The sequence below is a fragment of the Pristiophorus japonicus genome, chromosome 1 (genome assembly GCF_044704955.1).
Source record: "Pristiophorus japonicus isolate sPriJap1 chromosome 1, sPriJap1.hap1, whole genome shotgun sequence".
In the NCBI taxonomy this organism is placed as follows: Eukaryota; Metazoa; Chordata; class Chondrichthyes; family Pristiophoridae; genus Pristiophorus; species Pristiophorus japonicus.
In genome coordinates this window covers 429,038,594-430,154,650 of record NC_091977.1, presented here as the reverse complement: position 1 = coordinate 430,154,650, position 1,116,057 = coordinate 429,038,594, and the positions used below count along the sequence as shown (strand labels likewise).

Here is a 1,116,057-nt window from a genome sequence, read left to right as displayed (position 1 = left end):
ACTAGAGAGGGTGCAGAGGAGATTTACTAGGATGCTGCCTGGAATGGAAAATCTTAGTTATGAGGACAGATTGGATAAGCTGGGTTTGTTCTCATTGGAACAGAGGAGGTTGAGAGAGACCTCATCGAGGTGTACAAAATGGAGGGGCCTTGACATAGTGGATAGTAAGGGTCTATTTCCATTGGTGGTGGGGTCTATTGCAAGGGGGCATAGCTTTAAGGTGGTTGATGGAAGGTTTAGAGGGGATTTGAGGGGGGGTGGCTTCTTTACGCAGAGGGCTGTGGGGATCTGGAACTCGCTGCCTGGAAGAGTGGTGGATGCAGAAACCCTCACCACTTTTAAGAGATGGTTGGATGGGCACTTAACCTGCAGGGTTACGGACCTAGAGCTGGTAATTGGGATTAGACTGGATGACATTTTGTTGGACGGCGCAGATATAATGGTAAGTACTGCAGCGAATAGAATATGGCCAGGGTGATCTCCTGGACTTGTGTCGATCGCCTGGATGGGTCGGAGAGGAATTTTCCAAGACTTTTTCTCCCTAAAATTGGCTTGGGTTTTTAAATCTGGTTTTTGCCTCCGCCAGATCATCACATGGCTCCGGTTGGGGTGGCGTGTAAAATGTTTTAGTATAAGGGGTGTCACAGTTGTGAGGCGGACTCGTTGGGCTGGGTACTCTTTGTCTCGGTCATTGTTCATAGGTTTATATGCAACCTTTAGGGCTGCTGACCAAGGGCCGTACAGCTCTTTGTCGGCTGGCACGGACACGATGAGCCGAAATGACCTCCGACTGCGCTGTAAATTTCTGTTTCTATCGTCCCTTCTCACAGCTGTAATTGTTACTTTAATCAATACTGTGGCCCCACCTCCTTTTTTACCCCCCTCTCTATCCCGTCTGAATACCCTGTAACCAGGAATGTTAAGCTGCCATACCTGCCCTTCTTTCAGCCATGTTTCAGTAATTGTTTTATCGTACTCCCAAGTGTCAATCTGTACTCTCAGCTCATCTGCCTTACTTCCGATACTCCTTGCATTGAAGTATATACAATTTAGTATTGCCAAACTCCCCTGTTGTCTATTTTCCAGCCCTTGTTTCCTCTATCTGGAATGGGCCTAATGACTGGACTGGGTGTGCCTCAGAATCTGTTGCCTAGGTCATTTGGTTTCATACTACTTTTTTCGTAGCCATTTGTTACAACTGGGTGGCTGGCTAGACCATTTCAGAGGGCAGTTAGGTCAACCACATGGCCACGTTTCCTTCCCTAAATGACCAGATGGGTTTCTACAACAATCCCGTAGTTTCATGGTCATCTGATACTCAGGAAGTAGGAGGACATTTGGAAAAGCATAATAAAACCATGCTGACTCGCTTGACTGTATGAAAGGGAAATTATGTTTGACAAATTTGCTGGAGTTCTTTAAGCATGTAAAGAGCAGGGTGGATAAGCGGGAACCAGTGGATGTGGTGTATTTGGATTTCCAGATGGCATTTGATAAAGGTGCCACATGAAAGGTTACTGCACAAGATAAAAGTTCATAGGATTGGGGGTAATATATTAGCATCGATAGAGGATTGGCTAACTAACAGAAAACAGAGAGTCACTATAAATGGGCCATTTTCTGGTTGGCAAACAGTAACCAGTGGGGTGCCACAGGAATCAGTGCTGGGGCCATAACTATTTACAATCTATATTAATTACTTGGATGAAGGGACAGAGTGTAATGTAGCCAAGTTTGCTGATGATACATCGAAAAATAGAAAATAGGTGCAGGAGTAGGCCATTCGGCCCTTCGAGCCTGCACCGCCATTCAATGAGTTCATGGCTGAACATGAAACTTCAGTACCCCATTCCTGCTTTCTCGCCATACCCCTTGATCCCCCAAGTAGTAAGGACTACATCTAACTCCTTTTTGAATATATTTAGTGAATTGGCCTCAACAACTTTGTAGTAGAGAATTCCACAGGTTCACCACTCTCTGGGTGAAGAAGTTTCACCTCATCTCGGTCCGAAATGGCTTACCCCTTATCCTTAGACTGTGACCCCGGTTCTGGACTTCCCCAACATTGGGAACATTCTTCCTGCATCTAACCTGTCTAAACCCATCAGAATTTTAAACATTTCTATGAGATCCCCTCTCATTCTTCTGAACTCCAGTGAATACAAGCCCAGTTGATCCAGTCTTTCTTGATATGTCAGTCCCGCCATCCCAGGAATCAGTCTGGCGAACCTTCACTGCATTCCCTCAATAGCAAGAATGTCCTTCCTCAAGTTAGGAGACCAAAATTGTACACAATACTCCAGGTGTGGCCTCACCAAGGCCCTGTACAACTGTAGTAACACCTCCCTGCCCCTGTACTCAAATCCCCTCGCTATGAAGGCCAACGTGCCATTTGCTTTCTTAACTGCCTGCTATACCTGCATGCCAACCTTCAATGACTGATGTACCATGACACCCAGGTCTCGTTGCACCTCCCCTTTTCCTAATCTGTCACCATTCAGATAATAGTCTGTCTCTCTTTTTATCACCAAAGTAGATAACCTCACATTTATCCACATTATACTTCATCTGCCATGCATTTGCCCACTCACCTAACCTATCCAAGTCACTCTGCAGCCTCATAGCATCCTCCTCACAGCTCACACTGCCACCCAACTTAGTGTCGTCCGCAAATTTGGAGATACTACATTTAATCCCCTTGTCTAAATCATTAATGTACAATGTAAACAGCTGGGGCCCCAGCACAGAACCTTGCGTTACCCCACTAGTCACTGCCTGCCATTCTGAAAAGTACCCATTTACTCCTACTCTTTGCTTCCTATCTACCAACCAGTTCTCAATCCATGTCAGCACACTACTCCCAATCCCATGTGCTTTAACTTTGCACATTAATCTCTTGTGTGGGACCTTGTCGAAAGCCTTCTGAAAGTCCAAATATACCACATCAACTGGTTCTCCCTTGTCCACTCTACTGGAAACATCCTCAAAAAATTCCAGAAGATTTGTCAAGCATGATTTCCCTTTCATAAATCCATGCTGACTTGGACCTATCATGTCACCTCTTTCCAAATGCACTGCTATGACATCCTTAATAATTGATTCCATCATTTTACCCACTACCGACATCAGGCTGACTCGTCTATAATTCCATTTTCTCTCTCCTTCCTTTTTTAAAAAGTGGGGTTACATTGGCTACCCTCCACTCCATAGGAACTGATCCAGAGTCTATGGAATGTTGGAAAATGACTGTCAATGCATCCGCTATTTCAAAGGCCACCTCCTTAAGTACTCTGGGATGCAGACCATCAGGTCCTGGGGATTTATCGGCCTTCAATCCCATCAATTTCCCCAACACAATTTCCCGACTAATAAGGATTTCCCTCAGTTCCTCCTTCTTACTAGACCCTCTGACCCCTTTTATATCTGGAAGGTTGTTTGTGTCCTCCTTAGTGAATACTGAACCAAAGTACTTGTTCAATTGGTCTGCCATTTCTCTGTTCCCTGTTATGACTTCCCCTGATTCTGACTGCAGGGGCCTACGTTTGTCTTTACTAACCTTTTTCTCTTTACATATCTATAGAAGCTTTTGCAGTCCGTCTTAATGTTCCCTGCAAGCTTCCTCTTGTACTCTATTTTCCCTGCCCTAATCAAACCCTTTGTCCTCCTCTGCTGAGTTCTAAATTTCTCCCAGTCCCTGGGTTCGCTGCTATTTCTGGCCAATTTGTATGTCACTTCCTTGGCTTTAATACTATCCCTGATTTCCCTTGATAGCCACGGTTGAGCCACCTTCCCTTTTTTATTTTTCTGCCAGACAGGGATGTACAATTGTTGTAGTTCATCCATGCGGTCTCTAAATGTCTGCCATTGCCCCATCCACTGTCAACCCCTTAAGTATCATTCGCCAATCTATCCTAGCCAATTCATGCCTCATACTTTCAAAGTTACCCTTCTTTAAGTTCAGGACCATGATCTCTGAATTAACGGTTTCATTCTCCATCCTCATGTAGAATTCCACCATATTATGGTCACTCTTCCCCAAGGGGCCTCGCATAACAAGATTGCTAATTAATCCTCTCTCATTACACAACACCCAGTCTAAGATGGCCTCCCCCTAGTTGGTTCCTCGACATATTGGTCTCGAAAACCATCCCTTATGCACTCCAGGAAATCCTTCCCCACCGTATTGCTTCCAGTTTGGTTAGCCCAATCTATATGCATATTAAAGTCACTCATGATAACTGCTGCATCTTTATTGCATGCACCCCTAATTTCCTGTTTGATGCCCTCCCCACCATCGCTATTACTGCTTGGAGGTCTGTACACAACTCCCACTAACGTTTTTTGCCCTTTGGTGTTCTGCAGCTCTACCCATATAGATTCCACATCATCCAAGCTAATGTCCTTCCTAACTATTGCATTAATCTCCTCTTTAACCAGCAATGCTACCCCACCTCCTTTTCCTTTTATTCTATCCTTCCTGAATACAAAGATGGGTGGGAAAGCACTTTGTGAAGACACAATAGATTTGCAAAGGGATATATACAGGCTAAGTGAGTGGGCAATAATTTGGCAGATGGTGTATAATGTGGGAAAGTGTGAGGTTATCCACTTTGGCAAGAAAAATAAAAAAGCAAATTATTTAAATGGAGAAATTACAAAATGTAGCATTACGGAGGGACCTTGTGCATGAAACACAAAAAATGAGTATACAGGTAGAGCAAGTAATCAGGAAGGCAAATGGAATATTGGCCTTTATTGCAAAGGGGATGGAGTATAAAAGCAGAGAAGACCTGTTACAAATGTTTAGGGTATTGGTGAGGCCATACCTAGAATACTGCGTACAGTTTTGGTCTCCTTATTTAAGGACAGATATACTTGCATTGGAGGCAGTTCAGAGAAGGTTCACTAGGTTGATTCCTGAGATGAAGGGGTTGACTGAGGAAGGTTGGGCCTATACTCATTGAAACATGTAAGATGCTAAGGGGGCTCGACAAGGTAGATACAGAGAATATGTTTCCATTCATTGCAGAATACAGAACTAGGAGGCATAGTTTCAGAATAAGGGGTCGCCCATTTAAAACTGAGACGAGGAGGAATTTCTTTTGAGGGTTGTAAATCTGTGGCATTCTGTGCCCCAGAGACCTGTGGAGGCTGGGTCATTGAATATATTTAAGGTGGAGATAGGGAGTGAAGGATTATGGGGAGCAGGCAGGGAAGTGCAGCTGAGCCGAAGGTCAGATCAGCCATGATCTTATTGAATGGTGGAGGAGGCTCGAGGGGCCAATCGCCTACTCCTGCTCCTATTTCTTATGTTATGTTTCATTTACCTTAATGTAGGGCAATCAAATTTTCTAAGCCGAATCCGGGGACAAGTTGTGTTGGGAGTTCAGCAAAGTAGCCAGGACCGAAAATGTAGGTTGTGCAGCGTAGCGAGGCAAAATCTTGTGTTGTTTTGATGCAAATTGATTCTGCAAAAATCAGCAGCAGATCTTTCCACCTGAATAATGCGATCGCTGTTCACAGCACCGGCTGGCCGCAATCACCCGTTCCTTCCCTCCTCCCAGCCTAACACTCACCCACACCATCCGAGGCCTCAGTGCGTGCTCTGATCCGGCTCTCAATTCATCTACAAGGCCCGGCTCCAGCTGCCGCTCATTAGTCCGGTTACCAGCGGCACCTGTTACTCACACATTTTGGCTCTCGGGCCAATTTCTCTTCAAACGAATTTCACAGGACTATCCGAGGATTTGGTGGGATTGTGAGGGAGTGGGTGAGCTCAGAGGATGTGTACTGCGGCCTAGAGCGTGATCTCCGCATAAATTAAAGTCCCTCAGTGAGTCCACCCTTTGTATTGGTTGAAAACAGATTGACAGCCCTGCCACCAATCAGAACCTGCCCTGCTACATAGCTCCTCCCACTTTATTGACCTACTGCAGGACAGCTCAGGGTGACATGGCTCCCGATTTTAATCCCCACATATTTGGGAATGAGTTTCTTGAACCGGGGACTCTGTCGGGGACATTTAAAAAAATTCATTGCAAACCCAACATTTATTGCCCATCCCTTGTTACTCTCGAGAAGGTGGTGAGCTGCCATTTTAGAGGGCAGTTAAGAGTCAACCACATTGCTGTGGGTCTGGAGGCACAAAAAGACCAGACTGGATAAGGTTGACAGATTACCTTCTCCATTAGTGAATCAGTTGGGTTTTTACGACAATCCACTAGTTTCATGGTCACCATTACGGATACGAGCTTTTTATTTCAAATTTATTCAATTAACGGAATATAAATTCCCTAACTGCCATGGTGGGATTTAGAATTCAGGTCTCCAGATCATTAGTCCAGGCCTATGGATTACTAGTGCAGCAATATAACCACTATACTACCATTTCTAGTACATTTGAAATGGGTGTCCAGGATTGTCAGTCAGTCATGACTATCCTGGTGGTCATGGTAAGCATATAGTAATCATCCCCAGCATTGAAGCACTGATGATGATAGTAATTATACATGCAAATGCATTTTAGCCATTTCTTAATCATTTTTAAACTTTTTTTCTTTTTTGCCATTTAAGTGCTCGTGAGCCTTTTTACCAATTGTTATAAGCTGATAGAAACATAGAAACATAGAAAATAGGTGCAGGAGTTGGCCATTCGGCCCTTCGAGCCTGCACCGCCATTCAATGAGTTCATGGCTGAACATGCAACTTCAGTACCCCATATCCCTACATCCCCCTAGTAGTAAGGACTACATCCAACTCATTTTTGAATATATTTAGTGAATTGGCCTCAACAACTTTCTGTGGTAGAGAATTCCACAGGTTCACCACTCTCTGGGTGAAGAAGTTTCTCCTCATCTCGGTCTTAAATGGCTTACCCCTTATCCTTAGACTGTGACCCCTGGTTCTGGACTTCCCCAACATCGGGAACATTCTTTCTGCATCTAACCTGTCTAAACCCATGATGTTTATCTTCCCCCAGCCACATGACTGGCATCAATGGATTTCCCAGTGGGAATTTATTTATCCAACGAGTTTGAAAAGAGAGGCTGCAGAAAGGTCTTCTGTGCCCACTCACAGGTACCCCACACCAGAATATACAGTTCTCCGAGAAGCTGCACTTCAGCAAGCAATTCATTAATAAATTATCCCACATAATGTCACAACATCTTCAGCCCACCACCACCACAGAGGTACCAACTGCCAGTTGATATAAAGGTCATAACTGGCTAAAACTTTCTAGGCTGCCACGAGGGCCATTACTAACATCAGCCAATCAACTGTGTATATATGCATAAACTAAGTCATAGATGCATTGTTTGCTTCAGCAAGCCATTCAATCCACTTTCCTATGGACAACTGGCAATAGCATGGCAGTGCCACGTAATTTCACAAAATGACTGCATTTCCAAAGGTCCAAGGGCTAGAACCTCCACTCTTTTTGCATGCTTAACGCCCATTTTACCGCTGAAATGACATATAATGCCCATATATCCCCCATTTTGGCACAAAATGAAAACTGACGGCGGGCTTTTTTTTGTAAGGAGACTGATCGGCGAGCGTTATTTTCCCAACGGGCTTAACGCTGGGAAAAAATATTACCGCCCGCCCACTTTTTTGGGGCGGAATCAGCAGAATAGGCAAAATCAACGCCCATATCGCCCAGTGTTACTTTCCGCATGGAATTAACATCGAGATTCAATCTGAACGCCCGCCCACTGTTTTTTGTCGCAAATAGTATATTTATTCAAACTAGCGGACATGGAGATCGGCCATCGTCAATTTCACCACATCACACACATATCGGCCACAATATCGCTCGCTCAAAAAACCACCCACACAAAGTGGAACGAACACCACCGGTGTGGCTGGCATTTGTTAAATCCCATTCTTACGTGAGGAGCTGATATCGGAAAGATTTGCCTGAAAGAGCGCCGACGTGGTGACAACACTGACACACTGCGGTGTGTGCGCAGCTCAGATATCAATGGTGCTCATCACCTTGGTGCCAGTAAAAGTTTACGTTGATTGATGTTAAGTTGTATTCAACCCTTTCATGGTAAGGAATCACCAGCGTGTAGCAGTCCAGCCATCTGAGACAATGCGCAATAAGGTTATGTTCAATAACAAAAGTTTAATACCAACATTGGTCTGAAATCATAAGTATCACAGCCAATAACACCCGTCCCTGCCCACACCCCACTTTTTCCACCATTGACATAAATCACATGTTCAGCATGTCCACCTACACAGAATACAAAGGCAAAGCAGGAGCATGGTCCCCAGCCCCCATACATTGCAACAAATTACATACACCCAGATGGAGATATAACACAGCCATCACCTGTGCACATGCACCTCACTTTCCTTCACCCCTCCCCTTCTTCTCCCCACCTCACTCCACGGCGCCTGGCCAAGGAGCTCCTCAGGCGGTGCCTCATTGGGGGAGCTGAAGGCAGATGCAGTAGTTGCACGGGTATGGGAGCTGGGGGGGTGCCGAGGGGGCAACATTCTCTGATGCAGAAGCAGGATCTTGGTCCTTGCTCTCATCTGTTGTTCGCAGTGGTGGTTAGGAAGCTAGGGGTAGAGTGACGCCCTCTGGGACCACTGGGAGGCCCGTGGCAGCAGTGTTCCTGGCAATCGCATCCAGGGACTCCACCATGTGCAGAATGTACTCGGTCATGGTGGCCAGCTGTCAAGATATACCCCCCCCCCAATGCTTCGATGAGCTGGTCACCAATGTCTATAGTCCTCCTGGACAACTGTACCATCTTCTCCGCTGTCATGTCCTGCTCGTGGAACAGACCTGCCGTCCTGGGGACAAATGGGGTGCCCTGTGAAGAGATGCTTCGGGCCGGTACCTCCAGAGTGGAGGACTTCTAGATGGCCTTGGGGTGGAATGGCTTCTGGAGCTTGGCGATGCAGGTGCTTCGAAGTCCGCGCTCTAATCCATGGAGATCAGACCCAGCAGATTGATGGGCGACAATCAGAGCTCCTCAGCACCAGATGTAGTAGGATCGTCCGCCAACTCCTGCCCCGCACCACCACCTTCTGGCCTCTGTGGCCTTGCCTGGGGCCGCGCTGCTGGCTGAGCTGCAAGACACAAATGAGGTTATTAGAGGAGAAGGGGGTGTTAAGGTGGCAAGGTGAGTCCAACGCTACACACAGCATATGCACGGCATTAGTCATTAGTCAGGAAATTGTGTTGGGGAGATTGATGGGATTGAAGGCCGATAAATCCCCAGGGCCTGATAGTCTGCATCCCAGAGTACTTAAGGAAGTGTCCTAGAAATAGTGGATGCATTGGTGATCATTTTTCAACAGTCTATCAACTCTGAATCAGTTCCTTTGGACTGGAGGGTAGCTAATGTAACACCATTTTTTTAAAAAAGGAGGGAGAGAAAACGGGGAACTATAGACCGGTTAAGCCTGACATCGGTAGTGGGGAAAATGCTGGAATCAATTCTTAAAGATGAAATAGCAGCGCATTTGGAAAGCAGCGACAGGATCGGTCCAAGTCAGCATGGATTTATGAAAGGGAAATCATGCTTGACAAATCTTCTGGAATTTTTTGAGGATGTAACTAGTAGAGTGGACAAGAGGGAGCCAGTGGATTTGGTGTATTTAGACTTTCAAAAAGCTTTTGACAAAGTCCCACACAAGAGATTGTTGTGCAAAATTAAAGCACATGGTATTGGGGTAATGTATTGACGTGGATAGAGAACTGGTTGGCAAACAGGAAGCAGAGAGCAGGGATAAACGGGTCCTTTTCAGAATGGCAGACAGTGACTAATGGGGTGCCGCAGGGCTCAGTGCTGGGACCCCAGCTATTTACAATATACATCAATGATTTAGATGAAGGAATTGAATGTAATATCCCCAAGTTTGCAGATGACACTAAGCTGGCTGGCAGTGTGAGCTGTGAGGAGGATGCTAAGAGGCTGCAGGGTGACTTGGACAGGTTAGGTGAGTGGGCAAATGCATGGCAGATGCAGTATAATGTGGATAAATGTTATCCACTTTGGTGGCAAAAACGTGAAGGCAGATTATCATCTGAATGGTGGCAGATTAGGAAAAGGGGAGGTGCAACGAGACCTGGGTGTCATGGTACATCAGTCATTGAAAGTTGGCATGCAGGTACAGCAGGCGGTGAAGGCAGCAAATGGCATGTTGGCCTTCATAGCTAGGGAATTTGAGTACAGGAGCAGGGAGGTCTTAATGCAGTTTGTACAGGGCCTTGGTGAGGCCTCATCTGGAATATTGTGTTCAGTTTTGGGCTCCTAATCTGAGGAAGGATGTTCTCGCTATTGAGGGAGTGCAGTGAAGGTTCACCAGACTGATTCCCGGGATGGCAGGACTGACATATGAGGAAAGACTGGATCGACTGGGCCTGTATTCACTGGAGTTTAGAAGAATTGGAGGGGATCTCATAGATACATATAAAATTCTGATGGGACTGGGCAGGTTAGATGCAGGAAGAATGTTCCCGATGTTGGGGAAGTCCAGAACCAGGGGTCACAGTCTAAGGATAAGGGGTAAGCCATTTAGGACCGAGATGAGGAGAAACTTCTTCACTCAGAGAATTGTGAACCTGTGGAATTCTCTACTGGAGATTTGTTGATGCCAGTTCGTTAGATATATCGAAGGGGGAGTTAGATATGGATCTTAAGGCTAAAGGGATCAAGGGGTATGGAAAGAAAGCAGGAAAGGAGTATTGAGGTGAATGATCAGCCATGATTTTATTGAATGGTGGTGCAGGCTCCAAGGGCCAAATGGCCTACTCCTGCACCTATTTTCTATGTTTCTAAAAGCACCACCGCTCTCAAAATCATCTCAGACATCACATTTCATGACCATCAACACATTGTGCATTGCAATGCAATGATTTTCATTAGGCCAGCATTATTTCTATGACACTTTTAGAAACCGTCTATCATATATGATTGTTCGGATAAGAGTTGGTGTGGCATCTATTGACTTTACATCACGCAATGGTATAAGCTTTACTCACGTTGCATCACTTCAGGGTCTGCAGATGCATCCGTGGCTGTCTGGGGGTGCTTCCCCATGAGTGCGAGCACTCGCTCCTCCATCTGTGATGTCGCTGGGGATTGGTGGCCCCCCACCCGTTCGCCTCTGCACGGACCTCATCGTCGATCGCTTCTTCTGTAAAAGGTGACAGGATGACATGGCGTGATATCATTGCTTGGTACTGTCACAGATACTGATACAACACATAACCAACAGATGTAATCATGAGTATCATCATTTTTTTCCGAAAGAAGTACACCGTCACCGCAGGCTTTGAGTAAAATATTCCCGGTAAAAGTGAAAGACCTCACATCTGCCGATAGTCACTCATGACTGTTACAAATCAAATTATATGAATACATAAGTACATGTAAATCAATGCAATATTTATTCTTGCAGATCCCACGAGGTCGTTCCATGGTTTGCAGCATTGGTTGCCCTCACGCACCGCATTGGTTGCTGACGAGACCACCTCTGCTATCTCGGTCCATATCCTCTGGTAGGCCTTTGGGGTAGGCTTCCCACGCCCTCCCGGTGTCAAATCACCCCAGCGCAACTCGACCTCCTGCAGGAGGGAGGCATTTGCCTCATCAGAGAACCTCCTGGCTCTTTTGCAGCCTCCAATGTGCTCCTCTCCCACCTCACTGCTTTCTCCAGCGTCAGTCTCCACAGCATTCTGTGATGCCTCCTCCTCTCCCTCCATTATAGGGCAAATTCGTACCAGCCAATTTTTGTTTGCCTACTCGCTGTGAAGCTCTAAAATCTCCCTCCTTCCTCCCAATGCAGCCTCACCTTCAGTTCTTCTGAGCTCCCTCTCTCTCTCCTCTTCTGCACGTCATGGTGACCCTTGACCTCCAGAATCGTGGGAATCGAACGCTGTCATGGCATTGCTAAGGACAGCCACACTTTACGGCAGACGGTCAAAAAGTTTTAACGCTACCACGCATTGATATCGCTCGTGGTAACGCTTATTTCAAAAATGTAAACTAGGTGTTTTGAGAATAGGCGAGAAGCCGGCGATCTGAAACCTTTTTTTTTTAAAACCGCCCACGCCGGAAATAATGCCCATTTTTGGGCTACAAGCACAAAAGTGGAGGTTCTAGCCCCAAGAAATTATAGATTGCAAGCACATGACCATCACATACATGAATCGGAAAGGATTGCACTTTCATAATGTGTGTTTGCAACCAGCAGTATTATAAAATGCAGGTTAATGCTCCCATTCCTGGAGGCTGTCACTATGCCTTCACTTTAAGGCATTCCATCATCTCAGCACTAACTCAAAGGCAAGTTTCTGGTATTGCTACTGTGAGATCACAACTACTCTTTACAGCCATATCTGATGCTTCTTCTGAAGGAACATCGAGAGGAGCAAAAGAGGAAAGGATCAATTGCGAAGGAACTGATCAGGAGTAAAGACAGGAAGTATTCATGATCTAGTTTGCTGAAGGATAATGCAAGGTACCATAGGGCGAGATGGAAGAGAAGTAGAATGTCCTGACAAACTTGCAGTTGGCACCTGCCCTCCTACTTCCTCAACGCCGACCTCCTCTAATACCTTCCTCCTGGGAGCTCCAATGCCATCTGCTTATAAAGGGTGAGAAGGCATTTCACCACATGTAGCTAATCTCGCTGTTTTTATGGGTTGTCTCCTCTTTCAAAAAAAATGGAAAAAAGTGAGAATGCTGTCTAGTTGGCATGAGATACAAACAAACCCAGATGTCAGCAATGAGGTGCTAACAGGTCCAGGAACCAAGCAATTGCATATAATGTGACACTTTTAGTGGGGTGAATGTATGTCAAAATGTGTGTGTAGAAACACTTGCAAGAACAAGCTGGGGATTTCAGGCACTCCACATTACCTCATGGACACGGATAGTGAATTACTCAAACATGTTAACACAGTGGAGGGGAGGCAATTATATTTGCAAACATGCTTAGTTCAATGCAGTCGTGGAAGATATGGCTGGCTCTTCTTACAAGGCATGTCTGGCTCGTCTTACACTGCCAGACCCGATAGGTCATTATCGTTTTTATGGCACTACACTACTATGTATGGCATCACCGAGTTGGCATTGACTTCCATCTCCTGCTAATGTTACTGTAATGCTCACCTTGAGAGATAATGTAATAGGATTCAAAATAATGTCTCCCTCCTTTGCCTATCTTCATTCAGAAGCATTCCCACAATCTCATCAGTAAACATGGCAGCTCGCCCATCTCCGACCAACCTAAAATATACCTTTCTATGGAACATCTTTCAGAGCTGCTGCAGTTCAATCTTTTTGGTATGCAGCAGGCCTTTAAATCTTGCAATAGCACACAACTTTCCACCTGGTAAGTTCTCAATCACTGATGCTCCTGACACCAGGAAATTATGCAAATTTAACTGATCCTGGAATACTCTAAGAGAATCAGCCTATTTCTTGGCAAACAGGAATGAATCATACTCCATTATTTTTCTACTCATGTTTTTGCCCAAGTGAAAAATCTAGGCTCATGAGTCAGTACTGGGGGTAAAATTGGCCTGATGAGTAGCACAAAACAGCCAATAGTGAATCGGTAGTAATACAAACACAGAATGCTGAAAATCTCAGCGGTCAGGCTGCATCTGTGAAGAGAAAAACAAAGTTAACGTTTCGGGTCGACAACCCATTCGTCAGAACTGCCGAATGTTTGAAAAGAGCACATTCTTAAACACTGAAAAAGGATGGAGAAGAACGAACAAAAGGGAAGGTCTGTGATAGGGTGGAAAGGCAGGAGAGATTATTAGCGAATTGGTAGTCCAATTTATACCCCACGCAATATTTTTTCTCTTGAAGTCAATGGAAAATAGGATGGGATGTAAAATTGGCTGCAGATTTGGTATAACCCGTTTTCCACCACTGTTAGTAATATTTGGGGGCCGAAAATCCATGATTATGTCCACTGTAAATCAGGCCAGATAAGGATGGCAGGCTTCCTTCCCGAGTGAACCAATTTTTATTTTCAGATTTTTAAAATTTTAAACTGAACTTACATTCTTAAATTGCCATGGTTAGTCCAAACCTCTAGATTACTAATCCACTAACATAACCACAACACAATCATACTCTTAAACAGGAAAAGCTTGCGCACAGAGCTTAGCCTGAAACGCGCATAATGAAGGATCACACAATCTGACAAAGAGGCAACTCTTAAACGGTTGTGTCTTCAAGAAGGAAGACACAAATAACCTTCCGGAAATACTAGGGGACCGAGGGTCTAGCGAGAAGGAGGAACTGAAGGAAATCCTTATTTGTCAGGAAATTGTGTTAGGGAAAGTGATGGGATTGAAGGCCGGTAGATCCCCAGGGCCTGATAGTCTGCATCGCAGAGTACTGAAGGAAGTGGCGCTAGAAATAGTGGATGCATTGGTGATCATTTTCCAACAGTCTATTGATTCTGGATCAGTTCCTATGGACTGGAGGGTAGCTAATGTAACACCACTTTTTAAAAAAAGGAGGGGAGAGAAAACAGGGAATTATAGATCGGTTAGCCTGACATCAGTAGTGGGGAAAATGTTGGAATCAATTATTAAATATGAAAGAGCAGTGCATTTGGAAAGCAGTGACAGGATCGGTCCAAGTCAGCATGGATTTATGAAAAGGAAATCATGCTTGACGAATCTTCTGGAATTTGTTGAAAATTAAAGCATATGGTATTGGGGGTAATGTATTGACGTGGATAGAGAACTGGTTGGCAGACAGGAAGCAGAGTGTAGGGATAAAGGTCCTTCTCAGAATGGCAGGCAGTGACTAGTGGGTGCCGCAGGGCTCATGCTGGGACCCCAGCTATTTTCAATATACATCAATAATTTTGATGAAGGAATTGAGTGTAATATCCCCAAGTTTGCAGATGACACTAAGCTGGGTGGCGGTTTGAGCTGTGAGGAGGATGCTAAGAGGCTGCAGGGTGACTTGGACAGGTTAGGTGAGTGGGCAAATGCATGGCAGATGCAGTATAAATGTGGATAAATGTGAGGTTATCTACTTTGGTGGCAAAAACATGAAGGCAGGATATTATCTGAATGGCAGATTAGGAAAAGGGGAGGTGCAACGAGACCTGGGTGTCATGGTACATCTGTCATTGAAAGTTGGCATGCAGGTACAGCAGGCGGTGAAGGCAGCAAATGGCATGTTGGCCTTCATAGCTAGGGGATGGGAGTATAGGAGCAGGGAGGTCTTAATGCAGTTGTACAGGGCCTTGGTGAGGCCTCACCTGGAATGTTGTGTTCAGTTTTGGGCTCCTAATCTGAGGAAGGACGTTCTTGCTATTGAGGGAGTGCAGCGAAGGTTCACCAGATTGATTCCCAGAATGGCAGGACTGACATGAGGAGAGACTGGATCGACTGGGCCTGTATTCACTGGAGTTTAGAAGAATGAGAGGGGATCTCATAGAAACATATAAAAAATCTGACGGGACTGGACAGGTTAGATGCAGGAAAAATGTTCCCGATGTTGGGGAAGTTCAGAACCAGGGGTCACAGTCTAAGGATAAGGGGTAAGCCATTTAGGACCGAGATGAGGCGAAACGTCTTCATTCAGAGGAGTTGTTAACCTGTGGAATTCTTTACCGCAGAGAGTTGTTGATGCCAGTTCATTAGATATATTCAAGAGGGAGTTGGATCTGGCCCTGACGGCTAAAGGGATCAAGGGGTATGGAAAGAAAGCAGGAAAGGGGTACTGAAGGAATGATCAGCCATGATCTTATTGAATGGTGGTGTAGGCTCGAAGGGCCAAATGACCTACTCCTGCACCTAATTTATTTGTTTCTATGTTTCTATGAAGTTCACAAAAAAGGGGAATTTATGGTGGTGACAGAAAAGTTGACTAATTGTTCACAATGCCAAAATGTAGACAACTCTGCTTCCTTGATGCTGAGGAGTTGGTGGTCCTACTGCAGCAGGTGCCTCAAAAAAATGTGACCTACTTTGGGGCTGACGTCAACCCCCACCAGTAAAAGGGTAGGTGCCAGCTCCCAGTAATACCCTCTGGCCGCCAACTGAAGTGTTAAGACAACCAAAAATCCAGCCCTCTGTGTTTCCCGTAAGCAAGAGGAGATGGGGAGGGAGGCAAGGAGGGTGGGGAGGAGCAGACGATGGTAGCAGACTGGCGAGCGAGCACCTGTTTCAGCCATGGCTCAGTCGACAGCACTGTCAGCTGAGTCACAAGGTTGTGGGTTCAAGTCTCACTCCAGGGACTTGAACACAAAAATCTAGGCCGACACTTCCGGTGAAGTACTGAGCGAGCGCGCACTGTCGGGGGGGCAGCACTGAGGGAACGCTGCACTGTCAGAGGGGCAGTACTGAGGGACCGCTGCACTGTCGCGGCTGCTGACGATCGTTGCGATCCAGACATCAGTCCTGGTGCAATGCCCGCATTTGCTCCCCAGTCAGTAAATTAGGTGCGGCCGCCTCATTGAGCGCCCGCCAAGAACGATGTCTGGAAAAACATCGGTACAGGCTTGCAGAGTCGTTAACTGGTGGCTACTTAAAGTGCAATGTTTGCACAGAGCATGGTGCGTGAGCCTCCAAGTTTGCAGCGGTAGACAGGCCTAACAGTACAGCTTGAAAACAAGTGATTTTGGAAATTTTAATGGGTGCATTACTATGCCCCGCCTTTAAGACTTGGCTTTTCCCGGGATGTGATTTGGAGTTCCGCACATGCACAATGGGCCCGTGAAATGTACCAACCAAACTTTCGTTAGCCCACCCACCCCACTCATCATCATCATAGGCAGTCCCTCGAATCGAGGATGACTTGCTTCCACATCAAAAAGTTCACAGGTGTTTCAATGAAAGGACCTAATATTCCAGGTCCTGAACTATATCTTGAAGGGTAGAAGATGCCTGTGCGTCGCTTTTTTAAAAAAAACGTGAGATGGCTGTTGCACACCAGCCACCACACAGGCTTGACAGAGCTAGGACTTGGTCCAGTGGCAAGGATTACCCAAGACGACTGGAGACCAGCTCTGCTGCACAGGCCTAGTGCGCACACATATTGTAATGTGGGCCCGCCCGTGCTGCCCCTGGGCCCCTAACTAACTCACACCTCTCCTGGGCCCCGATCACATCCCTCTGCAATCTCGTGCCGCTCCTTCGCCCCGACCTCGCCGCTCATGCTGTACCTGCCCACACTCCAATCACCGACCTGGATCTTGGTGATGTCCCTCTTCACTGCCATTGTTCTCCTGCTCCAGCACATGCTGCTCCCTGGAGTTCAGGTGTAAGCAATTGCTGAATGTACATTTACTGCAATACACGGTCAGAATTGGCCTCTTAAATCGGCTGGGAAACATTTCAAGGCCACCCTCAAAGCCTCCTTGATCAAGTGCAACATCCCCACTGGCACCTAGGAATCCCTGCTCAAGAGCACCCAAAATGGAGGAACAGCATCCGGGAGGGTGCTGAGCACCTCGAGTCTCTTTGCTGAGAACATGCAGAAATCAAGCGCAGACAGCGGAAGGAGCGTGCGGCAAACCAGGCACGCCACCCACCCTTATCTTCAACCACTGTCTGCCCCACCTGTGACAGAGACTGTAATTCCCACATTGGACTGTACAGCCACCCGAGAACTCACTTTTAGAGTGGAAGCAAGTCTTCCTCGATTTCGAGGGACTGGCGACGATGATGATGATTAGGGCCCTTTTCGGTGGGATCAGCAGCCAAGTCATCCACCTGCAGTTTTTCCTCCTAGCACGGGGGCCATGGAATGCTACATAATGAAGGCTTCATGTCTGCTTCCTGGATAATAACCAGTGATGTGCATGATTATATTTCTGTCGTCAGATGCCACCTCAGCATTGGTGCAAACTCTATTTTTTGATGAAGGCCAAGAGGTTGATGTGAAGAGCCTTAATGCCCATGTGAATACCGAGAGAGATTCCTTTGTGCTTGAAGGAACCTTGCACCCTGTCCATCTAATGCCTTCTCTCCATAGGAAAGTAATGAAGGTGTTGTTTTTTGCAAACATAGCAATCGTCATTTCCTTGATACATATGTGACATGCAGACTGCCTGATACGGTCAATGTCAACTGGAGTAGTTTGGAGTTATGTGGTGGAATTATGTTTTTAATGTTGTCTTAACTTTCATTTCTATGCAAAGAGCCATTCCTGATCCCAAAGTTATGTACAAGTCATTGTGCAGCAGATAGCACAACTCTGCGGCAACCTGTCTTGTAAAGCTGTGGTGACAGACAGCTCTCATCGAACATGTCCACGCGCTGGTCCCAGGATATGACAGATGTACCAAAATGCCTCAGGGATATTTGCATTTGTTGGACCCTCATGAACTCCTCTTTGTTATTTCAATTATACAACGCATTCGAAATCCACCCACCCCCCCCCCCCCCCCCAAAAAAAGCATCCTCGCCTTTTTTCAGTTGTGATGTCAAATCCAGTAGAAACAAAAAATAACGAAGTATTGGCAGGGAAAAAAAAAAGGGAGGCATCCCAGCAAAACCAAGTCATGCAAAATACAGCTAAAGGAATATAAAATGCAAAAGACACTCCCAAAATCATACAAACCCAACCTTTCTTGCTTTACAAGGCAAGCTTCAGCAGGCAATCTTCTCTATAATCACTTTTTAATCTGTAATAGGCAGAACCCCACTTAAACATGGAAAATTCGACATCGGACCTCTTTTGAGAATTCAGAATATTTTCATGAGCCCACACATGCTAGCAGTGCAGCTTTATTGCTTAGCCTCAAATTGCTCTTGCAAAATCAGATCCCCTACAAAGAAGGTGCCTGATTTTGCAACCTATTCCCACTGCCTGCAAGGCCCGGCCCAGTATATACAATATATTGTGTATACACACATCTACATACATATATATATATAAAAAAACATTTTATATATAGTTATATAAATTTTGTTCACTGTATAAAGTCGGTGTGTCACGAAGCAATTATAACAATGCTTATGTGGAAAGACATTTCTTTCAAAGGTGGGGTAGGTTGGGAAGTTTGAGTTGGATGGTGGTGAACTATGAAACATTAAGAGAAGAAACAACAATTGGGCTGCAGAGAGGTTGGTAGTGGGGTGAAATGGAAAAAGGTTGATGGTGAGCATTGCTGGGAAACGTTGAGTGGCAGGGAATGGTAAGAGGTTTGGGTAGGAAAGGAGGAATGTTTGCGCTTCAGAGTTTGGTGGCACACAAGTAATGTACACAATAGATTGATGGGATGAGGTGTGAGCGGAAAAGAGGAAGTTAGGGTAATTAGAATGAAGTGAATGGTGGGGTCAAATGAATGGAGTAAAGTTAAAATATATAGATGTGGTGAGGGGACACTTGGAGTTTTTTGAAAACATACAAAACCTTGAGCAACACTAAAGATACACAAACACTGAGAACGCCACTAAAAGAAACACAAATATTGGAGCTAAAAGAACGAGAACACCCAGACAATAAATTTAATATAAACAAACAGAGTGGGACTATAAATAAAAACACCAAAACGCTAGCATAATTAAAAAGAAAGTACAAACACTACGAGTGCAAATAAAAAGAAATCGCAAACATTAGGAGCGAGTGTTTAAAAAAAAATCTAAAAGCTATAGAGGGAGCAGAGGAATGGGGAGACAGACAAGTGTCCGACCACTGGCAAGATAGTACTCAGTGTTCAGATCTCAGAATACTTGGGATGGGGCCCAGGGATTGTCGGGGGTCTCAAGAGTACTGGAAAGTGTTTCAGGATGTGAAGAAGATCAGTCACACATGAAGAGGAAACTAGCAAATAACTGAAATGATGAAGTTATTATTATTCTCCGGCATGCTTATTTGTGGAAATTTGTTGAAGGAAGGAGCCTCAGGGGCAATGTAACAAATACAGTAAATTGAGCAGGAAGATGATGTAAATAATAAAAGTACCCCAAAGTGCCATCAGCTTTATGACTCAGATTGACTTGCAATTGCAACAGGCAACCAGTATCACAGGCAAGTTCTGCATTGGAGATAAGTGTGCTAAGGTTTTGTTGTTTAGTAGGCTTGTTTAACACCAATGCAGCTGATGGCATTTTGTGTTTTGTACACTGTCAACAGGTGCAGTGCTCCAGTGAGTCAAGACTAGATCCAGCCAAATAGTGCCAGGTGGGACTGAAGAGCAATTGTTTACACAGGAGTCAGTGAGCCCCACCAGCTGCTTCATAAACATATTTGCCTCTGATTCAGTTCACACAGTAATTTTTGTTAAATTTACCTGTGCCTGCAATTTAAAACTATTATTAAATTAAATTAGGCGCTCTTTTATTATTTGTTTTGCAGCACGTGCTCCAAATTGCCCTTGTAATCAGTACAAAAATCAATGTATGAAGTAATTGCGTTTATTTATTTGTTTGCCAATTCGCTTCTGTTTTAATATCAGTGAAGTTCATAGGACTGGATTTCAGACTGCTGGAAGGAATTTTTTTTTTTGGGGGGGGGGGGGGGGGGGGAGACTATTGCTGTGGTATTTACTGTAACTGGAAAGGGATTACACCAGTAAGTACAGCAACTCTGTTTCCTAACACACAAAACAAATCAGCTGATTTCTGTACTACTGGTGACAAACAAGCCATTTTTAGTTTACAGTACATATAATTTTTAAAAAGCAGAATCAAAAAGAAAATGTTAATAGTACAGAGCTTTGTTAATGGCTGAAAAAATGTAAGACAATCTTTCATAGCAAATGGAGGTTCCAGCCACAAAGCTTTTAAAGGGATAGTGTATGTTGTGCTTTTGTTCGGTTGTATTTTTCTACTAATGGCTTTGGAACATTTATTTTGTTCTTGCATGTTTGATTTTGTTAGGGCAATCACATATCCCACGACCTGGTTTTAAATTCTGTAACAAGTGCACAACACTACCAACAGATCATGCCTGGTTTCATCCTAACTCTAGCTACTGCAAGTCTGTCTCTTATTCGAAGGATAAAATAATGAAGATCGACGTGATTCCACAATGCAACACTGCAAACAGGCAGAGGTGCTTGAAAGGAGGGCATCTTGGGAAACCATGGGTATGCAGCCTGTAATTTTGGGCGAGTGCTATTCCCCGCTGGCAGTGTCACATTACAGAATCATCAACTCCAGTTCGATCAGCCAAGCTGAGATGATGGAAAACAAACCACTTTGTGCGACATAAGTCCAAGACCACAGGCTATCCTTTCCTTCCCATGACCATACTTCCTCAGCAAAGAAATATCAGAAAGACATGGTGTTAGTTTGCTGTAATCTTTATTTGGGGAAGGGGGCATCTGCAAAATGTTTTTCACATCTATAATGAAGTTTTCTGCTGTCAAGAGTAGAGTGAGTAAATGCCTGAATTTGTTCTGGTCATCAGATAAGGATATCCATCTCAACTACACTTCATAAATATTGATACCATAGGCCCATTTCCAACCACCATTCAAATCTTGGACCAAAAAAGATAAGCAAGGTCTCTTCAAGGGGGAAGAATCAGGAAGGCACCATGAACAATGAATCATAGAACTGCAAGACATATTACGGGTGGAACCCAGCTTCCCAACCCATGGCACTATACTTGAGGTAGCAGCAAGAATAACTCAAATGTTTTATATGGAGGGAGGGCCTAGTAGAGGCATCTTGTCCCTTCAACTCACCCCAAAGGCTTATCTGCTGAAAGCCTCAGTTTGAGTCAACATCTTCAATGGATGAATCCTTCCTGTTTTTGAGGGCTTGTTATCCCTTTAAAACTTTCTTGCAGCCTTATCTGGTGCTGCAGCGATGGTCCTGCTACACCACCACCTGGATCTTTCTTCCATTTGTTGGCAGCAATTCTGCCAGGAGCCCACAATAAAGACATTATGTCCCCACTTTTCTGGGTAGGGATCTAGATGATGGGTGGAATTCCCACTCAACCCTGTTAGTGGTTAGGAGAAACTTTTTGATACTGAAGATTATGAGACTCTGGAATGTATTCGCAGAGTTTGTAATTGAAGCAGAGACCATGTCAACATTTAAGAACAGATGGTTGAAGAAGAATGGAATAAAGGGTTATGGGAACAGAGCAGGCATATAGGATTGGGAAAAATGCTCCTGTGTAGGATAAACAAGGACATGAACTGGTTGGGCTGAATGGCCTGTTCCCTATTGCAATTTCTACGTAAGCAGAGCTGACAAATTTGCAGGTTCGTCCTCATTCTTTCTATCCTCTGTGGCCCATTCATGACCCTCCCGACCCCTGTTGCATCATGAGCATTCATAGGGTGCTTGTGCGTATTTCAGGTAAAGTATCTGGAATAGTAGGGCACAAAAGTTAAATTCAAGCAATTAAACAAGGAAAAAATTGAGGAGAAATTCGGAAGCACCCCATTTGTGGCGCTAACTTTTGATAGCTGGAAAAATTAGCACCAGGTGCTAATGATTTTCAGCTTTCTGTAAATTCGCTATTAGGGCTCCCCCATCATCATCATCATAGGCAGTCCCTCGGAATCGAGGAAGAGCTGCTTCCACTCTAAAAATTAGTCTTCTATTGGACTGTTCAGCCACCTGGAGAACCACAGTCCCTGTCACAGGTGGGACAGATAGTCGTTGAGGGAAAGGGTGGGTGGGACAGGTTTGTTGCACGCTCTTTCCGCTGCCAGTGTTTGATTTCTGCATGCTCTCGGCGCAGAGACTCGAGTTGCTCAGCGCCCTCCCGGAAGCACTTCCTCCACTTAGAGAAGTCTTTGGCCAGGGACTCCGAGGTGTCAGTGGGGGTGTTACACTTTTTCAGGGAGGCTTCGAGGGTGTCCTTGAAATGTTTCCTCTGCCCACCTTTGGCTCGTTTGCCATGAAGGAGTTCAGAGTAGAGTGCTTGCTTTGGGAGTCTCGTGTCTGGCATGCGGCCGATGTGGCCTGCCCAGCGGAGCTGATAAAGTGTGGTCAGTGCTTCAATGCTGGGGATGTTGGCCTGGTCAAGGACATGAACATTGGTGCGTCTGTCCTCCCAAGGGATTTGTAGGATCTGGCGGAGACATCATTGGTGGTATTTCTCCAGCGACTTAAGGTGTCTACTGTACATGGTCCATGTCTCTGAGCCATACAAGGGGACGGGTATCACTATAGCCCTGTAGACCATGAGCTTGGTGGCAGATTGGAGGGCCTGGTCTTCACTCTTTTCCTCAGGCAGCCTAAGGCTGCACTGGAGGCGGTGTTGAATCTTATCGTCAATGTCTGCTTTTGTTGATAAGAGGCTCCCGAGGTATGGGAAATGGTCCACGTTGTTCAGGGCCGCGCCGTGGATCTTGATGACTGGGGGCAGTGCTGAGCGCATGGACAGGCTGGTGGAGGAACTTTGTCTTACGGATGTTTAGCGTCAGGCCTATGCTTTTGTACGCCTCAGTAAATACGTTGACTAGGACTTGGAGTTCAGCCTCTGTGCGCAGACGCGGGTGTCGTCCGCATACTGTAGCTCAACGACAGAGCTTGGGGTGGTCTTGGACCTGGCCTGGAGACGACGAAGGTTGAACAGCTTCTCACTGGTTCTGTAGTTTAGTTCAACTCCAGCGGGGAGCTTGTTGACACTGAGGTGGAGCATGGCAGTGAGGAAGATTGATAAGAGGGTTGGGGCGACGACGCAGCCCTGTTTGACACCGGCCCGAACATGGATTGGGTCTGTAATGGATCCATTGGTAAGAATCACGGCCTGCATGTCGTTGTGGAGCAGGCGGAGCATGGTGCCGAAATTTTGGGGGCATCCGAAACGGAGGACGACTCTCCATAGACCCTCGCAGTTGACAGTGTCAATGGCCTTTGTAAAGTCGATGTAGGCCATGTATAAGGGCTGGTGCTGTTCCCTGCATTTTTCCTGCAGCTGTCGTGCTGCAAAAATCATGTCAGTTGTGCCCTATAGGGGACGAAATCTGCACTGTGACTCCGGGAGGAGCTCCTCAGCCACAGGGAGAAGACGGTTGAGGACTCCAGCGACGACTTTCCCAGTAGTTGCCGCAGTTGGACTTGTCCCCCTTTTTAAAAGATGGTCACGATCACTGCATCTCTGAGATCTCCCGGCACGCTCTCCTCCCTCCAGATGAGAGAGATGAGGTCATGTATTCGCGCCAATAGTGCCTCTTCGCCATACTTTAAGTGCCTCAACAGGGATTCCATCCGCTCCCATAGACTTGTTGTTCTTGAGCTGTCTTACGGCTTTTTCTACCTTGTGCAGTGCTGGGGTTTTATGGAGGTGGTGCCGGGTAGCATGCTGCGGGATGGAGTCGAGAACACTCAAGTCAAAGACAGAGTCTTGATTGAGATCGTCAAAGTGCTCCTTCCAGTGGGTTCTGACTGCCTTGGTGTCCTTGATGAGTATTTCCCCGTTCTTGGCCAGCAGTGGAGTAGGGCCTTGGGCGTTTGGACCGTAGGTGGCCTTGGCTGTGAAGAAGAATCCTCGCACATCATGGCAGCCGTCCAGCTGCTGTATCTCCTGCGCTTTCTCCATCCACCACCTGTTCTTTAAGTCCCGGGTTTTTTGTTGGACCTCAGCCTTAGGCAGTCTGTAATGCTGCCTTGCTGCTCCAGAGTTGGGTTGTTGTTCAAGGCTCAAATATCCTGCGCTTGTGATCTATGAGCTCTTGGATCTCCTGGTCATTCTCATCAAACCAATCCTGGTGTTTCCTGGTTGAGTGACCAAGCATCTCTTCGCAGGCACTGGTTATGGAGGCCTGGAGAGCAGACCAAGCGTTGTGGGCATTCTGCGTCTCAGGGTCATCAAGGCACGCCAAGTTAGCTATGAGGCACTGACTATAATAAGGCTCTCTTAGCTGGGTCTTTAAGTGTCCCGGTATTGACTTTTTTTGTGGCACTGCTTCTGCTGCCCCCTCCACTTTGGAACTGTGTTGAAGTCAATGCTGGATCTGATTCGGCGGTGGTCTGTCCAGCAGTCGTCAGCTCCAGTCATGGCGTGGGTGATGCGCACATCCTTGCGATCCCTGGCTCGGACGATGACATAAGTCGAGCAGGTGCCAGTGTTTGGAGCAAGGGTGTTGCCACGATGCCCTGTGTTTGTCCCTCTAGCGGAACAAGGTATTGGTGATGACAAGTTCATGTTCTAGACATTTTGTCAGGATTAGGGTACTGCTGGAGTTGGCTTTCCCTACCCCTCTCTGCCAATCACATCGCCCCAGAGGGCTGTGTCCTTGCCGACCATGGCGTTGATTATACAACTGTTGTAAGATGGCCGCTGGGGTGATAGCTCCCTAGGGAGCTCCCCTGCCAAACAACTCCCTTCTTCTGCCATCTGGCAACTTTCCACCCTTAACCTCCCCCCTTCCACTGTCTAAACTTCCCCTAGCCCAAATTGACCCTAAGGGGTGCATTCACTTAAATCCCACAAGTTTGGGCCTACCTCAGGCTTCCCACCACACCACCCATCGGCGACGATGACTGGACTGCCAGCGACGACCGTACCTCCTCTGGAGGCAACCTGGACCCCTTCCACCACCCCCCCCAGCCCCCACCCCTTCGGCAGCCTACTCCTCCTCAGCGTCGACTCACCTACCTCACCCAATCCTCAACGCCACCCGGCGAGCCACCGACCAGGCGATCGGGCTTCCACCCCCCCTCCAGCAGCGATCGGGCCCCCTCCAACGGTGATCGTAACACCTCCAGCGGCAGCAGATGGGACTCTCTTCCACGACGGCATCTGGGCCTCCTCGACTACGGCTGGACCTCTCCTCCTCCACAGGTGACTTCTTCTACGACGGTGGTTGGCCTCCCCTCCTCCTTCAGCGACAACTAGACCTCTCCTTCCCCATTGGTGACCTGGCCTCTTCTCCTCCTCCTCCAGCACGTGGCGAGTACCATGGCAGTGAGCACCCTGACCTTCCACTCTAAACTCCAGTGGGCCACTGTCCCTCCCAATGCCTGCCCCCAACCAAGACTCAGCGCCGAGCTCACAGCCAACATCTCGCCGTAAGCAACTAGGCCCATACAGCAGTGCCTGGTCTCCAGTCGTCTTGGACCCCCCTACCACTGGACCAAGACCTTGCTCAGCTAAGCCCGTGTGATAGCCGGTGTGCAACGACCACCCCACGTTAAAAGAACTCCCGCACAGGCATTTTCCACTCCTTTAACATGAAGTTCGGGACCTGGAACATCAGGACCCGCATGGACAATTTCAACAGCGACAGGTCGGAACGCCGCACCGCCATAGTTGCCCGGGAGCTTGAGACACTTTGATATCGACATCGCCGCCCTAAGCAAGACCCGGCGGGCAGGGGAAGGCCAGCTCAAGGAATAAGGTGGAGGTTTCATCTTCTTCTGGAAAGGGAAACCAGACAAAGAACGGCGCCACCACGGAGTCGGTTTCGCCATCAAAAATGAGCTGGTCGACCGCCTCAAAGACTCTCCCTGCGGGGTTAACGAACAACTCATGACTCTCCGACGCACCCTATTCCGTAATCAATGCGCCACAGTCATCAGTGCGTACACCCCAACACTCAATGCGACAGATGAGACCAAAGAGGGTTTTTACTCCAACCTCGAAAAATCCCTGTCCCACGTCCCTGAAGGTGACAAACTGATCCTCCTCGGTGATTTCAACACCAAATCAAGTGCTCCACTTCCTTCCTGGAACGCTAAAGGATGCAGGCGGGGCGCTAGTGGTGCAGCGCTGCACCATGTCCTGTGCAGCACTACCAAGATCCGAGACTCCTTCCCTCCCTTAAAGGGAAGGGCCATTGTTGCACGCTCTGCATTGGAACCAGTCAACACGGATTTATGAAAGGGAAATCATGTTTGACAAATCTTAAAAAATGTTGAGGTTGTAACTAGCAGAATAGATAAAGGGGGACCAATGAATTTTGGATTTTCAGAAGGCACTCGATAAGGTGCCACACAAGAGGTTATTGTACAAAATTAGGACTCATGGAATTGGGGGCAATATACTAGCATGGCTTGAGGATTGGTTAACGGACAAAAAAAAAAGAGTAGGAATAAACGGGTAATTTTCGGTTGGCAGGCTGTAACTAGTGGGGTACTGCAAGGATCGGTGCTTGGGCCCCAGCTATTCACAATCTAGATCAATGATTTGGATGAGGGGACCAAATGTAATACAGGTTGTACCTCTCCAGTCCAGCACCCTTGGGACCTGACCAGTGCTGGACCAGAGAATTTACCGAACGAAGGGAGGTCACGCTGCAGGTGTTTAAAATGCCAATTGATTTTTTTTTCTTTTGTTCTCTTCCTAGTCACCCATTTCTCAGTTTTGGTTTGCCCTGGGGCTCAAAGGGGTTGTGGAGTCAGTCTATGTAAACGAGGCTGAGAAGCAGTCCGGGGCCTGATGTTAAGATCTGCTCCAGGTTGGGTCTATGCGCTGCAGCAAGACAAGGAGGAGGGAGCGGGGAGGGAAATCTATTACATGCCGTACCGTACCGACACCTTGATGGAGTACACATCGCTGGAAGAAGTCACCTCCGGCCGCCACATCACCACCTACAAGCTGCCCACCGCGTCGACAGCACTGGCTTCGTGGTATACAACGGAGCAGTCTTCTTCAACAAGTAGCACACGAGGAACATCGTCAAGTACGACTTGAGGACTCGCATCAAAAGCGGTGAGGCCATCGTCGCCAACGGCAACTCCCACAACAGCTCCCCCTACAGGTGGGGGGGGCAAGTTGGACATCGATCCGACGGTTGACTAAAATGGGCTGTGGGTCATCTACCCGACCGAGCAAAGCAGCAGCTTGGTGGTGATCAGCCAGCTCATACCGAACCACGGATGTTTCCGGAACAGAGTCCCGGACTAGAGAGATACAACCTGTATATCCAAAATTTGCTGATGATACAAAGCTAGATGGCAATCTAAGTTGTGAGGAGGATGCAAAGAGACTTCAAGGGGATATAGACAGGTTAAGTGAGTGGGCAAGAGCATGGCAAATGGAATATGTGGAGAAATGAGAGGTTATCCACTTTGGAAGGAAAAATAGAAAAGCAGAGTATTTTTTTTTTTTTAAATGGTGAGAGATTGGGAAATGTTGGTGTTCAGAGGGACCTGGGTGTCCTTGTACACATCACTGAAAGTGAACATGCAGGTACAGCAAGCAATTAAGAAAGCAAATGGTATGTTGGCCTTTATTACATGATGATTTGAATACAAGAGTAAAGACGTCTTACTGCAATTATAGAGGGCTCTGGTGAGACCGCACCTGGAGTATTGTGTACAGTTTTGGTCTCCTTACCTAAGGAAGGATATACTTGCCATTGCGGGAGTGCAACAAAGGTTCACCAGGCTGATTCCTGGGATAGGGGGATTGTCCTACGAGAAGACTAGGCCTATATTCTCTAGAGTTTAGAAGAATGAGGGGTGATCTCACTGAAACACAAAATTCTTACAGGGCTCAACAGGGAGATTTCCTCTGGCTGAGGAGTCAGCCATTTAGGACAGAGGAGAAACTTCTTCACTCAGTAGTGAATTTTTGAATTCTCTACCCCAGGGTGCTATGGAGGCTCAGTCTTTGAGTACATTCAAGACAGAGATCGATAGTGAGGTTGGAGACAGCATCAAACAAGAATTAAGGAATGTGTGCAATAAAGGTACAGCAGTTATCATGGGCGACTTTAATTTACATATAGATTGGGCTAACCAAACTGGGAGCAATGCGGTGGAGGAGGATTTCCTGGAGTGTATTAGGGATGGTTTTCCAGACCAATATGTCGAGGAACGGGTGATGTGGAATGAGAAGGGACTAATTAGCAATCTTGTTGTACAAGGCCCCTTGGGGAAGAGTGACCATAATATGGTAGAAGTCTTTATTAACATGGAGAGTGACACAGTTAAGTCTTTATTAACATGGATGAAGTTCAACAATTGTACATCCCTGTCTGGAGTGAAAATAAAACAGGGAAGATGGCTCAATCATGGCTAACAAGGGAAATTAAGGATAGTGTTAGATCCAAGGAAGAGGCATATAAATTGGCCAGAAAAAGCAGCAAACCAGAGGATTGGGAGAAATTTAGAATTCAGCAGACGAGGACAAAGCATTTAATTAGGAGGGGGAAAATAGAGTACGAGAGGAAGCTAACCGAGAACATAAAAACTGACAGCAAAAGCTTCTATAGATATGTGAAGACAAACAAAGGTCCCTTGCAGTCGGACTCGGGTTAATTTATAATGGGGAACAAAGAAATGGCTGACCAATTGAACAAATACTTTGGTTCGGTCTTCACGAAGGAAGACACAAATAACCTTCCGGATGTACTAGGGGACCGAGGGTCTAGTGAGAAGGAGGAATTGAAGGATATCCTAATTAGGCAGGAAATTGTGTTGGGGAAATTGATGGGATTGAAGGCCGATAAATCCCCGGGGCCTGATTATCTGCATCCAGAGTACTTAAGGAAGTGGCCCTAGAAATAGTGGATGCATTGGTGATCATTTTCCAACAGTCTATCGACTCTGGATCAGTTCCTATGGACTGGAGGGTAGCTAATGTAACATCACTTTTTAAAAAAATGAGGGAGGGAGAAAACGGGTAATTCTAGACCAGTTAGCCCGACATCAGTAGTGGGGAAAATGTTGGAATCAATTATTAAGGATGAAATAGCAGCGCATTTAGGAAGCAGTGACAGGATCGGTCCAAGTCAGCATGGATTTATGAAAGGGAAATCATGCTTGACAAATCTTCTGGAATTGTTTGAGGATGTAACAAGTAGAGTGGACAAGGGAGAACCAGTGGATGTAGTGTATTTGGACTTTCAAAAGGCCTTTGACAAGGTCCCACATAAGAGATTGGTGTGCAAAATCAAAGCACATGGTAATGGGGGTAATATACTGGCGTGGACAGAGAATTGGTTGGCAGACAGGAAGCAGAGAGTCAGGATAAACAGGTCCTTTTCGGAATGAGAGGCAGTGACTGGTGGAGTGCCACAGGGCTCAGTGCTGGGACCCCAGCTATTTACAATATACTTTAATGATTTAGATGAAAGAATATCTCCAAGTTTGCAGATGACACTAAACTGGGTGGCGGGGTGAGCTGTGAGGAGGTTGCTAAGAGGCTGCAGGGTGACTTGGACAGGTTAGGTGAGTGGGCAAATGCATGGCAGATGCAGTATAATGTGAATAAAAGTGAGGTTATCCACTTTGGTGGCAAAAACACGAAGGCATAATATTATCTCAATAGCGGCAGATTAGGAAAAGGGGAGGTGCAACAAGACCTGGGTGTCGTGGTTCATCAGTCATTGAAAGTTGGCATGCAGGTACAGCAGGCGGTGAAGGCGGCAAATGGCATGTTGGCCTTCATAGCTAGGGGATTTGAGTACAGGAGCAGGGAGATCTTACTGCAATTGTACAGGGCCTTGGTGAGGCCTCACCTCGAGTATTGTGTTCAATTTTGGTCTCCTAATCTGAGGAAGGACATTCTTGCTGTTGAGGAAGTGCTGCGAAGGTTCACCAAACTGATTCCAGGGATGGCTGGACTGACATATGAGGAGAGACTGGATCAACAGGGCCTTTATACAGTGGAGTTTAGAAGGATGAGAGGGGATTTCATAGAAACGTATAAGATTCTGACGGGACGGGACAGGTTAGATGAGGGAAGAAGGTTCCCGATGTTGGGGAACTCCAGAACCAGTGGACACAGTCTTAGGATAAGGGGTAGGCCATTTAGGACTGAGATGAGGAGAAACTTCTTCACTCAGAGTTGTTAACCTGTGGAATTCCCTGCCGCAGAGAGTTGTTGATGCAAGTTCATTGGATGTATTGAAGAGGGAGTTAGATATGGCCCTTACGGCTAATGGGATCAAGGGGTATGGAGAGAAAGTGGGAAAGGGGTACTGAGGTGAAGGATCAGCCATGATCTTATTGAATGGTGGTGCAGACTCGAAGGGCCGAATGGCCTACTCCTGCTGCGAATTCTCATGTTCTTATGTTATGTTCTTATCTGCTCCCCGACAGCAGTCGCGATCCAGCTCGATCAGGCCCATGCACGCCAGCAGAGTGCCAGGCTGATTGATCACGGCCTAAAAGAAATGGGAAAAATTGAAACAACACATTGCAAAAATTTTTGTACTTACCACTCCTGAAGTGCCCGGCCTCCCAAACAACGCCTCCTGAAGCGGTCGGTGTTTTTGCCCAGTGATGCTGCAGGGGGCAGAACCGAAGTTAGAGTCCAGGGCGCTACGCATGCCAATGATGTCACGCTCTCCGGGCGCAGGAGAATGTGGCGCAAGGTCTTACCGCCGCCACAAAACTCTCATGCAAGTACTAAGAACATAAGAAATAGGAACAGGAGTTGGCCACAGCCCCTCGAGCCTGCTCCATCATTCAATAAGATCATGGCTGATCTGATCATGGACTCAGCTCCACTTCCCCACCCGCTCTCCATAACCCCTTATCCCCTTATCGTTTAAGAAACTGTCTACTTCTGTCTTAAATTTATTCAATGTCCCAGCTTCCACAGTTCTGAGGCAGCGAATTCCAGATTTACAACCCTCAGAAGAAATTTCTCCTCATCTCCGTTTTAAATGGTCAGCCCCTTATTCTAAGATTATGCCCTCTAGTTCTAGTCTCCCCCTTCAGTGGAAACATCTTCTCTGCATCCATCTTGTCAAGCCCCCTCATAATCTTACACGTCTCGATAAGATCACCTCTCATTCTTCTGAATTCCAATGAGTAGAGGCCCAACCTACTCAACCTTTCCTCAGAAGTCAACCCCCTCATCCCCGGAATCAACCGAGTGAACCTTCTCTGAACTGCTTCCAAAGTATATCCTTTCGTAAATATGGAAACCAAAACTGCATGCAGTATTCGAGGTGTGGCCTCACCAATACCTTATATAGCTGTAGCAAGACTTCCCTGCTTTTATACTCCATCCCCTTTGCAATAAAGGCAAAGGTACCATTGACCTTCCTGATCACTTGCTGTACCTGCATACTATCTGTTGTGTATGGAGAAAGAGTCAGACTGAACACTGTGAGCTCAAAGTAAAGTGTGACCATAGTCTTTTATTGCAGGTCTCCAGAGTACCTCCAACCTGTGAAGCCTCCTTAAATACCTGTGCTCCCAAGGGATTATGGGATCCCTTGGGATCCCAGGGGATGAGACCTCTGGTGGCTGTACAGAGTAAATACAAGTTTACATATATAACACTATCCTTGTGTTTCATGCAAAAGTACCCCCAGGTCCTGCTGTACTTTGCAATCTTTCTCCATTTAAATAACAACTTGCTCTTTGATTTTTTTCTGCCAAAGTGCATGACCTCACACTTTACCACATTATACTCAATCTGCCAAATTTTTGCTCACTCACTTAGCCTACCTATGCCCCCTATGTCAGTGAGAGTCGTTCATCTCGCCCAGTCGGTATGTCGTGAGCGCCCCGTTACCGCCCCTCCAGAGGCGGAGGCGATAATGGGGGATGCTAAGGAGGCCAATTTCTCGGCCAAAAGGACCAATTCAAATAAACTATAACAACAGTGTAATGCAAAACAAAACCAAAAGGGCACCAGCATTTGATCCTCATAACAACAACACGGTCAGATAGGGCAACAACAACAACTTGCATTTATATAGCAGCTTTAACGGCAAAAATATCTCAAAGCCTTTCAGAGTTAAGCATGAGGATTGGGAATTTTAAAGACACTTTCAGTGACCGAGACCCAGGTTTTTCAGGTGCACAGTGAGGAAGTCACACTAATGATACAACAGATCGGAATTTCTGGAACAGCAAAGATATGCCGCAACATGCTAACCGAATGAATAGAATTAGTGTCACTAATAGGGCTTGGGCCAAGAGGCAGAGGAAGCCTCCCGATCACAGTTCCAGTGGAAAACCTGGGCAAGTATAAATTGGGCATAAGGCCTCTGCCCTTGGTTTTCCCCTCTGTGTCAATACACAGAAGCAGAATTTCATCCCTTTGTTCCCACCCACGCTCCTGTCACAGCAATACCTCTAGTCCTCAAGTCAAGCATATGCCTTGTTATTATTTTTGAAAATGATTACAATTTCTCTCAAATACTTGGCTATTTTCTCTTCAGCATCCTTCACTTAACAACAAAAACAAATCTAAAATGAAGCCAATCAAACGCAATGGTAAGATCTTCTACCCAACCTGTGCCAATTTCTGGGTGTAGCAGGGATTAGTGGTGACAGAAAATGCAACAAATAGGCATTGTGCCACATTGCTGCCAATTTTCAAGCCCTTTGCATTTCACCTGTGTTTTTATGGCTAGAGAAAGTCTCAGTGACTTCATAAAATGTATTTTAGATTGCAGATTCTGAACTATTTTAAAATAAATTGGTTTCCTCAAGCTATTCCCCGTATGGTTCTGGATGAGCAGAAATTTTTTCCAATTGAATACTGGGAAGACCAAAGTCATTGTTTTCGGTCCCCGCCACAAACTTCATTCCCTAGCCACTGACTCCATTTCTCCCCAACTCCTTTCGGAGGCTGGACCAGACTGTTCGCAATCTTGATGTCATATTGGACCACATATCCGCAGCATAACCAAGACCGCCTATTTCCACCTCCGTAACATCGTCTGTCTCCGCCCTTGCCTCAGCTCATCCGTTGCTGAAGCCCTCATCCATGCCTTTGTTACCTCGAGACTTGACTATTCCAACGGACTCCTGGCTGGCCTCCCACATTCTACGTAAACTAGGTGACCCAAAACTCGACTGCCTGTGTACTAACTTGCACCAAGTCCCGCTCACTCATCACCCCTGTACTTGCTGACCTACATTGGCTTCCAGTTAAGCAACACCTCAATTTCAAAATTCTCATTTTCAAATCCCTCCTTAGCCTTGCCCCTCCCTATCCCTAATCACCTCCTGCCCCACAACCCCGCGATGTCTGCGCTCCTCTAATTCTGCCCTCCTGAGCGTCCCTGATTATAATCTCTCAACCATTGGTGGCCGTGCCTTCTGTTGCCTTGGCCCCAAGTTCTGGAACTCCCTGCCTCTCTTTCCTCCTTCAAGATGCTACTTAAAACATACCTCTTTGACCAACCTTTTGGCCACCTGTGCTTATTTCTACTTATGTGGCTCGGTGTCAAATTTTTAATCGCATAATATTCCTGTAAAGTGCTTTGGGACGTTTCACTACGTTAAAGGCGCTATATAAAATACAATTTGTTTTTGTTGTATGATGAGTTCCTCATTTAAACTGCACCGTTATGTTATAAACCTGAATGAAAGAAAAAATCAGAAGTCTCGTGGTCTATGGCTCAGTCATAGCTGGTGCCATCTTGAGCTTTAGTGAGATAGAGCTGTCATTTTCTCTACCTTTGAATATCCCAGTGTACTATATTACTACTTATAGAATGGCAGCAGCACAGAACTTGAACAATGTCTCCAGCCATCCTTTCAGTTGGGGCAGGTGTGTAACAAAAAGCTGTATGAAGAGAAATAGGGGATGACATTAATCTTGTTCATCTTCCATTGAAAAGAAAGTCAGGAGGCCAATTCATTATTGCCTGTTTTGTATTACCCGCCCAAGACAGATTTCACCCCACAACAATTTTCAAAAATTAAATCTTTCTAAATTTAAACTTGTGCCACTGCATAGAAAATTGTTATGCTGCAACAAGCATGATAGCAAAACTGAAGATAAGGCAGCCTAATTTAAAGTTACAGAAATAGTCCAGTTTTTTTTAAAGAAAAGCCTTTTTCTGTATGTTAATGTGACAAGAAAAACTTGGCACTTGAAATTTTCCCATTGTTTATTTTGTAATGTGATTGGGTGCAGTATAATCTATTTTATGTACATCCGAAAGAGAACACAAAAATAACAGACTGATTTCCCATTTATGCTGCTGTTCTGCACTGAGCGGCACTTTAAGTAGCTGTTTAATCATCTGCTCAACGTCTTCTTTTAGCCTCTTGTCTTAAAAACAATGGGATTAAAATTACAAAGCAACCTCTCTGCCAGTGGAAGAACGGTGGGGGAAACCCCCATCCACCCTTGCAGTGGCCACAGACCACAACCCAAATTGCAGGGACGGGGGTCATTTGCAAGATTAGGGTAGCCCGATCTTCAATACGTAAACTGTCAGGTAAATGACTTAAAACTATTTAAAATTATTTAAAAACCAGAGAGAAATATAGCCACTCTGTCTGAGGTGCCCCAGGCCCTTCTATTCCAAATATTAAAACATTTTTTTTGGTGTCTCAGCTTTGAAAGAATGCATTTTGCCTGAAGACATGACCTAATCTAAGTAAGGTTTGGGGCCTTTCAAAAGGCCTCAAAAGAAACTTATACCAGTTCTCAGCTAATGCAAGTTCCGCTGAAGCCTTTTAAAAGGATATAAAGGATAGTTTAGGTACTCCCCAAGCATGCTCCCTTGACTTGGAAAGGGGACAGGCAGAAGATGGTCCCTCCAGCAGAAAATGGCTGCACCAAAAAGATGAGTTTCATCCCAAATTCTAGCCGCAGGGCAGAGATCCACCTGCTCTGCACATTTGATCGATGCCAGAATTTCAGGACCAATATTTTATAAATCAACCTTTATTTTCCTTGATCCAGTCCCAAACTGGCTTTCTGCTTAGCTGTTTAAAATGCCAGTGAGCATTATTATGGAGTTGCTGAGCAGCACTGGCTGGCAGTTTAAGCTGGTAAAATGTCCCGTTCCTGGTTAACAATCCTTGTTGATTCTCCATGGTAACTGTTCTGGATTTATATCTGCAAAATGGCTACCCAAGAAAAAAGATTTGGAAGGCTTAGATTCACTGAACAGATGGCAAAACCTATTGTGGATGAGGTGCTCAGGGAAAGGACACCGATTTGTGGAATATGTGTTGCCTCGCTCCTCCGTCCACTTCCTTCCCAAATCCCTGGATACACCAGAAAGAATGGAAAGGGTTTACAAAGCAGCTGAACACAAACTTCTGACATAAATGAACCCAAACTGGTATCAGGAAATATGATATTAAGGGCATTCAATAGCCAGGCTCAACAAGTAGCATAGCAAAGACCACAGAAAGTTTAACAAAAACACTTACAAGGAGCAGAGGCTGGATTTTCCTCATCAGCAGATTTACTCTCAGACATGCACTAAAAAAAAGCCCCTTTCATGACCTCAGGACATCCCAAAGCCAATGAATACTTTTGAAGTATTGCAAGTATATGCAGCAGCCATTTTGCACACAGTAAGGTCCCACAAACGACGAGATAAATGACAAGATAATTTATTCTCGCTGGTGTTACTTGAACACCAGGAGAACTTCCCTGGTTTTCTTTAAACAGTACCATAGGATCATTTACATCCAACTGAGAGTACAGATGGGAGCTTGATTTAACATTTCACCAGCCTAAATTATGTACTCAAATCTCTGGAGTAAGGCTTGAACCAATGCGTTTTTGACTCAGAGCCAAGAATGCTACCACTGAGCCAAGTCCGATATTAGAATTATTTTGTTCTACTGCCAAGAACCCACCCATCTTCCTCAGTGCGCTTTCATTACATTTTCATGACGGGCTCCAGATGCTATTAGTGCCCTCTATCGACAGTCCATTTCTGAAGAGGAGGAAATGTAAATAAATGGCAGATACTTTAAACAAATATTTTCTGTCTGTCTTCACAGTAGAAGACACAAAAAGCATACCAAAAATAGTGAGGGACCTAGGGTCTAATGAGAGTGAGTAACTTAAAGTAATTAAGATCGTAGAGGAAAAGTACTTGAGAAACTAATGGGATTAAAAGCCGATAAATCCCCTGGACCTGATGGCCTACATCCGAGATGTAGCTGCAAAGATAGTAGATGCATTGGTTGTGATCTTCCAAAATTCCTTAGATTCAGGAACGGTCTCAGCAAGGTAGCAAATGTAACCCCACTATTCAAGAAAGGAGAGCGAGAGAAAACAGGAAATTACAGGCCAGTTAGCCTGACATTAGTTGTTGGAAAAAAGCTGGAATCCATTATTTAGTGGCAACAGGACACTTAGAAAATCATAATACAAGTTGAACCTCTCTTATCCGGCACCCTCGGGACCTGGCCTGTGCCAGATAAGGATTTTGCCAGACGAGAGGAGGTCACGTTAAAGTGGATGGTACAGGTACTGAGCAAGGGGATATCGGGGCTGGCTGGCTAGGGGCTGAGATTGCGGCACAGGGATCGGGGTGGGGGGGGGGGGGGAAATCGCAGGGTCAGGCCAGCGATTGTGGAAGTCGGCAGCAAAGAAGGACTTCAATTTGTTCAAGTCGGAGCAGCCGGGAATGGTGCCAGACAAGGAGTACCGGATAAGGGAGTCCCAGATAAGGGAGGTTCAACCTGTATGATTAGGCAGTCAACATGGTTTTATGAAAGGGAAATCGTGTTTAACAAATTTATTAAAGTTTTTTGAGGATGTACCTAGCAGGGTAGATAAAAGGGAACCAGTAGATGTAGTATATTTGGATTTCCAAAAGGCATTTGATAATGTATCACATAAAAGGTGGTTACGGAAGGGCACATGGAGTTCGTAGAATCAAAAGTTTACAGCACGGAAGGAGGCCATTTCGGCCCATCGTGTCGGCGCCAGCTAACAAGAGGCTATCCAGCCTAATTCCACTTTCCAACTCTAGGTCCGTAACCCTGCAGGTCACGGCACTTCAAATGCATATCCAAGTTGGGAGTAATATATTAGCATAGATAGAGGATTGGTTAACAGACAGAAAACAGAGAATAGGGATAACCACGTCATTTTCAGGTTGGCAGGCTGTAACTAGTGGGATGCCGCAAGGATCAATACTTGGTCCTCAGCTATTTACAATTTATATTAATAACTTAGATGAAGGGACCAAGTGTAATGTATCAAAGTTTGCTGACAATACAAATATAGGGGGAAAGTAAGCTGTGGAGGAGGACACAAAGAGCCTGCAAAGAGATATAGACAGGTTCAGTGAGTGGCCAATAATGTAGCAGATTGATTATAATGTGTGGAAATGTGAGGCTATTCACTTTGGTAGGAAGAATAGGAAAACAGATTTTTTTTTTTTTTAAATGGTGAGAAGCTATTAAATGTTGGTGTTGAGAGAGATTTAGGTGTCCTCGTACAGGAAAAGCAGAGAATTAGGAAGGCAAATGGTATGTTGGCCTTTATTGCAAGGGGCTTGGAATACAAGAGTAAGAAGTCTTTCTACAATTGTACAGGGCTTTGGTGAGGCCACACCTGGAGTACTGTGCACGGTTTGTCTCCTTATCTGAGGAAGGATATACTTGTGTTAGAGGCTGTGCAACGAAGGTTGACCAGATTGAATCCCGAGATGAGAAGGTTGTCCCATGACGAGAAAAATTAGGTGATCTCATTGAAACATAAAAGATTCTGAGGACTTGCTTCCCCTGGCTGGAGAGTCTAGAATTATGGGGCATAGTCTCAGGATAAGGGGTTGGCCATTTAAGACTGAGATGAGGAGGAATTTCTTCACTCAGACGGTTGTGAATCTTTGGAGTTCTCTATCCCAAAGGGCTGTGGATGCTGAATCGTTAAGTATATTCAAGACTGAGATAGATCGATTTTTGGACTCCAGGGCAGACAAGGGACATAGGAGATCAGGTGGGATAGTGGAGTTGAGGTCAAAGATAAGCCATGATCTTACTGAATGGCGGAGCAAGCTCGAGGGGCTATATGGCCTACTCCTGTTCCTAATTCTTATGTTCTTATGTGCTGCTGCAGCATCTGAAAGGGTCAGAGCAGCTATTCTGCGTCTGCAACCATGTCACTCAATGCAATGTCTGAAGCTAGTGTTTCTTCAGAATCTGGGGCGACAATTTTAAAGATTCTTCAGCTGATCCATTACTGCCCATATTCAAGCAAAAGAAAGCTTTTAGGTCTCAAGGGATCTGAGCCCATGCAAATAGTTGGCCCTGGCAGTGAGTGCCACCTCACTTTTATGAAGGAATTTCTTCTGAATCTGAGGTTGCATTCCATATGATATGCACAGTGCCTTCACTCTCTCCAATTTATTTTTAAAGGGAAAACAGTCACATTCAGACATGCAAGTAGCACATCAAACCCCCAAGGCCCCTGCAGCAAGTTATCTGTAGCCTTCAGATTTGAGGGTGTGAAAACACATGATACTGAACTTAATGCCCTACATACAGTCTAGTTCTGAACAGGATAGTGAGCCTACTGTTTTTTGAAGAATGGAGTCAGGCTACAAGTCGTTGAGAATGTATAATTGTGCGTTACTCAGTCTGCCCACATTTAAAATGCGACCAGGCATGGTACCAGCATTCTATTGACTCTGGATCAGTTCCTATGGAATGGAGGGTAGCTAATGTAACACCACTTTTTAAAAAAGGAGGGAGCGAAAACAGGAAATTATAGGCCGGTTAGCCTGACATCGGTGATGGGGAAAATGTTGGAATCAATTATTAAAGATGAAATAGCAGCGCATTTAGGAAGCAGTGACAGGATCAGTCCTAGTCAGCATGGATTTATGAAAGGGAAATCATGCTTGACAAATCTTTTAGAATTTTTTTGAGGATGTAACTAGTAGAGTGGGCAAGAGAGAACCAGTGGATGTGGTGTATTTGCACTTTCAAAAAGGCCTTTGACAAGGTCCCACACAAGAGATTAGTGTGCAAAATTAAAGCACATGGTATTGGGGGTAATGTAATGTCGTGAATAGAGAACTAATTGGCAGGCAGGAAGCAGAGAGTTAGAATAAACGGGTCCTTTTCAGAATGGCAGGCAGTGACCACTGGGGTGCCGCAGGGTTCAGTGCTGGGACCCCAGCTATTTATAATATTCATCAATGATTTAGATGAAGGAATTGAATGTAATATCTCCAAGTTTGCAGATGACACTAAGCTGGGTGGCAGTGTGAGCTGTGAGGAGGATGCTAAGAGGCTGCAGGGTGACTTGGACAGGTTAGGTGAGTGGGCAAATGCATGGCAGATGCAGTATAATGTGGATAAATGTGAGGTTATCCACTTTGGTGGCAAAAACAGGAAGACAGAATATTATCTGAATGGTGACAGATTAGGAAAAGGGGAGGGCAACGAGACCTGGGTGTCATGGTACATCAGTCATTGAAGTTTGGCATGCAGGTACAGCAGGCGGTGAAGGTGGCAAATGACATGTTGGCCTTCATAGCTAGAGGATTTGATTATAGGAGCAGGGAGGTCTTACTGCAGTTGTAGAGAGCCTTGGAATATTGTGCTCAGTTTTGGGCTCCTAATCTGAGGAAGGACATTCTTGCTATTGAGGGAGTGCAGTGAAGGTTCACCAGACTGATTCCCAGGATGGCGGGACTGACCCATCAAGAAAGACTGGATCAACTTGGCTTGTATTCACTGGCGTTCAGAAGAATGAGAGGGGACCTCATAGAAACATTTAAAATTCTGATGGGTTTAGACAGGTTAGATGCAGGAAGAATGTTCCCAATGTTGGGGAAGTCCAGAACCAGGGGTCACAGTCTAAGGATAAGGGGTAAGCCATTTAGGACAGAGATGAGGAGAAACTTCTTCACCCAGAGAGTGGTGAACCTGTGGAATTCTCTACCACAGAAAGTTGTTGAGGCCAATTCACTAAATATAATCAAAAAGGAGTTAGATGAAGTCCTTACTACTATGGAGATCAAGGGGTATGGCGAGAAAGCAGGAATGGGGTACTGAAATTGCATGTTCAGCCATGAACTCATTGAATGGCGGTGCAGGCTAGACGGGCCGAATGGCCAACTCCTGCACCTATTTTCTATGAATGGCGGTGCAGGCTCGAAGGGCCGAATGGCCTGCTCCTGCACCTAATTTCTATGTTTCTAATATATTTTTAAGGCCATCCTAAATTTTAGTTTGCAGATTAGCAAAGGCTCAAATTCTTGCTGACAGAAAGTTATGAAGCTACCACAAGTGTAGCATTTGCTGCTCCAGTTTGCATAATGTTAGATGGTGGCTGTTACCTCTTAAATATTTATTATATTTAACCTTTTTAAGCTAAGTTTTTCACTTCAATATTTTTTTGCTTATGGCTGAATTTACAAAAACATATTCCTGCACAGAGTTTCACCTCCGGTAGCTTCATTTGAAAATCTGATGTTTTTGATTCCTCGTGAATCTCTTGGAAATAATGATTTATGGCTGGGGAATATGTGCCCACAGAGGGCACACACAAGTTTTGCCTGTAGCCCTCTAAGGATGTTTCTCAGTTATCACAATGCACGACAACCATATACATCCTTTGGCCTTTGAATAGATGTGGCCTCAAGTTCAACCAACTCATATACTGCACTTAGTGAAGCTGCGAAGGTAGATTGGGAGGAGCTGAGGAAATTCCCAGCTGTGGTGTTAAGAAGGAGCTGTAGATAAGGGATTGGAATTTTTGGCACTTTCTGGTGAAAATGTTGTTCTATAAAGTAAACACGACTTCTGTAGATGGAGTTCTGAGTTCATTTAAGTTTTTTGAGTGTTTGGATGATGGCAGGGGAAATGCAAACTTATGTCTTATGAAGGAACTTGGCAAAACATTTTGACAGTGAAAAAGAGAGAACAGACGGATTTAAAGTGACTGAATTTGGTATTGCATCATTATTTATTGAAAGCATTGGTCTATCATTTGCATCCTTTCTCTGGCTATTGGCTGCCCTGTCCCACGTCTTCTTGCTGTGCATTCTTCTTGTGCTGCAAGAAGGTAGGTCCTTCCACCCCCTTTTCATTATCATCGCCTTCAGTTTCCGGAAGCAGCAAGCCTTTCCTCATCACGATGTTATGTACTATGTAGCATGATAATATTGCCGATGTTAAATTCCTACTAAATTGGTGACCACTCAACTTCACTTCCTGGCTCTCACATTAACAGATATTGTTAACGATTCTCTCCCTTAGGTATTGTCCTCCTTTCCCACAAATCTGCCATCATCACACCTCTCCTGAAAAATCCAAACCTTGACTCCTCCATCCTTGCAAACTATTGCCCCATCTCCAACCTCCCTTTCCTCTCTAAAGTTCTTGAACGTGTAATCGCCTCCCTGGAAGGACCTCCCTTCTTGCAGCATAAAAAGGATGCACAGGAAGAAGACGTGTGACAGGGCAGCCAATAGCCAGAGAAAGGACGCAAATGACAGATCAATGCTTTCAATAAATAATAATGCAATACCAAATACAGTGCCCATCTTTCCCAAAACTCCTTCTTTGAATCCCTCCAAATAGGCTTCTGCCCCATCACAGTATTGAAACTACTCTTACCAAAGGTCTGCGACAAAGGCAATATATCCCTTCTCGTCCTTCTGGACCTGCCTGCAGCCTTTGACACAGCTGGCCAAAAGATTCTGCTCCAACACCTCTCCACCACCACCATCCAGCTGGATGGGACTGCACTCGCCTGGTTTCATTACTATCTTTCCAGCTGTAACCATAAAATCACCTGCTCCACCATTGGCAGTCATCCCTTCAGCTGCTTACATCCTAAGCTCTGGAATTCCCTCCCTAAATCTCTCTACTTCTCTTACCTCCTTTAAGACACTCCTTGAAACCTGTCTCTTCGACCAAGCTTTTGACCATCCTAACATCTCCTTATGTAGATCAGTGTTAATTTCTTTTTAATAACTCCTGTGAAACACCTTGTGACGTTTTATTACATTAAAAGGCACTAGATAAATATAAGTTGTTATATTTATCCAGGCACCTAAAACAAAATTTGAGAATGCTTGTAGTCTGCTCTATCACACTTCTTGTACGAACATGGTCTTCATTATATCTGTTGTCCTTTGTCTGCACAAGTCTTACTGGAAATCATAGTCATGACTGCAGAAGATAACATGATTACCAATGCACCATCCTGATACATGGTTCCAAGTCATGAGGTATGTTGACTTATTACATGGTAGAAGCAATGTGGCAATTTTCTGGGCATCTGATATTGACATGCAGATAAAGATAATTGGCATCACACACTAGCTGGACATCAATAGTAAGAAAGTCTTTCCTATTCATAAGATTGAGGGGGTTGTCATATGGGGCTTTGAGTTGGCTAAAGTGGACTGGGAAAATAGATTAACATGTAGGACAGTTGATGAACAATGGTATACATTTAAGGAGATATTTCACAACTCTCAAGAAAAATATATTCCAGTGAGGAGAAAAGGGTGCAAGAAACTAAAGAATGGTATACAATTAAAAACAAGGGCATACAGAGTGGCCAAAACTAGTGGGAGGACAGAAGATTGGGAAGCTTTTAAAAGCCAGCAAAGAATGACTAAAAAAATGATTAAGAAAGGGAAGATAGACTATGAAAGTAAACTAGCACAAAATATAAAAACAGATAGCAAGAATTTCTATAAGTATATAAAAAGGAAACTAATATGTCCTTACTATACAGTATAAATGCACACGAGGCCCATACTTGAGAGAAGGTCACTGTGACCAGTAACCTTTATTCGCCAGCACTGAAGTGGAGAAGATGGATGGAGCTTCCCCTTTTATACCTGAAAGTCCAAGTTAGGAGTGTCTCCCACAAGTTCACCACCTAGTGGTCAGTGTTCTCACGGTGTACAACTTGGGTTAGTTTATACATGGATTACAATGACAGTGGGATACATGACAGAAACAAATGGCTAAAGTAAACATAGAAAATCGGTGCACAAGTAGGCCATTCGGCCCTTCGAGCCTGCACCACTATTCAATAAGATCATGGCTGATCAATCCCTCAGTACCCCTTTCCTGCTTTCTCTCCATACCCCTTGATCACTTTAGCCGTAAGGGCCATATCTAACTCCCTCTTGAATATATCCAATGAATATATCAAATGTTGGTCCCTTAGAGGACAAGACCAGGGAATTAGTAATGGGGAAAATGGAGATAGCAGAAACTCTAAACAAATATTTTGTATCAATCTTTACAGTAGAGGACACTAACAATATTCCAACAGTGGATAGTCAAGGGGCTATCGTAGGGGAGGAAAGGAACTTAACACAATCATTAAGGAGGCGATACTCAGTAAGATAATGGGACTAAAGGCAGATAAATCCCCTGGACCCGATGGCTTGCATCCTAGGGCGGCAGGGTTTGTGGATGCATTGGTTGTAATTTCCCAAAATTCCCTGGATTCTGGAGAGGTCCCAGCAGATTGGAAAACTACAAATGTAACGCCCCTATTTAAAAAAGGAGGCAGACAAAAAACAGGAAACTATAGACCAGTTAGCCAAAATCTGTGGTTGGGAAAATGTTGGAGTCCATTATTAAAGAAGCAGTAGCAGGACATTTGGAAAAGCAAAGTTCAGTCAGGCAGAGTCAGCATGGATTTATGAAGGGGAAGTCATGTTTGACAAATTTTCTGGAATTCTTTGAGGGTGTAACAGGGTGAATAAAAGGGAACCAGTGAATGTGGTGTATTTGGACTGCCAGAGGCATTTGACAAGGTGCCACATAAAAGGTTACTGCACAAGATAAAAGTTCACAGGGTTGGGGGTAATATATTAGCATGGATAGAAGATTGGCTAACTAACAGAAAACAGAGCGTCGGGATAAATGGTTCATTCTCTGGTTGGCAATCAGTAACCAGTGGAGTGCCACAGGGTTTAGTGCTGGGACCCCAACTATTTACAATCTATATTAACAACTTGGAAGAAGGGACTGAGTGTAACGTAGCCAAGTTTGCTGACAATACAAAGATGGGAGGAAAAGCAATGTGTGAGGAGGACACCAAAAATCTGCAAAAGGACAGACAGGCTAAGTGAGTGGGCAAAAATTTGTCAGATGGAGTATAATGTTGGAAAGTGTGAGGTCATGCACTTTGGCAGAAAAAAAAATCAAAGAGCAAGTTATTATTTAAATGGAGAAAGATTGCAAAGTGCTGCAGTACAACAGGACCTGGGGGTACTTGTGCATGAAACACAAAAGGATAATATGCAGGTACAGCATGTGATCAGGAAGGCCAATGGAATCTTGACCTTTATTGCAAAGGGAATAGAGTATAAATGCAGGGAAGTCTTGCTACAGCTATACAGGGTATTAGTGCACTTTTAGTTTCCATATTTACAAAAGGATATACTTGTTTTGTAGGCAGTTCAGAGAGGTTCACTAGGTTCATTCCAGAGATGAGGGGGTTGACTTATGAGGAAAGGTTGAGTAGGTTGGGCCTCTACGCATTGGAATTCAGAAGAATGAGATGTGATCTTATCGAAACATATAAGGTTATGAGGGGGCTTCACAAGGTGGATGCAGAAAGGATGTTTCCACTGATGGGGGAGACTAGAACTAGAGGGCATGATTTTAGAATAAGGGGCTGCCCATTTAAAACTGAGATGAGGAGAAATTTCTTCTCTGAGGGTTGTAAATCTGTGGAATTCGCTGCCTTAGACAGCCGTGGAAGCTAGGACATTGAATAAATTGAAGACAAAGGGACAGTTTCTTAAACGATAAGGGGATAAGTGGTTATGGGGAGCGGGCAAGGAAGTGGAGCTGAGTCCATGATCAGATCAGCCATGATCTTACTGAATGGCGGAGCAGGCTCGAGGGACCGTATGGCCTACTCCTGCTCCTATTGCTTATGTTCTTATGCGTTGTAAATTGCTCTTTCTGCCTGTGGGAACCCTGTATTATGTAAAAATGCATAGCTGAGTGTTGGTCTGGTTCTCCAATAGAACATCAATAACCCTCTTAATGTAATGGTGAGCATCTTCTTGATTAATGTTTGGAATGCGGGAATCACAAGGAAATTCATGGCAGTTGTGACTCTGATTGGTAAAGACAGTGCTGTTTTCCTCGATGAAGTGGCCACAGACCTTCAGCGAGAAGTTGACATATTTCCCCACTAACATGCAAGTAACATAACACCCACCTTCAGGACCAGCATAGAAAAAAGACTCTTTAATTTAGTATCCACCTTAGGGATACTTTTCATTGCTCATTCTTCCATTTATATTATAGCAGTAATTATTTGGGGCAGGCATTGTAAAAAAACTTTTGGAAGAGCTAGCCATGGCCGTTTAACCTGATTTACATGCAGGTAGTATCATCTCCTGGCAGGCTTTAAAGAGGACTGGGTCCTTTTTGGAGATAATTTACCTTTTAATAACCGATTTTACACTCCAAAATTGGCAGCAAGTCAGGGGAGAATCCATCCCAGAGAGTCACGAGAACTAAGGAAATACAAAAAACGGATGCCGAGATGAAATAATGTATACAAACTGGATTAAAAAGGAACATCAATAAAAACAAGACATGGGTGGGAAGGTAGTAAAAAGCAGAGAAGCAGCATGAAATTAAATGGGAAATAGAAAATAGACGAGATTAAGCGAGTAGTTTGAACATAGTTGTGCCGTCAGTTCTGGAAGCAGGCATCCTGTGATCCACAACAGCAGCTGTCACAACTAGAGAGAGAAGGACGACTTTATTGTACCAAAGGGTGATGGTTTAAAAAAAACTAAATTATGGCTATTAGAATAGAGTGGGTTCTTGCTAATACAGCTTAGTTTAAGGGTAGTCAGAAACCCTATAACACGGGACAGAAAGTCAAGAAGGACCCAACACCGCAATCCGAAGGGACCGAGCGCTCCAGGCGGTTTTAAGGCAGTGGGTGGCTGGTTTAAAGTCGACTCTCACTGATAGTGTAAATTTCTAACGGCGCTTTTACCTTCTGTTCCGGGGACCTGGGCTTCAGGTTGCGACGTAGCTGCACCACTAACTCGTGCGGCGCGGAACTTTTCACAAGGGCGCGTGCGAGAAACGTCAAATCAATGACGTCAGGACAGTCACGTGCGTCATAAAACTGCTTTTCATCGTTCCAAGAGCGCGCGAGCCGTTTCAAAGTAGCGGTCCCCTGCTCTCAGGTCAGTCAGCTTACCAGTGCTCTCAGGAGTGTCACAAGTCGACAGCACTGCTGTAATATGGGATGTGAAGGGGTGGCAGTTGACGAGTTTAGCAGTAATTCTTAATGAATTAGAATTTGCAGCAGGAACGCTACCAATAAATGGCTACTAATTTGTCAATCTCACCGTAATGGCTGTTGCGCAAAATTGTAATGCTGAATGGCCTCTTGAGATGTATGATTATAACCAATAATATATTCGGATTAAAAAAGGAAAATCAATCAATTCCCCAGCATCCACACTCTCGGACACAGATTCACCTCAATGTTTTTATTTTGGACAGGTAGAAAATGACAATCACATAAATAAACTTAGCAGTGCCATCAAGGCACAGAGCAGAGCTTAGATTAAAATGCACAAAAAAATCCTCAGTGATATATATATGGTTCTTATATATTGTTAACTGAACTGTAGTCATTTAATGGCAGTAACTACATTCGCTTATATTTTGTTATTTTCTTCTAAAATTTTTTGAGGATGTAACGAGTAGAGTGAACAGGGGAGAACCAGTGGATGGGGTGTATTTGGTGGGACAGATAGTCGTTGAAGGTAAGGGAGGGTGGGACAGATTTGCCGCGCGCTCTTTCCGCTGCCTGCGCTTCATTTCTATATGCTCTCGGCGATGAGATTCGAGGTGCTCAGCGCCCTCCCGGATGCACTTTCTCCACTTTAGCCAGGGACTCCCAGGTGTCGATGGGGATGTTGCACTTTATCAGGGAGGCTTTGAGGGTGACCTTGTAACGTTTCCTCTGCCCACCTTTGGCTCATTTGCCGTGAAGGAGTTCCAAGTAGAGCGCTTGCTTTGGGAGTCTCGTGACTGGCATACGGACAATGTGGCCTGCCCAGCGGAGCTGATCAAGTATGGTCAGTGCTTCAATGCTGGGGATGTTGGCCTATATAAATACACGTTGTTGTTGTTAACTTTTGTGCTTCATGTACATGGACACCCAGGTCCCTCTGAACACCAACATTTCCCAATCTCTCAACTTTAAAAAAAAAATACTCTGCTTTGATATTTTCCTCCCAAAGTGGATAACCTCAAATTTCTCCACATATTCCATTTTCCATGCTCTTGCCCACTCACTTAGCCTGTCTATATCGCCTTGAAGCCTCTTTACATCCTCCTCACAACTTACATTCCCACCTAGCTTTGTCTCATCAGCAAACTTGGATATATTACATTTGGTTCCCTCATACAAATCATTGATACAGATTGTGAATAGCTGAGGTCCAAGCACTGATCCTTGCGGTACCCCACTAGTTACAGTCTGCCAACCCGAAAATGACCTGTTTATTCCTACTCTCTGTTTTCTGTCCATTAACCAATCCCCAATCCATGCTAGTATATTACCCCCAATTCCATAAGCCCCAATTTTGTTTAATAACCTCTTGTGTGGCACCTTATCGCATGCCTTCTGAAAATCCAAATACACATATCCATTGGTTCCTCCTTATCTATTCTGCTAGTTACAACCTAAAAAATACTCTAACAGATTCATCAAACATGATTTCCCTTTCATGAATCCATGTTGACTCCTCCCAATCCTATTGTTAATTTCTAAGTGCCCTGTTACCATGTCCTTTTTAATAGATTCTAGCATTTTTCCCTACTGTTGATGTCAGGCTAACTGGTCTGTAATTCCTTGTTTTCTCTCTCCCGCCTTTCTTAAATAGTGGGGTTACATTTGCTACCTTCCATTTTAAGACCTCAGTCTCACTGACTACTTCCTCCAACATAGTTTTAACCATTCTATTTGTTCTTAGTGCACATTTTTTCATGAACTAGTCCACAAATCATGCCTTATCACTAACAATCACCTTGATCTCCTCACCTCCAAAGAACTTGTTCCACAAGTACTTTCACAGTAGTAAGCATGCTGGTACTGCTTCAAGCTGATACTTCAAAAAACTAATACAGCATGTCTGTACACTCAGCAATGTAATGTGTCAAATAGAAATAAGGGGTTAAATACTTTTTCACTGAGAAAATACCCATTAGTGTTGAGGGAGGGATCAGCCAGCACAATAGCAGTTTCAGACATGCTATTTAGTCAATAAAAGAAAAAGTGCTTTGAAAATGTTCAAATTGTAACTTTGTAATTCTCCAAAGCTGCTTTTACCTTTTCCACAAAAAGCATTTGAACAGGGGTATGGACGTCAAAATAATTCGACACCAAAATCCTTAACCCAAAAAGTATGAAACCAAACACTTTTTTGAAAACATAAAGGCCTTCCTTAAATCTCCCATTCCTTTAAAGATCACATAGATGAACTACAACAATTGTACATCCCTGTCTGACGTAAAAATAAAACGGGGAAGGTGGCTCAACCGTGGCTAACAAGAGAAATTAGGGATAGTGTTAAATCAAAGGAAGAAGCATATAAATTGGCCAGAAAAAACAGCAAACTTGAGGACTGGGAGAAATTTAGAATTCAGCAGAGGAGGACTAAGGGTTTAATTAGGAGGGGGAAAATAGAGTATGACAGTAAGCTTGCAGGGAACAGAAAACCTGACTGCAAAAGCTTCTATAGATATGTGAAGAGAAAAAGATTAGTGAAGACTAATGTAGGTCTCTTGCAGTCAGAATCAGGTGAATTTGTAATGGGGAACAACGAAATGGCAGACCAATTGAACAAATACTCTGGTTCTGTCTTCACTAAGGAAGACATGGCAGACAGTGACTAGTGGAGTACCGCAAGGTTCTGCGCTGGGGCCCCAGCTGTTTACATTGTACATTAATGATTTAGACGAGGGGATTAAATGTAGTATCTCCAAATTTGCGGATGACACTAAGTTGGGTGGCAGTGTGAGCTGAGAGGAGGATGCTATGAGGCTGCAGAGTGACTTGGATAGGTTAGGAGAGTGGGCAAATGCATGGCAGATGAAGTATAATGTGGATAAATGTGAGGTTATCCACTTTGGTGGTAAAAACAGAGAGACAGACTATTATCTGAATGGTGACAGATTAGGAAAAGGGGAGGTGCAACGAGACCTGGATGTCATGGTACATCAATCATTGAAGGTTGGCATGCAGGTACAGCAGGCATGTTGACCTTCATAGCAAGGGGATTTGAGTACAGGGGCAGGGAGGTGTTACTACAGTTGTACAAGGCCTTGGTGAGGCCACACCTGGAGTATTGTGTACAGTTTTGGTCTCCTAACTTGAGGAAGGACATTCTTGCTATTGAGGGAGTGCAGCGAAGGTTCACCAGACTGATTCCCGGGATGGCGGGACTGACATATCAAGAAAGACTGGATCAACTGGGCTTGTATTCAATGGAGTTCAGAAGAATGAGAGGGAATCTCATGGAAACGTTTAAAATTCTGATGGGTTTAGACAGGTTAGATGCAGGAAGAATGTTCCCAATGTTGGGGAAGTCCAGAACCAGGGGTCATAAGAACATAAGAATTAGGAACAGGAGTAGGCCATCTAGCCCCTCGAGCTTGCTCCGCCATTCAACAAGATCATGGCTGATCTGGCCGTGTACTCAGCTCCACTTACCCGCCCGCTCCACGTAACCCTTAATTCCCTTATTGGTTAAAAATCTATCTATCTGTGATTTGAATACATTCAATGAGCTAGCCTCAACTGCTTCCTTGGGCAGAGAATTCCACAGATTCACAACCCTCTGGGAGAAGAAATTCCTTCTCAACTCTGTTTTAAATTGGCTCCCCCGTATTTTGAGGCTGTGCCCCCTAGTTCTCGTCTCCCCGACCAGTGGAAACAACCGCTCTGCCTCTATCTTGTCTCTCCCTTTCATTATTTTAAATGTTTCTATAAGATCACCCCTCATCCTTCTGAACTCCAACGAGTAAAGACCCAATCTACTCAATCTATCGTCATAAGGTAACCCTCTCATCTCCGGAATCAGCCTAGTGAATCGTCTCTGTACCCCCTCCAAAGCTAGTATATCCTTCCTTAAGTAATGTGACCAAAACTGCACGCAGTACTCCAGGTGCGGACTTACCAATACCCTATACAGTTGAAGCAGGTCCTCCTGCTTTTGTACTCCATCTCTCTCGCAATGAAGGCCAACATTCCCTTCACCTTCCTGATTACCTGCTGCACCTGCAAACTAACTTTTTGGGATTTCTAAAAGAGTTTCATGCACAAGGACCCCCAGGTCTCTCTGCACCGCAGCATGTTGTAATTTCTCCCCATTCAAATAATATTCCCTTTTCCTGTTTTTTTGTCCAAGGTGGATGACCTCACACTTTCCGACATTGTATTCCATCTGCCAAACCTTAGCCCATTCGCTTAACCTATCTAAATCTCTTTGCAGCCTCTCTGTGTCCTCTACACAACCCGCTTTCTCACGAATCTTTGTGTCATAGTTGAAGGATAAGGAGTAAGCCATTTAGGACCGAAATGAGGAGAAACTTCTTCACCCAGAGAGTGGTGAACCTGTGGAATTCTCTACCACAGAAAGTTGTTGAGGCCAATTCACTAAATATATTCAAAAAGGAGTTGGATGTAGTCCTTACTACTAGGGGGATCAAGGAGTATGGCGAGAAATCAGGAATGGGGTACTGAAGTTGCATGTTCAGCCATGAACTCATTGAATGGCGGTGCAGGCTAGAAGGGCCGAATGGCCTACTCCTGCACCTATTTTCTATGTTTCTATGATTATGTTTCTATGACTAACCTCCCGAAAATACTAGGGGACCAAGGGTCTAGCTAGAAGGAGGAACTGAGGGAAATCCTTATTAGTCAGGAAATGGTGTTACGGAAATTGATGGGATTGAAGGCCGATAAATCCCCAGGGCCTGATAGTCTGCATCCATGAGTACTTAAGGAAGTGGCCCTAGAAATAGTAGATGCATTGGTGGTCATTTTCCAACATTCCATGGACTCTGGGTCAGTTCCTGTGGATTGGAGGGTAGCTAATGTAACCCCACTTTTTTAAAAAGGAGGGAGAGAGAAAACAAGGAATTATAGAACTGTTAGCCTGAAGTCGGTGGTGGGGAAAATGCTGGGGTCAATTATTAAAGATGTAATAGCAGCGCATTTGGAAAGCAGTGACAGGATCGGTCCAAATGAGCATGGATTTATGAAAGGGAAATCATGCTTGACAAATCTTCTCGAATTTTTTGAGGATGTAACCAGTAGAGTGGAAATGGGAGAACCAATGGATGTGGTGTATTTGGACTTTCAAAAGGCTTTTGACAAGGTCCCTCACAAGAGATTAGTGTGCAAAATTAAGGCACATGGGATTGGGGGTAATGTATTGACGTGGATCGAGAACTGGTTGGCAGACAGGAAGCAAAGAGCGGGAATAAATGGGTCCTTTTCAGAATGGCAGGCAGTGACTAGTGGGGTACCGCAGGGTTCAGTGCTAGGACCCCAGCTATTTACAACATATATTTATGATTTAGATGAAGGAATTGAATGCAATATCTCCAAGTTTGCAGATGACACTAAGCTGGGTGACAGTGTGAGCTGTGAGGAGGATGCTCAGAGGCTGCAGGTGACTTGGACAGCTCAGATGAATGGGCAAATGCATGGCAGATGCAGTATCATGTGGATAAACGCGAGGTTATTCACTTTGGTGGCAAAAACAGGAAAGCAGATTATTATCGAAATGGTGACAGATTAGTAAAAGGGGAGATGCAACGAGACCTGGGTGTCATGGTACATCAGTCATTGAAAGTAGGCATGCAGGTACAGCAGCCAATAAAGAAAGCAAATGGCATGTTGGCCTTCATAGCAAGACGTTTTGAGTTTAGGAGCAGGGAAGTCTTGCTGCAGTTGTACAGGGCCTTAGTGAGACCACACCTTGAGTATTGTATTCCGTTTTGGTCTCCTAATCTGAGAAAAGACATTCTAGCTATTGAGGGAGTGCAGCGAAGGTTCACCAGACTGAATCCCAGGATGGGAGGACTGACATATGAAGAAAGACTGGATCGACGAGGCTTATATTCACTGGAGTTTAGAAGAATGAGAGGGGATCTCATAGAAGCATATAAAATTCTGACGGGATTGGACAGGTTAGATGCAGGAAGAATGTTCCCGATGTTGGGGAAGTCCAGAACCGGGGTTCACAGTCGAAGGATAAGGGGTAAGCCCTATAGGACCGAGATGAGGAGAAACTTTTTCACCCAGAGAATTGTGAACCTATGGAATTCTCTACCGCAGAAAGTTGTTGAGTCCAGTTCATTGGATATATTCAAAAGGGAGTTAGATGTGGCCCTTACGGCTAAAGGGATCAGAGGGTATGGAGAGAAGGCAGGAGTGGAGTATTGAAGTTGCATGATCAGCCATGATCATATTGAATGGTGGTGCAGGCTCGAAAGGCCGAATGGCCTACTCCTGCACCTATTTTCTATGTTTCTATGTTTAGGGACACAATCTTAAATTAAAATGAACATACATTAAACAACTACATTCTCGCTCTCATAATAACTCCTGGTACCTTAATTACACTCAAACATTCAAGCTTTATTTGCAATGATCAATAAAATATTCCTTTTTATGGGTTGATTAACTCAAAAGTGCAATCCCGAGTCACGAGCTCGAGATTGTTCACACAATTTACATAACCAGTTTTCTCGAATTGGCCACGAATAGAAAAGCAGTAAACATAGAAACATAGAAACATAGAAAATAGGTGCAGGAGTAGGCCATTCGGCCCTTCGAGCCTGCACTTCCATTCAATAAGATCATGGCTGATCATTCCCTCAGTACCCCTTTCCCGCTTTCTCTCCATACCCCTTGATCCCTTTAGCCGTAAGAGCCATATGTAACTCTCGCTTCAATATATCCAATGAACTGGCATAACAACTCTCTGCGGCAGGGAATTCTGCAGGTTAACAACTCTCTGAGTGAAGAAGTTTCTCCTCATCTCAGTCCTAAATGGCTTACCCCTTATCCTAAGACTGTGTCCTCTGGTTCTGGACTTCCCCCAACATCAGGAACATTCTTCCCGCATCCAACCTGTCTAGTCCCGTCAGAATCTTATACGTTTCTATGGGATCCCCTCCAGTCTATAATTACCCGTTTTCTCTCTCCCTCCTTTTTAAAAAAGTGGGGTTACATTAGCTACCCTCCAGTCCATAGGAACTGATCCAGAGTCGATAGACTGTTGGAAAATGATCACCAATGCATCCACTATTTCTAGGGCTACTTCCTTAAGTACTCTGGGATGCAGACTATCAGGCCCCGGCGATTTATCGGCCTTCAATCCCATCAATTTCCCTAACACAATTTCCCACCCAATAAGGATTTTCTTCAGGTCCTCCTTCTCACTAGACCCTCAGTCCCCTAGTATTTCCGGAAGGTTATTTGTGTCTTCCTTCATGAAGACAGAACCAAAGTATTTGTTTAACTGGTCCGCCATTTCTTTGTTCCCTATTATAAATTCACCTGAATCTGACTGCAAGGGACCTATGTTTGTTTTCACTCATCTTTTTCTCTTCACATATCTATAGAAGATTTTGCAGTCAGTTTTTATATTCCCAGCAAGCTTCCTCGCATACTCTATTTTCCCCCTCCTAATTAAACGCTTTGTCCTCCTCTGCTGCATTACAAAATTCTCCAAGTCCTCAGGTTTGCTGCTTTTTCTGGCCAATTTATATGCCTCTTCCTTGGATTTAACACTATCCCTAATTTCCCTTGTTAGCCACAGTTGAGCCACCTTCCCTGTTTTAGTTTTACTCCAGACAGGGATGTACAATTGTTGAAGTTCATCTATGTGATCTTTAGGCCATCGTCTATCCACCATCAACCCTTTAAGTATCACTCACCAGTCTATTCTAGCCAATTCACATCTCATACCATCAAAGTTACCTTTCCTTAAGTTCAGGACCCTCGTCTCTGAATTAACTGTGTCACTCTCCTTCTTAATAAAGAATTCTACCATATTATGGCCACTTCCCCAAGGGGCCTCGCACAACAAGATTGTTAATTAGTCCTTTCTCATTACATAACACCCAGTCTAGGATGGCCGGCTCTCTAGTTGGTTCCTCAACATATTGGTCCAGAAAACCATCCCTAATACACTCCAGGAAATCTTCCTCCACCGCATTGCTACCAGTTTGGTTAGCCCAGTCAATATGTTAACGAAAGTCACCTTTATTGCACGTATCCCGTATTTCTTGGTTGATGCTGTCCCCAACCTCACTACTGTTTGGTGGTCTGTACACAACTCCCACTACCGTTTTCTGCCCTTTGGTATTCTGTAGCTCCACGCTACAGATTCGACATCATCCAAGCTAATGTCCTTCCTTACTATTGCATTAATTTCCTCTTTAACCAACAACGCCACCCCACCTCCTTTTCCTTTCCGTCTATCCTCCTAAATGTTGAATACCCCTGGATGTTGAGTTCTCAGCCTTGGTCACCCTGGAACCACGTGGCACTGGTAGCAATCCTGAGATTACTACTTTTGAGGTCCTACTTTTTAATTTAGCTCCTGGCTCCCTAAATTCATCTTGTCGGACCTCATCCCGTTTTTTACCTATATTGTTGGTACCTATATGCACCATGACAACTGGCTGTTCACCCTCCCTCTTCAAAATGTCCCGCACCTGCTCCGAGACATCCTTGACCCTTGCACCAGGGAGGCAACATACCATCCTGGAGTCTCGGTTGTGGCCGCAGAAACGTCTATCTATTCCCCTTACAATAGAATCCCCTACCACTATAGCTCTCCCACTCTTTTTCCTGTGTTGCAGAGCCACCCACTGTGTCATGAACTTGGCTGCTGCTGCTCTCCCCAAATGAGTCATCCCCCTCAACAATATCCAAAGTGATGTATCTGTTTTGCAGGGTGATGACCGCAGGGGACCACCTGCACTACCTTCCTTCCACTGCTCTTCCTATAGATCACCCATCCCCTATCTGACTGTGTACCCTTTACCTGCGGTGTGACCAACTCACTAAACATGCTATTCACGACATCCTCAACATCGTGGATGCTCCAGAATAAATACACCCGCAGCTCCAGTGCCGCAATGCGATATGTCAGGTGCTGCAGGCGGATGCACTTCCCACAAATGTTTTCGTCAGGGACACTGGAAGCGTCCTTGACTTCCCACATAGCACAGGAGGAGCATAAAACATGTCCGAGCTCTCCTGCCATGACTTAACCCTTAGATTAACTTAATTTGGCAACAACAATGCTAAAAGGTTACTTACTGATAAAGAAAAGACAAAGAAAAACTACTCACCATTCACCAGGCAATCACTTACCCCCTTGACTCTGACGTCACCTTTCGATTTCTTTCTACTTTTTTTTTGCCTTCTCTCCCTGCTGCAGTTGCACCACTCCGCCTCCTCCTCTTCTGACGAACTCCCGCCGACTGATGGGCCTCTTGTAGCCCTCCCTGAACACCCACTCCGCCTCTTCCTCTTCTGACGAACTCCCGCCGACTGATGGGCCTCTTGTAGGCCTCCCTGGACACCCGCTCCGCCTCCTCCTCCGACGATGAACTCCCGCCGACTGATGGGCCTCTTGTAGGCCTCCCTGGACACCTGTTCCACCTCCTCCTCCTCCAATGAACTCCCGTCGACAAGGTGAAAGGGATTTACCTGCTGAGTACTTGTGTCTCAAGTACCCTTGTCTATGCAGCTAGCCCCACTGCCTCACTTCTGTCTAGTGGGGTCCCCGACAGCTTGGTGGGTTTCACAGGCACAGAGCAGACTGGCTCATTCTCCGTTCCGCTCTCCATTCGTTTAGGTACACTCCACACTAAGTGGACTTGTGTGAAGTGGGATGAAGTGGGAACAGGAAGGGAGAGGGATCCTGGGGGCTGACTTCATCCCAGGCCATGGGATCCTAGTGGATTTAAGAAACCATTGTCTTTGGGGGTCAGTCTGCACGGGACAGGAGAGTGAGGTGATGGTTATCCCAGGAAAATAGGGTAAAGGGACGGTGTGCACCATGAAACCAAAGGAGGGTTACGACCTTGAATCACTGGTGAGTAACACTCCGACAGAGTACCAAGAGTATGTGAAGGCAAACCTTGCAGCTTTTGCCACTCACAAACACGACTGTGGAAGAATAAACAGGGTCAAGGTTAGCATAGATGGGGACCCCATGACCCAACCACAGAAACAGTACAACTTCCCCAGGGAGGCGGAGGCAGACATGGAAACAGCCTTGGGTTCTTTGGTTAAACAGGGGGTATTGAGACCAATAGCTACTCATGTGAACTCTCCATTGTGGCCGGTTAAGAAACCAGACAACTCCTGGAGAGCCACGGTGGACTATAGAGTACTCAACCGTAATATCCCCACCTGTGCACCCACCGTTGCTGCTGTCACTGACCTCATTGGAAGTATCCCAGCCTCTGCGACCACCTTCACGGTGCTGGATATTTCCAACGGGTTCTGGTCCATACCTTTAAGAAGGGAAGATCAGTACAAGTTTGCTTTTACCTTTAAAGGACAGCAATACACTTGGAACTGTCTCCCTCAGGGCTTCCACAACAGCCCCAGTATTTTCCACCAGTGTATGGCCAACTGTTTAAAGAGCTTCAGCAGACCCCAGCAGCTAGTACAGTATGTGGATGACCTGCTCCTGTTCACCGATGAGGGGGAGGAGCATGGCCCAATGCTGGCTGAACTGCTGGAGCTGCTGAAAGAAGAAGGATTGAAAGTAAACTCTAAGAAGGCACAGATCAGCCTGAAGGAAGTAAAATTCCTTGGACTGGCTGTGCGCTGGGGAGAGAGCCATTGACAAAACTGGAAGGGGAGGCAGTGCAGAAGTTACCCGCCCCCAACACAGTGACAGGAATAAGATCTTTTCTAGGGCTAACCAGCTACTGCAGAGGCTTCATTGAGGATTATGCAGCCACCGCAGCCCCTCTGCTCCGACTCCGACACAAGGGAGTGGAGTGGGAATGGGACAAAGGTTGTGAGGCAGCATTTATCCAACTCAAGAAAGACCTGCAGACCGCGCCAGCTCTAGGGACCATCAATGGGGGTAAAGAGTTTTTCCTGGAAGTAGCAGCCAGTGGGGACAGCCTGAGTGCAGTACTGCTCCAAGAGCGGCACGGCCGACTGAGACCAGTGGTCTACTCCCCCAGGATACTCACGGACGTGGAGAAGGGATACTCCAACTGTGAGTGGCACCACCTAGCCATTCACTGGGCTGTGAAAAGATCACTGATCTTCACAAGGGAGTCCCCTATCACACTCCTTACCCACCATATGCCATTTGTAAATGTACAAAAGGCCCCACTGGATTTGGGTGGGAGGCAGATTCTACCTTTTCCGTCTTACCCGGATTCATTGTCTGACGGGCTGTGCGTCGCTGAGTCGGGAGCAGCGTCGAGGAGGTTCGTTGGTGAGGCCTATAAAAGGCTGCGAGGTCAGACGGTGCCTCGCTGAGTCAGGAGCAGCGTCGAAGAGGTCCGTTGGTGAGGGCTATAAAAGGCTGCGAGGTCGGGCGGTGCCTCGCTGAGTTGGGAGCAGTGTCGAGGAGGTTCGTCGGCGAGAGGCTTGTGCAGCTACAGGGAGAAGGCAAAAAAGAAGCAGAAAGAAATAGAAAGGTGACGTCACAGAGAAGGGGGTAAGTGATTGGCTGGTGATTGGTGAGTAGTTTTTCTTTTTTCTCTTCGAGAACAGTGAGTATACTTTAACATTGTTGTTGCCAATTTAAGTTTATCTAAGGGTTAAGTCATGGCAGGAGAGCTCGGTCACGTGATATGCTCCCCCTGTTCCATGTGGGAACTCAGGGACACTTCCGGTGTCCCTGACGACTACGTGTGCGGGAAGTGTATCCGCCTCCAGCTCCTGACGGACCGCGTTGCGGAATTGGAGCTGAGGGTGGATTCACTCTGGAGCATCCACGATGCTGAGAATGACGTGAGTAGCACGTGTAGCGAGTTGGTCTTACCGCAGGAGAAGGGTCCGCAGCCAACTAGGGAATGGAAGACCAGCAGGAAGAGCAGTGCAAGGAAGGTAGTGCAGGGGTCCCCTGCGGTCATCCCCCTGCAAAACAGATACACCGCTTTGAGTACTGTTGAGGGGGATAACTCATCAGGGGAGGGCAGCAGCCGCCAAGTTCATGGCACCGTGGCTGGCTCTGCTGCACAGGAGGGCAGGAAAAAGAGTGGGAGAGCAATAGTGATAGGGGATTCGATTGTAAGGGGAATAGATAGGCGTTTCTGCGGCCGCAACCGAAACTCCAGGATGGTATGTTGCCTCCCTAGTGCAAGGCTCAAGGATGTCTCTGAGCGGGTGCAGGACATTCTGAAAAGGGAGGGTGAACAGCCAGTTGTCGAGGTGCACATTGGTACCAACGATATAGGTAAAAAAAGGGATGAGGTCCTACGAGACGAATTTAAGGAGCTAGCAGCTAAATTAAAACGTAGGACCTCAAAAGTAGTAATCTCGGGATTGCTTCCAGTGCCACGTGCTAGTCAGAGTAGGAATCGCAGGATAGCTCAGATGAATGGTGCAGCAGGGAGGGATTCAAATTCCTGGGGCATTGGAACCGGTTCTGGGGGAGATGGGACCATTACAAACCGTACGGTCTGCACCTCGGCAGGATCGGAACCAATGTCCTAGGGGGGGTGTTTGCGAGTGCTGTTGGGGAGGAGTAAAACTAATATGGCAGGGGGATGGGAACCAATGCAGGGAGACAGAGGGAAACAAAAAGGAGACAAAAGCAAATGACAGAAAGGAGATGAGTAAAAGTGGAGGGCAGAGAAACCCAAGGCAAAAAACAAAAAGGGCCACTGAATGTAAAGGGGCTGCAGGAGGGATCAAAACTAAAAATCATGGTTTAAAAACTAGGATTAAAACACTCTACCTAAATGCACGCAGCATTCGAAATAAAGTAAATGAGTTGACGGCACAAATCATTACAAATGGGTATGATTTGGTGGCCATTACACAAACATGGTTGCAGGGTGGCCAAGACTGGGAATTAAACATACAGGGGTATCTGACGATTCGGAAAGATAGACAAGAAGGGAAAGGAGGTGGGGTAGCTCTGTTAATAAAGGATGATATCAGGGCAGTTGTGAGGGATGATATTGGCTCCAATGAATAAAATGTTGAATCATTGTGGGTGGAGATTAGAGACAGTAAGGGGAAAAAGTCACTGGTGGGCGTAGTTTATAGGTCCCCAAATAATAACTTCACGGTGGAGCGGGCAATAATCAAGGGAATACTGGAGGCATGTAAAAAAGGAACGGCAGGAGTCATGGGGGATTTTAACCTACATATCAATTGGTCAAATCAAATCGCATGGGGTAGCCTGGAGGAGGAATGCATAGAATGCATACGGGATTATTTCTTGGAACAGTATGTTACAGAACCTACAAGGGAGCAAGCTATCTTAGATCTGGTCCTGTGTAATGAGACAGGAAGAATAAACAATCTCCTAGTAAAAGATCCTCTCAGAATGAATGATCACAGTATGGTTGAATTTGTAATACAGATTGAGGGTGAGGAAGTTGTGTCAGAAACGAGAGTACTATGCTTAAACAAAGGGGACTACAGTGGAATGAGGGCTGAGTTGACTAAAGTAGACTGGAAACACAGACTAAACGGTGGCACAATTGAGGAACAGTGGAGGACTTTTAAGGAGCTCTTTCATAGTGCGCAACAAAAATATATTCCAGTGAAAAAGAAGGGCGGTAAGAGAAGGGATAACCAGCCGTGGATAACCAAGGAAATAAAGGAGAGTATCAAATTAAAGACCAATGTATATAAGGTGGCCAAGGTTAGTGGGAAACTAGAAGATTGGGAAAATTTTAAACAACAGCAAAGAAAGACTAAAAAAGCAATAAAGAAAGGAAAGATAGATTACGAAGGTAAACTTGCGCAAAACATAAAAACAGATAGTAAAAGCTTTTACAGATATATAAAACAGAAAAGAGTGACTAATGTAAATGTTGGTCCCTTCGAAGATGAGAAGGGGGATTTAATAATGGGAAATGTGGAAATGGCTGAGACCTTAAACAATTATTTTGCTTCCATCTTCACAGTAGAAGACACAAAAACCATGCCAAAAATTGCTGGTCACAGGAATGTGAGAAGGGAGGACCTTGAGACAATCATAGAAACATAGAAACATAGAAAATAGGTGCAGGAGCAGGCCATTCAGCCCTTCTAGCCTGCACCGCCATTCAATGAGTTCATGGCTGAACAGGAAACTTCAGTACCCACTTCCTGCTTTCACGCCATACCCCTTGATCCCCCGAGTAGTAAGGACTTCATCTAACTCCCTTTTGAATATATTTAGTGAATTGGCCTCAACTACTTCCTGTGGTAGAGAATTCCACAGGTTCACCACTCTCTGGGTGAAGAAGTTTCTCCTTATCTCGGTCCTAAATGGCTTACCCCTTATCCTTAGACTGTGACCCCTGGTTCTGGACTTCCCCAACATTGGGAACATTCTTCCTGCATCCAACCTGTCCAAACCGGTCAGAATTTTAAACGTTTCTATGAGGTCCCCTCCCACTCTTCTGAACTCCAGTGAATTTCCCCAACACAATTTCCCGACTAATAAAGATTTCCCTCAGTTCCTCCTCCTTAATAGACCCTCTGACCACTTTTATATCCGGAAGGTTGTTTGTGTCCTCCTTAGTGAATACTGAACCAAAGTACTTGTTCAATTGGTCTGCCATTTCTTTGTTCCCCGTTATGACTTCCCCTGATTCTGACTGCAGGGGACCTACGTTTGTCTTTACTAACCTTTTTCTCTTTACATACCTATAGAAACTTTTGCAATCCGCCTTAATGTTCCCTGCAAGCTTCTTCTCGTACTCCATTTTCCCTGCCCTAATCAAACCCTTTGTCCTCCTCTGCTGAGTTCTAAATTTCTCCCAGTCCCCAGGTTCGCTGCTATTTCTGGCCAATTTGTATGCCATTTCCTTGGCTTTAATACTATCCCTGATTTCCCTAGATAGCCACGGTTGAGCCACCTTCCCTTTTTTATTTTTACGCCAGACAGGAATGTACAATTGTTGTAATTCATCCATGCGGTCTCTAAATGTCTGCCATTGCCCATCCACAGTCAACCCCTTAAGTATCATTAGCCAATCTATCTTAGCCAATTCATGCCTCATACCTTCAAAGTTACCCTTCTTTAAGTTCTGGACCATGGCCTCTGAATTAACTGTTTCATTCTCCATCCTAATGCAGAATTCCACCATATTATGGTCACTCTTCCCCAAGGGGCCTCGCACAATGAGATTGCTAATTAATCCTCTCTCATTACACAACACCCAGTCTAAGATGGCCTCCCCCCTAGTTGGTTCCTCGACATATTGGTCTAGAAAACCATCCCTTATGCATTCCAGGAAATCCTCCTCCACCGTATCACTATCACTAAGGGGATAATGCTGGACAGGCTAATGGGACTCAAGGTAGACAAGTCCCCTGGTCCTGATGAAATGCATCCCAGGGTATTAAAAGAGATGGCGGAAGTTATAGCAGATGCATTCGTTATAATCTACCAAAATTCTCTGAACTCTGGGGAGGTACCAGCGGATTGGAAAGCAGCTAATGTAACGCCTCTGTTTAAAAAAGGGGGCAGACAAAAGGCAGGTAACTATAGGCCGGTTAGTTTAACATCTGTAGTGGGGAAAATTCTTGAAACTATCATTAAGGAAGAAATAGCAGGACATCGAGATAGGAATAGTGCAATCAAGCAGATGCAGCATGGATTCATGAAGGGGAAATCATGTTTAACTAATTTACTGGAATTCTTTGAGGATATAACGAGCATGGTGGATAGAGGTGTACCGATGGATGTGGTGTATTTAGATTTCCAAAAGGCATATGATAAGGTGCCACACAAAAGGTTACTGCAGAAGATAGAGGTACACGGAGTCAGAGGAAATGTTTTAGCATGGATAGAGAATTGGCTGGCGAACAGAAAGCAGAGAGTCGGGATAAATGGGTCCTTTTCGGGTTGGAAATCGGTGGTTAGTGGTGTGCCACAGGGATCGGTGCTGGGATCACAACTGTTTACAATATACATAGATGACCTGGAAGAGGGGACAGAGTGTAGTGTAACAAAATTTGCAGATGACACAAAGATTAGTGGGAAAGCGGGTTGTGTAGAGGACACAGAGAGGCTGCAAAGAGATTTGGATAGGTTAAGCGAATGGGCTAAGGTTTGGCAGATGGAATACAATGTCGGAAAGTGTGAGGTCATCCACCGTGGGAAAAAAAAAACAGTAAAAGGGAATATTATTTGAATGGGGAGAAATTACAACATGCTGAGGTGCAGAGGGACCTGGGGGTCCTTGCACATGAATCCCAAAAAGTTAGTTTGCAGGTGCAGCAGGTAATCAGGAAGGCGAATGGAATGTTGGCCTTCATTGCGAGAGGGATGGAGTACAAAAGCAGGGAGGTCCTGCTGCAACTGTATAGGGTATTGGTGAGGACGCACCTGGAGTACTGTGTGCAGTTTTGGTCACCTTACTTAAGGAAGGATATACTAGCTTTGGAGAGGGTACAGAGACGATTCACTAGGCTGATTCCAGAGATGAGGGGGTTACCTTATGATGATAGATTGAGTAGACTGGGTCTTTACTCATTGGAGTTCAGTAGGATGAGGGGTGATCTTATAGAAACATTTAAAATAATGAAAGGGATAGACAAGATAGAGGTAGAGAGGTTGTTTCCACTGGTAGGGGAGACTAGAACTCGGGGGCACAGCCTCAAAATACGGGGGAGCCAATTTAAAACCGAGTTGAGAGGGAATTTCTTCTCCCAGAGGGTTGTGAATCTGTGGAATTCTCTGCCCATGGAAATAGTTGAGACCAGCTCATTGAATGTATTCAAGTCACAGATAGATAGATTTTTAACCAATAAGGGAATTAAGGGTTACGTGGAGCGGGCGGGTAAGTGGAGCTGAGTCCACGGCCAGATCAGCCATGATCTTGTTGAATGGCGGAGCAGGCTCGAGGGGCTAGATGGCCTTCTCCTGTTCCTAATTCTTATGTTCTTATTAATTGCCGAAATACCTGGTGCATACCAAGTTGCCAAAATATAATCTGCCACCCCCGCTTTGCCCGCATGTATGAATGTATGAACACACCGGGCAATCGATGGAAGTAAGGGTCTGGGCGCCACCACGCGGCCGTCGTGGTGAACCCATATTCCTTCTGGATTTTTATAACATTGATCCTTCGTCCAGGTCACCACCTCTTCCATACTGGCCTGTGTCTGAAGGCTAGCACGTCATTAATAGTGGGTGGCGTGTCTGAACAATTATTTTTCCTTCGTGGGAACAATGACACCTGCATCCCCCCTTTTGACCTAGCTGCATTATCAGCTCTGGCGTTCCCAAGTGCCACCTCATTCGACTGGCCTGTATATGCTTGGCATTTGATAATGGCAAGTTTCAAGGGGCATTGAATGGCTCGCAGGAGATTTTCCACTTGTTCTGCATTTTTGATAGTGGTTCCTGAAGAAGTCAGGTACCTGCGAATCTTCCAAATTTGTCCATAGTCATGTGATGCCACAAAAGCATACCTGGAGTTGGTGTCGATATTAACTGTTTGTCCTTCAGCCAGAATACAGGCTCGAGTTAACGCAAACAATTCGGCTAGTTGGGCCGAAAAGGAGTCTGGAAGAGAGGCTGTTTTGACAACATTAAACTGGGATACAATTGCATCAGCCGCTCTAGGTTGGCCCCTATCATTTCGTAAGGCTGATCCGTCAACATAGTACACTAAATCAGGGTTACACATTGGTACATTTGTTAAATTGATACGTGGTTTAGTCACTAATTTGGTTACCATTTCACATGAATGGGGTTTGCCGTCTTCTTCCGTGGGGAGTAGAGTGGCTGGATTTAAGGTAGTACATCTTTTAATGATAAGGTTCAGATTTGATAACAGTTCGACTTCATACTTAGTGGTTCTTGCAGAAGTTAGGTGTGGGGTGGCACATTTAGAAGTAAAATCTCGACGGAATGTGGGATATATAAAACAGTTTGATGATTTAGAGTTATTGTCTGAGCCTGTTGTACAGCGTAATAAGCTGCTGCCAACAAAGGAAGACATCCTGGTAGTCCGCATGCCACTGGGTCTAGTTGGCACTGAAATACTTTATCGGTCGCTGCCTGTCCTCATGTAACTGAATCAAAACTGATTGTGCAAAACCTGACTTGTGATGAACAAATAAGTTGAATGTCTTAGTGTAATCTGGTAATCCCAAAGCTGGTGCTGAAGTGAGGGACTGAAGACTCTGGAAAGCATTCCGGGATACTTCATTCCAAATCCTTCTTTAAGCATTGTGGGAATATAGTAGATTCATTCACAGCTCGTTGGTCTTGGACAAACCTCCATTTGTCTCTATTGGGCTTCTGAACCGGAAGAATCGGTGCGTTACACGGACTTCTCATTTATGCTTATAGTGATTCACAGATCACAGAATGTATGGTATTTGTTTTATAATTTTATTGAAAGGCTTCCAAACCCAAGATTTTTCCAATACACCCAAAATGTTGATCAAGGAGATCACCTGAAATATCTCAAAATCCCAATTCAAATATTGTACTGCCACTCTTTATCTAAAAAAACAAATCCTCTTACTGAGCTTGAAGCTTTCATGTCAAGATTTTACAACGAGGACAATGGGAGCGTACTCCCCCAGCCTGCAGCCTCGAGAGACCCACAATGGCTTTTTTTTAAAAAAGGCATTACAACTTCCCTTCCCCGTTCTTTATCTTACTCCTCGACTAAATTTATGTCTTTCAACCCAATGTAATCAATGATTGCGTGTCTTCTTTCGACAAGTAAGTGAGCGTGTCAAATAAATTCTCTTTTTTTTTAACCAGGACCATGTCTCAACAAACCTATCCTTTGTGCATTTCCAACTCCATAACTTCTCATCCGAATAAATCCACACCTGTGTTTCTAACTTAAAATTACTTAAACTTCCCACATACAGGACAACACTACGAAGGGTTAAAAAAACCTTCACTCTGTTTGAAAAAGTGGGTGGAGCTAAAACAAACAGGTAGCTCCACAACCTTTCCAAACAGGCTTTCAGATACATGAAAAATTCAAAGACAGACCTTCACAAAAGTCTCTCTTCATTCAATACAGCTTATTGTTTGGCCAGCTCTATTTTTGGATCCATAAGTCACTATCGGGTTCCTTTTTGATTTAATTCCTGTTAATTTTATGTGGGCTCGAAGAATCGGAACCCAGGCCTTTTCTAGTACTTTCCTTATTTTTTCCTTTACCTCTTCTACCTGGGTCTCTGTTTATAAGACACTCCTCTATACATGTTGTTTTCTCTAAATTAAATGAACCATCGGGTGGAAATGGCCTGTTTTTACCCTTAGTCCACCTTACCCATTTTTTTTGGTGGTTAATTAAAGACTGACCACAATTCTGGAGCATGACATAGGCTGGCGTGCCTTTTGTGGTGTTTTAACTTGCTCCGGCACCCATTCTGGATGATTAAGATATTCCACAGTTTCTGATCTCACAATCCTTTCAGCCAACGAGTTCTCTACGCCCACTTCTCCTGGCCGTTACGTGGCCTGAAACGGCTCTTAATTCGGGCTCAGTCTGGGTGTGTGAGAGATGTTGGCACAAACCAACCGACATTGATCAATCAGTTACTGTTTCTTTTCTTAATCAATCCTTGTTTTTCCAAATCACAATTTTCCCTCTTCCCGTTTCTCTAATGGCAATGTCGCACAAAGGTATTGCACACAACAGTATAACAAGGTCAACTAGGACAAACAATATTCACACGAGTATACAAATCATAACCTTAAACTCTATCTAAACAAATAATCAATTCTCAGTCTGCGTTGTACGCCACTACAGACCGAGTCTTTAGCTTATCCTAATAAAACTTATGGTCCCATTACCTTACCTCTTATCACATAAGAACCTACGATCGATTAGAGCTTTTTTTTTCTGTTATCTTATCACATAAGAACCGTTTTCCTAATTAACTCTTATCGCATAAGAACCTTCGATCGACTAGCGCTCTTTTTATCTTTTCCTACTGAAACCTTCCCCGGGCTGTTTCAAGATATTTCCAGAACCAGATCTCTTCTGCCTGCGAGCTGAGAAAGAAATGATCACAAAAAATAACTTTAGCTTTTAAATGTCGAGTCTCATAGATTGCAGTACCTCCCCTGTGCACAACAGATTACATATGCGATTCAACAGTGAAGAAACCTCTTGTGAGCAAAAGGCTCACCTTGTTTTGGCCACTGAAGCCTTTCACTGGAGAGGCACTATGCCTGTATCCGTTTTACTCACAGGGCAAAGAGTATGCATCTCGGTGGAACCTCCAAGAAGTAACTGTCGAAATCTCGACCTCCGATAAATGACTCAGACACCTTCAGCTCCGGCAGAAGTTTCTTTAATTTACTTGCGAGCAAGGGAAAGGTCACACTGTCAATGGCTAAGTGAACACCTTCATAATGGTACAATTTCACGAGATATTTATACAGTAAAACCCAAGTTATGGCCTCTCCCTGTGTATTGGCTCTGTCTCGCAGTCAGTGAATACAGATAAAGAGTTAATTACTACATCCTTGTCCTGACATGGTTTCCAGATATTTCCTTTTTTCAGGGTTATTAGTTAGCCAGCCGGCCATTACTCGATGAGAGTGTGGTAATGAGCTATTACCTACCTTGCATTGTGTCAGGATGGTCCAGTTTCCTGGTCAGTTATCTTTTTGCATCAAATGGATGAGGTCTCTACAAGAGATAATGGCTGGTGGTTTGAGTACTTCGAAAAGGGTGGGGTGGAGTGGAACTGGTGTCGTATAGACAATAGGAGAGCACCATGGGGGGTACTTGTCTCAGCAGGACTTGCCTCCCAGCTGTCTGGTGGCTATCAGCCATTTCAAGCCAGATTTAGCTGTTTATGCAAACTGACTGCTTGTTGCAGAAATTTCTGGAAGGACCAGGACTCCATTTTGTTTTATATTAAAAAGGGCACAAAAATACAGTGTGGTACAGCTTAGATAAAAATACATTTCCACAGAGGGCAGGGGTAGCTTTGCCCCCGGACCTAAAAATGATTCAGACCCCAGATCCCGTCCTCAAAACTGTCCTGAACACGCTAGCTAAAGGGGAAAGGGTAGACGGCCCGTATGGCACCGCGGCAATTGCCATTAAAGAAGGCATGTTGTTCAGGGGGGAGCAATGGGTAGTGCCGCAACAACACTGGAGAGAATTCCTCCAGCTGGCCCATGAGGGTCCAGGAGCAGGGCACCCCGGACCTGAAACCACTTGGCAATGGGTGGAACAGGCAGGGTGGTGGCTGGGACTCAGGGAAGATGTCTGTGAGTTATGCGTCAGCTGTCTAGTGTGCGCTGCCAACAACCAGAGAAGAAAGGTGTCTATGGGACATATCAGGAGAGTAGAGGGACCCTGGCAGTCAATCCAGATCAATTACATCAGGCCCCTACCCACTGCCCAGGGAGGCTACAAGTACTGCCTAGTATTGGTGGACGTATTCACCAATTGGGTGGAAGCCTTCCCATGCTGAACAGCCACTGCCCTGGGAACAGCTAGGATCCTGGTCAGAGAAGTGTTCTCTCGATGGGAGCTACCACAATACATGGAGTCCGACCAAGGGAGTCACTTCACCGGGCAGGTGATGTAGGAGACCCTTAAGGTACTTGGCATCAAAGGGAAATGGCATGTCGCCCACAACCCGCAGTCATCCGGGCCTGTGGAGCATTTAAACCGCACTATCAAAGAAAGGCTGCACAAAGAGATAGGGGACTCACCCAAGGGGTGGGTAGAGGTCCTACCACTGGTCCTCATGGGGATCCGTGCCAGCCAGTCAAAGAACACGGGGTACTCCGCGTACGAGCTCTTGACCGGCAGAGCCATGCGAACCCCCACCCATGTGTTAGCCCCAGTGCTCATGGAAGGTCAGCTGAGGGAAGTGAAGCAGCACAGCTTTGTCAGGAATCTGTTTGAACACCTTAAACAGATTCACTGGCAGGCTGCTAACAACATGGGAAAACAGCATCGGAGCAACCGACTGCTGCTAGAACCCCGCAAGCATCACAAATGGTAGATAGAGGATCAAAGAATTTTGGTCTGATTTGGGCCGAAGATTAGGACAGCTCCTAGAGTACAACTGGCCCATGTTTTAATAAAGGATATGCTATGCTATGCTATGCTGCTTATAATTACCTCAAGAGACACTGCTTGTGCTATGCCTATGCCATCAAGAAGGGAGAGAAATCAATGCGACAGTTGTAAACTAACTTCTCCAGCTGCGACGTCCTGAAACCGAAAATGAAGGAAAAACATCACCATCGCAGCAGCAACCAACCACAGCCAATGTGGTAACACTAAAAACCACCGCGACCGACCAACCTCGAAACAAAACTTCACAAGGAAGAAACCGAAGAATCGAAAGTTTCCACTCTACAATCTAGGCCTGACTACCAACAGGTGAAAACATTACCAAAAAGGACTTTTAAACCTATTTCTAATGAAAGAAAACGGGTACTTATCCCACAAATCCAAAACGTGCCCTACCGCATCAGCGGACTCAACCCAACTGAAGATTGCGCGGTAAGAAGTCCTCTCCGACGATCGGGGTACGGCAAGCAGAACCTACATAGAAACATAGAACATAGTTGCAGGAGTAGGCCTTTCAGCCCTTCGAACCTGCACCACCATTAAATAAGATCATGGCTGATCATTCCCTCAGTACCCCTTTCCCGCTTTCTCTCATATCCCTTGATCCATTAAGCCGTAGGGGCCATATCTAACTCCCTCTTGAATATATCCAATGAACTAGCATCAACAACTCTCTGTGGCAGGGAATTCCACAGGTTAACAACTCTCTGAGTGAAGAAGTTTCTCCTCATCTCAGTCCTAAATGGCCTGCCCCTTATCCTAAGACTGTGTCCACTGGTTCTGGACTTCCACAACATCGGGAACATTCATCCCGGATCTAACCTGTCCAGTCCCGTCAGAATCATTTACGTTTCTATGAGATCCCCTCTCATCCTTCTAAACTCCAGTGTATAAAGGCCCAGTTGATCCAATCTCTCCTCATATGACAGTCCAGCCATCCCTGGAATCAGTCTGGTGAACCTTCGCTGCACTCCCTCAATAGCAAGAATGTCCTTCCTCAGATTAGGAGACCAAAACTGAACACAATATTCCAGGTGAGGACCCACCAAGGCCCTGTACAACTGCAGTAATACCTCCCTGCTCCTACACTCGAATCCCCTAGCTATGAAGGCCAACATACCATTTGCTTTCTTCACCGCCTGCTGTACCTGCATGTCAACTTTCAATGACTGATGAACCATGACACCCAGGTCTCGTTGCACCTCCCCTTTTCCTAATCTGCCGCTATTTAGATAATATTCTACCTTCGTGTTTTTGCCACCAAAGTGGATAACCTCACATTTATCCACATTATACTGCATCTGCCATGCATTTGCCCACTCACCTAACCTGTCCAAGTCACCTAGTAGCCTCTTAGCGTCCCCCTCACAGTTCACACCACCACCCAGTTTAGTGACATCTGCAAACTTGGAGATATTACACTCAATTCCTTCATCTAAATCATTAATGTATATTGTAAAGAGCTGGGGTGCCAGCACTGAGCCCTGTGGCACCCCACTAGTCACTGCCTGCCATTCTGAAAAGGACCCATTTATCCTGACTCTCTGCTTCCTGTCTGCCAACCAGTTCTCTATCCACATCAGTACATTACCCCCAATACCACGTGCTTTGATTTTGCACACCAATCTCTTGTGCGGGACCTGGTCAAAAGCCTTTTGAAAGTCGAAATACACCACATCCACTCATTCTCCCTTGTCCAATCCACTAGTCACATCCTCAAAAAATTCCAGAAGATTTGTCAAGCATGATTTCCCTTTCCTAAATCCATGCTGACTTGGACCGACCCTGTCACTGCTTTCCAAATGCTTTCTCATTACACATCACCCAGTCCAGAATGGCCAGCCCTCTGGTTGGTTCCTCGACATATTGGTCTGGAAAACCATTCCTAATACACTCCAGGAAATCCTCCTCCACCATGTTGCTACCAGTTTGGTTAGCCTAATCTATATGTAGATTAAAGTCGCCCATGGTAACTGCTGTACCTTTATTGCACGCATCCCTAATTTCTTGTTTGTTGCTGTCCCCAACCTCTCCACTACTGTTTTGTGGTCTGTACACAACTCCCACTACCGTTTTCTGCCCTTTGGTATTCCGCAGCTCCACCCATAAAGATTCCACATCATCCAAGCTAATGTACTTCCTTACTATTGCGTTAATTTCCTCTTTAACCAGCAACGCTACCCCACCTCCTTTTCCTTTCTGTCTATCCTTCCTGAATGTTGAATACCCCTGGATGTTGAGTTCCCAGCCTTGGTCACCCTGGAGCCAGGTCTCCGTGATGCCAATTATATCATATTCATTCATTGCTGCCTGTGCAATTAATTCATCCACCTTATTGTGAATACTCCTCGCATTGAGCCTTGTCTTTTTAACACACTTTGCTCTTTTGGAATTGTGCTGTAATGTGGCCCTTTTGGATTTTTGCCTTGGGTTTCTCTGCCCTCCATTTTTACTTTTCTTCTCTCTATCTTTTGCTTCTGCCCCCATTCTACTTCCCTCTGTCTCCCTGCAAAGATTCCCATCCCCCTGCCATATTAGTTTAACTCCTCCCCAACAGCACTAGCAAACACTTCCCCTCGGACATTGGTTCCGGTCCTGCCCAGGTGCAGACCGTCCGGTTTGTACTGGTCCCACCTCCCCCAGAACCGGTTCCAATGTCCCAGGAATTTGAATTCCTCCCTTCTGCACCACTCCTCAAGCCACGTATTCATCTGAGCTATCCTGAGATTACTACCTTTGAGGTCCTACTTTTTAATTTAACTCCTAGCTCCCTACATTCATCTTGTAGGACCTCATCCCATTTTTTACCTATATCGTTGGTACCTATATGCACCACGACAACTGGCTGTTCATGCTCCCGCTCCAAAATATCCTGCAACCGCTTCAAGACATCATTGACCCTTGCACAAGGGAGGCAACATACAACCCTGGAGTTTCGATTGCGGCCGCAGAATCTTACAATAGAATCCCCTACCACTATAGCTCTCCCACTCTTTTTCCTGCCCTCCTGTGCAGCAGAGCATCCCATGGTACCATAGACTTGGCTGCTGCTGTCTTCCCCTGATGAGTCATTCCCCCCCCAACAATACCCAAATCGATGTATCTGTTTTGGAGGGGGATGACCGCAGGGGACCTCTGCACTACCTTCCTTCCACTGCTCTTCCTGTTGTTCACCCATTCCCTATCTGGCTGTGCAACCATTACCTGCGGTCTGACCAACTCACTAAATGTGCTATTCACGATACCCTCAGCATCACGGTGCTCCAGAATGAATCCACCCGCAACTCCAGTGCCACAATGCAGTCTGTCAGGTGCTGCAGGAGGACACACTACCTGCACATGTAGTCATCAGGAAGTGCCCCTGAGTTCCCACATAGCACAGGAGGAGCATAACATGTGTCGAAGCTCTCCTGCCATGACTTAACCCTTAGATTAACTTAATTTGGCAACAACAATGATAAAGGTTACCTACGGATAAGGAAAAGAAAATAAAAACTACTCACCAATCACCAGCCAATCACTTACCCGCTTGGCTGTGACGTCACCTTTTGATTTCTTTCTACTTCTTTGTTTGCCTTCTGCCCCTGCTGCAGCTGCACCAGTTTGCTGCTCGACTGTCTCAACTTCTCCTCGATGAGCCTTTTATCGGCCTCACCGACCCTGGACTCCCGCAGCTCGACTACCCGAACTCCTCCTCGACGAGCCTTTTATAGGCCTCCCTGCGCTGGACTCCCGCTGCTTCACTGCCTGAACTTCTGCTCAGCGAGCCTTTTATAGGCCTCTCTGACCCTGGACTCCCGCTGCTTCACTGCCCGAACTCCTCCTCGACGAGCCTTTCATAGGCCTCACCGACCCTGGACTCCTGCTGCTTCACTGCCCGAACTCCTCCTCAGCGAGCCTTTTATAGGCGTCTCCGACCCTGGACTCCTGCTGCTCGACTGCCCGAACTCCTCCTCGATGAACCTTTTATAGGCCTCTCCGACCCTGGACTCCTGCTGCTCGACAGAATCCAACGAACCCCGAAACCGCGAACTACCGCTAACTGACCAGAAAGGATTGGTGAGCATAGTCCCTGTCTGCCCTAGAGTCTAACCTCGCCAGTGTTAGGTATTTGGGAGGTGGGAGGTGTAATTGTCACCGCAACCCCTTTGAATGTGTGATGTACTGTTCTTTATTAGTGTAATTATAAGTGTGACATTGTACTTTCTTATCCTTAATAAAATCGAAGTTCTTTTGCACCAAACCAATGGTCTTTTGCACTTTATCTCATCCCCCAAATAAATCCAGAGTCTAGAACCCAAGGGAGTGGGAGTGATTCGAACCGCTCAAGTAGGTCAGAGGTGAACCTGACCCCCGAGATCACCCCTTACAGTATACATATACAAAGAAATCAATCAACAAATGTAAATAAGCATATGTTTATAGAAAAGACACTGATCAAAATGTTTACATTACTGTTAATAACTACAACTAGGACTACAAAGGGTTAAACTGCGTTTAGGTCTGTGTTCCACTACAACATGAAACAACAGAAAATATGACACACATTTAAAGAGCAGTACATATAACACAAAAGAAAGTATATTAGTTTGCTACCTCAATTCTGTTCATCCACAACAATTTCAATCTCTGATTTTTGCTGTGGGCTTTCAATTATTTCTCTTCCTAAATCTGTTCTTACTCTTTCTTTATATATCGAACAAAGGAATTTCTACCAAACTGCGTTAAGAACATAAGAACATAAGAAATAAGAGCAGGAGTAGGCCAAACGGCCCCTCGAGCCTGCACCACCATTCAATAAGATCATGGCTGATCATTCCTTCAGTACCCCTTTCCCGCTTTCTCTCATATCCCTTGATCCATTAAGCCGTAGGGGCCATATCTAACTCCCTCTTGAATATATCCAATGAACTGGCATCAACAACTCTTTGCGGTAGGGAATTCCATAGGTTAACAATTCTCTGAGTGAAGAAGTTCATCCTCATCTCAGTCCTAAATGGCTTACCCCTTATCCTAAGACTATGTCCCCTGGTTCTGGACTTCCCCAACATAGGGAACATTCTTCCTGCATCTAACCTATCCAGTCCCGTCAGAATTTTATATGTTTCATCTCCGGAATCAACGTAGTGAACCTTCTCTGAACTGCCTCCAAAGCAAGTGTATCCTTTCGTAAATATGGAAACCAAAACTGCACGCAGTATTTCAGGTGTGGCCTCACCAATACCCTGTACAACTGTAAGACTTGCCTGCTTTGAAACTCCATCCCCTTTGCAATAAAGGCCAAGATTCCATCGGCTTTCCTGATCACTTGCTGTACCTGCATACTCACCTTTTGTGTTTCATGCACAAGTACCCCCAGGTCCTTCTGTACTGCAGCACTTTGCAATCTTTCTCCATTTAATTAACTTGCTCTTTGATTTTTTTCTGCCGAAGTGCATGACCTCACACTTTCCAACAATATACTCCAGCTGCCAAATTTTTGCCCACACACTTAGCCTGTCTATGTCCTTTTGCAGATTTTGTGTGTCCTCCTCACACATTGCTTTTCCTCCCATCTTTATATCGTCAGCAAACTTGGCTACGTTACACTCAGTCCCTTCTTCCAAGTCGTTAATATAGATTGTAAATAGTTAGGGTCCCAGCACGGATCCTTGCACTGGTTACTGATTGCCAATCTGAGAATGAACCATTTATCCCGACTCTCTGTTTTCTGTTAGTTAGCCAATCCTCTATCCATGCTAATATATTACCCCCAATCCTGTGAACTTTTATCTTGTGGAGTAACCTTTTACGTGGCACCTTGTCAAATGCCTTCTGGAAGTCCAAATACACCACATCCACTGGTTCCCCTTTATCCACCCTGTTCGTTACATCCTCAAAGAATTCCAGCAAATTTGTCAAACATGACTTCTCCTTCATAAATCCATGCTGACTCTGCCTGACCGAATTTTGCTTTTCCAAATGTCCTGCTACTGCTTCTTTAATAATGGACTCCAACATCTTCCCAACCACAGATGTTAGGCTAACTGGTTTATAGTTTCCTGCTTTTTGTCTGCCTCCTTTTTTAATTAGGGACGTTACATTTGCAGTTTTCCAATCTGCTGGGACCTCCCCAGAATCCAGGGAATTTTGGTAAATTACAACCAATGCATCCACAATCCCTGCCGCTACTTCTCTTAAGACCCGAAGATGCAAGCCATCAGGTCCAGGGGATTTATCTGCCTTTAGTTCCATTGGGCCCAAGTTTCCACATGATTCGCACCTGATTTTTAGGAGCAACTGGTGGAGAACGGAATATTTTAGAAATCACAATTCTCCACATTTTTTTTTCTGCAGTTCTAGTCAGGTAGAACAGTTCTACTTTGGAACAGAATTTTTTCTTCAAAAGGGGGCGTGTCCGGCCACTGACGCCTGATTTCAAAGTTTCCACAGTGAAAATGTACTCCAAACTAAAGTAGAATGGAGCCAGTGAAGATTTTTGTAGAACTGAAAAAACCTGTTCTACACATTAAAAAAATCAGGCGCAGGTTACAAATTAGTCCAAAACGAGGTGGGGGGGAGGGAACTCATTAAATTCGACAATAAATCCTTATTTATACTTCTACAAATATTATACAAATAAATCCAACCTGAATAAACATTTATAAGCCACGAAAAGATTAAATAAACCATCTTCCTACCTGTGTGAAAGTGCTTCAGCCAGGGAGAATTCTGCAGCCGTTTGTGCCGCTGAGCGGGAGGGAGGGAGAGAGAGAGGGGGGGGAGGGGGTGGAGAGAGAGAGGGGGTGTGGGTGGGGGAGGAGAGAGAGAGAGGGGGAGAGAGAGAGAGAGAGAGAGAGGGGGAGAGAGAGAGAGAGAGGGGGAGGGAGGGAGAGAGAGAGAGAGGGAGGGAGAGAGGGGGGGAGGGAGAGAGAGAGAGGGGGGGAGGGGGGGAGAGAGAGAGGGGGGAGGGGGGGAGAGAGAGAGGGGGAGGGGGGAGAGAGAGTGGGGGAGGGGGTGGAGAGAGAGAGGGGGTGTGGGTGGGGGAGGGAGGGAGAGAGAGAGGGGAGGGAGAGAGGGAGAGGGAGAGAGAGAGAGAGAGAGGGAGAGAGAGAGAGGGAGAGAGAGAGAGGGAGGGAGAGAGAGGGGAGGGAGAGAGAGAGAGAAGGAGGAGGGAGGGAGGGAGGGAGGGAGAGAGAGAGAGAGAGAGGGAGAGAGAGGGGGGGGCGTCGGGTCGGGGAACAGGAGCGCGGGTCGGGTCAGTCGGGGGGGGGGAAGCGGGTGTCGGGGCGGGGCGGGGGGGGGTGCGGGTGTCGGGTCTCGGGTCATCGGGGGTGGGGGGGGAGCGGGCGTCGAGTCGGAGCGGGTGTCGGGTTGGGCGGGGGTGCGAGTGTCGGGTCTGGTCAGGCGGGGAGCAGGAGCTGGCCGTGGGAAGAGCCCCAGTGAGGCCATTGGGCCAGGGCTAGGTGCTGCGTGTTTTGGGCCTCTCCCACACAGTTCGGCGCCTGGAGCTACTGCACTTGCGTGCCGACTGTAGCGCGCATGTGCAGAGGTCCCGGCACTGTTTTCAGCGCCGGGACCTGGCTCCGCCCTCCCACAGCTCGTGCTGACTGCGCCAAGGGCCAGAGGACCTGTAAGTAGGTGCAGACTACCGAGGATTTTTTTAGGCGCGAAAAACGGGTGCCCAGCTCGGAGGGGCGCCCGTTTTTTTTCTTGTGGAAACTTGGGCCCATTATCTTACTGAGTACCACCTCCTTAGTGATTGTGATTGTGTTAAGTTCCTCCCCTGCTGTAGTCTCTTGACTATCCACTGTTGGGAATATTGTTAGGGTCCTCTACTGGAAAGACTGATACAAAATATTTGTTCAGAGTTTCTGCCATCTCCATGTTCCCCATTATTAATTCCCCGGTCTCATCCTCTGAGGGAGCAACATTTACTCAGGCCACTCTTTTTCTTTTTATATACCTATAAAAACTCTTGCTATCTGTTTTTATATTTTGTGCTAGTTTACTTTCATAGTCTATCTTCCCTTTCTTAATCATTTTTTTTTGTCATTCTTTGTTGGCTTTTAAATGCTTCCCAATCTTCTGTCCTCCTACTAGTTTTGGCCACATTGTATGCCCTTGTTTTTACTTGGATACCGTCCTTTATTTCTTTAGTTAACCACAGATCGCTATCTTTTCTCTTACGCCCTTTTCTCCTCACTGGAATATATTTTTCTTGAGAGTTGCGAAATATCTCCTTAAATGTACACCACTGTTCATCAACCGTCCGACACTTTAATCTATTTTCCTAGTCCACTTTAGCCAACTCAGCCCTCATACCTTCATAGTCTCCTTTATTTAAGCTTAGTACGCTGGTTAGAGGTCCAACTTTCTCACTCTCCATCTGAATTTGAATTTCAACCATGCGATGATCACTCATTCCAAGGGGATCCTTTACTAGGAGATTGTTTATTAATCCCTTCTCATTAGACAGGACCAGATCTAAGATAGCCTGCCCCCTGATGGGCTCCGTTACGTACTGTTCAAGGAACCCGTCCCTTCTGCACTCTGTGAACTCTTCCTCAAGGCTATCCTGACCAATTTGATTTGTCCAATCAATGTGGAGGTTAAAATCACCCATGATTATTGCTGTTCCCTTCTAAAAAGCCGCCACTATTTTCTGGTTTATGCTTTATAGCCTTTGTTTGCTGAAAAAGAATACAAACTCCTCAATCTCCTGCACAATTTCTTCACTCCCTCTCTGTTGAACAAAGGAAGCAGCACAGTGGCAGAAAGTATACTAACAAGGGCATACTGAGAAACTCATCACGAGTCCCAGTAAACCTTTCCAATGCTGAATCATTACGACTGTCTCTCTTACTCCTGCAATGTTTTATCTCTCACATTGTTCCTTTTCACTATGAATGTCGAGATAGTCCCATTTTACAGAAAGTTTAAATGCTCCTGAACAAATTGCCTGTTGGTCAACAATTTTATCTTTAAATTTCTGAATTTCTGTCTCCTGTGCTTCTATTTCTAACTGTTCCTGCTTATTCTCTTTAAAAAAATCTTCATCAGCAGTAGCAGCCATTGACCATTGACGATAAGGTGCCACACAAGAGGTTATTGAACAAAATTAGGGCTCATGCGATCGGGGATAATATACTAGCATGGATTGAGGATTGGTTAACGGACAGAAAACAGAGAGTAGTAAAAAAACGGGTCATTTTCGAGTTAGCAGGCTGTAAATTGTAGGGTGCCGCAAGGATCGGTGCTTGGGCTCCAGCCATTCACAATCTATATCAATGATTTGGATGAGGGGACCAAATGGAATATATCCAAGTTTGCTGATGATGCAAAGCTAGGTGGGAATGAAAGTTGTGAGGAGGATGCAAAGAGACTTCAAGGGGATATAGACAGGCTATATGAGTGGCCAAGAACATGGCAAGTGGAATATAATGTGGAGAAATGTGAAGTTATCCACTTTGTTAGGGAAAATAGAAAAGCAGAGCATTTTTTAAATGGTGAGAGATTGGGAAATGTTGGCATTCAGAGAGACGATTGCACTTGTACATGAATCACTGAAAGTTAATGTAATGTATTTAACCCTGTGTAACCTGCATGACACCTGACCACCAGAGGGCCCACCTGTTGGAGACCCAAGGGATCCCAGCATTCCTTGGGAGTACAGTATATAAGCAGGCCACCCACGAGGTACCTGCACTCTGGAGTCTTATTAAAGGAGCTAATGTCACACTTGCTCATTGTACACAGTACTCAGTTCCATCCTTTAATATGAGTGTACCAATTGGCGACGAGGTAACGAACAACCGCGCGAAAATGCAAAGAACAGTCGGTATCCTGGAGAAGTTCTCAGAAGGGGACGATTGGGAGGCCTTCGTGGAGAGACTCAACTAATATTTCGTGGCCAATGAGCTGGAAGGGGATGAGAACGCTACCAAACGAAGGGCGATCATCCTAACTGTCTGTGGGGCAACAACCTATGGCGTCATGAAGAATGTTCTGGCCCCGGCAAAACCGACAGCGAAATCCTACGCAGAATTGTGTACACTGGTCCGGGAGCACCTAAATCCTAAGGAAAGCATTTTGATGGCGAGGTATCGGTTCTGTACGTGTCAGCGATCAGAGGGCCATGAAGTGGCGAGCTATGTCGTCGAACTAAGGCGCCTCGCAGGACATTGTGTGTTTGCGGGATTCCTAAAACAAATGCTCAGAGACTTTTTTGTACTGGGCATTGGACATGAGACAATCCCTCGCACACTGTAGAAACTCCGAATCTAAGTAAAGTCATAACGATAGCCCAGGCATTTAGCGACAACATCAAACAGATTTCGCAGAGTAAAGAAGTTTCGGCCAGTACTGTGCATAAAGTAATGTCGGTCTCGAGCAGAAATGTACACGGCAAAATGTATACGCCGGCTGCTGTGGCCCGACCTCAATTGACCCAGAGTCCGCCATCAATCGTTAATGCGAGGCAGTTAACACCTTGTTGGCGCTGCGGAGGTGATTATCGGCCCCATCAATGCCACTTTAAGCACTATGCATGCAATGGTTGCAGAACAATGGAACACCTCCAACGAATGTGCAGGCGAGCTGCAAACCCTGCAAACCACCACATTGCAGAGGAATGTGCAATCCACTGTGGATCAGGCTGAATGGGAGACTTGTACGGAGGAGGCAGAAGTGTACGGGGTACACACATTCGCCACAAAATGTCCATCAATAATGTTGAAAGTTGAACTGAACGGCATTCCAGTATCTATGGAAGTGGACATGGGGGCAAGCCAGTCCATAATGAGTAAAAAGACCTTCGACAGGCTGTGGGACAAAAAGGCACTGAGGCCCAAGCTCAGCCCCATTCACACCAAACTAAGGACTTACACCAAGGAACTAATCCCTGTAATTGGCAGTGCTGAAGTAAAAGTCTCCTATGAAGGAGCAGTACACAAACTCCTGCTGTGGATTGTGCCAGGGGATGGCCCCACGTTGTTTGGCAGAAGCTGGCTGTGAAAAATCCGCTAGAACTGGTATTGACATGCGCGCGCTTTCGTCCGTCGATGACACCTCATGTCCCTAGGTTCTGAACAAGTTCCCATCGTTGTTCAAGCCAGGTTCCAGGTGGCGAAAGTACAGATCCATTTGGTTCCCGGTACGCGACCCATCCACCACAAGGCACGGGCGGTACCGTACATGATGCGTGAAAAAGTGGAAATTGAGCTGGACAGGCTGCAACATGAAGGCATCATCGCGCCGGTGGAATTCAACGACTGGGCCAGTCCGATTGTCCCGGTAATTAAGGAGGACGGCACGGTTAGAAATTGCGGTGACTATAAAGTAACGATTAACCGTTTTTCGCTGCAGGACCAATACCTGCTACCCAAAGCAGACGACCCATTTGCGACCCTGGCTGGAGGGAAGACGTTCATCAAGCTGGACCTGACCTCGGCCTACATGACGCAGGGTTAGGGTTAGGTTCAACACGCACAAAGGTTTGTTTATCTGCAACCGATGCCCATTCGGGATTCGGTCCGCCGCGACAATCTTCCAGCAGAACATGGAGAGCCTGCTTAGGTTGGTTCCTTGCACAGTGGCTTTCCAGGACGACATTTTGATTACACGCCAGGACACCATGGAGCACTTGAAGAATCCGGAAGAGATTCTTAGTCGGTTGGATCGCGTGGGACTCAGGTTGAAACGCTCGAAGTGTGTTTTCCTGGCACAGGACGTCGAGTTCTTGGGAAGAAGAATCGCAGCGGACGGCATCAGACCCACTGATGCCAAGACGGAGGCCATCAAGAACGCGCCGCGACCACAGAACATGACGGAACTGCGGTCATTCCTGGGACTCTAACTATTTCGATAATTTCCTACCTGTGTTAAGCACCCTGCTTGAACCCCTACATGCACTACTGCGCAAGGGAGACGACTGGGTATGGGGAAATTCACAAGAGGCTGCCTTTAAGAAAGCCAGAAATCTGTTGTGTTCTAATAAACTGCTTGTCCTGTATAACCCTTGCAAACGATAAGTGCTAGCTTGCGATGCGTCGTCATACGGGGTCGGGTGTGTGTTACAACAGGCTAATGAATTGAGGATTTTGCAACCGGTCGCTTATGCGTCCAGGAGTTTGTCCAAGGCCGAAAGGGCCTACAGCATGATTGAAAAAGAGGCTCTGGCGTGCATCTATGGGGTGAAAAAAATGCACCAGTGCTTATTTGGCCTCAAGTTTGAGCTTAACTGACCGCAAGCCACTCATATCGCTGTTCTCTGAGAGCAAAGGGATTAATACTGTTAAGTCTTGAACAAAGAGTCAGCCTAGATACTGCAAGCTCAAAGTAAGGTGTGACCGTAGTCCTTTATTACAGATCTCAGAGTGCCTCTCCAGCCTGTGAGGCCTCCTTATATACAGGTGCTCCCAAGGGATTGTGGGATCCCTTGGGATGCCAGGGGATAAGCCCTCTGGTGGTTAGACATGGTATTTACAGGTTTACATACATAACAACACTCCCCCGCAAAGTCAATAGTGTAACTATTTACAATTGAGTCGATCTGGGGCCTTTCTTTCCTTGGTTGATTGTCTCGGTGAGTCGTTTGTTGGGCCCTCGCTGGGCTGCTGTGCAGCTGGCCTTTCTGGGCTACTGGGGGTGTTGAGTCCTGCTGGGCTGCTGCAGGTGATGGGCTCTGCTTCGTGGTCAACCGCTGGGTTGGTTGCCACTTGTGTGTGTGTTGGAGGGTTGAAAAAGATGGAGTCTATTATGGGTTGTTATGGATAGTCCGTAAATCTGAGTTTGGTTTGGTCCAAGTGTTTCTTGCAGGTGAGTCCATTTGAGAGTTTGACCACAAACATGCTACTCCCCTCTTTGGCCAAACCAGTGCCAGGAAGCCACCTGGGACCTTGTCCATAGTTCAACATAAATACAGGATCATTTATCTCAATTTTGCGTGAGACATTTGCGCGATCATGACATGTATTCTGTTGAAGCCACCTGGTCTCTACCTGTTCGTATAGATCATGGTGGACTAACGAGAGCCTTCAGTGCCCTTTTCAGAAGCAGTTCAGTGGGAGGGAGCCCAGTGAGCAAGTGGGGTCTTGTGCGGTAACTGAGCAGGACTTGGGATAGGCGAGTCTGCAGTGAACCTTCAGTTACTGTTTTCAAGCTCTGCTTGATTGTTTGAACTGTTCGTTCTGCCTGACCGTTGGACGCTGGTTTAAACGGGGCAGATGTGACATGTTTGATCCCATTGCCGGTCATGAACTCCTTGAACTCGGCACTGGTAAAGCACGGCCCATTGTCACTTATAAGGGCATCAGGCAGGCCGTGCGTGGAAAACATGGCACGTAGACTTTCAATGATGGCAGCAGACGTGCTTGCCGACATTATCACACATTCAATCCATTGGGAGTACGCATCTACGCACCTAAGAATGTTTTTCCCAAGAATGGGCCTGCATAGTCGACATGGACCCTGGACCATGGTTTGGAGGGCCAGGACCATAAACTTAGTGGCGCCTCCCTGAATGCATTGCTTAACTTGAACATGTATTACATTTGTGCATGCAGGACTCTAAGTCTGCATCGATACCAGGCCGCCACACATGGGATCTGGCTATCGCTTTCATCATTACGATGCCTGGGTGAGTGCTGTGGGGATCACTGATGAAAGTTTCCCTGCCTTTTTTGGCACCACTAAGCAATAGGAGGCAATCTGCCTGTATAGACATTTCATCTTTGCGCCGCTGGTACGGCTTTATTTCTTCCTGCATCTCTAATGGGACACTAGACCAACTCCTGTGGAGCACACAGTTTTTTTACTAAGGACAGTAAGGGGTCCTGGCTCGTCCAGGTTCTAATCTGTCGGGCAGTAACAGGTGATTGCTCACTCTCGACTGCTTCCATTACCATAACTAAATCTGCAGGCTGTGCCATCTCCACCCCGTTGGTGGGCAAAGGCAGCCTACTGAGAGCATCGGCACAGTTTTCTGTGCCTGGCCTGTGGCGGATGGCGTAGTTGTATGCGGACAACGTGAGCGCACATCTCTGGATGCGGGCCAATGCATTCGTATTTATCCCCTTGCTTTCAGAACATTTGGATATAAGCAGCTTATGGTCGGTTTTCAATTCAAATTTGAGCACGAACAGATATTGATGCATTTTCTTTACCCCATAAACACACGCTAACGCTTCTTTTTTGATCATACTGTAGGCCCTCTTGGCCTTAGACAGACTTCTGGATGCATAAGCAACCAGTTGCAATTTCCCAAATTCATTAGCTTGTTGCAATACACACCCGACCCCGTACGATGATGCATCACATGCTAGTACCAAATGCTTACATCGATCATACAACACAAGCAATTTGTTTGAACATAACAGCTTCCTAGGTTTCTCAAAGGCATTTTCTTGGCTTTTACTCCATATCCATTCATCTCCTTTATGCAGTCAAGAGTGCAGGGGTTCTAACAATGTGCGAAGACCTGGTAAGAAGTTACCAAAATAGTTCAGGAATCCAAGAAACGACCACAGCTCCCTCACGTTCTGTGGTCTCGGTACATTCTTGATTGCCTCCATCTTCGACTCGGTGGGCCTGATGCCTTCCGCCGCAATTCTTCTCCCCAGGAACTCCACTTCAGGCGCCAGGAAAACGCACTTCGAGCATTTTAGCCCGAGCCCCACCCGATTAAGCCGACTAAGATCCTCCTCCAAATTCTGCAGTGCCATACGGTGTCCCGACCTGTAACCAAGATGTCGTCCTAGAAGACCACAGTGCACGGGACCGACTTCAGCAAGCTTTCCATATTCCTCTGGAATATCACCGCAGCCGATCGAATCCCAAACAGGCATCTGTTGTAAATGAAGAGACCTTTGTGCGTGTTGATGCAGGTGAGGCCTTTCGATGATTCCTCCAGCTCCTGCGTCATGTAGGCTGAGGTCAAGTCCAGCTTCGTGATCGTTTTCCCTCCCGCCAGCGTTGCAAATAGATCATCTGCCTGTGGTAGCAGGTATTGATCCTGCAGTGAGAAATGATTGATAGTTACTTTGTAATCACCACAGATCCTGACGGTGCCATCTCCCTTGAGGACTGGAACAATCGGACTGGCCCACTCATTGAATTCGATCGGCGAAATGATGCCCTTTCGTTACAGCCTGTCCAGTTCGATCTCCACCCTCTCTCTCATCATGTAAGGTACCGCTCTCGCCTTGTGATGGATGGGTCGCGCCCCCGGAATCAAATGGATCTGCACTTTTGCTCCTTGGAACTTCCCGATGCCTGGTTCGAACAGCGAGGGGAACCTGGAAGAGGTTCTTAGTCGGTTGAATCGCATGGGACTCAGGTTGAAATGCTTGAAGTGTGTTTTCCTGGCACAGGATGTCGCGTTCTGAGGAAGAAGAATTGCAGCGGACGGCATCAGACCCACCGACGCCAAGACGGAGCCCATCAAGAACGCGCCACGACAACAGAACGTGACAGAACTGCGGTCATTCCTGGGATTCCTTAACTATTTCGGTAATTTCCTACCTGTGTTAAGCACCCTGATTGAACCCCTACATGTGCTACTGTGCAAGAGAGACGACTGGGAATGGGGGAATTCACAAGAGGCTGCCTTTAAGAAAGCCAAAAACCTGTTGTGTTCAACAGCATGATTGAAAAGAGGCTCTGGTGTGCGCCTACGGGGTGAAAAAAATGTACCAGTATTTATTTGGCCTCAAGTTTGAGCTTGAAACTGACCACAAGCCGCTCATATCGCTGTTCTCTGAGAGTAAAGGGATTAATACGGTTAAGTCTTGAATAAGGAGCCAGATTAGATACTGCAAGCTCAAAGTAAGGTGTGACCTTTATTACAGATCTCAGAGTGCCTCTCCAGCCTGTGAGACCTCCTTGTATACAGATGCTCCAAAGGGATTGTGGGATCCCTTGGGACTCTCGGGGATAAGCCCTCCGGTGGTTAGACATGGTATTTACAGGTTTACGTACATAACAAATACCAATGCCTCTGCCCACATCCAGAGATGGCCGCTCACGATGTCAGCATACAACTATGTAATCCGTCATAGACTGGGCACAGAGAACTGCGCAGATGCTCTCAGTCGGCTGCCATTGCCCACCACTGGGGTGGAAATGGCACAGTCAGCGGAGTTGCTTATGGTCATGGAGGCATTCGAGAACGAGAAGTCCCCCGTTGCGGCCCGCCAGATCAGGACCTGGACCAGCCAGGATCCTTTACTGTCTTAGGTAAAAAAACTGTGTCCTCCATGGGAGCTGGTCCGGTGTCCCAGTGAAGATGCAGGAGCCGATTAAGCCGTTCCACAGACGCAAAGACAAGTTGTCCCTGCAGACGGACTGTCTATTGTGGGGCAATCGCGTGGTCTTGCCCAAGAAAGGTAGAGATACATTCATATGTGAACTGCACAGCACCCACCCAGGCATCATAATGATGAAAGCCATAGCCAGATCCCATGTGTGGTGGCCCGGCATCGATTCAGATTTAGAGTAATGCGTGCACCAGTGCAACAGTTGCTCTCAGCTGAGCAATGCACCCAGAGATGCACCGCTAAGTTTGTGGTCGTGGCCCTCCAAACCGTGGTCGAGGATCCACGTAGACTATGCGGGCCCATTTCTAGGCAAAATGTTTTTGGTTGTTGTGGACGCTTAGTCAAAATGGTTTGAATGTGCAATAATGTCAGTAAGCACGTCCACTATTGAAAACCTACGAACCATGTTTGCCACGCACAGCTTGCCTGATGTCCTAGTCAGCGACAATGGGCCGTGCTTCACCAGTGCTGAATTCAAGGAATTAATGACCCGCAACGGGATCAAACACGTCACATCTGCTCCGTTCAAGCCCGCATCCAATGGCCAGGCAGAACTGGCAGTTCAGACCATTAAGCAAAGCTTGAAACGTGTGTCGGAAGGCTCCCTGCAGACCAGGCTGTCCCGAGTGCTGCTCAGCTACTGCACCAGACTCCACTCACTCACCGGAGTTCCCCCAGCTGAGCTGCTCATGAAAAGGGCGCTCAAAACAAGGCTCTCTCTTGTCCACCCTGATCTCCATGATCACGTGGAGGGCAAGCGGCATCAACAAAGTGTACCATGACCGCGCAAATTTGTCACGCGATATTGAGATCAATGATCCCGTGTTTGTGCTCAATTATGGACATGGTCCCAAATGGCTTGCTGGCATGGTCACAGCCAAAGAGGGGAGTAGGTGTTTCAGGTCAAATTGGCCAATGGCCAAATGCACAAAAAACATTTGGACAAGATCAAATTGCGGTTCACCAACAGCTACAAACAACCCGAAGAGGACACCACCAACTTTGACCCTCCAACACACACACAAGTGGCAACTAACATCATGGTTGACCACGATGCCGAACTCATCATCCCCAGCAGCCTGGCAAGGCCGGCTGCCCAACAGCCCAGTGAAGAACTGACCAACCCACCCACACCTGTACCGAGACGATCGACAAGAGAGAGTAAAGCCCCAGATCGTCTCACCTTGTAAATAAGTGTACTGTTGACTTTACAGGGGAGTGAAGTAATGTATTTAACTCTGTGTAACCTGCATGACACCTGACCACCTGAGGGCCCACCTGTTGGAGTCCCAAGGGAATCCCAGCATCCCTTGGGAGCACAGTATATAAGCAGGCCACCCACGAGATACCTGCACTCTGAAGTCTTATTAAAGGAGCTAAGGTCACACTTGCTCATTGTACACAGTACTCAGTTTCATCCTTTATTATGAGTGTACCAGTTAACATGCAAGTACAGCAAGCAATTAAGAAAGCAAATGGTATGTTGGCCTTTATTACAAGAGGATCTGAGTATAAGAGTAAAGACGTCCTACTGCAATTATATAGGGCTCTGGTGAGACCGCACCTGGAGTATTGTGTACAGTTTTGGTCTCCTTACCTCAGGAAGGATATACTTGCCATTGAGGGAGTGCAACAAAGGTTCACCAGACTGATTCCTGGGATGGGGGGGGATTGTCCTACGAGGAGAGATTGAGTAGACTAGGCCTATGTTCTCTCGAGTTTAGAAGAATGAGAGGTGATCTCATGGAAAAGTACAAAATTCTTACAGGGCTTGACAGGGTAGATGCAGGGAGGATGTTTCCCTTGGCTTGGGAGTCTAGAACCAGAGGTCAGTCTCTGAATAAGGGGTCGGCCATTTAGGACTGAGGTGAGGAGAAATTTCTTCACAGAGCATGATGAATCTTTGGAATTCTCCACCCCAAAAGGCCGTGGAGGCTGAGTCATTGAGTATATTCAAGACAGAAATCGTTAGATTTTTGGATATTAAGGGAATCAAGGGATATGAGGATAGTGCAGGAAAGTGGAGTTGAGGTAGAAGATCAGGTTTGAGGGGCCGAATGGCCTACTCCTGCTCCTAATTCTTATGGCTGCATTTGATCCACCTCGTTCCAACAAGATTTTACCCGATTCCGAACTTATTTTCCAATGAGAATATTCCCTTATGTAATATATACCTTGGCCACGTCATTTGCCGATCTCTCCACACAGAAATGAACAGCAGAGCACAACTGCGTTTGCCCTTTCTCAACATGGTTTCTCACTTTTTTTAAACAGCTCCTCTTTCTCACACAATAATTCTGCCACCTGCTTTTCGCTTCTTTCCACGAAAAATGTGAGTCGCATACATCAACAAAAGCCTTGCTGCTTTTAATTTCAACCTTTTCTCTTTCACTACCTTCTCTATATGGGTTACCACCATTGCATATGTCGAGTCTGTTTTGGTCATTATGATAACCAACACCTTACTACCAGCTACGCCAGTTAACTTCTTTTGAAAAGCTTCCTTGGCATTTGCCATAGTTATTCGTACTACCGGAGGGATAATTCCATGCAACCATCAAAACAGTTTCCTTCCTAAACAAATTCGGTTTTGCACAAATCTGATCATCCCAGGTCCCAGAAGTGTTGCGGGTCATGTCCCTTTATGGTTGCCAATTTTAAAAGAATTGAAATCCGACACCAAATATGGTTGCAAATTTTGTTGTGTGCGACCAAGCCTTGACACATTCAATGACTCTAAGCAGTCGTCAATGTACTGGCTGTTGTAAGAATGTAGCTTGAGGCCAAGCGATAACTCAAATTTCACCAGCTAGTGTCAACCGCAACACCAAGAAATATAGCCAAAGACCAGAGCTTCGGAATCCAAATCCTTCAATATGTGCGCGGTGAAATGATAATATAGAAATACAAACAAGGAACACACTCTACATTACTTGCAGTACATCAAAGGGAACAATACAATAATCCAAGAACAAACCGATAAAGCAGCAATAAGGAGAAATGACTTACTTAACTGTGGTTCTGAAGGGTCACATTAACAGAGGTCTAATTCCTAACGAACAATAAATTAAAGAATTAAAGTTTCTGAGCAAAATGTATGACTGCCATGCTGACTCACTTCTTCACTCTGTTATCCCGGATCGGAAGGGCGCCACCCAGTGGCGGGAAACGGTAAGACACAATACGGTGTCTCTGAGATGTCAGAAAGTGTCTCAGACCATCACACACACAGAAAAATAAATACAATTGTCCTGTTTTTCTTCTGGATAGCAACGTAGGCGTAGAAATTGCCCCCGCTCGAAACGGGGCGCTCCCACCCTGTTTCAATGGTTTTTACCGCAGCTGCGGTTTAGGTCACCTCTTGAGCGACATTCAGCTCTTTGTTGTTTTTTTTCCTTGGCTCCGGAAGTCGTTCTTAATGGGGGCAGTAACAAGACTTGAGGGTCAGATACGGGGCGGTGGCAACACCTGCGGGGCAGAAGTTGGGGGTGATGTAGAGTGACCGCCACGAAGACATCATCACGGTGCCGCGCCACCACCACTCTCCCCTTCACTTAAAAGGGAGAGCCTCAGCGATTTTAAAACTTTGGCCCAGTGGGCCACCAGGGAGGGTTTTGGCTGGCCAGCAGCCTGGCACCGAAGAGGGGGTGCCAGGCTGCCTGTTGGCGGCTCGGCCGAATCTGGGGGTATAATTGTCGGGCCGACATGGCAGGCAGCCGACAAAAAAAAAAGATGATGGCAGCGATAGTGCATTCTCCCCTTTGAGGAAAGCCGCACCGCCATTGCAGAAGGCCACTGCCTCAATGGACCGCCGGGAAGAAACAGGTTTTGGCACCGCCGGGCAGGCCGAAGATCGTTGGGGGAGTGGGGGGGGAGTAGATCGGCGGTGCATACGGTGATGACGCGCTTACCATGGATCAACAGCAGCGAAGCAGTGGGGTGGGTTCGGGACACCGCCGGGAAAACTCGGGAGGACAATCGGGCTAGCAGCGGCCATTCCACGAAAAGTCGGTGGCCATTCTACTCCGCAGCGCTGCCGCCAATTTGCTGTGGTAATAGGCCTTAAGAAGAGGGGCATTTTGGCCCCATAACCTTCAATTAGCCTTTTGTTCTTGTCTCTCTCTACAAATTGTGAAGGAAAGCGCAAGAGCTTTATAGTCCTCTAATCACACATACTGTCCGAGATGATTCATTACAGCATGACAGTTGTTATTGTGAACAAGTCCCCCAGAAATGAGGTAGTTCCTGACAAAATACCAGATAACTTGTTTACCATTAAGCATCTTATTGCGTTCCTAACACAGATGAGACTGCACACAGGGAGGTTAAAGAAACACTGACCTCAGTCTTTATTAAGACACTCCAGAGTGAGGAACAGGCCTTCGGGGCTGGCTTATGTGCAGTGCTCCCAAGGGATGCTGGGATCCCTTGGGACTTCAGGGGATGAGCTCCCTGGTGGCGGAACATGGGAGTGCATGCATTATAGATACACAACATCACTCCCCTCCCCCAAAGTCAAAGTGAAAACTATTTACAAGTTGAGGCGGTGGGGAGCCTTTCTTTCCCTGGTGGACCGCCTCGGTACAAACGTCTGTTCTGATGTGTTGGCTGTGCCCTCGCTGGGCTGGCGTGTTGTTGGCCCTGCAGGGCTGCTGGGTGAGCCTGGCCTTGCTGGGCTGTTGGGTGTGATGGGTTCGATTTCCTGGTCCGGGGTGGTGTCGTTGATCCTTTGGGTGTGTGTTGTGAGCTCGAAAAAGGTGGTGTCTGCTGTGGGTTGTTCAGGGCAGTCTGTGACCCGCAGCCTCGTTTGGTCCAGGTGCTTTCTGCAAATTTGTCCATTGTCTAGTTTGACTACAAACACTCTACTCCCTTCTTTAGCTATCACCGTGCCCGTGATCTACTTGGGACCATGTCCATAGATTAGCACATACACAGGGTCATTCAGATCAATTTCCCGTGACACAGTGGCGCGACCATCGTTTACATTTTGTTGCTGCCGCCTGCTCTCTACCTGATCATGCAGGTTGAGGTAAACCAGCGAGAGTCTGGTTTTAAGTGTCCTTTTCATGAGTAGCTCAGCCGGGGGCACCCCTGTGAGCGAATGGGGTCTTGTGCGGTAGCTGAGCAGTACTCGTTTGGAGTGAGCCTTCTGTGACTCGTTTAAGGCTCTGTTTGATTGTTTGTACTGTCCGCTCTGCCTGCCCATTGGAGGCTGGTTTAAATGGGGCCGAGGTGACATGTTTGATCCCATTACAGGTCATGAATTCTTTAAATTCGGCACTGGTGAAACATGGCCCGTTGTCACTGTCCAGTATGTCATGCAGGCCGTGGGTGGCAAAGATGGCCCTCAGGCTTTCAATGGTGGTGGTGGCAGTGCTTCCCGACATTATTTCACCTTCAATCCATTTTGAAAAAGCATCCACCATCACCAGGAACATTTTACCGAGAAGCGGGCCCGCATAGTCGACATGGATCCTCGACCATAAACTTAGTGGTGCCTCTCTGGGCGCGTTGCTCAACTGAGCACACACACTGCTTTGCCGTACACAGGACTCTAAGTCAGAGTCGATACTGGGCCACCACACGTGGGATCTGGCTATCGCTTTCATCATTACTATACCCGGGTGTGTGCTATGGAGATCCGAGGTGAACGTCTCCCTGCCCTTTTTGGATAACACTACGCAGTTACTCCACAACAGGCATTCTGCCTGAATGGACAGCTCGTCCTTTCGCCACTGGAATGGCTTGATTAGCTCTTGCATTTCAACGGAGATGCTGGCCCAGCTCCCATGCAGTACACAGTGTTTTACGAGGGACAGCAGAGGATCTTGGCTGGTCCAAGTCCTAATCTGGCAGGCCGTGACAGGTGATTTATCATTTTCAAACGCTTCCATGACCATCAGCAAGTCTGCGGGCTGCGCCACCATCAACAAGTTTGCAGGCTGCGCCATTTCCACACCCGTGGTGGGCAATGGTAGCTGACTGAGAGCATCCGCACAGTTCTCGGTTCCTGGCCTGTGGCGGATGGTATAGTTATACGCTGATAGCGCGAGTGCCTACCTTTGTATGCAGGCTGAGGCATTAGTATTTATTCTCTTGTTTTCAGCGAACAGGGATATGAGGGGCTTGTGATCGGTTTCCAGCTCAAATTTGATGCCAACAGGTACTGATGCATTTTCTTTACCCCGAACACACACGCTAATGCCTCTTTCTCAATCATGCTGTAGGCCCTCTCAGCCTCAGACAAGCTCCTGGAGGCACAGGCGACAGGTTGCAACTTCCCCGTAACTTCCCCATTAGCTTGTTGTATTACACACCCTACTCCATACGACGACGCATCACATGCTAGCACAAGTCTTTTACACGGGTTATACAATACACGCAGCTTGTTGGAGCATAAAATGTTTCTGGCTTTCTCAAAAGCAATTACTTGTTTTTTTCCCCATACTCAGTTCTCACCTTTACGCAATAACACATGTAGGGGCTCTAAGAAGGTGCTTAACCCCGGAAGGAAGTTACCAAAATAGTTGAGGAGTCCCAGGAACGACCGCAGCTCCGTGACATTCTGTGGCCTGGGCGTGTTCCTGAAAGCCTCTGTCTTGGCGTCTGTGGGCTGAATGCCATCCGCCGCGATCTTTCTCCCCAAAAACTCCACTTCTGTTGCCATGAAGACGCATTTCGATCTCTTCAGCCGCAGCCCTACACGATCCAGTCACTAGAGGACCTCCTCCAGGCTTTGTAGGTGCTCGACGGTGTCCCGACTCGTGACCAATATGTCGTCTTGAAAAACCACCGTGCGTGGTACCGACTTGAGTGGGCTCTCCATGTTTCTCTGGAAGATCGCTGCAGCCGACCGAATTCCCAACGGGCATCTGTTGTCGATGAACAGTCCCTTGTGCGTGTTGATGCAGGTGAGGCCCTTCGAAGACTCATCCAGCTCCTGCGTCATGTAGCCCGAAGTCAGGCCGAGCTTGGTGAACGTCTTGCCTCCTGCCAACGTCGCAAATAGGTCGTCTGCCTTAGGTAGCGGGTATTGGTCCTGTAGCGAGAAACGATTAAAAGTTACTTTATAATCGCCGCAAATCCTGACCGTGCCATCACTTTTGCATACTAGAACAATCAGGCTGGCTCACTCGCTGAATTCCACTGGGGGAGATGATGCCCACATGTTGCAACCTGTCCAGCTCGATTTCCACTCTCTCCCTCATCATGTGAGGTACCACTCGCGCCTTGTGGTGAATGGGTCGTGCCTCTGGGACCAAGTGGATCCGCATCTTCGTCCTGGAAAAGTTTCCAATGCCTGGCTCAAAAAGGGAAGGAAATTTGTTCAGAACCTGGGTACATGAGGCCTCATGAGACATGTGATAGCGCTCAGATGTCATCCCAGTTCCAGCGGATTTTGCCCAGTCAGCTCCTTCCGAGCAGTGTGACGCCATCGCCCGGGACAATCCAGAGTGGCAGTTCATGCACCATGCCCTCGTATGTAACCTTGACCATGGCACTGCCCAGGACAGTGATAAGCTCTTTGGTGTACTTCTCAGTTTCGTGGATGGGGCTCAGGGCTGGTCTGAATGCCTTGTTGCTCTCAAACATCTTTTTACTCATGATGGATTGGCTAGCACCAGTGTCAAGTTCCATGGCTATGGGTAAGCCATTCAATTTTACATTTAGCATTATAGGTGGACATTTCATCGAAAATGTGTGCACCCCATGTACTTCAGCATCTGCCTCCTCTCTCTGAGGCTCAAAATTGCTTTGATCCACCATGGACCGATCTTCCTCTGCCACATGGTGGTTATCAGGTTTTGCAGAGCTTGCAGCTCATCTGCAAGCTCGTTGGAGGTGCGCCATTGTTCCACAGCTCTTACAAATATTCCCTTTGAAGTGGCATGAATAGGCTGAATGGAAGCCTCCACAACACCAACAAGGTGTGAATTACCTTGCATTCATTCTTTGTTGCGGACTCTGAGTCACCTGGGTCACCTGAGGCCTGCTGGCAGTTGCAGACTCGTGGTATCTGCCCTGTACATTTCTGCTCGCAAACACAGTTCCAGTTAATTTATGAACATTGCTAGCACTTGTGTGCTGAGAGATTTGTTTGGTGTTATTACTGGTGGAAATAAACGTCTGTGCTAACGCAATGGCCTTACTGAGAGTCGGTGTCTCTACAGTCAAAAGTTTTCATAGGATGGTCTCGTGGCCAAAAAAGTCTCTGAGTATTTGCTCCAGGTAGTCATCAAACTCACATTGTCCTGCAAGTCGCCTTAGCTCGGCGATGTAGCTCGCCACTTCCTGACCTTCAGATTGCTGTCACGTGTAGAACCGATACCGCGCCATCAGCACGCTCTCCCTCGGGTTAAGGTGATCCCGAACCAGTGTACACAGCTCCTCATACGACTCATCTGTGGGTTTCACCGGAGCCAGAAGATTCTTCATGAGGCTGTGGGTCGGTGCCCCGCAGACTGTGAGGAGGACCGCTCTCCTTTTTGCAGCACTTCCTTCTCCGTCCAGCTCGTTGGCTACAAAGTACTGGTCTAGCCATTCGACATAGGCTTCCCAGTCCTCACCCTCCGAGAACTTCCCCAGGATGCCCACAGTTTGCTGCATCTTTGCGTTGGATTCGTATATTCGTCGCTAGTTATTGTGTTCCTAACACAGATGAGACTACACACAGGGAGGTTAAAGTAACAGTGACCTCAGTCTTTATTAAGACACTCCAGAGTGAGGAACAGGCCTTAGGGGCCGGCTTATATACAGTGCTCCCAAGGGACGCTGGGATCCCTTGGGACTTCAGGGGATGCACTCCCTGGTAGCGGAACATGGGAGTGCATGCTTTACAGATACACAACACATTTAACTAAACATTTTGAGCCCATTGACCTGTTAACAATCTCAAGAATACCTTGTCTCTTTTGTTTCACAATGTTTTTACGAAGTTTATTCAAATAGGCACAAATCACACATCCTGTACTTCAGCAGGAAACAAACAGCACAGTCAGCTAAATTATGAACTGATACATTAAACCGTGAAACATCCTGGGAACAAACAGCTTAACCATTTCATTATTTCTAGCTACAGTATTAATCCACTCGCCATTCACAAGTTGAAAGAAAGCAAAAACCTTAATCATGTAAGTTTAAACTAAATCCTAATCCTACTTATATATTTATACACAAATAGGATATCTTACAATGTTGAAGTGTACCCTTGTGATTGTATGTTGAAGGATGTGATGGTGGGCATGGGAATTGTTGAAAGTGGTGGAGGAGAGGGTGAATGGAGTGTTGTCAGATGTTGTGGAGAGAGATGAAGAGCTGAATTCAACCTTGCTGCTCTTATGAAGTGATTGAACCTCTTCCCACACTGAAGTCAGGTACCGGGGGCTGATGCTGCCGCCACTGAATCTGTCAGCCACCTCTGTCCAGAACTGCACAAGTGTGGCCCTAGAGATGCTACTGTAGATGCTGGGGAACAGTATTCGCTCCTTGCTCTGACCTCCTATATAAGGTAGGGCCTTTAGGGAGACAGCAGATAACCAAGGATAACCTTACAAATCATTACTGATACCAGAATTGTGTGCACAGTGTGGGAATGAAATCTGGCATCAGGGAATGCAACCTTACTTTAAGAGGTGCATTCCCGCTTTAAATAGGCCATGGGAGGCCCGCCAGAAATTGCCAGCAAAAAATGGGCAGAATGTCCGTTTCCTAATGCATTTGGGAGGGCAGCCCATCAATCATATTGAAATGAGGCCTGGGAATGAAAATCATCTGAACCTTACACTGGCATCATCATGGGGACTTCCCGTTCACTTGCCACTGTGTTCCTAGTTCGTGCTCCAAGTTACAAGTAGGGCTTTCGTGTTCACAGCTCCCTCAACTTCTCAGACTCATCTGCAGAAGTCATGAGGGAGGTATCTGATTCTTCTGTGGCTGTTGTGCCATCTAATCTGAAGTGTCATCCTGTGGAAGCTCTACTGAGAAAAGGGGCATCCCAAAGCTTCACAGCCAGTACAGGGCACATCAGTAAACAAAACATACACATACATTTTTAATATAATCGTAAATTCATTTTACAACATTGATATAAAATACCATTATTTACTTTCCATCACTGTTAATTTTGTCTGGTTACAAATCAATATCAAAAATTATAATCCTGAGAAGACTTTGATTAGAACATACAGGAGGCTGTTCATCTTTCAGTCTCATTCTTCTTTATAATGATGGAGCATGGAGAAGAGTAGTCGTGTCAGAAGTAACTTCAGTTAGAGAAAATCACGACTTAACTTGACAAGTTTTATTATGTTGAAACATTGGAAACAATGGGGGTAATTGTATCCTCGCAAAATGGTGGGTTGGAGTTGGGTGAGATGTAAAAAAAGTTAAAATCAAACCCAGCCCCAACTCACCTCCAACTCCCAGGTGGGGAACCTGTTGAAAAAAGAGGTAGAGATGTGCTATGAAGTTAAAACTCTACTGTGTGCAGCCCTACCAAATTTCTTGCTCCCCGCCGCATCATCACCCCCGCAACTCCTGCTTATGTAATCTGCCCCTGTCAAAATCGGGGCCAATAAATTTCAAAATGGTCCAAATCAAAAACATGAAGCTTAATCTCATTCAGGGGTATTGGTGAACCAATGTCTATGAATTGTTTTTCTGAATAACTTTTAAGAGTGTAAATATTATTGTAAATTAAGTTACCAGTAACCTAAGTACAAGTTGGTATTTCAAGACTAAACTAAGTTACTAAGTTATCAGAAAGGAAAAAATAGTTAATTCCTCCCTTTTGCAACTGTGTTTCACAAGCTGGCTCAGTTGCTCTTGTGATCTTGCAATCATTAGGGATGTGCTTGCATGTTTTATAGTTACAGAACAAATTTTAACATAAAACACATTACATTTTTAAATTTACACATAAATAGTTACATTTCATAAGTTCAGGTAAACTTAACCAACTGCTGCCAAGACTCATGGGTCCCAGGGCATTCATCAAACCTCTCTTTTCTAACTTCCCCGCTACTTCTCACCACCTTAGCAACAGTCTTACAACAATTTTCCAAGAGAGATCCACACAGCATTCTTAAGCTTTCATTATGGATTGTACAGATTACAGTTGGAAAAAAGTTCTCCCTTTTGTTCTGTGGTACACTATAATCCAATAAAAGTAATGCTTTCAATATTACACTAATATCAGATGCTTTCCTACTCAATCAACACAAAAACAAAATACTGCGAATGCTGGAATCTGAAATAAAAACAGAAAATGCTGATGCCGAATCCCTGTGTCCGGGCGAGGGAGCGATTCTGCCGGCCGACCCTCGAGCCTGATGAGAAGACATTCAATCGATGGTGGGGTGGTACTTTGAAAAAAATCAAAAATTAAAGTATTGCTTTAGACTTTGTTGTCCCAAATGTCTTCATTGAATGCCTAGCTTCGCATTCTAAGCAAGCTTATCGCATATGCGCAGACCATGTTATGGTCCATATTAGGACATCGACCTTGGGGAGAAAGAGGGGAAAGAAGGTTGAGTGCTTTGTCCTACTGTTTTGAGCTTCTTCCAAAGCTACAATTTAATTATGGAGGCAATACTGACAATTCCATGCCTCGTGCAAGCCTTCTGCATGATGATGCTGCGGAGGCAAAGACTGATTAGACATCATCGCATGAGGAAACTCAGAACATGTAGGATGATGGGCAGGAGGCCTTACCTACATTGGATATATGGTTGCAGGCATTCATACCTGCACCTTTGTGATGCAGACTGTGTGTGAAGGCTGCGTTTCCGCAAAGAAGTTGTAACCAAGATCTGTGAGTTAGTAAAAGCAGACCTGCACCCGAAAAGCTTCAGAAGAACTGCTTTGTCAGTTGAAGTAAAGGTTACAACTGCACTTTCATTTTATTCATCTGGATCATTCCAAGCCATAACTGGCGCCATTTCTCAACATGCAACATATATCTGCATTCGGCAGGTGACTGCTGCATTATATGCCCGGAGGAATGACTACATAAAATTCCCCATGACCGCCCACGCAATGCGTGACAGGGCTGTGGACTTCTCCAGGATTGTTGGCTTCCCAAAGGTACAGGACTGCATTGATTGTACCCACATCGCATTGCGAGCGCTTTTGGAGGATTCCAAGATGTACAGGAACAGAAAAGGCTTCCACTCCGTGAATATGCAACTCATCTGTGATGACATGCATCGCATCATGGCATTTGATGCGAGATACCCTGGGAGCACCCATGATGCGTTCATCCTAGGCGAGAGCGCTATATCTGCCATGTTTCAGCAGCAGCCAGAAGGGCAGAGCTGGTTGCTGGGACTCAAAGGATATGGCCTCGCCACCTGGCTCATGACGCCCCTACGCATAACCCAGACGGAAGCTGACTTGGAATACAACATGTCGCACATTGCGACGTGTAGCATAATGGAGAGGACTATTGGCATCTTGAGGCAGCGTTTCCGATGCCTGGACCATTCCAGAGGCTACTTGCAATACTCCCCTGAGGTTGTCAGTCTGTTTACTGTTGTGTACTGCATGCTGCATAACATAGCCATAAAGAGGCAGCAGCAGCTGATAGTAGAAGACCACCTGAGGTGAGAGTGGCTGATGATGAGGAGGAACATGCATAGAAACATAGAAAATAGGTGCAGGAGTAGGCCATTCAGCCCTTCGAGCCTGCACCACCATTCAATAAGACCATGGCTAATCATTCACCTCAGTACCCCTTTCCTGCTTTCTCTCCATACCCCTTGATCCCATTAGCCGTTAGGACCATATCTAACTCTCACTTGAATATATCCAATGAACTGGCATCAACAACTCTCTGAGGTCGAGACTTCCACAGATTAACAACTTTCTGAGTGAAGAAGTTTCTCCTCATCTCAGTCCTAAATGGCTTACCCCTTATCCTTAGACTGTGTCCCCTGGTTCTGGACTTCCCCAACATCGGGAACATTCTTGCAGCATCTAACCTGTCCAATCCCGTCAGAATTTTATATGTTTCTATGAGATCACTTCTCATCTTTCTAAACTTCAGTGAATACAGGCCCAGTCGATCCAGTCTCTCCTCATATGTCAGTCCTGCCATCCTGGGAATCAGTCTAGTGAACCTTCGCTGCACTTCCACAATAGCAAGAACATCCTTCCTCAGATTAGGAGACCAAAACTGAACACAATATTCCAGGTGAGGCCTCACCAAAGCCCTGTACAACTGCAGTAAGACCTCCCTGTTCCTATACTCAAATCCCCTAGCTATGAAGGCCAACATACAATTTGCCTTCTTCACCGCCTGCTGTATCTGCATGCCAACTTTCAATAACTGATGTACCATGACACACAGGTCGCGTTGCACCTCCCTTTTTCCTAATCTGCCGCCATTCAGATAATATTCTGCCTTCGTGTTTTTGCCACCAAAGTGGATAACCTCACATTTAACCACATTATACTGCATCTGCCATGCATTTTCCCACTCAGTAACCTGTCCAAGTCACCCTGCAAACAATTAGCGTCCACCTCACAGCTCACACCGCCACCCAGCTTAGTGCCGTCCGCAAACTTGGAGATATTACACTCAATTCCTTCACCTCAATCAGTAATGTATATTCTAAATAGCTGGGGTCCCAGCACTGAGCCCTGCAGCACCCCACTAGTCACTGCCTGCCATTCTGAAAAGGACCCATTTATCCCGACTCTCTGCTTCCTGTCTGCCAACCAGTTCCCTATCCAAATCAGTACATTACCCTCAATACCATGTGCTTTAATTTTGCACACCAATCTCTTGTGTGGCACCTTGTCAAAAGCCTTTTGAAAGTGCAAATACACCACATCCACTGGTTCTCCCTTGTCCACTCTATTAGTTACATCCTCAAAAAATTCTAGAAGATTTGTCAAGCATGATTTCCCTTTCATAAATCCATGCTGACTTGGACCAATCCTGTCACTGCTTTCCAAATGCGCTGCTATTTCATCTTTAATAATTGATTCCAACATTTTCCCCACTACTGATGTCAGGCTAACCGATCTATAATTACACGTTTTCTGTCTCCTTCCTATTTTAAAAAGTGTGGTTACATTAGCCACCCTCCAGTCCATAGGAACTGATCCAGAGTCGATTGACTGTTGGAAAATGATCACCAATGCATCCACTATTTCTAGGGCCACTTCCTTAAGTACTCTGGGATGCAGACTATCAGGCCCCGGGGATTTATCGTCCTTCAATCCCATCAATTTCCCTAACACAATTTCCTGACTAATAAGGATTTCCTTCAGTTCCTCCTCACTAGACCCTCGGCCCCCTAGTATTTCCGGAAGGTTATTTGTGTCTTCCTTCGTGAAGGCAGAACCAAAGTATTTGTTCAACTGGTCTTCCATTTTTGTGCCCCATTATAAATTCACCTGAATTTGACTGCAAGGCACCTACGTTTGTCTTCACTAATCTTTTTCTCTTCACTTATCTATAGAAGCTTTTGCAGTCAGTTTTTATGTTCCCAGCAAGCTTCCTCTCATACTCTATTTCCCCCCCTCCTAATTAAACCCTTTGTCTTCCTCTGCTGAATTCTAAAATTCTCCGAGTCCTCAGGTTTGCTGCGTTTTCTGGCCAATTTATGTGCCTCTTCCTTGGATCTAAGACTATTCTTAATTTCCCTTGTTCACCACGGTTGAGCCACCTTCCCCGTTTTATTTTTACTCCAGACAGGGATGTACAATTGTTGAAGTTCATCCATGTGATCTTTAAATGTTTGCCATTGCCTATGCGCCATCAACCCTTTAAGTATCATTCGCCAGTCTATTCTAGCCAATTCACGTCTCATACCATCGAAGTTACCTTTCCTTCAGTTCAGGACCCTAGTCTCTGAATTAACTGTGTCACTCTCCATCTTAATAAAGAATTCTACCAGATGACGAGGAGGAGGAGGAGCAAGCCATGCAACTACCTGAACCCAGAGCATGACGGCGGAGGAGGGCAGGCCGTCATGCCCCTTTAATGATAACTCAAGCCTTGCGCCAGCAGTTCATCCGTGAATGTTTTGCTGCCTGAAGACTCAGCGGTAACTATTCCAAATCAACCATATTTACTGTTTGGACCTGTTCTGTAATGTTGTGTTGTGTTAATGGAACAATTAATGATTCTTCTTTAGTTCCAAAAGTTGTGTCAATAATCGAAGAAATAAGATCATGGCTGATCTGATCATAGACTCAGTGCCACTTCCCCGCCAACTTTCCATAGCCCCTTATCGTTTAAGAAACTGTCCATTTCTGTCTTAAATTTATTCAATGTCCCAGCTTCCACAGCTCTCTGAGGCAGTGAATTTCACAGATTTCTCTGTTTTCTGTTAGTCAGCCAACCCTTTATCCATGCTAATATATTACCCCCAACCCCGTGAACTTTTATCTTGTGCAGTAACCTTTTATGTGGCACCTTGTCAAATGCCTTCTGGAAGTCCAAATACACCACATCCACTGGTTCCTCTTTATCCACCCTGTTCGTTAGATCCTCAAAGAATTCCAGCAAATTTGTCAAACATGACTTCCCCTTTATAAATCCATGCTGACTCTGCCTGACCGAATTTTGCTTTTCCAAATGTCCTGCTACTGCTTATTGATGGGGGGGCATGGGCAGGTGGTAATGTGGAAGGCCTGGCTTGGGCTTCTTCAGAGGCTGGTCTGAGGATTGGAGTGGGAGTGGCAGTTGGTTCCGTCAATGGCCATGAGATCTGGGCATGTTCCCTTATTGCTGCAGCTAATTCGACATTCCCTCCCTCATGTGCCCCGACAGTGTCTCAACTCCCTGCAAAATTCCCTCCCACATATTCACTGACAGTGACTCAACTCCCTGCAACATTCCCTCCCTCATGTTCACCGACTATGTATCAGCTGCCTGCAACATTCCCTCCCTCATGTGCTCGGACAGTGTTTCCATTTCTCATGAGAATGTTGTTACTTCTCCCGACAGTCCCGATGCCTCATCACACTCCCCACCGATGGTGTCCAGGAGTGATCACATAAGGTCAATACTCTCCACACTCATTGCCATCATCTGCACCACATCTGTTACATCCTGCGCCTCAGGAGTGCGCTGTCGAGCTCTCCTTCCCCTCCTCACCCTGGGTGTGGCCCGCTGCATCTTGCAACCTCGGACTGTGTGAAACCATGGAATGTCCCAACACTCGTACCACTCAGGAAAGGGGCTGGTACTCAATGGGCGGTACCTGCATCTCCTCTAGAATGAGTACAACAATGGGGGCTTCTTCTTCCCCCTGCCTCTCCAACTTCCTTCCCCCTAACCCTCATGCTCTTGGTCTGGAAGGTGGGAATGGAAGGTGTTCTCCTCTTCAGGCGCGTCCGTGTCTGAATCTTCTTCTGCATCGGCTTCAGCTGCGTCAGGGTTGGCCTCAAGTTCTGCAAAATATAACAGAACAGACATGAATAGACTCACACAGTGCAGGCAGCAGTCAGCATGCTCATTTGAAGGACCACAATGAATGATAGCACATTGCATCAACCAAAGCGTAGCTGATGGAGACATCCCCATGAACCGAAGCATGCATGGCTAGCCCATGCAGTACTTGACTTTTAGCAAAGCCAGAAAGTGGAATTTACAGGACTTACCCTCTCCCTTTTGCAGTGTTGATTGCTTTTCTCTCAGCAGGACCCATCAAAGCAGCAGCCCTGTCTTCCAAGTGCTTCAGTGGGTTCAGATTTGCCCGGCCTCCTCCTGTTCGAGTTCTCTCTCTTTTGTTGTGTGCCACCTTCCTCTGCAAAGAAAAAATCTGACTTTTTAGAGAGGATGTCTTTCTGCTGGGTGGGATACAGATGGTCACATTTATAATTGCAATTCCAGTGAATAAATGAAAATATTACGTCCTGCCACTTCTTTTTGCACTGGCCTCCAGACCTCGGGGTGGTCACCATCGCATAGTAATCTTCTGCAAGTTGATTCCAATGTTTCTTCATTTCTTTTGGTGAAACATTATGTGACCTCTGTTGGTGTCCAGATCGTGCCATCTGGCCTCAATTACAGTAACCAGTGCCTCCACTTCATCCTGTAAGAAATCTTGGTCCTTGAGCCACGTTACATATTGTAGCTATGATTTTTCCACTGAGAATTAAAGTTCTCACACAGCACTCAAAGTTCTCACACACAACTATTTTAAGTTGCACCTGTAAATCAAGCACCCTCTGATTAAAGGGAGGCACGAAAACCGACACATTAAACAAATTAAACTTTTGACGGTAATCTTAAACCAAATTAAAATTTGGTTGCCGAGGGTGATGATGCACTTCAGTCCCTCCGGTGCCCACCTCTCGTGGAAGGTCGTGAGCGTACCGGTGGACACCACGTGCTCTATCTCCAGGGACACCCTGGCTCAGATGTAACCGCGGAAGAGAGGCAGGCAGTCGGGCTGAACGACCCACTGAACCGCCCGCTGCCTGGACCAGTTGATGACCACCTTGGCCATGCCCAGGAGCAGTCCGACAAGGAGGCCTTCCGACCTGCCCGCTCCCCTCTGCACAGGGTGCCCAAAGATCAGGAGTGTGGGACTGAAGTGCAAACAGAATTTGACGAACGACCCCTTCAAATAATGAAATAGGGGCTGTAGCTTCACACATACAACATATACATGGAGCGTGGATTCCTCCAGACCGCAGAAATTGCAGGCAGCCTGGGAGTCCGTGAACGGACTTAAAAACTTATTGTATGGGACTGCTCCGTGTAACATCCTCCAGGCCAAGTCCCCAATAAATAGTGGGAGGACTCCCGCATAGAGAGCACTCCATTGGGGACCCCCGCCTCCTCCGGGCGGCAAGATGGTGCGCCATGGCGTGTCTGGACGGCAGACGAGGATGTAGTTCTCACACACAACTGGTTCTTTAAAAAAAAATGGCTGAATGCAGACCGGGAAGGTGTACTGGGCATGCGTGCCCATAGCATTCAAGTAAAAAATATCATTTTTTTTCTGCGTATGCGCAGTATGGGGGGGCATCCTTTTTTGGGCGCAGATATTAGGCTCCACCCCCAAAACTAAAGGACAGGCTGGGTGGCGCCAATTTCAAAAATTAGAATGGGGAAACTTGCAAGTTATTTTTTTTGAGTAGTCGGGGCCAACAAAAACAGGCGTAACTCTTGAAATATGCCAAAAAACAGCATTGTGGAAAATTGAGCCCTTTGAATGTTACATAAGAACATAAGAACATAATAAGTAAGAATAGGAGCAGGCCATACAGCCCCTCGAGCCTGCTCCGCCATTCATTAAAATCATGGCTGATCTTTTCATGGACTCAGCTCCACTTCCCCGCCCACTCCCCATAACTCTTTACTCCTTTTCGTTGAAGAAACTGTCTATTTCTGTCTTAAATTTATTCAATGTCCCAGCCTCCACAGCTCTCTGAAGCAGTGAGTTCCATAGATTTACAACCCTCTGAGAGAAGAAATTTCTCCTTATCTCTGTTTTAAATGGGCGGCCCCTTATTCTAAGATCATGCCCTCTAGTTCTAGTCTCCCCCATCAGTGAAAACATCCTCTCTGCATCCACCTTGTCGAGCCCCCTCATAATATTATACATTTCGATAAGATCACCTCTCATTCTTCTGAATTCCAATGAGTAGAGGCGCAACCTACTCAACCTTTCCTCATAAGTCAACCCCCTCATCTCCGGAATCAACCTAGTGAACCTTCTGTGAACTGCTTCCAAAGCAAGTATATTCTTTTGTAAATATGGAAACCAAAACTGCACGCAGTATTCCAGGTGTGGCTTCACCAATACCTCATATAGCTTAGTAAGACTTCTCTCCTTTTATACTCCATCCCCTTTGCAATAAAGGCCAAGATACCATTGGCCTTCCTGATCACTTGCTGTACAAGCATACTATCCTTTTGTGTTTCATGCACAAGTACCCCCAGGTCCCACTGTACTGCAGCACTTTGCAATCTTTCTCTATTTTAATAATAACTTGCTCTTTGATTTTTTTCTGCCAAAGTGCATGACCTCACACTTTCCAACATTATACTCCATCTGCCAAATTTTTACCCACTCACTTAGCCTGTCTATGTCCTTTTGCAGATTTTTTGTGTCCTCCTCACACATTGCTTTTCCTCCCATCTTTGTATCATCAGCAAACTTGGCTACGTTACACTCAGTCCCTTCTTCCAAGTCGTTAATATTGTTTGTAAATAGTTGGGGTCCCAGCACCAATCCCTGTGGCACCCCACTAGTTACTGTTGCCAACCAGATTATGAACCATTTATCCCGATTCTCTGTTTTCTGTTAGTTAGCCAACCCTTTATCCATGCTAATATATTACCCCCAACCCCGTGAACTTTTATCTTGTGCAATAACCTTTTATGTGGCACCTTGTCAAATGCCACATCCACTGGTTCCCCTTTATCCACTCTGTTCGTTACATCCTCAAAGAATTCCAGCAAATTTGTCAAACATGACTTCCCCTTCATAAATCCATGCTGACTCTGCCTAACTGAATTTTGCTTTTCCAAATGTCCTGCTACTGCTTCTTTAATAATGGACTCCAACATTTTCCCAACCACAGATGTTAGGCAACTTGGTCTATAGTTTCCTGCTTTTTGTCTGCCTCCTTTTTTAAATAGGGGCATTACATTTGCAATTTTCCAATCTGCTGGGACCTCCCCAGAATCCAGGGAATTTTGGTAAATTACAATCAATGCATCCACAATCCCCGCCACTACTTCTCTTAAGACTCTAAGATGAAAGCCATTAGGTCCAGGGGATTTATCTGCCTTTAGTCCCATTATCTTACTGAGTACCACCTCCTTCATGATTGTGATTGTGTTAAGTTCCTCCCCCGCTATAGCCCCTAGAATATACACTGTCGGAATGTTAGTGTCCTCTACCGTAAAGACTGATACAAAATATTTGTTTAGAGTTTCTGCCATCTCCATGTTCCCCATTACTAATTCTCCGGTCACGTCCTCTAAGGGAGCAACATTTACTTTAGCCACCCGTTTCCTTTTTATGTACCTATAGAAACTCTTGTTATCTGTTTTTATATTTTGTGCTAGTTTACTTTCATAGTCTATCTTCCCTTTCTTAATCATTTTCTTAGTCGTTCTTTGCTGGCTTTTAAAAGCTTCCCGGTCTTCTGTCCTCCCACTAGTTTTGGCCACTTTGTATGACCTTGTTTTTAATTGGATGCCGTCTTTTATTTATTTACTTAGCCATGGATGGCTATCTTTTCTCTTACACCCTTTCCTCCTCACTGGATTATATTTTTCTTGAGAGTTGTGAAATATCTCCTTAAATTGAGATAAAGATCTGAGCATGCTGCTGCTATTTCGCATAGATAAATTCTCCTTGTAGGAGAAATTGGCACATAAAGCTCGAGTCAATTCACCCAACTGATGGAAGAGGCTATGGGTATTCTGGGGAGTAACTCCACTCAACCTATGGCAGACAAAGAAGTTGGAGGTTCTGAGTCCACAGTTGTTTTGTGATTATATTGAAAGATCTTATGGAAATAAAGGAGATCATGAACAGAACTTGTCACTGAAACTGGAACCAAGTTATAAGGATAGCACTAAGTGACAGCAGAAATCAAGTAACAAGAGCTTTTGTTTGTCTCCTTAGAACCTCCAAGCAAAGAGGCAGCAAGTAAAGCAGTGGAGGATGGAATTCCATTCCCTTCCAGATTGGCAGATGTTGTAGAAACTTGCTCACTCCATCAGTTTCAATCTCACTTCCACTCACAGCTCCTGATAGAGTCACTGAGGATCAGCACAATAGTATAGAGGAAATATCACGGTATGAGTCAGAGTGCAAGGAATCCAGAGGCTAAAAGTGTGGATGTGGTGTATTTTGTTGTTGAACAGAGGCCAAGGAAATATCAGTTGCCAGCTGCCAAGCAAGTGGACAATGATCTCTGGTGTCTTGCCATGAAACAAAAGATGCTCCCAGAGTATCAGATACAAGAGGAGGCCCTGTAAAGCCTCTCATCAGATTTCCAATAGTTGGCTAGCATGACGATTGAGTCTAATGCCATCCTGTATGGCACTATCAGAGAAGGATTGACTTCAATGTAGTTCATGCGGAGAGAGGGAAAGCTGCAGCAACATCTGCATTTTGACCCTAACTATCACGGCATCAGTCCGTGTCTTCTACCTGCAAGGATTGACTACTGACCTTCAGACCTTGAGGGATCAATTGGAGAGTGCAATGTCTGCTCAACTGAATTCCTGACTACCCAAAGTAACATTTTGGAGGGATTAGAGAATATCCATCTATCTTCTCTCTCAGGGACTTTGGGATACTTGTTCTTCTATTAGGTTTTTTCTACCACATATCATAGGGCCCTAGCTTCCTGTCCCTATTCACGCGAGGGTCTGGAAATCACAATGATGAAGCTGATATCCCTCAAATCAGCAACACTACAGAAATCTCCAGACAATCACCTCAGATGCCTTCACAGGTAGAAATGTCGGAGTAGAACTAGGCTGGTGAATAACACCGGTGAAGTGGGAGCAGATCTAAGGAATTTCCTGGCCACTATTTTCAGCATACTCCTCATGCCCCCTTGTTTTCTTCATTACACCCCCCAGGAGCACGTGTCGCCAGTTTGGGAATCTCTGGTCCAGCCATAAGCTAGAAATCTACTCAAAAACATGTAAATAAAGTTATGTTCTGGAGATCTCTGGTGTCTCAGTCCATTCTAGAATAACTCATAATGCATCAGCATGGTCAAGACCAACTCCATTTCAGTAAAATACGAAGGGAGTGCTGCATTGTTGGATGTACAAACTTTTAGATGAGACATTAAATTGAGGTCCCATCTGCCTTTCCAGGTGACAAAAAAAAGGCCCATAGCATTCTTTGAAGAAGAGCAGGAAGTTTCCCTGTGTCCTGACCAATATTCTTCCCTTATCATCATCATAGGCAGTCCCTCGGAATCGAGGAAGACTTGCTACCACTCTTAGAATGAGTCCTTAGGTAGCTGAACAGTCCAATACGAGAGCCACAGTCCCTGTCACAGGTGGGACAGACAGTCGTTGAGGGTAAGGGAGGGTGGGACAGGTTTGCAGCGCGTTCCTTCCGCTGCCAGCGCTTGTTTTCTGCATGCACTCGGCGATGAGACTCGAGGTGCTCAGCACCCTCCCGGATGTACTTCCTCCACTCAGGGCGATCTTTGGCCAGGGACTCCCAGGTGTTGGTGGGGATGCCACACTTTATCAGTGAGGCTTTGAGGGTGTCCTTGTAACGTTTCCTCTGCCCACCTTTGGCTCGTTTGTCATGAAGGAGTTCCGAGCAGGGTGCTTGCTTTTGGAATCTTGTGTCTGGCATGCGGACAATGTGGCCTGCCCAGCGGAGCTGATCAAGTGCGGTCAGTGCTTCAACGCTGGGGATGTTGGCCTGGTCGAGGACCTGAACGTTGGTGCATCTGTACTCACAGGGGATTTGTAGGATTTTGCAGAGGCATCATTGATGGTATTTCTCCAGCGACTTGAGGTGTCTACTGCACATGGTCCATGCCTCTGAGCCATACAGGAGGGCGGGTATTACTGCAGCCCTGTAGACCATGAGCTTGGTGGTAGATTTGAGGGCCTGGTCTTCGAACACTCTTTTACTCAGGCAGCCAAAGGCTGCACTAGCGCACTGGAGGCAGTGTTGAATCTCCTCATCAATGTCTGCCTTTGTTGATAAGAGGCTCCCGAGGAACGGAAAATGGTCCATGTTATGTCTTGAATAAAGAATCTGACCAGATACTGAAGCTTAAAGTAAGGTATGACCATAGTCCTTTATTACAGGTCTCCAGAGTGCCTCTCCAGCCTGTGAGGCATCCTTATGTACAGGTACTCCCAAGGAATTGTGAGATCCCTTGGGACTCCAGGGGATGAGCCCTCTGGTGGTTAAACAAGGTATTTATAGGTTTACATACATAACAACACTCCTCCCTCCCCCCGTCAAAGTCAACAGTGTAACTATTCATAATGTGAGTCGATCTGGGGCCTTCCTTTCCCTGGTTGATCGTCTCGGCGCAAATACTGGTTTTGGTGAGGCCCTCGCTGGGCTGCTGTACAGCTGGCCTTGCAGGGCTGCTGGGGGTGATGAGTCCTGCTGGGCTGCTGCAGGTGATGGGTTCTGCTTCATGGTCAACCGCTGGGTCAGTTCCCACTTGTGTGAGTGTTGGGGGGGTCGAAAAAGGTAGAGTCTATTTTGGGTTGTTCTGGACAGTCTGTGAATCTGAGTTTGGTTTGGTCCAAGTGTTTTCTGCAGATGAGCCCATTTGAAAGTTTGACCAGAAACACCCTACTCTCCTCTTTGGCCACAACAGTGCCGGGAAGCCACTTGGGACCTTGTCCATAGTTCAATACAAATACAGGATCATTAAACTCGATTTCACGTGACACATTTGCGCGATCATGATATGTATTCTGTTGAAGCCGCCTGCTCTTTACCTATTCGTGTAGATCAGGGTGGACTAACGAGACCCTTGTCTTAAGTGCCCTTTTCATGAGCAGTTCAGCGGGGGGAGCCCCAGTGAGCGAGTGGGGTCTTGTGCGGTAACTAAGCAGGACTCGGGATAGGCGAGTCTGCAGTGAGCCTTCAGTTACCCTCTTCAAACTCTGCTTGATTGTTTGCATTGCTCGCTCTGCCTGATCATTGGGCGCTGGTTTAAATGGGGCAGAAGTGAATTGTTTGATCCTATTGCGGGTCATGAACTCTTTGAACTCAGCACTGATGAAGCACGGCCCATTGTCACGCACAAGGACATCAGGCAGGTCGTGCGTGGCAAACATGGCCCGTAGGCTTTTAATGGTGGCAGCAGACGTACTTGCCGACATTATCTCACATTCAATCCGGAGTATGCAGCTACAACCACAAGGAATATTTTTCCCAAGAATAGGCCTGCATAGTCAACATGAACCCTAGACCACGGTTTGGAGGGCCAGGACCATATACTTAGTGACTCCTCCCTGGGTGTATTGCTTAACTGTGAACATGTGTTACATTTGTGCATGCAGGACTCTAAGTCTGCATCGATACTGGGCCACCACACGTGGGATCTGTCTATCGCTTTCATCATTACAATGCCTGGGTGGGTACTGTGGAGGTCAATAATGAAAGTGCCCTTTTTTGGCATCACTATCCGATTACTCCATAGGAAGCAGTCTGCCTGTATGGACATTTCATTTCTGCGCCGCTGGTATGGCTTTATTTCTTCCCGCATCTCTAACGGGACACTAGACCAACTCCCGTGGAGCACACAGTTTTTTACTCGGGACAGTAAGGGGTCCTAGCTCATTCAGGTTCTAATCTGTCGGGCTGTGAATGCTCACTCTCGAATGCTTCCATTACCATAACTAAATCTGTGGGCTGTGCCATCTCCACCCCTGTGGTGGGCAATGGCAGCCTACTGAGAGCATCGGCACAGTTTTCTGTGCCTGGCCTGTGGCGGATGGCGTAGTTGTATGCAGACAACGTGAGCGCCCATCTCTGGATGCGGGCCGATGTATTCGTATTTATCCCCTTACTTTCAGAAAAGACTGATATAAGTGGCTTTTGGTCGGTTTCCAATTCAAATTTGAGCTCAAACAGATATTGATGCATTTTCTTTACCCCGTAAACACACGCTAATGCTTCTTTTTCGATCATGCTGTAGGCCCTCTCAGCCTTAGACAGACTTCTGGATGCATAAGCAACCGGTTGCAATTTCCCAGATTTATTACCTTGTTGCAATACACACCTGACACCGTATGACGATGCATCACGTGCTAGTACCAAACGCTTACATGGATCATACAACATAAGCAATTTGTTTGAGCATAACAGCTTTCTAGCTTTCTCAAAGACATTTTCTTGGCTTTTACCCCATCCCCATTCATCTCCTTTATGCACTAAAGAGTGCAATGGTTCTAACATGTTACCAAAGTAGTTCAGGAGTCCTAGAAACAACCGCAGCTCCGTTATGTTCTGTGGTCTCGGTGCGTTCTTGAATGCCTCCGTCTTCGAATCGGTGGGCCTGATGCCGTCCGCCGCGATTCTTCTCCCCAGGAACTCCACTTCAGGCAAATGCAGGAAAACGCACTTCGAGCATTTTAACCTGAGCCCCACACAATTAAGCCGACTAAGAACCTCCTCCAGGTTCTGCAGTTGCTCGACGGTGTCCCGACCTGTAACCAAGATATTGTCCTGGAAGACCACGGTGCGCGGGACCAACTTCAGCAAGCTTTCCATGTTCCTCTGGAATATCGCCACGGCTGATCGAATCCCAAAAGGGCATCTGTTGTAAATGATTGTAACCTTTGTGCGTGTTGATGCAGGTGAGGCCCTTCGATGATTCCTCCAGTTCCTGCGTCATGTAGGCCGAGGTCAAGTCCAGCTTTGTGAATGTTTTTCCTCCCGCCAGCGTCGCAAATCGGTCGTCTGCCTTTGGTAGCGGGTATTGATGCTGAGGGGAGAAATGATTGATAGTTACTTTGTAATCACCACAGATTCTGACGGTGCCATCTTCCTTGAGGACTGGAACAATTGGACTGGCCTACTCGTTGAATTCGATCGACGAAACTATGCCCTCTCGTTGCAGCCGGTCCAGCTCGATCTCCACCCTCTCTCTCATCATGCACGGTACCGCTCTCACCTTGTGATGGATGGGTCGCGCCCCCGGAATCAAGTGGATCTGCACCTTTGCTCCTTGGAACTTCCCGATGCCCGGTTTGAATAGCGAGGGGAACTTGTTTAGGACCTGGGCACATGAAGTGTCGTCGACAGACGAGAGCGCTTGGATGTCATCCCAGCTCCAGCGTATCTTTCCCAGCCAGCTCCTGCTGAACAGTGTGGGGCCATTGCCCGGTACCACCCAGAGTGGTAAATTGTGCACTGCTCCATCGGAGGAGACCTTTACGGTAGCACTGCCAATTACGGGAATCAGTTCCTTTGTGTACGTTCTCAGTTTAGTATGAACGGGGGTCAGGACTGGCCTTGAGGCCTTGCTACACCACAATTTAACAAAAGTATTTTTGCTTATGGACTGGCTTGCGCCCGTGTCCAGCTCCATTGACACCGGGAGTCCATTTAATTCAACCTTCAGCATTATCGGGGGACACTTTGTGGTAAATGTGTGCACCCCATATACCTCTGCCTCCTCAGTCTGAGGCTCTGGTTCGTCGTGATCCACCATGGATCTGTCCTCCTCTGCAACATGGTGGTTTGCAGGATTAGCAGGGTTTGCAGCTCGCCTGCACATACGTTGGAGGTGTCCCATTGTTCCACCACCCTTGCAAACGTATCCTTTGAAGTGGCATGAATGGAAACGATGATCACCTCCGCAGCGCCAACAAGGTGTTAATGGCATTGCATTCACCACCCTTGATGGTGGACTCTGAGTCCTACCCTGTTCGTTACGATTTAAAAATAACATTACTTTGTTCACAGTACTTGCAGCAGCACTCGTGTGCTGAGAGATTTGTTTGGTATTGTCACTGGTGGCGATGAACGCCTGGGCTATCGCTATGGCTTTACTCAAGATTGGGGTCTCTACAGTCAAAAGTTTACGAAGTATTACTTCATGGCCAATGTCAAGTACAAAGAAGTCCCTGAGCATGTGCTCCAAGTGTCCTTCAAATTCGCAATGTCCTGCAAGACACATTAGCTCGGTGACGTAGCTTGCCATTTCCTGGCCTTCAGACCTCTTGTACGTGTAGAACCGGTACCTCGTCATCAGAACGCTTTCCTTCAGGTTTAGATGCTCCCAGACCAGTGTCCACAACTCATCATATGACTTGTCTGTGGGTTTCGCTGGAGCGAGCAGATTTTTCATGAGGCCAAACGTTGGTACCCCGCAAACGGTGAGGAAGATCGTCCTTTGTTTGGCAGCGTTCGCTTCTCCTTCCAGCTCATTGGCCACGAAGTATTGGTCGAGTCGCTCCACAAAGATTTCCCAATCACTTCCCTCCGAAAATTTCTTCAGGATGCCCACGGTTCTCTGCATTGTTGCGGTGGGGTTCGTCATCTGTATCTCGTTGCCAGTTGTTAAGTCTTGAATAAAGAATCTGACTAGATCATGTAAGCTTAAAGTAATGTGTGACCGTTGTCCTTTATTATCGGTCTTCAGAGTGCTTCACCCGCCTGTGAGGCCTCCTTGTGTACAGGTGCTCCCAAGGGATTGTGGGATCCCTTGGGACTCCAGGGGATGAGCCCTCTGGTGGTTAAACAAGGTATTTACAGGTTTACATATGTAACAGTCCACATTGTCCAGGGCCGCGCCGTGGATCTTGATGACTGGGGCGCAGTGCTGTGCGGCGAGGACAGACTGGTGGAGGATGTTTAGCGTAAGGCCCATGCTTTCGTATGCCTCAGTAAATACATTGACTATATCCTGGAGTTCAGCCTCTGAATGTGCGCAGACACAGGCATCGTCCGCGTACTGTAGCTCGACGACAGAGGTTAGGGTGTTCTTGGACCTGGCCTGGAGGCAGCGAAGGTTAAACAGCTTCCCACTGGTTCTGTAGTTTAGTTCCACTCAAGCGGGGAGCTTGTTGCCTGTGAGGTGGAGCATGGCAGCGAGGAAGATTGAGAAGAGGCTTGGAGTGATGACACAGCCCTGTTTGACCCCGGTCCAGACATGGATTGGGTCTGTAATGGATCACAGCCTGCATGTCGTCGTGGAGCAGGCGAAGGATATTGACGAATTTTTGGGGGCATCCGAAACGGAGGAGGACGCTCCATAGACCCTCGCAGTTGACAGTGTCAAAGGCCTTTGTAAGATCGAAGAAGACCATGTATAAGGGCTGGCGCTACTGCCTGCATTTTTCCTGCAACTGTCGCGCTGCAAAGATCATGTCTGTTGTGCCCCGTAGGGGATGAAATCCTCACTGTGACTCTGGGAGGAGCTCCTCGGCCACAGGGAGAAGATGGTTGAGGAGAACTCTAGTGGCAACTTTCCCAGTGGCTGATAGCAGGGAGATTCCCCTGTACTTGCCGCAGTCGGACTTGTCCCCTTTTTTAAAGATGGTCATGATTACTGCATCTCTGAGATCTCCCGGCATGCTCTCCTCCCTCCAGATGAGAGAGATGAGATGTACCAACTTTCAGATGAGACATTAAACTGAGGTCCCATCTGCCTTTTCAGGTGACAAAAAAAGGACCCATGGTACTCTTTGAAGAAGAGCAGGAAGTTTTCCTGTGTCCTAGCCAATATTCTTCCCTTAACCGATACCACGAAAAACAGGTTAACTGGTTATTCATCTCAATTCTGTTTGTGGGATCTCACTCTGCACAAATTAATTGCCACTTTTGTATAGATGAGAAAAATAAATGCAGTTCAAAAGTAATTAATTCTTTGGCTGTTAAACACGTTGGAATTTGTTGAAGACATGGTAAAGCTAGCCTGCCATTTTAGAAAGCATTGTCAAGACAAAGGGAAACTGCCTTCTACATTGAAAAAATCATTAAAAAAAAGGCAGTCTTAAGCCCTTAGAGCTCAACTGCCTTCTGAAAAAAATTAAACATTAAAAATAATTCCCAAATGGCAGTCTTCAGCTATTAAAGCTGAATTGCCTTCCGCACTTAAAAAAATGATAAAAGTGCTTCAGCACTATCACAAATGGCTCAGCAAGCCAGGGAAGGGGCACCCAGGCTCTTGCACACAGCACTCCAACTTTGTGCAGGGGGTCAATACTGCAAGAGAGGTCCTCTATCCACAGGGGCTCGATGGCTCTCTAGAAAAAAGGATGTGGGACCACATCACCGAGGCCGTCACTGCCAGCAGTGTCGCTCCCATGACCCAGCTCCAGTGCCCAAAGAAGCTTCATGACCTCAGGTCAGTGAATGTGTTATGGTCAGAATAACTCCACAGGATTGTATTGTAAGATCAAACTGTTGTGACCTTGGTCTCTTTATTCAGGCTCCAGAGTGAGGAAGCAGCATGGTGGATTACCTTTTATATCTGCTTGCCCAGGGTGCACCGATGACCCTTAGGTCTCCCACAGGTGTGCCCCCTGGTGGCAGTCTTACATATTGGTGAGGTTTACATACATACATAACATCACTCGGCCCCCGAGTTATTTGCAAGTTGAGGCGATCTGGCGCCCTGCATTCCCGGGTCGATCACCTGAGTTGAAGTCGTGGCATGGGTGAGTTGGTCGGATCATTGCAGCCGTGCAGCTGGTCTGATCGGACTGTCAGGCATGGTGTGTTCATTCTCATGGTATACAGCGAGGTCAATTGTGTTAGTGGGTTGCTGGGGGCCAGGTCCTTTCACAGTGGTTCCTGGTTATCTGTAGTTCGCAGTTTGGTCTGGTCCAAATGCTTTCTGTATTTGCCCATTACATGGTTTCACAACAAACGCTCCATTTTCATCACAAACACTCCATTCCCCTCTTTGGCTAATACAGTGCTAGCAGCCCATCTGGGGCCCTGAACATGGTCTACATTATTTATTCTGATGTCGCCTGGAGGAGCCATGCGATCACGGTACATGGTACATAGCATACGGAAGGCTCGGTTCTGAATGATTCTGTCTGGTGACTGCATAGCACCCGGGATAGCCGGGTCTGTAGGGAGTCAACCGTGACATGTGTGGTGCTTTGCTTTATGATTTGGGCTGCCCGCTCTGGACTATTGTCACTGACCCTAAGGTCTGGCAAGCCAAGGATGGCCGATATGGCCTTGAGACTTTCAGTAGTGGCGGGGGGCCGCTTGGTCCCCGTGGATCCTGGGCCATGCTATTGAGGCCCCGGACTACCGACTGTGTGTAGCCTCCCTGCCTTTCTTTGCAACGTTGCAGGGTTGCCCCATAGGGTGCAATCTGATGGGATGAGCATTTCGTTTTTGCGATGGATAAGCTGCAACATCCCGTCTAGTGGTTCGCCGTTAGCAGGCGGTAACATGGAATCCTGGCTGGTCCAGATCCTAAACTGGGGAGTCATTACGGTTGACCCCTCGCTTTCTAGTACTTCCATAACAACGAGCAGGTCTGCAGGCTGCGCCGTTTCCACCCTGGTGGTGGGCAACGGTAGCCAACTGAGGGCATCAGCACCGTTCTCAGTGCTTGGTCCGTGGCGGATCATGTTACAGTGCACAGACAGTGTTAGACATATTTGAAACAAAGCATTGATAATGGTGCCTCTGCTCTCCAAAAACTGTGGGATGGGCAGCTTGTCTGACTCGAGTAAATATTGAGATATTCTTTGGTATGTCTCTTTTGTCCCGTGAATGCAGGCTACTGCCTTGATTACTTTATTGGATACATGTACAACCGGTTGGGGCTCGCCCTCTGCTTTGGTTTGCTGCACAACACGCCCGACCCCGTGTGATAACACATCACTTGCTACAAATACTTTGTTAAATACATATACAACTGGTTGGGGTTCGCCCGCTACTTTGGCTTGCTGTACAACACGCCCGACCCTGTGTGATAACACATCACTTGCTACAAGTACTTTGTCAGATACATATATGACCGGTTGTTGTTCGCGCGCTACTTTGGCTTGTTGTAAGGTACCCCCGACCCCATATAATAATACATCATTGGCCGCGAAAGAGCGCTCACATGGGTTACACAGTGCAAACAACTTATTGGAACGTAGTGGGTTCCTGGCCTTTTCAGCAACCGCCCCTTTACCTTTGCCCTTAGCTCAAGTCATCTTCCTTGCTGGGCAACACATGCCTCTGTTTCGTTGCGGTGACATCCCGTGTTCTGGACGCGCTCTCATCCCATGGTCTGGATGCTCTTGTGTTCTGTTGTCTGGACGCACTCTCATCCGTGTCCGTGATGCAGACTGCTGCGATCTTCCTCCTCAGGGATTTTGCCTCTGGCATTGGGAAGGCACATTTGGATCATTTCGGCCGGAGTCCCACTCCGCTTGGTCGACCTGGAGTCTCTTCCATCATCGCGAAGAGGTCGTCGTCTTTGGGTGGTGGGTACCGCGCCTATACCGCTGCTCAGTTGATCTTTACCTCCTCGTGGTCATGATGAGCGACCTGTGCTTCGGGGATCTGCAAATGGATCTGCACTTCGATGCCTGGTTCAGCTGAAGGTGGGGGCTTACTCAGCCTTTGAGTAAGGGAGACGTCGTTCGCCGGAGAAAGTACGCAGAGGTCTTCCCAGTTCCATCGAATCTTCCCCATCCAAGTAGCGGTGGCCCATCACCTGAAACAATCCACAGTGGTAAATCGTGCACCGCTCCCTCATGGGATACTCTTATGTCTGCACTACCAATAACTGGTATCAGTTCCTTGGTGTAGGTGCGCAGCTTTGCCTGAATCGGGATCAGCTTGGGTCGTTGTGCTCTGTCGCCCCACAGCCTCTCGAATGCCTTCTGGCTCATTATTGATTGACTCGCCCCCATGTCCAATTCCATGGAGACTGGAGTGCTGTTGAGTTTAACTTTTAACATTATCGGAGGGCTTTTGGTGGTGAAGGTGTGTATCCCATATACTTCCTCTTCATCCTCAGGTTGAGTTGCCTCTCCTGCTCATTCAGCGTGTTCCTCGCTGGATCAGTCGTCCTCTCCTGACTCTGCCACGTAGTGAGTCAGAGGTCATTTGCACATTGTGCCCCATTGTTCCACTGCCCTTACATTGATGAACTTTATGACTGCCCCCGCAGCGCCAACATGGTGTTAATGGATATGCATTCACGCCCCACGGCAGACTCTGAGTCACTCTAGGCCTAGGTCTGGCTTCTGCGGTTGTGTAGGCCCTGCCCTGCACAGTTCTGCCTGCTGAAAGCATTATTTTATGCACAGTACTTGCCGGTGAGCTTCGATTCTGTGAAGGTATCTGTTTCGTGTTGTCGCTCGTGGATATGAAAGCCTGGGTTATCGTGATGGCCTTGCTTAGATCTAGGGATTCGGCAGACACCAGTTTGCGAAGAATGACCTCGTGGCCGATTCCAAGCACGAAATAGTCCCGCAACATTTCCCCCAAAGATTCAGCAAATGCGCACTGTCCCGCAAGGCGCCTTAGGTCGGCGACAAAGCTCGCCACGTTCTGGCCCTCGGAGCGATGGCGCATGTAAAAGCGATACCTGGCCATTAAGAAGCTCTCCTTCGGCTTGAGGTGTTCCCGAACCAGCGTGCACAGATCTGTGTCAGTCTTGTCCGTTGGTGTGTCTGGTGCCAGCAGATTTTTAAGAAGGCCATATATCGAAAACCCACATATGCTGAGGAGAATTGCCCTGACCTTGACCGCCGTCTCAGCCTTGTCCAGTTCGTTGGCCACGAAGTACTGGTCGAGATGCTCAACGAAAGCTTCCCAATCATCACCCTCAACAAATCTCTCAAGAATACCAACAGCAGCCATTACCGCATGAAAGTTCGTGATCCGTTACTCGACGCCAATTTGTTATGTTCTGAATAAATCCACAAGACTGTATTGTAAGCTCAAACTGTTATGACCTTGGTCTCTTTATTCAGACTCCAGAGTGAGGAAGCAGCCTGGTGGATTACTTTTTATACCTGCTTGCCCAGGGTGCACAGGTGACCCGTAGGTCTCCCACATATGTGCCCCCTAGTAGTAATTCTTACATATTGGTGAGGTTTACATACATACATAACAGAATGCATCTTCAAAAAGCTTCTTCTACCAACTGCAACACTATCATCATACATTTCTTATTGTACGATCAATCCCTCCCCCAACCCACCCCCCGACCCACCCCCATCACTCACCTACCAACAATCTATACCAATCACAAGGCACACCTCACATTCCTAGCCTCACCTCACCCCCTTGGAGGAGACCATTCCTGCCCGATGGCGGCCCGGACCACGCGAGGGCTGCCATTGTCGAACCAACCCGAGAGTTGGCCGACAAAAAAAGGATGGTGGCCTGGGGCGCTGGCATCCTGGGACGCTGGCGCCCTCTCCTTTAAGCAGCGTCCCGAGAAGCTGGCGTTGACATCTGCTTGCGTCAGCCCCACACAGGACGTTACGGGATCGGCACAGCGTGGCGACAGGTCGCCACGCATGGCGTTGATGTCATTGCCGGTTGCATGGTGACCCAGGGCGCAGCACTGCCATGGCAGCGCCTCCGCAAACTCCTGGGCAATTTCCCGGGAGGCAGGAGTACCCGCCCTCCCCCAGGTGAAGACTGTTTTGCTCCCTGTTAACGCCCCCTGGAGGCACTAACGGGGCTATAAAGCGGGGCAATGTCTTCCCCTCAATCTCTTCGGTCACAATTAACAATTGAGTCAGATAGTTTTTCATATATTTTAATGATACAGATGTGGGGAATACAATATAGTGATTAGTTTATTCTAGGAGTGAGTCAGGGAGAAGTCAGAAATTTGGTGTAAAGATAATTTTTGTTCCCTATTTTACAGCATGTGATACAAAAATGATACAGTAAAATTATATCGGCCCAGATTTTCCGGGGCCTATGATCGCGTTCGCACTGCGATGCACATGTGCAAAAACCTGCAACTTGCGATCTGTCAAGTTTCAATTTGACAGATTGTACCCATCCGCAGGAAATGGACATTCGCCGGTGGAGGGTTGGGCTATTTGTCCAACTACTGCACAGTGAATGCCCACAAAACCCTTACGCATGGTAAAAACAAGCGTAAGACCTTATTTTACCAGCGTAAGGGCTGAAATAAATATTAAAATAATTTTTTTAATGATTTAACCACACAAAAAACCTTTAAAATTAGTTTAGATTATTTTGACCCCTTGAAAAATGTTCACATTTATTTATTTTTTATTAAATTTAAATGTTTAATTAAATTGTATTTTCATTAATTTTGACCATGTGATGATTTATTTTTATTTCCATGTTGTGAAAGTGTTTTTTAGGGAATTCTTATTATGCTTATGGGGATTCCACATGTAAATAGAATCCTCATAAGCATAATGGGAATCCCCTTTGTGATTGATTGGGCTGGCCCACATGATCCCAGGGATGCTTGTGTACCGCATGCGCTCCTGGGATACATGGGCCTTTACACAGGCGTATACCTGCAGACCCAGGAGCATGAGTCTTCGAAGGTCTGGAGGCACCAGGTAGATGCGGCATTTACTTGCAGTTTCCAGTCCATTATTTTTCTTAGATTAAGCACCGAATTTGGTGGGTGAATTATGGTATGCCATATCATATCATCTCGGGTTATTAATTACAACCTCAATGAAAAATTTGCATTTATATAGCATCTTTATGACTTCAGGATGTCCCAAAGCACTTCACAGACGATAAACTTATTGTTTGAAATGTGGTCATTGCTATAGTTCAGGGAAACATGGCAGTCAATTTGTGGACAATAGGGTTCCACAAACAGCAATGAGATAAATGATCAGTTAATATGATGTTGGTTGTGTCATGTATTTCACCATCTTGCAATGACTATAAGTATGTTACATCATGCACACCGTACCTGTACCCTTGTAATGCACACCCTGACCACAGGGAGTGAGCTCCTCACCTGGGCTTCCAGGTATAAAAGGGGAGGTCCCACCCAGAATCAGGACTCTTCAGTCCTGGAAATAAAGTGAAGGTCACAGAGTGACCATGTCTGATATATCCATGCCTCGTGTGAGTTTGTAACAAGGTGCAGAGACACTATATCTGGCGACGAGAATCGGGAATCACCGAATCACGAGGATGGCCACCGGTGGCACAGAGGAACGCTACTGTGTGGGTGAGGACTGGGATGACTTTGTGGAAAGACTCCAGCAGAGCTTTGTCACAAACGACTGGCTGGAAGAGGCAGCCGCTGACAAGCGGAGGGCGCATCTACTGACCAGCTGTGGTCCACAGACATATGCGCTGATGAAAGACCTGCTCGCACCCCAAAAGCCAGCGGACAAGTCCTTCGAAGAGCTCAGCCAGCTGATCAGTGAGCATCTCAAGCCGGCAAGTAGCGTACACATGGCCCGGCACTGGTTCTACTCATACCGGCTTCGGGAGGGTCAAAACATCTCGGACTTCGTGGCGGAACTGCGGCCTGCAGGGGGGAGATGTGAAGGGACTTTTTCATCGAGGGCATTAATCATGCCGGCATTTTTAGGAAGCTCATAAAGACTAAGGATTTGAATTTAGAAGGGGCAAGGTTGATAGTTCAGACCTTCATGGCAGTGGAAGAGGAGACCAAGCTAATTTACGCACACAGCCCTGGTTTCAATGTTGCGATGAACCAGGGAGTTAATGTTGTAAAAAGGACACAGAACCCCACAGGCAGGCAAGGGCAATTCGACACCGTCCAGGCAGGCAGGCAAGGGCAATTCAACACCATTCAGGTAGCAACGAATAGCTCCAGGGTGGGCCTGCAATAGGGACAATGGAAAGGAGATCGGCAATTCACGCCATCACGAGGAACAATGCATCCTGTGATGGGACAATTAACACCCTCCATCAGAGTGCTTAGAAACAGCCAAACTGGCTATCAGAGAGGAATGCCTGGGAATAGCCCTTTTGTTAACAGCAATCTCAGCTCATATAAGAGAAGTGGGGGCAGACACACAGCAAGAATCTGCAGGTTCCAACTTTACACCTGTAGGATTTGTAATGTCAAGGGACACCTGGCCAGGATGTGCAAAAAGGCAGTAGCGAGGCTAGTCTGCGAGACAGACGAACCAGACGAGGGATCTGAAATGCAGGATGAGGCCTGGGGAACCGAGAGTTCCTGTGGCTGACATCCACAGCTCATACACCAAAACGCCACCCATGATGGTGAAAGTCTTACTGAATGGCATCCCGGTGCACATGGAGCTGGATACCAGAGCTAGCCAGTCCCTCATGAGCACCCAACAATTTGAGAGACTATGGCCACACAGAGCTAGCAGGCCCAAATTGGAATGCATTGAGACGCAGCTACGTACGTACACCAAAGAGATCATCCCAGTGCTGGGCAGTGCGAACTTGGTGGTAACGCATAATGGATCACAGAACCGGCTGCCACTCTGGATTGTTCTGGGAAATGGCCCCGTGCTCTTGGGAAGGAGTTGGCGAGCTGAGATGAATTGGAAATGGAGGGATGTGCACGCCATTTCATCCATGGAGCAAAGTTCATGCTCGCAGATATTGCAAAAATTCGAGTCACTCTTTCAACTCGGTGTCAGAACGTTCAAGGGCACCAAAGTAGTGATACACATCACTCCGGACGTCAGACCAGTGCACCACAAAGCCAGAGTGGTGCTGGACGTGATGCGTGAAAAAATTGAAAGTGAATTGGACAGGCTGCTCAGAGAGGGCATAATTTCGCCCGTTGAATTCAGTGACTGGGCAAGTCCCATTGTTCCCGTCCTCAAAGCAGATGGCTCGGTTAGGATTTGTGGCAACTACAAAGCCACCATCAACTGAGTGTCGCTGCAAGACCAATACCCGCTCCCGAGAGCGGAGGACCATTTTGCCACGCTGGCAGGTGGTAAGCTGTTCACGAAGCTGGACCTCACCTCGGCCTACATGACTCAGGAACTGGCTGAAGAATCCAAGTTTCTGACCACCATCACGACACACAAAGGATTATTTGTTTACAATAGGTGCCCGTTTGGCATTCGTTCGGTAGCGGCTATTTTTCAGCGAAACATGGAAAGCTTGCTCAAGTCCATCCCTGGCACGATTGTGCTCCAAGACAACATCCTTATAACGGGTCGAGACACTGAGGAACACCTCCGCAACCTGGAGGAGGTGCTACGCTGATTGCAACGGGTAGGCCTGCGGCTGAAAAAGGCCAAGTGCGTGTTTTTGGCCCCAGAGGTCGAGTTCCTGGGCAGGAGGGTTGCCGCAGACGGGATCCGGCCCACTGAATCAAAAACTGAGGCGATTCGCCGGGCGCCCAGTCCTGGTAACACGTCGGAGTTGCAATCATTCCTGGGACTCTTGAACTATTTTGGGAACTTCCTGCCGAAGTTAAGCACATTGTTGGAGCCGTTACACATGCTCCTCCATAAAGGTTGTGAATGATCTTGGGGGGATTGTCAAGAACGGGCTTTCAATAAGGCGAGGAACCTGCTGTGTTCCAACAAACTGTTGACTTTGTATGACCCCTGTAAAAAACTGGTTTTAACATGCGATGCGTCATCCTACGGGGTTGGGTGTGTTTTGCAGCAGGGTAACGATGACGGCTGACTCCAACCGGTGGCTTATGCCTCCAGGTCACTCTCCCAGGCAGAGCGTGGATACGGCATGGTTGAGAAGGAGGCACTCGTGTGTGTGTATGGTGTGAAAAAGATGCACCAGTATCTTTTCAGTCGACGGTTCGAGCTAGAGACGGACCACAAGCCGTTAACATCCCTGTTGTCCGACAGCAAGGCTGTCAACGCTAATGCGTCAGCTCGCATACAGCGATGGGCCCTCATGCTGGCTGCATATGACTGCACCATACGGCACCGGCCAGGCACTGAAAATTGCACTGACGCGCTCAGCAGGCTTCCACTGGCCACCACCGAGGGGGCGTCGGAGTAGAGCGCCGAGATGGTCATGGCCATTGAGGCTTTTGACACTGCAGGCTCCCCCATCACAGCCCGCCAGATCAAACTCTGGACCAACCGGGACCCCCTCCTATCCATGATAAAGAAATGTGTCCTGACTGGGGGCTGGGCACCCGCACACAGGGCGTGTCCCGAGGAAGTCAGGCCGTTTCAGAGACGGATGGATGAACTCTCCGTCCAAGACGACTGCCTGTTATGGGGCAGTCGGATAGTCATGCCCCAGAAAGGAAGGGAAGCGTTCATCAGGGAACTCCACAGCGAGCACCCTGGCATCGTGTTAATGAAAGCCATTGCCCGGTCACATGTGTGGTGGCCGGAGATTGACTCAGACCTGGAACACTGGGTTCGCAGGTGCACGACGTGTGCCCAGCTGGGCAATGCCTTCAGGGAGGCCCCACTCAGCCCGTGGCCCTGGCCCACCAGGCCATGGTCACGTATTCACGTGGATTATGCGGGACCATTCATGGGAAAAATGTTCCTGATCGTTGTCAATGCATACTCGAAGTGGATCGAGTGCATCATATGGAACTTGTGCACGACATCCATCACTGTGGAGAGTCTGCGTACGGTTTTCGCGTACGGCTTGCCGGACATCCTGGTCAGCGATAATGGCCCGTGTTTTATTAGCCATGAATTCCAGGAGTTTATGTCGGGCAATGGGATCAAGCACGTCCAGACAGCGCCATTCAAGCCGACCTCCAATGGCCAGGTGGAATGGGCAGTCCAAGTCATAAAGCAGGGCATGCTACGCATCCAAGGACCCTCCCTTCAGTACCGCCTATCGCGCCTCCTACTGCCTTACAGGTCCCGCCCGCACTCGCTCACGGGAGTCCCGCCAGCGGAACTCTTCATGAAACGCACGCTCAAGACGCGGCTGTCCCTCATTCACCCAGCCCTGACAGACATTGTTGAGGGCAAGCGCCAGTCCCAAACCGAGCTCCATGATCGAGGCTCAAGGGGGAGGTGTGTAGAAATAGATGACCCGGTATTTGTTCTTAACCATGCTTTGGGACCCACATGGCTTGAGGGCACTGTAATTGGCAAAGAAGGAAACAGGATCATGGTGGTCAGACTAAACAATGGGCAGATATGCCGCAAACACTTGGACCAAGTAAAGACAAGGTTCAGTGCAGACACGAAGAAACCGGAAGAAGAGCATGATGAGGTAGCACCCACACCACTGTCAGCGCACGAGTAACAAAGGCAGCCCTCAGCATGCACAGTCCCGGCGGCCAGCCCGGACAGACCGGAATCACCTCAAGTGATAGAGATGCGTGCTGAGGCTCAGCCACCAGAGCCACAACTGCGGCGCTCCACGAGAGAGCGTCGACCACCTGATAGACTTAACCTCTGAAACTAAAAGACCTAAGGGGGGAGGTGATGTCATGTATTTCACCATCTTGCAATGACTATAAGTATGTAACTGTAACTCATGCATAACCGTACTTGTACCCTTGTAATACACACGCTGACCACAGGGAGTGAGCTCCTCACCTGGGCTTCCAGGTATAAAAGGGGAGGTCCCACCCAGGATCAAGACTCTTCAGTCCTGGAAATAAAGGGAAGGTCAGAGTGACCGTGTCTGATATGTCCATGCCTCGTGTAAGTTTGCAACAAGGTGCAGAGGCACTACAGGTTGAAGGATAAATATTGGCCAGGACACCAACTAAACTCGCCAGCCAACATTCCAAAACATCAAATTCTTTAAAGTATCTTATTATCTTCTGTATTATGCTTCTGCAGCATAATAACAATATACAACAATATTACATTTCTGAATTTGTATAAAATTCAGCAATTCCACTAGCGAAATCATCCATCATCATAGGTGGTTCCTCGAACGTGGATGACTTGCTTCTACAAGAGTTCACAGATGTTTCAATGAAGGACTCGGTGTTCCAGCCCTGAACTCCAGTTAAGGGGATGGCAGATGCCTGTGCGTGGATTTTTTTAACCGTTGCACATCAGCCACCACACAGGCTCGACAGAGCTAGCCCTTTATCCAGTGGCAAGGATTGAACCAAGACAACTGGAGACCTGCTCTGCTGCACAGACCTAGTGCGCACACATATCGCAGTGTGGGCAGGCCCGTGCTGCCCCTGGGCCCTCGGCTCTTCTGAGCCCCGTACCCTCATTCACCGCACCTTCGCCCACGATGTTCCAGGGCCCGGCACTCTGAGGTGGTGTTCTCACCATGGTGAGAAATCATCCACCAACATGTGAACAGCACCTTTAACACCTAATTTCTGATTTTTTATATGAAGTGAGAATGAGAAAGACTGGTCATTTGTTAATGCATTTAACAAATTCTTCTTTTGAAACTCAGTGGTTCTGGCAATTTGTATTTGGAAAAATTATTTGGATAGAGTCGAAGACAAGGTTTGGGGCGGTGGGGGCTAAATTGGATAGCCCCAGAAAATGGCCACCGGGGTTGAAATGCAGGCAGCACGCCAACCTCTTGCTGCCTAGTCATGAACATGATTTCAGCATCCAGCCAACACAAACCACGCAGTTCATTGTCTGTACACACCAGCAGGGGGCCAATATCATAACTTGCTAGCACTAGTTAAAGCTAGCCTGCACTGCTTTAAAGTGGCCTGGAACTCTTAAAGGGCAGGTGCATTGTGGCTGGAGCAGGTGCTGGGAGTCGTGCAGGAAGTGAATTTGACCTGGGAAACAGTGAGGAATGGCACAAAATAGGAGAGAGCAAGCTCCAAGGTTTTCAGATGCTGCACTGGAGGCCTTGGTGGAGGATGTGGAAAGGAGATAGGGAAGATTTCTTGTATCCACAGGGGCCAGGAGGCCCTCAAGACACATGCTCAAAAGGCAGATAGCCATCAAGGTCAATGCCAGGAGTCAAGCCCCAAGGACCTGGATGCAGTGCCGCGAGAAGTTCAATGACCTCACATGAGTAATCAAGGTCAGTGAAATGCAACTTCAAATACTAACTGCATCACTAGCCTCAGCCACTGCTCAATTCATGACACCCCCATCGCTGACCGACCAAAAATATTTATCAATCAGGACTCATACCTAATATTCATACCTTCACCTCACCCTCAGACACTTCGCATTGCTGCAAGCCTCACATCCACATCTCACAGCTTCCACACACTGCCAGCTAATCAACCGTAATAGCCACATCATCCAAACAGATTGCACACTTCCCTCTCTCTTGCAGGACAAGGTGGCGCACAACCGGAGGCAGGATCTAACCGGCAGGGGACAGGTGTGGCTCCATGTCCTAACCCCCATGGAGGAGACGGTGCTGGCCATTATTGGAATGGTCATTGCTGAGGCCGTGGCCAGCAGTGGGGCTGAAACCATCGAAGATGACAGTATCCACATATCTAATTCTCCTCATCCCACTTCCCTCTCATCCCACAATCTCTTCTGATTTACAAGCTGCAGATGGTGTAAGCATGCAGCTCTTACTTTCCCCCATCCCTCACCACAACCTTACCCTTATGTCTTTCTCCTTTCAGATACCGAAGAACTGCAAGCTTCCCAGGCAGTGGTGGAAGAGCAAGAAGACAGAGATGATGAAGACACACCGTCACTCAGTGCACACTGATTGACATCATGATTTGCCTGCTCTGCATACTTCCAGCGGGTGTTCATTGCGCGCAAGCTAATGCTTTTACCAATTTGGCATCTGGCGTGATATGCCCCACAAATGTGCGCACATGCGCTGCGGATGCCATTTTGTAACTCTAAGGACACTCATAGCGCCAAAATAACAGACGCTAATGATTCCAATTTTACAACCAGAGTCTTTCTTTAAGTCAATTTGGACATATTCGGAAAACATTAGGCTTCAGAGCAATGCAGTAATTTAGAAGACAGAGTGTAAAGAAGTGTACTACAGGAAATCGTGGGAGAATCAAGTGGGCAGTTGGGCTCGAGATTAGGATGTGTCAGCTGCTTTAAAAAAGCTAGCCACCACAGCAGCAGAGTCAACTGAGGTCTCGTAGAGGCGACAAACTCAATGGGCCACCAAATTAGACGTCATCAGAATCCAAGTTGCTAATTGGTTGCATATCTTGGAGAGTGGTGGAGCCCAGTGGAGGGGTCAGGACCTAAAAGCAGGAGCGGGAGAAGTGGAGGTCGGAAGCGGCGAGGAGCGGAGATCAGAAGGAGCAAGAAGCGGAGGTCGGAAGCGGCGTGGAGCGGAGGTCGGAAGCGGGGAGGAGCAGAGGTCGGGATGGACGAGGAGCGGAGGTTGGGACGGACGAGGAGTGGAGCTTAGAAGCGACGAGGAGCGGAAGTCGGAAGTGGTGAGGAGCAGAGGTCAGAAGCGGCAAGGAGCGGAGGTCAGAAGCGGTGAGGAGCGGAGGTCGGAAGCGGGGAGGAGCAGAGGTCGGGATGGGCGAGGAACGGAGGTCGGGACTGGCAAGAAGCAGAGATCGGAAGCGGCAAGGTTCAGAGGTCGGAAGCAGCGACGAGCAGAGATCGGAAGGGGAGAGGAGCAAGGTCAGAAACAACAAGGAGCGGAGGTCGGGATCGGCGAGGAGTGGAGTCGGAAGCGGTGAGGAGCCGTGGCCAGAAACGGTGTGGTGTGGAGAAAGGGACCAACAAGCAATGACCTATTCATTCTAAGGAGAGACATCCTGTGGGAAGGAGGATGGTGGACAGTAGGAGTATGTTTGTATTTGTATATATGGTCTAGGCTAATGCAGCGGAGCCTGGTCTCCAGTCGTCTTGGATTCCCTTGCCACTGGACCAAGATCTTGCTCTGTCAAGCCCGTGTGGTAGCTGGTGTGCAACGGCCACCCCACGTCAAAAAAATTCACGCACAGGCATCTTCCACCACTTAAAATGAAGTTTGGGTTCTGGAATGTCAGGACACTCATGGACATCCCAATAGCAACAGACTGGAATGTCGTACTGCCATCATTGCCTGGGAACTCAGACGCTTTGACTTAGACATCGCCACCCTAAGCGAGACCCGGCGCGAAGGGAAAGGCCAGCTCAGGGAACAAGGTGGTGATTACACGTTCTTCTGGAGAGGTAAACTAGAAGAAGAACACTGCCTCCATGGGGTGGGCTTCGCCATAAAAAATTAGCTAGTTGGCCGTCTCAGAGGCTCCCATTGCGGGATAAATGATCCTTCAGCTCAACCTAGCCCGGAAGCAATGGCCATCAATGCATATGCCCCAACACTGGAAGCTACAGACAAGATCAAAGAGGAATTCTACTCCAACCTTGAAGAATCCCTGTCCCAAGTAGAAACGGGCGACAAGCTGATCCTCCTTGGCGACTTTAACGCCAGAGTTGGAAAGGATACAGTCCTCTGGGGAGATGTGATAAGCAGAGGGTGTAGGGAAAACCAACTCTAACGGTACCTTCCTGCTGACGAAATACTTAGAAAATGGCCTTGTCATAACCAACACCTCGTTCCATCAGTAAAACATATTCAAGACTTCATGGCAACACCATCAATCGAAGCACTGGCATCTGCTAGACTACATCATCGTCCGGGTGAGGGACCGCAAGGACGTGCACATCACCCGCGCCATGACAGGAGTGGACAACTGCTGGACAGACCACCATCTAATCCACTCGGTGATGTCCATCAATGTTGCCCAAAAACAGCAGCAGCAACAGAAACAATGCCGCAGGAAAATCAACGCTGGAGCACTCAGAGACCATGTTAAGAAAGCGCTATTCAGCCAACGCCTCACTACAAACCTGGTGACTCACAGTGATCCCGAGATGCAGGGTGCTCATGGCACCTGGTCTTCCCTCAAGGCCTCCATAATTAAGACCTGTGAGAAGACGCTTGGTCACTCGACCAGGAAACACCAATACTGTTTCGACGAGAACGACCAGGAGATCCAGGAGTTAATAAGCTGCAAGCGCAAGGCATTCTCAAATTGGAAACAGCAAGACAACTCGAGTGCAAGAAAACAGATCTACAGACGTTTGAAGGCCGAGGTCCAACAAAAAGCTCGCGAAATAAAGAACAGATGATGGGTTGAGAAAGCGCAGGAGATCCATCACCTAGCCAATAACCACGACGTGCGTGGATTCTTCAGTGCAGTAAAGACCACCTCTGGACCAAGCACCCAAGGTACTAGTCCACTGTTGGCCAAGAACAGAGAAGTTTTAATCAAGGACAAAGAGACAGTCACTGCTCGCTGGAAGGAGCACTTTCAAGATCTCCTTAACCGAGACTCTGTTTTCGACGTGTGTGTACTCGACTCCATCCCACAGCATGCTACGCGCCACCATCTCAGTACAATCCCAACTCTATATGAGGTTGAAAAGGCCATTTGACAACTGAGGAACAACAAGGCCTCAGGAGCAGATGGAATACCTAAGCACTAAAACATGGTGGAGAAGCACTATTGGTGCGAATACATGAGGTTGTTTCTCTTATTTGGAAGGAGGAGAGCATGTCAGGAAATCTCAGAGATGCCGTGATCACAGGGAAAGTTATCGCAAGAATCCTCCTCAACCATCTTCTCCCTGTGGCAGAAGAGCTCCTACCAGAGTCGCAATGTGGATTCCGCCTACTAAGGGGCACGATGGACATGATCTTCACCGCGCGATAAATACAAGAGAAATGCAGGGAACAACACCAACCTCTATACATGGCCTTCTTTGACCTGACAAAGGACTTTGACACTGTCAACCATGAGGGATTATGGAGAGTACTCTTCAAATTCGGGGGAGCAGGCTCGAGGGGCCGTATGACCTACTCCTGTTACTATTTCTTATGTTCTTATGCTCTTATAAACGCGGGCATGGAATGGTTGGGTCAAAATGGCCTGTTTCTGTGCCATATAACCTATGTAATCCTCTGTAATCCTCACTTCAACCTTGTTTAAATCAGAATATGTTGATTTCCAATTCGGGAATTTTAATGAAAATTAAAATAGTCAGAGGCGAAAAACAAAAACACATGTTCTTATTTAAGTTGAGCCACATGGAAAGACAAATCATGAACCTTTTCATGAAAAAAAAATCACAGAGGATTTAAAGATGAAAACATTTAAAACCAATTCCAATTTGGGTCAGTGATCAAGAAAAGAATATATAACATTAATTGGAAAAAAATCATTATCGAACCAAAAGCAACAGCAAAGTCAGAACTATAAACTATGTGCAATCTATTTCTATGGTATTTTTACATTAGAAAATTATCGATCTATTAGAATATATTAGAAGTTTTGTGTATGGTGCAAAATTCTTAATCACATTAACCTTATTTTCTATGTCATGCTTTTCTGTCAAAGTTTATAATGGCAAAACCCGAGGGTAGGTGGAAATCCCAGATGGAAAACTGGCGGTAGTAGTTATAAGAATATAAGAACATAACAAATAGGAGTAGGAGTTGGTCAAACAGCCCCTTGAGCCTCCTCCGCCATTCAATAAGATCATGGCTGATCTGATCATGGACTCAGCTCCACTTCCCTGCCTGCTCCCCATAACCTCTTATCCCCTTATCGTTTAAGAAACTATTTCTGTCTTAAATTTATTTAATGTCCCAGCTTCCACAGCTCTCAGAGGGTTGCGAATTCCACAGATTCACAACCCTCTCAGAGAAGAAATTTCTCCTCATCTCAGTTTTAAATGGGCGGCCCCTTAATCTAAGATTATACCCTCTAGTTCTAGTCACCCCCACTAGTGGAAACATCTTCTCTGCATCCACCTTGTCAAGCCCCCTCATAATCTTATATATTTTGCTAAGATCACCTCTCATTCTTGTAAATTCCAATGAGTAGAGGCCCAACCTACTCAGCCTTTCCTCATCCCCAGAATCAACCTAGTGAATCTTCTCTGAACTGCCTCCAAAGCAAGTATATCATTTCAAAAATATGGAAACCAAAACTGCACGCAGTATTCCAGGTGTGGCCTCACCAATACCCTGTAAAGCTGTAACAAGACTTCTCTGCTTTTATACCAAAGGGCAGAAAACGCTAGTGGGAGTTGTCTACAGACCACCAAACAGTAGTAGTGAGGTTGGGGACAGCATTAAACAAGAAATTAGGGATACGTGCAATAAAGGTACAGCAGTTATCATGGGCGACTTTAATCTACATATAGATTGGGCTAACCAAACTGCTGGCAATACGGTGGAGGAGGATTTCCTGGTGTGTATTGGGGATGATTTTCTAGACCAATATGTCGAGGAACCAACTAGAGGGCTAGCCATCCTAGACTGGGTGATGTGTAATGAGAAAGGACTAATTAGCAATCTTGTTGTGCGAGGCCCCTTGGGGAAGAGTGACCATAATATGGTAGAATTCTTTTTTAAGATGGAGAGTGACACAGTTAATTCAGAGACTAGGGTCCTGAACTTAAGGAAAGGTAACTTCGATGGTATAAGATGTGAATTGGCTAGAATAGACTGGCGAATGCTACTTAAAGGGTTGACGGTGAATAGGCAATGGCAAACATTTAAAGATCACATGGATGAACTCCAACAATTGTACATCCCTGTCTGGAGTTAAAATAAAATGGGGAAGGCGGCTCAACCGTCGCTAACAAGGGAAATTAAGGATAGTGTTAAATCCAAGGAAGAGGCATATAAATTGGCCAGAAAAAGCAGCAAACCTGAGGACTGGGAGAAATTTAGAATTCAGCAGAGGAGGACAAAGGGTTTAATCAGGAGGGAGAAAATAGGATATGTGAATAAGCTTGCAGGGAACATAAAAATTGACTGCAAAAGCTTCTATAGATATGTGGAGGAAAAGATTAGTGAAGACAAATGTAGGTCCCTTGCAGTCAGAATCGGTGAATTTTTAATGGGGAATAAATAAATGGCAGACCAGTTGAACAAATACTTTGGTTCTGTCTTCACTAAGGAAGACACAAATAACCTTCCGGAAATACTAGGGGACCGAGGGTCTAGTGAGAAGGAGGAACTGAAGGAAATCCTTATTAGGCGGGAAATTGTGTTAGGGAAATTGATGGGATTGAAGGACGATAAATCCCCAGGGCCTAATAGTCTGCATCCCAGAGTACTTAAGGAAGTGGCCCTAGAAATAGTGGATGCATTGGTGATAATTTTCCAACAGTCTATCGACTCTGGATCAGTTCCTATGGACTGGAGGGTAGCTAATGTAGCACCACTTTTAAAAAAAGGAGGGAGAGAGAAAACGGGTAATTATAGACCGGTTAGCCTGACATCAGTAGTGGGGAAAATGTTGGAATCAATTATTAAGGATGAAATAGCAGCGATTTGGAAAGCAGTGACAGGATCGGTCCAAGTCAGCATGGATTTATGAAAGGGAAATCATGCTTGACAAATCTTCTAGAATTTTTTGAAGATGTAACAAGTAGAGTGGACAAGGGAGAACCAGTGGATGTAGTGTATTTGCACTTTCAAAAGGCTTTTGACAAGGTCCCACACAAGAGATTGGTGAGCAAAATTAAAGCACATAGTATTAGGGGTAATGTACTGACATGGATAGGGAACTGGTTGGCAGACAGGAAGCAAAGAGTCCGGATAAACAGGTCCTTTTCAGAATGGCAGGCAGTGACTAGTGGGGTGCCGCAGGGCTCAGTGCTGGGACCCCAGCTATTTACAATATACATCAATGATTTAGATGAAGGAATTGAGAGTAATATCTCCAAGTTTGCAGATGACACTAAGCTGGGTGGCAGTGTGAGCTGTGAGGAGGATGCTAAGAGGCTGCAGGGTGACTTGGACAGGTTAGGTGAGTGGGCAAATGCATGGCAGATGCAGTATAATGTGGATAAATGTGAGGTTATCCACTTTGGTGGCAAAAACGTGAAGGCAGAATATTATCTGAATTGCGGAAGATTAGGAAAAGGGGAGGTGCAACAAGACCTGGATGTCATGGTACATCAGTCATTGAAAGTTGGCATGCAGGTACAGCAGGCGGTGAAGAAGGCAAATGGTATGTTGGCCTTCATAGCTAGGGAATTTGAGTATAGGAGCAGGGAGGTCTTATTGCAGTTGTACAGGGCCTTGGTGAGGCCTCACCTGGAATATTGTGTTCAGTTTGGTCTCCTAACCTGAGGAAGGACATTCTTGCTATTGAGGGAGTGCAGCAAAGGTTCACCAGACTGATTCCCGGGATGGTAGGACTGACATATGAGGTGAGACTGGATCGTCTGGGCCTGTATCCACTGAAAGTTAGAAGGATGAGAGGGGATCTCATAGAAACATATAAAATTCAGACAGGACTGAACAGGTTAGATGCAGGAAGAATGTTCCCAATGTTGGGGAAGTCCAGAACCAGGGTCCACAGTCTAAGGATAAGGGGTAAGCCATTTAGGACTGAGATGCAGAGAAACTTCTTCACTCAGAGAGTTGTTAACCTGTGGAATTCTCTACCACAGAGTTGTTGATGCCAGTTCATTGATATATTCAAGAGGGAGTTAGATATGGCCCTTACGGCTAAAGGGATCAAGGGGTATGGAGAAAAAGCAGGAAATGGGGACTGAGGTGAATGATCAGCCATGATCTTATTGAATGGTGGTGCAGGCTCGAAGGGCCGAATGGCCTACTCCTGCACCTATTTTTCTATGTTTCTATACTCCATCTCCTTTGCAATAAAGGCCAAGATTCCATTGGCCTTCTTGAGCACTTGGTGTACCTGCATTCTATCGTTCTGTGTTTCATGCACATGTACTGCAGCACTTTGCAATCTTTCTCCATTTAAATAAAAACTTGCTCTTTGATTTTTTTTCTGTCAAAGTGCATGACCTCACATTTTCGAACATTATACTCCATCTGCCAAATTTTTGCCCACTCACTTAGCCTGCCTATGTCCTTTTGCAGCTTTTTTATATCCTCCTCACACATTGCTTTTCCTCCCATCTTTATATCGTCAACAAACTTGGCTACGTTACACTCAGTCCCTTCTTCCAAGTCGTTAATATAGATTGTAAATAGTTGGGGCGCAGCACTGATCCCCCCACTCGTTACTGGTTGTCAACCAGAGAATGAACCATTTATCCTGACTATCTATTTTCTGTTTATTAGCCAATCTTCTATCCGTGATCCCGCATTATACATCCCGCTTGATTTTCCTTTCCATTGGAGCTAATCCGCTATCGTCACTTTTCCATCCTGCAGTCAAAGTTAAAATTCATCCCCCCATGTTAATAGTTGGCTATCACAATGTAATTGCAAAGCCCTCCCCAACATTAGATGTCTCTTGTGTCTCTCGCTCAGTTGCCTTTCTCTTCTACTTCTGTTGCAACACAAGCGGTAAGTAGATTATTTATTTTTAAAATATATTAAATAAAAACTTTAATAAAGATTAAAGAATGATGATCTCATTGAAACATATAAGATTCTGAGGGAGAGTGACAAGGTAGATGCTGAGAGTTTGTTTCCTCTGGCTGGATATTCTAGAACTGGGGGCATCGTCTCAGGACAAACTGAGATGAGGAGGAATTTCTTCACTCAGAGGGTTATGAATCTTTGGAATTCTCTGCAGCAAAGGGTTGTGGATGCTCTGTCGTTGAGTATACTCAAGGCTGAGATAGATTGATTTTTGGGCTCTAGGAGAATTAAGGGATAAGTAAATTTGGCGGGAAAGTGGAGTTGACGTTGACGATCTTATTGAATGGAGGAGCAGGCTCGAGGGGCCATATGGACTATTCCGCTCCTTATTCTTATGTATCATATTATTTAATTTTTAAAAATTCTTCCTTCCCTGCTGCACAGCTCTAACTTCCCACCTTTGGGAACTCCCTGCTCCCACATCTGTTATCCCACTCCCAGCATTTTCTCAGTACTCCTTCCCATCTCAAACAGCATAACCTCTGACTAACAATAAGCAACACCATCTTAGATCTGTTAGTGTTACTCTGAACATTTGCAAGATATTAAATCTTGAATAAGTTACAGATTTCACAAGTGAAGATACTTTTCCTATAATACTTTCATACCCATACGGTATTTTGTGTTCCTTTTTAAATTTGCTAAATTCGAAGGCTTGCCATATTAAAGAGGGATTTTGAAGTCTTTCTGCTGTAATATTATAAACATTTTAATTGTACAGTAAGATTTTCTATATTTTCAATAATGCCAAATCTTAGCTATTTGGTGATTATAACATCTATTAATAGGCAAACATAGGAAAATATCATAATTCTGAAAGGTAATATACCAATGAAAATGTTAATAAAAGCATCAGTTTGCGCATTCTCATTTCTAGTCACAAGGTTTAGGGTTCAAGTCCCACTCCATGACTTGAGGACATAATTTTGGCTGACACTCCAGTACATTTCCAAGGGACTACTGTATTGTCCGATGTGCTTTGCTTTGGAAGAGATTTCTAACGTCCCAAACACCTGTCCCAATGGTTCAGAAGGATGTTAAACATCTCAATGCACTCTATGAAGCAGTGCAGGGAATTATCCCAGTGTTCTGAACAATGTGCTGCTCTTCACCAACGCTGCCAAAAGTAGATTAACAGGTCATTAATTTCATTTATAAACAGAAAATGCTGGAAATACTCAGCACTGCAAGTCAGGCAGTATCTGTGGAGACAGAAACAGAGTTAACCTTTCAGGTCGATTGACTTTCATCAGAACAGTGATGTTATACAACTTGTACTTTTGTTTTACTTTCCATGGCAGTTTGGTTCATAAAGGAAATACATATGTTTTACAATAAAACAAAATAACATTATCAACGGTAGCTTTCTGGTAACATGCAAACATGTCTGAATTTTGGCATAGTAAACATGAGACCTCTTTTGTTACTTAGTTTAGACACTTTTTTTTCTATGTTTGCCTAATTCAAGGTTACTGGATACTTCACTCTGATTCACTTGTATATTTTGCATTATACTGATGAATGTTACAATGAAACTTTTCTTCCTGATTGTTGAACTTATAAACCAATAAAATTTTGTTTCCAGCTGGCAGGTATTAGTATTTTGTTGCTGAATCCAGCAACAGCGGAACTGAGGCCGTGCCGGTTTTCGGGTTTTTCCGGATTTTGGAGAAGAAAATCCGATGTCCCGAATCCGACAATCTCGGGGCCGAGTTTCAGGTTTTTCCGGATTTTGCAGAAGAAATCCGACGTCCCGAATCTGACAACCTTGGGGCCGATTTTCGTGTCTTTCTGGATTTTGGAGAAGAAAATCCGACGTCCCGAATCCGGAAACCTCGGGGCCAATTTTCGGGTTTTTCCGGAATTTGGAGAAGAAAACTGACATGGCGAATCCGGAAACCTTGGTGTTGAGGCTGTGCCAGTTTTCATATTTTTCCGGATTTCAGAGAAGAAAGTCCGACGTCCCGAATCCGGCAACCGCGGGGTTGAGGCTATGCCGGTTTTAGTATTTTTCCAGATTTCGGGTCGGACATTAAAATGGCTGAACACAACCCAAGCTTAAAATATGAAAAGGGATGTATTCATAAAGCACGAAATAGAATAAATAGTTTTATTTGGTAAACAGAGTACAGGTATGAAACAGACTAAATAAAGGTTTTTATTTAGTAAACAGAGTACAGGTATGAAACAGAATACAGGTAATGTATAAAGAATAATACTCTTCCTGTGATCCACTTGCTAAATAAGCTGCACAGAAATAGGTACAGGTTACAATTGGCTGGAGGTTGTGCTTGAGGGAGAGCTTGGGATAGAGGGCTCAGCAATGATGTCTGGGGTTGAAGATGGGCCAGCAATAGGATATTTAAGTGTGGAAATTGCTGGTGTTTGTAGGCTGTAGCACTCTGCTGCGATACTCTCTTAAACATATCAACTAATTTGAATTGTATAAGTAATTTGGGCTTTTCTTTGATTAATTTTTCCCTAATTTTATACAACTGCATTATTTCCTCTTCACTTATGATGTTTCATTGCTCTAGGGCGTTAATTAATTCATGACAAAGATTGCTAGCTTTGTCAATGGACACTTTTTCCACTTGATCATCAACATCAGCATCGTCATCCTCACTACTTTCATCCTTTTCCTCTGGATGCAAAACCATGCCCACAGTTTCATCATCTGTCACTGTATGCACAACGGGAGCATCATTGTCTATGTCCATGACTTCTGTAACATCGTCTTCATTCAATGTCAGCGCAGCTTCACAAGTCAGCCCTTTAGCATATTCTAAAAGTTCAGAAATCATTTCCTTCTCTTTGGACACATGAAAACCTTCAAAGTCATCATCAGCATCATCATCATTATCTTCATTAAACATAGTTGCTGGCCAGAGGTTATGCCAAACATTAGTCAAGGTGTTTTTAGTTACCTCATTCCACGCATCCGCAGCTGCCCATATGGCGTCCTTCACAGAGAAATGTTTTGAGAACGCTGTTATTCCCATGTCTCTGTTCACAGCACTAAGCAAATGACTCATGAATTCACTTTTGTAGAGACACTTCATTGATCTCAAAATTCCTTGGTCCATGGCTGTACCAGTTACATTGGGAGGTAAATAGATTCCACAGACATTATCCTTGACTAGAGGTTCAGCATTAGAATGTGCTGAGCAATTGCCTAACAGCAAGAATATTTTGCAGTTTTCATCAAGGCCAGCTGCCTGACAATGAGCACGAACCTCGGGAACAAAATGCTTCTCAAACCAGTTCATAAAAATTACCCTGGTTACTCATGCTCTCTTATTAGCATAATAATGCACTGGGAATATTCTCACGCCCTTGAAACATCTTGGACACTGGCTTTTCCCGATGACCATAAGCTTACACTTGTGTCCCAGCCGCATTTGCAGCAGCAAGCACAGTCAATCTCTCTTTGGTGTCTTTTACACCTGTTGGTTGTGATTCTTCTGCTGTTGCTAATGTATTTCTCGGTATGTAGCACCAAAACAGTGATGTCTCGTCGGCATTATAGATTTGCTCAGCCGAAAGATTTTCATCAGCAATTGGTTTAACTCATCTATATAACTTTCAGCTGCCTCATGATCTGTTGAGGCTTTTTCACCACACACTTTCCATTGCCTGATGCCATGACACCTTTTAAATTTGGTTAGCTAACTTGAAGAGTAGTCACAGGGAGTTTGAATCTCTAGGTCTGTATGGAATATCTTGGCTTGTTGCATCACCATTGGGCTAAACAAAGGAACCTTTTCACTTCTCTGTCATCACCACTCCATCATTATTTGATCCAACTCATCACTTTTCGGCTTATGCATAGTTTTTCTCTGATTCATTTCTTTCTCAATATCACTTTCTGCATAAAACTTCATGATCTGTTCTTTCTGTTTTTTTATATTATAAATGGTGGAGATTCCAACACCATACTCCTCACTCAGTCTTCTCACTGAAGCACCTCTATCTAATCTCTGCAGTAACTCCACTTTCTTGGCAATTGACAATGAATTATGTTTCCTCTTTACACTGCCTGTATTACTCATTGGGGTATCTGTTGGCCTTTTTTACATGGTTGCAATGGCAAACAACACAAATTCACAATACCTGTAAATCGCAAAAAACACCACAGCGCTTGATTCAGGTCGGGTCAGGCCTGGTCGAGGGGAGCACGTGGGTCAGGTTGGGTCGGCTCGGATCGCATGTGGGTCAGGTTGGGTCAGCTCGGGTTGCACGTGGGTCAGGTTGGGTCGGGTTACATGTGGGTCGGGGTCGAGGGTCATTTGGCAAGGCGATTGCACGTCGGACGAATCCATCTGCAATGCGCTTTTTTAAAAAAATCCAGTTTTCGGACAATAATTCCGGATTCCGGACAACTCCATCTGTAATGCACTTTTCTAAACAAAATATCCAGTTTTCGGACAATTACAGTTTTCAGAATTCCGGATTTGGGACGTTGTGCCTGTAATTAGTTTTATTATAAGTTAATGGAACAGAATGATATGATTAAGTACTGTGGCTAATTTCTCTCATAGAATCATAGAATCATAGAATGGTTAAAGCACTGAAGGAGGCCATTTGGCCCATCGAGCCTGTGCCGGCTCTCTGCAAGAGCACTTCAGCTAGTCCCACTGCCCCATCCTTTCCCCGTAACCCAGCAAATGTTTTTTCTTCAGGTGCTTATCCAATTCTCTTTTGAAAGCCACGATTGAATCTACCTCCACCACCCTCTTAGGCAGTGCATTCCAGATCCTAACCACTCACTGCGTGAAAAGCTATTTCCTCATGTCACCTTTGGTTCTTCTACCAATCACCTTCAATCTGTGTCCTCTGGTTCTTGACCTTCAGCTAATGGAATCAATTTCTCTACATCTACTCTGTCTAGAATCCTCATAATTTTGAACACCTTTATCAAATCTCCTCTCAAATTTCTCTGCTCGAAGCAGAACAACCCCAGCTTTTCCAGTCTATCCATGTAACTGAAGTCACTCACCCCTGGAATCATTCTTGTAAATCTTTTCTGCACCCTCTCTAAAGCCTTTACATCCTTCCTAAAGTGCGGCGCCCAGAATTGGACACAATACTCCACTTGAGGCCGAACCAGTGTTTTTCAAAGGTTCTTCATAACTTCCTTGCTTTTGCACACTATGCCTCTATTTATGAAGTCCAGGATCCCGTAAGTTTTTTTAACCGCTTTTTAAACTTGCCCTGCCACCTTCAACGATTTTGCGCATATACCCCCAGGGCTCTCTGTTCATGCACCCCCTTTAGAATTGTACCCTTTAGTTTATATTGCCTCTCCGCATTCTTCCTACTAAAATGTATCATTTCACACTTTTCTGTCTATCACTATCCTCCTCACTGTTCACTATTCTTCCAAGTTTAGTGTCATCTATAAATTTTGTAGTTGCGCTCTGTCCACCCATTAATATGTATCATGTGACATTTTTTGGTAATATCTATGCACAAGTACATCCTATTTAAGAGAAAAACATTCCCTGTATCAAAATTAATCTGAGACAAGCAAGGGGAAGTATTTGATAGCTTGAAATTAGGCAAATTAAAAAAAAAACAAGACTGAGAATTCGAGCAAAGAGACACTTCACTGTTGGTGCATTAAAGGGGAGCTTTAAGTACAAGGAATGATGCATATTTAATCATACATTGGTCCTGTGACGTTATTTAACCTGTTGGTTTTTAGTTATTGATTCCACATCGATTCATTTTACTGGAATTTGTGAAACATGCCATTTGATAACTAGGTCATCAATTACTTAGAAACACAGGCATTCTCACATTTCTTGCTAATGGAGAAATGTCACTCCTCAGTGTTCTGTGATGTACCATTGCAGAATACATCAAATTATTAGTATTCTAGTGCTTAATATAAAGCTGTACTCCATGACATTGTAATGAAAAGAGCGCAGGGGTTAAATTGGTTAGCCTCTGAAAACTGGTGCTGGGATCGCAAAGCGCGATTAAGGTGTGCCCGGTGAAAGGAATGCAGGCAGCATGCCAATTTCTTGCTGCCTACTCATTATAATGATTTCTGCATGCAGCCAACACTTCCTATCCTGTTCATTGGCTGCACACATCAGCAGGGGGGCCAATATCCTGAGTGGCTAAAGCAAGCCTGCACTATTTAAAGCTAGCTTGTATCTCTTAAAGGGGAGGTGAATTGTGGCTGCAACAGGTGCTGGGAGTTGTTCTATGAGTGAGTCTGATCTGGGAAAGAGTGAAGAATGGCTGATCATGAGAGAAAGCGGGCACTAAAGGTTTTCAGATACTGCACTGGAGATCTTGGTGAGGTGGAAAGAAGGAGAGATGTCCGGTACCTTTGGAGGGAGGGGCAGAGGCCCTCCAGACACATGCTCAGAAGGCAGTGGCAAGAGATAGCATCGGAGGTCAATGCCAGGAGTATAGCTCCAAGAACACTGATGCAATGCAGGAAGAAATTTAATGATCTCACACGAGAGGTCACGGTCAGTGAATGCATCTTCAAATGCCATTTCCTACCAACTGCAGCATTAGCCTCAGCCTCTGCTCAATTCAGCACACCCCATCATTCACCAACCAACAATCTCAATCAATTAAGGCTCAACCCTAATATTCACATGCTTCATCCACCATCACACATTTAGCACTGTTGCAAGACTCAAATCCATATATCACAGCTTGCACACACTGGCAACTATTCAACCATGATAGTTACTGTTATGTATGCAATAAAGGTGCAAACTGAGTACTGTTTAACTGAACAAGGTACAACCTTGGCTCTGCTTTATTTCGACCCAAAGTGCCTGACTCACAAAATGGCTGGTCTTTTATACCAGAGCAGCACCATGTGCGTGCTGCTCAGTGGCCTCCAACAATGACACCATCTACTGACTACAAACAGCATCGACACACATGACAATACCCTGAGATCTTATCACAGTTTTTCACAGGTTGAGACGGTCCGGTACTTTAAGCTCCCAGGTTGACCGTCTCAGTTCGATTCCAGCCTTGGGTGAATGTGTGGAGTCTGTTGTGACTGGTGGCTGGATGGCTGACTTGTTGGGGGGTGACAGTGGCCATGTCAGGAATTGCAAGTCCATTTTTATTGAACAAATCCGTGATGGAAATTCCAGGTTCACTGATGACCCTTGAGTCCACTGAAGGCTGCTGGTAGGTTGGTTGGTCGTCGACGGTTTCTTCGTCCGACTGCTCTGGCTCATCTGTGTGCCTCAGCTTTGTTTGATCCATGCGTTTCCTGCAAGTTTGCCCATTCTTGAGCTTAATAACAAATACTCTGTTGCCCTCCTTGGCCATGACCGTACCAGCGATCCATTTGTGACCCTGACCATAATTCAACACATATACAGGATCATCAACAGAAATCTCGCATGACACAGTTGCGCGATCGTGGTACCCTTGTTGACTCTGTCTTCTGTATTCAACATGATTATTTAAATCCGGATGTACAAGCGATAATTTGGTCTTAAGACCTCTTTTCATCATAAGTTCAGCAGGCGAGACCCCTGTGAGTGTGTGAGGTCTTGTCCTGTAACTCAGCAGTATGCAAGACAAGCGGATCTGCAGTGACCCTTGGGTTACTCTCTGCATGCTTTGCTTGATAATTTGTACTGCACGTTCTGCTTGCCCGTTGGATGCAGGCTTGAATGATGCTGTCCTTACATGTTTTATGCCGTTAAGTTTTACAAACTCCTGAAACTCCTGACTGGTGAAGTACGACCCATTGTCGCTCACCACTATGTCAGGCAGACCATATGTCGCGAACATGGCATTGAGATTCTCTATGGTTGCCGTGGATGTACTGGATGACATGATTATGCATTCTATCCACTTCAAATAAACATCCACCACCACGAAAAATATCTTGCCCAGGAAGGGACCTGCAAAATCTACATGGATCCTGGACCAAGGTTTGGATGGCCATGACCACAGACTCAGCGGCAATTCCGCTGGTGCTTTGCTGAGCTGCATGCAGGTGTTGCACTGATGCATGCATGCTCCCAGCTCAGAATCAATTCCTGGCCACCATACGTGGGACCTGGCGATGGCCTTCATCATCACTATACCAGGATGTGTGCTGTGTAACTCACGCACAAACTTCTCTCTCCCTTTCTTAGGCATTACAACTCGATTGCCCCACAACATGCAATCTGCTTGAATAGACAGTTCGTCCTTGCGACGAATGTACTGTTTGGCTTCCTCGCAAATTTGCTTAGGTATGGCAGACCAATCCCCTTTGAGGATGCAACCCTTTACCACCGATAATATCGGGTCCTGGCTGGTCCATGTCTTAACTTCTTGAGCCGTGGCAGGGGTACCTTCACTCTCAAAAGCATCCATGATTAACATTAAATCTGCCGGTTGCGTTTCCACCTCCGGTGTGGGCAACAGCAATTCGCTCAAAGCATCAGCACAATTCTCTGTGCCAGGTCTGTGGCGAATGACATAATCATAGGCAGATAATGTCAGTGCCCACCTTTGGATGCAGGATGAAGTGTTGGTATTGATACCTTTGCTCTCGGAAAACAATGAAATGAATGGCTTGTGATCGGTCTCTAATTCAAACCTCAGACCGAACAGGTATTGATGCATCTTTTTAACACTGTACACATGCACTAAAGCTTCTTTTTCTACCATATTATCGGCTCTTTCTGCTTTAGACAAACTTTTCGATGCATATGCGACAGGTTGAAGTTTCCCCAACTCATTGACTTGTTGTAACACGCAACCAATTCCATATGACGATGCGTCACAGGCCAAAACTAAACATTTACATGGGTCATAATGTACCAGCAGCTTGTTCGAGCAAAGCAGATTGGTGGTTTTCTCGAAAGCTCTGTCTTGCAATGCGCCCCACACCCAGTTGTTGCCTTTTCTCAATAGCATGTGCAGTGGTTCAAGTAAGGTGCTCAATTTAGGTAGGAAGTCACCAAAGTAGTTGAGTAGACCCAGGAACGAACGCAGTTCCGTCACGTTCTGCGGCTTGGGTGCATTCTTGATGGCTTTGGTTTTCACGTCAGTAGGTCTGATGCCATCAGCGGTGATTTTGCTCCCGAGGAATTCGACCTCCAGTACCATGAAGATGCACTTCGAGTGTTTAAGTCTGAGTCCCACTCTGTCCAAACGCAGCAGAACCTCTTCCAGGTTGTTCAGATGTTTTTTGGAGTCACGACTGGTGATCAGGATGTCATCTTGGAACACAACGGTTCTGGGAACGGACTTCAGTAGACTTTCCATATTCCTCTGGAATATTGCTGCAGCCAAGCGAATTCCAAACGGGCACCTGTGGTAAATAAACAGTCCTTTGTGCGTGTTAATGCTCGTAAGTCTCTTCGATGTCTCAACCAACTCCTGCGTCATATAGGCTGACGTCAAGTCCAGTTTTGTGAACCGACTTCTCTCCAGCTAGCATCGCAAACAAGTCATCAGCCTTTGGTAATGGGTACTGATCTTGTTTCGAAACCCTGTTGATCGTAGCCTTGTAGTCTCCACAGATTCTGACTGTGCCATCACATTTCAGCACAGAAACAATGGGGCTGGCCCATTCATCAAATTCGACCAATGATATGATCCCTTCATGCTGAAGTCTGCCCAGTTCAATTTCAACCTTCTCCCTCATCATATACGGCACTGCCCGAGCTTTATGATGGACGGGTCTTGCAACTGAGTCCACGTGGATCTACACCTTGGCTCCTGTGAAGTTGCCGATATCTGGTTTGAACAGCGAGGGGAACTTGCTCAATACTTGGGCACATGTATTTTCCTCCTCCGACAACACCTTTATGTCATTTCAGTCGCATTTTATTTTCTCCAACCAGCTCCTGCCAAGCAGCGTTGGGCCATTGCCTGGAACAATCCACAGCGGTAACTCGTGAATCGCAGCATTATACGACACATTAATTTGTGCACTGCAAATCACCTTTATCAGTTCTTTGGTGTACGTGCGCAGCTTGGCATTAACAGGGCTCAGCCTGGGCCTTACAATCTTAGTATCCCACAGCTTATTAAATGCCCTCTCATTCATGATCGATTGACTCGTCCCTGTGTCCAGTTCCATCGATATCGGTATCCCGTTAAACTTAACATTAATCAAATTGGTTTACTGTTGGTTATGAAAGAGTACAGTCCATACACTTCTTCCTCTGGCATCTCGGATTGCGTATCCGAATCCGAACTAGTCTGACTCTCATTCTCCACATGGTGTGTCGCAGCTCACTTGCTCATCTGCGGACACTTGCGCTGGAGATGCCCCACTCTCAGACAGCCTTTGCAACTATATTGCTTAAATTGGCACTGCTGGTGCTGATGATTTCCCCCACAATGCCAACACAGAGAAGTCAGATACATTCCCACTGGCGGACTTTGGGCAGCCACAGATTTCTCAAACACAGCCGGATAGGCCCTGCTATATGCCGCTCTGCCAAACGCCGAATCAATCGTATTTACAGTAATTGCCGAGGTTCGGTTCTTCACCGATATTTGCTTTAAGCTCCTGTCCGTCGTCATACATGATTGAGTGTTATATTCAACTCCTCTACCACCAGAAGTTTGCGCAGGATCACCTCATGGTTGATACCAATAACGAAGAAGTCCCGAAGCGTGTCTGCCAACACCGTCCCGAACTTGCACGGTCCCGCTAGATGTCTCAGGTCGGCAACAAATTCCGCCGCGCTCTGGCCCTCCGATCGAATGTGTGTATTAAACCCGTATCTTGAGATGATGCTGCCGTCGTCTGGCTTGAGGTGCTCCTGTACCAATGCACACAACTCCTCATACGTTTTCTCTGTTGGATCACGAGGCACGAGTAGATTCTTTATCAGACTATAGATCTTTGAACCGCACATAGTGAGGAACACGGCCCGGCGCTGCTCTGCATCGTCGACCCCCTTCATTTTGTTGGCCACGACATACTGGTTCAAACAGCTCACAAAGTCTTCCCAATCTTCTCTCTCCACGAATCGCTCTAAAAATCCAATCGCGCTCATTTTGCAAACAAAGGTTCTTGTATTCTCGTCGCCAAATGTGATGTATGCAATAAAGGTGAAAACTGAGTACTGTTTAACTGAACAAGGTACAACCTTGGCTCTGCTTTATTATGGCCCAAAATGCCTGACTCACAAAATGGCTGGCCTTTTATACCAGAGCAGCACCATGTGAGTCCTGCTCAGTGGCCTCCAACAATGGCACCATCTGGTGGCTACAAATAGCATGTACATACATGACAGTTACATCACCCAAAAAGATTGCACAACGCTTACTGACACACTTCCCTATCTCATGCAGGAGAAGGTGGCACACAACTGCAGTCAGCAGGAAATAACCGGAGTGGGAGAGGCGTCCCTACATGTTCTAATCCCCATGGAGGAGATGGTGCTGGCCATTATAATAAGGGTCATTGCTGAGGCTGTTGCCACGAGCGTGGCTGAAGGCATTGAAGATGAAGGTATCCGTATAACATTGCACGCTGATTGCCACCATAATCTGACTGCTCTGCATGCTGTCTATGGGCGTTAGGTATGCATGTGCTAACCCCTTTACCAATATGGCATCTGGTGCACTTCACTTTAGAATTGTGCATGCATGCCACTGATGACATTTTGGAACATTAAAGGGTCTCCTGGCGCTCAAAAAACGGGCATTACCAAGCCTAATTTCGCCCCCACGTGTGTCTGTATTTTCCAGTGATTTAGAGAGACTTATGAGCATCAGCATTATCAGGATTAATCTTTGGCTTCAGATAATGCACTAATACTTGAATTTTAAGGCCTCCAGACCTAAACTCCATAAAATACAAATACATTCCTAATACTCAAGTTATCTCCTTAAGATTTTCTTGCATCATATAGCACTGTAGGGTATTAATCCATTTCATGTTTTGTATTTGTCACCATCACAGTTTGATCAAAGGCTCAAATGACGAGGTTAGAGATTGCAGGAAAGAGAATATCTGTTTGAAAAATAAATCAGAGGTCTGAAGTGCAGGAGGTTCGTAGGAACCATTTAGTACAAGCTGTGTTGGTGGAGATTGTTTTGAGTTGTTTTCAGCAATACATTTGAACTGTTTTGAGCTGCATGTCTTGAGCTTTTTTTCACTACATTAGCAGTGAAGAGATCGCAAAGTTTCTGTTTAAAGAATGGACTCAGTAGAATATTTTGTAGATTTTATGGGATCACCCTGTGCAGATATGTGAAAAAGCTGGTTTTGTTAAAACTCCAGAGACCACATGGCAGTTAGCTGTGACAAAAGAACTGTCGGTCATCCAGAACGGGTTCACCCACCAGTCACAGCTAAAGGAAGGGGGCCATGAATATTGACAAAAGGCCAGGAAGGGGGACCATTGACAAAGCCACTCTCAAATGCAAAAGCACTTCTCACCTCCATCTCAGAAGGAAATACAGAAACAATGAACGTACTAGTCTGGCCAGCCAAGGAGGAGCCGGGTGTTTCCCAACACAAAGACTCAGAGAGATGCCCAGATTAAGGGCCATCAGCCCAATCCATATGGGTTGGATGGCCCATCACTGACTAAGTACCTGTGCTTAGAAACAAAGGGATTTTAAAGATTGTCGGGAAAGATAGGGGGAGCAAAACTCCCATAAAGACTTCCATAAAGGGTCTTTTCAACTTTACTTTTAGCTTGTAGCTTGGAGCCTGGAGTGAAGCTTGGAGCTTACAGCTTGCAGCTTGTATCTAGAGAGTGCCCTCTCTCCCTCTCGCTCTCGCTACACCAAGATCGATGTACCAGAGGAAGGGGCCGCAGTATCGCAGAAGAAACCACCGAGACTGAAGACCAGGCAGTGACTTCCCATATCTGAGCTGAGAAAGGAATCCGGCTGCGTGTGGTGGTGAGCATGGTCAAGAGTGTCCCAAGCCAGTAACCAGATATCCCAGGCAAGCTCAGTAAGGGTTCAGGGTTTTCTCAGAAGTGAAGCTTTTCAGGGCTATTCTGGGGAGGATAATTTGTTGGGAGGGGTAGAGTTAGAATCCACCAGGGAATGACTGCATGTCCTTTTCGGAAATCAGTGGTTAGTGGTGTGCCACAGGGATAGGTGCTGGGACCACAACTGTTTACAATATACATAGATGACCTGGAAGAGGGGACAGAGTGTAGTATAACAAAACTTGCAGATGACACAAAGATTAGTGGGAAAGCGGGTTGTGCAGAGGACACAGAGAGGCTGCAAATAGATTTAGATAGGTTAAGCGAATGGGCTAAGGTTTGGCAGATGGAATACAATGTCGGAAAAAACAGTAAAAGGAAATATTATTTGAATGGGGAGAAATTACAACATGCTGCGGTGCAGAGGGACCTGGGGGTCCTTGTGCATGAAACTCTTTTTGGAGTTCACCTGCAAAACATAAAACATTAAACGGTGCCACCCGACCTGGGTGACACTCCAGACATTTACAAGGCCCTTTTTTTTTCCCCCCCTTTTTTTTGTTTTTTTTTGTGTTTTTCTTTTTTTGGTTTTTTTTTTTGGGCACTAAAATCACAATTTTCCCCAGTGCCCCCTATAAAAGGGAAGGGGGACACTAAAAGCACCGGCAATTAAAACAAATTATCTTGGCGACAAACGCAGGGGGAGGGGTCAAAGTGACCAGCCGATACCACAGCATTGCGGCCACCAGCTGGTTTATGACTAGCGCTCGACCCCTGTAGGACAGCACTCGGAGCAGTCCTGTCCAGCGCCCTAGGCGAGCGGCGACCTTGGCCTCCAGCTCCTGCCAGTTCGCCGGCCAGGCTCCCTCGTCGGGGCTAAGGTAGACTCCCAGATAGAGGAGATGGGTCGTGCTCCAGGCAAAAGGCCTGAGCTCCTCCGGCAGGGAGTCCACCCGCCACTGACCCACCAGGAGTCCGGAACATTTCTCCCAGTTGATCCTGGCGGAGGACGCGGCCGAGTAAATCTCCTGGCACTCACGCATCCTCCGCAGGTCAGCGGGATCCTCTACCGCGAGGAGCACGTCATCGGCGTAAGCCGAGAGGACGACCTCCACGCCCGGCCCTTGCAGAGCCAGTCCCGTCAACCTCGTCCGCAAGAGGCGCAGGAAAGGCTCCACGCAAACGGTGTATAACTGGCCGGATATGGGGCATCCCTGGCGCACCCCTCTCCTAAAGCGAAGGGGCGCCGTCAAGGACCCGTTAACCTTAATCAGACACTCCGCGGCGGCGTACAAAAGTCGGATCCGGGCGACGAAATGCGTCCCGAACCCGAAAGCGCGCAGAGTTCCGAGCAGATAGTCGTGATCCACCCTGTCGAACGCCTTCTCTTGGTCGAGGGATAGGAAGGCGACCGACAGACCAGCCTCCTGGGAACAATGGATGAGGTCCCGGACCAGATGGATGTTATCGTGGATTGTCCGGCCCGGGACCGTGTAGGACTGGTCGGGGTGGATCATGTGGTCCAGCACGGCACCAAGGCGAGCAGACATCGCCCTGGCGAAGATTTTGTAGTCCGTGCTGAGGAGGGAGACCGGGCGCCAGTTCTTAAGGAGGCGGAGATCGCCCTTCTTAGGCAGCAGGACGATGACTGCCCTGCGCCAAGAGAGGGGCATCTCCCCGGTCGCCAGACTTTCCCCCAGGACCCGCGCGTAGTCGCTCCCCAGGACGTCCCAGAACGCCCTGTGGAACTCCACGGTCAGCCCGTCCAGCCCCGGGGATTTTCCCCTCGAGAGCCGGGCGAGGGCACCGGTCAGCTCCGCCAGGCTTAGCGGAGCTTCCAGATTTTCGGCGCCCTCCGGGCTGACCTTCGGCAGGTCCTCCCACAAAACTCTACGCGCTTCCTCGCTGGACGGATCCGGAGAGAACAGAGCCCCGTAATATTCACGGGCCCTGTTGTTGACGCCTTCCGGATCCGAGACGAGAGAGCCGTCGTCGGCCAGCAGCGTCAAGAGCTGCTTACGGACACTCTGCCTTTTTTCCAGCGAGTAGAAGAAGGGGGAGCCGCGGTCCAGATCCCGCAGGAACCGGATCCGCGACCTCACGAACGCGCCTCGGGACCCGACGAGCTGCAGGTCCTTCAGCGCGGCCTTCTTCGCTTCGTACACCGTCCGCAGGGCCGGGTCCTGGACGACTTGACCGAGACGGGCTTCCAGGTCGAGCCCCTCTTTTTCTAGGCGCCCGACTCTGGCCGCCCGCCTCTTGGTCGACCCCCTCGCGTACTCTTGACAGAAGACGCGGACGTGAGCCTTGCCCACGTCCCACCATAGCCTCAAGGAGGGGAAGCCCCCCTGCTTCCTTCTCCAGTCGGACCAGAATCGACGGAACGAGTCCTGGAACCGCACGTCCTCCAGCAGCCGGTTGTTAAAGTGCCAGTACGCGGACCCCGTCCCCGCGCGCAGCGAAGCGAGCTCCGCCCACACCAGGTGGTGGTCCGAACACGGCACCGGCCGCATGGAGGCCGCCGGGACGCAGGAAACGTACGCCCGAGACACGTAAAGGCGGTCGACTCTAGACCATCCAACTCCAGGCCTCACCCAAGTAAAGGCGCTGGAGTCGGGGTGGAGATTTCGCCAGACGTCCACCAAGTCGAAGGACCCGACCAGGTCCCTCAACTTCTCCATCGCCGCCATGCACTGCGGGGCACCGGAGCGGTACCTCGCCCCGAGGGTGCAGTTAAAATCCCCCCCGAGGACAATGCAGTCGCCGACGTCGACGGAGCCAAGAAGAGCGGACACCTCTTCAAAGAAGCGCGTTTGCTGCGGGCCGGGCTGAGGGGCGTACACGTTCACGAGATGGAGCGGCACGTCCCCCAGGCGAACCGTTACGTGCAGCAAGCGGCCTGGCACGGGCTCCTCGACCCCCAAGATCTCCGGCTGAAAATGCGGGCCCAGCAAGATGGCCACCCCACTAGAAATGGCGGTGAGGTGGCTCATGCGGACCTCTCCTTGCCATTCCAGGAGCCACGTGGCTTCGTCTCCCGGAACGGTGTGGGTTTCTTGCAGGAAGCACACCGCATATTTCCCCTCCCGCAGGAGCGAAAAATTGTCAAATCTACGGCGTGCCCCTCTGCCGCCGTTGATGTTGAGGCTGGCTATGGTTATCTTCATGGCAAAAGCATAGTGCAACCTCTACCTTAACCTATTGTGGGGGAGGGAGCGGAGTCTTTTGTTGAACTCCGCTCCCTCCGCAGCCCAGCGAGGAGTCCCTCGAGCTTGCACAGCTCAAGGTGTTGCGCCTTTGTCAAGGGCCCGCCCGCGGCCAAGGTTTTGACGGCGGCGCGGACGGACCCCTTGATCAGCTCTGGCTCGGACCATTTTTCCAGGGCCAGTCGGGCTTGGTCGCAGCGACCCCGGCTCTGGGCCAAAAAGTCCCGGAGTTCCTTTGCAGGAATGAGGATGGTCTCGGCGGCGGCCGCGAGCAGATCCACCGCCTCGCTGGCGGTGGTCTCTAGGTCTTCACCCGCGTCCCCCACCGAGTCCCCGTCCTCTTCCGGGAGGTGGCCGCCAGCAGCCGGCCCATCGACCGCACAAGGTACGGCAAATGAACCGGCCGCTCCAACCGGCCCTGGCTCTGCCCCGATCCCACCCCCAGGATCGTCGGCAGAGGAGTCCCCACTGGGCTCTTTTAAAAATGGTGCTGGGTCGGGAAATGACAGCGGAAGGGGTTCCCCCTCCGCCCCAGGAACCGGGGAACAAGGAGAGACCCGGCCATAGGAAATCCCCAGGCTCTCCAAGTGCTCCAGCTCCACAGCAAGAGGCGAGGGTGGGTGTTCCTCCCCCTCCCCGCTGCCACCCCCCGGCCCAGCATCTACAGTTTCATTAAAATCAATAAATTGTGTTTCTGCCGGGTCGAGCGACTCCCGGGGGAAGTTGGGTATTGGCTGGGCGGGCTCAAGTTCGGCCTTTTCGGCCCCGCCCGCCTCAGTCCCCGGGACGCCCGGCCCGGCGGCAATGCATTCTTCCGCTGGCCCCACGCCCCCCACGACAGGCAGATCTTCCACTCCATCCCCAGGAGGCAGCGGCTGGGCAGCCTCGACTGCCTCACCCTCCCCGGGGACAGACTCTTCGCGCCTGCAGCGCAATTTGGGAGCGCTGGTGGGGGACGCGGGACACGCGGCGGGCACCGCCTCCTCCGCGGAGGGATGTTGTTCCCCCTCCGCCTCATTGGGGCGGTGCCTCTTTTTGTTCCTGGGGGCGCGCGGAGGCAGGGAGACCCCCATGTCTGCCGAGGCCTCCCGCTCCGCCCCCCCCTTTTCCTTTTCTTGCCCGCGCCTGGGCCCCTCTGTGGTGTTATTCAAGGGCCCGGGCACGGGCTCGGGGCACCCCGCGCTCGCCGGTGACTGGGTTGGGCCGAGCGCGGTAAACAAATTGTCTGGCGCACCGAGGGGACCCGCCTCTAGCTGTCTCGTCTTCTTCCGCGCCTTCCTTCCGTTCGGACGCTCTCCCTCCCCCCCGCCGGAGGCCCTGAAAACAAAGGCCTCCGACGATGCCCGCGCACCTGTGGCTCCTGGCACGCGGACGCAACTAGGGGGAGGGGTGGCGGCGGCGCCAGCCTTGGCCGCCTTTGGTGGTTTGGCGGCCTTGGAGGCGGGGCAGTTCTTGCGAATGTGCCCCACCTCTCTGCAGGCATGGCACCGCACGCCGTCCGACGTCCAGAAGACGCGGTAGGCAGTCCCCTCGTGCACCACATTAAAAGACCCCTCCGTCGTGTCCTCCCGCGCCAGCCGGACAAAGAGCTGGCGGCGGAAGGAGAACACGTGGCGCAGGCTGTTCTCCCTGAGGCCGAGCGGTATGGGGTTGATCCCTGACCTTACCTCCCCCAGTTGTTGTAGGTGAGGGAGGAGGAGCTCAGCGGGAACAAAGGGCGGGACGTTCGACACGATGACCCTCTGCGCGGTGGCCTCGAGAGGATCCACCGGCAGGAACGTCCCGCCCACCGTGAGCCCCCTTTCGAGGGCCAGGGACACCGCTCGCTCCGACTCCAGGAAGAACACAGCCTTCCCAGACATCTTGGAGGCTGCGACAATGGCCGAGGGGCCGACTACCCCAGCCATCGCCCGCACGCACTCCTCGATGCTCATTGTGGGGTGAGTGTAGCTCTTGACCCCGTGTTTCCTGGTTATAAGTCTGAAAGGTGGCAGGGCAGCGGGTGGCGCAGGAGGTGCCGTGGAAGCGGTTGCCACCTGCGCATACGTCTTCGCTGGCCCTGCCACCGGCGTGGATGGGGTCGCCATCACGGGGTCCCTTTAAGGGCTACATCCACCCCAAAGTCACAGGCCTTAATGGTCTTTATTGGCCTTGTATATTTAACTGAGCAGAGGAGCCCTTAACGAGGCACCACTCCCCTAGTTGGCAATTGGGGAGGGGCCTTGCTCCCTCTGCTCAGTTGTCTCAATTGTTTTTTTTTAAAAAATTAGGAGAAAGGGGCCTCAGAGAGAGAGGGGAGAAACAGAGTAACAGAGAAAGAGAGAGGGGGGTGGGAAGGGGGGGGGACTGCGAGGGCAGGTCTCCCCTCGCAGCTGTGGGTGGGTGCAATCCCAGATGGCAAAACACAAAGTCTTTGGGGTGGTCTTCAGGTGAGGGGAGAAGATGTCTTCACCTGGGGCAGCTAGAGCCACCAGGCACACACTCCCAATGATGTTTAATTAGGTGATTAAGAAAAAATCTTCAGCCTGGTAGCTCCAGCTATCCCAGGCTAGGCAATTGGGGGGGGGTTCCAATTGTGGGGGGGGCCTAGTTGTAAGCAAGGCCCCCACACACACTTCCACACACACACACCCCCCGCGATGTTCCGGCCCTCAGTGGTCTTCTTTCCTCCCCCCACCGATACAACAAAGTCTTTTTGGGAAATGCACCCACACCCACCTGTAGAAGATGTAGAGTCTCCCTCCTTCCACACTGGATGTTGTTGGTTTTTCCCCCTCTCTCCAACTCTTTGCAGAAATGGTAAAGTTGTTAAAAAGTTTTCTGCTTCCTCCTCTCCCTCTGGGTGAAAGTTGGTGGTGAAGCCCCTTCCTTCCTTCTCTTCCTGGGCTGGTCTCAGGGCTCTCCAGGCAGGAGCTAAGGTTGGTAGCTGCTCCTCTCTCTGCAGCTCAGCTCCAACTGTGCAGGACACGCCTCCACTGCTCCACAATTGGTCCTTGTGCATGAAACTCTTTTGAGTTTACCTGCGAAAACATAAAACATTCAACGGTGCCACCCGACCTGGGTGACACTCCAGACATTTACAAGGCCCTTTTTTTTTTCCCCCTTTTTTTTGTTTTTTTTTGTGTTTTTCTTTTTTTGGTTTTTTTTTTTGGGCACTAGAATCACAATTTTCCCCAGTGCCCCCTATAAAAGGGAAGGGGGACACTAAAAGCACCGGCAATTAAAACAAATTAAACTTAAAAACGTAAAATCAAATTAAAATTTGGTTGCCGGGCGTGATGATGCACTCCAGTCCCTCCGGTGCCCACCTCTCGCGGAAGGCCGCGAGCGTACCGGTGGACACCGCGTGCTCCATCTCCAAGGACACCCTGGACCGGATGTAAGAGCGGAAGAGAGGCAGGCAGTCAGGTTGAACGACCCCTTCGACCGCCCGCTGCCTGGACCGGCTGATGGCACCCTTGGCCGTGCCCAGGAGCAGTCCTACGAGGAGGCCTTCGGACCTACCCTCTCCCCTCCGCACAGGGTGCCCAAAGATCAGGAGAGTGGGACTGAAGTGCAGCCAGAATTTCAGGAGCAGCCCCTTCAAATAATGGAACAGGGGCTGCAACCTCGTGCACTCAATAAAAACATGGAACACGGACTCCTCCAGACCGCAGAAATTGCAGGCGGCCTGGGAGTCCGTGAACCGGCTTAAAAATTTGTTGCACGGCACTGCTCCGTGCACCACCCTCCAGGCCAAGTCCCCGATGAATAGTGGGAGGACCCCTGCGTAGAGTGCCCTCCATCGGGGACCCCCGCCTCCTCCGGACGGCAAGATGGTACGCCATGGCGTGTCCGGACGGCCGGCGAGGATGGCAAAGTTGAGGGTGTGCAGGAGCAGCCCGTACAGGAAACCCCTCCGCGCGGAACTGAAAGGCGCGGAGGGGATTTCCCCGAGGCGGCTCAAGTTGTGAGGCGCCGGCCCCCGAGGGAGGTTCCGGGGTTTGGCGCCGATGAGGAATTCCGTCCGGACGGGGGTCAGTTCGGACGGGATCTCCCCACGTGCTTGAGCCTCCTCGATGCACCTAACGGAGTCAGGGCCCAGAGCTGTTTTTAGCGACTCGATGGCATCGGCCGCGTGGCGGACGTTGGCAGAATTTAGGCGCCACGCCAGCGTGTCTGGCGCCATCCAGCCCGCTCCTCCGCCATCGAGCAGGTCCCTGACCCTGGTCACCTCACCAGCCACAGCCCTCTCTTCCGACCGCCACATAAAACCTCGGCCGTGGAGGTACGGATTCCCGAGCAGCGGTTCCTGCAGGACGGCCGCCACTCCAGCCGGCGGAGAGCTGCGCTTGGTGGAGACTTTGTTCCAGACCCTGATGAGTTCCCTGTAAAAGACAGTGAGTGTAGCTCTTGACCCCGTGTTTTTTAGTGATTAATCTGAAAGGTGGCAGGGCAGCGGGTGGCGCAGGAGGTGCCGTGGAAGCGGTTGCCACCTGCGCATATGTCCTCGCTGGCCCTGCCACCGGCGTGGATGGGGTCGCCATCACGGGGTCCCTTTAAGGGCTACACCCACCCCAAAGTCACAGGCCTTAATGGTCTTATTTGGCCTCGTTTGATTAGACTGAGCAGAGGAGCCCTTAATGAGATACCTCTCCCCTAGTTGGCAATTGGGGAGGGGCCTTGCTCCCTCTGCTCAGTTGTCTCAATTGTTTGGTTTTTTTTGTTTTTTTTTATCGATTTGGGAGGAAAAGGGCTCTCAGAGAGAGAGGGGAGAAACAGAGAGTAACGGAGAAAGAGAGAGGGGGGTGGGAAGGGGGGGGGGAACTGCGAGGGCAGGTCTCCCCTCGCAGCTGTGGGTGGGTGCACTCCCCAGATGGCAAAACACACAAGCACAGTCTTTGGGTTGGTCTTCAGGTGGGGGGAGAAGATGTCTTCACCTGGGGTAGCTAGAGCCACCAGGCACACACTCCTAACGATGTTAATTGGTGATTTAAAGAAACTTCAGCCTGGTAGCTCCAGCTATCCCAGGCTAGGCAAATGTGGGGGGTGGGGGGGGTTCCAATTGTGGGGGGGGGGCCTAGTTGTAAGCAAGGCCCCCACGCACACTACCACACACACACACACCCCCCGCGATGTTCCGGCCCTCAGTGGTCTTCTTTCCTCCCCCCACCGATACAACAAAGTCTTTTTGGGAAATGCACCCACACCCACCTGTAGAAGATGTAGAGTCTCCCTCCTTCCACACTGGATGTTGTTGGTTTTTCCCCCTCTCTCCAACTCTTTGCAGAAATTGTAAAGTTGTTAAAAAGTTTTCTGCTTCCTCCTCTCCCTCTGGGTGAAAGTTGGTGGTGAAGCCCCTTCCTTCCTTCTCTTCCTGGGCTGGTCTCAGGGCTCTCCAGGCAGGAGCTAAGGTTGGTAGCTGCTCCTCTCTCTGCAGCTCAGCTCCAACTGTGCAGGACACGCCTCCACTGCTCCACAATTGGTCCTTGTGCATGAATCCCAAAAAGTTAGTTTGCAGGTGCAGCAGGTAATCAGGAAGGCGAATGGAATGTTGGTCTTCATTGCGAGAGGGATGGAGTACAAAAGCAGAGGTCCTGCTGCAACTGAACTGTACAGGGTATTGGTGAGGCCGCACCTGGAGTACTGTGTGCAGTTTTGGTCACCTTACTTAAGGAAGGATATACTAGCTTTGGAGGGGGTACAGAGACGATTCACTAGGCTGATTCCGGAGATGAGGGGGTTACCTTATGATGATAGATTGAGTAGACTGGGTCTTTACTCGTTGGAGTTCAGAAGGATGAGGGGTGATTTAAAATAATGAAAGGGATAGACAAGATAGAGGCAGAGAGTTTGTTTCCACTGGTCGGGAAGACTAGAACTAGGGGGCACAGCCTCAAAATACGGGGGAGCCAATTTAAAACCGAGTTGAGAAGGAATTTCTTCTCCCAGAGGGTTGTGAATCTGTGGAATTCTTTGCCCAAGGAAGCAGTTGAGGCTAGCTCATTGAATGTATTCAAATCACAGATAGATAGATTTTTAACCAATAAGGGAATTAAGGGTTATGGGGAGCGGGCGGGTAAGTGGAGCTGAGTCCACGGCCAGATCAGCCATGATCTTGTTGAATGGCGGAGCAGGCTCGAGGGACTAGATGGCCTACTCCTGTTCCTAATTCTTATGTTATGTTCTTATGTACTTGGTCTCATTTCTATACTGTATCTATGTTGTTTGTAACCTGGATTTTATTCTCCACAGAGACAGTGATTTCATTTAGTAGTGCATGTTTTAGCCAGTGTATGTTAGACCAAATAAATATAAGTACGATTTTTCACCAAAGCATTCCTGTCCGTGACTCATTTCATTTACACTCTGAATAATAATTCCCGTGTCCAGAACTTTCGTAAGGCGGGTGCGATTTGAACCGTCGGTCTAGCAATTAGGCTAGGATCAAAGCCGCTTACAGCAGTAAGGATCACATAGCACCAGTGAGCATCTTTTTACTATTCTTTTGTGTTAAACTTTACTGAATAAAAAATTGTGTATCTTATCCCTTAAATTTAATATTGAGAAAAAACCCAACTTCAGTTGGCACTAGATGGCAAAAGTCGATCCACAGGGAGACACTGATTTGCAAATGTTATAACTGCTTTTAATATAACAGATAATGCCAGGAAAAGAACCGTGATTTTACATTACACAGGAGGACACGTTTATAGAAGTTTTGAAACATTCCCAGAATCATGAGCAGCAAATGACTGTAGTAGCTGTGCAAAACGTCAATGAGTATTTTAGAATCATAGAATAGTTCCAGTACAGAAGGAGGCCATTCGACCCGTCGAGCTGGTGCCAGCGCTCTGTAAGTCTCACTTCAGCTAGTCCCATCCCCCTCCCCTTTCCCCGTAGCCCTGCATTTTTTTTCCCCTTCAGGTAATTATCCAATTCCTTTTCGAAAGCCATCATTGAATCTGCCTCCACCACCCACTCAGGCAATGCATTCCAGATCATAACCACTCACTGCATAAAAAGGTTTTTCCTCCTGTCACCTCTGGTTCTTCTGCCAATCATTTTAAATCTATGTCCTCTGGTTCTTGACCCTTCCACCAATGGGAACAGTTTCTCTCTATCCACTCTGTCTAGATCTCTCAAGATTTTGAACACCTCTATCAAATCTCCTCTCAATCTTCTCTGCTCGAAGGAGAACAACCTCAGCTTCTCCAGTCTATCCACATAACTGAAGTCACTTACCCTGAAACCATTCTTGTAAATCTTTTCTGCACCTTTTCTAAGGCCTCCACATCCTCTCTAAAGAACGGTGCCCAGAATTGGACACAATACTCCAGTTGGGGTCGGATCAGGTTTTATAAAGGTTCATCATAACTTCCTTGTTTTTGTACTCTATGAGCTAGACATTCCTTCAGTTCCGCCTTGCTACCGCCCATTTAACTGCTGTGATAAGGTATAATGCCCATTTATCGCCCATTTTCCTTAAAAATGGAAACTCACGTCCATTTATCACCCATTTATCGCCAGTTTCGGCATCAAGTTAACACCAAGATTTAGTTAAACTGCCCAGCCATATTTTTTTTCAAAATTATGATGTCAACAATAGTGCACCGCCCAGAATACAATTTTTAAAGGAAACGAACACCCAGAAACCGCCCAGAATATTGCCGAGCGTTACATTCGGCATCTCGTCCATATATCGCCGAAAAGATCGCTTGCCAAAAAAAGGCTGAAAATAGCTGCACTCACCTGACCTTAACCCAGCGGTATGGAATCCATTTTGTAAATCGAAGGACTTTTCATATAAAAGGCTGCTTCAAGTTCTGGGGAGTTTTGATTTAATCTGTGATTTCTTTTAAGGTGATTTTAAAATCTGAAGAACTATATCATCATATTGTGGTTGATTTGAATATGAGTTTTAGGAGGACAATTTATTATTATTGAAGAATGCGTTTAACAGTAATTATAAGGGGGCCTGTAATTTCTCAGCCAATATTGTTGACTACTCACATGCTGCAGACTAGAGATGGGAGAAGACATATTGAAAAGCATTATGTGCCCAATCTGAGAGATGGCAAAGTGATGAGGAGGAGAAGATACACCTGATGCACTTACAGGGAGAAGCGGGCATATCTGAAATTGTCCGAGAACATGTACCTCAGGAGACTGCACTTCCGAAAGGAGGTCATCAGTGAGATATGCCAGCTCGTTAATGGAGATCTGTAGCCCAACAGCACCATCAGGACTGCACTGTCCATTGAGGTCAAGGTTACTTTCCTTCTATGCATTGGGCTCCTTTCAGTCCTCAGCTGGCGACATTTGCGCTATCTCTCAACATGCCACACATTGCTGCATTCGACAGGTGACTGAAGCCCTTTACACTCGAAGGATGGACTTTATAAGAAGATAAGAAATAGGAGCAGGAGAAGGCCACATGGCCCATCAAGCCTGCTCCACCATTTAATACGATCATGGCTGATCTGATCATGGACTCAGATCCACTTCCCTGCCCGCTCTCCATAACCTCTTATCCCCTTATCATTTAAGAAACTGTCTGTTTCTGTCTTAAATTTATTCAATGTCCCAGCTTCCACAGCTCTCTGAGGCAGCGAATTCCACAGATCCACAACCCTCAGAGAAGAAATTTCTCCTCATCTCAGTTTTAAATGGGCAGCCCCTTATTCTAAGATTATGCCCTCTAGTTCTAGTCTCCCCCATCAGTGGAAACATCCTCTCTGCAGCCACCTTGTCAAGCCCCCTCATAATTTTATACGTTTCGATAAGATCACCTCTCATTCTTCTGAAATCCAATGAGTAGAGGCCCAACCTACTCAACCTTTCCTCATAAGTCAACCCCCTCATCTCTGGAATCAATCTTGTGAACCTTCCCTGAACTGCCTCCAAAGCAAGTATATCCTTTCGTAAATATGGAAACCAAAACTGCACAAAGTATTCCAGATGTGGCCTCACCAATACCCTGTATAACTGTAGCAAGACTTCCCTACTTTTATACTCCATCCTCTTTGCAATAAAGGCCAAGATTCCATTTGCCTTCTTGATCACTTGCTGTACCTGCATACTAAACTTTTGTGTTTCATGCACAAGTACCCCCAGATCCCGCTGTACTGCAGCACTTTGCAATCTTTCTCCATTTAAATAATAACTTGCTCTTTGATTTTTTCTGCCAAAGTGCACAACCTCACATTTTCCAACATTATACTCCATCTGCCAAATTTTTGCCCACTCACTTAGCCTGTCTATGTCCTTTTGCAGATTTTGTGTGTACTCCTCACACATTGCTTTTCCTCCCAGCTTTGTAGTGTCGGCAAGCTTGCCTACGTTACATTCAGTCCCTTCCTCCAAGTCGTTAATATAGATTGTAAATAGTTGGGATCCCAGTACTGATCCCTGCGGCACCCCACTGATTACTGATTACCAACCCGAGAATGAACCATTTATCCCTACTCTGTTTTCTGTTCATTAGCCAATCCTCTATCCATGCTAATATATTACCCCCAACGCGTGAACTTTTATCTTCCCTATGACCAGGGAGGCACAGGCTGAGAGGGCTCGAGGTTTCTCGAGAATAGCAAACTTACCCAAGGTTCATGGAGCAATAGACTGTACGCACATTGCCATGTGAGCACCTTTTCAGGATGCAGAGGTTTTTCGGAACCAAAAGGGATTCCACTCCCTGAATGTGCAACTCGTTGTCGACCACAAGCAAATAATCATGGCAGTAAATGCAAAATTTCCAGGCAGCATCCATGATGCGCACATCTTGCGTGAGAGCACTGTCTCTGACCTGTTTAAGAGTCAGCCACAAAGTCACGGTTGGATGCTGGGTGAAAAAGGATATGGCCTTAGAAACATCGAAAATAGGTGCAGCAGTAGGCCATTCGGCCCTTCGATCCTGCACCACCATTCAATTTGATTATGGCTGATCATGCAACTTCAGTATCCCATTCCTGCTTTCTCTCCATACCCCTTGATCCCTTTACCAGCTGGCTGATGACCCCCCTGTGTAAGCCCCAGACAGAAGTCGAGAAGCGATACAACGAAAGCCACATAGCCACACACAATAGCGTCAAGAAGATAATTAAAGTGCTAAAGCAGTGCTTCAGATGCCTGGACCACTCAGGAGGTGAATTACAATATCACCCTGAGCAGGTCATCCTTACTCTACAGTATGAAACCACACGAGGCACATTCTGGGGACAAGATAACTCTTTATTCACAGGACTCCAAAGACGATGACACTGTGTGGGACCTCCCTTTTTATACCTGTATGATCAGGTAAGGAGTGTCTCCCACAAGTTCACCCCTTGTGGTCAAGGTGTGCATCTAGGTTGGGTGTGTACTGTAATACAGTGGTGTTACATTGTGGTTACATACATGACTTCACCTCCCCCTCAAAGTCTTATTGGGATCATAGGTTTAGTCTTTCAGGTGGTCTATGCTCCCTCGTGGAGCGCCGCAGTTGGGGCTCTGGTTGTTGGACACTGACTTGAGTGTCTGTCATCTGTGATGATTCCGTGAGCCTGTCCGAGCTGACCGCAAGGACTGTGCATTCTTCTGATTGCTCTTGTTGCTCGTTCTCTGGCGGTGTTGTGAGCTCCATCTCATGGTCTTCTTCAGGTTCCTCCGTGTCGATGCTGAACCTTTGTTTTACTTGGTCCAGATGCTTACGGCATATCTGATCATTGTTGAGTTTTACCACGATGACCCTATTCCCCTCTTTGTCAATTACAGTGCCCTCAAGCCATTTGGGCCCCATGGCGTGATTTAGGATGAATACAGGATCACTTATTTCTATACATCTCCCCCTTGAATTACAGTCATGGTACTCGTTTTGTGACTTGCACTTGCCCTCAACTATGCCGGTTAAGACTGGGTGAATGAGGGACAACCGAGTTTTGAGTGTCCGTTTCATTAGTAGCTTTGCGGGCGGGGCGCCCGTGAGCGAGTGCGATCGGGATCTATAGGCCAGCAGGAGACACGATAGGCGGCATTGTAGGGAAGGTCCTTAAATCTTGAGCATACCTTGCTTAATGATTTGGACTGCACGTTCCACCTGGCCATTGGAGGCCAGCTTGAACGGCGCAGTCCTGACATGGTTGATGCCATTGCCCGACATAAACTCTCGGAATTCGTAGCTTGTGAAACATGGGCCATTATCACTAACCAGGATGTCCAGCAAGCCAGGGGTTGCAAAGATCGCACGTAGGCTTTCCACGGTGGTGGATGACGTGCATGCACTCGATCCATTTCGAGTACGCATCTACCACAATAAGGACCATCTTTCCCATGAACGGGCCTGCGTAGTCAACATGAATGCGTGACCATGGCCTGGTGGGCCAAGGCCACGGGCTGAGCGGGGCCTCCCTGGGAGCATTACCCAGCTGGGCACATGTCGTGCACCTGCGAACACAGTGTTCCAGGTCTGAATCAATTCCAGGCCACAAAACGTGTGACTGGGCAATGGCCTTCATCAGCACAATGCCTGGGTGCTCGCTGTGGAGTTCCCTGATGAATGCCTCCTTGCCCTTCTGGGGCATAACTACCCGGCTGCCCCATAGTAGGCAATCGGCTTGGATGGAGAGCTCATCCATCCATCTGTGGAATGGTCTTCTCCTCAGGGCATGCTCTGTGTGCGGGCGCCCAATCCCCAGTCAGGACACATTTCTTAATCAGGGATAGGAGGGGATCTCTGTTTGTCCAGATTTTGATCTGGCGGGCTGTGATGGGGGAGCCTGCGCTGTCAAAGGTATCGACAGCCATGATCATCTCGGTGCTTTGCTCCGCTGCCCCCTCAGTGGTGGCCAGTGGAAGCCTGCTGAGCGCGTCAGCGCAATTTTCAGTGCCGGGCCGGTGCTGGATGGAGTAGTCATAAGCAGCCAGCATGAGAGCCCATCGTTGTATGCGAGCTGATGCGTTGGCATTGATAGCCTTGCTGTCTGACAACAGGGATGTTAATAGCTTGTGGTCCGGCTCGAATTCAAACTTCTTACCAAAGAGGTACTGATGCATTTTTTTTTACACCATAGACACATGCAAATGCTTCCTTCTCGACCATCCCATATCACCGTTCTGCTTGAGAGCGCAACCTGGAGGCATAAGCCACAGATTGTAGTTGACCCTCAGCATTGCCCTGCTGCAACACGCACCCAACCCTACAGGACAATGCATCACATGTCAGAACCAATTTTTTACAGGGGTCGTACATAGTCAACAACTTGTTTGAACAAAGAAGGTTTCGCACCCGATCAAAAGCCCGTTCCTGACAGTCCCCCCAAAACCAATCGCAACCCTTATGCAGGAGCACGTGTAGCGGCTCCAACAACATGCTCAAGTTCGGCAGAAAGTTTCCAAAATAGTTCAACAGTCCCAAGAATGAACGCAACTCCGATGTGTTGCAGGGCCTGGGTGCTCGTCGAATCGCCTCTGTTTTGGATTCGGTGGGCCGAATCCCATCTGCAGCAACCCTCCTGCCCAGAAACTCAACCTCAAGAGCTAAGAACACATATTTAGACTTCTTGAGTCGCAGGCCTACCCAGTCCAGTCGGCGTAGCACCTCCTCCAGGTTGTGGAGGTGTTCCTCGGTGTCTCGACCCGTGATGAGGATGTCGTCCTGGAATACGATCGTTCCAGGAATGGATTTAAGCAGGCTTTCCATGTTTTGTTGAAGAATCATGGCCGCTGATCGAATGCCAAACGGGCACCTGTTGTAAACGAACAGTCCCTTGTGCGTGGTGATAGTGGTCAGTAGTTTAGATTCGTCGGCCAGTTCCTGGGTCATATAGGCTGAAGTGAAGTCCAACTTGGTGAACAACTTGCCGCCTGCCAGCGTGGCAAAGAGGTCCTCCACTCTCAGGAGCGGGTATTGATCTTGTAGGGATACCGATTGATGGTGGCCTTGTAGTCGCCACAGATCCTGACAGAGCCATCCGCTTTTAGGACGGGAACGATGAGGCTCGCCCAGTCGCTGAATTCAACAGGCGAGATGATGTCCTCTCTCAACAGCCGGTCCAATTCGCTCTCAATCTTTTCCCGCATCACATATGGCACCACTCTGGCTTTGTGGTGCACTGGCCTGGCATCCGGGGTGATGTGTATCACTACTTTAGTGCCTTTGAAAGTCCCGACACCAGGTTGGAATCGTGAATCAAATTGTTGTAGGACTTGTGAGCACGAACTTCGCTCCACAGATGGCATTGTGTGAACATTCCCCCATTTCCAGTTCATCTCAGCTAACCAGCTCCTCCCCAACAGTGCGGGACCATTGCCCGGGACAATCCAGAACAGCAGCCGATTCACTAACCCATTGTGTGTGACAGCCAACATTGCAGTGCCTAGCACCGGAATGATTTCTTTAGTGTAACTCCGTAATTGTGTCTCAATACGTGCTAATTTGGGTCTACTGGCTTTAAGTGGCCACAGCTTCTCAAATTGCTGAATGCCCATGAGTGACTGGCTGGCCCCAGTGTCCAGCTCCATGCGTACAGGGATACCGTTTAATAAAACCCTCATCATCATTGGTGGAGTTTTGGTGTATGAACTGTGAATATTCGCCACATGGACCCGCTGAACCTCGGCGTCCATCGATTTACCCCAAAAGTCATCCTGCCTCAAAGAACCCTCTTCTGCTCCATCCGCCTCATATATTAGTCTGGTTGCAGGCTTCCTGCACATTCGAGCTAAGTGGCCACTGAGATTGCAGTTCCTGCAGACAAACTGTTGAAATCTGCAAGATCTAACTGAGTGTTTTCCCCCATACCTCCAGCATGAGTTAAAGTTTCCATTGTTGGGAACAAAGGGACTATGGCCAGGCATTCCGTGGTGACTGTCCCTTTGACTGCTCTTAAGTACCCTATTAGTGGGTGTCAATGGCCCCATCCCGGGCCGCATTGTCCACTGTGATAGCGTGAATGTCCGTTCAGCCTGCCATTGAAGTCCTGCTCTGGGGTCTATTGCTGCCTGGGGAGTGTCGGACTGCCCCTGCCTGCGGGGCTCTGAGTCTCATCAATGATGTTGACTCCCTAATCCATCGCCGCGTTAGAGGCAGAATTGCGCCCTTATATTACTTTTGTTTCTTCCTCCCCCGCCATGAAAGTTTGAGCTATCAATGCCACTGCTTCCAAGGTCAAATCCTTGTTCTCAATTAATTTGCGGAAAATTCCCGCATGACCGATGCCCTCGATAAAGAAGTCCCTTAGCATCTCCCCCCTGCAGGCGTCTCTGAACTTAGAGGCTGGCCAAACACCGGAGGTCCGCTATGCTCTGTCCTTCACGACGTTGGTGGGGTAGAATCTGTGTCGGGCCATATGTATGCTACTCGTCGATTTGAGGTGCTCCCCGATCAATTTGCTCAGTTCTTCAAAGGTTTTGTCCGCCGGCTTTTCGGGTGCCAGTAAGTCCTTCATGAGCGCATATGTCTTTGGCCCGCAGCTGGTCAAAAGATGAGCCCTTCGCTTGTCGGCCGCTGCATCCCCCAGCCATTCTTCCGTAACGAAGCTTTGCTGAAGCCTCTCGACAAAATCGTCCCAGTCTTCCCCAACACAGTACCATTCCTCTGTGCTACCGGTGGCCATTCTCGTGGGTCGTGAATTTCTGTTTCTCGTCGTCAATGTAAAGTCCTTACTCTACAGTATGAAACCACACGAGGCACATTCTGGGGACAAGGTCACTCTTAACTCTTAACTCTTTATTCACAGGACTCCAAAGGCGATGACCCTGCGTGGGACCTCCCTTTTTATATCTGTGTGATCAGGTAAGGAGTGTCTCCCACAAGTTCACCCCTTGTGGTCAAGGTGTGCATCTTGGTTGGGTGTATACAGTAATACAGTGGTGTTACATTGTGGTTACATACATGACACGAATTACAATATCACCCTGAGCAGGTCGCTCAATCCATTGTGGTGTGCTGCATGCTGCATAACTTGGCATTATTGAGGGGACAAGAATTGCCAGATGGGACTGCCGGTCCACCTCAGGAGAGAGAAGAGGCGGAAGAGGAAGAAGAGGAGGTGGATGATGACCTCAGGGAAGATAATCAGGCTGACGTTGAAACCATGCCCCTACCCCCTTCTAGACCACAGGAAAGGGCTCGTGGTGGTTCCGCAGCTGCAGGAGCAGCTCATAAATGAACGCTTTGCTTGAAATAACGTTGGTGGTAGTTACGCAATTGCAAGATTGTTGTGTCTGCAGCTCATAAATGAATGGTTTGCGTTACATTGGTGACAGTTACAGTTACAGTTGATTTACGTTATGTTTAATATTCGCCGTTCATGGCCTGGCCTCGTCAGTGTTTGTATATCCTTAACATTACTGCTATCTGAAGACAATGCACAACAATGTTAAGTTAAATAAAAACATTTTAATGTTAATATAGAATTTTTTTTAATTAACAAACCGAACACAATGCAACATTACCCCCTCCCCCACCACCACCCCACATTTGAAACATTTATACATAACAGTAAATTTTATAAACAACAACTACAACAACGATTTTAATAAACACGCATGTACCCCCCCCGCCGCCCCAACCCAACCCAACAGTGAAAAATTGAAAAACAACAGCAACAGCAACAAACAATTTAAACAAGTCAAACAACCACCCTAATAACCCACCCACCCAACAGGCAACAATTTTTTTTAAATTAACAATAGTACAAGAACACTCCCTCCCTCCATCCCTACCTGTGGCCACACCGCTCCTTTCCTTCCCCCCCGGGTCTGTACCCCACTTCTTCCCCTCCTAACTCCAAGTCTCGCTTTACTGCAGTGCACCTCAAGCGTTGCTTCAGTGGGTGAGGGGGGGGGGAGGGGGCGGTGCAGCAGATCCATTGATTTGGCCGTTGATGGAGAGGACGTTTCCGAGGAATCATCCTTCAAGCCAGAAGCAAGAGCTTCCTCCTGACTCGCATGTGTCGCTAGCAAGGGGATGCGGCACCTTGGGGTGCAGTGCCGGATTCCGGGAGCATTGATAGCCCTCTGGCATCCGTATCCCTGGCTATTTCTTCCAGGGCCACCGCTATCAGCGTCATCTTTTCATTGACAATCGCGGACAGAGTGGCAACCTGGCCAGATAAACCGGCCATTGCTTGGAGGAACTCCTGACCGATGTCGACACTCGTCCTGGACAAGTTGACCGTGTCCACACTTAGATCCGCCGGTCTCGGAGCAGTCCGACTGCGCTGAACCAACCTCCGTGGGGTTAGCGCGGCATGGAACCACTCGGGCTTCCCTGCGTCAAAGCGCTTGGCCCCGCTACTGCCTCAATCGAAGAGGACGTGGCCGCAGGAACATTGGTGGATAGTGCTGCAGGCTCCTCCTCCACCTCTTCACTGTCCTCAATGGAGAGGAGGACCTGCAGCAGGACGGTCGAGACACGTGCCTCCTTGCCCGCAGACACGATAACAATCGCAAGATCCTGGGGTGCCTGCGGTTTCTGCAAGGCTTGCTGCACTCTCGGCTGAGCTAGAAAACATAAATGAGGTAATTAGAGGAGAAGGGGGTGCTAGGGTCACATGGGAATGCAAGCACTACACAGGCATATGCACAAGAGCAACATTACTGCTATACAAATACTGACAGCCATCACATTAAATTAACATCATGATAGTACAAAATCTATATTGCATTACAATGATTTTCATGATCCCATCATTAATTACATAACATTACATAACATTGCATCAATCATTTACATCATATCATCCATCATCAATCATATATTATACAGAAATGAACGACATTAATTTACTTTACATCACCCAATGGTTTATACTTTACTCACATGGCATGAGAACAGGTTCCATTGCTGCACGGGTGGTCGACCGGTTGTGGAGACCCACCAGTGCCAGCGCCCACTCCTCAAGATCTGTGAGGGTGCAAAGGTCCACTTGGCTGCCACCCGTGCACCGCTGCTCGGCCCTATTCTTCGAAAGTTTCTTCTGCAAAGGTGACAACAGCATGGCATGGCATAAAATCATTGCTAGGTACTTTTAGAGATAAAACAGATAGCAAATTATTGACAGATATCATGTTATTATTATTAATTATTACACAACACAACACACATGCGCGTACACTTAAACATTATAACATCGCATGCATGGCTATATCTACCATCTGCAAATAACTTATTTAAGATCGAGGTTTGCATTAAATGATTACTGGTCTAACTAAAATATATCAGATCTGCATTTAAATTCATCATTGCATCATTACAATTACAATTATATAAATAAATATAAATAAATTTAATAATTACTCTACCTGACCCAACAAGATAATTCCAGCGCTTCCGGCACTGGTTGGGCTCCTTTACCTCGTGGGTATTTGCAGAGATGACCTCTGCTATTTTGGTCCATCTGCGTTCATAGGCCCGGGGGTGGCGGGGGGGGCAGGGGGGGCGGTTCCTACACCCACCCTGGGTCAATTGTGCCCACCAATTTTCTAGTTCTGCCACTAAGGCAGCATTGGCCTCCTCGCTAAAGTGCTCAGCGCGCCTACGTCCTCCCATCTCTCCCGCTTCCGCCACTTCCTCCTCTTCCTCACTCATCCTTCTTTCACTCACTTCAATTGTATCCATCATTTTTTTTAGCAAAAAATCTCAAAAATCTCTCAAATAATCAGTCCAAAATACCAGCACTGCAATCCTCACCAGCTTTCTCCACTATCTCTCTCTCTCTCTCCTCTTTCACTTTTACTCTCTTCTGCGCATGTGCAGATGACCCCTAACCTCCTGCAACGCAGGAAAAGACCGTTGCTATGGATGCCGGCCTTGCACGACTGAAAAAAAAACGCTAATGCCCATTTCACATCGCTACAGCTAATGCCCAAATTATAAAGTGGAAACTAGCGGGTTTGAAAATAGGCGATATTCCGGTCCGGCTCACAAAAACCAACGCTGGAAATATTGCCCACTTTTGGGCAATCTGAAGACTAATGCAAAGTCTAACCCTATGCCTCTATTTATGAAGCACAGGATCCTGTTTGCTTTTTCAACTGCGTTCTCAATCTGTCCTGTCACCTTTAACGATTTGTGCACATATACCCCCAGGTCTCTCTATTCATGCACCCCCTTTAGAATATACCGTTTAGTTTATATTACCACTCACGTTCTTCCTACTGAAGTGGGACAAGTGGGGCTAGGCTAACATTATAATAGCAATGCTTGAATTTTTAGTTAAGTGCAACTTTGAAATAAACACTGTAGATGGTAATGGTTCTTCACCGAGGCATGATGGGATGATTGGCCACAGGTATCTTTCGAGACAGCTAGCTTATTTAGAAGCTTGTAAAAAATAAAGTGTTATTTAGAAGCTTGGGAAAATTACTCATTGTTATGTTCAGAACAAGAGGCTAGGGAGAATGAAGGCCAAATAAGGGTTGCCATGGGAATGAGAGGCCCAAGGCTAGAAGGAGTTAAGATAACGGGAGACACCTGCTGGACTTGAATAACTCCATTGATTAACTGGGGTGTGTAGCTTGCCACATGATATAAGTTGTAGGGGAGGATGAAAACCCCCTCATTTTACCCAGAAGGAAAAGGGCTGTGGGATCAGTCTGGGCTGTGAATTGAAACCGATGGAAGGAAAACTTTGGGACACAAATTAATTTTAAAAGGGGGTGCATTCATGGAGACCCCCCCCCCTCCCCAGTGTTTGGACTCATAGGAAAGGGAATTTAATTTGGAACTATCTACCAGAAAGTTTGAAATCCTAAAGTGCACATGGAAGAAACTATGAACTTTAATCGAATTTGGGATTTTTTAAAAAGGTGTATGTTGGGTCTGCAAGAAAAGGGGTGGAGTCAATATCACAAGGGCCAGTTTGGACATTGGAACTAATCAAATTGTCTGGGAACTGTATACCCTCGAAACTCGCCCCTTGAAAACATTAGCATTTAAACAATGCCGCATACATATTCCAACACCTTTTTCATCAGGCATAGAAATATCTGGCTCAGGCCAGACTAGCACAATGGCTACAGGAGGCCAATGCAATCAACACCCACTCAAACCTTGAGTAGGTTAAGATCAGTGGAAAAATAAAACTCAAAATCTAAAACTGCTGCATTTTTCAAAATCAAAAAGTCCACCAATGAGAAGAATCGACTTCAGCAGGAGAGTCAGACTGAATAATCTGGCTATAAAAAAGGGGTTTCTGACGTAGTGAAAAAGAAGTGATGATTTTCCCTGCCCTAGTCATCCAACAACCACAACCACAACCACAAGCCTCTCGACATTGAAGGAAAACCAGTGTCCGAAGACACCGAAGATAGAAGAAACAAACCACCAGACTGCAGAAGGCACAGTAGTGAGTATAACCTCTGGTCCCCAGAACTCCCAACTCAGTTAGGCCAGGAAAGGTGGGAGGTTGGGCATTGTACTGCTATACTTGTGTAAAGATTTTCGTTGGGTCCGTTTTAGTAGGATTTAGGGGGATTATTTTGTTGGTGTATTGCTGTTTGTTGAGTTACACCTTGTCAAATAAATTGGAAGCCTAAAGTTCCTCTTAGAATCACCTTGTCTCAGTTCTATTGTATTACATCTCCTGAACATGAGTCTTATGTCAGAACCGTGTAAGGGAAGCTAGGAGCGCCTCGAAAACGCTCAACTGTGTGTCACAGGCTAGGGAAGAAGGGGTTAGGAGTGTTTGACACTCACAGGTGCCTCACAGGCTAGGCATAAGCTGTGGGGACGCACGAGTCTCAAAACCCCCTTCATAAGCTGTGGACACAGTCTCTCCAGGGGTGCTCTTGCAGCACTCAGGGTACCTCACAGGCCAGGCATAAGCTGTGAGGGCAGAAGCCCAGAGAGAGACACCCAAAGCACAACAACCCTGTGAAAACCCCTTACAAAGTGTTGGAACAGTGTGTATTGATTTATGACTGTCGCAAAAAATCCAAGTTACAGTAACTTGTGTACTATAAAAGTATGCTTCAAATTCTGTATTGCTGAGTGTTGTATCTCAGGCAACTGAGGATCACTCCCTTGCATTTGCTTGAATAAACTCTTTACTTGCTGCACTTAGTAGACTAGAGAGTGGTTACTTTACCACAGCAATTGGCATAGTTGGCAGGATCCCCGAGGCCTGACAACCAGTACTGACTCGAACGCTGACATCAAAGAATGGGTAAATACGTTTACATTGCCACCCACCAGATAGGGAGGTCGGCAGTCAGGTCGGGAAGTCGAGGATCAGAACCAGGAGATGGTTCTGCGGGTAAAGCAACTAAAGAACGGCCTTTAGGTAGAGATACGTTGTGGCTCCTTGGGTATAGATTGCTCTCAAGGGTGAAAGTCCTTTGGGTATAGATTGCTCTCAAGGGTGAAATTCCCTTGGGCACAGATTGCTCTCAAGGATAAGTGGTGCCTTTGGTATAGATTGCTCTCAAGGATGGAGTAGGTGAAGTAATTAAGTTGCTGAAAGAAGAATGTTGTTTAAAAGTTTTCAGTTTGTATGAAAGTGTGTATGTTTGTGTGGAAGTTTTCCTGACTGTGAATGTTTGGGGAGTTAAATAATTTTTCATTTTTCTGAAAGCCTGTCTTTTAAAAGAAAAATGGTTGACTGTATGTTTGTTTTAGCTCCACCCACTTTTCCGGACAGAGAACTGAAACCTTTTTTAACCCTTTGTAATGTTGTACTGGATCTGGGAAGGTTACAAAAGTATGAATAAATTGAATGTTAAAATGTTCATTGTGTACCTAGAATTGAATTAGATTTTAAGTTAGAAATGCAGGTGCGGATTTATTTTGATTATGATTTATGGAGCTATGAAATGCACAAAGGATGGTTTGTTTAACAAAAGATAAAACTTCAGCCTTGAAGTTACAGTTACTAAAAAAATAAATTGGACATTTTAATTTGATTGCAGGAAAATAAAATTGCGATTGTCTTATGTAGTTTAAATTAAAAATGTGTGGTCTGGTTTTAAACCAATTCGAATCATAACAAAACGCTGTCTTTTCAATTTGGTTATTGCAAGTCTGAGATGCCCACTTGTAAAACAAAACTTAATCATTGATTACATTGGGTTCAAATGTACTAAATGTAATCTATGAATGAGATAAAAGGAGGAGGGAAAGCTCCTGTCTCAGTGCCTTTAAAACAAAAAAGCCTTGTGTGTAGAATGTGTTTGTGATGTTTGTTAAATACAAAAAAACTAATGTTTCTCCAGTTATATTCAGTATTTTTACAGTCAATTGGAAAGGCATCCAAAGAAAGAAGAACATTGAAACTGACATAACTTACTGTGTTATTTTGTTTTATTTTATCTGCTCTGTATTGTGTTTAGTTAATAAGATATTGGTCTGAATTTGATTGGAATTATTGAGGTTAATTAACTTACGAAAACCCGACTTTCATTGTGGCCATGGTGAAATTCTGGTTATCTCAAAGTGTGAATGTCCCTAGTTCTGGACATGAGATTTTCAAAAAAAAAATGAAATATTGATAATTTTTGCGAGGAAAAAAATAAAAGTTGTCATTTGTTTGTTTGAAAAAAACTATTTTAAATTATATGAAAGCTAGTTCAGTAAAAGAGATTTAAATAAAAAGATTGGCAGTATTTGAATTGGAATTTTGAGACATGCTATTTTCGCGAGACAGAAATGCCATTTAGAGGAGACAAGATAAGATATGGAAGTAACCTTGTAAATGAATTGTGAGCACTTGTATGTTAAGACATGTGTAAACTATCACTTGTTTTTTAAATTAAAATTGAATTTAATGTGTAAAATTGAGAGAGGAAGTTTTGAAGGTAAAAGACTTGGAATAAAATGCCGGGAAAGGTTTTTTTGAAATTATGTGATGTGACCTAATGATGTCAGACAATGTTTTTCTCCACTTTCTTATAAACCTAGAAAGAAGTTAACCCTTTCCGTGAACGTGTTTTTTTTTAATTCAGCAAGGAATCACTTTTGAATTGCTGAATGAAATTTTAAAGATATTAGCCATTATTATGATTTGACAAATTAACTCCTTAGGTTCTTAAGCAGAGCTACAATTCAAATTCTCGAGAAAGGAAAATCCAACTGAAGTTTAAGGGGATAATTGCTGTTTTTAAAGAGAAAAGTTTGCGGGGAAATAAAATTGAACATTGACACAACCTGTCAGTGCAACAATACTGCTGTTTGGATTTGTGATAAGTTTGAAATTATGAAATGGATTCGGACACAATATAACTGGTTAAAAAGAATTTTTAAAAGTGTTAATAACTTGGACCAAATTAGAACGTTTGATCTATGTTTTCTATCTTTAATATTGTATTGGGCAGCAAGGCTACTTCAGAGCTCACGCGATATGAATAGTAATTAATGGGAAGTCCCATTTAAGATGCAAGATAGAAACAGGGAAAGTACACCACCAAGTGGGAATTTTTCTAACATTCTGGTGAAAGTCAGGAAAGTGTAGTAAGAGTAGTAAACTGATAGCTTTCGCTTGGAGACATTTGTGTCCTTGCATATGTACCTTTTTAAGAAAACAGAATTGGACACCCTGGCCACTACCCAAGACATCGGGAACATAAGATCACCTGAAAGTCCAAGATGACTTTTATCGGATGGCATTGAGATACCGGTGTAAGAGTGCAGACATGATTTGTACTATATGAAGCAATAAGCATGTGGAAATGCATGGTGAATTTGCACTGAAGAACGGGTCTCAGACATGCTCACTTATTTGACAACAGCAAGACATGAAATGGTTAATGTGCTAAGGAAGTGAGACAATTGTTAAGCATTGACACACAATCCTTCGAGAAACTATCCAATTAATGAAACATACAGACAAGAGTTAAACACACTGTTACCTGCTAGAGAGATTGAAGTTGAAGTTGAAGTGGAGAGTTACAAGGGATTTGGATTGGTAAAATTGAAGGCTAGGGAGAAATAAATTTAGCAAGAATTATCCACAAGAGGGATACGAGAAAAAGTGAGATCTGGAGAATCTTTGGGCTAGACTTTTATCACCCATTTAGCGCCCATATAAGCGCTGAGATTCAGGCTATCGCCCATATTTGAAGAAAAATGGAAACTAGTGCCCAATTATCACCCATTTATCGCCGGCGCAACTTTCAGCATAGAGGAATGAACTGCATCGCCCGGCCTATTTTAAAAATATATATATGACATTATCCTCGTGCAAGGCCCAGAATACTGTTTATAATGGAAATAGCACCCGATTATCGCCCAGATTATCGCCGAGCGCTACTTTCAGCATTTCGCCCATAATTCGCCCAAATGATCGTTTGCCCACAAAGACACTCAAGAAAAGCTGCACTCACCTGTCCTTAACTCGGCTGTATGGACGCCATTTTGTAACTCGGTGGATCTTTAATAAAAGGCTGCTTGAAGTGGTTGGGCGGGGAAGTAATTTGTGAGTGACTTTAAGGGCGTTTTTGAATCTTGGCAATCATCTAATCACATTGTGTTTGTTGAGGACAATTTAAGAAGACAGATTAGGGCATTTATAGAGACTTGTAGTGATGTGGCCTGTAACTAATCAACCAGTATTGATGACTACTCACATGCTGCAGAATAGAGATGGGAGAAGGTTCGTTGAAGAGCATTATGTGCCCAATCAAAGAGGTGGCAGACTGCTGAGGAGGAGGAGATGTTACACGCAAAACATTTACAGGGATAAGCAATTATACTTGGACTTGTCCTATAACACGTGCGTTAGAAGGCTGTGGTTCCGAAAGGAGGTCATCAGTGAGATATGCCAACTAATTAAGGGAGATCTGCAGCCTACCAGTACCATCAGGACTGCACTGCCCGTTGAGGTTAAGGTTAATGCAGCACTTTCCTTCTACACATCGGGCTACTTTCAGGCCTCAGCTGGCGACTTTTGCGCATTGGACAGGTGACTGAAGCCCTTTATGCACGCAGGATGGACTTTATAAACTTCTCTATGATCAGGGAGGCACAGACTGAGAGGGCTTTGGGATTTTCGAGAATACCAAACTTCCCCAAGGTGCAGGGAGCAATAGACTGTATGCGCGTTGCCCTGCGAGCACCTTTACAGGATGCAGAGGTGGTTCGGAACCGAAAGGGATTCCACTCCCTGAATGTGCAGTTCGTTGTCAACCACAAGCAAATAATCATGGCAGTAAATGCAAATTTTCCAGTGAGCATCCATGATGCGCACATCTTGCGTGAGAGCACTGTCTCTGGCCTGTTTAAGAGTCAACCACAAGGTCACGGTTGAATGCTGGGGGATAAAGGATATGGCCTTGCCAGCTGACTCATGAACCTTAACCCCCCACCCCGCGTAAGCCCCAGAGAGAAGCAGAGAAGCGCTACAATGAAAGCCATATAGCCACGTGCTATATCGTCGAAAAGACAATTGGACTTCTGAAGTAGTGCTTCAGATGCCTGGACCACTCAGGCGGCAACCTACAAAACCACCCTGAGCAGGTCGCTGAGTTCACTGTGGTGTGCTGCATGTTGCATAACCTAGTTATCAGGAGAGGACAACAATTGCCAGATGGGACTGCCAGTCCACCTTAGGAGAGAGAGGAGGCAGAAGTAGAGGACGAGGAGGAGGACAAGGACCTCAGGGAGGACAATCAGCCTGGCGATGAACCCATGTCCCCATGCCCCCCCACACCACTGGAAAAGCCCCGTGGTAGTTAGGCAGCTGCAAAGCTGTTGCGATAGCAGCTCATAAATGAACACTTTGTGTGAAGTTACGTTGGTGACAGTTACAGTTGTATTACGTTTCATCCTTGCCTGGCCATTGTTTGCAACCCTTGTATTGATGTTTTACCTTACGTTATTAGATGATACTTCACAACAATTGTAACGTTAAATAAAAAATTTAATAATTTAAAAACTGATTTAAAATATTTTTTAACAAACTATAACCCTGCCAACGTCATCTCCCCCACAACAAATTTTTTTTCAACAACAATATAACGTTAACATCTTTCCACCATCCCCAACGGTCAACAATTTAAAAATATTAATATAGCAATATATGCCCCCCCCCCCACCTGCGGCCACACTTCCATCCTCTAACTTGAACCCCCTCATCGTAACCCCCACTTTCCCACTTAATCCCCTGATAACGGGACCAAGACGTCTTGCAGCAGAGCACCTCAAGGGTTGCTGCTGTCGGGGTGGGCAGGGGCTGACGTTGGCACAATTACCTCCAGTGGATCGGAGAGAAGACATTTGCAAAGAAACATCTTCCTCCTGCCTTGCATCTGTCGTGCTGGATGGTGGTACGGCACTTTGGGGTGCAGTGCCACATCAGAAAACTATCGCATATCGCAAGGCATCGACAGATTCGGTCATTCGCCCCATTGTCGCAACCATCTGCCCCAATGTCCTCCAATATTCTGGCAGATAGTGTGGCAATGTTGCCAGTCAACCCACTAATCGCCTAGAGGAGTTCTCGACCTCTGTCGATGCTTGCCCTCGAAGTGACACTATGTCCTCGTTGACATCTGCGCGTCGCGCGCGTGCCTACCTCGCCGACCCAACCTCCGCAGGGTTGGCGTGGGCACTGAACGACTCAGAGTGCCCTGCTGCAAGCTGCTTGGCTCCGCTATTTCATCCATTGAGAATGACGTGGCCGCAGGTACCACAGCTGAACCTTCCAGCTCATCATCCGCCTCCTCGGTCGTATCTTGTTCTTCTTCTTCTCCCTTGGTCAGCATGACCTGCAGTGGTAGGAGTGATGCTCCAGGGGCCTCCCGTTGCACCTGGGGAGCTGGAAAACATAATTGAGGTTCATAGAAGAGAAGGGGAGACATGAGAATGCTTGCGCTGCGCAGACATATGTACGAAGAGCAACACTATTGCAATAAATGTGAACGAGAGACGTAACATGAGAGTACAGGAGAGTACAGAAGCTGCATGCATAACATTACATCATTCATATATTATAATCAAATGGCATTAAATTACTTTAAATTACCACTGATTTACCACTGGTTTACACATTACTCACGTGGCGCAACAACGAGATCTGCACTACCACGGGTTGCAGAACAAATATGCCTGCCCACTAAGGCTGCGGCATGCTTCTCCAAGTCAGTTAGAGGGTGCAGGTCAGCAAGCCCTCCTCCGGTCCGCCTCCGCTCCGCCTGATTCTAAGATATCTTCCTCTGCAAACGTGACAAGAGCATGGCATAAGCTAATTGCCTAGGTACTATTATGGAAACACAACAGATATTGTAATCCACAATTAATCACCCCACATGCAATTCATCGTTAACGTTAATATTATATGCAAATATGATTTGTATCCAATGGATGCATGGTTATAACATCTATGTTCAGAGAAAATATTTAATAAGATTGTGTTGAGGAACTAATGCTTGACACCAACGCTCTCGCGTACAATCTCCAGAAAAGGCCCCATTCACGGGCCGTGCCATTCTACACCTGAGGGGAGGGAGGCGGTTTATTGGAATCGATGGAGGTACCCGATGGGGGTGAAATCATGACCGCTGTTGAGCTGGTGAGCTCGGCAATGATAGGCCTGTAGTGGGAGGGGCCACCGTGTTCCTGGGCTGTGCTCGGACACCTCCGTGTGGCCAGAGCTAATGTCCCAAAGTGTCCCAGGGCATAGAATGAGCCAGGGCAGCTCTACCCTGGTCCAGGCTGTATCACTGTGTGACTTACAGCAGCCGGAGAGACTCACACAATCTGGGTAAAGCTGACCAGGCCCCTCAGTGCTCAGTCGTGCCCCCATCCACCAACCTAGCCGAAAAGGAGACATGCCCAAGTTAAAAAAGAGTTGCTCACAGCACACAAGCAGCAATATAATTTAATAATTCTCCTTCTAAACTAAAATGGTACAAATGCCGAGTGTGTGTGGTCTGTCTGTTTCCAGTCATTCCTTTGGCCCCGACCCCAGTCCAAATCTTAACAGGGAAGCTGCCGCGTGGAACAAGGCCTCATTTGCCTCTTCAGAAAAGGCTTTCGCCCTCCTTCTCCCTGATACCTCCTCCACACTCTCTCCCAACTCATCATGATCCATATCCATCGTAATTCCTCTCAAGCACTTCCAAAAATTACTTCAAAAAAAACCTTGCTTCTCTCTCTCTCCCTCCCTTTGTCTACTGAACATGCGCAGATGACCCTTGACCTCCCGAATCACGGGAAAAGTTCTTTGCCTGAAAAAAAACGTGCATGCGGAGAACGTCCATTGCTATGAATGCCAGCCTTGCACGACTGAATACATCACTTAAGGTCCATTTCACATCGCTAAAGCTATCGCCCAAATTAAAAAGACGAACCTAGCGGTTTTTAAAATGGCCAATATTCCAGCGAACCTGAAAAATATAAAAAGCACTAAGGCCGGAAATATTGTCCAAGATCAGAGTGGAAAGTCTAGCCCCATATCCTCACCAACTCAGATGCAGCCGACTGAAGGTGGTTCTGCGGGTATGGAACAATCTCGCAGAGACTCTGTATCTTCTGGGGGGGGGTGGGGGAGGTGGAGTTGGGGTCCGGTTGAGAAGATCAACGAAGAAACGCAAACCAACTAGACAGGATATTGATAGCTGGGAATATCAAGATCTTAGAAAGAAAGCTAACATTTGGACAGATATAAGGGTTGCAAGGAAACTCAAGAGGACAAGGGAAGACAGAGGTCAGGAATCCTGGCTTACAGGTCCTGAAAACAGAAATTCCCCAAGATGGTCTGCAGAGTCAAATAAGAATATAGAACATGGGCACAGCCAGCCAACTGCAAAGAAATGAAGGTCGGAGCCGGAGGATGCTGAAAGCTTACAACAAGATACTCAGGCTCAGCAGTCGAATTTGTAAAATTGTAATCATGATAAGTAATCTTTTGAAATATTGTATAATTATCTTGCTTCAAAAAAAGGGCAAGCAGTGTAATCTATGCACCTGTGAGTAAGCTCACAGGTTTGTAGAGCTGTTGAGGCCAGGGTGTCCTTGGAAATGGAGCAAGTGGTGTCCACCGGTACGCTCGCGGCCTTCTGCGAGAGGTGGCCGCCGGAGGGACTGGAGTGCATCGTCACCCCCGGCAACCAAATTTTAATTTGATTTTATATGTTTTAAAGTTTAATTTGTTTTATTGCCGGTTTTACTGTCCCCCTCCCCTTTTATAGGGGACACTTGTAAAATTTATGATTTTAAAGCCAAAAAAAACCCCCCACAAAAAACAAAAAAAAAACCCAAAAAAACAAAAACATTTTTTTAAAAAGGGGCAGTTGAAAAGTGTCTGGAGTGTCCCCCAGATCGGGGGGCACTTGATTTAATTTTTATTTTTGTCTTCCAAAAAGAGTTGTAGAGCTGTTGAGACTAAATTCCTCATCGGTGCCAAGCCCCAAAACCTCCCTCAGGAACCGGTGCCTCACTACTTAAGCCTCCTCCAGGAAATCCCCTCCATGCCTTTCAGTTCTGCGCGGAGGGGTTTCCTGTACGGGCTGCTCCTGCACACTCTCAACCTTGCCATCCTCATCTGCCGTCCGGACTCGCCATGGCGTACCATCTTGCCGTCCGGAGGATGCGGGGGTCCCCGATGGAGTGCACTTTATGTGGGAGTCCTCCCACTATTTATTAGGGACTTGTCATGGAGGGTGGTGCATGGAGCAGTCCCGTGCAACAAATTTTTAAGTCAGTTCACAGGCTCCCAGGCCGCCTGCAATTTCTGCGGTCTAGAAGAGTCCGTGTTACATGTTTTTATGTAATGTGTGAAGTTGCAGCCCCTGTTTCATTATTTAAAGGGGCTGCTCCTCAATTTCTGGCTGCATTTCAGTCCCACACTCCTGATCTTTGGGCACGCTGTGCGGAGGGGAGTGGGTAGGTCCAAAGGCCTCCTCGTAGGACTGCTCCTGGGCACGGCCAAGGGTGACATCAGCCGGTCCAGGCAGCGGGCGGTCGAGGGGGTCGTTCAGCCCGACTGTCTGCCTCTCTTCCGTGCTTACATCCGAGCCAGGGTGTCCTTGGAGATGGAGCACGCGGTGTCCACCGGTATGCACGCGGCCTTCCGCGAGAGGTGGGCACCGGAGGTACTGGAGTGCATCATCACCCCCGGCAACCAAATTTTACTTTGATTTTACATGTTTTAAAGTTTCATTTTTTTTATTGCCGTGTTTTAGTGTCCCCCTCCTCTTTTATAGGGGGCACTTGTAAAATTTATGGTTTTAGTGCTCAAAAACCCCCCCCAAAAAAACACAAAAAATCACCAAAAAAACACAAAAAAAGGGCACTTGAAAAGTGTTTGGAGTGTCCCCCAGATCAGGGGACACTTGATTTAATTGATTTATTGTTTTACATTCAAAAAGAGTTGTAGAGCTGTTGAGACTAAATTCCTCATCGGCGCCAAGCCCCGAAACCTCCCTCGGGAACTGGTGCCTCACAACTTGAGCCTCCTCCAGGAAATCCCCTCTGTGCCTTTCAGTTCTGTGCAGAGGGGTTTCCTGTATGGGCTGCTCCTGCACACTCCCCACCTTGCCATCTTTGTCTGCCATCCGGACACGCCATGGCGCACTATCTTGCCGTCAGGAGGAGGCAGGGGTCCCCAATGGAGTGCACTCTATGCGGGAGTCCTCCCGCTATTTATTGGGGACTTGGCCTGGAGCGTGGTGCACGAAGCAGTCCTGTGCAATAAATTTTTAAGTCGGTTCACAGGCTCCCAGGCCGCCTGCAATTTCTGCGGTCTGGAAGAGTCCGTGTTCCATGTTTTTATGGAATGTGCGAGGTTGTAGCCCCTATTCCATTATTTGAAGAGGTTATTTCTCAAATTCTGGTTACACTTCAGTCCCACACTCCTGATCTTTGGGCACCCTGTGCGGAGGGGAGCGGGAAGGTTCGAGGGCCTCCTCGTAGGACTGCTCCTGGGCACGGCCAAGGGTGCCATCAGCCGGTCCAGGCAGCGGGCGGTCGAGGGGGTCGTTCAGCCCGACTGCCTGCCTCTCTTCCGCGCTTATATCCGAGCCAGGGTGTCCCTGGAGATGGAGCACGCGGTGTCCACCGGTACGCTCGCGGCATTCCACGAGAGGTGGGCGCCATTGGGACTGGAGTGCATCATCACCCCCGGCAACCAAATTTTAATTTGATTTTATATGTTTTAAAGTTTAATTTGTTTTATTGCCGAGTTTTAGTGTCCCCCCAGTCAGGGGGCACTTGTATAATTTGCCTCTTGTTGCCCTAAAAAAAGCACAAAAAACCCACAAACCACCCCCCCCAAAAAAAACCCAAAAAGGGCGCTTGAAAAATGTTTGGAGTGTTCCCCCCCTTTAATCTGGGGGCACTTGATGTCGTTGGTTAATTTGTTTGCAACCAAAAGAGTTGTAGAGCTGTCGAGACTAAATTCCTCATCGGCACCAAGCCCTGAAACCTTGCTCGGGAACTGATGCCTCACAACTTGAGCCTCCTCCAGGAAATTCCCTCCATGCCTTTCAGTTCTGTGTGGAGGGGTTTCATGTACGGGCTGCTCCTGCACACTCTTCATTTTGCCATCCTCATCTGCCGTCCGATCACGTCATGGCGCACCATCTTGCCATCCGGAAGCCGCCTGCAATTTCTGCGGTCTGGAGAAGTCCGTGTTCCATGTTTATGTTGAGTGTGCGAGGTTACAGCCTCTCTTCCAATATTTGAAGGGGCTGCTCCTCAAATTCTGGTTGCACTTCAGTCCCACCCTCCTGATCTTTGGGCACCCTGTGCGGAGGGGAGCGGGCAGGTCAGAAGACCTCCTCGTAGGACTACTCCTGGGCATGGCCAAGGTGGCCATCACCCGGTCCAGGCAGTGGGCGATCGAAGGGGTTGTTCAGCCCGACTGCCTGCCTCTCTTCCGCAGTTACATCCGAGTCAGGGTGTCCCTGGAGATGGAGCACGTGGTGTCCACCGGTACACTCGTGACTTTCTGCGAGAGGTGGGCACGGAGGGACTGGAGTGCATCATCACCCCCGGCAACCAAATTTTAATTTGATCCTTAATGTCTAAAGGTTAATTTGTTTAAGTTTGTTGGTTTTAGTGCCCCTTTAATAAGGGGGCATTTGAATTACAGTTTACATCAAAAAATAGTTGTAGAGCTGTACGGAGCCAACGCCTCACAACTTGATCCTCCTCCGGAAAATCGCCTCCATGCCTTTCAGTTCTGTGCGGAGGAGGATTCCTGTATGGGCTGATCTTGCACACTCTCCACTTTGCCATCCTCGTCTGCTATGCAGACACGCCATGGCGTATCATCTTGCCATCCGGAGGAGGCGGGGGTAGCCAATGGAGTGCTCTCTACGCGGGAATCTTTCCTTTATTTATTGGGGACTTGACCTGGAGGGTGTTGCATGGAGCAGTTCCATGCAATAGGTTTATAAGTCGGTTCATGGACTCCTAGGCCGCTTGTAATTTCTTCAGTCTGGAAGAGTCCCGTGTTTCACGTTTATATGGAGTCTGTCAGGTTACAACCCCTGTTCCAATTTTTGAAGGGGCTGCTCCTCAAATTCTGGTTGCACTTCAATCCCATGCTCTTGATCTTTGGGCATCCTGTGCAGAGGGGAGCGAGCAGGTCAGAAGGCCTCCTCACAGGACTGCTCCTGGGCATGGCCATGGTGGCCATTAACCGGTCCAGGCAACGGGCAATCGAGGGGGTCATTCAGCCCTACTGCCTGCCTCTCTTCAGCGGTTACGTTCGAGCCAGGGTGTCGCTGGAGATGGAACAGGTGGTGTCCACCAGTATGCTCGTGGCCTTCCACGAGAGGTGGGCGCCAGAGGGACTGGAGTGCATCTTCACCCCTGGCAACCAAATTTTAATTTGATTTTAGTTGAAGTTCAAAGTTTAAATTGTTAACTTGTGGGTTCTAATGCCCTTGCCAAAAGGGGGCATTTGATTTTACGTTCTACCAAAATAGTTGTAGAGCTGTTGAGTTGGGAGTGGCTTAGCCAGTCACATGATGTTCACAAGACTCAATAAAACCCCAGCCAGTTCGGTTCAGGGGACCCACGATGAGGCAGGTGGTTGATAAACTGGTAACGTGTAGTGCAATTGTTAAACTTTTGCTAATAAACCAACTAGTTCTTAATGGCAATGTATTGCTATGAATTCTGAGCAAAGAACCATTGAAGCAAATACATTAGAGATCCAAACCTATTTTGCTGGGCCCAGGGTCATTAATTATGCAGGATGTGACCTGGGTGATATCCCCATAGCTCAGAGGGAGGCCACTGAAGTTGGGCAGCAAAATTCTGTGCAGCTGCAGTGGGACACTGACCGTTAACTGTGGTGAGGTTGACAAGGGACAGACGGGCAAGTTCTCTGCTGTGAGAGAGAAGAAAATTCCTTGCAGTGCTATGAATTCAGTGGTTGGTCTTCCCTGGATCCAGTGGTTGGCCTTCCCTGCCCATTTTCCATAGCTATAATCCTTTCATCTATAGCCTCCGCCAACAGGAAAAGAAGGGTGTGCAAAAAGCGCACTCACCCTCTGCATGCAAGTATTGACACAGCTGACCTGTCAGATTCCGAACATGTAAACATGGAAAATACTAACAAAATTAGGAGTGGTGTCCGCAGAAGCGCCAATTCTGCTTGCCACAGCTGCGCTCCGTGCTCCACCTTTGACCTAGAATGAGAGATGAGATGCATTCAGAGATGAGGGCTGGCTCTGAAATTAGCTTACTTTGGAGAGTCCAAATGACATCACTGTGGAGTTCCTTGGAAATAAGAAGATAAGAACATAAGAAACAGGAACATAAGGAAGCCATACGGCCCATCGAGCCTGCTCCGCCATTCAATATCATGGCGAATATGATCATGGACTCAGCTCCACTTCCCCGCCTGCTCCCCATAACCCCTTAACACTTAAGAAGCTGTCTATTCCTGCCTTAAATTTATTCAATGTCCCAGCTTCCACATCTCTCCGAGGTAGCAAATTCCACAGATTTACAGAATATGAGAAAATAAATTCCCCCTCATCTCTGTTTTAAATGGGCGGCCCCTTATTCTAAGATCATGCCCTTTAGTTCTAGTCTCCCCCATCAGTGGAAACATCCTCTCTGCATCCACCTTGTTAAGCCCCATCATAATCTTACATGTTTCGATAAGATCACCTCTCATTCTTCTGAACTTCAATGAGTAGAGGCCCAACCTACTTAATCTTTCCTCATAAGTCAACCCCCTCATCCCCGAAATCAGCCTAGTGAACCTTCTCTGAACTGCCTCCAATACAAATATATCCTTTCGTAAATATGTAAGCCAAAACTGCACACAGTATTCCAGGTGTGGCCTCACAAATACCTTGTATAGCTGTAGCAAGTCTTCCCTGCTTTTATACTCCATCCCCTTTGCAGTAAAGGCTAAGATACTATTGTGTATGGAGAGTCAGACTGAACACTGTGAGCTCAAAGTAAAGTGTGACCGTAGTCTTTTATTGCAGGTCTCCAGAGTGCCTCTCCAACCTGTGAAGCCTCCTTAAATACCTGTGCTCGCAAGGGATTATGGGATCCCTTGGTGCTCCAGGTGATGAGCCCTCTGGTGGCTGTATAGAGTAAATACAATCCACATATATAACACTCCCCACCCCCCCAAAGTTAATAGTGTAACTATTTACAACGTGAGTCAATCTGGAGCCCTTCTTGCCCTAGTTGATCGTCTCGATGTGAAAGCTGGTGTTGTTAAATCATTTGTTGGGCCCTCACTGGGCTGCTGTGCAGCTGGCCTTGCTAGGCTGCCTGATATGTTGGCCCTGCAGGGCTGCTGTGGATAATGGGTTCTGCTTCGTGGTCAACCGTGGTGCCAGTTGCCACTGGTGTGTATGTTGGGGGATCAAAAAAGGTAGGGTCCAAGGTGGGTTGCTCAGGATAGTCTCTGAATCTGAGTTTGATCCGGTGAATGAATCCATTTGAAAGTTTGACCCGAAACACCCTGCTCCCCTCTTTGGCCACGTCAGTGCCGGGAAGCCACTTGGGACCTTGTTCATAATTTAATACAAATACAGGATCAGTGATTTCAATCTCGCGGAACACAGTTGCACTATCATGGTATGCACTTTGTTGAATCCGCCTGCTCTCTACCTGTTCATGTAGATCAGGGTGAACAATGAGAGCCTTGTCTTCAGTGCTCTTTTCATGAGCAGTTCAGCAGGTGGGATCCCAGTGAGTGAGTGGGGTTTCGTGCGGTAGCTAAGCAGGACTCGGGATAGGTGAGTCTGTAGTGAGCCTTCAGTTACCTTCTTCAAGCCTTGCTTGATGGTTTGCACTGCTCTCTCTGCCTGACCATTGGACGCTGGTTTCAATGGGGCAGATATGACATGTTTGATCCCGTTACAGGTCATGAATTCTTTGAACTCAGCACTGGTAAAACACCAGGACATCAAGTAAGCCGTGAGTGGAAAACATGGCCCTCAGGCTTTCAGTAGTGGCAGCGGACGTGCTAGATGACATTATGTCACATTCAATCCACTTGGAGTACTCATCGACAACCCCAAAGAACATTTTACCCAAGAACGGGCCTGCATAGTCGACGTGTATCCTCGACCACGGTTTTGAGGGCCAAGACCATAAACTTAGCGGCGCCTCCCTGGGTACATTGCTTAACTGTGACTATGTATTACATCTGTGAACACAGGATTCTTAAGTGCGCATCGATACCGGGCCACCACACGTGGGATCTGGCTATCGCTTTCATCATTACGATGCCTGGGTGGGTAGTGGGGAGGTCATTGATGAAGGTGCCTCTGCCCTTCTTGGGGACCACTACTCAATTGCCCCACAGAAGACAATCTGCCTGGATAGACATTTCATCTTTGCGCCATTGGAACGGCTTTATCTCTTCCTGCATTTCCACTGGGACACTGGACCAGCTCCCACGAAGCAAACAGCTTTTGACTAGAGATAATAAGGGATCCTGGCTTGTCCAGGTTTTGATCTGCTGGGCAGTGATGGGTGATTGCTCACCCTCAAATGCTTCCATAACCATGGCTAGATCTATGGGGCTGCGCCATTTTCACCCCCGTGGTGGGCAATGGCAGCCTGCTGAGAGCATTGGAGCAGTTTTCTGTGCCTGGCTTGTGGCGGATGGCGTAGTTATATGCGGACAACGTGAGCACCCATCTGTGGATGTGGGCAATGCACTGGTATTTATTCCTCTACTCTCGGAAAACAGGGATATAAGTGGCTTATGCTCAGTTTCCAATTCGAATTTTAGCCCAAACAGGTATTGATGTATTTTCTTTACCTCATAGACACACGCTAACGCTTCTTTTTCAATCATGCTGTAGGCTCTCTCAGCCTTAGACAGACTCCTGGATGCATAAGCAACTGGTTGCAGTTTCCCGAAATCATTAGCTTGTTGACCCGACGCCATATGACGACGCATCACATGCGAGTACCAACCGCTTACATGGATCATACAACACAAGCAATTTGTTTGAGCATAACAATTTTCTCGCTTTTACAAAGGCATTTTCTTGGCTTTTGCCCCAAACCCAGTCGTCCCCTTTTTGTAGTAAGACATGTAGTGGTTTTAACAGTGTGCTGAGACCCGGTAAGAAGTTACCAAAGTAGTTCAAGAGTCCTAGAAACGACCGCGGCTCCGTCATGTTCTGTGACCTCGGTGCATTCTCGATTGCCTCCCTCTTCGCGTTGGGCCTGATGCCGTCCGCCGCAATCCTCCTTCCCAGGAACTCCACTTCAGGCACCAGGAAAACGCACTTCGAGCATTTTAACCTAAGCCCCACGCGGTTGAGTCGACTAAGAACCTCCTCCAGGTTCTGTAGGTGCTCGACTGTGTTCCGACCTGTGACCAAAATGTCGTCCTGGAAGACCACGGTGTGCGGGCCCGACTTCAGTAAACTTTCCATGTTTCTCTGGAATATCGCTGCTGCTGATTGGATTCCAAACGGGCATCTGTTATAAACAAAAAGACCTTTGTGCGTGTTGATGCAGGTGAGGACCTTCGATGATTCCTCCAGTTCCTGCATCATGTAGGCTGAAGTCAGATCCAGCTTCGTGAACGTCTTTACTCCCGCCAGCATTGCAAAGAGGTCGTGGGCCTTTGGAAGTGTGTATTGGTCCTGCAGGGAGAAACGATTGATAGTTACTTTGTAAAGACCACAGATTCTGACGGTACCGTCTCCCTTGAGGACTGGGACAATAGGACTGGCCCACTCGCTGAACTCGATCGGTGAAATGATGCCCTCTCTTTGCAGCCGGTCTAGCTCGATCTCTACCCTTTCTCTCATCATGTATGGTACTGCTCTCGCCTTGTGATGCATGGGTCGCGCCCCCTGAATTAGGTGGATCTGCACTTTTGCTCCTTGGAACTTCCCGATGCCTGGTTCGAACAGCGAAGGGAACTTGTTTTAAGACTTGGGCACACGAAATGTCGTCAGCGGACGAGAGGGCTCGGACATCGTCCCAGTTCCAGCGTATCTTTCCCAGCCAGCTCCTGCCAAGCAGCGTGGAACCATCACCCAGAGTGGTAGCTTGTGCACCGCTCCATCGTAGGAGACCTTTACGGTAGCATTGCTGATTACAGGAATCAGTTCTTTCGTGTAAGTTCTTAGTTTCGTGCGAACTGGAGTTCGGACTGGCCTTGAGGCCTTGTTGCACCACAACCTTTCAAAAGTCTTTTTGCCCATGATGGATTGGCTCACACCTGTGTCCAGCTCCATTGACACCAGGAGTCCATTTAGTTCAACATTCAGCATTATCGGGGACAATTTGTGGTGAATGTGTGCATCCCATATACCTCTGCCTCCCCTATCTGAGGCTCTGGTTCGTCGTTATCCTCCATGGATCTGTCATCCTCTGCAACATGGTGGTTTGCAGGTTTAACATGCTTTGCAGCTCGCCTGCACACTCGTTGGAGGTGTCCCATTGTTCCACATCCCTTGCAAACGTACTCTTTGAATCGGCATGAATGGAAAGGATGATCATCCCCACAGCACCAACAAGGTGTTAATGGCCTTGCATTCATCACCCTTGATGGTGGACTCAGACATCTATGGACGTGCAGCTGCAGGTATGTGTGACCTGCCCTGTACGTTACGATTCGAAAACAACATCACTTTGTTCACAATACTTGTAGCAGCATTTGTGTGCTGAGAGATTTGCTTTGTATTGTTACTAGTGGCAATGAATGCCTTGGCTATTGCTATGGCCTTACTCAAGGTTGGGGTCTCTACAGTCAAAAGTTTGCGAAGTATGGTTTTGTGGCCGATGCCAAGTACGAAAAAGTCTCTGAGCAGGTGTTCCAAATGTCCTTCAAATTCGCAATGTCCTGTAAGGCGTCTTAGCTCGGCGACATAACTCACCACTTCCTGGCCTTCAGACCTTTTGTAGGTGTAGAACTGGTAACCTCGCCATCAGAACACTTTTCTTCGGGTTCAAATGCTCTTGGACCAGTGTGCATAAATTGTCGTAAGATTTCTCCGTGGGTTTCGCTGGAGTGAGCAGATTCTTTATGAGGCCATACGTTGGTGCCGCACAGATGGTGAGGAGGATCGCCCTTCATTTGGCAGCGCTCTCTTCCCCATCTAGCTCATTGGCCACAAGTCGCTCCACAAAAGTTTCCCAATCATCTCCCTCCAAAAATTTCTCCAGGATGCCCACTGTTCTCTGCATCTTTGGGTTCGCTATCTGTATCTCGTCGCCAGTTGTTGTGTATGGAGAAAGAGTCAGACTGAACTTAAAGAAGGGTAACTTTGAAGGTATGAGGCATGAATTGGCTAAGATAGATTGGCTAATGATACTTAAGGGGTTGACTGTGGATGGGCAATGGCAGACATTTAGAGACCGCATGGATGAATTACAACAATTGTACATTCCTGTCTGGCGTAAAAATAAAAAAGGGAAGGTGGCTCAACCGTGGCTATCTAGGGAAATCAGGGATAGTATTAAAGCCAAGGAAATGGCATACAAATTGGCCAGAAATAGCAGCGAACCTGGGGACTGGGAGAAATTTAGAACTCAGCAGAGGAGGACAAAGGGTTTGATTAGGGCAGGGAAAATGGAGTACGAGAAGAAGCTTGCAGGGAACATTAAGGCGGATTGCAAAAGTTTCTATAGGTATGTAAAGAGAAAAAGGTTAGTAAAGACAAACGTAGGTCCCCTGCAGTCAGAATCAGGGGAAGTCATAACGGGGAACAAAGAAATGGCAGACCAATTGAACAAGTACTTTGGTTCAGTATTCACTAAGGAGGACACAAACAACCTTCCGGATATAAAAGTGGTCAGAGGGTCTATTAAGGAGGAGGAACGGAGGGAAATCTTTATTAGTCGGGAAATTGTGTTGGGGAAATTGATGGGATTGAAGGCCGATAAATCCCCAGGGCCTGATGGACTGCATCCCAGAGTACTTAAGGAGGTGGCCTTGGAAATAGCGGATGCATTGACAGTCATTTTCCAACATTCCATTGACTCTGGATCAGTTCCTATCGAGTGGAGGGTAGCCAATGTAACCCCACTTTTTAAAAAAGAAGGGAGAGAGAAAGCAGGGAATTATAGACCGGTCAGCCTGACCTCAGTAGTGGGTAAAATGATGGAATCAATTATTAAGGATGTCATAGCAGCGCATTTGGAAAATGGTGACATGATAGGTCCAAGTCAGCATGGATTTGTGAAAGGGAGATCATGCTTGACAAATCTTCTGGAATTTTTTGAGGATGTTTCCAATAAAGTGGACAAAGGAGTACCAGTTGATGTGGTATATTTGGACTTTCAGAATTCTTTCGACAAGGTCCCACACAGGAGATTAATGTGCAAAGTTAAAGCACATGGGATTGGGGGTAGTGTGCTGACGTGGATTGAGAACTGGTTGTCAGACAGGAAGCAAAGAGTAGGAGTAAATGGGTACTTTTCGGAATGGCAGGCAGTGACTAGTGGGGTACCGCAGGGTTCTGTGCTGGGGCCCCAGCTGTTTACATTGTTCATTAATGATTTAGACGAGGGGATTAAATGTAGTATCTCCAAATTTGCGGATGACACTAAGTTGGGTGGCAGCGTGAGCTGCGAGGAGGATGCTATGAGGCTACAGAGTGACTTGGATAGGTTAGGTGAGTGGGCAAATGCGTGGCAGATGAAGTATAATGTGGATAAATGTGAGGTTATCCACTTTGGTGGTAAAAACAGAGAGACAGACTATTATCTGAATGGTGACAGATTAGGAAAAGGGAAGGTGCAACGAGACCTGGGTGTCATGGTACATCAGTCATTGAAGGTTGGCATGCAGGTACAGCAGGCGGTTAAGAAAGCAAATGGCATGTTGGCCTTCATAGCGAGGGGATTTGAGTACAGGGGCAGGGAGGTGTTGCTACAGTTGTACAGGGCCTTGGTGAGACCACACCTGGAGTATTGTGTACAGTTTTGGTCTCCTAACTTGAGGAAGGACATTCTTGCTATTGAGGGAGTGCAGCGAAGATTCACCAGACTGATTCCCGGGATGGTGGGACTGACCTATCAAGAAAGACTGGATCAACTGGGCTTGTATTCACTGGAGTTCAGAAGAGTGAGAGGGGACCTCATAGAAACGTTTAAAATTCTGACGGGTTTGGACAGGTTGGATGCAGGAAGAATGTTCCCAATGTTGGGGAAGTCCAGAACCAGGGGTCACAGTCTAAGGATAAGGGGTAAGCCATTTAGGACCGAGATAAGGAGAAACTTCTTCACCCAGAGAGTGGTGAACCTGTGGAATTTTCTACCACAGGAAGTAGTTGAGGCCAATTCACTAAATATATTCAAAAGGGAGTTAGATGAAGTCCTTACTACTCGGGGGATCAAGGGGTATGGCGTGAAAGCAGGAAGTGGGTACTGAAGTTTCATGTTCAGCCATGAACTCATTGAATGGCGGTGCAGGCTAGAAGGGCTGAATGGCCTGCTCCTGCACCTATTTTCTATGTTTCTATGAACACTGTGAGCTCAAAGTAAAGTGTGACCTCAGTCTTTTACTGCAGGTCTCTGGACTGCCTCTCCAACCTGTGAAGCCTCCTTAAATACCTGTGCTCCCAAGGGATTATGGGATCCTGTGGGACTTCAGGGGATGAGCCCTCTGGTGGCTGTACAGAGTAAATACAAGTCCACATATATAACAGATACCATTGGCCTTCCTGATTACTTGCTGTACCTGCATACTATCCTTTTGTGTTTCATGCACAAGTACCCCCAGCTCCTGCTGTACTGCAGCACTTTGCAATCTTTCTCCATTTAAATAGTAACTTGCTCTTGGATTTTTTTTCTGCCAAAGTGCATGACCTCAAACTTTCCAACATTATACTCCATCTGCCAAATTTTTGCCCACTCATTTAGCCTATGTCCTTTTGCAGATTTTTTGTGTACTCCTCACACATTGCTTTTCCTCCCATCTTTCTATCATCAGCAAACTTGGTTATGTTACACTCAGTCCCTTCTTCCAAGTCGGTAATATAGATTGTAAATAGTTGGTGTTATGTTTAGAATAACTCCACAAGACTGTATATCTTAAGCTCAAACTGTTGTGACCTTGGTCTCTTTATTGTAACTCCAGAGTGGGGAGGCAGCATGGTAGACTGCCTATTATACCTGCTTGCCCAGGGTGTGCAGGTGACCCTTGGGTCTCCCACAGGTGCGCCCCCTGGTGGCAAGTCTTACACATTGGTAATGTTTAAATGCATAACATCATTCCCCCCAAAAGTCTTATGTACAAGTTATTTACAAGTTGAGGCGATCTGGGGCTCTGCGTTCCCGGGTTGATCACCTGAGTTGATGTAGTGGCATGGGTGAGTCAGTCGTATCATTGCTGCACTGCGGTGTGGCTGGTCTGATCGGACTGTCAGGCATGGTGGGTTCATCCTTGTGGTTGACCACGCAGTCAATTGCTGGTTGAGTGTGTGTGGGTGGATCAATGATGGTAATGTCCTCTTCAAATTGTTCTTGGTTGTCATTGAACCGCAGTTTGGTCTGATCCAAGGGTTTTCTACACGTTTGTCCGTTCAAAAGTTTGACAACAAACACTCTATTCCCCTCCTTAGCTAATGTAGTACCAGCAACCCATTTGTGACCATGAGCATAATTAAGAACAAACACAGGGTCATTAACTTCAATGTCACGTGATACAGCTGCGCGATTGTGGTACACGTTATGCTGGTGACGCCGGCTTTCTATATGATCAGTGAGATCCGGGTGGACTAACGAGAGCCTGGTTTTGAGTGCTCTCTTCATTAGCAATTCTGGCGGGGGAACCCTGGTAAGCAAGTGGGGTCATGTGCAGTAGCTGAGCAGAATCCGAGATAACCAGGTCTGCAGGGAACTGTCCGTCACGCGTTTCAAGCTCTGCTTGATGGTTTGGACTGCCTGTTCCGCTTGACCATTGGATGCAGGCTTAAACGGCGCAGACCTGACATGCTTGATGCTATTGCGGGTCATGAACTCATTGAATTCCGAGCTGCTGAAGCATAGTCCATTGTCACCAACAAAGACGTCGGGCAAACCATGGATGGCGAACATGGCCCCGAGGCTTTCAATGGTGGCAGTGGACGTACATGATGACATTATCATGCATTCAATCCATTTAGAGTAAGTGTCCACTGCTATTAGGAACATCTTTCCTCGAAAGGGGCCAGTGAAATCTACGTGGAACCTTGACCAGTTTGGAGGGCCATGACCACAGGCTCAGTGGGGCCTCCCTTGGTGCAATGCCCAACTGTAAGCAAGTGTTACATTGGTGTACGCATGACTCCAACTCTGAGTCAATGCCGGGCCACCAAACGTGCAAACTGGCAATAGCCTTCATCATGACTATGCCTGGGTGGGTACTGTGAAGGTCACATATAAATGTTTCCCTGCCTTTTTTTGGCAAAATTACACGATTGCCCCATAGAAGGCAGTCTGAATGAACGGACACTTTGGGCCCAAGTTTCCACATGATTTGCGCCTGATTTTTAGGAGCAACTGGTGGAGAACGGTCTATCTTAGAAATCGCAATTCTCCACATTTTTTTTTCTGCAGTTCTAGTCGGGTAGAACAGTTCTACTTTGGAGCAGAATTTTTTCTTCAAAAGGGGGCGTGTCCGGCCACTGACGCCTGATTTCAAAGTTTCCACAGTGAAAACGTACTCCAAACTAACTTAGAATGGAGCAAGTGAAGATTTTTGTAGAACTGAAAAAACTTGTTCTACACATTAAAAAATCAGGCGCAGGTTACAAATTAGGCATAGGGAACGAGGGGGGAGTGGGGGGGGGGAAAGGGAAGTCATTAAATTCTACAATAAATCCTTCGTTATACTTATTAAAATATTATACAAACAAATCCAACCTAAATAAACATTTATAAGCAAAGAAAAGATTAAATAAACCATGTTCCTACCTGTGTGAAAGTTCTTCAGGCAGGCCTTTAGGAAGCGGTTTGCCGTCGGGACCGGAGGCTGAACGGGCCGGGCCCGAGATTTCGGGCAGGGCCTGTCCCCAGCACCAGAGGTAGGTGGCGTTGGGTCGGGTCGGGGAGAGAGGTTCGGTTCGGGTTCGGGGAGAGGGAGGGGGAGGGAGGGAGAGAGGGAGAGAGGGAGGGAGGGAGGTCAGGTCGGGGAGGGAGGTCAGGTCGGGGAGAGGGAGGTCAGGTCGGGGAGGGGGAGGTCAGGTCGGATCCAGTCCGGAGGCGAGAGTAGAGTCGGGTCGAGTCGGGTGGGAGCGGGAGCGGTAGCGGCAGCGGCAGACACAGACGGGTCGAGTCGGGTCCGGTCTGGTCGGGGGGGGGCGCGGAAGCAGGAGCGGCGGGGAAGCAGGAGCGACAGCGACAGGCGGATCGAGTCGGGTCCGGTCGGGGGAGGGGGGGGGAGGGGGGGAAGCAGGAGCGGCAGCTCGTCTTCTCTGAGGAGCAGTTCCTTCAGCTGCTCAGGGTGGGGACGCACTGGAGGACGGGCAGGGTGCTTGATCTCAGAGCTGGAGACGTAGAGGTTACTAAAACCATCAGCCCCCATTTTGACGAGGTCTATGTGACTGAAGTGTCTCCCACCATGAAGTGGCAACTTAAAAAGAAACAGTACAGAGTTCTAGGTCGGGTTGGGTCGGGTCGGGTCCGGTCCGGGACCGGGGGGAAAGCAGGATCGGGAGTCGGCAGGAAGCAGGAGCTGGCCGTGGGAGGAGCCTTATTCATGCAGCCCCAGTGAGGCCATTCGGCCAGGGCTAGGGGCTGCGTGCTTCGGGCCCCTCCCACACAGTTTCGGGCGCCTGGAGCTACTGCACTTGCGTGCCCACTATAGCGCGCATGTGCTGAGCTCCCGGCACTGTTTTCGGCGCAGGGTCCTAGCTCCGCCCCCTACAGCTCCTGCTGCGCCGCGCCGAGGGCCAGAGTACCTGCAGGGAGGTGGAGAATACGGAGGGTTTTTTTGGGCGCACTTTGTGGCGCGAAAAACGGGTGCCCAGCTTGGAGGGGCGCCCGTTTTTTATCGTGTGGAAACTTGGGCCCTAAGTCCTTATGTCGGTGGAACAGCTTAATTTCGTCTTGCATTTCCCCTGGGACCGCTGACCAGCTCATATTGAAGACGCAGCTTTTTACTAGTGCTAGCACAGGGTCCTGGCTAGTCCAGGTCCTGATCTGACGAGCCATGACAGGTGACCCCTCGCTCTCAAAAGCATCCATTACAACGAGCAAGCCTGCGGGTTGCGCCATTTCCACCCCGGTGGTGGGCAATGGTAGCCGACTGAGGGCATCAGCACAGTTCTCAGTGCCTGGTCTGTGGCGGATTACATAATCATACGCAGACAACGTTAGTGCCCATCTTTGGATGCGGGACGAAGCATTGGTGTTAATACCTTTGCTTTCTGAGAACAACGAAATGAGCGGCTTGTGGTCGGTTTCGAGCTCGAACCGGAGCCCAAATACGTATTGGTGCATGTTCTTAACCCCGTATACGCATGCCAATGCTTCTTTTTCAACCATACAGTCGGCTCTTTCAACCTTAGATAAGCTTCTGGATGCATATGCAACCAGTTGCAGTTTGCCTGTCCCGCTGGCTTGCTGTAGCACACAACCGACCCCATACGAAGATGCATCACAAGCTAATACTAAACGTTTACACAGGTCATACAGTGCAAGTAACTTGTTAGAACATAACAGGTTTCTGGCCTTGTTAAAGGCTGTCTCTTGAGTTTTACCCCAAACCCAGTAGTCACCCTTGCGTAGCAATAAATGCAATGGTTCCAGCAAAGTGCTCAACCCCAGTAGAAAGTTACCAAAATAGTTGAGGAGCCCCAGGAACGAACACAGCTCCGTCACATTCTGTGGTCTGGGTGCATTCTTGATTGCCTCCGTCTTGGAGTCCGTGGTTCTGATGCCATCCGCCACAATTTTTCTCCCCAGAAATTCGACCTCTGGTGCCAGGAAAACACACTTGTAGCAGTTCAACCTGAGTCCCACTCTGTCCAGTCGCTTGAGAACCTCTTCCAGGTTGTGCAAGTGTTCAGTGGTGTTGCGGCCAGTGATCATGATGTCATCTTGGAACACCATGGTGTACGGAACTGATTTCAGCAGACTCTCCATGTTCCTCTGGAAGATGGCCGCCGCCGAACGAATACCAAAGGGGCATCTGTGGTGTATGAACAGTCCTCTGTGTGTGTTGACGCACGTCAATTTTTTCGAAGGTTCAGCCAGCTCCTGTGTCATGTAAGCAGAGGTTAGATCCAGCTTGGTGAATGACTTCTCCCCCTGCTAGCATTGCAAACAGGTCATCCGCTTTGGGTAGTGGGTACTGGTCCTGTAACGAGACTCGGTTAATCATTACCTTGTAGTTCCCGCAGATTCTGACTGTCCCATTGCTCTTCAACACTGGAACAATTGGACTGGCCCACTCGTTGAACTCGACTGGCGATATGATCCCCTCTCGTTGAAGTCTGTCCAGCTCGATCTTGACTTTCTCTCATCATGTATGGAACCGCTTGGGCCTTGTGATGAATGGGTCGTGCATCAGAGACTAGATGGATCTGCACATTGGCACCTGTGAAGTTGCCGATGGCTGGCTCGAATAACGACGGGAATTTGTTTAGCATTTGGGCAGATGAGGCGTCATCCTCCGAAGACAGTGCTTTGATGTCGTCCCAGTTCTATTGGATCTTTCCAAGCCAGCTTCTGCCGAACAGCGTTGGGCCATCACCTGGTACAATCCATAGTGGTAAATCATGCACTGCTCCATCGTACGATACCTTCACTGCTGTACTGCCAATGACTGGTATGAGCTCTTTGGTGTAAGTGCGCAGCTTGGTGTGGATCGGACATAGTTTTGGCCTTTGTACTTGTTGCCCCACAATTTCTCAAAAGCCTTCTGGCTCATAATTGTCTGGCTCGTCCCCGTGTTCCATTCCATGGAAACTGGAATGCTGTTTAATTTCACTTTTAACATTATCGGAGGGTTTTTGGTGGTGAAGATGTACCCCATACACTTCCTCTTCAGCCTCGGGTTGAATTGCCTCTCTTGCTCGTTCAGCGTTATCCGCGCGTGATCTTCTGCCGACTCTGCCACATGGTGAGTCGCAGCACGTCTGCACATTTGCTAGAGGTGCCCCATTGTTCCACAGCCCTTGCACACGTCGTGCTTGAATCGACATTGATGGGCTCGATGATTACCGCCGCAGCGCCAACATGGTGCTAATGGATTCGCATTCACTCCCCACAGCGGACTCGGAGTCATTCTAGGTCTGGCCTCTGTGCGCGTGTAGGCCCTGCCATGTACAGTTCTGCCTGCTGAAGGCGTTATTTTATGCACAGTACTTGCCAGTGAATTCCGATGCTGCAATGTCTGTTTAGTGTTATCATTCGTGGACATAAAAGCCTGGGCTATCCTGATGGCCTTGCTCAGATCTAGAGATTCAGCAGACAGCAGAATGACCTCGTGGCCGATTCCAAGCACGAAAAAGTCCCGCAACACGTCCCCCCAAAATCCAGTAAATACGACGGTCCCACAAGGCATCTTAGGTCGGCAACATAGCTCCCATGTCCTGGCCCTCGGAGCGGTGGTGTATATAAAAGCGATACCTGGCCATCAAGATGCTCTCCTTCGGCTTGAGGTGTTCCCGAACCAGCGTGCACAACTCTTCATATGTCTTGTCTATTGGTTTCGTTGGTGCTAGCAGATTTTTGATGAGGCCATATATCATGGACCCGCAAACGGTGAGGAGAATCGCCCTGCGCTTGACCGTGGTTTCTTCCTTTTCCAGCTCATTGGCCATGAAGTACTGGTCAAGACGCTCAACGAAGGCTTCCCAATCATCACCCTCAATAAATCTCTCAAGAATACCAACGGAAGCCATAACTGCATGAAAGTTCGTGATCAGTCACTCGTCGCCGATTGTTACATTTAGAATAACTTCACAAGATTTTATATCTTAAGCTCAAACTGTTGTGACTTTGGTCTCTTTTATTGTAACTCCAGATTGGGGAGGCAGCATGGTAGACTGCCCAGGGTGTGCAGGTGACCCTTGGGTCTCCCACAGGTGCACCCCCTGGTGGCAAGTCTTACACATTGGCAGTGTTTACATACATAACAGTTGGGGTCCCAGCACTGATCCCTGTGGCACCCCATTAGTTACTGGTTGCCAACCAGAGAATGAACCGTTTACCCCGACTCTCTGTTTTCTGTTCGTTAGCCAATCCTCTATCTATTCTAATATATTACCCCCAACCCTATGAACAGTTATCTTGTGCAGTAACCTTTTATATGGTACCTTGTCAAATGCCTTCTGGAAGTCCAAATACACCACATCCACCCTGTTCGTTACATCCTCAAAGAACTCCAACAAATTTGTCAAACATGACTTCCCCTTCATAAATCCATGCTGACACTGCCTGACCAAATTTTGCTTTTCCAAATGTCCTGCTACTGCTTCTTTAATAATGGACTCCAACATTTTCCCAACCACAGGTGCAGCATCTGAACTGCTCCTCTCCTGGAGCACCAGGTATCTTGTAGCATAAGCAGGTGAAAAGATGCCTCCTGCACACAGAGAGGGCAGGAGCACAGTTGCTGGTCTCAGCAAATGCTACTAATTCCCCCATACTCTGCACTAAGGAACTGAACTACAGCAGAGCACAGCCCCCCGCCATAGAAAACGGCCCCAGACCAAGAGCAGACGACACAGAAGACCATCTAGATCGGAGGTTGGAAGTCAGTGAAAACTTTCTCACAAATCATCCACGCCACATCTATGGAATTCCTCAAGCTCCACAACACAGACCTTCTTGAAAAACAGTGAATAAAGTTTGAAAGATGCTATTCACTCGTTGTCTGTAACCATCGTAGATAACTGCAGGGGGACAGGAACTGGTACAGGGAAATGTTCTTGCCGGAGCTTATTCAGGATAAGTGAAACAATGCTGTACTGTACTCTCCGTTCTCCCACAGTCCTGTAACTTGTTCTAGGTCAGCCTTTCTGCACTTCGTAGACAGTTTGCGACGCTCCGCCATGTCCATCGCTGAAGACCTCATAATAACCTTTAAGAAGGTGATCTGAAGACTTTTCCTCCATCGCCCGTGAAGGAAACGACCACGGTATCCTTGAGGAAGGTTCAGTTATAAACACCGGTGAACTTGTATGTGATGAAAATGGACAGTAAATGTCTCCCTCCGCCCCCGCGCTCCCTCGGCATCCATTCACTTGAGAGAAAGCTTGCAGTGCAGTTGCGTTGCCTGCATTAACTCGCCCTGATCTGAAGGTACAATGTATCTGGCTGCTGGCAGCGGAGCCGCGCGCTGCCATTCACACAGTCTCATGTATCCGCTCGCTCTGTGCCTGGGAAGCGCGTGCCGGTTGCAGGAGTCGGCGGCTCACAGCTGGAGGATGCGCTGATTAACTGGCACTCAGCTGCACGACGCAGAGAATCGGCTTTTCTTTTTCTTCCCTCCGCACTCTGCATTGACGTGAAGAGGAAAATAATAAACATTTAAAAGAAAAATATATATATATAAATCTTTAATTGGATTGTGAAAGGAAAACTGAAGTGAAGCATGTGTGAAATCCCCGACTGCCGCAGAGCTTTGCTGATTATACATTTGGTGAGTGTGTACGGCTATTTTTTTTAAAGAATGTGCTTAAAGCTGTAAATGACCTTCATAAACTGTAGCTCCCAGGTAATGATATGTTCAAATTATTTGATAATGTAATGTCTCATTAAGTTTCAGTCTGTGCGACTGGCTGTCCGTTTTTATACGAGTGTGTGTACTATAACCTCACTCAAGCACTTCAGTTTTTTTTCCTGTTTGAGCCAAGCATTCTGATGTTTTATTGCAGCAAAAGCCCCGGGCTAGCTTTGCAGTCCACTGCAGCGGGAATTTAATGTCAATCCGGGTTCCTCTTCAGCCTGTTGCGGTGCAGATTTTAATCAAACGCGGTCAGTGATGTAACGTTCGTGGGGAGTGCGCCTAGGCCAGCTCTGCTTGTACAGAGTGCCACACAGAAAACACGCCAAGGTCTGCTGGCAGCTGCTGAGATCTAGCCCCAAAGCAATCTAGATTTTGAACCAGAATGTTGCCAGTATTAACCCAGTAGTTAGATCTGCCTGTTTAGAAGGTCATACTGTACATGTTAAACTCAAATTCTGACGGTATGCTTGGAAATGTCGACAGTTTTATGTGTCTCTTTGTGTTTTAGTATTTGTGTTGTGAGAATATAAAGGAAAATTGCAATGCAAACTGCTTTCTGATACAAATACGAAGTTAGCTGTAGGATTTGTTGAAGGCTAAACTGCTGCACATTGAAAATAACCAGTAATGTGTTCTTTCATACATGTTCCTGATTTGTGTGTGCAGGCAGATCTTCAAGTGGTGATCAATGAAATGTGTGAGACTTCAATTTCACTGTTTTGTCTGAATAAGTATACACTAGAAGTTTTCAAACTTTTATGTTGGGAACCTTTGCAAGTATTGACATGTTCCTGGGGTTCCCTGTCCTAACTTCTAAAAGATGGTGTTATCAGCTAAACACCAACTCCTTCCTACTGCCCACCCCCCCCCCCCCCACCCTCAAAAAACAGCACTGTCATTGCAGAAAAGCTTTATTTATAGAATACAATAGAAATAAAATATGGTAACAAGACAAGTTAAGAAAAATAATAACAAGGTCCCGATGGGGTTCCCCTGCAGAACCCTAGTTTGAGAACCTGTGGCATGTGTTTGGAAGTGTGAAATTCACGCGACGGTATGTCTATGCATTTTCCACATTCGTGCAATCTTGTGTTAAAAGTTCATGTTAACACTTCTTTCTCATTTTTCTGGTGGCACAGTGTCATTCTGTGACCCGCTGGTGTCCAATCAGAAGTTTCAATGATGTTTATAGCACGTACAACAGTTTTAATTTAACAGCAACTGAGCATAAAAAGGCACTTTTTCACTTTTCACAGACCACTGATTCCATTGATAGTGGGTTTTTGTAAATATTTTTGCTGTACAAGGTAGATAAAAGGATTTTTAACAGTAAATGTAAAGTATCCTGTGTGTCTCACTAAATGTCAATTACTGTATGAAAATTATTTTATTTCTACAATTGTAGAATCAAGTTAATGACTTTTTATAAATAATTCTCACTATTGCAAAATGTGTTTCACAAAAGCTGTAGTCATCCTTCAGAGCATATTAAATTTTTCTGATTCCTGTCCTTGGGTAAAATCTGTTCTAAAAGTAAAAGGCCTTGAAATATACATACTGCAGTACTTCAGTTTAATAGTTGTTTCTGATTTACTAAAGTCTGCTGTGATCATAAACTACAGAATGGAAGACATATTGAACAAAATAACTCTTCTGTAGACTTGAATAAAGAACTTTGTATTGCTTCTGCCTGATTTTTATAATTCTAGTGATGCTGGATGTTCTTTACCAGTCAAATTGAGCTTGCAGTGTCATAAGAACATAAGGAGTAGGAGTAGAAATAGGCCATTTGGCCCCTCGAGCCTGCTCCACCATTTAATAAGATCATGGCTGATCTGATCATGGACTCAGCTCCACTTCCCTCCCCGCTCCCCATAACCCTGTATTCCCTTATCGCTCAAAAATCTGTCCATCTCCGCCTTAAATATATTCAATGACTTAGGCTCCACAGCTTTCTGGGGCAAAGAATTCCACAGATTTACAACACTCTGAGAGAAGAACTTCCTCCTCATCTCAATTTTAAATGAGTGGCCCCTTATTCTGAGACTATGCCCCCTAGTTTTAGTTTCCCCTATGAGTGGAAATATCCTTCCTGCATCCAACTTGTCGAGCCCTCTCATGGTCTTATATGTTTCGATAAGATCACCTCTCATTCTTTGGAACACCAATGAGTATAGTCCCAACCTACTCAACCTATCTAAGTCAACACCCTCATCTCCAAAATCAACCTGGGGAACCTTATCTGAACAGCCTCCAATGCAAGTATATCCTTCCTTAAATACAGAGACCAAAACTGCATGCAGTATTTAATATTTCCAAATTTACAGATGACACTAAGATGGGTGGCGGTGTGAGCTGTGAGGAGGATGCTAAGAGGTTGCAGGGTGACTTGGACAGGTTAGGTGAGTGGGAAAATGCATGACAGATGCAGTATAATGTGGATAAATATGAGATTATCCACTTTGGTGGCAAAAACAGGAAGGCAGATTATTATCTGAATGTTGACTGATTAGTAAAAGGGGAGGTGCAACGAGCCCTGGGAGTCATGGTACATCAGTCATTGAAAGTAGTCATGCAGGTACAGCAGACAGTAAAGAAAGCAAATGGCATGTTGGCCTTCATAGGGAGAGGATTTGAGTATAGGAGCAGGGAGATCTTGCTGCAGTTGTACAGGGCCTTGGTGAGACCACACCTTGAGTATTGTGTGCAGTTTTGATCTCAAAATCTGAGGAAGGACATTCTTGCTATTGAGGGAGTGCAGCGAAGGTTCACCAGACTGATTCCCAGGATGGCAGGACTGTCGTATGAAGAAAGACTGGATCGACTAGGCTTATATTCACTGGAATTTAGAAGAATGAGAGGGGATCTCAGAGAAGCATATCAAATTCTGATGGGATTGGACAGGTTAGATGCAGGAAGACTTTACCCGATGTTGGGGAAGTCCAGAACCAGGGGTCACAGTCTAAGGATAAGGGGTAAGCCATTTAGGACCGAGATGAGGATAAACTTTTTCACCCAGAGAATTGTGAACCTATGGAATTCTCTACCACAAAAAGTTGTTGAGTCCAGTTTGTTGGATATATTTAAAAGAGAGTTAGATGTGGTCCTTATGGTTAAAGGGATCAGGGGGTATGGAGAGAAGGCAGGAGTGGGGTACTGAAGTTGCATGTTCAGCCATGATCATTTTGAATGGTGGTGCAGACTTGAAGGGCCGAATGGCCTGCTCCTGCACCTATTTTCTATGTTTCTGTTTACTCCAGGTGTGGCCTCACCAATACCCTGTACAGTTATAGCAGAACTTCGCTGCTTTTATATTCCCCCTTGCAATAAAGGCCAACATTCCATTTGCCTTCCTGATTACTTGCTGTATCTGCATACTCACCTTTTGTGTTTCATTCACAAGGACCCCCAGGTCTCTCTACACTGAAGCAAGTTGTAATTTTTCTCCATTTAAATTATAATTTGCTATTCTATTTTTTCTACCAAAGTGGATAACCTCACATTTTCCTATATAATACTCCATCTGCCAAGTTTTTGCCCACTCACTTAGCCTGTCTATATCCCTTTGCAGATTTTTTGTGTCCTCCTCACAATTTGCTTTCCCACCCATCTTTGTATCATCAACAAACTTGGCTACATTACACTCGGTCCCTTCATCCAAGTCATTAATATAGATTGTAAATAGTGTCAACATGTATTTTGAATCCTGAGGTGAAGTGATTTGTAGTTTCAGATACTTTTCAATGGAGAATCCAAAAGCTTTTTCTTTAAAATTCTGTAGAATTTTAGCTTTGTTCATTTAAAACTTGAATTTCAAAATAAATCATATTGAATTTGTGAGCTCTTTTAATACTTTAAAAGGTTTAAATATAGCATTTTCAATAAGGGGAAATGCAAGTTTTTAAAAACATTTTTTCCTCTTCAATCTTTCAAAGCTAAAATTACAGATGCAGTTTAATTATTAATTAAAGGACGTAAACCTGATGTTTTTTTGTTCTTTTAGAATTTGAATAAAGTGCATTTTTATTTTTGTTACATCATAAAACAGATTTCAGGTCAGCCCACTACTTATGGTAGATCTGAAATTACTTCGTAGAAGGACCCTGTGCTTCATCCATTAATACTGTTCTCGTCATTGTCACCTTGTTGTCCATATTTCAAAAAAAGCACATTTAACACTTCATTGCAGACAGCTGTCTATGTAACTGATGTATATGCATCTCCTGTAGCTGCAGCCATCTGCAGTAGAATATTGAATACAGTATGTTCTGTAGAAATGTGGTAGCGATTACATCACTGAAGAATTATGGGATGACTCACTGGTGATTCCTGGCAATTTAATTTTATGCCTACGTATGCCACTTGCAGTGCATCATTCCTACACACTGTCACTTAGCAGTGCAAGTATGCCCATCCCCCAGAAGCTGCTGCTTCAATTACATAGCATGGTTTGACTTTCAAGCTAATGTATAGCTGTAGTGGAAATCATATTCAGTGAATCACAAAAATATTTCAGTCGTGTCACAGGCAGAAAGATCTTTATGAAAATTACAATTTAATTAAAATTAAATCTTTCTTCATGCAAAATGTAATATGTGAGACTCTAGGAGTGTTGTTTATGCTGCAGATCTTTTTAAAAATTCTGTACAATACACAGTATACATGATGGAATAACATTTTTAACAATATTTGGATAATGTGATTAGGCGATAATAATTCTACTATCCCGTGAGGTGCAAGCTTAACATTTCAGGTGTAATTAATTAACTTGGACTTGGAAAATTATTGGCAGTGGTCTAAAGAATAGTTAACCAAGCCAATGCTGCTTTAGCATTACTTATTTCAGTATCAAGAAACCCTCTTGGTTTTATGCTAATGTATCATGGCAACACTTTCAGGATAAGTTCTAATTGATTTCATTAGGTCACTAGTGGTATAAGAGTCATCAGGTTGGATATTACTTTGAATGGCAGATTAATGGTGGGATGTGATTTTGCCCACCCATGTGACCCTGCCACAAACCTGTTGAAGTGGCCCTCATTTTGTATGCAAGTGCATTTATAGCTACCACATAGTACAGGAAGAGGCCTAATGACTTCACAAGGTTGGCCAAGGTCGATGAAGACACTGTTTCCAATGTACACCCTGTAGGAATGATACTAACAACGTTGGTGGTTTCTGGACTAGCAGCTACCAGTGCATTAATAGATGCCTGACAGTCAGCTGTAACGTCCCATTTTGCAGAGGGCTTCCAAAAATTATGGGCCAAAATTTAACTCTGCCTACCTGAAGGGCACGGGGTAGGCAGGTGATTCCAATGGCAGTCATGCACTTCTCTTTCCAATATTGATATGCTCTCGCCCGCTGCCATTTTAACTCCTGGGTTTTTAAGTAGTGAAGGCAGGTGGGGGCCTCATTAATTTGTAAAAAAAAAAGTCCTATGCATAATTAGGACTCCATCGTGATTTGTACTGCCAATTACGCAAGTCATGCACCATGCAGGACCTGCAAGTGAAACCCGGGGGCAAGTACGAGTTGGGCCAGGAGAGTGCCAGAAATTTAACTAAATTTAATGTTTTTTTGGTTTCCTTGTGAGGCTGGGTGGAGCAGCGCTCCTCTGAGCCACACAAGAAATCTTAGGCCTGCCCTGCTCTGGGCTTCCTTCCCGCAAATCCTGATCATGATTGCCGTCACTTAGCTTAGTGCCAGAGACCGTTTCTTTGGGTCCCCGGCAGCAGTTTCCCACTGTCTGAAATCCTGTTCCCGCTCGCTGGCCAGGTCATGATTTTGACTAAGTTTGGGCAGGAATGACAGCCTACATGGAAATAAATGAGATTTGGGAGTTAAAATCTCCCAGACCTCGTGCTGTGGGAGGATCGGGATGTTTTGCTGTCCGCCTCGCCTCCTGCCTGGAGTTAAAATCTAGACTTTAATTGGGAATATTTAATGTGTTCCTACACCAACCCCAGAAGCACCTCTGAACCTCTCTTTGCTCCCCCACCGCACCCCCCCATCCCCCACCCCGCCGCCTGTCGATCCCCGGCAATTGGGGGGATTGTAGCAGCAAGGTATATTACTCTATTTTACTCTTTTTATGCTGCAAAACTGTCCTAAAACAAGTGGATTAAAGTCGAAAAATAAAGCCCATAGTGCCTCCAAGCTCGAAGTCCATCTCGTTGACTTCAAAAGACTTCCTTCACCATTATTCAATTGCCAAGAAGAAAAAAACACGTGTCAATACCTAGGGTTGTCAAACCATTGCTGGAAAATTGTGCAGCAGTAAGCAATACCCAGTCATCTTGGCCAAATTTGCATCAAATCATCTGTGTTATTCGATGCTTTGCAAGATTTAACATGTGATTGGTAGCATCGGCAACAGAAATGAAATTTTTTTGAGTTAATGGCAAAGCATTATAGTCATAATGGTAACAATTAGGGAAAAACAGTTTAAGGTCAGTTTCATTTTATTCGTTCATAGGATGTGGGCCATCCTGGCAAGGCCTCATTTATAGTTCATCCATAGTTCCCCTCAGATGATGGTGAGGGGCCTTCTCTCTGAACTGCTGTAGTCCTTGTGCTGATGGTGTGCCCACGATAGTGTTGGGTAAGGAATTCCAGATTTTTGACCCAGTGATGATGAAGATTTATGTCTAAGTCAGATGGGGAATCGGTCCCATGATGTTGCTGCTCTTGTCCTTCTCAGTGGTAGTACTTCTCTTGTCCTTCTCAGTGGTCCTTCTCTCTTACAACTGCATTTATCAACTCCAAATTGTCCAGTCTTTGGCCCTCCATTCATCATGACATTTCTGTAGTCACCAATCTGCTCAACCATATCCTCACCACCACCTTTGATGCCCAAATCCCTTACTCTCTTTCACCCTGGCTGTTCCCCCTGATACGGCCCTCATCTTCGCTTTCTCAAGTCCAAGGGGCACAGATTGAACAGATGTGGTGGACAACTGGTTTAGCCATTCACCGCCAGGTCTGGTCAGAGAAGGTTCGCTAGGAGATGAGGGGGTTGACTTATGCAGATAGATTGAGTAGGTTGGGCCTATACTCATCGGTGTTCAGAAGAATGAGAGGTGATCTTATCGAAACATATAAGATAATGAGGGGGCTTGACAAGGTGGATGCAAGAGAGGATATTTCCACTCATAGGGGAAACTTAAAACTCGGGGACATAGTCTCAGAATAAGGGCCGCCCATTTAAAACTGAGATGAGGAGGAATTTCTTCTCTCAGAGGGTTGTAAATCTGTGGAATTCTCTGCCCCAGAGAGCTTGGTCATTGAATATATTTAAGGCGGAGATAGACAGATTTTTGAGCGATAAGGGGAAAAAAGGGTTATGGGGAGCGGGGAGGGAAGTGGAGTGGAGTCCATGATCAGATCAGCCATGATCTTATTACATGGTGGAGCAGGCTCGAGGGGCCAAATGGCCTACTCCTGCTCCAATTTCTTATGTTCTTACAATTCTTACTCACCTGCAATTCTCTTCCCATCTATCCTTGGCTCCCTCCTATTTCTCATCAATATGCTGCCCCTTGGCGACATCATCTGAAAACATGGCGTCAGTTTCCACGTGTATGCTGACGACACCCAATTCTACCTCACCAGCACTTCTCTCGACCCCTCCACGGTCTCTAAATTGTCAGACTACTTGTCCGACATCCAGTACTGGATGAGCAGAAATTTTCTCCAATAAATATTGGGAAGACTGAAGCCATTGTCTTTAGCCATTGCCACAAACTGCGTTCCAAAGCCACCGACTTCATCCCTCTCTCTAGCATCTGTCTGAGGCTCGACCAGACTGTTCACAACCAAGGTGTCATATTTGACTCTGAAATGATCTTTCGACCACACATCCGCGGCATAACTAAAATCAGCTATTTCCACCTCCATAGAAACATAGAAAATAGGTGCAGGAGTAGGCCATTCGGCCCTTCAAGCCTGCACCACAATTCAATATGATTATGGCTGATCATGCACTTCAGTACCCCATTCCTGCTTTCTCTCCCTAACCCCTTGATCCCTTTAGCCGTAAGGGCCACATCTAACTCCCTTTTGAATATATCGAACGAACTAGCCTCAACAACTTTCTGTGGTAGAGAATTCCACATGCTCACAACTTTCTGAGTGAAGAAGTTTCTCCTCATCTCGGTCCTAAATGGCTTACCCTTTATTCGTAGACTGTGACCCTGGTTCTGGACTTCCCCAACATCGGGAACATTCTTCCTGCATCTAACTTGTCCAATCCCGTCAGAATTTTACATGTTTCTATGAGATCCCCTCTCATTCTTCGAAATTCCATTGACTATAAGCCTAGTTGATCCAGTCTTTCTTCATATGTCAGTCCTGTCATCCTGGGAATCAGTCTGGTGAACCTTCGCTGCACTCCCTCAATAGCAAGAATGTATTTCCTCAGATTAGGAGACCAAAATTGCACACAATATTCAAGATGTGGCCTCACTAAGGCCCTGTACAATTGTAGTAAGACCTTCCTGCTCTTATACTCAAATCCTCTCTCTATGAAGACCAACATGCCATTTGCCTTCTTCACCGCCTGCTGTACCTGTATACCAACTTTCAATGACTGATGTACCATGACACCCACGTCTCGTTGCACCTCCTCTTTTACTAACCTGTCACCATTCAGATAATCTGCCTTCCTGTTTTTACCACCAAATTGGATAACCTCACATTTATGTTCATTATACCGCATCTGCCATGTATTTGCCCACTCACCTAACCTGTCCAAGTCACCCTGCAGCCTCTTAGCATCCTCCTTACAGCTCACACTGCCATCCAGCTTCGTGTCATCTGCAAACTTGGAGATATGACATTCAATTCCTTCGTCTAAATCATTAATGTACAGTGTAAATAGCTGGGGTCCCAGCACTGAACCTTGCGGTACCCGACTAGTCACTGCCTGCCATTCTGAAAAGGACCCGTTTATTCCTACTCTTTGCTTCCTGTCTGCCAACCAGTTCTCTATCCACGTCAGTGTCATGTATTCAACTATCATTGTAACCCATGTATAAGCTGAACTAAGTTGTACACCTTGAGAACATTGACCACAAGGGGGTGAACTTGTGGGAGACACTCCTAACCTGGACTTTCAGGTATAAAAGGGGAAGCTCCACCCACCTTCATCTCTTGAGGTCGTGGTAATAAAGGTAACTGGTCACAGAGTGACCTTCTCTCAAGTATGGGCCTCGTGTGTATTTATACTGTACAGTAAGGACATATCATTGGCGACGAGAAACTGGGATTTAAACCACGTGAGCATGGCCACTAGCAGCACAGAAGAGAGGTACTGTTTTGGTGATGATTGGGACGACTTTATTGAGAGACTACAGCAAAGTTTTGTCACTAAGGAATGGTTGGGACATGATTCGGCCGACAAACGCAGGGCTCCTCTCCTGATGGTTTGTGGATGCAGAATGTACTCCCTGATGAAGGACCTTCTAGCACCAGAGAAGCCGGTGGACAAGACATTCGAAGAGCTCAGTCAGTTGATCGGGGAACACCTTAAATCAGCGAGCAGCATGCACATGGCGAGACATCGGTTTTACACGCACCGCCGGCGAGAAGGGCAAAGCGTTCCAGACTTTGTTGCAGATCTCCGGTGACTGGCGAGCCTATCTAAGTTCACAGATGCATGCAGAGCGGAGATGCTGCGAGACTTTTTTATTGAGGGCATCGGGCACGCTGGGGTTTTCAGGAAACTGATTGAGACCAAAGACTTGACCTTGGAAGCGGCGGCACTGATAGCCCAGACATTTATCTCAGGGGAGGAAGAGACCAGAATGATGTATGACAAAAATCTTGGCTCAAATGCGGCAAACGACCAGGGAGTCAACATTGTTAACGCGGCACACAGTTCTCAAGGGAGACAAGGGCAATTGGACATGCCACAGCATGTAGTCGAACCCAAAGGTGGAATTCAACAGAGACAATAGCTAGCTGTATAATTCATGCCATCGCAATGGACAATGCGGCCAGTAATGGGGCCATCAACACCTGTTAATGGTGCGCTTAAGGACAGTTACAGAGACAGTCAGAGACGATCGACTGGTAATGGACCTTTTGTTTCCAACAACGAGGCCTCCAGCTCATGCTGGAGGTGTGGAGGCAAAGCTTGCAGGTATCAGTAATATACCTGCAGAAACTGCAACGTCAGCGGTCACTTGGCGCATATGTGCAGGAAGCCTGCAGCAAGATTGATGTACGAGGAGGACGGGCCCGATGTCAGCCCTACGAGGCCAAATGAATACTGGGGGAAATCGCTGGAAGCTGAAGTTCAGCGAGTTCATGTGGCGCACAGATACAGTTCATACACCAGGATGCCACCGATAATGATGAAAGTGCTCCTCAATGGCATCCCAGTATTAATGGAGCTAGACACGGGGGCCAGCCAGTCCCTGATGAGTATCAAACAGTTCGAAAGGTTGTGGGTGTCCAAGGCCAGGAGGCCAAAATTATTTCCGATTGACGCACAGCTACGGACATATACAAAGGAGATCATTCCGGTGCTCGGCAGCGTCATGGTAGTCGTGACCCACAAAGATTCGGAGAACAGGTTGCCACTCTGGATTATCCCGGGGGATGGTCCCGCACAATTGGGGAGGAGTTGGCTTGCTGTCATGAACTGGAAATGGGGCGATGTCAATGCAATTTCTTCTGTGGAGCGAGTATCATGCTCACAGGTCCTGGACAAATTTGACTCATTATTTCAACCCAGCATCGGCACTTTCATTGGGGGCCAAGGTAGACAAGGCCAACAAAAACCCGGACGCCAGGCAGGTACACCACAATGCCAGAGCGTTGCCGTACATGATGCGGGAAAAGATAGAATGTGAATTGGACCGCCTGCTGAAGGAAAGTATCATCTCACCAGTCGAATTCAGTGACTGGGCGAGCCCGATCGTGCCGTTGCTCAAGGCGGATGGGTCGGTCAGGATATGTGGCGATTACAAGGCCACCATCAATCGAGTGTCAATCCAAGACCAGTACCCGCTACCAAGAGCGGAGGACCTCTTTGCGACGCTATCCGGTGGCAAACTCTTTTCAAAATTGGACCTGACCTCAGCTTACATGACCCAGGAGCCGGTGAGTGAGTCAAAGAAGCTGACCACCATCACGACACACAAGAGGTTGTTTGAGTATAACAGATGTCCGTTCAGGATTCGTTCGACCGCCGCGAACTTTCAGCGAAATATGGAAAGCCTCCTCAAGTCGATTCCAAGGACGGAGGTTTTTCAAAACGACATTCTCATCACGGGTTGTGATACTGAAGAACACCTCCACAACCTGGAGGAGGTGCTACGCAGACTGGACTGGGTAGGGCTGCGACTGAAAAAGGCGAAGTGCGTCTTCTTAGCTCCAGAGGTAGAATTCCTGGGGAGGAGGGTAGCAGCAGACGGGATCAGACCCACTGCGTCCAAAACGGAAGCGATCCAGAGAGCACCCAGAACCTGTAACATGATGGAGCTGCGTTCGTTCCTGGGGCTCCTGAACTATTTTGGTAACTTTCTTCCCAAATTGAGCAAGCTGTTAGAGCTGCTACATGTGCTCCTATGCAAAGGTCGCGATTGGATCTGGGGGGACAGCCAGGAAAGGGCTTTTGATAGAGCACGCAACTTGTTATGCTCCAACAAACTGTTAACGTTATATGACCCGTGTAAGAAACTTGTTCTAACGTGCGATGCGTCGTCCTATGGGGTCGGGTGTGTGTTGCAGCATGTGAATGCCAATGGTCAGTTACAACCGGTAGCTTATGCTTCCAGAAGTCTGTCCCAGGCAGAAAGGGGCTACGGTATGGTAGAAAAGAAAGCGTTAGCATGTGTATATGCAGTAAAAAAAATGCACCAGTACCTGTTTGGTAGGAAATTTGAACTGGAGACAGATCACAAACCCCTAACGTCCCTTTTGGCCGACATCAAGGCCATAAATGCGAATGCATCGGCCCGCATACAGAGGTGGGCACTTACGTTAACCACCTATGACTACACAATTCGGCACAGACCGTGCACTGAAAACTGTGCCGATGCACTCAGCAGGCTCCCACTAGCCACCACTGAGAGGGCAACTGAGCATGATGCTGAGGTGGTCATGGCTGTTGAAGCTTTCGAAAGTGAAGGCTCACCTGTGACAGCCCGTCAGATTAAAGACATTGATCACAAGGGGGTGAACTTGTGGGAGACACTCCTAATCTGGACTTTCAGGTCTAAAAGGGGAAGCTCCACCCACCTTCATCTCTTGAGGTCTTGGTAATAAAGGTAACTGGTCACAGAGTGACCTTCTCTCAAGTATGGGCCTCGTGTGCATTTATACTGTATAGTAAGGACATATCAGTCAGTACATTACCCCCAATACCATGTGCTTTAATTTTGCACACTAATCTCTTGTGTGGGACCTTGTCAAAAGCCTTTTGAAAGTCCAAATACACCACATCCACTGGCTCCCCCTTGTCCACTCTACTAGTTACATCCTCAAAAAATAACATTGTCCGTCTCCGCCCCTGCATCAGCTCATCTGCTGCTGAAACCCTCATCCATGCCTTTGTTATCTCTAGACTTGACTATTCCAATGCACTCCTGGCTTGCCTCCCATATTCTACCCTACGTAAACTTGAGGTCATCCAAAACGCGGCAACCCGTGTCCTAACTCGCACCAAGTCCTGTTCACCCATCACCCCTGTGCTCATTGACTTACATTGGCTCCCGGTTAAGCAATATCTTGATTTCAAAATTAATCACCTTGTTTACAGATCCCTCCATGGCCTCGCCCCTCTCTATCTCTGTAATCTCCTTCAGCCTCTCAACCCGCCGAGATATCTGCACTCCTCAAATTCTGCTCCCGATTATAACTGCTCAACTATTGGTGGCTGGGCCTTCAGCTGCCTGGGGCTTCAGCTCTGGAACTCCCTCCCTAAACCTCTTTACCTCTCTTTCATCCTTTTAAGACGCCTACCTCTTTGACCAAGCTTTTGCTGATCTGCTGTATTTTCTTGTTATGTGGCTTGGTGTCAAATTTATTTATTTATTTTTGTCTTGTAACACTCCTGTGAAGCGCCTTTGGATGTTTTACTACGTAAAAGACGCTATATAAATACAAGTTGTAGAGGTTGCGATTCTGGGAGGTGCTGCGAAAGCAAGTTTGGCAAAGTGCGACAGTGCATCATGTAGGTACTACATACTGCAGCATACTGTGCTGTGGGGATGAATATTGAGTTCCGAGGTGGGGCAATGATTAAGCTGACTGCTTTGTCCTGGATAGTGTTGATCTTCTTTCGTGCCATTGCAGCTGCACCCATCCAGGTGTGTGGTCAGTATTCTATCACACTCCTGACTTAAGCCTTGTAGATTGTGGAGGGATAGTGAAGGGTCAGGAGGTGAATCATCCATTGCAGAGTACCCAGTTTCTGTGCTGTTCTTATAGCCATGGTGTTGATATGGCTGGTTTAATTAAGCTTCTGGTCACTGGTGACCCGAGGATGTTGATAGTGGGAATTCAGGGATGAAGGAGCCATTGAAAATCAGGGGAGATGGTTGGGCCTTCTTTTATTGGAGATGGCCATTGCCTGAACTTATTTGGCACAAATGTTTCATGTTATTTGTTAGTCCAAGCCTGAATGTTGTCCTGGTCCTGCTGTAGCTTGGCATAAGCTGTTTCATTATCTGAGGAATTGGAAATGGAGCTGAATACTACAGAATTGTCAGCAAAGGGTTCCACTCCTGACCTTGTGATGGAGTGAAGATCATTGATGAAGCAACTGAAGACAGTTGCACCTAAGATGCTGCCCTGAGGAAGTCTGGCGGAAGTCTGGCAGCGATCTACTGAGGCTGTGATGATTACCCTGCAATAACCATGACTAGCTCCCTGTGTTTCAGGTATAATCCAGCCGCTGAAGGGTTTTTCATTTGATTTCTGAAACTAGGGTCCTAAATGTAAACAAAGGAAACTGCGAAGGTATGAGGAATTAATTGGCTATGAAAGATTGGGAAGATTAATTAAAAGGCATGACGGTGGATAGGCAATGGCTAACATTTAAGGAACGAATGCATGAATTGCAACAGTTATACATTCCTTTCTGGCACAAACACACAAAAGGAAAAGTGGCCCCAACCATGGCTAACAAAAGAAATTAAGGATAGTATTAGATCCAAAGAGGAGTCATAAAAGTTGCCAGAAAAAGTAGCAAGCCTGAGGATTGGAAGCAGTTTAGAATTCAGCAAAAAAGGACCAAGAGATTGATGAAGAGGGGAAAAATAGATTATGAGAGTAAACATGCAAGGAACATAAAAACCGACTGCAAAAGTTTCTACAGGTATGTAAAAAGAAAAAGATTAGTGAAGACAAATGTAGGTCCTTTGCAGTCAGAAACGGGAGAATTTATAATGGAGAACAAGGAAATGGCAGAACAATAAATACTTTGGTTCTGTCTCCACGGAAGAGGACACAAATAACATCCAAGAAATGCTAGGGAACCAAGGGTCTAGTGAGTAAAACAGAGAAACATCGAAAAATAGAAAATAGGTGCAGGAGTAGGCCATTCGGCCCTTCAAGCCTGCACCACCACTCAATAAGATCATGGCTGATCATTCACCTCAGTACCCCTTTCCTGCTTTCTCTCCATACCCCTTGATCCCTTTAGCCGTAAGGGCCATATCTAACTCCCTCTTGAATATATCCAACGAACTGGCATCAACAACTCTCTGCGATAGGGAATTCCACAGGTTAACAACTCTCAGAGTGAAGAAGTTTCTCCTCATCTCAGTCCTAAATGGCTTACCCCTTATCCTTAGACTGTGTCCCATGGTTCTGGACTTCCCCAACATCGGGAACATTCTTCCTGCACCTAACCTGTCCAATCCCGTCAGAATTTTATATGTTTCTATGAGATCCCCTCTCATCCTTCTAAACTCCTGTGAATGAAGACCCAGTCAATCCAGTCTCTCCTCATATGTCAATCCTGCCATCCCAGGAATCAGTCTGGTGACTCCCTCAATAGCAAGAACATCCTTCCTCAGATTAGGAGACCAAAACTGAACACAATATTCCAGGCGAGGCCTCACCAAGGCCCTGTACAACTGCAGTAAGACCCCCGTGCTCCTATACTCAAATCCCCTAGCTATGAAGGCCAACATACCATTTGCCTTCTTCACCACCTGCTGTACCTGCATGCCAACTTTCAATCACTGATGTACCATGACATCCAGGTCATGTTGCACCTTCCCTTTTCCTAATCTGCCGCCATTCAGATAATATTCTGCCTTCGTGTTTCTGCCCCCAAAGCAGATAACCTCACATTTATCCACATTATACTGCATCTGCAATGCATTTGCCCACTCACCTAACCTGTCCAAGTCACCCTGCAGCCTCTTAGTGTCCTCCTCACAGCTCACACTGGCACCCAGTTTAGTGTCATCTGCAAACTTGGAGATATTACACTCAATTTCTTCATCAAAATCATTAATGTATATTGTAAATATTGTAAACGGAATGAAAGAAAATGATTATTAGTAAGAAAATAGTGCTGGAGAAGCTAATGGGACTGAAAGCTGATAAATTCCCAGGGACTGATGATCTGCATCCCAGAATATTGAAAGAGGTAGCCATGGAAATAATGGATGCATTGATTGTCATCTTCAAAATTCTATAGATTATGGAACAGTTCCTGCAGATTGGAGGGTGGCAAATGTAACCCCATTATTTAAAAAAGGAGAGAGAAAGAAAACAGGGAACTGTGATAAAGGCACACTTGTATAATGGGATTAGACAAAGTCAACATGGATTTATGAAAGGAAAATTGTGTTTGACAAACCTACTGGAGTTTTTTGAGGATGTAACTGATAGAATAGATAAGGGAGAACCAGTGGATGTAGTGTATTTGGATTTTCAGAAGGCATTTGATAAAGTCCCACATAAGAGGCTAGTGTGCAAAATTAAAGCACATTGGATTGGGGGTAATATACTGGCAGGGATTGAAAATTGGTTAACTGACAGGAAACAGAAAGTAGGAAATATAGAAACAAAAATTTACAGTGCAGAAGGAGGCCATTCCGGCCAATTGTGTCCGCGCCGGCCGACAAAGAGCTGCACGGCCCTCGGTGAGCAGCCCTGAAGGTTATATATAAACCTATGAACAATGGCGGAAAGGTAAAGAACACCCAGCTCAACCAGTCTGCCCCACACAACTGCGACACCCCTGACACTAAAACATTTTACACTCCACCCCAACTGGAGCCATGTGATCTTCTGGGAGAGGCAAAAACCAGACAAAAACCCAGGCCAATTTTGGGAAATAAAATCTGGGAAAATTCCTCTCCGACCCTTCCAGGCAATTGAAGCTAGTCCAGGAGATCACCCTGGCTATATTCGATTTCCTGCAGTACTTACCATTATATCTGCGCCGGCCAACAAGAGGTAATCCATCTAATCCCAATTACCAGCTCTAGGTCCGTAACCCTGCAGGTTACTGCACTTTAAGTGCCCATCCAACCATCTCTTAAAAGTGGTGAGGGCCTCTGCATCCACCACTCTTCCAGGCAGTAAGTTCCAGACCCCCATAGCCCTCTGCGTAAAGAAGCCCCCCCACCCCTCAAATCCCCTCTAATCCTTCCACCAACCACGTTAAAACTATGCCCTCCTGTATTAGACTCCTCCACCAATGGCAATAGGCCCTTACTATCCACTATGTCCAGGCCTGTAAATATTTTGTGCACCTCGATGAGGTCTCCTCTCAACCTCCTCTGTTCCAATGAAAACAAACCCAGCCTATCCAATCTGTCTTCATAACTAAGATTCTCCATTCCAGGCAGCACCCCAGTAAATCTCCTCTGCACCCTCTCTAGTGCAATCACGTCCTTCCTATAATACGGCGACAGAACTGCACGCAGTACTCCAGCTGTGGCGGAACCAAAGTATTATACAATTTAACCATAAGCTCCCTGCTCTTATATTCTATGCCTCGGCCAATAAAGACAAGTATTCCGTATGGCTTCTTAACCACCTTATCCACCTGGCCTGCAACTTTCAGTGATCTGTAGACAAGCACTCCAAGGTCCCTTTGTTCATCTACATTATTAAGTGACCTACCGCTTAATGTGTATACCCTTTCCTTATTAGCCCTTCATGTGCATTACCTCACACTTCTCTGAATTAAATTCCATTTGCCACTGATCTGTCCACCTAACCAGTAGATTGATATCCTCCTGCAGCCCATGACTTTCCTCTTCGTTATCAACCACACAGCCAATTTTAGTGTCGTCTGCAAACTTCTTAATCATACTCCCTATATTCAAATCTAAATTGTTGATATATACCACAAAAAGCAAGGGACCCAGTCTTGAGCCCTGTCTTTTTCGGGGTGGCAAGCTGTGACTAGTGGGATACCACAGGGATCAGTGTTTGGGCCCCAGCTATTCACAATATGAATAAATGATTTAGATGAGGGAACCAAATGTAATATTTCCAAGTTTGCTGACGACACAAAACTAGGTGGGATTGAGAGTTGTGAGGAGGATGCCAATTTGCTGGAAGGCAATTTAGATAGATTGAGTGAGTGGGCAAACACATGGCAGATGCAGTATAACGTGGATAAATGTGAAGTTATCCACTTTGGTTGGAAAAACATAAAGCATTATTTAAATGGTGATAGCTTGGGAAATGTCAATGTGCAAAGGGACCTGGGTGTCCTTGTTCACCAGTCATTGAAAGCAAATATGCAGGTGCAGCAAGCAGTTAGGAAGGCAAATGAATCACAATCACTAAGGAGGTGGTACTCCGTAAGATAATGGGACTAAAGGCAGATAAATCCCCTGGACCTGATGGCTTGCATCCTAGGGTCTTAAGAGAAGTAGCGGTAGGGATTGTGGATGCATTGATTGTAATTTCCCAAAATTCCTTGGATTCTGGGGAGGTCCCAGCAGATTGGAAAACTGCAAATGTAACGCCCCTATTTAAAAAAGGAGGCAGACAAAAAGCCGGAAACTATAGACCAGTTGGCCTAACATCTATGGTTGGGAAAATATTGGAGTCCATTATTAAAGAAGCAGTAGCAGGACATTTGGAAAAGCAAAATTCGGTCAGGCAGAGTCAGCATGAGAGTAGGGATAAATGGTTCATTCTCTGGTTGGCAACTAGTAGGGTGCCGCAGGGATCAGTGCTGGGACCCCCAACTATTTACAATCTATATTAACGACTTGAAAGAAGGGACTTGGAAGAAGTAGCCAAGTTTGTGACGATACAAAGATGGGAGGAAAAGCAGTGTGTGAGGAGGACACACAAAATCTGCAAAAGGACAGAGACAGTCCAAGTGAGTGGGCAAAAATTTGGCAGATGGAGTATAATGTTGGAAAGTGTGAGGTCATGCACTTCAGCAGAAAAAAATCAAAGAGCAAGTTATTATTTAAATGGAGAAAGATTGCAAAGTGCCGCAGTACAGCGGGACCTGGAGGTACTTGTGCATGAAACACAAAAGGATAGTATGCAGGTACAGCAAGTGATCAGGAAGGCCAATGGTAGCTTGGTCTTTGCTGCAAAGGGAATGGAGTATAAAAGCAAGGAAGACTTGCGACAGCTATATAAAGTATTGGTGAGGCCACACCTGGAATACTGCATGCAGTTTTGGTTTCCATATTTATGAAAGGATATACTTGCTTTGGAGGCAGTTCACTAGGTTGATTCTGGCGATGAGGGGGTTGACTTATGAGGAAAGGTTGAGTAGGTTGGGCCTCTACTCATTGGAATTCAGAAGAATGAGAGGTGATCTTATTGAAACATACAAGATTATGAGGGGGCTTGACAAGGTGAATGCAGAGAGGATATTTCCATTGATGGGGGAGAGTAGAACGAGAGGGCATCATCTTAGAATAAGAGGCTGCCCATTTAAAACAGAGATGAGGAGAAATTTCTTCTCTCAAAGGGTTGTAAATTGTGGCATTCGCTGCCTCAGAGCTGTGGAAGCTGGGACATTGAATAAATTTGACAGAAATAGACAGTTTCTTAAATGATAAGGGGATAAGGGGTTATGGGGAGTGGATGGGGGAAGTGGAGCTGAGTCCATGATTAGATCAGCCATGATCTTATTGAATGGCAGAGCAAGCTCGAGGGCCCGTATGGCCTACTCCTGTTCCTATTTCTTATGTTCTTATGTATATTGGCCTTTATTGCAAGAGGATTTGAGTACAGGAGCAAGGGTGTCTTACTACAGTTATACAGGACCTTGGTGAGACCATATCTGGACTTTTTTGTGTGCAGTTTGGGTCTCCTTACCTAAGAAAGGATATACTTGCCATAGAGGGAGTGCAGCGAAGGTTCACCAGACTGATTCCTGGGACTGTCGTATGAGGAGAGATTGGCTCAACTAGGCCTGTATTCACTAGAGTTTAGAAGAATGAGAGAGGATCTCATTGAAATGTATAATATTCTGACGGGGTTGGACATACTGGGTGCGGGGAGGATGTTTCCCCTGGCTGGGAAGTCTAGAGCAAAGGGTTACAGTCTTAGGATACGGGGTAGGAAATCTAGGACTGAGATGAGGAGAAATTTCTTCACTCAGAGGGTGATGAACCTATGGAATTCTCTAGCACAGAAGGCTGTGGAGGCCAAGTCACTGAATATATTTAAGAAGGAGATAGATATATTTCTAGAAACAAAAGGCATCAAGAGTATGGGGAGAAAGCGGGAATCTGGTGTTGAGACAGAGGATCAGCCATGATCATATTGAATGGTGGTGCAGGTTCAAAGGTTACTACTCCTATTTTCTATATTTCTATGTTTCCATTGACCTCAGTTCTGCTCGGGCTCTTTGGAAGTTATACTCGGTCAAATAGAAACATAGAAAATAGGTGCAGGAGTAGGCCATTCGGTCCTTCAAGCCTGCACCACCATTCAATAAGATCATGGCTGATCATTCACCTCAGTGCCCCTTTCCTGCTTTCTCTCCATACCCCTTGATCCCTTTAGCCGTAAGGGCCATATCTAACTCCCTCTTGAATATATCCAATAAATTGGCATCAACAACTCTCTGCGGTAGGGAATTCCACAGGTTAACAACTCTCAGTGAAGAAGTTTCTCCTAATCTCAGTCCTAAATGGCTTACCCCTTATCCTTAGACTATGTCCCCTGGTTCTGGACTTCCCCAACATCGGGAACATTCTTCCTGCATCTAACCTGTCCAGTCCCGTCAGAATTTTATATGTTTCTATCCTCTCATCCTTCTAAACTCCAGTGAATACAGGCCCAGTCGATCCAGTCTCTCCTCATGTGTCAGTCCTGCCATCCCGGGAATCAGTCTGGTGAACCTTCACTGCACTCCCTCAATAGCAAGAACGTCCTTCTTCAGATTAGGAGACCAAAACTGCACACAATATTCCAGGTGCGGCCTCACTAAGGCCCGTACAACTGCAGTAAGACCTCCCTGCTCCGATACTCAAATCCCCTAGCTATGAAGGCCAACATACCATTTGCCTTCTTCACCACCTGCTGTACCTGCATGCCAACTTTCAATGACTGATGTACCATGACACCCAGGTCTCATTGCACCTCCCCTTTTCCTAATCTGCCGCCATTCAGATAATAATCTACCTTCGTGTTTTTGCCACCAAAGTGGATAACCTCACCTTTATCTACATTATACTGCATCGGCCATGCGTTTGCCCACTCACCTAACCTGTCCAAGTCACCCTGTAGCCTCCTAGCGTCCTCCTCACAGCTCACACCGCCACCCAGCTTGGTGTCATCTGCAAACTTGAAGATATTACACTTAATTCCTTCATCCAAATCATTAATATATATTGTGGTCCCAGCACTGAGCCCTGCGGCACCCCACTAGTCACTGCCTGCCATTCTGAACAGGGCCCGTTTATCCTGATTCTCTGCTTCCTGTCTGCCAACCAGTTCTCTATCCACGTCAGTACATTACCCCCAATACCATGTGCTTTAATTTTGCACACCAATCTCTTGTGTAGGACCTTGTCAAAAGCCTTTTGAAAGTCCAAATACACCACATCCACTGGTTCTCCCTTGTCCACTCTACCAGTTATATCCTCAAAAAATTCTAGAAGATTTGTCAAGCAGGATTTCCCTTTCATAAATGCTGCCTTAACATCAAGGACAGCTACTGACACTTCTCTTCAGCCATTTAGCTCTTGTGTCCACGTCTGATAAAGACTGCGATAGAGTCGGGAACTGAGTGCTTTTGGTGGAACCCAAACTGAGCCAGTTATTGATGAGTATAGTATTAAGCAGTCCCTCGTTTCGAGGATGACCTGTTTCCACACCAAAAAGGTATGAGTTCACAGGTGTGTCAATGAGGGACCTGACATTTTAGGTCTCGAACTACATACTGAAGGTTAAAGATGCCTGTGCATGGATTCTTTTAACGTGGGATGGCCATTGCACACCAGCCATCACACAGGCTTGACAGAGCTAGGTCTTGATCCAGTGGCAAGGGTTAACCAAAACGACTGGCGACCAAGCTCTGCTGCACAGACCTAGTGCGCACGCATGCTCCTACTATCCATAGATCGCAGAGTGGGCTGGCCCGTGCTGCCTCTGGGCCCTCACCTCTCCTGGGCTCCGATCTCTCACTGCTCCTCGGCGTCGATCAAAAATGGAGCAGTCAGAAACAAGACATCAGTTCGTCTCCTCTTATCTTGGAGACATCAAATATCAACAATGTTATTTGAAATATCAAAACATTAAACTCCAGCCTAGTTGAAGGGTTATTAACATCAGCAGAAACAAACGCCAACTAACAGAATGAACACAGTTCATTAGGATGTGAATAACTCTGTGTGTTCACCTGCTCTCAGTGTGGGAAGGGATTCACGACCTCACCTGACCTGTTGGTGCACCAGTGAGTTTATACTGGGGAGAGACCATTCTCTGATGAGTCGATGTTACTGGATGGCAGTATTGATGTCTTCTTCCATCACTTTACTGCTGATTGGGAGGAGCCTGATAGAGCAGTTGGCCTTGTTAGATTTGAACTGCCCTTTGTTGATGGGACAAACCTAGGCAGTTTTCCACAATGTTAAGTAGATGCCATTGGGAACACAAAGAATACGTATTTTTTATGCAATTTTGATATTGGCACTGCAAATATATTTTTTTTTAAGTTGGTAATTTGCGAAAGAATTGAAGTAGGAAGTGTTTTTCATTGAGTATCAGTTGTGTTGCATGCTGCTAGTGTTTATTTATATTCTTGCAATAGTTATTGTTGATAGTGGGGAGCTCCTGTAAAATTAAACTGGAATGGAGAGCATTAGGGAGAAAAGACAATTTTGAAATTGAGACAGAATGAGCAATACAGGCCAGATAAAAAGTATGGATGCTGGAGAGCCGCAAAATGGGGCAATGATCAGTGATGGAAGGAGGGGGCAGGGAAAGGGTCTTTAATGCTTTTGGAAATAAGACAAGAGATCTGTTAATCACTGCTGTAAAACCAACTGATTTTTTATATAAGTCAAAAATAACGGTTGCATGAGCCTTGAAATTGCTCCCATGTGTCCTTTATTTTTTCTTGAACATATCCACAGTACTGTTATTTCTCAGTAATCCATGACAAATTAAAGTCTTCAGTTACGTGGATAGACTGCACAAGTTGGGGTTGTTCTCCTTCAAGCAGAGAAGGTTGAGAGGAGATTTGATAGAGGTGTTCAAAATCCTGAGGGGTCTGGACAGAGTAGATCAATAGAAACTGTTCCCATTGGCGGAAGGGTCAAGAAGACACAGATTTAAGGTGATTGGCAAAAAAAACAAAGGCGACATAAGAAAAAAAACATTTTTTAACACACGAGTGGTTAAGATCTGGAATACACTGCCTGAAGGATGGTGGAGGCAGACTCGCTCACTGCTTTCAAAAGGGAGTTGGATAAGTACCTGAAAGAAAAAAATTGTGCAGGACTACGGGGAAAGGGCGGGGGAGTGGGACTAGCTGAGGTGTTCATGCAGAGAGCTGACTTGGGCTTGACAGGCCGAATGGCCTTCTTCCATGATGTAATATTCTATGATTCTAATCTATGAATGAGGACAAGATTGGGTACCAACTGACTAAATCTTGACTGATCCTTGTTGCTGAAAAAGGTATGTCTTTATAAGACAGCAGCACATGTCAAAACAGGTTGAAATTATTTTTTATTGTTTCAAGTATTTAAGTAAGATTAGAAGATCTCAAGGTTCCGGTATCAGGGAATAGGGCACAGGAAGGAAGGTTGGTGGGAAGAAGGCTGTTAAATGATAGTGGGGAGACTGGCCGCGACAGTGCACAACATTCAGTGCTTGCTGGCTAGGAGGACACCAGGGCAGGTTGGTGTCAGGCAGACAGTAGAAGTTGGGGTCAGATTGTCAAGGCAGAATAGCTGGATCAGACAAGAGGCTGGGCGGGCTGAAACCTTTGTGTACAGTCGGGCTCAGGGTTGGACTGAAGGGGGAGAAGGGGAGGAAATTTAGGTTGGCGACAGCAAAAGCATTTGGCCTAGGCACAAGTAAGAGAGAGAAAAAAATTAAAACATTGAAGAACATAAAATAAATATTAAAAAGTGGTTGTTTTATTGTATCTTATGGGGATCCAATTGGTCTGTGGTGTTGAGGGGAAGGAAACATTTTCAATTAATGCTTAATCCCAATTTTGTGCTTCAGTCCTGAAATCACAGTTTGTTAGCAACTTTACTTTTATATTGCAAATATCTCTTAGCACTTTGTAAACCTGGATAATGGCCGCTTTTGGTTGTTTGTCCAATGAAAATATTTTGTGGGCCAATGTATTTTCCCATGAGAAAGACACCTCTGGACCAATAGGCGAGTGTGGGGCTGTTCTATTTTTTTGGACCGGGGAGGGGGGCACTGGGGGCGGTGGAATTGTTAATTTTGGAATGGGAGGGAAGGTAGTTAATTAAATCTTGACCCAGACAGTATAGCCAGAGCTCGGCCCAGGACAAAGCCCCACCATAGTTAACACCATACGAAAGAAGAAGTGATAGTTAAAAAAACATTAATTGTACGGAGCAGTGTTTAGTGGCTTTGAATTGCCCTCAACAAGGCTTCAATTTCAATATTGAGAACATGTGTGAGTCTCTTTTGTAACTAGGGGGTTTATGTCTGCTTTGGCAGAATAGTTGCTGCCCCATGTTCAAACAATTGTATTGTACTGAATGCCATTTTCCAATATCCACTGACAGGATGTTTCATGCTCGTTTGGGGTAGTAAGTGCCACATGTTCTCTATCTTGAAATTGAAGCCTTGTTGAGGGCAATTCAAAGCCACTAAAGTACCTATGTTCCCAAGGGATTGTGGGATGCCTTGGGACTCCAGGGGATGCACCATTTGGTGACTGTACAAGGTATATACAAGTTTACATACATAACAGTCCATGTCTCTGAGCGGTACAGGAGGGCGGGTATCACTACAGCCCTGTAGGCCATGTAAGTGAATGGCTGACTATTCTATTGTACTTTTCTCTATATCATTATTCTGGTGAGCCTTGAATACTTGAATCAGACTACAGGCGGGTATGTTTTATTACATTTTTCATAGTCTACCCATATTAAAAATATTGAACATGAAGCATAGGGTTAATTGTAGCTCTATTAACGTTTTAAAACAGTTAGTAGAATCATAGTATTAGTAATTCTATTATCAGTTGTGTATTTAGTTATCCTCCTTTAATACGGGTAAGCATGGTAACCCCATCACCTGCAAGTTCCCCTCGAAGTTACACACCATCTTGACTTGGAAATATATCACCATTCCTTCATCGTCGCTGGGTCAAAATCCTGGAACTCCCTCCCTAACAGCATTGTGGAAGTATCTTCACCACATTGACTGTAGTGGTTCAAGAAGGCAGCTCACCACCTCGAGGGCAATTAGGGATGGGCAATAAATGCTGGCCTTGCCAGCGACTCCTACATCCCAGGAACGAATAAAAAAAAAGCCTACCTGATATATTACAGTATAGTGAAATTGAATTTAAATTTGTATTTGAAGTCCTTTTTTTTCTCTTTCTTCATTTTCAGCCATTTCTCTCCTTTTTGTTTGTGTATGGCTCTCCCATGTCTTTTCACTCATAGAAACATAGAAAATAAGTGCAGGAGTAGGCCATTCAGCCCTTCGAGCCTGCACCACCATTTAATAAGATCATGGCTGATCATTCCCTCTGTACCCCTTTCTTCCTTTCTCTCCATACCCCTTGATCCCTTTAGCCGTAAGGACCATATCTAACTCCCTCTTGAATATATCCAATGAACTGGCATCAACAACTCTCTGCGGCAGGGAATTCCACAGGTTAGCAACTCTCTGAGTGAAGAGGTTTCTCCTCATCTCAGTCCTAAATGGCCTACCCCTTATCCTAAGACTGTTCTGGACTTCCCCAACATCGAGAACAATCTACCCGCATCTAACCTGTCCCGTCCCATCAGAATCTTGCATGATTCTATGAGATCCCCTTTCATCCTTCTAAACTCCAATGTATAAAGACCCAGTTGATCCAGTCCCTCCTCATATGTCAGTCCAGCCATCCCGGGAATCAATCTGATGAACCTTCGCTGCACTCCCTCAATAGCAAGAACGTCCTTCCTCAGATTAGGAGACCAAAACTGAACACAATATTCTAGGTGGGGCCTCACCAAGGCCCTGTACAACTGCAGTAAGACCTCTCTGCTCCTATACTCAAATCCCCTAGCTATGAAGGCCAACATACCATTTGCCTTCTTTACCGCCTGCTGTACCTGTTTGCCAACTTTCAATGACTGATGAACCATGACACCCAGGTCTCGTTGCACCTCCCCTTTTCCTAATCTGCCACCATTCAGATAATATTCTGTCTTCGCGTTTTTGCCCCAAAATGGATAACCTCACATTTATCCACATTATACTGCATCTGCCATGCATTTGCCCACTCACCTAACCTGTTCAAGTCACCCTGCAGCCTCTTAACGTCCCCCTCACAGCTCACACCGCCACCCAGTTTAGTGTCATCTGCAAACTTGGAGATATTACACTCAATTCCTTCATCCAAATCATTGGTGTATATTGTAAAGAGCTGGGTCCCAGCACTGAGCCCTGCGGCACCCCACTAGTCACTGCCATTCTGAAAAGGATCCGTTTATCCCGACTTTCTGCTTCCTGTCTGCCAACCAGTCAGTATATTACCCCCAATACCATGTGCTTCGATTTTGGACACCAATCTTTTGTGTGGGACCTTGTTAGAAGCCTTTTAAAAGTCCCTAACTATTTATTTCATAGAATAATAGAAATTGACTGCACAGAAGGAGGTCATTCGCCCATCATGTCTGTGCCGGAAATGTCAGAAGTGGGATGTTCATTTTGTGACTCTCCATTACTTCACTGATGATTTTTTTATCTCACAATTTCCCATTAAGCAGGGAAATGGCCATTCAGGTTATTAACTCCCTCTCTGTGATTGGAGTATCTGTTGATTCTTTCCCCTTCTTTCTCATTTTTTCAACCTTACCACAATGCCTGTTTATCTTTTAGTCTTAAGTTCTGATGAATGGTTATATCCAAACATCAGAATCTGTATTTTCTCTTAGAGATACTAACTGATATGCTGTGAATTTTCCAGCATTTGCAACATTTTGACTTAACATTCTGTATTTCACATACCACTCAGTGGGCCCAAGTTTCCACAGGATAAAAAACGGGTGCCCCTCCGAGCTGGGCGCCCGTTTTTCGCGCCTAAAATGGCTCCAGAAAAAAAACGCGCTATTCTTGAGCGCTTTGCAGCTCATTGTCTGTTTGGCGCGGCGCCCAGGGGGGCGGAGCCTACACTCACGCCGATTTTGTAAGTGGGAGGGGGCGGGTACTATTTAAATTAGTATTTTTCCTGCCGGCAACGCTGTGCGTGCGCGTTGGAGCGTTCGCGCATGCTCAGTGTGAAAAAAAACATTGGCACTCGGCCATTTTTGTAGTTCTTTGTAGCTGTTTAATTTTTGAACATTTTTTAATAAAATCACATTGCCATCAGCACATCAGCACTGAGGCTTCCCTTCTCACTGACTCCTACCCCTCCCTCCCCTCCGCGGCAACAAACGGCTGTCTCCTTCCCCTCCCTCCCCTCCACTGCAACAAGCCGCTGTCTCCTTCCCCTCCCTCCCCTCCTCTGCGCGGCAACAAGCCGCTGTCTCCTTCCCCTCCCTCCCCTCCCTCCACGGCAACAAGCCGCTGTCTCCTTCCCCTCCCTCCCCTCCACAACAACAAACCGCTTTCTCCTCCCCCCACCCCCCTCCCGCTCAGCGGCACGAACGGCTTTCTCCTCCCCCCTCTCCCCCTCCCGCTCAGCGGCACGAACGGCTGCAGAATTCTCCCTGGCTGAAGCACTTTCACACAGGTAGGAAGATGGTTTATTTAATCTTTTCTTTGCTTATAAATGTTTATTCAGGTTGGATTTATTTGTATAATATTTGTATAAGTATAAATAAGGATTCATTATAGAATTTAATGACTTCCCTTCCCCCCCCACCTCGTTCTGGACGCCTAATTTGTAACCTGCGCCTGATTTTTTAATGTGTAGAACAGGTTTTTTCAGTTCCACAAAAATCTTCACTTGCTCCATTCTACTTTAGTTTGGAGTACGTTTTCACTGTGGAAACTTTCAAATCAGGCGTCAGTGGCTGGACACGCCCCCTTTTGAAGAAAAAATTCTGTTCCAAAGTAGAACTGTTCTACCTGACTAGAACTGCAGAAAAAAAAATGTGGAGAATTGCGATTTCTAAGATAGTCCGTTCTCCACCAGTTGCTCCTAAAAATCAGGTGCAAATCATGTGGAAACTTGGGCCAAGTGTTTCTGCTAATTGGCCCCTCAGGAACAAACCTGATCCTCCTCATAGTAATAAGCCAAGACATGATGAGCACCTACCTCAATTATTAGATGACAGTACTGTTATCCTACAATTTTCTTCAGGGGTAACATCACCTTGAAGGTGGAGTTGTTTTTCAGCATGTTAAATTTGACATGACACACAAATTCTATTCAATGTTGTGCAGGCACTGGTATTTATTGCAAGAGTTCCTTTCCGCCTCTCTATGTAGAAATTAGTGTCTCAGCTTTACATCTCTTGACTTTTTATGCACCCAGTCAGCAATAGCTCACTCAAGAAAGTATGAGGGAATGTACCTTGAATTGAATATGTGTCATGGACAATGGGAGGCTATGGGGGAGAAATTGTGCTACTTTGGGTGCGAGGTGCTAACGGGACGCAAATGAGTTTGCGACTGGGCGCGACGAGAACAGAGCCGCTAAATTTGACTGGGGTTTTGCGGCGGCAGTAAGAAATTGCGTTCCGTTCTGCTGCACACCAGTAATAACCCGGGAGAAAAATTGGCTGTCTCCCCCTAGTTGTGCGCCTGGTGCTAACAACGACAGCTTCAGCAGTTGGGTTACAGTCAGATGTCAGCTGGAGGAGTGCTATTTAAAGGCGCCAGCATCGGTTTATTTTTAGTCGGCCAATAATGGTTCCATCTTAGTTTCACATAGGCAGACAGGCCTTTTGACTGATTTAAGCGATTTGCAGTTGAAGGAGTGTTCTAGCTCATAAAGACTCGTGACTTTAATTGAGGGCAGATTTGAAAGTCCAACATTTATATCGTTTCATGGGCGATGTGCTGGCACTGGACTTCGCCCTCCAGCATCACTGTCGAAGGCAACTGAGGCACAGAGAAAGACTGCAAAATGTTGCCAGAGGTAGGGGGGCCAGCAGAACTCTCAACAGCAGGCCTTGCCCTTCCAGCATATTCCAGCAGCAGTTCTCCTACATCAAGTTCATTGAGAAATTGTGTGTTTGAAGGCTGCGCTTCAGCAAGGACATGGTCACAGAGCTCTGCCACGTCCTGCAACCAGACCTCGAGCCTCAGACCAGCCTCTCTCAGTGGCAGTCAAGGTCACCATTGCGCTCAATTTCTACGCAAGTGGATCTTTCCAGTGTGCAAAAGGATACCTCGCCAACATCTTCCAGTTTGCCGTCCATTGCTACATCCGCGAGGTCACAGATGCTCTCTACAGAAGGAGGGGAGGCTACATTTCCTTTCCCATCACCAGACAGAAGCAGCACGAGCGTGCATGTGGCTTTGCCAGAATAGCAGGCTAGCTCATGGTGCAGAGCGCCATTGACTGTACACATGTCGCTTTGCGGAATGGCTACCACTCACTTAATGTGCAGTTGGTGTGCAACCACACACGCCGAATCCTCACCTTCAATGCCCGCTGTCCTGGCAGCAGCTACCATGCATTCAACCTGCGCCAGACCGGTGCACCAGCTCTCTTTCAGCCACCACGTCAAGTTCGTGGCTGGCTGCTGGGAGACAAGGGCTATCTGCTCTCCACCTGGCTCATGACTCTCCTCCGCAACCCCAACACTCCTGCCCAGCACTCATATAATGAGAGCCATGTTGCCACCAGGAACATCAGTGAGCAAACCATCGGAATGCTGAAGCAACGGTTCCGCTGCCTTGACCACTCGGGAAGAGTCCTCCAGTACTCGGCTGAGCGGGTGTCTCTTTTTGTCGTTGGCTGTGCAGCATGCAGCAGACTGGCCATCATGAAGGCACAGCCATTTCCACCAGGCATAGCTCCACCACCTCGCGAGGATGAGAGGAGGAGGAGGAGGAGGAGGAGGAGGACGAGCATGAGGTGGACAGGAACAGGAGCAGCAACATTTAATTCCAGTGAATTCCAGGCCATTTCCCGGTTGCTCTGCACGTCCCCATCATTACATCAATTTATCATTCCATACTACAGCCCCAAAACTGAAATGAGAGAGAGCACCAAATATGCAACATTCCAATTAAAATTTTATCCGTAAACATCAACAATATATACATATACAATTACATTTACTATTCACCCTAGTGCAAAACCTTATATCCCCTCTTAACACTACTTTTACCTATTCTACTGCTCCTACGTAGTGTCTCCCCAGTGGCTGCAGCAGGGCTGTTGGAATGCTGCTGAGTGTCAGGGCCAGAGACGAAAGATGGCCTTGCAGGATGCCCACGACCAGCTCTGGGCCTGGAAGGCCCGGCTGCAGACTGCACCAGCTCAGGCTGGGCAGCAGCAGGCTGCTCTGACTGGATGACAGGCAGCAACAAGTGCAATGGCGCAGTGGCAGTGGTGGGCTCAGGAATGCTATCATCCTGAGAGAGGACAGCTGGTTCCTGTTTCACTGACCCACTGTCACTACCCCAAGGCTGCAACTCAGCATCCCAGCAATCTGCTGGAGCACAGATTGGTGGCCTGCTGTGACACCGTGAGATCCCCGGTCGACTATGGTGGACCCAGTGACGATGGCAGCAGTCAGAGTTTGAGTGGCATCCAGCTGAGATTGCATGAGTGCAGTCTGAGCTTCGATGCCAGCAACCATTGTCTGCATTACAGCACTAAGACGTTGCGTTGCTGCCGCCTGTGCTGCAAAGGCAGCTGCCACGTCACCCATGACATGTGTCATGAGGTCTGGGTCCCCACGGTCTTGCTGGGAGTCCACCATCTTATGCAGATTGGAAATGATAGACTCCATGGAGTGAACAGGGCTCTGTGCAATGTTGGAGACAGACTGCTCCACTTTCCTTACCATTGCTGAGAAGCTCTCGGGCACCCTTGCCATTGCACCTATCATCTCAGAGTGCATGGCCATCATCCTTGTTGTGAACGCCTCCTCATTAAGGTCCTCATCTGATTCCCATGCAACAGAACTCGTGTGCAAACTCCCACTCTGGAGAGTTGGCTCCCAAGCTACCCTTTCCCCTTTGCCTTGCTGCAGCCCGCTCGTCCCTGGTGCATCACCCAGTGCAGACCCCTCTACTAAGCTTGCCTCTAATGATCGCGTAGTGCCAGTCTCTGAGGTTAAGCCTGCAAGTGAGAGATGCAGTGACACGGTGCTTGAGTCCTCCTCCTCTTCTCTTTCGTCACTCTCATTGGGGGGCTCAGGGACAGGCTGGTCTTCTGGTTGCTGATTATCTGAAAGCATAAAGGCACAAGACTCGCGTCAAGGAAGTATAGCAGGACATTTAGAAATCATAATGCAGTCAAGCAGAGTCAGCATGGTTTTATGAAAGGGAAATCATGTTTGACAAATTTGCTCGAGTTCTTTAAAGATGTAACGAGCAGGGTAGATAGAGGGGAACCAGTAGATGTTGTGTATTTGGATTTCCAGAAAGCATTTGATAAGGTGCCACATACAAGGGGCCCAAGTTTCCACAAGAAAAAAAAAAGGGCGCCCCTCCGAGCTGGGCGCCCGTTTCTCGCGCCTAAAACGGCGCCTAAAAAAATCCTCGGTAGTCTGCACCTACTTACAGGTCCTCTGGCCCTTGGCGCAGTCAGCACGAGCTGTGGGGGGGGCGGAGCCAGGTCCCGGCGCTGAAAACAGTGCCGGGACCTCTGCACATGCGCGCTACAGTCGGCACACAAGTGCAGTAGCTCCAGGCGCCGAACTGTGTGGGAGGGGCCCGAAGCACGCAGCCCCTAGCCCTGGCCCAATGGCCTCACTGGGGCTCCTCCCACGGCCAGCTCTTGCTCCCCGCCTGACCAGACCCGACCCGACACTCGCTCCCCCCGCCGACCAGACCCGACCCGACCCGACACCCGCTCCCCCCCCCCCTCCCCCGACCAGACCCGACCCGACACCCGCTCCCCCCCCCGACGACCCGAGACCTGCTCCCCCCCCGCCCCGAGACCCGACACCCGCTCCCCCCCCCCCCCCGCACTGACCCGAGACCGGAGACCCGCCCCCCCGCCCCGAGACCCGACACCCGCTCCCCCCCCGCCCCGACACCCGACACCCGCTCCCCCCCCGCCCCGACACCCGACACCCGCTCCCCCCCTGCCCCGAGACCCGGCACCCGCTCCCCACCCCCCGCACCCTCCCCCGACCCGAGACCCGACACCCGCTCCCGCCCCCCACTGACCCGACCCGCGCTCCTGTTCCCCGACCCGACGCCACCCCTCTCTCTCTCCCTCCCTCTCTCTCTCTCCCTCCCCTCCCTCCCTCCCCCTCCCTCCCTCCCTCTCTCTCTCTCTCTCTCTCTCTCTCTCTCCCTCCCCTCTCTCTCTCCCCCTCTCTCCCTCCCTCTCTCCCTCCCCCTCTCCGCCTCTCTCTCTCTCTCTCTCTCTCTCCCCCTCCCGCTCAGCGGCACGAACGGCTGCAGAATTCTCCCTGGCTGAAGCACTTTCACACAGGTAGGAAGATGGTTTATTTAATCTTTGCGTAGCTTATAAATGTTTATTCAGGTTGGATTTATTTGTATAATATTTGTAGAAGTATAAATAAGGATTTATTGTTGAATTTAATGAGTTCCCTTCCCCTTCCCTCCCCCCCACCTCGTTCTGGACGCCTAATTTGTAACCTGCGCCTGATTTTTTAATGTGTAGAACAGGTTTTTTCAGTTCTACAAAAATCTTCACTGGCTCCATTCTACTTTAGTTTGGAGTACGTTTTCACTGTGGAAACTTTCAAATCAGGCGGTCAGTGGCCGGACACGCCCCCTTTTGAAGAAAAAATTCTGTTCTAAACTAGAACTGTTCTACCTGACTAGAACTGCAGAAAAAAAATTGTGGAGAATTGCGATTTCTAAAATAGTCCGTTCTCCACCAGTTGCTCCTAAAAATCAGGCGCGAATCATGTGGAAACTTGGGCCCAAGGTTACTGCACAAGATAAGAGCTCAGGGGGTTGGGGAATTATATTAGCGTGGATGGAGGATTGGCTAACCAACAGAAAGCAGAGAGTTGGGATAAAAGGGTCATTTTCAGTTTGGCAACCTGTAACAAGTGGGGTGCCACAAGGATCAGTGCTGGGGCCTCAACTATTTACAATATATATTAATGACTTGGATGAAGGGACTGAGTGAAATGTAACCAAATTTGCTGCTGTTACCAAGTTAGGTGGGAAAGCAAGTTGTGAGTAGGACACACAGAATCTACAAAGGGATACGAGGCCCAAGTTTCCACAGGATAAAAAACGGGCGCCCCTCCGAGCTGGGCGCCCGTTTTTCGTGCCTAAAACGGCGCCAGAAAAAAAACGTGCTATTCTCGAGTGCTTTGCAGCTCCTTGTCTATTTGACGCGGCGCCCAGGGGGGCGGAGCCTACACTCACGCCGATTTTGTAAGTGGGAGGGGGCGGGTACTATTTAAATTAGTTTTTTTCCTGCCGGCAACGCTGCGCGTGCGCGTTGGAGCGTTCGCGCACGCGCAGTGTGAAAAAAACATTGGCACTCGGCCATGTAGCTGTTTAATTTTTGAACATTTTTTAATAAAAGCACATTACCATCAGCACATCAGCACTGAGGCTTCCCTTCTCACTGTCTCCTTTCCCTCCCTCCCCTCCACGGCAACAAACCACTGTCTCCTTCCCCTCCCTCCCCTCCACGGCAACAAACCGCTGTCTCCTTCCCCTCCCTCCCCTCCACGGCAACAAACCGCTGTCTCCTTCCCCTCCCTCCCCTCCACGGCAACAAACCGCTGTCTCCTTCCCCTCTCTCCCCTCCACGGCAACAAACCGCTGTCTCCTTCCCCTCCCTCCCCTCCACGGCAACAAACCGTTGTCTCCTTCCCCTCCCTCCCCTCCACGGCGGCAACAAACGGCAGTTTCCTCCCCCTCCCTCCCCTCCACGGCGGCAACAAACGGCAGTTTCCTCCCCCTCACTCCCCTCCACGGCAACAAACAGCGATTTCCTTCCCCACCCCCCACGGGAACGAACGATGGCTGAAGCACTTTCACACAGGTAGGAAGATGGTTTATTTAATCTTTTCTTTGCTTTTTAATGTTTATTCAGGTTGGATTTATTTGTATAATATTTGTAGAAGTATAAATAAGGATTGATTGTAGAATTTAATGACTTCCCTTTCCCCCCCCCCCTTCCCCCCTCGTTTTGGACGCCTAATTTGTAACCTGCGCCTGATTTTTTAATGTGTAGAACAGGTTTTTTCAGTTCTACAAAAATCTTCACTTGCTCCATTCTACTTTAGTTTGGAGTACGTTTTCACTGTGGAAACTTTGAAATCAGGCGTCAGTGGCCGGATACGCCCCCTTTTGAAGAAAAAATTCTGCTCCAAAGTAGAACTGTTCTACCTGACTAGAACTGCAGAAAAAAAAATGTGGAGAATTGCGATTTCTAAGATAGTCCGTTCTCCACCAGTTGCTCCTAAAAATCAGGCGCAAATCATGTGGAAACTTGGGCCCATAGATAGGCCAAGTGAGTTTCAAAAATTTGGCAGATGGCATATAATGAGGGAGAATGTGAGGTTATCCACTTTGGTGGGAAAAATGAAAAAGCAAATTATTATTTAAATGGAGAGAGATTACAAAATGCGGTGATACAGAAGGATCTGGGGGTCCTTGTACGTGAAACACAAAAAGTTAGCATTCAGGTACAGCAATTAAGTAGGAAGGCAAATGGAATGTTGGCCTTTATTGCAAGGGGGATGGAATATAAAAGTAGGGAAGTTCTGCTACAACTGCACAGAGCGTTGGTAAGACCACACCTGGAGTACTGCGGACAGTTTTGGCTTTATTTAAAAAAGGATATACTTGCACTGGAGGCAGTTCAGGAAAGGTTCACAAGGTTGAAGGGGATTTATGAAGGGGACAGGGTGGATAAAGGGGAACCAGTGGATGTGGTGTATTTGGACTTCCAGAAGGCATTTGACAAGGTGCCACATAAAAGGTTACTGCACAAGAAAGAAGTTCATGGGTTTGGGGGTAATATATTGGCATGGATAGAGGATTGGTTAACAGAAAACAGAGAGTCAGGATAAATGGTTCATTCTCTGTTGGCAACCAGTAACTAGTGGGGTGCCGCAAGGATCAGTGCTGGAACCCAACTATTTACAATCTATATCAACGACTTGGAAGAAGGGGCTGAGTATAACGTAGCCAAGTTTGCTGACAATACAAAGATGGGAGGAAAAGCAATGTGTGAGGAGGACACAAAAAATCTGCAAAAGGACATAGACAGGCTAAATGAGTGGGCAAAAATTTAGCAAATGGATTATAATGTTGCAAAGTGTGAAGTCATGCACTTTGGCAGAAAAAAAATCAAAGAACAAGTTATTATTTAAATGGAGAAAGATTGCAAAGTGCTGCAGTACAGCGGGACCTGGGGGTACTTGTGCATGAAACACAAAAGGATAGTATACAGGTGTACAGTAAGTGATCAGGAAGGCCAATGGAATCTTGGCCTTTAGTACAAAGGAGATGGAGTATAAAAGCAGGGAAGTCTTGTACAGGGTATTGGTAAGGCCACACCTGGAATACTGCATGCAGTTTTGGTTTCCAGATTTACGAAAGAATATACTTGCTATGGAGGCAGTTCAGAGAAGGTTCACTAGGTCGATTCCAGAGTTGAGGGGGTTGACTTATGAGGAAAGGTTGAATAGGTTGGGCCTCTACTCATTGCAATTCAGAAGAATGAGAGGTGATCTTATCGAAACGTATAAGATTATGAGGTGGCTTGTCAAGGTGGATGCGGAGAGGATGTTTCCACTGATGGGGGAGACTAGAACTAGAGGACCTTAGAATAAGGGGCCGCCCATTTAAAACAGAGATGAGGAGGAATTTCTTCTCTCAGAGGGTTGTAAATCTCTGGAATTCGCTGCCTCAGAAAGTTGTGGAAGTTGGGACATTGAATAAATTTAAGACAGAAATAGATAGTTTAATAAATGATAAGGGGTTATGGGGAGCGGGCGGGAAAATGGAGCTGAGTCCATGATCATATTCACCATGATCTTATTGAATGGCGGAGCAGGCTCAAGGGGCCGTATGGCCTACTCTTGTTCCTATTTCTTATGTTCGTATGTTGATTCCTGAGATGAAGGGATTGTCATATGAAGAAAGGTTGAGCCGACACACATTGGAGTTTTGAAGACTTAGAGGTGATCTTATTGAACTGTATAAGATTCTGAGGGGGCTTGACAGGGTAGATGCAGAGAGGATGGCCTCAATTTTAGCCCAGCCCGTTTTTCGGCGCACTTACCGGAGTTGCGCCGCTTTTCTCCATTCCGAAGTGCGCTGAAGAATTTCCTTCCCACTTTGGCCGATGTCCGGCCTCCTCCCTGTGGTCGCGCAGTGTGGCCAATCAAGTCGGGGGTGGAGCCAGCGTCCTGTGCCGAAAACTGTGCCGGGACGTCTGCATATGCGCAGTGGAGTCCGGTGCCGAGGTCCGCGCATGCGCAGTAGTGCTGAAAGTTGGCAATTGGCCATTTTTAAAGAGCTAGGTAGCTGCTTGTGTTTTGGTGCCAGAAGGTGCGTTGTGGAACAAAATGAACTGCTGAATTCAAGAAGCAGCGCTCTGCTGGTTAATATCAGTGCTGCATGCCAGCAGAAGTGCCAGAAGGAGTGCTGTATTTCAAAATCACTGTGTGTCTAAGAGCATTGGAAAAGTGCTGTGAGTGTCTCAGAGCAGCTGCAGCTGTAGCAATGCCACAACGAGCACCAAGAGCAAAGAATTTCTTGCATGACGAAGTGGAGGTACGAGTTAATGTCATTGAGAACAGATGGCAGGAGCTGGATACCAGCAGAGGTTGCACAAAAGTGCTGCCCAAAGAAATGAAGACATGCTGGAACCAAGTTAAAGTAGATTTCTGCGCATTGGTGAACACCAGGAGATCTGGAAGCCAGTGTAAAAAGAAATGGCAGGACCTTGGTCAAGTCGTTAGTGTAAGTAATATTTTCATTTATTCAATGCAATTGTAAATGTGACCAGCTGTATATGTCCCACCCAGCAGAAAAACACTCTCTCTAAAAAGTTGCATTTTCATCTTTGCAGAGGAAAGTGGCACACAACAAAAGGGAAAGAACTCAAACAGGAGGAGGCCCGCCAAATCTGCACTTACTGACGCCCTTGGAAGAGAGGGTCACTGCTTTGGTGAGTGTTTTTCTCCAGGTAGGAATCAGTACTGCACAAGCTGGGCCCACACATGAGGGAGAGGGTAAGCCCTGAAAATTCATCGTGGCCCTTCAAAACAGCCTGCTGCCTGGCCTGCTATGTGTGAGCCTACCCATGCCACCCATCCTGCCCCCTCCTCTGCTGCTAACCATTTGACTGTTCTGTTATATTTTGCAGAACCTGATGCCAATTCTGAAGATCCAGAAGAAGATTCAGACGCGGACGCGGACGAGCCTGAGCACGAGAACATCTTCCAAGCCAACCCTCCAGATCAACATGGGGGTGAGGGGGAGGCGATGGAGATGGATGAAGGCCACACTGTTCTACTGAATCTTGAGGAGGTCGCGTTAACGGAGTTGGCATTGGCAGCCCCTTCCGTGCCGAGTGGTTTGAGTTCTGGTGCGACATTCCTTGGTTTCAACCAATCCATGATTAGTAGTATGAGTTCAGATGCGACATTCCATGGTTTCCCAACGTCCAAGGTTGCGGGTCCCAGCGGTGGTGGGATGCAGCATGGAACATCCAGGGCCCCAATATCCGAGGTTGCGGGTCCCAGTGGTGATGGGATGCAACATGGAACACCCAGGGCCCCAATATCCGAGGTTGCGGGTCCCAGCGGTGGTGGGATGCAACATGGAACACCCATGGCCCCACCATCTGAGCCTGCGCCTCCCACTGGGATGCCGTGAGGCAGACCCAGGGTGAGGAGTAGGAGAACTCGACCATGCTCTCCTGAGATGCAGGATGCAACAGATGTGGTTCAGATCATGGCATTGAGTGGGGTGAGCATTGACCTTACCCGATCACTCCTGGACATCAAAAGTGGGGTGAGTGATGAGGTAACTGGACTGTCGGGAGAAGTAACAGTAATGGTACGGAAAATGGGAACGATATCCGGGAACATCAGTGCGGGAATAGTGTCCATGAGGGAGGGAATGTCAGACGTAGTGGAAAGAACGACAGTGGCCATGAGGGAGGGAATGTCGGAAGTAGTGGAAAAGATGACACTGGTAATGACACAGGCCATCAGGGAGGGAATGTTTCAGTCCACTGAGACACTCTCTGGGTGCATGAGGGAGGACATGTGTGAGTTAGCTACTGCAATAAGGGAACATACCCAGACCATGCGCCCATTGACAGAATCAACTGCCACTCCCACTGCAATCCCCACACCAGCCTCTGAAGAGCCCCAAGCCGGGCCCTCCACATTAACACCTGATCCCGCCCCCCCCCCACCCCACTCCCACCACCACCACTAAGAAGTGCACATTCACCGAGATGTTAGAAGGAATAAGCTCGATATCCAGCCCAAAAACAGTGCACCACCACCTACAGTCCAAGACCAAGGGGGGTGTTAGACTTAGGGGGATGAGAGATGGGTACAGCCTTTCTTAGCTGCTGCTGTTGTTGTTGTTGATGCTGTTGATGCTACTGTTGTAACTGTTTTCAAATTGAAAGTTTTTGTAAGTTATGTAAATTTACAACTTTATAAGTGATCTTAAAGTTTTTAAGTGATCTTAAAGAGTCATATTAAAGTAAAGTTTGATACAAGAATAATTTTATTACACTAAAGTTAAGTACATTGTAAACTTTTGAATAAAATATATTTTACATTAAAACTGAATCATGTTCCATTAACACAACACAACATTTAGGAACAGCTCCAAAAAAGAAACATGTCCATGCAGAATAGTTGTCGCTGAGCCCTCAGGCATCAGTAAAGCGTTCACGGATGAGCTGCTGGCGCAAGGTTCGAGCAATCGTTAAAGGAGCACGATGGCCCGCCCTCCTCCGAACTCATGCTCCGGCCTCAGGCACTTCCATGGTTTCCTCATCCTCGTCGTTGTCCTCCTCCACCTCCTTCTCCTGCTCATCACCTGCATCTTCCAAATCATTATCATCAGCCACTCTCACCGCAGGTGGGTCTTCTTCCACTACCAGCTGCTGCTGCCTCATGATGGCTAAGTTATGCAGCATGTAGCACACAACAGTGAAGTGACCGACCATCTCAGGGGAATGGTCCAGGCATTGGAAACGCTGTTTCAAGATGCCAATGGTTCTCTCTATGATGCTGCGCATCGTAATGTGCGAAATGTTTATTGATGGTCAGCTTCCGTCCAGGTTACGCGTAGGGGTGTCATGAGCCAGGTGGCAAGGCCGTACCCTTTGTCTCCCAGTAGGCAGCTCTGCCCTTCTGGCTGCTGCTCAAACATGTCAGATATAACGCTGTCGCGTAGGATGAATGCATCATGGGTGCTGCCAGGGTATCTTGCATCGACTGACATTTTGCGATGCATGTTATCACACACGAGCTGCACATTCACGAAGTGGAAGCCTTTTCTATTCCTGAACAGCTCGGCATCCTCCAAAGGTGCTCACAAGGCGATGTGGGTAGAATCAATGCAGCCCTGTACCTTTGGGAAGCCAGCAATCCTTGAAAAACCCACAGCCCTGACATGGATTGCTTGGGTGACCATTGGGAACTTGAAGAAGTCATACCTCCGCGCATACAGTGCAGCCGTGACCTGGCGAATGGAGACATGTGTTGCACATTGAGAGATGGCGCACAGATCTCCAGTTGTAGCTTGAAACGATCCGGAGGCATTGAAGGAAAGTGCAGCTGTAACCTTCACTTCAACTGACAAAGCAGTCCACCTGCCGTTTCTCGGCTGTAGGTCTGGTCTCAGATCTCACGGATAACGTCTCCTGCAGAATTGCAGCCTTCTGACACAATCTGCATCACTCAGGTCCAGGTACGAACACCTGACTCGAAATTGTCGAGGTGTGAAGGCCTCCTGCCTAGCAGCCTACAGGCTCTGATGTTCCTGATGTGATGAGCTCTAATCAATTGTCTCCTATGTAGCACAATGATGCAGAACACTCGCAAAAGGTATGGCATTGACAGTACTGCCCCCATACTTAAAGTTAAACTTTCAAAGAAGGTCAAAATGGCAGGAAAGCAGGCAGCGGTACTGATTCAAGAAACTATTACAGCCGTGAGGAGGGATGATATGTTAGAGGGATCATCAAATGAGGCCATATGGGTCGAATTGAAAAATAAAAAAAGGGGCGATCACACTGCTGGGCATGTATTATAGACCCCCAAACAGTGGGAGGGAGACAGAGGAGCTGAGAATTCACTAACACCTCAAACAGCCCGAGACCAATTTCACCAACTGTGTCTCCAACCCACATTAGAGTTCCTGTCACTGATTCCTTGTTAAATTTTAAGGCCCTTGATGCACTCTGCAGGCACTGAGAATAGCGGGAGACTTGGTCTGCAGAGTTCCTCAATCTTATTGAATGGTGGTGCAGGCTCGAAGGACTGAATGGCCTACTACTGCACCTATTTTCTATGTTTCTGTGTTTCTATGTTTCTATAATGTAGGCGAGGCGTGAGTTTGAGTAGGTGCAGATGTTTGGTGGCTGAGTGGTGAGGGAGTGGTGCTTTGCGCAGTGTGCACAGACAGAGATTCAGATGCTGCTATGCGGGACCTGTTGAAGCATATACTCATCTTGACCACTCGACTGAGGTCGTTGAAATTTTTACGACAGTGTCAAGCTGCATTGCACGACACTACTGGCTGAGACCTCCTCCGCCACTTTCCTCCACATTGCCCTGAAGACCTGGGGCAATGGCCTCCTTCCACTGGTTGGGTACAGAGCTTCCCTCCTTTGCTCCACTGCAGCTACCAATGTCTCTAATGCAACATCAGTGAAGCGACAAGCTCTCTCCCTGGGAGTTGGATTGGGGGCAGCCATAGCATGGGATGTTTCACTTGCTCGCAGATTGACTTCAGTTCCAGGAATACTGAAAATGAGCAACTACACATTGATACAATCTCCCCTTTTAAGAGCTGGAATGAGCCAGTGTGAAGGATTGAAGGGTGATTGCTGAATGCAATTCACCTGAAATTCGGTAGCACTTTAGTGGTAGCGCCCCACTCAGGTCATTAGATCTTGATTTGCTGTTCCCCTTCTTTCCTGGAGCGCTAAAGCCCAATTTAGAAGAACTTCAGAATCCTTAGCGCTTGGCACTAAATTTTCAAAATTTCCTAGCGGCCCAAACAAATTTCTCCCCCTATGTGTTTCATTCTTTAATCTGTGGATACAAGTAATTGCCTTTGAAAAGGACAGTTTAACACTTTATGCAAAACATATTGCATCTCAGAATGCCTTTAATCATTGGTACCCTACAGTCCGTAATATGTGTTAGAGCAGTGGTGGGCAAAATACGGCCCGTGGACCATATCCAGCCCGCCAAGTCATTCTATCCGGCCCACTAGATGGGACAGAAATAGAACGCGAGCCGGAGCATGAGCTGCACATTCGTTTATCTACTTTCACTCTCATGGGTCAGAGACAGACCTGAACTGCAGCCAAAGAAAAAACATAGTAATACTTCATTCAAATTAATAATTTGCAAAAGCGATTCTCCCTGGCCTGATCTTAAAAGGATCTGGTCTGTGAGTCTGGGCCCTAATAGCGGACGTCTGTACCCAGAATGCGCTGTGTACTCGAATATGCCCTATCTATTTTAGAGCGGAGTCCTGGCTGCTAATCTCCACAAATCTTTTACCGAAGAAAGTGCCTGGCACTGTATCTTTCCTCTCCTGGTATCCGGAGTACGACGGCAGCGAAGTTCTCATCTGGCACCAATTGGGACGGCATTAGTAACCTTTGCAGAGGGGCATAAGGATGACTGAGGTGGGATATTCATACTGACACAGGCTCTAAAGAGGGTAGAGTTCTATTTCACAGCACTGAATCACAGAGACCAGAAAATACCTTTTTCAATTTTTATCTTTGATTAATTTCTAAGCAATATCGAATCGATGTGTATGTAAGATAGCAACGGACTATGATCTGAATTTATGTTTATGCAATGTTTATGCGCATGTTTCCTCTCTTTTTCGCACGCGGTCCCTTTAAATTTGCTGAGTGGCCGGCCAATATGCAGTCGAGCATGCGCAGTATCTCTTCCAGCGGTGGGTGTGGCCTGCGCAGGACCACACAATTGGTGGAAAATTGGTGGGCGGCCCTCAGCACTCACCAAAACTTGGTAAGTGGCCCTCCTGCCCAAATAATTGCCCACACCAGTGTTTGAGGCTTTGTGAAGAAGTCAGTGACCCCTGACAATCTGTCCATGGATCTTTAGAGCTGATCATGGTGGGATCCTGAGGACCAAGATGAGAGAGTATAAAGGGCATCCATGCTGATGGAATAGATGGGAGGTGAAGTAGAGATGACAGAAGCAACCTGTCAAAGGTGAGAGAGGTAATGAGGTCAGACTGGATGGAGACTTGTGTAAAGACTTGCAACATTCCGAATCTGTTGTGGAAATGCAGTGAGGAACAAATTGTGGCTGGTGGTAGCTTTTACTTGACATTTGAACTTGTCAACTCATCAGCTGATTCAGTGGCCACTGACCTCCCACCTCAGCTTCACAGACGTGGTCTAACAACAGCATGATGCCCGTGGGCGAGCTGTCAAATTCAAAAGGTAAGGTTAAAACCATTGTTAAGCCACTAATCATTTAAATTGGCTCCCCGCCACTGCCTGTCGGGTCTGCTCAGCGCAAGCGGACCCGACATCGGGAAATACAGGTGTGCACAATTTTACAGCAGGTTCCCAACCCGCTGTCAATCAATGTTCTTATGTTCTTATGTTCTAATTCACATTTAACTGCCAACCCACCACCGATCCTGTCTGCTGAACACCGGCAAAATTCCAATCAAGGTTAAAGTGGTTTATTGGTGATAACTGACCATACAAGTAATAGATCTTTGTTCTTTTATAACGTTTATGTCTAAAATCAAAATATTTATGACTCCACTCTGTAACCATTAAGCTACCAAATTTCATCAGCCAGTTCGGTTGTCAATATAAAAAAATTCTAACTGTGCCACAAACGGAAATAGTATTGTTCCATTTAAATATTTTCTTTGAGTGCTAGTTACCAGGCAATAACCTGAAGATGTATATTTCGCAATTTTAGACACTGCAGGGCCGAAATACAGCCCCGCCGGATAACTGGCGCACCTACAGTTTTCAAAGTGTTTTTACCGCCGTCTTGGATGAGGTCGCCTCTTTCTCGAAATTCAGCTCTTTGTTTTTTTTGAAGTGGCCAGGAAGTCGGTTATAATGGGGGCCGAAGTGCGGCGGTAAGTGCTGTTGAGGGGCAGAAGTGGAAGCGGGACAGATTCTCCACTGCTGTCACCACGCTCTCACCTTAACTTAAATCGGTGATTGTTTTGGATCGGCCACTGGGCCACCAGGGAGGGAGGGTTTCGGCCGGGCCAGCGGCCTGGCATCCATCAGGCTGCCTATTGGCAGTCCGGCCGAACCATGGGGCACAATAGTCCGGCCGACATAAAACGGCGGCCACCGACAGAAAAGCTGTCGGGGCACCGTTCGGCGGGTATAAGATTTTTCAGGCTGAATTTCGAGGGAGGTGGGGGATCCCGACGGTGCGCGCACTGATGACGCACTCACGGCTGCTCGGCAGAGGTGGGGTGGAAGTGGGAACCGCCATAAAATACCCCCTGTTGAATTTAGCTTGCAGCAGCCATTCGACCAGAAATCGGCGGCCGCTCGACTCCGCCACATGGCCGCCGCAATCCGGCGGTAACGAGCATTATTCGCAGCTGAATTTATGGTTTAAAGTTTTATCAAAAAGAGAAGAGAGTAAGTTGGTGAGAAATACTAATATCTTTGTCAATTTTGCAGTTAATTGTTTTGCTTACCTAATGAATGTATTTTCATCCTGTGGGTAGAGCGTCATGACACAAATGCCGAAAGAAAATAAAGCTCATCTAGAGCTTGTTAACAGCTATAGGTGCACTGGAATAGTTTGGATTGGGAGCCGGCTAGTTCCAGTGCAACTATAGCTGTTAACAAGTGGGGTTAGGCTGGATAGCTCTTTGTCGGCAGGCACGGACCTGATGGGCCGAATGGCCTCCTTCTGTGCTGCAAATTTCTATGGTTCTTTAATTCTCAGAGAGTTGTATCTAACAGCCAACATCTCAAACTCCACCATCACCATGTGTAGGTAAGTCCTATCTCACCAGAAGGTTTGACCTATCAGAGATAGTGACGTTGTGGTACCCATTCAGGTTTGAGTGACCATGGGAGTCCTGAATATTAACCTGAAGTCATGAGATTCAGAGTCAAAGGTGGCCCAGAATACTTGCCGATTACCACCAACTGCCCCCTCAGTGAATGAATTAATACATCTCCAAGCTGAACACTACTTGAAGGAAGCCCTGAGGGAAGCAAGGATACAAAATGTAGTCTGGGCCTGGGTCTTCAGTGATCACCACTGAACAAGCTGCCTGAGTCCTTAAAGGTATCGATGCCAGACTGGGTCTCTGTCAGACAGGGGGAATCAACACAAAGAATAAATAACCTGCTTGATTTGATTATCACCAACCTATTTGTTGTGGACATGTCTGTGCACAATAGCATTGGTACTGTGGCACTACCACTGTCATGTATCTCACACTACTGTACATAACTGTATCTTACCATGCTATACATGATTGTAACCAGAGATGACCTGTAACCACAAGCTTACCTTACCACCAGGGATGCACTTGCAGGAGACACTGGATACCTGTCCCAGACAGGTATACAAGGACAGGTCTCAGGCAAGTGTGGCATTCGAGAGCTGTGTAATAAAGGTGCAGGTCCTGAGTGACCTTGACTTCACTATGCACCTCGTGTGAATCTGTACTGAGGGGACAGGACTTTACAACCACCATACTGAGTGGAACAGGCTAAGGACAGACATAATAACCAATCTCACTTTCCAGCTCTTGATCTGTAGCCTTGTAGGTTATGGCACTTGAAGTGCATATCCAAGTACTTTTTAAATGCTATGAGGGTTTCTGTCTCTACCACCCTTTCAGGCAATGAGTTCCAGACCCCCACCACCCTCTGGGTGAAAACATTTCCCCTCAAATCCCCTCTAAACCTACTACCATTTACTGTAAATCTATGACCCCTGGTTACTGATCCCTCTGCTAAGGGGAATAGGTCCTTCCTATCCATTCTATCCAGGCCCCTCATAATTTTATACACCTCAATTAGGTCTCCCCTCCGCCTCCTCTGTTCCAAAGAAAACAACCTCAGCCTATCCAATCTTTCCTCATAGTTAAAATCCTCGTAAATTTATCTCCTCTGTACCCTCTCTAGTGCAATCATATCTTTCCTGTAATGTGTTGACCAGAACTGCATGCAGTATACTAGCTGTGGCCTAACTAATGTTTTATACAGTTCAAGCATAACATCCCTGCTGTTATAGTCTATGCCTCGGCGAATAAAAGCAAGTATCCCGTATGTCTTCTTAACCATCTTAACTACCTGACATACTACTTCAGGGATCTGTGGACATGCACTCCAAGGTCCCTCTGCGCTACACTTCTCAGTGTCCCAACATTTATTATGTATTCCCTTGCCCTGCCCAAATGCATTACCTCACACTTCTCCGGATTGAATTCCATTTCCATTGTTCTGCCCACCTGACCAGTCCATTAATATCTTCCTGCAGTCAACAGCTTTCTTCTTCATTATCAACCATACGGCCAATTTTTGTATCATCTGCAAACTTCTTAATTACACCCCCTACATTCAAGTATAAATCATTGATATATAACACAAAAGCAAGGGACCTAGTACTGAGCCCTGAGGAACCTCAATGGGAAAGGCCTTCCTATTACAAAAACACCCATCAACCATTGAGTACATCTTCATCATGCTGTTGCTTGACTAGTCTGTGGGCCAACTCTCCCAACTTGGGCATCAGTACTGAGGCTCGGTGAGACTTGTCTGATTACTCTTTTTTTTTCTAGTGGTTATTTTTCATCTGAGTGGCTTGCTAACCCAGTTTGAGAGGTCATTAAAAGTGAGCCATATATTGTGGGACTAGAGTGACATGTAGGCCAGACCAAGTAAGTTCCCTCCCTGAAAGACATTCGTGAAAAAGTTGGGTTTTTACGACAGCTGTCATGGACATTTTTGTGGTGATTCATTGATGTTTTACAAGAAATGGTGATTAAGTCCATGTTAATGGCCGCTGCAATTAATGGTACTGGCAGGACCAGCAAATTGGCTCTGGTGGCTCATTAACATTAGCCCAATGCTAAACTTGCCATGCAACGCCATTCCGGTGGCGGTAGTCCCGGCAGGACACCCCAATGTAATATGGCCATCACATCATTGCAGCAAGAACAGCCTGCTCTGAAAGCAAGGCTGCCATTTCTGAAAGCAGTTCAGTCCCTTTTTCAATGGAAAAAAATAAAAATATCATATAAAAATAGATAATTTTTAGCCCTCACAGCTCAACTGCCTTCTGAAAAAAAATTAACATTAAAAAGTATTCCCAAGTGGGAGTCTTCAGCTCTTGAAGCTGAATTACCTTCTGCACCGAGGAAAAAGCTAAAAGTGCTTCAGTACTAACACAAATGGCTCAACAAGCAAGGGAAGGGACACCCATGGTTTTGCACACAGCACTCCAGCTTTGTGCAGGGGTCAACACTGCAGAAGAGGTCCTTTACCCACTGAGACCAGGAGGCCCTCTAGAAAGAAGGATGTGGGACCAGATCACCGAGGCCTTCACTGCCAGCAGTGTCACCCCCATGACCTGATTCCAGTGCCCAAAGAAGCTTCATGGCCTCAGACCAGTGGTCAATGTCAGTGAATGCATCTTCAAAAATCGTCTCTTACCAACTGCACCACTAGCCTCACACACTGCTCAACGTCAGGCCAGTGGCCAGACTGAGTGCCAGGAAGACCCCCCATCAATTGACCTACCAACAATCTGTACCAAACATGAAGCACACTTCCCATTCCTGCTGGCCATTCTTGGCAGGGGCATGACTGAGCCCTTGGCCAGCAGTGGAACTGAAAGGATACAAGATGGTGGTAACCTCACGTGTTATCCTCCTTCTCGCATACACCTCTTACTTTCCCACCCTCCTCTCACCACAATTCCACCTTGAGCCTTCCCGATTTCACACACTCAAGAAATGCAGCCTGCCCAGCCAGTGGTTGACCAAGAAGAGGAAGAGAAGAATGAAGAATAAGAAACGCATCACTCAATTTCACATTCCCAGCCACAAGTTCTTCAAGGTTGTCCAGCAAGGCTATCCGCAGTGTCCCCCACTGAAAGTCAGCAGCCTTCCACCAGCCATGCTGAAGCCACTGGGGTAGCACTGTGTGACATCAGTAGGATAGGCAAAGGCACACACAAGACAGTCACTAAGGGAATGCATGAGGGTGATTCATTAATTTCTTGATGTCATTTTGGATGGATTGATGTGTAAACTTGGATTGGAAAGTTTGATTTGTGGTGGCTTTTATTTCAACATTGTGGCCAAGAGGATGCTGTGATGGTCAGTAACAGAGGGAAGGTAAGGTGTGGGACGAATGTTGAAAGGGGAATTGGGGTTGTGGTTACTGGCACCAGAGGTGGATGATTCCATTTTGGATATCCTGGCCAGAAAGAAGTTTTCTGTGTTGCATCCCGCCTTCTGCTTCCTCCTCTTCTGCATCCTCCCCTTCTGTGTAATCCTGTTCCCATTGCGAGCGAACGCTGTAAATCAGAAATAAGAGCATACAGTGCTGGAAATACTTAGCAGATCAGGCAGCATCTTGACCTGAGACATGAACTCTGTTTCTCTCTCCATGGATGCTGCCTGATCTGCTGAGTGTTTCCAGCATTTTCTGTCTTCTCAGAGGCCTTCCTTTAGCATCCAGGGCCTTGCACGCATACAGTAGCACTCCCTGCAAACTTTACAAAACTGTTAACATATATTGCACCAAACCACTACAGGTTGAACCTCCCTTATCCAGAATTCCCTTATCCGGAACCACCCCTCGTCCAGAATCATTTCCGGCCACCAGGTGGCGCATGCGCAGAACTTCGACATGAACAAATTGAAGTCCTTTCTCCGCAATTGCGGGCCTGACCCCACGATCCACCGCCCTCCCCCCGCTACATGATATCTCTGCCGCACTCCCAGCCCCAAGCCAGCCAGCCCCAATATCCCCTTGCTCAGTACCTGTACCATCCAGTTTAACGTGACCACCCCTCGTCTGGAAAAATCCCTTATCCAGAACAGGCCAGGTTCCGAGGGTTCTGGATAAGGGAGGTTAAACCTGTACTTCAATAAAAAAGTTTAAATGCAAACTTACCTGAAAGATGTGTGTGTCTCTTTAAGAAGTGCTGAGAGCACCTGTTGTATGCTCGCTTTACAGAGCGAGCTTAGGACCCAGCGTTAAACCTGTGGTGTTAAGGTAGGACATTTCTGGGCCTTAATATTTATGTCTAGTTTATATAAATATGTATTATTTAACAGTTTTAATAATACTGTAGATAAAATCCTATTCCCACAGTTATCATTTCCCATGTACCAGCACTTTTTTCCCCTTTAGACTAGTTGTACAGTGTTATATAAGTTTTATAAATTGTTAATCAGTCCTTCAGATGGATGTTAAACTGAGGCCCCATCTGCTCTCTCAGGTGGACGTAAAAGATTTCATGGCATTATTTCGAAGAAGAGCAGGGGAATTATCCCTGGTGTCCTGGCCAATATTTATCCCTCAATCAACATCACTAAAACAGATTATCTAGTCATTATCATATTGCTGTTTGCAGAAGCTTGCTATGCTCAAATTGGCTGCCGCGTTTCCTATATTATAACAGTTACTGCACTTTTAAAAAGCACTTAATTGACTGTAAAGTGCTTTGGGACGTCCGGTAGTCATGAAAGGCTCTATATAAATGCAAGTCGTTCTTTTCTTTTTAATTGTTGAGTGCTTCACTCTCAGTGGGTGCCCGACTGTCATGTTTCCTCACTCAGGCTGACCATCGTATTTTCTGCTTTCTCAAGTTAATGCTGATTTAACTCTGATTTTTCGGTTTATCTCAAATCTAATATTTTGAACATTATTGTAAACTAGCAGGACAATCAAGTGGCCCGACATAATGACATCTTGGGCTGGATTTTCTCCCGGTATCCTGTCTCAAATTGGCCAGGATAGCAGTGGAAACAGTGAAAAATGGGCTAGTGAGGCCTATCTGTCTCCCTGCCCCAATCTTTTTCCTTCCACTGGGACAGCTTTCCCTTTCCCACCAGTTGCATCGAATTGATGGTTGGGAAAGTGGGTCCAGAAGACTGCACTATCGACCTGTCTTTCATCCGTACCACCACTGTCTCTGGGGCAGTGGCAGAAGGTTCACTGATGCTCCTTTTGGAAAAGGATAATGAGGATGTAGAGGGAGCCCAATTATTGCCAGACATGGCAAAACACCATTAGCGTAGGCAGGCATGAATCTGCAGATACCCACGGTATCGCATTTCAAAACCAAGGTGTTCATATCTAGAGTTTAGTGTTAAAATCACAGTTTCCATGCCACCAAATCTTTCTTTAGAAGAAACGTGCCATAACAGTAAATCTACAGTTCACTGCTGTATTAAACAGGTGACAGATGCCCACCTGTTTCCCCATAAATGCAGCAAAACAACAGGAATATACAAGCTAGTTTTATCATTTGGCAGGATATCCCCAGATCGAAGGGGTCTTTGACAGGACCTGTATCACCATTAAATCTCCTTGTAGAGTCCCATGGACTTCGTGAATAGAAAAGGGGTGGACTTAAAAATGTGCAGCTTGTTTGCAGTGTCTAGTGTATCATTATGGACATCAATGTGTACTACTTGTCAAGTTGCCATGACATATGTATTTTAAGGCAGATTCCACAAAGTATTTAACTCATGTCGAGGCTATAAGTGAGGGGTCCAGGACCGTGCATGAGATGAAGGAGTCCACTAGCCACAATCTATGGTGTCATGATGAATATTCAGACAAGGCAGTGTTTGAGCCTGGAGCAAGTCGCATCTTCAGTACAGACTGCAGTAGAGGGCCCTGGCAGAGAGTCTATAGGCAATTGTGACTGCAGGCTGTCACCAATGAGGCCTTGGGCATTTATCTTTTCTGGTCTCCAATCTATTGGGGTTAGAACCCAGACAACTCTTTCTAATGGCATTCAAAAATCTGCTTGCAATCATTGTGATCTTTACCGCTGGGTGCAGTTCAGGAGCAATCTTTTCCCCCAAAAAGCGCTATAATTTCCAGAGCTGCCATTTAGGTGCTACCTGTCTTAAAGAGATAAGCTGCTCTCATTAACAAATGTCTTTATTGCTGGCCTATAGATTTCCAGATTCAGAAAATGTTGCAGAATGCTGCAACTCGTTTTGCTCACTGATAAATAGGCCTTCTCAAGATGACTTACTTGAAGGCAGAAGAGAAACAACAACCACAAGCCTCCTGGTTTGCGGCTGAAGAGATCTGCCTTGCCCTCACCAGAGCCACCAACTACTTCAATCGAAAGGGCAGGAATCCTCCTTCTATCTTTTCATACAATAGCTCCATCCCACAATCAATACAAAGAGAATTCGAATTCTAATTCAAATCTGGACTCTTCTCCTATTCTCAAATCTACATTGTACACACCCACACTTGTTGTTCCTGTTAATCTGTCATAAAAACACCAACAGAACAGTGATTGAGCACCAACAGTGAATTATTACATGTTTGTGACTGCTTCATTTTTATTGCTAAAATGCTTCCGTCTTACCCATTTTTTCCATAGTAGTGTTCTGAATGCATGGCTACCCACCCCAGAGCTCATTTACTGTCCATTTTGGGAGAGATTTGGGATACAAAACTGCGTAATATGAGACCTTAATAGCTACCACATGAATTCCGCCACCAAAGAATTGCACCCTTATTACCTCTGAAAACCTATCATTCCCCTTTTAACCCTAATTGATCGGCCGCCCCACTGCATTTAAATGGGCCAAAGAAGACTTGCATTCATATTACACCTTTTGTGACCTCTGGAAGTCCCAAGTGCCTTACAGCCAGTGAAATACTTTTGAAGTGCAGTTACTATTGTAATGTAGGTAGTTGTAACATTGTCAAGAGAGCTTGCCATTCTCCCACACTCCATTTTCCCCAATTCTTGCCCCAAACCTGTCACTATTTATTACTGCCATATATAAGTGGTGGTATGAGCTGAGGAAAAGTATCCCTGAGGCAGATGCCACTTTGAAGAGAGCATTTTGTTTGCTACAGTTGAAGATTGTCTGTTCATCAATATCAGGTGTTTGGTGCTCTGGAGAACCTGTCTGGACTTGTCTTGCCCTGTTTAATCAGCTGCATAGAATGTTCACTTTTGCAATGGGGACAGGATTTCCCACTGTGAATCCCTCCATTCCTATGATTGGAAGAGACTCGATTGGACACTTTAAGAATGAGACACCACAGAAGGTGTCTGCAAACACATACCCACTCACCAGGATTTACAGACCAAGGAGGTAAATGCAAGCTTTTATTTCTCTGAACTTCACTGCCTTAGATGGCTGTTGAGAAAAGAGGATATAATGAGTTAAAAGAAGGTAGAAAAAGGGTAGCTGGAATTGGCGATGTCCATGAGTTACTGCAGTCTCCTAAACTTGCTTAATTGCCTTCAGGTGTCGGAGAGAAATTTCCCACAATTTTTGCTAAATTGGCCTTAGTATTTTTCTCTTGCCTGGGGATGTGTTGATCGTGCATGCAGGCTGCACCATGTCTGGATGGGGCAGCTTTGATGGACCAATTGTCTTTTCCTGTCCCTTTTCATATGCTTTGTTACAATTTTAGGCATAGCTACAAAATAAGTGGGAAAATATAATAGAATTTCTGATAAATTGATACAGGATCCTACATCCATCAATCTCCATCTTCAGAATTTGTCGGGCAGCCTCTTTAAATTCTGTATGCTGCTCTGTCCTATAAGGAGAAAAGTCGTGTTGAGATGCTGAAAGTTTGAAGAACATGGACCTTAGATCTAAGTGCCTGTCTTGAATCTAAACGTATGTGTGAGTAATCATGCACCAAGGTTTTTTTGGAAGCATGTTTTGTGGGCACAACTTTATGACAGTCATTCTAGACTTTAGTGGTAGTTATGAAGTTTGATCTACAGCTACATGGGCATACATGTACATCTATGAAGGTTGTCTGAATGCTTTGCATTTGGCCTCAGGTGGCATGTAAACTTTGTCCATCTATTTTTTTCTAAAAAAGAAAGAAGGATCTTGCATTCATGTAGCCCCTTTCATGTCTTCAGAGCATCCCAAAGCATTTCACAGCCAATTAATTATTTTGAAGCGCCGTTTCTGCTGTTTTCTAGGCCGAAATAGCATCCAGTTTGCACACAGATAAATGATCAGTAAATCTGTTTTTGGTGGTATTGGTTGAGGAATAAATATTGGCCAGGACTCCAGGGGATTCCCGTTATGGGATTATTTGTGTGATGTATGGAGAAAGAGTCAGACTGAACACTGTGAGCTCAAAGTAACGTCTTTTATTGCAGGTCTCCAGAGTGCCTCTCCAATCTGTGAGACCTCCTTAAATACCTGTGCTCCCAAGTATTATGGGATCCCTTGGGACTCCAGGGGATGAGCCCACTGGTGGCTGTACAGAGTAAATACAAGTTTTCATATATAACAACTTGCATCCAACTGGACAGGCCAATAGGCCTCCGTTTAAACTTTTATCTGAAAGAATGCACCTAAGACAATTGCAAAGTGTCAGCCTAGATTTTGTGCTCGAGTCCTAGAGTGGGGCTTGAACTCTCAACCTTTTGACTTTCAGGCAAAAGTGCTTTCACAGAGCCAAGGTGGCATTCCATGAAATTAATCTTACCTTGGCAGTATTTCTGATGCTGGCAAACTTCTTCCTCGTTCCCTTCCATTTCCTCTATATGCAAAGCACCAAGTTTTCATTTCCAGCCACCTCTTCTCATGCAATGCAAATAATTCTCCGATGTGGTGGGTGCCCTTCTGCCCCAAACAAGGCAATTCCTTTTTTGCCCACTTCCTGAAGAGCAGCGTGAGAGCTGCATCACTCAACAATGGTGTTCTTTGCACCATTCTTTCACCAAGAATTCTTCTGAGGATTTGAATTTAATGTGCAGCTGCAGACTTTTATCAAGCACTCGAACAAGAAATCTCACTCCCCTCAATCCCCAATGAACAAGCCCGTGGCACCAGGCCCAGGCCAGGCCAGGCTGGGAACTCACCATGAATAAATAATGAGGCCAACCCTCAAAGACTGTGTGAGCTCAGGTGTTGTGAACCTCGGCACCAGGGCTAGGAAATCTACCCTGGTAAGTCTATAAAAAGTACCCGCAATGTTTTATCCAATTGATTTAGACATTTAGGCCAGAATTTTACCAGCCCTGTGAGTGCGGGTTTGGAGGCTGTCAAAATGGCTGCGATTGACAGCGGGACGGGTTCCCGCTCTGAACCCGCCTCCTTGTAAGTTTCCAAAGTGCCGGGTCTGACTGCGGTTCACAGACTCAACACCAAGCGACAGGCCAGCCAATTAACATCATTAAGAGGTACTTCAAAGTATTTAAAAATTATTTTACCAGGTACTTACCATTTTTCCACGTTTTTTACGAGGTTCACGTCCCTCGGGGAACAAGTCAGGAAAGTGTATCGGGTTCTCAGTAACTCTCCTTTGCTTTGATCAGCTTAAAGCTGCAGAAGTGGTATAAAAGCTGCCATTTAACAGCTGTTCACTTTACAATCTCAAACGCTGAAGCCTTCAGGATTTGGAAGACACTTTTGAGCTGTATGCAGGTTGGAAGTGTTTGCAGTGATTTCTCCATCCACTGTCAACTCCTTGGAGCAACTTCTCTCACCATTGACAGATTGCTTCTGTCATCTCAACTTCAGCTGCAATCTATTATATCAGCATCGGTGCCGTTGAAAAAATCTCACCCTGATCCTCAGAATCCCACCACGATCAGCCCGAACACCAACACTACTAAACATCCAGCATCACCAACAACAACACCAAACTTCTCCGTAATTACCTAATGCTGCAGAGGACACAGGGCATCAGCACCTGACCATATTGTTGCCCGGGACACCAGGGATGGCCTCACCAGGGCCACATTTACACTTCACTTCACAAGGTACACCCTGACTGCCACATGATGCACCAATTTGACACCACCCGACACCAACACCATAAAGCATCCCTGCAATGCCCAAACCATTCCTTTCACACTCATCACCATTGTGGGGCGGGGGGGTAGCCTTATGTCTCACCAGTCATTACAAATCACTAAGCCACTTCCAAAGGTGCACAGAAATCTGTCCAAAAATGTAAAGTGTTCAAAATAAAGATTACAATGTTTGACAACACATTAGCAGAAACTCTGCATGAACATTGGCTAATAGACCCAAGTCCCTACCCTTGTGTGTTGTTAGTTGGTATGATTGGACAAGGATGAGGGTGAGTGTGAGTTGTGGCTCGTGAGATGGGGATGTGATAATGTAGATAGAGAGGGATGGGTAGAGGTGTAAGGTAAGTTGGTGTAAGTAAGGATGTGTAGGAGTAGAGTAGGGAAGGCAGAGTGATGGAGATGTGATGAGTGGCACAGCAGGATGAGGTTCAGTGTGGCTTTGCAGTAATGTTTCGTGATCTACTAAGATCATTGAAAGATTTGTGCCACTGCAGCCAGGTCCTCCTGACGACATCCCTGCTTGTGCCCTCCTGTGCAATGTGCAACCAGGCTGCGTAAGTGTCCTGGGGAAGTCCCTTCCCCCCTTGGAAGGAAAGAGAAACTCCCTGCGTACTGTGTCTCCCTTCATAAGTATATGGAGGGTGTCATAGGAGAGCAGTGCACCTTTGTGCCGTGCTTATCAGTGTTTGCAGCACCTCGATGCTGCAAAATACTGACAGAACTGCTGTCAAAATCAACATGGTCATGGTCCTTTTAAGGAAACATGCTGATGACAAGCAAAATTTGGTCAGGCAGAGTCAGCATGGATTTATGAAAGGGAAGTCATGTTTGACAAATTTGCTGGAGTTCTTTGAGGATGTAACGAACAGGGTGGATAAAGGAGAACTAGTGGATGTGGTGTATTTGGACTTCCAGAAGGCATTTGTCAAGGTGCCACATAAAAGGTTACTGCACAAGATAAAAGTTCATGGGTGTTATGTCTCAAATAAAGCAATGTGACTGAGTACTGTAGATTTGAGTAAGTGTAACCTTAGTCTCGTTATTCTGACTCCAGAGTGCTGGCACAGCATGGGAGGCCTGCTTATATGCAATGCTCCCAAGGAATGCTGGGATCCCTTGGGACTCCAACAGATGCGCCCTCTGGTGGCGGTAGAATGCTGGTTACAAGGTGTTGCATACATAACAATGGGGTTGGGGGTAATATATTAGCATGGATAGAGGATTGGCTAACTAACAGAGAACAGAGAGTCGGGATAAATGTTTAATTCTCTGGTTGACAACCAGTAACTAGTGGGGTGCTGCAGGGATCAGTGCTAGGACCCCAACTAATTACAATCTATATTAATGACTTGGAAGAAGGGACTGAGTGTAACATAGCCAAGTTTGCTGGCGATACAAAGATGGGAGGAAAAGCAATGTGTGAGGAGGACACAAAAAATCTGCAAAAGGACATAAACAGGCTAAGTGAGTGGGCAAAAATTTGGCAGATGGAGTATAATGTTGGAAAGTGTGAGGTCATGCAATTTGGCAGAAAACATCAAAGAGCAAGTTATTATTTAAATGGAGAAAGATCGCAAAGTGCCACAGTATAACGGGACCTGGGGGTACTTGTGCATGAAACGTAAAAGGATAGTATGCAGGTACAGCAAGTGATCACGAAGGCCAATGGTATCTTGGCCTTTATTGCAAAGGGGATGGAGTATAAAAGCAGGGAAGTCTTACTACAGCTATATAAAATATTGGTGAGGCCACACCTGGAATAGTGCGGCAGTTTTGGTTTCCATATTTACAAAAGTATACACTTGCTTTGGAGGCAGTCCAGAGAAGGTTCACTAGGTTGATGCCAGGGATGAGGGGGTTGAATTATGAGGAAAGGTTGAGAAGGTTGGGCCTCTACTCATCTACTCATTAGAATTCAGAATAATGAGAGGTGATCTTATCGAAATGTATAAGATTATGAGGGGGCTAGACAAGGTGGATGCAGAGGGAATGTTTCCACTGATGGGGAGACTACAACTAGAGGGCATGATCTTAGAACAAGGGACCGCCCATTTAAACAGAGATGAGGAGAAATTTCTTCTCTCAACGTTGTAAATCCGTGGAATTCGCTGCCTCAGAGAGCTGTGGAAGCTGGGACATTGAATAAATTTAAGACAGAAATAGACAGTTTCTTCAACGATGAGGGGATAAGGGGTTATGGGGAGCGGGCGGGGAAGTGGAGTTGAGTCCATGATCAGATCAGCCATGATCTTATTGAATGAATCGAGGGGCCGTATAGTCTACTCCTGTTCCTATTTCTTATGTTCTTATGTTCTTATCAAATGATGTCATCAGACCCACTTCCTTTTTATTGGCCGGGAACCTCACTGGGCGGGCTTAACAAGCCCAATCTGGGGAAAATTCTTTTCACAGTGCGGCTGGAGCCAGGATTGGGGTCGCAACCCGCCGGTCACCCCAGACCCGCCACAGTTGGTGAAATCGTGGCCTTAGTGTGTATCATTTTGTCAGGGTTAAAACTAGCAGTAGATTCACGATGTGGTATTAGCTTTTTTCCATTATGGTATCACATTTTCCCTTTTTTTGCTCTTCCTCACCTTAGAGGGCGTCCAGCAAACCTGCTCAATATCTCTGATACTGCTACTTTAATATCAACCATTAGGAGGTGTAAAAGAGTGTGGGAGTGATGTGGGATTGTGAATGCAAACGCTTCACAAGCATAGACTCATAGAATAGTACAGCACAGAAGGTGGCCATTCGGCCCATCACATCTGCGCCAGCTCTGAGCAATCCAGTTAGTCCCACTTCCCTGCTCTTTCCCCATAAGTCTTTCATCCCTGTTACCATTCTATTAAATCTCTTTTGCACCCGCTCTAAGGCCTTGACATTGTTCCTAACATGTGGTGCCCAGAATTGGCCATAATACTCCAGCTGAAGCCGAAGCAGTGTTTTATAAAGGATCAGCATAACTTCCTTTCTTTTGTTCTCTATGCCTCTATTTAAAAAGGTAAAGGATCCCACATGCCTTGTGAATATATACCCACTGGTCTTTCTCTTCCTGCACCCACTTTCAAATTGTACCATTTAATTTATTGCTTCCCCTCATTCTTCCTACCAAAATGAGTCACTTGACATTTCTCTACGTTAAATTTCATCTGCCATGTGTCTGCCCATTTCAACAATCTATCTATGTCCTCCTGAAGCATGTTACTCTCCTCCTCACTGTCCAGTACATTTCTGAGTTTTGAGTCATCTGTCAAATTTTACATTTTAAATTTTAAATGGATATCAATAAGAACAGTGGTGCCAACACCGACCCCTGGGGGACACCACTGCACACTTCCCTGCAGTCTGAAAAATATCCGTTCACCACTACTCTCTGCTTTCTGCCCCGAAGCCTATTTTGTATTCACGCAGCCACTGTCCCTTAATCCCATGGGCTTCAATTTTGCTGACAAGTCTATTATGTGGTACTTTATCGAGCACCATTTGCAAGGCCATATACAAAACATCAATCTTATTATCCTTATTAACCCTCTGTTACTTCATCAAAGAACTCAAACAGGATTTGCCGTTAACAAATCCGTGCCGGCTTTCATTTATTAGTCCACATTGTTCCAAGTGTCAATTAATTCTGTACCTGATTAATGTCTCTAAAAGTTTCTCCACCGTAGATGTTAGGCTGATTGGCCTGTAACTGCTGAGTTTCTCCTACTTCCCTTTTTTGAACAGGGGTGCAACATTTGCAGTCCTCCAGCCCTCTGACACCACTCCCATATCCATGGAGGATTGAAAGATTGTAGCCAGAGCTTCCGCAATTTACACCCTTACTTCCCTCAGCAACCTAGGATGGATCCCATCTGGACTTGGTGACATTCTACTTTGAGCACTGCCAACCTTTTAAGTGCCTCCACTTTATCTATTTTTATCCTATCCAATTTCTCAACTAACTCCTCATTTACTGTGAGATTGGCAGCATCCTCTTTAGTGAAGACAGATGCAAAGTACTCATTCAGTACCTCAGCCATGCCCTCCACCTCCATGGGAAGAACTCCCTTTTGGCCCTTAATTGGCCTTACTCTCTTGACTACCCTTTTAATATTTATATGTTTATTAAACTTTTGGGTTCCATTTTATGTTACCCACTAATTTATTCTCATACACTCTCTTTGTCCATCTTATTTCCATTTTTATTCTCCCCTGTACTTTTTGTATTCAGCTTGGTTCTGTACTGAATTCTGAATTGTACATTTATCATAAGTCTCCTTTATCTGTTTAATTTTAATCTCTGTGGGCTAAAAGTTTGATCGCCCCAAAAATGATTAACCCACACCAATTCAATGTACTGCAGGCAGCACACAAACTTCATGCTGCCTGCTAATTATAATGATGATGGCGTGCAGACCAGCGCTAAAAGTATTGCTGAGTGGCTGTATGCTCAGCAGGGGCCCAAGTTCGTGCGAGACTAGCACCAATTAAAGCTAGCCTGCAGTCATTAAAGCCAGCCTGCACCTCTTAAAGTGGAGGTGCATTCTGGCTGGCTGCAGCAGATACTGGAAGTCGTTGTAGAGAAGTATGTGACCTACAGGAAGAGAGAAGATGGCGCAATATGGCAGAGAGAGGGCTCCCAGATTTTCATATACAGCACTCGAAGCCCTGGTGCAGGATGTGGACAGAAGGAGAGATCCACAGGGGGCCAGTAGCCCCTTCAAACGGATGCTGAGAAGGGAATGGGAGCAGACAGCTGTCGCTGTGAATGCAAGCTTTGTAGCCCCTAGGACCTGGATGTAGTGCATGAAGAAGCTTAAAGACTTCACCTGAATGGGAAAGGTCAGTGAATTCATTTTCAAATGCCACAAACTAACACTAGCCTCATACTTCTTCTTAGGCAGTCCAATGGAGTCGAGGATGACTTGCTTCCACACTAATATGAGTTCTCAGGTGACTGATGAGATCAATGCGGGATCTACAGTCTTTGTCACAGGTGAGGCAGGTGGTGGTAGAAGGGACGGATGGTTGGGGTGCTTGGGTTGTCGTGCGCTCCTTCAGCTGTTTGCGCTTGGCTTCCGCATGCTCCCGGCGAAGAGACTCAAGATGCTCGGTGCCTTCCCGGATGCTTCTCCTCCATTTTGAGTGGTCCTGGGCCAGGGATTCCCAGGTGTCAGTCGGGATGGTGCACTTTTTCAAGGAGGCTTTGAGGGTGTCCTTGAAGCGTTTCCTCTGCCCACCCGGGACTCGCTTGCCGTGTCGGAGCTCTGAGTAGAGCACTTGTTTTGGGAGTCTAGTATCAGGCATGCAGACGATGTGGCCCGTCCATCGGAGCTGATCGAGCGTTGTCAATGCTTCGATGCTGGGGAAGTTGGCCTAAACGAGAACACTGACGTTGGTTCGTCTATCTGCCAATGGATTAGCAGGATCTTGCGGAGACAGAGTTAGTGGTACTTCTCCAGTGCTTTGAGGTGCCTGCTGTGCATAGTCCATGTCTCTGAAGCATAAAGGAGGGCGGGTATCACTACTGTTCGATAGACCATGAGCTTGGTGCCGGGTTTGAGGTCCTGGTCTTCAAACACTCTCTTCCTCGGGCAACCGAAGGCTGCACTGGCACACTGAAGGCGGTGTTGGAATTAGTCATCGACATCTGCCCTTGTTGACAGTAGGTTCCCAAGGTATGGAAAGTGGTCCACATTGTCCAAGGCCTCATCATGGAACTTGATAATCGGCGGGGCAGTACTGTGTGGCGGGGGCAGGTTGGTGGAGAACCTTTGTCTTACGGATGTTTAATGTAGGGCCCGTACTCGCGTATGCTTTGGTGAAGGTGTTGACGATGGTTTGGACTTCGACCTCTGTGTGTGCAAACACAAGCATCGTCTGTATACTGTAATTCAATGACCGAGGTTGGAGCAACCTTGGTTCAGGACTGGAGGTGACGGAGGTTGAACAATTTCCTGTTTGTTCTGTAGATTAGCTCCACTCCAGCGGGGAGCTTATTGAAGGTGAGTTGGAGCATTGTAGCAAGGAAGATCGAGAAGAGCTTTGGTGCGATGACACAGTCTTGCTTTACCCCGGTCCGCACGTGTATTGGGTCTGTGGTGGATCCATTGGCCAGGATCACGGCTTGCATGTCATCGTGAAGCAGACGGAGGATGGTGACAAACTTTTGAGGGCGGCCGAATTTGAGGAGGTTGACAATGTCGAAGGCCTTTGTGAGGTCAAAGAAGGCCATGTACAGAGGTTGATGGTGCTCCCTGCATTCTTCTTGAATTTGACGCGCGGTGAAGATCATGTCCATTGTGCCGCTTAGTGGGCGGAATCTGCATTGCGACTCTAGGAGGAGCTCTTCAGCCATTGGGAGAAGGTGATTGGGGAGGATTCTTGCGAATACTTTCCCTGTTACAGACAGCAGGGAACCTCCTCTCTAATTACTGAAATCAGACGTCACCTTTCTTGAAGATGGTCACGATTACAGTGTCTCTGAGATCTCCTGGCATGCTTTCCTCCTTCCAAATAAGAGAAATTAGTTCATGGATTCACACCAATAGTGCTTCTCCGCCATGCTTTAGTACTTCGGCAAGGATTACATCTGCTCCCGAGACCTTGTTGTTCTTCAGTTGTCGGATAACCTTTTCACCCTCATGCCGGGTTGGGGTTGTGCTGAGGTGGTGGCAGGTAGCATGTTGCATGGAGTCGAGGACACTCACGTCGAAGACAGAGTCTCGGTTAAGGAGATCTTCAAAGTGTTCCTTCCAGCGGGCACTGACTGCCTCTCTGTCCTTGAGGAGTACCACTCCGTTCTTGGCCCTCAGTGGGATAGGGACTGGGTGCTTGGGCCATAGGTGGTCTTGACTGCGCTAAAGAATCCACGCACGTCATGGTTGTCGGCTAGTTGCTGGATCTCCTGCGTTTTTCCCATCCACCATCTGTTCTTTAGGTCGCAAGTTTTACGTTGGACCTCGGCTTTCAGACATCTATAGAGCTGCTTTCTTGCTCTCGAGTTGTGATGCTGTTTCCAGTTCAAGGATGCCTTGTGTTTGCGGCTTATTAACTCCTGGATCGCCTAGTCATTCTCATCGAATCAGTCTTGATTGTTCCTGGTGGAGTGACCAAGCGTTTCTTCATAGGTGTTAGTTTACGGAGGCCTTGAGGGTAGACCAGGCACTGTGGACACTCTGCGTCTCCGGTTCACTGGAAGTCGTCGGGTTGGTTGTGAGGCGCTCGCAGAATTGGGCTTTCTTAGCATGGTCTTTGAGTGCTTCAGTGTTGATTTTCCTGCAGCAGCGTTTCTGTTGCTGCCACTGTTTTGGGGCTACATTGATGGAAATAACAGAGCGGATTAGGCGGTGGTCAGTCCAGCTTCTGTCATGGCGTGGGTGATTCGGACGTCATTGCGGTCCCTCGCTCGGATGTTGACATAGTCTAGCAGATGCCAGTGCTTGGAATGAGGGTGTTGCCATGAGGTCTTGTACTTGTCTCTGTGATGAAACAAGGTGTTGGTTATGACAAGACCATGTTCTAAGCATTTCGTCAGAGTTGGAGTTGGTTTTCCCTACCCTCTTTCTGCCAATCACACCTCCCCAGATGTAGCCTCATACACTGCTCAATTCGTCACACCCCCATTACTCTCCTACCAACAATCATGACTTCTGCCTCACATTCATATGCTCCATCTCTCACACTTACACTGCTGCAAGCCTTACACCCACATGTCAAAACTTGCACACGCTGCCAGCTATTCAACCACGACAGCCACATCAGCCAAACGCGGTGAACCACACTCACTGACACACTTCACTCTCTCTTGCAGGGCAAGGTGGCACACAATCATAGGCAGCGGCAGCTAATTGGAGGGGGACAGGCGCGTCTCCATATCCTGACCCCGCTCGACAAGACAGTGCTCGGCTTAATTGGAGTGGCTGTGACTGTGGTCAGCGGCGGTGCTGAAAGCATTGAAGATGACGGTATGTTTATATCTAACCCTCCTCACATCCCATCAGACACAAATGGGCTGCAGCCAGGACAGGGGGAAAGGGTAGCGCAGATTCCAGCTCCCCAGAGAGCAAGGTCGCACATGAGTTCTGCAAAACAGGACTCGGATGAGGACTTCGATGGGGCAGCCTATAGAAGAAGGCTAATGGGTATGCACAACAAAATGCTTGGTGCATTGGCAGGCCTTCCAGAAAGCCTGAGTGCAATGTATAGGAGCATGGAGGAGTCCGGCACTAACCTTGCACCGGGCTTTGTGCAGAGCTTGGAACCCATCCTTTCCAGCATAGAAGGGGTGGGCACATCCATTGGCGCACTTGTAGACCCAACCATCATGCAGCTTCTGATGGCTTTTGTCTCAGCTTCCATTGCAGCAGTAACCCAATGTCTGAGTGCTGCAATGGAAGACTGTTGTCATGCAAGCTCATCAAACACAGACTGCTGCCATTTTGGCTGGATTTACCAGTGTTGAAAGGGGCTTACAGGGTGTCACAGCAGTCCAGCTATCTGTCTTCCAGCAGATTACTAGGATTGCTGAGGCACCGACCTGGGGGTGTGGCAGTGGTTCCATGGAGGACAAACCTGTCATCCTCTCTCAGTATGACAGCATTCATACTCCCACCACTGCCACTCCGCCAGTGTCCTTGCTGTTGCCTGACAGCCAGCTCAAACTGCTGCTGCCCATGCCGAGGTAGTGCAGTTTGAAGTCGGGCCCACTAGGCCCAGAGTTGCTCGAAGTTGCCCTGCAAGACCATCTGCAGTCTCCCCCACTGAAAGTCAGCAACCTTCCACCAGCATGCTGCAGCAACTGGGGTAAGCAGTGCGTCAGAGCACAAGGACAGGCAAAGACACACTGAAGATAGGCACTGCGGTGATTAGTTGACTTTTGAATGAACTATTGTAATGTTTTGATTCACAAAATTGCTTTGAAATGTTTGTTTTGTGGTGGCTTTTATTGTAGTATTGTGGCCAAGGTGACTTTGTAATGGTCCGTAACAGTGGGAAGGTAAGGTATGGGATGATTGTTGAATGGGGAATTGGGGTTGCATTCACTGGTAGCGCAGTCGGGTGATTTCATTACGGACATCCTGAGCAGAAAGGGGCTGTCTGGGTTGCTTCCTCAACTTCCATTTCTTCCTCCTCTTCTGCTTCCACCTCCTCCTCTGCTTTCTCCTCCTCCTCAACTGGTTGCCATTTGCCTGGCGGCAAGGGCTGTTCCCTCATAATGGCGAGGTTGTGCAGCATGCAGCAGACCATGACCAATCTTGAAACATGCTCTGGTGAGTACTGCAGGACTCCTCCAGAGCGGTCCAGGAAGCGGAAGGGTTGTTTACGGACCCCAATGGTCTGCTCTATCAGATTCCATGCGGCACTATGGCTTTTGTTCTATGCATGCCGCTCATGTGTGGTTGGGTTGCGCAGCGGAGTCATGATCAAGGTGATCAGCAGATAGCCCTTATTGCCCAGTAGCCATTCTCTGGTTTGTCGTGGTGGCTCAAATGCTGATGGCACAGCGGACTGACGCACAATGAAGGCATCATGGCTGCTGCAATGACTTGCATGATGCGTTGAGTATGGTCGCACACCATCTGGAAATTGAGGGAGTGAAACCCCTTCCGGTTGTTGTACATCTCAGAATTGAGATGTGGCGCCTGCAAAGTGACGTGTGTGCAGTCAATGGCATGCTGCACCATGGGGAAACTTGCTATTCTGGTGAAGCCGCTTGCTCGCTCTCCCTGCTTCTCTCTGGAAAGACAGAATTAAATGTATTCACCTCTCCTTGCATACAGAGCCTCATTCATCTCTCTTATGCAGAAGTGGATGACAAACTGCGAGATTTTACAGATGTCACCTACTTCAGCCTGGACGGAGCCCAGTGCGAAGAAGTTCAAGGCTGTGGACTCCTTTGCTGCCATTGGCAATGCCATCCTCACCGTGAACTGAGGCTGCAGATTTGCCTGCAGCAGGTAGCTGATTTCAATGATCACATCCGTATTAAAACAGAGATGTCGCACGCACTGTTCCTCACTGAGGTTGAGGTAGGAGAATTGTTCTCTGAAGATCCTGGGTGGATATGTCCCCTTGCTCAGAGCTCTTCTCCCCTCTTCCTCCTGCCTCATCTAGCAGCTTGTCCTGCTCCGTATCGCCTCTGCTTATTTTCCCTGTGATGCTGCAGGCCAAGGGGGGATACAAATTATTGCACCCATGTCTGAGAGCAACTGGTCTGAGCAGATCCTTTTGCAAGTCAATAATCCTTGAGCACGTGCGACATCACTCCTTGTAGAATTTAGCAACTTTAAAGAAGTCTCGAAAGCATTAAACATTTCTACAAACTAAGCACAGCTAGTAGAAATCATCAACAACTAACCTGTAAGTCGGTGATGATTCCTTTAAATATCGCTGGTGAGGGGGGTTCTTCCTGCTGTTGGATGCATGTTCAGCTGTGCGAGGTTGAGAGAGGGTGTTAGCTCCAGCATTGAGGTCAAAAATAGCAGCGCTGGCGACAAATCAGCATTACATGCTGACTGAAGTCACGATTTGTCTACTCTGCATACATATGGTGCACGCTCCCCTCATGGGAATATGTCCAGTCTGTACCCAAACTATCTCTTTGAAGAGCTCCCATTGCTCATTTAAATAAATATTTCAAAATATTTATATTGCAGTGACTCTGGCTTCTTTTGCAGGAACATTCCAAAATATTTATTGCCATGATTAAGATATCCTGGGCAAGTTTATAGTTATGCAAGTTTCCTCTGTACTCACGTCTTTATCAGAATTATGTAACATTTTTCAACTTTAAATATTTGGTTGCACATATTTTCTGCAGAACTGAATTAAAAATGAAAGAAAATTTAGGCAGCTGTCAAAGTGTGTCATAACTCCCTAGTGCATGGTTTTGATATTTGAACTGGAAAATGATAGCCATTGATTTGCTGGTTTGGTTATGACTAATCTGCAATTTATTTAATTTTCTTTTTATTAAGTTATCTCCCACTGGCCATAATTTTGATTATAATTGATCCCATTTTTGAAGAAGTTAGTCAAGTAATCTTTGCGCAAGCCGTGTCTTGAGAGATGCAAATAAGATTCCTTCGAATTAGTTACATAACACACGAATGAAAAGTCCTATAATAATAGCTGCAAGATTAGAGTTTTAGGCCTGGATTTTTCTGTGTAGAGGCGGTTCGGCAAATAAAATGGAGAGGAGAGCCATTTCAATGAAAGTTTGCTACCTATTTGCCCTTGCAAAATCACCACCACTATAAAGGTGATTGTTACGTCCATAATAAAGTAAAGTGATTGAATACTGTAGATGTGAGTAAGTGTGACCTTAGTCTCTTTATTCTAACTCCAGAGTGTTGATACAGCATGGGAGGCCTACTTATGAGCAGTGCTCCCAAGGGATGCTGGGATCCCTTTGGACTCCAACAGATACGCCCTCTGGTGGCGGTAGAATGCTGGTTACATAGGGTTGCATACATAACATCACTCCCTCCCAAAGTCAATAGTGCACTTATTTACAGGGTGAGACGATCTGGGGCTTTTCGCTCCCTAGTCGATCGTCTCGGTACAAATGCAGGTGAGTTGGTTGGTTCTTCGCTGGGCTGCTGCGCAGCTGGCCTTGCTGGGCGGATGGGGATGATGAGTTCAGCTTCGTGGTCAACCGTGATGTTGGTTGCCACTTGTGTGTGTGTCGGACGGTCAAAGTTGGTGGTGTCCTCTTCAGGTTGCTCGTGGCTGTCAGTGAATCGCAGTTTGGTTTGGTCCAAATGCTTTCTGCAAGTTAGTACATTTGCAAGTTTGACCTGAAACACCCTACTCCCTTCTTTGGCCATGACAGTGCCAGCAAGCCATTTGGGACCATGTCCATAGTTGAGTACAAATACAGGGTCATTGACTTTAATATCATGTGACATTTTGCACGATCATGGCACATGCTTTGCTGATGCCGCCTGTCCTCGACAGGATCATGGAGATCAGATTGAATGAGAGAAAGCCTTGTTTTGAGTGCCCTTTTCATGAGCAGCTCGGCAAGGGGAACCCTAGTGAACGAGTGGGGTCTGGTGTGGTAGCTGAGCAGGACTCGGAACAGGCAGATCTGCAGGGAGCCTTCTGACTCGTGTTGCAAGCTTTTCTTGATGGTCTGGACTGCCCGTTCTGCCTGGCCATTGGATGCAGGCTTGAACGGGGCAGATGTGACGTGTTTGATTCCATTGCGGGTCATGAATTCCTTGAATTCAGCGCTGGTGAAGCACGGCCCGTTGTCGCTGACAAGGACATCAGGCAGGCCGTGCGTGGCAAACATGGCTCGATGTTGGCAATGGACTTGCTTACAGACATATTACACACTCAATCCACTTAGAATAAGCATCCACAACAACCAAGAACATTTTGCCTAGGAACGGGCCAGCGGAGTCAACGTGGATCCTAGACCATGGTTTGGAGGGCCAAGACCACAAACTTAGTAGTGCCTCCCTGGGCGCATTGCTCAGTTCAGAGCAAGTGTTGCATTGGCGCATGCAAGACTCCAAATCTGAGTCAATGCCGGGCCACCACACATGGGATCTGGCTATAGCTTTCATCATTTCTATGCCTGGATGGGTACTGTGTAGGTCGCGTATGAACATTTCCCTGCCTTTCTTGGGCAAAACCACGCAATAGCCCCACAAAAGACAGTCCGTCTGTATGGACATTTTGTCTTTACGCCGCTGGAACGGTTTGATCTCTTGATGCATCTCCGCTGGGACGCTGGACCAGTTCCCATGGAGGACACAGTTTTTTTACAAAGGACAATAAAGGATTCCGGCTGGTCCAGGTCCTGATCTGGCGGGCCGTAACGGGTGACCTTTCATTTTCAAATGCATTCATCACCAAGAGCAAGTCTGCAGGCTGTGCCATTTCCACCCCGGTGGTGGGCAATGGTAGCCAACTGAGGACGTCAGCGTGTGCCTGGCCTGTGGCGAATTACATAGTTATATGCAGACAGCGTGAGCGCCCATCTTTGGATGCGAGCAGAGGCATTGGTATTGATATTTTTGCTCTTTGAGAATAGCAATATGAGCAGCTTATGGTCAGTTTCTAACTCGAACTTAAGCCCAAACAGATACTGATGCATTTTTTTTACCCCGTAAACGCATGCCAGAGCTTCTTTTTCAATCATGCTGTAGGTCCTTTTGGCCTTGGACAAGCGACCAATTGCAATATTCCCGATTCATTTGCTTGTTGTAACACGCACCCGACCCCGTACGAAGACGCATAGCAAGCTAGCACTAAATGTTTACAAGGATCATACAGGACAAGCAGTTTGTTGGAACATAACAGATTTCGGGCTTTCTCAAAAGCTGTCTCTTGTGATTCCCCCCATACCCATTCATCTCCCTTATGGAGCAACACATGTAGAGGTTCGAACAAGGTGCTTAACCTGGGTAGGAAATGACCAAAATAATTGAGGAGTCCCAGGAACGACCGCAGCTCCGTCACATTCTGTGGTCTCGGCACGTTCTTGATGGCCTCTGTCTTGGCGTCGGTGGGTCTGATGCCGTATGCCGCGATTCTTCTCTCTAAGAACTCGACCTCTGGCGCCAGGAAAACACACTTCGAGCATTTCAACCTGAGTCCCACACGATCTAATCGACTTAGAACCTCTTCCAGGTTCTGCAAATGTTCGATGGTGTCCCGACCCGTGACCAGTATGTCGTCCTGGAAAACCATGGTGCGCGGAACCGACTTTAGCAGACTCTCCATGTTCCTTTGAAAAATAGCCGCGGCCAATCGAATCCCAAACGGGCATCTATTGTAGATGAATAGACCTTTGTGCGTGTTGATGCAGGTGAGGCCTTTTGAAGATTCCGCCAGCTCCTGCATCATGTAGGCCGAGGTCAGGTCCAACTTGGTGAACGTCTTTCCTCCTGCCAGCGTCGCAAATAGGTCGTCTGCCTTGGTAGCGGGTACTGGTCCTGCAGAGAAAAATGGTTAATCATTGCTTTATAGTTCCTGCAAATTCTCTGCATTTTCATGTGATGGTTCGTTATCTCATCGCCAGTTGTTACGTCCATAATAAAGTAATGTGATTGAGTACTGTAGACGTGAGTAAGTGTGACCTTCATCTCTTTATTCTAACTCCAGAATGTTGGTACAGCATAGGAGGCCTGCTTATATACAGTGCTCCCAAGGGATCCCTTGGGACTCCCAACAGATGCGCCCTCTGGTGGCGGTAGAATGCTGGTTACATAGGGTTGCATACATAACAGTGATGGTGCTGCACAGGTGGGAAGCAATTGGGAAGATGAAAGGTCACGTAGGTTGGTTTGTAATTCTGCAACATTCTCTTGTCTGAGAGTCACTTTCAATAAAAAAAAATACCTTTCATGATCTCAGGATGTCCCAAAGCGCTTTACAACCAATGAAGTACTTCTATTTTAGAAGCAGCAGTATTTGACCATTTCCAAGTACTTTGTAAAACTTGCTGAGAGATTAAAGGAAACTGTGCATAGTGGAATAATAGATTTCCCTCTAGTGATTCTACTGGAGCGAATCAGCGGCTGCATTGGAGGAGCAAGACTTAAACAATCAGAGAAGAGGCAGCATGGGCCTGAGCCTCCGATGATTTAGAAAGCAACAAAAACCAAGAAGTAACATCATAGGACAGCGGGTAAGTGATTGGTTGCTGAGTATTAACATTTTTTCTCTCCAAGCTAGGACGGTGGTTTAAATTAGGAGTGGGAAACTATCACATACTGTATTAAATTTATAACTTAACGAGTTAAACGAGAGGATATTTCCACTCATAGGGGAAACTAAAACTAGGAGACATAGGGCTAGACTTTCCATCAGTTTTGCATCGCTACCGCCCACTTAACATCCATTTTAACGCTGAGATGAGGTATACCACCCAGATATCAGCCATTTCACAAAAAAATGGAAACTAATGCCCATTTATCGCTCACTTATCGCTCAGCGTTACTTTTGGAATTTAGTCAATGCCAAGAATTAATAATACCGCCCGCTCATTTATTTTGCCGTAATGGTCAGAATAGCCGAAACTAACGCCCATAATATCGGCGAGCGTTACTTTTGGCACCTCGCCCACATATCACTGAAAATATCGCTCACCGAAAAAAACACAGAGAAAAAGTTGCTTTGACCTGAACTAAACCCAACGGTATGGACGCCATTTTGTAAATCAATGGATGTTTCATATAAAAGGCTGCTTCAACTTCTGGGGAGTTTTGATGTACTCTGGAGTTATTTTAAGGTGATTTGAAAATCTGAACAAACATCTCATCATACTGTGGACAATTTGAAGTTATTTTAGGTGTTTTAGTCAGTAAATTTATTTTTTGTGAACAATAGGTATTATACTGATTGTTATTGTAATGAGGCCTGTAATTTTTCAGCCTGTCTTGATGACTACACACATGCTGCAGAAGATATATTGAAGAGCATTATGTGCCCAATCAAAGAGGTGGCAGACTGCTGAGGAGGACAAGAACTTACACCCCATGCACCTACAGGGAGAAGTGGTCTTACCTGAACTTGCCCGATAACACATGCCTTCCGAGACTGCGCTTCCGGAAAAAGATTATCAGTGAGATATGCCAGCTCATCAGGGGAGATCTGCAGCCTACCAGCACCATCAGGACTGCACTATCCGTTGAGGTCAAGATAACTGCGGCACTTTCCTTCTATGCATTGGGTTCTTTCCGGGACTCAGCTGGCGACATTTGCGCTCTATCTCAGCATGCCACACATTGTTGCATCCGACAGGTGACTGAAGCCCTTTAAGTACGCAGGATGGACTTTATCAGCTTCCCGATCACCAGGGAGGCACAGACTGAGAGAGCTCTAGGATTCTCCAGAATAGCAAACTTTCCCAAAGTGCAGGGAGCAATAGACTGCATGCACATCGCCATGTGGACACCTTTTCAGGATGCAGAGGTTTTTTGGAATCAAAAGGGATTCCACTCCCTGAATGTGCAACTTGTTGTCGACTACCAGCAAATTATAATGGCAGTAATTGCAAAATTTCCAGGCAGCATCCATGATGCTCACATCCTGTGTGAGAGCACTGTATCTGATATGTTTACCAGTCAGCCACAAGGTCAATACTTGGTGACAAAGGATATGGCCTCGCCACCTGGCTGATGACCCCCCCCCTGCGTAACACCCAGACAGAAGCCGAGAAGCGATATGAGAGCCACATAGCCACACGCAATATCGTGGGGAAGACCATTGGAGTGCTTGCCTGGACCACTCAGGAGGCGAGTTACAATACCACCCTGAGCAGGTAGCTCAATTTGTGGTGGTGTGCTGCATGCTGCGCAACTTGGCTATCAGGAGGGGACAAGAATTGCCAGAAGGAACTGCTGGTCCACCTGAGGAGAGAGAGGAAGAGGAGGTCGAGGGGCTGGGTGCTGACCTATGGCGAGATAATCAGGCTGACGATAAAACCATGCCCCTGCCCCCGCTGTAGACCGCAGGAAAGGGCACGTGGTGGCTACATAGCTGCAAGACTCTTAGGTCAGCAGCTCATAAATGAACGCTTTGCTTGAAATAACATTGGTGGTATTTACAAAGCTGCAAGACTCTTGTGTCTGCAGCTCATACATGAATGGTGTGCATTATCTTGGTAACAGTTAAAGTTAAAGTTAAAGTTGATTCAAGTTATGTTGAATTATCCCCTTTCATGTTAAAGAATCACCAGTGTCTAACGGTACTGCTATCTGAAAAAATACGCAACAATGTTATGTTAAATAAAAACATTTAATAACGTTGTATAAATTCATAATTATAACTCTCAAAAAACACCTCACCCTACCCCCACTCCAACTCACAACAAATTTATAATATTTGTATACTTTATTAAATTTTTAACATTTCCAGTAAGACCAATAACACAAATAACACAAAGGAAAAAAAAAGGTACCCCCCCTCCCCCTCCCCTCTTCCCCCAAACCTCCCAGCATTTATTCACTAGCAACAAAAGCAACATCAATATTGTCATAACTCCAGCTCCTGCAGCCGTGCACCTCGCTTTCCTTTTCCCCTCCGCATCTTCTCCCCACCTCTACCCCTTCCCCTTCCCCTCCCGACTCTAAGCTGCCTTGCCGCAGTGCTCCTCAGGCGCTGTTTCATTGGGGGGATGACGGCAGATCCGCTGATTGGCCGGATGCTGGAGAGGATGCTCCCGAGGATGGAACGTCCTCCGAGCTAGAAGCAAGAGCTTCCTCCTGGCTCGCATGTCTCGTTGGCAATTGGGGTGCGGCACCTTGGGGTTCAGTGCCGCATTCTGGGAACATTGGTAGCCCTCTGGACAAATGTTCCTGGCTTTAACCTACAGGGCCACCGCCATCCACAGCACATACTCTGTCATGGTCACGAATATTGTGGCCAGCTCTTATTATATGCCCCCATTATCTGGAGAATCTGCTGACCTATGTCAACACTCCTTCTGGACAAATGAACCATGTCCCCGCTGAGATCTGCCGCTCGTGGAGTAATCCTGCTGCGTCGAACCAACCTCCGCGGGGTCGGCGCCGGCATGGAGACACTTTGGGTGCCCTCCGGCAAAGTGCTTCGGCCCGCTACCTCCACGGTGGAGGAGGATATGGCCGCAGGAGCTCTAAATGTCATCGGTGTACTTGACATGGAGCTTATTGCTGCAGGTTCCTCCAACTCCCCACTGTCGTCAGTGGAGAGGGCACCCTGCAGCTCAACGGACGAGATTCGGGTCTCCTCACCACCAGAAGCACGATCCGCTGCCGCCACCGGATCCTCAACTTGCCTCGGTGCTGTTTCCAATGATTGCGTTCCTGGCTGAGCTACAAAACATAAATGAGGTTATTAGAGGAGAAGGGGATGCGAGGGTGACAAGGTGATTCAAATGCTACACACAGTATATGCATGAGAATAGCACTATCACTATCAAAATAATCACAGACATCACATTTAATGAACATAACCAAATTCTGCATTACAATGACTTATATGAGCCCATCATTAATTACATAACACTTTCATTAATCATCTATCATATATTGTACGGATGTGAGTGGGTGTGGCATCCATTGACCTTACATCACGCAATGGTGTATACTTTACTCACGTGGCATAACATCTTGTTCTGCTGCTGCACGTGTGGCCAACCAGGGGTCGATCCCCACTAGTGCCAGCGCCTGCTCCTCAAGGTCGGTCAGCTCACACATCACTGGTGGGCTGCCACCCGTGCGCCGCTGCTCGGCCCTATTCTTCGAAAGCTTCTTCTGCAAAAGGTAACAACAGCACAACATGGCATAGGATCATTGCTAGGTACTGTCACAGATACTGATACAACACATAACCGACAGGTGTTATAATTATTATTCTTATCATTATTAACCTAAAGACATACACCGTAAAACATTACAGATCTAACTGCAGTACATCAGATCTGAATTTATTTCCTCATTACACTTACAATTGCAATTATATAAATATATAAGTAAATGTAAATAAATGTAATACTTACTCTGCCGGAGCCGACAAGGTCGTTCCAGCGCTTGCGGCACTGGTTGCTCTCGCGCATCTCGTGCGTCGCCGACGAGACCACCTCAGCAATCTTGGCCCAAATCATCTGATACACCTTCGGGGTGGGCTTACCACACCCACCCCGGATCAATTGACCCCAATGTGACTCCACCTCCTGCAGGAGGGCAGCATTAGCCTCGTTGGAGAATCTCCTCGCTTGTTTTCGCCCTTCCAAGTCCAATTCCTCTCCAGCCTCACGAGCACTCACCAGTCTCCCGCCCTTCCACATCATGCTCTCTCGCCTCCTCCATGCCCTCTATGTTGTTATTTTTATTTTTTCTGATATTTCTGTGTCAACAAACTAAATACTGCTATTTTTTATGGTTTCTCCTCACAAAAACCATTCGACACTCCAACAAAAGCCAAACAAACTACAAAGAACCAGACAAGAAACCCACATCCTTTCTCTTCCTCTCTGCTCTCTCACTCTCTCTCTCCTCTTCTGCGTATGTATTGATGACCCCTGACCTCTTGAAACGTGGGAAAAGACCGTTGCTATGGCATTGCTATGGACGCCGATATTTCACGACAGAAGAATAAAATACTGCTCACGCCCATTTCACATCGCTACCGCTAACGGCCATTTTATGAAGTGGAAACTCGAGGTTTTGAAAATGGGCGATAATCCTGTGATCTCAAATCCCATAATAAACATCAACGCTGGAAATAACACCCATTTTTGAGCGATCTGCACAATAATAAAAATTCTAGCTCATAGTCTTAGAATAAGAGGCCGCCCATTTAAAACTGAGATGAGGAGAAATTTCTTCTCTGAGGGTCGTGAATCTTTGGAATTGTCTGCCTCAGAGAGCTGTGAAGGCTGGGTCATTGACTATATTTAAGGAGGAGATGGACAGATGTTTGAGCGATAAGGGAATCAAGGGTTATGGGGAGCGGGCAGGGAAGTGGAACTGAGTCCATGATCAGATCAGCCTGCGCCTGCGCACATACAGAGGCTGAACTCCAGGACATAGTCGAGGTATTTACTGAGGCATACGAAAGCACGGGCCTTATGCTAAACATCCGTAAGACAAAGGTCTGTCCTCGCCGCCCAGCATTGCCCCCGCCCCCCCCCCCCCGAGTCGTCAAGATCCATGGCGCAGTCCTGGACAACGTGGACCATTTCACATACCTCGGGAACCTCTTATCAACCAGAGCAGACATTGACGATGAGATTCAACACTGCCACTAGTGCGCCAATGCAGCCTTCAGCTGCCTGAGGAAAAGAGTGTTTGAAGACCAGGCCCTCAAATCTGCCACCCAGCTCATGGTCTACAGGGCTGCAGTAATACCTGCCCTCCTATATGGCTCAGAGACATGGACCATGTACAGTAGACACCTCAAGTCGCTGGAGAAATACCACCAACGATGTCTCCGCAAGATCCTACAAATCCCCTGGGAGGACAGAAGCACCAGCATTAGTGCCCTCGACCAGGCCAACATAAGAACATAAGAACATAAGAATTAGGAACAGGAGTAGGCCATCTAGCCCGTCGAGCCTGCTCCGCCATTCAATAAGATCATGGCTGATCTGGCCGTGGACTCAGCTCCACTTACCCGCCCTCTCCCCGTAACCCTTAATTCCCTTATTGCTTAAAAATCTATCTATCTTTGACTTGAAAACATTCAATGAGCCAGCCTCAACTGCTTCCTTGGGCAGAGAATTCCACAGATTCACAACCCTCTGGGAGAAGAAATTCTTTCTCAACTCGGTTTTAAATTGGCTCCTCCGTATTTTGAGGCTGTGCCCCATAGTTCTAGTCTCCCCCACCAATGGAAACAACCTCTCTGCCTCTATCTTGTCTCTCCCTTTCATGATTTTAAATGTTTCTATAAGATCACCCCTCATCCTTCTGAACTCCAAGGAGTAAAGACCCAGTCTACTCAATCTATCATCATAAGTTAACCCCCTCATTTCTCGAATCAGCCTAGTGAATCGTCTCTGTACCCCTTCCAAAGCTAGTATATCCTTCCTTAAGTAAGGTGACCAAAACTGCACGCAGTACTCTAGGTGCGGCCTTACCAATACCTTATACAGTTGCAGCAACACCTCCCTGCTTTTGTACTCCATCCCTTTCGCAATGAAGGCCAACATTCCATTTGCCTTCCTGATTACCTGCTGCACCTGCAAACTAACCTTTTGGGATTCATGGGGGCACGGTTTAATGTTTTTTCCGTTAACTCCCTAAAAGAGTTTCATGGCACAAGGACTCCCAGGTCCCTCTGCACCACAGCATGTTGTAATTTCTCCCCATTCAAATAATATTCCCTTTTACTGTTTTTTTTCCCAAGGTGGATGACCTCACACTTTCCGACATTGTATTCCATCTGCCAAACCTTAGCCCATTCGCTTAACCTATCCAAATCTCCTTGTAGCCTCTCTGAGTCCTCTACACAACCCGCTTTCCCACTAATCTTAGTGTCATCTGCAAATTTTGTTGCACTACACTCTGTCCCCTCTTCCAGGTCATCTATGTATATTGTAAACAGTTGTGGTCCCAGCACCGAACCCTGTGGCACACCACTAACCACTGATTTCCAACCGGAAAAGGACCCATTTATCCCGACTCTCTGCTTTCTGTTCGCCAGCCAATTCTCTATCCATGCTAATACATTTCCTCTGACTCCGCGTACCTTTATCTTCTGCAGTAACCTTTTGTGTGGCACCTTATCGAATGCCTTTTGGAAATCTAAATACACCACATCCATCGGTACACCTCTATCCACCATGCTCGTTATATCCTCAAAGAATTCCAGTAAGTTAGTTAAACATGATTTCCCTTTCATGAATCCATGCTGCGTCTGCTTGATTGCACTATTCCTATCCAGATGTCCCGCTATTTCTTCCTTAATGATAGTTTCAAGCATTTTCCCCACTACAGATGTTAAACTAACCAGCCTATAGTTACCTGCCTTTTGCCTGCCCCCTTTTTTAAACAGAGGCGTTACATTAGCTGCTCTCCAATCCACTGGTACCTCCTCAGAGTCCAGAGAATTTTGGTAGATTAGAACAAATGCATCTGCTATAACTTGCGCCATCTCTTTTAATACCCTGGGATGCATTTCATCAGGACCAGGGGACTTGTCTACCTTCAGTCCCATTAGTCTGTCCAGTACTACCTCCCTAGTGATAGTGATCCTCTCAAGGTCCTCCCTTCCCACGTTCCTATGACCAGCAATTTTTGGCATGGTTTTTGTGTATTGAAGTCATCCAGTATTGAAGCACTGACCACACTTGATCAGCTCCGCTGGACAGGCCACATAGTTCGCATGCCAGACACGAGACTCCCAAAGCAAGCGCTCTACTCGGAACTTCTTCACGGCAAACATGCCAAAGGTGGGCAGAGGAAACATTACAGGGCACCCTCAAAGCCTCCCTGAAAAAGTGCAACATCCCTACTGACATCTGGGAGTCCCTGGCCAAAGACTGCCCTACGTAGAGGAAGTGCATCTGGGAGGGCGCTGAGCACCTAGAGTCTCATCGCTGAGCGCATGCAGAAATCAAGCGCAGGCAGCGGAAAGAGCGTGCAGCAATCCTGTCCCACCCACCCTTTCCCTCAACGACTATCTGTCCCACCTGTAACAGGGACTGTGGTTCTCATATTGGACTGTTCAACCACCTAAGGACTCAGTTTTAGAGTGGAAGCAAATTTTCCTCGATTCCGAGGTACTGCCTATGATGATGATGATGAGTGGCGGAGCAGGCTCGGGGGGCCAAATGGCTGCCTACTGCCCCTATTTCTTATGTTCTTACGTTTAAACTAATTAAAATAAATATAACTAGTCATTGAATAAAGACATTAACTCATTTAATAAAATAGGACATGTTTATTTGTAACAACTAAAGCTCTGATTGGATCCGCTTGATCACAAGACCTGATTGCTGATTGGTCCCCTTGGAGGATAAGACACACCTAGCAGTTTCTCTGCAATGTGTAATTAGAACCACCCCGTCTACGTAATGAGTAATGTTTACATACATAACATAATTTCCCCCCCAAAGTCCTATGTACAAGTTATTTACAAGTTGAGGCGATCCGGGGCTCTGCGTTCCCGGGTTGATCGCCTGAGTTGAAGTCCTGGCATGGGTGAGTCGGTCGGATCATTGCTGCACTGCGGTGTGGCTGGTCTGATCGGACTGTCGGGCATGATGGGTTCATCCTCGTGGTTGACCGCGAGGTCGATTGCTGGTTGGGTGTGTGTGGGTGGAGCAATGATGGTAACATCCTCTTCAAACTGTTCTTGGTTGTCAGTGAACCGCAGTTTGGTCTGATCCAAGTGCTTTCTGCACGTTTATCGGTTCAAAAGTTTGACAAAAAACATTCTATTCCCCTCCTTGGCTAACACAGTGTCAGTAACCCATTTGGGACCATGACCATAATTAAGAACAAACACAGGGTCATTAACTTCAATGTCGCGTGATACAGCCACGCGATCATGGTACATGTTATGCTGGTGACGCCGGGTTTCTACATGATTATTGGACTAAGGAGAGCCTGGTTTTGAGTGCTCTCTTCATTAGCAATTCTGCAAGGGGAACCCTGATAAGCGAGTGGGGTCGCGGCGGTAGCTGAGCAGAATCCGAGATAGCCGGGTCTGCAGGGAACCGTCTGTCATGCGTTTCAAGCTCTGCTTGATGGTTTAGACTGCCCGTTCCGCTTGACCATTGGATGCGGGCTTAAAAGGCGCAGACCTGACATGCTTGATGCCATTGTGGGTCATGAACTCGTTGAATTCCGAGCTGGTGAAGCATGGTCCATTGTCACTAACAAGGACGTCGGACAAACCATGGGTGGCGAACATGGCCCAGAGGCTTTCAATGGTGGCAGTGGACGTACATGACGACATTATTGTACATTCAATCCATTTAGAGTAAGCATCCACTGCTGCCCGGAACATCTTTCCTAAAAAGAGGCCAGTGAAATCTACGTGAACCCTTGACCACGGTTTGGAGGGCCATGACCACAGACTCAGTGGGGCATCCCTTGGTGCATTGCTCAACTGTGAGCAAGCGTTGCATTGGTGTACGCATGACTCCAATTCCGAGTCAATGCCGGGCCACCAAACGTGCGACCTGGCGATAGCCTTCATCATGGCCAAGCCAGGGTGGGTACTGTGAAGGTCACGTATAAACATTTCCCTGCCTATCTTTGGCAAAATTACACGATTCCCCCATAGGAGGCAGTCCGAATGGATGGACATTTCATCCTTGCGTCGGTGGAACGGCTTAATTTCGTCTTGCATTTCCCCTGGGACCGCCGACCAGCTCCCATTGAGGACACAGCTTTTTACTTCTGATAGCACAGTGTCCTGGCTAGTCCAGGTCCTGATCTGGCAAGCCGCGACGCCACTATTTAAGAAAGGAAGGAGACAGAAAGCAGGAAACTATAGGCCAGTTAACCTCACATATGTCATTGGGAAAATGCTGGAGTCCATTATTAAGGAAGTAGTAGCAGTACATTTAGAAAATCATAATGCAGTTAAGCAGAGTCAGCATGGTATGAAAGGGGAATCATGTTTGACAAATTTGCTGGAGTTCTTTGAGGATGTAATGAGCAGGGTGGATAAAGGGGAACCAGTAGATGTGTTTTTGGATTTCCAGAAAGCATTTGATAAGGTGCTACATAAAATGGTTACTGCACAAGATAAGAGCTCACGGGGTTGGGGATAATATATTAGTGTGGATAGAGGATTGGCTAAGTAACAGAAACCAGAGAGTTGGGATAAATGGGTCATTTTCTGGTTGGCAAACAGCAACTAGTGGGGTGCCACAGGGATCAGTGCTAAGTGAGTGGGCGAACATTTGGCAGATGGAGTATAATGTGGGAAAGTGTGAGGTTATCCACTTTGACAGGAAAAAAAAAGCTAATTATTATTTAAATGGAGAGAGATCACAAAATACTGCAGTACAGAGGGACCTGGGGGTCCTTGTGCATGAAACACTAAACGTTAGTATGCAGGTACAGCAAGTAATCAGGAAGGCAAATGGAATGTTGGCCTTTATTGCAAGGGGATGTAGTATAAAAGCAGAGAAGTCCTGCTACAACTGTACAGGGTATTGGTGAGGCCACACCAAGAGTACTGCGTACAGTTTTGGTCTCTCTAAGGAAGGATATATTTACATTGGAATAGTTCAGAGAAAGTTCACTAGGTTAATTCTAGAGATGAGGGGGTTGACCCTTGACTTATGAAGATAGGTTGAGTAGGTTGGGCCTGTACTCATTGGAGTTCAGAAGGATGAGAGGTGATCTTATCGAAACATGTAAGATAATGCGGGGATCGACAAGACAAAGAGGATACTTCCACTCATCAGGGAAACTAAAACTAGGGGGCATAGTTTCAGAATAAGGGGCCGCCAATTTAAAACTGAGATGAGAAAGAATTTCTTCTCTGAGGGTTGTAAATCTGTGGAATTTTCTGCCTCAGAGAGCTGTGGAGGCTGGGTCATTGAATATATTTAAGGCGGAGATAGACAAGACTTTTGAGCGACAGGAGAATAAAAGGTTATGGGGATCGGGCAGGGAAGTGGAGCTGAGTCCATGGTCAGATCAGCCATGATCTTGTTAAATGGTGGAGCAGGCTCGACGGGCCAAATGGCCTACTCCTGCTCCGAGTTCTTATATTCTTATTGAAACATATAAAATACTGAGGGGGCTTGACAAATGTTGGTAACTACCTTTTCAGGCTATCTCTGGTTACTTTAATAATCGGGTTTGAGTGCAAACCAATATGGTGGATATATTGTGTTTATTCAGAGTTTAGGATGGAATATAACACACAAGTTATACAGCAAAAGCATATGACCGTGACAAGCAGTTCTCCGGCTTAAATCATCTCTTTCTTTCGTCTAGAACCCCAAGAGTGGTTGACTTCAATGAGCAGGGTCCACTCTCGAAAGAGCGTTCAACCAGCTCACCCCTGTGTCGTTCTCCCTTCCCAATCTGTCTGAATGAGCCCGAATGGTGTTTCTTTTATCCTATTTTTAGGGGTGGGCCTGGGATTGAATTATTGACTGGGCTATTCGACCTTTGAAGGCTCCCTTAAAAACTTATTACCCAATAGTCCTGTTAGTTCTTTGCCTTCACTTGTCGACGAAGACCCACTCCAAAGGAGGGATCTTTACAATCATTGTACACCTTTCCAGTTTATAGTTTTGAAGGCCAATCCATCCATCTTATCTCATCAAGCCCTGTTCCTTCCTAGCTATAGTCTCTCGTCTCATCCTGCCTTGTCCTCCCTGCTCCCACCGGTGCATATCTCAGGGCAACCTTAGGCCATTAAATCAGGGGCCCCAGGCTAGAACTATCTTATTTCAGCCTGTCGTCATGGATACCCTAACTCCCATTCCTTCCATGTCTACCAATTAACTTTTAATATCTTTAAACAAACTCCAAATTCTACTTAGTATTGTAATTGGTTATTAGTAATAATGGAAGAAACATTAGGTTGGGCCTTCATTGGCCAAATTAAAGACCAAGTCAAAATATTATGCATTCTCCAATCTAACTGATTAAAAACACTGTCTCGGGAAAGCGAAACTTAAGCATTCTCAGGTAAAACATAGCTTATACATTCACCCTTTGCTTTCCTCGAGCAGAAACATACAATTAATAAACACTATCATTTTCAGGTAACCCTAATTTCTAACACAAGGACAACACAGAGAGGATGTTTACACTCGTGGGGGAATCTAGAACTAGGGGTCATAGTTTCAGAATAAGGGGTCGCCCATTTAAAATGGAAATTAGTAGGAAGTTCTTCTCGCAGAGGGTCGTTAATCATTGAAATTCTTTACCCCAGAGGGCTGTGGAAGCTGGGTTATTGAATATATTTAAGGTGGAGATAGACAGATTTTTGAACGATAAGGGAGCAAGGGTTACGGGGAGCGGGCGGGCAAGTGGAGTTGAGGCCAGAATCAGAACAGCCATGATCTTATTGAATGGTGGAGCAGGCTCGAGGGGCCAATGGCCTACTCCTGCTCCTATTTCTTATGTTCTTATGTTCTTTAGTTGGGGAGCAGTAAGGGGGGAATGGTAATGGCCTTGGAAAAAGTATCAGAAACTATATAGGCTATTCTAGCTCTCCTTTTGTGGCTGGTGAAGAGGATTTTTTTTAGTGCACACCTATGGATGAATTTCTGTGATTTACAGGCTGTGGCTTTGGTGTGCAAACTCAATACATTGGGACAGTAATTGCTGCTGACTCCACTCCTCCAATAAAAAATGCCACCAGAATACTCCTCCAGAAATACTGCCATTCCTCCTTAATGCCTACTAGCAGCCCATCCTGCTACATTTAAATGAGGTCAAGAATGCATGGCTAACCTCCCCCTTCATTTTCCTCCAACTTCCTCCCTGAACCCAATCTGAGTTATTACTGCCACTATCTAATTAGTGGTATGAGCAGAACAGCAGTATCCCTAATGTGGATGTTGCAGTGAAGACGCCATTTTGTTTATTGGAGCTGAAATGTTGTCTTGATATGTTCATATATTGATTTAAAGTGTTTAGTGATCTGGAGGTTCTGTCAAAACTTTTCCTGATTTCCACAGGATTCCTATGTCATCTGTTGGCTGAAGATCTGTAGCCTGCATCCACATGAGAACTGTATTGTCTGCACCAAAGTCATCACTGCCTTTAATTTCTCTGCAGCTGGAACCTTCCAGCAGTCTCTGGTGACCTTTGCCACATTAACACTGTATAAAGAAAGTTATTGATGCTATTTTCAAGCAGGCTGCACATTTCATATTCTTCCCAATGAATGCAGAAAAGCAGAGAGCAAGCCATCAAATTCTACAAATGGCAGGGCCCCCCCACAAGTGAAAGGGGTAACTGCGAGAACTCAAGTGACACCCGATACGACAACACCCTCATTTTCATGAACAGGAATGTTTTTCATCAATATGCAGCTATCCTGCATGCAACTGTCCCATATGCAGGAAGCCATAATGAGCCTTTCATCGTGCAACAGAGGAGGCAGATATAATGAAGCCTGTGCCTGTCCATGCCATTGATTATGCTCCTAATAATGGGCCATAACCAATTTTTACTCTGCTAAGTGCTTTCTCCTGAGTAGGTGACTTGCGACTGATGGTGGAGTCGGTGTGATACCATGATGAAGTTGGTAAGCACATGACAGCAGCTGTGGATCTGGAACAGCCCAGGTGATCATCGGAGCTCCAACCTCTTACTCCAAGGAACCCAATACAAAAATAAAGAGCTCTGTTTAGTTGTGCACACAGTGATATTTTCCTTGGAAAAAATAGCAGCTGAGTGTAAGGGCAATGCAATACTTCAAGAAAGCAATAAAGCTGACGTTACCTATGATACGCTTTGCTTGGCCTTTACAAATCTTCCTTTGCCACCTCCCCTCCATCCTCATTATCTCCCACAGCCTTTCTTGTCTGCTTCCTCTTTGGAAACATTCAGGGTTTTCATTACTGGCATCCCTCCTCCAGTTACAGTTTTTTAGCTTTTCCTCCATATGAGCATATGCATTCCATGATGACCTACAGAAGCATCATTCCTTTGACTCAACTGTCCATCAAGACTAACAAAATCCTTTGTAGCAGATAATTTGAGTTGATAGACTAGATCTGAGTTAAGATGGTGCTTCAGTGTTTCAAGAAGGTCTTCTTTGCAGATGTCAGTTTTCCTGACACTCGGGTAATGATGAAGAAATAACATCATCATCATAGGCAGTCCCTCGGAATCGAGGAAGACTTGCTTCCACACTCAAAATGAGTCCTTAGGTGGCTGAACAGTCCAATACGAGAACCACAGTCCCTGTCACAGGTGGGACAGATAGTCGTTGAGGGAAAGGATGGGTGGGGCAGGTTTGCCGTACGCTCTTTCCGCTGCCTGTGCTTGATTTCTGCATGCTCTTGGCGATGAGACTCTAGGTGCTCAGCTCCCTCCAGGATGCACTTCTTCCACTTAGGGCAGTCTTTGGCCAGGGACTCCCAGGTGTCAGTGGAGATGTTGCACTTTATCAAGGAGGCTTTGACTCGTTTGCCGTGAAGGAGTTCCAAGTAGAGCACTTGCTTTGGGAGTCTCGTGTCTGGCATGCGAACAATGTGGCCTGCCCAGCAGAGCTGATCAAGTGTGGTCAGTGATTCAATGCTGGGGATGTTGGCCTGATGGAGGACATTAACGTTGGTGCGTCTATCCTCCCAGGGGATTTGTAGGAACTTGCGGAGACATCGTTGGTGATATTTCTCCAGCGACTTGAGATGTCTACTTTACATGGTCCACATCTCTGAGCCATACAGGAGGGCGGATATTACTACAGCCCTGCAGACCATGAGCTTGGTGGCAGACTTGAGGGCCTGGTCTTCAAACAGTCTTTTCCTCAGGCGGCTGAAGGCTGCACTGGCGCACTGGAGGCAGTGTTGAATCTCGTCATCAATGTCTACTCTTGTTGATAAGAGGCTCCCGAGGTATGGGAAATGGTCCACGTTGTCCAGGGCCGCGCCGTGGATCTTGATGACTGGGGGGCAGTGCTGTGTGGCGAGGACAGGCTGGTGGAGGACCTTTGTCTTACGGCTGTTTAGCATAAGGCCCATGCTTTCGTACGGCTAGGTAAATACGTCGTCTGTGTCCTGGAGTTCAGCCTCTGCATGTGCGCAGACGCAGGTGTCGTCTACGTACTGTAGCTCGACGACAGAGGTTGGAGTGATCTTGGACCTGGCTTGGAGATGACCAAGGCTGAATAGGTTGCCACTGGTTCTGTAGTTTTAATTCCAATCCAGCGGGGAGCTTGTTGACTGTGAGGTGGAGCATGGCAGCAAGGAAGATTGGGAAGAGGGTTGGAGCGATGACGCAGCCCTGTTTGACCCCGGTCTGGATGTGGATTGGGTCTGTAATGGATCCGTTGGTAAGGATCACGGCCTGCATGTCTTCGTGGAGCAGGCGGAGGCTGGTGACGAACTTTTGGGGGCATCCGAAACGGAGGAGGACGCCCCATAGACGCACAATGTCAAAGGCCTTTGTAGGGTCGAAGAAGGCCTTGTATAAGGACTGGTGCTGTTTGTTGCATTTTTCTTGCAGCTGTCGCACTGCATGTCCATTGTGCCCCGGGGCAGAAATAACATGAGCGGTAAGGCAATAAGTAAAGCCTCTCATTTGTACAAGTGCGCAGTGGGTGCATGCATTTGTGGCAGTTTTACAAGTGGTTGAGGTAGCACTTTCTGCTTCAGCAACTGATCACCACAGGATCTAAAACACCTACTTATGAAGCTTCTTGCCCTCAGTCCCCAACAATTTGGGGTCAATTTTAACAGGCGGGATTTGGAGGGTGCCAAAGTGTTCGGTGATCTGTCTGGCCACCCAGAAGATTTTAACTCTCAGACCTCTCTCAAATATCCTGAAACTGACTACCACTTGAAGCCGTCGGGAATGACGTCGACACCAGTGAGCAAGAGTGGAAAGTCATGGAGCGTCAAGCCACTGCTGAGGAAACATGGAAACAGTCCCCCACAAGGTAAGTCAGCAAGAAGGGGAATTGGGAACGATCACAGTTGCGGGTGAGGAGGCACATGGGGAGAAGAAGCCTGGGACAGGAGAAGTCCAAGGTATCCTAATCTCGACTCGCAATATACGACTCAAGACACCTTCAGCTCCGGCAGATGTTCCTTTAATTTTACTTGTGGCAAGGGAAAAGTCTCACTCAGTCAAAGGCTAAGTGAAGACCTCCAAAATGGTACAGTTTCATGAGATATTTATAAAGTAAAAACACAAGTTATGGCCTCTTCCGTGTATTGGCTCTGTCTTGCAGTCAGTGAATACAGATAAAGAGTTAATTACCACATCCTTGTTCTGACATGGTTTCCAAATGTCTCCTTTTGTCAGGGTTAATTGTTGGCCAGTCAGCCATTACTCGATGAGAGTGTGATAATGTACTATTACCGGCATTGCATTGTGTCAGGATTGTCCAGTTTCCTGGTCAGTTATCTTTTTGCAACAAATGGATGAGTTTTGTATAAGAGATTAACGGCTGGTAGTTTGAGTATCTCAAAGGTGGGGGGGGGGGGGGGAGTGGAACTGGTGCTGTATGGACAATACAGGAGAGCACCACGGGTGGTACTTGTCTCAGCAGGACAGACTCCATGCTGTCTGGTGGCTATTGATCAGCTATCAGCCGTTTCAAACCAGGTTTAGCTGTTTATGCAAACCGACTGTCTGTTGCAGAAATTTCTAGAAGGACTAGGACTTCATTTTGTTTTATATCAAAAAGGGTACAAAATACAGTGTGATACAGCTTAGATAAAAATATATTTCCACATTCCTCCCTTTTGTCCTTCACAAGGACAACTTAATCCATTCTGATCTTGCACAGTCTCTCTCTTTCCATTTCCACACAAGAATCTTCAGTAGTTGTTGCTACCATAACACCAGCAGTGGTCTCGGTCAGTAACACTGTTTTTCCCAACCTGGCACACCAACACTTAACCAAGACAAACACAAGATATAGGGCGAAGACTATCAGCAGGAATATGATCAAACCCTGTACCACAGATCTCCCTAGGGATCCCAACCATCCCGATGCCCAATCCCACAAGGTGGTACCATCCTGGCTAACAGTCTGTTTGTACTCCATTACCTTTTTCCTAATGTATTCAGCTAGACTGTCGATTTCTTCTGACTTATCCGGGATATATGTACAGCATTCTCCACCTATTAATGCGCATGTCCCTCCTTTGGCTAGGAGATAATTTAAGGCCATACGATTTTGGAGAGCCACTGTTCGAATGGCTACCATTTCATCATTCACCCCTTCAAAGACTTGGGAAGTTGTGTTGGCTACTGATTCGACTAAATTAGCCAGTTCCCGTAACTGCCATTCGTTTGATGCTATTCCATAGGGTGGTGTTCTTACCTTGAATATTCCATTTAGCCATGTCAAATCCCGTTTAAATCTATGACTTCCATAGGCATCCCTTGGAGTCCTTGTTGATCTAATAAAGGGTACCACATATCCTCAGTAACAGGACCCTGTCCAGTTGGCTAGGCTTTATGGCCACAAATAAAGTAGGTGCAATTATAGGACGTCAGCTCCTGATCCTTTCGTGTCATCCATACTCGAGTGGTCTCACCGTCCCACCTTTCACCTGAAACTTTGTTATGGACCATCTTCCAGCTAACGGTTGCTATCTTTCTCCCATCAGTGTGATTTGTTGTGGCTTGCTATTTAGTCATTTGGGAACACTTGCTGCGTCCCATTTCTGGTCCTTTAGTCTCATTACTCACTAGGCATATTATACCTTCAGGATTTCCTATTCCGGGAGTAATACTTAGGAAGGGTGGCTGACGGTTATTATTATAATTTGGCTGGTACCATCCCTGGAAGGTTGTAAGTTTATACCCTACTGATCTCCATTCTGTTAGATCCTTCGTTTCTGACACCTTGGTTAGATTTGTCCTATTTTGCACTATCAACTCTGATTCGTTAAAGGGGACGGATCTTAGGGGAATACCCCCTTCGGAGTGGACAGGTACATGGGAACATATCCAACAACTAGACAAGTTTCTTTCTTGAGCATAGTTATGACTCAGCGCCATAAATACGTTTACCTGCAGTTCCCTTCGTTTGCGTGTCTGTACCCCTGGTATAATCAATAACGCAAAGCAAAACTCTGTCAAGTACAGCACCATCAGTCCCCATAGTCCGTACAGTTCCTTATTCAGTCTTCCTTTTTTTGTTCCTCTGGTTCCTTCTGCCCTTCCTCCTGGTCGGGTGCCCTTTTGTAAGGGGACGCATGGATCCATGTTGGTCTTTCCTTTACCTTGATTGCAGTATTAGTCGCCAGCAAGACCTGGTATGGCCCTTCAAATCTTGGTTTTAGACGTCTTTTTCTTTTAAAGATTTTGATGTAAACTAATTTCCCGGGCTCCAGGTTATGTCACTTCCCTTCCGCTGGCTTGACTTGAGCTTCTTTTACCTGTGAATGAAAGCTGGAAATACATTTGGTTAGTGCAATATAATAATTTAACATATTTTCTGCCATTTTGTGGATGTCCATTTGTTTTGCAGTAAATGATGCTGTAAAAGGTAGTCGTTCGTTGGGGACGTCCCATAACTATCCCATGCGGCGACAGGCCTGTTGTTCTGTTTGTTTGCAGATCGTATTACCATCAAGGCTAAGGGCAGCAGTTCTATCCATTTCAGTCCAGTGTCATTACATAATTTTGCCAGCTTATTTTTAAGCATTCCATTATATCTTTCAACAAGTCCAGCTGATTGTGGATGATAACTGCAATGAAAATGTTGGTTAATCTGTAAAGCTTTACACATTTCTCTTATAACAGTTCCCGTGAAATGTGACTCATTATCACTCGAAAGCTTAGCAGGGATTCCGAAGCGCGGTACGATTTCTTTTAACAAACATTTAGCAACAGTAGTGGCATCAACTTTTTTACATGGAAAGGCTTCAATCCATCGAGAGAACACATCTACAATAACTAACACATACTTGAATCCCATACACATAGGTAATTTAATAAAATCCATTTGTAAATGTACAAAAGGCCCCATTGGATTTGGGTGGGAGGCAGATTCTACTTTTTCCGTCTTACCCGGATTCATTGTCTGACAGGGAACACAATTTTCACAGATTTGTTTTGCAATTGCCGAAATACCTGGTGCCAAGTTGCCAAAATATAATCTGCCTCCTCCCTTTGTCCGCATGTGTGAATGTATGAACACATCGGGCAATCCATGGAAGTAAGGATTTGGGCGCCACCACGTGGCCGTCATGGTGAACCCATATTCCTCCTGGATTTTTTTGAATCCATATTCCTCCTGGATTTTTTTGAACCCATATTCCTCCTGGATTTTTTTTAACATTGATCCTTCGTCTAGGTCAACACCACCTCCGTACTGGCCTGTGTCTGAAAGGCCAGCACATCATTAATAGTAGGTGGCGGATCTGAGCAATTATTTTTCCTTAGTGGAAACAATGACACCTGCATCCCCCCCTTTTGACAGAGCTGCTGACTTAGCTGCATTATCAGCTCTGGCGTTCCCAAGTGCCACCTCATTCGACTGGCCTGTATGTGCTTGGCATTTGATAATGGCAAGTTTGAAGGCACATTGAATGGCTCGCAGAAGATTTTCTACTTGTTCTGCATTCTTGATAGTGATTCCTGAAGAAGTCAGGTACCCGTTAATTTTCCAAATTTGTCCATAGTCATGTATTACCCCAAAAGCACACCTGGAGTCGGTGTAGATATTAACTGTTTGTCCTTCAGCCAGAATACAGGCTCGAGTTAACGCAAACAATTCGGCTTGTTGGGCTGAAAAGGAGTCTGGAAGAGAGGCTGTTTCGACAACATTAAACTGGTTTACAATTGCATAAGTCGCTCTAGGTTGGCTCCTGTCATTTCGTAAGGCTGATCCGTCAACATAGTACACTAGATCAGGGTTACACATTGGTACATCTGTTAAATTGATACGTGGTTTAGTCACTAATTCGGTTACCATTTCACATGAATGGGGTTCGCCATCTTCTTCCGTGGGGAGTAGAGTGGCTGGATTTAAGGTAGTACATCTTTTAATGAAAAGGTTCAGATTTGATAATTTAACTTCATATTTAGTGGTTCTTGCTGAAGTTAGTGTTGGGTGGCAATTTAGTAAGTAAAATCTCAACAGAGTGTGGGATATATAAAACGGTTTGATGATTTAGAGTTTATGGCCCCAAGTTTCCACACGCGGTGAAAAAGGCGCCCCTCAGAGCTGGGCGCCTGTTTTTCGCGCCGAAAACGGCGCCTGAAAAAAAACGCGGTATTCTCGAGCTCCTTGGAGCTCGATGTCTGCTTGGCGCGGCGCACAGGGGATGGAACCTACCACTCGCGCCGATTTTGTAAGTAGGAGGGGGCGGGTACAATTTAAATGAGGCTTCTTGGTGCCGGCAACCCTGCGCGTGCGCGTTGGAGCGTTCGCGCACGCGCAGTCTGAAGTAAACATTGGCACTCGGCCATTTTTAAAAGTGCTGCAGAAAAAGTGAAGATTTGTTTCTTGGACCCCTGCAAAGGCTTGCATTTTAATTTTCTTGATATTTCTGTGTGTGAGGGAGTGCTTTTAGCAGCACTGCTGAATAAATCACCTGCTGAAATCAGTGAGTTCAGCTTTTCACTGCTAAACTTGCAGAACCGGTGCCTGCAAATTAAGGACTGTGTGTTTGAAGAAATAAAAATGCCAATTCAACTTTGCAATGGATCAACTTCCACCAAGAACAAAGAATTTCTTGCGTGAGGAAGCAAACCATTGCATAATATGTGGTGCACCCATTCTGCAAATTTAAATATAAAGATGTCGATGTGGCTGCCTCTCCCTGTCCAAATGGCCTCAGTCAGTCCCCCTCACAGCTCGAAGGCTGCTGCTGCTGCTCCCAACCAGCCACTGACGCCGCTGCAATCCCATGGCCGAATGGCCTCAAGTCCGTCCGGGTGCTGCATCTTCGCGGGGAATGAAGGCCTGCCTCAAGCACGAAGGCTGCTTGCTGCCTGCCCCTGCCCCCGAGACCGACGCCACACCGCTGCCTCAAGCACTGAAGCTCAGCACCAAGGCTGCTTGCTGCCTGCCCCCGAGACCGACGCCACACCGCTGCCTGAAAGGCCTGCCTGAAGCACTTTCACACAGGTAGGAAGATGGTTTATTTAATCTTTTCTTTGCTTATAAATTTTTATTCAGGTTGGATTTATTTGTATAATATTTGTATAAGTTTAACTAAGGATTGATTGTAGAATTTAATGACTTCCCTTCCCCCCCCCTCCCCCCCACCTCGTTCCCGACGCCTAATTTGTAACCTGCGCCTGATTTTTTAAAGTGTAGACAAGGTTTTTTCAAGCGTACAAAAATCTTCACTTGCTCCATTCTAAGCTAGTTTGGAGTACATTTTCACTGTGGAAACTTTCAAATCAGGCGTCAGTGGCCGGACACGCCCCCTTTTGAAAAAAAAATTAAGTTCCAAAGTGAAACTGTTCTACCTGACTAGAACTGCAGAAAACTAAATGTGGAGAATTCCGATTTCTAAGATACTCCGTTCTACACCAGTTGATCCTAAAAATCAGGAACAAATCATGTGGAAACTTGGGGCCATTGTCTGAGCCTGTTGTACAGCATAATAAGCTGCTGCCAACGAAGGAAGACATCCTGGTAGTCCGCGTGCCACTGGATCTAATTGGGCACCAAAATACACTACCGGTCGCTGCCTGTCCCCATGTAACTAAGTCAAAACAGATTGTGCAAAACCCGACTTGTGATGAACAAATAAGTTGAATGTTTTAGTGTAATCTGGTAATCCCAAGGCTGGTGCTGAAGTGAGGGACTGCTTAAGATTCTGGAAAGCATTCCGGGATACTTCATTCCAAATCCTTCTTTAAGCATTGTGAGAATATAGTAGATTCATTCACAGCTCGTAGGTCTTGGACAAACCTCCATTTGTCTCTACTGGGCTTCTGAACCGGAAAAGTCAGTGTGTTACACGGACTTCTCATTTGTGCTTATAGTGATTCACAGATCACAGAATGCAAAGTACTTGTTTTATAATTGTGTGCCCAACTTCTGGTTTAGAAGCTGAACATCAAAAACTCAAATCTTTTGCTCTGTAACTTCAATTTTATGATAGTGAATCATAAATTACATCTTTTTTTTAAGCTTCAGCTTCTGATGCAGTAGTTGTGTAATTTATTAAAACGGCTTCCAAACCCAAGATTTTCCAATACACCCAAAATGTTTATCAAGGAGAATCACCTGAAATATCTCAAATTCCAATTCAAATATTTTACTGACAATCTTTTATTTAAAAATCTCTTTTACTGAGCTTGAAACTTTCGTGTCAATGTTTTACACAAAGGAAAATGGGGGTGTCCTTCCCCAGCCTCAAGAGACCCACGCAGGCTTTTTTTAAAAAAAAGGCATTACAACTTCCCTTCTCCGTTCTTTATCTCATTCCTAGACTAAATTTATGTCTTTCAACCTAATGTAATCAATGATTTCGTGTTTTTTTTTGACAAGTAAGTGAGCGTGTCAAATAAATTCTCTTTTTTTAAAAAAAAAACACCGGGACTATGTATTTTTATCTTTTGCTCAACAAACCTATCCTTTGTGCATTTCCTAGCTCTGTAACTTATCATTCAGATAAATCCACACCTGCGTTTCTAACTTAAAATGTAATTCAATTCTAGGTTCACATTCTTAAAACTTCCCACATACAGGACAACACTTCGCAGGGTTAAAAAAAAACCTTCACTCTGTTTGAAAAAGTGGGTGGAGCTAAAACAAACAGGCAGCTCCACCACCTTTCCAAACAGGCTTTCAGACACATGAAAAATTCTGCAGTCAAAAAAAATCACACAAGCACTCTCATTCAAAGACAGACATTCACAAAAGTCTCTCTTCATTCAACAAAGCTTATTGTTTGGCCAGCTCTATTTTTGGATCCATACGTCTCTATCAGGTTTTCTCTTTTTTCTTACATGTTGATTTACTTCCTCTGTTAATTTTACGTGGGCTCTAAGAATCGGAACCCAGGCCTTTTTTTTTATTACTTTCTTTTTTTCCTCTTCTACCTGGGTCTCTGTCTATAAGGCACTCCTCTAGACATGTTATTCTCTCTAAATTAAATGAACCATCGGGTGGAAATGGCCTGTTTTCACCCTTAGTCCACTCTACGCATTTTTTTTTTTGTGGTCAATTGAAGACTGACCACAATTCTGGAACATAAAATAGGCTGGTGTTTTACTTGCTCCGGCACCCATTCTGGATGATTTAAGATTTTTCACAGTTTCTGATCTCACAATCCTTTCAGCCAACCGAGTTCTGAAATTTGGGCTCAGTCTGGGTGTGTGAGAGATGTTGGCACGAACCCACCGTAGTTGATCAATCAGTTACTGTTTCTTTTCTCATTCAATCCTTGTTTTCCCGAATCACAATTTTCCCTAGTAACTCTTCCCGTTTCTCTAATTGCAATGTCGCCCAAAGGTATTGAACACAACAGTATAACAAGGACAACTAGAACAAACAACATTCACGCGAGTATACAAATCATAACCTTAAACTCTATCTAAACAAATAATCAATTCTCAGTCTGCTTAATACGCCACTACAGACCGAGTCCTTAACTTATCCTAATAAAACTTATAAAATTTATGGTCCCATTGCACAAGGACTCTGATCCTCACAAGAATCACCTTAACTCTTATCACATAAGAACCGTCGATCGTTCGCGCTCTTTTTATCTTTTCCTAATGAAAATCTCCCTGGGCTGTTTCAAGACAGTTCACTGCAGTGGGAGCTTCTGCCAACTTCAACGTCAGCAAATATAAAATATCGCTGAGCAGGAGCAGTGTGGCCTTGGGCGAGTAAGTGGATTTGGATGATTTTAATCCCCCATACATCATTCTCGCTGGGCGAGAGGGGTTAGAATCGGCCCCTCTTTCCCTTCGAACCCATACTCCAGCTAGTAAAACATCCATAGATGTATCTGAATCTGAGAGCCATTCCTGCTGTTGACCCACTTTCCCACCCCATATCGGAAGCTGCTGCTTTTTCAATCATTGTGGATCCTGTTCTCCAGGTTTGCATGCCCCACTTTAAATTACTGCAGTGTTTTAAATGCTGCAATCTAGTTAACCCTCCAATCAGCAGTAAACCAATAAAGATTGGTAATACCGAGCTAATCACATCCTATATACTTAATTAGGAGCCCCAGAAGAAAAACTGTCAGATTAGCAGCAGAGTCACGTAGACGAACAGAAGACCCAGCCCGTCGCTAACTTGCCAATCAAAAGAAAATCCAGGCAAATGCCAGAAAGCTGTGGCCAACGCAAACAGAGTCCTGAGCTGCATTTATTGAAAAACTGGCATTATTAGGGTTAAATAAGGCATTGGTTAAACCTCATTTGGAGTTCTGTGTTCAGTTTTGCTGTCCCCCAGCTCAGGAATGGCAATGTAACTGGAAAAGATGTAGAGAAGCGGAACAAAGATGATCCCTGGCCTGAGAGATATTAAGATAGTCTTGATGAGTTAGGTCTGTACTTGATGGAATGAGTCAGAGGGGATCTGATCCAGGTAGATATGAGCTAGAAATGGGCCAGTCTTGTGCCCGTTTACCGCCATTTTTTCGCAGTAAAAGTGTTTTTGTGACGCTAAAAAAATTTAACCCAATTTTTCAAAATTGGCCAGCGGTTTCACGCCGGTGGTAAAAAATAATGTCCGTCCTTTTTTCAGACCATTTTTGTGATGTCACTGGACATCAAACGGTCTGATACCGGCGTTTTGGTAAAATTGGCGAATACCGTCATTTTTAAATACCGCGAAAAAAAGCGCCAAAAAATGCACGTCTCACCAGGTTGAATTCACAACGAGATCAGCGCTAACAGCGCCATCTTGAAAAAACGGAGCTGCAGTTCAGTGAATGAAATCATTTGGAGAGAAGGCTGTGTTTACACTTGGAGCGTTTTGTGAGATCATACTTCATTTTTAAGGACATTAAAAAGAATGAGGCCTATGCCATCTCTGCCATTATTGCTGGCTGCTTTTTCTATGGAGCAAAGACCTGGAAGAAGACTTATTGAACAGTATTATCAGCATTAGAAAAGAGCTTGCAGACTTATGGGGAAGAGGCCTTACCCCCAACGAGTTTTCAGGGAACAGCGCTCATACCTGCACCAGTCTGAGGCACAGTGCATTAGAAGGCTGCGCTTTCTAAAAGAGGTGGTCACAAAGATATGCCAGCTCATAAAGGCAGACATACAGCCTTGAAGCGTGAGGAGGACTGCACTGCCCATCGAGGCGAAGGTGACTGCACTTGCCTTCTATGTCTCCGGCTCCTTTCAATCATCAGCAGGGGACGTACATCTACACACATCGCCCTGCGAGCACCTTTTGAGGATCCAGGTTTACCGAAATCGAAAGGGATTCCACTTGCTGAAGGTGTAGATAGTGTGCGATCACATTCTGCGCATCATGGCAGTAAATGCACAATTTCCAGGGACCATCCATGATGCTTTCATCTTGCGTGAGGCCACTGTCTCATAGCTGTTTGAGCGTCAGCCATAAGGCCAGAACTGGATGCTGCGGGACAAAGGTTTCGGGCTCACCACCTGGCTCATGACCCCCCTCCGCAACCCTCAGACAGAAGCCGAGCATCGCTACAATAACAGCCATATACCCACATGCAGTATCACCGAGAAGACAATTGGAGTGCTGAAACAGTCCTTCCTGTGCCTGGACCACTCTGGAGGCTCCCTGCAATACTACCCTGAGCAGGTCGCTGAGTTAATTGTGGTGTGCTGCATGCTATACAACTTAGCCATCATGAGGGGACAGGATTTGTCACTGGGGATTGCAGAACCACCTCAGGAGAGAGGGGGGGAGGAGGAGGACAAGGAATCTACGCAACCACCATCCCCACAACGACAGAGCAGGAGGCCTCGTGCAGCTTTCCCCACTGCAAAAGACTTGCGTCAGCAGCTGATAATTCAATACTTTGCATGAAGGCTGAATGGCACGTTTCATCATTGACTGTCCACTCCATCCCACCATGTTGACTATTTCCCCCTGTTAGTATTCAAATGAGACACTGCACAAGTTTTGTTTAGGTGAAACAATAGCTTGAAATTTATTAAACATTTATACGGTTGTACATTAATGAAACTTTGTAAATGTTAATTTAGTAACTTCAATAACATTTTTGAATGTTAAAACTTTTGAAATGTAAACTTTACTTAAATAACAGTAAACCAACAACAACAACAACAACAAAAGAACAGGGGCCCAAAATTCAGTACCGCTGGAAAGCTGGTGCTCCACCGACCTTTTTGTGGCCATTCGTGCCGAAATTTTTCCGTGGCTGGGCCACCCCATATTCAACTCCAAAAGTGAACAGATGGGTTCCAATGCTAATGAACCCTTCCAAAGTGGATTTTTCAGTGGTGTGGCTGTCTTAATTTGAGTGTTATCACCACTGAGAAATTCAGCCTGCAGCCAAGGGTTTCTAATGAGCCAGCTGCTTTTTAAAGGCCAGGGTTTGCAGCAAGGCCCTGAGGGGGGTGGGGAAGGAGTTTTCGAAGGATGGCTGGTGTAAGAAGTGCAAGGAGAGCCAACAAGTTCACTGATATGGAGCTGGAGACACTGATAGACGTTTGGAGGACAGAAGAAGAATACTGTTTCCTGATGTGGGGAGACCTGGCAGACCGCCAGTACATAATGCATGGAGGGAGATCGCAGGGGAGATGTCAGGCACTTCCATATATGTGAGGACGCACCCTCCCAAGAGTGTGCTGGTCAGTCTGCACCTGGCCCTTCTAGGGTGACGATGGGTCATGCCTCCTAGCTTTGGGGTGACGGAGATCCTCCTCTTCCTCCTCCTCCTGCGCCGCCTCCTCCTCAGGTGGTGCTGCTGGCTCGACCTCCAGCGGTTGTCCCCTCATGATGGCCAGGTTGTGCCAACATGCAGCAGACCCATTGAGGAGAGTACTGCAAGGTGCCACCAGAACGGGCCAGGCACAAGAACCTCTGCTTAAGGATGCCAATGCACTGCTCGATGATGCACCTGGTGGCACAATGAGCGTCATTGTATGCATGCTCCGGTGCTGTCCTGGGGTTCCGCAGTGGAGTGAGCAGCCAAGTGGACAGGGGATATCCCTTGTCCCCAAGCAGCCAACTGCAATCCTGATTCGGGCCGGTGAAAGACGGTGGACACACTGGTCTGGCGCAAAATGAATGAATCATGGCTGCTGCCTCCCTTGCCTGCTGCCTGTCTGCACGGTGCTGATGGTGATGCCTTCTCTTGCGTGCCGCCCTGCTTCTGAGCAGGTGTACTAGGTGTCGCCCTCCCAACACTCCTCCCATCCTCAAGGTCAAGCAGGTCTCTGCAGTCCACAGGACTCCGCTAAAGAGTCAGATCTGAAAGTTGTACAAAAGTATGTGCAAACTTCTGAGCAGTACTCAACAGGTTGAATGGAGCCAAAACAATTAATAAAACTATTAAAAGATAAATACAATAGATGCTGTAATCTCAAATAAAACACTAATTAATAAAACTATTCAAAGATAAATATTGTGGATGCTGTAATCTTAAATAAAAATACTAAAATTAATAAAACTACTTCCCTACCAAAGGGCCCCGATCGCAGCAACCCTCCAGCGGTGTCTCGTTCGAGCACTAACTCGAATACCTCGCGGGGGCACTGCTGGGGAAAAGGCCTACCTTTTTGCAGTTTAAAATCCCTGTCCTTGCCGCTTTCCAGCGGCCCGCATGCTGCAGAGCTCACCGCTGGAAAGTTACCTTTACAGCGGCTTTACCGCGCCGTTTCCGGCGGAAGTACACACTGCTCAAATCCCCCCCCCCCCCGAGCTGATTTTGGTTCGGCGGGGGGGGAAATCATCCGACCGCAGCAGCCGATCGATTTTTGTCAGTCGACTGCTCAATCTCTGCAGTCGCCGTCCCTTTGGGGACGGTGAATTTTGCCCCCCAAAAGAAAAATCTTTTAGCTGCAGCCATCTTTACCCCCCCCACTAATTTTAACCCTCCCCCCCCCCCCACACCCCCCAGTCGATTGTTGCCTTTGCCCCTGCCCCTACCCCCGGTGGTCCCAAGACATGTATTCGCAGCGTGGACAGTGCACTGCTATTGTTGGGGGACAGATGTAGGAGACGCCATTCGAAGCCCTGGAGAAGCTGGGGCTGTGGAAGGCTCGGCTTCTGAGTGGCAAGGCTATTACTCAGCCTCACCACTCACTGGTGCTGTCCGTCTGGGTGGCATGACACTGGGGACTGGAATGGCATTGACAGCCTCGGTGTTCTGCCTTGTTGCAACTACAAGCTGCGAAAAACCCTGCCTCGTGTCCGCAGATAGTGATGCAATGTTTGCAGAGGTCCTACCCAGGATCTCGATGAGCTGTTGGCTGAGCTGGATGCTCTCCGCAGACAGTGCCATCAAATCCATTTGCCTGTCTGCCAGCCCTTCGGCAGAGTGGTTTTGGCGACTCAGCCTCCGCACAGATGGCATACGGGCTTCTGCCCGAGGTGTGCTTTGTTGCAACCCACTGGGATCTGGGGCTCAGATGCAGGTAACTGGAAAATATGGTGTCCTCAGCCGACGAACTGATGGCTGCAGCTGAAGTGGTTAGTGCCTGCGTGGGCTCCCCCATCCTCCCACCCCCTTGTTCCTCCTCCTGTGCCTCCAATGGAGGTTCCTCAGCAGGGCTGAGGTCAGTGTCCTCGACCATGGCATCCATCAAGCTTGGGGCTTCATCTGGGAGATTAGATGACTTGAAATCCACATCTGCAAAATAGAAAACAACAGATGACTGGTTAGCAGCAGGGGAGGGAGCAGGGTGACAGCAGTAGGCTCACATAGCACAGGCAGGCTCATTTAAAGGACCACCACTACTGCATTACATGTTGACGACTGACAGTACATTGCATTAATTGAACCCTAGCCCGCAGATCAGTACATCGCATAAACCGAAGCCTAGCCCATAGACACGCACTTACTCTCGCTTTCCAACGTGGGGTCAGCACCCCCACGGGTAGTCGATCTCTGCAAGGCACCCATCAGACCTGCCACACGACTTTGAAGGTGGGTGAGTGGAACCAGTTTTGTCGCACCACCACCTGTTTTCTGCTGCTCTTGGCGGTTGTGGGACAACTTTCCCTGCAAGATAACAACACAAATTTTTAACATAGGGCCCTTCTGCTGTTGCGGAACACAGAGATAATCATCAAAGCACTTATACTGTGTGTATTTAATACAGTGATAGTTGCACGTGGTTGATCAGGACAACATTGAAATTCAGAAACATCTTTTAAGATGTCAAAAAGCAGTCTTTTAATGTTTGATGATCATTCATGGCAAATAAGGTTCAACACTAAGCCTAGCGATACCAACATGTGTCACATTAACAATTTAAGTAATTGGAGTGCATAAATAAGAATATTACTCTTACGACCCTGCAATGGTCATTCCACCTCTTCCTGCACTGGACATGGTCCCTCTGGATAGAGTCCACTGAGGAAACCTGCTCAGCCATACTTTTCCAGACATGCACCATAGCAGATGGGTGTAGTTTTCCACGACTCTTCCTCGAGATCTCCCCACATCTGCCTTCTACAGCAGTGATGAGGGCCTCATTAGCATACAGTGAATTTCCTGGCCCTCTTCTGTGCTGAATCACCCTGCATTTTTGATTAACCGTTTCTGTGCTGTGCTGAAGTCTGCAGATCTTTAAATCTCCTCTGAAAAACGGCTGATTCAGTCCTGGGTGTACTGCGCATGTGCAGGCACACTCTGCACATGACATGATTGATGGCAGAAGGAGCGTGAGGAAAAAAACTGGGTTTTTTTGCACATGCGCAGAATGGGTGTTTTTTTTATCGCTCGAAAATGGAATTTCGGCACACATTTAGCACGATAGTGATCGCCAAAAAGCATTTGGTGAATTTTGTGCATGTTTTTTGGCTCTATTTGTGCAATTAAAAAAATGACATTATACACGATTAGCGCCAAAAAAAGGCACTATTTCTATTTGGCCAATTTCTAGCTCTCTAGAGTGTTTACTATGATGGGGACAGATAGAATTAGGTACCACCCGAAAAATTGAGGAATGAGGTTGCATGTCTGGAAGTTTTACTTTCCCCAGAGCTTGCTCAATCTATGGAGCAGAATTCCAGAGGAGAGAGTGAAGACAAAGATTTTGAAAATCTGGGATTGTGCTCCGCTGCTCATTGACGTAGACCCTGTCCAAAATCATGGACAGAGGGTCAGTTCCACACTCCATACTACAATGAGCATATCAGCGGCACTAGCATAATTTAATTTAACACCAACTGTTTTGATAGGGGAGATGGAGGCCCAGAGAGGACCAAACAAGGTAGGCAAATTTATTTTTGCTCATAAGAGAGCAAGCCAACAGCTTTTTAAAATAAATCGATCCCTCCAGGATCAATTATTTTTCTCTTGGCCAGTCTTGGGTCCTTTAATAGACCCACAACTGAACGCCTGCCAGCTCTCAATTGGGCCTCGGGGGCGTGCTCCTCCTGCTCTGCATTTATCAACCCAATCTGCTCACCTCACCTCCTGCTTTCCCAACACATACAGTCTCTCCTGTTTATCTTCCGCCTCGTGTGCACTCAAAGTTTTCAATATTTTGTATCTGGTGAATGCTCCATTTTGAAATATTGTGGCCTTGCTGTCAGTTGTCAGCTGTGGCTCAGTTGGTAGCACTCTTGCCTCTGATGTAGAAGGTTGTTGGTTTGCGTCCCACTCCAGAGACTTGAACACAGAAATTTAGGCTGATACTCCAATGCAGTACTGAAGGAGTGCTGCACTGTCAAAAATGAAATTCACAATGAACTTTTAGCAGCACTCCGCCAGCCATGCTGCAGCCACTGCGGAGCACTGCGTAGAAGGACCAGATTAGGTAAAGGTACAAGAACAACAGACACTAAGTGAATGCACAACGATGAATAATGGATATTGTAATGTTGATTGTATTCAGATAAATTGATAATTTTTGTTTGGAATGTGTGTTTTGTGGTGGCTCTCATTTCAGCTTTGCACCCAGGAGGATGCTGTCGTTCCGTGACAGAAGGATGGTACGTCTTTAAATGAGAATCAAGGCATTCTCCACTCTCAGCAATACTCCTCGTCACCCTCAACAGCACTCCCTGTCACCTCAACAACTTGGAACAAGTTTAGAAAGTTGCAAGAGTTGCAGAAACTTGTACAAAGCCAATCAAACTGAGAAATCATGTCAGCTGCAAGTTGTTGAGGATGATCCCTTTAAATAGTGTTGCTGCAGACTCCTTCCTGCTGCTGAACCCTTGGTCAGCTGGTCGTGAATAAGAGAGGGCAGTAAATGGAGTGACGACATCGAAAATGGCAGATCATATGTCAAATGAGCAGTGCACACTCATTGACGTCATGATCTGCCCCATTTCCATTTCTGCAGATAGTGCTGGCAATGGCAACACAGCCGACCTGCCCAGAATGGTGGCCACCACAGGACCAGCCGGAAGCATGTTGGCCGCCATTGTTTCAACAATACTGACCTTAACGGCTGGCGCTAACCCCCCGAATTTCCAAGCCAATGTGTTTAGTATCTCAGTGGTTCTTGTTAAACTTGAGTAAATAATTTTGTCTTTTTTCTCTCTAAGTTAGGGCTGTGGGTTAAACGATTTGTTCGTCTAATAAATAGAGGCATGGTAGGGCCGTCAGTCCCGTCAAATGCACATCCTGTGCTATGTGCGAAGTCCAGAATGCCTCTTGTGTCCTGGCCAATCACGTGAGGACGTGTCGTCAGCTAGAGAAGCTCGAGCAGTGGCTGACGTCACTGTCGTGCATCCACAACACTGAGAGCTATGTGGGTGGCATGTTTCAGGAGGCAATCACTCCGCAGCTTGAAGAGTTTTCAGGCAAAGAGGGAATGGGCTACCAGCCGACAGACAGAGAGGACCAGGCAGGTAGTGCAGGAGTTCTCGGAGTGCATCTTGCTCTCTAACGGGTATTGGTGAGGGCGATGGTTCCTCTGGATAGTACAGTCAGAGCCAAGTTCACGGCACCATGGGTGGCTCAGCTGTACAGCCGCAGGAGGAGGAAGGACAGAAAAACAATAGTCATAGAAACATAGAAAATAGTTACAGGAGTAGGCCATTCGGCCCTTCGAGCCTGCATCACCATTCAATATGATCATGGCTGATCATGCAACTTCAGTACCCCATTCCTGCTTTCTCTCCATACCCCTTTAGCCGTAAGGGCGACATCTAACTCCCTTTTGAATATATCTAATGAACTGGCTTCAACAACTTTCTGTGGTGGAGAATTCCATAGGTTCACAATTCTCTGAGTGAAGAAATTTCTCTTCATCTCGGTCCTAAATGGCTGAACCCCTTATCCTTAAACTGTGACCCCTGGTTCTGGAATTGCCCAACATCGGGAACATTTCTCCTGCCTCTAACCTGTCGAATCCCATCAGAATTTTATATGTTTCTATGAGATCCCCTCTCATTCTTCTAAATTCCAGTGAATATAAGCCTAGTCGATCCAGTCTTTCTTCATATGTCAGTCCTGCCATCCCAGGGATCAGTCTGGTGAACCTTCGCTGCACTCCCTCAATAGCAAGAATGTCCTTCCTCAGATTAGGAGACAAAACTGTACAGAATATTCGCAATATACATTAATGATTTGGATGAAGGAATTGAGTGTAATATCTCCAAGTTTGCAGATGACACTAAACTCAGTGTCGGTGTGAGCTGTGAGGAGGATGCTAAGAGGCTGCAGGATGATTTGGACAGGTTAGGTGAGTGGGCAAATGCATGGCAGATGCAGTATAATGTGGATAAATATGAGGTTATCCACTTTGGTGGCAAAAACACGAAGGCAGAATATTATCTGAATGGCGGCAGATTAAGGAAAGGTGAGGTGCAACGAGAGCTGGGTGTCATGGTTCATCAGTCATTGAAAGTTGGCATGCAGGTACAGCAGGCGGTGAAGAAGGCAAATGACATGTTGGCCTTCATAGCTAGGGGATTTGAGTATCGGAGCAGGGAGATCTTACTGCAATTGTACAGGGCCTTGTCGAGGCCTCACCTAGAAAATTGTGTTCAATTTTGGTCTCCTAATCTGAGGAAGGACGTTCTTGCTATTGAGGGAGTGCAGCGAAGGTTCACCAGACTGATTCCAGGGATGGCTGGACGGACATATGAGGAGAGACTGGATCAACTGGGCCTTTATACACTGGAGTTTAGAAGGATGAGAGGGGATCTCATAGGAATGTATAAGATCCTGACGGGACGGGACAGGTTAGATGCAGGAAGAATGTTCCCGATGTTGGGGAAGTCCAGAACCAGGGGACATCGTCTTAGGATAAGGGGTAGGCCATTTAGGACTGAGATGAGGAGAAACTTCTTCACTCAGAGAGTTGTTAGCCTGTGGAATTCCCTGCCGCAGAGAGTCGTTGATGCCAGTTCATTGGATATATTCAAGATGGAGTTAGATGTGGCCCTTACGGCTAAAAGGATCAAGGGGTATGGAGAGAAAGCAGGAAAGGGTTACTGAGGTGAATGATCAGCCATGATCATATTGAATGGTGGTGCAGGCTCAAAGGGCCGAATGGCCTACTCCTGCACCTATTTTCTATGTTTCTATGTTTCAAGGTGTGGCTCACCAAGGCCCTCTACAACTGCAGCAAGACCTCCCTGCTCCTTTACTCAAATCCTCTTGCTATGAAGGCCATCATGCCTTTTGCCTTCTTCACCACCTGCTGTACCTGCATGGCAACTTTCAATGACTGATGTACCATGACACCCAGGTCTTGTTGCACCTCCCCTTTTCCTAATCTGTCCCCATTCAGATAATATTCTGCCTTCCTGTTTTTGCCACCAAAGTGAATAACCTCACATTTATCCAATTTTACTGCATCTACCATGCATTTGCCCACTCACCTAACCTGTCCAAGTCACCCTGCAGGTACCTAGCATCCTCTTCAGAGCTCATACTGCCACCCAGCTTAGTGTCATCTCCAAACTTGCAGATATTACATTCAATTCTTTCATCTAAATCATTAATATATATTGTAAATAGCTGGGGCCCTAGCTCTGAACCTTGCGGTACCCCACTAGTCACTGCCTGCCATTCAGAAAAGGACCTGTTTATTCCTACTCTTTGCTTCCTGTCTGCCAACTAGTTCTCAATCCATGTCAATACATTACCCCCAATACCATGTGCTTTAATTTTGCACACTAATGTCTTGTGTGGGACCTTTCGAAAGTCAAATACACCACATCCACTGGTTCTCCCTTGTCCACTCTACTAGTTACATCCTCAAAAAATTCTAGAAGATTTCTCAAGCATGATTTCCCTTTCATAAATCCATGCTGACTTGGACCGATCCTGTCACTGCTTTACAAATGCGCTGCTATTACATATTTAATAATTGATTCCAACATTTTCCCCACTACTGATGTCAGGCTAACTGGTCTATAACTCCCTGTTTTCTCTCCCTTCATTTTTAAAAAGTGGGGTTACATTAGCTACTCTCCAATCCATAGGAACTGATCCAGAGTCTATAGAATGTTGGAAAATGACTAGCAATGCATCCACTATTTCTAGGGTCACTTCCTTAAGTACTCTGGGATGCAGACTATTAGGCCCTGGGGATTTATCGGCCTTCAATCCCATCAATTTCCCTAACACAATTTCCTGACTAATAAGGATTTCCTTCAGTTCCTCCTTCTCGCTAGACCCTCAGTCCCCTAGTATTTCCGGAAGGTTATTCGTTAGTGAAGACAGAACCAAAGTATTCTTTCAATTGGTCTGCCATTTCTTTGTTCCCCATTATAAATTCACCTGATTCTGACTGCAAGTGACCTACATTTGTCTTCACTAATCTTTTTCTCTTCACATATCTATCGAAGCTTTTGCAGTCAGTTTTTATGTTCCCTGCAAGCTTACTCTCATACTCTATTTTTCCCTTCCTATTTAAACCCTTTGTCCTCCTCTGCTGAATTCTAAATTTCTCCCAGTCCTCAGGTTGGCTGCTTTTTCTGGCCAGCTTTTTTATGCCTCTTCCTTGGATCTAATACTCTCCCTAATTTCCCTTGTTAGCCCCGGTTGAGCCACCTTCCCCGTTTTATGTTTACGCCAGGCAGGGATGTACAATTGTTGAAGCTCATCCATGTAATCTTTAAATACCTGCCATTGCCTATGCGCCGTCAATCCTTTAAGTATCATTCACCAGTCTATCCTAGCCAATTCACGTCTCATACATCGAAGTCACCTTTATTTAAGTTCAGGACCCTAGTCTCTGAATTGACTGTGTCACTCTCCATGTTAATGAAGAATTCTACCATATTATAGTCACTCTTCCCCAAGGGGCCTCGCACCACAAGATTGCTAATTAATCCCCTCTCATTACACAACACCCAGTCTAGGATGGCTAGCTCTCTAGTTGATTCCTCGACATATTGGTCTAGAAAACCATCCCTTATACACGCCAGGAAATCCTCCTCCACCGTATTGCTACTAGTTTGGTTAGCCCAATCTATATGCAGATTAAAGTCACCCATGTTAACTGCTGTACCTTTATTGCACGCATCCTTAATTTCCTGTTTGATGCCATCCTCAACCTCTACTACTGTTTGGTGGCCTGTACACAACTCCCACGAGCGTTTTCTGCCCTTTGGTGTTCCGCAGCTCTATCCATACAGATTCCACATCATCCAAGCTAATGTCCTTCCTTACTATTGCATTAATCTCCTCTTTAACCTGCAATGCCACTCCACCTCCTTTTCCTTTCTGTCTATCCTTCCTGAATATTGAATACCCTTGGATGTTGAGTTCCCAGCCTTGGTCACCCTGGAGCCATGTCTCCGTAATCGCAATTACATCTTATCCGTTAACAGCTATCTGCGCAGTTAATTCATCCACCTTATTACGAATGCTCCTTGCATTGAGACACAGAGCTTTCAGGCTTGTTTTTTTAACACTCTTTGTCCTTTTAGAATTATGTTGTAATGTGGCCCTTTTTGATTTTTGCCCTTGATTTCTCTGCCCTCCACTTTTCCTTATCTCCTTTCTACTTTTTGCTTCTGCCCCCATTTTACTTCCCTCTGTCTCCCTGCATAGATTCCCATCCCCCTGCCATATTAGTTTAAACCCTCCCCAACAGCACTAGCAAACACTCCCCCTCGGACATTGGTTCCGGTTCTGCCCAGGTGCAGACCGTTTGGTTTATACTGGGCCCACCTCCCCCAGAACCGGTTCCAATGTCCTAGGAATTTGAATCCCTCCCTCTTGCACCATTCCTCACACCATGTATTCATCTTAACTATTCTGCTATTTATACTCTGACTTGCACATGGCACTGGTAGCAATCTTGAGATTACTACCTTTGAGGTCCCACTTTTTAATTGAACTCCTAGCTCCCTAAATTCGTCTTGTAGGACCTCATCCCGTTTTTTTACCTATATCATTGGTACCTATATGCACCACGACAATTGGCTGTTCACCCTCCCTCTTCATAATTAGGGGAACAGAATGGCTGCAGACATGACTCCAGGATGATATGCTGCCTCCTTGGTGCCAGCGTTACGGATGTCACTGAGTGACTGCAGACCATTCTGAGGGGGGAGAATGAACAGCAAAGGTCATGGTCCATATCGGTACTAATGATCTAGGTAGAGGTTCTGCAGACAGATTTTAGGGAGCTAGGAAAGAGATTAATAAGCAGGATTTCAAAGGTAGTAATCGGCAGATTACTCCCGGTGCCATGCGCAAGTGAGTATAGAAATAGAAGGATAAAGCAGATGAGTGCGTGACTGGAGAGATGGTGCAAGAGGAAGGGTTTTAGATTCCTGAAGCTTTCGGAGTGGTTCTGGGGAAGGTGGGACATGTACAAGCCGGACGAATTGTACCTCATCAGGGCTGGGACCAATATCTTCGCCGGAGGTTTGCTGGGGATGGCTTAAACTAGCTTGGCAGGGTAATGTGAACTCGAGCGTAGATTCCAAAGAGAGAGAAGCAAAGCTGGAAATAGAAGGCAGAAAATTAATAAGTGAGTTTGGAAGGCAGAGGAAAGGAAGGCTAAAAAACAGACAGTAAGGAGTTTTGGCAGTGCTTTTTTTATTCATTCATGGGATGTGGGCTTCACTGGAAAGGCCAGCATTTATTGCCCATCTCTAAATTCCCTTGAGAAGATGGTGGTGAGCTACCTGCTTGAACCGCTACCGTCCGTGCAGTAAAGGTATTCCCACAGGGCTGTTAGGGAGGGAGTACCAGGGTTTTGACCCAGCGACGATGAATGTTTGGCGACATATTTCCAAGACAGGATGGTGAATGATTTGGAGGGGAACTTGGAGGTAATGGTATTCCAACGCATCTGCTCCACCTGTCCTTCTAGGTGGTAGAGGTCACGGGTTTGGTAATATGTACTTAATGGTATATACTTCAATGCAAGGAGTCTAGTGAATTAGGCAATTTTACTAAGCTGATATGTGATTTTGCAAAAGTGGACTGGAAGTAGCTACTTAAAGGTGAACTAGTGTTAAACCAGTGGAAGGCATTCAAGGAGATAGTGAAGGTTCAGAGAAAATAAGTTCCCACAAAGAAAAAGAGGGGGACTCCCAAATCCCAAATCTATAGCCCCTTGGATGTCAAGAGCTAAATATTGCAGAAAGCCTAGGGGAGTATAGAAAGTGCAGGGTGAAATTAAAAAGAAAATTAAGAAAGCAAAGAGAGGGCATGAGAAAATAATGGCAAGTAAAATCAAGGAAAACCCAAAGATGTTTCTGGTCACCACATTACAGGAAAGGTGTGATTGCACTAGCGAGGATACAGAGGAGATTTACGAGGACGTTGCCAGGGCTGGAGAATTTTAGCTCGGAGGTAAGATCGGATAAGCTGGGGTTGTTTTCTTTGGAACAGAGGAGGCTGAGTTTTAATTGAGGTCTATAAAATTATGAGGGGCCGAGAAAGAGTGGATAGAAAGGACCTATTTCACTTTGCAGAGACATTAATAACCAGGGGTCATAAATTTAAAATAATTGGTGGAAGGATTAGAGGGCAATTGAGAATATTATTCACCTAGAGGGTGATAGGGGTCTGGAACTCATTGCATAAAAAGCTGGCACAAGCAGAAACTCTCATCGCATTTGAAAAGTACTTAGCTTTGTAGGTTACGCCACTTCAAGTGCATATAGAAACATAGAAAACAGGTGCAGGAGTAGGCCATTCAGCCCTTCTAGCCTGCACCGCTATTCAATGAGTTCATGGCTGAACATGCACTTCAGTACCCCCTTCCTGTTTTCTCGCCATACCCCTTGATCCCCCGAGTAGTAAGGACTTCATCTAACTCCCTTTTGAATATATTTAGTGAATTGGCCTCAACTACTTTCTGTGGTAGAGAATTCCACAGGTTCACCACTCTCTGGGTGAAGAAGTTTCCCGTCATCTCGGTCCTAAATGGCTTACCCCTTATCCTTAGACTGTGACCCCTGGTTCTGGACTTCCCCAACATTGGGAACATTCTTCCTGCATCTAACCTGTCTAAACCCGTCAGAATTTTAAACGTTTCTATGAGGTCCCCTCTCATTCTTCTGAACTCCAGTGAATACAAGCCCAGTTGATCCAGTCTTTCTTGATAGGTCAGTCCCGCCATCCCGGGAATCAGTCTGGTGAACCTTCGCTGCACTCCTTCAATAGCAAGAATGTCCTTCCTCAGGTTAGGAGACCAAAACTGTACACAATACTCCAGGTGTGGCCTCACCAAGGCCCTGTACAACTGTAGTAACACCTCCATGCCCCTGTACTCAAATCCCCTCGCTATGAAGGCCAACATGCCATTTGCTTTCTTAACCGCCTGCTGTACCTGCATGCCAACCTTCAATGACTGATGTACCATGACACCCAGGTCTCATTGCACCTCCCCTTTTCCTAATCTGTCACCATTCAGATAATAGTCTGTCTCTCTGTTTTTACCACCAAAGTGGATAACCTCACATTTATCCACATTATACTTCATCTGCCATGCATTTGCCCACTCACCTAACCTATCCAAGTCACTCTGCAGCCTCATAGCATCCTCCTTGCAGCTCACACTGCCACCCAACTTAGTGTCATCCGCAAATTTGGAGATACTACATTTAATCCCCTCATCTAAATCATTAATGTACAATGTAAACAGCTGGGGCCCCAGCACAGAACCTTGATGTACCCCACTAGTCACTGCCTGCCATTCTGAAAAGTACTCATTTACTCCTACTCTTTGCTTCCTGTCTGACAACCAGTTCTCAATCCACGTCAGCACACTACCCCCAATCCCATGTGCTTTAACCTTGCACATTAATCTCTTGTGTGGGACCTTGTCGAAAGCCTTCTGAAAGTCCAAATATACCACATCAACTGGTTCTCCCTTGTCCACTTTACTGGAAACATCCTCAAAAAATTCCAGAAGGTTTGTCAAGCATGATTTCCCTTTCACAAATCCATGCTGACTTGGACCTATCATGTCACCATTTTCCAAATGCACTGCTATGACATCCTTAATAATTGATTCCATCATTTTACCCACTACTGAGGTCAGGCTGACCGGTCTATAATTCTCTGTTTTCTCTCCCTCATTTTTTAAAAAGTGGGGTTACATTGGCTACCCTCCACTCGATAGGAACTGATCCAGAGTCAATGGAATGTTGGAAAATGACTGTCAATGCATCCACTATTTCCAAGGCCACCTCCTTAAGTACTCTGGGATGCAGTCCATCAGGCCCTGGGGATTTATCGGCCTTCAATCCCATCAATTTCCCCAACACAATTTCCCGACTAATAAAGATTTCCCTCAGTTCCTCCTCCTTACTAGACCCTCTGACCCCTTTTATATCCGGAAGGTTGTTTGTGTCCTCCTTAGTGAATACCGAACCAAAGTACTTGTTCAATTGGTCTGCCATTTCTTTGTTCCCAATTATGACTTCCCCTGATTCTGACTGCAGGGGACCTACGTTTGTCTTTACTAACCTTTTTCTCTTTACTTACCGATAGAAACTTTTGCAATCCGCCTTAATGTTCCCTGCAAGCTTCTTCCCGTACTCCATTTTCCCTGCCCTAATCAAACCCTTTGTCCTCCTCTGCTGAGTTCTAAATTTCTCCCAGTCCCCGGGTTCACTGCTATTTCTGGCCAATTTCTATGCCACTTCCTTGGCTTTAATACTATCCCTGATTTCCCTTGATAGCCACGGTTGAGCCACCTTCCCTTTTTTATTTTTACGCCAGACAGGAATGTACAATTGTTGTAGTTCATCCATGCGGTCTCTAAATGTCTGCCATTGCCCATCCACAGTCAACCCCTTCAGTATCATTCGCCAATCTATCGTAGCCAATTCACGCCTCATACCTTCAAAGTTACCCTTCTTTAAGTTCTGGACCATGGTCTCTGAATTAACTGTTTCATTCTCCATCCTAATGCAGAATTCCACCATATTATGGTCACTCTTCCCCAAGGGGCCTCGCACAATGAGATTGCTAATTAATCCTCTCTCATTACACAACACCCAGTCTAAGATGGCCTCCCCCCTAGTTGGTTCCTCGACATATTGGTCTAGAAAACCATCCCTTATGCACTCCAGGAAATCCTCCTCCACCATATTGCTTCCAGTTTGGCTCGCCCAATCTATGTGCATATTAAAGTCACCCATTATAACTGCTGCACCTTTATTGCATGCACTCCTAATTTCCTGTTTGATACCCTCCCCAACATCACTACTACTGTTTGGAGGTCTGTACACAACTCCCACTGACGTTTTTTGCCCTTTGATGTTCTGCAGCTCTACCCATATAGATTCCACATCATCCAAGCTAATGTCCTTCCTAACTATTGCATTAATCTCCTCTTTAACCAGCAATGCTACCCCACCTCCTTTTCCTTTTATTCTATCCTTCCTGAATGTTGAATACCCCTGGATGTTGAATTCCCAGCCCTGATCATCCTGGAGCCATGTCTCCGTAATCCCAATCACATCATATTTGTTCACATCTATTTGCACAGTTAATTCATCCACCTTATTGCGGATACGCCTTGCATTAAGACACAAAGCCTTCAGGCTTGTTTTTTTAACACCCTTTGTCCTTTTAAAATTTTGCTGTACAGTGGCCCTTTTTGTTCTTTGCCTTGGGTTTCTCTGCCCTCCACTTTTCCTCATCTCCTTTCTGTCTTTTGTTTTGCCTCCTTTTTGTCTCCCTCTGTCTCCCTGTATTGGTTCCCATCCCCCTGCCATATTAGTTTAACTCCTCCCCAACAGCATTGGCAAACACTCCCCCTAGGACATAGGTTCCAGTCCTGCCCAGGTGCAGACCATCCGGTTTGTACTGGTCCCACCTCCCCCAGAACCGGTTCCAATGCCCCAGGAATTTGAATCTCTCCCTGCTGCACCACTGCTCAAGCCACGTATTCATCTGCGCTATCCTGCGATTCCTACTCTGACTAGCACGTGGCACTGCTAGCAATCCCGAGATTACTACTTTTGAGGTCCTACTTTTTAATTTAGCTCCTAGCTCCTTAAATTCGTTTCGCAGGACCTCATCCCTTTTTTTACCTATGTCGTTGGTACCAATGTGCACCACAACAACTGGATGTTCTCCCTCCCTTTTCAGAATGTCCTGCACCCGCTCCGAGACATCCTTGACCCTTGCACCAGGGAGGCAACATACCATCCTGGAGTCTCGGTTGTGGCCGCTATTCCCCTCACCATTGAATCCCCTATCACTATCGCTCTCCCACTCTTTTTCCTGCCCTTCTGTGCAACAGAGCCAGCCACGGTGCCATGAACTTGGCTGCTGCTGCCCTCCCCTGATGAGTCATCCCCCCCAACAGTACTCAAAGCGGTGTATCTGTTTTGCAGGGGGATGACCACAGGGGACCCCTGCACTACCTTCCTTGCACTACTCCTCCTGCTGGTCTTCCATTCCCTATCTGGCTGTGGACCCTTCTCCTGCGGTAAGACCAACTCGCTACAGGACCAAGAGCTGGAAAGTGTGATTAGGCTGGATAGCTCTTTTTCGGCCGGCTCAGACACAATGGACTGAATAGGCTCCTTTTCTGCATAAATTTCTATGATACTGGCTCTCTGCATGTTTGTCGATGTGTTGGGTGATTTCCAGAGTTGTTTAAAGTTGGTAAGGTGACAGGGAGTGGTGGTGCAAATGGAGAATGCATTGGTTCTGACTTAGAGGGTTCTGGTGAGACCATTTGCTCCCAGTCATGGTTGCTGTAGTTGCCATTCCTCTTGGCCTGCATCGTGACAGAGAGATGGAGCAGAGACAACAAACAAGAGGATAAGCTACTCGCAGAGTGGGTGGGGAGGAAGGAAGAGGTGGAAGAGGAGGCACAGAGGAAGGGAGGAGGCAACCGGAACATCCTGTCTGCAGCTGGACTGTCCATGATTGCTTCATGCGACTGCGGTTGCACTGAACATGACCCAAATCCCCATTGTACAAAAGCGCAACACATTACCAGCCCTCTGTTCCAGACCATCACAGTGTCCTCTTGGCCACAATGCAGCATTAAAAGCCATCATAAAATAAATATTCTGAAGCAACTTTATACATCAATCCATCCAATATTATGTAACAAAGTCAACTAATCACCCTTGTGCAATCCCTTAGTGCCTGTCTTCCATGTGCCTTTGCCTGTCCAAGTGCTCCTATGCAGTGCTACCCTAGGGGCTGCAGCATGTCTGGTGGGAGGCTGTTGACTCTTAGTGGGGGAGACTGCAAATGGCATTGCAGGATGACATCTAGCCATTTTGGGCGTAAAAGGCCTGGCTTTCGACTACACCACCACGGTATGGGCAGCAGCAGTCTTGGCTAGCTGGCTGACAGGCAACAGCAACATCACTGGCAGAGTAGTAGTGGTGGGAGGAAAAATGCTGTCATCCTGAGAGAGGACAGCAGGTTTGTGCTCTACGGATCCACTGACACTCCCCGAAGTGGTGCCTCAACAAGCATAGTAATCTGTTAGAGGACAGATTGCTGGACTGCTGCGACACCCTGCATTACTCTTGCCATTCTAGTAAACTCAACTACAATGGCAGCAGTCTGAGCTTGCATGACAGAAGTCTGAGCACTGCAGCACTCAGACATTGGATGGTTTCTGCTTGTCTGCAATTTTAGCTGAGACATTGGCCGTCAGACACTGCATGATGGTTGGGTCCACAAGTGCGCTAATGGAGTTGTCCATCACTTCCGTGCTGGAAATCATGGGCTCCGGGCTCCTTGACATTGCACGCAGTCTTTATGCCAGGCATTTGATTATGTCCACCCTTCTTCTATCAGCCGCCCTGTCGGAGTTTTCATCTGAGTCCTCTACAGCAGAGTGTGTGACTGCACCCTCTGGAGAGCTGGCACCTGCGCTACCCTTTCCCCCTACACTGGCTGCAGGCCATTCCTGCCCGGTGTCTCACCATGTCTAAGTTATCCTTTAAAGTACATGGAGTGTCAGTATCTGAGCTGGTGGTTGCGAGTATGAAATCCAGTGACGGTGTTGAATCTTCTGCATCACTGCCTTCTTCCTATTCCATTTCCTGCTCCTCCACCAGTTCCTTACCAGTTGGCAGTTCTTGACCATCTAAAATGAGAAAGGCACAGGAGTCGGGTTGTGGTAAGGGGAATGGGGGAAACAAGAGGTGCATGCTTAATCCATCTGCAGCTTTTAAATCAGAAGAGATTGTGGAATGAGGGGGAAATGGAATATGAGAAGGAGGATTAGGTATGAGGATACCATCAATTTATATTGTTTCAGCCCCGCCGCTGGCCATGGGCTCAACGATTGCCCTCCCAATAATGGCCAGCAGCATCTCCTCTCTCGTGGTAAGGCCATGCAGACGCGTTTGTCCCCCACCACTTAAGTCCTGCTGCCTCCAGTTGTGAGCCGCCTTGATCTGCAAGAGAAAGCGAAGTTTGCCAGTGAACATAGTGCAATATATTTGGGTGATTTGTCTGTCATGGTTGAATAGTGGACAATGTGTGCAAGCTATGAGATGTGAGTGTGAGGCTTGCAGCAGTGGTAAGTGTGTGAGGGTGAGGTGAAATATGAATGTGTGGCATGATTCATGTTTGGTAGTGATTGTTAGTAGGTAGTGATGGGGGTGTGGTGCATTGAGCAGTGTGTGAGGCTAGTTGTGTAGACATTGTGATATAGCATTTGAAGATGAATTCATGACCTTGACCACTCGTATGAGACAATTAAACTTCTTCCTGCACTGCATCCAGGTCCTCGCAGCTACACTGCTGACATTGACCACAACGGCTATCTGTTCCCATTGCCTGTCCGAATTGACCTGGAAGGCCTCCTGGCCCCCTGTGGAACGAGGACCTCTCTCCTCCAGTTCACCTCCTGCTTCAAAGTCTCCAGTGCTGCATCCAAGAACCTTGGAGCATGCTCTCTCCCCTGCTATGCCATCAGTACTACATCTTCCTGCTCACACTCTTTTCCCCAGCCAGTTGAATCACCTGTTGTAGCCAGAATGTACCTCCCCTTAAGAGCAGCATATTGCCTTTAAGAAATGCAGACTAGTTTAAAGTGGTTCTATCTTCGCACAAACTTGGGCCCCCTGCTGTGCATGTCGGCATTCAGCAGTGCGTTCAGCACTGGGTTGCATGCCACAATCATGTTAATCAGCAGGCAGCACAAAGTTGGCTTGCTGCCTGCAGTACTTTGAATGGACACGAGTTGATCCCACATCGCAATCCACGTGCCTGTTTTCGGGGGCAATCGAATCTCTAGCTCATTATGTTTCTCGCTTTCATTTAGATACAGTAATTGTAAATTATTTATTTATAAGATAATTGCAACATATATTGCTCACCAGTGCTAAGCAACGTATGTTCTTCAGTTACGAGACTGCAAGGTGAAATCACTTGTCATTACATCTCATGATAATGAGGTTCCTGTTCATCAATTGCAGTTAATAACTTCACTACCATTACCGTCTGGACCTGTTTCAACAAGTCAACCATATCAACAAATCCTTTTCTGGGTCCCAGTGGAAATTACTGTCGTGGTTAGTGGAGCTCAAACCTTTGTAAATCGAATCCTTTATGAGAAGAATTACTTTTTTGGTTTTCATGTGTTTGTAAGAAAGTTTAGTTGTGAATCTACCAGAATATAGGGCCCAAAATTGCCCAGGAGCTGCTCTTTTTTTTGGAGCAACTTGATTTTTTGGAGTATCTTAAAAATCTCCATTTTGCACATTCAATTTGCACCAGTGTAAGTGAGTTAGTTAGGATTTTTTTCGTTTAGTTTAGTTTTTTTCAAAAGGGGGCGTTACCAACTACCTACGCCAGTTTTGGCCATTTAAGCCACTTTGAACAACTAATAGTTGCTCCAAACTAACTTAGGCCAGCGCATGTGGTCACTTGTGACCGCACAGAAAAACCTTGCGGAGAGTTAAGAAATCAGCACAGGTAGGTATATTCTAAAGCACCAAGACTTACAAAGCACAAAAAGTAATAAGCAATCAAAAACAAATAAAAAATAGAAGTCCGACCTTCATCTGACCACTCAGCCAGGGATGGGGCCGGGACGACCCGAGACTACTCGGCCAGGGATAGGGTCGGCAACTGCGAGCATCGGGTCCCTCTCACAGGCTGCAAGACAAGCTGGGGGCGAGGAGCTACTGTGCATGCATACACACTCTAACGTGCATGTGCAGACATCCCGGCACTGTTTTCAGCGCCGGACGCTGGCTCCGCCCCCAATCCACTGGCCACGCTATGCCACTACCGAAGAGAGGCCGGACAGTGGCCATAGTCGGCAGGAAGATTTTCGGCGTTTGGAGGCGGCGCCCCTCAGGTGAGTGTGCCAAAAATCGTCAGGGGCCAATTTTGAGCCCATAATGTGAAGCATTAATGCCTTGATTTTCAGTTAACTAGCATATCTCTGAACAGTAGTTCTGTAATTATGATACTGATCTCCAATTCCTGTTCTGTCACAACTTGTTTTTTCTTTATCATTTGATGTGCTCATTGATTTGAATTAAATCTAATTTATAGTGTCACCTTTTTTCTTTGTACCACGGCGTGTTTTCTGTGATGTTATTCCATGACGTTCATGCATCTTTTGTGATTAAATGCAAATAAAACCATTCGTATTAAAACATTTGAAAGTGATAACAGTATTGTGCCTGATTTAATGAAGCCTACAGAGATTTCTAATGAGAAAGATGTTGCCTTTTGTACTCAAAGGTGAGGAATATCCTTTGTTCCCCGCTTCCTACATTGCCTTAGGCAAAAGACTGTTGATTTACTTCAAAATACAATTTAAAATCAGTGTCAGCCAATGAGTTGGAGGTGGGACTTAAAGCAAACAATCTATTTTACAGTGAACAAAGTTTCTTTACTCAGCAAACCGAGTCCATTTAAACAACACACTACAGCAAACAGTCTACAGAGTCTATTTTAAACATAACATAAGAAATAGGAGCAGGAGTAGGCCATACAGCGCCTCGAGCCTGCTCCGCCTTTTAATACGATTATGGCTGATCTGATCATGGACTCTGGTCCACTTCCCTGCTCTCTCCCCTTTTAAAAGAGTCTCTGCAAACTAGAGGAAACAGAACTCATGAATGAAATTGCAACAACTTCTCTGATAAAAAGCACGGTGATTTCTCCAGAAAATTGCAGTGAGTGAAAGATAATTACATGATACAAGTTATGTGCGTAAAATCAATCCCAGTCACATATCAGTGTGGTCTCGAGGTGTCAATGAAGGGGGAATTACCCAAACGTCTCCATTCTGGCCAGGACTAGTGGTGTCGCTATATACAGTCAGTTTAAAGCTAGTTTGGGCTGAGTATGTGTTAAATGTATCACCTGCTGTTGTTTTCTTAGACATTCAGGACTGAATTTCCCGCTGATTGACTTCTGCCCACCCACCTGCTAATCCACCGGTTATTCCCCAGTTATGCGGGTGGATTAGTAGGGGTAATAGTACTCTAATTGGGCTATCACCTGTGGGAGGGAGGTAAATATAGAGAGCACAATGGGGGCAATTTTAGCATAGGTGAGCGGCGGGGAATTGGGTGCTGGTCAAAGGTTAAATGGGCAAAAATTCCAAGCATGTTGGGAAGCCAGTTCTAACTTGTCGACTTCGGGTTTTACTGAGATGGGACAAGGGACAGACAGACAACCCACTCCCAGCAGGCGGGTTGGCATTTTAAATATGTTAATGAGGCTGGAAGCCTCGGATTTAACCCTGCTTTGCAGGTTTTACTGTGGTCGGCCAGGTTTCCGGAGCCTTGGGAAATCCAGCAAGGTGAGAACAACCTTGAGGAAAAGGTAAGTGCTTTCAGAGCATACCTTGTGGGCCAGGAGGAGCAGAAGTACTTCCTCCCAACCCCAAGCTCCCCCACCATGAGAGCACCCTCCACCCACCCCCATACAAATACTCCCTTGGGTCGGGGATCAGGTCCCCCCTCGTAATTGGTCCCCACTGTATCGGGAACCGAAGCCCGCAGGGTCAGGGATCGGACACCATCTGTAATCGGAAGCCCCGCTACCAAGTTGAGGATGAGACGTCCCCTTCGAGAATGGACCCCTCCGTCCCAGGGTCAGGGATTGGCTATTCCTAGCCTTATGGCCTCTTCTGGAGTGCTCACCACCCGACTGGCAGCCAAGTCTATCAATCAGGCTGACTTCCAAGTTAAAACTCCACAGTCTGTGGGGAAACCCAGACTTGCGGGTTTCCCATCCAAAACTACGCTCCCTCCCCCTGCCTACATAAGCCACCCCAGTAAATATCCATCCCCATGTCTGAGGGTAACCGCCTCGGGGGAGGGGAGGCAGTCAGCAGCAGGAACAGCTTCCTGATTTCCTGGCATATTGAGGCTAGTGCATCTGTAGGTCCCATCATCATGGGATGCATGCGCTCATATTGGTGATAAGTGTTCATGCCACTCAGTTTGGGTACTGTTGGAGGGGATGACTCACCAGGGGAGGGCAGCAGCAGCCAAGTTCATGGCACCGTGGGTGGCTCTGCTGCACAGCAGGACAGGAAAAAGAGTGGGACAGCTATAGTGATAGGGGATTCAATTGTAAGGGGAATATATAGACGTTTCTGCGGCCGCAACCGAGACTGCAGGATGGTATGTTGCCTCCCTGGTGCAAGGGTCAAGGATGTCTCGGAGCGGGTACAGGGCATTCTGAAAAGGGAGGGTGAACAGACAGTTGTCGTGGTGCATATAGGTACTAATGATATAGGTAAAAAACGGGATGAGGTCCTACAAGACGAAAATTTGCGGATGACGCTAAGTTGGGTGGCAGTGTGAGCTGCAAGGAGGATGCTATGAGGCTGCAGAGTGACTTGGATAGGTTAGGTAAGTGGGCAAATGCATGGCAGATGAAGTATAATGTGGATAAATGTGAGGTTATCCACTTTGGTGGTAAAAACAGAGAGACAGACTATTATCTGAATGGTGACAGATTAGGAAAAGGGGAGGTGCAACGAGACCTGGGTGTCATGGTACATCAGTCATTGAAAGTTGGCATGTAGGTACAGCAGGCGGTTAAGAAAGCAAATGGCATGTTGGCTTCATAGCGAGGGGATTTGAGTACAGGGGCAGGGAGGTGTTACTACAGTTGTACAGGGCCTTGGTGAGGCCACACCTGGAGTATTGTGTACAGTTTTGGTCTCCTAACTTAAGGACATTCTTGCTATTGAGGGAGTGCAGCGAAGGTTCACCAGACTGATTCCCGGGATGGCGGGACTGAGATATCAAGAAAGACTTGATCAACTGGGCTTGTATTCACTGGAGTTCAGAAGAATGAGAGGGGATCTGATAGAAACGTTTAAAATTCTGACGGGTTTGGACAGGTTAGATGCAGGAAGAATGTTCCCAATGTTGGAGAAGTCCAGAACCAGGGGTCACAGTCTAAGGATAAGGGGTAAGCCATTTAGGACCGAGATGAGGAGAAACTTCTTCACCCAGAGAGTGGTGAACCTGTGGAATTCCCGACCACAGAAAGTTGTTGAGGCCAATTCACTAAATATATTCAAAAAGGAGTTAGATGTAGTCCTTACTACTAGAGGGATCAAGGGGTATGGCGAGAAATCAGGAATGGGGTACTGAAGTTGCATGTTCAGCCATGAACTCATTGAATGGCAGTGCAGGCTAGAAGCCCGAATGGCCTACTCCACCTATTTTCTTTGTTTCTCTGTTTCTATGAATTTAGGGAGCTAGGAGCTAAATTAAAAAGTAGGACTTCAAAAGTAGTAATCTCAGGATTGCTACTAGTGCCATGTGCTAGTCAGAGTAAGAATTGCAGGATAGCTCATATGAATTCGTGGCTTGAGGAGTGGTGCAGAAGGGAGGGATTCAAATTCCTGGGATATTGGAACCGATTCTGGGGGAGGTGGGACCAGTACAAACCGGATGGTCTGCATGTGGGCAGGACCGGAACCAATGTCCTAGGGGGAGTGTTTGCTAGTGCTGTTAGGGAGGAGTTAAACTAATATGGCAGGAGAATGGGAACCTATGCAGGGAGACAGAGGGAAGTAGAATGGGGGCAGAAGCAAAAGATAGAAAGAAGAAAATAAAAGTGGAGGACAGAGAAACCTAAGGCAAAAAGGGCCGCATTACAGCAAAATTCTAAAAGGGCAAAGTGTGTTAGAAAGACAAGCCTGAAGGCTCTGTGTCTCAATGCGAGGAGTATTCGGAATAAGGTGGATGAATTAATGCGCGGATAGCAGTTAACGGGTATGATGTAATTGGCATCACAGAGACATGGCTACAGAGTGACCAAGGCTGGGAACTCAACATCCAGGGGTATTCAACATTTAGGAAGGATAGACAGAAAGGAAAAAGAGTTGGGGTGGCATTGCTGGTTAAAGAGGAAATTAATGCAATAGTAAGAAAATAATTATCTTGGATGATGTGGAATCGGTATGGGTGGAGCTGCTGGATACCAAGGAGCAGAAAATGCTAGTGGGAGTTGTGTACAGTCCACCAAACAGTAGTAGTAAGGTTGGGGACAGCATCAAACAAGAAATTAGGGATGCATGCAATAAAGGTACAGCAGTTATCATGGGTGACTTTAATCTACATATTGATTGGGCTAACCAAACTGGTCGCAATGCGCGGAGGAGGATTTCCTGGAGGGTATTAGGGATGGTTTTCTAGACCAATATGTTGAAGAACCAACTAGAGAGCTGGCCATCCTAGACTGGGTGATGTGTAATGAGAAAGGACTAATTAGCAATCTTGTTGTGGGAGACACCTTGGGGAAGAGTGAGCATAACATGGTAGAATTCTTTATTAGGATGGAGAGTGACACAGTTAAATCAGAAACTAGGGTCCTGGACTTAAGGAAAGGTAACTTCGATGGTTTGAGGTGCGAATTGGCTCGAATAGACTGGCAAATGATACTTAAAGGTTTGACGTGGATAGGCAATGGCAAACATTTAAAGATCACATGGATGAACTTCAGCAATTGTACATCCCTGTCTGGATTAAAAATAAAACGGGGAAGGTGGCTCAACCGTGGCTAACTAGGGAAATTAAGGAAAGAAATCCAAGGAAGAGGCATATAAATTGGCCAGAAAAAACAGCAAACCTGAGGACTGGGAGAAATTTAGAATTCAGCAGAGGAGGACAAAGGGTTTAATTAAGAAGGGGAAAATAAAGTATGACAGTAAGCTTGCAGGGAACAGAAAAACTGACTGCAAAAGCTTCTATAGATATGTGAAGAGAAAAAGATTAGTAAAAACAAACGTAGGTCTCTTGCAGTCGGATTCAGGTGAATTTATAATGGGGAATAAAGAAATGGCAGACCAATTGAACAAATACTTTGGTTCTGTCTTCACGAAGGAAGACCCAAATAACCTTCCCGAAGTACTAGGGGACCGAGGGTCTACCGAGAAAGAGGAACTGAAGGATATCCTTATTAGGTGGGAAATTGTGTTAGGGAAATTGATGGGATTGAAGGCTGATGAATCCTCGGGGCCTGATAGTCTGCATCCCAGAGTACTTAAGGAAGTGGCCCTAGAAATAGTGGATGCATTGGTGATCATTTTCCAACAGTCTATTGACTCTGGATCTGTTCCTATGGACTGGAGGGTAGCTAATGTAACACCACTTTTTAAAAAGGGAGGGAGAGAGAAAGTGGGTAATTATAGACCGGTTAGCCTGACGTCAGTGGTGGGGAAAATGTTGGAATCAATTATTAAAGATGAAATAGCAGCGCATTTGGAAAGCAGTGTCCGGATTGGTCCAAGTCAGCATGGATTTATGAAGGGGAAATCATGCTTGAGAAATCTTCTGGAATTTTTTGAGGATGTAACTAGTAGAGTGGACAAGGGAGAACCAGTGGATGTGGTGTATTTGGACTTTCAAAAGGCTTTTGACAATGTCCCACACAAGAGATTGGTGTGCAAAATCAAAGCACATGGTATTCGGGGGTAATATACTGACGTGGATAGAGAACTGGTTGGCAGACAAGAAGCGGAGAGTCGGGTTAAACGGGTCCTTTTCAGAATGGCAGGCAGTGACTAGTGGAGTGCCACAGGGATCAGTGCTAGGACCCCAACTCTTTACAATATATATCAATGATTTGGATGAAGGAATTGAGTGTAATATCTCCAAGTTTGCAGATGACACTAAACTGGGTGGCAGTGTGAGCTGTGAGGGGGATGCTAAGAGGCTGCAGGGTGACTTGAACAGGTTAGGTGAGTGGGCAAATGCATGGCAGATGCAGTATAATGTGGATAAATGTGAGGTTATCTACTTTCGGGGCAAAAACGCAAAGACAGAATATTATCTGAATGTGGCAGATTAGGAAAAGGGAAGGTGCAACGAGACCTGGGTGTCATGGTTCATCAGTCATTGAAAGTTGGCATACAGATACAGTAGGTGGTAAAGAAGGCAAATGGTATGTTGGCCTTGTTGAAATCGCGACCTCCGATAAACGACTCGGACACCTTCAGCTCCGGCAGAAGTTTCTTTAATTTACTTGCTAGCAAGGGAAAGGTCACACTCAGTCAGTGGCTAAGTGAACACCTCCTCAATGGTACAGTTTCACGAGATATTTAAACAGTAAAACCCATGTTATGGCCTCTCCCTGTGTATTGGCTCTGTCTCGCAGTCAGTGAATACAGATAAAGAGTTAATTACTACATGGTTTCCAGATATTTCCTTTTGTCAGGGTTATTAGTTGGCCAGCCGGCCATTACTCAATGAGAGTGTGGTAATGAGCTGTTACCTGCCTTGCATTGTGTCAGGATGGTCCAGTTTCCTGGTCAGTTATCTTTTTGCATCAAATGGATGAGGTCTCTACAAGAGATAATGGCTGGTGGTTTGAGTACTTCGAAAAGGGTGGGGTGGCGTGGAACTGGTATCGTATAGACAATAGGTGAGCACCATGGGACGGGGGGGGTGGCGGTACTTGTCTCAGCAGGACTTGCCTCCTCGCTGTCTGGTAGCTATCAGCCCTTTCAAGCCAGGTTTAGCTGTTTATGCAAGCTGACTGCTTTATGCAGAAATTTCTGGAAGGACCAAGACTCCATTTTGTTATATATTAAAAAGGGCACAAAAATACCATGTGGTATCAGCTTAGCTAAAAATACATTTCCACAGCCTTCATAGCTAGGGGATTTGAGTAGAGGAGCAGGGAGGTCTTACTGCAGTTGTACAGGGCCTTGGTGAGGCCCCACCTGGAGTATTGTGTTCCGTTTTGGTTTCCTAACCTGAGGAAGGACGTTCTTGCTATTGAGGGATCGCAGCGAAGGTTCACCAGACTGATTCCCGGGATGGCTGGACTGACACATGAGGAGAGACTGGATGAACTGGGCCTTTATACACTGGAGTTTAGAAGGATGAGAGGGGAACTCATAGAAACATACAAGATTTTGACGGGGCGGGACAGGTTCGATGTGGGTAGATTGTTCCCCATGTTGGGGAAGTCCAGAACCAGGGGACATAGTCTTAGGATAAGGGGTCGGCCATTTAGGACTGAGATGAGGAGAAACTTCTTCACTCAGAGAGTTGTTAACTTGTGGAATTCCCTGCCGCAGAAAGTTGTTGATGCCAGATCATTGGATATATTCAAGAGGGAGTTAGATATGGCCTTTACGGCTAAGGGGATCAAGGGGTATGGAGAGAAAGCAGGAAAGGGGTACTGAGGGAATGATCAGCCATGATCTTATTGAATAGTGGTGCAGGCTCAAAGGGCCGAATGGCCTACTCCTGCACCTATTTTCTATGTTTCTTTGTTTCTATGTTTCCTTGAACAATGTGTTGGTTTTGAGTCATTAGCGTTGGTGTGGTGGATTGGCACCTGATGAAAGCAACTTGACAGCTTCTGGATATTAACATACAGGGTAAGGTGACTAGCAGCACATACTAACTGAATGAAAGCCTTTTCTGTTCATGAAATTGAAGGGGTTCTCATGTAAGGTTTTCAGTTCCATATGCTTTCCATCAATTGCTCCTTGTACCTGTGGGAACACTGCCTGTAGCATTAGATAATTTACTCTTTGTTTATCTGGTTCCATTGAGAAGGAAATGAGCTGTGTAGCCCACCTGAAGAAAGCATCAGTGACCCTTTCTGCAGCAGTGAACTGCTGCATGGCAAATGTGACAAAAGCTATCCGATCCTGCCTGGAAGGATCCAGCTGCACAGATATTAAAGGCAGCAGCGACTTTGACTATTGGAGACAATGCTATTCTCCTGGCACAATTGGGCTTCTTTCAAAAGGAGTAGTAGTTCGATTTAAAAAAAAGAATCATCGAAATTGCAGAGGTGTGTGGAAATCCTGAACACTCCCCTGCCTGTGCCACTGCAGTGTAGTGCCCAAAAGATGCACAACATTGAGCAATCACTAAAAAGAATATCCTGGAACATTACAGGATTCGATGTTTTTGTTTGTGAAAATGATTTGAACGCAAAGTGATGAATTAGTATACTAAAGTTGTAAATAGAAGCTACTTATTTCAATTTTTACTTTGAAAGTGTGTCAAGCTGTGAAATATACTGTCCTGTTGTTTACATTTAAAGTTTGAAAACAAATCACTGTTTCCAAACCTGCTGTTGGTGAGTGAAACACCAATTATTTACGGAGAGGAAAATTCCAGAATCTATAAGGTATTTTTTTTACATCTATAAATCTGATAATGTAAACTATTTTGTTATCTTAGGTTTTTAATTCCAAAAATGGGACTCTTTTTTTCATTTATCAAAGAAATTTATTTTCCATTGTCAAAAAAAATTGTTTTTGTAAATGTCCGTAACCAGTTATTTAGATGGGGGCTTCAGTTGGTATCAGTTTTGTAGATCTGTTATCGTAATCATCTTGCTTCACGCTCAGACTCCAAAAGTGTAAGCACGTCTCCTTCGCGGACTGGTCCTTTCACGTTTCGGATGATGGATCGGTTGCTGTCATCCATAAATTCCACACGGACCTGAGTACACTGTCCCTGGGAGCCAGTCCTACCAAGAACTTTGGTAACCCGTGCCAGTTTGACGATCTGTGTCCGTGGACCCTCCATGATGGCGGCTGCTGTGGTCTTAGATAAATAATGTTTTCTGAGATAATTTCGAGAAGTGTTTATGATTGATAGGGAGACCAGCCATTTACACATTGTGTTGGTTGCAAACCCCAATTTCTCCCACCCACTTTCCAAGAGATGCAACAATTGCTGACTAAAGTTTGCTGGTTGAACTATTAATCTTACCTGTTCATTGTTGTTCCCATAGGTTGAGTCCTCCCAAAGTAGGTGCGGTTGCGACGACTTATTTCTGAGTCTTCCCAGCTGCATCTCCAAGATACGTGGTACTGCTCTCCATAGGACCACCCATCTCAAACCTCTAAAAATTGTGCTATTGGCCTAATGCTGCCTTCACCTCCCTGCCGCAGCCTTTCTTCCACCACTCCCATATAATCACATTTCCTCACTCCTGCTGGAATCATTTCCGACCACAAAACTTGATTCGACTTCAAAGGGCTCCCACCAAGTGGTAAAAAGGCCACATTTTTCTCTGTTTCCAAGTTGTTCAGTGCTTTTAAAATCAATACTAATTTTCAAAGTGCTGAAGAACTTGGAAGCTAGTTCCTAGCAATGGGCAGGAATATGACTTTTAAAACTCCAGAGAGCTGGATCATGGTCATTTTGCAGCATATGAAGGCGAATTATTCAAATGGTTCCTCCAGCAGTGGGGAAACTTACATCTTTTAACATAAATAATCACCCAAAATTATATCAATTTTATCTTGTGGCTTTAATGGAACACACCAAGTTATATACAGCAGAAGATTAGCAGCCGAGGGTAACGAATACATTATAAAGTATCTTTTATAATTTTATTATTATATTATTTAAAATTGTACCTGTGAAAATAAGTAGTTCTGTTTATTTCTCCATATTCCAGGAATGCTTTTATTGCTAATTAGTAACATTTTACTTTTGGAAAGAGCATATTACTCTTTCATTTTTTCTCCAAATATTCCAGGCAATTGACCCCCTCTGTAGAAAATCCTTAAAGATGTATATTCATTTAAGAAATTTTTAGTCCATTCAATTCATTTCTTTCTCCACAAGTGGCTCATTTTCAGCTTTTTTCCTCCAGTTGTTGGCATCTGTCATATTCGCACCATTGCTGCATGTGAGAAACTACTAATTTCATATACTGCACTCAGTTTGTAGCCTGTGGGCTTCAATTGATTTCTGTTTCTTTAAAAACTTCAGAAGCCCTGAAATTAGGCCTTGGTGTACTAGAGTGCTTAATAGTTTGTTTGCAAGAACACTCTTCTATTTTACAGAAGATAAAATAAATGGGTTAAAACTTCAGTTAAAATAGCAGAGAGAGGACTTTCAGATGGACCCGTTAACTGAACATAAGCTAATATCCCACAGCATAATTTCAGAGTCCTGTTTTACATATTTTAGCTTTGAAATCTGAATCAATTGCAGGAAGGCCTTTGCTGTAAATGACGATTGCCTTTAGGTGGATTATGATTTCTCATTGTTAATGGTGCTGGAAGAGTTATCTGAAGTAAAGCTTTGAGACATAATGGCCGAGAAATTTGTTGACACTGCAACCGTTTTCCAGGTGTAAAATGGGCACCCAAGTGTTCAATATGGTGTGTACATACACATTCCGTGCCAGAAGTGTGGTAGGCCCCCTATTTGCATATGCAACTGACCTAACGTCTGTTGCAGGCCTGGGCTATATCTTCGGCCTTTATCATTATGGCGGGTGGCGCACTTCCGGAGCGGAATGTGTGTGTACACACCATTTGCAAACGCAAATAACCTAACACCTGTTTCAGAAACCCCTTCCCGAAATGCAGCTGGCATTGGACCTTCTGCAGTCGGGATAACCAAGTCAACATGCTATCTAACTTGCGGTCCTTAAAGGGATTGCTGGAAACCGCCACCAAAAAGGTAAGTTTAAAAAAAATGCTTCCCTGAATGTGGAGTCAGATAGCTCCAAAGCAATCCCAAAAATCAATCTCCACCCCTGCTTGACCCCTTCCCAATTGCCCCCTCTCCTCCCGATTGCCTCCCCCTTTGCTGATTGTCCACACCATTCCCAGGACTGAGGACCGATGCCAGCAAGAGGTGGCCCGAAATTTATATGCGCTTTGCCGGCGAGCTGCATGGGAATGTGCAGCAGGCATCTGCAACTCAGCTGTCTCATTTAAATAAGGCCTGAGGCCCAATATTGGAACTGCCTCGGGCCTCTTCCGATACAGTGATCATTCGCACTGTCCTATTTCACCCCCGGATAATCAAAAATGTTTGGAATATTGAAGCACGGCTGTTGGTATTTTAAGCTAAGCCAAAAATCATTATTTTACTATTTACCGAAGGGGAATTTGACCAATAACCAACATGGAGAAAAATCAGCAAGTTTAACATGGTCAAAATTCTTGCCCTTGGTCAAAGTTTGTCTTTGATATCTCAGTTTGCGTAAAATCAGATACCGGAGGGATCTGTTGAGGTTTCCCGACTAATTAAGTGAATTAGTGGCACACAGGAATGGGACAAGGTGGTTTCTATATTATTCCTTAGCCCACGTGCGAGAAGGTCAACTTTTCCTCCTTGTCTGCAATTGTAATAGAGACTTTGAAAGTGATTGGTTTCTTTAAAAAGGGGAACAGAGTTGTGTCCAGACCTATCAGAGATTCTCCCTGAACATAGTGGTTCAAATCCATTTTATTAAGTTCTTTCAGAGTTTAGACAGTATGTTATACAGACTGTCTTCGTCATCTGCACCAAAATCTATGGGGCTATTTTATCTATGAATACTGCTTCAGGAGTTTTTCCCTGACGTGATCCGACCTGACCAATATGGTCAGAAGAAGGGGCTAATGGGGCTTCAAAAGGCAAATATTGATCGAATCTTAGTTCAGAAGCCTCCAAGGTAAATCTTAGTTTAATGCCAGAATGGTTCTGCTTCTCAATGTGACAGTACTCAAATACCTTTTCGAACAGAATCAACCTGTGGTCAGCAACTCCTAGAATTCCTTTCTGTAGGCTTAGGTTATTAATACTGCCACAAAATAAATCCATCCAACAATACCATTGAAACTGAACAAGCTGTATGGGAATAGTAGCCTTTGATGCTTTTCCCTTAGTGGTCTGTTCATACTTTGGTAGACTAGTGTCCTCTTTGGAAACCATGACCTAGAAATCAGTAGTCTTACCACTGGATGTTAAGCCTGATTCTGGAAAAAAGTGGTGGGGTCGCCACACTTTTGCCCACTGCTGGCGAGACCCGCGGCGACCACCATTTTCGGCTGGATGGCAGCACTGCAGATGTCCATGCTCGCTATCATTTTGGAGATTTTGCAGATCATGACGTCAGTGAATGTGCAACACTCACTTCACGCATGATCTGCCATTTTGGAGTGCGCCGCTTAACTTACTGGCCTTGTTAATAGCGATCAGCTGAGCAAGCATTGACGAGCAGGAAGGAGGGCCAAGGAGCGTTATTTAAAGGGATCATCAGCAACAACTTGCAGCTGACATATATCTTCAGTTTGACTGGCTATGTGGAGCTTTCTGCAACTATAGCAGCTTTACAAACTACTTTCAAGGTCCAAAAGTGGCGGGGAGTGTTTTTTAACATATTTGTTCTGGGCATTGATGGCAAGGCCAGCATTTATTGCCCATCCCTAATTGCCCTTGAGAAGATGGTGATGAGTCACCTTCTTGAACTGCTGCAGTCCTTGTGTTGAAGGTACTCCTACAGTGCTGTTAGGGAGGGAGTTCCAGGATTTTGACCTAGCGAAGATGGTGTGTAACTTGAAGGTGAACCTGCAAGTGATGGTGCTCCCATGCGCCTGCTGCCCTTGTCCTTCTAGGTGTTAGATGTCACGGGTTTGGGAGGTACTGTAGAAGAAGCCGTGGCGAGTTGCTGCAGTGCATCTTATAGATGGTACACACTGCAGCCATGGTGGACTTGTAATTGAGGGAGAGAATGTTGAAGGCGGTGGGGTGCCAATCAAGCGGGCTGCTTTGTCCTGGATGGTGTTGATATTCTTGAGTGCTGTTGGAGCTGTACTCATCCAGACAAGTGGAGAGTATTCCATCACACTCCTGACTTGTAGATGGTGGAAAGGCTTTGGGGAGCCAGGAGGTGAGACACTCGCTACAGTATACCCATCCTCTGATGTGTTTTTGTTGCCACAGTATTTATGTGGCTGGTCCAGTTAAATTTCTGGTCAGTGGTGACCCCCAGGCTGTTGTTGCTGGGGTATTCGGCGATGGTAATGCTGTTGAATATCAAGGGGAGGTGGTTAGACTCTCGCTTATTGGAAATGATCATTGCCTGGCACTTATGTGGCGCGAATGTTACTTACTACGTATCAGCCCAAGCCTGAATGTTATCCAGGTCTTGCTGCAGCGGGCATGGACTGCTTCATTTTCTGAGGAGATACGAATGGAACTGAACACTGTGCAATCATCAGTGAACATCCGCAGTTCTGACCTTATGATGGAGTGAAGGTCATTGATGAAGCAGCTGAAGATGGTTGGGACTAGGACACTGCCCTGAGGAACTCTTGCAGCGATGTCCTGGGGCTGGGATGATTGACCTCCAACAACCACAACCATCTTCCTTTGTACTAGGTATGACACCAGCCAGTGGAGAGTTTTCCACCTGATTCCCATTGACAATTTTACTAGGGTTCTTTGATGTCACACTCGGTCAAATGCTGCCTTTATGTCAAGGGCAGTCACTCTCACCTCACCTCTGGAATTCAGTTCTTTGTCTATGTTTAGACAAAGGCTGTAATGAAATCTAGAGCCAAATGGTCCTGGCAGAACCCAAACTGAGCATCAGTGAACAGGTTATTGGTGAGCAAGTGCCGCTGGATATCACTTTGCTGATGATTGAGAGTAGGCTGATGAGGCAGTAATTGGCCAGATTGGACTTGTCCTGGTTTTAGTTGACAGGATATACCTGGGCAGTTTTGCACATTGTCAGGTAGATGCCAGTGTCGTAGCTGTACTGGAACAGCTTGGCTCGAGGTGTGGCTCGTTCTGGAGCACAAGTCTTCAGGATGACAGCCGGGAAGTTGTCAGGGTCCATCGTCCTTGCTGTATCCAGTGCGCTCAGCCGTTTCTTGATATCACATGGAGTGAATCGAATTGGCTGAAGACTGGCTTCTGTGATGGTGGGGACCTCAGGAGGAGGCCGGTATGAATCATCCACTCAGTATTTCTGGCTGAAAATGTTTGCAAATGCTTCAGCCTTGTCTTTTGCATGCGTGCCGTGCTCCGCCATGAGGATGGGGATATTCGTGGAGCCTCCTCCTTCTGTTAGTTGTTTAATTATCCACCACCATTCACGGCTGGATGTGGCAGGACTGCAGAGCTTTGATCTGATCCATTGATTGTGGGATCGTTTAGCTCTGTTTATAGCATGCTGCATCCGCTGTTTAGCATGTATGTACCCCAGCTGGTTCCAACACCCATCTTAAACAGCACAACTAACAACCAATGTGTTGATGGCAGGTTTATATATATATATATATATATGGCGGAGGTGCGGCAAATGAGGGTGCAAGGCCTAGAAGAGCCAAAGGCCCAGGAGCAGCACGGGCCAGCCCAAACTGCGATATGTGTGCGCACTAGGTCCATGCAGCAGAGCAGGTCTCCAGTCGTCCTGGTTAACCCTTGCCATTGGATAAAGGCCTAGCTCTGTTGAGCCCCTGTGGTGACTGATGTGCAATGGTCACCACACGTTAAAAAAAATCCACGCACAGGCATCTTCCACCCCTCAAGTTCAGGACTGGAATATCGGGTCCTCCATTGAAACATCTATGAACTTATCCCTTTTGGTGTGGAAGCAAGTCATCCTCGTTCGAGGGACTGCCTATGATGATGATGATTCCTGTGTTGGAGCTTCACCAGGTTGGTACCTCATTTTTAGGTACACCTGGTGCTGCTCCTGGCATGCTTTTCTGCACTCCTCATTAAACCAGGTTTGGTCCCCTGGCTTGATGGTAATGGTAGAGTGAGGGATATGCCGGGCCTTGAGGTTACAGATTGTGGTGGAATACAATTCTGCTGCTGATGGCCCACAGAGCCTCATGGATGTCCAGTTTTGAGATGTTAGGTCTGTTCTGAATCTATCCCATTTAGCAGGGTGATAGGGCCACAGAACACGATGGAGTGTATCTTCAGTGTGAAGAGGGGACTTCGTCTGCACAAGGACTGTGCGGTGATCACTGCTACCAATGCTGTCATGGGCAGATGCATCTGCAACAGGTAGATTGGTGAGGATGAGATCAAGTAGGTTTTTCCCTCGTGCTGGTTCTCGCACCACCTGCTGCAGGCCTATGTCCTTCAGGACTAGGCTAGCTCTGCCAGTAGTGGTGCTACCGAGCCGCTCTTGATGATGAACATTGAAGTCCTCCACACAGAGTACATTCTGTGCCCTTGCTACCCGCAGTGCTTCTTCCAAATGATGTTCAACATGGAGGAGTACTGATTCATCAACTGAGGGAGGGAGGTAGGTGGTAATCAGCAGGAGGTTTCCTTGCTCATGCTTGATCTGAAGCCATGAGACTTCATGGGGTCCAGAGTCAATGTTGAGAACTCCCAGGGTCACTCGCTCCCGAATGTATACCATTGTGCCGCCACCTCGGGTGGGTCTCTCCTGCTGGTAGGACAAGACTTACCCAAGGATGGTGATTGAAGACTCTGGGACCTTGTCTGAATGATATGATTCTGAGAGTGTGAATATGTCAGGCTATTGCTTGACTAGTCTGTGGGACAGTTTTGCCAATTTTGGCATAAGTCCCCAGATGTTAGTGAGGAGGATTTTGCCGGATCGTGTCCGAAGCCGGTGGTCGCTCTGATTTTATTCTTGTTATTGTTTCTTGTCGCAGTTTGTTACAACTGAGTGGCTTGCTAGTCCATATCAGAAGGCCGTTAAGAGTCAACCACATTGCTGTGGGTCTGGAGCCCGACCAAGTAAGGACAGCAGATTTTCTCCCCTAACCAGATGGGTTTTTACAACAATCTGGTAGTTTCTTGGTCATTATTACTGACAGTAGCTTTTTATTCCAGATTTATTTAATTAAATCTAATTTTAAATTCCCCAGCTGCTGTGATGGGATTTGAGCTCATGTCCAGGCCTCTGGATTACTACAAAGATCAAAAGGGAAGGTCTGTGATATGGTGGAAGGCAGGAGAGGTTAGAGAGACAAAAGGGATGATATTCTGAATTGAAATGGTAATGGCCGGAGTTAGAAAAGGATTAGTCAAGATAGGGTGTTAATGGCGGAATAATGACCAGCTGCCATTGGTCAGGGGAAAGGAGCCAAAGATGGGCAGCGGTTCCGCTCTGAAATTGTTGGACTCGATGTTAAGTCCAGAAGGCTGTAACGTGCCTAAACAAAAGTTGGAACAGTGTAGAAGGCTGAGGACGGAGAGGTCAGAGTGGGAGTGGAGTGGAGAATTAAAGTGACAGGCGACTGGAAGCTCAGGGTCACACTTGCGGACTGAACGGAGGTGTTCCGTGAAGCAGTCACCCAATCTACACTTGGTCTCCCCAATATAGAGGAGACCACATCGTGAGCAGCGAATACAGTATACTAAGTTGAAAGAAGTACAAGTAAATCGCTGTTTCACCTGGAAGGAGTATTTGTGGCCCTGGATAGTGGGAAGGGAGGAGGTAAAAGGGCAGGTGTTGCATTCCCTGCCCTTGCACAGAAAGGTGCCAGGGGAGGGGTTGCTGGGGGTCACTACAGAATGGACCAGGGTGTCGCGGAGGGAGCAGTCCCTTCGCGATGCTGAGAGGGGAGGGGAGGGGAGGGGAAGATGTGATTGGTGGTGGGATCACGCTGCAGGTGGCGGAGGATGATCTGTTGAACATAGAGGCTGGTGGGATGAAAGGTGAGGACAACGGGAACCCTGACGTCATTCTGAGAGGGAGGGGAAGGGGTGAGAGCAGAGGTGTGGGAAATGGAATGGACATGGTCGAGGGCCATGTTAACCACGGGATTACTCATCCCGTAACTTAACCACTATGTTACCGTTTCTGTTGGGGTAAGTAGAGAACATCTTCTTTCTTATTTAAAGGCTTCTGCTCACAATACCTGCTCCCAATCATGGCGGATCTACTGGCAATCCCCCTCGTGCATGAGTATCTTCTGGAGAGGGAGTGCAGAGCGGCGTCAAATGAACTGACGTGGCTTTGTGAGTGCCGCATAACAATCCTGAGATCTTCCATAAGCACAAACGCCACCACTCACTTAATGTGCAGTTGTTGTTCGATCATGCACAGCGCATCCTGATGGTCAATGCCCGCTGTTCTGGCAGCAGTTGTGATGCCTTCATCTGTATCAATCTGGTGTGTCAGCAATCTTCCAGCAACCATGTCAAACCCGAAGGTGGCTGCTCGGAGACAAGTGGTATCCGCTCTGCACCTGGCTGATGACTCCCATCCACAACACCAACACTTGTGCCCAGCACTCATATAATGGGAGCCGTGTTGCCACCAGGAACATAATTGAGCAGACCATCAGACTGCTGAAGCAACAGTTCCAATGCCTTGACCGTTCAGGAGGAACCCTTCAGTTCATGGCGGTGTGGGTGCTCCACAACTTAGCCATCATGAGAATGCAGTCCTTGCCAGGAGGGATTGCAGGACCACCTCAGGGAGAGGAGGAGGAGGAAGGAGAAGCGAAGGAGGATGAGGAGGAGGAGGAAGGGAGGAGGTAGGCAGCAACTCCCCCTTCAGCATGGGCTGTCCTTGAACGGAATCATCAGTCACCTACCTACCAACAATCTATATCGATCACGAGGCATATTTCTCATTCCCAGCTTCACCTCACCCATTTGGAAGAGACAATGAGGCCCTTCTTGTCAGGGGCATGGCTGAGCCTTTGGCCAGCAACAGGGCTGAACGGAGACAAAATGCTGGTATCCTTATACGTTATCCTCCTTCTGGCATGCACCTCTTGCTTTCCTGCCCTACCCACAACAGAAGAGGAAGAAGACAAAGAAGAAATAATCCACAAGGGTGAGTTGATTTCATGATGTCATATTGGATGGACGGATGCATAAGAGTTAAAGGGGCCAAAGTAAGTATCACAAGAAAGCTGGCGCACCTCCATTACCAACCCATTACCGCCGAAATTTTTGCAGCGGGCCTCCAATCTAAAATCAGCAAAAAAAAATGCCGTCGTGCACTAAGGTGCGGGTGTCTTGATTGAAGGCCAGGGCTTGCAGCTAGGCTATGAGGAGGGAAGGAGTTGAGTTGCAGGATGGCTGGTGCTATTGGACCAAGGAGGGCAAGCTGCTTTACTGACACCGAGCTGGAGACCCTCATGCAGGGTGTCAAGGGCAGGAGGAGACTCATTTATCCCGACGTGGGGAGATCAACTTGTGAGGTGTTAACCAATGCATGGAGGGAGATTGCAGGGGAGGTTTCAGGCACCTCCATTCATAACAGGACTGCAACACAGTGCAGAAAACGCTTGAATGATATCATCCATCTTATGAAAGTGAGTACCGGTTCCACCAACTGCTGACCTTGCATCTGCGAGCATCTCCTTCAACATTCTCTTATTTCCCATCCTCACTGTTTATTCACTGAAGCAGCATTTAATTGTTGACAACGATATATATATATATGTGTGTGTTCGCGCAATGGAGGCTCCCTTTCATCTCACACTTAGAGCTGCATGTCAGGGACCAACACTTGTGCACTTATTTCTGATGCGTCATCAGAGTGGTACTCACCAACCATTCTTAGTTTTGCAGGGCAAACTGGCTCAGATTAGAATGGAGTAAAGGAGGACTGATGGTGGCGAGGCAGACATCGAGGTCATTGCGCCTTTGTAGGAGAGGTTTGAAGCACTCGTTGGCGTACATGGTGCCTTCCCTGTGGGCCAGAGTACTGCTGACGCTGATGTGGGTAAGTGAAGGCCCTCCTTTAATGTGCTCTTTCCTTGAATGTGCCAGAGCTGACTGTGTCTTTTCTTCTGGGAGTCCGCTATTTGCAGGCTTCATGCGTCAATACCCCACCTCCCTCTCACGGCAGCCCTTCCATTTATGCTTGCAGATGAGAGACCGAGTGGCAGCAGACCCAGCACAGTGGGGAGTGAGGAGAGACCTCGCAGACCAGCTGAAGGCCTGGATGAGACCCTTCTCCACATCACAGCAGACATCTCAAGTCGCAGCAGTGACGACATTGAGGGGTCAAGCCCTGGTGACGGTGTCGAGAGCACTCCATCATTTGGGGATGTGACTGATGAGGAAAAGGAAGAGAAGACACTGATGGCACCAACGCGTCACTGCTTCCACCCACACGCGCCAGCTCAGATACTGGGAGGGCGCGGTCTGATATAGTTGACGTAGTACAGGGGTCTGCAATGGCTGTTGCACCGGGGCCTAGCGGGCTGCAGAATGTTGATGGGGCTAGGCAACCTCGGGTGCCATCTCTCCAGGGGACGAGTCCGCACTGGAGTTCTGCCAAGGAGGACTCAGATGATGCCATCGATGTTGCGGCTTACGTGTCTGCGCACATTTGGAGGCTGAACTGTCGACGTATTTACTGAGGCATACGAAAGCATAGACCTTACACTAAACATCCGTAAGACAAGGATCATCCACCAGCCTGTCCTCGCCGCACAGCACTGCCCCCCAGTCATCAAGATCCACGGCGCAGCCCTGGACAAAGTGGACCATTTCCCATACCTCGGGAGCCTCTTATCAACAAAAGCAGACATTGATGAGGAGATTCAACACCGTCTCCAGTGCGCCAGCACAACCTTCGGCCGCCTGAGTTAAAGAGTGTTCGAAGACCAGGCTCTCAAATTTACCACCAAGCTCATGGTCTAGTAGTAATACCCGCCCTCCTATATGGCTCAGAGGCATGGACCATGTATAGTAGACACCTCAAGTCGCTGAAGAAATACCATCAACGATGTCTCCGCAAGATCCTACAAATCCCCAAGAAGGACAGACGCACCAACATTAGCGTCCTCGACCAGGCCAACATCCCCAGCATTGAATCAGCTCCGCTGGGCGGGCCACATTGTCTGCGTGCCAGACACGAGACTCCCAAAGCAAGCACTCTACTCAGAATTCCTTCATGGCAAACGAGCCAAGGGTGGACAGAGGAAACGTTACAAGGACACCCTCAAAGCCTCACTGATAAAGTGCGGCATCCCCACCGACACCTGGAAGTCCCTGGCCAAAAACCACCCTAAGTGGAAGAAGTGCATCCGGGAGGGCGCTCAGCGCCTCGAGTCTAATCGCCGAGTGCATGCAGAAAATAAGCGCAGGCAGCGGAAGGATCGCTCGGCAAACCTGTCCCACCCTCCCTTACCCGCAACGACTGTCTTCCCACCTGTGGCAAGGACTGTGATTCTCGTATTGGACTGTTCAGCCACCTAAGGACTCATTCTAAGAGTAGAAGCAAGTCTTCCTCGATTCCGAGGGACTGCCTGTAATGATGGATTACGAAAGAAGGGTGGAGGCTATGCATTCGCAGGTGTTGGGGGTGCCAGAGAGGCTGTTGGAAGTGGTCAGGAATGTGGAGGAGTCCACCTCCTGCATAGTCGACAGCTCTGCACACACCATGGAGCCCATCATTGCCAGTATGCAGGCACTGGTGGCCTCCCAGATTGTCCGTGCGAATCCAGTTGCAATGCCGCAACCTACAGGTGATGTGGTAGCTGCCATTTCAGCACGGGCGCGAGTGAATGAGCGCATTAGTGCTGTATTGGCGAGGATGGCCGTGTCCCTGGAAGCTCAGAATGCTCTTAAGCACTCTGGGCAACAGGCCACGGAACGTTTTAGTGCTGCCATGGAGCGTCAAACTGCTGCCATGTCTGCAGGCTTTGAGTCTCTGGCTGTTCTCATGTAGCCTTGGCGCAATGCCACCTGATACCTCAGTGTTGCGTTCGCGGCTGGGTCCAACATGGGCCATGGGGGACCTCCTGCGTCGTGCCACTGCACCGACCTGACCTCCCTCAGATTGGTGGTGGTGGTAATGTGCCGCCCCCCGGTAAGTGACTCAGGCTCCTCGGACCAGGATCCTGATGTGCTCTCTCAGGATCACAACATTCCTGGCCTTGGACCTGCCACTCCGCCAGTGCCTCCATGCATGTCCTCGCCAAGTCAAGCCAGACTGAACCCTCCCAGGAGGGTGCTGACCAGTCTGAACCCGGCCCTTCCAGGCCCAAAGGTGGTCAAGGGTGTCCGAGAAGAACATCTGTAGCTCCGACACAAGAATCACAGCAGCCTTCACAGACTTATGAGGCAGCCACACAGAAGACACTTAAGCATAGTGGTAGGATAGGCACACGTAAGAGGTGTTATAAGGAGATGTACAAGGGTAAAAAATGATGATGTTGTGTTAGTTTCTGGTACTATTTTTTGTTCTGTTGTCTTTTTGCACTGACTTGCATCATATCATAAATCTTTATTTTTTGCACATATATCTGGGCAGGTGTTTAATTTGGGAGTGGGCAATTCTGTATGCAGACATTCATTTTGATGGCCATGGAAAATAGGAGCTGACGGGTTATGTGGGATGAGATTATATGAATCGAGCAACAATGTGATGCGTCTGCACCTCCCTTGCAGCGTTGCCATAGCGATGACCTCCTCCTGCACTGCCTCCTCCTCCTGCACCTCCTCCTCATCAGGTGGTATTGCTGGCTCGACCTCCAGCGGCTGGCCCATCATGAGGGCCAGGTTGTGCAGCATGCAGCATACCACCATGACTATAGAGATCTGTTCAGGAGAGCACTGCAAGGTGCCTCCAGACAACGGAACCTCTGCTTGAGGATTCCAAAGCAGTGCTCAATGATGCATCTGGTGCCAGAATGAGTGTCACTGTAGGCACGCTCAGCCACTATCCTAGGGTTCCATAGTGGAGTCAGCAAGCTAAGTGGACAGGGGATATCCCTTGTCGTCAAGCAGCCATCTACAATCCTGATTTGGCCCGGTGAAGCGGCGGGCACACTGGTCTGGCGCAAAATGAATGAATCATGGCTGCTGCCTGGATACCTGGCATCAACTGCCAAGATCCTACGCTGGTGTTCACACACCAGCTGCATATTGAGGGAGTGGATTCCCTTCCTGTTGATGAAGAGTTCGGGATGGTGTTGTGGCGCCCTCAGGCCAATGTGTGCAGTCAATGGCACCCTGGGGAACCCTGCAATCCAGACAAATCCAGTCTGCCGCTCCACCTGCTTTTCCTTGGTCATCGGGAAGGAGATATAGTCCACTCTTCTCCTATATAGAGCATCGGTGACCTGCCGGGTGGAGCGATGGGCAGAGATTTGTGAGATGTTGGCGATGGAGATCTGGAGTCGCAGACTGGAAAGATCCCATAGCATAAAAGTTCAGAGCTATGGTGACCTTGGTCTCAATGGTCAGAGCGGTCCTGAGCCTTGTGTGAGGCTCCAGATCTTGGCGCAAGACATTGCAGAGCTCCCTCAGTACATCCTTTCTAAATCTGAGCCTTAACAAGCATTGCTCATCACTGAGCTCCAGGAAGGAGAACTGACATCGGTAGACCCTTTGACGGTAGGGCCTCCTTCCCCCAGGTCTGTGCTGGCCACCTCCCATGGCAGCAGGCTGTTCGCCTTCTCCCTGTTCCTCCTCATGTTTGGGAGGCTCTGCAGGCTGTTGCCGGTGAGACTCCTGGCCCAGTATGTGGTGCGGGGGGGGTTAGCGCACCTAACCCTCCTCCTCACGCCATCTCCCTCCTGGCTACCCTCACCACATGGAGGTCTGCGCCCATCTGCAGGCTCTTCTGGATGTTGGGCAGCCATGGCTGCTGCCTCCCTTGCCTGCTGCCTCTCTACACGTTGCATCTGACAAGTTGGACAAGGCGTTTCCCTGCCAACACTGAGCCCACTCTGTGTGAAGGCTGGCCCCTGACAAGCAGGCCTCTCTGGTACACAGAATGAAGCCGACAGGCCTCCACTAATCAGTGAGAGCTAAAAGTCCTCAAAACTCTCCCAAAAGTGATGAACACGACTTAGCAGGTTAACCAAATGCACAAAAGAAACAGAAAAAGTTTTCACCAAAAATATCTCCGATCGCAGGAATCCTCCATTCTCCTCCTCCAGCGGTGTCGAGTAGCACGGCAAAATGTAACAACCCAAAAAGCTGGTGGGGGCACTGTCCAACAAAAAGCTCACTTTTTAAAGCTGAATATGGGTAGCGTGGCTGCGAGCAGCGCCGCGCGCCCTGATGACGTCACTGCGGCCACAAGCCCCTTACCGCAGAGAAAGTCGGCGGCTTGCGGTGGAAGTCTACATCACCAAAAAACACTTGTGCTGAAAATGCGTCGTGGGGGTCAATCGATTGGAATGCGGCAGCCACTCAATCTTTCCGAATGGCTGCCGAAAACCCGCGGTAACGATCCTTCCCAAGACCCTGAATTTCGGCCCCAAGATGTGGGACAAATGATGAAAAGGGAATTGGGGCTGTGGTCACTGGTACCGCAGGCGGATGATCCCATCCTGAATATCCTGGCCAAAAAGTATTTCTCTGGGTTGCATCCTTCCTTCTGCTTCTTCCTCTTCTGCATCTTCCTCTTCCCTCTCCGAACGGCTGCTGTAAATCTGAAATAAAAGCAGAAAATGCTGGAAATACTAAGCAGGTCAGGCAGCACCTCGACCTGAAACGTTTAGTCTGTTTCTCTCTCCACGGATGCTGCCTGACCTGCTGAGTATTTCCAGCATTTTCTGTCAGAAGCTTGCCTTTACCATTCGTGGCCTTGCAATCATCCAGCAGCACTTCCTGCACACTTTAAAAACTTTGAACATCTATTGGACAAAGCCACACTTAGGACCCTGCATTAAAGTCAGTGAAAAGGTCGAAGTTTACAGACGTGGCATCAAGCTCTGCTAATTTACATTCCTAGGAACAGTGCTGCTAACGTCTGCGCTACAGCCCTCAGCAAAATGGCAGTCGCTGAGTCATACGCCAGAGGCTGGCAGAAGTGAGGCGGCTGCCATTTTTTTCCAGAAATGGGCCTTAATGGAAAGATGTAAGTCCGTGAATTTCTCGGCTCAAGATTCCAAGCAAAATTAATAAATTGATCACTAATCCATTCACAAATACAATATCAACTAATCGCCCTTGTGCAATCCCTTAGTGCCTGTCATTCGGATGGCCTTTCCTGCTCTAGTGCTCCTACGCAGTGCTCCCTCAGTGGCTACAGCACGGCTGGTAGAAAGCTGCTGAGTTTCTGTGGAGAAGGCTACAGATGGCCTTGCAGGATGGCCTCGAGTAGCTCTGGACCTAGAAGGACCTGTAAACTGCACCACCTCGGCATGGGCGGCAGCAATCTGGGCTGGCTGGCTGACAGGCAAGGGCAATGGCGGAGTGGCAGTGGTGGGAATAGGAATGCTGTCATCCTGAGAGAGGACAGCAGGTTTCTGCTCCACAGACCTACTGCCACTTCCCCGGGGCAGCGCCTCAGCTTTCCAATCAATTTGTTGCAGGACAGATTGCTGGGCTGCTGTGACATGTTGTGAGCCTTGTTTGACACTGGTAAACCTAGCTATGATGGCAGCAGTCTGAGCTTGGGTGGCAGCAAGCTGAGACTGCAGGAGAGCAGTCTGTGCTTCCACTGCAGCACTGAGATGTTGGGTCATTTCCACCTGTGATGTGATGTGATGTCAGCCGCATCTGGGTTGACACAGTCTCTTCTGGAGTTGTCCATCATTTCCAGCCTGGAAATCATGGGCTCCAAGCTCTGTGCAAAGCCCCGGGCAATGTTGGAACCGGATTCCTCCAAGTGGCTCTCTGGCAGGTTTGCCATTGTTCCTAGCAATTTGGTGTACATGTCCATCATCCTTCTTCTGAAGGCTGCCCCATTGAGATCCTCATCTGAGTCACATGCAGTCGTACTCGCGCATGAACCCGCCCACCGGTGAGCTGGCCCCCGAGCTACCCTTTCTCCCTGGCCTTGCTGCAGCCCACTCGTGCCTGATGCCTCACCCTGTGCAGATCTCGCATCGACACTACCCTCTAAATTCCATGTCGTGCCAGTTTCTGAGCTGGTGTCTGCGAGTGACAGATGCAGTGATGGTATTCCTTCTTCCTCGTTTAACCTTGTTTAACCTTTGCCGCCTCCAGGCCAGGTCCAAGATCACCCCAACCTCTGTCATTGAGCTGCAGTACGCGGACGACGCCTGTGTCTGCGCACATTCTGAGGCTGACCTCCAGGATATAGTCGATGTACTCACCAATGCATATGAAAACATGGGCCTAACACTTAACATTCATAAGACAAAGGTCCTCTACCAGCCTGTCCTTGCCACACAGTACTGCCCCCCAGTCATCAAGATTCATGGCGCGGCCCTCGACAACGTGGACCACTTCCCATACCTCGGGAGCCTTTTATCAACAAAGACAGACATTGATGCGGAGATTCAACATCGCCTCCAGTGCGCTAGTGCAGCCTTTGGCCACCTGAGGAAAAGAGTGTTCGAAGACCAGGCCCTCAAATCTACCACCAAACTCATGGTCTACAGGGCTGTAGTAATACCCGCCCTCTTGTATGGATCAGAGGCATTGATGGTGTACAGAAGACACCTCAAGTCACTGGAGATATATCACCAACGATGCCTCCGCAAGATCCTGCAAATCCCCTGGGAGGACAGGCGCACCAACATCAGTGTCCTCGCCCAAGCTAACATCCCCAGCATTGAAGCACTGACGACACTCGATCAGCTTCGCTGGGCAGGCCACACTGTTTGCATGCCAGACACGAGGCTCCCTAAGCAATTGCTCTGTTGTAATGTAGGAAACACGGCAACCAATTTGCGCATAGCAAACTCTCTCAAACAGCAATGTGATAATCTGTTTTTGTTATGTTGATTGAGGAATAAATATTGGCCAGGACACCGGGATAACTCCCCTGCTCTTCTTCGAAATAGTGCCATGGGATCTTTTACGTCCACCTGAGAAAGAAGACGGGGCTTCGGTTTAACGTCTCATCTGAAAGACGGCACCTCCGAAGGTGCAGCAATCCCTCAGCACTGTACTGGAGTATCAGATCAAGTCTCTGAAGTGGGACTTGAACCCATAACCTTCTGACTCAGAGGCGAGGGTGCTACAAACTGAACTACTGGTTGATGCACAAGGACTTCAACTTTGTCCGTTGCTACGGCCTCGGTGACTTCCCATCCAATGATGTCGAGCACACTCCCCTTCAATTAGGTCAAGGCCTGTATTCCTGCTTGCCCCCATCTGTCTGCCGCTGCTCCCAGTGATTGTGAGTGACCTTAGCCTGCAAGAGTAAGGAAACTGTGTGTGTGTGTCGTGCAATGTGTTTGGGTGATTGCCTGCCATAGTTGAATAGCTGTCAGCTTGAGCAAGGTGTTAGACATGGGTGTGAGTGTTGTAGCAGTGGTAAGGTTGTGAGCATGAAGTGAAACTATGATTGTGAGGTCTGAATGGTGAAAGGTAGGGATTATTGGTAGGTGAGTGCTAGGGGTGTTGTGCATAGAGCAGTGTGTGAGGTTTGTGGTGCAGATGGTGGGATATGGCATTTGCTGAAGCCTTTTTTCACCTTGACCTGCTGTGTGAGGTCATTATGGGCAGATGGCTTCCTACCGGTCTGCGGGAAGAAGAAAGCCCGCCTCCTCTCCACGGCCACATCTGAGAAGTGTTTCGCCCTCTCCTTCTGCTGCAGCTCAGCCATCTCTTGTTAATTCAGGTCTGCTTCCAAGTGGAGCTACAAATAGAATGACAATGAGGTGCTGCTGTATCAAAGAACCTCCCCTAGGAGAAAGCCTAGGCCAAACATGACTTGCAATAAAAATGTCTTATAAAGAGAAATACATTAGCAAATTGATGCTAAGATAGAGAATGATATCACCAACAGATGTGAAATTCCTAGTATTTTGACGACTGACCAAAAATGTGACTAGTCTGAATCATAAAACTTTGAGAATGTACAAATCATTATTTTGATGTGATAGACCACCTCTACACACAGGGTGTGCCCAAACTAAAGGCCTCCCCTGGAAAGAAATACCTTATATGTGTGCTGCACTTCAAACTGATTTTTTTGTTTTTAATAAAATGCAACTTAAATTCAAGTTAATATAATAAAATTGATGTGTTGCAATACAGCACCTTGGCCATTGGGCGGAGCTGTCTAAAAATCAAAGAAGCCTCGTCCATTCTGTTTCTGCAATTTGATGCTGTGATGATAAATTATTTCAATGTAGAAGGTCATTACATGGGAAGTTTGCAGCCAAATATGGGAAGAATATTGGAGAGTAGCAAATGCTATTTGACAAGAAAGAAATAAATATTTTCAGTTCAACAAAGGAAAAAAATGCAAAGGGTGTAAGTAACCAATTGAAAGCACAAAATCGACAGCAAGGAAGTCTTTGGTTCCGATAGTCACAAGACAAATCTATGCTTGTGAAAATGCAGCACTCCCTTGATACTATACTAACATCAGCCTACATTATATACGTAGCTCCAATGCATCTCCTTGCATCCGGATGCAGCTTCACACAAGAGGAATCAATTTGGGCAAGATAACAGTGTTCTGACAGCACCATTAAGTCACCACCTTCAAGACACACAGGGGAGATAACTGGAAAACAAAGAAAGAAAAGTTATTATTTTGAAGCTGTTTGTGCTCTACTATCTGAGTCGCCCCATCCTAAAAAGCCAAATATTTATGGATTATTTTACAAATGCTTGAACCTAATAATATTTTGATATGTTGAATACTTGTCTGTGCAGAGGCCCAAGTATGTCTGGCTAATCATTTGCACAATATTGTGGTCTATAATTTAATTTTAATCCCTGATCAAACATTCTGAGCTAAAACAGACTTGTTACTGTGTAACAAATTCATTGTACAAAAAAATTAATTTTGTATTTAGTTTGATTGATATATACATCTTGCAACATAGGTGGTATCTTCAATTATTACATGCAGCCTGCAATATTTTTCCAAATTACAATAATACTTTCTGTTGCTACTAAACTACTATAGTTTTATTTTCGGAACAAATGTGAGCCCCCGATAGCTATATATTCACCATCCTTTTATTAAAAAAAAACGACTGCTCCCCTGGTTGCACATTGTACAGGAGAGCACAAGCAGTGATGCCATCAGGAGGACCTGGCTGTAGTGGTGCAAACCTTTCAATGATCTCAGTGGATCACGAAACATTACTGCAAAGCCATACTCAACTTCATCCTGCTGTGCCACTCATCACATCTCCATCACTCTGCCTTTCCGACTCTACTCCTACACATCCTTACCCACACCAACTTACCTTGCAAGAGACAGGTATATAAGCACAGGTCTCAGGCAAGTGCAGCATTCCAGAGCTGTGAAATAAAAGGTGCAGGTCCAGAGTGACCTTGACTTCACTATATGCCTCGTGTGAATCTGTACTGAGGGGACAGGACTTTACAGTGGCGACGGGTTACGGGATTACAGAATCCACAGAATGGCAAACAACAGATCAGATGAAAAGTACAATGCGGGAGACAATTGGGAGGACATTATAGAAAGGCTCCAGCAAAGCTTTGAACCCAAAGACTGGTTAGGCGACGATACGGCAGACAAGAGAAGAGCCCATCTCCTGACCAGCTGTGGCAAGCAAGTCGTTTGAAGAATTGAGCACACTGGTAAGAGACCACCTGAAGCCAGCGAGCAGCCTACACATGGCCAGACACACGTTCTACAACTACAGATGCTGTGTGGGCCAGAGTATACCCGACTTCGTGGCGGAACTTCGGAGGTTGGCTAGTTTATGTGAGTTCTCTGATGAACTGAGGAGAGAAATGCTGAGTGATTTTTTCATTGAAGGAATAGGCCACGCAGGCATATTCCGAAAGCTCATAGAGACCAAGAACCTGACCTTAGAGGCAGCAGGACTGGTTGCACAGACATTCTTGGTAGGGGAATAAGAAACGAGGTTGATTTACAATGCAGGTACGACAACTAACGAAATAATGGAACAAGGAGTTCACAGCATTAGAAAAGCTGCTACCCCCACACACAGACAAAACCGGCAGAACAGGCTTTCGACAGCAAGCAGTGGCAACAGAAGCCATCAAGGGCCACAGGAACAGCCGTTGACACCTCATCAACCCACAATGAGAGCAATCAACTACAAACTGAGAGAAGCTCAAGAGAGATCAGCCAGACACAGCTCATTCTTTGCAAGCAGTCTGTGCTGGAGGTGTGGGGGTGGGCACTCGTCAAGGGGATGTCGATTTCAGCAGGCTGTTTGCAGGAACTGTGAATATACAGGGCATTTGGCCCACATGTGCAAAACAATGGCAGCTCAGCTGGTATACGAATCAGATGGGTCGGAAAGCGGACCAGAAGATGGTGGGGACAGTACCCGGGACGTCAACACGATCAATGGCCGCTGCTCCTACAACAGGACGCCTCCTATAATGATGAGGGTCCTACTCAACGGGATATCTGTCAACATGGAACTGGATACAGGAGCGAGTCAATCTCTCATGGGCGCTCCACAATTTGAACAACTGTGGCCGCATAAAAGAGACAGACCAAAACTCATAAGGGTCGACACCAAACTAAGGACCTATACCAAAGAAATCGTACCAGTCCTCGGCAGCGCCATGCTCTCTGTCACACACAAAGGGACAGGGAACCGACTTCCCCTGTGGATTGTCCCCGGAGACCCCCCAGCACTGCTGGGGAGAAGCTGGCTGGCAAAACTAAACTGGAAATGGGATGATGTCCATGCCATGTCATTAGAGGAACGGACCTCCTGCTCAACAGTTATAAAGCAATTTGAACATCTCTTTCAGCCAAGTGTGGACACTTTCAAAGGGGCCAATGTCAAAATCTACATCACACAGGATGCTAGACCGGTCCATCACAAGGCCAGAGCTGTACCCTATGTGATGAGGGTAAAGATTGAACACGAACTAGACAGGCTTCTGCGGGAAGGCATTATATCACCTGTGGAATTTAGCGACTGGGAAAGTCCCATCGTCCCAGTCATGAAGCCTGATGGATCCGTACGAATCTGTGGGGACTACAAATCTACCATAAACAGAGTCTCCCTACAGGACCAGTACCCGCTGCCCAGAGCAGAGGACTTATTTGCCACATTGGCTGGAGGTAAACTTTTCTCAAAATTAGACCTCACATCTGCGTATATGACGCAATAATTGATCGAGGAATCCAAGCTACTCACCACCATCAACACACATCGAGGCCTTTTCATGTACAATCGAAGCCCATTCGGCATCAGGTCGGCAGCTGCCATATTCCAGCGCAACATGGAGAGTCTGCTCAAGTCCATCCCGGGGACGGTTGTATTTCAAGACGACATACTTATCACGGGCAGGGACACCGACTCCCATCTCCGTAATTTGGAGGAAGTACTAAAGCGGTTGGATCGGGTAGGCCTACGAGTCAAGAAATCCAAGTGCTTGTTTCTCGCACCCGAGGTTGAATTTTTGGGCAGAAGGATTGCCGCTGATGGAATCCACCCAACATAGTCCAAAACAGAAGCAATTCGCCTGGGACCCAAGCCCCGGAATGTCTCAGAACTGCGCACCTTTGTCGGGCTACTCAATTACTTTGGGAACTTTATGCAGAACTTAAGCACGCTGCTGGAACCTCTCCACGTGCTACTCAGGAAGGGGTGCGATTGGTTTTGGGGGTACGCTCAGGAACGCGCCTTCCATAAGGCACGCAACCTTCTGTGTTCCAACAGTGTTTTGACTTTCTTTGACCCAGGTAAAAAGCTAGTTTTCACATGCGATGCGTCAGCATATGGGGTCAGGTGCGTTTTGCAACATGTCAATAGTGCGGGCAAATTACAATCCATAGCTTATGCCTCCAGGTCACTTTCGCGGGCGGAGCGCGGGTACAGAATGGTAGAGAAGGAGGCGCTCGCGTGCGTATACGGTGTCAAAAAGATGCACCAATACCTTTTCGGGGCTAAGTTCGCATTAGAAACCGACCACAAGCCCCTCACGTCCCTCCTATCCGAGAGCAAGGCAATAAACGCCAAAGCCTCAGCGCGAATTCAACGGTGGGCACTCATGCTGGCGTCCTACGAGTATACCATAAGGCACAGACCAGGCACAGACAACTGTGACAACGTGCTCAGCAGGCTACCTCTGGCGACCACGGAAGGGTCTGACGAACAGGACTATGAGATAGTCATGGCAATCAATGCCTTTGAGTCCACAGATTCGCCCATGACGGCTCGCCAAATCAGAGCCTGGACGGCCAGCGACCCCACGTTATCCTTAGTAAAAATATGTGTCCTAACCGGTGACTGGGCAGAGGCTCGCGATGCCTACCCCGAGGAATTAAAATCCTTTCACAGGCGCATGCATGAGCTATCATTACAAGCAGACTGCCTGATGTGGGGTAGCTGAATAGTCATGCCTCTGCGAGGCAGAGAGGCATTTGTCCGGGAGCTCCACCGCGAGCACCCGGGGATCGTTCTCATGAAGGCCATAGCCAGATCCCACGTCTGGTGGCCTGGTATTGACGCGGACTTGGAGCTCTGCGTCCGAAGGTGCACCATTTGTGCCCAATTCAGCAATGCCCCCAGGGAGGCTCCACTGAGCCCCTGGCCCTGGCCTACCAAGCCGTAGTCGCGGGTGCATGTACACTATGCGGGCCCATTCATGGGCAAAATGTTCCTCGTAGTTGTAGATGCATTTTCAAAATGGATCGAATGCACCATTTTAAACTTGAGCACAACCTCCACCACTGTGGAGAGCCTCGCAACCATGTTTGCAACGCACGGAATCCCTGACATATTAGTCAGTGACAATGGTCCGTGCTTCACCAGCGCAGAATTCCAAGACTTTATAATTGACCACAGCATAAATCACGTCAAGACGGCACCATTCAAGCCAGCCTCCAACGGCCAGGCGGAGAGAGCAGTGCAAATCATTAAACAAGGCATGCTTAAAATCCAAGGTCCCACGCTGCAGGGTCGCCTGTTCCGACTGCTGCTAGCATACAGATCTCGTCCGCACTCACTGACTGGGATCCCCCCGCGCAACTGTTGATGAAAAGGACTTTAAAAACAAGGCTCTCATTAATCCTCCCAGACATGCACGAAATCGTTGAGGCAAAGCGCCGTAAGCTGACTGACTACCATGACAGACATTCGAGGGAGAGATGGAATGAGATAGGGGACAAAGTGTTTGTACTAAACTATGGCAGGGGTCCCAAATGGCTTGCAGGGACAGTATCGGGCAAGGAAGGAAACAGGCTACTGGTAGTACAAATGGACAATGGCAAAACCTGCCGGAGGCATGTAGACCAAGTCAAAAGCAGATTTACCAACAGCACTGCGGAACCAGAGGCAGACTACAATGTGGAACTCGCACCACACCTGGTGGACAGACAGAGGGAACAACCTGAGGAAAGGGCAATCCCAACAGACAGCCCAGGCGAGTCAACAACAATCACACCAGTCAAAACAGACAGCCCAGGCGAGATACCAGCAATCACACCCAAAGAAAAACAGACACCAAGGCAAACAACTGAACCACAACTCAGACGCTCCACGCGAGAGCGTAGACCACCTGAGAGACTGAACTTATAAAGTCAATAAGACCTTGAGGGAGGGTGATGTCATGTATCTTACATTATTATATATAACTGTATCCCAACATGCGAAACATGACTGTAATAAGATATGACCTGTAACCACCAGCATACCTTACCACCGGGGGTGCACTTGCAAGAGACACATATATAAGCACAGGTCTCAGGCAATTGCAGCATTCCAGAGCTGTGAAATAAAAGGTGCAGGTCCAGAGTGACCTTGACTTCACTACATGCCTCGTGTGAATCTGAACTGAGGGGACAGGACTTTACAAGTTTTAGACGAGGCATACTGTTTTGTCCTGTTCAAGACCTTAGTCAGGCCGCGCTTGCAATACTGTGTGCAGTTTTGGTCTCCTCACATGGTGGGTGATATTGAGGCTCTCGAAAGGGTGCAGAGGAGGGCCTTGACTAATTCCAAGTCTGAAGCATCTTAGTTATCAAGATAGGCTAAAAGAATTAGGACTTTATACATTAGAGTAGCGTAGACTTAGGGGGTATCGGATTAAGGTTTATAAGATAAGGAAAGGAATAGAGACGGTGTTCCAGTTGACAGTTTATTTCAATTAAATAGGTTAGGTAGGACCAAAGATCACAAATTTAAGTTGGATAGGGCTAGACCTAAGTTAGATGTCAGGAGGTGGTTCTTTCCCCAGACAATAGTAGGCCAGAGTGATCTCCTGGACTAGATTTGATTGCCTAGATGGGTCGGAGAGGGATTTCCGAGATTTTTTTACCCAGATTGTCCTTTTTTTTGCCTCTCCCAGGAGATCATAGGTTTCGGGTGGGGTGGAGTGTATGTGTTGTGTGGGACAGGCTCGATGGACCAGATGGTCTTTACTTGTCCGCCATTGATCATATGTTCATAACTTCTTTCAGAGCACACAAACGCAGTGCTCACAACCTCTTATCTACCTGCAGGTGAATCATTCTCCTCCATGCTGTTCTTTGCGGCAAGTGAACCCCTGTCTCTGCTGCCCCTCCCGTTTATGATAATGGCTTTGTATGTAGCAAGGGGACTCAGGACTCAATTTTCGCCACTACTTGGCGCCATTTTTTTGGCGTCTGCTGATTGTTGTAAGCACTCTTGATTTTGCAACTTTTCTCAAAGTTTGCACGCCGGCGGTGATTGTCAGCGCCTGATTTTATGGCACAGGTCTGAGTGAAAACTGATTTCTGTGCCGTTTTTGGCTATTTAAGCGATTTTCCCCAACACCGATTTTTTTTAAAGGACGGCGCAGAGTGGCCTTCAGTACTGATCAGAAAACCCCTACGTTAAGTTACGAAAATTGGTGCTCAGATCTGTATCGGAGCTGGTTTTTTTGCAGTTCAGTCTTGTTCAAAGATAGCTTATAATGATCATATTTAGTACGCTCCTTTTTCATCTCTTGATATTACAGATTACTTATTCTGGTGTTGGTTCCCCTCGCCTCCCCCGCTCCTGGTCCCGTGGCAACTCCGGGCCGAGTGCCCCCTGCCCCCCCACCCCCCGTTCCGCTGCAATCCTGGGCTGAATAGCCCGCCCCGCTGCAATCCCCGGCCAATTGCCGCGCCCCCTCCCCCCGCACTGCAATCCCAGGCCGAATGCCACCCCCGCCGTCCTGGTCCTGCTGTAGTCTCAGGCAGTCCCGCCCCCCCGCCACTGCAAGCTCTGGCCGTGGAACTTCACCTCGCAGGTGGAGCTTCAGCCCTCTGTGTGTTTCTCATTACACTGGCAACCTTTCTCAGTGTGTTTCATGTTACCCTGGCAACCTCAGCTTTTGGCGCAGACTTGAAGCTCCACTCCCAGATTTAACTTCTGGTACCGCAGCGGCAAAATGAAATTTTACTTTGGCGAAAGTTTCAACTTGTTTTTCGGTGCAATCAAGTACAAAAAAATCGGCCTGGGTACATCCTCCTGGGTGCCAAAAATCAGCAAAGAGGAAAATAGAGTTCCAGATATGTTTATTCTGCAATATGTCAACTGAACACTTTCTGATTCCAAAGTCTAAAGCCTCAAATAATATCCCCCATTTCCTCAAAACCCCTCATGGAAATAGTCAAAGCCATTCCAAGGGAGATAAGTATGGAATGTAGGAGAGTTTTCTCAATTTGGGGAAAGAGAAGAAAAACTCCTTTCTGCCCCACCCCACTTCAAGGTGATTAAGTTGACACTGGGAAATGTGCACTGCAGAAGGAACAAATATAAATGTCAATTGATACTGGGATTTGAACTCTGATCTGTTGCATGAGTGAGAATCTTTGGATCTGCTACTGTAGTTACTGGTCCAAGATGCACAATTTCATTTTTTAAACATTTGTATGACTATTCCAAGGTTATCTCTGCAGTTTTTTTGTAACTAATGCAGATTACTGAGCCACCATTCCCCCTGTAAGTTGTCCGCTTTCCTATTAGTCCTTGTCTTCACTCTTTGAATTTAGACATCTCGGGGGGAGGGGGGGGCAGCTACTGAGAAATCCAAAACTGAAGTATGGATGTAAATAGTTCGAATGCTGCCTGAGGTTATGGCCAATACAGAATTAGACTGCAAATGACGTGATGTAAATTTCTTATTTATGTACCTCTTCCTTCCTGAATGAGTGTGGAAATGTAACTTAATATTTTTGCTGATTAAAAAAAGGATGACCTCAACTGAAGTCCATGTTATTTAATCTTATTTGAGTTTTATGTGGCTATTAGGCTTATGTGATGGTGGAATTTGACAATGTGCCTTCTGTACCTTCATACAGGATCAATCTATTCTGCACTCTGGTGAATTTTTATACTTCATAAATTAGAGTCTGTTTTATTATTTCTTTGGAGCTGGCTCTGTCAATTCCTGAGAAGTCTAAGATAGCTGGAGAAAGGGTTGAAACACTAAATTATCTTGCATTTAGTTTTGTATGAAAAATTCAATATTTCAATTTAAAATGACAAATTTAAGAGAATAAATTTCAAGGGTAGGGGGTAAAAGAGCTATCACAGAAAATGGAATGGTGCAAATACAGTAGATTACAATGCATGGTAATACTTTTGCTGCATGAAAGGCAGAGCAGCAGAGTACTTTTGTTAGCTGATGAGTGCTTGAAGAGTTGGCCATGAATATGTTTTCATCATAAAAGTTTACTTTTGGTTCACTTTTAGCCAATCAGAAGCGACTAAAGCATCAGTAGATGAAAATAGACTCTGGGCTGGTTGCGTTCAGGAAACCATGCAGTCTAATCAATGGTCCTTAAAGAGACCACTGGATGCTGCTGCCATAAAGGTAAATTTTAAACAGAATACTTACCTGAATGTGGAGCTGGGGCTAATATATTAGCATGGATAGAGGATTGGCTAACTAATAGAAAACAGAGAGTCGGGATAAATGGGTCATTTTCTGGTTGGTAAACAGTAACTAGTTGGGTGCCACAGGGATCAGTGCTAGGTCCACAACTATTTACAATCTATATTAATGACTTGGATGAAGGGACCGAGTGTAATGTAGCCAAGTTTGCTGATGATACAAAGATAGGTGGGAAAGCAAATTGTGAGGAGGGCACAAAAAATATGCAAAGGAATATAGACAGGCTAAGTGAGTAGGCGAAAATTTGGCAGTTGGAGTATAGTGTGGGAAAATGTGAGGTTATCCACTTTGGCAGAAATAATAGAAAAGCAAATTATAATTTAAATGAAGAAAAATTGCGAAGTGCTGCAGTGCAGAGAGACCTGGGGGTCCTTGTGCATAAAACACAAAAAGTTAGTTTGCAGGTACAGCAAGAACAGCAAGTAATCAGGAAGGCAAATGGAATGTTGGCCTTTATTACAAGGGGGATAGAGTATAAAAGCAGACAAGTCCTGCTACAACTGTACAGGGTATTGGTGAGGCCACACCTAGAGCACTGCGTACAGTTTTGGTCTCCGTATTTAAGGAAGGATATACTTGCATTAGAGGCTGTTCAGAGAAGGTTCACTAGGTTGATTCCGGAGATGAGGGGGTTGACTTATGAGGATACGTTGAGTAGGTTGGACCTATACTCATTGGAGTTTAGAAGAATGAGTGGTGATCTTATTGAAACATAAGATAATGAGGGGCTCGACAAGGTGGATACAGAGAGGATATTTCCACTCATAGGGAAAACTAAAACTAGGGGACATAGTCTTAGAATAAAGGGTCACCCATTTAAAACTGAGATGAGGAGAAATTTCTTCTCTGAGGGTTGTAAATATATGGAATTCTCTGCCCCAGAGAGCTGTGGAGGCTGGGTCATTGAATATATTTAAGGTGAAGATAGACAGATTTTTGAACAATAAGAGAGTAAAGGGTTATGGGGAGTGGGCAGGGAAGTGGAGCTGAGTCTAGGATCAGATCAGCCATGATCTTATTGAATGGCGGAACAAGCTCGAGGGGCCAAATGGCCTATTCCTGCACCTATTTCTTATGTTCTTCTGTTCTGAAAGGAGCAGGAGTGTTTCTTCCGGCTCCACAGCAGTGCCGAAGACTGTTGCCAGCTCCGATTCTGCCCCATCCAGATTGCCTCCCCTCATACCATAAGAACATAAGAATTAGGAACAGGAATAGGCCATCTAGCCCCTCGAGCCTGCTTCGCCATTCAACAAGATCATGGCTGATCTGGCCGTGGACTCAGCTCCACTTACCCGCCCGCTCCCCATAACCCTTAATTCCCTTATTGGTTAAAAATCTATCTATCTGTGATTTGAATACATTCAATGAGCTAGCCTCAACTGCTTCCTTGGGCAGAGAATTCCACAGATTCACAACCCTCTGGGAGAAGAAGTTCCTTCTCAACTCGGTTTTAAATTGGTTCCCCCGTATTTTGAGGCTGTGCCCCCTAGTTCTAGTCTCCTCGACCAGTGGAAACAACCTCTCTGCCTCTATCTTGTCTATCCCTTTCATTATTTTAAATGTTTCTATAAGATCACCCCTCATCCTTCTGAACTCCAACGAGTAAAGACCCAGTCTACTCAATCTATCATCATAAGGTAACCCCCTCATCTCCGGAATCAGCCTAGTGAATCGTCTCTGTACCCCCTCCAAAGCTAGTATATCCTTCCTTAAGTAAGGTGACCAAAACAGCACGCAGTACTCCAGGTGCGGCCTCACCAATATCCTGTACAGTTGCAGCAGGACCTCCCTGCTTTTGTACTCCATCCCTCTCGCAATGAAGGCCAACATTCTATTCGCCTTCCTGATTACCTGCTGCACCTGCAAACTAACTTTTTGGGATTTATGCACAAGGACCCCCAGGTCCCTCTGCACCGCAGCATGTTGTAATTTCTCCCCATTCAAATAATATTCCCTTTTACTGTTTTTTTTCCCCAAGGTGGATGACCTCACATTTTCCGACATTGTATTCCATCTGCCAAACCTTAGCCCATTTGCTTAACCTATCGAAATCTCTTTGAAGCCTCTCTGTGTCCTCTACACAACCCGCTTTCCCACTAATCTTTGTGTCATCTGCAAATTTTGTTGCACTACACTCTGTCCCCTCTTCCAGGTCATCTATGTATATTGTAAACAGTTGTGGTCCCAGCACCGATCCCTATGGCACACCACTAACCACCGATTTCCAACCCAAAAAGGACCCATTTATCCCGAATTTCTGCTTTCTGTTAGCCAGCCAATTCTCCATCCATGCTAATACATTTCCTCCGATTCCACGTACCTCTATCTTCTGCAGTAACCTTTTGTGTGGCATCTTATCGAATACCTTTTGGAAATCTAAATACACCACATCCATCGGTACACCTCTATCCACCATGCTTGTTATATCCTCAAAGAATTCCATTAAATTTGTTAAACATGATTTACCCTTCATGAATCCATGTTGCGTCTGCTTGATTGCACTATTCCTGTCTAGATGTCCCACTATTTCTTCCTTAATGATAGCTTCAAGCATTTTCCCCACTACAGATGTTAAACTATCCGGCCTATAGTTACCTGCCTTTTGTCTGCCCCCTTTTTTAAACAGAGGCATTACATTAGCTGCTTTCCAATCCTCTGGTACCTCCCCTGAGTCCCAGGACCTATCTGAGGGCTGAGCCCGAAATATAAATCCGATTCACTGGTGAGCTGCCTGGGGATGTCCAGCAGCTCGCCGGTTTTGTGTATCTGAGGCCCGAAGCCCAATATTGGGCGTGCCTTGGACCTACCCATTCTGGGGCAGGGATAGTTCCCTGTGTCGAGTAAATACCACCAGGCTGGCACAAACCAATTTCTAGGCCATGACTTTGAGAGGCATAATACAATAAATGCATGCTACGCGCAAGGCTTTTAATGGATACTAATCGATCTTCTGGGGTATCAGGTGTAGTCAAGGCCTACTATAGTCTTCAGGTTAATCAGGGTCAGAACGTGGGGGGAAATTGGGCCAGGGAATGCTAATGCAATTTAGTCCCCATTTATTAGTGATCAAGGGCACTCATTTAGTTTCTATGCAATATGCACATAGCAATGTAATTTGACTTATTCAATCACTGGCTTTGATAAAACAATTTATCCTCTAGCTCTGCCTGAGTAATACCATGAAAGATCTATTAATAAATTATATAAGAAGTTATTTTTGTACCTTTTTAAAAAAATGTATAACAAAGCCATATGCTGTAATTTCCGCAGGGGTTAAGTTTGCAATTTGCAATGCTGTTTTAAACTATCAGCAATAAAATCCTTAAAAAGTTTTTCTGATCCCCTTTTGGAAATTGGGGGAACCCCTGCGGAAATTGTACCTGTGTGTGTTCAAAGTCTAGTCATCTGCACCATAGAGTAAAAATAATTAAATAATATGGAGAGATCATTGAAAAAGTTGGCAGCTCTGCCTTTGTCAATTTCAGCTCACTGAGAGGAATCAGGTTGTGTATCATCTTAATGTTATCTTCCAACAAAAAGCTTGAAGTTCATGTTCTGGTTCCTGAATAGAAAGAAATGCAGCGCCTGAAAGGGGATACTATACTTCCTGACTGCTGCTAAAATTGTACACAGTTCTGGTGTATCAAGTTCAATACATATTAAATTAACGACTCAAAGCTCCCATTCAACTTAAAGAACAAAGATCAGCGGCTTCTCTGCTGTGTGAAATTATTTCTTCGCCTTGCTTACATGCACTTTTTAGGCAGTTCTTGCTGTGCAAAGCACAATTTTATGTGTAACCTGACCAAAAATCACTTTCAGGCCCTGCATTTCCCATCTTTCAGAATCAGGATCTGATGTCTTTAATACTCTTATGAATGATTCCACAAGGTCTAGTACTGTACTTGAGCTATTGTGACCTTAGTCCCACTTATTGTAACTCCAGAGTGAGGCACAAGCATGCTGGGCAGCCTTTTATACTCGGCCTTGCGCACCTATGCAGGTGACCCTCAGGTCTCCCACCGCAGTGCCCTCTGGTGGCACACCTAATCGACGATACAATTAGTATGCATGGCCCACATACATGACAGCACTTCCCCCACCCCCCGCCCCCAAGTCTTTAATGCAAATTGACTCATACATTGATGGTGACCTGGACTTTGCTCTTCCTGGTTGACCTTTGGAGGGTCACTTCTAGCTTGGGTGGGTTGGTAGTGAGATTTGTTGCCAGTGGAGGTCCCAGTGGTTTCTGGTTGTGAGTCCATGACGACTCCATTCTCCCCCCCCACACAGAGATCATGTTAATGGCCCGTTACATGCAAGTTGCATTCAAGTTCATCACATGGGTTTTACATTTACATCTTGGTACATTTATTGGGTGGATTACAGTTGCGTTTCTTTTTGTGTGGTACATTTACATGATCAGTACAGGTATATCAGTACAGGTACACAAGGACAGTCTAGTTCCAGCACGGCCGGATGAGATCCGGGTTGTCTGGTGGCGGCACAACGCCCCATGCTAGTGGGTCTGTGAGCGAGTTGAGCTCATTTTGCTCGAGTTGCCGGAGCTCAGGGCTCTTGCCGTTACTCCGAGTGTCGGGCAGGCCCAAAGACAACTGATGTGTCTGTGACCTCCCTGTCCTTTTCGTTTGCACAGTGTCGCTGCTGCTCCCTGAACGAATGAGCGTTTCGTCTAAACAACGGTGGGGCTGCCTCGTCTTGTCTAGCAGTTCGCAGGGGATTGCTGACTCACTTTCCTGGAGGGCACCGTTGTGAGCACTCTCTAGTTTGGAATCCTGGCTGGTCCAGGTCCCGTTCGGTGGAGACATTGTGGGTGACCCTTCGCTCTTGGGAATTGCCGTGGTGGCGAGTGGGTTTGTGGGCTGCACCTTTTCCACCCGGGTGGTGGGTGACAGTAGCCGACTGCGAGCATAGGCGCAGTTTACTGTTTCTGGCCCGTGGCGGTTCATGCCATCGGGTACCTGCAATGTTAACCAATCTGAGGCAGGGTATCGCTACCGGTGTCTCTGCTCTCTGGGGATCGTTTACTCTGAGGCTTGTCTACTTCTGTCAACTGTGGGGATACTTAATGACACATCGTTCTGGTCCCGGGGATGCAGGCTACAGCATTGGGTAGCCCACTGGTCCTGTATACGACCGTTAGGTGTTCACCCGCTACATTGGCTGATTACAATTTGCACCAGACATCGCTCAACAACATTTTGCTCGTTACAGCTGTACTTTTACATTGGTTATCAATTTCAAGCAGTTCATTCAAAAATGGCTGGTTGCTGGCCCCCTTTAAAATGGCCTTACTACTTTTACCCCAATTGTCTTCCTTGCGTGGAACCATGTGTCGTTGCCCCATTAGCGCTGCACCTCGTGGTTTGGACGCCATCTTTTCCCTGTCCATGATGTCGACTGCCGCGATCTTCTTTCCCAGGAATTCTGCCACTGAAGCTGGGAAGGTGCCCTTGGATCCAATCTTCCTCCCCAGGAGTCCTGCCACTGAAACCGGAAAGGTGCGTTCGGGTCGTCTCGGCCGGATCAGCGTCACGCAGTCGTGATGAGCGGTCTGTGCTTCGGGGGCTGCGCGGATCTGCTCTCCGGTGCCTGGTCCAACTGAAGATGGGGGCTTGCTCTGCCTCTGAGCATGGGGGACATCGATTGCTGGAGGGATGAAGTCTTCCCAGTTCCAATGAATTTTCCCCATCCATCTTCTTCCAAGTAGCGTTGGTCCATCACCTGAAACAATCCACAATGGTAAATTGTGCACAGCGCCATTATGGGATACACTTACATCCGCACTACCAACAACTGATATCAGTTCCTTGGTGTAGGTGCGCAGCTTTGCCTGAACCGGGACCAGCTTGGGTCGTTCAGCTTGATTGTTCCATCGCCTCTCAAAGGCTTCCTGGCTCATTACTGACTGACTCGCTCTCGTGTCCACTTCCATGAAGACTGGAATACCATTTATCTTGACTTCCATTTTCACTGGAGGACAATCTGTGGTGCAGGTATATAATCCATACACTTCGTCCTGGGACTGAGCTGCCTTTCTAGCCATCTACTTGTAATCCGCACTGGATTCACAGCCATCTGTTGACTCCTCTTCCACGTGGTGAGTCACAGCTCTTTTGCACATTCGCTGGAGGTGTCCCTTTGTGCTGCAGCCTTTGCAGACCTGGGGCTCAAGTTTCGGGCCGCACCTAGAACGGCGCAGCCCCATCCTGGACGCCCATTTTTCGCGCCCGAAAGTGCGCCTAAAAAATACCTGCAGATTCTCCGACTCCCTGCAGGTAGGTCCTTTGGAGCTCGGCGCAGCGCAGCACGAGCTGTGGGGGGCGGAGCCAGGTCCCTGCGCTGAAATCAGTGCCGGGACCTTTGCACAGGCACGCTACAGTGGGCGCGCTTGTGTAATAGCTCCAGGTGCCTGAAACTGTATGGGAGGGGCCCAAAGCACTCAGCCCCTAGCCCTGGCCGAATGGCCTCACTGGGGCTGCGAGGATCGGGCTGCACCTCCCACGCCCAGCTCCTGCTCTGGCTCCAGCTGGCTCTCTCAACCCCCCACCGCCCGCTCCCGCTCCTATCCCCCCCCGGACCCCCCTCCCCAGCTCCCCCCCCCCCAGCTCCCGCTCCGCTCCCCCCCGGACCCCCCACCCCACCCGCTCTGCTCCCCCCCGGACCTCCCCCCAACCAGCTCCCACTCCGACGACCCCCGCCCCCCCGCCAAGCTCCCGCTCCGACGACCCCCTCCGGCTCCAGCTTAGCTTCCCCCGGCCACCTATCTTTAACTCCTTCGGCGGGACCCGCCCGCCCGCCCAGCATCCTACTGGGGGTGGGCCCCGCCCGAAGTCTTGCACCCGGCTTCTTCACGTCAGCCGGGCCCGTTCAGCCTCCTCCCTCCCCTCTCCCTCCCTCCCTCTCCTCTCTCCCTCCCTCCCTCCCTCTCCTCCCCCCTCCCTCTCCTCCCCCCTCCCTCCCTCCCTCTCCTCTCCCCCCTCCCTCCCTCTCCTCTCCCCCCTCCCTCCCTCTCCTCTCCCCCCTCCCTCCCTCTCCTCTCCCCCCTCCCTCCCTCTCCTCTCCCCCCTCCCTCCCTCTCCTCTCCCCCCTCCCTCCCTCTCCCCCCTCCCTCTCCTCTTCCCCCCTCCCTCCCTCTCCTCTTCCCCCCTCCCTCCCTCTCCTCTCCCCCCCTCCCTCCCTCCCTCTCCTCTCCCCCCCTCCCGCCATCCCTTGCCTCTCCCCCCTCCCTCTCCCCTCCCCCCCTCCCTCTCCCCTCCCCCCCTCTCCCCTCCCCCCCTCATTTATTGTTTGTAAACTTCCCTTTAACCCCCCCACCACATTCCCTACGCCTGATTTGTAACCTACGCCTGATTTTCTCAGTGTCGGCAAGGTTTTTCTGAGCGTACAAAAATCTACACTGACTCCATTCTAAGTTAGTTTGGAGCAAGTTTTCACTGTCTAAACTTTCAAAACAGGCGTAAGTGGCCTGACACGCCCCCTTTTGAAAAAAAAAATCTGTTCCAAACTGAAACTGTTCCAACTGACTATGCAGATGACCCTCAGGTCTCCCACCGCAGTGCCCTCTGGTGGCACACCTTATGTGACTGTACAGTTAGTATACATGGTCCACATACATGACATCATCACTGGTATTTTTCTGGAGAGGTGAAGCTTAAAGCAGCCTGGCTATACAAGTAAAGTCATAGATTAAAACATTGAATCTGCTGTTGGAAAATTCTACAGGTAACCATTACGCTTCAGAGAGTTGTTAACCTGTTGAATTCTCTTCCGCAGAGAATTGTTGATGCCAGTTCGTTAGATATATTCAAGGGGGAGATGGATATGGCCCTTACGGCTAAAGGGATCAAGGGGTATGGAGCGAAAGCAGGAAAGGGGTACTGAGATGAATGATCAGCCATGATCTTATTGAATGGTGGTGCAGGCTTGAAGGGCCAAATGGCCTACTCCTGCACCTATTTTCTGTGTTTCTATGTCAAAAAGCCTTATTTAATCCAGGATCATAAAACAAGTGAGTAAAATCTTCTTTAGGCACATAAATAAAGAAAGGAAAGTCGGGATGGGAATAGGGCCACTAAGAGACGCTCAGGATAAAATCACAGGCAGCAATAGTGAAATAGCAGAAATATTAAATAATTATTTTGTTTTAGTATTTGCCAGGGAGATGGATCAGGTGGACATGACATCGGAAGATGAGGTTAGAAATGATTACACTGCATTCAAAATAAAAAGAGGAGAAATATTAAATGAACTAATCAAACTCAAAGAGGATAAAAATCCTCATCCGGACGGATTCCATCCATGTAATTTAAAAGAATCTCGAGAAGAGATAGCAGAGGCAGTACTCCACACATTTAATAATTCGTTAGAAAAAGGTGTAGCGCCAGACGACTGGCGGATAGCTAATGTTATAACTGTTGGAGAAAGAGTCAGACTGAACACTGTGAGCTCAAAGTAAAGTGTGACCGTAGTCTTTTATTGCAGGTCTCCAGGGTGCATCTCCAACCTGTGATGCCTCCAAAAATATCTGTGCTCCCAAGGGATTATGGGATCCCTTGGGACTCTCGGGGATAAGCCCTCTGGTGGCTGTACAGAGTAAATACAAGTTTACATATATAACAACACTCCACCCCGCCAAAGTCAATAGTGTAACTATTTACAATGTGAGTCGATCTGGGGCCCTTCTTGCCCTGGTTGATTGTCTCAGTGTGAAAGCTGGTATTGTTGGATCATTTGTTGGGTCCTGCTGGGCTGCTGTGGATGATGGGTTCTGCTTCGTGGTCAACTGTGGTGCCGGTTGCCACTGGTGTGTATGTTGGGGGATCAAAAAAGGTAGGGTCCAAGGTGGGTTGCTCAGGATAGTCCGTGAATCTGAGTTTGATTTGGTCCAAGTGTTTCCGGTGAATGAGTTCATTTGAAAGTTTGACCCGAAGCACCCTGCTCCCCTTTTTGGCCACGACAGTGCCGGGAAGTCACTTGGGACCTTGTCCATAATTCAATACAAATACAGGATCATTGATTTCAATCTCACGTGACACATTTGCGCTATCATGCTATGTACTTTGTTGAAGCCGCCTGCTCTCTACCTGTTCATGTCGATCAGGGTGAACTAACGAGAGCCTTGTCTTAAGTGCTCTTTTCATGAGCAGTTCAGCAGGTGGGATCGCAGTGAACGAGTGGGGTCTCGTGCGGTAGCTAAGCAGGACTCGGGATAAGCGAGTCTGCAGCGCGACTTCAATTACCCTCTTCAAGCCTTGCTTGATGGGTTTGCACTGCTCTCTCTGCCTGACCATTGGACGCTGGTTTGAATGGGGCAGATGTGATATGTTTGATCCCATTGCGGGTCATGGATTCTTTGAACTCAGCACTGGTAAAACATGGCCCGTTGTCGCTCACAAGGACATCTGGTAGGCCGTGTGTGGCAAACATGGCCCGCAGGCTTTCAGTAGTAGCAGCGGACGTGCTAGCCGACATTATCTCGCATTCAATCCACTTGGAGTACTCATCCACAACCACAAGGAACATTTTACCCAAGAACGGGCCTGCATAGTTGACGTGTACCCTAGACCACGGTTTGGAGGGCCAAGACCATAAACTTAGTGGCGCCTCTCTGGGTTCATTGCTTAACTGTGAGCATGCATTACATCTGTGAATGAAGGACTCGAAATCCGCATCGATATCGGGCCACCACACGTGGGATCTGGCTATCGCTGTCATCATTACGATGCCTGGGTGGGTACTGTGGAGGTCACTGATGAAGGTGTCTCTGCCCTTCTTGGAGACCACTACACTATCGCCCCACAGAAGGCAGTCTGCCTGTGTAGACATTTCATCTTTGCGCCACTGGAACAGCTTTATCTCTTCCTGCATTTCCACTGGGACACTGGACCAGCTCCCGTGAAGCACACAGCTTTTGACTAGGGATAATAAGGGGTCCTGGCTTGTCCAGGTTTTGATCTGCCGGGCAGTGACGGGTGATTGCTCACTCAAATGCTTCCATAACCATGGCTAGATCTGCGGGTTGCATAATTTCCACCCCCGTGGTGGGCAATGGCAGCCTACTGAGAGCATCGGCGCAGTTTTCTGTGCCTGGCCTGTGGCGGATGGCGTAGTTGTATACGGACAACGTGAGCGCCCATCTCTGGATGCGAGCTAATGCGTTAGTATTTATCCCTCTTGAAAAACAGGGATGTGAGTGACTTATGGTCATTTTCCAATTTGAATTTTAGCCCAAACAGGTATTGATGCATTTTCTTTACCCCATAGACACACGCTAACGCTTCTTTGTCAATCATGCTGTAGGCCCTCTCAGCCTTATACAGACTCCCGGATGCATGAGCAACCAGTTGCAGTTTCCCAAAATCATTAGCTTGTTGCAATACACACCCGACGCCATATGGCGACGCATCACATGCTAGCACCAAAGGCTTACATGGATCATACAACACAAGCAATTTGTTTGAGCTTAACAATTTTCCGCTTTTACAAAGGCATTTTCTTGGCTTTTGCGCCAAACCCATTCATCCCCTTTTCGTAGTAAGACATGCAGTGGCTCTAACAGTGTGCTGAGACCCGGTAAGAAGTTACCGAAGTAGTTCAGGAGTCCCAGAAATGACCGCAGCTCCGTCATGTTCTGTGACCTCGGTGCATTCTCGATTGCTTCCGTCTTCACGTTGGTGGGCCTGATGCCGTCCGCCGCAATCCTCCTTCCCAAGAACTCCACTTCAGGCGCCAGGAAAACGCACTTTGAACGTTTTAACCTGAACCCCACGTGGTTGATTCGACTAAGAAGCTCCTCCTGGTTCTGCAGATGCTCGACTGTGTTCCAACCTGTGACCAAGATATCGTCCTGGAAGGGCACGGTGTGCGGGACCAACTTCAGTAAGCTTTCCATGTTTCTCTGGAATATCGCCGCTGTTGATCGAATTCCAAATGGATATCTGTTATAAATAAAAAGACCTTTGTGCGTGTCGATGCAGGTGAGGCCCTTCGATAATTCCTCCAGTTCCTGCATCATGTAGACTGAAGTCAGATCCAGCTTCGTGAACGTCTTTTCTCCCGCCAGCGTTGCAAAGCTTGTCGGCCTTTGGTAGTGGGTATTGGTCCTGCAGGGAGAAACGATTGATAGTTACTTTGTAATCGCCACAGATTCTGATGGTGCCATCTCCCTTGAGGACAGGAACGATCGGGCTGGTCCACTCATTGAACTCGATCGGTGAAATGATGCCCTCTCGTTGCAGCCGGTCTAGCTCGATCTCTACCCTTTCTCTCATCATGTACGGTACTGCTCTCACCTTGTGATGGATAGGTCGCGCCCCCGGAACTAGGTGGATCTTCACTTTTGCTCCTTGGAATTTCCCGATGCCTGGTTCGAACAGCAAAGGGAACTTGTTTAAGATCTGGGCACACGAAGTGTCATCAGCGGGCGATAGCGCTCGGACATCGTCCCAGTTCCAACGTATCTTTCCTAGCCAGCTCCTGCCGAGCAGCGTGGGACCATCGCCCGGTACCACCCAAAGTGGTAGCTTGTGCACCGTTCCATTGTAGGAGACCTTTACGGTAGCACTGCCGATTACGGGAATCAGTTCTTTCTTGGAAGTTTTTAGTTTCATACGAATTGGAATTAAGACTGGCCTTGAGGCCTTGTTGCACCACAATCTTTCGAAAGTCTTTTTGCCCATGATGGACTGGCTCGCGCCTGTGTCCAGTTCCATTGACACCGGGAGTCCATTTAGTTCAACATTTAGCATTATCGAGGAACAACTCGTGGTGAATGTGTGCACCCCATGTACCTCTGCCTCCTCAGTCTGAGGCTCTGGTTCGTCGTGATCCTCTGTGGATTTGTCCCCCTCTGCAAGATGGTGGTTTGCAGGTTTAACAGGATTAGCAGCTCGCCTGCACATAAGTTGGAGGTGTCCCATTGTTCCACAGCCCTTACAAACATACCGTTTGAATCAGCATGGATGGAAACGATGATCACCCCCGCAGCGCCAACAAGGTGTTAATGGCCTTGCATTCATCACATTTGATGGGGCTCTCTGAGACATCTGCAGATGTGCAGCTGCAGGCATGTGTGACCTGCCCTGTACATTGCGATTCGAAAACAACATCACTTTGTTCACAGTACTTGTAGCAGCACTTGTGTGCTGAGAGATTTGATTAGTTTTGTCACTGGTGGCAATGAACGCCTGGGCTATCGCTATGGCCTTACTCAAGGTTGGGGTCTCTACAGTCAAAAGTTTGTGAAGTATGGTTTTGTGGCCAATGCCAAGTACGAAAAAGTCTCTGAGCATGTGCTCCAAATGTCCTTTAAATTCGCAATGTCTTGCAAGGTGTCTTAGCTCGGCGACATAACTCGCCACTTCCTGGCCTTCAGACCTTTAGTAGGTGTAGAACCGGTACCTCGCCATCAGAATGCTTTCCTTTAGATTCAAATGCTCTCGGACCAGTGTGCACAAATCATCGTACGATTTCTCCGTGGGTTTCGCTGGAGTGAACAGATTCTTCATGAGGCCATACGTTGGTGCCCCACAGATGGTGAGGAGGATCGCCCTTCGTTTGGCAGTGTTCTCTTCCCCATCCAGCTCGTTGGCCACGAAGTATTGGTCGAGTCACTCCACAAAAGTTTCCCAATCATCTCCCTCCGAGAATTTCTCCAGGATGCCCACTGTTCTCTGCATCTTTGGGTTCGCTTAACTGTATCTCGTCGCCAGTTGTTATGTATGGAGAAAGAGTCAGACTGAACACTGAGCTCAAAGTAAAGTGTGATCTTAGTCTTTTATTGCAGGTCTCCCGAGTGCCTCTCTAACCTGTGAGGCCTCCTTAAATACCTATACTCTCAAGGGTTTATGGGATCCCTTGGGACTCCAGGGGATGAGACCTCTGATGGCTATACAGAGTAAATACAAGATTACAAATCTAACAATAACGATATTTAAGAAGGGAGATAGAACATGTCCAGGGAACTATAGACCAGTTTAACATCAGTAGCAGAAAAAATAATGGAATCCCTACCAAAGGATAAAATAGAAAAACATCTAGAGGAAGAAATTCGGGAGTGCCCCTTTTGGGGTGCTAACTTTTGAAAGCTGGAAAAATTAGTGCCAGATGCTAATGATTCCTAGCTTCTTCAAAATTTGGTGTAGCGCTCCAGGAAGGAGGTGGAATGCTAAATTAAACGCTCCACTTCCTTTCTGGAGCGCTAAAGGATACAGGCGGGACGGTAGTATTGCAGCACTGCATCATGTCCTCTGCAGCGCAGCCACGATCCAAGGCTCCTTCCCTCCCTTAAAAGGAAGATGCATAGCTGCAGATTCTGTATTGGGACCAGATAGCTGGTCCATGACGGCAGCCGCGACTCAGCCCGATCAGCCCAAGCACTCTAGCAGCGTACCGGGCTGACTGATCACAACCCAGGAAGAATTGAAAAAATCCACATGGCGCATTATGAAAATTTTTCTCTTACCCACGCCAACCTCCCCTTTAACTTCCGCATCCCAATTCCCAGCCTCCTGAACAATGCCTCCTGCAGCTGTCGGTGTTGTCGCTCGGCAATGCTGCAGGGGCGGAATCAAAGTTCGGGTCCGAGGCGCTACCATGGCGATGCGCTCTGCAATGATTTCATGATCTCCGGGCGCACCGCCGCAAACCTCTCGCCCAATTTAGCAGGAGTCATTAATCTCGCCATGCCCGGTCGGAGTTAGTGCCCCGTTATTGCCCCCCAGTGGTGATAACGGGTGGCGCTAAGGAGGATAATTTCCAGGCCCTGGAAACCAAAAATATAATAATCAATAGTCACCATGGATTTCAAAAGGGAAAGTCTTGCTTAACCAACCTCATTGAATTCTTTGACGAGGTGACAGAGAGTATAGAAAAGGGTAATGCAGTAGATGTAATATATCTAGGTTTCCAAAGGACCTTTGAGAAGGTACCACATATTAGATGAATGAATCAAGTCAGAAAATGCAGAGTCAGGGGACAAGTAGCAGAATATGTAGCTCGCTGACTTCAAGACAAAAAGCAGAAAGTAGGGGTCAAGAACAGCTATTCAGAGTGGCAAAAGGTGGGCAATGGGATCCCACAAGATTAGTGCTGGGACCACTGTTGTTCACAACTTATATTAACGATCTAGACTTTGGAATCAAAAACACAGGGGCGAAATTTCCCCACACACCATTTGGGGTGCATAATTCGAATTAGATGAAAATTTATCACTCGTCGTGAAGTATAGGTAAGTGACCCAGAATTCGGGTCTTTAACTCTGAAAAATGTCCGGGGCGCTATCAAAGGCGCTCTGCGCCTCCGCGGGGCAGTTGAGGGGCGGAAGCGGGGCAGCGCGACATGGATGTGCCGCGTCGCTTTGCCGTGTCATAACATCCCTCCCCTTCTGTTAAAGGGGAAGGCCGTTGCGCACCCTGCAGTCCGTTTTGGCGGCTGCCACTGGGCCACCAGGGATTCCCTCAACTGGGCCAATAGCCCGGCACCCAAAACGGAGTGTCGGGCTACAGGAAAGTGGCCCAGTTGAGGTGAGGGCCGCCATTGTCGGGCCGACAAACTAGTCAGCCGACAGAAAAATATGGCAGCCCACGGCGCAAATGGCCTCCCCTTTAAGGGGAGCCTCGGTGGCAGATGTCTGCCAGCTTCGCAACCTGTGAAGCTGGTGGTGACAACGGCCGGCACCATCCTTGCTGCCTGCAGGGCAATTTCCCCCATGAGGCACAAAGGGTCGACACTGGGCGGTGAAGGGCCGGCGTGCAAGGCGATGATGTCATCAACGTGCGTGCGCCTACCCGGGGCGCAAATCATGGGCACAGCGCTAACGGCACTACACCACCAAACCACCGGGGTAATTTCCCCAGAGGGGCTATTGACCCCTTCCCCCAGGCGATAACCTCATTGCGCCCCATTCGCGCCCCCTATAAAAAAGGCCAATTTCTCCCCCACAGTTTCTAAATTTGTGGACGACACCAAATTGGGAGGGATAGTCAACACTGAGGAGGACTGCAACAAATTGCAAGACATTAATAACCTTGCAGAATTGGCATATAATTGGCAAATGAATTTAAACAAAAATAAGTGTGAGTTATTACATTTTGGTAAGAAAAATAAGGAGGTCATATATTGGAAAATACAAATCTAAATTGGGTAGAGCAGCAAAGGGATCTGGGAATACAAATACACAAATCACTAAAAGTTGTGATACAGGTCAATAAGGCCGTAACAAAAGCAGACCAAGCACTAGGGTTTATTTCAAGAGGGATAGAATTGAAAAGCAGAGAAGTTATGCTCTACTTGGTTAGACCACACTTGGAGTTCTATGTACAGTTCTGGTTGGCATATTATAAAAAGGATATAGAGGCTCTGGAGAAGGTGCAAAAAATATTTTCACGGATGATGCCAGGGACCCCAACTATTTACAATCTATATTAACGACTTGGAGGAAGGGACCAAGTGTAATGTAGCCAAGTTTGCTGATGATACAAAGATGGGAGGAAAAGCAATGTGTGAGGAGGACACAAAAAATCTGCAAAAGGACATAGACAGGCTAAGTGAGTGAGTAAAAATTTGGCAGATGGAGTATAATGTTAGAAAGTGAGGTCATGCATTTTGGCAGAAAAAAATCCAAGAGCAAGTTATTATTTAAATGGAGAAAGATTGCAAAGTGCTGCAATACAGTGGGACCTGGCGGTCCTTGTTCATGAAACATAAAAGGTTCATATGCAGGTACAACAAGTGATCAGGAAGGCCAATGGAATATTGGCCTTTATTGCAAAGGGGATAGAGTATAAAAGCAGGGAAGTCTTGCTACAGTTGTACAGGGTATTGGTGAGGCCACACCTGGATTACAGCATGCAGTTTTGGTTTCCATATTTACAAAAGGATATGCTTGGAGGCAGTTCAGAGGAGGTTCACAAGGTTGATTCCGGAGATGAGGGGGTTGACTTAAGAGGAAAGGTTGAGTAGGATGGGCCTCTACTCATTGGAATTCAGAAGAATGAGAGGTGATCTTTTCGTAATGTATAAGATTATGAGGGGGCTTGACAAGGTGGATACAGAGAGGATGTTTCCACTGATAGGGGAGACTAGATCTCGAGGACATAATCTTAGAATAAGGAGCCGCCCATTTAAAACTGAGACAAGGAGAAATTTCTTCTCTGAGGGTTGTGGATCTATGCAATTCGCTGCCTCAGAGAGCTGTGGAAGCTGGGACATTGAATAAATTTAAGACATAAATAGACAGTTTCTTAAACGATAAGGGAATAAGGGATAATGGAGATCATGCAGGAAATTGGACCTGAGTCCATGATCGTATTAAATGGCGGAGCAGGCTCGAGGGGCCGTATGGCCTACTCCTGTTCCTATTTCTTATCTTCTTATGTAACTGCAAGGTTATATCTATCAAGAAAAGGTGATCAGGCTGGGTCTCTTTTCTTATGAAAAGAGAAGGCTGAGGGGTGACTCAGTAGTGGTCTTTAAAATGATGAAAGGTTTTGATAGAGTAGACAAAGAGTGTTTCCACTAGTGGAGAAGAGCAAAACTGAGGCCATCAATATAAGAAAGTCACCAATAAATCAAATCAGGAATTGAGAAGAAACGTCTTTACCCAGAGAGTGGTGAGAATGAGGAACTCGCTACCACAGGAAATGTTTGAGGCAAATAATATAGATACATTTAAGGGGAAGCTAGATACGCATATGAGGGAGAAGGGAATAGAGGGTTATGCTGATAGAGTTAGATGAGGAAGGATGGGAGAAGGCACAAGTGGAGAATAAATGCCAGCATGGATTGGTTTGGCCGACTGGCCTGTTTCTATGCTGTATATTCTATGTAATCTAAATTTATAGCTTAAATTCCGTGTAACTACATTTAAATCCCCAAAGATGTAATTGTGCTACAGCTACAGATGAAATAAAATGCAAATATCACTGTATAAGGAAAATAAAAATGTGAAAAGAGAAGAAACAAGTGGTTATTCGTTATTCATTTTCCTACCTTATTGATTTATTAAGGCTAGCATTCTTCCATGTGAAAAATTACTGGGAGTAATCTTTCACTAGTTTGACAGTTATTTTAACATCAGAAATCTAACCAATTCCATTTACATCTGATAATGCCAGTTTCACAGTTCTGAAGTGGCCACCTAACTCGTATATATGTCCCCCACATATGTTCCATCAGCTACGGACAGTGCAAATCCCAGGGCTACTATATCTGAACCACGGTCACGAAAAACTTGGTTTATGAATATGTTTCTATCCAGATTTGTAGATGCTGTCTTAAGAGGGTAGAAGCTGTTCGGTTCAGTGTTACTAGCTAAAGGGCTAGGTGCCAATGTACGTGGCATTAGGTTGCCAAAAGGGTAAATGATGTGTCCCCAAAATCTGGACCAGGAATGAGATCAGAGAGAAGTCCAATAACGTGCGCAGAAGCCAAAAGATAAGCTAATGCTGTTACGTAACTGAAAGTTAAAAGAGCTGATATGGCTTATGAGGTAATCAATGGCAAGCTGTTTGCATCTTGGTGGCTGAAATCAGGAATTTGCTGCAGTGGAAAACACAGGTGGACAATTGTGTTTTGAAATGATAGGGTGCAGTACAGCGAAGTACCAGTGGTCAAACAGATTTTATATACTTTTTATATGTGCTTAAATAATACAAATATATATCAGAGCGCTATAATGGTGGTAAAGTGTTTCTGAGAATTGAATAATTTTGTGTCAGTGTTTTTTAAATTTATATTACATACTTGAACTATTTTTCCTTCTACTTCTTTCATACTTTTTGTAAGAAGGAGGATCGTACTTGTCAGTACCATTTACATTTTTAATGATACAATTTTTAATAGTAAAGAAGTTGGAGTATGACAGAAACAACAAGGGAAGACAAACAAGAATCCCAAATGGGTTGAGGACAAACTTCAATGGGCAGGTCAGAAAACCTAAATGGGATGGCATCAAAAGTACAATGGCAGGGACAAGGAGGAAGGGTATCCAGCCTGAGCCCCAAAGTCCTGAGCTAGGTCCATGGAGGCGGTGATGGTTGAGATAAATAAGATAAAATAAAGAGTAAATAAACTTAAAATAATAACTTTACCAAAAAATTAATTAAAATATATTTGGTGGCCAATATAAAAGTTAAATAAATTGAGTTTTCTTATAAAACTTCGGTGCAGTGCAGTGCAGAGAAACAGATCTGAGAGACAGTAAACATACTTTAGAGAGAGAGAGAAAAAGAGAGGGAATCTCTCAACTTATTTCACACTAAATATTTTCTTAGCCTGACAATATTTCTGGGATGTAGAAAATTGATGTGTAGTATTTTAGGAATGCCAATTATAATGAATGCTTTGATAATTGTGCGTACATTTCAAATACCTAAAGTTTTATGGAGTGAGACAGAATGTTTTAAATGTCTAGTTAAGTATAGTTTGTAGCAACTGCAAAATCTCCAGTTTAAAATATGTATTGCACCATACAGTAGTTAACCAACCGGAAGAAAAATACAGTCTTTTTGTTAAAGTTTAGTTTTTTTTCTTACTCATGTTGCCTGTGATTATGAGGATATGCAACTACTTTATTCTCAGGGGGAGTGGGAGATGCAGATGACTTCCCATCAGTGTCTCTTCACCTCTGGAATCTAGGGTAAAGTCCAACACAAACAATTGGATGAAACTTTTCTTTCTTCAGTCTCAAGCCAATTTATATTGAATGCAAATCTATTGTACAGAAATTGTCTATAATTTGGCACTATGCTGGAAATAAAGGCCCAACTTCACCTGCACATCAGTGGGTCGCCATTCTGAACTTTTCATCAGTACGTTCTACACTGTGTGTTTAACCCAATTGCATCAATTGAATGAGTCATGCAATGGAGCGGGTCTGATGATGTCACCGATGACGCATGTTTGGATGAGCTACATATCATATTGCTGCATAATATTGAGATTTCTGTGGGTCATGGAGACACACGGACAGGAGATTCCCAGATGCCTCCCTGGAAGTGCTGGTCCAGGCAGTCAGAGCACGCAAGGATGTCCTGTTCCCTGCGGATGGATGCAAAAGGCCAGTCAAAGACACCAAGAGGACATGGCTAGAGATCGCAGGAAGTCAGCAGCAGGGAGCTGGTCAGGTGAACGTGGATCCAGTGCCACAAAAGATTCAATGATCTCATGAGGTCAGGAAAGGTGAGTACTATGCCTCACTCACCTTACATACTGATGTGCGTGTCAATCAGATCAGCCATGATTTTATTGAATGACGGAGCAGGCTCGAGGGCTAAAGAAGCAGTAGCAGGACATTTGGAAAAGCAAAATTTGGTCAGGCAGAGTCAGCATGAATTTAGGAAGAGGAAGTCATGTTTGACAAATTTGCTGGAATTCTTTGTGGATGTAACGAACAGGGTGGATAAAGAGGAACCAGTGGATGTGGTGTATTTGAACTTCCAGAAGGCATTTGACAAGGTGTCACATAAAAGGTTACTGCACAAGATAAAAGTTCACGGGGTTGGGGGTAATATATTAGCATGGATAGAGGATTGGCTAACGAACAGAAAACAGAAAGTCGGGATAAATGGTTCATTCTCTGGTTGGCAACCAGAGGAAGATTGAGAAGAGGGTTGGAGCGATGACGCAGCCCTGTTTGACCCCGGTCCGGACGTGAATTGGGTCTGTAATGGATCCGTTGGTAAGGATCACGGCCTGCATGTCATCGTGGAGCAGGCGAAGGATGTTGACAAACTTTTGGGGCATCCGAAACGGAGGAGGATGCTTGATAGACCCTCATGGTTGACAGTGTCAAAGGCCTTTGTAAGATCGAAAAAGGCCATGTATAAGGGCTGGCGCTGCTCCCTGCATTTTTCCTGCAGCTGTCGCGCAGCAAAGATCATGTCCATTGTGCCCCATAAGGGACAAAATCTGCACTGTGATTCCGGGAGGAGCTCCTCGACCACAGGGAGAAGACAGTTGAGGAGAACTCTAGCGACAACTTTCCCAGTGGCTGATAGCAGGGAGATTCCCCTGTAGTTGCCACAGTCGGACATCCTCCTTTTTAAAAATGGTCACGATCACTGCATCTCTAAGATCTCCTGGCATGCTCTCCTCCCTCCAGATGAGAAAGATGAGATCATGTATCCGCGCCAACAGCGCCCCTCCGCCATACTTTAGCGTCTCAGCAGGGATTCCATCCGCACTCGTAGCCTTGTTATTCTTGAGCTGTTTTATGGCATTGGCAACCTCGTGCAGCGTTGGAGTTTCACTGAGTCGGTGGCGGGATGGAGTCAAGAACACTCGAGTCAAAGGCAGAGTCTCGATTGAGGAGATCTTCAAAGTGCTCCTTCCATCAGGCCCTGCCAGCCTCGGTGTCCTTGATGAGTGTTTCCCCATTCTTGGCCAGTAGTGGGGTGGGGCCTTGGGAGTTTGGACCGTATGTGGCCTTGACTGCAATGAAGAATCCTCGCATATCGTGGCTGTCTGCCAGTTGTTGTATCTCCTGTGCTTTCTCCATCCACCACCTGTTCTTTAGATCCTGGGTTTTTTGTTGGACCTCAGCCTTGAGCCATCTGTAATGTTGCTTTGCAGCTCTCGAGTTGGGTTGTTGCTTGAGGCTCAAAAATGCTTTTTGTTTGCAATCTATAAGTTCTTGGATCTCCTGATCATTTTCATGTTTTCAGTTTTCTGGTTTTCTGGTGTTTTCTGGTTGAGTGACCAAGTGTCTCTTCACAGGCACTGGTTATAGAAGCCTGGAGGGCAGACCAAGCGCTGTGGACATTCAGCATCTCGGGGTCATCAAGGCACGCCAGATTAGCTGTGAGGCGCTGGCTATATAGGGCTCTCTTAGCTGGGTCTTTAAGTGCCCCGGCATTAACTTTTTTGCAGCACTGCTTCTGTTGTCCCCTCTGCTTTGGAGCTATGCTAATGATGGATCGGATTAGGCGGTGGTCCGTCCAGCAGTCGTCAGCTCCTGTCATGGTACGGGTGATGCACTCATTCTTACGATCCCTGGCTCGGCCGATGACATAGTCGAGCAGGTAGTTTGGAGCGAGGGTGTTGCCACGATACCTTGTATTTTGTCCCTCTGGTGGAACAAGGTGTTGGTGATGAGGAGTTTATGTTCTAGGCATTTTGCTCGGAGTCTTTTTGGCCCGGGATGGGTGCGGACCGGTCCTTTCGAAATTACATCGGGCCGGTACAGAGTCCTTTTCGGCCCAAGGCCGGTGTGGAGTCCTTTCGACCCGGAATTACAGCTGGCCGGTGCGGACTCCTTTCGGCCTGGAACCATCTGACTAATCACCATTGACACTCACCCTCATCCTAACGCAATTATAGCAAGTAACACCTCAGAAGGAGGCCTTTTGGCAATGTCACGCCACTCCCTCATAGTCACCCTCTACAGCTGTAGCCTATCCATTCCTTGCAATTATTCTGTCACTCTCAAAGTTCCCTTCTTTCCCTTCTTGCAGGAGATGAGAGCCCAGAATAACAGGGAGAGGCAGGGCCACCAATATTCACAAATTTGACTCCAACAGAGGAGGAGGCCCTAAAAATCTCTGGAATTGCAGACCTGCTAGTGGTGGGAGATAGAGAGGGGGACCTCGCAGCAACCTGGTGACAGAATTAAATATCATACAGCCACATGGCATACAACAGTCACTCATGGTGACTGATGTCAGCAGCCAGTGAAATGTCATCATGTAATGTTACACATTCTTATCATAAGACTTCTAATTCATCTCTTTACTCTTTCGTTGGTCCATCAAGTGCTCTCCTCCTTGACTGTCCAGCTGGAGGAGGAAGACAATTCCTCAGAGGAAGCTCCAGTCTCTGAGGGTGCACTGTCAGCAGACCCATGCGCACCCAGCACCAGCACAGATACGCATACCTCGGTGGGTCCTGTGCGAGATAGAGTAGTGTTGTCACCTGGTGTCTCACACATCACAAGTGAGCAAGAGCAGATGGTAGAAACAGGGACAACAGTGGAGAATCCTCACCGGAGGATGTATTGTACAGAGGATGGAGGAATCCATCTCCAACAGGGAGGAGGGAGCGGGGGGAAGTTAGTACAGCATCTGGGAGCCATATGGGTGCACTGGTGCAAGTTAAGTAAATCTGGCCATTATGAGGCCATCCCGGGCCTCCCGTCAGCAATGTTCACCACTGCTGGTGCCATCTCCACCTCAGGTTCCTCCTCCTCCTTGTGTTCCACCTGTTCCTCCTCTTCCTCCTCCTCCGAAGGCTGTGCACTCTGCATCTTGCTCCTCCTACAGTTCCAATCCTCACTGCTGTACTATGTTCTGCAACACGCAGCATACCATGATCATTCTGGAGACCCTGGCTGATGCGTATTGAAGGGCTCCACCAGATCTGTCAAGGCATCTGAAGCGCATCTTCATCATGCTAATTGCTTGCTCTCTGACACATCTGGTGGACATGTGGTTGACATTATAAAGCTCCTCGGCCTCATTGGTTGGCCTCCTAAGGGTATCATCAGCCAAGTCTTCAGTGGACAGCCCTTGACTCCAAACAGCGAGCCGGTAAGTCTGTTTGGAGGTGCGAAAAGCTGAGGGTGGGTGGACCGGCAGCATTAAAGAGTCATGACAGCTGCCAGGGAATCTGGCGCACACAAGCATGATGATCTTTTTATTGTTGCAGACGAGCTGCACATTGAGGGAGTGGGAGCCCTTGCAATTCACAAACACTCCTGGGTGATGTGGGGGTGTCTTGATGGCCACATGTATGCAGTTGCTGACGTCCTGCATCTGTGGGAAGCCAGCCAGAGCCATAAAGCTAAGCCCCCGCTCAGTAACACTTGCTTCATCAATGACAACGTTTACATAATTGGCTGACTTGTGAAACATGACATTGGTTACCTGGGTGATGCATTTGCCCACTGCGGCCGACTGCGAGATCAATGCTGCAGATCTCTGGAAGGAGCCTGAAGTGAAGAAGTTGAGGGTGGTTGTGACTTTGACAGCCATTGGTAAGGCGTGTCCAATAGGTTCTCGGGGCAGCAGATCTTGTTCCAGCAAGCTACACACATCTGCAACGGCCTGGCACAATAGCCCGAGTCTCCTGAAGCACTGCTGTTCAATCATGTCCAAGAAGCTCATCCTCTGCCTGAATACCCTGTGTTGGGGGTATCGCCTCTGGCACAGTGCAGCCCTGTGTTGACTCCCTCTCTTCTGTGGAGCATGAGGCTGCTGTTGCTGGAGTGGCTGGTGTTGTTGGTGCTGGGGCTAATCTTTTTCTGATTCTGAAGTCCAAGGTGAGACAGCATAAGCGGTACCCATGCTGATCTAATAGATGGCAGGTAAAGTGAAGATCAGAGGCACAATCCTTCAATGTAGTGATAGTGATTGGCAATGTGGTAAGTCGAGTGGATTTCGAGATTGCAGAAATGTCCTGCAAACTCCTGAACGCCAAATCTCTGCACAAAATGGTGTCAGCAAGAGCCTTTCCCTTAGACAAAGTAGCAGGTGTAAAGTATGAGTATGTATTTTTTCCAGCAGTTACTTAATGAACTCACATAATGGCCATTGAGCTTCCGCCTTCCCTTCACAGGCGAGGTTCCCAAGGTGCGTGAATCCTGTGCGCAACAAGTTAAAGCCAAAACCAAAAGTAAAAGGCAGTTAAGGGTCTGTAAACGAGTGGTTAAATACCTCAATGAGGTTGTCCACCTCTCTCAAGTGGGTTTGTAGTGCGCCTCGAAACGCACCCGAGTTAAATGTGAAAGTCGGCAGGATGACAGCAGGTTCTCGATGCGCTGTCAATTTCCGCACTTTTAACTGCCCAAACCCGCACGCTCTGTCATGGGAAATTCCGGCCAAAGTGTTGGCTTAGCTCAGTTACCACCCCGTGTCAGAAGGTTTTCGGTTCAAGCCACACTCTAGCACTTGAGTGCAAAATGTAGGCTAATGCACACCAGTGCGGTAATAAGGAAGTGCTGCACTGTCTGAGGTCCAAAGCTTCCTGGAACTATTTAAGAGTAATGGAGAGCTCTATCAGCAGCCTCAACTAAGATCACCATAAACAAATGAACTAGTTATTAATCTTATTGCTGTTTATGAAACCTTTTGGTATGAAAAGTGGCTGCATCATTTACACATATAAAAATCAGTGCACCTCAAAACAATACACTGTATATTAAAGAGACATTTATATAACACTTTAACACATCTCCCAGAAATGTCAGAAGTGCTTTATTACACTGAGTTATTTTGAAGTGCATTGGCTGTTACTATGTAGACAAATGTTTGTGACATCAAGATCCCCTAAATTATAATAAAGCAAGTGCCTAATTAATCTATTTTTGGTGATATTGGTTGGCCAGGTCATGATCTGAAGAACTTGACTTTATATAGCACTTTTCATGCACCCTGGACACCAAAGCATTACAAAACGAATGAATTACTTTTATTTGAAATATGGTCAGGGTTATTATTCTGCAAAATGCATAGTGCGATCCACAAAACACCAAATGAGATAAATTACAAATTAATTTGGATTTGATGTTACAGGGAGGAATGTCAGTCAGCACACAAGGAAACCTCAATTTAACGTCTCATCTAATCCATAATATAGTTGACCTGTGATTGCCTGATGTGGACAATGGATGTAAAAGTGCAAAACAAAATATTTCCTGACCCTGATTTTATTCCCCCATCTTAATGACCACAAACATTTACAAAGAAATGTTTAGTTTTGTATGCTTTAAGTTGGTTAAGCCAGCGAATCATACAAATCAAGCAGAATATGTTTGGTCCCAGTCTATACAGAATTAGCTGATCTAGCTGGATTGGTGCTACAGTTTGCCTCTGCGCCCCTTGGGAAGGAGAGGAAAATCAGCTCTGATTACTGGTCACCCTTGTTCGGTTAACAGTGGAAGACAGGATTGGGGTCAATTATGATGGCTCCTACCATCTTGCTGAGACTAGCATCTGAAGAATATGCATCCATTGATCCCAACAAGGAGTCGTCGTCTTCAACGGCAACTTCCATTTATATATTACTTTTAATGTAAGAAAATGTCCTAAAATGCTTCACAGAGGTAAGAAAAGATATCAAGCAGTGGTGGGGTAAATATTCCAGGTGGTGAACAAAGCATAATCAAAGAGGTAGAGGAGGCTTTTGGACGAAAGAGGTAGCAAGGTGGAGAGCTTAAGGGAGAGCCGTCCAGAGTATGTGGCTAAAGTAGCTGAAGGTCAAGGGAGGGAGTTGTAAAAGTCAACATAAGAAGAGTAGAGGGCACATGCAGCAACATAGGGCTGAAGGAGGTTGCTGAGGTACAGAGGAGCAGAGCCATGGAAGGACTTGTAGATAAAGACAGGGATTTTGAAATCAATGTATTAAGGGATAGGGAAGCTTGTCCAGGGCAGGGATGATAGGGGACTGTGATGGCATGTGATGTAGGATGTAGGTGGAAGAATTCAGCTGAGGATAAAAAGGGCACTAAGGTTGCACACCATCAGACTTGGCCTGATTAATCTGTCAGAGAAAGAAGTGGAGTGTTGGGGGCGAAGGTATTTAATTTTGGTGGCTTTAATCTTGCTGAAGTTAAGTTGAACGACGTTGCTTATCCAGGATATGATTTTGACTGAGCAGTCAGACAAAACTGTGGTGGCTGAGTAATAAAGGTTTATGACAGCGAGATAAAAGCAAGATGTTGTTAGCATATGTTTGAAATCTGGCTCCATGCCTAAATAATGTTGCTGATTGGCACTATGTAGATGGGGAAAAGAAGGTAAGCACACCAGTGGGGACCATGTGGGGTGAGATTACAAAATGCTGAGGTACAGAGGGATCTGGGTGTCCTTGTACACGAAATTCAAAAAGTTAGCATGTAGGTACAGCAAGTAATTAGGAAGACAAATGGAATGTTAGCCTTTATTGCAAGGGGGATGGAATATAAAAGTAGGGAAGTCCTGCTGCAACTGTACAGGGCGTTGGTGAGACCGCACCTGGAGTACTGCATACAGTTTTGGTCTCCTTATTTAAGGAAGGATATACTTGCATTGGAGGCAGTTCAGAAAAGGTTCACGAGGTTGATTCCTGAGATGAGGGGGTTGTCTTATGAAGAAAGGTTTAGCAGGTTGGGCCTATACTCATTGGAGTTCAGAAGAATGAGAGGTGATCTTATTGAAACGTATACGATTCTGAGGGGGCTTGACAAAGTAGATGCAGAGAGGATGTTTCCCCTCATGGGGGAATCTAGAACTAGGGGACATCATTTCAGAATAAGGGTTTGCCTATTTAAAATGGAGATGAGGAATTTCTTCTCAGAGGGTTGTAAATCTTTGGAATTCTCTACTCCGGAGAGCTGTGGAGGTTAGGTCATTGAATATATTTAAGGTGGAGATAGACAGATTTTTGAATGATAAGGGAGTCAAGAGTTATGGGGAGCAGGTAGGCAAGTGGAGTTGAGGCCAAGATCAGATCAGCCATGATCTTATTGAATGGTGGAGCAGGCTCGAAAGGCTAAATGCTTATTCCTGCTCCTATTTTTTACGTTCTTCTGAAGCCATTACAGGAGTTGTGCCAGCTTAATTAGGACAGTAGAAGTGGAACTAAACTAAAGCAGTGCCACAGAGCAGAAATGCTGGAAGAGGATGGAGTGGTCAACTGTGTCAAATATTTTAGAGAGACCAAGAAGCATGAAGAAGGATTGTGCATCAGATGCACAATCACAGAGGGCATCATAGGTGAATTTGACCAGGACAGTCTCAGTATTTCTGGGCAGACGGAAACCGACTGAAGGGATTTGAAAAGGAAGTAATGTGAGAAGTGTACTTGGAGCTGAGTTATGATGGCATGCTGAAGGACTTCATTGCCTGTAAAGTGCTTTGGGACATCCTGAGGTCATGAAAGGCACTATATAAATACAAGTCTTTTATGCATGTGAGGGCATTGGGTGAGAACTGGACTGTGCTTAGCTGTAATACTCCATATGATTGAAGAACCTACTAGTATTCAGTGTCAAGGCTCAAAATTACCCATTATCCACGTAGATGAGTTACCAGAAGGTATCTGATGTCCTTGAAAACATAGCCCAGCAAGGAGTCAACTCTTTGAGAATAAGAGGAAATTGGTGGGGACAAAATAAATTCGAAATGGTAAAGCATTTGATAGGCTTTTTTTATTAATTTAAAAGAGGTAGCATAACAAACTTGTGACATATATATGCCTAGTAGTGAAGATACTAGACCAGCAACCAGAGGTCCAGCACAGCAAATTATGAAATGGAATTCAATAAATCTGATAATTTGGTGGCTAGCACCAGAAGAAAAATACCATGAAAGTTGTTGGATTGTTTTAAAAACCCAATTGATTCACGAATGCCCTTCAGGGAAGGGAATTTGTCACAAACCCAGTCTGGACTAAATGTGACAACAGCCCCACATTGCCTGGTTGACTCCGAATGCTCTCATAGCAACTAGGGATAGACAATAAATACTGTCTTGCCCACTGTCCTATCAGTGCACAAGAGCAATTTTTTAAAGACCCTGGTGCAGGGGTAGCAGAAAAGCCAGAAGCAATAATCTAGTGCCAGTTTTGAGGCAGCCCCCGAGTGTTCTACCACGGCTGTGCCAGAGACAGAATAGGCTTGCACAACTCCATGGAGCAAGACTCATTAATATATGCATTCGGGGCCATTTGCGGGCGTGTCCTATCGTTTATGGAAATAGAGTTGCTTTGTTCCAGTGAAGCAAACATATCTAGGTATGCCAGAGGGCAGTCCTGTCAGTGCACAACCACAAGACAAGCCTCCCTGCACTTCTTAAGGCTGCATTGCTCTTGGAGTCATAAGTACAATTTTAATTACATTTTTACTTTGTGGATTTCTTCTGTTGCATTGATTTTGAATCCTCGTTTTTTTTGTTGGTCTTTTTCACTTCCAATTATTGTTTTATTTTTATTTAGCCTCTGTTACCATTTACTAGTCATGGGTGTTTCTCTGTCATGTGTAACAGCCCTCAATGCCAGGATGGGTATTCCTTTGAAATTCTGGGAGCTGGGGACAAGTAGCATATGCAGAGGATTCATGAGAGGGATTTTTGCCAATACTGGAGCCGGGTGGCACTTTCTCACCATTGCTCAGATAGAGTAGTCCATAGTTCTTGCTGGACCTTTCTTGGGCATGTCATTAAACTTGATTAGGGAAGCTACTCCTCAGGTTGGAATTGATCCCTCAAAGTGATATCTGGTTGCCTCAGCAGAAACGTTGCCTTGAGAAGATAGATGTTGAAGGAGCATATGCACAGTGACAGACATGCCCAACCTGCATCCCAACCTGGGTGTCAGTAAGTGATTGTGTGTGACTCATGCAACTAGGTTGTTTTAATTTGAATTGGAGAGTTGGAACCTTGAAAGATGTGACTGTTTCAAAGATTCTGATTTTACGTTGCATCTTGCCGTCCTCAGGAATGGGTATGCATGGGATGCAAAGAATGAGCTGTAAGGTTGCATGAGAGCTTGGCATGGGTAAGGAGTACAGGTGGAACAGGCAACACATAATTTCCTTTCCAGATTCACGTATGTGCTGTTTTAGCACCTGCTATCATGTATGGTTTCTTGGTGTTCTCTGGGGAGTGTGCCCTGAAGTGTCAAGTTGAGTAACTCTCCTCGCACCCATCTCATGCAGCTGCATGTCTATTTAGCCATCACTGAAACATGGGAGTGACTGCTGAATCACTCATTCATAGAAACATAGAAAATAGGTACAGGAGTAGGCCATTCAGACCTTCGAGCCTGCACCGCCATTCAATGATTTCATGGCTGAACATGCAACTCAGTACCCCATTCCTGCTTTCTCGCTGTTCCCCTTGATCCTCCTAGTAGTAAGGACTACATCTAACTCCTTTTTGAATATATTTAGTGAATTGGCCTCAACAACTTTCTGTGGTAGAGAATTCCACAGGTTCACCACTCTCTGGGTGAAGAAGTTTCTCCTCATCTCGGTCCTAAATGGCTTTCCCCTTATCCTTAGACTGTGACCCCTGGTTCTGGACTTCCCCAAAATTGGGAACATTCTTCCTGCATCTAACCTGTCTAAACCCATCAGAATTTTAAACATTTCTATGAGATCCCCTCTCATTCTTCTGAACGCCAGTGAATACAAGCCCAGTTGATCCAGTCTTTCTTGATATCTCAGTCCTGCCATCCCGGGAATCAGTCTGGTGAACCTTCGCTGCACTCCCTCAATAGCAAGAATGTCCTTCCTCAAGTTAGGACCAAAACTGTACACAATACTCCAGGTGTAGCCTCACCAAGGCCCTGTACAACTGTAGTAACACCTCCCTGCCCCTGTACTCAAATCCCCTCGCTATGAAGGCCAACATGCCATTTGCTTTCTTAACCGTCTGCTGTACCTGCATGTCAACCTTCAATGACTGATGTACCATGATACCCAGGTCTCATTGCACCTCCCCTTTTCCTAATCTGTCACCATTCAGATAATAGTCTGTCTCTCTGTTTTTACCACCAAAGTGGATAACCTCACATTTATCCACATTATACTTCATCTGCCATGCATTTGCCCACTCACCTAACCTATCCAAGTCACTCTGCAGCCTCATAGCATCCTCCTCGCAGCTCACACTGCCACCCAACTTAGTATCATCCGCAAATTTGGAGATACTACATTTAATCCCCTCGTCTAAGTCATTAATGTACAATGTAAACAGCTGAGGCCCCAGCACAGAACCTTGCGGTACCCCACTAGTCACTGCCTGCCATTCTGAAAAGTCCCCATTTACTTCTACTCTTTGCTTCCTGTCTGCCAACCAGTTCTCATTAACTGTCAACCAGTTTTCCCACAGAATCAGTTTTGTGCCTCCACATTGGGTTTCCCTGCACTGCAGAGAAACTCCTATGCCCCAACCAACTCAATGTCACTGCTTCCCAAATTACTGTAAATTTTGCTATTTAACTAAAAATTTGATTTTATATTATTATTTAATGATTTTAAAAGTTAACTGAATTATGGCTGCATTCCTTGGTTCTCAACCCCTGCCCTCTAACCCCACTTCATCTGAAAATATCAGTGGCTCTTGATTCTCCATGTATAATGCCATGGGAAATCATAGAATCATAGAATAGAATCTCAGAAAAGTACAGCTCAGAAGGAGGCCATTCGAACCATAGATTCCGCGCCAGCTCCTTCAAAGAACAATCCAATCAGTCCCACTCCACTGCTCTTTCCCCATAACTCTGCAATTTTTTCTCCTTCACGTATTTATTCAATTCTGTTTGGAAGGCTACTATTGAATTGTATCCACCACTATATCAGGCAGTGCATTCCAAATCCTAACCACTCGTTTCGTAAAAAAGTTTTTCCTTATGTTATCTCTGGTTCTTTTGCCAATCACCTTAAATCTGTGCCCTCTGGTTATTGACCCTTCTGCCAATGGAAACAGTTTCTCTTTATTTACTCTATCTAAACCCAACATGATTTTAAACACCGCAATCAAATCTCCTCTTAGCCTTCACTGCTCTAAGGCAAACAACCCCAGCTTCTCCAGTCTATCCACGTAACTTTAATCCCTCATCCTTGGAACCATTCTAATAAATCTCTTCTGTACCCTCTCCAAAGCCTTCACATCCTTCATAAAGTGTGATGCCAGAATTGGTCACTAATAGTTGCTTTTTGTGAAAATAAGAATAACCTATATTCTGGTGAAAGATCTGAGAGCTCATTTGAGTACACAAGTAGAAATGCATTAGTAACTGGGTCGTGGTTAATTAAAAAGGAAATTCATCAAATTAATCCAAACAATTGTTCAGTCTGGTAAAAGATTCAAATACCAAGAAACAAAAAAATAATAGAATTGACAGTTCAGAACATACGAACTAACATGAAGATTATCGATATGAAAATAACAGTTGGCAATCAACACAGTTTCAGAAGAGGGATAACTTGTCTGCCAACTGTAGAAACATAGAAACATAGAAATTTACAGTGCAGAAGAAAGCCATTTCAGCCCATCGCGTCCGCGCTGGCCGACAAAGAGCCGCACGGCCCTTGGTCAGCAGCCCTAAAGGTTACATATGAACAATGACGGAAAGGCAAAGAGCACCCAGCCCAACCAGTCAGCCTCACACAACTGCGACACCCATTACACTGAAACATTCTACACTCAACCCCAACCGGAGCCATGTGATCTCCTGGGAGAGGCAAAAACCAGATAAAAAACCCAGGCCAATTTAGGGAGAACAAATCTGGGAAAATTCCTCTCCGACCCATCCAGGCAATCGAAACTAGTCCAGGAGATAACCCTGGCCGTATTCTATTCCCTGCAGCACTTATCATTATATCTGCACCGTCCAACAAAAGATCATTCAATCTAATCCCAATTACCAGCTTCAGGTCTGAAACACTGCTGGTTACTGCACTTTAAGTGCCCATTCAACCATCTCTTAAAAGTGGTGAGGGTTTTTGCATCCACCACTCTTCCAGGCAGTGAGTTCCAGATCTCCACAACCCTCTGCGTAAATAAGCCTCCCCACCCCATCAAATTCCCTCTAAACCTTCCACCAACCACCTTAAAACTATGCCTCCTCGTAATAGACCCCTCCACCAATGGAAATAGACCCTTACTATCCACTATGTCCAGGCTCCAATATTTTGTACTCCTCTCAACCTCATCTGTTCCAATGAGAACAAACCCAGCCTATCCAATCTGTCCTCATAACTAAGATTCTCCATTCCAGGCAGCATCCGAGTTAAACTCCTCTGCACCCTCTCTAGTGCAATCACGTCCTTCCTATAATACGGCGACTAGAACTGCACGCAGTACTCCAGCTGTGGCCTAACCAAAATATTATACAATTTAAGCATAACCTCCCTGCTCTTATATTCTATGCCTCGGCTAATAAAGGCAAGTGTTCCGTATGCCTTCTTAACCACCTTATCCACCTGGCCTGCTACTTTCAGGGATCTGTGGACAACCACTCCAAGGTCCCTTTGTTCATCTACACGATTAAGTGGCCTCCCGCCTAATGTGTATACCCTTTCCTTATTAGCCCTCCCAAAGTGCATCACCTCACACTTCTCTGAATTAAATTCCATTTGCCACTGCTCTGCCCACCTGACCAGTAGATTGATATCCTCCTGCAGCCCATGACTTTCCTCTTCATTATCAACCACACAGCCAATTTTAGTGTTGTCTGCAAACTTTTTAATCATACTCCCTATATTCAAATCTAAATCATTGATATATACCACAAAAAGCAATCAGTACTGAGCCCTGCGGAACCCCACTGGAAACATCCTTCCAGTCACAAAAACATCCATCAATCATTACTCTTTGCTTCCTACCTCCAAGCCAATTTTGGATCCAACTTGCCACTTTGCCCTGGATCCCATGGGCTTTAACCTTCATGACCAGTCTACCATATGGGACCTTACCAAAAGCCTTGCTAAAGTCTATATATACTACATCCTTTGCACTACCCTCAATCAACCCTCTTGGTTACCTCCTCAAAAAATTCAATCAGGTTCGTCAAACACGATCTTACCTTAACAAATCCGTGCTGACTGTCCCTAATTAATCCTTGCCTTTCCAAATGTAGCTTTATCCTGTCTTTCAGGATATTTTCCAATAATTTTCCCACCACTGAGGTTAGGCTGACAGGCCTGTAATTACTCGGCCTATCCCTTTCTCCCTGTTTAAACAGGGGTACTACATTAGCAGTCCTCCAATCTTCCGACACCATGCCCAGATCCAAAGAGGATTGGAAAATGATGGTCAAGGCCCCTGCTATTTCCTCTTTTATTTCACTCAACAGTCTGGGATGCAATTCATCCGGGCCTGGGGACTTATCTACTTTCAAAGCTGCTAAACCCCTTAATACTATTTCTCTCTCTATATATTTATTTCATTCAGAATATCACACTCCTCCTTGATAGCAGTATCAGCATTGCCCCTTTCCTTTGTGAAAACAGATGCAAAGTATTCGTTAAGAACCCTCCCAACATCTTCCGCCTCCACACAAAGATTACCCTCATGGTCTCTAATAGGCCCTACCCTTTCTTTAGTTACCCTCTTAATATATTTATAGAATATCTTAGGGTTTTCCTTAATTTTACTGGCCAAGAATTTCTCGTGCTCTCTCTTAGCATTCCTAATATCCTTTTTAATTTTGCCTCTTAACTTTCTATATTCCTCTAAAGATTCTAGAGTATTTAGCCGTCGGTGTATGACATAAGCGTCCCTTTTTTTCTTAATCCTCCCCTAGACATCCACGGGGCTCCAGAATTATTTTTCCCAGCCTTTTTCTTTAAGGGCATATGTTTGGCCTGAACCTTTCGAATCTCCTCCTTGAATGCCTCCCGCTGTTCCGACACCGATTTACCCACAAGTAGCTGTTTCCAGTCCACTGTGGCCAAATCGCTCCTTAACTTAGCAAAATTAGCTTTTCCCCAATTCGGAACTTTTATTCCAGGCCTATTCTTTGTCCTTATCCATAACCAACTTGAATCTGACTGAATTATGGTCACTGGCACCTAAGTGCTCTCCCACTAATACCCCTTCAACTTGCCCAGCTTCATTCCCCAAAACTAAATCCAAGACCACCCCCTCTCATGTTGGGCTTGCTACATACTGACTAAAAAGGTTCTCTTGAATGCATTTCAAGAATTTCGCACCCTCTATACCCTTCACACTAAATTTGTCCCAATCAATATTTGGATAATTAAAATCCCCTGCTATTAATACCCTATGGTTTTTGGACTTCACACCAATTTGCCTTCATATTTGCTCCTCTATCTTCCTTCCACTGTTTGGGGGTCTATAATACACGCCCAGCAGTGTGATCGCCCCTTTTTTATTTTTCAATTCAACCCATATGGCCTCATTTGATGATCCCTCTAACATATCATCCCTCCTCACTGCTGTAATAGTTTCTTTAGTCAGTACCGCAATCCGCCCCCCGCTTTTTACCCCCCTCTCTATCTTGTCTAAAAATCCTGTAGCCAGGAATATTGATAAGAACATAACAACATAAGAAATAGGAACAGGAGTAGGCCATACAGCCCCTCGAGCCTGCTCCACCATTCAATAAGATCATGGCTGACCTGATCATGGACTCAGCTCCACTTCCCCGGCCGCTCCCCATAACCCATTATCCTCTTATCGTTTAAGAAACTGTCTATTTCTGTCTTAAATTTATTCAATGTCCCAGCATCCACAGCTCTGAGGCAGCGAATTTCACACATTTACAACCATCTGGGAGAAGAAATGTCTCCTTATCTCTGTTTTAAATGGACGGCCCTTTATTCTAAGATCGTGCCCTCGAGTTCTAGTCTCCCCCATCAGTGGAAACATCCTCTCTGCATCCACCTTGTCAAGCCCCCTCATAATCTTATACATTTCGATAAGATCACCTCTCATTCTTCTGAATTCCAATGAGTAGAGGCCCAACCTCCTCAACCTTTCCTCATCAGTCAACCCCCTCATCTCCGGAATCAACTCAGTGAACCTTCTCTGAACTGCCTCCAAAGCAAGTATATCCTTTCGTAAATATGGAAACCAAAACTGCACGCAGTATTCCAGGTGTGGCCTCACCAATACCTTATATAGCTGTAACAAGACTTCTCTGCTTTTATACTCCATCCCCTTTGCAATAAAGGCCAAGATACCATTGGCCTTCCTGATCATTTGCTGTACCTGCATACTATCCTTTTGTGTTTCATGCACAAGTACCCCCAGGTCCTGCTGTACTGCGGCACTTTGCAATCTTTCTCGATTTAAATAATAAATTGCTCTTGGATTTTTTTTTCTGCCAAAATGCATGACCTCACACTTTCTGACATTATACTCCATCTGCCAAATTTTTGCCCATTCACTTAGCCTGTCTATGTCCTTTTGCACATTTTTTGTGTCCTCACACATTGCTTTTCCTCCCATCTTTGTATTGTCAGCAAACTTGGCTACATTACACTCAGACCCTGCGGCACCCACTGATCTGTCAAACCTGCCCCTCTTTCAGCCATGTTTCTGTCATGGCTATAATGTCATACTCGCAAGTGCCTACCTGTGCTCTTAGCTCATCCGCCTTACTCGCTATACTGCTTGCATTAAAGTATATACCATTCAGCACAGGAAGACCTCCTTGCTTACTACATACTAAGCCCTGTTTCCTCTGTCTTACAGATTCGCTTTCTAGATTCTTGCTATCCAATTTCTGCTTTACTTCACTTTTGAATTCATTCTCAGGTTCCCATCCCCCTGCCAAGCTAGTTTAAACACTCCCCAACAGCACTAGCAAAACTTCCCGCGAGGATATTGGTCCCGGCGCTGTTGAGGTGGAACTAGTCCGGTTTGTACAGGTCCCATCTCCCCCAGAGGCGGTCCCAATGCCTCCAGAATTTAAAGCCCTTCCTCCTTTACCAACTTTCCAGCCACATGTTCATCCACTCTATCCTTCTATTCTTATACTCATTAGCATGTGGTACCGGTAGTAACCCAGGGATTTCTACCTTTGAGGTCCTATCCTTTAATTTTCTTCCTAGCTCACTGAATTCTTCCTGTAGGACCTCATCCCTCATTTTACCTATGTTGTTGGTCCCGATATGGACCATGACTTCTAGCTGTTTACCCTCCCCCGCAGAATGCCCTGCGACCGCTCTGTGACATCCTTGACCCTGGCACCAGGGAGGCACAAAACCATTCGGGAGTCATGTCTACGGCCGCAGAAACGCCTGTCTGTTCCCCTAACTATAGAATCCCCAATCACTCGGGCTCTTTTGTTCTTCGTCCCTCCCCCCTGTGCAGCTGAGCCACCCGTGGTGCCTTGGAATTGGCTCTGGCTGCACTCCCCAGAGGCACCATTGCCCTTACCGATACTCAGAAGTGAATATCGGTTTGAAAGCGAGATGGACTCACGGGGGGACGCCTGCGCTACCTGCTTAGCACACTTACTACGTACTTAAAGAGATCTCAGGGAGTCTGTGAGATCATAGCTAAACATGGCTGAAAGAAGGGCAGATATGGCAGCTCAACATTCCTGGTTACAGGGTTTTCAGACGGGATAGAGAGTGTAGTAAAAAAGGAGGGGGGTTGCCGTATTGTTTAAAGAAACAATTACAGCTGTGAGGAAGGGTGATATGTTCGAAGGATTATCAAATGAGGCTAAATGGGTTGAATTGAAGAACAAAAAAGGGGCGATCACTCTGCTGGGAGTGTACTATAGACCTCCAAACAGTCAGAGTGAGTTCGAAGAGCAAATATGTAGGCAAATTTCAGAGACGTGCAACAACTATAGTGCAGTAAAATAGAGGATCCTAATATTAACTGGGATACAATTAGTGTGAAACATATAGAGGGTACAGAATTCCTAAAATGCATTCAGGAGAACTTTTTTAGCCCCAGTCTGTAGCAAGCCCAACAAGGGAGAGGGCGGTTCTGGACATAGTTTTAGGGAATGAAGCTAGGCAGATGGAAGGGGTATCAGTGGGAGAGCATTTTAGTGCTCGTGATCATAATTCAGTTAGATTTAGGGTCGTTATGGAAAAGGACAAAGATAGACCAGGAATAAAAGTTCTCAATTGGGGAAAAGCCAACTTTGATAAGCTGAGAGGTGATTTTGCCAAAGTTGACTGGAAACAGCTACTTGAATCAATGGCAGAGCAGTGGGAGGCATTCAAGGAGCAGATCCGGAGGGTTCTGAGCAAGTGCGTTCCCTTAAAGAAAAAGGGTGGAACTAACAAATCGAGAGCCCCCTGGATGTCTAGGGACATACAGAGTCGGATAACGACAAAAATGGAGGCTTATGACAGATACCGAGGGCTCAATACTTCAGAAACTCAAGAGGAGTATAGAAAGTGCAGGGGTGAAATTAAAAAGGAAATTAGGAAAGCAAAGAGAGAGCATGAAACATTTTTGGCAAGTAAAATCAAGGAAAACCTAAAGATATTTTATAAATACATTAAGAGCAAGGGGATAACAAAAAAAAGAGTAGGGCCTATTAGAGACCATAAAGGTAATCTTTGTGTGGAGGTGGAAGGCGTGGGTATGGTTCTTAATAAATACTTAACGTCTGTTTTCACAAAAGAGGGTGGCGATGCAGACATTGCAATCATGGAGGAGGAGTGTGAAATATTAGATGAAATAAACATCGTGTCATGTATCCTACATGGTTACTGTTGATACTATCACAAGGTCTGCCACCAGAGGGCACAGCAGTGGGAGACTTGTAGGTTACCTGTACAGGTGTGCTTGGCCTAGTATAAAAGGCAGGCTACCAGGTGTGATCCTCACTCTGGAGTTAGCAATTAAAGGACTAAGGTCACTACAGTTCAAGTCCAACACATTGCCTCGTGGAGTCATTATTAGAGAATCTAAGGACACAACAATTGGCGACGAGATTACGAACTTTCAAGCGAAAATGGCTACCCTTGGTACGTTGCAGCAGTTCGGCGATGGTGATGATTGGGACGCCTTTGTGGAGAGGCTCAACTAATTCTTCACAGCAAACGACCTGGCAGGAGACGACCCGGCCACACTGGCTAATAAGCGCAGAGCTATCTGGCTAACCAGTTGTGGGCTCACCGTCTATGACCTCATCAGGGACTTGCTGGCACTAGCGAAGGCAACGACAACGACTTACAAGGAGCTCGTAGCCCTGATCCATGAGCAACTCAAGCCCAAGGACAGCATCCTCACAGCCAGACACTGATCCTACAACCACTGACGGCCCGAAGGCCAGGAAATCGCAAAATACGCCGCAGATCTCAGGAAGCTGGCGGCACAGTGTGATTTCGGCGCTGCGGGACATTTTTGACATTGGAATTGACCATGTGGGCCTTCTTCTTAAGCTACTGTCGGCGGATACCACAGTCACACTGCAGAAGGCCATCTCCGTGAGCCAGGCATTCATGACCTCGACCTGCGGCTCCAGGCAGATGACTCACCCTCAGGACTCAAACCCGGCAGGTACTGTGCACAGAGTGACGCCGTTTAGAGGCTGGACTGCAGAGTGCGAATCCTCTCAGGGAAGAGAGGACAGGCCCCCCGAGTCCCTTAACTCAGTGTCTGCCGAGGGGGGCTAATCGAGTAGCTCCATGCTGGCATTGTGGAGGGAATCACAGTGCCACTTTAAAGACTATGTATGCAAAGGCTGCAGCACAAAGGGTCACCTCCAGTGAATGTGTAAGAGAAATATGACTCATTATGTCGACGAAGAGTCTGCAGATGGTCATGAATCCAGCGCAGATTATGAAACGATAGGCAGAGAGGCGGCTCAGCCCCACGATGAGGTACATAGTATATTTACCTGCACCACCGAGTGTTCCCTGCTGAAGCTGGAAGTCGAGATAGATGGCGTTCCACTCTTCATGGAAGTGGACACGGGGACGAGCCAGTCAGTAATGAATCAAGAAGCCTTTGAGAGGCTATGAGACAATCAAGCTGAACGACCCAAGTTGGTCCTGGTTCAGACAAAACTGCGCACCTACACCGATGAAATTATCCCAGTCGTTGGTAGTGCGAATGTAAAGTTACTCTATAATGGCACAGTGCACAAGTTATCTCTGGATTGTTGCAGGTGATGGACCAACGTTGCTCGGTAGAAGGTGGATGGAGAAGATCCATTGGAAGTGGGAAGACTTCATCCCTCCAGCGATCGACGTCCTCCGCGTTCGGAGGCACGACAAGCCCTCACTTGAGGGTGGACCCGGCACCAGAGAGCAGACCAGGAGAGCACCCGAGGCACAGACTGCTCAACATGACTGCGTGGAGATGATCCAGCTGAGACGACCCGAACGCACCTTCCAGGCTCCTCTGGCAGGACTCCGGAGGAAGAAAATCTGATCCAGAGGTGACTTCCCAGCTTCGGTGCCAGAACCCGGGGAGAAGAGGATCACAGCAGTCGACATCGTGGATGGAGGAAAGATGACGCCCAAACCACGAGGTGAGGCGCTGAAGAAAAGGATGGCCACGGCCAGACCACGACGTGCAGTGCTGATGGAGCAACATGTGGCAGCAAATTGAGAAGAGGATTGGGGTAAAGCAAGCAAGGCTCTCTTAAAGGAGGCCTGCAACCTACTACAGTTAAAAGGACAGTTCCACACACTTGAGCAATGTAATAGCAACTGTAAGTTAGAGATAAAATGTGTAACTGACGATCAGAGTGTACAAGCAATAAGCAAGGAAAAGTCACGCGATCGTGATCGGAACTACAGAGTATCCATCATAAGTAATGAAAAGTTGTGCGATATACGATTTCAACGGCATGCAGCCAATGCAGCGGGCAGACACCCATCAGGAGCACACAGGTCCAGTGAGCTACCCAATGCTGTACCCTGCGTCCCGGGGACCAGAGTTATGCACCATGGAGTGTGGCCACAAGCAGCCAACACACACACGAGCTGCAGAGCAAGCGACCTCAGCAGGGCAACGGCACCAGTATCGATACCCCACCCCTGATCGGCTCGACCTGTCAGGCACCCGATGGTACCAACCGCCACGAGCCTGAAAGAGCAGACTGTGCTAAGGCGCAGTCCCCAGAGACCACCAAGGCCATACCCGTAAACGAAAGGTCACCCGCTACAGTCCCCCCCCAAAGGGGACCGGGACCAGCCAGAATCCCAAACCAAACAATGCCCAGGCCAGCGAGTCAGCAGTTCCCTGTGCACTGCTAGATGATAGCTCCTCAGGGAGCATCAACGACCCAGGTGCAAAGAAAAGACAGGGAGGTCACAGGCAACTGTTAACCTGCCCGACGCTAGGAACCACGGCAACAGCCCCAAGAGCAGGTTACTTGAGCCAACCGGGTTCCCACTGCCAGCACTGGGCACCGTACAGGCACCAGACTGCAGGGACACCATCCAGCAGTTCTGGAACTAGTTTGCCCTTGCACACCAGTCACCGCATCGATAATGTATCTCACTAGTCGAACTTACTTGTCTCACAATGGAATCACAAATGTAATGCAACCTTGTTTTTCTGAACTTGAATGTATATGAATGCAATGAGCCTCCGGCATAATCTATATGGGTGGGGTGGGGGGGGGGGCGCAGCGGGGGCGGGGAGGAGAATGGAGTGGTCAAGGATGCACACAATCAGCAACCACCAGCACTCTATTGCACCAACCACTCACCCAAAATTGAAACGACCTGCCAAGGCTCAATCAGATAGAGCCCCGATAGAGCTAAGCCCAGAGCACAATCAATGCTGAGGCGATTTGCACGAAAGTCTCAAGGGAGATTAATGTCATGTATCCTACATGGCTACTGTTGGTACTATCACAAGGTGTGCCACCAGAGGGCACAGCAGTGGGAGACTTGTAGGTTACCTGTACAGATGTGCCTGGCTAAGTATAAAAGGCAGGCCACCAGGTGTGATCCTCATTCTGGAGTTAGCAAATAAAGGACTACGGTCACGACAGTTCAAGTACAACACATTGCCTCGTGGAGTCATTATTAGAGCATCTAAGGACACAACAATTCGTGAGAAAGGAAGTACTAAGGGATTTAACAGTTTTCAAAGTGGATAAATCCCCAGGCCTGGATGAAATGTATCCCAGGCTGTTTAGAGAAGCAAAAGAGGAAATAGCAGAGGTTCTGACCAGCATTTTCAAATCCTCTCTGACTACTGGTGTGGTGCTGGAGGACTGGAGGACTGCTAACATGGTACCTTTGTTTAAAAAGAAAGAAAAGGATATACCGAGTAATTACAGGCCAGTCAGCCTAACCTCCGTGGTGGGAAAATTATTGGAAAAAATTCTGAGGAACAGGACAAATCTTCAATTAGAAAGACATGGATTAATCGAGTACAGTCAGCATGGATTTGTTAAGGGAAGGTCGTCTCTGACTAACTTGATTGAATTTTTTGTGGAGGGTCAATGAGGGTCGTGTGTTTGAAGTAGTGTACATAGATTTTAGCAAGGCTTTTGATAATGTCCCACATGGCAGACTGGTCATGAACATAAAAGCCCATGGAATCCAGGGCAAGGTGGCTAGTTGGATCCAAAATTGGCTCCGGGGCAGAAAATAAAGGGTAATAGCAGTGGGGTTCCGCAGGGCTCAGTACTTAGGTCCCTTGCTTTTTGTGATATATATCAATGATTTAGACTTGAATGTAGGGGCTATGATTAGGAAGTTTGCAGATGATGCTAAAATCGGCTGTCAGGTTGATAATGAAGAAGAAAGATGTAGACTGCAGGAAGATAGCAATGAACTGGTTAGGTGGGCAGAACGTTGGCAAATAGAATTTAATCTGGAGAAGTGTGAGGTGATGCATTTGGGGAGGGCGAAAAAGGCAAGGGCATACACATTAAATAGAACGACAGAAGTGTAGATGAATAAAGAGATATTGGAGTGCATATCCACAGATCCCTGAAGGTAGCAGGCCAGGTAGATAAGGTTGTTAAGAAGACATACGGAATACTTGCCTTTATTAGTTGAGGCATAGAATACAAGAGCAGAGAAATTATGCTTGAACTGTATAAATCAATGGTTAGGCCACAGCTAGAGTACTTCCTCACTGCCATGCTCCACCTCACAGTCGACAAGCTCCCCGCTGGAGTGGAACAAAACTACAGAACCAGTGGGAACCTGTTCAACCTTCGCCGTCTCTAGGCCATGTCCAAGACCACCACTCTGTCGTCGAGCCTGCCATCCCGGGAATCAGTCTGGTGAACCTTCGCTGTACTCCCTCAATAGCAAGAACATCCTTCCTCAGATTAGGGGACCAAAACTGAACACAATATTCTAGGTGTGGCCTCATCAAGGCTCTGTACAACTGCAAATAGACTGGATTTGTTTTCTTTGGAACAGAGGAGGCTGAGGGAAGACCTTATTGATGTGTATAAAATTATGAGGGGCCTAAATAGAGTGGATAGGATGGACCTATTTCCCTTAGCAGATAGGTTAACAACCAGGGAGCATAAATTTAAAGCAATTGGCAGGAGGTTTGGAAGGGATTTGAGGGGAAATTTCTTCACCCAGAGATGTTGGGGATCTGGAGCTCACTGAAAGGGTGGTAGAGGCAGAAACCCTCACCACATTTATAAAGTATTTGGATGTGCACTTGAAGTGCTATTACCGACAGGGCTACGGAGCAAGAGCTGGAAACTGGGATTAGGCTGGTTAGCGGGATTAGGCTGGATAGCTCTTTGTTGGCCGGCGCAGACACAATGGGCCAAAATGGCCTCCTTCCAAGCTGTAAATTCCTATGATTCTATGATCATCAAATTTCTGCTCGTTGATCACCTCGTTTCTGTTTTTCAGTTTCATGTGTATGTTTCCTGCAATGATAACACTGTTTGCTTTGGGTGGCTGACACTATCTTTTGGAATTGAGTACAATGTTCGCCCCAGGAATACATCAGAATTTGTATGGGGTTCCAGGGGTGTGTCAATGTTTGCAAGCGTCCCCCACAAAGAATTTTCAAAGTCACTGTAAACTGAATAATACATCCCAGAGGAATCTGGTTGCACTGTTACGATTTTTAAAAAGTGCAACAAACAAGAAATTCTATTAATTACATAAAACATGATCAACTACGTTTGTACAATTGTCCATTTTAGTAATTACACAGACTTTACCTGAAGGGTGCACGTTTTCTTCAAAATCCCATATTTTCAAAATAAACAATGTACAGTTCATACAGTAAAGTCAATGACAAATTCTATATGCTTTGGATTAAGCTACTGAGTCATTTTGTTGAAGGTATTATGTAGCCAAGTGTGACCTTGCAAAAGTTAACAGCTACTTAAAAAAAAATTGTTGGTTACTGTTGCTGTCATATAGGCAAACTCTTTGTATTCACTATGTAACTATGTACGAGGACACTGCTTTGGAGGCCCCAGGGATTTCCTGCCCTGGTGTGCAGGGGCACATAAAAGGCAGCCAGCCATGCTGCCCCTTACTTGGCAGTCGTATTAAATGGACTGAAGTCACACAGCTCGTGCTCACAGTACAAGGCCTTGTGGAGTCATTCGATGGGAATTGCAGACATAATAACTGGCGATGAGAATACGGACTTTCACGTGATTATGGTTACCTTTGGCACACTAAAAGACTTCGCAGAGGGTGATGATTGGGATGCCTTCACTGAAAGACTCGAGCAATATTTTGTGGCAAACAACCTGGCAGGGGAGACGGACACATTGGCGGAGAAGCATAAGGCTATACTGCTGACCAGTTGTGGGTCCGAGGTCTACCGCCTCGTCAGGGACTTGCTGTCACCCACGAAGGCCAAGGATAAGACATACGATGAGCAGACTGTACTAATTCGCGATACCATACAGAAGACTTCCTTGCAGAATCGGAGCTCACTGGCAAGTACTATATGTAAAATAACGCCGATTGCAGGCAGAACTGTTGAACTAATAAGAACTGTACAGAGCAGAGCCTACATGCCTGCTGCTGCTCGGCCACCAAGGGGTGTAAATGCAAAATCATTAACACAATGCTGGCGTTGTGGGGGTCATCATGGGGCCCAGCAATGTCGATTTAAAGACTATGCATGCAAAAGCTGCAGAACAAGGGGCCACCTCCAGCGAATGTGCAAACGTACTGCGACTCACCACGTGGCAGTGGAGTCGGCAGAAGAGTCCCGATCCAGCATGGGTCACAAAGGATAAGCTAGAGAGGCAACTCAGCCCGAGGGAGCAGTGTGCGGGGTGCACACGCTCTCCACAAAAAGTGCTCCCATGATGATAAAAGTCAAATTAAATGGCATTCCTGTATTCATGGAGCTGGACATGGGGGCAAGTCAGTCAATTATGAGTCAGAAGGCATTTGAAAGGCTGTGGGGCAACAGCAAAGCACAAAGACCCAAGCTGAGCCCGATTCAAATAAAGCTGCGCACTTACACCAAGGAACTGACACCAGTTATTGGCAGTGCGAACGTAAAAGTATCCTATGATGGAGAGCCACACGAGCTGCCACTGTGGATTGTACCAGGCGATGGGCCAATGCTGCTTGGCAGAAGCTGGATGGGGAAGATCCAGTGGAACTGGAAAGACGTCAAAGTATTATCGTCAGTGGACAATGCTGCTTCTGCTCAAATGCTGAGCAAGTTCCCATCTTTATTTGAACCAGGCATCGGCAACTTCACAGGCGCCAAAATACAGATCCACTTGGTCCCCAAGGCACGGCCCGTTCATCACAAGGCTCGAGTGGTCCCCTACGTGATGAGGAAGAAAGTGGAGATCGAATTGGACAGACTTCAACGCGAGGGAATCATATCACCAGTCGAGTTCAACAAGTGGGCCAGCCCGATTGTGCCAGTACTAAAGAGCGATGGCATGGTCAGAATCTACGGTGACTACAAAGTAACGATCAACCAAGTCTCGTTACAGGACCAGTACCCACGACCCTAACCCAATGACCTTTTTGCGACATTAGCAGGGGGAAAGGCGTTTACCAAGCTGGATCTAACCTCCGCTTACATGACCCAGGAGCTGATTGAGAAAAAATTAACATGCATTAACACGCACAAAGGACTGTACGTGTACCACAGGTGCCCGTTCGGGATTCGCTCGACTGCAGCCATATTCCAAAGAAACATGGAGAGCCTGTTGAAATTGGTTCCATGCACTGTCGTATTTCAGGATGACACCCTCATCACTGGCTGCGACACCTCCAAACACCTGGACAACCTGGAAGAAGTTTTAAGTCGACTAAACAGAGTTGGACTCCGGTTGAAACGATCCAAATGTGTCTTCCTGGCGGCAGAGGTAGAATTCCTGGGGAGAAAGATCGCGGCAGATGGCATCAGACCCACGGACTCGAAGACAGAGGCCATCAAGAATGCACCCATACCATGAAAGGTAACGGAGCTGCACTCGTTCCTGGGACTCCTCAACTATTTCGGTAATTTTCTTCCAGGGTTGAGCACCTTGCTGGAACCGTTGCAGAAGTTGTTACGCAAGGGAGACGACTGGGCTTGGGGTAAAAATCAAGAGGTCGCCTTTGAGAAGGCCAGAAACCTGCTGTTTTTGAATAAGTTGCTGGTATTATATGACCCATGTAAACATCTAGTTTTAGCATGTGATGCATCGTCGTACGGTGTCGGGTGTGTTTTGTAGCAAGCCAATGCAGTGGGCAAGCTCCAACCAGTTGCATATGCGTACAGAAGCCTATCAAAGGCCGAAAGAGGCAACAGCATGGTGGAAAAGGAGGTTTTAGCCTGTGTTTATGGTGTAAAAACGATGCACCAATATTTGTTTGGATTCAGGTTCGAGTTAGAGATGGACCACAAGCCCCTAATCTCACTGTTTTCAGAAAGCAAAGGCATGAACACCAATGCTTCGTCGCGAATCCAAAGATGGGCACTAACACTGTCTGCCTACAACTATGTGATCTGCCACAGGCCAGGCACTGAAAACTGCGCCGATGCTCTCAGCCGACGACTGTTGCCCACCACCGGGGTGGAAACGGCACAGCCTGCAGACCTGCTGCTGGCCAAGAATACCTTTGATAGCGAAGGGTCACCCATAACTGTCATGTATTCAGCTATCATTGTAACCCATATATAAGCTGACCTAAGTTGTACACCTTGAGAACATTGACCACAAGGGGCATATTTGTGGGAGACACTCCGAACGTGGACTTTCAGGTATAAAAGGGGAAGCTCCATTCACCTTCATCACTTGAGGTCTTGGTAATAAAGGTAACTGGTTACAGAGTGACCTTCTCTCAAGTATGAGCCTCATGTGCATTTATACTGTATAGTAAGGACATATCATTGGCGACGAGAAACTGGGATTTAAACCACGCGAACATTGCCACTAGCAGCACAGAAGAGAGGTACTATGTTGGTGATGATTGGGACGACTTTATTGAGAGACTACAGCAAAGTTTTGTCACTAAGGAATGGATGGGACAGGATTCGGCCGACAAACGCAGGGCTCATCTCCTGACGGTTTGTGGATCCAGAAAGTACTCCCTGATGAAGGACCTCCTAGCGCCAGAGAAGCCGGCGGACAAGATGTTCGAAGAGCTCAGTAAGTTGATCAGGGAACACCTGAAACCAGTGAGCAGCATGCATGTGGCGAGACACCGGTTTTACACGCACCGGCGGCGAGAAGAGCAAAGCGTTCCAGACTTCGTGGCAGTTCTCCGGCGACTGGCGAGCCTATGTAAGTTCCCAGATGCATGCAGAGCGGAGATGCTGTGAGACTTTTTTATTGAGGGCATCGGGCACGCTGGGGTTTTTAGGAAACTGATTGAGACCAAAGACTTGACCTTGGAAGCCGCGGCTCTGATAGCCCAGACATTAATCTCAGGGGAGGAAGAGACCAGAATGATGTATGACAAAAATCTTGGCTCAAATGCAGCAAACGACCAGGGAGTCAACATTGTTAACGCGGCACACAGTTTTCTAGGCAGGCAAGGGCAATCGGACATGCCCCAGCATGTAGTCGAACCCAAAGGGGAATTCAACAGAGACAATGGCTAGCTGAACGGCGATTCATGCCATTGCAATGGACAATGCGGCCAGTAATGGGGCCATCAACACCTGTTAATGGTGCACTTAAGGACAGTTACAGAGACAGTCAGAGACGATCGACTGGTAAAGGACCTTTTGTTAACAACAATGGGGCCTCTAGCTCATGCTGGAGGTGTGGAGGCAAACCAGAGCTTGCAGGTATCAGCAATATACCTGCAGAAACTGCAACGTCAGCAGTCACTTGGCGCGTATGTGCAAGAAGCCTGCAGCCAGGTTGATGTATGAGGAGGACAGGGACGATGTAAGCCCGACGAGGCCAAATGAATACTGGGGGAAATTGCTGGAAGCTGAAGTTCAGCAAGTTCATGTGGAGCACATATACAGTTCATATACCAGGACACCACCGATAATGATGAAAGTGCTCCTCAATGGCATCCCAGTATTAATGGAGCGAGACACGGGGGCCAGCTAGTCCCTGATGAGTATCAAACAGTTCGAAAGGTTGTGGGTGTCCAAGGCCAGGAGGCCAAAATTATTGCCGATTGACGCACAGCTACGGACATATACAAAGGAGATCATTCCAGTGCTAGGCAGCGCCACGGTAGTCGTGACCCACAAAGATTCGGAGAACAGGTTGCCACTCTGGATTGTCCCGGGGGACGGTCCCGCACTACTGGGGAGGAGTTGGCTTGCTGTCATGAACTGGAAATGGGGCGATGTCAATGCAATTTCTTCTGTGGAGCGAGTATCATGCTCACAGGTCCTGGACAAATTTCACTCATTATTTCAACCCGGCATCAGTACTTTCATGGGGGCCAAGGTAGTGATTCACATCAACCCGGACGCTAGGCCAGTACATCACAAGGCCAGAGTGGTGCCGTACGTGATGCGGGAAAAGATAGAATGTGAATTCGACAGCCTGCTGAGGGAAGGCATCATCTCGCCAGTCGAATTCAGTGACTGGGCGAGCCCGATTGTGCTGGTGCTCAAGGCGGATGGGTCGGTCAGGATATGTGGCGATTACAAGGCCACAATCAATCGGGTGTCACTCCAAGAACAGTACCCGCTACCGAGAGCGGAGGACCTCTTTGCGACGCTATCCGGTGGCAAACTTTTTTCAAAAGTGGACCTGACCTCAGCTTACATGACTCAGGAACTGGCGAGTGAGCCGAAGAAGCTGACCGCCATCACAACACACAAGGGGTTGTTTGAGTATAACAGATGTCCGTTCGGGATTCGCTCGGCCGCCACGAACTTTCAGCGAAATATGGAAAGCCTCCTCAAGTCGATTCCAAGGATGGTGGTTTTTCAAGACGACATCCTCGTCACGGGTCGCGATACTGAAGAACACCTCCACAACCTGGAAGAGGTGCTATGCAGACTGGACCGGGTAGGGCTGCGACTGAAAAAGGAGAAGTGCGTCTTCTTAGCTCCAGAGGTAGAATTCCTGGGGATGAGGGTAGCAGCAGACGGGATCAGACCTACTGCGTCTAAAACAGAAGCCATCCAGGGAGCACCAAGACCCCTTAACACAATGGAGCTGCATTCGTTCCTGGGGCTCCTGAATTATTTTGGTAACTTTCTTCCCAAATTGAGCACGCTTTTAGAGCCGCTACGCGTGCTCCTACGCAAAGGTCGCGATTGTGTCTGGTGGGACAGCCAGGAAAGGGCTTTTGATAGAGCATGCAATTTGTTATGCTCCAAAAAACTGTTAATGTGATATGACCCATGTAAGAAATTTGTTTTAACGTGCGATGCGTCGTCCTATGGTGTCGGGTGTGTGTTGCAGCATGTGAATGCCAATGGTCAGTTACAGCCGGTAGCTTATGCTTCCAGAAGTCTGTCCCAGGCAGAAAGGGGCTACTACGGGATGGTAGAAAAGGAAGTATATGCAGTAAAAAAAATGCACCAGCACATGTTTGGCAGGAAATTTGAGCTGGAGACAGATCACAAACCCCTAACATCACTTTTGGGCGACAACAAGGCCATAAATGCGAATGCATCGGCCCGCATACAGAGGTGGGCACTCACGTTAGCCGCCTATGACTACACAATTCGGCACAGACCGGGCACTGAAAACTGTGCCGATGCACTCGGCAGGCTCCCACTAGCCACCACTGAGGGGGCAACTGAGCATGATGCTGAGTGGTCATGGCTGTAGAAGCTTTCGAAAGCGAAGGCTCACCTGTGACAGCCCGTCAGATTAAAGTCTGGACAAATAAAGACCCGCTACTGTCTTTAATTAAGAAATGTGTCCTGAATGGGGACTGGGCAGCCACGTAAGGGGCATGCCCTGAGGAATTTAAACCGTTTCAAAGGCGCAAAGATGAACGCTAGATTCAGGCCGATTGCCTACTGTGGGGAAACCAAGTAGTCATGCCCCAGATGGGCAGAGAGGTGTTTATCAGAGAACTTCACAATGAGCACCCGGGCATTGTTATGATGAAGGCAGTTGCCAGGTCACACATTTGGTGGCCAGGGATAGATGCATAAGAACATAACATAAGAACATAAGAATTAGGAACAGGCCATCTAGCCTCTCGAGCCTGCTCCGCCATTCAACAAGATCATGGCTGATCTGGCCGTGGACTCAGCTCCACTTACCCGCCTGCTCCCTGTAACCCTTAATTCCCTTATTGGTTAAAAATCTATCTATCTGTGACTTGAATACATTCAATGAGCTAGCCTCAACTGCTTCCTTGGGCAGAGAATTCCACAGATTCACAACCCTCTGGGAGAAGAAATTCCTTCTCAACTCGGTTTTAAATTGGCTCCTCTGTATTTTGAGGCTGTGCCCCCTTGTTCTAGTCTCACCGACCAGTGGAAACAACCGCTCTGCCTCTATCTTGTCTATCCCTTTCATGATTTTAAATGTTTCTAAAAGATCACCCCTCATCCTTCTGAACTCCAATGAATAAAGACCCAGTCTACTCAATCTATCATCATAAGGTAACCCCCTCATCTCTGGAATCAGCCGAGTGAATCGTCTCTGTACCCCCTCCAAAGCTAGTATATCCTTCCTTAAGTAAGGTGACCAAAACTGCACGCAGTACTCCAGGTGCGGCCTCACCAATACCCGACACAGTTGCAGAAGGACCTCCCTGCTTTTGTACTCCATCCCTTTCGCAATGAAGGCCAACATTCCATTTGCCTTCCTGATTACCTCCTGCACCTGCAAACTAACTTTTTGGGATTTCTAAAAGAGTTTCATGCACAAGGAGCCGCTTCCCTTTGATAGCTCAGTTGGTAGAGCGGAGGACTGTAGTGGAATATTCAGCAAACTCATCCTTAGGTCGCTGGTTCAATTCCGGCTCGAAGGAGCTAGTGTACTTTTAGCGGCCGCGTGGCCTAATGGATAAGTCGTCTGACTTCGACTGTAACTGTGAAATTATCCGAAAATTGCACGTTCGAGTCCTGCCGCGGTCAGCTAACTCGCCACGTGAACCAAAAAGAGTTTCATGCACAAGGACCCCAGGTCCCTCTGCACCGCAGCATGTTGTAATTTCTCCCCATTCAAATAATATTCCCATTTTCTGTTTTTTTCCTCACTTTCCGACATTGTATTCCATCTGCCAAACCTTAGCCCATTCACTTAACCTATCTAAATCTCTTTGCAGCCTCTCTGAGTCCTCTACACAACCCGCTTTCCCACTAATTTTAGTGTCATCTGCAAAATTTGTTGCACTACACTCTGTCCCCTCTTCCAGGTCATCTATGTATATTGTAAACAGTTGTGGTCCCAGCACCGATCCCTGTGGCACTCCACTAACCACTGAATTCCAACCCGAAAAGGACCCATTTATCCCGACTCTCTGCTTTCTGTTCGCCAGCCGATTCTCTATCCATGCTAATACATTTCCACTGACCCCGCGTACCTTTATCTTCTGCAGTAACCTTTTGTGTGGCACCTTATCGAATGCCTTTTGAAAATCTAAATACACCACATCCATCGGTACACCTCTATCCAGTATGCTCGTTATATCCTCAAAGAATTCCAGTAAGTTAGTTAAACATGATTTCTCTTTCATGAATCCATGCTGCGTCTGCTTGATTGCACTATTCCTATCTAGATGTCCTGCTATTTCTTCCTTAATGATAGTTTCAAGCATTTTCCCCACGACAGATGTTAAACTAACCGGCCTATAGTTACCTGCCTTTTGCCTGCCCCCTTTTTTAAACAGAGGCGTTACATTAGCTGCTTTCCAATCCGCTGGTACCTCCCCAGAGTCCAGAGAATTTTGGTAGATTATAACGAATGCATCTGCTATAACTTCCGCCATCTCTTTTAATACCCTGGGATGCATTTCATCAGGACCAGGGGACTTGTCTACCTTCAGTCCCATTAGCCTGTCCAGCACTACCTCCCTAGTGATAGTGATTGTCTCCAGGTCCTCCCTTCCCACATTCCTGTGGCCTGCAAATTTTTGCATGGTTTTTGTGTCTTCCACTGTGAAGACGGAAGCAAAATAATTGTTTAAGGTCTCAGCCATTTCCACATTTCCCATTATTAAATCCCCCTTTTCATCTTCTAAGGGACCAACATTTACTTTAGTCACTCTTTTCCGTTTTATATATCTGTAAAAGCTTTTACTATCTGTTTTTATGTTTTGCGCAAGTTTACCTTCGTAATCTATCTTCCCTTTCTTTATTGCTTTTTTAGTCATTCTTTGCTGTTGCTTAAAATTTTCCCAATCCTCTAGTTTCCCATTAACCTTGGCCACCTTATACGCATTGGTCTTTGATTTGATACTTTCCTTTATTTCCTTGGTTATCCACAGCTGGTTATCACTTCTCTTGCCGCCCTTCTTTTTCACTGGAATATATTTTTGTTGCGCACTATGAAAGAGCTCCTTAAAAGTCCTCCACTGTTCCTCAATTGTGCCACTGTTTAGTCCTTGTTTCCAGTCTACTTTAGCCAACTCTGCCCTCATCCCACTGTAGTCCCCTTTGTTTAAGCATAGTACACTCGTTTCTGACACAACTTCCTCATCCTCAATCTGTATTACAAATTCAACCATATTGTGATCACTCATTCTGAGAGGATCTTTTACTAGGAGATCGTTTATTTTTCCTGTCTCATTACAAAGGACCAGATCTAAGATAGCTTGCTCCCTTGTAGGTTCTGTTACATACTGTTCTAAGAAACAATCCCGTATGCATTCTATGAATTCCTCCTCCAGGCTACCCTGTGCGATTTGATTTGACCAATCGATATGTAGGTTAAAATCCCCCATGATTACTGCCGTTCCTTTTTCACATGCTTGAACGGGGCAGATCTGACATGCTTGATGCCATTAAATTCATTGAATTCCGAGCTGGTGAAGCACGGACCATTGTCGCTGACAAGAATGTCGGTAAGCCATGGGTGGCAAACATAGCCCTGAGGCTTTCAATGGTGACTGCTGACATGCTGGATACCATTATTGCACATTCAATCCATTTGGAGTCGGCGTCCACAACAATCAGGAACATCTTTTCCAGAAAGGGGCCCGCATAATCCACATGGATCCTGGACCATGGTTTTGAGGGCCAGAACCAGAGACGAAGTGGAGCCTCCCTGGGAGCACTGTTCAGTTGTGAGCATGTGTTACACTGGTGCACGCACGACTCCAGGTCTGAGGCAATGCCGGGCCACCAGACGTGGGACCTGGCAATAGCCGTCATCATGACGATGCCTGGGTGGGTGCTTTCTTTGGCAAGATAACGCGGTTGCCCCATAAGAGGCAATCTGAATGGATCGACATTTCGTCTTTACGACAGTGAAATGGCTTGCATGTCTTTAGGGACCACTGACCAGCTCCCATTGAGGACACAACTTTTTACAAGAGATAGCAGAGGATCCTGGCTGGTCCAGGTCTTAATTTGGCGGGCCGTTAGTGATGTGTCCTTGCTATATAGTATAAATGCACACGAGGCCCATACTTGAGAGAAGGTTACTCTGTCACCAAGACCTCAAGTGATGAAGGTGGGTGGAGCTTCCCCTTTTATACCTGAAAGTCCAGGTTAGGTGTGTCTCCCACAAGTTCGCCCCTTGTGGTCAATGTTCTCAAGGTGTACAACTTAGGTCAGCTTATTCATGGGTTACAATGATAGTTGAGTACATGACATCACCTCCCCCACAAAGTCTTATTGGGATCACAGGTTAAGTCTCTCTGGTGGTTTACGCTCCCTTGTAGAGCGCCTGAGTTGGGGCTGCGGTTGTTGGGCGCTAGCCTGAGTGTCTGCTGTTTGCGGTGCCTCAGGCCTGTCCGGACTGCCCACAGTGACTGGGCTCTCCTCCACTTGGTTCCGGTGTTCGGTCACCTGTGGTGGAGAAAACTCTACGTCGTGTTCTTCCTCTGCTTCTTCTATGGGGTTACTGAGCCTCCTTTTAGTTTGATCCACGTGTTTGCGGCAGATTTGTCCATTGGTAACTTTAACAACCAAAACCCTATTCCCCTCTTTGGCAATCACAGTGCCTGCAAGCCATTTGGGCCCTGCAGCGTAATTAAGGACAAAAACAGGGTCGTTGACATCAATACATCGCACCCTCGCATTCCTGTCATGGTAGTCACATTGTGATTGACGCCTGCTCTCAACAATTTCTTTCATAATAGAGTGTATAAGGGATAACCTGGTTTTGAGTGTCCTTTTCATTAGCAACTCTGCGGGTGGAACCCCTGTGAGCGAGTGTGGTCGGGATCTATTGGCCAACAGGAGGCGTGATAAGCGGGTTTGTAGGGAACCCCCTTGAATTGTGAGCATCCCCTGTTTGATTATCTGCACTGCTCGTTCCGCCTGGCCATTTGAGGCCGGCTTGAACGGTGCCGTTCTGACATGGTTGATTCCATTGCCTGCCATGAAATCCTGGAATTCAGTGCTTGTGAAGCACGGGCCATTGTCACTGACCAAGACATCCGGTAGACCATGGGCGGCGAACATTGCCCGTAGACTTTCTACCATGGCAGAGGATGTGCTTGAATTTAAAATGGCACACTCAATCCATTTGGAGTAGGCGTCTACTGCAACCAAAATGATTTTTCCCATGAAAGGACCTGCGTAGTCCACATGGATGTGTGACCATGGCTTGGCGGGCAAGGACCAGGAGCTAAGGGGGGCTTCCCTGGGAGCATTGCCAGCTGAGCACACGTGCTGCACCTGCGAACACAAAGTTCCAGGTCTGCAAGGTAGACAAGTCCCCTGGTCCTGATGAATGCATCCCAGGGTATTAAAAGAGATGGCGGAAGTTATAGCAGATGCATTCGTTATAATCTACCAAAATTCTCTGGACTCTGGGGAGGTACCAGCGGATTGGAAAGCAGCTAATGTAACGCCTCTGTTTAAAAAAGGGGGCAGGCAAAAGGCAGGTAACTATAGGCCGGTTAGTTTAACATCTGTCGTGGGGAAAATGCTTGAAACTATCATTAAGGAAGAAATAGCAGGACATCTAGATAGGAATAGTGCAATCAAGCAGACGCAGCATGGATTCATGAAAGGGAAATCATGTTTAACTAACTTACTGGAATTCTTTGAGGATATAACGAGCATGGTGGATAGAGGTGTACCGATGGATGTGGTGTATTTAGATTTCCAAAAGGCATTCGATAAGGTGCCACACAAAAGGTTACTGCAGAAGATAAAGATACGCGGAATCAGAGGAAATGTATTAGCATGGATAGAGAATTGGCTGGCGAACAGAAAGCAGAGAGTCGGGATAAATGGGTCCTTTTCCGGTTGGAATTCAGTGGTTAGTGGTGTGCCACAGGGATCAGTGCTGGGACCACAACTGTTTACAATATACATAGATGACCTGGAAGAGGGGACAGAGTGTAGTGCAACAAATTTTGCAGATGACACTAAAATTAGTGGGAAAGCGGGTTGTGTAGAGGACTCAGAGAGGCTGCAAAGAGATTTGGATAGGTTAAGCGAATGGGATAAGGTTTGGCAGATGGAATACAATGTCGGAAAGTGTGAGGTCATCCACCTTGGGAAAAAAAACAGTAAAAGGGAATATTATTTGAATGGGGAGAAATTACAACATGCTGTGGTGCAGAGGGACCTGGAGGTCCTTGTGCATGAATCCCAAAAGGCTAGTTTGTAGGTGCAGCAGGTAATCAGGAAGGCAAATGGAATGTTGGCCTTCATTGCGAGAGGGATGGAGTACAAAAGCAGGGAGGTCTTGCTGCAACTGTATAAGGTATTGGTAAGGCCGCACCAGGAGTACTGCGTGCAGTTTTGGTCACCTTACTTAAGGAAGGATATACTAGCTTTGGAAGGGGTACAGAGACGATTCACTAGGCTGATTCCAGAAATGAGGGGGTTACCTTATGATGATAGATTGAGTAGACTGGGTCTTTACTCCTTGGAGTTCAGAAGGATGAGGGGTGATCTTATAGAAAAATTTAAAATCATGAAAGGGATAGACAAGATAGAGGCAGAGAGGTTGTTTCCATTGGTAGGGGAGACTAGAACTAGGGGGCACAGCCTCAAAATACGGAGGAGCCAATTTAAAACTGAGTTGAGAAAGAATTTCTTCTCCCAGAGGGTTGTGAATCTGTGGAATTCTCTGCCCAAGGAAGTAGTTGAGGCTAGCTCATTGAATGTTTTCAAGTCAAAGATAGATAGATTTTTAACCAATAAGGGAATTAAGGTTTATGGGGAGAGGGCGGGTAAGTGGAGCTGAGTCCACGACCAGATCAGCCATGATCTTATTGAATGGCGGAGCAGGCTCGAGGGGCTAGATGGCCTACTCCTGTTCCTAATTCTTATGTTCTTATGTTCTTATAAGCCCGCATCCAACAGCCAAGCAGAGCGGGCAGTTCAAACCATAAAGCAGAGCTTGAAACATGTCATGGAAGGCTCCTTACAAACCCGCCTGTCCCGGGTACTGCTCTGCTACAGGACACGACCCCACTCACTTACCGGGTTTGCCCCTGCAGAATTACTCATGAAACGACCGCTCAAAATCAGGCTCTCCTTAGTACACCCTGACCTCATTGATCAGGTGGAAACCAGGCATTATCAGCAAAACACGTACCATGATCGCGCGGCTGTATCACGCGACATCACTGTAAATGACCCTGTGTTTGTGCTGAATTACGGCCAGGGCCCAAATGGGTCGCCAGCACTGTATTAGCCAAGGAGGGGAATAGAGTGTTTGTTGTCAAACTGCTTAACGGTCAAGTGTGCGGAAAACATTTGGACGAAACCAAATTACGATTCACAGACAACCAGAACCAACGGAAGAGGACCTCATCTTCAGCGACCACCGACACAGGCCCAATCGACAACAGACCTCGCTGCCAACCACGAGGATGATCCCACCATCCCCAGCAGTCCAGCCCAACCAGTCATGCTGCAAGACAGCAGTGGCCCAAGCAACTCACCCAGGCCAGAAGCAACACTCAGACAGTCAACCAGGGAGCACAGGGCTCCGGTTCGCCTTAACCTGTAATCAACTCGCATCAAAGATTTTGGGGGGGAATGATGTCGTCATGTATGCAAACTCTTTGTATTCACTATGCAATTATGTCCGATGTACCACCTAAAGGCGCTGCTGTTGGAGGCCCCAGGGGTTTCCTGCCCTGGTGTGCAGGGGCATATAAAAGGCAGCCAGCCATGCTGCCCCTCACTTTGCAGTCGTATTAAATGGACTGAAGTCACACAGCTCTTACTCACAGTACAAGGCCTCATGGAGTTATTCGATGCTAATTTCAGACATAATAGTTGCTGCTATTGATGTGTCCTTGGATAAATAGAGGGGCATTGAGCCATACAAAATAAGAATTTACTAAGTTTGACGTGTAGTCAGTGCGGAATTAGCTATTCTCTGCCACGGTGACAGAGTAGGCACTTTCGTATGCCTTAGGATTCCTAGGTGGGGAAGGGAGAATCAGCAAAGGTATTTTTTCCTAATTGCCAGTGAACCCTGTGGTGTATGAAATGATACAATGAACTCCGTACTGTGAGGCAGTAACTAGGTATAACCTGGTCAGTCTTTAATGGCTTCCAGAAGTGAAAATACAAAGGTGAAGTTCAGGTAGTATACCGGGCCCAGCACGAGTGTACCTATGACCCGAGGACCTCAGACGATAGTGTCCCCTTTTGGTGGGCAGACCTTATGTACATACATTACATCATCCCCCCCCCTCCACCTCCCCCCCCAGTTCTTGGCACAAGTCCATATTACAAGTTCAGACGGTCCGGAGCTTTTCGCTCCCTGGTTGACCGACTCAGTACAATTTCAGTGCTTTCTGAGTCTCTCATGACTTGGGGCTGGGTGCTGACCACAGTGGATTCTTCTGATGGCTGGACGTGAGTTGGTTGGTCGTCTAAGCTCGCGGTATCTTCTTCCAACTGTTCCGATTCGTCAGTGTGTCTTAGCTTGATTTGATCAATGTGTTTCCCGCACATCTGCCCATTCTTGAACTTAACCATATACACCCGGTTACCTTCCTTATCCATAACATTGCCCGGGAGCCACTTGGGCCCTTGACCATGGTTAAGTACATACACTGGGTCATTTACAGATATGTCGCGTGACACTGCGGCGCAGTCGTGATACCACTGCTGGCGTTGGCGTCGGGTTTCGACATGATCGTTAAGGTCAGGATGGACTAGAGAGCCTGGATTTGAGGCCTCTCCATCAATAGTTTCGCAAGCGGGACCCCGGTGAGCGTGTGTGGCCTTGTCTTGTAACTGAGCAGTATGCGTGACAGGCGTGTCTGCAAGGAACCATGAGTTATGTGTTTCAGGATCTGCTTGACCATTGGACGGGGTTTGAACGGGGCTGGCCTCACGTGTTTTATGCCGTTGCGTTTCATGAACTCAAACTTCAGGCTCATGAAACACAGTCCGTTGTCACTGACAACAATGTCTGGCAGACCATGTGTGGCAAACATGGCTCTTAGGTTCTCAATGGTGGCAGTGGAAGTGCCGGATGACATGATCACACATTCTATTTGGAGTATGCATCCACCACCACAAAAATCATTTTACCGAGGAAGGGGCCTGCAAAGTCGGTGTGGATTCTAGACCACAGTTTGGATGGCTATGACAACAGACTGAGTGGAGCTTCCTTTGGGGCATTGCTTAACTGCATGCAAGTGCTGCACTGATGCACGCATGACTCTAAGTCCGAGTCAATGCCAGGCCACCAAACATGGGACTTGGCGATGGCCTTCATCATGACAATACCGGGATGCGTAATATGTAACTCCCGTACAAATCTCACCCTGCCTTTCTTGGGCATTACAACATGATTACCCCACAGTAAACAGTCGGACTGGATGGAAAGCTCATCTTTGCGCCGGCTGTACGGTTTGGTTTCATCACCCATTTCCTTGGGGATGGTCGACCAGTCCCCGTTAAGAACACAACGTTTTACAACTGATAGGGTCGGAGCCTGGCTGGTCCAGGTCTTAACTTGTTGAGCAGTGACAGGCGACTCTTCACTCTCAAAGACATCCATGACCATGAGTAGCTCTGCGAGCATTGGCATTTCCACCTCCGGTGTGAGCAACAGTAACCGGCTCAATGCATCAGCGCAGTTGTCGGTGCCTGGTCTGTGGCGAATGACATAACCATAGGCAGATAATATCAGCGTCCACCTCTGGATGCAGGACGACGCATTGGTATTGATACCTTTATGTTCCGGGAACAACGATATAAGCGGCCTGTGATCGGTTTCCAACTTGAAGTGAAGCCCAAACAGATACTGGTGCATTTTTTTTACCCCATAAACACATGCTAAAGCTTCTTTCTCTACCATGGCATAGGCTCTTTCCACCTTGGAGAGGCTTCGAGACACTAGTTGTAGTTTGCCTGACTCATTGGCTTGCTGGAGTACGCAGCCGACCCCATAGGACGACGCATCACAGGCCAAGACTAGACACTTGCGTGGGTCATACAGTACCAGTAGCTTGTGGGAACACAACAGATTCCTAGCCTTCTTAAAGGCTCTGTCTTGAAGTTCACCCTACTCCCAGTCATCTCCTTCCCTGAGCAGCTTGTGCAAAGGTTCTAATACTGTGCTCAATTTGGGTAAGAAGTTACTGAAGTAGTTGAGAAGGTCCAGGAACGAACGCAGCTCCGTCACATTCTGGGGCTTAGGCGCATTTTTGATGGCCTCTGTTTTCGCATCTGTAGGCCTGATTCCGTCTGCAGCAATCTTTCGTTCAAGGAATTTGACCTCTGGTGCCATGAAAACGCACTTTGAAAGTTTCAGCCTGAGTCCCACTTTGTCCAGACGACGCAGAAGCTCTTCCAGATTGTGCAGGTGCTCGGCGGTGTCTCGACCTGTGACTAGGATGTTGTCTTGGAATACCACGATCCTGGGGATGGATTTCAATAGGCTCTCCATGTTTCTCTGAAATATGGCTGCTGCTGAACGAATGCCAAAAGGGCACCTGTTGTAAGTAAACAGTCCTTTGTGCGTGTTGATGCACGCAAGTTTCTTTTATGATTCAACCAGTTCCTGTGTCATGTAGGCCGACGTAAGATCCAATTTGGTGAACGATTTCCCCCCCGGCTAGCGTTGCAAACAGGTCATCAGCTTTCGGTCGCGGGTACTGATCTTGTTTCGAAACTTGGTTGTCGTGACCTTGTAGTCGCCACAAATCCTGACCGTGCCATCGTTCTTTAACACTGGAACAATGGGGCTGGCCCATTCATTAAATTCGACCGGTGAGATGACCCCCTCGCATTGTAGCCTGTCCAATTTGAGCTTGACCTTTTCCATCATCATGTGCGGGATCGCCCTGGCTTTGTGATGGATGGGCCTTGCGTCTGGGCCTAGATGAATCTGCATCTTGGCTCCCTTGAAGCTGCCAATTCCCGGTTTAAACAGTGAGGGAAATTTGCTCAGCACTTGAGCATACAAATCATCATCCACTGATGACAAAGCTTTAATATCGTACAATTTCCATTTTATTTTCTCGAGCCAACTCCTGCCGAATAACGATGGGCCCTTGTCCAGCATAATCCATAACGGTAGATCATGAACCGTTCCCTCGTACGACACTCTTAGTGCTGCACTACCGATCACTGGTATGTACTCTTTGGTGTAGGTGCGCAACTTCGCATTTATCGGACTCAGCTTGGGTCTCTCTGCCTTGGTCTCCCACAGCTTTTCAAAAGTCCTCTGGCTCATTATCGATTGACTCGCACCCGTGTCTAATTCCATGGATACCGGCACACCGTTTAATTTTACCTCCATCATTATCGGCTGGCTCTTTGTTAGGAACACACGTATGCTATACACTTCCTCCTCAGAGCTCTCAAATGCCTTGGGCTGCATCGCCAGATCCACGCTGAATTGCTCATCATCCATGTGGTGTGTCGCAGCTCGCTTGCTCTGCTGTGGACACATCCTCTGACGATGCCCCGTCTTCGCACACCCTCTGCATACATACTGCCTGAAGCGGCACTGATGGGGTCAGTGATTGCCCCGCAATGCCAACATGTTGAGCTCGGATTTGCGCCCGATGGCGGGCTTTGAGCGACTCCCGTTCTCACATACGTAGTCGAGTCCGCCCTCGATGGCGAACTTTGAGCGGCTCCCGGTCTTGCAGACGCAGTCGAGTAGGCCCTGCCATGTGCAGCTCTGCCGGTCGTCGATACAATTTTGTACACAGTACTTGCCGTGGAGTTCCTGTTCTGTCACGATATCTGCTTTGTGTTTTTCTGCGTGGACATGCAAGCTTGGGCAATGGTGATGACCTTGCTGAGGTCTGGCGTGCAGCAGCTAACTTAAGATCGCCTCGTGATTGACCCTGATCACGAAAATGTCACGCAGCATGTCTTCCAACGCAGGCCCAAATTTGCAACGTCTTGCAAGACGTCTCAGGTCGGCAACAAATGCCGCTATGTCCTGGCCTTCTGGACGAACGTGTGTATCGAAGCGATATCTGGATATGAGGATTCCTTCCGTGGGTTTAAGATGTTCCCGAACTAGAGCACACAGTTCTTTGTAATCCTTTTCTGTAGGAAGAGTGGGCGAGAGCAGATTCTTGATGAGTGCATAGATTGTGGGGCCACAGACGGTGAGAAGAACTGCCCTGCGCTTCTCTGCATCCTTGTCTTTGTTTAGGTCGTTTGCCACGAAATACTGGTCAAGACGATCCGTGAAATCTCCCCAATCCTCTCCCTCATTGAATCTCTCGAGAATTCCAACACTACTCGATCGTGCTGTGCTCGCCATACTTTTGTGTAGGTTCGTATTTGTCTCGTCGCTAGTTGCGGTGTATGAAATGATACAATGAACTCCGTACTGTGAGCCAGTGACCAGGTGTAACCTGGTCGTCTTTAATGGCCTCCAGAAGTGAAGATACAAAGGTGAAGTTCAGGTTATATACCGGGCCCAGCACGAGTGTACCTATGACCCTCGGACCTCCGACGGTAGTGCACCATGTTGGTGGGCAGACCTTATGTACATACATTACAAACCCCAGCTGGAAGTATGAGTGGATAAACATTAAATGAGGATAGGATCAATTGGTAACTGTTAATGCCCCCAGTATCAATTAGCTTATTGTAGCTTTTTCTCTAGGTTTTCACATAGTGAGTCATTATTGCCTTATTTGCTACAATGTAGTTTGCTGCCTTTGTGAGAGATGAGCTAAGGAGAGTAAATTTGTGGGGGAAAAACAGAAAAAGATAAAATTGTTGATAGTTCTTTTTAAAAATATTGGCCTAGAAATTGCAGTACACCGGAAACCTGCCTGCTCCAACATAGGCCGAAGGCAATGGCCGCTCAAAATCATAGCACAGGTAGCACTGGTATTTTGATGTGCCTGCTAATTTAAATTAGCGCAGCACAAAACCTACAGTGAAACCCTCTTTTTCCAGCATTACTTTCAGCAGGAGGCTCAATATAGCATGGCCATAACATCCCTGAAGCAGGAACAGCATTGTCTTAAAGCAAGGCTGTCATTTTAGAAAACAATGTTGGTCCGTTAGGGGAACTGCCTTCTAAAATGAAAGAAATAAAATCATTTAAAATTATCAGTTTTTAGCCCTTAGAGCTCAACTGCCTGCTGAAAAATAATAAACATTAAAATGATTTTCTAAATGGCACTCCTCAGCCCTTAAAGCCAAACTGCCTTCCACAGGTTAAAAAAAAATGGTAACAGTGCTTCAACGCTGACACAAGTGGCTCAACAAGCCAGGGAAGGGGCACCCAGGGTCTCGCATGCAGCACTTCAGCTTTGTGCAGGGAGTCAACACTTAAAGAAAGGTCCTCTACCCACAGGGTTCAGAGGGTCCCCCAGAAAGAAGGATATGGGAGCAAATCACTGTGGCCTTCACTGCCAGCAGTGTAACCACCATGACCTCGATCCTGTGCCCAAAGTAGCTTCATGACCTCAGACTAGTGGTCAAGGTCAGTGCATGCATCCTCAAAAGCTGCGCCCTACCAACTGCACCACTAGCCTCACACACTGCTCATTGCACGATCTCCCCCCCACTCCCCCACCCCCATCACTCACCTACCACCAATCTGTACCAAACACAAGGCACAACCTCACATTCCTAGCTTCACCTCACTCCCTTGGAGGAGACGGTGCTTGCCATTCTGAGCAGGGCCATGGCTCTTGACCAGTTGTAGGGCTGAAAGGATACAAGATGCTGGTATCCTCATACGTTATCCTCCTCCTCACATCCCATTTCCCCCTCATCCCACAGTAACGTCTGATTTACAGGATGCACATGGTGTAATCATGCACCTTTTACTTTCCCACCCTCCCCTCACCACAACTTCACTCTTGTGCCTTCCTCATTTCACACAACCAAGAAATCCAGCCTGCCCAGCCAGTAGTTGACCAAGAAGAAGGACAGGAGAATGAAGAAGAAGAAACACCATCATTCAATTTCACACTCCCAGCCACCAGCTCCTCAAGGTCGACCAGCAAGGCCATTTGCAGTGTCCCCCACTGAAAATCAGCAGCTTTTCACCAGCCATGCTGCAGCCACTGGGGTAGCACTGTGTGACATCAGCAGGATAGGAAAAAGCACACACAAGACAGTCAATAAGGGAATGCACAAGGGTGATGAGTTGATTTCTTGATATATTGAATGGGTAGATGCATAAAGTTGGATTGGAAAGGTTGTTTTGTGGTGGCTTTTATTTCAGCATCGTGGCCAAGGAGATGATGATATGATGGCCAGTAACAGAGGGAAGGTAAGGTGTAGGACAAATGTTGAAAGGGGAATTGGGGTTGTGTTCACTGGTACTGAAGAAGGATGATTCCATCACGGATATCCCGGCCAGAAAGGGGCTGTCTGGGTTGCATCCTTCCTTCTGCTTCCTCCTCGATTATGTCTTCCTCTTTCACGTCTTCCTCTTCCCTCTGCAAGTGGATGCTGGAAATCTGAAATTAAAGCAGAAAATCAGGAAATGCTCAGCAGCTCAGGCAGTATCTTGACCTGAGACGTGAACTCTGTTTTCCTCTCCACAGATGCTGCTTGCCCTACTGAGTATTTCCAGCATTTTCTGTCTCCTCAGAGGCCTTCCTTATACCATCCGAAGCCTTGCAAGCATCGAGCAGCACTCCCTGCACACTTTAAAAACTTTAAACATCTATTGCACCAAGCTGCTACTTTAAATACAAACTTCCCTGAAAGATGTGGCTGTCTCTATAAGAAGCGCTGACAGGCCTCTGTAGGTCTGCTTCATGCACGCTTTTCTGTGCATGCTTAAGACGCAGCGGTAAACTCAGCGAAAAGGTTGAAGTTTGTAGACTTCAAGTCGATGTTGTAGGCCGCCTGATGTCACACTGCTGATTTACATTTCGAGGGCCAATGGCATGCTACGGCCCTTACCAAAATGGCGGTCACTGGGTCCTGCGCGGAGGCAGCCTAAACGGCTAGCGATAAGTCTGCACATTTCTAGGCCCTTGTTCAAAGCTCAGCTATCACTTGACTGTTAGTTTCATCAGAGTAAAGTGTTTACATTTTCAGACCCCTTATGGCTTGTGTAGACAAGTCCATGGAATGTTGCTGCAGAATAGTGAGTTACATCACAGCAAGCAAAACTCTTTTCAGTCATATCCCTGTGAGTTTTTGAAGATGAGCCATCCAACGCCCCGAGCTAGAACAGTTTCTCCCCCGTTTTTTCTCCCTTATCTAAAAGGCAGGCTCTGCAGCGAATGTTGAAGTATGAAACATTGTAATTTTGTATTTTATATTGCTTGATATGGTGTGTTGGCCTTGAGGCAGTAATTGAGAGATAGAAAGTGAACAATGTAATCTAACAACGAATTCAACTGAAATGGTACAGTAAACTGCACCTGTCTAGACTTCTTAAGACTAAACTTGAGTTGTAATTTGTTGGAGCTGTCGTTTTATTTTGCAGTAACCAAAAAAAAAACGTTGGGTAAACAGACTGCAATTTCTTAATGAAACTGAGATTTAAAGGCATTTATTTTCCTCGGTGGAACTCTTGTCTTCTGTGTTGAATGTAGTTCACTTGAAACTGGTATTGGCATCAACCCAATGTCAGGGAGTTTGTGCAGAAATTCATTGCCATTGGCCTTTTTTGAAAGGGTGTGGGGGTTGGGATTGGAAGGGTTGGTGTGGGGGTTGGGGGAACTGGTGTAGAGAACAGGGGCCCATGTGGTCACATGAATTATTCATCATTCTATTTTTTCAGGCACAGTGATGTGTTTTGAGACCCAACTGTTCTGCAGCATATAGAGGGCTGATAAGATTACTTTCAGATAAGTGTTACTGACAGCCCAGACCTTGACAGTTCTGCCAAGCTTCCAGGGATATCATTCATCAGTGCTTTCCTTTGCTGGCGAGCCATGTTTTGAAATCGGCACTTTCAGTGAAACTTTCAAGGAGTTTAAGAGCATTGTCTTGTGAATTGAATAATCATGATTAAGGAAAACATATTCTCTCATCATCTTCTAATCATTTAAACTGACAACAGAACTGATTTATACCAATTTTATACTAGATTTTGGCGTGAAGCCAGAAAATGAGGCAAGTCTAACGATCAAAAGCATTTGAGTGGTGAACTGCACGAAGGCATCTGCCAGCAGCGCTCCATAGGAATGTGGAACTGGATAACTTAGAGTTAAAGATAGAGACCGTGTGCATACAGTAGCCTGAGCCAGGTTCTAAATTCAGCAGTCTGTTCAGCTTTCCAACAGGCTGTTATCAAAAGTGCCTCAGCTCTCAGCATTAAGACCAAAAGATTCTTGTTAAAACTTTTAAGTCTCTATATTCAACCAGACTACCTGTACATCTGAAGACAGAATGGTGCACACAACAGAGTAAGTTTCTGTTTAAAGTTAACTCCTTTTTGATTGTGCATTGATCCTTTAGCTATTTTGTGTTTCTCTGGTATTTAAATATTTTTCTATATTAAAAAGCTTCAATAAAAGTACAGGAATTACAAATGCTGTTTCGTATCTTGTTTAGGATATGTTTTAATGGGGTTGTTTTATACATTAGCTTTTCAAAATATTTTCTCCCTGTGCTGCAGATGTTCTTAAATGGAAATTCTTCTTGCTTTACTCTCTTGAAAGTATGGCATAATGACTATAAATGGCGTTTCTAAACTTACTATATCCAATACATTACTGTCAATAGAATGAGAACTTAAAATGGTCTCCTATGTCACTATCAGACTATATATTCATACATCTAGTTATTATAGTAAAGGCAAACAAATATTGCTAACTGTCAGATAATCAGTAACAGTTTTAGTATATTAAATCTTCTCGACCTTTTTCGGGATCCATGCAAAATGTATTTATAGACAAGGGTGTGTTACAGAAACAGGGGGGGAATTTTAATCCCCAAACGATGGACGGGAGAGGGTTGGGGTGTTAAAGCGAAAGAATCATGTAACGCAATCCCAACCTGCCACTTACGCGCCTGCCACCATTTTTACGGCAGTGCGTTGCGAGGTGGGACACCTCATTATAATATTTAATTCAGGCTTCCACAAGTCAGTTGGGGACCTGATTTAAATTAATGTTGGCCAGCCAAGTTTCCCAAGGCTCAGAAATCGGCAGCAAAATGAAGATGGTAGCAACTGGATCAAGAAGATAAGTGCTTTTTATAGTATTACTTGTGAGGCTGAAGGAGCAGAAGGGCTCCCCCAGCCCCTTAAGCAAATCTTCTACTTCAACTCCATTATATCCCTGGCATAGGGCCTTCTAAAGTTCCCAAGCCTTCACGAGAGTAAAGTAATCAGTCCTGGAGACAATCGATTAGCTTCTTTAGTCAGATGGCTCTAATAGGAGCCGAAGAGTTTAAAAAAACATTTCTTTGGCCCATTTAAGACTCAGGAAGACTCTGCTTTAGAAGGATAGATTATCTCGGGCCTGTCACAGCTATGCACATGATCCTGTTCTGGAATTTGAGATGGGGGCTTAATCTTGGGGGGAAAATTGTGGTCGGCGGTTTCCTTCGGACGGATGCCTCCAACCTGAAAAAAATTTACGAATCTACCTGTTGGTCCCGGAGAAACGTGAAATACCAGTCGAAGGCCTAGATTCGCTGTGCGGTGCATAGGGACCTGTCTTCGAGACACATTCGTGGAAGCTAGAGTCATGTGGGCCTGGACCACCAATCACTATGCAGTATTTTAATTGATAAAAATGGGTACAAATGAGACAAAACCCTAAAACACCGAATCACAGCATAATAAATAAATAAAACACCTCGCATATTTAAAATTAATTGAAATTAAATGTAATTGAATGTTTCAGAAAAAAATTTGGGGGAATTTTTTTTAATGTGTTTTAATAGTGTAAAAAATAAACTTACCTTAATGGACAGGGTTTTTAATATAAAAATGAGTGTTTAAATTTAATTTTTATATGTTTTAAAACTCTTATGCTGGTAAAAGTAAGCTATGCGCCTGCTTTTATAAGGCGTAAAAGTTTGAAAGACATTTGCTGGGCATGAGTTGGGCAAATAACCCAATCTCTCCAGCATGGATGTCCCTCTCCCGGGGATGCGGAGGATCTGTCAATCTTGACAGATCGGAAAAGGCAGTTTTTGGCGAATGCGCATTGCGCCCCAAAAATTGGCTTTTGTAAGGCCTCGCCAGATCCGGCATAGCCGGAATTTTCAGCCCCTTAATTCCCAAAAACAGGTGGGTTGGGGTCAGGTCAGAGGTTAAACTTCAGAATATCTGAAACAGAAACCCAACCCGCCTCAAACCCGCACCCTTCCAGTTTTAACAGAGGCAGGCCGAGGGCGGGTGGCCAATCCACTCGCGGATTAAAATATTTTAATGATGCTGTGTGCCTTCATTTTAACAGTCATTCTATTTTTAACTCATGTCAGCTGGGTTTCCCAGGACTCGGGCAACCCAGCAGGTGAAAGGAGGTGCAAAGGGCTGGAACCATGCGATAAGTATCTTTATGACAACTCAATTGAGTTGTAGATATTGAAAATTATTTTGTTTATTCAAGTTAAGTTCCTTTCATTTCTAGTTTTGACTGCATTGTATATGCACTTGCTTAATTTAGAATCTTATTAGCATCTTTTGCTCATAAGAACTTCAGGAATAACTGGTATCCATGATGGGACTTGACCATTTACTTTTGGCTTAATCATTGTAAAAATAGATGGTTAAAGCAGATAACACAATGTTATAGTGGAAGGTGATCCCAATACGAAGCCTGCTTTTAGCTTTTAAAATTCTGGCACGCATAAAATTCTAGGGCTTTTGAAAGCTGAAAGTGCAAAGGCTCTGTCTTCACTTCCTCATCACTTTAATGGAAAGGAGTATTGTGGTCGTAGGAGTGTATGGCTCTTATTTCGAAAGTCATGATTTTGATTCGCATGGCCACTGGTCACTGCAAGTTGCATGTTTCAATTAGGCAAATTCTACAATTCTTCAGAATAAATCATTCATAAACCTAACCCCATCCAAAACCCTGCTACCCGTTTCCTAACTCGCATCAAGCCCTGTTCACCCATCACCCCAGTGCTCACTGACCTATATTAGCCCCCAGTTGAGCAATGCCTCAATTTAAAAATTCTCATCCTTGTTTACAAATCCCTCCATTGCCTCGGCCCTCCCTATATCTGTAACTTCCTCCATCCCTACAACTCTCTGAGATTTCAGTGCTCCTCCAATTCTGGCCTCTTGTGCATCCCCGATTTTAATTGCTCCACAATTGGTGGCCATGCCTTCAGCTGCCGAGGCCCTAAATTCTGGTACTCCTTCCCTAAGCCTTTCTGCCTCCCTACCTCTCTTTCCTCCTTTAAGACACTCCTTAAAACCTACCTTTTTGACCATCATCTGCCCTAATATCACCTTGTGTGGCTCAGTGTTAAATTGCAGCACTTTGCCAAAGCTTCTTTGACAGCACCTCCAAAACCCAGCTAGAAGGACAAAGGCAGCAGGCGTATGGGAACACCACCATCTCTAAGTTCCCCACCAAGTCACACACTGTCCTGACTTGGAAATATATCGCCGTTCCTTCATCGTTGCTGGGTCAAAATCCGGGAACTCCCTCACTAACAATACTGTGGGAGTACCTTCACCACACGGACTGCAGCAGTTCAAGAAGGCGGCTCACCACCACCTTCTCAAGGGCAATTAGGGACGGGCAATAAATGCTGGCCTTGCCACCGACGCCCACATCCCAGGAACGAATCCCAAAAAATGTAGATGCAAGCTTGGACTGGAAGTGTAGCACTTAAAGGACACAAATTCAAAATGATGAGTGTATAGCAAGAGAGATTGGGAGAATTTTTGACGAAGATATGTGGAGCCAACTCCCAGCAAAAGCACCTTATGCTTTAAAATACAAATAAATTTGGGTGGCACTTGATGTTGTGCTGCAAAAAGCATGAATATGATTTTTGTGGAAAGCAGCTAGTTGAGAATGAATAAATATGGATTTACCTACCAGCAACAGTGGTAAAAGTGCATTTATTCATTCACAAATGGATAAATAGTTGAAAAAGAAGAGAGTATGGGGAAAGGGCAAGAAATTGGATAGCTCTTTTAGAGAGCAGGTGTGTTGGCCCAAATGTCCTCCTTCTGTGTTAGTATTAAGTATTCAAAGGTTTTGTGTTATGTAGTTCGGTAAGATTACAGAAAACAATATGTACTGTGATATTTAATATATTGTCATATAAATACATATTATAAACTGCATTTTTACTTTGTGTTCAAATCCCTCCATGGACTCACCCCTGTAACCTCCTCCAGCCCTACAACTGTTCAAGAACTCTGCGTTCCCTCACTTACGGTCTCTTGTGAATCTGCGAGTTCCTTCACCCCATCATTGGCAGCCAGACTTTTAGCTCTAAGCTCTGGAATCCTCTCCCTAAACCACTCCCCTCTCCACCTCTCCTCCTAAGATGCTCCTTAAAACCTACTTCTTTGACCAAGCTGTTGGTCATCTGTCCTAATATCTCCTTGTGTAGCTCAGTGTCGAATTTTGTTTGATAATGCTCCTGTGAAGCCTCTGGGGATGTTTTACTACATTAAAGGTGCTATATAAATGTACGCTGGTGTTGTTTATTAACCACAGATAATTTATTAGTAAATCTACAGCAATTATATACTATGCACGTTTAAAGTAACTATTATTAGTACCTGTCGTAAAACTGAATTTACAGGATATTTACTGTCTCATGTTTAAGTTAGGAGCATTTGAATCCCTGAGTAGCCCAGCCCATTTGACAGGGTGAGTTTCACCAGCTCAAGGGGCTACAGGATGAAGTCCGATACGAAAGTGAGGTATTCTTTTTCAGTGAGGTTTTCTCTCACCACTTAACTGCCACTCCTTGGGTTAATGCTTACTGATACCCTTCTCCTTTTCCTCTGTTATTGATGTCTGTTCCATTCAAAACTGGCCACAGGTGCCAAACACAGGATGCAAAGTTGCCGACATAATAGATGTCTTCATCATGTTGAGGATTGCCTTCTTAAGTGCTCTCCTCCACCCTTGACAGTTAACCCCAAACTTAAACTAATACAAAACTCTAACGGCTAAAAATTCCGTTGCACCCCATCTGGGGGTAGTAACGTCCGGGAGGTGGGACCTTTTGCAGCAGGTGTGGAAGTCCTGCTCCGCTAGCTAAATTCAAGTTACCGCCCCCCGCTCCAAAAGGAAGTGGAGTGCAAAATAACTCGCTCCGCATCCTTTTTTGGGCGGCAGTGGGACAGTCGGGGCAGGGCATAGCGCTACACACTGGGCTGCGTGGTGCTGCCACGTAAGAGGGGCTTTCTACACCCCCCCGAGACAGAAAGCAGGAAACTGTAGACCAGTTAGACTAACATCTGTCATTGGGAAAATGGAGTCCATTATTAAAGAAGTAGTAGCAGGACATTTAGAAAATCATAATACAGTCAAGCAGACTCAGCATGGTTTTATGAAAGGGAAATCATGTTTGACAAATATGCTGGAGTTCTTTGAGGATGTAATAAGCAGGGGGGATAAAGGGGAACCAGTAGATGTTGTGTATTTGGATTTCCAGAAGGCATTCGATGAGGTGCCACATAAAAAGTTACTGCACAAGATAAGAGCTCACGGGGGTTGGGGGTATTATATTAGCATGGATAGAGGATTGGCTAACTAACAGAAAACAGAAAGTTGGGATAAAAGGGTCATTTTCAGGTTAGCAAACTGTAACTAGTGGGGTGCCACAGGGATCAGTGCTGGGGCCTCAGCTATTTACAATCTATATTAATGACTTGGATGAAGGGACCGAGTGTAATGTACCCAAATTTGCTGATGATATATAGATAGGTGGGAAAGCAAGTTGTGAGGAGGACGCAAATAATCTGCAAAGGAATATAGATAGGCTAAGTGAATGGGCAAAAACTTGGCAGATGGAGTATAATGTGGGAAAATGTAAGGTTATCCACTTTGGTAAGAAATATAAAAAAGCAAATTATTATTTAAATGGGGAGTCCTTGTACATGAAACACAAAAAGTTAACATGCAGGTACAGCAAGTAATTAGGAAGGCAAATGGAATGTTGGCCTTTATTGAATGGGGGATAGAGTATAAAAGTAGGGAAGTCTTACTACAACTGTACAGGGCATTGATGAGACCACACCTGGAGTACTGTGTACAGTTTTGGTCTCCTTATTTTAGGAGGGATATACTTGCATTGGAGGCAGTTCAGAGAAGATTCACGAGGTTGATTCCTGAGATGAAGGTGTTGTCTTATGAAGAAAGGTTGAGCAGGTTGGGCCGATACTCATTGGAGTTTAGAAGAATGAGAGGTGATCTTATTGAAACATGTAAGATTCTGAGGGGACTTGACAGGATAGATGCAGAGAGGATATTTCCCCTCGTGGGGGAATCTAGAACTAGGGAGCATAGTTTCAGAATAAGGGGTCGCCCATTTAAAACAGAAACGAGGAGAAAATCCTTCTCTCAGAGGGTCATGAATCTTTGGAATTCTCTACCCCAGAGAGCGGTGGAGACTGGGTCATTGAATATATTTAAGGTGGAGATAGATAGATTTTTGAATGATAAGGAAGTCCAGGGTTATGGGGAGCGGGCAGGAAAGTGGAGTTGAGGCCAAGATCAGAGCATCCATGATCTTATTGAATTGCGGAGCATGCTCGAGGGGCCAAATGGCCTACTCCTGCTCTTATTTCTTATGTTCTTTTGTTCTTATATACTATTAAAATAATTGCTTTTACTTCTGACCTTTGGCCAATGTTGCCTTCTGGTGATCAGCCTGGTCAGTGGGAATCATCTGCCCCACACAACATTATGCTTGATTTGGTCCATGAGAATCATATGACTCATGGTGACTTGCTAGATTTTGTTTTCCAATAATGGTAGCTGGTCTTTCATCTCACATTTTTTGTAGCCCCATTCCTGCTTTATCCTTACCAGCCTGACCCACAGGTGCCTACTTAAGAGACAGGAGTATCCATCTTACTGCACCTGGCTTCTTGCCACTAGCTCTGAGTGCCCCTGGTCCAGGGAATAGGGCCTTGAGTGGTGAAATGGTGAGCAATGGGATGCAGGTGTATTCGTTAATAGGAATGTAGCCGGAATGTGGAGGAGAATGACCCAGGCCAGGAATAGAGCCAGAATATTTACAGTGAGGACGTAGAGCAGAGCTGGAGCACTTGGCCAGGCTCATCTGGGCTGGGAGCCTAAAGGAAAGAAAGAATAAAACACTAATTAGAACTGGTTTTAGGCTCTTTTTTCCTTTTCTTGCTAGAGCTGCAACAAACTTCAAACAACAACTTCCACACAACAACAGGGAGGAAATAAATAATGAATGCATCTCAGGGGGAATAAATAGGAAAACACTTGCTAATTTTAAATAGAATTACTCATAGTTTAATATTTCCATTGCCAAACATGCAGGGTCACCTCTTTCTTTTCTGGTTCTCGAATCAAATTACTGCAGACTGAAATCTGAAACCCAACAATTACATTTTTCAAGCAGTTTTTTTTTGTTGCTATTTGTACCAATCTACAGAAAGAACCAAGTCCAAGTTTAATCATTTGTTATAAACCTCAACCATGGGAACATTTCAAATATGTTACAATAAAATGATATATTCTCAGATTTTAAAATAACAGTAACTACAGGATAATGCAAATGTTTTTATTAATTCTTAAATATCATTTACAAATAGTTTGAAAAACAAACCAGGCGGCAGGCGATTCTACTAAATTCTACTTTCCAAATATTGTCAGCATATTTCACACGCTTTTGATACTTTTTGAATCCTTCAGCTATTAGTTAGGACTTGTGCATTAGTCTTTTCTATCTGCAGAATTTATGAACGATGGTGAGAAATATTATACGTAATCAACAGTAAAAGAAAAGGTGTGTGATAATAGAAGCAGTTCACTGCAAATGAAAAGAATGCAAAACAAGTTTAGAAAAATAAAGTCTAATATACAAAGGATTTTCTTCAACTTCAGGGTTTAACTGACAAGTACACTCTACAGGAAATATAACGATCTGAATTTCCTAGCTTTTAATTTGATAATTTAATTCCACCTCCCCCTGGCAATTTTCTCTCCTGAAGGATGAGGCTCATGCTTGGGTGACGATTAATGAATGCAAGCAACCCTCTCAATTAGCTTTACCCAATTTGTGCAACTAAAATGAATACCATTTGGGATCTTTCTGGGACTAGTAACTATAACATTAGCAATTATAGCAAAAGACATATTTTAATATTGAATAAGGCAAACTAAGCCTTGATTATTTCTTGTAGGATGATCAATGGTGGTAATGTTAACTTTTGGTGATGACAAAGAACAAGCGATAACAGATCGGCCATTTGTTATATACGCCACCGATTTTTCTTCCTATTGAAATCAATGCACAAATGTTGAGATCAATTGTACAATTCCCATTCCTGCATTGGCTGACACCAATTTAGCCCAAACCAGGGACCTTTCTAATATGTATGGACCAGAAGCACACCACATTGTGTACTTATGCAATAAATCAGTGTTTGAACATTTTGTTAATTAAAATTTTAGATGTATTCAGGAAACTTGAGGTTAAACACTTCCATGTATCTTTTGGATGGAAAATGAAATGCTTGCTTTTTTTTTGCTGATGCATTTATTATGACACTACCAAGCTGCAGTCTTATCCAGTGTGCTCAACTGCAATTATTACCATTTGGGATTCTTCTCGGAACAGGACACATGGCATCTTTTAGGATTGAATAAGAAAGTCTGAGTCCTGTCTGATTCTGGGTAGAAAAGCTGTTGGATGTATTGGGGTCTTCAAGAAAGCCAGTTCCCCAGAGAAAGTGGGAAAACTGTTAACTATATTATAAGTAATGCTCATATGTTATTACCTATCAGTGTTATTTCAAGTTTACGAGGGCTGCTTTAATATTTTAATGAACAAAATAATTAGAATAGGCTTTTACAATGACTCAAGTGAGTAAATGGAACATGTGAACATATCAGGAAGGTCCATGGTTTTGAATGATGATTTGTGCTGGGTTAGTGTCAGCTATTGTTGCTGGATGCCTGTTCTGGGGTACTTAAAAGATCCTATGGCACTATTCAAAGAAAAGCCAGGAGTTCTCACAATTTTTCAGCCAACATTCCTCCTTCAACTAACATTGTTCCTTCAATTAACCCCAACAACAAAAACACAAGAAGGGCCACCTGCAGTGTCTGTTGAGGTAACTACATGCTCCATGGTTGACTGCAGACTTACAATAGAGCTTGCTGTAGATTGAGATAGAAGTCAGGAAAAGAAAGCCTAATTTTGTACTTCTTATCCCAGGAGTGCTGAAGTCAATTTTAGAGTGCCCATTCCATTTCTGTATGGCTCAGCTACTTATTGGGAAAAATAATTGAGCCATTGGAGAAGCCATAGTTATAATTTTTATTGAAATTCTGGTTAAAATAAAACACTTCCTTCTAACTTTCCACTCCGTTTTTCTGTTTTGAACCCATTTATGCCATTGAGTTCTAATACCACAAAAACCTGTAGCAAAATCGAGCAGCAGTATTAACTGGTTCGATGGGTCAGAGTAAGAGTTGTATAAACAGTGAATTTGTGACTGAATATAGTGTTGCTAGTGCAGCTACATGCAGTAATGCAGCAACTTACATTTATGTGATACTTCTTGGGTAAAAAGATTTGAGCGCTAGAATCATAGAAGTTTACAGCACAGAAAGAGATCCTTTGGCCCATTGTCACTGTGCCAATTCTTGGCTACAGAAATGCAAAACTAGTTCCATTACTCCACGATCTCCTCATAGCCCTGGAGCTTCCTCTGCTTCAAATATTTATCCCATTTTCTATAAAAGGATGGAATGGACCGTTCCTTCAACTGTTCTCTGTAACAAAGCATTCCGTGCTCTAATAACCCTCTGTATGAAGATATTTCTTTCAATCTCTCTCCTCATGCTTCTCGTGATCATTTTAAATTGAGTGCATTGTAACATTGAGGGTTTGTAGTTAGGTGCCAAGCAGCAAGGTCATGGACTAATGTATGCTCCAAACATACCTGTGATTAACTGATATTTATTATTTACCAAGTATTTTTGATGTAATTCTAGGTCAATCATAACACGGAATAGGGTAATGATCCAATTATGTAATTTATCTAGAGCTCTATTTCAGCAGGAGAACAGAATTGTCTGTAAAAGTCAAAGTCATCACTGCCTTGAATTTCTTTGCAACTGATTCCCTCCAGGAAGCATCTGGTGACCTTTGTAATATCAGTCAGGTAGAAGCTAACCATTAAACAAAAAAAGTCACTGATGCTCTTTTCAGTTCATTTCCTTCTCAGTGGAACCAGATATACAATGAGAGAGAGAGAGAGCTATCCATTTCTACAGACTGGGCTATTAACTGTTAACTTCCTTTTTGTACTTAGGGTTTTAAGTAGTCCTTCAGTTGCATTTCTCTGGTGTTGGTTAAGTGTGATTTTTTTTAATTGCATGGAGAAAACACAATGGCATGTAATTTACGGTCAGTGGTGAAGTAAAGGCACTCGCCACTGGTCTTGAAGAAAGTTGCCTACAGTGATCTCGTGATCTCTGTGGCAAAAACGTAAGGTTTCTCGATGTGTAATTGATTGTAGTGTAGTGAATAGGAGATTCCTAGAGCGATGCAGCTGAGACATCATCAAGCTGTCTAAGCAGCCTATCACATTAAAGAATCCTCACAGACAGCAAACCAGGAAATAAAAAGCAGCTTTTATTCTCACTTTTTAAAAATGTTACCGAGAGCGAAATAAAGATTGAGACTTTTACATGGTGATAAGGTGGAAGCTGAAATATCATGAACAAACTTAAAACATTTTTTTATTGTAATATTTATCATAATGGAGAAATTTGACATTCTACAAATATAAAGATTAGTTTTTCAAGGCCGGAATGGTTGTTTAGCAGTTAATACACTGTTAAAACCCGAGTTACACCTATTCCAGCAACGATGAACATGTAATTGGGTATTTAATAGCGATATTAGCACAGAAAAATTCAAGTTTTCATCAGTTTTCACTGATTGCTGGCTATGCAGTTGGGCAGGGGAGTGCTGTTGCACCGTGCAGTAAATGACTGATCGCAATTTCAGGATTTCCACAATTAGACACGAATGCGCTAATTCCGGAAGTTGCGGTCAGTTTCAAAGTGGTAATGACGATGCGACGCTGACAGTTCACCATCATTACTCACCGCAAAATTCGGGCCAATGTTACAGGAATGTGACTGGCATGGATATTTCCTTTCCCCCATACAAGTGCATACATCCCATGACGAGGAGACCTGCAGATGCACTGTCCTGTTGCTTTAATATTTATATTCCTTAACTCAAATTATTGGATAATTCAAGTATTTTTAGCAAAAAAAACATTGATTATCAGGAGTAGACTGTCATTCATAATTCTCTGTTTTGTCTCCAAACATTGGTGACCAATAAGTTATCTTATTAATTTCTTCAGTGGTGATCAATTGAGGTATGGTTGCAGAGACTACTCATGAGGGCTATGCACTGCCATTCAGAAGACCTTTCCTTTCCCTCCAGGTGATCACCATAGAGGCAGAATGGGAAATCTCACATTAATGAAACATAGAAACATAGAAATTTACAGCGCAGAAGGAGGCCATTTCGGCCCATCGTGTCTGCGCCGGCAGAAAAAGAGCCGCACAACCCTTCGTCAGCAGCCCTAAAGGTTACATATAAACCCACAAACAATGACGTAAAGGTAAAGAGCACCCAGCCCAACCAGTCCGCCCCACACCACTGCAACACCCCTTATACTAAAAACATCTACACTCCACCCCAACTGGAGCCATGTGATGTCCTGAGAGAGGCAAAAACCAGATAAAAACCCAGGCCAATTTAGGGAGAAAAAATCTGGGGAAATTCCTCTCTGACCCATCCAGGCGATCGAAACTAGTCCAGGAGATCACCCTGGCCATATTCTATTCCCTGCAGTACTTACCATTATATCTGCACCAACCTACAAAAGGTCTTCTAGTCTAATCCCAATTACCAGCTCTAGGTCCATAACCCTGCAGGTTACGGCACTTTAAATGCCCATCCAACCATCTCTTAAAAAAGTGGTGAGGGTTTCTGCATCCATCACTCTTCCAGGCAGTGAGTTCCAGATCCCCACAACCCTCTGCGTAAAGAACCCCCCCCCCCCCATCAAATCCCCTCTAAACCTTCCACCAACCACCTTAAAACAATGCCCCCTCGTAATAGCCTCCTCCACCAATGGAAATAGACCCTTACTATCCACTATGTTCAGGCCCCTCAATATTTTGTACGCCTCGATGAGGTCTCCTCTCAACCTCTTCTGTTCCAATGAGAACAAGCCCAGCCTATCCAATCTGTCCTCATAACTAAGATTCTGTTATGTATTTAAACCCTTGCAACCTGTATTACACTACCACCAGAGGGACGACCTGTTGAAGTCCCAAGGGATCCCAGTATCCCTTGGGAGCACGGTATATAACCAGGCCACCCACGAGGTACTCTGAAATCTTATTAAAGAAGCTAAGGTCACACTTGCTTATTGTACACAGTACTCAGTTTCATCCTTTATTGTGAAAGCATCAATTGGCGACGAGGTAACGAACAACTGCGCAAAAATGCAAAGAACAGTTGGTATCCTGGAGAAGTTCTCAGAAGGGAACGATTGGGAGGCCTTCGTGGAGAGACTCGGCCAATACTTTGTGGCCAACGAGCTGGAAGGGGACGAGAACGCTGCCAAACGAAGGGCAATCCTCCTAACTGTCTGTGGGGCAACAATCTATGGCCTCATGAAGAATCTTCTAGATCCGGCAAAACCAACAGCTAAGTCCTATGAAGAATTATGTATGCTAGTCCGGGAGCACCTAAATCCTAAGGAAAGCGGTTTGATGGCGAGATATCAGTTCTGCACGTGTCAACGGACGGAGGAACAGGAAGTGGTGAGCTATGTCACCGAACTAAGGCGCCTTGCAGGACATTGTGAATTTAAGAGATTCCTAGAACAAATGCTTAGAGACTTTTTTGTACTGGGCATTGGCCATGAGGTAATCCTTTGCAAATTGTTGACTGTTGAAACTCCGAATCTAAGTAAAGCCATAACGATAGCCCAGGCATTTATGTCCACCAGCGACAACACCGAACAGATTTTGCAAAGTAAAGTTTCGGCCAGTACTGTGCACAAAGTAACGTCGTATTCAAGCAGGAATATACATGGCAGAACGTACACGCCGGCTGCTGCTGCACAACCTCAGATAACCCAGAGTCTGCCATCAATCTTTAATGCGAGGCAGTTAAAACCTTGTTGGTGCTGTGGAGGTAATCATCGGCCCCATCAATGCCACTTCAAGCACTATGCGTACAACGGTTACAGAACAATGGGACACCTCCAGCGAATGTGCAGGTGAGCTGCAAACTCTGCAAACCACCACGTTGCAGAGGAAGATCGATCCACTGTGGATCAGGCTGAATTGGAGTCTTGTACCGAGGAGGCAGAAGTGTACGGGGTACACACATTCACCACGAAATGTCCACCAATAATGTTGAAAGTTGAACTGAATGGAATTCCAGTATCTGTGGATCTGGACACGAGTGCGAGTCAGTCCATAATGAGTAAAAAGGCCTTCGACAGGCTGTGGGGCAAAAAGGCACACAGGCCCAAGCTCAGCCCCATTCACACCAAACTAAGGACTTACACCACAGAACTGATCCCTGTAATTGGCAGTGCAGAAGTCAAAGTCTCCTATGATGGAGCAGTACACGAACACCCGCTGTGGATTGTGCCAGGGGATGGCCCCACATTGTTAGGCAGAAGCTGGCTGGGAAAAATCCGCTGGAACTGGGACGACATCTGAGCGCTTTCGTCTGTCGACGACGCCTCATGTGCCCAGCTTCGGAGCAGGTTTCCATCGTTGTTCGAGACAGGCATTGGAAGCTTCTCGGGGGCGAAAGTGCAGATCCATTTGGTTCCCGGTACGCGACCCATCCACCACAAGGCACGGCCGTACCGTATATGATGCGTGAGAAAGTGGAAATTGAGCTGGACAGGCTGCAGCAAGAAGGCATCATCGCGCGGTGGAATTCAACGAGTGGGCGAGTCCGATTGTCCTGGTACTTAAAGAGGATGACACGGTCATAATTTGTGGGGACTATAAAGTAACGATTAACTGTTTTTCGCTACAGGACCAGTACCCACTACCCAAGGCAGACGACCTATTTGCGACCCTGGCGGGAGGAAAGACGTTCACCAAGCTGGACCTGACCTCGGCCGACATGACGCAGGAGATGGAGGAGTCTTCGAAAGGCCTTACCTGCATCAACACGCACAAAGATCTGTGATACACTCACAATAAAGGGTGAAACTGAGTACTGTGTGCTCCTTTAATAAGATTCCAGAGTGCAGGTACCTCGTGGGTGGCCTGCTTATATACTGTGCTCCCAAGGAATGCTGGGATCCCTTGGGACTGCAACAGGTAGGCCCTCTGGTGGTCAGGTGTCATGCAGGTTACAAAGGGTTAAATACATAACAGTCTGTTGATCTATAACAGATGCCCGTTCGGGATTCAGTCAGCCGCGGCAATCTTCCAACAGAACATGGAGAGCCTGCTGAAGTCGGTTCCTTGTACAGTAGTTTTCCAGGACGACGTACTGGTTACAGGTCGGGACACCATTGAGCACTTGAAGAATCTGGAAGAGGTTCTTAGTCGGTTGGATCGCGTGGGGCTCAGGTTGAAACGCTCGAAGTGTGTTTTCCAGGCGGAGGAGGTCGAGTTCTTGGGAGGAAGAATCGCGGCAGATGGCATCAGACCCATCGACGCCAAGACGGAGGCCATCAAGAACGCGCCAAGACCACAGAACGTGACGGAGCTGAGGTCGTTCCTGGCGCTCCTTAACTATTTCGGTAATTTCCTACCTGGGTTAAACACCCTACATGCGCTACTGCGCAAGGGAGACGACTGGGTTTGGGGGAATTCACAAGAGGCTGCCTTTACGAAAGCCAGGAATCTGTTGTGTTCAAACAAACTGCTTGTCTTGTATAACCCTTGTAAATGATTAGTGCTCGCTTGCGATTCATCATCATACGGGGTCGAATGTGTGTTACAACAGGCTAATGAATCGGGGATTTTGCAACCGGTCGCTTTTGCGTCCAGGAAGTTTGTCCAAGGCCGAAAGGGCCTACAGCATGATTGGAAAAGAGGCTCTGGCGTGTGTTTACAGGGTAAAGAAAATGCACCAGTACTTATTTGGCCTCAAGTTTGAGCTTGAAACTGACCACAAGCCGCTCATATCGCTGTTCTCTGAGAGCAAAGAGATTAACACCAATGCCTCTGCCCGCATCCAAAGATGGGCGCTCACACTGTCGGCATACAACTATGTAATCCGCCACAGACCGGGCACAGAGAACTGCACTGATGCTCTCAGTCGGCTGCCATTCCCCACCACCGGGGTGGAAATGGCACAGCCTGCAGATTTGCTCATGGTAATGGATGCATTCGAAAACGAAAATTCCCCCGTTACGGCCCGCCAGATCAGGACCTGGACCAGCCAGGATCCTTTACTGTCCTTGGTAAAAAACTGTGTCCTCCATGGGAGCTGGTCCAGCATTCCAGCGGAGATGCAGGAGGCAATTAAGCCGTTCCACAGGCGCAAAGACGAAAGGTCCTTGCAGGCGGACTGTGTTGTGGGGCAATCGCGTGGTCTTGCCCAAGAAAGGCAGAGATACGTTCATTTGTGAATTGCACAGCACCTACCCAGGCATTGTAATGATCAAAGCCATAGCTAGATCCCATGTATGGTGGCCCGGCATCGACTCAGATTTAGAGTCATGCGTGCACTAGTGCAACTCTTGCTCTCAGCTGAGCAATGCACCCAGAGAGGCACCGCTAAGTTTATGGTTGTAGCCCTCCAAACCGTGGACTATGCAGGCCCATTTCTAGGCAAAATGTTCTTGGCTGTCCTAGATGCTTACTCAAAATGGATTGAATGTGCAATAATGTCTGAAAGCATGTCCACGGCCACCATTGAAAGCCTACGAGCCATGTTTGCCATGCACGGCCTGCCTGATGTCCTAGCCATGTTTCACCAGTGCTGAATTCAAGGAATTCATGACTCGCAATGGAATCAAACACGTCACATCTTTTCCGTTCAAACCCGCATTCAACAGCCAGGCAGAACGGGCAGTTCAGATCATCAAGCAAAGCTTGAAACTTGTGTCGGTAGGCTCCCTACAGACCCGACTATCCTGAGTGCTGCTCAGCTACCACACCAGACCCCACTCACACACCGGGGTTCCCCCAGCCGAGCTGCTCATGAAAAGGGCGCTCCAAACAAGGCTCTCTCTTATCCATCCTGATCTCCATGATCACGTGAAGGGCAAGGGGCATCAACGAAGTATGTACCATGACCGCACAAATTTGTCATGCGATATTGAGGTCAAGGACCCTGTGTTTGTACTCAATTATGGACATGGTCCCACATGGCTCGCCAGCACGGTCATAGCCAAAGAGGGGAGTAAGGTGTTTCAGGTCAAATTGACCAATGGACTAACGTGCAGAAAACATTTGGACCAAATCAAATTGCGGTTCACCAACAGCTACGAGCAACCCGAAGAAGACACCACCAACTTTGACCCTCCAACACACACACAAGTGGCAACTGACATCATGGTTGACCACGAAGCTAAACTCACCATCCCAAGCAGGCTGGCAAGGCCGGCTGCCCAGCAGCCCAGTGAAGAATTAACCAACCAAGGTCACAGTTGCTCATTGTACACAGTACTCAGTTTCATCCTTTATTGTGAACGCATCAGATTCTCCATTCCAGGCAGCATCCTAGTAAATCTCCTCTCTAGTGCAATCACATCCTTCCTATAATACGATGACCAGAACTGCACACAGAACTCCAGCTGTGGCCTAACCAAAGTATTATACAATTTAACCATAACCTGCTTGCTCTTATATTCTATGCCTTGGCCAATAAAGGTAAGCATTCTGTGTGCCTTTTTAACCACCTTATCCACCTGGCCTGCTATTTTCAGGGATCTGTGGACAAGCACTCCAAGGTCCCTTTGTTCATCTGCACTATTAAGTGGCCTACCGCTTAATGTGTATCCCCTTTCCTTATTAGCCTTCCCAAAGTGCATCTCCTCACACTTCTCTGAATTAAATTCCATTTGCCACTGCTCTGCCCATCTGACCAGTAGATTGATATCCTCCTGCAGTTCATGACTTTCCTTTTCATTATCAACCACACAGCCAATTTTACTGTCATCTGCAAACTTCTTAATCATACTTACTATATTCAAATCTAAATCGTTGATATATACCACAAAAAGCAAGGGACCCAGTACTGAGCCCTGCGGAATCCCACTAGAAACATCCTTCCAGTCACAAAAACATCCATCAATCATTATTAGGGGACGGTGGGTCTAGTGACAAGGAGGAACTGAAGAATATCCTTATTCGGCGGGAAATTGTGTTAGGGAAATTGATGGGATTGAAGGCTGATAAATCCCCGGGGCCTGATAGTCTGCATCCCAGAGTACTTAAGGAAGTGGCTCTAGAAATAGTGGATGCATTGGTGATCATTTTTCAACAGTCTATTGACTCTGGATCAGTTCCTATGGACTGGAGAGTAGCTAATGTAACACCACTTTTTAAAAAAGGAGGGAGAAAGAAAATGGGTAATTATACACTGGTTAGCCTGACATCAGTAGTGGGGAAAATGTTGGAATCAATCATGAAGGATGAAATAGCAGCGCATTTGGAAAGCAGTGACAGGATCGGTCCAAGTCAGCATGGATTTATGAAAGGGAAATCATGCTTGACGAATCTTCTGGTATTTTCTGAGGATGTAACTAGCAGAATGGACAAGGGAGAACCAGTGGATGTGGTGTATTTGGACTTTCAAAAGGCTTTTGACAAGGTCCCGCACAAGAGATTGGTGTGCAAAATCAAAGCGCATGGTATTGGGGGTAATGTACTGATGTGGATAGAGAACTGGTCGGCAGACAGGAAGCAGAGAGTCGGGATAAACGGGTCCTTTTCAGAATGGCAGGCAGTGACTAGTGGAGTGCCGCAGGGCTCAGTTCTGGGACCCCAGCTCTTTACAATATATATTAATGATTTAGATGAAGGAATTGAGTGTAATATCTCCAAGTTTGCAGATGACACTAAACTGAGTGGTGGTGTGAGCTGTGAGGAGGATGCTAAGAGGCTGCAGGGTGACTTGGACAGGTTAGGTGAGTGGGCAAATATATGTCAGATGCAGTATAATGTGGATAAATGTGAGGTTATCCACTTTGGGGGCAAAAACACGAAGGCAGAATATTATCTGAATGGCGGCAGATTAGGAAAAGGGGAGGTGCAACGAGACCTGGGTGTCATGGTTCATCAGTCATTGAAAGTTGGCATGCAGGTACAGCAGGTGGTGAAGAAGGCAAATGGTATGTTGGCCTTCATAGCTAGGGAATTTGAGTATAGGAGCAGGGAGGTCTTGCTGCAGTTATACAGGGCCTTGGTGAGGACTCACCTGGAATATTGTGTTCAGTTTTGGTCTCCTAATCTGAGGAAGGACGTTCTTGCTATTGAGGGAGTGCAGCGAAGATTCACCAGATTGCTTCCAGGGATGGCTGGACTCTCATATAAGGAGAGACTGGATCAACTTGGCCTTTATTCACTGGAGTTTAGAATGATGAGATGGGATGTCATAGAAACATATAAGATTCTGACGGGACTGGACAGGTTAGATGCAGGAAGAATGTTCCCAATGTTGGGGAAGTCCAGAACCAGGGGACATAGTCTTAGGATAAGGGGTAGGCCATTTAGGACTGAGATGAGGAGAAACTTCTTCACTCAGAGAGTTGTTAACATGTGGAATTCCCTACCGCAGAGAGTTGTTGATGCCAGTTCATTGGATATATTCAAGAGGGAGTTAGATATGGCCCTTATGGCTAAGGGGATCAAGAGGTATGGAGCGAAAGCAGGAAAGGGGTACTGAGGGAGTGATCAGCCATGATCTTATTGAATGGCGGTGCAGGCTCGAAGGGCCAAATGGCCTAATCCTGCACCTATTTTCTATGTTTCTATATTACCCTTTGCTTCCTACCTCCAAGCCAATTTTGGATCCAATGCCACTTTGCCCTAGATCCCATGGACTTTAACCTTTATGACCAGTCTACCATGCAGGAGATTATCAAAAGCCTTGCTAAAGTCCATATATACTACATCGTGCGCAATACCCTCATCGACCTTCTTGGTTACCTCATCCAAAAATTCAATCAGGTTAGTCAAACACAATCTTCCCTTAACAAATCCGTGCTGACTGTCCCTAATTAATCCTTGCCTATCCAAATGCAGATTTATCCTGTCTTTCAGGATTTTTTGAGAAATACAAACTTTGTTAAAGTCAAAAAATGAGTCAAGCCAAACACCCCAGCAGGACAAGCAGCAGGTGTTTTGGTCCACATTGTTGTCATCCCCAAAAGAAAGCTTTGCCACATCCTACATTTCTGAAAAAAATAAATGATTCCTCAAAGAAGAAAATTTCAAAGTGATTTGAAATCAGATTTCCATTAGTCTAATATGTGCTCCAACTTTGTCCTCAAATGAGTACACTGTCAGAATGGACATTTTGTAACGAAAGAGTCATCATTGGCAGTTCCTCGGAATCGAGGAAGACTTGCTTCCACTCCTAAAGTGAATTCCTTGGTGGCTGAACAGTCCACTACGAGAGCCACAGGCCCTGTCACAGGTCGGACAGACATTTGTCGGGGGAAGGCGGGGGTGGGACTGATTTACCACACGCTCCTCCCGTTGCCCACGCCTGACCTCTTCACGCTCGCGGCGTTGAAATTTGAAGAGCTCAACGCCCTCCAGAATGCACTTTCTCCATCTCGGACAGTCTTGGGCCAAGGACTTCCAGGTGTCAGTGGGGATGTTGCACTTCACCAGGGAGGCTTTGAGGGTGAGTAGATGAGGGTGGGCAACATTGATCATCATCATCATCATCATCATCATCATCATAAGCAGTCCCTCGAATCGAGGATGATTTGCTTCCACGTCAAAAAGTTCACAAGTGTTTCAACGTAAGGAACTAAAATTCCAGGTCCCGAAAGAAATCTTGAAGGGTGGAAGATGCCTGTGCGTGGATTTTTTTGACATGTGGTGGCCGTTGCACACCAGCCGCCATACGGACTTGACAGAGCTAGGTCTTGGTCCAGTGGCAAGGATTAACCAATATGACTGGGGACCAGCTCTGCTGCACCGACCTAGTGCGCACACATATCGCAGTGTGGGCTGGCCAGTGCTGCCCCTGGGCCCTTGCCTCTTCTGGGCCCCAAACTCACACCTCTCCTGGGCCCTGATCACATCCCTCTACGATTTCTCGCGACTCCTTCGCCTCGATCTCGCCGCTCCTGCTGTATCTGCCCACGCTCCAATCACTGACCTGGATCTTGGTGACGTCTCTCTTCACTGCCATTGCTCTCCTGCTCCAGCATGTGCTGCTTCCTGGAGTGGTGTGCTGCTACGCTGCTCCTTTCGCTGCCCGGCCTGCTCCGATGGTGCTCACAGGCCAGGGGCCGCTCAGCCTGCTGGGCCAGACCGCCATGCTGCTCCTTCCGCTCCCAGTTTTAGTGCAAAGAACTATTCTTGAGCGGCCCCCGGCCTGCAAGCGCCATTGGAGCAGGCCGAGGAGCAGAAAGAGCAGTGTGGCGGCCTGGCCCAGCAGGCTGAGTGGGCCCCGGCCTGCGAGCACCATCGGGCAGCATTACGGTCAATCTGAATGATGGTTAAAGGGTTTGAAATCAAGAACAAAATGAAGAATTTGATTCCTTATCAGTTCTTGGACTGGTGTAGTACTTTTATATTGAAGGTACTTCTCTGTACTTTGTTCTTCCTGCTTAATTACATATTAAATAAAAAATAGTGACATCTGTTTGGCCTGGAGGTTTTCTCGCTGACAGTCTTTTACGAAGAAAGGTTAGGCTAGACAATGTGTGCACATACATTGGAGGAAGAGCTAAAAAATACTGTGGGAAAGCAACTGGCCATAGAAAGAAGAAAACATTAATCAAATGTATCACCAGACATAAAATGGGTGCAAAGCATACCAATTTAGTTGTGGGTCAGTCTGTGTAGGTGTTCGTCACACTGCTAAATTCGTGGAACCCTTTTTTTAGGTGTCATGGGCAAATGCCTTAAACAGACGTTGTAAAGTCCTGACCCTGCAGTACAGACTTACACGGGGCACTTGCTGAAGTCAAGGTCACTCTGGACCTGCACCTTTATTTCACAGCTCTCGAGTGCCTGAGACCTGCCTTTATATACCTGTGTGGAACAGGTATGCAGTGTCTCCTGCAAGTGCACCCCTGATGGTAAAGTATGCTTGTGGTTACAGGTCATATCTAGTTACAGTCATGTATAGCATGGTAAGATACAGTTATATACAGTAGTGTGAGATACATGACAGACATTTGGTCCCTTGAATATGTTAATAAGGTGTCTAATCCTCTTGAAGGTTCCCTTTAGAAAATTAGTCACTGATGAGTGGGGTAGGGTAGCTCCTGTGGCTGCTAATTAAAGGTAAATTTAAACATTAAAAAAAAATCTTCCTATCGAGCCATAGGTGTCAGGATCGCCCCTCCCCTTCAGGAGTTTGCTTCAATCTCTCCCCCTTCTTGGTACTTTTGCCCTGCTGTTGGCGAGACAGCCAGCCTTGAAATGTTTTTCTCTCAGTTGAGTTGTGTTTAGAGGCATGACCAGTGTCGGCAGCTCGCTCTGAGTATGTAGATCGATAGAAATTAGTAATCGGGCCTCTGCAGAACCTGGGCTTGAAAGCAGGCACAGACTAATTTCTACCCTGTTGAGTCTCTTTTTACCCTGCCAACATCAACACATCTTTGTCATTGTCAACAATGGTATTGTCACAGGCCACTGCCACTTTAGAGATTATAAAGGTGTCACTTGGAACAGCGTCCACACTAAGAACCATGTATTTTATTATTAAATAATAAACCTTAGCTTGATGCATCTTCCAGTTATATGACATATGGAAGACAGGCTATTTCAAGTGACAGCTTCTGGGGAAGTGGAGTTGAGTCCATGATCAGATCAGCCATGTTCTTATTGAATGGCGGAGTAGGCTCGAGGGGCCAAATGGCCTACTCCTGCTCCTATTTCTTATGTTCTTAGACCAGTCTGTTCAAGCCAAAGGGACGCTGGATGCTTGCAACAGGTAACTTGTCAGCAGGTCAAAACTAAAAACGAAAGAGAGCGGCTTACTAGATTAGAAGGAGGATCCACTGGAAATGTCATCCGCAGTCTTGGGTCTTTTTTAGCCGGGAGACGTGTGATTCCCAGAGTATTATTGTTCATTAAAAGTTGAAATGAAAAGTTCAAAAGACAATTGTTTGGCTATTTCCTCACAAGGTGGTCAATGACCTTCTTTTACAGTTTTCTTCCAGTTACTGCTGGCAGTAGATTCTGATTTTCATTTGATTCAAATTATGGTTTGGTGCGTACAATAGTTACTTGTAAGGGCAGCTGACTTCCTCAGTGAAAGAACTTTGGCTTTGTTTTGCAGGATCGGGTGAAAAAAAAGTTTGTTTCAGTCTTCTATAACACAAACAGCTGGATTCACGGGAACCATGGCAACAGGTCACATGATTAAGTGTATTAGATTGCCTGGCAGCAAGTGCACTGAGGAACAGGAGGAGAGTACACACAGAGGCCTGGCCCTTAAGATGAAGCATTGTTTATTTTGGGTTGCACATACAGTTAAACATGGTCAATACGGAATCTTCTTGCACACATTGTTCCTGCATTGCTGAACCAGCACTATTTGGACACATTATTGTTTAGGTGTGGTACTGTATACCAGGTAAGAAGAAATGGATTTCATTTTGAGAAGCTGGAGATTTCGGCCTTGTGAATGATGCCTTATTAGTTCATGTTGTTTCGTTTTTGAAGTTGAAAATCTGTCGGTGTATAACCTATTTTAGGTTTTGACACAGATTTAATTATACTATTACAAATGTGTTCAGGATCTATGCCCAGGCAAGCACAAGCAGTTCTCCATTGTAGACCATTGTGTTCTGTGATTTTAGGAAGCAATGCTTTGTAAATAAAGTCATCAATAGTAAAATGATCATCAATTCTGGACCTAGTTCAACTGCAGTTTACAATTCTGGCTTTAATTACCCCACCAAACTGTCAAGATAATTGTCATGTGCAGGGATATTAAAACTTAATGGCTACAATATTATGTGGTAAATTCAGATTATAACTTCAGAGTAAGCAAGGAAAGTAAATGGGAAAAAGTATGTTTAGAAAAGATACCAGGAAAAATATAAAGAATTGATAAATGTTTGGATTGGCTTGCCAGGTAGAATAATAAAGTCAAAAACAATTGTGAATTTTAAAAATACAGTTGAATATCTTGATGTGGAAGTTTGGGTGTTGGAGGTGTGAGCTTTGATGGACAAATGGCTTTTCTCCTCCTTGACTGCTCATTTTCTTGTTAGGCCCCTGTTACAAAGAGGGTCATCCATAAAACTTACTTTTCCCATGCAGAGCAAGCTAACAAGTTTTACTTTCAGCTCGACATAATTAGATCTAATTGCAGTCTAACTTTTAAAGCTTGTTAAGTTAGCAAAATAGATTGTTCAAGTATGTAGCTCTGACAGTTGTAGTAACAGATAAAGTAACACCAGAAAATGTGGGTTTGTATTTGCCAATGACTTGATTTTTATTTTTATGTTTATAGCTTCCAGTGCTAAATTGATCTTACATCATGTTACTTTCCCAGCAATGTATTTAAAAAGCTGCACTGGATTATTGACTGACAAAGGCAGGTGTGTGGAAAGAATTCATGTTAGAGGACACGGTTGTAATGGATTTGCAAACCTCAATGGAACTGGGCTGACATTTTGACCACAAGCCTGTTTTTGCATAGGATGACTGAACTGCATTTCAGTAGAAGGTCACTTTCGGCATCATTGAGTTCTGTACATAAGTCATTTTTATCTTTTATATGTTGCTTAAAAGGATGGAAAGTCAAGAGGGAATATTTTTATTGAAAGTACCAGACCAGGGGTGTCAAACTCAATTTATATAGTGGCCTTGATCCAATATCCTTGCACTTGGCATGGGCCATAGTCAACAAAAATTATTTGGATGCATAAATTTGTGTTTCGCCTTTCTTTGCCCGTAAATCGGTTTCAATATATGGCGATTTCTAGGTACGAGGTCTGCACCTAATCTGTGCTGGCAGGATGGTCGCCGCCATATCACTGGCCTCACTGTTATTAGGCGTACCTATCAACTGCCTGAAATCAGCCTGGGATCAATTTAAATAGGCAAAGCAGCGCCCTGCGTCTGTTTCAGGAACCTTCGGCAAAATGCGAGAAAAATTAGGTGGAGTATGTGCTGGGCAGGCTCCGACTATTTGTCTGTTCCAGTTCTATAGCGGTTCTTAAAGGGACCGCCGGAGGTCGCTGAAGAAACAGTAGGGAAAGATTGCCTCTCATAGCTCCATAGCACTACTGAAATCTCCACCACCCACTTCCCAGTACTTGCTGGCGATGCAACATACCCGAATTTGATCCCCGACATCGGACGAGCTGCTTCTGACGGTGCACGGGCGGCTCATCTCTGTTATTAAAATGAAGCTGGAGGGCCAATTTCAGAGGAGCCTCGAGCCCCAGCTACCAATCAAGCCTGGCGTTGTTCGTGGGGTTTGTTGCCCTGAGAGAGGAGCCAAAGGAACGGGGCAGTAGATTGCGGTTGTGCTACTTGCTGCTCCCGTCCTCTCCCAGCCCAACGTGAACAGTGGCGGTTGCAACTTGCGATGTAAAATCAAGGCTTGCAACGCATGTCTGTCCATGTTTCCTATTCTCCCACCAGGGGAAGCAATCTTTCATTTATCTGCAGTGAAGGCCCCAGATTTTACTCATCACTTTATTGGCAGCTCCCCTTGTTTCTGCTTCTGCTACTCCCCGTTCTGTAGGAAATGCTGGGTCCCACCTCACCACACTCCATCTTCTAGTCCTCTCTTCTCCCTTCCCCCATCCTCCCCAATCCGCAATGCCAGATTCGCTCCGTCCCGTGAGCACCCAAGCCCAAACCCTATATCCCTTTCCCACTTTGTTCCCCCGGTCCCCTGTCACCCTCTCCCTCTCTTTCCCCCACCCCCAATTTCAAACTCCAAAACCCTTTGAGTCTCAATCTGGACCCCCACCCTCCCGCCCCCGAGTCTCAATCTGGGGACCCCTCCCCATCCCCCCACCTGAGTCTCAATCTGGGGACCCCCTCAAGCCTCAATCTGGGGACCCCTCCCCCCCCCCCCGAGACTCAATCTGGGGACCCCCTCGAGCCTCAATCTGGGGACCTGCCACCCCTTCAAGTCTCAATCACCCGACCTGCCCAGCTCTCAATCTCCTGATGCCCCGGGTCTCAATGTGTCCGCCTCTCAACTCAATCTCTCGCACCCGTATCGCTTGACGCCCCATGCTCCCCCCCTCCTCCCCCCCCCCCCCGATTCACAATCTCTCGACCCCTCCCCGCCTCCGAGTCCCAATCTCCTGACCCTCCGGATCTGAATCTGTGGACCTGTCCACCCGCCCCCCCCACCCCCCCCGGCTCTCAATCTCCCGACCCCCCGAGTCACAATCTCTCTTTCCCCCTCCCCCACCCCCCGAGTCCCAATCTCCCCCCCCCCTCTCCACCGCCGAGTCCCAATCTCTCCCCCCACACCCCTGATTCCCAATCTCCCCCCCTCCCCCACCGCCGAGTCCCAATCTCTCGACCGCCCCCCCCCCCCCCACCGAGTCTCAATCTGTGAATCCCCCCTCGAGTTTCAATGTGTCAACCGCCTCCCCAAGTCTCAATATCTTCACCCCCGCCCCGCCCCCAGTTTCGATCTCTTGGCCATCCCCCCTCTCGAATCTCATTCTGTGGACCCTGCACTCCACGTCTCAATCTCTTGACCCCTCCCGAGTCTCATTCTGTGGACTCCCCCAAGTCTCAATGTGCCAGTCTCAATATCCTGACCCCGCCCCCCCCGACTTTCAGTCTCTTGGCAACCGCCCCCCCCCCCCGAGTCTCAATTTGTGGACCCCCCCCATCGAGTCTCATTCTGTGGATCCCCCCGACCCCCCCCCCCCCCCCCGAGTCTCAAATGCCGGCCCCCCGAGTTTCATTCTGTGCTCCCCTCCGCCCCCCCTATCGAGTCTCATTCTGTGGACCCCCTCTCCCCGCCCCCCCCCAAGTCTCAAATGTGTGCCCCACCCCCATCCCCCGAGTTGCAATCTGTGGACCGCCCTTCCCCCTCCCCCTGCATCTCAATCTGTGGCCTCCCCCTCCCGAGTCTTATTCTGTAGACCGCCCATCCCGAGTCTCAATCTATCGACACCCCCCAACTCAATCTCTTGACCCCCCATGTTTCAATCTGTGTACTCCCCCCACCTGAGTCTCAATCTCTCAAAAACCCCTGAGTCCCAATCTCGCGACCCCCGCCAAGTTCCAATCTCTCAACCGTCCTCCCCCCTCGTGTCTCTAACTCTTAACCTTCTCAAGTCTAGACATTCCTTTCAGGAGAAAGCAGCAGCCTGGTGCAGGTAATAGAAACATGGAAACATAGAAAATAGGTGCAGGAATAGGCCATTCGGTCCTTTGAGCCTGCACCACCATTCAATAAGATCATGGCTGATCATTCACCTCAGTACCCCTTTCCTGCTTTCTCTCCATACCCCTTGATCCCTTTAGCCCTAAGGCCCATATCTAACTCCCTCTTGAATATATCCAATGAACTGGCATCAACAACTCTCTGCGGTAGGGAATTCCACAACTCTCTGAGTGACGAAGTTTCTCCTTATCTCAGTCCTAAATGGCCTACCCCTTATCCTAAGACTATGTCCCCTGGTTCTGCACTTCCCCATCATCGGGAACATTCTTCCCGCATCTAACCTGTCCCGTCCCGACAGAATCTCATTAGTTTCTATGAGATCCCCTCTCATCCTTCTAAACTCCAGTGTATAAAGGCCCAGTTGATCCAGTCTCTCCTCATATGTCAGTCCTGCCATCCCGGGAATCAGGCTGGTGAACCTTCGCTGCACTTCCTCAATAGGTTTTTAAAAATCATCTTTTATTCCTATTTCAGTTAATCCAATATATGAATGGCAGAATTTGTTTGTAAATGAGCTTGCAAAATGTGGGACTACTGTAGCACCTTCAGTTATTTATATTTTGTTTGTATGCACTTGTTCACCTTCTTGGTACCTCTGTAGTTTTGGTCTCCACATTAAAGGAAGGTTGGTGAGGCAATAAAGAGGGTGTAGCACAGATTCATTAGGATGCTCCCTGGTATGAAAAAATACAGAGGTGAAGAAAGACTTCAAAAATTAGGGCTGTTTTCATTAGAACAAGAGACTAAGGGGTGATTTGATAGAGGTGTTGGAATTTAGGAAGGGATGCTACAAAGTAGACTGTTTTTTTGTCATTGAAGGGTCTAGGATGAGGGGACATAGACATATTGGCCCCAAGTTTCCACACGATAAAAAACGGGCGCCCGTCCGAGCTGGGCGCCCGTTTTTTGCGCCGAAAACGGCTCCGGAAAAAAAACGCACGATTCTGGAGCGCACTGCAGCTCCATGTCTGCTTGGCGCGGCGCCCAGGGGGGCGGAGCCTACCACTCGCACCAATTTTGTAAGTGGGAGGGGGCGGGTACCATTTAAATTAGTTTTTTTCCTGCCGGCAACCATGCGCGTGCGCGTTGGAGCGTTCGCGCACGCGCAGTGTGAAGGAAACATTGGCACTCGGCCATTTTTGTAGTTCTTTGTAGCTGTTTAATTTTTGAAAATTTTTTTTAAAAAGCACATTGCCATCAGCACATCAGCACTGAGGCTTTTTGCAGCAGTGAGAAGGCTGCAGGAAGCCTCCGAAAGTTGAGGCAGTCGTTTCCCGATGGCCTCCCCCCCCCCCCCTGCCGTCGGGGAATGGCTGCTGAACTTGTGAGGTTTCCTGCAGCCTTCTCACTGTCTCCTTCCCCCCACCGCCCGCCGTCTGGAATGGCTGCCTCCCCCCCCGCTGCGTTCGGTCGGTCGGTTGGTCGGTCGGGCCCGCACTCCCTCCCCCCTCCCGCCCGCTGTCGGGAACGGCTTCTTCCTTCCCCCCCCCCCCGGCGGGAATGAACGGCTGCCTCAACTTGTGAGGCTTCCTGCAGAATTCTCCCTGGCTGAAGCACTTTCACACAGGTAGGAAGATGGTTTATTTAATCTTTTCTTTGCTTATAAATTTTTATTCAGGTGATTTATTTGTATAATATTTGTATAAGTATAAATAAGGATTTATTATAGAATTTAATGACTTCCCTTCCCCCCCCCACCTCGTTCTGGACGCCTAATTTGTAACCTGCGCCTGATTTTTTAATGTGTAGACAAGGTTTTTTCAGTTCTACAAAAATCTTCACTTGCTCCATTCTAAGTTAGTTTGGAGTACGTTTTCACTGTGGAAACTTTGAAATCAGGCGTCAGTGGCCGGACACGCCCCCTTTTGAAGAAACAATTCTGTTCCAAAGTGAAACTGTTCTAACTGACTAGAACTGCAGAAAAAAAAATGTGGAGAATTGCGATTTCTAAGATAGTCCGTTCTCCACCAGTTGCTCCTAAAAATCAGGTGCAAATCATGTGGAAACTTGGGCCCATTTAAATTTACGAGATTTAAGACAGAGAGCAGAAGAAACTTTTTTTTTACATGAGAGTTGCGAGGCTATTGAACTCACTACTGGAAGCAGTGATTGAAGCAGAGAACATGTTAACATTTAAAGATTGGTAAGACAAGTGGTTGAAGGACAGGATGATCAAGCTGATTGGAAACAGAACTGCACATGGGGTTGAAACTACTGCTCCTGTGGAGAATAAACTCCAACACAGACTGATTGGGTTGAATGACTTGTTTCCGTTTTGTAATTCTGTATAATTTACAGTTTATTGTTATTTATCCACTAACCATTTTCTCATATTTCTTTTGACCCGAGCCCCATTACTTAGTATAGGATTAACAATGTCCGAATCAGACAAGCATAGAAGGCAGCTGGGGAAGGGAATTCTGTACAAGGCTTTTAAAAAATTTGTTCGGAAGGTGGAGAAAATGTTTTGCAATTAAAGGTCAACTGAAGTGGGCATAATTTAAAAGTAATATGTAGGAGTCACAAAATCTAACGGGCTAAAGATTCGATTGCGTGGTGACCATTGTTTGGGTGCGACGGGTGCCGTTTTGGGTCACTCCACTTTCCTGCACTATCCCCATATCCCTTGATTCCCGTAATATCCAAAAATCTATCAATCTCTGTCATGTATGTAACCTTCATGTAACAACACTGCATACTATACACACCTAAGAAATGCACACCTTGACCACAGGGGGTGAACTTGTGGGAGACACTCCGAGCCTGGTCTTTCAGGTATAAAAAGGGAAGCTCCACCCACCTTCATCACTTCTTGGTCCTGTGAATAAAGGTTAGGTCACAGAGTGACTTTGTCTGCAGAATGTGCCTCGTGTGAATTTATAGTACTGTGTAAGGACACAACATTTGTCGACGAGAATCGGGAATCAACGACTCACGAGAATGGCCACCGGTAGCACAGAGGAACGGTACAGTGTTGGTGAGGACTGGGACGATTTAGTTGAGAGGCTCCAGCAGAGCTTTGTCACGAAGGATTGGCTGGGAGAGGCAGCGGCTGACAAGCGAAGGGCGCATCTACTGACCAGCTGTGGACCTAAGACGTACGCGCTGATGAAAGAACTGCTCACACCCGAGAAGCCGGCGGACAAAACCTTCGAGGAGCTCAACAAACTGATCGGTGAGCACCTCAAACCGGCGAGCAGTATATATTGGCCTGACACCAATTCTATACTCACCGACGTCGGGAAGGACAGGGCATACCTGACTTTGTTACGGACTTTCGGCACTTGGCCAGCCTCTGTAAGTTCACAGACGCCTGCAGGGGGGAGATGTTACGGGATTTCTTCATTGAGGCATTGGTCATGCCGGGATTTTCAGAAAGCTAATTGAGACCAAGGACTTGACCTTGGAAGCGGCGGCGTTGATCGTTCAAACCTTCATGGCGGGGGAGGATGAAACCAAGATAATATACGCGCGCAACTTTCCTTCCAACGTGGCGATGGATCAGGGAGTTAACATTGTAAACGTGACTCAGAACCCCGCAGGTAGGCAGTAACAGACTCTAGAGTGGGTCATCAGCAGAGACAATGGCAGATTGAACGGACAATTACACCATCACAAGGAACAATACGTCCCAGGGTGGGGCCATTGACACCCACTTACAGAGTACTCAAGAGTAATCAAAGAGACAATCTGAGAGGAATGCCTGGTAACAGCCCTTTTGTTCACAACGATCTCAGCTCATGCTGGAGGTGCGGGGGCAGACATGCTGCAAAAACCTGCAGGTTCCAACAATTCATCTGCAGAAATTGTAACTTCAGTGGACATTTAGCCAGAATGTGCAGGAAGCCCGCAGTGAGGCTAATTTATGAGGCAGATGAACCACAAGAGGGGTCTGCAAGGCAGGGTGATGCTTGGGACACCGTAACGGACGCTGAAGTTCAGCGGGTTCAGGTGACAAACATCCACAGCTCATATACAAAAACGCCACCTATGATGATGAAAGTCCTATTTAACTGCATCCTGGTATGCATGGAGCTGGACACAGGTGCCAGCCAGTCACTTATGAGTGTCCAACAATTCGAGAAACTATGGCCACTCAGAGCTAGCAGACCCAAACTAGAATGCATTGACACGCAATTACAGACGTACACCAAAGAGATCATCCCAGTGCTAGGCAGTGCAATGTTGGTGGTCACACATAATGGATCAGAGAACCGGCTGCCACTCTGGATTGTCCCGGGAAATGATCTCGTGCTTTTGGGGGGGAGCTGGCTAGCCGAGATGAACTGGAAATGGGGGGATGTGCATGCCATTTCATCTGTGGAGCGAAGTTCATGCTCACAGGTCCTACAGAAATTTGAGTCACTATTTCAACCTGGTGTCGGGACTTTCAAAGGTACCAAAGTTGTGATACGCATCATCCCGGACGCCAGACCAGTGCACCATAAAGCCAGAGCTATGCCGTATGTGATGCAGGAGAAAATTGAGAGTGAGTTGGACAGGTTGCTAAGAGAGGGCATAATTTCGCCTGTTGAATTCAGCGACTGGGCAAGCCCCATCGTCCCTGTTCTAAAAACGGATGGTTCGGTCAGGATCTGTGGTGACTACAAGGCCCCTATCAACCGAGTGTCACTACAAGACCAATACCCGCTTCCGAGAGCGGAGGATCTTTCCGCCACGCTGGCAGGCGGCAAGCTGTTCACCAAGTTGGACCTCACTTCAGCCTACATGACCCAGGAACTGGCTGAAGAATCCAAGCTACTGACCACCATCACCACGCACAAGGGGCTGTTTGTCTACAACAGGTGTCCGTTTGGCATTCGTTCAGCAGCCGCTATCGTTCAAAGGAACATGGAAAGCCTGCTCAAATCCATCCCTGGAACAATTGTATTTCAGGACGAAATCCTTATCATGGTTCGAAACACCGAGGAACACCTCCACAACCTGGAGGAGGTGCTACGCCGACTGGACCGGGTAGGCCTGCGACTAAAGAAGTCCAAGTGTGTGTTTTTGGCCCCAGAGGTCGAGTTTTTGGGCAGGAGGGTTGCCGCAGACGGGATCCGGCCTACCGAATCCAAAACTGAGGCGATTCGTCGTGCGCCCAGGCCCGGCAACACATCGGAGTTGTGTTCATTTCTGGGACTCTTGAACTACTTCGGGAACTTTCTGCCGAACTTAAGCACATTGTTGGAGCCGCTACACATGCTCCTGCGTAAGGGTTGAGATTGGTTTTGGGGGCCTGTCAGGAACGGGCGTTCAATTGGGCGTGGAACCTACTTTGTTCTAATAAGCTATTGACCTTGTACAACCCCTGTAAGAAATCGGTTTTGACATGTGATGCATCATCCTATGGGGTTAGGTGCGTGTTGCAGCAGAGTAATGATGAGGGCCAACTCCAACCTGTGGCTTATGCCTCCAGGTCGCTCTCCCAAGTGGTCAGACTTAACAATGGACAGATATGCCGCAAGCATCTGGACCAAGTAAAAAAAAGGTTCAGCATGGACACTGAGGAACCTGAGGAAGATCATGAGATGCTACCCACACCATCGCCAGTGAATGAGCAACAAGAACTTTCAGCAGCATGCACAGTCCCTACGGCCAGCCCGGACGAGCCGGAATCACCACAGAGGGCAAAGACGCATGCCAAGGCTCAACAACCAGAGCCCCAACTGCGGCGCTCCACGAGAGAGCGTCGACCGCCTGAAAGACTTAATCTTTGACCCCACAAGACATGGGGGGGAGGTGATGTCATGTATGTAACCTTCATTAACAACACTGCATACTATATACACCTAAGAAATGCACACCTTGACCACAGGGGGTGAACTTGTGGGAGACACTCCTAGCCTGGTCTTTCAGGTATAAAAGGGGAAGCTCCACCCACCTTCATCACTTCTTGGTCCTGTGAATAAAGGTTAGGTCACAGAGTGACTTTGTCTGCAGAATGTGCCTCGTGTGAATTTATAATAGTGTGTAAGGACACAACAATCTCTGTCTTGAGTATACTCAAAGATTGAGCCTCCACATAGTATGTAAAGGAGTCATATCGTGGCGTCAATCAGCGTTCTATGCTTATTTGACGCCAGCGCTGCCATTTCCATCCTCAATGCTGGGAGTAACGCGCTGTATTACGTCATGCAGCTCAACACACGTTCAACAGCTGTAGAGACCCCCTACCAGCGATATTTAAAGGGATCATCAACCATTCTCAGTTGCTGATTAATTTCTACTGGCTCTGTGTAAGTTTGTGGAAGTGTTTGGAGAAATCTAGAGTTGTTTAATGTTGGTGAGGGGACAGGGAGTGGTGCTGCAAATGAAAGAGGCCTTGCTTCTGACTTTAAAGTTTCTGGTCAGACCACTTGCTCCCAGTCATGCGTGCTCTAGTTGTCATCCCCTTGGCCTGCAGCATGACAGGGAGATGGAGCAGAGGCAGCGAAGAAGAGAACAAGCTGCTCGCAGAGGCAGGAGGAGGAGGGGGAGAAGAGCTCTCAGATTTTTTTCAAGGGCATCGATGCTGATGGAATAGATAGCAGTTGAAGTTGAGATGGCAGATGCAATCTGTCAATGGTGAGAGAGGTTGCCCCAAGCAGGTGACACTGGATAGAGAGTTCACTGCAAACATTTCAAATCTCCATAAAGCTGAAAAGTGTATTCCAATTCTGAAGGCTCCAGCTTCTAAGATTGGAAATTGAACAGCTGTGAAATGGTAGCTTTTATACCACTTCTGCACCTATCAACTAGACAAACTAATCCAGAATTGTTGAGAATCCAACATACTTACCTGGCATGATCCCCGCTGGACGGGAACATCATAAAAAAACTTGGGCCTTGAAATTGGCTTCCTTGGTGCCTCCCGTTATCGCATCCGGGGGCCAGTAAGATTCCAGCCGGAGTGTGAGAAGCATGGGCATGGTATGGAGGGACACTAGATGAAGCACTGCTATCCGTCTGACACAACACGCAGCATCATGTCCAGAGCCGTTGTCAAAACACACAACAAAGTTAGAGAAATGTTCCAGTGAGAGGGCTGCAGTGGAGACAGCTTGCTCGGATGAATCATCCACCACCAACAGCTGTACTGGCAATCCAGCCCCAACCCGGTCGACATGCCCTGAGACATTCCTAAAAGATGGGTCAGGTTTTTTGCGGTGAATTCTCCCAAGTCTGTGCTTTGGGGGTTAAAGAGGCCCCTGCAACACCCTACAAGCCACTCCAATGAACCCTGTGTTCCAGCACAGCAATTGATTGTCAAGTGACCATCAGAAAGTGTAATCCTAGGATGACTCTGGGGCTGCAAAGTACATTCACAGACTTCATGACCAAGGTGTCTTCTAAATCACATTAATTCTCCCAGCTACTGCATTGTTCATTGATGACACACAAGCCGAATTTTACACTTTGGTTTTGTTTGGAATCCACTGCATTTCAACTGATCAGCAACTCTTTTCCCAGAGGATGAAAGTGGCTCCAGTCTTGCAGCTGATGAGTTGTTTTTCAGAGAATCAACAAGATAAAAAGAGGTTTTGTTGAATTTTTTGTCCAGGATGCTCGCCTGACACAATTGGAGTAAAAGCGGAGTAAAAATGGAAAGGAAACATAAAAAATAGGAGTAGGCCATTCGGCCCCTCGAGCCAGGCTCTGCCATTCAATAAGATCATGGCTGATCTTTTGCCTCAACTCCACTTTTCTGCACTGTCCCCATATCCCTTGATTCCCTTAATATTAATATTCAAAAATCTATCGATCTCTGTCTTTAATATACTCAATGACTGAGCCTCCACAACCTTTTGGGGTAGAGAATTCCAAAGATTCATCACGCTCTGAGTGAAGAGGTTTCTCCTCATCTCAGTCCTAAATGGCCGACCCCTTATTCAGAGACTGCGATCCCTGGTTCTAGACTCCCCAGCCAGGTAAAACATCCTCCCTGCATCTACCCTGTCAAGCCCTCTAAGAATTTTATATGTTTCAATAAGATCACCTCTAATTCTTCTAAACTCCAGAGAATATAGGTCTAGTCTACTCAATCTCTCTTCATAGGACAATCCCACTCATCCCAGGAATCAGTCTCGTGAACCTTTGTTGCACTCCCTCTATGGCAAATATAACCTTACTTAGGTAAGGAGATCGAAACTGTATACAATACTCCAGGTGTGCTCTCACCAGAGCCCTATATAATTGCATGAGGATGTCTTTCTTCTTCTTAGGCAGTCCCTCGGAGTCGAGGATGGCTTACTTCCACACTAACATGAGTTCTAAGGTGGCTGATGAGTCCAATGCAGGATCTACAGACTCTGTCACAGGTGGGGCCGGTGGTTGAGGTGCTTGGCTTGTCGTACGCTCTTTCCGCTGTTTGTACTTGGCTTTCGCGTGGTCGTGACGAAGAGACTCAAAGTGTTCGATGCCTTCTTGAATGCTTCTTCTCCACTTTGAGCGGTCATGGGCCAGGGATTCCCAAGTGTCGGTGGGGAGGTTACAATTTTTCAGGGAGGCTTTGAGAGTGTCCTTGAAGCATTTTCTCTGCTCTCCTGGGGCTCGCTTGCCGTGAAAGAGCTCGGAGTAAAGTGCCTGTTTCGGGAGTCTTGTATCAGGCATGGGGACTATGTAGCTCGCCCATCGGAGCTGATTGGGCGTGGTCAATGCTTTGATGCTGGGGATGTTGGCCTGAGAGAGAACACTGACATTGGTACGCTTATTCTGCCAAAGGATTTGCAGAATTTTGCAGAGGCAATGTTGGTGGTACTGTTCCAATGCTTTGAAGTGCCTACTGTACATTGTCCATGTCTCTGAAGCATAAAGGAGGGCGGGAATCACTACTGCTCTGCAGATCATGAGCTTGGTGCCGGGTTTGAGATCTTGGTCTTCAAACACTCTTTTCCTCAGGCGACCAAAGGCTGCACTTGCACACTGAAGGTGGTGTTGTGTTTAGTCATTGATGTCAGCCCTCGCTAACAGGAGGCTCCCAAGGTATGGAAAGTGGTCCACGTGTCCAAAGTCTTGTCGTGGATCTTGATGATTGGGGGGGCAGTACTGTGAGGCAGGGCAGGTTGGTAGAGAACCTTTGTCTTACGGATGTTTAATGTAAGGCCCAGACTCTTGTACACATCAGTGAAGGTGTCAATGACGGTTTTGAGTTCGGCCTCTGAGTGTGCGCAAATGCAAGCATCGCCTACATACTATAATTCAATGTTAGAGGTTGGGACAACCTTAGTACTCGGCTGGAAGCGATGGAGGTTGAACAATTTCCCGTTCATCAGTAGATTAGCTCAACTCCAGCTTGTTGCAGGTTAGATGAAGCATTGCAGCGAGAAAGATTGAGAAGAGCGTTGGTGCAATGACAAAACCTTGCTTGACCCCGGTCTGCACTTGTATTGGGTCTGTGGTGGATCCATTGGTATGGATCATGGCTTGCATGTCATCGTGAAGCAGGACATCTTTACTCATACTCAAATCCTCTTGCAATAAAGGCCAACATACCATTTGCTTTTCTAATTGCATGCAGTACCTGCATGTTAACTTTCAGTGATTGGTGTATAGGACACCCAGATCCCTCTGAATATCAACATTCCCAATCTCTCATCATTTAAAAAATTATTTGCTTTTCTATTTTTCCATCGAAGTGGATAACTTCACATTTCTCCACATTATATTACATTTACCATGTTCTTGCTCATTCGCTTAGCCTGTCTATATCCCCTTGAATCCTCTTTGCATCCTCCTCAGAACTTACATTCCCACCTAGCCTTGTGTCATCAGCAAACTTGAATATATTACATTTGGTCCCCTCAATCAAATCATTGAGATGATTGCGAATGACTGAGGCCCAAGATCCTTGCGGCACTGCACTAATTACAGCTTGCCAAACCGAAAATTACCCCTTTATCCCTACTCTCTGATTTCTGTCCATTAACCAATCCTCAATCCATGCTCGGATATTACCCCCAATCCCATGAGCCCTAATTTTGTTTAATAACCTCTTGTGTGGCACCTTATCGAATGTCTTCTGAAAATCCAAATACATCACATCCACTGATTCCCCCTTATCTATTCTGCTAGTTACAACCTAAAATAAACTCTTAACAAATTTGTCAAACATGATTTCCCTTTCATAAATCTGTGTTGACCCTGCCCAATCCTATTATTATTTTTTAAGTGCCCCATGACCATGTCCTTAATAATAGATTCTAGCATTTTCCCTACTTCTGATGTCAAACTAACTGGTCTGTAGTTCCCCGGTTTCTCTCCCCCTCCTTTCTTAAATAGTGGGGTTACATTTTCTACCTTCCAATCTGCAGGAACCATTCTAGAATCGATGGAATTGTGTCGGTGAGATGACAACCAATACATCCACTATCTCTATAGCAACCTTTTTCAAACCCCGAGGATGGAGGCCATCAGGTTTAGGGAATACAAAGATGGGTGGGAAAGCAAGCAATGTGTGAGGAAGACACACAAAATCTTCAAAAGGACATAGACAGGCTAAGTGAGTGGGCAAAAATTTGGCAGAAGGAGTATAATGTTGGAAAGTGTGAGGTCATGCAGTTTGGCAGAAAAAAAATCAAAGAGCAAGTTATTATTCAAATGGAGAAAGATTGCAAAGTGCTGCAGTACAGCGGGACCTGGGGGTACTTGTGCATGAAACACTAAAGGATAGTATGCAGGTACAACAAGTGATCAATGGAATCTTGGCCTTTATTGCAAAGGGGATGGAGAATAAAAGCAGGGAAGTCTTGCTATAGTTGTACAGGGTATTGGTGAGGCCACACCTGGACTACTGCGTGCAGTTTTGGATTCCATATTTATGAAAGGATATACGCTTTGGAGGCAGTTCAGAGAAGGTTCACAAGGTTGATTCCAAAGATGAGGGGGTTGTCATATGAAGAAAGGTTGAGCAGGTTAAGCCTATACTCATTGGAGTTTAGAAGAATGAGAGGTGATCTTATCGAAACATATAAGATAATGAGGGGACTCGACAAGGTAGATGCAGAGAGGATGTTACCCCTCGTGGGGAAATCTAAAACTAGGGGGCATAGTTTTAGCATAAGGGGCTGCCCATTTAAAACTGAGATGAGGAGATATTTCTTCTCTGAGGGTTGTAAATCTTTGAAATTCTCTGCCCCAGAGAGCTGTGAAGGCTGGGTCATTGAATATATTTAAGGCGGAGATAAACAGATTTTTGAGCGATAAGGGAGTAAAGGGTTATGGGGAGCATGCAGGGAAGTGGAGCTGAGTCCATGATCAGATCAGCCATGATCTTATTGAATGGCGGAGCAGGCTCGAGGGGCCAAATGGCTTACTCCTGCTCCTATTTCTTATGTTCTTCTTATGTACCACTCTTTTTGGCAGCATTGTAAGCCTCTTCATTTGATCTCATACTATCTTTTATTGTTAGCCACAGTTGGACCACCTTTTCTGTGGTGTTTTTGTGCCTGAAAGGAATGTATGTTTGTTGTAAATTATGTATTCTTAAATGCTAGCCATTGCTTGTCATACATTTTTATGTAGTTTCCCAATCTACCTTAGCTAACTCGCCTCTCATACCTACGCAGTTTGCTTTGTTTAGATTTAAGACCCTAGTTTCGGATTTAACTAAATCACTTTCAAATTCAATATAAAATTCTATCATGTTATGGTCACTCTTCCCTTGGGGCCCCTTTACTACAAGGTTATTAATTAACCCTTTCTCATTGCACAATACTAGATCTAAAATAGCCTGTTCCATCGTTGGTTCCTCAACATACTGATCTAGAAAACTATCTTGTAAACATTCCATGAATTCTTCCTGCACATTATTACTGCAAATTTGTTTTGTCCAGTCTATATGTAGATTAAAGTTCCCCATGATTACTGTATTACCCATGTTACATGCATCTTTACTTTCCTGATTTATACTCTGCCGTACATAACTACTGTTGTGGACCAACTCCCACCAATGCTTTCTGCCCTTCGCTGCTTCTTAGCTCCACCCAAACTGATTAAACTTCTTGATTCTTGGAACTAAGATCCTTTCTTTCTACTGTCTTTTAAAAAAATCCCATCCTTTATTATCAGGACTACCCCTCCTCCTTTTCCATTTTTGCCTATCTCTTCTAAACTTCGCCGTTCCCCCCCCGCGCCGCCAACCCCCATGGTTTAGAGGCATAGAGGCATCGGCCTATAAATTTGAGTAGGTTGGAAACCTGCCGGTAACAGCGTGGGCCAAGGCTAACTGCCGCCTGCAGAAAGAGCACAGACAGCATCGATATTTGGTGCTGCCTGCTAAATTACATGAGCGCAGCAAATAATCTGTTGTGCAACATGCTCTTTCCGGCGCTAACCTCAGCAGGAGGCCAAAGGTCACATCTGAATGATTGGTGTAGTGTTGTCGGGCAGTGTGCTGTGTCAGATCATTTGGTGCCGACTCCTGGGTTTTGCTATCGAGTCCGCTAATGGCCCTGTAGGGTTGGAGCATTGTGCATTGTGGCACATAACGAGGTGTTTGTTTGTTTGTTTGTTTGTCCATGGCTGCCCTCTTACTTTCACAGGCATTTGTCGGAGTCTTGTGTGGGGTCCACAAATGAGTGCCAGATTACCTGGTACTCCCACCTTTGCTGGCTGCGATAGCACCACAGATCTTTCCCCCAGATGGTTGATGTGTGGAGGTTTGTGCTTCACCATGGTGCTGGCGGGGGATGGGGTGCAGCTAGCAATGACAATGCACTAGCCTGCATATCGCATAGAGGATTCACTCACGGTGAGTGGCTCTTTTAAAGCACATGTTCAGATCTGGAGGGACTGTGACTGGAAACAGCACATAAAGACTGGCACAGATATCCTTAAACCATTGCATGAGACATCAATGGAACAATTTGTTTTTAAAGGGGGAACATGAACTCTTGGTCAAGAGTTTACTGGTGTAAATGGTGCAGAAGAGAGTTTAATTCATTTTTTAACAACAGCAGACTTTTGAAGAACTCGGGAGAAAATATGCTGTCAAACCTTTTAAAAACAGACTTCCAAACTTTGTATATCACTGTCAGTTCCTAAAGTTGAAAACCCCAATATATAAAATGTAAATAAATGTAGCTTTGATTTTTCCTGAGATTATTACAACAGTAGTACAGTACAGTTTATTTTTAAACTATTTACCTCTTATAATGTTTGACTGACCAGATTTGATGCATCTCATTGGAAGCAGTTTGCACTCCAATTACATGTTCTGAACTCTCCATAGTTAACAGTTATCCCAGCAGCTGTTTACTGTACGGGTTCTAGCTCACCACCGCTTTCTCCCACCTCTCCGCACTGTTAACGGCTGCATGCACGGGTGTGTTTTGGAGAGGGCGGTAAGAGGATCAGAGAGCTTCAAAATGGATGAGCATGCAACAATTTGGCATTGCATGCTGATTGAGGTCATGTTCCTGCTAATTAAAACATTTTCCACGTATGCAGGCAATGGCAGCACAGCCGAAAATTGCGGCTGCCACAGAACTCACTGGAAGTGAGCAGAAGTGAGGTGGCCACCAGTTTTTCCACCAAAACCAGTTTCTAGGCCAGTATCTCTGTTCTCATTGCATAGAAAAACCTCTGTCTTAACAATGATAAATATGCATAACTCTTCAAACCACAGCAAATAAAGCTGGATGTTAGAAAAGGGAGGGAGAAAGCTGCTGGATCAGGGAAAGCCAGGAAGATAATGGCAAGGATGAAATGTGAAAGATGATTGGCCTGGATTTTGAGGTAGAAATAACGGTAAGGCTATCAGCACTCACCGTTATTATGGAGTAAATCGGACAGCAACTTCCAGCATCCGAACATGTGCAGTTAAACGCAGCAATCAGGAACTTGCTGTCCAAGGTGCTATGCTCCTCCAAAAGCTGCGCTATAGCAGTATTTCGCCGAGATTTCACGGAAGGGCATGATTTTGCAGTCCTTACGTTATAAATAACCACTGAACGGTGTGATAAATCTTAATTATTGCCAAACAACCTCTCTGGCACTGAAAATTACCTTTACAACTGTGGAGTCTCATTCTTTCAGTTTTTAATTACTGTTGGTGATTTAAAAAAATGTCAATTGATTTTTTTAACTTTTTCTTTCTGTCTCTTTTATCTCTCTTAATTCTCTCTTTATTTTGCTTTCTGCACGGAATTTGACATTTTTGAATTAAATATTCAACCTCACACTTCCTTGTTTAGACTCTACGAGTACAAAAACGATTGGTTTGGGTCGGGTGAGATGTCAAAAAATACTCAAAATCGAACCCAACTTGCCTCGAACCCACCACTTCCGGTTTTAATGGAGGTGGGACTGGAGGCACGGGCAACCAACCTGCTCCCAAGAGGATGATATTTTGAATATTTTAATGAGGCTGTGCGCTTCAGAATTTATCTCTTTTCCAGGTTTAATGCTGACCGGTTGGGTTTCCCAGGCTCTGGAAATCCGGCAGCTTTCCCAGGTCATTTGCAAGCCTGATCCAGCCAGCTCTCTCCCTCCCTTTCCTAACATCCAGCTTTATTTGCTGCGGTTTGAAGAGTTATGCGTATTTGTCATTGTTGAGACAGAGGCTTTTCCATGTAGCGAGAACTGAGGTAGTGGCCGAGAAACTGGTTTTGGTGAATAAATGGCAGCTACCTCACTTCTGCCCGCTTCCAGTGGGTCTGCTGGCACGGTGTGCTGAATGGCCTCCTTCTGTGCTGCATTATTCCAAGAAAAAAAAATCTGCCGCTGTGTAAAACGGGCTGCCGATTCGCTATCTACCTGCTTTGCGCGACAAGTGAAAACTAGTATCACTCCCTGAATGTTTTACAGCATACCTTACTTATTCTTTGCTGTATCTCCAAGTGTGTGCATATTAATTGTAACAATTCTGCAATTATCTTATAGAATCATAGAAAATAAGTGCAGGAGTAGGCCATTCGGCTCTTCGAGCCTGCACCACCATTCAATAAGATCATGGCTGATCATTCCCTCAGTACCCCTTTCCCGCTTTCTCTCCATACCCCTTGATCCCCTTAGCCGTAAGGGCCATATCTAACTCCCTCTTGAATATATCCAATGAACTGGCATCAACAACTCTGCAGCAAGGAATTCCACAGGTTAACAACTCTCTGAGTGAAGAAGTTTCTCCTCATCTCAGTCCTAAATGGCCTACCCCTTATCCTAAGACTGTGTCCCCTGGTTCTGGACTTCCCCAACATCAGGAACATTCTGCCGCATCTAACCTGTCCAGTCCCGTCAGAATCTTATATGTTTCTATGAGATCCCCTCTCATCCTTCTAAAGTCCAATGAATAAAGGCCCAGTTGATCCAGTCTCTCCTCATATGTCAGACCAGCCATCCCGGGAATCAGTCTGGTTAACCTTCGCTGCACTCTCTCAATCGCAAGAACGTCCTTCCTCAGATTAGGAGACCAAAACTGTACACAATATTCCAGGTGCGGCCTCACCAAGGCCCTGTACAAATGCAGTAAGACCTCCCTGCTCCTATACTCAAATCCCCTAGCTATGAAGGCCAACATACCATTTGCCTTCTTCACTGCCTACTGTACCTGCATGCCAACTTTCAATGACTGATGTACCATGACACCCAGGTCTCGTTGCACCTCCCCTTTTCCTAATCTGCCGCCATTCAGGTAATATTCTGCCTTCGTGTTTTTACCCCCAAAGTGGTTAACCTCATATTCATCCACATTATACTGCATCTGCCATGCATTTGCCCACTCACCTAACCTGTCCAAGTCAACCTACAGCCTCTTAGCATCCTCCTCATAGCTCACAACGCCACACAGTTTAGTGTCATCTGCAAACTTGGAGATACTGCACGCAATTCCTTCATCTAAATCATTAATGTATACAGTAAAGAGCTGGGGTCCCAGCACTGACCCCTGCGGCACTCCACTAGTCACTGCTGGCCATTCTGAAAAGGACCCGTTTATCCCGACTCTTTGCTTCCTATCTGCCAATGAGTTCTCTCCACTTTAGTACATTACCCCAATACCATGTGCTTTGATTTTGCACACAAATCTCCTGTGTGGGACCTTGTCAAAAGCCTTTTGAAAGTCCAAATACACCACACCACTGGTTCTCTCTTGTCCACGCTACTAGTTACATCCTCACAAAATTCCAGAAGATTTGTCAAGCATGATTTCCCTTTCATAAATCCATGCTGACTTGGACCGATCCTGTCACTGCTTTCCAAACGTGCTGCTATTTCATCCTTAATAATTGATTCCAACATTTTCCCCACTACTGATGTCAGGCTAACTGGTCTATAATTACCCGTTTTCTCTCTCCCTCACTTTTTTTAAAGTGGTGTTACATTAGCTACCCTCCAGTCCATAGGAACTGATCCAGAGTCGATAGACTGTTGGAAAATGATCACCAATGCATCCACTATTTCTAGGGCCACTTCCTTAAGTACTCTGGGATGCAGACTATCAGGCCCCGGGGATTTATCGACCTTCAATCCCATCAATTTCCCTAACACAATTTCCCGACTAATAAGGATATCCTTCAGTTCCTCCTTCTCACTAGATCCTCGGTCCCCCAGTACTTCCGGAAGGTTATTTGTGTCTTCCTTCGTGAAGACAGAACCAAAGTATTTGTTCAATTGGTCTGCCATTTCTTTGTTCCCCATTATAAATTCACCTGAATCTGACTGCAAGGGACCTACATTTGTCTTCACTAATCTTTTTCTCTTCACATATTTATAGAAGCTTTTGCAGTCAGTTTTTATGTTCCCGGCAAGCTTCCTCTCGTACTCTATCTTCCCCCTCTTAATTAAACCCTTTGTCCTCCTCTGCTGAATTCTATATTTCTCCCAGTCCTCAGGTTTGGCCAATTTATATGCCTCTTCCTTGGATTTAACACTATCCTTAATTTCCCTTGTTAGCCACGGTTGAGCCACCTTTCCCATTTTATTTTTACTCCAGACAGGGATGTACAATTTTTGAAGTTCATCCATTTGATCTTTAAATGTTTCCCATTGCCTATCCACCGTCAACCCTTTAGGTATCGTATGCCAGTCTATTCTAGCCAATTCACGCCACAAACCATCGAAATTACCTTTCCTTAAGTTCAGGACCCTAGTTTCTGAATTAACTGTGTCATTCTCCACCTTAATAAAGAATTCTACCATATTATGGTCACTCTTCCCCAAGGGGCCTCGCACAATATGTTGTATCTATACAGTGCAAGTAATTTGTTCTATATTATAGAAAATAGAGTGTGTAATACAAAATGCAAGTTTACTATCCAAGTTCTAAAAGTGCACTCTGTTCTTTTAAAATAATGTTGTTGCCGAAGTTGCCCCTCGACTGAAAGGTGGCGCACCTACCGATCTTGAAGATTTTTCTCCGCCCCAATCCATGGGATGGAGAATAGAGTGAAATTTAGCTGTTCGTACTTTTTTTTGTTCCAGGCGGTGAAATCGTGTTGCGGCGGGGTGGAAGTACGTGGGGAACAGGGCGGATGTCGGTATGTGTCATCACGGCCGTCCCACGTTGCGCTGACGCGTAGCAATGTCCTTCCCCTTCAGTTAAAGAGAAGGGCTGTTGCAAACTCTGCAGCCACATTAGTGGCACCCTCTGGGCCACCAGGGAGGGTTTCGGCCGGGCCAGCAGGTCGGCACCCAAGAGGGGGTACCGGGCTGCCTGTTGGCAGTCCGGCCGATCCCGTGGCCGCCATTGTCAGGCCGACCTCCGAGTCGTTCGACAATTAAAATAAAATGCCGGCCACGGCAGTGCGCCCTTCCCTTTAAGAGAGAAAGCGTTGCCCCAGCCACAGGCAGTTTCCCACGGGGGAAAGTTGTCGGGGGCACCGAGCGGGAGCTGATCCGCTCCCGCGGGGCAATTTCCCACGCGGGGCGGAAAGGGGGTTGCCGCCGGTCGTTAAGGGGCCGACAGGGCAGGAACGTCCACCGGCCCCAAAGGAATGAGGACAATGTCGCGATTGTCGGTGATTCTGCGCCGACCGAGTTGTGAGTGTTTTCCCTACCATCACTGCCTCTTTGAGGTGGTGACAGCTCTTAAAGAAAGGGGCAATTTCAGCCCCCTAATGTTGTGTTCCTGTAATCTTTTGAGAAAATCCCTCCATTAGTTTCTGCTTAGCCTCGTTAATCCTATTTGACTACATTTTGTTTTTTAAACCAACTTCCGGATTCTTTTAAGGTCTTCAATATCGACTCTCTCATGATACGAACAGTTGAGCAAACCCTCTAGTGTTTTGTTTCCACCTCATGCAGTGGCATTTGGGATACGGTGGTTTATCATGATCCTTTGAGGAGTCACATTCATTTGTTCGACCCAAATCATTTGGTGGTATTTCACTGCCAATGTTCAGAATCTGATCATTTAAATATATGTTCTCAAAGCTCTTTCCATTCCCCAATATCTCATCCTCACAAATGCTACCTGACTTAATGAGTGCTTCCTGCGTTTTCTGTTTTTATTAACCCACTATCTCGTAGTGGGAAGCAACAGTCATTAGAGTCTCTGGAACCATTGAGCAGATCAGGCCCTGTCTTTTGAATCCTCACAGTACAAGTACAGTAGCAGTGATCTCTTCGGTGGCAGTGAAGGGTAATTATCAGTCTAGGTAACTTGTACAAAATTACTGATTCCTTATTTGAGGACACTGCCGGAGGCCATGTTTGTCCTACTGTTGTATTATGAATTACTCCAACCAAGCATATATTTTTGGCATCATTGTACTTTTATGTGGACCATTTTAAACATGGATCAGCCTGAATCAGAAATAAAACTTTGTTGACTCTAATATTACTGAAACACAGGCCAAACATTGCTGCCAGATCTTTAGGTTTCAAAAGTCTGTTTATTGTTTTCATCTACCAGTCAATTTTCTTTTGACTTACTTACTATTGATATTTGAACTGATACTCGGAGCGATTTTTGACTTGCCATCACTCCAATTTTGGGCAGTAGAGAGACGGTCGAGGTCTGGAGATCTTTAGGTTTCAAAAGTCTGTTTATTGTTTTCATCTACCAGTCAACTACGGCAGAACAGCTATAAAACCCCCCAAAAACCAAAAACAGCATAAATACTGTTTATGCCATTTTTCAGGGGTTTCTATGGTTCTTCCACCAAAGTTACAGCAGACAAGCAGGAGAACCTCTGCAGAAATTCACCCTCACAATGTTGACCGGACAACCTTCAACTACCAAGCTAGTAACTCCCTCAAAAATTCAACCAGTTTGGAGAGACAAGACCTTCTTTTCCAGAAGCCATTTTGAGATTCTTTAATAATTCCTTCTCTGTCAAATGAATCTTTAGCAATTTGCCTCTAACCAAAATCTGATTAATGGGCCTGTAATTTCCCAGTTCTGATATATTCCCCTTTTTAAATATTGGCACCACAGGAGCCTCTTTCATGTCCATGGGGGCAATTTCGGACTCCAGCTGTGATATATTCACAGAGCACAGCACACAGACAGCTTCTAACATGGCAGGCAGCTCTGTCAGAAGCTTCCAGAACATGCCTGGTTCTGTATTATTTACTCTGTAGTTGCAGTACACAATACATCCACATCCACAGTGTGGAGCTACAAACTTTACAAGCTTACAGACATTACACTTCTCCCTCCTTAATAAAGAAGTTATTATAACAAACATCATACATAACTTACATGTTTATACATAACACAGGATATAGACTTATCTTTTTCCATATTTCCAAATTTAACTTAACTACTTGTTTTCTGTTTTGAAGAGGATACCTTCGCTCTCGAACAGAACCTTCCAAACATGTTGTCGAATCTAAACTCCTTCGAAGCTCATCCTGAGGAATGTTTTCCTCCACGAAATTTCCTTGATTTTCATTTGAACTCGCTCTACCTTCAGGCTGTTTGTTTTCCTGACTTGGACTTAGACTTACATTCTGCTTTTCTCTTGGATTTGTTTCCAGTACATTGGATGTAGGATATGCTACTGGTATATCAAAACTATCTGATGAGTCAGAAATAATTGAATCATTCCCACCTTCAACTCCTTCCATGACTGTAGATAAAATATGATCAATATGAACAAACCTAACCTGTCCATTATCAAAAATCTTGAGCAAATATGTGCGAGGATCACATATCTTCACCACTCTTATGAGTAACTGCTTTACTCATTTATGGTGATGGTTCTTCACTCTCACCTTCTGGTTTAATTCCACACTTCTCTCTTTTACTCTACCTCCATCATGATTCTCTTTCTGTCTTAATTGTGTCTCTTCTCCGGACTGTGCCAAATTTGGTTTTAACAACGAGAATCTGGTTCGTGGCTGTCGTTTGAGAAACAACTCTGCTGGTGTTCTACCAGTAGCTGTATGAGGAGATTTACGATATGTAATCAAAAAATTAGCCAATTTGTGATCCAATGACAACTGTCGTTTCTTTGGATTTGGATCTAACATTTGTTTTATGAGGGCACGTTTTACAATTTGTACAGTGCGCTCTGTTGCACCATTCGAAGCAGGGTGGTATGGTGGAACCTTGGTATGTTTCACACCATTTTTGCTCGTGAACTGTGCAAATTCTTCTGAACGAAATTGTGGTCCATTATCCAAAACAATTTCTTCAGGGAGGCCAAATTAAGAAAATAATCTTCGCAAAATGTCCAATGTTTTACTTGTTATTTTCCACATTGGAAACACCTCAACCCACTTTGAATGGCTATCAATCACAATGAACAATTGTTGTCCTTCTAACTCAGCAAAATCAATATGTAGCCTTTGCCACACCATGGGAGGCCATTTCCATGGCTGTAATGGTACTATGGTGGTTGCTTGCTTACTGATTGACATGTCGTACACTTACTCACGATGTACTCTATATCTTTATCATGACCTGGCCACCATAAATAACTGCATGCAAAACTCTTGATCAAGCACATTCCCAGGTGCTGGTCATGGAGGTCTCCTAATTATTTGGACCTGAATTTATTTGGTATAACCAATCTTGCTCCCCATATGATACAATCTTTATCGACTGATCATTCATTCCTTCGAATGAAGAATGGACGAACATCTTTGTTACCTGGTTTGGCCATCCATTTGCAATATAATCATACACCTTTGACATCACTGGGTCACGTTTGGTTGCTTTACCAATCTCTTCAGCTGTGACTGGCAGTTCATCAATGTATGAAAAATAAAACACTTCTTCCCTATCCAGTGTAACTTGTGATGGGGAAGGCAATCTAGACATTGCATCAGCATTACTGTGATCAGCTGATCGTCTGTATTCAATATCATATGTATATGTTGACAAAATCAAAGCACATCTCTGCATTCGGGCTGCAGCTAATGTTGGAACTGGGGACTTTGGATGGAGGATTGCTGTAAGGGGCTTCTGGTCCATAACGATGATAAACTTACGACCATTCAAGTATTTGTGAAACCTCTTGACCCCAAAAATTAATGCCAAAACTTCCCTTTCGATTTGCGCATAATTACTCTCACTGGCACTGAGAGTGCATGAAGCAAAAGCAATTGGTCTCTCCTCCCCACTACATGATACGTGAGAGATTACTGTCCCAACTCCATATGGAGAGGCATCACATGCTAGCTTAATCTCCTTAGTTACGTCATCGTGAACTAACATGGTGCTCTCTACCAATTTGCTTTTACACTCTTTGAATGCTGCATCGCATTCTTTTGACCACTTCAAATGGAACTGTTTTTTCAATAGTTCATTCAGTGGATGTAATACTGTAGCCAAATTTGGTAGCAACTTCCCATAATAGTTCAAAAGACCCAAGAATGAACGAAGTTCAGTGACATTCCTGGGAATGAGTGCATTTCTGATTGCATCCAGCTTTCTCATGGTTGGATGTAAATCATCTTTGTCTACTCTGTACCCTAAGTACTCGACTGAGTTTTTAAATAACTCACACTTATGAGCAGACACTCATACTCTGTGCTTCTCTAGCTGTTTGAGGACTTCATTCAATATGTTATTATGAATTTGCCTATTTGGTGCTGAAATTAATGTGTCATCCAAATAACATACTACCCCTTCAATACCTTGCAAAATCTGGTTCATCATCCCTTGGAATATGAAGACACTCCAAACGGTAGCCTATATAGGCCTAGATGAGCATTTATAGTCAAGCATGACTTGGACACCTCATCTAGTTCAAGCTGTAAGTAGTCATTCGTAAAATCCAGTTTTGAAATGATCTGACCACCTGTCAGTGTTGTGAACAAATCTTCTATATTGGGCAATGTATTGGGGACATTACCCTCTAGAACCTGGTTTAGGGTTACTTTATAATCACCACACAATCTTACCATCGGACTTAGGTACAACAACAATGGGTGTAGCCCAATTACATCGATCTATCTTACAAATAATGTTTTCAGTCTCTAGTCTTTTGAGTTCTTGCTCAACTTTCTCCTTGAGTGCATATGGTACGGAACGTGGCTTGTAGCAAACCGATCTAGCGTCCTTCTGTACCCTGACACTTGCCTTGAAGCCTTGGATCAGACTGCCCGTTTCGCAGAACACCTTTGGATACTTCTTGATAACCTCATCCGTTGAAGCAAATCTCATTTCCACACGGAAAATCTCATTCCAGTGCAGCTTCAATGATCTCAACCATTCACTCTCCTTTCACGACTATTAGAGGCAATTTCTGAAATTGATCTTTATATTTCACCGGTACGGTGATACGACCTACCACAGGAATGTTCTCTCCCGTGTAGCCTCGCAGCTCCATCTTGGATTTGTCGAGGTATACCGACTCCGGTTCTACACTCACGGATGCACTCGTGTCAATTTCGATTGGTATCTTGAATCCCACAACATCTATGTGAATTTTGATACTTTCTAAATCGCTGTCCATTAACCTCGTGCTCCTGATGACATGTAACTCTAACATCTCCTCGTCCTGTTGTTGTTCTTCCATGCTATGTAGTCTCTGGGGATTTCTACTCCTAGCTTTGAACACTGGACTCATAGCTTTAAAAACTGGTTTACCCTTCAGTCGGCATGCCTTCGCTGGATGCCCAGTCTTTCTGCAGAAGAAACACTCTGCCTTCACATATGGACAACTTTGAGCAATGTGTTGTCCCAGGCACCTATAGCACGACTTTGATGCTCTGTGAGAACTTCCAGTTTCTGAGACTTTGGGCCCCCACCGCCTTTTACTTTAAACTTGCAGGCGATTTACCTCGGTTGACTGACGACCGTAATTATTATGAATTTCTCGGGAATATTGTTCGGTCATGCCTATCGACCTCGCTGTCTGATAAGCAATCTCAAAAGTCAAGTCATCCGTCGTCAATAATTTTCTTCTGATCGCATCATTTTTCACCCCACAAACGAAATGATCCCGCAATGCTCAGTTTTGAAAGTCTCCGAAATTACAGTGAATAGATAGCTTTTTTTAATGCTACAATGTAATCACTGATATTTTCATCAGCCTTTTGATTTTGCATACTGAAATGATAGCTTTCAGCAATTTCTAACGGTTTGGGGTTATAGTGCTGCTCCAGCTTCGTTAAAATCTCTAAGCGTTGTGCCCTTTGGCTCGTCAGGCACAAGCAGATTTACCAGAGTTTCAAACAATTCCAGTCCAGCTTCCGATAAGAAGATAGCTCGCTCCCGTTCCAATATCGCCTGATTCTGGACTGCATTGTCTGGAACTTCGATTATGTTATTTGCAGTGAAATACATTTCTAGCCGATCCACATACGCTTTAAAACGTTCCTGGTCATGTCGATATTCACCCAAATGTCCCATTACACCTGTCATTTTAATTTCTAGCTTTTCACACAGTGTGCTGTATTTTACCTTGGATTTTGTAGCTTTTTCCAAAGACAGAAACTTCCAAAGTCTCTCTGTCAGCTGGCTGAATCCTTCACCAACAAAACTTCAGTTTTAAATCATCCGAAAAATCCCATTTCAGATTTATTCACAGAGCACAGCACACACACAGCTTTCTAACGTGGCAGGCAGCTCTGTCGGAAGCTTCCGGAACATGCCTGGTTCTGTTTATTATTAACTCTGTAGTTGCAGTACACAATACGTCCATATCCACAGTGTGGAACTACACACGTTACAAGCTTACAGACATTACACCAGCAAGCTGTTAAATTGCTCACAGAGCACAACCCCCATCCGAGGCCCAATCTGTTTTAAATTATTTTTATTCAAGTCAGGACTATATCCATAACCACTTTGACACTTTCAACTTTAGCACCAACCTGACAGTTGGTAACTCAGTATCATCTTCTGTAGTAAAGTCTGATGCAAAGTAACCATTTAAACCTCAGCCATATTGTGGGAGTCCATCTAGATCTGCCCTGTGGAATCTGTCAATGAGGAGTTTAGGTATACAAAAGCAGGGAGGTTCTGCTGCAACTGTACAGGGTATTGGTGAGGCCGCACCTGGAGTACTGTGTGCAGTTTTGGTCACCTTACTTAAGGAAGGATATACTAGCTTTGGAGAGGGTACAGAGACGATTCACTAGGCTGATTCCAGAGATGAGGGGGTTACCTTATGATGATAGATTGAGTAGACTGGGTCTTTACTCTTTGGAGTCCAGAAGGATGAGGGGTGATCTTATAGAAACATTTAAAATAATGAAAGGGATAGACAAGATAGAGGCAGAGAGGTTGTTTCCACTGGTCGGGGAGACTAGAACTAGGGGGCACAGCCTCAAAATACCGGGGAGCCAATTTAAAACCGAGTTGAGAAGGAATTTCTTCTCCCAGAGGGTTGTGAATCTATGGAATTCTCTTCCCAGGGAAGCAGTTGAGGCTAGCTCATTGAATGTATTCAAATCACAGATAGATAGATTTTTAACCAATAAGGGAATTAAGGGTGATGGGGAGCGGGCGGGTAAGTGGAGCTGAGTCCACGGCCAGATCAGCCATGATCTTGTTGATGGCCTACTCCTGTTCCTAATTCATATGTTCTTATTATGAGATGGTGGACCTGCTGTTTTATAACAGGAACTTTGAGCATTACCTGGTATAATGCGAAAGTGCAATTTTATGTGTCCCCTTTAAGACCACAAAGTGTAATTGCTGTAGCTTACTGAATCAAATAGAGGCGTGGGGACGGATTTTTGAGAAGTTGGCGACTGGGTTTTCACCACGATATAACCTTTCACGGCGAAAAAACGGTCACAAAGCCCGGGCAGAATCCTCGGGTACCTGTTTGCGATGGCGCTTCCAAGTACCGCCGGGGAGAGATGCGCCGACATGCAACGACGCAGATTGCGTTTGCGATCGACTTTCGGCACTCTCCCGACCCGTACGCCGCGCCCGGAATAGTGACAGGTTCGGTGCAGCCCTGCCAGCAGCGGTAACTATGACAACCTGCAAAAATGTAAGTTAAAGTTTTTATTTTTTTTACTTTTTTGCAGCGATTAGATAGTTAAGGGTCTTGTAAATGTTTTTGGAATGTTTCTTAGAATTTCTTTTCCCTTCCCAAGACAAGCGACCCCAGACTAAAGTTGCTGAAACTCGCGTTTTGCGCAAAGAATGCTTGTGCAACGCCTCCCTTACCGCAGACGCAAAGGCCGAAAGTTCGGCCTAAAAATGGTAGTGCAGCGAAAACGGTAAATTTCAAGTATCGCTACCGTTTTCGCTGAGAAACCCCAAAAGCTGAAAATCTAGCCCGAACTGTCCTCGTGCAGTTCCTCACTTCACTTCCAGGTTCCATTTTGTTTTAAGTGTAAAGCCTGAATTCAGTTAAAAGGTATCTTCTGTTCTCCAAATTTATCTGTACATTGGAAATTATTTGCTCACTTTCTCTTTTTTTGAGCGTGAAACAGAAAGTTGCATGTGTGCCAACGTGAAACTGAAGTGACATGTAGGTGTCTCTAATTATTAGTGTACATTGTGTTAATTTATTATATATTAGAAATGTAATTATATTGAATAAACTAATAAAAAATATGATTTTAATTTTCCCCTGAATTAAATCTGTTCTGCTATCCCAAGTAAACATCTCCACAAGTAGCACAAATCCCTTCTCGCAATCAGTATTCACTTCCTGCCCAAGCAATTTGGTGGAGACTAACAAATTCTGTCCTCGGAGAAAGCGACTGCGAATGTCACATTTACAAAATCAAAGTGTTTGTGTTTGTTTTGTTGCCGAACAGCATTAAAAAAATTACAAAATGTATTTGAGCAAAGCTGATTAAGTATTCAAAATTGGAGTCTGCAAAACTGCAGTCTCTGAGATTAAAAACAAGGGTACATTAGTATAACATCAGCCCCTCGCTGACTGCATGGAATGTTGGCACAAACATAATACAAAGAAGAACACTCTGTAAATTCTTTACATGGTGTTTATATCGCTTCTGAAAACAAACATTGCTGGACACAGAAAGTTCCGGATGTGGAGTGTGCTTTTGGATGTTAAAATGTTAGTTGTTGAAGCTACTTTTTGTAGAGTTACATTGAAAAGTGAAAATTAACAGTCAGATTAATGTGGATTTTGAATAAAAGTGTGTTAGATTCAGGAGGGCTGTCGAGATAATGACAGTATTGCAGAGAAGACAAAGCATAAAAATAAGGGTCTGCTTAATTGATTCTACAAAGCATTGCTGTTATACCGTGGACTGAGTAGACAAAGGTTTTGTTTTCTTCTTGTAAAAAAAACAATAAACTGTTTTGAGTTTTACCAGGATAGCAGATGCAGGGTATAATTGACTGCATTCACATACCTTGTTTGCCCCATGTCAAGTGATATATCTTTACTATACAGTACAAATGCACATGAGGCCCATGCTTGAGAGAAGTCACTCTGTGACCAGCAACTTTTATTCCAGCACTGAAGTGATGAAGGTGGGTGGAGCTTCCCCTTTTATACCTGAAAGACCAGGTTCGGAGTGTCTCCCACAAGTTCACCACCTCGTGGTCAATGTTCTCACAGTGTACATCTAGTCAGTTTATACATGGGTTACAATGACAGTTAAATACATGATATCACCTCCCCCACAAAGTCTTATTGGGATCACAAGTTAAGTCTCTCTGGTGGTTTACGCTCCCTGTAGAGCGCCTGAGTTGGGGCTCCGGTTGTTGGGTGCTGGCCTGAGTGTCTGCTGTTTGCGGTGCCTCAGGTCTGTCTGGGCTGCCCACAGTGACTGGGCTCTCCTCCACTTGGTTCCGGTGTTCGATCACCTGTGGAAGAGTAAATTCTACATCGTGTTCTTCCTCTGCTTCTTCTGTTGGGTTGCTGAACTTCCTTTTTGTTTGATCCACGTGCTTGCGGCAGATTTGTCCATTGGTAAGTTTAACTACCAGAATCCTATTCCCCTCTTTGGCAATCACAGTGCCTGCGAGCCATTTAGGCCCTGCAGCGTAGTTGAGAACAAAGACAGGGTCATTGACATCAATACATCGCGCCCTCGCATTCCCGTCGTGGTAGTCACATTGTGACTGGCGCCTGCTCTCAACAATTTCTTTCAATGGTGGGGTGTATAAGGGATAACCTGGTTTTGAGCATCCTTTTCATTAGCAGCTCTGCGGGTGGGACCCCTGTGAGCGAGTGTGGTCGGTATCTATTGGCCAACAGAGGCGTGATAAGCGGCTTTGTAGGGAACCCCCTTGGATTCCGAGCATCCCCTGTTTGATTATCTGCACTGCTTGTTCTGCCTGGCCGTTTGAGGCTGGCTTGAATGGTGCCGTTCTGACATGGTTGATACCATTTCCTGCTATGAAGTCCTGGAATTCAGTGCTTGTGAAGCACGGGCTATTGTCACTGACCAAGACGTCAGGTAGCCCATGGGCAGCGAACATTGGCCGTAGACTTTCTACCGTGGCCGAGGATGTGCTTGAATTGAGAATGTCACACTCGATCCATTTGGAGTAGGCGTCTACTACAACCAAAAACATTTTTCCCATGAAAGAACCTGCGTAGTCCACATGGATGCGTGACCATGGTTTGGCGGGCCAGGACCAGGGGCTAAGGGGGCTTCCGTGGATGCATTGCCCAGCTGGGCACACATGTTGCACCTGCGAACACAAAGTTCCAGGTCTGCATCTATCCCTGGCCACCAAACGTGTGACCTGACAATTGCCTTCATCATGACAATGCCCGGGTGCTCATTGTGGAGTTCTCTGATGAACATCTCTCTGCCCATCTGGGGCATAACTACTCAATTTCCCCATAGGCAATCGGCCTGAATCGAGAGTTCATCCTTGCGCCTGTGAAATGGTTTAAATTCCTCAGGGCATGCCCCGTATGTGGCTGCCCAATCCCCATTCAGGACACATTTCTTGACTAAAGACAGTAGCGGGTCTCTATTTGTCCAGACTTTGATCAGAAGGGCTGTCACGGGTGAACCTTCGCTTTCGATAGCTTCCACAGCCATGACCATCTCAGCAGCATGCTCGGTTGCCTCCTCGGTGGTGGCTAGTGGGAGCCGGCTGAGTGCATCGGCGCAGTTTTCAGTGCCCGGTCTGTGCCGAATTGTATAGTTATAGGCGGCTAACGGGAGTGCCCACCTCTGTCTGCGGGCCGATGCATTTGCATTTCTGGCCTTGTTGTCGGCCAAAAGGGACGTTAGGGGTTTGTGATCTGTTTCCAGCTCAAATTTCCTGTCTAACAGGTACTGGTGCATTTTTTTTACAGCATATACACATGCAAGCACTTCCTTTTCGACCATCCCGTAGCCCCGTTCTGCCTGGGACAGACTTCTGGAGGCATAAGCTACTGGCTTTAACTGACCCTTGGCATTAACATGCTGCAACACACACCCGACCCCATAGGACGACGCGTCGTACGTTAAAACAAGTGTCGTACATGGGTCATATAGCATTAACAGATTTTTGGAACATAACAAATTTCATGCTCTATCAAAAGCCCTTTCCTCGCTGTCCCCCCAGACCCATTCACGACCTTTGCTTAGGAGCACGTGTAGCGGCTCTAACAGCGTGCTCAATTTGGGAAGAAAGTTACCAAAATTGTTCAGGAGCCCCAGGAACGAATGCAGCTCCGTCATGTTACGGGGTCTGGGTGCTCTTTGGATCGCTTCTGTTTTGGACGCAGTGGGTCTGATCCCGGATGCTGCTACCCTCATCCCCAGGAATTCTACCTCTGGAGCTAGGAAGACGCACTTTGCCTTTTTCAGTCGCAGACCTACCCGGTCCAGTCTGCGTAGCACCTCCTCCAGGTTGTGGAGGTGTTCTTCAGTATCACAATCCGTGATGAGGATGCCGTCTTGAAAAACCACTGACCTTGGAATCGACTTGAGGTGGCTTTCCATATTTCGCTGAAAGTTCGCGGCGGCCGAGTGTATCCCGAACGGACATCTGTTATACTCAAACAACCCCTTGTGTGTTGTGATGGTGGTCAGCTTCTTCGACTCAATCACCAGCTCCTGGGTCATGTAAGCTGAGGTCCAATTTTGAAACAAGTTTGCCACCTGATAGCCTCGTGAAGAGATCCTCTGCTCTCAGTAGCGGGTACTGGTCTTGGAGTGACACCCGATTGATGGTGGCCTTGTAATCGCCACATATCCTGACTGACCCATCCGCCTTGAGCACCGGCACAATCGGGCTCACCCAGTCACTGAATTCGACTGGCGAGATGATGCCTTCCCTCAGCAGGCGGTCCAATTCGCCTTCTATCTTTTCCCACATCACGTACAGCACCGCTCTGGCCTTGTGGTGTACTGGCCTGGCGTCCGGATTTATGTGAATCACTACCTTGGTCCCATGAAAGTGCCAATGCCGGGCTGAAATAGTGAGTCAAATTTGTCCAGGACCTGTGAGCATGATATTCGCTCCACAGAAGAAATTGCATTGACATCGCCCCATTTCCAGTTCATGACAGCAAGCTAACTCCTCCCCAGTAGTGCGGAACCGTCCCCCGGAACAATCCAGAATGGCAACCTGTTCTCCGACTCTTTGTGGGTCACGACTACCGTGGCGCTGCCTAGCACCGGAATGATCTCCTTTGTATATGTCCGTAGCTGTGCGTCAATCGTCAATAATTTTGGCCTCCTGGCCTTGGACGCCCACAACTTGTTGAACTGTTTGATACTCATCAGGGACTGGCTAGCCTCTGTGTCTCGCTCCATTAATACTGGGATGTCATTGAGGAGCACTTTCATCATTATCGGTGGCGTCCTGGTGTATGAACTGTATATGTGCTCCACATGAACTCGCTGAACTTCAGCTTCCAGCGATTTCCCCCAGTGTCCATTTGGCCTCGTAGGACTTACATTGGGCCCGTCCTCCTCGCACATCAATCTGGCTGCAGGCTTCCTGCACATACGCGCCAAGTGACCGCTGACCATGCAATTTCTGCAGGTGTGTTGCTGATATCTGCAAGCTCCGGCTGTGTGTTTGCCTCCACACCTCCAACATGAACCGTTGTTGGAAACAAAAGGCCCATTACCAGTCGATCGTCTCTGACTGTCTGTGTAACTGTTTTTAAGTGCACCATTGACAGGTGTTGATGGCCCCATTACTGGCCGCATTGCCCCTTGTGATGGCGTGAATCGGCGTTCAGCTAACCATTGTCTCTGTTGAATACCCCCTTTGTGTTCGACTACATGCTTGGGCATGTCCAATTGCCACTGTCTGCCTGGGGAACTGTGTGCCGCGTTAACAATGTTGACTCCCTGTCCATTTGTTGCATTTAAACCAAGATTTTTGTCAAACATCATTCTGGTCTCTTCCTCCCCTGACATAAATGTCTGGGCTATCAGAGCCGCCGCTTCCAAAGGTCAAGTCTTTGGTCTCAATCAGTTTCCTGAAAACCCCAGTGTGCCCAATGCCCTCAATAAAAAAGTCTTGCAACATCCCTGCTCTGCATGCATCTGGGAACTTACATCGGCTCGCCAGTCGCTGGAGGTCTGCCACGAAGTCTGGAACGCTTTGCCCTTCTCGCCGCCGGTGAGTATAAAACCGATGTCTTGCCATGTGCATGCAGCTCGCTGGTTTAAAGTGTTCCCCGATCAACTTACTCAGCTCTTCGAACGTCTTGTCCGCCGGCTTCTCTGGCGCTAGAAGGTCCTTCATCAGGGAGTACATCCTGGACCCACAAACCGTCAGGAGATGAGCCCTGCGTTTGTCGGCCAAATCCTGTCCCAGCCATTCCTTAGGGATGAAGCTTTGCTGTCGTCTCTCAATAAAGTCGTCCCAATCATCACCAACACAGTACCTCTCGTCTGTGCTGCTCGTGGCCATGCTCGCGTGGTTTAAATCCCAGTTTCTCGTCACCAATGATATGTCCTTACGAAACAGTGCAAATGCACACGAGGCCCGTGCTTGAGAGAAGGTCACTCTGTGACCAGCAACTTTTATTCCAGCACTGAAATGATGAAGGTGGGTGGAGCTTCCCCTTTTATACCTGAAAGACCAAGTTAGGAGTGTCTCCCACAAGTTCACCACCTAGTGGTCAATGTTCTCACAGTGTACAACTAGTCAGTTTATACATGGGTTACAATGACAGTTAAATACACGACATCAAGAATCTGAAGTATATATGAACATGAAGAGCTTCCACTCACTCAACATTCAGCTGAGTATCGCTACCGTTTTCGCCGATTAACCCCAAAAGCCGAAAATCCAGCCTGACATGTTTTCGTGCCTACGGGGCACAACGGACATGATTTTTGCAGCGCGACAGCTGCAGGAAATATGCAGGGAGCAGCGCCAGCCCTTATACACGGCCGCCTTCGACCACGAGGGTCGATGGAGCATGCTCCTCCATTTCAGATGCCCCCAAAAGTTCGTCATCATCCTCCGCCTGTTCCACGACTACATGCAGGCTGTGCTCCTTACCAACGGATCCATTACAGACCCAATCTGTTATATATGTATACTTGTATTTACTCTGTACAGCACCAAAAGTCTCATCCCCTGGAATCCCAAGCGATCCCATAAACCCTTGGGAGCACAGATATTTAAGGAGGCTTAACAGGTTGGAGAGGCACTCTGGAGACCTGCAATAAAAGACTAAGGTCACACTTTACTTTGAGCTCACAGTGTTCAGTCTGACTCTTTCTCCATATACAACAACGGGCAACGAGATACAGATAGCGAACCCAAAGATGGAGAGAACAGTGGACATCCTGGGGAAATTCTCGGAGGGAGATGATTGGGAAACTTTTGTGGAGCGACTTGACCAATATTTTGTGGCCAACGAGCTAGATAGGTAAGAGAGCGCTGCCAAACGAAGGGCGATCCTCCTCACCGTCTGAAGAATCTGCTCACTCCAGCGAAACCCACGGAGAAATCGTACGACGATTTGTGCACACTAGTCCAAGAGCATTTGAACCCAAAGGAAAGCGTTCTGATGGTGAGGTACCGGTTCTACACCTACAAAAGGTCTGAAGGCCAGGAAGTGGCGAGTTATGTCACCGAGCTAATATGCCTTGCAGGGCATTGCGAATTTGAAGGACATTTGGAGCACATGCTCAGAGACTTTTTCGTACTTGGCATTGGCCACGAAACCATACTTCGCAAACATTTGACTGCAGAGACCCCAACCTTGAGTAAGGCCATAGCGATAACCCAGGCGTTCATTGCCACCAGTGACAATACGAAGCAAATCTGTCAGCACACAAGTGCTGCTACATGTACTGTGAACAAAGTGATGTTGTTTACGAATCGCAACGTACAGGGCAGGTCACACATACCTGCAGCTACACGAAGACGGAGGCAATCGAGAACGCACCGAGGCCACACAATGTGGCGGAGCTGCGGTCATTTCTGGGACTCCTGAACTACTTTGGTAACTTCTTACCGAGTGTCAGCACACTGTTAGAACCACTGCATGTCTTACTATGAAAAGGGGATGAATGGGTTTGGGGCAAAAGCCAAGAAAATCCCTTTTGTGAAAGTGAGAAAATTGTTATGCTCAAACAAATTGCTTGTGTTGTATGATCCATGTAAGCGTTTGGTACTAGCATGTGATGCGTCGTCATATGGCATTGGGTGTGTATTGCAACAAGCTAATGATTTTGGGAAACTGCAACCAGTTGCTTATGCATCCAGGAGTCTGTCGAAGGCTGAGAGAGCTTACAGCATGATTGAGAAAGAAGCGTTAGCATGTGTCTATGGGGTAAAGAGAATGCATCAATACCTGTTTGGGCTAAAATTCGAATTGGAAACTGACCATAAGCCACTTATATCCCTGTTCTCTGAGAGTAAAGGAATAAATACCAACGCATCGGCCCGCATCCAGAGATGGACACTCACTTCCGCATACAACTACGCCATCCGCCACAGGCCAGGCACAGAAAACTGTGCCGATGCTCTCAGTAGGCTGCCATTGCCCACCACGGGGGTGAAAATGGCAAAGCCCACAGATCTAGCCATGGTTATGGAAGCATTTGAGAGTGAGCAATGACCCGTCACTGCCCGGCAGATCAAAACCTGGACAAGCCAGGACCCCTTATTATCTCTAGTCAAAAGCTGTGTGCTTCACGGGAGCTGGTCCAGTGTCCCAGTGGAAATGCAGGAAGACATAAAGCAGTACCAGCGGCACAAAGATGAAATGTCGACACAGGCAGACTGCCTTCTGTGGGGCAATTGAGTAGTGCTTCCCAAGAAGGGCAGAGACACCTTCATCAATGACCTCCACAGTACCCACCAAGGCATCGTAATGATGAAAGCGATAGCCAGATCGCATCTGTGGTGGCCCGGTATCGATGCGGACTTAGAGTCCTGCGTTCACAGATATAACACATGCTCGCTAGTGCTGTTGGGGAGGAGTTAAACTAATATGGCAGGGGGATGGGAACCTATGCAGGGAGACAGAGGGAAATAAAATGGTGGCAGGAGTAAAAGATAGAAAGGAGAATCGTAAAAGTGTAGGGCAGAGAAACCCAAGGCAAAAAACAAAAAGGGCCACATTGCAGCAAAATTCTAAAGGGACAAAGTGTGTTAAAAAGACAAGCCTGAAGGCTCCGTGCGTCAATGCGAGGAGTATTCGGAATAAGTTGGACGAATTAACTGCGCAGACAGCAGTTGACGGATATGATGTAATTTGCATCACAGAGACATGGCTCCAGGGTGACCAAGGCTGGGAACTTAACATCCAGGGGTATTCAACATTTAGGAAGGATAGGCAGAGAGGAAAAGGAGGCGGGGTGGCGTTGCTGGTTAGAGAGGAAATTAATGCAATAGTAAGGAGAGACATTAGCCTGGCTGATGTGGAATTGGTATGGGTGGAATACCAAAGAGTAGAAAACGCTTGTGGGTATTGTGTACAGACCACCAAACAGTAGTAGTGAGGTTGGGGACAGCATCAAACAAGAAATCAGGGATGTGTGCAATAAAGGTACAGCAGTTATTATGGGCGACTTTAATCTGCATATCGATTGGGCTAACCAAACTGGTAGCAATGCGGTGGAATAGGATTTCCAAGAGTGTATTCGGGATGGTTTTCTAGACCAATATGTTGTGGAACCAACTAGAGAGCTGGCCATCCTAGACTGGGTGATGTGTAACGAGAAGGGATTAATGAGCAATCTTGTTTTGCAAGGCCCCTTGGGGAAGAGTGACCATAATAGAGTTGAATTCTTTATTAAGATGGAGAGTGACACAGTTAATTCAGAAACTAGGGCCTTGAACTTAAGGAAAGGTAACTTCAACGGTCTGAGGCGTGAATTGGCTAGAATAGACTGGCAAAGAACGTTTAAAGGGTTGACGGTGGATAAGCAATGGCAAACATTTAAAGATCACATGGATGAACTTCAGCAATTCTACATCCCTGTCTGGAGTAAAAATAAAATGGCTGATTTGTGGCTAACAAGGGAAATTAAGGATAGTGTTAAAACCAAGGAAGATGCATATAAATTGGCGTAAAAAAGCCAACAAACCTGAGGACTGGGAGAAATTTAGAATTCAACAGAGGAGGACTAAGGGTTTAATTAAGAGGGGGAAAATAGAGTATGAGAGGAAGCTTGCAGGGAACATAAAAACTGACTGCAAAAGCTTCTATAAATATGTGAAGAGAAAAAGATTAGTGAAGACAAACGTAGGTCCCTTGCAGTCGGATTCAGGTGAATTTATAATGGGGAACAAAGAAATGGCAGACCAATTGAACAAATACTTTGGTTTTGTCTTCACGAAGGAAGACACAAATAATCTTTCGAATGTACTAGGGGTCAATGGGTCTAGTGAGAAGGAGGATCTGAAGGGTATTATTATTAGGCGGGAAATTTTGTTAGGGAAATTGATGGAATTGAAGGCCGATAAATCCCCGGGGCCTGATAGTCTGCATCCCAGAGTACTTAAGGAAGTGGCCTAAGAAATAGTGGATGCATTGGTAGTCATTTTCCAACTGTCTATCGACTCTGGATCAGTTCCTATGGACTGGAGGGTAGCTAATGTAACACCACTTTTTAAAAAAGGAGGGAGAGAAAAAACGGGTAATTGTAGACTGGTTAGCCTGACATCAGTAGTGGGGAAAATGTTGGAATCAATCATTAAGGATGAAATAGCAGCGCATTTGGAAAGCAGTGACAGGATCGGTCCAAGTCAGCATGGATTTATGAAAGGGAAATCATGCTTGACGAATCTTCTGGAATTTTTTGAGGACGTAACGAGCAGAGTGGACAAGGGAGAACCAGTGGATGTGGTGTATTTGGACTTTCAGAAGGCTTTTGACAAGGTCCCGCACAAGAGATTGGTGTGCAAAATTAAAGCGCATGGTATTGGGGGTAATGTACTGACGTGGATAGAGAACTGGTTGGCAGACAGGAAGCAGAGATTCGGGATAAACGGGTCCTTTTCAAAATGGCAGGTCATGACTCGTGGAGTGCTGGAACCACAGCTCTTTACAATATACATCAATGATTTGGATGAAGGAATTGAGTGTAATATCTCCAAGTTTGCAGATGACACTAAACTGGGTGGCGGTGTGAGCTGAGAGGAGGACGCCAAGAGGCTGCAGGGTAACTTGGACAGGTTAGGTGAATGGGCAAATGCATGGCAGATGCAGTATAATGTGGATAAATGTGAGGTTATCCATTTTGGGGGCAAAAACACGAAGGCAGAATATTATCTGAATGGTGACAGATTCGGAAAAGGGGAGGTGTAACCAGACCTGTGTGTCATGGTTCATCAGTCATTGAAAGTTGGCATGCAGGTACAGCAGGCGGTGAAGAAGGCAAATGGTATGTTGGCCTTCATAGCTAGGGGATTTGAGTATAGGAGCAGGTAGGTCTTACTACAGTTGTACAGGGCCTTAATGCGGCCTCACCTGGAATATTGTGTTCAATTTTGGTCTCCTAATCTGAGGAAGGACGTTCTTGCTATTGAGTGGGTGCAGCAAAGGTTCACCAGACTGATTCCAGTGATTACTGGACTGACATATGAGGAGAGACTGGATCAACTGGGCCTTTATTCACTGGAGTTTAGAAGGATGAGAGGGGAATCTCATAGAAACATATAAGATTCTGATGGGACTGGACAGGTTGGATGCGGGAAGAATGTTCCCAATGTTGGGGAAGTCCAGAACCAGGGGACATAGTCTTAGGATAAGGGGTAGGCCATTTAGGACTGAGATGAGGAGAAACTTCTTCACTCAGAGAGTTGTTAACCTATGGAATTCCCTGCCGCAGAGAGTTGTTGATGCCACTTTATTGGATATATTCAAGAGGGAGTTAGATATGGCCCTTTCAGCTGAAGGGATCAAGGGGTATGGAAAGAAAGCAGGAAAGGGGTACTGAGGGAATGATCAGCCATAATCTTATTGAATGGCGGTGCAGGCTCGGAGGGTCTAATGGCCTACTCCTGTACTTATTTTCCATGTTTCTTTGTTTCTGTTTCGCAGTTAAGCAATGTACCCAGTGAGGCGCCGCTAAGTTTATGGTCTTGGCCCTGCAAACCATGGTCTGAGGTACACGTCGACTATGCAGGCCCGTTCTTGGGTAAAATGTTCCTTGAATTTGTCGATGCGCACTCCAAGTGGATTGAATACATAAGAACATAAGAACATAGGAATTAGGAACAGGAGTAGTCCATCTAGCCCCTTGAGCCTGCTCCGCCATTCAACAAGATCATGGCTGATCTGGCCGTGTACTCAGCTCCACTTACCTGCCCGCTCCCCATAACCCTTAATTCCCTTATTGGTTAAAAATCTATCTGTGATTTGAATACATTCAATGAGCTAGCCTCAACTGCTTCCCTGGGCAGAGAATTCCACAGATTCACAACCCTCTGGGAGAAGAAATTCCTTCTCAACTCGGTTTTAAATTGGCTCCCCCGTATTTTGAGGCTGTGCCCCCTAGTTCTAGTCTCCCCGACCAGTGGAAACAACCTCTCTGCCTCTATCTTGTCTATCCCTTTCATTATTTTAAATGTTTCTATAAGATCACCCCTCATCCTTCTGAACTCCAACGAGTAAAGACCCAGTCTACTCAATCTATCATCATAAGGTAACTCCCTCATCTCCGGAATCAGCCTAGTGAATCGTCTCTGTACCCCCTCCAAAGCTAGTATATCCTTCCTTAAGTAAGGTGACCAAAACTGCATGCAGTACTCCAGGTGCGGCCTCACCAATACCCTGTATAGTTGCAGCAGGACCTCCCTGCGTTTGTACTCCATCCCTCTCGCAATGAAGGCCAACATTCCATTTGCCTTCCTGATCACCTGCTGCACCTGCAAACTAACTTTTTGGGATTCATGCACAAGGACCCCCAGGTCCCTCTGCACCTCAGCATGTTATAATTTCTCCCCATTCAAATAATATTCCCTTTTACTGTTTTTTTTCCCCAAGGTGGATGACCTCACATTTTCCGACATTGTATTCCATCTGCCAAACCTTAGCCCATTCGCTTAATCTGTCTAAATCTCTTTGCAGCCTCTCTGTGTCCTCTACACAACCCGCTTTCCCACTAATCTTTGTGTCATCTGCAAATTTTGTTACACTACACTCTGTCCCCTCTTCCAGGTCATCTATGTATATTGTAAACAGTGTGGTCCCAGCACCGATCCCTGTGGTACACCACTCACCACCGATTTCCAATCTAAAAAGGACCCATTTATCCCGACTCTCTGCTTTCTGTTAGCCAGCCAATTCTCTATCCATGCTAATAGATTTCCTCTGACTCCGCGTACCTTTATCTTCTGCAGTAACCTTTTGTGTGGCACCTTATCGAATGCCTTTTGGAAATCCAAATACACCACTTCCATCGGTACACCTCTATCCACCATGCTCGTTATATCCCCAAAGAATTCCAGTAAATAAGTTAAACATGATTTCCCCTTCATGAATCCATGTTGCATCTGCTTGATTGCACTATTCCTAACTAGATGTCCCGCTATTTCTTCCTTAATGATAGCTTCAAGCATTTTCCCCACTACAGATGTTAAACTAACCGGCCTATAGTTACCTGCCTTTTGTCTGCCCCCTTTTTTAAACAGAGGCGTTACATTAGCTGCTTTCCAATCCGATGGTACCTCCCCAGAGTCCAGAGAATTTTGGAAGATTATAACGAATGCATCTGCTATAACTTCCGCCATCTCTTTTAATACCCTGGGATGCATTTCATCAGGACCAGGGGACTTGTCTACCTTGAGTCCCATTAGCCTGTCCAGCACTACCCCCCTAGTGAGAGTGATTGTCTCAAGGTCCTCCCTTCCCACATTCCTGTGACCAGCAATTTTTGGCATGGTTTTTATGTCTTCCACTGTGAAGACCGAAGCAAAATAATTGTTTAGGGTCTCAGCCATTTCCACATTTCTCATTATTAAATTCCCCTTCTCATCTTTTAAGGGACCAACATTTACTTTAGTCACTCTTTTCCGTTTTATATATCTGTAAAAGCTTTTACAATCTGTTTTTATGTTTTGCGCAAGTTTACTTTCGTAATCTATCTTTCCTTTCTTTATTGCTTTCTTAGTCATTCTTTGCTGTCGTTTAAAATTTTTCCAATCTTCTAGTTTCCCACTAACCTTGGCCACCTTATACACATTGGTTTTTAATTTGATACTCTCCTTTATTCCCTTGGTTATCCACGGCTGGTTATCCCTTCTCTTACTGCCCTTCTTTTTCACTGGAATATATTTTTATTGAGCACTATGAAAGAGCTCCTTAAAAGTCCTCCACTGTTCCTCCACTGTGAGATAATGTCGGCTAGCACATCCGCTGCCACTACTGAAAGCCTGCGGGCCATGTTTGCCACACACGGCCTACCCGATGTCCTGGTGAGCGACAACGGGCCATGTTTCACCAGTGCTGAGTTCAAAGAATTCATGGCCCGTGATGGGATCAAACATGTCACATCTGCACCGTTTAAACCAGTGTCTAATGGTCAGGCAGAGAGAGCAGTGTAAACCATCAAGCAAGGCTTGAAGAGGGTAACTGAAGGCTCACTGCAGACTCGTCTATCCCGAGTGCTGCTTAGCTACCGCACGAGACCCTACTCACTCACTGGGATCCCACCTGCTGAACTGCTCATGAAAAGAGCATTTAAGACAAGGCTCTCGTTAGTTCACCCTGATCTACATGAACAGGTAGAGAGCAGGCGGCTTCAACAAAGTGCATTCCATGATAGCGCAAATGTGTCACGTGAGATTGAAATCAATGATCCTGTATTTGTATTAAATTATGGACAAGGTCCCAAATGGCTTCCCGGCACTGTCATGGTCAAAGAGGGGAGCGGAGTGTTTCGGGTCAAACTTTCAAATGGACTCATTCACCGGAAACACTTGGACCAAATCAAACTCAGATTCACGGATTATCCTGAGCAACTCACCTTGGACCCTAACTTTTTTGATCCCCCAACATACCCACCAGTGGCAATCGGCACCACGGTTGACCACGAAGCAGAACTCATCAGCCACAGCAGCCAGCAGGGCCCAACACACCAGGCAGCCTCCCAAGGCCAGCTGCACAGCAGCCCAGCGCGGGCCCAACAAATGATTCAACAACACCAGCTTTCACACCAAGATGATCAACCAGTGCAACAAGGGCCCCAGATCGACTCACATTGTAAATAGTTGCACCATTGACTTTGGCTGGGGGGCAGTGTTGTTGTATATGTATACTTGCATTTACTCAGTACAGCCACCAGAGGGCTCATCCCCTGGAGTCCAAAGGGATCCCATAATCCCTTGGGAGCACAGGTATTTAAGGAGGCTTCACAGGTTGGAGAGGCACTTTGGAGACCTTTAATAAAAGACTAAGGTCACACTTTACTTTGAGCTCACAGTGTTCAGTCTGACTCTTTCTCCATGCACAACACAATCCACGTCCGGACCGGGGTCAAACAGAGCTGCATCTTCGCCCCAACCCTCTTCTCAATCTTCCTCGCTGCTATGCTCCACCTCACAGTCGACAAGCTCCTCGCTGGAGTGGAACTAAACTACAGAACCAGTGGGAAGCTGTTCAACCTACGCCATCTCCAGGTCAGGTCCAAGACATGCAGAGGCTGAACTCCAGGACATAGTCGACGGATTTACTGAGGCGTATGAAAGCATAGGCCTTACGCTAAACATCAGCAAGACCAAGATCCTCCACCAGCCTGTCCTTACCGCCACAGCACTTATCCCCCTTACCCCCAGTCATCAAGATCCACGGTGTGGCCCTGGACAACGTGGACTACTTCCCATATCTCGGGAGCCTCCTATCAACAAGAGCAGGCATTGACGACGAGATGCAACACCGCTTCCAGTGTGCCAGTGCTGCCTTCGGCCACCTGAGGAAAAGAGTGTTTGAAGAACAGGCCCTCAAAATTGCCATCAAGCTCATGGTCTACAGGGCTGTCGTAATACCCGACCTCCTGTATGGCTCAGAAACATGGAACAAGTCGCTGGAGAAATACCACCAACGATGTCTCCATAAGATCCTACAAATCCTCTGCGAGGATAGACGCACCAACATTAGCGTCCTCGACCAGGCCAAAATCCCCAGCATCAAAGCACTGACCACACTTGATTAGCTCCACTGGGCAGGCCACATTTTCCGCATGCCAGACATGAGACTCCCAAAGCAAATGCCGTACTCTGAATTCCTTCACGGCAAATGAGCCAAAGGTGGGCAGTGGAAACGTTACAAGGACACCTTCAAAGCCTCCCTGATAAAGTGCAACATCCCCACTGACATCTGGGAGACGCTGGTCAAAGACCACCCTAAGTGGAGGGCACTGAACACCTCGAGTCTTGTCACCGAGAGCATGCAGAAATCAAGCGCAGGCTGTGGAACGAGCATACAGCAAACCAGTCCCACCCACCCCTTCCCTCAGCGACTGTCTGCCCCACTTGTGACAGAGACTGTGGTTCTCGCATTGGACTGTACAGCCACCTAAGAACTCATGTTAAGAGTGGAAGCAAGTCTTCCCCGATTCCGAGGCTCTGCGTATGATAATTGCTCCTTGTCAAGAATCTGAAGTATATATGAACATGAAGGGCTTCCATTCACTCAATGTCAGCTGGTGTGTGACAACAGGCAATGCATCATGTATGTATGTGCCCGGTTTCCTGGCAGTTGTCATGGCACCTTCATCCTACGACAATCCTCAATCTCCCCTCTCTTCCACCCAGACCATCGGGTGTCAGGCTGTTGCTTGGGGACAAGGGATATTCGCCTGGCTCATGATATCTGTTGGGAACCCAACCACAGATGCAGAGGAGCCATGTCTATACCAGAGCTCTGATTGAGCAAACCTTGGCATCCTCAATTAGAAGTTATGCTTCTTGGACTGGTCTGGAAGCGTCCTGCAATATAGGCCTGAGAGAATGTCAAGATTCATTATAGTTTCCTGCATGCTCCATTACTATGCCCTGCAAAGGGGGAAATCCCGAGAGCTACCTCGGAAGCAAGAAGTGGTGCACAGCAGGGAAAACTGCAGGATACCGAGGAAGAGCAAGGGCCACCAATCCTGGCAGCAGCCAGAGCTTTACAATACCAAATCATCAAGAATGTGTTGGTTGAATCAACCCTCACCAGCGCCCCCCCACCACCCCGCCCATCGCATCAGTAGTTCCTCCTACCATCAGAAACAGACAACTGCAAGAGAAATGCAGGGAACAACACCAACCCTTGTACATGGCCTTCTTTGACCTCACAAAGGCCTTGACACTGTCAACTGCGAGGGACTATGGAGCATCGTCCTCCGTTTTGGCTGCCCCTAAAAATTTGTCACCTTCCTCTGCCTGCTCCACGACGACATGCAAGCCATGGTCCTGACCAATGGATCCATCACAGGCCCAATCCACGTCCGGACTGGGGTCAAGCAGGGCTGCATCATCGTGCCAACCCTCTTCTTGATCCTCCTCGCTGCAATGCTCCATCTCACACTCAACACACTCCTCGCTAGAGTGGAACTAAACTGCAGAACCAGTGGGAACACGTTCACCCTTCGTCGTCTCCAGGCCAGATCCAAGACCGTCCCAATCTCTGTCATCGAGCTACAGTTCGCGGACGATGCTTGCGTCTGCGCACATTCAGAGACTGAACTCCAAGTCATAGTCAACATCTTCACTGAGGTGTACGAAAGCATAGGCCTTACACTAAACATCCATAAGACAAAGGTCCTCCACCAACCTGACCCCACCACACAGCACTGCACCACAGTCATCAAGATCCACAGCGCGACCCTGGACAACGTGGACCACTTTCCATACCTCAGGAGCCTATTATCAGCCAGGGCAGACATCGACGACGAGTTTCAACAGCACCTCCAGTGCGCCAGCGCAGCCTTCGACCGCCTGAGGAAGAGAGTGTTCGAAGATCAGGCCCCTAAATCTGGCACCAAGCTCATGGTCTACAGGGCTGTAGTGATACCTGCCCTCCTGTATGGCTCAGAGATGTGGACCATATACAGTCGACACCTCAAATCGCTGGAGAAACACCACCAATGATGTCTCTGCAAGATCCTGCAAATCCCCTGGGAAGACAGATGCACCAACATTCGCGTCCTCGAACAGGCCAACATTCCCAGCATTGAAGCACTGACCACTTGACCAGCTCCGTTGGGCGGGCCACGTTGTTCACATGCTTGACACAAGACTCCCAAAGCAAGTGCTCTACTCAGAACTCCTACACGGCAGGCGAGCTCCAGGTGGGCAGAGGACATGTTTCAAGGACACCCTCAAAACCTCCTTGATAAAATGCAACATCCCCACCGACACCTGGTAGTCCCTTGTCAAAGACCGCCCTAAATGGAGGAAGAGCATCCGGGAGAGCGCTGAGCACCTCGAGTCTCACTGCCGGGAGCATGCAGAAAGCAAGCACGGGCAGCGGAAGGAACCAGTCTTCCCACCCATCCTTTCCTTCAACGACTGTTTGTCCCACCTGTAACAGAGACTGTAATTCCCGTATTGAACTGTTCAGTCACCTAAGAACTCACTTTTAGAATGGAAGCAAGTCTTCCTTGATTTCGAGGGATTGCCTATGATGATGATGATGATTATACACCTCCAGAGAATTCCCTCAACTTCAACGCCAACATGGCTTTATCACTTCATTAGGCATGGTCAATCAGACACTACTGTACATCAAGAAACAGACATTCGTTTTACAGTTGGGAACAAACAAGTTGGGAAACTAAAGGTCACTCTTGTGCAAACCCTTCGTGCCTGTTGTAAGTGTTCTTTTACCGAATCTGGAGTTCCTATAAGGTGATACTCTAGTGGCTACAACATGGAAGGTGGAAGGCTGCTGATTATCCACAGAAGGACTTGGAGGACCCAGCTGCAGATTGCGAAGGCCAGAGCAGTCTGGCCCAGATGGCTGTCCGACACCAACACAGACACTGATTGAGGGCCTGGTGGGGAGCAGATGTATTGGCCTCCTGAGAGAGGACAACATATATGACTCTCTCATGGCACCACTATCACTCGCATGGGCCCCTGGGCCCCATGCACTGTGTGTAGAGATGACCACACACTCTATGTTTGACTGCATTATTTCCTTTGCCTTTGCGATGATCCCACATAAGTTGGAGGTAGATCCCTGCACACTGTTCGACATTATGAGCAGGCTTGTGAGCAGATAGTCCAATGCACTGTGACAATAGTGACACACAGCTGTTCGTCTTCTATAGGCCGATTCCTTGAAGTCCATATCTGTGCCCTTTGCAGCTGGTTCTTGGGCTGTCCTACACCCCACACCCGTACTCCTGTACACTTGTGCTCGGTGAATCTCCCAGCGCAGACTCCTCTAACTGACCCTCTAAACTACCCGGGGTGCCAGTTTCTGAGCTGGTACCTGCAACGGTAAGGTTGAGTAACTGTATGTCTTCAGGAAGTCTGTTTTCTTCTTACTCTGCTGCAGCTGGCCCTATTACTTGTGAGCGGCCTGGAAAAAGGAGAGAGGAACGTGGGTTAGCAGTTAGTGGCAAAGGTTGGCAGAGCCAGATGAGTCGCAGCTCAAAACAGCACCAGTTTATCATGTAGCGTGTGTGAGGAAGAGATTTCAGTGAGAAGAGAAAAGGAGAATAAGGTGACCTACGGAGCATATCCTCTCAGACTGCTGAGAGAGACTGGGGAGAGATTTGTGAGGCACTGATGATCATTACGAGGGAGTCACTGTACATTGGGGAGGTACAAGATGATTGGAAAGGCAAATGTGGTTCCCATTTTCAAAAATAGTGACAAAACATCCAGGCAACTGCAAAGCCATTAGTTTTTCTTCCATTCCATTTGTTAAACTATGTAATTAATTATCAAAAGTAAACCTGTACAAAAATAATCTAGATAACAGTAGTCAGCATTGATTAAGAAAAAGGAAGAAAGAAGAATTAAAATGATTAAATAAATCATTACAAGTCAAGTTAGAAAGGAAAGATACTGCCTGACCAAGATCGTTTACTTCTCTGAGGAAATAACCTAAGTAATCTGTGGTAAACTAAATGACATGGTTTTCCTCAGCTTGCAAAAGGCTTTCAATAAAGTTCTATACAAAAGGTCATGAATTAAACTCAAAGCTGTGGAGTTGGGAGCTGGTGGCGGGGCAGGGGCGTGGGGACGGTGAGATTGGAGGGTGGGGGTAGGGTATGTTCAGGGTAAACCCTGGAAATGAATACGAAACATGGTGAAAGATAGCAAATAGAGTTCTAGTTCGAGGAATTGTGTCAGAGTGGGGGTGCCTCAGGACTTGGTGCTGGAAATTAAAAGTGCTCAACATGTGGAATAAACTTCAAGATGGAATAGTGCAGGCCAGTTCATTTAAGAGACAATTGAATGCTACAATGCAGGGGGCGGGACGGCGGGGGGAGACATTAGGATCTCTCTGTATGGATGAACTAACATGGGCCAATGTGCTTCGTCATCCATAATTATTTTATGATCTTATTCTTTTAGATCTGTGCCCCTCCCTCAAGTGAATATTGCACCTCAAATGGGCTCTGCCTGCATTACTGTTGTACACTAGAGGTGCATAAGAGTTGGATAGAGTGACTTGTAATGATTTATTTATTTTTTTTCTTTCTTCCTTTTACTTCTCTTTGAAGAAGTGTCTTGCTTCACTTGCTAGTTCCCACTGATGATCGTGGAATCAATTTGTGGGAAACCACAGTTGTAAGCCCACATCCGGCCATTCGATGAGGCAGCCTGTTGATATATCAACTGGCTGTGTCACTGTATTGCCTGTATGTCAAAGAGTCTGCAAGGATTAACACATTTTCTTGGAGATGTTTGGATTTCAAAAATCAGTAAATGTTTTGGGTGTGGAGCTTTTCTCTTGAAGCCTTAGTAGGGTATAAAATATGCTATTTAAGAAAAAAGCCATCATCATCATAGGGGGTCCCTCGAACGAGGATGACTTGCTTCCACATGAGTTCACAGATGTTTTAATGAAGGACCCGATGTTCCAGTCCTGAACTCCAATTGAAGGGGTGGAAAATGCCTGTGCATGGATTTTTTTAACGTGTGGTGACCGTTGCACATCAGCCACCACACGGGCTTGACAAAGCTAGGCCTTTATCTAGTGGCAAGGGTTAACCAGGACAGACCTAGTGCGCACACATATCGCAGAGTGGGCTGACCCATGCTGCCCCTGGGGCCTCAGCTCTTCTGGGCCCCATACCCTAATTCGCCACACCTCCGCCACGATCTCTCGGTGCTCCTCCGCCACAAACATTCGCTGCACCTCCGCCACGATCCCTCACCGCTCACCCGCCACAAAAACACTTGCCGCACCTCCGCCACGCTTGTCTCCTGTCACTACTAAGAGAGACAAGCTCTGAAATTGATCCTTGTATTTCACCGGTACGGTGATACGACCTACCATAGGAATTTGCTCTCCTGATATTACATTCTGAAAGGACATATCTGGGAATGGAAAGTGATGACGGATTCCTTTTTTATTTTGTTTTTTGCTCTTTAGAATGATTGAAGAACGTGGAAGGACAGAAAATACCATGGCAGAAAGAAGACAGTTGTTTGCTGAAATGCGTAAGTACTTTACATAATAAGTATTTTGTGGGGAGATTGAGTATTGGTTAGCAATCTATATAAAGGACAGGTTTTTGGGGGGGGAGAAATTGGGTCGTATTCCTATTTATGTGGTCTTAACCACATTTACATTATTCCCATGCAATTTCGTCAGCAATTTAATACTTTCCATGGCTGTCAAAACCTCTGATCCCTTGGCTTTTTTTATTTAGTACATAACTCGAGCATACTTTCCTTTTTTAAACAATTATATTCTTTGGATTTGTTTCTTTTTAGTCAGCTGGATATCTGACGTGTTGAAACTCATCATCATTAAAAGCCATCAATTCAAGATAGTGAGAAATCTAAACTCATATCTAGAGTTTCTGTTGCAATATGAAATGCACACTCTCACCCTTGAGTGAAACATCCCATTTACCCTTTAGTCTTTAGAGCTTAGCTGCAGTTTGGGAGAGTAGGGTACTGCTGGAGCCTAACCAGCTAAAGCTGAAGTAGATCACTGATAAGCTTTTCACTGCAAGTTCAGCTAGGAAAATGTGCTGCTGCGTTTATAAAGCATTAACATTTTGAAGAAGAAACTCCTAAATGGTTTATTATAAATGCTGCAAGATCTGGATCATTAACAGATAATATACATTGTTAAAGCTGTATCTCAACCTTAAAATACAAGAGCAGAGCTTCTGTCACTTATTTTTAATCCCTCCTTTAATTTATGGGATTGCTTTCAATAGCAAGCCACGAGAGCCAACTCATAGTGTAAATGACTGAATACCAATGCCATCAGTGCTGTTGACACCAAAGGTAAATGCCAGCCAGCACTGGCACTTGTCTGTGAGTCTATTGTTTTGATTCTAGCTGCCTTTACAAGCTAACAATGTGCTTTTGACACTGCTATCCTGTTCAGATTAGGGAACAAACTAGGGGACATAGTCTCAGAATAAAGGGCCGCCCATTTAAAACTGAGATGAGGAGGAATTTCTTCTCTGAGAGTTGTAAATCTATGGAAATCTCTGCCCCAGAGAGCTGTGGAGGCTGGGTCATTGAATATATTTAAGGCGGAGATCGACAGATTTTTGAGAGATAAGGGATTAAAGGGTTATGGGGAGCAGGCAGGGAAGTGAAACTGAGTCCATGATCAGATAAGCCATGATCTTATTGAATGACGGAGCAGGCTCGATGGGCCAAATGGCCTAATCCTGCAACTATTTCATATGTTCTTATGTGCTAGATCTTTAAGGAAACTCATCAGCCAGAAGAACAAAGTCATGAATGTGACTTTGCAGAAATTATACATTTACAAATCTTGTCCATGTTTAGTTTCTGAATCCTGCAGTGTTGATGGGTTTACATGTTACGGAACTCATCATCATAGGCAGTCCCTTGGAATCGAGGAAGACTTGCTTCCACTCCTAAAGTGAATTATTTGGTGGCTGAACAGTCCAATACGAGAGCCACAGACTCTCAGAGGTGGGACAGACATTTGTCGAGGGAAGGGGTAGGTGGGACTGGTTTGCCACACCACTCCTTCCGCTGCTTGTGCTTGACCTCTTCACGCTCTCGGCGTTGAGATTTGAAGAGCTCAACGCCCTCCCGGATGCACTTTCTCCACCTAGGGCAGTTTTCGGCCAGGGACTCCCAGGTGTCAGTGGTGATATCGCACTTTATCAGGGAGGCTTTGAGGGTGTCCTTGTAACATTTCCGCCTTTGGCTCGTTTGCATGAAGGAGCTCCGCATAAAGCATTTGCTTAGGGAGTCTCGTGTCTGGCATGCGAACTATGTGGTCTGCCCAACGAAGCTGATCGAGTGTGGCCAGTGCTTCAATGCTGGGGATGTTATAAGGCTGGACGAGGACATTGATGTTGGTGCGCCTGTCCTCCCAGGGGATTTGCAGGATCTTGCGGAGACACTGATGGTGATATATCTCCAGCGACTTGAGCTGTCTTTTGTACATCGTCCATGCCTCTGATCCATACATGGACTACTTCCACTGGAAGAGGGCATAAGATATGTTAAAACAGATTTAGCTACTGAGATTTTATTTTCGAAATTTCTATTCGAATTTCTTCATCTTTACTTCCTTTTATCAGGTTCCCTTCCCTCCCCTCCTCTCCCTATAAGAAAGAACACAGATTCAAAGCAATGAAAGAGAAGCATAATTTACATAATATAACTTATATTAGGTATATACATTGACATATTACAAACATATCTCTTGCATTACTAATATTAATGTGGATTAATACACTGAATACATGAATTTGACTGCATGATGTATTTTCTCAGAGGAAAAATAACCCTTTTCCAATTTTAAAGCAGACTGCTTGGAACTACATTCTATTCAATTTACCTATTTTCTCTTGTCTACTTAGACTTTCCTACAAATAAGTTTACAACTATGTTTAAATCATATCTTTTTACTGATTAATAGAATAAAGTTTTCAGCACTGTCGATGGCATCATTGTACATCATGTTGGCATACAACATAGTGGAAGGACTCAGGTTTACATCCTTGATTCCAAAGGGTAAGTTTCCAGGCCTGAGTATGTCAACATGAAAATGGACCAGCCAGTGGTGGGGCCCATTCCCCAAAAAGGTGGCACAAGAGATTGAAGAGAAGTTTGCCTGGACAGTTCTGAAGTTTTTCCCAGCAGATATTTCCAGAGATACATTGACACGTTTGTTGGATTATCACCAGTCTTCTGTAAAGACCCATTGAATACAATTACAGCATCAAATGAATACCTAGTAAATAGTGTTAGATTTAGAAATAACTGCTACTGTTTTAAAACAAGGTAAAAAAGAGAAATGGACTTAAAGTGTAGCCGAGCTTGGAGGGTGGTCAACAGGATTGGAAAAATAACATAAATGCAGCCAGAATAAAATGATCCAGAAGAGTAAGAAATACATCTGCAATGGAATATGTTAATGATATTTCAAAAATTAAGGAACATAAATTGATACTCCAGGATAAGACACACTATTAAAGTCTTCAATTGAGTCATCATACAGGCAAAGGACAATATTAGGATAGTAATTGAATGACCATTTATTATATGATGAGATATAAAGATAATACTGTTGGCAATTGGGAGGGGGTCAGCAATCGGTGGGGGGTGGGGAATCGGCAGGAGGTGGGTCAACAATCATCAGGGGATCGGGAATCGGGAAGGGGAGAGATAATTGGCGGGGGACAGTGCCTGCAGGATCGGCATGGGATTGGAGATCGACAGGCGATGGAGGGTGATCAGAGGTCGGGGATCCGCAAGCGATGGGGGAGGTCGGGGATCAGTAGGCGATGGGTAGTCGGGGATCGCGGAGGTCGGGGATCAGCAGGCCATGGGGGGTGGTCAGAGATCACGGGGATGGGATTGGGGAGTCAGTCAGGGATCGGGGGATGTGCGGCGGATTGGCAGGGGGACAGAGAAACATGTAAGAAGAATAGAAACGAAGAAATATACAGCGCAGGAGGAGGCCATTTCGGCCCATTGTCTCCGCGCCAGCCACACGGCCCTCAGTCAGCAGCCCTGAAGGGTTACATATAAACCTATGAACAATGAACAATGGCGGAAAGGTAAAGAGCATCTGACCCAACCAGTCCACCCCACACAACTGCGACACCCCTTGCACCGAAACATTCTACACCCGACCCCAACCAGAGCCATGTGATCTCCTGGGAGAGGCAAAAAAACAGATAAAAAACCTTGGGGAATTGGGGAGATCACCCCGGCCGTGTCTGATTTGCTGCAGTACTCACAATCGTATCTGCACGAGCCAACAAGAGGTTAGCCAGTCTAATCCCACTTACCAGCTCTGGGTCCATAACCCTGCAGGTTACGGCACTTCAAATGCTCATCCAAGCACCTTTTAAATGTGCCAAGAGTTTCTGCATCCACCACCCTTCCAGACAGTGAGTTCCAGACCCCCACAACCCTCTGCGTGAAGAAGCCTCCCTTCAAATCCCCTCTAAACCTTCCACCAACCACCTTAGAACCATGCCCTCTTGTAATTCACCCCTCCACTAAGCGAAATAGGCCCTTGCTATCCATTCTATCCAGGCCCCTCAAAATGTTATACACCTCAATGAGGTCTCCTCTCAGCCTCCTCTGCTCCAATGAGAACAAACCCAGCCTATCCAATCTGTCCTCATAGCTAAGATTCTCCATTCCAGGCAGCATCCTAGTAAATCTCCTCTGCACCCTCTCTAGTGCAATCACATCCTTCCGATAATACGGCGACCAGAACTACACACAGTACTCCAGCTGTGGCCTAACCAGAATATTATACAATTTAAGCATAACCTCCCTGCTCTTGTATTCTATGCCTAGGCCAATAAAGACAAGCATTCCATGTGCCTTCTTAACCAGCTTATCCACCTGGCCTCCTACTTTCAGGGAACTGTGGACAAGCACTCCAAGGTCCCTTTGTTCATCTACACTTTTAATTGGCCTACCATTTAATGTGTATACCCTTGCCTTATTAGCCCTCCCCAAGTGCATTACCTCACACTTCTCCGAATTAAATTCCATTTGCCACTGTTTTGCCCACCTGACCACATTGATATCCTCCTGCAGTCAATGACTTTCCTCTTCATTATCAACCACATAGCCAATTTTAGTGTCATCTGCAAACTCCCTATATTCAAATCTAGATCATTGATGTATCCCGCAAAAAGCAAGGGACCCAGTACTGATCCCTGCAGAATCCCACTGGAAACATCCTTTCAGTCACAAAAACATCTATCGACCATTACCCTTTGCTTCCTACCCCTAAGCCAATTTTGGATCCAACTTGCCACCTTGCTCTGGATCCCATGGGCTTTAACCTTCGTGACCAGTCTACCATGTGGGACCTTATCAAAAGCTTTGCTAAAGTCCATATACACAACATCATACACACTATCCTCATCGACCCTCCTGGTTACCTCCTCAAAAAATTCAATCAGGTTACAGGTTAGTCAAACACGATTTTCCCTTAACAAATCCTTGCTGACTGTCCCTAATTAATCCTACCCTTTCTTTAGTTATTCTCTTGCTCTTAATATATTTATAGAACATCTTTGGGTTTTAACATAAGGACATAAGAAATAAGAGCAGGATTAGGCCTCCTGGCCCCTCGAGCTTGTAGTTCCATTTAATAAGATCATGGCTGATCTGATCATGGACTCAGGTCCACTTCCCTGCCCATTCCCCATAACCCTTTATTCCCTTATCGTTCAAAAATCTGTCTATCTCCACCTTAAATATATTCAGTGACCCAGCCTCCACAGCTCTCTGAGGCAGAGAATTCCATAGATTGACAACCCTCTTAGAGAAGAAATTCCTCCTCGTCTCAGTTTTAAATGGACGGCCCCTTATTCTGAGACTATGTCCCCTAGTTTTAGTTTCCCCTATGATTGGAAATATCCACTCTGCATCTTGTCGAGCCCCCTCATTATCTTATATGTTTCAATAAGATCACCTCTCATTCTTCTGAACTCCAATGTGTATAGGTCCAACTTACTCAAACTACCTTCATAAGTCAAACCCCTCATCTCCAGAATCAACCTAGTGAACCTTCTCTGAACAGCCTCCAATGCAAGTATATCCTTCCTTAAATAAAGAGACCAAAACTGTATGCAGTACTCTAGGTGTGGCCTCATCACTACCCTGTACAGTTGTAGCAGGACTTCTCTGCTTTTATACTTAATCCCCCTTGCAATAAAGGCCAACATTCCATTTGCCTTCTGATTACTTACTGTAACTGCATGCTAACTTTTTGTGTTTCATGCACAAGGACCCCCAGGTCCCTCTGTACTGCAGCACTTTGCAATTTTACTCCTTTTAAATTATAATTTACTTATCTATTATTTCTGCCAAAGTGGATAACCTCACATTTTGCCACATTATACTCCATCTGCCAAATTTTTGTCCACTCACTTAACCTATCTATATCCCTTTGCAGAATTTGTGTGCCCTCCTCACAATTTGCTTTCCCACCCATCATTGTATCATGAGCAAACATGGCTACATTACACTCGGTCCTTTCATCCAAATTATTAATATAGATTGTGAATAGTTGAGGACACAAAATTTCCTTAATTTTACTTGCCAAGAATTTTTCATGCTCTCTCTTAATATTCTTAATATTCTTTTTAATTTTATCTCTGAACTTTCTCTATTCCTCCAAAGATTCTACAGTATTTAGCCATTGGTATATGACATAAACTTCTCTTTTTTTCTTTATTCTCCCCTGTAAGTCCTTAGACATCCAGGGGGCTCTAAAAATTTTATTTCCACCCTTTTTCTTTAAGGGCACGTGTTTGGCCTGAGCCCTCCGGATCTCCTCCTTGAATGCCTCCCACTGTCCCAACACTGATTTACCTACAAGTAGCTGTTTCCAGTCAACTGTGGCCAAATCAGTCCTCAACTAAGCAAAGTTAGCTTTTCCCCAATTTGGGACTTTTATTCCTGGTCTATCTTTGTCTTCATCCATAATTAACTTGAATCTGACTGAATTATGGTCACTGGCACTCAAATGCTCTCCCCTTCCACCTGCCCAGTTTCATTCCCCAAAACTAAATCCAGAACCGCCCCCTCCAGTGTTGGGCTTGTTACATACTGATTAAAAAAAGTTCTCTTGCATGCATTTTAAGAATTCCACACCCTCTATACCCTTCACACTATATTTGTCTCAAACAATGGTAGGATAGTTAAAATCCCCTACTATTACTGCCCGATGGTTTTTGGACTTCACAGAAATTTGCCTACCTATTTGCTCCTCTATCTCCCTCCCACTGTTTGGGGGTCTATAATACACGCCCAGCAGTGTATTCGCTCCTTTTTTATGTTTCCATTCGACTCATATGGCCTCATTTGATGATCTCTCCTCACAGCTGTAATAGTTTCTTTAATCAATAGCACGACCCCACTCCCCACCTTTTTATCCCCCTCTGTGTCTTGTCTAAAAATCCTGTAACCAGGAATATTGAGCTGCCAAACTGGCCCCTCTTTCAGCCATGTCTCTGTAATGGCTATAATGTCATACTCCCAAGTGTCTACCTGTGCTCTTAGCTCATCTGCCTTATTCACTATACACCTTGCATTAAAGTATGTACTGTTTAACACAGGAAGACCTCCTTGATTACTACATAGTAACCCTTGTTTCCTCCGTCTTACAGAATTACTTTCTAAATTCTTGCTATCCAATTTCTGCTTTACTTCCTTCCCTATTGAATTTGTTCTCGGGTTCCCATCCCCCTGCCAAGCTAGTTTCACTTGGTAGTCTGTCGTATCCAACAAAGACGTTGATGTGCTAATCATCAATGGCATGTGTCATCAAGTGGCTGTATAGGCCAATTCTGGATACACATAGTCTCTTGCACGTCGGACAAGGGAAGTTCGATGTGCCTGATGCTGACAGTACTGCCACCTGATGTCGTCTATCTCTAGTGTCCCACAGGCGTTGACATCAGCTTTCTTCGAAGGTCTGGTAGGCAGTCCTCGTGAGAGTTTGCCACTGGATTTTATGAGCTGCTGTATTCTCGAGGTCCTTTGGTCGGATGCCACAGTACTGGAGGTTAGCCTTGATGCAATCTTTGTAGCGCTTGCGGGGGTACCCCCTGGTGTCTTCGACCTTCACAGAGCTCACCGTGAAGAAGCTGACGAGGGATCCTTGACTCATCCATGCGGATGACATGTCCAGCCCACCGGAACTGGGCTCGCATGATCATCACCTCGATGCTAGTTGATTGTGCTCTCTCCAGAACCTCAAAGTTTGACACCCGGTCTGGCCAGCGTATGTGGAGTATAGATCTGAGACTGCGCATATGGAAAGCTTCCAACTTTTTGATGTGATGCCTGTAGGGTGTCCAGGTCTCACATCCATAAAGGAGAGATGAGAGAACGACTGCTCTATGCACCAACAGTTTAGTTGACAGTCGGATGTGGTGGTGACTCTCTCTAACAACACTAGAAAAACTCCCCACGAGAATATTGGTCCCGGCATTGTTGAGGTGCAACTCGTCCGGTTTGTACAGGTCCCAACTTCCCCAGAAGTGGTCCCAATGCCTCAGGAATTTAAAGCCCTCCCTCCTGCACCAACTCTCCAGCCACGCATTCATCATCTCTATTCTTATACTCATTAGCACGTGGCACCGGTAGTAACCCGGAGATTACTACCTTTGAGGTCCTACCCTTTAATTTTTCTCCTAGTTCCCTAAATTCTGCCAGCAGGATCTCACCCCTCTTTCTACCTATCTCATTGGGCCCGATATGGACCACGACCTCTAGCTGTTTACCCTTTCCCCCCAGAATGGCCTGCGTCCGCTCTGTGACATCCTTGACCCTGAAACCAGGAAGGCGCCGTACCATCCTCGAGTTACGTCTCCGGCCGCAGAAACGCCTCTCTGTTCCCCTAACTATTGAATCCCCGACCACTGCAGCTCTCTTATTATTTGTCCCTCCCCACTGTGCAGCTGAGCCACCCATGGTGCCTTGGACTTGGCTCTGGCTGCACTCCCCAGAGGCACCATCGCCCTCATCGGTGCTCAGAAGAGAATATCGGTTGGAAAGCGAGATGGGCTCAGTGGGGGACTCCTGTACTACCTGGCTAGCATTCTTACTTCGTCTGATGGTCACCTCCTCTGCCTGCACGCTTTTAAGCTGCGGGGTGACCACCTCCTGAAACGTGCTATACACGTAGCTCTCAGCCTCACATATGCACCTTATTGACTCCAGCCGCTGCTCAAGCTCCGAAACACAGTGCTCGAGTAGTTGAAGTTGGAGACACCTCCTGCATACATGGTTGTCTCGGGTGTGCAAAGCATCCAGGACTTCCCACATGCCGCAGGACATGCACTCCACAGGACTGAGCTGCCCTGCCATCCCTCTAATTAGACTTATCTAATTAAATCTCTAATTAAAAAGAAAAGGAGCGAGAGATACTTACCAATCAAACAGCCAACTACTTTATCTGCCCGGACGAGGGTTGTGAGCTCCTCGCCAGAAGTGAATTCCTCACCTACCTCCGGCCCTCCTGCTCCTCGGACTCCTGGCCTCCGAACTCACCGAACTCTCTGACCTCTCGGACTCACCGCGGTCGGGGCCGCTCGGGTTGGGGCCGCTCGGCGCTCGGGTCTGGGCTGCTCGGACTCACTGAGGTCGGGGCCTCTCGGACTCACTGAGGTCGGGGCCTCTCAGACTCACCGAGGTCGGGGCCTCTCGGACTCACTGAGGTCGGGGCCTCTCAGACTCACCGCGGTCGGGGCTGCTCGGCGCTCGGGTCTGGGCTGCTCGGACTCACTGAGGTCGGGGCCTCTCGGACTCACTGAGGTCGGGGCCTCTCGGACTCACTGAGGTCGGGGCCTCTCGGACTCACTGAGGTCGGGGCCTCTCAGACTCACCGAGGTCGGGGCTGCTCGGGTCGGGGCCGCTCGGCATTTGAATTTTAGTCCAGTCCGACTGGTAGGAAATTAAATTGTCAAAAGGAACAAGAGGATCGGGGGCTTCCACTGGAGGATCATGGCCTGCCTCATCATTGGGGTTGGGGGGGTGATGGGGCAAGCCTGGGAATGCGATTTGAGGCCTCGTTTGGTCTCCGATCGAGCGGGTGGGTATGGTCGTGACCCGAGATCCAAGAGGTACGTATAAAGCCATTTATCTCCTGAATATAATATCTTTCATGTCAATTAATTACTTCTGAAGTGTAACCAATGCTGTTTTGTAGGGAAAAACAATAGACAGCAAGTGAGACAAAAGACAAATTAATTTGTTTTGGTGGTGTAGAAGTATGGAAGTAGTAGAAGCTTCAGGAATTAATGAAAAGCTCTAAGGACCAGTGAATAAAAGATGGACTTGCATTTATATAATACCTAATCACATTTCAGAAATGTCCCATAGTGCTCCATATATATTTAATTACTTTGAAGTGAAGTAACTTGTCAAATGCAGCAGCCAATTTGCACACAGTAAAATCCCACAAACGGTGCTTGGATAAATAAATCAATCTGTTTTTGGTGTTTTTTTTTATTCGTTCATGGGATGTGGGCATCACTGGCAAGGCCAGCATTTATTGCCCATCCCTAATTGTCATTGAGAAGATGGTGGTGAGCCACCTTCTTGAACCACTGCAGTCCGTGTGGTGAAGGTACTCCCACAGTGCTGTTAGGGAGGGAGTTCCAGGATTTTGATCCAGCGACGATGAAGGAATGGCGATATACTTCCAAGTTAGGATGTTGTGTGATTTGGAGGGGAACATGGAGGTGGTGGTGTTCCCATGCCCCTGCTGCCCTTGTCCTAAGTGGTAGAGGTCGCGGGTTTTGGAGGTGCTGTCGAAGAAGCCTTGGCAAGTTGCTGCAATGCATCTTGTAGATGGTACACACTGCAACCACGGTATGCCGGCGATGGAGGGAGTGAATGTTTAAAGTGGTGGATAAGGTGCCAATCAAGCTGGCTTCTTTGTCCCAGTGTCGAGCTTCTTGAGTGTTGTTGGAGCTGCACTCATCCAGGCAAGTGGAGAGTATTCCAGCACACTCCTGACCTGTGCCTTGTAGATGGTGGAAAGGCTTTGGGGAGTCAGGAGGTGAGACACTCTCCACAGATTAGCCTCTGACCTGCTCTTGTTGCCACAGTATTTATGTGGCTGGTCCAGTTAATTTCTGATCAATGGTGAGTGAGAAATGTTGGCTATGACACCAGGAGAACAATGCCATGGGAGGTTTAATGTCCACATAACAGGGTGTCAGTTTTGCAACTCATCGGAAGGATTGTGGAAGTCAGTACTGCAATGCAGTTTTAACCTGCTTTACACACTTAAGTCCCAGTGCTGGACTTGAACTCTCAACCTTTTAATTCAGAGGCAAAAGCCAAACTGATATTCTATACCAGTTAGCTAGTAATCAGCACCACGAAGACATAAAATAAAATGTTATTTTCAAATGGGAAGTTACATAGGAATGTGATACAAACAAAAATAAATAGATTGGTACCTATTGCAGAATGATACTAAATGGAGCAATGGTGGTAAATTTAAAGTATTACATCAAGACAGCCAACTTCAGCTCTACGAATACAACAACAACTTGTATTTATATAGTGCCTTTGTTGTAGTAAAACGTCCCAAGGCGCTTCACAGGCGTATTATAAGGAGCATCTTAAAGAAGGACAGAGAGGTAGAGAAGCGGAGAAATTTAGGGAGGGAATTCCAGAGCTTTGGGCTTAGATAACAGAAGGCACAGCCACCAATGATTGAGCAATTATAATCAGGGATGCTGAAGAGGGCAGAATGAAAGGAGCGCAGATATCTCGGGGGGAGGGGGGGGGCGGCGTTGTGCGGCTGGAGGAGATTACAGAGATAGGGAGGGTGAAGCCATGGAGGGATTTGAAAACAAGAATGAGAATTTTGAAATTGAGATGTTGCTTAACCTAGAGCCAATGTAGGTCAGCGAGCACAGGGGTGACGGGTGAGCGGGACTTGGTGCGAGTTAGGACACGGGCAGCCGAGTTTTGGATCACCTCCAGTTTACATAGGATAGAATGTGGGAGGCCAGCTGGAAGTGCATTGGAATAGTCAAGTCTAGAGGTAACAAAAGCATGGATGAGGGTTTCAGCAGCAGATGAGCTGAGGCAGGGGCAGAGACGGGTGATGTTCTGGAGGTGGAAATAGGCAGTCTTAGTTATGCCACGGATATGTGGTCGGAAGCTCATTTCAGGGTCAAATATGACACCAAGGTTGCAAACAGTGTGATTCAGCAACAGGGTCTTCGTTCTTCCCAATATTTAATTGGGGAAAATTTCTGCTCATCCAGTACTGGATGTTGGACAAGTAGTCTGACAATTTAGAGACCGTAGAGGGGTCGAGAGAAGTGGAGATGACGTCGAGCTGGATGTTGTGGAAACTGACACTATGTTTTCGGATGATGTCGCTAAGGGGCAGCATGTAGATGAGAACTAGGACGGGACCAAAGATCGATCCTTGGGGGACACCAGAGGTAATGATGCGGGAGTGGGAAGAGAAGCTATTGCAGGTGATTTTCGGGCTACGATTGAATAGATAAAAATGGAATCAGGTGACTGCAGTCCCATCCAACTGGTGGATAGTAGAGAGGCATTGGAGAAGGGTGGAGTGGTCAAACATGTTAAAGGCTGCAGATAGGTCCAGAAGGACGAGGAGGGATAGTTTACCTTTGTCACAGTCACATAGGTTGTCCTTTGTGACTTTGATGAGAGCCGTTTCAGTACTGTGGCAGGGACAGAAACCTGATTGGAGGGATTCAAGCATGGAGTTGTGGGAAAGATGGGCACGGATTTGGGAGGCGACAACATGTTCAAGGACTTTGGAGAGGAAAGGGAGGTTGGAGATGGGGTGATAGTTTGCAAGGACAGAGGGGTCAAGTGTTAGCTTTTTCAGGAGATGGATGATGACGGCAGATTTGAGGGAGAGGGGGATAGTAGCTGAGGAGAGAGAATCGTGAACAATGTCAGTGAACATGGGAGCCAGAAAAGGAAGTTGGGTGGTCAGCAGTTTTGTGGGAATAGGGTCGGGGGAGCAGGATGTGGGCCTCATGGACAAGATGAGCTCAGAGCAGAGAGGTCATCAGGGGAGATCGGAGAAAAACTGGAGAAAGATGCGAGTTCAGGTCTAGGGCAGGGTGGGACCTTTGAGGAAGTTTGGCCCAGTGGGCGAGGGGAAGGAAGGCAGAGGCAGTTGAACTAATGGCCTCAATCTTAGAAACAAAGAAGACCAAAACAAAGAAATTCCTCACACTTGTCGGAGGTGAAGGTGGAGGAGAGAGGTTTAAGAAGACGGCTAGCAGTCGAGAATAGAAGTTGAGGTTTATCTTTGCATTCCAGAATGATTCTTGAATAGTAAGCAGTTTTGTCAGACGAAAGCAGGACCCGATATTACTGGTTGTGAATGGCTAAACCAGTTGTCCGCCACATCCGTTCAAGTCTGTGTCCCTTGGACTTAAGGGAGCGAATATGAGGGCCCTCCAAGGGGAACGGCCAGTGCCCCTGCTAATGCCCATCTCTGCCCCTGTCTCAGCCCATCTTCTACTGAAACTCTCTTCCATGCCTTTATTCTCTCCAATTTCAGCTACTCTATCTGGCTGGCCTCCCATCTTCCACACTCTGTCGACTTGACCGCATCCAAAACTGCTACCTGTATCCTAATTTGCAAAAAGTTCCGTTCTACAATCATCTTTGTGTATGCTAACCTACATTGGCTACCGGTCCAACAATGTCTCAAATTTAAAATTATCCTCCTTCAATACCCTCCATGATCTCGCCCCTCCCCATCTCTGTAACCTCTTTCAGCCCTACAACCCTTTGTGAGCTCTGCACTCCTCCAAGTCTGGCCTTTTATGCATCCCCAATTTCTGACGTTCCACCATTGGTGACCATGCCTCCATCTGTTTTAAGCTGCAAGCTCTGGAATTCCCTCCCTAAATCTCTCCACCTCTACCTCTCTCTCCTTTGAGGCGCTGCTTACCTCTCTGACCAAGCTTTTGGTCAGCTGTCCTAATATCTCCTTAAGTGGCTCGGTATCAAATAATGTCTGGAAACGCTGCTGTGAAATGCCTTGGGACTTTTTACTACGTTAAAGGTAATATATAAATGCAAGTTGTTGTTCTTATAGTTTGAAAGTATGGGATATGAATAGAATTAAATTAGTAGAGGAAAACTTAGAAAAACACCAGGGAATATATAACTTTCAATGTCGAGATAATGTGACAAATCTATTTAAAAAGCTAAGACATATAACCAGAATAGTAGAACACTTATCTCCAGAGTTATGCTAAAGTTTTGCAATTCATTAGTTGGGCACGGTTTTGGTCAGTTTTGCTCAGCATGTCATAAATAAATAAATGTACTTTTATTTGAAAAGATACCGAAAAATGTAGAAACACCAGAGTATCTTCTATAAGATCCTTCTATAAGACTTCTATAAGAGTTTGAATTTCCTTGAGGGTCTGCTATACTCTTCTTGTAACTGCAGCACAACCAATTGGAAAATGGCAGGATCCGGTTTTGGTCAGGTTTTCCCAGTTGATTTTGTAAGAGGGCAGGTGATGTCAGAGTGGCATGGGGCAGAGCTGGGGACAGGCACTCTATGCGCCGTGAGATCTCACTTCATCGGCTCAGTCGTGACCCAGCATTAGAGTGGAGGCTGGTAGGCTGAGAGATAAGGTGTACACACACCTCCAGATAGGCACAATTGGGCCCCACTGGGTTGGGAGAGTAGCGTTCAGTCCAGTCCAGGAAAAATCTGGATCAGCCCTCTTATGCAGGAGGCTGTGGGGATGGTCAATAGCTCTTGAGGGGATGCTAAGCAACCACACTAGAGGGTAGCAGAAGATTTTCGAGGCTATGGTGATTAAGTGGGGACCTCGTCAATCCAGGTAGAATATTATTAAACAGTATTAATAAATAAGGTAAAGAATAAATACTTCAAAGTAATCCAGAGGATATAATTGGAACTTACTACAAAGTAAATTTAAAACTGATATCTATCAGAAACAACATTGCTAAGTGATAAATATTTGGAATAATTTACCAAGCAAGATAACAGGCAAAAACATTGAGAAATTCAAAATACAGCTGGATGTCTTGATAGTGGAATTAATTTATTAATTAGAGGGCTGAGCTTCAATGGGGTAAATTACCTTTTCATATATCTCCTTTCTCCAAGATCGTACAGAAAAGTACAAATGAGGAAGGGCATTCAGCTCAACCAGTTCATCCTTCCCAACAAAACTACCATCAGAGTATCCAGAATTTTTGGCAATATACCCTAATCATTCCAACTGTTAATCACTTTGTATGAAAAATTGTTTCTTGACATCAGTCCTGACCTTGGCTTTGTACCGACATCCTCTGCACACGGAAGATTAGCATCTTCTATTCAACTTTGTGGGCTCAATTTTCCCCAATGCCATTTGTTGGCGTATTGCCAGAGTTACACCCGTTTTTCTTGGCCCCAACTACTCCAAAAAAATAAGTAGCAAGTTTCCCCATTCTATTTTTTGAATTTGGTGCCGCGCAGCCTGTCCTGTAGCCTCAGCGGAGGGGGCAGGGTGCCGAAAAAACGATGCCCCCCCCCCCCTTCTGTACATGCTCGCACAAAAAAAGGATGTTTTTGACATGATTGCTATGGGCGCGCATGCCCAGTACAACTCGCGGTCTGCATTCGGCCATTTTTAAAGAGCCAGTTGTGTGTGAGAACTTTAATTCTCATTGGAAAAATCGGAGCTGCAATAGAATATCATGTCATAGGCAGTCCCTCGAAATAAGGATGACTTGCTTCCAAGCCAAAAAAAGGACGCATTCACAGGTATTTCAACGAAGGACCTGAACTACATCTTGAAGGGTGGAAGATGCCTGTGCGTGAATTTTTTTAAAGTGGGGTGGCCGTTGCACACCAGCCACCACACGGGCTTGTCAGAGCTAGGCCTTGGTCCAGTGGCAAGGATTACCCAAGACGACTGGAGATCAGCTCTGCTGCACGGACCTAGTGCGCACACATATCGAAGTGTGGGCTGGCCCGTGCTGCCCCTGGGCCCCTGGCTCCGAACTCGCGCCTCCCCTGAGCCCCGATCACTTCCCTCCACAGTCTCTTGCTGCATCTACTGTATCTGACCACGCTCCAATCACCGACCTGGATCTTGATGATGTCACTCTTCATAGCCGTCGCCCTCCTGCACCAGCTCGCGCTGTTGTTTGAAGTGGTATGCCTCCACGCTGCCCATGGCTGCCGCTCGCCGCTCCTTTTATGGCCTCGACCTGCCGCTGATGTTCCCTCACAGGTCGGGGCCCTCGACGCTGCCCATGGTCGCTGCTCGCCGCTCCTTTTATGGCCCCGAAAAAAATACAATATACAACGCAGCCAAAGGACCAAGAATTGCTGACAGGATGAAGTGGAGGCACTAGTTACTGTGATTGAGGCCAGATGGCACGAGCTGGATACGAGCAGAGGTCACATAAAAGTTTCACCAAAAGAAATGAATAAACGCTGGAATTAACTTGCAGAAGATTACTGTGCAGTGGGATCACCCCGAGGTCTGGAGGGCAGTGCAAAAAGAAGTGGCAGGACCTTGGTCAAGTAGTTAGTGTAAGTAATATTTTCATTTATTCAATGGAATTGCAATTATAAATGTGACCAGCAGTATATGTCCCACCCAGCAAAAAGACACCCTCTCTAAAAAGTTATATTTTCATCTTTGCAGAGGGAGGTGGCACACAACAAACAGGAAAGAACTTGAACAGGAGGAGGCCCGGCAAATCTGCACCCACTGACACTCTTGCAAGAGAGGGTCGCTGCTTTGATGTGTCCTGCCTGGAGAAAAGCAACCACCACTGCACAAGCTGGGCCCACACGCGAGGGAGAGGTAAATCCTGCAAATTTTACATTCTGGCTTTGCTAAATGTTAAGTACTGCGCAGGCTAGCCATGCTTCAGTTCATGGGGATGTCTCCGTCAGCTACGCTTCAGTTGATGCAGTGTGCTATCATTCAGCGTGGTCCTTCAAATCAGCCTGCTGCCTACGCTGTGTGAGCCTACTCATGCCACCCATCCTGCCCCCTCCTCTGCTGCTAACCATTTGTCTGTTCTGTTATATTTTGCAGAACTTGAGGCCAACCCTGACGATGCAGAAGAAGATTCAGACATGGACGAGCCTGAAGAGGAGAACATCTTCCAATCCCATCTTCCAGACCAAGAGCATGGGGGTGTAGGGGAGGGGGAGGAGATGGATGAAGCCCCCACTGTTATTCTCACTTTGGAGGAGGTGCAGTAGCCGACCACTGAGGTGCCAGCCTCTTTCCTGAGTGATACACGTGTTGCTGGGACATTTAATGGTTTCTCACAGTCCGAGGCTTGGGATTCCAGTGGGGTGCAGCGAGGCATACCCAGGGCCTCACCGTCCCTAGGCTGCAGGTCCCAGTGGGGTGCAACGAGGCAAACCCAGGGCCCCACCATCCCATGCTGCGGGTCCCAGTGGGGTGCAGCGAGGCACACCCAGGGCCCCACCGTTCGAGGCTGCGGGTCCCAGTGGGATGCAGCAAGGCACACCCAGGGTAAGGAGGGGAAGGAGAGCTTGACAGCTCTCTCCTGAGGTGCAGGATCTCACAGATGTGGTTCAGATGATGGCAATGAGCGCGGAGAGCGTTGATCTTACACGATCACTCCTGGACACCACCAGTGGGGTGAGTGATGAGGTATCGGGACTGTCGGGAGAAGTAACAATACTTTCACAAGAAATGGGAACACTGTCCGGGAACATGAGGGAGGGAATGTCTCAAGCAGCGGATACAATGTGGGTGCACATGAGGGAGGGAATGTTGCAGATAGCTGATGCGCTGTCAGTGAACATGAGAGAAGGAATGTTTCAGGTAGTTGACACACTGTTGTTCAACATGAGGGAGGGTGTGTCACAGGTAGCTGAGACACTGTTGGCGAACATGAGGGAGGGAATGTTGCAGGTCGTTGACACCCTGTCAGGGTACATGAGGGAGGGAATATCAGAGTTAGCTGCTGCAATAAGGGAACATGCCTAGACCCTGCACCCATTGACAGAATCAACTGCCACTCCCACTCCAATCCCCAGACCAGCCTCCAAAGAGGTCCAAGCTGGGCCCTCCACATTACCATCTGTCCACAACCCTCCCCCCGCCCCCCACCCCACCCATCAAGAAGTGCGCAATCCCTGAGATGTTCGAAAGAATAAGCTTGGTACCAACCTGAGAAACGCTGTGCCACCGCCTGCGGGCAGGGGTGGAGTCAACAAGACAAAGTGCGGCGGGCGGTCTTAGAATAAGATGGAGGAGAGGTGGCTGCAGCCTTTCTTTGCTGCTGCTGCTGCTGCTGTTGTTGGTATTGTTGTTACTGTTGTAACTGTTCTCAAATTAAAAGTTTTTTGTAAGTTATGTAAATTTACAAGTTTAAAAGCTTTGTAAGTGATCTTAACTGAAAACTTTAAAGTATGATACAAGAATATTTTTTATTAAAGTTAAGTTAAGTACAAACAAATGTTTGTTCAACTTTTGAATAAAATATATTTATATTATAACTGAATCATTTACATTATTTGTTCCATCAACACAACATTATGGAACAGGTCCAAACAGTAAACGTGGTCCATTTGCAATAGTTGCCGCTGAGCCTTCAGGCAGCAAAACATTCACGGATGAGCTGCTAGCGCAAGGCTCGAGTAATTGTTAAAGGGGCACGATGGCCCGCTTTCCTCCGCCGTCGTGCTTCGGTTTCAGGTAGTTGCATGGCTTCCGCTTCCTCGTCCTCCTCCTCCTCCTCCTCCTCATCATCTGCATCTTCCTCATCATCATCAGCCACTCTCACCTCAGGTTGGTCTTCTACTCCCAGCTGCTACAGCCTCATGATGGCTAATTATGCAGCATGCAGCACACAACAGTGAATTGACCAACTATCTCAGGGGAGTATTGCAAGTAGCCTCAGGAATAGTCTAGGCATCGGAAACGCTGTTGCAAGATGCCAATGGTCCTCTCTATTATGCTGCGCATCACAATGAGCGACATGTTATATTCCCGGTCAGCTCCCGGACGCGTTAGAGCGTCATGAGCCAGGTGGTGAGACCGTACCCTTTGTCTCCCAGTAGCCAGCTCTGCCCTTCTGGCTGCTGCTGAAACATGGCAGATATAATGCTGTCGCATAGAATGAACGCATCATGCGTGCTCCCAGGGTATCTTGCATCAACTGGCATGATGCGATGCATGTCGTCACACACAAGTTGCATATTAACAGAGTGAAAGCCTTTTCTGTTCCTCTACATCTCAGAATCCTCCAAAGGTGCTCGCAAGGCGATGTGGATACAATCAATGCAGCCCTGTACCTTTGTGAAGCCAGCAATCCTGGAGAAGCCACAATCCTTTCATGCATTGCCTGGGCGGTCATGGGGAACTTTATGTAGTCATTCCTCCAGGCATATAGTGCAGCAGTCACCTGCCAAATGCAGATATGTGCTGCATGTTGAGAAATTGTACACACATCCCCAGTTGTGGCCTGGAACGATCCAGGTGCATAGAATGAAAGTGCAGCGGTAACCTTCACTTCAACTGACAAAGCAGTCCTCCTGACGCTTCTAGGTTGCAGGTCTGCTTTTACTAACTCATAAATCTCAGTTACAACTTCTTTACAGAAACGCAGCCTTCTGACACAGTCTACATCACTCAGGTGCAGGTACGAATGCCTGTCTCGCAATACCTGACATGGGTACGGCCTCCTGCCCATCATCCTACGTGCTCTGAAGTTCCTCATGTGATGATGTCGAATCAATTGTCTCCTCTGCAGCACCATCATGCAGAAGGCTTGCACAAGGTATGGTATTTGCCCCCATGATTAAATTGTACCTTTGCAAGAAGCTCAATACGGCAGGCGGGACAAGTTTCTTTGTTGTCTCTCTCCGCAAGGTCGATGCCCTAGTATGGACCACACCCAGGTCTGAGCATGTGCAATGATCAGGAAACACCCCCTGGGCTACATTTGATGCATAGTGGCATAGTACAACGCTGTTCATGCCTTCAGTTCGCCTTCCACACACACTCTTCTCACCCAACGCGCCCCCCCCCCCCCACCCCGACTGCGGGCTTCATTTGATGCAGAGTGGCATAGTGTAAGGCTTTTCATGCCTACCGTTCACCTTCCACACCCCTCAAACCCCCGGGCTTCTTTTCAAGCCGAGCCCCTGTATCCGGACAAGGGACCGATTCTGTCGGCTGATGCTCCGACCCTCGAGCTCGGTTTGGAGGCGTTCGGTGGTAGCATGGCACTTTAAAAAAAAAAATCAAAACTATAAGAATTCCATGAAACTTCCATTTTATGCGTTTTATGTTTGAAAAATGTAAGCTTGATGATGCATATTTATGTGTTCTTGACTCCCTCCAAGTCTTTGCCTGAAAACAATGGTGTCTTTCTGCCCAGAAGGTTTTTCGGGAATGGTCACATACGCTGTCCTAGGAGAAATGTAGGTTGGCCAAACTTGCATAATTGTGAAAAACTGGCGCAGACATCAGGTTACGTCCCCTATGACGCATAAAAAAATGAACCTAAAAGAATCGTAACTAACTGAGCTACGCTGGCGCACAATCTTTGGGGAAACTTGGATTTTTAAATTATGTCCAAAAAAAGTGGCATGCGCCAAAAAAACACCACAAATCACTGGGGAAATTGAGCCCTGTATCTTAGCATAAGGCCACTTCTCATTCACTTTTTTCAAATCATTTTTGTGGCCTTTTTCTGCTTCCATGCATGGCTATTTCCCTTCTGCTAAAGTGACCAGAACTTAATGAATATTTAAGGTGCAGCCTGACCAGACACTATACAGTTTTACAGCCTATGATTAAGCAGTACAGCTCAACATTCTGTTTGCTTTGTTGATTGTTGCTCTATAATCACTGGAAATAGTGATTTCATATTACTCCAAGAACTCTCTCCCCTAGTATGTTCGACATTGAGAAGGTATGCTCCCCATTATATGATTGTCCACAACCATTCACTACTGGAGGTGGCAGGACTGCAGTGTTTTGATCTGATCAGTTGGTTGTGGGATCACTTAGCTCTGTCAATAGCATGCAATTTCCGCTGATTAACACATATTTGGTCCCGTGTTGTAGCTTCACCAGGTTGGGACTTTATTTTTAGGTACGCCTGGTGCTGCTCCTGGCATGCTCTTCTACGCTTCTCATTGAACCAGGGTTGGTCCCTTGGCTTGATGGTAATGGTAGATAGAGCGAGGGATATAACGTTACAGATTGTGGTGGAATGCATGTCTGCTCCTGCTTATGACCCATAGTGCCTCATAAATGCCCAGTTTTGAGCTGCTAGATCAGTTTTGAATCTATCCTATTTAGCATGGTTATACACAACACGATGGACAGTATGCAGACAGGACATTGGGCTTGAAATTCGGTTTAGGGTCATCGTGTTTTTTTTTGTCTAAAATACCACTATGACTCCGAAAGCACTTTTTCCAGTCTTGCACGCTGGCAGTCCGCTCCCCAGCAGTATTTCAAAACCGCTGGAATAAGACTTCAAGGAATTTCCTGCCGCACCATTTTCCGCCCAAAACTGCGAAATACCGCCGAAAAACCCGATACAAGGTTGGGGAGTTTCCAGACCTTTGTCTTCACAAGGACTGTGCGGTAGTCATTACTACCAATATTGTCATGGACAGATGCATCTGTGACAGGTAGATTGATGAGAATGAGGTCAAGTAGGTTTTTCCTTCGATTTGGTCCTCTCGCCACCTGCCGCAGGCCCAGTCTGGCAGCTGTGTCCTTCAGGACTCAGCCAGCTTGGTTAATAGTGGTGCTACCAAACCACTCTTGGTGATGGACATTGAATTAAGCCACCCTGTGCCCCTGCTACCCTCAGTGCTTTTTCCAAGTGGTGTTCAACATGGAGGAGTACTAATTAGTCAGCTGAGGGAGGGCGTTAGGTGGTAACCAGCAAGAAGTTTCCTTGCTCATGTTTGACCTGATGCCATGAGACTTGATGGGGTCCAGGTTCAATGCTGCCATCTCTGGTGGTGGAACAGGGCATACCCAGTGATGGTGATGGATGAGTCTGGGATGTTGGCTGCAAGATATGATTCTGTGAGTATGTCAGGCTGTTGAGTGTCTAGCTTGTGGGCCAGCTCTCCCACTTTTGGCACAAATCCCCAGATGTTAATGAGGACGACTTTACAGGGTCGACTGGGCTGGGTGTGCCGTTGTTGTGTCCAAAGCCGGTATTGAGGTCAATGCAGGGTGGTCCATCTGGTTTTACTCTTATTATTGTTTCTTTGTAGCAGTTTGGTACAACTGAGTGGCTTGATATGGCAGCATAGTGGTTCAGTTACTGAACTAGTAATCCAGAGGACTGGACTACTGATCCAAGTCATGAGTACAAATGCTACCATGGCAGCTGGGGAATTTAAATTCACTTAATTAATAAGACAGGAATAAAAATAAGCTAGTATTTTAGCACAAGTCCATCAAACTCATCTGGTTCACTAATGTCCTTTCGGGAAGGAAATCAGAGAGCAGTTAAGAATCAACCACGTTGCTGTGGGTCTGTAGTCACATACAGGTCAGACTAGGTCAGGACGGCAGACAGGAAGCAAAGAGTAGGAATAAATGGGTCCTTTTCAGAATGGCAGGCAGTGACTAGTGGGGTACCGCAAGGTTCAGTGCTGGGACCACAGCTATTTACAATATACATTAATGATTTCGATGAAGGAATGAATATAATATCTTCAAGTTTGCAGATCACTCAAAGCTGGGTGGCGGTGTGAGCTGTGAGGAGGATGCTAAGAGGCTGCAGGGTGACTTGGACAGGTTAGGTGAGTGGACAAATGCATGGCAGATGCAGTATAATGTAGATAACTGTGAGGTTATCCACTATGGTGGCAAAAACAGGAAGGCAGAATATTATCTGAATGGTGACATTAAGAAAAGGGGAGATGCAACGAGACCTGGTGTCATGGTACATCAGTCACTGAAAGTTGGCATGCAGATACAGCAGGCGGTGAAGAAGGCAAATGGCATGTTGGCCTTCATAGCGAGAGAATTTGAGTGGAGGAGCAGGGAGGTCTTACTGCAGTTGTACAGGGTCTTGGTGAGGCCACACCTTGAATATTGTGTTCAGTTTTGGTCTCCTAATCTGAGGAAGGACATTCTTGCTATTGAGGGAGTGCAGCGAAGGTTCACCAGACTGATTCCCGGGATGGCAGGACTGACATATGAAGAAAGACTGGATCAACTGGGCTTATATTCACTGGAATTTAGAAGAATGATAGGGGATCTCATAGACACATATAAAACTCTGACGGGATTGGACAGGTTAGATGCAGGAAGAATGTTCCTGATGTTGGGGAAGTCCCGAGCCAGAGGTCACATTCTAAGGATAAGGGGTAAACCATTTAGGACCGAGATGAGGAGAAACTTCTTCACTCAGAGAATTGAGAATCTATGGAATTCCCTACCGCAGAGAGTTGTTGATGCCAGTTCGTTAGATATATTCAAAAGGGAGTTAGATATGACCCTTACGGCTAAAGGGATCAAGGGGTATGGAGAGAAAGCAGGACAGGGGTACTGAGGTGAATGATCAGCCATGATCATATTGAATGGTGGTGCAGGTTCGAAGGGCCGAAAGGCCTACTCCTGCACCTATTTTCTATGTTTCTGTGAGGATCCCAGCAAGCACCGCACCTCCGCCCCCCACCCCGCCACTCCCGGAGCAGGCTGCAATTGCCGCAGTTTATAGCCACCACCCACTGCCAGGCACCTGTCATGTGAAGCAGGTACTGACTCAGATTATTAAAATTAGAACACTTCCTCTTGGCGGACTCCTATGGAATCAGCACCAGAAGTTCCCTTCCCAGTTTGTCCAGGAGTGGACCACAATGGATGATTGACCTGTCGGGCACTGTTGATAGCAACCCGGGAGAAAACAACTTCACATTCGTGCTACACGCACTTTCATTTCTCCTTCTGCCTCCAGCAATACCGGAAGTAAGTCAGAATGTGGTTGACATGCTGCCGCCAATGACGGGACATACCGCTACATTATCGATGAACAGGTGAGGCTGGTGCGGGTCTACCTGCCCAATGGCAAGTGCATTGGATAGGCCATTCCTAAACCTTATCAGGCAATGCTGACCTCCCTGTTGCTCGGAGATTAGAGTGATCCTGGGCTGGCCTTCCATCTACTCAATCTACATGAAGGAGATTTTCAGTTCCTGACAAACAATAGGAACACTTTGGACCACACTTCAGAAAGGCAACACAAATCTTCTCAAAGGGACATTGTGTAATGTAGTTGCTTCATGGGTTATTTGCTTAAGAATTCATAGCAACACATTGCCATTAAGAACTCGTTGGTTTATTAGCAAAAGGTTTAACAATCACACTATACATTAACAGTTCACCACCAGGCGCACAACCACCTGCCTCGTCGTGGATCCCCCAAACCTAACTGGCTGGGGTTTTGTTGAGGCTTGTGAACATCACATGACTGGCTAAGCCACTCTTGACTAAACAGCTCGACAACTATTTTGAAAAGTAACTTTAAATGAACTTTGAATCAAGTGCCCTGCTTTTTTTTTTGAGGGCTCCAAAAATCACAATTTAACAATTGGAAATTAAAGGGAACCTTTGTAAAATTAAATCAAATTAAAATTCTGTTCCCGGTTGAAATGGTGCACTCCAATCCCTCCGGCGCCCACCTGACGAGGAAGGTCGCGAGCATAACGGTGGACATCGCATGCTCCATTTCCAGAGACATCCTGGCTCAGATGTAACCACAGAAGAGAGGCAGGCAGTCGGGCTGAACGACCCCCTTGACCGCCCGCTGCCTGGACCGGTTGATGGTCAACAGCTCTACAACTCTTTTAGTTGTAAACAGAAAATCAATTAAATCAAGTGCAACCCTTAAGCGGGAGGTGGGGGGGGGTGGCGGGGAGGGGGACACTCCAAACATTTTCAAACAAGTGCCCCCTTTTTTTTTAGGGCACCAAAAAACACAAATTTTACAAGTGCCCCCTGGCTAAAAGGGAGGGGGGGACACTAAACCCGGCACAATAAATAAATTAAACTTTAGACATAAAATCAAATTAAAATTTGATTGCCGGGGGTGATGATGCACTCCAGTCCCTCCGGTGCCCATCTCTCGCAGAAGGCCGCGAGCGTACCGGTGGACACCGCGTGCTCTATCTCCAGGGACACCCTGGCTCGGATGTAACCGCGGAAGAGAGGCAGGCAGTCGGGCTGAACGACCCCCTCGACCGCCTGCTGCCTGGACCGGTTGATGGTCAACAGCTCGACAGCTCTTTTTGGGATACAAAAATAACCATTAAATCAAGTGCCCCCTGATCTGGGGGACACTCCAGACACTTTTCAACTGCCCTTTTTTTTTGTTTTTTTTAATGTTTTTTTTGGGGGGCTTTAAAATCATACATTTTACAAGTGCCCCCTATAAAAGGGGAGGGGACACTAAAACCGGCAATTAAAACAAATTCAACTTTAAAACATATAAAATCAAATTAAAATTTGGTTGCCGGGGGTGATAATGCGCTCCAGTCCCTCCGGCGCCCACCTCTCGCGGAAGGCCGTGAGCGTACCGGTGGACACCGCGTGCTCCATCTCTAAGGACACCCTGGCGCAGATGTACGCGCAGAAGAGAGGAAGGCAGTCAGGCTGAACGACCCCCTCGACCGCCCGCTGCCTGGACCGGCTGATAGTCAACAGCTCTACAAATCTTTTGGGGGGGGAGGAACAAAATAAACATTAGATCAAGTGCCCCCCGATCTGGGGGACACTCCAGACACTTTTAACTGCCCCTTTATTTTTTTTTAATGATTTTTTTTGGTGACTTTTTTGGGGCGATCTTTAACATCCACCTGAGGCCTCAGTTTAGCCTCTCAGCTAATAGACAGCACTGCACTGTACTGGAGTGGAATGTAGCCCTGATTTTGTGGTCAAGTCTCTGGAGGCTGGATTTGAACCCATGACCTACTGACGAAAAGGCAGGAGTGCTACCACTGAGCCATGGCTGACATCTCAGATGATAGTGCATGTGAGTATTGTCAGTAACCCTTCAAAATTCACTGGTTCATCACCGGCAACAGCTCTACAACTCTTTTGGGGGAACAAAATAAACGTTAGATCAAGTGCCCCCCGATCTGGGGGACACTCCAGACACTTAACTGCCCCGTTTTTTAAAATGTTTTTGTTTCTTTTTTTGTTTTTTTGTGGGTTTTATTGCGATTTTTTTGGGGGTGCATTAAAACCATATATTTTATAAGTGCCCCCTATAAAAGGGGAGGGGGAACACTAAAAATCAGCAATTAAAGCAAATTAAACTTTAAAACATATAAAATCAAATTAAAATTTGGTTGCCGGGGGTAACGATGCACTCCAGTCCCTCCGGCGCCCACCTCTTGCAGAAGACCGCGAGCGTACCAGTGGACACCGCGTGCTCCATCGCTAAGGACACCCTGGTGCGGATGTATGCGCGGAAAAGAGGCAGGCAGTCGTTGACCGCCCGCAGCCTGGACCGGCTGATGGTCAACAGCTCTACAACTCTTTTGGTGGGGGGACAAAATAAACATTAGATCGAGTGCCCCCCGATCTGGGGGACACTCCAGACACTTTTAACTGCTCTCTTTTTTTTGTATTTTTGGGGGTTTTTTTTGTTTTTTTGTGGGGTTTTTTTGTGATTTTTTGGGGGGCAACAGCTCTACAACTCTTTTTGGGGAACAAAATAACATTAGATCAAGTGCCCCCCAATCTGGGGGACATTCCAGACATTTAACTGCCCCTTTTTTTAATAAATGTTTTTTTTTGTTTTTTTGCCGGGGGGGGGGGGGATTTTTGTGAGTTTTTTTTGTGATTTTTATTTGGGACATTAAAACCATATATTTTACAAGTGCCCCCTATAAAAGGGGAGGGGGACACTAAAAATCCGGCAATTAAAGCAAATTAAACTTTAAAACATATAAAATCAACTTAAAATTTGGTTGCCGGAGGTAACGATGCACTCCAGTCCCTCCGGCGCCCACCTCACGCGGAAGGCCGCGAGCGTACCGGTGGACACCGCGTGCTCCATCTCCAAGGACACCCTGGCGCGGATGTACGCGCGGAAGAGAGGCAGGCATCAGGCTGAACGACCCCCTCGACCGCCCGCAGCCTGGACCGGCTGATGGTCAACAGCTCTACAACTCTTTTGCTGCGCCTGAGTATCTTGTTGCAAGCTTTTAGTTTCCTCTTGCTCTGACCTCCATTTCTTTGCAGTGGGCTGGCTATGCCCATTTTCTATATTCTTATTCGACTCTGGAGACCGTTTTGGGGAATTGCTGTTTTCAGGGTGTGTAACCAAGGATTCCTGACCTCTATCTTCCTGTGTCCTCTGAGTTTCCTTGGAACTCTCACATCCATCCTCATGTTAGTTTTCTTCCGAAGATCTTGATCTTCCCAGTTATCAATATCCTGTCTAATTGGTTTGCATTTCCTCGTTGATCTTCTCAACTGAACTCCAACTCTACCATTGCTTGGACCGAAATTGCGGCCCATTATCTGATACCATTTCTTCGGGCAGACCGTGGCATGCAAAAATGTCCTGTAATTCATCCAATGTACGCTCTGTAGCCATTTTGAATGGCTATTGATTAGAACCAGAAAATTATCGCTGCCCCGGTCGCAAAAATCAATATATATTTTTTGGAATGATCTTGTTGGCCAAGTCCATGTTTGCAGCAGCGTTTTAGCTGGTATGGTCCTGCAGTCTTGACAGTTCATTTACTTACTAATACTTCTAAGTCTTTATCCGACCCAGGCTAATAAACAAAACTTCAGGCCACCGCTTTCATGCCTATGATGCCAGTATGCTCACCATGAAGTTCTGTCAAAACTTTTGCCCGTAGAGCACTGGGAATGACTATTCTCAAGCCCCATTTTATACATCCCTGCTCACATGATAATTCGTGCCGACGATGACAAAAGGGCTTTATCCCTTCAGCTAATTGCGTCTGATTTTCAGACCACCATCGCAGGGTGTGCTCATAGGCCCGCTGTAACGTGGCAGCTTTATGAGTGTGCTCTGCAATAACAGAGGTGATGACTGGAAAGTCCTCATCAGCGACATCTGGAGTGATGAGGCCAATTTTAGGAGTGCGAGGAGTATTCGTAAGAAGGTGGATGAATTAACTGTGCAGGCAGCTATTAACGACTATGATATAATTGGGACTACGGACACATGGCTCCAGGGTGACCAAGGCTGGGAACTCAACATCCAGGGGTATTCAACATTCAGGAAAGACAGACAGAAAGGAAAAGGAGGTGGGGAAGCATTGCTGGTTGGAGAAGAAATTAACGCAATAGTAAGGAAGGACATTAGCTTGGATGATGTGGAATCTGTCGGGTGGAGCTACAGAATACCAAAGGGCAGAAAACGGTAGTAGGAGTTGTGTACAGACCACCAAACAATAGTGAGGTTGGGGACAGCATCAAACAAGAAATTAGGGATGCGTGCCATAAAGGTACAGCAGTTATCATGGGCGACTTTAATCTACATATAGACTGAACTAACCAAACTGGTAGCAGTACGGTGGAGGAGCATTTCCTGGAGTGTATTGGGGATGGTTTTCTAGACCAATATGTCGACGAACCAATTAGAGAGCTTGCCATCTTAGATTGGGTGATGTGTAACGAGAAAGGACTAATTAGCAACCTTGTTGTGCGAGGCCCCTTGGGGAAGAGTGACAATAATATGGTAGAAATCTTTACTAAGATGGAGAGTGACATAGTTAATTCAGAGACGAGGGTCCTGAACATAATATAAGGAAAGGTAACTTCAATAGTATGAGACTTGAATTGGCTAGAATAGACTGGCGAATGATACTTAAACGGTTGGCGGTGGATAGGCAATGGCAAACATTTAAAGAGCACATGGATGAACTTCAGCAATTGTACATCCCTGTCTGGAGTAAAAATAAAACGGGGAAGGTGGCTCAACCGTGGCTAACAAGGGAAATTAAGGATAGTGTTAAATCCAAGGACGAGGCATATAAATTGGCCAGAAAAAGCAGCAAACCTGAGGACTGGGAGAAATTTAGAATTCAGCAGAGGAGGACAAAGGGTTTAATTAGGAGAGGCAAAATAGAGTATGAGATGAAGCTTGCTAGGAACATAAAAACTAACTGCAAAATCTTCTATTAGATATGTGAAGAGAAGATTAGTGAAGACAAACGTAGGTCCCTTGCAGTCAGATTCAGGTGAATTTATAATGGGGAACAAAGAAATGGCAGACCAATTGAACAAATACTTTGGTTCTGTCTTCACGAAGGAAGACACAAATAACCTTACGGAAATGCTAGGGACCGAGGGTCTAGCAAGAAGAAGGAACTGAAGGAAATCATTTTAGTCAGGAAATTGTGTTAGGGAAATTAATGGGATTGAAGGCCGAGAAATCCCCAGGGCCTGATAGTCTGCATCCCAGAGTACTTAAGGAAGTGGCCCTAGAAATAGTGGATGCATTGGTGATCATTTTCCAACAGTCTATCGACTCTGGATCAGTTCCTATGTACTGGAGGTTAGCTAATGTAACACCACTTTTTTAAAAAGTAGGGAGAGAGGAAACGGGGAATTATAGACCGACATCAGTGGTGGGGAAAATGTTGGAATCAATTATTAAAGATGAAAGAGCAGCGCATTTGGAAAGCAGTGACAGGATTGGTCCAAGTCAGCGTGAATTTATGAAAGGGAAATCATGCTTCACAAATCTTCTAGAATTTTTGTAGGATGTAACTAATAGAGTGGACAAGGGAGAACCAGCGGATGTGGTGTATTTGGACTTTCAAAAGGCTTTTAACAAGGTCCCACACAAGAGATTGGTGTGCAAAATTAAAGCATATGGTATTGAGGGTAATGTATTGACATGGATAGAGAACTGGTTGGCAGACAGGAAGCAAAGAGTCGGGATAAACGGGTCCTTTTCAAAATGTCAAACAGTGACTAGTGGGGTGCCGCAGGGCTCAGTGCTGGGACCACAGCTATTTACAATATACATCAATGATTTAGATGAAGGAATATCTCCAAGTTTGCAGATGACACTAAGCTCGGTGCAGTGTGAGCTGTGAGGAAGATGCTAAGAGGCTGCAGGGTGACTTGGACAGGTTAGGTGAGTGGACAAATGCATGGCAGATGCAGTATAATGTGGATAAATGTGAGGCTACCATTTTGGTGGCAAAAACACAAAGACAGAATGTTGTCTGAATGGCGGAAGATTAGGAAAAGGGGAGGTGCAACGAGACCTGAGTGTCATGGTACATCAGTCATTGAAGGTTGGCATGCAGGTGCAGCAGACGGTGAAGAAGGCAAATGGCATGTTGGCCTTCATAGCTAGGGGATTCGAGTATAGGAGCAGGGAGGTCTTGCTGCAGCTGTACAGGGCCTTGGTGAGGCCTCAGCTGGAATATTGTGTTCAGTTTTGATCTAATCTGAGGAAGGACATTCTTGCTATTGAGGGAGTGCAGCGAAGGTTCACCAGACTGATTCTCGGGATGGCAGGACTGACATATGAGGAGAGACTGGATCGACTGGGCCTGTATTCACTGGAGTTTAGAAGGATGAGAGGGGATCGCATAGAAATAAATAATATTCTGACGGGACTGGACAGGTTAGATACAGGAAGAATGTTCCTGATGTTGGGGAAGTCCAGAATCAGGGGACATGGTCTAAGGATAAGCGGTAAGCCATTTAGGACTGAAATGAGGAGAAACTTCTTCACTCAGAGAGTTGTTAACCTGTGGAATTCTCTTCCGCAGAGAGTTGTTGATGTCAGTTTGTTCGATATATTCAAGAGGGAGTTGGATGTGGCCCTTACGGCTAAAGGGATCAAGGGGTATGGAGAGAAAGCAGAAAAGAGGTACTGAGGTGAATGATCAGCCATGATCTTATTGAATGGTGGTGCAGGCTCGAAGGGCCGAATGGCCTACTCCTGCGCCTATTTTCTATGTTTCTATGTTCATAATCCCCACAGCGCCATACCGTTTTGTCTGCCTTTGGAACTACAACTAAAGGGGTGGCCCAGTCACTCCTATCAGTCTTCACGAAAACTCTGTTTTTCTTCAACTTAGCAAGCTCTCGCTCAACCTGCGATTTTAATGCTTATGGTACCGGCCTTGGTCTAAAAAAATCGGTTTGCCATCCGACCTAATCTGAATATGTGCATTGTATTCTTTGATGAGTCCTCAAACATGTTAGCATATTTCTCCAGCAGAGTATCTAGCCAAGAATTAACCATTTCTGTACTACAGACGATATACCAATCCAAACAGAGCACTCTTAGCCAATCTTTGCCCATAAGTGTCGGCTAATTGACATATCTCGCTATAATAACAGTTTTCCCCTGAATATGTTTTCAGCTCCGCTGAGCTCGCTTTTAGTGGTATGCCCCTGAAATTCTTGTAATACACATTCTGACTCATTATTGAACAATCAGCCGCTGTGTCTAGAATAAAAATAGAAAATGCTGGAAATCTCAGTGGGTCAGGCAGCATCTGTGGAGTTAACGTTTCAGGTCGGCGACCCTTCATCAGAACTGTAGAGTGTTGGGGAAAAACACATTCTTAAGAAGCACTGAAAGAGGAGGGGAAGAAAGAACAAAAGGGAAGATCTTTGATTGGGTGGAAGGCAGGAGAAATTAGAGAGACAAAAGAGATGATGAACCGAATTGAAATGATAATACCAAGAGTTCGAAAAACATTAGTCAGGATAGGGTGTGAATGGCAGGATAAAGACCAGCTGCCATTAGAGACAAAGAGAAAACAAAAGATGCTCGGTGCAGGATTGGAGGTGGGGGGGCGGGGAGGGAGCCAAAGATTGCCAGCGATTACGCTCTGAAATTGTTGAACTCGATGATGAGTCCAGAAGGCTGAGGACAGAGAGGTCAGAGTGGGAATGCAGTGGAGAATTAAAGTGACGGGTGACTGGAAGCTCAAGGTCACAGTTGCGAACTGAACGGAGCTGCTCCGCCAAGCAGTCACCCAATCTGTGCTTGGTCTCCCCAATGTAGAGGAGACCACATCGTGAGCAGTGAATACACTATACTAAATTAAAAGAAATACAAGTAAATTGCTGTTTCACCTGGAAGGAGAATTTGGGGCCCTGGATAGCTGTATCTATTGTCATATTAATCCATCGATTATTAACCAATAATAACGTTCTGAAATCCTGACATAAGGAATTTACTGCCTCACCCTTCACTGCATATACACCAAAACCTACATTGTTCTGATTGGTTTCCACACAGTGAAGGCTTTGATTACCATTGGGCCTGTCCTTGGATTTACATGCAGCTACAATGTGTTCCTTTACTTGGCACCGGTAGCACCTTGCCCACTTGAACCCGACACTGTTATGCGGTATGGTTGCCCTTACACCTATGACATCTATTCTCCTTGGTTTCATAACTCTCTCTCCGACTAGGGCTCATCCTCTTCTGCGTTTCTACAGCCTGGTGACTGTGAAACATAGAAACATAGAAAATAGGCGCAGGAGTAGGCCATTTGGCCCTTCGAGCCTGCACCACCATTCAATAATATCATGGCTGATCATTCACTTCAGTATCCCTTTCCTGATTTCTCTCCATACCCCTTGATCTCTTTAGCCGTAAGGGCTATATCTAACTCCCTCTTGAATATATCCAATGAACTGGCATCAACAACTCTCTGCGGTAGGGAATTCCACAGGTTAACAACTCTCTGAGTGAAGAAGTTTCTCCGCATCTCAGTCATAATGGTTTACCCCTTATCCTTAGACTATGTCCCCTGGTTCTGCACTTCTCCAACATCGGGAACATTCTTCCTGCATCTAACCTGTCCAGTCCCATCAGAATGTTATTTATTTCTATGAGATCCCCTCTTATCCTTCTAAACTCCAGTGAATACAGGCCCAGTCGATCCAGTCTCTCCTCATATGTCAGTCCTGCCATCACGGGAATCAATAGCAAGAACATCCTTCCTCAGATTAAGAGACCAAAACTGAACACAATATTCCAGGTGAGGCCTCACTAAGGCCCTGTACAATTGCAGTAAGACCTCCCTGATCCTATACTCAAATCCCCTAGCTATGAAGGCCAACATACCATTTGCCTTCTTCATCGCCTGCTGTACCTGCATGCCAACTTTCAATGACTGATGAACCATGACACCCAGATCTCGTTGCACCTCCCTTTTCCAAATCCTCCGCCATTCAGATAATATTCTGCTTTCGTGTTTTTGCCATCAAAGGGGAAAACCTCACATTTATCCACATTATACTGCATCTGTCATGCGTTTGCTCACTCACCTAACCTGTCCAAGTCCTCCTACAGCCTTTTAGCATCCTCCTCACAACTCACCCTGTCACCCAGCTTAGTGTCATCTGCAAACTTGGAGATATTACACTCAATTCCTTCATCTAAATCATTGATGTATATTGTAAATCGCTGGGGTCCCAGCACTGAACCCTGCGGCACCCCACTGGTCATTTCCTGCCATTCTGAAAAGGACCCGTTTATTCTGACTCTCTGCTTCCTGTCTGCCAACCAGTTCTCTATCCACGTCAGTACATTACCCCCAATACCATGTGCTTTAATTTTGCACAATAATATCTTGTGTGGGACCTTGCAAAAAGCCTTTTGAAATTCCAAATACACCACATCCACTGGTTCTCCCTTGTCCACTCTATTAGTTACATCCTCAAAAGATTCTGGGAGATTTGTCAAGCATGATTTCCCTTTCATAAATCCATGTTGACTAGGACCGATCCTGTCACTGCTTTCCAAATGCGCTGCTATTTCATCTTTAATAACTGATTCCAACATTTTCCCCACCACCGATGTCAAGCTAACCGGTCTATAATTCCCTGTTTTCTCTCTCCCTCCTTTTTTAAAAAGTGGTGTTACATTAGCTATCCTCCAGTCCATAGGAACTGATCCAGAGTCAATAGACTGTTGGAAAATGATCACCAGTGAACCCGCTATTTCTCGGGCCACTTCTTTAAGTACTCTGGGATGCAGCCTATCAGGCCCTGAGGATTTATCAGCTTTCAATCCCATCAATTTCGCTAACAATTTCCTGACTAATAAGGATTTTTTTCAGTTTCTCCTTTTCGCTAGACCCTCGAACCCCTAGTATTTCCGGAGGGTTATTTGTGTCTTCCTTAGTGAAGACAGATCCAAAGTATTTGTTCATTTGATCTGCCATTTCTTTGTTCCCCATTATAAATTCACCTGATTCTGACTGCAAAGGACCCAAGTTGGTCTTCACTAATCTTTTTCTCTTCACACATCTATAGAAGCTTTTGCAGTCAGCTTTTATGTTCCCTGCCAGCTTCCTCTCATACTCTATTTTCCCCCTCCTAATTAAACCCTTTGTCCTCCTCTGCTGAATTTTAAATTTCTCCCAGTCCTCAGGTTTGCTGCTTTTTCTGGCCAATTTATATGCCTCCTCCTTGGATTTAACACTAGCCCTAATTTCCCTTGTTAGCCATGGTTAAGCTGCCTTCCCCATTTTATTTATACTCCAGACAGGGATGTACAATTGTTGAAGTTCTCCCACGTAATCTATAAATGTCTGCCATTGCCCATCCACTATCAACCCTTTAAGTATCATTTGCCAGTCTATCCTCACCAATTCACGTCTCATACCATTGAAGTTACCTTTCCTTAAGTTCAGGAACCTAGTCTCTGAATTAACACTGTCACTCTCCATCTTAATAAAGAATTCTACCATATTATGGTCATGCTTCCCCATGGGGCCTCGCACAACAAGATTGTTAATTAGTCCTCTCTCATTACACAACACCCAGTCTAGGATGGCCAGCTCTCTAGTTGGTTCCTCGACATATTGGTCTCGAAAGCCATCCCTAATACACTCCAGGAAATCCTCCTCCACCGCATTGCTGCCAGTTTGGTTAGCCCAATCTATATGTAGATTAAAGTCTCTCATGATAACTGCTGTACCTTTATTGCACGCATCCCTAATTTCCTGTGTGATGCTGTCCCCAACCTCACTACTACTGTTTGGTGATCTGTACACAACTCCCACTAGCGTTTTCTGCCCTTTGGTATTCCGCATCTCTACCCATACAGATTCCACATCATCCAAGCTAATGTCCTTTCTTACTATTGCGTTAATTTCCTCTTTAACCAGCAACGCTACCCCATCTCCTTTTCCTTTCTGTCTATCCTTCCTGAATGTTGAATACCCCTGGATGTTGAGTTCCCAGCCTTGGTCACCCTGGAGCCATGTCTCCGTAATCCCAATTATATCATTTTCGCACTTAAGTCATCCACCTTATTGCGAATACTCCTCGCATTAAGGCACAGAGCCTTCAGGCTTGTCTTTTTAGCACTCTTTGTCCCTTTAGAATTTTGCTGTAATGTGGCCTTTTTTGATTTTTGACTTGGGTTTCTCTGCCTTCCACTTTTACTATTCTCCTTTCTATCTTTTGCTTCTGCCCCCATTTTATTTCCCTTTGTCCCCCTGCATAGGTTCCCATCCCCCTGCCATATTAGTTTAACCCCTTCCCAACAGCACCAGCAAACACTCACCCTAGGACATTGGTTCCGGTCCTGCCCAGATGGAGACCATCCGTTTGTACTGGTCCCACCTCCCCCAGAACTGGTTCCAATATCCCCAAAATTTGAATCCCTCCTTCTTGCACCACTCCTCAAGCCACGTATTCATCTTAGCTATCCTGCAATTCCTACTCTGACTAGCACGTGGCACTGTTAGCAATCCTGAGATTACTACCTTTGAGGTCCTACTTTTTAATTTAACTCCTAGCTCCCTAAATGCAGCTTGTAGGACCTCATCCCGCTTTTTACCTATATCGTTGGTACCTGTATGCACCACAACAACTGGCTGTTCACCCTCCCACTCCAGAATGCCCTGCAGCCGCTCTGAGACATCCTTGATCCTTACACCAGGGAGGCAACATACCATCCTGGAGTCTCGGTTGTGACTGCAGAAATGACTATCTATCCCGCTTACAATCGAATCCCCCACCACTATGGCTCTCCCACTCTTTTTCCTGCCCTCCTGTGCAGCAGAGCCACCCACAGTGCCAAGAAATTGGCTGCTGCTGCCTTCTCCTGGTGAGCCATCTCCCCCAACAACATTCAAAGCGGTATATCTGTTTTGGAGGGAGATGACCGCAGGGGACTCCTGCACTGCCTTCCTACTACTGTTCTGCCTGGTGATCACCCATCCCCTATCTGCCTTTGTAACCTTTATCACTGAATGTGCTATCCTCAGCATCGCGCATGCTCCAGAGTGAATCCATCAGCAGCTCCAGTGCCGTCATGCGGCCTAACAGGAGCTGCAGCTGGATACACTTCCTGCATATATATTCGTCAGGGACACTGGAAGCGTCCCTGATTTCCCACATAGCACAGGAGGAGCATGACACGGGTCTGGGCTCTCCTACCATGACTTAACCCTTAAAATAAGCTAATTTGGCAACAATGCCAAAGGTTTCTTACTGACAAGATAAGGAAAAAAAGAAAAACTACTCACCAATCAACCAGTCAATCATTTACCCTCTTGGCTTTGACATCACACTTCGTTTTCTTTTCCTCCCAGGTCAGGGAGTCAGCACTGGTGGGGAAAACAAGACATAGCAACACCTCCCGCTTCCACTTGCCTGAACTCTCCCACTTACCAAACTCTTACCTTTGCACTCTGACGTGCCGCTGCACTCCGTGCAGTTCTGCACAAAGCCCTTTCTTTACCCCAATCCTCTTCTCCGTTTGATGCCACGTGTTGCTCCATCAGCGCTGCACACCGAAGCTGGGAAGTCGCCTTTGGATCTGATTTTCTTCCTCCGGAGTCTTGCCACTGGAGCCTGGAAGATGCGTTCGGGTCATCTCAACTGGATCATCTCCACGCAGTCGTGCTCGGTTGTCTGTGCCTTGGGTGCTGTGCTGGTCTGCTCTCTGGGGCCGGATCCACCCTCAGGTGAGGGCTTGCTTTGCCTCTGAGCGCGGAGGATGTCGATCGCTGGAGGGATGAAATCTTCCCAACTCCAATGAATCTTCTCCATCCACCTTCTTCTGAGTAGCGTTGATTCATCACCTGCAACAATCCACACAGCTAAATTGTGCACCGCGCCATCATGGAGTACCTTTACATCTGCACTACCAACGACTGGGATAAGTTCATTGGTGCAGGTGCGCAGTTTTGCCTGAACCGGGACCAACTTGGGTCGTTCAGCTTGAGGTGGCCCATTGTGCTGCAGGCTTTACACACATAGTCTTTAAAGCAGCACTGGTGAGCCCTGTGATTCCCTCCGCAACATCAGCATTGAAGCTACTCGGTTAGCCCCCCTCGGCGGACTCTGAGTTCAGGGACTCGGGGACCTGTTCTCTCTTCCCTGAGAAGGTTCACGCTCTACAGTCCAGCCTCTAAAAGGCGCTACTCTGTGCACAGTACTTGCCGGGTTTGAGTCCTGAGTGTGAGTCATCTGCCTAGAGCCGCAGGTCGAGGTCATGAATGCCTGGCTCACGGAGATGGCCTTCTGCAGTGTGACTGTGGTATCTGCAGACAGTTGCTTATGAAGAAGGCCCTCATGGCCGATTCCAATAACAAAGATATCCATAGTGCTTTGGTGAGGTGGTTGCCAGTTACCTACGCCCTTTTTGGCCATTTAAGCCAGTTTGCACAGCTAATAGTTGCTCAAAACTAACAGACGAGCGTATGTGGCCACTTGTGGCCGCACAGAAAACCCTTGCAGAGAGTTAAGAAATCAGTGCAGGTAGGTATTTAATGACTTGACTAAAGAATGTGAATAAAATCAAACAGCTATACAGGACATATGACAAACTTCGTAAAGTTAATTTACTATACAACAGAAGCATTCATAGAAGCTTAAACTACAAAAATAAAAGAAGTAAAGAGACAAAACATATTTACATTATTTTTTCAAAATATCCAAATAAAAACAATTATCACCCCCCCCCCAATAAAACTCCCTCCCTCCCCCCGCCGATCAAAACACTCTCTCCCCGCCCCCCAGATCAAAACTCTCCTCCTCGCCCCATCCCTCCCCGCTATCAAAACTCCCCCGCCCCCCTTCTGATCAAAACACTCTTTCCCCCCTCCTACCGATCAAAACTCTTTCTCCTCCCCCCCACCCCCCCCCCACCCGGCATCAAAACTCTCCTCCTCCCCCCCGCCCAATCAAAATTCACTAAACAAAGCATAACCATCAATAAATAAAAAAAATAAAACTCAGACTCAATATAGTTGGAGCTGAAAGATTAGTAGGGGAATATTACAAACCTTCAAATTGTGGGAAAGAAGTGGAAGAGGAAATCTGCAGTCAGTTTAGTTAGATGAGTAGGAAGAATAAAATTATCCATTTATTGATTGGAACAAAGAGGGAATAAATCTAGAAAAGGAAATGGAATTCCTAACATGTGTACAGAATGATCTTTCTCAAGTATGTTAGGGGGGCCTACAAGGGTGGAGATGTTGCTAGATCTAGTTATGTGTAATGTTCCCTGTAATTTCTTTTGCGTGTGGGGCCCATTCAAATTTTAATGTATGTGCAGTTTCTTCCATTTAAAAGCCTGTGAGCAGGCCTGCATGGGACCTCCAGATGGCCACACAGCTTCGCGGAAAGTAGATTATGAGCAATGAAATAGATCAGGTTGGCCATATAAATGTGGGCAAGCACCTTGAGAGTAATGACCACAATATGATGAGATTTACGAACCAACAAGAAACGGAAATAGTCAGTGCAGAAACTAGAACACCAGATTGTATCAGAGTTCAGATTTTATGCTGAGGTGAGACGGAAGGAGGAATTGGCGCACAGGGCTGTAGGGCAACAGGGGGATGCTTTTAAAAATGAGATAAGGAAAAAGGATAAGGAAAACAGAGAGAATATGAGGAAGAGAACTCAAAAAATATCAAAAGGAACAGTAAAATATTTTACAAGTTTATAACTAAAAAGAGTATTGTTAACAGCGAGGTGGAACCCCTGAGATGAGAGGATTGTCAATTTGTAGTAGTTGTAATATAGGGCACAGTATAAATCAGGAAATTAGAGGAGCATGTAACAAACGTAATACAATAATCATGGAGGACTTTATTCGCATATAGACTGGGCAAACCAAACTTGCAATAATAGTGTGGAAGATAAATTCATGGAATGCATGCAAGATAGTTTCTAGATCAGTATGTTAAGCAACCAACTAGGGAACAGGCTATTTTAGATCTAGTACTGTGCAACGAGAAAGGGTTAATTAATAACTTTGCAGTAAAGAGGCCTTTAGGGAAGAGTGACCGTGATATGATAGACATTAATATTGAGTTTGAAAGTGATTTAGTTAAATCCGAAACTAGGGTCTTCAATCTAAACAAAGCAAACTACATAGGTATGAAAGGTGAGTTGGCTAAGGTAGATTGGGAAACTACATTAAAAGATATGACGGTAGACAAGCAATGGCTAGCATTTAAAGAATCAATATATTAACTTACAACAAATATACATTTCTTTAAGGCACAAAACCCCCACAGGAAAAGTGGTCGAACTGTGGCTTACAAGAGAAATTAAAGATAGGATTTGATAAAAGGAAGCGGCTGATAATGTTGCCAAAAAGAGTCATAAGCCTGAGGAGCTTCTTTTGGTATGTAAAAAGGGAAAGATTAGTGAAAGTAAATCTGGGTCCCTTATAGGCTGAGACAGGAGAAGTTATAACGGGGAATAAGGAAATGGCAGAGAAATTAAACAAATACTTTGTGTCTGTCTTCGCGAAAAAAAAATCAAAAAAACTTGCTGGAAATAGTGGAGAACCAAGGGTCTAGCGAGAATGAGAAACTGAAAGAAATTAGTATTCGTAAAAAAATGGTACTGGAGAAATTAATGGGACTGAAAGCCGATAAATCCCATAGACCTGATGGCCTACATCCAAGAGTTTTGAAAGAGGTGGCTATAGAGATAGTGGATGCATCTTCCAAAATTCCATAGATTCTAGAATGGTTCCCACGGATTGGAAGGTAGCAAATGTAACCCCACTATTTAAGAAAGGAGGGAGAGAGAAAACGGGGAACTACAGACCAGTTAGCCTGATATCAGGTGTAGGGAAAATGCTAGAATCTATGATTAAGGACATGATAACAGGGCACTTAGAAATTAATAATAGGATTGTGCAGAGTTAGCACGGATTTATGAAAGGGAAATCATGTTTGACATATCTGTTAAGAGTTTTTTGAGGTTGTAATAAGCAGAACAGATAAGGGCGAACCAGGTGGACGTGGTGTATTTGGATTTTCAGAAGGCATTCGATAAGGTGCTACACAAGAGGTTATTAAACAAACTTAGGGCTCATGAGATTGGGGGTAATATACTAGTATGGATTGAGGGTTGGTTAATGGACAGAAAACAGAGAATAGGAATAAACGGGTCATTTTCGGGTTGGCAGGCTGTAACTAGTGGCGCACCACAAGGATCGGTGCTTGGGCCTCAGCAATTCACAATCTATATCAATGATTTGGATGAGGGGACCAAATGTAATATATCCAAGTTGTGAGGAGGATGCAAAAAGGCTTCAAGGCTAAGTGAGTGGGCAAGAACATGGCAAATAGAATATAATGTGGAGAAATGTGAAGTTATCCACTTTGGTACAAAAAATAAAAAAACAGCGTATTTTTTAAAATGGTGAAAGATTGGGAAATGTTGGTGTTCAGAGGGACCTTGGTGACCTTGTACATGAATCACTGAAAGTTAACATGCAGGTACAGCAAGCAATTAAGTAAGCAAATGGTATGTTAGCCTTTATTACAAGAGGATTTGAGTATAAGGATAAAGACATAAGAACATAAGAAATAGGGTCTTACTGCAATTAATAGGGCCCTGGTAAGACCACACCTGAAGTATTGTGCACAGTTTTCTCCTTACCTAAGGAAGAATATACTTGCCATAAAAGGAGTGCAACGAAGGTTCACCAGACTGATTCCTGGGATGGGGGGGTTTGTCCTATGAGGAGAGATTGAGTATACTGGGTCTGCATTCTCAGGTTAGAATACTGAGAGGTGATCTCATTGAAACATATAAAATTCTTACAGGGCTTGACAGAGTAGATGCAGGGAGGATGTTTCCCCTGGCTGGGGAGTCTAGAATCCGGGGTCACAGTTTCAGAATAAGGGGTCGGCCAAATAGGACTGAGATGAGGAGAAATATCTTCACTCAGATGGTGGTCAATCTTTTTAATTTTCTACCCCAGAGGGCTGTGGAGGCTCAGTTGTGAGTATATTCAAGACAGAGATCGATAGATTTTTGGATATTAAGGAAATCAAGGGATATGGGGATAGTGCAGGAAAGTGGAGTTGAGGTAGAAGATCAGCCATGATCTTATTGAATGGCGGAGCAAGCTCGAGGGGCCGAATGGCCTACTCCTGCTCCTATTTCCTATGTTCTTATATAGATGATGTTCAAAAATTGGCAGAGGTATATAATAAGTACTTTGGATTAGTCCTCACTACAAAGAAGAGAATTGGTGAAGAGGTGAATCCTGAATAGATGAGAGCAAGATGAGCGATAGTCTGATGGATAAAAGGAAAACTTAAGTTTAGCTAGTCAAGCAAAGGGAGACAAAATGCTAGGGTCTGACAGGATACATCCTAGGCTCCTGAGGGAGATGAGGAAGGAAATTGCCACGGCCCCAGAAATGATGAGGGTGAAATTCAACCTCGGTGGGGGCGCAAAATGGACAGTAGCACATTATAATGCACCGTCCATAATATACCACATCTGAATTTCCTTTCCATTGAAATCCCCACCCCCACCAATGTTGAATTCCCTCGATATTTCAGGGCTCTATTGAGTGTAGATGACTACCAGAGGACTAGAGAGTGGTCAATGTAGTACCCATGTTTTAAAAAGAACACAGAACTAATACAGGTAATTACAGACCAGTTCACTTAACATCTGTGGTAGGAAAAGTTTTAGAGTCTTTGATTAAAGATGAAGTTACCACATATCTAGATAAAGAGCAAATACAAATAGCCAGCATAGGTTTCAAAAGGGATAATTGTGCTTGGCAAACCTCTTAGGATCCTTTGTGGAGGTAACAGACCTGTTAGATTGAGGAAATGTAGTGGATATAGTGTCATCATAAGCAGTCCCTCGGAAGAGTGCTTCCACTCTTAACGTGAGTTCTTAGGTGGCTATACAGTCCAATACGAGAACCACAGTCTCTGTTACAGGTGGGGCAGATAATCATTGAGTGAAGGGGTGGGTGGGACTGGTTTGCCGCATGCTCTTTCCGCTGCTTGAGCTTGATTTCTGCACGCTCTCGGCAACGAGCGTTGAGGTGCTCAGCACCCTCCCGAATGCGCTTCCTCCACTTACGGCGGTCTTTGGCCAGGGTCTCCCAGCTGTCAGTGGGGATGTTGCACTTAATTAGGGTGTCCTTGTAACGTTTCCGCTGCCCACCTTTGGCTCGTTTGCCGTGAAGGAGTTACGAGTAGAGCGCTTGCTTTGGGAATCTCGTGTCTGGCATGTGAACTTTGTGACCTGTCCAGCAGAGCTGATCAAGTATGGTCAGTGCTTCGATGCTGGGGATGTTGGCCTGGTCGAGGATGCTAATGTTGGTGCGTCTGTCCTCCCAGGGGATTTGTAAGATCTTCCGGAGACATCGTTGGTAGTATTTCTCCAGCGACTTGAGGTGTCTACTGTACATGGTCCATGTTTCTGAGCCATATAGGAGAGCAGGTATTACTACAGCCCTGTAGACCATGAGCTTGGTGGGAGTTTTGAGGGCCTGGTCTTCAAACACTCTTTTCCTCAGGCGGCCGAAGGCTGCACTGGCGCACTGGATGCTGTGTTGGATCTCGTTGTCAATGCCTGCTCTTGTTGATAGGAGGCTCCCGAGATATGGGAAGTGGTCCACAAGTGGCATGTAAAGTGTACATGCCTTTAGGAAAGCCTTTTATAAAATACTACATGGGAGATTACCAGAGAAGATTAATGTATGGAATTAGGGGGAGTTTGGCAAACGGAATTAAAAACTGATTAGAAGGGAGAAAAAAAGTGGAAGAAATTGGGCTCTACTTCACCTGATTTTGGGTGCAAAATGGGGGCCAAAATTACCAATTTAAAAGTGCTGTCACCCACAATCCTGGAGTGCCTGAATTAGGTCCTATCCCATATTGGGTCAGGCATTCATTCAAATGTTCCTGGCGGTTGCCCAAAACATTATTAATACATGCGGGAACGGTAACATAGTGATTATTTTAATGGACTAGTAATCCTGAGGCCTGGACTAACTATCCAGAGGTGTGAGTTCAAATCTCACCATGGCAACGGTGGAATTTAAATTCAGTGAATTAAATGAATCTCTGATAAAAAGCCAGTATCAGTAATGGTGAGCAGGAAACTATTCGATTCTCGTAAAAACCCATCTGGTTTGCTGATGTCATTTAGGAATATTACCTGGTCTAGCTTATATCTTACTGCAGACCTACAGCAATGTGGTTGACTCTTAACTGCCCTTTGAAATGGCCTAGCGAGTCACTCCGTTGTAACAAACTGCTACGAAAAACAATAATAAAACTGGACAGACCACATGGCACCGGCTTTGAAGACGAAAATGGCATACCCAACCCGGTTGACCCTGCCCAGTCCTCCTCACTAGCATCTGGGGACTTGTGCCAAAATTGGGAGAGCTGTCCCACAGACTTCTCAAACAACAGCCTGACATAGTCGTACGCACTGAATGATACCTTTCAGCCAATGTCCCAGACTCCTCCATCAACATCCGTGAGTATGTCCTGTGTCACTGGCAGAACAGACCCCAGAGGCAGCAGCACAGTGGTATACAGTTCGGAGGGAGTGGCCCTGGGAGTCTTCAACATTGACTCTGGATGCCACAACATTGTTCAATATGTTGGCCACTAGCCACATATGGCTAATTGAGGATCCAGATGTGGCTTAATGCATTTCTGATTATTAACTAAAAATTGAGTAATATCACTGTCATTGGGCATATTATCTCAATACTCGTATTCTCATAGCGTATGCATGTGTACTTTAACCTTTTGTTTATTTGTAACATGGTGCAACAAAAAGCAGATGAGTGAGTGTTTTTTAATCTATTTGAGTATTTTACTCCTTGGTTACTGAATGATGGTAAGGAATATACACAGGTGTAATATATTTACCTCGACTGTGTGAGTGCATGTGTGGCATTTTCTACTATAATTAGTGCATGTGGCTAAAACAGGTTCATCAGACAGCACATCTGTAGCTAATCGGCAGTTTTTATTGGGCAATACTGCTCCACACTATAGGAAGGATATTGAGGCTTTAAATAGGTTACAACACAGATTAACCAGGGTACTGCCTGGTATAAGTAAATACAAATATGAAAGAAGATTTGAAAAATTAGGTCTTTTTACGTGACAAGACCACAGATTTAGGGTGATAGGATAGAACTGTTCAAAATGATAAGAGGATGGGAAAGGTAGATAAAAGCAGACTATTTCCTGTGCTTGAGGGTTCAAGAACAAAGGGCTATAGATATACATTTAAATGTTAGAGATTTAGAACAGTGAGCAGCAAATTGTGAGGTTGTAGCATTCACTTCCAGGGTTGTTGGTTGAGACAGAAAATATGCTGCCATTGAAGATTAGGTTGGATAGTTTGATGAAGGAACCTAAGAACATAAGAACATAAGAATTAGGAAGAGGAGTAGGCTATCTCGCCCCTCGAGCCTGCTCCGCCACTCAACAAGATCATGGCTGATCTGGCTGTGGACTCAGCTCCACTTACCCGCCCGCTCCCCATAACCCTTAATTCCCTTATTGGTTAAAAATCTATCTATCTGTGATTTGAATACATTCAATGAGCTAGCCTCAACTGCTTCCCTGGGCAGAGAATTCCACAGATTCACAACCCTCTGGGAGAAGAAATTCCTTCTCAACTCGGTTTTAAATTGGCTCTCCCGTATTTTGAGGCTGTGCCCCCAGTTCTAGTCTCCCCGACCAGTGGAAACAACCTCTCTGCCTCTATCTTGTCTATCCCTTTCATTATTTTAAATGTTTCTATAAGATCACCCCTCATCCTTCTGAACTCCAAAGCGTAAAGACTCAGTCGACTCAATCTATCATCATAAGGTAACCCCCTCATCTCCGGAATCAGCCGAGTGAATCGTCTCTGTACCCCCTCCAAAGCCAGTATATCCTTCCTTAAGTAAGGTGACCAAAACTGCACGCAGTACTCCAGGTGCGGCCTCACCAATACCCTATACAGTTGCAGCAGGACCTCCCTGCTTTTGTACTCCATCCCTCTCGCAATGAAGGCCAACATTCCATTCGCCTTCCTGATTACCTGCTGCACCTGCAAACTAACTTTTTGGTTTAATGTTTTTTGTTTTGCAGATGAACTCCAAAAAGAGTTTCATGCACAAGGACCCCCAGGTCCCTCTGCACCGCAGCATGTTGTAATTTCTCCCCATTCAAATAATATTCCCTTTTACTGTTTTTTTCCAAGGAAAAGGGGTAAGAGGCAAATGGGAACAGGTTGGGTAGGTGTACTCGAGGGTGAACACTGATGTGGACTGGTTGGACCAAATGGTTTTACAATGTTGTAAATTCTAAGTATTTCTATGAATGGCAGCAGGCTGGAGATGAAGCTGTTGAATAGATTTGCCAAGCAGCCGTTTTGAAACTCTGAGACCCGACACAGTGGGATGTGAAATTCAGCTTTAGTCATAGAGCAAAATGGCCAATAGCGAATCGGCAGCCTGTTTACATCTCACTTGATTTTCTTTTTCAATGGATATGCTGATTGCTCGTTTTGCCTTAAAGCCCAAGACAAATTTCTACCCCAGTGGGTTTCAGTGGGGTCGACTTTGAACTCACAAACAGAAATATTTCATCTCTGATGGCAGATCTTTATAACTGTTTTGTAGTGTTTGAGCGGTGGGGTTAGTACTTGAGATTACATTTTATTAAGTGTTGGGAAAAGAACCAAGGGAGAAGATGAGAAGGATTATTTTACGCAGCGAGTTGTTATGATCTGGAATGCACTGCCTGAAAGGGTGATGGAAGCAGATTCAATAGTAACTTTCAAAAGAGAATTGGATATATACACAAAAAGGAAAACAATTGCAGGGCTAAGGGCAGGACTAATTGGATAGCTGTTTCCAAAAGCCGGCACAAGCACCAAGGGCTGAATGACCTCCCTCTGTGCTGTAGGATTCAATGATTCTGTGATAGTTTTTAAAAATGTGAGTACTGTGATTTTTTTCCCAAATATTTTTCATCTTTCTTTAAATCAGGGGCCCAAGACTTGGATCGCATTCGTTTGTCCACTTATAGGACGGCATGTAAGCTCCGATTTGTGCAGAAAAAGTGCAACTGTAAGTATGCCTCATTCCACAGGATTATAAATATGCAATATTGTTCCCAGGCTACCACCAGACCACTCTGAAACTGACTAGTTGCAGGAGAACAACTTGGGTTCATCCACACTAAGATAAATATTTTTTACATTTTTACTTCTATTTGATATCTGTCTCTGAAGGTCCGGGCAAGATCAAAACCTTCATATGCAGGGAATCGTGGCCATAAAGCCATATCCTACCATTCTGTGCCACAGTAACTTTCTACCTCAACACAACACCCGTACGATAACTTAGATTTATTTGGAGCCTTTGACGTGATAAACATCCCAAGGTGCTTCACAGCACAGAAATTAATGCCAACCAATAATAGAAGAGTCAAAGGAGGGGGACCAAAGACATAGTCGAAGAGATAGGTTTTGAGGGGACTTTAGAAGACGAGGACAGAGTTGGTGAAGCCAGTAGGTTAAGAGGGAGATTTCCAGACTATAGCAAAGACATTGGGTCAACAAAGGTGATGGGGAGGGTGCACAGGATGCCAGAGTCAGAAGAGTCGAGAGCGTATGTTGGTGTATAGGGCTGGAGGAGTTTGCAGAGGTAGGGTGTGGTGAGGCTGTGGAGAAATTTGTAGAGACTTCAATAAGAGGCATTTGATAAAATGCCCCAGAAAAGCTATTAATTAATCTCAAAGCCGTAGGGACTCAACTGAGAATGGATAAGAAATTAGCTGAAGGTTAGAAAACAACAAGCACCTGTGAGCGAAGCTTCATCAGGGTGGAGAGAAGTACTCAGTTGGATTTCCAACTAGTTGGGACCACTACGTTTTCTAATTGACATAAATTGAATGCAAAGTGGTCAAATTTTGCCATCAAATTTGCAGATGGCACAAAACTAGGAGGGACAGTGGAATCTTGAGGCAGAAATTACAGAGTGAGTTAGATAAAATATGTAAGTAGGCAGAACAATTGCAGATGAAATTTAATGAAAGTACTACATGTAGGAAGAACAAATAATCAACCTATATAACCTGTGAATGGTGTTAAAATAGCTAAGGATAAAGCTGTAAACGACCTGAGACTCTTTTGTAGACTCGACGCTGAGCTTGCCTTACTATGCAGAGCAGCAATCAACAAAGCCATAGAATGTTGAACTCCATTGCCAAATCAGTAGAATACAAATCAGAGAAAGTTGTGACGGAGCTGATCGGACCACACCATGACCAAACAGTGACCAGTTTTGGTTGATGAAATGCAAGAGAGACATTCAACTATTAGAGCCAGTATGGAGAATTCACATGGGGGTGACCCCTAGTTATAAAGCTCTGAATTATGAGGAATGACTGGAGAAACCTGGGTTTTTCAGCCTGGAAAGGAGTCATCTGAGCATTAACCTTTAGAGAGGTATATAAGATAGTTAAGAGAATGGAGAAGGTAGATTTGAAACATTGCTTTAAACTAAATTGCGAGAATGCAACAAGGAACACAGGTTCAAGCTAATGAAAGGCAGATTAGGACTGATGCCAGGAAAATCCTCTTCACATGAAGAGTGATTAACATATGGCATAGATTTCCAAGAAGAGTATTGGAGGCAAATCTTTTCAGAAAAAATTGGACACTGAAATGGGGAATTGAATATCTCTCCAAATGAATGAATTGTGATCGATGAAATTACTTTCCTCATCTGTAGTTATCTTGTGATCTTGTATTAGCAGACAGGGTGATAGTTGAGGTCAATAGTTGTAGGCGAGTGGGAATTAGTGCGGGATAGAATGCAGACAGATGCGTTTTGGAAGCATTACATCTATACAGGGTGATGCTCAGGAGGAGAGCAAAAGAGGTCAAGTTTGGAGGTGACAAAGGTCTAGATGAGGATTTCAATGGAGGTGGAGTTAAGTACCGGAGATGGTAGGTGATATTGCAGAGCTGAAAATTTGAGGTCTTGGTATTGGCTTATCATTTGGTGTCTGAAGCTCTGGGTCAAACACCACCAGTGTCTGAAGCTCTGGGTCAAACACCACCAAGGCTATGAACTGTCAAGTTTAGCCTGAACAAGCAGGTGGGGAAGAGGATAAAATTGGAGGCTCAGATGTGGAGTTTTAGCAGAAACCAAACAGAATGATTTGTTACCAGTGCCAAACAGGAGAAACTTCTGGCGCATCTAAAACCTGATGTCAGAAAAATAGTACTTCATATCAGACGAGCAGTACAATAGTGGTTATAGAGCCAAGGATAATGATGGAATAATAGTGCTGGATGTTGTCAGGATACATATGCAAACAGACCCCATGTCCAGAGATAATGTTGCCAAAGGGCTGCATCTATGTAAAGAATAGGAAAGGGCCAAGCATGGGACTTTGGGGTACTCCCCAGGTGAACATGCAAGAGGGCAGAAGGAGAAGCTATTTCAGGTGTATCAGTTGTAAGGAGGTCAGGAATGCAGGAGCTGTGTCTTGTGGAGGAGAATAGGCCGATAAAGGAGGATGGAACTCTAGGGCACTCCTGACCTGATCATACAAGGGGAGGGAGGAGGAGATCTGCCAGGTTATGTTGGCACAGGTAGGAGTGAAACTGAGTAAGGGCAGTGCTACAGGAGTGACAAACATTGAACACCATAGAAAGATTGAGGAGTGCAAGAAAGGATAGTGTACCATAATTTCAGTCACAAATGAAGCCATTGGTGACTTTGACTAGTTCAATCATGGTGCTTTAGGCAGGATGGAAACTGGTCATAATGGAGGAGAAGCTATAGAGTGATACGAGTTTGGGCGACAGTTAAGAAGAGGCCGAAGGATAGTCAAGAATGGAGGATGATGCAGCCAGGCTCAATTGCCTCTGTTTTTATGAAACTTACCCATCTTTTTCTTTTTTACTTGTTTAGTGCACTTGGTAGATGTTTGGAATATTATAGAGGCATTCAGAGAAAATGGGCTAAATACAATGGATCCGAATGCTGAACTAAGTGTGGCTCGCTTGGAAGCTATCATCTCCACAATACTTTACCAGCTGAACAAACGACTGCCAACCACCCATCAGATAAATGTCGAACAGTCCATTAGTTTACTGCTGAACTTTCTGCTTGCTGCCTATGATGGGTATGTTTTAGAGCAGTTACTCTTTGCATATTGATCTTAGTTTTTGAACTTTATTGGAGGTCCTAAACTTGACTGTAATTGTCCAAATCCAGTGGATATTTTAACATTCACATGAAAGCAAGGCCCTGAGCCTGAATTGTATTTTTTCATCCTGTTCCATCCTTCTACTGTTAATTTGGGGCATTCTAACAAAAGAAAATTGAACACAAGTTAATTTTTTGTGTATGTATTAGTGATTTTTATTCTCTATTCTGGGAGAAGAATAACCTGAACATTGGCAGAACTCCCAGACTTTGTGCGGTTTCCTTTAGTGCCAAATGGCATGAAATAACACAGTGCCAAAGCAGTGAACAATCTCTTTGTACGATCATTGAATGGTTGCTGTTAGTGAGTGGAAAATATTCACTCTGAAATGTGTTTCTCTTTTCTGCCGAAATTGTGACAGTGAGTTTATGGGAGAGAAGTTTTTCACAGGATACACTTGTGGTATGATAGAGAACCAGTCTATTGAATTCTCAGTGTAACTTCCAAATTATTTTCTGTGATATAATGGTACAACATTTTTTAATGCCAGCTGTTTCAAAGTAGGATCAGAATAATGTATAAAATCATAGAATATTCTGAATAAGGTGAAATGTGATTTATTTTTAATGCAGAAATACTACTCATTGCTACAAAAATTCACAAGTGCTAAAACACAGTGTGGCCGATTTCCATATATACTGCACATTGGGCGGACGATGGGGTACGTGATTGCACCACCCACGCAATGGTACTAGCGATGGTCCCGAACCATTTAAATAGTCAAACCTCATTTTAATTATCGGAAGTGTGTGCTTGAAGAAGGAAGAAGGCATTGCGGGAATGGGCACAAGGGGACATTTCTGTGGGGAATGGATGATCATTCATATTCCTCCTGGCCCCAGAAAAACCAATGCACCATGCCACAGATTTTTTCAGCATTTTTAGAGCAGTCTGCAGCAGGCCCTTTAGGGATGGCTGTATGGCCGGTCAACGCACAGTTCCACTGGGTGTAGTTCATGCTACTACAAATGGCATTGAACCCGATTTAAATATTTTAATAAGGCTTCTGCCTGTTCTGGGTATAAGCGCTGGCGACCAATTTTAATATACCACATGAAAATCAAGTCTACTGAATTGCAGGTGGCCTGTGGGCGACATGTTTTTTAAATACATTTTCGTCTGCCTAACAATGTTCCCTCAAATCTTTTGGAGGCTACACGGTCCCTTTATTTGCGAGAATTGCTCGAATTCTTTGAGGATGTAACGAACAGGGTGGATAAAGGGGAACCAGTGGATGTAGGGTATTTGGCTTCCAGAAGGCATTTGACAAGGTGCCACATAAAAGGTTACTGCACAAGATAAAAGTTCACAGGGTTGGGAGTAATATATTAGCATGGGTAGAGGATTGGCTAACGAACAGAAAACAGAGAGTAGGGATAAATGGTTCATTCTCGGGTTGGCAATCAGTAACCAGTGGGGTGCCGCAGGGATCAGTGCTGGGACCCCGACTATTTACAATCTATATTAACGACTTCGAGGAAGGGACTGAGTGTAACGTAGCCAAATTTGCCGAGGATACAAAGATGGGAGGAAAAGCAATGTGTGAGGTGGACACACAAAATGTGCAAAAGGACATAGACAGGCTAAGTGAGTGGGCAAAAATTTGGCAGATGGAGTATAATGTAAAGTGTGAGGTCATGCACTTTGGCAGAAAAATTCAAAGAGCAAGTTATTATTTAAATGGAGAAAGATTGCAAAGTGCTGCAGTACAGCGGGACGTGGGGGTACTTGTGCATGAAACACAAAAGGTTAGTTTGCAGATACAGCAAGTGATCAGGAAGGCCAATGGAATCTTGGCCTTTATTGCAAAGGGGATGGAGTATAAAAGCAGTGAAGTCTTGCGTAGTATTCCAGGTGTGGCCTCACCACTACCCTGTAGGTACAGGGTATTGGTGAGGCCACACCTGGAATACTGCGTGAGTTTTGGTTTCCATATTTATGAAAGGATATACTTGCTTTGGAGGCAGTTCAGAGAAGGTACACAAGATTGATTCCAGAGATGAGGGGTTGACTTATGAGGAAAGGTTGAGTAGGTTGGGCCTCTACTCATTGGAGTTCAGAAGAATGAGAGGTGATCTTATCGAAAGGTATAAGCTTATGAGGGGGCTTGACAGGGTGGATGCAGAGGGGATGTTTCCACTGATAGGGGAGACTAGAACTAGAGGGCATAATCTTAGAATAAGGGGCCGCCCATTTAAAACTGAGATGAGGAGAAATTTCTTCTCTCAAAGGGTTGTGGATCTGTGGAATTCGCTGCCTCATAGAGCTGTGGAAGCTGGGACATTGAATAAATTTAAGACAGAAATAGTCAGTTTCTTAAACGATAAGGGAATAAGGGGTTATGGGGAGCGGGCGGGGAAATGGACCCGAGTCCACGATCGGATCAGCCATGATCGTATTAAATGGCAGAGCAGGCTCAAGGAGCCGTATGGCCTTCTCCTGCTCCTATTTCTTATGTTCTTAAAGGGGCTGCCCGGCCTATTCAAAATACAACGCATGCACGGCTTCTCTATTTAAAAGCCGGCTGCACAGGACCCCTGGAGCAGGCGCAGCTTACAAAGAACATTGCTGCCTACCACACCTTTTTTCAGCAAGAATGGGGTGGAATTTTCCTCCACCACCCCCACCACCCCCCAGCCCCCGCCCGCCCTTACAATGTAGCATGGTTAAATGGCAACTCAGCAATTTTGTGGTACAATACTTTTTGAATTCTTTCACTGTATAATTCTACAGGAAAAGCATTTCTCTTCATTTTGTTGCACTTATTTCCCAGTAAAAATGTGAGAGAACTATTTACTAAGTTGCTGGTTGGAACAAAATTCTCTCACGTTATCCAAGGGATTGTATTTTGTAGGAGAGAGTTTGTTTTAGAATGCTGCATTCTTTTGCAGTCAGCTATTTTTGCGATGCTTGTGCAGGGACAGCTGAGCATAAAAGAGCTGATTTTAGTCCTAGTTGCTTGGCAGATACCGGACAGGTGGGCAGTTAAAATTACTTACCTGTCCTGGAACGGCTGGGAGTTGAATGGATGCAATTCTTCTTACCTGCTCAACTGGGCAGGCAGCAAGAACGCTTGCCCAAAGCTGGCGGGATCCTTTTTAACAACTATCATCATAGGGAGCCAACTGTAATTTTAACTCGACGGCCTGAACGAAAAGCGGCAGATAAGATCATTTTTTTCGTACTTTCCTTGTGGGACCAGGAGGAGCGGGAATGCATCTCTGAGCCCCACAAGGAAAACGTCAGCCTCGCCTGCCACAAGCTCACACCTCCTCCCCTTTCTTATCGCAAGATCTCCGCGGGATGGCCCTGGCAGCTGATTTTGCCATTTACCTGCTGAGCATTTGTCCGCCAAATTCCCGCCTGGAACCGTAATTTTAATAATCAAGCCTACTACTAATAACAAGCAGATCGCCCATGGTGTTGCTCATGATGAGTCAGAGAATTTACTGTTATATAACAGATGGGATGTTTATGCCATGTAGGGTATATTGTCAGAGACACGGATTTGCAGTGACTAGGGGCCCAACTTTGGCCATGATTGCATCAATTTTTTTGGTGCAAGTTGTTTTTTCTGGCGTAAGTGAAAAAATGTCATTTTCCCCCCAAAATTTGCTCCAGAGTAAGTCAGTTAGGTACGATTTTTTTTTAGGTCAGTTTTGTTTTCAAAAGGGGGCGCTTCCAGACACTTACACCAGCTTTGGCCATTTATGCCATTTTGGTCAGCAAAAACTTACTCCAAATCGACTTAGGTCAGCGTATGTGGCCAGCTCTGAAAAACCTTGCGGGCAGTGAAGAAAAAACAGCGCACATTCGGCAGACATTAGGGCAGGGATAGTGGAGGAAAGGGAACTGGAGAGGACCTCAACAACCAAGCACCAAACATTGCAAGGAAAAGCTCAAACAATTAAAATACTAATCAAAATGAAGTAAATCCTACCGCGATGTCACCGGGGGGTGGGGGGGCGGGGGCGCTGTGCAGAGCGACCGGAGAAATGCGAGCTGCTGGCCAGGGAGAGAGAGAGTGAGAGATGCTGGTATACAAAACACTCTTTCTTCCCCCCCTCCCCCACAAAACACTCTTTCTCTCCACCCCCCCAAAACTCTCCTCCTCCCCCCCAAACACTCTTTCTCTCCCACCCCCCCCAAAACTCTCCTCCTCCCCCCCAAACACTCTTTCTCTCCCACCCCCCCCAAAACTCTCCTCCTCCCCCCCAAACACTCTTTCTCTCCCACCCCCCAAAACTCTCCTCCTCCCCCCCAAACACTCTTTCTCTCCTCCACCGCCACCCCAAAAAACTCTCAAGCACAACCGATAAATAAAAAATAAAACCGAAGTCCTACCTCGCCGGGAACTCGGCCGGCCGGCCGGCCGGTGTGAGAGGCCACTCGGCCGGGGATAGGGTGCGGCGAGATCGGGGCGTCCCTTCGGCCGGGGATAGGGGCTGTGAACATCGGGTCCTGCTCACAGCCCGCAGGACACGCTGGGAGGGCAGGAGCATGCGCGCAGACGTCACTGCGCATGCGCGCAGGTGTCTGCACTGTTTTCGGCGCTGGCCTGTTGCTCCGCCCCCCACTTCAGAATGCACGCCACGCCGGGACTCCGGGGGCTCGGAAGAGCGGCCAGGATGGAGCCCCTTTTTTCCGGCGCCGTTTCCAGCGTGAAAAGTCGCCGCACTTAAGGTAAGTGCGCCGAAAAAGGGGTTGGGCAAAGTTGGGCCCAGGGTATCTAACTCTAACTGATACATTTTTCATACAATCTTGATGTGAATTTTCAGCTTTAAAACTGATCAGGGACAAACATTAAAAGTGTGACATAGATACATTAATATTTTATAAAATAGATCTAAGATCTAAGATAGGTTTACAGTGCATGTGCAAACACACAAAGCTTGGTAAATAAGGTTGGTGAGCTGCAGGTGCAAATAGCCACATGGGAATATGATGCTGTAATGATATCGGAGTACCTAGCTCAAAAAAGGGCAGGATTGGGTAATAAATATTCCTGAATATAAGGTGTTCAGGAAAGATAGGGAAGGAAAGAAAGGAGGTGGGATGGCAGTATTGATTAAGGAGAAGATTACAGTGCTGTAGAGAGAAGACGTCCTGGAGGGGTCAAGGACAGAACCTAGATGGTTAGAGTTGAGAAACAATAGAGGTGCCAAATACATGACTAGGTGTCATCATAGGCAGCCCCTCGATTCTTTAGGCCACCAACTAATGGGAAGGATATAGAGGAGCACATCTGAAAGGAAATTACAGCGAGGTGCAAGAACTATAAAGTAGTGATAATGGGGGATTTCAACTCATCCTAATATAGATTGGGATAGTAATAGTGTAAAGGGCAGTGAGGGGAAGAATTTCTGAAGTGTGTTCAGGAGATCTTTCTTGATCAGTACATTTCCGGCCTAACAAGGAAGGAGGTATTGCTGGATCTGGTTCTGGGGAATGAGGTGGGTCAAATGGAGCAAGTGTCAGTTGGGGAATATTTAGGAAACAGTGATCAAAGCATCATAAAGTGTAGATTAGCTATGGAAAAGGTCAAGAAGTGATCTACAGTAAAAAATACTTAATTGGAGAAGGGCCAATTTCAGTGGATTGAGAACAGATCTGGCCTGGGCAAATTGGAATCAAAGATTGGCAGGCAAAACTGTAATCAAACAATGGGCTGCGTTTAAAGAGGAGATGTTTCGGGCACAGTCAAGGTACATTCTCACGAGGGGGAAAGGTAGGGCAACCAAAGCCAGAGTTCCCTGGATGACGAAAGAGATAGAGAGTAAGATGAAGCAGAAAAAGAAGGCGTATGACAGATATCAGGTTGAGAATACAAGTCAGAATCGGGCTGAATATAGAAAGTTCAGAGGGGAAGTGAAAAAGGAAATAAGAGGGGCAAAGAGAGGATATGAGAATAGACTGGAGAATTGCAAATGTTACACCCTTATTCAGAAATGGGTGTAAGGATAAACCCAGTAACTATAGGCTAGTCAATTTAACCGTCATGGGGAAGCTTTTTGAATTGATAATCCGGGATAAAATTAACAGTCACTTGAACAAGTGTGGATTAATTAAGGAAAGCCAGCACAGATTTGTCAAAGGCAAATAATGTTTAACTAACTTGATTGAGTTTTTTGATGAGGTAACAGAGAGGGTTGATGAGGGCAATGTGGTTGATATGGTGTACATGGACTTCCAAAAGGCATTTGATAAAGTGCCACAATATAGGCTTGCCGGCAAAGTTGAAGCCCATAGAATAAAAGGGACAGGGACAGCATGAATACAAAATCGACGAAGTGTCAGGAAACAGAGAGTAGTGGTGAACGGTTGTTTTTCGGACTGGAGGAAGGTATACACTGGTATTCCCCAGGGTTCAGTATTCGGAATGCTGCTTTTCATGATATATATTAAGGACTTGGGGCCCGAAATTGGTGGACATACCGCCGCACACTGTCCGCGGACCACCGACATACCGCCCAAAATCGCGAAATTCATCGAAAAATACCTGCATACCGCCCGGCAGAATATTCATTAACGACATACCACCAGGCGGTATGCATACCGTCCGCCCATGCACACCGCTGACATACCGCCCAAAATTGCAAAATTCATCACTTACCACCAACATACCGCCGACCTTGCAGACCGCCCTGGAAAAGATGGTTTTAAATCGATCTTCTGTTGGCGGTATGCATCTTTATCTGTAAATTTTGTTTTAGCTCTCACCCCGCAGTATCTCCCACCCCCAGTCTCCTCCCCCTCCCCCCCAAAGCGATCTCCCCCAAGCAGTGATCTCCCCCGAAGTAGTGATCTCCCTCCACAGGTATCTCTTTCCCCCCGCCACCACAGAAGCGATTTCCCCCCACCCCCTCCATATACCTACACAGCGCTCTCAGGCCAGTAGTCCCTGTGGGTTCTGGTCGGTGCCTCTCGGGGGGATGGAGCTTCGCAGCAGCATGTGCTTGCGCACAACTCAGGAGCCGAAGATTCCTGAGTGAAAATGAGTCACCGCCCGCACACCGCCGGCTGCACTCTGCTCCGCCCGCTGCACTCCGCTCGGCATACCGCCGAGAAAAAAGTGACGAAAATCGCACACACTCCGCCCCAGCGGTACCAGGCATTATGAAACGACATACCACCGGCATACCACCAAGAAATGGGTGGGACTATCGGTTTTGACTAATTTCGGCCACATGGACTTGGGTGTACAGGGCACAATTTCAAATTTTGCAGATGACACAAAACTTGGAAGTATAGTGAACAGTGAGGAGGATAGTGGTAGACTTCAAGAGGACAGACAGGTTGGTGGAATGGGTGGACACATGGCAGATGAAATTTAGAAAAGTAATACATTTTGGTAGGAAGAACTAAGAGAGACAAATTAAATTAAAGGAAACAATTCTAAAGTGGGTGCATGAACAGGGAGACCTGGGGGTGTATGTGCACAAATTGTTGAAAGTAGCAGGGCAGGTTGAGAAAGCGGTTAAAAAAGGTATACAGGATCCTGGGCTTCATAAATAGAGGCATAGAGTACAAAAGCAAGGAAGTTGGAATGAACCTGTATAAACCACTGGTTCAGCCTCAACAGGAGTATTGTGTCCGATTCTGGGCACTGCACTTTAAGATGGATGTGAAGGCCTCAGAGAGGTTGCAGAAAAAATTTATAAGAATGATTCCAGGGATGAAGGACCAGTTACGTGGATAGACTGGAGCTGCTAATGTTGTTATCCTTACAGCAGAGAAGGTTAAGAGGAGATTTGAAAGAGGTGTTCAGAATCATGAGGGGTCTGGACAAATTAGATAGAGAGAAACTGTTCCCATTGGCAGAAGGTCTGAGTACCAGAGGACACAGATTTAAGGTGATTGGCAGAAGAACTAAAGGCTACATGAGATAAATCTTCTTTACACAGCGAGTAGTTATGATCTGGAATGCACTGCCCGAAGTGGTGGTGGAGGCCGATTCAACTGAGGCTTTCAAAAGGGAATGTGATAAGTACCTGAAGGATAGAAATTTGCAGGGCTACGGGGAAAGGGCGGGGCAGTGGTACTAGCTGAAGTGCTCTTGCAGAGAGCCGGCACAGGTGGATGGGCTGAATGGCCTCCTTTTGCACTGTAACTATTCTATGCTTCTATAAAATAAAGGCCACTTTGATACAGTTTTCACAGAATAATGGATACCATCGTGGAATGCCATCAACAAAATCAGTAGCAAAATCCCAGAATACCATTTAGTAAAAATTGAAGTCTAATTTGTCAACAAATATTATTGTTTCATTGGTGAATATGTCCAAAAATTAGGTATAATTGCTCACAAGCAATCAGCAGACAATAATTAAAAGTAATGTATGATGCCAGTCTACTGCAGTATCTTGAAGATTTTGCTGGTGGTATACTCGCTCACTGCTGTGCTTGTATAAATTGTTAAAAGCAGTCGTAACATAAGAACATAAGAAATAGGAGCAGGAGTAGGCCATACGGCCCTTCGAGCCTGCTCCGCCATTAAATACGATCATGGCTGACCCAATCATGGACTCAGTCCACTTTCCTGCCCACTCCCCCAGAACCCCTTATTCCCTTATCGGTTAAGAAACTGTCTATCTCTGTCTTAAATTTATTCACTGTTCTGGCTTCCACAGCTCATGAGGCAGTGAATTCCACAGATTTACAACCCTCTAAGAGAAGAAATTCCTCCTCATCTCAGTTTTAATGGGCGGCCCCTTATTCTAAAATTATGCCCCTTAGTTCTAGTCTCCCCCATCAGTGGAAACATCCTCTCTGCATCCACCTTGTCAAGCCCCCTCACAATCTTATACGTTTCGATAAGGTCACCTCTCATTCTTCTGAATTCCAATGAGTAGAGGCCCAACTTCCTCAACCTTTCCTCATAAGTCAACCCCCTTATCTCCGGAATCAACTAGTGAACCTTCTCGAACTGCCTCCAAAGCAAGTATATCCTTTCGTAAATATGGAAACCAAAACTGTACACAGTATTCCAGGTGTGGCCTCACCAATACCCTGTATAACTGTAGCCAGACTTCCCTGCTTTTATACTCCATCCCCTTTGCAATAAAGGCCAAGATTCCATTGGTCTTCCTGATCACTTGTTGTACCTGCATACTAACCTTTTGTGTTTCATGCACCAGTACCCCCAGGTCCTGCTGTACTGCACCACTTTGCAATCTTTTTCCATTTAAATAATAACTTGCTCTTTGATTTTTTTTCTGCCAAAGTGAATGACCTCGCACTTTCCAACATTATACTCCATCTACCAAATTTTTGCCCATTCACTTAGCCTGTCTTTGTCTTGTGCTGTCACCCATAGTTAAAAACCTATTTGTTGTCTTAGTTTTTGGCAGGTATGGTAGCTTAGTGGTTATGTTACTGGACTAGTAACCCAGAGGCCTGGACTAATGATCCAGAGACATGAGTTTAAAACCCATCATGGCAGCTGGGGAATTTAAATTCACTTAATTAAATAAATCTGGAATAAAAAGCTGGTATGGTGAACATGAAACTATCGGATTGTCGTAAAAACCTATCTGGTTCACTGATACCTGTTAGGGAAAGAAATCTGCCGTCCTTACCTGGTCTGGCCTATATGTGACTCCAGATCCACAGCAATGTGGTTGACTCTTAACTGCCCTCTGAACTGGCCTAGCAAGCCACTCAGTTGTAACAAACCGCTACGAGAAACAATAATAAAAATAAAACCAGACGGACCACCTCGGCATTGGCTTGAGACACGACAACGGCACACTCAGCCCAGTCGACCCTCCAAAGTCCTCCTCACTAACATCTGGTGACATGTGCCAAATTGGGAGAGCTGTCCCACAGACTAGTCAAGCAACAGCCTGATGTAGTGATACTCACAGAATCATACCTTTCAGCCAGTGTCCCAGATTCCTCCATCACCATCCCTGGGTATGTCCCGGGGTGGCGTCACAGTGGTATACAGTTGGGAGGGAGTGGCCCTGGGAATCCTCAACATTGACTCTGGACACCATGTAGTCTCATGTAGCTTCTTGTCAAGCATGGGCAAGGAAACCTCCTGCTGATTACCACTTACTGCCCTCCCTCAGCTGGTGAATCAGTACTCCTCCATGTTGAACACCACTTTGAAGAAGCACTGAGGGTATCAAGGGCACAGAATGTACTCTGGGTGGGGGACTTCGATGTTCATCACCAAGAGTGGCATGGTAACACCATGACTGACCGAGCTGACTAGTCCTGAAGGACATAGCTGCCAGACTAGGACTCCGGCAGGTGGTGAGAGAACCAACACGAGGGGAAAATTTACTTGACCTCGTCCTCACCAATCTACCTGTCGCAAATGCATCTGTCCGTGACAGCATAGTCCTTGTGGAGACTAAATCCCATCTTCACACTAAGGACATTCTCCATCGTGGTGTGTGGCACTATCACCGTGATAGATGGGATAGATTCATAACAGATTTACCAGCTCAAAATTGGGGCCACCATAGCAGCAGAATTGTATTCCACCACAATCTGCAACCTCCTGGCCCGGCATATCCCTCACTCTACCATTACTATCAAGCCAGGGGACCAACCCTGGTTCAATGAGGAGTGCAGAAGAGTATGCCAGAAGCAGCACCAGGCGTACCTAAAAATGAGGGGCCAACCTGGGGAAGCTGCAACAGTGGATTATATGTTTGCTAAACAGCAGAAGCAGCGTGCTATAGACAGAACTAAGTGATCCCACAATCAACGGATCAGATCAGAGCTCTGCAGTCCTGCCACATCCAGTCATGAATGGTGGTGCACAGTTAAACAACTAACGGGAGGAGAAGGCTCCATGAATTCCTGGTAAAGGACTGCTTTTACCAGCATAAGAATTTTAATAGATAGAAACAGTTTATCAATAACTTTTATATTAAAAACCCTGTCCATTAAGGTAAGTTTATTCTTACCCTTATTAAAACATATTAAAAAAAATTTTAAAAATAATTTTTTATCTAAAACATTTAATTAAATTCAATTTCAATTAATTTTAAAGATGTGAAGTGTTTTTCTTATTTATTTTAAATGTTTATGTGTTTTGGGGGTATTCTCATTCATAGACATGGTGATCTCCGGACAAACGGAACTCACCATAACTGTGAATAGGGATACACCATTTTCATTGGTTGGTCCAGCCCACATGATCCCAGGCTGCACATACGCTCTTGGAATACATGGACCCATACGCTGCACTGCACAGCTCGGCCTCGGAGCACAAGTCTCCATTCCTCCGAGACCACTTGGTAATTTTGTTTAAAAAGTTTTGGTCGGTGGCATCTGCCGGCGGGAAATCTCCAACTGCAATATTTGGCCTATTATGCAGTACATTAGTAAAATTTATGTAACATACAAATCAGGGTGTCTATTTTAAAAATGAGTTCATTGTCCTTGCAACTTCTTTCAGCAAATTTTGAGAAAGACCCTCTTTGCTGGTCAGCTTTGCATCAAGTAGCCCTGCAGATAATCCCATAGAACAGATAGTGAGATGGATATGAAACAATACACTTCAGACATCCATTCACATAGAATAAATTTATGAAAACTAATCACAGTTCAGCTAATCATCTGTATGGGTCATCCACAGGCTAATTTTTCTGCTGAATAAAGGAAATTTCAGACAAATACCCATGACACCACTGGCTGATTCAATTTTTAATACAGCTTTACCCTATTTGAAATAAAAACAAAAAATCCCTATTTCCATCAAGCGCGTCTCACTGAAATATCTCAAAATTCTTCATGTACAATGAATCATTTTCAAGTTCAATGGCAGGTGGATGTTGATAGCTGTGATTGATGTGGTTGATGTTTAATGACATCTTAATGACTACGATGTAATCGCTGAAAATTAATTAAATGATAATTTGGAGTTAATTGTTAGAAAATTACTCATTGGATTGCTGGTATTTTTTATTCTTTGTTGAATTACTTTTACAGTTGTTACTAAATTTTGTATAACCTTTCTGTGGTCTTTGGCAAGACTAAATCAGTTGGATTTCTAAATATTGCAATGATTTCTATTTTTGGGATCATAGAAGCTTTGAACTTCCTTTTTAGAAGGAGATTAAGCATATATAACGTAAACCTAGAAATAATGATTTGCAATTCAGGGGTATGGCATTCCTTTGTCTGCTATTTTAACAAAGGCATTTACCCAAAAAAAACACTGAGTTCCTGCCTCTTTTGATCGTGAAACATTCTTGCTTATGAGAGATTTTGCATGTGTTCAAAAGTAGATCTACTTCAATAATGGGGCCGATTTTCATCTAAGTGCCTGCTGGATCTTACACCTGAACATTGCCCCAGGAAATGTCAGGCCAGCCTGGAGAGAGGTGGGAGAATGGAACAGGCCTCTGCCCTTTTTTCAATGGGGAATGTTAGGTGCATTGAAAAGGAAAATATAACTTTACATCTACACTCTGCAAACTGTCTACTTAAAGAATATTAAAAATATTTTCCATAACGGTACAACTAGAATCATAAAATCATAGAATGGTTACAGCACAGATGAGGACATTCGGTCCACCGAGCCTGTGCCAGCTCTCTGCAATAGCACCTCAGTTAGTCCCACTTTCCCGCCCTTTCCCTGTAGCCCTGCACTTTTTTTTATTTCAGGTACGTATCCAACTTCCTTTTGAAAGCCTCGATTATGTCTTCCTCCACCACCCTTTCAGGCAGTGCATTCCAGATCCTAACCACTCGCTGCATAAAAACATTTTCCTCATGTCACCTTTGGTTCTTTTGCCAATCACCTTAAATCTGTGTCCTCTGGTTCTCGACCCTTCCGCCAGTGGGAACAGTTTCTCTCTATCTACTCTGTCTAGACCCCTCATGATTTTGAACACCTCTATCGAGTCTCCTCTCAATCTTCAATGCTCTAAGGAGAACAGCCCCAGCTTCTCCTGTCTATTCACTTAACTGAAGACCCTTATCCCTGGAATCATTCCCGTAAATCTTTTCTGCACCCTCTCCAAGGCCTTCAAATCCTTCCTAAAGTGTGGTCCCCAGAATTGGACACAATGGGCTGGATTTTCAGCTTTTTGCATTTTCGCCTGTTTCCAGGCGCAATTCGTGGTGGAGCCAAAAATTTAGTGCCGGGTTAACATTAGTGCCAGGGTGAGGAACTTTCGCCGAATGAAATTTCACGAGGAGCATTAGCGTTTACTCCGACGTTGCACTACACATTTTGTGCGCCAGAGCCGAAAGTTCCGGCACTGAAAGAATCGGCCGTTCTGTGCATGCGCAATTTTTTTTTTCTTCCCACGCTTCTGGCCTGTTCTCCTGTCGGAAGCACTAGAGCAGGGCACGGCTGCACGCATGTGCAGTACAACCGGGGCAGAATCATCCATTTTACATTTGGATTTTGATCATGGAGGACGACGATTCCAGACAGCGTGCCATGTGATTCAGCCACGAGGCTAATGAAGCTCTAGTGGGAGCTGTGGAAAGAAGATGGCAGGAGTTTCATCTTCAGGATGGTTCTAGACCACTGCCATCGATATTTAAAAGGATTAGAAGAGAGATAGCAGAAGAAGTCTCTGCCTCAGACACTGTGGTTAGGACTGCCACACAGTGGTGAAAGAAGTTTAATGATCTGACAAGGGTCGTCAGAGTGAGTACAATTTTAATTCATGCACTCCTTCATTACTTCAAGGATAAATCTGACACACTATTTGTTCTTATGCTGTTGATGCCTCTCAGCACTCTGTGGGTTGCCTCCTAAAATGCATGGCCCATAGGTAGGCTTATTTTGGCACCCTATTAGTCATGAATGATCTTTACACATTATTAAGATTGCCTTCTCAGATCTCATACGATGGCTCCCAACTTCGATGTCCTCCTGATGAACCACGTGCAACTTCCAAGGCCATTAAACAGAGGACTCTATTACATTCAGACACTATAGCATTAGCGCTTTGGTGACTATCTGTGCCACAAGAGCAGATGGACCCTCTTGTAACCATTCTCATTTTCATCTTTGCAGACAAAGAAATCTCACAATCGCCGGGAGCAGATGCGGACAGGCGGCGGTCCGCCTCAGACCCTGCCACTCACTGACATTGAGGACAGAGTAGCAGGCCTCATCGGCATCACAGGTCGGGCAGCTGCCACTGGGGGTGCTGACCCCTCCATTCGGATACTGAGGGTAAGTCCTGCACACTCCCTGGGCTGGGTTGGGGCAATGTCTTGCAGTGCGTCTGAACTCAGGTTGGGGTAATGTCTTGCAGTGCCTCTGGACTAGATATAATGGACAAGTGGCGGTCCTTCAAATGAGCCTGTGCTATGCGACCTTCCTCATGTCACCGTGCCCTCTACCCTGCGGCTAACCACTCATCTGTTGCTTTCTACTTCCAGATGACCAACCACAGGCGCAGTATCCCTCAAGGGACCACTCCACGTCAGGCCATCGTCTGGAGGAGGAGGAAGAGAAGGATACCGATGAGCCGACTCCAGTGCAGCATCCAACGACCCCTGTTCCACCATCGGCACTCAGCTCCTCTGAGGATGACGTGACGTTCTCGGGGTTCGACGAATCCGAGGCTCTTGGGAGCAGTGGCATGCAGCAATGCAGTGCTAGGATTGAGTTTCTCATGCCATCTCTCCGGAGGGTGAATCGGCAAAGTCGGTCTGCTGACAGACAGGCATACATGGAAATAGCCGTCAACTCCTTGATGTCTTGGGTAGAATTCCTGTGAGCATAGACAGTCTCAAAGCGACCATTACGGAGGTAGGGTCACAGGTTGTCAATGCGAGCTATGATACCAGCGAGGCCATACTTGCCCTCACGAGGCTGGTGGCCTCCAGCAGTGACAGTGACGTCACGGAGAGTGTGGCACGAGCCCTTGCAGAATATGGCGCATCACAGGCACAAGCTCTGCTTCAGCTTGGGCAGGTGATGCAGTCCATGCCTGCCGCCATACTCTCTGCGTTCCCCACTGTCACACCTAAACCACCTGTGACTGGCGACGCCGATGAAGAGGCTAGCCAGTCAGAAGTCGGGCTTTCCACGCCACGAACTAGTCCAGTGCGTCCTCAGGCGGCGTCTCCATTGTCTCTTCCCCCCCCCCCCCCCCCACCCCACCACCCCCAACACAGCAGCACTCTGGCAGCCTTACTGCACACCAAATTGGTGCACTTTGGGTAGGAGTAGCAGGCAAGGGAGGGTGATAAGGGGAAGGAGGGGCAAAAGACGGTGGGAAAAATGGTGGGGCAGGATACAATGTTGCTGCATTATGCTGTTGATGCTGAATGCATCGTATGTTTTATGTAACAGTATTATTATGTTACAGATTAAGTTACAGTATCACACTGGATTATGTTCTGATAATGTTGTTGAATTATCACACTGCTGTATGCAGCTCATTTTATTTAAGTCTCACAATAAAGGTTACAATGTTTACAATGTTACAATGTTTAATACATTTTTTTGTTCATTTAACCATTCCTGTGTAGTGTCTCATTTGCAGAATAAGAGGGGGAATAGTCAACATGGTGGGATAGAGGGGCCAGGTAACGCTCAAACATGCCGTTCACTCTTCAAGCCGAGCATTGCCAACGCAAGTCTTTTGCAGCGGTGAAATCTCCACGATGCCTCCCCTGTGGTTGTGGTGGTGGTGGTGGTGGTGGTGGCATAGGTTTCTCGCCAGGCTCCTCCTCTTTGTCTTCCTCCTCCTCCACCTCCTCCCCCCTTTCTCTTGAGGTGGTCCTGCAATCCTCATTGGCAAATCCTGTCCCCTCACGATGATTAAGTTGTGTTGCATGCAGCACACCACAATGAACTCAGAGACCAGCTGAGGGGAGTATTGCAGGGAGCCTCCAAAGTGGTTCAGACATCGGAAGCGCTACTTGAGCACTCCAATTGTCTGTTCGACGATGTTACGTGTGGCTGCATGGCTCTCATTATAGCGATGCTCGGCTTCTGTCTGAGGGTTCAGCAGGGAGCTCATGAGCCAGGTGGCGAGGCCGTAACCTTTGTCCCCTTTGTCATCCAGCTCTGACCTTGTGGTTGACGCTGGAACATGCATGAGACACTGTTCTCACGCAAGATGAAAGCATCATGGATGCTCCCTGGATATTGGGCATTGACTGCCATGATGCGCTGAGTATGGTCGCAGACGATCTGTACGTTCATGGAGTGGAATCCCTTTCGGTTTCGGAAAACCTCTGCATTCTGTAAAGGTGCTCGCAGGACGGTGTGCGTACAGTCAAGTGCACCCTGAACCTTGGGGAAGCCAACAAATCATCCAAAACCTACAGCCCTCTCATTTTGGGTCATCCTGGTCATTGGGAAATTTATGAAGTCCATTCTGCGTGTATACAGTGCATTAGTCACCTGGCGAATGCAGCAATGTTTAGCATGCTGCGAGATGGAGCATATGACCCCTGCTGATGCCTAAAAGGAGCCAGAGGCATAGAAGGCAAGTGCCACAGTCACCTTTGTTGTGTATGTATAACAGAAGCATATACCCTGTACACTCAATCTACAGTCACATAAGACTACTGGATGTATCTTCACACTATATATACTATGCTTGTACCACCAGAGGGTGCAACTGTTGGAGACCTAGGGGCCACCTGTACACTACAGGTAACCAGGTATAAAAGAGAGCTCACCATGCTGTACCCTCACTCAGGAGCTGCAATAAATGTACTCAGGTCACCACAGTTCAAGTACAATACCTTACCTCGTGGAGTCATTACTAGAGTGCTTACAGACATAATGACCGTTGACGAGATTACGAATTTCCATGCGAGAAACGGCTAACCTTGGCAACTTTCAACAATTCGCCGAGGGGGACGATTGGGAGACTTTTGTGGAAAGGCTCGAACACTTTTTCATTGTGAACGACCTGGTGGGAGACACACCTCGCTGGCTGATAAGCACAGAGCTATCCTGCTCACCAGTTGTGGGCCCACCGTTTATGGCCTTGTCAGGGACTTGCTAGCTCCAGAAAAGACGACAACCAAAACATATGCGGAGCTCGTAACGATGATACAGGAACAGCTCAAACCTAAAGAGAGCATCCTCACAGCCAGACACCGGTTCTACACACACTGGCGGCCCGAAGGCCAAGAAATCGCAAAATATGCTGCAGACCTCAGACGATTGGCTGCACCATGTGATTTTTGGTGACCACCTCACCGAAGTGCTGCGGGACATCTTCGTTATTGGAATTGGCCACGAGGGCCTTCTCCACAAGCTGCTCTCTGCAGACACCACGGTCACCCTGCAGAAGGCAATTAACGTGAGCCAGGCGTTCATGGCCTGAGCCTGCAATTCCAAGCGGATGACTCACCCCCAGGACTCTAACCCGGCAAGTAATGTGAACCGACTTTGCCTTTTAGAGGCAAGGCTGCTGCAAGCAGTCTCTCTCAGGGTAAGAGAATAGAACCCCGTGTCCCGCAACCTGAGTCCACCACATGGGGCCAACTGGCCAACCCCATGCTGGCGTTGTGGAGGAAATCACAGGGCCCACCAGTGCCGCTACAAAGACGATACTTGCAAAGGCTGTAACACGAAGAGCCACCTACAGCGAATGTGCAAGAGAAATTTTACTCACCGAGTCGCTGAAGAGTTGTCCGATCATCCGGACTCCAGCGATGAAGAAGAGAGAGTCCATGAGGCAGCTCAGCCTCACGAAGAAGTGTACGGAGTGTTTACCTGCTCCACCGAGAGCTCTCCATTGAAAATGGAAGTTGAAATCAGCGGTGTTCCAGTCACGATGGAGGTGGACATGGGCGAGCGAATCGCTGATGAATAAGGTGGCCTTTGAGAAACTCTGGGACAATCCAATCTAACGACCTAAAATGATTCCGATCCAAGTGAAGCTGCTCACGACACCATCCCAGTCGTTGGCAGCGTGGATGTCCAGGTGTCCTATGGCGGTGCGATGCACAAGTTACCTTTGTGGATCGTTGCTGGTGATGGTCCAACGCTGCTAGGAAGAAGATGGATGAAACAAATCCGTTGGTGTTGGAAAAACCTCCAGGCCCCGGCGATCGACATTCTACATGGCCCCAAATTTGGATCCAGCACAACACCTGAAAAACCAACTACCCAACTCGACTGCGTGGAGACGACACAGACCGCTCAACCCAACGGCGAGATGATCCAGCCCAAACGACCCGACCTCACCTTCCAGGCTCCAGTGGCAGGACTCCAGAGGAAGAAAATCGGCGCAGAAGGCAACTTCCCTGCTTCTGTGGGAGAACCTGGGGAGAAAAGGATCACCGCAGCCTACCTCGTGGAGAGAAAGAAGATGGTGCCCGCACCACGAGGTGAAGTGTCTGAAGTAAAGATGGCAGCGGCCAGACCACGACGGACAGTGTTGAGGGAGCAACACGTGATGCCGAGCAGCGAACCGGATTGGGGTAAAGATTGTAAGGCCCTCTTAAAGGAGACTGGCAACCCATCACAATTAAAGGGACAGTTCCACTCTTTGTACAACGATGTTGGTAATACACATGTAAAAGATGTAATTGACAAATGCAAGTATGTAACTGTAACTTTGTACAGCGATGCCGGTAATACACATGGAAAAGATGTAATTGACGAATGCAAGTATGTAAGTGTAACAAACCGTGTCGAGTCGGGCAATTGCGGTCGGAGCCAATGTGTAATGACAGTAAATGAAGAAATGAAGTGCGATGCCAGGTTCTACATGTACGCTGACAAACCCAAGGGCACCCTCCCATCGGAAGCACCCAGGTCCAGTGGACTACCCGATCATGCAGCCTGCGCCTCCGGGACCAATGTGATGCCCCAGGGAGCATGGCCACACATAGAGGGAGCATACCAACTGCAGGGCCAGCGATTAATGGACGGCAAAGGCACCACTACTGGCTCTACCTCTCTGGCCACCAGGGCCAGTACCGGGAGCAAGAGGCTAGAACCTTCCAGCCCTCCCAACGGGACCTGGGATGTCCAGGCTCCCACTACCACTGAAGTGCAGCAGGGAGACACTGCAACCCTCACAGAAGGACAGGGAGGCCATGCACTCCTGTGGCTCTGCCCACCACTACGCAACGGCAAAGGCCCTGAGACTCAGCCAGGTGAGCGATCCAAGCCCACCCAGCTGGCAGGGGGCGCAGCACCGCCATCAGACAACCTGGACACAGTCCGGTTACTCTGGAACTAGCATCCTCACCCACCTGCACCTACATCCCAGGAGCAAGACTGTAATACCATGTATGTTCCTTACCTGTAAAATGTACTTGTTCCACTACTGCAAGACCCAAACAGTGATGTAATTAATCACATGTTCCTTTTTTTTGTTCTTTCTTTCTGTACATGTATGCACATGCAGGTGTTGAGCTACACACATGGTCTAAGTGTAGGGGGGGGGGGGAATGGATGTATGTAGCCACGGACACACATGGATCACACCCAGAACCCACACAACCCCCACTGCAACCTCGAACTGTCCACTGCTGACCATTTCCCAATGTTGTGGCAATAAGGGGGTCTGCAGGAAGAGAGCCAAGCCAAAGCATAGACAAGGTGCAAGGGCTTTGGGCACTCAAGTCTAGGGCCAGAGCACACAATGCAAAGGCCAGTGGCACAAGACTTAGGGGAGAGTGATGTTGTGTATGTATAACATAAGCATATACCCTGTACACTCAATGTACAGTCACATAAGACTACTGGATGTATCTTCACACTGTATACACTATGCTTGTACCACCAGAGGGTGCAACTGGTGAAGACCTAGGGTTCACCTGTACACTACAGGTAACCAGGTATAAAAGGGAGCTCACCATGCTGTACCCTCACTCAGGAGCTGCAATAAATGTACTAAGGTTACCACAGTTCAAGTACAATACTTTACCTCGTGGAGTCATTACGAGAGTGCTTACAGACATAATAACTTTCACCTCGACGGGCAGTGCAGTCCTGTTGCCACTGGTGGGCTGTTGGTCTGCCTGTAGGAGCTAGCATATCTCTGTGACCACCTCTTTTCGGAAGCACTGTGCCTCAGGAAGATGGAAGTATGAGTGATGTTTCCTGTAAACTCGTGGAGGGTAAGGCCTCCTCCCCACACTTGTGTGACCTCTTTGATTACGTTGCAAATGATCAACAATAAGCCATCTTCCAGCTTGAAGCCATATGACAATAGCAGCCAGGATTACTGGCCCCTGACCGAGCATGGCCCCCATCTTTTAAAATGTCCTTAAATGTCCTTTATAAAACAAACTAGAAACTCACAAACTTCAGAATCAAAAGTATGCAGTAACATAGCGTTCTTCTCCCAATGCTTTTAATCACTCACAACTGCAACTTACTCCTTTGTTTTCAACATGGTGCCATTAGCGCCTGGTGCGCCTTGGGTCCATCTGGTTTTTCTGGGCAGGTTCTCAGGTGGATGCTAAATCCGGCAAAATGCTCGAAAGTTCTGCCCGGGGTGCTAGCACAGCGATGCATAACAATTTACATCATCCCAACGGTCAAAACAGCGGCGGGACGGTAAGTTTTAGTGCCGTCGCTAAACCATTGCCAAAGTTCCACCCGGGCGCAAAATTTTGTGCGCCTCGTTTCACACCCAAACAATCATTTTTTTCACCCCGCCAAGGTGCTAAATGGGGTGCAAATCAGCCCAAAATCCAGCCCAATGCTCATTTTGAGGCCGAACCAGTATCTTATACAGGTTCATCATAATTTTCACACTTTTATACTCTATAACCTCGATTCATTAAGCCCAGGATCCCATAAGCTTTTTAACTGCTTTCTGAACCTACCCCGCCACCTTCAAAGATTTGTGTACGTATATCCCCAGGTCTCTCTGTTCATGCACCCTCTTTAGGATTGTACCCTTTAGTTTATATTTCTTCTCCTCATTTTTTTCTACCAAAATGTATTACTTTGCATTTTTCATCTGCCTCCTGTCTGCCATCCCACCAGCATGTCTATGTCCTTTTGAAGTCCATCACTATCCTCCTCACTGTTCAATATACTTCCAAGTTTTGTGTCATCTGCAAATTTTGAAATTGTGCCCTGTACACCCAAGTCCAAGTCATTAATATATCTCAAGAAAAGCAGTGGTACTAGAACCGATCCTGGGGAACAGCACTGTATAACCTCCTCCAGTCAGAAAAACAACCGTTCACCACTACTCTCTGTCTCCTGTCACTTAGCCAATTTTGTATCCATGCTGCCACTGACCCTGTTATTGTATGGGCTTCAACTTTGCCGACAAGCCTATTATGTGACACTTTGTCGAATGCCTTTTGGAAATCAATGTACTCCACGTCAACCGCATTTCCCTCATCAAAAACCTCGATCAAGTTGGTTAAACACGATTTGCCTTTCACAAATCTGTGCTGGCGTTCCTTAATTAATCCACATTTGTCCAAGTGACTGTTGATTTTGGCCCTGATTATTGTTTCTGAAAGCTTCCCCACTATTGAGGTTAAACTGACAGGCCTATAGTTGCTGGGTTTAGCTTTACATTCTTTTTTGAACAAATATGTAACATTTGCAATTCTTCATTCCTCTGGCATCAGCCCCATTTATAAGGGGGATTCGAAGATTATGGCCAGTACCTCCACGATTTCTTCCTTCACTTCCTTCAGCGTCCTAGGATGCATCCCATCCAGTCCTAGTGACTTATTTATTTTAATTACAGCCATCCTTTCTAGTACCTCATCTTTATCAGTTTTTCTCCCCTCTACCTCCTCCTTCACTACGTCTATGGCAGCATCTTTCTTGGTGAAGTAATCAAAGCGTATAGAACACTTTTGGATTACCTTTTATGTTAGCTGCCATTCTATTCTCAAACCCTCTCTTTGCCCCTCTTGTTTTCTTTTTTACATCTCCTCCAAACTTTCTATATTACAACTATTTGCAATCTATATTAACAACTTGGAAGAAGGGACTGAGTGTAACATAGCCAAGTTTGCTGATGATACAAAGATGGGAGGAAAAGCAATGTGTGAGGAGGACACAAAAAATCTGCAAAAGGACATAGACAGGCTAAGTGAGTGGACAAAAATTTGGCAGATGGAGTATAATGTTGGAAAATGTGAGGTCATGCACTTGGGCAGAAAAAAAATCAAAGAGCAAGTTATTATTTAAATGGAGAAAGATTGCAAAGTGCCGCAGTACAGCGTGACCTGGGGGTACTTGTGCTTGAAACACAAAAGGATAGTATGCAGGTACAGCAAGTGATCAGGAAGACTAATGGAATCTTGGCCTTTATTGCAAAGGGGATGGAGTATAAAAGCAGGGACGTCTTGCTACAGCTACACAGGGTATTGGTGAGGCCACACCTGGAATACTGCGTGCAGTTTTGGTTTCCATATTTACGAAAGGATATACTTGCTTTGGATGCAGTTCAGAGAAGGTTCACTAGGTCGATTCCAGAGTTGAGGGGGTTGACTTATGAGGAAAGGTTGAGTAGGTTGAGCCTCTACTCATTGGAATTCAGATGAATGAGAGGTGATCTTATCGAAACATGTAAGATTATGAGGGGGCTTGACAAGATGGATGCAAAGAGGATGTTTCCACTGATGGGCGAGACGAGAACTAGAGGGCATAATCTTAGAATAAGGGGCTGCCCATTTAAAACAGAGATGAGGAGAAATTTCTTCTCTTAGAGGATTGTAAATCTGTGGAATTCACTGCTTTGGAGAGCTGTGGAAGCTGGGACATTGAATAAATTTAAAGACAGAAATAGACAGTTTCTTAAGCGATAAAGGGTTATGGGGAGCGGGCAGGGAAGTGGAGCTGAGTCCATGATCAGATCAGCCATGATCTTATTGAATGGCGGAGCAGGCTCGAGGGGCCATGTTCTTATGTTCTTATTTCGCCTAATTCGCAGATGTGTTCTCGACCTGACATTTGTCAAACGCTCTCTTTTTCTGCTTCATCTTGCTCTCTATGTCTTTCATCATCCAGGGAGCTCTGACTTTAGTTGCCCTACCTTTCCCCCTAGTGGGAATGTACCTCAACTGTAGCCAAACTATTTCCTCTTTAAAGGCATTGTTTCACTACAGTTTTGCCTGTCAATCTTTGATTCCAATTTATCTGGGTCAGATCCGTTCTTATCCCATTGAACTTTGCCTTCCTCCAATTAAGTATTGTTACTCGAGAATTCTCCCTGTCCTTTTCCATAGTTAATCTAAACCTTATGATACTGTGGTTGTTATATATATGGATGTATTTACTCTATACAGGCACCAGAGAGCTCATCCTCTGGAGTCCCAAGGGATCCCATAATCCCTTGGGAGCACAGATATTTAAGATTGGAGAGGCACTCTGGAGACCTGCAATAAAAGACTACGGTCACACTTTACTTTGCGCTCACAGTGTTCAGTCTGACTCTTTCTCCATACACAACAACTGGCAACGAGAAACAGATAGCAAACCCAAAGATGCAGAGAACAATGGGCATCCTGGAGAAATTCTCGGAGGGAGATGATTGGGAAACTTTTGTGGAGCGACTCGACCAATACTTCGTGGCCAACGAGCTAGATGGGGAAGAGAGTGCTGCCAAATGAAGGGCGATCCTCCTCACTATCTGTGGGGCACCAACATATGGCCTCATGAAGAATCTGTTCACTCCAGCGAAACCCACGGAGAAATTGTACGACGTTTGTACACACTGGTCCGAAAGCATTTGAACCCGAAGGAAAGCATTCTGATGGCTAGGTACCGGTTCTACACCTACAAAAGGTCTGAAGGCCAGGAAGTGGTGAGTTATGTCGCCGAGCTAAGACGCCTTGCAGGACATTGCGAATTTGAAGGACATTTGGAGCACATGCTCAGAGACCTTTTCATACTTGGCATTGGCCACAAAACCATACTTCGCAAACTTTTGACTGTGGAGACCCCAACCTTGAGTAAGGCCATAGCGATAGCCCAGGCGTTCATTGCCACCAGTGACAATACTAAACAAATCTCTCAGCATACAAGTGCTGCTACAAGTATGTGAACAAAGTGATGTTGTTTTCGAATGTAACGTACAGGGCAGGTCACACATACCTACAGCTGCACATCCACAGATGTCTCAGAATCCACCATCAAGTGTGATGAATGCAAGGCCATTAACACCTTGTTGGCGCTTCGGGGGTGATCATCGTTTCCATTCATGCTGATTCAAAGAGTACGTTTACAAGGGCTGTGGAACAATGGGACACCTCCAATGAGTGGCAGGCAAGCTGCAAAGCCTGTTAAACCTGCAAACCACTATGTTGCAAAGGAGGACAGATCCATGGAGGATCATAACGAACCAGAGCCTCAGACCGAGGAGGCAGAGGTACATGGGATGCACACATTCACCACGAATTGTCCCCCGATAATGCTAAATGTTGAAATAAATGGACTCTTGGTGTCAGTGGAGCTGGACACAGGCGCAAGCCAGTCCATCATGGGCAAAAAGACATTCAAAAGATTGTGGTGCAACAAGGCCTCAAGGCCAGTCTTAACTCCAGTTCGCACGAAACTAAGAACTTACACGAAAAAACTGATTCCTATAATCGGCAGTGCTACCGTAAAGGTCTCCTACGATGGAGCAGTGCACAAGCTACCACTCTGGGAGGTACCGGGCGATGGTCCCACGCTGCTCGGCAGGAGCTGGCTGGGAAAGATACGCTGGAACTGGGACGACGTCCAAGCGCTATCGGCCGCTGACGACACTTCGTGTGCCCAGGTCTTAAACAAATTTCCTTCGCTGTTCGAACCAGGCATTGAGAAATTCCAAGGAGCAAAAGTGCCGATCCACCTAATTCCGGGGGCATGACCCATCCACCACAAGGCGAGAGCAGTAACGTACATGATGAGAGAAAGGGTAGAGATCAAGCTAGACTGGCTGCAATGAGAGGGCATCATTTCGCTGATCGAGTTCAGCGAGTGGGCTAGTCCGATTGTTCCAGTCCTCAAGGGAGACAGCACTGTCAGAATCTGTGGCAATTACAAAGTAACTATCAATCGTTTCTCCCTGCAGGACCAATACCCACTACCAAAGGCCGCGACATCTTTGCAACGCTGGCGGGAGGAAAGACATTCACGAAGCTGGATCTGACTTCAGCCTACATGACGCAGGAACTGGAGGAATCATCGAAGGCCCTCACCTGCATCAACATATACAAAGGTCTTTTTGTTTATAACAGATGTCCGTTTGGAATCCGATCAGCGGTGGTGATATTTCAGAGAAATATGGAATGTTACTGAAGTCGGTCCCACACACCATGGTCTTCCAAGATGACATCTTGGTCACAGGTCGGAACACAATCGAGCACCTGCAGAACCTGGAGGAGGTTCTTAGTCGACTCAACCGCATGGGGCTCAGGTTAAGACGTTCGAAGTGCGTTTTCCTGGCACCTGAAGTGGAGTTCTTGGGAAGGAGGATTGCGGCGGACGGCATCAGGCCCACCAACGCGAAGACGGAGGCAATCGAGAACGCACCGAGGCCACAGAACGTGACGGAGCTGCGGTCGTTTCTGGGACTCTTGAACTACTTTGGTAACTTCTTACCGGATCTCAGCACACTGCTCGAACCACTACATTTCTTACTACGAAAAGTGGGTGAATGGGTTTGGGGCAAAAGCCAAGAAAATGCCTTTGGAAAAGCGAAAAAATTGTTATGCTGAAACAAAATGCTCGTGTTGTATGATCCATGTAAGCGTTTGGTACTAGCATGTGATGCGTCGTCATATAGTGTCGGGTGTGTATTGCAATAAGCTAATGATTTTGGGAAACTGCAACCGGTTGCTTATGCATCCAGGAGGTTCTAAGGCTGAGAGAGCCTACAGCATGATTGAAAAAGAAGCGTTAGTGTGTGTCTATGGGGTAAAGAGAATGGTGAACTGACCATAAGCCACTTATATCCCTGTTTTCCGAGAGTAAATGGATAAATACCAATGCATTGGCCCGCATCTAGAGATGGGCGCTCACTTTGTCCGCATATAACTACGCCATCTGCCACAGGCCAAGCACAGAAAACTGCACAGATGCTCATAGTAGGCTGCCATTGCCCACCACGGGGGTGGAAATGGCGCAGCCCGCAGATCTAGCCATGGTTATGGAAGCATTTGAGAGTGAGCAATCACCCATCACTGCCCAGCAGATCAAAACCTGGACAAGCCAGGACCCCTTATTATCTCTCGTCAAAAGCTGTGTGCTTCACGGGAGCTGGTACAGTGTCCCAGTGGAAATGCAGGAAGAGATAAAGCCGTTCAGCGGCGCAAAGATGAAATGTCTATCCAGGCAGACTGCCTTCTGTGGGGCCATCGAGTAGTGGTCCCCAAGAAGGGCAGAGACAACTTTATCAATGACCTCCAAAGTACCCACTCAGGCATTGTAATGATGAAAGCGATAGCTAGATCCCACGTGTGGTGGCCCGGTATTGATGCAGACTTAGCGTCCTGCGTTCACAGATGTAAAACATGCTCGCAGTTAAGCAATGTACCCAGGGAGGCGCCGCTAAGTTTATGGTCTTGGCCCTCCGAACCGTGGTCTAGGGTACACGTTGACTATGCAGGCCCGTTCTTGAGTAAAATGTTCCTTGTGGTTGTAGACGTATACTCCAAGTGAATTGAATGTGAGATAATGTCAGCTAGCACATCCGCTGCCACTACTGAAACCCTGTGGGCCATGTTTGCCACACATGGTCTACCCGATGTCCTTGTGAGCGACAACGGGCCATGTTTTACCAGTGCTGAGTTCAAAGAATTCATGACCCATAACGGGATCAAACATGTCACATCTGCCCCATTTAAACCAACGTCCAATGGTCAGGCAGAGAGAGCAGTGCAAACCATCAAACGAGGCTTGAAGAGGGTCACTGAAGGCTCATTGCAGACTCGCCTATCCCGAGTCCTGCTTAGCTACCGCACAAGACCCCACTCACTGGGATCCCACCTGCTGAACTGCTCATGAAAAGAGCATTTAAGACAAGGCTCTCGTTAGTTCACCTTGATCTACATGAACAGGTAGATAGCAGGCGGCTTCAACAAAGTGCATACCATGACAGTGCAAATGTGTCATGCAAGATTGAAATCAATGATCCTGTATTTGTATTAAATTCTGGACAAGGTCCCCCAAGTGGCTTCCCTGTCGTGGCCAAGGAGGCGAGCAGGGTGTTTCGGGTCAAATTTTCAAATGGACTCATTCACCGGAAACACTTGGACCAAATCAAACTTAGATTCACGGACTACCCTGAGCTACCCACCTTGGACCCTACCTTTTTTGATCCCCCAACATACACACCAGTGGCAACCGACACCACGGTTGACCACGAAGCAGAACCCATCATCCACAGCAGCCCTGCAGGGCCCAACACACCAGGCAGCCCAGCAAGGCCAGCTGCACAGCAGCCCAGCGAGGGCCCAACAAATGATTCAACAACACCAGCTTTCACACCGAGACGATCAACCAGGGCAAGAAGGGCCCCAGGTCGACTCACATTTAAATAGTTACACTATTGACTTTGGGGTGAGGGGAGTGTTGTTATATATATGGACTTGTATTTACTCTGTACAGCCACCAGAGGGCTCATCCCCTGGAGTCCAAAGGAATCCCATAATTCCTTGGGAGCACGGGTATTTATGGAGGCTTCACATGTTGGAGAGGCACTCTGGACACCTGCAATAAAAGACTAAGGTCACACTTTACTTTGAGCTCACGGTGTTCAGTCTGACTCTTTCTCCATACACAACAGTGGTCACTGTTTCCTAAATGTTCATCTACTGACACTTGCTCCATTTGACCTACCTCATTCCCCAGAACCAGATCCAGAAATACTTCCTTCCTTGTTGGGCCAGAAACATACTGATCAAGGAAGTTCTCCTGAACACATTTCAGAAATTCTTCCCCCTCTCTGCCCTTTACACTTTCACTATCCCAGTCTTTATTAGCATAGTTGAAGTTCCCCATTATCACCACTCTATAGTTCTTGCATCTTTCTGTAATCTCTCTTGCAAATTTGCTACTCCATATTTTTCCCACCAGTTAGTGGCCGATAGAATACACCTAGTAGTGTAATGGTACTTCTACTTTTTCTTAACTCTAGCAATATAGATTCTGCCCTTGACCCCTCCAGGGCATCCTTTCTGCACAGCAGTGTAACGTTCTTCTTAAGCAGTACTGCCACTCCACCTCCTCTCTTTCCTTCCCTATCTCTTCTAAACACCCGATATCCAGCAATATTTAATACCCAATCCTGCCCTTTTTGGAGCCAGGTCTCCGTTATTGCCACGGCATCATATTACCATGTTGCTATTTGCACCGGCAGCTCACCAACCTTGTTCGTGCGTTCACGTACATACACTATCTTAGGCCATCCTGTGTTCTCGCTTAGTCTGACCCCATCTAATACCTTACTATTTCTCACCTTAGTGCTATCTGTCACTCCCAATCCTTTGTTACTCCTTTCTAATGCTACATCCTATTGCCCATCTCCCTGCCAACTTAGTTTAAACCTTCCCCAACAGCACGAGCAAACCTCCCCGCGAGGTTATTGGTCCTGGCTCTGTTGAGGTGCAATCCATCTGGCCTGTACAGGTCCCACCTCCCCCAGAAACAGTCCCAATGCCTCAGGAATCTGAAGCTATACCTCCTGTGCCATCTCTCCAGCCACGCAGTCATCTGTTCTACCCTCCTATTTCTATACTCGCTGTGTGTGTCACCGAGAGTAATCCAAAGATTACTACCTTTGAGGTCCTGCTTTTTAATCTCTTTCCTCGCTCCCTTAAATCTGCCTGCAGGACATTATCTTTCTTTCTACCATTGGTAGCAATATGGACCATGACCTCTGGCTGTTCACCCTCCCCCTCAGAATGTTCTGCAGCCGCTTAGTGACATCTTTGACCCTAGCACCAGGGAGGTAACATACTATCCTGGTATTACTTCTGCAGCCGCAGAAATGCCTGTCTGTTCCCCTAACTATTGAACCCCCTACCACTATTGCCTTCTTAATCCTCTTTCCCTCCCTACTGAATACTGGTTGGAGAGTGAGATGCACTCGGGGCCTCCTGCACTACCTGTCTGGTCCTACTTTTCTGACTGGCATTCACCCATTCCCTTTCTGCCTGCACACTCATATGCTGTGGAGTGACCACCTCCTGAAACGTGCTATCCACATAGCTCTCAGCATCACCAATGCACCGCAGTGACGCCAGCTGCTGCTCAAGTTCTGAAACCCGGAGCTCGAGCTCCTCCAGCCGATGATACTTCCTGCACACGTGGTTGTCCAGGACACGGGAAGCATCCTGGATTTCCCACATGGCACAAGATGTGTATTCCATGGGACTGAGCTCCGTACCATATCTCTATTTATTCAACTATTAACTATCTTGCAGCAATAAACTTAAGACTAAGGGGGAGACATTGACCCAGTTTGCAGCTCCCGTTAGCACCTGTGTGGGGGGGCGGCGGTGCTAAGGGGTTACCGACCGGGCACAGCAAAATCACCGACACCCACAAACGTCCCTGGTGGTTTTGCGCTGGTGCTAAGACATACTGCCTCAATCTCTTGCACCCCGTAGATTGTGACCTCATCCAGTGCGCAGTGCCCCGTTACCGCCCCAGATGGTATATTCGCTTCTGCCCCCTGCAGCATTGCAGGTCATCAACAACGGCAGCTGCAGGAGCTGTTGTTACCTCAGCTGGCCATTTGAAGAGTGCTAATTAAAGGCAGTGGTGGTTAGGTAGGCCAAAATTTAATTTTGTCCCCATTCTGGTCCCTCCTGCTTTCTTTTGCCCACCCGATTGCTCAGCCCTGCATTCTCTTAGAGTGCTTGGGGCTGTTATGCATGGAGTGCAGTTGCTGTCACCCAACAGACACAGCCTGCAGATTGATTCAACATAGCATTGGCCCTTCCCTTTAAGGGAAGGAAGGAGCTTGTAAACATGGCAGCGTTGTCCCAAACATTGGTCTCACGCCCTTTAGCGCTCTTAGGGAAGTTGTAGCACTTGATTTAGCGCTCGACTTCCCTCTTCGAGTGTTAAAGCAAAAGTTCCCAGCAGAATCAAATCTTTACCGCCCACCAATACTTTTGCGCTCCCTGAAAAGTTATCACCCCAAACGGGACACTACGCAATTTCTAGCCCTAAGAGTCTTAAAAGTCGGGCCTACCTTTATCTCCGGCTGCTTCTCTCGCTCTCTTAAAGTTTTTGTTCACACAATTATTTAAAGTTTATATTAATTAGTTTATCTCGTTACATTAGAGAGAATAAAATGCTAACACTCACCCACCAATCATCTACCTGCAGTCCTGTGACATCACTCCTTGCTTTTGCTGTTCTTTTAGAATTTGGCGGATTTGTGTCCGCCGCCAGTGCAGTCGACTCTTTTCAGATCCGTGGCTTCGGTCTCCCATGCTCTTTATACTCTGCCGCCTCCTTCAATGCTACTGACTCCTTTCAGGTCTGTTGCCTCAGTCTCCTGCGCTCTTTATGCTCTGCCGCCTCTTCCGGTGCTGCTGCTGTTGATTCCTCGCAGGTCACTACATAGAAACGGGTACAGTATGAGTACATTATAATAATGAGACAAAATTGCAACATCCTACTTCTCTTCCCATATTACTGAATGGAATGACACTCTAGTGCAATGAAATTACTATCCATTTAATTAATATTTGAGTCCTAGGGCTTGATTTTCAGTTGTCTATAGCTTCAGTTAGCTGCCAGAGGTGGGGTGAATGCGAGCGTTAGAGCTTAGTAATCGGGCGCACTGCTTTGAGCGTCCCGACTGAAATTTCATGAGAGCTTTCCCGGGAATGCAAACCACTTGCGCCTGGCTGCTGACGATCATGACGTCATCCTGGTGCAATGTGCACGCTTGTGTCTCAGTCGCTAAATTCGGTGCGTGTGCCTCATTGAGCACTCGCCAATAACAACATCTGGAAAAACAGTCGGTACAGTTTTGCAGAGTCGTTAACTGGTGGCTACTTAAAGAAATGAGGAAGCATTTCCCTTGGAGGTCAGTCAGTGCAAAGTTTACACAGAGAACGGTGCGTGAGCCTTCGAGTTTCCAGCAGCAGACTGAAATAAGAGTTCAGCTTGAGAAAAAGTGATTTTGAAAACTTTCATGGGTGCATTACTATGCCGAGCCTTTAAGACTCAGCTTTTCCCGGGATCTGAATCGGAGTTTGGTTCATGCGCAATGGCTCGGTTAAATTTAGCACCGGCATTTTCGTTAGTGTCCCCCCAGCTCTGGTGTGCAATGGCTGATTTAGCACCCCTGTCAGCTCTTCAACCAATTCTGATGAACTTCTGGGTGGGAGATGCAAACTTTTTCAATACGCTAAAAGTACCGATCCGCCTCGATATACACCACAACAGAGACTCGATCGAATTTCTCCCCCGAATCTTTTGTTTAACATGTGAGCAGTTAATTGCATCTGAGTCTCTGACCCAAAGGAACCATACAACTTCAGACATATTTAATTTCAGTCTCTTTGAAGCCTGAATGTTTAGTTACTTGTACCGTGTTCATTTGAAGTTGTTTATGAGAAACAGTATGAGAGAGATTAGAAGAAATTTCTTTGCAGAGTTGTTGAAATATGGAAGGACAGTTTGCAGAGAGAGTTGAAACAAAGAAACATTGCATCTTTTATGGGAAAAGAGGATAAATATTTTAAAAAGAGGAAGATACAGGGTTATGGGAGAAGTCCAGAACAGTAGAATTAATGTTGGATTGCTTCAGCAAGATGCTAGGGCAGACACAATGGGCCAAATGGCCTCCTATGTTGTAAACATTTATGGTTCTAATTTCAGTATTGCAATCCTTTTTTTGCAAAGTCTATAATGTAGTTGGATTCAGCTCAGGCTCACAACCTGAAGTCACAGAGGAACAGTCAGGTTGTAGCCCCAAAGATAGCTTCCTAAATTATCTTGGAATCACAGGTTTTCTGCGACAACATACTACACCAGAACCAGGTTCAGAATCGAGATCAGAAGTTGCTCCTTCCTCCATATTTATTTTAAACTGTCAATCAGTGATGTTCAATTAGTAAACATCAACATGAGAAAGAAATTCACCAGAAAAAAAAAGTTCTGTTGTATTAAAATAAGTTTCAGATTGGGGAAAGAAATCTTTCTCTTTTTCATAACTGTTCCAAAGTGAGGTAAGTGACATTAAAATCGAAATCTGTTTGCAGAAGTGGATAAGCTTATTTTCCTCTATTTTTTAAATGACTGCTGACTAATAACAATTGTTTAAAATGTAATTATCTGGTTGATTTTTCAGAGACGGCCATGGCAAAATATCAGTTTTTGCTGTGAAAGTGGCATTAGCAACAATATGTGGAGGGAAGATACTGGATAAATTGAGATGTAAGTATTTTGTAAATACTAATCTTTGCAATGTTCCACGCTTAAACTTTTTGCCCTTTCACAACCACTTATTTCCACTTTGAGACAAGCAAGAAAGAAAGACTTGCCTTTATATAGCGCCTTTCACGACCTCAGGACAACCCAAAGCATTTTACAGCTAGTGAAGTACTTTTGAAGTGCATTGTTGGAATCAACATTCCTGCTAAGCTGTGTGGTTGCATGCCCATGTGACAGTCTGGAGGTCCCGCAAAGGCCGCTCACCCACTTTTAAATGGAAAAAATTCATGCATGCATGAAAATGTGTGGTTGGAATGTAGGGAAGCATACAAAAGTAACACAGACAGCTTCAGAAAAAGCCTATGACCATCTTACAATGGCAACTCATTTGTATAAATGTGCTGTCTGTCACCTTAATATCTAAGGTGAATGTTCATCAGTATTTCACAGAATCACTGTATGCTCCAATTCTTCCCTATGCTTAAGTCATCCTTGACTCCGAGGGACTGCCTATGCTGATGATGCTGCTTAACAGTGGCTGAAAGGCAGATAATTTTTTTAGTACAAGGACAGATTTGGAGAAAGATGCAGAATTTGAAATTAACAGTTGAATGGAGTTGGAAAAACTGGATGTAAATTGAACAAGGAGTAAAAGCTCATTGCTTAAAAGAATAGGGAACATTTTTGTTTTCTCCTTATGGGCGATAATCTGGTGGACTGGATTGCCCACCTGTTATAGAACCTGCCCGATTTCCATTCCATTCATTGCAGTGGAATGAAAATCCGACGGGTTCTATAATGGGCAGATGATCCGCTCCACCAGTTCCGCCTATGAAGTGAAGGTGAAAATTAACTCCAATATTTTGGGGCGTGTAACAAACATAGGGAGGACTGAGACAGAATATGGAAATCTGAGACCAACATTTTAATTAATTCCATTATGTTTAGAAATGGGAATTACCATTAACAGATAGGTATTCACTGTATACTATCTATCCATTTTTCCTTCATCCACCTAGCCAATCTAATTTTGAATGCTGACATAGTTCCTTCTCAGTCACTAACCCAGGAAGTGAATTCACAGCCTCACAACTCTCTGTGTGAAGTTGTTTTTCCTGCCCTCTGTTCTAAATCTTTTACATTTAATCTCATACCTGTGGCCCCTCATTCTTGACCTCTCCAACACTGGAAATAGGCTGCATATATCTACCCTATCCCATTCCTTCATAATTTGATAATATTGCCCCGTAATCTGTGTTGTAACAAAAAGAATACCCAATGTTTCATGCCTATCGTCAAAGCACTGGATAAGTACCTCCAATGCTGCCTCTGCAAAATCCTGCAAATTCATTGGCAGGTTAGGCACACCAACGTCAGCGTTTTGTCTTAGGCCAACATCCTCAGTATCGAGGCATTGACCAAGCTCGACCGATGGGCGGGCCACATTGTCCGCATGCCTGATGCTAGACTTCCAAAGCAAGCATTCTACTCTGAGCTCGTCACAGCAGACAAGCCTCAGGAGGGCAGAGAAAACGCTTCAAGGACACCCTCAAAGCCTCCTTGAAAAAATACAACATCCCCATGGACTCTTGGGAATCCCTGGCCCTAGACCCCTCAAAGTGGTGGAAAAGAAGGCACCGAAAACTTTGAGTCTCTTTGCCGGGAGCACATGGAAGCCAAATACAAAAAGCGGAAGGAGCGTATAACAAATCAAGCAACCCATCCACCCATCCCTCCAACCACTGTCTGCCCCACATGTGACAGAGACTGTAGATCCTGCATTGGTCTCATCAGTCACCTTAGAACTCATCTTAATGTGGCAGCAAGTCATCCTCGACTCTGGGGGACTGCCTAAGAAGGAGAAGAAGAAGATTTTTTTTTCCTCAAACCAGGCAGTGTCCTCATAAATGTACCTTGTAGAAACATAAAAACATAGAAAATAGGTGCAGGAGTAGGCCATTTGGCCCTTCGAGCCTGCACCATCATTCAATAAGATCATGGCTGATCATTCCCTCAGTACCCCTTTCCCGCTTTCTCTCCATACCCCTTGATCCCTTTAGCCGTAAGGGCCATATCTAACTCCCTCTTGAATATATCCAATGAACTGGCATCAACAACTCTCTGCGGTAGGGAATTCCACAAGTTAACAACTCCTTGAGTGAAGAAGATTCTCCTCATCTCAGTCCTAAATGGCCTACTTCTTATCCTAAGACTGTGTCCCCTGGTTCTGGACTTCCTCATCATCGGGAACATTCTTCCCGCATCTAACCTGTCCAGTCCCGTCAGAATCTTATAAGTTTCTATGAGATCCCCTCTCATCTTTCTAAGCTCCAGTGTATAAAGGCCCAGTTGATCCAGTCTCTCTTCGTATGTCAGTCCCGCCATTGCGGGAATCAGTCTGGTGAACCTTTGCTGCACTCCCTCAATAGCAAGAATGTCCTTCCTCAGATTAGGAGACCAAAACTGAACACAATATTCCAGGTGAGGCCTCACTAAGGCCCTGTACAACTGCAGTAAGACCTCCCTGCTCCTATAATCAAATCCCCTAGCTATGAAGGCCAACATACCATTTGCCTTCTTCACCGCCTGCTGTACCTGCATGCCAACTTTCAATGACTGATGAACCATGACACCCAGGTCTCGTTGCACCTCCCCCTTTCCTAATCTGCCGCCATCCAGATAATATTCTCCCTTCGTGTTTTTGCCCCCAAAGTGGATAACCTCACATTTATCCACATTATACTGCATCTGCCATGCATTTGTCCACTCACCTAACCTGTCCAAGTCACCCTGCAGCCTTTTAGCGTCCTCATCACAGCTCACACCGCCACCCAGTTTAGTGTCATCTGCAAACTTGGGGATATTACACTCAATTCCTTCATCTGAATCATTAATGTATATTGTAAAGAGCTGGGGTGCCAGCACTGAGCCCTGTGGCACCCCACTAGTCACTGCCTGCCATTCTGAAAAGGACCCATTTATCCCGACTCTCTGCTTCCTGTCTGCCAACCAGTTCTCTATCCACGTCAGTACATTACCCCCAATACCATGTGCTTTGATTTTGCACACCAATCTCTTGTGTGGGACCTTGTCAAAAGCCTTTTGATAGTCCAAATGCACCACATCCACTAGTTCTGCTTTCTTTAAAGCCTCAACATCTGAACTATATAGTGTGGTACCTAATATTGCATACCGTATATCTCCAAATTTACTATCATCTTCAGGTTTGACACCACTCCCGAAAGCTGCCCTTAACTCCTACTCTGTGTTTTCACCCTTCGAACCATTTTTTAATCTAGCTTGCTTTCTTCCCCTCGATTTCCATACTCCTTAATCTCTCGTGTGGTACTTTATCAAAGACCTTTTTAAAGCCCATGTACACTGTTTCTACTGCATTTCCCCATCTACTATGTCTGTTACCTACTCATAGAATTCTATGAAACTTGTCTACATGATCATCCCTTGTGATATTCGTACTTGCTTTAGAGGTATAATGTTGTGAGCTGTGTCTGGAGGAGATGGAGCACATCAATGAACTGGGGTGGAGGGGGAGAGTGGTTGTTGAGATAACCTTTAGGGAAGAATTGAAAATCTAAATGTCAATTTTAGCTTTTCCTTTGTTTTTCGTCTATCAATTGTGGAGTATGAAAGTGCTTAAAATGAACCAGAATGCATAATTCTATGCAAAAGTTATAAACTCTCAGTGGGACCATGGCTCCAGATCTCCATAGAAATTAACCACCACTTTTGTGCCTTCATGGAATCATAGAATGGTTATAGCAGGGAAGAAGGCCTTTTGGCCCATCTAGCCCTTGCCAGCTCTTTGCAAAAGCATCTCAGCTAGTCCCACTCCCCTGCCCTTTCCCTGTAGCCCTGCAAATTCTTTTCTTTCACTAACTTATCTAACTCCCTTTTGAATGCTGTGGTTGAGACAGCCTCCACCACCCTTTCAGTCAGCGCATTCCACATCCGAACCACTCACTGCATAAAAAGCCAATCATCTTAAATCTGTGTCCTCTGGTTCTCGACCCTTCCACCATTGGGAACAGTTTCTCTCTATCTACTCTGTCCAGACCCCTCATGATTTTGAACACCTCTATCAAATCTCCTCTCAATCTTCTCTGCTCCAAGGAGAACAACCACAGCTTCTCCAGTGTATCCACATAACTGAAGACCCTCATACCTGCAATCATTCTCGCAAATTTCTCCTGTACTCTCTCTAAGGCCTTCAAATCGAAGTGCAGTGCCCAGAATTGGACACAATACTCCAGTTGAGGCCGAACCAGTGTTTTATACATATTCATCATAATTTCCGCGCTTTTGTACTCTTATACTTCTATTCATGAAGCCTAGGATCCCGTAAGCATTTTTAACTGCTTTCTCAACCTGACCAGCCACCTTCAATGATTTGTGCACATATACCCCCAGGCCTCTCTGTTTATGCACTCCTTTTAGAATTGTACCTTTTAGTTTATATTGCCTCTCCTCATTCTTCCTACTTGTATCACTTCACACTTTTCTGCGTTAAATTTCAGCTGCCACATGTCCGCCCATTCCATCAGCCTATCTGTCTTGTTGAAGTCTATCACTATCTTCCTCATTGTTCACCATACTTCCAAGTTTTGTGTCACCTGCAAATTTTGAAATTATGCCCTGTACACTCATATCCGAGTCATTAATATATACCAAGAAAAACAGTGGTCCCAGAATTGACCCTGGGGAACACCACTGTGTATCTTCCCCCAGTCCGAAAAACAACTGTTCGCCACTATTCTGTTTCTTGTCACTTAGCCAATTTCGTACCCATGCTGCCACTGTCCCTTTTATTCCATGGGCTTCACTTTGCTGGCGGTCTGTTATGTGCCAATTCTCCAGTACAAACACCTTTTGGAAATCCACGTACACCACATCAACCCTCTCTGTTACCTCATCAAAAACTCGGATCAAGTTGGTTAAACACGATTTGTCTTTAACAAATCCATGCTGGCTTTCCTTAATTAATCCATACTTGTCCAAGTGACTGTTAACTTTGTCCCTGATTAATGTTTCTAAAAGCTTCCTCACTACAGTAGTTAAACTGTAGTTGCTGGGTTTATCTTTATACCCCTTTTTGAACAAGGATGTAACATTTGCAATTCTCCAGTCCTTTGGCACTAAGCCCATTTCTAAAGAGGATTGGAAGATTATGGCCAGTACCACCACTGATTTCTTCCTTCACTTCCCTCAGCATCGTAGGATGCATCCCATTCGTTCCTGGTGACTTATCTACTTTAAGTAGAGCCAGTCTTTCTAGTACATTATCTTTATCAATTCTTATCCTGTTATGTATGTAATAACGCGATAGACTGAATACTGTAAACTAACACAGGTACAAACCTGGCTCTGCTTTATTAGGGCTCAAATTACATGATGGCTTGCCTTTTATACCTGGGCTGCACACACATACATACAGCCCAATGACCTCCGACAGTCGCGCCACCTAGTGGCTAGTAACTCCAAGCATACATACATGACATATCCCACCCAGTATCTCCTCTACCTCCTCCTTCACTACGTCTATGGCAGCATCTTCTTCCTTGGTGAAGACAGATGCAAAGTACTCATTTAGTACCTCAGCCATACCCTTTGCCTCTGTGCATTGGTCTCCTCTTTGGTCCCTAATCGGCCCCACCCCTCCTCTTCCTACGGTTACCTTTTATGTGAGCTGGCATTCTATTCTCATACCCTCTTTGCCTCTCATTTTCTTTTTCACTTCTCCTCTGAACTTTCTATATTTAGCTCTCAGATGTATTCTCGACCTGACATCTGTCATACGCGCTTTTGTTCTGCTTCAACTTACTCTCGATCTATTTCGTCATCCATGGATCTCTGACTTTAGTTGCCCTACTTTTCCCCCTAGTGGGAATGTATCTCGATTGTACCCGAACTATTTCCTTCTTAAAATGCAGCCCATTGTTCCACTACAGTTTTGCCTGCCAATCTTTGATTCCAGTTTATTCGGATCAGATCCATTCTTATCCTACTGAACGTTGCCTTCCTCCAATTAAGTATTTATACTCTAGATTGCTCCCTGTCCTTTTCCATAGCTAATCTAAACCTTATGACACTTGCTCCACTTGACCTGCCTCATTCCCCAGAACCAGATCCAGCAATGCCTCCTTCCTCATTGGGCCGGAAATATACTCATCAAGGAAGTTCTCCTGAACATACTTCAGAAATTTTTCCCCCTCTCGGTCCTTTACACTTTCACTATCCCAGTCTATATTAGGATAGTTGAAGTTCCCCATTATCACTACTCTATAATTCTTGCACCTCTCTGTAATTTCTCTGCAAATTTGCTCCTCCATTTTTCCCATTGGTTGGTGGCCTACAGAATACACCTCATAGTGTAATAACACCTCTATTTTTTCTTAACTCTAGCAATATAGATTCTGCCCTTGACCCCTTCAGGACATCCTTTCTACACAGCAGTGTAATGTTCTCCTTAAGAAATGCTGCCACACCACCTCCTTTTCTTCCCTATCTTTTCTGAACACCATATAACCAGGAATATTTAATACCCAATCCTGCCCTTTTTGGAGCCAGGTCTCCGTTATTGCCATAACATCATATTCCCATGTGGCTATTTGCACCCGCAGCTCACCAACCTTGTTTACTATGCTTCTTGTGTTCACATAAATACACTGCAAACCTATCTTAGACCATCCTGTGTTCTCTCTTAGTCTGACCCCACCAAATACCTTACTATTTCTTGCTTTAGTTCTATCCGTTTCTCCCAATCCTTTGCTCCCTTTTTTCTCCTTTCTAATGCTACATCCTGGTGCCTACTCCCCCATGCCAATTTAATTCAACCCATCCCCAACAGCACTAGCAAACATCTCTGCGAGGATAGTGGTACAGGCTCTGTTGAGGTACAACCTGTCCAGCCTGTGTTGGTTCCCTCTCCCCCAGAACAAGCCCCACTGCCCCAGGAATCTGAAGCCTTCCCTCCTGCCCCATCTCTCCAGCCACGCATTCCTCCTATTTCTATACTCACTCGTGTATGGCACCAGGAGTAATCCAGAGATGAATACGTTTGAGATCCTGCTTTATAATTTTATTCCTAACTACCTATAATTTGCCTGCAGAACCTCATCCCTCTTTCTACTTATGTCATTGGTGCCAATATGGACCATGACTTCTGGCTGCTCCCTCTCCCGCCTCAGAATGTTCTGCAGCCGCTCAGTGACATCCTTAACCTAGCACCAAGGAGGCAACATACCATCCTGGAGTCACGTCTGTAGCCGCAGAACCACCTGTCAGCTCCTCTAACTATCGGATCCCCTACCACTATTGCTTTTCCTATCATCCTCCTCCCGCCCTGTACAGCTGAGTCACCTGTGGTGCCGTGGACATGGCTCTGGCTGTACTTCCCAGAAGAGCCATCGCCCTCCTCAGTACTCAGAACAGAATACTGGGTCGAGAGCGAGATGCACTCAGGGGGCTCGTGAACTACCTGCCTGGTCCTCCTCTTCTGTCTGGTGGTGACCCATTCCCTCTCTCCTTCCCGCACACTCCTTAACTGTGGGATGACCGCCTCCTGAAATGTGTTTTCCACATAGCTCTCAGCATCGCGGATGCACTGCAGTGATGCCAGCTGCTGCTGAATCTCTGAAACCCGGAGCCCGGGCTCCTCCATTTGACGACATCTCCTGCACATGTGGTTGTCCAGGACACGGGAGGCGTGCTGGAGTTCATACAGGGCACAAGATGTGCATTCTGCTGGGCCGAGCTGCCCTGCCATGCCTTTATTTATTCGACTATTAACTAACTTTCCTGAAACTTAAGACTAAGATGTATCTAATTCAAGTTATTAATATAATATAGTATTAACAGTTACTAATTTAATATAGTATTCACAGTTACTAATTTCCAAGCTCCTGCTTTATCCTTTGCCAGCTATTTAACCCCTGGCCTCTAACTTGAAGAACAAAAAAAACAGTGTGACCTTTACCAACCAATCAGTTATCAGCTATCCTGTGATGTCACTCCTGGATTTTTTTTTTCTTCTCTCCTCTCTTTCCCCGACCAGGTCCACTGCTCTTGGTGATACTGGACCTTCTCTCCGCCGCTCTTCATATCCTGGTCTCCTCTCCATCGCCAACCAGGTCCGCTGCTCTTGAGCATGGATTTTAACTCCCCGGTGGAAAGCTGAATGGTTCCACTGGGAGGTCATGCCAATTTTAACAGCTGGGCCTCATTAACATCCTGTTGGCCAGCTGTTCACCAGACCGGGCTTATTCAGGCAGCTGACCAGGTGCTGGCAGGCAAAAATTATCCGGCCTGGGGGCTGTCCACATGTAATTCATGCGTAGAGGTTGGGAATTAGCAGGGCCAGCTGATGGAAAGGAAGGGAGGCAGGCCCAGTCTTACATGTGGGGCTCAGAGGAGCACTCCTGCTCCTCCTTGCTCCATAGAGAAATTTTTGACTAAGCTTTTGGGGCCTGTGCTGGGTGCCTGGCAGATTGCACTGATCAGAATGACCATGGTGGTCACTGCAGCCAGTAGGCCATTAAAATTTCCATAGATCCTATCTGAGTGATAGGACCCTGATTAGCAAACATTAATGATACGTCTGCCTCTTGGGTGAACGCCTTACATGCCTGGTGTTAAAATCACCCCATATATCTTCCTTGCAGTGATCACTGCAGTGGTGTATTTTTCAGGCACTCTTACCAGATTATAGGAAGCAAACCTTATTTGGATTGCAGTTAGAGTTCATTATGGATGCTGAGCGCATTGAGCAATGATTAGGCCTCAGTGCCTGTAATATGGAGCCCTATCGTCTAAAGTGTAGTAACTGGGTGATGCTGGTTATATTATTGGACCCTCAGAGTTAATGGTTGCTCCTCAGCCTTTGATGTATAAGAAAGGTTATGCTTCCATAGTGGTGCTACAGAGGGCTGTTGAAGAAGATATCTGTGGGGAACATTGTTATTCTACTAAATTTTTCATTTTAGTGTGGCACTTGACTTGCTTTGTAAATAAGTGGTGGCTGAGCTTTTGTTATGTTTTCCAACTAACCAATGGCAGAGCTCTATAGGTGCTCTCTTACTAAATTAATTGTAGCTCCCAAAAGGGCAATTCAACTGAAAGCAGCAAAGAACTCTCTTGTTTTTCACAAACATGCAGCCTAATGAGACATGGTGATGGAGTCAGCAAAATACATCTGTCACTAAATGTGAGTCTACTGCCTTTGGGACATTTAAATAATACCAGTGTTATAATAATGGGACTGTTTTCCACAATTGCAAGGTCCACCACCATGTGCCCTGGTGCCATCGTCTTCATTTAAAGTTTGTGGAGAAAAAAGAGGGGTAGAGTTAAACCCACTGGACCCTTTAATAAAAGCACACGAACAGCGAACATGGAAATAAATGAAAATACCATTTAAATCTTCAGAAAAGAATCAGAAGGATCCCTTCATGATCCCAACCCATTATTCACAATTCCCCAGACAAATCTGCCTAATCAATATTATCCCATCAAGCAGCTGATAAATGATAAGTCCTCGATTTCTTTCATTTTTGTTTATTAAACAAGTGTAATAAAACTAAAAAAAATTAACATTATTACATGATAATAATGCCAGAAATCCCAGTATGATGCAACAACACAACTTCAATTTATATAGTACTGCGATATTTTGGGTTTTTACACTGTTTTTCTCACACCAAGCATCACCAGCCACTCCCTCCCGTAGGTCGATTTACAATCCAGAGCATATCTTAACTTTCCCAATATCTAGATTACACTGGTTACTGGAATGTATAAAATTCAAATTGAATATATACTTTGACCTAATTGAGACTCAGGCTCTAAACCAACCAGTGGTTTTAATTAAATAAGAGAGGTAAATGAACAGTACATGGTATTATTATTTTATTTGATGTGTAAAATAATAATATGCCACTCACAAATATTTTACAACAGAAGCTCATTTTTACATGAAACATGCTGTAGCCTCAGATTGATCTGGCTTTCTTGCTGGGCCAGCTTAAACACAGAGCTCACTGTTGCTAGTTGACAGACTGAAAATGACTCCCAAACTAAACACATTTGGCGATAGTGTAAAACGGGTGATATCGGAACGGCCGCCTATTTTACATCTCAATTGATTTTCCTTTTCGTTGAATTCAATGGAAATTAAAAGATAGAATCATAGAAATTTATAGCACAGATGGAGGCCATTCGGCCCACCGTGTCCGGCCGACAAAGAGCTATCCAGCTTAATCCCACTTTCCAGCTCTTGGTCCATAGCCTTGTAGGTTACGGCACTGCAAATGCATATCCAAGTACTTTTTAATTGCTATGAGGGTTTCTGCCTCTGCCACCCTTTCAGGCTGTGAATTCCAGACCCCCACCACCCTATGAGTGAAAAAATTCTCCTCAAATCCCCTCTCAACCTTCTGCCACTTACTTTAAATCTATGCCCCCTGGTTATTGACCCTTCTGCTAAGGCGAATAGGTCCGTCCTATCCACTCTATCTAAGCCACCCATAATTTTATTCACCTCAATTAGGTTTCCCCTCAGCCTCCTCTGTTCCAAAGAAAACAACCCCAGCTGAACCAGACTTTCCTCATAGCTAAAATTCTCCAGTCCAGGCAACATTCTCATAAATCTCCTCTCTACCCTCTCGAGTGCAATCACATCTTTGCTGTAATGTGGTTACCAGAACTGCATTACTATAGCTGTGGCCTAATTAGTGTTTTATACAGTTCAAGCATAACCTCCCTGCTCTTATATTCTATGCCTCGGCTAATAAAGGCAAGTATCCCATATGCCTTCTTAAGCACCTTATCTACCAATCCTGCAACCTGCAGGGATCTGTCAGCATGCACCCCAAGGTCCCTTTCTTCCTCTACACTGTTCCTCCACACTTCTCAGTGTCCTACCATTTATTGTGTATTCCCTTGCCTTGTTAGCTCTCCCCAAATGCTTTACCTCACACTTATTCCGATTAAATTTGACTTACCACTGTTCTGCCCACCTGACTAGTTCATTGATATCTTCCTGCAGTCTTCAGCTTTCTTCTTCATTATTAACCACACATTCAAGTCTAGATCATTGATGTGTACCACAAAAAGCAAGGAACCTAGTACTGAACCCTGCAGAGACCCACTGGAAACAGCCTTCCAGTCACAAAAACAACCATCGACCATTACCCTTTGCTTCCTGCCCCTGAGCCAATTTTGGATCCAACTTGCCACTTTGCCTTGGATCCCATGGGCTTTTACTTTAGTGACCAGTCTGCCATGCGGGACCTTATCAAAAGCCTTGCGAAAATCCATGTAGACGACATCAAATGCACTACCCTCATCGACCCTCCTTGTTACCTCCTCAAAAAATTCAATCAAGTTAGTTGGACACGACCTCCCCGTAACAAATCCATGCTGACTGCCCTTGATTAATCCGTGTCTTTCGAAATGAAGATTTATCCTGTCGCTCAGAATTTTTTCCAATAATTTTCCCACCACTGAGGTTAGCCTGACTGGCCTGTAGTTACTCGGTCTATCCCTTTCTTCCTTTTTAAACAGCGGTACAACATTAGCAGTCCTTCAGTCCTCTGGCACCACACCTGTAGCCAGAGAGGATTAGAAAATGATGGCCAGAGCCTCTGATATTTCCTCTCTTACTTCTCTTAACAGACTGCGGATTTATCCACTTTCAAAGATGGTAAATCCCTTAATACCTTCTCTCTCACTATGTGTATTTCATCTAATATTTCACACTCCTCCTCCCTGTTGGCCATGTGTGCATCGTCCCTCTCTTTTGTGAAAACAGACACAAAGGTCCCACATGGCAGACTGAACACGAAAGTAAAAGCCCATGGGAGTTGTGCACAGACCACCAAACAGTAGTAGTGAGGTTGGGGACAGCATCAAACAAGAAATTAGAGATGCGTGCAATAAAGGTACAGCAGTTATCATGGGCAACTTTAATCTACATATTGATTAGCTAACCAAACTGGTAGCAATGCGGTGGAGGAGGATTTCCTGGAGTGTGTAAGGGATGGTTTTCTAGAACAATTTGTCAAAGAACCAACTAGAGGGCTGGCCATCCTAGACTGGGTGATGTGTAATGAGAAAGGACTAATTAGCAATCTTGTTGTGCGAGGCCCATTGAGGAAGAGTGACCATAATATGGTAGAAATCTTTATTAGGATGGAGAGTGACACAGTTAATTCAGAGACTAGGGTCCTGAACTTAAGGAAAGGTAACTTCGATGGTATGAAACGTGAATTGGCTAGAATAGACTGGCGAGTGATACTTAAAGGGTTGATGGTGGATAGGCAATGACAAACATTTAAAGATCACATGGATGAACTTCAACAATTGTACATCCCTGTCTGGCGTAAAAATAAAACGGGGAAGGTGGCTCAATCATGGCTAACAAGGGAAATTAAGGATAGTGTTAAATCCAAGGAAGAGGCATATAAATTGGCCAGAAAAAGCAGCAAACCTGAGGACTGGGAGAATGTTATAATTCAGCAGAGGAGGACAAGAGTTTAATTAGGAGGGGGGAAATAGAGTATTTTGAGGAAGCTTGCTGGGAACATAAAAACTGACTGCAAAAGCTTCTATTAATATGTGCAGAGAAAAAGATTAGTGCAGTCAGATTCAGGCGAATTTATAATGGGGAACAAAGAAATGGCGGACCAGTTAAACAAATACTTTGGTTCTGTCTTCACGAAGGAAGACACAAATAACCTTACGGAAATACTAGGGGACCGAGGGTCTAGTGAGAAGGAGGAACAGAAGGAAATCCTTATTAGGCGGGAAATTGTGTTAGATAATTGATGAGATTGAAGGCTGATAAATCCCCGGGGCCTGATCGTCTGCATCCCAGAGTATCCTAGAAATAGTGGATGCATTGGTGATCATTTTCCAACAGTCTATCGATTGTGGATCAGTTCCTATGGACTGGAGGGTAGCTAATGTAACACCACTTTTTAAGAAAGGAGGAAGAGAGAAAACGGGTAATTATAGACCGGTTAGCCTGACATCAGTCGTGGGGAAAATGTTGGAATCAATTATTAAAGATGAAATAGAAGCACATTTGGAAAGCAGTGACAGGATCGGTCCAAGTCAGCATGGATTTATGAAAGGGAAATCATGCTTGACAAATCTTCTAGAATTTTTTGAGGATGTAACTAGTAGAGTGGACAAGGGACAACCAGTGGATGTGGTGTATTTGGACTTTCAAAAGGCTTTTGACAAGGTCCCACACAAAAGATTGGTGTGCAAAATTAAAGCACATGGTATTGGGGGTAATGTACTGACGTGGATAGAGAACTGGTTGGCAGACAGGAAGCAGAGAGTCGGGATAAATGGGTCCCTTTCAGAATGGCAGGCAGTGACTAGTGGGGTGCCGCAGGGCTCAGTGCTGGGACCCCAGCTATATACAATATACATCAATGATTTAGATGAAGGAATTGAGTGTAATACCTCTAAGTTTGCAGATGACATTAAGCTGGGTGGCGGTGTGAGCTGTGAGGAGGACGCTAAGAGGCTGCAGGGTGACTTGGACAGGTTAGGTGAGTGGGAAAACGCATGGCAGATGCAGTATAATGTGGATAACTGTGAGGTTATCCACTTTGGTGGCAAAAACACGAAGGCTGAATATTATCTGAATGGCGGAAGATTAGGAAAAGGGGAGGTGCAACGAGACCTGGGTGTTACGGTACATCAGTCATTGAAAGTTGGCATGCAGGTACAGCAGGCCTTCAAAGCTAGGGGATTTGAGTATAGGAGCAGGGAGGTCTTACTGCAGTTGTACAGGGCCTGAGCGAGGCCTCACCTGGAATATTGTGTTCAGTTTTGGTCTCCTAATCTGAGGAAGGACGTTCTTGCTATTGGGAGAGTGCAGCGAAGGTTCACCAGACTGATTCTCGGGATGGCTGGACTGACATATGAGGAGAGACTGGATCGACTGGGCCTGTATTCACTGGAGTTTAGAAGGATGAGAGGGGATCTCATAGAAACATATAACATTCTGAGGGGACTGGACAGATTAAATGCTGGAAGAATGTTCCCAATGTTGGTGAAGTCCAGAACCAGGGGACATAGTCTAAGGGTAAGGTGTAAGCCATTTGGGAGTAAGATGAGGAGAAACTTCTTCACTCAGAGAGTTGTTAATCTGTGGAATTCCCTACTGCAGAGAGTTGTTGATGCCAGTTCACTGGATATATTCAAGAGTGAGTTCGATATGGCCCTTACGGCTTAAGGGATCAAAGGGTATGGAGAGAAAGCAGGAAAGGGGTACTGAGGTGAATGATCAGCCATGATCTTATTGAATGGTAGTACAGGCTCGAAGGGCTGAATGGCCTACTCCTGCACCTATTTTCTATGTTTCTATGTTTCTAAGTATTTATAAAGAATCATCCCCATGTCCTCCGCCTCCACACACACATTACCTTTATGGTCCCTAATAGGCCCTACTCTTTCTTTAGTTATCCTCTTGCTCTTAATGTATTTATAAAACATCTTTGGGTTTTCCTTGATTTTACTTGCCAATATTTTGTCATGTTCTCTCTTTGTTTTCCTAATTTATTTTTTAATTCCACCCCAGAACTTTCTATACTCCTCCAGGGTTTCTGCAGTATTGAGCTGTCGGTATCTGTCATCAGCTTCCCTTTTTTTCATTATCCTATCCTGTATGGCCCTTGACATCCAGGGCACTCTAGATTTGTTAGACCCATCCTTTTTCTTTAAGGAAACATACTTGCTCTGAACCACCATTATCTCCTCCTTGAATGTCTTGCACTTCTCTGACACTGATTTACCCTCAAGTCACTGTTTTCAGTCCACTTTAGCTAAATTTCATCTCAGCTTAGTAAAATGAGCTTTTCCCCACTTGAGAATTTTTATTGCTGGTCGATCATAACTACCCTAAATCTAACTGAATTATGATCACTACCACCAAAATGTTCTCCCACTGTTACCCCTTCCACCTGCCCAGCTTCATTCCCTAAAACTAAGTCCAGAACCTCCCTCTCTCTTGTTGGACTTGCTACGCACTGGCTGAAAAGTTTCTCCTGAATGCATTTTAAGAATTCTGTTTTCTCTATGGGCCCAAGTTTCCACACGATAAAAAACGGGCGCCCCTCCGAGCTGGGCGCCCGTTTTTCACGCCACAAAGTGCGCCTAAAAAAACCCACCGTATTCTCCACCTCCCTGCAGGTCCTCTGGTCCTCGGCGCGGCGCAGCAGGAGCTGTAGGGGGCGGAGCTAGGACCCTGTGCCGGGAGCTCTGCACATGCGCACTATAGTGGGCACGCAAGTGCACTAGCTCCAGGCGCCCGAAACTGTGTGGGAGGGGCCCGAAGCACGCAGCCCCTAGCCCTGGCCGAATGGCCTCACTGGGGCTGCGTGAATAAGGCTCCTCCCACGGCCAGCTCCTGCTTCCCCCCCCGCACCCCCCCGACCCGACTCGACCCGCCTGTCGCTGCCGCTCCTGCTTCCCCGCCGCTCCTGCTTCCGCCGCCCCCCCCACCCCCCGACTGGACCGGACCCGACTCGACCCGTCTGCCGCTGCCGCTCCTGCTTCCCCGCCGCTCCTGCTTCCGCCGCCCCCCCCCCCACCCCCCGACCGGACCGGACCCGACTCGACCCGCCTGTCGCTGCCGCTCCTGCTTCCGCCGCCCCCCCCCCCACCCCCCGACCGGACCGGACCCGACTCGACCCGTCTGCCGCTGCCGCTCCCGCTCCCACCCGACTCGACCCGACTCTACTCTCGCCCCCGGACTGGATCCGACCTGACCTCCCCCTCCCCGACCTGACCTCCCTCTCCCCGACCTGACCTCCCTCCCTGACCTGACCTCCCTCCCTCCCTCTCTCCCTCCCTCCCTCTCTCCCTCTCTCCTTCCCTCCCTCCCCCTCTCCCTCTCTCCCTCCCTCCCCCTCTCCCTCTCTCTCCCTCCCTCTCTCCCTCCCTCCCCCTCCCTCTCTCCCTCCCTCCCCCTCTCTCCCTCCCTCCCCCGCCGACCCGAACCGAACCTCTCTCCCCGACCCGACCCAACGCCACCTACCTCTGGTGCTGGGGACGGGCCCTGCCCGAAATCTCGGGCCCGGCCCATTCAGCCTTCGGTCCCGACGGCAAACCGCTTCCTAAAGGCCTGCCTGAAGAACTTTCACACAGGTAGGAACATGGTTTATTTCATCTTTTCTTTGCTTATAAATGTTTATTTAGGTTGGATTTGTTTGTATAATATTTGTATCAGTATAACTAAGGATTTATTGTAGAATTTAATGACTTCCTTCCCCCCCCTCCCCCCCTCGTTCCCTACGCCTAATTTGTAACCCGCGCCTGATTTTTTAATGTGTAGAACAGGTTTTTTCAGTTCTACAAAAATCTTCACTTGCTCCATTCTAAGTTAGTTTGGAGTACGTTTTCACTGTGGAAACTTTGAAATCAGGCGTCAGTGGCCGGACACGCCCCCTTTTGAAGAAAAAATTCTGTTCCAAAGTAGAACTGTTCTACCTGACTAGAACTGCAGAAAAAAAAATGTGGAGAATTGTGATTTCTAAGATAGTCCGTTCTCCACCAGTTGCTCCTAAAAATCAGGTGCAAATCATGTGTAAACTTGGGCCCTATAACTTTCACATTAATTCTATTCCAGTTAATATTAGGGTAATTGAAATCCCCAACTATTACTACTCTAATGATGTAGAGATGTATAACAGGCGGTCGATCTAATGTTGTCCACTTTACACTATCAGCAAAAGTTAAAATTGCCCCATGAAGCCCAATATATTCCCATAATTAATGAGACAGCGCAGATGAGTAAGCACAGGTGTGATGGGCATGCAGGTCTTGATGCAAGACAAGAGAGCTTACTTTACCACCTGGATAGAGGATGAGGATAGTGGGACTGGAGGAAAGTAGGGTAAGTGGATGGTAAAATGAGGAAGTGGTCAGAAATATCCTCATTGGTGATTTTGATCTTGGTGAGGCTGCATAAGATGATGATGTTGAAGGTGTGGATAGGAGAGTTTATGTGAAAGGTGAGATCCAGTAAGGCCAGCAGGATGGGCAAACAGTTGGCAGAAGCAGTTCAGAGTGGAAAAATGTGAAGTGATGGTTGTTGAAATTAAACTTTAAGCTGGTACACAGCTTACATAAGGTGACAGTGGATAAAGTGATAAAAATGCGATGTAACTGCACTTTTTTTGCACATGCGTCTGTCAAGCCCCGCCCCCCATGCTGCATCTGTCAAGCTGTTCAAGACTTTAGGTAAGCCACAACTGGAGTATGATGTGTAATTTTGGGAACCCTAGTATATAAAGAAATTTAAAGCAATGGAAAAGGTGCAGCATAAATTTGCAAGAATATTATCAGGGATCTGGGGTTATAGTTATAAACAGAGACTTGAAATATTGAGGTGTTTTCACTGAGCCGAGAAGATAAAGGGGGTGACCTAATAGATGCCTTCAAAGAGAGAAAAACCTTGCATTTATATGGCACCTTTCACAACCTCCAGATGTTCCAAAGTACTTCACAGCCAATTAAGTACTTTTGAAGTCTAAGTCACTGTTGCAGTGTAAGAAAACATAGCAGCCAAAATACACACAGCAAGGTCACACAAACAGCAGTGAGCTAAATAATCAGATTAACTGTTTTAATGATGTTGGATGAGAGATAAATATTGGTCAGGATACCAGGAGAACTTTCCTGCTCTTCTTCAAAGAGTGGCATGTGATCTTTTATCACTACCTGAGAGAAGAGACTAGGTTTGACGTCTCATCTGAAAGACGGCACCTCTGGCAATGCAGGACTCCGTCATTACTACACTGAAGTATCAGACTCGAAGTCTTTGGAGTGGGGTTTGACCAACAACTACTCCTCTCTACTCTGATTCTTGCCCCTCCCTAGCCACTGTCTCAGGTCGAATCAAAGTATTTGCAACTGCAGCATTCTTTTCAAGCCCGAATTGAGTTTCCAATCCCACATCCAGTCTATCGCACCTTTTACTTTCATCTTTATACTATTTCCCATCTCTGCCACTACCTCACCCCATCTGCCAGTGAAACCCTCTGATACTACTTTGTCATCTCCGGACTCAATTACTCCAATGCTGTCCTGGCCAGCCTTCCATTTTCCACCTTTCAATATGTCTAAAACTTTGCTGCACATATTCTGTCTCAAACCTAGTTCTTCACTCGTCACCCCAGTACTCGCTGGCATTCATGGTCCTCCAAACCTCATTTAAAATGATCATCCTTGTCCAACTCCCTCCATGGCCTCACAGCCCCTTCTTCCATCTCTTTCCTCCTCCAGCCCCACAACATCCCCCTCTGAACATTTTCTGCCTCTAGCCTCTTGTGAATCTTCCTCTCTAAATTCCTCTGCTTCTGCACATCCCTTTCCTCCTTTAAGACGTTCCTTAAAAACCATCTTCACTTAATCTCTCCTTTGGCTTGGTGTATATGTTCTTCATGCTTCTGTGAAGCATCTTTTGGCATTAAAGGTACTATATAATTGCAAGTTGTTGTCTGGGTTCAAGTGAAAGTAAAAATTCTTAATTTTTTTGGTTATTTTGGGTTTATGTACCATCAACACATTTTGGTTTATGTGTTACTTCCACAATAAATCAAAGCTAAACATATGAGAAATATTCACAAAATTGTTGATCGAGATGATTGTGGAAATCATGCAGAAAGTTGGCAAAAGGACCCAAGAAGAAAATACAGAAATGTCACTTTAAAGAGCCAGCATTTTGAAAAATGTTGCATTATTGCCAATATTTTCTAGCATTAAAGGAATCTGACCTTTTGAGTGTTTGCAAGTTATTTATAAATGTGAATTGTGTGCTGGCAGTAAGCATTTGGTTATTTTGGCATGAAGCACATTTGTTACTAACCTTAGGAGTCATGTCTGTTGTTATGTATGTGAACCTAACCTATGTGTAAGACTTGCCATTAGGGGGCACACCTGTGGGAGACCAATGGGTCACCTGTGCACCCTGGAGCAAGCAGGCATAAAAGACAGTCCACCACGCTGCTGCCTCACTTTGGAGTTATATTAAAGAGACCAAGGTCACAATGGTTTGAGCTTACAACACAGTCTCGTGGAGTTATTCTGAACTTAACAACTGACAACGAGTTACAGATCACAAACTTTCACGCGGAAATGGATGCCGTTGGTATTCTTGAGAGATTTGTTGAGGGTGATGATTGGGAAGCCTTCATTGAGCGTCTCAACCAGTACTTCGTGGCAAACGAGCTGGACACGGCTGAGACGGAGACCAAGCGCAGGGCGATTCTCCTCACCACATGTGCGTCGTCGGTATATGGCCCCCTCAAAAATCTACTGGTTCCAGACAAACCAACGGACAAGACTTAAACAGAGCTGGCGCAGGAACACCTCCACCGAAGGACATAAGAACATAAGAAATAGGAGCAGGAGTCGGCTATACGGCCCCTCGAGACAGCTCCGCCATTTAATACAATCATGGCTGATCCGATCATGGACTCAGGTCCACTTCCCTGCACGCTCCCCATAACCCCTTAGAAACATAGAAAATAGGTGCAGGAGTAAGCCATTCGGTCCTTGGAGCCTGCACCACCATTCAATAAGATCATGGCTGATCATTCACTTCAGTACCCCATTCCTGCTTTCTCTCCATTCCCCTTGATCCCTTTAGCAGTCAGGGCCATATCTAACTCCCTCTTGAATATATCTAACGAATTGGCATCAATAACTCTCTGCGGTAGAGAATTCGACAGGTTAACAACTCTCTGAGTGAAGAAATTTCTTCTTATCTCGGTCCTAAATGGCTTACCCCTTATCCTTAGACTGTGACTCCTGGTTCTGGACTTCCCCAACATCGGGAACATTCTTCCTGCATCTAACTTGTCTAGTCCCGTCAGAATTTTATATGTTTCTATGAGATCCCCTCTCATTCTTCAAAACTCCAGTGAATACAGGCCCAGTTGATCCAGTCTCTCCTCATATGTCAGTCCTGCCATCCCGGGAATCAGTCTGGTGAACCTTCGCTGCACTCCCTCAACAGCAAGAACGTCCTTCTTCAGATTAGGAGAACAAAACTGAATACAATATTACAGGTGAGGCCTCACCAAAGCCCTGTACAATTGCTCCTTTACTCAAATCCCCTATCTATGAATGCCAACATGCCATTTGTCTTCTTCACCGCCTGCTGTACCTGCATGCCAACTTTCAGTGACTGATGTACCATGACACCCAGGTCTCGTTGCACCTCCCCTTTTCCTAATCTGCCGCCATTCAGATAATATTCTGCTTCATGTTTTTGCCACCAAAGTGGATAACCTCACATTTATCCACATTATACTGCATCTGCCGTGCATTTGCCCACTCACCTAACCTGTTCAAGTCACCCTGCAGCCTCTTAGCATCCTCCTTACAACTCACACCGCCACCCAGCTTAGTGTCATCTGCAAACTTGGAGATATTATGCTCAATTCCTTCATCTAAATCATTGATGTATATTGTAAATAGCTGGGGTCCCAGCACTGAGCCCTGCGGCACTCCACTAGTCACTGCCTGCCATTCTGAGAAGGATCCGTTTATCCCGACTCTTTGCTTCCTGTCTGCCAACCAATTCTCTATCCACGTCAGTACATTACCCCCAATACCATGTGCTTTAATTTTGCACACCAATCTCTTGTGTGGGACCTTGTGAAAAGTCTTTTGAAAGTCCAAATACACCACATCCACTGGTTGTCCCTTGTCCACTCTACTAGTTACATCCTCAAAAAATTCTGGAAGATTTGTCAAGCATGATTTCCCTTTCATAAATCCATGCTGACTTGGACCGATCCTGTCACTGCTTTCCAAAAGCGCTGCCATTTCATCTTTAATAATTGATTCCAACATTTTCCCCACTACTGATGTCAGGCTAACCGTTTTCTCTCTCCCTCCTTTTTTAAAAAGTGCTGTTACATTAGTTACCCTCCAGTCCATAGGAACTGATCCAGAGTCGATAGACTGTTGGAAAATGATCACCAATGCATCCACTATTTCTAGGGCCACTTTCTGAAGTACTCTGGGATGCAGACTATCAAGCCCTGGGGATTTATTGGCCTTCAATCCCATCAATTTCCCTAACACAATTTCCTGACTAATAAGGATTTCCATCAGTTCCTCCTTCTTGCTAGACCCTCGGTCCCCTAGTATTTCCTTAATCCCTTATTGGTTAATAAGCTGTCTATCTTTGTCTTAAATTTATTCAATGTTCTCGCTTCCACAGCTCTCTGAGGCAGCGAAATCCACAACTTTACAACCCTCTCTCAGAAGAAATTCCTCCTCATCTCAGTTTGAAATGGGCAGCCCCTTATTCTAAGATTATGCCCCTTCGTTCGAGTCTCCCCTATCATAGAAACATAGAAAATAGCTGCAGGAGTAGGCCATTCGGCCCTTCGAGCCTGCACCACCATTCAATATGATCATGGCTGATCATGCAAATTTAGAACCCCATTCCTGCTTTCTCTCCATACCCCTTGATCCCTTTAGCCATAAGGGCCACATCTAACTCCCTTTTGAATATATCTAACGAACTGGCCTCAACAACTTTCTGTGGAAGGAAAACATCTTAATGGCCAGGTATCGCTTTTACACGCAGCGAGTTTTATCGCCGACCTAAGACCCCTTGTGGAACAGTGCGAATTTGCAGAATCTTTGGGGGAAATGTTGCGGGACTTTTTCGTGCTCAGAATTGGCCACAAGGTCATCCTCCGCAAACTGCTGTCTGCCGAATCCTTAGATCTGAGCAAGGCCATCACAATAGCCCAGGCCTTCATATCCACGAGTGACAACACGAAACAGATATTTTCACAGAATCGAAGCTCACTGGCAAGTACTGTGCATAAATAATGCCTTCAGCAGGCAGAACTGTACATGGTAGGGCCCACACAACCGCAGAGGTCAGGCCTAGGGTGACTCAGAGGGGGCAGTCATAGAGCCCATCAATGTCGATTCAAGCACTATGTGTGCAAGGCTGTGGAAGAGTGGGGCACCTCCAGCGAATGTGCAAGCGACCTCGGACTCACCACGTGACAGAGTCAGCAGAGGATGACTGATCCAGTGCAGATCACACTGAACGAGCAGGAGAGGCAACTCAACCGGAGGATGAGGAGGAAGTGTATGGGGTACACACCTTCATCACCAAAAGCCCTCCGATAATGTTAAAGGTTAAACTTAACGGCATTCCAGTCTTCATGGAATTGGACACAGGGGCGAGTCAATCGATTATGAGCCAGAAGGCTTTTGAGAAACTGTGGAGTAACAAGGCACAGAGGCCAAAACTAAGCCCGATTCACACAACGCTGCGCACTTATACCAAAGAATTTGTCATTTATGTAACCTTTATGTAACAACACTGCAATACTGTATATACGTAAGAAATGCATACCTTGACCACAGGGGGCGAACTTGTGGGAGACACTCCTCACCTGGTCATCCAGGTATATAAAGGGAGGTCCCACGCAGGGTCATCATTTCTTGGTCCTGTGAATAAAGGTTCAGGTCATGGAGTGACCTTGTCCATAGAATGTGCCTCATGTGGATTTGTGGTATTGTGTAAGGACTTTACATTGGCGACGAGAAATGGGAATCAACGTCCCACGAGAATGGCCACCGGCAGCAGAGATGAACGGTACTGTGTTGGTGAGGACTGGAACAATTTCATTGAGAGGCTCCAGCAGAGTTTGGTCACGAAGGACTGGCTGGGAGACGCAGCGGCCGACAAGCGAAGGGCTCATCTACTGACCAGCTGTGGACCTAAGACTTACACGCTCATGAAAGACCTGCTAGCACCCAAGAAGCCGGCGGACAAAACCTTTGAAGAGCTCAGCAAACTAATCGTTGAGCACCTCAAACCGGCGAGCAGTGTACACATGGCCCAACACAGATTCTATACCCACCGACATTGGGAAGGACAGAGCATACCGGACTTCGTTGCAGACCTCCGGTGCTTGGCCAGCCTCTGTAAGTTCACAGACGCCTGCAGGGGGGAGAAGCTAAGGGATTTCTTTATTGAGGGCATCGGTCATGCTGGGATTTTCAGAAAGCTAATTGAGACCAAGAACTTGACCTTGGAAGTGGCGGCGTTGATGGCCCAGACTTTTATGGTGGCGGAGGAGGAAACCAAGATAATATATGCGCGCAATTCTGCCTCCAACGTGGCAATGGATCAGGGAGTCAATATCATAAATGCGACACAGAGCCCCGCAGGCAGGCAAGGGCAGTTTGACACACCCCAGGCAGCAATAGACCCAAGAGTAAGTCTCCAACAGAGACAATGGCAGGCTGAACGGACATTTACGCCCCCCAGTGGACAATGCGGCCCGGGATGGGGCCATTGACACCCACTAACAGGGTGCTCAAGAGCAGTCAAAGGGACAATTAGCGAGAAATGCCTTGTAACAGCTCTTTTGTTCACAACAATGGGAATCTCAGTTCATGCTGGAGGTGTGAGGGCAGACATGCTGCCAGGACTTGCAGGTTTCAACAGTTCGTCTGCAGAAATTGTAACCTCAGTGGCCATTTAGCCAGAATGTGCAGAAAGCCTGTAACCAGGCTAATATACGAGGCGGATGAACCAGATGAGGGGTCTGCGAGGCAGGATGACACTTGGGGCAAATCAATGGACGCTGAAGTTCAGCGGGTTCATGTGGCAAACATTCACAGCTTTCTACCAAAACGCCACCCATGATGATGAAAGTCCTATTAAACGGCATCCCTGTACGCATGGAGCTGGACACGGGGGCCAGCCAGTCACTCATGAGTGTTCAACAATTCGAAAAGCTGTGGCCACTCAAAGTCAACAGACCCAAACTAGAACGCATTGAGATGCAATTACGGACGTACACCAAAGAAATCATTCCAGTGCTAGGCCATGCAATGTTGGCAGTCACACACAATGGATCGGTGAACCGGCTGCCTCTCTGGATTGTCCTGGACAATGGTCCCGCACTGTTGGGGAGGAGCTAGTTAGCTGAGATGAACTGGAAATGGCGGGGTGTGCACGCCATTTCATCTGTGGAGCGAAGTTCATGCTCACAGGTCCTTTAGCAATTTGAATCACTATTTCAAGCTGGCATCGGACATTCAAAGGTACCAAAGTAATGATACGCATCACCCCGGATGCCAGACCAGTGCACCACAAAGCCAGAGCTGTGCCATATGTGATGCAGGAGAAAATTGAAAGCAAGTTGGACCGGTTGCTGAGAGAGGGCATCATCTCGCCCGTTGAATTCAACCCCATCGTTCCCGTCCTAAAAGCGGATGGCTCGGTCAGGATCTGTGGCGACTACAAGACCACTACCAACCGGGTGTCCCTACAAGACCAATACCCGCTCCCGAGAGCAGAGGACCTTTTTGCTGGCAGGTGGCAAGCTGCTCACCAAGTTGGACCTCACTTCAGCCTACATGACCCAAGAACTGGCCGACGAATCTAAACTACTGACCACCATCACCACGCACAAGGGACTGTTTGTTTACAACAGGTGTCCGTTTGGCATTCGATCAGCGGCCGCGATTTTTCAAAGAAAATGGAAAGCCTGCTCAAATCCATTCCCGGAACAATCGTATTTCAGGACGACATCCTCATCACCGATCATGACACCAAGGAACACCTCCACAACCTGGTGGAGGTGCTACGCCGACTGGACCGGGTAGGCCTGCAACTCAAGAAGTCTAAATGTGTGTTTTTGGCTCCTGAGGTTGAGTTCCTGGGCAGAAGGGTTGCTGCAGATGGGATTCGGCCCACCGAATCCAAAACGGAGGCGATTCGACGAGTGCCCAGGCCCTGCAACACATCGGAGTTGTATTCATTTCTGGGACTCTTGAACTATTTCAGGAACTTTCTGCCGAACTTAAGCACATTATTGGAGCCGCTACACGTGCTCCTGCGTGTAAGGGTTGCGATTGGTTTTGGGGGGACTGTCAGGAACGGGCTTTCAATCGGGCGCAGAACCTACTTTGTTCAAATAAGTTGTTGACGCTGTACGACCCCCGTAAGAAATTGGTTCTGACGTGTGATGCATCGTCCTGTGGAGTTGGGTGCATGTTGCAGCAGGGTAATGCTGAGGGCCAATTACAACCTGTGGCTTATGCCTCCAGGTCACGCTCTCAAGCTGAACAGGGTTATGGGATGGTTGAGAAGGAAGCACTCGCATGTGTCTATGGGGTGAAAAAGATGCATCAGTACCTTTTTGGCAGGAGGTTCGAATTAGAAACGGACCACAAGCCGTTAACATCCCTGCTGTCAGACAGCAAGGCTGTCAATGCCAATACGTCAGCTCGCATACAGCGATGGGCTCTCACGCTCGCTGTGTATGACTACACCATCCGGCACCAGCCCGGCACCGAAAACTGCGCTGACGCGCTCAGAAGGCTTCCACTGGCCGCCACTGAGGCGGCAGCGGAGAAAAGCGCTGAGATGGTCATGGCTGTCGATGCCTTTGACAGTGCAGGCTCCCCCATCACAGCCCGCCAGATCAAAATCTGGACCAACAGAGATCCCCTCCTATCCTTGATTAAGAAATGTGTCCTGACTGGGGATTGGACGCCCGCACACGGAGCATGCCCTGAGGAGGTCAGACCGTTTCACAGACGGATGGATGAGCTCTCCATTCAAGCCGACTGCCTACTATGGGACAGCTGGGTAGTCATGCCCCAGAGGGGCTGAGAAGCATTCATCAGGGAACTCCACAGCGAGCACCCAGGCATCGTGCTGATGAAGGCCATTGCCCGGTCACGTGTGGTGGCCGGGAATTGATTCAGACCTGGAACGCTGTGTTCGCAGGTGCACGACGTGTGCCCAGCTGGGCAATGCCCCCAGAGAGGTCCTGCTCAGCCCGTGGCCCTGGCCCACCAGGCCATGGTCACGTATTCACGTAGACTACGCGGGCCCGTTCATGGGAAAAATGTTTCTCATTGTGGTTGATGCGTACTCGAAATGGATCGAGTGCATCATTTTGAATTTGTGCACGACATCCACCACTGTGGAGAGTCTACGTGCGGTCTTTGCGACTCATGGCTTGCCGGACATCCTAGTTAGCGATAATGGCCTATGTTTCACAAGCTACGAATTCCGGGAGTTCATGTTGGGTAATGGCATTAACCATGTCAGGACAGCACCGTTCAAGCCGGCCTCCAATGGCCAGGCAGAACGTGTGGTCCAAATCATAAAACAAGGCATGCTCCGGATTCAAGGACCCTCCCTTCAATGCCGCCTATCGCGCCTCCTGCTGACCTATAGGTCCTGACCGCACTCGCTCACGGGTGTCCCGCCCGCGGAGCTATTCATGAAACGAACACTCAAAACTCGGCTGGCCCTCCTTCATCCAGTCCTGTCCGACATTGTTGAGGGCAAGCGCCAGTCCCAAAGCGAGTACCACGACCGAAATTCAAGGGGGAGATGTATAGAAATTGATGACCCCGTATTTGTTCTCAATCACACTTTGGGGCCCAAATGGCTTGAGGGTATTGTAATAAACAAAGAGGGGAATAGGGTCATAGTGGTTCAACTTAACAATGGGCAGATATGCCGCAAGCATCTGGACCAAGTGAAAAAAAGGTTCAGCATGGACACTGAGGAACCTGAGGAAGATCATGAGATGGTATTCACACCACCGCCAATGAACGAGCAACAAGAACATTCAGCAGCATGCACAGTTCCTGCGGTCAGGCCGGAATCACCATAGGTGACAGACACGCATAACAAGGCTCAACAACCAGAGCCCCAACTGCAGTGCTCCACGAGAGAGCGCAGACCATACGAGAGACTTAACCTATGATTCCAATAACATGTTGAGGGGGAGGTGATGTCATGTATGTAACCTTTATGTAACAACACTGCAATGCTGTATATACATAAGAAATGCACACCTTGACCACAGGGGGTGAACTTGTGGGAGACACTCCTCAACTGGTCATCCAGATATATACAGGGAGGTCCGACGCAGGGTCATCACTTCTTGGTCCTGTGAATAAAGGTTCAGGTCATGGAGTGACCTTGTCCATAGAATGTGCCTCGTGTGGATTTGTGGTATTGTTGTAAGGACTTTACAGAATTCATATCTGTTATCGGCAGTGCGGTAGTGAAAGTATCATAAGACGGAACGGTGCATGATTTACCACTATGGATTGTACCAGGCGATGGCCCAATGCTGTTCGGCAGGAGCTGGCTAGGCAAGGTCCAGTGGAACTGTGGCGACATCAAAGCACTGTCTTCGGTGGATGACGCCCCTTGCGCCCACGTGCTCAACAAATTCCCGGCGTGATTTGAGCCAGGCATCGGCAACTTCACAGGTGCCAAAGAGCAGATTCTTCTTGTTCTTGGGGCATGGCCCGTTCATCACAAGGCCCGAGCAGTCCCATATATGATGCGAGAGAAAGTCGAAATCGAGCTGGACAGATTTGAACGAGAGGGAATCATATCGCCAGTCGAGTTCAATGAGTGGGCCAGTCCAATCGTGCCGGTACTAAAGAATCTGCGGGAAGTACAAGGTGACGATCAACCGAGTCTCGTTACAGGATCAGTTCCCACTATCTAAAGCAGAGGACTTATTCGTAACGCTAGCAGGTGGAAAGTCATTCACCAAGCTCAACCTAACCTCTGCTTACATGACACAGGAGCTAGCTGAACCGTCAAAGAAGTTGATGTGCATCAACATGCACAAAGGACTGTTCGTGTACCACAGATGCCCATTTGGGATTCGCTCAGCAGCGGCCATCTTCCAGAGGAACATGGAGAGTCTGCTGAAATCGGTTCCATGCATCGTGGTGTTCCAAGGCGACATCTTGATCACTGGTTGCAACACCACCGAACACTTGCACAACCTGGAAGAGGTTCTAAACCGACTGGACAGAGTGAGACTCAGGCTGAAATGCTCCAAGTGTGTTTTCCTGGTGCCAGATGTCGAATTTCTGGGGAGGAAGATCGCAGTAGATGGCATCAGACCCACAGACTCCAAGACGGAGGCCATCAAGAATGCACCCAGACCACAGAATGTGATGGAGCTGCGTTCGTTCCTGGGACTCCTCAACTATTTTGGTAACTTACTACCAGGGTTGAGCACACTGCTGGAACCCTTGCATTTATTGCTATGCAAGGGTGATGACTGGGTTTGGGGTAAATCTCAAGAGACAGCCTTTAATAAGGCCATAAATTTGCTATGCTCTAACAAGTTACTTGTATTGTGTGACCTATGTAAACGTTTAGTACTAGAATGTGATGCATCGTCATACAGGGTTAGTTGTGTGTTATAGCAAGCCAATCTGTCAGGCAAACTGCAACCAGTTGCATATGAGTCCAGGAGTTTATTCAAGGCTGAAAGAGCCTGCAGTATGGTTGAGAAAGAAGCGTTGGCATGTGTATACGGGGTTAAGAAAATGCACCAATACCGATTTGGCTTCCGGTTCGAGCTCGAAACCGACCATAAACCGCTTACCTCACTGCTCTCAGAAAGCAAAGGTATCAACACCAATGCTTCGTCCCGCATCCAGAGATGGGCACTAACATTGTCTGCTTATGATTATGTAATCCGCCACAGACCAGGCACAGAGAACTGTGCTGATGCCCTCAATCGGCTGCCATTGCCCACCACCGGGGTGGAAATGGCGCAACCCACAGACTTGCTTCTGGTAATGGATGCTTTTGAGAGTGAGGGGTCACCCGTCACTGCTCACCAGATCAGGTCCTGGACCATCCAAGACCCCCTGTTATCACTAATAAAAAGATGCATCCTCAATGGGAGCTGGTCGGAGATTCCCGGGGAAGTGCAAGAGGCAATTGAGCCTTTTCACCGATGCAAGGACGAACTTTCAGTCCATTCGGATTGCCTCCTATGGGTGAATCGCGTGATTTTGCCCAAAAAGGGCAGGGAAACATTTATACGCGACCGAGACAGTACCCACCCAGGCATAGTCATGATGAAGGCTATCGCCAGGTCGCACGTTTGGTGGCCCATCATTGATTCCGAATTGGAGTCATGCGTACACCAATGCAACACTTGCTCACAACTGAGCAACGCACCCAAGGAGGCCCCCCTGAGCCTGTGGTCATGGCCCTCCAAACCGTGGTCCAGGGTCCACGTAGATTTCGCTGGCCTTTTTCTAGGGAAGATGTTTCTAGTAGCAGTGGACGCTTACTCAAAATGGATTGAATATATAATAATGTCATCATGTACGTCCACTGCCAGCATTGAAAGCCTCCGGGCCATGTTCACCACTCATGGGTTGCCCGACGTCTTGTCAGTGACAATGGACCATGTTTCACCAGCTCGGAATTCAACGAGTTCATGACCCACAATGACATTAAACATGTGAGGTCTGCCCCATTTAAGCCTGCATCCAATGGCCAAGCGGAACGGGCAGTCCAAACCATCAAGCAAAGCTTGAAACGCGTAACGGATGGCTCCTTGCAGACCCGGTTATCTAGGGTCCTGCTCAGCTACCGAACGCACCCCCACTCGCTCATCGGAGTTCCTCCTGCAAAATTGTTAATGAAGAGAGCACTCAAAACCAGGCTCTCTTTAGTCCACCTGGATCTCAATGATCACGTAAAAACCCGGCGGCACAGGCAATAACGTGTACATGATCGCGTGGCAGCATCACATGACATTGAGGTTAATGATCCGGTGTTTGTTCTAAATTACGGTCACGGTCCCAAGTGGATTGCTGGCACTGTCTTAGCCAAGGAGGGGAATAGAGTGTTTTTGTGAAATTGTTGAATGGGCAAACGTGCAGAAAGCACCTGGATCAGACCAAACTGCGATTCATGGACAACCAAGAACAGCTGTGAAGAAAACCCTACTATCTATGATCCATCAACGCACACCCAACCAGCAATTGACCTCGCTGTCAATCACAAGGATGAACCCACCATGCCCGACAGTCCGATCAGACCAGTTGCGCTGCAGCGCAGCAATGATCCGACCAACTCACCCATGCCAGGACTTCAACTCAGGCGATCGACTCGGGAACGCAGAGCGCCAGTTCGCCTCAACCTGTAAATAACTTGTACTTAAGACTTTGGGGGGAAGTGATGTTATGTATGTGAATCTAACCTATGTGTCAGACTTGCCATTAGGGGGCACACCTGTGGGAAACCTATGGGTCACCTGTGTACCCTGGAGCAAGCAGGCATAAAAGGCAGTCCACCATGCTGCTGCCTCACTTTGGAGTTATATTAAAGAGACCAAGGTCACAATGGTTTGAGCTTACAACACAGTCTCGTGGAGTTATTCTGAACTTAACATCTGTAATCTCTCTTTCAAGCACACATATCTATACAGCCAGAGTGGAGCGGCAGCTGGCCGGTGGGTGGGAGCAAAATGTAATGTTGCAAGAGATCACTGCTGGGACTGAAGGAGCTGTTTCCTGCACTCAGACAAGTGGTTGGGAGAGGCTTCAGGAGGGCCTCACCATTGCGGGTGGGGGTGTGTGGGGCGTGGGGGGGGCCTTACTTTTTCTTGTGGGGCCAGGAAGAGCAGGTGAATAGTTTTTTTTTAAAAGGAAAACCACTTACCTTTTTCGGCCTCTCCTGGCCCTGTTTCCTCTTCCCACCACGTCGACCTGGTGGGTTAGGTTTATTCCTAAATGCCACAATGGCTTTCTCATGCAAGCCTTCAGTTAAAATTGTATTCAGGCCCCAATGATGTCATCGGAGCTCGATCTGGATACTTTCAGAATGACCTTACTAGCTTCTGGCTTCCTCTCACTTGCTCAGAAGAGCTGGTTAAAATCGGAACCCACGGGAACACATGGGTGATTTAAACTAGCCGCTTGCCTGGCGGACAGGGTAAAATCGTTTGTTTTATATCAGTTTTATCATTGCAATAGATTTATCCACATGAATTTGTCTGATCCATTCTCTTTTATCACTGTAATTGGTTAGTTGCCATTATATAAAGATAAGGAAGGCGATTTAATGGAAAACGATGCGGCAGGGGTCCAAGGCAGATTGGAAGCCATCTGGCCCTCTACAGCACAAGGACAGGGAGAGTTTAACTCCTGGGCATCATCTGCATGATTGCTGTCAGTCTACTTTCAGAACCCAGTTAGAACTGCTACCTACCTGGGAGCAGGATTTTGGGTGGCAAAGGGCCGCCCCCCAGGGATCTGAAGGAACTATCTTCAATGGAAAGGAAAATCAGGTGGCGTGTATAATGGACGGCCGTCTAATACCGTCAGATTTCTGCATACTGTAGTTGGAAGTTACTCTTGTAAAAATGTGGAATCAAAATGGGTCCTATGATGGCTTTTGTAATAATCCAATATCATCATCATAGGCAGTCCCTCGAAGCGAGGATGACTTGCTTCCACGCCAAAAAGGGATGAGTTCACAGGTGTTTCAATGAAGGACCTAATATTCCAGATCTTGAATTACATTGTGAAGGGTGGAAGATGCCTGTGCTTCGATTTTTTTAATGTATGGTGGCTGTTACACGCCAGCCACCACACGGGCTTGACAGAGCTAGGTCCAGTGGCAAGGATTACCCAAGGCTAACTGGAGACCAGCTCTGCTGCACAGACCGAACGCGCACACATATCACAGTGTGGGCTGGCCCGTGCTGCCCCTGGGCTCTCGACTCTTCTGGGCCCCAGATTCACGACTTTCCTGGGCCCCGGTCTACGACTCTTGCCGCTCCTTCGCTCCTCCTGTTGTGCCTGTCCGCCCTGCATAGCCGTTGCCCTCCTGAAGCAGTATACGCTGCTCCCTGCAGTAGTATGCCGCCGCACGCTGCTCCCTCCAATGGCCTCGGCCTGCTGATGGAGTACAGTTCCAACACTAAAGTAAGATTGTCTTGCAATACCCCACGACAAACCATTGAATACAGAATTTGTCACACTGGTGGATAGAACCCACAAACTCATTTTTGTCTGTGGCATTATGGGTTATTTTAAGGTTTATGTATTCAGCAGAAATAGGAAGGGAAACAGTAGATATTTTTAATATTCAGACCCCTAACATTATCATTTCCAATCCCCAGTTTCCTTTCTTTCTACCATTTTTCTCTTTTCCCCTCTATTCTCCTGAAGATGCTGGGTGTTGCTCGTGTGCTGTTACAGGGATGATCATAGCCCTCTCATACCTTGCTCAAGTGGGCATTTGCATGTATGATCCTAGATATTGAGTGTTAGAAGACTTTTAACATAGTGGGTCATCACAACCAAGGCCAAACCTGACCTCACCTGATGTCCACACATGCACACTTTCCAGCAGGGATCACTGGATAGCAATCGAGAGGTGGCATCCTAGCTGATCATTCCCCCTCAGGTCATGGATGTTGAAGCCAATAGCAGCACCGCAACTTCTGCACCAGCTGAGATCAGCTACCTCAGCACAGATGACGGGGCCGAAATTCAGGCCCTCCAGAAAGCTGGCGCACTTACCGTTTTTTAAGTGCTTTCACCGCCGCCTCGGAAGAGGTCGACTCTTGATCGATATTCAGGTCTTTGTCTTTTTTTTTGAGCGGCCTGGAAGTCGGTCATAATGGGGCTGGAAGTGAGGCAGTAAGTGTTGGTGAGGGGCGGAAGTGGAGGTGGGATGGATTCTCCGCCGCTGCCACTCAGCAGCAGAGCGGTGGTGACGTCATTGCCCATCTGCATCACTATGTCTCTCCCCTCCCTTAAAGGGGAGAGAATCGGCGAATGTTTAGGATCGGCCACTGGGCCACCAGGGAGGGTTTCGACTGGGCCAGTTGCCTGCCACCCAAGAGGGGGTGCCAGGTTATCTGTTGGCAGCTCAGCCGAACCAGGGAGCACAATAGTCCGGCCGACATGGAAGTTGGTCGGCAAAGAAAATAAAATGGCGACGGCGGCATTGGGCCCTTACCTTTAATGGCCGCCGCGCAGCCAGGGCTGAGAGAGGGAATGAAAGGTGCACCAACAGAAAAGGCTGTCGGGGGCACCGCTCGGCAGGCATTACATTTTTCGGCCTGAATATTGACGGGGATGGGGGTTCCCAGCGGTGCGCGCACTGATAATGCACTTATGGCTGCTCGGCAGCAGCGGAATTGGAGACAGCCAGAAAAACCCCCCCTGCTGAATTTGGCTGGCGGCGGCCATCCGACTAGAAATCGGTGGCCATTCGATTCCGCAACAGGCTGCCACATTCCCGCAGTAACGGACCTTATCCGGACCCTGAATTTCGGCCCCATCAAGTCTTTTTTTTGGAACTTAAAATTACATATGTTATTTGCCTTTTTATATAGAGCGAATCAAGAAATAACTACAATGAATTCTGCTTTAAAAGAGTTGATTTGATCCATGGTATTCTGATCTAACATTTCTGGTTTACAATAACAGCAACAACAATTTGCATTTGAATAGCGCCTTTAACGTAGTAAAACATCCCAAAGTGCTTCACAGCAGCGTTATCAAACTAAATTTGACACCAAGCCACATAAGGAGATATTAGGACAGATGATCAAAAGCTTGGACAAAGAAGTAGGTTTTAAGGAGCGTCTTAAAGAAAGAGAGAGAGGTAGAGAGATGGAGAGATTTAGGGCTTAGGCAGCTAAATGCACAACCATCAATGGTACTGTGCTTAAAATAAGGGGCCAGAATTGGGAGGAGCGCAGAGATCTCAGAGGTTTGTAGGGCTGGAGGACACTACAGAGATAGGGAGGGGCAGGGCCATGGAGGGATTTGGAAACAAGGATGAGAATTTTAAAATTGAGGCATTCCCAACCTGGAGCCAATGTAGGTCAGCAAGCACAGGGGTGATGGGTGAACCGGACTTTGTGCACGTTAGGATATGGGCAGCAGAGTTTTGGATGAGTTAAAGTTTATGGAGGGTGGAAGATGGGAGGCCGGCCAGGAGAGCATTGGAAAAGTCAAGTCTAGAGGTAACAAAGGCATGGATGAGGGTTTCAACAGCAGATGAGCTGAGGCGGTGGCAGAGTTAGGAAACAGAATTGAAGATGCTCCATGGAGCATGACCCCAATCCTCGCAGATTGGTTGTCTTTGCATTGGTTGTGTTATTTTCTTTATTTGATCAACAATTAGAATACTTTTTAAATATGCCAATGCCCTGATTCATGGAGAACGATTTTTGTGTCCCTACCACCTAATTTGTGTAACGATATAATGTATAGCGCCCTCTAGCTAGGAGGTCTAAAGTACAGATCTGTATTTAAGAAAGCTGCTTGTCTGATGAGGAACTCTATTTTAAACTGCACATGGCTGTCTGAGATCTCACAAATAAATAGAGTTAATTTGAACTAAGAGTGTTCAAGAGACTATAAAATACATGGTGTCAGAAGCGGGGACTTCCGATCTTTCGTTGAAAACATCTATGATCGAAATATTAGAACTGTAAGAGTTTTTCGAGCCGATCAAAATCAACGTTAAGCACTGCAGTGCAAAACGTGCTTCGTACACATCCGTGTGGATCTATGAAGGGTGATAAATAGTCCTAAACGTGTAAAGTAATCTAGAGGCTTTAGTGAAATAAACTTAAGGCAGCATAAGCTATTATAAGAACATAAGAAATAGGAGCAGGAATAGACCATTTGGCCTCTCAAGCCTGCTCCGCCATTCAATATCATGGCTGATCTGACCATGGACTCAGCTCCACTTCCCTGCCTGCTCGCCATAACCCTTTCCTCTCTTATCGCTCAAAAATCTGTCTATCTCCACCTTAAATATATTCAATGACCCAGCCTCCACAGCTCTTTGGGGCAGTGACTTCCATAGATTTACAACCCTCTGAGAGAATAAATTTCTCCTCATCTCAGTTTTAAATTGGCGGTCCCTTTATTCTAAGACTATGTCTCCTAGTTTTAATTTCCCCTATGAGTGGAAATATTGTCTTTGCATCCACCTTCTCGAGCCCCCTCATTATCTTATATGTTTCAATAAAATCACCTCTCATTCTTCTGAACTCCAATGTGTATAGGCCCAACCAACTCAACCTATCTTCATAAGTCAACCCCCTCATCTCTGGAATCAACCTAATGAACCTTCTCTGAACAGCCTCCAGTGCAAGTTTATACTTCCTTAAATACGGAGACCAGAAACGTACGCAGTACTCAAGGTGTGGCCTAACCAATACCCTGTACAGTTGTAGAAGGACTTCTCTGCTTTTATACTCTATCCCACTTGCAATAAAGGCCAACATTCCATTTGTCTTCCTGATCACTTGCTGTACCTGCATACTAACTTTTTGTGTTTCATGCACAAGGACCTCCAGTTATCTCTGTACTGCAGCACTTTGCAATTTATCTCCATTTAAATTCTAATTTGCTTTTCAATTTTTTTCTGCCAAAGAGGATAACCTCACATTTTCCCACATTATACTCCATCTGCAAAATTTTTGCCCACTCACTTAGCCTGTCTATATCCCTTTGCAGATTTTTTGTGTCCTCCTCACAATTTGCTTTCCCACCCATCTTTGAATCATCAGCAAATTTGGCTACATTACACTCGGTCCCTTCATCCAAGTCATTAATATAGATTGTAAAAAGTTGAGGACCCAGCACCGATCCCTGCGGCACCCCATTAGTCACTGTTTGCCAACTGGAAAATGACCCATTTATCCCGACTCTGTTTTCTGTTAGTTAACCAATCCTCCATCGATGCTAATATATTAACCCCAACCCTGTAAGCTTTTATCTTGTGCAGCAACCTCTTATGTGGCACTTTATTGAATGCCTTTTGGAAATCCAAATATATCACATCCACTGGTTCCTCCTTATCTACCCTGCTCGTTACATCCTCAAAAAACTCCAGCAAATTTGTAAAACATGATTTCCCTTTCATAAAACCATGCTGACTCTGCTTCATTAAATCATGCTTGTCCAAATGTCCTGCTACTGCTTGCTTAATAATGGACGCCAGCATTTTCCCAGATGCTAGGCTAACTGGTCTATAGTTTCCTACTTTTTGTCTGCCTGCTTTTTTAAATAGGGGTTACATTTGCGGTTTTCCAATCTGCTGGGACCGCCCCAGAATGCAGGGAATTTTGGTAGATTACAACCAATGCATCCACTATCTCTGCAGCCACTTCTCTTAAGACCCTAGGATGTAAGCCATCAGGTCCAGGGGTTTTATCCGCTTTTAGTCCCATTATTTTACTGAGCACTACTTCATTAATGATAATGATTCTATTAAGTTCCTCCCTACCTATATCCCCTTGATTATCCACTATTGGGATGTTCTACCGTGATGACCAATACAAAATATTTGTTCAACGTCTCTGCCATTTCCCTGTTCCCCATTATTAATTCCCCAGTCTCATCCTCCAGGGGACCAACATTTACTTTAGCCACTCTTTTCCTTTTTATGTACCTGTAGAAACTCTTACTATCTGTTTTAATATTTCATGCTAGTTTACTTTCATAATCTATCTTCCCTCTCTTAATCATATTTTTTAGTCGTTCTCTGCTGGCTTTTTAAAAATTGCCAATCCTCTGGCCTCCCACTAGTCTTGGCCACACACAAAGTAGAGCTTTGATTGAAAAAGTATTTGTACAAATACATGGCCACGATATTTTACTATTAGCCATGTTCTAGTCCTCTGGTTATTTGAACTGTATACATGTATGTAACATACTCAAAAGTCCTAAACTGTAGTGAGCTATCATGACCACCATGGTGCCAATTCCCGTGCACATTACTCTCCCACCTCCATTGCAGATGACTGCCGATTTGAAAGCCAACTGGAAAAAATTCAAACAGCTGTGGGACAGTTATGAAATTATCACGAATATTCTGGAAAAAACAGATAGAATTAGGGTTACAACATTTATCACTGCCATTGGCAGAGATGTTCTAGATATCCACAATAATCTTCCATTCAAATCAGAGGAAGACAAGCAGGAAATTGAGATTATTTTGAAGCTCTAGGAAGAGCACTGTAAAGGTAAAACCAACATCATCTATGAACGGTACCAGTTTAACAACTATATACAAGGGGACGAGCGGTTTGGCAGATATCTCGTGAAAGTGAGGGAGCTAGCATCAACATGTGATTTTAACAATTTGAGGGATAATTTCATCAGCGACCGCATAGTCTGCGGAATATATGATAACACTCTGCGTAACAGGCTGTTGCAAGACTCAAGCCTAACACTAGATAAATGTGTGATGCTCTGTAAAGCTACAGAGGCCACAGTTGCGCAAATGAAATTCATGAAGTTCACTAAAACAGATTTAGACTCTGAAGATGTCAAAGTTGTCACACAGAAACCCCGACCCACTAAGAAAGAATTCACAGACAAGGAGTTCACAAACAATTGTAGATATTGTAGCAAAAGATATGTGCTGTCAAAAACTAAATGCCCAGCATATAGGAAGACCTGCACAAGTTGTGGCAAACAAAATCATTTTTCTCTAAAGTGCATGCAGAGTGGATCGAGGCAGAAGTCTACACATAACCGTAAATATAAGGGCAAGTCAAAAGTTCATGCACTATATGAAGACAGGGATGATTTGGATTTTGAAGTCATGACTGTAAAGATGCTTGGTAAAGTTGATTGCACAATCAAGGACAAAGCTGACAGAAGGTATCATAAGAACATAAGAAATAGGAACAGGAGTAGGCCATACGGCCCCTCGAGCCTGCTCCACCATTCAATAAGATCATGGTTGATCTGATCATGGACTCAGCTCCACTTCCCCGCCCGCTCCCCATAACCCCTTATCCCCTTATTGCTCAAGAAACTGTCTATTTCTGTCTTAAATTTATTCAATGTCCCAGCTTCTACAGCTCTCCAAGGCAGCAAATTCTACAGATTTACAACCCTCTGAGAGAAGAAATTCCTCCTCATCTCTGTTTTAAATGGGCGGCCCATTATTCTAAGATTATGCCCTCTAGTTCTAGTCTCGCCCATCAGTGGAAACATCCCCTCTGCATCCATCTTGTCAAGCCCCCTCATAATCTTATACGTTTCTATAAGATCACCTCTCATTCTTCTGAACTCCAATGAGTAGAGGCCCAACCTACTCAACCTTTCCTCATAAGTCAACCCTCTCATCCCCGGAATCAACCTAGTGAACCTTCTCTGAACTGCCTCCAAAGCAAATATATCCTTTCGTAAATATGGAAACCAAAACTGCACGCAGTATTCCAGGTGTGGCCTCACCAATACTCTATATAGCTGTAGCAAGACTTCCCTGCTTTTATACTCCATCCCCTTTGCAATAAAGGCCAAGATACCATTAGCCTTCCTGATCACGCGCTGTACCTGCATACTATCCTTTTGTGTTTCATGCACAAGTACCCCCAGGTCTTGCTGTACTGCGGCACTTTGCAATTTTCTCCACTTAAATAATAATTTGCTCTTTGATTTTTTCTGCCAAAGTGCATGACTTCACACTTTCCAACATTATACTCGATCTGCCAAATTTTTGCCCACTCACTTAGCCTGTCTATGTCCTTTTGCAGATTTTTTGTGCCCTCCTCACACATTGCTTTTCCTCCCATCTTTGTATCATCAGCAAGCTTGGCTATGTTACACTCAGTCCCTTCTTCCAAGTCATTAATATAGATTGTAAATAGTTGGGGTCCCAGCACTGATCCCTGCAGCACCCCACTAGTTACTGGTTGCCAACCAGAGAATGAACCATTTATCCCGACTCTCTGTTTTCTGTTAGTTAGCCAATCCTCTATCCATGCTCATATATTACGCCCAACCCCGTGAACTTTTATCTTGTGCAGAAACCTTTTATGTGGCACCTTGTCAAATGCCTTCTGGAAGTCCAAATACATCACATCCACTGGTTCCCCTTTATCCACCCTGTTCCTTACATCCTCAAAGAACTCCAGCAAATTTGCCAAACATGACTTCCCCTTCATAAATCCATGCTGACTCTGCCTGACCGAATTTTGCTTATCCAAATGTCCTGCTATTGCTTCTTTAATAATGGACTCCAACATTTTCCCAACCACAGATGTTAGGCTAATTGGTCTATAGTTTCCTGCTTTTTGTCTGCCTCCTTTTTTAAATAGGGGCGTTACATTTGTAGTTTTCCAATCTGCTGGGACCTCCCCAGAATCCAGGGAATTTTGGTAAATTGCAACCAATGCATCCACAAGATTCTGGCTACCTTCTCCATTAAAGGTTAAATGGTAAAAATGCAAATAGAGTGTGGGGCCACATGCAATATGCTACCTCTTCGATACTTACCTAAAGGCTTAAAGGTAAAAGAATCTAAGACAACACTGACTATATGGCAACCATTCAACCATTCCAGTGGTGGGAACTTGTAATGTGCCACTGGAAAATACAAAGAAGAAGCAAAAGTTATGCTCTTTGTGATCATTGAGGGCCAAAGTGCACCACTGATTGGCTCACGCACTGCTCAACAGCCATAACTGATAAAAGTGCAGCATCAGATTATCGCGGTGATAAATGAATCACGCGAATCGCAAACTACGAACAAGGCAAACATCTCGCTAGCATCAATAACTGATGTCAACAATGCGCATCCGGATGTGTTTAAGGGACTTGGACACATGTCAGGGACAGTTCACCTTGAACTTAATGAATCAACGGGAATGCCACCCAGACAGGTGCCAATAGCGATCAAACAAACGCTGAAAGAGGAACTTGATCATTTGCAAGAACAACAACGATCACAAAAGTTGGTGAACTGATGGACTGGGTATCAAGTATAGTGAGTGTACAAAAGCTAAATGGAAGGATATGAATATGTATCGACCCTCGACATCTGAACAATGCCCTGAAACGCGAACACTATCCACTTCCTGTGATCGATGACATCTTGCCACAGGTGTCAAATGTAAAGGTCTTCACTAAAGCAGACTACAAGGAGGATTTCTTGCAATGTGAACTAGACACAGAGTCCTCCTACCTCACGACCTTCCAGACTCCATGGGGACGATATCGATATAATAGAATGGCAGTCATCTGTCCTACCCCGGAAATTTTCCAGCAGAAACTAGACCAGAACCTCGAGGGTCTAGATGGAGTCTACAAGATTGCAGATGATATCTTGATCACTGGACGCAGTGAGACACTTAAAGAGGCCAATCACGATCATGACGCAAACTTACGCAAATTCATGCAGAAATGCAGAGAGCGAAACATCAAACTAAACTTCGGTAGGTTCGAATACAAGAGCTCCCAAGTGAAATACGTGCAACACATACTGTCTAGTGATGGACTCAAAGCAGACCTAAGCAAAGTGGTCGCAATCAACGAAATGCAGAAACCACAGGAAGTTGCAGTGTACAACGATTTGTTGGCATGACAAAGTACCTCGCAAAATTCTTGCCAGATCTTTCAGACCTCAGTGAGCCTCTGCGACGGCTTACTCATAAAGACACGGTCTGGAAATGGACTGAAGAACAAGACAAAGTATTTCAAACTATCAAACAACACATGACAGATTCTCCAGTGCTCTGATACTTTGACTACAAACTTACAACCGAAGGTCAAGGAGATTCTTCGAGCAAGGGTCTTAGGTTCGTTCTTCTGCAACAGGGACAACGCGAGCTGAGCGCTCTCTCCAGCAGAAATGCGATACGCTCAAATCGAAAAGGAGCTGCTTGCTCAAGTCTTCAGAATGAAACAAAATCATCAATATGTTTACGGTCACAAAATCAAGCTATGGACAGACCATAAGCCTTTCGTTGCCATATGACGCAAGCTGTTATCTGCAGCCCCCAAGTGGCTACAACGTCTGCTCATTCGGCTCAACTAATATGACGTTGAAATAATGTATCAACTAGGAAAAAAAATGAACCTAGCAGACATCCTCTCGTGCACATGCCTCGAAAACGTAGAGCGGTCACCAAATGAAATTACAGTGGAATGCATCCACATGGTGGACTTTTTCCCACTCTTCAAACAAGGACTGACTAACATACAATGTACAACTGCAAGCAACTGCACACTATAACTGGTCATACAACAAATCACAATGGGTTGGTCAGAAAGGACACAAGAATGCCCGACTGAAACACATGCATACTTCAAAGTGTGTGACGAACTCACAACACAGGATGGCATAGTCTTCAAAGGCTATTGCTGTGTCATACCATAAACCCTGAGATCCGACATTTGTCAGCGACTTCATGCTGCTCACATTGGCATCGAGAGCACTCTTCGACGTGCCAGAAAATCCGTTTACTGGCCAGGACATAAAAGAATATGGGCTAGACTTTCCTCTTCATTTTCAGCGGTTTTCTCAGTGGTACAGTTTTTTTTCGGCCGACATTTTCAAAATACCGCTGGAGAGCAGACCGCCAGCGTGCATCTGCGTGCACCGCCAAGAAAACCGCCAAGGTCCAAGTTTTGCCTCGATGGTGACCCATACGTAAGATCGAAAAAAATGCCCATGAGAAGCTGCCGGAAACAGGGCAATAGGTAAGTACGCTGCAAAGAAAGGTAAGTTATAGGGTTTTTTAATTATTATTTTAAAATTCTTTCACGGCGATTAAGTTAAAAAGGGTTTTGAGAATGTTTTCTAAATATTTATTTTTTGTTTCATTGAAAAAATATTTTTTGAGTTTTCCCCCCTCCCTAGGCCCAACCGCAGCCTCGGCCTAAATTTTGAGTACTTACTGTCCATTCTGGTAAGGACCACCCATTTTGCCAAGTTTTGCATTTAACCGCCGAGAATCTACGTGTAAGATCCATTTTCTTGCCGGGCGGTATTTTTCCCCTTTTTTATGGAATTTTTCACCAGCAATATTTGAAGAATCTTACCAGTCTTTTTGGGCGGCAATCCAGCGGTGGGAGGGGCTTTAGGGAAAGTCTAGTCTTATGTTTCAAAGTGTGAAACATGTAACTCTTGAATAAAGAAACAATAAAACAAGGTATTTGTTCTTGTTTGTTAAACTTGTAGTTGTTCACTACTAGTGGGATGCCGCAGGGATTGGTGCTGGGGCCTCAACTATTTACAGTCTACATTAATGATTTGGATGAGGGCACCGAGTGTAATGTAGCCAAGTTTGCTGATGATGCAAAGATGGGTGGGAAAGCAAATTGTCAGGAGGACACAAAAAATCTGCAAAGGTATATGGACAAGCTAAGTGAGTGGGCAAAAATTTTGCAGATGCAGTATAATGTGGGAAAATGTGAGGTTATCCACTTTGGCAGAAAAAATAGAAAAGCAAATTATAATTTAAATAGAGAAAAATTGCAAAGTGCTGCAGTAAAGAGAGACCTGGGAGTTCTTGTGCATGAAACATAAAAAGTGAGTATGCAGGTACAGCAAGTAATCAGGAAAGCAAATGAAATATTGGCCTTTATTGCAAAGGGGATAGAGTATAAACGCACAGAAGTCCTGCTACAACTGTACAGGGTATTGGTGAGGCCACACCTAGAGTACTGCGCACAGTTTTGATCTCCGTATTTAAGGAAGGATATACTTGCATTGGAGGCAGATCTGAGAAGGTTCACTAGGTTGAGTGCGGAGATGAGGGGATTGTCTTATGAAGATAAGTTGAGTAGGCTGGGCCTATAGTCATTGGATTTCAGAAGAATGAGAGGCGATCTTATCAAAACATATAAGATAATGAGGGGGCTCGACAAGGTGGATGCAGAGAGGATATTTCCATTCATAGGGGAAACTAAAACGAGGGGGTCATAATCTCAGAATAAGGGGCCGCCCATTAAAAACTGAGATGAGGAGGAATTTCTTCTCTGAGAGAATTGTAAATCTATGGAATTCTCTGGCCCCAGAGAGCTGTGGAGGCTGGGTCATTGAATATATTTAAGGCAGAGATAGACAGATTTTTGAGCGATAAGGGAGTAAAGGGTTATGGCGAGCGGGCAGGGAAGTGGAGCTGAGTCCATGATCAGATCAGCCATGATCTTATTAAATGGCGGAGCAGGCTCGAGGGGCCAAATGGCCTCGTCCTGCTCCTAGTTCTTATGTTCTTATGTTTACAACATGTATTCATAAGAAGTTAATTACTAGTTTATATTGAAGCTCACTTTAATCCAATTTGTTTCTTATGAAAGCAAAGGTGTAATGATATAATGGATAGCGCCCTCTAGCTAGGAGATCTAAAGTCCTGGATCTGTATTTAAGAAAGCTGCTTGTCTGATGAGGAACTCCATTTTAATCTGCACATGGCTGTCTGAGATCTCCCAAATAAATCGAGTTAATTTGGACTAAGAGTGTTCAAGAGAGTATAAAATACAATTTGCAATTCAAAAGAGGTCGTTAGCAGGACCAAAATAATGCAAGCCGTTGAACCACTGATTTGCTACTTGGTTCTCTCCCGTTCCAATTTTCAGACGGAAATTGATCTGAGCGGCTGAAGCTCTCACTGGAAACCGATGGGAGCCTCATATGATTATATGTTAAGAAGGGTCAAGTGGCATAGTTACAATCCCTGACACCATTTTCCTCTGTTTGCCAGATTATCAACAATTCCTGCCCTAGTCACCAAATATGGGTGGTGTAGGCTTGTAGGTGGCCATTTTGAGTGTTCATTAATGGAATATTCAGCTGTTGTCAGGGAAAGCTAGATAGCGTTGCGCACACTTTTTATACCAATTGCTTGTGAGTTTTGAGGCTTGTAGGCTTCCACATTTTTGCTGCCAATTTTTTGCCTGGCCCTCAAAATTGGTTTGTCCTTTCACTCCTGACCTTTCCATCTCTCCCCTTTGCGGTGCTGCTGCAGACCCTTTAAAATCAGCTGCAACACCCGATATCCTGCTCTTACATTGACAATACATCTATGAGGAACATGTTTCACACTAGTAGCTCGCTGAGTTAATGTAAATGAAGGTCAACCATGGAAATGGCAGGAGCCCTATGCTGACTGATTCGGGCGGGCGCATTGTACGTGATCTACGCTCAGCCTGCTGTTTCTTTTGAAACAGGTGGCTGAAAGGCATAACCAATTGAGCAAAAGCTAGCCTTTTCGGTTGTATTTGCAAAACTAGTAATGGTACACTTTTTCCCCCCTATTGTCCTTCAGATATTTTCTCCCAAATATCAGACTCGAATGGAATAATGATATATGTGAAGTTTGACCAGTTTCTACGGGAGGTGCTGAAGTTACCGACGGCAGTGTTTGAAGGTCCTTCCTTTGGGTACACAGAACAAGCATCGAGGTCGTGCTTTTCCCAACAGGTGAACAACTACCTAAACCTTTTAATCTGATGCAGGCAGCAATTGATGGAAATGACATATTGGGGTTGAATTTCCAGGGACATTCTCCTCATCGTCCTTTTTTTACATTCATTCCTGGGATGTGGGTGTCACTGGCAAGGCCAACATTTATTGCCCATCCCTAATTGCCCTTGAGAAGGTACTCCCATAGTGTTGTTAGGGAGGAAGTTCCAGGATTTCAACCCAGTGCCGATGAAGGAACGTCAATATTTCCAAGTCAGGATGTTGTGTGACTTGGAGAGAAACTTGGAGGCGATGGTGTTCTCATGCCTGCTGCCTTTGTCCTTCTAGGTGGTAGAGGTCATGGGTTTGGGAGGTGCTGTCAAAGAGGCTGTGGCGAGTTGCTGCACACATCTTGTAGATGGTACACACTGCAACCACAGTGCTCCGGTGATGGAGGGAGTGAATGTTTAAGGTGGTGGATGGGGGGCTAATCAAGTATCCTGGATGGTGTCGAGCATCATGAGTGTTGTTGGAGCTGCACTCATCCAGGCAAGTGGAGATTATTACATCACACTCCCGACTTGTGCCTTGTAGATGGTGGAAAGGGAGTCAGGAGGTCAGACACTCACCGCAGAATATCCAGCCTCTGATCTGCATTTGAAGCTACTGTATTTATGTGGCTGGTCCAGTTATGTTTCTGGTCAATGGTGATCCCCAGGATGATGATGTTGGGGGACTCGGCAAGGGTAATGCCGTTGAATGTCATGGGGTGGTGGTTAGACGCTCTCTTGTTGGAGATAGTCATTGCCTGACACTTGTGTAGCATGAATGTTACTTGCCACTTATCAGTCCAAGCCTGAATGTCATCCAGGTCTTGCTGTATGCGGGTGTAGAATGCTTTATTATCTGAGGAGTTGCTAATGGAACTGAGCACTGTGCAATCATCAGCGAACGTCCCCACTTCTGATATTCTGATGGAGGGAAGGTCATTGATGAAGCAGCTGAAAATGGTTGGGCCTAGGACACAGCCCTGAGGAATTCCTACAGCAATGTCCTGCGGCTGAGATAATTAGCCTCCAACAATCACAAAAATCTTTCTTTGTGCTAGGTATGACTCCAGCCAGTGGAGCGTTTTTCCCCTGATTCCCATAGACTTCAATTTTACTAGGGTTCCTTGATGCCACACTCAGTCAAATGCTGCCTTGAAGTCAAGGGCTGTCACTCTCACCTCACCTCTGGAATTCAGCTCTTTTGTCCATGTTTGGACCAAGGCTGTAATGAGGTCTGGAGCCGATGGTCCTGGCGAAACCCAAACTGAACATCGGTGAGCAAGATATTGGTGAGTAAGTGCCACTTGATAGCACTGTCGACAACACCTTACATCACTTTGCCGATGAGTAAGAGTAGGCTAAGGGGGCGGTAATTGGCCAGATTGGATTCGTCTTGGTTTTTCTGGAGAGGACATACTTGGGCAGTTTTCCACATTGTCGGGTAGATGCCAGTGTTGTAGCTGTACTGGAACAGCTTGGCTAGAGGAGCGGCTATTTCTGGAGCACAAGGTATCAGCACGACAGCCGGGATATTGTCGGAGTCCATAGCCTTTGCTGTATCCAGTGCATCCAGGCGTTTCTTGATACGACGTGGAGTGAATTGAATTGACTGAAGACTGGCTTCTATGTTGGTGGGGACCTCAGGAGGAGGCCGAGATGGATCATCTAACTCAGCACTTCTAGCTGAAAATGGTTGCAAACGCTTCAGCCTTGCCTTTTGCACTCACGTGCTGGGTTCCACCATCATTGAGGATGGGGATGTTCATGGAACCTCCTCCTCCTTTCAGTTGTTTAATGGTACACCATCATTCATGGTGCCTCCTCCTCCTGTTAATTGTTTAATTGTCCACTACCATTCATGACTGAATGTGGCAGGACTGCAGAGCTTTGATCTAATCCGTTAGTTGTGGGATCGCTAAGCTGTGTCTATAGCATGCTGCGACCGTTGTTTAGCATGCATGTAGTCCTGTGTTGCAGCTTCCCCAGGTTAGCACCTCATTCTTAGGTATGTCTGGTGCTGTTCCCAGCATGCTTTTTTGCATTTCTCGTTGAACCAGGGTTGGTTGCCTAACTTGAACAAGCTTCATCACCTGGCTTGATGTTAATAGAAACATAGAAAATAGGTGCAGGAGTAGGCCATTCAGACCTTCGAGCCTGCACCACCATTCATTCAGATCATAGTTGATCATTCACCTCAGTACCCCTTTCCTGCTTTCTCTCCATACCCTTGATCCTTTTAGCCATAAGGGCCGTATCTAACGCCCTCTTGAATATATCCAATGAACTGGCATCAACAACTCTCTGCGGTAGAGAATTCCACAGGTTAACAACTCTCTGAGTGAAAAAGTTTCTCCTCATCACAGTCCTAAATGGCTTACCCCTTATCCTTAGACTGTGTCCCCTGGTTCTGGACTTCCCCAACATCGGGAACATTCTTCCTGCATCTAACCTGTCCAGTCCTGTCAGAATTTTATATGAGATTCCCTCTCATCCTTCTAAACTCCAGTGAATACAGATCCAGTCTTTCCTCATATGTGATTCCAGCCATCACGGGAATCAGTCTGGTGAGTCTTTGCTGCAATCCTTCAATAGCAAGAACGCCCTTCCTCAGAATAGGAGACCAAAACTGAACACAATGTTCCGGGTAAGGCCTCACCAAGGCCCTGTACAACTGCAGTAAGACCTCCCTGCTCCTATACTCAAATCCCCTAGCTATGAAGGCCAACGTACCACTTGCCTTCTTCACTGCCTGCTGTACCTGCATGCCATCTTTCAATGACTGATGTACCATGACACCCAGGTCTCGTTGCGCCTTCCCTTTTCTTAATCTGCAGTAATTCAGATAATATTCTGCCTTCATGTTTTTGCCACCAAAGTGGATAACCTCACATTTATTCACATTGTACTGCATCTGCCATGCATTTGCCCACTCACCTCACCTATCCAAGTCACCCTGCAGCCTCTGAGCGTCCTCCTCACAACTCACACCCAGCTTAATGTCATCTGCAAATTTGGAGATATTACACTCAATTCCTTTATCTAAATCATTAATGTATATTGTAAATAGCTGGGGTCCCAGCACTGAGCTCTGCGGCATCCCACTAATCACTGCCTGCCATTCTGAAAAGGACCCGTTAATCCCGACTCTCTGCTTCCTGTCTGCCAACCAGTTCTCTATCCACGTCAGTACATTATCCCCAATACCATGTACTTTAATTTTGCACACTACCAATCTCTTGCATGGGACCTTGTCAAAAGCCTTTTGAAAGTCCAAATACACCACATCCACTGGTTCTCCCTTGTCCACTCTACTAGTTACATCCTCAAAAAATTTCTAGAAGATTTGTCAAGTATGATTTCCCTTTCATAAATCCATGCTGACTTGGACTGATCCTGTCACTGCTTTCCAAATGCACTGCTATTTCATCTTTAATAATTGATTCCAACATTTTCCCCATTACTGATGTCAGGCTAACCGTTTTCTCTCTCCCTCCTTTTTTAAAAAGTGGTGTTACATTAGCTATCCTCCAGTCCATAGGAACTGATCCAGCGTCGATAGACTGTTGGAAAATGATCACCAATGCATCCACTATTTCTAGGGCCACTTCCTTAAGTACTCTGGGATGCAGACTATCAGGCCCCGGGGATTTATCAGCCTTCAATCCCATCAATTTCCCTAACACAATTTCCCGCCTAATAAGGATTTCCTTCAGTTCCTCCTTCTCACTAGACCCTTGGTCCCCTAGTATTTCCGGAAGGTTATTTGTGTCTTCATTCGTGAAGACAGAACCAAAGTATTTGTTCAACTGGTCTGCCATTTCTTTATTCCCCATTATAAATTCACCTGATTCTGACTGCGAGGGACCTATGTTTGTCTTCACTAATCTTTTTCTCTTCACATATCTCTAGAAGCTTTTGCAGTCAGTTTTTATGTTCTCAGCAAGCTTCCTCTCATACTCTTATTTTCCCCCTCCTAATTAAACCCTTTGTCCTCCTCTGCTGAATTCTAAATTTCTCCCAGTCCTCAGGTTTGCTGCTTTTTCTAGCCAATTCATATTAAGGATTTAACACTATCCTTATTTTCCCTTGTTAGCCACGGTTGAGCCACCTATCTCATTTTATTTTTACTCCAGACAGGCATGTACAATTGTTGAAGTTCATCCATGTGATCTTTAAATGTTTGCCATTACCTATCCACCGTCAACCCTTTAAGTATCACTCGCCAGTCTATTCTAGCCAATTCACATCTCATACCATCGATGTTACCTTTCCTTAAGTTCAGGACCCTAGTCTCTGAATTAACTGTATCACTCTCCATCTTAATAAAGAATTCTACCATATTATGGTCACTCTTCCCCAAGGGACCTCGCACAACAAAATTGATAATTAGTCCTTTCTCATTACACATCACCCAGTCTAGGATGGCCAGCCCTCTAGTTGCTTCCTCGACATATTGGTCTAGAGTCTAATGGTAGAGTGAGGGATATATCGGGCCATGAGTTTGCAGATTGTGGTGCTGCTGATGGCCCACAGCGCCTCATGGCTGCCCAGTTTTGAGCTGCTCGGTCTGTTCTGAATCTGTCCCATTTAGCATGGTGGTAATGCCAGACAACACGATGGAGGATGTCCTCAGTGTGAACTTCGTTTCTAAAGGACGGTGCAGTGTTTACTGCTTCCAATACTGTCATGGACAGATGCATCTGCGACAGATAAATCACCGCAGACGTGGTCAAGTAGATTTTCCCCTCGTGTTGGTTCTCTCACCATCTGCTGCAGGCCCAGTCTGGCAGCTATGTCCTTCGGGGCTCAGCCAGCTTGGTCAGTAGTGGTGCTACCAAGCCACTCTTGGCAATGGACATTGAAGTCCCCCACCCAGAGTACAATCTGTTCCCTTGCTACTCTCTATGCTTTTTCCAAGTGGTGTTCAACATGGAGGAGTGCTGATTCATCAGCTGAGGGAGGGTGTTGGGGGTAATCAGTAGGAGGTTTCCTTGCCTGTGTTTGATCAGAAGCCGTGAGACATCATGGGGTCCAGAGTCAATCTTGAGGACACCCAGAGCCATTCCCTTCCAACTGTATACCACTGTGCTGCCACCTCTGGTGGATCTCTCCTGCAGTGGGACAGGACATACATAGGGATGGTGATGGAGGAGTCTGGGACATTGGCTGTTGGGTATGATTCTGTAAGTAGGACTGTATCAGGCTGTAGAATTTGTAGAAATGGGTTTATGGTGCGGAGCGGTTTTTTAATTGGCATCTCTTTGCTATCATTGTATTGCATGTTTTTGAAAATGTTAACGTGAGATGGAAGTTTGCATTGTCATTTTGATATATTCTGAGAACCAGGAAAAGCAGGTTGGATGAAATGAGTTAATCATTTTACTTTGATTTCTGAGGAGTTACTAGAAATTGGATGGGATAAGTTTTCAATGCTTTTCGTATTTTCTAAGACAGTTGAATATTGATGGATCCTTTTCAGTTACAAGAAGAATCCAATTTCTAGTTTGTGTTTTGCAGAAAAAAGTGACACTAAATACTTTTCTGGACACCTTGATGTCCGATCCCCCACCACAATGTCTTGTCTGGCTGCCACTCATGCATCGCCTTGCAAATGTTGAAAATGGTAAGTTATGAACAGTTAAGGACAATTCCACCTTGCATACTGGTGGCTTTTTTCTTTTATATTTTTCTTTTCTGCAGGTAATGACTCACTCTGGGTTTACAGCTTTCATGAGGTGGCCCTCTGGTACCTCAGCCAATCAGGGGCCTCATAGCCCATTCCTGCCCCAATCCCAAGTCCTCCCAAAAGCGGCAAGAGTCACCAAATAGTGATCAGGAGCACAAACTCAAGCCAATTGTAATGCCTCAGATAATTCAGCAAAGAATGGAGATAACAAGTGACCTTCCTGGCATATGTCGTTCAAAAAAAACTTGCATCTCTCCTTGCATACAAAAAGACATCTCAAACGTCTTTATCGGGTGCAGGTTCAGCTCCACACTGGAAATTTACTAAGTGTGCCACTTCTACTTTTAAAAATAGTACTCTGCTTACTAAAATCTATCAGTGAAGAGGAAGAGGCCCCAAAAAGAAGTGCTCCTCCAGGCTCCACAAGAATACCGTGGTCCGCATGTGCACTGGAGCTCCCCCTGCTATTTCTCCCCCACCCCTCCACCAAGGATCTACATCCCTACTGACCAGTTCAGCCTCCAAGCTTCCCAATATTGTGGAGGCATGGAGCTGGTGAATTGCAGGGGGAACGCCTATTTGGGGCATGCAGCTTGCAGCAGCATGTTAATGGGCCTGGCCCTTGACCTAATCCAGCTGGAGGGATCGTACGGCTGACTCATCCACTTCACTGGTCAGCTGCCTGATAATTAAAATTGAGCACACAATATTTTTGGCAGTGAGATAGGAGTATTGGAGGTCAGATAGCCCTATAGCTCAAATACGGCACATAGACTAACACTAAAGTGCAACAAAAATGCACTCCATCCATCTTGTAAATTTCTACAATCAAATATTTCTAAGTGCCAGTATATAAGTTGAAGGATACAGTGGGGGCTAGCACTTATTTGTTTCTGTATCTAGAGCATCACTTTGTAAGCAGTACAACAAGGGGTCTTGCGAGTGTCAGGATTTGCAGAGAATCATCCTCACAGGACAATTTGAAAACTATTGCTTTAGAGAATGAATATATTCTTTCATCATAATACTTTTAATACTTCAAATATCCAGTATATATTCAAAATAAAATATAACTGAACGCAATAATAACAGTGCAAAGTAAAAATAACATAGATGCTTTTGTGTGTTCCGTCTACACAGTCTTCCACCCTGTTGAGTGTTCCTACTGCCACAGTGAGAGCATGATGGGTTTTCGATATCGTTGCCAGCAGTGTCACAATTACCAGCTCTGTCAGGACTGCTTTTGGAGAGGCCATGCAAGCGGTTCTCATAGCAACCAGCACCAAATGAAAGAATACACATCTTGGGTAAGAAGTACATTAATTTATTGGATATGAGAGCAAAAGATGCATCTATATATACAACATAATAATACTATTTGTTTAATATATAAACAATATATTGCAGCCATGTATAGTATAAATTGTAATCTTTTCATTCAATTTACTTTTTCTTTGGGTTGGGGGTGGTGGGGGGGTGGTGCGGGGGCGGTGGGGGGGAGAAATATTGGCCCATATTTTGCGGTAATAACGGTGGGGCTATCAGCACTCATTGTTATTATGGTGTAAAATGGACAGTCTTCACAGTAATTTCTGTGCAGATTCCCTTGGTGAAGACTGCAACAGCACCCCCTGAGGAGGAACAGGGTATCACTGACGGCAACCTCCAGATTTCCACGTTTAACTGCGCACGTGTGGACGCCAAAAGTTGCTGTCAGTTTAACCCAGTAATAACGGCGAGCGCTGACGGCCTTGCCGTTATTAGTACAACAAAATCCAGGCCATTTTCCATAAACAAGCTTTGCTAGAAAAATACAAGATCAAAATACCAAATTTTCAGCTGAGCTTTTGTGCCAAGTAAGATTATTTCATTTATAAGAATGCAGGGAGGCAAAGGTTGAACAGATTAAGAGAAATTATATTCTGTAGGTGAATTCACTATGCGTACTGTACTCAAATGATCCTTTATGAGATGATCATTTTTAGTTTCACTGTTCACCACTATAAGCAGGAAACATTCTAATGTTATAGTTGCTCCTCTTTATCACACAACATTTTTGGTGAAACATTGACCCGGATTTTGCGGTTGCAATGAAATTGACAGCACCTGCGCAGTTAAACACGAAAATCAGTTAGTTACTGTCTGATTTGCCCTGCAACACTATCAGCTTTGCTCGCCGAGAGACTCATCATTAAAATACATGAAGGGCATGAGGTTGCTGTACTTACCCATCAGTCACCCATTAAACATGCCAGAAAAAGTTAGCGCTGGTGCAATGCATTCAGGTGTAAGTGATTTTTTTTTAATGGTGTGATACATCTTAATTATTGCCAAACAACCCCTCTGCCACTGAAAATTAACTTTTACAAGTGTGGAGTCTCATTCCTTCAGATTTAATTATTGTTGGAGAATTTTTTTTAAATTAAAATAAACATTTTTTCTTTTTCTTTTATCTGTCTCTTTTATTACCATCTTTCTTTATTACCATCTTTCTTTCTCTCTCTTTATTTCGCTTTCTGTATATATTTTACATTGAATTACATATTCTAACATGGTTTCTGGTTTAGAACCTGTGGGCAGGATTTTAACTTGAAGGCAGGTAGGGAGAGGGATAGGGGGGAGGTGGGAAGGCTGTGGGAGCTGTATTGCAGTTGGGAAGGATGGGTATGCCTCAGGCCCTGCCAAATTTAACAGCAAGGCTAGATTAATATTTTTTTCTCTGTTTTCCCCCTTTCCCCCAAAGCCAGCCAGATTGAGGGGTGGGTGTGAGGGATCGGAAGGCCGGGATCAGGGTTGGGGGGTCGGAAGGCTTGGATCAGTGGGGGTGGGGAGGGGGGTGCGGTAGAGCGGAGATCAGAGGGGATTTCAGAAGGCCCAGGCTGGAATCGGAGGGTAGGAGGGGGGTGTCGGAGATTGGCTGCTGGGGGAGGGGTCCATGGATTGGAGGCCAGAGAGGGCTAGCAGGCATCAGAAGCCAGAGGTTGGAGGAGGGTCGGGTACCGGGGATTAGAGGCCGAGGGAGTGGTCAGGGGCCGGGGATTGGAGGCTGGAAGAGGGGATCGGGGTTTCAGATTTCTACCACGTTAATCTCCCACCCAACCCAAACTGGCCCATTTTTGGGGTTAAAATTTCCCCCTGTGTGTGTCAGTGAGGATTCTTCAATCTGATTGGTTGAAGACACACGCTGTTGCTTGTCCTATTCACATAGGTCCCATATCCCCTGTAGAGGGCATCCTGTATCAGACTCCAAAAGACAGTAAGTAGCACAGAAAAGCCCACAAAAAGTCTGTGGGCAGCTGTATGTGTACATAAAATGAAATAAAATTAATATTCATCATGAAAGAATTGGGTTAATTAAGGAAATGTAGTGTTGTGAATATGGATTTTACATAAGGCATTTGATAAGGTTCATTTAGGAGGTTTATTGATAAAATGAAGACACATGGATTAAAGAGAATTGGGCAGCATGAATAGGAGAATAGTGATTAACGGATGTGTTTCAGACTGGAGGGATGTAAACACCAGTGTTCAGGGGGTCAGTGTTGGACCACTACTCCTCTCAAAATATATAAATGACCTGGATTTGGTTATGGGAATACAATATTAAAATTAGCAGACAATAAAAAGATAGTGTGGCTAACTGTAAAGATGACAGTAAGCAACTTTAGGAGGACATAGCACAAGATTAGGCTGGAGATGTCAGATGAATTGAATGTGAATAAATGTTAGGTAGTACATTCTGGGAGGAAGAATAAGGAGAGGAAATATATGCTAAATCATAAAACTTTTAAAAAGAGTAGAGGAGCAGAGTGACCTGGGGATTCAGATACACAAATCTTTAAAAGTGGGCAGACAAGTGATAATGCTGTAAAAAGGCATATAGGGGCAAAATTTAATTGAAACTCATTTTATTCAAATAGAGAAGGTTAAGAAGAGATCTAATAGTGATGTCCAAAATTGAGAGGTATTGACAAAGTAAATTTGGAATTTGGTTATGCAGAGGGGTGTTAGGATGCAGAATGCAGAAGCAATGGTGGAAGCATGGTAGCTTTTAAAGTGAAAGTGGATAAATATTTGAAAAATATAAATTAAAAGGGTATCAGAAGAAGGTAGGGGAAATGGAAGTAAGTGGATAACACTTTCAGAGATCCAGTACAGGCTCAATGAGTCAACTAGACAATTGCCCCTTCCCTTAAGGCCTGTTATCGCCGGAAATTGGCAGCCACGCTGCAGAGTGCAATGGCCACCAATTTCTTGTGTAATGGCCGCCATTTGAAAAATGCCGCTTTTTTTCTGCCGGTACAGTGAGGTTGTCGTCCTTCTAAAATTGCGATGTGGCTCCCATTAAAGGGGAGGATCTGTTTCCACTACCGCCATGCTTTTTTTTTGTCGGCTGACTGCCATGTTGGGCTGACAATTATGCCCCAGATTTGGCCAGGCCGCCAACAGGCAACCAGGCACACCGTCTTGGGTGCCAGGCCGCTGGCCCGGCCGAAACCCTTCCTGGTAGCCCAGTGGTCTGAACTTTAAAAATTTAAGTGACAGGGAGAGCCATGGTGATGTGGCGCCGTGATGATGTCACCAGCGCTACTCTGACAGCTGCGGACACTATGCCCGCCCCCAACTTCCTCCCCTCTAGACTGCGAACTTCCACTCACCGCCACACTTCCATTCTCATTATGACCGACTTCCGGGCTGCCTGAAAAAAACGGCAAAGAGCAGAATTTCGCTCAAGAGGCCACCGCATCCACCGTGCTGGTAAAATCAACAGAAACAGGGTCGGTGCGCCCCATTTCCAGCAGTAAGCAATTTCAGCCCCTTTTACTATTCTGTATAGTACTATGATTCTATAACTCCCCGTTTAATCTGGTGAACTTTTTTTTTCCCCTTGCTCTGTTCTCTTCTTCCATCCTGAATCCACACTGAAGTGGAAAATCAGTCTGTGTGTTGGTTATTCAACTGTTGGGGGTATTACATCTGAGATTAATCCTGTGCCCACCTGATGCGTAGATGCAGAAGTCATTGGATAGCAGTCGGGAATGGACACCTTGGCTTACTATATTTCCTCTGCTTGAGATCAGATAACTAATGCACAGACTAGGATAAGACTGTGCTCTTCTAATTTAAATGGCTCAGCATCACATGCTGTGATGCTTTTACCCATTAATCAATTTTGGGAAGCCTGGTAATATTTATCTGCTAATTTGAGTAACCAAAAAAAATGAAAATTCAATTAATTTATTCACCTCATTGTTTAATTTTCTCCCCTATGTCATGTGGGTTAATCAAAATCCTTGTTTTACCTGCTAATATTAGCATTTCTGATAGTGTAAGAGAACCGTTTTTCTGTTCCTAATACAAATCCAATCCATGTCATTTAGCATTATGAAATAAAACCATCAAAAAGGGCCCCCTTCAGTCTAGTGGGTGCAGCACATATTGTACAAATAATGGTGACGAAATGTGGTATAGTATATCTTCAGACACATATTAGTTTTATACTGCTTCACTGGTGATTGGAAGTTCACATGATATTTTAATAGAATTCTTCAAAAGATAAAATTTTGTTCAAATCGAGAAACCAGTTAACATTGAAGTAAAGGTAACTCCATTCAGTCACAGCATTCATTTTCCTTTTGTGAATCTACAATAGGAACAGGTGTAGCTAATTCAGCCCCTTGAGCCTATTCCGCCATTCAATTAGATCGTGGCTGATCTATATCTTAACTCCACCTGCATGCCTTGGTTCCTTATCCCTTAATAACCTTGCCTAACAAAAATCTATCAATTACAGTTTTGAAATTTTCAGTTGACAGGTCTCACAACTTTTTGGCGGAGAGAGTTACAGATTTCCACCGATGTCTGTGTGAAGAAGTGCTTCCTGACATCACCCCTAAAAGACCCAGCTCTAATTTTAAGGTCATGTCCAGGTGAATGGACTCCCAGACTAGAGGAAATAGATTCTTTCTATCTACCGTAACAACTCCTTTAATCACATTAAATACCTCAATTAGATCACCCCTGAATCTGCTATACTCAAGGGAATAAAAGCTGAGTCTATGCAACCTGTTCTCATAATTTAACCCTTTTAGCCCCGGTATAATTCTGGTGAATCTGCGTTGCACCCCCTCCAAGGCAAATATATCCTTCCTGAGATGTGGTGCCCAGAATTGAACGAAATAGTCCAGAAGCAGTCTAACCAGAGCTTTATACAACCATAACATAACTTTCATTCCTTTGTATTCCAGACCCTTTGAGATAAAGGCCAACATTCCATTAGCCTTTTTAATCATTTTTTTGTATCCGTCCACTAGCTTTTATTCTGTACTTGGACATCTAAATCTTTCTGCTTCTCCACAGTTCTCATCATTCAGAAAATACTCTGATTTATCTTTTAGGTGCATTTTTTGTATTTATACAAAAATGCAGATGACACATATGTGCTTCCATTAGGTGATAATAGGTTACCACCTGAATTATGCTAGGGTATTGATAGATGACCTCACACTTCCCCATATTGAACTCTATCTGCTACAGTTTTACCCACTCACTTACTCGATAAATATCCCATTGCAACTTTCTGCTCCCAACTATACTATTTATTGTGCCACCTAACTTGGTGTCATCAGCAAACTGCAGCTCTCTATTCGTTCATCTAAGTCATTTATAAATATAGTGAAAAGCTGAGGTCCCAGTACAGACCCCGGGGGCACCACTAGTCACATCCTGCCAATTTGAGTACATACCCATTATCCCTGCTCTCTATCTCCTACCTCAAAATCAACTTCTTACCCGAGCAATAGAGTGGGATTAGACTAGGTAGTCCGTGTGGAGAAAGAACATTGGTACAGACTTAATGGGCTGAAAGGCTTGTTTATGTGCTGTAGCAATTTATCATTCTGTAAAATTAACAATGGGACTTAATGGAAAGAAAAGCTAATAATAAAGTAGGGGTAAGACAATTTTTTTTCTTTCAAGAATTAGAGCCATTTAGCCAAGATTCATGGATTAATCTAGGAGACCAAATGCTGGAACTCAGCAACTGTGTCCAGGTGAATGGATACGTTGTGGTAACAATAGCAAAACCATCTTACATATGCCAAGTAAATGCTGAGAATAATGCACCTTGTTTAATGGCAAATTTACTTCAATAGAGAGCAGCAGTGATGTTGTGTCATAGAAAGGTTTATAACTTGTTGTCCTATCCTTTTAGTTAAAGGAGACTATGTGCAGTCAAGATTTTCTGAAGGAGAGAAGTAAGGAGGAAATGAGACAGACACAATGTAAAATGTCATAATTTAGAAACTGTACAACTTGTTTAATATTTTTATACTTTATCTTTCCATGTTACCTTTCCCATCTTTATTCCCAGAAATCCCCTGCAAAGAAGCTAACTAATGCACTTAGTAAGTCCTTAAGTTGTGCTTCCAGTCGTGAGCCTTTGCACCCAATGTTCCCTGACCAGCCTGAAAAACCGCTAAACCTGGCCCACATTGTGTAAGTATATATTGACCTTTCAGGCTTTAAGAATGAATTTTCCATGCTCTTATTGTTTTTTAGGTTATTCTCTCAACAGCTTAATAGATAATACACTGTAGAATGGATCTTTTTTCCAGATATATTCTTCACGGGTAACCCTTGGACAGTGCCAAATTTGGTAACAGCATAGCATCTCTGATTACAATCCGTGATTCCTATTTGTGTTAGAAACCTTTGCTGTAAATACCTGGTCAAGCAATAGCCTCGGCCTCTGACACTGCATGTCCTTATCTCAATGATGAGTTGCTTTATATCTTGATAGTTATTGAATCTTCTCAATGTCATCTGAATGTATTTTTCTTATAATTAAATTATAACATTTGAAAGATGTGAATGTTAAAAAATATGAAAATACTTACATAGCTATCCTTCACCTACATGCATCTTTTCACTATCTTCAGAATTATGATGACAGGTCTTTGTTCAAAAGAATAACCTTCTCATCTCTTTTCAGACACGAACAGACTTGATATGTATTTCCAGTATTATTACCTACTTTGCTCCATTTTATTTTTTTCATGTTTATCGGATGGGAGAATATTTTGTTAGTCAGGCCTTTGTAAAGATCTGTAGATGTACAATGCTAATCACTTGAAATGAACTGCTGCAAAAGTAATTAAGAAAAATAAACATATTGGACTAGGTTAAATAGAAAATTTTGTCCAAATCAGTTACTGTTACTAGTTTTGTTGGAAGCATGTTTCCAGGTTAACAATAGAATTGTTCTAATATTCCTCACTTTTTCAACATATCTGAAGCTTGCAATTGGTACAACTGTATCTTGTGGTCTGGAAATTGGAGCAGTTGCCATTTCCACCAGTTTCCTGCCCCAAAATCGATGCATGCAAATTTGAAATCTTGGTTTGTCCCGATCTTTGATCTGTCTACCGAGTTCCCACAGAGCTAAATTAAATTAATGTAAATGAGAATTGGTGCGGTAGTGCATGTTACACTCTTAATGGATTGGGGTACTTAGAACGGCATTTATAAGATGTAGCTGTTGCCAGGATCAGCTGAAACTGGCAGAAGGACGATGGATTACTGGAACTTAAAAGAGTTTGGGGAGTAGTTCTTCTTTGAATTTCCTCAAGATAGTGCTGGACTTGTGATCTCCAGGCTAACTTTGCCCCCATCCACTGTGAAAGGTTCACTGGACTAGGTACGGAATTCTCAATATGCATTCATTTGTTTGCCATTATAATAGAGGTGGAGGAGCAGCAGAAAAGTGTGGAAGAAAGGAGAGTGAGGCATTGGAGGATGCGCCCTTCAAGATATTAACTGCACCCCTCCCCTCCCTGCGCCTCCCCCCCCCCCCCCGCCCCCACCACAAAGAAAATATACAGCCTACATCGATGGCCTTAGTAAGGAACTGTGTGTTTGAAGAATTGTTTCATTATACAGGCTATAGGAGAATTGCACCAGGTACTACATAAAGACTTGTGGCCATGTCTAATCTACCTGGCCAGTTCTGTCTGTGGCTGTGAATGTCATGACCTCACTCAACTTTTATGCCAACGGGCCATTTCAGGCAGCCATGGTGGATCCATGCTATATCAGCCAGGATACCATTTGGGCATGCCTTCATCAGGTAACTGACACCTTTTTCAGACTTGTAGTGTATACAAGCAGGTACAAAACAACCTAGGTGTTAATAGATCAAATTCATATTTGTCATGGCAACCTAGAGAGCTTTAAATGGTAAGCATGATATTAAACAGGCTTCCTTTCAACATGAAGTAGAATATTGTTTATAAATGAATGGTCAATAGAGTAGTTTAGATTTTAAAATAATTAATGTTAAACACTATACTCTAGTTTTGCCATGATAGCAAACTTGTTTAGAAGCATGTGATGAAAGCTTTTCCAACAATATAAGAATATAAATAAGAGCTGGAGTAGGCCATTTGGCCACTCGAGCCTGTTCCACCATTCAATAAGATCATGACTGATCGGATCGTAGCCTCAACTCCACTTCCCTGCCTGATTCCCATAATCCTTGACTCCCTTAGCGTTCAAAAATCTGTCTAACTCCACCTTAAATATATTCAATGATTCAACCTCCACAGCTCTCTGGGGTATACACAGATCCACTACTCTCTGAGACAAGAAATGCATCCTCCTCTTTGTTTTAAATGGGCGATCCCTTATTCTGAAACTATGCCTCCTAGTTCTAGATTCCCCCATGAGGGGAAACATCCTCTCTGCATCTGTCCTGTCAAGCACCCTCAGAATCTTACACATTTCAATAAGATCACCTCTCATTCTTCGAAACTCCAATGAGTATAGGCCCAACCTGCTCAACCTTTCTTTATAAGACAACCACTTGATCCCAGGAATCAACCTAGTAAACCTGCTCTGAACTGCTTCCAATGTAAGTATATCCCTCCTTAAATAACTGTACACAGTACTCTAGGTGTGGTCTCACCAACGCCCTGTACAGTTGTAGCAGGGCTTCCCTACTATTATACTCCATCCCCCTTGCAATAAAGGCCAACATTCCATTTACCTTCCGAATTATTGCTGTACCTGCATGCTAACTTTTTGTGTTTCATGTACAAGGACCCCCAGAATCCTCTGTACCACAGCATTTTGTAATCTCTCTCTATTTAACTAATTTGCTTTTTTATTTTTCCTGCCAAAGTGGATAACCTCACACTTTACCACATTATACTCCATCTGCCAAATGTTTGCCCACTCACTTAGCCAATCTATATCCCTTTGAAGATTCTTTACGTCCTCCTCACAACTTGCTTTCCCACCTACTTTGTATCATCAGCAAATTTGGCTACATTACACTCGGTCCCTTCATTCATGTCATTAATATAGGTTGTACATAGTTGAGGCCACAGCACTAATTCCTGTGGCATACTACTAGTTACAGTTTACCAACCTGAAAATGACCCATTTATCCCGACTCTCTTGTTTTCTGTTAGTTAGCCAATCCTCGATCCATATTACCCCAACCCCGTGAGCTCTTATCTTGTGCAGTAACCTTTTATGTGGCACTTTATCGAATGCCTTCTGGAAATCCAAATACTGGTTTCCCTTTATCCACTCTGCTCGTTACATCCTCAAAGAACTGCAGCAAATTTGGCAAACATGATTTCCCTTTCATAAAACCATGCTGACTCTACTTGTCTGTGTTATGATTTTCTAAATGTCCTGCTACTACTTCCTTAATAAATGGACACCAGCATTTTCCCAATGACAGCTGTTAGGCTAACTGGTTTATAGATTCCTGCTTTCTGTCTCGCTTCTTTCTTAAATAGGAATCTGTCCAGAATCCAATAAATTTTTGGTAGATTACAACCAATGCATCCACTATCTCTGCAGCAACTCTATTGAGACCCTAGGATGCAGGCCATCAGGTCCAGGGGACTTCTCCACCTTTAGTCCCACTATTTTACCTAATACTTTTTCTTTTTTTAAGTTTTAAGTTCCCCCTCCTTATAGCCCCTTGATCATCTATTATTGGGATGCTTTTAGTGTCTTCTACTGTGAAGACCGATACAAAATATTTGTTCAAAGTCTCTGCCATTTCCTTGTTTCCCATTATTAATTTCCCAGGTACATCGTCTAAGGGACCAATGCTTACTTTAGCTACTTTCTTCCTTTTTATATACCTGTAGACGTTCTTACTGTCTGTTTATATATTTTTTGTTAGTTTGCTCTCTTAAACTATCTTCTCTTATTTGTTTTGCTGGTCCTTTGCTGATTTCTAAAAATTTCTCAATCCTCAGGCCTACCACGAACCTTCGCAACATTGTATGCCTTTGTTTTCAATTTGATACCATCCTTTACTTCCTTAGTAGGCCACAGATGGTTTCTCCTTCTCTTAGAGTCTTTCTCACTGGAATATATCTTTGCTGAGAGTTATGAAATATCTCCTTAAATGTCTGCCACTGCTTATCTACTGTCTTACCCTTTAATCTATTTTCCCAGTCCACTGTAGCCAACTCTTCCTTCATACCTTTGTAATTACCTTTATTTAAGTTCAGGACACTAGTTTGAGACACAACTTTCTCACCCTCAAACTGAAATTGAAATTCTTCCATGCTATGATCACTCTTCCCTGGAGGATCCTTTACTATGAGATCATTAAACATTATCAGATCTAAAATAGCCTGCTCCCTGGTTGGTTGTGCAACGTATTGTTCTAAGAAACCATCCCGAATACACTCTATGAACTCTTCCTCAAGGCTACCTTTGCCAATTTGATTTGTCCAATCTATATGCCCCCTAACAGTAGCTACAGTGTCGGACAGAGTATTAAAATTGCCCATGATTATTGCAGTACTTTTCTTACAAGCCTCCATTATTTCTTGATTTATACTCTGTCCTACAGTGTAGCTACTGTTATGGGGCCTATAGATTACTCCCACCAGAGACTTCTTTCACTTATTATTTCTTATCTCCGCCCAAACTGATTCTACATCTTGATCTTCTGAGCTAATATCATTTCTCACTATTGCACTGATCTCATCCTTTATTAACAGAGCTACCCCATCTCCTTTTCCTTTCTGCCTATCCTTCTGAAATGTCAAATACCCCTGAATATTCAGTTCCTGGCCTTGGTCACCTTGCAACCATGTCTCTGTAATGGCTATCAGATCATACCATTTATTTCTATTTGTGCCGTCAATTCATCTATCTTGTTATGAATGCTGCATGCATTCAGATAAAGAGCTTTTAATTTTGTCTTTTTTACCATTTTTCCACATTCTGACCCCACTTTCTGATGCACTGTTATGTTTATACATTCTGTCCTTTCCCGTCACAGTCTGATTATCATTACCCCGATCGCTACAGTATAGTGCTCAACATTAATTATTTTAAAATCTAAACTACACTATTTACTGACTTTTTAAATGTCCGCTCACCCCCCCCCCCCCCCACTATTCAGTTTAAAACCCTATCTACAGCCCTAGTTATTCGATTCGCTAGGACACTGGTCCCAGCCTGGTTCAAGTAAAGCCCATCCCAACGGAACAGCTCCCCCTTACCCCAGTACTGGTGCCAGTGCCCCATGAATCGAAACCCATTTCTCCCACACCAATCTTTGGGCCACACGTTTATCTCTCTGATCTTATTTGTCCAATGCAAATTTGCTCGTGGCTCAGGTAGTAATCCAGAGATTATTACCTTTGTGGTTCTGCTTTTTAATTTGGCCCCTAGCTGCTCATACTCCCTCAGCAGAACCTCTTTCTTTGTCCTACCTATGTCGTTGGTACCTACATGGACCATGACAACTGGATCATTCCCCTCCCACTCCAAGTTCCTCTTCAGCCCAGAGGAGATGTCATTAACCCTGGCACCGGATAAGGCAACACAGCCTTTAGGACTCACGCTCTTGACTGCAGAGAACAGTGTCTATCCCCCTAACTATACTGTCGCCTATCACTACCACCTTTCTTTTTGCTCCCCCCACTTGAATGGTCCCCTGTACCACGGTGCTGTGGTCAGTTTGTTCATCCTCCCTGCAGTCCCTGCTCTTGTCCACACAGGGAGTAAGAGCCTCGTACCTGTTAGATAAGAACAGGGGCTGAGGCTTCTCCATCACTTCATTGTGGGTCCCCATACCTATCTCACTTGTAGTCACACCCTCCTGTCCCTGACCACGGACCAAATTTCAATTATTAACCTGAGGGGTGTGACTGCCTCCTGGAACACAGCGTCCAGGTAACTCTCCCCATCCCTGATGTGTCACAGTGTTTGAAGCTCGGACTCCAGTTCATGAACTCTGAGCCAAAGTTCCTCGAGCAACCGACACTTACTGCAGATGTGGTCGTCGTGGACTTCAATGGTGTCCACCAGCTCGCACATGCTGCAGCTGAAACACATCGCCTCCCCTGCCATTTCTAATGTATTTTATTTAATTAATTACGTTTTCAAGTGTTGAATGTTTTTAGTTTTTAATCCCGGTTCTTAATTTAAACCAATGTCCAAAAAAGAGAAATACTGACCAACCAATCACTTCCCTGCTTTCCTGTTATGTTACACTTTGATTTATTTTTACTTCTCTCCCCTCACGGGTCCATTTCCGCTCCTCCCGCTCTCGTGCTCTCTTGTAGTTTTGAGTAGTTTAGGTTTGTTTCAAGGATATCATGTCGAGGTGAAACTGTCAGATAATTTTCCAACTTTGTGATTCTCACACTACCACTACTACATTTCTTTTTACTAGAATCATGGTCTATTCTATTAGCGTTCATTCTTTATATTCCTATACTCCACTGTGTAGAAGATGGGAGGAACATTGAGTATCTTTCTGATTGTAAACATTGAATCTTTTTGTAGTTATACAAAAATGCAGATGACACATATTAATGTGCTTCCATTAGGTGATAATAGATTACCACCTGACCTGTGCTAGGGTATTGATAGGCTGGTCTCTATGGTCATCCTGTTCTATTCCCTGATGCAGAACAGTTGGAGTCGTTTTTGATATGTCCTTACTATATAATATAAATGCACACGAGGCCCATACTTGAGAGAAGGTCACTCTGTGACCAGTTACCTTTATTACCAAGACCTCAAGTCATGAAGGTGGGTGGAGCTTCCCTTTTTATACCTGAAAGTCCAGGTTAGGAGTGTCTCCCACAAGTTCACCCCCTTGTGGTCAATGTTCTCAAGGTGCACAGCTTAGGTCAGCTTATACATGGGTTACAATAATAGTTGAATACATGACAGTTTTAGTATTTCTGCTTTTTTTTTTGAGTCTCAGGCTAGTGTTTTTGATATGCATCTTTCAGCATTCACTGACCAGCTCAGAATACTTACAGTCCATTGCCAATGATATGTTGAAGGAAGTGAGTAGCTAACAGTTCATCAAGTATTTTAATATTGGGCTCAGTTGGTAGATGCATTCTGTGGTGTGGTAGTCAGTTGTATGAACCAAGAAGATTTCAGGTATGATTTCTAGTTAAACATTAAACTGTCCTTGCGCAAAATGAAACCTTTGGGGTTATTGTTCCAGCATCTTATAAGGCTACTCTCAATTGATGTGATAGTCCTCTGTTGTAATTGAATGGGTGACATTTTGTCTCACACTATGATCGAATGGAGTTTAAACAAATATAAACAGTTAAGCTGCTCCACAAAAATCTTATTTCAAAATTAATGTTTAATGTATTTTGCTGGCCCAAATTTTGTGGTTAGCGGTGAAGTGAAGGTGCTCACCGTTGACCTCGAAGAAAGTTACCCATAAAGATTTAGCGATCTCTTTGGCGTGGATTTCATCTTTTCCGACTTTAATTTCATTTTGGCGCCACCTATAGGAGACCTTCGGCATCCAGCAACAGTGATGTCATCAAGCAGGCTAAGCAGCCAGTCACATTGAAGAATACTCAGACAGCAAACCAGGAAATAAAAAGCACTGATAATTCTTCACTTTTTAATAAGTTTACAGAGAGTAAAATAAGATTGGAACATATACATGGGATTAAGGTAGAAGCTGAAATACTATAAACAAACTTAAAAAAAATCTTTTTTCTTATTTAAAAAATGTATGTAATATTTTTCATAATGGAGAAATTTGACATTTCAAAAATATAAAATTAATTGTTCAGGGCCAGAGAGGTTGTTCAGCAGTAATTATGACTTAGTCAATCATAATCCAGTTGCACTTCATTCAACAAGGCTTAACTTTTTCAAGATTTTTTATAGTGAGATTAGAGTGTAAAAAATGGAAGTTGATGTCAAGTCAAGTGATTTATAAGATTTCCATCTGTGAGGACTTCAACAACAGTGGAGAGCAGGGGATCACTGACATAATCTTCTGGATTTCCCCATTTAACTGTGCATGTGCGGATGACAGAAGTTGCTGTCAGTTTCACAGGGTAATGAAGGCGAACATTGAATGTTTCACTATCAATACAACCGCAAAATCCAGGCCAATGTTTCACCAAAAAAGTTGTGTGATAAAAAGGAGCAACTGTAACAGAACTTTTCCTGCCTATAGTGGTGAACAATGAAACTAAAAATTATCTTTTGAGTAGAGTGTGCATAGAAAGTTTACCTACAGAATATAATTGCTCTTAAGCCATTCAACTATTTCTCACCACAGTCCCACCACCCCCCGCCCCGCCCATTGCATTCTTATTGCTGAAATAATTTTACATGGTACAAAAGTTCAGCTGAAAATTTGGTATTTTGATCTTGTATTTTTTCTATCAAAAATAGCCTGAATTTTACTGTATTAATAAAGGCGAGGTGTCGGTGCTTACCTTTATTACTGGGTTAAATTGAAAGCAACATTTGGCATCCATACATGCGCAGTTAAGCGTGGAAATCTGGAGGTTGCTGTCAGTAATACCCTGTTCCTCCACAGGGTGCGCTGTCGCAGTCTTTGCCAATGGAATCTGCACAGAAATTACTGTTCAGGCTTGAACTTAGGCTAATTACCCACGATTATCGGACTAAAGACTGCTAAAATTTTTAAGCCTTGTTCAATCAGGAGTAAATGAGTTTTTAACAGCGTAGTAAGTCATAATTACGGCTGAACAACCTCACTAGCCCTGAAAAATTTATTTTTTAAGTGTGGAGTCTCATTCCCTCAGAAGAAAATTAATGTTACAGATTTTTTTTAAGTACAATTTTTTAATATACTTTTAATGTTTTGCTCTTTTATGTCTTTCCCTTAATCTCACGTGTATGACCCAATCTTTAATTTGCATCCTATACAAGAATTTCAATTTAATTTATATTTACTGTTTTTTAATCCCTCTTTGCCATCTGTGACGATTCTTCAATCTGATTGGTTGAACAGCTTGCCTGCTGCTTTACCTGCTTACAGATGCCCTGTACACAAGATAAAGAGTGAAAGCCATTGCTCCACTGCTCACAGCAAAATCTGGGCCAATCAGTTTCAGAATAGGACATGTGGGTGAAATGGAAAAGATATTTTAATGTTTTAGTTAACCATTAAATCTACTGCACTATGCTGCTTAAATCGTAACGATAGCATTGGAAACTCATCCTTACTCCACTTCAATAACTCTAAGAAAAGGAGATTTGTCCTTGACCACATATTGGATTTAAACATGAATGGCAAGATCTACAGTTAATTACCTGTATTTTCTTACAAATTGTTTTACCTTTGTTGCTGCACAGAAATGAGTATGGGTAAGCAATTTTAAAATATTTATTTAAGTAGTTTATAATATGTTCAAAAACTGAAATATACAATAACCAACATTAGTGTCGCGTAAATAAATAACTAATCACTAATCAGACTAAACCAGAAATAATGTAACTCATTGGTTGTCTATCAAATCCTTCAAACATGTAGGGCGTTGTTCTGGTTACAGTCATTTATTTAATCAATACATTCTGGTTTAAAAAGCAAAAGCTACAGATTACAAAACAATTTTACATTTTGGTCAAATATGCAGTTTATTTTGATACACAACCCAAGACATCATTGAAGTAAACTTCAGTGCTTTTATATGAAAAGATAGCATACAGATAGTAACATCTTTAATTGTTGGCTAACCATGATTATTAAGAATTAAAAAGATTTTGCAGCCACATTGTGCTATATATGTAATTGTCTGTTTGTTCTATTTTCCACATTTGAATAAAAATATACAGTGTAAATCTTGCAGTTAGATTCACTACCTGACAAAAAATGTTAGATTTAATTTTTTTTAGAACTGTATTATAATTTCTGTTGTGTGATCTTGATAGAAGTCTGAAACGTTTGCTCCCTTTCCTTCCTGAAAAATAATGAAGTCAATTTCTGCATTTGTCAATGACACCCATTTCATAGAATTATAGACTGATACAGCACACATGGATACTATTCAGCCCATCTTTGATAGAGCTATACAATTAATTCCACTCCCCTGCTCTTTCCCCATAGCCCTGTAATTTCTTTACCTTCGGTTATTTATCCAAATTTCTTTTGAATGTTACCATTGAATCTGCTCTCACTACACTTTCAGGCGGTGCATTCCAGATCACAACTCACTGTGTAAAAAACATGTTTCCTCATGTCGCCTCTGGTTCTTTTGTCAATCACCTTAAATCTGTGTCCTCTGGTTCCTGACCTATCTGCCACTGGAAAAAAACTTCTCCTTATTTATTCTATCAACATTTTTCAGGATTTTGAACAATTCTATAAAATCTCCTCTTAACCTTCTCTGCTCCAAGGAGAACGATCTCAGCTTCTCCAGTCTCTCCACACAACTGAAGGTCCTCACCTCTGGTACCATTCTATTAATTCTCTTCTGCACCCTCTCCAAGGCCTTGACATCATTCCTAAAGTGTGGTGCCTAGCATTGAACACAATACTCAAGCATATTTTCCTTGCTTTTGTACTCTGTTCCAATATTAATAAAGCCAAGATTCCCATATGCTTTTTGAACAACCTTCTCAACTTGTCCTGCCACCTTCAAAGACTGTGTACATACAACCCCATGTCTCTCTGATCCTGCACCCCTTTAAAATTGTACCGTTTAGTTCATATTGCTTCTCCTTATTCTTCCTACTATAATGTATCACTTCACACTTTTCTGCATTAAATTTAATCTGCCATTTTAAATCAGGAAATTAGAGGTGCATGTAACAAGGGTAATATAATAATCATGGGGGATGTTAATCTACATATAGACTGGGCAAACCAAACTTGCAATAATAGTGTGGAGGATGAATCCATGGAATGCATACAAGATAGTTTTCTAGATCAGTATGTTGAGAAACGAACTAGGGAACAGGCTATTTTAGATCTAGTATTGTGCAATGAGAAAGGGTTAATTAATAACCTTGCAGTAAAGGGGCCTTTAGGGAAGAGTAACCATAATATTTAGTTAAATCCGAAACGAGGCTCTTAAATCTAAACAAAGTAAACTATGTAGGTATGAGGGGTGAGTTGGCTAAGATAGATTAGGAAACTACATTAAAAGATATGACAGAGGCAAGCAATGGCTGGCATTTAAAGAATTAATACATAATTTACAACATTCCTTTAAGGCACAAAAACCCCACAGGAAAAATGGTCCAACTGTGGTTAACAAGATAAGTTAAAGATAGTATTAGATCAAAGGAAGACGTTTATAATGTTGCCAAAAAGAGCAGTAAGTCTAAGGATTGGGAGGATTATAGAATTCAGCAAAGGAGGATCAAGAAATTGATATGGAAAAACAAAAAAGAATATGAGAGTAAATTAGCAAGATACATGAAAACATATTGGGGTAGAAATTCCGACATCCCTGGGCCCGTACGAAGGTTCAACGGACCCGGGAAGGAATTGGAAAAGCCAGTATTCAGTGCGCAAAGTGCATGCACTGAAAACCGGCTTTTCCGATCTGTCAAGCTGGAGCTTGAGCTTGACAGATCGTAGCCAGATTGGGAGCGAGGACAGTTATACGGGCAAGATTGCGGGATTTACCCATATCTTGCCCGGCAAATGTCCTGAAAAATCTTGCGTCTGAAAAAGCGTTTTAAAACACACAAAAACATATTAAAATATAGTTATGAAAACATATTTTATTGTTAAAAACCCTCCCCACTATGGTAAGTTTATTTTAAGGCATAATTTTTAAAACTTTTTTAAAAATCGGGAAAATATTTTTTTTTGTAAGACATTAATAATTCATTTAAATGAACCTTAAATATGTAGTGTATATTTTCTATTTTTTATTAGTGTTTTGGGTGTTTGGGGGGGTTTCTCATTCATAATAATGGGAACTCCAACTTACGGAGTTTCCATTAATATGAATGAGAAAATACTGTACCTTGATTGGCTGGCCAGAGCCATGTGACTCCAGCTCCAGCTGGAATCCCTACGGACATCCCTACGAGCATGCGCTGTGGCGCACAGGGAGAGGAGGCCTGTGGATCGGGAACTCGAGTGGGCGTAGCAGCTTCAGGTAGGTGCGCATTTTTTCTCTAAAATCTAGTCGAACGCCCGCGGGAAGGAGAAAGCGGAATTTCTACGCCATTGTAAACGTTTCTATAGGTATGTAAATAGGAAGAGATTAGTGAAAGTAAGCGTGGTCCCATTAGAGGCAGAGACAGAAGAAATTATAATGGGCAATAAGGAAATGGTAGAGACATTAAACAAATACTTTGTATCTATCTTCATGGTAGGAGACACAAAAAACATTCCATACATAATGGGGAACCAAGGGTCGAGAGAGAATCAGCATAAGTAAAGACAAAGGGCTAGAATTTCCCAAAAATTCACCAGCGCCGAATTGCCGCCCTAAATACCACTAAGATTTTAAAATCACTGTGGGCGAAAAATTCCGGAAAAAAAGGGAAAAAATCTGCCCGGCGAAAAAAAATGGACCTTACACCCATATTCTCGGCAGAAAACTCAATCTTGGGCCGATTGGGCAGTTCTTAAACAAAATGGATGGTAATTATTAAAATTTAGACCGAGGCTGCAGGTTGGGCCGAGGAGATGGGAAAACACAAAAAATATTTTTTCCAAAAAACATAAAATAAAAAAATCAGAAAACATTCTCAGGACCCTTTTCAACTTAATCACTGTAAAAGAATTTTAAAATAATTATTAAAAACCCATGAACTTACCTTTTTTTGCAGGGCTACTTACCTACCACCTAGCTCCCACTGCTTCTCGTGGGCGTTTTTTTTCTACTTACCTACGGGTCACCGCTCAGTCAAAAAACGGGCGATAGCGGTCTTTGAACGGTGCACGCCAACGGTCCGCTCCCCAGCGGTATTTCAAAACCACCAGCGGAACTCTTTATGGAAATTTTCGCCAACCCGGTTTTCACCCAAACCACCAAGAAACCGGGCAGAGATGTAGTGCATATTCTAGCCCATAGTACTGGAGAAATTAATGGGATTAAATGGCGACAAATCCCCTGCACCTGACGACCAGCTTCCTAGCGTTTTAAAAGACAGAACTGCAGAGATAGTGGATGCACTGCCTTTAATCTTCCACAATTCCCTAGATTCTAGAACAGTTCCCAAGGATTGGAAGGTGGAAAAAATAACCCCGCTATTTAAGAAAGGAGGAGGGGAAAAAACAGGGAACTATAAGCCAATTAGCCTGAGTTCAGTAGCGGGTACAATGCTAGAATCTACTATTAGGGATGTGGTAACAAGGCACTTAAAGAATTGTAATATGATTAAGCAGAGTCAACATGGTTTTATGAAAGGGAAATCGTGTTTGACAAATGTGTTAGAGTTTTTTTTAAGATGTTACTACAGGTGCCGTGTCAAAAATCTGGAGTTCCAGAATCCGGAATGTTCCGGAATCCGGACACCGAACCGATTGGTGGCAGGGTCGTCTGGAATCCGGACCTGTCGACCCTGCCGACCTCGGGGTCCCGCTGCCGGCCCGCCCGAACACTTCCTCCGCAATGGGCCGGCCGACTGGCCCAGACACAATGGCGACTGGGCCCGTCTGAACAGCTTCTCTATGGCAGGGCCCGCCAAACACCTCCTCCTCGGCGGGGCCCGCCCCCCTGAACATCTCAGCGGGGGCCCGCCCGAACACGTCCTCAGCAGGGCCCGGACCCTCTCTCCTCGGCGGGGCCAGGATCCTCTCTCCTCGGCGGGGCCCGAACACGTCCTCGGCAGGGCCCGGACCCTCTCTCCTCAGCGAGGCCCGGACTCTCTCTCCTCAGCGAGGCCCGGACTCTCTCTCCTCGGCGGGGCCCGAACACGTCCTCGGCAGGGCCCGGACCCTCTCTCCTCAGCGAGGCCCGGACCCTCTCTCCTCAGCGAGGCCCGGACCCTCTCTCCTCAGCGAGGCCCGGACTCTCTCTCCTCGGCGAGGCCCGGACTTTCTCTCATCGGCGAGGCCCGGACTCTCTCTCCTCGGCGAGGCCCGGACTCTCTCTTCTCGGCGGGGCCTGGACCCCCTCTCCTCGGCGAGGTCCGGACTCTCTCTCCTCGGCGGGGCCTGGACCCCCTCTCCTCGGCGAGGCCCGGACTCTCTCTCCTCGGCGAGGCCCGGACTTTCTCTCCTCGGCGAGGCCCGGACCCTCTCTCCTCGGCGAGGCCCGGACTCTCCTTGGCGGGGCCCGGACTCTCTCTCCTCGGCGGGGCCTGGACCCCCTCTCCTCGGCGAGGCCCGGACTCTCTCTCCTCGGCGGGGCCAGGACCCCCTCTCCTCGGCAAGGCCCGGACTCTCTCTCCTCGGCGAGGCCCGGACTCTCTCTCCTCGGCGAGGTCCGGACTCTCTCTCCTCGGCGAGGCCCGGACTCTCTCTCCTCGGCAGGGCCCGGACTCTCTCTCCTCGGCGAGGCCCGAACTCTCTCTCCTCGGCGGGGCCCGGACTCTCTCTCCTCGGCGGGGCCCGGACTCTCTCTCCTCAGCGGGGCCAGGACCCCCTCTGCTCAGCGGGGCCCGGACGCGCTCTCCTCGGCGGGGCCCGGACTCTCTCTCCTCGGCGAGGCCCGGACTCTCTCTCCTCGGCAGGGCCTGGACTCTCTCTCCTCGGCGAGGCCCGGACTCTCTCTCCTCGGCGAGGCCCGGACTCTCTCTCCTCGGCAGGGCCCGGACTCTCTCTCCTCAGCGAGGCCCGGACTCTCTCTCCTCGGCGGGGCCCGGACTCTCTCTCCTCGGCGGGGCCCAGACTCTCTCTCCTCAGCGGGGCCAGGACCCCCTCTGCTCAGCGGGGCCCGGACGCGCTCTCCTCGGCGGGGCCCGGACTCTCGCTCCTCGGCGGGGCCCGGACCCTCTCTCCTCGGCAGGGCCTGGACTCTCTCTCCTCGGCGGGGCCAGGACCCCCTCTGCTCAGCGGGGCCTCCCCCTCCTTCCTGACATTCCGAATTCCGGAAATACGTGAACTTGGGCTCGAGTGTTTCCGGATTTGTGATGTCAGAAAGACAATCAAAAGTCTGGAAAAGCCCGGAATTCAGAACGTCCTCGGTCCCGAGGGTTACGGATTCACGACGCTGCACCTATAGCAGGATAGATAAGGGGGAACCAGTGGATGTAGTTTATTTGGATTTTCAAAAAGCATTCGATAAGGCCCACACAAGATGTTATTACACAAAACTAGGACTCATGGGATTAAGGTTAATAAATTAGCATTAATTGAGGATTGGTTAATGGACTGAAAGCAGAGAGTAGGAATAAATGGGGCTTTGGAGAGAAATGGAGTGATGAGGCGATGAAATGACTTAACACAATTATGCGTCTTTTAAATTTGAGGCATTGAGGGACTACCAGCCAATAAAGCCAATTCTTGGACCTGAATTTTTGTAATAAGCCTATGATATACTACATCGAATGATTTCCGATACTGATTTACACCACATCTACACCATTCGCTTTGTCTATCGAATTGGTTACTTCTTCAAAAATACTCTGTTAAATTTGCCCAGATGTATTAGGACCTGGCTGCAGTTCTTGTGGCACCTGTAGGGAAAGAGAAGATGAAGACACATAACAGTGAGATCCTTCTGAGCAGACTTCATTTGCAACTTTCAGTAGAATGAGTGGAATGGTAGAGAAATTCAGTGTGTTTTTCTGTCAGTAAGTGAATGAAACCCTTAGCTGATGGCTAACTTCCCCATCTCCTACTTCCTGCTATAGCCTCCTTCAAAAAATGTAGGGCCTACTTTTCTTACTGGTAGAATATTAGGAAAGCCTCCTGCTGTAAATAACCCCTTTCTATTATGGGCTTTCCTCTCCTGCAACAAGAGTAGAAATGAGAAGTTATAGTTGCCAAGGCGACCTGCAGTAATAGTGTCAGCTTGAAGCCATTGCAGGTGTGATGAAGTGGACATATGGGCCCAAGTTTTGGCACGAGTTGCTCCTTTTTTTTGGAGCAACTAGTTTAGTATGGAGTATCTTAGAAATCGCAATTCTCGGCATTTAGTTTGCTCCAGTTCTAGTTCGTTAGAATAGTTTCATTTTACATAGAAACATAGAAAATAGGTGCAGGAGTAGGCCATTCGGCCCTTCTAGCCTGCACCGCCATTCAATGAGTTCATGGCTGAACATTCAACTTCAGTACCCCATTCCTGCTTTCTCGCCATACCCCTTGATCCCCCTAGTAGTAAAGACCTCATCTAACTCCTTTTTGAATATATTTAGTGAATTGGCCTCAACAACTTTCTGTGGTAGAGAATTCCACAGGTTCACCACTCTCTGGATGAAGAAGTTCCTCCGCATCTCGGTCCTAAATGGCTTACCCCTTATCCTTAGACTGTGACCTCTGGTTCTGGACTTCCCCAACATTGGGAACATTCTTCCCGCATCTAACCTGTCTAACCCTGTCAGAATTTTAAATGTTTCTATGAGGTCCCCTCTCATTCTTCTGAACTCCATTGAATACAAGCCCAGTTGATCCAGTATTTCTTGATAGGTCAGTCCCGCCATCCCGGGAATCAGTCTGGTGAACCTTCGCTGCACTCCCTCAATAGCAAGAATGTCCTTCCTCAGGTTAGGAGACCAAAACTGTACACAATACTCCAGGTGTGGCCTCACCAATGCCCTGTACAACTGTAGCAACACCTCCCTGCCCCTGTACTCAAATCCCCTTGCTATGAAGGCCAACATGCCATTTGCTTTCTTAACCGCCTGCTGCTAGTACAGTTTTTTTTACTAGGGGGCGTTACCAGCCACTTATGCCTGTTTTGCAAGTTTAGGCAGCGAAAAGTTACTCCAAACTAACTTAGAACGGAGTAAGTGTCGATTTTTCTCTCTCCTCGGCGGGGCCCGGACTCTCTCTCCTCGGCGGGGCCCAGACCCTCTATCCGGGCCCCGCCGAGAAAAACCTTGCCTACACTTTAGACATTAGGCACAGGTAGCAAGAGATGGGGGCGAAGGGAAGTTAGAGAGAAGTTCGGGGATTTTCCAAAGCATTAAGCACTTCACTTTTACCAATAAAGAGCCATCATCAATAATAAATTATAAATAAATCAATAAATCAACCAATAAATCAATCAATCAATCAAAATAAATAAATAAATAAATAAATAAACGTTTCTACTCACCTACTGCAACACCGGGAGCCCTCCAACAGCCTGCCGAAGAGGTGCTTGGGTGGGCCCCGCCGCCAAAGAGGTGCAGTTCGGGCAAGGCCCCGCTGCCGAAGAGGTGCTCTGGTGAGCCACGCTGCCGACAAGGTGCTCTCGTGGGCCCCGCCACCAAAGAGGTGCTCGGGCGGGCCCTGCCGCCGAAGAGCTGCAGTTCGGGCGGGGCCCGCCACCGGGGAGGAGGTCGGGTGGGCCCCGCCAATGAAGAGTTGCTAGTCGGGCGGGCCCCGCCACCAAAGAGGTGCTCGGGCGGGGCCTGCCATTGAAGAGGCACTGGTCGGGCGGGCCCCGCTGCCGAGGAAATGTTCGGGCACGGCCCGCCACCGAAGAGCTGCTAGTCGGGCGGGCCCCGCCGCGAAGGAGGTAAGGGCAATGGCGACGAGGCGAGGCGAGGGACTGTAACGCAGGTTGGCCATTCAGCCCAGGATAGGGGCGGCGAACAGCGCGACATCCCTTCAGCCAGGGATAGGGTCGCCCGGAGACAGGACGCGTTGTAGTGCCTGGAGCTACTGCGCACGCGCGCAGACTCCACTGCGCAATGGCGCAGCTACCCGCACTCTTTATGGTGCAGGGCTGTAGCTCCGCCCCCAGCTGCTTGTGTTGCACTGCATTGACTGTGAAACAGGCCTGCTGGATTCAGAGAATCACGAGGTAAGTTTTAGGTGCTTTTTTATTCTAAAAATAGGCTGGCCTCTCACACTGCGTCGTTCTGGGAGGATATCCGAAACTTGGGCCCATTATGTTCAGCTACTTTAGATGGGATAATTGTTTTTGGGTCAATGCAAGTAAAGATTTGAGTAAAGGAACACATCTGAGTGAAAGCTAAGGTTGCGAAGTGCATTTATGCTAAGGTTTGAAAGTATTTGAAGACATTGTGAAGGGAAGATAATTGTACGTGCTTAATAGACTGAATTAATAGAAGGTAATGGTACATTCGCCTATGTTGGCAGACCTGGTAAGGTTAATAACTTCTTCCTACATTGCCTTCAGGTACATAAGAACATAAAAACATAAGAAATAGGAGCAGGAGTAGGCATTTGGCTCCTCGAGCCTGCTCCGCCATTTAATAAGATCATAGCTGATCTGATCGTGAGCTCAGCTCCACTTCCCTGCCCACTCCCCATAACCCTTTTGTAAAGTCCTGTCCCCTCAGTACAGATTCACACAAGGCATGTAGTGAAGTCAAGGTCACTCTGGACCTGCACCTTTATTTCACAGCTCTGGAATGCTGCACTTGCCTGAGACCTGTCCTTATATACCTGTCTCTTGCAAGTGCACCCCAGGTGGTAAGGTATACTGGTGGTTACAGGTCATATCTTATTACAGTCATGTACAGCATGTTAGGATACAGTTATATATAATAATGTAAGATACATGACATCACCCTCCCCCAAGGTCTTATTGTCTTTATAGGTTCAGTCTCTCAGGTGGTCTACACTCTCGCGTGGAGCGTCTGAGTTGTGGTTCAGTTGTTTGTCTTGGTGTTTGTTTTTCTTTGGGTGTCTCGCCTGGTCTGTCTGTTTCGATTGGTGTGATTGTTGTTGACTCGCCTGGGCTGTCTGTTGGGATTGCCCTTTCCTCAGGTTGTTCCCTTTGTCTGTCCACCAGGTGTGGTGCGAGTTCCACATTGTAGTCTGCCTCTGGTTCCGCAGTGTTGTTGGTAAATCTGCTTTTGACTTGGTCTACATGCCTCCAGTAGGTTTTGCCATTGTCCATTTGTACTACCAGTAGCCTGTTTCCTTCCTTGCCCGTTACTGTCCCTGCAAGCCATTTGGGACCCCTGCCATGGTTTAGTACAAACACTTTGTCCCCTATCTCATTCCATCGCTCCCTGGAATCTCTGTCATGGTACTCAGTCAGCTTACGGCGCTTTGTCTCAACGATTTCGTGCATGTCTGGGAGGATTAATGAGAGCCTTGTTTTTAAAGTCCTTTTCATCAACAGTTGCGCGGGGGGGATCCCAGTCAGTGAGTACGGACGAGATCTGTATACCAGCAGTAGTCGCGACAGGCAACCCTGCAGCGTGGGACCTTGGATTTTAAGCATGCCTTGTATAATGATTTGCACTGCTCTCTCCGCCTGGCCGTTGGAGGCCGGCTTGAACTGTGCCGTCTTGAAGTGATTTATGCCGTGGTCAATTATAAAATCTTGGAATTCTGCGGTGGTGAAGCACAGACCATTGTCACTGACCAATATGTCAGGGATTCCGTGCGTTGCAAACATGGTTGCGAGGCTCTCCACAGTGGTGGAGGTTGTGCTCGAGTTTAAAATGGTGCATTCAATCCACTTTGAAAATGCATCTATAACTACGAGGAACATTTTGCCCATGAATGGGCCCGTAAAATCTACGTGCACCCGCAACCATGATTTGGTAGGCCAGGGCCAAGGGCTCAGTGGAGCCTCCCTGGGGACATTGCTGAGTTGGGCACAAATGGTGCACCTTCGGACGCAGAGCTCCAAGTCCGCGTCAATACCAGGCCACCAGACGTGGGATCTGGCTATGGCCTTCATGAGAACGATCCCCGGGTGCTCGCGGTGGAGCTCCTGGACAAATGCCTCTCTGCCTCGCAGAGGCATGACTACTCGGCTGCCCCACATCAGGCAGTCTGTTTGTAGTGATAGCTCATGCATGCGCCTGTGAAAGGGTTTTAATTCCTCGGGGCAGGCATCGCGAGCCTCTGCCCAGTCACCAGTTAGGACACATCTTTTTACTAAGAATAACGTGGGGTCGCTGGCTGTCCAGGCTCTGATTTGGCGAGCCATCATGGGCGAACCTGTGGACTCAAAGGCATTGATTGCCATGACTATCTCACAGTCCTGTTTGTCAGACCCTTCTGTGGTTGCCAGGAGTAGCCTGCTGAGCGCGACTGCACAGTTGTCTGTGCCTGGTCTGTGCCTTATGGTATAGTCGTAGGACGCCATTATGAGTGCCCACCATTGAATTCGCACCGAGGCGTTGGCGTTTATTGCCTTGCTCTCGGATAGGAGGGACGTGAGGGGCTTGTGGTCGGTTTCTAATGCGAACTTGGCCCCGAAAAGGTATTGGTGCATCTTTTTGACACCGTACACGCACGCGAACGCCTCCTTCTCTACCATTCCGTATCCGCGCTCCACCCGCGAAAGTGACCTGGAGGCATAAGCTATGGGTTGTAATTTGCCCGCACTATTGACATGTTGCAAAACGCACCCGACCCCATACGCTGACGCATCGCATGTTAAAACTAGCTTTTTACCTGGGTCAAAGAAAGTCAAAACACTGTTGGAACACAGAAGGTTGCGTGCCTTATTGAAGACGCGTTCCTGGGCGTCTCCCCCAAAACCAATCGCACCCATTCCTCAGTAGCACGTGGAGAGGCTCCAGCAGCGTGCTTAAGTTCTGCATAAAGTTCCCAAAGTAATTGAGTAGCCCGAGAAAGGCGCGCAGTTCTGAGACATTCCAGGGCCTGGGTGCCAGGCGAATTGCTTCTGTTTTGGACTCTGTTGGGCGGATTCCATCAGCGGCAATCCTTCTGCCCAAAAATTCAACCTCGGGTGCGAGAAACAGGCACTTGGATTTCTTGACTCGTAGGCCTACCCGATCCAACCGCTTTAGTACTTCCTCCAAATTACGGAGATGGGAGTCGGTGTCCCTGCCCATGATAAGTATGTCGTCTTGAAATACAACTGTCCCCGGGATGGACTTGAGCAGACTCTCCATGTTGCGCTGGAATATGGCAGCTGCCGACCTGATGCCGAATGGGCATCGATTGTACATGAAAAGGCCTCGATGTGTGTTGATGGTGGTGAGTAGCTTGGATTCCTCGGTCAATTCTTGCGTCATTTACGCAGATGTGGGGTCTTATTTTGAGAAAAGTTTACCTCCAGCCAATGTGACAAATAAGTCCTCTGCTCTCGGCAGTGGGTACTGGTCCTGTAGGGAGACTCTGTTTATGGTAGATTTGTAGTCCCCACAGATTCGTACGGATCCATCAGGCTTCATGACTGGGACGATGGGACTTGCCCAGTCGCTAAATTCCACAGGTGATATAATGCCTTTCCGCAGATGCCTGTCTAGTTCGTGTTCAATCTTTTCCCTCATCACATAGGGTACAGCTCTGGCCTTGTGATGGACCGGTCTAGCATCCTGTGTGATGTAGATTTTGACTTTGGCCCCTTTGAAAGTGCCCACACCTGGCTGAAAGAGATGTTCAGATCGCTTTATAACTGTTGAGCAGGAGGTCCATTCCTCTAATGACATGGCATGGACATCATCCCATTTCCAGTTTAGTTTTGCCAGCCAGCTTCTCCCCAGCGGTGCTTGGGGGTCTCCAGGGACAATCCACAGGGGAAGTCGGTTCACTGTCCCTTTGTATGTGACAGAGAGCAAGGTGCTGCCGAGGACTGGTGCGATTTCTTTGGTATAGGTCCTTAGTTTGGTGTCAACCCTTGTGAGTTTTGATCTGTCTCTTTTATGCGGCCACAGTTGTTCAAATTGTTGAGCGTCCATGAGAGATTGACTCGCTTCCATATCCAGCTCCATGTTGACAGGTATCCTGTTGAATAGAATCCTCATCATTATAGGAGGCATTCTGTTGTAGGAGCAGCGGCCATTGATCGTGTTGACCCGCTGTACACCGGTGTCCCGGGTACTGTCCCCACCATCTTCTGGTCCGCTATCCGACCCATCCGATTCGTATACCAGCCAAGCTGCCGTTTTTTTGCACATGCGGGCCAAATGCCCTGTATATTCACAATTTCTGCAAACAGCCTGCTGAAATCGACATCCCCTTGACGAGTGCCCACCCCCACACCTCCAGCACAGACCTGTTCCATTGTTCAAAGTGTTCCCAAAGAATGAGCTGCGTCTGGCTGATCTCTCTTGAGCTTCTCTCAGTTTGTAGTTGATTGCTCGCATTGTGGGTTGATGACTTCTGCCTGCTGTCGAGAGCCTGTTCTCCCGGTTTTGTCTGTGTGTGCAGCTTGCTAGTGCTGTGAACTTCTTGTTCCGATATTTTGTTAGTTGTCGTACCTGCATTGTAAATCAACCTCGTTTCTTCTTCTCCTACCAAGAATGTCTGTACAACCAGTGCTGCTGCCTCTAAGCTCAGGTTCTTGGTCTCTATGAGCTTTCGGAATATGCCTGCATGGTCTATTCCTTCAATGAAAAAGTCTCTCAGCATTTCTCTCCTCAGTTCATCGGAGAACTCACATAAACTAGCCAACCTCTGAAGTTCCGCCACGAAGTCGGGTATGCTCTGGCCCACACAGCGTCTGTAGTTGTAGAACCTGTGTCTGGCCATGTGTTGGCTACTCGCTGGCTTCAGGTCGTCTCTTACCAGTGTGCTCAATTCTTCAAACGACTTGCTTGCTGGTTTCTCGGGTGCCAACAGATCCTTCATTGAAGCGTATGTTTTCGAGCCACAGCTGGTCAAGAGATGGGCTCTTCTCTTGTCTGCCTTATCGTTGCCTAACCAGTCTTTGGTTACAAAGCTTTGCTGGAGCCTTTCTATAAAGTCCTCCCAATTGTCTCCCGCATTGTACTTTTCATCTGATCCGTTGTTCGCCATTCTGTGGATTCTGTAATCCCATAACTCGTCGCCACTGTGAAGTCCTGTCCCCTCAGTACAGATTCACACGAGGCATGTAGTGAAATCAAGGTCACTCTGGACCTGCACCTTTATTTCACAGCTCTGGAATGCTGCACTTGCCTGAGACCTGTCCTTATATACCTGTCTCTTGCAAGTGCACCCCTGGTGGTAAGGTATGCTGGTGGTTACAGGTCATTACAGTCATGTATAGCATGTTAGGATAAAGTTATATATAATAATGTCAGATACATGACACCTTTATTCCCTTATCGCTCAAAAATCTGTCTATCTCCGCCTTAAGTATATTAAATGACCCAGTCTCCACAGCTCTCTGGGGCAGAGAGTTCCAAAGATTTACAACCCTCTGAGAGAAGAAATTCTTCTTCTTCTCAGTTTTAAATCGGCAATCCCTTACTCTAAAACTATGCCCCCTATTTCTAGATTCCCCCATAAGTGGAAACATCCTCTCTGCATCTATCTTGTCAAGCCCCCTCATTACCTTTGGTCATTTGCACTGTTTTTTTGGGGCGCGCCGTTTTTTCTGGCGTAATTATTTAATTCAAAGTTTCCCCCTGGTATCTGCGCCGGTGTAACTGCTTCAGTTACGATTTTTCTATGTTAGGTTTTTTTGACATTCCCTCATGTCTGTGCCAGTTTTCAGCATTTTTTGCAGTTTGCCCCAAATTTTTTATCCTCGGTCGGCGTATTTGGCCACTCCCGAAAAACCTCCTGGTGAGTTAACAGAAAGCAGTGCACACTGAAAACTCGCTGCTGAAAGACACCATTGTTTTTTATTGAAGTTTTTGGAGGGAGTCTCTAACACTTGAAATATCCATAATATAGTTAAACTTTTTTTACCTTTCAACGGAGTACGTGGAAGTTCCTTGGATTTCTGAAGTTTTCTTTCTTTTTACTCACAAGCCACCACTAAACGTCTTCAAGCAGGGGTAGAGGGGGGTCATAGCCTCGGCCGTCAGAATCAGCCCCACGCCCAGACACGGGCTCGGGGCTCGGCTGGAAAACAAGCCCAGGGGGAAGAGATGTTGATCGGAAGGCTTCTGCACTGAGTCCAGGGAGAGAGGTGGTGATCGGAAGGCTGCTACACTAGGCACAAGACTGCAATGAGTTTGGGGCGGGGGGGGGGGGTTGGGGGGGTGGAGGTGCGGGGCGGAGAGAGAAGTCCATCCATACACATCTTGGGGAGGTAGAACAAAGATCCTGTCCTGCCTGCTGTGTTAATAATGGAACAAATAATGAAAATGATTCAGATTTAATGTAAAATATATTTTATTCAAAAGTTTAACAAACAGTTTGTACTTAACTTAACTTTAATACAATTATTTTTGTATCAAACTTTAAAGTTTTCAGTTACGATCACTTACAAATTTTAAGATCACTTACTAACTTTTACACTTGTGAATTTGCATAACTTACAAAAATCTTTTAATTTGAGAACAACAGTTACAACAGTAACAATAATAATAACAATAACAGCAGCAGCAAAGAAAGGCTGCACCGATCTCTCCTCCACATTATTCTAAGACCGCCCGCCGCACTTGTTCTTCGTGACTCCACCAACCTGCCCCTGGAGGGGGAGGGTGAACAGCCAGTTGTCGTGGTGCATATAGGTACCAACGATATCGGTAAAAAACGGGATGAGGTCCTACAAGCTGAATTTAGGGAGCCAAGAGTTAAATTAAAAAGTAGGATCTCAAAAGTAGTAATCTCAGGATTGCTACCAGTGCCACGTGCTAATCAGAGTAGGAATTGCAGTATAGCTGAGATGAATACGTGGCTTGAGGAGTGGTGCAGAAGAGAGGGATTCAAATTCCTGGGACATTGGAACCGGTTCTGGGGGAGGTGGGACCAGTACAAACCGGACGGTCTGCACCTGTTTGTTAGTGCTGTTGGGGAGGGGTTCAGCTAATATGACAGGGGATGGGAACCGATGCAGGGAGACAGAGGGAAGTAGAATGGGGGCAGAAGCAAAAGATAGAAAGAAGAAAAGTAAAAGTGGAGGGCAGAGAAACCCAAGGCAAAAATCAAAAAGGGCCACATTACAGCAAAATTCTAAAGGGGCAATGTGTGTTAAAAAGACAAGCCTAAGGCTCTGTGCCTCAATGCGAGGAGTATTCGTAATAAGGTGGACGAATTAACTGCACAGGCAGCAATTAACGAATATGATATAATTGGCTCCAGGCTGACCAAGCCTGGGAATTCAACATCCAGGGGTATTCAACATTCAGGAAGGATAGACAGAAAGGTTAGCATTGCTGGTTAAAGAGGAAATTAATGCAATAGTAAGGAAGGACATTAGCTTGGAGGATGTGGAATCTATCAACTCTGGATCAGTTCCTATGGACTGGAGGGTAGCTAACGTAACATCACTTTTTAAAAAAGGAGGGAGAGAGAAAACGGGTAATTATAGACTGGTTAGCCTGACATCAGTAGTGGGGAAAATGTTGGAATCAATGATTAAAGATGAAATAGCAGCGCATTTGGAAAGCAGTGACAGGATCGGTCCAGGTCAGCATGGATTTATGAAAGGGAAATCATGCTTGACAAATCTGCTAGAATTTTCTGAGGATGTAACTAGTAGAGTGGACAAGGGAGAATCAGTGGATGTGGTGCATTTGGACTTTCAAAAGGCTTTTGACAAGGTCCCACACAAGAGATTAGTGTGCAAAATTAAAGCACATGGTATTGGGGGTAATCTACTGACGTGGATAGAGAACAGATTAGCAGACAGGAAGCAGAGAGTCGGGATAAACGGGTCCTTTTCAGAAAGGCTGGCAGTGACTTGTGGGGTGCCGCAGGGCTCAGTGCTGGGACCCCAGCTATTTTCAATATACATCAATGATTTAGATGAAGGAATTAAGTGTAATATCTCCAAGTTTGCAGATAACACTAAACTGGGTGGCAGTGTGAGCTGTGAGGAGGACGCTAAGAGGCTGCAGGGTGACTTGGACAGGTTAGGTGAGTGGGCAAATGCATGGCAGATGCAGTATAATGTGGATAAATGTGAGGTTATCCACATAGGTGGCAAAAACACGAAGGCAGAATATTATCTGAATGGCGGCATATTCGGAAAAGGGGAGGTGCAACGAGACCTGGGTGCCATGGTACATCAGTCATTGAAAGTTGGAATGCAGGTACAGCAGACGGTGAAGAAGGCAAATGGTATGTTGGCCTTCATAGCTAGGGGATTTGAGTGTAGGAGCAGGGAGGTCTTACTGCCATTGTACAGGGCCTTGGTGAGGCCTCACCTGGAATATTGCGTTCAGTTTTGGTCTCCTAATCTGAGGAAGGATGTTCTTGCTATTGAGGGAGTGCAGCGAAGGTTCACCAGACTGATTCCTGGGATGGCAGGACTGACATATGACTGGGCCTGTATCCACTGGAGTTGAGAAGGATGAGAGGTGATCTCATAGAAACATATAAAATTCAGGCGGGACTAGACAAGTTAGATGCAGGAAGAATGTTCCCGATGTTGGGGAAGTGCAGAACCAGGGGACACAGTTTAAGGATAAGGGGTAAGCCATTTAGGACTGAGATGAGGAGAAACTTCTTCACTCAGAGAGTTGCTAACCTGTGGAATTCTCTACCGCAGAGAGTTGTTGATGCCAGTTCGTTGGATATATTCAAGAGGGAGTTAGATATGGCCCATATGGCTAAAGGGATCAACGGGTATGGAGAGAAAGCAGGAAAGGGGTACTGAGGTGCATGATCAGCGATGATCTTATTGAATGGTGGTGCAGGCTCGAAGGGCCGAATGGCCTACTCCTGCACCTATTTTCTATGTTTCTAGGTTTCTATGTGGCGCAGTGATTCTGGGGTTGGGACCAAGCTTATTCTTTCTAAGATCTAGGGTAGTGCGCACCTGTTGTGGGTGGGGGGGCGGGGGGGGTGGGGCGGGCGGTGGGGCCAAGCGGCAATGTGGAGGTCCCGGCTTGGGGCTCTTCTTGGTGCGGGGATTGGAGTGGGAGTGGCAGTTGATTCTGTCAATGGACGCGGCGTCTGGGTGTGTTCGCTTATTGCAGCAGCTAACTCCAACATGCCATCCCTCATGTGCCCTGACAGTGCCTGAACATTCCCTCCCTCATGTTGAGCAAAACTGTCTCAACTACCTGTGACATTCCCTCCTTCATGTTCAATGATAGTGTTTGCACCATCTCTGACATTCCTTCCCTGATGTTCACTGACAGCGCATCACCTATCTGTTACATTCCCTCCCTCATGGTCACTTACACTTTTACCATTTCCCATGACATTGCTGTTAATTATCCCAACAGTCCCGCTACCTCATCACCCACCCCACTGATGGTGTCCAGGAGTGATCGCGTAAGGTCAATGCTCTCTGCACTCATTGCCATCATCTGAACCACATCTGTTAGATCCTGCACCTCAGGAGAGCACGGTCAAGCCCTCCTTCCCCTCCTCCCCACGGGTGTGCCTCGCTGCATCATGCCAGTGGAACCCGCAGCCTCGGAAGGTGGGACCCTGAGTGCGCCTCGCTGCACCACACTACTGGGACCCATAGCCTCGGACGTTAGGAAACCATGGAATGTTCCACCAACACTCAAACCACTAGTCATGGAAGGGGCTGGCACCTCAATGGGTGGCACCTGTACCTCCACCAAAAACAGTGAGGACTTCATCCATCTCCATCCCCTTCCCCTCATCCCCATGCTTTTGGTCCGGAGGGTGGGATTGGAAGATGTTCTCCTCTTCAGGCTCGTCCTCGTCTGAATCTTCTTCTGCATCGTCAGAGTTGGCCTCAAGTTCTGCAAAATATAACAGAACAGACAAATGGTTAGCAGCAGAGGAAGGGCAGGGTAGGTGGCATGACTAGACTCACACAGCACAGGCAGCAGGCTGATTTGAAGGACCAAGATGAATGATAGTACATTGCATCAACCGATGCATATCTGACGGAGACATCCCCATGAACCGAAGCATGGCTAGCCCACGCAGTTCTTAACATTTAGCAAAGCCAGACTGTGGAATTTGCAGGACTTACCCTCTCCCTCGAGTGTGGGCCCAGCTTGTGCAGTGCTGATTGCTTTTCTTGTGACCCTCTCTTTCATAGAAACATAGAAATTAGGTGCAGGAGCAGGCCATTCCACCCTTCGAGCCTGCACCGCCATTCAATGAGTTCATGGCTGAACATGCAACCTCAGCACCCCTTTCCTGCTTTCTCTCCATACCCCTAAATCTCTTTGGCCGTAAGGGCCATATCTAACTCCCTTTTGAATATATCTAACGAACTGGCCGCAACAACTTTCTATGGTAGAGAATTCCACAGGTGAACCACTCTCTGAGTGAAGAAGTTTCTCCTCATCTCGATCCTAAATGGCTGACCCCTTATTCTTAGACTGTAACTCCTGGTTCTGGAACTCCCCAGCAATGGGAACATTCTTCCTGCCTCTAACCGGTCCTATCCCATCAGAATTTTATATGTTTCTATGAGATCCCCTCTCATTCTTCTAAACTCCAGTGGATACAAGCCCAGTTGATCCAGTCTCTCCTCATATGTCAGTCCTGCCATCCTGGGAATCAATCTGGTGAATCTTCGCTGTACTCCCTCAATAGCAAGAACACCCTTCCTCAGATTAGGAGACCAAAACTGAACACAATATTGCAGGTGTGGCCTCACCAAGGCTCTGTATAACTGCAGTAAGATCTCCCTGCTCCTATACTCAAATCCTGTAGCTATGAAGGCCAACATGCCATTGGCTTTCTCCACCGTCTGCTATACCTGCATGCCAAACTTTACTGACTGATGTACCATGACACCTAGGTCTTGTTGCACCTCCCCTTTTCCTAATCTGTCACCATTCAGATAATATTCTCACATTTATCCACATTATACTGCATCTGCCATGCATTTGCCCACTCACCTAACCTGTCCAAGTCACCCTGCAGCCTCTTAACGTCCTCCTCACAGCTCACACCGCCAACCAGCTTAGTGTCATCTGCAAACTTGGAGATATTACATTCAATTCCTTCGTCTAAATCATTAATATATATTGTAAATAGCTGGGGTCCCAGCACTGAACCCTGCGGCACCCCACTGGTCACTGCTTGCCATTCTGAAAAGGACCCGTTTATTCCGACTCTCTGCTTCCTGTCTGCCAACCAGTTCTCTATCCACGTCAATACATTGCCCCCAATACCATGTGCTTTAATTTTGCACACTAATCTCTTGTGTGGGACTTTGTCAAAAGTCTTTTGAAATTCCAAATACACCACATCCACTGGTTCTCCCTTGTCCACTCTACTAGTTAAATCCTGGTGTCAGTGGCTGCAGATTTGCCGGGCCTCCTTCTGTTCGAGTTCTTTACCTTTTATTATGTGACACCTTCTTCTGCAAAGATGAAAATGCAACTTTTTAGAGACGGTGTTGGGTAGGATATAGGCGGCGGGTCACATTTACAATTGCAATTCCATTGAATAAATGAAGATATTACTTAGACTAACGACTTGACCAAGGTCCTGCCAATTCTTTTTACACTGGCCTCCAGATCTCATGGTGGTCACCATTGCACAGTAATCTTAAGAACATAAGAAATAAGAACAGGAGTAGGCCATACAGCCCCACGACCCTGCTCCGCCATTCAATAAGATCATGGCTGATCTGATCATGGACTCAGCTCCACTACCCTGCCCGCTCCCCTTATTGTTTAAGAAACTGTCTATTTCTGTCTTAAATTTATTCAATGTCCCAGCTTCCACAGCTCTCTGAGGCAGCAATTTCAACAGACTTACAACCCTCCAAGAGAAGAATTTCTCCTCATCTCAGTTTTAAGTGGGCGACCCCTTATTCTAAGATCATGCCCTCTAGTTCTAGTCTCCCCCATCAATGGAAACATCCTCTCTGCATCCATCTTGTCAAGCCCCCTCATAATCTTATATGTTTCTATAAGATCACCTCTCATTCTTCTGAATTCCAATGAGTAGAGATCCAACCTACTCAACCTTTCCTCATAAGTCAACCCCCTCATCTCCGGAATCAATCTAGTGAACCCTCTCTGAACTGCCTCCAAAGCAAGTATATCCTTTCGTAAATATGGAAACCAAAACTGCACGCAGTATTCCAGGTGTGGCCTCACCAATACCCTGCGTCACTGTAGCAAGACTTCCCTGCTTTTATACTTCATCCCCTTTGCAATAAAGGCCAAGATTCCATTGGCCTTCCTGATCACTTGTTGTACCTGCATACTATCCTTTTGTGTTTCATGCACATGTACCCCCCAGGTCCCACTGTACTGCAGCACTTTGCAATCTTTCTCCATTTAAATAATAATTTTCTCTTTGATTTTTTTCTGCCAAAGTGCATGACCTCACACTTTCCAACATTATACTCCATCTGCCAAATTTTTACCCACTCACTTAGCCTGTCTATGTCCTTTTGCAGATTTTTTGGGTCCTCTTCAGACATTGCTTTTCCTCCCACCTTTGTATCGTCAGCAAACTTGGCTACATTACACTCAGTCCTTTCTTCCAAGTCGTTAATATAGATTGTAAATAGTTGGGGTCACAGCATTGATCCCTGCGGCACCCCACTAGTTACTGGTTGTCAACCAGATAATGAACCATTTATCCCGACTCTGTTTTCTGTTAGTTAGCCAATCCTCTATCCATGCTAATATATTACCCCCAACCCCGTGAACTTTTACCTTGTGCAGAAACCTTTTATATGGCACCTTGTCAAATGCCTTCTGGAAGTCCAAATACACCACATCCACTGGTTCCCCTTTATCCACCCTGGTCGTTACCTTCTCAAAGAATTCCAGTAAATTTGTCAAACATGACTTCCCCTTTATAAATCCATGCTGACTCTACCAGACCGAATTTTGCTTTTCCAAATGTCCTGCTACTACTTCTTTAATAATGGACTCCAACATTTTCCCAATCACAGATGGTAGGTTCACTGGTCTATAGTTTCTTGCTTTTTGTCTGCCTCCTTTTTTAAATAGGGGCATTACATTTGCAGTTTTCCATTCTGCTGGGACCTCCCCAGAATCCAAGGAATTTTGGTAAATTACAACCAATGCATCCACAATCCCCGCCACTACTTCTCTTAAGACCCTTAGATGCAAGCCATCAGGTCCAGAGGATTTATCTGCCTTTAATCCCATTATCTTACTGAGTACCACCTACTTAGTGATTGTGATTGTGTTAATTTCCTTCCCCACTATAGCACCTTGACTATACACTGTTGGGATATTGTTAGTGTCCTCTACCGTAAAGACTGATACAAAATATTTGTTCAGAGTTTCTGACATCTCCATGTTCCTCATTACTAATTCCCTGGTCTCGTCCTCTAAGGGACCAACATTTACTTTAGCCACTCTTTTCCTTTTTATGTACCTATAGAAACTCGTGCTATCTGTTTTTATATTTAGTGTTAGTTTACTTTCATAGTCTATCTTCCCTTTCTAAATCATTTTTTTAATCATTCTTTGTTGGCTTTTAAAAGCTTCCCAATCTTCTGTCCTCCCACTAGTTTTGGCCACATTGTTTGCCATTGTTTTTAATTGGATACCGTCCTTTATTTCTTTAGTTAGCCACGGGTGGTTCTCTTTTCTCTTACACCCTTTCCTCCTCACTGGAATATATTTTTCTGGAGAGTTATGAAATATCTCCTTAAATGTACACCACTGTTCATCAACCGTCCTACACTTTAATCGATTTTCCCAATCCACTTTAGCCAACTCTGCCCTCATACCTTCATAATCTCCTTTATTTAAGCCTAGTACGCTGGTTAGAGATCTAACTTTCTCAACTTGGTTCCAGCCTTTTTTCATTTCTTTGGGTGCAACTTTTATGTGACCTCTGCTGATGTCCAGCTCCTGCCATCTGGTATCAATCACAGTAACTTGTGCCTCCACTTCACCTTGTAAGAGATTCTTGGTTCTTGCACCACATTGCATCTTGTATTGCTGCAGATCCGATTTTTCCAATGCTCTCACACAGCACTCCTTCTCACACAACTTGCTCTTTAAAAATGGCCGATTGCCAACCCATAGCTGTACTGCGCATGCGCATCCATTGAAATAACGTCAAAAACATCACTTTTTTTGTCGCACATACGCAGAAGGAGCGACATTGGTTTTTCGGTGCAGACAGCAGACTCCACCCCCCGAGACGACTGGACATGCTGCGCGGCACCAAATTTGAATTATACATCGGGGAAACTTCGGCAAAATATTTCTGGCCTCGAAAAACGGGCTTAACTCTGGCAATATGCCAGAAAACGGGCTTGGGCAAAATTGAGCCCCTTATATGTTTCAATAAGATCATCTCACATTCTTCTGAACTCCAAAGAGTTTAAGGCCCAACCTGCTCTACCTTTCTTCATAAGTCAACCCCTTCATCTCAGGAATCTACCAAGTGAACCTTCTCTGAACTGCCTCCAATGCAAGTATATCCCTCCTTAAATAAGGAGACCAAAACTGAATGCAGTACTCTAGGTGTGGCCTAGGTATGGGGGATGTTGCTCATGGTATTCACACTGGTGGAAACCTTCTCCCTGGGCTGATCCTCCTGGGGGCCTGCAGTGCGCACAGTCATACAGATCTCCCTTGCTCTGCTTTTTTTCAAGGAACATTTTACTCGCTCCCATCTGAGAAAGATGACCACTTTTTGACCTCTCGCAGTCCCGACAGACATTTTGGTAAACTTTTATCTTCACCATCTGGGCGGGTAATCTAGTGTAGTTCACCTGTTGTAGAACCCACCTGATTTTCATTAATTATAAAAATGAACCACGTTTGTTTTAAAAACATTTTTGCTGTAGTCTCAAATCCCTTCTGCTTCTGCATGCCTTTAATAAGCAATATGTGAATTCCTACCTACAGGCAAGTTCCAAATCACAGGTGCAAAAATTGGGAGAGCTGTCCCACAAGCAACATTCTGAGATAGTTATACTCTCAGAATCACATTTTTCAGCCAATGTTCCAGACTCCTCCATCACTATCCTTGAGTATGTCCTGCCTCACTGGCAGACCAGAGCCACAAGAGGTGGGGCACAGTGATATCCAGTCAGGAAGGAGTGAACCTGGGACTCCTCAACATTGACTCTGAACCCCATGTGGTCTCATGGTATCAGGTCCAACGTGGGCAAGGAAACATCTTGCTGATTACCACCTACTGCCCTCCCTCAGCTGATGATTCAGTACTCCACCAAATTGAACACCACTTGGAAGAAGCATTGAGGGGAGCAAGGCATAGAAAGTACTCTCATTGTTCATCACCAAAAGTGGCTCGGTAGCACCACCACTAACCTAGCTGGCCGAGTCCTGAAGGACATAGCTGTCAAACTGTGGTGAGAGAACCATCACAAGGGAAAACCCTATTTGACCTTGTCCTCACCAATCTACCTGTTGCAGAAGCATCTGTCTATGACAGTCTTGGTAGGAGTGATCACCGCACAGTCCTTGTGGAGACAAAGTCCCGTTTTCACACTGAGGACATCCTCCTTCGTGCTGTGCAGCACTACCAGCGTGGTAAATGGGATAGATTCAGCACAGACCTATCATCTCAAAACTGGGTATCCATGAGGTGATTGGCCATCAGCAGCAGCAGAATTGTATTACACCACAATCTGTAACCTCATGGCCTGGCATATCCTTCACTCTACCATTACCGTCAAGCCAGAAGACCAATCTTGGTTCAATGAGGAGTGCAGAAGAGCATGTCAGGAACAGTACCAGGCGTACCTAAAAATGAAGTGCCAACCTGGTGCAGCTACAACACAGGACTACATACATGCTAAACAGCATCAGATCAAAGCTCTGCAGTCCTGCCACATCCAGTCGTGAATGGTGGTGAACAATTAAACATCCAACGGGAATAGGAGGCTCCATGAGCATCCACAACTTCAATGATGGCGGAGCCCAGTACACAAGTTTGCAACCATCTTCAGTCAGAAGTGTTGAGTGGATGATCCATGTCGGCCTCCTCCTGAGGTTCCCAAAATCACAGAAGCCAGTCTTCACTGCACATAATATCAAGTAACGGCTGAGCACTCGGGATATAGCAAAGGCTATGGGCCCCAACAACATCCTGGCAGTAGTGCTGAAAACTCATGCTCCAGAACTAACTGCATCTCTAGCCAAGCTGTTCCAGTACAGCTACAACACTGGCATCTACCCAACAAAGTAGAAAATTGCCCATGTATGTCCTGTCCACAAAAAGCAGGACAAATCCAGTCCAGCCAATTTCCACCCCATCAGTCTACTCTGAATCATCAGCAGAGTGATGGAAGGTGTCGTCGACAGTGCTATTAACCGGTATTTGCTCACCAATAACCTGCTCACCAATGCTCAGTTTGGGTTCTGCCAGGACCACTCAACTCCAGACTTCATTGCAGCATTGGTCCAAATATGGACAAAAGAGCTGAATTCCAGAGGTGAGGTGAGCGTGACTGCCCTTGACATCAAGGCAGCTTTTGACCGAGTGTGGCATCAAGGAGCTCTAGTAAAATAGAAGTCAATGGGAATTAGGGGAGAAACTCTCCATTGGCTGAGGTCATACCTAGCACAAAGGAAGATGGTTGTGGTTGTTGGAGGCCAATCATCTTTGCTCCAGGACATTGCTGCAGGAGTTTCTCAGAGCAGTGTCCTCAGCCCAACCATCTTCAGCTGCTTCATCAATGACCTTCCGTCCATCATAAGGTCAGAAGTGGGGATGTTCGCTGATGATTGCACAGTGTTTATTTCCATTTGCAACTCCTCAGATAATGACGCTGTCTGTGCCTGCACGCAGCAAGACCTGGACAACATTCAGGCTTGGGCTGATAAGTGGCAAGTAAGAATTGCACCACACAAGTGCCAGTCAATGACGAGCTCCAACAAGAGAGAGCCCAGCCACTCCCCTTGATATTCAAAGGGATAACCAGCATTGAATTCCCCCATCATTAACATCCTGGGGGTCACCATTGACCAGAAACTTAGTTGGACCAGTCACATAAATACTGAGGTTACAAGAGCAGGTCAGAGGCTGGGTATTCTGCGGCAAGTGACTCATCTCCTGACGCTCTAAGCCTTTCCACCCTCTACAAGGCATAAGTCAGGACTGTGATGGAATACTCTCCACTTGCCTGGATGGGTACAGCTCCAACAAAACTCGAGATGCGCAACACCAACTAGAAAAAAGCAGCCTGCTTGATTGGCACACCATCCACCACCTTAAACATTCACTCCCTCTACCATCGGTGCACTGTGGCTGCAAAGTATATGATCTACATGATGCACTGCAGCAACTTACCACGGCTTCTTTGAAAGCACCTCCCAAACTTGTGACCTCTACCACCTAGAAGGACAAGGGCGGCAGGCACTTGGGAACACCACCACCTCCAAGTTCCCCTCTAAGTTACATACTATCCTGATTTGAAAATATATTGCCATTCCTCCATTGTTGCTGGACCACTGCCTGGAACTGTCTAACTCAGTACTTTCATCTCACAAACTGCAGCGGTTCAAGAAGGCTGCTCAGTACCACCTTCTCAAGGGCAATTAGGGATGGACAATAAATGCTGTCCTTGCCAGCAACGTCCATATCCCCTGAATGAACCAAAAAAAATCATTCAAATATGAACCACGGAAATACATACGGAGTTAGTGTAATCCGGGTCAGATGATATTATTCTCGCATTTCCCCAGTTCTGGTCAGTTTTATACCTGATCAGAAGATCAAGGCCATTTAATCAATTATGTGTATATGAAATTTCAGTCCATTCACTGCTTGTCCACTAGATGGGGGCGTTCACCATTGAAAACATTACAATTTTGGGATGTTCATATTTTTTTCTTGCCTTTTCAGAGTAATGTGGACATTATAAAATTGGAGTTTTAGATCTTGCTTGTGCCATCTGCCATCAGGAAGGAAAGAGCAATGAGAATATACAGCAATGAAAGAACTGAAATAAAAGGGGCAAAATTGCCCTCCACCCCAAATGGGGTGGATAATTTGAATTAAATGATCATTCTGCGCCCGAATCCTTGGGGCAGAGAATAGAGGGATTTTGCCCTCTTTTTGTGTGAGATTTAGTTGGGGCAGTGTTTTGGACGGCTGTGGGGCAGAAGTGAGGCAGAAGACAAGCGATGTCATCAGCACGCGCGACGCTGATGACGTCAGCGTAACGTTGACGTGCCGCATCGTGCTAATGCGTAGGAACATCCCTCCCCTTCAGTTAAAGGGGAGGGCCGCAGCGAGTTCTGCGGCCACTTTAGTGGCGCCCACTTGGCCACCAGGGAGGGCTTCAGCCAGGCCAGTAGTCCGGCACCCAAGAGGGAGTTCTGGGTTGCCTGTTGGTAGCCCGGCCAAACCGTGGCCACCATTGTAGGGCCGACTTCAGAGTCGACCTCCATTAAAATTAAATTGACGGCAGCGGTGGTGCGCCCTCCCCTTTAAGGGCAGACATGCCGTCCAGCCACTGGCTGCTTACCGCCAGAACAATCTGTCGGGTGCACCGATCGGCGCCGGCTCCGCTCCTGCCGGGCAATTTCCCTTGCGGGCAGAAAGAGGGAGCCGCCGAGCGGTTGGGGTGGGCATGTGCCCAACGGGATGGGGTGGAAACCCCTTTCCGCCGCCCCCGGCCCGGGGACAATTCATGATGGGTCGGCCCATCCGCCTGCCCCCGGTCAGAAAGGCCTTGCCTTCAGGAGGGGGACAATTTCGGCCCCAAAATATTTGTATTGATAAGAAGGATCAATAACTATCCCTTTGTATATAACAGAGCATCATTATTTGTAAAAAGTTACAAAATCTGTTGCAAATTAGTCACTATTTTTATAGATTCAAGACATCCAAAAAGTAGCACCTTAATTTGTACTAGTTATGCCACTTAACTGGAGCTGCAGGTTCCATTATCATAAATCTGTAATGTAAAACCTGGGGCTTTTCAGAAGGCATTCAATAAGGTGCTAAACAAGAGGTTGTTACACAAGATTAGGATTAAGGATTGGTTAGCGGACAGATCAGAAAGTAGGAATAAATAGGTCACTTTTGGGATGGCAGGCTGTAACTAGTGGGGTGCCACAAGGATCAGTGCTTGGACCTCAGCTATTTACGATCTATATCAATGACTTAGATGAAGCGACCATATGTCTGTGGAATTCACTGCCTCAGAGAGCTGTGGAAGCTGGGACATTGAATAAATTTAAGACAGAAATCGACAGTTTCTTAAACGATAAGGGAATAAGGGGTTATGGGGAGCGGGCGGGGAAGTGGAGCTGAGTCCATGATCAGATCGGCCATGATCTTATTGAATGGCGGAGCAGGCTCGAGGAGCCGTATGGCCTACTCCTGTTTCTATTTCTTATGTTCTTATGTTCTTAATGTTTCCAAGTTTGCTGACAATACAAAGCTAGGTGGGAAAGTAAGCTGTGAGGAGGACATAGAGAGGCTGCAAAGGGATAAAGACTGGTTAAGTGATTGGGCAAAAAGGTTGCAGATGTGAGGAAATGTGAAATTATCCACTTTGGTAGGCAGAATGGAAAAGCAGAATATTTTTTAAAAGCTGAGAGACTAGAAAATGTCGGTATGCAGAGAGATTTGTGGATCCTTGTACATGAAGCACAGAAAGTTAACATGCAGGTACAGCAAGCAATTAGGAAGGGAAATGTTATGTTAGTCTTTATTGCAAGGGGGATTCGAGTATAAAAGTCTTGCTGCGATTGTATAGGGCTTTGATAAGCAAACACCTGGAGTACTGTAAGAATGTGAAGAATGATTCAATAGATCTGTAATTTAAGCATACTAAGATGGGAAGAATTCAATTTCCATAGTATTGGTTTGTGTAGTCTTATTAAGAACATCTGTTTTATCTTCAATGCACATGTATGTGTTAAGCAATATTCGCACGACATTATCAGCGTTGACAAGATAATACAGATGTAAGTGGTTTTTAAAAAGACTGCCTTCTCTTACGAATTCACAGTAATTTGTTTTTAATTCAAATCGATTAACATAGAATCATTCTATGCAATGAAAAATATAAAACAGTCAGTAACACACAGTCCTTCAAACAACTTCTGATATACTAAGTGTTGGGCATGCATTTTGGTAAAAAAATATAACAGCAGTAATGCTGCTCTGAATTGAAGTAGGTTCGTTGTGTGGAAGAGCAGGGGGGTTTGGGATTCAAGTTCACAAAACGCTGAAGGCAGCAAAAGCAGTTCAGTAAAAAGGAGTTCTGCCTTCTTGAAAATTTTCAACCAATTGTTATTGAAACTGGAATTTTGTTACACTTTATTGGTTAAATGTTTTTAAGTTTCATTTTTTTTTGGTCAAATCTCAATTTCGGGTAAAGTAACATACTGGAAAAATTGGACAGTGGGTCGTCAAAAACATTTACTGTTTAAATTTAAAGGTTAGAATTGAGGTTAATGGAAATCAAAATCGGAAGAGATGTATAACGCCCATCTGAGTCAATGTCCAAACTCAAACGCATCCCCCCCACCCCCGCCAATTATATTAGTTTGGCATTACTGCTGAATAACTTGAGGGGCATAAAAATTGCAGACCAGCAGCTGCAGTATTGGTTCCTCCTTTTTACTGCCATGCTCCAAATTAAATTCCCGCACTCGAGAGAGAGCTCAGTGCATCCTTAGGAAGTGTAAAGGACTCCATGTGGTGCCAAACAAGAAGTATGAGCCTGTCTCCTCCCACCACAGGACACTACTCTGGAACCTGCTTTGCAATGATACCAAAGTTGCTATATAAATGTGCCCTAACTTATAGTAATTGTGTCTTTGAGCCCAAGTTTCCACATGATTTGCGCCTGATTTTTAGGAGCAACTGGTGGAGAACGGACTATCTTAGAAATCGCAATTCTCCACATTTTTTTTTCTGCATTTCTAGTCAGGTAGAACAGTTCTACTTTGGAACAGAATATTTTCTTCAAAAGGGGGCGTGTCCGGCCACTGACACCTGATTTGAAAGTTTCCACAGTGAAAACGTACTCCAAACTAACTTAGAATGGAGCAAGTGAAGATTTTTGTAGAACTGAAAAAACCTGTTCTACACATTAAAAAATCAGGCGCAGGTTACAAATACAGAACGAGGTGGGGGGGGAGGAGGGGAAGGGAAGTCATTAAATTCTACAATAAATCCTTATTTATACTTATACAAATATTATACAAATAAATCCAACCTGAATAAACATTTATAAGCGAAGAAAAGATTAAATAAACCATCTTCCTACCTGTGTGAAAGTGCTTCAGCCAGCCTCACAAGTTCGTTTGTTTGTTCCCGACGGCAGGGGGGGAGGAGGAAGCCGTTCCAGACGGCGGGAGGGAGTGCGGGCCCGCCCGCCCGAACGCAGCAGGGGGGGGGGGGGAAGAAGACGTTCCAGACGGCGGGAGGGAGGGAGGGAGTGCGGGCCCGACCGACCGACCGCCCGCCCGAACGCAGCAGGGGGGGGGGGGAAGAAGACGTTCCAGACGGCGGGAGGGAGGGAGGGAGTGCGGGCCCGACCGACCGACCGCCCGCCCGAACGCAGCGGGGGGGGCGGGGGAGGAAGACGTTCCAGACGGCGGGAGGGAGGGAGGGAGTGCGGGCCCGACCGACCGACCGCCCGCCCGAACGCAGCGGGGGGGGCGGGGGAGGAAGACGTTCCAGACGGCGGGAGGGAGGGAGTGCGGACCCGATCGACCGAACGCAGCAGGGGGGGGGGGGGAGGAAGCCATTCCAGATGGTGGGCGGGAAGGAGACAATGAGAAGGCTGCAGGAAGCCTCAGTGCTGATGTGCTGATGGCAATGTGCTTTTATTTAAAAATGTTCAAAAATTAAACAGCTACAAAGAACTACAAAAATGGCCGAGTGCCAATGTTTCCTTCACACTGCGCGTGCTCGAACGCTCCAACGCGCAGGGTTGCTGGCAGGAAAAAAACTAATTTAAATAGTACCCGCCCCCTCCCACTTACAAAATCGGCGCGAGTGGTAGGCTCCGCCCCCATGGGCGCCGCGCCAAACAGACAAGGAGCTGCAGGGCTCTCGAGAATCGCGAGTTTTTTTTCCGGCTCCATTTTAGGCACGAAAAACGGGCGCCCAGCTCGGAGGGGCGCCCGTTTTTTATCGTGTGGAAATTTGGGCCCTTTAATGCAGGAATAATAAACTATGTGAACATTGGAATGTACTTGCCCACACTCTGGGTAACATCTGATGGAAGTTATGGGCTCAATTTTCCCTAATGCTGTTTTTTGGCGCACTTGAAGAGTTATGCCCGTTTTTTGGGGGCCCACTACTCCAAAAAAAATCATCTAGCTTTCCTCGTTTGAATTGTTGATTTTGGCGCCGCTTAGCCTGTCCTTAAGCTTTGGGGTTGGAGCCTAAGATCTGCGCCAAAAAGATCAGGTTGCCAGGGTAACAAGGGACACACTGCGGGCTGAGGCTGGGAAGTGAAACATACAACACATTCTAGCCAGCTCACAGCAACCTGCACAAGCACCTTGCACATTGCAGCAGCTAACCAACATGAAATTATTAAAGCGCTTATGCCAAAAGGCTATCCGCCCCTTCCCCCCGCCGCCCCCCCCACCCCTCCACCCCACCGCATCCTCTCCCAGTGCCACTCCTAACCCTGGCCGAAAGACACTGGTAGCCCTGGCCAAAAGGCCTCCCCAGCCCTCTCCTCTCCTCTCCTCTCCCCCCGCCCCCCCCCAACCACCGCCACTCCCTCTCTGCTGCTGCTGTTCGGGCCGTGGAACTGCATCTGCTGCACTGATTCTCTTACCTGCGCCGATTTTGTTAACTGCCCAGAAGGTTATTCCATAGCGGTCACATACGCCGTCCTAAGAAAAATTGGAGTCAATCGGAGCTGGCCAAACTTGCTTAAATGGCCAGAATTGGCGGGGGTAGTAGGTTACGCCCTCAATAAGGTAAAAAAATCGTAGCCTAAAAATATCCTACCTAAGTGAATGATGTAGGTCCCTTGCAGTCAGATTCAGGTGAATTTATAATGGGGAACAAAGAAATGGCAGACCAATTGAACAACTACTTTGGTTCTGTCTTCACGAAGGAAGACACAAATAACCTTCCGGAAATACTAGGGGATCGAGGGTCTAGTGAGAAGGAGGAACTGAAGGAAATCCGTATTCGGTGGGAAATTATTTTCCGTAAATTGATCGGATTGATGCTGATAAATCCCCGGGGCCTGATAGTCTGCATCCCCGAGTACTTAAGGAAGTGACCCGAGAAATAGTGGATGCATTGGTGATCATTTTCCAACAGTCTATCGACTCTGGATCAGTTCCTATGGACTGGAGGGTAGCTAATGTAATGCCACTTTTTAAAAAAGGAGGGAGAGAGAAAACGGATAATTATAGACCGGTTAGCCTGACATCAGTAGTGGGGAAAATGTTGGAATCAATTAGTAAAGATGAAATAGCAGCGCATTTGGAAAGCGGTCGGTCCAAGTCAGCATGGATTTATGAAAGGGAAATGATGCTTGACAAATCTTCTAGAATTTTTTGAGGATGTAACTCGTAGAGTGGACAAGGGAGAACCAGTGGATGTGGTGTATTTGGACTTTCAAAAGGCTTTTGACAAGGTCCCACATGAGATTAGTGTGCAAAATTAAAGCACATGGTATTGGGGGTAATCTACTGACATGGATAGAGAACTGGTTGGCAGACAGGAAGCAGAGAGTCGGGATAAACGGGTCCTTTTCAGAATGGCAGGCAGTGACTAGTGGAGTGCCACAGGGCTCAGTGCTGGGACCCCAGCTATTTATAATATACATTAATGATTTAGATGAAGGAATTGAGTGTAATATCTCCAAGTTTGCAGATGACACTAAGCTGGGTGGCAGTGTGAGCTATGAGGAGGACGCTAAGAGGCTGCAGGGTAACTTGGACAGGTTAGGTGAGTGGGCAAATGCATGGCAGATGCAGTATAATGTGGATAAATATGAGGTTATCCATTTTGGTGGCAAAACACGAAGGCAGAGTATTATCTGAATGGCGGCAGATTAGGAAAAGGAGAGGTGGAACGTGACCTGGGTGTCATGGTACATCAGTCATTGAAAGTTGGCATGCAGGTACAGCAGGCGATGAAGAAGGCAAATGGTATGTTGGCCTACATAGCAAGGAGATTTGAGTACAGGGGCAGGGAGGTCTTACTGCAGTTGTACAGAGCCTTAGTGAGGCCTCACTTTGAATACTGTGTTCAGTTTTGGTCGCCTAATCTGAGGAAGGACGTTCTTGCTATTGAGGGAGTACAGCGAAGGTTCACCAGACTGATTTCCGGGATGGCAGGACTGACATATGAGGAGAGACTGGATCGACTGGGCCTGTATTCACTGGAGTTTAGAAGGATGAGAGGTGATCTCATAGAAACATATAAAATTCTGATGGGACTGGACAGGTTAGATGCAGGAAGAATGTTCCCAATGCTGGGGAAGTCCAGAACCAGGCGACACATTCTAAGGATAAGGGGTAAGCCATTTAGGACTGAGATGAGGAGAAACTTCTTGACTCAGAGAGTTGTTAACCTGTGGAATTCTCTACCGCAGAGAGTTGTTGATGCCAGTTCATTGGATATATTCAAGAGGGAGTTAGATATGGCCCTTACGGCTAAAGGGATCAACGGGTATGGAGAGAAAGCAGGAAAGGGGTACTGAGGTAAATGATCAGCCATGATCTTATTGAATGGTGGTGCAGGCTCGAACGGCCAAAAGGACTGCTCCTGCACCTATTTTCTATGTTTCTATGCTAGCGCAGAAACTTTGCGGAAACTTTGAAACTTTAATTTACTAAAAAAAAACGGTGCACGTCAAAAAAACGGCGCAGATAATTGGGGAAACTTGAGCCCATATCCTGATAGTGTAGTGGTTGAGGCAGAAGCTGCTGTTGCCATTAATTGCTACCAGTGGAAGTCATAATGAGCACCAATAAAATGAAGGAAACAAAACCTGGAGAACGAGAGGTGTTCAAGGAATAAATTTAGCGATCCAGTTGGACTGCTATGGGAATCAAAATTCGGAAGGATGTCAAGGCCTGAGAGAGGGTGCAGAGGAGATTGACCCGAATGCGGGACTAGTTATGTGGAGAGACTGGAGAAGCTGGGCTCATTCCCCTCAGAGCAGAGAAGGTTGGGAGGAGATTTAATAGAGGTGTTCAAAATCAGGAAAGGTTTTGATCGAGTAAATAAGGAGAAGCTGTTTCAAGCGGCGGAAGGGTCAGCTACCAGAGGACACAGATTTAAGGTGATTGCAAAAGAACCAGAGGCAAGATGAGAATTTATTTTACACAGCGAATTGTTATGATCTGGAATGCACTGCCTGAAATGGTGGTGGAAGCAGATTCAATATTAACTTTTAAAATACAATTGGATAACTACTCGAAGAGGAAAATACTTGCAGGGCTATGGGGAAAGGGCAGTGGTGTGGGTCTAATTGGGTCACTCTTTCAAAGAGCCAGCACAGGCACGATTGGCCGAATGGCCTTCCTCTGTGCTGTATCATTTTATTACAGAACCAGTGGGAAGCTGTTTAGCCTACGCCACCTCCAGGCCAGGTCCACGATCACCCCAACCTCTGTTGTTGAGCTATTGTACTGGGACGACGCCTGCATCTGTGCACATTCTGAGGCTGAGCTCCAGGATATAGTCGATGTAGTCACCAAGGTATATGAAAGCATGGGCCTTACGCTTAACATCCGTAAGACAAAGGTCCTCCACCAGCCTGTCCTCGCCGCACAGCACTGCCCCCCCAGTCATCAAGATTCACGGCGCGGCCCTCGACAGCATGGTCCATTTCCCATACCTCGGGAGCCTCTTGTCAACAAAAGCAGACGTTGGTGTGGAGATTCAACACCGCCTCCAGTGCACCAGTGCAGCCTTCGGCCGCCTGAGGAAAAGAGTGTTCGAAGACCAGGCCCTCAAATCTACCAGCAAGCTCATGGTCTACGAGGCTGTCGTAATACCCACCCTCCTATATGGATCAGAGGCATGGCCGATGTACAGAAGACACCTCAAGTCGCTGGAGATATATCACCAACGATGTCGCCGCAAGATCCTGCAAATCCCCTGGGAGGACAGGTGCACCAACATTAGTGTCCTCATCCAGGCTAACATCCCCAACATTGAAGCACTGACTACACTCGATCAGCTTCGCTGGGCAGGCCATATGATTCGCATGCCAGACACGAGACTCCCTGAGCAAATGCTCTATGTGGAGCTCCTTCATGGCAAATGAGCCAAAGGTGGGCAGCAGAAACGTTACAAGGACACCCTCAAAGCCTCCCTGGTGACACCTGGGAGTCCCTGGCTGAAGACTGCCCTCGGTGGAGAAAGTGCATCTGGGAGGGCGTTGAGCTCTTCGAATCTCAACGCCGAGAGCGTGAAGAGGTCAAGTGCAGGCAGCGGAAGGAGCGTGCGGCAAACCAGCCCCACCCACCCCTTCCCTCGGCAAATGTCTGTCCCACCTGTGACAGAGTTTGTGGCTCTCGTATTGGACTGTTCACCCACCAAATAACTCACTTCAGGAGTGGAAGCAAGTCTTCCTCGATTCCGAGGGATTGGCTATGATGATGATGATCATCATCATCATTCTATGATTCTATACAGCCTTTTGAAAGAACTGCAAATAATAGCGTGTGAACGCGAGTGAAGTTCCTTTGTCCATTATTTTAATGGAGATATTAAGCCACTTAAAATAGCAGACGATTGAATTCCATCTGAATATTAGGTTCTCATTCACCAATATTTGCACAGAATAATTTCAAGGGCAGAGTTTTTTTGTCAAAACATTATTCAGTCCTTCAAAGCATACTTTAAGGTGAAATCCTTTGGAACATCTTAAGCATTTTACTAAGTTTTCAGACTTAGAGTAGGAAATTATTATATTAAACTGCTTAGTTATGGGTTAACTTTTATTTTGCCTTGCAGAAGATTGTACTTTGTAACAGTGTCATTGAAGAAGTAAGCATTGGAAATGTATAATAAGCTATAGCTAAAACATAATTATAAACTGTGGTTTCTGTGCCTTCTTAGGCCTTCAAGACCTCCTCCTAACATGAATGACACAATGTTCTCCCATTCAATAATAACCTCAGGAAGCCCCAGCCCGAACAAGAGGTAAGTCAATCTGTTTTATACATCTTTGAAAGGTAAGAATAAAGTAAAATGTTAGAATATTTATCTAAGGGACATAATATTCAATTCTCTTTCTAATAAGCCTTGCTGACCAATTCTCTTTGTAGTAAGCATACTTGAGTTGAAAGTATGTTACTTTAACAACTAATTAAAATGGTGCATTTAATTTACATTTTGCAAATGTTATGTTGTTATCAACGAGTAGCATAAAAGACTAATCAGTTTATTCAGGTAGAATTGAGGATTTTTGGTAAAACAGTAGCAGAAATAATAGCAAGAATTGCACAACAAAATTGTTGTCATGAAGTAACTTAGTAGCAAACAAGTTTACATTTGCAAGTTCTAAGCTCACTCAAAAAGTATGTTCGATCGAATATATTAATATGGCCCGATTTAACGTGATGCTTCAGCACATCAAAGGTGCAAGGACGTGTAGTTTACTGTTACAAATTAATATAACATTACAAAGTAATTTAACATTATCAATGTTATAAGTAATTAAACTTCACTGAAGCAAATTCTAAAACTTTTCCATTGAAACTTTCAATTTGACATGACAATTTACAAACTCAGAATACTTTGCAACTTTTCCTTGCTAATTATAGAAGCTGTTAAACTGTCTTAATATTTTTGCAGTAACATTATAGTTCTTTAGTCGTTCTTGTGCTATACACCATTCCACTACTAAAGGTACTTCCAGAGCCGTCCTAATGCTAAAGGTACTCTGTCTGATCGAAGGTGCCTTTATTCTTTTTTAAAATTTCTCTCTCCCTGTCATCTAGTCTGCAAATCATTCTAAAGCATTTGTGAGATTAGGAAAGTACAGTGGGAAGTCATAGACACAAGATCATGTACTTTAATCAATTTAGAATTTTTTGTAACAGGAAAAGCCCATTCGTTCCAATTCACCTTTTCGTAGTCCTCAACCCAATATATCTGTCTTTTTGCCATTTTTCTTAATCCCTTCTCTCAACAGAAACACAACTTTTGCGTCTCCTGAATCCATTTGTACTATTCATTTCAATGGCATTCCCATATCATTTAAGCCATCAGTATATTTTTTTTAATTTATTCATTCACAGGATGTGGGCATCACTGGCAAGCCCAGCATTTATTGCCCATTCCTAATTGCCCTTGAGAAGGGGGTGGTGAGCTGCCGCCTTGAATCACTGCAATCCGTGTGTTGAAGGTGCTCCCACAGAGCTGCTAGGTGGAGATGCCAAGATTTTGACCCAGCACCAGTGAAGGAACGGTGATATATTTCCAAGCAACGATGATGTGTGATTTGGAGGGGAACTTGGAGGTGCTGGTGTTCCCATGCACCCTCTGCCCTTGTCCTTCTAGGTGGGAAGTTTGGGAGGTGCTGTCGATGAAGCCTTGGCGAGTTGCTGCAATGTATCTTGTAGGTGGTACACATTGCAGCCAGGTTTCACCGGTGGTGGAGGGAGTGAATGTTTAATGTGGTGGATGGGGTGCCATTCAAGCAGGCTGCTTTGTCCTGGGTGGTGTTGAGCTTCTTGAGTGCTGTTGGAGCTGCAATCATTGAGGCAAGTGGAGAGTATTCTATCACATTTATGATTTGTGCCTTGTAGTTGGTGGAAATGCTTTGGGGATTCAGGAAGGAAGTCAGAATACCCAACCTCTGACCTGCTCTTGTAGCCACAATATTTATGTGGCTGGTCCAGTTAAGTTGCTGGTCAGTCGTGACCCCCATGATGTTGAAGATGATGGTAATGCCATTGAATGTCAAGGGGAGGTGGTTAGACTCTTTCTTGATGAAGATGGTCATTGGCTAGCTTTTGTGTGGTGCGAATGTTACTTGCCACTTTTTAGCCTAAGCCTAGATGCGTGTGGGCATGGACTGCTTCATTATCTGAGGATTCGTGAATGGAACTGAAAACTGAAATTATCAGCGAACATCCCTGTTATGTATGAATAAAGAGTCTGACTGGATACTGTGAGCTCAAGGTAAAATGTGACCTTAGTCTTTTATTGCAGGTCTCCAGAGTGCCTCTCCAGCCTGTGAGGCCTCCCTAAGTACAGGTGCTCCCAAGGGATTGTGGGATCCCTTGGGACTCCAGGGGATGAGCCCTCTGTTGGCTGTACAAGGCATATACAAGTTTACATATATAACAACACTCCCCCCACCCCCCCCAAAGCCAACAGTGTAACTATTTACAAGGTGAGTCAATCTGGGACCTTTCTTTCTCTGGTTGATCGTCTCGGTGCAAATGCTGGTTTTGGTGAATCATTTGTTTGGCCTTTGCTGGGCTGCTGTGCAGCTGGCCTTGCTAGGCTGCCTGGTGTGGTGAGTCCTGCTGGGCTGCTGCGGGTGATGGGTTCTGCTTCGTGGCCAACCGCGGTGTCGGTTGCCACTGGTGTGTATGTTGGGGGGTCAAAGAAGGTAGGGTCCAAAGTGGGTTGCTCAGAATAGTCCATGAATCTGAGTTTCATTTGGTCCAAGTGTTTCCAGTGAATGAGTCCATTAGAAAGTTTGAGCCGAAGCACCCTGCTCCCCTCTGTGGTCACAATGGTGCCGGGCAGCCACTTGGGACTTTGTCCATAATTCAATACAAATACAGGATCATTGATTTCAATTTCGCGTGACACATTTGCGCTATCATGATATGCACTTTGTTGAAGCCGCCTGCTCTCTACCTGTTCATGTAGATCAGGGTGAACTAACGAGAGCCTTGTCTTAAGTGCGCTTTTGATGAGCAGTTCAGCAGGTAGAATCCCAGTGAATGGTAGCTAAGCAGGACTCGGGATAGGCGAATCTGCAGTCAGCCTTCAGTTATCTTCTTCAAACCCTGCTTGATGGTTTGCACTGCTCTCTCTGCCTGACCATTGGTTTGCTGGTTTGAACGGGGCAGATGTAACATGTTTAATCCCGTTGCGGGTCATGAACTCTTTGAACTCGGCACTGGTAAAACATGGCCCGTTGTCACTCACAAGGACATCAGGTAGTCCGTGCATGGCAAACATGGCCTGCAGGCTTTCAGTGGTGGCAGTGGACGTGCTTGCCGACATTATCTCACATTCAATCCATTTGGAGTACACATCTACAACCACAAGGAACATTTTACCCAAAAACGGGCCTGCATAGTCGACATGAACCCTTAACCACGGTTTGGAGGGCCAAGACCATAAACTTAGTGGCGCCTCCCTGGGTGCATTGCTTAACTGTGAGCATGTGTTACATCTGTGCACGCAGGACTCTAAGTCCGCATCGATACCGGGCCACCACACGTGGGATCTGGCTATTGCTTTCATCATTACGATGCCTCGGTGGGTACTGTGGAGGTTACTGATGAAAGTGTTTCTGCCCTTCTTGGGGACGACTACCCGATTGCCCCACAGAAGGCAGTCTGCTTGTATAGACATTTCAACCTTTGCGCCGCTGGTACGGCTTTATCTCTTCCTGCATTTCCACTGGGACACTGGATCAGCTCCCGTGAAGCACACAATTTTTTACAAGGGACAGTAAGGGGTCCTGGCTTGTCCAGGTTCTAATCTGTCGGGCTGTGACAGGTGATTGCTCACTCTCGAATGCTTCCATAACCATGACTAAATCTGCGGGCTGCGCCATTTCCACCCCCGTGGTGGGCAACGGCAGCCTACTGAGAGCATCAGCACAGTTTTCTGTGCCTGGCCTGTGGCGGATGGCGTAGTTGTATGCGGACAACATGAGCGTCCATCTCTGGATGCGGGCCGATGCATTCGTATTTATCCCCTTACTCTCGGAAAACAGGGGCTTATGGTCAGTTTCCAATTCAAATTTCAGCCCAAACAGATATTGATGCATTTTCTTTACCCCATAGACACATGCTAACGCTTCTTTTTCAATTATGCTATAGGCCCTCTCAGCTTTAGACAGACTTCTGGATGCATAAGCAACCTGTTGCAATTTCCCAAAATCATTAGCGTGTTGCAATACACACCCGACGCCGTACGACGACGCATCACATGCTAGTACCAAACGCTTACGTGGATCATGCAACACAAGCAATTTGTTTGAGCATAACAATTTTCTAGCTTTTACAAAGGCATTTTTCCCCATACCCATTCGTCTCCTTTACGCAGTAAGGCGTGCAGTGGTTCTAACAGTATGCTGAGACCCGGTAAGCAGTTACCAAAGTAGTTCAGGAGCCCTTGAAATGACCACAGCTCCGTCACATTCTGTGGCCTCGGTGGGTTCTCGATTGCCTCCGTCTTCGAATCAGTGGGCCTGATGCCGTCCACCGCGATTCTTCTCCCCAGGAACTCCACTTCAAGTGCCAGGACAACACACTTCGAGTGTTTCAACCTGAGCCCCACACGGTTGAGTTGACTAAGAACCTTCTCCAGGTTCTGCAGATGCTCGACTGTGTCCTGACCTGTAACCAAGATGTTGTCCTGGAAGAGCACCATGCGCGGGACCGACTTCAGTAAGCTTTCCATGTTTCTCTGGAATATCGCTGCGGCTGATCGAATTCCAAACGGACATCTGTTATAAATGAAGAGACCTTTGTGCGTGTTGATGCAGGTGAGATCCTTCGATGATTCCTCCAGCTCCTGTGTCATATAGGCCGAGGTCAAGTCCAGCTTCGTGAACGTCTTTCCTTCCGCCACCGTAGCAAAAATGTCGTCAGCCTTTGGTAGTGGGTATTGATCCTGCAGGGAGAAACGTTTGATAGTTACTTTGTAATCACCACAGATTCTGACGGTGCCGTCTCCCTTGAGGACTGGAACAATCGGACTGGCCCACTCGTTGAATTCGATCGGCAAAATTGTGCCCTCTCTTTGCAGCCGATCTAGCTCGATTTCCACCCTTTCTCTCATCATGTACGGTACTGCTCTCACATTGTGATGGATGGGTCGCACCCCCAGAATTAGGTGGATCTGCACTTTTGCTCCTTGGAACTTCCCGATGCCTGGTTCAAACAGCGAAGGGAACTTGTTTAAGACCTGGGCACACGAAGTGTCATCAGCGGACGAGAGCGCTCGGACATCATCCCAGTTCCAGCGTATCTTTCCAAGCCAGCTCCTGCTGAGCAGTGTGGTACGATCGCCCAGTACCACCCAGAGTGGTAGCTTGTGCACCGCTCCATCATAGGAGACCTTTACAGTAGCACTGCCGATTCCGGGAATCGGTTCCTTTGTATAAGTTCTCAGTTTAGTGCGAATGGGAGTCAAGACTGGCCTTTATCGAATATTTATCGAAAGTCTTTTTGCTCATAATGGACTGGCTCGCACCCGTGTCCAGCTCCATTGACGCCGGGAGTCCATTTAATTCAACCTTCGGTATTATCGGGGTACACGTTGTGGTAAATGTGTGCACAGCATATACCTCTGCCTCCTCAGTGTGAGGCTCTGGTTTGTCGTGATCCGCCGTGGATCTGTCCTCCTCTGCAACATAGTGGTTTGCAGGATTAACAGGGTTTGCCGCTAGCCTGCACATATGTTGGAGGTGTCCCATTGTTCCACAGCCCTTACAAACGTACCCTTTGAAGCGGCATGAATGGAAACGATGATCACCCCCGCAGCGCCAACAAGGTGTTAATGGCCTTGCATTCATCACCCTTGATGGTGGACTCTGAGACATCTGCGGACGTGCAGCTGCAGGCATGTGTGACCTGCCCTGTACGTTGCAATTTGAAAACATCACTTTGTTCACAGTACTTGTAGCAGCACTCGTGTGCTGAGAGATTTGCTTAGTATTGTCACTGGTGGCAATGAATGCCTGGGCTATCGCTATGGCCTTACTCAAGGTTGGGGTCTCTACAGTCAAAAGTTTGCAAAGTGTCACTTCATGGCCAATGCCAAGTACGAAAAAGTCTCTGAGCATGTGCTCCAAATGTCCTTCAAATTCTCAATGTCCTGCAAGGTGTCTTAGCTCGGCGACATAACTCGCCACTTCCTGGCCTTCAGACGTTTTATAGGTGTAGAACCGGTACCTCGCCATCAGAACGCTTTCCTTCAGGTTCAGATGCTCCCGGACCAGTGTGTACAAATCAGTGTACGATTTCTCTGTGGGTTTCGCTGGAGCAAGCAGATTTTTCATGAGGCCATACGTTGGTGCCCCGCAAACGTGAGGAGAATCGTTTAGCAGCGTTCGCTTCTCCTTCCAGCTCGTTGGCGACGAAGTATTGGTCGAGTCGCTCCACGAAGGTTTCCCAATCATCTCCCTCCGAGAATTTCTCCAGGATTCCCACTGTTCTCTGCATCGTTGGGTTCGTCATCTGTATCTCGTCGCCAGTTGTTATGTATGAATAAAGAGTCTGTCTGGATACTGTGAACTCAAAGTAAAGTGTGACCTTAGTCTTTTATTGTCGGTCTCCAGAGTCCCTCTCCAGCCTGTGAGGCCTCCTTAAGTACCTGTGCTCCCAAGGGATTGTGAGATCCCTTGGGACTCCAGGGGATGAGTCCTCTGGTGGCTGTACAAGGTATATACCAGTTTACATATATAACAATCCCCACTTCTGAACTTATGATGGAGGGAAGATCATTGATGAAGCAGCTGAAGATGGTTGGGCCAAGGACAGTGCCTTGAGGAACTCATGCAACAGTGTGCTGGGGCTGAGATGATTGGCCTCAAAAAACTCAACCATCTTCTTATGTACTAGATATAACTCCAGCCAATGGAGAGTTTTCCCCTGATGCCCATTGAGTTAAATTTTTCTTGGGCTTCTTGCTGCCACACTCTCAAATACTGCCTCGATGTCAAGGACAATCACTCTGACCTCACCTCTGGAATTCAGCTCTTTGTGCATGTTTGGACCATGACTGTAATGAGGTCTGAAGCCGAGCGGTCCTGGCAAATCCAAAACTGAGCATCAGTGAGCAGATTACTGGTGAGTAAGTGCCGCTTGATAACACTGTCGACGACACCTTCCATCACTTTGCTGATGATTGAGAGTATACTGATGGGGCGGTAATTGGCCAGATTGGATTTGTCCTGCCTTTTGTGGACTGGACATACCTGGGCAATTTTCCACTTTGTTGGGTAGATGCCAGTGTTATATCTATACTGGAACAGCTTGGCTAGTTCTGGAGCACAAGTCTTCAGCACTACAGTCGTAATGCTGTTGTGGCCCATAGCCTTTGCCGTATCCAGTGCGCTCAGCCATTTTTGATATCACGTGAAATGAATCGAATGGGCTCAAGAACAAAGAACATAAGAATTAGGAACAGGAGTAGGCCATCTAGCCCCTCGAGCCTGCTCCGCCATTCAACAAGATCATGGCTGATCTGGCCGTGGACTCAACTCCACTTACCCGCCCGCTCCCCATAACCCTCAATTCCCTTATTGGTTAAAAATCTATCTATCTGTGATTTGAATACATTCAATGATCTAGCCTCAACTGCTTCCCTGGGCAGCGAATTCCACAGATTCACAACCCTCTGGGGGAAGAAATTCCTTCTCAACTCGGTTTTAAATTGGCTCCCCCGTATTTTGAGGCTGTGCCCCCGAGTTCTAGTCTTCCTGACCAGTGGAAACAACCTCTCTGCCTCTATCTTGTCTATCCCTTTCTTATTTTAAATGTTTCGATAAGATCACCCCTCATCCTTCTGAACTCCAACGAGTAAAGACCCAGTCTACTCAATCTATCATCATAAGGTAACCCCCTCATCTCCGGAATCAGCCGAGTGAATCGTCTCTGTACCCCCTCCAAAGCTAGTATATCCTTCCTTAAGTAAGGTGACCAAAACTGCATGCAGTACTCCAGGTGCCATCTCACCAATACCCTGTACAGTTGCAGCAGGACCTCCCTGCTTTTGTACTCCATCCCTCTTGCAATGAAGGCCAACATTTCATTCGCCTTCCTGATTACCTGCTGCACCTGCAAACTAACTTTTTGAGTTTCATGCACAAGGACCAAAAGAGTTTCATGCACAAGGACCCCCAGGTCCCTCTGCACCGCAGCATGTTGTAATTTCTCCCCATTCAAATAATATTCCCTTTTACTGTTTTTTTTTCCAAGGTAAATGACCTCACATTTTCCGATATTGTATTCCATCTCCCAAACCTTAGCCCATTCGCTTAACCCATCTAAATCTCTTTGCAGCCTCTCTGCGTCCTCAACCCAACCCACTTTCCCACTAATCTTTGTGTCATCTGCAAATTTTGTTACACTACACTCTGTCCCCTCTTCCAGGTCATCTATGTATATTGTAAACAGTTGTGGTCCCAGCACCGATCTCTGTGGCACACCACTAACCACCGATTTCCAACCTGAAAATGACCCATTTATCCCGACTCTCTGCTTTCTGTTAGTTAGCCAATTCTCTATCCATGCTAATACATTTCCTCTGACTCCACGTACCTTTATCTTCTGCAGTAACCTTTTGTGTGGCACCTTATCGAATGCCTTTTGGAAATCTAAATACACCACATCCATCGGTACACCTCTGTCCACCATGCTCGTTATATCCTCAAAGAATTCCAGTAAATTAGTTAAACATGATTTCCCCTTCATGAATCCATGTTGCGTCTGCTTGATTGTACTTTTCCTGTCTAGATGTCCGCTATTTCTTCCTTAATGATAGCTTCAAGCATTTTCCCCACTACAGATGTTAAACTAACCGGCCTATAGTTACCTGCCTTTTGTCTGCCCCCTTTTTTAAACAGAGGCGTTACATTAACTGCTTTCCAATCTGATGGTACCTCCCCAGAGTCCAGAGAATTTTGGTAGATTATAACGCATGCATCTGCTATAACTTCCGCCATCTCTTTTAATAACCTGGGATGCATTTCATCAGGACCAGGGGACTTGTCTACCTTGAGTCCCATTAGCCTGTCCAGCACTACCCCCCTAGTGATAGTGATTATCTCAAGGTCCTCCCTACCCACATTCCCGTGACCAGCAATTTTTGGCATGGTTTTTGTGTCTTCCACTGTGAAGACCGAAGCAAAATAATTATTTAAGGTCTCAGCCATTTCCACATTTCCCATTATTAAATCCCCCTTCTCATCTTCTAAGGGACCAACATTTACTTTAGTCACTCTTTTCCGTTTTATATATCGGTAAAAGCTTTTACTATCTGTTTTTATGTTTTGTGCAAGTTTACTTTCGTAATCTATCTTTCCTTTCTTTATTGCTTTCTTCGTCATTCTTTGCTGTCGTTTAAAATTTTTCCAATCTTCTAGTTTCCCACTAACCTTGGCCACTTTATACGCATTGGTTTTTAATTTGATACTCTCCTTTATTCCCTTGGTTATCCATGGCTGCTTATCCCTTCTCTTACTGCCCTTCTTTTTCACTGGAATATATCTTTGTTGAGCACTATGAAAGAGCTCCTTAAAAGTCCTCAACTGTTCCTCAATTGTGCCACCGTTTAGTCTGTGTTTCCAGTCTACTTTAGCCAACTCTGCCCTCATCCCACTTTAGTCCCCTTTGTTTAAGCATAGTACACTCGTTTGAGACACTACTTCCTCACCCTCAATCTGTATTACAAATTCAACCATACTATGATCACTCATTCCGAGAGGATCTTTTACCAGGAGATCATTTATTATTCCTGTCTCATTACACAGGACCAGATCTAAGATAGCTTGCTCCCTTGTAGGTGCTGTAACATACTGTTCTAAGAAACAATCCCGTATGCATTCTATGCATTCCTCCTCAAGGCTACCCCGTGCGATTTGATTTGACCAATCAATATGTAGGTTAAAATCCCCCATGCTTACTACCATTCCTTTTTCACATGCCTCCATTATTCCCTTGATTATTGTCCGCCCTACCGTGAAGTTATTATTTGGGGGCCTATAAACTCCGCCCATCAGTGACTTTTTCCCCTTACTATCTCTAATCTCCACCCACAATGATTCAACATTTTGTTCTTTAGAGCTAATATCGTCTCTCACAACTGCCCTGATATCATCCTTTATGAACAGAGCTACCCCACCTCCTTTCCCTTCTTGTCTATCTTTCCGAATTGTCAGATACCCATGTATGTTTAATTCCCAGTCTTGGCCACCCTGCAACCACGTTTCTGTAATGGCCACCAAATCATACCCATTTGTAATGATTTGTGCCGTCAACTCATTTACTTTGTTTCGAATGCTGCGTGCGTTTAGGTAAAGTGTTTTAATACTCGTTTTTAAACCATGATTTTTAGTTTTGACCTCTCCTGCAGCCCCTTTATATTCATACATATTGTCCCTTCCTATCACCTTGTAGTTTACACTTATCCCAGTGCTACTCTGCTCTGTTGCCTCCTGCCTTTTGCATCCTTTCTTGGGGTTCTGTTCATCTGAGCTCTCACCCACTCTAACTAGCTCAGAGCACTCTCCTGGGTTCCATCCCCCTGCCAAGCTAGTTTAAAGCCCTCCCAACCGCACTATCAAAACCACCTGCGAGAACATTGGTCCCGTCTCTGTTGAGGTGTAACCTGTCCGACTTGTACAGATCCCACCTACCTACACTAGCATTTGTGATTGTGGAGCCTCGGGAGGAGGCTGAGATGGATCATCCACTCGGCACTTTTGGCTGAAGATGGTTGCGAATACTTCAACCTTGTCTTTTGCACTCACAACGCCATCGTTCAGGATGGGGATGTTCATGGAACCTCCTCCTCCTCCCGTTAGTTGTTTAATTGTCCACCATCTTTCACGACTGGATGTCACAGGACATTAGAGCTTTTATCTGATCCATTATTTGTGGGATTGCTTAGCTCTGTCTATAGCATGCTGCTTTTGCTATTTAGCATGAATGTAGTCTTGTAGTAACTTTCCTTTATAATCCTCACTTCCTAATGTTCAATATGTATCTCCTGGTATTTGAGCCCTTTACCACAATGAACAATTTGTGCAGATCAATTTTGTGGCTCAGTGCATTGTACTCCAGTGTGCTTTGTCACCCTGCCACCTATATGCTACCTTTTAGTTAGTTAAATTTAAGTAAATAAAGTTTCAGATCACTTTGCCTAATTTATCTAATGACATTAGAGATTGAACTCCATAGACCGCTACCCAAATAATCCAATATTTGATCTAGTTTACTTGTCGCTATGTCCCTTTTACAGCCGCACTTGAAATTTTAAATTGTTGCCCTCACATTTAAATTCCTCCATGGCCTCTTCGCTCCCTACTTTTAACCTAATCCAGCATTATAACTCCCCCCACACTCCCTTCCTCTCAATCCAGCTTCTTGTACATCTCCTCGCCCTTCACCCTACCATTGGCGTTCATTCTTTTCAGCTGCATAGGTACTATGCTCCGGATTTTCCTCCAGAAACTCCAACACCTCTTCACCTCCCTCTCCTCCTTTAACACCCTCCTGAAAGCCCACCTCTTCAACCAAGTTTTTAGTCACATCAATCATTATTACTAGAGAAAAAGTACTCAGTAAAATAATTGAACTAGAGATGGACAAGTCACCTGGACCCGATGGCCTGCATCTTAGGGTCTTAACAGAAGTGGCTGGAGAGATAGTGGATGCATTGGTTGTAATCTACCAAAATTCCCAGGATTCTGGAGAGGTCCTAGTGGATTGGAAAACCGCAAATGTGACGCCCCTATTTAAGAAAGAAGGGAGACAGGAAACAGGAAACTATATACCAGTTTGCCTAATATCTGTCATTGGGAGAATGCTGGAGTCCATTATTAAGGAAGTAGTAGCAGGATATTTACAAAATTATAATATAGTCAAGCAGAGTCAGCATGGTTTTATGAAAGGGAAATTATGTTTGACAAATTTGCTGCAGTTCTTTGAGGATATAACAAGCAGGATGGATAAAGGGGAACCAGTAGGTGTTGTGTATTTGGATTTCCAGAAGACATTCGATAAGGTGCTACATGAAAGGTTACTGCACAAGATAACAGCGCACGGGGTTGGGGTAATATAATTGCATGGATCGAGCATTGGCTAACTAACAGAAAACAAAGTCGGGATAAACGGGTCATTTTCAAGTTGACAAACTGTAACTAGCGGGGTGCCACAGGGATTAGTGCTAGGGACTCAACTACTTTCAACCTATATTAATGACTTGGATGAAGGGATCGAGTGTAATATAGCCAAATTTGCTGAGGATACAAAGATAGGTGGGAAATCACGTTGTGTGAAGGACACAAAGGGATATAGGGCCCAATTTTGGCCAACCCGTTTTTTTGGCACACTGACCCTTTATGCGCCGACCTTGTGCGCTGGAAAGGGCGCCAAAAAATGTTCTTAGTATCCTGGCCCCTCTGGCGCGGCGTCCATGATGGAGTGGGGGGGGCAGAGCTACAACACTGCGCTGAAAACACTGCCGGCAGTGAAGTCTGCGCACGTGCTCCTCGCCCTCCCAGCGTGTCCTGCAAGCTGTCAGCAGGACCAGATGTTCGCCGCCCCTAGCCATGGCCGAATGGTTGCCCGCGTCTGTGTGCAGCCCAGGCTGTCAGAACCCTACCCGAGATGCCATCAAGCCCAGCCTTTCCTCTCCCTCCCTTCCCCCCCACTCCCGATGCCGTGGAGCCCAGCCTTTCCTCTCCCTCCCTCTCCCCCTCCTCCCCATGCCCCCACCCCGATGCTGTGGAGCCCTGCCATTCCTCTCCCTCCCTCCCCCACTCCCAATGCCGTGGAGCCCTGCCTTTCCTCTCCCTCCCTCCCTTCCTCCCCCCCTGCTCCCCACCCCCCCCTCCCCCCGATGCTGTGGAGCTCTCTCTTTCCTCTCCCTCCCTCCCCCGCTCCCAATGCCGTGGAGCCCTGTCTTTCCTCTCCCTCCCTCCCTCCCCCCCCCTCAATGCTGTGGAGCTCTGCCATTCCTCTCCCTCCCTCCCTCCCCCCATGCTCCCCACCCCACCCCCGATGCTGTGGAGCCCTGTCTTTCCTCTCCCTCCCTCCCTCCTCCCCCCCACCCCTCCCCCGATGCTGTGGAGCTCTGCCATTTCTCTCCCTCCCCCCCCCCCCCCGATGCTGTGGAGCTCTGTCATTCCTCTCCCTCCCTCCCTCCCTCCCCCCCTGCTCCCCAACCCACCCCCGATGCTGTGGAGCCCTGTCTTTCCTCTCCCTCCCTCCCTCCCTCCTCCCTCTGCCCCCACCCCAATGCCATGGAGCCCTGCCATTCCTCTCCCTCCCAGCCTCCCGATGAGTCTTTGCCGGCCGCCCCTATCCCACGCCGAATGGCCTCCGGTACAGTCCGGCCCGCTTCCTCCCCGGGCCCAAGGTAGGATTTACTTAAAATATTTAATTGTCAATCAATTGTTTACCTGAGCTCTTTGTTTTTATTTAGTTATTTTAACTTTTATTTGGAATGCTTGGTGCTTGGGTGCAGGTCCTTACTTACCTGCGCCGATTTCTTAACTGCCCACAATGTTTTTCAGAGCTGGCCACATACGCTGACCTAAGTCGATTTGGAGTAAGTTTTTGCTGGTCTCAATGGCTAAAACTGGCGTAAGTGTCTGGGAATGCCCCCTTTTGAAAAAAAAACTGAACAAAAAAAAAATCGTACCTAACTGACTTACTCTGGAACAAATTTTGGGGGAAAACGGCATTTTTTAACTGACAACAGAAAAAACAACTTACTCCAAAAAAATTGATGCAAGTCATGGCCAAAATTGGGCCCATAGATAGGCTAAGTGAGTGGGCAAAAAATTGGCAGATGGAGTATAATGTGGGAAAGTGTGAGGTTAAGGTAAGAAAAATAAAAAAGCAAATTATTATTTAAATGAGGAACGATTACAAAATGCTGAGGTGCAGAGGGATCTGGGGATCCTTGTACATGAAACACAAAAGGTCAGCCTGCAGGTACAGCAGGTAATTAGGAAGGCAAATGGAATGTTGGCCTTTATTGCAAGAGGGATGGAGTATAAAAGTAGGGTGTTGATGAGACCACACCTGGAGTACTGTGTACAGTTTTGGTCTCCTTATTTAAGGAGGGATATACTTGCTTTGGAGGCAGTTCAGAGAAGGTTCACGAGGACGATTCCTGAGATGAGGCAGTTGTCTTATGAAAAAAGGTTGAGCAGGTTGGGCCTCTACTCATTGAAGGTTAGAAGAATGAGAGGTGATCTTATTGAAACGTATAAGATTCTGAGGGGGCTTGACAGGATAGATACAGAGAGGATGTTTCCCGTCATTGGGGAATCTAGGACTAGGGGCATAGTTTCAGTATAAGGGGTTGCCCATTTAAAATGGAAATGAGGAGGACTTTCTTCTCTCAGAGGGTCGTAAATCTTTGGAATTCTCTATCCCAGAAAACTGTGGAGGCTGGGTCATTGAATATATTTAAGGTGGAGATAGACAGAGTTTTGAATGATAAGGGGTCAAAGGCTATGAGGAGTGGGAAGGGAAGTGGAGTTGAGGCCAAGATCAGATCAGCCATGATATTATTGAATGGCAGAGCAGGCTCAAGGGGCCAAATGGCCTACACCTGCTCCAATTTCCTATGTTCTATCTCCTAATATTTCCTCCTTTAGCTCAGCATCCATTTTTTCCTTATGCTTCTTGTGTTTTTCTCTGTTAAAAGTACTTTGTAAATTCAAGTTATTGTTCCTCTTCATCACACATGCTTTATGTAGATATTTATTGATCTATTTATCATGTTGCTGAAAATTGTCAATTGTGTAACAAGGAACACAATGGAGTTTAAATTATCAATTGCTCCACATAGTAGACTGAAGTGGTTAACTCCCAATCTTCATTTCATCTCACCTATGTAGTTATTAAACAGATTATGGAACATAGATTAAATATTTAGACTAAAGACTAACCAGAGCTGTTATATGGGTACCTATTTATCCAAATCTACCCTGTCAGCAAAAACAGAGAGGGAAAAAAGATATATTTAAAATCATAGAAGGATAGAAACATTGTCACACTGTCCTATTTTAATAATTCTTAGAGAATACTTCACAATAAGGACATAAAGGAAACATGGTCAGTAAGAGAAAATAATACAATATATGTCACAAAAGTACAGAGAAAGCCTATTAATGCATCTGCAATGATTCCAAATTTGCTTACAGTGCTCTGGCTCAGTTTATATTTTTAACTAGTTCAACTGCAGTCACAATACATTTTAATATTGTGCAGTTTTATAAGTGGAGCATATAGTTGGATAAGCATTACTTAACAGTGTATTTATACTGACACTCAGACTTGCTTATTTGAATGAATGTTTCACACGGCACGTTTATTTTTACATGACAACTATCTGTAAAAAAAATATTATACTTATGTTGTGAAGTTAGGGTACTACATGTTTAAAAATTGGTGATCAATTATTGGGGGATGTACTATCAGGTTATCGAGGTAAAGAAATTTGCAATGCTCTGATTTTTCAAAGTAGTAAATATAAATAATCGATCTTTCTACAAGTTTTATTTGTCTCCTTTATCATTCTATACATTTCATACACTCAGGACATCTGTGGCTATAGAAATTAGTTTTTGTAAGGCTGGGCATTATCTTTGAGTTGCCAAAATCCATGAATTCCAAATATATTTAAATTATATGTTCACGGGGAGTTTCATGATCACAGCACATTTTGAAGCTCTCACACTGGACACTAAATGTCGCACTACTACTGTCTGTAAAGATCCTTACACATACGATCATGATTTGCATACTGTCAGAATAGAGAAAGAAATCAAATTAATATTGGTAAAAATAGGAGAGATCCAAACTGCTCGATATAAAGGAGTAGGTGAGTTGATGGATCATTCTGATGCTTTCTGTCTGTTGCAAGCACACTGTGTCCTGCCTCCACACCTCTGTTTGTTGCATAAATTCTGGTAAGCAAAAAGTATCATATTGAATGTTTTTCATTAAAATAAAAGTGTAGATATTATTTTTATATGATATATTAATTAATTTATCTGTTTATAGGCAAAACATTAATCTGTACTATATTTACTATTGCTGACAATAGTAATTGAGTTGTTGGGACTGTGATAACCACTACAATGGCAGATTGATTAGAAAATTTCCATATAAAGTATATGATGCCCTGAGGACTTGTCATGATTTATTTAACTTAAAATGTTCAGAATTTTCTGGCTGCTTTCTGCAACCTCATTAACGTTTTCCTCTTAGGCTAATGAATGCTTTGGGAAAGAAAAAATAAGTGTCAAAAGAAATGAGGTTAAAACTTAATACAGCCTCTTTTGAGCTGTCTGTGCAATAAAAAGAATCAGCCATGTGTGCTAAACCATTCAATCTACCTTGATTTTCTTGACAGCAATATTTAACTCCTTACATAATTGCACTTTTCAAAACATGCTAATGTTATGAGAAAGAATCAAGAGCAGCCTCAGTGTAAAGGAATTCCTGATTGCAGGTTTCAGTGACATTTTTTGTTAAATCACCATTTGTCCAATGGGATATGTTGTAATTCTGCACTTGATCAAAGAACCATGGTGGGGAATTTTAACCTAAAAAAAACGGGTGGGTTGAGGTCGTGTGGGATGTTAAAGTGTTAGAAACCTGAATTCCGACGAGAACCCACCTCCAACCCTACCACTTCCGGTTTTAACAGAGGCTGTACGGGGCAGCTGGTCAACCCGCCCCCAGGAGGTGGATCGTCCATTTAAGCTTCTGCTTTAACCTTCATTTTGAACTTAATTCTGGCTGATCAGGTTTTACAGGCCGCATGATCCCGCTGGATAATGCAAGGTGCCTTTACACTTACCTCCTGGATTCACCGTTCCCGCCTAACCCAGCCCCCGCGATCGGAGACTCCACCATGAGACCTCCAATTCCATGCCTCTCCCAGTCTCCGATCCCTGCACGAGGCCTTCCCCACCCCGCCTCACTCCTCCAGCCACCGATCGTTCCCTAACCGCGCCCCTATCTCCCACCCCCCACTCCTCCAGCTCCCGATCCTCACCTGACTCACCCCTGCCCCTCCGACTCGCTGACCCACCCTCCTGAGCTGGTCCCAGCTCACGATCATCCCCCGACCGCTTACTGATATGTCCTTACTATACAGTATAAATGCACATGAGGCCCATACTTGAGGGAAGGTCACTCTGTGACCAGTTACCTTTGTTAACAAGACCTCAAGTGATGAAGGTGGGTGGAGCTTCCCCTTTTATACCTGAAAGTCCAGGTTAGGAGTGTCTCCCACAAGTTCACCCCCTTGTGGTCAATGTTCTCAAGGTGTACAACTTAGGTCAGCTGATACATCGGTTACAATGATAGTTGAATACATGACATCACCTCCCCCCCAAAGTCTTATTGGGATCACAGGTTAAGTCTCTCTGGTGGTTTACACTCCCTTGTAGAGCGCCTGAGTTGGGGCTCCGGTTGTTGGGCGCTGTCCTGAGTGTCTGCTGTTTGCGGTGCCTCAGGCCTGTCTGGACTGCCCACAGTGACTGGGCTCTCCTCCACTTGGTTCCGGTGTTCGGTCACCTGTGGTGGAGTAAACTCTATGTCGTGTTCTTCCTCTGCTTCTTCTATGGGGTTGTTTGTGGCAGATTTGTCCATTGGTAAGTTTAACAACCAAAACCCTATTGCCCTCTTTGGCAATCACAGTGCCTACAAGCCATTTGGGCCCTGCAGCGTAATTAAGGACAAAAACAGGGTCATTGACATCAATACATCGCGCCCTCGCATTCCTGTCATGGTAGTCACATTGTGACTGACGCCTGCTCTCAACAATTTCTTTCATAATAGAGTGTATACGGGATAACCTGGTTTTGAGCGTCCTTTTCATTAGCAGCTCTGCGGGTGGAACCCCTGTGAGCGAGTGTGGTCTATTGGCCAACAGGAGGCGTGATAAGCGGCTTTGTAGGGAATCCCCTTGGATTCTGAGCATCCCCTGTTTGATTATCAGCACTGCTGGTTCCGCCTGGCCGTTTGAGGCCTGCTTGAATGGTGCCGTTCTGACATGGTTGATTCCATTGCCTGCCATGAAGTCCTGGAATTCAGTGCTTGTGAAGCACGGGCTATTGTCGCTGACCAAGACATCCGGTAGACCATGGGCGGCGAACATTGCCCGTAGACTTTCTACCATGGCAGAGGATGTGCTTGAATTTAAAATGGCACACTGAATCCATTTGGAGTAGACGTCTACGACAACCAAAAACATTTTTCCCATGAAAGGACCTGCCAAGTCCACATGGATGCGTGACCATGGCTTGGCGAGCCAGGACCAGGGGTTAAGGGGCAGTTCCGTGGGTGCGTTTCCCAGCTGAGCACACGTGTTGCACCTACGAACACAAAGTTCCAGGTCTGCATCTATCCCTGGCCACCAAACGTGTGACCTGGCAATTGCCTTCATCATAACAATGCCCGGGTGCTCATTGTGAAGTTCTCTGATAAACACCTGTCTGCCCCTCTGGGGCATGACTACTCGGTTTCCCCACAGTAGGCAATCGGCCTGAATCGAGAGTTCATTCTTGCGCCGATGAAACGGTTTAAATTCCTCAGGGCATGCCCCGTACGTGGCTGCCCAGTCCCCATTCAGGACACATTTCTTAACTAAAGACAGTAGTGGGTCTTTATTTGTCCAGACTTTAATCTGACGGGCTGTCACAGGTGAGCCTTCGCTTTCGAAAGCTTCATCGGCCATGACCATCTCAGCATCATGCTCAGTTGCCCCCTCAGTGGTGGCTAGTGGGAGCCTGCTGAGTGCATCGGCGCAGTTTCCAGTGCCCGGTCTGTGCCGAAATGTGTAGTCATAGGCGGCTAACTTTAGTGCCCACCTCTGTATGCGGGCCGATGCATTGGCATTTATAGCTTTGTTGTCGGCCAAAAGGGACGTTAGGGGTTTGTGATCTGTCTCCAGCTCAAATTTCCTGCCAAACAGGTACTGGTGCATTTTTTTTACTGCATATACACATGCTAGCGCTTCCTTTTCTACCATCCCGTAGCTCCTTTCTGCCTGGGACAGACTTCTAGAGGCATAAGCTACCGGCTGTAACTGACCATTGACATTCACATGCTGCAACACACACCCGACGACGCATCGCACATTAGAACAAGTTTCTTACACGGGTCATAAACGTTAACAGTTTGTTGGAGCATAACAAATTGCATGCTCGATCAAAAGCTCTTTCCTGGCTGTCCCCCCAGACCCAATCGCAACCTTTGTGTAGGAGCACGTGTAGCGGCTCTAACAGCGTGCTCAATTTGGGAAGAAAGTTCCATTGGACTGGAGGGTAGCAAATGTAACACCACTTTTTTAAAAAGGAGGGAGAGAGAAAACGGGTAATTATAGACCGGTTAGCTTGACATCAGTAGTGGGGAAAATGTTGGAATCGATCATGAAGGACGAAATAGCAGCCCATTTGGAAAGCGGTGACAGGATCGGACCAAGTCAGCATGGATTTATGAAAGGGAAATCATGCTTGACGAATCTTCTGGAATTTTTTGAGGATGTAACTAGCAGAGTGGACAAGGGAGAACCAGTGAATGTGGTGTATTTGGACTTTCAGAAGGCTTTTGACAAGGTCCTGGACAAGAGATTATTGTGCAAAATCAAAGCACATGGTATTGGGGGTAATATACTGATGTGGACAGGGACCTGGTTGGCAGACAGGAAGCAGAGAGTCGGGATAAACGGGTCCTTTTCAGAATGGCAGGCAGTGACTAGTGGAATGTTGCAGGGCTCAGTGCTGGGACCCCAGCTCTTTACAATATACATTAACGATTTGGATGAAGGAATAGAGTGTAATATCTCCAAGTTTGCAGATGACACTAAACTGGGTGGCGGTGTGAGCTGTGAGGAGAACACTAAGAGGCTGCAGGGTGACTTGGACAGGTTAGGTGAGTGGGCAAATGCATGGCAGATGCAGTATAATGTGGATAAATGTGAGGTTATCCATTTTGGGGGCAAAAACACGAAGGTAGAATATTATCTTAATGGCGGCAAACTAGGAAAAGGGGAGGTGCAACGAGACATGGGTGTCATGGTTCATCAGTCATTGAAAGTGGGCACGCAGGTACAGCAGCCGGTAAAGAAGGCAAATGGTATGTTGGCCTTCATAGCTAGGGGATTTGAATATAGAAGCAGGGAGGTCCGACTGCAGTTGTACAGGGCCTTAGTGAGACAAACCTGGAATATTATGTTCAGTTTTGGTCTCCTAGTCAGAGGAAGGACGTTCTTGCTATTGAGGGAATGCAGCGAAGGTTCACCAGACTGATTCCAGGGATGGCTGGGCTGTCATATGAGGAGAGACTGGATCGACTGGGCCTTTATTCACTAGAGTTTAGAAGGGTGAGAGGGGATCTCATCGAAACATATAAGATTCTGACCGGACTGGACAGGTTAGATGCAGGAAGAATGTTCCCGATGTTGGGGAAGTCCAGAACCAGGGGACATAATCTTAGGATAAGGGGTAGGCCATTTAGGACTGAGATGAGGAGAAACTTCTTCACTCAGAGAGTTGTTAATCTGTGGAATTCCCTGCCGCAGAGAGTTGTTGATGCCAGTTCACTGGATATATTCAAGAGGGAATTAGATATGGCTCTTACAGTTAAGGGGATCAAGGGTTATGGAGAGAAAGCAGGAAAGGGGTACTGAAGGAATGATCAGCTATGATCTTATTGAATAATGGTGCAGGCTCGAAGGGCCGAATGGCCTACTCCTGCACCTATTTTTCTATGTTTCTAAGTTACCAAAATAGTTCAGGAGCCCCAGGAACGAAGGCAGCTCCATCGTGTTACAGGGTCTGGGTGCTCTCTGGGTCGCTTCCGTTTTGGACGCAGTGGGTCTGATCCCATCTGCTGCTTCCCTTCTACCCAGGAATTCTACCTCTCGAACTAAGAAGACGCACTTCGCCTTTTTCAGTCGCAGCCCTACCCGGTCCAGTCTGCATGGCACCTCCTCCAGGTTGTGGAGGTGTTCTTCAGTATCGCAACCCGTGAAGAGGATGTCGTCTTGAAAAACCACCGTCCTTGGAATTGACTTGAGGAGGCTTTCCATATTTCGCTGAAAGATCGTGGCGGCCGAACGAATCCCGAACAGACATCTGTTATACTCAAATAACCCCTTGTGTGTCATGATGGTGGTCAGCTTCTTCGACTCACTCGCCAGCTCCTGGGTCATGTAAGCTGAGGTCAGGTCCAATTTTGAAAAAAGTTTGTCACCAGATAGCGTCGCAAAGAGGTCCTCCGCTCTCGGTAGCGGGTACTGGTCTTGGAGTGACACGCGATTGATGGTGGCCTTGTAATCACCACATATCCTGACCGACCCATCCGCTTTGAGCACCGGCACGATCGGGCTCGCCCAGTCACTGAATTCGACTGGCGAGATGATGCCTTCCCTCAGCAGGCGGTCCAATTCGCATTCTATCTTTTCCCGCATCACGTACGGCACCGCTCTGGCCTTGTGATGTACTGGCCTGGCGTCCGGGTTTATGTGAATCACTATCTTGGCCCCCATGAAAGTGCTGATGCTGGGTTGAAATAATGAATCAAATTTGTCCAGGACCTGTGAGCATGATACTCTCTCCACAGAAGAAATTGCATTGACATCACCCCATTTCCAGTTCAGGACAGCATGCCAACTCCTCCCCAGTGGTGCGAGACCGTCCCCCGGGACAATCCAGAGTGGCAACCTGTTCTCCGAATCTTTGTGGGTCACGACTACCGTGGCGCTGCCTAGCACTGGAATGATCTCCTTTGTATATGTCCGGAGCTGTGCGTCAATCGGCAATAATTTTGGCCTCCTGGCCTTGGACACGCACAACCTTTCAAACTGTTTGATACTCATCAGGGACTGGCTGGCCCCCGTGTCTAGCTCCATTAATACTGGGATGCCATTGTGGAGCACTTTCATCATTATCGGTGGCTTCCTGGTATATGAACTGTATACGTGCTCCACATGAACTCGCTGAATTTCAGCTTCCAGCGATTTCTCCCAGTATTCATTTGGCCTTGTAGGGCTTACATCAACCTGGCTGCAGGTTTCCTGCACGTACGCGGCAAGTGACCGCTGACGTTGCAGTTTCTGCAGGTATATTGCTGATACCTGCAAGCTCTGGCTGGGTGTTTGCCTCCACACCTCCAGCATGAGCTGGAGGCCCCGTTGTTGGAAACAAAAGGTCCATTCCCAGTCGATCGTCTCTGACTGTCTCTGTAACTGTCCTTAAGCGCACCATTTACAGGTGTTGATGGCCCCATTACTGGCTGCATTGTCCATTGCGATGGCATGAATCGCCGTTCAGCTAGCCATTGTCTGTGTTGAATTCCCCCTTTGGGTTCAACTACATGCTGGGGCATGTCCGATTGCCCTTGCCTGCCTAGAGAACTGTGTGCCGCGTTAACAATGTTGACTCCCAGCTCGTTTGCTGCATTTGAGCCAAGATTTTTGGCATACATCATTCTGGACTCTTCCTCCCCTGAGATAAATGTCTGGGCTATCAGAGCCGCCGCTTCCAAGGTCAAGTCTTTGGTCTCAATCAGCTTCCTGAAAACCCCAGCGTGCCCGATGCCCTCAATAAAAAAAGTCTCACAGCATCTCCGCTCTGCATGCATCTGTGAACTTACATGGGCTCGCCAGTCGCCGGAGATCTGCCACGAAGTCTGGAACGCTTTGCCCTTCTCGCCGCCGGTGCATGTAAAACCAGTGTCTCGCCATGTGCATGCTGCTCGCCGGTTTAAGGTGTCCCCCGATCAACTTACTGAGCTCTTCGAACGTCTTGTCCACCGGCTTCTCTGGCGCTAGAAGGTCCTTCATCAGGGAGTACGTTCTGGATCCACAAACCGTCAGGAGATGAGCCCTGCGTTTGTCGGCCGAATCCTGTCCCAACCATTCCTTAGTGACAAAACTTTGCTGTCGTCTCTCAATAAAGTCATCCCAATGATCACCAACACAGTACCTCTCTTCTGTGCTGCTAGTGGCCATGCTCGCATGGTTTAAATCCCAGTTTCTCGTCGCCAATGATATGTCCTTACTATACAGTATAATGCACACGAGGCCCATACTTGATAGAAGGTCACTCTGTGACCATTTACCTTTATTACCAAGACCTCAAGTGATGAAGGTGGGTGGAGCTTCCCCTTTTATATCTGAAAGTCCAGGTTAGGAGTGTCTCCCACAAGTTCACCCCGTTGTGGTCAATGTTCTCAAGGTGTACAACTTCGGTCAGCTAATACATGCGTTACAATGATTGTTAAATACATGACACTTACCATGCTGTTCCTGACTCCTGATCACCTCTTCATCCAACCCTGACACCTTGTGCTGCTCCTGCTGCCGCCCCCCCCGCCCCACCCCACCCCCCGGCTCCCACATGATCCCTCCCTCCCTCCTATCCACCCACACCCAGCGAACCTCTCTATCTAGCTGGTGCAGGTAGGGAACAGTGGTTTCTTGTGCAAATCAGATGCTACCATTCAACAGGGCCAATGCAAAACCCATTCTCCTGGGTTTCCTGACTGCTTTAGAGCCTCCCTGCTTCCAACCCCCATTAAAATTCAGTCCATTATGTCCAATTCATTTGGTCTGGTGGGTAGGAGGTTACTGCTTGCTTGCCACCAAGCATCTGTATTGCCCTTGTTTCTACTAACTTAATCCTTGGATGCATTCTAAATTATCAGTTCAAAGCAAAGTGCTATTTTATACATACAATCCAAAATATCTAACAATAAATGCATCTAACCTTGTTTAATATTGTGGAGCTTTAGTTCTTTGTCACTAGAGCATTTTATCTGCATTCTGGAAGCTAATCCAATCTTTTCTTTTGAAGCAGACACATTCCTTTATAAAACATTTTTTATGGGACACAGACTGGGTTTCTGTGACATGTAAAATTATCATCTTGATTAACTTAATGTTTTGTCCATTTTATGTTCAATTGGATTGGTTTCACAGTCAGGCAGTATGGAACCAAAAGTAGAAAACCTTGGCATCAATCTATATATATGCCAGTTAGAAGGCAAGGGAGAGGGAGGAGGAGGAGCAGCGTCGAGTCGGAGGTCTACAAGAGGCCCATCAGTCGCAGTCGGGGAGCGGGAGAGCGAGGAGGAGGAGCAGCGTCGAGTCGGATGCCTACAAAAGGCCCAGCTGGTGCAGCTGCAGCGGGGAGGCAAAAAAGAAGTAGAAAGAAATCAAAAGATAATGTCACAGCCAAGGGGGTAAGTGATTGGCTGGTGATTGGTGAGTAGTTTTTCTTTTTCTTTTCTATATCAATAAGTTACCTTTAGCATTCTTGTTGCCAATTTAAGTTAATCTAAGAGTTAATACATGGCAGGAGAGCTCGGACATGTGTTATGCTCCTCCTGTACTGCGTGTGCGGGAAGTGTATCCGCCTCCAGCTCCTGACGGACCACATTGCAGCACTGAAGCTGCGGGTGGATTCACTCTGGAGCATGCACGATGCTGAGAATGACGTGAATAGCACGTTTAGCGAGTTGGTCTTACCGCAGGTGAAGGGTCCAAAGCCAGATAGGGAATGGAAGACCAACAGGAAGAGCAGTAGAAGGAAGGTAGTGCAGGGGTCCCCTGCGGTCATCCCCCTGCAAAACAGATACACCGCTTTGGGTACTGTTGAGAGGGATCACGCATCAGGGGAGGGCAGCAGCAGCCAAGTTCATGGCACTGTGGGTGGCCCTGCTGCACAGGAGGGCAGGAAAAAGAGTGGGAGAGCGATAGTGATAGGGGGTTCAATTGTAAGGGGAATAGATAGGCGTTTCTGCGGCCGCAACCGAGACTCCAGGATGATATGTTGCCTCCTGGTACAAGGGTCAAGGATGTCTCGGAGCGGGTACAGGACATTCTGAAAAGGGAGGGAGAACAGCCAGTTGTCGTGGTGCACATAGGTACCAACGATATAGATAAAAAAACGGGATGTGGTCCTACGAGATGAATTTAGGGAGCTAAATTAAAAAGTAGGACATCAAAAGTAGTAATCTCAGGATTGCTACCAGTGCCACGTGCTAGTCAGAGTAGGAATTGCAGGATACATGGCTTGAGGAGTGGTGCAGCAGGGAGGGATTCCTGGGACATTGGAACCGGTTATGGGGGAGGTGGGACCAGTACAAACCGTACGGTCTGCACCTGGGCAGGACCGGAACCAATGTCCTAGGGGGAGTGTTTGCTAGTGCTGTTGGGGAGGAGTTAAACTAACATGGCAGGGGGATGGGAACCTATGCAGGGAGACAGAGGGAAATAAAATAGAGGCAGAAGCAAAAGATAGAAAGGAGAATAGTAAAAGTGGAGGGCAGAGAAACCCAAGGCAAAAAACAAAAAGGGCCACATTACAGCAAAATACTAAAGGGGCAAAGTGTGTTAAAAAGTCAAGCCTGAAGGCTCTATGCCTCAATGCGAGGAGTATTCGGAATAAGGTGGACGAATTAACTGCGCAGACAGCAGTTAACGGATATGATGTAATTGGCATCACGGAGACATGGCTCCAGGGTGACCAAGGCTGGGAACTGAACATCCAGGGGTATTCAATATTTAGGAAGGATAGGCAGAGAGGAAAAGGAGGCGGGGTGGCGTTGCTGGTTAAAGAGGAAATGTAATGCAATAGTAAGGAGGTGCATTAGCCTGGATGATGTGGAATCGGTATGGGTGGAGCTGTGGAATACCAAAGGGCAGAAAACGCTAGTTGTGTACAGACCAGCAAACAGTAGTCGTGATGTTGGGGACTGCATCAAACAAGAAATAAGGGATGCGTGCAATAAAGGCACAGCAGTTATTATGGGCGACTTTAATCTACATATTGATTGGGCTAACCAAACTGGTAGTAATGCGGTGGAGGAGGATTTCCTGGAGTGTATTAGGGATGGTTTTCTAGACCAATATGTCGAGGAACCAACTAGAGAGCTGGCCATTCTAGACTGGGTGATGTGTAATGAGAAAGGATTAATTACCAACCTTGTTGTGCGAGGCCCCTTGGGGAAGAGTAACCATAATATGGTAGAATTCTTTATTAAGATGGAGAGTGACACAGTTAATTCGGAAACGAGGGTCCTAAACTTAAGGAAAGGTAACTTCGACGGTATGAGGCGTGAATTGGCTAGAATAGACTGGCCAAGGATACTTAATGAGTTGACGGTGGATAAGCAATGGCAAACATTTAAAGATCACATGGATGAACTTCAGCAATTGTCATCCCTGTCTGGAGTAAAAATAAAATGGGGAAGGTGGCTCAACTGTGGCTAACAAGAGAAATTAAGGATAGTGTTAAAACCAAGGAAGAGGCATATAAATTGGCTAGAAAAAGTAACAAACCTGAGGACTGGGAGAAATTTAGAATGCAACAGAGGAGGACTAAGGGTTTAATTAAGAGGGGGAAAATAGAGTACGAGAGGAAGCTTGCAGGGAACATAAAAACTGACTGCAAAAGCTTCTATAAATATGTAAAGAGAAAAAGATTAGTGAAGATAAATGTAGGTCCCTTGCAGTCGGATTCAGGTGAATTTATAATGGGGAACAGAGAAATGGCAGACCAATTGAACAAATACTTCAGTTCTGTCTTCACAAAGGAAGGCACGAATAACCTTCCGAATGTACTAGGGGACAGTGGGTCTAGTGAGAAGGAGGAAATGAGGGATATCCTTATTAGGCGGGAAATTGTGTTAGGGAAATTGATGGGATTGAAGGCTGATAAATCCCCGGGGCCTGATAGTCTGCATCTCAGAGTACTTAAGGAAGTGGCCCTAGAAATAGTGGATGCATTGGTGATCATTTTCCAACAGTCTATCGACGCTGGATCAGTTCCTATGGACTGGAGGGTAACTAATGTAACACCACTTTTTAAAAAAGGAGTGAGAGAGAAAACGGGTAATTATAGATTTGTTAGCCTGACGTCAGTAGTGGGGAAAATGTTGGAATCAATCATTAAGGATGAAATAGCAGCGCATTTGGAAAGCAGTGACAGGATCGGACCAAGTCAGCATAGATTTATGAAAGGGAAATCATGCTTGACGAATCTTCTGGAATTTTTTGAGGATGTAATCAGCAGAGTGGAGAACCAGTGGATGTGGTGTATTTGGACTTTCAAAAGGCTTTTGACAAGGCCCCGCACAAGGGATTGGTGCGCAAAGTCAAAGTGCATGGTATTGGGGGTAATGTACTGACGTGGATGGAGAACTGGTTGGCAGACAGAAAGCAGAGAGTCGGGATAAACATGTCCTTTTCAGAATGGCAGACAGTGACTAGTGGAGTGCCGCAAGGCTCAGTGCTGGGACCCCAGCTCTTTACAATATACATTAACGATTTGGATGAAGGAATTGAGTGTAATATCTCCAAGTTTGCAGATGACACTAAAAACTGGGTGGCGTTGTGAGCTGTGAGGAGGACACTAAGAGGCTGAAGGGTGACTTGTACGGATTAGGTGAGTGGGCAAATGCATGGCAGATGCAATATAATGTGGATAAATGTGAGGTTATCCACTTTGGTGGCAAAAACACGAAGGCAGAATATTATCTGAATGGTGGCAGATTAGGAAAAGGGGAGGTGCAACAAGACCTGGATATCATGGTTCATCAGTCATTGAAGGTTGGTGTGCAGGTACAACAGACGGTGAAGAAGGCAAATGATATGTTGGCCTTCATAGCTAGGGGATTTGAGTATCGGAGCAGGGAGGTCTTATTGCAGTTGTACAGGGCCTTAGTGAGGCCTCACCTGGAATATTGCGTACAGTTTTGGTCTCCTAATCTGAGGAAGGACGTTCTTGCTATTGAGGGAGTGCAGCGAAGGTTCACCAGACTAATTTCAGGGATGGCTGGACTGTCATATGAGGAGAGACTGGATCAACTGGGCCTTTATTTCACTGGAGTTTAGAAGGATGAGAGGAGATCTCCTAGAAACATAAGATTCTGACGGGACTGGACAGGTTAGATGCGGGAAGAATGTTCCTGATGTTGGGGAGGTCCAAAACCAGGGGACATAGTCTTAGGATAAGGTGTAGGCCATTTAGGACTGAGATGATGAGAAATTTCTTCACTCAGAGAGTTGTTAACCTGTGGAATTCCCTGCCGCAGAGAGTTATTGACGAGAGTTCATTGGATATGTTCATGAGGGAGTTAGATATGGCCCTTACGGCTCAGGAGATCAAGGGGTATGGAGAGAAAGCAGGAAAGGGGTACTGAGAGAATGATCAGCCATGATCTTATTGAATGGTGGTGCAGGCTCGATGGGCCGAATGGCCTACTCCTGCACCTATTTTCTATGTTTCCAAATAAATTAATGAAAGGGCTAGTTAGGATTTTGAAGTACTACATTTATACAACAGCACAGTTTCATGAAAGTATTTTCCTGAGTATTATTTTTAGCAAGCACTTGTTCTAAAACACACTATTTTAATCTGATAAACATGGCTCATCTGCTGTACAAAATATGGATGATACTGGATGGATGGAAGTCAGAAAACCAAACAAGGGGGTCAGAGGATTTCTGTTTTATAATTCACTACCATCCTTCCCATATTTTACTTTAATTTATTTTAATATTGGCTATGTTTTTCTCCAATTGCTAAAATTAACAAAATAAGTCATTGTGAGTATGAAATAAGAATTTGATACTTGTGTTGGTCTTTTTTGCTCTTATTTTTTTTTCTTTTTCACCAAATCGGATGATGCAGATCCTTGCAGAATTCTGCAAGAATCAGTATCCCAAATATATAATATATTTCGTTCACTCGCTACTCTTGCAAACAAAGGTTTGCGCTAAAAGAAAGAGGATATTTCTTCTATTTAAACTACTTTGGTGATATTTTATATGAGCTTTATGATTTTTAAGGTATGCACCCAGTCATAAATTGGCATTTAATATAAGTTAAGTTTTTTTTTTACTTTTACACTTATTTTAAAAAGTGAATGGATATTATTAATTTTGGATCTTTTTAAAAATGTTATTACTGTATCAGAGATTTCCAAGTTTTATCCCTAATTAGGCACCACATAGAGGTGAATCCAGTGTGTTCACGAGGTTACGGTGCATTGCTACAGATGTTGGCTTAGTTGCATTTTCCCACATTGCGCAAAGTCTCAGAAGCCTGTACATATATTCGTGTCTGATACATAACAACAGTATGCTAACTTTAACTTTGTAAATTCAATTGCTAAAATTCTTTAGATACTTAATTTAAGCCACGTTGCTTAAGTGTTAACAAATGGAGATATCAAGCTGTATGTCTAACCATGTAATTTGTGCTGATCTTTATTGAGCTTGTCTGATGTCTAATGTACATAAGAAGCAAACAAACCATTTCACTGTGGGCCCTTGGGATTCACAAAGTTTTACAACAATCATGGAAATATTAAGGAATGCTTTAATCGATGTATATTTCTCAACAAAAAAATTCCCATAATCACAGCCTGCGAAATAAATTGTTTTCTGTTTTCTAAATCAATTACCCTTTATCCTTGGTTTAACTTATTCAGGTTACTAGATGGGATGCATGATGAACATACTGTCATTCAGCTGTATGTAAATGAGCTTGTGAACAACTCACGGTCAGTAACAGAGACCAAACTTTGATCTTATTGAGTAGACTCGGATACTGAGCCAACTGCTTCATAGGATGTAGTTAGTCCATTTAGATTGCATTAGTGCTGGGTCTGTGAGTTTAACAATTAATACATGAGTATCCTTTTTGTTGGCTTAAAGTAACAAAGCTTTCTTATTACTGATATATTATCTAATTAATGTGGAAAAGGATCACCTAATCAAAATACCATGTGGTATAGGAAACCAGGTTCAAACATTCTATACAATCCTGAGGGGTCAAGTCATTTTACAGAACAATATGGAAATCTATACTCTTAAAAGTAAATATATTTTTATAGGTTTAATATTCCAAAATAATATCAAAATATCATTGACTATTCTTAAAAGAAAGGAATTATGGATAATTTGATCTTTATTTTCATTGGAGCAATTAGAATACGAGCGTCCCCATTAAAATGTAATATGATAGTGAAGGGCAATTGTATATCAATACCATGGAATGATGGGATGTGGATTCCAGATGCTTCCCATAAGGAGCGAACAGATACTTGCAGATTCTGAGCCACTTGTTCATCTGAATAATGCTGCATGAAATGGGAGGAATAGTATCAAACATTACACAATTTAACAATGTACAAGTGTTCATGCAGTGTAGGGACATACCAACTGATAGCTTGCTAAAATAAATATATCCCAAGCTATCACATGCTGAAATTATTAATCAAATATTAAGTTGTGTTCAACTATCAGCAAAAGGGGAAATTCAGCATTTTGCACATAAATATGTAATTTCACTCTTTGAACCAGCTCATTTGGTCAGCTGTGACTCAGCGGGTTGCACTCTCGCCTCTGAGTCAGAAGGTTGTGGGTTCAAGTCCCACTCCAGGAACTTGAGCACAAAAATCTAGGCTGACACTCCAGTGCAGTGCTGAGGGAGCGCTGCACTGTTGGAGGTGCCGTCTTTCGGATGAGATGTTAGACCGAGGCCCTGCCTGCTCTCTCAAGTGGATGTAAAAGATCCTGTGGCACTGTTTCAAAGAAGAGTAGGGTAGTTATCCTCAGTGTTATGGCCAATATTTATCCCTCAATTGACATAATAAAACAGATTATCTGGTCATTATCACATTGCTGTTTGTGGGAGCTTGCTTGGTGCAAATTGGCTGCTGCATTTCCTACATTGCAACAGTGACTACACTCTAAAAGTACTACATTGGCTGTAAAGTGCTTTGAGACGTCCGGTGATCATGAAAGGCACTATATAAATCCAAGTCTTTCTTTTTTTTGTATTTAAACTTGTACATGGGATAGTAGCAATGTTAATGAACAAAAGTTCCAAGTCCTTCCGGTACTTGTTTTACTGTCACAAAGAATGTCCACTGTCTCTATCGTGCAGGATGTGAGTAATCAAACCAAATATTTACCTTGGCTTTACTGTTCATCTCAGTGACGTGTCTGTTAACCGATAGGTTACAATTCCGATGATTAAGAGGTTAAACATCAGTTGACAAAGCTTTTGCATGATTTCATTACGTCACAAAGGAAACTTTCAGTATTAATTGATAGCAAGTGTATTAATGTTCAAACCCACAGACTCTGTTGCTTGCTCATTAGTTTGGTTAGCATTCTTCCCACAATTATAAATGTATGAGAAGGTGATACTCTCACTGCAGGGATAATAGAATTGTAGTAAGTAACAAAAGTGTATATGTTGACAGCTAATGCCAAATACAGCAAGGGAATTGACAAAATATTAATCTGATCTCATACTATATGAATTAGTTCCTTAAATGTCTGTGTTGTCTAAACAGATTTTAAGGATCACACTTGTGGCTGCAGCAAGATAGAATCCTTGTAAAAGATTATCTTAAATGTCTGAACAAATGGTGAAGAATGTTTCTTTGGGCCTTGTTAGAGATTGAATCAAAAGAAACTAGCACTTACCTTCTTGTCTCGAGCTATATCTGTAGTTTGAATGTACATAAATGGGTAGCTTTGATAAAATATGGCAGCTACTTGCCTGGTATGTAGATATGAATTGTTGTTTATTTACATTTAGTACCTATGCAGTGATAATTAATGATAATTCATATCAGGACAAATAAATAAAATACAAAACCTTTAGGAGACTTTAGGTATTTGCCCCTTTTTATAGCCTCCAGGGGCCAAGATACTTTCTGCCCAGGAGAGGGGCGCACTATCGCCTCCCAGGAAATTGCCCAGGAGTTTGCGGAGGTGCTGCCATGCTGGTTAGCACCCCGGGCCACCGCACAACTGGCAGTGACATCATCGCCGAGCACGGCAACCATTCACCGCCCTGCGCCGACCCCTGAACGCCCCGCAGGTCGCGAAGCTGGCAGACATCTGCTCTCAGGGCAGTGCTTAAAGGGGAAGGCGCCAGCACCCCGGGCCGGCATCTTTTTTTGTCTGCCAACTCTCAGGCCGGCTCAATGATGCCGGCCCTAGAGTAGCCATCATGCAGTCTGGCACTCCGTCTTGGGTGCTGGGCCGCAGACCCACTTGCCTGCTGCCCTGGTGGCAAAAGTGGAGGCCATCAGAGGCCTTGCAGAGTGCGCAGCGGCCCTCCCTTTAATCAAAGGGGAGGGGCCTGGAAGTACTTCAGCATCCCAGTAGCGCCCTATTACTGTCCCCAAAGGAAGTGGAGCGCACGAGATTGCGCACCGCTTCCTTTAAGGGGCGGTAAGGGCAATTCCACGGTGGGGCGGGATTTCTGCGCTGGGCACAGACTGTCCAGGCCTCAGAAGGTTATCGCCCCCAATCGGGGTGCAGGGTAATTTTGCCCCCTAAGGGACTAAAGTTCCTGAGTGTGGAGGGTGCATCTAGAGTGGATCAGCCACATGAGGGGATGCAGGATTTGGGGCAGAATCTGGATAGAGCCAGCTTCTGCTCTATTTCCACTCCATCCTGAATTCCAATTGCGTGGTCAAGGGATGGTTCCACCTACTCCACTTGTATCTGGGCTGACCCTTGGGGGTGTGTCTAAGCACATTCTCAGACGATTCCAGGAGTTCTGCCCAATATGCCATCCAATAGGCCCACAGGACTTGTAGCTGTTTATACCCAGAGAGCTGGAGTATGTCCCATACTGCACCTTGGTAAAGTTCCAAGATTGACCAAAACAAAAGTAATTGATCCAAGAGGGGACCAATTACCTTTTGCTTGCTTAGTGACATTGCAAAACATTGTGGCCCATTTTTTCTTCAACCTTAGCTGGGCCTCAGTGTCCCTGGTAGGAGTGTCAGGTGCCACACCGACAACACCTCTGATAATATTTCACTGATAATAGTGCTGTGCAGGTAAGAAGCTCAATATTGACTCTTGTGCCTCCTTCAGAAGATAATGTGAGCTGTCTAGAGTATTGAGCATTTGCAGGTTTCAGTTCTTTTCCACTATCTCTCTGCAGTTATTGTTGCAGTACCAGTAAAAGGCTAGTAGGAGCAAGCAGGCAGCTCCTCTTCTTCCTCCTCTCAAACAATGAAACTGAATACCACCAATTCAGCCACCAGGCTCACAGCTGCTAAGTGGCCAAGCCCCTCCCAGTGCAATAGCTCTTCAACTATTTTAAAGTAACTTTCAATCAAGTGCCCCCCTTTTTTTTTGAGGGCACCAAAAACCATAAATTAACAAGTGAACATTAAGGGAACCTTTGTCAAATCAAATCAAATTAAAATTCTGTTCCCTGTTGAAATTATGTACTCCAGTCCCTCCGGCGCCCACCTCTCACGGAGAGCTGCGAGTGTACCGGTGGACACCGCGTGATCTGTGTCCATGGACACCTTGGCTGGAATGTAACTGTGGAAGAGAGACAGGCAGTCGGGCTGAACGACCTCCTCGACCGCCCGTTGCCTGGACCGATTAATGGCCACCAATCTCCAGTTTGAACTGTTGTTCTAAAATGTATTTGTTTAATTAAAAAGGAGATAATTATACCATGCTGGTGTGAACTTGTTAGATGATGCCATTAGCAAGTCTTCCTCAACTCCAATGGACTGCCTATGATGAGTTATTTACAAAATGGACAAGAAACCTCCAAGGATTAAAGTTTTTACATGTGCTGTTTTTAGCGAAGGTTAGCACATTTGTGCTAAATTCCGCTCTCTGCTATTTTAATGTAGCTGCTGACACATGTAAATGGGTTAACAAGTGCATCAAATTAGCACAGATAGGATCACATAAATCAGTGCACTAAAATCAGTAATATCAACCAAAGTTAAAACCTACGAGGTATAGTGGTGGTTTACAGTTTGTGATGGTCAGTCAGCAAACTCCTCAACCTCAGTCACAATGATTGTTTTTTGGTGATGAAGTCGATTTAATAGTGATGGTTAAAGCAAAAAACACGTGTGCACACAGCACTGAAAAACTGACAAATGAAGTAATTGTCATGTATTGAAGCAGCTGGATTGCTAGATTTTTAAAATTAGTTTATTACACATTATTTATTATTTTAATGCCCTATCCTTTTTTATGGGATGAGGTTTGGTGCCTGTTTTACATATATTTGGTTTTCCTCATTTAGATATTGGCCCAGATTTTGCAGCAGAAATAACAGTGAGGCTATCAGCGCTCACCATTATTATGGAATAAATCGGACAGCAACTTCTGGAGTCCGCACATGCACAATTAAATGCGGAAATCAGGAAGTTGCTGTCCAATTTGCCTTGCTCCTCCACAAGCTTCACTACACGCTGGGAGACTTGGCATGAAATACATGAGCGGGCGTGAAGTTGCTGTACTTCCCCACTTGATACTCACTAAACATGCCAGAAAAAGTTAAGGCTTGTTCATTCAAGTTTAAGTGAATTTTTAACGGTGTGATAAGTCTTAATTACTGCCGAATAACCACTCCAGCATTGAAAATTTACGTTTACAAGTGTGGAGTGTCATTCCTTCCGATTTTAATTGGTGTTTTAAAATCTTTTTAAACTAAAATAATTTTTAAGAAACTTTTTTATTCCTCTCTCTTTATCCCATCTTTCTTTCTCTCCTTTATTTCACTTTCTGTACATGATTTTACATTGAATTAAACATTCTAACTTACACATCCTGCTTTAGCTCCTGCAGTGGGAATTTTAACATAGGTGAGCAGATGGGTGTGTGTGTGGGTGGGGGGTTAAATGGGAAGCTCGATCAGCTGCGCTGGGCATGCCACATAGTTCGCATGCCAGACACAAGACTCCCAAAGCAAGTGCTCTACTCGGAGCTCCTTCACGGCAAACGAGCCAAAGGTGGGCAGAGGAAACGTTATAAGGACACCCTCAAAGCCTCCCTGATAAAGTGCGACATCCCCACTGACACCTGGCAGTCCCTGGCCAAAGACCGCCCTAAGTGGAGGAAGTACATCCGAGAGGGCGCTTAGCACCTCGAGTCTCAATGGCAAGAGCATGCAGAAATCAAGCGCAGGCAGCGGAAAGAGCGTGCGGCAAACCTGTCCCACCCACCCCTTCCCTCAACGACTCTCTGTCCAACCTGTGACAAAATCTGTGGCTCTCGTATTGGACTGTTCAGCCACCAAAGAACTCACTTCAGGAGTGGAAGCAAGTCTTCCTCGATTCCAAGGGACTGCCTATGATGATGATGATGAAATGGGAAGCGTGTGGGAAGCTGGCACAAACCCGCCAACTTCCAAGTTTTAACTGAGGCGGGACAAGGGGCAGGCAGCTAACTGCTCCCAGGAGGCTGCTATGCATTTAAATATTATAACGAGGCTGAAAGCCTCTGACTTAACATACTTTGCAGGTTTAACTTGACTGGCCGGGGCTCCCGGGCCTCAGGATTCCCGGCAACTGCAGCGAGGCGCAGACAGCCTTGGGGAGCACTCATTGTGGGCTAGGAGGAGCAGGAGTGCTTCCTCCTGGTCCCCCAAGCTCCCCCACCATCAGCATCCCCCTCCCATACTTAAATCTCCACAGGGTGCGGGGAAACCCAGAAGTCCAGGTTTCCCACACGCTACCGGATCTCCTCCAGCCCGCCCCCCCTCCCCCGCTCTCAGCTGGTCTGCAGATAAAGATTTTGGCCTGCGCGTCTCAGTAAGGATTCCTCAATCTAATTGGTTGAAGAGACACGCTGTTGCTTGATCTGCTCACACAGGTCCCAGATCCCCTGTCGAGAGCGCCATGCTGCCATGTTGAAATGGATCTCTAATTACCATAAGTTGTTGCGCAAAAGCTCATGAAATGTCTGTTGGCAGCTTGAAGTGTAATGAAAAGCAAGTGCCATTTGATCGCACCTGACTGTAAAATCTGGGCCATTGTAAAACGTCATTTAATTTATAAGTTCAGCAAGGAGCACTGATATAAAGATATTCAAGAATGAATGTCTGCCGTTCACTCACTGTGGAAGCCTAACTGTGACAAAGAAACTGGAAACCTGGCACTATACAGAGGAAATCGGCACACACAATAACGATCAGGAGATATGTTTTAATTATATTTGCCAATCTGAGGTTGGTATCCTTTTTTTAAAAACTAATAAAAACTCAATTTCACCATTAGCTGAAAATAATACAGAACAAAGCTTGTATTGGTTTGAAACATGAAACTTAGGGCAGAAATTTCCTCAGAGCTGCTCCCATTCCAACGCTGTTACTTCGTCAGAAGTGCAGCTGAAAAAACGTATACGGCAGCAGGCCGGGAACAGCTCCGAGGACAAGCCAGCCTAAGCAACTGCTTGAACAAGAAGTTTAGGTTGATTCCAGAGATGAGGGAGTTGACTTATGAGGAAAGGTTGAGTAGGGGGTTGAGTTGGACCTCGACTCATTGGAATTCAGAAGAATGAGAGGTGATCTTATTGAAACGTATAAGATTATGAGGGGCTTGACAAGGTGGATGCAGAGAGGATGTTTCCACTCATAGGGGAGTCTAGAACTAGAGGCCATAATCTTAGAATAAGGGGCCATCCATTTAAAACAGATGAGGAGAAATTTCTTCTCTCAGAGGGTTGTAAATCTGTGGAATTCTCTGCAGAGAGTTATGGAAGCCGGGTCATTGAATAAATTTAAGACAGAGATAGACAGTTTCCTAACCGATAAGGGAATAAGGTGTTATGGGGAGCGGGCAGGGAAGTGGATCTGAGTCCATGATCGGATCAGCCATGATCGTATTAAATGGTGGAGTAGGCTCGAGGGGCCGTATGGCCTACTCCTGCTCCTATTTCTTATGTTCTTATTTACTATTTTGATGTCTTATTTTGAATTTTCTTACATGCCATCTTAATTTTTTTTCATTTCCTTTTTTTTACGTTTTTTGGGGGGCATGTGATTACATTATAAATGCTGTTCACAGTCTTGCTTTAAACCTGCTTCCCCAGTATTATTGCGTATTCTTTGTTTAGTCTTCTTATCTCATTAAATAGCTTTCCTGATGAGATCAATGAAGTAGAGCAGAACAAACAACTGGCTAGGGCTGCTCCAGCTTTGCTGAAGGGCAAAGGGTGAGTATTAAGGAGACTGTGCAGTATCTGGCATGAGCTAATAAAACTACTAAAAGAATAATTTTGTTACATATCATGCTAACAAACAATGTAAATACTTATAGATATCTTATGTTTCCAAATATCTTAGAACAGAATTTCAAGCAGTGAAGCTGTACTGCTTCACATCTGTAGAAACATTTCTGCTATTACAAATTTAGTATTAGAAGTATTGCATGTACTTTTAGTTTCATAGATTAGACAGCCCTATTCATAAACAGCACATTCAGCTTTTTTAGCCCATCCCATGCTCCAATCATGAGCTAGCTAACATCCTGGTGGAAAAGTATAGTATATTATGGATTGGATATCTTGAAGCAGAAGAGACAATGCTGTGTGTGTGTGTGTGTGTGTGTGTGTGTGTGTGTAAAGATATATCATTCCTTTTGCTTCCTTTTTCATTTCTCATTTACCTTTTACAATGTTTTTTTATTCTTTGTTTTGCTTTGTTTCTTTACATTTCCATTATTCTAGGTTACAGTACAGCCTTGATATTGCTGATAGACTGGGTGATGAACATGTTCTGATTGGGCTATATATCAACCTCCTCCTGAACAATTCCTCACGGTTAGTCAGGGTTTTTTTTACCCAGTATGGAAATAATTATGTTTGGAGGAACATCCTTTAACAATCTGTCAGTTCCATTGATGTAAAAATAATTAAGACACAGATCACGTGAATGTGGTTTATTTATTAACTATCCACATGGCCTTGTGCCCACACTGCTTCATGGGAAGGCTGATGGACTGCAGATTTAGATGTTTATTGGTAAGATAAAATACAAATTTAAAATATGTGGAGTCAGTCTTCTGTGTAGGAACTACTACAAGAAAATCTGTTGTGGTCAGACTTAACTTCTCCTGTAAGTTTATCTGGTAAAATATGAGTTTCGATCTATGTTAAATGTCATAGTAACCTACCTGATCTCTGATCATTGGATTTCTCAAAGTTTCATTCCATTTCATTCTCTCCCAACTATTGAGGAAGAGATTACAACAACATTTAAAAAGGTAATTGGATGAGTACAGGATATTTGAAAATGAAAACTATTAACAGATATGTGGAAACAGTGGGAAAATTGAATTAGAGTAGGTAGCTCCAGTTGCAGATGTGGCTTCACTAGCAGACTCGATGCCTGCTCTGCTCAGGGCAGCCCAGTTTAGCAAAGGGGTCCTAAAACAAGCATTAGGCCCCTCATTCACATATGCAGGGGCCTACCGCCTATTTGATGTAGCCGCAAGGAGGTCCGATTTCTACCCAATATAGGCCCAGTGGAATGTGATCTATGGCAGATCAAGGTTTGAGAGCAGAAGAATTCAGCTGGGGCTGCAAAAAATCAGGATATATAGATGCTTGGTCATCCATGTGGCGGGGAGTTGCAGCCAGAGCCACAATCTATTATTGCAGAGGTAGCACTGTGGAGGATTTTGCCACAGCAGCACCTACTCCCAGAAGACAGAAAGGTAAGTAAAATGGTAAGCGTACTTTCACAGTTTAAAACTAACACCCAAGTGTAACAGAAATAATACGACAACCAAGACATAACACCGAAGTAATGGTGACAGAAGTCGGAAGTCTGAAAAAATCTAATGTATTTATCAAGTCCTGCACAAAGACTAAATGTAGTCTTCAACCGGAGCGAGGTCAGCAAGTGAGGAAAATTGGACTAGGGTACATCGACATAGTTTAGTTACCATTTTAAAAAAAAATCAAACATTCTGACCTTATTTTTACATAATAGTTTGATTTTATATTATTTATAGCTAAATCTATAGCAATTTGGAAAGCAGAGTATGGTTGGAGCATAGCAGATTCTCTGCAGTACAAGCTAAGAGGGCAAAACCAAATCGCTGCAGTGATAACACTGGCAGAAAAGTGTAATTTAATGTGACAAGTTGCAAGGGCAGTTTCTATTATAATTATGGACATAAGAATGTATAATGGCAAAGGTTGACAGCATGTATACTCAAACATAAGATTTTTAAAATATCATTAGTTTCTCTCCTGTGGCATTATATATACACAGGGAATCGAGAGCAAGTGCAGTATGCAGCTTCAGAGGGTGGGAGTATAATTAGACCCATATGGGGGAAAGGAAAGGAGGCTAATGGGAGGAGGGCAGGGTGTGGAAGGGGTCAGAGAGATTGGGAGAAGGGGGAGAGACAGAAAGGACAGGAGCAGGTTGAGAGAGAAAAAGAGAAGTGGGAGAGGAAGAGGATGAGCGAAGGTGAATGGAGGAGTGGAGGGGTGAAGGGGAAGAGACGGGGGAAGGATGGAGGATGATAGAAGGGCTTTGTGTTCAGGGTAGTCTCAGCTGGGAAGATTGTTCTGCAATTTAATTTCAGCGGGGTTAGGGGGAGAATAGTCCTTTTCTCCGCACAAGCCCCAAGTATGGGAAGGGTGAAATTCCCGCTGGACCCTGTTTTTGTCACTATGGCATGGGGACTGTTCGTAAAACGAAGTTTTAAAAATGTGCAGGTGAGGTAAGTTTCTTCTTTCTCACCTGTTTCACATGCGCAGTGGCCGAGAAACAACAGGTGGTGTCGGTGTTTAAACAGCCGGCAATAACGGATTCCTAAAGGGGAGGGAAGGATGCGTGGAATTATTTTCATATTTGTCAGGATTTAAAAGGGATCAAGTAGGAAGCATTAAACCAGGCATCCACCCCCCCTTCCTGTGAACTTCAGACAGTCTCTCACCTCCTATGGACGGTGCAATTTGGCTGTCAGAGACCCCATTTCGAACACATGACAGGATTTAATTAAAATTTCATGAAATGGCCTTCCTTTTAAATGGATTTGGGCACTGGGTCAATTCAGCTGTCCAAGATCCAACAGACACTGTGGGCTAAATTGGGCTCTGTAGCGCCCATTTTTTAGGCACTTTGAGGCCTCCAAAAGTACAAAAACGGCGTCCACAATGCATGTGCACACGACCAACAGGAAATGTGCCAGATGTCATCTTGGTAAAGGGGTTTGCGTGTGTGCACATCTAACAAGCACCAGCAGCATGCAGAGCAGGCAGATTATGACATCAAGCATCACTGATTTGACGCCAGCGCTGTCATTTTCAAATGCCATGCTCCAGCCTACGCTCTTTCTTTAATGTCGTGTTCAGCTGTGCGAGGTTAAAGGGCATGAAGGACCCTCTACCAGCACTACTTAAAGGGATCATGAACTAATGACAATTCACTATGAGCAGGACAAGCTGCTAGAAGAGGGGGGAGTGGGAAAAGGGTTTTCAGCAGGAGGTCGTATCCGAAGAGCATTAATAGGGAGCAATTCTTGTACCTCAACTTCAGCAACGACCAATGCTTGAGATGTCTTCACTTCACTAAAGAAGTCATGACTGAAATCTACCACTGCTTCAACCTCATGGAGACAGCATTGCCTGTGGCTGTAAAGATAACTATGGCTCTCCTTCCATGCTGCTGCTGGAGCCACTGCCACTCTCCCGGAGCGACGTCTCAGTAATCCTACCGATCTGTTGGAGAACAGATGGATGGACTGCTGTGATGCCCCAGAAGCCCCTTTAAACAGTCATCTCCAGAGCCATGAGGGCAGCAGTCTGAGCTTGCAACGCACCAGCCTGAGATTACATGGCAACAGTCTGATCTTCCACTGCAGCACTCAGACCTTTGATGGAAGCTGTTTGTGCTGCAATGGAAGCCATTTGTGCTGTGACATCGGTCATCAGATGCTACATCATGGTGGATTCCACAGATGTGGTGATGGAGGTGACCACCTGTTCCATGTTGGAAAGGATAGGCTCCAAGCTCTGCAGAAAGCTTGTTCCAGTTTGGTGCTGGACTCCTCCATGCTCTTTGACATTGAGCGCATGCTTTCTGGCAGGCTTTCCAGTGCACCAAGCATTTGGTTATGTACACCCATCAGACTTCTTCTGTAGTCTGGCACATCAAATTCCTCACCTGAGTCCTCTGCAACGAACTAGTGTGCGACCTCGCCCTCCAGCAAGCTGGCACCTGCGCTATCCTTTCCCTCCGCCCTGGCTCCTGCACACTTGTGTGTTACCCTGTACAGATTCCTCCCCTATTCTAGCCTCTAAAATACACGCAGTGGCAGTCTCTGAGCTGAAGGCTGCGAGTATAAGATCGAGTGATGGTGTCTGTTCATCTACACTTCTTCCTCTTCCTTCACTGACTGGGCAGGTTCCAGTTCTTGGGTATCTGAAATGAAAAAGGAACAAGGGTTAGATTTTGGTGAGGCGAGAGAAGAAAGTAAGTAATCCTCTACAGCTTCTCGGTCAAACGAGATTGATGGACGAGGGAGAAGTGGGATGAGAGATGGAGCATTATGTATACTGACACCCTCATCATCGATCCCTCCAGTGCCATCAGTGGCCATGGCCTTAGTGATGCCCCTTTCCATGATGGCCCATTATTTCCTGCTGTCTGTTGTTATGCGCCACCTTCTCCTGCAAGAAGGATGTGTGTCAGTGAGTGTCCTGCCATATGTTTGGATGACATGGCTTCATAGTTAAATAGCTGCCAGTGTGTGTGGGCTATGAGTTGTGAGAGTGAGGCTTGCGACAGTGATAAGTGTGTGAGGGTGAGGTAAAGCATATGAATGGTAGGGTTGAGTCCTGATTGATGGAAATTGTTGGTAGGTGAGTGAAATGGATGTAATGAATTGAGTAGTGGATGAGGCAAATGATGCAGTTGGTAAGATATGCCATTTGAGCTGACCTTGACTATCCGTGTGAAATCATTGAACTTCTTCCTGCACTGTATCCATGTTATGGGAGCATCTCTCCTGGCATTGACCTCCGCCACTTCTTCCTTCCACTGCCTGCTGAGCATGTGGAGGGCCTCCTGCCCCCTTGCAGATACTGGACATCTCTCCTCTCCAGTGCAATGTCTGAAAACTTTAGTGCACACTATCTCGCACGGTCAGTCATTCTTCACTCTTTCACAGGACAGATTTGCGTCTGAAACAACTCCCCCCACTTCCTGCAGCCACAATACCCCGCCCCTTTAAGAGGTGCAGGCTGCTTTTAAATAGCGCTAGCCAACCGCTATATTGGGGCTCCTGCTGATGCGTGCAGCCAATGATCAGTGCAGGAAGTGCTGGCTGCATGTAGAAATCATGTAAAACTGTGCTGCCTGCACCACAGTGAAGGGAAGCGGGTTAATCGCACACTGTGGGTCCTATCCAATTTAATCCCCATAGTCCCTTTCAAAAATGCTGATATCACACTCTTCCACAAAAAGCCCACCCTCAGCACCACTGTCCTTGTACACTTGCCACATTCCATAAAACACCAATTAAAAACTCTGAATACTATTGAATAAGAACACAATTTGTTTTACTCACTGCAAATCATTAGCCTTCGCTGTAATGTATGTACCTGTGAGCATGTTTCCAGGTTTGTGGAGCTGTTGCACTGGGAGTGGCTTAGCCACTTGGCAGTTGTGAGCCTGGTGGCTGAACTGCTGCCACATTTGGAGGAAGAGAAGCTGCCTTTCTGCCTACAACCAGAGACAGTGAGTCTCCAGGAGAGGAGGGAGAGGCCTGCTGAATCAACACCTTGAGAGAAGAGGAGGAGGAGGAGAGGAAGAGCTGCAACTCCTGCTGCAGAGTTTGAGAGAGGGGAAGACAAGCTACTAGTAGTCAAAATACCATCATCTGTGTAGAAGGAGGGAGAGCCATTCTCAACATCTAAAGGTGGGTGTTTTGGTGCACTCTCCACAAAAGACTTTAATTTGTAGGTGGGGGGAGGAAAGAAGATAAAGAAGTCCAGGACATTGTGGGTGGAGGGGGCAGCTGTGAGCGTGTGTAAGTGTGTGGGGTTCTTATTAATAACTCGGCCCCACACGCCTCCCCCTTTGCCTGGCCCAGGACAGCTGGAGCTGCCTGGGTGAAATTAACTCCCTTAATTACCATCATTAAAACCTGGTGGAGGACTGTGCCTGGGTAGTTCCAGCCATCCGGGTGAAGGCAACCTCCCCCCCCCGCCAGAAGAAAATCTATAAAGACTTTGTTTTCTATCGGAGAGTGCACCCCTGCAAACACCCACCTAACACTGAGAGGAGACCCTGCCCTCACAGCCCCCCTCCTTCCCAGCCCCCTCTCTTTCTCTCTCTGTCCTCTCTCTCTGAGAGGCACCTCTTTCTCTTTTTTAAATTAAAATTACCGAGCAGGGGGAAAGGCCCCTCCCTCAACTGTGTACAACTATTTTAGTTGTTTACTTTAATCAAGTACCCCCTGATTAAGGAGGGGGTCATATTCCAAAAACTTTTCAAGTGCCCCCTTGTTTTTTTTGGGGGGGGGGCACAAAAACACAAATTATACAATTGCCCCCTGGCTAAAGGGGGGGACACCAAACATTTTCAGACAAGTGCCCCCGTTTTTTTTTGAGGGCACTAAAAAATACAAATTATACAAGTGCTCCCTGGCTAAAAGGAGGGGGGGGGTACTAAAACTGGCAATTAAACAAATGAAACTTTAAACAATAATAATCAAACTAAAATTTGGTTGCCGGGGGTGATGATGCACTCTGGTCCCTCCGGCGCCCACCTCTCGCGGAAGGCCGCGAGCGTACCGGTGGACACCGTGTGCTCCATCTCCAAGGACACCCTGGCTCGGATGTAACCGCGGAAGAGAGGCAGACAGTCGGGCTGAATGACCCCCTCGACCGCCCGCTGCCTGGACCGGCTGATGGCCCCCTTGGCCGTGCCCAGCAGCAGTCCTACGAGGAGGCCCTCGGACCTACCCGCTCCCCTCCGCACAGGGTGCCCAAAGATCAGGAGTGTGGGACTGAATTGCAACCAGAATTTGAGGAGCAGCCCATTCAGATATTGGAATAGGGGCTGCAACCTCGCATATTCCATAAAAACATGGAACACGGACTCTTCCAGACCGCAGAAATTGCAGGCGGCCTGGGAGCCCATGAACCGACTTAAAAATTTATTGCACGGGACTGCTCCATACAACACCCTCCAGGTCAAGTCCCCAATAAATAGAGGGAGGACCCCAACTGTGTCCAACTATTTCTGTAGAAAACAATCAACAATTAAATCAAGTGCTCCCTGATTAAAGGGTGGGGGGGGGGACACTCCAAACACTTTTCAAATGCCCTTTTTTGTTTTTTTTTTAGGGCAGTGAAAGCACACAAATTATACAAGTGCCCCCTGGCTAAAAGGGGGGGTCGGGGGGCGACACTAAAAACCGGCACAATAAACAAATTAAACTTTAAACAAAGGTAGTCAAATTAAAATTTGATTGCCGGGGGTGATGATGCACTCCAGTCCCTCCGGCGCCCACCTCTCGCGGAAGGCCGCGAGCGTACCGGTGGACACCGCATGCTCCATCTCCAGGGACACACTGGCTCGGAAGAGGCAGGCAGTCGGGCTGAACGGCCTCCTCGACCGCCCGCTGCCTGGACCGGCAGATGGCCCCCTTGGCCGTGCCCAGGAGCAGTCCTACGAGGAGGCCTTCGGACCTACCCGCTCCCCTCCGCACAGGGTGCCCAAAGATCGGGAGTGTGGGACTGAAGTGCAACCAGAATTTGAGGAGCAGCCCCTTCAAATAATGGAATCGGGGTTGCAACCTCGCACATGCCATAAAAACATGGAACACGGAATCTTCCAGACCGCAGAAATTGCAGGCAGCCTGGGAGCCCGTGAATCGACTTAAAAACTTGTTGCACGGGAGTGCTCTGTGCACCACCCTCCAGGCCAAGTGCCCGATAAATAGAGGGAGGACCCCAACTGTGTGCAAGCAGGGGAGAGGTGTGCCTCATTAAGAGCTCCCTCTTCTCCATCAACGAGGCCATTAACACCTTAAGGCCTAAGACTTGGGATGTGTAGCCCTTAAAGAGACTCTGTTATAGCGAGTCCATCTTCGCTGGTGGCGGGGCCAGCCCAAGCATGCTGTTGCTCCTGCTGCCCCGCCACCATTTACATTAACAACAAAAAAGAATGGGGTCAAGGGCTACACTCACCCCAACATGATCATAGAGGAGTTTGTGAGGGCAATGGCTGGGGTTGTCGGCCCCTCAGCCATTGTCACTGCTTCCAAAATGTACGGGAAACATAGAAACATAGAAACATAGAAAATAGGTGCAGGAGCAGGCCATTCAGCCCTTCTAGCCTGCACCGCCATTCAATGAGTTCATGGCTGAACATGAAACTTCAGTACCCCCTTCCTGCTTTCTCGCCATAACCCTTGATCCCCCGAGTAGTAAGGACTTCATCTAACTCCCTTTTGAATATATTTAGTGAATTGGCCTCAACTACTTTCTGTGGTAGAGAATTCCACAGGTTCACCACTCTCTGGGTGAAGAAGTTTCTCCTCATCTCGGTCCTAAATGGCTTACCCCTTATCCTCAGACTGTGACCCCTGGTTCTGGACCTCCCCAACATTGGGAACATTCTTTCTGCATCTAACCTGTCTAAACCCGTCAGAATTTTAAACGTTTCTATGAGGTCCCCTCTCATTCTTCTGAACTCCAGTGAATACAAGCCCAATTGATCCAATCTTTCTTGATAGGTCAGTCCCGCCATCCCGGGAATCAGTCTGGTGAACCTTCGCTGCACTCCCTCAATAGCAAGAATGTCCTTCCTCAAGTTAGGAGACCAAAACTGTACACAATACTCCAGGTGTGGCCTCACCAAGGCCCTGTACAACTGTAGCAACACCTCCCTGCCCCTGTATTCAAATCCCCTCGCTATGAAGGCCAACATGCCATTTGCTTTCTTAACCGCCTGCTGTACCTGCATGCCAACCTTCAATGACTGATGTACCATGACACCCAGGTCTCGTTGCACCTTCCCTTTTCCTAATCTGTCACCATTCAGATAATAGTCTGTCTCTCTGTTTTTACCACCAAAGTGGATAACCTCACATTTATCCACATTATACTTCATCTGCCATGCATTTGCCCACTCACCTAACCTATCCAAGTCACTCTGCAGCCTAATAGCATCCTCCTCGCAGCTCACACTGCCACCCAACTTAGTATCATCCGCAAATTTGGAGATACTGCATTTAATCCCCTCGTCTAAATCATTAATGTACAATGTAAACAGCTGGGGCCCCAGCACAGAACCTTGCGGCACTCCACTAGTCACTGCCTGCCATTCTGAAAAGTACCCGTTTACTCCTACTCTTTGCTTCCTGTCTGACAACCAGTTCTCAATCCACGTCAGCACACTACCCCCAATCCCATGTGCTTTAACTTTGCACATTAATCTCTTGTGTGGGACCTTGTCGAAAGCCTTCTGAAAGTCCAAATATACCACATCAACTGGTTCTCCTTTGTCCACTTTACTGGAAACATCCTCAAAAAATTCCAGAAGATTTGTCAAGCATGATTTCCCTTTCACAAATCCATGCTGACTTCGACCTATCATGTCACCATTTTCCAGATGCACTGCTATGACATCCTTAATAATTGATTCCATCATTTTACCCACTACTGAGGTCAGGCTGACCGGTCTATAATTCCCTGTTTTCTCTCTCCCTCCTTTTTTAAAAAGTGGGGTTACATTGGCTACCCTCCACTCCATAGGAACTGATCCAGAGTCAATGGAATGTTGGAAAATGACTGTCAATGCATCCGCTATTTCCAAGGCCACCTCCTTAAGTACTCTAGGATGCAGGCCATCAGGCCCTGGGGATTTATCGGCCTTCAATCCCATCAATTTCCCCAACACAATTTCCCGACTAATAAAGATTTCCCTCAGTTCCTCTTCCTTACTAGACCCTCTGACCCCTTTTATATCCGGAAGGTTGTTTGTATCCTCCTTAGTGAATACCGAACCAAAGTACTTGTTCAATTGATCCGCCATTTCTTTGTTCCCCGTTATGACTTCCCCTGATTCTGACTGCAGGGCTCTGTTCTTCCTGGGGTCAGAGCAGGCGGTATCCCTGGCCCTTAATAAGGGGCTCATAGTGGGCAGAACCTTCCTGCCAGTGGATCCCCTCGAGGTCACTGCGCAGAGGATTGTTATTTCAAACGTCCCATCCTTTCTCCCTGGTGAGCTCATCCTCACCCATCTACGTCAACTGGAGGAGGTGAGGTCGGGATTAACGTCAATCCTGCTCGGCTTCAGGGAGGCCAGCCTCTGTCATGTGTTCTCTTTCCGCCGCCAGCTTTTTGTTCAGCTGGCATGGGAGGAGGTAACAGAAGGGGCCTTCAACGTGGTCCACGAGGGGACAGCCTACCACGTCTTCTGGATGTCGGACAGTGTGCGGTGCCACGCCTGTAAGGAGGTGAGGCATGTCCGCAAGAACTGCCCCGCCTCCAAGGCTGCAAAAACATCTAAAGCGGCCAAGGCTTGTGCCGCCGCCACTCCTCCCCCTGTTACTGTCCGCGTGTCAGGAGCTATAGATGCACGGGTGTCGTCGGGGGCCAATGTCATCACAGCCTCCGGCGGGGGGGAGGGAGAGCGTCTGCATGGAAGGAAGGCGCGGAATAAAACGAAACATCTAAGGGCGAGTCCCCTCGGTGAGCCAAACAGCCCCATAACTGCATTCCGTGCCCGAACCCTTGACCACACCTGCTCCTGCGGATGGTTTGATACTCGCAGTCAGGCTCGGGCACAGGAAAGAAACACAGAAGGAGGGAGCAGAGGCAGAGATCTAGGGAGATATAGAGGTCCCCCTGCCTCCGCGTCCCTCCGGACACAAAAGGCGCCATTCTGAGGAAACAGAGGAGGACCAAGGTCCCTCCATGCGGAAAGAGTTGATGCCTGGTGCGGGTCCCGTGTCCCCCACCACCGGTCCCAGCATGCGCCATAGGTGGGGGGGGGGGGGGGGTCTGTCCCTCGGGATGGTAAGACAGCCAAGGCTGTCCAGCCTGAGCCTCCCGGGGATGGGGAAGAAAACCTGCCTGTTGCGGGGGCTGCAGGGCCGCCAAAAGAGGACATCGCCGCCGGGTCGAGCACCCTGGGGACTGAGGCAGACGAGGCCAAAGAGGTCGAGTCCGAACCCGTCCAGTCAAACCTTAATATCTCCCACGATCTGCTCGACCCGGTCGAAAACATTTTCCAACAACCCCCAACCCGCTGAGTCAGAGGGTGGTGGTGGGGAAGGTGAGGACCCCCTATCTACGTCTCTGATGTTGGCGCCGGGTGTTACGTATGCAATAACTCAATAGACTTAGTACTGTGAACTCAATCAGGTGCGACCTGACTCTTACTTTATTAGCTCTCAAAGTGAGGATTAAACATGGTGGCTTTCTTTATATACAAGGGCTGCACGTGTGTGCCTGTGACCCAATGACCTCTGAGAGTCGCTCCCCCTGATGACAGGTAAACCCAGGCATACATACATTACACCTCTCTGCTGCCGTTGATGTTGAGGCTGGCTATGGTTATCTTTATGACAAGAGCATAGTGCAACCTCTACTAACCCTACTGTGGGGAGGGAGCGCAGTTGTGTGATGACCTCCACTCCCTCAGCAACCCAGTGAGGAACGTTTTGAGCCGGCACAGCTCACGATTGTCTTTTTGGGACAAGGCCCTCTCCGCGCCCATGAATTTGACGGCGGCGCGGACGGACCTGATGAACAACGTCGACTCAGACCATTTGTCCAGGACCAGCTGGACTTTATTGCCGCCACTGTGGCATTCCGGCATAAAATTTCGGAGTTCCTTGGAGGAACTGGAGATGTTTTTCGGCCTGGTTTCTCCATGCCCCTTGTTGCCTGGGGGGGAGGGGTCCCCCCCATCTGCTGCCGCTTCCTGACCCGGTACCCCAGGAGGAGCCCAGGGAGGACTCCTCTGCCGTCGATTCTGGGGGTGGGATCGTGACAGAGGTAGGGTCGAATGGTGCGGCCTGGCCATTTGCCACACACTGTGCGGTCGACGGACTGGCCGCTAGCTGCGACCTCCCAGAGGACAGGGGCTCAGTTGTGGGCATGGGAGAGGATTTAGAGTCCATTGCCAGTAAGGTGGTGGATCTCCTCATGCCCGCCGCTGAGTCCCCCTCATTCCTGTCAAGGAACTCCAGAATTTTATGGCGGAATGCCACGGTGGCGGCAATAAAGTCCAGCTGGTCCTGGACAAATGGTCCGAGTCGACGTTGTTCATCAGGTCCGTCCGCGCCGCCGTCAAAATCATGGGCACGGACAGGGCCTTGTCCCAAAAAGACAATCGTGAGCTGTGCCGGCTCAGTACGTTCCTCACTGGGTTGCTGAGGGAGTAGAGGTCATCACACAACTCCGCTCCCTCCCCACAGTAGGGTTAGTAGAGGTTGCACTATGCTCTTGTCATAAAGATAACCATAGTCAGCCTCAACATCAACGGCAGCAGAGAGGCATGCCGCAGATTTAAGAACTTTTCGCTCCTAAGCATGGGGAAATATGTGGTATGCTTCCTGCAAGAAACCCACACCATTCCGGAAGAAGAGGCCTCGTGGCTCCTGGAATGGCAAGGAGAGGTCCGCAAAAGCCACCTCACCGCCACTTCTTGTGGGGTGGCTATCTCGCTGGCCACACATTTTCAGCCGGAGATCTTGAGGGTCAAGGAGCATGTGCCAGGCCACTTGCTCCATGTCACAGTTCGCCTGGGGGACGTGCTGCTCCATTTAGTAAACATGTATACATGTAGAATCGACTGCCTGTATATATCCCGGGTGTGCGTCTCCTGCGACCGGCGCCGTGCTTGGACCACCACCTGGTGTTGCCGGAGTTTGATCCGCGTATTGGCATTTTAACAACTTGCTGTTGAGGGCGAGTGGTTCCAGAATTTGTTTCCTCGGTTCTGGGCCGACTGTAGAAGGAAGCAGGGGGGCTTCCCCTCCTTGTGGTTATGGTGGGACATGAGCAAAGCTCACGTCTATCTCTTCTGTCAGGAGTACGTGAAGGGGTCGACCAAGAGGCTGGAGGCCAGGGTGGGGCGCCTGGAGAAGGAGGTGTTCGACCTGGAGTCCCGTCTCGGTCGAGGACCCGGCCCCTGTGGATGGTGTACGAAGAAAAGAAGGGCGCACTGAAGGACCTGCAGCTTGTCGGGTCCCGAGACGTGTTCGTGAGGTCGAGGATCGGTTCCTTCAGGACTGTGGCTCCCTCTTCTACTCGCTGGAAAAAAGATGGGGGTCCACAAGCAGCTTTTGACACTGCTGGCTGATGACGAATCGCTGGTCTCAGATCCGGAGGGCATCAGTAACAGAGTCCAATCTATTATGGGGCTCTGTTCTCTCCAGATCCGTCCAGTGAGGAAGCACAAAGAGTTTTGTGGGAGGACCTGCCGAAGGTCGGTCTGGAGGGCGGCGAAAATCTGGAGGCTCCGCTAGTCTTGGCGGAGCTGACCGGTGCCCTCGACCAGCTCTCAAGGGGCAAGTCCCTGGGGCTGGACGGGCTGACTGTGGAGATCCACAGGGCGTTCTGGGATGTCCTGAGTACTTAAGAACTGGTGCCCGGTCTGCCTCCTCAGCACGGATTACAACATTTTTGCCAGGGCCATGTCTGCTTGCCTTGGCGCCGTGCTGGACAACATGATCCACCCGACCAGTCCGACACAGTCCCGGGCCGGACAATCCATCATAACATCTATTGTGTTCCTAACACAGATGAGGCTGCACACAGGGAGGTTAAAGTAACAGTGACCTCAGTCTTTATTAAGACACTCCAGAGTAAGGAACAGGCCTTAGGGGCCAGTTTGTATACAGTGCTCCCAAGGGATGCTGGGATCCCTTGGGACTTCAGTGGGTGCACTCCCTGGTGGCGGAACATGGGAGTGCATGCTTTACAGATACACAACATCACTCCCCGCCAAAGTCAAAGTGAAAACTATTTACAAGGTGAGGCGGTCGGGAGCCTTTCTTTCCCTGGTGGACAGCCTCGCTACAAATGTCTGTTCTGGTGTGTTGGCTGTGCTCTCGCTGGGCTAGCGTGTTGTTGGCCCTGCAGGGCTGCTGGGTGAGCCTGGCCTTGCAGGGCTGTTGGGCATGATGGGTTCAATTTCCTGGTCCGGTGTGGTGTTGTTGATCCTTTGGGTGTGTGATGTGGTCTCGAAAAAGGTGGTGTCTGCTGTGGGTTGTTCAGGGCAGTCTGTGAACCGCAGCCTTGTTTGGTCCAGGTGCTTTCTGCAAATTTGTCCATTGTCTAGTTTGACGACAAACACCCTACTCCCTTCTTTAGCTATCACCATGCCCTCGATCTACTTGGGACCATGTCCATAGTTTAGCACATACAGGGTTATTCAGATCAATTTCCCGTGACACAGTGGCGCGACCATCGTTTGTTGCTGCCGCCTGCTCTCTACCTGATCACGCAGGTTGGGGTGAACCAGCGAGAGTCTGGTTTTAAGTGTCCTTTTCATGAGTAGCTCAGCCGGGGGCACCCCTGTGAGCGAGTGAGGTCTCGTGCGGTAGCAACGCAGTACTCGGGACAGGCGGGTTTGGAGTGAGCCTTCTGTGACTCGTTTGAGGCTCTGTTTGATTGTTTGTACTGCCCGCTCTGCCTACCCATTGGAGGCTGGTTTAAACGGGGCTGAGGTGAAATGTTTGATCCCATTGCGGGTCATGAATTCTTTAAATTCGGCACTGGTGAAAATATGGCCCGTTGTCACTGACCAGTATGTCAGGCAGGCCGTGGGTGGCAAACGTGGCCCTCAGGCATTCAATGGTGGCGGTGGCGGCGCTTCCCGACATTATTTCACATTCAATCCATTTTGAAAAAGCATCCACCACCACCAGGAACATTTTACCGAGAAACGGGCCCGCATACTCGACATGGATCCTCGACCATGGTCTGGAGGGCCAGGACCACAAACTTAGTGGTGCCTCTCTGGGCGCGTTGCTCAACTGAGCACACACGCGGCATTGCCGTACACAGGACTCTAAGTCAGAGTCGATACCGGGCCACCACACGTGGGATCTGGCTATCGCTTTCATCATTACTATACCTGGGTGTGTGCTGTGGAGATCCGATATGAATGTCTCCCTGCCCTTTTGGATAGCACTATGCGGTTACCCCACAACAGACAGTCTGCCTGAATGGACAGCTCGTCCTTTCGCCGCTGGAACGGCTTGATTAGCTCTTGCATTTCAACGGGGATGCTGGCCCAGCTCCCATGCAGCACACGTTTTTTACTAGGTTCAGCAGAGGATCTTGGCTGGTCCAAGTCCTAATCTGGCGTGCCGTGACAGGTGATTTATCATTTTCAAACGCTTCCTTGACCATCAACAAGTTCGCAGGCTGCGCCATTTCCACCCCCGTGGTGGACAATAATAGCCAACTGAGAGCATCCGCACAGTTCTCGGTGCCTAGCCTGTGGCGGATGGTATAGTTATACACTGATAGCGCGAGTGCCCACCTTTGTACGTGGGCTGAGGCATTAGTATTTATCCCTTGCTTTCAGCGAACAGGAATATGAGGGGCTTGTGATCGGTTTCCAGTTCAAATTTGAGGCCAAACAGGTACTGATGCATTTTCTTTACCCCGAACACACACACTAATGCCTCTTTCTCAATCATACTGTAGGCTCTCTCGGCCTCAGACAGGTTCCTGAAGGCATAGGCGACAGGTTGCAACTTCCCCGCAACGTTAGCTTGTTGTAATACACACCCGACTCCGTACAACGACGCATCACATGCTAGCACAAGTCTTTTACACGGGTTATACAATACAAGCAGCTTGTTGGAGCATAAAATGTTTCTGGCTTTCTCAAAAGCAATTGCTTGGTTTTTTTCCCCATACCCAGTTCTCACCTTTATGCAATAACACATGTAGGGGTTCTAAGAAGGTGCTTACCAAGATAGTTGAGTAGAGTCCCAGGAACGACCGCAGCTCCGTGACGTTCTGAGGCCTGGGCGCGTTCCTGATAGCCTCTATCTTGGCGTCTGTGGGCCGAATGCCATCCGCCGCGATCTTTCTCCCCAAAAACTTCACTTCTGTTGCCATGAAGATGCATTTCGACCTCTTCAGCCGCAGCCCTACGCGATCCAGTCGCTGGAGGACCTCCTCCAGGTTTTGTAGGTGCTCGACGGTGTCCCGACCCGTGACCAATATGTCGTCCTGAAAAACCACCATGCGTGGTACCGACTTGAGTAGGCTCTCCATGTTTCTCTGGACGATCGCTGCAGCCGACCGAATTCCAAACGGGCATCTGTTGTAGATGAACAGTCCCTTATGTGTGTTGATGCAGGTGAGACCCTTCGAAGACTCCTCCAGCTCCTGCGTCATGTAGGCCGAAGTCAGTTCGAGCTTGGTGAACGTCTTGCCTTCTGCCAGCGTCGCGAATAGGTCGTCTGCCTTAGGTAGCGGGTATTGGTCCTGTCGCGAGAAACGATTAATAGTTACTTTATAATCGCCACAAATCCTGACCGTGCCATCACTTTTGAGTACTGGAACAATCAGGCTGGCCCACTCGCTGAATTCCACTGGGGAGATGATGCCCTCGCGTTGCAGCATGTCAAGCTCGATTTCCACTCTCTCCCTCATCATGTGAGGTACCGCTCGCGCCTTGTGGTGAATAGGTCGTGTCTCTGGGACCAAGTGGATCCGCACCTTCGCCCCGGAAAAGTTTCCAATGCCTGGCTCAAAAAGGGAAGAAAATTTGTTAAGAATCTGGGTACATGAGGCCTCATCGACATGTGATAGCGCTCGGATGTCATTCCAGTTCCAGCGGATTTTTCCCAGCCAGCTCTTTCCAAGCAGTGTGGGGCCATTGCCCGGGACAATCCAGAGTGGCAGTTCGAGCACCGTGCCCTCGTAGGTGACCTTGACCATGGCGCTGCCCAGAACAGTGATGAGTTCTTTGGTGTACGTTCTCAGGTTCGTGTGGATGGGGCTCAGGGCTGGTCTGAGTGCCTTGATGCACCACAGTCTCTCAAACATCTTTTTACTCATGATGGATTGGCTAGCGCCAGTGTCCAGTTCCATGGCTACGGGTAAGCCTTTCAATTTTACAGTTAGCATGACAGGTGGACATTTCGTTGAAAATGTGTGCACCCCGTGTACTTCAGCAACTGCCTCCTCTCTCTGAGGCTCGAAATTGTTTTGATCCACCATGGACCGATCTTCCTCTGCCACGTGATGGTTAGCAGGTTTTGCAGAGCTTGCAGCTCATCTGCAAGCTCGTTGGAGGTGCCCCATTGTAGCACAGCTCTTGCAAACATACCCTTTGAAGCAGCATGAATAGGCTGAATGGAAGCCTCCACAATGCCAACAAGGTGTGAATTGCCTTGCAGTCATCCTTTGTTGCGGACTCTGAGTCATCTGGGTCACCTGAGGCCTGCTGGCAGTTGCAGACTCGTGGTTTCTGCCTTGTACATTTCTGCTCGCAAACACGGTTCCAGTTAATTTATGAACATTGCTAGCACTTGTGTGCTGAGAGATTTGTTTGGTGTTATCACTGGTGGACATAAATGCCTGTGCTACCGCAATGACCTTACTGAGGGTCGGTGTCTCTACAGTCAAAAATTTTCATAGGATGGTCTCATGGCCAATGCCCAGTACAAAAACGTCTCTGAGCATCTGCTCCAGGTAGCCATCAAACTCACATTGCCCTGCATGTCGCCTTAGCTCGCCGATGTACCTTGCCTCTTCCTGACCTTCAGATCGCTGGCACGTGCAGAATCGATACCTCGCCATCAGCACGCTCTCCCTCAGGTTAAGATGCTCCCGAACCAGTGTACACAGCTCCTCATATGACTTATCTGTGGGTTTCACCAGAGCCAGAAGATTCTTCATGAGGCTGTAGGTCGGTGCCCCGCAGACCATGAGGAGGACCGCTCTCCTTTTTGCAGCGCTTCCTTCTCCGTCCAGCTCGTTGGCTACAAAGTACTGGTCTAGCCGTTCGACATAGGTTTCCCAGTCCTCACCCTCCGAGAACTTCCCCAGGATGCCCACAGTTTGCTGCATCTTTGCGTTGCATTCATATACTCATCGCCAGTTATTGTGTTCCTAACACAGATGAGACTGCACACAGGGAGGTTAAAGTAACAGTGACCTCAGTCTTTATTACGACACTCCAGCGTGAGGAACAGGCCTTAGGGGCCGGCTTATATACAGTGCTCGCAAGGGATGCTGGGATCCCTTGGGACTTCAGGGGGTGCGCTCCCTGGTGGCAGAACATGGGAGTGCATGCTTTACAGATACACAACAACATCCATCTGGTCCGGGACTTGGTTCACCATTCCCAGAGGGCTCGTCTGCTGGTCGCCTTCCTTTCCCTGGATTAGGAGAAGGCTTTCGACAGGGTGGATCACGAGTATCTTTTTGGGACTCTGCGCGCTTTCGGGTTCTGGACCCATTTCCTTGCCCGGATCCGACTTTTTTAAGCCGCCGCGGAATGTCTGATTAAGGTTAACGGGTATTTGACGTCGCCCCTTCGCTTTGGGAGAGGGGTACGCCAGGGATGCACTATGTCCGGACAGTTATATGCCATTTGCGTGGAGCCTTTCCTGCACCTCTTGTGGCAGAGGTTGACGGGAATGGCTCTGCAAGGGCCGGCGTGGAGTTCGTCCTCTCGGCTTAAGCCGATGACATGCATCTCATGGTCGTGGATCCCCTTGACCTGAGGAGGATATGTGAGTGCTAGGAGATCTATTCGGCGGCATCCTCCGCCAGGATCAACTGGGAGAAATGTTCCGGACTCCTGGTGGGTCAGTGGCGGGTGGGCTCCCTGTCGGAGGAGTTCAGGCCTTTTGCCTGGAGCACAACCCATCTCCTCTATCTGGGAGTCTACCTTAACACCGACGAGGAAGCCTGGCTTGCGAACTGGCAAGAGCTGGAAGCCATGGTCGCCGCTCGCCTAGGGCGCTGGGCAGGACTGCTCCAAGTGCTGTTCTACAGGAGTCGAGCGTGAGTCATAAACCAGCTGCTGGCCGCTTTGCTGTGGCACCGGTTGGTCACTTTGTCACCAAGATACAGAAATAGCTGGTTGCCGATTCCTGGAACAACAGGAAGCATTGGGTCTCTGCTGCGGATCTGAGTCTTCCGCTTCGGGAGGGCGGTCAGGCGTTGGTGTGCGTGAGCACCCAGCATGCGACTTTCCGTCTTCAGTCCCTGCAGAGATACCTCTACGTCGAGCCCCCTCCTAGATGTTGTGCGCTGGCGATGTATTTCTTCCTTCTGCTGCACAGGAGGGCAGGAAAAAGAGTGGGAGAGCCATAGTGATAGGGGATTCGATTGTGAGGGGAATAGATGGGCATTCTGCAGCCGCAAACGAGACTCCAGGATGGTATGTTGCCCCCATGGTGCAAGGGTCAAGGATGTCTCGGAGCGGGTGCAGGACATTCTGAAAAGTGAGGGTGAACAGCCAGTTGTTGTGGTGCACATAGGTACCAACGATATAGGTAAAAAAACGGGATGAGGTCCTATGAGACGAATTTAGGGAGCTAGGAGCTAAATTAAAAAGTAGGACCTCAAAAGTAGTAATCTCAGGATTGCTACCAGTGCCACGTGCTAGTCAGAGTAAGAATCACAGGATACCTCAGATGAATACGTGGCTTGAGGAGTGGTGCAGAAGGGAGGGATTAAAATTCCTGGGACATTGGAACCGGTTCTGGGAGAGGGTGGGACCAGTACAAACCGGACGGTCTGCACCTGGGCAGGACCGGAACCAATGTCCGAGGGGGAGTGTTTGTTCGTGCTGTTGGGGAGGAGTTAAACTAACATGGCAGGGGGATGGGAACCTATGCAGGGAGACAGAGGGAAATTAAATGAAGGCAGAAGCAAAAGATAGAAAGAAGAATAGTAAAAGTGGAGGGCAGAAAAACCCAAGGCAAAAAACAAAAAGGGCCACATAACAGAAAAATTCTAAAGGGGCAAAGTGTGTTCAAAAGACAAGTCTGAAGGCTCTGTGCCTCAATGCGAGGAGTATTCGGAATAAGGTGGATGCATTAACTGCGCAGAGGGCAGTTAACGGATATGATGTAATTGGCATCGCGGAGACATGGCTCCAGGGTGACCAAGACAAGGAACTCAACGTCCAGGGGTATTCAACATTTCGGAAGGAGAGGCAGAGAGGAAATGGAGGTGGGGTGGCGTTGCTGGTTAAAGAGGAAATTAATGCAATAGTCAGGAGGGACATTAGCCTGGATGATGTGTAATCGGTATGGGTGGAGCTACGTAATTACAAAGGGCAGAAAACGCTAGTGGGAGTTGTGTACAGACCAGCAAACAGTAGTAGTAAGGTTGGGGACAGCATCAAACAAGAAATAAGGCATGTGTGCCATAAAGGTACAGTAGTTATCATGGGCGACTTTAATCTACATATTGATTGGGCTAACCAAACTGGTAGCAATGCAGTGGAGGAGGGTTTCCTGGAGTGTATTAGGGATGGTTTACTAGACCAATATGTCGAGGAACCAACTAGAGGGCAGGCCATCCGAGACTGGGTGATGTGTAACGAGAAGGGAGTAATTAGCAATCTTGTTGTGCAAAGCCCCTTGGGGAAGAGTGACCATAATATAGTAGAATTCTTTATTAAGATGGAGAGTGACACAGTTAATTCGGAAACTAGGATCCTGAACTTAAGGAAAGGTAACTTCGACGGTATGAGGCGTGAATTGGCTAGAACAGACTGGCAAAGGATACTTAAAGGGTTGACAGTGGATAAGCAATGGCAAACACTTAAAGATCACATGGATGAAGTTCAGCAATTGTATATCCCTGTCTGGAGTAAAAATTCAACAGGGAAGGTGGCTTAACCAGGGAAATTTAGGATAGTGTTAAAGCCAAGGAAGAGGCATATAAATTGGCTAGAAAAAGCAACAAACCTGAGGACTGGGAGAAATTTAGAATTCAACAGAGGAGGACTAAGGGTTTAATTAAGAGGGGGAAAATAGAGTACAAAAGGAAGCTTGCAGGGAACATAAAAACTGACTGCAAAACCTTCTATAAATATGTGAAGAGAAAAAGATTAGTGAAGACAAACGTAGGTCCTTTGCAGTCGGATTCAGGTGAATTTATAATGGGGAACAGAGAAATGGCAGACCAATTGAACCAATACTTCGGTTCTGTCTTCATGAAGGAAGACACAAATAACCTTCCGAATATACTAGGGCACAGAGGGTCTAGTGAGAAGGAGGAACTGAAGGATATCCTTATTAGGCGGGAAATTGTGTTTGGGAAATTGATGGGATTGAAGGCCGATAAATCCCCGGGGCCTGATAGTCTGCATCCCAGAGTACTTAAGGATGTCGCCCTAGAAATAGTGGATGCATTGGTGATCATTTTCCAACAGTCTATCGACTCTGGATCAGTCCCTATGGAATGGAGAGTAGCTAATGTAACACCACTTTTTTAAAAAAGAGGGAGAGAGAAAACAAGTAATTATAGACCGGCTAGCCTGACATCAGTAGTGGGGAAAATGTTGGAATCAATCATTGAGGATGAAATTAGCAGCGCATTTGGAAAGCAGTGACAGGATCGGACCAAGTCAGCATGGATTTATCAAAGGGAAATCATGCTTGATGAATCTTCTGGAATTTTTTGAGGATGTAACTAGTAGAGTGGACAAGGGAGAACTAGTGGATGTGGTGTATTTGGACTTTCAAAAGGCTTTTGACAAGGTCCCGTACAAGAGATTGGTGTGCAAAATCAAAGCGCATGGTATTGGGGGTAATGTATTGATGTGGATAGAGAACTGGTTGGCAGGCAGGAAGCAGAGAGTTGGGATAAACGGGTCCTTTTCAGAATGGCAGGCAGTGACTAGTGGAGTGCCGCAGGGCTCAGTGCTGGGACTCCAACTCTTTACAATATATATTAACGATTTAGATGAAGGAATTGAGTGTAATATCTCCAAGTTTGTGGATGACACTAAACTGAGTGGCGGTGTGAGCTGTGAGGAGGACGCTAAGAGGCTGCAGGGTGACTTGGACAGGTTAGGTGAGTGGGCAAATGCATGGCAGATGCAGTATAATGTGGATAAATGTGAGGTTATCCATTTTGGGGGCAAAAACACGAAGGCAGAATATTCTCTGAATGGCGACAGATTAGGAAAAGGGGAGGTGCAACGAGACCTGGATGTCATGGTTCATCAGTCACTGAAAGTGGGCATGCAGGTACAACAGGCGGTGAAGAAGGCAAATGGTATGTTGGCCTTCATAGCTAGGGGATTTGAGTATAGGAGCAGGGAGGTCTTGCTGCATTTGTACAGGGCCTTGGTGAGGCCTCACCTGGAATATTATGTTCAGTTTTGGTCTCCTAATCTGAGGAAGGACGTTCTTGCGATTGAGGGAGTGCAGCGAAGGTTTACTAGACTGATTCCAGGGATGGCTGGACTGTCACATGAGGAGAGACTGGATCAACTGGACCTCTATTCGCTGGAGTTTAGAAGGATGAGAGGGGATCTCATAGAAACATATAAGATTCTGACTGGACTGGACAGGTTAGATGCAGGAAGAATGTTCCCAATGTTGAGGAAGTCCAGAACCAGGGGACATAGTCTTAGGGTGAGGGGTAGGCCATTTAGGACTGAGATGAGGAGAAACTTCTTCACTCAGAGAGTTGTTAACCTATGGAATTCCCTGCCGCAGAGAGTTGTTGTTACCAGTTCATTGGATATATTCAAGAGGGAGTTAGATATGGCCCTTACGGCTAAGGGGATCAAGGGGTATGGAGAGAAAGCAGGAAAGGGGTACTGAGGGAATGATCAGCCATGATCTTATTGAATGGCGGTGCAGGCTCGAGGGGCCGAATGGTCTACTCCTGCACCTATTTTCTATGTTTCTATGTTTCAGCAGTACTGCCTCAATTATGACATGCAGCTCCTGTTTGTGAACCTGGGAGGCATCCGGACCGCCATGCGGGACTGCCTGTCTTTTACCAGGAACTCATCAGGATTTGGAACAAAGTCGCCACCAAGCGCAGTTCTCACCTGTCTGGTGGCTGTCCTTTGGGAGCCGCTGCTCAGGAATCCGTACCTCCACGAGCACGGTTTTAGGTGGCAGGCAGACGAGAGAGCTGTGTTTGGTAAGGTGACCAGGGTCAGGGACATACTGGATGGCGGAGGAGCGGGCTGGTTGGCGCCAGTGGAACTGGCACGATGCCTATCCTGGGCCGATGTCCAGCGCGCGGACATCGCTATAAACGGCCCCGGGCCCTGACTCCATTACGTGTGTCGAGCAGGCTCAACTACATGGGCTGACCCCTGTCCGAACGGAATTCCTCATCCCTGAAACCTCCCTCAGGACCCTGCACCTCACACCTCGAGCCTCCTCCTGGAAATCCCCTTCTGTGCCTTTCAGTTCTGCGCAGAGGGGATTCCTGTACGGGCTGCTCTTGCATACTCTCCACTTTGTCATCTTCGTCTGCCGTCCGAACACTCCATGGCACACCATCTTGCCATCCGGAGGAGGTGGGGTCCCCAATGGAGTGCTCACTACGCAGGCGTCCTCCCTTTATTTATTGGGGACTTGGCCTGGAAGGTGTTGCATGGAGCAGTCCCGTGCAATCGGTTTTTAAGTCGGTTCACGAACTGCCAAGCCGCCTGCAATTTCTGCGGTCTGGAAGAGTCGTGTTCCATGTTTATGTTGAGTGTGTGAGGTTGCAGCCCCTCTTCCAATATTTGAAGCGGCTGCTCCTCAAATTCTGGTTGCACTTCAGTCCCACTCTCCTGATCTTTGGGTGTCCTATGCGGAGGGGAGTAGGTAGGTCGGAAGGCCTCCTCATGGGACTGCTCCTGGGTATGGCCAAGTTGGCCGGTCCAGGCAGCAGGCGGTCGATGAGGTCATTCAGCCCAACTGCCTGCCTCTCTTCCGCGGTTAAATTCGAGGGTGTCCCTGGAGATGGAGCACGCGGTGTCCACCAGTACGCTCGCGGCCTTCCTCGAGAGGTGGGCTCCAGAACGACTGGAGTGGATCATCACCCCCGGCATTTTACTTTGATCCATTTAATGTTAAAAGTTTAATCTGTCGGTTTTTGTGCCCTCTTTAATAAGGAGGCACTTGATTTATAGTTTTGCACTAAAATAGTTGTGGAGCTGTGAGTGGCTTAGCCAATCACGTGATGTTCACAAGTTGCAATAAAACCCCAGTGTTGTGTCCAGAATAACTCCACAAGACTGTATATTGTAAGCTCAAACTGTTGTGACCTTGGTCTCTTTAATGGAACTCCAGAGTGAGGAAGCAGCATGGTCGACTGCCTTTTATACCTGCTTGCCCAGGATGTGCAGGTGACCCTTGAGTCTCCAACAGATGCACCCACTGGTGGCAAGTCTTACACATTGTTAATGTTTACATACATAACATCATTCCCCCCCCCCACCCCGCCCCTAAAATCTTAGATACAAGTTATTCACAAGTTGAGGCGATCGGGGCTCTGCGTTCCCGGGTTGATCACCTGAGTTGAAGTCCTGGCATGGGTGAGTCAGTCGGATCATTGCTACACTGCAGTGTGGCTGGTCTGATCAGACTGTTGGGCATGGTGAGTTCATCCTCGTGGTTGACCGCGAGGTCGATTGCTGGTTGGGTGTGTGTGGGTGGATCATTGATGGTGATGTCCTCTTCAAACTGTTCTTGGTTGTCAGTGAACCGCAGTTTGGTCTGATCCAAGTGCTTTCTGCACGTTTGTCCATTCAAAAGTTTGACAACAAACACTCTATTCCCCTCCTTGGCTAACTCAGTGCCAGCAACCCATTTGGGACCATGACCGTAATTAACAACAAACACGGGGTCATTAAGCTCAATGTCATGCAATACAGCCGCGCGATTGTCGTACACGTTATGCCGGTGACGCCGGGTTTCTACATGATCATTGAGCTCCGGGTGGACTAAGGAGAGCCTGGTTTTAAGTGCTCTCTTCATTAGCAATTCTGCAGGGGGATCCCCGGTAAGCGAGTGAGATCACGTGCGGTAGCTGAGCAGAATCCGAGATAACCGGGTCTGCAGGGAACCGTCCGTCACGCATTTCAAGCTCTGCTTGATGGTTTGAACTGCCCGTTTCACTTGACCATTGGATGCGGGCTTAAATGGTGCAGACCTGACATGCTTGATGTCATTGCGGGTCATGAACTCGTTGAATTCCGAGCTGGTGAAATATGGTCCATTGTCACTAACAAGGACATCGGGCAAACCATGGGTAGTGAACATGGCACGGAGGCTTTCAATGGTGGCAGTGGACGTACATGATGACATTATTATACATTCAATCCATTTAGAGTAAGGGTCCACTGCTACTAGGAACATCTTTCCTAGAAAGGGGCCAGCGAAAGCTACATGGACCCTGGACCACGATTTGGAGGGCCATGACCACCGACTCAGTGGGGCCTCCCTTGGTGCATTGCTCAACTGTGAGCAAGTGTTACATTGGTGTGCGCATGACTCCAATTCCGAGTCAATGCCGGGCCACCAAATGTGCGACCTGGCGATAGCCTTCAACATGACTATGCCTGGGTGGGTACTGTGAAGGTTGCGTATAAACGTTTCCCTGCCTTTTTTTGGCAAAACTACACGATTCCCCCATTAGAGACAGTCCGAATGGATGAACATTTCATCCTTGCATCGATGGAATGGCTTAATTTCATCTTGCATTTCCCCGGGAACTGCCGACCAGCTCCCATTGAGGACACAGCTTTTTACTAGTGATAGCACAAGATCCTGGCTAGTCCAGGTCCTGATCTGGCGAGCCGTGACGGGTGACCCCTTGCTCTCAAAAGCATCCATTACAAGAAGCAAGTCTGCGGGTTGCGCCATTTCCACCCCGGAGGTGGGCACTGGTAGCCGACTGAGGGCATCCGCACAGTTCTCAGTGCCTGGTCTGTGGCGGATTACATTGTCATACTCAGGTAACGTTAGTGCCCACCTTTGGATGCGGGACGAAACATTGGTGTTCATACCTTTGCTTTCTGAGAACAGCGAAATGAGCGGCTTGTGGTCAGTTTCGAGCTCGAACTGGAGTCCAAATAGATATTGGTGCATTTTCTTAACCCCGTATATGCATGCTAATGCTGCTTTCTCAACCATACAGTAGGCTCTTTCAGCCTTAGATAAACTTCTGGATGTTGGTTTCGTCGGTGCTAGTCTATTTTTGATGAGGCTATATATCGTGGACCCGCAAACAGTGAGGAGAATTGCCCTGCGCTTGATTGCGGTTTCTTCCTTTTCCAGCTCGTTGGCCACGAAGTACTGGTCAAGGCGCTCAACGGAGGCTTCCCAATCATCACCCTCAACAAATCTCTCAACAAACGGCAGCCATAACCGCATGAAAGTTTGTGATCTGTTACTCGTCGCCAATTGTTACATTTAGAATAACTCCACAAGATTGTATATCTTAAGCTGAAACTGTTGTGACCTTGGTCTCTTTAATATAACTCCAGAGTGAAGAAGCAGCTTGGTAGATTGCCTTTTATACTTGCCTGCCAGGGTGTGCAGGTGACCCTTGGGTCTCCCACAGGTGCACCCCTTGGTGACAAGTCTTACACATTGGTAATGTTTACATGCATAACACCCAGTTAATTGAGCTCAGGCTCCCCATGATGAGGTGGGCTGTTGTGAGCCTGATGTATGAACTGGTAGTGTTCAGTTTCATTGTTAAACCTTTGCTAATAAACCAGCTAGTTTTACAGCTAATGTGTAGCTATGAATTCTTAAGCAAAGAACCCACAAAGCAAATACATTACACTCACTGATACATTGTACATGGTATAACATCTCCATCATTATAAAATAGTGCATCCTCCAACTGACAGTGAACAATGGCATGGGAGATCTATTTATATATTATCTAAATACCTTACTGGGAAAAATAGGAAAACAAATAAAAGAGAAGTGGGCATAGAAACTGAGTGAAATGGCAGAAGCAAAGAGAAAAGCAACATAAGTTTTATTTTAAGCACTGACCTAAAACAAATGCACCTTAAGTAAATAATTTACCCTGTTACTGATTTTTATTCATAGCTAACAAAGATCTTCATAACTATGGTTCTTTCACATTTGTACAGGGAAATGTGATCATATATTCTGACAGCCACAAGTAACATCAGCTTCACATAAGGATATGAGAACTTTGAGTAACAGGAAAAACCTCATTCTACTGACCGATCAGGCAAGATCAGCAGTTCACTGTGTGAGAAACCATTCAACATTACAGCATGTTGATGTACTATCAAACACAAAAGTGAGAACACATCCAAAAGTATATTTATTCAATTAATCTCATTTTTTCACAATCAACCACACCACCATCACCACACTTTTCTCAATGTTCCTCAATCCCTTCTCGCTCTCCAGATCAGTTTTAGGTAAATAGTGCAAATAGTGGTCTGCCCATTCTAAATTGTTTTTTTTATCAAAATAATGGCCCTGAAATTCCGATGTCCCGGGTCCATACGAAGTTCCTACGGACCCGGGAAGGCATCGCAAAAGCCGGGTTTCAGCACGCAATGCACATGCGCTGAAAACCAGCTTTTCCGATCTGTCAAGTTTCTGGCTTGACAGATCTCGCGCATATCGGGAGCGAGGACACTTGCAAGGCAAGATTTCCGACATTTACGAATATCTTGCCCTGCAAATGTCCTTTAAAATCTTGTGCCTGAAAAAGCAGGCATATAGCCTACTTTTACAGGTGCAAATATTTAAAAATACATAAAAACATTAAAATTAAATTAAATAAACACATATGAAAACACACTTTATTGTTTAAAAACTCTCCCCACTACGGTAAGTTTATTTTAAGGCATCTTTTAAAAAAAGTCAGGAAAATATTATTTTTTATAAGAACTTTAATTTAAATGATTCTTAAATATGTTGTGTATTTTTCTATTTTTTATTGATTTTTTGTGTGTTTGTGGAGGGGGGTGGGGTTCTCATTCATAATGGGAACTCCAACTTACAGAGTTCCCATTATTATGAATGAGAAAATACTGTACCTTGTTGGCTGCCCAGAGCCATGTGACTACAGCTCCAGTCCTGCGTCCCAACGTGCACGCGCTCCGATGCGTAGGAGTGAAGGCCTCAGGCTCGGAAGTTCGAGCGGGCGCAACAGTGACAGATAAGTGCGCAATTTTTTACCTTTTTTCTTTAGTTTGCCCATGGGAAGACCTCTAGCGGAATTTCAGGCCCAATTTAACGTAACACTGCTGCAATAGTGCAACCTGTGGAAAGAACTATAAAAAGATAAACGCATCTTTCAGGCACTAATGAGAATCTTATTACTTGAATTATTCTCTAAAACATATGTTCTGTTCATATTTTGCATTACCTAGTTATTGACTATGAATTGTGTAACCTTATCATGTAATAAAATATAACAAATCAAGGCCCATCATGTCACTAAATTTACAAATTTATTCCATTAACCAGTAGTGCCATGTCATAAAAGTACTGTAAGAAACGTTGTTGCCATAAACATTCTAGCCAACTATATTAAATCGTACATTTTAAATTTGTGACCATAAACATTTCATTGCAGACCAGCTAGCTGTGATGGGTATGTAGATTGTGTGTCTGTACAAAAGCTCTTTCTTTGTCAATCAGTAAATTGCATTCTCAGGTTGATGTTGATCACAGTGATATTTCAGCAATATTGCAGTAATAGTTTACGGTGACATCAAAAACTCCCCAGCATAAAGGTAATTAGAGTTACTATAAGAAAACTCTTGACATATTCTTCCTGTAAAGCATCAGCGCTCTGCTGAATTCAGCAGTTTCATTTTTGGAAGTATATTATTTATACAAAATTAAATGAACAGCCAAGACAGTCCATTAAAAAATGATGCGTCCATCTAGCTGTGAAATCATAATAAAAAGACATTGAGTACAGAAATAAACTGGCAATTTTCTTGAAGGCTATCCTCTTTGGTGGAAGAGTGATGGAATCGTGGATATAAAGCCTTCGTACATTTTTACTCACAATATATTGGCCCCAAGTTTCGCCATGATTTGCTCCTGATTTTTAGGAGCAACTGGTGTAGAACGGAGTATCTTAGAAATCGGAATTCTCGCCATTTAGTTTGCTCCAGTTCTAGTCAGTTAGAACAGTTTCACTTTGGAACAGAATGTTTTTTTCAAAAGGGGGCGTGTCCGGCCACTTACGCCTGTTTTCAAAGTTACGTCAGTGAAAACTAACTCCAAACTAACTTAGAATGGAGTAAGTGAAGATTTTTGTACGCTCGAAAAAACCTTGTCTACACTTTAGAAAATCAGGCGTAGGTTACAAATCAGGCGTCGGGAATGGCGGGGGCGGGGGGGTTTAAAGGGAAGTTTACAAACATTAAACACTTCAGTTTTACAAATAAAGAGCCATCATCAATAATAAATGATAAAAACATCAATAAATCAACCAATAAATCAACCAAAAAAAATTAATAAGAAATAATTTTTTTTTTAATTAATAAATAAAACATTTTCTACTTACCGACTGCAGCACCGGGAGCCCTCCAACAGCATGCTGGGATGCCCCCCTCCCCCCCAGTGTGTCTCTGTCAGTGTCTATCTCTCTGTCTGTCTGTCTGTGTGTGTCTCTCATTCTCTGTCTGTCAGTGTCTGTGTTTCTGACAGCAAGGGGAGGGGGAGGAGGGGGGTAGAGGGAGAGAGGGGGGCAGCAGAGGGAGGGATGGGGGAGAAGGGGGAGGAGAGGAGGGGGGAGGAGGAGAAGGGGGAAAGGGGGGAGGAGGAAAAGGGGAGGGAAGAAAAAGGGGGGAAAGGAGAGGGGGTGGGAAAGGAGATGGGGGGAAAGGAGATGGGCGGGGGGGAAAGGAGAAGGGGGAGAGAGACTGAAAGGACCGGGCCCGGCCGGGCCCAAGACTTCGGGCAGGGCCCATCCCCAGCACCAGATTTACAGGTAGGTGGCGTTGGGTCGGGTCGGGATCGCGGGTCGGGTCGGGGGAGCGCGGGTCGAGGTCGGGCGGGGTGGTGGGAGGGAGGTCAGTTCGGTTCGGGTCGGGGGGAGGGAGGGAGAGGGAGGTCAGGTCGGGTCCAGTCGGGGGGCGGGGGGGGATGCGGGAGTCGGGTCGGTGTCGGGGGCGGGGGGCGGGACCGGGAGTCGGGTCGGGTCCAGTCCGGGGGGTCGGGTCGGGTCCGGGGGGGGGCGAGCGGGAGCGGGAATCGGGTCGGTGTCGGGGTCGGGGGGGGGGGGTCCGGTCCAGGGGCGGGGGGGGGGGAAGCGGGAGTCGGGTCGGGTCGGGTCGGGAGGAAGCAGGAGCTGGCCGTGGGAGTAGCCTTATTCACGCAGCCCCAGTGAGGCCGTTCGGCCAGGGCTAGGGGCTGCATGCTTCAGCCCCTCTCACACAGTTTTGGGCGCCTGGAGCTACTGCACATGCGCGCCCACTGCAGCGCGCATGTGCAGAGGTCTCGGCACTGTTTTCAGCGCAGGGACTTGGCTCCGCCCCCTACAGCTCGTGCTGTGCTGCGCCTAGCTGCAAACGACCTGCAGGGAGCTGGAGAATCTGGAAGTTATTTTTAGGCGCACTTTGTGGCGCGAAAAACGGGCGTCCAGGTCGGGACTGTGCCATTCTAGGCGCGGCTCGAAACTTGGGCCCATGGTTGCTACGAGTTGATGCAGCAAAATGAGCCACTTTTATATTTTTAAGTTTATGGTTTGCAACTTCATATTTAAACCATACAGCCATGGATGATATTGTTAAAAAAAATGACGCCAATGAAAATGTGAATTAATGACAGATTTACAGAAAGTCTCACGCCTCTGGATGATGACAGTTCTGCCACAACCATAAAATAGCTATATTTAGATTATGTGAAAATCTGCTGAGCTCCATTTATGTCCATGAAGTCCTTGCATTGAATTCAAAAAGTTTAGTTTCATTACTTCATTATAAGACAGAGCAGTATGAAATACATGCAGAGGAATTGATTGTAGCTTAAAACTCAGTCTATTTGCAACAGGCAGCTTTGGTCACTGTTTTGAGTATGGTAACAGCTATTTTGGGGACATGGAATAGTCATGGTCGAAGCTTCGCACCCCAACAAAGGAACAAATGAAGACTAGTAAACTTTTAAGATGCAGTTGTTTTAAGTTTTAGTTAGACACCTACTGGTCTAATGATTTCCTTGATTGAAGAAGGAAAAAATAAGTTTTCATTTATTTAATGCCTTTTTCACATTTCCATGATCATGACCACCCAAAGTACCTCACAATCAATGAGTTACTTTTGAAGTATTGTCATAAGAACATAAGAACATAAGAATTAGGAATAGGAGTAGGCCATCTAACCCCTCGAGCCTGCTCCGCCATTTAAAAAGATCATGGCTGATCTGGCCGTGGACTCAGCTCCACTTACCTGCCCGCTCCCCATAACCCTTAATTCCCTTATTGGTTAAAAATCTATCTATCTGTGACTTAAATACATTCAATGAGCTAGCCTCAACTGCTTCCCTGGGCAGAGAATTCCACAGATTCACAACCCTCTGGGAGAAGAAATTCCTTCTCAACTCGGTTTTAAATTGGCTCCCCCGTATTTTGAGGCTGTGCCCCCTAGTTCTAGTCCCCCCGACTAGTGGAAACAACCTCTCTGCCTCTATCTTGTCTATCCCTTTCATTATTTTAAATATTTCTATAAGATCACCCCTCATCCTTCTGAACTCCAACGAGTAGAGACCCAGTCTACTCAATCTATCATCATAAGGTAACCCCCTCATCTCCGGAATCAGCCTAGTGAATCGTCTCTGTACCCCCTCCAAGGCTAGTATATCCTTCCTTAAGTAAGGTGACCAAAACTGCACGCAGTACTCCAGGTGCGGCCTCACCAATACCCTGTACAGTTGCAGCAGGACCTCCCTGCTTTTGTACTCCATCCCTCTTGCAATGAAGGCCAACATTCCATTCGCCTTCCTGATTACCTGCTGTACCTGCAAACTAACTTTTTGGGATTCATGCACAAGGACCCCCAGGTCCCTCTGCACCGCAGCATGTTGTAATTTCTCCCCATTCAAATAATATTCCCTTTTATTATTTTTTTTTCCAAGGTGGATGACCTCATATTTTCCGACATTGTATTCCATCTGCCAAACCTTAGCCCATTCGCTTAACCTATCGAAATCTCTTTGCAGCCTCTTTGTCCTCTACACAACCCGCTTCCCCACTAATCTTTGTGTCATCTGCAAATTTTCTTACATTACACTCTGTCCCCTCTTCCAGGTCATCGATGTATATTGTAAACAGTTGTGGTCCCAGCACCGATCCCTGTGGCACACCACTAACCACCGATTTCCAACCTGAAAAAGACCCATTTATCCCGACTCTCTGCTTTCTGTTAGGCAGCCAATTCTCTATCCATGCTAATACATTTCCGCTGACTCCGCGAACCTTTATCTTCTGCAGTAACCTTTTGTGTGGCACCTTATCGAATGCCTTTTGGAAATCTAAATACACCACATCCATCGGTACACCTCTATCCACCATGCTCGTTATATCCTCAAAGAATTCCAGTAAATTAGTTAAACATGATTTCCCCTTCATGAATCCATGTTGCGTCTGCTTGATTCCTATCTAGATGTCCCACTATTTCTTCCTTAATGATAGCTTCAAGCATTTTCCCCACTACAGATGTTAAACTAACCGGCCTATAATTACCTGCCTTTTGTCTGCCCCTTTTTTAAACAGAGGCGTTACATGAGCTGCTTTCCAATCCACTGGTAACTCCCCAGAGTCCAGAGAATTTTGGTAGATTATAACGAATGCATCTGCCATCTTTTTTATTACCCGGGATGCATTTCATCAGGACCAGGGGACTTGTCTACCTTGAGTCCCATTAGCCTGTCTAGCACTACCTCCCTAGTGATAGTGATTGTCTCAAGGTCCTTCCTTCCCACATTCCCGTGACCAGCAATTTTTGGCATGGTTTTTGTGTCTTCCACTGTGAAGACCGAAGCAAAATAATTGTTTAAGGTCTCAGCCATTTCCACATTTCCCATTACTAAATCCCCCTTCTCATCTTCTAAAGGACCAACATTTACTTTAGTCACTCTTTTCCTTTTTATATATCGGTAAAAGCTTTTACTATCTGTTTTTATGTTTTGCGCAAGTTTACTTTCGTAATCTATCTTTCCTTTCTTTATTGCTTTCTTAGTCATACTTTGCTGTCGTTTAAAATTTTCCCAATCTTCTAGTTTCCCACTAACCTTGGCCACCTTATACGCATTGTCACTTTTGTTATGTAGGCTAAGCGATATCAAATGTAGTAGAGGGGGCATAAAGCCCTCATTTTTTCTTGTAAGGCGCCTAATGCCATTTTCAGTCAGTCATCAGGGACGCCTGAAAAGTCACCTGACCTAATATCAGCTCGGATGTCTTTCAGTCATCCTTTAGCGTGGGACAATGTTCCCTGAAATTGACCTTGTTCCCGTATTACACCTGTAAAACAAGATCCATTTCTACCCCATGACTAGTTAATTGTTGTCCAATACATTAGCCACTAGCCACATGAAGCTAATTTCATTTCTGATTAATAAATACAAGATGACTAATAGACAACAGTCATTGAGCGTGTGATCTCAATACTCATATTCTCACAGCATATACATGCGTACTTTAACCTTTAGTGCATTTGTTTGTAAAAGGGTAAGACAATAAGCAGAATGCGAATGCTTTTAGATCGTTGTGAGTGCTTTACTTCCTTGGTTACTGAATGGTGGTAGATATCTATTAAGTACATATACACATGAAGTATATTTGTCTGTATTGTGTGAATGTATGTAAAGCGCTTTTTACTGAAGTTAATGCATGTGGCGAAAACGGTGTTGCTGTCGTCACACCTGTGGCTATTCGGCAATTTCTACGGGACAACACTCACTAGTTAATCTGTTTTGGTGTTGGTTGAGGGAGGAATGTTGGCCAGTACACTTTCCCTGATCTTTTTTGAATAGTACCATGGGAATTTTTATATTCAAATGAACAGCTAAGCCTCAGTTTAAAAACTCATCCAAAAGTTGTCTCCTTTTGCATTTGACAATGTGACACTCCCTTAGTCAGAAGTGTGAGCCTAGAAGCAACTACCTGTAATATTTGCAATAGGTCTGGCAGATATTTTGGCCCGGACATATACTTGGCCATAGCAAGGGTGGGGGGAGTCAGAGATCGTGGGTGAAGGGGGGGAGTCAGAAATCGTGGGCGAGGGTGAAGGGAGCTGGAGATCATGGGTTCTAATCAAGGGTTAGCACTCCTGCTGCTCCTGACCCACAAACAGTAAATCAGTTGGAACAAGTGTGCAGGAGCTAGGGTGGAGCGTAGGATGGCACAGTAGCCAGCTCGTCGGAGGATGAGATTGCATCCTAGTCCTGCTGCAAAGGACTCAGATGTTGATCTCAAGGATCCGGACTACCGAAGAAAGCTGATAGTCATTCATCAGGAAAGGCTAAGTGCACTGGCCTGCCTGCCAGTGAACTTGCACACAATGGCTGAGAGCCTGGAAGAGTCCAGTTTCATAGAAACATAGAAAATAGGAGCAGCAGTAGTCCATTCGGCTCTTCGAGCCTGCATCGCCATTCAATATGATCATGGCTGTGTTGGTGCTTCATGCAGAGCAGGAGACCATTCTGTCAACCATGAAGCAAGTAGTCAGTTCCACGAGCACGTTAGTGGGGCCTACCATGATGGAGCCTTGGCTAACAGTTCTGTCAGCTTCCATGGAAACTCAGACTGCTGCCATTTTAGCTCTGAGGTCCAGGATTGACAGGGGCTTCCATAGCGTCATATCACTCCTGCACTCTCTTCTCCGGCAGAGCCATATGAGTTCGCAGACGCAGCTCCAGAAGAGTTGCATTGTCTCCATGGGAGAGGACCCTTCTGTCCTCTCTCAGGATGACAGCATGCCTACTCCCCCGTACTCCCCCCGCCATTCAATTCACCAGTGCCCGTGAAAGTGTCACACAGCCAGCTGGGCCAGACTGCCATGGCCCATGCAATATGCCTTGTCTGCAGGTGATCCCTTGAAGCGCAGGGCTGCTCAAGGTTGCCTACCATGACCGTCTGAAGTGTCCTTAATGGAAGCTCAGCAGCCTTTCACCTTCCAAGCTGTAGCCACTGGGGGTAGACTTCGTAGGTGCACTAGGGTATGTAACGAACACAGATGAGAGGCACTAATGGTTTGCAGAAGGGTGATTTTTGATTCTGCTAGTTGATCTGTAATCCAACTATGAAGTGAGTTTTGCAGTAAAGTTTTTTTCCTGGATTTGAAGTTGGTATCAATATTTGTATGCAAGTTAGGCCTAAGGCCTCCTTGCCCAGTGCGATTAGAATCAAAGGGAACAAAATTGCCCTGTGCCCCGATTGGGGGCGGTAAATTTCCGGGGCCAGGACTTGGAGCGCCCGGTGCGGAAGTCCCGCCCGCGACGCAGAATTGCCCTTTCCGCTCCTGAATGGAAGCGAAGCGCAATCTCCCGTGCTCTGCTTCCTTTGGGGGCGGTAACCGGGGTGCTACTGGGGCGGAGAGACAAGTGCTACACAAACACTCCACGTAACATTGACACGCTTCAACGCCCCTCCCCATCGATTAAAGGGGAGGGCTGCTGCGCACTCGGCACGGCCCCTGATGGCCTCCACTGGGCCACCAGGGCAACGTGCGACTGGGCCAGCAGCCCGGCACCCAAAACGGAGAGCCAGGCTGCACGATGGCAGCCCGGACCATACTCTGGCCACCATCGTCGAATCGACCTGAGAGTCAGCCGATAAAAAAAGATGACGGCCCGGAGCGCTGGTGCCCTCCCCTTTAAGCACCGTCCCGAGAGCGGCTGTCTGCCAGCTTCGCGACCCGTGAAGCTGGTGTTGACATCCGCTCGCACCAGCCTCGCAGCCAGCAGGGGGGGAATTGCCCCGCGGGTCAGTAACTGGTCGGCGTAGGGCAGTGAGGGGTCGCTGCGCACAGTGATGATGTCACCGCCGGTTGTACGGCTGCCTGGGGCGCTAACCGCAAACTCCCAGGCAATTTCTCAAGAGACGATAGCGCACCCCTCCCTCAGGTGAAAACTGTCTTCCCCCGCGGAGGCACTAACAGGGATATAAAAAGGGGCAATTTCATCCCCATAGAATCATAGAATGGTTACAGCACAGCAGGAGGCCATTCGGCCTGTCGAGCCCGTGCCGGCTCTCTGCAAGAGTTCTTCAGCTAGTCTCACTCCCCGCCCTTTCCCCGTAGCCCTGCAAATCTTTTGCATTCAGCTATTATCCAGCTCCCTCTTGAAAGCCATGATTGAGTCTGCCTCCATTATCCTTTCATGCAGTGCATTCCAGATCCTAACCACTCACTGTGTAAAAAAGTTTCCCCGATGTATAATTCGAATTTGGCGCCGCGCAGCATGTCCAGTTGCCTCGGTGGGTGGAGCCTGCTGCCTGCTCCAAAAAACGAAGTTGCAGCTTCTGCACCTGCGCAGAAAAAAAAATAATGTTTTTGACGTCGTTCCAATGGACACGCATGCTCAGTACAGCTCGGATTTGGCAGTCGGCCATTTTTAAAGAGCCAGTTGTGTGTGAGAAGGAGTGCTGTGTGAGAGCATTGGGAAACTCGCAGCTGCAGCAATACAAGATGCAACGCGGTGCAAGGACCAAGATTTTCTGACAAGAAGAAGTGGAGGCACTAGTTATTGTGATTGAGAACAGATGGCAGGAGCTGAATACCAGCAGGGGTCACATAAAGGTTCCTTCCAAAGCTGGAACCAAGTTGCAGAAGATTACTGCACAGTGGCGACCACCACAAGATCTGGAGGCCAGTGTAAAAAGAAATGGCATGACCTTGGTCAAGTAGTTAGAGTAAGTAATATTTTCATTTATTCAATGGAATTGCAATTGTAAATGTGACCAGCTGTAATATGTCCCACCCAGCAGAAAGGCACCCTCTCTAAAAAGTTGCATTTTCATCTTTGCAGAGATAGGTGGCAGATAATAAAAGGGAAAGAACTCGAACAGGAGGAGGCCTGGCAAATCTGCACCCACTGACTCCCTTGGAAGAGATGGGTCCTGCCTGGAAAAAAGCAATCAGTACTGCACAAGCTGGGCCCACACTCGAGGAGAGGGTAAGTCCTGCAAATTCATCATGGCCCTTCAAATCAACCTGCTGCCTGGCCTGAAATGTGAGTCTACTCATGCCACCCATCCTGCCCCCTCCTCTGCTGCTAACTATTTGACTGCTCTGTTATAATTTGCAGAACTTGAGGCCAACTCTGACGATGCAGAAGAAGATTCAGGCGCGAACGAGCCTGAAGAGGAGAATATCTTCCAAGCCATTTTGGGGGTGAGGGGGAGGGGATAGAGCTGGATGACTCCCACTGTTGTACTGACTTTGAAGGAGGTGCCGCACATGGAGGTGACAGCCCCTTCCATGACTCGTGGTTTGAGTGTTGGTGGGACATTCCATTTTTCCACACCTTCCGAGGTTGCGGGTCCCAGTGGTGTGGTGCAGCGAGGCACACACAAGGCCATACCGTTCCAGGCTGTGGGTCCCAGTGGTGGGGTGCGAGCCACACCCATGGGGAGGAGGGGAAGGAGAGCTCGACCGCGCTCTCCTGAGGTGCAGGGTCGAGAAGATGTGGTTCAGATGATGTCACTGAGTGCGGAGGTCATTGACCTTACCCGATCACTCCTGGACGCTATCAGTGGGGTGAGTGATGAGGTAGCTGGACTGCCGGGAGAAGTAACAGCAATGACACGAGAAATGGGAATGATGTCCAGAACCATCAGTGAGGGAATAGTGGCCTTGAGGAAGGGAATGTCAGAGGTAGTGCAAACCACGTCACTGACCATGAGGGAGAGAATGTTGCAGGTAGTTCAGACAGTTTTGCTCAACATTAGGGAGGGAATGTTGCAGGTCGTTGAGACACTGTCAGGGCGCATGAGGGACGGCATGTGTGAGTTAGTTGCTGCACTAAGTAAACTCGCCCAGACCCCGCGCCCATTGACAGAATCAACTGTCACTCACACTCCAATCCCCACACCAGTCTCTGAAGAGCCCAAAACCGGGCCCGCCATCTTGCTGCCTGGGCCCTCCAACTTGCCACCTAATGCTGAAGCCCCCCACCCTCAAGAGGTGCACAGTACCCGAGATGTTAGAAAGAATAAGCTTGGTATCAAGCCCAGAAACACTGCGCCACCGCCTGTGGGCAGGGCGGGTCGAATGTCCAAGATCAAGTGCAGCGGGCGGCTGGTCTTAGAATAAGGTGGAGGAGAGCTGGGTGCAGACTTTCTTTGTTGTTGTTATTATTGTTACTGTTGTAACTGTTCTCAAATTAAAAGTTTTTTGTAAGTTATATAAATTTACAAGTTTATTAGTGACCTTAAAGAGTGATATTAAAGTAAAGTTTGATACAAGAATAATTTTATTTAAGTTAAGTACATTGTAAACTTTTGAATAAAATATATTTTAAATTAAAACTGAATCATGTTCCATTAACACAACACAACATTACGGAACAGCTCCAAATAGTAAACATGTCCATGTGGAATAATAGTAAAGTGTTCATGGATGAGCTGCTGGCACAAGGCTCGAGCAATTGTTAAAGGAGCACGATGGCCCGCCCTCCTCCACCGTCGTGCTCCAGCCTCAGGCACTTGCATATCTTCCTCATCCTCCTCCTCCTCCTCCTCCTCCTGCTCATCACCTGCATCTTCCACATCATTATCATCAGCCACTCTCACTGTGGGTGGGTCTTCCACTACCAGGTGCTGCTGCCTCATGATGGCTAAGTTATGCAGCGTGCAGCAAACAACAGTGAACTGACTGACAATCTCAGGGGAGTATAGCAAGTAGCCTCCGGAATGGTCCAGGCATTGGAAACACTGTTTCAATATGCCACTAGTTCTCTCAATGATACTGTGTGTTGCAATGTGCGACATGTTGTATTGACAGTCAACTTCCGTCCGGGTTACGGATAGGGGCGTACCCTTTGTCTCCCAGTAGCCAGCTTTGCCCTTTGGCTGCTGCTGAAACATGGCAGATATAACGCTGTCGCGTAGGATAAATGCATCCTGGGTGCTCCCAGGGTATCTTGCATCGACTGACATGATATGACGCATGTTGTCACACACGAGCTGCACATTAATGGAGTGGAAGCCTTTCTGTTCCTGTACATCTCGGAATGCTCGCAAGGCGATGTGGGTACAATCACTGCATCCCTGTACCTTTGGGAAGCCAGCAATCCTGGAGGAGCCCACAGCCCTGTCATGGATTGCTTGGGCGGTCATGGGGAACTTTATGAAGTTATTCCTATGTGCGAAAAGTGCAGCTGTGACCTGGCGAATGGAGACATGTATTGCATGTTGAGAGATGGCGCACACATCCCCAGTTGTAGCTTGAAACGATCCGGAGCCATAGAATGAAAGTGCAACTGTAACCTTCACTTCAACTGACAAAGCAGTCCTCCTGATGCGTTTAAGTTGCAGGTCTGCGTTGACCAACTCACAGATCTCACTTACAACTTCTTTGTGGAAAAGCAGCCTTGTGACACAATCTGCATCACTCAGGTGGAGGTACGAACGCCTGTCTTGATATACTATACCCGAGGTGGGTAAGGCCTCCTGCCCAGCACCCTACGGGCTCTGATGTTCCTGATGCAATGAAGACAAATCAATTGCCTCCTACGTAGCACCATGATGCAGAGGCTTGCACAAGATATGGCATTGTCAGTATTGTCCCCATATTTAAATGTAACCTTTGAAAGAAACTCAAAACGGCACGAAAGCAGGCAGCATAGGTTCGCAGTTGTATCTCTCCAGGTCTGTATGGGTGGATCACACCCAAAGGTCTTGTGATTTCTCCTCTTCCCCGCCGCCTCCCCCACACACCCCCCTCTTGAGTCTTGTGTCCTCTCTCTCCCTCCCCCTCCCCGAGCTCCAAGCCTTCCGATCGGCACCTTGCTCTCTCTCCTCTCCCTCCCCCCACGGCTTGTTTTATAGCTGAACCCCAAGCCGCTGTGTCCGGGCGCGAGGCCGATTCTGCCAGCCCAACCTACGACCCTTCAGCCCTGCTTTGAGACATTTGCTGGTGGCATGTGAGTAAAATAGAGAAAACTTCTGAAATCCAACAAATTTACAATTCTACGTTGACAGGTTTAAAAAAAAAAGTTGAACTTTATTATTGATTTTGACAGTGTTCTTGACTCCCTCCAAAGTCTTCGATTTAAAAACAATGGCATCTTTCAGCACAGATTTGTGAATGTGCGCTGGTTTTCTTAACTCACCAGAAGGTTTTTCAGGAGTGGCAAGATACGCCAACCTAAGAGAAAAAAATGTTGGCCAAACTGCGAACAATTGAAAACAACGACGCAGACATAAGGGAACGTCAAAAGAAAATTGGCCGAGAAAAATCATAACTAAGTCAGTTACACCGGTGCAGATCGCAGAGGGAAACTTGGAAAAAAAAAATACGCTAGAAAAAAACGGCGTGCGCCAAAAAAACAGCGCAAATGACTGGGGAAAATTGAGCCCATTAATATATGTCAAGAAAAGCAATGGTCCTAGAACCAACCCCTGGGGAACACTAATGTATACCGTCCTCCAGTCCGAAAAACAACCGTTCACCACTACTTTCTGGGGCCGAAATTCAGTGCAGCCAGAAAGCTGGTGGCGTTAAGGCCTTTTTTTCCCTGATTAGCGTCCAGAAAGTTCCAGTCTTATTAGCCCTTCAAACTTGAAAGTTTGTAATCTTACTTGGAGTGTTATTGCCATGGGAAAGTCACCCTTAGGATGATGTGGCAGGTGCCATTGCAGCACAGGAGCGAGGGAATGAGCATATCGGTGTTGCTTTGGAGAGGATGGCCGCAGCTCTGCAAGAGTTGAAGGAGTGCCTAAGTGCTGTCACATCTGGTGGCTTTCAGACTGTGGCTGTGACTGAAGATGCCCCCCAAGACCTCAATTTTGCTTTCGCGGCTAGGTCCAATACCGGCCATGGGGGACCTTCCGGTGTGGCACCACAGCACCGACCTGAGCTCCCTCAGATTGGTGGTGGTGGTATTGTGCCGCCGCTGGGGAGTTATTCAGGCTCCTCGGGTCAGGATACGGATGATGCGCTCCCTCCGGCTCACAGCATTCCTGGCCCCAGATCTGTCACTCTGCCAGTGCCTCCAAGTCAAACCCTCCCAGGGGGGTGATGGCCAGTCTCCAGGCGGCCCTTCCAGGCCCAAAACTGCTCGAGGGCGTCCTAAAAGGACATCTGCAGCTTCCACACAGGGCGCACAGCAGCGTTCCCAGACCACAGGGAGACACTGAGGCGAAGTCGCAGGTTAGGCACGCGTAAGATCATCATCGAAGTCGAGGATGACTTGCTTCCACTCTAAAAGTGAGTTTTCAGGTGACTGAACCGTCCAATGAGGGACCTACAGGTGGGGCACACAGTGGTGGAAGGAATGGGTAGGTGGGGAGCCTGGGTTGCCGCATGATCCATCTGCTGTCTGCGCTTGATTTCTGCATGCTCTCGGCGATGAGACTCGAGGTGCTCAGCGCCCTCCAGGGTGCTCTTCTTCCACTTTGGACTGTCTTGGGCCAGGGATTGCCAGGTGCCGGTGGGGATGTTGCACTTTATCAAGGAGGCTTAGAGGGTGTCCTTGAAGCATTTCCTCTGCCTATCTGGGGCTTGCTTGCCGTGTCGAGGCTCCGAGAAGAGCTTTGAGAGTCTCGTGTCGGGCATGCAGACGATGTGGCCCGTCCAACAGAACTGATCGAGCGTGGTCAGTGCTTCGATGTTGGGGTTGTTGGCCTGAGCGAGAACACTGACGTTGGTGCGTCTGTTCTCCCAATGGATTTGCAGGATCCTGCGGAGGCAGCGTTGGTGGTATTTCTCCAGTGCTTTGAGGTGTGTGCTGGAAATAGTCCACGCCTCTGAGCCATACAGTAGTAGTGATGTTGGGGAGGGCATCAAACAGGAAATTAGGGGTGCATGCAATAAAGGTGTAGCAGTTATAATGGGTGATTTTAATATGCACATAGATTGGGCTAGCCAAACTGGAAGCAATACGGTGGAGGAGGATTTCCTGGAGTGCATAAGGGATGGTTTTCTAGACCAATATGTCGAGGAACCAACTAGGGGGGAGGCCATCTTAGACTGGGTGTTGTGTAATGAGACAGGACTAATCAGCAATCTCATTGTGCGAGGCCCCTTGGGGAAGAGTGACCATAATATGGTGGAATTCTGCATTAGGATGGAGAATGATACAGTTAATTCAGAGACCATGGTCCAGAACTTAAAGAAGGGTAACTTTGAAGGTATGAGGCGTGAATTGGCTAGGATAGATTGGCAAATGATACTTAAGGGGTTGACTGTGGATGGGCAATGGCAGACATTTAGCGACCGCATGGATGAACTACAACAATTGTACATTCCTGTCTGGCGTAAAAATAAAAAAGGGAAGGTGGCTCAACCGTGGCTATCAAGGGAAATCAGGGATAGTATTAAAGCCAAAGAAGTGGCATACAAATTGGCCAGAAATAGCAGCGAACCTGGGGACTGGGAGAAATTTAGAACTCAGCAGAGGAGGACAAAGGGTTTGATTAGGGCAGGGAAAATGGAGTACGAGAAGAAGCTTGCAGGGAACATTAAGGCGGATTGCAAAAGTTTCTATCGGTATGTAAAGAGAAAAAGGTTAGTAAAGACAAACGGAGGTCCCCTGCAGTCAGAATCAGGGGAAGTCATAACGGGGAACAAAGAAATGGCAGACCAATTGAACAAGTACTTTGGTTCAGTATTCACTAAGGAGGACATAAACAACCTTCCGGATATAAAAGGGGTCAGAGGGTCTAGTAAGGAGGAGGAACTGAGGGAAATCTTTATTCGTCGGGAAATTGTGTTGGGGAAATTGATGGGATTGAAGGCCGATAAATCCCCAGGGCCTGATGGACTGCATCCCAGAGTACTTAAGGAGGTGGCCTTGGAAATAGCGGATGCATTGACAGTCATTTTCCAACATTCCATTGACTCTGGATCAGTTCCTATGGAGTGGAGGGTAGCCAATGTAACCCCACTTTTTAAAAAAGGAGGGAGAGAGAAAGCAGGGAATTATAGACCGGTCAGCCTGACCTCAGTAGTGGGTAAAATGATGGAATCAATTATTAAGGATGTCATAGCAGCGCATTTGGAAAATGGTGACATGATAGGTCCAAGTCAGCATGGATTTGTGAAAGGGAAATCATGCTTGACAAATCTTCTGGAATTTTTTGAGGATGTTTCCAGTAAAATGGACAAAGGAGAACCACTTGATGTGGTATATTTGGACTTTCAGAAGGCTTTCGACAAGGTCCCACACAAGAGATTAATGTGCAAAGTTAAAGCACATGGGATTGGGGGTAGTGTGCTGACGTGGATTGAGAACTGGTTGTCAGACAGGAAGCAAAGAGTAGGAGTAAATGGGTACTTTTCAGAATGGCAGGCAGTGACTAGTGGGGTACCGCAAGGTTCTGTGCTGGGGCCCCAGCTGTTTACATTGTACATTAATGATTTAGACGAGGGGATTAAATGTAGTATCTCCAAATTTGCGGATGACACTAAGTTGGGTGGCAGTGTGAGCTGCGAGGAGGATGCTATGAGGCTGCAGAGTGACTTGGATAGGTTAGGTGAGTGGGCAAATGCATGGCAGATGAAGTATAATGTGGATAAATGTGAGGTTATCCACTTTGGTAGTAAAAACAGAGAGACAGACTATTATCTGAATGGTGACAGATTAGGAAAAGGGAAGGCGCAACGAGACCTGGCTGTCATGGTACATCAGTCATTGAAGGTTGGCATGCAGGTACAGCAGGCGGTTAAGAAAGCAAATGGCATGTTGGCCTTCATAGCGAGGGGATTTGAGTACAGGGGCAGGGAGGTGTTGCTACAGTTGTACAGGGCCTTGGTGAGGCCACACCTGGAGTATTGTGTGCAGTTTTGGTCTCCTAACTTGAGGAAGGACATTCTTGCTATTGAGGGAGTGCAGCGAAGATTCACCAGACTGATTCCCGGGATGGTGGGACTGACCTATCAAGAAAGACTGGATCAACTGGGCTTGTATTCACTGGAGTTCAGAAGAATGAGAGGGGACCTCATAGAAACGTTTAAAATTCTGACGGGTTTAGACAGGTTAAATGCAGGAAGAATGTTCACAATGTTGGGAAAGTCCAGAACCAGGGGTCACAGTCTAAGGATAAGGGCTAAGCCATTTAGGACCGAGATGAGGAGAAACTTCTTCACCCAGAGAGTGGTGAACCTGTGGAATTCTCTACCACAGAAAGTAGTTGAGGCCAATTCACTAAATATATTCAAAAGGGAGTTAGATGAAGTCCTTACTACTCGGGGGATCAAGGGGTATGGCGAGAAAGCAGGAAGGGGGTACTGAAGTTTCATGTTCAGCCATGAACTCATTGAATGGCGGTGCAGGCTAGAAGGGCTGAATGGCCTGCTCCTGCACCTAGTTTCTCTGTTTCTATGTTTCTATATCGGAGGGCGGGTATCACTACTGCCCTTGGTGCCAGATTTGAGGTCCTGGTCTTCAAAAACTCTCTTCCTCAGGCGACCGAAGGCTGCGATGGCACACTGAAGATGGTGTTTGATGTCGTCATCGATGTCTGCCCTTGATGACAGTCGGCTCCCGAGATATGGAAAATGATCCACATTGTCCAAGGCCTCACTGTGGATTTTGATGACCGGGGGGCAGTGCTGTGTGGCAGGGTCAGGTTCGTGGAGGACTTTTGCCTTATGGATGTTTAGTGTAAGGCCCATGCTTTCATATGCCTCGGTGAAGGTGTTGACGATGGCTTGGAGTTTGGCCTCCGAGTGTGCGCAGACGCAAGCATCCTTTGTGTACTGTAGTTCGATGACAGAGGATAGGGCGACCTTGGATCTGGCCTGGAGGCGGCGGAGGTGGAACAGATTCCCATTTGTTACCACACGGAATGCTGAGCTGGGGCGACGTTTCCAGTCTGAGCCCCTGAATTGAGATTTCAGTTTTCTCTCTGTGAATCTCGGGATCTCTATTTCTCTCTCTCTCGTTTTTTTTTCCCCTTTTCTCTTTATTCCTATTTCTCTTTCTCTCTCTCCCAATCAAGTTTTGATTCTGTTTGTCATTCCCTTTCCTCATTTCTATCTCTTTCTCCTTTCTCTTTTGCTCCCTTCCCTCTCTCTTTTTCTCCCTGTCTCTCTCTCTCTCTCACCCTCTCTCTTTCTCTTTCCCTCTCTCACTCCTTCACCCTCTCTCTCACCACCTCTCTTTCCCTCTCTCTCTCCCTCCCACTCTCTCACCCTCGCTCTCTCTCTCTTTCCCTCTCTCGCTCCCTCCATCTTCCCTCCCTCTCTCTCACTCTCGCCCTTCCTCTCCCTCTCTACCCTTGAGTGCAGATTCTGTGCTGAACATCCTCATGTTTGGATTTTACCTTCTTGTCTCTCTCCGCTCCCATGGCTCCGAGATGTCTGCCACTCTGCACTGGCCCTAAAAGCTGGCGAGGGCACCGTCTGCTAAAGGGCTGGCTTCTTCATGCTGAAAATGGGTCTGGGGGCGGAGCGGTAGCGGTGCGCACTTTTAGCGCGGCACTACTGCCGCAAGTCCCACACCACCACAAGCGTTGGCAGTGGCCCACACCACTGCAAGACAACCTGGGCCGAATCTATGTTGGGCGGCCAGTTGAGCCCAAAGCGGCGGCCATTCGATTTTGACGAATGGCCGCCGCAAACGGGCAGTAACGGTCCTTCCCTGGACCGTAAATTTCGAGGCCTCTGTTTCCTGTCACTTAGCCAATTTCGTATCCATGTTGCCACTGTCCCTTTAATTCAATGGGCTTCAACTTTGCTGGCAAGCTATTGTGTGGCACTTTGTCGAACACCTTTTGGAAATGCATGCACACCACGTCAACTGCATTGCCCTCATCAACCCTCTCTGTACATCATCAAAACACTGGATCAAGTTGAACACGATTTGCCTTTAAGAAATGCGTGCTGGCTTTCCTTTTTAATCCACATTTGTCCAAGTGACTGTTAATTATGTCCCTGATTATTGTTTTGAAAAGCTTTCCCACTACCGAGGTAAACTATAGTTTGCTGGGTTTACCTTTACATCCTTTTTGGAACAAGGGTGTAATATTTGCAATTCTCCAGTCCTCTGGAACCCATCCCCGCTTCGAAGGAGGATTGGAAGATTATGGCCAGTACCTCCGTGATTTCTTCCTTCACTTCCCTCAGCGCACTAGGATGCATCCCATTCGTTCCTGGTGACTTATCTACTTTAATGTGGTGGCCCATCTTGCGAAATTCAGCTCTTGTTTTTTTATATTTGGGGCGGATGTCAGTCATAATGAGGGCAGAAGTAGCGGGCGGGCGGAGTGTCCGCTGCTGTCAGTCATCAGCACCGGGCTGGTGATATCATCGCGCTGGCTCGTCAACACGTCTCTCCCCTTCAGTTGAAGGAGAGAGTCGCTGCAAGCTCTGCAGCTTTTTAAGTTAGGTCCACTGGGCTACCAGGTTGAGGCCGGGCCAACGGCACCCAAGCCTGGCCCCTGGGTGCCAGGTTGTCTTTTGGCAGCCCGGCCGAACCCAGGGGCATAATTATCGGGCCGACTGCCCCAAAAAATAATATGGCGGCTGAGGCAGTGCAGCTCCCCTTTAATGGAGGCCGCACCACCATTGTACACACACTGCAAACACAGTGCACCGACAGAAAAACTGTCGGGGGCACCGAGCGGCGGCCAGAGAATTTTCTAAGGTGAATATTGCTTGCAGGGCAAGACATCGGCGGTGCGCACTTTGATGATGCACTTAGGAGGGTTTGGCAGAAGTGGGGACCACCAGAGAAACCACCAGGGAGAATTTCGTGAGCGACGGCTATTCATCTACAAATTGGCGGCCATTTGACACTGCCACATGTCCGCTGCTTTCCGGCGGTAACAGGTCTTATCAGGAGGCTGAATTTCAGCCCCCTTATATCCAGGAATATTTAATCCTGCCCTTTTGTGAGCTAGGTCTCCGCTTTTGCCACAACATCATATTCCCATGTGGCTATTTGCACCCGCAGCTCACCAACCTTGTTCACATACATACACTGTAAACCTATCTTACACCATCCTGTGTTCTCTCTTTGTCTGACACCACCTCAGACCTTAGTATTTCTTGCTTTAGTGCTATCTGTCTCTTCCAATCTTTTGTTCCCTTTGTTTCTCCTTTCTAATGCTATATCCTGATGCCCATCCTCCTGCCAAATTAGTTTAAACCCTCCCCAACAGCAATAGATTCTGGGCCCAGGGACAAACCTGGACAAATTTCCACCCTCGTGAGCCAGGCGAGGAACTTGCATTGTTTTGAATGGCTGCAACATTTCAACGTCGTGCAGGTCACATGCTGAAGCCAGCACTTCACAGGATCACAGGATCTAACACAGAAGGAGGACAATCAGCCCTTCGTGCCTGTGTTGGCTCTTTGAAAGAGCTATCTAATTAGTCCCATTTACCTGCTGTTTCCCTGTAGCCCTGCAAAATACTCCATTTCAAGTATTCTTCTAATTCCCCTTTGAAAGTTACTATTGAATCTGCTTCCACCACTCTTTCAGGCAGTGCATTCCAGATCATAACAACTTACTGCGTAAAAAAAAACCTCTTCATTTCCCCTCTGGTTCTTTTGTGAATTCTGTGTCCTCTGGTTACCGACCGTTCCACCAGTAGAAACAGTTTCTCCTTATTTACTCCATCAAAAGCCCTCATGATTTTAAATATGTGTATTAAATCTCTTCTTTATCTTCTGTGCCCTAAGGACAACAATCCCACCTTCTCAGCTCTACTAATATAAACTACAGTGCTATAAGATTTCACAAATGGCCAGATTGAATGGCCATTCTTATTTAATTCCTGAGGTCTTATCTCAGAATTATTATTGGAAAAGAGTTACAAATGGAATTTTAAAAGATAACGGCCGAGAAATTCCTGCTTCCTGGGTCTGTACGGAGTGTGTACGGACCCGGGAAGGCATCCCAAAAGCCGATTTTCAGTGCACAATGCGCATGCCAATCTGACAAGCTGGAGCTTGACAGATCCTCCGTATCTTGGGAACGAGGACATTTGCATGGGCAAGATTGCCGTATTTACCCATATCTTGCCCAGCAAATGTCCTAATAACTCTTGCGCCTGATAAAAGCAGGTGCATAGCCTACTTTTACACGTGTAAAAGTTTTAAAATGCACTAAAACATTTCAAAATAAAATTATAAAAACACATTTTATTGTTAAAAACCCTCCCCACTACGGTAAGTTTATTTTAAACCATAATTTAAAAAACTTTTTTTTTAATCGGAAAAATATTTTTTTAATAATATCTTTAATTTAAATTAATAAAAATATGTGGTGTATTTTTTCTATTTTTTTATTAGTGTTTTGGGTGTTTGAGGAACTCCAACTTAAAGAAGTGCAGCGAAGGTTCACCAGACTGATTCCTGGGATGGCAGGACTGTCTTATGAGGAGAGATTGGGTTGACTCAGCCTGTATTCACTGGAGTTTAGAAGAATGAGAGGGGACCTCATTGAAACGTATAAAATTCTGACGGGTTTGGACATACTGGATGTGGGGAGGATATTTCCCCTAGCTGGGAAGTCTAGAACAAGGGGTCACAGTCTCAGGATACGGGGTAGGAAATTTAGGACTGAGATGAGGAGAAGGTTCTTCATTCAGAGGGTGATGAACCTGTGGAATTCTCTACCACAGAAGGCTGTGGAGGCCGAGTCACTGAATATATTTAAGAAGATGATAGATAGATTTCTCGGCACAAAAAACATCAAGGGGTATGGGAAGAATGCGGGAATATGGTGTTGAGACAGAGGATCAGCCATGATCACATTGAATGGCGGTGCAGGCTCAAAGGGCCGAATGGCCTACTCCTGCTCCTATTTTCTATGTTTCTATTATGAATGAGAACATACTTTACCTTAATTGGCTGCCCAGAGCCATGTGACTGCAGCTCCAGCCCTGCGCATGTCCTAACGTGCAAGCGCTGTGATGCGCAGTGGAGGCCTCAGGACCCGGAACTCGCGTGGGCGCAGTAGCTTCCGGTAAGTGCGCTTTTTAAAGTTTTTCCTTCGATCGCCGGTTGGAAGCAGCTGACCGGGATTTCTGGGCCAACATAAACGTGATCTTGCTCTGAAATGTATTGTAGTTTTGAGGTAATTTATCAGCAGATCAAACGTTTTGTGTGCAGAGCTATAAAATCTTCCAAATGGTAAACAGTGTGGACCAAACATTGATTTTGCAGTAAGTGTTCTGCTTGAAGTGTACAATGGAAGCAAATAGTAAGTGGTTTGGTACAGTGTCATTCTGTTATGGATCTTGCCCCCTACGTTATAGAGAGTGGTTATATAAATATAAAGAAACAACAATTAACTTCCATTCTGTAAGTGGGAACTGCCACTATTGAGTTTGAAATAATAGCAACAATATCCAGGAAAAAGCATAAAAACAGATTCAAAGTTCGGTGAGATTGAGAACTATAAAATGAATGGACTCAGTTTGTTGAGGTTTTATCCTTTCTTAATAGTGTCCTTGACAGTCCAAGCCGACTAGATGAAGAACATCGATTGATAGCACGATATGCAGCACGACTCGCTGCTGAGGCAGCATCTTCAGTAAGTAGCAAACCAAAGAGTCTGATTTCTTTCAGTTTCTTTTTTTAATATGTTGAACTGATAACCAAATTTAGTTGCTGCGGAACAGCTCAATATTAGCTACAGCATCACAAGTATATACATTTTTAAAAGTTCCTTCAAAGCATGCAGTACAATGCTGGAGTCCACTCTGTGCATTGTGTTCTGCTTCTGCAACATGATTTCATGGTACAGGTTGAATCTCCCTTATCCGGAACCCTCGGGACCTAGCCTGTTAGGGATTTTTCCAGACAAGGGGTGGTCACGTTAAATTGGATGGCACAGGTACTGAGCAAGGGGATATCGGGTCTGGCTGACTTGGGGCTGGGAGTGTGGCAGAGAGATCATGGGGGGAGGGGTCATGGATCGCGGGGTCAGGCCAGCGATTGCGGGAGTCGGCAGCGAGGAAGGATTTCAATTTGTTTATGTCGGAATTCTGCGCATGCGCCACCCCGTGGCCGGGAATGGTTCTAGATGAGGGGTGGTTCCGGATAACGGCGTTCTGGATAAGGGAGGTTCAACCTGTATAATCAACAGTTTAAAAAATGAAAACATTTTATGAATTTAATATTTTAGAAAGTTAAGGTAATTTTTTTGCATGGATTTGTTATAGGATGAAGAAGCATATTTGCAAATAATTGTTATTGTTTTGGGCTCATAACCTGAAAATGTTTTTTTAATTTTAAATACTGGAACCTGATTGACCCTATTCAAGCCTATTCACTCTCTCTCAGGTCACTGTCTCAGGTTAAACGAAACTGTTTGCAATCTTGGCGTTCTATATGATTGATCTGAGCTTCAAATCCCATATACACTCCATCAAAAAGACAGCCTACTCCAATCTCCTGATATCGCCCATCTACCGCTGAAACCCTAATCTTTTGTCACCTCCTGACTCAAATATTTCAATTCTCTCTTGGCCAGCCTCCCATCTTCCATGTTCCATATGATCATCATCATCATAGGCAGTCCCTCAAAACGAGGATGACTTGCTTCCACGCCAAAAAAGGATGAGTTCACATGTGTTTCAATGAAGGACCTAATATTCCAGGTCCCAAACTTGAAGGGTGAAAGATGCCTGTGCATGGATTTTTTTAACGTGTGGTGGCCGTCACCACACGAGCTTGACAGAGCTAGGTCTTGGTCCAGTGGCAAGGATTACCCAAGACAACTGGAGACCAGCTGTGCTGCACAGACCTAGCGCACACACATATCGCAGTGTAGGCTGGCCCGTGCTGCCCCTGGGCCCTCGCCTCTTCTCAGCCCCGAACTCACGCCTCACCTAGGCCCCGGTCACTTCCATCTACAAACTCTTGCCGCTCCTTCGCCCCTCCTGCTGTGCCTGCCTGCACTGCAATCAACGACCTGGCTTCGCAGCCGTCGCCCTCCTGCAGCAGCACCCGCTACTCCCTGCAGTAGTATGCCACCGCACACTGCTCCCTATAATGGCCCCGGCCTACAACCCCCACCATTACAATTAAACAGGGTCACAGACGCAGAGCCGTCAGTCAATCGCCATCACTGCAATGAAAAGCCATCCTCCCCGATTCTCTCTCCAACTCCTCCCGCTGACTGTGGAATGACGTCCTTGGAGTATCAGCAAGACATGGGACTCCACTTGTTACAAGAACCCAACTGGTATTATTTAGCTCATTGAAAACTCTTTATCAAGCCCCATTCAGTCATCACCCCTATCCTCGTAGACCCTGTTTCCCACTACATCTAATTTAACATTTTCATCTTCATGGCCTCACCATCTCCCTATCTCTGTGACCTCCTCCAACCCTACCACTCCCCAATCTCCATTCCTCCAGCTCTGGGCTCTTGCGGTTTCCCATTCCCTTCACCCCACCATTCGTGGCTGTGTCTATAAACCGTCTCGGCACTAAGTTCTGGAATTCCCTCTCTAAGGGCCCAAGTTTCCCCAGGAGTTGCTCCTATTTTTTTGGAACAACTAGTTTTTTTTGGAGTATCTTAAAAATCACAATTCTCCCTATTTAGTTTGCTCCAGTTTAAGTGAGTTAGTTCAGTTTCTTTTTAGTTCCGTTTTTTTCAAAAGGGAGCGTTACCAGCCACTTATGCCTGTTCTGGCCATTTACGCAAGTTTAGCCAGCGAAAAGTTACCCCAAACTAACTTAGGCCAGCATATATGTCCACTTTTGTACGCTCAGAAAAACCTTGCGGAGACTTAAGAAATCAGCGCAGGTAGCCGGAGATGGGCCCGAGGGGAGGGAAGTTAGAGGATTTTCCAAAGCACTAAACACCTTCACAATAACATTAAAGAAGCATAAGTACATTTAAAGTACTTAAGCACTAAACAAAGCAGTACATTTAAAGCACCAAGCACTAAACAAGGCACAAAAATAAGCATTCAATAACAAATAAAAAATACAAGGAAGCTGAGAGGACCTGCACCAAGAGTTACAAAGCACTAAACAAAGCACAAAAAGTAATAAGCAAGTAATTAACAAATAAAAAATAGAAGGAACCCTGCACCTAAAGCACCAAGACCAAAGTAATAAGCAATTGATCAATCAATAGGAAATTAAAAATAGAAGTCCCACCTTTATGTGAAGGGAAGGCAGCGGTCCGGGAGGCTAGTAGGAGGGGGGGGGCGGGGGAGAGAGGAGGAGGGGGGGAAGAGGAGGAGGGAAGAGAGGCGGGGAGGAGAGGAGAGGGGGAGAGGAGAGGAGAGGAGAGGAGAGTGGGGTGAGGAGAGAGGAGAGTGGGGAGGGGAGAACAAGATCACCAGGATACTGAAGTCCAAGGGGCTGGCTCCAGACCTTCCAGTGGATTTGTACCATTTGATTAACGCACCTTGGCAACACCATGGGAATCCCTTAGGATCACACCAATCTGCGATGGGGTCAAGCCCTTCTTTGCCAGCTTGTAAATCTGTTCTTTTACATCAGGCACTGTTCCCTCGCAGGTCGCGGCAGGGAGCCCATTCGGCCAGGGCTAGGGATGGGGTGCTTCGGGCCCCTCCCACACAGCCTGCAGAGATTTGGGGGCGAGGAGCTACTGCACATGCGCGCACACTCAAGCGCGCATGTGCAGAGGTCCCGGCACTGTTTTCAGGATGTGGTGCGCTACGCCGAGGCCAAAGACGTCCTGAGGAGCGGGGAGAATACCTCGGTAAGTTTTAGTCGCGGTTTTTGTTCTAAAAAGTCAGCGCACCTCTCTTCTTTAAGCGCTTCCTTAAAACTCACCTCTTTGATCAACGTTTTGGTCACTCTTCCAAATATCTTCTTTGGCTCGGCATCCACTTTGGTCAGTTTACGCCTCTGTGAAACACCTTGGGACGTTTGTCTATGTTAAAGGCACTATATAAATGCAAGTTGTTATTTGATATCTGGCCTATTCTGGTGCATTCATTTTAAATACAGCTTTCTACAGATATTTTCTGGTACACCATTAATAAAATATACTTTTTACTGTATTTTGAATTGCTAAAGATAAATGGTTCCTTTTTAAGATGTTAAGTGTTTTTATACTTAATCCCAATTTCCTTTGCATGACCAGAATTAATTAATTACCTCTGCAACATTTTTGCAAATTATAACTGCCCGTCTTAGAGCGATAATGGCAAGGAGGCTTTCCCCTGTGCCCAACCTTTAAATTAAAACTTCTATTTAAATCAAACAAGTAAACAAAAATTAAAGACTTGATTTAAACCTGCCTGCCCGCGAGAGCAGCGTGTGTGAGGGGATTAAAATCGAGTTTTGGAAGATACCGCTCCGTTCCCGAACTGTTTATGCTATTCGCCATTTTGACTTTGGGCAAGCGTCCACCCGAGGCAAGCGTGCCTAATTACATACTCGATGACGCGCCATTTTAACTGCAAATGGACCAAGTCCCGCGCAGTCCCAGTCTGCCAGTAAAGCCTGCCAACAGATTTTTTTAAACAGTTTCATTGTGGACGTGGAGCACAAGGAACCCTAAGCTGCCCTCTCTCACCTGACTGATCAGTTCAGGACCCCGCTCCCCAGCCCAGATCAACTTACCTGGCTGCTGGGGACTGTCCCCGATGGCCGCATTCTGTCACCCAAAATCCGGCTCCCGTCAACCGGCCTGTACATTATTCCCAGCTGGTTTGAGCAGGAGATCCATTTAAATCATTTCCGTGCGGTCAGGTAGTTAAAATCTCCCAGGTCTCACGCTGTGGGGAGCCAGACGGATTGCCGGCGGTATCAGCTTCTGTCCCAGGTTGAAATCGGGGCTCAAGTCTTACTCACTTCAAAAACTGCTCTGCAGGCAAGTAACCAATGTAAATAAAATTGTTAATAGTCTCTAATGCTGTTTTCACTGCAGCATCCTTGGCACCTGGTTTGTCTGCGTAAAGTGAAAATAAAATCAAATTCCTCTAATTCTACTGCTGCAAATAGAATATTTTGCAGCTTCATGGTTTTTCCTTCAAAGTAACCTACATTGCAATGAAAATGTTAAAGAGTGTGCTGATATCACTGCTGAGTAGTTGAACAAATCCATAGCCGCTTCCATATTTTACTTCAATCTCCAAAGCTTTCTATTGATTTGCAGTTAGAGTGTACTGAGAAATGGACGATATTTTCACAATTTGTTCTGTTACAGTTGAGCGCCCCGAATCCAGCAACCTCAGGACCAGGGCCGAGCCGGTTTCGGTGTTTTTCCGGACTTCGGAACGTGTTTCTGATGTCCGAAATCCGGAAACACCCAAGCCCAGGTTCGGTTACTCCCGGATTTCGGAACGTCAGAAGGGGACAGGGGGGGGTGCTCGTCGAGGAGCTGTTTGGGTCGCCGGCCGGAGCCCCTCCCCCGGGGAAGAGTTTGGGCAGGGCCCGCTGAAGAGCTGGTTGGGCGGCCCCGTTGCGGAGGAGGCGTTAGGAAAGGCCGGCGAGGAGACCCCGACGTAAGAGCGGCGAGGCGAGGCCCGAGGTCGGGCAGCGGCGAGGCGAGGGGCGGTGAGGCGAGACCCGAGGTTGAGCAGCGGTGAGGCGAGGGGCGGTGAGGCGAGGCCAGAGGTTCAGGCATCAGCGAGGCGAGGGGCAGCGAGGCCCGAGGTCGGGCAGTAGTGAGGCGAGGCCCGAGGTCGGGCAGCGGCGAGGCGAGGGGCAGCGAGGCCCGAGGTTGGGCAGCAGTGAGGCGAGGCCCGAGGTCGGGCAGCGGCGAGGTGAGGGGCAGCGAGGCCCGAGGTCGGGCAGCAGTGAGCCGAGGGACGGTGAGGCAAGGCCCAAGGTTCGGGTAGCGGCGAGGCGAGGGGCAGCGAGGCCCGAGGTCGGGCAGCAGTGAGGCGAGGGACGGTGAGGCAAGGCCCGAGGTTCGGGTAGCGGCGAGGCGAGGGGCAGCGAGGCCCGAGGTCGGGCAGCGGTGCGACCTTGAGGTCGGCAGGTTCAGCGGGTCCAGATTCCGGAACATTTTACTAATTCTGGACGACCCTGCCACCAATCGGTCCAGATTCCGGAATATTCCAGATTCCGGAACACTACGGATTCCGGAACTCTGGATTTTGGACGCTCAACCTGTACCACACTTTCAAGGTGCTCAAGTAAACAAAGCAGCTTCTCAGCGATCGATCTGTGAAGGAATACCAGTTTTTTTACCTTGCATGAAAGAAAAATAAAGTTTGTTCATTGATCGACTTGAAAAACAAATGTTTGCTGAAGCCTTAAAAAATGTTTCTAAATCTTTCCAGCAACAGCGTGCTTCCTCTGATCTCTCCTCTACCATAGATGCAAATAAACAGCAGCGGCAGTTGATTGCTGAACTTGAAAACAAGAATAGGTAAGTAATGCAATCAATCTCACCTTTATGTTCCTTTCATTTGTTAATCAGTATGTTGCATGTTCAACAAGAAAGGACACAGAGCTAGATCTGATTCTGGGTAATAAGGAAGGATAGTAAGCAATCTGAAGGTAAGAGAACATGTGAGAAATTGTGACACCCCAGTCATTGAAAGCAAACATACAAGTGCAGCAAGCAGTTGGGAAGGTAAATGGTATGTTGCTCTTCATTGCAAGAGGGTTTGAGTACAGGAGCAAGGATGTCTTACTACAGTTATACAGGACCTTGGTGAGACCGCACGTAAGAAAGGATATACTTGCCATAGAGGGAGTGCAGCGAAGGTTTACCAGACTGATTCCTGGGATAGCAGGACTGTCGTATGAGAAGAGATTGGGTCGACGAGGCCTGTATTCACTAGAGTTTAGAAGAATGAGAGGGGATCTCATTGAAACGTATACAATTTTGATAGGGTTGGCTGGACTGGATGCAGGGAGGATGTTTCCCCTGGCTGGGAAGTCTAGAACAAGGGGTCACAGTCTCAGGATATGGGGTAGGAAATTTAGGACCGAGATGAGAAGAAATTGTTTCACTCAGAGGGTGGTGAACCTGTAGAATTCTCTACCACAGAAGACTGTGGAGCCAAGTCACTGAATATATTTAAGAGGGAGACAGATAGATTTCTAGAAACAAAAGACATCAAGGGGTATGGGGAAAAAGCGTGAATATGGTGTTGAGATAGAGGATCAGCCATGATCATATTGAATGGCGGTGCAGACTTGAAGGGCCGAATGGCCTACTCCTGCTCCTATTTTCTATATTTCTAAATAATGTCCACATATTAATCAGTGGGATGAAAGTGGGGTTGCCAACCCTCCAGGACTACCCTGGAGTCGACAGGAATTAAAGATTTATCTCCAGGACACTCTTGCGAGCAACCCAGGAGAAAAATCATAGGGGAATTTTTTTAAAGTTTAATTTTTTTGAACATTTTTGTTAAATTAGTTATAAACTATTGGATATGGGAAAAAAGGCTGTTGACTGACAGTTAAGAATCATCCAATCAGGTAATGAAGAGTCTATTCACTTTCCGATTGACGTGAATATGGGAGCTCCATGAGGATGGACATGTCGGGTGACTAATGGCATGAGTATGGGAGCGGGGCAGTTGGAGGCAGGAGGTCATGTGATGAAATCCCCAGGAATATGTCGAACCAGAGTTGGCAACCTTAGAGGAAAGGCACCTTAGCTCAGGTTCATTGGATGGAAAAAAATGACAGATCTAAATGGAAAGGCAGTGGGAGATATTATTTAAATATGAGATGTGTTGTACTCATAATAAATAGTGAGACTGAATACTGTGTGTAATGAGCAAGTGTGACCTTAGCTCCTTTATTAAGGTTTCTGAGTGCAGGTACCTCGTGGGTGGCCTGCTTATATACTGTGCTCCCAAGGGATGCTGGGATCCCTTGGGACTCCAACAGATGGGCCCTCTGGTGGTCAGGTGTAATGGAAGTTACAAAGGGTTAAATACATAACATCACTCCCCCGTGAAGTAACAGTACACTTATTTACAAGGTGAGGCAATTTGGGCTTTGCGCTCCCTTGTCGATCGTCTCGGTACAAATGCGGGTGTGGGTGGGTTGGTCAGTATTTCACTGGGCTGTTGGGCAGCCGGCCTTGCCGGGCTGCTGGGGATGATGAGTTCGGTTTCGTGGTCAACTATGATGTCAGTTGCTACTTGTGTGTGTGTTGGAGGGTCAAAGTTGGTGGTGTCCTCTTCGGGTCGCTCGTAGCTGTTGGTGAACCGCAATTTGATTTGGTCCAAATGTTTTCTGTGCGTTTGTCCATTGGTCAGTTTTACCTGAAACACCCTACTCCACTCTTTGGCTGTGACCGTGCCAGCGAGCCATTTGGGATCATGTCCATAATTGAGCACAAACACAGGATCATTGATCTCAATATCGTGTGACAAATTTGCGCGGTCATGGTACATACTTTGTTGATGCCGCTTGCCCTCCACATGATCATAGCGATCAGGGTGGACAAGAGAGAGCCTTGTTTTAAGCACCCTTTTCATGAGCAGCTCAGCTGGGGGAATCCCGGTGAGTGAGTGGGGTCTGGTGCAGTAGCTGAGCAGCACTCGGGACAACCGGGTCTGCAGGAGCCTTCCGACACACGTTTCAAGCTTTGCTTGATGGGCTGAACTGCCCATTCTGCCTGGCCATTGAATGCAGGCTTGAACGGGGCAGATGTGACATGTTTGATCCCGTTGCGGGTCATGAATTCCTTGAATTCAGCACTGGTGAAGCACGGCCCATTGTCGCTGACTAGGACATCAGGCAGGCCATGCGTGGCAAACATGGCTCGTAGGCTTTCAATGGTGGCCGTGGATGTGCTTACAGACATTATTGTACATTCAATCCATTTTGAGAAAGCGTCCATGACAACCAAAAACATTTTGCCTAGAAATGGGCCCGTATAGTCTACATGGATCCTCGACCATGGTTTGGAGGGCCATGACCACAAACTTAGAGGTGCCTCTCTGGGTGCATTGCTCAGCTGAGAGCAAGTGTTGCACTGGCGCATGCATGACTCTAAATCTGAGTCGATGCCAGGCCACCACACGTGAGATCTAGCTATAGCTTTCATCATTACAATGCCTGGGTGGGTGCTGTGCAGTTCACAAATAAACATGTCTCTGCCTTTCTTGGGCAAGACCACGCGATTGCCCCACAAAAGACAGTTCGCCTGCAGGGACAACTCGTCGTTGCGTCTGTGGAACAGCTTAATCGCTTCCTGCATCTCCACTAGGACAGTGGACCAGCTCCCATGAGGACACAGTTTTTTTACCAAGGACAGTAAAGGATCCTGGCTGATCCAGGTCCTGATCTGGCGGGCCGTAACGAGTGACTTCTCGTTCTCAAATGCCTCCATGACCATGAGCAAGTCCGCTGGCTGTGCCATTTCCACCCCGGTGGTGGGCAATGGTAGCCAACTGTGAGCATCTGCGCAGTTCCCTGTGCCCGGTCTGTGGCAGATTACATAGTTGTATGCCGACAGCGTGAGCGCCCATCTTTAGATGCGGGCAGAGGCATTGGTGTTAATCCCTTTGCCCTCAGAGAACAGCGATATGAGCGGCTTGTGGTCAGTTTCAAGCACAAACTTGAGGCCAAATAAGTACTGGTGCAATTTTTTTACGCCATAAACGCACGCCAGAGCCTCTTTTTCAACCATGATGTAGGCCCTTTCGGCCTTGGACAAACTCCTGGATGCATACGCAACCGGTTGCAAAATCCCCGAATCATTAGCCTGTTGTAACACACACCCGACCCCGTATGACGACGCATCGCAAGCTAACACTAATCGTTTACATGGATTATACAGGACAAGCAGTTTGTTAGAATACAATAAATTTCTGGCTTTCTTAAAGGCAGCCTCTTGTGAATTCCCAGTCGTCTCCCTTGCGCAGTAGCGCATGTAGGGGTTCTAGCAGGGTGCTTAGCCCAGGTAGGAAATTACCGAAATAGTTAAGGAGTCCCAGGAACGACCGCAGCACCGTCACGTTCTGTGGTCGCAGAGCGTTCTCGATGGCCTCCGTCTTGGCGTCGGTGGGTCTGATGCCATCTGCTGCGATTCTCCTTCCGAAGAATTTGACATCCTGTGCCAGGAAAACACACTTCGAGCATTTCAACCTGAGCCCCACGCGATCCAACCGACTAAGAACCTTCTCCAGATTCTTCAGGTGCTCCATGGTGTCCCGACTTGTAACCAATATGTTGTCCTGGAAGACTACTGTGCAAAGAACCGACTTTAGCAGGCTCCCCATCTTTCGCTGGAAGATCGCCGCGGCCGACCGAATCCCGAATGGGCACTGGTTGTTAACCAAGAGTTGTTAAGTTGTTAACCTGTGGAATTCCCTGCTACAGAGAGTTGTTGATGCCAGTTCATTGGATATATTCAAGAGGGAGTTAGATATGACCCTTATGGCTAAAGGGATCAAGGGGTATGGAGAGAAAGCAGGAAAGGGGTACTGAGGTGAATGATCAGCCATGATCTTATTGAATGGTGGTGCAGGCTCGAAGGGCCGAATGGCCTACTCCTGCACTTATTTTCTATGTTTCTATAAAAAGACCTTTGTGTGTGTTGATGCAGGTGAGGCCTCCAGTTCCTGCGTCATGTAGGCTGAGGTCAAGTCCAGCTTGGTGAAAATCGTCCCTCCAGCTAGGGTCGCAAATAGGTCGTCTGCCTTGGGTAGCGGGTACTGGTCCTGCAGCGAAAAACAGTTAATTGTGACTTTATAGTCCCCGCAAATTCTAACCGTACCGTCCTCCTTGAGTACCAGGACAATCGGACTGGCCCAGTTGTTGAATTCCACCGGCGCGATGATGCCTTCACGTTGCAGCCTGTCCAGCTCAATTTCCACTTTTTCACGCATCATGTACGGTACCGCCCGAGCCTTGTGATGGATGGGTCGCATACCAGGAACCAAATGGATCTGCACTTTCGCCCCGAGAAGCATCCAATGCCTGGCTCGAATAGCGATGGGAACTTGCTTAGAACCTGGGTACATGAGGCGTCGTCGACAGACGAAAGCGCTCGGATGTCGTCCCAGTTCCAGCGGATTTTCCCCAGCCAGCTTCTACCAAACAATGTGGGGTCATCCTCTGGCACAATCCACAGCGGGAGTTCGTGTACTGCTCCATCATAGGAGACTTTGACTTCTGCACTGCACTGCCAATTACAGGGATTAGTTCCTTGGTATAAATCCTTAGTTTAGTGTGAATGAGGCTGAGCTTGGGCCTGTATGCCTTCTTTCCCCAGAGCATGTCGAAGGCCTTTTTACTCATTATGGACTGACTTGCCCCAGTTTCCAGCTCCATAGATACTAGAATGTCGTTCAGTTCAACTTTCAACATTATTGGTGGGCATTTCGTCGTGAACGTGTGTACCCCATACACTTCTGCCTCCTCCGTACGAATTTCCAACTCGGTCTGATCCACTATGGATCGATCTTCCTCTGCAACGTGGTGGTATGCAGCTCGCCTGCACATTCGTTGGAGGTGTCCCATTGTTCTGGAACCATTGCATGCACAGTGCTTAAAACGGCATTGATGGGGCCGATGATCACCTCCGCAGCGCCAACAGGGTGCTAACTGTCTCGCATTAACAGATGATGGCGGACTCTGGATCAATTGCGGTCGGGCCACAGCAGCCGGCGTGTACGTTCTGCCGTGTACATTTCTGGTCAAAACCGGCGTTGCTTTATGCACAGTACTGGCCGAAACATCTTTACTCTGCAAAATCTGTTTAGTGTTGTCGCTGGTGAACATAAATGCCTGGGCTATCGTTATGGCTTTACTCAGATTCGGAGTTTCTGCAGTCAACAGTTTGCGAAGGATTATCTCATGTCCAATGCCCAGTACAAAAAAGTCTCTGAGCATTTGTTCTAGGACTCCCTCAGCCTCACAATGTCCTGCGAGGTGCCTTAGGACAGTGACATAGCTCGCCACTTCCTGGCCCTCCAATCGTTGACATGTGTAGAACCGATATCTCGCCATTAAAACAGTACGCTCCCGGACCAGCGTACACAATTCTTCGTAGGATTTCTCTGTTGGTTTTGCCGGGGCCAGGCGATTCTTCATGAGGCCATAGGTTGTTGCCCCACAGACAGTTAAGAGGATTGCCCTTCGTTTGGTGGCATTCTCGTCACCTTCAGCTCATTGGCCACAAAGTATTGGTCGAGTTTCTCCACGAAGGCCTCCCAATCATCCCTTTCTGAGAACTTCTTCAGAATGCCGACTGTTCTTTGCATTTTCGCGCAGTTGTTCGTTACCTCATCGCCAATTGTTGTACTCATAATAAATAGTGAGACTGAGTACTATGTGTAATGAGCAAGTGTGACCTTAGCTCCTTTATTAAGGTTCTCGTGGGTGGCCTGCTTATATACTGTGCTCCCAAGAGATGCTGGGATCCCTTGGTACTCCAACAGATGGGCCCTCTGGTGGTTAGGTGTAATGCAAGTTACAAAGGATTAAATATATAACAAGATACATACGATACAGGTTAAATGTATACCAGGAGTAAATTGGTGTGTCAAAGAAGGGCTCAGTGGATAAATAGAGAGATATGAGCAAAAGTGAGGTTTAATAGAGGCATATGCTAAATATAGGCAGAATAATATGGAAGAAACACTTAAAAAGATACAACTATAGAAGAGAAACAAAGGGGAGATTGGAAGGCTAACAAAAAGTATGAAAGACTGGTAGTTAGTATAAAGGGAAATAGCAAGGGCCTTTGTAAGCACATAAGAAGTAAAAAGGAAAGACAAAGAGGCCAGTTTTCCACATTACTGATTTTTGGCGCAGTTGTAGAGATACGTCCGATTTTTTAGTGGCCGACTGCGACAAAAAATAAAGTTGCAAGTTTCGGCGTAATAAATTTTGAATTTGGAGTAGTGCAGATTGTCCTTAAGCTGTGTGGGTGGAGCTTAAGGACTGCACCAAAAAACTGAGGTTGCCAGGGTAACGAGGGATACACAGAAGGGCTGAGACTGGAAAGTGAAACATACACAAGACATAAGCAATTGTAGAACCCCGGGCCCCCCCCCCCACCCCCCCCCTCTGGTGCCGGTGCCGTTCCATTACAGCAAGAATAAACAGACACAACAGCTGTTAGTTGTTTCAACTGAGCTCTATATTTAATTTGAAGGAACTGCTTTCCATCGTCCTTGACTGCCTCTGGGCAGCTCATTGTATAAATAACAACAGCAACTTGCACAAGCACCTTTCTGTTTTTGCCCCAAACCTCTTCATATTTGGAGGTGCCACTCTTATCCCAGGTTGAAAAGTCCCCCGGTGCTGGTGCCGCTCCTATCCTGGGCCGAAAGCCCCCCTCCCCCCACCCCCGGTGCTGCTCCTATCCCAGGGCAAAAGGCCCCCCACCCCCGGTGCCGATACCGCTCCTATCCCTCTGCAAAAAGAAACATGTATCATGCAGTTGTGTATGAAATGAATGTCTCCTTCCCTCCCTCCAAAACCTAACTCAACTCCGCTAAAACAATGGTGTCTTCTCTGCGCCAATTTTCTTAAGTTCACGTAAGGTTTTTCAGAACGGTGCACTGCGCTGTTTTTAAAAAAATCGTAATTGGCAAAACTCGCTTGAATGGCCAAAAATGGCACAGCCGGCAGATTCCGCTCTCAGTGTCGCCAAAAAAATCGGGAACTAAAATAATTGGCCGTAAGTAGTTTACGATGGCGGAGAAACTTTGGCAAAATTTGCAGTTTTTAGTTCGCTCCAAAGAAAACAGTGGAAGCGAAAAAAAACACCGCAGAATAGTGGCGAAAATTGAGCCCAAAGGGTGGGTTGGACCACTTAGAGACAAAGAGCTATATTGTATTTGAGGGTGAAGGAATGGCAGAGATACATAATAAATATTTTGCTTCAGTTTTCACAGAGGAAAATGAAGTATATCTGAGCAAATGTGGTAGATCCATTACTAGAGATACATATTCAGAACACTGAAGGAGCCAGGGGAGAAGCTAGGAACAAAATAAAGCATAATGTTAAAATATCTTGCTGACAGAGACTGGGGGGTAATTTCAACCTAACCTGCCCAGCAGGAAACTGACGGGATGTGATCGGCTGATTACAAAGGCCCTTGCTATTTCCCTTTTTACACCCCACTGAATTTACCTCCATTGTATCACTATTCCTCTTCCTCATCATCATTTTCTTTCTCCGCCTGTCGCTCTGGGTGTCTGTAGAAAAGGAGAAACGAAACCAAGAATGAATGAGCATCACCCCTTTGGGATGAAGGAAACCGAGAGGGAGGCGGTGTGGTACTTCGAGGGGTGTCACGGCAAAATGATAGGTCTTCAGTCATTAACCTGGTGCTGTCCCTACATCATGTTTTCTCTTCTCATAGAACATGAGGTGCTTCAGGTTGGGGATGCCCTCTTCAATGGCAAGCCTCTCATAGGCATTGTGCACCATTTTTTCCTAGTTAGGTGAAGGCTAACAGTGTCGCAAGTCTCATGGAAAGCGGAAGTAGGAAATGTGCCGGTATCACCATGTTAAACTGGAGGAGGCGGTTCCTGTTCGGGGAGATGGATAGTCACACTATTAGATCGGAAGTTAGTATTCCCCTTAACCAGATGGTACCATGAAAAGTAAGTTTTGTAGATGTTACTTTTAGAGAGTGAAGAATCTGCTGGTGTCCAGGGTGCCCAAGGAAAAAAAGGGAGAATGGCCACCTTGCCTGCCCTGGTCAGGCCATTAAACATTTGGTCATTAAACCTAACGCATTGCTACTGTTTTGCCTGTGTTTTGCGCCAATCACTATTCCAGTGGATATGGAAATGTTGACCCACAAAAATTTAGTCTAAACCCCTCTCCAGATCTTCAGCGGGCGCAACTCATTACCCATTGGCGTAAAAATGATGCAATTCACCACAAGGAATTTCTCGGTCACTATGTGAATAAACTGATTTTAATCCAAATAGAACAAAGAGCTTTATACTGTGTTTGGCTTGGGAGTATGACCTGGGAGTATGTAATTTCCACCAGTGTGTGGCAACAGTATAAACCGTTTATTTTAAATGCATGGATTCCATACTTTTTGTTCATTTGTTCAATAAATAAGTTTTTGAGTTTACAACACATTCACATAGGTTTGCTAAGGTTATCCTTAATTCACTGCATTACAATCCTTTATGTTGTTTCACATGTAATACCTTTCAAAATGGAGTCCCAGTTTCTGGTCCGGGCCTACGAACAAGGCAAAGTATATTCCTAAACCAGGTACGTTTGTGTTCACCATGAGCAGGGAATTGACGGAAAGGGAAAAGCAAAACCTCAGTTTATCATCTTATCTGAAGGATTGTTCTTCTGACAATGCAACAGTCCTTCACTGCTCAATGGCAGTGCCAGCTTAGTTTATATACTCTAACCTAGTATGTGAACTCACAACCCTGTGATCCCGAGGCAAGAGTGCTACCAGCTGAGGCAAGCTGATTCTTTAATTACATGCATTTATATACCATGTGGTATAAGTTCAAAGTTAGGCATTCTTAGTTATCAAATACCTTTGTACCTTTAATCTTCACGTCAACCAAAGAAGAGCACTGTCTGCTACACCAATGAGAATATTTTCCATTTCTTATACCAGCTATTGTGTGTCTTTCCAATTGAGATTACCAATTTAAGATCATACGAACAATGACGGACAGGTTAAGACCTTTTGGTCCACCGAGCCTGTCCCACACAATTGTGATATCTTATGTATCACAATATATACACTCCACCCCACCTGAAACTGTGATTCCCTGGGAGAGGCAAAAAAAACAGGTAAAAACCCAGGTCAATTTGGGGAAAAAAATCTGGGAAATTCCTCTCCAACCCATCTAGGTGATCGAAACTAGTCCGCCCCAGCCAAAACAGGTCCAGCTCTCGCTTGAAGGAGTTCAGTGAATCAGCATCCACCACACGAGACAGCAGTCTGTTCCAGAGGTCCATTATTCTCTGGGAAAAGAACCACCTCCTGACATCTAACCTAGATCGAGTCTAATACAACTTAAATTTGTGACCCCTAGTCCACCCTAACTTATTTAATTGGAACAAACTATTAACTGGAACACAGTCTATTCTCTTCATTATCCTATAAACCTCAATCAGATTCCCCCCATCGTCTAAGTGTAGACTCCCTATTTTTTTAGCCTAACTTGATAACTAAGCTGCTTTAGACTGGGAATTGGTCCAGTGGCCCTCCTCTGCATCCTCTCCAAAGCCTCAACATCACCCATGTGAGGAGACCAAAATTGAACACAGTATTCCCAGTGCGGCCGGACTAAGGGGAAGCATGTCAGCAACTGAGCCAAGCTAATACTTCAATGCAAAGACCTGTTGGCTAAAACACCTAATGAGATTTGACCGTAAGCTCTGAAATATTCTAATGGCACTGCTATCTGCAGTTATCCCTGTCTTGATTTGTCTGTGACAATGTAGATCACAATAACATTTGTCTTTTGTCAGAGAAATCCTGCAAGAGATACAGAGATTGAGACTTGAGCATGAGCAGGCATCTCAACCTACACCTGAGAAGGCACAACAGAACCCCACCCTTCTAGCAGAACTCCGGCTCCTCAGGTAACTCATTGAAAATGCAATTTAATTCAAAATTAGCCTGCTAAATGTCAGGGTGGGGTCTCAGCCCTGCTTGTCTTAGTCGCATTCCAATATACAAACTATTTTTGTACTGGGATCTATGAAGGTGAGCGGCTCACTTACACTGTTCTGGCTAAAAGTGTTATATATGCAATAAAGGTTCAAACTGAGTACTGTTTAACTAAGCAAGCTACAACCTTGGCTCTGCTTTATTTGGGCCCAAAGTGCCTGACTCACAAAATAGCTGGCCTTTTATACCAGAGCAGCACCATGTGCGTGCTGCTCAGTGGCCTCCAACAATGACGCTATCTGGTGGCTACAAACAGCATGTACATACATGACAAAAAGAAAATGGGACAAAGCTACTGTGATAGAAAATAATATGGTGCCAGAAAACCCGTGATCCCACCCCTCAGTAGTTACAATGGCAGCAGATAGTTACGATGCACCCAAATACCAGACCCCATAAAAGTTCCTTGGGTCAGGCGATTTACGTCATGGTGCTGAGCACCTTCTCTGTAATGGCACATCTTGGCTGCCAACCAAATGAGCAGAAAAATGAATCATATGCCAGCCACTTTATAGGCTAAATTGGTAAAGAGCTCCAAAGATTTGAAGTCAGCCCCTTTATAAGAGCGCCAATTTAATTGGGGCCAAAAGTTCCATCTTGGAGTATTCCAGGCCATGAATCCAACCTGAAAGGTTTTTGTGATCCCCACTTCTGCCCATGTCAGGTAGTGTATGGCTGTATCTTGCTGGCATACAGGACGTTGGGGACATATGTGTGGTGGGACTATTTTGGTGGATGATGACCTCCCATCAGTCCCACATTCTTCAAATTAGTCAGGCTGTAAGGTGAGCACAGGTAGTCGTGGTGTCAATTTCTTGGGGCAGAGATCGGCTGTTACTGAGCCTCAGCCTATTTTCCACTCCTGCTAATCCCCACCCACTGGGTATGCCAGCAGCCTTCCCGATCCCCAAAGAAATTTGAGGACGTAAAAATTTGTTTTGAATTTGATTATTGTGCTTCAGTAGTTTCAGAGAAAACCCATTCAGTGTCAAATGGGATTCTGTTGATTCTGCTCATATTTCTACAGTTAACTAAGCTTGTTAAAACACCAGTTGCTTATGCTCAGTGTCTGACTGATCCATCCATCGCCTAGCTCAGAAATCACGGTTTATGTCATCTGTACACACTCCTTTAGTCTAATTCATCATGTGCTTCGATTTCAAAAATTTTTCAAAACAAGGAAATATTGAATTGTGTGCTACAAATTTCACTAATAGAAAATTGTATATTATTGACTCATTCCTGAAACTAGTCATGTCTGCAAAAGACTGCAACAGTAGTGCTAAGAAAATCTTGTTACTAATCTAACATCAATTACATGATTTGCTTCTTCATGGTCAAATCAAATAGGGATAGACCAGAACCAACCAATGTTTTGACATGCATGATCAATCAAACAAATGTTTCAGATTACTCCGATTCAAATATTGAAAGCACTGACTGATACTGAACTGCTGCTTGAATATGCAGTCTTGAGGATAATCCGCATCCTAAATAGTGCTAACATCTGCCCAAAAGTAACTTAATTTCTATAATTTTTCAGTAAAAATCAAAACAAACCACTGGTGTTGCAAGACATAAAATGTATATGACTTTTTTGTGACCTGCTATTTATTGGTGACTTTTTTTCTCTCTCAGCAAGGTGAGGGATGTCAGTTATATGGAACCAAACTTGTACTTTGTATTTTTATTGCAATCTTGTATTTACATCGCATTTTATCATTTTAAACTATTTTAAACCAAATTCAAATCATTTACCACACTGAATTATTTTTGGAATGCATTGCCTTTTATTATGTGGGGATTTGAGCACTTGCAGATTGGACAACGTAACATTTTCTTTATTTTTCTACAACATCGTGTCTTCATCCCAACCTCAGACGAGCACCCTTTAAAGTAGAGCCATTCATTTTTTACAAACCATCTCTGAGTGAAGTTGGATTTTTGATCTGTGAGCCATGCCCACAAGGAATCTGTTTGAAATGGCCTAAATTCATTTTGTGTAGGACCAGCAGAGCAGGGACTTCTACACGTTTTATTTTTTAAATCACTATATATTTGAATTGGCATGAAATTGTTTTCAACTTCTAGTACTAAAATGTTTTTTTTGTCACTTTTAAAACATGGGTTCGATTTTCGGCTTGTTTGCACCTCTGTTAGCGCCTCGGAGGAGTGGTAAAGGGTGTTTCTCGGTGTTACAGCAGGCGTCAAGCTTTTACCGCCCAGTCGGCAAATTCAGCTCATGGTCTGCGGCGGCACAAAAACTTACCATCCCACCCTCTAGTTTCACTGAGATCATGACAACAATCGTCGTGCAATGCTCCGCTAGCGTCCCGGATGCAAAATTAGGCCCTAACGCCTCATTATATACCCACCCCAGGAAACGTTTGCAAAAACAGGCGTTCCAGGGTGCAGCAGGTGGTATTGGTGGCATATTTAAATGTCGGGCTGAGGATCCTACATCGCAGGTCACACTGACTGCAATGGCTGCACAGATCACGCTGCGTGAAGCTCCGACTTGAAAGTGGCAGTTTTATCGGCCATTAAAGTGTCCTTACAACATCAGTGAGAGAATTTAATGGGGGCATTACTTGTTCGCCAGAGTATCATGCTGTATACGATTGACAAGCGGTGTCCAGCTCGAAGAAAGGCTCTTGGCCATGTCGGCCCACGGATGAGGAGAGGCCGAAGACATCTGGGGAGGAAGGCTTACCCCCCATGGGTTAACAGTCACCAATGCACATACAACTCTCTGAGGAGCAGTGTGTGAGAAGGCAGCACTTACGAAAGGAAGTGTTGACAGAGACATGCCATCTCCGACAGGCAAACCGATGCCTGGATCGCTCTGGAGGCAGCCTTCGATACTTCCCTCAACAGTTATCTGAATTCATTGTGGTGTGCTGCATGTTGCACAACTTGGCCATCATGAGGGGCCAGGCAATGCCAGTGGGGATTGCAGGCCCATCTCAGGAGCAGGATGACGACAAAGAGGAGCCTGGCGAGGCCCCCATTGGGGGAGGCAGCATGGAGATGCTGCCGGACTAAGATTCGCACATCGCCAGCTCATAATGTACCGGTTCTCCTAAATGGAGGAAACTGAGGGATGGAGCTAATACTGGACACACCGATGAGCCCCCAGAAAGACACATCTCCAGTGAACATTGGAATGATGCACTAGACACGAATGGCAAAGGATGAATCATAAATTTTCCTGCAACAAAGTAATAAAAACTCCACCCACCAAAAGAAAACCATACAATACACAACGTTATGTTGGAGGGTACTGAATCAACAATGAAATCCCTTAAATCAACGAAACTTTTTTAACGCCGTGATTTTCGGCTGGATCGCCAAAACCTCCTTGCGTAACGCCTGATTTTGCGCCCACGATCATGAAACCTAATTTTTTGGCGAATTTTGCAGACAAGGACAAAAACTTTTTCCAGGCAGTATCAGGACCACCCTGTGCCATTACTGCCCCGAAATCTCAAAAGCCAAAAATTTTAGCCCCTAAAATTAACCGTTTTCTTCCCCTTTCATTGCTTCTCCATATGTCTCTGTTACACACACATTCCACTTACTGTTGAAGACGTCAGGCAGACGGCTTATTCCCGGCTTTTACCAATATTGTGTGAGTCATCCTCTAATTATCCCTCTGTGGGAAAAATGCCTCATCCAATTAATACAGTAGTGCAGCCAGGGTTAAGAATTCATTAAGTGAGGAATGATGGTACAAACCAGCATCTTGACCTTCTGTGACACACAGCAGCACCGAATAGAGACTTCTTAAATATGTAAGCAGCAGTTCTGAAGTGACAACAAACATTTCAAAGGTGAAGAAGAGGAGAGGGTGTTTGGATATTAATTTATGATGGTGCTGCATGTTTTTTATTTGCCTTGTTATATTTCGCAACAGTTTCCAGACAACTAATAAGTCACCAATTTTTATCATGTTGAATGACAACCAAGTTTTATTTAAATTGAGCTAATTCGGAAATAAACTTAATAGTTGTTGGTTCTTGTTGATTATCATCAGGACGTGCTCGTATTCAATATTTTACAGTATGAAAATGCCTCTGGATCCCATTAGACCCCTGTAGGATCCAAGACTACTAGTAAATGGCTAATTTAACATCAAAGCCCTTGGTATTGCTGATATTACATTGGCTTACTTTTCCAGTCGGGATGACACTGTTAACAAAATATAAATTAATGACCAAAAGACTAGTATTTCCTAGAAGAAAATAGGATATCCAGCTGTCCTATATTAAATAGACAAAATACTTGGATACTTTTGCGTAGTGAAATTAAGTTTAAAATATAACTCATTTTCAGTTTGTGATAGAGTTGCATATATGCATACTGATATGTTAAAACAATGGATGAAAGTAGCATAGCAGTACAGAGCATTGGTGTGCTAATACTCTTGTGTCATGGGTCAGGTAGATTCCTGATTTTGGTTAGGCTATTATGGTAACAACAGGAGATGATGCACCTACTGGTGAGTAGTTCAATGGTGCCATTGGCAGTCACATAAAAGCAGATCACCTGTCCACTCTGAGCTATGGAAGAGTATGTGATATCAGGAGATAAAATTGTTATATATGTAGACTATAGGTATACTCTCTGTGTAGTCACTGAATAGTTGCAAAAGATGGAGACTTTTTACCTGATGTACTATCAATAAGGTTTATACTGTGCATATACTATGCTGACACCACTAGAGGGTGCAACTGGTGGAGACCGGGGTTTCTGGCCCTGGTGGCAGGGGCTGTATAAAAGGGCAGCCACCATGCTTGTGCCTCACTCTGGAATTATGAATAAAGGACCAAGGTCACTACAGTTTGAGTACAACACATTGCCTCATGGAGTCATTCATAATAAGTACATTACAGACATAACAAAAATAATAAAAATGGGTTATACAGACATAAATAGCAGAGGAAATTATCAAAGTATAGAATTTGATACCAGAAATCAAAGGCACCATTTCATGAAGAGATGTTTAACAAACAAGCTGGTGAGATTTAAATGCGGCCCAACCGTTAAAATCATACGTGTCTCATTCTGACGCATAGAAATGAACTCACCACCCCGGTTTCTAGCTGGAAACCCTCAGGCAATTAAAATCCAGACCATGGACTTGAAAATGAGGACTAAATATGTCTCTACATACCAGGATTCAATTATTACCTGGACTCCAACCCCACTTTACACTGGGTCTTGACTCCCCATGTGCAATGTCACGGAGAATCGACAAGTATAATACGAAATTTGTTAAAAAGGCATAAAGTAATTTTGCAAGGTCCCAAAATTTCACCAAGAAGACATGAGGAAAAGAGTGCCCAATGTTGCTATTCTGGACCAAGGTACATCGGGCTGCTCCCTCGACAAATACAGAAATTCTAATCTTTAAGGTCAGAATAAAACCTCGATTCTAGCTGCACCTTGACACCTTTCTGAAAATATTTAATTAAAATAAACTTAGAAGAACCTGTTAGCATTGTAAACTTAATTTGTTTACTTTGTCGTTGATAAACTGATATACATATGTGTTGGATTAAAAATAAGTTCTTGATTTCACAGGCAGCGAAAAGATGAATTAGAACAAAGGATGTCAGCACTGCAAGAAAGCCGCCGAGAATTAATGGTTCAGCTGGAAGGTCTGATGAAATTACTGAAAGTAAGGTCATTCTATGGGTAAATTAAAAGTCTAATTAACAAAATGCAACAGATTAAGGACGTGAATGCAGTTATTTTCTCCAATTGAGTTACTTGTTTTTAATCATTTTTTTTAAATAGTTGTAAGTATGTCGTAGCGAAACAATTGTGCAGAGTGGAAAGTTAGACAGTAGCAAATTTAATCAACATATGTACGAGGATGGATTTTTTTTCTATAATTTCTATCCCTGAATATACTGAGGTTTGGAAGGAGAAATGAGTTGGGAATTTCCTCAAAACTGTTCCCACTCTGCCATCATTGCCACGCGGCTCTGAGGGAATTCACTTCATAGCAATTTTTTTATTTTACATTTTTTTGTATATATATTCACTGTTAACTGTAATTTTGTACATATAGATTTTTTTTATAAATATATACTATTCCCTGCTGACTAGGAAACCACTCTTTTGAAAATGAATTCTGCAGAACATTTAAATATTTATATAAATATGCTTTGTCTGAATAATACTTGATTTTTAAACTTTTAAATAGGAAGAAGAAATGAGGCAGGAAGTAAGTTTCCTGATCCAGTTTTGCGCAATCATTGCATATTCATTTATTATCTGAATCTGGCCTTAATGCTTTGTTTTGCTCTCTGCCTGTGCTGTGTATCAATGAAAATACTTTGCTTTTACTGCAACAAGCTGAGTCTTCTGTGGCAATTGATACTAATAATGTATCTGAAATGATAAAGCTTGGATTTTGATTGATAGACTTTATGATTTATAACTAGACATTTGTTTTAGTTATGAGAGCATGAGTATATTGTAAAATTGTGTTCTTTATTGTGTTTTGACTCTATATACTAATTCGTATACATTTACTATGCCATGACATACAGTGACAAGTTTATTTTTAATATGTTTTGACTCACAGATCGGCTGCTAAATGTGTGTTCTAATGCATTTATAGCAAATTTTCTACTGAATTGACTACTTCACAAACCTGACACTAATTTATTGCGTATAACCTAAACTGATTTTGGCTCGATGGGCTATATTTTCTTCCATTGGGAATTGCTAAAATATTGCATGATTGTGTGGTTTTAATTGTGTGATTCATGAGAATACAATTTAATTAGTGGTAAAGAAAAAGATAGGAGTAAGTCAAAATTCACCTGTATTGATGAGCCTCAACACTTTTCAAGCAGCTAATGAGCCATTACATAATTGCTGAAAACTTCACCAGAAAGGTACATCGATATTATCCATGCTTGTCAGCATTTTAAAGACGTGGCTCACGTTCGCTCTCAATCTTCTAATCTTGAACATGTTCAATTCTCTTCCTAAATTACAGCTTTATTTTGCAAAATTATCTTTATTAATCTTCTCTGAACTCCTACCAATGCTTTAATATCCTTTTCCAAAACTGCACAAAATATTCTAGATGTGGGCATACCAATAAATTATGCTAGTTTGCAGTCAAATGGTGTTGATATTCATACCAAGTACTTAAGTAGCCTTCTTGATGAAAGGCTCTCCTCTACAAAACCAGCCACTACTCCAGAATCAGCTTGGAAAGCAAAGATAACCCCCAACCTATTTTCTCTGCTACCAGTCATCTCCTTTAACTCCTCTCCTCACCATCACAAAAAATGCAATGAGCTCATGGACTTCTTTATCATTAAGATTGATACCATCCATTCAGCTGCCTCTGCTGCTCCCTCTCCACCTTTCCTGCTGACTAACAACTAAAACTTTCTATGCCCAAGCCACGAACACAATTTTTTCTCCGATCTGCTCTCATGCCATTTCCAAGCTTATGTTGTCCATGATATCCACCTGCTGCTCCCTTAATGCCATTCCCACTAACCTGCTGGAAATTTAATTTCCCTTCCTGGCTCCCATGCATTGTAAATGGTTTCCTATTCTCAGGTACTGTCCCTCTCCCTTTCAAAACAACCATCATCACCGCGCCCCCCCCCCCGCCGCTGCACCGCCCCACCCCCCACCCCCCACCCCGCTCCCTCCGACCACCAAATTTCAAAGTATCATCTACCTTCTCTTTTACAGCTGGAAGGGTCCTTAGTTAAATCACGTGAGGTAGTCTGAACTGATCTCTTTGCAGGAACGAGTGTGTGGCACAAAATAGACCATAATTTGGTACTCAGTTGGCAATACCCCACAGAGAAGCTGCACTTCACAGCAAAAAGTCACACAGAAGCTGATGCAGATAAGGGCTCTTCTGATATTGTGCTAACAAGACATTGGCATAGTTAGCACTGTGCAAAAAATTACTATTGTGTTCCTAACACAGATGAGACTGCACACAGGGAGGTTAAAGTAACAGTGACCTCAGTCTTTATTAAGACACTCCAGAGTGAGGAACAGGCCTTAGGGGCCGGCTTATATACAGTGCTCCCAAGGGATGCTGGGATCCCTTGGGACTTCGGGGGATGCGCTCCCTGGTGGCGGAACATGGGAGTGCATGCTTTACAGATACACAACATCACTCCCTCCCACCCCCCCCAAAGTCAAAGTGAAAACTATTTACGAGGTGAGGCGGTCGGGAGCCTTTCTTTCCCTGGTGGACCGCCACGATACAAATGTCTGTTCTGGTGTGTTGGCTGTGCCCTCACTAGGCTGGCGTGTTGTTGGACCTGCAGGGCTGCTGGGTGAGCCTGGCCTTGCTGGGCTATTGGGCGTGATGGGTTCCAATTTCCTGGTCCAGGGTGGTGTCGTTGATCCTTTGGGTGTGTGTTGTGGGCTCGAAAAAGGTGGTGTCTGCTGTGTGTTGTTCAGGGCAGTCTGTGAACCGCAGCCTCGTTTGGTCCAGGTGCTTTCTGCAAATTTATCCATTGTCTAGTTTGACTACAAACACCCTACTCCCTTCTTTAGCTATCACCGTGCCCGCAATCTACTTGGGACCATGTCCATAGTTTAGCACATATACAGGGTCATTCAGATCAATTTCCCGTGACACAGTGGCGCGACCATCGTTTACATTTTGTTGCTGCCGCCTGCTCTCTACCTGATCATGCAGGTTGGGGTGAACCAGCGAGAGTCTGGTTTTAAGTGTCCTTTTCATGAGTAGCTCAGCCGGGGGCACCCCTGTGAGCGAGTGCGGTCTCGTGCGGTAGCTGAGCAGTACTCAGGACAGGCGGGTTTGGAGTGAGCCTTCTGTGACTCGTTTAAGGCTCTGTTTGATTGTTTGTACTGCCCGCTCTGCCTGCCCATTGGAGGCTGGTTTAAACGGGGCAGAGGTGACATGTTTGATCCCATTTCGGGTCATGAATTCTTAAAATTTGGCACTGGTGAAACATGGCCCGTTTTCACTGACCAGTAAGTCACGCAGGCCGTGGATGGCAAACATGGCCCTGAGGCAGTGGCGGTGCTTCCCGACATTATTTCACATTCAATCCATTTTGAAAAAACATCCACCACCACCAGGAACATTTTACCGAGAAACGGGCCCACATAGTCGACATGGATCCTCGACCATGGTCTGGAGGGCCAGGACCACAAACTTAGAGGTGCCTCTCTGGGCGCGTTGCTCAACTGAGCACACACACTGCATTGCCGTACACAGGACTCGAAGTCAGAGTCAATACCGGGCTACCACACGTGGGATCTGGCTATCGCTTTCATCATTACTATACCCGGGTGTGTGCTGTGGACATCCGAGATGAACGTCTCCCTGCCCTTTTTGGGTAGCACTACGCGGTTACCCCACAACAGGCAGTCTGCCTGAATGGATAGCTCGGTCCTTTTGCTGCTGGAACGGCTTGATTAGCTCCCATGCAAGACACAGTTTTTTACTAAGGACAGCAGAGGATCTTGGCTGGTCCAAGTCCTAATCTGGCGGGCCGTGACAGGTGATTTATCATTTTCAAACACTTCCATGACCATCAACAAGTCTGCGGGCTGTGCCATCATCAACAAGTTTGCAGGCTGCGCCATTTCCACCCCCGTGGTGGGCAATGGTAGCCGACTGAGAGCATCCACACAGTTCTCGTTGCTTGGCCTGTGGCGAATGGTATAGCTATAAGCTGATAGCGCGAGTGCCCACCTTTGTATGTGGGCTGAGGCATTAGTATTTATCCCCTTGTTTTCAGCGAACAGTGATATGAGGGGCTTGTGATCAGATTCTAGCTCAAATTTGAGGCCAAACAGGTACTGATGCATTTTCTTTACCCCGAACGCACACGCTAATGCTTCTTTCTCAATCGACCCTTGGAATTACAGAGACATAGAAAGGGGGTGTAAAGCTCAATCTGTGTGTGGTGGTTCAGAGGCATGCCAGGATGATAGTGTAGATGACAGAGGAAAGGCACTAGACTAATTCCCAGTTTAAAGCATCATAGTTACCAAGATAGGCTAAAAGAGCAACCTTGTTGGTAGATCATGGGGTCTGTGCCACAATCTTGTAGCCCGGAACTCTGCTTGTGTGCTGAGCTGTTGTCACGGCACCCTGTTCCCTCGTGGTCCAGTGAAGGCCCTGTTTACCATCCGCAGATTCGGCAGCTTGGTCTTCCCCTTTAATGAAGAGGAGGGCTCTGTCTACGTGCCAGCGATATGCATCCCACCGTGTAGCACTGCTAACTTCGCATGGCTTTGCACCCCACTCCCGCCCGTGAGAGGAAGTGGAGTGCGAGATTCCTCTCGGGGACATTAAGTCCAATATAGGTCGTGAGGCAGGACTTCCGCGCATAGCACAGCAACTCCTGCCTTGCGGCTGTTAGCGCCCGCAAACGGGACGGTACCGAATTTCATCCCCAGAGAGTTCCCATTGTGTTATATTGTCTGTCTTAGTGAGGTCATTAAACTTTTTGCAGCACTGTACTGCATTGACCAGAAGCTTAATTGGACCAGCCATATCAATGTGGCGGGTATAAAAGCAGAGCAGATGCTGGGTACTCTGCAACATTGATTCCCCTTTGACTCCTCAAAGCCTCTCCAGCATTTATGTAGTTTAATGTCAGGAGTGTGATAAAATACCCATCATTAGCCTTGGTGTGTGCACCTGCAACAACACTCAAAAACTCAACGGCCTAGAAATCCCAGTCGAGATCTTCCCGCCGGCAAACGACAGAAAAAGCTAAAAAGGATCTGCAACTCCCTGTTCCTGCTGTGCCCACCAGCGATCCCGGTCCTGCGGCCTCCACTCACTGTACATCGGAGCGGGTGCACGTCGGGACGTCCATATGCTGGAGCTGGAGTCACATGGTTCTGGGCAGCCAATCCAGGTACAGTATGTTCTCATTCATAATAATGGGAACTCTGTCAGTAGGATTTCTCATTATTATGATTGAGAACCCCCCCCCCAAACAAAAATAAAAAAATAGAAAAAATACACCACATATTTAAGATTACTTTAAATTAAAGTTATTAATGACATAAAAAAATATATATTTTTCCATTTTTTTTTAAGTTTTTTTAATTATGGTTTAAAATAAACTTAGTGGGCAGGGTTTTTAATAATAAAATATTTTTTTTTAATTTTATTTAACTATGTTTTTGTATGTTTTAAAACTCTTACACCTGTAAAAGTAGGCTATGTGCCTGCTTTTATCAGACGCAAAAGTTTTCAGGACATCCACTGGGCAAAATATGAGTAAATACCACAATCCTGCCTGTGTGAATGTCCTGGCTGTGGCAATACGGGCGATGCCTTCCCGGGTCCGTACACACTCCGTATGAACTGGGAGGCCGGGATTTCTGACCATCACCATCGAGGACAGAACAGGTTACTTGATCAGCATCCTTGATATTGGACTCACTATTCACCTTGTCCAGTACAGATGCATCATGGCCACTGTGATGGACAACGGCAGCAACATCATAGGAACATCATCACCTCCAAGTTAGAATCATAGAATCGTTGAAATTTACAGCACAGAAGAAGGCCATTCAGCCGATCGTGTCTGTGCTGGCCAACAAGGAGTTATCCAGCCTAATCCCACTTTCCAGCTCTTGGTCTGTTGCCTTCAAGTGCATAATCCAAGTACTTTTTAAATGCTATGAGGCTTCTGCCCCTACCACCCTTCCAGGCAGTGAGTTCCAGACCTCCACCACCCTCGGGGTGAAAAGAATTCTCCTCAAATACCTTCTAAACCTCCTACCACTTTAAATCTATGCCCCCTGGTTATTGACCCCTCTGCAAAGGGAAATAAATCTTCCTATCCACTCTATCTAAGCCCTTCATAATTTTATATACCTCAATTAGCTCTCCCCTCAGCCTCCTCTGTTCCAAAGAAAACAACCCCAGCTTATCCAATCTTTCCTCATAGCTAAAATTCTCCTGTCCAGGCAACATCCTCGTAAATCTCCTCTGTACCCTCTCTAGTGCAATCACATTTTCCTGTAATATAGTGACCAGAACTGCATGCAGTACTCTAGCTGGGGCCTAACTAGTGTTTTATACAGTTTAAGCATAATCTCCCTGCTCTTGTATTCTATGCCTTGGCTAAGACAGTAAAGGCAAGAATCCCGTATGTCTTCTCAACCGCTTGAGTCTTCAAGAGTCTGTGGACATGAACTCCAAGATCCCTCTGTTCTTCTACACTTCTCAGTGTCCTACCATTTATTGTGTACTCCCTTGCCTTCTTAGACCTCACCACAAGCATTACACCACAGGCATTACCTCACACTCCTCCGGATTGAATTCCATCTGCCACTCTTCTGCCCATCTGACCAGTCCATTGATATCTTCCTGCAGTTTACATCTTTCTTATTATTATCAACCACCATCTGTAAACTTCTTAGTTACATTCAAGTCCAAATCATTGATTATATACCACAAAAAGCAAGGGGCCCAGTACTAAGCCCTGCGAACCACACTGGAAACAGCCTTCTAGTCACAAAAACACCCATCAACCATTACCCTTTGCTTCCTGCCTTTGAGCCAATTTTGGATCCAACTTGCCACTTTGCCCTGGATCCAATGGGCTTTTACTTTCGTGACCAGTCTGCCATGTGGGACCTTATCAAAAGCCTTGCTAAAATCCATATAGACTACATCAAATGCACTGCCCTCATCGATACTCCTTGTTACCTCCTCAAAATATTCAATCAAGTAGGTCAGACACGATCTTCCGTTAAAAAATCCATGCTGACTGTCTCAAATATGGGCCTTGTGTGCATTTATACTGTATAGTAAGGATATATCAGTGGCGACGAGAAACTGGGATTTAAACCATGCGAGCATGGCCACTAGCAGCACAGAAGAGAGGTACTGTGTTGGTGATGATTGGGATGACTTTATTGAGAGAAGGTCACTCTGTGACCAGTTACCTTTATTACCAAGACCTCAAGTGATGAAGGTGGGTGGAGCTTCCCCTTTTATACCTGAAAGTCCAGGTTAGCAATGTCTCCCACAAGTTCACCCCCTTGTGGTCAATGTTCTCAAGGTGTACAACTTAGGTCAGCTTATACATGGGTTACAATGATCGTTGAATACATGACAGTTAGCAGTCCTCTAGTCCTCCGGCATCACACCTGAAGCCAAAGAGGATTGGAAAATCAGAGCCTCAGCTATTTCTTCTCTTGCTTCTTTTAGCAGCCTGGCATACATTTCATTTGGGATTGGGGATTTATCTACTTTCAATGATGCTAAACTCCTTAATATTTCCTCTCTCGCAACGTTTATTTCATCTAACGTTTCACACTCCTCCTCCCTGATTGCAATGTCTGCATTGTCCCTCTCTTTTGTGAAAACAGATGCAAAGTATTCATTAAGAACCATACCCACATCTTCCACCTCCACACACACACATTGTCTTTATGGTCCCTAATAGACCCTACTCTTTCTTTAGTTATCTTCTTGCTCTTAACGTATTTATAAAACATCTTTGGGTTTTCCTTGATTTTACTTGCCAATATTTTTTCATGCCCTCTCGGTGCTTTCCTAATTTCCTTTTTTAATTTCACCCTTACACTTTCTATACTCCTCTAGGGTTTCTGCAGTATTGAGCCCTCGTTATCTGTCATAAGCTTCCCTTTTTTTCTTTATCCTACCCTGTATGCCACTTGATGTCCAGGGGGCTCTAGATTTGTTCGTCCCACCCTTTTTATTTAAGGGAACATACTTGTTCTGAATCCCCGCTATCTCCTCCTTGAATGCCTCCCACTGCTCTGACACTGATTTACCTTCAAGTAGCTGTTTCCAGTCCACAATGGCTAAATCACATCACAGCTTAGTAAAATAGACTTTTTCCAAGTTGAGAAATTTTATTCCCGGTCTATCTTTGTGCTTTTCCATAACTACCCTAAATCTAACTGAATTATGATCACTACCACCAAAATGCTCTCCCACTGATGCCCCTTCCACCTGCCCAGCTTCATTCCCTAAAACTATGTCCAGAAGCGCCCTCTCTCTTGTTGAGCTTGCGCCATACTGGCTAAAATGTTCTCCTGAATTTATTTTAAGAATTCTGCTCCCTCTATACCTTTCAGACTAATTATATCCCAGTTAATATTCGGGTAGTTTAAATCCCTTACTATTACTGACCTATTGTTTTTGCAGTTCTCAGAAATTTGCCACATATTTGCTCTTCTTTCCTCCTCTGATTGTTTGGGCATCTATAGTACACTCCCAGCAGTGTGATTACCCCTTTTTTGTTCTTCAGTTCAACCCATCTGGCCTCATTTGATGATCCTTCTAACATATCATCCCTCCTCACAGCTGTTATTGTTTCTTTAATCAATATTGCGACCCCCATCCTTTTTTTAATGCCCCTCTCTATCTCGTCAGAAAATCTTGTAACCAGGAATGTTGAGCTGCCATACCTGCCCTTCTTTCAGCCATTTCTCAGTAATAGCTATAATATCATACTCTCACATGTCTATCTGTTCCCTCAGCTCATCTGCCTTATTCCCTAGACCCCTTGCATTCAACTATCTACCATTTAGCGCTGCCAAACTCCCTTGGTGTCTATTTTCTAGCCTTTGTTGTTCTGCTTTCCAAACTCGCTTACTAATTTTCTGCCTTCCATTTCCAGCTTTTCCTCTCTCCCTTCTGAATTTACTCTCAGGTTCCCATCTCCCTGCCAAGCGAGTTTAAACCTTCCAAACAGCACTAGCAAGCCTTCCCCCACCACCCCACCCCCCCACCCATGCACCTCCGCCCCCCGCCCTGCCTCCTCGAGGATATTGGTCCAGGCCCTATTGAGGTGCAACCTGTTACGTATGCATTCTGTGTAACGAGTATTGTACCGCCACCAGAGGGCGTACCTGTTGGATTCCCAAGGGATCCCAGTATCACTTGTGAGCATTGTATATAAGCAGGCCTCCCATGCTGTACCAGCTCTCTGGAGTTAGAATAAAGGAACTCACGTCTACAGTACTCAGTTACATTACTTTATTTGAGACATAACAACTGGCAACGAGATAACGAACCACCATGCGAAAATACAGTGAACTGTTGGCATCCTGGAGAAATTCTCAGAAGGGGACAATTGGGAGGCCTTCGTAGAGCGACTCGACCAATACTTCGTGGCCAATGAGCTGGAAGGGAGCGCGAACGCTGCCAAACGAAGGGTGATCCTCCTCACCATCTGCGGGGCAACAACCTATGGCCTAATGAAGAATCTTCTCGCTCTGGTGAAACCAACAGCCAAATCGTATGAAGAACTGTGTACACTGGTCCGGGAGCACCTAAATCCGAAGGAGAGCGTTCTGATGGCAAGGTATCGATTTTACACATGTCAACGGTCTGAAGGCCAGGAAGTGGCGAGCTACGTCACCGAACTAAGGCGCCTTGCAGGACATTGCGAATTCGATGGATTCCTGGAGCAAATGCGAAGAGACTTTTTTGTGCTTGGCATTGGCCATGAGGTTATCCTTCGCAAACTATTGACTGTTGAAACACCGAACCTGAGCAAAGCCATAACGATAGCCCAGGCATTTATGTCCACCAGCGATAACACCAAACAAATTTTGCAGCATAAACAGGTTTCGGCAAGTACTGTACACAAAGTAACGTCGTTTTCAGGCAGGAATGCATATAGCAGAACGTACACGCCTGCAGCTGCACAATGTCAAATGACCCAGAGTCCGCCATCAAGCGTTAATGTGAGGCAGTTGACACCTTGGTGGCGCTGCGGAGTCGATCATCGAGTCCATCAATGCCGCTTTAAACACTGCGTGCAAAGGCTGTGGAACAATGGAACACCTCCAGCGAGTGTGCAGACAAGCTGCAAACCATCATGTTGCAGAGGAAGACCGATCCATGGTGGATCAAACTGAACTAGAGACTCAAACCGAGGAGGCAGAAGTGTATGGGGTACAGACCTTCACCACGAAATGTCCACCGATCATGTTAAAAGTCGAACTGAATGGAATTCCAGTATCCATGGAACTGGACACGGGTGCGAGTCAGTCTATCATGAGCAAAAAGGCCTTCGGCAGGCTGTGGTGCAACAAGGCACACAGGCCCAAACTGAGCCCTATTCATACCAAGCTGAGAACTTACACTAAAGAGCTGATCCCTGTAATTGGCAGCGCAGCAGTAAAAGTCTCCTATGATGGAGCAGTGCACGAACTCCCACTATGGATTGTGCCAGGAGATGGCCCCACACTGTTCGGCAGAAGCTGGCTGGAAAAAATCTGCTGGAACTGGGACGACATCCGAGAGCTTTAGTCCGACGGCGATGCCTCATGTAACCAGCTTCTGAGCAAGTTTCCGTCGTTATTTGAGCCAGGTATCGAAAGTTTCTCGGGGGCGAAGGTGCAGATCCACCTGGCTCCCGGTACATGACCCATCCACCACAAGGCACGGGCGGTGCCATATATGATGCGAGAGAAAGTGGAGATCGAGCTGAACAGGCTGCAACAATTGCGCCGGTGGAGTTCAATGAGTCGGCCAGTTCAATTGTTCCGGTCCTCAAGGGCGATGGCACGGTCAGAATTTGTGGGGACTATAAAGTAACGATTAACTGTTTTTCGCAGCAAGACTAGTACCCGCTTCCCAAGGCAGACGACCTATTTGCGACGCTGGCAGGAGGAAAGACGTTCACCAAGTTGGACCTGACCTCGGTCTACATGACGCAGGAGCTGGCGGAATCTTTAAAAGGCCTCACCTGCATCAACACGCACAAAGGTCTGTTCATCTACAATAGATTACCGTTTGGGATTCGATCAGCCACAGCTATTTTTCAAAGGAACATGGAAAGCCTGCTAAAGTCAGTTCCGCGCACCATGGTTTTCTAGGACGATGTATTGATCACAGGTCGGGACACCATCGAACACGTGAAGAACCTGGAAGAGGTTCTAAGTTGGCTAGATCGTGTGGGACTCAGGTTGAAACGCTCAAAGTGTGTTTTCCTGGCACCAGAGGTCGAGTTCTTAGGGAGAAGAATCCAGCAGACGGCATCAGACCCACTGATGCCAAGACGGAGGCCATCAAGAACGCATTGAGACCACAGAATGTGATGGAGCTGCGGTCATTCCTGGGACTCCTCAATTATTTTGGTAATTTCCTACCCGGGTTAAGCACCTTGCTAGAACCTCTACATGTGTTGCTATGCAAGGGAGATGACTGGGTGTGGGGGAAATCACAAGAGGCTGCTTTTAAGAAAGCCAGAAATCTGTTATGTTCCAACAATCTGCTTGTTCTGTATGACCCATGTAAACATTTAGTGCTAGCTTGGGATGCGTCTTCGGACGGGGTCGGGTGTGTGTTACAACAAGCAAACGAATCGGGAACATTGCAACCGGTCGCTTATGCATTCAGGAGTTTGTCCAAGGCCTAAAGGGCCTCCAGCATGATTGAAAAAGAAGCTCTGGCATGCATTTACGGGGTGAAAAAAATGCATCAGTATCTGTTTGGTCTTAAGTTTGAGTTAGAAAATGACCATAAGCCGCTCATATCACTATTCTCAGAGAGCAAAGGGATTAATACCAATGCCTCAGCTCACATCCAAAGATGGGCGCTCACGCTGTCAGCATATAACGATGTAATCCGCCACAGACCAGGCACAGAGAACTGCGCTGATGCTCTCAGTCGGCTACCATTGCCCACCCCCGGGGTGGAAATGGCACAGCCTGCAGACTTGCTCTTGATGATAGATGCATTTGAAAACGAAAAGTCACCCGTTACGGCGCGTCAGATCAGGACCTGGACCAGCCAGGATCCTTTACTGTCACTTGTGAAAAACTGTGTCCTCCATGGGAGCTGGTTCAGCATCCCAGCAGAGATGCATGTTGGGATCAAGCCGTTCCAGCGGCTCAAAGACGAAATGTCCATATAGGCGGACTGTCTTTTGTGGGGTAATCGCGTGGTTTTGCCCAAAAAAGGCAGAGAAATGTTCATACGTGACCTACACAGTACCCACCCAGGCATAGTAATGATGAAAGCTATAGCCAGATCCCATGTGTGGTGGCCCGGCATTGACTCAGATTTGGAGTCATGCGTGCGCCAATGCAACACTTGCTCTCAATTGAGCAATGCACCCAGGGAGGCACTACTAAGTTTGTGGTCATGGCCCTCCAAACCGTGGTCTAGGATCCACGTTGACTTTGCTGGCCTGTTTCTAGGCAAAATGTTTTTGGTTGTTATGGATGGCTTATTCGAAATGGATTGAGTGTGTAATAATGTCTGTAAGCATGTCCACTGCCACCATCGAAAGCCTACGAGCCATGTTGGCCACGCACAGCCTGCTTGATGTCCTAGTCAGTGACAGTGGGTCGTGCTTCATCAGTGCTGAATTCAAGGAATTCATGACCCACAATGGGATCAAGCATATCACATCTGCCCTGTTTAAGCCCGCATCCAAAGGCCAGGCAGAACGGGCAGTCCAAACCATCAAGCAAAGCTTGAAACGCATTTCGGAAGGCTCCCTGCAGACCTGCCTGTCCCGAGTCCTGCTCAGCTACCGCACCAGACCCCACTCGCTCATCGGGGTTCCCCCAGCCGAGCTGCTCATGAAAAAGACGCTCAAAACAAGGCTCTCTCTTGTCCACTCTGATCTCCATGATCACGTTGAGGACAGGGGGCATCAACAAAGCATGTACCATGATCGCGCAAATTTGTCACGCGATATTGAAGTCAATGACCCTGTATTTGTACTCAACTATGGACATAGTCCCAAATGGCTTGCTGGCACTGTCATAGTCAAAGAAGAGAGTAGGGTGTTTTAGGTCAAACTCGCAAATGGACGAACTTGCAGAAAGCATTTGGACCAAACCAAACTGCGATTCACAGACAGCCACAAGCAACCTGAAGAGGAGACCACCAACTTCGACCCTCCGACACACACACAATTGGCAATCGACATCACGGTTGACCACGAAGCTGAACTCACCATCCATAGCAGCCCAGCAAGGCCAGCTGCGCAGCAGCCCAGTAAAGGACCAACAACTCACCTACACCTGGATTTGTACCGAGACGATCGACTAGAGAGCGAAAGGCCCCAGATCGTCTCACCCTGTAAATAAGTGTGCTGTTGACTTTGGGAGGGTGTGATGTTATGTATGCAACCCTATGTAATCAGTATTATACCGCCACCAGAGGGCGTAACTGTTGGCGTCCCAAGGGATCCCAGCATCCCTTGGGAGCACTGTATACGAGCAGGCCTGCCATGCTGTATCAGCACTCTGGAGTTAGAATAAAGGAACTAAGGTCACACTTACTCACGTCTACAGTACTCAGTTACATTACTTTATTTGAGACATAACACAACCCATCTGACTTGTACAGGTCCCACCTCCCCCAGAAATGGTCCCAATGCCTCAGGAATCTAAAGCCCTCCCTCCTGCACCACCTCTCCAGCCACGCATTCATCTGCTCTATCCTCCTATTTCTATACTCACTAGCACGTGGCACTAGGAGTAATCCGGAGATTACTACCTTTGAGGTCCTGCTTTTTAATCTCTTTCCTAGCTCCCTAAAATCTGCCTGCAAGTCCTCGTCCCTCTTTCTGCCTATGTCATTGGTGCCAATATGGAACACAATCTCTGGCTGTTCACCCTCCTCCCTCAGAATGTACTGTAGCTGTTCAGTGACATCCTTGACCCTGGCACCAGGGAGGCAATATATCATACAAGAACACAAGAAATAGGAGCAGGAGTAGGCCATATGACCCCTCGATCTGAATATGGACTCAGCTCCACTTCCCTGCCCACTCCCATAACACTTTATTCCCTTATCGCTCAAAATTCTGTCCATCTCCGCCTTAAATATATTCAATGACCCAGCCTCCACAGCTCTCTGGGGCAGAGAATTCCACAGATTTACAACCCTCTGAGAAGAAATTCCTCCTCATCTCAGTTTCAAATGGGCAGCCCCATATTCTGAGACAATGCCCCCTGGTTTAGGTTCCCCTGAGTGGAACTATCCTCCCTGCATCTAACTTGTCGAGCCCTCTCATTATCTTAAATGTTTCAATAAGATCACCTCTCATTCTTCTGAATTCCTATGAGTATAGGCCCAACCTACTCAACCTATCTTCATAAGTCAACCCCCTCATCTCCGGAATCAACCGATTGAACCTTCTCTGTACAGCCTCCAATGCAAGTATATCCTTCCTTAAATACAGAGACCAAAACTGCACGCAGTACTCCAGGTGTGGCCTTACCAATACCCTGTACAGTTGTAGCAGGACTTCTCTGCTTTTATACTCTATCCCCCTTGCAATACAGGCCAACATTCTATTTTCCTTCCTGATTACTTGCTGTACCTGCATACTAACTTTTTGTGTTTCATGCACAAGGAGCCCCAGGTTCCTCTGTACTGAAGGACTTTGCATTTTTTTCCATTTAAATTATAATTTGCTTTTCTATTTTTTCTGCCAAAGTGGATAACCTCACATTTTCCTAAATTATACTCCATCTGCCAAATTTTTGCCCACTCACTTAACCTGTCTATATCACTTTGCAGATTTTTTGTGTCCTCCTCACAATTTGCTTTCCCACCCATCTTTGTATCATCAGCAAACTTGGCTACATTACATTTGATCCCTTCATCCAAGTCACTAATATAGATTGTAAATAGTTGAGGTCCCAGCACCGATCCCTGCGGCACCCCACTAGTTACTGTTTGCCAACCGGAAAATTACCTGTTTATCCCAACTCTCTGTTTTCTGTTAGTTAGCCATGCTAATATATTATCCCCAACCCCGTGAACTTTTATCTTGTGCAGTAACCTTTTATGTGGCACCTTACCGAATGCTTTCTGGAAATCTAAATACACCACATCCAATGGTTCCCCCTTATCTACCCTGCTCGTTGCATGCTCAACGAACTCCAGCAAATTTGTCAAACATGATTTCCTGTTCATAAAACCATGCTGACTCTGCGTGATTGAATTGTGCTTTTCCAAATGTCCCGCTACTGCTTCCTTAATAATGGACTCCAGCATTTTCCCAATGACAGATGTTAGGCTAACTGGTCTATAGTTTCCTGCTTTCTGTCTGTCTTTTTTAAATAGGGGCATTACATTTACAGTTTTCAGTTTCAGTTGCACTGGGATCTCCCCAGAATCCAGGAAATTTTGGTAGATTACAACCAATACATCCACTATCTCTGCAGTAACTTCTTTTAGGACCCTAGGAATCAAGCCATCAGGTTCAGGGGACTTGTCCACCTTTAATCCCATTATTTTACCTTCCTGCAGTTACGTTTGCAGCCGCAGAAGCGCATGTCTGTTCCCCTAACTATCAAGTCCTCTACCATTATTGCTTTTCCACTCTTCTGCCCCCCCCCCCCCTGCCCTCCCACCCCCCCCCCCCCCCACCCCACCCCTGTGCAGCTGACCCAGAATCCAGAACTGAAAACGGTTAGCAAGTGAGATGCACTCAGGGGACTCCTGCCATATCTGCCTGGCCCTCCTTGTCTGTCTGGTGGTCACCCTTTCCCTCTCTGCCTGCACACTCTTTAAGCTGCGGGGTGACCATTTCCTGAAACATGGTAACCACGAATTTCACAGCCTCGCACTGCAATGATGCCAGCCACCGCTCAAGCTCTGAAACCCGGAGTTCCCCCCCTCCCCCCGCAAGTCACTCACCATCCTGTCATCGGCATATATCTTCTTTGGCAATGGGTCAAGATCTCGGAAATCTCTACCTAACACCATTGTGAGAACACCATCAGTATAAGGACTGTTGTGGTTCAAGCAGAAAGCAGTTTTTAAAAGGTAGCTTTGTAGTTAAAGATTGAGAACTGGAACTGTCCATTGTGGAAGGTTTATTGTACTAACTTCTACCGTACGACCCTGTTCTGGACTGCTGAGTGGGAGGGACTGGTGTAAAGTGCAGAGGTCATCACTGAGTAAACTAAATGAATTGTTCTCATTCGCCATTACTAAAGAAGCTCAATTTGAAACAGTAAAGGAAGGTCAATTTAGTGAACTTGTATGCTCACGATGAAAAGATGGTCCTACTTCTCATTAAATTAATACAAAAAATAATTTTACAGTGTTACCCAAAAGATGTCTTCTGTGTAATATGTAGTAACAATATTTTTTATTATTTTCAGACTCAGGGGGCAGGATCCCCTCGTTCTTCACCAAGTCACACCATTAGTCGGTCTGTTCCTATTCCAATGCCTATCAGATCAACCTCTGCCTGCTCAACTCCAACCCATACACCTCAGGACTCGCTGACAGGGGTTGGAGGAGATGTACAGGAAGCATTTGCACAGAGTGAGTCAATCTCAATATTGCTGTTGGAAAAAGTAGATATTGGAGGAGAAATTGGTCCTCATTACACCTGTTTTTTTGGTGCGAAATGTATGCAGGGGGTGGGCCAATTCCGGGTGCGATCTCCTGCGCGCTACCCCGCCCCCACCCCCCCCCGCCCCTGCCACCCACTCAGAAGTACACCCGATGCTAAATTGGTACCTGGCAACTTCCAAGTGCCCTGGGAGTCAGTCTGAAACAGGCATTAGGCACCTTGAAAATGCTAATCAGAGGTCTGAAGCCTGTTTCAAACCTGTTGATGTCAAATCCGGTAAAAACCAGGTGGAGCAATTTGAGAAGGTACCAGCTCTTCCAGGTCAATGGCAGCCAAACCAGTAGACCTTAAAGGGACTGCAGAAAGCTACTGAAGGAGAGGTAAACTTAAATTTTTTCAATTACCTTAATGTGGAGCCAAGAGGAGGGAGGAGCTTTTGCTTCCTTCCCACCCGCCCACTCCTATTTACCTCCCCCGACCCAAATTTATTGGGCCAGAAATTCCGGCCTCCCGGATCCGTACGGAGTGTGTATGGACCCGGGAAGGCATTGCAAAAGCCGGTTTTCAGTGCACAATGCGCATGTGCTGAAAACTGGCTTTTCCAATCTGTCAAGCTGGAGCTTCACAGATCCTCCGTATCTCGGCAGCCAGGATATTTGCATGGGCAAGATTGCCGTATTTACCCATATCTTGCCCAGCGAATGTCCTGAAAACTCTTGCGCCTGATAAAAGCAGGCGCATAGCCTACTTTTACAGCCGTAAGAGTTTTAAAATGCACAAAACATTTTAAAATAAAATTATAAAAACACATTTTATTGTTAAAAATCCTCCCCACTACGGTAAGTTTATTTTAAACCATAATTAAAAAAACTTTTTTTTTTAAATCGGAAAAATATTTTTTTATAATACCTTTAATTTAAATTAATAAAAATATGTGGTGTATTTTTTCTATTTTTTATTTGAGTTTTGTGTGTTTTGGTCGGGTGGGGGGGTGTTCTCATTCATAATAATGGGAACTCCACCTTACGGAGTTCCCATTATTATGAATGAGAGCATACTTTACCTTGATTGACTGCCCAGAGACATGTGACTGCAGCTCCAGCCCTGCACATGTCCTGATGTGCACGCGCTGCTAAACACAGTCAGTGGAGGCCTCAGGACCGGGAACTCGCGTGGGCGAAGCTGCTTCAGGTAAGTTTTTCCCTTGATCGCCTGCGGGAAGCAGCCAACCAGGATTTCTGGGCCATTAGCATACATTCTCCCTCTTCCAAATTTTGATTTGCAATGAATAGAAAATAAAGGAATTCATCTAATTCTGGGGAATGAAGTGGGGCAAGTGGACCATCTTTCAGTGGGAGAGCATTTGGTGAACAGTGATTATAATATCATCAGCTTTAGAATAGTTATCGAAAAGGACATTAAAATACTTAACTGGAGGAGGGTTAACTTCATTGTGTTGAAAAGAGATCTGGCCCAGGTGGATTGGAAGCAAAACTTAGAAGGCAAAACAGTAATTGAATAATGGGAGTCCTTCAAAGAGGCAATGGCTTGGGTACAGAGTAGATACATTCCCACGAGGGGGAAAGGAAAGGCATCCAAAGCTAGAGCTCTCTGGAAGACTAAAAGTATAGGAGGGTAAAATGAGACGGAAAAAGGAGATGTACGACAATTGTAAGGTTAATAATACAGTAGAGAACCAAACTGAATCATAGAATCAAAAAATGTATGGTACAGAGGGAGGCCATTTGGCCTATTGTGTCTGTGACGGCCGAATAAGAGCTATCCAGCCTAATTCCATTCTCCAGCTCTTGGTCCGTAGCTCGACAGGTTATGGCATTCCAAGTACTTTCTAAATGCGATGAGGGTTTCTGCATCTCTCACTAAGTTTATCTCATCTAATATTTCACACTCCTCCTCCTTAACTACAATGACCCTCTCTTTTGTGAAGACAGACGCAAAGTATTCAATAAGAACCACACACACATCTTCCGTCTCCATACACAAGTTAACTTTCAATACTCTTTCTTTAATTATACACTTGCTCTTAATGTAATTATAAAACACCGTTGGGTTTTCATTGATTTTACTTGCCAATATTTTTTCATGCCCTCTCTTTGCTCAATTGATAAAAAAACTATCTCCTCTAAAAATCCTGTAACCGGGAATATTGAGCTGCCATTCCTGCCCTTCTTTCAGCCATGTTTTAGTAATAGCTATGACATCATACTTCCACGTGTCTATCTGTGCCCTCAACTCATCTGCCTTATTCACTAGATTCCTTGCATTGAAGTGTTTACCATTAAGCACTGCCAAACCCCTTTGTTGCCTATTTTCTAGCCTTTGTTTCCTCTGCCTTCCAAACTCACTTACTAATTTTCTGCCTTCCATTTCCAGCTATGCTTCTCTCCCTTCTGAATCTACTCTCAGGTTCCCATCTCCCTGCCAAGCTAGTTTAAACTCCTGAAAAGCATATAGGAAGTTCAGATGAGATCTAAAAAAGGGAATATGAGGAGCAAAAAGAGAATATGAGAATAGATTAGCAGCTAACATAAATGGAAATCCAAAAGTCTTTTATAAATACATAAATAATAAAAAGGTAGTCAAAGGATATCTTATTGTGGAGGCAGATGGCATGACCAAGGTATTAAAGGAGTACTTTTCATCTGTCTTCAATAGAGAAGAGAATGATGCCAATGTAGCAGTAAAAGAGGAGGCAGTTATATTGGATGGGATAAAAATAGATGAAGTGGATGTACTTAAAAGATAGGCAGTCCTCAAAGTAGAAACCTCACCTGGTCCAGATGGGTTGCATCCTAAGTTACTAAGGGAAGTAAGGGTGGAATTGTTGGGGCTCTGGTCAAAATCTTCCAATCCTCCTAGGATATAGGGGTAGTTTCAGAGAATAGGAGGATTGCAAATATTGCACCCCTGTTTAAAAAGAGGGAGAGGAATAAACCCAGCAACTACAAGCCAGTCAGCCTAACATAGGTGGTGGGGTAACTTTTAGAGACAATAATCCGGGACAAAATTAATTGGCATTTGGAAAAGTATAGGCTAATAATTTAAAGTCCATATGGATCTGTTAAAGGCTAACTGTTTGACTAACTTGATTGAGTTCTTTGATGAAGAAATGGAGAGGGTTGCTGAGGGTACTGCGGTTGATGTATATACGGACTTTCAAAAGGCATTTGACAAATTACCACATAAATAGACTTGTTAGCAAAATTAAAGCCCATGGGATTAAAGGGACATTGGCTAAAGGAGTAGTGATGAATAGTTGTTTTTAAGACTGGAGGGAATTATACAGTGGTGTTCCTCAAGGGTTAGTATTAGGACCACAGCTCTTTTTGACCTAAATTAATGACCTGAACATACAGGGCATAATTTCAAAGTTTGCAGATGATACAAAACTGGGAAATGTAGAAAACAATGAGGAGGATAGTAACAGACTTCAGGAGGACATAGACAGATTGGTAAAATGGGCAGTCATATGGCTGATGAAATTTATCTCAGAGAAGTGTGAAGTGATACATTTTGGTAGGAAGAATGAAAAGAGGCAATATGAACGAAATGGTACAATTTTAAAGGGGGTGCAGGAACAGAGAGACTTTGGGGTGTATGTACACAGATCTTTGAAGGTGGTAGAACACGTTGAGATGTTACAAAAGCATATGGAATCTTTAGCATTATTAATGGCAGAATAGAATACAAAAGCAAGGAAGTTATGCTAAACCTTTATAAAACACTGGTTCGGCTTCAGCTAGAGTATTGTGTACAATTCTGGGTACCACACTTTAGGAAGGATGGTGTGGCCTTGGAGAGGGTGCAGGAGATTTACCAGAATGGTACCAGGGGATGAGGGTCTTCAGTTATATGGAGAGACGAGAGAAGCTGGGGTTGCTTTCTTTAGAACAGAGAAGGTTAAGAGGAGATTTAATCGAGTTTGATAGAGTAAATAAAGAGAAACTATTTCCAGTGGCAGAAGGGTCAATAACAAGAGGGGACAGATTTAAGGTGATTGGCAAAAGAGCCAGAGGCAACATGAGGAAAAATATTTTACACAGCGAGTTGTTGTGATCTGGAATGTACTACCTGAAAGGGTGCTGGAAGCTGATTCAATAATAACATTCAAAAGAGAATTGGATAAATACTTGAAGGAAAAAAATTTACAAGGCAGTGAGGAAAGAGCAGGAGAGTGGAATTAATTGTGTAGCTCTATTGAAGAGCCGGCACAGGCACGGTGAGCCATATGGCCCCCTTCTGTGCTGTATCATTCTATGATTCTATGAATTCATGGAGTAGCAGAAATTTTTATTTTAAAAAGGCAAACATAATTTGGCATGCAAGCTCTGAAATGAAAAATTAAATTATAACATTACATTATGTATTGCCATGTGTTATTTTAAAATAAACATACCGTACTCTCTTTGTAGGCGCCAGGAGAAATTTGAGAAATGACCTGTTAGTGGCAGCAGATTCCATTACAAACACAATGTCCTCTTTGGTAAAAGAGCTGAATTCGGGTAAGTGATTGTATTTAGTATGAATCCTAATGCTGTATGGTATTTATATTACTCTAATACATTAATGTTATGATCAGCCTTATGATGAGGAGAAGACATTAGCCTTTTATGATCACTTTTCCAACCTTCAAGTTAGTTTTAAGTGACTTTGGTACCTGGACCCCAAATCTCTTTGTTCCTCTATCCTCCGCACTACTTTCCCACTTAACATTTTACCCCCATTTGCGATTCATACATCCAAAGTATACTATCTCATGCTTTGTTACATTAAATTGAATCTACCATCATTCTGCCTCATCATCATCATCATAGGCAGTCCCTCAACATCGAGGAAGACTTGCTTCCAATCTAAAGGTGAGTTCTCAGGTGACTGAACAGTCCAATACGGGAATTACAGTCTTTGTCACAGGTGGGACAGACAGTCGTTGGAGGAAAGGGTGGGTGGGGAGTCTGGTTTGTCGCACGCTCCTTCCGCTGCCTGTGCTTGTTTTCAGCATGCTCTCGGCAACGAGACTCGAGGTGCTCAGTGCCATCTCGGAAACTCTTCCTCCTCTTAGGGTGATCTTTGGCCAGGGACTTCCAGGTGTCAATGGGGATGTTGCACTTTATCAAGGAGGCTTTGAGGGTGTCCTTGAAACATTTCCTCTGCCCACCTGGAGCTCGCTTGCCATGTAGGAGTTCCAAGTAGAGCGCTTGCTTTGGGAGTCTTGTGTTGGGCATACGAACAAAGTGACCCACCCAACGGAGCTGGTCGAGTGTGGTCAGTGCTTTGATGCTGGAGATGTTGGCCTGTTCAAGAACACTGATGTTGGTTCGTCTGTCCTCCCAGTGGATTTGCATGATCTTGCGGAGACATTGTTGGTGGTATTTCTCCAGCAATTTGAGGTGCCTACTGCATATGATCCACGTCTCTGAGCCATACAGGAGGGCGGGTATCTTTACAGCCCTGTAGACCATAAGCTTGGTGGCAGATTTGAAGGCCTGATCTTCGAACACTCCCTTCCTCAGGCGGCCGAAGGCTGCGCTGGCGCACTGGAGGCGGTGTTGAAGCTCGTTGCGATGTCTGCCCTTGCTGATAATAGGCTCCTGAGGTATGGAAAGTGGTCTACGTTGTCCAGGGCCACACCGTGGATCTTGATGACTGGAGGGCAGTGTTATGTGGTGGGGTCAAGTTGGTGGAGGACCTTTGACTTATGGATGTTTAGTGTAAGGCCTATGCTTTCGTATGCCTCAGTGAAGATGTTGTCAATGACTTGGTGTTCAGCCTCTGAATATGCGCAGACGCAAGCATTGTCCGCGTACTGTAGTTTGACGACAGAGGGTGGAACGGTCTTGGACCTGGCCTGGAGGAGACGAAGGTTGAACAGGTACCCACTGGTTCTGTAGTTTAGTTCCACTCCAGCGGGGAGCTTTTTGAGCGTGAGGTGGAGGAAGATCGAGAAGAGAGTTGGCACGATGACGCAGCCCTGTTTGACCCCGGTCTGGACATTAATTGGGTCTGTGGTGGATCCGTTTGTCAGGATCATGGCTTGCATGTCATCATGGAGCAGGCGGAGGATGGCAACAAACTTCTGGGGGCAGCCGAAACGGAGGAGGACGCTCCATAGTCCCTCGCAGTTAACAGTGTCAAAGAAGGCCATATACAAGGATTGGTGCTGTTCCCTGCATTTCTCTTGCAGTTGCCGCGCTGTAACAATCATGTCCGTTGTACCCCGTAGTGGACGGAATCCGTACTGTGACTCCGGAGGAGCTCCTCAGCCACAGGGAGAATACGGTTGAGGAGGATTCTAGCAATGACTTTCCCAGTGGCCGAAAACAGGGTGATTCCTCTGTAGTTACCGCAGTCGAACTTGTCCCCTTTTTTAAAGATGATCACGATTACTGCATCTCTGAGATCCCCGGCATGCTTTTCTCCTTCAAGATGAGAGAGATGAGGTCATGCATTCGTGCCAATAGTGCCTCTCCGCCATATTTTAGTGCCTCAGCGGGGATTCCATCTGCTCCTGATGCCTTGTTCTTGAGCTGACGGATGGCCTTTTCTACCTCGTGCAGGGCTGAGGTTTTGCTGAGATGGTGGCAGGTAGCATGCTGCAGGATGGAGTCGAGGACACTCGTGTCAAAGGCAGAGTCTCGATTAAGCAGATCTTCGAAGTTGCTCCTTCCAGCGGGTCCTGACTGCCTCGATGTCCTTGATGAGTGTCTCCCCGTTCTTGGCCAGCAGTGGGGTGGGGTCTTGGGTGCTTGGGCTGTAGGTGGACTTGACTGTGGTGAAGAATCCTCGCACATCATGGCTGTCAGCCAGCTGCTGAATCTCTTGTGCTTTCTCCACCCACCATCTATTGTTTAAGTCGTGGGTTTTTTGTTGGACCTCGGCCTTAAGCTGCTTTGCTGCTCCTGAGTTGGATGTTGTTTTAAGTTCAGAAATTCCCTGCGCTTGCGAATTATTAGCTCTTGGATCTCCTGGTCGTTCTCATCAAACCAGTCCTGGTGTTTCCTGGTTGGTCGACACCCCAAAGTATTTTTCCTACCCTAAAACCCGTGCTGCAAGGGCCCACTGCCCATCCCCGATCCCGCAATCTCAACTTACTTTCCAGATTGATCTCCCTGCTACCAAGTCCCTCCCACTGAACCCTCGTTTCTCGCTCCCCACTGACCGACTCAGCTGCTCCAACCGACCCTCGGCGATCTCAACGGCGGTGAGCTTCCGACCAGCTTCAAATACAGGTTTGGGCCCTACCTTCATTCCTTGCCCTCACGCAGGAGCCTTCCCTTCCGCGACATTTGAGCCTCCATCCCTCCAATGACGTCCTGGCCTTCATCCCTCTGGCGATGTTCGGGCCTCCATCTCTCCGGCGATGTCCTGGCCTCCATCCCTCCGGCAACGTCCTGGCCTCCATCCCTCCGGTGATGTCCTGGCCTCCATCCCTCCGGCAACGTCCTGGCCTCCATCCCTCCGGCGATGTCCTGGCCTCCATCCCTCCGGCAATGTCCTGGCCTCCATCCCTCCGGCGATGTTCGGGCCTCCATCCCTCCGGCAACGTCCTGGCCTCCATCCCTCCGGCAACGTCTTGGCCTCCATCCCTCCGGCGATGTTCGGGCCTCCATCCCTCCGGCAACGTCCTGGCCTCCATCCCTCCGGCAACGTCTTGGCCTCCATCCCTCCGGCGATGTTCGGGCCTCCATCCCTCCGGCAACGTCTTGGCCTCCATCCCTCCGGCGATGTTCGGGCCTCCATCCCTCCGGCAACGTCCTGGCCTCCATCCCTCCGGCAACATCTTGGCCTCCATCCCTCCGGCGATGTTCGGGCCTCCATCCCTCCGGCAACGTCCTGGCCTCCATCCCTCCGGCGATGTTCGGGCCTCCATCCCTCCGGCAACGTCCTGGCCTCCATCCCTCCAACGACGTCCAGGCCTTCATCCCTCCGGCGATGTTCGGGCCTCCATCCCTCCGGCGATGTTCGGGCCTCCATCCCTCCGGCAACGTCCTGGCCTCCATCCCTCCGGCAACGTCCTGGCCTCCATCCCTCCGGCGATGTTCGGGCCTCCATCCCTCCGGCGATGTTCGGGCCTCCATCCCTCCGGCGACGTCCTGGCCTCCATCCCTCCGGCAATGTTTGGGCCTCCATCCCTCCGGCAACGTCCTGGCCTCCATCCATCCGGCAACGTCCTGGCCTCCATCCCTCCGGCAACGTCCTGGCCTCCATCCCTCTGGCGACGTTCTGGCCTCCATCCCTCCGGCAACGTCCTGGCCTCCATCCCTCCGGCGACGTCCTGGCCTCCATCCCTCCGGCAATGTTTGGGCCTCCATCCCTCCGGCAACGTCCTGGCCTCCATCCCTCCGGCAACGTCCTGGCCTCCATCCCTCCGGCGATGTTCGGGCCTCCATCCCTCCGGCGATGTTCGGGCCTCCATCCATCCGGCGATGTTCGGGCCTCCATCCATCCGGCGATGTTCGGGCCTCCATCCCTCTGGCGATGTTCGGGCCTTCATTCCATTCTGCCTACTTATTTAATCTCTTGATATCCGTTTTCAATCTATACCTCCTTGCTCAGTATCATCCACAAACTTGAATGAATTCCTCTCTATTACAGAGGTCATTTTTAATATATGCTGTAAAGCTTAGGTCCACAATTGATCCCTACCACTTTGAATAGATTCTACTGTTGGACCATAGATTTACCAACGAATAATTTTTCCCATACTATTCCAGCCAATTCCTTCCTCATTCCTTCAACTTTATTCTTAATTCAATCCAAAACCTTGTTTTGTGACCCTTCTTTCTCCACTTCAAGCCTGTGTTATGGTCACTAGTCCCAAGATGTTGTCTTCCTAGCAAGTCCCTAGTTTGTTACTCATAACGAAATCAAGTATTGCCTTATCAGGTTGACAACATGCTGCTTTAGAAAATCTGAAATGCATTCAATAAATTGTTTGCTACATATTTTTGCTATTTTTCTCCCAGTCCGAACAGATTGAAATCAACTATTATTGTCATTTTTCTTCTTATAGGGGATGAATATATACATGCATTAAATCATCACAGTCTGGAGATCTTCCTGCCCATAGTGATTCCATCGAATGATTATATTAATTTAAATCTCCTTTCTCTCACCATGATTACATTAATATGACACCATCCCTGCCCGCCGCCCTCCCGCCTCCCATTTTTCTATTTTCGCTATCCTTTCTTTAGAAAATTCTATGGGCTAGAACCTCCACTTTTTTTACATGCTTAACACCCACTTAACGCCTATTTTACCGCTGAAATGACGTATAACGCCCATATATCGTCCATTTTGGCACAAAATGGAAACTGACGGGCATTTTTAGGAAACTTTTCGCTGAGCGTTACTTTCCCTATGTGCTTAACGCCGGGAAAAAATATTACTGCCTGCCCACTTTTTTTGGGTGGAATCATCAGAATGGGCAAAATCAACGCCCATAATATCGGCCAGCATTACTTTCCGCACAGAATTAATGCTGAGATTCAATAATACCGCACGGCCATTTTTTTTTTGTCGTAAAGAGCACATTTGGCGAAACTAACACCCAGGAGATCGCCCAGCGTCACTGTCACCACCTCGCACACATATCGCCCACAATATCGCTCGCCAAAAAAACGCCCCAAAAAAGTGGAACTGTTCTGAACTAAAGCCAGCGGTGTGGCTGCCGTTTTTTAAATCGCAGGCCACTTCATTCAAAAGGCTGCTTCAATTTTGGGGGAGTTTGCATTGACTCTGGAGTTCTTCTCAGGTGAAGTGAACACCTCAACAGACATATTTTCAGACTCTGGACTATTGGGGGTTTACTCTAGGTGTATTTTAGTGAGGAAACCATTTCTCAGCCTGCATCGATTAATATGCAGATGCTGCAGAGTGCAGATGGCTCATTGTGTGATGCACATCATTATGTCCCCAATTTAAGAGGTGCAAGAATGAGGAGGAGGGCCAGACCATGCACACCCCGCACGTACAGGGAAAAGAGGTCTTACCTCGACATGTCCGACCACACCTACCTTCGGAGACTGCGCTTCCATAAGGTGATGATCAATGAAATATGTGAGCTTATCAGGCCACATATGCAGCCTGCCATCAGGACATCAGTGTCGGTCAAGGTCACCGCAGCACTGTCTTTCTGCTTCCCCATGACCACAGAGGCTCAGACTGACGGGGCTGGAGCATTCTACTGCATTGCTAAGTTCCCCAGGGTGCAGGGAGCTATACAGTACACTTACATCGCCATGCGGCAACCTTCTCAGGACCCGGAGCGTTTTTGTGACACAGAAGGATTCCACTCCCTGAAGGTCCAACTAGTTGTCGACCACAACCAGACCATACTGGCAATGAATGCCAAATGTCCGTGCACCTCACATCCTGCATGAGAGCGCTGTCTCTAACATGTTTAAGAGTCAGCCACAAGGACAATGCTGGATGCTTGGTGACAACCGATATGGCCGAGCCACCTGGTTGATGACCGCCCCCCGCGTGACACTCACACCGAGGCCGACAAATGATACAACCAGAGCCACAGAGACACACACAATGTAGTCTAGAAAATAATAAATGTGCTTAAGCAGCGCTTCTGATGTCTTGACTACTTAGGAGGGGAGCTACAATACAACTCTGAGCAAGTAGGTAAATTCATGGTTGTGTGCTCGATGTTGCATAACCTGGCTATCAGGAGGGGCCAAGAATTGCCAGAAGGTACTGATGCTCCACCTCAGGAGAGAGAGGAAGAGAACAACGAGGGGCTGAAGGCTGACCTAGGGCCAGACAATCAGGCTGGCTATACAGCCATGCCCACGACCCCCTCCAGACCGCAGGAAAGGGCCCGTAGTGGCTACATAGCTGCAAGACTCTTACGTGAAGAGCTGATATCTGAACGATTTGCCTGAAAGAACGTTGACGTGAGTGACAATGCTGACACACTGCTGTGTGTGTGCAGCTCAGACATCAATGGTGTCCATCACCTTGGTGCCAGTTAAAGTTTACGTTGATTGAAGTTAAATTGTATTTAACCCTTTCATGTTAAGGAATCACCAGTGTGTAACGGTCCAGCTATCTGAGACAATGCGCAACAAGGTTATGTTCAATAAAAAAACTCTTATACCAACATTGGTCTGAAATCAGAAGTATCACAGGCAATAACACCCAACCCCCACCCACACCCCACTGTTTCCACCATTGACATCAATCAAATGTTCAACATGTCCAGCAACACAGAACACAAAAGGCAAAGCAGAAGGGTGGTCTCCAGCCCCCATACAGTACAACAAATTGCATACAGCCAGATGGAGATATAACACAGACATCACCTGCGGACATGCACCTCACTTTCCTTTCCACCTCCCCTTCTTCTCCCCACCTCTATCCTTTCCCCTCCTTGCTCCACGGTGCCTCATTGGGGGGGATGAAGGCAGATGCGGTGGTTGCACACGTACGGGAGCGGGGGTGCCGAGGGGGCAACATTCTCTGATGCAGAAGCAGGATCTTGGTCCTTGCTCTCATCTGTCATTCACAGTGGTAGTGCGGAACCTAGGGGTGAAGTGCCACGCTCCGGGACCACTGAGCGGCCTGTGGCAGCAGTGTTCCTGGCTATCGCATCCAGGGCCTCCGCCATCTACGGAATGTACTCAGTCATGGTGGCCATCTGTCTGGAGATGCCCCCCAATGCTTCGATGAGCTGGTCACCAATGTCTACAGTCCTCCTGGACAACTGTACCATCTCTCCGCTCTCATGTCGTGCTCGTGGAACAGACGTGCCGCGTCCACAAGGCCTCCATGGGGTTGGCGCTGTCCTGGGGACAAATGGGGTGCCCTGTGGTGAGGTGCTTGGGGCCGGTACCTCAAAGTGGAGGCGGGAATGACCGGGAGGACCACTAGATGGCTTTGGGGTGGAATGGCTTCTGGAGCGTGGCGATGCAGGTTCCTCGAAGTCCGTGCTCTCCTCCGTGGAGAACAGACCCAACGGATTGACAGGCGAGAATCGGAACTCCTAAGTACCAGATGTAGGATCGTCTGGAGAGTCGGGCCCCGCGCCACCACTTTCTGGCCTCTGTGGTCTTGCCTTGGGACGCGCTGCTGGCTGAGCTGCAAAACACAAATGAGGTTATTGGAGGAGAAGGGGGTGCTAGGGTCACAAGGTGAGTCCAGCGCAACACACAGCAAATGCATGACAAAAGCACCACCGCTCTCAAAATCATCATAGACATCACATTTCATGACCATCAACACATTTGTATTGCAATGATTTTCATTAGGCCAGCATTATTTCTGTGACAATTTTAGAAATCATCTATCATATTTGATTATTCGGATATGAGTGGGTGTGGCTTTACATTACGCAACGGTGTAAGCTTTACTCACGTGGCATCACTTCAGGGTCTGCAGATGCGTCCATGGCTGTCCGGGTGTGCTTCCCCACGTGTGCGAGCACCCACTCCTCCATCTCAGTGATGTCGCTGGGCCCCCCACCCGTTCGCCTCTGCACGGACCTCACCGTCGATAGTTTCTTCTGTAAAAGGTGACAGGACGACATGGCATGAGATCATTGCGTGATATCATTGCTAGGTACTGTCACAGAGACTGATACAAAACATAACCGACAGATGTAATCATGATTATTTTGATCCTGTAACCAGGACTGTTGAGATACCATACCTGCCCCTCTTTTACCCATGTCTCTATAATAGCTATAATATCATACTCCCAAGTGTCTATCTGTGCTCTCAGCTCATCTGCCTTATTCAGACCGAAGTTTCTCACCCTCAAACTGAATTTGTAATTCTAACATGCTGTGATCACTCTTCCCTAGCGGATCCTTACCTATGAATTCATTAACTAGTCCTATCCCAGTGCCACGAGATAGTGAGTACAGAAATAGGATAGAGCAAATGAATGTGTGGCTGGAGAGATGGTGCAGGAGGGAGGGCTTTAGACTCCTGAGGCATTGGGATCGCTTCTGGCGGGTGGGACCTGTACAAGCCGAATGAATTGCACCTCAACAGAGCTGGGATCAATATCCTCACGGAGGGTTTAAACTAGCTTGCTTTGAAGTATATACCATTTAGAAATGCCAGACCTCCTTGTTGACTATTTTCTAGCTGTAGTTTCCTCTGTACTTCAAATTCACTTTCTACATTTTTGCTTTCTAATTCCAGCTTTACTCCCCTCCCTACTGATTCTATTCTCAGGTTCCCATCCCCCTGCCAAGCTAGGTTATCCATTTTGATAGGATGAATAAAAAAGCAAATGATCATTTAAATGGAGAGAGACGACAAAATGCCTTGGAATGAATGATCATAGCATGGTTGAATTTCAAATTCAGATGGAGGGTGAGAAAGTTGGACCTCTAACCAGCGTACTAAGCTTAAATAAAGGAGACTATGAAGGTATGAGGGCAGAGTTGGCTAAAGTGGACTGGAAAAATAGATTGAAGTGTAGGACAGTTGATGAACAGTGGTGTAGATTCAAGGAGATATTTCACAACTCTCAAGAAAAATACATTCCAGTGAGGAGAAAAGGGTGTAAAAGAAAATATAGCTATCCGTGGCTAACTAAAGAAATAAAGGATGGTATCCAATTAAAAACAAGGGCATACAAAGTGGCCAAAACTAGTGGGAGGACAGAAGATTGGGAAGCTTTTAAAAGCCAGCAAAGAATGACTAAAAAAAATGATTAAGAAAGGGAAGATAGACTATGAAAGTAAACTAGCACAAAATATAAAAACAGATAGCAAGAGTTTCTATCGGTATATAAAAAGGAAAAGTGTGACTAAAGTACATGTTGGTCCCTTAGAGGGCAAGACTGGAGAATTAGTAATGGGGAACATGGAGATGGCAGAAACTCTGAACAAATATTTTGTATCAGTCTTTACAGTAGAGGACACTAGCAATGGACCCAAGTTTCGGGCCGCGCCTAGAACGGCGCAGCCCCGACCTGGACGCCCATTTTTCGCGTCACAAAGTGCGCCTAAAAAAAACTTGCGTATTCTCCGGCTCCCTGCTGATCCTCTGGAGTCGGGCGTGGTGCAGCATGAGCTGTAGGGGAGGGAGCCAGGTCCAAGCGCTGAAAACAGTGCCGGTACCTCTGCACAAGCGCGCTACAGTGGGCGCGCATGTGCAGTAGCTCCAGGCGCCCAAAACTGTGTGGGAGGGGCCTGAAGCACGCAGCCCCTAGCCCTGGCCCAATGGCCTCACTGGGGCTGCGTGCATAAGGCTGCCTCCCATGCCCAGCTCCTGCTTCCGCCCGACCCGACTCGACTCCCGCTTCCCCCCCAGACCGGACCCGACACCGACCCGACTCCCGCTTCCCCGCCACCTCCCCCGTCCCCGGACCCGACCCGACCCCCCAGACTGGACACGACCCGCACTCCCCCCGCCCCCCCCCGACCGGAACCGAACCGACCTCCCTCCCACCACCCCCCCCGACCCGACCGGCGCTCCCGACCCCCCCCCCCCACTCGGACCGGACCCAACCTGACCTCCCTCCCCCGCCCCCGCGACCCGAACCGACCCAACCCGACCCTTCCTGCGCTCCCTCCCTACCTGAACCAACCCTCCCTCCCTCCTCCCACCCCCGACCCGACCCGCGCTCCCGACCCCGACCCACGCTCCACCCGACCCGACCCACGCTCCACCCGACCCGACCCGCGTTCCCGACCCCGGACCCCGGACCCGACCCGACCCAACGCCACCTACCTGTAAATCTGGTGCTGGGGACGGGCCCTGCCCGAAGTCGTGGGCCCGGCCGGGCCCGGCCCGTTCAGCCTCCCTCCCCCTTCTTTCCCCCCCCCCCACTTCTCCTTTCCCCCCCTCCTCATTTCCCCCCCTTCTCCTTCCCCCCCCTTTACCCCCCCTCTCCTTTCACCCCCTCTCCTTCCCCTTCTATCCCCCCTTCTCTTTCCCCTTCTCCTCTCCCCCCCTTTCCCCTTCTCCTCTCCCCCCCTTCTCTTTCCCCTTCTCCTCCTCCCCCCTTCCCCTCCTCCCCCCGTTTCCCTTTTCCTCCTCCCCTTTTCCCCCCCTTCGCCTTCTCCTTCCCCCCTTCCCCTTCTCCCCCCCTTCCCCTTCTTCCCTTCCCCTTTTCCTCCCCCCTTCCCCTTCTCCTCCCCCCCCTTTCTCTCCCCCTGTCCCTCTCCCTCCCCTCCCCTCCCCTCCCCCTGCCCCCCTCCCTCCCCTCGCTGTCAGAAACACAGACACTGACAGACAGAGAGTGAGAGACACACACAGACAGACAGACAGAGAGATAGAGACACTGACAGAGACACACTGGGGTGGGGGGGGGGCATCCCAGCACGCTGTTGGAGGGCTCCCGGTGCTGCAGTCGGTAAGTAGAAAATGTTTTATTTATTGATTTAAAAAAAAAATTATTTCTTATTAATTTTTTTTGATTGATTTATTGGTTGATTTATTGATGTTTTTATCATTTATTATTGATGATAGCTCTTTATTTGTAAAACTGAAGTGTTTAATGTTTATAAACTTCCCTTTAAACCACCCCCCCCATTCCCTACACCTGATTTGTAACCTACACCTGATTTTCTAAAGTGTAGACAAGGTTTTTTCGAGCGTACAAAAATCTTCACTTACTCCATTCTAAGTTAGTTTGGAGTAAGTTTTCACTGCCGAAACTTTGAAAACAGGCGTAAGTGGCCGGACACGCCCCCTTTTGAAAAAAAAATTCTGTTCCAAAGTGAAACTGTTCTAACTGACTAGAACTGGAGCAAACTAAATGCCGAGAATTTGAATTTCTAAGATATTCCGTTCTACACCAGTTGCTCCAAAAAATCAGGAAGCAACTGAGGCCGAAACTTAGGCCCAATATCCCACCAGTGAATAGTCAAGGGGTTATAGAGGGGGAGGAACTTAACACAATCACAATCACTAAGGAGGTGGCACTCAGTAAGATTATGGGACTAAAGGCAGATAAATCCACTGGACCTGATGGCTTGCATACTAGGGTCTTAAGAGAAGTAGCGGCAGGGATTGTGGATGCATTGGTTGTAATTTACCAAAATTCCCTGGATTCTGGGGAGGTCCCAGCAGATTGGAAAACTGCAAATGTAACGCTCCTATTTAAAAAAGGAGGCAGACAAAAAACAGGAAACTATAGACCAGTTAGCCTAACATCTGTGGCTGGGAAAATGTTGGAGTCCATTATTAAAGAAGCAGCAGCAGGACATTTGGAAAAGCAAAATTCGGTCAGGCAGAGTCAGCATGGATTTATGAAGGGGAAGTCATGTTTGACAAAATTGCTGGAGTTCTTTGAGGATGTAACGAACAGGGTGGATAAAGAGGAACCAGTGGATGTGGTATATTTGGACTTCCAGAAGGCATTTGACAAGGTGCCACATAAAAGGTTTCTGCACAAGATAAAAGTTCACGGGGTTGGGGGTAATATATTAGCATGGATACAGGATTGACTAACTAACAGAAAACAGAGTCGGGATAAATGGTTCATTCTCTGGTTGGCAATCAGTAACTAGTGGGGTGCCGCAGGGATCAGTGCTGGGACCCCAACTATTTACAATCGATATTAACGACTTGGAAGAAGGGACTGAGTGTAACGTAGCCAAGTTTGCTGCCGTTACAAAGATGGGAGGAAAAGCAATGTGTGAGGAGGACACAAAAAATCTGCAAAAGGACATGGACAGGCTAAGTGAGTGGGCAAAAATTTGTCAGCTGGAGTATAATGTTGGAAAGTGTGAGGTCTTGCACTTTGGCAGAAAAAAATCCAAGAGCAAGTTATTATTTAAATGGAGAAAGATTGCAAAGTGCTGCTGTACAGAGGGACCTGGGGGTACTTGTGCATGAAACACAAAAGGATAGTATGCAGGTACAGCAGTAATCAGGAAGGCCAATGGAACCTTGGCCTTTATTGCAAAGGGGATGGCGTATAAAAGCAGGGAAGTTTTACTGCAGCTATATAAGCCTTTGCTGAGGCCACACCTGAAATACTACATGCAGTTTTGGTTTCCATATTTACGAAAGGATATACTTGCTTTGGAGGCAGTTCAGAAAAGGTTCACTCGATTGATTCCGGGGATGAGGGGGTTGACTTATGAGGAAAGGTTGAGTAGGTTGGGTCGCTACTCATTTGAATTCAGAAGAATAAGAGGTGATCTTATTGAAATGTATAAGATTATGAGGGGGCTTGACAAGGTGGATGCAGAGAGGATGTTTCCACTGATGGAGGAGACTAGAACTAGAAGGCATGATCTTAGAATAAGGGGCCGCCCATTTAAAACAGAGATGAGGAGAAATTTCTTCTTTCAGAGGGTTGTAAAACTGTAGAATTCGCTGCCTCAGAGAGCTGTGGAAGCTGGGACATTGAATAAATTTAAGACAGAAATAGACAGTTTCTTAAACGATAAGGGGTTATGAGGAGCGGGCGGGGAAGTGGAGCTGAGTCCATGATCAGATCAGCTATGATCTTATTAAATAATGGAGCAGGCTCGAGGGACCGTATGGCCTACTCCTGTTCCTATTTCTTATGTTCTTATGTTCCTTCCTCCCAAAGCAGCCACATCATATCCACACATGCCTTTAGTCACTCTGAGCTCCCTCTCTCTGTCTCCTCTTCTGCGCATGTCATGATGACCCTTGACCTCCTGAATCACAGGAATCGAACATTGCCATGCTGTTGCTAAGAACGGCGACACTTTACGGCAGAAGGTCAGCGAGATTTAACGCTACCGCCCATTTCATATCGCTCGCGGTAACGCCCATTTTCAAAAATGGAGACTCGGTGCTTTGAGAATGGGCGAGAAGCCAGCGATCTGAAAACCTTTTTTTACCGCCCATGTCGGAAATAACGCCCATTTTTGGGCGATAAGCACAAAAGTGGAAAATCTAGCCTTATATCCTGGTCTATTTATCTCCAATCTTGCCTGGGCTGCAGCCAGCTCTCTGTAATTGCTTCCACATCATGTTCTTCTCGCTGGATTTATACCATTCATCAATGTTTCCTTTAAGCTGCGCATCCACTCGGCCACATAGCATTCTGAAGATCCCGCACAGCTGGTAAGCCGGCTTTTAACCAGAAAAAACGTGCATGGGTGGAATTTTGAAAGGCCCATGCAGCCTGATTAAGGGGCCACGCGGGCAAAAAAAATTAGAGGGAACATTGCTCATTCTTCTTAATTTATTTGGAATACTCTAAGGACTGGATTTTCAGTTCATTGCCACCTCTGTTTTCGCCCCGGAGGGGCGGTAATGGCGGCAGAAAACTTTTCCGGGCTGGCAGCCTGCTTCCCGCGCCACGCCGGGACATTCGGTGCCGGGTTTGTGGGGGCGCGGAGCAGTACCGCCTGGGAAAGGCGAGCCGGTGTGCAACGCCGCTGGTTGCAACATCAGCTCGAAATTTGAAACTCGCCCGATCTGTAGCGCCCTGCAGCGCACCCTAGTGGGACCGCCTGGGAAAGCTGCCATTTCCAGCTGTAGCAGCTGCAGTGAGGAAAGGAATGACTACCTAAGGTAAGTGTGATTGGTTTTTTTTTTGCGATTCATCTAGAGGTGGCGTCAGTAAAGTATTGGGAATGTTTTTAGTGGGGCTTTTTTCATTTTTTTTCCCACGGAAGCCTTTCTTAGGGCACTCCGAGGCCGGCTGCTTTTATCAGGATTTTCAGTTGCTCAACCACCTTAGCACCCTAAAAGAGATGTGGAACGCCTCCCTTAGCGCTTCGCTCTACACTCAGGGCCCAGCTGGTGAATTTTGCGGCTGGAGACACAAACCATTTCCCAGTACAAAATTTACCGTTCCACCTGGATTAACAACGCATCAGAGATGCGACCGAATTTCCACCCCTAAGTATTGTATAAATACAACTTGTTCGATTAACTGTCTTCCCTCTCTTAGCTTTTCCACCCATTGGTCCTCTTCCCTGTTAACTTTTACCACCTTGCTTAATTTCTATAAACTTTCCACCTCCACATCCGAATTTTTTCTCTCAATTCCCTCCCATGTTATCTAGGTCAATTTAGTGAAGCCCATCGAGTCTGTGCTGCTTTTCCCAATCCAGAACTAGTCCCAATGCTCTAAGAATCTAAAATCTTCCCTTTTACACCATCTGTGAAGCCACTTACTTTCAAGGCTCACACATGAATAATAACTACTGACAGCGACTGAAATACTTGGACCATAACCCATTAAAAAATACCTCAAAGAGAGGAGAGAAAGAGAGCAAATTACTGGGAGAATAGAAAAAAAATAGCTAATTGCTCTCCTGAGCAATTACTGATGAATGGCTGAGTCATACAAATTAATAAGGCCTTCGGTTTGATTCCTGGTCTGTGCTGAGTTAGCTGACCTCAGACAGCCGGGCAGTAATGGGTACTACAGTTGGCCACAGTGCTCAAGGATTAGGGACAGGAGACTAGGCAGAATTCTTCCTCCAAATCTTTATCCAATGACTCCTCTTGAAAGTGCATAGGACATACTTTCTTGTTCTTGTACCTGACACTATTAGATCATGTGGGCATCGTGGAAACAGGAAAATTAAATGGGGAGGAGCATACATTCCTAATGGAGCTACCCAGTTTTTTGTCCGTTAATTTAAATGGATGGAAAATTGGATTGGCTCCCTTATGGGCATGCATTCCTACCTGCCCAATGTTCCTACATTTAATGTGTCCAGGTGATCCATTAGCTCCAGGCTCAGGAACAAGAAAATCTGCTCAAGTGTATGCCAATGTTACTTGACAACACACGCGACCTGTGAATCTACAATGATTGAATAGCTTGCTGATCTTTGTGTAGTACTGAGTGAGTGGATGGAGAAAGCACAAGAAATTCAGCAGCTAGCCGACAATCACAACATGCGAGGATTCTTTAGCACAGTCAAGACCACCTACGGTCCAAACACCCAAAGCACTTACCCCACTGCTGGCCAAGAACGGAGAGGTGCCCATCAAGGACAGAGAGGCAGTCAGTGCCCCGCTAGAAGGAACACTTCAGAGATCTCCTTCGACATGAGTGAACTCGACTCCATCCCACAGCATGCCACCCGCCACCATCTCAGCACAATCCCAGCCGGCACGAGGTTGAAAAGGCCATTCGACAACTGAAGAACAACAAGGCATCAGGAGCAAATGGAATCCCCGCCGAAGCACCAAAACATGGTGGAGAAGCGCTATTGGTGCAGATTCATGGCCTAATTTCTCTTATCTGGAAGGAGGAGAGCATGCCAAGAGATCTCAGAGACACTGTAAGCGTGACCATCTTCAAGAAAGGTGACAAGTCTGACTGCGGTAACTACAGAGGCTGTCAGCCACCGGGAAAGTCATTGCAAGAATCCTCCTCAATCGCCTTCACCCGGTGGCTGAAGAGCTCCTCCCAGAGTCGCAATGCGGATTCCGCCCACTAAGAGACAGAATGGACATGATCTTCACCGCGCGGCAAGTAAAAGAGAAATGCAGGGAACAGCACCAACCCTTGTACATGACCTTCTTTGACCTCACAAAGGCCTTCGACACTGTCAACTGTGAGGGATTATGGAGCGTCCGCCTCAGATTCGGCTGCCCTCAAAAATTTGTCACCATCCTCCACGATGACATGCAAGCCATGATCCTGACCAACGGATCCACCTCAGACCCATTCCATGTTCGGATCGGGGTCAAGCAAGGCTGTGTCATTGAACCAACGCTCTTCTCGATCCTCCCTGCTGCAATGCTCCATTTCACCCTCAGCAAGCTCCTCGCTGGAGTGGAGCTAAATTACAGGACAAACAGGAATCTGTTCAACCTCCGCCGCCTCCAGGCCAGTGCCAAGATCACCCCATCCTCCGTCATTGAATTACAGTACGCAGATGATGTTTGCGTCTGCGCACACTCAGAGGCCGAACTCCAAGCCATCGTCAACACCTCCACCGAGGCATACGAGAGCATGGGCCTTACACTAAACATCCATAAGGCAAAGGTCCTCTACCAACCTGCCCTCGCCACACAACACTGCCCACCGTTATCAAAATCTATGATGAGGCCTTGGAAAACGTGGATTTTTCATACCTCGGGAGCCTACTGTCAACAAGGGCAGACATTGACGACGAAGTCCAATACCGCCAATGCAGCCTTCCGTTGTCTGAGGCAGAGAGTGTTTGAAGACCAGGACCTCAAACCCGGCACCAAGCTCGTGGTCTACAGAGCAGTAGTGGTACCCGCCCTCCTATATGATTCAGAGACATGGACTATGTCCAGCAGGCATCTCAAAACACTAGAGGAGTAACACCAACGCTGCCTCCGCAAGATCCTGCAAATCCATTGGCAGGATAGGCGCACCAATGTTAATGTTCTTGCTCAGGCCAACATCCCCAGCATCGAAGCATTGACCATGCTCGATCAGCTCCATTGGACGGGCCACATCATCCACATGCCTGACATGAAACTCCCAAAACAAGCGCTCTACTCGGAGCTTCGGCACGGCAAGCGAGTCCCAGGTGAACAGAGGAAACGCATCAAGAACACCCTCAAAGCCTCTTTGAAAAAGTGCAACATCCCCACCGACACCTGGGAATCCCTGGCCCAAGACTGGCCTAAGTGGAGGAAAAGCATCCGGGAAGGCGCTGAACTCCTCGAGTCTCTTCACCGAGAGCAAGCTGAAGCCAAGCGTCAACAGTGGAAGGAACGCACGGCTACCCAGGCATCCCACCCACCGCTTCCTTCAACCACCAGCTGCCCCACCTGTGACAGAGACTGTAGATCCCGCATTGGATTCTTCAGTCACCTGAGAACTCATTTTTAGTGTGGAAGCAAGTCATCCTCGACTCCGAGAGACTGCCTAAGAAGAAGATTGAGTGAGTGCTACGCTGTGGGTGTACTTTCAGGTGAGATGATAAACCGAGGTCCCCCCCTCTGCCCTCTCAGATTGATGTAAAAGATCTACTTGAAGAAGTGCAGGGGAGCTCTCTTGGTGTTCTGGCGAATGATTATCTCTCAACCAGCAACAAATTATCTGGACATTTATCTCTTTGCTATTGATAGGACCTTGTGCGTAAATTTATTGTTGCACTTTCTTACATTATAGTTGTGACTACACTTCAAAAGTACTTCATTGTCTATGAAATGCTTTTGGGACATGCTTAGGATGTGAAAGGTGCTACAGAAATACAATTCTTTTTTCCTCTGTGAATAATGGGCACTTGAATGAGTTGCACGGGCAAGAAGTCAACACTATCAAGAAAATGTAAAGAAAAATTTGGCGAGAGAAAAGATATGAAATAGCTGACTACCTCATCTGCTCTTTTGAATCATTATAAATTTCACCAACAATCAGAGGCCTGTGAACAGAACTCCATGTACGTTTTTCAGTACAAGTGCCTGAGGCCCGGTTTTCTCCAAATCCAATGCAACGTGATTATCCAGTAAAAATGCACTGCATGGAGTTCTGTTCACAGGCCTCTGATTGTTGGTGAAATTTATAATGATTCAAAAGAGCAGATGAGGTCGTCAGCTATTTCATATCTTTTCTCTCGACAAATCTTTCTTTACATTTTCTTGCTACAAAAATATAAAAGCTGAAAAATAAATTGATTATAAGATAAAGACATATTGACTCACTGGTTATTTTGAGTCCTGCATGTGATACTCATGAATTAAAATCAGTCACATTCATAAAGCAGTATCATTATTGTAATAACCCAGTTGAATACTTTAACTGTTCAGTCTCTCCACTTTCAACCATTTGCTATGAAGGGAAAGGGATGGTGTGAATAACTAACTTTCTGCAGCTATCATTGATGCCGTACCACATTTGGTGACAGTGTGTGCTTTGTGAAGGGAACCTCACTGATTATTTTTCCCTTTCCTCTTAGAAGGGGTCACTATCTCAAGACATTCCATTTACTATAGTAACTGATAAAAATGTCCAAGTACACCCACTCAGGGTAGCTGAGTTTGAATGTCAAGCCAGAATGGGAATTCAGGACCAGACACACACGTGCGGTGTTCTGAACTATAAAGTTGTTCATGTCCTTTATTTCTACTAAATATAGGTGAATATATATTTCAATAAGTTTGTACTGATTTCTTTGTCCTTCCTTACAATTCAACTTGAGTACTGTGGACTGAATAAAAGTAACAATGAAGTAATAACATTATTGAGTAAGTGTGTGCCAAGTGACATCCGCTCCAGGAAGGCAGTAGCCTTTTGAACCATATCTAAAAATAATGCAAGAGTAGAATTTTCCATGTTCTTCAGAGTGTGCTATGAATAAGCACATTCAATGCATCGTACAGCTTGTCCATAGTATTCTCTGTAATGCTCAGCATTATCTTTGAGAAAGTGAAGCAGTGTGAAAGTTGATAGAATGTCTAGCATAAGCCTTCTGTGCAGTGAGAATAATCAGGAATAACATTTGGTATTACATGATCTTTTTATCGAGAATTTAGTTTCTACTTCTCCATGGCTTTGCTGATTAAAGCAATGCGTAGCTGAGCCATACAGACCAAAGAGTTGCCGGGTTCAATCCCAATCTTTGTGGAATTAACTGAACTTAATTAGGGAAGCTATAATTGGCCTCAGTGTCCCAGATTTTGAAGGGTAAATCATCTAGGATTCCTGGTTCTGATCACAATCCAATAACCCCTTTTAAAAATGCATGCATACAAATGGCCCACGAGTGAGACTGTAGCTGCAGCTATCCCACCAGGTAAACCTGTTGAAAACCCTGTGAGCCTCACTAAGGTAAGTTTTTTTTAATTCCTTAGTGCAGACAGGAGGAGCAGTATCACTCCTTTAGGTCCACAAGAAAAGTCCGGGCTTCTGCGGCCCCAGATTCCCACACTTGTCCCCAGCTGCCACTTTCCACTGAAACGACATAGCAGCTGATCCAAATGAGGTCTGGCAGCTAAATTCTGTCTGGCCTCTGACTCACGCTCCAGCGCACTAGGAGTTAAAATTGACTCTTCAGACTCATCAGAAACACAATTTCAAAATGCCAATGATGTGTTCAATTACTACTCTGGTCATGAACGGACCACATTGTACTATTGGTTAGTTCTTGTCCTGGGAAGCCAAATTGGGCTGATTAGTCGTGGCTACGGAGGATAACACTGATATCCAAGAAGTCATCCAGAGTCTTGTATTTCTGAGTGCTGGCACAGTGAACAACATTAAAATGATGGTATCATGGCAGCTCACAGGGAAGCAAGCTTTTATTTGCTGGTTGCAGTTTTGCTGGTTGTCACCGAACATTGAAAGAGTGGAATCGTTTGATGTTACATAGAAACATAGAAACATAGAAAATAGGTGCAGGAGTAGGCCATTCGGCCCTTCGAGCCTGCACCACCATTCAATGAGATCATGGCTGATCATTCCTTCAGTACCCCTTTCCTGCTTTCTCTCCATACCTCTTGATCCCTTTAGCCGTAAGGGCCATATCTAACTCCCTCTTGAATATATCCAATGAACTGGCATCAACAACTCTGCGGCAGGGAATTCCACAGGTTAATAACTCCCTGAGTGAAGAAGTTTCTCCTCATCTCAGTTCTAAATGGCCTGCCCCTTATCCTAAGACTGTGTCCCCTGGTTCTGGACTTCCCCAACATCGGGAATATTCTTCCCACATCTATCCTATCCAGTCCCGTCAGAATCTAACATGTTTCTATGAGATCCCCTCTCATCCTTCTCAACTCCAGTGTATAAAGGCCCAGTTGATCCAGTCTCTCCTCATATGTCAGTCCAGCCATCCTTGGAATCAGTCTGGTGAACCTTCGCTGCACTCCCTCAATAGCAAGAACATCCTTCCTCAGATTAGGAGACCAAAACTGAACACAATATTCCAGGTGAGGCCTCACCAAGGTCCTGTACAACTGCAGTAAGACCTCCCTGCTCCTGTACTCAAATCCCCTAGCTATGAAGGCCAACATACCATTTGCCTTCTTCACCGCCTGCTGTACCTGCATGCCAACTTTCAATGACTGATGAACCATGACGCCTAGGTCACGTTCCACCTCCCCTTTTCCTAATCTGCCGCCATTCAGATAATATTCTGCCTTCCTGTTTTTGCCCCCAAAGTGGATAACGTCACATTTATCTATATTATACTGCATCTGCCGTGTATTTGACCACTTGCCTAACCTGTTCAAGTCACCCTGCAGCCTCTTAGCGTCCTCCTCACTGCTCACACCGCCAGCCAGTTTAGTGTCATCTGCAAACTTGGAGATATTACACTCAATTCCATCATCTAAATCATTAATGTATATTGTAAAGAGCTGGGGTCCCAGCACTGAGCCCTGCGGCACTTCACTGGTCACTGCCTGCCATTCTGAAAAGGACCCATTTATCCCGACTCTCTGCTTCCTGTCAGCCAACCAGTTCTCTATCCACGTCAATACATTACCTCCAATACCATGTGCTTTGATTTTGCACACCAATCTCTTGTGTGGGACCTTATCAAAAGCCTTTTGAAAGTCCAAATACAACACATCCAATTGTTCTCCCTTGTCCACTCTGCTAGTTACATCCTCAAAAAAGTCCAGAAGATTTGTCAAGCATGATTTCCCTTTCATAAATCCATGCTGACTTGGACCAATCCTGTCACTGCTTTCCAAATGTGCTGCTATTTCATCCTTAATGATTGATTCCAACATTTTCCCCACTACTGATGTCAGGCTCTCTCCCTCCTTGTTTAAAAAGTGGTGTTACATTAGCTACCCTCCAGTCCATTGGAACTGATCCAGAGTCGAAAGACTGTTGGAAAATGATCACCAATGCATCCGCTATTCCCGCCTAATATGGATATCCTTCAGTTCCTCCTTCTCGCTAGATCCTCGGTCCCCTAGTACATCCGGAAGGTTATTTGTATCTTCCTTCGTGAAGACAGAACCAAAGTATTTGTTCAATTGGTCTGCCATTTCTTTGTTCCCCATTATAAACTCACCCGAATCCGACTGCAAGGGACCTACGTTTGTCTTTATTAATCTTTTTCTCTTCACATATCTATAGAAGCTTTTGCAGGCAGTTTTTATGTTCCCGGCAAGCTTACTCTCGTACTCAATTTCCCCCCTCTTAATTAAACCCTTTGTCCTCCTCTGCTGAATTCTAAATTTCTCCCAGTCCTCAGGTTTGCTGCTTTTTCTGGGTAATTTATATGCCTCTTCCTTGGATTTAACACTATCCTTAATTTCCCTTGTTAGCCACGGTTGAGCCACCTTCCCCGTTTTATTTTTACTCCAGATAGGGATGTACAATTGCTGAAGTTTATCCATATGATCTTTAAAGGTTTGCCATTGCCTATCCACCGTCAACCCTTTAAGTACAATTTGCCAGTCTATTCTAGCCAATTTGCACCTCATACTGTCAAAGTTACCTTTCCTTAAGTTCAGGACCTGAGTTTCTGAATTAACTGTGTCACTCTAAATCTTAATAAAGAATTCTACTATGTTATGGTCACTCTTCCCTAGCCTAGCACAACAAGATTGCTCATTAGTCCCTTCTCATTACACATCACCCAGTCTAGGATGGCCAGCTCTCTGGTTGGTTCCTTGACATATTGGTCTAGAAAACCATCCCTAATACACTCCAGGAAATCCTCCTCCACCGCATTGCTACCAGTTAGGTTAGCCCAATCAATATGTAGATTAAAGTCGCCCATGATTACTGTTGTACCTTTATTGCACACATCCCTTATTTCTTGTTTGATGCTGTCCCCAACCTCACTACTACTATTTGGTGGCCTGTACACAATGCCCACTAGCGTTTTCTGCCCTTTGGTATTCCGTAACTCCAGCCACACCAATTCCACATCATCCAAGCTAATGGCCTTCCTTACAATTGCATTAATTTCCTCTTTAACTAGCAACGCCGCCCCACCTCCTTTTCCTTTCTGTCTATCCTTCCTAAATGCTGAATACCCTTGGATGTTGAGTTCCCAGCCATGTCTCCGTGATGCCAATTACATCATACCCGTTAACTGCTATCTGCGCAGTTAATTCATCCATCTTATTCCGAATACTCCTCGCATTGAGGTACAGAGCCTTCAGGCTTGTCTTTTTAACACACTTTGCCCCTTTAGAATTTTGCTGTAATGTGGCCCTTTTTGTTTTTTGCCTTGGGTTTCTCTGCCCTCGACTTTTACTATTCTCTTTTTTATCTTTTGCTTCTGACTCCATTTTATTTCCCTCTGTCTCCCTGCAGAGGTTCCCATCCCCCTGCCATATTAGTTTAACTCCTCCCCAACAACACTAGCAAACACTCCCCCTAGGACATTGGTTCCGGTCCTGCCCAGGTGCAGACTATCCGGTTTGTACTGGTCCCACCTCCCCCAGAACCGGTTCCAATGCCCCAAAATTTGAATCCCTCCCTTCTGCACCACTGCTCAAGCCACGTATTGATCTGAGCTATCCTGCGATTCCTACTCTGACTAGCACGTGGCACTGGTAGCAATCCTGAGATTACTACTTTTGAGGTCCTACTTTTTAATTTAACTCCTAGCTCCTTAAATTCGTCTCGTAGGCCCTCATCCTGTTTTTTACCTATATCGTTGGTACCTATATGCACCACAACAACTGATGTTCACCCTCCCTTTTCAGAATGTCCTGCACCCGCTCTAAGACATCCTTGACCCTTGCATCAGGGAGGCAACATACCATCCTGGAGTCTCGGTTGCGGCCGCAGAAACGCCTATCTATTCCCCTTACAATTGAATCCCCATTTCACTATCGCTCTCCCACTCTTTTTCCTGCCCTCCTGTGCAGCAGAGCCAGCCACGGTGCCATGAACTTGGCTGCTGCTGCTCTCCCCTGATGAGTCATCCCCCTCAACAGTACTCAAAGCGGTGTATCTGTTTTGCAGGGGGATGACCACAGAGGATCCCTGCACTACCTTCCTTGCACTGCTCTTCCTGTTGATCTTCCATTCCCTATCTGGCTGTGGACCCTTTATCTGCGGTAAGACCAACTCGTGAAACGTGCTATTCACGTCATTCTCAGCATCATGGATGCTCCAGTGTGAATCCACCTGCAGCTCCAATGCCACAATGTGGTCTGTCAGGATCTGCAGATGGATAAACTTCCTGCACACGTCGTCGTCAGGGACACCAGAAGCGTCCCTGAGTTCCCACATAGTACAGGAGGAGCATAACATGTGTCCGAGCTCTCCTGCCATGACTTAACCCTTAGATTAACCTGATTGGGTAACAACAATGCTAAAAGGTTACTTACTGATAAAGAAAAGAAAAAGAAAAACTACTCACCAATCACCAGCCAATCACTTACCCCCTTGGCTGTGACATCACCTTTCGATTTCTTTCTATTGCTTTTTTGCCTCCCTGCTGCAGCTGCAATAGCTGGCCTCACCAATGAACTCCCACCTCCATGAACTTCCCGGACTCCTCGCTCACGGGCCTTTATAGGCCTCTGGCTCCTCGACCTCCCGCCTCACCAACGAACTCCCACCTCCACGAACTCCCCGGACGCCTCCACAAACTCCCCGGACTCCATGCTCACGGGCCTTATGTTGAGATAAGTTGTGACACTGAGCAAGGAAGCAAGTAGGTTCATGTGGGTGCAATATATAACTCTTGGGGCTAGAGTTTCCTCATTTTTTGCATGCTTAACACCCACTTAACGTCCATTTTACCGCTGAAATGACGTATAACGCTCATATATCGCCCAATTAGCCACAAAATGGAAACTGACGGGCATTTTTCGGAAACTTATCGTCGAGCGTTACTTTACCCATGTACGTAACGCCGGGAAAAAATAATACCGCCCGCCCTCTTTTTTGGGGCGGAATCATCAGAATAGGCTAAATCAACGCCCATAATATCACCCAGCATTACATTCCGCACGGAATTAAGGCCAAGATTCAATAATACCACCCACCCATTTTGTTTTGTCGTAAAGAGCACATTTGATGAAACTAATGCCCGGGAGATCACCCAGCGTCACTGTCACCATCTCGCACACATATCGCCCACAATATCACTCGCCCAAAAAAAGTCCAGAAAAAGTGGAACTGTTCTGAACTAAAGCCAGCGGTGTGGCTGCCATTTTTTAAATCGCAGGTTGCTTCATTCAAAAGACTGCTTCAACTTCGGGGGAGTTTGCATTGACTCTGGAGTTCTTTTCAGGTGAAGTGAACATCTCAACAGACATATTTTCAGACTCTGGACTATTGGGGGTTTACTCTAGGTGTATTTTCGTGAGGAAATTATTGCTTCTGATCAATCGCTATTATACTTTCATTGCAATGGGGATAGCCATTTCTCAGCCTGCATCGATTAATACGCAGATGCTGCAGAGTACAGATGGCTCAATGTGTGATGCACATCATTATGTCCCAAATTTAAGACGTGCAAGAATGAGGAGGAGGGCCAGACCATACACACCCTGCACGTACAGGGAAAAGAGGTCTTACCTCGACGTATCTGGCCACACCTGCCTGCGCTTCCACAAGGTGGTGATCAATGAACTATGTGAGCTCATCGGGTCACATATGCAGCCTGTCATCAGGACATCAGTGTCGGTCAAGGTCAAGATCACTGCGGCATTGTCTTTCTATGTGTCTGGTTCCTTTCGGGCCTCCGCGGTCGAGATTTCCCCTCTGTCTCACCATACCACCCATCGCTGCATTAGACAGGTCACGGAGGCCCTGTACGCGCAAAGGATGGACTTTATCAGCTTCTCCATGATCACGGAGGCTCAGATTGACAGGGCTGCATTGCTAAGTTCCGCGGGGAGCTGTACAGTGCACTCACATTGCCATGCGGCCATCTTCTCAGGACCCGGAGCGTTTTCGCAGTTGGGAAAATGTTGGAGTCCATTATTAAAGAAGCATGACATTTGGAAAAGCAAAATTTGGTCAGGCAGAGTCAGCTTGGATTTATGAAGGGGAAGTCATGTTTGACAAATTTGCTGGAGTTCTTTGAGGATGTAAAGAACAGGGTGAATGAAGGGAAACCAGTGGATGTGGTGTATTTGGACTTCCAAAAGGCATTTGACAAGGTGCCAGATAAAAGGTTACTGCACAAGATAAAAGTTCACGGGGTTGGGTGTAATATATTAGCATGGATAGAGGATTGGCTAACTAACAGAAAACAGAGAGTCGGGATAAATGGTTCATTCTCTGGTTGGCAATCAGTAATCAGTGGAGTGCCACAGGGATTAGTGCTGGGACCCCAACTATTTACAATCTATATTAATGACTTGGAAGAAGGGACTGAGTGTAACGTAGCCAAGTTTGCTGATGATACAAAGATGGGAGGAAAAGCAATGTGTGAGGAGGACACAAAAAATCTGCAATAGATAGGCTAAGTGAGTGGCAAAAATTTGTCAGATGTAGTATAATGTTGGAAAGTGTGAGGTCATGCACTTTGGCAGAAAAAAATCCAAGAGCAAGTTATTATTTAAATGGAGAAAGATTGCAAAGTGCTGCAGTACAGCGGGACCTGGGAGTGCTTGTGCATGAAACGCAAAAGGATAGTATGCAGGTACAGCAAGTGATCAGGAAGGCCAATGGAATCTTGGCCTTTATTGCAAAGGGGATAGAGTATAAAACCAGGGAAATCTTGCTACAGCTATATAAGGTATTGGTGAGGCCATACCTGGAATACTGTGTGCAGTTTTGGTTTCCATATTTATGAAAGGATATACGCTTTGGAGGCAGTTCAGAGAAGGTTCACAAGGTTGATTCCAGAGATGAGGGGGTTGACTGATGAGGAAAGGTTGAGTAGGTTGGGCCTCTACTCATTGGAATTCAGAAGAATGAGAGGTGATCTTATCGAAAGATTGTGAGGGGGCTTGACAAGGTGGATGCAGAGAGGATGTTTCCACTAATGGGTAGAATAGAACTAGAGGGCATGATCTTAGAATAAGGGGCCGCCCATTTAAAACAGAGATGAGGAGAAATTTCTTCTCTCAGAGGGTTGTAAATCTGTGGAATTCACTGCCTCAGAGAGCTGTGGAAGCAGGGAAATTGATAAATTTAAGACAGAAATCAGTTTCTTAAATGATAAGGGGATAAAGGATTATGGGGAGCGGGTTGGGGAAGTGGAGCTGAGTCCATGATCAGATCAGCCATGACCTTATTGAATGGCGGAGCAGGCTCGAGGGGCCGTATGGCCTACTCCTGTTCCTATTTCTTATGTTCTTATTTAAAAGGATTTCACTCCCTGGAGATCCAACTAATTGTCGACCACAACCAGATCATAATGGCAGTGATTGCCAAATGTCCGGGCACCTTCGATGAAGCTCACATCCTGCGTGAAGCGCTGTCTCTGACATCTTTAAGAGTCAGCCACAAGGACAATGCTGGATGCTTGGTGATAATCAATATGGCCTAGCCACCTGGCTGATGACCCCCTGCGTGACACCCACACCGAGACCGACAAGCGATACAACCAGAGTGACAGAGTCACACGTAATGTGGTCCACAAAACAATAACTGTGCTTAAGCAGCGCTTCAGATATCTGAACAACTCAGGAGGGGAGCTACAATACAACCCTGAACAAGTAGGTAAATTTGTGGTCGTGTGCTCCATGCTGCACAATCTGGCTATCAGGAGGGGCCAAGAATTGCCAGAATGGACTAATGCTCCACCTCAGGATAGAGAGGAAGAGGACAAGAGGCTGAATGCTGACCTAAAGCCAGACAATCAGGCTGGCTATACAACAATGCCCATGACACCCCTCCAGACCGCAAGATAGGGCCCGTAGTGGCTACATAGCTGCAAGACTCTTATGTGAGGAGCTGACATCTGAATGATTTGCCTGAAAGAACGTTACTGTGAGTGACAACGCTGACATGCTGCTGTGTGTGTGCAGCTCAGACATGAATGGAGCCCATCACCTTGGTGCCAGTTAAAGTTTATGTTGATTGAAATTAAGTTTTATTTAACCCTTTCATGTTAAGGAATCACCAGTGTACCGGTCCAGCTATCTGAGGCAATGCGCAACAAGGTTATGTTCAATAAAAAAAAATTTATACCAACATTGGTCTGAAATCCTAAGTATCACGAGCAAAAACACACAACCCCCGCCCACACCCCACATTTTCCACCATTGACATCAGTCAAATGTTCAACATGTCCAGCAACACACAATACAAATGCAAAGCAGGAGGATGGTCCCATCCCCCCATACATTACAACAAATTTCATACACCCAGATGGAGATATAACACAGCCATCACCTGCAGACATGCACCTCACTTTCCTTTCCCCTCCCCATCTCCTACCCCTACCCCTTCCCCTTCTCGCTCCACGGCGCCTGGCCGAGGAGCTCCTTAGACAGTGCCTCATTGGGTGGGATGAAGGCAGAGACGGTGGTTGCACGAGTACAGGAGTGGGATGTGCCGAGGGGGCAACATTCTCTATGCAGAAGCAGGATCTTGGTCCTTGCTCTTATCTGTCTTTCGCAGTGGTGGTGCGGAACCTAGGGGTGTAGTGCCACGCTCCGGGACCACTGGGAAGCCCATGCCAGGAGTGTTCCATGATGGCCAGCTGTCGGGATATGTCCCCCAATGTTTCGATGAGCTGGTCACCAATGTCTACAATACTCCTGGACAACTGTACCATCTCTCTGCTCTCATGTGTGCCTGTGGACCAGACCTGCCGCGTCCACGAGGCCTCCACGGGATCAGCGCCGTCCTGGGAACAAATGGGGTGCCCTGTGGCGAGGTGCTTGGGGCCGGTATCTCCAGAGTGGAGGCGAGAATGACTGGAGGACCACTAGATGGCCTTGAGGTGGAATGGCTTCTGGAGCGTGGCGATGCAGGTTCCTCGAAGTCCGCGCTCTCATCCATAGAGAACAGACCCAGCGGATTGACGAGCGAGAATCGGAGCTCCTCACCACCAGATGTAGGATCGTCCGGAGAGTCGGGCCCCGCGCCCCCACCTTCTGGCCTCTGTGGTCTTATCTGGGTGGCTGCTGGCTGAGTTGCAAAACACAAATGAGGTTATTAGAGGAGAAGGGTGTGCTAGAGTCACAGTTAAGTCCAGCGCTACACACAGTATATACACAACAAAAGCACCACCGCTCTCAAAATCATCACAGACATCACATTTCATGATCATCAACACATTTACATTGCAATGATTTTCATTTGGCCAGCATTATTTCTGTGACAAGTTTAGAAATCATCTATCATATATGATTGTTCGGATATGAGTGAGTGTGGCATCTATTGACTTTACATCACGCAATGGTGTAAGCTTTACTCACGCAATGGTGTAAGCTTTACTCACGTGGCATCACTTCAGGGTCTGCAGATACTTCCGTGGCTGTCCGGGTGTGCTTCCCCACGTGTGCGAGCACTCGCTCCTCCATCTCAGTGATGTCGCTGGGGCCCCCCACCCATTCGCCTCTTCATGGACCTCATCGTCGATAGCTGCTTTTGTAAAAGATGACAGGACGACATGGCATGAGATCATTGCGTGATATCATTGCTAGGTACTGTCACAGAGACTGATACAACACATAACCGGCAGATGTAATCATGATTATTATGATCATTATCATTCTTTACCTAAAGATGTGCACCGTGACCACAGGCTTTGAGTAAAACATTCCCGATAAAAGTGAAAGGCCTCACATCTGATGATAGTCACTCATGATTGTTACAAATCAAATTATATAAATACATAAGTACTTGTAAATAAATGTAATACTTACTCTTGCGGATCCCACAAGGTCGTTCCATCGTTTGCGGCATTGGTTGCCCTCACGCACCTTGTTGATCGCTGACGAGACCACCTCTGCTATCTCGGCCCATATCTTCTGGTCGGCCTTTGGGGTGGGCTTCCCATGCCCTCCCTGTGTCAAATCACAACAGCGTAACTCGAACTCCTGCAGGAGGGAGGCATTTGCCTCGTCTGAGAACCTCCTGGCTCTTTTGTGCCCTCCAATGTGCTCTTCACCCACCTCGCTACTCTCTCCAGCGTCAGTCTCCACAGCGTGCTGTGATGCCTCCTCCTCTCCCTCCATTATAGGCCAAATTCGGGCAAATATGTGGCTGGTAACAGCTAATTTTTGATTCTCTATTTGCTGTAAAGCTCTAAACTCTCCCTCCTTCCTCCCAAAGCAGCCACACCACACCCACACACGCCTTCAATCCCTCTCAGCTCCCTCTCTGTCTCTTCTTCTGCGCATGTCATGATGACCCTTGACCTCCTGAATCGCGGGAATCGAGCGTTGTCATGCCATTGCTAAGGACGGCGACACTTTATGGTAGAAGGTCAGAGATTTAACGCTACCGCCCAATTTCAAAAATGGAACTAGGTACTTTGAGAATGGGCGAGAAGCCGGCGATCTGAAAACCCATTTTTACCACCCACGCCGGAAATAGCTCCCATTTTTGGGCGATAAGCCCAAAAGTGTAAAATCTAACCCTTGGACTTTCAGTATTCCTGCCAGTGTCAAGTTGAAGGCTGGAATGTGAGGTCGCGGAGGGCGGGGAGTGCGTGCGGTCAGCAGGAGCGATTAGTGGTGGGTCGGGTTTTTTTCACAGAGAGGTCCTGACCCGTCACCGAGCGCCTTGTCCGATGTGGGGTCTGTCACTGTTGAGCAGGCCCAATACGCAGCAGTGGGAGACTCAATTCAGGTCTTTAATGGCTTGTTTAGGACCACAAGAATTATTTTCAGCTTATCTTTTGCATTTGACAGCTCGACCACAGGGTCCACACTGGTCGTGGACCACGTCTATCAAGCTGAGGTGGGAGTTCAGTGGCCATTGAATCAGCTGTTGAGTTGACAGCTTCAAATGTAATGTAAAAGCTCCAACGTTACAGAGATATCTTCCTTCAGCCACAAGCTCTTCCTCACTGCATTTCCGCAACAGATTCGGCATGCTGCAAGTCTTTGCCCAAATCTCCATCCAGTCTGAACTCATTATCTCTTTCACCATTGACAGATTTCTTCTGTCATCTCTATTTCACCTGCTATCTAATCCATCAGCATGGGTGCCCTTTATACTCTCTCACCTTGGTCCTCAGAATCCCACCACGATCAGCCCAACACCAGCAGCACCAAGCATGCCAGCTGCACCAACAACAACACCAACCTTCTCCGCAATCAACTGATGCTGCACTGGACATCAGCCTCACCGTGGCCAGATTTACTTCACTTGACGCTGTACACCCAGGCTTCCACATGATGCCAGGTTGGCACCACCCCACACCAGCAGCATAAAGTATCCCTACAATGCCCAAGCCATTCCTGTCATGCTCACGACCATTGCGAGGTGTACCATTATTTCTCACTATTCACTGCAGCACACTAAGCCATTCCCAAAGGTGCACACAAATCTGTCCAAGAATGCAAAGTGTTGAAAGTAGGGTTTCAATGTTTGACACCACATTAATAGAAACTTTACATGAACATTGCATAAAACTGTGACTTGCTTAATGCATCTGTAACATTAACTAATGTTAGCAATGTTCCTTGTAAAAGCCTGGAATGACCCAGTAGTATATAAATTAGGGCTCTTGTGATTTTTAAAGCCAATGGCAGTACGGTGACTGTGACAAGGGTGGCTGCAGGTTGGGTTGCAGCATAACTGCATCATGCAAGAAAATGCTAATTTCCCTGGGACTTGCTATGATTCCTTTGTTTTAGTGGAGTACAATGTAACACCATGACACAACTCAGTGCCAGCTTTCTTTCTAAAGCAAAGCTCCCACAAGCATTGTTCCTTGGACAACTGGAGATAGGAGTGCCTCTGCCTGTATCTTGTGGTATGAGGGACCAGCGGGTGTGTGCTATACGCTGACCAACTGTCTGATCTCTCTGAGCCTCCTCTCGCTCTTCCAAAAAGCAAAGACACAGGGGAATTCCCAATGGGAAACTCATTATTTACTGTGCAAAATGGTGTCGCGGAAATAGTAACTGCTCGCCAAGTGGCAATAAGGCAGATAGGGAAAGCATTTGCAACAGCAAAAATATTTTCAAAATTGCACCAAAATCAAGAAGGATCATCAACGTGGCACTTTGGACCGAAGACCCTTCCAGCTTTGAGAAATGTTTTAAAAATTGCTGCTGTTAATTAATATAGTGTGTAATGTTTTTATGCATAAATTATGGTACTTGGGAAGCAAATCAATCTATATCACAGATTTGTAGGATGCTGTGCTGCACCAAGTCCTTTGCCCGAAAGTTCATTATTTGGTCTTAAGTGCTTTATATTCCATTATATTGTAAAAGAAGTAAAATTATATCCATTTGATAAATTATGCAATTTTCATTCTCTCTTGTGTTATGTTAAATTTTTAATAACTTGGTGCATTAAAAGTGCAGCCCATCTTATAACCTTCATATATGTACACAGGAAATCCAAACTATTTGTGTCACTGCTAATGGAAGTTTTGCTTTCAATTCAGCAGAGGCTGGCAGTGAGACAGAGAGCAATGTGGACTCCGATATTGGTCGAGCTCATTTAGATGACATAGTTCCTTCGCCAACTTCTGAGAAGGCCTTTCTAGCTCAGATCAATGCCAGAAATCCCAGCTATATCCATAGTGCTGCTGCAACAGGAACAATTCGAAGTGATGTGTAAGTATGAATAATTCGTACATTTTTTTCATCCTGTGTTGAATACAAATTTGAAAAATTAGGCACATAGACATTTGTAACAGAAGGTTATACTATTTTCTTTTTTAATCTTTTTTGGAAATTCACTTAGCTTTATTTCAGTCCCCCCGAAAAGCTAAAATTAATCAACAAGCTGAACCATCTTGCTGAGAAAAGTAGATGTTCAAATTTCTGCCAGATGGATAGATATTTCTGGGGGTGCTTTAAATTGTTTTTCTTGCATTAAATATTTCACATAGCAGCCTTATTTTCAACAAATGGGACATATAACAACTTACATTTATATAGCGCCATTAATGTACTAAAACATTCCAATAAAAGAAAAGAGAGACTGCTTACTCAAAACTTTCAGACAGGAATGGCCATGCCTGTTGACAATCAGCAGCCATATCTGCATAAGCATTATATATATGGAGCTCTACAAATACAGAGAGTTAACTATCGCTTCCTGAACCAGGATTGTAAGAGCACATATTTGACTATGAGAAAGTTGTTGCTTTCCTTTTGGTATCCCAGCACAAATTCAGGAATATAAAATGTAAAAGGAGCTGGAAATTCTAGAAATTCGGGGTTTTGGCTCCGACCGTTAAAGCCCGTTTTGATTTTTTTAAATGGCGGCCGACTCACTTCTGCCCATTTCCAGCGGATCCCACGGCGGCTGCCATTTTGGGGGGTTGGCAGAGCGTGATGTCAATGAGTGTGCAACGCTGATTTAACGCACGATCTGCCAATTATGATGTTGCATCTCCACTTGCCACCCTCTTTTAATCACGACCAGTTGACCAAGCATTCAGCAGCAGGAAGGAGCCCCCAAAAGCGCTATTTAAAGGTATCATTACCAACAACTTGCAGCTGTTTTACTGGCTCTGTACAATTTCTGCAACTCTTGCAGCTTTCAAAACTTGTTTAAAGCTGCTGAGATCACAGGGAGTGTTGTTGCAAGTGAAGAATTCTCAATTAAAGGCCTCCACTTAAACAAGGAGCAGGCTCCGCTTCACCAACTCTGCCACATCCTGCAACCATAGATGCAGCCTCAGAGCAGGACTACAACTGCTCTCCCAGTTGGAGTTAAGGTCACCATGGCCCTCAATTTCTTCGCCAGTGGATCCTTCCAGTCTGCAGCAGGAGACAGAGCTAACATTTCTCAATTTGCCGTGCATCGCTGTATCCGGGAGGTCACAGAAGCTCTGTACTTCTGGAGAAGGAATTTCATTGTCTTCTCTTTGAACAGAGAGAAGTAGGAGGAGTGCATACATGGCTTTGCCAGGATCATAGAAACATAGATGCTTACATTCGGCTATCGAGCCTGTGCTGGCTCTCTGCAAGAGCACTTCAGCTAGTCCCATTCCCTCGCCCTTTCCCCATAGCCATTTGTTTTCCTCAGGTACTTATCCAACACCCTTTTGAAAGCCAGGATTGTGTGTGCCTCTACCACCCTTTCACGCAGTGCATTCCAGATCCTAATCGCTCTCTGTGTAAAAAGGTTTTTCCTCATGTCGCCTTTGGTTCTTTTGCCAGTCACCTTAAACCTGTGTCCTCTGGTTCTCGACCTTTCTGCAAATGGGAACAGTTTCTCACTATCTACTCTGTCCAGACCCCTCATGATTTTGAACACCTCTATCAAATCTCCTTTCGCTTTTCTCTGCTCTAAGGGGAACAACCCCAGCTTCTCCAGTCTATCCACATAACTGAAGTCCCTCATCCCTCTTAAATCTTTTCTGCACCCTTCACATCCTTCCTAAAGTGCGGTGCCCAGAATTAAACACAATACTCTAGTTGAGGCCGAACCAGGGTTTTATATAGGTTTGTCATAATTTCCTTGCTTTTGTACTCTATGGGTTGGAATTTCGGTTAATTTCCGCCCCATTTAGCACCTCTGCGGGGTACAAAAAGGTATTTCTGGGCGCCAAACAGGGCGCACAGGATTTAGCGACCGGGCGGAAGTTTTGCCGCTGGTTTTGCAGCCCCGCCCACTGTTTGGACCGTCCAGATGATGTCAATCGTCGTGTAACGTGCGCTAGCGCCCCGGGCGGAACTTTCGGTTCCAACGCCTGATTTAGCATCCGCCCCAGTACCCAGCCAAAAAAACCAGGGTGCACCAGGTGCAATAGGACGCTGGAGAATGTAATGTCCCAGTTGTGACTGACTGCCACGGTGCGAGCAGAACATTGTATTTGTGCACACTTGCAATTGGAACTTTTATGTGAGTTTATCGTTTTTAAGGTCAGTAAAAGAGTACAGTGGGGACCATGCTAGGTCTGGAGCCACTTATGCTGGCTGCTATTGCCAGACTGCTTCAAGCTGGAAGAAGGCTTACCAGCGTTTGAAACGGAATCGAAGAGGTCGCAGACGTTTGAGCAGGAGGTCTTACCGCCCCCCCACGGGTTTATAGGGAACATCAGTCCTAACTACACATTTCTGCTGCGCAGTGTGTTCGAAGGCTGCACTTCAGAAAAGAAGTGGCCACGGAGACATGCCACAGGTAGACCTACAACCTACCAGTGGCAACATGACTCAGGACTGAAACAGGCATTCTACAAATAGTTATGGCATGTGCAAAGTATACAGGAGGAGGAGGAGGAAGGTGAGCCTGGTGATGAACCCATGCTGCCACCACCACAACCACAGGGGAGGCAGGGTGGAGATGTGGCCGCTGCAAAACCCTTACGTTGCCAGCTCATCATTGAACGCTTTGCTTGAAGGCTGAACGGCACGTTTGAGCATTGCCTCGCCACTCTATTGCCTCATGCTGACTATTGCCCCACTAATTCTGCAAATGAGACTCTACATTGCAATGGTTAAGGTGAAGGAAAAATGTAATCAACAATGTAACATTCTTAACCACCCCCCCCCCCCAACAAAGCCGACAATGATGTTACCGAGTCAGGCATTTCACAGAATAACTGCATCCTGCAGTCACATCAATACAAAAATAAATGCTGCATCCTGCAATTTCATAAAAACAAAAGTAACGTCTGCATCCTGAAGTTTCATCAAAAGTAAAGTCTGTATCTGCACTGTAGATTGTTGCCTGCCCCACAATTGTTGGCCATCGTCTTTTGCCCCCCTTCCCTTCATCCCTTCTTCCCTTCCATGCCTGCTGCTCTTCCTCAATGTGGCACCAGGGCATGCAGGAAGGCTGCGAGAGGGCTGCTGTCTTGGAGGGATTAGACAATCGAGAAGGCGTCTGGGGACACACTGGACCAGCTCGTGGCCTGGAAGGCCTGGCTCCCGACTGGCTTGCCTCTTCCTCGGTGTTGCCAATCACAAGTGGTTTGGGTGTCAACCGTCATTGGTGCTTGGTTGGTGTGAGTGGGGGGAGACGGAATGATGTCATCTGGAGGAAGGCTACCACCTCCCATATCCCTGGAGCCACTCAGCCGCCGACGGGGCTGGGCCTTAGCATCTGGAGCATGATGTACAGGACCACCTTACTGGCGTGCTTCAGGACCGTCACTTCCCCGTGGACAGTGGGGAATGCAGGCATGGACGGCATCACCTGCGCAAGCTGAAGCAGAGCTTGTGCCTTTGCTGCACCCGAGTCTGCAAAGTGCTCAAGGACACGTGCCACACTGTCACCGCTGGAGTGTGGTCAATGATAGACTCACTGGAGTCACGGCTCGCAGCAACAATCTGCGACTCTACCTCCGTAATAGTCGCAGTGAGCTTGTCGGTGCTAGCGGGGCTCCATCCCAATGCATCAAGGAGCTGACGGCTTACTTCTATGCTGTCCCTGGACATTTCCATCAGGTCTAATTCTTGGTCTGCCTGTCTGTAAGCAGACCGACTTTGCCGACTCACCCTCTGGAGAGCTGGCCTGCAGGACTCCACCCCAGCACTGCGTTGCTGCACGCAACTGGGCTTAGGAGCCTCCCACTCCTCAAACCCTGAGAATAGAGCGTCGTCCCCAAAGGAACTGACTCCCAATGGTGGAGCAGGTGGCTTCGAATGCTGGGCCAGAGGTGGCTCATCTATGTCCTCTTCTTCCTCCTCCAGACGATGGCCTGACGTGGAGGGCTCCCTCGAGGGATACGGTGCCTGTGGCTGGTCATCTGGAAGTAGAAAGCAACAGATGAGCTGTTAGCAGCAGGGGAGGGGGCAGGGTGACATGAGGAAAGTCGCATGGTTCAGGTTCCTTTGAAGGACCGCCGCTACTCCGTTAGATGTCTCAATGTAGTGTCTTGAGTGGCGCGATCCATTTACTTACCCTCACTACCCGCAGGGGGCTCATCACCACCCCTGGCAACTGTCCGACCTGTGGCGCCGATGAGGGCTGCCACTCTCTCCTCCACATCTGTCAGTGGCAAGGTTTGAGGCAGACCCCCACCTGTCCGCAACTGCTCACATCGATTTGTGACTTCTTGGACTGAAAAGAGGAAAATAGGAATGGTTAAAAGAGGGTCCACCTGCTCTTGTGGCACAGGTGGCCACCAAAGCATTTTATGCCATACTGTCTGAATGTACTAGGGGCCTCTGTTTAATTGCCTTGGATGTTGCATGTGCTTTGTCAGGAGGTTATCAAAGTGTGGAGCCATCCAAGATGAGGTGTGAATGAGAAAGCGATAGGAGCAGTTTTAGTGCATTGCGATGAGCGATCTTAATAATGTGGATAGATCATTCATTGCAAATAGGGTGACGAACTAAGCCTTCCTTTGTGTCAGACATTGTATGAGGCAACCCACAGTGTTGAGAGGCACCAAAAGCATCACATCAGTCACATAGAGCCCGAACTTGGTGGAAGCCAAGGCCTGCCCAAGTGCCGTCCAAACGACAGCCGATGGCCGCCGAGAGACCGGGCGGTACTTTGCCAGGAAGATCCCTCTAAAAGAGATGGCAGTACCGCCTGGCGGCCAAATAACAGCTTATGCTGTCATTCTCGGCGGTAGCGGGCAGGAGCTCCCAATCTGGGCGGCAAATGCGTTCCTCGCCAAAGTGCCGCCGAGGATTGAATCAGGCCCAGGGAGGGGGGAACACTGAAAAATAAAAATATTCACAATGAAAGAAAAACACCATAACTGTAAGTGATCAGTCTACGGTTATTTCCCAAGGTTTTCTCGGCCTCGCCATTGGGACCAAATACGTAAGGGTTTTTACTTGGCAGTGGCCGATGCCAAATCGGTCCTGCCTTGCTTGCTGTGCTACAGGTTGGTTTTCCACAGAGACCGGTGCCAATAGGTCTCTCACAGTTATCCAATCTGCTTTTTATTTAACAGCAGACTAACACTAACCCTGTCCTTATGTTCGGGCGAAAAGAGTTACAATGGATTGTCTTATAGTGAGACACGGACCGTTTTAGGTTCAAGATCACACAAGTTTTATTACAACAGATCAACACCTCCACTCCACTCGCCAGATGTTTGTGAAGTAGAACCACACAGTGCAGTAATACCCAGTAAAACAGTGCACTTCCCTTATTAGCCTTACAACAGACCAACCTTTCCAGTGGGCTAAACCCTCCCAGGACGCACCCAACTCTAAACTCCCCTCTGGTTTGGTTAGGGCACACTGACACTAATATGTCCTCACTATACAGTACAAATGCACACGAGGCCCATACTAGAGAGAAGGTCACTCTGTGACCAGTAATCTTTATTAGCCAGCACTGAACTGGAGAAGATGGGTGGAGCCTCCCCTTTTATACCTGAAAGTCCAAGTTAGGAGTGTCTCCCACAAGTTCACCACCTAGTGGTCAGTGTTCTCACGGTGTACAACTTAAGTCAGTTTATACATGAATTACAATGACAGTTGAATACATGACATCACCTCCCCCTCAAAGTCTTATTGGGATCACAGGTTAAGTCTCTCTGGTGGTTTACGCTCCCTTGTAGAGCGCCTGAGTTGGGGCTCTGGTTGTTGGGCGCTGGTCTGAGTGTCTGCTGTTTGCAGTGCCTCAGGCCTCTCCGGACTGCCCACAGTGACTGGGCTCTCCTCCACTTGGTTCCGGTGTTCAGTCACCTGTGGTGGAGTGAACTCTACAACGTGTTCTTCCTCTGCTTCTTCTATGGGGTTGCTGAACCTCCTTTTTGTTTGATCCACGTGTTTGCGGCAGATTTGTCCATTGGTAAGTTTAAATACCAGAATCCAATCCCCCTCTTGAGCAATCACGGTGCCTGCGAGCCATTTGGGCCCTGCAGTGTAGTTGAGGACAAAAACAGGGTCATTGACATCAATACATCGCACCCTCACATTCCCGACATGGTAGTCACATTGTGACTGGCGCCTGCTCTCAACAATTTCTTTCATGGTGGGGTGTATAAGGGATAACTTGATTTTGAGCGTCCTTTTCATTAGCAGCTCTGTGGGTGGAAACCCTGTGAGCGAGTGTGGTCGGGATCTATTGGCCAACAGGAGGCGTGATAAGCAGCTTTGTAGGGAACCCCCTTGGATTCTGAGCATCCCCAGTTTGATTATCTGCACTGCTCGTTCGCCTAGCCGTTTGAGGCTGGCTTCAACGATGCCGTTCTGACATGGTTGATACCATTTCCTGCCATGAAGTCCTGCAATTCAATGCTTGTAAAGCACAAGCCATTGTCGCTGATCAAGACGTCCGGTAGACCATGGGTGGCGAACATTGCCCATAGACTTTCTATCGTGGCAGAGGATGTGCTTGAAGTGAGAATGTCGCACTTGATCCATTTAGAGTAGGCGTCTACTACAACCAAAAACATTTTACCCATGAAAGGACCTGCGTAGTCCTCATGGATGCGTGACCATGGCTTGGCGGGCCAGGACCAGGGGGGCTTCCCTGGGAGCATTGCCCAGCTAGGCACACGTGTTGCACCTGCGAACACAAAGTTCCAGGTCTGCATCTATCCCTGGCCGCCAAATGTGTGACCTGGCAATTGCCTTCATCATGACAATGCTCGGGTGCTCATTGTGGAGTTCTCAGATGAACGCCTCTCTGCCCATCTGGGGCATGACTACTCGGTTTCCCCATAGTAGGCAATCGGCCTGAATCGAGAGTTCATCCTTGCGCCTGTGAAATGGTTTAAATTCCTCAGGGCATGCCCCATACGTGGCTGCCCAGTCCCCATTCAGGACACATTCCTTGACTAAAGACAGTAGCAGGTCTCTATTTGTCCAGACTTTGATCTGACGGGCTGTCACGGGTGAGCCTTCGCTTTCGAAAACTTCAATGGCCATGACCATCTCAGCAGCATGCTCGGTTGCCCCCTCGGTGGTGGCGAGTGAGAGCCTGCTGAATGCATCGGCACAGTTTTCAGTGCCCAGTCTGTGCCGAATGGTAGAGTCATAGGCGGCTAACGTGAGTGCCCACTTCTGTATGTGGGCCGACGCATTGCATTTATAGCCTTGTTGTCAGCCAAAAGGAACGTTAGGGGTTTGTGATCTGTCTCCAGCTCAAATTTCCTGCCAAATAGGTACTGGTGCATTTTTTTTGCTGCATATACACATGCAAGCGCTTCCTTTTCTACCATCCCATAGCCCCTTTCTGCCTGGGACAGACTTCTGGAGGCATTAGCTACCGGCTGTAACTTACCCTTCGCATTCACATGCTGCAACACACACCCGACCCCATAGGACGACGCATCGCACGTTAAAACAAGTTTCTTACATGGGTCATATAGCGTTAACAGATTGTTGGAGCACAACAAATTGCGTGCTCTATCAAAAGCCCTTTCCTGGCTGTCTCCCCAGACCCATTCACAAGCTTTGCGTAGGAGCACGTGTAGCGGCTCTAACAGCATGCTCAATTTGGGAAGAAAGTTACCAAAATAGTTCAGGAGCCCCAGGAACGAACGCAGCTCCGTCGTGTTACGGGGTCTGGGTGCTCTCTGGATCGCTTCCATTTTGGACGCGGTAGGTCTGATCCCGTCTGCTGCTATCCTCATCCTCAGGAATTCTACCTCTGGAGCTAAGAAGATGCACTTCGCCTTTTTCAGTCGCAGACCTACTTGATCCATCTGCGCAGCACCTCCTCCAGGTTGTGGAGGTGTTCTTCAGTATCGCAACCCGTGATGAGGATGTCGTCCTGAAAAACCACCGTCCTTGGAATCGACTTGAGGAGACTTTCCATATTTTGTTGAAAGATCGCAGCGGCCGAGCGAATCCCAAACGGACATCTGTTGTACTCAAACAACCCCTTGTGTGTCGTGATGGTGGTCAGCTTCTTCAATTCACTTGCCAGCTCCTGGGTCATGTAAGCTGAGGTCAGATCCAATTTTGAAAAAGGTTTGCCACCGGATAGCGTCGCAAAGAGGTCCCCCGCTCTCGGTAGCGGGTACTGGTCTTGGAGTGACACCCGATTGATGGTGGCTTTGTAATCACCACATATCCTGACCGACCCATCCGCCTTGAGCACTGGCACAATCGGGCTCGCCCAGTCACTGAATTCGACTGGCGAGATGATGCCTTCCCTCAGCAGGCGGTCCAATTCGCCTTCTATCTTTTCCCGCATCATGTACGACACCGCTCTGGCCTTGTGGTGTACTGGCCTGGCGTCCGGGTTTATGTGAATCACTACCTTGGTCCCCATGAAGGTGCCAATGCCGGGTTGAAATAATGAGTCAAATTTGTCCAAGACCTGTGATTATGATATTCGCTCCACAGAAGAAATTGCATTGTCATCGCCCCATTTCCAGTTCATGACAGCAAGCCAACTCCTTCCCAGTAGTGCGGGACCGTCCCCTGGGACAATCCAGAATGGCAACCCGTTCTCCGAATCTTTGTGGGTCACGACTATCATGGCACTGCCTAGCACCGGAATGATCTCCTTTGTATATGTCCGTAGCTGTGCGTAAATCGGCAATAATTTTGGCCTCCTGGCCTTGGACGCCCACAACTTGTCGAACTGTTTGATACTCATCAGGGACTGGCTGGCCCCCGTGTCTAGCTCCATTGATACTGGGATGCCATTGAGGAGCACTTCCATCATTATCGGTGGCGTCCTGGTGTATGAACTGTATATGTGCTCCACATGAACTCGCTGAGCTTCAGCTTCCAGCGATTTTCCCCAGTATTCATTTGGCCTCTGATACGTCCTTACTACACAGTATAAATGCACACGAGGCCCATGCTTGAGAGAAGGTCAGTCTGTGACCTGTCCTTTATTCCTTAGCTCTCAAGTGATGAAGGTGGGTGGAGCTTCCCCTTTTATACCTGAAGGTCCAGGTTAGGAGTGTCTCCCACCTAGTGGTCAGTGTTCTCACGGTGTACAACTTAGGTCAGTTTATACATGGGTTACAATGCTGGTTGAATACATGACATCACCTCCCCCCCCAAAATTTTATTGGGATCACAGGTTGAGTCTCTCTGGTGGTTTACGCTCCCTTGTAGAGCGCCTGAGTTGGGGCTCCGGTTGTTGGGCGCTGGCCTGAGTGTCTGCTGTTTGCAGTGCCTCAGGCCTGTCCAGACTGCCCACAGTGACTGGGCTCTCCTCCCTTTGGTTCCGGTGTTTGGTCACCTGTGGTGGAGTGAACTCTATATCGTGTTCTTCCTCTGCTTCTTCGATGGGGTTGCTGAACCTCCTTTTTTTTTGATCCACATGTTTGCGGCATATTTGTCCATTGGTAAGTTTAACTACCAGAATCCTATTTCCCTCTTTGGCAACCACAGTGCCTGCGAGCCATTTGGGCCCTGCAGCGTAGTTGAGGACAAAAACAGGATCATTTACATCAATACATCGCGCCCTCGCATTCCTGTCATGGTCGTGATATTGTGACTAGCGCCTGCTCTCGACAATTTCTTTCATGGTTGGGTGTATAAGGGATAATCGGGTTTTGAGCGTCCTTTTCATTAGTAGCTCTGCGGTTGGAACCCCTGTGAGCGAGTGTGGTCGGGATCTATAGGCCAACAGGAGGCATGATAAGCGGGTTTGTAGGGAACCCCCTTGGAATCTGAGCATCCCCTGTTTGATTATCTGCACTGCTCGTTCTGCCTGGCCGTTTGAGGCCGGCTTGAACGGTGCCGTTCTAACATGGTTAATTCCATTGCCTGCCATGAAGTCCTGGAATTCAGTGCTTGTGAAGCACGGGCCATTGTCGCTGACCAAGATGTCCGGTAGACCGTGGGCGGCGAACATTGCCCGTAGACTTTCTGTCGTGGCAGAGGATGTGCTTGAATTTAAAATGTCACACTCGATCCATTTGGAGTAGGCTTCTACTACAACCAAAAACATTTTCCCCGTGAAAGGACCTGCGTAGTCCACATGGATGCGTGACCAAGGCTTGGCGGGCCATGGCCAGGGGTTAAGGGGGGCTTCCCTGGGCGCATGGCCCAGCTGGGCACACGTGTTGCACCTGCGAACACAAAGTTCCACATCTGCGTCTATCCCTGGCCACCAAACGTGTGACCTGGCAATTGCCTTCATCGTGACAATGAATGGGTGCCCATTGTGGAGTTCTCTGATGAACACCTCTCTGCCCATCTGGGGCATGACTACGCGGTTTCCCCAAGTAGGCAATCGGCCAGAATCGAGAGTTCATCCTTGCGCCTGTGAAATGATTTAAATTTCTCAGGGCATGCCCTGTACGTGGCTGCCCAGTCCCCATTTAGGACACATTTCTTGACTAGAGACAAAAGCGGGTCTCTATTTGTCCAGACTTTGATCTGACGGGCTGTCACAGGTGAGTCTTCGCTTCCGAAAGCTTCAACAGCCATGACCATCTCAGCACCATGCTCGGTAGCCCCCTCAGTGGTGGCTAGTGGGAGCCTGCTGAGTGCATCGGCGCAGTTTTCGGTGCGCAGTCTGTGCCGAATTGTGTAGTCATAGGCAGCTAACGTGAGTGCCCACCTCTGTTTGCGGGCCGATGCGTTTGCATTTATGGCCTTGTTGTCGGCCAAAAGGGACGTTAGGGGTTTGTGATCTGTCTCCAGCTCAAATTTCCTGCCAAACATGTACTGGTGCATTTTCTTTACCGCATATACACATACGAGTGCCTCCTTTTCTACCATTCCGTAGCCCCTTTTTGCCTGGGACAGACTCCTGGAGGCATAAGCTACCGGCTGTAACTGACCCTTGGCATTGACATGCTGCAACACACACCCGACACCATAGGACGACACATCGCACGTTAACACAAGTTTCTTACATGGGTCATATAGCGTTAACAGATTGTTGGAACATAACAAATTGCGTGCTCTATTAAAAGCCCTTTCCTGGCTGTCCCCCCAGACCCATTCGCGACCTTTGTGTAGGAGCACATGTAGCGGCTCTAGCAGCGTGCTCAATTTGGGAAGAAAGTTACCAAAATAGTTCAGGAGCCCCAGGAACGAATGCAGCTCCGTCGTGTTACGGGGTCTGGGTGCTCTCTGGATCGCTTCCGTCTTGGACACAGTAGGTCTGATCCCATCTGCTGCTACCCTCATCCCCAGGAATTCTACCTCTGGAGCTAGGAAGACGCACTTCGCCTTTTTCAGTCGCAGACCTACCCGGTCCAGTCTGCGTAGCACCTCCTCCAGGTTGTGGAGGTGTTCTTCAGTATCGTAACCCGTAATGAGGATGTCGTCCTGAAAAACCACCGTCCCTGGAATCGACTTGAGGAGGCTTTCCATATTTCGTTGGAAGATCGCGGCGGCCGAGCGAATCCCGAACGGACATCTGTTGTACTCAAACAATCCCTTGTGTGTCGTGATGGTGGTCAGCTTCTTCGACTCACTCGCCAGCTCCTGGGTCATGTAAGCTGAGGTCAGGTCCAATTTTGAAAAAGGTTTGCCACCGGATAGCGTCGCAAAGAGGTCCTCCGCTCTCGGTAGCGGGTACTGGTCTTGGAGTGACACCCGATTGATGGTGGTCTTGTAATCGCCACATATCCTGACCGACCCATCCGCCTTGAGCACCGGCACAATCGGGCTCGCTCAGTCACTGAATTCGACTGGCGAGATGATGCCTTCCCTCAACAGGCGGTCCAATTCGCCTTCTATCTTTTCCCGCATCACGTACGGCACCGCTCTGGCCTTGTGGTGTACTGGTCTGGCGTCCGGATTTATGTGAATCACTACCTTGGCCCCCATGAAAGTGCCAATGCCGGGTTGAAATAATGAGTCAAATTTGTCCAGGACCTGTGAGCATGATACTCGCTCCACAGAGGAAATTGCATTGACATCGCCCCATTTCCAGTTCATGACAGCAAGCCAACTCCTCCTCAGCAGTGCGGGACCGTCCCTTGGGACAATCCAGAGTGGCAGTCTGTTCTCCGAATCTTTGTGGGTCACGACTACCGTGGCTCTGCCTAGCACCGGAATGATCTGCTTTGTGTAAGTCCGTAGCTGTGCGTCAATTGGCGATAATTTTGGCCTCCTGACCTTGGATGCCCACAACTTTTCGAACTGTTTGATACCCATCAGGGACTGGCTGGCACCCGTGTCGAACTCCATTGATACTGGGATGCCATTGAGGAGCACTTTCATCATTATCGGTGGCGTCCTAGTGTATGAACTGTATACGTGCTCCACATGAACTCGCTGAACTTCAGCTTCCAGCAATTTCCCCCAGTGTCCATTTCTGCAATTTCTGCAGGTATTTTGCTCATCTCTGCAAACTCCGGCTGAATGTATGCCTCCACACCTCCAGCATGAGTTGCGGTTTGAAACAAAAGGTCCCTTGCCAGTCAATCGTCCCTGACTGCCCCTGTTATTGTCCTTGAGTGCACCATTAACAGGTGTTGATGGCCCCATTACTGGCCGCATTGTCCTTTGCAATGGTGTGAATCGCTGTTCAGCTTGCCATTGTCTCTGTCGAACTCCCCCTCTGGGTTCGACTACATGTTGGGGCATGCCTGACTGCCCTTGTCTGCCTGGAGAACTGTGTGCTGCTTCAACAATGTTGAATCTCTGTCCCAACCATTCCTTAACACAGTACCTCTCGTCTGTTCTGCTAGTGGCCATGCTCGCGTGGTTTAAATCCCAGTTTCTTGTCGCCATTGATACGTCCTTACTACACAGTATAAATGCACACGAGGCCCATGCTTGAGAGAAGGTCAGTCTGTGACCTGTCCTTTATTCCTTAGCACTCAAGTGATGAAGGTGGGTGGAGCTTCCCCTTTTATACCTGAAGGTCCAGGTTAGGAGTGTCTCCCACCTAGTGGTCAGTGTTCTCACGGTGTGCAACTTAGGTCAGTTTATACATGGGTTACAATGCTGGTTGAATACATGACAGCCTTGTAGGGCTTACTTCGGGCCTGTCCTCCTCGTACATCAAATTGGCTGCAGGCTTCCTGCAAATACGCGCAAGTGACCGCTGACATTGCAGTTTCTGTGGATATATTGCTGATACCTGCAAGCTCTGGCTGGGTGTTTGCCTCCACACCTCCAACATGAGCCGTTGTTGGAAACAAAAGGTCCATTACCAGTCAATCGTCTCTGACTGTCTTTGTAACTGTCCTTAAACGCACCATTGACAGGTGTTGATGGCCCCATTACTGGCCGCATTGTCCCATGCGATGGCATGAATCGCCGTTCAGTTAGCCATTGTCTCTGTTGAATTCCCCCTTTGGGTTTGACTGCATGCTCGGGCATGTCCAATTGTCCCTGTCTACCTGAAGAACTGTGTGCCGCGTTAACAATGTTGACTCCCTGACAATTTGCTGCATTTAAACCAAGATTTTTGTCAAACATCATTCTGGTCTCTTCCTCCCCTGAGATAAATGTCTGGGCCATCAAAGCCGCCGTTTCCAGGGTCAAGTCTTTGGTCTCAATCAGTTTCCTGAAAACCCCAGCGTGCCCGATGCCCTCAATGAAAAAGTCTCACAGCATCTCTGCTCTGCATGCATCTGGGAACTTACATTGGCTCGCCAGAGGTCTGCCACGAAGTCTGGAACGCTTTGCCCTCCTCGCCGCCGGTGCATGTAAAACAGGTGTCTCGCCATGTGCATGCAGCTCGCTGGTTTAAAGTGTTCCCCGATCAACTTACTGAGGTCTTCAAAAGTCTTGTCCGCCGGCTTCTCTGGCTCTAGAAGGTCTTTCATCAGGGAGTACGTCCTGGATCCACAAACCATCAGGAGATGCGTATGTCGGCCGAATCCTGTCCCAGCCATTCCTTAGTGACAAAACTTTGCTGTAGCCTCTCAATAAAATTGTCCTAATCATCACCAACACAGTACCTCTCGTCTGTGCTGCTAGTGGCCATGCTCGCGTGGTTTAAATCCCAGTTTCTCGTCGCCAATAATATGTCCTTACTATACAGTATAAATGCACATGAGGCCCATACTAGAGAGAAGGTTACTCTCTGACCAGTAACTTTATTAGCCAGCACTGAACTGGAGAAGATGGGTGTAGCTTCCCCTTTTATACTTGAAAGTCCAGGTTAGGAGTGTCTCCCGCAAGTTCACCAAGGCTCACACTGTCTGTGGTGCAACGCCGGACTTAACGCCAACGCTCCTCCGGGGCTTCCTGTCGGCGAAAGTTCTTCGCTCTGTCGCTAATGTTATCCCGGCACTAACTTTTGTGGCCCATCGCGAATTGCACCTGGAAATCCCGAAAACCCTAAATCCAGCCCAGCCCAACCACAAGCCCAGGATCTGCTTTCTCAACCTACCCCGCCACCTTCAAAGATTTGTGCACATATACCTCTAGGTCTCTCTGTTCATGCACCCACTTTAGGATTATACCCTTTAGTTTATATTTCCCCTCCTTTTTCTTTCTACCAAAATGTATCACTTTACACTTTTCTGCGTTAAATTTCATCTGCCACGTGCCCACCCATTCACCAGCCTGTCTATGTCCTCTTGAAGTCTATCACTATCCTCCTCAATGTTCACCATACGTCCAAGTTTTGTATCATCTGCAAATTTTGAAATTGTGCATTGTACACCCACATTTAAGTCATTAATATATATCAAATAAAGCAGTGGTCCCAGAATCGACCCCTGGGGAATACCATTGTATACCTTCCTCCAGTCCAAAAAACAATCATTCACCACTACTCTCTGTTTCCTGTCACTTAGCCAATTTCGTATCCATGCTGCCACTATCCCTTTTATTCCATGGTTTCAATTTTGCTGGAAAGCCTATTATGTGGCACTTTGTCAAACGTCTTTTGGAAATCCATATACACCACATCAACCACATTGCCCTCATCAACTCTCTCTGTTACCTCATCAAAATACTTGATCAAGTGGCTTTGTGAGCACCGCATAGAAATCCTGAGATCTTCTATAACTACAGTGCTACTTAATGTGCAGTTGTGCGACCATGCCCAGCGCATCATGATGGTGAATGTCCGTTATCTTGCGCCAGTCTGGTGTGTCAGCAGTTTTCCAGCCACCACATAAAACCCGACGGTGGCTGCTCGGAGATGAGGTCTATCTACTCTGCAACCCCATCACTCATGCTCAGCACTCATATAATGATAGCCATGCTGCCACCAGGAACGTCATTGAACAGACCTCCAGTACTTACCGGAGTGAGTGTCCCATATCGTGGTGGTCTGCTGCATTCTCCACAACTTGACCATCATGAAGGCGCAGCCCTTGCCACCAGGGATTGTGGGACCACCTCAGGAGGAGGAGGAAGAGGATGAGGAGGAGGGAGGGAGGCGGCAGGCAGCAAATCTCCATTCCCAAATTCCAGTGAATGAAACTCCAGATCCCTATTGCACACCACTTACCCATCATACCATCCCTCTGTCATGGAACTTCATACCGTCCTCCTGGGCACAAAGCTGAGATGAGAGCCACCACAAAACACACATTCCAAACAAAATTCATAAATTTATCCAAATCCAATCAAAATGAGAAGATCAGATATTCATCCATGTCCATTCCCGTAATGTCTGCCTTTCCTGTTCCTTTTCCTAGTCTCGTGCCCCCAAGCAGTGCTCCCCTAGTGGCTGCAGCATGGCTTGTGGAAAGCTGCTGACTTTCAGTGGGGGAGATGGCAGATGGCCTTGCACGGCGACCTCGACTAGTTCTGGACCTCGAAGGCCCGGCTGCAAACTGCACCATCTTGGCATAAGCGGCAGCAGTCTCAGTTGACAGGCAGCAGCAAGGGCAATAGTGGAATGGCAATGGTGAGAGTAGGAATGCTGTCATCCTGAGACAGGACAGCAGGTTCTTGCTCCACTGACCCACTGCCACTCTACCGGAGCGGCACTTCAGGATTCCTAGCAATGTGTTGGAAGACAGATTGCTGGCTTGCTGCAACACCCTGTAAACACCTTTCGAGACTCGTTAACCCAGCGACAATGGCAGCAGTCTGAGCTACTACAGCAGTGAGATGTTGGGTCATTTTCACCTGTGCTACAATGGAAGCTGCAAGATCATCCACCACACCCAGTATCATCTGTTTGTTCACGAGGTCTCTCCTGGAATTGTCCATTATTTTCATCCTGGAAATCATGGTCTCCAAGCTCTGCACAAAGCACCGTTCAATGTCAGAGCCAGACTCTTCAAAAGAGTTTTGTATGCAAACTCGCCTTCCGGGGAGCTGGTACCCGAGCTACCCATTCCCCGCTGGCCTGGTTGCAACCCACTCATGCTCGGTGATTCACCATGTGCAGATCCCACCTCTTTACTACCCTCTAACGTCTGTGTAGTGCCATTTTCTGAGCTGGTGTCTGCAAGTGTCAGATGCATTGCCGGTGTCTCTTCTTGTTTGTCTCCTCCTTCAGTTTGCTGATGATGAGGGACAGGCTGGCCTGCTGGCAGTTTTTGGCTGTCTGAAAGCAGAAAGGCACAAGGGTCGGGTTATGATGAGGGGACGGGGGGGAAAGCGAGCTATCCATTCATACACCATCAGCAGCTTGTAAGTGAGAGAGTATCGTCGCCGAGAGCGTGCAGAAATCAAGCGCAGGCAGCGGAAGGAGCGTGCGGCAAACAAGCCCCCTGCCCACCCTTTCCCTCAACGACTACCTGTCCGACCCGTGACAGAGACTGTGGTTCTCGTACTGGACTGTACAGCCATCTAAGAACTCATGCTAAGAGTGGAAGCAAGTCTGCCTCAATTCCGAGGGACTGCCGATGATAGGTAAGTGAGAAGAGATTGTGGGACGAGGGGGAAGTGGGATGTGAGAGGAAGTATTAGGTATGGCCATTACGTCATCATCAGCAATGGTTTTACCTTCTCTGGTAGCCACAGACTCCATCATTGCCCCTCCAATGATTTCAAGCACAGATTTCTCCAGGTCCGTTAGGTTCTCTATTGTGGCTTGGCCACCTCCCATCTGCTGTTGCTCCCTCCTGTTATGAACCACCTTGGCCTGCAAGAGAAAGAGAAGTGTATCAGTGCAATGTGTTTGGGTGATGTGCCTTCCATAGTTGAATTACTGGCAGTGTGTGCAAGGTGTAAAATGTGGGTGTGAGTATTGCAGAAGTGGTAAGTTTGAGGGTGAAGTGAAGCACTGCTTGAGGTATGAATAGTAATAGCTAGAGATTGTTGGTAGGTGAAGGATGGGGGTGTGGTCCATTGAGCAATGTGTGAGGCTTGTGATGCAAATAGTCAGATATGGCATTTGCTGAAGCCTTCACTCACCTTGACCAGCCATGTGAGGACATTAAACTTTTTTCGGCACTGGATCCAGGTCCTTGGGACCACATAGATAGCCGTGACGGATTCAGTAATCTCTTCCCACAACCTTCAACAAATGACCTTAGATAGCCTCTTGCTTCCCTGAGGGTAAAGGGCAGCCTGCCTTCATTGCACCCCCAGGGCGAAGGCCTCTAGTGCAGTATCTGAAAATCTTCTAGCTTGTTCTCTCGGTTGTTGTGCCATGGCTTGCTCCAGAGTGAGAATGAGGTGCTCCTGCAACAAAGCACCTTCCCTTTGAGTAGAGCAGAGAGCCTAGGCCAAACTTTATTGGGCATTAGACTGCACCCAATATTGCCGTCCCGCCCCATTAAGCACTAAGCCAATCAGCAGCGCATTTAGCTCCAATCATGTTAATGAGCAGGAAGCACGAATTTTGCTTGCTGCCTGGACCACTTCGAAGAGGCGCAGGCAAATAGCGCTGGCCAGTGACACTGCCCATTTCAAGCCTTATCCAATTTTTGGCCCGAATGTATTAAGAGACAAAGGTGCCAGTATTTATGGTTTCTTTCTTTGTAAGTGTTACAGAAGATGGTGAATTATATGTCAGAACTGATGATGAAAGTTATGAAAATGAATCTGTCCATCAACTTGAGCATGAGTTGAAGCTGGAGGAGTACCTGAAGCAAAAACTGCAGGATGAGAGCTATCAGGTGAGATAGGACAATATGTTAAATAATTGATGCCTAGGATCTGCTGCATGCCACATTTTGTGGCAGCCAATTTGGGGAGAGAAAATAAGATGGTGCTACTTGTATGCAGGACCTCGTTTAAGTAGAATAATTATTAAAATAAGGTCACTAAATTTCAAGTTTGTGGGAAAGGTTCCACCAACTGCGCACACCTCGCCCATAAAAATAGGCACAAGTTGGCTTCTTACAGGGAGGTGAAAGCTTCTCCTACTGGTTTGTATTTTGGATGACATTTTGCTCCATGTGTTAGTTGGTTTTCTGGAGTATGGTCGACTCCAGACTGCTATTTTTATATTTTAAAGAGGTGGGAGTTCTTGTTGAGTCTTTGCTTCATTATTCATTGGTCACAGCTGGAGGAACCTGTTGCACAAAATGAAGTGAAACATCTGCAAAGCTTTACTGACAATGTGGAACTGACCAACAAAAATATGTTCACAATAGTGCAAATCAATCAAAAAGGAAATCAGTCCCTCTTTACCAAACGCAGCTGTCCTTTGAACTATTTACAAGTTCTAGTCAGCCAGAGTGAAGCTGCCACCCAATTTGTGCATCCCAAATTTGAAGACTTGCATAGAACTTTGTTTTGGAATCTTGTCACCCTGGTATTCAGTAAAAAAAAACACTGATATATAGGAATAAAACAATGCCCTGAATTTCCTCAGACTTTCTGTCGCTGGGCCACCATGACTTTGCCGGAAGTGCAACGGGGTTTCCATTACACTTTCTTGGAATTTGGTGTTTCTATTTATATAGTCTCCAAATAGTAATTTAATAGGAAGTTAAAATTAACTAGAAGACCTATGTATTAGGGGCATGGAATCTCATTCAGTCCTTCCATGTGGGAAAACTATCCAAATTTGGCATCCATCCAACAAAATGTGTTTTGCCAGAAACCAGAAATTGTTAATACTATTTAGAGTTATTTCTATAATAGAATTAAAGTCTGGTTAAAATGGAACTGATAATTTAATCTTTGGTACCAATGGTGCTGCAATGTATCAGGTACCAGCCCCCAGTATTATGGTGCACCATCTGCACAATGCCTATGTACACTATGCACAATATCCCAATGTGAAAGCGCTCAGGCACTTTGAGACTGTGCAGCATTGTGCAGTAGGCTCATTAAAGCTCCGATTTTAATTCGAATGAGGAGAAACCCCTTTAATGCAGTGTACAGTGCTCTAGCTAAGTACTTGCTCCAAGATAAATTGCAAGTCATTGGGGATCATTTCCACCTTCACTGCCCGGACAGTAATCTGGTAGAGTGGACTACCTGACCACGATAGAATCCACCTAATTTTTATTCCAAACAGGCGGGTTCTATAACAGACGGGCGATCCACTCCACCAGATTACTGCCAAAAGTGAAAATTACCCCCGTTGATTCTCTGTTATATTCTATTGTAAAAAGTAAAGTAGTGAAAGTTCATACGGCCTTCTATGCAGATTCTTAAAGCTGTACTTTATCTGTTATTTATGCCCATGTGTCTAGTGAACGGCGTTAGGGCGCTGATTTGCGAGGAGCTATGGGTGTGGCTATGGACATTCTCTGTTTGCAGGTTCTGGAGGAGGAGGATCATAGTTGGCATGCAATTATCAGATGCTGATCTACATTTGCTCAATTAAAGCTGGTGTTAGTTTTTTTGTTGAAATAGATTGACTGGGAAATGTGCTAAGCTGAAAGAAGATTCATTTAACTTCTTTTAAGTAAATTTTCATTCTACTTTCTATTTTGGTTTCAAATAATATTCCTATGGGAGCAGAGCTGTAATATCAATATCCATACTAGATACTTTAAGTTTTCTTTCAACTTATTTCCTGTCTTACTGCCTCACCATGTATGCAATGTAGGGAGCTTACTGCTAAATACTATACTATATATTCTTTTTCCTTTTCACCACATATCTATTTGAAGTTACATATTTTATTTGCACATCCCATATTTAAAAACACCTTTATTATTTTTGAGTGCTCACATTACTTACTCTTTGGGCTGTCTCTCTTTCTCCTTATTTTATCTGCTATTTACAGGTCAGTTTGCAGGGGTGAACAGACTCTTCTGTGTCCTGCGTAAGTAATTTTTATCTATCATTATTACATTGGCTCTCACTACTGGCTTTCTAATGCAGATTTTCTAAGAGCAGTACGATTTCTGGTAAGATACCATACCGATTTTGCTGAATATTTGTGTGACACAGAACAGATTATCCCATCTCAAGGTATTGTATTTTAATCCTTATTCTTTCCCAGCACCCTCCATGCAATTATATTGTCACTGTTGATCACTGAGGGATGAATGCAAGCTTTTGGGCACCTTGTGACACTTGATATCAAATTTTGTTTGATAACATAGAAACATAGAAACTAGGAGTAGTAGTAGGCCATTCGGCCCTTCGAGTCTACACCACCATTCAACATGATCATGGCTGACCCTTTATCTCAACACCATATTCCCGCTTTTTCCCCATACCCCTTGATGTCTTTTGTTTCTAGAAATCTATCGATCTCCCTCTTAAATATATTCAGTGACTTGGCCTCCACAGCCTTCTGTGGTAGGGAATTCCACAGGTTCACCACCCTCTGAGTGAAAAAAATTCTCCTCATCTTGATCCTAAATTTCCTACCCCATATCCTGAGACTAGGACCCCTTGTTCTAGACTTCCCAGCCACGGCAAACATCCTCCCTGCATCCAGTCTATTCAACCCCGTCAGAATTTTATACGTTTCAATGAGATCCCCTTTCCTTCTTCTAAACTCGAGTGAATACAGGCCAAGTCGACCCAATCTCTCCTCATACGACAGTCCTGCCATCCCAGGAATCACTCTGGTGAATCTTCGCTGCACTCCCTCTATGGCAAGTATATCCTTTCTTCAGTAAGGAGACCAAAACTGCACACAATACTCCAGGTGTGGTCTCACCAATGCCCTGTATAACTGTAGTAAAACATCCTTGCTCCTGTTCTCAAATCCACTTGCAATGAAGGCCAACATACCATTTGCCTTCCTAACTGCTTGCTGCACCTGCATGTTTGCTTTCAATGACTGGTGTACCAGGACACCCAGGTGCCTCTGTACATCGACACTTCCGAAGCCATTACCATTTAAATAATACTTTGTCCTTATGTTTTTCCTACCAAAATGGATAACTTCACATTTATCCACTTTATACTGCATCTGCCATGTGTTTGCCCACTCACTCAACCGATATAAATCGCCTTGTAGCATCATTGCATCCTCCTCGCAACTCACAATCCCACCTAGTTTTGTGTCGTCAGCAAACTTGGCAATATTACATTTGGTTCCCTCATCCAAATCATTTATATATATTGTGAATAGCTGGGGCCCAAGCACTGATCCCTGTCGTACCCTACTAATCACTGCCCGCCACCCCAAAAAAAATGGTTTATTCCTACTTTCTGTTTCCTGTCAGTTAACCAATTGTCAATCCAAGCCAATACATTACCCCCAATCCTATGTGCTTTAATTTTGCACACTAACCTCTTATATGGGACTTTATCAAAGGCCTTATGAAAATCTAAATACACTGCATCCACTGGTTCTCCCATATCTATTCTATCAGTTACATCCTCAAAAAACTCCAGTAGGTTTGTCAAACATGATTTTCCTTTCATAAATCCATGTCGACTTTGTTTGATCCCGTTGATATTATCTAAGTGTGCCATGATCACATCCTTTACAATAGACTCCAGCATTTTCCCTATGACTGATGTTAGGCTAACCGGTCTGTAGTTCCCTGTTTTCTCTCTCCCTCCTTTTTTAAATAGTGGGGTTACATTTGCCACTCTCCAATCATCAGGAACTGTTCCATAATCGATAGAATTTTGGAAGATGACAATTAAAGCATCTACTATTTCCATGGCTACCTCTTATAGTACTCTGGGATGCAGATCATCAGGCCCTGGGGATTTATTGGCCTTCATTCCTATAAGTTTCTCCAGCACTATTTTCTTACTAATAATCATTTCCTTTAATTCCTATTGCTCACTAGACCCTTAGTTCCCTGGAATATCTGGGACGTTATTTGTTTCCTCTTCCGTGAAGACAGAACCAAAGTATTTATTTAATTGTTCTGCCATTTCCTTATTCCCCATTACAAATTCTCCCATTTCGGTCTGTAAAGGACTTACATTTGTCCTCACTAATCTTTTTCTTTTTATGTACTTGTAGAAACTTTTACAATCGGTTTTTATGTTCCTTGCAAGTTTGCTCTCAGACTCTATTTTTTCCCTCTTAATCAATCTCTTGGTCCTTTTTTGCTGAAATCTAAACTGCTCCCAATCCTCAGGCTTGTTACTTTTTCTGGCAACTTTGTATGACTCCTCTTTGGATCTAATATTATCCTTAATTTCTTTTGTTAGCCGTGGTTGGGCCACTTTTCCTTTTGTGTTTTTACGCAACAAAGGACTGTATAACTGTTGCAATTCATGCAATCGTTCCTTAAATGTTAGCCATTGCCTATTCACCATCTTAGACTGGGTGATGTGTAATGAGAAAGGACTAATTAGCAATCTTGTTGTGTGAGGCCCCTTGGGGAAAAGTGACCATAATATGGTAGACTTCTTATTAAGATGGAGAGTGACACAGTTAATTCAGAGACTAGGGTCCTGAAGTTAAGGAAAGGTAACTTCGATAGTGTGAGACATGAATTGGCTAGAATAGACTGGCAAATGATACTTAAAGGGTTGACGGTGGATAAGCAATGGCAAACATTTAAAGATCACATGAATGAACTTCAACAATTGTACATCCCAATCTGGAGTAAAAATAAAACGGGGAAGGTGGCTCAACCGTGGCTAACAAGGGAAATTAAGGATAGTATTAAATCCAAGGAAGAGGCATATGAATTGGTCAGAAAAAGCAGCAAACCTGAGGACTGGGAGAAATTTAGAATTCAGCAGAGGAGGACAAAGGGTTTAATTAGGAGGGGGAAAGTAGAGTATGAGAGGAAGCTTGCTGGGAACATAAAAACTGACTGCAAAATCTTCTATTGATATATGAAGAGAAAATGATTAGTGAAGACAAATGTAGGTCCCTTGCAGTCAGAATCAGCTGAATTTATAATGGGGAACAAAGAAATGGCAGGCCAATTGAACAAATACTTTAGTTCTGTCTTTACGAAGGAAGAGACAAATAAACTTCCGGAAATGCTTGGGGACCGTGGGTCTAGTGAGAGGAAGGAACTGAAGGATATCCTTATTAGTCAGGAAATTGTGTTAGGGAAATTGATGGGATTGAAGGCTGATAGTCTGCATCCCAGTGTACTTAAGGAAGTGGCCCTAGAAATAGTGGATGCATTGGTGATCATTTTCCAGCATTCTATTGACTCTGGATCAGTTCCTATCGACTGGAGGGTAGCTAATGTAACACCACTTTTTAAGAAAGGAGGGAGAGCAAAAACGGGGAATTATAGACCGGTTAGCCTGACATCAGTAGTGGGGAAAATGTTGGAATCAATTATTAGAGATGAATTAGCAGCGCATTTGGAAAGCAGTGACATAATCGGTCCAAGTCAGCATGGATTTATGAAGGGGAAATCATGCTTGACAAATCTTCTAGAATTTTTTGAGGATGTAACTAGTAGAGTAGACAAGGGAAAACCAGTGGATGTGGGATATTTGGATTTTCAAAAGGCTTTTGACAAGATCCCACACAAGAGATTGGTGTGCAAAATTAAAGCACATGGTATTGGGGGTAATGTTTTGACATGGATAGAGAACCGGTCGGCAGACAGGAAGCAGAGAGTCGGGATAAGCGGGTCCTTTTCAGAAAGGCAGGCAATGACTAGTGGGGTGCCGCAGGGCTCAGTGCTGGGACCCCAGCTGTTTACAATATACATCAATGATTTAGATGAAGGAATTGAGTGTAATATCTCCAAGTTTGCAGATGACACAGCTCACACCGCCACTTGCTGGTGGCGGTGTGAGTTGTGAGGAGGATGCTAAGAGGTTGCAGGGTGACTTGGACAGGTTAGGTGAGTGGGCAAATGCATGGCAGATGCAGTATAACGTGGATAAATGTGATGCTATCCACTTTGGTGACAAAAAAACGAAGGCAGAATATTATCTGAATGATGGCAGATTAGGAAAAGGGAAGGTGCAACAAGACCTGGGTGTCATGGTACATCAGTCATTGAAAGTTGGCATGCAGGTACAGCAGGCGGTGAAAAAGGCAAATGGCATGTTGGCTTTCATAGCGAGGGGATTTGAGTATAGGAGCAGTTGTACAGGGCCTTGGTGAGGTCTCACCTGGAATATTATGTTCAGTTTTGGTCTCCTAATCTGAGGAATGACGTTCTTACTATTGAGGGAGTGCAGCGAAGGTTCACCAGACTGATTCCTGAGGTGGCAGGACTGACATATGAGGAGAGACTGGATCGACGGGGCCGTATTCATTGGAGTTTAGAAGGATGAGAGTGGGCCTCATAGAAACATATAAAATTCTAACGGGACTGGACAGGTTAGATGCAGGAAGAATGTTCCCGATGTTGGGGAAGTCCAGAACCAGGGGACACAGTCTAAGGATAAGGGGTAAGCCATTTAGGACCGAGATGAGGAGAAACCTTTTCACTCAGAGAGTTGTTAACCAGTGTAATTCTCTACAGCAGAGAGTTGTTGATGCCAGTTCGTTGGATATATTCAAGAGGGAGTTAGATATGGCCCTTACGGCTAAATGGATCAAGGGGTATGGAGAGAAAGCAGGAAAGGGGTACTGAGGTGAATGATCAGCCATGATCTTATTGAATGTAGTGCCGGCTCGAAGGGCTGAATGGCCTACTCCTGCACCTATTGTCTATGTTTCTATGTTTCATGCCTTTTAATGAATCTTCCCAATCTATCATAGCCAATTACATAAGAACATAAGAACATAAGAATTAGGAACAGGAGTAGGCCATCTAGCCCCTCGAGCCTGCTCCGCCATTCAATAAGATCATGGCTGATCTGGCCGTGGACTCAGCTCCACTTACCCGCCCTCTCCCCGTAACCCTTAATTCCCTTATTGGTTAAAAATCTTATCTATCTGTGACTTGAATACATTCAATGAGCTAGCCTCAACTGCTTTCTTGGGCAGAGGATTCCACAGATTCACAACCCTCTGGGAGAAGAAATTCCTTCTCAACTCGGTTTTAAATTGGCTCCCCCGTATTTTGAGGCTGTGCCCCCTAGTTCTAGTCTACCCTACCAGTGGAAACAACCTCTCTGCCTCTATCTTGTCTAACCCTTTCATGATTTTAAATGTTTCTATAAGATCACCCCTCATCCTTCTGAACTCCAACGAGTAAAGACCCAGTCTACTCAATCTGTCATCATAAGGTAACCCCCTCATCTCCGGAATCAGCCTAGTGAATCGTCTCTGTACCCCCTCCAAAGCCAGTATATCCTTCCTTAAGTAAGGTGACCAAAACTGCATGCAGTACTCCAGGTGCGGCCTTACCAATATCCTATACAGTTGCAGCAGGACCTCCCTGCTTTTGTACTCCATCCCTCTCGCAATGAAGGCCAACATTCCATTCGCCTTCCTGATTACCTGCTGCACCTGCAAACTAACTTTTTGGGATTCATGCACAAGGACCCCCAGGTCCCTCTGCATCTCAGCATGTTGTAATTTCTCCCCATTCAAATAATATTCACTTTTACTGTTTTTTTTCCCAAGGTGGATGACCTCACACTTTCCGACATTGTATTCCATCTGCCAAACCTTCACCCATTCACTTAACCTATCTAAATCTCTTTGCAGCCTCTCTGTGTCCTCTACACAACCAACTTTCCCACTAATCTTAGTGTCATCTGCAAATTTTGTTACACTACACTCTGTCCCCTCTTCCAGGTCATCTATGTATATTGTAAACAGTTGTGGTCCCAGCACCGATCCCTGTGGCACACCACAAACCACCGATTTCCAACCCGAAAAGGATCCATTTATCCAGACTCTCTGCTTTCTGTTCGCCAGCCAATTCTCTATCCATGCTAATACATTTCCTCTGACTCCGTGTACCTCTATCTTCTGCAGTAACCTTTTGTGTGGCACCTTATCGAATGCCTTTTGGAAATCTAAAAACACCACATCCATCGGTACACCTCTATCCACCATGCTCAAAGAATTCTAGTAAATTAGTTAAACATGATTTCCTCTTCATGAATCCATGCTGCGTCTGCTTGATTGCACTATTCCTATCTAGATGTCCCGCTATTTCTTCCTTAATGATAGTTTCAAGCATTTTCCCCACTACAGATGTTAAACTAACCGGCCTATAAGTACCTGCCTTTTGTCTGCCCCCTTTTTTAAACAGAGGCGTTATATTAGCTGCTTTCCAATCTGCTGGTACCTCCCCAGAGTCCCGCTGGTACCTCCCCAGAGTCCTCCCCAGAATTAATTCCTCATACCTTCGTAGTTTCCTTTGCTTAGATTTAGGACCCTAGTTTCGGATTGGACTACTTCACTTTCCATCTTAATAAAGAATTCAATGATGTTATGGTCACTCTTCCCTGAAGTACCCCGCACAACAAGACTGTTAATTAACCCCTTCTCATTGCACAATACCCCATCTAGGATAGTCTGTTCCCTAGTAGGTTTCTCAACATACTGGTCTAAAAAACCATCTTGTACATACTCCAGGAATTCATCTGCCGCAGTATTATTACTAATTTGGTTTGGCCAGTCTATATGTAGATTAAAGTCACCTACGATTACCGTAGTACCCTTGTTACATGCATTTCTAATTTCCTGTTTGATGCCACCCCCGACACTACCACTACTGTTTGGAGGGCTAAAGACAACTCCCACCAATGTTTTCTGCCCTTTGGTGCTCCTTCGCTCCACCCAGACTGATTCTACATCTTAATTTTCTGAGCTAATATCCTTTCTCACTATTGCTCTGATTTTATCCTTTACCAACAATGCCACACCACCCCCTCTTCCTTTTTGCCTGTCCTTCCTAAATATCGAATATCCTTGGATATGCAGTTCCCAACCCTGTGAAGCACCTTGGGACATTTTACCATGTTAAAGGTGTTCTGTAAATGCAAGTTGTTGTTGTTGAACGTGCCCAACTAATTGTATCCTCATGGATCGTATTGATTCTGGCCCTGGTCACAAGATGTAGCTGACTGGTGCCGGAAAGGCCACCTGTCCAATCAGTTTATTGCCAGTCGCTCAGAAAAAGTAAAACTTTCCCAAGGAAGTTTGAGTGTAAAGCTTGGATTTTCCTTTCAATTACTACCCATTTTCAGGCAGGTTTGGGGTTCCCATTGCATTTTCCTTAACACCAACTCTAACTTGACCCTAATTGTTATCGCCACTTCAAAAATGATAGTATAAATAGCAATGTCCAAAAAACAAATAGCAATGTACATTGAGCAAGCCATTTTGTTTGCTGGAACTAAATATCGGTGTTACTTTGTCTGCATTTCAATTTTATCTGGTGACGTGGAAGTTCTGTCGGCACTTTTCCTGCCATATGGAGTTAACTCCTACAAGCTAAATTTATGGAGCTAGGGGTTAAATTAAAAAGTAGGACCTCAAAAGGTAGTTATCTCAGGATTGATACCAGTGCCACGTGTTAGTCAGAGTAGAAATACCAGGATAGTTAAGATGAATACGTGGCTTGAGGAATGGTGCAAGAGGGAGAGATTCAAATTCCTGGGACATTGAAAGCGGTTCTGAGGGAGGTGGGACATGTACAAACCAGACGGTCTGCAGCTGGGCAGGACCGGAACCAATATCCTAGGGGGAGTGTTTGCTCGTGCTGTTGGGGAGGATATAAATTAATATGGCAGGGGGATGGAAATCTATGCAGGGAGACAGCTGGAAGTAAAATGGGGGCAGAAACAAAAGGTGGAAAGGTGGAGGGCAGAGAAATCAAAGGCAAAAATCAAAAAGGGCCACATTACAACATAATTCTAAAAGGACAAAGAGTGTTAAAAAAAACAAGCCTGAAGGCTCTGTGTCTCAATGCGAGGAGCATTCGTAATAAGGTGGATGAATTAACTGCGCAGATAGCTGTTAACAGATATGATGTAATTGGGATTATGGAGAAATGGCTCCAGGGTGATCAAGGCTGGGAACTCAACATCCAGGGGTTTTCAATATTCAGGAAGGATAGGCAGAAAGGAAAAGGAGGTGGGGTAGCATTGCTAGTTAAAGAGGAGATTAACGCAATAGTAAAGAAGGACATAAGCTTGGATGATGTCGAATCTGTATGGGTAGAGCTGCGGAACACCAAAGGGCAGAAAACGCTAGTGGGAGTTGTGTACAGACCACCAAAACAGTGGTGGAGAGGTTGGGGATGGCATCAAACAGAAAATTAGGGATGTGTGCAATAAAGGTACAGCAGTTATCATGAGCGACTTTAAACTACATATAGATTGGGCTAACCAAATTTGTAGCAACAGGGTAGAGGGGGATTTCCAGGAGTGTATAAAGAATGGTTTTCTGGACCAATATGTCGAGGAATCAACTGGAGAGCAGGCCATCCTGGACTTGGCCTTGTGTAATGAGAGAGGATTAATTCGCAATCTTGTTGTGCGAGGTCCCTTGGACAAGAGTGACCATAATATGGTAGAATTCTTCATTAAGATGGAGAGTGACACAGTTAATTCAGAGACTAGGGTCCTGAACTTAAAGAAAGGTAACTTCGATGGAATGAGATGTGAATTGGCTAGGATAGAATGGCGAATGCTATTTGAAGGGTTGATGGTGGATAGGTAATGGCAGACATTTAAAGACCACATGGATGAACTTCAACAATTGTACATCCCTGTCTGGCGTAAAAATAAAACAGGGAACGTGGCTCAACCATGGCTAACAAGGGAAATTAAGGATAGTGTTAAATCCAAGGAAGAGGCATATAAATTGGCCAGAAAAAGCAGCAAACCTGAGGACTGGGAGAATTTTGTAATACAGCAGAGGAGGACAAAGGGTTTAATTAGGAGGGGGAAAATAGAGTAAGAGAGTAAGCTTGCAGGGAACATAAAAACTGACTGCAAAATCTTCTATAGATATATGAAGAGAAAATGATTAGTGAAGACAAATGTAGGTCCCTTGCAGTCAGAATCAGGTGAATTTATAATGGGGAACAAAGAAATGGCAGACCAATTGAACAAATACTTTGGTTCTGTCTTCACTAAGGAAGTCACAAATAACGTTCCGGAAATACTAGGAGACCGAGGGTGTAGCGAGAAGGAGGAACTGAAGGAAATCCTTATTATTCAGGAAATTGTGTTGGGGAAATTGATGGGATTGAAGGCCGATAAATCCCCAGCGCCTGATAATCTGCATCCCAGAGTACTTAAAGAAGTAGCCCTAGAAATAGTGGACACATTGGTGGTCTTTTTCCAACATTCTGTAGACTCTGGATCAGTTCCTGTGGATTGGAGGGTAGCTAATGTAACCCCACTTTTTAAAAAAAAAGGAGGGAGAGAGAAAACAGGGATTGAGGAAAATGTTGGAATCAACTATTAAAGACGTAAAAGCAGCATATTTGTAAAGCAGTGACAGGATCGGTCCAAGTCAGCATGGATTTATGAAAGGGAAATCACGCTTGACAAATCTTCTAGAATTTTTTGAGGATGTAACTAGTAGAGTGGACAAGGGAGAACCAGTGGATGAGGTATATTTGGACTTACAAAAGGCTTTCGACAAGGTCCCACACAAGAGATTAGTGTGCAAATTAAATCATGTGGTATTGAGGGTAATGTATTGACGTGGATAGAGAACTGATTGGCAGGCAGGAAGCAAAGAGTAAGAAAAAATGGGTCCTTTTCAGAATGGCAGGCAGTGACTAGTGGGGTACCGCAAGGTTCAGTGCTGGACCCACAGCTATTTACAATATAAATTAATGATTTGGCGAAGGAATTGAATGTAATATCTCCAAGTTTGCAGATGACACTAATCTGGATGGCAGTGTGAGCTGTGAGGAGGTTGCTAAGAGGCTGCAAGATGACTTGGACAGGTTAGGTGAGTGGGCAAATGCATGGCAGATGCAGTATAATGTAGATAAATGTGAGGTTATCCACTTTGGTGGCAAAAACAGGGAGGAAGAATATTATCTGATCGGTGACAGATTAGGAAAAGGGGAGGTGCAACGAGACCTGGGTGTCATGGTACATCAGTCATTGAAAGTTGGCATGCAAGTACAGCAGGCGGTGAAGAAGGCAAATGGCCTTCATAGCGAGAGGATTTGAGTATAAGAGCAGGGAGGTCTTACTGCAGTTGTACAGAGCCTTCAGGAGGCCACATCTTGAATATTGTGTACAGTTTTGGTCTCCTAATCTGAGGACGGACATTCTTGCTATTGAGGTAGTGCAGCGAAGGTTCACCAGACTGATTCCCGGGATGGCAGGACTGACATATGAAGAAAGACTGGATCGATTAGGCTTATATTCACTGGAATTAAGAAGAATGAGAGGGGATCTCATGGAAACATAAAATTCTGAATGGACTGGACAGGTTAGATGCAGGAAGAATGTTCCCGTTGTTGGGGAAGTCCAGAACCAGGGGTCACAGTGTAAGGATAAGGGGTAAGCCATTTAGGACCGAAATGAGGAGAAACTTCTTCACTCAGAGAGTTATAAACCAGTGCAGTTCTCTACCACAGAAAGTTGTTGAGGCCAGTTCGTTATATATATTCAAAAGGGAGTTAGATGTGGCCCTTGCGGCTAAAGGGATCAAGGGGTATGGAGAGATAGCAGGACTGGGGTACTGAAGTTGCATGATCAGCCATTATCATCTTAAATGGTGGTGCAGGCTCAAAGGGCCTAATGGCCTACTCCTGCACCTATTTTCTATGTTTCTATGTAACTCTACAAAAAATACAGCTTTGGATTGGGGACATGGATTTTCCAATGGGAAAGAGGATGTAAATATGGAAAAGGCTGTGCTGGGAGCAAACCCCTCATTTCCAGAATCAACCTAGTGAACCTTCTCTGAACTGCCTCCAAAGCAAGTATATCCTTTCGTAAATATGGAAACCAAAACTGCACGCAGTATTCCAGGTGTGGCCTCACCAATACCCTGTATAACTGAGGCAAGACTTCTCTGCTTTTTACTCCATCCCCTTTGCAATAAAGACCATGATTCCATTGGCCTTCCTGATCACTTGCTGTACCTGCATACTATTCTTTTGTGTCTCATGCACAAGTATCCCAGGTCCCGCTGTACTGCAGCACTTTGCAATCTTTCTCCATTTAAATAATAAGTTGCTGTTTGAATTTTTCTGCCAAAGTGCATGATCTCACACTTTCCAACATTATACTCCATCTGCCAAACTTCTGCCCACTCACTTAGCCTATCTATGTCCTTTTGCAGATTTTTGTGGCCTCCTCACATATTGCTTTTCCTCCCATATTTGTATCGTCAGCAAACTTGGCTACGTTACACTCAGTCCCTTCTTCCAAGTCGTTAATATAGATTGTAACTGTACCAATCAGAAGAACTGCTGCCTTGAATTTCTTTGTAACTGATTTCTTTCAAGCAAAATCCAATGACCTTTGCCATTTAGTCAGGCTGCAGCTCACCATTGCAGAAAGAAAGTCACTGATGCTCTCTTCAAGTGGGCTACACAGTTTATTTCCTTCTCAATGGAACCACATAAACAAAGCAACTGAGCTATGCAATTGTACAGATTGCTCGGGATCCCACAGTTGCAAGGATCAATTGATAAAAACATGTGGCATTTAAAGCCCCACATCAGAACCCCCTCAATTTGCTTCAAGACATACATCACTGTTGCTATCATCCAACTCCAAAAAGTCTATGCAATAATGAACTCAGAACTCTGTGTGGTCAAGTCTTGTTTACTTTCCAGAACAACATTCACCAAAAGGTGGTAACAAATCCATAAATCCCATCTATAACTAATTACCACCATGTCTACCCTTTGACATTAAGTTACTTCTTCTAGCTTCTACAAGGTGCTCCCTGAATGAAACAAATTTTGAGTGGTGCGTGGCTGGGAAGTTTCCCCTGGAAACTTAGAAGGCTAAAGTGTTTCGGTGAAGCAGCTGTCCCAGAGCAGCCATTCTCCTTTGGTGCCTAATCCATGTCTGAAGCTTCCTCATGCAAAGGCATTCGAGGGGGCTTTCAGGAAGCAGGGTCATTGCAACGGTCCAGAGAGACAGCGACAACGGAGACCACTTCTAGCAACCCATTGAGACAAGCTCTAAAGTGCTGTCCGTCAGCATCATTACAGACCAAATAGTCTCATTCAGGTCTTAGAAACCCTGCGAAAATTCAATGTTCAGGCTGATCCTCAAATCTTTGAATGCAGCAGTGTTAGCTGCCACTCCAAAAGCCATCAATGTCTTAAGGAGCTCTTCCTGGCACCTTTTGGCCACAGAAATCTCCAAGTGTCATCTCTTTTCAGGGTGCTCTGCGGGCTATGCGAATCATCCTGCAAAATGTCAACTCCACCCACTTGTTCATTCTTAACTATATGTATCGAACCTATTTCCATTACCTGCATGAAGCTAGGGAGGTGAGCAAAGCCTCTATCATTTGTGCAGGATGTGCTTTGGAAACAATGTCTGGCCACCCTCTTCCTGTGCTGGGTGGCAGTTCTAGGTGTGGTAGATGTTGCACGCACTGCTTCAGAAACCTGCCTCCATCAGGCCTGAACCTTTTGCTTAAGAGGCTTCCTGCCCTCAGTCTCTGAATGTCTTCAATTCTGCCACTTAACCAGTAAAGTATCCACAGATATATATGTAATTCTCGGAGCCCTTCCTACTCCTGCACCCCCGAGACTGATGCTTCCTCAGTGATTGTGGTTCCTGGTCTCCAAAAATACATTTAAAATCCCGGAGCAGCACTCTAGTTCCCTCTGAGCAGCGGTACTACCTCACGTAACTTGCCCCACATACTTAATTAGGGACTCCGTTAGAAAAAACGGCAGTTAGCAACTGAGTCATGTGGGTAGTGGACGTCCTGCCCTGCTGCTAACCTGTCAAACCTAGGCCTAAATAACATTCAAACCTGGGACTTAACCTCTGATTTCAGATTCAGTAGAATAGCCCAGCTCCTGACGCAACTCGTCACCAAATCAAGTCCTTTCTTGTTTATTGTTCCCTCAACATCAATATATTCACTAGAAAAGGAACTAATGCTCATCAGCAGACTCTGAATTTCAAAATAGTTGTAAATATTACTTTGAATTTCAAATCTTTTCACATATAGATGTAAGATCATAAAGATAAAGCAATTCATTTCGAAAAAAAAGTTAAAGATGATGGGGATAGAAATTGCTATGCATGTCGCCAGTTTTCGGCATAAAACAGAAGCAAAACATACCAATTTAAGAATGGGACAGCCTGCGCCCAAACTGCACCAGTGTAGGTCCCATTGCTAAATTCACGGGGGCATTTTTTTTTAAAGACATCCTGGGCAAATGCATAAAACAAGCGTTAGGCCGATTAATTATGTAAATTTGGGGCCTAATGCTTGAAGAATCTCATCAAGAAATTTATTACCGATGAGTGGTCCAGGCATCGAGCCAGCCCTGCTCAGGATTCTTTAGCAGCCCCTGGGGCCGCTAACGAGAAGCAAGTTAAAAAATAATGTTCTTGAAAAAATCTCTTCCTGTGGAGCCAGAAGGAGTAGGAGTGCTCCCGACTCCACAGGCATCGTGATCCCACCCCCATTGCCCGCACCAGACCAAAATCTACCCCATGATCTAATGAAAAAGCTCCTGTAATGGGTTCGCACGAAGATGCAAACTGCAGGCTTGATTGTTCCTACCCAGGCAGGAGAGAGGCGGGCGATGTACAAGGCGGTATGCAGGTACAGCAAGTGATCAGGAAGGCCAATAGAATCTTCGCCTTTATTGCAAAGGGGATGGAGTACACCCTACTCCTCCTATTTCTTATGTATATTCTTATGTTCTTATGATGCATCATGAGATGACATATTCAAACCTGCTTCCCTTTAATTGGCCGGGAACCTCACAGGGCAGGCTTAACAATCCCAATTCATGGGGAAAGTCGTGGGGAAAGCTGACATGGAGTCAGTAGCCTCACCAATACCCTGTATAACTGTAGCAAGACTTTTATATTCCATCCCCTTTGCAATAAAGGCCAAGGTTCCATTTGTTATGGATTTAACCCATTGTAATCTGTATTACACTACCATCAGAGGGCTTATCTGTCGGAGACCCAAGGGATCCCAACATCCCTTGGGAGCACGGTATATAAGCAGGCCACCCATGAGGTACCTGTACTCTGGAGTCTTATTAAAGGAGCTACGGTCACAATTGCTCACTGTGCACAGTACTCAGTTTCATCCTTTGTTATGAGCATAGCAATTGGCGACGAGGTAACGAACAACCGCGCAAAAATGCAAAGAACAGTTGATATCCTGGAGAAGCTCTCAGAAGGGGATGATTAGGAGGCCTTCGTGGAGAGACTCGACCAATACTTTGTGGCTCACGAGCTGGAAGGGGACGAGAACTTTATCAAATGAAGGGCGATCCTCCTAACTGTATGTGGGGCAACAATCTATGGCCTCATGAAGAACCTCCTAGCTCCAGCAAAACCAACAGAGAAATCCTATGAAGAATTGTGTACGCTGGTCCGGGAGCACCTAAATCCTAAGGAAAGTGTTTTGATGGTATTATGTATGTAACCTCTATGTAACACCACTGCAATACTGTATATACTTAAACTATGCACACCTTGACCACAGGGGATGAACTTGTGGGAGAGACTCCTTACCTGGTCATTCAGGGATACAAAGGGAGGTCCCACACAGGGTCATCACTTCTTGGTCCTGTGAATAAAGGTTCAGGTCACAGAGTGACCTTGTCCTTAGAATGTGCCTCATGTGGGTTTTGTGCCATTGAGTAAGGACTTTACATTGGCGACGAGAAACGGGAATCAACGACCCACGAGAATGGCCACCAGTAGCACAGAGGAACGGTACTGTGTTGGTGAGGACTGGGACGATTTCATTGAGAGGCTCCAGCAAAGCTTTGTTACAAAAGAATGGCTGGGAGTTGCAGCGGCCGACAAACGAAGGGCCCAGCTGCGGACCTAAGACTTACGCGCTCATGAAAGACCTACTAGCACCCGAAAAGCTGGCGGACAAAACCTTTGAAGAGCTCAGCAAACTAATCGGTGAGCACCTCAAACCAGCGAGCAGCATACACATGGCCCGACACAGATTCTATACCCACCGATGTCGTGAAGGACAGAGCATACCGGACTTCGTTGCAGACCTCCGGCGGTTGGCCAGCCTCTAAGTTCACAGACACCTGCAGAGGGGAGATGTTAAAGGATTTCTTTATTGAGGGCATCGGTCATGCGGGGATTCTCCGAAAGTTAATCGAGACCAAGGACTTGACTTTGGAAGCGGCGGCATTGATGGCTCAGACTTTCATGTCGGGGGAAGAGGAAACCAAATAATATACGCGCGCAATTCTGCCTCCAACGCGGCAGGGGATCAGGGAGTCAGAGCCCCACAGGCGGGCAAGGGCAGTTCAACACACCACAGGCAGCAATAGACCCCAGAGCAGGTTTTCAACAGAGACAATGGCAGGCTGAACAGACATTTACACCATCACAGTGGACAATGCGATCCGGGATGGAGCTATTGACACCCACTAACAGGGTACTCAAGGGCAATCAAAGGGACAATCAGCGAGGAATGCCAGGTCATAGCTCCTTTGTTCACAACAATGGGAATCCCAGCTCATGCTGGAGGTGTGGGGGCAAACATTCTGCAAGGACGTGCAGGTTTCAACGATTTGTCTGCAGTAACTGCAGTCAGTGGCCATTTAGCTCGAATGTGCAGGAAGCCTGTAACCAGGCTAATTTACGAGGCGGATGGACCAGAAGAGGGGTCGGTGATGCAGGATAACTCTTGGGGCAAATCAATCGATGCTGAAGTTCAGCAGGTTCATGTGGCAAACATTCACAGCTCATATACCAAAACGCCACCCATGATGATGAAGGTTTTATTAAATGGCATCCCTGTACACATGGAGCTGGACACGGGGGCCAGCCAGTCACTCATGACCGTTCAACAATTTGAAAAGCTATGGCCACTCAAAGCCAGTAGACCCAAACTAGAACGCATTGAGACACAACTACGGACGTATACCAAAGAAATCATTCCAGTACTAGGCAGTGCAATGTTGGCGGTCACACACAATGGATCATTGAACCGGCTGCCACTCTGGATTGTCCCGGGCATTGGTCCCGCACTGTTGGGAAGGAGCTGGTTCGCTGAGATGAACTGGAAATGGGGGGATGTGCACGCAATGTCATCTGTGGAGCGAAGTTCGTGCTCACAAGTCCTACAACAATTTGAGTCACTATTCCAACTTGGCGTCGGGACGTTCAAAGGTACCAAAGTAGTGATACGCATCACCCCGGACACCAGACCAGTGCACCACAAAGCCAGAGCAGTGCCGTATGTGATGCGGGAGAAAATTGAGAGCGAATTGGACCGTTTGCTGAGAGAAGGCATCATCTCGCCCGTTGAATTCAGCAACTGGGCGAGCCCCATCGTTCCCGTCCTAAAAAGCGGATGGTTCTTTCAGGATCTGTGGCGACTACAAGGCCACCATCAATTGGGTATCCCTATAAGACCAATACCCAATCCCGAGAGCGGAGGATCTTTTCGCCACACTGGCAGGCGGCAAGCTGGATCTCACTTCAGCCTACATGACCCAAGAACTGGCTGACGAATCTGAACTACTGACCACCATCACTACGCAGAAGGGACTGTTCGTTTACAACAAATGCCCCTTTGGCATTCGATCAGCGGCCACGATTTTTCAAAGAAACATGGAAAGCCTGCTTAAATCCATTCCTGGAACAATCGTATTTCAGGACGACATCCTCATCACGGGTCGTGACACCGAGGAACATCTCCACAACCTGGAGGAGGTGCTACGCCAAATGGACCGGGTAGGCCTGCGACTCAAGAAGTCTAAATGTGTGTTTTTGGCTCGCGAGGTTGAGTTCCTGAGCAGGAGGGTTCCTGCAGATGGGATTCGGCCCACCGAATCCAAAACAGTGGCGATTCAACGAGCGCCCAGGCCCGGCAACACATTGGACTTGCGTTCATTTCTGGGACTCTTGAACTATTTCAGGAACTTTCAGTCGAACTTAAGCACATTGTTGGAGCCGCTTCACGTGCTCCTGCATAAGGGTTGTGATTGGTTTTAGGGGGACTGTCAAGAACGGGCTTTCAATCGGGCGCAGAAACTACTTTGTTCAAATAAGTTATTGACCCTGTACGACCCCTGTAAGAAATTGGTTCTGACATGTGATGCATCGTCCCATGGGGTTGGGTGCGTGTTGCAGCAGAGTAATGCTGAGGGCCAACTACAACCTGTGGCTTATGCTTCCAGGTCGCTCTCTCAAGCAGAACGGGGATATGGGATGGTTGAGAAGGAGGCACTCGCGTATGTCTATGGTGTAAAAAAAATGCATCAGTACCTTTTTGGCAGGAGGTTCGAATTAAAAATGGACCACAAGCCTGTTGTTAACATCCCTGTTGTCAGACAACAAGGCTGTCAATACCAACGCGTCAGCCCGCATACTGCGATGGGCTCTCACGCTGGCTGCTTATGACTACTCCATCTGGCACCAGCCTGGCACCGAAAATTGCACTGACGCGCTCAGCAGGCTTCCACTGGCCACCACTGAGGGGGCAGGGGAGCAAAGCGCTGAGATGGTCATGGCCGTTGATGCCTTTGACAGCGCGGGCTCCCCCATCACAGCCCGCCAGATCAAAATCTGGACCAACAGAGATCCCCTCCTATCTCTGATTAAGAAATGTGTCCTGACTGGGGATTGGGCGCCCGCACATGGAGCGTGCCCTGAGGAAGTCAGACCGTTTCACAGACGGATGGATGAGCTCTCCATCCAAGCTGACTGCCTACTGTGGGGCAGCTGGGTAGTCATGCCCCAGAGGGGCAGGAAGGCATTCATCAGCGAGCTCCACAGTGAGCACCCAGGCATCGATCTGATGAAGGCCATTGCCCGGTCACATGTTTGGTGGCCGGGAATTGATTCAGACCTGGAACATTGTGTTCGCAGGTGCACGACGTGTGCCCAGCTGGGTAATGCCCCCAGGGAGGCCCCGCTCAGCCCGTGGCCCTGGCCCACTAGGCCATGGTCACGCATTCATGTAGACTACGCAGGCCCGTTCATGGGAAAAATGTTTCTTATTGTGGTAGATGCGTACTCGAAATGGATTGAGTTCATCATTTTGAATTCGTGCACAACATCCACCACTGTGGAGAGTCTACGTGCAGTCTTTGCAACCCACGGCTTGCCGGACATCCTTGTTAGCGATAATGGCCCATATTTCACGAGCTACGAATTCCGAGAGTTCATGCAGGGCAATGGCATCAACCATGTCAGGACAGCACCATTCAAGCCGGCCTCCAATGGCCAGGCGGAACGTGCGGTCCAAATCATTAAACAAGGCACGCTCATGATTCAAGGACCCTCCCTTCAATGCCGCCTATCGCGCCTCCTACTGGCCTATAGGTCCCGACCGCACTCACTCACAGGGGTCCCGCCCACTGAGCTACTTATGAAATGAACACTCAAAACTCAGTTGTCCCTCATTCACCCAGTCCTGACCGACATAGTTGAGGGCAGGCGCCAGTCCCAAAACGAGTACCATGACCAAAATTCAAGGGGGAGATGTATAGAAATAAATAACCCCGTATTCGTCCTCAATCACGCCGTGGGGCCCAAATGGCTTGAGGGTACCGTAATAGACAAAGAGGGGAACAGGGTCTTCGTGGTTAAACTTAACAATGGGCAGATATGTCGTAAGCATCTGGACCAAATAAAAAAAAGGTTCAGCATAGACAGTGAGGAACCCGAGGAAGATCATGAGATGGTGCTCACACCACCACCAGTGAACGAGCAACAAGAACATTCAGCAGATTGCACAGTCCCGGCGGTCAGCCCGGACAGGCCGGAATCACCACAGGTGACAGACACTCACGCCGAGGCTCAACAACCAGAGCCCCAACTGCTGCGCTCCAAGAAGGAGCGTAGACCACCTGAAAGACTTAACCTATGATCCCAATAAGTCTTTGGGGGGGGGGGGGAGGTGATGTCATGTATGTAACCTCTATGTAACACCACTGCAATACTGTATATACTTAAGCAATGCAAGCCTTGACCACAGGGAGTGAACTTGTGGGAGACACTCCTTACCTGTCATCCAGGTATATAAAGGGAGGTCCCACGCAGGGTCATCACTTCTTGGTCCTGTGAATAAAGGTTCAGATCACAGAGTGACCTTGTCCATAGAATGTGCCTCATGTGGGTTTTGTGCCATTGAGTAAGGACTTTACAGATGGCGAGATATCGGTTCTACACATGTCAACGATCGGAGGGCCAGGAAGTGGCGAGCTATGTTGCCGAACTAAGGCGCCTCCCAGGAAATTGTGAGTTTGAGGGATTCCTGGAACAAATGCTCAGAGATTTTTTTGTTCTGGGCATTGGCCATGAGACAATCCTTCGCAAACTGTTCACTGTAGAAACTCTGAACCTAAGTAAAGCCATAGCGATAGGCCAGGCATTTATGTCCACCAGTGACAACACCAAACAGATTTTGCAGAGTAAAGAAGTTTCAGCCAGTACTGTGCATAAAGTAACTTCGGTTTCGAGCAGCAATATACATGGCAGAATGTACACACCGGCTGCTGCTGCCTGACCTCAGATGACCCAGAGTTCGCTATCAATCGTTAATGCGAGGCAGTTAACACCTTGTGGGCATTGTGGAGGTGATCATCGGCCCCATCAGTGCCGCTTCAAGCACTATGTGTCCAACGGTTGCAGAACAATGGGACACCCCCGGTGAATGTGCAGGCGAGCTGCAAACCCTGCAAACCACCACGTTGCAGAGGAATATCGATCCACTGTGGATCAGACTGAATTGGAGACTCGTACCGAGGAGCAGAAGTGTACGGGGTACAAACATTCACTACGAAATGTCCACCAATAATGTTGAAAGTTGAACTGAATGGTATTCCACTATCTATGGAACTGGACACAGGTGCAAGTCAGTCCATAATGAGTAAAAAGGCCTTCGACAGGCTGTGGGGCAAAAGGACACACAGGCCCAATCTCAGCGCCATTCACACCAAACTAAGGATTTACACCAAGGAACTAATCTCTGTAATTGGCAGTGCATAAGTCAAACTCTCCTATGACGGAGCAGTACACGAACTCCCGCTGTGGATTGTGCCGGGGGATGGCCCCACGTTGTTTGGCAGAAGTTGGCTGGGAAAAGTCCGTTGGAACTGGGACGACATCCGAGCGCTTTTGTCGGTCGACAACGCCTCATGCTCAGGTTCTGAGCATGTTCCCATTGTTGTTCGAGCCAGGCATTGGAAGCTTCTTGGGGGCGAAAGTGCAGATCCATTTGGTTCCCGGTACGCAACCCATCCACCAGAAGGTACCGTACATGATGCATGAGAAAGTGGAAATTGAGCTGGACAGGCTGCAGGGAGAAGGCATCATCGCGCCGGTGGAATTCAACAAGTGGGCTAGTCTGATTTTCCTGGTACTTAGAGGACGGCACGGTTGTGGGAACTAGAAAGTAATGATTAACTGTTTTTCGCTACAGGACCAGTACCCGCTACCCAAGGCAGACGACCTATCCGCGACCCTGGCTGGAGGGAAGACGTTCACCAAGCTGGACCTGACCTCTGCCTACATGATGCAGGAGCTGGAGGAGTCTTCGAAAGGCCTCACCTGCATCAACACACACAAAGGTCTATTCATCTATAACCGGTGCCTGCTTGGAATTCGATCAGCCGCGGCAATCTTCCAACGGAACATGGAGAGCCTGCTAAAGTCGATTCCTCGCACCGTGGTTTTTCAGAACGACATACTTGTTACAGGTCGGGACACCATTGAACACTTGAATAATCTGGAAGTGGTTCTTCTTCGGTTGGATCGTGTGGGGCTCAGGTTGAAACGCTCGAAGTGTGTTTTCCTGGCGCAGGAGGTCGAGTTCTTGGGAAGAAGAATTGCAGCAGACAGCATCAGACCCACTGACGCCAAGACGGAGGCCATCAAGAATGCGGCGAGACAACAGAACATGATGGAGCTGCGGTCGTTCCTGGGACTCCTTAACTATTTCGGTAATTTCCTACCTGGGTTAAGCACCCTGCTAGAACCCCTATATGCGGGAGATGACTGGGTATGGGGAAATTCACAAAAGGCTGCCTTTAAGAAATCCAGAAATCCGTTGTGTTCAGACAAACTGCTTGTCCTGTATAACCCTTGTAAAAGATTAGTGCGAGCTTGCGATGCATCGTCATACAGGGTCGGGTGTGTGTTACAACAGGCTAACAAATTGGGGATTTTGCAACCGGTCGCTTATGCGTCCAGGAGTTTGTCCAAGGCCGCAAGGGCCGACAGCATGATTGAAGAAAAGGCTCTGGCGTGCGTTTAATGGGGTAAAAAAAAATGCACCAGTACTTATTTGGCCTCAAGTTTCAGCTAGAAACCGACCGCTAATATCGCTGTTCTGAGAGCAAAGGGATTAACACCAATGCCTCTGCCCGCATCCAAAAATGGGCGCTCATGCTGTCGGCATACAGCTATGTAATCCGCCACAGACCGTGCACAGAGAACTGCGCAGATGCTCACGGTCGACTGCCATTGCCCACCACCGGGGTGGAAATGGCACAGCCAGCGGACTTGCTCATGGTCATGGAGGCATTCGAGAATGAAAAGTCCCCCGTTACACCCTGCCAGATCAGGACCTGGACCAGCCAGGATCCTTTACTGTCCTTGCTAAAAAAGTGTGTCCTCCATGGGAGCTGGTCCAGTGTCCCAGCGGAGATGCAGGAGGCGATTAAGCCTTTCCACAGGCAGAAAGTCGAAATGTCCCTGCAGGTGGACTGTCTGTTGTGGGGCAATCGCGTGGTCTTGCCCAAGAAAGGCACAGATACGTTCATATCTGAACTGCACAGCACCCACCCAGGCATTGTAACTGTAAAGCCCTGTCCCCTCAGTACAGATTCACACGAGGCATGTAGTGAAGTCAAGGTCACTCTTGATTTCACAGCTCTGGAATGCTGCACTTGCCTGAGACCTGTCCTTATATACCTGTCTCTTGCAAGTGCACCCCTGGTGGTAAGGTATGCTGGTGGTTACAGGTCATATCTTATTACAGTCATGTCTAGCATGTTAGGATACGGTTATATATAATAATGTAAGATACATGACATCACCCTCCCCCAAGGTCTTATTGTCTTTATAAGTTCAGTCTCTCAGATAGTCTACGCTCTCGCGTGGAGTTGTGGTTCAGTTGTTTGCCTTGGTGTCTGTTTTTCTTTGGGTGTGGTTGCTGGTATCTCGCCTGGGCTGTCTGTTTCGATTGGTGTGATTGTTGTTGACTCGCCTGGGCTGTCTGTTGGGATTGCCCTTTCCTCGGGTTGTTCCCTCTGTCTGTCCACCAGGTGTGGTGCGAGTTCCACATTGTAGTCTGCCTCTGGTTCCGCAGTGTTGTTGGTAAATCTGCTTTTGACTTGGTCTACATGCCTCCGGCAGGTTTTGCCATTGTCCATTTTACTACCAGTAGCCTGTTTCCTTCCTTGCCCGTTACTGTCCCTGCAAGCCATTTGGGACCCTGCCATAGTTTAGTACAAACACTTTGTCCCCTATCTCATTCCATCTCCCCCTCGAATTTCTGTCATGGTACTCAGTCAGCTTATGGCGCTTTGCCTCAACGATTTCGTGCATGTCTGAGAGGATTAATGAGAGCTATGTTTTTAAAGTCCTTTTCATCAATAGTTGCGCGGGGGAGATCCCAGTCAGTGAGTGCGGACGAGATCTGTATGCCAGCAGCAGTCGCGACAGGCGACCCTGCAGAGTGGGACCTTGGAATTTAAGCATGCCTTGTTTAATGATTTGCACTGCTCTCTCCGCCTGGCCGTTGGAGGCCGGCTTGAACGGTGCCGTCTTGACGTGATTTATGCCGTGGTCAATTATAAAGTCTTGGAATTCTGCGCTGGTGAAGCACGGACCATTGTCACTGACCAATATGTCAGGGATTCCGTGCGTTGCAAACATGGTTGCGAGGCTCTCCACAGTGGTGGAGGTTGTGCTCGAGTTTAAAATGGTGCATTCGATCCACTTTGAAAATGCATCTACAACTACGAGGAACATTTTGCCCATGAATGGGCCCGCATAGTCTACGTGCACCCGTGACCACGGTTTGGTAGGCCAGGGACAGGGGCTCAGTGGAGCCTCCCTGGGTGCACAAATGGTGCACCTTCGGACGCAGAGCTCCAAGTCCGCGTCAATACCAGGCCACCAGACGTGGGTTCTGGCTCTGGCCTTCATGAGAACGATCCCCGGGTGCTCGCGGTGGAGCTCCCGGACAAATGCCTCTCTCCCTCGTAGAGGCATGACTACTCGGCTGCCCCACATCAGGCAATCTGCTTGTAGTGAAAGCTCATGCATGCTCCTGTGAAAGGGTTTTAATTCCTCGGGGCAGGCATCGCGAGCCTCTGCCCAGTCACCGGTTAGGACACATTTTTTTACTAAGGGTAACGTGGGGTTGCTGGCCGTTCAGGCTCTGATTTGGCGAGCCGTCATGGGCGAACCTGTGGACTCAAAGGCATTGATTGCCATGACTATCTCACAGTCCTGTTCGTCAGACCCTTCCGTGGTCACCAGGGGTAGCCTGCTGAGCGCGTCGGCAGTTGTCTGTGCCTGGTCTGTGCCTTAAGGTATAGTCGTAGGACGCCAGCATGAGTGCCCACCGTTGAATTCGCGCCGAGGCATTGGCGTTTATTGCCTTGCTCTCTGATAGGAGGGACGTGAGGGGCTTGTGGTCGGTTTCTAACGCGAACTTGGCCCCAAAAAGGTATTGGTGCATCTTTTTGACACTGTACATGCACACGAGCGCCTCCTTCTCTATCATTCCGTACCCACGCTCCGCCCGCGAAAGTGACCTGGAGGCATAAGCTATGGGTTGTAATTTGCCCGCACAATTGACATGTTGCAAAACGCACCTGACCCCATACGCTGACGCATCGCATGTGAGAACTAGCTTTTTACCTGGGTCAAAGAAAGTCAAAATACTGTTGGAACACAGAAGGTTGCGTGCCTTATTGAAGGCGCGTTCCTGGGCATCCCCCCAAAACCAATTGCACCCCTTCCTCAGTAGCAAGTGGAGAGGCTCCAGCAGCGTGCTTAAGTTCTGCATAAAGTTCCTAAAGTAATTGAGTAGCCCGAGAAAGGCGCGCAGTTCTGAGACATTCCGGGGCCTGGGTGCCAGGCGAATTGCTTCTGTTTTGGACTCTGTTGGGCGGATTCCATCAGCGGCAATCCTTCTGCCCAAAGATTCAACCTCGGGTGCGAGAAACAGGCACTTGGATTTCTTGACTCGTAGGCCTACCCGATCCAACTGCTTTAGTACTTCCTCCAAATTACGGAGATGGGAGTCAGTGTCCCTGCCCGTGATAAGTATGTCGTCTTGAAATACAACCGTCCTCGGGATGGACTTGAGCAGACTCTCCATGTTGCGCTGGAATATGGCAGCTGACGACCTGATGCCGAATGGGCATCGATTGTACATGAAAAGGCCTCGATGTGTGTTGATGGTGGTGAGTAGCTTGGATTCCTCGGTCAATTCTTGCGTCATATACGCAGATGTGAGGTCTAATTTTGAGAAAAGTTTACCTCCAGCCAATGTGGCAAATAAGTCCTCTGCTCTGGGCAGCGGGTACTGGTCCTGTAGGGAGACTCTGTTTATGGTAGATTTGTAGTCCCCACAGATTCGTACGGATCCATCAGGCTTCATGACTGGGACGATGGGACTTGCCCAGTCGCTAAATTCCACAGGTGATATAATGCCTTCCCGCAGAAGCCTGTCTAGTTCATGTTCAATCTTTTCCCTCATCACATAGGGTACAGCTCTGGCCTTGTGATGGACCGGTCTAGCATCCTGTGTGATGTAGATTTTGACTTTGGCCCCTTTGAAAATGCCCACACCTAGCTGAAAGAGATGTTCAAATCGCTTTATAACTGTTGAGCAGGAGATCCGTTCCTCTAATGACATGGCATGGACATCATCCCATTTCCAGTTTAGTTTTGTCAGCCAGCTTCTCCCCAGTAGTGCTGGGGGGTCTCCAGGGATAATCCACAGGGAAGTCGGTTCACTGTCCCTTTGTGTGTGACAGAGAGCATGGCGCTGCCGAGGACTGGTACGATTTCTTTGGTTTTGGTCCTTAGTTTGGTGTCGACCCTTGTGAGTTTTGGTCTGTCTCTTTTATGCAGCCACAGTTGTTCAAATTGTTGAGCGCCCATGAGAGATTGACTCGCTCCCGTATCCAGCTCCATGTTGACAGATATCCCGTTGAGTAGGACCCTCATCATTATCGGAGTCGTCCTGTTGTAGGAGCAGCGGCCATTGATCGTGTTGACCCGCTGTACATCGGTGTCCCAGGTACTGTCCCCACCATCTTCTGGTCCGCTTTCTGACCCATCCGATTCGTATACCAGCCGAGCTGCCGTTTTTTTACACATGCGGGCCAAATGCCCTGTATATTCACAATTTCTGCAAACAGCCTGCTGAAATCGACATCCCCTTGACGAGTGCCCACCCCCACACCTCCAGCACAGACCTGTTCCATTGTTCAAAGTGTTCCCAAAGAATGAGTTGCGTCTGGCTGAACTCTCTTGAGCTTCTCTTAGTTTGTAGTTGATCGCATTGTGGGTTGATGAGGTGTGAACAGCCGTTCCTGAGGCCCTTGATGGCTTCTGCCTGCTGTCGAGAGCCTGTTCTCCCGGTTTTGTCTGTGTGTGGGGGTAGCAGCTTTTCTAATGCTGTGAACTCCTTGTTCCATTATTTTGTTAGTTGTCGTACCTGCATTGTAAATCAACCTCGTTTCTTCTTTCCCTCCCAAGAATGTCTGTGCAACCAGTGCTGCTGCCTCTAAGCTCAGGTTCTTGGTCTCTATGAGCTTTCGGAATATGCCTGTGTGGCCTATTCCTTCTATGAAAAAGTCTCTCAGCATTTCTTTCCTCAGTTCATCGGAGAACTCACATAAACTAGCCAACCTCCGAAGTTCCGCCATGAAGTCGGGTATGCTCTGGCCCACACAGCGTCTGTAGTTGTAGAACCTGTGTCTGGCCATGTGTAGACTGCTCGCTGGCTTCAGGTGGTCTCTTACCAGTGTGCTCAATTCTTCAAACGACTTGCTTGCTGGTTTCTCGGGTGACAACAGATCCTTCATTAAAGCGTATGTTTTCGAGCCACAGCTGGTCAAGAGATGGGCTATTCTCTTGTCTGCCTTATCGTTGCCTAACCAGTCTTTAGTTAAAAAGCTTTGCTGGAGCCTTTCTATAAAGCCCTCCCAATTGTCTCCCGCATTGTACTTTTCATCTGATACGTTGTTCGCCATTCTGTGGATTCTGTAATCCCGTAACTCGTCGCCACTGTAAAGTCCTGTCCCCACAGTACAGATTCACACGAGGCATGTAGTGAAGTCAAGTTCACTCTGGACCTGCACCTTTATTTCACAGCTCTGAAACGCTGCACTTGCCTGAGACCTGTCCTTTTATACCTGTCTCTTGCAAGGTGGTAAGGTTTGCTGGTGGTTACAGGTCATATCTTATTACAGTCATGTATAGCATGTTAGGATACAGTTATGTATAATAATGTAAGATACATGACAGTAATTATGAAAGCCCTAGCCAGATCCCATGTGTGGTGGCCTGGCATCGACTCAGATTTAGAGTCATGCATGCGCCAGTACAACACTTGCTCTCAGCGGAGCAATGCACCCAGAGAGGCACCGCTAAGTTTGTGGTCGTGGCCCTCCAAACAGTAGTCGAGGATCCACGTGGACTATGGGCCCCATTTCTAGGCAAAATGTTTTTGGTTGTCGTGGACGCTTAATCAAAATGGATTGAATATGCGATAATGTCTGTAAGCATGTCCATGGCCACTATTGAAAGCCTACGAGCCATGTTTGCATCGCACGGCTTGCCTGATGTCCTAGTCAGCAACAATGGGTCGTGCTTCACCAGTGCTGAATTCAAGGAATTCATGACCCGCAATGGGATCAAACATGTCACATCTGCCCCGTTCAAGCCCGCATCCAATGGCCAGGCAGAACGGGCAGTTCAGACCATCAAGCAAAGCTTAAAACGTGTGTCAGAAGGCTCCCTGCAGACCCGGCTATCCTGAGTGCTGCTTAGCTACCACATCAGACTCCACTCACTCACCGGTGTTCCCCCAGCCGAGCTACTCTTAAAAAAGGGCGCTAAAAACAAGGCTCTCTCTTGTCCACCCTGATCTCCATGGAGGCAAGCGGCATCAATAAAGTGTGCACCGTGACCACGCAAATTTGTCACGCGATATTGAGATCAATGTGTTTGTGCTCAATTATAGACATGGTCCCAAATGGCTCGCCGGCATGGTCACAGCCAAAGAGGGGAGTAGGGTGTTTCAGGTCAAATTGGCCAATGGATAAACGCGCACAAAACATTTGGACCAAATCAAATTGCGGTTCACCAACAGCTACGAACAACCCGAAGATGACAGCATCAACTTTGACCCTCCAACACACACACACACGTGGCAACTGACATCATGGTTGACCACGAAGCCGAACTCACCAGCCCCAGCAGTCCGGCAAGGCCGGCTGCCCAACAGCCCAGTGAAGAACTAACCAACTCACCCAAACCCGCATTTGTACCGAGACGATCAACAAGGGAACAAAAAGCCCCAGATCGTCTCACCTTGTAAATAAGTGTACTGTTGACTTCACGGAGGAGTGATGTTTTCTATTTAACCCCTTGTAACCTGTATTACACTACCACCAGAGGGTCTACCTGTCGGAGTCCCAAGGGATCCCAGCATCCCTTGGGAGCACGGTATCGAAACAGGCCACCCATGAGGTGCCTACACTCTGGAGTATTATTAAAAGGAGCTAAGGTCACACTTGCTCATTGTACACAGTATTCAGTTTCATCCTTATGAGCATAGCACCATTGGCCTTCCTGATCACTTGCTGTACCTGCATACTAATCTTTTGTAATTCATGCACAAGTACCCTCAGGTCCCGCTGTACTCAGCACTTTCCAATTTTTCTCCATGTAAATAATACCTTGCTCTTTGATTTTTTTCTGCCAAAGTGCATGACCTCACACTTTCCAACATTATGCCCACTCACTTAGCCTGTCCATGGCCTTTTGCAGAATTTTTGTATCCTCCTCACACATTGCTTTTCCTCCCATCTTTGTATCATCAGAAAACTTGGCTACATTACACGCAGTCCCTTCTTCCAAGTCATTAATATAGATTGTAAATAGTTGGGGTCCCAGCACTGATCCCTGCGGCACCCCACTAATTACTGATTGCCAACCCGAGAATGAACCATTTATCCCGACTCTGTTTTCTGTTAGTTTGCCAATCCTCTATCCATGCTAATATATTACCCCCAACCCCGTGAACTTTTACCTTGTGCAATAACCTTTTATGTGGCACCTTGTCAAATGCCTTCTGGAAGTCCAAATACACCACATCCACTGGTTCCCCTTTATCCACCCTGTTCATTACATCCTCAAAGAATTCCAGCAAATTTGTCAAACATGACTTCCCCTTCATAAATCCATGCTGACTCTGCCTGATCGAATTATGCCTTACCAAATGTCCTGCTACTGCTTCTTTAATAATTAACGGCAACATTTTCCCAACCACAGATGTTAGGCTAACTGGTCTATAGTTTCCCACTTTTTGTCTGCTTCCTTTTTTTAAAAATAGGGGCGATACATTTGCAGTTTTCCAATCTGCTGGGACCTCCCAAGAATCCAGGGAATTTCAGTAAATTACAACCAATGCATCCACTATCCCTGCCGCTACTTCTCTTAAGACCCTAGAATGCAAGCCATCAGGTCCAGGGAATTTACCTGCCTTTAGTCCCATGATCTTACTGAGTACCACCTCCTTAATGATTGTGATTGTGTTAAGTTCCTCCTCCCCCCCCGATAGCCTCTTGACTATCCACTGCAGGGATATTGTTAGTGTCCTCTCCTGTAAAGACCGGTATAAAATATTTGTTCAGAGTTTCTGCCATCTCCATGTTCCCCATTACTAATTCCCCAGTCTCGTCCTCTGAGGGACCAACATTTACTTTAGCCACTCTTTCCCTTTTTATGTACCTATAAAAACTCTTGCTATCTGTTTTTATATTTGGTGCTAGTTTATTTTCATAGTCTATCTGTCCTTTCTTCATCATTTTTTTAGTTATTCTTTGCTGGCTTTTAAAAGCTTCCCAATCTTCTGTCCTCCCACGAGTTTTGGCCACTTTGTATGCCCTTGTTTTTAATTGGATACCGTCGGATGGCTATCTTTTCTTTTACACCCTTTCAGCTGGTTTCCTTAAAAGGGATCATGGCCACATACACATTTTGATAGTTGTGCTGTCAGTGTTCTGCAAACACGGACAAACATTGCACATAAGTGCACGGCTGCACCCAGGGTCTCCCATGACTCCCTCCAGATGCTATGGAGGAAGTCACAGTACGCAGAGGGGTTCTCTTCCATTCCCATGGGCGGAAGAGACGTCCCCAGGACACCAACGCAGCCTAGTTGCACATTCCTGCCAGGCAACTTAGGTTACATTTAGCTTCCAAGTGTCAGCAGGCCATTTGACTGTGGGAGGCTGCCACAGCTAGCTAGGGTCATAGAAGCAAGAACCCCAGCTAAATTTGACCTTACCTAGCCCAGGGGTGCAAAGAGCAAGAGTCCCTTCGGCCAGCTGACCTGGTCTAACGACGCACACCCGGGTCCCTTCAACCAGCCGGCCCAGTCCAACGACGCACTCTGGGTTCCTTCAACCAGCCGGCCCGGCCCAGCAACGCACTCTGGATCCCTTCGGCCAGCCGGCCTGGCCCAACGACGCACTCCAGATCCCTTCAGTCAGAGGGCCCGGCCCAGCCTCACACTCCGGCTCTCTTCAACCAGCCTGCCCAACGACGGGCTGTACCTGCCCTAGGTCGCTAGCAGTGAACACTAACTTTTAAACAACTTGATTTACATTTTAGACTTCTTTTAAATCAACTTTTAATCAACTCTTAACCTATTTATTAAACCTTCAATCAACCTGTGTAACTTTTGAAAAAAATAATTTGGAAATACTTTTAAACTCTTAAACTTTTAAAACAACTTGGAAATCTTTGGGGAAATTTTTAACCTTGAAAGAAACCTCCCAAAACATCCCTCGGAACCCCAGCGGACAGCTGACCTTCCTAATGCCTGCCCCCCCAACCAAGTCTAGGGCCATTTATCATCAATGGCACTACTCAGCGCCGAGCTTGCGACCAACACCTCGCAGTTGGCAATTAGGCTGATACAGCAGTGCCTGGTCTCCAGTCCTCTTGGACCCTCTTACCACTGGACCAAGACCTTGCTCAGCTAAGCCCGTGTGGTTGCCGGTGTGCAGCGGTCTCCCCACATTAAAAGAACTCAGGCACAGGCATCTTCCACTTCGTTAATATGAAGTTTGGGACCTGGACCATCAGGACCTTCATGGACAACTCCAACAGCAGCAGGCCGGAACGTCACACCGCCATAGTTGCCCGGGAACTTAGACGTTTTGACATTGACATCGCCGCCCTAAGCGAGACCTGGCAGGCAGGGGAAGGCCAACTCAAGGAACATGGTGGAGGTTACACCTTTTTCTGGAAAGGAAAACCAGAGGAAGAACGCCGCCTTCATGGAGTCGGCTTTGCCGTCAAAAGTGAACTGGTCGACCGCCTCAAAGACTCCCCCTGCAGGGTTAACGAACGCTTCATCACTCTTTGACTCACCCTATCCCAGAATCAATGCGCCACAGTCATCAGTGCGTACGCCCCAACACTCGATGCAACGGATGAGGCTAAAGAGGGTTTTTATTCCAACCTCGAGACATCCCTGTCCCGCGTCCCCACGGGCAACAAATTGGTCCTCCTAGGCGACTTTGATGCCAGGGTCGGCAAAGACACAGCCCTCTGGGGAGGCGTGATTGGCAGAGACGGGGTAGGGAAAGCCAACTCCAGCAGTACCCTACTCCTGACAAAACGTCTAGAACACGAACTCCTCATCACCAGCACCCTGTTCCGCCAGAGGGACAAATACAAGGCATCGTGGCAACACCTCGCTCCAAACACTGGCACCTGCTCGACTATATCATTGTCCGAGCCAGGGATCGCAAGGATGTGCGCATCACCCGCGCCATTACAGAAGCTGACGACTGCTGGACGGACCACCGCCTAATCTGATCCATCATCGATATTAACATAGCCTCAAAGCAGAGGGGACAGCAGAAGCAGTTCCGCAAAAAAGTTAATGCCGGGGCACGTAAAGACTCAGCTAAGAGAGCCCTACACAGTCAGCGCCTCACAGCTAATCTGGCATGCTTTAATGGCCCGGAGATGCTGAATGCCCACAGCGCTTGGTCTGCCCTCCAGGCCTTCATAACCAATGCCCGTGAAGAGACACTTGGTTACTCAACCAGAAAACACCAGGACTAGTTTGATGAAAATGATCAGGAGATCCAAGAGCTAATAGATCGTAAGCGCAGAGCATTTCTGAGCCTTAAGCAACAACCCAACTCGGGAGTTGCAAAGCAACATTACAGACAGCTCAAGGTGGAGGTCCAACAAAAAACCTGGGACCTAAAGAGCAGGTGGTGGATGGAGAAAGCACAGGAGATACAAGAACTGGCCAACAGCCACGATATGCGAGGATTCTTCATTGCCGTCAAGGCCACCTACCGCCCAAACTCCCAAGGCTCCACCCCACTCCTGGCCAAGAACGGGGAAACATTCATCAAGGACACCGAGGCTGTCAGGGCCTGCTGGAAGGAGCAGTTTGAAGAGCTCCTCAAATCGAGACTCTGCCTTTGACTTGAGTGTTCTCAACTCCATCCTGTAGCATGCGACCCGCCACCACCTCAATGAAACCCCAATGCTGCACGAGGTAGGCAAAGCCATAAAACAGCTCAAGAGTAACAAGGCTACGGGTGCGGATGGAATTCCTGCTTAGGTGCTAAAGTATGGCGGAGAGGTGCTGTTGGCGCGGATACATGACCTCATTTTTCTCATTTGGAGGGAGGAGAGCATGCTGGGAGATCTCAGAGATGCAGTAATTGTGACCATCTTTAAAAAGGTGGACAAGTCCAACTGTGGCAACTACAGGGGAATCTCCCTGCTGTCAACCATTGGGAAGGTTGTCGCTAGAGTTCGCCTCAAACATCTTCTCCCTGTGGCCGAGGTGGTCCTCTCGGAATCACAATGCGGATTTTGTCCCCTACCGGGCACAACCGACATGATCTTTGCAGCACGACAGCTACAGGAAAAATGCAGGGAGCAGCGTCAGCCCTTATACATGGCCTTTTTCAATCTTACAAAGGCCTTTGACACTGTCAACCATGAGGGCTTATGGAGCGTCCTCCTCCGTTTTGGATGGCCCCAAAAGTTTGTGAACATCCTTCGCCTGCTCCACGATGACATGCAGGCCGTGATCCTTACCAGCGGATCCATTACAGACCCAATCCACGTCTGGACCAGAGTCAAACAGGGCTGCTTCATCGCTCCAACCCTCTTCTCAATCTTCCTCGTTGCCATGCTCCACCTCACAGTCAACAAGCTCCCCGCTGGAGTGGAACTAAACTACAGAACCAGTGGGAAGCTGTTTAACCTACGCTGCCTCCAGGCCAGGTCCAAGATAATCCCAACCTCTGCCGTTGAGCTACAGTACGTGGACGACGCCTGCGTCTGCACACATTGAGGCTAAACTCCAGGATATAGTCGATGTATTCACCAAGGCATATGAAAGCATAGGCCTTATGCTTAACATCCGTAAGACAAAGGTCCTCCACCAGCCTGTCCTCACCGCACAGCACTGCCCCCCGAGTCTGTCATGTATGTACATGCTGTTTGTAGCCACCAGATGGTGTCCTTGTTGGAGGCCGCTGAGCAGCACGCACATGGTGCTGCTCTGGTGTAAAAGGCCATCCATTTTGTGAGTCAGACTCTTTGGGTCTAAATAAAGCAGAAGCAAGGTTGTACCTTGCTCAGTTTGAACCTTTATTGCATACATAACACAGTCATCAAGATTCACGGCGCGGCCCTCGACAATGTGGACCACTTCCCATACCTCGGGAGCCTCTTATCAATAAAGGCAGACATTGATGCGGAGATTCAGCATCGCCTCCAGTGCAGCCTTCGGCCGCCTGAGGAAAGGAGTGTTCGAAGACCAGGCCCTCAAATCTACCACCAAGCTCATGGTCTACAGGGCTGTAGTAATACCCACCCTTCTGTATGGATCAGAGACATGGACGGTGTACAGAGGACCCCTCAAGTCGCTGGAGATATATCACCAACGATGTCTCCGCAAGATCCTGCAAATCCCCTGGGAGGACAGGTGCACCAACATCAGTGTCCACGCCCAGGATAACATCCCCAGCATTGAAGCACTGACCACACTCGATCAGCTTCGCTGGGCAGGCCACATAGTTCGCATGCCAGACACGAGACTCCCTAAGCAATTGCTCTATGCGGAGCTTCTTCACGGCAAATGAGCCAAAGGTAGGCAGCGGAAACGTTACAAGGACATCCTCTTTCTCCAACGAATGTCTGTCCCAGCTGTGACAGGGTCTGTGGCTCTAGTATTGGAATGTTCAGCCATCAAAGACCTCACTTTAGGAGTGGAAGCAAGTCTTCCTCGATTCCGAGGGACTGCCTATGATGAGTTGCACATTGTACAGGAGAGCACAAGCAGGAATGTCGTCAGGCAGACTTGGCTGCAGTGGCACAAACCTTTCAATGATCTCAGTAGAGCACGAAATGTTACTGCAAAGCCACACTCAACCTCATCCTGCTGTGCCACTTATCACATTCCCATCATTCTGCCTTCCGTACCCTACTCCTGCACATCTTTACTCACACCAACTTACCTTGCCCCTCCACCCATTCCTCTGTCTCTATCTACATTATCACATCCCCATCTCACGAACCGCCCCTCACACTCACCCTCATCCTTATCCAATCATGCCAACTAACAACACACAAGGGTAGACACTTGGGTATTATCGCCAATGCTGATGCAAAGTTTCTGCTAATGTGGTGTCAAAGATTGAAATCTTTATTTTCAACCTTTGCCTCTTGGACAGATCTGTGTGCACCTTTGGAAGTGGATTAGTGAGTTGCAGTGAATGGTGAGACATAATAGTAACACCCCCCCACCCGCCGCCCCCGCCCACCCGCCCAATGGTGAGAAGTGTGAAAGGAATGATTTGTGCATTGTAGGAATGTTTTATGGTGTTGATGTGGGGTGGTGCCAACCAGGGCAGAAGTAAATCTGGCCATGGTGAGGCCATCCCTGACAACAATGTTGTCGGGTGCTGATGCCGTGTGTCTTGTGCAGCATCAGGTGATTGCGGAGGTTGTTTGCATTGTTGTTGGTGCTGCTGGTGTGCCTGGTGATGTTATGCCAGGCGATGTTGGTGTAGGGGCTGATCTTGGGATTCTGAAGGCACTGATGCTGCTGGAATAAATGGCAGCTGAAGTTGAGATGACAAGCGTAATCTATCAATGGTGAGAGAGGTTTCTCCAAGAAGGTAACACCTCCATAAAGCTAAAATGTGTATTCCAAATCGTGAAGGCTCCAGCTTCTAAGATTGGAAATTGAACAGCTCTGCTGGTAGCTTTTATACCGCTTTTGCAGCTGTCAACTCGTCAAACCAATTCAAATTTCTTGAGAACCCAACACAACTTACCTGACATGTTCCCCAAGAGACAGGAACCTCGTAAAAAAACTTGGCAAAATGGTTAGGACCTGGAAAAATACTGCTTAAATAGCTTTAAGCAGCTGCTTAACTATCAATTGCCGCTTAGTGCTGGGTCTACAATCCGCAGGCAGAGCCGGCACTTGACAAATTCACAAGGAGGCAGGTTCAGAACGAACTTTTGTCCTGCTGTCAATCACGGTCATGTTGACAGCGAGCCTCCAAACTCGCACTCACAGGGCTGGTAAGATTCCCGCCTGTGATTCAGTATTAATTCAGTATAGAGTCACATGGACTAAAAAATTACCAAGTTTGATCTCTCTTTTGTGAGCTCATTGGGAATGCTACAGTTGGATTCTATGGTAGTGAATTGATCGTCAATAAAAGCACAAAACAGCTAATCGTGAATCGGCATCTCATTTTATACCATGCCCAATGTTCTTTTTAATTAAAGTCAATGGAAAAGAAAATCAGGCATGGTGTAAAACAGACCCTGTCGATTCACTATTGCCCGTTTTGTGCTTTTGCCGATTTCACCCCCTATGTACTAGGAAGGGGAAAAATTGCCCAGGGTTCCTAATATTGATTGCTTCCTAGTAACCTAAGGGATGCACAAGAGGAGGACAAAGGGTTTAATTAGGAGGGGGGAAACAGAGTATGAGAGGAAGCTTGCCGGGAACATAAAGACTGACTGCAAAAGCTTCTATAGATATGTGAAGAGAAAAAGATTAGTGACGACAAACGTAGGTCCCTTGCAGCCAGATTCAGGTGAATTTATAATGGGGAACAAAGAAATGGCAGACCAATTGAACAAATACTTTGATTCTGTCTTCACAAAGGAAGACACAAATAACCTTCCGGAAGTATTGGGGACCGCGGGTCTAGTGAGAAGGAGGAACTGAAGGGTATCCTTATTAGGCCGATAAATCCCCGAGGCCTGATAGTCTGCATCCCAGAGTACTTAAAGAAGTGGCCATAGAAATAGCGGATGCATTGGTGATAATTTTCCAACAGTTTATCAACTCTGGATAAGTTCCTATGTGACAGGATCGGTCCAAGTCAGCATGGATTTATGAAAGGGAAATCATGCTTGACAAATCTTCTAGAATTATTTGAGGATGAAACTAGTAGAGTGGACAAGGGAGAACCAGTAGATGTGGTATATTTGGACTTTCAAAAGGCTTTTGACAAGGTCTCACACAAGAGATTGGTGTGCAAAATCAAAGCACATGTATTGGGGGTAATGTACGGACGTGGATAGAGAACTGGTTGGCAGACAGGAAGCAGAGAGTCGGGATAAATGAGTCCTTTTCAGAATGGCAGGCAGTGACTAGTGGAGTGCCGCAGGGCTCAGTGCTGGGACCCCAGCTCTTTACAATATACATTAATGATTTAGATGAAGGAATTGAGTGTGATATCTCCAAGTTTGCAGATAACACTAAACTGGGTAGCAGTGTGAGCTGTGAGGAGGACGCTAAGAGGCTGCAGGGTGACTTGAACAGGTTAGGTGAGTTGGCAAATACATGGCAGATGCAGTATACTGTGGATAAATGAGAGGTTATCCACTTTGGTGGCAAAAACACAAAGGCAGAATATTATCTGAATGGCAGCAGATTAGGAAAAGGGGAGGTGCAACGAGACTTGGGTTCATCAGTCATTGAAAGTTGGCATGCAGGTACAGCAGGCGGTGAAGAAGGCAAATGGTATGTTGGCCTTCATAGCTAGGGGATTTGAATATAGGAGCAGGGAGGTCTTACTGCAGTTGTACAGGGCCTTGGTGAGGCCTCACCCAGAGTATTGTGTTCAGTTTTGGTCTCCTAATCTGAGGAAGGACATTCTTGCTATTGAGGGAGTGCAGCGAAGATTCACCAGACTGATTCCCAGGATGGCTGGACTGACATATGAGGAGAGACTGGATCAACTGGAGTTTAGAAGAATGAGAGGGGATCTCATAGAAACATAAGATTCTGACGGGACTGTACAGGTTAGATGCGGGAAGAATGTTCCCGATGTTGGGGAAGTCGAGAACCAGGGGACACTGTCTTAGGATAAGGGGTAGGCCATTTTAGGACTGAGATGAGGAAAAACTTCTTCACTCAGAGTTGTTAACCTGTGAAATTCCCTACCGCAGAGAGTTGTTGATGCTAGTTCATTGGATATATTCAAGAGGGAGTTAGATATGGCCCTTACGGCTAGGGGGATCAAGGGGTATGGAGAGAAAGCAGGAAAGGGGTACTGAGGAAATGATCAGCCATGATCTTATTGAATGGTGGTGCAGGCTCGAAGGGCCGAATGGCCTACTCCTGCAACTATTTTCTATGCTTCTATAAACTCACAGGTAATGACAGAGAAATGACAGAAATATTGAATAGTTTCTTTGCCTCAGTATTTACCAGGGAGACCAACAAGGTGGGCATGACAGAAGAAGTTATCAAAAAAGATGAAAAAAGACATTCAAGATAGAAAGAAGGATGAAAGGATGATGATAATGAATAAGTTAATAAAACTTAGAGAGGATAAAATCCTTAGTCCGGATGAATTACATCTGTGCATTTAAAGAAGTTAGGGAAGAGATAGCAGAAGCACTATTACATATATATAAAAATTCATGAGAAGAGAAAATCGTGCCAGATGACTGGCGAACAGCAAATGTGATTTCTATATACAAGGGGGATAGAACAAGTCCAAGGAACTATAAACCAGTTAGCTTAATGTCGGTAGTAGGGATGATGAAATCTTTACTCAAGATGCAATAGAACAACATCTAGAAACTGAAAATATAGTAAACAATAGTCAGCACAGATTTCAAAAGAGAAGGTTATGCTGGGCCAATCTTATTGAACTTTTTGAAGAAGTAACGGAAAGAGTAGAGAAAGGTAATGTAATAGATATAATATATTTGTATTTTTTTTTTAAAAAGGCTTCAATACGCTACCACATAGTAGACTAATGACTATTGCCAGATAATGTGGAATCAGAGGACTAGTAGAATGATCGGAAGCTGGTTAGAAAACAGGAGAGAGAGAGAGTAGGGGTTAAGAGTGGTGAAAGCCTAACACAGACTGGCAAAAGGTAGGAAGTGGTGTTCCACAAGGATCGGTGCTGGGGACCACTGTTACAACTTACATAAACGATTAGGAATCAAATAAAATGTTAAAATTTACGGATGACACCAAATTGAGGGTAGAGTTCAAAAATACAAGGTGACATTAATAAACTGTAAATGGCAAATTAATTTCAATATAGGTAAGTGTGAAGGTGCATAGTTTGGTCGGAAGAATAAGGAGGACACATATGCCTTGGAAAATAAGGGCTGGATTTTCGGTCTTCTGCTGCCTCTGTTAGCGCCATGGTGGCGGTAAGCACTTCTGGGCGGGTGGCCAGCTTCCAGTGCCCCGCCGGGACATTCGGTGCCGGTTTCATTACCGCCCGGAAGAGGCGAGCCGGTGTGCAATGCCCCTGGTTGTGACACCGGCTCGATTTTTGGCTGCCACCTGATCCATAGAGTGCCCTGCTAGGACCACCTGTGAAAGCTGGTGGTCCGAGCTGTAGGGGCTGCAGTGAGGTAAGTAATGTCGACCTCAGGTAAGTGTGATTGTTTTTTATTGCGATTTGTGTAGTAGTGGCATGAATTATTTATTGAGAATTTTTGGGGTGTTTTTTTTCCCCCAGGATTTTTCCCCCTCCAGGCCCCTCTTGGAGCGCTCCAAGGCCAGCTGTTTAGCTCAGGATTTTCATTTGCTCAGCTGGCCTAGCATCCTAAAAGGAGGTGTGACGCCCCCCCCCTTAGCGCTCCGTCCTACACTCAGGGCCCATCTGATGAATTTTGCTGACTGAGACGCAAACTGTTCCCAGGCGCAAGCTTTACCACCCCGCCACCAGTACCATCCCGAAATGAGCAGAACTGAAAATCCAGCCCCAAGAATCTAAATGGGGCAGAGGAGCAAAGGGATCATCCGTAACTGCAAAGGCTACCACTCACTTAACGTTCAATTGGTGTGCAACCACACACAGCGAGTCCTCAATGCCCGCTATCCTGGCAGCAGCTACAATGCCTTCATCCTGTGCCAGACTGGTGTGCCAGCACTATTCCAGCCACCATGTCAAGCTCAAGGGTGGCTGCTCGGGGACAAGGGTTATCCGCTCTCCACTTAGATCATGACTTCCCTCCACAACCTCAACACTCATGCCCAGCACTCAAATCTTCTTAGGCAGTCCTCCAGAGTCGAAGATGACTTGCTTCCACACTAAAATAAGTTCTAAGGTGACTGATGAGACCAATGCAGTATCTACAGTGTGTTACAGGTGGGGCAGATGGTGCTTGATTATCGTACACTCCTTCTGCTGTTTGTACTTGGCTTCCGCATGCTCCCGGCAAAGAGACTCAAAGTGTTAGACACCTTCTCAGATGCTTCTCCTCCACTTTGAGCGGTCTTGGGCCAGGAATTCCCAAGAGTCAGTGGGGATGTTACAATTTTTCAAGGAGGCTTTGAGGGTGTCCTTGAAGCGTTTTCTCTGCCCTCCTGCAGACCGCCTGCCGTGACGTAGCTCAGAGTAGAGTGCTTGTTTCAAGAGTCCAGCATCGGGCATTCGGACAATGTGGCCCGTCCATCGGAGCTGATCGAACGTGGTCAATGCCGCAATGCTAGGGATGTTGGCCTGAGAGAGAACGCCTACATTGGTGCCGCTATCCTGCCAATGAATTTGCAGGATTTTGCAGAGGCAGCGTTGGTGGTACTTCTCCAAAGCTTTGAGGTGCCTACTGTATATAGTCCATGTCTCTGAAGCATATAGAAGGGCGGGTATCACTACTGCTCTGTAGACCATGAGCTTGACGCCAGGTTTGAGATCCTGGTCTTCGAACACTCTTTTCCTCAGGCGGCCGAAGGCTGCCCTGGCACACTGAAGGCGGTCTTGGACTAAGTCATCGACATCTGTCCTTGCTGATAGTCGGCTCCCAATGTCCACATTGTCCAAGGTCTTGTCATGAATCTTGACAATCGGGGAGCAATACTGAGTGGCGGAGTCAGGTTGATAGAGAAACTGTCTTACGGATGTTTAATGCAAGGCCCAGACTCTCGTATGCTTCAGGGAAGGTGTCAACGATGTTTTGGAGTTCGGATTCCGAGTGTGCACAAACGCAAGAGTCATCAGCATTTTTTAATTCAGTGACGAGGTTGGAACAACCTCGGATCTGGACTGGAGGTGTCGGAGGTTGAACAATTTCCCACTTGTCCTGTAGATTAACAAGTTACCCGCTGGAGTGGAGTTGAAGGTGAGATGAAGCATTGCAGCAAGGAAGATTGAGAAGAGCATTGGTGCGATGACACAGCCTTGCTTGACTGCACTTGTATTGGATCTGTGGTGGATCCATTGGCAAGAATCACAGCTTGCATGTCGTCATGAAGCAGGCGAAGGACAGCCATATTTGAGAAGGACACTCCATAATCCCTCACGGTTGACAGTCAAAGGCCATTGTGAGGTCAAAGAAAGAAATGCTCCCTACATTTTTCTTGGATTTGTCGCGCAGTGAAGATCATGTCTGTTGTGCCCCTTAGTGGGCGGAATCCGCATTGCGGCTCTGGGAGGAGCTCTTCAGCCACTGGGAGGGGACAATTGAGGAGGATTCTTGCGATGATTTTCACTGTGGCAGATAGCAGAGAAACTCCTCTGTAATTACCGCAGTCGGACTTGCCACCTTTCTTGAAGATGGTCACGATTATGTCGTCTGAGATCCCCTGGCATGCTCTCCAGAGATGAGGTCGTGGATTCACGCCAAGAGTACTTCTCCGCTATGCTTTAGTACTTCGGTGGGGATTTCATCTGCTCCTGAGGCCTTGTTGTTTTAGTTGTCGGATGGTCTTTTCAACCTCATGCCGGACTGGGATTGTGCCGAGGTGGTGACAGGTATCATGCTGTGGGATGGTGTCAAGAACACTCACGTCAAAGACAGAATCTTGGTTGAGGAGATCCTCGAAGTGCTCCTTCCAACGGGCACTAACTGCCTATCTGTACTTAGTGAGCACCTCTTCACTCTTCGCTCTCAGTGCAATAAGACCGCGAGTGCTTGGGCTGTATCTGGTCTTGACTGCGCTAAAAAATCCACGCACGCTGTGATTGTCTGCTAGTTGTTGGCTCTCCTGTGCTTTTTCCACCCACCATCAGTTCTTTAGGTCCCGAGTTTTTTGTTGGACCTTGGCCTTCAGTTGTCTGTAGATCTGCTTTCTTTCGCTCGAGTTGTGGTTTTGTTTCCAGTTCAAAAATGGCTTGCGTTTGCGGTATATTAGCTCTTGGATCTCCTGGTCATTCTCATCGAATCAGTCTTAGTACTTTCTGATAGAGTAACCAAGGGTTTCTTCGCAGGTGCTAATTATGGTGGACTTGAGGGCAGACCAGGCACTATGGACACTCTGCGGTTCCGGTTCATTGGTGCTAGTCAGGTTGGTTGAATAGGGCTTTCTTTGCAGGGTCTTGGAGTGCTTCAGTGTTGATTTTTTTGCCTTTCTGTTGCGGCCGCCGTTTTGAAGCTACGTAGGAGATAACAGAGCAGATTAGGCAGTGCTCAGTCCAGCAGCTGTCCGCTCCTGTCATGGCGTGAGTGATGCGGACATCCTGGAGGTCCCTCGCTTGGACGATGACATAGTCTAGCAGATGCCAGTGCCTGGGGGCAAGGGTGTTGCCATGCAATCTTGTACATGTCTTTCTGACGAAACAAGGTGTTGGTTATGACAAGACCATGTTCTGAGCATTTTGTCAGGAGAAGGATACCATTGGAGTTGGTTTTCCCTACCCCTTCCCTGCCAATCACCCCCCCTCCTGCGGTCGGTGTCCTTTCCAACTCTGGCATTAAAGTTGTCAAGGAGAATCAGCTTGTCACCCAATAGGATTCGGGACAGCGATTGTTCAAGGCTGGAGTAGAATTCCTCTTTGGCTTCGTCCATAGCTTCCAGGGTTGGGGCATACGCACTGATGACCGTAGCATAATGGTTGCGGGTTAGAGTGAGCCAAAGGGCCAGGAGATGTTCATTTATCCCATAGGGGGAATCTCTAAGACGCCCAACTAGCTCATTGTGAAGTGCGAAGCCAACTCCATGGAGACGCCGTTCTTCTGGTTTGCCTTTCCAGAAGGTGTATCCACCACCTTGATCCTTGAGCTGACATTCTGCCCGCCATGTCTCGCTCAGGGAGTCGATGTCGAAGCGTCTGAGTTCCCGGGCAATGATAGCAGTACGACATTCTGGTCTCTCACTGTTGGAGTTGTTCATAAGGATCCTGATGTTCCAGGTCCCGAACTTCATTTTAAAGGGTGGAAGATGCCTGTGCGAGAATTCTTTTAACGTGGGGTGGCTGTTGCACAAGGACTGCCACACGAACTTGGCAGATCAAGGTCTTGGTCCAATGGCAAGGGGATCCAAAATGATTGGAGCATGGGCCGAGCACACACACTCATGCACATGTTCCTACTGACCCCCTTTCTCAGATCCCCTCTCCCTGGTTTTCAGGGGTCACAGTGTAGGTGGGCGCATTAATCTTGTAGCAGCTTGCGAATTTGTCCATGAAGTACTGACACTATACCCCGAGCCCCCCCGGCTCCAATTCCAGTGCACTGCTCTCCTGCGTTTTTCCGCTCTCTCTCCAGCAGCTCACAGTTTGGTCGTTGGTTCTTTATTGGTGACCACTCGTATTCTGGCCTTATGTTCCGACCTCGCTGCTGGCCTCGATCTCCTGACCTCACTGCTGGCCTCGATCTCCTGACCTCATTGCTGGGCCATGCTGTACCTTTCCTGGGTCCCAACCTTGCCGATCCACTGATCCTCACCACCTTCCATTTCCCACGGTCCCCGTTTTTTAAAAAAACAGGTTTTTAAAACCAGTTTCCTCATTCCTTGCTGCCCGATGTTGCCAGATTGGAAACGCCCAGTGATTGGGCCGTTGCCATCTTCACCGTACGCAAGCACAACTCCAGACACGGGCCAATTGAAACAGATTACAGTATGAAGCTCCTTCAATGCTCTCCAACAATGCACTCAGAAGAGACACTGAGGCCGATTATCCTTTGAGGCCCACTTGGTATCCAACAGGCAGTGTATGTGAGGTTCACCGAACCTGTGAACACAGAGGTGCCCATAAATTTCCTGGCCCAGGCAAACCTCATAATGAAAACCATACTTCCACTAAGATCATCATGGGAATGGTAGTATAGTGGCTAAGTTACAGGACTAGTAATCCAGAGGTCTGGACTAATGATCCAGAGACACGAGTTCAAATCCCACCATAGCAGCTGTGGAACTTAAATTTAGTTATTTGAATAAAAAGCTAGTAATGGTGACCATGAAACTATCGGATTGTCATAAAAACCCATCTGGTTCACTCATGCCCTTAAGGGAAGGAACTTACCATCCTTTCCTGATCTGCCCTGGTCAGCTGTGGCTCAGTGGGTAGCACACTCGCTTCTGAGTCAGGAGGTTGTGAGTTCAACTCCCACTCCAGGGACTTGAGCACATAAATCTACGCTGACAGTCCAGTGCAGTGTTGAGAGAGTGCTGCACTGTCAGAGGTGCCGTCTTTCAAATGAGACATTAAACCGAGGCCCTATCTGCTCTCTCAAGTGGATGTAAAAGATTCCATGGCACTATTTCAAAGAAGAGCAGGGGAGTTATCCCTGATATCCTGGCCATATTTAGCACTTAAAATCAACATAATTAAAATAAAAGATTATCTGGTCATTATCACGTTGCTGTTTGTGGGAGCTTGCTGTGCGCAAATTGGCTGCCACGTTTCCCACATTACAACAGTGACTACACTTTAAAAAGTACTTCATTGGCTATAAAACGCTTTGAGATGTCTGGTGGTCGTGAAAGGCGCTATATAAATGCAAGTCTTATTTATGTGTGAGTCGACCCACATCAATGTGGTTGACTCTGAAATGGCCTCGCAAGCCACTCAGTTGTAAAAAAAAACGCTACAAGAATTAAACCGGACAGACCACCCGGCATCGACCTCGGTGCTGGCTACGGACACGACAACAGCACACCCAGGCCAGCCAACCCTGCAAAATCCTCCTCACCAACATCTGGGGACTTGTGCCAAAATTGGGAGAGTGGTCCCACAGATTAGTCAAGCAACAGCCTGACAGTCATACTCACAGAATCATAACTTTCAGCCAATTTCCCAGACTCCTCCATCACCATCCCTGGGTATACCCTGTCCCATCGGCAGGATAGACCCATGCGAGGTGAACATAAGAGATAAGAACAGGCCGTAGGCCCCTCAAGCCTGCTCCGCCATTCAATAAGATCATGGCTGATCTGATCATGAACTCAGCTCCACTTCCCCGCCGGCTCCCCATAACCCTTATCGTTTAAGAAACTGTCTATTTCTGTCTTACGTTTATTCAATGTCCCAGCTTCCACAGCTCTCTGAGGCAGCGAATTCCACAGATTTACAACCCTCAGAGAAGAAATTTCTCCTCATCTCTGTTTTAAATGGGCGGCCCCTTATTCTAAGATCATGCCCTCTAGTTCTAGTTTCCCCCATCAGTGGAAACATCCTCTCTGCAGCCACCTTGTCAAGCCTCCTCATAATCTTATACGTTTCGATAAGATCACCTCTCGTTCTTCTGAATTCCAATGAGTAAAGGCCCAACCTACTCAACCTTTCCTCATAAGCCAACCCCCTCATCCCTGGAATCAACCTAGTGAACTTTCTCTGAACTGCCTCCAAAGCAAGTATATCCTTTCGTAAATATGGAAACCAAAACTGCACGCAATATTTCAGGTGTGGCCTCACCAGTACCTTGTACAGCTGTAACAAGATTTTCCTGCTTTTATACTCCATCCCCTTTGCAATAAAGGCCTGATCACTTGCTATACCTGCATTCTATCCTTTTGTGTTTCATGCACAAGTAGCCCCCGGTCCCGCTGACTGCGGCACATTGCAATCTTTCTTCATATAAATAATAACTTGCTCTTTGATTTTTTTCTGCCAAAGTGCATGACCTCACACTTTCCAATATTATACTCCATCTGTCAAATTTTTGCCACTCACTTAGTCTGTCTATGTCCTTTTGCAGATTTTTGGTATTCTCCTCACACATTGCTTTTCCTCCCATCTTTGTATCATCAGCAAACTTGGCTACGTCACACTCAGTCCCTTCTTCCAAGTTAATATAAATTGTAAATAGTTGGGGTCCCAGCACTGATCCCTGCAGCACCCCACTAGTTACTGGTTACCAACCAGAGAATGAACCATTTATCCTGATTCTCTGTTTTCTGTTAGTTAGCCAATCCTCTATCCATGCTAATATATTACCCCAACCCCGTGAACTTTTATCTTGTGCAGTAACCTTTTATGTGATACCTTGTCAAATACCTTCTGGAAGTCCAAATACACCACATCCACTGGTTCCCCTTTATCCACCCTGTTCGTTACATCCTCAAATTTGTCAAACATGACTTCCCCTTCATAAATCCATGCTGACTCTGCTTGACCGAATTTTGCTTATCCAAATGTTCTGTTACTGCTTTATTATTATTAATAAATAATAATAATAATAATAAAGGCGATGGCACAGTGGTATACAGTCAGGAGGGAGTGACCCCAGGAGTCCTCAATAATGACTCCGGACCCCATGAAGTCTCATGGCTTCAGGTCAAGCATGGGCAAGAAAACCTCCTGCTGATTACCACTTACCTCCCTCCCTCTGCTAATGAATCAGTACTCATCCATGTTGAACACCACTTGGAAGATGCACTGAGTGTAGCAAGGGCACAGAATGTTATTTGGGTGAGGGACTTCAATGTCCATCACCAACACTGGCTCGGTAGCACCACTACTGACCAAGCCCTAAAGGACATTGTTGCCAGACTGAGCCTGTGACAGGTGTTGAGAACCAACACGAGGGAAAAACTTACTTGACCTCATCCTCATCAAGCTACCTGTCGCAGATGCATCTCTCCATAACAGCATTGGTAGCAGTGATCACCGTACAGTCCTTGTGCAGACGATGTCCCGTCTTCACACGGAGGCCACCCTCCACCATGTTAAATGGGATAGATTCACAACTGATCTAGCAGCTTAAAACTGGGCATCCATGAGGCGCCGTGTGCCATCAGAAGCAGAATTGTATTCCACCACAATATGTAACCTCATGGCCCAGCATATTCCTCACTCTACCATTATCAAGCCAGGGGACCAACCCTGATTAAATGAATGTAGACGAGCATGCCAAGAGCAGCACCAGGCGTACCTAAAAATGAGGTGCCAACCTGGGGAAGCTGCAACACAGGACTACATGCATGCTAAAAAGCAGAAGCAGCATGTTATAAACAACAATCCCACAGTCAACGGATCAGATCAAAGCTCTGCAGCCCTGCCACATCCAGTTGTGAATGGTGGTGGACCATTAAACAACTAACAGGAGGAGGCGGCTCCTTGAATATCCCCATCCTCAATTACAGCAGAGCCCAGCATTGAGTGCAAAAGACAAGGCTGAAGCGTTTACAACCATCTTGAGCCAGAAGTGCCAAGTGGATTATCCATAATCGGCCTTCTCGAGGTCCACAACTTCACAGAAACTAGTTTTCAGCCAATTCAATTCACTCCACATGACATCAAGAAACGGCTGAGTGCACCGGATACAGCAAAGGCAATGGGCCCCAACAACATCCCGGCTGTCCTGCTGAAGACTTGTGCTCCAGAACCAGCTGCGCCACTAGCCAAGCTGTTCCAATATAGCTACAACACTGGCATCTACCCAACAATGTGGAAAACTGCCCAAGTATGTCCTATCCACAAAAAACACAGGACAAATCCAATCCAGCCAATTACCACACCATCAGTCTACTCTCAATCATCAGCAAAGTGATGGAAAAAAAGAAAGAAAGAAATGGATTTATATTGCACCTTTCATGACCTTCTCTGTCACACCCCAACCTCTGTCGTTGAGCTGCAGTATGCGGACGACGTCTGCGTCTGTGCACATTCAGAGGCTGAACTCCAGGATATAGTTAATGTATTCACTGAGGCATATGAAAGCATGGGCCTTACGCTTAATATCCGTAAGACAAAGGTCCTCCATCAGCCTGTTACCACCGCACAGCACTGCCCTCCAAGCACCAAGATTCACGGCGCAGCCCTCGACAACGTGGGCAATTTCCCATATCTCAGGAGCCTCTTATCAACAAAGGCAGACATTGATGCGGAGATTCAACATCACCTCCAGTGCGCCAGTGCAGCCTTCAGCCATCTGATAAAAAGAGTGCTTGAAGACCAGGCCCTCAAATCTACCACCAAGCTAATGGTCTACAGGGCTGTAGTAATACCTGCCCTCCTGTATGGATCTGAGGCATGGACGATGTATAGAAGACACCTCAAGTCGCTGGAGATATATCACCAAGATGTCTCCGCAAGATCCTGCAAATCCCCTGGGAGGACAGGTGCACCAACATCAGTGTCCTCGACCAGGCTAACATCCCCAGTATTGAAGCACGGACCACACTCGATCAGCTTCGCTGGGCAGGCCACATAGTTCACATGCCAGATATGAGACTCCCTAAGCATATGCTTTATGCGGAGCTTCTTCATGGTAAATGAGCCAAAGGGGGACAGCAGAAACGTTACAAGGACACCCTCAAAGCCTCCCTGGTAAAGTGCGACATCACCACTGACACCTGGGGGACCCTGGCTGAAGACCGCCTGAGGTGGAGAAAGTGCATCTGGGAGGGCGTTGAGCTCTTCGAATCTCAATGCAAAGAGCGTGAAGAGGCCAAGCGCAGGCAGCGGAAGGAGCGCGCGGCAAACCAGCCCCACCCACCCCTTCCCTCGATGAATGTCTGTCCCACCTGTAACAGGGTCTGTGGCTCTCGTATCTGACTGTTCAGCCATCAAAGAACTCACTTTGGAAGTGGAAGCAAGTCTTCCTCGATTCCGAGGGACCGCCTATGATGATGATTCATGACCACCGGATGTCTCAAAGCACTTTACAGCCAAAGAAGTACTTTTTGGAGAGTAGTCACTGTTGTAATGTAGGAAACACAGCAGCCAATTTGCGCTCAAGCAAGCTCCCACAAACAGCAATGTGATAATGACCAGGCAATCTGTTGTTTGGTTATGTTGATTGAGGGATAAATATTGACCAGGACACCAGGGATAACTTCCCTGCTCCTCTTCAAAATAGTACCCTGGGATCTTTTACGTCCACTTGAGAGAGCAGACGGGGCCTCGGTTTAACATCTCATCTGAAAGACGGCACCTCCGAAGGTGTCGTCGACAGTGCTATCAAGCGTCACTTGCTCACCAATAACCTGCTCACCGATGCCCAGTTTGGGTTCACCAAGACCACTCAGCTCCAGACCTCATTACAACCTTGACCAAACATGGACAAAAGAACTGAATTCCAGAGGTGAGGAGAGAGTGATTTCCCTTCACATCAAGGCAGCATTTGACAGTGTCGCATCAACGAGCCCTAGTAAAATTGAAATCAATAGGAATCAGGGGGGAAACTCTCCACTGGCTGGAATCATACCTAGCACAAAGGAAGATGGTTGGAGGTCAATCATCACAGCCCCAGGACTTTGCTGCAGGAGTTCCTCAGGGCAGTGTCCTCGGCCCAATCTTCAGCTGCTTCATCAATGATCTTCTCTCCATCATAAGATCAGAAGTGGGGACGTTTGCTGATGACTGCACAATGTTTAGTGCCATTCGCAACTCCTCAGATAAGGAAGCAGTCCAAGCCCCCATACAGCAAGATCTGGATGACATTCAGGCTTGGGCTGATAAGTGACAAGTAACATTCGCGCCACACAAATGGCAGGCAATGACTATCTCCAACAAGGAAGAGCCTATCTACCGCCCCTTGACATTCAACAGCATTACCATCACCGAATCCCCCACCATCAACATCCTGGTGGGGGGGTGGGGGTCAACATTGATCAGAAACTTAACTGGACCAGCCACAAATACTGTGACAACAAGAACAGGTCAGAGGCTGGGTATTCTGCGGCGAGTTTCTCAACTCCTGACTCCCCAAAGCATTTCCACCATCTACAAGGCACAAGTCAGGAGTGTGATAGAATACTGTCCACTTGCCTGGATGAGTGCAGCTCCAACAATACTCAAGAGACTCGACAACATCCAAGACAAAGCAGCCCACTTGATCGGCACCCCTCCACCACCTTAAGCATTCACTCCCTCCACCACCCGCACCGTGGCTGGAGTGTATACCATCTACAAGATGCATTGCAGCAACTCGCCAAGGCACCTCCCAAACCCGCGACCTTTACGACCTACAAGGACAAGGGCAGCAGGTGTATGGGTTCACCACCACCTCCAAGTTCCCCTCCAAGTCACACACCATCCTGACTTTGAAGTTTTTCTCCGTTCCTTCATCGTCACTAGGTCAAAATCTTGGAACTCCCTCCCTAACAGCATTGTGGGAGTACCTTCAGCTCATGGACTGCAGCGGTTTCAAGAAGGTGGCTCACCACCATCTTCTCAAGGCCAGTTAGGGATGGGCAATAAATGCTGGCCTTGCCAGCGATACCTACATCCCATGAACAAATTTTTTAAAAATCATCAAGCAGATCATCAGCCTACTGAAGCAATTATTTTGCTGCCTTGACTGCTCGGGAGGAGCCCTCCAGTATCGCTCGAGCCAGTATCCCATTTCGTTATTGTCTGCTGTATGCTCCACAACTTGGCCATCATGAGGGTGCAGCCCTTGCCACCAGGAATTGCAGGATCCTCTCAGGAGGAGGAGGAGGAGGAGGAGGAAGCCAGATAATCAGCCTTCCAGGGGGGTGGTCCATGACCAGCTCATCAGACTCCGATTCAAATGAATCAAACCCCAGATCCCCCGTTGCTCACCACAGCCCCATCATACTATCACTGTCGCAGGCCATGTCACAGCGCCTGCTGTGCACAAAGCTGTGCACAAAGCTGAAATGAGAGACACCACAAAAGATTCCAAACACAATGAATAAATGGATCTATACACATATCACCACACTTAACTAATCACCCTTGTGCAATCTCTTAGTGCCTGTCATTAGTGTGCCTTGTCCTCGTCTAGTGCTCCTACGCAGTGCCTCCCATTGGCTGCAGCAAGGCTGATGGAAGGCTGCTGAGTTTCTGTGCAGGACACTTCAGGTGATCTTGCAGGATGACTACGACCAGCTCTGGACCTAGAAGGCCCGGCTGTAGACAAGGGCAATGGTGGAGTGGCAGTGGGGAGCGCAGGAAAGCTCTCATCCTGAGAAAGGACAACAGGTTCCTGCCCCACTGCCACTCCCCCAGAGCAGCACCTCAGCATTCCTAGCAATCTGTTGGAGCGCAGATTGCTGGCCTGCTGCTAGACGGAGCCATGATGGCAGCAGGCAGAACTTGGGTGGCATCATGCTGAGACTACACGAGAACAGCCAGAGCTTGGTTGCCAACAGGCAGAGACTGCACGAGAGCAGTCTGAGCTTCCGCTGCAGCGCTAAGATGTTGGGCCTCTTCCAACTTTGCTGCAATGGAAGCTGCGACATCGCTCATCATACGCACTATCACATCTGGGTCGCCACGGTTTCGCTAGAGTGTAGATCATTTGCAGACTGGAAATGATGGGTTCCATGCTCTGCACAGAATCTTGCGCAATGTTGGAGCCGGACTCCATGCTCCTTGCCGTTGCCAAGAGGCTCTCTGGCAGTTTTGCCTTTGCATCTATCATTTCCATGTTCATGCCCATCACCCTTCTTCTAAAGGCATCCCCATTGAGATCCTCATCGGAGTCCTGTGGAGCAGAACTTGCTTGCAAACTCACCCTCCAGGAAATTGGCCCCCGAACTACCCTTTCCCCCTGGCCTTGCTGCAACCCACACATGCCCGGTGTCTCACCCTGTGCAGATCCTGCTACTACACTAGGCTCTAAAGAACACGTAGTACCAGTATCTGAGCAAGTGTCTGTGAGTGACAGATGCAGTGAAATGGTGTCTTCTTTCTCCTCCTCCTCCTCCTCCCCTCCCCTCGCTCTCTGCAGTACCCTCAGGGACAGGCTGCTCAGGTGCTTGCTAATTATCTGTGTAAAGTCTTTAGTCTCAATGGCACAAAACCCACACGAGGCACATTCTATGGACAAGGTCACTCTATGACCTGAACCTTTATTCACAGGACCAAGAAGTGATGACCCTGCATGGGACCTCCCTTTATATACCTGGATGACCAGGTAAGGAGTGTCTCACACAAGTTCACCCCCTGTGGTCAAGGTGTACGTTGCTTAAGTATATACAGTATTGCAGTGGTGTTACATAGAGGTTACATACATGACATCACCTCCCCCCCAAAGTCTTATTGGGATCATAGGTTAAGTCTTTCAGGTGGTCTACGCTCCTTCTTGGAGCGCCGCAGATGGGACTCTGGTTGTTGAGCCTTGGCGTGAGTGTCTGTCAACTGTGGTGATTCCGGCCTGTCCGGGCTGACTGCCGGGACTGTGCATGCTGCTGAATGCTCTTGTTGCTCGTTCACTGGTGGTGGTGTGAGCACCATCTCATGATCTTCCTCGGGTTCCTCAGTGTCTATGCTGAACCTTTTTATTACTTGGTCAAGATGCTTACGGCATATCTGGCCATTGTTAAGTTTAACCACGATGACCCTATTCCCCTCTTTGTCTATTACAGTATCCTCAAGCCATTTGGGCCCCACGGCATGATTGAGGACAAATACGGGGTTATTGATTTCTATACATCTCCCCCTTGAGTTTCGGTCATGGTACTCGTTTTGGGACTGGCGCTTGCCCTCAGCTATGTCGGTCAGGACTGGGTGAATGAGGGACAACCGAGTTTTGAGTGTTCGTTTTATGAGTAGCTCAGTGGGCGGGACCCTTGTGAGTGAGTGCGGTCGGGACCTATAGGCCAACAGGAGGCGTGATAGGCGGCATTGAAGGGAGGCTCCTTGAATCCTGAGCATGCCTTGTTTAATGATTTGGACCTCATGTTCTGCCTGGCCATTGGAGGCCGGCTTGAATGGTGCTGTCCTAACATGGTTGATGCCATTGCCCGACATGAACTCCCGGAATTCGTAGCTCGTGAAACATGGGCTATTATCACTAACAAGGATGTCCGGCAAGCCGTGGGTTGCAAAGACCGCACGTAGACTCTCCACAGTGGTGGAGATCGTGCACGAATTCAAAATGATGCACTCGATCCATTTCGAGTACGCATCTACCACAATGAGAAACATTTTTCCCATGAACGGGCCCGCGTAGTCTACATGAATACATGACCATCGCCTGGTGGGCCAGGGCCACGGGCTGAGCGGGGCCTCCCTGGGGGCATTACCCAGCTGGGCACACGTCGTGCACCTGCGAATACAGTGTTCCAGGTCTGAATCAATTCCCGGCCACCAAACATGTGACCGGGCAATGGCCTTCATCAGAACGATGCCAGAATGTGGAGTTCTCTGATGAATGCCTCCCTGCCCCTCTGGGTGTAGCACCTCCTCCAGGTTGTGGAGGTGTTCCTCGGTGTCAAGACCTGTGATGAGGATGTCGTCCTAAAATACGATTGTTCCAGGAATGGATTTAAGCAGGCTTTCCATGTTTCTTTGGCATTCGATCAGCGGCCGCGATTTTTCAAACGGGCACCTGTTGTAAACTAACAGTCCCTTGTACGTAGTGATGGTGGTCATTCGTTTAGATTCGTCGGCCAGTTCTTGCGTCATGTAGGCTGAAGTGAGATCCAATTTGGTAAACAGCTTGCCGCCTGCCAACGTGGCTGAAAAGGTCCTCTGCTCTCGGGAGTAGTTATTGGTCTTGTAGGGACACCCAATTGATGGTGGTCTTGCAGTCGCCACAGATCCTGACAGAACCACCCGCATTTAGGATGGGAACGATGGGGCTCGTCCAGTCGCTGAATTCAACAGGCGAGATGATGCCCTCTCTCAGCAAACGGTCCAATTCGCTCTCAATTTTCTCCCGCATCACATACGGCACTGCTCTGGCTTTGTGGTGCACTGGTCTGGCGTCCGGGGTGATGCGTATCACTACTTTGGTACCTTTGAACGTCCCGACACCAGGTTGGAATAGTGACTCAAATTGTTGTAGGACTTGTGAGCACGAACTTCACTCCACAGATGACATTGCGTGCACATCCCCCCATTTCCAGTTCATCTCAGCTAACCAGCTCCTTCCCAACAGTGCGGGAGCATTGCCTGGGACAATCCAGAGCGGCAGTTGGTTCACTGATCCATTGTGTGTGACTGCCAACATTGCACTGCCTAGTACTGGAATGATTTCTTTGGTATACATCCGTAGTTGTGTCTCAATGCATTCTAGTTTGGGTCTACTGGCTTTGTGTGGCCATAGCTTTTTGAATTGTTGAATGCTCATGAGTGACTGGCTGGCCCCCGTGTCCAGCTCCATGCATACAGGGATGCCGTTTAATAAAACCTTCATCATCATTGGTGACGTTTTGGTATATGAGCTGTGAATGTTTGCCACATGAACCCGCTGAACTTCAAGAGTCATTCTGCATCACAGACCCCTCTTCTGGTCCATCCACCTCATAAATTAGCCTGGTTACAGGCTTCCTGCACATTCGAGCTAAATGGCCACTGAGGTTGCAATTTCTGCAGACGAATTATTGAAACCTGCAAGTCCTGGCAGAGTGTTTGCCCCCACACCTCCAGCATGAGCTGAGATTCCCATTGTTGTGAACAAAGGAGCTATGACCCGGCATTCCTCGCTGATTGTCCCTTTGACTGCCTTTGAGTACCCTGTTAGTGGGTGTCAATGGCCCCATCCCGGATCACATTGTCCCTTGTGATGGCGTAAATGTCCGTTCAGCCTGCCATCGTCTCTGTTGAAAACCTGCTCTGGGGTCTATTGCTGCCTGGTGTGCGTCGAACTGCCCTTGCCTACCTGCAGGGCTCTGAGTCGCGTTTATGATATTGACTCCCTGATCTCCCGCCGCGTTGGAGGCAGAATTGCGCGCGTATATTATTTTGGTTTTCTTCTCCCCCGCCATCAACGCCGCCGCTTCCAGAGTCAAGTCCTTGGTCTCAATTAACTTTTGGAAAATCCCCGCATGACCAATACCCTCAATAAAGAAATCCCTCAACGTCTCCCCCCTGCAGGCGTCTGTGAACTTACAAAGGCTGGCCAAAAGCCGGAGGGCGCAACAAAGTCCGGTATGCTCTGTCCTTCACGACGTCGGTGGGTATAGAATCTGTGTTGGGCCATGTGTATGCTGTTCGCCGGTTTGAGGTGCTCACCGATTAGTTTGCTGAGCTCGTCAAAGGTTTTGTCCGCCGGCTTTTCGGGTGCTAGTAGGTTCTTCGTGAGCGCGTAAGTCTTTGGTCCGCAGCTGGTCAGTAGATGTGCCCTTCGCTTGTCAGCTGCAGCATCTCCCAGCCATTCTTTCGTGACAAAGCTCTGCTGGAACCTCTCAATGAAATCGTCCCAGTCCTCACCAACACAGTACCGTTCCTCTGTGCTATCGGTGGCCATTCTCGTGGGTCGTTGATTCCCGTTTTTCGTCGTCAATGTAAGGTCCTTAGTCTCAATGGCACAAAACCCACACAAGGCACATTCTATGGACAAGGTCACTCTATGACCTGAACCTTTATTCACAGGACCAATAAGTGATGACCCTGCGTGGGACTTCCCTTTATATACCTGGATGACCAGGTCAGGAGTGTCTCCCATAAGTTCACCCCCTGTGGTCAAGGTGTGCATTGCTTAAGAATGTACAGTATTGCAGTGGTGTTACATAGAGGTTACATACATGACAATCTGAAAGCAGAAAAGCACAAGAGTCAGATTATGGTGAGGGGGCAGGAAGGTAGAAATGTATGCATACAGCAGGAGTAGCTTGAAAATGAGAAAAGATTGTGGGCTTCGGGGGAAGTGGGATGTGAGAAGAATAATTAGGAATGAACATACTGTTGGTGTCCCCAAGGGGGTCAATGTCGCCACAGTGCCCATGACCTGGCTCTCAGTGATCTCCAGCACTCGACTCTCCAGCTGTTCAATGTGGGCTTGGCCCCCACCTGTCCACTCTAGCTCCATCTGGTTGTGAGTCACCTTGGCCTACAAGAGAAAGGAAAGTGTGTGAGTGAGTGTGGTGCAATGCGTTTGGGTGATGTACCCAATAGTTGAATAGCTGTAATTGTGTGCAAGGTGTGAGATGTGAGTGTGAGGACTGCTAGGTTGAGATTGTTGGTGAGTGAGTGTTAGGGGCAGGGTGCATTTAGCAGTGTGTGAAGCTTGTGGTACAGATGGCGATATGTAGCATTTGTTGAAGCCATCAGTCACCCTGACCACCCATGTGAGGTCATACAACTTCCTCCTACATTGGTTGTGGGTCCTGGGACCATAGTGCTACCCATCACATGTTGTGCCACCTTCTTCATGAGGGACACTTGTGGTGAGGGCCTGCTGCCAGTTGGCGGGTACAGGACTGGCCACCTTCTCTCAACTGCAAAAACCAAAGCTTCATTGGAAAACCTTTGGGCTCTCTCCCTGAGGCGATAATCTGCCACCATGATGCGTCATCTGCATCTGCTTAGAATTGTTGGGACTCCTGCCCAACACTCAACAATGATAAAAATGAGGTGCTGTGGCATCCATGAACCTCCCATTTAAGTAGTGAAAAAAAGCCTGTGGCGATCATGACTTGCAATTAGACTGCCCCTGATATTGGTCTGACTTTTCAGTGTAACACCAATGAGCTTAGATTTTTAGACTCGAATCATGACTGCAATCATTTGAATGAGCACAAATTTTGTGTGCATTCTAAACGATTTTCAGGTGGCACGACTTAACCATTTTTCATCTTAAATACTGCCCGTTGCTTGGCTATAATGAATTTCTAACCCAGAAGGAATTGCAGTTGTGTTTATTTAGTATGCAAAAGTTAAATCATATTCACAATAAGACCTCCTGTGCAGTATCATTAAATAACTACTTTCTCAGACTGAGTTATGCAAATGCTTTGTTTTTATTGTATTGTTTTTAGTATGGTACTGACCTTTTAAAGTAGAATGCTCTGATTGCTTTTCCCGAAATAATTAATTAGCTGCTGTTCAGGACTTTTGTCTGAATTATTGTTTTTGCAAATTTTTCAAATATTAATTTGTGAGTTGTTTCCTTTCCACAATTTCAAAAATTCTAATTGTTTTTTTGAAGCTGACTGTCCAATTTTATTCTTGCCCTATATATATATATATCATTTAACCATTTTGTCCACTCATCAGGCTAATTACAGTCAAACCGATGATGAGAGTTACGTGAGAACTGATGACGATGAAAGCTGCATACGGACAGATGATGAAGAAGGTCTGACGTCTGGCTTCACTGAAGAATGGAATGAACATATGAAGCGTCTTATGACAAAATAAGAATTTTATAAGTAGTGTGCGGACTATAGCACAGTCATTTTAAAAGTTTCTAGTTAGATGTGTTGACAAACATTTCTTTTACTAAAAGCTGGGTTTATCAGCATCTTCTTTATCTGACTCATCTGAGAACAGAATTCAGGAGAACACAACTGCAGTTATCACCAAGCTGAACATGTTTGGTGTTGTGATTTCAAGAGATGGCAGTATTAATATTAAAAAAAGATAGTTCTTCACATTTGTGATCAATACATTCTGTTTACACTTCTAATATTGATACACTTTATGTTTGGTTTCTAGGTGAACTGTGCAGTACTTTGACAAAACAGTTACATATTTTTTCAACTCTAATAAACCTACTATTTTGGTGAAATGCACTTAAAAATCGGATACTAAGGCACTACATATGAGTATTTATTCAAAATTATAACTACCCATAAACTACTAATTTTCAGCATTTTTTAATAAAATGCACAGATCTGTAAAATAAAAGAACTGTGAACTGTATCAAGGACTCGCATAGCTAATTCTGTTCTCATATTTTGAACCGTAGGTGCCAAAAACAAATACAGTAACAAAGTTGAACTTAGATCATTTAAGTCATTTTTTGTGATTAATACAGTGGGTTAAGCAATATTTTAAACAAGCATGTCCATTGCTAACTTTAAAAAGTAAACTATATTTTTGTTCTTGTTTTCTGTTTCTATAATTTTAAGGCCTTCAGCTTGGACATACTGGTATATACACATGACTTGATGTGAATTGCAATTTTTTAGGTTTGAAATGTGTATTACCTTAGTTGGCCATCTGTGTAGTGTGCATATTGTGAGGAAAGAATAGTTTTATTAAATAAACTGTAGAGAATTGCAAATGTTGTAAAGGAAGCAGCAAGTGAGAAGTTCGAGAGGTTTTGTGGCTTCAATCTGATTAATCCACAGGTAACACATGCTGATGGTTGCAGACACAGTCCTCCAAAGTACTACTTAATTTAAAGTATTAATGGTCGGTACAAAACAGCTGATTCAACTCCATATGAGTTCTCACAGCAACTATTCTTACATAAAGCTGAATTGGTCTACAGACTGATCTTTTTTGTAATAATTATTCTTGCCTATAATTTACTAATAATTCTGTTATAGAAGTTTTCTATAAAAGATGTCACAAGTAAGTTTACCATATTACTTTTTAGTCATAGTATAGTTAAATAAAAAGGTTTGATAATGACACGACAGTGACACGCTGAGTAATCTGTAAACCTTGCACATATACATATGTATTATTGATAGCTGAAGAATTACTAAAAAAGATTGAAAATTCTTGTGGTAACCATACAAATATTTATCTTGAAAGCGTGTAGGTATCTTGGCAGTAAAATAACATTAGAAATTGGTGTGACTTAATTGATATAATCAGATTAAAATCCGAAGAGAAATATGTTAATAATTATTGATTGAAGTCTAATAGTTTATCTAAAGAGAATGGATGTACAATACAGATAAAAAGAAAAACAAGTGAATGCTGGAAGATTTCAGATAAGGTTTAGAGTGTTCTAAGAAAGGGGCTTGGCATGTTTCAGAGTTAACCTGCAGAAGACTGTGGCCTTCACTGTGAAACAATCTGTACTCTGTTAGTGCATGAAGTGATAAATTGTCTAGTTTTGTTGCACAGTCCTATATCTTTTATTTATTTTGATTGACTTTTCCCAGCTACATAGATTCATTAATGTAGACACATACTGTATATACTTAAAGTCTGTGTTGCTGAATTCAGAATGGATAAATTCAGCAAAATGGCTCTGAATAACAACCATTTTCTTACTGAGTCCAAAATAATAGACATTTAATTTCCACCAAAAATGTATGACTACACCATATATGAACTTACTACAACAACTAATATATTTAATGTCTCCACAATGAGGAGCAGTAACTTTGGAAGCACTAAAGGCTCAATGTAATACACTGTTAATGTCATAAAACTACTGATCCATGTTTTGTATTGTTAAGTATTGTATCCATACGTACAGTGTGTTGGAACGAGCTGGGGACTTGCCATGTTTTGAGATTGTTCAAGTAATTAACTGTGTGTGTATTTTGGAATGGAATATTTCTTCATTAAAGAGAGAATTTTTAAAAAGGCTGGCAAGTTAGATTCATCCTACATTTCTTCCTTTGCAACTTGTGTCTTGTTCTCCTGTTTTGGTAATGTTGTCAATGATATGATTGTAAGTTTTCTAAACATATCGCTAATGGACAAACTAGAAATCTTTACATAAACATCAGTCGGGATATTGGTATGATCTTTGAAACTCTCCAAACTAAGACTACAAAACAACAATGATATTGACTAATATTTTAAAATATCTTAACTTGTTCATCTCCTCTCCAACAGCTTTATTAATCCTGCTCCCTGCCTGTTCAATCTCAAACCTAGACTTTCTTCTACCCCTGCCATATTTGTTTAAATTCTCTCCCATTGTACTGTTTACACTGCAAGCACATTGGTGATGTTTTGATTAGGTGAAGGCCATCCCGTTCCTTGTTCCAGTGCCCCAAAAATGTGAATCTTTTCCTCCTGCACAGGCCCTGCAGTCACACTTTGACCTTCTTAATCATCATAATCTATCCAGTGTTTTTTAGTCGGTGTACCCAGCCAGTTAGAGGGTTATCTCTTTGATTCCTTCCCCATTCAGTAATTTATCAATAGGTCTGTAAATAAATCTATCTCTCTCTCTCTCTCTCTCTCTTCTCTTTCCCCCCCTGCTTTTGTGTGAGCTTAAAGATGAATAACACCTAAACATAGTGTTAGGTCTTGAATAAGGAGCCAGATTAGATACTGCAAGCTCAAAGTAAGGTGTGACCGTAGTCCTTTATTACAGATCTCAGAGTGCCACTCCAACTTGTGAGGCCTCCTTATATACAGGTGCTCCTAAGAGATTGTGGGATCCCTGGGGACTCCAGGGGATAAGCCCTCTGGTGGTTAGACATGGTATTCACAAGGTTACATACATAACGCTCCCCCTCCCCCCAAAGTCAAAAGTGTAACTATTTACATTGTGAGTTGATCTGGGGCCTTCCTTTCCCTGGTTGATCGTCTCGGTGCAAATGCTGGTTTAGGTGAGTTGTTTGTTGGGCCCTGGCTTTGCTGGGCTGCTGGGGATGGTGAGTCCTGCTGCGCTGCTGCGGGTAATGGGTTCTACTTCGTGGTCAACCGCTGGATCGGTTGCCACTTTGTGTGTGTGTGTGTGTGTATGTGTGTGTGTGTGTTGGAGGGTCGAAAAAGGTGGAGTCTATTGTGGATTGTTCTGGATAGTCCATAAATCTGAGTTTGGTTTGGTCTAAGTGTTTCTTGCACGTGAGTCCATTTGAGAGTTTGGCCACAAACACCCTCTTTGGCCAAAACAGTGCCAAGAAGCCGCTTGGGACCTTGTCCATAGTTCAATTTCGCGTGACACATTTGCGCGATCATATGCATTCTGTTGAAGCCGCCTGCTCTCTACCTGTTCATGTAGATCAGGGTGTACTAACGAGAGCCTTGTATTAAGTGCCCTTTTCATGAGCAATTCAGCGGGAGGGACCCCAGTGAGTGATTGGGGTCTTGTGCAGTAACTAAGCAGGACTCAGGATAAGCAAGTCTGCAGTGAGCATTCAGTTACCCTTTTCAAGCTCTGCTTGATTGTTTGAACTGCTCATTCTGCCTGACCGTTGGACGCTGGTTTAAACGGGGCAGATGTAACATGTTTGATCCCATTGCGGGTCATGAACTCCTTGAACGCGGCACTGGAAAGCACGGCCCATTGTTACAAGGACATCAGGCAGGCTGTGTGTGGCAAACATGGCCCGTAGGCTTTCAATGGTGGTAGCGGACGTGCTTGTCGACATTATCACACATTCAATCCATTTGGAGTACACATCTACAACCACCAAGAACATTTTTCCCAAGAATAGGCCTGCATAGTCGACATGGACCCTGGACCACGGTTTGGAGGGCCAGGACCATAAATTTAGTGGCGCCTCCCTGGGTGCATTGCTTAACTGTGAACATGTATTACATTTGTGCACACAGGAATCTAAGTCTGCATCGATACCAGGCCACCACATGTGGGATCTGGCTATCGCTTTCATCATTACGATGCCTGGGTGGATGCTGTGGAGATCACTGATAAAAGTGTCCCTGCCCTTTTTTGGCACCACTACCCGATTACCCCATAGGAGGCAGTCTGCCTGTATAGACATTTCATCTTTACGCCACTGGTACGGCTTTACTTCCTCCTGCATCTCTAACGTGACACTAGACCAACTCCCGTGGAGCACACAGTTTTTTACTAAGGACAGTAAGGGGTCCTGGCTCGTCCAGGTTCTAATCTGTCGGGCGGTAACAGGTGATTGCTCACTCTTGAATGCTTCCATTACCATGACTAAATCTGCAGGCATTGCCATTTCCATCCTGTGGTGGGCAATGGCAGCCTACTGAGAGCATCGGCACAGATTTCTGTGCCTGGCCTGTGGCGGATGGCATAGTTGTATGCAGACAACGTGAGCGCCCATCTCTGGATGCGGGCCGATGCATTCGTATTTATCCCTTTACTTTCAGAAAAGAGGGATATAAGCAGCTTATGGTTGGTTTCCAATTCAAATTTGAACCCAAACAGATATTGATGCATTTTCTTTACCCCGTAAACACACGCTAACGCTTCTTTTTCGATCATACTAGAGGCCCTCTCAGCCTTAGACAGACTTCTGGATGCATAAGCAAATGGTTGCAATTTCCCAAATTCATTAGCTTGTTGCAATACACACCCGACCCCGTTCGCCAAAGCATCACATGCTCGTACCAATCGCTTACATGGATCATACAACACGAGCAATTTGTTTGAACATAACAGCTTCCTAGCTTTCTCAAAGGCATTTTCTTGGCTTTTACCCCATACCCATTCATCTCCTTTACACAGTAAAGAGTACAGGGGTTCTAACAATGTGCTAAGACCCAGTAGGAACTTACCAAAATAGTTCAGGAGCCCTAGAAACGACCGCAATTCCGTCACGTTCTGTGGTCTCGGTGCGTTTTTGATTGCCTCCGTCTTCGAATCGGTGGGCCTGATGCCATCCACCGCGATTCTTCTCCCTAGGAACTCCACTTCAGGTGCCAGCAAAACGCACTTCGAGCGTTTTAGCCTGAGCCCCACACGATTAAGCCGACTAGGAACCTCCGCCAGGTTCTGCAGGTGCTCGACGGTGTCCCGATCTGTAACCAAGATGTCACCCTGGAAGACCACGGTGCGCGGGACCGAATTCAGCAAGCTTTCCATGTTCCTCTGGAATATCGTCACGGCCGATCTAATCCCAATCGGGCATCTATTGTAAATGAAGCGACCTTTGTGTGTGTTGATGCAGGTGAGGCCTTTCGATGATTCCTCCAGCTCCTGCGTCATGTAGGCCGAGGTCAGGTCCAGCTTCTTGAACATTTTTCCTCCCACCAGCGTCGCAAATAGGTCGTCTGCCTTTGGTAGCGGATATTGATCCTGCAGTGAAAACGATTGATAGTTACTTTGTAATCACCACAGTTTCTGATGGTGCCATCTCCCTTGAGGACTGGAACAATCGGACTGGTCCACTCATTGAATTCAATCGGCAAAATGATGCCCTCTCATTGCTGCCTGTCCAGCTTGATCTCCACCCTCTCATTATGTACAGTACCGCTCTCGCCTTGTGATGGATGGGTCACGCCCCCGGAATCAAATGGATCTGCACTTTTGCTCCTTGGAACTTCCCGATGCCTGGTTCGAACAGCGAGGGGAACTTGCTTAGGACCTGGGCACATGAGGTGTCGTCGATGGACGAAAGCGCTCGGATGTCGTCCCAGTTCCAGCGTATCTCTTCCAGCCAGCTCCTGCCGAACAGCGTGTGGCCATCGCCCAGTATCACGCAGAGTGGTAAATCGTGCACCGCTCCATTATAGGAGACCTTTACGGTCCTTTGTGTATGTTCTAAGTTTAGCACGAATGGGAGTTAGGACTCCCTTGAAGCCTTGCTGCACCACAATTTATCAAAAGTCTTTTTGCTCATTATGGACTGGCTTGCGCCCATGTCCAGCTCCATGGACACAGGCCGTCCATTTAATTCAACCTTCAGCATTATTGGGGGACACTTTATGGTAACTGTGTGCACCCCATAAACCTCTGCCTCCTCGGTCTGAGTCTCTGGTTCATCGTGATCCACCGTGGGTCTGTCCTCCTCTACAACAAGGTGGTTTGCAGGATTAGCAGGGTTTGCAGCTCACCTGCACATATGTTGGAGGTGTCCCATTGTTCCACAGCCCTTGCAAATGTATCCTTTGAAGCAGCATGAAAGAAAATGATGATCACTCCCGCAGCTCCAACAAGGTGTTAATGGCCTTATATTCACCACCCTTGATGGTGGACTCAATCATCTGCAGGCATGCAGCTGCAGGCGTGCAAGTCCTGCCCGGTACATTTCGATTCAAAAACAATGTTACTTTGTTCACAGTACTTGCAGCAACACTCGTGTGCTGAGAAATTTGTTTGGTGTTGTCACTGGTGGCGATAAATGCCTGGGCTATCGCTATGGCTTTACTCAAGGTTGTGGTCTCTACAGTCAAAAGTTTGCAAAGTATTACTTCATGGCCAATGCCAGGTACAAAGAAGTCCGTGAGCATGTGCTCCAAGTGTCCTTCAAATTCGCAATGTCCTGCAAGACGCCTTGGCCCAGCGACGCAGCTCGTCACTTCCTGGTCTTCAGACCTCTTGTACGCGTAGAACCGATACCTCGCCATCAGAACGCTTTCCTTTGGGTTTAGATGTTCCCGGACCAGTGTGCACAACTCATTGTATGACTTGTCTGTGGGTTTCGCTGGAGCGAGCAGATTTTTCATGAGGCCATATGTTGGTGCTCCGCAAACAGTGAGGAGGATCGCCCTTCGTTTGGCAACGTTCGCATCTCCTTCCAGCTCGTTGGCCATGAAGTATTGGTCGAGTCGCTCCATGAAGGTTTCCCAATCATCTCCCTCCGAAAATTTCTCCAGGATGCCCAAGGTTCGCTGTATTGTTGCAGTGGGGTTCGTCATTTGCACCTCGTCGCCAGTTGTTACATATTGAATAAAGAGTCAGACTAGATACTGCAAGCTCAAAGGTGTGACCGTAGTCCTTTATTACAGATCTCAGAGTGCCTCTCCAACCTGTGAGGCCTCCTTATATACAGGTGCTCCCAAGGGATTGTGGGATCCCTTGCGACTCCAGGGGATAAGCCCTCTGGAGGTTAGACATAGCATTTACAGGTTTACGTACACAACACCTTTATTCCCTTATCGCTCCAAAATCTGTCTCTCTCCACCTTAAATATATTCAATGACCCAGCCTCCACAGCTTTCAGGGGCAGAGAATTCCACAGATTTACAACCCTCTGAAAGAAGAAATTCCTCCTCATCCCAGTTTTAAAAGGGCGGACCCTTATTCTGAGACTATGCCCCCTAGTTTTAGTTTCCCCTATGAGTGGAAATATCCTCTCTGCATCCACCTTGTTGGGCCCCCTCATTATCTGACATGTTTCGATAAGATCACCTCTCATTCTTCTGAACTCTAATGTGTATAGGCCCAACGTACTCAATCTATCTTCATAAGTCAACCCCCTCATCTCCAGAATCAACCAAGTGAACCTTCTCTGAATAGCCACCAATGCAAGTATATCGTTCTTTAAATACTGAGACCAAAACTGTACACAGTACTCTATGTATGGCCTCACCAATACCCACAGTTGTAACAGGACTTCTCTGCTTTTATACTCTATCCCCCTTGCAATAAAGGCCAACATTCCATTTGCCTTCCTGATTACTTGCTGTACCTGCATACTAACTTTTTGTGTTTCTGGCACAAGGACCCCCAGGTCCCTCTGTACTGCAGCACTTTGCAATTTTTCTCCATTTAAATTATAATTTGCTTTTCTTTTTTTCTGTCAAAGTGGAAAACCTCACATTTTCTCACATTGTACTCCATCTGCCAAATTTTTTCCCACTCACTTAGCCTGTCTATATCCCTTTGCAGATTTTTTATGTCTTCCTCACAATTTGCTTTCCCACCCATCTTTGTATCATTAGCAAACTTGATTATATTACACTTGGTCCCTTTGTCCAAGTCATTAATTTGATTGTAAATAATTGAGGCCCCAGCGCCGATCCCTGCAGCACACCACTAGTCACTGTTTGCCAACCGGAAAATGACTCGTTTATCCCGACTCTCTGTTTTCTGTTAGTTAGCCAATCTTCTATCCATGCTAATATAGTGCCCCCAAACCTGTGAACTTTTATCTTGTACAGTAACCTTTTATGTGGCACCTTATCGAATGCCTTCTGGAAATCCAAATACACTACATCCACTGGTTTCCCCTTATCCGCTCTGCTCGTTACATCATTAAAGAACTCCAGCAAATTTGTCAAACACAATTTCCCTTTCATAAAACCATGCTGACACTGCTTGATTGAATTATGCTTTTCCAAATGTCCTGCTACTGCTTCCTTAATAATGGACACCAGCATTTTCCCAACGACAGATGTTAGGCTAACCAGTCTACAGTTTCCTGCTTTTTGTCTGCCTCCTTTGTTAAATAGGGGCATTTCATTTGCGGTTTTCCAATCCGCTGGAACCTCCCCAGAATCCAGGGAATTTTGGTAGATTACAACCAATGCATCCACTATTTCTGCAACCTGTTCTTTTAGGACCCTAGGATGCATGACATCAGGTCCAGGGGAATTGTCCGCCTTTAGTCCCATTATTTTACCAAGTGTTACTTATTTAGTGATAGTGATTGTATTAAGTTCCTTCCTCCCTATAGCCCCTTGATTACCCACTATTGGGATGTTTTTAGCATCTTCTACCGTGAAGATCGATACAAAATATTTGTTCAACGTCTGCCATTTCCCTGTTCCCAATTATTAATTCCCCAGACTCATCCTCTGGGCGACCAATATGTACTTTAGCCACTCTTTTTTCTTTTTTATGTACCTGTGGAAACTATCTGTTTTTATATTTCATGCTAGTTTACTTTCATAATCTATCTCCCCTCTCTTTATTTTTTTTTTTAATCGTTCTTTGCTGGCTTTTAAAAGTTTCCCATTCCTCTGGCCCCTCACTCGTCTTGGCCACATTGTTTGCCCTTGTTTTAAATTTGATACCATCCCTTATTTCCTTAGTTAGCCATGGATGGTTATCCCTTCTGTTAGTCTTTACTTCTCATTGGGATATATTTTTGTTGAGAATTATGAAATATCTCCTTAAATGCCTGCCACTGCTCATCAACCATTCCACACTTTAACCTATTTTCCCAATCCACTTTAGCCAACTCTGCCTTCATACCTTTGTAGTCTCCTTTATTTAAGCTGAACACACTGGTTTGAGATCCAACTTTCTCACCCTCCAACTGAATTTGAAATTCAATCATATTATGGTCACTCATTATTAGAGGATCCTTTAATAGGAGGTCCTTTACTAGATCATTTATTAATCCTGTCTCATTATACAGTACCAAATCTAAGATAGCCTGCTCCCTGGTTGGTTCCACAATGTACTGTTCAAGGAAACTAGCCCAGATACATTCTATGAACTTTTCCTCAAGGCTACCCTGGCCAATTTGCTTTGTCCAATCAATATGAAGGTTAAAATCACCCATGATTAATGCCGTTCCTTTTTTAAAAGCTTCCATTATTTCTTGATTTATACTCCGTCCAACAGTGTAGCAACTGTTAGGGAGCCTATAGACTATGCCCACCAGTGTCTTTTTCCCCTTATTATTTCTAATTCTCCACCCAAACTAATTCAATATCTTGATTTTCTGAGCCAATATTGATTCTCACTAACGCACTGATCTCATCCTTTAATAATAGAGCCACCCCATCTCCTTTTTCTTTCTGTCTGTTCTTCCAAATTGTCAAATACCCCAGAATATTAGTTCCCAGTCCTGGTCACCTTGCAACCGCGTCTCTGTGATGGCTATCAGATCATACCCATTTGTATCTATTTGTGCTGTCATCTACTTTGTTACGAATGCTGAGTGCATTCAGATAAAGAGCTTTTAAATGTTTTTTTTTACCATTTTTTCCTGCTTTGACCCCACTTTCTGATTCATTTATGTTTATACATTGTCCCTTCCTGTCATGATCTGGTTTTCATTTCCCCCAGTGCTACCCTGCTCTATTGCCTTCTCCATATTCTTTGACGTTTTAAATTTTCGCTCACCTGAACCCTCCCCCCTATTAATTAGTTTAAAGCCCTCTCTGCAGCACTGTATTTGTGTCTGTACTTGCTTAAAACTTGTTACATCTCTAACTTTTTCTGATTCTGACGAAAGATTATCAACCTGAAACGTTAACTGTTTCTCTCTCCACAGATACTGCCTGACCTGCTGAGTGTTCCCAGCATTTTCTGTTTCTGTTTCAGATTTCTAGCATCGGCAGTATTTTGCTTTCGTATTGATGTTATGGGTCCTGCCCCATTTCATCGTCTGAACAAAACAACCCCCTGGTATAAAACCAGATGCTTAATCGTATTTGGACAATTATTTTTAATGTTTAACTGTTAAATAAATGAACCTTTAATTTTCTCATCAATTTTATAATTTTTGCGGTAAGACGGTACATTTTTATCCTGTTTCTCGTTCTCTACTACACATATATACATAGTTCTTTGTTCCTGTAACATCTTCACATATGCAACAATAACAAAAAACAAGCATTGGCAGGTGTTTAATGGTTGCAGCTTCTTCTCCAGAGAGAGACAGGGTGGAGCTAAGCATATCCTGCAGCGAACACACACACCCTGGTCGCGGCAGGGCAGGGGCGCGCCTGGTGACGCTCCTCACATTTCCCGGGCGGGTGCACGTGAGGCGGGAGAGAATCCGCGGCGGTTTCTGAGCCGGGGAACAATCACCATAGAAACGGCGCGGGCGGGCGAGCGAGCGAGCGAGCGGCTTCCCTGAGTGGTGGGCGCGCCACCGCGCGCCTGTTGTTCCTCTCAGTCACCACTGCCGGCACCCGGCTTCTGAGAGGAGAGGAGAGGAGAGGAGCAGAGCATTACTAACCCCCGCCCCCCCATTCCGCCTCCTCCTCACATATTAACCATCTGTAATATTTCGCTCGTCCTTTTTTTTAAAACCATATAACATATTTGAGAGTGGGACGAGAAGGAACCTGTTTGGTTTGATTATTCCTTGATTATCTACGCTCCCCACCCGCAGCCAATTAACTTCGTAAATTTACCAAAATTCAGAGCAATTCAAAAAAATAAAGGGACCCCACCCCAACTAAGCCCGTTCTTTGAAAGGATCTCTGTGTCTTAGACAAACATTGGTGCGAGAATTACAACAAAAAAACAGTAAGTAAAATGCAGAGGGACTGTGCAGTGTGTCAGCGCGCGATTTAAGGGTGTTTGATGGTTTTACAGAGCGCGGTGCACGCCCCTCCCGTTTAAAGGCCGGAGTCAGTGTGTGTGCGCCTTGTCCAGTGCTCCCATCTCTCGGCCAAGCTGCTTTGTCATTCAGTGGGTGGGCGGCAGAAACACTCGGGAGAATTGCGGCCTGATGTTTGCTCGCAGCCGCATCTCGCCTGACAGCTGTGCCCTGCACAGTGAGAGGGGTGTTCAGGAGGAAATGCAAACAACCCCGTTAGGTGCCATTAGCATACAAAGACTAAGTCACAAACTGCGCGTTTACTGAGTTTAAAATTGTTAAAATGTTTTAAAATAATCTTTACGCGTGTCACTGCGCAGTTGTGGTCAGCGCGTTGCTGCGTGGGAGAACCGCAAATGGAAACTTTTCAAAGTAAGTGCAATAAAACTAAACGATTTCTATCACGATACTATTTTATCTGGATTCAGACACCTGCTTTAATGACATTTTAATATGACGTTTGAAGTTTTACCTTTTGAGAGAGAGACTTAAAATTTAAAAACTTATGCTTGAACCACCCTGGAAACGAATTTTGTGTGTCTTCAAAAATTTTTCATGTATTTTTAATAAAGTAAACTGTCAGCCTGAGCCGAATAGTTGGGACACTGAGCTAATTATTGTTTCCCAAGGGCAGCATTTAAGAATGAAACAAAAGGTGTCAAGAAAAAAAATCCTCTTGTTTATGTAAGTGCTTGATTATGAATACAAACCTTATTTTTGCCTAAATACTTTATCTTGTATTAGTATTTTCATAACATTTTAGGTACTGTATAATGAGCAAGGTTTAAATACTTGATAACAGTACACTTTGTGATTTGCCTAACATGCTTGCTTCGCAATTGAGAACTGGTGGTAATATGACTGACTATCTTTGAGTAGTTTTATGTGGTTTTACTTGCCTTCTGGGTTTCCCAGTAGCTTTTGACTTTTTGCTCAAACTCCAATTTCGTTTTTGAGACTTATATAAGTCTGATTTTTTTGGAGATTGATTTTCAGTTGTATTTGAAGTGATAAGCCAGTGAAATTGTGTGTCTGCTATCCCTTTGTATTCTTGTTAGTGTCCAAATGCCATTGAGAATAAGACATCTTACTTGGACAGATACAACCTCACGATGACCAGTAATGGCACAAAGTGGCTTTAGCTGAATTCCTTTGGCTGCACGAATGATCATTAAAATATTTTTGGGTTGAAAACCTACAAGTATTGCCACATGCTGTGGTTTGTTGTGAATTATTTTGTTAGACAATTTTATCGGATTGTGGTGACCATTACAGTACTTAGAAAAAAATTACCTCTGCTGGGTTTACCTTTTTCTGGACTACTTTGCATATTGAAACAACAACAATGTGGCTTTTTATAGCACCTACCAAGGTAGAAAACCATCCCAAGGTACTTTTGAGACGTGAAGGGGGAAAAAAAGTGGCAAAAAAAATGGAGCCAAAGGAAAGACAAGAAGGAGTGACACAAAAGCTTGGTTAAAGAAGTAGGTTTTGTGGAGCGGGAGGTGATTCCAGAAGGTAGCACCTAGATGATGGAAGGCAGGATCTAGGCCAATGTCAGGGGAACAGAGTTCAGAGGGGATGTAGGGTACAAGTGGTTACAGATGAGGGGATGAGGCCCTGTAGGGATTTGAACTCAACAATGAGAATTTTAACTTGATGGGTACTGGAAACCAATGTAGATCAGTCAGGATGAATGTGATGGATGAGCAGGACTTGATGTGAAATAGGATACAAAAGCAGAATTTTGGATGAACTAAATTTGTGGAGAATGGGAGATCATCGGAGTAATTGAGTCTGGAGATGACAACAGCATGAATGTTAATTTTAGGGACAGGTGGGGTGGAAAGACGGCATGTTGTGGAACTGGAAGCCTGCGATCTTTTGTGATTGAGAGGATACATAGGTGAAAACTCAGTGTGAAGAAGGATACTGAGGTTGTGAACAGTCCAGTTCAGCTTGAGGCAGTGGCCATGGAGGGGGGAATGGCATTAGTGGCAACAGAATGGTGTTTGTGGTCGGGGCTGAAGATGATGGATTCAGTCTTCCCAATGTTAGTTTGAGGATGTAATTCAAGGTTGGATGTCAGATAATCAGTCTGACAGCACAGGGTCAGTGGAGGGGCCAAGTAGTTAGTCAAAAGGTAGAGCTGCTTGTCATTGGGTACATGTGGATGCTGATTTCATGTCTGCTGATGATGTGATCATGTGGAATAAGCGAGCAAGGATGGATCTGTGGGAGCTCCAGAAGTAACAGTGTAGGGGTGGGAAAGGAAGCCATTTCTGGAGATGCTCTGGTTATGATTCGATAGGTCTCAATTAAGCAAAGGCTTAGAATCATAGAATCTTACAGCACAGACAGTGCCAGACCCATCGTGCCTATACCGGCTCTTTGAAAACTGTCCAATTTAGTCCCACACCCCAGCTTTTTCCCCATAACCCTGCAAATTAGTTCTCTTCAAATTCATGTCCAATTGCCTTTTGAAAGTTTCTGTGGAATCTAATACTACCACCCTTTTGAGGTAGAACATTCCAGATAATCATAATCCTTTGTGTGAAAACATTTCTTCTCCTTTCCCCTGTAGTTCTTTTTCAATCTATGACCTCTGGTTACCAATCTCTGATTTGCTAAAGGAAACAATTTCTCCCTACTTGCCTTATCAAAACCCCTCAATTTTGAATACCTCTGTTAGGTCTCCTCTTAACCTTCTCTACTCTAAGGAGAACAATACCAGCTTCTCCAATCTCTCCACATAACTGAATTCCTGCATCTGTGGTATAATGGTAAAGCTCCTCTGTACCCTCTCCAAGGCCTTGACATCCAAAAGTGTGATGCCCAGAGTTGTACACACTAATCCAGTTGAGGCCTACCCAATGATTTGTAAAGGTTTAGCATAACTTTCTTATTTTTGTATTCAATGCCCCTATTTACAAAGCCAAGTATTCTATATGCTTTTTTTAACTGCTTCATCAACATGTCCTGCCACCTTCAAGGATTTGTGAATATGCATCCCCAGGTCTCTCTGCTCTTGCACCCTTCTCAAAATAGTACCATTTTAGATTATATTGCCTAGAGAATCTTAGCATGGTCGAGCCCATGCCAGCTCTCTGCAAGAGCAATTCAGCTAGTCTCACTCCCTCCACTTTCCCTGTAGCCCTGCAAATTTTTTTCCTTCAGATACTTACCCAATTCCCTTTTGAAAGCCACGATTGAATCCGCCTCCATCACCCTTTCAGGCAGTGCATTCCAGATCCTAACAACTCACTGCATAAGGAAAAGTTTTTCCTCATGTCGCCTTTGGCAGAAGAACCAATCACCTTAAATCTGTGTCCTCTGGTTCTCGAGCCTTCTGCCAATGGGGACAGTTTCTCTCTATCTACTCTGTCTAGACCCCTCATGATTTTGAACACCTCTATCAAGTCTCCTCTCAAGCCTCTCCATGTTGTTCCCAAAGTCCATCATTTCACACTTAGCTGCATTAAATTGCATCTGTCATATGTCTGCCCATTTCACCAATCTGTGTATGACCTCCTGATCTCTGCTACTATCCTGCTCACTGTTTACTGTGTTGCCAAGCTTTGTATCATTTGCAAACCTCAAAATTGTGCGCTCTATACCCAAGTACTCCAGGTCATTTGTACATAAGAAAAGCGATGGTCCTAATACCGACCCCTGCATACATATCTCCAGTCAGAAATACATCTGTTCACCACTACTCTCTCTTCTATCCCTTAGCCAATTATGTACCCAAGTGACCATCGTCCCTTTAATACTATGTGCTTCTATTTTCCCAATAAGTCTGTTATGTGGTACTTTTATCAAATAGCTTTTGAAAGTTCATATGTACAACATCTACAGTACGACCTTCATCAATCCTCTGTTAATTCATCAATCAGCTTAGTGAGACACGATTTGCCTTTAACAAATCTGTGCTGGCTGTCCCTTATTAACCCATGCTTCTCCTAAGTGAGCATTAATTTTGTTCTTGACAATGGTCTCTAGTACTTTTCCCATCACGAATGTTAGACTGGCTTGTAGTTACCAGATTTATCCCTTTTCCTTTTTGTGCACATGGGTGTAACATTTGCAGTCCTCTGGCACCATTTATATCCAAGGAGGATTGAAAGATTGTGGTCAGAGCTTCTGTCTCCACCCTAGCATCCCTCAACAACCTAAGCCATCCCATCTGGACAGTAATTTAGTACCTCCTTTCTATCTCTTTTTTTATCATATCCAATATCCTTACTCCACCTGCTCTATTGCAACAATAACTTTTTTGTCTGAGTACTTTGCATCTGTCTTCACATTCAGTGCCTCCACGGTTATGCCCTCTGCCTTCACATTTCCTTTTTTGTCCCTAATGGAACCCACCTCCCACCATTCCTTTAACTATCCTTGTACTTTTTATATGTGAAGACTTTTGGGTTCCCTTTTATATTACCTGCTAATCTTTTCTCATACTCTCTCTCTTTGCTCTAATATCCTTTTTTCAGTTTCCTCCTGCACTCTCTGTATTCTACTGGGTTTTCACTTGTATTCTGTACCTGACATTTGTCACAACTTATGTTTTATTTTCACCTCTCTTTCCTTTGTCATCCAGGGAGCTCTAGCTTTGGATGCCCTGGGGCTGAAATTCAGCTCCCCAAAAAGGCCTCTTGCCACCAGAAAGCGGTGCCAGGCAATGGAGGCAAGCGGCCGCCGACTTCTGGTCCAAAGGCCACTGCCAGCGAAATTCAGCTCTGGGATTTTTCTGGCGGTCCCCACTTCCGCCGTGCTGCTGCCGACCGTCCTAAGTTGTCAGCAAAGGGCGCACCGCCGATCTCCTGCATCTCCCGTGAAATTTACCTCCAAAAATCTTTAATCCGCCATGCAGTGCCCCCGACAGCTTTTTCTGTCGGTGTACCTTGCTATCAGTCTGTGAGCCATGGCAGCACGGCAGCCCTTCAAGGGAAGGGCGCACTGCCATGGCCGCCATGTTTTTTTTGTCGGCTGACGGCAGGGTCACCAACAGGCAGCCTGGCACCCTCTCTTGGGTTCCAGACCACTGGCCCAGTGGACTGAAGTTTCAAAATGCCGAAGGCCCGTTCCTCTAAGTGAAGGGGAGGCCGTGGTGACGCACACATGTTATGATGTCATCTCCGCTCCGCTGCTGATTGACAGCAGCGGAGACTTCATCCCGCCTCCACTTCTGTCCCTCCTAGAGTACTTACCGCCCCACTTCTGCCCCCATTGTGACTGACTTCTGATCAGCTTAAAAAAAAACGACAGAGCTGAACGAAAGAGGCGATTTCATCCGAAGCTGTGCAAAAACCACTTCAGGAGCGGAGGGTGCGACCCGTTTCGGGCATAGGTAAATTTCGGCCTCCCCATCTTTTCCCCCTTATGAGAATATGCTTGTTTGTACCCAAATTATCTCTGCATTGAAGGCCTGCCATTGGTCATTTACTGTTTTCCTGACCAGTCTTTGGCTTGAGCCCACCTGTGCTAGATCCCTTCTCAAATCAATAAAATTGGTTCTCCAGGTTGGGTATTTTTCACTTTTTTTGATTTTTTTTTTTGTTGGTTCCTTTCCATAACTACTTTAGACCTAATTATATTCTGATCACTATTACCCAGATGTTTTCCCACTGCTACACACTCCACTTGCCATATTTAATTCTCCAGAACTAGATCCAGCACTGCTTCCTTCCTTGTTGGGCTAGAAACAAACTGATTAAGAAAGTTCTTCTGTACACACTTTAGGAATTCTTCATTCTCTTTACCTTTACTCTTCGCCCCCCCCCCCCCCCTCCCCAAATCTATATTAGGGTAATGAAGTCCCCTATGATTACTGCTCTATTATTTTTACATTTCTCTGAAATTTGCCTGGAGATTTGCTCCTCTAGCTCCTTCTCACCTACTTGGGGGTCTATAGCAAACACTCAGCAAAGTAACAGCTTATTTTCTGTCTCTTATCCCTAACCAAATCGTTTCAGTTTTTGAACTCCCTAGTATATTGTTCCTCTGTAGAACTGCAATATTGTCCTTGATCAATACTGCCACCACTTGTCTTTTTTTTCCCTGTCCCTCCTGAATACATTGTAGCCAAGAATGTTTAGTTCCCATTCCTGCCCATGTTTAAGCCAGGTCTCCATTGTAGTCACTATAATCATAACCCCATGTGACAATTTGCCCCTGTAACTCGTCAACCTTATTTGTAACACTCATTACATCAACACATGCATTCCAACACCATATTAGTCAGCTTTTTTTTTCCATCATCTAATTCCTGCTCGCTCTTCACTATTCTTTGTTCTGTTGCTGTTTGCCCCTCCTACTTTTCTGTGCACCTTGTCTCTCTCCTCTGCTGCATCCTGATAGCCCTTCCCCTGCCAAATTATTTTCAACCCTCCCCTACAACTCTAGTTACGAGATCATTGGTCCCAGCCCTGTTTAGGTGCAACCCGTCTGGCTTGTACAGGTCCCTTCTACACGAGAACTGGTCCCAATGTCCTCCGGAATCTGAAGTACTCCCTCTTGCAACACTTCTCTAGCCACGCATTCACCTGAACTATCTTCCTGTTTCTGTACTCAATAGCACGTGGCACTGGAACAAATCCAGTGATTACCACCTTTAACTGTTTTCCTAGCTCCTGAAACTGCCTTTGGACCTCAACCCCTTTCCTACCTACGTCATTGGTTTAAACATGGGCCACAATATCGGCTGCTCCCCTTCCCCTCGCAGAATATCTTGCACTTGATCATTGCAACTGGGAGGCAACACACCATTCGGCATTTACATTTGCCGTTGGAGGGATAGACAGTCATTCCTCTGACTATTGAATCCCCTATAACAACTGTATTTCTGCACGTTATTGTGCATTCCAAGGATTCACAACCCTTTGAAGGAAGATTTTTCTCCTCATCTCAGTCATAAATGGCTGACCCTTTATTCTGAAACTGTGACCTAGTTCTAGACTCCACAGCCAGTGGAAACATCCTCCCAGAATCAATAAAGTAGAAATGTTATTTTAAAACATTTATCACTAAAATGTTGCTATGTCTTTTCCAAAAGTAAGAGTTGGAGAGACACCCAAGTTTATGGTGAATATAGAAATTAGTATCTAATGAACTGGAGTACTCAAATATCAATAAGAAACCAGATCCAGATGGAATGTGCCCAAGAGTACTTACGAAATTAAAGCTTCGAAGTAAAGAACTGAAACATTCAGCCACAGCTCTCTAAAGCTGTAGTAAAGAGGGACTTGCACTTGTATAGCACCTTTCATGTTCTCAGGACCACCAATAAATTACTTTTGAACTCTAGTCATTGCTTTGTAGGGAAACACAGTAGCCAAGGTGCCACAAACAACAACAAGATAATGACCAATTAATCTTTTTTTGATGGTGTTGGTTGGCCAGAACATCAGAACTCACCAGTTCTTCTTCATATAGTGGCATGGGATCTTTGGCCTCCGTCTGAACAGGAATCCGGGCATTGGTTTAATGTCTCCTCTGGAAAAATAGCACCTGCGATAGTGTATTAGACCAAAGTGCCAGTCTAGATGATGTGTCCAAGACCGCATTTCTTAAGAAGCAAGGGGATTACGGAATTACATCCATATAAGCTGCACACCAAACTTGAGCACTTCACCCTGGAAAAAGAATTAGATTGCATATAGGCCACATCCCCAATACAAATTGATATTTAGTTTTTTTTTTAAATGTGTTTGTATGTGAGATAATGCAGTATAAGAATTCAAATTTAATGTTCCCATTGGTGGAAGGGTCAAGAACCAGAGGACACATACTTAAGGTGGTTGGCAGAAGAACCAAAGGCGACATGAAGAAAAACTTTTTTACAAAGCGACTGGTTAGGATCTGGAATGCCTGAAAGGATGATGGAGGCAGATTCAATCGTGGCTTTCAAAAGGGAATTGGATAAGTACCTGAAGGGGGAAAAAATTGCCAGGCTACGAGGAAAGGGCAGGGGAGTGGGGAGTGCTCTTGCAAAGAGCTGGCATGGGCTCAACAGGTCAAATGGCCGTCTTCTGTGCTGTAATCATTCTATGATTCATTCTACCTTGTCGAGCCCTTTCAGAATTTGATGTTTCAATGAGATCACCTCTCATTCTTCTAAACTCTAGAGAATATTACCATAGCCTATTCGATATCTCCTCATAGCCAATCCTCTCATCTCAGGAATCAATCTGGTGAATCTTCGTTGCACTCCCTCTAAGGCAAGTATATCCTTCCTTCGGTAAGACGACCAAAACTGTAAACAGTATTCTAGGTGTGGTCTCACCAAGGCCCTATCCAGTGGTAGTAAGACTTTTATACTCAAATCTCTTTGTAATGAAGGCCAACATACAATTTGCTTGCCTAATTGCTTGCTGTACATGCATATTAACTTTGTGATTTGTGTACAAGGACACTACGGTCCCCATGAATAGCCACATTTCCAAGTATCCTTTTTATTTAAAATTCTGCTTTTCTATTTTTCTTACCAAAATGGATAACTTCACATTTCTCCTCGTCACATTGATTGGACAAATCAAATTGGTCACGGTAACCTTGAGGAAGAGTTCATATTGTATCCGGGATAGTTTCCTTGAACAATTCATTGTGGAACCAACCAGGGAGCAGCTTATCTTGGATCTGGTACAGTGTAATGAGAAGATTAATAAATTATCTTGTAGTAAAGGATCCTCTGGGAAAGAATGATCATAGCATAGTTGAATTTCAAATTCAGTTGGAGGGTGAGAAAGTTGGGTCTCAAACCAGTATCCAGATCTTAAATAAAGGCAATTTACAAAGGTATGAAGGCAGAGTTGGCTAAGGTGAACTGTGAAAATAGATTAAATTGGAAGACGGTTGAGGAGTGGCAGACATTTAAGGAGATATTTCATAACTCTCAACAAATATATTCCAGTGAGAAGGAAATACTTTGAGAAGGGAGAACATAGCTAACTAAGGAAGTTAAGGATGGTATCAAATTGAAAACAATAACATACAATGTTGCCAAAATTAGTGGGAGGCCAGATTATTGGGACATTTTTAAAAATCAGCAAAGGACAACTCAAAAAAATGATAGCGAGAGAAGATGGATTATGAGTAAACTAGCAAAAAATATAAAAACATATTAAGAGTTTCTACAAGTTATATAAAATGGAAGAGAATAGCTAAAGTAAACATTGGTCCCTTTAGAGGATGAGACTGGGGAATTAATAACGGGGAACAGGGAAATGGCAGAGACTTTGAACAAATATTTTGTATCGGTCTTCACAGTAGAGGACACTAAACATCCCAACAATAGATAATCAAGGCGCTATAGGGAGGGGGGCGCTTAAAACTATCACTAACCCTAAAGAAAGAGTACTCAGTAAAATAATTGTACTAAAGGTGGACATGTCCCCTGAACCTGATAGCCTGCATCCTAGGATCTTAAAAGAAGTGGCTAGAGATAGTGAATGCGTTGGTTGCAATCCCTTGGACTCTGGGGAGGTCCCAGCGGATTGGAAAACTGCAAATGTAATGCCTCTTTTTTTTAAATAGTGGGAGACAGGAAGCAGGACACTATAGACCAGTTAGTCTAACATCTGTTGTTGGGAAAATGCTGGAATCCATCATAGAGGACATTTGGAAAAGCATAATACAGTCATGGTTTTATGAAGGGGAAATCATGTTTGACAAATTTGCTAGAGTTTTTCGAGGATGTAACGAGCAGGGTGGAGAAGGGGGAACCAGTGGATGTGGTGTATTTGGATTTCCAGAGGCATTTGATAAGGTGCCACATAAAGGGTTACTGCACAAGATAAAAGCTCACTGGGTTGGGGGTAATATATTAGCATGAATAGAGGATTGGCTAACTAACAGAAAAGAGTTGGGATAAATTGGTCATTTTTCGGTTGGCAAACAGTAGTGAGATGGCACAGGGATTGGTGCTGGAGCCTCAACTATTTACAATATATATTAATGACTTGGACGAAGGGACTGAGTGTAATGTAGCCAAATTTGCTGCTGATACAAAGATGGGTGGGAAAGCAAGTTGTGAGGAGGACACAAGGAATCTGCAAAGGGATATAGACAGGCTAAGTGAGTGGGCAAACATTTGGCGGATGGAGTATAATGTGGGAAAGTTTAAAAATAAAGCAAAAGCAAATTATTATTTAAATGGGGAGAGATTACAAAATCTGCAGTAGAGGTACCTAGGGGTCCTTGTGCATGAAACACAAAGTTAGTATGCAGGTACAGCAAATAATCAGGAAGGCAAATGGAATGTTGGCCTTTATTGCAAGGGGGATGGAGTATAAAAGCAGGGAAGTTCTGCTACAACTGTACAGGGTATTGGTGAGACTGCACCTAGAGTACTGCATACAGTTTTGGTCTCATTTAAGGAGGGATATACTTGCATTGGAGGCATTTCAGAGAAGGTTCACTAGGTTGTTCCTTGAGATGAAGGGGTTGACATGAAGAAAGTTTGAGTAGGTTGGGCCTTTACTCATTAGTATAGAAGAATGAGAGGTGATCTTATTGAAACATACACGATACTGAGGGGCTCGACAAGTGAGATGCAGAGAGGATGTTTCCACTATTGGGGGAATCGAGAACTAGGGGGCATAGTTTAAGAATAAAGGGTCGCCCATTTAGAACTGAGATGAGGAATTTCTTCTGAGGATCGCATATCTCTGGAATTCCCTGCTCCAGAGTGCTGTGGAGGCTGGGTCATTGAATATATTTAAGGTGGAGATACAGATTTTTGAACATAAGGGAGTGAAGGGTTATGGGGAGCGGGCAGGGAAGTGGAACTGAGCCCAAGATCACATCAGCCATGATATTAAATGGTGGAGCAGGCTCGATGGGCTAAATGGCCTACTCCTGCTCCTATTTCTTATGTTTTGATTCTATCTGCCGTGTTCGTGCCCACTCACTTAAACTGTCTATACAGTACCCCTTTGTAGCCTCTTTGCGTGCTCTTCACAGCTTACATTCCCGTTAGCTAACAGTTATTTCAAACTTTTTTTTTAGCTTTAAGGCTACTTAACTGTTCAGCTAACAGTAAAACTCTAACCACTGAACAAAACACGAATGACTACAAAATACTAACCAATAAACTAAATACTAATTTGTAACTTGCCTGCTCTTTCCAGACTCTGTGCTAACCAGGATGTCTGGTATCTGCTGATCGCACTCTCCCGACAGGCTCTGCTGCTGCCGGTTATCCCCCTGTTTAAATTTGCTGCTCTGGTTCTCCTTGGCTTGGAGAATGGTTTGGTCAACTGTTGCAAAGGTTGCAGAGAGAATGAGGAAGGATAATGCATCACAGTCACAAGGAATTTTGTTCATGACTTTGGTTTAGGCTGTTTTGGGGCTGAGACACTGATGAGCACTGATTGGAGGGATTCAGACAGGGAGTGTTAAACTAAATGGGCATGGATTGGACAGGGCGGCGGCACTTTGAGAGGAAAGAGAGGGTGAGACCACGGTTTTGAAAAGGAAGGGGACCGTACCTGACAACAGGGAACCATGTACAATGTTGGCTCGTATGAGGGCCTGCAAGGGAGGAAGAGGTAGATCTTGTAGATGAGATGAACTTGGTGAGGGAGAGAGACAGATCTTTGTAAGCATTCAACCTCTTTCCATTTATGGTTCACAGCAACATGTTTCAAGTAAGCATGCAACACTTTGTAGTGGAGTATGTGGAATAAACTTTATTGACTGGTTTGAGTAATTCGCTTAACCAGACAAGAGAGTGGCCAAGCTCTATCTTTCAAGCCCTCAAGAGCTGTTAAACCGTGCTCTTTTATATGCCATATTTTGCCAAATCGAAGCTAGATGTCATAGATAAGACTTCATGATATAAGAACGTAAATAGGAACAAGAGTAGGCCATTTGGCTCCTCGAGCCTGCTCCGCCATTCAATAAGATCATGGCTGATCCGATCTTGACCTCAACTCTACTTTCCTGCCCGCTCCCCATAACCCTTGACTCCCCTATCGTTCAAAAATCTGTCTATCTTCACCTTTAAATATATTCAATGACCCAGCTTCCCACAGCTCTTCGGGGTAGAGAATTCCAAAATTCATGACCCTCAGAGAAAAAATTCCTCCTCTCCGTTTTAAATGGGTGACCCCTTATTCTGCAACTATGACCCCTAGTTCTAGATCTCCCCCATGAGGAGAAACATTCTCTCTGCATCTACCCTATCAAGCCCCCTTAGAATCTTGTATTTTTCAATAAGATCGCCTCTCATTCTTCTAAACTCCAATTAGTGTAGGCTCAACCTTTCTTGAAAGGACAACACCTTCATCTCAGGAATCAACCTAGTGAACCCCCATGGACTGCCTCCAATGCAAGTATATCCCTCCTTAAATGAGACCAAAACTGTACTCGGTATTCCAGGTAAGGTCTCACCAACGCCCTGGAAAATTGTAGCAGGACTTCCCTACTTTTATACTCCATCCCCCTTGCAATAAAGGCCAACATTCCATTTGCCATCCTAATTACTTGCTGTACCTGCATGCTAACTTTGTGTTTCATGTGCATGGACCCCCAGATCCCTCTGTACCACAGTATTTTGTAGTCTCTCCCCATTTAAATAATTTGCTTTTTTATTTTTCCTACCAAAGTGGATAACCTCACATGTTCCCACATTATACTCCATCTGCCATATTTTTGCCTACTCGCTTAATCTATCTCTATCCCTTTGCAGATTCATTGTGTTCTCTTCACAACTTGCTTTCTCACCTATCTTTGTATCAATCTATCTTCACTCTCATTTTATTTTAGTTGTCCTTTACTGGTTTCTAAAAATTTCCCAATCCTCTGGTCTACCACGAATCTTCGCAACATTGTATGCCTTTGTTTTCAATTTGCTACTACCAACATCCTTAGTTAGCCATGGATGGTTCATCCTTCTCTTAGTCTTTCTTTCTCACTGAAATATACCTTTGCTGAGAGTTCTGAAATATCTCGCATTTCTGCCACTGCTCATCTACTGTCTTACCCTGTATTCTATTTTCCCAGTCCACTTTAGCCAACGCTGTCTTCATACATTTTTGTAATTGCCTTTATTTAAGTTCAGGACACTAGTTTGAGACCCACGTTTCTTGCCCTCAAACGGAATTTGTAATTCTAACCTGCCATGATCACTCTTCCCTAGAGGATCCTTTCTTTAGAGGATCATTCATTAATCCTATCTCATTACACATTACCAGATCTAAAATAGCCTGCTCCCTGGTTGGTTCCACAACATATTGTTCTAAAGAACCATCCCGAATACGCTCGATGAACTCGTCCTCAAGGCTATCGTTGCCAATTTGATTTGTCCAATCGATGTGAAGATTAAAATTGCCCATGATTATTGCAGTACCTTTCTTGCAAGCCTCCATTATTTCTTGATTTATACTCTGTCCTACAGTGTAGCTACTGTTAAGGGGCTTATAGACCACTCCCACCAGTGATTTCTTTCCCTTATCTCCACCCAAACTGACTCTACATCTTGATGTTCTGAGCCAGTATCATTTCTCACTACTGCACTGATCTCATCCTTTATTAAGAGCTACCCCACCTCCTTTTCCTTTCTGCCTATCCTTCTGAAATGTCAAATGCCCCGTAATATTCAGTTCTCCAGCCTTGGTCACCTTGCAACCACATCTCTAATGGTTATCAGATCATACCCATTTATTTCTATTTATGCCGTCAACTCATCTATCTCATTACAAATGCTACGTGCATTCAGATAGAGCTTTTAATTTTTATCTTTTTACCATTTTTCCCTACTCTGACTCTACTTTCTGATGCACTCATCTTTGTACGCTCGGTTCCTTCCTGTCACACTCTGGTTATTATTACCCCTATCGCTACCCTGCATTTTGCCTTCTCCTTTCTCTTTAATTTTTTAAATTTCCCCTCACTTGAACTATCCCGCCCATTATTTAATTTTAGTGGTTATGATATCTATTCCCACATCCTTTTGAAGACTGTCTTCATATGAACAATTATGGACAGTTAAAGACCCTCTGGTCCATTGGTCCATTGATTCTGTCCCATACAATTGCGATACCTTGTGTATCAATATAAACACTCCACCCCACCTGAAACCTTGTGATCTCCTGGGAGATGCAAAAAAACAAATAGAAAAACCCCAGGCCAGTTGGAGGAAAAAAATCTTGGAAATTCCTCTCTGACCCATCTAGGTAATTGAACCTAGTCCGGGAGATCACTCTGGCCCTGAATTCCCTGCAGTGCCTACCTTCTGTAAGAGGTGACCTCCACCCCAGCCAGAAACAGGTTTAGCTCTCGCTTGAAGGAATCCAGAAAATCAGCATCCACTGTGAAATGACGAGCTGTTCTAGAGGTCTACTATTCTGAGAAAAGAATAACCTCCTGACATCAAACCTAGATCTAGCCTTGTACAAATTGCATTTGTGGCCCCTGGTTCTCCCTAACCTATTTATCAAACTGTCAACTGGAACACCATCTATTCCCTTCATTATCTTATAAACCTCAATCAGATCCCCCTAAGTCTATGCTTCTCTAAAGTGTAGAGTCCCAACTCTCTTGGCCTATCTTGATGACCAAGATACTTTATACTGAGAATTAGTCTAGTGGCCCTCCTCTGCCCCCTTTCCAAAGCCTCAATATAACCCACCATGTGAGGAGACCAAAACTTGACGCAGTATCAAAGTGTGGCCTAACTAAGGTCTTATAATTTTGTAACTAAATTTTCTCCAATTAAATAAAGGGAAGACTGAAGCCATTGTCTTTGATCCCTGCCACAAACTGCATTCCCTCGCCACTTACTCCATCTCCCTAGCATCTATCTGAGGCTAAACCAGGCCGTTTGCAACGTAGACGTAATTTGACCCTGCAATGTGCTTCCAGTCACATACCCGTGGCAAAACTAAAACCGCCTATTTCCACTTCTGTAACATTGCCCACCTCCACCCCTGCCTCAGCTTATCTGCTGCTGAAACCCTCATCCATACCTTTGTTACTTCCTAGACTTGACTACTCCAATGCACTCCTGGCTGGCCTCCCGCATTCTACCCGATATAAACTTGAGGTCATCCAAAACTCGGCACCAAGTCCCCATCACCCCTGTGACTTATATTGGCTTCCTGGTTAAGCCATGCCTCGATTTCAAAATTCTCCTTGTTTATAAATCCCTCCATAGCCTCGCCCCTCCCTATCTCTGTAATCTCATTCAACCTCACAACCCCATGAGATTTCTGCCCTCTTGAACATCCCTGATTATAACTGCTCAACCATCATTGGCTGTGCCTTCATCTGCCTGGATCCGAAGCTCTGAAACTTCCTCCCTAAACCTCTACGCCTTGCTACCTCTTTCCTCCTTTTCAAGACACTCCTTAAAACCTACCTCTTTGACCAAGCTTTTGGTCATCTGCTGTAATTTCTTCTTCGTGGCTTGGTGTCAAATTTATTTGTTTTATAGCACTGCTGTGAAGTGCCTTGGGACGTTTTACTATGTTAAATACACTATATAAATAAAAGTTGTTGCACACAAAAACAAAATAGTATGCCTCATCTTGTACTCAATTGTCCTGTGGATATACCCCCAACCCCTTATTTGCTCTAGCTATCTCTTCATGACAGTCAGAAATGGTGATCATCTAACGACCAGATTGTCCTAAAAACCCATCTGGTTCACTAATGTCCTTTTTTAGGGAAGGAAATCTACCGTTCTTAACCGGTTTGGCCTATGTGATGCCAGATCCACAGCAATGTGGTTGACTCTTAACTCCCCTCAGAGGGCTTGGCAAGCCACACAGTTGTCAAGAAGGTGGCTTACCACCACCACTTCGAGGGCAATTAGGGATGGGTAATAAATGCTGGCCTTACTAGTGACGTCCACATATAACATAATTTAAAAAAAAAAGACAGTCTCTAACTTGGGGGCAAAAAAATCCAGGAGCTCCATTCTTGTTTGAGGAATTGTATCTGAGTGGGTGTTTTGATTTTAGGATATCATAGGACTTCTATGTTTCATAGCAATTGAATACAATACACAACATAAATATGTCATGTCCAACAATGTTCAGGGCTAAAGTGGGTGTGGCGTTTGTCTCGTATAATGCACTAAATCCATTATGGGACAAGTGTTATGGTCTTTTTCTGTTTTGCAAAAAAGTCCTTGCTACTGGCAGAGTGAACTCCGTAGGTTTTGTATTTATGTACCATCTTTGTTATTAGTGTGTTTATTGGAATTGAAATTTGATGCGTATCTCTAATTACGGAGTCCTTCATTTGACCATCATAGAACTCAGACTGAACTTTAATTTAAAACTAAAATGAGCACCATCTACATATTGTAACAATGAGAGTCTTGCTGTGGTAACCTTCAAGTGCCAAAGTAACTTTATAAATGGCCTGGAATCTATTCAATAAGCTGTGGGCATCTGGGAACTGACTAATTTAGCTGTGAATTCATGTTTGACACCTTTCCACTTGGTCAATTGAAATTTTAAGGAATGAAACTGCTAATTATGGTGCTCAAGACCAATAACTTTTACAAATGTTTTGTAGACTTTTAAATCTGCTTGAGAATGTTAAAACAAAAGTGAACATTCAGTCCTGTAAATCATGTTGCATTTACACACTAAAGACTTTAAGATTTCTGAAGAAACCATGTACAGTGCATGCTATCGTAGTCAAGTGTTGCGGATAAAAGTTTCCTACTACCATGTCTTCTAAAACCACAGGATGTGTGCTATTGCACCAGTTAGTGTTTTCCTCAGCTAAGAAGGTTGTGTTCTCTGCTTCCACATTACAACTTGTGCTGATGAACTGGGACAAAGCCTTTTTTATTCGTCTTCGAGCAGATTAGATCGTCTGCATATAGTCTAATATCTTATCTTTCCAAAACAGCGAGTCCATGTTTTCTTTTGCAGGATTTTTATTCCCAGAATCAGCAGCTTACAAACTTATAGAGCTATTATCAGCAAAGACATTGCTCTCTTTATTCAAAGAAAAGTAAAACTGTTTGCAAGCTCTGTTTTACCCATACTGTAAAGCAATAATGATCAACCAATGCCATTCTCCAGGTGGTCACACAAAAATAAGCAAAACCAACCAAGAGCAAAATCCAGTGAACTAAAGCACAAAAGTGAAATCTAACATTCCACACAAGGGTAAAATCTGAAATCCTGCATTCCACTGGAAAGCCTTGTAACGAGGGTGCAGGTCAGAGGTATGACTACAACGTTAATGCTGATTTCCAACCTGTGTCCTCGTCAAGCGAAACTCCCCAATAAGAGTGCACGATCACTGAACAAATGTGAAAATGTGTACTCCTAGTTGAGTACTTTTGGTAATGAACTGTATGCCATCTCCCTGCCCCCCCCCCCCCCCCCGACATACATACATCCATTCATACTCTTGACAGACTCATTTAAGAGCCGTGCACCCTCTTGCAGGGTTCCACTTAAGAGTGTCCCAAACAGATCACAGATGATTGGAAACTGGACTTCTTGGGCAAGGAGACATGAGGGCAGCTTTTTAGAAATAAAGTTCCATTTTAGAGGAGTTTAATGCATGGGGCTGTCTGAGCCCTACATGTACTTCTCCCATTTGTAAAGTTGAAACCATCTCCAGATCTCCCCTAGACTACCCTTAGTAGTGGTGGTATTGCTGGTGTGTATTATTGAATTATCAATATTTTTATCATTTTTTGGTGAGGGAGAAAAGAGAAGGCTACAACTAAAAATATGAAAGAGATTAAAATGGAGGAAGAGAAGAAGCAAATCAACAAAATTGATGAACACAAATTATTTAAAACAGAGGGCTCTTCAAATGAAAATTTGCCATCATATGCTTCAAAATGATTGTACCGTCACTACGCTTTCCAAAAGCTAGCCATGATCAGAGTCTGTTTTTTCAAAGTGTTCCTTTCCCCTCAATCCATTGTTAGAGAATTTATTCAGACTCTCACCACAGCACGAGTCCTAGGATCAAGATGTTCTGGTCCTCTGTCGGATCTATCTTTGGCCCTCTCCTATTTCTCATCTACATGCTGCTGCTCAGTGACATCATCAGAAAACATAATGCCGGGTTCCACATATACACTGATGATACCCAGCTCTAACTCACCACCACGTGTCTCAACCCCTCCATTGTCTCTAAATTCAAAAGCAACTGAAATAAAAACAGAAAATGCTGGAAAACTCAGTACGTCACGCAGCGTCTTTGGGGAGAGAAACAGAGTTAACGTTTGTGGTCGATGACCTTTTGTCACACTGTCTAAATTGTCTGACTGCTTGTCCGACATCCAATACTGGATGAGCAGAGACTTTAACTAAATATTGGGAAGGTCCCCGCCACAAATTCTGTTCCTTAGCCACTGATTCTATCCCCCTCCCTGTCAACCATTTAAGGCTGAACCAAATTTTTCGCAACATTGGTGTCTTATTTGACCCCGCGATGAGCTTCCGACCACGTAGCCGCACCATCGTGGGAGTGGGTCAAGCTGAGGTGCTCTTGCAGAGACCCGGCACGGGCCGAATGGCCGCTTTCCGTATTGTAACCATTATATGATCACGAATATCGCTTCTCGGCCTTTTGGCTAAGATCAAGTGTAGTACCGTTTCTGACCAGCCACCATGACCTCCGGGTGGTTTCTCCCTGGTCAGGAAGGTATATGCTTGCATTTTTGGAAACGGGAGGTGGGTGGGGAGGTTTGACCCATCCACCTCCACGGAGGTGTGTGGGGGACCTGACCCATCCACCTCCATGGCACGAACCTGGTATTGCAGTACTTCCAGGAACGGTGCAGTGGCTCTAGGCCTTTTGGCTAAGAGCATTGGCGCAGAGTGATCCTTGGCATGTGCAAGGTGACCTCTGGCGTTTGTGATTTGACAAAGAATTGGAACGATTGGCTACAAATTAAAAAAAAAAAATACCGCTTATCATCCATGCCTTTGTTACCTCAAGACTTGATTATTCCAATGTACTCCTGGTCGGCCTCCCATCTTCCACCCTACATAAACTTGAGCTCATCCAAAACTCTGCTGCCCATGTCTTGAACTCGCACCAAGTCCCGTTCACTGATCACCCTGTGTTCACTGACCTACATTGGCTCCCGGTTAAGCAATGCCTCAAATCAAATTTTTAAAATAAAATTCTCATTCTTGTTTTCAAATATCTTCATGGCCTCGCCCTTCCCTATCTCTCTAATGTACTCCAGCCCTACAACCCTCAAATATCTGCTTTCCTAAGCATCTCCGATTTTAATTACTCCACGGTTAGTAGCTGTGCCTTCAGCTGTCGAGACCCTAAGCTCTGGAATTCCCTCCCTAAACCCCTCTGCCCCTCTTTCCTCCTTTTAAGATGCTCCTTAAAACCTACCTCTTTGACAACTTTTGGTCAGCTGTCCTAATATATCCTCACGTACCTCAATGTAAAATTTTTTTATAACGCTCCTGTGAAGCGCCTTGGGACATTTTGCCAGATTCAAGGCACTATATAAATAAGTTATTGTTGCCTGTACATCTAAAAATTCCAGTGAGGCCCCAGCATACCAAAAATAAAAGTACTTGTGAAACTAATGGCATTAAAAGTTGACATCCCCTGGACCTGATGCTGTACATCTGAGGGTTCTGAGAGATATTGGATGCCTTGGTTGTGATCTTCCAAAATTCTATAGATACTAGAACAGTCCCAGCAGATTGGAAGGCAGTAAATGTAACCTTGAAATTCAAGAAAGGAGGGAGAGAGAAAATGGGGAACTATAGGCCAGTTAACCTGACATCAGTCATCAGGAAAATGCTCAAATCCATTATTAAGCAAGTGGTAACAGGGCACTTTAATAAAAAAATAAATTATAATAGGATTCGGCACAGTCAACATGATCTTATGAAAGAGAAATTGTGTTTAACAAATTTATCAGAGTTCTGAAAAATGTCACGAGCAGGGTAGATAAAGGGGAACCAATGGATGTAGTATATTTGGATTTCCAAAAGGCATTCTATAAGGTGCCATATAAAAGTTTGATATGCAAGGAAAGGGCTCATGGGGTTGGGGGTAATATATTGGCATGGATAGAGGACTGGTTAATGGACAGAAAACAGAGTCGGGATAAACAGGTCATTTTCAGGTTGGCAGGCTGTAACTAGTGGGGTGCCACAAGGATCAGTGCTGGGGCCTCAGCTATTTACAATCTATATTAATGACTTAGATGAAAGGACCAAGTGCAATGTATCCAAGTTTGCTGATGCAAAGCTAGGTGGGAAAGTAAGCTGTGAGGAGGATACAGCTGGCAAAGTGATATAGACAAGTTCATTCTCTACAGGGCATTAGTAATAGCCGCCCTCCTGTATGGCTCAGAGACATGGACCATATACAGTAGACACCTCATCGCTGAAGAAATATCACCAACTATGTCTCCGCAAGATCCTGCAAATCCACTGGGAGGACAGATGCATCAACGTTAATGTCCTCGACCTAGGCCAACATCCCCAACGTTGTGTGGTCAGTGCTTCAATCTGCTCTGCTGGGCAGGCCACATTGTTTACATATCTGACCCAAGACTCCCAAAGCAAACTCTCTACTCCGAACTCCTTCACAGCAAACGAGCCAAAGGTGGGCAGAGGAAACGTTTCAAGGATGCCCTTAAAGTCTCCTTGATAAAATGCAACATCCCCACTGACACCTAGGAGTCCCTGGCCAAAGACCGCCCTAAGTGGTGAAGTGCATCCGGGAGGGCGCTGAGCACCTCGAGTCATCGGCGAGAGCATGAAGAAACCAAGCGCAGGCAGCGGAAAGAGCATGCGGCAAACCAGTCCCACCTACCCTTTCCCTCAACGACTGTCCCATCTGTGACGGACTATGGTTCTCGTATTGGACTGTTCAGTCACCTAAGAACTAATTTTTAGCATGGAAGCAAATCTTCCTTAATTCTGAGGGACTGCCTATGATAGACAAGTTTGGTGATTGGGTAATAAGGTGGCAAATGGAGTATATTGTGAGGTTATTCACTTTGGTAGGAAGAATAGAAAAACTGAATATTTTTTATATGGTGAGAAACTATTCAATGTTAGTGTCTGAGATTTGAGTCCTCGAACAGAAAACAAAGTTAGCAAGCAGGTACAGCAAGCAATTAGGAAGGCAAATGCCATGTTGGCCTTTATTGCAAGGGGGTTGGTGTACAAGAGTAAGGAAGTCTTGCTACAATTGTACAGGACTTTGGTGAGACCACACTTAGAGTATTGTGCACAGTTTTGGTCTCTGTCAGAAAGGACATATGCCTTGGAGGCAGTGCAACAAAGGTTTACTAGATTGATCCCTGAGATGAGAGGGTTGACCTATGAGGAGAGATTGAGTAGATTCGGCCTATACTCTGGAGTTTAGAAAAATGAGAGGTGATCTCATTGAAACATATAAGATTCTGAGGGGGATTGACGGTAGATGCTGAGGGGTTGTTTCCCCTAGCTGGAAAGTCTAGAACCAGGGGGCTTAGTCTCAGAACAAGGGGTGGGCCATTTAAGACTGAGATGAGGAGGAATTTCTTCACTTCAAGGGTTGTGAATCTTTGGAATTCTCCACCTAAAAGGACTGCAGATGCTGAGTCATTGAGTATGTTCAAGGCTGAGATATAGATTTTTGGACTCTAGGGGAATCGAGGCATTAGGTGGGAAAGTGGAGTTGATGTAGAAGATCAGCCATGATATTGAATGGCAGAGCAGGCTTGAAGGGCTGTATGGCTTCCTCCAAATTCTTATGATGATCTTGTGTTCTGATACATTTTAATACAAAGGATCTTTGGCAATCCAGTTGAGAATCTTAGAGGCTTTGATGCTACTTGGAGAATATTAGCTATTCCCAGGAATAATTCCTGCTACAGGTGAAGTGAGGATCCGTGCCAATTTGTTGGTTTTGGAGCTATTCTGTTGCCTTGCTTTTTGGCTATTGGTCTTTGACAAGTGCAGAAACCTTCCTGCTGGACTTGTTCCAATCACCCAGCAATAATTCCATTCCTTAATTTCAATTAAGGTCAACTATGCCGTTCTGGAATGCAGGAAGTAGAAGTGATGTAAGTCACAACATCACGAATGTCAAATGTCTGGGAATTAAGTTCTTGGTGTTTTTTTGTCAACCTGTGGACTTATCTTTGTGGTATAATGGATGCTTCCACTGGGAAATAATGACCTTTTCTTTGGTCTGGATTTCTACCTAAACAGACTTTAATCTTGTTACTTCCACAATCTTGTTACTTCCACAATCTCCTGTTTTGATAACTTTCAGACTAGCCATTATTGAAAGCTTATTTTCTTTCCTTTCTGCCCTGTTACTTTTTTTCCTTCTGTCCTTATAAATATTTTAAACTCCGATACATAAAATTCATACCCATTCCCCAGTGTTAACCAGGTTTCCATTAAGGCAATTCTAATTTTCTACACCAGGATTAGTGTCTTAGTTACTCCATGAAAAATCATTTGCCAATATTCTAGTAATTTCTTTCAATTATTTATTACCTATTACCTCCCAGGATCATAATTGCTATTCATTTCTTTACCCCCATCACATGCACATTTACTTTAATTTAAATAATTTGCATTTTAGGCAAAACAAATTAGTCCCCTGTGGGTTTTTTTTCCCCTTTAGGAATGACAGAAAAGACTTGTTTTTCAGTCTCATCTAGGTGACACTAATGTAAATATTTCTTGAGCAGCTATCTGTTAAGTGATCTGTGGATATGTTAAGAATGATGACACTAGTTTTCCAGCATAATATTTTGAAGACTGGGATCTCTAACCAGGTTGCTCCTTAAACACTGGAGCACCACCATGTTTAGAAATAACATATGTCTAATGTAATATCTGTATAATTGGATGAGAAACTTTCAATTATACAGAATTGAAATTTTAAATGTTTTGTAGGTGACACGCATTCTAATAATTGTCTTGGGAGGGATTCCAAATGCACTCTGAATCTTTGTTTATATTCCACTTCATGATGCACAGAAACCTTTTTCACTATATCCACATCAGTAAAAATGTCAGTTTTGGAGTAGGGCAGATACCTATGCAAACATCGTCTATCTTCACAGATCGAGCTCTGTGCTCCATTGAAACACTAGTTCGCTGCCAGCTGGAGTATTGTCAAATTCTGGGCACCACACTTTAGAAAGGACATGAAGGTTTGAGATTTACTAAAATGGTTCCAGGGATGAGGGATTATAGTTACATGGATATACTGGAGAAGCTGAGGTTGTTCTCAAGGCTGAGGAGATTTGATAATAGATGTTTAAAATCATAAATGGTTTAGATAGAGTAAATAGAGAAACTGTGTCCAGCAACTGATGGATTGATAAACCGAGGGCACAGATTTAAGGTGATTGGGAAAAGAGCTAGAGACGACACGAGGGTGGTGGATACAGATTCCATGGTAATCTTCAAAAGGGAGTTGGATAAATATTTGAAGGAAAAAAAATTGCATGGATATGGGGGAAAAGAGCGGGGGAGTTGGACTAATTGAATTGCTCTTCGAAAGAGCCAGTGCAGACTTGATGGCCAAATGGCCTCCTTCTGTGCTATACTAATCTGATTTGTCTTTTGGGAAGGCTGTTATGAATTGTGATACTGTATATTACAGCATCTTTCCAAATACTGATAGTTAACATAACGTTATGCTACACAGTAATGCTTTCTTTCTGCTCTTTGTTATATAACTGGCTTATCTTTGCATAAACATACCTGGTGCCTTACACGCTTTCTCAACATGAATAAACAATTTTCTATTTCACAGTGACTGTCTTTCACTTTAAACAGAGCACTCGAGAATGCATATCTCAGGGGAAGTTTCATTTAGTTCCTCTTAATTTACCAAACTGCCATCTGTAGAATAAGAACATAAGAACATAAGAATTAGGAACAGGAGTAGGCCATCTAGCCCCTCGAGCCTGCTCCGCCATTCAATAAGATCATGGCTGATCTGGTCGTGGACTCAGCTCCACTTACCCGCCCTCTCCCCGTACCCCTTAATTCCCTTATTGGTTAAAAATCTATTTATCTTTGACTTGAAAACATTCAATGAGCTAGCCTCAACTGCTTCCTTGGGCAGAGAATTCCACAGATTCGCAACCCTCTGGGAGAAGAAATTCTTTCTCAACTGGGTTTTAAATTGGCTCCTCTATTTTGAGGCTGTGCCCCCTAGTTCTAGTCTCCCCTACCAGTGGAAACAACCTCTCTGCCTCTGTCTTGTCTATCCCTTTCATGATTTTAAATGTTTCTATAAGATCACCCCTCATCCTTCTGAACTCCAAGACCCAGTCTACTCAATCTATCATCATAAGGTAACCCCCTCATTTCTGGAATCAGCCTAGTGAATCGTCTCTGTACCCCTTCCAAAGCCAGTATATCCTTCCTTAAGTAAGGTGACCAACTGCACGCAGTACTCCAGGTGCGGCCTTACCAAAACCTTATACAGTTGCAGCAAGACCTCCCTGCTTTTGTACTCCATCCCTCTCGCAATGAAGACCAACATTCCATTTGCCTTCCTGATTACCTGCTGCACCTGCAAACTAACCTTTTGGGATTCATGCACAAGGAAACTTGGGGGGTGCCAGGACCGCCCTCCGGGAGCTGCCTGTCTTTTACAGGGAACTCATCAGGGTCTGGAACAAAGTCTCCACCAAGCGCAGCTCTCCGCCGGCTGGAGTGGCGGCCGTCCTGCAGGAACCGCTGCTCGGGAATCCGTACCTCCACGGCCGAGGTTTTATGTGGCGGTCGGAAGAGAGGGCTGTGGCTGGTGAGGTGACCAGGGTCAGGGACCTGCTCGATGGCGGAGGAGCGGGCTGGATGGCGCCAGACACGCTGGCGCGGCGCCTAAATTCTGCCAACGTCCGCCACGCGACCGATGCCATCGAGTCGCTAAAAACAGCTCTGGGCCCTGACTCCGTTAGGTGCATCGAGGAGGCTCAAGCACGTGGGGAGATCCCGTCCGAACTGACCCCCGTCCGGACGGAATTCCTCATCGGCGCCAAACCCCGGAACCTCCCTCGGGGGCCGGCGCCTCACAACTTGAAATCCCCTCTGTGCCTTTCAGTTCCGCGCGGAGGGGTTTCCTGTACTGGCTGCTCCTGCACACCCTCAACTTTGCCATCCTCGCCGACCGTCCGGACACGCCATGGCGTACCATCTTGCCGTCCGGAGGAGGCGGGGGTCCCCGATGGAGGGCACTCTACGCGGGGGTCCTCCCACTATTCATCGGGGACTTGGCCTGGAGGGTGGTGCACGGAGCAGTGCCATGCAACAAATTTTTAAGCCGGTTCACGGACTCCCAGGCCGCCTGCAATTTCTGCGGTCTGGAAGAGTCCGTGTTCCATGTTTTTATGGAATGCATAAGGTTGCAGCCCCTGTTTTATTATTTGAAGGGGCTGCTCCTGAAATTCTGGCTGCACTTCAGTCCCACTCTCCTGATCTTTGGGCACCCTGTGCGGAGGGGAGCGGGTAGGTCCGAAGGCCTCCTCATAGGACTGCTCCTGGGCACGGCCAAGGGTGCCATCAGCCGGTCCAGACAGCGGGCGGTCGAGGGGGTCGTTCAACCTGACTGCCTGCCTCTCTTCCGCTCTTACATCCGGTCCAGGGTGTCCTTGGAGATGGAGCACGCGGTGTCCACCGGTACGCTCGCGGCCTTCCGCGAGAGGTGGGCACCGGAGGGACTGGAGTGCATCATCACACCCGGCAATCAAATTTTAATTTGATTTTACGTTTTTAAGTTTAATTTGTTTTAATTGCCGGTGCTTTTAGTGTCCCCCTTCCCTTTTTATAGGGGGCACTGGGGAAAATTGTGATTTTAGTGCCCAAAAAAAAAACCAAAAAAAGAAAAACACAAAAAAAAGGGGGGAAAAAAAAAGGGCCTTGTAAATGTCTGGAGTGTCACCCAGGTCGGGTGGCACCGTTTAATGTTTTATGTTTTTGCAGGTGAACTCCAAAAAGAGTTTCATGCACAAGGACCCCCTCCTACCCCAAAACAAAGTTTAATTTGGGCCTGTTCTGTAAACTAATAATTTATCTGCGTCCTACAGTAAGAGTTTGTGTTTAACCTATAGCATATGCACGCACTTTGTCATGTAACACTTAATTGGTTCCTCAATTTAATTGGTTCCTCCATGTCAATTTAATTGTAACAAGATGAAAGTTTCCTGTTAATTTTACTTGTCTTTGTGTCCTCAATAGATGGTCCCAAGATAGATGACACTGTTCTTGCTTACCTATGAGACCTTTCATCTTGAGCCGGGGGGTAAAACAAGCGGTAGTGGATTGGCTGCCCATTGTACAACCCGCCCATTTTCTTTTTCTAATGACTACAATGGAAAGGAAAATCGGGCAGGGTATATAATGCAAAGCTGATTCACTACCACTTGTTTTGTGTCCCCAAAGAAGTTGAAAATTCTGCTCATTGCCAATATAGGTGGCGCTGCTCTCCACAGCTCTGAAATTCGGCCTCCTGCTGCTGCCTGTTGCTTCTCATGACTGCTGCTCTTTGTCCTCCTCCCCATCCTTCCCCTTATATAATCATATAATTTGAACTTGAAAAGTTCACTAACATCTGCACAAAATTCTAATACCCTGTAGCACAATTTGACGACTTCAATTACTGTATTAGTGGCCTTGATACTATATGTCACGTTACATAGCATAAAACAGCAAATCCTCTGACTTGATGTCGTGTGTGTGTGTCTTGCTAATTTTTCTTATTTGTAATGTAATCATTTATAATAAAAAAACAACTAGACAGCCAATGTTTGAATCATTTTTCACTCCCAGTACCTTTCACAAGTAGATTCACACATGTACAATGGCCATGTAAGTCTGTTGGCAGGCTATTCGACTGTGTACTAGTGTAGTTAGGCACAGCCTGTCCCCCTTTCCAACCATCCCCAATCCCCAAACCACTTACTCATTTCCAGTCATGCTGTTAAGTAATCAGGAGCAGGAAGCATGCCCTGTTTTTTTTTTACTTTTTCCTGTATCTAACCCAGAGGTGCTGAGACCAATTTTAGCTTACTTACAACAGCTAACTCGGCACAGATATGGGGACCCTGCTCACCTGGCTAAGCAACTTGCTGTCCTAATCATCTGAGCTACTGAGAGCTAAAAATGAATTTCTGTATTGGAATTTATAATTTGTCTGCATAAATCAAAAGTAAAAGTAAATTTAGACACACATGAGTAATTCCTCCAAGTCTAGTCATTTTCTCCCATGGTTGATGACAACCTGATCTATCTGTTAACTTACTGTCTGTCAATATAATTAAAATCTCCATGGACTGAGCAAACTGTAAACAAATCAAAAGGGACAGTTTAATTATGATGCCAAGCCCATTATTTAAAATCTTATTGTAAATTTCTGTTAAACACAAAGCAGCCATAACCCCTGTGAAACTGGAATATGTAACTTTAATACTGTTTCATGTATACTCGTAAATAGATTTTATGGATGAACTGAAAAGCAATTCAGTAACAAACTGCTAAATATTTTATTTTCTAGTGACATCTGCTCACAATTTGAGCCATGGTTTCTCTTTGTTTGTGGCTGGCGTAGGGAAGTTTTAGGTAGCATTGGGTCCTCTGGAAGTTTTAGAATAGCTTGGGTGGCTTGTTCATTTTCCTACCTGCTATTTTTAACTGCAGAAGGATCTATTTCCAGTATGTCTGCCAGTCGTAATATGAGCAAAATCTTCACGAATGAAATTCAAAAAAGCAGGTCAGTGTGGTATAGTTTGCAAGGAAAACACTGGATATTGTGCATTAATTAGTTAGATTTACAGCACCAAGCATCAGGTGCACAAAAACTGCTGCAATTCAAATCCAACTGTAGTTCTTAACTTTCTACACTAGCTATGCATGACTGCATCACATACACTCAAGTCAAGCACATCTGCTTTCATTTCATCACAACGGTAAGAAAGTAGAGAAATATTTTATATAATTTTCAGTGTGTAATAAATTCAGGCAGATGCAGGATCTGTCCTTGCTTTTTACAGAAATAGAAGAGGCGCAGGAACTCCATGTGTGTATATAAGGGGGAAAGAATGAGCTATAACATTCTACTCTTGGATCATCTTCAAATTTTATATATTTATATAAAGACTGGAATGTTCATTGTTCCTGTATAATGCTAGATATTTTACTTTGCAATTGGAATATTTTGGAGCAGCTTGTTGCTTAGGATAACTTGGATTTACATGCTGCAATGGTTGGATTCTGATACCTTAAAACTACGAGAGTGTGCATGGCTCCGTTTCAGTCATTTGAATCGTGGATTGTGTTACAACCTAAAGTATACAGTCATAGCTTTTTTTTAAAAAAAACATGCATTGCGCAGTGGGTTAGAGCATTGGCGTTTCACCTCCAGGACCTGGATCAAATCTAGCAGACTGATTGAATAAATGCACTCTCTTTCTCTGCAGAGTTTAAGGAAATAAGTTTGGGCAATATTAACTCAACTTAGTTGTGTTTGCAGCATTAAACAGTACAAAAATTGGCTTTGTCTCAAGAGAGCCAAAAAGTTGTTGGATGTGAAAAAGGATATTTTGAACTGGTATAGTATGTTTGGAAAGAGTAAGCATCTCCTTTGACTGCCAGACAGACTGTGTTCCTACTGTCCAAAGATTGCTTGATACATCCATGTGGTACAAAATTTGGCCAGAACTGATGTCCTCGCAACTTGACGAGTGCAAGGTCACCAAAAATAAGTGTAACATTGACCCGTAATTTGCGGTTAGCGGCGAAGCAAACTCGTTCACCACTGGCCTCAAAGAAAGCTGCCCACTAAGATCTGGCGAGAAGTTTTGCTTTTTCGACGTGCAGTGTAGCGCGAGCTGCTCTGACATGAACAAGCTGTCTAAGCAGCCAATCACAATGTAGAATTTTCACAGACCGGGAGCCAGTAAGTGAATAATTTTTGTTCTGACTTTTTAATAATGTTAACAAAACAAAGATTGGGGCTCTTGCATGGGGAAAAGCTAAACCTGAAAAATATGAACAAACTTTTTTTTAAAGTATAAGTTTCTTAATTTTAATTTCTTTATAATGGAGAAATTTGACACTCCACAAAATTAAATCAGTTTTTCAGGGCCATAACATTTGTTTGTTTAGCAGTCAATACAATGTTGCAACCCCAGTTACACCTAATTCAACAAGTTCTAACTTTTAATGGGGTATTTAACAGCGATATTACTGCGGCAAAGCCCAAGTCAGTTTCACTGATTTCCCGGATTACACTGATTGCTGGCTATGGGGGAGGTGAGGTTTGGGGAAGGGAAGAGAGGGGGCTCCACAGCGCAGCCAGTGTCAGAACAGTGAATGACCGACCACAACTTCAGGATTTCCACATTGGGATGCGCATCTGCTAAATCCTGAAGTTGAGGTCAGTTTCTCGGGTAAGAACAACGAACACTGGTTACCCATCGCAAATTCTGGGCCTTTAGAATTATATTCCCCATCCCGTGTCTGGAACCCTGTATGGAACTTGTCAGTTACCGAGAGGTTATGACACATGATTTCTTCCAGTCCTTTCAACATTGCTTTGTTATAAAACCACTAGATGGAATATGAAAGCTGACTTCGTTTCTCCAACCACACAACCCCACCCCAGCCACAGGCTCTGTTTGGAACCTCAGTTACTTGCCATGTGGCGAAGGAAAATTGGGAAATCAGAAATTAACCACTCTAGCACAGTGACCACCTTGATTATTCCCAGACTAATAACCTGTTATCAAACAACTAAGTTGAATCTTGTTACTACCAAGTTTTACTGATTGGAAAGGTTGTTGTGAATTGAGATATTGAGTCATAGCAATTTTATTTGGAATGTTTCCCTAATTTGTGTATACTTATCTATTCCTAATATTATGGCAGTGATAACATTGGAATATAACATTTGTCTTTTGCCTCTAATATCAAGTTTTACATTTATGCTGCATATGTTTTTAAATGCTGTGCAATAAGAAATGTGGTAGTGGACCACGCAATGTGATACAATTTTAATTTAGAAACACAAATTTAAATATCCTTACAATTGTCTTGTGATCAAGCTTATAAATAAGGTTTAATTTAAAGGTATTTTCTCTCTTGGATGGTTGCGTGCCTTTGCCAGAACTTTCACTGGTGATGTGGTGAATTCCAGGTTTGGAAATCCTCCATTTTACTATGTTAAAAATGCTATATAAATGCAAGTTGTAGGGAATGTTGTAAATGTTAGTGAGCGCCCTTCAGCTGCAGGAATCTCATCCGGTCATGGAACTTAATTGTCCTGGTGGCCTTACTAGCCTTGGCAATCTTGGGGATTTCATTCATGGTATGTGTAGCGGCTGTGTGACTATGATGAAAGCTTAATCAAAAATGATGGTAGTTCATTAAAGTAGCATCTGTGATTTCAGCCTAGTCAGTAAATGGGGTGGTACCATTCACACTCGTCAGGTGCTGTATTGGTATGACTTGCACCTCTTTTATCTTCGCACCAAAGAAGTGCTTTGTGTGATGCTGGTCTGCATAGATTTCTGTTTCATCATTCTTTATGCCCCAACAATGAACATAAGAACATAAGAATTAGGAACAGGAATAGGCCATCTACCCCTCGAGCCTGCTCCGCCATTCAACAAGATCATGGCTGATCTGGCCGTGGACTCGGCTCCACTTACCCGCCCGCTCCCCATAACCCTTAATTCCCTTATTGGTTAAAAATCTATCTATCTGTGACTTGAATACATTCAATGAGCTAGCCTCAACTGCTTCCTTGGGCAGAGAATTCCACAGATTCACAACCCTCTGGGAGAAGAAATTCCTTCTCAACTCGGTTTTAAATTGTCTCCCCTGTATTTTGAGGCTGTGCCCCCTAGTTCTAGTCTCCCCGACCAGTGGAAACAACCTCTCTGCCTCTATCTGTCGATCCCTTTCATTATTTTAAATGTTTCTATAAGATCACCCCTCATCCTTCTGAACTCCAACGAGTAAAGACCCAGTCTACTCAATCTATCATCATAAGGTAACCCCCTCATCTCCGGAATCAGCCTAGTGAATCGTCTCTGTACCCCCTCCAAAGCCAGTATATCCTTAAGTAAGGCGACCAAAATTGCACGCAGTACTCCAGGTGCGGCCTCACCAATACCCTGTACGGTTGCAGAAGGACCTCTCTGCTTTTGTACTCCATCCCTCTCTCAACGAAGGCCAACATTCCATTCGCCTTCCTGACTACCTGCTGCACCTGCAAACTAACTTTTTGGGATTTATGCACCAGGACCCCCAGGTCCCTCTGCACTGCAGCATGTTGTAATTTCTCCCCATTCAAATAGTATTCCCTTTTACTGTTTTTTTTTTTTTCCCAAGGTTGATGACCTCACACTTTCCGACATTGTATTTCATCTGCCAAACCTTAGCCCATTTGCTTAACCTATCTAAATCTCTTTGCAGCCTCTCTGTGTCCTCTACACAACCCGCTTTCCCACTAATCTTTGTGTCATCTGCAAATTTTGTTACACTACACTCTGTCCCCTCTTCCAGGTCATCTATGTATATTGTAAACAGTTGTGGTCCCAGCACCGATCCCTGTGGCACACCACTAACCACCGATTTCCAACCCGAAAAGGACCCATTTATCCCGACTCTGCTTTCTGTTAGCCAGCCAATTCTCTATCCATGTTAATACATTTCCACTGACCCCGCGTACCTTTATCTTCTGCAGTAACCTTTTGTGTGGCATCTTATCGAATGCCTTTTGAAAATCTAAATACACCACATCCATCGGTACACCTCTATCCACCTTGCTCATTATATCCTCAAAGAATTCCAGTAAATTATCTTTAATTTGCTTCCACCTAGCTTGGGCCAGACTACTAATATATTTTAGTGGTGATTTTAAAAAAAAAATAATAATTTGCGGGGGAGTTGGGATAAGAGGGTAGGCATGTATGTGCCCTCTGTTTCTCTTCAAGCAATGTTCTTATTTAGTCATTCTCATCAAACCATTCCTGTGGTTGGCAATTTTCTTGGCAACATCCATAAATGCTATACTTGAGGCAAGCTCTGCGGTGTTGGTACTGCAGAGCTTCTGTTTAATGCTTGGACTTTCATTTGCTTTACATCTAAGCATCTGATGGGCTTCGAGGCAGCATTTGTATTGCCAGTAGAGTATATTAAACTTTGGTCATTCTAGCATTCTCTCTCATGCTCAGATTTAATAATTATAATGTCCTGCAAGTCATGTTGCCCAGTTCTAACATTGAGGTTGCTTGTTTAGCTGCCGAAAGGTGATATGCATTGCTTGATCCATTTTGTCATTGGGATATCATTGGTGCTGTTCTTCCTGACCGTATTGGGATCAATGAAACCATGTCAGGGGTCTGCCAACATAACTTCCTTTTCTGGCTCCCATGTTAGCTGACATTGATGACGGTTCTCTCTTTGGTATTGTCCCCTCTCCCTCAAATCTGCTGTCATCACGCTCTTTTTTAAAAAAAAAAAACAACCCTCGATCCTCCATCCTTGCAAACTAGCACCCCCATCTCCAACCTCCCTTTCCTCAAGTCCTTGAACACATTGCCTCCCAAATCCGTGCCCATCTTTCCCGCAATTCCATGTTTGAATCCCTCCAATCTGGTTTCCGTGCATGCCACTGTACCAAAACAGCTGTGTCACAAATGACATCCTTTCTGACTGTGACAAAGACAAACTATCCCTCTCATTCTTCTCGACTTGTCTGCAGCCTTTGACATGGTTGAAAACACACTCCTTCTCCAACTCCTCTCTGCTGTCGTCCAGATGGGTAGTACTGCACTTCCCTGGTTCCATTCTTAACTATCTAATCGTAGCCAGAGAATCACCTGCAACGGCTTCTCTTCCCGCCCCGTATCATTGCCTGTGGTGTCCCCCATGGATCTATCCTTCGCCCCCTCCTATTTTTCATCTACATGTTGCCTTGTGACGACGACATCCGAAAACACAGTACCTGTTTCCACATGTTTGCTGATGACACCCAGCTCTACCTCACCACCACTTCTCTCGACCCCTCCATGGTCTCCAAATTGTCAGACTGCTTGTCCAACATCCAGTTCTGGATGAACAGAAATTTTCTCCAACTGATTATTGGGAAGTCCGAAGCCATTGTTTTCAGTCCCCGCCACACGCTCCATTTCCTAGCCACTGACTCCATCCCTCTCCCCAACTCCTGTCTGAGGCTGAACCAGACTGTTTGCAATTTTGGTGTCATATTTGACCCTGAAAGGAGCTTTTGACCACACATCCGCAGCGTAATTAAGACCGCCTATTTCCACCTCCATAACATCGCCCGTCTCCGCCCTTGCCTCAGCTCATCTGCTACTGAAGCCCTCATCCCCATGCCTTTGTTACCTCTAGACTTGACTATTCCAAAATACTCCTGGCTGGCCTCCCACATTCTATCCTACGTAAACTAGAGGTGATCCAAAACTTGGCTGCCCGTGTCCTAACTTGCACCAAGTCCCGCTGACCCATCACCCCTGTGATCACTGACCTACATTGGCTTCCGATTAAGCAACGCCTTGATTTCAAAATTCTCATCCTTATTTTCAAATCCCTCCATGTACTCTCCTCTCCCTCCCTATCTCTGGAATCTCCTCCAGCCCCACAACCCCCCAGAGATGTCTGCGCTCCTGTAATTCTGCCCTCGTGAGCATCCCTGATTATAATTGCTGGACCATTGGTGCCTGTGCCTTAAACTTCCTGCCTAAACCTCACTGCCTCTCTTTTTCCTCCTTCAAGACGCTCCTCAAAGCATGTCTCTTTCACCTGCATTAATTTCTACTTCTGCAGTTGGGTGTCAAATTTTAATCTCATGATACTCCTGTGAAGCGCCTTGGGATGTTTCACTACGTTAAAGACGCTATATAAATACAAGTTGATGATGTGTGGTAATGTCTCCCGTCATGATCACCTTGTTTGATCCTGTTGCAGTAATCATCATTTAGGATACTGTACATAGTGGTGTAGCACTTCTGCTTCATTGTTAGTCTCATAGTCATCAGGTGTGGATGCCTTTTGGTACACTGTCAAACTTCAGTGATTTGAAAATCCCACATCAGCAGTATGTGATGTATTCTTTGCCTGATCACACCAGAAAAACTGCAACTTGCATTTATATAGCACTTTAACATAAGAAAATGTACCAAAGTGCTTCACAGGAGCATTATTGCAAAATTTGACACTGAGCCACATAAGGAGATATTAGGACAGATGGTAATAGAGGTAGGTTTTAAGGAGGACCGATAAGTGGAGAGGTTTAGGGAGTCCATTCCAAAGTTTAGGGCCTAGACAACTGAGGGCACAGCCGTCAATGGTGAAACGATAAAAATCAGAGATTTGCAAGAGACCAGAAGTGGAGGAATGCAGAGGTCTCAGGAATATCAAGTTCTTAGTGGGTTGTCAGCTGGAGGAGAAAGGGAGGGGCAAGCCCATGGAGGGATTTGAACACCAGGATGAGAATTTTAAAATTGAGGTATTGCCAGACTAGGAGCCAATGTAGGTCAGTGAGCACAGGGTGACGGGTAAATGGGACCTGGTATGAGTTAGGAAAAAGGCAGGAGAGTTTTGGATGAGCTGAAGTATTTGGAGTGGACAAGCTGGGAACATTGGAATAGTCGAGTCTAGCGGTAACAAACGCATGGACATTGAGCCAAAGGAGATATTAATAAGTCTGAGATGGATTTTAAGATTGTTTAAGATTGTTTAAGACTGTTTAAGATTGAGAAGGCTATGGAGGTGCTGAAAGGATTAGCAAGGGAATTCCAGAGCATGGGGTCCAGAGGGCTGGAGGTATGGCTACCAATGGTAGGTTAACGCAAGGTGGCAGGTGCAGTGCATTAAAATCGATTTTAATAGTGAGCCAGTTCTTTGGTCATAAGAGGCAATAAACCATAGTGTAAAGACTGACATACCTGCTCTGGTTAGCTGGCCTGACTATTAAGAGGCTGGTAATGTTTACAGTATGTTTTCAAGCTTCCTCCTCATGTGGGTTGAGTTGGGTAGCTCTTTCATCCACAATGTTGCATCCTTAAACATTTAACACCAAGTGACAGTAGCCCTGGACTGCCAAACATGCAGGTTTGCAATTATTGCTCCCAGCATTGCCACTAAATATAAAAATAGATAGTAAGATTTTCTATAGGTATATAAAAGAAAGAGTGGCTAAAGTAAATGTTGGTCCCTTAGGGGACGAACCGGGGAATTAGTAATGGGTAACTTGGAGATGGCAGAAACTCTGAACAAATATTTTGCATCAGTCTTTACGGTAGAGGACATTAACAATATCCCAACAGTGGATAGTCAAGAGGCTATAGGGGGGAGGGGGAGGAACTTAACACAATCACTAAAGAAGTGGCACTCCAGTAAAATAATGGGAATAAAGGCAGATAAATCCCCTGGACCTGATGGCTTGCATCCTAGGGTATTAAGAGAAGTAGTGGCAGGGATTGTGGATGTATTGGTTGTAATCTACCAACATTCTCTGGATTCTAGGGAGGTCCCAGCAGATTGGAAAACCGCAAATGTAACGCCCCTATTTTTTTTTTTTAAAAAGGCGGACAAAAAGCAGGACACTATAGACCAGTTAGCCTAACATCTGCGGTTGGGGAAAATGTTGGAGTCCATTATTAAAGAAGCAGTAGCAGGACATTTGGAAAAACATAATTCAGTCAGGCAGAGTCAGCATGGATTTATGAAAGGGAAGTCTTGTTAAATTTGCTGGAGTTCTTTGAGGATGTCATGAACAGGGTGGATAAAGAGGAACCAGTGGATGTAGTGTATTTAGACTTCCAGAAGGCATTTGACAAGGTGCCACATAAAAGGGTACTGCACAAGATAAATGTTCACTGGGTGGGGGGTAATATATTAGCATAAATAGAGGATTGGCTAACTAACAGAAAACAGAGTCAGGATAAATGGTTAATTCTTGGGTTGGCAATCAATAACTAGTGGGGTGCCACAGGGATCAGTACTGGGACCCCAACTATTTACAATCTGTATTAATGACTTGGAAGAAGGGACTGAGTATAATGTAGCCAAGTTTTCTGACGATACAAAGATGGGAGGAAAAGCAATGTGTGAGGAGGCCACACAAAATCTGCAAAAGGACATACAGGCTAAATGAGTGGGCCAAAATTTTGGCAGATGGAGAATGTTGGAAAGTGTGAGGTTATAGACTTTGGCAGAAAAAAAATCAAAGAGCAAGTTATTATTTAAATGGAGAAAAATTGCCAAGTGCTGCAGTACAGTGAGACCTGGGGGTACTTGTGCATAAACATAAAAGGCTAGTATGCAGGTACAGCAAGTGATCAGGAAAGCCAATGGAATCTGGGCCTTTATTGCAGAGGATGGAGTATAAAAGCAAGGAAGTCTTGCAACAGTTATTCAGGATATTGGTGAGGCCACACCTCAAATACTGCGTACAGTTTTGGTTTCCATATTTAAGAGGATCTATTTGCTTTGGAGGCCGTTTAGAGAAGGTTGATTCTGGAGATGAGGGGTTTGACTTTCGAGGAAAGGTTGAGTAGGTTGGGCCTCTACTCATTGGACTTCAGAAGAATGAGAGGTGATCTTATTGAAATGTATAAGATTATGAGGGGGCTTGACAAGGTGGATGCAGAGAGGATGTTTCCACTGGAGGAGACTAGAACTAGGCGGCATAATCTTAGAATAAGGGGCTGCCCACTTAAAACTGATGTGGAGGAATTTCTTAGGGTTGTAAACCTGTGGAATTCGTTGCCTCAGAGAGCTGTGGAAGCTGGGTCATTGAGTAGATTTAAGACAGAGATAGACAGTTTCTTAACAGATAAGGGAATGAGGTTATGGGGAGCGGGCAAGGAAGTGGACCCGAGTCCATGATCGGATCAGCCATGATCATATTAAATGGTGGAGCAGGCTCGAGGGGCTGTATGGCCTACTCTTGCTCCCATTATGTTCTTGTATCTTGGTTGCAGTCAAGAAGGATCATGCACTTAGTGGATGTGTGTTATTGTTAGAACTCACCCACAAATTGGGAACTTGTTTTAGTTGTGGGGATTTTTTAAAAAAAAAATCTTTTTGTACGAGCAGGTAAAGAGGGAGAGGACCAAGATTGAACTTGATGGTAGGATAACTAGTTTGTTCTGGGACAAGACGACTCATTTTTGACTAATTCTGTTTTTAAAAAGTCCATGTCTAAATTGTTATGACATTGTTCAAGATAATACAAGGGAATAGTCAGGTTTGTTGACTGCTGGTAAAGGAATTGTGTGCTGCAATAATTCTGTTGTGGTTTATAGAAACATAGAAACATAGAAAATAGGTGCAGGAGCAGGCCATTCAGCCCTTCTAGCCTGCACCGCCATTCAACGAGTTCATGGCTGAACATGAAACTTCAGTACCCACTTCCTGCTTTCACGCCATACCCCTTGATCCCCCGAGTACTAAGGACTTCATCTAACTCCCTTTTGAATATATTTAGTGAATTGGCCTCAACTACTTCCTGTGGTAGAGAATTCCACAGGTTCACCACTCTCTGGGTGAAGAAGTTTCTCCTTATCTCGGTCCTAAATGGCTTACCCCTTATCCTTAGACTGTGACCCCTGGTTCTGGACTTCCCCAACATTGGGAACATTCTTCCTGCATCCAACCTGTCCAAACCCGTCAGAATTTTAAACGTTTCTATGAGGTCCCCTCTCACTCTTCTGAACTCCAGTGAATACAAGCCCAGTTGATTCAGTCTTTCTTGATAGGTCAGTCCCACCATCCCGGGAATCAGTCTGGTGAATCTTCGCTGCACTCCCTCAACAGCAAGTATGTCCTTCCTCAAGTTAGGAGACCAAAACTGTACACAATACTCCAGGTGTGGCCTCACCAAGGCCCTGTACAACTGTAGCAACACCTCCCTGCCCCTGTACTCAAATCCCCTCGCTATGAAGGCCAACATGCCATTTGCTTTCTTAACCGCCTGCTGTACCTGCATGCCAACCTTCAATGACTGATGTACCATGACACCCAGGTCTCGTTGCACCTTCCCTTTTCCTAATCTGTCACCATTCAGATAATAGTCTGTCTCTCTGTTTTTACCACCAAAGTGGATAACCTCACATTTATCCACATTATACTTCATCTGCCACGCATTTGCCCACTCACCTAACCTATCCAAGTCACTCTGTAGCCTCATAGCATCCTCCTCGCAGCTCACACTGCCAGCCAACTTAGTGTCATCCGCAAATTTGGAGATACTACATTTAATCCCTTCGTCTAAATCATTAATGTATAATGTAAACAGCTGGGGCCCCAGCACAGAACCCTGCGGTACCCCACTAGTCACTGCCTGCCATTCCGAAAAGTACCCATTTACTCCTACTCTTTGCTTCCTGTCTGACAACCAGTTCTCAATCCACGTCAGCACACTACCCCCAATCCCATGTGCTTTAACTTTGCACATTAATCTCCTGTGTGGGACCTTGTCGAAAGCCTTCTGAAAGTCCAAATATACCACATCAACTGGTACTCCTTTGTCCACTTTATTGGAAACATCCTCAAAAAATTCCAGAAGATTTGTCAAGCATGATCTCCCTTTTACAAATCCATGCTGACTTGGACCTATCATGTCACCATTTTCCAAATGCGCTGCTATGACATCCTTAATAATTGATTCCATCATTTTACCCACTACTGAGGTCAGGCTGACCGGTCTATAATTCCCTGCTTTCTCTCTCCCTCCTTTTTTAAAAAGTGGGGTTACATTGGCTACCCTCCACTCGATAGGAACTGATCCAGAGTCAATGGAATGTTGGAAAATGACTGTCAATGCATCCGCTATTTCCAAGGCCACCTCCTTAAGTACTCTGGGATGCAGTCCATCAGGCCCTGGGGATTTATCGGCCTTCAATCCCATCAATTTCCCCAACACAATTTCCCGACTAATAAAGATTTCCCTCAGTTCCTCCTCTTTAATAGACCCTCTGACCACTTTTATATCCGGAAGGTTGTTTGTGTCCTCCTTAGTGAATACTGAACCAAAGTACTTGTTCAATTGGTCTGCCATTTCTTTGTTCCCCGTTATGACTTCCCCTGATTCTGACTGCAGGGGACCTACGTTTGTTTTTACTAACCTCTTTCTCTTTACATACCTATAGAAACTTTTGCAATCCGCCTTAATGTTCCCTGCAAGCTTCTTCTCGTACTCCATTTTCCCTGCCCTAATCAAACCCTTTGTCCTCCTCTGCTGAGTTCTAAATTTCTCCCAGTCCTCAGGTTCGCTGCTATTTCTGGCCAATTTGTATGCCACTTCCTTGGCTTTAATACTATCCCTGATTTCCCTAGATAGCCACGGTTGAGCCACCTTCCCTTTTTTATTTTTACGCCAGACAGGAATGTACAATTGTTGTAATTCATCCATGCGTTCTCTAAATGTCTGCCATTGCCCATCCACAGTCAACCCCTTAAGTATCATTAGCCAATCTATCTTAGCCAATTCATGCCTCATACCTTCAAAGTTACCCTTCTTTAAGTTCTGGACCATGGTCTCTGAATTAACTGTTTCATTCTCCATCCTAATGCAGAATTCCACCATATTATGGTCACTCTTCCCCAAGGGGCCTCGCACAATGAGATTGCTAATTAATCCTCTCTCATTACACAACACCCAGTCTAAGATGGCCTCCCCCCTAGTTGGTTCCTCGACATATTGGTCTAGAAAACCATCCCTTATGCATTCCAGGAAATCCTCCTCCACCGTATTGCTTCCAGTTTGGCTAGCCCAATCTATGTGCATATTAAAGTCACCCATTATAACTGCTGCACCTTTATTGCATGCACTCCTAATTTCCTGTTTGATGCCCTCCCCAACATCACTACTACTGTTTGGAGGTCTGTACACAACTCCCACTAACGATTTTTGCCCTTTAGTGTTCTGCAGCTCCACCCATATAGATTCCACATCATCCAAGCTAATGTCTTTCCTAACTATTGCATTAATCTCCTCTTTAACCAGTAATGCTACCCCACCTCCTTTTCCTTTTATTCTATCCTTCCTGAATGTTGAATACCCCTGGATGTTGAGTTCCCAGCCCTGATCATCCTGGAGCCACGTCTCCGTAATCCCAATCACATCATATTTGTTAACATCTATTTGCACAATTAATTCATCCACCTTATTGCGGATACTCCTTGCATTAAGACACAAAGCCTTCAGGCTTGTTTTTTTAACACCCTTTGTCCTTTTAGAATTTTGCTGTACAGTGGCCCTTTTTGTTCTTTGCCTTGGGTTTCTCTGCCCTCCACTTTTCCTCATCTCCTTTCTGTCTTTTGCTTTTGCTTCCTTTTTGTCTCCCTCTGTCTCCCTGTATAGGTTCCCATCCCCCTGCAATATTAGTTTAACTCCTCCCCAACAGCACTAGCAAACACTCCCCCTAGGACATTGGTTCCGGACCTGCCCAGGTGCAGACCGTCCGGTTTGTACTGGTCCCACCTCCCCCAGAACCGGTTCCAATGCCCCAAGAATTTGAATCCCTCCCTGCTGCACCACTGCTCAAGCCATGTATTCATCTGCGCTATCCTGCGATTCCTACTCTGACTAGCACGTGGCACTGGTAGCAATCCCGAGATTACTACTTTTGAGGTCCTACTTTTTAATTTAGCTCCTAGCTCCTTAAATTCTTTTCGTAGGACCTCATCCCTTTTTTTACCTATGTCGTTGGTACCAATGTGCACCACGACAACTGGCTGTTCTCCCTCCCATTTCAGAATGTCCTGCACCCGCTCCGAGACATCCTTGACCCTTGCACCAGGGAGGCAACATACCATCCTGGAGTCTCGGTTGCGTCCGCAGAAACGCCTATCTATTCCCCTCACCATCGAATCCCCTATCACTATCGCGCTCCCACTCTTTTTCCTGCCCTCCTTTGCAGCAGAGCCACCTACGGTGCCATGAACTTGGCTGCTGCTGCCCTCCCCTGATGAGTCATCCTCCCCAACAGTACTCAAAGCAGTGTATCTGTTTTGCAGGGGGGATGACCACAGGGGACTCCTGCACTATCTTTCTTGCACTGCTCTTCCTGTTGGTCTTCCATTCCATATCTGGCTGTGGACCCTTCTCCTGCGGTAAGACCAACTCACTACACGTGATACTCACGTCATTCTCAGCATCGTGGATGCTCCAGAGTGAATCCACCTTCAGCTCCAATTCTGCAACGCGGACCGTCAAGAGCTCGAGGCGGATACACTTCCCACACACGTAGTCGTCAGGGACACCGGAAGTGTCCCCGAGTTCCCACATGGTACAGGAGGAGCATATCACATGACTGAGCTCTCCTGCCATGTCTTAACCTTAGATACCCTTAAATTGGTAATAACAATGTTATAGTTCACTTACTGATATAAAAAATAAAAGAAAAGCTACTCACCCAACACCAGCCAATCACTTACCCCATTGGCTGTGACGTCACTTTTTGATTACTTTCTACTTCTATTTTGCTTTCTCTCCCGCTGTAGCTGCACCGGTACGCTGGCTCTCGATCTCCCGCTGGGCTTTTGACAGGTCGCTCCCCTCTCACCAACTGCCGCTGGCTCGATCTCCCGCTGGGCTTTTGACAGGTCGCTCCCCTCTCACCAACTGCCGCTGGCTCTCGATCTCCCGCTGGGCTTTTGACAGGTCGCTCCCCTCTCACCAACTGCCGCTGGCTCTCGATCTCCCGCTGGGCTTTTGACAGGTCGCTCCCCTCTCACCAACTGCCGCTGGCTCTCGATCTCCCGCTGGGCTTTTGACAGGTCGCTCCCCTCTCACCAACTGCCGCTGGCTCGATCTCCCGCTGGGCTTTTGACAGGTCGCTCCCCTCTCACCAACTGCCGCTGGCTCTCGATCTCCCGCTGGGCTTTTGACAGGTCGCTCCCCTCTCACCAACTGCCGCTGGCTCTCGATCTCCCGCTGGGCTTTTGACAGGTCGCTCCCCTCTCACCAACTGCCGCTGGCTCTCGATCTCCCGCTGGGCTTTTGACAGGTCGCTCCCCTCTCACCAACTGCCGCTGGCTCTCGATCTCCCGCTGGGCTTTTGACAGGTCGCTCCCCTCTCACCAACTGCCGCTGGCTCTCGATCTCCCGCTGGGCTTTTGACAGGTCGCTCCCCTCTCACCAACTGCCGCTGGCTCTCGATCTCCCGCTGGGCTTTTGACAGGTCGCTCCCCTCTCACCAACTGCCGCTGGCTCTCGATCTCCCGCTGGGCTTTTGACAGGTCGCTCCCCTCTCACCAACTGCCGCTGGCTCTCGATCTCCCGCTGGGCTTTTGACAGGTCGCTCCCCTCTCACCAACTGCCGCTGGCTCGATCTCCCGCTGGGCTTTTGACAGGTCGCTCCCCTCTCACCAACTGCCGCTGGCTCGATCTCCCGCTGGGCTTTTGACAGGTCGCTCCCCTCTCACCAACTGCCGCTGGCTCTCGATCTCCCGCTGGGCTTTTGACAGGTCGCTCCCCTCTCACCAACTGCCGCTGGCTCGATCTCCCGCTGGGCTTTTGACAGGTCGCTCCCCTCTCACCAACTGCCGCTGGCTCTCGATCTCCCGCTGGGCTTTTGACAGGTCGCTCCCCTCTCACCAACTGCCGCTGGCTCTCGATCTCCCGCTGGGCTTTTGACAGGTCGCTCCCCTCTCACCAACTGCCGCTGGCTCTCGATCTCCCGCTGGGCTTTTGACAGGTCGCTCCCCTCTCACCAACTGCCGCTGGCTCGATCTCCCGCTGGGCTTTTGACAGGTCGCTCCCCTCTCACCAACTGCCGCTGGCTCGATCTCCCGCTGGGCTTTTGACAGGTCGCTCCCCTCTCACTTATGTTGTACATTAAGGCATTTATGTTGGACCCATATACATTTGCCTTGATTGTGTTCTTGCATCATATGGATTTCAGCAGCCTGAAAGCTTGTGGGTATTAAATTTATGTTGGATTGGTATGAGCACTAATTTTCAGTGTTGGTTGAATTTTTTGGGTGTGCATGATTCCTTAAACAGCATTGAAGGACATTAATTCTGAAGTTTCTCTGCAGTGATTGATAATTATGCACAGTACGGAAGTCTTGGGACAGATTTCAAGTTGTAATTTTAGATGTGGCATTTGAACATGGTCGCTACCATTTTTAATGACCAGGACTTTGCCGTCAGCAGCGAAGGAACAGCGCTCACTGTCTACTTCAAAAAGCTGGCCACAAGTTTTAGCTGCCTCCTAGAGCACAGACTTCCTCTATTCCGACATCAGTTTTAACTTGCTGCCTTCTACAGGGAATCTGTTTGGTTGCTGCCTGCCCTGTTCATAGACCCATCAGCTTGAAGAATTTTTGCAGAAAGTAAAAGCAGGGAATATAAATCACATTTAAAGCATTGTACAGAAAGCAAAATAAAGATTGGGATGTATAGGATTAAGGGAGAAATTAAATTTCAAAAACTTTAAAACGTGTTAATTTTTTAAAATCTGCCGTTATTAAATTTGAGGGAATGGGACTCGACACCTGTAAAATGTCATTTTTCAGGGCCAGAGACATTGTTCAGCAGTAATTATTGTTTTGTACACTTTAAAAAAAAAACTAAATTACTACTGATTGAGCAAGGCTTACATTTTTTTATCAGTCTTTATAGCAAGAATAGTGGGTGGTAATAAGTTCACAACTAATCAATGATTTCTACATTGATTCCATCTGCAAAGACTGCAACAGCATACCCTGTGGAGGAACAGGGTATCTCTGACAGCAACTTCCAGATTTCCATGTTTAACTGCGCATGTGTGGACGCCAGCAGTTGCTGTCAGTTTTACCTAGTAATAACTGCGAGCGTTGACAGCCTCACCATTATTACTACTGCAAATTCTGAACCAATGTATTTGCCTATAGGAGAGAGGTTTCCAGGTGGGCATTACCATTTATATACAATCGCAGGTAGTTTGAGCCATAACACGGTGTTGGTTAGCGATGACCTCTTCCTATTTTATTGCATGTCGATGCTTGTAAATGTTTTTCACCAGAGGAACTTGATCAGTTTTACAGTGGCTGCATTTCAGAAACGGAAGATTATTGTTTCTGCCCACATGTCATTTGACACTAAGAATAGCTATGTTTTCTTAATCTTGTGGTTTATCGCTCCTTTAACTGATCCAAAAATAAATAATTTTTGTTATCAAACTCCTCACTGTTAAATATTGCAATGTCTTATGGGCTGTTAATATTGCATGTGCAGCTTTAGTATATTATAGTACAGTCCTGCATCCACACTTAATCTAGTTATTTGAATCTTTGTATTGTAATAATAAAGCAGATACTGAATTATATTTCAGGTCTCTAATAGTTAACTGTACAATTAATGTATGCATCTGCTGAAAATGTAATCTGAATAAACTAGAATTCAATCTACATGCACTGACTTTCATTTAGTGCCCTGAACAAAGACACGTGTACCCAAATATTTGCTGGGGTTGTTTTGTTTAAATATAGATTGTTGCATCCCCAACTTCCTTCGCTTCACCATTGGCAGCCCCGTACCTTCACCTGTCTAGGCTCTAAGCTCTGGAATTCCCTCCCTAATTTTTTCTGCCTCTCCACACTACTCCTTTTAAGATGTTCCTTAAAATCAACCTCTTTGACCAAACTTTTGCTCATCTGTCCTAATTTTTCCTCCTTTTGTCTCTCTCAATTTCTTTCTGATTACGCTCGTGTGACATGCCTTGGGACGTTTTATTATGTTGAAGGTGCATTCTAAATGAAAGTTGTTGCTGTTGTACATGTGTGGTACAAAATTAAATTAGCAATTTCAGGCAAAAGTGTATGAATCAGTCACACAGCAAAAATTGTTGAAAACTGTGATAATTGAGATTCATTTTATTGCTGTAATGGGGTGCATGAGGATGGATGTACTAACAGTACGTCTTTGTGTCTATGCATTGGAGGGCTTGTTGTCATCAAAAATATATTAGAGCCTTTGTATTTAACTAACCATTCCGTGTCCCAGCAGTACCAATGGAGGCAGTGATTTGTGTTTTCTCTCTCTTTTTTGTTATTTTGTATGAAGGCTTATACAAATATCCAGAGCATAACATTAAAACTCAGCTAGTTTTCTTAATCCTGCAATAGGGTAAGTTTTTGATTTTAATTTTCTAGTAACTAAGCATCATGTGTTGCAAATTGTTATGGAAATTATTGTTGTTTTCTGTGTTGCATTTATGTTGGGGGAAAAAAAACTTCTGGACACTCCTCTCCTCCTCCTCCCCCCCCGCCCCCCCCCCCCCAAAAAAAATCTCTTGGTTGTATTACAACATATATTGCCATGGATTGGTCTATGCGACTAACTGATCTAGCCTCTAGAACATTGCTCCATTTTTATTGATTGATCTGAGTTTTGGGGGGGGGAAATGTTTCTTGTGTAAAATTTAACTGCCACATAAGGTTCCAAATGAGAATATTGTTAGGGATGGGATTCAAAAGCTTACAGCTCTGAAGGAAGCATTTGTTTAAAAAAATAAAATAAATGGACAAGCAAAACCTGAGCTAATGTCTAAATATAGATGCTGGAGGATCCATTTTTGCTCATTTCTGGAAGTTACTCGACTCCAGCAGCTTGATAAGAAAAATAGCCAGGAAACCCTGCACATTGAAGTAACAGCACAGCATGGTGGAATGTTCCACCTTGGAAGGGGAAACTGCTGTAAGAACACACACCTTTTGTTGAGGATTAAGGACTGGCATTGACGAAGGACTGGTCAACAGAGCAGCCAAATCTGCTCAGTCAGTTTATGGAAGTTGTTTATTGAGGAGTGGCTATTGTCAGAATTAAGAGCAGAAAAATTCTGGATTTAAAAAGAAAATTAATTCTGCTTGTTTTGGAAAAGCAAGTTCCCAGCAGAAAGGGTGTTTTAGTCCTGATTAAGTACTTCAGAGTTTATGTGCGTGTGTCAAAGACGCGTGATTGATTAATATTGCATAGGATTTCCATAATGCTGTGTGATCCATTTGTACACAATTAACCTGGAGGAGGAACAGTCAGGTGGTGGTGTACTTCAAGCACTAATTTGCAGCATAAAGAGTGGGAAGATTGCAGGTTTAACTAAAAGTGGGAGTTGATGCTGAGCAGCAGTGATGTGAAATTGGATGGGGATGTCCAGCATGAATAGTATCATGTACCCCCCAAATGACTGGCCAAAGTGGATTTTAGTACAGATCTTGAAGCAACCTGCCTGTCCTCTTAATGATAGGAACACAACTTCTGGCAAATCAATGTTAAAGAACATGGGATGAATTCCTAAATTCATCATCATAGGCGGTCCCTCAAAATGAGGATGACTTGCTTCCACAACAAAAAAGGACAAGTTCACAGGTGTTTCTGAAGGGTGGAAGATGCCTGTGCGTGAATTCTTTTAACGTGTGGTGCCCATTGCACACCAACCACCACAAGGGCTTGACAGAGCTAGATCTTGGTCCAGTGGCAAGGATTACCCAAGACGACTGGAGACCAGCTCTGCTGCACGGACCTAGTCCGCACACGTACTGCAGTGTGGGTTGACCCATGTTTCACCTGGCCCCGAACTCTCGCCTCCCCTAGGCCCCAATCACGTCCCTCTACAGTCTCTGCAGGGCAGGTAAACCACAGATCAGATAAGAGTAAAGCTCCCTCGACACTGTTCCATAATAAAAATGCACTGACACCCCACAATTAGAAGCAGCGGCACTTGGAAACTGCAGTACATGGTATAAGAGAGAGGTGACAGAAACTATTGAGAAGTTTGATATTGTTGCCTTAAGATTTATGCTGACTTATGAAGCCACTGTGATTTACACAATTGGCTACACTCCATCAGAAGTACTAGTTTCAAATAGTTAATAAGTGATCTGACTCAGTATAACCAGTTTATGCAGGACTCAAAACTTGTTTTTGATTTTTTTTTTCCTAAAATGTGTTTTTTGTGATGCTCTCTCTTTGGAGAAAGTCTGAATTTTGGAACATACTAGTCGATCTCCTGTAACGCACAGGATCATTACCAAAAATAGTCTTTGGGAGGGAAGTGGGATGAGGATAATTGGACCAGAGCAAGCAGACATAACTCAGTCCCCATTTTTAATCCGGTTTGTCTTATTTCTATATAATACTTGGATTTTATATTGCTGCTTACAGTTAAATGAGACTTTTTAGTAACAGGAAATGTCATTGTGGCCGAGATGTCCTTGCCTTCTTGATCAGCTCCACCTACTTCCCTTTTCACTATATCCCTCAATCAATCTTTGTTCCTTTTCAGAAATGCATGTAATTTCCTCTCGCTCATAATGCAACTCTTACACCATCTTGCCTTTTAAAAATCTTACACACTTGGATTGAAGTTATATGATTATCTTTACAACCTACTGCATGAGCTTTGTAAAGGAGTTATAAAATTAAATGTAAAAATTCTCATGCAAATAGCTGTAATCTGTTCTGAGAAATCTGATGTGTACTTTTGTCTTGCAATGTGGCATATTATATTTTGACTGAAGTATTTACTGACAGTTACTGAAAAAATCTAAGCGTATTTCATGTTTATTTACGTCATTGCTCAATCATTTCTCCTTGTGTGTTTGTGTGGCAGTTAATTTCCATTATTTTTAAACTCAAGATTGAGTGGATTATTTTGGAGTGGAATTAAATACAACTATTAGAAGGTAGTGAGTGATGATAAACAGTGAATATAATTTGATAGCAATAAACCTTTAATGAAGACAACAAGAAACATGCTAATGCTTTTAATTTAACCGAGGTTGAATGATCCATTGTACACTCAGCAGGAGCTTTTACGTGGCTGTAAATGATATTGTCTGAATGAAATCGTAGCTTGAAGGGAGGCAAGTCTAGGCGTGGGGGATTATACAACAGATGGAAGCGTGCCTGCATTTGCTTCTTGTTTCACTTTTGATATATTGACGTGGCGAGGCAAAATTCCTGCGTGGTTTGTTGAGATCTGATGAGTTAGCTGGTTACTATGGTAAAATCTTGTCACATGACGAGGATGCTGCCGAACGTCTCCAGATTTTTTTCCTCGTACGTTTGACGTCAGCACTGAGGTCAAGCCGAGCCCTGTTGTGAAGAAACGGGCTCACAACCTACCGTATACCACGCAGTGAGAAATTTGTAGTCTGGGATGGCTCCAATGCCTGGTCCCACACAACAAGCACTTTCCCCAAATGGTGAGAATAATAACGACATCGTTCAGGACAATGGCACCATTATACCATTTCGGAAGCACACAGTGCGAGGGGAGCGTTCTTACAGGTAATCAGTGCTATGTTTAGATATGGCTGGAGACTGCAGCAGAGTGAGGAAATGCAATGGATTATATAATAAAGCTGCATATATCTAGATGTGTTGGTGTTTTTTTATTTTTTGTCTTTTGAAATAAAATTTGCCTTGGTATTGATGTACAGAATAATTGAAAATTAATAGCACTGAGAAACTCGTTTGTTTATGAATGCCCTTGTGCTTTTTCTCCTCCTCCCCTCCCGGGTTCTGCTACTTCCCTTCTGTGCCGTTAATTCTGAAAAGATGAAGTAATTATTTCTGAGAAGTGGGACTGTACCATTCCAGTTACAAAAGGAGAGACTAAGTAGATTTGTCTGAAATAAAATGTAGTTAGTAAACAGATGAACCGAGCAATCCCCAGTGAATTTCAAAAAATGGATTCCTCAGGATTGAGCTGCAGTTGGTGGTATTATTAAGCAAACCAGATTGATGGAGCTTGTAAAATTCGGGGATCTGATTGGTGGAATGCCTGACTGTCGAGGTCACCATGTCATGCATTCAGTGAGATTTCCTCTTGTAGCTGGCTTGTACAAAGAAGCTAGACCTCTGTAACCGTTGAGGAAATCTGGGGAAATGAGCAGATGATGTGAAATACATTCCAGATTTAGCTTGGAGAAATATTAAGACTGACCCTTTAAAAGGGACAGATGTGAAACAGTGCTAACAGAACTGGTGTGTGAGGGTTTTTTATTAATTTAGATATTCATGTGGGTGGAGGAAGCCGTTATTTTGTTAATTTTGCTTTTTAAAAAAAAATCTGGTGGCTAGATATCACTTTTCTCGGCTTTCAGAAAAATTCTGTTTTGCTAAAGTATGCCATCAATGATATCTGTATTTGGGAATTTGTGTACAAGTATTGCATATTCTGCTGAAATGCATTTAAAAAAAAAAAAAATCTGTTGCACGTAGTTGTCTAGCTTAATTAATACAAATTATCTGCCAGATGTTTGCTGCTTTATGGAAAGGGTCCCTTTTTCCTGGATATGCAGCTAGGCCTGTGGCTTCATTGTTTGCATTCACTACTGACTTGATCGTAATTCAATTTTTTTAAATTTGCATTTAAGGCAGTAATAATTTTTAATCTTTGGGAAAATGTTGTTTTGATATGTACTAATTTTTTTTAAAAGTTAACTGCTTTAAAAATTTTTTTTTAACTTTTTAATCTGTGAAATTGTTTCACTTATGTTCTTAGATACGCTACAAGGTATTTGAATTACAATTCTGTTGTGTAAAACTTGTTTTAATCAAATAACAAAACTTCATTCAAATATTTCTTCTAAATATTCTCTTCATTGGCCCCCATCATTTTGCCAGTTGAGATAACAATGTTGAATTTAGCATTAACTTATAAATATGCGAGGAGTATTCGTAATAAGGTGGACAAATTAACTGCGCAGGCAGCAATTAACAAACATGATATAATTGGCATCACTGATACATGGCTCCGGGGTGACCAAGGTTGGGAACTCAACATCCAGGAGTATTCAACATTCAGGAAGGATAGACAGAAAGGAAAAGGAAGTGGGTAGTGTTGCTGGTTAAAGAGGAAATTAACGCAATAGTAAGGAGGGACATTAGCCTGGATGATGTGGAATCTGTATGGGTGGAGCTGCGGAATACCAAAGGGCAGAAAACGCTAGTGGGAGTTGTGTACAGACCACCAAACAGTAGCAGTGAGGTTGGGGACAGCATCAAACAAAAAATTAGGGATACGTACAATAAAGGTACAGCAGTTATCATGGGTGACTTTAATCTACATATTGATTGGGCTAACCAAACTGGTAGCAATACGGTGGAGGAGGATTTCCTGGAGTGTATTAGGGATGGTTTTCTAGACCGATATGTCGAGGAACCAACCAGGGAACTGGCCATCCCAGACTGGGTATTGTGTAATGAGAAAGGACTAATTAGCAATCTTGTTGTGCGAGGCCCCTTGGGGAAGAGTGACCATAATATGGTAGAATTCTTTATTAAGATGGAGAGTGACACAGTTAATTCAGAGACTAGGGTCCTGGACTTAAGGTATGAGACGTGAATTGGCTAGAATAGACTGGTGAATGATACTTAAAGGGTTGATGGTGGTTAGACAATGGCAAACATTTAAAGATCACATGATGAACTTCAGCAATTGTCATCCCTGTCTGGAGTAAAAGTAAAACGGGGAATGTGGCTCAACCATGGTGAACAAGGGAAATTAGGGATAGTGTTAAATCCAAGGAAGAGGCATATAAATTGGCCAGAAAAAGCAGCAAACCTGAGGACTGGGAGAAATTTAGAATTCAGCAGAGGAGGACAAAGGGTTTAATTAGGAGTGGGGGGAAATAGAGTATGAGAGGAAGCTTGCCGGGAACATAAAAACTGACTGCAAAAGCTTCTATAGGTATGTGAAGAGAAAAAGATTAGTGCAGTCAGATTCAGGTGAATTTATAATGGGGAACAAAGAAATGGCAGACCAATTGAACAAATACTTTGGTTCTGTCTTCACAAAGGAAGACACAAATAACCTTCCGGAAGTACTAGGGGACTGAGGGTCTAGTGAGAAGGAGGAACTGAAGGAAATCGTTATTTGTCAGGAAATTGTGTTAGGGAAATTGATGGGATTGAAGGCCGATAAATCCCCGGGGCCTGATAGTCTGCATCCCAGAGTACTTAAGGAAGTGGCCCTAGAAATAGTGGATGCATTGGTGATCATTTTCCAACAGTTTATTGACTCTGGATCAGTTCCTATGGACTGGAGGGTAGCTAATGTAACACCACTTTTTAAAGAGGGAGGGAGAGAGAAAACGGGTAATTATAGACCAGTTAGCTTGACATCAGTAGTGGGGAAAATGTTGGAATCAATTATTAAAGCTGAAATAGCAGCGCATTTGGAAAGCAGTGACAGGATCGGTCCAAGTCAGCATGGATTTATGAAGGGGAAATCATGCTTGATAAATCTTCTAGAATTTTTTGAAAATGTAACTAGGACAAGGGATAGCCAGTGGATGTGTATTTGGACTTTCAAAAGGCTTTTGACAAGGTACCACATAAGAGATTGGTATGCAAAGTCAAAGCACATGGTATTGGGGGTAGTGTACTGACGTGGATAGAGAACTGGTTGGCAGACAGGAAGCAGAGTTGGGATAAACGGGTGCTCAGTGCTGGGACCCCAGCTATTTCCAATATACATCAATGATTTAGATGAAGGAATTGAATGTAATATCTCCAAGTTTGCAGGTGACACTAAGCTGGGTGGCGGTATGAGCTGTGAGGAGGATGCTAAGAGACTGCAGGGTGACTTGGACAGGTTAGGTGAGTGGGCAAATGCATGACACATGCAGTATAATGTGGATAAATGTGAGGTTATCCACTTTGGTGGCAAAAACATGAAGGCAGAATATTATTTGAATGGCGGCAGATTAGGAAAAAGGGAGGTGCAACGAGACCTGGGTGTCATGGTACATCAGTCATTGAAAGTTGGCATGCAGGTACAGCAGGTGGTGAAGAAGGCAAATGTATGTTGGCCTTCATAGCTCGGGGATTTGAGTATAGGAACAGGGAGGTCTTACTGCAGTTGTACAGGGCCTTGGTGAGGCCTCACCTGGAATATTGTGTTCAGTTTTGGTCTCCTAATTTGAGGAAGGATGTTCTTGCTATTGAGGGAGTACAGTAAAGGTACACCAGACTGATCCCCGGGATGGCAGGACTGACATGAGAAGAGACTGGATCAACAGGGCCTGTATTCACTGGAGTTTAGAAGGATGAGAGGGGATCTCATAGAAACATATAAAATTCTGACTGGACTGGACAGGTTAGATGCAGGAAGAATGTTCCCGATGTTTGGGAAGTCCAGAACCAGGGGACACAGTTTAAGGATAAGGGGTAAGCCATTTAGGACTGAGACAAGGAGAAACTTCTTCAGAGAGTTGTAAACTTGTGGAATTCTCTACCACAGAAAGTTGTTACATAGAAAATAGGTGTAGGAGTAGGCCATTCGGCCCTTCGAGCCTGCACCGCCATTCAATGAGTTCATGGCTGAACATGCAACCTCAGTACCCCATTCCTGCTTTCTCGCCATACCCTTTGATTCCCCCTAGTAGTAAGAAAATAAATGTTTTTTTCCCTTCTGCAATGACAGTGCTGCTTCCCTTAAAGGGGAGGACGCACTGCCGCTGCTGCCATGTTTTTTTTTGTCGGCTGACTGCCATATTGGCCCAACAATTATGCCCCTGGGTTGATGCCAGTTCATTAGATATATTCAAGATGGAGTTTGATATGACCCTTGCGGCTAAAGGGATCAAGGGGTACGAAGAGAAAGCAAGAAAGGGGTACTGAGGTGAATGATCAGCCATAATCTTAATGGTGGTGCAGGTTCGAAGGACTGAATGGCCTACTCCTGCACCTATTTTCTATGTTACTATGAAATTGATTTGAAATTATGGCAAAAAATGAAGAATGTTCCTTCCAGTTGCATCATTTTAAAAAAAAAAACCTTTTTGCCAGCTTTACATTACTGGTTAATTGCAGCATAGTACAGGTACTTTCAGTAGCCAGTGTGGGCCAATTTCTAGATGTCCAGCCTAAATCATAGCTAGTTCCATTGACTATAATGGAAATATCTCAGTTATCGTTTTAATTATGTTGCATATCTTTTTAAATCCGAATTTTCTTAAACATTTATCTATTGCCTATTTGAGAAGGAAGTTTTTATAATGCATGTTGAATATTTTTGCATAATATTTTGATTTATGCTTCCTCTGGAAACAAATGGTAACATAACATTATCTCCAGTCGTTGTATATGATCATTATGCACTGCCTGAAAGGGTGGTGGAGGCAGACTCATCACTGCTTTCAAAAGGGAGTTCGCTAAGTACCCGAAAGAAGAAAAAAATTGGTTACGGAGAAAGGGAGTGGGACTAGCTGAGGGTGCTCTTGCAGACAGCCAGCACAGGCTCGACGAGCCGAATGGCCACCTCATGCTGTATCCATTCTATGATTAAAATCGTATACAAATGTATATGTGTTAATTACTTAGGTCTCCAGGGCACAGTTTCAAAATTTGCAGATGAAACAAAACTTGGAAGTATAGTGAACAGTGAGGTGGATAGTGATAGACTTCAAGACATAAATAGGCTGGTGAAATGGGCGGACACGTGGCAGATGAAATTTAACGTAGAAAAGTGCGAAGTGATGCATTTTGGTTGGAAGAACGCGGGAAGTCAATGTAAACTGAAGGGTATAATCCTAAAAAGGGTGCATGAACTGAGAGACCTGGGGTATGTGTGCACAAATTATTGAAGGTGGCAGGGCAGGTTGAGAAAGCAGTTTTTTTAAAAAAAGCATAAGGGTTCTTGGGCTTTATAAATAAAGGCATAATAGGGAAACATGGAAAATAGGTGCAGGAGTAGGCCATTCGGCTCTTTGAGCCAGCACCACCATTCAATAAGATCATGGCTGATCATTCCCTCAGTACCCCTTTCCTGCTTTCTCTCCATACCCCTTGATCACTTTAGCCGTAAGGGCCATATCAAACTCCCTCTTGAATATATCCAATGAACTGGCATCAACAACTTTCTGTGGTAGAGAATTCCACAAGTTTACAACTCTCTGAAGAAGTTTCTCCTTATCTCAGTCCTAAATGGCTTACCCCTTATCCTTAAACTGTGTCCCCTGGTTCTGGACTTCCCCAATATCGGGAACATTCTTCCCACATCGAACCTGTCCAGTCCCGTCAGAATCTTGTAAGTTTCTATGAGATCCCCTCTCATCCTTCTAAACGCCAGCGTATAAAGGCCCAGATGATCCAGTCTCTCCTCGTATGTCAGTCCCGTCGTCCCGGGAATCAGTCTGGTGAACCTTCGCTGCACTCCCTCAATAGCAAGAACGTCCTTCCTCCGATTAGGAGACCAAAACTGAACACACTATTCCAGGTGAGGCCTCACCAAGGCCCTGTACAACTGCAGTAAGACCTCCCTGCTCCTATACTGAAATCCCCTAGCTATGAAAACCAACATACCATTTGTCTTCGCCTGTTGTGCCTGCATGTCACCTTTCAATGACTGATGAACCATGACACCCAGGTCTCGTTGAACCTCCCTTTCCTAATCTGCCACCATTCAGATAATCTGCCTTTGTGTTTTTGCCCCCAAGGTGGACAACCTCATTTATGCACATTATACTGCATCTACCATGCATTTGCCCACTCCCCTAACCTGTCCAAGTCACTCTGCAGCCTTTTAGCGTCCTCCTCACAGCTCACACTGCCACCCAGTTTAGTGTCATCTGCAAACTTGGAGATATTACACTCAATTCCTTCATCTAAATTATTGATATATATTGTAAAGAGCTGGGGTCCCAGCACTGAACCCTGCGGCACTCCACTAGTCACTGCCTGCCATTCTGAAAAGGACCCATTTATCCCGACTCTCTGCTTCCTGTCTGCCAACCAGTTCTCTATCCACATCTGTACATTACCCCCAATACCATGTGCTTTGATTTTGCACACCAATCTCTTGTGTGGCACCTTGTCAAAAGCCTTTTGAAGGTCCAAATACACCACTTCCACTGGTTCGCCCTTGTCCACTCTACTAGTTACATCCTCAAAATGTTGCAGAAGATTTGTCAAGCATGATTTCCCTTTCATAAATCCATGCTGACTTGGACCGATCCTGTCACTGCTTTCTAAATGCGCTGCTATTTCATTTTAATTGATTCCAACATTTTCCCCACTACTGATATCAGGCTAACTGGTATATAATTACCCGTTTTCTCTCTCCCTCCTGTTTTAAACAGTGGTAAATTAGCTACCCTCCAGCCCATAGGAACTGATCTGGAGTCGCTAGACTGTTGAAAAATGATCACCAATGCATCCACTATTTCTATGGCCACTTCCTTAAGTACTCTGGGATGCAGACTATCAGGCCCTGGGGATTTATTGGCCTTCAATCCCATCAATTTCCCAAACACAATTTCCCGCTTTATAAGGATATCCTTCAGTTCCTCCTTCTCACTAGACCCTCAGTCCCCTCGTATTTCCAGAAGGTTATTTGTGTCTTCCTTCGTGAAAACAGAACCAAAGCATTTGTTTAACTGGTCTGCCATTTTTTGTTCCCCATTATAAATTCACCTGAATCTGACTAAGGGTCCTACGTTTGTTTTCACTAATCTTTTTCTCTTCACACATCAATATAAGCTTTTGCAGTCAGTTTTTTCCAGCAAGCTTCCTCTCATACTCTCTCTTCCACTCTCCTAATTAAACCCTTTGTCCTCCTCTTCTGTATTACAAAATTCTCCCAGTCCTCAGGTTTGCTGCTTTTTCTGGCCAATTTATATGCCTCTTCCTTGGATTTAACGCTATCCTTAATTTCCCTTGCAAGCCACGGTTGAGCCACCTTCCCCGTTTTATTTTTACTCCAGACAGGGATGTACTATTGCTGAAGTTCATCCATGTGATCTTTAAATGTTTGCTATTGCCTATCCACCATCAACCCTTTAAGTATCGCTCGCCAGTCTATTCTAGCCAATTCATGTCTCATACCATTGAAGTTAACGTTCCCCAAGTTCAGAACCCTAGTCTCTGAATTAACTCTCACTCTCCATCTTATTAAAGAATTCTACCATATTATGGTCACTATTCCCCAAGGGGCCTCGCACAACAAGATTGTTAATTAGTCCTTTCTCATTACACATCACCCATTCTAGCATGGCCAGCCCTCTAGTTGGTTCCTTGACACATTGGTCTAGAAAACCATCCCTGATACACTCCAGGAAATCCTCCTCCACCGTATTGCTACCAGTTTGGTTAGCCCAATCAATATGTAGATTAAAGTTGGCCATGCTAACTGATGTACCTTTATTGTATATATCCCTAATTTCTTCTTTGATGCTGTCCCCAACCTCACTACTACTGTTTGGTGGTCTGTACACAACTCCCACTAGCGTTTTCTGCCCTTTGGTATTCCGCAGCTCCACCCATACAGATTCAACATCATCCAAGTTAATGTCCTTCCTTACCATTGCATTAATTTCCTCTTTAACCAGCAATGCCACCCCGCCTCCTTTTCCTTTCTCTCTGTCCTTCCTAAATGTTGAGTACCCTGGATGTTGAGTTCCCAGCCTTGGTCACCCTGGAGCCATGTCTCCGTGATGCCAATTACATCATATCCGTTAACTGCTATCTGCGCAGTTAATTTGTCCATCTTATTCCGAATACTCCTCGCATTGAGGCACAGAGCCTTCAGGCTTGTCTTTTTAACACCCTTTGTCCCTTTCGGATTTTGCTGCAATGTGGCCCCTTTTTTACTTTTTGCCGTGGGTTTCTCTGCCCTCCACTGTGTTTTCTTCTTTCTATCTTTTTGCTTCTGCCCCCCGTTCTACCCCTCTCTGTCTCCCTGCATAGGTTCCCATCCCCCTGCCATATTAGTTTAACCCCTCCCCAACAGCACTAGCAAACACTCCTAGGACATTGGTTCCGGTCCTGCCCAGGTGCAGACCGTCCAGTTTGTACTGGTCCCACCTCCCCCAGAACCGTTTCCAATCTCCCAGGAATTTGAATTCCTCCCTTCTGCACCACTCCTCAAGCCACGTATTCATCTGAGCTATCCTGCGATTCCTACTCTGACTAACACGTGGCAGTGGTAGCAATCTTGAGATTACTACTTTTGAGGTCCTACTTTTTAATTTAGCTCCTCGCTCCCTAAATTAGTCTTGTAGGACCTCATCACATTTTTTACCTATATGCACCATGACAAGTGGTTGTTTACCCTCCCCCTTCAAAATGTCCTGCACCAGCTCCGAGACATCCTTGACCCTTGCACCAGGGAGGCAACATACCATCCTGGAGTCTTGGTTGCGGCTGCAGAAACTTCTATCTATTCCCCTTACAATAGAATCCCCTAGCACTATAGCTCTCCCACTCTTTTTTTCCTGCCTCCTGTGCAGCAGAGCCACCCACTGTGCCGTGGACTTGCCAGTTGCTGCTGCCCTCCCCTGATGAGTCATCCCCCTCAACAGTACCCAAAGCGGTGTATCTGTTTTGCAGGGGGATGACCGCAGGGGATCTCAGCACTACCTTCCTTCCATTGCTCTTCCTGTTGGTCACCCATCCCCTATCTGGCTGTGTAACCATTACCTGCCGGAAGACCAACTCACTAAATGTGCTATTCACGTTATTCTCAGCATTGTGGATGCTCCAGTGAATCTACCCCCAGCTCCTGTGCCACAATGTGGTCTGTCAGGAGCTGCAATCAGATACACTTCCTGCAGATGTCGTCGTCAACACTGGAAGCATCCCTGACTTCCCACATAGTACAGGAGGAGCATAACACGTGTCTGAGCTCTCCTGCCATGACTTAACCCCTGGGTTAACTTAATTTGGCAACAATAATGCTAAAGGTTACTGATAAAGAAAAGAAAAAGAAAAAACTACTCACCAATCACTTACTCACTTGGCTGTGACGTCAACTTTCGAGTTATTTCTTCTTTTTTTTTTGCCTTCTCTCCCTGCTGCAGCTGCACCAGCTGGCCTTTTCGGCCGCTCCGACGTCCCCGAACCTCTTGCTGTGACATCACACTTCGTTTTCTTTTCCTCCTAGGTCAGGGAGTCAGCACTGGTGGGGAAAACAAGACAAAGCAACACCTCCCGCTCCCACATGCCCAAACTCTTACCTTTTGCACTCTGACCAGCCGCTGCACTCCGAGCAAGTCTGCACCAAGCCCCCTCTTTTTATTCCTGGCTGACCCACCACTGGCCTGTTTAGGGAACCAGTTTTTACTAGCTGTCCAATTAACTAAGCTTGCTTGTTTGTCTCTGCTTAAACCTACAGGAATCCTAACTGTTTAATATTGCAGTTTTACTTAAACTTGTAATCTTTTACCGTTAGAAGCTACTAGAAATTGTCACTAGTAATTTACACCAACCTTGAAATGGCTTAAAATGGATTAACCCTTAAAAGTACAAAAGCAAGGAAGTTAATGATGAACCTTTTTATAAAACGCTGGTTCGGCCTCAACTGGAGTATTACCACACTTTAGGAAGGATGTGAAGGCATTGGAGAGGGTGCAGAAAAGATTTACAAGAATGGTTCCAGGGATAGGTGATTTCAGTTACGTGGATAGACGAAAGAAGCTAGGGTTGTTCTCCTTTAGAGCAGTGAAGGTTGAGAGAAGATTTGATAGAGGTGTTCAAAACCATGATGGGGCTAGACAGAGTAGATACAGAGAAACTGTTCCCATTGGCAGTCAGGTCGAGAACCAGAGGAAACAGATTTAAGGTGATTGATGCAAGAACCAGAGGCAACTTGAGGAAAAACTTTTTTACGCAGCAAGTGGTTAGGATCTGGACGGCACTGCTCGCAAGAGTGGTGGAGGCAGATTCAATCGTGGCTTTCAAAAGGGAATTGGATAAATACCTGAAAGGAAAAAAATTCAGGACAATAGGGAAAGGGTGGGGTTAGTGGGACCAGCTGAAGTGCTCTTGCAGAAAGCTGGCACGGGCTCGACAGGCCGAATAGCCTCCTTATGTGCTGTAACCATTCTATGATTCTACGATAAAGGAAAATGCCTGGAAGGTTAATCCCTCCAGAGCTCTAAATCTATTATGTGCTTTAGACAAAGGGATGAAATTTATATATAAAAGTTAGCAAGATTATATTTTTCCAAGAAACATCACTTCCATAAACAGTAATTGATGGTGTATAAGCAACTTAAGATTATGTGGATACCATTTTATGTTGAATAGCACAATTATAAAATGAAAAATCCTTAAGGTTGCTCTATACTGAATGTACACTGTGTTGTTTTTATATTACCAATTTTATATTCATTTCTGAAGGTATTGACTTTTGCTGGGCTTTGGTTTCATGAAGGCTGAAAGGAGTGATCGTCCTTCATGTGCAAGTCTGGACAGTGATTGTTGAATAACTATTCAAATAATGGGGGAATCACAGCAGCCCCAGATGCTGCTCTTGCTTGACATCGACAAATGAAAAGTTTTGTGGCAAGATCACTGGATATAAATCAGGAAGTGGAACCGTGGCTGATTTTCCTGTAACAGGGTTTCTGAAGCCAATTATAACATCCCTACTGCAACCCGGTTGAGATCTGCTAACTGGGTACAGACTGCAAGGGACATTCTGCTTTCTATATGGCTCTGCTGTACAGTGCCTAGATCAGCTATTCTATTGGGAGATCTCTGGTTCATGTTCCTATAACAGAGAGGATGCATATTTCCTGAAGTGCTTTATTAATGTGCCTAATTTAATCAGAGGTTTGAGGGAATTACCTTGTGTTTTTTAAGCGGTACTTTTGTACAAATCTGCAGACAAATATTTATCTTGAAGTAATGGTTTATGGTAAATCATTTTTGTAGTGCTTGTCTTCAAGCAAATGCTTGATCATGTTCAGATTAGGAATGAATCCTGTTGAGGTGTATTTAATAGTAGAGAATAAATTTTTATTGCCGTTCCCCCTTGCATTGAGTTTTGGATCTTAGCCGAGAGGTAGAAGTGGACTACTTCATCTGAAGGAGGAGATTTAAAATTCTGAGCCAAAGTCAACCTAAGCTCCTGGTAAATGATGATTGGGGATCCTTGGGCCCATGGTTACATGTTCACTTTCTTGATCGGAGAATGATTTGTGACAAGTAAATACTTAATAAATCTCATAACAAAAAAGGGTGTTGGAGGAAAAGTTGTGTTGAGGACGGTTTGGTATGAATAAAGCACTGTCCTTTTAATCTCCACAACCTGAGTTCACATGTTGTTCTGGTGTTCCCATCGTCTTTATCTGTTCTTTTGATTTTTACACATGCTGTATCTGATAGGCCAGTCCAAAAAGTTGGCCCCTGTTTGGAAAAAGAAAGTTCCTGATAGCAGAGACTCCGTGCATATGTTTGAGCAGTCTCACTTCCATTGGTAGTGAATGTATCAATAATATAAAATTGAACATATATATATTAAGGGCAGAGTGACTGAGCATTTAAACAAGTACATCAAGTTACATGGGGCTCAATTTTCCACATGGGTGATTTTTGGCACAGTTGAAGAGGTACATCCGATTTTTTTGTAATGGCCCAAATGCGGCAAAAAAAATCCAAGTTTTGCCGGAATTAGCTTTAAAGTTGGAGTGGCGCAGATTGGCCTTGTGCTTTGTTGGTGGAACTTAAGGCCTGCACCAAAAACTGATGTTGCTAGGGTAACGAGGGACGCTCAGAAGGGCTGAGGTTGGAAACAAACTGCAATCCTGGGCCAAAAGGACCCTGCACCAATCTCTGGCCGAAAGGACCCCGCACCAGCCCGCCCATGTATTTGATTTATTGTGAGCAACCCACAAACTTCTCTTCTCTTTTTCTCTTTTTTCCCCCCCCCAAATCCCTCCTTATTTTCTCTCCTCTTCTGGAGACGCTGACTCACTTAGTATGAATGCACAGACACCATTCATTGTCCAGTGCCTTGACCAGGTCTAAGAGTTAATCTCAGTCAAAGAGGTGGTGCGGGGTCCATTTTGGCCTAGGATGGCAGTGGGCCGGCCCGCATCTATCCCAGGCCAAAAGGACCACGCACTGACCCACTGCAATCATGGGCCGAAATGACCTGCCCCCCCCACCTTATCTGCCCTGTCTTCAGCTCTGCTGAACAATGGTGTCTTCTCTCCGTGGATTTTCTCTTCTCTGTGCCGATTTCCTTAAGTGTAGGGAAGGTTTTTCACAAGGGTGCAGTGCGCCATTTTAGAAAAACATCGTACTTGGCCAAACTTGCTTAAATGGCCAGAAGTGGTGCACATGGCAGGTTCCACCCCCAGTGACGTAAAAAAATCGAACGTACCTACTTTAGAACGGCGCAGAAACTTTGGCCAAACTTGCAGATTATTGTCTGCTCAAAAAGAAAAAGCTGCATACACCAAAAGAACAGAATGGTGGCCAAAATTCAGCCCATAATCTACAGCGCAGAAACAGGCCGTTCAACCCAACTGCTTTAAGCCGGTATTTATGCTCCACACGAACCTCCTCCCACCCCTCTTCATCTACGCCTATCAGCATATCCTTCTCGTTTACTTATCTAGCTTCCCCTTAAATGCATCTGTTATTTGCCTCAACTACTCCATGTGGTAGCACATTCCACATTCTTGCCACTCTTTGGGTAAAGAAATTTCTCCTGAATTCCCTATTGGATTTATTAATGACTATAATATTTATGACCTATTTTTGGACTCGTGCATAAATGGAAACATTTTCTCTCTCTCTACCCTATCAGGTCACCCCTCGCTTTCTCTTTTAATGGGAAAAGTGCCCCAGCCTGTTCAAATGTTTCTACTAAGAATATCCTCTCAGTTCTCGTACCATCCTTGTGAATCTTTATCGCACCTTCCCCAATGTCTCAATATCTTTTTTATAAAATGGAGTCCAGAATTGCACAGTACTGTAATTGTGCTCCAACCAACCTTTTACACAAGTTTAACATAACTTCCCTGCCTAATTTTTCCCCTCTAAAAATGAACCCCACGGCTTGGTTTGCTTTTTTTAATGGCGTGGCAGGGCAGTTTGAGAAAGCCGTTAAGAGCATACGGGATGCTTCGCTTCATAAATAGAGGCATAGAGTACAAAAGCAAGGAAGTTATGATGAACCTTTATAAAACACTGGTTTGTCCTCAACTGGGGTATTGTGTTCAATTTTGAGCAATGCACTTTAGGAAAGATGTGAAGGCCTTAGAGGGTGTAGAAAAGATTTACAAGAATGGTTCCAGGGAAAGGGACTTCAGTTATGTGTCCTTGGAGCAGAGAAGGTTGAGAGGAGATTTGGTAGAGGTGTTCAAAATCATGAGGGGTCTGAACAGAGTAGATAGAGAGAAACTGTTCCCATTGGCAGAATCGTCAAGAACTGGAGGGCACAGATTTAAGGTGATTAGCAGAAGAACCAAAGACGCCATGAGGAAAAACCTTTTTTATGCAGCGAGTGATTGGGATCTGGAATTCACTGCCTGAAGGGGTGGTGGAGGCAGATTCAATTGTGGCTTTCGAAAGTGAGTTGGATAAGTACCTGAAGGAAAAAAAATTGTAGGGCTACTGGGAAAGGGTGAGGGAGTGAGACTAGCTCACATGCTCTTGCAGAAAACTTGCACAGGCTTGATGGGCTGAATGGCGGCCTCCTGTGTTAACCTGCATCACTTTTTGTGATTGTGTACCCCTCGATCCCTTTTCTCCTCTACCCCATTTAAACTATTATCTAAACAGTTTGTGGTGGCCTCTTCTTACCAAAATGTACCAACTCCCACTTATCTGCATTGAAATTAATTTGCCAATTATATGCCTATTCTGCAAATTTAATAATGTCCTCTTGTATTTTGTCTCATTCTTTTGTGTTAACTACACCCGTCCAATTTGTGATCTGCAATTTTTGAAGTTGTACTTCCAATTCCTGAGTCCAAATCGTTTGAATATCAGTAATCCCAGCACCGATCCCTGTGGAACACCACTTCTCACCTTTTGACAATTTAAGTAGCTACCCTTAACCCCTACTCTGTTTTCTGTTTTGTAGCCAGGTTGCTATCAATTTTGCTACTTGTATTCACGGCCACCCCCTTAACCTTGCAATCTCTCGTGATCTTGCTATTCCAGCCGTGTCAATTAAAGATAAAGCCATCTCTGACCAGTTCCTTGTATCGCTCTTAACCCACCACATTCCCCTTCCATAATCCAAACCTACTTCCTTCTGCATCTGCCCCTGGGCAAAAAAAACTCTTTCCAAACTGCACTTATCAACTCAAAACTCAAAACTGTCCAACCTTTGGCCCTTTTTTAACAATGACATTTCTGCAGCCACCGATCTGCTCAACCACATCCTTGCCACCACCTTGATGCCCTAGTCCCTATTAAAAAGATTACTCTTTCCCACGCTGGTCGTTCACCTGGTACAGCCCTCATCTTTGCTCCCTCAAGTCAAAAAGGCGCAGACTTGAACGGATGTGGCGGACAACTGGTTTAGCCATTCACCACCAGATCTGGCTCGAACGCACACATTATCGGGACCTATTCTTGTCTACAAAAACTGCTCACTATTCCAGGATCATTCTGGATTGCAAAAATAACCCCCAGCTACTCGGGGCCCAAGTTTCCCTAAAAACAAATAATGGCGCTCACTTACTTGGATGCTCGTTTTTTATTTGGCCCCTCAGCGCTGAAAATAAAAAAAAGTGTCCCCTTCCACCATGCATACCTTCTGGTGCCGGCGCTACCCGAGCTGAATTGGCAGGGCGTGACTTCAAGTGTGCGCTGGAGCCATACAGCACTTGTGCTCCTGAAAAAAAAACGGGCAAGTAATTGCGCATGTGCAAACGCACGGCGCATGCGCACAAAAGAAAATCTGCGAATGCACTGTACAATATATTTTTAAAAATAGCAAGTGCGGACTGTGTGGATCACCATTGGAAATCCATAGGTGGCAGAGGTGGATTTGCATGTAGGAAATAGAGCTTCGATCACAAGATGGCTGCAATCGAAGGACGCAAAGAAGTCGAAATGGATGGAGAAGGGGAAGCAGTAAGAGCGAAGAGATTTCTCGCAGAAGAAATTGAGACCCCTGGTAGACTTAATTACGAGTAGGTGGGAAGTTATTGAAAACGAGGGGCGCTGCGGTAAAAAGAAACTTAAACCCTCTGTACTCGCAAAAGTTTGGGACCAGGTCGCAGTCGAGTTTAATGGAATGTCCCTCGCCCTGAGAACCGGTGCGCAGCTGAAAAAGAAGTGGCAGGACCTCTGACAAGCAGTGACTGTAAGTAGTAATTTTTATATTTACATTTGTGGATTTTTAAGCATATGTATATTTATGCACTACAATATCATTTGTAAATGTGATCCGTGTGTGTGCACTTGTGTTCAGAAGGACCCTCTCTAAAAGTTCCATTTTCATCTTTGCAGAAGATGGTATCACAGATCAACTGAGAACGGTCACAAACTGGATGAGGTCCGCCAAGTCGGCTGCAACTAATGGCTGTGGAGCAAAGGATAACGTCCATGATTAAATGTCACAGGAGAAGACCAACAATCAACGCGGTCCCAGTTACCCAACAGAGGGTAAGCCCTGTAAATGGCACTGTCTGGGTTGGTTAAATGTTAGGTACTGCATGTGCTGTCTACACTTCTCCTTCCTTAATGCTGCTAACTTGCCATCTATCTTTTTTGTTTCGCAGAGGTGTTGAGCATCAGGAGGAGACGGAAGGTGAACCTGAAGTTGAAAGAATGTCCAGGAAACCGCTACTCCAGATATTCCAAATCAGGAGAATGATGGGACGCTAGAAGACGTCAACAACAATGACATGGTTACTTTGGAATTAGAGTTGAGGAACCCCTTGAGCATTCCAAGCCTTCTCATAAGTGAGTCAAGCGACGGGACTTTTCTAGGTATCATGTCTGGGGCTGTGGGTACAGGTGTGTTGCAGCAAGCCACACCTGTGAGACATCAAAGGGAGTGTGCACTGTAGACCTGATGCAGAAACATTAGATTCGGAGAACATAGGACATCTTGTGGGGATGAGCGGGGCGAACATCCAACAATCGCGCTTGCTCCTGGAAGCCATTGATTTGGGTGAGGGCAGAGTTAGGGGGACTGTTTGAGCGAGGTCGAGGCGGCAATAGGGGGGCTAACCCAGGCTGTCATTGATGCGAGGATGCTTTCTGTTCTGCACCAAAATCAAGATCCTGAGGATGATAACGAAGAGCAACCCGGATCTTCCACAGTAACTCATTCTGGCTCTGTCCCAGTTGTAAACCAGCAGCAAGAAACACCGCAACGGAAAAAATCCACAAAACCTGAGGTTAAGGGGGACAAGGAAGCAGAAGTATGTAACTCTGGGCACGTGCAGGGGTAGTGGCATCTACTGAGGCAGGATTGGCGCACAGTGCTAAGGAGGAGGATTGATGGCTTGCTTTATTTTTTGGTTGATTGCTTTTTATAAAGTTTGCCACTGTGATCATTAAAGTTTCTAAAGGTTAAGCTAATTACCACTGTGCTGTACAAATGTTGAATAAACATATTTATTTTGGACTTTTAACTTGACTCCTGCACTTCATTTCTTAATGCGCACTCAAACATATAGGATAAAGGAACGGACACAACATGTAAAATGGCCTCAAACCTTGAAACATATTAGTTTAAATGATAGAGGGGCAGGTTCCACTGTTCATGGATCCTAACCTTTTTCTGGGTCACTGATGCATGTAATGCAGGACCATGGTGCATGTATCAGTGACCCTGACCCAGTGTTATGAGATCCATGAACACATTTTTATAGGAACATGCAAATGTAATATGTACAATATATTTGTGGATATTATTGTCCACCTAAGCACTCCCAACACTCCATTTAAACAAAGATTTGTGGTGGGATTATTTAATAATGTAATATCCAGTTTTTATTAGAAATCACTGCTGCCTTACCATGAGCCAGGAGTGTCTTGCACTGTCTTCTGTGTGCAGACCTTCGGCCAAGGATAGCAGTAGCTGCAGTCGAGGAGGAGAAATGGCAGAAGGCTGCCCTTGCTGCTCTCAGAAGAAAACTTCATTTTTCCAGCTTCTTTGGAAAAACCTGGTGAATGTCTCCGAAGATGGAGCTTGGTGGATTAACTTTAAGAATTTTTGAAGATTTTGGTTGATTTTGGGGCCCAGAAACATCGATGGAAAAAGGTTAATTTTTAAAGATTTATGTCCTGAATGCAATTTAACATCGCAGGGGCAGCATTATTGGTAAGTTTTCATTTAACATTTTTATTTTTATACTTACAGGTAATGTATTTTTAACAGCTCTAAAAGTTAAAGTATTAGTGAGCGAGACCATTCGGCTGGGGATAGGAGCAGACCAGCATGGGTTTCTTCAACTGAAGGTAAAGCTTTTTCCTACGGTGGTTATAGGGTCTGAGTGCCAGGTTAAAATTTTTCGCAGGGTGAAAACTTGGCTTTAGGTCCAGAAATGGCGCGGGAACCTTCTTCACAGGTACACCGGCGCCAGAATGTATGGCGCCAAACATTCTGGTGCTGGTAGTACATGCCGGCGTTCCAACACTGGGGAATCTTTGAACTGAGTTTCGGTGCCAAAAAGCTCGCTGGGTGCCGAAAAAAATGGCGCTCAGTGCTGGGGAAAATTTGGGCCCTATTCTCTACTGCTAACCATCTCCTTAAACCCCTCTCCCCTATCTCCGCCACATTTGCCTCCAACAAGTGTGAGGAGCTCATGGACTACTTTGTCTCAAAGATTGAGACCATCCGATCAGCTGCCTCTGCAAGTTCCCTTCACCTAGCCCACAGGACCAAACTTCATCTGAGACTTCCACTTGCCCTAACCCTAAACATAAGAAGAAATCGGAGTAGGCCACCTGGCCCCTCTAGCCTGCTCCACCATTTAATAAGATCATGGCTGATCTGATCATGGACTCGGCTCCACTAACCTGTCTGCTCCCCATAACCTTTTATTCCCATATCACTCAAAAATCTGTCTCTCTCCGCCTTAAATATATTCAATAACCCAGCCTCCACAGCTCTCTGGGGCAGAGAATTCCACAGATTTACAACCCTCAGAAGAAATTCCTCCTCCTCTCAGTTTTGCAGTCAGAATCAGGTGAATTTTTAATGGGGAACAAAGAAATGGCAGACCAATTGAACAAATACTTTAGATCTGTCTTCACCGAAGGATCATTCCCTCAATACCCCTTTCCTGCTTTCTCTCCATACCCCTTGATCCCTTTAACTATAAGGGCCATATCTAACTCCCTCTTGAATATATCCAATGAACTGGCATCAACAACTCTCTGTGATAGGGAATTCGACAGGTTCACAACTCTGAGTGAAGAAATTTCTCCTCCTCTTAGTTCTAAATGGCCTACCCCTTATCCTTGGACTGTGTCCCCTGGTTCTGGACTTCCCTATCATCGGGAACATTCTTCCCGCATCTAACCTGTCCAGTCTCGTCAGAATATTTGTTTCTATGAGATCTCCCCTCATCCTTCTAAACACCAGCGTATAAAGGCCCAGTTGATCCAGTCTCTCCTCATGTCAGTCCCGCCATCCCTGGAATCAGTCTGGTGAACCTTTGCTGCACTCCCTCAATAGCAAGAATGTCCTTCCTCATATTAGGAGACCAAAACTGAACACACTATTCCAGGTGAGGCCTCACCAAGGCCCTGTACAACGGCAGTAAGACCTCCCTGCTCCTATACTCACATCCCCTAGCTATGAAGGCCAACATACCAGTTGCTGCCTTCACCGCCTGCTGTACCTGCATGCCAACTTTAAATGACTGACGAACCATGACACCCAGGTCTCGTTGCATCTCCCCCTTTCCTAATCTGCCGCCATTCAAATAATATTGTGCCTTCGTGTTTTTGCCCCCAAAGTGGATAACCTCACATTTATCCACATTATACTGCATCTGCCCACTCACCTAACCTGCCCAAGTCACCCTGCAGCCTTTTAGCGTCCTCCTCGCAGCTCACACCGCCACCCAGTTGAGTGTCATCTGCAAACTTATAGATATTACACTCAATTCCTTCATCTAAATCATTAATGTATATTGTAAAGAGCTGTGGTCCCAGCACTGAGCCCTGCGGCACTCCACTAGTCACTGCCTGCCATTCTGAAAAGGACCCGTTTATCCTGACTCTGTTTCCTGCCTGCCAACCAGTTCTCTATCAAATGACCTGCTCCTGCACCTAATTTCTATGTTTCGAGGTTTTAAATGGGCAGCCTCTTATTCTGAGACTATGTTCCCTGGTTTTAGTTTCTCCAATGAGTGGAAATATCCTCTCCGCATCCACCTTGTCAAGCCCCCTCATTTATATTTTTCGATAAGATCACCCCTCATTCTTCTGAACTCCACTGAGTATAGGCTCAACCTATCTTGATAAGTCAACCCCCTCATCTCTGGAATCAACCTAGTGAGCCTTCTCTGAACAGCCTCCAATGCAAGTACAGGTTGAACCTCCCTTATCCGGGACCTGACCTGTTCTGGATAAGGGATTTTTCCGGACGAGGGGTGGTCATGTTAAATTGGATGATACAGATACTGAGCAAGGGGATACGGGGTTGGCTGGCTTAGGGCTGGGAGTGTAGCAGAGAGATTATGGTGGTTGGTGGGGGAGGGAGTGGATCGTGGGGTCAGGCCAGTGATTGCGGGAGCCGGCAGCGAGGAAGGACTTCAATTTGTTCATGTCGGAGTTCTGCGCATGCACTGTCTGGTGGCCAGGGATGGTTCCAAATAAGGGAGTTCCGGAAAAGGGAGGTTCAACCTGTATATCCTTCCTTAAATAAGGAGACCAAAACTACGCAGTACTCTAGGTGTGGCCTTACCAAAACAGGACTTCTCTGCTTTTGTACTCCATCCCCCTTGCAATAATGGCCAATATTCCATTTGCCTTCCATATTACTTGCTGGACTTGCATACTAACTTTGTGTTTCATGCACAAGAACCCCCCAGGTCCCTCTGTCCTGCAGCGGTTTGCAATTTTTCTCTCTCAATTATAATTTGCGCTTTTATTTTTCCTGTCAAAGTGGATAACCTCGCATTTTCCCACATTATGGGCCCAAGTTTTCACATGATTTGCGCCCGATTTTTAGGAGCAACTGGTGGAGAACTGACTATCTTAGAAATCGCAATTCTCCTCTTTTTCTGCAGTTCTAGTCAGGTAGAACAGTTCCACTTTGGAACAGAATTTTTTCTTCAAAAGGGGGCGTGTCCGGCCACTGACGCCTGATATCAAAGTTTCCACAGTGAAAACGTACTCCAAACTAACTTAGAATGGAGCAAGTGAAGATTTTTGTAGAACTGAAAAAAACCTGTTCTACACAATAAAAACAAAATCAGGCGCAGGTTACAAATTAGGCGTCCAGAACGGGGGGGGGGGGAAGGGAAGTCATTAAATTCTATAATAAATCCTTATTTATACTTATACAAATATTATACAAATAAATCCAACCTGAATAAACATTTATAAGCAAAGAAAAGATTAAATAAACCATCTTCCTACCTGTGTGCAAGTGCTTCAGGCAGGCCTTTCGGGACCAAAGGCTGAACGCACCGGCCCGAGACTTCGGGCAGGGCCCGTCCCCAGCACGAGAGAGAGAATCCAGTGCGGCGGGGGGGCAGAGCGGGAGTCGGGTCGGGTCCGATCCGGAGGCGGCGGGGGAGAGGGGAGCGGGTGTCTGGTCTGGTCGGGGGCGGGGGAGAGGGGAGCGGGTGTCAGGTCTGGTCGGGCGGTGGGGGTGAGAGCAGGAGCTGGCCGTGGGAGGAGCCTTATTCACGCAGCCCCAGTGAGGCCATTCGACCAGGGCTCGGGGCTGCGTGCTTCGGGCCCCTCCCACACAGTTTCGGGCGCCTGGAGCTACTGCACTTGCGTGCCCACTGTAGCGCGCATGTGCAGAGGTCCCGGCACTGTTTTCAGCGCAGGGACCTGGCTCCGCCCCCCCACAGCTCGTGCTGCGCTGCGCCGAGGACCTGCAGGAAAGTGGGGAATACGGAGGATTTTTTTAGGCGCACTTTGTGGCGCGAAAAACAGGCGTCCAGGTTGGGACTGCGCCGTTCTAGGCGCATGTGGAAACTTGGGCCCTATACTCCATCAGCCAAATTTTTGCCCTCTCACTTAGCCTGTCTATATCCCTTTGCAGATTTCTTGTGTCCTCCTCACAATTTGCTCTCCCACCCATCTTTGTATCATCAGCAAACTTGGCGACATTACACTCGGTCCCTTCATCCAAGTCATTAATATAGATTGTAAATAGTTGAGGCCCCAACACCAATCCCTGTGGCACCCCACTAGTTAGTTTCCCAACCGGAAAATGACCCATTTATCCCAACTCTTTTCTGTTAGTTAGCCAATCTTCTATCCATGCTAATATATTACCCCCAACCCGTGAACTTTTATCTTGTGCAGTAACCTTTGATGTGGCACCTTATCGAATGCCTTCTGGAAATTCAAATACACCACATCCACTGGTTCCCCCTTATCCACCATGCTCTTTACATCCTCAAAGCTCCAGCAAATTTGTCAAACCTGATTTCCCTTTCATTAAAAACCATGCTGACTCTGCTTGATTTGAATCATGTTTTTCCAAATGTCCTGCTACTGCTTCTTAATAATGGACTCCAGCATTTTCCCAATGACAGCTATTCGGCTAACTGGTCTATAGTTTCCTGCTTGGTAGATTACAACCAAATGCATCCACTATCTCTGCAGCCACTTCTTTTAAGACGCTAGGATACGAGCCATCAGGTCCAGGGGACTTGTCTGCCTTTAGTCCCATTATTTTACCAAGTACTACTACTTTAGTGATAGTAATTATATTAAGTGCCTCCCTCCCCTTGATGATCCACTATTGGGTGTTTTTAGTGTCTTCTACCGTGAAGACTGATACAAAATATTTGTTCAAAGTCTCTGCCATTTCACTGTTCTCCATTATTAATTCCCCAGTCTCATCCTCTAAGGGTAGCCACTCTTTTTTATGTACCTGTAGAAACTCTTACTATCTGTTTTTATATTTTGTGCTAGTTTGCTTTTATCATCTATTTTTTCTTTTTTTTGGTCATTCTTTGGTGGCTTTTAAAATTTTCTCTGGCCTCCCACTTGTCTTGGCCACTTTGTATGCCCTTGTTTTCAATTTGATACCATCCCTTATTTCTTTAGTTGGCCACGCTTGTTGGTAAAGCATAACCATTCCTTTTTGAAACCTGTGCTGACAACTCCATTATATTTTCAGTTTCTAGATGTTTTTCAATTACATCTTTGAGTAAAGTTTCCATTATCTTTCCTACCACTAACGTTGAGCGAATTGGTCCAGTTCCCTGGATTTGCTCTATCTCCCTTTTTACATATAGGAATCATATTAGCTGTCCGCCAGTCCTCTGACACTATTCCCTTTTTGTAATGACTTTTTTTATAGACAGGTTTTTATCCTCCAGTTTGATTTAATTTAGCAATTATCTTATCCCCTCCCCCTTATATCTTAAATATCCATCATTTTGTTCTATTGTATTGTCATGCCCACCTTGTCAGTCTCCCTGTTTAAAAACAATTTAATATTTCTGCCACTTCACTGTCATTACCTGAGAGTTTACCTAGTGCATCCCTAGTCTATCCTGAATTTTCTTGTTATTTATGTGCTGTAGTATACTTTATTAATATTCCCTGATAATTTAATTTCATAGTTCCTCTTTGCTTAATTTTTTAAACATCTTTCCTAAACTTTGTATTCCCTTTTGTTGTCATCTCTTTATTTATGTACTTTGAGTCGGCCTTTTTCTTCAATTACAATTTTGCCCATGTGCCTTTATTCATTCATGGTATTTTATTATTAGCTAGTGTTTTTATAGGAATATATTTAACTCAAACTCTCGATCACTGTTTTAAATATTTCCCACTGCTCTATCTCATCAGTCAATTATTTTTTCCAGTTTACCTTCCCTAGTTCCATTTTCATCCCCTCAAAATGAGCTTTTTTTTACAATCTACTACTGTGGTTTTTCTGTCTTGTGTCTTAATCATTATGTTAAACCTTATGTTATAATTGCTGTTGCTTAGATGTTCCCCCATGCTTACTGCTCTTGTCAGCTCTGGTTCATTTCCCATTACTGGATCCTGCAGTGATTCCTCTCTGGTTGAGCTTCTCTCGCAATGAATACGAAAGGAGTCCTGCACACAGTGTAAAAGCTTCATTCCCATTTAGAAAAACAGGTGCAGGAGTAGGCCCTTCGAGCCTGCACCGCCATTCAATAAGATCATGGCTGATCATTCCTTCAGTACCCCTTTCCTGCTTTCTCTCCATATCCCTTGATCCCCTTCACTGTAAGAGCCATATCTAACTCCCTCTTGAATATATCCAGTGAACTGGCATCAACAACACTCTGCGGCAGAGAATTCCACAGGTTAACAACTCTGAGTGAAAACATTTCTTCTCATCTCAGTCCTAAATGGCCTATCCCTAATCCTAAGACTATGTCCCCTGGTTCTGGACTTCCCCAACATCGGGAACATTCTTCCTGCATCTAACCTGTCCAGTCCCGTCAGAATCTTATATGTTTCTATGAGATCCCTCATCCTTCTAAACTCCAGTGAATAGAGGCCCAGTTGATCCAGTTTCTCCTCATGACAGCCCAGCCATCCCTGGAATCAGGCTGGTGAACCTTTGCTCCCTCAATAGCAAGAACGTCCTTCCTCAGACTAGGAGACCAAAACTGAACACAATATTCCAGGTGAGGCCTCACCAAGGCCCTGTACAACTACAGTAAGACCTCCCTGCTTCTATATTCAAATCCCCCAGCTATGAAGGCCAACATACCATTTGCCGCCTTCACCACCTGCTGTACCTGCGTGCCCACTTTCAGTGACTGATGAACCATGACACCCAGGTCTCATTGCACCGCCCCTTTTCCTAGTCTGCCGCCATTCAGATAACATTCTGCCTTTGTGTTTTTCCCCCCAAAATGGATAACCTCTCATTTATCCACATTATACTGCATCTGCCATGTATTTGCCCACTCACCTAACCTGTCCAAGTCACCCTGCAGCCTCTTAGTGTCCTCCTCACACCGCCACCCAGTTTAGTGTCATCTGCAAACTTGGAGATATTACACTCTATTCCTTCATCCAAATCGTTAATGTATATTGTAAAGAGCTGGGGACCCAGCACTGAGCCCTGTGGCACTCCACTAGTCACTGCCTGCCATTCTGAAAAGGACCCATTTATCCCGACTCTCTGCTTCCTGTCTGCCAACCAGTTCCCTATCCACGTCAGTATATTACCCCCAATACCATGTGCTTTGACTTTGCACAACAATCTCTTGTATGGGATCTTGTCAAAAGCCTTTTGAAAGTCCAAATACACCACATCCACTGGTTCTCCCTTGTCCACTCTGCTAGTTACATCCTCAAAAAATTCCAGAAGATTCGTCAAGCATGATTTCCCTTTCATAAATCCATGCTGACTTGATCTGATCCTGTCACTGCTTAACAAATGCGCTGCTATTTCGTCCTTCATGATCGATTCCAACACCTTCCCCACCACCGATGTCGAGCTAACCGGTCTATAATTACCCGTTTTCTCTCTCTCCCTTTTTTAAAAAAGTGGTGTGACATTCGCTACCCTTCAGTCCATGGGAACTGATCCCAGAGTCGATAGACTTGGAGATTGATCACCAATGCATCCACTATTTCTGGGGCCACTTCCTTCAGCACTCTGGGATGCAGACTATCAGGCCCCGGGGATTTATCGGCCTTCAATCCCATCAATTTCCCTAACACAATTTCCTGCCTAATAAGGATATCCTTCAGTTCCTCCTTCTCACGAGACCCACTGTCCCTTAGTACCTTCGGAAGGTTATTTGTATCTTCCTTCGTGAAGACAGAACCGAAATATTGGTTCAATGGTCTGCTATTTCTTTGTTCCTCATTATAATTTCACCTGAATCCGACTGCAAGGGACCTTCGTTTGTCTTTACTAATCTCTCTCTTATATTTATAGAAGCTTTTGCAGTCAGTTTATATATTTCCTGCAAGCTTCTGCTCGTACTCTATTTTCCCCCTCTTAATTAAACCCTTAGTCCTCCTCTGTTGAATTCTAAATTTCTCCCAGTCCTCAGGTTTGTTGCTTTTTCTAGCCAAATTTACATGCTTTTTCCTTGGCTTTAACACTATCCTCAATTTCCTTTGTTAGCCATGGTTGAGCCACCTTCCCAGTTTTATTTTTACTCCAGACAGGGATGTACATTTGCTGAAGTTCATCCATGTGATCTTTAAATGTTTGCCATTGCTTATCCACCGTCAACCCTTTTAGCATCGTTTGCCAGTCTATTCTAGCCAATTCACGCCTCATGCCGTCGAAGTTACCTTTCCTCAAGTTCAGGACCCTAGTTTCCGAATTAACTTTGTCACTCTCCATCTTAATAAGGAATTCTACCATGTTATGGTCACTTTTCCCCAAGGGCCCTCGCACAACAAGATTGCTAATTAGTCCCTTCTCATTACACAATACCCAGTCTAGGATGGCCAGCTCCCCTGGTTGGTTCCTCAACATATTGGTCTAGAAAACCAACCATAATACACTCCAGGAAATCCTCCTCCAACGCATTGCTACCAGTTAGGTTAGCCCAATCAATGTGTAGATTAAAGTCGCCCATGATTACTGCTGTACCTTTATTGCACACATCCCTTATTTCTTGCTTGATGCTGTCCCCAACCTCACTACTACTATTTGGTGGTCTATACACAGCACCCACTAGCGTTTTCAGCCCTTTGGTATTCCGCAGCTCCACCCCTACCGATTCCACATCATCCAGGCTAATGTCCTTCCTTACAATTGCATTGATTTCATATTTAACCATCAACACCACCCCGCCTCCTTTTCCTTTCTGTCTATCCTTCCTAAATGCTGAATACCTCTGGATGTTGAGTTCCCAGCTTTGGTCCCCGTGATGCCAATCACCGTATCCGTTGACTGCTATCTGCGCAGTTAATTCATTCACCTTATTCCCAATACTCCTCGCATTGAGGCACAGAGCCTTCAGGCTTGTTTTTTTTAAACACACTTTGTCCCTTTAGAATTTTGCTGTAATGTGGCCCTTTGTTTTTTGCCTTGGGTTTCTCTGCCCTACACTTACTATTCTCCTTTCTATCTTTTGCTTCTGCCTCCTTTTTATTTCCCGCTTGTCTCCCTACATAGATTCCCATCCCCCTGCCATATTAGTTTAACTCCTCCCCAACAGCACTAGGAAACACTCCCCCTAGGATATTGGTTCTGGTCCTGCCCAGGTGCAGACCGTCCGGTTTGTACTGGTCCCACCTCCCCCAGAACCGGTTCCAATGCCCCAGGAATTTGAATCGCTCCCTGCTGCACCACTCTTCAAGCCATGTATTCATCTGAGCTATCCTGCGATTCCTGCTCTGACTAGCACGTGGTACTGGTAGCAATCCTGAGATTACTGCTTTTGAGGTCCTACTTTTTAATTTAGCTCCTAGCTCCCGAAATTCGCCTCGTAGGACCTCATCCCGTTTTTTACCTATGTCATTGGTACCTATATGCTCCATGACAACTGGCTGTTCACCTCCCTTTTCAGAATGTCCTGGACCTGCTCCAAGATATCCTTGACCCTTGCACCAGGGAAACAACATACCATCCTGGAGTCTCAGTTGTGGCCGCAGAAACGCCTATCTATTCCCCTTATAATTGAATCCCCTATCACTATCACTCTCCCACTCTTTTTCCTGCCCTCCTGTGCAGCAGAGCCAGCCATGGTGCCATAAACTTGGCTGCTGCTGCTCCTCTCTGATGAGTCATCCCCCTCAACAGTACTCCAAGCAATGTTTCTGTTTTGCAGGGGGATGACTGCAGGGGATCCCTGCACTACCTTCCTTGCACTGCTCTTCCTGTTGGTCTTCCATTCTCTATCTGGCTGTGGACTCTACCTGCGGTAAAACCAACTCACTAAACGTGCTATTCACGTCATTCTCAGCACCGTGGATGCTCCAGAGTGAATCCACCTTCAGCTCCAATTCCGCAACGCGGTCCGTCAGGAGCTGGAGGCGGATACACTTCCCGCACGTAGTCGTCAGGGACACTGGAAGTCCCTGATTTCCCACATAGTACAGGAGGAGCATAACATGTGTCCAAGCTCTCCTGCCATGATTTAACCCTTAAATACACTTAAATTGGCAACAACAATGCTAAAAGTTACTCACTGATATCGAAGAGAAAAAAGAAAAACTACTTACCAATCACTCATCCCCTTGGCTGTGACGTCACCTTTTTATATCATTGTACTTTTTTGCCTTCTCCGTGTAGCTGCACAAGCACGCCACTCGCCGACCCCGGACTCGCGCCTCTCGCCGACACACCTCCCAACTGCTGCCGCGTTGCGCCTTTTATCGGCCTCTTGCCGACCCCGGACTCGCGCCTCAGCGACCACGAACTCCCGCTGCCTCTCGTGGCCTTTATAGGCCTCTCGCCGACCTTGGACTCGCACCTCTGTGACCACGAACTCCCGTGGCCTTTATAGGCCTCTGCCGATCCCCGGACTTTCGCCTCCTTTCCTTACCTCTTGTCAGTTTATTTGGGGGAGTGGGGGGTAGTTGAAATTTCCCATGATTGTTATTGATTTCCTTTACTGATCTTTTACTGATTTCATAGATTTACTTCTAGTTCTTCCTCCACTTCCCTTCCACGATTCGTTAGTCAGTATAATACCCCTATTAAGGTGATCAATCCCTTTTCCTCTGTCTAAATCCAGATGGATTCTAATTCTATCTTAATGTTAGTTATATCCCTTTTATTTTCAACTCCATTACATTGTGTCCAATTAGTACAGCTAGCCCACCCGCCTGTTTTCCTTCCCTATCCTTTCTAAATACATTGTAGCCTGCAACATTTAACTGCCAGTCCTGTTCTTTATGTAGCCATGTTTCAGTTACCCTACTGCATCTGGCTCCTCGCTATGAATTATTCCCTCTAGTCCCCCCATTTTGTTTCAAATAGTGTGAACATTGCTGTACAGAGAATTTAATTTGTTTTTAATTTTTCCCCTCATTTTGTCATTTTATACTTGTGTTTTTAATAACTATCTGTTTACTGACCATTAGTTACCCTTATTCATTTCCTTGATCTAACATTTACACTTTTTATAAAAAAAATTAAAATAAATAAAATATTTTATCTTCAGATGTGCTATTTCACTCGACCCCTGCCCCCGTCTTAGAAGTTTAAAGTCCTATCCACAGCCCTTTTTACCCTGTCCACTAGGACACTGGTTCCATTCCGGTTTGAGTGGAGCCTATCCCAGAGATGCAGTTCCTTCCTATCCCAGTACTAGTGCCAGTATCCCATGAAATGGAACCCCTCCTTCTCACACCAGTCTTTCAGCCATGTGTTCACCTTCCTGATCTGTCTATTTCTATGCTAATTAGCATGTGGCTCTGGTAGTAATCCACACGTGAGGTCCTTTTTTTTTTAAATTAAAATAATTAGTCCCTAACATCTGATTCCCTCAGCAGGATCTCCTCCCTTTTCCCAATGTCATTGGTCCCAACGTGGATCACGATAACTAGATCCCTCCTTTTCCAAGTTTCTCATGTTGCTCAGAGATATCCCTTACCGTTGCACCAGAAAGGCAACACGCCCTCCTGGACTCTTGGTCATGACTGCAGAGGACATTATCTCCCAAATTTTTCGAATACCCTTTCTATTCTGCACCTTCCACTTGTACTGCCTCCTGCACCACGATTAGCATTCTGGCCATCCTTCCATGAGCCTTCATCCTTATCCTTGCAGGTAGCAAGTACATTGTACCTATTGGATAGGACCAGGTGTTTGCAGGACCTCCTTCTCTGCCTCCCCTAGGTTCCCCCTACCCTGCTGACTGACTGTGCTTTCCTCTGAGGTGTGACTATTCTGGAGAAAACTATCCAGATATTCTTCTCGCTCCCTTTGTGGTGTTGTGTCCCTAACTCTCACACCAGCTCAACGACTGACTCAAGGCAGAGACATTTCCTGCAAATATGGCAATCCAGGACAGTCACATTGACCACAAACACCCACATATCTCCATTCTGTTACACAGCCTGTGCTGTCATCTCTTATTTATTAGTTAGCAATAATTTATACCAGAACGAATAGAATTACTTGAGGTCTAATATTAATCGACGCCTCTGACATGTTTAAGCCTCTGCCTTCCTCCAAGCATTACCTCCAGCCTCTGTCTGGGCTCTGGCTCTGCCAAACCTGGCCCTGATGTCAACACAAATTGCCAGTTTTGGGTTTCTATCTTTGCTCCCTTCAACCCCATCCATGTTTAATCTGTACCACTGCTTTGGGGGTGGTGGTGGTTCAACAACTTGTGATGTCCTTCTGGCCTCACTAAGCCTGTCCAACCTGCAAATTTAAGCCCATCCTTGCTCCTTGTTACCCGCAAAAAATATATTTTTCAGTTAAACTTCGGGCCTTGAATATTACTCTCTCCAATCCTGCCCCAGCTCACTTTGTTCTGATAATGCATAAAGTCTCTGGTCTCTAGTCCTGTTCAGCATCTTTCTCCACTGTTCACAGCCTTTGATTTTTTTTTTTTAATTGGTCCTCTCCCCAGTTCCATTCAGAGAGATGGGGAATTCAATGGTGGTCCAAGTTGAAAGAGCAGGCTGACTAGTACAGATGAAGGGGGTTATGAGGGGCAAAGCCCTGGAGGGTACTTGATGAAAGTAAATTGTCATCAGTCTTCAGGATTCATCTGGGTCAGGGACAAAGAAACATCGAAAAAAGGTGCAGGAGTAGGCTCTTCGAGCCTGCACCACCATTCAATAAGATCATGGCTGATCATTCACCTCCGTACCACTTTCCTGCTTTTTCTCCATACCCCTTGATCCTTTTAGCCATAAGGGCCATATCCAACTCCCTTTTGAATATATCTAACGAACTGGCATCAACAACTTTCTGTGATAGAGAATTCCACAGATTCGCAATTCTGAGTGAAGAAGTTTCTCCTCATCTCGGTCCTAAATGGCTTACCCCTTATCCTTAGACTGTGACCCCTGGTTCTGGACTTCCCCCAACATTGGGAACATTCTTCCTGCATCTAACCTGTCCAATCCCATCAGAATTTTATGTTTCTATGAGATCCCCCCTCATTCATCTAAATTGCAGTGAATATAAGCCTAGCCGATCCAGTCTTTCTTCATATGTCAGTCCTGCCATCCCGAGAATCAGTCTGGTGAACCTTCGCTGCACTTCCTCAGTAGCAAGGATGTCCTTCCTCAGATTCGGAGACCAATACTCAAGGTGTGGTCTCGCCAAAGCCCTGTACAACCGCAGTAAGACCTCCCTGCTCCTATACTCAAATCCCCTTGCTATGAAGGCCAGCATGCCATTTGCTTTGCTGCCTGCTGTACCTGCATGCCTACCTTCAATGACTGATGTACCATGACACCCAGGTCTCGTTGCACCTCCCCTTTTTACTAATCTGTCACCATTCAGATAATCTACCTTCCTGTTTTTGCCACCAAAGTGGATAACCTTACACTTATCCACATTATACTGCATCTGCCATGCATTTGCCCATTCACCGAACCTGCCCATGTCCCCCTGCAGCCTCCTTGCATCTTCCTCACAGCTCGCACTGCCACCCAGCTTAGTGTCACCTGCAAACTTGAAGATATTACATTCAATTCCTTTGTCTAAATCATTAATGTATATTGTAAATAGCTGGGGTCCCAGCACTGAACCCTGCAGCACCCCACGAGTCACTGCCTGCCATTCTGAAAAGGACCCGTTTATTCCCACTCTTTGCTTCCTGTCTGCCAACCAGTTCTCTATCCACGTCAATATATTACCCCCAATCCCATGTGCCTTAATTTTGCACATTAATCTCCTGTGGGACCTTGTCAAAAGCCTTTTGAAAGTCCAAATACACCACATCCACTGGTTCTCCCTTATCCACTCTGTTAGTTACATCCTCAAAAACCTCGAAGGTTTGTCAAGCATGATTTCCCTTTCATAAATTCCTGCTGACTTGGACCGATCCTGTCACTGCTTTCCAAATGCGCTGCTGTTACATCTTTAATTGATTCCGGCATTTTCCCCACCACCGATGTCAGGCTAACCAGTCTATAATTCCGTGTTTTTTCTCTCCCTCCTTTTTTAAAAAGTGGGATTACATTAGCTATCCTCCAATCCATAGGAACTGAACCAGAGTCCATGGAATGTTGGAAAATGACCACCAATGCATCCACTATTTCTAGGGCCACTTCCTTCAGCACTCTAGGATGCAAACTATCAGGCCCTGGGGATTTATCAGCCTTCAATCCCATCAATTTCCCTAACACAATTTCAGACTAATAAGCATTTCCGTCAGTTCCTACTTCTCGCTAAACCCTCGGTCCCCTAGTATTTCCGGAAGGTTATTTGGTTCTGTCTTCACGAAGGAAGACACAAAGTATTTCTTCAATTGGTCTGCCATTTCTTTGTTCATTATAAATTCACCTGATTCTGACTGCAAGGGACCTACATTTATCTTCACTAATTGTTTTCTCTTCACATACCTATAGAAGCTTTTGCAGTAAGTTTTTATGTTCCCTGCAAGCTTACACTCGTACTCTATTTTCCCCCTCCTAATTGAGCCCTTTGTCCTCCTCTGCTGAATTCTAAATTTCTCCCAGTCCTCAGGTTTGCTGCTTTTTCTGGCCAATTTATATGCCTCTTCCTTGGATTTAACACTATCCTTAATTTCCCTTGTTAGCCCCGGTTGAGCCACCTTCCCCGTTTTATTTTTACGCCAGACAGGGATGTACAATAGTTGTAGTTCATTCATGTGGTCTTTAAATGTCTGCCATTGCCTATCTACCGTCAGCCCTTTTAGTATCATTTGCCAGTCTATCCTAGCCAATTCACATCTAATTCCATCGAAGTTACCTTTCTTTAAGTTCAGGACCCTAGTCTCTGAGTTAACTGTGTCACTCTCCATCTTAATGAAGAATTCTACCATATGATGGTCACTCTTCCCCAAGGGGCCTCGCACAACAAGATTGCTAATTAATCCTGTCTCATTACACAAGACCCAATCTAGGATGGCCTGCTCTCGAGTTGGTTCCTTGACATATTGGTCTAGAAAACCATCCCTTATACACCAGGAAATCCTCCTCCACTGTATTGCTACCAGTTTGGTTAGCCCAATCTATATGTAGATTGAAGTCAGCCAGGATAACTGCTGTACCTTTATTGCACACATCCCTAATTTCCTGTTTGATGCCATCCCCAACCTCACTACCACTGTTTGGTGGTCTGTACACAACTCCCACGAGCATTTTCTGCCCTTTGGTGTTCTGCAGCTCTACCCATAGATTCCACATCATCCACGCTAATGTCCTTCCTTACTATTGCGTGAATCTCCAGCAACGCTACCCACCTCCTTTTCCCTTCTGTCTATCTTTCCTGAATGTTGAATACCCCCTGGATGTTGAGTTCCCAGCCTTGGTCACCCTGGAGCTGTGTCTCCATAATCCCAATTACATCATATCCGTTAACAACTATCTGTGCAGTTAATTCATCCCCCTTATTACGAATGCTCCTCGCATTGAGACACAGAGCCTTCAGGCTTGTTTTTTATTTAAACACTTTGTCCTTTTAGAATTATGATGTAATGTGGCCCTTTTTGATTTTTGCCTTTTGATTTCTCTGCTTGCCACCTTTCCTTATCTCCTTTCTACCTTTCGCTTCTGCCCCCATTTTATTTCCATCTGTCTCCCTACATAGATTCCCATCCCCCTGCCATATTAGTTTAAACCCTCCCCAACCCCAGGACATTGGTTCCCGTCCTGCCCAGGCACAGACCGTCTGGTTTGTACTGGTCCCACCTCCCCCCAGAACCGGTTCCAATGTCCCAGGAATTTGAATCCCTCCCTCTTGCACCATTCCTCAAGCCACGTATTCATCTTAACTATCCTGCTATTTCTACTCTGACTAGTGAGTGGCACTGGTAGCAATGCTGAGATTATTGCCTTTTTGAGGTCCTACTTTTTAATTTTAACTCCTAGCTCCCTAAATTCAGCTTGTAGCCTCATCCTGTTTTTTTACCTCTATCGTTGGTACCTATATGCACTACGACAACTGGCTGTTCGCCCTCCCCCTCCAAATGCCCTGCAGCCGCTCCGAGACATCCTTGATCCTTGCACCAGGGAGGCAGCATACCATCCTGAAGTCTCGATTGTGGCCGCAAAAACGCCTATATTCCCCCTACAATAGAATCCACAGCCCTCTGGGGTATAGAATTCCAAAGATTCTTAACCCTCTGAGTGAATACATTTCTCAAAGAACAAAGGAATGCTTAGGATTTGGGAAAGACAAACTCGGTACAAGTGGCCAGTCCTCGTGCCCAGGAAATAGCAAACCTCTCAATACCTTGCGTATTCTTCTATCAAATTTTTCTCCAGGTACTTGCCCAGCTCTCTTGAATTTGCTGATGTCATCAGCCCCCACTGCCTCCTTTGGCTGTCCATTCCATAAATGTAAACTATCTTTTCACTCTCCATCTTGTAGGTTTGAGGCCATGCTCTCTGATGGAATCTGCAACTATGTTAAACAGATTGGTGTTTATCTGCCTGCCTTTTTAGATTTAGAATGTTTCAATAAGATCACCTCATGAGCCTTCCCTTCTCCACTGTAAACATTTACAGCTATGCAGCCTTTTAACTCAGCTTCTTAATCCCAACTATCAATTTAGGTGCCTTTTGCTGCACATTCTCCATTTCCCACAAATCCCTCATGTTGGGTCCTGTACAATTATGACATTTAGCTTATTTTGCTTCCATTAGTTGTCCTTTCCCAATGTTGTGGCTTTGCATTTGTTCATATTAAATTACAACGACATTTGTCAGCTTGACTCCCCAATCAATCCAGGTTTCAATGTGTTTATTCATCCTGTTTCTAGTAAAGGTTTGTTTCTGTCCCCACCTCCAAGACATTTTTTGTACATTGTAAACAGCAGTGGCCTCAGCACTGATCCCTGAAACATCCCTTCAGTTATTTTCTTCAATGCCCATCCAGCTCCTCGTGCAACCACTCCTTTGGGCCCAAGTTTCCGCCCCTGTAAAAACGGCACACCTCGAATAAAAAGGGCGCCGAAAAGTTAGTTTGTTAATTCTCCGAGCTCCTCAAGACGTCATCGGCCTCGGCGTAGCGCAGCACAAGGGGTGGGGGGTGGAGCCAGGTCCCGGTGCTGAAAACAGTGCCGTGACCTCTGCACATGCACGCTAGAATGTGCGCGCATGTGCAGTAGCTCCTCGCAGTCCGAATCTCTGCGATGTTGCGTAGGAGGGGCCCGAAGCACGCCACCCCTAGCCTTGACCGAATGGGCTCCCCGGGCATTGAAGATGTGCTGAGTTATCGGGACTCTGGCTTCCTAGAAACACCTACACCCAGCATTTTAACAAACTATCTAGAAATAACATCAGCTCAGAATTTTCAATTTATGGAGAGCATATATTCAAATATATACATTCGAACTCTATGCTAGTGATTCATTGTCGCTAGGATGATCCAATTAACTGGGAGCCCAGAAAACAACGTCTCCGAGATGTCTGGGAGGGAACATGCTGGTTTTGTTGACAGACTGACTGACAAATCACCCGATGGGAAGTAAGTTGGAGGGAGAGCCCACTCACTTGCTGTGTTTGGGAGTTACACAAGCCCATGTTCGGAGTCAGTCTGTGCTCCGTTCAGAAGATGGGTGCTCAGGCCACAGACGACTCTGAGCTGGACTCGGGATCCACGTCTTTGAACATTCTCTGACAGCCACTGATTTCGGCAAAGTAAGGAGATGACACTTCAAGACCACATCCGCAGGGAGCGTGTATAGACTGAGGGAGAAACGTTCTGCTTTTATTCCGGGCTGGTTGGAATTCTAAAAGTGGAATCTTGCAATCTGGAAGCACCAAATTAATAAACACCTAAATTATTAAGCGTCTAGGTACAAAATACGCCAATTCCGGTGCATGCTCCAGTCGGCAAGGTAGGACTTCTAATTTTTATGACTTGATTTAATGTTCATTTATTATTTAAAAATTATGATGGTTTCTGTGCATCTTTATGGTTAAAAGTGGAGTGTTTAATGCTTTGTAAAATCCCCTAACTTCCATCGAACTTCCCTTCCTCCCCCCCCCCCCCCCCGGCCATCTCTCACTGCCTGCACCTAATTTATCAAATGTAGGCAAGGTTTTTCTGAGCGTACAAAAATCTACACTTACTCCAAACTAACTTAGAATGGAGTAAGTTTTCGTTGCCTAAGCTTGCAAAACAGGCGTAAGTGGCTGGTAACGCCCCTTTTGGGGAAAAAAACTGTTCTAAAATAAAGCTTTTCTAACTAACTAGAATTGGAGCAAACTAAATGCCGAGAATTGCAATTTCTAAGATACTCCATACTAAACTAGTTCCAAAAAAATGGGAGCAACTTGAGCCCTTTACTTCCTCTGCTGCTGCCAATTTTTGATCCATTTCAGAACCACTTAACTTGCAGCCTTGTGAACCAATGGGCCCAAGTTTCCGCCCTCTTAAAAACTTTCTGGAATAAAAAGGGCACCGAAAACTTAACTCGTGATTCTCAGGTCTCCTCGGGACATCTTCGTGCTCGGTGTGGTGCAGCACAAGGGTCGGGGGCGGTGCCAGGTCCTGACGCTGAAAACCGTGCCGGGACCTCTGCACATGCGCACTAGAGTGTACGCGCATGTGCAGTAGCTCCTCGTCCCCGAGGCTGTATGGGAGGGGCCCGAAGCATGCCGGCCCTAGCCCTGGCCGAATGGGCTCCCCGGGTAAAGATCGGGATTCGGGCCTCCCTCCATGCCGCAAAGCGCCCCTCTCTTCTCTTTTTTCTCCCCCCCCCCCCCCCCGGGCATCTTGCTGGGGGCGGGCCTTGCCCGAAGAGTCAGCTGCGACGGCTCGGCCTCTTCAGCCCACCTCCCGTTCAGCCCTCTCCCTCACTCTCTTTTCCCCCCCCCCCCCCCCCACCCCCCTCTCTGCCCGAAACACAGACACTGGGGCCCATGCCCCAAGCCCCAAGCATGCTGTTGGAGGGCTCCCGGTGCTGCAGTAGGAAGTAGGTGAGTAGAAACTTGATTTTTTAAATTTATTTTATTGATTTATTTATAATTTTATTATTGGCTCTTTATTTGTAAAAGTGAAGTGTTTAATGTTTGTAAACTCCCCTCTTCTCTTCCCCCCCCCCCACCCCCCAATCTCTCGTTCCCTATGCCTGATTTATAAGTGTAGGCAAGGTTTTTTGAGCGTACAAAAATCTACACTTCAAACTAACTTAGAATGGAGTAAGTTTTCGCTGCTTAAACTTGCAGAACAGGTGTAAGTGGCTGGCCGCGCCCCCTTTTGGAAAACAATCTGTTCTAAAATGAAACTATTCTAACTCACTAGAACTGGAGCAAACTAAATGCCGAGAATTGCAATTTCGAAGATGCTCCATTCTAAACTAATTGCTCCAAAAAAATAGGAGCAACTCAGGCCGAAACTTGAGCCCAATATGTGGTTCGGTATCAAAAGCTTTACTGAAATCTAAATAAACAACATCCATTGTGTTCTCCCTGTCCAGTATTTATCTCAAAGAACTTGGAGATTTGTCAAACATAGAAACATAGAAAATAGGTGCAGGAGTAGGCCATTCGGCCCTTCGAGCCTGCACCACCATTCAATAAGATCACGGCTGATCATTCACCTCAGTACCCCTTTCCTGCTTTTTCTCCATACCCTTTGATCCCTTTAGCCGTTAGGGCCATATCTAACATGATCTATAAAGTTTTGTATTTCTCCAGGTGGCTACCTAAGGGCACCTTTCAGCACATTTCCTGACTGGCCTGTAGTTCTACAGGCTAATCATTTTTTCCTGTTCATAGTTGGTACTATGTCCCTTTTCTCTACTCAGGCAGAGTTGCTGTTTCCCAGGCACAGTCCCTGTTTCCAAGAATTCATTAAGGATACATATTAGAAAATGTCCAGTTTCATTAGCTACGACCTTAACTACCCTTGGGAGCAATCTTATCTGGACCTGCGCTTGGCTTTTTTCAATGCCTTCAACCTAACCATCTAGATGGTTCCATCTACTTTTCTCATTGTGCTAGAAATGCTATCCTGAACATAGGAAGGCTGAGGTCTTGTTTTGAAAAAAGAGACAACCAACATAAATAAATTGTTAACAAAAGAGCAAAAAAAGGGAATTATTCAGCAGTTCAAATTAACCAACCTCAAATTAAGAGTGCACTGTAGGTAGATGATGAAAGATAATACTGTTGCAACAGTCTGCCATAGAATTCCTAGTCACAAGCATCAAGACTGCAGCCCAAGGTATCCTGCTCATGTACAGTTAAAGATCCTCACCTTTCCATTAGAACAAAATGTAAACTCGAGCTTCAATTTTCAGGGAGCTATCTGGGGTCCAAGTTGGTGATATTTTGAAATGCCATAATAAAGAATACGATGATTGAAAAATGGACAGTGAAACCCATTTCAGGATTTGGATCCTTGAGAAACTGGCTCATCACTGTCAGATGTCAGAAAAAATTGAATATCCATGCAACATGAGAACATAAGAAATAGGAGCAGGAGTAGGCCATTTAGCCCTTCGAGCCTGCTCTGCCATTCAGTAAGATCATGGCTGATCTACCTCAACTCCACTTTTCCATTGATTCCATTAATATCTGAAAATCTATTGATCTCTGTCTTTAATATACTCAATGAGCATCCACAGCCCTCTGGGGTAGAGAATTCTAAAGTTTCACAACCCTTTGAGTGAAGAAGTTTCTCTTCACCTCAGTCCTAAATGACTGACCCCTTAGTCTAAGACTGTGATCTCTTGTTCTAGACTCCCCAGCCAGGGGAAATGATTATCTACCCTGTCAACCCTGTCGAGCCCTATATGTTTCAATGAGATCACCTCTTCTTTTTTTTTATTCTTTTAAATTTTAAGGAATATAGGCCTAGTCGTCTCATAGGACAAATCCCCAATCCCAGGAATCTGTCTAGTCAACCTTTTGTTGTACTCCCTCTAAGGCAAGTATATCCTTCCTTGGGCAAGGAGACCAAAACTATACACTGTACTCCAGGTGTGATCTCACCAAGACCCTATATAATTGCAGTAAGACTTAGTTTGCTCTTATACTCCAGTCCTTTTGCAATAAAGGCAAACATACCATTTGCTTTTCTAATTGTTTGCTGTACCTGCATGTTAACTTTGTGACTTGTGTACAATAGAAGAGTTGTGCAACATCAGAAAAACAATGTGATGGTTATTCTTGGAAAATCAATGAAACCATCAACCCAATGCATGGCCGCAGTAAAAAAAAAAAATGCTTGAATGAGGGACTTGGTATTAAACAGCAACATTTTGATATGCTCTGCTTTTAAGATATTGGTTAGTCTCCATCGGGAGATTATAAGCTGACCATGCCAGAAGTTATTCAGATAAATTTTATATATGCTGATGAAGGCTTTCACAAAGACATGTAATTTAAAAATGAGATAAGAGAACATTCAGGAAGAACTATACCATGCAAAGGCTAATTTGCATATTAATTTATCTGGAAAGTCCATTGAACCAATCACTTTAACTGGGTTAAAGAGATGACTAGATGTGTTTGAGTCAGAACAAAAGCAAAATATTGCAGATGCTGGAATGTGAAATAAAAACAGAGAATGCTGGAAATCTCGGTCAGGCAGCATCTGTGGAGAGAGAAACAGTTAACGTTTCGGGTCAGAAGGTTGTGTGTTGCAGTCCCACTCCAGGAACTTGAGCACATAAATCTAGGCTGACAGTCCAGTGCAGTACTGAGGGAGTGCTTCACTGTCGGGTGTTGTCTTTCGGATGAGATGCTAAACGGAGGCCCTGTCTACTCCCTCAGGTGGACATAAAATATCCCATGGCACTATTTCGAAGAAGAGCAGGGGAATTATCCCCAGTATCCTGGCCAATATTTATCCCTCAATCAATTTAATGACCAGATAATCTGTTTTTGTTATCACATTGCTGTTTGTGGGATAAATTGACTGCCACGTTTCCCACATTACAACAGTGACTACACTCCAAAAGTACTTCATTGGTTGTAAAGCACTTTGAGATATCCAGTGGTTGTGAAAGGCACTATATAAATGTACGTCTTTTTCTTTTATGAAGGGCTCCGATCTGGGAAGATTTCACACCAAGAGCCAAAAGGTTAATGTGTGATGTGAAAAATAAATTTTGTTATCCCTGCTTCTCCAGGACTCCAGCAACAATTCTCAATCACAGTCGCTTCTAACTGAGAAATTGCAGTTGGAGAATTCCATCCAACAATTCTGGAGAGGAGCAGGGTAAGGGAGTGAGGAGGGGAGCTGAAAGCTGAAATATCTCATGCCTGACTGAGAGATTCTTCTTTTAGATAAGGCACTTATGGATAGTGGGGACTGTGTAATGTCAGAAGGTCAGACATATGGGGAACCAGAGTTGCACAACTTTTCGGAGAGGGCTGTGGCTATCACAAAACTTCATACGATTAAATTGTTTACTTTGTCAGAAGAATTATTGGCGAATTTAATGCGGCATCCAAATATTTGGATGGTGACCTCATGCAAGAGCAGATGGCTAAGATGAGAAAAAGGCAAGTGCAAGGAAAGATTGAGGACAAAATGCCAATTTAACTGTCCATTTCAATGGGGAGAATAAAAGACTGAAATTATTTTAGAACCCCAAATGTTAACACAAACCCTCCCTCCTGAAGCTGATCAACTTTACCCATGGTCAAAATTAACCCCCACCCCGCAAGTTCGCATTTTAATTAAGACAAGATTGTTAACTGGGGGAAGAAGGTAAGTTCTGAAACTTAAACATGATGGCAGTCTATAAAGATGTTCACAAAGTCTATCAGTAGATGGGCTTAGGAATTTATAATGGCATATATAGATACATACTTGTAGTTTGGGCATGGGGTCTTTCGACTCGGTGAAATATAGTCAGATTTACGATGAAATCTTTTAAAATTCATATTTTGAGGAAGGACGGCTTGTTGGTAAATACCTTAAAATTTGAGTAATTAACATTGGATATCTTGAAGCAGAATAGAAACACAATTGCTTGCTAATTTTTGTAATTTATGTATAACCAGTACTAAAATGTGACAAGGAATATGGTTGCAAATTAAACTCGATGGGGGAGCATTTCCTCTTGTGCTAGCAAAATCATAAGCTTGTTTATAAAAAAAAAAGTCTACAATTTCACTGTACCCAGTACATAGAAGAGATCTTCTCCCATGGTCAGAAATACTTTGCTTACTGAAGATTAGATAAACTTCATTGAAAACAAACTAAAATACCGTACAGAATATCAGAGAAGCTAGCTCCTGTGTGCTTCTACATAGAACAATTTATATAAGCACCTTTTTTAATGTAGAAAAATGTCCCAAAGTACTTTAGAGGCATAATCAGATAAGAATGAAGTGACCAGAATGTTAAATCAAACTCTCAAACTCTGGCCCAAATTGGGGTTTAAATTTGTTTTCCTCCTTCTGTTCCCAATAATTTCTCAACCAGTAATAGATGAAAGGGTCCCTATGATGGCTTTATAGGCAAAGGCATAGCTTGACAAAGCATTAAGCCATAAGGTCCCAGGTTCAATAGCTGGACTTAGCCAAGCTCACTAATTTTAGCAATTAGAATGTCAAAGTTACCTCTGTATCCATGGAGTGTAAATGGGTAAAATCAATCGACTGTCTTACTCCCGATTCCAATCCGCTGATGCCTGCTTGAAAGTGAATGCATGTGGATGTCGGTTGGGCACAGGATCTGTTCTGTTTTGGCTGTGAAGATTCTCCCTGGCTTGCTGACATTTGATGTCTGGGCCATTGGGCCACTTAGCAAGGTATAGGAGGGTTGCCAGCACCCTTGATAGCTTACCGCAGTCAGAGGCAGCACTCTGAGAAGAGGAAAAGTTCAAGAAACGTAAATAATGGATTCAAATATTCAATATTCACGAGATATGTGACCATTTGGTTGTAAAGTGACCTTTCCTTTAGGTAAATAGGCTAGTTTGTTCCATTACTTCTCCTTTTTCATAAGTTCTTACTTTTCTGGGTAAAAATTTAACAGCGATATTAATGCGGAAAATGACTTCATGATGGTTATTGCATTGTTAATGTAGAATTATTACCACAAATGTTTTAAGTGGCTGAAGCATAATTTTACTTGATGTTTCTTTTATAGCCTGTAACTAGCAATTCATGAGTAAGTTTCTTAACGACTGTTGTTCGGTTAATCTTTACCTGTTACAAAGATTTAATTTATTTATATGGCTGAAAAATCAATGGTTGGGAGAGATTCCAGCTTATGAAAAGTTAGTTACTTTTGGAACAGCCCAATAATCCAAATATCATCTATTTCTATTGTAATTGAGTTTTGTCTATTGTCTGTTCTGCTCAATTTCAGCATTTGCACCTAGTGATGTAATAAAGGAGCAGGAGAGAAATGTTTGCCTGTAAATTGTGGTCAGCGGCAAAGAAAAGACATTCACCGCTGGCCCCGAAGTAAACTTCCCACCAAGATCTTGCAATCTCTGTGGCAAGAAGTTTGGATTTTCTGACATGCAATTGAAATCAGTGCAAGTTAATGGGGAATTCCTAACACGAGCTGATGTGACGTCAACTAGCTGTCTTAGCCGACAATGCCGAATTCTCAAACAGCGAACTGGGATGCAAGTAAACTCGTAACATTTTAAAAATGTTAGCGAGCAAAACAAAGATTGGGGCTTTAACCTGGGGTAAAGGCAAACATGAAAAAATTGAACCAACTTAAAAGAAATATATTTAAGTTTCTTAATTTTTATTTTTATTGAAATGGATAAATTTGATACTCCATAAAATTAGAATTTGTTTGTCAAGACCAGGTGCTTTGTTTAGCAGTCAATATGCTGTTTAAAATCTGTTGTACGTAATCCAAAAGGGTCTCATTTTTAATGTGGAATTTAACAGCGGTATTATTGCGGAAAAGCTGGTCAGTTTCCCTGATTTCACATAACACTGATTGCCGGCTCTGTGTGGGGGTGCGTGAACACAGCGCAGTTAGTGTCAGAGCAGTGTATAACTGATGGCAACTTCAGGGATTCCACATTAGGATGCACATATGCTACATCCTGAAGGTGCAGCCACTTTCAAAGCGGTAATAACAGCGAACGCTGTTCCTTCGTTACTACCTACCACAAATTCTGGGCTGATGTGTCTTAACAGTGGTGTGGAATTTTTCGGTGATTTGTGCATTTGTGCAACATAAGTAATGCTGATTTGTGCTTGCGATCTGCGTCATGCTGAATTCTCGGCACAGAGGGTCACACTAGATTCTGTTCTTGGACATCCCATTTTTTTTGGAGTTGTTTTGGTTGCTGCAACAGAACAATTTAACTTGTCCCAAGCGCTGCAGATACTGGAAGGGGGTGAGGAAGAGGTTAATTTCAATATCAGAGTAGTTAGATCAAAGAAGTCTGTTGGTGTTTCTGTTCTCCACATGAGCAATAGTCCTGATTCCAAGTGCTTGCTTAATTCCCACATCTCTATATTCTCCTTTCCTTCAACTATCTATCTAACCTAACCTTAAATATTGCCATTGTCTCCGCTTCAGCTCTAATTGTTTTACTGCATTTCACAGAATCACATCCCTCTTTTTTTTAAAAAAACAACTTTCTTCCGCTCTGTGTCCCAAATCTCTGGCATTTAATCTTGTATCTAGATCCTTCAACCACTGGAAGCAATCTGTTCCTATCTACTCTAACCCATCCCTTCATAATGCTTAACACACCTATCAAATCTCCCTGTAGTCCCCTCTGTTCCAATTTTTCAAGTCTCTCATCATATTTATATTTTCTCATACCAGGCAGCATCTTATTATCTGTGCTGAACCCCCTCTCATCTCAACATTCATTCACAGTACTTCCGACTGTTCTTGCTAAGGTTTTATATAGATTCACCATGACATTTGACTTACATTCTATGGCCTAGAAATTTCACTATGCTGAAAACCTGTCACGTCATCTGAATTCATAGTGCAGGCAGCACTGGTATTTTGGTGCTGTCTGTTAATTTAAATTAGCGCAACGCTAAACTTAGTTCTTTTTCTGGCGCTACTCTTAATAGTAGGCCCAATGTAGCGTGACCATAGCAGCCCTGAAGCAAGAACAGCGTTATCTTAAAACTAGCCTGTCATTTTAGAAAGCAGTTTTGGTGCCTTCTAAAATGAAAAAAATTAAAATTTAAAAATATGCAGTTTTTAGCCCAGAGCTCAACTGTCTCCTGAAAAAATATAAACATTAAAAATAATTCCCAAATGGCAGTCTTCAGCTCTTAAAGCTGAATTGTCTTCCGTACCATTTATTAAAACAAAAAGTGCCTCAACACTAACACACATGGCTCAACAAGCCAGGGAAGAGGCACCCAGAGTGTCGCATGCAGCACTCCAGTTTTGTGCAGGGGGTCAACGCTGCAAGAGAGCTCCTCTACCCACAGGAAGCCCTCCAGAAAGAAGGATCACCAAGGCCGTCACTGCTAGCAGTGTTGCCCTCATCACATGGCTTCAGTGCCCACAGAAGCTTCATACCCTCAGACCAGTGGTGAAGGTCAGTGACTCGATCTTCAAAACTGCACACTGCCCATTGCACGACCCCACCACCATCACTCACCTACCAATAATTTCTACCAAACACTAGGCACACCTCCCATTCCTAGCTTCACTTCACCTCCTTGGAAGAGATGGTGCTGGCCATTCTTGGCTAGCAGTGGGGCTGAAAGGATACAAGATGCTAGTATCCTCATACGTTATCCTCCTGGCATGCACCTCTTCCTTTCCTGCCCTCCCCTCACCACAACTTCACGCTTGTGCCTTCCTCATTTCACCGAGCCAAGAAATGCAGCCTGCCCAGCTAGTAATTGACCAAGAGAAGAAACACAGTCACTCTATTTGACACTCTCAGCCACCAACTTCTCTAAGTCGTCCTGCAAGCCCCTTTGCAGTATTTCCATTGAAAGTCACTAGTCATGCTGCAGCCACTGGGATAGGACTGCGTGACATGAGTAGGATAGGCAAAGGCACACACAAGACGATCACTAAGAATGCATAAAGGGGGATTAGTTGATTTCCTTGGGCTAGACTTTCCACTGATTATTGACCATCTATTGCCCAAGTAGGCAGGCTATAACCCATTTTAGCTTTAAAAGTGGAAAGTTGGGCCGGGACATGGCCCAGTGATCACCGGCCCAACTTTCGGCACACGTGATTCTGCTAAAGCCGAGGTGATCACCCACTGCAACTTTCATCACATCGCCGGGCTGATCGCTCGCCGACAAGATCGCGAGAGAAAAGCTGGTCCCCACAGGCACTACTCAACAGAACTCGGCACTACGGACACCATTTTAAACATCTGAAGAACTGAAAAGGCTGCTTCAACTTGGAGCTTATGAGATAATTTGTGTGATTTTAAGGGCCTTATTGACTCTTGGCAATCTTCTAATCACATTTAAGTGTTGAAGTCAAATCTAAGAGCACTTAAAGCGATTTATAGTGATGGAGTCTGTCATTTCTTTACCAATATTGGTCAATAATCACATGCTGCAGACCGAAGATAGGAGAAGGTATATTTAAGGTATATTATGTGCCCAATCAGAGATGGCAGACTGCTGCGGAGGAGGAGATCTTACACCTGAGTCACTTGGAGGGAAAAGCAATCATACCTGAACTTGTCCGATAACATGTGCCTTAGGAAGTTGCGCTTCCGAAAGGAGGTCATCGCTGAGATATGCCAGCTCATCAAGGGAGATCTGCAGCCTACCAGCGCCATCAGGATCGCACTGCCCGTTGAGGTAAAGGTTACTGCGGCACTTTCGTTCTCCGCATCGGGCTCCTTTCAGGCCTCTGCTGGTGACATTTGTGGTATCTCAGCATGCCACACTCGCTCCATTTGACAGGTGACTAAAGCCATTTACACTCGTAGGATGAACTTTATAAACTTCCCTATGACCAGGTAGGCACAGATCAGGAGGGCTTTGGGTTTCTCGCGAATAGCAAACTTCCCCAAGGTGCGGGGAGCAATAGACTGTAAACATATCACCCTGAGAGTACCTTTGCAGGATGCAGAGGTGTTTCGTAACCAAAAGGGATTCCACTCCCTGATTGTGCAGCTCGGTGTCGGCCACAACCAAATAATCGTGCTAATTTTCCAGGCAGCATCAATGATGCACACATCTTGCGTGAGAGCACTGTCTCTGACCAGTTTAAGCGTCAGCCACAAAGTTGGATGCTGGGGGATAAAAGGATATGGCCTTGCCAGCTGGCTCATGACCCCCCCCGTGTAATCCCCAGACGGAAGCCGAAAAGCGCTACAATGAAAGCCATATAGCTACACGCAATATCGTTGAAAAGACAATTGGAGTTCAGATGCCTGGACCACTCAGGAGTCAACCTTCAATACCACCTTCAGGTGGCTGAGTTTATTGTGAAGTGCTGCATGTTGCATAACCTAGCTATAAGGGGAGGACAACAATTGCTAGATGGAGCTGCCGGTCCACCTCCGGAAAGATGGCAAGAGGAAGATGAGGAAGAGGATGAGGATGACTGTCCTCCCCGAGGTCTTAATCAGCCTGGCGATGAATCCATGCCCCCATGTCTCCCTGCAAGACAGGAAAAACCCCGTGGGAGTTGCACAGCTGCAAAACTCTTGTGTCAACAGCTCATAAATGAACGCTTTGCATGAACTTACATTGGTGACGGTTACAGTTACGGAAAGACAACAGTTGCAGTTGTTAGGTTTCATCCTTGCCTGGCCATTATTTTCCAACAATTGTATTCAGGTTTTACCTTACCTTGCGTTATTAGAAAACACTGCACAACAATTGTAAAATGCTGTAAAATATTTGAACAATTTAACTTTTTTTTTACTTTAAGAAAACCCTACCCCCCCCCACCCCCAAGTTACCCAACAAATTTAAAATACAATAACACCGCCCCCCCCACCTGCGGCCACGCTTCCCTCCTGATCCGGGGCAGCAGAGAAAGGAGAAGATGTTTCTCCTTGAAAGAAATGTCTTCCGAGTCAGAAGGAAGTTCTTTCTCCTGACTCGCATCTGTGCTGGCGGTTGGTGGGACGGCACCTTGGAGTGTAGTGCTGTCTCCCGACACTATCGCGTGCCGCAAGATATGGATGGCAGTGGTCTGTTGGGCCATTGCCGCAATCATGCACTCCATACCCTCCGATATGAGCGGACATTATGCCAATGATCCTGGTCTACCCACCAAATGCATGGAGGAGCTCTCGACTTGGATCTTGGGTAGACGCTCTCCCTGCACAGCGCAACCATGTCCTCATTTGGACCTGCCCGTCGCAGCGCGTGCCAACCTTGCTGATTCATCAGAACATAAGAATTGGGAACAGGAGTAGGCCATCTAGCCCCTCGAGTCTGCTCCGCCATTCAACAAGATCATGGCTGATCTGGCCATGGACTCAGCTCCACTTACCCGCCTGCTCCCCGTAACCCTTAATTCCCTTATTGGTTAAAAATCTATCTGAATATATTCAAGTCACCGATAATGAGCTAGCCTCAACTGCTTCCTTGGGCAGAGAATTCCACAGATTCACAACCCTCTGGGAGAAGAAATTCCTTCTCAACTCGGTTTTAAATTGGCTCCCCCGTATTTTGAGGCTGTGCCCCCTAGTTCTAGTCTCCCCGACCAGTGGAAACAACCTCTCTGCCTCTATCTTGTCTATCCCTTTCATTATTTTAAATGTTTCTATAAGATCACCCCTCATCCTTCTGAACTTCAACGAGTAAAGACCCAGTCTACTCAATCTATCATCATAAGGTAACCCCCTCATCTCCGGAATCAACCTAGTGAATTGTCTCTGTACCCGCTCCAAAGCTAGTATATCCTTCCTTATGTAAGGTGACCAAAACTGCACGCAGTACTCCAAGTGCGGCCTCACCAATACCCTGTACAGTTGCAGCAGGACCTCCCTGCTTTTGTACTCCATCCTTCTCGCAATGAAGGCCAACATTCCATTCGCCTTCCTGATTACCTGCTGTACCTGCAAACTAGCTTTTTGGGATTCATGCACAAGGACCCCCAGGTCCCTCTGCACCGCAGCATGTTGTAATTTCTCCCCATTCAAATTCAACCTCCGTGGGGTTGGCGTGGACACTATTGGATGATTTCGGGTGGCCTGCTGCAAGCCGTTTGGGCCCGCTGCTGCTTCTGTTGAAGACGATGATGTGGCAGCAGGTATAGCAGATACCGGGATACAAGGGGCATCCTCCTTCCCTGGCTCCGTGGTCATCTCCTCAGCGCCCGTGGTGGTGATCATCTGTAAGGGGACAGGTGCAGCCTCCCTCTGCGCCTGTTGAGTTGGGCAACCTGCAAAACACTCTTGAGCTTATTAGAACAGACGGGTACACTGTGTTGGCATACGTAGGAGGAGCAGCATTGACGAGGACCTCTGCCCTCCACCCTTCCACATTCTGGTTACTCTCCCCCAACTCTTGCTCATGCTGGGACATTTTTGGTTAATGATTTAAGCATCTCGCGCTCTCTCTCTTGCTCTCTTTCTTTCTCTCTCCAGTGCATGCCCAGATGACCCCTGACCTCCCGAAACGTGGGAAACCTTCTTTGCAAAATAAAAACTGCATGCGCAGAAAGGCCATTGCTAGGGACGTCTTGACTTTCACATTGCTAAAGCCCATTCCACATCGTTGCGCTATCGCGCCCCCCCAAAAAATAAGCTGTAGCGATCAGAAAAATGGGCGATCTTCCAGCGATCCTGAATGCTGAAACATTGCTATGGCTGGGACATCGCCCATTTTTTGGGTGAAAGCCAGCTAAGTGGAAAGTCTAGCCCCTTTAATGTCATATTGGATGGATGGATAGATATTTTGGGCTCAGAATTGGCCAGGAGTTGCTGTTTTTTTTTTTGGAGCAACTTGATTTTTCTGGAGTATCTTAAAAATTCCCATTTTGCACATTTAATAGCGCCAGTGTAAGTGAGTTAGTTAGGATTTTTTTTTTTCAAAATGGGGCATTACCAGCCACCTACACCCATTTTGCCTATTAAAGCCACTTTGGACATCTAATAGTTACTCCAAACTAACTTACGCCAGCGTTTGTGGCCGCACAGAAAACCCTTGCGGAGAGTTAAGAAATCAGCGAAGGTAGGTACATCGGAGACCATTCAGCCAGAGATAGGGGTGGGAAGGGAAGCGGAGAGGACCTTGCAAAGCACTAAAAGCACAAGTAGTCATCATTGAAGAAGACACAAACATTCAAGAAGTAATAAAAAAATAAAACTTAAGTCCGACCTTCATATCAAAACTCGGCCCGGGAAGTCAGCGGGCCAGTCGGTGCAACAGAAGTAAGTCCTACCCTACCTTCATCTTCAGCCCGGGAACAGCAACGCAGCAAGTCCAGATTCCAGTCTCTGTGCTGTATCTCAGCCCAAGCTCCAATCCCTTCCCAAAGAATCCTCTCTCTGACCCCACTCCTGTTTCTACTCAGCTTATCTAAAGCTAGCTTTCGGATGTCTTGCCTGACACTTTTTATTTAAAGAAGTGAGGAATGTTGATGAAGTTTTCATTTGAAACACTTTTGTGGCATTGTTTTTCATATCTGACTTGACCTTATGAAGAAAGCACCCGGCTTCACAACCCTCACACTTGTAGACAATAGGATCAGCCTCCGTCCCACAGTGGGCCCGGCTGGTGCGTGAGACCACTCGGCCAGGGATAGGGGTGGCGAGCATTGGGTCCCTCCCACACAAGCTGCAGGTCGCGCTGGGGACAAGGAGCTACTGCGCATGCGCGCATACTCCAATGCGCATGTGGAGAGCTGCCGGCACTGTTTCTCGTGCAGGGCCCTAGCTCCGCCCCCCCAATCAACTAGCCACCCTGCGCCAAGCCCCGGGAGAGGCAACACTGCGGCCAGAATCGGGGGACATTTTTTCGGCGCCCTTTCAAGCCCACAAAGTCGACGCATCTCTAGTGAGTGTGCTGAAAATTTTGAGCCCATAAAGTTAGATTGGAAAGTTTGCTTTGTGGTGGCTTTTTCGTCATTATGGCCAAGATAGTCAGTAACACAGGGAAGGTAAGGTGTGGGACAAATATGGAAAGGGGAACGGATACCGTAAGTGGATGATTCAGTTCCAGATATCCCTGCCAGAGAGGGGCTCTGTTGCATCCTTTCTTTTGCTTCCTCGTCCCTCTGCGAGTGGATGCTGGAAATCTGAAATAGAAGCAGAAAATGCTGGAAATACTCAGCAGGTCAGGCAGCATCTCAGCCTGAGACGAGAGCTCTGTTTCTCTCTCCGTGGATGCTACCTGACCTCCTGACTATTTCCAGCATTTTCTGTCTTCACGGATGCCTTCCTTTACCATTCGAGGCCTTGCAAGCGCCCAGCAGCACTCCCTGCACACTTTAAAAATATTTTAACATGTATTGCACCAAGCCACTATTTCAATAAAATATACAAAATTCAGTCCAAAAGCTTAAATCCAAATTTGCTTGAAAGATGTGCGTGTCCCTTTTAAGTAGCACAGAGAGCACCTCTGTAGGTCTGCTGCATGCTCTTTTTTTTGTGCAAGCATAGGATCCATTGTTCAAGTCCGCGCAAAGGTCAAAGTTTACAGAGCGTAGCGTCAAGTCGGCGTGCAACGTAACGTTCTGCTGATTTGCATTTCTAGAGCCAGCACCACTAACGGCAGCGCTACGGCCCTCGCCAAAATGGCGGCCACCGAATCCCGCACCAGTGGCGGCCAATTTTTTTTCAAGAAACCGTCCTTAATGGCGAGCAGTAAGTCCCCGAATTTCTAGGCCTGCATCTTTTGATATAAGAAATAGGAACAGGATTAAGCCATACAGCCCCTCGAGCCTGCTCCACCATTCAATAAGATCATGGCTGATCTGATCATGGACTCAACTCCACTTCCCTGCCTGCTCCCCATAACTGCTTTCATCAGTTCAGAAACTGTCTATTTCTGTCTTAAATTTATTCAATGTCCCAGCTTCCACAGCTCTCTGAAGCAGCAAATTCCACAGATTTACAACCCTCAGAAGAAATTTCTCTTCAGTTTTAAATGGGCGACCCTTATTCTAAGATCATGCCCTCTAGTTCTCGTCTCCCCTATCAGTGGAAACATCCTCTCTGCATCCACCTTGTCAAGCCACCTCATAATCTTATACGTTTCGATAAGATCACCCCTCATTCTTCTGAATTCCAATGAGTGGAGACCTAACCTACTCAACCTTTCCTCATAAGTCAACCCCCTCATCCCTGGAATCAACCTTGTGAACCTTTTCTGAACTGCCTCCAAAGCAATTATATCCTTTCGTAAATATGGAAACCAAAACTGCACGCAGTATTCCAGGTGCAGCCTCACCAATACTCTGTACAGCTGTAGCAAGACTTCCCTGCTTTTATACTCCATCCCCTTTGCAATAAAAGCCAAGATTCCATGGGCCTTCCTGATCACTTGTACCTGCATATTATCCTTTTATGTTTCATGCACACGTACCTCCAGGTCCCGCTGTACTGCGGCACTTTGCAATCTTTATCCATTTAAATAATAATTTGCTCTTTGATTTTTTTAATGTGCCAAAATGCATGATCTCACACTTTCCAACATTATATCTCTGCCAAATTTTTACCCACTCGCCTAGCCTGTTTATGTCCTTTTGCAGATTTTTTTGTGTCCTCCTCACACATTGCTTTTCTTCCCATCTTTGTATCATCGGGAAACTTGCCTACGTTACACTCAGTCCCTTCTTGCAAGTCATTAATATGGATTGTAAATAGTTCGGGTCCCAGCACTGATCCCTGCGGCACCCCACTAGTTACTGGTTGCCAACCAGAGAATGAACCATTTATCCCAACTCTGTTTTCTGTTAGTTAGCCAATCCTCTATCCATGCTAATATATTACCCCCAACCCTGTGAACTTTTATCTTGTGCAGTAACCTTTTATGTGGCACCTTGTCAAATGCCTTGAAGTCCAACTACACCACATCCACGAATTCCACATAGAACCAGTATATCATGAGCTTCTTTATAGTCTTTGCCACTGAAGCACCTGATTTTAATTTCTTGTGAACCTGAACCCAATAAAACCTCTACTCTTCCATATCACCCAGCTTTCCATCATTCAAAGTCTAATTATTACTTTTATTAATAACCAAAATGTATCTGCTCACATTTACTGACACTGAATTCCTACTGCCATATTTTTGCCCATTCCACCACCTTGCAGCTTATTTTGTTCCTCACAATTATTTACTGCAAATCCTATTTTAGTATCGTTTGCAAGTTGGACACCACTCCCCCAATCTTTATTTCCAAATCATTGACCTACACAGTGAACAGAAGAGATCCCAGAACAGAACCCTGTGGGACCCTGCTATGTACTTCAAAACATTGAGAAACTGCCCATAATTCCTACTCTCCTTCCTTATCAGTTTTAAATCCAATTTACTATTCTCCCCCAATTCCATACCCCTTAATATTGCCCAGTCGTCTCCTGTGCATGGTACCTTGTCAAAGACCTCCTGAATGTCCATGTATGCACATTCACCCATCCACCATATCTGTCACTTCCTCCAAGACCTCCTCAGGTTGGCCATGCATGATGTTCATTCTGAAAGCCGAGTTGGCTGCTTCTAATTTATTTTCTCCATCTAGATATTTAAGTTCCAAATTTTTTTTCCTTTTACTGATAAACTAACAATTATCTAGGTTAGCTCTGCTTTCTTTTTCGAAAATGAGTATTACATTGGCCACTTTCCAGTCCTCAGGCACACATCCACTCAATAAAACCTAGAAATATAATTTCTAAGATTGTTGTTTATTCCCCCATTTGTCTCCCTATCCTTGGATGCATCCCATCAGGTTCTGGCACATTGTCCTCCTTTAGCTTAGCTAACTTCTTTAATACTCTACTTTTATTCTGATCTTGCTTTTAGCCAAATGAGTTTACGTCCTCCCCAATATCCTTCTTGGAGCTGGCAAGAATGCTACAATGCTGAAGCAAAGGTTGGGAGCATTGTGTGCTGTGTGGAATACTGGCGGATTCTTTAGCCAAGTATAAGTTACGAGCCTCACTAACAAAGGGAACATGGATAATATCCTTTTAAAGTCAGAATGGCATACTGGTAAAATGAAAGTCAAATGGATAAAGTAATATTGTTTCAGTTTTAACTTGCTACAATATTAAATATTTGGTATATGATCACCTCTATTTTTACAGAAAGAACTTGCACTTTTATATAGCCACTTTCATTATCTAAGGTTGTCCCAAAGCACTTTACAATACTTTTTAAAGTGGAGTCACTGTTGTAATGTAGGAAACGCAGAGATAATTTTCCCACTGCAGGGTCTCTCAAACAGCAGTGAGATTAATTACTAGATAATCTGTTTGTGATGGTTGAGGGGCAAATATTGGCCAGGGCACCGAGAACGCCTCTGCTCTAATTTGAATTGTACCGTAGGATCTTTTACATCCACCTGAGATGGCAGACAGGGCCTTGGTTTAACATCTGTTTGAAAAGTTGGCACCTCTGACAATGCAGCACTCTGTCACTGCTGCACTGAAGAGTCAGCCCAGATTGTATGCTCCAAGAACACAAGAACATCGTTGATCGAGCTCAACTACGCTTTCCCACCCTATCCCTATCCTTATCCCTATCAAGGCTTGAAGTGGGAGTTGAGCCCACTATCTTCTCCGAGAAGTGAGAGTGCTACCATTTGAGTCGAGGCTGACACTGGTGCAACAAATCCACAGCCCAGATTATTCCTTCAATTGAAGACCACAAAATTGCAAATGTTCTGATATCCAAAAGGAGTGAGATAAAAACTTCAATTATACATCAGTTGGCCTCGCATCTGGCTTCCATCTTTCTCACAGCCCCAAAACGACCCTAACTGAAGTTGCAAACATCATTGTTTTTCTTTTTTGTATTCCTAGATCTCTCCACAGTGCTCAAAATGGTTAACCATTACATCCTTTTCCAGTGGTTCGACTCTACCATCGGACTGCCCTCACCATCTTGCATATCTGAATGGAGCCACTGCATCTCCAGCAATGACTTCCCTTCCCTCCATTGCATCATTGTCTCTGGAGACTTCCAAGAATCTATCCTCTTCCTGATCTACATGTTGTCTCTCAATCATCCACAAGCAAAGGGGTTAACTGGCATGTTTGTCAATGACACCCGGCCTCAACCCCTCCACTACTTTCAACAATTGCTTCTATGCTGACTTCCAGTCTTGGATAAGTCACAGCTGCCTTCAGCTCAACATAACAACTTGCATTTATGTAGCATCTTTCATGTAGGGAAAACGTCCCAAGGGTGCTTCACAGGAGCATAATCAGACGACCATAGCTGCCGAGCCAAAAGCGGAGCTATTAGGAGGGGTGACTGAAAGCTTGGTCAAAGAGAGAGGTTTTAAGGAGGATCCTAAAGGGGAGGGGGAGGCAGTAAGGTTTAGGGAAGGAATGTCAGAGCTTTGTGCCTAGACCGCTGAAGACATAGCCATCAAAGGTGGGGATGGAAAGAGTGAGGGATGCGCAAGAGGCCAAGGTTGGACAAATGCACAATTCTTGGAGGGTTGTAGGGCTGAAGGAGGTTGCAGAGATAGGGAGGGGTAAGGCCATGGAGGGATTTGAACTTGAGAATGAGCATTTTAAATTTGAGGTCTTTATGGATCAGGAGTCAATGTGGGTCAGCAAGCACAGGGGTGATGGATGAGTGGTACTTGGTATGGGTTAACGTGCAGGCAGTAGTTTTAGACGAGCTTAAGTTTATGGAGGGTTGACGATTGGAGGCCAACCAGGAGAACATTGGAATAGTCGAATCTGGAAGTAACAAAAGCATGGATGAGAATTTCAGTAGCCAAGGCGGTAAATGTTATGCAAGTGGAAGGAGGCAGTCTTTGCGATAGAGAGCATAGCTGCAAGGGATTGTGGAGTAGAGTACTCCGTTTCGGCTGCCCCCAAAAGTTTGTCGCCATCCTCCGCCTACTCCACGACGACATGCAAGCCATGATGCTGACCAACGGATCCACCACAGGCCCAATTCACATTCGGACCTGGGTCAAGCAGGGTTGAGTCAACGCGCCAGCCCTCTTCTCGATCTTCCTCGCTGAAATGCTCCATCTGACGCTCAACAAGCTCCCCGCTGGAGTGGAGCTAAACTATAGAACCAGTGGGGACCATTCAACCTTCACCTCCAGGCTAGATCCAAGACCATCCCATCCTCTGTCATTGAACTACAGTATGCGGACGACGCTTGTGTCTCCGCACATTGAGGCTGATCTCCAAGCCATCATCAACACCTACACCGAGGTGTACAACAGTATGAGCTTTACACTAAACATCCGTAAGACAAAAGTACTCCACGAACCTGACCCCGCCACACAGCACTGCCCTCGGTCATCAAAATCCCCAGCGCGGCCTTTGACAGCGTGGATCACTTTCCATGCATCGGGAGCCTACTATCAGCAAGGGAAGACATCTACGACGAGGTCCAACACCGCCTCCAGTGTCCCAGTGCAGTCTTCAGTCGCCTGAGGAAGAGAGTGTTCGAAGACCAAGCCCTCAAATCTGGCACCAAGCTTATGGTCTACAGGGTTGTAGTGATACCCGCCCCCCTAAATGGCTCAGATGTGGACCATATATAGTAGACACCTCAAATCGCTGGAGAAATACCATCGACCATGACTCTGCCAGATTCTGCAAATCTCCTGGGAGGATAGACGCACCAACATCAGTGTTCTCGATCAGGCCAGCATCGAAGCACCGACCACACTCAACCAGCTCCGTTGGGCGGGCCACATTGTCTGCATGCCCGACACACAACTCCCAAAGCTCTCTATTCGGGACTCCTGCAAGGCAAGCGATCCCCAGGTGGGCAGAGGAAACATTTCAAGGACACTCTCAAAGTCTCCTTGATAAAGTGCAACATCCCCATCGACACCTGGAAATCCCTGACCAAAGACTGCCCTAAGTGGAGGAAGAGCATCCAGGAGGGTGCTGAGCACGTCGAGTCTCGTCTCCAAGAGCATGCAGAAATCAAGCGCAGGCAGCAGAAGGAGCGTGCAGCAAATCAGGCTCCCTTTCCTTCAATGACTGTCTCACCTGTGACAGAGACTGTAATTCCTGTATTGGATTTGAGAGTGGAAGCAAGTCTTCCTCGATTTAAAGGGACTACCTATGATGATGAGAGCATATGGCTACCACTGCTTAAACATAATGAGCCAAATGGCTGTCTTTTATGCTGTAACTTTTAAATAGCAGATCTGGAGAGCATATAGCTTGAGAGGATTTCTTTGTTTAAGAATAACCTGAATATTACCTACAGCCACTTACTAGAAAATACCCCAAGTTCCATTGATGAAATTATAGCATCTGACCCACTGCACAAACCAAGTTATCCCACACTGAGGGATCTCCATCAGCTGAGGTGGAAAAGGATTTGGTTGTGGTTATTGATCAGTCAGTGTGTATTGTATTATCACTAGCAATAATTTACATTTATATTCCTTTTTAATGCAGAAAAATGTCCTAAGGTGTCAGAGTGGGAAAAAGCTATCTGGTACTGGGATACATTCAATTAAGACCAAAGAAGTGATTCAAATATTGCGTAGATTGTTGACCTGTTTGGAGTATTGTGGTTTCGGTCATCCGACCTTCAAATAGATATTGATATGTTGCAGGGAATTTTGAGAAGATCAATATGGAAAATGTGACTGGCTCAAGGATATAAAGAAAGACTTGCAGTACTGACCTACTTTCTATTGAAGAAAAGATTTGAGAATGACCCTGTATCCAAGCAGTCGTCATGTTGCAAAACATAAATAATTTAGAAATCGGCAAGTTATTAAAAAAAATTGAGAAATCTAGGTGAAGAAATGCAGCTTAGAGCAAGAAGGTACAGAAGATTTGGTTAATCAGGAAGTCATTGATTCGGTGACACCTAGCCTGAGTTTTAAAAGAATGCAGGAGGAAGGGGAGACTGAGAGTGATTAGGAATTCAATGTTTTCATGATCCTGTAAATTTTGTTTTAGGTACTTCTATTGTGCACTATCAAGAACCATTCCTGTAAGCAATCTCTTGCGTCCTATGAACTGAAGATTGAACTCGTATGCACGATGTTTAATATTGAAGCATTGGTGAGGGTTGAACAGAAAAGCTTGTTACTGTAATTGGCACACAGGAATTCATACAAGCCCGCTCGTATTCTCCTAACCTTCGTATAACGGACGTAAACATAGAGACTATGGCTTCAATTTTGGCCGAGCTCATTTTTCAGTGCACTTACCAGAGTTGCGCCGCAGCGAAAAATGTTGTTGCCACTTTGACCGTTGTCCGGCCTCTTCACTGCAGTCGTGCAGCGTGGCCAGTCGAGTCGGGGGTGGAGCCAACGTTCTGTGCCGAAAACTGTGCCGGGACGTCTGCACATGCAGTGGAGTCCATTGGTGATGTCCGCCCATGAGCAGTAACGCTGCGAGTCTGCATCAACAGTAGGTGTCTCTCTTTCAGAGCGTGGCGATGGGCTCCTTTAGGTAAAGTTCTCCATTTATTCTTCCTCCTTTGTTGGGCATGGGGCGGATAGGAGCACTGATACTGCTGCCTGCCTGCCGATGATTTCTAACAGTTCTCCTGCCTGCCCGCCCCTAGCCCTGGCCGAGTGGCCTCCCACACTGGCTGGCCCACTACCTTCCTGGGCCGAGTTTGAAGATGAAAGTAGGACTTCAATTTTTATTGAATTCTTAGTACTTTTTGTTTGCAAGGCTTGGTGGTTTAGATGCAGGTCCTTTCCGCTTCCCTTTCTGCTCCTATCCCAGGCCGAATGGCCTCCGATGTACCTACCTGCACCAATTTCTTTAACTCTCCAAGTGTTTTCTGAAGTGGCCACATATGCTGGACTAAATAGGAATGGAATAACTATTAGCTGGTCAAAATTGCCTAAATGGGCAGAACTGGCATAGGTGGCTGGTAACTCCCCCTTTTGAGAAAAAAAACTAACCAAAAACATCATAACTAACTCAGTTACGTTGGTGCAAATTGATTGGGGAAAATCGGGGTTTTTAAGTTACGCCAGAAAAACCAAGTTACTCCCAAAAAAAAACAGAGCAACTCCTGGCCAAAATTGAGCTCTGTATAACTTGGGCTGTAAATTACAAATCGGGATAGATTGCATGTTAAGATGGAAGCAGACTTCCCCCTTAAAAGCTTTTACCAGCCTGACCTGGCTCCTGAGAGTGGATTGGTTGCCTGCTTCCATTAAAAGTGGAAGTGAGCAGATTGGGGTCATTTTTCAAATTTTAACTTCACCTGAGCCAAACCCAGCTGTTCTTGGGAGTTAACATTACCCCTAATGTCTTGATTCCAACGTAGTGAGCATTCATGGTGCTGGACTTTTTAAGTGCTCCATAAAACTGAAGTGCAACATTAATGAACCTCAAGCAAGGGAAGACACCAGATTTTAGTTCCCCCACAGCAGTGAGTGTGTAAAGCAACTCTCAGCAAAGGAATTAATGAAGTATTTAATTCCTTCAAAAATAAAAACATTGGCTGAATAAAAACTGATAATGGAATTGCACAGTATAGGGATAAATATAGTCTCAGATGTCCAATAATCCAGCAAACTTGATACCTGTAGTACTGTGCTGCTGCAACTAAGAAAATGTCCTCTGTGGAAAAGAAATCAACCACTGTTGAATAGCTGAGATGTGAGGATGGATAGCTATTTTGGAATTTCATTTGATTTTCATTGAGGAATGAATGTGTGTAGTGATATTTGCACATCGGCTCTGAAATAAGGAAACCTAATGGGCTGAATAACCTTCCTCATGGTTCTCAGTAATAGCAGTTTCCTGGCAGCATGACAAAGTTTTTTTTAATCTAAATTTGGTGGATTTTCAGCTTTTAACTAGGTGGATAATGTGTTTTTAAGCACTGAAAATGCAATGTCTCATGTCATCTGTCATTGGTCTCGCAGCAAGATGTTGCTTTGGCAGTTGTGTAAGAATGTACCTGTCTCCTATTTCAATGAAGATGCATCAAGGTGGGAGAGGACAAGAGCTAAACCTAAATCCTTTTTTTAAATATAGATAACAAATAATTGAATATGTTTAAAACAAACTTTTTTTTTGTTTTTCAGCTGGGGAATGGCTGTTAATGTGTATTCTACGTCGGTAACTAGTGAAAACATGAGTCGGCATGACATCATGGCCTGGATTAACGACACTGTGTGTTTAAACTACACAAAGATCGAACAGCTTTGCTCCGGTAAGAACACAATCGTTTTTTTTTTAAAAAAGAAAGATAGACTTGCATTTATAGAGCGCCTTTCACAACCACAGGAAGTCCCAAAGCGCTTTACAGCTAATGAAATACTTGATGTGTAGTCACTGTTGCAATGCAGGAAATCCGGCAGGGCGCTGAACACCGAGAGTCTCATCACCAAGAGCATGCAGAAGTGCAGACAGCGGAAGGATCGTGAGGCAAACCAGACTCCCCACCCACCCTTTCCTTCAACCACGGTCTGCCCCACCTGTGACAGAGACTGTAATTCCCACATTGGACTGTACAGCCACCTGAGTGGAAGCAAGTCTTCCTCGATTCCGAGGGACTGCCTATGATGATGTGGGAAGTCCTTTAAATAACATATGGTGGCAGCAACATATGACCTCAACATTTATTTTTATAGTGGATGAAATGACCCTTTGTACAATAACATTCTAATGCATTACCTCTTGTTTAAAAACTGCCTAGTTCATGTTGATCCAGAGTATTTAGAATATTCTAAAGTGGAAGGTTATTCTCCTGAATATTGTTTGTAAACTTGTTGCTCTGTCTCGGTATATTTTCACTGCACATTTTGCATTGCTGCAAATCGAAAATCACTAAATTTAGAGTCTGGGACTGGTGTAAAACAGAATGAGACTCTCTCTGGCTTTAGTTTGACACTACATGGAGTGCAATTTCAGGTAAACCTGTTTCCAAAAAGTGCTCAGGCAGCATGCTGGATTCCCTGGACACTTTTTCAACCCACCTGATTTTCATTGAAATATTTAGAGAGAAGAACTGTTCCCTCCACACTCTAAATATTTACATTTTTTTACTATTTGGAGGGAAAGCTCGATAAGAGTGAATCTGCAGGTGCAAGAACTCTCTTCTGGTTAGGACCAGGAGTCAAGCAATGTTAACTGGGACTGCCTAGCTGAAACTTAAACTGCAACTACTGGTCTCGGGTGGTGCTGTAATGAGGTATACAGTTTAAAGAGAAAGGTGTTGTTTCCTCTGTGCGGAGGCCAGGTAATCAATGTATGTGAATTACTAATTTAAAAAGAAATTAAAAGTAAACTCCATTCATTGCAACTGGAGCTTACTGCATGCTGGCAGTGAAAACTTCAAAGTGTTTCACTGGCAGCTGCTCTTGAATCAAACACAGGAGAAAGTTGTGTTTGTCCGAGGGCTCCAGTTTCTGTCAACACTGTCCATTCCTCAGCAGTTAAACTACTATAACTTAGCATTCAGTAACCCTGTACAGGTGCAGCGTCAAGGTTCCGGAATCCGGACTCCGGACCGAATCCATAAAATGTTCCAGAATCCAGACCGGATGACCCTGCCGACCTCGGGCCTCGCCGCCCTTAGCTCGGGGCCTCCTCACCGGCCAGCCCGACCACGACATCTTTGGCGGGGCCAGCTGGCCGGCCCGACCACGCCACCCCCCTCCCCCCCCCCCCCCCCCCCCCAGCTTTCTGACATTCCGAAATCTGGAAATACCTGAACCTGGGCTTGGGTGTTTCCAAATTCGTGACTTCAGAAAACAAATCGCAAACCTGGAACGGCCTCTATCCCGAGGGTTCTGGATTTTAGGCTCTGCAGCTGTACAGCTGGCTATGGACTCAAGATCCTGCACAATCTGCATTCCTCTTGCCCACCAAATCAAACTCTCTTTATTGCAATTACTGGAACCAAAACAAATGCAAACAAATATTTCCTTGTCACTTCCTTGTTGGACACTCTTTTTATTCTTGTACGTTTGAAATAAAAATTGGTATACAGAGTGGTTTCCAGTGGTGTCTGAAGCTCAGCTAATATACGGTCAGGAGTGGAGCTCTTCCCTGAAGATTCCACCATGTTCAGCTCCATTCTCAACTCCAATAATGAAGCAAGCCCTGGCAGCTTACAGTAGTCTCTGGATAACATCCACGCTGGGACTGCCAAGTGGTAGATAACATTTGCGTCACACAAGTACCAGGGACTTCAGCAGTACCACCATAACAGAGTCCCCCATCACAGGAGATTTGCAAATACAAAGTGAAAAATACAAAGCAATATCCATAATAGATTTGTTACCTTTCTCAATAAATGTTTTGGAAATTAATTTTAATTTATCAAATTTGTCTTTAATCTCAGTGCTCATTGGAATTGAATTGTATTGAAAGTGTAGTCTCAATCTTTTCATCTAATTTCAAAACTCAAAGAAATAAAGATCTGTAGTAGGTTCCAGGGTGTCAAGTTTCGGCCCGAGTTGCTCCTATTTTTTTGGAGCAACTTGTTTAAAATGGAGTAACTTAGAAATTGCAATTCTCGGCCTTTAGTTTGCTCCAGTTGTAGTGAGTTAGAACAGTTTCATTTTAGAATAGTTTTTTTTTTCAAAAGGGGGCGTGTCCGGCCACTTACGCCTGTTTTGCAAGTTTAGGCAGTGAAAACTTACTCCAAGCTAACTTAGAATGGAGTAAGTGTAGATTTTTGTACGCTCAGGAAAAACCTTGCCTACACTTGGAAATCGGGCGTATAGAACGAAAGATGGGGGTGGGCGGAGAAGAGAGGAGAGGGGTTTACAAACATTTAAACACTTCACTTTTACAAATAAAAGCCATCATCAATAATAAAAAAATAAATCCATAAAAAAAACAATAAATCAATCCACATAAATTCAAATCAAAAATGTTTTTAAAAATTAAAAATAATTTAATAAATAAATTATTTCTACTCACCTGCAGCAGCACCAAGAAGAAGATGGGGGGGGGGGGTGGAAAGAGAGAGAAAGAAGATGGGTTGGGGGGGGGGAAGAGAAGAAGATGGGTTGGGGGAGGGGGGAAGGGAAGAGAAGATGGAGGGGGGGAGAGAGAAGAGAAGATGGGGGGGCGGGGGAAGAGAAGAGATGATTTTGGGGGGGGGGGAAGAGAAGATTGGGGGGCGGGAGGAGGGAGAGAAGAGATTTTGAGGGGGCGGGGGGGGTGAGGGAAAGAGAGAAAGAGATGATGATGGGGGAAGAGAGAGGAAGATGGTGGGGGCGGGGAGAGAGAAGACGACGACATAGAAGCCGGGCCCCGCTGAGGACTTCGGGTGGGGCCCGCAAGCAGTTGATTCTGGGCTGCCGACTCTTGGGCAGGGCCCGCCCCCAGCGAGTGTCTGGCCGGGCGGACCCTGCCAACGACGACGCCGGCTGCCAGGAGTTCTTCGTGCGGGGCCCACTCCACCGAGGTAAGATGCGCAGGTCACTCGGCCCGGGATAGGGGAGACGTCCCTTCGGCCTGGGATAGGGTCGTCGCCCCAGAGATAGGACGCCGGCAGCTACTGCGCACGCGCGCAGCCTCCACTGCGCACGCGCGCAGCACCCGGCACTGTTTATGGCGCAGGGCTGTAGCTCTGCCCCCAGCAGCTCCTATTGTGCAGCGCCGAGGTGAAAATGGGCCTACATGAGAATCGCGAGGTAAGTATTCGGCGCAATTTTTGTTTTATAAATTAGGCGGGCCTCTCCGATGTGCGCCATTCTTGCGGGCGGCCGAAACTTGTCCCCTTAGTCTTGTGCACTTAATTTCCTTTGAGTTCAGGTAACTTAAATGAGTTAAAATTCATAGAAGACAACTCATTTGATTTTGTATCTGTGAAAGGCAAATGTCACGCCAATGAATTATAATTTTATCGAAGACATTTTACAAGTCCAGACACATTACTTCATATGACTTTACCTTGTCAATGTTTATTGTCACCATCTCAAACTCTCTGGTTGGTCAGTTAAAATCTACTCCTTTTGAAACCTATTGGTTGTCATTTTATTAGGTTTTTTCATTTGGTTACTTCTGACAACTAGTTTGATGAGCTTCTCAATTATTTTATTTAGTCTATAAATCTCCAGAAATAGTCAATCGATAACTGCATTACAAAAGCAAAATACTGCATATGCTGGAAATCTGAAATTAAAAACAAAATGCTGGAAATACTCAGCAGGTCAGGCAGCATCTGTGGAGCGAGAAACAGAAAATGCGTTTTGTTTAGCATATAAGAATATGTATTGTTTACAGCACTTCGTTCTTCAAATTGACACATCATCGGAATAAAGGACACTATAATTTTAACTCAACAGCAGTACATGATCCAATCTTTTTTAAATGAGCAAATCCACCCATTTGTCGCACTAATATGCATGGATGCAATGAAGTAGGTGCTATTTAAATATACTGAAACTAAGGATTTTAAGTTTTAAAAAGTAAAATTCTTGCATATTTATTCCATTCCCATGCATTGAGGCTGAGTTTCTTCAGAGAGAATTTTGAACAATAGAAAGTTATAGTGCAGAAGGAAGTCATTCAGCCCATCGGCTCTCTGCTGGCTCTTGGGAGCAAATCAAACTAATCCCACAGCTCTGCTTTCTTTCCCAAAGCCATGTATCTTTTTCTGTTACAAATGTTTATCAACCTTTCTCTTTAAAAAATGCAATGGCCTGTGCCTCAACTGTTGCCTGTGGCAAAGTATTACATGCTCCAAGGAAAATAGTTTTTACCTAGTCACTCAATCAGTATCCTTAAGTTTAAAAAAAAAACGTCCATTCAATCTCCTTTGCCTTTGTTCCTGTGGAAATCGTCTCAATATCTCCTCATAACTCCTGACGGACCGCGTTGCAGAATTGGAGCTGAGGGTGGATTCACTCTAAAACATCCACAATGCTGAGAATGACGTGAGTAGATCGTGCAACAAGTTGGTCTTACCGCAGGTGAAAGGTCCACAGCCAGATAGGGAATGGAAGACCAGCAGGAACAGTAGTGCAGGGGTCCCCTGCAGTCATCCCCTTGCAAAACAGATGCACTGTTTTGAGTACTGTTGAGGGGGATGACTCATCAGGGGAGGGCAGCAGCAACCAAGTTCATGGCACCGTGGCTGGTTCTGCTGCACAGGAGGGTAGGAAAAAGAGTGGGAGAGCGATAGTGATCGGGGATTCAATTGTAAGGGGAATAGATAGGCGTTTCTGCGACCACAACTGAGACTCCAGGATGGTATGTTGCCTCCCTGGTGCAAGGGTCAAGGATGTCTCGGAGCGGGTGCAGGACATTCTGAAAAGGGGGGGTGAACAGCCAGTTGTCATGGTGCACATTGGTACCAATGATATAGGTTTAAAAAAAGGGATGAGGTCCTACGAGACGAATTTCAGGAGCTAAATTAAAAAGTAGGACCTCAAAAGTAGTAATCTCGGGTTTGCTACCAGTGCCACGTGCTAGTCAGAGTAGGAATCGCAGGGTAGCTCAGATGAATACGTGGCTTGAGCAGTGGTGCAGCAGGGAGGGATTCAAATTCCTGGGGCATTGGAACCGGTTCTGGGGGAGGTGGGACCAGTACAAACCGGACGGTCTGCACCTAGGCAGGACCGGAACCAATGTCCTAGGGGGAGTGTTTGCTAGTGCTGTTGGGGAGGAGTTAAACTAATATGGCAGGGGGATGGGAACCAATGCAGAGAGACAGAGGGAAACAAAATGGAGACAGAAGCAAAAGACAGAAAGGAGATGAGTAAAAGTGGAAGGCAGAGAAACCCAAGGCAAAAAACAAAAAGGGTCAAAGTGTCATCAATGCGAGGAGTATTCGGAACCCAGGAGAGGGCTCTGAGCTAGTTAGTGGGTGAGAGCTCAGATGAACAGGACCCCAAGAAAGAATGCAAAAGGCAGGAGGCAACAGAGCAGAATAGCACTGGGGTAAGTGTAAACCACAAGGTGATAGGAAGGGACAATATGTATGAATATAAAGGGGCTGCAGGAGGGGTCAAAACTAAAAATCATGGTTTCAAAACTAGTATTAAAACACTCTACCTAAACGCACGCAGCATTCGAAATAAGGTAAATGCGTTGAAGGCACAAATCATTACAAATGGGTATGATTTGGTGGCCATTACAGAAACGTGGTTGCAGGGTGGCCAAGACTGGGAATTAAACATACAGGGGTATCTGACAATTCAGAAAGATGGACAAGAAGGGAAAGGAGGTGGGGTAGCTGTGTTAATAAAGGATGATATCAGGGCAGTTGTGAGAGACGATATTGGCTCAAATGAACAAAATGTTGAATCATTGTGGGTGGAGATTAGAGATAGTAAGGGGAAAAAGTCACTGGTGGGCGTAGTTTATAGGCCCCCAAATAATAACTTCACGGTGGGGCGGGCAATAATCAAGGGAATAATGGAGGCATGTGAAAAAGGAACGGCAGTAATCATGGGGGATTTTAACCTACATATCGATTGGTCAAATCAAATTGCACGGGGTAGCCTTGAGGAGGAATTCATGGAATGCATACGGGATTGTTTCTTAGAACAGTATGTAACAGAACCTACAATGGAGCAAGCTATCTTAGATCTGGTCCTGTGTAATGAGACAGGAATAATAAACGATCTCCTAGTAAAAGATCCTCTCGGAATGAGTGATCACAGTATGGTTGAATTTGTAATACAAATTGAGGGTGAGGAAGTAGTGTCTCAAACGAGCGTACTATGCTTAAACAAAGGGGACATCAGTGGGATGAGGGCAGAGTTGGCTAGTCTGTGTTTCCAGTCTACTTTAAACGGTGGCACATTTGCTCAACAAAAATATATTCCAGTGAAAAAGAGGGGCGGTAAGAGAAGGGATAACCAGCCGTGGATAACCAAGGGAATAAAGGAGAGTATCAAATTAAAAACCAATGCGTATAAGGTGGCCAAGGTTAGTGGGAAACTAGAAGATTGGGAAAATTTTAAACGACAGCAAAGAATGACGAAGAAAGCAATAAAGAAAGGAAAGATAGATTACGAAAGTAAACTTGCGCAAAACATAAAAACAGATAGTAAAAGCTTTTACCGATATATAAAACGGAAAAGAGTGACTAAAGTAAATGTTGGTCCCTTAGAAGATGAAAAGGGGGATTTAATAATAGGAAATGTGGAAATAGCTGAGACCTTAAACAATTATTTTGCTTCGGTCTTCACAGTGGAAGACACAAAAACCATGCCAAAAATTGCTGGTCACGGGAATGTGGGAAGGGAGGACCTTGAGTCAATCACTATCACTAGGGGGGTAGTGCTGGACAGGCTCATGGGACTGAAGGTAGACAAATCCCCTGGTCCTGATGAAATGCATCCCAGGGTATTAAAAGAGATGGCGGAAGTTATAGCAGATGCATTCGTTAGAATCAACCAAAATTCTCTGGACTCTGGGGAGGTACCATCGGATTGGAAAGCAGCTAATGTAATGCCTCTGTTTAAAAAAAGGGGGCAGACAAAAGGCAGGTAACTATAGGCCGGTTAGTTTAACATCTGTAGTGGGGAAAATGCTTGAAACTATCATTAAGGAAGAAATAGCGGGACATCGAGATAGGAATAGTGCAATCAAACAGACGCAACATGGATTCATGAAGGGGAAATCATGTTTAACTAATTTACTGGAATTCTTTGAGGATATAACGAGCATGGTGGATAAAGGTGTACTGATGGATGTAGTGTATTTAGATTTCCAAAAGGCATTCGATAAGGTGCCACACAAAAGGTTACTGCAGAAGATAAAGGTATGCAGAGTCAGAGGAAATGTATTAGCATGGATAGAGAATTGGCTGGCTAACAGAAAGCAGAGAGTCAGGATAAATGGGTCCTTTTTGGGTTGGAAATCAGTGGTTAGTGGTGTGCCACAGGGGTCGGTGCTGGGACCACAACTGTTTACAATATACATAGATGACCTGGAAGAGGGGACAGTGTCGTGTAACAAAATTTGCAGATGACACAAAGATTAGTGGGAAAGCGGGTTGTGTAGAGGACACACAGGCTGCAAAGAGATTTAGATAGGTTAAGCGAATGGGCTAAGGTTTGGCAGATGGAATACAATGTCGGAAAATGTGAGATCATCCACCTTGGGGGTGGGGGGGGGAAACAGTAAAAGGGAATATTATTTGAATGGGGAGAAATTACAACATGCTGCGGTGCAGAGGGACCTGGGGGTCCTTGTGCATGAATTCCAAGAAGTTAATTTGCAGGTGCAGCAGGTAACCAGGCAGGCGAATGGAATGTTGGCCTTCATTGCGAGAGGGATGGAGGACAAAAGCAGGGAGGTCCTGCTGCAACTGTACAGGGTATTGGTGTGGCCGCACCTGGAGTACTGTGTGCAGTTTTGGTCACCTTGGTTAAGGAAGGATATACTAGCTTTGGAGGGGGTACAGAGACGATTCACTCGGTTGATTCCGGAGATGAGGGGGTTACCTTATGATAATAGATTGAGTAGACTGGGTCTTTACTCGTTGGGAGTTCAGAAGGATGAGGGGTGATCTTATAGAAACATTTAAAATAATGAAAGGGATAGACAAGATAGAGGCACAGAGATTGTTTCCACTGGTCGGGGAGACTAGAACTAGGGGGCACAGCCTCAAAATACGGGGGAGCCAATTTAAAACCGAGTTGAGAAGGAATTTCTTCTCCCAGAGGGTTGTGAATCTGTGGAATTCTCTGCCCAGAGAAGCAGTTGAGGTTAGCTCATTGAATGTATTCAAATCACAGATATAGATTTTTAACCAATAAGGGAATTAAGGGTTATGGGGAGCGGGCAGGTAAGTGGAGCTGAGTCCACGGCCAGATCAGCCATGATCTTGTTGAATGGTGGAGCAGGCTCGAGGGGCTAGATGGCCTACTCCTGTTCCTAATTCTTATGTTATGTTCTTATAATTCTCATTCTTGGTGAATCTATGCTGTTTTTATTTCAATAGCTTCAATGTCATTTCCATAATAGCTGCTGAAAAATGCAATGGCATATTGGCTAAACGATTTTCACCAACTCCTATCTAGGAAGAATATTTCAAAGTCCTTTTGGATGGAGGCAGGGCGGTGAAGTTGAGGATACTGGAATGACTTGAAACATGTATTCTGGTATCCATTACAGAACTGGTAAATCTGAGAGTTCTTCAACTGACCCTGATACTAGGCATGTGATTTGGCAGCTAGGTCATTGACCAGAAAAATGAGCTGCAACAGAATTATCTTAAGGATAGAATGTTGGCTTTAGGTGCAGTGCTGCCTCAGCATTATAAATGAATATAGAGTAGGTAGTTCTGATTAACACCAGTATTAATGCTCACAGAAGGACTTTTGGCTTCAGGAAAAGCTGGAGTAAGTCTGCCTCTGAGGACCATTTTGGGGTAACTTTCAACTTTGGTGGGGGAAATAAAACTCGTGGTATCGAATCGGTTGGCCCTTATATACCCTGCCTGATTTTTCTTTCCATTAACTTCAGTGGAAAGGAAAATAGGGTGTGCTGTGTATCGAGCGGCCAATCGACATTGCCAATTTTACACCCTTCCGAAGTTGAAAGTTATCCGCAGTGATTAGAATTTTTTTTTATTGGGTATCCTCTACATCTCAGTGGAGTTGAACTGACGCAGGATAATTTTCTGGGGAGCCCATGTAACTGAATGAGAACCTTTAAGATATTTCCAACATCCATGTGCATGGATGTCCCCTCGTATACAACGTCTCGTTCTCATGCGATATACAAAGGCTAGCCATGTGTTAGAGCATTTGTTTGTGTAATTCACAAATCTGTGACGCTGTTCAGCCCCCTCTAGAGTACTACAGGTACAAGATGTTTATTTCTCAACTGTTTATAAAGTTAATTTTTTTCATTTAAAAAAAAAACAATGGTGCTGTTGTCAGTGTTTGCGTCAATTAGTTTTGTTTTATGGTATCTGTATTAAATAAAGGAGTTATGCCTTAGTTGATGCCGAATCTCCTCCAAGTCACACGCCATCCTGACTTGGAAATATATCACTGTTCCTTCGTCGCTGGGTCAGAATCCTGGAACTCCTTTCCTAACAGCCTGTGGGAATACCTTCACCACACGGACTGCAGCAGTTCAAGAAAGCAGCTTACCACCACCTTCTCGAGGGCTACCAGGAACTAATTGCTGGTCTTGCAATACAGGCATTAGTGTCTGTCCCAGCTCTGCCAAGAAAGGTTGAGGGGTCGGGAGGGAAGTAAATATTGCCATGGATAAAGCTTTTTCTCAAAGCTGTCCTGCCTCAACAAGGTGTTCTTATCTGCAGATGCTATTCCCAGCAGTGATGCAGTTCAAGAAAAAGTAACTCCTCAGCAGTGCCAGACTCCAGTGGTGTCAAGAGGCAGTCCGCTATCTGTTCTGGTGTGATTTCAGAATTTGCCAAAGATGTTCCTTGGCGCTGACTAGTGCTGGGAGGAGGGATGTTCCAATTGTTGCTCTGATATTATAAACTGAGTTTTGCTGATTTTTCTCCAGCTTTTCTTCACGTTCCCAATCCACATCAATGGCATCAGACCTTATTGACTGTAGCAGTGAAGGTCTTCTTTGGCACCCCACCTTAATGGTGGGGATTGGTTTAACCTCCATCAATTCCTCTATTTGCAAGCTAGTTAGGTGCTCGTATCCCTTCCAGTAGGACTGAGAATGTATCTCCCTTGTCCATATTATCCAAATGAATCCTGCAGATCTCACCTGAAACAGGTGAATGAGCGAGGCTGAACCCAAGAAACAGCAGAAGATTTGAGATCGAGCTTTAGGATGTTTGATAGCAACTGACTGACTATTGAGCATTGCTATTTGATCCCCACAACACCAAGACAGGCAGATGACCCTGCATGTGTTGAGCCAATGCTCAGGATCTCTCAAAGATCCCACTTTTCCACTCTCCAACCTCTGCAGAGATTTGGCATGCACATTATTTCTAGATCATCACTAAGGGATTTCACAGATGCTGTTCCCAGAATACAGACAACCAGCTGGGTTCATTGTGCTTCTGCTGATTTGCTGCACACTGCACTAGTTTCTGACTTGACAATCACATTTAAAGTGTTGAGTGAACACTGGAAGGTTTGTCCAAGAAACCAATCCTGTTCTGTCCAATAAAATGCAACTGGACTCTGAGCAAGTGGGTCGTTTTCAGAAGGGTAAGCACATATCAGGGTCATTTGTTATGAAATGCATTGGACTAAGTTTACTCCAGTGAGAAAAAATCCTCAATACAATGGCAGTCTGTATCGGGTGTTCCCAATATAGTTGCCTGGTTCATTGTCTGCTGGCTTGCTTGGATGTGTTTCAGTGGTTCTCTAGTAGGCAGCTATTGTAAATGCCTTTGTGTATCTCAGTTCAGTCATTCAGGCACTTTGTCCAATAGCTGGCCACAATAAACGTCAAAGATACCTATTTTCACATCATGCATACCCAAGCTCAACTTTCCTGGTCGCAGCTACCAGTACAATGCTTCCTTTTGGCTGTTCCTCACCCCAATAGTATAAATAAATTGCTAGTTGGTTGTCTGTGCTCATTTCAGGTTATGGCACTTACACACGTCCATAATTAGTTTTCTTGCTTGAGAGAACTCGTTATTGCTAGTTTGCAAGAATAGTTGTTCAGCATGTTTCCATAATATTCTAAGAGCTCTAGTTAATCAAAAAGTCAGCTGAAGCCAAGGCAGGACACTGTTTGTCTCCTCTCCACCAGCATTCAAAGATGTGATGGCAAAAGCCATCTTTGTCATCCCAAAGAATTGACTGTTCAGGCCATCTCTATAGTTGAATCTGATACACCAATGGTCCCCTTTTTTCTAACCAGTAGAGATAGACCAGGCCTCTGCTTTTGATTGGATCCAGCTACAATATCCTCTGACAATGTTAACCGATACTTCCCTGCATTGCTGGGGAATTGGTGGTAGAATCATGTTGTTACTGATTCTATCCCCAACAATCTAACAGTTTAAAATGCCAAGGCTTTTTCAATCCCTCTTAACTATGCTCTCGATCCTTTTCACCAGCTGCTAGCGTGGCCATCCAAAATAGCAACATTACTTTTTAAATGTCTTCTAATATAATGAGTGAACATTCGCTTTAACCGATGAGGTAGAAATGCACCAGAATTGATTTTACTTACGGAAACCTTTTTCGTACCCTCTGGTAAGATGAGTATGCAGTGTACTTGCTATTGGAATTAGAAGAATAGTATATTTTGCTAATAAAAGCTTGTATCAATTTTTCACTAATGGTGTAATAGCATGTTTTGTTTTTCATCTGGAGAGTGTAAGTAATCCTTTGTACACCAAGGAGTCCAACATTTCAAATTGTCGTGTGTTTTAATGTTTAATACAACCTTGTCTTCAATGGTGTTTAAATACAATTGCTTTAATGCTGTGCATTTTCTGGGACCTTCATCAGCTATAATAAAAGTAGTAGTAACACTTTTTCCATTTCAATTTCAGTCCTGAGATGCAAGTTAAATTCTTAATTGAGATGTGCTTTTTTAATAATTTGGCTAGCCTTTTTGGTAATTGAGGTGTACCTTTTGGATTCAATCTGCTTGTTTTTCTTAATAATTAGTTCTTTTTGTGGCGTTGCTTTGATGAAAAGGACCAACTCCAACAAAAAACTGACTAAAAAGATTGCAGCCAATCTTGTGAAGAGTTGTTAATTGTTCACATACAGACATAATGTAAATTGCATTTTAAATGCATGTTCATTTTTGTCCATTGTATTCAATGACTGAATTTGAATCATACTTTTTACATAAATCTGAATAAATGCAACTGTTTAAACGAAAATAGCTAAAATATATTAATCAATGTTGAATGAGCAGGGTGGGGTGAATAAGTGACCTAGACTTGTTTGGAAAAAGAATAACTACAACAACTTATATTTTATATAGCACCTTTAACACAATGAAACATCCCAAGGCGCGTCACAGGAGTATTGAGATTTTTAAAAATTTGACAATGAGCCACATAAGGAGAAATTAGGGCAGGTGACCAAAACAGTGGTCAAAGAGAGAGATTTTAAGGAGCATCTTGAACGAAGAAAGAGAGGTTTAGCCCGGGAATTCCGGTGACTAGGGCCTAGGTAACAAGGCATGGCCACCAATGGTTGAGCAATTTTATAAATCGGGGATGCTCGGGCAGAATTCAAGGAGCACAGACATCTCTTGGGGGTGGGGTTGGAGGAAATTAGAGACTGAGAGGGGCGAGGTCATGAAAGGATTTGAAAACGAGAATGAGGATTTTGAAATCGAGGTGTTGCTTAACCGGGATCCAATGTCGGCCAGTGAGCAAGACTTTGAGTTAGGACACGGGCAGCTGAGTTTTAGATAACCTCTAGTTTACGTAGGGTGGGAGGCCAGCCAGCAGTGTGTTGGAATAGCCAAGTCTAGAGGTAACAAAGGCATGGATGATGGTTTCAGCAGCGGCTGAGCTGAGGCAAGGGTGGAGACGGGCGATATTACGGAGGTGGTAATAGGCGGTCTTATGCTGCGGATATGTGGTCAAAAGCTCATTTCAGTATCAAGTATGACACCAAGGTCGCGAACAGTGCGGTTCAACCTCGGACAGAAGTTGGGGAGCGGGATGGAGTCAGTGGCGAGGGAACTGAGTTTATGGCAGGACTGAAGACAATGACTTTCGGTCTTCCCAATATTCAATTACAGAATTTCTGCACATCCAGAACTGGATGTTGGACAAGCAGTCTGACAATTTGGAGACCGTGGAGGGGTCAAGAGAAGTGGTAGTGCGATAGAACTGGGTGTCATCAGCGTACATGTGGAAACTGAGTGTTTTCGAATGATGTCACCAAGGGGCAACATGTAGATGAGAAATATGAGGGGGTCAAGGATAAATATGGGGTGGGAAGAGAAACTGTTGCAGGTGATTCTCTGGCTACGATTAGAAAGATAATGGAACCTGGGAAAAAAATTCTCTTCAGCCGAAAATTTCTAATCATTTTGACTTGTATCTTTTTTAAAGTCTTGAGGCTGTTCTCTGGTCCACCACCTCAAGTATAACTGGAAGTTGTTCAAATGGTCCATGTTTGGGGCCATATTCTGACATACATTTTAAATGGCATCGTAAAGCATATTTATTTTAATTTTATTTTTCTTTCAGGTGCTGCATACTGCCAGTTCATGGATATGTTGTTCTCGGGCTGTATTAGTTTGAAGAAAGTAAAATTCCAGGCTAAGTTGGAACATGAATACATTCACAATTTCAAACTGCTACAGGCATCTTTTAAGAGAATGAATGTTGATAAAGTAAGTACCCAGATGACAGTTACTAGGTAGCAATCTTAGCCAAAAGATTGATTTTTTTCATTGTTCTAGCAAATCACCCATGTTATTGCTCTGATTGCACTGTTGGCAGGGTAAGGGGTACAGGGGTGTTGAAGTAATGCTAGCGAAGGAGAGGTGTGGGGGTTTGCACTTTGCCAGTGAGAATTTGAGAAGAAGTAAATGACAGTGAATTAAGTGTTTTTGGACCAGTTCCTGGGAAATCGTGCTTTCCTCACCCTTTTGAAAAGATAAATACCATATTGTGGGGTTGCAGCTCTTTACTATTCTATTGAGGGAGTGCAGCGAAGGTTCACCAGACTGATTCCTGGGATGGCAAGACTGACATATGAGGAGAGACTGGATCCAATGGGCCTGTATTCACTGGAGTTTAGAAAGATGAGAGGGGATCTCCGAGAAACATATAAAATTCTGATGGGGCTGGACAGGTTAGATGCAGGAAGAATGTTCTCGATGTTGGAAGTCCAGAACCAGATACAGTCTAAGGATAAGGGGTAAGCCATTTAGGATTGAGATGAGGAGAAACTTCTTCACCCAGAGTTGTTAACCTGTGGAATTCCCTACTGCAGAGAGTTGTTGATGCCAGTTCATTGGACAGATTCAAGAGGGAGTTAGATATGGTCCTTACGGTTAGGGGATCAAGGGGTATGGAGAGAAAGCAGGAAAGGGGTACTGAGGTGAATGATCAGCTATGATATTGAATGGTGGTGCAGGCTCGAAGGGCCGAATGGCCGACTCCTGCACCTATTTTCTATGTTTCTATTCATCTGTTGTAGGGTATTGTTTTTTTTTAAGCAAATGCCAAGAAAAATATAAAACTTGAGCTTAATCTTTACTTTGCATTTTCTTGCCATAAAGTTCTGCAACACTGCTTAGCATATTTGAGAAAAAACCTTTTGGTAAAATGCTTTAAATTTAAAACTTCTATTCAGTACTGCCTTTCCAAACCTGAATAATGCTATAGTCCTTTCTCAAATTGCTGAATGTTTTGGAATTCTTCACAAACAAACAAATGGCAATTGCTATAACTATTTAGAATTTAATTTTCACTAACTTTCTACTGGAGGGTCAGAGCTTTCGAACAGCATCCTTTAACAGATTTAATGAATGGCTAGTCTTGATGCCAGCTGGAAGATTTTTAGATGCATTATGGAGACTAACATTCCAGCTCTAGTCTCTTCAAATAAGTGATAGGTCTGGAAACCTGCTTAAGCTTCTCGCGCAAGCTCAAGCCTCTGATGAAAAATGTTGCTACAGGCATTTCAGATGCAGAAAATGTTTATGTATAGATGAGCGTAATAATTTTCTTATGTTTTTATTGTTACCTTATTTTCAGTAGTAAATGCTCAGCTTAGTGTCGGAAAGCAAGATGGTAGCCAAAAGCATTTTCAAAAAATAGTGATTTGATTGGTTTGTCTTTTAATTGGTAATATTGTTGACTGCACACTTTTGATCTTTTGAATTTCATGATGGATGCTTTTTATTCCTGTCTGACTTGCTAATTGGTATGTTTCCTATTTGTTCAGTTGGGATTTGCTCCCATTTTGTGAAATTTGAGCCATTATGACGTACATAAACGGTAAAGCATTTGTTGTGTCATTGCTGGTGTATATCACAAAATTGCTCATTTCCAGCCTGCAATTTTCAATCCATCATTATAATGCACCCACAATTGTAGACTAGAATTACACAATTTTGTAATAAGCACTTCCTTTAACCTCACCTTGCCTGAAGACTACAGTTCTCCTCATGTATGTGCCAGATAGCAACTAATAATTTTATATGAATGAGGTGTTCAATTTGGCCTCCGTATTATGTTAAAAATGTGGAATTATTGGAGAATGTCTCAAGAACTATCAAGCTGATTCTTGAATTAGGGCTGAGTTATTAAGAAAGATTATCCACTTTGCGATTATACTTTATGCTGGAAGCTGAGTGGAGACTTGATGGAGGTCTTTAAGATTTCCAGGGGTATGGAGGATTTGGATGCAGGAAAGATTTTCTATTAGGAAACTAGGATTTGAGAACTAGTGGACATAGTTTAAAGTTGAGTTGTCAAGAAAAGGACATTTTTACAATCTTTTGAGTGATAGAAATGTGGAACAGAAAGTCATAGCAGGTGTTAAAAAAGCAACCAGATAAATTCCTCTTCAGGGTATACAGGCCGACAAGCTACAGAATCATGTCTTTTCTTTTAGCAAACAAATGGAATATTTGAATTCTCGGCGAGAAGAGCCTGCTGCCTAAACGTTAAAATGTTGTGCAGTCTCCACTGCATATAGTGGCCACATTCATACGAATCCAATTTGCCTGGTATTTGCAGTGGGCAGTAAATCCGGTGGACTCCTTAATAACCTTGCAGCATGAGAACAAATATCATTGTCCAGCATTTGCTTACCTTGAATTTTAAACATAACATACGAAATAGGAGCAGGATCAGGCCATTTGGCCCCTCGAGCCTGCACCACCATTTAATACGATCATGGCTGATCAGATCACGGACTCTGGTCCATTTCCCTGCCCAATCCCCATAACCCCTATTCCCTTATCGGTTAAGAAACTGTCGATCGCTGTCCTAAATTTATTCAAAGACCCAGCTTCCACAGCTCTGAGGCAGCGAATTGCACAGATTTACAACCCCCAGAAGAAATTCTTCATCTCAGTTTTAAATGAGTGTCCCTTATTCTAAAATCATGCCCCCTAGTTCTAGTTTCCCCCATCAGTATAAATATCTTCTCCTGGATCCACCTTGTCAAGCCCCCTCATAATCTTACACGTTTTGATAAAATCAAAGAAACATAGAAACTAGGTGCAGGAGTAGGCCATTCAAGCCTGCACCACCATTCAATAAGATCATGGCTGATCATTCACCTCAGTACCCCTTTCCTTCTTTCTCTCCATACCCCTTGATCCCTTTAGCTGTAAGGGCCATATCTAACTCCCTCTTGAATATATCTAACGAACTGGCATCAACAACTTTCTGTGGTAGAGAATTTCACAGCTTCACAATTCTGCGTGAAGAAGTTTCACTTCATCTCTGTCCTAAATGGCTTACCCCTTATCCTTAGACTGTGACCCCTGGTTCTGGACTTCCCCAACATCAGGAACATTCTTCCTGCATCTAACCTGTCTAAACCCGTCAGAATTTTATATGCTTCTATGAGATACCCTCTCATTCTTCTAAACTCCAGTGAATACAGGCCCAGTCGATTCAGTCTCTCCTCATATGTCAGTCCTACCATCCCGGGAATCAGTCTGGTGAACCTTCGCTGCACTCCCTCAATAGCAAGAATGTTCTTCCTCAGATTAGGAGTCCAAAATTGAACACAATATTCCAGGTGAGGCCTCACCAAGACCCTGTACAACTGCAGTAAGACCTCCCTGCTCCTGTACTCAAATCCCCTAGCTATGAAGGCCAACATGTCATTTGCCTTTTTCACGTCCTGCTGCAACTGCATGCCAACCTTCAATGACTGATGTACCATGACACCCAGGTCTCGTTGCACCTCCCCTTTTTCTAATCTGCCGCCATTCAGATAATCTGCCTTCGTGTTTTTGCCCCCAAAATGGATAACCTCACATTTATCCACATTTTTCTGCATCTGCCATGCATTTGCCCACTCACCTAACCTGTCCAAGTCACCCTGCAGCCTCTTAGCATCCCCCTCACATCTCTCACCGCCACCCCGTTTAGTGTCATCTGCAAACTTGGAGATATTACACTCAATTCCTTCATCCAAATCGTTAATGTATGTTGTAAAGAGCTTGGGGTCCCAGCACTGAGCCCTGCGGCACTCCACTAGTCACTGCCTGCCATTCTGAAAAGGATCCCTTTATCCCGACTCTCTGCTTCCTGTCTGCCAACCAGTTCTCTATCCACGTCAGTACATTACCCCCAATACCATGCGCTTTGACTTTGCACACCAATCTCTTGTGCGGGACCTTGTCAAAAGCCTTTTGAAAGTCCAAATACACCACATCCACTGGTTCTCCCTTGTCCACTCTGCTAGTTACATCCTCAAAATTCCAGAAGATTTGTCAAGCATAATTTCCCTTTCATAAGTCCATGCTGACTTGAACCGATCCTGTCACTGCTTTCCAAATGTACTGCTATTTCATCCTTAATGATTGATTCCAACATTTTCCCCACTACTGATGTCAGGCTAACCGGTCTATAATTACCTGTTTTCTCTCCCTCCTTTTTTAAAAAGTGGTGTTACATTAGCTACCCTCCAGTCCAGAGGAACTGATCCAGAGTCAATAAACTGTTGGAAAATGATCACCAAATGCATCCACTATTTCTAGGGCCACTTCCTTAAGTACTCTGGGATGCAGACTATCAAGTCCCGGGGATTTATCAGCCTTCAATCCCATCAATTTCCCTAACACAATTGCCCGCCTAATAAGGATATCCCTCAGTTCCTCCTTCTCACTAGACCCACTGTCCCCTAGTACATTCGGAAGGTTATTCGTGTCTTCCTTCGTGAAGACAGAACTGAAGTATTTGTTCAATCAGTCTGCCATTTCTTTGTTCTCCATTATAAATTCACCTGAATCCGACTGCAAGGGACCTACATTTGTCTTCACTAATCTTTTTCTCTTCACACATTTATAGAAGCTTTTGCAGTCAGTTTTTATGTTCCCTGCAAGCTTCCTCTCGTACTCTCTTTTCCCCCTCTAAATTAAACCCTTAGTCCTCCTCTGTTGAATTCTAAATTTCTCTCAGTCCTCAGGTTTGTTACTTTTTCTAGCCAATTTATATGCCTCTTCCTTGGTTTTAACACTATCCTTAATTTCTCTTGGTAGTCACGGTTGAGCCACTTTCCCTGTTTTATTTTTACTCCAGACAGGGATGTACAATTGCTGAAGTTCATCCATGTGATCTTTAAATGTTTGCCATTGCTTATCCACCGTCAACCCTTTAAGTATCCTTTACCAGTCTATTCTAGCCAATTCACGCTTCATGCCATCAAAGTTACCTTTCCTTCAGTTCAAGACCCTAGTTTCCGAATCAACTGTGTCACTCTCCATCCTCATAAAGAATTCTACCATGTTATGGTCACTCTTTCCCAAGGGGCCTCGCACAACAAGATTGCTAATTAGTCACTTCTCATTACATATCATCCAATCTAGGATGGCCAGCTCTCTAGTTGGTTCCTCGACATATTGGTCGAGAAAACCATCCCTAATACACTCTAGGAAATCCTCCTCCACCGCATTACTACCAGTTTGGTTAGCCCAATCAATATGTAGATTAAAGTCGCCTATGATAACTGCTGTACCTTTATTGCACATATCTCTTATTTCTTCTTTGATGCTGTCCCCAACCTCACTACGACTGTTTGCTGGTCTGTACACAACTCCCACTACTGTTTTCTGCCCTTTAGTATTCCGCAGCTCCACCCATACCGATTCCACATCATCCTTACTATTGCATTCATTTCCTCTTTAACCAGCATCGCCACCCCGCCTCCTTTTCCTCTCTGCCTATCCTTCCTAAATGTTGAATACCCCTGGATGTTGAATTCCCAGCCTTGGTCACCCTGGAGCCATGTCTCCGTGATGCCAATCACATCATATCCATTAACTGCTATCTGCGCAGTTAATTCATCCACCTTATTCCGAATACTCCTCGCATTGAGGCAGAGCCTTCAGGCTTGTCTTTTTAATACGCTTTGCCCCTTTAGAATTTTGCTGTAATGTGGCCCTTTGTTTTTTGCCTTGGGTTTCTCTGCCCTCCACTTTTATTATTCTCCTTTCTATCTTTTGCTTCTGCCTCCATTTTATTTCCCTCTGTCTCTCTGCACAGGTTCCCATCCCCCTGCCATGTTAGTTTAACTCCTCCCCAACAGCACGAGCAAACACTCCCCCGAGGACATTGGTTCCGGTCCTGCCCAGGTGCAGACCGTCCGGTTTGTACTAGTCCCACCTCCCCCAGAACCGTTTCCAATGTCCCAGGAATTTGAATCCCTCCCTTTTGCACCACTCCTTAAGCCATGTATTCATCTGAGCTATCCTGCGATTCCTACTCTAACTAGCACGTGGCACTGGTAGTAATCCTGAGATTACTACTTTTGAGGTCCTACTTTTTTAATTTAGCTCCTACTATTCGTATCTTGTCTTCATTCTGTGTGTTACTTTACTTGTAAATAACACTCAATTTTGCTCTAAAAAAACATTTAAGAAGAATGTGATGAGCATTCCACATGATCTCCGGTGCACTGTTACGGGATAATTATTTAGCCCCATGGTTTTGCTACCCCCACATTGCATACAAAAGGTTCCGATTCAGAGAAAGCTCACTGATTATGGAAAGCATCTTTTTGCCATGAATTTCAGTTAAAAGTGCTGGAAGGAAGGAAGCCTGGAATGTAACGACTGCATCCTCTCATCCCTTGTACCATTCTATTGAATTGCAGGTTTTTCATATCTTGAAAATTCTTTTTATAATATGGTGCCCTTAACCAGCACACACTGCTCCAACTGTATTGTAACCAGTATCTTCTACAGATTCATTATTCCTTCCTTGCTTTTATATGCAAATTCTATACCTCTAAAACCCCAAATCCCATTTGCTCTATTTCATCATCATCGGCAGTCCCTCGAAATCGAGGAAAATTTGCTTCCACTCTAAAAGTGAGAGTTCTCGGTGACTACAGTCTAATACGGGAATTACAGTCTGTCACCGGTGGGACAGACAGTTGTTGAAGGAAAGGATGGGTGGGGAGTCTGGTTTGCCGCACACTCCTTCCGCTGCCTGCGCTTGATTTCTGCATGCTCTCGGCGACTAGGTGCTCAGTGCCCTCCCAGATGCTCTTTCTCCACTTAGGGTGGCCTTTGGCCAGGGATTCCCAGGTGTCGGGGATGTTGCACTTTTGTCAAGGAGGTTTTGAGGGTGTCCTTTTAAATGTTTCCTCTGCCCACCTGGGGCTTGCTTACCATGCAGGAGTTCAGAGTAGAGTACTTGCTTTGGGAGTCTTGTGGTGGTCATGCAGACAGTGTGGCCTGCCCAACGGAGCTGGTAGAGGTGTGGTCAGCGCTTCGATGTTGGCCTGATCGAGAACCCTGATGTTGGTGCATCGATCCTCCCAGGGGATTTGCAGGATCTTTGGGAGACATCGTTGGTGGTATTTCTCCAGAGATTTGAGGTGTCTACTGTATATGGTCCGCGTCTCTGAGCCATACAGGAGAGCAGGTATCACTACAGCCCTGGTGCCAGATTTGAAGGCCTGATCTCCGAACACATTCTTCCTCAGGTGATTGAAGGCTGCGCTCACGCATTGGAGGCGGTGTTGGACCTCGTCGTCTATGTCTGCTCTTGCTGATAGTAGGCTCCCAAGGTATGGAAAGTGGTCCACGTTGTCGAAGGCCGCACCGTGGATTTTGATGGCATTTTCCATCTTCAACCCCCCCTCTTAAAAAATATATACTGCACTTTTTTTTTTGACAGACGGGCATCGGTCAAGTCCCACACCCCTGCCCGTATTGCACATTTCTGACAGACATGTGATAAGCCCCGACCCTGTCGAGCTCCGCCCCCCTGCTGTCCCGAATCATTCCATGCACGGGGTGCCGAGAAGCAGGACCTGAGTCCTGGGGCTGAGAGCGGCGGGGAAAGAGTGAACTCCGGGTAGATGGACCACATTCTTTCAACCCCCTACAAGGGACATTGTTGGAGTGGATGATATCCAGAAGTCACGACACTGTCGCTATTCACTTCATAACCAATAAACCTGTTAACAATCCGTACACAATGCCTGCTCCATCTAGGGGCGGGGGAGAGAGGGCGGATGTACTTGCGCTGGTGTAAGGCACTTTGGCTGGGGGAGGCATGTATTTGGGCTGGCCGTTGCTGTCTTCTGGGGAGCTCTGTCCTCTGTCGCTTCAGGAAGTCAAAGTGGATCGAGTTACAATGTGCAAAGTCAGTGAGACCTTGGGATGGGTGGTTCCAGTTACACATTCCAGTGAAACCTTGGTGTGGCTTATCCTCTAAGGGGACCAATCCTAGACAAAGGGTGGAGCATGGCAGCCATTTTGGCAATACAAATAACCACGTCCTTAAAAATATCTGTTTCTGTACAAATAGATCTCTCTTTCTCCATTCCAAGCTCTTGCCAGCCTCAAAAACCAGCAAAAGCACCTTCAATGACTGATGTACCATGACACCCAGGTCTCGTTGCACCTCACCTTTTCCTAATCTGTCACCATTCAGATAATAGTCTGACTCTCGTTTTACCACCAAAGTGGATAACCTCACATTTATCCACATTATATTTCATCTGCCATGCATTTGCCCACTCACCTAACCTATCCAAATCACTCTGCGGCCTCATAGCATCCTCTTCGCAGCTCACACTGCCACCCAACTTAGTGTCATCCGCAAATTTGGAGATACTACATTTAATCCCCTCGTCTAAATCATTAATGTACAGTGTAAACAGCTGGGGCCCCAGCACAGAACCTTGCGGTACCCCACTAGTCACTGCCTGCCATTCTGAAAAGTACCCATTTACTCCTACTCTTTGCTTCCTGTCTGCCAACCAGTTCGCAATCCATGTCAGCACACTACCCCCAATCCCACGTGCTGTAACTTTGCACATTAATCTCTTGTGTGGGACCTTGTCGAAAGCCTTCTGAAAGTCCAAATACACCACATCAACTGGTTCTCCCTTGTCCACTCTACTAGAAACATCCTCAAAAAATTCCAGAAGATTTGTCAAGCATGATTTCCCTACAGTAGATCCCAAGGCGAGTCTACCAACAATACATCTGCTAAAAATGAGCACAGCAGTTCTTTACAACTGCCTGGATCATGTACTTCAAGTTTGTCCCTTACAATGCCAGCCAAGACATTGTTGATGAAGTTATCAGATGGGATGGTTGCTGGTAGAAAGTCTTCGCTCACTCTTTTTCGAGTGAGCAAGAGAGTATTCAGCTAGTCTCCCATCTTCCCATATGTGAATCTTGAAGCTGGTGCATACATCATTGATGAAAAAAAATCCCAAGCTATGATTACATAGTTTCATAGGTTCCTAATTCATGATTTCAGTAAAAGGCACAAGATCAAAAACCTTAGTCAATGAAAGCAATGCAAGTAATTACTTTTTGAGCCTTAATGCGGTACTGATTAAAGAAAATATTACAGTGGTGAGGAGGGATGATATGTTAGAAGGATCATCAAATGAGGCCACATGGGTCGAATTGAAAAATTAAAAAGGGGTGATCACACTCCTGGGCATGTATTATAGACCCCTAAACGGTGGGAGAGAGATAGAGGAGCAAATATGTCGGCATATTGCTGTGAAGTCCAAAAGCCATAGGATAGTAATAGTTGGGGATTTTAACTATCCAAATATTGATTGGGACAAATTTAGTGTGAAGGGTATAGAGGGTGCGGAATTCTTGAAATGCATTCAAGAGAACTTTTTAGTCAGTATGTAGCAAACCCAACATGAGAGCGGGGGGTGGTCTTGGATTTAGTTTAGGGGAATGAAGCTGGGCAGGTTGAAGGGGTATTAGTGGGAGAGCACTTGGGTGCCAGTGACCATAATTCAGTCAGATTCAAGTTGGTTATGGATAAGGACAAAGAATAGCCTGGAATAAAAGTTCCGAATTGGGGAAAAGCTAATTTTGCTAAGTTAAGGAGTGATTTGGCCATGATGGACTGGAAACAGCTGCTTGTGGGTAAATCAGTGTCAGAACAGTGGGAGGCATTTAAGGGGGAGATCCGGAAGGCTCAGGTCAAACATGTGCCCTTTAAAAATAAAAAAGTTTAAAAAAACAAGGCTGGGAAAAATAATTCTAGAGCCCCTTGCATGTCTAGAAAGTTAAGAGGCAAAATTAAAAAGGATATTAGGAATGCTGAGAGAGAGCATGAAAAATTCTTGGCCAGTAAAATTAAGGAAAACCCTAAGATGTTCTATCAATATATTAAGAGTAAGAGGGTAACTAAAGAAAGGGTCGGGCCTATTAGAGACCATGAGGGTAATCTTTGTGTGGAGGCGGAAGATGTTGGGAGGGTTCTTAACGAATACTTTGCATCTGTTTTCACAAAGGAAACGAACAATGCAGATACTGCTATTGAGGAAGAATGTGATATTTTGGATGAAATAAATATAGAGAGAAGTATTAAGGGGTTTAGCAGCTTCAAAAGTAGATAAGTCCCCAGGCCCGGATGAATTGCATCCCAGACTGTTGAGCGAAGTAAAAGAGGAAATAGCAGAGGCCTTGACCATCATTTTCCAGTCCTCTTTGGATCTGGGCATAGTGCCGGAGGATTGGAGGACTGCTAATGTTGTACCCTTGTTTAAGGGGGTGAAAGGGATAGGCCGAGTAATTACAGGCCTGTCAGCCTAACATCAGTGGTGGGGAAATTATTGGAAAAAAATCCTGAAAGACAGGATAAATCTGCATTTGGAAAGGCGAGGATTAATTAGGGACAGTCAGCATGGATTTGTTAAGGGAAGATGGTGTCTGACTAACCTGATTGAATTTTTTGAGGAGGTAACCAAGAGGGTCGATGAGGTTTATATAGACTTTAGCAAAGCTTTTGATAAAGTCCCACATGGTAGACTGGTCATGAAGGTTAAAACCCATGGAATATAGGGTAAAGTGTTAAGTTGGATTCAAAATTGGCTTGGAGGAAGGAAGCAAAGGGTAATGATTGGATGTTTTTGTGACTGGAAGGATGTTTCCACTGGGGTTCCGCAGGGCTCAGTACTGGGATCCTTTTTGTGGTATGTGAACGATTTAGATTTGAATATAGGGAGTATGATTAAGAAGTTTGCAGTCGACTAAAATTGGCTGTGTGGTTGATAATGAAGAGGAAAGTCATGGGCTGCAGGAGGATATCAATCTACTGGTCAGGTGGGCAGAGCAGTGGTAAATGGAATTTAATTCAGACAAGTGAGAGGTGATGCACTTTGAGAGGGCTAATAAGAAAAGGGTATACACATTAAGCGGTAGGCCACTTAATAGTCTAGATGAACAAAGGGACCTTGGAATGCTTGTCCACAGATTCATGAAAGTAGCAGGCCAGGTGGTTAAGAAGGCATACGGAATGCTTGCTTTTATTGGCCGAGGCAGAGCAGGGAGGTTATACTTAGATTGTATAATACCTTGGTTCGGCCACAGCTCGAGCATTGTGTGCAGTTCTGGTCGCTGTATTATAGGAAGGACGTGATTGCACTCGAGAGGGTGCAGAGGAGATTTACTAGGATGCTGCTGGGAATGGAGAATCTTAGTTATGAGAACAGATTGGGTAGGCTGGGTTTGTTCTCATTGGAACAGATGAGGTTGAGAGGAGACCTCATTGAGGTGTACAAAATATTGAGGGGCCTGGACATAGTGAATAGTAAGGATCTATTTCCATTGGTGGAGAGGTCTATTCCGAGGGGGTTTAGTTTTAAGGTGGTTGGTGGAAGGAAAAGAGGGTATTTGAGGGGGGGCTTCTTTCCGCAGAGGGTTGTGGGGATCTGGAACTCGCTGCCTGGAAGAGTGGTGGATGCAGAAACCCTCACCACTTTTAAGAGGTGGTTGGATGGGCACGTAAAGTGTAATAACCTGCAGGGTTACGAACCGAGAGCTGGTAATTGGGATTAGACCGGATGAGCTTTTGTTGGTCGGAGCAGATATAATGGTAAGTACTGCAGGCAATAGAATACGGCCAGGGTGATCTGGACTAGTTTCGATCGCCTGGATGGGTCGGAGAGGAATTTTCCAAGATTTTTTCTCTCTAAATTGGCCTGGGTTTTTATCTGTTTTTTCCTCTCCCAGGAAATCAATGGCTCCGGTTGGGGTGGAGTGTAGAATGTTTTCATATAAGGGGTGTCGCAGTTGTGGTGAGGCAGATTGTTGGGCTGGGTGCTCTTTGCCTTTCCATCATTGTTCATAGGTTTATATGTAACCTTTAGGGCTACTGACCGAGGGCCGTGTGGCTCTTTGTTGGCTGGCACGGACACGATGGGCTGGAATGACCACCTGCGCTGTATATTTCTGTTTCTACTGAATAAAATTATAACCTGCCTTACACATTCCTTGTGAGAGTGAAATGCTGCCTGTGATTAATATGCAGACCTCCAACGTGCACGTCATAACAACCCAAAGATACGACGTAGATTTCAGGCTGTCTGGATTCTCTCTTTTTAATGGATAGAAACCATAATTGCTCTCGGAATATCTTTCATCTAACCGAATCCACTCACTAGCTTCAGATAAGGCAGCTCCAAAGCAAGTTGGTGATTCCTGCACTGTTTCCGAAGACCATTGTCAGTCTCTGTTTTCCCCCTCCTAACCTCGAGCGGCAGTAAAGTGCTGTTTGGCATTTGTATCAGCTACCTGTACATTTTACATCACTACCTAGTATAAGGCATTATCAATCTGCTCCATGTTGCCCCTTGATACAGAATGGTTACAGCACAGAAGGCGGCCATTCAGCCCGCTGAGCCTTGCCGGCTCTCTGCAAGAGCACCTCAGCTTGTCCAACTTCCCCTCAGCCCTGCAAATTATTTTCCTTAAGGTACTTATCCAACTCCCTTTTGAAAGCCTGGGTCAGGCATTAAAGAAAAGGCAAAATATTAAAATGCAATAACACAAAACAGCCAGTCACACTCAAATACAGACTGCAGAGAGCATTGCTGTGCAGGAGGTTGCATGCAGTACTGAGATCCAGCAGACTGAGTTTGCAAAATGTTGATAAATCCCCTCCCCCACTCATCCTCTTTCCCTCTCTCTCTCTCTCTCTCTCTCTCTGTCTCTCTCTCTCTCTCTGTGTCTCTCTCTCTCTCTCTGTCTCTCTCTCTCTCTCTCTCTCTGTCTCTGTCTCTCTCTCTCTCTCTCTGTCTCTGTCTCTGTCTCTGTCTCTCTCTGTCTCTGTCTCTCTCTGTCTCTCTGCTGAACTGGGATCCTGTTAACTCTTCACACTGCCCACACCCCAAGCAGAGACTGAAGCTTGCAGTCAGTGTCAAAGGGGCAATGTAGGTGGCTGCACTGGGAGAGGCTGTGAGTATAACTTCTCCAATACAACCTTTCATACAAACTCTTGCCCCCTGCTTCTCCCCGCCCCCCCCCCCCAGTACAATTTTTAAAGCCCTTTACAACCGCCCCGCCCCCCCCCCCACCCCAGGGCAAGGCTGTCGTTTGGTGGTGCAATGGCCTCAGTGAGGGTGCTACTGCTGTTCCTGGCACCCACCTCCTGCTGCCTGCCTCCAAATGCCCTGAGCGCCCTTACCTTAGACAGACGTGGCATTCATACATTTTACATGCTTTCTTCATCACAATTTGCATAACTAGTCTGTGGTATATCTCTGCCGAAAGTACTTTCACTTACTGGGTGCCATAACATTTATGAGGGAGCCATGTGATTTCTTGTTTGGTGCTGGTTGCTGATAATCACCCATCGTCGGATTCACGTGCATGTGTACAGGCTCCACCCAAGGGCAAATGAGAACTGCGGCATCTTTTAGGCATCTTCAGAAGAGGAACAAGAGGCAGCATGGGGAAGTGCTTATTTTTAATCAACAAATACTAACATAATTCCATAAGTGCTGACTATTGGTGTGAAATTCTGATGGCTGACATTCATGAAATCCAGGGATTAAACCTGGAAAATTCTTAGCTTGTTTGGCTCAATTCCAGAGCAGTCACTGCATTTACCCACTGAAATCCTAATATTTCTTAAAGATGTTTTAATATATTCATATTTATTGAACTACAGGTTGAACCTCTCTCATCCGGGACTCCCTTATCCAGCATCACCCCTCGTCCAGGACCATTCCCTGGTGGTGCATGCGCAGCACGTGACTGACAAAATCCTACTCACCAATATAATCTTTCTCCTCAATCAGCTGCCTCCTCCTCGTCGCCCTGCTGGAATTCCTGCAGCCACAGTCCTCGGGCCGACGGCGCTCCCTCGGCGGTTGGGCCGGCTCTTTGAGGCCCCCTGCACACTGACAGTCGGTCCAGCCAATCAGTGCGCAAACATACTTACCCCAGCAACAGCACTTAAAGATGCAGTCCACCCAAACACGTGACCACCCCTTATCTGGCAAAATCGCTCGTTCGGGAAAAGCCAGGTCCTGAGGGTGCCGGATAAGGGAGGTTCAACCAGTACTTAATTACAGGGAGAAAATTAAAAAGTTAAAGAATCGTATTGATAATAAGGTCAGTATTTGTTGTTATACAGGTACTATGTTTGAGCTAACTTCAGAATTACTTCAGATTGCAGCCAGCATTGATGTGGCCCCTCACTATTGACCAAGGACACTCACTTCCTTTTAACTTTGTTACAGCAGAATTGTTCAAAATAAGTTAAATTATTTTTTTTACCACCCTGCTGATTATACACTAGCACAGTACCACAAGTGAATTGTGGAGAATTCTAATGTGATTTTGGCAGAGGGGACAGAGGCAGCATGCGCGAAATTTTGTTAGCAAACGCGGACAGGACTGAGTAAATTGCACTGGTTGGCATATATGAATCAGTTGATAAGTTTCGTATTATGGGTAATATCTCTGTTTTTCTCCAATATACAGTACAACTTCATATTTGGTTCTATCAGTAAAATGATATTCCTTCTCTTTCGAATCATTTGCATGTATGGAGAACCCAACATACACCTTGGCATGCCACTAGATACATCTTGCCAATCCAAGAAATATCCATTTGCTCCTATTCACTACTTCCTATTCACTACTTCCTATCCTTCAGTGTTATGAAATAACAGAAAATTCTATGAATGCACAACAGGGCTGTTGGCATCTTAGTAAAAGACAGATGAACTTTTTGGAGGGAGGCTTTCCCTTAGTGGCTTCCAGCAATAATCTGATTTCGCTGTTATTCCAAATTCTAATAAAATTCTTGCTGTTGTCAATTCATGTTTCTGAATCCCCAACATTTTTGTTCTTTGAGCATTATCCTCACTAAAATGGATGAAAAGGATATTCAAAGTTGATTTTTTTTCATTCAAAAGTCATGATACTGGTACACTAGTGAAAAAAAACATTAATTCACTCCTACAATACGCAGAATACTATAGCAATTTAATTTTTATGGAATTTTATTCTGCATGCTATTCTGAAAATGCACTTGCTTTGCGATGTCGCAGTTAAACAACTTCCTATCAAAGAAACAAAGAACTTGCATTTTATTCATTTATGGCATGTCAGGCATCGCTGGCAAGACTAGCATTTATTGCCCATCCCTAATTGCCCTTTGAGAAGTATGAATAGCAATATATTTCCAAGTCAGGATGGTGTGTGACTTGAAGCTGCTGGTGTTCCTATGCGCCTGCTGTCCTTGTAATTCCAAATGATGGACGTTGCGGGTTTGGGAGGTGCTGTCGAAGAAGCCTTGGCAAGTTGCTGCAGTGCATCTTGTAGATGATGCACACTGCAGATATGGTGCGCTACTGGTGGAGGGAGTTGATGCTTGAGGGAGTGCATGGGGTGCCAATCAAGCGGGCTGCTTTGTCCTGGATGATGTTGAGCTTTTCGAGTTTTGGAACTGCACTCATCCAGGCAAATGGAGAGTATTCAATCGCACTCCTGACTTGTGCCTTGTAGATAATGGAATGACTTTGGGGAGTCAGGAGGTGAGACACTGCCGCAGAATACTTGGCTTAAAGCACATGGGATTGGGGGTAGTGTGCTGACGTGGATTGAGAACTGGTTGGCAGACAGGAAGCCAAGAGTAGGAGTAAATGGGTACTTTTCAGAATGGCAGGCAGTGACTAGTGGGGTACCGCAAGGTTCTGTGCTGAGGCCCCAGCTGTTTACATTGTACATTAATGATTTAAACGAGGGGATTAAATGTAGTATCTCCAAATTTGCGGATGACACTAAGTTGGGTGGTACTGTGAGCTGCGAGGAGAATGCTATGAGGGTGCAGTGTGACTTGGATAGGTTAGGTGAGTGGGCAAATACATGGCAGATGAAGTATAATGTGGATAAATGTGAGGTTAAAAGCTTTGGTGGTAAAAACAGAGAGACAGACTATTATCTGAATGGTGACAAATTAGGAAAAGGGGAGGTGCAACGAGACCTGGGTGTCATGGTACATCAGTCATTGAAGGTTGGCATGCAGGTACAGCAGGCGGTTAAGAAAGCAAATGGCATGTTGGTCCTTTATAGCAAGAGGATTTGAGTATAGGAGCAGGGAGGTCTTACTGCAGTTGTACAGGGCCTTGGTGAGGCCACACCTTGGATATTGTGTACAGTTTTGGTCTCCTAATCTGAGGAAGGACATTCTTGCTATTGAGGGAGTACAGCGAAGGTTCACCAGACTGATTCCCGAGATGGCAGGACTGACGTATGAAGAAAGACCGGATCGACTAGGCTTACATTCACTGGAATTTAGAAGAATGAGAGGGGATCTCATGGAAACATATAAAATTCTGATGGGATTGGACAGGTTGGATGCAAGAAGAATGTTCCCAATGTTGGGGAAATCCAGGACCAGGGGTCACAGTCTAAGGATAAGGGGTAAGCCATTTAGGACCGAGATGAGGAGAAACTTCTTCACTCAGAGAATTGTGAACCTGTGGAATTCTCTACCACAGAAAGTTGTTGAGGCCAGTTTGTTAGATATATTCAAAAGGGAGTTAGATGGGGCCTTTTCGGCTAAAGGGATCAAGGGGTATGGAGAGAAAGCAGGAATGGGATACTGAAGCTGCATGATCAGCCATGATCACATTGAATGGTGGTGCATGCTCGACTGGCCTACTCCTGCACCTATTTTCTATGTTTTATTTATTTAATTAATTGAATTTAAATTTCCCAGCTGTATGGTGGGATTTGGACTCGTTTCCATCCTCTGGATTACTAGTCCATTCACACAACCACTGTGCTACCATCCCCCTTTTAACATGTAGTCACTGATGTAATGTATATAAAAGTGCTGTTTCTGTATTGAAATGCATCTTCCCTCTTGCACTCTTTCATACTCACTCTCTTTCTGTCTATGTTTGACATCTCACCAGCTGAAATCAATTCTGGTATTTTTTTAATAGTAAACTAGTTTGTTTATACATTCATATGCAAGATGAAAATAAAATACACCGTGCAAAGATGCATCCTATTTTATTCCAATTGGAAAGAATTTGTAAGTAGATTAGGAAATGTTCTTCAATTGTACAATCTGACAATTGCATTATTCTAATTTTGTGTATCTGAGATGTTGCATCAGGATTTAGTACTGTGCACGGATATCCAAGGCTTGATTCTTTCTGAATTTGTTTACACTAGATTCTTACGTCATCAAATCAAATTGTACATTTATTTTTGTTCAGGTTATTCCAGTAGAACGATTAGTTAAAGGTCGCTTTCAGGATAACTTAGAATTCATCCAGTGGTTCAAGAAGTTTTTTGATGCAAACTACGATGGTAAAGAATATGATCCTGTGCTTGCTCGACAAGGTCAAGATGCTATTCCTCCACCCAATCCTGGTGAACAGATTTTTAATTTGCCAAAGAAGGCAGCAAGTTCTCCAAGTGCAGGTAATAGCATTACATGTTCGTATATAGTATTATCATCTGTCATTTTTAGACTTACCAGTCTGCTGTCATCTCCATGTTCTACTATTCAGGCCATCTTGTTTGCAGTTAACCATTTCAGACTTTTCCTAATTTTAACCTGTTTTATAGCAATCCTACAGGTCACCTCTGGTATGTCTCAGGTGTCCATGCTTTGTTGCCTCCTTTTCACCTACTTTGTGCTAGCTCTGTGACATCATCTGCAAACTGGATCCATTTTCACATAAGCACCAGTTACAACCACTGCCTCTCTGCTGCCACCAGTGCTGTAGGAATGCTTCTGTACTCTCTAGTTGCCTAACTTCAAGTTCTTTGAGTCAAATTTCCTAAAACTCAATATTGCTAAAACTGAAGCCACTTGTTTGATTCTCTTCTGTATGCCTTTAGCATCAACTTCCTTGACTGCCTGCTCAGACTGAGTCTGGTGATGTGCAAATTTTCCATTCTATTCAACCTTGAGCTCAACTTTATATTTTACACGTGGACTATCAAAAAGATCACCACTTTCTACCCCTGTAACATTACCCACATAGGCTTCTACTTCCCACCACCAGTCATTGCTGAAATCCTTATCTATGCCTTAATCATCTCTCGGATTGATTTATCAAATGCTCTTACTTTACTTTGCATATTTTCTTCCTTCCTGCCTTCCCTCCAATTCCAGTCTAGGAAAAAAATTACTATCTTTAGATCTGGCCTCAATCTGTTTATTCACTGCCATTAATAGCTGTCCACCTGTACCTATGCATTATTGACATGCTCAGATAATTAGTGGGGAATGTATCAGGATTATAGCAGTTTTTCACTAGGATGGGCCTTCTATTGGATATCCCAGGTAGCAGGTACAAGATATTCTCAAGATGATTCCTTAAGAATCTGATGCTATTAGTAGCGAGTAGATGGGAGATACAAGTGCAACTCAAAATCTGCAGCCATTTTCCTGGTAAGTAGAACTGCAGGCAGCAGCAATACGTCTCCCATTGGCTTCATCTTGCGCAGCAGTTTTGTATGCGAGTCCTCAGGTGTATCTGAGGTACAGGAGACCAATATGAGGTTCCACAGCACCATCTGTTGCTTAGGAAATGTCCAGGCAAATATGTTAATACAAATGTTTCCTAACCTACATCTGTAAGGCAGCAGATGGATTAACCTTCACACTTTTTTTATTTTAAAAACACATATGCAGTTTAGTATAATTGCATTAAATTTTCCCTGAATCTGTACTTGATCCTTACTTCTGGAGATACTATTTTAATACTGTTGTTCATCGAATGTTTCATCGAATGTGAATGATAAATTACTAATTTATTTCTACACATTTGTCCTTAATTCAACTGAAGAATTATCTTCCATATGCCATATTTCTCACCCTCATTTGATCATTGGTCTGGAATTGACCTCTGATTTTCCCATACTTTTTATCCATCATACTATTAACTTTATATTATACAGTTTTTTGCAAGTGTTAAATGTGTAACATATAGTTTAGCCAATAATTTGTCTGTGCTATGAGATACCTTTTTGTAGAGCACAGGAAATTATATGAAGAGAATAGATATCCTTGTAATTTATTGATATAATTTAACTTCCCCAAGCTGCATTCAAAGAATGAGGAATATGCACTAAAGTAATCCAACTTGCCATGAAATCTCACCTGAAAGTATTTAATAAGCACTATGGGTTGACTTTGAAAATTATATTTTTTTCCCCAAGTGGCACAAAGTCACTCAGAGAACCTCTAACAGAGGAAACCAGATTACTGGTGTAGTTCTCAGCCACATATCGTTAAAGATGCCAAGAAGAATTTGGTCCACTCCTCCCACCAACCATGAACATTTTAAATAGTACTTTGTGAATCTATAGAGGTATAATCTTTTTTGCAATCTATGGTTGTAAATAGCCATTATTTCCACCTAAATTCTACTGGGCGATTTCCAATGTAATAGGTAAAATCCTCATAAAAAGAATTGAAAGCCTCCTCAAATGATTAGGTAGTATTAAAGCAAGGTTTTAATTATTTTTTAATCTGTTTCTTACAATAAAAATATTTCATCCATAGGATATCATAATCTGCAATAATATCCAGGTTTGAGAAATCAAATTGAGAAAAACCATTCTAAAATTTTCATTCCCTAACATGAAACATCACTCAATTTTCATTCCCGATCCAATCAAATGAGACCTGCATTGCTTACATTGCATTCCAGATTTGTAGGTCGTAGATCATATGAACCTGCATGAAAGTGTAACTTATGTATCAAAATTTACAATAATTTTAAAAGTTGTTCAGGTGGTTCAATTTGTGCCCAAATGGTAGGTGCTGCTGCTCCAAAAAGCACGCCATCTCCTAAATCAGCGTCAACACCATCTAGGCCAACTTCAGCTCAAGCTAGAAAGGCACCAGGAGCCAAAAGTGGTGGTGATGCAGAATCACACATTGCACAATTGAATGAGCAGGTATGTGGTAGTAAGTCTAAACTTTCCTGTAATAACCTATTTAGAATCAATAAAGAATATTATCGGAGGTATAACTGAAGTGGAATCCTGATGAACACAGTCATGGGTACGGATTTTTGGGGGTGAATAAGATATTTTAGATTTTTTTCCCTTTTTATATTTCCCATGCCTGTCAGACTTCAGACGCATTCAGGCCAGCAGTTCGCTACCAGGGCTCCGGTACTGCTGTTTGTGTGTCATAGAAGTATGTCACCACATGTCCAACCTTAGGATTGAACCTCTTCCCTTCCCCCACCCCACCCCTACTTTCCCGTTGAGAAGCAAGGTTGTTCTCAACATATTACTGGAGACTACTGTCAAGTCCATGGCATGGTTTTTTGGTGTCTTAATGGGCCCAAGTTTCCACATGATTCGCGCCTGATTTTTAGGAGCAACTGGTGGAGAACAGACTATTTTAGAAATCGCAATTCTGCAGTTCTAGTCAGGTAGAACAGTTCTAGTTTGGAACAGAATTTTTTCTTCAAAAGGGGGCGTGTCCGGCCACTGACGCCTGATTTGAAAGTTTCCACAGTGAAAATGTACTCCAAACTAAAGTAGAATGGAGCCAGTGAAGATTTTTGTAGAACTGAAAAAACCTGTTCTACACATTAAAAAATCAGGCACAAGTTACAAATTAGGCGTCCAGAACGAGGAGGGGGGGGGGGGGGAGGGAACTCATTAAATTCGACAATAAATCCTTATTTATACTTCTACAAATATTATACAAATAAATCCAACCTGAATAAACATTTATAAGCCAAGAAAAGATTAAATAAACCATCTTCCTACCTGTGTGAAAGTGCTTCAGCCAGGGAGAATTCTGCAGCCGTTCGTGCCGCTGAGCGGGAGGGGAGGGGAGGGGGGGGGGGGGGAGAAAGAAAGCCGTTCGTGTCGCAGAGAGAGAGAGAGAGGTGCGGGGGGAGGAGCGGGTGTCTGGTCGGCGGGGGGGGAGGGGGGGAGGGGGAGGGGGAGAGAGCAGGAGCTGGCCGTGGGAGGAGCCTTATTCACGCAGCCCCAGTGAGGCCATTCAGCCAGGGCTAGGGGCTGCGTGCTTCGGGCCCCTCCCACACAGTTCCGCGCCTGGAGCTACTGCACTTGCACATGTGCAGAGGCCCCCCCCCCCCTCCCCACAGCTCGTGCTGGCTGCGCCGAGGGCCAGAGGACTAAGTAGGTGGAGAATACCGAGGATTTTTTTAGGCGCTGGGCGCCCGTTTTTTTTCTTGTGGAAACTTGGGCCCAATGTGTTGTGCACATACTGTAGTTGATGGTTGGAATTTCGGTGAACTGCAGATAAATCCAATTTTAATATCACATAAATGTTAGTTTGTAATGAAAAATAAATTGATAATGGGAAATGTTTAATGCTTTTTTTTTTCTTTGAAGTAGATTTTAGGCTTCACTTAATATCTTTGTGCTGTAGTGCCAATTTGGATCTTTGAAGTTGCTGGATAATATTTATAAATGGACCAAAATAGGCAAAACATTATTTTCTTCCTCTCGGCTGTATTTGCCAATACCATTATTTATATTGAAAACTAACAAATTAATAGAGCAAGTCTTGGCTTATGAAACTCTCAGTGGCATTTAAAAGTACTGAACGAATGCAAAGCTATAAGTAAAATAACATGCATATGATATGACAAATTTCAACTCCTTTTTACTTCTCAGTATTTTTTTAACAATACATTCATCAATTAACCTAAATGAGGTGGTAGGACTTGCATAGAACTATATCCCCCTCAATTGGGCTTGGCCAGTATGTTTGACAGGAAGGAGCCAAGCATAATGGAAATCCTGTCCAAAAAGAGGGTAAGTCCACTAAGCTGCTCTTGTATACCTTCAGCCTGCATCTGGTGTTGAATGAGCAGCGGAGGAGATGCTGGCCCTTTTGATCTTTCACCACCATTCCAGAAATTTGTGGAGGAAAGTATTTGCTTCATAACCAGGTCATAAACTATGTTGGTGGTACTGTGCAATCTAATAACACCCAGATGCATGTTGATATGGTTATGTTATATAACATCAAAAATTGGCCTGGGCAGAGTTGTCAGGAGATTGGCTCTCTCAACTACAGTATTGTAGGCAGTCTCGTTGAATTAGTTATTCTTTGGCCCATACCATGATGCTGTAGATTGCCTAGGATAGCCATGAGAGTTGATCCTGTGGTTGCTCAATGTGGGGGAGGAATGGGATGGCATCCACTCAAGGCCATGCTTACAAGCTTTGGAGTTGTGCTTGGAGTACATACATAATAGTCAGTATGATTGACTGAGTGCCAATCATTATATGGCATTTGCTGCATCTTTTAAAACCTGTAATCAAAAAGACAGAATACAGACTTAACTAAGAGTGCTTTTATTTAAATTTTAACTCTCAAAATGACTGCGTATGGTGTTGAATGAGCAGAGAAGAAAGAACTACCACCGGGGAAGATAATTTCTTTTATGCAGCACAGTAAGGTGAATCACGTGATGTTCCAAACATTGTCATGCAAAACATATTTTGGAAGATGGATTGGAGCTGACTTTTTTTCTGTTCCCCTATTGGAAAATTGAATAAAACTACTTTTTGATATTTTTATACCATAATGTTGGTAACATCGTCATGTGACACTGTCCACTGCTCTGTATAAGAGCAGAGTCTTCCCCAGTGGTTTCATATATTGAAGAGTACAGAGGCTGGAATGGATGGTAACACAACACATCACATAGCAATGTGGACCTGGACAGTGAAACTTATATAGTATATCCCCTTCCAAACCCAAGATTTATATGTTGTAATACACTCCAACCTGTGTGGCTTTTTTATACTGAAAATTTAGGAGTGATGGCGAGATGTTTTAATTCTCTTTTTGATGAGTTCTGTTGGCAACAGATGATGTAGAGAACAACCTCCTCTGATCAAGTTATTAGAAGTGATCTCTGATCTTATTTAACCTGAAGATATTGTAATGGTGATTATATGTCTTGAAAATTTGCAGGTATAATATTCCTGTGACTTTGTGCATGCAATGTATTTTTGCTCCATTAATTATTTTTCCACCTGTGAGCAGGTGAGTTCATTAAAACTCGCACTTGAAGGAGTTGAGAAGGAGAGGGACTTCTACTTTGGAAAACTGAGAGAAATTGAACTCATCTGCCAAGAACATGGACAGGAGAATATTGATCTTGTTCAGCGACTCATGGATGTGCTATATGCTACCGATGTATGTACGGTTTTTACAATTTATTTGCAAAATAAAAATACAGAAATGCTGTATTTAGTAATATATTTATATCTAAACTGCAGGAGGGATTTGCAGTGCCAGATGAAGGTCAGGTACAGGGTGAAGAACTGACTCAGGAACCAGAAGAATATTAATTGGCAACATGAGTATTTACTTCATGATGAATGAAGAGCACACTGAGGACTTCATGGAATGAATTGCTTCAGTTAGAACATTAGCGTTTTATCTTCCATACTCTGCAGAAGCAAAGTACTGTATTCCTTACCCATTATCTTACCACCATGCATTTGCAGCAATTATCTTTCAGTACAGGAAAAAGTGTGGTAATTTGGGGGTTCAAGTAACACTTTGCATTACGGCTTATATTTTAGGCTGAAATATGATTTGACATTATTGATTTTAAAAGTACAGTATCCACCAATGAGAGGTTTTATGAAGTAAGTTTGGTGATCAAAAATGCAGTATTAGAAATTCATACTCACCGTGTATATTTTTCATGAAACCTGCTGTGTGGAGAGCAACACATCACATTTGCATTCTACACAATATAAGGCAATGAGTGTCAGCCTATTTATATATGAAAACGCCATTGAAGGAATGGATTCTTAATTCTGTGTAAAGAAAGTCTTATTAAGCTGTAACTCACTTGTTTTGAAAAATTATCCACAATTTGTCGCATGATAGAGTAGATTTGTTTTCAAAGCGTAAATAATTTCAATTACTTTTATCTTTTTACTTATTTAATAATAAATTGGTTGTGTTTATATTTGTGGTCTGTGTATAAAGGTCTTCATAAGAAAACTATTTCAGTGATGCACATATAAAACCACATTCACCAAGGCGCTCAAGTATTTTGATCACCATTGGAATATTCTGACAGTCCTATAGTTGTCACATTTAGACAGCAGAAAAATGAGCAGTATAACAGTGTTTGCATGCAGACTGGGTATGATCTGGTCGCTGCATCAATGCTGACAGAGACTAGAGTTTGACTGACAGTCTTAACTGACAGCATATCAGCTTTCCCTTGAGGCAAGATTTACTCGGCTTGGAATAGTTATCTGCTGGAGAGAAAGAAAACTTTGAGAAGTGATCCTTTCTGCACTAGTCACACTTGGCTTTTAGTGAGTCAGCCAAGGAATAACATTCAATAATTCTACGGTGATAAATATGGAACTTACTGACTAAAGAGGTTAGTGTGGATATTTGAGGGATGAAGTGAAAGGTCACTTTACAAAGCATTATGCATGCAAATGAAATGATACTTGGGGGTGTATTACTGGTTTGGAAGGGGAAATCAATGTTTCAACTGATTAGTAATAGCAAAATCTGTTACATATGTACATATTGAACTCCTGTTTTGTCTGAATTTAATACACGGGTTATGTATAACAAAATATATGTAAGTTTCCATCATGAGTTTGTTCTCGTGTTTTGTTTCTTGCCCTTCATCATCATTCTTGAGCTGTTGTTTAAAATAATCAATTGTAATGGGTCTGTAACTAAGCTACTTTTGATGTTTTAAGTATACAGAAATGTAGACTCTTCTGCTTCTGGTTTACTTATTCAATGCAGATTTGGATAATGCATTAAACTCTACATTATTTTAATACTTTGCCTTTATTTGGCAAATTTCTTCCACCAAAAGGATTAGGTATTTGGCCCACAATTTTGTTGAGGAAAAATAAATCCAAACTGCATTATCTGGTACGGAAGCCTCAAGTTTTTTGGGGTGAGTTCCAGATTTCCACTTCCCTTTTTTCTGAGTGCTTCCCTGAACAACCTATCTCTAATTTTAAGGTTATGCCCACTTCTGGACTCCCACGAGAGTAAATAGTTTCTCTCTATCTGCCGTATCAACTCCTTTAATGATAAACACCTTAATTAGATGACTTAATCTTCTATACTCAAGGGAATGCAAGCCTACTCTATGCAACCTGTCCTTATAACTTAACCCTTTTAGCCCTGGTATAATTCTGGCAAATCTGCACTGCACCTCCTCCTAGGCCAATATATCCTTCCTGAGGTGCGGTGCCCAGAACTGAACTCAGTACGCTAAATTCTATCCTGACTAATACAACTTCCATCCCTTTGTATCCCAGCCCCTTTGATAAAGACCAACATTCCATTAGCCTTTTTACTTACTTTTTGTACCTGTCCACTAGCTTTGTGATTTCTGTACTTGGATCCCAAAATCTCTGCTTCTCCACAGTTCCTAGCTTGCCATTTAGAAAATGCTCAGATCCATCTTTCTTGGGTCCAACAGACATTCAACTCCATCTTCCACAATTTTTCCAACTCATTTTAATCTATCAATGTCCCTTTGCAACTTTTTTTGTTCCATTCTACACTTTTTACTCTGCCATCTAACTTGGTGTCATCAGCAAATTTGGATTTTGGCTCTCTTCCTCCATCTAAGTCATTTATAAGTATAGTGGAAAGCTGAGGCCCCAGTACAGATCCCTGGGGGACACCACTAGTCACATCCTGCCAATTGGAGTACATATCCATTATCCCTACTCTCTTGTCTCCTAACCAATTCCCTACCCATGTCAATAGGTTGCCTCCAACAGTCTCTTGGGTGGAAGCTTATCCAATGCTTTCTGGAGGTCCATATAAATAACATCGATAGACATTCCCTTATCTGCCACAATAGTTACCTCCTCAAAAATGTGACTAGCTTTGTTAGACATGACTTCCACTTTACAAATCCATGCTGTTATGTCATTTAAAAGATGATTTTATGAATTGTTCAAGACACATTTCAAAGTAAATATTCCCACTCAATCTGCGTGTCTTTTCTTCCGCTATTTAAAGAAAATTCACTTAAAGCTTGTAGCATTTCTCGCGATTTTAATGGATTGCTACATTACACTCTCCGAGGAAATTGTTACCATGAACATGTTTAAATCCTCAAACTATTTTTCTGGATGTAAAAAGTTCTGCAGCTGCTGTCAAATTGACATTTTGCACAGCTGATGCACTCTTCTTATAGCGACTTGGTTTGGTTGTCTATTGGAAAAATAGAGTTTGGGATTTTACAGTTCACATGCTAATCAGGAGCCATGATTTACATTGTAATTTGGTACTTGCAGTGCTAAATTTTTTTACATTTATGCCCTATGCGTACCTGAAGTTATTGGTATAGATTTTTTTATTGGTGCATTTATGTATATTCAGACTTGGTTGAGGTTTGGTTGGATTAACTTGAATATTGAAGCAATTATGTTTTAAGTAATAATTAATATAAGTACCAGTTGAAATACATCAATACAACCTATTTACCTTTTATAACTTTACTCCTAAATTGTGTTGAAGTCTTTGATTAATTTTAAGTTGAAGTCTTTTTATGAAAATTGTATCCTTTAATCAAAATTCTTGCAAAAAGTAGCACTTAAAAAAAAAATTATAATTAAAAATTATCCTTTACCTTTTCCCATACAATCTGGCTGCAAAAGAAATATATATCCATAAGTACAGAAAAGGATTGTTAAAGGAGTTTGGACCCACTTGTTCCTAGATGGAGAAAATGTCAAGTCAGTATGAAATTTGATTAAGAGCTCTACTATGTAAGTTACTGGGAATTAATGCAAACTTTTTATTTGGTTTTAAAATCCTATCCTATCATCAGTTGGCACAGCAAATTGGTACTACCACAAGCCGTACTAAAGAATGGCGGAACATAAATTCACACCTGCAATTCTTCAGTCAGTTTTCCTGATCTCAGCAATGTTGTCAGCAGAAGCATCTGGGCATGTTTTTTAAACTGGGGAGAAATCGTTCCAAGTGTCCAATAGCTCAGCAGCTGGCTGAAGATTATGCACCTCGGCCAACTGTACAATACAAATTGGTGCATGACAGGAAGGTTGAGAGCCGAAAACAACTTGATTAAACCAATCCTTGTTTTAATTGTGATCCTGAACATATTTTAATGTAACGCATTTATGCAAAAAATGATAGTTACCTCCTATTTAAAAACAGCTCTCGAGTGTTCCAAAATGAAAGATTGTTTACTATACTGTTTTAACTCGTTCATTAAATTAGTTTAATTAGTCATACAGTAATTGTACATTTAAAGTTTTAGTAATATCTGTAGTATCAAAGCTTTGCCACTGACTCTGCTTTGTTGTATGTATTGATGTATTCAATCGTTGTCATGTCATTGCATAAATATTTTAAATGCCAGATTCTTTAGATTCAGGGTGGAATTTTAGCACTAAGCCATACACCTAGAATACATCAGTGATCTATAACCGGTCTGGACTAATAATCCAGAGATTGAGTTCAAATCCCACCATGGCTGTTTGAGAATTTGAATTCAGTTTATTATTTTAAAAAAAATTTGGAAATAAAAGGCTGGTAACAGTAGAAGTGACCACTGGAGCAGTTCAGATTGTCATAAAAGCACAACTTAGACATGTTTTGGTCAGTGCTGCAGTCAGTTTTCTCAGGCACATAGCAGCCAAACCAGCAGTCTTTAAAGGGACCATTGGAGGTTGCCATCAAAAACGTAAGTAAAAAATTCCTCCCCCAGACTTGCTCGTTGCCCTTGGCTGGCATCATAGCTGGCCGATTTCTCTTTTCCCCACCCCCCTCCGCCCCTGCTCTCAGCTCGCTGGTACTTTACTAACGAGGCTGACTGACAAATTTTCCATGATCCTGCCATCGCCTCTAAGGTGTGTGTAGCATGCCCTGTATGTGGGTCACACCCCATTCAGGCGTGATCCAATTTCTGGATAATGTTTTTAATTAATTTAATAAAACTCTACTTGTACTTTTTTAAAATTTCTGACATTGGAAATAGCTTAATTCAAGCTCATGAATACTTCTTTGCTCCAATGCATTCTATACGTCTTGTAGTTCTTTAACTGTAAGCACTGACTGCTTTTAGGACACACTGTATAGCACGTTAAATTTGGACTCAGCCACGCCAACAGAAATATGCTTGCTTTTAGTTTTGTTAATAAACTACTGGTTTGCAAAAGATTGTTTTCACTCTTTCATCACGCAATATTACAAATTTTCTTTTGCACGTGTATGAAGAACATAAGAAATAGGAGCAGGAGTAGGCCATTTGGCCCCTCAAGCCTGTTCTGCCATTCAATAAGATCATGGCTGATCTGATTTTGGGCTCAGCTCCACTTCCCTGCCTGCTCCTCTTAACCCTTCACTCCTTTATTGTTCAAAAATCTGTCTATCTCCATCTTAAATATATTCAATGACGCAGCCACCGCAGCTCTCTGGGGCAGAGAATTCCAGAGATATATGACCTGAGAGAAAAAAATCACTCCTCATCTCTGTTCAAAATGGGTGACCCCTTATTAAACTATGCCCCCTAGTTCTAAATTCCCCTGCGAGTGGAAACATCCTCTCTGCATCTACCTTGTCGAGCCCCCTCAGTATCCTATATGTTTCAATAAGATCACACCTCATTCTTCTTAACTCCAATGAGTATAGGCTCAACCTTCATAAGTCAACCCCTTCATCTCCAGAATCAACCTAGTGAACTTTCTCTGAACTGCGTCCAATGCAAGTATATCCTTTCTTTTAAATGAGACCAAAACTGTATGCAGTACTCTAGGTGTGGTCTCACCAATACCCTGTACAGTTGTAGCAGGACTTACCCCTGCTTTTATACTCCCTCCCCCTTGCAATAAAGGCCAACATTCCATTTGCCTTCCTGCTTACTTGCTGTACCTGCATACAAGCTTTTTGTGTTTCATGCACCAGGAACCCCAGGTCCCTCTACCACAGCATTTTGTAATCTCTCCACTTAAATAATTGCTTTTTTTATTTTTCCTGCCAAAGTGGATAACCTCACACTCCCACATTATACTCCATCTCTCAAATGTTTGCCCACTCGGTTAACCTATCTATCCCTTTGCAGACTCTCTGTCCTCACAATTTGCTTACCCACCCATCTTTGTATCATCAGCAAACTTGGCTACATTACACTCTGTCCCTTCATCCGTCATTAATACAGATTGCAAATAGTTGAGGCCCCAGCACCGATCCCTGTGGCACCCCACTAGTTACTGTTTGCCAACCAGAAAATGACCTATTTATCCAGACTCTTTTCTGTTAGCTAGCCAATCCTCCAAGCTAATATATTACCCCCAACCCCATGATCTCTTGTGCAGTAACCTTTGATATGGCACCTTATCGAATGCCTTCTGGAAATCCAAATACACCACATCCAGTGGTTCCCCCTTATCTACCCTGCTCATTACATCCTCAAAGACCTCCAGCAAATTTGTCAAATCTGATTTCCCTTTCATAATGCAGTCAAGCAGAGTCGGCATGGTTTTATGATTTTCCAAATTCCTGCTATTGTTTCTTTAATAATGGACTCCAGAATTTTCCTAATGACAGATGTTAGGCAAACTGGTCTATCGTTTCCTGCTTTTAGTCTTCCTCCTTTTTGAAACAGGGACCTTACATTTGCGGTTTTCCAATCCATTGGGACCTCTCCAGAATCCAGGAAATTTTGGTAGATTGCACCCAATGCCTCCACTATCTCTGAAGCCACTTAGAAACAGAAGCATAGAAAATAGGTGTGGGAGTAGGGCATTCGGCCCTTCAAGCCTGCACCACTGTTCAATAAGATCATGGCTCATCATTCACCACAGTACCCCTTTCCTTCTTTCCATACCCCTTGATCCCTTTAGCCGTAAGGGCCACATCTAACTCCTTGAATATATCCAACGAACTGGCATCAACAATTCTCTGCGGTAGGGAATTCCACAAGTAAATAACTGAGTGAAGAGGTTTCTCATCTCAGTCCGAAATGGCTTACCCCTTATCCTTAGACTGTCCTCTGGTTCTGGACTTCCCTAACATCAGGAACATTCTTCCTGCATCCAACCTGTCCGCTCCCGTCGAGAGTTTTGTGTCTCTATGAGATCCCCTCTCATCCTTCTAAACTCCAGTGAATAAAGGCCCAGTCGATTTAGTCTCTCCTCATGTCATTCCAACCATCCCTGGAATCAGTCTGGTGAATCTTTGCTGCACTCCCTCAATAGCAAGAACATCCTTCCTCAGACAAGGAGACCAAAACTGCACATAATATTCCAGGTGAGGCCTCACCAAGGCCCTGTACAACTGTAGCAAGACCTCCCTGCTCCTATACTCAAATCCCCTAGCTATGAAGGCCAACATACCATTTGCCGCCTTCACCACCTGCTCTACCTGAATGCCAACTTTCAATGACTGATGTACCATGACACCCAGGTCTTGTTGCACCTCCCCTTTTCCTAATAATCTGCCATTTAGAGAAGATTCTGCCTTTGTGTTTTTGCCCCCAAAGTGGATAACCTCACATTTATCCACATTATACTGCATCTGCCATGCATTTGCCCACTCACCTAACCAAGTCACCCTGCAGCCTCTTGGCGTCCATCTCACCGCCACCCAGTTTAGTGTCATATGCAAATTTAGAGATATTACACTCAATTGCTTCTTCTCAATCATTAATGTATATTGTAAACATCTGGGGGCCCAGCACTGAGCCCTGCGGCACCCAACTAGTCACTGCCTGCCATTCTGAAAAGGACCCATTTATCCCGACTCTCTGCTTCCTGTCTGCCAACCAGTTCTCTATCCATGTCAGTACATTACCCCTAATACCATGTGCTTTAATTTTGCATACCAATCTCTTGTGAGGGACCTTGTCAAAAGCCTTTTGAATGTCCAAAAACACCACATCTACTAGTTCTCCCTTGTCCACTCTGCTAGTTACATCCTCAAAAAATTCCAGAAATTTGTCGAGCATGATTTCCCTTTCATAAATCCATGTTGACTTGGATCGATCCTGTCACTGCTTTCCAAATGTGCTGTTAGTTCATTTTTAATAATTGATTCCAACATTTTCCCCACTACTGATGTCAGGCTAACCAGTCTATAATTACCCGTTTTCTCCCTCCTTTTTTTAAAATGGTACATTAGCTACCCTCCAGTCCTTAGGAACTGATCCAGAGTCGATAGACTGTTGGAAAATGATCACCAATGCATCCACTATTTCTAGGGCCACTTCCTTAAGTACTCTGGGATGCAGACTATCAGGCCCCGGGGATTTATCGGCCTTCAATCCCATCAATTTCCCGAACTCAATTTTTCAGTTCCTCCTCACTAGACCCTCAGTCCCCTAGTACTTCCGGAAGGTTATTTGTGTCTTCCTTCGTGAAGACAGTACCAAAGTGGTGAAAGGATGATTTTGTGGTGTGGCAATTCCAAGGATATGAATGTACTGGGAAAGGGGCATTGTCAGATGGGAGAGTAGTGGAAGGGGGAGTTTGTGGTTGGAGAAGTAGGAAGGGGTTGCAGGCTGCCAAGGAAAGAACAATGATTGTGATTTTTGTCAGTTATGTGAGCCCTGACCAATGTGCAGCAATAATAGTTTTCATGGGGATGGATTAGCAATGGAAGAAAAACATGATGTTCATGCTCATGAGGGGGGAGCTGTGAGCCATGAGAACAGGAAGGAGTGGGAAGGAGGAAGTTGGGTTAAATTAGGTGGAGGATCAGTTATGGCAGGAGGTGAGAGAGGTGGCTAATTCTTGCAATGAATACGCAAACAATGTGAATGGTGGAGTACAAGTCTGTTTTCCTCTACCAAGTTATTCATCTTTATCATGCTGTTCCAGGAGCACCAAGCAAAGGGAAAACCAGAGCTTTTAAGACCCCAGGATGCAGGTCATTAGGCCCAGCAGAGTTGTCCACCTTTAGTCCTATTATTTTACCCAGTACTTTTTCTTTAATAGTGATTGTTTTAAGTTCCCCCTCCCTCTAGCCCCTTGATTATCTATTATTCGGATGTTTTTAAGTGTCTTCTATCGTACCGATACAAAATATTTGTTCAAAGTCTCTGCCATTTTCCTGTTCCCCATTGTTAATTCCTCAATCTCATCCTCGAAGGGGCCAACATTTATTTTAGCTACTCTTCCTTTTTACATACCTGTCGAAGTTCTTGCTATCTGTTTTTATATTTCTTGCTAGTTTATTCTTTTTTTAGTCCTTTGGTTTTAAAAAATTTCCAAATCCTCTGGCCTCCCACTAATCTTGGCAACATTGTATGCCATTGTTTTCAATTTGATACCACCCTTTACTTCCTTAGTTAGTCATGGATGATTCTCCCTTCTCAAAGTATTTCCTTCTCACTAGAATATATTTTTGTTGAGAGTTACAGAATATCTCCTTAAATGTCTGCCACTGCTTATCAACCGTCTTGCACATTAATCTATTTTCCCAGTCCACTTTAGCCAACTCTACCTTCATACCTTTGTAATCGCCTTTATTTAAGATCAGGACACTGGTTTGACACCCAACTTTCTCACCCTCCAACTGAATTTGAAATTCGACCATGCTATGATCACTCTTTCCTAGAGGATCCTTTACAAGATCATCATTTATTAATCCTGTCTCATTACACAGTACACACACTAAGATGGCCTGCTCCCTGGTTGGTTCCACAATGTACTGTTCTAAGGAAACTGTTTAGGATACACTCTTCCTCAAGGCTACCTTGGCCAATTTGATTTGGTTAGAATCGCCCATGTTTATTGCTGTACCTTTCTTACAAGCCTCCATTATTAATTGATATCAAACTGAACATGAAGCAATAGTTTTTCTTAAAGAAAAGGTTAAAAGATGATATGGACCTTTTTTTCCCCCCAAATCCACTGACTGGATCAGAAAGCAGACAGGTTAAGGACCTGCTCCAGGACACTGCCTTGGAGAATTGCAAAAGTGCCCAACGGATGACTCTGGTTTTCCCTTTGCTTGGTGCTCCTGGAACAGCATGATAAAGATGAATAACTTGGTAGAGGGAAACAGACTTGTACTCCTCCATTCACGTTGTTTGCGTATTCATTGCAAGAATTAGCCACCTCCTGCCATAACTGATACTCCACCTAATTTAACCCATACTTCATCCTCCCCACTCCTTCATAAGAATTAGGAACAGGAGTAGGCCATCTAGCCCCTCGAGCCTGCTCCGCCATTCAAAAAGATCATGGCTGATCTGGCCGTGGACTCGGCTCCACTTACCCGCCCGCTCCCAATAACCTTTAATTCCTTTATTGGTTAATTCCCTTCCTGTTCTCATGGCTCATAACTCCCCCCTCCTCATGAGCATGAACATCATGTTTTTCTTCCATTGCCTAATCCATCCCCATGAAAACTATTATTGCTGCACATTGGTCATGTCTCTCATAACTGACAAAAATCACGACCATTGTTCTTTCCTTGGCAGCCTGCAACCCCTTCCTACCTCCCCAACGACAAACTCCCCCTCCCACTACTCTCCCATCTGGCAATGCTTCTTTCCCAGTGCATTCATATCCTTGGAATTGCCACACCACAAAACCACCCTTTCACCACTCACACCTTACTACCCTCTCAGTACAGAGTTCCTGCAACATTTATCATTGCATCCTGGAACATCATCCTCTGTATCCTTAAAAAAAATTGGTTGTGGTTCAAGCCCCAGTCCAGAGACTTGAGCACAAAAGTCAAGGCTGACACTCCAGTGCAGTACTGAGGGAGTGCTGCACTATTGGAGGTGCAGTCTTTCGGATGAGATATTAAACTGAGGCCCTGTCTGTTCTCAGGTGGGTGTGAAAAATCCCATGGCACTATTTTGAAGAAGAATTGGGGAGTTATCCCCAGTGTCCATAACCAATATTTATCTCTGATTCAACATTACTTAAAGAAAACAGTTTATCTGGTCATTATCACATTGCTGTTTGTGGGAACTTGCTGTGCAAAAATTGGCTCCCACATTTCCGACATTACAACAGTAACTGCACTTCAAAAAGTACGTCATTGGCTGTAAAATGTTTTGGGACGTCCCAAAGTTGTGAAAGGCACTATATAAATGAAAGTCTTTTATGCCTTCAGCTGCTGAGTTCCTAAGCTGTGAAATTTCTTCCCTGAACCTCTTTATCTCTCTGCCTCTTTCTCTTCCTTTAAATTGCTCCTTAAAACCTACCTCTTTGCCTGTCCTGATATCACTATGTGGCTCATCGTCAAATTTTATCGGATAACATTCCTGTGAAGCGCCTTGGGATGTTTTTACTACATTAAAGGCATTCTATAAATGCAAGTTATTGTTTTCACGGTTCATTTAAAAATGTAATAAAAGAACCGAGACTATACTTCAACAGTCATTGGTGCCTTGGGATATCCTTGAAAATGTGGAAGGTGCTATATAAATTCAAGTCTTTAATTTCTCAAGCGGAAGATGAATAGGAAAAGGAAAGAAAATAACTTAAAATTACTAATTCTCACTTTCCAACAACTATAAAAACTTACATTTTAATTTATTATATTTTCCCTTGCTGTGCATTTTGCTGAGAAGTTAAAGTTTCTCATAGCTGGCCCTTCATATCACTTCCACGCTTGATGCATACAATGCTGCAGAATTACACCATACAAGAGAGTTATTATCCCTCCAGGCATGTTTCTAATTGTTTCATGTTAAAATTAAATAAGTCTATCAACATTTAAGATTATGCTGATGCACTTTTTTACCACGGTCTTCGCACATCAGTGCTTTTCATTTTTAATCATATCAGTAGTAAAGTTTGAAAATTGTATTCTTAAAAAAAAATGGATCATGTTTATGCAAGGCATTTGTACACTCAATATAACTAAGCTAGGAAAGTAAATTCGAAACAATGCCCTTCATATGATTATAAAGAGTAGTGTATGAGAATTCAATGTAATGATATTAATTATAAAGGAGCACCACGTTATTTCAGCAAACTCAAGGGTGTCACATGACAACCTTCAAAATGCAGATTAACAGGACAGCTCCCATTAGCACATGTGTTTTAAATTAAGTTGTTTAATTGGAAAAGAAGACAAATATCAATAAGGCTATTAGTTAAAACTCATACTGGTATTCTGTTTAGGTATTCATCGACAAACTTCTAAATTTGCTAAAAAAATTAATTTTAGTCATTGACACAATTAAGTTTTATGGATTGCATTTAATGGCCATTATTCTCTGGCATTACTGGACGAAGCTTTCTTACTGAAAAGAAATACAAATGTGTTTTAAGAGGATTCTTTAATTCAATTATTATCCATTTAAAATCCCGTGATGCTATAAGTAATATCTAAATGCTTACTACATGCAGCTTGTATTGCAGACTAATACTTACAATATTCTGCTGTCAGTTCTCCCTTCTCATTATTGGCATAATCACTTCAAACTAATGAGCTGAGTCAGCATCAGAGACGAGGCACGTTCCTAAATTGCAGCTAAATACAGTGCATTCCATCATTTCATCATTCTTAAAATCAGCGCCACCAATAAAGCTTCTGTCTGTAGAGACTGCACAGATCCCATATTTCTTCCTTTTCATAAAGGAAATGTTTTATCAATTAAATTTGCCAATGTGATGTTAAACATTCATTTTTTTAAACTAAAAATAGTCTCCTTTGTCATTCAAGACATTCCAGTTAAAGGACCATAGTCTTTTTATTTAAACAATAAATCTAGATACTTAATAGCTGGAGGTGTAGAACTAACGAAACAAAACAAAGTTTAAAATTATCTGTGCAAAGTTAGTAATTAATGTATTAATGGGTTTGTATGAAATTTATGTCATTTTAATGAAGGCATGAATCATTGGGGTGTTTGATTGATTACACGATTAAAATAAATGGGTGCACCTTCATTAAAATAGCAGAGGAATTTCAATGAATGCATTAATACACATGTTACAAATATTCCACAGAGCAATTTCTTGGAAAGACTGTATGGGTCAGGGCATGTGGTTGAACTAGAATACTGAAATATTCCAGGCTATTGATAGTTTTTTTTATTGCAGAGTTGTGTAAGTTTTCAGTTCAATTATATATTAAAATCAAGCACTTTCTGTTGAATAAACTTTTCTTCTTAATTGTGATATCGTCACAGAGCACAGCACATACAGCTCCTAACATGGCAGGCAACTCTCTCGGAAGCCTCCGGAAATCTGCCTGGTTCTGTTTATTATTAACCCTGCACTTGCAGTACACAATATGTCCACATCCACAGGGTGGAGCTACAAACATTACAAGCTTACAGACATTACACTTCTCCCTCCTCAATGAAGAAGCCATCATAACAAACATCATACATAACTTTCGTGTTTATACATAACACAGGGTATAGACTTATTTTTCTTTCCATATTTACAAATTTAACTTTACCACTTGTTTTCTGTTTTGAAGAGGATACCTTCGCTCTCGAACAGAACCTTCCAAACATGGCGAATCTAAACTCCTTCGAGGCTCATCCTGAGGAAGGTTTTCCTCCACAGAATTTCCTTGATTTTCATTTGAACTCACTCTAACTTCAGGCTCTTTGTTTTCCTGACTCGGACTCAGACTTTAATTCTGATTCTCTCTTGGATTTGTTTCCAGTACATTGGATTTAGGATTTGCTACTGGTGTATCAAAACTATCTGATGAGTCAGAAATAATTGAATCATTCCCACCTTCCATGTCTGTAGGTAAAATCTGATCAATATGAACAAACCTAACCTGTCCATTATCAAACATCTTTACCAAATATGTGCAAGGACCACATATCTTCACCATTCTTCTTGGTAACCACTTTAACCATTTATGGTGACAAGCACATAAAAATTAGGAACAGGAGTAGGCCATCTAGCCCCTCGCGCCTGCTCCGCCATTCAATAAGATCATGGCTGATCTGGCCGTGGACTCAGCTCCACTTACCCGCCCTCTCCCCGTTATTGGTTAAAAATCTATCTATCTGTGACTTGAATACATTCAATGAGCTAACCTCAACTGCTTCCTTGGGCAGAGAATTCCACAGATTCACAACCCTCTGGGAGAAGAAATTCCTTCTCAACTCGGTTTTAAATTGGCTCCCCCGTATTTTGAGGCTGTGCCCCCTAGTTCTAGTCTACCCTACCAGTGGAAACAACCTCTCTGCCTCTATCTTGTCTATCCCTTTCATGATTTTAAATGTTTTTATAAGATCACCCCTCATCCTTCTGAACTCCAACGAGTAAAGACCCAGTCTACTCAATCTGTCATCATAAGGTAACCCCCTCATCTCCGGAATCAGCCTAGTGAATCGTCTCTGTACCCCCTCCAAAGCCAGTATATCCTTCCTTAAATAAGGTGACCAAAACTGCACGCAGTACTCCAGGTGCGGCCTTACCAATACCCTATACAGTTGCAGCAGGACCTCCCTGCTTTTGTACTCCATCCCTCTCGCAATGAAGGCCAACATTCCATTCGCCTTCCTGATTACCTGCTGCACCTGCAAACTAACTTTTTGGGATTCATGCACAAGGACCCCCAGGTCCTTCTGCACCTCAGCATGTTGTCATTTCTCCCCATTCAAATAATATTCCCTTTTACTGTTTTTTTTTTTCCCAAGGTGGATGACGTCACACTTTCCGACATTGTATTCCATCTGCCAAACCTTAGCCCATTTGCTTAACCTATCCAAATTTCTTTGCAGCCTCTCTCTGTCCTCTACATAACCCGCTTTCCCACTAATCTTAGTGTCATCTGCAAATTTTGTTACACTACACTCTGTCCCCTCTTCCAGGTCATCTATATATATTGTAAACAGTTGTGGTCCCAGCACTGATCCCTGTGGCACACCACTAACCACTGATTTCCAACCCGAAAAGGACCCATTTATCCCGACTCTCTGCTTTCTGTTCGCCAGCCAATTCTCTATCCATGCTAATACATTTCCTCTGACTCCACGTACCTCTATCTTCTGCAGTAACCTTTTGTGTGGCACCTTATCGAATGCCTTTTGGAAATCTAAATACACCACATCCATCAGTACACCTCTATCCACCATGCTCAAAGAATTCCAGTAAATTAGTTCAACATGATTTCCCCTTCATGAATCCATGCTGCGTCTGCTTGATTGCACTATTCCTATCTAGATGTCCCGCTATTTCTTCCTTAATGATAGTTTCAAGCATTTTCCCCACTACAGATGTTAAACTAACCGGCCTACAGTTGCCTGCCTTTTGTCTGCCCCCTTTTTTAAACAGAGGCGTTACATTAGCTGCTTTCCAATCTGCTGGTACCTCTCCAGAGTCCAGAGAATTTTGGTAGATTATAACGAATGCATCTGCTATAACTTCCGCCATCTCTTTTAATACCCTGGGATGCATTTCAACAGGACCAGGGGACTTGTCTACCTTGAGTCCCATTAGCCTGTCCAGCACTACCCCCCTAGTGATAGTGATTGACTCAAGGTCCTCCCTTCCCACATTCCTGTGACCAGCAATTTTTGGCATGGTTTTTGTGTCTTCCACTGTGAAGACCGAAGCAAAATAATTGTTTACGGTCTCAGCCATTTCCACATTTCCCATTATTAAATCCCCCTTTTCATCTTCTAAGGGACCAACATTTACTTTAGTCACTCTTTTCCATTTTATATATCTGTAAAAGCTTTTACTATCTGTTTTTATGTTTTGCGCAAGTTTACCTTCGTAATCTATCTTTCCTTTCTTTATTGCTTTTTTAGTTCTTCACTCTCACCTGGTTTAATTTCACACTGCTCTCTTTTACTCTACCTCCATCATGATTCTCTTTCTGTCTTAACCGTGTCTATTCTACGGACTGTGCCAAATTTGGTTTTAACAACGAGAATCTGGTTCGTGGCTATCGTTTGAGAAACAACTCTGCTGGTGTTCTACCATGAGGAGTATTTTGATATGTAATCAAAAAATTAGCCAATTTGTGATCCAATAACAACTGTCGTTTCCTTGGATTTGGATCTAACATTTGTTTTATGAGGGCACGTTTTACAATTTGTACATTGCGCTCTGCTGCACCATTCAAAGCAGGATGGTATGGTGGAACCTTGGTATGTTTCACACCATTTTTGCTCGTGAATTGTGCAAATTCTTCTGAACGAAATTATGGTCCATTATCCGAAACAATTTCTTCAGGGAGGCCAAATGAAGAAAATAATTTTTGTAAAATGTCCAATGTTTTACTTGTTATTTTCCACATTGGAAACACCTCAACCCACTTTGAATGGCTATCAATCACAGTGAACAATTGTTGTCCTTCTAACTCAGCAAAATCAATATGTAGCCTTTGCCACACCCTGGGAGGCCATTTCCATGGCTGTCATGGTACTGGTGGTGCTTGCTTGCTTACCGATTGACATGTGGTACACTGATTCGCGATGTACTCTATATCTTTATCTAGACCTGGCCACCATAAATAACTGCGTGCAAAACTCTTGGTCAAACACATTCCCAGGTGCTGGTCATGGAGGTCTCCTAATAATTTGGACCTGAATTTATTTGGTATAACCACTCTGGCACCCCACATAATACAATCTTTATCGACTGATAATTCATTCCTACGAATGAAAAATGGATGTGTATCTTTGTCTGTTACCTAGTTTGGCCATCCATTTGCAATATACTCATACACGTTTGACATTACTGGGTCACATTTGGTTGCTCTACCAATCTCTTCAGCTGTGACTGGATATTCATCAATGTATGAAAAATAAAACACTTCTTCCCTATCGGGTGTAACTTGTGATGGGGAAGGCAATCTGACGTATCAGCATTACTGTGATCAGCTGATCGGCTGTATTCAATATCATATGTATATGCTGACAAAATCAAAGCCCATCTCTGCATTCGGGCTGCAGCTGATGTTGAAACTGGGGACTTTGGATGTAGGATTGCTGTTAGGGGCTTATGGTCCGTAACGTTGGTAAGCTTACGACCATACAAGTATTTGTGAAACTTCTTGACCCCAAAAATTAATGCCAAAGCTTCCCTTTCAATTTGCGCATAATTACTCTCACTGACACTGAGAGTGCGTGAAACAAAAGCAATTGGTCTCTCCTCCCCACTACTTAATACATGAGAGATTACTGCCCCAACTCCATACGGAGAGGCATCACATGCTAGCTTAATCTCCTTAGGTCTGTCATAGTAAACTAACATGGTGCTCTCTACCAATTTGCTTTTACACTCCTTGAATGCTGTATCGCATTCTTTTGACCACTTCCACTGGACCTGTTTTTTCAAAAGTTCATTCAGTGGATGTAATACTGTAGCCAAATTTGGTAGGAACTTCCCATAATAGTTCAAAAGACCCAAGAATGAACAAAGTTCAGTGACATTCCTGGGAGTGGGTGCATTTCTGATCGCATCCAATTTTTCCATGGTTGGATGTAAACCATCTTTGTCTACTCTGTACCCGAAGTACTCCACTGAGTTTTTGAATAACTCACACTTACGAGCAGACACTCGTACTCTGTGCTTCTCTAGCTGTTTGAGGACTTCATTCAATATGTTATTATGAATTTGCCTATTTGGTGCTGAAATTAGTATGTCATCCAAATAACATACTACCCCTTCAATATCTTGCAAAATCTGGTTCATCACCCCTTGGAATATGGCAGGGGTGGAAGACACTCCAAACGGTAGCCTATTAAATTGATATAGGCCTAGATGAGTATTTATAATGAAACATGACTTGGACTCCTCATCTAGTTCAAGCTGTAAGTAGTCATTCGTAAGATCCAGTTTTGAGAAGATCTGACCACCTGTCCGTGTTGTGAACAAATCTTCTATATTCGGCAATGTATTGGGAACATTACCCTCTAGAACCTGGTTTACGGTTACTTTATAATCACCACACAATCTTACCTTACCATCGGACTTAGGAACAACAACAATGGGTGTAGCCCAATTACATCGATCTATCTTACAAATAATGTTCTCAGTCTCTAGTCTTTTGAGTTCTTGCTCAACTTTCTCCTTGAGTGCATATGGTACGGAACGTGGCTTGTAGTAAACCGATCTAATGTCCTTCTGTACGCTGACACTCGCCTTGAAGCCTTGGATCGGACTGCCCATTTTGCAGAACACATCGGATGCTTCTTGATAATTTCAGAGAAATTTGGCATTAGGGGTACCAGCGGGACAAGGGTTAAAGTGCTGGTTCCTGCACCAACCCAAAAGGAGGTAAAAGGCCTCTCTTCGGCCTTGTACCCAGGCTCCAGAAGTTATTAATTCAATAATATTCCGACAGCATACGATGTGAGAGCCTAAACAGACATTGATAACACCCTGCGAAGAGGCTCGAGGCAGACTCACGGGCATCAAGGAGAATCAACAAATTCTGACCTAATGAAGTCATTCTCGTCATGACCTAAGGTGGTCACGAGGGTCTTGGCCTGTCAATCCAAAGTAGCACTGATAAGGTAGTCCAATTAGAGAAGTAGTACTGATAAGGTAGTCCAATTAAAGAAGTAGCACTGATAAGGTAGTCCAATTAGAGAAGTAACACGAATAAAGTAGTCCAATTAGAGATCTAGGGAGGTCTTACCAGGGAACGGAGGGGTTTTTGAAATGTATAAAAGTTGTATGATTGTGCTATTCGGAGAGCATCTCCACTCACAGGCGGCTGTGGTGAGAGGTGTTCCCGGATGTTCGTAATAAAAGATCGTTATACTTTGCCATCTGTGTCTGTCTGCTAACTTTGAGAATTGCTACGTGGGCTGGGGTGAGCATCGACCCTCTATATCAGTGGGCCCACTCGTGGAAGGAGAAGCCTTCCCATATTCCCCTTACATTTAGCGCTACGAGCAGGGTACGGGCTTCCCGAACGGAACAATGACCCAGCTGTTGGGGTAAGTATGTTTTAATTTGCCACCTTCAAGTTAGAGCTGTGGCATTGTAAACCACAAGGGAAGGATATCTGTACAAAGAACCATCTGTAGCATGTCCCAGAGGGATGGAGACAGAGGACAAGGGCGATCTAAGGACGGAAGGGGAAGGGGGTCAAAGGTATACCCTAAGACGCGCGTGTGTAGGTAGCGTGGCAGTGCAAGGGTACGATGCAAGGGAAGATATAGGGGAAGGTCTATTGACCCAAAGCGGTACGAGCGCACGGCGCAGGGACGAGACATATTGACCTGGAAGCGTGGCAGTACGCGTGTACGGCGCTGAGGGAAGACATATAGATATATAGATAACGTCCTGCATACCTAACATGAATTAAAGGGAATGCCCAAGACCCCTACACCTTCCCCAAGCTAAGGTGGGTAACCCGGCTAATAAAAAGGCGAATAAAACCGATCATTAATTTGTAACTTGCGTAACTACGTAATGCCATAAAAAAGCTGATAGTGACTATCTTAAGTGATATATGGATCCAAAAATAGAGTGGGCTTTGTTGAATGAAGAGAGACTTTTGTGAATGTCTGTCTTTGAGTGAGAGTGCTTAAGTGATTTTTTGACTGCGAATGAATTTTTCATGTGTCTGAAAGCCTGCTTGGAAAAATAGTGGAGCTGTCTGTTTGTTTTAGCTCCACCCACTTTTTCAGACAGAGTGAAAGTTTTTTTTAACCCTTTGTAGTGTTGTCCTGTATGTGGGAAGTTTTAAGACATTTTAAGTTAGAAATGCAGGTGTGGATTTATTCGGATGATAAGTTACGGAGCTAGGAAATGCACAAAGGATAGGTTTGTTGAGCAAAAGATACAAAATACATGGTCCCAGTTTGACACGCTCACTTACTTGTCGACAGAAAACACGCAATCATTGATTACATTGGGTTGAAAGACATAAATGTAGTCTAGGAATGAGATAAAGAATGCCTTTTAAAAAAGCCTGTGAGGGTCTCTCGAGGCTGCAGGCTGGGAAGTACACTTCCATTTTTCTTTGTGTAAAACCTTGATGCGAAAGCTTCGAGCTCAGTAAAAAAGAGTTTTAAATAAAGATTGGCATTACAAAATTTGAATTGGGATTTTGAGATATTAAGAGAAGGCACAGCAAAATACTGAGATGGATTCAAACTGAAAAAAAATATTAAATTTAATTTGGTCTCTTTTTTAAAAAAAGAGGAGAAATAAAATTAAAAGGTTTGGAAACAATCTAGAAATACCTTCAGGGATCAGGTCAAACTCCTGGGCGAGTGGCGAGCTATCTGCGAAGGTGTAAAAGGGACTTTTGGAGAAAAAAAATGTTAAAACAGCAAGCTTTAGCAGTTTAGAAAAAAGGACATTGTAACGGCCTTGAAACTGGAACATTTGAGATAACGAAAAGCAGCCTTCAAAGCCTACGTGCTAGACTCTGTTCTAGTTATGAAAAAAAATAAAGACACACCTTTGAAAGAAAACAAATTGAACTAATTTGAAAGAAAAAGTGTCTTTGATTGTCTGATGATTTTAAATTAACAAATTTACGGAGACATGAGCCCGCCGTGTAAAATACAAAACCTAATTTGAAGAAAGGAGATCTGAAAAAAAAGACGTAACGTACTAAATCGTTGCTGAAAAAAAAGGGGGTGTTTGCGATGGAAAAAAACATAACTTACTAAATTGAAAAAAAAGGAATTTGAAGAGGTAAAAGACACTCTCCATTGATAATGATTTTAAATTACGAGAAAGTTTCACTGCAGTTTGAAAAATTTCCAAAATGGACGTTGTTTATCGAGAAAAGTCCCGAACAGTCTAAACAAGCAGGAGGATTTTGAAAATAACTCGGAGAAAAGAGCTAAGCTATGCGAACTCAGCACAGAAAGAAAAAAACTGGGAATTAGAAAATCTTACTGAATTTTAAAATTGGATTTCAGTAAACAAAATAGCTATTAAAAATGCGTGGTGTCGTTTTAAATCAATTCGTTAAAAAAATTCTTTGCCAAGTACTCGAATTAGAAGATAAGAAAAAATTGGAGTTTAATCTAAAATGCTGTCTTTCCTGATGAGAAGACTTTTATTACGACGGTTTTACTAATGATTTCTGCTGTTTTAACGGATTCCTAATTTCTAAGCAAGTTTTGAAAGTACAAAGACTTGGAAAAATTTTCGGATGATTACGCGAAGTCACGTAATGACATCAGGCCTTCTTACAAACCTGTAAGGGAGTTAACCCTTTCCATTGACAGCTGTTTTATACTGGACATTATTAATTTGGATTTCTAAATAAAAAAGACTCACCTGACAGATAGAGGAAATGGTGGAATAGTCGGAATAAAAATAAAACAGAACTAGCCTGATACAAATAAAAGAAAGATACTCAAACAAAACAAATTCAAGAGTTAAAAGCTAAGATAAATAAGCTGGAAGAGATTTTTTTTTAAACGGAACCAGACGGATAGTGCAGTGTGCAGCCATAGCACCATCACCTCTGGCAATAGAGCCAATGTACCCCATGGTGGGTAAGTGTAGTCCACAAACCCAATCTAACCCTTACCTCCGATTTCACAGAGTGACCTCGACATGCATTTGCAGGTAAAACACTCACCGAGATGGGACCGCAGCGGCTACTTCGACTCTGGAGACTCATGATACCGGGAACCTTAAGGCCCACTCAAGCACTGGATAATACAGTCGGACTACGAGAGATATAGCACACGCAGGAAAGACGCAACTACATGAACTATGGGACTTTGTTTAATTTAACTGATGAAATTCCAGGTATGAGAATTGAGAAGTAGAGGCTATCTCCGCATATATACTTGCCAGACTCTCCATGCGTCTAAGTTATCCTAAGTTTAAAGGGGTAGAGTGCCACTCTGAAGTGAGAGAATGTTAAAGGAAAAGAGAGGCCCCATGAATTTGGAACGATGGGAGAGGGATAGTGCATCTGTGGGATCAGAGGAGGGATAGTGCTTCTTCAAAACTAGCGACCTGAACTATAAGATAGTCACTAATAAAACAATTAGGAGAAAATTCTTTATTCAGAGTGGTGAAAATGTGAAACTCACTATCACATGGAGTGGTTGAAGCAAATAGCATAAGGGGAAGCTAGATGAGTACATGAGGGAGAAAGGAATAGAAGGATATGCTAATGGGTGGGAGCAGGCTCATGTCGAGCGTAAACACCAGAATAGACTAGATGGGCTAAATGGCCTGTTTCTGTACTGTTAATTCGATATAATATCTATGTAAAAAGGGAGAGAGTAATGTCTGTGAAGTGGAGAGTGATTGTTCATCAAGATTTTGGGCAACAATTATTAAGCTTGTCGACTGAAATGCATACACCAGTGGGAGCAGACAGCTGGGGCAGCATTTAGAAGGAGAAATATATTCTAAATATAGTGCCCATAGTCCCTGTAACTAGTTGAATATAAAATTATGTAATTTTTATATACAGTTAGATAAATATTAAATCATCCCTATTATGAAACAATTAAATGTATTTAAACATCTATTCCATTTAATTAGAGGTGTGGGGTACCTCTATTCTCAGCAATGTAGCCCAAAGGAAGGATAGGAGATTTGGGTCACTCAGGGCAGGGTTGAGGAGCTAATGTCTAGAGGAGGGATTTAACAATGCCACCTTCCATACAAGTGCTTCTGATATATCCTTTTTCCTCATCCAAGGATTCCTATCTACCATGGCTGACATGGCTCTCAACCGGGTCCGTTCCATTTCCCACACTTCTGCTCTCACCCCTTCCCCTTGTCCTTACCTTTCACCCCCACCAGCTTCCACATTCAATGGATCATCCTTCCCCATTTTCGCCATCTCCAGCGTAATCCCACTACCAAATGCATCTTCCTCTCCCCTTCCCACAGCACCTTTCCATGCAAGCATAGGAGATGCAACACCTGCCCTTTTACCTCCTCCCTTCCCACCATCTAGAGCCCCCAAACACTCCTTCCAGGTGAAACAACGATTTACTTGTACTTCTTGCAATTTAGTATACTGTATTCACTGCTCACGATGCAGTCGCCTTTACATTGGGGAGACCAAACGGAACACCTCCGTTTAGTCTGTAAGCGCGACTCCAAGGTTCCGGTCACCTGTCACTTTAATTCTCCTCTCCACTCCCGTTCTGATCTCTCTGTCCTTGGCCTGTTACATTGTTCCAACAAAGCTCAATGTAAGCTCGAAGACTAACACCTCATCTTTCGATTAGGCACTTTACAGCCTTCTGGACTCAACATTGAGTTCAACAATTTCTGACCATAACCTCTGCCCCACTTTTTTCAGATGGCAGCTGTTGATGATTCTGCCATTCCCATTAACACATCTTCTAAACTCATCTTTTGTTTCTTTACTTGTCCCATTTCCATCTCCTTTTGCTTTGTACAATCGACCCTTTTGTCATTTAATCACTCCTGCCTTCAACCCTATCACAGACCTTCCCTTTTGCTCTTCAATCCCCTCCCCCCTTCCCCTGCCTCTGTACTTGCTTAAAATCCATTACATCTCTAACTTTTCCCAGTTCTGATGAACGGTCATCGACTTGAAACGTTAATCTGTTTCTCTCTCCATGGATACTGCTTGACCTGCTAAGTATTACCAGCATTTTCTGTTTTTATTTCTAGAGAACGGAGCATGTTTCACTCGGTGAGCTGGAGCATAACTAGGTCATATCCAGAGCTAGCTATTGGTCCTTATCACAGCACATGACTCGGGATAGGCTGGATTGCTTCAGGATTAAGTTGTCTGTCCTGAAATATGTCTTCTCTGGTTTGGGTCATCATGCACAATCATTGTGGCTTCCTTTTTGAGGCAAGTTTAAGGAATGTTGCTGTGGCAGAAATCTTAGTCATCCATTGGACATCAAATACGGTTATGATTTCTCTCACTGCTTGACCTGTTATTACAATGGAGTGGCCATCCTCGCCAGGAATAGGTGTCTCCAGAGCTAAGGGAAGGATTTTATTGATTGGTGTAGCTACTCCTGTGTTCTTGGATGAGTAAGAGGCAGTCAGCATTTGTCCCACCTAGTTTCGTGTAAATTTGTTCTGTTCTTAGGGTAGTTGGTTATTACTTGTACACATGCCACATCTGCTTGTCCTGCCTTTAGGTAAGTCAGAATTTATTTTTGTTAGGTTGGGTAACTGAGTCCCTTGACATTTAGTAATGAACTAATAATTCTTCTCCTCCTTCCCATGCCTAACCTTTTCATTCTCTATTCCCTAGAATTCTTACTTGTATTCTTATTAGGTGCTGGGAAGTGGGGTAGCGCTATATTATGCTCAGTTCCTCTCCCTCAACCAAATGCCCAGTTCTGTTTGAGTGCACCTGTTCACTTCAGTAGGGCATTTGCAGGCCCCAATCATAAATTCTCACTTGTGTAAAGGATCTGAGGATGTTTGCATTTACTCACTGTGTAGAAACTGTTTTTCCCCCACAATAGATCATGTTGTCTATCTCTGTATTCTCTTTATCTTTGTAACCTCCTTCAGCCCTACAACCCTCTGAGATTTCTGCGTCCTCCAATTCTGGCTTCTTACACATCCCCTATTTTAATCACTCCTCCATATGTGGCTGTGCTTTAGCTAGACCCTAAGCTCTGCAATTCCCTCCCTAAATATCTGCCCTAATATCTCCTTATGTGGCTCGTTTGTTTGAAAGCACTCTTGTGAAGCACCTTGGGATGTTTTACTGCATTCAAGGCACTGTATAAATGCAAGTTGTTATTGTTATACACCTGAAGGCAGATAAATCCCCAGGGCCTGATGATCTGCATCCCAGAGTACTAAAAGAGATAGCCATGGAAATAGTAGATGCATTGGTTGTCATCTTCCAAAATTATATAGATTATGGAACAATTCCTACAGATTGGAGGGTGGCAAATGTAACCCCACTATTTAAAAAAGGAGGGAGAGAGAAAACGGGGCACTACAGACCGGTTAGCCTGACATCAGTAGTAGGGAAAATGCTGGGGTCTATTATAAAGGATGTGATAATGGCACACTTAGATAATCTCAATGGGATTAAACAAACTCAACATGGATTTATGAAAGGAAAATTATGTTTGACAAACCTACTGGAGTTTTTTGAGGATGTAACTAATAGAATAGATAAGGGAGAACCGGAGGATGCAGTGTATTTGAATTTTCAGAAGGCCTTTGATAAAATCCCACATAAGAGGTTAGTGTGCAAAATTAAAGCACTTAGGATTGGGGGTAATGTATTGGCATGGATTGAAAATTGGTTAACTGACAGGAAACAGAGAGTAGCAATAAACGGGTCTTTTTTGGGGTGGCAGGCAGTAACTAGTGGGGTACGACAGGGATCAGTGCTTGTGTTATATATGTAAACTTGTAAATATCTTGTGCAGCCACCAGAGGCCTCATCCCCTGAAGTCCTAAGAGATTCCACAGTCCTTTGGGAGCACCTGTACTTAAGGAGGCCTCACAGGCTGGAGAGGCACTCTGGAGACCTGCAATAAAAGACTACGGTCACACTTTACTTTGAGCTCACAGTATCTGGTCAGACTCTTTATTCATACATAACAACTGGCGACGAGGCTCAGTGTTGGGACCCCAGCTATTTACAATATACATCAATGATTTAGATAAAGGAATTGAGTGCAATATCTCCAAGTTTGCAGATGATACTAAGCTTGGTCGCGGTATGAGCTGTGAGGAGGATGCGAAGAGGCTGCAGGGTGATTTGGACAGGTTAGGTGAGTGGGCAAATGCATGGCAGATGCAGTATAATGTGGATAAATGTGAGGTTATCCACTTTGGTGGCAAAAACATGAAGGCAGAATATTATCTGAATGGAGGCAGATTAGGAAAAGGGGAGGTGCAACGAGACCTGGGTGTCATGGTGCATCAGTCATTAAAGGTTGGCATGCAGGTGCAGCAGGCGGTGAAGAAGGCAAATGGCATGTTGGCCTTCAAAGCTAGGGGATTTGAGTATAGGAGCAGGGAGGTCTTACGGCAGTTGTACAGGGCCTTGGTGAGGCCTCACCTGGAATATTGTGTTTAGTTTTGGTCTCCTAATCTGAGGAAGGACATTCTTACTATTGAAGGAGTGCAAAAAAGGTTCACCAGACTGATTCCCAGGATGGTAGGACTGACATATGAGGAGAGACTGGATCGACTGGGCCTGTATTCACTGGAGTTTAGAAGAATGAGAGGGGATCTCATAGAAATATATAAAATTCTGACGGGACTGGACAGGTTAGATGCAGGAAGAGTGTTCCCAATGATGGGGAAGGTAAGAACCAGGGGTCACAGTCTAAGGATAAGGGGTAAGCCATTTAGGACTGAGATGGGGAGAAACTTCTTCATTCAGAGAATTCTGAACCTGTGGAATTCTCTACCACAGAAAGTTATTGAGGCCAGTTCATTAGATATATACAAGAGGGAGTTAGATATGGCACTTACGGCTAAAGGGATCAAGGAGTATGGAGAGAAAGCAGGAAAGGGGTACTGAGGTGAATGATCAGCCATGATCTTATTGATTAGTGGTGCAGGCTCGAAGGGCCGAATGGCCTACTCCTGCACCTATTTTCTATTCTTCTATGTTTCTATGACAAACCCAATGATGCAGAGAACAGTGGGCACCCTGGACAAATTTTCGGAGGGAGATGATTGGGAAACCTTCGTGGAGCGACTCGACCAATACTTCGTGGCCAACGAGCTGGAAGGAGAAGCGAATGCTGCTAAACGATTCTCCTCACGTTTGCGGGGCACCAACGTATGGCCTCATGAAAAATCTGCTTGTTCCAGCGAAACCCACAGAGAAATCGTACGATGATTTGTGCACACTGGTCCGGGAGCATCTGAACCCGAAGGAAAGCATTCTGGTGGCAAGGTACCGGTTCTACACCTACAAAAGGTCTGAAGGCCAGGAAGTGGTGAGCTATGTCTCCAAGCTAAGACGCCTTGCAGGACATTGCGAATTTGAAGGACATTTAGAGCACATGCTCTTTTTACTTGGGGCATTGGCCATGAAGTGATACTTCGCAAACATTTGACTGTAGATACCCAAACCTTGAGTAAAGCCATATTGATAGCCCAGGTGTTCATTGCCACCGGTGACAATGCCAAGCAAATCTCTCAGCACACGAGTGCTGCTACAAGCACTGTGAACAAAGTGATGTTGTTTTCAAATCGCAACATACAGGGCAGGCCTCACATGCCTAAACTGCACGTCCACAGATGTCTCAGAGTCCACCATCAAGGGTAATGAATGCAAGGCCATTAACACCTTGTTGGCGCTGCGGGGGTGATCATCGTTTCCATTCATGCCGCTTCAAAGGGTACGTTTGCCAGGGCTGTGGAACAATGGGACACTTCTGAGCTGCAAGTCCTGCTAATCCTGCAAACCACCATGTTGCAGAGGAGGACAGATCCATGTCGGATCACGACAAACCAGAGCCTCAGACCGAGGAGGCAGAGGTATATGGGGTGCACACATTTACCACAAAGTTAACCCCAATAATGCTGAAGGTTGAATTAAATGGACTCCCGGTGTCAATGGACACGGGCACGAGCCAGTCCATTATGAACAAAGAGACTTTCGATAAATTGTGGTGCAGCAAGGCCTCAAGGCCAGTCCTGACTCCCATTCGCACTAAACTGAGAACTTATACAAAGGAACTGATCCCCGTAATCGGCAGTGCTACTGTAAAGGTCTCCTACGATGGAACGGTGCATAAGCTATCACTCTGGGTGGTATCGGGCGATGGTCCCACGCTGCTCGGCAGGAGCTGGCTGGGAAAGATACGCTGGAACTGGGACGACGTCCGAGCGCTCTCGTCCGTTGATGACACTTCGTGTACCCAAATCTTAAACAAGTTCCCCTCGCTGTTCGAACCAGGCATCGGGAGTTCCAAGGAACAAAAGTGCAGATCCACCTAATTCCAGGGGCGCGACCCATCCATCACAAGGCGAGAGCAGTACCATTCATGATGAGAGAGAGGGTGGAGATCGAGCTGGACCGGCTGCAACGAGAGGGCATCGTTTTGCCAATCGAATTCAACGAGTGGGCCAGTCCGATTGTTCCAGTCCTCAAGGGAGGTGGCACTGTCAGAATCTGTGGTGATTACAAAGTAACTATCAATCGTTTCTCCCTGCAGGATCAATACCCACTACCAAAGGCAGATGACCTTTTTGCAACGCTGGCAGGAGGAAAGAGGTTCACGAAGCTGGACTCGACCTCGGCCTATATGACACAGGAGCTGGAGGAATCATCGAAGGGCCTCACCTGTATCAACACGCACAAAGGTCTCTTAATTTACAACAGATGCCCGTTTGGGATTCAATCAGCCGCGGCGATATTCCAGAGAAACATGGAAAGCTTACTGAAGTTGGTCCCGTGCACAGTGGTCTTCCAGGACGGCACCTTGGTTACAGGTCAGGACACAGTTGAGCATCTGCAGAACCTGGAAGCGGTTCTTAGTCGACTCAACCGCGTGGGGCTCAGGTTAAAATGCTCGAAGTGCGTTTTCCTGGCTTCTGAAGTGGAGTTCCTGGCGAGAAGAATTGCGGCGGACGGCATTGGGCCCACCGATTCGAAGACCGAGGCAATTGCGAATGCACCGAGGCCACAGAACGTGACGGAGCTGCGGTTGTTTCTAGGACTCCTGGACTACTTTGGTAACTTCTTACCGGGTCTCAGGACACTGCTAGAACCACTGCACGCCTTACTGTGCAAAGGAGACGAATGGGTATGGGTTAAAAGCCAAGAAAATGCCTTTGTAAAAGCTAGAAAACTGTTATGCTCAAACAAATTGCTTGTGTTGTATGATCCATGTAAGCGTTTGGTACTAGCATGTGATGCGTCGTCATACGGAGTCGGCTGTGTATTGCAACAAGCCAATAAATCTGGGAAATTGCAATCGATTGCTTATGCATCCAGGAGTCTGTCTAAGGCTGAGAGGGCCTACAGCATGATTGACAAAGAAGCGTTAGCGTGTGTTTATGGGGTAAAGAAAATGCATCAATATCTGTTTGGGCTCAAATTTGAATTAGAAACTGACCATAAGCCACTGATATCCTTCTTTTCCGAAAGTAAGGGGATAAATACGAATGCATCGGCCCGCATCCAGAGATGGGCGCTCACGTTGTCCACATACAACTATGCCATCCGCCACAGGCCCGGCACAGAAAACTGTGCCGATGCTCTCAGTAGGCTGCCATTGCCCACCTCGGAGGTGGAAATGGCACAGCCACAGATTTAGTCATGGTAATGAAAGCATTTGAGAGTGAGCAATCACCCATTACAGCCCGACAGATTAAAACCTGGACGAGCCAGGACCCCTTACTGTCCTTAGTAAAAAATTGTCTGCTTCACGGGAGATGGTCCAGTGTCCCAGTGAGAATGCAGGAAGAGATAAAGCCGTACCAGCGGCGCAAAGATGAAATGTCTATATAGGCAGACTGCCTTCTGTGGAGTAATCGGGTAGTGGTCCCCAAGAAGGGCAAAGACACTTTCATCAGTGATCTCCACAGTACTCACCCAAGCATTGTAATGATGAAAGCAATAGCCAGATCCCACGTGTGGTGGCCCGGTATCGATGCGGACTTAGAGTCCTGCATGCACAAATGTAACACATGCTCGCAGTTAAGCAATGCACCCAGGGAAGTGCCACTAAGTTTATGGTCTTGGCCCTCCAAACCATGGTCCAGGGTCCATGTCGACTATGCAGGCACATTCTTGGGTAAAATGTTCCTAGTGGTTGTAGATGTGTACTCCAAATGGATTGAATGTGAGATAATGTTGGCAAGCACGTCCGCTGCCACCGCTGAAAGCCTGCGGGCCATGTTTTCCATGCACGGCCTGCCTGATGTCCTTGTGAGCGACAACGGGCCATGTTTCACCAGTGCCGAGTTCAAAGAGTTCATGACCCGTAATGGGATCAAACATGTTACATCTACCCCGTTCAAACCAGCATCCAATAGTCAGGCAGAGAGAGCAGTGCAAACTATGAAGCAGAGCTTGAAGAGGGTAACTGAAGGCTCACTGCAGACTCCCGAGTCCTGCTTAGTTACCACACGAGACTTCACTCGCTCACTGGGATTCCACCTGCTGAACTGCTCATGAAAAGAACACTTAAGACAAGGCTCTCGTTAGTCCACCCTGATCTGCGTGAACAGGTAGAGAGCAGGCGGCTTCAACAAAGTACATATCATGATAGCGCAAATGTGTAATGCGAAATTGAAATCAATGATCCTGTATTTGTGTTGAACTATGGACAAGGACCCAAGTGGCTTCCCGGCACTGTTGTGGCCAAAGAGGGGAGTGGGGTGTTTCGGGTCAAACTTTCAAATGGACTCATTCACTGGAAACACTTGGACCAAACGAATCTCCGATTCATGGACTATCCAGAGCAACCCACCTTGGACCCTACCTTCTTTGACCCCCCAACATACACACCAGTGGCAACCGACACCGCGGTTGACCCACAAAGCAGAACCCATCACCCGCAGCAGCCCAGCAGGACTCACCACACCAGGCAGCCCAGCAAGGCCAGCTGCACAGCAGCCCAGTGAGGGCCCAACAAATGATTCACCAAAACCAGCATTTTCACCGAGACGATTAACCAGGGAAAGAAAGGCCCCAGATCGACTCACCTTGTAAATATTACACTGTTGACTTTGGGGGGGGGGGGGGGCGGGGGTGGAGGGGGGGGGAGTGTTGTTTTGTATGTAAACTTGTATATACCTTGTACCGCCACCAGAGGGCTCATCCCCTGGAGTCCCAAGGGATCCCACAATCCCTTGGGAGCACCTGTACTTAAGGAGGCCTTACAGGCTGTAGAGGCACTTTGGAGACCTGCAATAAAAAACTACGGTCATACTTTACTTTGAGCTCACAGGATCTCGTCAGACTCTTTATTCATACATAACAGCTTGGGCCCCAGCTATTCACAATATATATAAATGATTTGGATGAGGGAACCAAATGTAGTATTTCCAAGTTTGCTGGCAACACAAAACTAGGTGGGATTGTGAGGAGGATGCAAAGGCACTGCAAGGCGATTTAGATAGGTTGAGTGAGTGGGCAAACACATGGCAGATGCAGTATAACGTGGATAAATGTGAAGTTATCCACTTTGGTAGGAAAAACATAAGGACAAAGTATTATTTAAATAGTGATGGCTTGGGAAGTGTTGATGTACAGAGGCACCTGAGTGTCCTTGTACACTAGTCATTGAAAGCAAACATGTAGGTGCAACAAGCAGTTAGGAAGGCAAATGGTATGTTGGCCTTCATTGCAAGAGGATTTGAGTACAGGAGCAAGGATGTCTTACTACTGTTATATAGGGCCTTGGTGAGACCGCACCTAAAGTATTGTGTGCAGTTTTGGTCTCCTTAACTAAGCAAGGTTATACTTGCCATAGAGGGAGTGCAGCGAAGGTTCACAAGACTGATTCCTGGGTTGGCAGGACTGTTGTATGAGGAGAGATTGGGTCGACTCGGCCTATATTCACAAGAGTATCGAAGAATGAGAGGGGATCTCATTTAAACGTATAAAATTCTGACTGGGTTGGATAGACTGGATGCGGGGAGGATGTTTTCTCTGGCTGGGAAGTCTAGAACAAGGGATCACAGTCTCAGGATACAGGGTAGGAAATTTAGGACCGAGATGAGGAGAAATTTTTTCACTCAGAGGGTGGTGAACCTGTGGAATTCTCAACCACAGAAGGCTGTGGAGGCCAAGTCACTGAATATATTTAAGAGGGAGATAGATAGATTTCTAGAAACAAAAGGCATCAAGGGATATGGGGAAAAAACGGGAATATGGTGTTGAGATAGAGGATCAGCCATGATCATATTGAAAGGCTGTGCAGCCTCGAAGGGCCGAATGGCCTACTAATGCTCCTATTTTCTATGTTTTTATGTTTCAGAGGGCCACTTTGGGTGGAGAGATGCTATTTGTTTCTTCTCTTGCCAACTAACAGTATTTGATTGCTATTGGGATGAATTTGGTGGTTGTTGCTCATGTGACTGCCACCCCAAATCTTTTTTGCCTTTCCTAGTTAAGTTAATGGCTGCTTTCCCCCTTCTTCCCCTCCTTTCATGTCAGACCCCTTCCCCTTGTATGTGCAGCTGTCCTGTGTCATTCTTGGGCAGGCAGCTGCCTACTAATCACATTGGGGCTTGAAGTTCAGGGGGTATTCTTGGGTAGTTATCTCTTTCCCCTGGGGGAGTGGCTTCCTACTGTACTATTGAATGATCTTCTATTGCATTTTAATGGTCATGGCAGTGAGTGGCTGTGTATTCCAGGATGACTGTGTGCCTTTACTGTTTCCTCTAACAGGTTGATGTTGCTATGTGAGTACAGGTTGAGGGGATCCCTGAGCAGGTGGATGTGTATGTTTCTGTCTTTTTCTCAAATGGGAAAGGGAGACCTTTTTGAGAATTTTCAGTTTAGTCAGATGGAACATCCGATACTCAATACTTTAGTTCCAGAGGGTAGGCTTAATGCTCTGGAGGACTCAGAGGATAGATCTGTGAAGATGCAAATATAACAGTCCTGGAGGTGCAATACCTCAACACTCTGCTCCTCTGAACCGGCCAAATGTACATTCTCCATGCCTTCATCCCATCACTGGTGGCAGAACATTCAGCTGCTTTGATCATAATCTCCAGAACCCCCTCCCTAATACTCCCCACCTTTAAAAAGCTTCTTAAAGCCCATCCCTTAAATCAAGCTTTCAGTCATCCAAATCTCTTCCTGGTTTGTGCCCATTTCCTTATGCCAAGCTATGAAACATCTTGGGACATTTCTTCACGTTAAAGATAAATGCAAGCTGCTGTTGTACAAGCTGTATTGCTTTGCTGCTCATTTTGGTTATTTAAAATTGGGGGCGGGGGTGCGTGGGGGGTGGGTGGCGGTTTAATTTAAAGGTTACATAGCTTTTCTGTGCATTTTGTACTTTAAGGAAAAACATCTGCTGCCTCTTGATTCTAATGTACTTGATGACATTAAAACAAGACCCAATTTTCCAAAAAGAAAATTTGGCAGGAAAGGTCGGAGTGAGAACATATACAGCTGTTTGGGTCCTCCAAAATCAGCAGATTCCAAAGATTAACAGAAAGTGCTGGACATATACATCAAGTCCATTTCAAGATTGATATTGATAGGTTGATATTTAAGGTCGAGACCCTTTGTTAACTCATCATATTCCTTTTCAGATGCTGACAGATGCTATATTTCTATTCTTAATGTTTAGCATTTCCAACATTTGCAGTTTTTTCTTTTCATCTCCAAGCATCCATTGATGCAATGATATCATAACAATACAAATTAGGTCATTATGAGCTTTAATTTAAAGCATTTTACATAAAGCACAATCAATCTTCTGTGATACTGAATTCAATCAACTAAGCCACCTTTTAGAGCAGTGGGCTGGATCACTGTGATGCAACCAGTGAGTGGGTTGCATCAGATTAAGCATGAATCTACATTATCAGGTACATTTTGTGAGGCCCCAAGTTGCCAATGGAGCCTTGCATACAGGCTGCACATATTGAAAAATCACAGATGTGATGTGTGTGATTTTGTATCCACTGATTCTACTGCAGGTAGAAGAGCAGTACTGATGGGAGTGGGACCTGCATGTCTCAGGATTGTTGCAGATCAGGAAGGCCATTTGGTCCGCCTTTGTTCATCCATGCAGAAAGATCCTACAGTCCCCCTATTACAGCATACAATTATTCCTCAAAAGATTCCAGGGATTTCACCTCCATTACTCTATCTGGAAGTCTATTCCATACATTGGGTCATTCTTTCTGTAAAGAATTTCCAAAAATCAGTCCTAAATTTACCTCTTAATAGTTTGAATCTATGTCTCCTTGTAATTTAATGTTATTTTCTGGGCTTACCTTTTCCATTAACTGTCTTATATATCTTTATGAGATAATCTCTCAGATATGCCCTTTTCAGGCTGATAGGTTTTGCCTCACAACTCTGACCTTTGACATTAGGGATCTGCCTTGTGGTTCTTCTCAGCACTGCTTCCTGCATTTGAATGGCACACTTGTGTCTTGATGACTAGAATGGACGGAGTATTCAAGGCATGATCTGACCAGGTTGTGCACAATTTCCTCTGACATATTCTATTGTTTTGGCTATGCAGTTTGTTATGTATGCAACACCTTGTAACCAGCATTCTACCGCCACCAGAGGGCGCACCTGTTGGAGTCCTTGGGATCCCAGCATCCCTTGGGAGCACTGTATATAAGCAGGCCTCCCATGCTGTGCCGGCACTCTGGAGTCAGAATGAAGAGACTAAGGTCACACTTACATAAGTCTACAGTATTCAGTCACATTGCTTTATTTGAGACATAACAACTGGTGACGAGTAATAGACAATGAACCATCACGCGAAAATGCAGAGAACTATTGGTATCCTGGAAAAATTCTCAGAAGGTGATGATTGGGAAGCCTTCGTGGAGTGACTCGACCAATACTTCATGGCCAACGAGCTGGAAGGGAATGAGAGCGCTGCTAAACGAAGGGCGATCCTCCTCACCATCTGCGGGGCAACAACCTATGGCCTCATGAAGAATCTTCTTGCTCCGGTGAAACCAACAACCAAATCGTATGAAGAACTGTGTACGCTGGTCCAGGAGCACCTAAATCCGAAGGAGAGCATTCTGATGGCAAAGTATCGATTTTATACATGTCAACGGTCCGAAGACCAGGAAGTGGCGAGCTACGTCGCCGAACTAAGGTGCCTTGCAGGACATTGTGAATTCAATGGATTCCTGGAGCAAATGCTAAGAGACTTTTTTATGCTTGGAGTTGGCCATGAGGTTATCCTTCGCAAACTATTGACTGTTGAAACACCGAACCTGAGCAAAGCCATAACGATAGCCCAGGCATTCATGTCCACCAGAAATAACACCAAACAAATTTCGCAGCATAAAGATGCATCGGCAAGTACTGTACACAAAGTAATGTCGTTTTCAGACAGGAATGCATATGGCAGAACGTACACGCCTGCAGCTACACGACCTCAGATGACCCAGAATCCGCCATCTAGCGTGAATGCGAGGCAGTTAACACCTTGTTGGCGCTGCGGAGGTGATCATCGAGCCCATCAATGCCGCTTCAAACACTATGCATGCAAAGGCTGTGGAACAATGGAACATCTCCAGTGAATGTGCAGACAAGCTCCAAACCGTGCAAACCACCACGTCGCAGAGGAAGACTGATCCATGGCGGATCAAACTGAACTAGAGACTCGAACCGAGGAGGCAGAAGTGTATGGGGTACACACCTTTACCATGAAATGTCCACCAATCATGTTAAAAGTTGAACTGAACGGAATTCCAGTATCCATGGAATTGGACATGGGTGTGAGTCATTCTATCATGAGAAAAAAGGCCTTCGAGAGGCTGTGGTGCAACAAGGTGCAAAGGCCCAAGCTGAGCCCTATTCATAGCAAGCTGAGAACTTACAGGAAAGAGCTGATCCCTGTAATTGGCAGTGCAGCAGTAAAGGTCTCCTGTGATGGAGCGGTGCACGAACTCCCACAATGGACTGTATCAGAAGATGGCCCCACACTGTTTGGCAGAAGCTGGCTGGGAAAAATCTGCTGGAACTGGACGACATCCGAGCGCTTTCGTCCATCAACGACGACTCATGTGCCCAGGTTTTGAGCAAGTCCCGTTGTTATTTGAGCCAGGCATCAGAAATTTCTCTGGGGCGAAGGTGCAGAGCCACTTGGTTCCCGGTACACGACCCATCCACCACAAGGCACATGTGATACATGATGCGAGAGAAAGTGGAGATCGAGCTGGACAGGCTGCAACAAGAGGGCATCATCGCGCCGGTTGAGTTCAACACGTGGGCCAGTCCGATTGTTCCGCTTCTCAAGAGCAATGGCACCGTCAGAATTTGTGGGGACTATAAAGTAACGATTAATTGTTTTTCGCTGCAGGACCAGTACCCGCTACCCAAGGCAGACAACCTATTTGCGACGCTGGCAGGAGGAAAGACATTCACCAAGTTGGACCTGACCTTGGTCTACATGCTGCAGGAGCTGGCGGAATCTTCGAAAGGCCTCACCTGCATCAACACGCACAAAGGTCTGTTCATCTATAATAGATGCCTGTTTGGGATTCGATCAGCTGCGGCTATTTTTCAAAGGAACATGGAGACTCTGCTAAAGTCGGTTCCGCGCACCGTGGTTTTCCAGGACGACATATTGATCACAGGTCGGGACACCATCGAACACTTGCAGAACCTGGAAGAGGTACTAAGTCAGCTAGATCGTGTGGGACTCAGATTGAAATGTTCGAAGTGTGTTTTCCTGGCGCCAGAGGTTGAGTTCTTAAGGAGAAGAATCGCGGCAGACAGCATCAGACACATCGATGCCAAATGGAGGCCATCAAGAATGCGCCAAGACCATAAAACGTGACAGAGCTGCGGTCGTTCCTGGGACTCCTCAATTATTTTGGTAATTTCCTACCTGGGTTAAGCACCTTGCTAGAACCCCTACACATGTTGCTACACAAGGGAGATGACTGGGTATGGAGGAAATCACAAGAGACTGCTTTTGAGAAAGCCAAAAATCTGTTATGTTCCAACAAACTGCTTGTTCTGTTCCAACAAACTGCTTGTTCTGTATGACCCATGTAAATATTTAGTGCTAGCTTGCGATGCATCTTCGTATGGGGTCGGGTGTGTGTTACAACAAGCAAACGAATCGGGAACATTGCAACCGGTCGCTTATGCGTCCAGGAGTTTGTTCAAGGCCGAAAGGGCCTACAGCATGATTGAAAAACAAGCTCTCGCATGCGTTTACGGGGTGAAAAAAATGTACCAGTATCTGTTTGGGATTAAGTTCGAGTTAGAAACGGATCATAAGCCGCTCCTATCGCTATTCTCAGAGAGCAAAGGTATCAATACCAATGCTTCTGCTCGCATCCAAAGATGGGCGCTCACGCTGTCTGCATATAACTATGTAATTCACCACAGGCCAGGCACGGAGAACGCGCTGATGATCTCAGTCGGCTACCATTGCCCACCACCGGGGTGGAAGTGGCATAGCCTGCAGACTTGCTCTTGGTGATGGATGCATTTGAAAACGAAAAGTCACCTGTTACGGCCCACCGGATCAGGACCTGGACCAGCCAAGACCCTTTACTGCCCCTTGTAAAAAACTGTGTCCTCCATGGGAGCTGGTCCAGCATCCCAACAGAGATGCATGTAGGGATCAAGCCGTTCCAGCAGCGCAAAGATGAAATGTCCATACAGGCGGACTGTCTTTTGTGGGGTAATCGCGTGGTTTTGCCTAAGAAAGGCAGGGAAACGTTCATACGCGACCTACACAGTACTCACCCAGGCATTGTAATGATGAAAGCTATAGCCAGATCCCATGTGTGGTGGCCCGGCATCGACTCAGATTTGGAGTCTTACGTGCGCCAATGCAACACTTGCTCTCAACTGAGCAATACACCCAGGGAGGCACCGTTAAGTTTGTGGTCATGGCCCTCCAAACCATGGTCTAGGATTCACATTGACTTCGCTGGCCTATTTCCAGGCAAAATGTTTTTGGATGTTGTGGATGCTTATTCTGGATTGAGTGTGTAATAATGTCTGTAAGCACTGCCACCATCGAAAGCCTACGAGCCATGTTTGCCACACACGGCCTTCCTGATGTCCTTGTCAGCGACAATGGGCCGTGCTTCACCAGCGCTGAATTCAAGGATTCATGACCCGCAATGGGATCAAGCGCATCACATCTGCTCCGTTCAAGCCCGCATCTAACGGGCAGGCAGAACGGGCAGCCCAAACCATCAAGCATAGTTTGAAATGCGTGTCGGAAGGCTCCCTGCAGACCCGCCTGTCCCGAGTCCTGCTCAGCTACCGCACAAGACCCCACTCACTCACCGGAGTTCCCCCTGCCGAGCTGCTCATGCAAAGGGTGCTCAAAGCAAGGCTCTCTCTAGTCCACCGTGATCTCCATGATCATGTTGAGGGCAGGCGGCATCAACAAAGTGTGTACCATGACTGCGCAAATTTGTCACGCAATATTGAAGTCAATGACCCCTGTATTTGTACTCAACTATGCACATGGTCCCAAATGGCTTTCTGGCACTGTCATAACTAAAGAAGGGGGTAGGGTGTTTAAAGTCAAACTTGTAAATAGACTAACTAGCAGAAAGCATTTGGACCAAACCAAACTGCGATCCACAGACAGCCACGAGCAACCTGAAGAGGACACCACCAACCTCGACCCTCCGATACACACTCAAGTGGCAACTGACATCACGGTTGACCAGGAAGCTGAACTCATCATCCCCAACAGCCTAGCAAGTCCAGCTGTGCAGCAGCTCAATGAAGGCCCAACCAACTTACCTGTGTTTGTACTGAGACAATCGACTAGGGAGCGGAAAGCGCCAGATCGTCTCACCATGTAAATAGTGTACTATTGACTTTGGGGGGGGGGGTTGATGTTATGTATGCAACACCTTGTAACTAGCATTCTACCGCCACCAGAGGGCGCATCTATTGGAGTCCCAAGGGCTCCCAGCATCCCTTGGGAGCACTGTATATAAGCAGGCCTCCCATGCTATGCCGGCACTCTGGAGTCAGAATAAAGAGACAAAGGTCATACTTACTCAAGTCTACGGTAGTCAGTCATGTTGCTTTATTTGAGACATAACACAGTTCAACATTCTATTAGTCTCATCATAGAATCATAGAACGATACAGCACAGAAGACGGTCAGTTGGCCCATTGTGCCTGTGCCGGTTCTTTGAAAGATTTATCCCAATTAGTCTCACTCTCCTGTTCTTTCCCCAAAACCCTGCAAATTCAAGTATTTACTCAATTCTCTTTTGAAAGTTATTATTGAATCTGCTTCCACCATCCTTTCAGGCAGTGCATTCCAGATCATAACAACTCGCTGTGTAAATTTTATTTTCCTCATGTGGCCTCTGGTTCTTTTGCCAATTACCTTAAATCTGTACCCTCTGTTTACCTGCCCTTCTGCCATTGGAAACATTTTTTCCTTATTTACTCTATCAAAAGATTTTGAACACTTCTATCAAATCTTCACTTAACCTTCTCTGCTCTAAAGAGAGCAACCCCAGTTTCTCTAGTCTCTCCACGTAACTGAAGTCTTTCATTCCCAGTATCATTCAAGTAAACCTCTTCTGCACCCTCTATACAGCCTTATCATCCTTCCTAAACTGTGGTGCTCAGAATTGGACACATTACGCTAGTTGGGACCTAACCAGTGTTTTTTTTAAAGATTTAGTATAACTCCCTTGCTTTTATACTCTCTGCCTTTATTTATAAAGCCAAGGATCCCATATGCCTTTTTAAATGCCTTCTTAACTTGTCTTGCCACCATTAAAGACTTCTGTATGTGCACCCCAGGGCTCTCTGTTCCTGCACACCCTTTAAAATTGTACCATTTAATTTATTTTGCCTCTCCTCATCCTTTCTACCATAATTAATCACTTCACATTTCTCTACATTAAGTTTCATCTGCCATATGTCTGCCCATTTCACCAGTCTGTCGATGTCCTCCTGAAGTCTGTTACTATCTTCCTCACTGTTTACTACATTTCCAAGTTTTGTTTTATCTGCAAACTTTCAAATTATGCCCTGTATACCCAAGTCTAGGTCATTAATATATATCAAAAAGTGCAGTGGTCCCTGTTGTGTATGAAGAAAGAGTCAGACTGAACACTGTGAGCTCAAAGTAAAGTGTGACCGTAGTCTTTTATTGCAGGTCTCCAGAGTGCTTCTCCAGTCTGTGAAGCCTCCTTAAATACCTGTGCTCCCAAGGGATTATGGGATCCCTTAGAACTCCAGGGGATGAGCCCTCTGGTGGCTGTACAGAGTAAATACAAGTTTAAATATATAACAACACTCCCCCCCCCCCCCCAAAGTCAATAGTGTAACTATTTACAACGTGAGTCGATCTGGAGCACTTCTTGCCCTGGTTGATCGTCTCGGTGTGAAAGCTGGTGCTGTTGAATTATTTGTTGGGCCCTCGCTGGGCTGCTGTGCAGCTGGCCTTGCTGGGCTGCCTGGTGTGTTGGGCCCTGCTGGGCTGCTGTGGATGATAGGTTCTGCTTCGTGGTCAACCATGGTGTCGGTTGCCACTGGTGTGTATGTTGGGGGATCAAAAAAGGTAGGGTCCAAGGTGGGTTGCTCAGGATAGTCAGTGAATCTGAGTTTGATTTGGTCCAAGTGTTTCCGGTTAATGAGCCCATTTGAAAGTTTGATCCGAAACACGCTGCTCCCCTCTTTGGCCACGATTGTGCCGGGAAGTCACTTGGGACCTTGTCCATAATTTAAGACAAATACAAATACATTGATTTCAATCTCGCGTGTCACATATGCACTTTGTTGAAGCCGCCTGCTCTCTGCCTGTTCATGTAGATAAGGATGAACTAACGAGAACCTTGTCTTAAGTGCTCTTTTCATGAGCAGTTCAGCAGGTGGGATCCCAGTGAGTGAGTGGGGTCTTGTGCAGTAGCTAAGCAGGACTCGGGATAGGCGAGTCTGCAGTGAGCCTGCAGTTACCCTCTTCAAGCCTTGCTTGATGGTTTGCACTGCTCTCTCTGCCTGACCATTGGACGCTGGTTTAAACGGGGCAGATGTGACATGTTTGATCCCGTTACGGGTCATGAATTCTTTGAACTCAGCACTGGTAAAACATGGCTCGTTGTTGCTCACCAGGACATCGGGTAGGCCGTGTGTGGCAAACATGGCCCGCAGACTTTCAGTAGTGGCATCGGCCGTGCTAGCCGACATTATCTCACATTCAATCTACTTGGAGTACGTGTCTACAACCACAAGGAACATTTTACGCAAGAACGGGCCTGCATAGTCGATGTGTACCCAAGACCACAGTTTGGAGGGCCAAGACCATAAACTTAGCGGTGCCTCCCTGGATACATTGCTTAATTGCGAGCATGTATTACATCTGTGAACGCAGGACTCTAAGTCCGCATCGATACCGGGCCACCACACGTGGGATCTGGCTATCACTTTCATCATTACGATGCCTGGGTGGATACTGTGGAGATCATTGATGAAGGTGTTTCTGCCCTTCTTGGGGACCATTACTTGATTGCCCCACAGAAGGCAGTCTGCCTGTATAGACATTTCATCTTTGCGCCACTGGAATGGCTTTATCTCTTCCTGCATTTCCATTGGGACACTGGACCAGCTCCCGTGAAGCACACAGCTTTTGACTAGAGATAATAAGGGGTCTTGACTTGTCCAGGTTTTGATCTGCTGGGTGATTGGGTGATCACTCTCAAATGCTTCCATAATGATGGCTAGATCTGCGGGCTGCACCATTTCCACCCCCGTGGTGGGCAATGGCAGCCTACTAAGAGTATCGGCGCAGTTTTCTGTGCCTGGCCTGTGGCGGATGGCGTAATTGTATGCGGACAACGTGAGCGCCCATCTCTGGATGCAGGCTGATGCGTTGGTATTTATCCCTTTACTCTTGGAGAACAGGGATATAAGTGGCTTATGGTCAGTTTCCAAATAGAATTTTAGCCCAAACAGGTATTGATGCATTTTCTTTACCCCATAGACAAATGCTAATGCTTCTTTCTCAATCATGCTGTAGGCTCTCTCAGCCTTAGACAGACTCCTGTATGTATTTGCAGTTTCCCAAAATCATTAGCTTGTTGCAATACACACCCGACGCCATATGTCGACGCATCACATGCTAGTACCAAACGCTTACATGGATCATACAACACAAGCAATTTGTTTGAGCATAACAATATTCTCGCTTTTACAAAGGCATTTTTTTGGCTTTTGCCCCAAACCCATTCATCCCCTTTTCGTAGTAAGACATGTAGTGGTTCTAACAATGTGCTGAGACCTGGTAAGAAGTTACCAAAGTAGTTCAGGAGTCCCAGAAACGACCGCAGCTTCGTCACGTTCTGTGGCCTCGGTGCATTCTTGATTGCCTCCGTCTTCGCGTTGGTCGGCCTGATGCCATCCGTCGCAATCCTCCTTCCCAGGAGCTCCACTTCAGGCACCAGGAAAATGCACTTCGAGCGTTTTAACCTGAGCTCCACGCAGTTGAGTCGACTAAGAACCTCCTCCAGGTTCTGCAGATGCTCAACTGTGTTCCAACCTGTGACCAAGATGTCGTCCTGGAAGACCACGGTGTGCGGGACTGACTTCAGTAAGCTTTCCATGTTTCTCTGGAATATTGCTGTCGCCGATCGGATTCCAAACGGGCATCTGTTATAAACAAAAAGACCTTTGCATGTTGATGCAGGTGAGGGCCTTCGATGATTCTTGCCATTCCTGCGTCATGTAGGTTGAAGTCAGATCCAGCTTCATGAACATCTTTCCTTCCGCCAGCGTTGCAAAGAGGTCATTGGCCTTTGGTAGTGGGTATTGGTCTGCAGGGAGAAACGATTGATAGTTGCTTTGTAATCGCCACAGATTCTGACGATGCCGTCTCCCTTGAGGACTGGGACGATAGGGCTGGCCCACTCATTGAACTCGATCAGGAAATTATGCCCTCTCTTTACAGCCAGTCTGGCTCGATCTCTACCCTTTCTCTCATCATATACGGCACTGCTCTCGCCTTGTGATGAATGGGTCGCGCCCCCGGAATTATGTGGATCTGCACTTTTGCTCCTTGGAATTTCCCGATGCCTGGTTCGAACAGCGAAGGAAATTTGTTTAAGACCTGGGCACACGAAGTGTCATCAGCGGCCGATAGCGCTCGGTTGTCGTCCCAGTTCCAGCGTATCTTTCCCAGCCAGCTCCTGCCGAGTGGCATGGGACCATCTCCCGGTACCACCCAGAGTGGTAGCTTGTGCACCGCTCCATCGTAGGAGACCTTTACGGTAGCACTGCCGATTACAGGAATCAGTTCTTTTCGTGTAAGTTCTTTGTTTCGTGCGAACTGGAGTTAAGACTGGCCTTGAGGCCTTGTTGCACCGCAACCTTTCGAAAGTCTTTTTGCCCATGATGGACTGGCTCGCGCCCGTGTCCAGCTCCATTGATCGGGAGTCCATTTAGTTCAACATTCAGCATTATCGGGGGACAATTCGTGGTGAATGTGTGCACCCCATGTATCTCTGCCTCCTCGATCTGAGGCTCTGGTTCATCGTGATCCTCCATGGATCTATCCTCCTCTGCAACATGGTGGTTTGCAGGTTTAACAGGCTTTGCAGCTCGCCTGCATACTCGTTGGAGGTGTCCCATTGTTCCACAGCCCTTGCAAACGTACTCTTTGAATCTGCATGAATGGAAACGATGATCACCCCCGCATCGCCAACAAGGTGTAAATGGCCTTGCATTCATCACCCTTGATGGTGGACTCTGAGTCATCTGCGAATGTGTAGCTGTAAGTATGCGTGACCTGCCCTGTATGTTACGATTCAAAAACAACATCACTTTGTTCACAGTACTTGTAGCAGCACTTGTGTGCTGAGAGATTTGCATCATATTGTCACTGGTGGCAATGAACGCCTGGGCGATCACTATGGCCTTACTCAAGGTTGGGTCTCTACAGTCAAAAGTTTGCGAAGTATGGTTTTGTGGCCAATGCCAAGTACGAAAAAGTCTCTGAGCATGTGCTCCAAATGTTCTTCAAATTCGCAATGTCCTGCAAGGTGTCTTAGCTCAGCGACATAACTCACCACTTCCTGGCCTTCAGACCTTTTGTAGGTGTAGAACCGGTACACCGCCATCAGAACGCTTTCCTTCGGGTTCAAATGCTCTCAGACCTGTATGCGCAAATTGTCGTACGATTTCTCCGTGGGTTTCACTGGAGTGAGCAGATTCTTCATGAGGCGATACGTTGGAGCCCCACAGACATTGAGGAGGATTGCCCTTTGTGTGGCAGCACTCTCTCCCCCATCTAGCTCGTTGGCCACGAAGTATTGGTCGAGTCGCTCCACAAAAGTTTCCCAATCATCTCCCTCCGAGAATTTCTCCAGGACGCCCACTGTTCTCAGCATCTTTGGGTTCACTATCTGTATCTCGTTGTCAGTTGTTGTGTAAGGAGAAAGAGTCAGACTGAACACTGTGAGCTCAAAGTAAAGTGTGACCTTAGTCTTTTATTGCAGGTCTTCAGAGTAACTCTCCAACCTGCAAAACCTCCTTAAATACCTGTGCTCCCAAGGGATTATGGAATCCCTTGGGACTCCAGGGAATGAGCCCTCTGGTGGTTGTACAGAGTAAATACAAGTTTACATAAATAACAGTCCCAACACCAACTGCTGAGGGTCACCACTGCACACTTCCCTCTTGTCTGAAAAACAACCATTCACCACTACTCTCTGCTTTCTGCCCTTTCACCAATTTCATATACACGCAACAACTACCTTTTTAATCTCATCGGCTTCAATTTTGCTAACAAGTCTACCAAAATGTTTTATGTGGTCCAACCAGATCTGGCGATGAATGGCTAAACCAATAGTCCGCCATATCCATTCAAGTCTGCGTCCCATAGACTTAAGAGAGCGGAGATAAGGGCCATACTAGGGGGAATGGGCAGGTTGAGAGAGAGTAATTGTTTTAATGGAGACTGGGGCATCAAAGCTGGTGGTGAGGGTGTGGTTGAGCAGATCGGTAGCTGCAGAAATGTCATGGTGAATGGAGGGCCAAAGGCTGGACAGTTGGGATTTAGAAAGTGCAGTTGTAAGTGAGTTGGGAGATTTTTGTTTCCGGGGCGGACACAGAAAGAAGTAATGTTGGGAGATCAAGAGGGTGGCCGTGAATATGGGTTGGGGAGTTTACATGGAAGGGGAAATTAAGGGAGGATAGGAGGACACGGAACTCATAGGAGGGATGATGAATTTAGATGGATGAAATCACCGAGGATGAAAATTTGCTTGGTGCAGAGCTGAGGGAGGAAAAGAGTGAACATTTTTATGATACTTGCTTGGGCGAAAAAGAACGAGGATTTTAAATGAGAGGTGAGAGAGGTAAAACAAGATGAGATGCTCAAAGGAGGGAAAAGTGCCAGAGGAGTAAGGGGACAGGCCAAGGTGTGATGTGATAAGAGCCATACTGCCACCATGAAGATTTGGGCGGGGCAAGCAGTGGAAGATATAGCCAGGCGGGGAGGCTTCATTTAGGGGCAAGATATCATCACCCCTCAGCCAGGTTTCTGACAAGGGCATAATGTTGATGCAATCATCCACGATAAGCTCATGGATGGCAAGGGCCTTGTTCACAAGTTAACAGACATTCTGGAGGGAGATGCGGAGAGGGCAGTGATAGGTGATCCGCTGCCAGAGTCCACAGGGTCAACATTGGGAGGGGTGATTTGGTTGGGGAGGAGATTGTCAAGATTAGACCCCAGCAGGCGTGCTGGGCGGGATGGTCAGTGAGAGAATAGGATGGGGCAGTTGGGGTTGCTGCTCGTAAGGAGGCAGCGATGAGTGCCTCAATGGGTCCTTCGGAGGATGCCAAGAGAGGGACAGAGGGAAGCTGTATGCTTATCGAAGTGGGATCACTTTACATTGTTTTCTGAATATAGGTAATTTATGTAAATTAAAAACAGCACTGAGTCTTGAGGCACTCCACTCAGTACTTCCCCACATCCTGAGGTAACTCCTCCAACAAGCAACTCATGTTGTACCCCACTGCATGAAGTCTATGACAGGGAAACAATTATTGTGGTTGATATATTCCGGTCAAGGCTCAAATTTATCTTATGCAGTGTATGCATATAATCTCATGCACACACATATATATTAGTTGATCTCATGTGGCATTTAACACAGAGATTAAAGACCCAATTGTAATTTTCAGAAGAAGCAGGGTTAGAGGTCAGGGGATATTTGGAAATGGAATGCATTCTGTCCTTTTTGTAATCACATTAAAAATTCATATGTGCACATTTATAATAGAAACTGACTATATAAACTTGTCACTGTAATTGCACTTTGCTGCCAGTGATGGCCTACACACAAAGGCGGCAGACAAAGGGAGAACTGTGCCAGCGCAGTCTTCGGCTGCCTGTGGAAGAGAGTGTTTGTGGACCAGGACCTCAAACCCGGCACGTAGCTCATGGTCTACAGAGCAGTAGTGATACTGTAGAGGGGAGAACGGGAAGGCTTCTTTTCCTACGAGTGGGCCCACTGATATAGAGGGTTGACGCTCGCCCCAGCCCACGTAGCAATTCTCGAAGTTAGCAGACAGAGACGGATGGCGAAGTATAACGATCTTTTATTACGAACGTCTGGGAACACCTCTCATCACAGCCGCCTGTGAGTGGAGATGCTCCCCGAACAGCACAATCATACAACTTTTATACATTTCAAAAACCCCTCCGTTCCCTGGTAAGACCTCCCTAGATCTCTAATTGGACTACCTTGTCAGCGCTACTTCTCTAATTGAACTACCTTATCAGTACCACTTCAGATTGACAGGCCATGAGCTCGGATTGACAGGCAATGATCTCGTGACCATCTTAGACCATACCCAGAATGGTATCATTAGGTTGGAATTTGTTATACATTTTCTTTGGTGACATGAAGTCTATCTCGGGCCTCTTCACAAGGCCTTATCAGCGGTCTGTTTAGGTTCTCTCATATTGACATTTCTTGTTGGAATACTATCTGGTATCCCAACCCATAACAGTACCTTCTGGAGCCTTGGTACTGGAATGTACAAGGCCAAGAAGAAAGGCCTTTTACCTCCTTATGGGTCAGTGCAGGAACCAGCACTTTAACCCTTGTCCCGCTGGTATCCTTAATGCAAAATTTTTCTCTTACAATACTCACTCCCCTATATGCTTCAGAAACATGGACCATGTACACCAGGCACCTCAAAGCACTGGAGAGGTACCACCAACGCTGCCTCCGCAAGATCCTGCAAATCCATTGGCAGGATTGGCGCACCAACGTCAGTGTTCTCGCTAAGGCTAATATGCCCAGCAGCGAAGCATTGACCACGCTCGATCAGTTCTGTTGGACGGGCCACACCGTCCACATACCCCATATGAGACTCCCAAAACAAACGCTCTAATTGGAGCTCCGACATGGTGAGAGAGCCCAGGTGGATAGAGGAAACGCTTCAAGGACACCCTCAAAGCTTCCTTGAAAAAGTGCAACATCCCCACTGATACCTGGGAATCCCTGGCCCAAGATCGCTCAAAGTGGAGAAGCATAGAAACATAGAAAATCGGTACAGGAGCAGGCACCACCATTCAGAAATAAGATCATGGCTGATCATTCACCTCAGTACCCCTTTCCTGCTTTCTTTCCATACCCCTTGATCCCTTTAGCTGTAAGGGCCATATCTAACTCCCTCTTGAATATATCCAATGAACTGGCATCAACAACTCTCTGCGGTAGAGAATTCCACAGCTTAACAACTCTCTGAGTGAAGAAGTTTCTCCTCATCTCAAATGGCTTACCCTTTATCCTTAGACTGTGTCCCCTGGTTCTGGATTTCCGCAGCATCGGGAACATTCTTCCTACATCTAACCTGTCCAGTCCTGTCAGAATTTGACATGTTTCTATGAGATCCCCTCTCATCCTTCTAAACTCCAGTGAATACAGGCCCAGTTGATCCAGTCTCTCCTCATATGTCAGTCCAGCCATCCCGGGAATCAGTCTGGTGAACCTTCGCTGCACTTCCTCAATAGCAAGAATGTCCTTCCTCAGATTAGGAGATCAAAACTGAACACAATATTCCAGGTGAGGCCTCACCAAGGCCCTGTACAACTGCAGTAAGACCTCCCTGCTCCTATACTCAAAACCCCTAGCTATGAAGGCCAACATACCATTTGTCTTCTTCACCGCCTGCTGTACCTGCATGTCAACTTTCAATGACTGATGTACCATGACACCCAGGTCACGTTCCACCTCCCCTTTTCCTAATCTGCCGCTATTCAGATAATATTCTGCCTTCGTGTTTTTGCCACTAAAGTGGGTAACCTCACATTTATCCACATTATACTGCATCTGCCATGCATTTGCCCACTCATCTAACCTGTCCAAGTCACCCTGCAGCCTCTTAGCGTCCTCCTCACAGCTCACATCGCCACCCAGCTTAGTGTCATCTGCAAACTTGGAGATATTACACTCAATTCCTTCATCTAAATCATTGATGTATATTGTAAATAGCTGGGGTACCAGCACTGAGCCCTGCAGCACCAGTCACTGCCTGCCATTCTGAAAAGGACCCGTTTATCCCGACTCTCTGCTTCCTGTCTGCCAACCAGTTCTCTATCCACGTCAGTACATTACCCCCAATACCATGTGCTTTAATTTTGCACACCAATCTCTTGTGTGGGACCTTGTCAAAGGCCTTTTGAAAGTCCAAATACGCCACATCCACTGGTTCTCCCTTGTCCACTCTACTAATTACATCCTCAAAAAACTCCAGAAGATTTGTCAAGCATGATTTCCCCTTCATTAATCCATGCTGACTTGGACCGATTCTGTCACTGCTTTCCAAATGCGCTGCTATTTCATTTTTAATAATTGATTCCAACATTTTCCCCACTACTGATGTCAGGCTAACCGGTCTATAATTCCCCGTTTTCTCTCTCCCTCCTTTTTTAAAAAGTGGGGTTATATTAGCTACCCTCCAGTCCATAGGAACTGATCCAGAGTCGATAGACTTGGAAAATGATCACCAATGCATCCACTATTTCTACCTTAAGTACTCGGGGATGCAAACTATCAGGCCCTGGGGATTTATCGGCCTTCAATACCATCAATTTCCGTATCACAATTTCCCACCTGATAAGGTTTTCCTTAAGTTCCTCCTTCTCACTAGACTCTTGGTCCCGGAGTATTTCCGGAAGGTTATTTGTGTCTTCCTTCGTGAAGACAGAAACAAAGTATTGGTTCAACTGGTCTGCCATTTCTTTGTTCCCCATTATAAATTCAACTGATTCTGACTGCGAGGGACCTACGTTTTTCTTCGCTAATCTTTTTCTCTTCACGTATTTATAAAAGCTTTTGCAGTCAGTTTTTATGTTCCCAGAAAGCTTCCTCTCATACGCTATTTTCCCCCTCCTAATTAAACCCTTTGTCCTCCTCTGCTGAATTCTAAATTTCTCCCAGTCCTCAGGTTTGCTGCTTTTTCTGGCCAATTTATATGCCTCTTCCTTGGACTTAACACTATCCTTGATTTTCCTTGTTAGCCACGGTTGAGCCACCTTCCCCATTTTATTTTTACTCCAGACAGGGATGTAAAATTGTTGAAGTTCATCCATGTGATCTTTAAATGTTTGCCATTGCCTATCCACCGTCAACCTTTTAAGTATCATTCGCCAGTCTATTCTAGCCAATTCATGTCTCATACCATCGAAGTTATCTTTCCTTAAGTTCAGGACCTTAGTCTCTGAGTTAACTGTCACTCTCCATCTTAATAAAGAATTCTACCATATTATGGTCACTCTTCCCCAAGGGGCCTCGCACAACAAGATTGCTAATTAGTCCTTTCTCATTACATATCACCCAGTCTCGGATGGCCAGCCCTCGAGTTGATTCCTCGACATATTGGTCGAGGAAACCATCCCTAATACACTCCAGGAAATCCTCCTCCACAGTATTGCTACCAGTTTGGTTAGCCCAATCTGTATGTAGATTAAAGTCGCCCATGATAACTGCTGTACCTTTATTGCACACGCCCCTAATTTCTTGTTTGATGCTGTCCCCAACCTCACTACTACTATTTGGTGGTCTGTACACAACTTCCACTAGCGTTTTCTGCCCTTTGGTATTCCGCAGCTCCACCCTTACAGATTCCACATCACCCAAGCTAATGTCCCTCCTTACTATTGCATTAATTTCCTCTTTAACCAGCAATGCTACCCTACCTCCTTTTTCTTTCTGTCTATCCTTCCTGAATGTTGAATACCCCTGGATATTGAGTTCCCAGCCTTGGTCACCCTGGAGTCATGTCTCTGTGATGACAATTCTATCATATTCGTTAATTGCTGCCTGCCCAGTTAATTCGTCCACCTTATTACGAATACTCCTCGCATTGAGGCAGAGACTTCAGTCTTGTCTTTCTAACATACTTTGACCCTTTAGAATTTTGCTGTAATGTGGCCCTTTTTGATTTTTGCCTTGGGTTTCTCTGCCCTCCACTTTTACTTTTCTTCTTTCTATCTTTTGCTTCTGCCCCCATTCTACTTCCCTCTGTCTCTCTGGTTCCCATCCCCCTGTCATATAAGTTTAACCCCTCCCCAACAGCACTAGCAAACACTCCCCCTAGGACATTGGTTCCGGTCCTGCCCAGGTGCAGACAGTCCGGCTTGTACTGGTCCCACCTCCCCCAGAACCGGTTCCAATGACCCAGGAATTTGAATCCCTCCTTTCTGCACTACTCCTCAAGCCACGTATTTGTAAAGTCCTGTCCCCACAGTACAGATTAACACGAGGCATGTAGTGAAGTCAAGGTCTCTCTGGACCTGCACCTTTATTTCACAGCTCTTATATACCTGTCTCTTGCAAGTGCACCCCTGGTGGTAAGGTATGCTGGTGGTTACAGGTCATATCTTATTACAGTCATGTATAGCATGTTAGGATACAGTTATATATAATAATGTAAGATACATGACATCACCCTCCCCCAAGGTCTTATTGTCTTTATAGGTTCAGTCTCTCAGGTGGTCTGCGCTCTCGCGTGGAGCATCTGAGTTGTGGTTCAGTTGGCTGCCTTGGTGTCTGTTTTTCTTTGGGTGTGGTTGCTGGTATCTCGCCTGGGCTGTCTGTTTCGATTGGTGTGATTGTTGTTGACTCGCCTGGGCTGTCTGTTGGGATTGCCCTTTCCTCAGGTTGTTCCCTCTGTCTGTCCACCAGGTGTGGTGCGAGTTCCACATTGTAGTCTGCCTCTGGTTCCGCAGTGTTGTTGGTAAATCTGCTTTTGACTTGGTCTACATGCCTCCGGCAGGTTTTGCCATTGTCCATTTGTACTACCAGTAGCCTGTTTCCTTCCTTGCCCTTTACTGTCCCTGCAAGCCATTTGGGACCCCTGCCATAGTTTAGTACAAACACTTTGTCCCCTATCTCATTCCATCGCCCCCTCGAATTTCTGTCATGGTACTCAGTCAGCTTACGGCGCTTTGCCTCAACGATTTCGTGCATGTCTGGGAGGATTAATGAGAGCCTTGTTTTTAAAGTCCTTTTCATCAACAGTTGCTCGGGGGGGATCCCAGTCAGTGAGTGCGGACGAGATCTGTATGCCAGCAGCAGTTGTGACAGGCAACCCTGCAGCGTGGGACCTTGGATTTTAAGCATGCCTTGTTTAATGATTTGCACTGCTCTCTTCGCCTGGCCATTGGAGGCCGGCTTGAATGGTGCCGTCTTGACGTGATTTATGCCGTGGTCAATTATAAAGTCTTGGAATTCTGCGCTGGTGAAGCACGGACCATTGTCACTGACCAATATGTCAGGGATTCCGTACGTTGCAAACATGGTTGCAAGGCTCTCCACAGTGGTGGAGGTTGCGCTCGAGTTTAAAATGGTGCATTCGATCCACTTTGAAAATGCATCTACAACTACGAGGAACATTTTGCCCATGAATGGGGCCGCATAGTCTACATGCACCCGCAACCACGGTTTGGTAGGCCAGGGCCAGGGGCTCAGTGGAGCCTCCCTGGGAGCATTGCTGAGTTGGGCACAAATGGTGCACCTTCGGACGCAGAGCTCCAAGTCTGCGTCAATACCAGGCCACCAGACGTGGGATCTGGCTATGGCCTTCATGAGAACGATCCCCGGGTGCTCGCGGTGGAGCTCCCGGACAAATGCCTCTCTGCCTCGCAGAGGCATGACTACTCGGCTGCCCCACATCAGGCAGTCTGCTTGTAGTGATAGCTCATGCATGCCCCTGTGAAAGGGTTTTAATTCCTCGGGGCAGGCATCGCGAGCCTCTGCCCAGTCACCGGTTAGGACACATCATTTTACTAAGGATAACGTGGGGTCGCTGGCCGTTCAGGCTCTGATTTGGCGAGCCATCATGGGCGAACCTGTGGACTCAAAGGCATTAATTGCCATGATTATCTCACAGTCGTGTTTGTCAGACCCTTCCGTGGTTGCCAGGGGTAGCCTGCTGAGCGCGTCGGCACAGTTGTCTGTGCCTGGTCTGTGCCTTATGGTATAGTCGTAGGATGCCAGCATGAGTGTCCACCGTTGAATTCGCGCCAAGGCGTTGGTGTTTATTGCCTTGCTCTCGGATAGGAGGGACGTGAGGGGCTTGTGGTCGGTTTCTAACGGGAACCTGGCCCCGAAAAGATATTGGCGCATCTTTTTGACACCGTACACGCACGCGAGCGCCTCCTTCTCTACCATTCCGTACCCGCGCTCTGCCCGCGAAAATGACCTGGAGGCATAAGCTATGGGTTGTAATTTGCCCGCACTATTGACATGTTGCAAAACGCACCCGACCCCATACGCTGACGCATTGCATGCGAGAACTAGCTTTTTACCTGGGTCAAAGAAAGTCAAAACACTATTGGAACACAGAAGGTTGTGTGCCTTATTGAAGGCACGTTCCTGGGCGTCCCCCCAAAACCAATCGCACCCCTTCCTGAGTAGCACATGGAGAGGCTCCAGCAGTGTGCTTAAGTTCTGCATAAAGTTCCCAAAGTAATTGAGCAGCCCGAGAAAGGCGCGCAGTTCTGAGACATTCCGGGGCCTGGGTGCCAGGCGAATTGCTTCTGTTTTGGACTCTGTTGGGCGGATTCCATCAGCGGCAATCCTTCTGCCCAAAAATTCAACCTCGGGTGCGAGAAACAGGCACTTGGATTTCTTGACTCGTAGGCCTACCCGATCCAACCGCTTTAGTACTTCCTCCAAATTACGGAGATGGTAGTCGGTGTCCCTGCCCATGATAAGTATGTCGTCTTGAAATACAACCGTCCCCGGGATGGACTTGAGCAGACTCTCCATGTTGCGCTGGAATATGGCAGCTGCTGACCTGATGCCGAATGGGCATCGATTGTACATGAAAAGGCCTCGATGTGTGTTGATGGTGGTGAGTAGCTTGGATTCCTCGGTCAATTCTTGCGTCATATACGCAGATGTGAGGTCTAATTTTGAGAAAAGTTTACCTCCAGCCAATGTGGCAAATAAGTCCTCCGCTCTGGGCAGTGGGTACTGGTCCTGCAGGGAGACTCTGTTTATGGTAGATTTGTAATCCCCACAAATTCGTACGGATCCATCAGGCTTCATGACTGGGATGATGGGACTTGCCCAGTCGCTAAATTCCACAGGTGATATAATGCCTTCCCGCAGAAGCCTGTCTAGTTCGTGTTCAATCTTTTCCCTCATCACATAGGGTACAGCTCTGGCCTTGTGATGGACCGGTCTAGCATCCTGTGTGATGTAGATTTTGACTTTGGCCCCTTTGAAAGTGCCCACACCTGGCTGAAAGAGATGTTCAAATCGCTTTATAACTGTTGAGCAGGAGGTCCGTTCCTCTAATGACATAGCATGGACATCATCCCATTTCCAGTTTAGTTTTGCCAGCCAGCTTCTCCCCAGCAGTGCTGGGGGTCTCCGGGGACAATCCACAGGGGAAGTCGGTTCACTGTCCCTTTGTGTGTGACAGAAAGCATGGCGCTGCCGAGGACTGGTACGATTTCTTTGGTATAGGTCCTTATGCGGCCACAGTTGTTCAAATTGTCGAGCGCCCATGAGAGATTGACTCGCTCCCGTATCCAGCTCCATGTTGGCAGATATCCCGTTGAGTAGCACCTTCATCATTATAGGAGGCGTGCTGTTGTAGGAGCAGCGGCCATTGATCGTGTTGACCCGCTGTACATCGGTGTCTCGGGTACTGTCCCCACCATCTTCTGGTCCGCTTTCCGACCCATCCGATTCGTATACCAGCCGAGCTGCCGTTTTTTTGCACATGCAGGCCAAATGTCCTCTATATTCACAATTTCTGCAAACAGCCTGCTGAAATCGACATCCCCTTGACGATTGCCCACCCCCACACGTCCAGCACATACCTGTTCCATTGTTCAAAATGTTCCCAAAGAATGAGCTGATCTCTCTTGAGCTTCTGTCAGTTTGTAGTTGATTGCTCGCATTGTGGTTTGATGAGGTGTGAACGGCTGTTCCTGTGGCCCTTGATGGCTTCTGCCTGCTGTCGAGAGTCTGTTCTCCCGGTTTTGTCTGTGTGTGGGGGTAGCAGCTTGTTTAGTGCTGTGAACTTCTTGTTCCAATATTTCGTTAGTTGTCGTATCTGAATTGTAAATCAACCTTGTTTCTTCTTCCCCTATCAAGAATGTCTGTGCAACCAGTGCTGCTGCCTCTAAGGTCAGGTTCTTGGTCTCTATGAGCTTTCAGAATATGCCTGCGTGGCCTATTCCTTCAATGAAAAAGTCTCTCAGCATTTCTCTCCTCAGTTCATCGGAGAACTCACATAAACTAGCCAACCTCCGAAGTTCCGCCACGAAGTCGGGTGTGCTCTGGCCCACACAGCGTCTGTAGTTGTAGAACCTGTGTCTGGCCATGTGTAGACTGCTCGCTGGCTTCAGGTGGTCTCTTACCAGTGTGCTCAATTCTTCAAATGACTTGCTTGCTGGTTTCTCGGGTGCCAACAGATCCTTCATTAAAGCGTATGTTTTCGAGCCACAGCTGGTGAAGAGATGGGCTCTTCTCTTGTCTGCCTTATCGTCGCCTAACCAGTCTTTGGTTACAAAGCTTTGCTAGTGCCTTTCTATAAAGTCCTCCCAATTGTCTCCTGCATTGTACTTTTCATCTGATCCGTTGTTCGCCATTCTGTGGATTCTGTAATCCCATAACTCGTCGCCACTGTAAAGTTCTGTCCCCTCAGTACAGATTCACACGAGGCATGTAGTGAAGTCAAGGTCACTCTGGACCTGCACCTTTATTTCACAGCTCTGGAATGCTGCACTTGCCTGAGACCTGTCCTTATATACCTGTCTCTTGCAAGTGCACCCCTGGTGGTAAGGTATGCTGGTGGTTACAGGTCATATCTTATTACAGTCATGTATAGCATGTTAGGATACAGTTATATTTAATAATGTAAGATACATGACAGTATTCATCTGAACTATCCTGCTATTTCTACTCTGACTAGCATGTGGCACTGGTCGCAATCGTAAGATTACTACCTTTGAGGTCCTACTTTTTAATTTAACTCCTAACTGCGCCGAACACCTCGAGTCTCTTTGCCGGGAGCACGTG

General features: G+C 45.8%; 3 protein-coding genes, 1 long non-coding RNA gene, 1 other non-coding gene and 2 pseudogenes across 26 annotated transcripts; 4 read left to right on the top strand and 3 right to left on the bottom strand.

The window, feature by feature from the left end:
• Window positions 1–7,840: 7,840 nt before the first annotated feature.
• Window positions 7,841–46,591, bottom strand: LOC139259936 (uncharacterized). 2 transcript variants are annotated; one of them, XR_011592685.1, is made up of 5 exons: window positions 46,518–46,591; window positions 45,950–46,023; window positions 31,042–31,108; window positions 11,009–11,163; window positions 7,841–9,090 (listed from the first exon to the last, which is right to left on the bottom strand). It is a non-coding gene; the product is annotated as an uncharacterized lncRNA (long non-coding RNA). The 2 variants fall into 2 exon arrangements; XR_011592684.1 differs by lacking the exon at window positions 45,950–46,023 and having other exon boundaries at window positions 7,843–9,090; window positions 46,518–46,590.
• Window positions 46,592–197,676: 151,085 nt separating this feature from the next.
• Window positions 197,677–907,505, top strand: dtna (dystrobrevin, alpha). 17 transcript variants are annotated; one of them, XM_070892655.1, is made up of 23 exons: window positions 411,829–411,998; window positions 434,236–434,532; window positions 484,572–484,639; window positions 530,459–530,539; window positions 533,399–533,612; window positions 565,895–565,980; window positions 609,915–610,069; window positions 615,619–615,724; window positions 616,928–617,094; window positions 623,160–623,284; window positions 667,860–667,943; window positions 704,643–704,720; window positions 705,234–705,326; window positions 754,081–754,168; window positions 759,858–759,946; window positions 769,976–770,089; window positions 775,764–775,860; window positions 776,392–776,412; window positions 792,309–792,474; window positions 796,939–797,028; window positions 828,834–829,005; window positions 847,043–847,175; window positions 905,229–907,505. In XM_070892655.1, exons 3-23 carry the CDS (start codon window positions 484,573–484,575, stop codon window positions 905,370–905,372), a joined length of 2,370 nt encoding a protein of 789 aa, XP_070748756.1. In that variant the 5' UTR covers window positions 411,829–411,998; window positions 434,236–434,532; window position 484,572; the 3' UTR covers window positions 905,373–907,505. The 17 variants fall into 17 exon arrangements, with proteins under 17 accessions (XP_070748758.1, XP_070748760.1, XP_070748772.1 ...); XM_070892663.1 differs by lacking the exon at window positions 434,236–434,532 and adding an exon at window positions 849,245–849,283 and having other exon boundaries at window positions 905,229–905,308; XM_070892664.1 differs by lacking the exon at window positions 434,236–434,532 and adding an exon at window positions 849,245–849,283 and having other exon boundaries at window positions 411,831–411,998; window positions 828,837–829,005; window positions 905,229–905,308.
• On the bottom strand, window positions 320,252–320,465 carry LOC139259930 (small ribosomal subunit protein eS28 pseudogene; annotated as a pseudogene).
• LOC139267793 (putative nuclease HARBI1) lies at window positions 369,625–370,458 on the bottom strand. Its single transcript, XM_070885940.1, has one exon. It carries the CDS (start codon window positions 370,456–370,458, stop codon window positions 369,625–369,627), a length of 834 nt encoding a protein of 277 aa, XP_070742041.1.
• trnay-gua (transfer RNA tyrosine (anticodon GUA)) lies at window positions 396,973–397,064 on the top strand. Its single transcript is given in 2 exon segments — window positions 396,973–397,009; window positions 397,029–397,064. It is a non-coding gene; the product is annotated as a tRNA-Tyr (tRNA).
• Window positions 907,506–916,343: 8,838 nt separating the features above from the next.
• mapre2 (microtubule-associated protein, RP/EB family, member 2) lies at window positions 916,344–1,062,643 on the top strand. Of its 5 annotated transcripts, none has more exons than XM_070892602.1 (7): window positions 916,344–916,746; window positions 1,023,777–1,023,904; window positions 1,037,792–1,037,937; window positions 1,055,259–1,055,466; window positions 1,057,820–1,057,959; window positions 1,061,051–1,061,203; window positions 1,061,287–1,062,643. In XM_070892602.1, exons 2-7 carry the CDS (start codon window positions 1,023,784–1,023,786, stop codon window positions 1,061,356–1,061,358), a joined length of 840 nt encoding a protein of 279 aa, XP_070748703.1. In that variant the 5' UTR covers window positions 916,344–916,746; window positions 1,023,777–1,023,783; the 3' UTR covers window positions 1,061,359–1,062,643. The 5 variants fall into 5 exon arrangements, with proteins under 5 accessions (XP_070748703.1, XP_070748721.1, XP_070748730.1 ...); XM_070892620.1 differs by lacking the exon at window positions 916,344–916,746 and adding an exon at window positions 917,013–917,191; XM_070892629.1 differs by lacking the exon at window positions 916,344–916,746 and adding an exon at window positions 917,482–917,503.
• LOC139278829 (U2 spliceosomal RNA) lies at window positions 935,362–935,596 on the top strand (annotated as a pseudogene).
• Window positions 1,062,644–1,116,057: the final 53,414 nt, after the last annotated feature.

Coding starts and splice junctions, on each gene's coding strand:
- LOC139267793 (XM_070885940.1), bottom strand. CDS start 370,458: ATGAGCTTCTTGGACATGATTGAACAGCAGTGCTTCAGGAGACTCGGG.
- dtna (XM_070892642.1), top strand. Junction 610,070..615,618: donor GGTCGTGCTTTTCCCAACAG/GTGAACAACTAC, acceptor TGTGTTTTGCAG/AAAAAAGTGACACTAAATAC. Junction 667,944..704,642: donor AGCCCCAGCCCGAACAAGAG/GTAAGTCAATCT, acceptor CTCATTAAATAG/CTTTCCTGATGAGATCAATG.
- mapre2 (XM_070892592.1), top strand. CDS start 964,935: ATGGCTCCAATGCCTGGTCCCACACAACAAGCACTTTCCCCAAATGGT. Junction 1,023,905..1,037,791: donor GATCGAACAGCTTTGCTCCG/GTAAGAACACAA, acceptor TTTTTCTTTCAG/GTGCTGCATACTGCCAGTTC. Junction 1,037,938..1,055,258: donor AGAGAATGAATGTTGATAAA/GTAAGTACCCAG, acceptor ATTTTTGTTCAG/GTTATTCCAGTAGAACGATT.